General features: G+C 46.9%; 2 protein-coding genes across 3 annotated transcripts in view; both read right to left on the reverse strand.

Moving 5' to 3' along the window:
* The window catches only part of UBN2 (ubinuclein 2), a 588,508-nt gene extending 478,333 nt beyond the window's left edge, over window positions 1-110,175 (reverse strand). Inside the window, exons 1-3 of the mRNA XM_069231231.1 lie at window positions 109,217-110,175; window positions 65,824-65,916; window positions 30,626-30,727 (exon numbers count right to left, since the gene is read on the reverse strand). Of these exons, the coding sequence (XP_069087332.1) occupies window positions 30,626-30,727; window positions 65,824-65,916; window positions 109,217-110,008 (987 nt within the window). The 5' untranslated portion in view covers window positions 110,009-110,175. The remainder of the gene's footprint in view (window positions 1-30,625; window positions 30,728-65,823; window positions 65,917-109,216) is intronic.
* Window positions 110,176-277,361: 167,186 nt separating this feature from the next.
* IFT56 (intraflagellar transport 56) lies at window positions 277,362-951,661 on the reverse strand. Of its 2 annotated transcripts, XM_069231232.1 has the most exons (18): window positions 951,546-951,661; window positions 894,979-895,116; window positions 851,020-851,112; window positions 847,474-847,588; window positions 834,306-834,355; window positions 802,147-802,292; window positions 800,738-800,909; window positions 790,434-790,508; window positions 786,259-786,361; window positions 784,899-784,954; window positions 362,720-362,773; window positions 316,570-316,633; window positions 316,340-316,428; window positions 310,480-310,563; window positions 309,940-310,009; window positions 302,842-302,948; window positions 280,829-280,962; window positions 277,362-278,465 (listed from the first exon to the last, which is right to left on the reverse strand). In XM_069231232.1, the coding sequence occupies exons 1-18, from the start codon at window positions 951,546-951,548 to the stop codon at window positions 278,354-278,356; spliced, it is 1,665 nt and encodes a 554-aa protein (XP_069087333.1). In that variant the 5' UTR covers window positions 951,549-951,661; the 3' UTR covers window positions 277,362-278,353. The 2 variants fall into 2 exon arrangements, with proteins under 2 accessions (XP_069087333.1, XP_069087334.1); XM_069231233.1 differs by lacking the exon at window positions 790,434-790,508 and having other exon boundaries at window positions 278,211-278,465; window positions 951,546-951,656.
* Window positions 951,662-1,075,514: the final 123,853 nt, after the last annotated feature.

The raw sequence follows: 1,075,514 nt of genomic DNA on the forward strand, positions 1-1,075,514 counted from the left end.
TAGAATCCCATGAAAGTTCCATCAGAGCTGGGAGTCAAACTTGCTGACACCCGCTTGGAGGTCGCAAGACCACTTCCGCTGGTTGCTTTTGGACCTGGCCCGAAACACTTTAGATCATCGAGAATAGGGGATATGCATATACCCTCTCCTGAGTTCAGCCCTGGGGGAATGAGTCTGGAGCTGTCGCTAAGGGGCACTGGTCTCCAGATGAATAATCAGGTCAGTTGATGGTTGAGATGGGAGGCAAAGAAATTCGCTGAGAAGGGTCCTTTTTGTGAGCTATTGATGCGAGGATACCCCACCCCTCGTGTCCAGCATCCAGAGGCTTGAATCGTGGGAATGGCGGGAGTGCCAGTCTGCCATCTGCTTCACTTGACCAAGAAGGTATTCGGCAAAGACAGAGATTTGATGGTCCAGGCAATGCTGCCTGAAGTCCTTAGCCAGGTCCAAAAGGGCTATCGACCAAGGTGCTGAAGACAGAACGAAGGGGAGCGTTGTGAACTTGAAAGTTTGGTCTTGCCAAAAGAACGGAGAGGTGGAAAAATTGTGACAGTTAGATAAGTGCCCTTCAGATCAAGATGCACCATCCAGTTGGACGGTTGGAGTACGTCCCAGAGGATATGAATTCCTTTCATCTTCAAATGGTGGTACACCAGCTGTTCTTTAAAACCCCTGAGGTTTATAACTGGTCGTTGACCCCCATCTCACTTGTCGACCAAGAAGAGGTTGGTGATGAATCTGCTGGGGTGAGGATTGGTCAGGCAGACTGACCCTTTATAGAGGAGAACCTCAACCTCCTGGTCTACGTGACCACACTCTGCCAGGGAGAAAGCTAGCGGACTTGGGCATGCCACTTGATGAAGCGACCCATTATATTCTATCTAGAAGCCTCTGACCGCCTGAAGGACCCATGAAATCCTTTGGCAGAGCCACCTGGGGGGGGGGGGGGGGGGGGGGTGGGGGGGGGGATTCACCACCTGGCCCTCTACCTTTAACTGGGAATGAGGGTGAACACCCACCGTTTCTGGCAGCACTGGAGCCCTCACCTCTGGAACTGGCTCTGCCATGGAATACCTGGCCTCTTTTGAGGTAGGAGTTGGTGAAGCAGTGCTGATCTTGATACTACCCAGGCCACGAACCTCGTCCCCATGAAGGGGTTTTGTGAGGAGAAGCGGACAGCTGCAGGGCCTTTTCCACGGACAGCCCCTTGGAAAAACCAGAGGACTGAAAATGCTCGTGATGGAAAATTGGGCCCTGCAATGGATGCAAAAGTAGCCAGAAACTTCCACCGCTCCTTTATGAAAGAGTCACTGAAGAGGCCCACCTGGGCCTTAGTCCCTGCCCAGACGACACCAGAGCACCCAGTTTAGGTTCCACTTGTACGAGCAAGAAGCAACGACGCTCAGTGGACATGCAGTTAGCGTTCACTAAAAATATCATGGCTCTTTGTGCCCAGCTAGAAAGGACGTCCAAAGGCATCAGTGAACCGGAGGCCTTTGCCTCTTCAGGCATGTCAATATTTTGGTGACCAGGCCCACTGCGTCCAGGAGTCTGTCCTGGCACGGGCGCCAAGACCAGCCAATCTCCTTCTTTTGGTCTCCAACTAAGTTAACCAGTGTTGTAGTTTGACTCTTGTTCTAGGCAAGACTGCTGGTTTAAGGATGACAGTACTTATGTTTGTAGGTGATTATGCCTGTCCTACAACAAGTTCCAACTGTCGTCCCAACCTACCCAGCTTACAAGCAGCACCTCACCAAAAACCCAAACAGTAAAAGGTGATTTGTGGCAGCCTTTACACATGGACTCAAGAGAGTGACATCCCAGGGAGTGTTGTGGTTAAACAGGGATTACCCCTTTCTCACATTAACAACATGTCTCAATCAAACACAGGTAAAGAAGAAGATGCAGTAAGGTTTCAATAGGTTTTATTTAACAAAACTGCAATCTTACGATAAGTTGCATGGGCTGCAATGATTAGGATAATGAAGAATGCAAGAAACAGAATAGAGTCATTTATACAAAGACCCCCACCATCTTGCAATAACATGAAATGATCAGCAGTACCATGAAATATAATATATGTCCTAATACCCTAATATGATGTACCTAATCTCTAACCTAAAAGAGAGCTAGGTGTGTTAAACCTAATCTGCCAATGCCATGTCCATGAGAACAGCCCCCGAACCCTTGTTACCTTGGAATGAAGTCCCTAGCTCAGACTTCGTAAAAAAAACACAAAGACTGGGTCAGAGTCAAGGCGACATGCAGCATCGATAGCAGCAATGGCATCTGCTCGGAATCCCTCCGACTATCTGTCGGAGTGTCCATTTATACAGATCTGCTTGGACCCCTGACGAAGGTCTGTTCCCAAACAATAGATAACAAGACATACTTGGGACGGCAATTTATGTAAACAATTCCCTCAAATGTGTGAAGAGGGGAAAGTGCCTACAGTTTGTTTATCTTTGTCAATTGATAGACACCATAGCGCGGTGGCGTTAGGTCAGCCTAACTAGAAATAAGGCAGCCATCTTAAAAAATATAATTAAATAAATGTGCTAAAACAATGCAAGCTAAGTAGGGTAAAAGTCACTAGGTGACGGGTGCACGAGTCTGCAAGCCAAAGGATAAGTTAACTCCTATTTCCCATTAAAGCAAACTAAGATTCACTACACCAGGAAGGTGGCACCCTGGTATCAATCTCTGGGTAAGAGCTACTTTCCCCTCCAAATATGGTCTGGGCATTCAGCTGTAAGGCAGCTGCAGACCTCTTTCTCAAGGGGTTTGGCGCAGGCTACCTGCAACATTATTAGGCCACCTTCTCAGCTAGGGCAAAATCCAGTGAGCGAGCGTGGACACTGTAGGAAGTTGGCTCTGTATGTGCTATTTCAAAGTAAGGAATAGCATGCACAGAGTCCAAGGGTTCCCCTTAGAGGTAAAATAGTGGTAAAAAGAGATAATACTAATGCTCTATTTTGTGGTAGTGTGGTCGAGCAGTAGGCTTATCCAAGGAGTAGTGTTAAGCATTTGTTGTACATACACATAGACAATAAATGAGGTACACACACTCAGAGACAAATCCAGCCAATAGGTTTTGTATAGAAAAATATCTTTTCTTAGTTTATTTTAAGAACCACAGGTTCAAATTTAACATGTAATATCTTGTTTGAAAGGTATTGCAGGTAAGTACATTAGGAACTTTGAATCATTTCAATTGCATGTATACTTTTCAAGTTATTCACAAATAGCTATTTTAAAAGTGGACACAGTGCAATTTTCACAGTTCCTGGGGGAGGTAAGTTTTTGTTAGTTTTACCAGGTAAGTACGACACTTACAGGGTTCAGTTCTTGGTCCAAGGTAGCCCACCGTTGGGGGTTCAGAGCAACCCCAAAGTTACCACACCAGCAGCTCAGGGCCGGTCAGGTGCAGAGTTCAAAGTGGTGCCCAAAACGCATAGGCTTCAATGGAGAGAAGGGGGTGCCCCGGTTCCAGTCTGCCAGCAGGTAAGTACCCGCGTCTTCGGAGGGCAGACCAGGGGGGTTTTGTAGGGCACCGGGGGGGACACAAGCCCACACAGAAATTTCACCCTCAGCAGCGCGGGGGCAGCCGGGTGCAGTGTTAGAACAAGCGTCGGGTTCGCAATGGAAGTCAATGAGAGATCAAGGGATCTCTTCAGCGCTGCAGGCAGGCAAGGGGGGGCTTCCTCGGGGAAACCTCCACTTGGGAGAGGGACTCCTGGGGGTCACTTCTGCAGTGAAAGTCCGGTCCTTCAGGTCCTGGGGGCTGCGGGTGCAGGGTCTTTTCCAGGCGTCGGGACTTAGGTTTCAGAGAGTCGCGGTCAGGGGAAGCCTCGGGATTCCCTCTGCAGGCGGCGCTGTGGGGGCTCAGGGGGGACAGGTTTTGGTACTCACAGTCGTAGAGTAGTCCGGGGGTCCTCCCTGAGGTGTTGGTTCTCCACCAGCCGAGTCGGGGTCGCCGGGTGCAGTGTTGCAAGTCTCACGCTTCTTGCGGGGAGATTGCAGGGTCTTTAAAGCTGCTCCTTTGGATAAAGTTGCAGTCTTTTTGGAGCAGGTCCGCTGTCCTCGGGAGTTTCTTGTCGTCGTCGAAGCAGGGCAGTCCTCAGAGGATTCAGAGGTCGCTGGTCCCTTTGGAAGGCGTCGCTGGAGCAGAGTTCTTTGGAAGGCAGGAGACAGGCCGGTGAGTTTCTGGAGCCAAGGCAGTTGTAGTCTTCTGGTCTTCCTCTGCAGGGGTTTTCAGCTAGGCAGTCCTTCTTCTTGTAGTTGCAGGAATCTAATTTTCTAGGGTTCAGGGTAGCCCTTAAATACTAAATTTAAGGGCGTGTTTAGGTCTGGGGGGTTAGTAGCCAATGGCTACTAGCCCTGAGGGTGGGTACACCCTCTTTGTGCCTCCTCCCAAGGGGAGGGGGTCACAATCCTAACCCTATTGGGGGAATCCTCCATCTGCAAGATGGAGGATTTCTAAAAGTTAGAGTCACCTCAGCTCAGGACACCTTAGGGGCTGTCCTGACTGGCCAGTGACTCCTCCTTGTTGCTTTCTTTGTTCCCTCCAGCCTTGCCGCCAAAAGTGGGGGCCGTGGCCGGAGGGGGCGGGCAACTCCACTAAGCTGGAGTGCCCTGCTGGGCTGTGACAAAGGGGTGAGCCTTTGAGGCTCACCGCCAGGTGTTACAGCTCCTGCCTGGGGGAGGTGTTAGCATCTCCACCCAGTGCAGGCTTTGTTACTGGCCTCAGAGTGACAAAGGCACTCTCCCCATGAGGCCAGCAACATGTCTCTAGTGCGGCAGGCTGCTGGAACTAGTCAGCCTACACAGACAGTCGGTTAAGTTTCAGGGGGCACCTCTAAGGTGCCCTCTGGGGTGTATTTTGCAATAAAATGTACACTGGCATCAGTGTGCATTTATTGTGCTGAGAAGTTTGATACCAAACTTCCCAGTTTTCAGTGTAGCCATTATGGTGCTGTGGAGTTCGTGTTTGACAAACTCCCAGACCATATACTCTTATGGCTACCCTGCACTTACAATGTCTAAGGTTTTGTTTAGACACTGTAGGGGTACCATGCTCATGCACTGGTACCCTCACCTATGGTATAGTGCACCCTGCCTTAGGGCTGTAAGGCCTGCTAGAGGGGTGACTGACTTATACTTGCATAGGTAGTGAGAGGCTGGCATGGCACCCTGAGGGGAGTGCCATGTCGACTTACTCGTTTTGTTCTCACTAGCACACACAAGCTGGCAAGCAGTGTGTCTGTGCTGAGTGAGAGGTCTCCAGGGTGGCATAAGACATGCTGCAGCCCTTAGAGACCTTCCTTGGCATCAGGGCCCTTGGTACTAGAAGTACCAGTTACAAGGGACTTATCTGGATGCCAGGGTCTGCCAATTGTGGATACAAAAGTACAGGTTAGGGAAAGAACACTGGTGCTGGGGCCTGGTTAGCAGGCCTCAGCACACTTTCAATTGTAAACATAGCATCAGCAAAGGCAAAAAGTCAGGGGGCAACCATGCCAAGGAGGCATTTCCTTACAGACACTGTCTGGGTACAGCATGTCAGTCGCTGCATCTGAAGGGGTGGAATCTGAGGTCAGGGCTAGTGGGAGAGTGTCACTGCCAGGAAGGGCCTGCCTCCTCGTATGAGTCCTCTTGGGAATCATCTCCTTCACTGCTATCAGAAGCAGTAGGATGGGGGTTCTACAAGGTATGTGCAGCCCTCAAGGGTCTGGCCAAGGTCGGAGAATCGGCAAGGAAAGCCTGCTTGAGGTGCCCAAAGTTGTCTTGATCCACCTCAGAAGGCTTTTGATGTGTGTGGGGCCTCCAGCTCTGGGGTCACCTGTATGAGAGAGGTTCTCATGTGCGGTTCAGTAAGTTGCCAAAAGAGCTGTTGTTCAAATGGGGGCCATGGCCTCAGACCGCTTTCTGTATAGCGGCATCTACATCCTCATAAAAATCATCATCCTAAGAAAGGAAAGACGGGCCCTTTTTCTCCACGTGTCGAGCTCTCCAACGTCTGCATGGCGCCCAGAGAGATCAAAATTGGTGACAAACAAAGCTGTATATATGGCACTAGGAATCCGATTTCAAGGGGTCAAAACCCTATGCACACCACAACCCAAGTGTTACAACCGGTGAGCCTGGGACAGTACTCCCTGTAAGGCCTGCATGGCCAAAATGCAGCAATTACGGTCCCACAAGGTATGGTAATAGTGGGAAGCACTATGTCCAAGCGTTGAAAATTATGCCAGAACATCCGAAGGTCTCAGTACATACCTCTCTTAAGATTTAACTTTTGTTATTGGAAATACAGATCCGAGCTCAGCATCGGAACAGGACTCTGCTGAATTATATACCCCGCAGGTGTCCAGGTGCGACTCTCCGGGCTAGAAAGGGCTCCAAGGATTTCTAGAAGCGTGCATCTCCTGATCCCAAGGGAAACTGGAAAGGCGCATCCTGGCCCCTCAACAATTCACTGCCACGTAAGAAGCACAGAGCGCTCCCATGGAGATTGCACCACCAAAATATGCAAAATAAAAGGGTTATTCAGAAGAATAATGATCAATTACTTTGGTCAAAAACGCACAAACGACTTACATATGAAACATAAAGGAGCAACACTTCTCTGCGGCTGCTACGCACCTAAGAAATGAGGCAGCATGAACATTGTTGATGGACTATATCAGGACTGCCATGTTATATCTGGTTGTTAATGTTGTGATATCCCAATGGCTTTTGGGAATGTCAGTTTTTTGTAATGAAGCTATACTAAAATGGCTGCAGTATGAATTTATAATGAGCCATGTAAAGATTAGAACACATAATCCTCGCCTTGGGTCCTGACATAAAACAGCCTTTAAAATGTTTCAAAAAATAACATGTATGCATCATCTATCAAAATGGACAAGGTTCATAATTCTTGCATTCAATTCAACATCTTCCACTGACTGAACTACTGGTTGTTATCAGCTGCTGGAGAAAAGCAATTACAGAAAAGCAAATATTTCATATCCAGCACAGAATCATTCGTAGACACACATGCTTTAATTGGGGGGGGGATAAATCAGTAAAAATTAACAACAATGGATGAGGAGAATTAAGCTCACCTAATTTGAAAATTAGGAACTGCACCCACCTGCTCCGCTATAGATTATGTCCTTGCTCTGAAATTCTTAAACCAGTAGCTTGGCAATTTTTTTTTATATATCTATCTGATATAGCTCTTTACATCTGGCCCTGAGAAGCACAACACCAAAAAGTTCTACTGTGGTAGCCATTCCCCACATGGACTGTGAGCTCACCTTTCCGCTGAGTGGACATCCACATTTTTAAAGACAACTAGAAGATACAAGATACCAAATATAGTCGAACATTTTACCAAACTTGAATTTAAACAACTGCTCACTTTTGTGGAAACCTCCCCTCTCCTCCCCCCCTCCCCGAGTTAAATCGTAGCTAATTTAGACGGACTGAAATGCATGTTTTCCTCCTGCACGTTTTCAGATAAATGGCGGAAGGATAATTTATTGACAGGTTAAAAGAGGACTGTACTCTTGAAAAAGACTGGAAAATTGGGTTTCTTAGACTGGCTGGTCCTTATGAAACAATGATACAGTTACTCCACAGAGATGGACTGTGGGTACCTAGAGGCGAACCTTCGGCATTCTGCTTTTGACAGTAGCGAAAAGACTAAGTAAACATTGCAGGAAGCTGGCTCTATATATACAATATCAAAATGGGATATAGTGTGCAGAGTCCAGGGTTCCCCATACACTTAACGGGGGCTAAAGCAGATAATACTAATGCTCTTTTCTGTGGTAGTGTGGTCGAGCAGTTAGGATTATCAGAGGGCAGTGCAAAGCATTTGTTGCACACACACGGACAATAAATGAAACACACACTCAATGATTAACTCCAGGCCAATTCTTTTTATATACCAAAAATATATTTTGTTACTTTATTTCTAAAACCACAAGATTCAAGTTACAGGTAAGTATATTTGCAAGTAAGTATCCAACATATGTATCAATACCACTTTGTTTCAATTTGGCAAGTTAAATGGTTTTCGAATGAATAGCAATAATCAGTTTTAAAAGTTGACAGTGTAACTTTCAGGAACAGTTCTGAGGGGGAGGAAAAGTTAGCACAGTTTCAACTTATGTACAGGACTTACAGTTCCAGTCTCCGGGCGTTAGGATTTCCATGAGTTAGGGTCCAAGTTAACGCCATACACCAGCAACACGGGTCGGCCAGGTGCAGAGATCAAAGTTGAGGTTGATTTAACATGGGCTCCTTTGGAGACTGACACTCAGCATCAAGCCTGCTTGCAGGTAAGGACCCGCGTCTTCAGAGGGCAGACCTGGAGGAGCACAGGGGGGTGGGGTACAGGTCAGCACCAAACACACACCCTCTGTGGCGCAGGGGCGGCCGGGTGCAAACACCACTTTAGGATCCCAATGCTTTCCTATAGGGGGATCCCAATGCTTTCCTGGGGGGTCACAAAGATGCTGCCGGCGAAGTCCAGGGGGTTGGTTCCGGAAAATCGAAGGCTGGACAAGGAGGGCTGCCTGCTGGACGTTGCTGTACCGAAGGTCAGATTCCCCAAGGACAAGGGGCTGCGGTGCAGGGGTACCTTTTGGCGTCCAGAATCTTCCTCCAGTTCTGTTGTGGTCGGGGGGTCACCTGGGTTTAGGCTGCAGGTGTCATTGTGTTGGACAGGAGGGGTCGACACAGGGAGGACACTAAAGACAGAACCGCCTGGGCGGTTGGGCCACCTGGACAAGGGCTGTAGGCATCAGGTGCAGAGTGGGCAGGACTCTCTGATCTGGTGGGGGAGGAGGGGGTTCTGGAGTCCTTTGCTGGTGTTTCTGTCTGGACAGGGCCGCTGTCCAAGGGAGAGCTTGGTCCTCTGGGGTGCAGGCAGTTCTTTTGAGGCTTTTAAGAGGTCGTTGGTCCTGCAGGATGCGTCGCCTTTTTTGTAGCAGGGCTTCAGAAGCTGGAGACGGGCCTTTAGGGCTGTGGCCTAGTCAGTTGGTGCCTTCAACCTTCTATGCTGGGGGTCAGCTTAGCAGTCCTACTTTTTTGTCTTCTTCTTGAGGTTCCCAGGAACCTGACGAGCCAGGTTCAGGGGAGCCCTTAAATCCTGGATTTAGGGGCGTTATAGGGGTCAGAGGGCAGTAGCCAATGGCTACTGTCACGGAGGGGGGGACTACACCCTTCCCGTGTCCACTCACTTTGGAGAGGGGGGACACAGACCTAACCCTATTGGTCCCTGTCCTCCAAACCAAGAAGCAGGATTTTGCAAGGAGGGGGTCAAGTCAGCTCTGGACACCTTAGGGGTGGTCCCAGCTGATGTGGTCACTCAGACTTGTTTACCCTAATTTTCCCACCTGACTTGCCACCGAAAGTGGGGGTTTGTCCAGGGGGCGGCCATCTCCACTAACTGTAGTGCCCTAGGGCACTGTAACAAGAGGCCTGAGTCTTTGAGGCTCACTACCAGGTGTTACGGTTCCTGCAGGGGGAGGTGTGAAGTACCTCCACCCAGTGCAGACTTTGTTTTTGGCCACAAAAAGCATAAAGGCTCTCGCCCCATGTTGTCAGAAACTCGCCTGAAAGTGGCAGGTTGGCACAGTCCAGTCAGTCCTGCATTTAATGTTTGGCTAACATACAGGGGGCATCTCAGATGCCCTATGGGTGCATTTTTGTCAATAAATCCAACACTGGAATCAGTAGGGTTTATTGTGCTGGGAAGTTTGATACCAAACTTCCCAGATTTCAGTGAAGCCATTATGGAGCTGTGGAGTTCATAATGACAAACAAACTCCCATATCATATATTTTATATGCCACACTGCACTTACAATGTCTAAGAATGGACTTTGAGACTGTAGGGGCATGTTGCTCATGCAGCTATGCCCTCACCTCGGATATTGTGTACCCTGTCTTAGGGTTATAAGGCTTGCTAGTGGGTTGACTTACCTATGCCACAGGCAGTGGTTTGTGGGCACGGCACCCTGAGAGGTGTGCCATGTCAGCTTTGCCTTTTTCTCCCCAGCAGCGCACACGCACTGCAAAGGCAGTGTGCATGTGCTTGATGAAGGGTCCCACCCAGGGTGGCATAATACATGCTGCAGCCCTTGGGGACCTTCCCTGGCCACAGGGCTCTTGGTACCATGGGTACCTTTTACAAGGGACTTAACTGTGAGCCAAGGCTGTGCCAATTCTGGGAACAATTGTGCAGTTTGTGGGAAAGAACAATGGTGCTGGGGCCTGGTTAGCAGAATCCCAGCACAACTCAGTCAAGTCAACATCAATATCGGGCAAAAAGTGGGGAGTAACCGTGCCAAAAGAGGCACTTTCCTACAAACATGATTTTTTTTTATTCCAAGTATTATCTCTTAAGTAGATGTGGATTCATCTTCAATTTGTTGACTTGTTGAAATCGTTCTACACCCCTGAAAGATGCTGCACTAGCAACTGAACATGGCTGTAAATGGCCCAATGGTAAACATGTCAGGCCAGCAACTATGCCTGGAACGAATATCTCCCACCTGGTTTCTGAATGCAATACATGACTGTCATGTTGTCTGTTTCTTTAAGGACCATTTCCCCTAGTATAAGGCTGCAATACACTAGAAGTATTTATTGGATTGCTTTTAGCTCAGAGTGTACAGAAAGTAAATTATGCCATGGCAAAAAAATGTCTTTAAACTTCCTTGTTCTTTTTAATTTCCGTTAAGAGTTTACAGAGTGAAAAGTATTTGAAAAATGAAACATGTCATGTGCAGAGATTTAATTTATTGAGCTACATTTACAGTTTTGAGATACAGATTTGCTTTTCCTCCAGTATTTTGAAATTTGTTTTTCTTTTGTTTTTTTCTAAACAAAGCTTTATAATACTAGCATTAGCAAAGCTGTGGCGAAGGACCAGGCCATCACACCTGTGCTGCACAGGGCACCTTAAGCCAAGTTACTGCCCTTTAAGTGTCTACATCCTTTCCGACATATACAAACGGTAATGGATATGATGCAGTGGTTTAAAGGGGGCTGCACCATGGCTGGAGACCTATACCTGAATGGCACTTTTCTCACAATAGTAGAGGCGCAGATTTGTTTTGATTGCAGCTGGGCCAGATTTTTCAATATGGTAACATGTACCGCAACGCTCTTGAGGTCTGGACAGATTTTCCTATGGAGCCAGCAAAATCACAGACACTATGCCTGCTGCTGGATCCTGGCTCCAGTAGAGGCCTGTTATCCCCCATCTATAACGCCTTGCACGGAGACCACAAGACAGATATGACAGTGGTCTGGGACAGGTGAACAGGGGACTTGGCAGAGCCACTTACAGAGGGTCAATGACGCTGCCCTGTGCTCAGATCAGGGACCTGGAAACGTGGGGGATATGATGGAAAATCTGGTGACTATGGAATCACTGGGGGATAATTCTCCAGATTCCACCCCAGATACTGAGGTCTGGGTACATGCTACAGCCTAATTTTTGGGGGCCCGGTTACGGTTAAGCCGTTGTAGAAGCCGGGGGGGTGAGAGAACAGGGGTTGTGGCAGTACATCCACCCTACTCCGGGGAAAAGGGGGCAGGGATGAGGGGGTGGAGGGTCTGAGCCCCAGGATTGCTGTTTGTGGGTAAGCTAGCGAAAGAGCCTACAGTTATGGAAGTGCTGACTGCCCATTGGATGCAACACCTTTAAAATTTTGGCACTGCTGAAAGATGGAACATAGTCTCTTCCTTAAAGGATACTCTTTAGATGAGTGTCTAACATGCTCCCAGGCTGCGGATGGATTGCACTAGAGTTACCGTAGACATGTCCTGATTGACCCTGAAAGTCTATGAAAACACAGGTAGTGTCACGTTGTAGTAATGTGCAGCCAGCATAACGATTCACATCTAAAATGTTTGAGGCGCAGACTTGTTGCTGAACGGCAGGACCTTATACTGGTCATATACATGACTCAGCCGAAACCTAACTCAGCTCAAAAAAAGCTTTCAATCAGTAACTGAAAATATATATCTTTGACAGTTAAAGCACACAAATCACCCCGATTGAGCTGGTGGAGTGCTAACATCTGAAATTTCCTTTAATCTACTTGCTTGTCATCTCTAGGTCTAAAATCAAAGTTTGTTATTTGATGACCTGAACCTAAGAAGATGACCAACCTGCATATTATTTGGCAACCATCTCTCTTTCCTCCACTCTACCAGATGATTGCGGATACTTCTTCAACCAGAGGGGCAAAGGGAAGAGGGGAAATAAAAGTCACTGCTTGGATGGTTTCCCTACAGCAGTTGGTGTTTGTGGACTGCTTTTCATGGTCTTTCAAGGTTGAATAGACTTTTGATGCTGTTGCTGGTGGTAATACTGCTGTCACTTGGGGTTTGAACTCTCTGCTTCTGATAACATTGGTTGTAAAGCTTGTTCAAATGCCTCCTGTAGTTTTTCCACTTTAAGGCCAAAAGCCGTAAGAGTATCCAATTCGGTCTTTATGCACTGCATTTAATCCTCTGCATGAGGTGCTAAGAGTGGATCCAGGAAATGGAAGGTTGAAATTTCTCATGAACAGCTATGAAAGGTCATGCCATGATAGTAGCCACAGGTAGCTAATTCATCAGTGTCAGCAGCAGGACCAATAATTGGATTGGAGCCCATCATCAACTACTGAAGTACCTCTGAGAAGTTGTGCCCATCTTCTTGAGGAAGCTTTTATTGAAAGACTGTCTCTCATAACAACCCATCAGACACCCTCCTCCATAACAAAAAAGAATTTAGTCATCGGCAACCATTATTTTGCTACCCTTTACAGGAGGCATAATAGATGATGGTGTGATGTTGAAGTTTTATGATACTTCTTACTACTGCCTCTGCAAAGACTCTGAAAAAAGGGTTCCTGTTTGGGAGGCTCATACTTCTGAAAACATGCTGTCGCAGACTTTGCGGATGCATGATAGGAATAGGTACATCACAGGTGCTAGAAGACCTGGAACCAGGGGTAGCAAAGGTTGTGCAGAAGATCGGGGAAGCAGGGCTTCATAGATAAACAAAGGCTTTGGCGGGATCACTGGATTTTTAAATCCCCCTCACCAAGACTTAATTGAAGGTGATAATGTAATCTATAAGAGAAACCCTAGCAAGTGAAGCATCTGTTAGTGTCATGAAAGACAGATGACAAAGCGGAAGAATACAAATGGGTGCAATGTGGAGACCTAGAGTGTTTTTTAGATTTAAAATACCACACAGATCTTGAGCAGTGTGTAGGTCTGCCATGGTGCCTGCATGGCCAGCTGTGTAGGAAGATGGCCATGTTCTGGAAAGCTCCCACCAGTTCTGCTCTTCCTGTCAAGCTGAGAGGCCAAAGTTCTGGTTTTGACACCCCCCACTGAATGTGCAGCTCTTACAGTGCCACGGAGATGGGGTGAATGGTGCGACAGTGCAGATAGAAGCCTGTACGTAAGTGGAGCCCCAGTGAGCAAGATAGATGCCCAGTGAGCCTAAGTCGAGATTTGGTGGAGAGTGAACCTGGAGAACAGCGGGAGTGAACTGGGGTAGGGGGGGGGGGGGGGGGGGGGGGGAACGGGGACGGCCTGGTGGCACCTCTGGAAGAGATGGTGTCTGCCCTTGGGCGGAGTTGCCGACAGTGTGGGGGATGCCTTCGCCACTGCGGAGTGCGCTGTATGCTGCCAGAAAAAGTCTGACGGCCTTGGATGTAGACATTTGTGAAAGGAGACCGCACGAGAGAAGACAGGTCTCTGAGACTAGCAGACAGGAGGGGGAGATTCTGCACGGGACATGGCTGTGATGCCGACCTCCATATCTGACTGTCGGCCGAGTTGTGAATTGCTGTCACCCAGTCACTGGAACTTGCAGCAATGCTAATTGCATGTTAAATGGTGCTAGATGTAGCACGCCTTGGGTGTGCCTTGCTCAAAGATATTGGAACTGCACTTAACAATGTCTCACAGATGTAGGATGTGACACAGTGCAACAAGGCAAGAAGGGGGTGCTCTGGGAGAGAGCACAATGAGGACTACCTGAATACTTCTCCTTCCCTGGTCTACCTGGGTAAACAGGCAAGGACGAAAGCCTGGGCTTGTGGAGGATTAGACCTACAGGGTGTCTTTCCTCTTGTTGTGCACGAAGAGAACTTTGTTGTTGGGCTGATAACTGCGGGCCTTGCTGGTGAATTGGGACTGCCAAGCGGACGCATGGTGCATGAAACCCTAACGTGGTGAGAAAACATTCACTGGCTGATGATGCATACTGGTATCAATGCACCAGAGCTACGAATGACCTACTGGGCAAAGGTAGGTCTGGAACAGAACATACACTGCCTTTTGTGGAGCAATCTCCTGAACCACCGGCATCAGGTCCCTTGAGGATCCAAGTTGGGCGCTCTCTCCTCACATTAGGCCAGATCCTCGATTTAGTCAAGCACATGAGGTTCTAGAACAAAACATAGATAAGGTGGCCAAAGGCCTGGGAGTGCTGAGAGGGTTCATGGTCACACACAAAGAATACCAACTTACAAACATCCAGATTAACACTGAATGGCTGGGGTAGGCTGAGTAGGTATTTACAGCCACACATGCTACAAAACTAATTTTCATCTCTACAATTTTGTGGGTGGATTTCGCTGTGAGTAGCAAAGTACTTTCTTTTTCCTCAAGTAAAAGTACTGACCTAAAAAGATTTATTACAGTTCTGATTTTATAACTCAGCACCTTAGTCAGCCTTGGAATTTTCAACCTCGCCAGAGAGAATCAAATGCTAAAGGGGCATACCTGCTGCTCAGTTTTGGGTTCAATAGTAAGGCAAAGTCCATTGACACCAATGGTAAAAGGCATAAACATTAGCAAGCTGAGCCGATTAACTTCCGATAGCCTTGGTACACCTAAAAGTTCACACACAGTGTATTTTTCCAGTACAACTCACAGAAGCAGAGTTCATACCACCGACTGATATTTTAGGATGAACGGCCAGATCGCTTTTCCCTCAAAACTGCACAGTCGTTTTTCCCCAATTGGCAAAACCATTAGAACCCACTCTAAGTCCCTAGTAAATGGTACCCCTGGAACCCAGGGCCTGGGGTACTAAGGAGGATCCCTAAGGGCTGCAGCTCGAATTGTGCCACCTTAAAGGACCTCAAACCAAGCACATGACAGGCTGCCATTGCAGGCTATGTGTCGGTGCAGACAAACGTGAAAACACAAAATGGCACACAGCCTGTGTGCCACATCCCCTAAACACTACATGAAATATATGGAAGTCAGCCCTATAGCAGGCCTTACAGCCCTGAGGCAGGGTGCATTATATTACACATGAGGGCATATCTGCAAAATCAGATATGCCCCTGCTAGGTCTTTGTTGATTCTTAGATATAATAAGTGACCAGGGAAGCCATTTTAAAATGCATGTGCTGAATACTGGTCACAACGAGTTTCTCAGATACATAATGACGTCTCTGAATATAGAGGTGTTTGGTATCAAACATCACAAATTAATAAACCCTAACTGATGCCAGTGATGGATTTCTTAATAACTGCAACCAGAGGGGAACTTAGAGGTGCCCGTGAAAACCTACCAGTTACTGGAGGACTAACTGACTGGACCTGACCAGTTCAGCCACCATAGATGAGTTTCTGCCCCACCCCCCACAAAAACCCCCAGGTGAAAGGCAGGACTCTACAAAGCCAGAGTCAAAAGCTTGTACTTAGCAGGGTGTTATCACCTCACTCATGCTGGATTGTGCAGGCGGGAAGCCAAGCTGTCGCGCAGGTTCTCAGAGTAATGAGGCTATTGGAATGGGCAGTAGGAGCACCTGGATTGCAGGTACTGAGTACAATTAAACACCAGGTGACACCTGTCGGCCTAATCCAGGGTTTCCAGCTAACTAGCAGCGCCCCATCTCTGACCGAGATGATTGTGGCAACCGAGCTCATGGTAAGATCGACTCCCCAGGGAATTGTGGTACATCAAATTGCATCCTGTTCTCTCAGTTAGCAAGATCTCACTCCGGCAAAGACAACAGAGGCAGAATATATTTAAATAAGCATTTATTAAAATATCTGCCTCTTAGATACAAGCATATGCATAACAATAACGAGAATGATGGAAAACAACTGCAGCAGGTATGTGACAGTGTAAAACACAAAACCAGGCCTGCCATGCTGTCTAAACGAGGGAGTGGATCTATAACCCCTCACCTACACCAAGTATGAGCACAGCATACTAAACCTAATCTGCCCTTCACGTTTTCCCCTGGGAGAACATTATCCCTCTTACCTGAAGAAAGGTCCTGAAGTCTAAAAAGACACCATCCCCATCTGGATCAGGGCTCGGTCGTCTAAGCAAGTAGCTGCAGCAAAGCCTGCAGCAATCAGCAAACAGTCGTGGTCATCTGGCTGGAATCTCCCTCTAACATGTCTAGGACTAAGGGGTATTTATATACTAAAACAGCTAACATTATAAGAAATGGTCCCCACATATAAGTGTGTGTTTTTCTGTGAATGCTGGAGACACAGCATACCATGTTTGTCGGCAACCCTATCTAACTGTAGCCTTGAAGAAAGCACAAAGTGAAATAAATGTTCTATTAAGAATGTGTTGCTTTCCTAGGTGAAAGAAAAACAAGATAGAGAAAATAAAACAGCACCACTAAAATAGCTATTGCTAGAAAAATAAAGCAACGCTGAATAAAACATGACTGTATTAAAGTGCATAGCAGCAGGCCTAGTTAACTAAAACAACTTGTTTAAAAGATGGCTAAATTAGCTACACCCCAAAGCCACCTTTGTATTGCTGCTCAGGTCTCACCAGAAGGTGGAGATGACAGACCGCCCCTGTCCTGAGCCCACTTTTGGCAGCAGCACAGGCAGGATAATTAGTCAGATTAGGTGTGCCCACTCCAGGTCACTCAACCCATAAGGCGGACAAGCTGAAGTGGACACTACTTTTTAAATTCCTCCATTTTGATTGGAAGGAATTAAGCCACCAGGGTTAGGGTTATGCCCACTTCCCAACGGAAGTGGTCATAAGAAGGGTGTAGTCACCCTAAAGGTGGTCAGCCCATTGGCTACCATCTGGCACTCCCTGTAAATTAAGTATATAGGTGGCACCCCTGAACCCTAGAACTCCGATCCTGATGACCTAAGAAGCAAAGGACAAAGAAGAGTCGCATCTACAGAAGAGGAAAAGCAGCTAACCTGGTGTCACTCCCACTGGCCTTCCTGCTGACTGCGACGGCCTCTCCCCAAAACTCATCCTGCAGCTGAGCCTCCAATAAACCCAGGACGACTGCCTGACTTCAATCAAGACTCAAGACTCCCGTGAGCAGTGGATCTGCTCTGCAATAAAGGTTCAAGAAAGGACTCTGCAGCCCCCGGAACAGCAAAGACCCAACACCCAAAGTGACTTCTGCACCCGACGTCCACGACCCGAGGTGAACCTAACCACCAGCAAGGTTCTCCAGCTGTCCAGTCAGAGTCCACTCAGGTTCCAACACTCTTGAACTCCCTCAAGTGGCCTGCATCATCTGCACGCAGGGACCCTCTCCCGCAGCATTGTTGTAAGAGAAAAGCAGACACCTTTAGCAACCACTGCACCCGTCACCCCGATCCCATTTGTGGTGGGTCACTGATGCCAACGGCTCCTCTAAGCTCGAGTCCACACTGGATTCCACTTGCTGGACTGCCTGGCAACACCTGCAGCACGAAGGTCCCCCTGGTTACAAGTACTCCCGGGCGAAGAAAACCGATGCCTATGCACACCCCTGTATCTGTCACCCCTGAGACCTGTAGAAAGTGACCAAAGGTGCACCTACGTCCCTGAGCACCCCAAATCTACAACGTACCTGCTTGTTGTCCCAGACTGGCTTCCTAACCAGAGCCTGAAGCTTGTTTGTCCAGAGGTCCAACTCCATTGAAGACCACAGGGCACTCAACACCTCCCTACATCCGGCCGCCTCAGTGCAGTCCGGAGTAACCTGCTGGTGTGGTTTTGATCAGTGCCCAGTATTTACCTTAATTCTCTGAAATTGGCCTCATAAGTCGCTGTTAACCCTGTGTTTGTTTGCTGAACATTGTTTTCCTCCATAGGTTAAAACTGAAGAAATCTGAAGAGTATTTATGCTTGAAAAAATACTTACCTGATTGCGTTCGAAACATATATAAACAAAAGTATTTTTCTAAATTGGTCTTGAATTTATTCTTTGAGTGTGTCTCATTTATTGCCTCTGTAAGTACAAGAAATGCTTAGCACTACCCTCTGTTAAGCCCAACTGCTTGTACACACTACCCCAAAATAGAGCATCAATCCTATCTAGTTTTGCCTCTGCAAACCAATCTGGGATCCACTGGACTATCTGCATGGTGTACTTCGTTATAGTGCACCATATAGAGAGCCAGCTTCCTACACCCATGTTGCTGCTGCACAGATTTTATCAATGGACACATTTCCAAGGAGCGCCAGTGTAGTGCTTTTTTTCCTGGTTGAGTGCGTTTGAATGGTTTCTACAAGCTACAATGCAATTGTTTCCTTGGATACAGGTGATCCTTTGCTCGCCTTGGCAAAAGAAACAAATAGCTGGTTACCCTTACAAACCTACTTTGTTTCTTGTAGGTAATACATTAAAGCCCTTCGCAAATCCAGCGTATGGAGGGCTTTTTCAACTTGTGTCTTTGGTTCTTGGAAGAAAGATGGTAGTTGTTTCTTTGGTTGACATGGAACTGTGTTACTACCTTTGGAAGAAAGTGTGAGTTGGTTCTGAAAACCACATTTTCTTGGTGGATTTGCAAAGACAGCTCTTGAATTGTCAGTGCTTGTAGCTTGCTGACCCTGCATAAAGAAGTGATGGGTTCAAAGGGTTCTGTCATCACCTGTGTTAATACGGTATTCAGGTTCCATAACTGGGTTGGAACAGATCTTGGGAATGCACTCATTTATAGCCTCCTAAGAATCCCTTCACCACTGGGGATGTGAAGACACAGATACTTAATGTAGCTCTAGTGTAGACCACTTGCTGCTAAATGCATCTTTAGTGATGAGTACAAGCCACTGTGTGAGATATATTAGCACTGTCTCTTGTTGTGCCCTTGAGTCCATTCTGTTGCTGTTTGAACACACTAATGGATGCCTCTTTTCCACTTGCCAGTGTTGCTTGTAGCATTTTCATGTGCTTGGTTTTCTAGCTTCCTTCAGGATTTTTGGGGTTGGGAGTTAGATAGTGGGTGGGTCATAGCTGTAGACGTCCAAATTCTAAGCATTCCCGAGCCACACAGCTAGGCTGAGTGAGGTTGGCTCGGGGTGGTACCTCCCTGCAATGTATTGTCAGTAGTTCTTTTACTGGTTTTGTTTTCCACTATCAGACCCTTGGACATTTCCTGTAGATCAGAGTACCAGGTCTGCCTGGCCCATTGCAGGGCAATGAGGATGAGCCTTTTTCTCGAATGTCTAGCCTTCTCCAGTACCCTCAGGATCAGGAGAATTGGAGGAAAACACATGCAAATTTCGCTCACCAACTTATTGACAGGGCATTCCCTTTTGACTGGGGTGAGAAAACATGGAGAAGTGTTGGAATTTTGCATTAGTTGGGGTGACAAACAAGTCTCTGCTTAGGGTGCCCAAGGTGTTGAAGATCCTTTGTAGAGCTTCCTGATTTACCTCACATTCGTGTGAGATGGTTTCTGTCTGCTCAATTTGTCTGCCTCTGTACTGAGCTCCCCAGGGAGGTTTATTGCCTGTAGTGTTTTGTCGTTATATTGCTCATTGCCATACTTCTTGGGCTAGGTTTGACAGGGTGAAGGATTCTGTTGCCCCTTTGTTTAGGTAGAACATGGTGGTTGCGTTGTCTGTTTGGAACAATACAGTTTGACATGTTAAGTATGCCTAGAACACCTTTATGGCTAGATAAACGGTCTTCATCTTCAGGAAATCAATATGCTTTACTCCATCAATGTCACTTCATAACCCTCGTACTTTCAAGGTTCCTGTGTGCACCCCAACCTCAGTGGGATGCATCAATCATTACAGTGTTTTAGAAGTTTGTTTTTCGCATTCCAACGCTATATCTCCTTCTGTACTTTTGCTGTAACAACCACTAGATCCTCCCAGTGGCTTGTGACCATCTGTTGCATATCCATTCCTGGATTGGTGTAGTTTCATGACAGTGCTCACTGTCAGAGACTTACTCTTTTGGTAGAGAAGAGTGTTTTGAGATTGCTTCTCAACTGCGTATACTCTTGCTGTCTGGAAGTTTAAAGTAGCTCCAAGAAACCCTTTCACTTGTTCTGGTGACAACTTCTTGTAGTTTATTGTGAAGCCAAGGTGTTGCAGCGGTCAATGACCCTTTGTATGTCCTTCTGACACTTCTCCATTTATTGTGCTTTCACTAGCCAATCGCCTAGGTACAGGTAGACATGGACTGCCTGTCTTAGGTCCACCACAATTCTGCAAGGCATTTTGTGAAAACTTTTGGTGCACACTTTATGCCCAAGGGTAGCACGCTGAATTGATGTTTTTTCTCTAGGACAAATCTGAGGTATTCTGTTTCCTTTGGTTCATAGGTTTGTGCAGATATGTATCCTTTAGGTCTACTGTGGCCATATAATCCCCTTTTCTCAAGAGTAGTATTACTTCCTGAAGTGTTATCCTGAAATGTGCTCAATATAATTTGTTTATAAACCCGAGGTCCAGAATTAGCCTTAAGGTTAGATCTTGTTCTGGTGAGTAGTTCCCCTTGTTTTACTCATTTTGCCACCTGTTCCATGGCCCTGTTTTGTAAGAGTTCTCTGATCTCTTTTCCGAGCTGCATTATTTCCTCTCCCGGGAAAGCCTTCAGGTTTGGCACTCTTTGTGGCGGGGTGTTTGGTTATATATGAGCAATATTCATGATGGATTATGTTTAAAATCCACTGGTCTGATGTTATTTTCCTACACTCGTGAAAGAATGCTTCTATTGTGCCCCCACCCCCAACTGGTGTGCCATTGGGCGATTTCGTTTTAGGAGTCACTTACTTGAAAGTCCAGCGCCCTTGGGGGCCTGGCCTGTTTCTCTTCCTTTCCTCAAAACGTCTGCCTCGCAGGGTGATACCACTACAGGTATGCTGACTGTTGCGTGGCCTAAAGCAAACTGCATTGTTGTTGTTACTATTGCCCTGCCATGAAAGGTGATCTACCTGTGGGCTTTCTGCCTGGGGTTCTCCTCCTAGAGGTACCCCTGAATTGAAGAGCTCCCACTGCACTTGCTGTTTCATTATCCTTCATTTGTTGAAGGCTGTCTGTCACTGTTTTGCCAAACAGAGCGCCCCCTTGATTATGGAAGCCTGTACGTCCGGCTTGAACCCAAATACCGTAAGTCAGGTATATCTCCTTTGGGTTGCCCCTGTACACAGCTGTCTGCTCGCTGTATCTGCTGTATCCATTGCAGAGCTGAGGCAAGTGCTTACAATGTTCTTTTCCCTCCTGGCTGACTGTCTTGGCCCTTTGTGATATTCCTCGGGTAAATGCTGCAAAAGACTATTTCAACTAACTGTTGGGGCCCATAGTGGTTCATGAGAGCACTGGCGTTTGCTATCCTCCGTTGGTAACCGCTTCCCTCTCCATCTTCCTGCCCACCAAGTCAAGCCTCTTGCTTTCTTATTCATGCGGTGGCCAGTGGATGTGGGGGTGCAATTTCTCTTCCTCGCATTCGCTACAATTATAGAGTCTGCAACATTTCCTTTTATATATTTTGGATCTTGAATGGAGTGCTTGTATTTTTTCTCCACTCTAGATGTAACCACCCTTGTAGCGGCAGATACGCAGAAGGCCTCTTTTCCTTGGTCAAGAATGCTAGGCATCATTGTCAGGTACAAATTCCCTTTCTGGGATGGCATCAAAGACTCAAAGAGGAGGAAGTATGCTACTGCCTTCTCCTCTGGTTGAACCTCATAGGTCTCTGCATTTCTCTTGATGAGGTTGTTGTAGAGATATAGGTCATCTGGAGGGGAGGAGATAGTCTCGAAGGGTAGTTGTCTACTCCTACTTCAGGCAATTCACCATCGAGGTCCGGTCATGTTTCCTCAAAATGACTGGGACTGTTTAAGTCCGTCGCATACTCGACCTCCTCGAGTTCATAGAACTCCTCCTTGTTGTGGGATTCTAGGGTTGCTGTTGCCTCCAGGACCGATCGGTCTTCGGCTTCAGTAGCCGTCAAGGGTTTCAAAGGGATGTGAAATTCTCTCAAGGAGTCGCCAAAGTCCTCCTTTCTCTGGATGAGGGCAGATATTTTGGCCTTGAGCCTCTTCTTCTGGTCGTCAAGTGCCCTTTGTTTGGCTTCAGCTCCCTTTTCAGCATCAGTTCTCCTGTCTCTGACACTTTTGCCTTCTCTCTCCCTACCTCGCATGCAGAGGTTTAAATCAAAGATTTTAACGGTGATTTGGTCCTTTGTTCAGGATCAGTGTGGCTCTCTTGGCTTTAGCTGACCTTCAGCTGACAAATGTTTCAAAGCCAAGGCTGCTTCAGGAGACTTAGTGTCCATGCCTTTTGGTGGTTTTACCTTCAGTCTTTTCTTGTCAGCGCCTTCATCTCTTTTTTTAGCACCTGTGTATTTTCAAGGTCGGTCTAGAAGATCTTGGCATCCAATTTCACTCCTCACCCTGTTTTGGCCTTCTCTGTGTTCCCATCCTCGTCGCTTAAGACGCCGAGTTGTCTGAGCGATTTCTGCTGCTGTGTACTTGCCAAGGTGTAATGCTCCAGCCTCTGTAGACGTCGTACCTAGATTGTTTTTGGTACAAATTCTGCGCAGGGCTCACTGTCTTCGTTCCTGTGGTCCTTCGGCAGGCAAACATTGCAGACTTTGTCAGGGTCCTTCTTGACGAACTTGTGATGGCAATTGGTGCAGAATTTAAAAGGTTTTGTTTCCCCCCCACATGACCCTGGTCTGCCCCTTCTCTTCATTCTCCAGCTGTGATGCTCTTATCGCCGGAGTCCCTGTCAACACAGAGAAGGTTCCCCTTCTCTCTTGTAACTTTACTCACCTTCTTGACTATCTCTTTGATTTTTCTCCAACTTCTTGAACTTTTCTTGAAATTTTTTCCTCTGTCGTGCTTATAAGACCCAATGGCAGAAAAAGAACCTGAAAATGGCAATCATGCACAGGAACTTCTGGGTTGCCGTCTGATGTCATACAGAGGACAGACTTTACCTCTAAATGGTGGCCTACAACACCCACAGAGGAAAAAAAAAAAAAGAAGGAAAAGCGTGTAGGACGTTTCCAGACCCAACCACTAGATGGCGGAATAATGCACAACATAAATCCAGAAAAGGAGTCATGCAGCAAAAAAAAAAGAAAAAAAAAAAAAAAAAAAAGAGTGCTACCAAAGGCAGCCAACATTCGTCTAATGGAGCTAAGCATGTCTCTGGGAAGGATTGCACCTCACTTTTATTCCTCATGCTAGCTTTTAGCTTCTCTCTGAGCAACAATTAGAACTTCCTGTTTGATTTCCTTCTATGTGGGGGGAAGGTGCCTGGTTTCCGTATTCATCAGCTGCTCTCTCTACTGAGTAGTCACTTGTGCACTTTGGCAGTATTTATTTTTAATGTGTTTTTTTTATTTCATATATTTTATTTACCGCTGGGCACCAAGTCAAGGTGGTGGTCGGGATCCAGCCTGCCTCTTTCTTCTGCCTCTCTAATGTTTAGGACGCACATGGAGGTGAGATCTCTAGCTTGTCAACATGATACTTGTACTGCTGAAGAGACCTATCAAAAGGGGCTATCAAACAAGATCAGTGAGCAATTCGATCTATCCAAGCATCATATTATGCTATAAGAACTGAATCAGCAAAAGCCTTCTTGAGGGCTTTTTACCATTGTCAAAATAATCACCCATCAGGATGTCTATAACAACAATCTCCACTTCCAAGATGTTTGTAGTAATCTAGCTTCTTTTTATATGGTAAAGTTAGTCAAATTTAATCACATTCCCCACCAAACTCCACCAGAGAACAATCATATAATCTGACTTTTCTCCAAGGGAAAGTTCTGAAACCAAGCTTATGAGAATGTAATCGAATACCTACTTACGAGATGTAAGGTCTTTTTACATCTATCTCCTTTTGACCTGTGAGTACCTTGTTTCTATAGTTTAAATTTCTGATTTCATCACAGACTTGATCCATCTACATAACCATCGGCTCCGTGCCTTCCTGTTGGAAAAATACCTCCATTACCTCATTGCTAAAAATAAAAAAATAAAAACCCTCAGCAGACCCCGAAATACAGCCTTTTAAAAACCTGTTTCTGCTCTGAACCTCCAGGTTAAACTTAAAGAGAAAACACATTAACCTATTTGGAGGTCAATAACCTGTTAAGACTAATTGGTCCATTGAAGCACAGAGACAATGCTCTTGGCTGTGGGAGCTGAACTGAGACACATCTTAAACAAATGAGGAGCAGCTGCACTGGCCTTCCTAGATCTCTCTGTTCGAAGGTCTCTCACATCACGCTCCCAAGACTTTAGGAGGATTTGGAGCTGAAATGGTCTAAGTCATTTCTTTCACAGAGAACGCAAAGCGCCTCACTAAACCATTCCAGTAACAAAAATTGGCATCCACATACAGTGTACCTCAGGGCTCACCACTTAGCTCAATGCTATTCAACATTTATATTGCTGCATCTTCTGCGCTCTTAAGATCCTCAGGTTTTAACACTGTTTCCTATGCAGATGATACACGCATTGTGGTATAAATCTCAGATACCACTAGCTGAATCCAGGGGTGTTTCTATGCCTGCATGTCAAAAGTGGCTATGTGTCCAAACAATAAAAACTCCTAAGCTCAATTCTAACACAATCTGGCAACACATTTAGTCCAATGGAATTAATATATAGATGTGTGGAGGGGTGGTGGGCAACCAGTATGACATCCACAAAATCTCAGTTGGCTCTGCTCAGTCTCCCATCTACGTAGGTTTAAAGTGTGGAAGTTAGAACGGAAAACAACACCCTGCTTCTGGGACAGACTATCCTCCTGAAGGGCATATGCTGAGGTTCAGCAGTTCAGAGTCCACATCTATCGTAGCCCAGCATTTGCTATTAGAATGAGCTGTGCTTCGTCTTGCTTGACTTTCTTCAATGCTCATGGATCAGGGAACGTGGTGGAGAAGCATATCTTAGGCTAAAGCCCCATGAAGGAAGAACGCATCGCCTACGCACCCAAGAGGGAAACTAAAGCAGGTCAAATTTTGAGCACTGTCCAATTTTGTAAGTTGTGAAAAGACCTACAAAAGGTTTGCCCCTCCAGGTCAGATACCACTAAATATCACTAAGAGGATGCCCTATGAATTAATTTGGTCTGATGTTTAGGGATCCTACCAAATAGTGGACCATTAAAGAAATAACTGCAGTGCCAGGAAGCGTCATATCCTTGTACCGTTTAGACAGAGCATATGATCAGAATCCTGCTGCATCCCATGCAGAGATGCTTGTTTAAGTACCATACGGCTGTCATATTACATATGAATGCCTACATCGAGCTGCCACAGATGTATGTAATGGCACTGCTCAATTTGAGACCAGAGGCTCCTGGTGAAAGTTTATGTTTTTTGGTCCAAACCAGCAAAACCTTGCAAGTGTCAGAATTCTGACCTCTTCTTTCATGAGGAAGGAACTTAACACCCTGACTTTCTTGGGGACCAGGACGTCCCTAGAATTAACAATCCAACCCCTGTTCCACCTATGGCATAATCTTGATCATCCCCCCTCAGTAAGCAAAATGAACACCTCATTGGTGAAGACATGGGTTGATCCTTCAACATCAGTGTAAATGAAGGTGGGGTGGTGGGGAGATGTGCAGAGGGAAGAACATTACCCTTCCAAAAAAGGAAAGGCATTACTAACTTGAGCAATCTAAAATATCCACTGGTATGAAGTGAATGGGTGATAATATGGTAGGCAAAGTTGTATTTAGCCCCTTACTGGACTCATGTCTGCTTCCGGGCAAAGTGATGAGGTTTAAAGGTGCTGCCTATAAAAGAGGAGGAACTAGGCTGTCTTCATCATTTCTCACCACTTCCCTTTCAGGCGCTACACTCTGCTAAATGGAACAGCAGAATGCAAGGCCTCTAGAATAACCTCAGATTCCATGCGATAGTGGTGGAAAGAACGAACCAGGGATAAAAATACTTAGGAGCAAAGCCTCTGTTATGCTATTTTTTTAAATACTTCAGGGCTGCATCACATTTCTTAACAAAAGTCTGGCACTATTAAAAGCCATATTTATTAAAGGTGACCGGCCACATAGGACTGACTTAACAAATGGAGGCCTGCATTATGAGTTTTAATGAATCACCGTGCCGTGTCAGAAACTTAGGTTCTCCTGGTGCTGTTCTATGGCACCTAGCAATATGGCAATTCACTGCTGGAGCAGAAAATGGTTTCGACTAAGCTGCGAGGAAAGGGCCTGCCAGCAGAAGTTCCACTTAAACTCATTGTGGGTTTAGAAGTCACACCAAAAGGAATTAAAATGAATGTGCAAATCTGCAAAATGGCCTGGAGAAATCTGGCGCACATTGGGATCAGATTGGTCATTCCGTGGGAGGATGACTCCATCAATGACATCTGTGAGACTACTCCCTGGAATAGGGAGACATGCAGTCAGTGACCAAATACCATTTGCGACACGGTTTGAAGCAGGTCATCTTCAGAGAAAATAAGTCTGTACACTCCCAAAACAATTTAGAGACACAAAGAGGCTTTGGTAAAAGTAACCGAAATCCTCAGAAGTGAAGCTCCAGATCTGCATTTAAGGGTACGGAAAAGGAGGAACAAAGTCACTGCACAGGGGTGACACTAAATTGTGGCTCAGTGTCATCATGTTCAGAGGCAGGAAACAGTGGTGACAAAGGCTGATTATCACAATTGCAGGTGCTAAAGTACTTCTCCATATGTTTACGGATTGAGTTTGGCGCCTGAGGAGTTTCCAAAGGTGCACTTAAAAGTACCCATCAGAAATGTAGGGAAGCCTTTCTTATTCTTACAGGAGACCTTCCAGCTCTCTAATAACACATCTAGATTTTCCTTCATCCCCCCCTCCCCCCCCCCCCCCCAAACCATCGCCTCCTTCCCCACCCCAAAAAAGTACAGGCTTAGCAATACTCCCTTATCCTGAACCTGTTCCTTACATTTAACATCACTGTTATCCTAACATACCACAACCTTTTCTTTCATTACTCTTCTCCTATTCTCCACTCTGCCAATATTTCTTATTCTAATAAAGATAATATTCTCCCTGCCAATTCTTTATGCATGCTGCAGACGTTTGCACACACAAAAAAAAAAATAAGCAAGCCAAGACAAATGTTTGGCAAACATATGGAGTGACTTCAAATGGTATCCCTACAAATGTCAAGGACAGGCATTTCTAATCGGCATGCTGTAGTCTCCACCCCCTTGGCATGCTGTAGTTTCCACCCCCTTCATGAACTGGGTTCTAGGCTTGCCAGGTACTAACCGGTTTGCTTTTTCTAGACAACCTATAACACAAGCTACATTCCACTTGGCTATAAGCTTGTTAGAAGATACTAGACCTGTTCCAACAGCCGCATAATTCACACAGAATTGCTGGGTCTAACAAATCTCTTTTGTCCTATCCCAAATATAAATGTTATACCCTTTTAACATGGTTGAAATGTAACATCCTCCAAGAAGGGAGGCGACAAATAAGGGGGAAAACAGGAAGGTAGTGAAATAATGTAATTAATGTGAAAATAAGATACCACTTTTGGCTTTAAAGAAGGTCAAGTTCATAATGATACTTTATTACAATGGAAAACGGTGTATGATTCTTCAGGGCACACAGCCTAATCCTCACTCAACCTTCAGCCAGATGTAATAGCCACTAGAAAAATATAATCTTACGAGAAAGAGGACTTAAATCAGCCAGCTGCATAGGTCCAAATGGAGGACTCATTATTACAGAGATAGCTACACTGAATTAATGGTGAAGAAGGATTTCTATCTGGTAGAAACCTCTCAAAATACTCCAGGAAATTCTTAGTCAATGGGGCATTCTAAAAAGGCGTCTGAAAAGGGGACTTAAGGCAAGCAGTGATGACAGTCAAATGCATGCTAATGGAAGAAAACTGTAAAAAAATAAATTGACAGATAAAGATGAGGCACCAGGCATGTTCTTGGTCCCACTAGCATAGGGATACATCACATGCAGAATCTCATCTCTTCCATTTGAAGGCATATGAAGATTGTGTTGAAAGGAATTTTTCCTCTCAAAATGGATGCTATACAATTTTCCACCAACTTCATATGTCCATGAAGGGAGATTTAAGTAAACAAGTAGTCAAATTTGGGAATGTGAGGTGGGCGACTGTCAGTGCCTTGTGGGGCAAGAGGGACCTTCAGAGAAGGCTGCATACCACACCACTGGTGAGTCCAATCCGGCGCAATTACTCATTTTTGTGTTGCGGAGCCTGAACTTAGTAACCACCTAGGACAGAAGAAGTTTCAGACGAAAAGCGTAACGAATCTCTCGAACAAGGCTTCAAAATGAGCCTTCTCCAGAGATTGTGGTTCTGGAGACCAGGAGGTGAAAGCAGGGCATTTTGTGCTTCCTTCTACTGCAAAACGAAATATGTATTTCTAGATGGCCCCAGCAAAAGATGTCTACCATCAGTTTGTCGTTTAGAATGCATTTGTGCTGTTCATGCAAATGAGAATTCAGTGTGTCTTTGTAATCTGTGAAACAGTCAGGCAAAGCCCTTGCCAGCATCCAATGGCAAATAATCTGAGCTTTCAGGGAGGGCATACTTGAATGATTTAGCTTGTCTTGTGAAGAATTTGTTTCATCACAACCAAAGAAATCAAATGAAATCTGAAAAATATTGGTGCAACCAGCCAATAACAGCTTTGTAGAAAGCAAGAGCTATGTCCTGATCTCCACAGAGCAGAAAATGATGGACAGCCTGTCACTCTGTTGGGAATCATAGGGCAGTGCAGCTTCCTAAAGGAGCAAGGGTGTTTCTTCACATAGCCTTTTTTTACTGGGGCGGGGGGGGGGGGGGGGGGGGGGGGGGGGTCATCATTCTTGCTTTTTTCATTAGTTCATTCTTTTTCAGAGTAGTGTTTCAGCTTAATGCGCTATGTGCAGTAAACTAGCTATTTTAACTGATTCAAAACAATACACAACTGTTGCTTTTGTTGGCATGTTTTAGGTTTATTTAGATAATTGGAAAACATTTTTTTTTTTTTTAAAGTATGAAAATTTGTGTTAACATATCCTGCATATACAGGGTGATAATTTACCTTTTATGAATATCAGAGAGAATGCCTTGGTGAAGAATCCTAAGCCTCTTCCTCAACTTTAAGACATTTACAGTTCTTAACAAACATGGAATTTTATTAGGTTTGGAATACTATTTATTCATACTGGATCCATGATTGCTACAGGACCCACATGACTATATAATAAATTTGTCCAAGTTTTTTCTCCCCCTTCCTACAAAAGTTTCCCCAAGTGAACATTCAGCAAAACTGGTTTTCACCCGAAGAGACTTCAAGATGACTTGCTTTAGTAGCATTTCACATCTAAATGAAACTCCCTAGGGACACTTCTGTGGCTAACCATATGCCACCTGAGAAATTGCAACAAATTAATCTAGAATAGTTCCTTAATGTAAACAGTGGCAGTGAGATTTTCCCTGAAAACTCTTATTACGGCAACCATTACATTTTGCTACAGTGGCCACATAAGACAGGTTGAAACTACATGACAGTCATCATTCTTGCTTTTTTCATTAGTTCATTCTTTTTCAGAGTAGTGTTTCAGCTTAATGCGCTATGTGCAGTAAACTAGCTATTTTAACTGATTCAAAACAATACACAACTGTTGCTTTTGTTGGCATGTTTTAGGTTTATTTAGATAATTGGAAAACATTTTTTTTTTTTTTTAAAGTATGAAAATTTGTGTTAACATATCCTGCATATACAGGGTGATAATTTACCTTTTATGAATATCAGAGAGAATGCCTTGGTGAAGAATCCTAAGCCTCTTCCTCAACTTTAAGACATTTACAGTTCTTAACAAACATGGAATTTTATTAGGTTTGGAATACTATTTATTCATACTGGATCCATGATTGCTACAGGACCCACATGACTATATAATAAATTTGTCCAAGTTTTTTCTCCCCCTTCCTACAAAAGTTTCCCCAAGTGAACATTCAGCAAAACTGGTTTTCACCCGAAGAGACTTCAAGATGACTTGCTTTAGTAGCATTTCACATCAAAATGAAACTCCCTAGGGACACTTCTGTGGCTAACCATATGCCACCTGAGAAATTGCAACAAATTAATCTAGAATAGTTCCTTAATGTAAACAGTGGCAGTGAGATTTTCCCTGAAAACTCTTATTACGGCAACCATTACATTTTGCTACAGTGGCCACATAAGACAGGTTGAAACTACATGACAGTGTTGCACATGCTTCTATTATGGACACAGCCTTTACACATAAGGCCTACCACTCTGCCTCATTACGCAGAACAGAGGAGTATCACTCACAACTGAATTCATTCACTCTCACCCCAAGCCACACCTCTAGGCCCCCAAACTTTTACTTACAGCTTCAGAGTTATCAATGAAGGGGTCCGTCTCATCATACCCATATCCAATGTCGATGAGGTCCTGCATACGGTCTTTGCGATGCTTGTGAACCTTCCCACCCTACAAAAAGGATTAGACAGGCATTAAAGAAGAATCTTGAAGCAGAACTATCAGTGAAGGCCCAAGTATACCACTTCTAGAGTGAGTCCACTATCTTTACTGTTCTGATCTCTCCATTACCAGCCTGGGGAATCTTGTTAATGCAATGTTAGACATAATGGCCCAAAAGCACATACATATATGGGCCCAGTGTGAAATTACACCTGCCCAGCCAAATACTCTTCTATGCACTGCAATGGAATCGATAAAGTGTGCTGGTAAGTGCCCAGCGGCACTTAGCAATAAGACTAATGCTGCTTCTTTGCAGTTACAGATTTCCTGGCTTTGTATACTCCTACCAGAAAGACAAGCAAAAGCATGAATAATGGTTTGCCTAATCAGTCCCTCTGCAATATTACTGCAAAAAATAACAACAACAAAAAAAACACACAGACGTGAGGCATCTGGAGTTTGTCTCATGAAACCAATTCAACCTTCAACCTTCAGTAGCCTCCCATATACTTTGGGAGGCTGTAGAAGTCACAAGCAAATGTACAGCAGGCCATTAACCTGTTGGCAGCCAAGGACATAACCGTTACATCCTTGACCTGGCCCAAGGGGGGCAGAAGCCACTGAAAGCCAGCAATTGTGTTTGTGTGTGTTTTTTGTGTGGGTGGGGGGGGGGGCGGCCCCTTGGGCAAGGGTCATCCTCCCCTCTCCTCCCCTCCCCCCCCCCACCCCCAAAAAAAGAGGGCACAGCACTGTAGGCCATTTCTGCATCCCTTGGGGGCACATCGGCCTTTTTTTTTGTTTTAGGCCCATCTGCCCCCAAGGGGGTGCAGAAGCCACTAAGGCACCAGGGGAAGTTTCTAAATGTTTGGTGGCAGGGTGTTTGTCGACTAGCAAAGTACTTGCATTTGCGATTAATATTTTATTTCTCCTTTTTGATCTAGTTCAAAGCTTTGCTTCTGTTCCTGTGACTCCTTGTGGTTTTTGGCAGTGGTTGACCAGCAGTTTGCATAGTTGCATGTTTTAGGTAAGAAAAAACAATTTCCTCCAAATGACTACTGTTGCCATACATGAATGACATTTTGTAAGTGGTGTACTAAATGCAGGATTGTGTGTGAAATTGTCAAATTAGTGCACAATTGTATTTGTGTCTTTTCTTTTTAATGGGATATCAATGGTGATTGCTGTGGCTGTGCAGAGTAGTTGCTGGTGAGTCCAGCTTTTTCAGGCAACTTAGTGGTATAGTTTTTGAGTTTATAAATAAAGTGATAAAGCTACACTTTGTTTATTACTAATCTTACACAGTGCTGGTTGTTGGTGGTGCATTTGTCCAGTTACTTTTGTAGGAAGGATCATAGCTAACAGTAGGATGACCGCTCAGCAGGTGGTTTGTGTGCTTTTTGAGTCGTCTTCTGGCCATGATTAGGAGACTGACTCTGCATCTGAGGCAGGAGGGTGTTCAAGATTCTCAAAGTGAATTTTCTGTCAGAGAGGAATCATCTGATGAAGCCACTCACAGTGCTGATGAAGTGCCTATTTTAGAGGAGGACACTGATGTGTCAATAGTACAGCAGCCAGCAGCTGAAATGCTTCCCATTGGAAGACCTGACCGCTGGGTTGCCCCAAATATGGAGCAGCCAGAGTGGCCTGCCTTTACTGGTCTCCTGGGGTGTACAGTGAAAACGGAAAACTTTTTGACTGTCAATTTCTTTCAGTTGTTTATGGACAAATGTATTTTTGGAAGAGACTAATCTGTATGCAGAGCAGTATTTGAGGGACAACACAGCCAGACTTAGGCCACACTGTAGAGCTAGCCGGTGGATTCCCACAAATCTGGAAGAGTTGAAGAAGTTCTTGGGTTTAACTTTTTTGATGGAGCTGATAAGGAAGCCATCAGTATCTTCATATTAGTCTACTAGTCCCTTGATGGCAACTACTATATTTCCTGCAACCATGAGTCTTAACCGGTATGTGCTTCTTCTTCGGGTGCTGTATTCTGTTTGGAATGCTTTAGCCTGGCCACGAGATCACCCCGATTCTGAACATCTTTTTAAGATTAGACCTGTCCTTGATCATTTTGTAGATCAGTTTACAGAGGTCTATGTTCCAGGCAAAGAAATTAGTGTGGATGAGTCTTTGGTCATGTTCAAGGGTCGTTTTTTTTTTTTTGGCAGTACATTCCTAGCAAGAGGGCATGGTATGGAATTAAATTGTATATGCTGTCTGAAAGTAGTACAGGATATGTTTTATAATTTCCGGGTCCACACTGGTAGGGATTCCAGTATGGACTCCCCTGGTTGTCCGCTCTCTTCTGGAGTTAGCGAGAAAATGGTGTGGGAATTTGGTAGACAACTGTTTAACAAAAGGTCACTATTTGTACGTAGATAACTTCTACACTGGAGTGCAGTTGTTCAAGGAATTGTTCACAGTGGACACGGTTGCTTGTGGCACAATCCGTTCTAACCGGAAAGGGAGCTTGTCTGTAAAAAAAAAAAAAACTTGAGGGGACAGTGCAGTGCCCTGCGGAATGATGAGGTGCTAGCTCTGAAGTTTTCAGATAGGAGGGATGACTACATGCTAACTACCATCCATGATGAAATTACTTCCCCTGTGATTGTTTGGGGTCAGGTTGCCAAAGTGTGCACACCTGTGTGAATTTTGGACTACAATAAGCACATGGGTGGTGGTGATAAAGTAGATCAGAGGTTGGAACCTTACAGTCCTGCTCATAAGGTTTGGTATAAGAAATTAGCGGTTCACCTGTTCCATTTGGCTACTTTTAATGCTTCTGTTGTGTTCAAGAATAGTTCTCCAGAGTCAAGGATAACATTTGCGAAATTTCATGAGCCTCTCAAAGCAAGCCTTGTTGTGCTGGAACAGGTCAGAGTTCATAGAGAAGCAGTGGTGGAGGATGTGACTAGATTGAAAGATCACCACTTTGCTGAGCACATTCCTCCCACGGCCCACAAAAAAAAAAAAACTACCCTGCTAAGAGATGTAGTCTGTACTCGAAGAGGTATCGGGAAGGAGACTCGTATGTACAGCCCAGATTGTCCTTCAAAGCCTGGGCTGCGTGTGGGTGGATGTTTCAGGAGTTACCACACTCCAAAACAAATATTGGGAAATACCATGAGTGCAAACTGCCTGTTTTATATTTTCAAATGTTCCATTTCACAATTGGCATTACTGTCATGTATATAGTTAGAGCTTTTGTGTTTGTAGTTTTGTACTTATTTCTAGTTAGTGGTTTCTTTGTTTAAAAAAAAAAAAAAAAAAAAAAAAAAAAAAAGCGATGTTGGTGTGCGTGGAGTGGCGCTTGGCTGGCGGTATAAATAGTGGCTTGCTGTCAAGCACTGGAACACATTGCTAGCCAAATGCGAGTCCACACACTCCCATCAGCTGGTGTGATTGCTGTGTTAGGCATGTGGGCGTATGAAAGTGAAGGACACTTGAATGGCACTGTCTGTTGAGGAGTACTGTAATGTGCTGGGCCTACGGCTGGCAGCGTGAATCGTATTGAGCATGCATGTCATGTATGATAGGTGTGTGAATGGACTGTAAAGCGGTTGGTGCCTTGTCGCGGCTTTACAGCTCACGAGCTACGAGTCATTGGTTCAGTTTTTGGCCTTTCAGTTATTAACAGTACATTTCATTTTTGTGAAATCTCTTGTTAATAAAGTTTGATCTGCTGAACCATCACTCACCTTCGTGCCAAATCCAACCAGAATGTGTGGTAAAAATTCAATCACCTGCTCCGCTGTAATTAGGCGCCGAAGCACACCCATGACCTGCTAGGTGTCTCGGGTGGGGACCAGATGAAGTATGCCACTGACTTGGTTGGTGGGTGAGGGGTCTTTTTAACATGACCTAAGTGCATTTCTTTTCACAATTTTAGTGTTTAGAACATCAAAGAAGCACATGGACACATCAGAATTATCTATTACAAAACTACCTGTTTTTGCAGACGGAGGGGCACATGTGTTTTTGGTCCTGGGTAAGGCAGTCATCTAGGGAAACCTACCAAACCCAGACATTTTTTTTAAAACTAGACACCTAGTCGAGTCCAGGGAGGTGTGACTTGCGTGTATCCCCAAAATTTCCTTACGCAAACTCCCTGCAAACCTCAAAATTTGATTTAAAAAAAAAAAAAATACATTTTACTTACTTTTCTTTGTAGGGTCACCACGACACAATTTCCTACCACCCAGCGTTTCCCTCAGCCTCCCAAGTAAAATGATACCTCACATGTGTGGGTCCCCAAAGCAGAGTCAGCTTAAATATGTATATAAAAATTTTGCTTATCAACTCGCTGTGCTATCCCCTCAATCTCAACATGTGTTTGGTATTTTCCTGTTGCAGGGACCTGGTCCACCCACATAAGTGAGGTATAATTTTTATTGGCAGACCGAGGGGAACATTGGGTGGTAGGAAATGTTTACCGGCACAGTGATCCTACAAAGAAAAGTGTGCGAAATGTGACTTTTTTTTTTTTTTTAGCTATATTCGAGGTTTGCAGAGGAGTATTGGTAAGAAAATGTTGGGGATCCATGCAAGCCACACCTTCCTGGACTCCTCCGGGTGTCTACTTTAAAAAAAAAAATCCGGATTTGGTAGGTTTCCCTAGATGACCGCCACACGTGGGACCAAAAATGCAGCACCCCACCCACCCTCCCCCCTTTTTTTTGTTGCAAAAAACATGTAGTTTTGTAATAGATCATTTTGACGTGTCCATGTTGTGCTTTGGGGCATTTCCTGTCACAGACACTAGGCCTAGCCACACAAGTCAGGTACCATTTTTTAATCGGGAGACCTGGGGGAACACTGGGTGAAAGGAAATTTGTGGCTCCTATCAGGTTCCAGATCTTTCTTTCACTGAAATGTGAGGAAAAAGTATTTTTGGCCAAATCTTGAGGTTTGCAAAGGATTCTGGGCAACATATGCTGGCGAGAGTCCCACAAGTCACCCCATTTTGAATTCCCCTCGGTATCTAGTTTTCAAAAATATATAGGTTTGCTAGGTTTCCCTAAGCACCGCCTGAGCTAGAGGTCAACATCCACGGAGAGGCACTTTCCAAAAAACACGTTTGTTTTCTTTGGGAAAATGTGATGTGTCCACGTTGTGTTTTGGGACATTTCCTGTTGCGAGCACTAGGCCTACCCACACAAGTAAGGTACCGTTTTTATTGGGAGAATTGGGAAAATGCTGGGTGGAAGGAACTTTGTGGCTCCTCTCACATTCCACACCTTTCTATCACTGAAATGTGAGGAAAAAGTGTTTTTTTCTCCAAATTTTGAGGTTTACAAAGAATTCAGGGTAACAATCTGGCGAGAGCCCCACAAGTCATCCCATCCTAGATTTCCCTAGATGTCTAGTTTTGAAAAATGCACAGGTTTGGTAGGTTTCCCTAGATGCTGGCTGAGCTAGAGGCCAAAATCCACAGCTAGGCACTTCCCAAAAAACATGTCAGATTTCAATGTAAAAATGTGATGCGTCCATGTTGAGTTTCCGGTCACGAATATTAGGCCTACCCACGCAAGTGAGGTACCATTTTTAATCGGGAGACTTGGGGGAACACAGAATAGCAAAACAAGTGTTACTGCCCCTGGTCTTTCTCTACATTTTTTCCTTCCAAATGTAAGACTGTGTGTAAAAAAAGACGCCTATTTGAGAAATGCCCTGTAATTCACATGCTTGTATGGGGACCCGGAATTCAGAGATGTGCAAATAACCACTGCTTCTCAACACTTTATCTTGTTCCCATTTTGGAAATACAAAGGTTTCCTTGATACTTATTTTTCACTCTTTCTATTTTACCAAATGAATTGCTGTATAACCGGTATACAATGAAAACCCATTGCAAGGTGCAGCTCCTTTATTGGCTCTGGGGACCTAGGGTTCTTGATGAACCTACAAGCCCTATATATCCCCGCAACCAGAAGAGTCCAGCAGACGTAATGGTATATTGCTTTTGAAAATCTGACATCGCAGGAAAACGTTAGAGTAAAACATGGAGAGAAATGGCAGTTTTTTCCTCATCAATTTCAATTTTATTTTTATTTTAGCTGTTATTTTCTGTATGAACACCTTGTAGGATCTACACAAATGACCCCTTGCTGAATTCAGAATGTTGTCTACTTGTCAGAAATGTTTAGCTGTCCGGGATCCAGCATTAGTTTCACACTCATTTCTGTCACTAAATGGAAGGCTAAAAGCACAAACAAATAGTAAAAATTGGGTATGTCCCAGTAAAATGCCAAAATTGTGTTGAGAAATGTGGTTTTCTGATTAAAGTCTGCCTGTTCCTGAAAGCTGGGAAGATGGTGATTTTAGCTCCGCAAACCCTTTGTGGTTGATGCCATTTTCAGGGGGAAAATAAACACAATCCTTTTTCCACAGCCCTTCCCCCCCTTTTAAAATAAATAAATAAAAAACACGAAATTTTCACTACATTTAGGCTAATTTCTTGGTCTCTCCAAGGGACCCACAAACTCTGGGTAGCTCTAGAATTCCTAGGATGTTGGGGAAAAAAAAACGCAAATTTGGCGTGGGTGGCTTATGTGGACAAAAAGTTATGAGGGTCTAAGAGCGAACTGCCCCAAATTGCCAAACTAAGGCCTGACACCTGAGGGAGAAAAGGCCTGGCAGTGAAGGGGTTAATCTGCAAAAGTGGGTAAAAGTGGCTTAACTTTGCAAAATAAAACCACCGTCCTAAAGGCTACAATGCCTGTATAACAGATTTAAGTGCAAGAAATCCCGAAAGAGCAACCCTCATGCTGCCCATCAGAACGTTTAATCTGTGGCAGACCAAAGGCATAAGTGTATGAACTGAATGTCATGAGTTATCCACAAATCCCTCCATGGCTGCATTCCATGCAATCTGTCCGAAGACTGGTGGCTGCCATTGTTAACCACCCTGTCCATCTGCCCATAAACTGTTTTAAGATGTAACTTCTGGAGCTAGCATAACTGATGGAGGATGGAAAAAGACTTCCTGAAGTCCAAAGGAGACCTTAAAATGTATGTTTTACATTCTGTATAAAGTCTCATTAATTATGGGACTAACCAGGGTCTACATCTGGTTTCCTGATTACATTGTATGAAATTGTGACATTTGTATGGTGCTTTCCTCCCTTTTGTTGAGCCCAGAAATGCTACCACTGCCTGTGTATGTATATCGTTTAACTTATCTTTTGGCTTTGCCAATGCTTTTATTTATTTTTTCATTTATATTTTCAGGTTTTTTTTTGTTTTAGTTTTAAGTGCCCTAAAGCCCTCCCAACCCGTTTTTGTTTTGAAAAGCAGAAAGAGGAGGAGTGACTAGGGGGCTGAGACCACTACCAGCAAGGCATCTCCAAGCACTAGCACACGAAAACAAAACCTTTAGGCTTTGCCAAAGCTTGTTTGCTTTACCAGTGCTCAGCACCGACCCTCTGGAAGAGCTCTATACAACTCAAGGTGATGCTGAGCATTAATTAGGGAAAGAGTGCTGCAACCCAGACAGAGTGCTGGTAATGGAGTTCTTGAACAGATGGAAGTTGTATCAAGCTTGACTATTGTCCAGGCACTTCCTTCTATGCAATTTTTCCTGCTAGGGCATTTACAGGTATTCTTGTGGCCAATGCTATGCTTCTGATTCACAGTTTCTTCTGTTAGTGGTAACTGTCTGCATTCCTAGAGGCAACTATTCTGTTAATGATCAATAATAAGTAAATGTTACTAAGTGTTTCACACAAAAGGTATGGAAAGGTCACACAATGAAGATAAAAGGTCACTCATGCAGAATAAAAAAAAATATTAACCCTTGTAAAGGCATGTGCACTGTGGCTCACGGCATGGAAGGATGTGGAGAGCCCCAGTTGCAGAAACCACTGGATCATTCACCAGGAAACTGAATTTATCTATATCCTCAATCCCTTCAGTTCTTTTATATTCTGCGAGGCGGCTAGAAGTCTGGTGGACAACAGCAGCACCAGACTAAGTGGAGCAGCTGTGAAGGGTCAGCCGCTCTGCATGGCAAAGCAACAAAGGTTCAAAAGAAGTCAGAGCAGGCAGGAGACTGGCACTAGCCAGCGGGAGGCAACAGAAAGTCCAAACAAGCTTTGTATTACAATTACAATTGTCACCTTGTGCCACGATAGGACCTAGAAGGCAATTTCCCCATCATTCTGCAGTAATACTTACCCAGTTAATCAGAGCTATCATGCATCCCTAGTGTAAGGTGCGGTAGCAAGATGACAAGTGTGGCTTGGCTTCAATGGAACACATGCAACGACCACCATATGTAAGACGCCACGGGTCAATGTGATGTCTTGACTGTGCTTGCACATCATCTGAAAGTCTAGCTAGTGCATGCATGCTTTCATGACCATAATGGAACTCATGAATCTTACACAACAGTAGAGCCCCATTCAATCTGCACTGCTTGTTTAGAGATCAATATCATCCTGAACTAGATTCAGGAAGGTTGCCTGCTTTCCTCAGGTAACATCACTCTGACTGAAGAACGCTTCCCACAAAGCGTAGATGCAGGTTTATAAAACATTTGTAATTCATTGTAAGTATTATGGAAAATCCATCACAGCAGTCACACGTATATTTACTGCAATCCAAGTACATCAAATGGGGTCATAAATCAGCCTAGGTATATCTAGCAAGAAACTTGTTATCTGCATGAGGCTGGACTACTGGTGAAGTGTAATAGAGCAGTATATGTCTCCCAAATTGGAAAGATGCGGTGACAGCTCTAGCCAACGAGAGTGAAAAGCTTGAGGCCTAGTAGCTCCTTAATGCTGAACCTGCTCACAATTTAGAACAGTACCTCGACATAGATCTAGAATACTCAAAATACTGGACATCTAAAGTCGGTTTAACATTCTTCTCAACATAAACTGCCTCAATATCAAGCAGGTGCTGAGGTCACCTCAAGATGCTGGATAGATATTGCTATAATACGTGGGTCACACATATAGATAACTTCTCCTGCAACTCAGTCTTGGAGTTTGCACAGTTTCTTTTAAAAGAAATAAAGCTCACTCCAGCACTATTATTTTTGCTTTGCACTTCACCTACACCTGGTTCCTCTTCCAATTATGATTCAGCTCTAATGCAGTTTCAGCCCTCATGACTTGAAAACCTTTGACTTTATCGTGTGATAAGATTGAATTTTTGAGTGGATACCTCCAATCAACTTGAATCATCCTACTTCCTACAGCCATGCACTACTTTTAACTTCTAGTACAGCCTGTCCTATTGAGCTGGCTGTATTCATGATCAGATTTGCATCCCTGAGCTAGGACCATAAAATACTGATAACCAGCCTGCCCTGACTAACCACTAGTTAATTATTTTTTACCTTCCTATTTAATAACACACTTTCTAATCCTCAACCTCCTTTTTACAAGACGTTGGGTGCAAATTCCTCAGGCTAATTTGGTGTCTCCAGCATTGCTCTCAACTTACCCTTCTCCCAGGCACATTTTACTTTCAGAGTGGGTTTCTTTTACCCTGAAAAAACTGCTTCGAGATCGAAGATTAAGCATTTTAGATCACAGCCCAAAACTTCCTGGTATTTCCACAAATTTACATATCTCAAAATGACAAACAAAAAAAACAGCAATGAAAAAAACTTTAGATCTTTTTATTCTCATTATATCAAGAGCATCTTGCAAAACTATTGCTGATATATCCTCTCATGAATGTAATTGAGCATGGATCCATACCCTTAAAGAACTCTGCACCGATCCATTATAATTCTTGTATTAAAAAAAAAAAGATACTATACTTTTGAGAGTTCTACACTCACCAAAGAGTTCATATCTTCTTTAGATAATTGTCAGTCTCCATCTACTGATTTTGTGCATACCCAACATCCTCGACATCACAAGATCCATACTGAGATGGATCCTGTAATACAGCATAGCTCTGACATAGGCCATCTACAGTCTTGCTTTCAACATCTTCAGTATCTCAATACTGGATAAAGGCAATTTTTTGCCAATAATAAATCAAATGCTAATGAAGCCATTTTCTTTAACTGCAAGCCTGGTTACTTTCTTCCAATTTCTTCCACTCACAGCCAGATCATAAAACAACAGTAAATATTCAGCTCTCTGAAAATCTTCGGAAGCACTCCAAATTACATCCCTGCCAAGACAGTTTTCAAAGGGGGCATGGTACAGACTGTTGTGATGACTGCCTTGGATAATACACATCTTACAATGAATTCAGAAGGATACGCTAAACCTGGTCCTTCAACATCCCTCAGGTCATTCCTTTTGACACTATCTGTAATTCGTACCTCATGGAAAGCTTCCAGGGGCTGGGATGAGGCTTGTGCTCTACAATGGAAAGCATTTTTAAAATTTTACTTTATTTATTTATTTTTACAAAGAACACGTTATAGCGCTATAATCTTTCAGGTGTGATCTCCAACCAGTCTATGGAAGGTTGTTTCAAGGCTCGGCACTTAGTCCTACCTCGTGCAATCTGGAAAAGAACCTTAGTTCAGTTTATTAACCAAGTTATTTACATATAATCCTAGTTCTCCTGCAGCGGAATCGACATCTAAATCATAAACTCTAAATTGTCCTGCCCACGTATAGGATCCTGGACCACTTTAAAAATAGATACATATATGAATACAAAGTTTCCAGAAGAAACGTACCCTTTGAATTATGAACAAACTTCCAGTCAAATAGAAAGCTAAATTAGACAACATTCTTTTATTTTCATTTTTACAAAAGAAGCCACCTATCTATACAGTCACTAATTTAAGACAAGCATTTTGAATGCAACTGGTCTCGCATTTGCTCGAGTTAGAGCTATTAGCTTTGTAAACTCCTAACCAGACTTTTCTTGCAACACAAATAAAAAACAAACGCAGCACGATCGCGCTATGTAAACCTCTGCGCGATCGCGCTGCGTTTATTTTACTTTTCATTTGTGTGGCAAGAAAAGTACAGTTAGGAGTTTACAACACTAATAGGTCTAACTCTAGCAAATGCAAGCCCCGTTGCATTGAAAATGCTTGTTTGTTTTTCCCTCTGTTGTCCTCTTGAAATGTCTGATGTGGAGAGAAATAAGTGGCAGGCCTCAAAAAAAAAAAAAAAAAAAAAGCGCTAGTATTCCCGATCGGCAACCACCCGCTCAAAGTAAGCACAGGAGTTAATGCTGCAAGTAGACTACAGCCACTCAAAATGAGAGCACATTTTCTGCCAGTTCCATCAGCTCTTGCATAAACACATGGATCGTGTTTTACCAATCAGCGCACACATGGGTGAAAACAATAAGCTTTACAGCTCAAGTCACATGAACACATGGGTCGTGTTTTACTGTGACCTTTTAAAAATATGCACGAGAAACTGAATCATGTTTACACAACATAAAAAAACAGTGAGGGGAGAGCAAGCTGGCCCTGGAAAAGCCCCCCCTCTGTTTTTATTATGTTTGCAAAGGGAGCTGGTAGGGAGGAGGGACTGAACAAGCACCCACAGTGTTGAAGTGAAACAGGCAAATGCTAAAAAAAACAAAAAAAGTCCCTTACAGAAGAGATAAGCAGGGCATAGTGTAATTACACAGTACTTAAAAAAGGCACGACAGAGGCAGAACTGACCACTAGCAAGCAAGGATTTTTGAAGGACACTGCAACTAACAAATGAAAACGCTGGAACTCACAGTGTAGCATACTTAAAAGTATACAGCATGCCGAACGCTAACGCTCGACCTAAAAAAAGGGACTTCAACCTTCCATAAATCTTTATTGAAAAGGAAAAGAGAGGAAACAGACCGACTGGAAGAAAGAAAAAAAAGAAGAAAAAAAAACAAAACAAAAAAAAAAACACACACCCCCTTCAAGGAAACGCCTTCTTTTACTGTATCACCATGCCACACAGGTAAAAGGTGGGTAAGTTCATTTCTATGAGAATAAAAAATCCTGAGGAGGGCATAGCTTGAGTATCAAGATGGCGGTCGCACTCTAAAAGTGCCCGGAACCCTCAGTCATCACTCTTCACTGGAGCTGTCCTGGACCAGCGGCTGGGGACCTGCATCAAGAATCACCCTAGTTCGCTGCCGAACAGTGCGATAACCAGGGACGCTGTGGCAATCGAGGCCACCGGCTCAAATAGAATTGTGGGTTCATAACAGGCTTCCTAACCACCACTGCCCTAATCCTGGCACCCTGAAACAGAACACCACCACTAGGTGGAACCTGATAAGAACTGGCCATAGAAAAGAGCTACCAGCTGTGATCCCTGTGAGAGGAGAGGGGCCTTCTGTGGGGGATCTTCACCTGGACCTGCGCACTACACAGGCTCTAAATGAAATGAAGGACTGTGTGCCTTCCCTCCCATTTTGATAGAACTATGCCGTGGAGCGCAGAAGGCCAAGGTATCAATGCCACGGCAAGCCTGTGAGACATTAACATTTACCCTACTGAAACATGATTAACAAGGAGTCTGGCAGGTAAGGGATGCTAACTTGTACCTTCACTCCGATCTTGCGGCATGTGCCGTTGCTATTGACCGGCCAAGATCAAGTGGATGTATGCACCTGGGGTCCAGGTTGGGAGATACCCTTGGTCCTATCTGCCAATCCCTTCTTGCTGCCCCTTATTTTTTATCTGACATTAGGAAGACGCTTACTTTGATGATGATGTACACAAGGGAGACTCCTCGGGCCCAGGAGTAGGTCACCCACCTCACTGGATCCATAGAGACTGACCCAACACGACTCTTAAGACCTGAATCAGCTATCTCTGTAGCTGCACTTAAGGGCAAACAATGAACTCCTGAGATTACCGGGACCGTACATACCATACCTCTGACCATGGGGCAAGATGGGGCTTCCAGATCTTCCTCTGCTCAAAACTGCATGGCTCAATTTACCAATAGCAGTGCCACGGGACACCAAGGAGAGACCAAAGCAAATAAAGTGGTGGCCCTAATGAGTGATCTTGCCACAATTCTTCAATCAATACAAACTTTCCAAGCAGTGGTGGTGAACAAAATCATTGAGGTCCGATTGAATGTGCCACTGCTGCACCAAGACTTCTGCAATGCCACAGCGCAGATATCTGAAGTTGAAACGCAGCTGTCCATGGTGGAAGATGAAATGAAATCACTTAAAACGCAGGTCTCGATTCCTCTCGTGCATACCTCCAAACTGCACCGTTAAGCGGAGAACACTGAAAAACGCTCCTGGTGTAACAATATACGCATAATTAGCATCCCTGAAGCTGAACAACCACAATCGATGGTGGACTTCCTTGAGCAACGGATCAAGACTTGAGTGCCATCCTCCAGCCTTTTGGACTGGTTTGTATTGGAACAAGACCAGGCCCTGACCCCCAACCACCACCAGGCTCCTCTTCGAGGCCAGTAATAGCCCGCTTTCTTAACTTTCGAGACGGAGACGCTGTCCTCCAGGAAGCCTCGACACACCAATCTCTGCTGTGGCAGCATCAAGGTCCTCCTCTTTCTGGATTACACCTGAGAGGTCCAACATCTCCGCCGCCCCTACTCATGAGGTGAAACAAAAACTCAGAGCAGTGGGGGGTAGAATATCATCTCCTGTTCCCAGCTAGGCTTTGTGTAATTTATGGCAACAAATCCCTCTTCTTTGAAACGCTAGGAGTAGAGGGTTGGGTGATTTTAGGGAATGGGTGTTTTAATGTTGACATATGTTTTTGTTCTAACAAACCTTTCATTTTAGGTACTGGTATGGAGTCCCGGCAGGGCCCACATGATAAGCAGAAGCAATTCCAGACTCAATGCCGCTAGCAAGGGTGGAGAGCCTTCTTCGAGATATGGAGGGTCTCCAGTCTGACCTGGTTAAATAGCTTTACTGGCTCTCATGACTACCGATACCAAGATCCTAACCTGGAGTGTTAATCCTGGACATGATAAAGCATACAGCAGTACTAACATTTGCTCAACTACATCAATCTGATGTCCTGTTTCTCCAGGAGACCCACCTCTTGGGCGACAACTGTTCCTTCTTGGCACATAGAGGGTATGCTACCATTTACAGTGTGGGCTTTACCAAAGGCTCCAGAGTGGCAGGCATCCTACTACATCACTCCTATCCTTTGATGGAGGATTGAGTTGTGAAGGACAGAGAATATGTACTTGGTCATCACGGGTACACACGAAGGACGCACTATCAACTTTCTGAGCATCTATGCTCCTCCAGCAACTCTTTGCTCCCACCTGAGTAACCTTTCTAAAGTTCTCCTAGGCCTCCAGCAAGGAACCACACTAATAAGGGGTGACTTTAACGTAGTCCCTAACCCTGACTTAGATACTTTCGGCCCACCACCCACATCTCAAACACCATGGCTCAATGTCTTTCCAATAGGCTCACCTCCCAGGGGCTCTGTGACGTCTGGAGAGTTTGGCACCCAAGGTATCAACCCCTACCCAATAATATGGTCCCAATAACAAGGATGGCCTTTCTTGCCTGGAGAGCGGCCTTAAGACACACACACAAACTGGGCCCACACCTTACACCACTCTGGCGGGCACAGGGTAACATGAACCAGCAAACGTACAGGGATTTGTCAAATGGGATTTACTGGGTAAATCCCACCAAGGGGATTTGTGGAATGGTTCCCATATGCAGTCCTTTCAGAATCTCCGTGCAGACTACCAACTTTCGCACACTCCGTCATGCCCTCCATAAACATCTCACACATGTAGACTCACTGCCGGGATACACCAAACTTCTGCTGGGACCATTGAAGGAGGGTGGAGTATCCCAAATATATCGGTCTTTGGTTATCAACACTTCAGGAGTCCTGACCGTTATTGGGACCAAATGTGAACAGGGGTCTGGTCCAATAGAGGAAGATGATTGGTAGGACGCCCTGATGGCCCTTAGACTAATTACCATGTCTTCTTGCTTGCGACTAATACAAACGTATTATAAAGACTAAACTTACTGAGATCTTAGGTCATGAGGTCCCACTGTCTCCTTTAGGGATCTAGGTGTGCTTGAGGGAGTGGGAAACACCAGAGCTGACCATACCTTCCTGGGTACTGCCCTGGTAATGGCTAAAAGGGACCCTGCAACTAACTGGAATTCTCCTGCGCCCCCTGAGCTCTCAAAATGGCACCAGGGAGTAGACCGGTGTGCGAGGTAAGAACAACCGGTTTACGAAGCCCAGGGGTGCCCCCGTAAACATGAACGAGGTGGGGGAAATAGGTGGGCCAGATTCCTTAAATATTCCTCGCTTGATCTGGGAAGAATGTATAACTTGGTATTGCTTGCTTTTTGTTATTAATGTGTGTACTATACAGGTCTGAGTATTATGTAATAATCACCCTGAGAATGGTCTGTGCCAACAATATTATTCTCAATTAACTAAACAAAAACTTGTTTATAAAAATAAAATGCTGAGGAGGAAAAAAACGCTTTCAGTTCATTATTTCAGAGAGTTTACAGGGATGCTTATGTCTTTGAAAAGGATGTCCCTGGAAGAGAACTGAGATTACAGGTCAGTAACTTTTCCTTCATGTCCAAAGGATCCTCATCAATAGTCCTAAACACAGAATAGAAAAGCAAAAACAGCCCACATAAAAAGCAAAATTAACCTAAAATGTGTCTTTAATGCATGTCTTACTTGGGCATCAGGCCTGGAAAAACAAATCAGGACATAATGCCTGGTAAATGTATGGGCATACTTCCAAATGGAGGCTTTACACATTTCTGAAATAGGGAGGTTTATCTAAAGAGCTTTCTTATTAGCTTTATTCATCGTAGAACAAGATTTAAGCCTGCTAGAAATTGTGTTGTATTCCAACTGATAACATAGCAAGATACAAGACACTATCCACATGTAAACAGATTGTTTAAAACTGATTAAATCTGTTCCAACCGGACCATAATTCACAGAAACTGCTTGTTTTGTCTAATAAATTTAGTTGTGTCCAAACAGAATTCTAACATTCTCTTTACATCTAGAATGTGGAGGGATATCTCTTCTGTAGAGTCTGGCTTCAGAAACAAAGTTGGCAGAGAAATATGATTAACATGGAAATCAGACACCAGTTTGGGTAGGAAACTGTGATGATAACTCAAAGAGCAGAGTTAATAACATTAGGTGCTGAATCTTGCTAACTCTACAACTGGTCATAGCTACTTACTTTTTTTGTAAAGATGCCATATGTAGAGGTTCAAATGAGAAGGCCTTGAGTTTAGATAGGACAATTTTAAATTCTCAAGGTGGAGAAGGCGAACAAATGAAGAAATCCCTTCTATACACCCTCCAAGAGGTCTTTCAGCATTGATATTCTGAAGATGAATGTCTGTAGGCAGTAACGGCTGCAAGGTATACCTTTAATATCAGAAAAATATATAAGAGATCTTGCAGAGTGGAAAGATATGGGCCTACCAGGCTCTTCTTATAAAGTCAATGCAAAACCTCTTCTATTTGAAAGCATTTATGTTCTGGCGGAAGGATTCTTCACTTTGTTCAGTACGCCCATCCATTCTTGTGACAAATATATTGTAAGAGTTCAGGAGCTAGGCTGCAAGGTTAAAAGACAGAAAAGTGGGATGCGGGAACTGTGCTCCAAACTTGTGAAGATGGAAGAAAAGACTTGAGATAGACAGACTGCTCAATACAAATGGAGGAATGTGTTTAGACACCTCTTACACTGACCTGGTTGGTTGAAAATGATCCATCTGAGCACTCTACTTCAGAAGAAAGGCATCTGTAATTATGAGCGCCTTGTAATTTCCCAACGAAAAGAAACACCTTTCAACAGATTCTGTGTTCCACACCACCAGGGTAGTGATTGAATTGCTCACTGGGATAAAGGGAGTCAGTCTTCCCAGCAGCCCAACAGTTCACAGTATTGGCCCCCTCAAGCACTGCTAAAGGGGCTTCATGTGGAGAGTGGCATATGGAACCAGAAAGAGGGCATTCATCCTAGAAAAGAAGATCTCATGAAGCCCCTTCGATAAGGAACACATAGCAGAATGCAGCACTTAAAGATGGATAGGTGACGGTTTCTTATCCAAAGGAACGAGTGCCCCCCAATTGCCCCTAGATGGTTGGCCATTAAGTTCGATTGTCCCCATTTCATTTACTTCCAACCTTTCTGTAAAAAAGGTTTGTGAAACTTTTCTAATCACTAGGTTATTCAAATTAGTGTTTCATTTAGCCAAAAGAGCCTTTAACAGACTATTCTAAAAACAAAAAACAAAAACAAAAAAAATTGTTTTATAGAATAAAAGAGCATGTACACATTTATTTTCATATGCTTTGTAGTGAGTGCGACAGGATCCAGACTGTCTTCAGCACAGTTATGTGCTTCTGCCTAATAACTAAGATTCCCTGGAGGAGAGCTGCAGTTGATTTCTTGAAGTTGGTAGGCACACCCAGGCATCAAACTGACTGGCACCATAATGAGTTAAAAGAAATTGTGACGGAGGCTTTTATCAGCCAATTTTCTAGTTAAGTGTAGTGCCAATTGTCTAGATCAGGGAAGAAGAAAAGGAAAGACAAAATACTTATGTTTCCAAAGATACGCAGCCGAAAATTTGGAAAAGATTGTTGGTGCTGCTTTCAGCCTGAATGGAAGGACTTTCAAGTGGAAATGACACAGTTCCACTTTAGGAACCTCAGGACTTCAGGTGTTTCTTTGCTATTGGGATGTCTAAGTAAGCAACCCGAAGGTCTACGGCATACATGCAGTCCTCCTGGTTTAACAGATGGGAAAATATGAGCAAAGACAGCATCCTCAATTTTTCTTTCTTTAATCATGCACTGTTGTTTATGAGAGAGATAATGGGTTTAACTCCTACTTGGGTCCTGTTTTTCCTACCAAAAAGTAATGGAAATAAATCCCATCCCCTTTTGGTGGTGATCCCCCTCCCCCAACTTTATCTGCTGTTTTTCCAGCTAACTACTTACTTACTTTCAGAGCTGTTGTCAAAGATGCCGAGTGGAATGTAGCCAGGAGACCTGAGCCTCAATAAGGTATCCATTTTGCAGAATATTTTGCACCCATTTGTCTCAAGTTATCTTCTGCTACTCTTTCAGATGGTTTGTGATGCTTCCCCACACCGGAGTGACTAATGGAGAAGAGGAAAGAGTCACTTCCAAAAGGGCAACAGATGGATGGTGGCCACTTCTGCCTTTGGAAGACTATTTCTGACATGCTTTAGGTCCAGATGTTGCTTCAGCCATTAAAGGGTTTGAACCCTCTGGGGGTAAAGGCGTCTGTCAAAGAATTTGTATGGCTTTCTTCTATATTCCTTTTTCTTCAGACTGCCTGCCATGAGTGACCCCATTTGTTAATTCTTTTTTTTAGTTATTTATTTTTATTAATTTTTTATCAAGATCCAACAAAATTAAAAAAAACATTACAATTCCATACTTTATCTTAAACATCCTCCCCAATAATTTCCAATAGGATAACTCCAGACGAATACAATCCGGCGATATAGCAACCCAGATTCATTCTGTAACTAAACCAGAAAATAATTACGCATAATTGTCTTGAAAGAGTTCGCCCCAAACCCAAGAAAACTTTTTACCACCGCCTACTCTCCTGGCATATGTCATTTCCTGATTTCTGACCTGTACCATTTTACTCAGCCATTCTTGAGGGGAGGGAGTTAGATCAGAGCACCAGTTTCATAACAGGAGAGATCTAGCAATCATAGTGGCAATAAAAACTAGTTCTTCCCACCTGGGTGGATGCCCTGCCCTGGGGTCGTAGCCCAAGCCCACCAGCCAGATACTGGGAATTATAGATATCTGAGCAATAGTTGATAATATCTTACATAAATACTCCATCCCAGTATCCCAGTCGACATGTGGCAATCACGTGTATCTAACTAGCCACCCCTGCTGCCTTACAACGAAAACAGAGATCAGGGCAACTGGGCACCATCCGGGATAAGGCTTGCAGGGTGCGATATAACCACCATTTACTAAACAATATAATGCGGTGCCAATTCGCACCTCTGAGTACTTTAAAATTTAAATGACTGTTCTTCTCCCGGCACTTCCTTGACATGTCGAGGCCCTCTTGGCGATCCCATTTTCTTGTCGCCTTTGCCCAGAGATCAGTCTTAGCCCGCTCTAGGAGTAACCTTCTCCATGCACCAGCTCGTCTTACCACAGGAGGGTCTACTAGTTCGGCAACTAATGCCTGTGTATTAATGATGAAAACAATATCCAGGTGCCTCAAACTATGGAGCATAATACTATAGGATCCCACCAAGAAAAAATCATTTTGGACGGCCATCTGAACATTTGACAGGGTCTACCAATTTTACTAAATCCTGCGTAATTCCATCTCCTCGCTATCTTTAAACCGAGTTGAGAACCAGAACGCAGCGTAAACTGTGTGAGAGGAGTAAGAAAGTGCAAATATGGGACTGAATATCTTCTAAAAAAAAAAAAAAAAAAATCGGATTTTCTTCTAAAGAGCCATTTAAGAATCTTGTACCAAACTTTTCTTGGAGATTTCACCAACAGTGCAGGATTCCAAATATCATGCTCCCTGCAGATTAATTCACAAAAATCTTTAGTAAATAGGCAGCCCATAGGTTGGTTAGCTTTGAAATTGGTCAAGTAATGTGCAAAAAAAAATAATAATAATAATCTTTGAAGTTTGGTAGTGCTAAGCCCCCCTTTTCTCTATCAGTATATAATGTACTTAATGCAGCCCGCATCTTCTAATTTTGCCAGATAAATGGGCCAAACATAGACCAATTTCTTAAAAATAGAGATGCTAATACGCAAGGAATAGCCGAGAACAGAAAGTTAAATAATGGTAGTATAGACATTTTAATCAACGCAATTCGGCCAAGTATAGAGGGGGGGGGGGGAGAGAGACCCCCAGCATGCAAGCAGGGCCTGGGCTTTCAGGAGCATAGGAACATAATTGAGATCATACAGATCTCCTATTTCGGATGAATAATTAATCCCAATGTATCTCTTTGGCCTAGTAGACACACAGTGCTTTAATTCGGGGAGCAGTCTAGTAGAAGAAGGTCCACAAAGAATAATATCGGTCTTACTCATGTTAATCTTGTAGCCACCAATTTGCTCAAATTTGGCGAACACCTTAAGAGTCTCCTCCTGGGAAGACCGCTCTTCATCTAAAAACACAATAAGATCATCAGCGTAGAGTGTAATCTTCCCCCTTGACTTCAGCGGGGAATTAATCTGATCATTCTGTCTGATTTTAATCTCTAAGGGTTTAATGAAGAAAGCAAAGAGAATAGGGGGCACCCTTGACGGGTCCTGCGTCGAACTTGACGTTAACTAATACAAGCAGGATTATGATATTGGCTTCGGAGCTTTGATACAGCCTTTGAATTAATGCAGAAACCTGGGAGGGCACCTTGTATCTAGACAACATTTCAAACAGTGTGTGCCATACAACCAGATCAAAATCTTTTTCCGCATCTAATAGAAGAAAGATGGCAGAAATGTTATTAGAAGCAAAATAATCGAGAGGCTCGGCTAAATAGTGAATATTAGTTGCAAGTTGTCGACCGGCAATAAACCCGTTCCGATTGGGGTGCATTAGTTTAGTGACAACCCTGTTGAGCCTATTGGCCAAAGGTTTCGTGATAATTTTATTGGACGTATTTAGCAAAGAAATTGGACGATATGCACTAGGGTCTCACCGGTCCTTATTCTTTTTGGGAAAGCTAACCACATTCCCTGAATACCAAGAATTGGGGATCAGCTCACCTTTGAGCAAGCCATCAATTAAAGACATAAAAAAAGTGACTGTAAATATATTGATACAAATTTTATAAAATTCAGCCATGAAGCCATCTGGTCCGCAAGCCTTCCCCATGGGGAGGTTCTTGACAACCTCAAGGAGTTCTGACTTCGTGAATGGCTGCATTAGAGCATCACTGTATTCTTCCGTAAGAGTAGGAATATCCAATTTCGCCAAGAAATCCCTAATGGTCTTAAGGTCAATATCCTGGGTTTGGCTATGGATTTGTCTATAACATGTTCTAGCATGATTTTATCCACAACTCTGGGGTCAGTATGTCTTACCCCGGAGACAAGGCACCTCAATGCATGCATCATATTGCTAGCAATTTGGTCTCGAGCTTGCCAGGCCAAAAATCTGCCTGTAAAATTACTCTCTTCCTATACCGTGTGTCTGTAAGTCTGATATCCTATGTCAACGTTCTTAAAAAGACTATTGGACAGTGCCCGTTTAGCTAGTTAGAAAGATTTTCTATTGTTTTCGGTAGGGGCATGAAGATAGATAGCTAAACTCCTCCTTTGCACCGCTCTTTCCAGTACCCTAGCTGGTCATCTCTGATAAGATTTATCTGCTGCCCCCTTAGCGATTACCAAGCCCCTAAAAAAGGCCTCAAACACACCCCAAACCATAGCTGGAGTTGAAGACCCCTGATTACATTTGAAGAATTCACTTATTTCGACTCTAGTGGCCTGTACACAACCTGCCTTTTGGAGGAGTTGCTGGTTGAACACCCACCTTCTAGGTTGGGACAGTGTTCTGAAAAAAGGGACACTTCCAGCAACAGAGTGGCATGGTCGGATAAATCAGAAAGCCTCACCGACTGGCTCTTAAAGTGCATTGTTTTGGATATCAGAAAGAAATTGATTCGCGAGGTGCTTTTAAACCGGCTTGAGATGCACGTATACTCTCTCTCATTCGGGGCATTTATTCTCCAAGGATCACAGAGCATCAACACTTTGACATAGTCTTTAAAGATTTTAGCGACTCTAGGTTTGTGTTGTTTTTTACCCTCAACAGTGGTATCCATGAATGGATCCTGAAGAAAGTTAAAATCCCCACCAATAATAATTTTACCTGGAAGTTGCAAAAGGGATTGATACAGTTCCACATAAGAAAACAAGTTACTTACCTGTAACTACAGTTATCCAGTATTGGTATCTTTCATAAATTCACATTCTTGAATCATCCCCGAAGTGGGACATAAAATAGCAATAATTAACAAATAAAAGTTTTTTACCATATGCTATAATGGAAACAGTAAATGCTCATATAGCATTGAGAAAAGGACCCAAAACCTGCCTGCTGACCAATCAGGCACCAGCACCCTCTAGAACACTCTCCAGAGAAGCTCCTTCTCTCAGATTTTCCAGCACGAGAGTGAAAGATTATAACCTGAGAGGAAATGCGAGCATCAAAGGGGAGAAGGGTGGGTCGCATGTGAATTTATGAAAGATGCCAATACTGGATAACTGTAGTTACAGGTAAGTAACTTGTTTTCTTATCCAGTATTGGATCTTTCATTAATTCACATGCTTGAATCTGAATAGTCAGCAGTACTGTAGATAAACATTATACCCACCGTGGATGGAGGGTGCGAGCATGAAAATCCTTTATTTCCAATATAAAATTGTTAACTCATACATTTTGCATCATGAGCTTCAGAGGAATATAGATACTTTTAAGTACATGTACACATATACTGAACATTCGTGTTATAAATGCAGATATATACATACACTTATATAGAAGCATATTAAATTTATATATATATATATATATACATATATATATATATATATATGGAAATCACGGTTATCTGCATATCAAACCATTTCTATATAACTAAGGAAAGGTCTCACCTTAATGAAAGAGATGGCGTAGAACAGCTTGTCCTACTAGAGAGTCTGTTCTCTGTGATGACTCCAAACAATAGTGCTGCGTAAAGGAGTGCGTAGTTTTCCATGTCGCAGCTTGACATATCTTATCAAGGGCAATACCCTGAAACAAAGCAGCCGATGTGGAGACTGTTCTCGTGGAGTGGGCTCTCTGGCGCCTAGTCAGCGGTCTTCCTGCCTTGGTGTGACAGAATTGGATTGTCGAGGAAATCCACTGGGCTATAGTGGCCTTGGTTACTCCTGTTCCCTGTCGTCCAAGAGAATAAGATACCAGGAGTTGATCTGATTTTCTGATTTGTTTGGTACTTTGAAGATGAAATTTGAGGCATCGTTTGATGTCCAAAGAGTGTAGAGTTTTCTCTGCGATCGTAGTGGGATTTGGAAAAAAGGTTCGTAGTATCACGGGCTCATTGAGACGGAATGAAGATGGCACCTTGGGAATGTATTTGGGGTTGGTTCTGAGCATAACGAAGTCCTCAGAAAAAACTAAAAAGGGTTCTTCAGTAGTGAACGCTTGCATATCACAGACTCTCCTGGTAGAAGTGAGAGCGAACAAGGTTGCCACTTTCCACGTGATGTACTTGAGTTCCGCCCTGTGAATGGGCTCGAAAGGAGCTTTCATGAGCTGAGACAACAAGGTGCAACTCTGGCGGAGGTAACCGCACCGGGGGAAAAGTGCGGAAAAGCCCTTTCATAAACTGCTTAATTCTGGATGAGCCGATAGATGGCATCTCAGCCGATCGCCTATATGAGGCTATAGCTGCTAGGTGAATCTTGACTGATGCATGGCTAAGACCAGCCTTGGAGAGAGAGAGCAGCTAAGAGAGAATTTGTTCAGGGTTAATTTGAAACTGGTGAAAGTTGTTCGGAGAGCACAAAACACAAAATCTTTTCCACTTGAGTTTGTACCTCTTATTTGTGCTCTCTGCTCATGCCCTAGATAATATTAGTCTACATTCCTTATCGATGTTCATATCGTGAAAAACTCTGTACTCAGGAGCCAAGCATGCAATTGTAGTGAAGCTGGGTTGGGATGAAGGATGAGACCCCGATTCTTCGTTAGAAGATTGTGGTTGCAAGGAAGGCGGACTGGATTGGCCATGGACCGGAGTAGGAGCTCCGTGTACCAGTACTGTCTGGGCCATCTGGGGGCTATATGAATGATCCTGCAGCATTCGGACTTAATTTTCCTGAGGAGCCTGGGAATCAGAGGGATGGGGGGGAAAAGCGTAGGCAAAGATCCCGGACCATCTCATCAAAAGAGCATTTCCCCACGACCCCGGGAGTGGGTATCGACTGGCGTAGAACTGGCATTTGGCGTTCAGGTTGGTGGCAAACAAGTCTAGGATCATCCGACCCCATCGTTGGAAGATGCCATCGAGTATGTTCTGGTTGAGTTCCCACTCGTGGCAGTTGTCGTCCGTCCTGCTGAGAGAGTCCGCTAGGGCGTTGTTGACCCCAGGCAGGTGCTTCACCCGGAGGCGGACGTTGTTCCTCCCTGCTTGTTGATGTAAAACATACTTGTTGTGTTGTCCGTTCTGACTAACACTGAGGACCCTGCGATGCATGGAAGTAAAGCTTTGAGCGCGAGATGAATCACCTTCAGTTCTAGCAGGTTTATGTGCATTTCTTTCTGGAGATCGGACCATCTGCCCTGAATGCGCATGTCCTGCAAATGGCCTCCCCAGCCTTCCAAGGAGGCGTCTGTGGTGATGACAAAGTCTGTTATTGGTGCTAGAAAAGTAAGACCTTGGGAGAGGTGGTTGGTGTGAGACCACCACTTCAACGCCTGCTGAATTTTTAGTGTGATAGTTATTAAGTCGTCGAAGGACCCTTGCGACTGGGTCCATTGGAGTTGCAGTTCTTCTTGCAGCGGCCTCATTCTGAGTCTTGCTAGTCGTACTAGGACTATGGCCGAGGAAATCATGCCCAGAAGCGACTTGAACAGTCGTACTGAAACAAACTCTTTTGTGGAGATTCTGACAGCCAAGTGGGTTAGCTTCTGCTGCCTTGCTGGAGTGAGATATGCCTTGTTCTGGATAGTGTCTAAATCTGCTCCCAGGAAAACTCTTCTGCATGAGGGAAGTATGACTGACTTCTGTAGATTCACTGTTAGACCCAAACTGTGGAATAATTTTAAGCAGGCGTTTGTCGCTTTGGAAGCTAGTAGCGTTGACAGAGCTTTTATGAGCCAGTCGTCCAGGTATGGAAACACCTGGAAACCCTTGTTTGTTTCGGAGGAAACCTGCGATTGGGGCAAGGCATTTTGTGAAGATTCTTGGAGCTGATCTCAGCCCGAATGGTAGGACTTTGAACTGATAATGGGCACCGGCTACCGTAAAGCGGAGATATTTGCGATGTTTTTGGTGTATTGGTATGTGGAAGTAGGCGTCTTGGAGATCCAGAGTTGTCATAAAATCTCCAAGATTGAGGAGGTGCAGGATATCTGACAGTGTGATCATCCGGAAAGATTGCTTCCGAAGGAACTTGTGGAGTTTCCTGAGATCTAGCATAGGACGCCATTCCCCTGACTTCTTCCTTATGAGGAAGAAACGGGTGTAGAATCCGAGACCACATTGTTGAACTGGGACTGCCTCTATAGCTCCTTTGGCAAGCAGAATGAATACCTCTTGTTGAAGCAGACAAAGATGGAGAGGTCTGCTTGATCTTGGTGGATGATGCGGTGGCTTTTGTATGAATTCCAGGGTATGACCTCGTCACTATATCCAGCACCCATTTGTCATGTTATTTTCTTCCACTCCTGGATGTAGTTGGAAATATTTGCTCCTATTTGCTGATGTTGTGACAATTGGGGAAGCATAGCCGGTGCCTGGAGAAGATCATTGTTTTCTGGGTTGATCTCTAGTTTGTGAACCCTGTCTTCTCTTTCCTCCGTCTGGCGTAGGAAGCCGTAGATGATTGCCTGTACTGTTGGTGGTAGGAAAGCCTATACTGGGATTGCTGGTACTGCCTGTGGAAGGAACCTCGAAATGAGGTGAAACCTCTTCCTCTAGCACCCCGAAAGGGCTGTTTCCGGTACTGCAGGGTACCTAGGGACTTGGCAGTGTCAGTGTCGGTTTTGATGGCTTGTAGCGCGTCATCTACGTGCTTGCCAAAGAGAGATTCTCCATCGTAGGGCATGTCGAGGATAAGGGACTGCACTCCCGGCCTGAAAGATGTGGCTTTGAGCCAACCTTGGCAACGTAAGACAGCGGCACCTGCTAGCTGGCGAAAACCAGTAGAGGCTATATCAAGAGCGCAGTCGATTATTTCTTCCGACGTACGCTCACCCTCTTGGAGGATCTTCTGTGCCTCTGCTTGCTTGCTTTCAGGGATGAGGTCCAAGAAAGGTTGCATGTCCAACCACATTTGAGGGTCATAACGACCCAGGATTGCCAAAGAATTTGCTGCTCTGACAGTGATTGCCGACATAGATGAGAATCTTTTGCCTATATTATCTAATCTCGGTCCTCCTTTGTCAGGAGGAGTAGAGATAGGCGTTGATGGGTTTTTAGAACGCCTTTGAGCAGCTTGTGAAATAACTGAGTCAGGCTTTGGGTGGCCAGTAAGACATGCCGGAGAATCTTGGGTTGCCTTGTATTTCTTGTCCAGTTTTTGCGGGACTGGTGGGACTGTTGCCGGGTTGCGCATAATCTTTGTACCCTCGCTCCATATAAAATCGATAATAGGAATGGACCGTACAGACTTCCTTCACTGCTCCTTAAAATCATGTAGGAAACATTCCGACTGGGAGACAGATGTTGGAAGGTGGAAGCGTACAGCAGCTCTGTCCATAAGATTGTGGAAACCACCTATGTCCTCGGGTTGAGAATCAGAGGGGCGAGGAGGTGGTGGTGAAGGAGTGGAGGCCAAGTAGTCATCCCATTCCTCAGTAGGATGTTGCGGGGTAGAAATTTCTCCTTCCTCTACTTCTTCTTCTCCCCCTGAAGTGGAACCTTCATCTCTAGGGGGTGCAGCTAACACTGAGTGGGGTGTCATTCTTGGAGTAGCTGGAGGAGGAGGAGGGACATTGATTGGTGTAACCGGAGAGACTGGCGGTGGTGGCTGATCTTCTGCTGCCACTGGGAACCTTCTCCTATAATCCTGTAGCATAGACTGTAAATCCTGGATTAATGAGGAAGGCATCTGTATAAAGTCTCTAGGCTGAGGCTCTCTTGGTTGGTAATAGTGTTCCTGATGAGAGTGGTATGGTTGGTACTGGTCATACTCATCATCATCATCTTCTTCTTGATACTTGACGTGGAGCTGTGATGGGCTGTGTGCATCTCCGAATGGACCTTCATCAGATTTCTCCCAGTCAAGAAGATGATTGGGTACTAAAGTTGACACTTTGCTTGGAGACGTGTCTATTGGATAAATGTCTGGTGTGGGCAGAGATGTGATCCTGACCATAGCTCAGAGATCCGGAGACCTGGAAGAGGTAGGAGTTGCCTCTATCTGCCTGACAGGCACCAGTGCAGTCGTCGATGGTGTGAAAGTTGACGATGCCGTGGACAGTACTGATTTTTCCATCGACGATGGTCTCGTCGATGGTGGTGTCGTCGACGACGGCTTCTTTGACGGTGTCCTCGTCGACGGTGAAACAGCCGATGACATTGTCGTCTTTGATATGATAGTCGACGGTATTATAAGCGACAATGTTGTCGTCGTCAATGACGTCAACGACTCACTCCGTTCTGGAGTTCTCGTCGACGGAGGTTTGAGTGAGGGGATCGGAGCCCTTACCATTGATGTCAGAATAGTCGACGCTGACGACGGTCTCGTCGACGATGTAGTGGAGACGGTAGTTGTTAGTACCGTTGTCGTCGTCACAGTCGTCGACGGTGGTGTAGTCGATCTGATTTTAAGAGTCACTTTTCTAGAGGAAGAAGGAGAAAGAAGGTAGGACTCCTTCTTTTGAAGAGGAGAGGAAGGCTCAGAGGAGACTGAAGTCTGTAAGCCCTTCCCATGATGTAATTTCTGCCTCTTTCTAGATTTTTCTGTGTGGCCCAGGTCCTCAGATTTGGACCTTTTGTGTGGCCTCTCTGACCCACTCTCCTCACCTGAGGTACAGGATTTAGCCTGTAACCATGTCAGGAGTCTACCCTCACGGTCCCCGAGGGTTTTTTGTGGAGAAAGTGCGACATATCTTGCAGTCTTTAACCTGATGTTTTGGGTAGAGACAATACAAGCAGTCTTTATGTGGATCAACCACAGAGCCTTTTCTTTCCACAGGTCTTGCAAGGGCGAAAAAGGCCTTTTCTAGAAGAATCCGAAAAATTTTCAATTCTTTTGAGAGAAAAAAGGTTCTGAAGTAGTAGAAAACTGAGCAGAGCTCAGGGAGACTCCCTTCACACGACGTGCGGTAGAAAATCTGAGGGAAGGAGCTTCTCTGGAGAGTGTTCTAGAGGTTGCTGGTGCCTGATTGGTCAGCAGGCAGGTTTGGGTCCTTTTCACAAAAGGACATGGACAGGCTATATGAGCATTTACTGTTTCCATTATAGCCTATGGCAAAAAAACTTGTATTTGTTAATTATTGCTATTTTATGTACCGTGGGACTCCCACTTCGACGACGGGGATGATTGAAGCATGTGAATTTATGAAAGATCCAATACTGGATAAGGAGCCGGATCATCTATCAGAGGTGCATAAAAACTGAAAAAAAATAAACCTTTCTTTGGCGATTAGGCAGAGTACCCAGCACCGTCGCCCCTTCAGGGTCGCTAAGAGAATTGAGTACCTGAGCACCGAGATCCCTAGAACCCCACACCTCTGTGAGCGGCTGGAGCTGCAGCAACCACCTTGAGATCAACGGATCTTTTGAACAGATTGAAGCCCGCTTTTAAAAAAAAAAAAAATTTCGCCGGAATATGAGTTTCTTGTAATAAAATGACAGAGGGGTTTAGAGCATTTACCCTCCCTTCAATTGCAGTCCTTTTCCTCAGATTATTTAGCCCATTGACATTCCAGAAGACTATTCTTAGTGGGGAGTTCAACCTTTCCATTAGATTCTGATAAAAGATTGCCTAAATATTGAGTATTCTGAAACAACCAGAAAGCTTGGACGATGGTGTCATCCGCACTGTAGACTTAGTCATTCTACATTGCACATAGCTACATTTTAGTATGGTAAAGAAGGATCTTGTACCCCTTGCCACCTCCCCAACCCACCCCATAGCCCCACACCCCACCCCTTAGGTGGCCAACACGTTGGGCACTCCAGTCTGGACAATCTGGGACCACCGCTTACCCCTTGACCCCATCCTTCCCTAATCGGGTGCCTTGGCATGGACCCCCCTTAGATACCATAGACTACAAAGGGACTGGAAAGTAAGTGCTAAGATAATGCGTTATGTTACACTCTGCGGAATACACCATTCTCAAACGAATTCACCCCTCTTAGTACATAACATGCCTGATCCTTCCATTCTCTTATTTATATTTTTCACCTCTTTGCACCCCTCTCCACCCCCCACCCGTTTGTACTAATCGATCAGGGTTTGGAATCGAATGCAAGAGAGTCTTAGCAGTATCACCTGTGTGAAATAAATTTGAATGTCCCTGAAAAAAAAAAACTTTTAAGTTGCTGCACAAGTCCGGCTGTAGCTCCGGCTTTTTGGAATGCTTGAATCATCCCCATCAGTTCTCTCCTCCGATGCGCAGCAGCCACCGACAAATCTGAGAAAATTTTAAAGGCGTAATCGCCAGGGATCTGGTTTATTGTATGCTTGATTGCTTGTTCAAGAATGCATTCCCGGACGTGAAAGTCGCCAAAGTTTACAAGAATAGTTTGAGGGTATTTTGCATTGGGTGGCTGTACTGCAGGGACCAGAGGGCCCGCATGATGGCAAGATCTAAAAGTTTATCCGTTGGTTCTGAGAGAACATGATGTAAGATAAGATCGGTGATTAAGTCTGTAACAGTCTGCACATTTTCACGCCCTTCAGGAAATCTTGTAAATCTCAGATTAGAGCTGCGTGAGCCGTTCTCAGCATCATCTAGCCGAATCTGTTAATCTAACAGATCTGCTTGACATTTTGCCACTGATGGCTCCAAAGTAGAGTGTACATCCTCCAGATCGAATACTCGCTACGCTACCTCTTTGATATGTGAGTGGAGTTGCTGTATATTACTGCAAATTAAATTTAATTGCGATTCAGTTTGCTTCTTCTTGTGAGATTTTCAAGGTTTTTAGCTGACTTAAAACCTGAAGGAGCAAATTTTGAGGGGATGCCAATGCTTGCCTCATCTTTAAGCTCCTGAAATGGATACCCAGCTTGTCAGTTCAACTGACCTTGAGCTGGCTCGGGGGGGTCCATTTACAATGGAATTCGGCGGGGCACCATTGGAGTGCAAATCCCGGAAATATGGATTGGCTCGCAAAGTGTATCAAGCAAGGAACTGTCTACCTGGGGAGCAGAGATGGAGCCACTAATCAGCAGAGACGTAACATCTTTTTGGCCCCTCCCCACTCCACCACTAAAGAGGGGATATAGCAGCTTGGATGCAGAGCCCGTATCCTAGGCTTTACTGTAATTAGCCTCAGAGTTAGAGCCCTTTCTCCCCCCCACCACCCCACCCCCCCACCCCGCTGCACAGTTGACTCACTTCAACAGAGGAGTGCTCATCACGTAGCAGATTATACCATATTACACTGGAGGCAGTGAACACTGTATTGCAGGATTAGTATATTTTTAGCAAGTAACTTTAAAGTTCATAGTGTACTGAGCGTAGAGGGCACTTAAAGAAGCTAAAATAATTTTGTATGGACGCAATGAGGGTTTTTAAACCATGCACAAAGCGAAGCTGCCCCCACTGTTTAAGTCTTTAGGTCCCGTAACCCCTGCCTCACCTCCCTTTTTGTGCAGGTCTCCTATCTAGAGGCAGGACAGGGTTGGCTATCTGTAAACTTTTCCACTGCCGAGTCAGATTCCAAGTACGACGAGGCAGCTTTCCAATCCTTTCCAGGATTCGTGGTAGGCAAGGGGGAGCAGGAAACCCCTCGGTGAGTTCGGCGGCTTCACAGCGATCAGAAACACCGCAGTGCAACTATAACGCGTCCGACTCTCAACGTGCGTCCTTCCCTCTACGTCTGTGGCTAGCTGCAGAGCATGACGGGAGCTCCGACGTGACCTCCATTTGTTCATTCATGTGGTGCGTCTCATCAAACACATAAGATAAAAATAGTGTGTTACCAAGGAACGAAAGATTAATGACATGTTTTTGTATTTCAGGTTTTAAGCTAGTCAAGCTTTACTTTAGGGTCAGGTCATGGTAACATACCTAAGCAGCCAAGACAACAACACCATGGACTACCTGGCTCAACACCAGCATGACATTGTTTAAAACTTAATGAAAGCCTTCAGTTTCTAGTTTAGGTAGTTTACCTGGAAATCGCTTTCGTGTCTCAAAGGGCTCTGCTATACCTGCCCACTAACATGGTGGCACTAGAATATATGTAAAATAAAATGACTGGAGCACTGATACAATCAACAGGTTTATTGGAAGATCTGCTCTTAGAAAAGAGGCCTGCATGATCAGATATGGCCAAGGAGGTATGAGAAATAACTAGCACCAGCTCAGGACAACCAGGGACTAATGAAAGCAGTCTAGGAGAAGGGTGGTGGTCTAAGGTCGCAAGTATTAGCCATGTCACTATGTGCAATTATCATATTACTGATAGGACATACAAAGAAGGAGAATGTGAAAGGGAAGGACAGCGGCATCAGACAGCGGAATGAGAAGAAGTCAAAGCAGTTCTTGTGGAACAAGAACAAGAGGTGTTCCTGAGCTTCTCTTGAATTCTGATATCACAAAAACTGAAGGTTAATTGTGGATTGAGACCCTGATCGTTTGCATGGACCCTTGTGACAGGCCCACTGGAACAGATGCAAGACTGAGGATTTGGACTCCCAGACTGAAGAAGAGGGACTCAAAGACTTGGTGCTACTGGTAAAGGTACTAGCACAGTAACCGGAGTAGAAGGAGAAAAACGTGAAGGCATAGGTGCCATTGGAAAAGGAGTGATATAGATGCAGTGAAGAGGGACTTCAGAAAGAAGAGAGAAAATAGTGTTAGCTTTACTAGCTTCCATATGATTCTCAAGAGTTTAAGTGACTTTCCTTCCGCCATAAGGCACCCACCAGCAATAATGATTCAGAATTAGACACAAGAAGAGTTTGCTGAGAGGGTGCTGGTTATAGTTACCTTAGTGAACGAGTTATAGTTACTGGAAAGAACTAATTAAAACTGGTGAATTTCTATGGTTTTGTGCGTGCAAGTTCAGAACCTAACTAGAACGTCCCCCTAACCTCCCCCCGTGAATATCTAAGGTATTTTAAATTTTAATTCCTAACTATAACGTCTCTGTAACCTTTGTTTTTTCCTCTGAATGTCTTTTTTTACCATAATATTTAATTACTTTACGTTAATCCAACTACCGCAGTGCATGGCCTGTGGCCATGCATAGAAGACAGGGCCTGCAGCAAATCCCCCCGGAAGTACAGAACCCACGCCACATACTACCTTCAGCCATGCTCAGCAGGGGTTGGCTGCAGGGCCTGGCCTGCTGCCATGCTTGCAGCTAACCCCTGCACAGATCCAGGCCCGCTCTATGCACGGCCTTCGGCTATGCACAGTGGGAGTGGGCCTTGGCCAAGAGCAAGATCATTTGTACTTTATGAAAGCAGGGCTTCAACAGGTGCACCTGCTTTGTTTATATTTATAAGTTCTTCCCATTGGGATTTAATTTCTGCAAAAGGAGCATGTGTTTCAAATGCATCCTGGGCTGCTTATTTATCTAAGGAGAATCCAGAGATTTGCACAAAATGTCTACCCAACTGGAGCACTTTCAACTGCTTAATTAGTTAAGGGCTACCTCGTTGACTAAATTTATTGTGCATATTCCACAATACAGCTGCGTTGAGGGCCCTGAGGTAATGCTTCCAGTGACATTGTATGTCCATAGTTTTGTCAATGTGATTCTTCCTCAAGCATTTTCATACAGCTAACATAAATACTGGTGTGGTGAAATGACAAGACTACAAAGAGTTGAACCTCCACCAAACAAAGGTACTTCTTAATGAAATGTATTATGTGCTTTTTTGTTTGGTGGAGACAGAATGGAACCACAGGGGGAGCCTGAATTGCTCTGCAGTCCCTGCCTGCAGGATAATGCAGCTTCTTGCGTGCAAAAGCAATCCTCTCGCCTGTTTTCCTGCCTGCTTGACAGCATGCAGGAAAACTGATGAAGTCTGTTTCCAGCGAGTGGGAGCAGTTTTCCTGCTCCCGCCAGCTGGGAGCCCATTTGTGGGGGGTCCGCACGGTCCCCCTCCTTCTTATTTAACGGCCATGCACCAGGGAGGCGGAGGAGGTAGTGGTGGTCGTCCCCAGGGCCAAATATTGCCAGTGCAGCAGGCAATCGGTCCCCCCTCCTTTTTTTGTGTATTATGCCTCAGGGAGGTGGCAGCCCCTGGACAATTAGTAAGTAGGAGGAGGGTTCACACGGGCCCCCTCTTTGTTTTATTGACAACCTATGAGAGGTGGTGGTCCCTGGGGGCTTTAAAGTCCTGAGGAGAGGGGGGCCGCACAAACTGCCTCCCGTTTTTAAAATAAACCCTGGGGAAGTTGTGGTCCCTGTAAAACTCCCCTTTGTGATGGGGGCTGCAAGCGCACCCTCCAATTGGAATTATTAAAAGCATAACCCTGGGACCTGGGCCATCCAGGTGCTTAAAAACACAAGCACGGGAAACTGTGCCCAGTACCTTAAAAAAAAAATATATATATATATATATATATATCTTATATGGATTTCCAGATCCTTTGCGAATGTCAGCAAAGATTTTTCTACTCGAGTGGCAGCTTTCTCAAAGTGAACGGTCACAATCTGCCCCAACCACACAACTTGAGAAATCTCAAAGGGAGGAGTTCTAGCGCCTGAAAGTCACACTAGATAACACAAATTCTTGCTCGCCAACTTAACATTGGTGAGCACTGCGCAAGGGGGGGAAAAAACCCTTACCCACATGGCAGTTGGCAGAGTTTTGCTGGAACTCCGTACTCCAAGCAGAGCGCCGAGTGGGCAAAACTCTGGGTACTCCACAAACAGAGCAGAATTATTCACCCACCCCTAACATATATAGGGCCTCATTCTGACCCTGGCGGTCTATGACCACCACGGTGGAGGCCGGCTGAAGCACCGCCAACAGGCTGGCGGTGCTTCATTTTGTATTCCGACCGCGGCTGTGAAGCCGCGGTCGCCCAGCCGGGTCCGGCGGTTTCCCGACGGATTTCCCCCGGCTGGGGGAATCCTCTGCCATGGGGATTCCGTCCCCCTTCCCGCCAGCCTGTTTCTGGCGGTTTTCACCACCAGAAACAGGATGGCGGGAACAGGTGTCGTGGGGCCCCCTAACAGGGCCCCATAAAGATTTTCAGAAAATCGCGACGGGTGCAACTGCACCCGTCGCACCCCTGCAACTCCGCCGGCTTCATTGTTGCAGGGCCTTTCCCGCTGGGCCGGCGGGCGCTCCTTTGGCGGGCGCCCGCCGGCCCAGCGGGAAAGCTAGAATGGCCTCCGCGGTCTTTTGAACGCGGAGCGGAGAAGTGGCGGTTCCCGCCCGGCGGGCGGCGCCCGCCGAAGTTAGAATGAGGGGCATAGTGTTTAGAGGCTTTACAGCCAATTGTTATTTTTCTCACCAGTGTCTGGAACACTATTAAGAAATTAAACAGAGGCAAATTCAAAACATTTTATGCCATCTACACATCACTATACCTTGTCTGAAAATTAGGTTAGCCAAGTCATGGCCAGAAGGGAACTAGCTAGCTTTTTTGTACTATCAAGGGTACGTTACTCCAAACTGGAAGGGAACACCAGTGATGGAGGTCTCCAGACTCATCCAATATTCCTCTACAACCAGTGCCTCCTACAGAGGAGGTATTCCCACAGCCAGAAACACTTGTAGCACCACCTATCCCAGAGATACCAGTAGCAATCTCATCTCTATGGATACGTGTTAAGCCAGTGAGGATCAAAACAAGGAGGTGCAAGACTTCGATCACATTCCTCGACACAACCAAAATCCCAGGCACTATTGAGGTATCATTTTTGCCATATCAGAACCTCTAGAAGATGCTTTACAACCACAAAATTGCGCACGCACAGAACAGCAACACAATTTTCTCCTCCAGATCAGGAGTGAAACAATACTACCCTGCCACGTGGTAGTTCTTCCATTCATTAATTATCTTTCAAGAGGAAGGTAATTTAAAACTTAATAGTGTCTTGGGACCCTGCAGGTGGGCAGGACTAGTTAGTGCTTTTGACTATCAAGCGATCTCCTGATTAAGAAGCAATTCTATGAACACAATATTGCATGGTTTAATTTCAAAGATGTAGCATTAGTTTACACATAAATGGCCAACGGAGGAAAGCAGACAGAGGGATCAGAGTATCACACTCACATATTTAGCTTCAAACTTCTTGGCCAACATTTCCACCTGCTGCCTCTCTCTCTCCTCCTCATTAAATGGATCATCTGAAGAGGGAGCCTTCTTCTGCAGAAGAAAAAGGATGGACACAAATTCATATGGTCTGAAATGAGATACAATAAACCACACATGTAGACTTATCACACAGTTCAAAGCAGTTATCAGTTGAACTCTGCTGCATAAGATGCTTGGCAAGTTCATGCATGACTAGAAAGAAAAAAGGTAACCATCAAGTAATATAGATCTATGCATCAAGGGAGCTTCATCTTTTTTCACAACATTTTATATCTAATTTGCAACAGAACAGTCAGGTGAATATTGAAATAGAAATATTGATTTAGAGCAACTTACCTCACCCAATTATGTGCACTTGCATTGTAATGACTAATTATGTACCATTCTGGAAGAAGCAGCACAGCAAGTTTTGGGAAAGAGAAATGATACTTTGTAGAGCTAGAGCAACAATTACTCTTGTGGGGGCACAAGCTCTCAGTAAGACAATGTTCTCTTGTAGCTATTTCTATGAAGCAATAATTCACTTGCCCATAGATTGTGTACAGATGATTGAAGATGTACATTCACAGACTCCACTGGTTTAAAAAATATCTGCCTCATAGATTTTCTCCTATTTTTATCCATGGAAAACCTTACGGCTTTCTTGGAATCTTGTGTTCAAATAATGCCCTGCTGGAGGAGACATACTAACAAAATATATATCTCCATCAATATTTATAGTGTGCTACTGGTTTGAAGAAAGAAAAAAAAAAAAAGGGGGGGGGGGGCAAAAACTCCTAAACTGATTATCCCAAGATGCAACTGATTTATTATATTATTATAGAAATTTTGATATGAGTGAATGAGAATACATAACTGGTAACTGTAATATGAGCCTATACAAACCACATGACTGAAGGCAAAGCTTTTTTTAAATGTCACTGTTCACAAGAAAAAGGCAACACAGGACTACATTTAAGCATATTTCTCATTCTATATTACATGATTAATTCAATGGTTTTAAGATTCTTTATAAAGTTTGGGGGTTTGGCATGCTTCACTTTTGTGGGGGGGGAGATAGGGGTTGTAAGCATGGCTCTAAGATTATGCCACAGTGCAGAATGGGTAGAGTATTTTACCAAATTATGGAGGGCTGTCCATAGCGACTGGTAGAGGGCACCTTAGCAGTGGCATGCCTGACAACCTCTCGACTTAAAATTAAAAGTCACGTAAAGTGTTTACAAGGGTGATCATGGTTAGGTAAACAGAGTGACAACTCTTTTTGGAGTGTACTTAAGGTTTAAAAAAAGGGGTCACACCCCACCCCTTTGGTTTAATAAAAAAAAAAAAAGGATTTTGTTTTTCTGGGCATGTGGTGCACCAGTAGGAGCAAGCGCTGCGATTGGGAGATGCAACACGAAGGAAAACTTTTTACCCACCATTGTAGGACTCGGTCCCCTAGTCATGAAAAATTTAAATAACCACCATATAAGCTGCAAGGGTAGGGGTACCCTGTACCTTACTTAGGAGAGTTGTTTCCATGGATACAATAACAGCTACATGCAATCTGTGAGCCAGTGAACCATGTTTGCCAATTTTGCTCCTCTGCTGGCTGCAGGCAGGCACAGGCTCCCAGCCTGCCCTGTGGCCAATCCTGCCACTGCTCAGGGCGATCCCAGGCAGACTTGGAGTCTGTGCAGGCCCCCTCCGGCCTAGCAATACAGTTGCTGGGCGGAAGAGAGAGCACACTGTGCATGCGACTTTAGCGGGTCTGAGACGGCCACCCAAACACACATGCTCTCTGAGGGGGGAGTGCAGAGCACTCCCCTTCACACTCGTCATACCCGTGACCCCACCTCTTTACAAGTAAACAATAATAAACTCTGTTCATTATTGTTTCCTAATAAAGGTTTTGCAGCTGTTTGCTGGGGGGGTTCAACGCTCCTCTGCCCCCATGGAGGAGCCGCCCCTGGACTGAAGTATTAAATGTATGCAATGCATGTATGAATGTTTACCAGTATGGTTGTGCTGCCGTACAGGATACTCAGCCACATCAACTTTCACTGCCATGTTACATGTCCGTGAGAAAGAATGAATCTCACCAAATCATCTAGCTGATGTAATAGATATAAGAGAAGCTACTATCCTGCAACTAATATTTAAATATACTTGAAGATGGGTGAGCTTTCCATTACTGCTGGCATGCATTTACAGAGAAAAACATTTGATTACCAGGGATGTGATGGCCTACAAAAAAGTCTTGAATTAAAAAAAAAAAAAAAAAAAAAAAAAAACACTACTAACTGGAGACAGAGTGGTCCTTTGTGGATGTAGCAGCAAAACATGTAGACCTGTAGCTTTCTAACGTCACTTTTTTCTATCATTATTGTTGTATCGGCAGCGGCAACTAATCAGTTACAAAGACACAAATTGTTCCATTAAATGCCATCTGCACTAAAATACACCAGTAACCTTTCTGTTGTCTATTACCTAACTAAAACATAATTGTTTAAAAAGGCACAAAATAAATAATAAAAAAATATCGGAAATCATTTAATGTAAATACTTGTAAGTGAAACACATTTGAATACATATTAAATATAGAAAAACAAAAAAGTATGATGCGTTGACGTGTATACATTAAATTCTAACACGTTTCACAGCTCCAAAAGCCATGTTATCAAGACAAATAGAAACTATCTGTAATAGGTAAACCAGAAATGTTGATGCAAGTAACAATATCAGGCACATTTCATCCACATTTAAATCCCTCCCATGAGTTTAGTGGGTGAGCATAAAGCAACTGTGCCCAACCAAGCCTCGAAAAATCATGAAAATTTTACTAGACCTGCAGGTCGAGTAGGTTGAATAATCTACTTGACCTAACTAATGTACTTGACAAGGAAATGGGTCTCAAATTGTGTGATCCTAGGCAAATATTGTATTTTACAGTCACCTTTTTCTTCATTCTCAAATGACAGCACCTTCACATAGGGAGTTCAGCATTTCTGCTGTAAAAAAAATCCTCGTTTGATTAAATACACTAAACGTTTGCTCCATGTATAATAAATCTAGCCCACATCTAGGATACACATGATCCATGCATGACTTGCCTCTTAGTTTATTAATAGTTTTGCCATCAGGGTAGGAGTGTTTCTCAGGTTATGGTTCACCACTAAATTTTAATAAATAAATTACTAAAGCATGATGTGGTAGCGCACTGTCATTTACAGACAGTAAATTTCCAAGAAATGTCCAAAAACCTTCCCACTAACTTGCAGCTTTACTGATGAAACTATATAGTGTTTCACAAAACGTTTATCCTTTGCACATCACCAAGTCAGTGTTATGACTTTTTTTTTTTTTTTCATCCTGCTGAATGTTTTTTTTTTTTTTTTTTTTAAATCAAACAGAAGTACAGAAAACGGGGTTTCACAGATACTGAAATGTATTCTGAAATGTTTGTAAAGCTGACTTAGTTATATAAATGTTGTGTGTTATTAAAAACCTGACACCAAGTCTTTCATTCCACTTAGGTCAAACAGTCCATCTTACGAAATCCTGGAACTCTGCAGTCACAAGGAAAAGTATTTGCATTGCAAGAAGGCAAACTGACTTTTGACCTCGGTCTCTGAACACAGAGCAAATATGACAGTAAGATTTAAAGGCATCTTAATTGCTAATTCAGTTTCTGACTGAACAGAACATCTGTTCTTTGTCCACTTCCAAGTAGGATCTAAAAATAGCTTGAACTCATAAAATAAAACTCACCTTAGCCAGTGGTCGAGTAGATTTTTCGAGCCCCGACTGTAGCATGTACTCTCAGAGAATAAGCAGTGTTTTCTCTGGTCAAGTGCACTGTGGTGTGGTAATATGAAACGCAACCTTTACATTATAGTCCTAAAATCTATACATGTGCATCTATTAGTATATTTTTGGAAATAGGGTATTACTTAGCAAATTAATTTTTACTGGTGTGCTATGAATACACTAAAGCTAGACTGGAAATAATACAAAAAATCCCTAAGAACTACTGTACAATTTAAATTTCCTCACACAAAAAATAAATAAATCCATAAACACAACAGGTTTCGTATTGCCCAAACCTTTCCTCAAAGCCTGGGCATTGGAAAATATTTAGCAGTTTTTTTAGCTGGTTTTGAAGACGGTTGGCTAAGCACATACGCTAGTGTGCACATTACATATCTCCTCCTCCAGTGTCTCATTCCTTCCAGTATGAACTTTACATATTCAAACTTACTAAGTTATATGTTGGCACCATCACACTACAGCTGCCCACGCTATGGAAGGAATCTACCACATCAAGCTAGAGACAGCAAGATTTTAGGCCGGGGCGGCGGGGGGGGGATAACCACCATGACATGCATGCTCAAAAAGGACAAAATGTACTTTAATCCTATCAAAGGCATAAGCCTAGCATTGTCCTGCCTGACACACAGGATCATGGAGCACTTTACAGAATATAAAAAAATATATACATATACAAAAACTTTACAATAGAAAAGGGCACTTAAACAAAGGAGAAGACTATTTGAAGCATATAAGCAGGCAAAAAAAAAAAAAAAACAATTGACAAATGTAACATACTTTTAATTTTTTTTAAGAGAGCCAATTGAACCAATAAGTCACTGTCTCAAAGAGTGACTAGAAACATCTTTTACAAACTTTTTTGTTTTTTTTTGTTTAAGAGAGGAAATTAAATGCAACCATCACACAGGCTGCCGTTGACAAAGTAAAAACTGACAACATCGCTAAGTGTTCGCCCCTGCTAAGCATCCTATCATGCTCCACAGGTGGCAGTTGTAATTTAATTTTTAAGGAACCAAGAGGATCCAAGACAGAAAAGGAAAAATGCTGTGTGACCATGTCGGAGGATGCAGGAGGGTTGCTTGTGACTCTGAAGAGGATCCTCTCGGGAGAGCACTAGAATTTGTAATAGTAAAAACAATTCATTGAGTTCCACAGGATCCTCATTAATAAATCATAAGCATGGAATAGAATAAACAGCAAGCACATCCAAGAACACAGATGATCTGATCTTCTTATATGTGCTGCCTTGTGATGCCAGAATTGTAATGCTTCCTTGACATCTAGCATATGAAGAGCTCATTCTGCTGGAGTTGAAGGATTTGGAAAGATGGTGGTAATGAAAATTGTTTCATTAATGTGGAAATCAGCAAAACAAAGAAGAGTTCTCATCACTTCTTTGTTCTTATGCACACAGTGCAATGTTCCTGGTGACAATGTCTGAATCTTGAACGCTAGCAATAACTACCTAAAAGGTACACTTCTAAATTGAAAGCTGCAAGGAGGACCTGTTTATACCTTCAAACGTTGGACCCATTAGCCTTTTAATAACAATGTTTAGATCCGAAAACTGTAATCTAGTTGTAGGTTTAGGTGTCTGTATTTTATGAAATAAGGAGTCAGGAACCCCAAGTTCAATGATGGAATGCTGGAGTGCAGCATTTAGCTCCAAAAACTTATATGCAGAATCTTGTGTAGTTTCTCAGATAGATACAGAAGGACTGTGAGCCACCACTGATGCTTCCATTCCAGGCACCATCTGTATCATTCTGGCTTAGCAATGGTACAGTTTGATCACTGGAGTGGGAAGAAAAGCTTACAGAAAAAGGGCACTAAAAGGGCATTCCCTTTTAACCTTCTTTGGTAGCACCTGGAAAAGTAATAAGGCCATTTTTGTTCATTTGAGAAAGACGCTCTGCACAACGTATTCAGTGAGAACACACTCAATGTGATCTTGGACTGACCAACTGAGTAAGTCTGCTTCTTAATTCTGGATATTGTTATTGTCTCTAGTGAAAATTAGATGGAATGAGTTCCTCCTTGGCAGTTCAGATAGTACATTATTTTTGTGTGGAATTTCTTGAAAGGTGGAGGGAATAACTTCCGAGCCAGATGGACTAGAGCTTGGAGATAATCTACGTAAGCACCCCATCCTTGAAATGAAGCGTCTGTGAGGATTGCTTGTGCTGGGATAGCTTAGTTGAAGGAAACTTCCTTCACCAGATTCTTCGACTGACACCACCTAGGGCATGATGGGAAACAACTGACCGGAATAGCTTAAGCTTGTTTGCCCAGCTGCCTGCAAACTGATCCTCAAGACACTGTTGCTGAGGTCTCATAAGAAGTCTGGCATGAGAAACCAGAAAGAAGACCATCAATTCTAGCAGGGGTGCTGTCAGATGCGCAGTTTGTGAAAAGGCTGCAACATTTCAGATGGACAGATGAAAGTGTTTCCTCTGCAGGGTGCACTTGCGACTTGAGTATCCAAGATCGCACCCACTGGACTGAACTGGCAGTCTACTTTGAGGCTGCCGTGTAGACCTAGTTGGCAAAAGGTGTTTGGTCTTCTGCTGTTGCTGCAGCCTCTATATGTCCAAGAGGTAAACAGATACACTTTCTTCTGAGATGTGCTGCGACAATGACATGCACTTTGATGATGTTTGTGGAGCTGACTTCAGTCTGAATGGGAAGACTGAACTGGAATTGATCACTGCCCATTACAAACCACAGGAATTTCAGATACTTCTGAATTATAAGGATGTGAAGTAGGCATCTTGCTGGTCTCTCACACATCCAGTGCTCCTGATGCACTTGGGGATATATCTGGTGTAATGTGAGCATTCTGAACATCTTTCCTTTTGCGTTTGTTTGAAAGTCTGATGTTGAAAAGGGGTCTGAAGTTTTGTTTTAGATCCTTTCTTCCTCAAAGCAAGGATTAATAGGAATATATCCCTGTTGCTTTTTAATAACAAGGAACTTTGACCAGAAATTTCTTTAGTAAGGTGTTCACTTCTCTATGAAACAGCTTCTTGATGACCGGTCCAGGTCTTCTTTGGTTAAATAAAGTGTGGAGGTGATTTGAATAGTAGAGACTATCTATTCTAAAACAATATTAAATATCTACTTGCCGTTCCTTATTTTCTGCCACTTTAATAGAATTTTCACTACACTCCCATCGTCATAATGAGTGAGTGGGCAAAGGGAGATATCACTGTTAAGGATGAGGCCTACCTGCAGTCACAGATGGTTGCTGGCCTCCTCTTCCCTTTAAGGCCTTATGTGGATGAAAGCATTAACTCTGGTGGTGCAACCATTGAGGGTTTGAACACTGAGGGAAGCTGCACAGCTCATGACATTTTCTATAAATGTTTCTTCGCCAGGCCACTGCTATCAAAGTCTGTATCTTCACCTTCACATAACTCATTTTGCAGCATGAGTGAGCCCTGCATGGGGAATATTCTGAAAACTGAAGATGGAGGATTTTTTGTTGCATCTCAGGGTTCAGCCTAGTTACATTTATTCTGAGCTATATCTAAGAAAGTACCCATGGGTTGCCAAGTCCTAGATGACTGCAGACTGTCCAGATTGGAGGCAAGTATTCTGTTTTTTGTAAAATCTCTTGGAAATCCTGCCCGGGTCTCCTAGGCATTTTATCTGTGAACCTTTGAAGGGAATTCCAAGGTGGTCATTCATACCTCCCAAATAATGCCATGGCACTGGCAACCTTCATCACGGTTTGAGAGGTGGAACACATATACCTTTCAACTGAATGCACCCACTTGCTCTCCTTGTCTGTAGATCTCTGTCCAATGTACGGTGGGAGCTGTGAGGAGCAAGAGGTTAGAGCTAGCAGTCAGAGCCAATGGGCAGCCTTATTTATTGCAGGAGTGCTACCATCCATTGCCTCACAGGGTTTTTTGAACAGCTGAACTTCCCACAGCGCAACAAAGAGCTAAGCGCCAAGAGGCAACGTGTCCCTCGAGACACTTAATATACTACAGTATGGGTACTCGCAAATATTTTCCCTGCGGCCACAAAGTTCGGTCCGTGATGTGACGGAGGGCCGCACTGATGCCAGCAGGTTGTCAGTCAGGTGGGTTGGAGGGGGAATGATGGTAAGATGGGTGTAGGAGAAGAGAAGCAAATACATCTAGTGTCTGAATTGCACAATGTGAAACCAAAATCTTGGGATTAACCTCAGCTTCTTTACTTAACTAAATTGTGTGATCTTGGGCATTGCTTTATTTTACTTTACTTCCTTTTTCATAATCACATTTGAATCTGTTGAAATACATGACTTAAGGATGGTTGCTGTACAAACCCTTCTTCTATGTTTGATTTAATAAACCATAATGTTGTTCATCTATAATAGAAAGCCAGGCTAGCCAAAAAGGGCACATAACAACTGACGTACCTCTTAGTTCAATATTGGCAGGAATTGATGTTGGGGGGGGGGGGGGGGAGTATGGTGTTAAAATTTCTAAATTCATGTTTGAAAACTATCACTTTAAGAAAAGGTTTCTGCATGTTCACTTTTTGAATTTTGAAAAAAAGACGGACATACATCGTTACTTCCTTTCTTTAACTTAAATTAACCTTTAAATAAACGTTTGCCTTTTTACTTAACATAGTTTTTAATGTTCGTGCTGAATGGAGTCCAGTGCTGCCGTTGTGCAGGGGGCCACCTGCAAAGGTTAGGAGGGTCGCATGCAGCCCCCAGCCGTACTTTGAGTATCACTGCATTAGAGGCACCTCCATTAGCAAAAACTGTGACCAAAGCACTGCCTTAGGGGCTGCAGGCCACTTCCTCCACACCCAACTGTGCCAGTTCACTGCTGGTCCTGCTTTGAGGATGCACGCACCCCCCACACAACCTCCTTTCCCTGGAAGGAATGTTTGGCGTCTGAACTGATTTATAATGCCAGACTGCCAGTCCTTTGATAATAAAGAATATGTTGATTATAAAGTGTCCCTTTCGTTTTATCATTTGAATTAGTAAAGACCTTAGACAACTTTGTTCAGGGATCAGTTAAAGACCTGGTAATGGTGTACCAGTATTTCACAAGGCCTGTAAAACATTATGGCCTGCATCAGTACAGTATTGAATACTGAACTACATTTTTATTTACATTAAACTGTGTGAAAAAGGAAGACACTCCAGAACCCAGAAAGGAGACGGCAAGTGCCACACAAAGAGGCCCTGGAAAAAAAATCTACTAGAACATTTTACTAGACCATGTTTATGGAGCACCCGAAATGCTTGATGCCCTCAGATTCTGAGATTGGAATAGGCCTTGCTCGCGATGACTTCTCGCCCAATTCTTCTTGATCCGACTTGTGTCAGGATGATGGCAGAAAGCAAAAAAAATTGTCCACTAAAACAGCAGTGCCCCTGGTTGTAAGGACAATGGAGGATGCAGGACTTTGACTCAAGAAGATTGAACATCTGAGGTCCGCTGACTGGCTTGCCTTGCCCACTGGTGGCAAAATAGGTCTAAGTGTGTCTCCGTAAAAGATCTGAAAAGGAAGTCTGAGTTAGCCTACATGCCAAAAGCCCCATCCCTCTCTTTTAGGTTAAGTGGCAGAGACGCCAGAGATTGACCCATATATGGTGGTATTTATGCATAAACTCTGTAAAGAATTCAAAAAAGTGACCAACCGTACTTGATGCAGATGCCAAGACAAACTCCTTGATTTATCAGGGCCCCTAACAAACGTTTCGAAGAGGGTCTAAGTAGCCAAGATGCTGATGTTCTCATAGGGTGGGCCTAACATGGAGTGTGTCAATTGGCGACAAAAATAAATTGCATTATCTCCTCAGACAGGTGTTGCTCTATCCTGATGCACCCTCGCTCGAAGATCACTGACCTGGCCCCTTCTGGAGTTGGCCCATTGGCTAATGGGCTTATATTTGGGGATACTTTTGTCAAGTACCTGGGAAAGTTTGCTTCAACTTTCTCCGCCATGGACAAGGCCCAGGTATCACTCAAAGTTTCACAGACTGGCCTTATTTTTACAGAGCCAGGTGATTTCTGGGCCGATCGCGAGGTTGCAAATATTCTAAGGCTTCTCAAGAGGTTTTAGCTTTCAGATAATTAGAGAGTGGGAGGACATCACCAGAAGTAAGGCATTATTCCCCTCCCACGCCAGCAAGGAAAGGGGCTGGTATAAGAAAAGCAGCACCTCAGGAAATTCTAGGAGCTCTTACTCAGGTAAACGTTTGTCCTTTAACAGAGGTAGCCCTGAGGACAGAGTACATCAGTTCAAACCCAACTGGCAAAAGATCACACACAATGCACGAGTCATGGAGACCATTCAGGGATACAGGTTAAAAGTTCTATGGCACACCTCAACAACAGTCTAGGCCCAGCCCTCTCCATTTGGACCCCAATAAGAACATCATTGCACAAAAAGATGATCTGCCTCATGCCTGCACACTGAGGGAGTCTTCAGTGCGATTTTCTTAGTGCAAAAGAGAGGAGGAGGTTTTACGTTTGTTCTGAATTTGAAGGATTTCAATTGGCATTTCCATATGGAAAGCATCTATCTTCTGAAGCCTCTCCTTAAGAGAAGGGCTAGTTTGTCCAGCTCAACTTAAAGGATGCTACCTCACCATTTCCTGTTTTTCATCCTCATAGCAAATTTCTTCCATTCGGGCCAAATTGGTACAAGCTTGCAGTCATTCCCTTCCACCTTTTGTCAGCGCTGTTGTGTTTCACCAAACTGATGAAGCCTTTGGTCAGGACTTCCAGGGCAAGAGGCATGCGCCCAATTGTCTACTTGGACTATCTGATTTAATAGCACAGGAACAGGACATAGTAATGCTACATCTGTTTCGGATGATCCAATGCTCCAAGACTTAGGCTTCATAATCAATATAACAAAATCTGTGCTAATCCTGTCACAATGTATAAAGTTTCTGGGATTCAAGCACAACACAAACTGCTAGTGAAGATGATGACTTCAATCAAGAAAGAATTGAGACGACCTCTGCAATTTCAAACGGTATATTTCAGGTCCTTAGCCAGAGATGTGAGCTTGTTTGCTTTGTCTAGCCAGGTGAACTTTCGAGGACCCCTGCAAAGTCTCAAAATCCTAAATCTATGTAAGGGGGTAATCCTACTCTGAACAGATTTCTCTGTGGTAGAAGCCAAGATGAAGATTACATGGTGGTTTGATCATATGGACACCTGGAACAGCAGGGAATGAAAAAAAATGACAGTGGATTGGCACTAGCAGTTTCCACGAGACAACAGCTAGGGATTACATCCTCATATCTTCCAGTTCATCAATTGTGGGGTTGTGTGTAGAAGACATGTTGGCCTCGCATCTGAACACTGATCGTTTTCTTCAGTTGGAGACCAGATCCCTTAGCAGTGAGGTTTAATGCTTTCCTGCAGAATTAGGAGCGGGGGTGGGGGGGATGTATTGTGTGCCTGTCCCACTCTGGTGATGATACAGAAAGTAGTCTCTCAAATGAGACATCAGCTAGTCAAGTTAGTTCTAATGAAGTAGTTATAAAAGACTCCAAGTTGGTACCCAGTGTTACTGGAAATGTCTTTCGACAGTCCAATGACGATTACAACCTTCCAGGACATTCTCATGGACCTTATGGGTCTTCCCCAAATTATTTATTGTGACAGGTCAACTCTCCTTGATTGTATGGAGGGTTTCAGAAGACTGTGGCAAATGCTAGGAATTTTGCAACAATCTTCTTTCTACATCAGACAAACTTGGGCATCAAGTACCCATAAAATGATCTGCTTTAGCTTGGCAAAGATGGGTTTTCTGGTGTCACAAATTGGATGTGTATCTTCTTGCAGCAGAGTTGCACACTACTGTTAACTTTCTATCACAGTTGAAAGAACAGTGTTTTGCTTATAGGCCTGTTAATAATTTCCAGTTAGCAATTTCAGCCGGTCAAAACTCAATTGATGGTAAACCTGTGAGGGAAACAGCCTTTAACCTGTAAACTGTAGCAAGGTATTCAACAGGAAAATCCGCACCTTCCTTACTTCTCTACCCTGTGGGATGTGAACCTAGTTTTACATTTTTTTGCGAAGACGGTCCGCAAATAAAGATTTGTCGGGGAAACAGTCGTCAGACAAATTGCCTGTTCTTTTTGCTTTTTTTCATGTCAAGAGTCTCAGATGTGAGAAATCTTGTTTTAACAGGTGAGTACTCTCACCTTCTGTGGTTACTTTTACAATATATAAACCTACTAAGACAAACTTATTACGTAGGTCTTACTCAGTGTTCCCCGATAATTTCTTTGGGCAGTAAGGTGCTTACAAGGACGTTGAGACCAGTTACATTTGGACAACTGTTGATTGCACTGCATACACTCCTTAATCCAGTAACACTAGCTCTTTGGCTAGACAGGTAAAATGGTTTAGCAGAAGCCGGGTTGGACGTGTCCTTTTTTGAAGCAAATTTGGTCAGGGGCCTTATGATGCCCAAATCATATTCTCTAAGCTCTTGCTGTAAAGAAATTATGGTAGCAGCAGATTGGTTGTCTAAATCTAGTTTAAAAACATTTTATAGACCAACTATGGATGTTGCTAGAAATTTCATGCAGTAAGTAAACTCTATTTGGAATAACATACCCTGCACATGAAGGTTATCCAAATGAGCACCCCATTTAAAGAGAGATGTATCTGTCAAATATTTGTATTAAAATCACTTGATGGAAGTGCACTCCTTTCAGAAGATTCTCAGATCAGAATCATCACAGGAATAATTGAACTACAGTCTAGGACTGTTCATTCTGATTGAAGAAATAATGGCACACCTGTTCTTCTAGGCATTCCTAATAAGGTCTCATGTGAAGGTGTGCGTAAGATCCTAGAAGAACACCCAAAGCCATTGATCCCAGCAATCAAATTTTTTTAGTATGCCGAGAACCTTAAGACAGGCAGATAATGGTCTCTCCTTCAAATGGTACACTTGCGACCAGTGTACCCAGTATCGTGCCCAAGAAGTGAGTGGCGTGAATTGGTGCCAAGATTGACTTGACATGATAGACTCCCAACCCAAGTCAATGAAGCACAGGGAAAGTTCTTCTAGTGGCACAGTACTTTTTTCAGATAAGGGGCAGACTAATATTTACTGCATTCAAAGGAATGCTGCTACCATTGCCATACATATGGGAAAGGTTCTTGCAGTTGATCTAACCCGAACGGAAGGACTTCTTACTGGTAGTTATCACTCCCATTCATTAACCTCAGTAATTTTCACTGTTTAAACCACATTCGGAAAGTGGAAATATGCATCCTGTAGGCCTATGGTTCAAATTAAATCTCCTTGACTGAACTTGGGACAAGAGATATAAAGCAAGTGTCCTGACTTTCTTTATACGTTTGCTTTACTGAGATCCAGAATTGTCCTGAACCCTTATTTAAATCATTTTTTCGAGTGAGAAAATAATAGAACACACCCTACAGTTCAAAGAAAAAAAAAATGTGGTCAAACTATACTATTTGTTTGACCAGGGGGAGCACAAAGGGATTTTCAATCTTTTTTTTTTTTTTTTTTTTGTGCCAGAGGCGTGATGTGGGGGTTGACAGCCAAACTCCCATGAATCTTTACAACAAAGGTTAGACATCTCACTCCAGGAAATCCATTCATTCGCTTCTTTATTGGAATTAGTATGTGCTCCCACCACCTAACGCGTTTCAACCAACAAGGTCATTATTTACTATATAGGTGTGCAACTTAAGTGACATAAATGTACTAAGGTGCATAAATATATTGTTCTAGAACATGAAGAGGTCAGCATCTATAATGTGGTCCTCAGCACTGCTAATATTTCGAGTAACTAAAAATGTGCAAAGTGTGGCACTGCCCGATTCGGTGCAGCAACACCATTAATGCTTCAACATCTTTTGAAGGGTTCTCCCTGAAAAAATGACATTTTCCCCTAGACCAGACGTAAACAAGGGAATGGACCATTACCTATATGGAAACAGACCTCCATCAGACCTTGCACCCTGCGTGATGAATACACACATGATCAGTATAGGGAAAGGTGCGGAAGACATTGTGACGCAAAGGGTTAATTAGCTTGAACAGTGTAGATGAGCGTGATGCCTGCCAAAGCCAGAGCAACATGGAAGAAATTCATGATGTTTGCTTTCAAGCTTGTTTTCTTTTGACATTCCGTAGATAAGCTTATTTGCAGCTGCATGTGTGAGAAACAGGCTATGAAGGAGATTCAGTCTCAACCTTGAGAACAAGACCACAGTAAAAGAAGGAATGAAAACAAGGGCCAGGGAGTGGCAAGGCAGCCAAGAGACATGTACTTATAACATAGCTAGAAAATACTGGAAGGGGGTATAAGCCAAGCTTCAGGTAATTTAACACTGAAAGGTGGGTGAGGGAATTGAAGCTCGCAGATGGAGTTGTGAAACTGTCATCTTCAGACTCAGAGCTGCCTTCCTGTTTTGCTGTTCCAAGACCGTGACGCTCGAGGGGGAGAGAGGTCCAAGCGGGCGGTAGAGGGCTTCCCAGCATTCGTGGACTAAGTTAAGTTACACACAGGGATGAAAGGCCTTTGTTTCTCTGCTCTATTATTATGACTGATTATTTATGCTTGCACTGTGTTTATAACCTGAAGTATTCAGCTCATTTATATTTTGCTTTCTAAACCTCGTAGTATGAACCTGCTGCAGTAACTGAAACATGCATTTTGGTGTGCAGTAAATCAAAGCTTATCTGAAGTATTCAGTTTGTTTATATTTTGCCTCCTAAATATCGTAGTGAGAGCCTGCTGCAGTAACTGAAACATGCATTTTGGTGTGCAGTAAATCCAAGCTTATCTGAAGTATTCAACTCATTTATATTCTGCTTCCTGAATATCGTAGTGTGATGCATTTTGGTATACAGTTAATCAAAACTTATACCTGTCAATGAACTCTTTGCTTACATATATATGCATAGATACTCTTTCTAGTGTACTTATATATAAATAAATGCTTTTCATTGCTATTCTTATTCTATTGTTAATGTGCTAAATGCCTACATTTACCTGCAATTCTAGTAAAGCTAAATTGTATTTATAATTGGCGTGTGGTCCTTCATTGAGCGTCCTTATTGACTTATACCGAACAGGTGTCAATCAGTTACCTGGATAAGACAACACCTGCCAAAGGCTCATGGGCTCCCTCTCATCTTAAGTTAAAAACCTTTTCTTTTGGGTGGGGGTAAGAATGGAATTAACTTTTTCACAGACCAGAGTTGCATTTGCAAGCAGGAAATGATCTGCTAGACTGCCCATTTACTATGTTCAACAGATGTGTGTTGGACTGCATCAATTTCGCCATAATCAGTGAACACAAAACACTGGACCTAATTCAAGTGGTCTCTTGGCTACAAAATCCTTTCTTAGAAACAATTACTCTATGCTTATCTTTGCTATCTTTACACAACCTTTCAGAAGAATGCACATTGTCTCCTTTTCTACAAGGATTGTATTTCTGTGCCTTGTAAGGTAGCCACATGAGCAGTTACCAGCTAGCAATGGAAATTTCCTCTTTTGGTAAAAAATAATTTGCATTTCATTCAAGTTGTCCAGCATGCCCTTTTTAAACCAAGGGTAAAATGCATGTAATTTTAATGTCTCATTCCATGAAGTCAAACACTTAGGCAGATACCTACATGAACACAAAATGAACTTGAGTGGTTGCAATTTGTTGGACGGACCAAAGAAATCTACTACCCTGTGGACTGTTAGCACCCTGTAGGCTGCAGTACACAAGGTTTTCAGGGATGTATGACTCAAAGCAATGATCAATCCTCCATTCCAAACAACATACTTCACTGAACCGAAAGAAATTACTAAACAGTACAAGGTTGTGGTTCTACCACTCCTGATATATATCCACTGAGTCTATTTGGTTCACAGGAAGGGTGTGACAGCTGTCAGACTAACTAAGAGTCTTTGACGTTTTTCCTTCTGTCATTAGCTCCTTTTGTATTAGAACCTTCAGCCTTAGGTTTTCAAACTGTATCCCATCTTGGTGCAGCCCAAAAAATATTTAGTGTTTAGTCTTGTCCTTCCACCTCGTGTGGAACGCAATAATGAAAACGATGCAGTCTGCAAAATTTCCTGGAAGCAAAGGGGAGGGAGCAATAACAAAATTCTATGAAAAAATAGGTCCCACAAAATAATTAATTGGCCTCTCCCCTCCCCCACGGTATATATTTTCAGATACATTTTTGTATATGGAGGTACATTTGTTTGTGCTATTGGCTTTTCCTTTGTTTGTTTGGGAAGTGAAATGCAAGTGCACAGTACAAACGTCAAACCAACTGGCTTTGTCAGTGATTTTTTCCTTTTGCAGTAGACTCCTTATGGGCCCAAGTGTATACACTCATTGTGATTGCAGATCAGAAGCACAAAAACAGCATACAATGGGACATGCACCATTCTACATTTAGGAGCACCAATAGCAGTTATTATTATATTAATCCACTACTAATCCACTTTGGCTTCTAGAATAGCAGGCTTCTCACTGAAAAGCACTTCAAATCCTTGTCTGTGGCAGTAAGCGATATATAAATACAATTACTTCCCCCTAATAACATTTAAATTATAGGGCAGCGACTGTGTCTCTTTTGGCTAACACATGCAGCGAGGTCTCATTGTCAGTCACAGATCAAACTCTGTTTCGTTATATGTGCGTAACAGTTCCTCTAGCGCTAGAAATTAGCTGAAATGTATTCTCCAACCTGGTATGTGGGGTGCACAAAATGTCTCCAGAAGTCAAGGTTGGGATAGAAATGTCCCCCTGTGTACCCTTGTCCTAAAACAGCCTACTGAATGTGAGAGCTGGCAATCTGAGGTTTTGTGGCCCACTCTCAGGTCAAACCATCATGCATGTTAGGGTTTAGGCCTGACTTTTGACCCCAAGTTTCAGAGCCTGGTTTGGAACTTGGATGAACAGGAATGCCCTTCACCTGTGCCTGCTATGGTTGCGTTTAAAAATAACAAGCGTCCGAAATCTCAGGTAAAACCATCGCCTGAACTGAACATTAAATGTGACCTCCACTGGAGATCTTTGTGGGATCCATCGCTCAACAACAATTTCATTTAAAGAGAACTATCTAGTAAAGGCTATATAGACTGACCAGTGTGTTACAGAAACTAGGGAAACAGCTCATGTGCACCCAAAGACTAGCACTTGGTCAGACAATGAACTGTCCATTTGAATTCTGCACAACCAAGTAGTTTCTGTAAAAAAAAAAAAAAAAACAAACACACTTGGAGGCAGCCACCAATTTTTCCAATGGACTACACTTTTGTGGGAGGGGACACAAAATGAAAAATAAGATTTGCTTCAAAGGTACTTTTGAACTAAACTCAACTTCAAATTAAACACACATTTCCCAGAAGGGCTGCGTAAGGACTGGCCGGAGAGGTTGGTATTCATATCAATGTTGTAGAAATTCTTACATTTAGAGAAAAAAAAACTGCATAATTTTTCAAATTGACAGAGTATGAGCTGAGATACAAATTTCATTTGTTATCCTTGGCTTTCAGATTCAATGTTCCCCTGGTGAAGAGTGATACTCGAATGCTTAGGGAATAATCTATGAAGTGATAATGCAACCATTTATTAAAAGAAATATACCAATGGCTAAAGAAGACAACAATGAATAAACTTTTGATTGACTAGATCGTTAAAGACGTTTATCACCTACAAAAAAAACAAAAAAACAAAAAAAAAAAAAAGTTGAGCTGTTCTCGTGCGAGAGCCATGACTATAAAGGAAAGACTCCTTGAACTTGATAATGGCCATGCCAGTGCGCACAACAACTGCAACTTCAAACTGTTGCAAGCCCTGTCCACTTACCTAGTAAATACTAAGGCTGCATGAGAAATAAACAGTTCCTTTATTTTCGATCCATGCTCATGTTTGTAAACAGCTGAAAAAACAGCACAAAGCGTAGGTAGGCTACACTCCTGCATTATAGACTTTACATTTTAGTTCAAATAAAACTAAAGTTAGTTATCATGCGAGTGATTTCTACTGAATTGCATCACATGCTACTGTATGAAATGAAAGATGCTGGTCTGTGCCAAACTCAGTTTTGATGTATACATACCCTGTTGAACTCTAAGTGTTAGTGAGTAACCTCTAGTAAAATGTACAAAAAGCAAACCACCAACAGCTTACACAAACTCCAATGTGGCTCACAATGCATGCACACTCCTACAGAATGATGCAAGCATCATTTACCCAGTTATTTTTATAGAGTGAACCAAGATGACGGATGCCACTTAGATCGGTAATCGTAATATTAATAATAAATTAAGTGTTCAAGAGCATTTCAAGTTGTAGCGCATCCTCTAGCAAATGATTGCAGCTGCAGAGCCCCCCGCCCTGACCACCACCAAAATAGGAGCAAAAATGTTTTTAACATTGTAATGTCCACAAGGATTAGAGAATCAAAAAAGAGGAGCATGTTCAAGAAAGCAATGGGGTGGGTGGGGAAGAAGGGCAAGGCAGCATGATAGAAAGAGCAACAGAGAACGGGAAGAAGGAGAAGCATATCAAAGAGAGCAACTATGAACACACTGGGGCAAGAGGTGTTTTGGGGGGAGGAAGCAACACTTGAGCAAAAGGAGGTGCATTCATGCTCTTTTGGAGAGTTGAAGGAAAAAAGAAAAAAACAGTTCCCTCAATGGGACCTTTGGAAAGAAACATGCTGTGCAATCAAAAGGATGGTAAAGAGGTTATACTTAAGGGTAAGGGACAAAGAGAAGGCCAAGGTAAACAGTTGCATAATTAAAAAACAAAACAAATTAAAGCAACAATAAAAAAGCCAACCAAATGTAACTAATAGGCGGCTTTTAAAACTACAGTTTTTGGCAAGCCTAAAAAGGCTTTTGCATGCAGACAGCTTGCGCTGTCTGCCAGGTCGACCCTAAGAATCCCAAGCTAAGTCCTAAATCATACTGTGCACTGGTGCCGGCAAAGATATGCATCCCTATGATATGGAAATACACTGCAGTGGCAAATCTGAACTAACAAGGTATTAACCTTTGGTAACGATCTTTCTGATGCACACCAATACCAGATTCTCGACCTTTATAATACCCTCAAGCACCAGACTGGATCTGGGAGATTTTTCAGCATAGCTCCTGCAGTGAATCTCTCCCCACCCCCAAAGTGACCACTGCAATCCTTGCTGGCCGAAAGAGAGAATGAACAGTAACACATTCAACAGGTTTGGCTTGTAATGGGTCTGTATTGCGGGTGCTACACCAAGCCACAAATTTGACCAAGTACTCTACATAAATGCATTTCATAAAAGAAATGCCTGGCTGCCAAGATGACATTCACTCATTCAGGAGATAGATCAGTTGCAATCAATGGCTACCACTCAATCTAAATGCATGGTACAGCTGCGATAGAAGGTCCTCCCAAAGTAGCAGCCTCATTAGAGGAATGATGCTCATACCTAGAGGTACCACATTCTCCTGGCTCAATCCAAGGCCACTAGGAAGACTTTGGCAGGGGCATTCCTGATCTTCAGAATTTGGAGCAGGTTAGGTAACCGCAGGATGGTAAACGGGGCTCCGAACTCCACTGTAAACTGAATGCATCAACAAGAGAAAGAAGTCTTGGAAATCCGAAATACGAAAGTGATGACTCGTTTTCTGTGGTAGTGAAGAGATAAAGCTAGGGCTCTCCCCATTACAGGAAGATGTCTAAGCCACCCTCGTTTGTAGTTTTGCAGTAACCATTCGTAGTCCACTAGGCATAGCCGGCAGAGTATTCTGCCCTAGCGTTTACAGACCCCCATGGGTGATGTACGATCAGGTAGGTGCCCTAATGATTCAGCCAAGCTCAGAGGCTCAGGGCCTTGCCCCTTGACCCAGGGTACAGGTTCTCACTCCACCCTGCTTGATGCAATACCACCTCTCAGTGGTGCTATCCGTGAGAAACTCAACTAGATTGCCCTCGAGGTTCAGCAAGAAGGCCTTTAACGCCAAGCAAATGGCCCGCACCTCCAGCAGGTTGGTGTGAAGGTGGGTTTCCAGTGGAAGCTTGAATCTTCTGATCATCTTTCCCAGATGGTCACCCAACCAACAGTGGCATGTCTATTACCAGTCAGCTTTGCATCTGGTAGGTAGAGGGGTCTGCTGCTGGATCAATTGCTATTGAGCAGCCACCACTGCAGATCTTTTACAGTTTCCTCTGAAACCTAGATAGAATCAATAGGTTCCCTTGGAGCAGAGCTCACTGAGATTCGCATCCTATTGAACAGCATGCATGTGCCACCTGATATGATCGACAAGCAGGATGCAGGAGGCCAGTGTTCCCTTAAGACCCAAAGCTATGCTCACTGAAACCCAGAACTCAGGCTGAAACTTCTGGATCATAGTCCAAACGCCCTGGACTTGTTCAGGAGGGAAGGATCGAAAATTAACCATATTCAGAATGGCTTAGATGAAAGGGAGCTTGTCCGAAGTAGTCAGTTTAAGTGTGACTTTTGCACAATGACTGTGAACCCCAAAGATGTAAAGAGGTTTGCCATTGTCAGGAGGTGGTGTACAACTGAAAGGGGCAAGCCTCCCTTCAACATTTGTTGAGGAAGGGGAAAACTAGTACTCTCGACCTCCAAAGATGCACTGGTGAGGCCAAAATAGAACGCAGCAAACTAGAAAAGAAATTAAAAAAAAAAAAAAATGCTAGTGGTCCATCTTAAGCTGCAAATGGCATCTGTGGGCCTGCAGGACGAGAACATAAAAAAAGATATGCAGCAAGTCTAACGTCACCTTCCCGTCTCCTGGAGCTACAGAGAAAGAACCTGGACCAGTGTGAGCATTTTTAATTTGTTCTTCCACAGGAAGAGTAGGGTGGAAGATTCAAAATAGGGCAAAGGTCTCCATCCTTCTTCAGCACTGCTACTGGAGGGGCTGGGATGCTCACAGCAGTTATTGGCCTAGGCACTACAGGGAGTGCAGAATTATTAGGCAAATGAGTATTTTGACCACATCATCCTCTTTATGCATGTTGTCTTACTCCAAGCTGTATAGGCTCGAAAGCCTACTTCCAATTAAGCATATTAGGTGATGTGCATCTCTGTAATGAGAAGGGGTGTGGTCTAATGACATCAACACCCTATATCAGGTGTGCATAATTATTAGGCAACTTCCTTTCCTTTGGCAAAATGGGTCAAAAGAAGGACTTGACAGGCTCAGAAAAGTCAAAAACAGTGAGATATCTTGCAGAGGGATGCAGCACTCTTAAAATTGCAAAGCTTCTGAAGCGTGATCATCGAACAATCAAGCGTTTCATTCAAAATAGTCAACAGGGTCGCAAGAAGCGTGTGGAAAAACCAAGGCGCAAAATAACTGCCCATGAACTGAGAAAAGTCAAGCGTGCAGCTGCCACGATGCCACTTGCCACCAGTTTGCCCATATTTCAGAGCTGCAACATCACTGGAGTGCCCAAAAGCACAAGGTGTGCAATACTCAGAGACATGGCCAAGGTAAGAAAGGCTGAAAGACGACCACCACTGAACAAGACACACAAGCTGAAACGTCAAGACTGGGCCAAGAAATATCTCAAGACTGATTTTTCTAAGGTTTTATGGACTGATGAAATGAGAGTGAGTCTTGATGGGCCAGATGGATGGGCCCGTGGCTGGATTGGTAAAGGGCAGAGAGCTCCAGTCCGACTCAGACGCCAGCAAGGTGGAGGTGGAGTACTGGTTTGGGCTGGTATCATCAAAGATGAGCTTGTGGGGCCTTTTTGGGTTGAGGATGGAGTCAAGCTCAACTCCCAGTCCTACTGCCAGTTCCTGGAAGACACCTTCTTCAAGCAGTGGTACAGGAAGAAGTCTGCATCCTTCAAGAAAAACATGATTTTCATGCAGGGCAATGCTCCATCACACGCGTCCAAGTACTCGGCAGCGTGGCTGGCAAGAAAGGGTATAAAAGAAGGAAATCTAATGACATGGCCTCCTTGTTCACCTGATCTGAACCCCATTGAGAACCTGTGGTCCATCATCAAATGTGAGATTTACAAGGAGGGAAAACAGTACACCTCTCTGAACAGTGTCTGGGAGGCTGTGGTTGCTGCTGCACGCAATGTTGATGGTGAACAGATCAAAACACTGACAGAATCCATGGATGGCAGGCTTTTGAGTGTCCTTGCAAAGAAAGGTGGCTATATTGGTCACTGATTTGTTTTTGTATGTCAGAAATGTATATTTGTGAATGTTGAGAGGTTATATTGGTTTCACTGGTAATAATAAATAATTGAAATGGGTATATATTTTTTTATGTTAAGTTGCCTAATAATTATGCACAGTGATAGTCACCTGCACACACAGATATCCCCCTAACATAGCTAAAACTAAAAACAAACTAAAAACTACTTCCAAAAATATTCAGCTTTGATATTAATGAGTTTTTTGGGTTCATTGAGAACATGGTTGTTGTTCAATAATAAAATTAATCCTCAAAAATACAACTTGCCTAATAATTCTGCACTCCCTGTATGTGCTAGGTTACTTACCGCCACCCAAAAATAATGTGGCATCATCTTTTGGGATGGAGGGGCTTCATACAGCCTGAAAGCAGAGCCATATCGATGATTCAAAAGAGGCACATGCATACTGCCTTGAGAGAGTAAGGCTGAGGAAGCATGCAGCTGCTCTGTCTCTCTACAACACCCAAGGGTGGAGTCCGCTTTCTCGCCAGGTGGGGAGACCCATCGTAAGGCATATCAATGAGTGAAGATTCAACGTCACCCAAATGGCCCATGCCTATCATCCATGCATGGTGCTAGAGCACCACTCTAATACCAACTGCTCTGTCCAGGCAGTCGGCAGTGTCAGGGAGTGATCAGATGACTGGCTTGACCGCATTCTGGCCATCACGAATGGTCTGCTACAAATTAGATCTGATCTCCTCTGGGACAGCTGGTAAAGATCGGTAGGACTTGCTGTTCAGGAAGGAAGGCTTGAAAGTGCACCATATCCAAAATAGCTCAAATGAAAGATACTCTGCAAACGAGTGACTTCGGTATGTCGATTGTGAACCCCATTGATGTGAGAAGGTTTGCCATCATCTGCAGACTGTGGCAAGACGAACTTTAACAACCACTGGTCAAGTGGTGGGGGAATGGAGGGAATTTGTACTCCCAATCTCCTAAAATAAGCTGCAACCACCATGATCGTCAACACCCCAGGGGCACTAGTGAGGTAAAAAGGGAATTGCAAACTGAAAATGGTTTTGCCCTACCTTAACATGCAGGCACCTTAAGTAGGCTTGCAGGACAGACAATGGAAATAGGTTCCCAGTATACCCAACACCAGCATCCAGTCTTCTGGATACATGGCAGAAAGAGAACAGACCAGCACGAGAACTTTGAATCTGTTCGTCTGTAGGATGTTGAAGGATCCAAGATCCAAAATAGAGCCAAGGCTCCGCCCTTCTACAGCACTAGGGACTAGTGTATTTACACACAGTTCTGACATCCAGGATGTTGCAGGACTAGCCCCTAAGAATGTGAACAAGTCTGCGTCTTTGACTGGGCAGGAGTGGACTTTATACGATTTCTTATGGCATACAGCTTCACAGTATCAGATCGCCTTCAGATCCATTAGGGAACAATCCCCGCATGACTTGAGAGTTGTGTCCCGAACCTGTACACCAGAGGCACCCCTCGAAGGGATTCATCACAGACATTTGTTTGAGACAATCCCTACAAGGTTTCAACAGTGTGGCTTCAGGAGCTGACATTTCCCTTGCACAGTGAGAAAAATAAGTGTGTGCGAAGAAGAAGCTGGTCAACTGCCAAGAATAAGTGGGATCTAGCTCTGGAACCATGAAGAAAGTAGCAGACACCAGCATGTGTGGGTGTATCCTATATACAGCACCAGGTACTCCAAGCAACGAGCCAAGCCAACGCGGAGCCACACTGCGCCACGGAGAGGCTAAGCTGAAAAACAACCTTCTGCATCCATTCTGGTACCTGGCGGATATTCTGAAGGTGAGTAAACTGCAGTTAGACCTATTCATCAGACAAATATGTGCTTCAAACATTATGCCAATTTCTACAAGATACTAACAAGATGGTTCTTAAACCCAGTTAGATTACACACTATTTTCAGAGCCCCCGGTCAATGTTGGAAAAGATGTGCAGAGGTGGGTACCTAGTTACACATGTATGGTCCTGCATTCATGTCCAATTGTACTGGGAAAAGGATACTGAAGATCACACAAATGCAGTGTAGAACTGCTGCTTGCCCATATTGTTCTACTGTTAAGAGATTCTGGAGAGGATAACAATAATCCACACAACGCCAAGAGGCCGGTTGCCAACATCTCTTAAAGGCTGCAATAATCTCTGTAACAACTAGCACAGACACACTCGTGCCCTCATCGGAGAGCTCTAGAGGGTTCACAGTAACCTCAAGATAGGAGATGCTGGATGACCAGATGGAGCGGGAATATATAGGTCCGAAATCACTAGGCATCTCTGGTTCACTGTAAAGTACAAAGCTTATGGTTTGTATTTTGCATGGTTTATTTCAACATTTGAAAATAAAATTGTAAAAAAAATCACCATAGCACACTCTTGGAAAGCCCTGCTCTACCACAGCTAGCACTTTGGTAGACAAAGGTATTATATATCACATTTATGCCAGGGAGAGGCTGGCAGCTGATAGAATGTCAAATCTGAAAATGTTTGGCTACCAAACAACATATATCAAGACAACAGAAAAGTGTTAAAGAAAATCGTCCATTCTGACAGAACAATTTAGCCGGCCAGTCACAATAATAGGCTTTTCAGCAAAAAGTGACCCCTGCAGGGCGCTTGAGACCAGGTGCTGCTGCTGTAAAAGAATTTGCCTGGGGCCTGAGATGCAACTGGAGATGGTGAGGTGTGGTGGCGGGGGACTGGGAAAGACTGCCGGGTGAGTTGCAGCCACGAGCAGCACACTATGGAGGTCAGGAATGCTGCCAGAGACTTGGCCCTGAAATTATTGCTGGGCTGGCTGCTTTGAAGTGCGGGCTGGAGAGAAGCGAGCAAGGGACTGCACCGCCACCGTTAGAGTGCGGAGGTGAGTGGCTGTGCGAACTGAAGGAGCTGCCCCGCCACTCAGCACCTACAGCGATAGTTGCTAAGCAGAAGCTGCTGTGAACCACTTTGCGGCCTTGAAGGCACAGCAGTTATCTGTGGGGAGCCCTACTGAAATCCCAGCTCAAGGTGTGGAAACTGCTGCGGCAGAAGTCAATTGGTGCAAGATTAATGTAAAGTACGAGTGTAGAGGCCCTGCACTAGCATTAACTGACCTACTCTCACCACATCTAATACAGGCACCCTGGGGTACACTGGTGGCTGAGGACACTACACACTTGGTCGGACTGCAATTAGCAAGGGGCACTGGACTACCTGGAGGACCGACACCAATGTATCTTACTACACTGGGGGTCCAGCTGAGGACCCGATGAGTATATGGTGGCAGAGGGCGCGTGAGCTCCAGTCATGCTCCGCACCTGTGAGGGCCCTTGAGAGCAGCTTACGGCGGCAGGACGCACTGCTGAAACTCACCTCGCCACCAGCAAAAGATAGCGGCTTAATGGTTCTACAGCCGCCGGACAAGGCATAGCACAGAGCGGCAAGCCTTGCAACGCCGCTCAGAGCACCTACACGACACACGCGGTGCTGAAAGGACAGCTGCCCCCCTCGACTCCTTGATACAGCTACTGGCGGGAGGCTAGGGGAACAGATTATCTCGTGCCTGCAGGCACGCTGGATTTGGAAATGTGCGCCGCTTCCAGAAGAGGTGTGCCTCAGCGGGGCTGGCTACTGGCTCGTGTTCATTCTTCTGTTCTGCATCTGTCTTGGAGGAATGGTGAGAACTCCTTTCCCCCCACGGCCACTGAAGGAGGGAGTGTGCAGCCTCCAGATGCCCATTTAAGTGCCTAAAGGGGGGGGGGGGGTTGGAGTGAAGCCCCTTTTTGATAGGCATGTTGGAAGGGGCTCTTTGATTCATGGCTTGCATTGTTTTAAGACCCCCCCCCCCACAAAAAAGGGAAGAAAAAAAAAAAGAGAAAAAACACTCTAGATAAAACTGCAACAACGCATGAGTTTTCTGTGGGCTTATTAGTCTTCTGGATTGGGTACTAGCCAATCATATCTCTAGCCCACCATTGGGGCACAACAGAAATGGTTCCCACCAAAGTGGATATGGCAGTATTTCCTCCGATACCCACTCGACTCACTCCACCTTTTCATTTTTTTTTTTCCCTCCTCACTACAATGAAACGCATGACACGAGATACAGGGTCTAAATCTCAGACAATGGGCAGATTTCTGAAAGGATCTAAATCGAAGACCCTGACCCCAGCTTCGGGAAGGCTCCGGCAAAGCTCTAGCCAACATGACCTGATAGCCCTCTCAAGGGAATCTCCTCAGACTCAGGATCTTTTGTTATCCATCCCAGGTCCCACTTTCATGTCTGCGCTTAATACCATGGAGCTCGGGGAACGGTCTGCTGAGTGCTCGTTACAATCTATGGAGTCATCTCCTCAACTACACTCTCAATCTTTCTCTACCCCTCCCAGTAGGTGTAGCCATTGAATCCCACTCAGTACCACCCAATTCAGCAACACCAGTCACCCTCCCTCCGGACCATCTTCCAATTCCCTCCCAACCTAAGGCGAATGCGAAACAATCAGCGAAACCTGCATATCCCTTGTTTTCAAGCTCTAATAGCAACCTTAGAGAAGCACCTATATCAAATACGAGTGGGGCAAAGTAGGAGGGATGGAGAGGAGAATTTTCTCAAGCGAAGCAATTATGTCAATCGCTGGTGAATCATTCACCTTGGCTCTAGACTCTGGGACGGAAGGACCATGTGTAGAAGTCCCCGCTTCATCTGGAGTGAATTCTAATACAAATACGTGGTCACCTCCCGGCTCTTCCTCTAACCTCTTGAATTCAGCTTACCTAATAAGCGGGACAAAGGGTTCGTCAGCAGTGGAGGAGTTGATGGGACAGATTCTGGTGGAACTTCGTGCTATAAAACTTTCCCAGGAAGAGGCTCGTAGAGAGACAAAAGACCAGTTTACTCAACTGAACGCTCATTTAACTCTTCTCGAGTCTCACAGGTGGAACAGAGGGTCTCCGACCGAGAGGATACAGAGAATCAAACAGAATCGACAACATCTCGGATTCAATCTGCACTGGAAGACCTTCAGTTGAAACTGGATGAAGTAGAGAACAGCTCCCGGCGTTCCAATCTCAGATGTGTAGGAGTCCCAGAGGGGATCGAAGCAGCCTCATCAGTGGCTAATATTGTCTGGGTACTCATCTATAAAGCTGTCCTCCCGGATAGGGAGAAAAACGGGAGGGGACCTCACTATCATGCAGGCTCATAGGGTACCCTTCACCCACCCCGTCAACTCCAAATATCCACGCACCATTCTGGTCCACTTTGGAGATTTTCGAATTAAGGAGCAAATTCTCTCTCAAGCTAGGAAAGTGAGGGAGTTTAAGGATGATGACCAGTTTACTTTTCGTATTTTTTCCAGACATGTCAGTGGCAGCTGCACATCGGCGCCGTGAATTTGTTGGACTAATAGACTGTTTCAAAAGTCTAGGGGAGCCGACTGGTATTGTGCAACTTACAAAACTTAAAGTTTTACGTGAAGGCCAGGCAAATGTTTTTTGGAATGTCCAAGAAGCAACTAACTTCTTGGAACTCTTAAAAAAGCAAGGAGGGGGTATTAGTTAAGGGGATGGGGACTAGAGAGGGGGGTAAGAGCTATCGCTAGCCACTTGACATTGTACACTATAGGTCTTTCGTGTGAGTGATATTACTATGGACAAAAACTCTGCTGTTCGGGGGGGAATATTAGGCAGTAGAAGTTAATAGGGGATGGCGAGGTGATTGATTACTGTTTGGGGAATTGCTGCCACACTGCTCTTTCAGTACTAGGTCTCTATGAGTGGCATGCCACTGCACCCCATTTGGGATCACGGGTGAGGGTGTAGGGGAGGGGGGGTGTTTCATTTTCCGGTGGGGTCATGACGGGTTGGACCCGCCAAGGGAAGGAGGGGGGGGGGGTCAGGGCAGGGCCACGATGGGGGAGGTTTTGGGGGGGGGGGGTATGGGGCCTGGGGGGGGCAGAGCACAGGGTGGAGCTAGATCAAAACAAAAAAGGAGGTAGAAAAGAAACAGTTATATCCACTTCCCGAGGTCAAGGTCTAGAGGAGTCCGAACAAAAAAATGCAGGTAGCGATCAACCAACTTTACTATTTATTTGAAGAGCAAACACAAGACAAAAGTTTAGTCAAATGAGCAGTACTAGTACAATGGGGCGTGGCAGCAAAGGGCTGGCACATTGAGAAAGGATGGGATCTAAGGTAAGAGTAGCTTCCTGTAATTTTAAATGGGGCGAATAACAATGCGAAATTTCGAGCTGTACTCAACTGGCTGGAACCAGCACAGGCTCAAGTGGTCCTTTTACAGAAAACACATCTTAAGGCAAACGCCAAGCTACCTAGACTCCCGACATGCATTGCTCATTCCTTTTATGCATCAGCAGATGCCGCGGTACGGGGTGTGGCAGTTTTGTTCTCTAGAAAATTTGTAGGGAGAATAACTAGTGTTGTGCGAGACCCTCGAGATGGATAATAGTTACTGCCATATTGGCAGACAAAGAGGTCCACTTTGTAAGCTACTACGGCCCTATAGATTTTTTTTTTTAATCTGTTTATTTGCCAAGGTGCAAAAACTGGTGATGCATTACAATTATTACAGAAAAATATGCAGCATCTTTGCTTGTTTATTTTCACCAAAATGTTTGAGCTCTAATCTGCGTAATCAACATTAACTTTACTACTATGCATCGAAAGGGAAAGCAAAAATAGAGAAAAGAAAAAACTGTGAGATATATAACTATAGTCAATCCGATTGTAGTTTTTATGTATGCGTACGTAGTGCATTATAGGTAATGAGGGTAGCATTAAAGCGCATGGGGGGGGGGGGGGGAGGTGTACATCTGGTGTGGGTCCGAACTTTACCAACAGAAGCAAGGTTTAAGTGGGTCCGGCTTGTTCATGTTAGCTTAGTACAGTGCTCAGTAAGCACATTGAAGGCCATGCTATTTTTTGCTTGGTTTATATGTTAATTAATTGTGAGAGTCTCAACGCTTTTGGCGTAGAAGGGGTAGTGGGTCATGGGGGGAACAAGTTGTCTCTCGTTTCTATTTTTACTATATAGTTGTCCCATATTTCAACTCCCTCCCGTGGCTGGCCCCTTTGTTGTAGTTGTCTTAATGTATATGCTTCTGCTTGTGTGCGACTGTGTAAGTCACTGAGCCAAGCGGAGTAAGGAGGGGTTTGAGGGGCCTTTCAATGTATAGCGATCAAGCGCTTGTATACCACAAATGCTAGATCTATAAATCTGAATAAGTGTTTGTCACCTTACTACGGCCTGATAGATGATGATAAAAAGCCAATGCAGGCACTGTATACGCACCTCTCTCTTCTCCAAGGCTATTTTATAATAGGAGGGGACTTTAATACTATACCAAATATTTTGTGGGACACATCACGGAAGAACAAAGCGCGGAATAAACCGAAAACTTCTCAGTTGCTCGCAAAACTGATGCTTGAACTAGCCTCAGTAGATGTATGGCAAGCTGACCACCTCTATGCTAAAGAATGCACAAGTTATTCCGAAAGGTTCAATACGGCATCAAGAATTGATTATATTCTAGTTTCATTTGCATTAAAATGGCAGCAAACAGGAATACTTGCAAACTCTTTTTTGGATCACTCTGTTCGTTGGGTCGATTTTAATGACTTTAAGGAGCCTGGTAACCAGCAGCATCGCTCGCAATGGTGCCTAGATAGATCTCTTTTGCCAGACGAAGACTGGGTAGCAAACCTTAAAGTATTAGTTACGAAATTTTTAGCGACAAACAAGCCCTTCTTTTTTTTATATCTGGGGGGCTACCAAAGCCTTCATACGGGGGAGGCAATCTCCTTCAAGGCATATCTGGGTAAAATTGCCGGCGAAAGAAGTATTATACTGCAAAATGAGTTAGAACAGGCATTAAAAAGAAATCAATTACTTTCTAGTCCGGAGACAGCACTAAGGCTGGAAAGGGCTCAGGCCAATCCAAGGATTTTTTTCTTTCAAGGGAGATATTAAATAGACATACTAGTTTTCAACGATATGAAGAAAGCGAGCATGCAGGCAGATTCCTTGCCTGGTCAATCAAAAATCGATCCAGTATTAATTTGATAAAAGCTATTTTTGACGAAGAGCAGGGTAGAACGGGCACACACCCCAAAGAGATCGAAAAAGTATTTCTTTCACACTATCACAAATTATATACAGAAAAGACAAGTAAATAACTCGCAAATTACACAATACTTGGATGCAGTAACTTTACCAAGATTAGACGCAGCGGCACAGAATATATTATCATCGACAAATACAATTCAAGAAGTTATTCAAATAATAAGGGGTGCTCCCAATGGTAAAGCTCCAGGTGAAGACCGCCTTCCGGCAGAAATCTATACAGTTCTTGAAGAGCAAATTGCAGAAATATTAGTAGACTTAATCAATGCAATACTAGCAGGAGCGGAAATTCCTTCCGAATTTTCAAGAGCAATAGTGGTTAGCTTTATCACAAAAAAACAACCGGCTGAATATCCCAGCTCATATCGTCCAATTAGCCTGTTAAAACAGGATTATAAATTATGAGGACCAGTGCGGATTCATGCCGGGTAGGTTATTGTCCACTAATACAAATGTTTTGGTACAGGCAATAGATTATTTATCACATAGTTTTGATCCGGCGGCAATTATAATGCTAGACGCAGAAAAGGCATTCGATCTAGTCCAATGGCAAGTGTTATTTTCGGGGCTCGCGAAGTTTGGCTTTCCAGGGAAGTTTATTCAGACACTTTATACATGGGCCCAAGGCAAATTTTCAGTCAATACTCAAATAGCAGGGTCGGTACAAATCTCACGTGGTACGCGACAGGGCTGTCCCCTTTCTCCAGTGTTGTATGCACTCTTTATTGAGCCTCTGGATGCAGCGATTCGACAAGTCTCACATATTCAGGCGCCACTGCCTCTGGCCCCCAAAGTGAAGTTATTTGCCTTTTCAGAGCTAGGGGGGTATAAAATCAACCAATATAAATCAGAGGCCTTATATTATAACGCTGAGACATCGGTCCTGCCAAAAGATATCCGTGCTGTATCTCCATCTTCCCACCCCATTTGATATTTAGGCATTTACGTGTCTGGGAGCTCAGCAGATCTGCTCCATTTGAATCACATGAATGTTCTTAAAAAGATTCAAGGACTATTTCTTAAGTGGCAGGAAACTACTATTACCATTATAGGAAGGACTGGACTGCACTGGTTAAAATGATGATCCTCCCCCTACTACTTTTTGTTTTCTCAAGTGTAATTCTGAGTGTACCTAAAAAGTTTTTTGACAAGAAAGACATATTAATCAGACAATTCATATGGAATCATAAGAAACTCCCGCTGGCTAAGTTAACCTTGGCAGTGGAAGATGGGGGGGGACTAGCTCTTCCCAATATTACAACTTGTTATGAAGCAACTCTGTTGGATTTGGCGTCAAGAGCAGCACAACAACCAAAACGTAATTCTATCTTAATCAGATGCTGGTAGAAACCAATACTCATCTTACACGCTTTCTAAAATTCCCTCGCCTACCAGAAAGGGTTAGAAATAAATTACCAGTTATGATTCAGTTCTCTATATTACAGACACAGGCTAAGTACCAAATTGATACGACATATTTGGCGCTAAGAGTAAGGGACATCTGGATGTTAGGAGTAGAAATAAGTCAAAGTAACCTACAGCAATGGGAAGCGCTGGGCTTTAAGACTTTCGCGGATTTCTACCTAGCGGATCATTTCAAAACTTGGGCGCAGTGTGTAATGAGTGCAAGCGATAGTCCAGAAAAGTTTTAATTTTCATATAGCCAAATGCAGCATGCCTTACACGCAACGAGACAACCACTGAATGGCGCTAACGAAGCCACTGCTCAGGCTTTTTACGACAAGCAGGAGAAATGCACCCAGAGACATCAGGTCTCTGTCCACGCTGCCAAACATACCAGAAGGATTGGGTACATATGTGCTTTTCATGTACATTTCTGGCAAACTACTGGGAGCAGATTTTTCAGAGGTTGAGTACTTTGATAGCCTATGAAATAGCCCCTAGCCCATTGCTGGCAAATCACAAATCTTCCTATTTCACCCAGGCAAATGATATTTGTGGTTATTATAATAGCCTTATTATTTATTCTTCAGGCGTGAAATCACCAATTCCTCCGACATACGCACTATGGGAAGCGAAAATGGAGTCTACTAGGGTCAAAGAAAAGTTGTATGCCCAACGGATAGGAGCAATGCAAAGATAACAAGGGATATGGACAAAAATGAAAAATTTTGCGGTAGATTAGGAGGGGGGGGCTAGCCGAGGGAGTAGTTCTAAGAGTTTATCCACGGACATTGTGTTCTAATAAATATGTCGAGCATCAATTTATAAGGTTCTGATATAAAGTTGGATGAATTTATGCAATACCACATGCTGAATAAATAAAAATGTTTTTTTTAAAAGTAAGGTTTTTTTTTTTTTTTTTTTAAAGAGTGTATTGTGGCTTTCTACGCCGTAATACCCTCTGGACCAGGTGCTTTGCTAGTGGGAGCTCCTGGATAACGCGAGTATTGAGGAGCCACCCTTGATTTTAATACTGCTGCAGTGGCTGGCCACAAAAAGGGGAAAATAAGAGAGAAATCCAGCAGGATGTACCCTTGGATCTCTTAGTCCTGCCTAGATTAATGGCTGGTAACTCGGGAGGTGAGTGCTTGGACTGAGGAGGTACAGGACTTACTGAGAACACTGTTAGATCATGCACCAGTGAAGTTAGCGGTTTCAATACCTACACACAGCCCCACACAATTTACATGGAAATTTCATGCATATGCACTGCTAGACCAGGTTTGCAGGAGGGCCTGCATTCGGCTATTAGTGAAAATTATGAAAAACATGTTGTCTGTAGAGGGTGCAGATACCTTTTGATAGGCGTTTAAAGGCACAGTAAGGGAAGTATGCGCAGGCACTAGTCTTAAAGGACATATGCAAACAGCTGCACAATATTGAGAACACGCTGCAGACCCTGGAGCGTGACTAAGATTATGCCCTGTGCCCAAGTACTCTTGCTGCAATTAGAGACCAAATCATGGATTACAAAGACACAGCAAATACAACGCTGCTCGCACTGCCATGTGTCGGGCGTATGGGGAGGGACGTCGTCCGGGTCGCAAAATGGCCAATATGTTGAAGACAACCTGGGCACATAATCACATTGTCACAATTACAGGTACCGGGGCAGTGGATCACTGGCATGCCGGCAATTTTATCTGCCTTTTCGGATTTTTACAGAAACCTATACGCCACCTGCGGGACTGCTTCTGAGGCAGAGATTGCTAAATATCTAGACGATGTGCCTCTAGCGTGGCTATCCTTGGGACAGCAGGAATACTTGGTGCAACCTATCACAGTGGATATGGGAACAGACAATATCTGCTAGCTCCCCAAGGGGAAGGCATTGGGTCTCACTGGCCTAACACAAGAATGCTATAAGGAATTTGCGGACCTGCTGACACTGCATCTTCCAGCAGTGTAAGAGAAGGGAGGTAGGTGCTAAGCAGCTATTGTCCCCCACCCTTCACAAAGCCTTAATAATTGCATTATTAAAACCTGACCGCATTCGCTGATTACTATTGATGTCAAAATCTTGGCGAAAATATTGGCCTCTAGGCTTCAGCCACTGCTGACAAATTTGGTCCTGCCAGACCAATCTGGTTTTATACCCACCCGCTCCACTGCGACCAACCTGCAAACTGTTTTTGCATTACTGCACCAGCTTGACCCAGACAGAGATGGTGGCAGTTCATTTAGATGCCGCTAAAGCCTTTGACTCCATTGAGTGGACATACATGTTCGCAATCCTGCATCACATGGAGGATGTCCTACATTTTTACGGTGGATACACCAGATATAAACTAACCTGGTAGCCAGGGAGTATATTAATGGTAAGAGGTTCTGCAAATACATAGATGTACTCAACAGGATGCCCACTGCCCCAGATATTATTTGCGCTCACTCTAGAGTCCCTAGTGTGTGCGATTTGCCAACAACAAGCAGCCTACGCATTGAGATTCCAGCTGAGGTTGCTCATTATTTCTCACTATATGGATGACACAGTATATGCCCGCAGCCCCTCAACACATCTGGCACCGGTAATTCAGGAGTATATACGCTTTGTGAGATACTTTGGATTAAGCATTGGTTGGTCGAAGTTGATTATAATCAGTCTGACACCAAATATGCAGCCCCATCCGGTGGAGTTACCCCTGGAATGGAGCACAGAGCATGTTAAATATCTGGGGATATGGATCCACAGAAAACCGGAGCTGAGTGTTTGGGAGAATTATGAGATAGCAGTATTGAAATTGAAAAAACAAATTGCTATGTGGTCCAGACTGCCCTCGTCACTGGCAGAGTAGCTATCACTAAATTTCTTTAACACTTTAATAATGAACCTGTAATTTTGCTGCAACACTTCTTTAAAATGGTTTGAGCGCACATGATAAGACTGGCTTGGGCGGTGAAGCAACCTAGGATTAGATGGAATATGATGACACTTGTGTATGCCCAAGGGGGTTTCAGTGCACCAGATGTACACATTATTTATGTGCCAAAGCGCAGTTTGGGCATTATTGATATCATCCCCACACATACACTCCGCATTTCATGGTAGAGTTAGATGATGCATACCCTCTTCCACTCAATGTTAACTTTCCACACAGACGACCAGACGCCTACATTAACACTATACATTGCAAGACGAGGACTAGGAGGCATGAGCCAACAAAAAACATCTTTATGCCCCCCCATACTTTTGAGAAATGGAATGTTATCCTTGCCATGCCACTGGAACTAGAGGATAGGGGTTCTTGTTGCACAATTAGGCAGGTTTACACCCATTTCTAACCTACGAATCATTTATTTTAAGTACTTACAACAAATCTATTACACTCCTGCTAGGTGGCTCAGATATTGTCTGAGAAGTGACACAACCTGCTTGCATTGTGGCGTCTTGGAGCCGGATTTCAAACATGTAGCTTGGCTGTGCGCTCCCATCAGGCAGTTCCGGTTACAGGTGGGAAAAACCCTGTCGACCATGGCAATGGAGCCACTGCCCTGCACCCCTACTTGGCTTGGTCAAAGATCTACAGAGGGTGCAACGAAGGTTTGTGACAGTGGTGCTACTGTTGGCAAAAAAAGAGAGTGGCCAAGCACTGGGACAAAAGACGTGAACACAAGCTTAAACCGTAGATTACCAATATGATATACTGCGAAGAACAGCTAGAACTTTTTGTTGAGGAACTGTCACTGCATTTGTGCCCAAGGGATATATTGTGGAGCCACTAACGGCTTACTTACTGTCAGCAACAGATGTGGTCCAGTGCGTTGAGTCGCTCAGATGATACCTGCCTAGTGAATGTGGGGCTGGGGAGCGGACACTATCATTATTGTTAATGTACTGAAAATTAGTGTGTCTTTCTGCATGTGGCAATTGATGGTGTTGTGTTCTACTCTGCTTTATATGATAAAAAATAAATAAGGGCTTTGAGCAAGGCTATCCAATAGCCTAAGTCCATCCCAATCACAAGGAAAATCAAAAGCTCATGCTTCTGAACTTTGGTGTGAGACCGGCTAGGGACAGAAACTCCTGCTGATAAAAACAATAAGTAGGACAAGGAAAACAAGGAAGTAAGTCATTCAAACATAAGCTTCACTGCCACTCAATAAGGTTAGTTTAAACACTGTTGCTGTCCTAACCTAGAAAGGGTTTGTTGAAATGAATGTCGGAATCCTGTGCCATTGAATGTAGCCATGCATGACATTGTTTGCATCCCTTTCCAGAAGGGTTTTAATAGCTTGTATTTGGTAGCCCTTTTGGGGGAGAAGCAAGACAATACCATGTGATTGACCCCTGTCAATAATGGTGCTGAGAGAGCGGAGTTTATATAATCTATATTAACATGAAATGTTTATGAACTAATGTGTAATAATGCGGCATAGAAAATGTACTAATGTATTTTGCCATAACATGCGTTTGAAATGCGCCCACGGGGAGTGGCCGCCAATGTATAAAGGGACTAATGAAACTAATAACTGTGAAATGTTTTATTAAAATGTGATGTCGCACTTATATTGAAAGGTTAAATGTTAGACTTCTGCTACTAAATCATTAGGCCTTAGTTAACATGAGTCGAGGCCTAGCTGCCTGACTCTCATATTAAATGTGTTTTTCTAACATGCAGTGTGCTGACTTGCTAAAGGACATGAACTCTTGTTTTTTCTCCAAAAGCTAGAAGCTGAATGTAACTGTAGTAGATTCGTTCTCATGAAATTCGACTTGCATATAGAAACATTTTAGCTGAATGCAACAGTGTAGATCATCCGTAGGTACAAGGTCGCCTAAACCGGTACAGACAATGGAGTCACTGACCCAAGATGCGCTAAGGACCACAATCCTATGAAATCATACCGGACATTCCACCCGCTAAAGACGTCAATCATAAGGACCAATAAAATACGTGAGAAATGTTATGGGGTAACAAATTCGATGAGAAAGTTTGATGTTAATTGGTTAAAGATAGTGGGGTGCAACCCCTTGTCCGACCAGATTTTAGGGGAATGTACACGTAAAGTGGATAAAAACCCTTGACACCAGGAAGTAAATCAGAACTAGGGAGTAGGAGACTAGGAGAGGGGGAGATGCTGATGCGATTTGCTATGACCCAGACACTTTGTCACTCTGCATAAGAGACCTTGCTGTTTGGTTCTTAAACCCATTCTTACCTTGGATTGCCCGTTTACACTTTACCTCCTTATGAGGGAAGTGCCCCTTTTTACCCTTCCTGCCTTGAGCTGAGTTCCTGGCTGATGGTGAATCAACTGATGTCCTGAAGACAAAGACAGAACCTGAGTGCTGACCCCAAATACGGAGGGTAACTATATGACAATGAAATTGTTGATTGTCGGTTTGCTTTTTCTTTCTAGGTACCAACTGCTTCTCTTTTGACAGAGACCATAGCTAGATGTTTTCCAAATTGGTGTTACTAAATTGTTTTGCATGAAGCCCAACATGCCAATGCTAATTCGAGATTAGGTGAGGGGTTCACTAAATTGGCCCAAATAGACAAGCGACTGAATCTATGCTTTGTTGAAAGATGCGCTAATGTTACTCTGCTGGGGATAACCTATGTTTACGCCGTGTTATGTTCTAATATTTGTGATTCTTGCTTTGATTAAATCTTATCAGAGTTATCATATTGTAACTATGCCAATGAGCTTCTTGGTTTTGAGATTAATAAATTTGATAGTAGAATTGTAATCAATAGGGAATAAATATCACAAAATTCATACTATACTGGTGTGGTTATTCATGACTGCAAGGTCATGGTGGTTTCAGAATTTTATTAATGTCTTTGACTAAAGTGAATTGTCTTATTCCGGTGAATATTGATGACGTTATTGACATATTGAATGACATGTTGATTAGCTATCTCGTCCTAAGGTGTCTTCAATCAGGCTCAAAAGATTCACTGGCCTAAAAAGAGTCCCAAAGTGAGTAAAGTAATCATAAAGGGACGCGTTAGCAGTTCTGAGGAGCTAGAGACTTCATAACATAAGCCCAGTAGCACAATTAGCATGGGTTCAAACTGATTCAAGCATTGCCAACACACAATTTCTAGCAGTTTGAAACTTATAAGAGTCTGACTAAGACAAAGTTCCTATACCCAAGCTTTTCCAACAAGTAGCTTGTGAGCTACTGGAAGCTCTCCAGGTCCTAATAAGTAGCTCTCCTGTGTGCAGTCTAGCCAACCAAAGTTTTTGCTTGGCTGAATTAATAGCACATGTGTAGCAAAATTTAAAGCATGCATTCAAGATAAAAATTTGTTCATTTTCTGAACTCAAACTGATGTTTAGAGAAAAATGACTACATTTCCAAAATATATTGAAATAGGATATTTGAATAATAAATCATACAGTATAAGGGAAAATGTATTACTACTATTATTAACTTGATTCCAGGGCATCACTGCTATGGCTTTTATGTATTGCTGACGTTGAGGCGTTCTACATTGACAAAGCTATTATTACATTAGCGCTGGCAACCATGCCTGGAAAACTGAAGTGATCGCTGCTTGTAATCTTGCAGCTGGTGCCCACTAAAAACAATATTTTCTGATGTGGTCAGTATTACAACACTTATAACACTAGTAGCTTGTGGTGATTTTCACTGAGCAGAAATAGCCCTTATTACAGGAAAGTAGCCCTTATTACAGGAAAGGTTGAAAACCAGGCACACCCAGGTAAAAAGTAGGGGGGTGAGTTGGTAGATTTGGGCTAAGCTGCCATCCAAATTCCAAATGAAAAGCAGCAGCCCAGCCACCATCCCCGACTGTGCAGAGCATCCGCAGACTAGGGTGTGAATACCTGGAGTCTAAGAGGACAAATTAACATTGATACATGAAGTGTGAAGCTACAACAGAGGAACTCAATCAAGATAAACAGAACAGCCATTGGGCAGCCTGGACCTTGTAGAGCAGGTGCAGTAGGCATATTTAATGTACCATTTGAAATGATCACCTGCAGCGGCAAGTAACATCTATACAAGTCGCCTTCCGAAAGTGCAACAGCAAAGCATTCCACTCCTAGTCCAAAACAGTGTCATCTAATTCAACACTATGCTTTGTCTACCTTGAACACTAATGCTTCAAAACCAAGTTCCACAGAAAGAGTCTTGTAGTTTATTTCATATCAACTTTTAATGTTATCTGGAACTTCACATATAGGTACCAATGCCCTTGACTCCTGCTGGGAAGGGAATAGGCCCTGCCTAGTGTCTAACTCCAAGTTAAAATGGTAACTGACATTCTGAACCTGGGAATAACTCTACTCTAGTGTGTGCAATAGAGAGAGGCTTAGGCTTTGCCTACACACTTTGCCTACACATTGTGAAGCCCAGGACATGTCCTGTGATTTGGAAGCGTGTACCCTTCACAGTGGGCTACTGTCCATGACCTGGGTGCATCACATTAAAATGTGGTAGCAGCGTTCTGTATATTTGAATGTATGGTGTGAGCAGACCTTTTTCCTGTGGGTAGCAAAAGGAGCATAGTCAGACTCCACTTATGTTAAGTTTTGCTGTGATGTGATGCCCAAAAACTAGTGCAGACATCCTCTGTGCAGGTCAAGTGCCGGTAGAACATGTGCACCACAAGTGTGGTAGGAGGACTCTGTGAAATCTGAATACTGAGGCCTATGGGATCCATTTTAGGTGGCTTTAGCAGGGCACAAAATGGAGGAAGAGGACAGGACTTGCTGTCACAGTGGCAGTGCAATGCCTACATCCCTGCAGAGGGAGACAGACCCTGAAGTCAAGAGGATGGCGATAGGGCTACCTTTAGAAATTCCACAAGTTCGCTGTTAACAAATGGTTGACAGTTTGTCCTTCTTGAGCACAGCCAATCAAGGAGATTGCAAGGGTGAGGGTCCAGAGTACAATAACCCAGGTTCAAGGTGAGAAAATTTCCAGGCAGGGACTGCCATTTTCTCCGACATTCACTGCTGCTTCAGGAAGGCTGATGACAGCCAAATGCAGAGAACTCACACTTCATTGTGCACATGTTTTAAATACTTCTGCTTGGAGCCAGCCCCACAACTCTATGTTGCGATACCCATCACTTTGCATAAAGACTATGCCTGGTGATCAACATGAAGATTAAATTTGAAAGAGATCCAACTCAAAACTGTTCTGAAACCGCAGACAGTGGATCCACATCTCTGATCTAGAAGATGTGCATACAAATACAAACCACTCCACTTTTTTCACAGCACGGGAAAGAAGTGCTCTGTAGAGTACATAAAGGACTGCTGTGCAGCCATAGCTTGTTTTTGCCCAATGAGTAGTATTCCCAGTGGCAACAGGTCACCTGAAGCCTGCACTTTCTTGTGGAGGAGCATGTGGTCTGCCTAGAAGCCTGCCTGTCAGCCTGCTGAGAGACTGGCCCAGCAGCAAGAGAGACACTGTCCAGAAGGAGAAACCTAGCACGGTCCTGGTGTGGAAATAGCCACTGAGTGAAATCGCCAGTGCGCCAAGGCTGAAATACTGTTGTCACCACCATTATCTGAGCCCAAGTGATCCTGTAGCAACAAAGTGTGAACTCTAATGGACCATAAGGAAGCAAATGCAAGGCTATCTATGAAGTCTCAATTGGCCTGGAAGCTGCTCATTACTGCATCCATGTACACCCAGCCCCAAGCCTATAAACGCCACGGTGATTAAAGACAGAAAGCTGGCTGATGAAGCCATTACATCAAGATAAAAGTATTCATGTTACCAGTAGTGTAAAAACCCCAGCAGCTGCAAAGTTGCCACCGCACCAAGACCGCAGTATTGCTTCTTTCCTGCACCCACCAGGACTCCAACAGCAGAAAGCAGATCAATGGTTTGCAAAGCATTTGGGTACGAGAAACTGAGAAGAGTGCTGATGTCTGGTACATAAACTAAGACTTTTCTCATGCTAATTATCGCACTGAAGAAAGAAACAAACAATTGTACACCTGCATAAGCCTCGGCAAAGTGAGTGATTGCCCCAAAGCCTAGCCAGCACTGAGCCATATTATACCTCAAAGATCACAAATCCCTTAAACTCAGCAGGAGCTGGGTACCGTAGTGTTTAACACATAGATATGATTAAAAACTATATTGCATGAATTGTCAAATACTGCTTGCAGGGGGTGCCCTGTCGCTCAGGTTCTTCTCAGTGGCAAAACACCGCTTGCAACAGACACAGAAGAACCACCCCTACAACGAGCCCTGGTTTCCACAAAATAAGATGGAACACTTATCTTAAGCCTGAATCACAAGGCTCATCAGCCTTTGGCCATTGGCAGACCCAGTTCCCTTAGTCTTGTGCATACTGCGGCAAGTACACCATAATCGGGGGGAATTATACATGTTTAACACTGTATACCGGGGGTCTTAACTAGCATGGCCCTGCAAATAGTGCACTATGTTGATAACCTTTAGCAACTGTCTAAATAGAAGTTCAGGAATCACTCAGTGTGTGGTTAGAGACTCAGAACTCAACAATGAACACAATAACCCACCGAATAATTACATCTTCCAGGCAAAACTTGATTGTAATAGGGCAATATCTTATTCTTACAACAACCAAATACCTTGCAGGATCTTGGTGGATTACAAGGTACTACTATATAACTATTATAAAGGACTATACTCTTGAGAACCAGTAGCACATAAACGAGGAATAACAGGATCAGGCTTCACATGAATATGGCAGGTGCTCGGGCTATCTGCCCCGAAGATCGCCGACCACTGGGTCAGTCTATGATACAATCTTCAAAATATTCCGTTGACTACGCTTGCTCAGCTGTGTCCACTGGCAGAGGGCTTAGTCAAAATTGGTTTATTCCTAGTCAATGTCCATTAAACTTAAACAGTACAATAAAACGTCGATTATAAAAAAAGTTTAAAAACATAACACATTTGTAGAAAAAATAATGTCCACCATGTTGCATATAAAAGCACCAAACCACACTATATTTCACATGGAGCGTGTGCTAATAAATTATTCTGTGGACTATATGCTCCCTGAACTTCTGTGCAGCCAGCAAGAAAATAAGTAACATAGATCATCAGTTTAAAATAAATTCAGTTTTACTCCCCGTATACTGTTATTTTTCAGTAATTAATTAGACCCTTTAACCATGTGATTAACATACAACCACAAAGCAGAAAGTATTTCTCATCCCTGGCCTGCCCTATCCAATTGTGACATGATCTTGATTGTTTACAAGCGACAACCCAATTGTTGGTGAATCACTTAAAGGTATAATACCAAACCTCAACATGAGATACAAGACTTAATCCAAAATTGGTTCATTTACGGCTTTGCCTCTGCGGGGCATATCTGCAAAAGTCAATAAATGGAGTGGTCCGGAAGGCGTGCAGTGGAGGCTACAAGTCGGTTTGTGGGGGCATGCTGACGTGGACGGACAGGACTTCCTCGCAGGTTCCAGTCGGAGGTGGTTCTTCTCAGTGCAGGCCCTTAATGTTGGGTCACAGTGAAGGAAGGACCCGCCGCCCCCCCCCACCCCCCTCACCCATTTTACAGGTACCCTCGTGAACTGATCCCACTGAACTGGGTCGGCGGCATGGACAGTCTCGCTGAGAGTTGTCCCATTGCCCCATCTCAAGGTTCTTCCTCGTTATGCTATCACAAGGAGCACAGACTGCCTAACAAAGGGCAGTCAACCACTGCATATCTGCACTCTTCTTGGTAGTGCGCTTTTGCGGTGAGGCCTCTAGTAATCTACAACATAACCTGTAGTGACAACTCTAGTGCCTCTCAGCAATCCACTTTTCTAGGCAAACATTTCAGCAGGATGCGGTCTGGAGTAATAATCCCACCCCCGGGAAACTGGTAGATCATTGATGTCCTCCTACACCATGCTGGGTGCAACCTCCAAAACACTGGCACACAAAGGAGTAGCCATCATCGCACTTGCCAATCGGCTAGCTTTTGTGTGTAGCGCCTTTGGCAGAGCTAATACCACTGCACTTTAAAGACCCCATTGTAGCTTATTCTCCCACACTCAGTGCTTTTATTACTTACCAAAAAGTCAGGTCTGTATCAGAGTTCTGCAATTATCTTAGCTCATCTGGATGGTGACTTCTGCCTCTCGAATTTGAATAGTGTACCTACACAGCCATACTAAAATACATTCTGCAGTACCCATCCGCTTAACATTGCGCACAAACTCCTTGAACACTTTTGACATACAGTGATGGAATGCACACATGCAAACACAGAAAATGAAGGTAAAGTACAGCTGTACTTAAATATTTACAAGGGAAAAGCAAAAAGGGCTTTCGCCTCGGGTATCAGCAGAGGTAGTCCTAGTAGTAATTCAGGCTGCCACCTCTGGCAACACCTTGAGAAAGTCAGTCTCTTTACGCAAATCACATTAATGTGCCCCTCTAGACCACACAGCCACACTCTGAGTGACTTCAGTTTATAGTGCCTAGCTACAGCAGCTCTCAGCAAGCACACATGCACGACTTCCTTCTATACAACAATACAAACAAGCAAAAACGCACATGTTCTCAGTCAGAGCAGATCACGCAAGGGACGTGTCCGTGCGAACAAATCCGCTTCAGCAGCCTCCAGCCCTTGAAGGGAAAGGACTTTTGAGCACCCCCATCCAATCTACAGAGCACCACAACCAGACTCAATAGTGCATTCCTCCGAAACCCGTTGAACCGCCTCAAGTCACTACTCCGGCCAACCTCGCCCCTATCCTAGAGCTGTAACTCATATCTGTGACCTATTAAATGCCTTACCTGTGGTGTGGCCGAGCACCCAAGCCGAGCTGCCCCCAGCAACTCGGGGTAACTGTATTCGGAACAACTCTCCTCCGTGGGGTCCCGAAGGGCGAGTTCCAGCCGCACGGTACGCCGTTTCTTAGATGGGGGCCCAGACTGAGGCTCCGTAGGAGTCACAGGCTGTCGGTGCTGCTCCACTGTACGTGTAATGGATGTCGCTCCTTGCTGCACTTGGACTGGACGTGTTCCTAACTCGTGTTGCTGCGACTTTGCCTGCTCCTTATGACATACCTCCTGTTCACGTACCTGCGCCAAATGTTGCTCATTGTGACGCGTCTCTGACTCGCGCTGTGGCAGTCGCTGGGGATCATTGTGACGTGTCTCAGACTCAGGCTGTGGCTGTCGTTGTTGATCACTGTGACGTGTCTCACACTCGAAGTTGGGCCGTGGTTGATCGCTGTGACGTGATTCTGCCTCCCGCTGAGGGGTTGACGTCACACCGGACTCTAGCTGCACTTGTCCATGACGAGCATCTAGTCCGCACTGCTGTAGGGACGCCTCTTGCGGTGCCTCCTTTGCTGGCGGAGTCGTCAAGCCTAGGTCTAGCTGGCACTGGGGTACCACGAGCTGCTGCAATGGGCCATGACATCTTTCGTCCACCTCGTGCCCCGGCAGGGGCGCGGCAGACGTCACGGTGGGCTCATGCTGCTTTTCAGGCACTTGTCCGGCCTCTCCCTTCAACTCATCATCCACAATTACTACCGGGGCGGAAGGGAGACTGACGAAGGGCACCCGGCGCGGCTCGGCCATCTCCGCCTGAAGCGTCCAGACTGTAAACAGCTAGCAAAGTTAAAGACGAACCCCAGCACCTCTTCTTCAAGTACTGTTCGCCTCTGCAGCCATCTTGGAACCCACATAAATAAAAACTGTGACCTCCCCCATCGACAGATTCCGACGTCTCTTGAAAACGCATGCGCAATGTAGACATTGAAAACGGCTTGCGCCTGCCGCCTCAATCTTTTACTTTTCTCAAATAGTAACCAAAAATAATCCCGTTTCAGCATGGCGGATAAAAGAGCGAGACCGCCACATTGACATTGGATGTTCGTATTAAAAAAAAAGTATCGCCATTATTTAACGGTAATACGGCTCAAGTTAACTATATTGTAAAAAAAAAAAAGTGAACTGGTTTGACCGCGAGACATCAAAACGGGGACAGCATGCCAACTAGTCTTTACGCAGTCACTTTTTGGCGTTCACGGAGTTTTCGTCCTGTTTCGTGGGTTTGCCTACAGATGGCATTTTATTAACACTCGCGACATTTCAGTACCGCAAACTGTGTAACGAACTACGCAATTTCAATTAAGTTGCCATCGTGGGTTTATTTCGAATGATACACCTGAAAGTTCTATTACGAAAGGCAACCTAGTTTATGCTCGGTGTCACTTGGTCCTGTTTTTATTTCTAACTACTGTACGGTAAATAAAAGTAACACAGAAGCACGCCCCAGAAAACCGTCGTATCCAGTGACGTTCTAGATCGGCCGCCTTGTTCTTGAGATAGTGATACTGTGACGAAAGGCGTAGATGTCACTTCACACAGCCATTTAGACATGCGCAAACCACTTTCCGCCAGGCCTGCTGAGCGCCCATGGGAACTACCGCTGTTGCGTAGCCTGTATCACCATAGAGACAGGGAAACGCTGGAGTTCGAATTGAAAAGCAGACCGCGAGATTTACTGACATAACGTGCTAGCAGTGGATACCATGTTGTACGTAGGTCAGTTAAAAAATCCTTAATCCCCGATGATATTCTATTCGTGATATATATTGCGAAATTTCCTAGCTATCGTGAAGGAAAGTTTCAATTTTATTCAGGACATGGAGGCGCGGATTATGCAGTTCTTTCTTCACTTTTTATACAGCAGGTTCGAAGTTCAACAAAAAAAACAACTGAACCACAAGTCCGTTGCCAAAACAACCATGGGCTAGAGAGATTCCATTAACATAACTGTATAAATGTCCACCGACACCTTATTTCCCCCTCAACTTCACTGCGAAGGGCCATCCAATTCCTCAAGTGGCCGCTGCCTCCGTTCCTACAAGAAGCATACAAATGTAAGCCATGGAAAACTTGAAGCACGAAACAGGTGAAATCTGTTAGAATTCTATATCAGGACCGGAGGCGAGGATTATGCAGACCTTTCTTCACTTTATTCACAACAGCAGGTTCAAAGTTCAAACAAGATTGGAACAAAATAAAACTTCAAGCCCCATGGTGCCCAAGTAACAATGACAACCCATAGCCAATCCAATGTCCATAACGAGGAGAATATATATAACTGACGGGCACAGTCCTTCCTCTTTCTTCACTGCTGGACGTCAGTTAAATCTGCGCTCCTTCTCGTGATTTCGGGGGTTCGGGGATTGTCTTGCGTTATTGTACTGTTGCCTTGACATTTCTGTATTGTTCTGGTTTCGCGAGGCACGCTCCTCGCATTCCCAGCATTTTGGTCTTCGCGAGGTAGGCGCTTGCCCGAGCGCGTCGTGCGGTGACGCCCTGTCACCACTAGGGGCGCATGTTCGCGCTATTATGATCGGAAAATTCAGTGCTTAGCGCGCTGCGTTCTCTTTCATCGTTTTGAGCCTGTCAGGACCCCGCCTTCGGGGTTTCCTGATTTCTAACAGCTCCCAACCTTTGGGTGGCGGTAAGAGCAGGTTATCCTGCAAACATTTACATTCCCTTGTGGGAACCTTTTAGGGTTTATATATTTTCTGGCATTCCCAGCATTTGAGCACGGCAAGGGGGCTGCCCAGTTGATTTAGGTTGGGCGTTGCACATTTTGTGCTCTCACCCCTTTCATTGATGCCCCTGTGGCGTATTTTGTCTGGTGTGGCCCTGGGTCCTTTCTCCTGTGGTGCTGGTAGTGTTTTTTGGGGTACGTTGATATATTTCCTTTTGTGTGAGATGTCTTCATCCACCCCTTCCATGGACTCTTTCCTGGATCATGCCTACGCCCCATCTTTGGGGATGGAGGAAGTCTGGCCTCCCCGGCGCCATCTTCCTGAGGGCATGGACAGGTTGGTTTTGCAGGCGGTGGCGAAAGCCCTGGCACCCCTGCAGGATAGAGTGGACATGCTTAGGAACAAAGTGTCAAACTCGTCAGGCGTTTTGGGGGATTTGGACCCTCGGGCTAGTACTTCAAAGACTCCTTCTTCCTCCAGGAAGCGTGACGCGGGGCACCTGGAAGGTTTCGTCCGGTTAAGAGAGCCTTTCTGCAAGAGTGCGCGAACGCTTGATTCTGTACCCTGCCGGGAGGATGTTTTGCCCGAAGAGCATGGCAGCACTGCTGCCCTGGCACTGGATCCCTTCATGGGGTCACCCCATTCGGGGGGGGGGTCACTACGATGACGAGGGCTCATCGGAAGAGGGCCGCATTATGGGTAGACCTTGGCGCCCATCTGCGAACACCTCTAGTGTTGAGGAAGAAGGTTGGGACTCCGATATGTTTGACCCGGAGGACATCTACCATCCTCGGTCCTCCGAGTGGGTCCCCAATCCCAAGGTGGCGGCCTATGTGGCTAAGGCTATCTGCCATCCTCTGGAGCAGGAGGTTCGGGCCCGTTTGCGGGCGGAATGCCCCAGGCCGGCGCTTGGGGACAAGGTGGCAGCTACGCCTTGGTTGGACCCAAAGCTATGTACTTTTTTCTCTAAGTACATGCGTGATCCTAAGAAAGGGATCGATCGTTCTTGGTGGTCTTGTCAAGATAAACTTTTAGATGTTCTGGGTCCCTTGACAAAGATCATCAAATTTCAAATTAGCTGATTCGGCTAAGACCTAGGAGAGCTGTTACAGACAGATTTGGTCGCAGGATGGGCGCAAAAGGCGGTTTGTCTATTGGGCAACGCTAATTGCGCTTTATCTACGGAGAGACGGCGCTCTCTCCTGATCAAGATTGACTCTTAATTGGGGGAACTGGCGACGTCTGGTGCGGTAGCCCAGGGCAATCTCTTTGGCGACCCCTTCGTGAAGGAGCTTGGGAGATTTGTGTCCACATTCTCTGCCTTGGATAAAGCGCAGTCTTCCATGCGCAAAATCTTCCTGGGGAAGGTTTTTGCTGGGGCCGGGCGAGGAAGGGGTCGCTCCTCCGGCTGCTTCCTGCAGTCAGGCCCCTCCAGAGCCCAAGGAAAGCGGAATAACAGTTCGAACGATGGCCGCCAGGGGACCTTCTTTCCCAACAGAGGCTCTGGTCGAGGACGTTCCTCACATTTGCATAGAGGCAACTCCAACTCTCAGGGAGGAAGCACAGGTGAGCACTACCCTTTTTCTCCTCAAGAGCTAGGAGGCAGAATTGCTCTCTTCGCAGAGAATTGGGCGCAACTTACGTTCGACCCTTGGGTTTTGGAGACAGTGTCGGGTTTCCGCATAGAGTTCTATGGGACACCTGTTCAACCGTTTTGACCTCCTCCCATTCGGTTCAGCATTCAGGATTCCCAATTGATAGACGCAGAGGTTCAGCTTCTCCTGGGCAAAGGGGGTGTTGTCCCAGCACCTCTTCATCCAAGGGTGTTCTTGAGCAACATCTTCCTGGTCGAGAAGAAAGTCAAGGGTTTCCGTCCGGTGATAAACCTCAAGGCGTTCAACGAATGGGTGGTTTATCGTCATTTCAAGATGGAGGGAATCCATCTTCTCAGGGATCTTTTGTGTCAAGGGGACTGGATGATCTGTTTGGATCTCAAGGACGCTTACCTTACGGTCCCCATTTACTCTCCTCACCGTTGCTTTCTGCAGTTTCAATGGAGGAGTCAGATCTACGAGTTCAAGTGTCTCCCATTCGGCCTTTCTTCAGCACCTTGGTGCTTCACGAAGTTGCTGAAGCCAGTGGTCGAGTTTCTGAGGACTCAGGGGGTCAGATTATTTACTTGGACGACATCCTTTTGATGGATCAGTCCAGATCACAACTGTTGTGTTACGCGAACATGACTATTGTGCTGTTGTAGGACCTGGGTTTCGTGATCAACACGAAGAAGTCCTCCCTTTGCCCGTCTCAGTCCACAATGTTTTTGGGTTTTGTGGTGGACATGGCGACGCTGAAACTACCGGAGCACGAGGTCTCCAAGATCAAGAAGGATATTTCCAAGGTGCTCTGCAGGGACAGGACCTCCCTCCGGCAGATTGCCAGGACTGTGGGTCTTCTGTCGTCCTCTTTCCAGGCCATCTTTCTGGGTCCCCTGCATTACAGGGCCCTGCAACGTCTGAAAGCCTCTCATCTCCGGAAAGGACATACCTATTCGGCTCTGGTAGAGCTCTCTTCGGAGGCTTCCTCAGAGATGCAATGGTGGTTGAGCCATATGGATGCATGGAATGGGAAGGCCATTTTTGGCTCTCTCCCCGACCTGGTGATAAAGTCGGATGCCAGCAGACTGGGTTGGGGAGCCAGGTGTGGTCAGATCTCCATGGGTGGTCAGTGGACTTCGGAGGAGTTGAACCTTCACATCAATTGTCTAGAGCTTCTTGCGGGCTCGTTTGCAATTCGGTCCCTGACCCGCGACAAGATATCCTGTTGTGTCCTTCTTCAGATTGACAATATCTCCGCTGTCCAGTACATAAACAGACTGGGGGGAACTCGGTCCTGTGTCCTGGTGGACCAGGCAAAGGATTTTTGGCATTACTGCCTCCAGAGACAGATTTCAGTTACAGCGGAATATCTCCTGGGGATTCAGAACCAAGTGGCGGATTGGAATTCCTATTACCTGAGGGATACCAGCCATTGGCGACTGGATCCAGAGATCTTTCGGTCTCTGGTGGATCGTTGGGATCCTTGTTCTGTGGACCTATTTGCCTCTCGTTGGAATGCCCAGTTTCTGACTTACTTCAGCTGGAAGCCCAATCCGGGGGAGAACGCAGTGGATGCGTTCTTGCAGTATTGGTCGAGCGACCAATGTTATGCTTTTCCTCCGTTTCTTCTGACTCCCAGAGTGGTGGCTCAGGTCCGACGTCAGCGGGCGTCACTGATCCTGATATCTCTGATTTGGAAAGCTCAAGCGTGGTTCCCCACTCTTCTGGAGTTGTCATGGATGGCTCCTCTCAGACTACTGTGTGCCTTGGGAGTCCTCCGGGACCCGCTGGGTCGCCCTCATCCTTAGGTGCTTCAAGGACACCTCAGTCTCATGGCTTGGAGGATTTCAGGGGACGTTGGGAAAACGTCTGTCTTTCACAGGACGCTACAGCCCTTATCAGACAGTCATGGGCTCCAGGTACCATCAAGCGATATAGCTTGGCCTGGAACAGATGGGCTCGTTGGTGTCTGGAGAGGGAAGTGGATCTCGTGGGGGCCCCCGTTGAGTTCATAGTCAATTTTTTGGCTGAACTTTTTACCTCAGGTTTGAGTTACTGTACCATTAACTCTTTTCGTTCTGCGATTTCGGCAGGGCATAATACGATCAATGATGTCCTGGTTGGAGAACACCCCTGGGTAAGTAAACTCTTGAAAGGGACTCGTTTATCCCGACCTCCTGAACCCAGGTACTCTGGATTAGGGGATGTTAACAAGGTTCTTAATTTCCTTTCCTCTTAGCCAGAGAATCGTTATCTATCCAGGAAACAGATTTCCGCTAAGTTGGCGATGCTTTTGTGCTTTGTTTCTTCTAAGCGTGTTTCAGACGTGCGTGCTTTGGATGTGTCAGCTCGGGTTTTCACCCCGGAAGGGGTTACTTTAACTATTTCTAGGTGGACCAAAACAGGTACCAGGTTTGTTTCGTATCTCAGTTTTGATTCTCACCCTAATGTATGCGTGGTTAGATGTTTACAGACTTATGAAGCTGTCACAGAGGAGGTTAGACCTCTGGGAGAAAAGCAACTCTTGATTACTATCAAGAAGCTGTTTAAGGCTGTGTCTTCCCCTACCATTGCTAGACTGGTTCGTTGGGTCCCCTCAGAATCTGGGATTGACATTCAGCATTTTGGAGCTCATTCCACTAGAGGTGTGATGGCTTCCAAGGCCATTCTGGTCGGTGGGAGATTGGAGGATATCATGAATTCAGTGGATTTGTCCTCGGAGTCGGTTTTTAAGAAATTCTATTTTAAACCGCTCCATGAAGCTGCATCTTTAGTGGTGAGTAAGCTTTGAACTTGCATAATCCTCGCCTCCGGTCCTGATATAGAATGTAAAATTTCCTAGCTATCGTGAAGGAAACGTTCAATTCTATTAAGGACACGGAGACGAGGATTATCCCTCCCTCATACTATAGCAGTATTACCCACCCGAGTTAAGTTATATACCATTTGTGGGAGACCTTTTTCTTACAGGTCAGTGGTTCTTTTTCTTATCTGTGAAGGTTATTGGTTTTATGCATAATATTGACGTCTCAATTTGGTGATGACCTTGTTCTTTTTTATGCTTCTAATGTTCTTATTCTGTTCATTAACATGTTGGATATTCTAGCAGGTGCATTGCTTTTGACGTATGTCTGTTCCGGTGTCTGATCTTTTCCTTATTTTGTAGGAGGTGATTCCAAAGGAGAATGAAGTTGCGAGTTCCTTAACTTTCTTCAGTGAAGAATAGGAAGGACTGTGCCCGTCAGTTATATATATACTCCTCGTTATGGACATTGGATTGGCGATGGGTTGTCATGGTTACTTGGGCATCATGGGGCTTGAAGTTTTATTTTGTTCCGATCTTGTTTTAACTTTGAACCTGCTGTTGTGAATAAAGTGAAGAAAGGACTGCGTAATCCTCGCCTCTGTGTCCTTAATAGAATTGAAAGTTTCCTTCACGATAGCTAGGAAAATTTACAATCACAGGAGCTAAATTGCAGGTTATAAGAAAAAAACAACAACAGAATAGTGCCAATATTATCAATCACAGTAAAGTGCAAAGTCAATACATATGAGCATGCATGTACAAAATAATATAAGAATACCACCGTCGTACCAAATCCAAGCGATAGCCTCTGGGTGGGTAGTACATGGGGGTAGTACATGGAGTACGTGTAGGGAGGGATAATCCTCGCCTGCGTGTCCTTAATAGAATTGAAACTTTCCTTCACGATAGCTAGGAAATTTTGCATTCTATGGCAGGACCGGAGGCGAGGATTATGCAATTTCAAAGCTTACTCACCACCAGTGAGGCCGCCTCATGAATTGGTTTGAAGTAGAATCTTTTAAAAACCGACTCCGAGGACCAATCGGCCGCATTCATGATGTCCTCCAATCTACCACCCACATGAACCGCCTTGGAGGCCATGACACCTCTTGTCGAATGAGCACCAAAAACTCATATGTCAATACCAGCTTCTGCTAAGATCCATCGGACCCATCGCGCAATGGTAGGGGAAGAAACCGCTTTAAAGGGCTTCGTTAGTGCAATCAACAGCTGACCTTCACCAAAGGACGTAAATCATCAGTCATTTCCACATACGCCTTCAATGAACGTACAACAGGCAGTTTAGGAGCAAAAGGGAACGCCGGGTAAGATACCGACCTGATATTACATTTGGTCCTATGGGCAACTGTAAAGGTTACGCCCTCTGGAGAAAAATCTCTACCTGACACATCCAGGGCCCTGATGTCTGAAACCCTTTTACAAGAGATGAGGCACAGCAACATCGCCAATTTAGCTGACAACTCCTTGGATAGAAGGTGGTTGTCCTGCCACGAGGAAAACAAACATAAAACCAGATTGACATCCCATAACTCCAAAGACCTTGGTTCTGGAGGACGGGAAATCCTGATACATTTGAGAAGTTTATACACCCACAGGTGAGCTCCTACCGGTTGATTATGAAGAAGGGGATGACCTGCCGAAATAGCCGAGCGGAAGGAATTTACTGTACAGTAAGAGAGACCAGCAGCCGCCAATTCCGCCAGGAAATTTATGATATCAGTAATGTGGGACCCCATGGGATCTGTATACCTGTCGATACACCAGTGAGCCCATCGAGACCAAGCAGATCTGTATCGCTTGCCAGTCCCTGGAGCCCAGGCCTGGGCGATGAAACCTTGAGCCTCCTGCGAAAGTCTGCGATCGAACCATTGAGCCCTGAAATCTTCCAGGCCGCCAGATGTAGATGGCCCTGAAGGACCAGAGGATGGAACTGACCCATCGGATCCCGAAGGATCGAAGAAGACACTGGAAGACAGTCGTCAAAGACAGCATCGTCAAAGAGTTCTCCAACCCCAGCGCCAGCGCCAACGCCGTCACGCCCTCACAGGATTTGTGCGAATCCCTCGCCACTTTCTTCCATCGCAAGATCAGCGACCTCCACGACAGCTTCGGACACCAGACCCAACCATACACCACTGAACCCGCTTCCCCGGACACCACCCTCAACAACTGGACCCACATCAACACGGAAGAAACCAAATCCATCATGAACTCTATCCACTCCGGCGCCCCTTCGGACCCCTGCCCGCACTTCATCTTTAACAAAGCCGACGACATCATCGCCCCGCACCTCCAGACCGTCATCAACTCTTCTTTCTCTTCTGCTACCTTCCCCGAATGCTGGAAGCACGCTGAAGTCAACGCCCTACTAAAGAAACCTACGGCTGACCCAAGCGACCTGAAAAACTTCCGCCCCATCTCTCTTCTACCTTTCCCAGCCAAGGTAATAGAAAAGACCGTCAACAAACAGCTGACCACCTTCCTGGAAGACAACAACCTGCTCGACCCTTCACAAACCGGATTCCGAACCAACCACAGCACGGAAACCGCCCTCATCTCAGTCACAGACGACATCAGAACCCTGATGGACAACGGTGAAACAGTCGCCCTCATTCTCCTCGACCTCTCGGCTGCCTTTGACACCGTCTGTCACCGCACCCTAATCACCCGCCTACGCTCCACCGGGATCCAAGGCCAGGCCCTGGACTGGATCGCCTCCTTCCTCGCTAACCGCTCCCAAAGAGTTTACCTCCCTCCGTTTCGCTCAGAACCCACCAAGATCATCTGCGGCGTACCTCAAGGCTCATCGCTCAGCCCGACACTCTTCAATGTCTACATGAGCCCCCTCGCCGACATCGTACGCAAGCACGACATCATCATCACCTCCTACGCCGACGACACCCAACTTGTACTCTCCCTCACCAAGGACCCCGCCAGCGCCAAGACCAACCTACAAGAGGGTATGAAGGACGTCGCAGATTGGATGAGGCTCAGCCGCCTAAAGCTGAACTCTGAAAAAACGGAAGTCCTCATCCTCGGCAACACCCCGTCCGCCTGGGACGACTCCTGGTGGCCCACGGCCCTCGGCACCGCACCGACCCCCGCAGACCACGCCCGCAACCTCGGCTTCATCTTGGACCCTCTTCTCACCATGACCAAGCAAGTCAACGCCGTGTCCTCCGCCTGCTTCCTCACTCTCCGCATGCTCCGCAAGATCTTCCGCTGGCTCCCCGCCGACACCAGAAAAACTGTGACCCACGCCCTTGTCACGAGTCGCCTGGACTACGGCAACACCCTCTACGCCGGGACCACCGCCAAACTCCAAAACCGCCTGCAACGCATCCAAAACGCCTCGGCCCGCCTCATCCTCGACGTACCCCGCAACAGCCACATCTCCGCACACCTGAGACACCTGCATTGGCTCCCAGTCAGCAAAAGGATCACCTTCCGTCTTCTCACCCACGCACACAAAGCCCTCCACAACAAGGGACCGGAATACCTCAACAGACGCCTCAGCTTCTACGTCCCCACCCGCCCCCTCCGCTCCGCTGGCCTCGCACTTGCTGCCGTCCCTCGTACCCGCCGCTCCACGGCGGGTGGGAGATCTTTCTCCTTCCTGGCGGCCAAGACCTGGAACTCCCTCCCCACCAGCCTCAGGACCACCCAGGACCACTCCGCTTTCCGGAGACTCCTAAAGACTTGGCTGTTCGAGCAGCGATAACCCCCCCTTTCCCCCCTAGCGCCTTGAGACCCGCACGGGTGAGTAGCGCGCTTTATAAATGTTAATGATTTGATTTGATTTGATTTGATTAGAGGGAAGTCGCACGAGAGTTCCAGAAGAGTGGGGAATCAAGCTTGGAAGCGCCACAGGGGAGTCACTAGGATGACGGTCGCTCCCTGGCTGACACCCTGGAAATCAGCAGAAAAGGAGGAAAGGCGTATCCCCGTAGCAGGCCCCGGTCCTGCAAGAACGCGTCCACGGCCTCCGCTCCCGGATCTGGACGCCAGCTGAAGTACCTGGGAAGCTGGGTGTTCCATCTGGACGCAAAGAGATCCACCGAGCAGGGACCCCACCGAGCCATAATCACCTGGAAGACCGCTGGATCCAGCTGCCAATCGCTGGAATCCAGAAGGAACCTGGAGTTCCAATCTGCAAGAGCGTTTTGGGAACCCGGCAGATATCTAAATATATAATATCTGCCGTGACTGAGATCTGATGTGCCAGTCAAAAGTGCCAAAAGTCTTTCGCTAGATCCGCTAGGGCCCTCGACCGAGTGTCCCCCAGTCGGTTGATATATTGTACCGCCAACACGTTGTCCATCCGAAAGGAGAACCACACAAGAGACCCGGTCCTGGGTCAAGGATTTGATCGCAAACGAGCCCGCTAACAGCTCTAGACAATTGATATGCATGTCGAGTTCCTGAGGGGTCCAACATCCCCCAAAGGAAACATCCCAGCAGCTAGCTCCCCATCCGTGTAGGCTGCCATCCGACTCTATGACTAGGTCGGGGGAGGAACCAAAGATGGCCTTGCCATTCCTCACCTCCATGTGGTCCAGCCACCATTGCAATTCCGTCCTGGCCTCCAAATTGAGAGAAATCAGCTCCGAATACGCGGGACCGCGTCGAAGGTGATGTGCTTTGAGACGCTGCAAAGCCCTGTGCTGAAGGGGGCCTGGAAAAATGGCCTGGATCGATGAGGAGAGTAACCCCACCACACGGGCTAGCTGTCGAAGCGAGATCCTGTCACGTCTCAAGACTATCCGCAACTCCTTCTTGATCTTGGAAATCTTCTGCAGTGGAAGACTGAGGAATGCGGCCTGGGAGTCTATGAGGAACCCCAGAAAAACCATTGTCTGCGAAGGCAGCAGATCGGATTTCTGTTGGTTGATGACAAACTCCAGGTCCTGCAGAAGAGCAATAGTCATGTTCACGTTGGATATGAGTTGCGGCCTGGATTGATCCATCAGGAGGATATCCTCCAGGTAAATAATGAGGCGGACCCCCCGAGAGCGAAGGAATTCTATCACCGGTTTGAGTAACTTGGTAAAGCACCAAGGGGCTGACAACAGTCCGAACGGGAGAGAGGTGAATTTGAACACTTGACCCCTCCAAAGAAACTGCAGGAATCTGCGATGAGGGGGAAAAATGGGTACCTTAAGATACGCATCCTTGAGGTCCAGCCGGACCATCCAATCTCCCGGCAGGAGGATATCTCGAAGCATGTGTATACTCTCCATTTTGAAGTTCCGGTATACAACCCAATCGTGGAATGAACTAAGGTTGATTACCGGACGGAATCCTTTGTCCTTTTTCTCCACCAGAAACAGGTTGCTGACAAACCCTCTTGGGAGTAGAAAAGAAGTACAAATGGCCCCTTTGTGCAACAGTTCTTAAACCTCTGCGTCTATAAGAGCGGCGTCTGTTGCTGAAAAGAGTAAGGGTCTGGGAAGATCCTGTTGAACCAGAGTTCCCCAAAACTCTATGTGGAAACCCGATACCGTCTGCAGAACCCAAGCATCTGAGGTTATAAGCTCCCAATTCCGTTTGAACAGACGTAACCTCCCCCCAGCTCTTGAGGGGAAGAAGGGGGTAATCCTTACCCGAAGTGCCTCCTGGGGCGTTGGAAGCTCCTCTGGCGATCCTACTCGCTCTGCCTTTCCCTTTTCCCCTGTTGGGGAAGAAGGTTCCTTGGCGATCGTCCGGCCCCTCCAAAAAACCTTGCCGGGAAAAGATCTTTTTAATTGAGGATTGTGCCTTATCTAGGGACGAAAACGTGGCCACGAATTTTCGAGGTCCTTTACGAAAGGGTCTCCAAACAACTGGCCTTGAGCCACCTCCCCCGCTTCCGAGGACAATAAGGGCCAGATGTAAGTAGCCTTTTGCGCCTCACAAACGACGAAAAACGCCGTTTGCGAGGTGCAAAAGGCCTCACGCGATGCAGAAACCCCTTTTTGCGAGGCGGTACCGACTCGCAAAATGTGTTTCAGACTCGCAAATAGGAAGGGGTGTTCTCTTCCTATTTGCGAGTCGCACCGCGATGTAAATTTGATTTGGGACCGCGAAAGCGGTCGCAAATCAACTCGCAATTACCATCCACTTGAAGTGGATGGTAACTCATTCGCAAACGGGAAGGGGTCCCCATGGGACCCCTTCCCCTTTATGAATGCTCACAAAAATATTTTTTCAGAGCAGGCAGTGGTCCTATGGACCACTGCCTACTCTGAAAAAAAAACGAAACAAAAAGGTTTCGGTATTTTTTCTATTTGCAGCTCGTTTTCCTTTAAGGAAAAAGGGGCTGCAAAGAGGAAAAAAAAAACGGCTTTATTGAAAAGCAGTCACAGACATGGTGGTGTGCTGTCTCCAGCAGGCCACCATCCCCGTGTGTGCCTAGACTCGCTATGGGGTCGCAAACTGCGACCCACCTCATAAATATTTATGAGGTGGGTCTTTGCGACCCCATAGCGAGTCGCAGAAGGTGTCTGAGACACCTTTTGTATCGCGAATTGCAAGTTGCACTTTGCGAGTCACTCTGACTCGCAAATTGCAAGTCGCAATTTGGCACATACCTACATCTGGCCCTTAGTCCCCTAGGTTAGGGTCAATCTTAATAAGCACGGAGCGGCGTCTCTCAGCCGAAATGGCACAGTTGGCGTTGCCTAGTAGACAAATAGTTCTCTGGGCCCATCCTGCCACAACCTCAGTTTGAAGTGGTGTACTTGACTGCTTGGCGCGGTCCGCCAACTGAGTAATCTGGGTCAGTGGCCCTATGACGTCCAGGAGCTTGTCCTGGCACGCCCGCCAGGACTGATCTATCCCCTTCTTAGGATCCCTGATGTACTTAGCGAAAAAGGTGCACATCTTGGGATTGATCTCGGGGGTGGCCGCCACCTTGTCAGGCAAGGTAGGGCATGGACACTCGGCCTTCAACCGGGCCCGAACCTCTTTGTCCAAAGGTTGGCGGATCTTGCTCGCCACATAGTCCGGCACCTTGCCATCCGGACGCCATTCCGATGAGCGAAGGTGGTAGGTCCCCTCCGGCTCGAACATGTCAGAATCCGATTCCCCTGGATCCTGCATATCCAGTAGCGAGGCGCCCGGACGCCAGGGATGCCTGTAAAAATATAAAGATGTGTTAGAGCGCGTCTGAAGGCTTAAGGAGTGACCTCCCGCTCTGGGGTCATTAACGGACCACAAACGTGGTGTAAAACCGGGGGTTGGAGGGGTTAGAAAAAAGCCTAGGCTCTTAAAACCCATTGCGCGCTAATTTCGAAGTGCTGAGCGCAAAGTGATTTGTTCGCAACGAAACGCGCCAAAAAACGGAATGCACGCCCTCTAGAGGGCCCGACGCGCCACCGCAATGAAAGCGCTCGAGCTTCAAAAGGAGCCTCCCGCGCTGCGGCAACGCATCCTAGCAACAAGGTTGCTACAACAACAATCCAGTCAGCAATCGCTATCGAATAAACACACCTAAAAGCCAAAGACACACTTCAAACAGAAGATGTTCAGAGGGGCAGAAAGTCACTTATATGTCACTCTGAGCAGTGAAGAAAGAGGGGGAAATGACGTGTCCGTGGACATTTATACCGTTATGTTAAAGGAGTCTCTCTGGCCTACGGTTGTTATGGCAATGGCCTCATGGGACTTGTGGTTCAGTTGTGTTTTTTTGTTGAACTTTGAACCTGCTGTATAACAAAAAGTGAAGAAAGAACTGCATAATCCTCGCCTCCGGTCGTGCCATAGAATTGCTTTGTCCAGGACACACAAGTCAACAGGATTATTTAATAAGCAATCCCAGAGTCATTGGACGATCTTCCAACCACTTAAGAAGTCATTTTAATGTCATCAGACATTCTATGTCAGGACCAGAGGCGAGGATTATGCATATCTTTCTTCACCTTTTATGAAACAGCCAGTTCAAAGTTCAACGGTAAACTTAAAAAACTACAACAACCATGAAACCATAATCTCCATGGTAAATTAGTGTCCAATCTTTTCCCTCGCTGATCGTCCGTATATATGTCCTTCGTCCTTCCTCTTTTTTCACTGCTCGAACGTCAGTTAAGTCTCTTTGCCCTTACTGCCTCTTTGAGCTATTGGATTTCATACAGTAGTTTTGTGCCGGCATGTCGGGTTCCCACCATGCCAGACCCGGAGGAGGGGGATGAGTCCAATTCGGATATGTTTTATCCCGAGGGTATCTACCACCCCAGATCCTCGGAATGGCGACCAGAACAGCGGGTTGTGATTATGTCGCAAGCAAGATACGGCAACCTCTAGAAAAGGAGGTTCGCACTCGGCTGAAAGCCATATGTCCTCGCCCTTCGCTGCTAGGCAGGGTAGCCACAGCTCTGGATTTAGGCCCAAAGATGTTTACCTTCTTTGCGAAGATCACTGAGGACCTCAAAAAGAGCATCAACCGGTCCTGGAGGGCATACCAGGACAAATTATTGGACGTGTTAGGACTCCTGACACAGACTATCCAACTGGCCAAGCATGAAAGGCATACAGACACCCCCCTACCGATGGACATCGTGGCAGGGTAGGCCCAGAGGGTGGTTTGCCTCCTGGGCAACGCCAACTGCGCCATCTCAGTAGAGAGGCGCCATTCTTTATTCATAAAGATGGTTCCCAAACTGGGGGAGCTCTCTAGTTCGGATGCAGGGGAGGTGGTCACCCAGGGCAACCTGTTTGGCGATCCGTTCATTAAGGAGTTGGGCAAGTTTGTGGCCACGTTTTCAGCGCTTGATAAAGCCCGGACCTCTATTATAAGAATTTTCCCTGGGAAGGTTTTTGGTGGTGCCGAAGGAGGCAGGGGTCGCTCCTCCGGCCACCTCTACCAGCAAGGCGCCAGCACCTATGCCAGCAGGAATAATGGATGGTGAGACGGCCGCTAAGGTACCTACTACACTAACTGGGGCAGAGGAGAGGCGCCCGTGGCAGAGCAAACTCCCAAGGAGGCACTAATGGTAAGAATTACCCCTTGTTCCCCTCAAAGTCTTGTGGGCACACATAACCTCAGATGCCTGGGTTTTACAGACAGTGACGGGTTTCCACATAGAGTTCTGGGGAACACCGATTCAAGAATCTCTTCCGAGACCTTTGATTTTTATGGATGCGGATTTGTAGGAGGCTGGCCTGGCTTGTAGTGGGTACCAAGGGGTACTTACACTCTGTACCAGGTCCAGTTATCCCTTATTAGTGTAGAAGAGGTGTTTCTAGCAGCTTAGGCTGATAGAAGGTAGCTATAGCAGAGCAGCTTAGGCTGAACTAGGAGACATGCAAAGCTCCTACTATACCACTGGTGTCATATGCACAATATCATAAGAAAACACAATACACAGATATACTAAAAATAAAGGTACTTTATTTTTATGACAATATGCCAAAAGTATCTCAGTGAGTACCCTCAGTATGAGGATGCCAAATATACACAAGATATATGTACACAATACCAAAAATATGCAGTAATAGCAAAAGGAAGTAATACAAGCAATGTAAAGTTACAGTAGATTGCAATAGGAGCACATAGGTATAGGGGCAACACAAACCTTATACTCCAAAAGTGGAATGCGAACCACGAATGGACCCCAAACCTATGTGAGCTTGTAGAGGGTCGCTGGGACTGTAAGAAAACAGTGAGGGTTAGAAAAATAGCCCACCCCAAGACCCTGAAAAGTAGGTGTAAAGTGCACCTATAACCCCCAGAGAGCACAGAAGTCGTTATAGGGGGTTTCTGCAAGGAAGACCAACACCAGCAAAGCAACAACAGTGGATTTCCGGACCTGAGTACCTGTGGAACAAGGGGACCAAGTCCAAGAGTCACGACAATGGAGTGGGCAGATGCCCAGGAAATGCCAGCTGAGGGTGCAAAGAAGCTGCCACCGGATGGTAGAAGCTGTGGATTCTGCAAGAACGAAGAGGACTAGGAACTCCCCCTTTGGAGGATGGGTTAGGGTTTTTGGATGCTGCTGTGGCCCAGGAGGGACCAGGATGTCGCCACTTGAATGAGGCGACAGAGGGGGCACCCAGCAAGTCAGGGAGCCCTCACAGAAGCAGGCAGCACCCGCAGAAGTACCAGAACAGGCACTTGGAAGAGGAGTGAACCAAAGTCCACCCGAAGACACAAAAGGGAGTCCCACGACGCCGGAGGACAACTCAGAAGGTTGTGCACTGCAGGTTAGAGTGTCGGGACCCAGGCTTGGCTGTGCACGAAGGAAATCCTGGAAGAGTGCACAGGAACCGGAGCAGCTGCAAATCACGCGGTACCCAGCAATGCAGTCTAGCGTGGGGAGGCAAGGACTTACCTCCACCAAACTTGGACTGAAGAGTCACTGGACTGTGGGAGTCACTTGGACAGAGTTGCTGAGTTCCAGGGACCACGCTCGTCGTGCTGAGAGGGGACCCAGAGGACTGGTGATGCAGTCTTTTGTTGCCGGCGGTTGCAGGGGGAAGATTCCGTCGACTCACGGGAGATTTCTTCCGAGCTCCTGGTGCAAGAAGGAGGCAGGCTACCCCCAGAGCATGCACCACCAGGAAACAGGCGAGAAAGCCGGCAGGATGAAGCGATACAAGGTTGCAGTAGTCGTCTTTGCTACTTTGTTGCGGTTTTGCAGGCGTCCTGAGCAGTCAGCGGTCGATCCTTTGGCAGAAGGTGAAGAGAGAGATGGAGAGGAACTCTGGTGAGCTCTTGCATTCGGTATCCGAAGAATTCCCCAAAGCAGAGACCCTAAATAGCCAGGAATGGAGGTTTGGCTACCTAGGAAGGAGGATAGGCTAGTAACACAGGTAAGAGCCTATCAGAAGGAGTCTCTGACGTCACCTGCTGGCCCTGGCCACTCAGAGCAGTCCAGTGTGCCAGCACACCTCTGAATCCAAGATGGCAGAGGTCTGGGGCACGCTGGAGGAGCTCTGGGCACCTCCCCTGGGAGGTGCAGGTCAGGGGAGTGGTCACTCCCCTTTCCTTTGTCCAGTTTCGCGCCAGAGCAGGGCTGGGGGATCCCTGAACCGGTGTAGACTGGCTTATGCAGAGATGGGCACCATCTGTGCCCATCAAAGCATTTCCAGAGGCTGGGAGAGGCTACTCCTCCCCAGCCCTTACACCTTTTTCCAAAGGGAGAGGGTGTAACACCCTCTCTCTGAGGAAGTCCTTTGTTCTGCCTTCCTGGGCCAAGCCTGGCTGGACCCAAGGAGGGCAGAAACCTGTCTGAGGGGTTGGCAGCAGCAGCAGCTGCAGTGAAACCCTGGAAAAGGCAGTTTGGCAGTACCCGGGTCTGTGCTAGAGACTCGGGGGATCATGGAATTGTCTCCCCAATGCCAGAATGGCATTGGTGTGACAATTCCATGATCTTAGACATGTTACATGGCCATGTTCGGAGTTACCATTGTGACGCCATACATAGGTAGTGACCTATGTATAGTGCACGCGTGAAATGGTGTCCCTGAACTCACAAAGTCCGGGGAATTTGCCCTGAACGATGTGGGGGCACCTTGGCTAGTGCCAGGGTGCCCACACACTAAGTAACTTAGCACCCAACCTTCACCAGGTGAAGGTTAGACATATAGGTGACTTATAAGTTACTTAAGTGCAGTGGTAAATGGCTGTGAAATAACGTGGACGTTATTTCACTCAGGCTGCACTGGCAGGCCTGTGTAAGAATTGTCAGAGCTCCCTATGGGTGGCAAAAGAAATGCTGCAGCCCATAGGGATCTCCTGGAACCCCAATACCCTGGGTACCTCAGTACCATATACTAGGGAATTATAAGGGTGTTCCAGTATGCCAATGTGAATTGTTAAAAATGGTCACTAGCCTGTTAGTGACAATTTGTAAAGCAGAGAGAGCATAACCACTGAGGTTCTGGTTAGCAGAGCCTCAGTGAGACAGTTAGGCATCACACAGGGAACACATACATATAGGCCACAAACTTATGAGCACTGGGGTCCTGGCTAGCAGGGTCCCAGTGACACATAACAAACATACTGAAAACATAGGGTTTTCACTATGAGCACTGGGCCCTGGCTAGCAGGATCCCAGTGAGACAGTGAAAATACCCTGACATATACTCACAAACAGGCCAAAAGTGGGGGTAACAAGGCTAGAAAGAGGCTACTTTCTCACAGGATTCAGCAGATAGACTCGAAGGCTCAGGATCTCTTGCGATAGGATGCCATCCGCAGGTCAGTCCTTCATCCCAGGGGTTTCAACAGCAACCTATTCCTGGTGGAGAAGAAGGACAAAGGTTTCCTCCCAGTGATCAACCTCAGGACCTTCAACGAATGGGTAGTGTACAGGCACTTCAAGATGGAGGGCATCCACATGCTCGGGGATCTCCTCTTACAAGGGGATTGGATGATTTGTCTGGACCTCAAGGACGCATACCTGATGGTCCAGATTTTCCCTCCACATAGCAGATTCCTGCAATTTCTATGAAGGGAGCAGGTGTTCGAATTCACGTCCCTTCCATTCGGGCTATCATTGGCACCATGGTGCTTCACAAAACTGCTTAAACCAGTGGTGGAGCATCTCAGGGGATTCGTCTAATCATTTGTCTCAACGAGTCCCATTCACAGCTTCTTTCCAATGCAACCATGACTATTGCGCTCCTCCAGGACATGGCGTTAATAATAAACCAACAGAAATCGGACCTTCTACCCTCGCAATCTATGATCTTTCTGGGGTTCCTCATAGATTCCAACAATGCTTCCCTCAGCCTTCCGATCTCGAAGATGACCAAGATCAGGAAGGAGTTGACGAAGGTCATGAGGCGCAACAGAATTTCCCTCCGACAATTGGCCAGAGTGGTGGGACTTCTATCATCCTCAATTCAAGCCATTTTCCCGGGTCCCCTTCACTACAGGGCTCTTCAACGCCTGAAAGCTCACCACCTCAAATGCAGGGTGACTTACTGCAAATTGATAGCACTCCCCCCCCCCCCCAGGAGGCAAGAACAGAGCTCCAATGGTGGCTGGACCACATGGAGGCTTGGAACGGCAGAGCTATCTTTGGGTCCACGCTGGAAATGATAATAGAGTCAGACACCAGCCAACATGGATGGGGAGCCCAGTGTGGGGACGTCTCTTTGGGTGGACGTTGGACCCCACAGGAACTCAACCTACACATCAACTGTTTGGAGCTCCTGGCGGGATCCTTTGCTATCAGGTCCCTGACACAAGAGAGGATCTCTTGCTGTGTCCTCCTGAGGATGGACAATGTATCTACAATACAATACATAAGCTGCTTAGGGGACACTGGCTCAAGAGCCCTAGCAGGATTGGCGAAGGATTTCTGGCACTTTTGCCTTCAACACCAGATATCTGTGACAGCAGAATACCTCCCGGGCTCCCAGAATGTACTGGCGAACGGGAACTCCAGATTTCTGGAGAATGCCAGCGACTGGCAGCTAGACAAAGGAGTATTTTCGACATTCATGGAGCACTGGGGTCCGTGTTCAGTGGATCTCTTTGCGTCCAGCTTGAACGCCCAACTGCCGAGGTACTTCAGCTGGCACCCAGACCTGGGGGTGGCAGCAGTGGATGCGTTTTTACAAGATTGGGGGCGGGACCAGGGTTATGCTTCCCCCCCTTCCTGTTGATTCCGAGAGTGACAGCTCAACTGCGTCGTCAGAGTGCTACGGTGGTGTTGGTAACCCCACTGTGGAGGTCCCAAGTGTGGTTACCAACCCTACTTGAGCTCTCTTGAGACTGTACGATCCTTCTCCCAAACTTCTCGGGGTTACTGTTGGACCCCACGGGGCAACCTCACCCCCTGGTTCTCCAGGGCCACCTCACTCTGATGGCCTGGAGGATTTCCGAACTCGCTGGGGAAACAGCAGACTTTCAAAGGAAGATGAAAAATTCATCAGACAGGCCTGGGCTCCGGGCACATGCAAGAGATATAGGTCCGCCTGGAACCGCTGGGTGTGTTGGTGTGTGGAAAGGCACATCGATCCTATGGGGGCCCAGGTTACAGATATCATAAATTTCTTAGCGGAACTGGCAGAGGCTGGTTTGTCTTATTGCTCGATTAACTCCTTCAGGTCTGCAATTTCGCAGGACATCCCCCACTGAACCATAACCCCGTGGGGGAACACCCATTGGTGTGCAAATTACTTAAGGGTATTAGGATAATCAAGCCTCCGGAACCCAGGTATTCAGAAATGTGGGACGTCAATGAGGTTCTGCATCTTTTGTCTTCTTGGCAGGACAACCAGTATCTCTCCAGGAGGGAGTTGTCAGCGAAACTAGCCATGTTGTTATGCCTAATGTTGTGCAAAAGGGTTTCGGACATGAGAGCCCTTGACATATTGGCTAGGGTTTTCTCACCCAACGGAGTAACTTTCACTATATACAGAAGGAACAAATGTAATACCAGGTCAGTAACCTATCCAGCTTTTGAACATGCGCCAAAATTGTGTTTTGTCAAATGTCTAATGGCATATGAGGAGATGACAGCCGAATACTGACCCCCAAGAGAGAGACAATTGTTGATTTCAGTAAAGAAACCCTTTATGGCAGTTTCCTCCCCATCGATTGCCAAGTGGGTCAAGTAGGTTATGATGGAGGCAGGCATCAATGTGAAAACATTTGGGGCACACACCACTCGGGGTGCCATGGCTTCCAAGGCTGTCCAGGTAGGTTGGAAGGCGTCATGAATGCCGCTGACTGGTCGTCAGAGTCTACTTTAAAAAAGTTTTACTTTAAACCTTTCCATAAAATGGCCTCTTTGGTGGTAAGTAAGCTTTAAGTATGCATAATCCTCGCTTCCAGTCCCGACATAGAATGAGAAATTTCCTAGCAATAGAGAAGGAAAGTTTCAATTCTATTAAGGACACGGAGGCGAGGATTATCCCTCCAGACACAAGGAATGTGTCTCCCAACTGAAAGGTGATTGGACACCACGTCATTTTGAGGTATTATCTGTGTTTGCACTTTTCAGATGATGAATCCTTGCTTTGTGCTCATGTAATGCTTTATGGTTGGCTTAATGCTTATGTTGGAACTTCTTCCCTAGAACATATAGGGGGTCATTACAACATTGGTGGTAAAAGCCGCTTACCGCCGTGCAGAAGACCGCCAATACACCGCCGCGGCCGCGGAATTCCGCCACAGCTATTACGACCCACATTTCGAAATCCGACAAAATTCAGACACCCACACAAGTCCGCCACACCAAAGGTCAGTGATAAACTGGCGAAAACAAAACCTCCACCGTCACGCCAAAAGAAATACGCCCATGCTATCACGACCCACGAATCCACGCGGCGGTATTCCATTGGCGATACAAAATACACACACATCTCCAAAACACCACCACATTGGACAATTTGAAATACACACACCTGATACACATACACACACCACTCCCACACACCCAATACAATATAAAACACACACCCACATCACCCAAAAACCCCTACGACCACCATTACAGAGAGAAGGCCAGAGAGAGACACCACCATCAACAAATTAGCAGCCACAGGCACTCACCACCATCACCCACACAACTGCCACGCACAAAACACCACACACCACTACATATCACCACAATTATCACCACACACACCACCCCACACATCACCTACACCACCCCATGGCATGGCAAAGACACCCCAGGTTCTCGGAGGAGGAGCTCAGGGTCATGGTGGAGGAAATCGTCCGGGTAGAGCCACAGCTATTTGGAGCACAGGTGCAGCACACCTCCATAGCTAGGAAGATGGAGCTATGGCGAAGAATAGTGGACAGGGTCAACACAGTGGGCCAGCACCCAAGAAATCGGGACAACATCAGGAAGAGGTGGAACGACCTACGGGGGAAGGTGCGTTCCGTGGTCTCAAGACACCACATCGCGGTACAGCGGACTGGCGGCGGACCCCCGCCTCCTCACCCACAACTAACAACATGGGAGGAGCAGGTCTTGGCTATTCTGCATCCTGAGGGCCTCGCAGGAGTCGGTGGAGGAATGGACTCTGGTAAGTCAAATCTTAACTATCATATCCCCCACCCTACCTGCATGCTATCACAGACCCCCACCCTCGCCCCCTCCCCTATCACTCCAACTCCTCACAAATGTACTAATAACACAAACCACCCATCCCCACACCAAGCCCTGCATGACAAAACAAAGCATGGACACCCATCACTAAAGCATGCCCACTGCACATACCCATAATACCCCCCTCAACCATCATCACACAAGGCCCCACACAGGAATGCTAGCACTGGGGTACACGGTCACCCACCCATTGCCCACCATGACACACACAGATGCAATAATCATGCTTTTACACCCCTGCAGGACCACTACCCAACGTCACCAGACAGGAGGGTCCAGACATCTCCACCCCACCCACAGAAGAGGCCCACAGTGATGATAGCAGCTCTGTCCAACTGGATCCAGATGACCAGCCCGGACCATCGTGGGCCTCGGGACAGTCGGTTCCCCTCACACAGGCACAGGCCACCACAGACCTTCCCGCCTCTGGAAACACCAGCACAGCACCCACCCAGCGGGCCCATACCTCCATCCCCAGGACACGTCAATCAGCTGTGTGTCCACCACTACAGGGAACCCAGGATAACCCACCACCCCAACAACAACAGAGACCTGGGGGCAGTGGAACTGGGAGGGCTGCTGTGCGACAGGGGGCGGACAGGCCAAGGGAACCCACTCTCCACGAGGCCCTCTCCTCCATCATGGGCGCATACCACCACTCCCAGGAGACGATGGCAACGGTCCTGGCCAAGTTTCAGGAGACCCAGCGCATGCACGAGGAACAGTATTTGGGGTTCAGGGAGGAACTCAGAACCATCAGCTCCACCCTGGGCACCATCGTAGGGGTGCTGAAGGAAATACTTAACACCAGGAGGGACACTGTGGCACTCCAAGGGGCCTCTGACACTAGCATGGACGATGAACTGCCCACCACCTCCGCCGGCGCTAGTGGCCAGGAGGCACCGCCACAGGACCACCACACCAGCACCCCACCCCCTGCAGACGGAGAACCACCCCGCAAGCGGTCCCTGAGATCCAGCAACAAGACAGAGCACGATGCCAAGACCCCCCCCAAGAAATGAGACCACCCTGATTGTCATCCTACTGTCCCACTTTGTAGCCCTGTCCATATTGGAACTGCCCCAGCTCCACTTCCTATGCCCATTTGGGCAATGCACCTGTGAGACTAATAGACTGGACTCTGCCATGGACATTCTTCCACCATCACCCCTCACCATTTTACAACCCCCCCTCCAATATTTAGCACTTCAATAAACACCCTTGAAGCACAAAACAATCTGAAGTCAGTCTGTGATTTCGAAAATGTGTATTAGCAATGACAGTGACAAAATGCATTTTCAAATGTAATGTCAACATACCTATGTCACACATCTCAAGTCCATGAGGAATCTAAGCACATGACACACGTTGGAAACCACACCTGTGAAACCGTAAGGGAAATGTACAACTCAGTGACCATATACAGGTTGAAATCGACAGACAGGATAGAGGTAGAAGTGTGAAAGTACTTGTAGTAGACAAGAATGTTTTCTCACCTGTGTGTCACTTGAAATATTGCTGGATAACTAAGTCCCTGTTGTCAATGTCTTCTTCCTCTGCTTCCTCCTCATCACTGTGCACAGGCTCCACAGCTGCCACAACACGGTCATCTGGACCATCCTCCTGCAGAAAAGGCACCTGTCGTCACAAAGCCAAGTTGTGAAGCATACAGCAGGCCACGATGATCTGGCACACCTTCTTTGGTGAGTAGAATAGGGAACCACCTGTCATATGGAGGCACCTGAACCTGGCCTTCAGGAGGCCGAAGGTGCATTTGATCACCCTCCTAGTCCGCTCATGGGCCTCATTGTAGCGTTCCTCTGCCCTGGTCCTGGGATTCCTCACTGGGGTCAGTAGCCATGACAGGTTGGGGTAACCAGAGTCCCCTAATAGCCACACACAGTGCATCTGGAGTTGACCCATCACATAAGGGATGCTGCTATTCCGCAGGATGTAGGCGTCATGCACAGAGCCAGGGAACATAGCATTTACCTGGGAGATGTACTGGTCTGCCAAACATACCATCTGTACATTCATGGAATTATAACTCTTCTGGTTCTTGTACACCTGTTCTCTCCTGTGGGGGGGAACAAGAGCTACATGGGTCCCATCAATGGCACGTATGATGTTGGGGATATGTCCAAGGGCATAGAAGAAAATGAGTTACTTACCTGTAACTGTGGTTCTCCAGTATTGGTATCTTTCATAGATTCACATGCTTGAATCATTCCCCGTCGTCGAAGTGGGAGTCCCACGGTAAATAGAAAGCAATAAATAGAGAAAAACTCCTTTTTTTTTTCCTTTTTTTTTTTTCATTGAAGTCAATAGGAAAAAACACATTCAATTGTAGAACCATCAGCCTCTTTATAAAGAGCCCAAAATTCAGCCAATCAGGCGTGACCCCCCTTTTAGAACCCTCAGCACAGAGGCTCAGTCTCTCAGATTTCTCCGCACTAGAGATTATCGGAAAAAAACAAAGAAGGTGAGCCTCTCTGGGGAGGAGGGTGGGTCGCATGTGAATCTATGAAAGATACCAATACTGGAGAACCACAGTTACAGGTAAGTAACTAATTTTCTTCTCCAGTATTGGGGTATCTTTCATAGATTCACATGCTTGAATCAGAATAGCCAGCAGTATGAAAAAATGTTTGAGTTCTGAAACACCAAGAGTATGCCTGTGTATAATGCATGCTATCTGAACTCATATAGGTAATTAACATTTGCAAATCAACCGTTAACCATATTACCTTTATAAAATATATATATATATATACATAAATATATACACACACATAGATATATAAACATAAAATTATCTTTCTAAAAGTGCATAGAGGATGGAGGGTAAGAGGTTATTGGCTCACCTTATGCAAATAAATTACGTAATACTGCGTGTCCTACCGCAGCATCCATTCTGTCCGTAGCTTCCAGGCAGTAGTGCTGGGTAAATGTGTGAGCACGTGTCCATGTTGCCGCCCTGCAGATCTGGCTCAGAGGGACTCCTGCGAATAGAGCTGCCGAAGTGGATACCGCTCTAGTGGAGTGCGCTCTGACACTGGATGATAATGGCTTCCCTGACAACTGGTGGCACAACTGTATGGCAGAAGAGATCCAGCGCGCTATGGTCTGCTTAGTAACAGCTTTACCCTTATTGATCCTTCCATAACTGACAAACAGTTGTTCAGATTTACTGAAGTTGCTTGTCCTTTGTATATAAAATTTTAAACAGCGTTTAATGTCCAGAGAATGTAGTGCTCGCTCCGCTGCAGTCTGTCGATTTGGAAAAAATGTTCTGAGAACCACCGGCTCATTTAGGTGAAAAGACGATGGAACCTTAGGTATAAATTTTGGATTAGTTCTCAAAATGACCACCTCTGGCTTGAATTGGAGTAAAGGTGGAGAAATTGTGAAGGCTTGGATATCGCTAACCCTCTTAGCTGACGTCAAGGCCAGAAGCAGGGCTGTTTTAAAAGAAATGAATTTGAGGTCCACCTTATGAATGGGTTCAAATGGATGTTTCATTAATTGGGAGAGCACAATGTTCAAATGCCACTGCGGTGAAGGACGGTGAATTGGCGGAAACATCCTAAACAAACCCTTGAGAAATTGTTTTATTATTCTGGACGACCATAAAGGTGGTGACTGAGACGTTCGTCGGAAATGAGATATGGCAGCCAGGTGCACTCTAATAGATGAATGTGAAAGGCCGGATTTAGCCAAATGCAATAAATATGGCAGAATCTGTTCAGGAGAAGATCTTAGAGGATGAACGTTGGAAGTTGAACACCATAAGCAAAACCTCTTCCACTTGAACTTATATGTCCGGTTTGTAGACTGAGCCCTGGCACAGGCAAGCACCTCCCTGCACTCTGGAGGGATATCTAGTCCATTGAATTCATAGAATTCAGGAGCCAGGCTGATAAACGAAGAGATGTCGGGTTGGGATGACGAACCTGACCCTGGTTCATTGTTAACAAGTCCGGTATTGTCCTCAGTCGAACGTGAGGCTGTTCCGAAAGTAATAGAAGTTCTGTGAACCAGAACTGGCGTGGCCATCTGGGAGCAATTAATAGAACTCTGCATGGCTCCCTCTTCATCTTTTGCAGAAGTCTCGGGATGAGTGGAAGCGGGGGAAAAGCGTATGCATAAATCCCTGACCATCTGATCAAAAACGCATTCCCCTTTGATCCCTTCTGCGGTCGCCAGCTTGCGAAGTGTTGGCATTTCTTGTTGTCTCTGGTCGCGAATAGATCTAGACTGGGTTTGCCCCAACGACGAAAGAGACGGACGAGAACTGACTGATTGAGTTCCCATTCGTGGCAGCTGGTTCGAGTCCTGCTTAGGGCATCTGCCCAGGTGTTGGTGATCCCCGGGAGATGTTCTGCTCTGATGGAAATTCGATGTTGAATTACCCAATGCCACAGCTTCTGCGTTTCTAGTGATAATGCTCGAGATCTTGTGCCTCCCTGTTTGTTGATGTAATGCATGACCGTGGTATTGTCTGTTCTTATCAAGACTGAAGAATTCTTGATGTTTGTGAGGAAGGATTTGAGTGCCAAGGCAACCGCCCTTAACTCCAATACATTTATGTGAAGAGTCGATTCCTGAGTGGACCATTTCCCTCTCCCTGAAAGATCCTGCAAATGAGCACCCCATCCCTCTAGGGATGCATCTGTTGTTATTATGTGCATCGTCTTGTCCTTCAGAAATGACAGACCTTCTGAGACGAGGGGAGTATCCTTCCACCACTTGAAAGCCTGTCTTGCTGATGGGGTTATTCTGATTAAATCGTCGAAAGAGCCTTCTATTTGTTTCCATTGATTGTCTAACTGCTGTTGAAGTGTCCTCATGTGCAGACGACAGTTTTTTATCAATGGAATGCAAGACGAAAGCATCCCCAGAAAAGACTTGTAAGTCCGCACTGAAGCGGACTTTCTTTTGCTGAGACGTGCTGCTAAGTCTCGAAGTTTCTTTCGCCTCTCCTGTGAAGCAGAGGCTTTGCGTCCTGAAGATCTAACGATGTCATGAAGTCCCCTCGATTGAGTAGGCGCAAGACGTCTTCAAGGGAGATCATGCGAAAAGACTGCTTCTTGAGGTATTTGTTGAGCGAACGAAGATCTAAAATAGGTCTCCAGTCCCCTGTCTTCTTCCGAATAAGGAAAAAGCGGGAGTAAAAACCTACTCCCCTCTGGCTCCTTTGTACGCTCTCTATTGCTCCCTTCTTCATTAAAATAGCAATCTCATCCATAAGCTCGTTGAGATGGGCTGGCGTGGGACCTCTTGGTGGTACATGAGGGTGAGGTTGGTTGAATTCTAGTGTATGCCCTCGGTTGACAATATCCAGTACCCATTTGTCTGAAGTTATCTTGGACCACTGGTGCAGAAATTTGGAAATTCTGCCCCCTATTAGAGTGTTGATATAGGGGCTGGGTGCAGGCATTCGATGAGGGTCAGTGCTTTCTTGTCGTGTCCTTGGCCTTGTAAGCCGACTTTCCTCTCGTTTGCTGCCTGAAATGAGTGGATGACTGTTGTCGAAAGGAATGCGGTTGTTGCTGGCCAAAGGTTGATCGAAATTGTCCTTGGTAAGAGGAGTATTGACGATACTGTTGAGCGCCTCCTCTATACGGAAAGGTTCCTCTCCCTCTCGCTCCCCGAAAGGGCTGTCGTTTGTATTGTAGTGTTGCCAGAGATCTGGCTGTCTCAGTGTCTGCTTTAATGGACTGTAACGCATCATCCACATGCTTGCCAAACAAAAGCTCGCCATCATACGGCATGTCCAGAATCTTTAATTGTACTTCCGGCCTAAAAGAAGTAGCTTTGAGCCACCCCTGGCGCCTGAGTACGGCCGCCCCGGCCAACTGGCGAAAACCTGTAGAGGAGACATCTATGGCACAGTCTATGATTTCAGCCGAAATCTTTTCACCTTCCTGTAGAATCTTGCGTGCTTCTACACTACTATCCTCAGGTAACATGTCTATAAATTGTGACATGTCAGACCACATCTGGCGATCGTATTCCCCAGGATTGCTAGAGAATTTGCTGCTCTAACAGTGGTGGCCGCCATAGTTGAGAACTTTTTCCCTATGGAGTCCAACCGACGTCCTTCTTTGTCTGAGGGGGCAGTCAGAGATGCCGATGGATTCCTGGACCTCCTCTGAGCTGCCTGCGATATGACCGAAGCTGGTTTAGGATGGCTAATCAAACAAGCTGGAGAATTGTCCAGTGCCTTATATTTCTTTTCAAGTCTCGGCAAGACTGCGGGAATGGAGGATGGAGTCTGCATGACCTTTAGGCCTTCCTCCCAAATGAAGTCAACAATGGGTATGGCCCTTACAGACTTCCTAGTATCTTCCTTGAAGTCATAAAGAAAACAGTCTGACTGCTTCGATGTAATTGGCAGCTGGAATCTTTTCGCAGCTCTTTCCATAACACTATGGAAGCCACCAATATCCTGCGGTGGAGAGTCCACTGGTGGTGGTGTAGATGGAGACGGAGTTTGGATTTGATACTCATCCCATTCTGGAATGAGTGAATCCGAGTCCTGAATCTCACCTTCTTCTTGCTCGTCCTCGGATGAAGGTGGAGCAATATCCTGTGCAGATGAAGGTGCTGTGGTAGGATCCGGAAATTCCGTTGGTCTAGCAGGGGTGGACACTGGTGTCTGCGGAGGTTGTACCGGGGTAGAAGAACCAGGTGGAGGAAATCTCGAATAATAATCCTGATTCATCTGTTGAAGGTTGGCTATCAACGAGACAGGCATCTGAACTGTCTGTTCCTGTTGCCCTTGAAGTTGTAAGTGACTTTGATCTTGCTGGTCCGAATAAGGCTGGAGATCTTCCTCTTCATCCTCCTCCTGGCACTTAATGCGTAGTTCAGATGGACTACGTGCCACCGGAAAGAAACCATCATCAGAATAAACATCATCATCTTCGTCAGCAAATAGATGCTGCGGAGGTATTGGTGTGACCTTACTGGGCGATGTATGCGATGGAAGTAATAGAGAAGACTTGCTCTTTATAGGTAGAATTCTCTGCGGCAGGTAAGGAGATGCTCCAAAATGAGGATATTAAGTCGTCGACGGAGCCGCCGTCAACTGAGCACTCGTCGATGGTGTTCTCGTCGACGGTGCTAATGTTAACAAGCTTTCCGTCAACGGCGCTGCCGCCGACGGGGTTGTCGTCAACCGGTGCGTCGTCGGTACTTTCATCGGTGAGATCGACGGAGATTTTCTGAATTTACTCGTCGATGAGTGCGTCGACGGTAAAGATTTTAGCTTCTTGCCCGTCGACGGCCTCTTTGTGATCTTCAGGGTGTGAGCCGACGATGGACCATACTTCAAACTCACCGACGTTATCGTTGTAGATGACAGTGGAGACGAAGTTACGATCATCGGCGTAAACGTGGCCGTCGCTGTAGTCGTCGACGAAGGAAGGCCTGCCGTCGACGAAGCGCTCGTCGACGGTGTCGTCGACGGTGTAGATTTTCTGGACGCCGACGGTGGCAGTGAACTTGAACGCTTTTTGATCTTCCTTGATGAAGAAGCAGGTGTGGATGGCTCTGAGTGAACCTTGCCACACGTTACCTTGGATGTTGAAGGTTGCTCCTCCAGCTTGTCCTTAAATGCATGCAGCTTCTTAGCTGACTTACTGCTCTTGGGGGATAGGCTCTCCACAGACCTCTTCCTTTTCTTTGAGGTCACTGAAGTGTCACTCTCTTCCTCCTCAGAAAGAGCTTCTCTGGCCTTTCTTTTCTGAAGCCAAAGTAGGAGCCTGGTTTCTCTGTCCCTCAGAGTCTTGTTGGGAAAGGTCCTGCAGATCTTACAGTCCTTGACCTTATGCTCTGGATGTAGGCAGTAGATACATTCCTTGTGAGGGTCCTCACAGTGAAGTCTTAATTTTTCACAGGTCCCACAAGGTCTAAATAAACCTTTTCTTACTGTAAACATGATGGAAAAATAATACAGTAAGAGGAAAAGTGAAAATTTTAAAGATTTTCTCTTGAAGAGATAGAAAACTGAGCAGAGCTCAGGGAGACTCCCTTACACACGATGTGCGGTAGAAAATCTGAGAGACTGAGCCTCTGTGCTGAGGGTTCTAAAGGGGTGGTCACGCCTGATTGGCTGAATTTTGGGCTCTTTATAAAGAGGCTGATGGTTCTACAATTGAATGTGTTTTTTCCTATTGACTTCAATGAAAAAAATAAAAAATAAAAGGAGTTTTTCTCTATTTATTGCTTTCTATGTACCGGGGGACTCCCACTTCGACGTCGGGGAATGATTCAAGCATGTGAATCTATGAAAGATACCCCAATACTGGAGAAGTCACCTTTAACTGTAGGCAAATCCTCCACCTGAGGGAAAACGATGTAGCTCAGCATGTGTTTCAGCAGGGCAGACAACACTCTGGACAACACGTTGGAAAACATAGGCTGGGACATCCCTGATGCCATGGCCACTGTTGTTTGAAATGACCCACTTGCAAGGAAATGGAGCACTGATAGCACCTGCACTTGAGGGGGGATTCCTGTGGGATGGCGGATTGCTGACATCAGGTCAGGCTCCAACTGGGCACACAGTTCCTGGATTGTGGCATGGTCAAACCTGTAGGTGATGATCAAACTTCTTTCCTCCATTGTCGACAGGTCCACCAGCGGTCGTTACACCGGAGGATTCCGCCATCTCCTCACATGTCCCAGGGGACGGTGCCTAGGAAGGACAACAGCGACCACAGAGTCAAACAACTCAGAGGTATGTACCCACAGTCTACACAGAACACCATTCATACACAAAATGTGGCCTGTATTTGTGTTGTGAGACAAGGCCTAGGTATGTGGGACGCAGTTGGTAATTAGGCCATGTGGGCCCCTGAAATGGCGGCTGCCTGACCTCTAAAGTGGGACAATGGGATGTGAGTTAACTGCGCTAGCGATGTATACCGTCGAGGTAGGCGGTCGAAGACCGCGGCGCAATGCTGCATTGGTTAACATTAGACCCTATGGGTCCCAGGAGCCAATGACGATGTACGCCGGCGGTGATGGTACGCACCGCTGTGGACGTGACTGCCATTTTCTATCTGTTCAATCACTCAATACCTGATTTTCGACAGGAAAGGACCTACACTGCAAGTGCTGCTGTGACCTCGGTCTGGAAGAGACAATGGCTCGTGCGTCTGGGGAAAGGGCCCCTGCCTTCACTGCTGAGGAGTTGGAGAAGCTCGTGGACGGGGTCCTCCCCCAGTACACGCTACTCTACGGTCCTCTAGACTAACAGGTAAGTACACAGGGAGCACGTTGTATGGGCTATGCCTGTGTGGAGAGGGCTGGTTGTAAGAATGAAGGGGGCACAGTTCTGCGTGCATGAAGGACTGTGAATGCATGTGCTACATGGCAAGGGTAGGGATGTGGGTCACTCACTTAGACGGTGCAGTTGGTAATGACTTCTCTTCTTCCCCTGTACATGTCATGTAGGTCAGCGCCCACCAGAAGAAGGATATTTGGCGTGCCATCGCCAAGGACGTCCGGACCCTGGGGGTCCACCGCAGACGGAGCACCCACTGCCGTAAAAGATGGGAGGACATTCGCCGCTGGAGCAAGAAGACGGCGGAGGTTCAGCTGGGGATGGCCTCCCAACGTGGGAGGGGTGCCCGTCGAACCATGACCCCCGGATGTTCCAGGTCCTGGCGGTGGCCTACCCTGAGTTGGATGGGCGCTTGAGGGCATCACAGCAGACACAAGGGGGTGAGTACAACATCATTCAGCGGACTTTGCGCGCAGTGAAGGTGTCTAGGTGGGGGAGGAGGGCTGTGGGTTTCCCTCGGCCAGGGCGAGTTCCGTAGGCTAGGCCCCTCCGTAATGCAGGCCATGTGGCACCCCACCTCTGTAGAGTGCCAAGTACAGGTATTCATGCCCCTGTGTCATCTATGTGTGCAGATGTCATCCATAGCCATGTAGGCCATATCCCAGGAATTGCGGCCCATATTTATACTTTTTGACGCTAAACTGCGCTAACGCAGTTTAGCGTCAAAAAGTTTTGCGCCGTCTAACGCCATTCTGAAGCGCCATGCGGGCGCCGTATTTATGGAATGGCGTTAGACGGCGCAATCAGACCGGCGCTGCCTGGTTTGCGTGGGAAAAAACCACGTAGACCAGACAGCGCCGGCGTAGGGGGAAAATGGCGCATGGGCGTCTTAAAATGGGGCAAGTCAGGTTACGTCGAAAAAATCGTCTTAACCCGACTTGCGCCATTTTTTAACGACGCCCATCCCCCATCAACATGACTCCTATCATTGTAAAGATAGGAGTCATGCCCCCTTGCCCAATGGCCATGCCCAGGGGACTTCTGTCCCCTGGGCATGGTCATTGGGCATAGTGGCATGTAGGGGGGCACAAATCAGGCCCCCCTATGCCACAAAATATTATTAAAAAAAAAAATAATAAAACTTACCTGAACTTACCTGAATGTCCCTGGGGTGGGTCCCTCCAGCCTTGGGTGTCCTCCTGGGGTGGGCAAGGGTGGCAGGGGGGGTCCCTGGGGGCAGGGGAGGGCACTGTGGGCTCATTTTGAGCCCACTTGTCCCTTAACGCCATGCCTGACCCAGGCGTTAAAAAGCGGCGCAAATGCGCCGTTTTTAGCCACGCCCACTCCCGGGCGTCGCTTTTGCCCGGGAGTATAAATACCACGTAAAGGCCTGGGAGTCATTTTTTAGACGGGAACGCCTCCCTTGCATATCATTAACGCAAGGAAGGGGTTCACGCTACAAAATGACGCACATTCCGGGAACTTTGGCGCTATTCGCCTCTAACGCCATAGTATAAATATGGCGTTAGTTGGCGTTAGTTTTGCGTCGAAATTGCGTCAAAAAAAACGACGCAATTTCGGCGCAAACGGAGTATAAATATGGCCCTGCATCTGTAGAGCCCAACAGCGCGACGTAGTGCAGGGGGCTGCTGTGTCTGTATTGTCCGCCAACGGTAGCGGTAAGCCATGCACTCAACCTGTCTTTCTTCTGTCGTCCCCCCCCCTTTTTGTGGTCTCCCTGTTCTTGTGTGCATCAGCATCATCAGGCGGAGGTACAGTGGCACCAGAGCACGAGGGAGCTGCATCCCACATGGCCATGGAGGCCCACACCACGGACTCAGAATACACCAGTGGGACGGAGAGCGAGGGGAGCACCTCGGCGGTCACTGGATCTGCAACCAGCGACACAGACTCGTCCTCCAATTGGACCTTCTTTGTGGTGGCGGCAAAATCTGTGCCCCCCACTTCTACAGGTACAGCCGCCACCCCCCTACCAGCACCGCCCTCCCAGCAGCCCCTCAGCGTGTGCCCCGTGCCCGCTCACCCAGGAGGGTGCCCTCAGTGAGGAGGCCATTGACCTCCTCAGGTCCCTCACTGTTGGGCAGTCTACCATTTTGAATGCCATCCAGGGTGTAGAAAGGGAATTGCAACACACAAATGCATTCCTGGAGGGCATTCATTCTGGTCAGGCTGCCCTTCATCGAACCCTGCAAACTATGGCCTCATCACTGATGGCAGCCATTGTCGCTGTATCTAGCCTCCCCCCTCCAACTTCCTCCACCCAGACCCAATCCCCTGTACCCCAGCCTATCCCAAGCACACCATCAGACCAGCCTGCACACACCTCACCACACAAGGGAAGCTCAGGCAAACATAAGCACCACACATCCCACAGGCACTCACGCAAGCATCACACACATACAGACACATCAACATCCACTGCCTCCACTGTGTCCCCCTCCTCCTCGTCTCCCTCCTCCCTCCCAGTCTCGTCTACACTCACACCTGCATGCACTACCACTACATCCCGCACCAGCACACCCACCACCACACCCCGCTCATGTGCACTCACCACCCCACTATCATTTACACATCCCCTGTGCCCTCTCCCAGTGTGTCTGTGATGCCCCCTCCGAAGATACACAAACACAGGCACACACCCACCCAACAGCCATCTACCTCACGACAGCCTCCAGCCCATGCACCTGCACCCAAATTGACAAAAGTTACACCTCCTACAACCACCACCTCTTCCTCCACTCCCAAACCCCCTCCATCTATACGTGCCAGTGTCTCCCAAAAACTTTTCCTGTCCCCCCTTAACCTATTTCCCACCACCCCCCCTTCCAACTCATAGGTCCCGTACTAGCACCTCAGCCAAAAAATCTCCGGGACCAGTGGTGCCTGTTGTTACAGGTATGTTGAGTGCACCGGCCACCAGGACAGCCAGTGTGGCACGGAGCCACAGCACAGCCAGTCCCCCCCTGTGAAGCACCAGAAGTTGGACAGTGCCCGGCGGGAGAGAGGGAAGACTCCAGCCAGCAAAGCCGCTCACAAGGGTCCCGGGGGGAGTGTCGACTCAGCTGTGACTCCTCCCAAGGTGGGGAAGGGGCAGAAGAAATCTCCAAAGTCTGGGAGGAGTAGCACGACGGAGAAGACCGCCATCATCCCCGCTGCCCAGGAGGCCACCGCCAGCCCCATCGTCACTGGCCAGGAGGCCACCGCCAGAGTCACTGCCCAGGAGGCCAGCCCCATCGTCACTGGCCAGGAGGCCATCGCCAGAGTCACTGCCCAGGAGGCCAGCCCCATCGTCACTGGCCAGGAGGCCACCGCCAGCCACAGCCCAGCTGGCCAGGAGGGCCCCCAAGCCACAGACCAGCTGACCCATGAAGGACCGCCAGCCACAGCCCTGCTGGGCAATGAAGGACCGCCTTGGCAAGCACCGCTGAACAGGGCAGGGACCGCTGAACAGGGCAAAGACCGCCATGGAATGCACCGCTGAACATGTCTGACACTGGCAACTCAAGCACCGCTGAACAGGCCAGGGACCGCTGAATAGGGCAAAGACCGCCATGGAATGCACCACTGAACAGGTCTGACACTGGCAACTCAAGCACCGCTGAACAGGCCAGGGACCGCTGAACAGGGCAAAGACCGCCATGGAAGGCACCGCTGAGCAGGTCTGACACTGGCAACTCAAGCACCGCTGAAGAGGCCAGGGACCGCTGAACAGGGCAAAGGCCGCCATGGAATGCACCGCTAGCCCATTTGTAGCAGGGGCAGTGACGCAACTGGGACCGTCACAGGTGTGTGCTGCACTCTGGGCACCACTCCCCGTCCAGAACCAGTGGAGACTTGCATCCACTCCGTCTGTCCTGCACAGGATGAAGCACTCTGGGCACAAAGCCCCCACCAGAACTAGTGGAGACTTGCATCCACTTCCTCAGTCCTTGGCAGGATGAAGCACTCTCGGCACAAAGCCCCCTCCAGAACCAGTGGAGACTTGCATCCACTCCGTCTGTCCTTGGCAGGATGAAGTATTCTGGGCACAAAGCCCCCTCCAGAACCAGTGGAGACTTGCATCCACTCCGTCTGTCCTTGGCAGGATGGAGCACTCTGGGCACAAAGCCCCCTCCAGAACCAGTGGAGACTTGCATCCACTCAGTCTGTCCTTGGCAGGATGGAGCACTCTGGGCACAAAGCCCCCTCCAGTACCAGTGGAGACTGTTATCCACTTGAGAGACTGTGGCTCTGCACTCCCCAGGATGGTACAGTGGGCATCCCACCCACTGCAGAGACTTGAGCGACTGTTGCTTTGCACTCCCCAGGATGGTACAGTGGGCAACCCACCCACTGCAGAGACTTGAGAGACTGTGGCTTTGCACTCCCCAGGATGGTACAGTGGGCAACCCACCCACTGCAGAGACTTGAGAGACTGTGGCTTTCAACTCCCCAGGATGGTACAGTGGGCAACCCATCCACTGCAGAGACTTGAGAGACTGTGGCTTTGCACTCCCCAGGATACATCAATGGGCATGGAGCCCCCTCGTGGATCTGGCGTCGTGCACTCATCCGGCTGAGGTGCCCCCCCCCCCTTCCCCCTGAGGTGCCTGTTGTATTTCTATCTGATACCCCTGCAGTGTTCTCTCCGTTTTGATCGGGTATTCATAATAAAGGTACAAATAATTCCTCATCCTGATTCAAACCTTAGAGGGGCCAGAGAGCGAATCTCCATTATATGTCTTGATTCTAGTTGACACCGTTTTTTCCCTCTGTCTCCTCCACATTCGTTTTTAGGCACTTGGGCCCTCATTCTAACCCTGGCGGTGTAACACCGCCAGGGCAGAGGGCAGAGGAAGCACCGCCAACAGGCTGGCGGTGCTTCCTGGGCCATTCTGACCACGGCAGTAACGCCGCGGTCAGAAAAGGGGAACCAGCGGTTTCCCGCCGGTTTCCTCCTGGCCCAGGGAATCCTCCATGGCGGCGCTGCTTGCAGCGCCGCCATGGGGATTCCGACCCCCTTACCGCCAGCCTGTTTCTGGCGGTTTTCACCGCCAGGAATAGGCTGGCGGTAACGGGTGTCGTGGGGCCCCTGGGGGCCCCTGCACTGCCCATGCCACAGGCATGGGCAGTGCAGGGGCCCCCTAACAGGGCCCCACCATGATTTTCACTGTCTGCTGAGCAGACAGTGAAAATCGCGACGGGTGCCACTGCACCCGTCGCACCCCTGTAACTCCGCCGGCTCCATTCGGAGCCGGCATCCTCGTTGCAGGGGCATTTCCGCTGGGCCGGCGGGCGCTCTTTTGGAGAGCGCCCGCCGGCCCAGCGGAAATGTAAGAATGGCCGCCGCGGTCTGGCCGCCCGCCAAAGTCTGAATTAGCCCCTTGATCTATTGCATAATATTTCAATAATTGCAATTGGCTATTGTGCTTGCTACATGTGCCTTGAAGTTGCATAACTTCTGTCCAAATTTGTGGTGGCCCGGATATGTTCTAAAATTTGTTTCTTTGTTTCACATACTGTACTCCCTACATATTTTAAATCACAGGGACATTCAATGATATAGACTGTAAACCGACGTTTACATGTAATATGTTGTCTAATTTGTTTTATATGCCCATTTTCAATAGAATATTATTTTTTATATATGCCAACCTTACAGGCACATTTCCAAAAACCTAATTTCTGTAACCAATTTTTCTTTCCCTAGCTGAAATGACTTCTAGTTAATTTATCCCTTAGATTGGAGGCCCGCATGAATGTTATTTGTGGTTGTTCCTCCATGATGTCTCCAATTACTGAATTAATTTGTAATATGGACCAGTGTTTCTTTAAGATCTTACGAATCCCTGTTGCATCTTTGGAGTACGTGGTAATAAAACGTATCGGATTATCTGAGTTCTTTGCAGATTTTAATTTTATCCTTTTATTATAGATTAATTAAGTTCTTGGCACCTGATTTATCCGTTCCTTCACAATAGCAATGCATTTCTTTCTATATTTTCTGGCCTCAAGTCTCTCTGTGGAGGCTTTGAGATGTTTTTTACATTCGCTAGGTTCTGAACAGATTTTTTTAATTCTAAGTAATTCCCCATAAGGGATGTTCCATTTTGTATTTGGTGGATGGAAACTGTTAGCATGTAATATAGAATTTGTTGCTGTAATTTTCTTATGCAATGTTGTTTGTACTGTGCCCTTTTTTATATAAATTTCTGTATTCAAAAATGTCAACCTGTTGGCAATTATGTCATGTGTAAAGCTCAATTTTGCTTTGTTGTTATTCAATATTTCAAAATATTCCTTGAATTCTAGCTCTGTTCCAGCCCAAATAAGAAATAAGTCATCTATAAATCTGAACCAACTTATTATTTTTTTCAAGTACTTCTCATTTTCTTCAGCCCATGCAATACATTGTTCAAACCATCCCATTGTTAGATTGGCAAAAGTTTGGGAAAAAGAAAATCCCATGGCTGTACCCTTTGTTTGTAAATACAGTTGCTGGTTGAAAAAAAAATTGTTGGTAAGACATAAATTAATCTTTTCTATTAGCATATAATTATGTTGGAAAAATGTAATAGTTTGTTGGCATAAAAAGAATTCACCTGCTTTTATCCCTATATCATGTTCAATATTAGTATATAAAGATACCACATCCATTGTTATCAATTTGTAAGAATTCTGCCCAGGGATGCCTTCCAGGTGTTGCAATAGATCCCCTGTGTCACGTAGTAAGGAGTTTATATTGCAAACTAAAGGTGCCAGATGTTTTGCTTTACTTTTGACTGAGCCAAAATATATAAATATACACACTGAAAGGAGTCGAAAAGATTCTCTGGAATGCACTTCTTAATCTGAAGAAGACATTTATTATAGCTTTTTGCAAGGTTTGTGAAGGAAGGATTGAAGAGTAAAAAGTGTACTTTCAAAATGTGCAACAATAACGCAAGAACATATATAAAGAATCTTCAATATATAAACAGCAAATATATACATGCAAGGATACAAACACTTATATTGATATATAGAAATATATTCATACACAATGCAAAGCAAATAATTAATAAAAATGCATCAGCGTAGGGCCTGTCAGATGCTTCATCTTTCTCATGCCAGCAAGACGATGACCCTGTTCGACTGCAAGAAAGAGATCTCCACCCTCACGGGACAGGTGTCAGGCATTCAACATCTAAATCCTGACTGAGGTCTCGGAATCTACGAGTACGGAGGAGGGCCATATTTTATATCTTAAAGAACCGGAGAAGGGGCTTTCTAGAAAAACCCCTCCCATAAAAAAAGAAATGTTGAAAAATGCTGGCTAGTTTAGGTAAGCTTCTAAAGAAATGCATTGGGACCTGGCCAGAATCCCAATGCACCCCTCCCAAAGTCAAACCGTTCCCTGCTTGCACTATAAACATCAGTCTGATACATTCTTATTGTGCTGACTGCCTAACTCCTCCAATTTATGCACTAGCTCTTAGGTGATAATATGGCCTAGCTCTTCTGTGAGATAGAGAACATGCAGAAATAGAAAACACGTTGCACAACATGTTTGTACGGAAAAGTACTTGCACCTCTAACGTGGCAGTGAGGTTAAGCTGAACACAAAATGGAGTCTAAGCTGAATACAAAATGGAGTCTATAACTAGTGACCACTAAAGTGACAGTGGCCAGCTAAGCCAAGTGCAAAGTGATGCGACACAAAATCAGTGGTCGACACACAAATATCAGTACATTCCACCCTTTGACCAGTGAGTCGTATATCCTGTAGGTTTAAAATCAACTTTTTTCGGTCTGAACATTGCAAGCAAATTAGGAATACATTGTACACAGCAACATAATGATATAGTAAGAACTAATGCTACAAAAAGTCCACCAAAAACTTTGTGTAATTGTCCGAAATCAGGTAACCATTGAAATAACCAGTCCCACCATCCCTGATCTATATCCTGCTTTACCCCTTTCACTAATGTATGTAGGGCCTGAATAGACTAAGGGCCAAATGTAGCAAACAGTTTGCGAGTCGCAAATGGCGAAAATCGCCGTTTGCGAGTCGCAAACCTGAGTTTGCTATGCAGAAATGCATTTTGCGAGTCGGAACCGACTCGCAAAATGCATTTCAGAGTCGCAAATAGGAAGGGGTGTTCCCTTCCTATTTGCGAGTCGCAGTGGTAGTCGCAGTTACCATCCACTTGAAGTGGATGGTAACCCACTCGCAAACGGGAAGGGGTCCCCATGGGACCCCTTCCCCTTTGTGACTGGACCCCAAATTATTTTTTCAGGGCAGGTAGTGGTCCAAGGGACCACTACCTGCCCTGAAAAAATCCGAAACAAAAGGTTTCGGGTTTTTTTCTAGGTGCAGCTCGTTTTCCTTTGAGGAAAACGGGCTACACTTGGAAAAAAAAAACTGCTTTATTTAAAAGCAGTCACGGACATGGAGGTCTGCTGACTACAGCAGGCCTCCATACCCGTGAGTGCCCATAGTCGCTATGGGGCCGCAATTTGCGACCCACCTCATTAATATTAATGAGGTGGGTCTTTGCGACCCCAATTCGCAATTTGCAAAGTACCTACATCTGGCCCTTAGAGTGGTCAGAAAGATTAAAACAACACATGCCTTCAAATTCATTGCAACCATGATTATGTTTTAGCAAAAGATAGTCTATAGCAGCTCTGTTTTATAATGCAGCTTTCCTGGTACCAGACACATCTAGTAAAAATTCAGATAAAGCAATAGAAGTATGGTTAATATTTTTAACTATTGGACAAGCAAGTTAATTATTTACCCTTGTATTGTATACAGTTCAACCAGACACGCCTACAATGGAAAGATTTAAGCTTAGATACTCTGATTGGGATAATAATTGAATATCTGAATCACAATTTTCATCTAGTTGCATAGTGTCTCTAGGATAGCGAGTATGTATAGAGTTAGATGGAAACATCATGAGTCCCAGGCGTGTAAAAGTACACGCCCCACCCATTAGGTTAGTTGGAATGTAAGTAAAGGTCAGGTTTCCACACGAAAACAGCCAGCCAACTGGCAACTTGACATGTTTAATGTGACTGGCAGCAGTCACTAGATGACGACAAACCATATGATTCAACATATTTCTGCAATGTCTGCCCGTTCAGTAAAAGCACAAAACACGGTGTTCCCACGGTAAGCTTTGAGAGGTTGATGTTTTCTTTTCTAAGTGCAATTGAATGCATTTTCCAATGTCATGAGAATTGCAGGACATGTAGTAACACACATCACCGGTAGTAATGTTGTAGGTAATTATCTGAGTGAAATTGTCCCACTTTTCATTGGTTGTTTCCTGACAGTCCCGGCAATACTCATAGTGACTGAGGTGGGTTTCAACATCATGTTCTTGCACATCTTTATCGCGGTTAGTAGCATTGAACATTTCTAATGCTTGTTGGTGTTGGTATGGCGATCAAACATGTTGACAAAACATCCACACTGCTTCGCATGGCGCCCATGTAGAAGTCATGTCTGTTGAGCACGGTTTGCGCCAAATTAATCCAAATATTGTAAATCAGATGCAGTAAAGGTGTTACACGACGTGGTCGATCAATCAAGTTGAGATTGGGGGTGTTACCTCTTTCCCGACCCCACATGCACACGCCCAAAAGGAGATCACACGGAACACTCATGGCAAAAACAAGCTGTAGTATGATCTGTAAAAGAAACAAGTATGATCATTCTCGCAAATAACATTTATCAGCTGAAATATGTTCCCATTTTTCCTTTCCTGGTTTCATAATCAACAGGACATTATTGGGGCCCTTTGCTACAATTTCTGCAGGTTCTGGAGGGCCATTTGGGGATTCAGCCCATACTTTAGCACCAGGGTTTTTATCAGTGAAACCAAAGCCTCCCTCCCCACGTACAGTGAGAAGGGCTGGGCCAGACCCCTTCCTCACCACTCCTCCATACACTGGAATTATGACAAGTTGGGCAAGTCTGTCTCCAATTTGAATGAATAAATCAACTTCTCCACTATTTAACAGAATAACTTTGATTTCTCCTTGATTATATGCATCAATCACTCCCCCTAAAATCTGAATGCCTTTGAGGGCCAACCCAGATCTGGGAGCCATTAATCCAAAATGCTCTGGGGGGATCTGTACTCCAACACCTGTTTCACACAGTGCTATGTCTCAGGGTTTCAGTCTGTAAACTTGTAAAGCATGTAAGTCAAGACCTGCAGACTCAGGTGTGGCTCTGTAAGGAGCTAAGGCTCCAGGTTTTATTTCCCAGTATGTGATGGTATTTGTGGCCACATGTGGTTGTATTTGCAAAGCTGGAGTTAACATACGCATCAACGGTGTTTCAGCATTTGTCAATGGTCTATTGTTCAGAATCTGGAGGGCTTCATTTAAATGCTCTCTCCAGTTTTTCAAAGTTCCATCAGATAATTTTCGCAATTGAGCTTCCAGTAAACCATTCATTCTCTCAATCAGTCCTGAGGCCTGTGGATAGTAAGGAATATGATATAGCCACTCAATATTGTGCTGAGAACAGTAGTCATGCACCAATTTGCCTTTGAAGTGTGACCCACTGTCACTCTGGACCTGGAGTGGTACTCCATAGTATAACATTAACAAGTCCAAAGTTCTGATAGTATTGTGCTGAGTAGCACATTTGCAAAGGACAGCAATCAGGTATCCAGAATAAATGTCCACAACGGTGCAGGCGTATTGACACCCGCGACTAACCATTGGTGGTCCAATGTAATCAATTTGCCATATCTGTCCTGGTAACTTTCCTCTCCCTAATTGACCTTTAACTGTTTGCAAGACAGATCTCTGTTGTGTGTGCTGACAAATAGGACATTGCAAAATTATAGTTTTTATCAAGTCTAGGGGAATGTGCATCCCCCTAATCTCTGCCCACCTGTAAGTGGCTTTTTCTCCCAGGCATCCACATTTTTGGTGCGTCCATTTAGCCATCCCCACCAAGTCAGAATTCGGTATTGGCACTTCTGTCTTTATCATCTGCAAGGGAATGGAGCCATTGTTTTAATGAGTCAATGGGACAATGAGCATCCACGTGATAAACGGTGACTTTACATTGTTCTAACATTTCCCAAACTTCCTGCCACAACTCTTTGCCCCCCACCTCCTTTGACTGGATAAACCAGTTATGTGCATGCCATGTGGGAAGCCAGGTGGCTAACCCATTGGCAGTGGACCAAGAATCAGGGTAAATATGATAAGTCCCAGGTAGCTCTTGCTTTAGAGCCTGATACACAGCGTACAATTGTGCATATTGGCTACTTTTCCCTTCTCCTGTGGTGGTTAGCAACTTTTTGGTAACTGGATTGTATGACACTGCTTCCCAATGTCTTTTGGTACCCACATATTTGGATGAACCATCCGTGAACCATACATGTTTCCTATCTTCAGGGGACAAGGATTCAAATGGTGCACCCCATCTTACTGGTGACTCTTTTACCTGAGGTACCTTCTGCACTCTCTCCTCATCCTGTATAGGGGCTTGTGACACCTGTTCATGCAGGGCTGCAGTGCATGCCGGTCCTACTCGAGCCCTGTCTTGTATGTACCATTTCCAGCGTATGATGCTAGCCTCTTGTGCATGTCCTACACGGTTAGATTTAGGTGAACTCATCACCCACTCCATAATTGGTATTTCAGGTCTGAGAATTACATTATGACCTAGTGTTATTTGCTCAGTATCCACTAGAGCCCAAAAACAGGCCAAAAGCTGTTTTTCAAAAGGAGTATAGCGCTCCTCAGAGTCAGGTGGTTTTCTGGTCAAAAACCCCAAGGACACCCTCGTCCTTCCCTGTTTTTGCCACATACTCCAATTTGCATATTGCCCCATAACAGTTACATGTAACTCAGTGTCTCCCTCCTGCACAGACCACAAGTCTAAAGCCTGTTGAATTGCTTGCTTTGCCAAATCAAAAGCACGCTGCTGCTCTTCACCCCATTCAAACTAATGTTTCTTCCATGTCACTTTGTACAGATGGGCCAAGATCTGATTCAAATGAGGAATGTGCTGTCTCCAAAAACCAAACAATCCAATAAAGTTCTGTGTCTCCTGCTTAGGTGTGGCAAACTCAATAATCTTTTGTTATGCTTGTGGTAACACCTCTCTGTGTCCCTGATTCAACTGAATGCCTAGAAAGTTCACATTTTGGGAAGGTCCTTGTGTCTTATCTGTGTTAGTCATCCACCCCTTTCTCTGCAAGAGTTCCACTACTCTCTTCAACTGAATCTGCACCTGTTCTTCGGTCTCTCCCTGAATCATCACATCATCAATGTAATGGGTCAATTGAACACCTAGAATGACAAATACTTCATCCAGGTGCTCTGCCACCAGCTGGTGACAGATAGAGGGGCTATGGCCCTCATTACAACCCTGGCGGTAAATGTCACCTACCGCCGTGCTGACTGCCGCCAACATACCGTGAGCGCGGCGGTAATCCACCACGGGAAATATGACCCACACATTGAAACCCGCCACTATACAGACACCCACACAATTCCGCCAGACCAAAGGTCAGTGATAAACTGGCGATAGCAAAACCCACACCGTTACGCAAACAGAAATACGCCCACTGTATCACGACCCACGAATCAACGTGGCGGTCTTTCAACTGCGGTAAACCATTGGCAGTACACACCACCGCGCTCAAAATACACACATACTTACAAAACTATACCACATTGGACAATTCAAAATACATACACCTGACACACATACACACACCACACACACACACACCCCAATATAAAACACACACCCACAATACCCACAACCCCTTACAGCGAAAAAAAAGAGACCAAGCACAGAGAGACAAGCAAGGAGCACCCACTCAATCAGAGGCACAGACCACCTTCACCCATACACCATTCACGCACATCACAGCATACACCACAACACATCACCCCACACATCCACACATCCTCACACATATCACTCACACCACATCCATGGCATTCCAAAGACACCCCAGGTTTTCTGAGGAGGAGCTAAGGGTAATGGTGGAGGAAATCATGCGGGTAGAGCCACAGCTATTCTGATCACAGGTGCAGCAGACGTCCATTGCAAGGAAGATGGAGCTATGGCGGAGGATCGTGGACAGGGTCAACGCCGTGAGACAGCACCCAAGAACCAGGGATGACATCAGGAAGAGGCGGAACGACCTACAGGGGAAGGTGCGTTCCGTGGTTGCAAGACACCAGATTGCTGTACAGAGGACTGGCGGTGGACCCCCACCTCTTCCCCCACAACTAACAACATGGGAGGAGCAAGTCTTGGCGATCATGCATCCTGAGGGCCTCGCAGGAGTAGCAGGAGGACTGGACTCTGCTAAGGCAAATCTTTACTATTATATCCCCCCCACCCTACCTGCATGCCATCACAAACTCCTACCCCTACCCTAACCCCCATCACTCCACCAACTCACATATACCCCACTATCACAAACCACCCATCCCAATACCAAGCCCTGCATGCAATACCAATGCATGGACACCCATCACCACAGCATGCCCAGTAGAGAGACACACAGCCCACAAAATCACCACTCACACAAGGGCAAGCCAACAGGAAAATCACAATCAGAGATGGAAACACACCCATTCACAATATGGCCCACGCAGATACATTAACAATGCATTAGCATCCCAACAGGACCCCTACTCAATGTCACCGGAGAGGAGGTGCCAGCTACACCCAGTCCCCCCGAAGAGGCCCACAATGATGACAGCAGCTCTGCACGCCTGGTTCAGGATGACCAACCTGGCCCATCAGGGGCCTCTGGACAGTCGGTTCCCCTGCCACAGTCCCAAACCACCACAGAGCCTCCCCCCTCAGGAAACACCAGCACAGCACCCACCCAGCGGGCCCATGCCACTGTCCCCAGGACACGTCAATCAGCAGTGTGTCCACCACTACAGGGACCCCAGGCAACCCCACAAACACAGTACGATCAGGGACCTGGGGTCAGTGGCAGTGGGCACACGGTTCAGGGGACAGAGGCACAGGACAACAGGGAAGCAGGGAGGACTGCTGTGTGACAGGGGGAGGACAGGCCCAGGGAACCCACTGTCCATGAGGCACTCTCCAACATCCTGGGAGCATACCACCATTCCCAGGAGACCATGGGCCAGATACTGGCCAAGTTGCAGGATACCCAGCGGCTGCAGGAGGGACAGTACCTGGGGAAGAGGGATGACCTAACAAAAATCTACACCATCCTGGTCACCATTGCAGGGGTGCTGGCTGACATGGGTAAGACCATGAGGGAGGTAGTAGCACAACAAAGGGCGCCTGACATGAGCCAAACCGAGGAACAGCCTTCCACCTCCACCGGCGCTAGTAGAAAGGAGGCCCTACCACAGGAACAACAGGCCACCAGCACCCCACCCCCCGCAGACGGAGAACCACCCCGCATACGGTCCCTGCGATCCAGGCAGAAGACAGAGAACATTGCCAAGACCCCTGCCAGGAAATAGGACTCTCCTGATAGTCACCCTTCTGTCCCACTCTGTTACCCTGTCCACCTTGAACTGCCATTGCTCCCCTTCTTATGCCTCCTTGGACAATGCACCTGTGATACCAAGAGACTGGACTCTACCATGGACTTTCCTCCACCATCATCCCAGCCCCTTGCACATACCCCTATACTTATTAGCACCTAAATTAACACCCTTGAAACAAATAACAATCTGGAGTCAGTCTAATGATTCACAAATGTATTAATACAACATTATCAAAGCATTGCAGCGTATATGTACAGTGAAATATACTACAGGATTACCTTTGGTGGGCAGTAGTACATATAGCAGGAGCCAGAATGGGGCACAGTGATCTGAAAATAGAGAATCCAAAGGGAACAGTCAGTGGCCATAGACATAGGGTAAGAGGCTGCCTTGTACAATGTCCAACAGATTACTGAAATGTTAAGTGGAGTTACAGTCTCTTACCTGTGTGTCACTGGAAGTACTGCTGAATTATGTTTGTTCTGTTGTCCACATCTTCTTCCTCTGCCTCCTCTTCGTCACTGTCCACAGGCTCCACCGCTGCCACAAGACCATCTCCAGGCACATCCTCCTGCAGAAAAGGCACCTGGCGTCTCAAGGCCAGGTTGTGCAACATACAGCATGCTGCGATGATCTGGCACACCTTCTTGGGCGAGTAGTACAGGGATCCACCTGTCAGATGTAGGCACCGGAACCTGGCCTTCAGGAGGCCGAAGGCCCTTTCTATAATCCTCCTTGTACGCCCATGTGCCTCATTGTAACGTTCCTCTGCCCTTGTCCTGGGATTCCTCACCAGGGTCAGTGGCCATGACAGGTTGGGGTAACCAGAGTCACCTGTAAATATAGGGTGACCACTGTTAGACACACACTAACCTATAGGGGCAATCCCATACCCAGACATCAACATATACTCGAATGGGGACCTTTGGCTGACCTATTAGCCACACCCGGTGCCTCTGGAGTTGGCCCATCACATATGGGATGCTGCTATTTCTCAATATAAAGGCGTCATGCACAGAGCCAGGATATTTGGCATTCATATGGCAGATGTACTGGTCCACCAAACACACCATCTGCACATTCATCGAGTGATAGCTTTTTCTATTCCTGTAAACCTGTTAATTTCTCCCGAGGGGGGGGACAAATGTTACATGTGTACCATCAATGGCACCAATGATGTTGGGGATATGTCTCAGGGCATAAAAGTCAGCCTTCACTGTGGCCAAATCCTCCACCTGGGGGAACACGATGTAGCTGCGCATGTGTTTCAGCAGGGCAGACAACACTCTGGTAAACACGTTGGAGAACATTGGCTGAGACATCCCTGATGCCATGGCCACTGTTGTTTGGAAGGAACCACTTGCCAGGAAATGGAGCACAGACAGGACCTGCACTAGAGGGGGGATACCTGTGGGCTGGCGGATAGCTGACATCACGTCTGGCTGCAATTGGGCACACAGTTCTTGGATAGTGGCACGATCAAGACTGTATGTGATGATAATGTGTCTGTCCTCCATTGTCGCAAGGTCCACCAGGGGCCTGTACACCAGAGGATGCCGCCATCTCATATGCTGCCTCAGCGGTTGAAGCCTATGGAAGAGAACGGTGAGCAGAGGGTCATATTTCCACATCTATTGCACTAAATTTGATTTTTTTTTACTTTACAGAAGCAGTATGTGAACTCTTGAGTCAGTTGATGTGCCAATGTCTGCTGTGACACATTTAGGTGCCATGCCCTGTGCCCCCCTGAAATGGCGGCTGCCTGACCTGTGAGGAGGGACAGGTGGAAATGAGGTAATTGCGCTGGCATTGTGCGCCGTCGCAGTAGGCGGTCGATGACCGCCGTGCAACTTCACATTGGTTAACATTGGGCCCAATGGGTTTCCGAAGCCAATGGTGATGTACGTCAGCGGTGATGGTACGCACCGCCGTGGACGTCACTGCCATTAACTATCTATTCACTCACTTGCTACCTGACCTTCAACAGGAGAGGACCTACACTGCAAGTGCTGCTGTGACCTGTGTCTGGAAGCGACAATGGCTCATGTGTCTCGGGAAAGGGCCCCTGCCTTCATTGAAGAGGAGTTGGAGAAACTGGTGGAGTACACGTTACTCTACGGTCCTCCAGACTAACAAGTGAGTACACTGTGAGAATGATGCGTGGGCCGTGAAGGTTTGGAGTGCTGTGGATGTAAGCCACATGTTTGGGGGTGCTGAGGCGTCCTGGCCAGAGTACAGCATGTAAGGTGGTCAGTGTATGTGTGTCAAGGCATGGGTTGGAACTGGCGGGCAATGAGTATGACGGTCTGGACGGGTGAGTAATATCCTTTTCTGCTGTCTTTTACCTCCAGGTCAGCGCCCACCAAAAGAAGGGTATTTGGCGTGCCATCGCCAAGGAGGTGCGGACCCTGGGGGTCTTGCACAGGCGGAGCACCCACTGCTGCAAGAGATGGGAGGACCTGCGCCGCTGGTCGAAGAAGACGCCGGAGGCCCAGCTGGGGCTGGCCTCCCAACGTGGAAGGGTTGCCTGTCGCACCATGACCCCCATGATGTTCCGCATCCTGGCAGTGGCCTATCCGGAGTTGGATGGGTGCCTAAGGCATCACAGCAGCCACGGGGGTACAGATTCTGAAAGCTGACTTTGTTCACGTTTGGAGGTAGCTGGGTGGATATGGGCTGTGGGTGCCCCTAGGCCAGGGCGGTCATGGCAGGGTAGGTCCCTTGTTGGACAGGCTCCCAAGCACTCCTACCCCAATGGTGTAAGTGGCCATCTACCACTGGGCAGGGTCCTGTGGGTATCTGGTGTGCAGATGCTGGCGTTAGGCATTGTACCCCATGGGCTGGTGACTGTCTCGGTAAATGATTGGGCATGGCCTAGTACATAGGGCTGATCCCTGTGTGTAGTGTAGGCCAACGGTGGTGTTATTGCTGGCATTGACCATGTTTATCATCTGTCTCTTCCCCTCCCTCTTTGTTTTGTCACCCTGTCTTTGTGTGCATTAGCATCATCTGGCAGAGGAGCAGAGGCACCAGCGACGGAGGGAGCTGCATCCCATATGGGCCTGGAGGCCGATGCTACCGAGGGTGAAGGCACCAGTGGGACGGAGGGCGAGGGGAACACCACGACGGGGATAGGAGGGGAGACCACAGACAGTGACTCCTCCTTCGATGGAAGCTCCCTGGCGGTGGCGGACACCTCTGTGCCGACCCCAACAAGTACAGCCACCATCCCCTCTTCCAGCACTGCCCTCCCAGCAGCCCCTCAGCATGTTTCCCGTGCCCGCTCACCCAGGAGGGTGGGCATTTCCTTCGCCCCAGGCACCTCAGGCCCTGCCCCAGTCAGCCCTGCTGCCCTCAGTGAGGAGGCTATTAACCTCCTGAAATCCCTCACTGTTGGGCAGTCAACCATTCTGAATGTCACCCAGGGTGTTGAGAGGCATTTGCAACAAATAAATGCATAACTAAAGGGCATTCACTCTGGCAGGGTGGCCCAACAGAGAGCATTTCAGGCTCTGGCCTCAGCACTGATGGCAGCTGTTGTCCCTGTGTCCCTGTGCCCTTGTCCCTGAGTCTCCCTCTCTCCAACTTTCTCTACCCAGATCCAATCTTCCCAACCGCAGCCTATCCCAAGCACACCTTCAGACCAGCATTCACCCAAATCAAAACACAAAAGTGGCTCAGGCAAACATAAGCACCACACTTCATCTCACAGGCACTCACGCAAGCACCATACCAGTGCAAACACACCAACATCCACTGCCTCCACTGTGTCCTCCTCATTCACGTCTTCCACCTCACTCCCAGTAGCGTCTCCACTCACACCTCCATCCACTACATCCTCATCCACTACCTCCATCACCAACACGCCCATCACAACACACCCTTCACGAGCAGTCACCATCCCCACAACCATGCACATGCCCCGTGTCCTCTCCCAGTGTGTCTGTGAACCCTCCTCCCAAAGTACACAAATGCAAGCACCCACCCACCCAACAGCCATCCACCTCACAACAGCATCCAGCCCATGCACCTTCACCCAAACTCAGCTGACAGACACCTCCTACAACCACTTCCTCTTCCTCCACTCCCAAACCTTCTCTATCTTCCCGTCCCAGTGTGTCTAAAAACTGTTCCTGGCTAACATTGACCTCTTCCCTCCCCCTCCACCCCCGTCCTTCCCCTCGGGCCAGGGTGTCCAGATCCCAGGCCAGCACCTCAGCCACCAAGTCGGCGGACTCTGTGGTACCTGCAACTCCCAGAAGTTCAAAGGGGGCACCCGTCAGGCCAGCCAGTGTGACAACGACCCCTGCAAAGGACCAACCCATTCTGCCACCTGCCAAGGTGAAGAAGGGGCCAGCATGCAGGAAGACCAAGGAGCACGACCCACCCAGCAAGGCCTCCTCCAAAACTCCAGCTGCCAGTGTCAAGGTCCCAGCAGCATCTGCCAAGGTGAGGAAGGGGCAGAAAAGCCAAGGCAAGGCACTTCAGGCCTCGGAGGCTCCAGGTGAGGGCCTGGTGCCCACCATCATAATCAACAGCCCCGCCACCGGTCAGAAGCAAGCACCGCCTCTAGCACCGCCACCTGCCCCGCCGCTGTCACAACAACTGTCAGCAGCAGCATCCCCAGTGGGCAGCCGTCCGAGGCTGCCGGAGATGGGCTGGTGCCTCCCTCCACCACTACCAGCACCTGCACCACGGCCAGCACCGCCAGTATACCTGCCACAGGCACCGCCGCAAGCACTGCCACCAGCACCGCCACCAACCCCGCTACTGCCACAACAACTGTCAACAGCAGCATCCCCAGTGGGCAGCCGTCCGAGGCTGCAGGAGACAGACTGGAGCCTCACACCACCACTGGAAGCACCCCCACCAGCACAGGCACTACTAGCAATTTGCAGCCTTAGTCGCCGCAGGATGGAGTTTGGCCCTGTCGCCATGGAGTACCATGCAACCTGTTCCCTGAAAATCTCGTGCCTCAGACACCCAGGTGGTGGGATGTGAACTGCCACACCCCAAGTGCTGCATCACTGGGCACAAAGCCCCCTCCAGAACCAGTGGAGATATGCACCCACTCACCCAATCCTTGGCAGGATGAAGCACGCTGGGCACAAAGCCCCCTCCAGAACCAGTGGAGAAAGGCATCCACTCACCCAATCCTTGGCAGGATGAAGCACACTGGGCACAAAGCCTCCTCCACAACCAGTGGAGATATGCACCCACTCACCCAATCCTTGGCAGGAGCCCCATCCAGAACCAGTGGAGAAAGACATCCACTCACCCAATCCTTGGCAGGATAAAGCACACTGGGCACAAAGCCCCTTTCAGAACCAGTGGAGATATGCATCCACTCACCCAATCCTTGGCAGGATGAAGCACACTGGGCACAAAGCCCCCTCCAGAACCAGTGGAGATATGCATCTGCTCACCCAATCCTTGGCAGGATGAAGCATACCGGGCACAAAGCCCCCTCCAGAGCCAGTGGAGATATGCATCCGCCCACCCAATCCTTGGCAGGATGAAGCACACCAGGCACAAAGCCCCCTCCAGAACCAGTTGAGAAAGGCATCCACTCACCCAATCCTTGGCAGGATGAAGCACACCAGACACAAAGCCCCCTCCAGAACCAGTGGAGACATGCACCCACTCACCCAATCCTTGGCAGAATGAAGCACACCGGGCACAAAGCCCCCTCCAGAACCATTGGAGATATTCATCCACTCACCCAATCCTCGGCAGGATGAAGCACACCGGGCACAAAGCCCCCTTCAGAACCAGTGGAGATATGCATCCACTCACCCAATCTTTGGCAGGATGAAGCACACTGGGCACAAAGCCCCCTCCAGAACCAGTGGAAGAAGGCATCCACTAGAGAGACTGTGGTCTTGCACTCCCAAGGACCAAGAAGTGGGCAAACCACCCACTTGAGAGACTGTGGCATTGCTCTCCCTAGGACCAAGCAGTGTTCAAACCACCTACTTGAGAGACTGTGGCCTTGCACTCCCCAGGACCAAGCAGTGGGCAAACCACCCACTTAAGAGACTGTGGGTTTGCACTCCCCAGGACCAAGCAGTGGGCATGGAGCCCCCCCGAGGAGCAGTGGCGTTGTACCATCTTCCGGCTGAGGTGCCCCCCCTTCCCCGTCCCCCTGAGGTGCCTGTGTGTTTACGACCTGATGCCCCTGCAGTGTTCTCTCCGTATTGAGGCAGGAGTCAAGTGTGGGCTTGGCCCATGATTTTTGGCCCAGTGGGCCACGGACATTTGCAAAGGACAGTGTACGGCCTTCTGTACATATTGTGAATATTTGTACATACTGTTTTTCTATATTCGTTTATTATATCTGCATATTTCAAAATATCACTGATTTCAATCAATTCCTTTTGTCCTTGCGTTCTTCCAGGGGGGTAACAGGGTGTAAATGTACTGTTGTTGCATGTGTTTGTGTGTATTGTGTTGTGGGTGAGGGTGGAGGTGAGGGTGTTGCGTGTTGTGTGTGTCACTCTCTTTTTCCTCCCTCCCTCCCCTGATTGCTAGGTGCAGTACTCACCGTGGTCGTCGCCACCGCCTTTGACATTCATCGTGTATGAGGAGGTAGACCAGCATCGTCAGGACCTGCAGCTCGGGCTCCATGGCGTCCTGGTTCTTCGTTGCTTGTCGAAAGGTGAGTGGTTTCCCTTCCAAAGACTGCTTCTGCCGTGCTTTTGATGTCGTTGGTACCGCCCCGGAAAAGCTGGCAGATTGGCGGGTTGTGATAGGGTGGGCGGTACATTGTCTTCCGCCTGTCTGTTGGCGGTGACCACCACAGTGTTTGTTGCTACCGCCGTGGCGGTCAGTGTGTTAAAGTGGCTGTATGTTTTGTCGGTTTCCGCCGTGGTCGTGATCCCATTGTTTTTTTACCGACGGCCTGTTGGCAGTATTACCGCTGCTTTAACACCGACCGCCAGGGTTGTAATGAGGGCCAATGTATGTACCCCATTGGCAAAGATAACATCTTAAATTGCCTGCCACAGTGGGAGAACAAAAATTGCTCTTGGCATTCTGGCGCCAAAGGTATAGAGAAAAACTAGTTGGCTATGTCGCAGTGGCATACCATGTCCCTGTATGTTTCTGTATCTGTTCAATCAAAGTGATGGTGTCTGGGACCGCGGCTGTCAAAGGAGGTGTATGTTTATTCAGCTCGCGGTAATCAATTGTCATTCTGTACTGCCCGTCGGGTTTATGTATGGGCCATAGAGGATTGTTCCTTTCAGTAGCAGTTGGAGCTATTATACCTGCCTCAACCATGTCTTTTATAGTTTCACTTATTTCATCATGCCCTCCAGGAATGGGGTACTGTTTCAAATGAATTACTTTGGTTGCCAAGGGCTCCTTCACTGGGGGAATTTTTAAATGACCCACTTTCATGGCAGCCACTGAAATGTATCTTTTTATTCCAAACTGTAACATCTATCATCCAAATACAAAGTAATTCCTTTCAAAATGTCAATTCCAAGTATGTATTCCAAAAGAGGCACAATCAGCACAGTATATTCTCTTTTTGCTGTTCTCCCTATTTTCATTTGTACTGTGGTTTGTACAGTGGGGGTCTGCCTTCCCGCCAAGCCTGTGATGGTGTAATGCGTTCCGTTAAACTTCTTAGGGTTCTCATAAATCAAAGAGGCCTCCACTCTGGTGTCAATTAAGGCTCAAAATTTTTGCACAATTTTGTGTTTCCAATGTATTTCTAAATCAACATGAGGTCTGTTATCTCGACGAGCCCAACGTTGTACCGGAGCTTGGCCAGTTTCCTAGTCTGATTTAAACCTGTCAACTTTTGCCCAAGTGAGATCTGGATATATGCTTTCATATTTTGGAGCAAGCACGCCCCCGTCCCCATTCTCAAAAGTTAATCAGTCACTGTCCAGGTTTTCCTCAAGCTCTCGTGAGGAAATATTTTTCTCCCTTTGCTTCCCTTGATATCTGTGACTGGCTCTGCGTTTCACGCTTGTTATCCTGCTTGTTTATCTTTTTGCTGCTTTCCTTTTGATCTAAGCCCCTTTTATGGTACATTTCCCACAAGCTTTTGGTGCCTATCCCATCAATCTGTTCTTTTTTTTACACCATCTTTTAGTAGTGCAGTAAACATGTCTTTTCTGGACACTCTGTTGTTATCTGTGCGACCCTCAGACCTTGAAGATCTCTCAAGTTTATCCCAAATTCCTAATTCACCTAACTCTCTGACCTCTTCTAGTACATCTTTCAAAGCTGCTCTGTCTGATTGATTAATAAAGTCACAATTACTTGCTTATAGGCAGGTGGAACAAGGCAAATTATGTTGGGCCTCATTACAACTTTGGAGGACGGTGTTAATCCGTCCCAAATGTGACGGATATACCACCTACCGTATTACGAGTCCATTATATCCTATGGAACTCGTAATACAGTAACACCGTCCTCCAAAGTTGTAATCAGGCCCATAGTTTCTTATTGGCACCGTAAGTTGTCCATCTAACAATTGGTGTGCATTGGCCAAGAAAATGGCAGATTTCATAGCCTCTTTCTTAATTCTTTGCATTGCATCATGTAAAGTATACCAGGGTTTCTCAATGGGAGGCCAATCTGAATCAGTCGGTACTTTAGATTACACCCATCAACAACTAGTTGTAACAAAGTAGTCTGGTGGTCTCCTTGAAAACCCCTGAACTGTTCCTGTATTACTGGATCAGAACTTAGAGTATGGAACTTGCGAGAGTCCCCAACATCTAACATAACACCGGAAGCACCAGTTTCAAACCTCACAACCCAAGCAAGTAGGGACTCCCCTGTTCTCTGTTTAAAACGATCCATAATGTCATTTACTTCTTGCTGAGTGGAATCTTCTAAATCATTTAATGCAACTCCTGCTAGATCTTGTGGTGAGTGCTGCAATTTTCATCTAAAAATTGACTGTGCACGCACAGCATTGTGCTCATGTAGGTCCCCCTTTTCCCCACCTTTTTCACTCTCCTCTTCACTAAGGTTTGACGGCTCACTGACAGTCCAAACACTATCCATTCAAGACGAATCTGGGCACTAATCCAACCCAGCATTAGCAATGACTAAATGAACTTTTTTCTGATTTATTCTTCCTCTACACTTATGATATCTGTTTTGAGCTATTTTGATCGTAGCTCATTCTGCAATGGTTTGATACGTGTCTGCCTTATTTTGCAATAATTTATTTTGGCAAGACAACATAGTAACAACTATTCTTTGAATCCACAAGCTGCTTTTCCGGTTGCTCATTTACCTTTTCTAACTGTTTATATTTGTCACACATTTTTCTGGAGGCAAACAAAAGTATCTAACCCATATGCCAAGAACTGAAAGATCATTCCCTTCAACCGGTACTTTTCTTAAGCAAGACAAAACATCTGCTGGTTCTGCTTCATTCTAACATTCATCCCAGCTTTCTGATAAACCAGCCAAATGTGAAAATTCACTAGCTAACTCATCATAAGGTGCGCTGCACCATCCAGGAATTTGAAAAACACTCTTTTCACACAGGTTTTTAGAAGCAGATGCTTGAGTCTTCCTGCCAAACATATTTTCACTTTTAAATGTACACTTTTGACCTACAAACCCTTCCCTTGCCAACCTAAGCCAAGAGCTTTACTTTTGACTGAGCCAAAATATACACACTGAAAGGAGTCCAAAAGATTCTCTGGAATGCACTTCTTAATCTGAAGAAGACATTTATTATAGCTTTTTGCAAGGTTCATGAAAGAAGGATTAAAGAGTAAAGAGTGTACTTTCAAAATGTGAAACAATAACGCAAGACCATATATAAAGAATCTTCAATGTATAAACAGCAAATATATACATGCAAGGATACAAACACTTGTATTAATATATGGATATATATTCATTCACAATGCAAAGCAAATAATTAATAAAAATGCATCACTGTAGGGCCTGCCAGATGCTTCATCTTTCTCATGCCAGCAAGATGATGACCCTGTTCAACTGCGAGAAAGCGATCTCCAACCTCATGGGACAGGTGTCAGACATTCGACGTCTAAATCCTGACTGGGGTCTTGGAATCTACGACTACCGAGCCCAGCCATCTTTTATATCTTAAAGAACCGGAGAAGGGGCTTTCTAGGAAAAACCCCTCCCATAAAAAAGAAGTATTAAAAAATGCTGGCTAGTTTAGGTAAGCTTTGAAAGAAATGCGTTGGGACCTGGCCAGAATCCCGGCACCCCTCCAAAAGTCAAACCATTCCCTGCTTGCACTATAAACATCAGTCTGGTACATTCTTATTGTGCTGACAGCCTAACTCCTCCATATTATGTACTAGCTCTTAGGTGATAATGGTCCTCATTACAACCCTGGCAGTCGGTGATAAAGTGGCGGTAATACCGCCAACAGGCCGGCGGTAAAGAAAAAGGAATTATGACCACGGCGGAAACTGCCAAGACAGACAGCCACTTTAACACACTGACCGCCAGGGAGGTAGCAACAAGCACCAGGGCGGTAACTGCCAACAGCCAGTCGGAAGACAATGTTCCGTCCACTGTATTAAGACAGGCCTATGTGCCACCTTTTCCGGGGTGGTACCAACGACAACAAAAGCATGGCGCAAGCAGAACACAGAAGGCAAAGGACTCATCTCTGAAGACTCAGGGAACAACCACAACGCCATGGAGCCCGTGTTGCACATCTTCCCCATGCTGCTATACTTCTTCCTGCATTACGAACATCAATGCCGGTGAACAAGACCACGGTGAGTACTGCCGCCTAGCACACAGGGGAGGGGGAAGGAAAAAAAGAGTGACACACTCACGCAACACGCAACACCCCGACCCCCAACACACAACCACATGCATCAACATTACATATCCACCCTGTACCCCTCAGGAATAAAGCAAGGACAAAAGGAATTGATTAAAGTGAGTGTAATAAGATAAAATAGTATAAATACGTGCTTCAAAATCAAAAAAGTATATACATATTTATAAATGGAGGGACACTGTCCAGTCCTCAGTGTCCGTGGGCTACAAGGCCATTACACATAGGCAAGGCCCCACCTTACTCCTGCAACAACAAGGAGTGAAAACTGCAGGTGCATCAGGTCAAAAACAAACAGGCACATCAGGGGGACGGGCAATGGGGGGCACCTCAGCCGGAAGATGGTACAACGTCATTGGTCCTGGAGGGGGCTACATGCCCACTGCTTGGTCCTGGGGAGTGCAAGGCCACAGTCTCTCTAGTGGGTGGCTTGCCCACTGCTTGGTCCTGGGGAGTGCAAGGCCACAGTCTCTCTAGTGGGTAGTTTGCCCACTGCTTGGTCCCAGTGTGCTTCCTCCTAGCAAGGATGGGGTGAGTGGATGGCTTCTTCCACTGGTTCTGTAGGGGGCCTTGTGCCCAGTGTGCTTCATCCTGGCAAGGATGGGGTGAGTGGATGGCTTCTGCCACTGATTCTGGAGGGGGAATTGTGTCCTGTGATGCAGATCTTGTGGAGTGCAAGGTCACAGTCTCTCACCTGGGTGTCACACCTATAGGATTTGCAGGGGCCAGGACGCATTACAGCCCATGGAGGCAGGACTACACACTGCCCGCTGGCGGTGACGGCTGCTCAGTGGTGGCAGTGGTGGGGCTGGTGTCGGGGCTGGCAGTGGTGGGGGGAGGCTCCAGCCCTTCCCCTGCAGCCTCAGACGGATGCCCACTGGGGCTGCTGCTGCTGGCAGTGGTGCTGCTGGCGGTGCATGTGGTGGTGCAGGCAGTGGTGGGGGGGAAGCTCCAGCCCTTCCCCTGCAGCCTCGGACGGCTGCCCACTGGGGCTGCTGCTGCTGGCAGTGGTGCAGGGAGGCTCCAGCCTTCCCCTGCAGCCTCGGACGGCTGCCCACTGAGGCTGCTGCTGCTGGCAGTGGTGCTGGTGTCAGTGATGGTGGCGGTGCAGGCAGTGGTGGGGGGAGGCTCCAGCACTTGCCCTGCAGCCTCGGATGGCTGAACCACCATGGTTGGTGGTGGGGGCTCAGAATCAGTCCCGGCATTAGGCCTCCTGTCCTTCCTGCCTGCTCTTGCAAGCCCCTTGCCCCCTCCCTTTGGCAGCTGGTGGTGCCTCCTTGCCCTTCCCTTTGGCAGCTGGTGGTGCCTCCTTGCCCTTCCCTTTGGCAGCTGGTGGTGCCTCCTTGCTCTTCGCTTTGACAGCTGGTGGTGCCGCCTTGCCCTTCCCTTTGGCAGCTGGTACAGGAACACTTTCAATGCCGATGCCTGGTTCCCTGGAGCCTCTCTCACCTGCAGTAGCTGTCGACACTACTGTGGTTGTGGACTGGGTGGCTGAGGTGCTAGCCTGGGTTCTGACCACCCTGGCCCGACGTAAAGGACAGGGGGAGGGATAGGGAAGAGGTCAGTGGTGGAGAGGAAAACCTTCTTAGGGACATTGTGGCTTTAAGAGGGTGAAGGTTTGGGAGTGGAGGAAGAGGAAGTGGTTGTAGGAGGTGTCTGTTTGGTGTGTTTGGGTGCAGGTGCATGGGCTGGATGCTGTTGGGTGGTGGATGGCTGTTGGGTGTCTGAGTGCTTGCATTTGTGTACTTTGGGAGGAGGGGGCACAGACATAGTGGGACAGGACACAGGGGACGTGTGCATGGATGTGGGGGTGGTGACTGCCAGTGAGAGGTGTGTCCTGATAGGTGTCCTGGTGATGGTGGTAATGGATAAGGATGTAGTGCATGCCGCTGTGAGTGGAGATGCTACTGGGAAGGAGGTGGAGGGCGAGGAGGAGGGGGAGACAGTGGAGGCAGTAGATGTTGGTATGTCTGCATCTGGATTGTGTTTGTGTGAGTGTCTGTGGGATGACGTGTGGTGCTTGTGTTTGCCTGAGCCACTCCTGTGTGTTGTCTTGTGTGCATGCTGGTCTGCCTGTGTGCTTGGGATAGGTTGGGGTTGAGGGGAATGGGACTGGGTAGAGGAAGTTGGAGGGGGAGGCTAGAAACAGGGACATTGGCTGCCATCAGGGAGGAGGCCAGAACCTGGATTGATCTCTATTGGGCCGCCATGCCAGAGTAAATGCTCTCCAGGAATGCATTTGTTTGTTGCAAATAGGCAGGCAGCCCCTGGATGGCATTCACTATGGTTGACTGCCCAACAGAGAGGGATCTCAGGAGGTCAATAGCCTCCTCACTCAGGGCAGCAGGGCTAACTGGGGCAGAGCCTGAGGTGCCTGGGGTGAAGGAGATGCCCACCCTCCTGGGTGAGCGGGCACGGGAAACACACTGAGGGGCTGCTGGGATGGCGGTGCTGGTACGGGGTTGGGGGCTGTACCTGTAGTTGGGGTGGGCTCAGAGGTGTCTGCCACCACCAGGGAGCTTCCATGGGAAGAGGTATCACTGTCAGAACTGTCCCCTCCTGTCTCCGCCCTGGTACTCTCATCGCCCTCCGTCTCACTGGTGCCCTCACCGTCGGTGGATTCGGCCTCCTGGGCCCTGTGGGATGCAGCTCCCTCCGTCGCCAGTGCCTGTGCTCCTCTGCCAGATGATGCTAATGCACATTAGGACAGGGCGATAAAACAAAAAGGGGGAGGAGAGACAAAGGATACACTTGGTCAATGGTGCCAGCAACACCACCATACATGACACACACACACACACAAACATAGGGAACAGCCCTACGCACTAGGCAATGCACAACCAGTAGCAATGCAAGTCACTAGGCCATGGACAGGAATACCTAATGCCAATAGCAGCATACCTGACACCCACAGACCCCTGCCCAGTAGTGGATGCCCACTAGCTTGGTAGGAGGTGGTGTTCATCAGCCCCTGCCCAACATGGGACCTACCCTGCAATGTCTGGCCTGGCTTAGGGGCACCCACAGGCCCACATCACCCACCCGGAGACCACCCCTCCACACGCAAATAGTATAATGGGAAACTGTACTCACCCCTTGTGGTTGCTGTAATGCCCAAAAGTGCCCATCCAGCTCCAGATAGGCCACCGCCAGTATGCGGGCCATCGGGGGTCAGGGTTCGACAGGCACCCCTTCCTCGTTGGGAGGCCATCCCCAGCTGGGCCTCCACCATCTTCCTTGCCCAGCGTCTCAGGCCCTCCCACCGTTTCCAACAGTGGGTGCTCTTCCTGCCGTAGACCCTCAGGGTCCGCACGTCCTTGCCGATGGCACGCCATATACCCTTTTTCTGATGGGCGCTGACCTGCAGAAAAATACATATAGAAAAAGGCATCAGTCAGACCGTCCGGCCTGTTACACTCATGGCCCACCATAGCCCTCCCATCCTCTTGTGCACAGGCATTGCCTACCATACATGCATCATGCTGCCCAGAACCCTTCCACCAACCCCACCCACATGAGGCCCTCACACACAGCACTCGATGACTGTGGCCTTGCTCTCCCTAGGACCAAGCAGTGTGCAAACCACCTACTTGAGAGACTGTGGCCTTGCACTCCCCAGGACCAAGCAGTGGGCAAACCACCCACTTAAGAGACCTTGGGTTTGCACTCCCCAGGACCAAGCAGTGGGCATGGAGCTCCCCCGAGGAGCAGTGGCGTTGTACCATCTTCCGGCTGAGGTGCCCCCCCTTCCCCGTCCCCCTGAGGTGCCTGTGTGTTTACGACCTGATGCCCCTGCAGTGTTCTCTCCGTATTGAGGCAGGAGTCAAGTGTGGGCTTGGCCCATGATTTTTGGCCCAGTGGGCCACGGACATTTGCAAAGGACAGTGTACGGCCTTCTGTACATATTGTGAATATTTGTACATACTGTTTTTCTATATTCGTTTATTATATCTGCATATTTCAAAATATCACTGATTTCAATCAATTCCTTTTGTCCTTGCGTTCTTCCAGGGGGGTAACAGGGTGTAAATGTACTGTTGTTGCATGTGTTTGTGTGTATTGTGTTGTGGGTGAGGGTGGAGGTGAGGGTGTTGCGTGTTGTGTGTGTCACTCTCTTTTTCCTCCCTCCCTCCCCTGAGTGCTAGGTGCAGTACTCACCGTGGTCGTCGCCACCGCCTTTGACATTCATCGTGTATGAGGAGGTAGACCAGCATCGTCAGGACCTGCAGCTCGGGCTCCATGGCGTCCTGGTTCTTCGTTGCTTGTCGAAAGGTGAGTGGTTTCCCTTCCAAAGACTGTTTCTGCCGTGCTTTTGATGTCGTTGGTACCGCCCCGGAAAAGCTGGCAGATTGGCGGGTAGTGATAGGGTGGGCGGTACATTGTCTTCCGCCTGTCTGTTGGCGGTGACCACCACAGTGTTTGTTGCTACCGCCGTGGCGGTCAGTGTGTTAAAGTGGCTGTCTGTTTTGTCGGTTTCCGCCGTGGTCGTGATCCCATTGTTTTTTTTACCGACGGCCTGTTGGCAGTATTACCGCTGCTTTAACACCGACCGCCAGGGTTGTAATGAGGGCCAATGTATGTACCCCATTGGCAAAGATAACATCTTAAATTGCCTGCCACAGTGGGAGAACAAAAATTGCTCTTGGCATTCTGGCGCCAAAGGTATAGAGAAAAACTAGTTGGCTATGTCGCAGTGGCATACCATGTCCCTGTATGTTTCTGTATCTGTTCAATCAAAGTGATGGTGTCTGGGACCGCGGCTGTCAAAGGAGGTGTATGTTTATTCAGCTCGCAATAATCAATTGTCATTCTGTACTGCCCGTCGGGTTTATGCATGGGCCATAGAGGATTGTTCCTTTCAGTAGCAGTTGGAGCTATTATACCTGCCTCAACCATGTCTTTTATAGTTTCACTTATTTCATCATGCCCTCCAGGAATGGGGTACTGTTTCAAATTAATTACTTTGGTTGCCAAGGGCTCCTTCACTGGGGGAATTTTTAAATGACCCACTTTCATGGCAGCCACTGAAATGTATCTTTTTATTCCAAACTGTAACAACTATCATCGAAATACAAAGTAATTCCTTTCAAAATGTCAATTCCAAGTATGTATTCCAAAAGAGGCACAATCAGCACAGTATATTCTCTTTTTGCTGTTCTCCCTATTTTCATTTGTACTGTGGTTTGTACAGTGGGGTCTGCCTTCCCGCCAAGCCTGTGATGGTGTAATGCGTTCCTTATACTTCTTAGGGTTCTCATAAATCAAAGAGGCCTCCGCTCTGGTGTCAATTAAGGCTCGACATTTTTGCACAATTTTGTGTTTCCAATGTATTTCTAAATCAACATGAGGTCTGTTATCTCGACGAGCCCAACGTTGTACCGGAGCTTGGCCAGTTTCCTAGTCTGATTTAAACCTGTCAACTTTTGCCCAAGTGAGATCTGGATATATGCTTTCATATTTTGGAGCAAGCATGCCCCCGTCCCCATTCTCAAAAGTTAATCAGTCACTGTCCAGGTTTTCCTCAAGCTCTCGTGAGGAAATATTTTTCTCCCTTTGCTTCCCTTGATATCTGTGACTGGCTCTGCGTTTCACGCTTGTTATCCTGCTTGTTTATCTTTTTGCTGCTTTCCTTTTGATCTAAGCCCCTTTTATGGTACATTTCCCACAAGCTTTTGGTGCCTATCCCATCAATCTGTTCTTTTTTTTACACCATCTTTTAGTAGTGCAGTAAACATGTCTTTTCTGGACACTCTGTTGTTATCTGTGCGACCCTCAGACCTTGAAGATCTCTCAAGTTTATCCCAAATTCCTAATTCACCTAACTCTCTGACCTCTTCTAGTACATCTTTCAAAGCTGCTCTGTCTGATTGATTAATAAAGTCACAATTACTTGCTTATAGGCAGGTGGAACAAGGCAAATTATGTTGGGCCTCATTATAACTTTGGAGGACGGTGTTAATCCGTCCCAAATGTGACGGATATACCACCTACCGTATTACGAGTCCATTATATCCTATGGAACTCGTAATACGGTAGGTGGTATATCCGTCACATTTGGGACGGATTAACACCGTCCTCCAAAGTTGTAATCAGGCCCATAGTTTCTTATTGGCATAGTAAGTTGTCCAGCTAACAATTGGTGTGCATTGGCCAAGAAAATGGCAAATTTCATAGCCTCTTTCTTAATTCTTTGCATTGCATCATGTAAAGTATACCAGGGTTTCTCAATGGGAGGCCAATCTGAATCAGTCGGTACTTTAGATTACACCCATCAACAACTAGTTGTAACAAAGTAGTCTGGTGGTCTCCTTGAAAACCCCTGAACTGTTCCTGTATTACTGGATCAGAACTTAGAGTATGGAACTTGCGAGAGTCCCCAACATCTAACATAACACCGGAAGCACCAGTTTCAAACCTCACAGCCCAAGCAAGTAGGGACTCCCCTGTTCTCTGTTTAAAACGATCCATAATGTCATTTACTTCTTGCTGAGTGGAATCTTCTAAAGCATTTAATGCAACTCCTGCTAGATCTTGTGGTGAGTGCTGCAATTTTCATCTAAAAATTGACTATGCACGCACCGCATTGTGCTCATGTAGGTCCCCCTTTTCCCCACCTTTTTCACTCTCCTCTTCACTAAGGTTTGACGGCTCACTGACAGTCCAAACGCTATCCATTCAAGACGAATCTGGGCACTAATCCAAACCAGCATTAGCAATGACTAAATGAACTTTTTTCTGATTTATTCTTCCTCTACACTTATGATATCTGTTTTGAGCTATTTTGATCGTAGCTCATTCTACAATGGTTTGATACTTGTCTGCCTTATTTTGCAATAATTTCTTTTGGCAAGACAAGATAGTAACACTATTCTTTGAATCCACAAGCTGCTTTTCCGGTTGCTCATTTACCTTTTCTAACTGTTTATATTTGTCACACATTTTTCTGGAGGCAAACAAAAGTATCTAACCCATATGCCAAGAACTGAAAGATCATTCCCTTCAACCGGTACTTTTCTTAAGCAAGACAAAACATCTGCTGGTTCTGCTTCATTCTAACATTCATCCCAGCTTTCTGATAAACCAGCCAAATGTGAAAATTCACTAGCTAACTCATCATAAGGTGCGCTGCACCATCGAGGAATTTGAAAAACACTCTTTTCACACAGGTTTTTAGAAGCAGATGCTTGAGTCTTCCTGCCAAACATATTTTCACTTTTAAATGTACACTTTTGACCTACAAACCCTTCCCTTGCCAACCTAAGCCAAGAGCTTTACTTTTGACTGAGCCAAAATATACACACTGAAAGGAGTCCAAAAGATTCTCTGGAATGCACTTCTTAATCTGAAGAAGACATTTATTATAGCTTTTTGCAAGGTTCATGAAAGAAGGATTAAAGAGTAAAAAGTGTACTTTCAAAATGTGAAACAATAACGTAAGACCATATATAAAGAATCTTCAATCTATAAACAGCAAATATATACATGCAAGGATACAAACACTTGTATTAATATATGGATATATATTCATTCACAATGCAAAGCAAATAATTAATAAAAATGCATCACCGTAGGGCCTGCCAGATGCTTCATCTTTCTCATGCCAGCAAGATGATGACCCTGTTCAACTGCGAGAAAGCGATCTCCAACCTCATGGGACAGGTGTCAGACATTCGACGTCTAAATCCTGACTGAGGTCTTGGAATCTACGACTACCGAGCCCAGCCATCTTTTATATCTTAAAGAACCGGAGAAGGGGCTTTCTAGGAAAAACCCCTCCCATAAAAAAGAAGTATTAAAAAATGCTGGCTAGTTTAGGTAAGCTTTGAAAGAAATGCGTTGGGACCTGGCCAGAATCCCGGCACCTCTCCAAAAGTTAAACCATTCCCTGCTTGCACTATAAACATCAGTCTGGTACATTCTTATTGTGCTGACAGCCTAACTCCTCCATATTATGTACTAGCTCTTAGGTGATAATGGTCCTCATTACAACCCTGGCAGTCGGTGATAAAGTGGCGGTAATACCGCCAACAGGCCGGCGGTAAAGAAAAAGGAATTATGACCACAGCGGAAACTGCCCAGACAGGCAGCCACTTTAACACACTGACCGCCAGGGAGGTAGCAACAAGCACCACGGCGGTAACTGCCAACAGCCAGTCGGAAGACAATGTTCCGTCCACTGTATTAAGACAGGCCTATGTGGCACCTTTTCCGGGGTGGTACCAATGACAACAAAAGCATGGCGCAAGCAGAACACAGAAGGCAAAGGACTCACCTCTGAAGACTCAGGGAACAACCACAACGCCATGGAGCCCGTGTTGCACATCTTCCCCATGCTGCTATACTTCTTCCTGCATTACGAACATCAATGCCGGTGAACATGACCACGGTGAGTACTGCCGCCTAGCACACAGGGGAGGGGGAAGGAAAAAAAGAGTGACACACTCACGCAACACGCAACACCCCGACCCCCAACACACAACCACATGCATCAACATTACATATCCACCCTGTACCCCTCAGGAATAAAGCAAGGACAAAAGGAATTGATTAAAGTGAGCGTAATAAGATAAAATAGTATAAATACGTGCTTCAAAATCAAAAAAGTATATACATATTTATAAATGGAGGGACACTGTCCAGTCCTCAGTGTCCGTGGGCTACAAGGCCATTACACATAGGCAAGGCCCCACCTTACTCCTGCAACAACAAGGAGTGAAAACTGCAGGTGCATCAGGTCAAAAACAAACAGGCACATCAGGGGGACGGGCAATGGGGGGCACCTCAGCCGGAAGATGGTACAACGTCATTGGTCCTGGAGGGGGCTACATGCCCACTGCTTGGTCCTGGGGAGTGCAAGGCCACAGTCTCTCTAGTGGGTGGCTTGCCCACTGCTTGGTCCTGGGGAGTTCAAGGCCACAGTCTCTCTAGTGGGTAGTTTGCCCACTGCTTGGTCCCAGTGTGCTTCCTCCTAGCAAGGATGGGGTGAGTGGATGGCTTCTTCCACTGGTTCTGTAGGGGGCCTTGTGCCCAGTGTGCTTCATCCTGGCAAGGATGGGGTGAGTGGATGGCTTCTGCCACTGATTCTGGAGGGGGAATTGTGTCCTGTGATGCAGATCTTGTGGAGTGCAAGGTCACAGTCTCTCACCTGGGTGTCACACCTATAGGATTTGCAGGGGCCAGGACGCATTACAGCCCATGGAGGCAGGACTACACACTGCCCGCTGGCGGTGACGGCTGCTCAGTGGTGGCAGTGGTTGGGCTGGTGTCGGGGCTGGCAGTGGTGGGGGGAGGCTCCAGCCCTTCCCCTGCAGCCTCAGACGGATGCCCACTGGGGCTGCTGCTGCTGGCAGTGGTGCTGCTGGCGGTGCATGTGGTGGTGCAGGCAGTGGTGGGGGGGAGGCTCCAGCCCTTCCCCAGCAGCCTCGGACGGCTGCCCACTGGGGCTGCTGCTGCTGGCAGTGGTGCAGGGAGGCTCCAGCCCTTCCCCTGCAGCCTCGGACGGCTGCCCACTGAGGCTGCTGCTGCTGGCAGTGGTGCTGGTGTCAGTGATGGTGTCGGTGCAGGCAGTGGTGGGGGGAGGCTCCAGCACTTGCCCTGCAGCCTCGGATGGCTGAACCACCATGGTTGGTGGTGGGGGCTCAGGATCAGTCCCGGCATCAGGCCTCCTGTCCTTCCTGCCTGCTCTTGCAAGCCCCTTGCCCCCTCCCTTTGGCAACTGGTGGTGCCTCCTTGCCCTTCCCTTTGGCAGCTGGTGGTGCCTCCTTGCCCTTCCCTTTGGCAGCTGGTGGTGCCTCCTTGCTCTTCGCTTTGGCAGCTGGTGGTGCCGCCTTGCCCTTCCCTTTGGCAGCTGGTACAGGAACACTTTCAATGCCGATGCCTGGTTCCCTGGAGCCTCTCTCACCTGCAGTAGCTGTCGACACTACTGTGGCTGTGGACTGGGTGGCTGAGGTGCTCGCCTGGGTTCTGACCACCCTGGCCCGACGTAAAGGACAGGGGGAGGGATAGGGAAGAGGTCAGTGGTGGAGAGGAAAACCTTCTTAGGGACATTGTGGCTTGAAGAGGGTGAAGGTTTGGGAGTGGAGGAAGAGGAAGTGGTTGTAGGAGGTGTCTGTTTGGTGTGTTTGGGTGCAGGTGCATGGGCTGGATGCTGTTGGGTGGTGGATGGCTGTTGGGTGTCTGAGTGCTTGCATTTGTGTACTTTGGGAGGAGGGGGCACAGACATAGTGGGACAGGACACAGGGGACGTGTGCATGGATGTGGGGGTGGTGACTGCCAGTGAGAGGTGTGTCCTGATAGGTGTCCTGGTGATGGTGGTAATGGATAAGGATGTAGTGCATGCCGCTGTGAGTGGAGATGCTACTGGGAGGGAGGCGGAGGGCGAGGAGGAGGGGGAGACAGTGGAGGCAGTAGATGTTGGTATGTCTGCATCTGGATGGTGTTTGTGTGAGTGTCTGTGGGATGACGTGTGGTGCTTGTGTTTGCCTGAGCCACTCCTGTGTGTTGTCTTGTGTGCATGCTGGTCTGCCTGTGTGCTTGGGATAGGTTGGGGTTGAGGGGAATGGGACTGGGTAGAGGAAGTTGGAGAGGGACATTGGCTGCCATCAGGGAGGAGGCCAGAACTTGGATTGATCTCTATTGGGCCGCCATGCCAGAGTAAATGCTCTCCAGGAATGCATTTGTTTGTTGCAAATAGGCAGGCAGCCCCTGGATGGCATTCACTATGGTTGACTGCCCAACAGAGAGGGATCTCAGGAGGTCAATAGCCTCCTCACTCAGGGCAGCAGGGCTAACTGGGGCAGAGCCTGAGGTGCCTGGGGTGAAGGAGATGCCCACCCTCCTGGGTGAGCGGGCACGGGAAACACACTGAGGGGCTGCTGGGATGGCGGTGCTGGTACGGGGTTGGCGGCTGTACCTGTAGTTGGGGTGGGCTCAGAGGTGTCTGCCACCACCAGGGAGCTTCCATGGGAGGAGGTATCACTGTCAGAACTGCCCCCTCCTGTCTCCGCCCTGGTACTCTCATCGCCCTCCGTCTCACTGGTGCCCTCACCGTCGGTGGATTCGGCCTCCTGGACCCTGTGGGATGCAGCTCCCTCCGTCGCCAGTGCCTGTGCTCCTCTGCCAGATGATGCTAATGCACATTAGGACAGGGCGATAAAACAAAAAGGGGGAGGAGAGACAAAGGATACACTTGGTCAATGGTGCCAGCAACACCACCATACATGACACACACACACACAAACATAGGGAACAGCCCTACGCACTAGGCAATGCACAACCAGTAGCAATGCAAGTCACTACTAGGCCATGGACAGGAATACCTAATGCCAATAGCAGCATACCTGACACCCACAGACCCCTGCCCAGTAGTGGATGCCCACTAGCTTGGTAGGAGGTGGTGTTCATCAGCCCCTGCCCAACATGGGACCTACCCTGCAATGTCTGGCCTGGCTTAGGGGCACCCACAGGCCCACATCACCCACCCGGAGACCACCCCACCACGCGCAAGTAGTATAATGGGAAACTGTACTCACCCCCTTGTGGTTGCTGTAATGCCCAAAAGCGCCCATCCAGCTCCAGATAGGCCACCGCCAGTATGCGGGCCATCGGGGGTCAGGGATTGCCTACCATACATGCATCATGCTGCCCAGAACCCTTCCACCAACCCCACCCACATGAGGCCCTCACACACAGCACTCGATGCATTCATGCCCCATGCTTCGTGCTCACAGTGAACTCACCTGTTGGTCTGGAGGCCCATACAGCATTCGGTACCGGGGTAGGACCCTATCCACCAGTCTCTCCAACTCTGCAGCGGTGAAGGCAGGGGCCCTTTCCCCAGAGACACGAGCCATGGTAGGTTCCAGGCACAGGTCACAGCAGCACTTGCAGTGTAGGTCCTCTCCTGTTGAAGGTCAGGTAGCAAGTGAGTGAACAGATAGAAATTGGCGGTGCGTACCGTCACCGCAAGCGTACATCATCATTGGCCACTGTAACCCAGAGGGCCTAATGACAACCAATGAGGAGTTGCACGGTGGTACTCGACCGCCTCCCGCAATGGCGCACAACGTCAGCGGCATTACCTCATTTCCACATGTCCATCCACACAGGACAGGCGGATGCCATTTCGGGGGAGGGGGGAGGGGGCAGGCCATGGCACTTAACTCCGTCACAGTACACATAGGCACCATTTGGGCCTATCCAACAATATACTGTTACTTTCACAGCATGCAATGTAGTGTAGTGTTTGGAAATGTGGAATACTGACCAGGTCCTCCCCATTTTGCCCCCTAGATTACAACCACTGCGGATGAATAGGAGATGGAGACATCCCCTCGTGTACAGACCAGTGGTGGACTTGGCAACAATGGAGGACAGGCACATTATCCTCACCTTTAGACTGGACAGGGCCACAATCACAGAGCTGTGTGCCCCATTGGAGCCTGACCTGATATCTGCTATCCGCCACCCCATTGGGATCCCCCCTCTTGTGCAAGTCCTATCTGTGCTCCATTTCTTGGCAATTGGGTCCTTCCAAGTGACAGTGGGCTTGGCAGCAGGAATGTCACAAGCAATGTTCTCAAGTGCTCACTAGAGTGTTTTCTGCCCTGAATAAACACTTGTGCAGCTACATCATTTTCCCCCAGGTTTGAGGATTTGGCCACAGTGAAAGCTGACTTCTATGCAATGGGACATATCCCCAACATCATTCGGGCAATCGATGGAACACATATTGCATTTCCACCCCCCCCCCTGGAGAAATGAACAGGTGCATAGAAATCGAAAGAGCTTTCACTCAATGAATGTGCAGATGGTGTGCCTGGCAGACCAGTACATCTCCCACGTCAATGCAAAGTATCCTTCGTCTGTGCATGATGCCTTAATCCTGAGGAATTGCAGCATCCCATATGTGATGGCTCAACTCCAGAGGCTTCAAAATGAGGGATAGGGAGATTATTGGTCCAGTGTATGGCCTCCCAGGTATAACTGTTTATAAATGTGAATACACTGTTCCAAGAATAAGAAAAAGAAAAGGACACAGGGCAACCCTTTTGTTAGAAGCAAATGCCCTCACACATCCTGTTGGATGTCATGCTTCATCATTGGACATGCTCCTCGTCAGACCGGCGCTGCAATGTCTGACGGGCACCCTTTTAAGGGGGCTCTTTGCCAGAGATCTTATCTCAATATCTCTGTGCCGTGGTTGAAGATGTAGAGGACAGTGCACACCTACAGGCACTTTAAGGATACGAGAACAAAAAAAGGGATAAAATTAGCTGAAAACCCAAACAGGACACCACAAATTTATTGATCGAGAAAGGGTAATGGCCAAAATAAAAAACAGAGGGGACAGTGAAAATAGAGCTAATGTTCAATCACTCTCACAGTCCAAGTGGAGACAAGGGGTGGGGGACCCCTGTAAACAGGGTCAACATGTTTCATGTCTCAGGGGTCCATGTGGATCCAGCGACACTTCATCAGGACCAAAAATACTCAACACTTCTCCTATTGACTCAATCTATAGACCTTAGTATGTCGTAAACCGTCAATACAGTCATAACTCCGGTCACTTACTAAAATAAACTGCACGTCCGGCTAGTCTACTGCAAGGATCGACCTGTAGGAAAAGAAAAAAATAAGGGACAAACATCTAAAATCAAATGTATGTCATGTCATACTATGCACACACAAAGGACAGGTGGCATACAATGCATAAACAGTGTAGTCATGCACAGTGGTAGTGTGGGGAACAGAAGCATATTAGCTTACCGTCCCAAATTATGGATCTGGCTCCATAGGAGTTCACATGCCAAGGGGAAAGCACAGTCACTATAACAATGTTCAAGTATTATTAAAGGGGTAAATAGATGATAGAACCCACAAAAAGAAATCAATAGTTGAAACAACCTCAGGATGAAACACATTGAGACAGTCCTTAGGGAGTGACAGAAAACTAGAGCAAAGAACAGCAAGATGTAAACCAGTCGAAACGGCACATCACATTGCAATGCACAATTCACGGTTGGATCTACACAGGCATAGCACCGTGCATTACAATGATATTTATTAGAGGCATGGTTGCTAGATATTCCTTGGACCATATGCAGTGAGTCACTAATAAAAAAGCGTAAAAGGTATCTAGCACTAAACAACCCCTATTGGAGCTGCCAACAAAACCCAAAAACAGGGGTTAAAGAAATGACAAAATATTAGTTGTAAAAGCGTAATCACTTACATATATGTTGCTGTATCCACGCACGGGACCTAACGGTGGCCGTGTTCCTGTAAGAATGCAAGGAATGCGATCGGCTTGGAAAATAAAGCCGATGCGACCTGGATGCCAATCAGAAAAGCGAAATTCGATTGGCTGTCTGCAGTCAAAGGGAAATACTGTCAAAACTGACGACGGACTCGGAGGGAACTTCTCTCCTCAAGCTGTCTACCAACATAAACAACTGGCTCCTCAGACAGCCCCGGGACAGAATTGTCGCCGTATTTGCAGTCAGAAATGTAAAAAATAAACACCGAGGCCCTCATTCCAACCCTGGCGGTCTATGACCGCCAGGGTGGAGGGCAACGGAAGCACCGCCAACAGGCTGGCGGTGCTTCCAGGGTTTCCCGCCGGTTTTCACCCTGGCCCAGGGAATCCTAGCGCCGCCATGGGGATTCCGACCCCCTTTCCGCCAGCCTGTTTCTGGCGGTTTACACCGCCAGAACCAGGATGGCAGGAACGAGTGTTGTGGGGCCCCTGCACTGCCCATGCCACTGGCATGGGCAATGCAGGGGCCCCCTAACAGGGCCCCATGAAGATTTTCACTGTCTGCTTTGCAGACAGTGAAAATCGCGACGGGTGCTACTGCACCCGTCGTACCCCTGCAACACCGCCGGCTCCATTCGGAGCCGGCTTCTATGTTGCAGGGGCTTTCCCGCTGGGCCGGCGGGCGGCCCAGCGGGAAAGCCAGAATGGCATCCGCGGTCTCCTGACGCGGAGCGGCCATTTGGTGGTGACCGCATGGCGGGCGGCGACCACCGCCCGCCGCGGTCAGAATGACCGCCCAAATGTTGAACCCCCATAAAATAGCCTTATGCTCATGGTGAATAACAAATTATCACTATTACATCTTTCAAAGTCATCATTCTGTGGGTATTAGATGGTGCGCTCTCAAGAGGAATATACAAGGGGCATAATCCGGGGTCTCTTCATATGGATCACACGCAAGTTAGAATCTATAGATATAGACACTGCTCAAAAAGAATGTATTATTATAGAAATAATTTTTTATTATTACAAGAAAAAATTGGGTCCCCTTGGAGCTATCAAGCACCTCTCAACAAAGGATCAATGTCACAGGACCAGCAGTGTGCTAGTGGGCAAAGTGTAGCCAGGGAATGTCATCATTTTGTCCCTGGATATGTGTCTAAACACCCAGCGTTGCTCAGTCTCAAAAAGAGACCTAGAGTTACTACTTATGTTTTTAGGGGAATCTAAGACTACCCACCACATGTCATCTGAATTATGTTGCAATTCTAGAAAGTGTGTACTTAGTTTAGTGGTGGTGCGGCCACACCTGGTATTACTGCAGTGTTCATTAATCCTTATTTTGACTGGTCTAGTGGTCATGCCAATGTGGCGAAGGTCACAAGGGCAGGTAATCATATAAATACAATTCTGTGTATTACAATTAGTATGTTTTACCAGTCGCCACGTCCCTATTGGTTCCAGGTCAAGGGTATCCAGGCGTCTAGTCAGAGGGCAGACATTGCAATCGCCACATGGAAAATGACCTGAGACGAGGGAAGATTCCACAGTATACTCTGTCTCACGTCTACACGATGTATAGGAGGACGAGTATGTACCACCATGGCCCTCATTACAACTTTGGCGGGCGGCAACTGCCGCCCGCCAAGTTGTAACCACCGCAATGCGGCCGCACTCCTGCGGTGGCTATTTCAACATCCCCGCTTTTCCGCCCGCCGGCCCAGCGGGGATGACGGCCGCAACATGGGAGCCGGCTCCAAATGGAGCTGCCGGGGTAGCGGCGGTGCGACGGGTGCAGTTGCACCCGTCGCGCTTTTCACAGTCTGCTATGCTTCCGCCGCGGTCATGATTCCCAAGATTGCACTGCCAGCCTGTTGGTGGTGCAATTGACAAAACAGCCCTGGCGGTCTTTGACCGCCAGGGTTGTAATGAGGGCCTATATCTTTAATTTTGCTCGTTCTCTTAAAAGCAAACAAGGGTTTGGGAATAGATTGACCTCCGCTCACTAAAATCGACCATCGCTTGTTTATCAATTTCTTTACATTATTTGATAATGGAGTGAATGTGGACACACATGTCAACCGGGTGTCAGGGTCTCTCAAGGTGGTCGTCAACAATGCGTCCCTATTGTTGTTCCTGGCCCTTTTACGGGCTGTGTTCACAACATAACGAGGATAGTGTCTCTCATGTAGTTTGATTTCAAGGTCACTAGCTTGGCTTTCAAACAGTTGAGTGCTGCTGCAATTGCGTCATAGCCATAAGAACTGTCCATAAGGAAGATTATCACGCAGTGCTCTTGGATGATGACTTTCAAAGAGTAGCAAGCTATTGCGATCTGTGGTCTTGTGGAAAGTGCGTGTTTTCAATTTGCCTTTGTCAATGCTGATCATTAAATCCAGGAAGGGGATGTCAGTTAGGGAGACAGTCGGGGTGAACTTCAAAAAGGGGTCAAGACTATTAACCCACTCAGTGAAGGAATCAACATCTGAAATCAAACCCTGCCACACAATCAAGATATCATCGATATAGCGTCGCCAAAGTTTGATGTTAGCACAGAAAGGGTTGTTAGTGGGTAATATGTATCATTTTTCGAAATCATACATGTATAAACAGGCCAGACTAGGAACAAAAGTACTGCCAATCGAAGTCCCCTGTATCTGGTGGAAGAGAAGGTCCTCGAATTGAAAGAAGTTCTCAGTCATTGCCACAGTGGCAAGTTCCATAATAAAGTGAACTGGAGTGGAAGACTCCCATGTCCCCTCTAGAAGAACATTCTCAACTACTTGCAGTGTAGCCTCCTGGGGTATGTTGGTATATATAAGGCCTCCACATCAAGTGTGATGAGTGTCTGTACTTCCACAGTAGGGTTAATAGATTCAATCAGGTTTAAGACATCCTTAGTGTCCTTCAGGTAGGTGGTGGAATCCCTCACCAAAGGTTGTAGGAAGTGATCGCAGAAAGTGGACAAGGGTTCCAAGACAGAGCCAATACCCGGAACTATGGGGCGTACAGGTGGAGGTTATCTTCCCCTTGTGTATCTTAGGGAGGCAATAAAAATACGGAGTTCGCGGATGAGCAGTATATCCAGAAACTCAGCCTCCTTTTGTGAGATCCATAGGTTACTGCGGGCTTCCTTGATCATACTCCGTATCTCAATCTGGAGTCTTTCTGTGGGATCTCTTAGGATGGGGGCATAGTTAGTCGAATCATTAAGGAGGTGCATGCACTCCTGTCTGTAGTCATCTGAATTAATTATGACAATAGCCCCACCCTTATCTGCGGGTTTTATCACGATGGACAGGTGAGCTGCTAAGACTTTCAGGGCATTCCTCTCACTGATAGGGATGTTGATAAAGGAATGTCTCGGTTTTAATCGGTTGAGGTCAGACATTACTGCTTTCTCAAAATCAAAAACTTTGCATGGCAGTGCTAAGGATGGAGGAACAAAGGATGAAGGTTTCTTCAAACCAGAGTCCTCCTTGTGAGAGTCAATCGGTTTATCTTTGAAAAAGAAGTGTAACCGGATTTTTCAGAAAAATGTAGAGAGTTCACAATTAAGTCTAAAAAAATCTTCATTAGGGGTAGGCACGAAACCTAAGCCCCTATTCAGGACCTTGGTTTCATCTGGCGAAAGGGGTCTTGTAGATAAATTGACCACTAGGTTCTCAATGGCTGGTCTTTGCCCTGGCTCCGAGTCACCATCTGCGGTTCCTCTTGGGCCCACCGAACCTGTCTGCCTCGTCCTCTCCTTCTGCCTCTTCCTCTGCCCCGGCTGCGGCCTAAAAAAGGTAGGTAGGGCATCATGGGGCGGGGCTGGAAAAAAGGATATGGCGATTGCCATGCCATTGGTTAATTGACGGTAAACTGTGGGAAATTGAAATACGGTTGAGGCATATTGTCATCAGTGCTCCAACCATCAGATGAGGAACCACTACTGTAATTGCGCAGCTTCTTGTAAGAAGATGTTGACTCATCTGAGGAGCGTGACTGTGTGTCAACTTCAAAGTCATCCTTAATGTATGGATAAAACTTTTCCCTACTAAACTTATTAATGTCTTTCTGCAGCTTAGTGATCTTTTGTTGCATCAAGAATTCTTTTGTTTCATTGAGTTCAGAATTGATCTCTGCTAGGCGACTTTTAAATGCGGTCAACCTAATCATTGTCCTCAATGTGCTTTCTACCATGTTGATTTGAATGGTAATAGATTCCGCTAATCGCTTGGATGTATTAATAATGAGGATTAGCCAGTCCCTCCTACATTTCCAAGCTATTTGTGCCCTATCCTTCCTAAATGCCAAATCTTGTAAGAAAATTCTAGGCATATTGGATACAAGTAAGCCGTTTGGGGCGATGTTAGCTCTAAGGTATTCTGTCATAATGGTTCCATGCATAATGGTTTTAACCAAGTCTCTTTTTAAGGAAGATAGTTTATCCCAATCTTCCTTGAGGCTCCCTCAGGGGCCAGATCCATTGTTACCAAGAATAGACGGAGTCTGTAAAATTGCAGACACCACATCATCATCAAAACTTAAACACTGGAAGTGATCCATCTCAGGGGTAAAAGTCCACAGAAAACTAAACTAAATTCCCACAGCGAATCTGCTGTGCCAAGATATCTTCAAAATGAGGGACAGGGAGATTAATGGTCCAGTGTATGGCCTTCCAGATATAACTGTTTATAAATGTGAATACACTGTTCCAAGAATAAGAAAAAGAAAAGGACTCCAGAGGCACCAGGTGTGGCTAATAGGTGAGCCCTGGTTCCTTCCCAGTGGATGTTGGTGTATGGGTATACTGTTGGCCCTAAGGGTTAGTGTGTGTCTCACAGTTGTCCCTCTATATTTGCCGGTGACTCTGGGTACCCCAACCTCTCATGGTGAGGAATCCCAGGACAAGGGCAGAGGAACATTACAGTGAGGCACATGGGCGAACAAGAAGAATAATAGAAAGGACATTCAGCCTCCTGAAGGCCAGGTTTCGTTGCCTCCATCTAACTGGTGTATCACTGTACTACTCACCCAAGAAGGTCTGCCAGATAGTCGTGGCCTGTTGCATGTTGCAGAACCTTGCCTTTAGACGCCAGGTGCCTTTTCTGTAGGAGGATGAGGCTGGAGATGGGCGTATGGCAGCAGTGGACCCTGTGGACAGTGAAGATGAGGAGGCAGAGGATGAGGATGAGGATGACAGAACAGCAATAATATGACAGTACTTCCAGTGACACACAGGTAAGACACTGTAACTTCCCTTTACATTGACAGTTTTGTGTTTGACATTGTACATGGCAAGCAGATTCTCCCAGTTCTATGGCCACTTACTGTACCCTTTGGCATCTCTATTTTCAGATATCTGTGCCCCACTCTGGCACCTGCTGTGTTGACTGCAGCCTACTACAGGTCATTCCTATGTATTTATTCCTGTACAGTTGTATTGCAGTGTTTCAAGCTTGTTAAACAAATACATAGTTCAATCATTTCACAGACTCCATACTTGTATTATTTTCACTGGTGTTTATTTAAGTGCTAACAAGTAGAGGGGGTAGTGGAATGGGCTGGGTTGATAGTGGAGAAAAGTCCAGGATAGAGTCCAGTCTATTTGAATCACAGGTGCATTGTCCAGAGGGGCATAGGAAGGGGAGCCATGGCAGTTCAAGGTGGACAGGGTGACAGAGTGGGACACAAAGGTTACCTTCAGGAGAATCCTATTCCCTGGCGGGGGTCTTGGCAATGTTCTCTGGCTTTTGCCTGGATCGCAGGGACCGTTTGCGGGGTGGTTCTCCTTCTGCAGGGGTTGGGGTGCTGGTAGCCTGTTGGTCCTGTGGCGGGGCCTCCGGTCCACTAGCTGCAGCGAAGGTGGAGGGCTGTTCATCGGTGTGGCTAGTGTCAGGGGCCCGGTTGTGTGCCACTGCCTCCCTCATGGTGTTGGCCATGTCTGTCAGCACCCCTGCAATGGTGACCAGGGTGGTGTGGATGTCCTTCAGGTCCTTCCTGATCCCCAGGTACTGTCCCTCCTGCAGCTGCTGGGTCTCCTGCAACGTGTCCAGTATTTGTCCCATCGTCTCCTGGGAATGGTGGTATGCTCCCAGGATGTCGGTGAGTGCCTCCTGGAGAGTCGGTTCCCTGAGCCTGTCCTCCCCCTGTCGCACAGCAGTCCTCCCAGCTTCCATGTTGTCCTGTACCTCTGTCCCCTGAACCGTGTGTCCACTGCCACTGACCCCAGGTCCCTGATCGTCGTGTGTTTGTGGGGTGGCCTGGGGTCCCTGTAGTGGTGGAAGCACTGCTGATTGACGTGTCCTGGGGACAGAGGTATGGGCCTGCTGAGTGGGTACTGTGCAGGTGTTTCCTGAGGGGGGAGGCTCTGTGGTGGCCTGGGACTGTGCCTGGGTAACTGACTGTCCCTGATGGGCCAGGTTGGTCGTCCAGATCAAGGCATCCAGAGCTACTGTCATCACTGTGGGCCTCTTCTGGGGGTAGACTGGAAGTTACTGGCACCTCCTGTCCAGTGATGTTGTGTGGGAGACCTTTAGGGATGTAAATGCAGTGTTATTGTTTCTGCGTGTGACATCTTGTGCATGGGTGTGTTGCGCTCTATGGTTGTGATTGCCCTGTCAGCTTTGCCTTGTGTGAGTAGTGATTTTGTGGGTTAGGTGATTCTCCCTAATGTGCATGCTTTAGTGATGTGTGTCCATGCAGGTCTGTGATGGGGGTCAGTGCATTGGTGTTACGTGCAGGGCTTGGCATTGGGATGGGTGGGTTGTGATGGTGGGGTATATGTTAGGTGGTGGAGTGATGGGGTGAGGGTAGGGGTGGGGGTATGTGATAGCTTGCATGTAGGGGGGTGAAAGTCTAAGCTGAATACAAAATGGAGTCTATAACTAGTGACCATTAAAGTGACAGTGGGCAGCTAAGTCAAGTGTAAAGAGGTGTGACACGAAATCAGTGGTCAACACACAAATATCACTACACCAGATAAGTTTGGAGGAAACTCAACCATCAGGCTGTTATTTTTTTTATAAAGATTTTTATTTATTTTGAATAAGAAGAACAAAAACAAAACACAATAAAAACACCATAGAACAGTAATTGCAAATACCGACATCCTGGCACCCTCTTTGGGATATATCGAGTACCACATCCGATTTGTTCGTCCTTTTGGTCGTAGGACCCCCGTGAGTTCCATGAATTCGGGATAAGGATTAGAGTCTGAGTTTGGTCCCACCTCCACAGCACATGTTCTGTAGTTTCCATTATTATAGTGACTGATGGAGTTCAGCATCGTCATCACATTGCATGTTGTGGGTTTGACCCTTCTATCGTTACAAAACAGGGATTGTAGTCAGTTGAGTTACCTCCCTCTCAGTAAAACAATGTCTCCAGGGCATTACTGGAGCATTCTATTATCGTAGGATGGTCAAGTGGCAAGTAAGCTCTCCCACTTCCCCCACACTCTATTGTACTTGTCTGGGCACCCCCTCACCTAGTACACAAGTTTTTCACATCTTGCACACCAGTCCATTCCTCGCCTCCATTTGGCGAGGGTCAGCGCTTTGGCGGCTTTCCACTCTGACATGATGTCTCTCTTTGCAACCATGCAGGCCACTCCCAGGAAGGTTCGGTTCGCTCTACTTAGTCCCATCTCACCCATGGCCCGTAGCAAAAGTGGTATCGGGGATAATTCTATCGCAGTTTGCAGAACCTCGGAGATCTCCCCCAAGATTGATCCCCAATATGACTCTATGATTGGGCAGGCCCAAGTCATGTGGAAGAAGTCGGCTCCTGGATGAGAGCAACGGGGGCACTCGTCTGTGGGGCGGAGATTAGCTTGGTGAAGCCTTTTAGGGGTGAGGTAAGCTGAGTGTAAGTAAAGGGTTTGTAGTAACTGAAATCGTGTAGATATGGCCAGCGTTCGGGGGGCTGTTAGAGCTTCTCTCCAATCTAAGTCTTCTATGGAGCCCACCCATCCCTCCCATTTCTGGCAAAGCTTCTCAAGGGGTGGGGATGTATTTGCCAGGATAGCACAGTAGATCTGGGAGATACCCCCTTTGTTTAGGTGCCCCATCATGACCTTCGCCTCGAGTGGGCTGTGCTCTGGGATGTTGTCCCCTGGCTGTAAGTGTACTAATAAAGCATGTCTGAGTTGCAGGTACTTGTGAAATTGGGTATTATTTAAGGAGTGTGTTTTCTGAAGTTCCTCAAAGGACCGGATTTGTGAATCGCCCCAGACATCACCCAGTGTAGATATCCCTATGGTGTCCCATTTCCGGAACCCCACTAGTGTGAAAACTTCCCTCAGCCATCTCCCCTGCCAAAGAGGAGTCTGCTGAGTTAGCCGAGGCCACCATCCCGTGACCTTCTGTGCCGCTCGCCACCCTGTCAACACCAGCCTAGTAACCTCTGGGATGGTCTGCGAAATCGCGCCCCCGTATAGAGCATCAAAAACTCTGTTGTACCCGATCGCCTGGAGCTCTAGTCTATATCCGGGGTCTGTCCAGCCTCCCAACAGCCAATCGTTAATCACCAGTAGGCGCATGGCCAAGTAATAAAAATAGATATTAGACATTCCCAGTCCCCCTTCATAGATGTCCCTTTGGCATGTAGCAAGGGATAGTTTGGGCCGGGAGCCATACCATAGAAATTGGCGTGCAGTTGTCTCGATTTCCTTGAACCATTTCCGAGGGATTGAGTGTGGGAAGTTTTGCAGCTGGTAGAGGAAGGTGGGGAGTATCATCATCTTGTATAATGCAATTCTACCCAACGTGTTGAGTGGTAAATTCCGCCAGCGTTGAAGATCTTTTTTGGACTTTTTAATGAGTGGCGTGATATTAAGTTCCCATGTTAGTTCCGGGAGCAGAGTTATATGAACCCCTAGATATTTAAAACTGTTGCGGCGGATAGGAATGTTTTCCTGCCAGCTTATGCAATCTCTGGAGGGGTGTAAGGGGATCAGCAGGGATTTACTGGGGTTTAGGGTTAGGCCAGAGGCCTGTGAGAAGAGGTCCAGGAGTTCTAGGACACGTGGGCCACTCGCCGCTGGATTGGAAAGGTAGAGGAGGACGTCATCCGCGTACAGTGCTATCCGGTCTTCCGGGCTCTTGGGCCACGCCCAGCCCGTTACCAGTGGGTCCTCTTTCAACATTGTGGCTAACGGCTCAATCGCGAGGGCGAAAAGCAGTGGTGACAACGGACATCCCTGGCGGGTCCCGTGGCGGTTAGGGAACGGATCGGAAGTCACCCCGTTTACTTGGATACGGGCGGTTGGGTTAGAGTATAGTAGTTTTACAAGGCCTCAAAATTTGGGCCCAAATCCATTCTTTCTCAGGACTTGCTCTAGATATGACCAATCCACCGTGTCGAAGGCCTTTTCGAAGTCTATTAGGAGGAGGGCGAGGGGGGACCCAGTCATAGTGCCGCGCTGAGCTAGTGCGACCTGCAATCTCCTGATGCAGTGTCTGGTGCTGCGGGTGGGCATAAAGCCACACTGATCCTGATATACCAGCGTTGGAGAGCACCGCTTTCAGTCTTGTAGCGAGCAGGGTTGACAGTACCTTAATCTCGGCGTTCAGCAGGGAGATTGGTCTATAGGCTGAGAGGTCGCGCGAAGGGGGTTGGGTTTTTGGGATCACCACTATTGTAGCCTGGTCTATTCCAGTGGGGAAGTGGCCGATCCTCTCTGCTTCATTAAGCATGTTAAGTAGATGAGGACCTAAGATGTCTCCGCATCTATTGTAGAGCTCAGCCGGAAAGCCGTCCGGTCCGGGTGTTTTACCCGTCGCCTGGCCGGCTATGGCCGTCGTGATTTCGGCCAGGGTTATGGCTTCATCCAGGTTCACCCTGGTCGCATGTGGAATACTGGGAAGAGTGATGTCGTCCAGAAGGGGGGACTCCATTTCAGCTAGTGGACGGTGGCGCACCGTGTATAGTTGGGTGTAGTAGGAGGCGAAGCACCCCGCAATTTCACTGGGAGTTCTCACAATCAATCCCGTCTTGTTCGTGATCTCAGGGATAACTCTGTTAACTAGCGGGCACGTGGCCAACCAGTGAAGGAGTTTGCTGTTCTTATCACCCCAGCCATACACACGGGCTGCTGATGCCCTCCAGGCATGCTTTGTGGCCTCAAGCACCAGTTGCTTTATCTCTTCTTTAATCACTGTTAGGCATCTTAGGGCTGAGGCTGATATGGCGGTGGTCATAGACTGCTCCAGTGCCAGGGCTCTGGCCTCAAGGGCTGTCACCTGCTGGTCCCGCGCTCTCTCACGAGTGCGTACTCGGTGTTTAGCGTAGCCTCTAAGTGTGGCTTTACATGCCGCCCAGATCGTGCCCGGGGACTGTACGGACCCCAAGTTGTTGTTAAAATATTGGGTAAGGTGGTCCCTTATTTCAAGGGTATAGTCATTGTTTTGTAGGTACCATGCATTCATGCGCCATGTGGGGTGCTGGTTGGGGGCCACGCTCCCCAGTCGGATCCGTATTGGGGAGTGGTCTGAGACTCCCCGGGGCAGTATCTCAGCACCAGTGACTCTAGAGATATCTAGTGCAGGCATGAACACCAGGTCAATTCTTGCCTGAGAGTGGTGAGCCGCCGATGTGTGTGTGTGTACTGCCGTGCCCTAGGATGCCATGTCCTCCAAACCTCACATAGCCCCAAGTCTGTCGTCCACCTGTTTAAGTTGGTGGCTCTCCCAGCTCGGGCGGAGGAGATGGGCCCGGATACGTCTAGCTTGGGGTCTAAAACAGCGTTAAAATCACCTCCTACAAGTGTGAGTCCCTGTGGGAGGGCAATGAGATTCAGTAAGAAGGTGTCGAAGCCGGCTGGGGGAGCGTATGCACACACGTAGTTAACCGTTAAACCGTGTAATGTACCGGTCACCGTTACGAATCTACCATGTGGGTCCGATATAGTGGAGGTAACCACTATGGGTAGTGAGCGATGGAATAGAATGGCTACCCCCCTAGAGCCTCTTGCAAAGCCTGCGTGAAAGACCTTGTCAAATCCCCCCGCGCTAGAATGGGGCATTTGGTTCCAAGTAGATGGGTCTCCTGTAGGAGGACCACTGAGGGGGAGTATCTGTGCAATGTGTTAAATACTGCGGATCTTTTGATTTTATCTAGGAGGCCATTAACGTTCCATGAAAGAATCTGTGTCAGTGAGGGACTTACTTGTGCCATGTCTGTGTGGTGGGAAATTGGGGCTCGACCTGGGACCCATCGATGGACATGCTGCCTGAGAAGGATCTATACGGTAGGTGTCGGTATTGCTACAATAACTTATCATAATCACTACACTAAGCCCTAACGTGGGCTTTAAATACCCCAACTTCCCCCCACCCCATACTTCTACCCTCGAAGCATCTGTCGCCCCAGAGCCCAACCGGGGCAATACAGCCGTGTAGACTGTCATTAAGTGGAGTGGAGTGGTGGACCCCTCCTGAGTGTCGGATCAATTGCAGTTAGTTAGTAAGAAACCCCCACTCTTAGCAAAGTCACTAGGGTGTACAACAGAATGTCAACATCAGCGTGACCTTGTTTCAGCTGTGCAGGGCGTTACCTGGCACCGCCGGCTGGTCCCAGCGATCCGGAGTCCAGCCTCAGCGGGATCCCCCATCAACCAAGCTCAGGGGATTGGCTCAGACGATCATCTATCTTTATCTCTTCTGTGGTTTGATCCCCCGGGCAATCCGTCGGATCTCCTCCCGATGGAGGGTCTTGTGGAGGGTGGGAGTCCTCCTCCGATCAGGTGTTGGGACTTCTGAGCCTACCACGTCTGGATCTGGTACGCTTCCGGCCCCTCCGCGCGTCCGCTCGTGTGCCTGAACGTGTCCCCCGGGAATCCCCGGGTGGGCCGGTTGGGCCTCTGCGGTTTCCCAGGCCCTCTTCCGTCAGCCAGTCCCACACCTCTTCGGGCGAAGTGTGCCTTGTCGGCCAGGATTACCTTTAGGCGAGCTGGGAAGAGGAGCATATATGAAAGTTGCATCGCTCTCAGCTTCTGTTTCACTTGCTCGTATGATCGGCGTTTGGTTTGGACTTCACGGGTGTAGTCCGGGAAAACCAAGATCTTCTGATTGTCCCAGGGGAGGCTGGGGGAGCGTCTTGACTCCCTGAGGATGGCATCTCGGTCTTTAAAGTTGAAGAAGCGTGCAATCATGGGTCGCCGAGGGCCTCCTGGTGGAGGCCGCGGGGCCAGGGCCCTGTGCCCTCGTTCTATCGCAAACCATGGCGAAAGAGAGTTCTCCGGCATCCAGGATTTAATCCAGTTTTCCAGAAATTCAGTGGCTTTTCCATCCTCAGCTCCTTTCGGTACACCAACGAAGCGCAGGTTGTTGCGCCTGGAGCGGTTTTTAGCATCCTCAGCTCTGCGGTGGAGTTCTCCAGTCCGCGTTTGGAGTTGGGCCACCTTGGATCTTAATTCGGTCAAGTCATCCTCTGCCTGTGAGACATGGGTCTCAACTTCCGCAATTCGGCCCACTGCGTTTCTAAGGTCTTGCCTCACGAGGCCCACCTCTTATCTCACTTCTCCGATTTTGGATTCCACTGCTCGTTGTGAGGTTTGGATTGCAAGTGCGATAGTGTTGACCCCTTCTGCGGCCTGGTCAGTAGGCGGGGCGTCGCCTCCGGTACGGGGGGCCGCCGGTGTGGTAAATTGATCAATTCTCTGTTGGGATGGTTGTGTCTGTTTGGAAGCTCTGTCTTTTCCCATGTTGTTCGAGGAGTAGAGCGGGCATAGTTACGCCCCCGTGAGGATGAGGCCTAGTTGCGTCAAGGGTCTCGTGCCCCTTCTCACCAGGCAGCTCAGAGCCAAGTTGATTGCCTCCGGGGATGGAATTTGGTCCGATAGGGGCCCGGGGGCCGGATATTTCCCACCGGGGGGGACCAGGGCCTCCTACTATTTCATAGGAGAAATAGAGCCAATCGTGTTAGTCCACGGTGGCCCCGGGGTCAATTTGATCGGTGTGGGGGGTCTCCTCCCTCTAGGTTGTAAGCCAAGGGTGGTGGTGGGTTTCTCAGGCGCTGTGGACCTCCTGGGCGCCCCAAATGTTGTCTCTGCGCCCTCGGCGAGTCTCGTGGTGGGCTCAAGGAAGCTGGTGCCTCACCTGGACGCAAGTCACCAGGCGACCCCCTCCAATGCCCGGGCCTCGACCGCCTCAGTCTCTGGGTGGGAGGGCAAGGGGTCTCCTGGTGCTCCCTGGGGCCCTCCAGTAATGTCTCGTGAATCGGGGTTCGCCCCACAGTGGGCCAGGGATTTCTACAGTCGTTGGGTTAAATTACTAGAGCGAGGTCCCTTTTGGAGTCAGTTGTTCCACCCCGTCCCTCGTTGCTTCCTCGTTCACGTGCCTCCCTATCTCCTCGCATCCAGTCGCCACGAGGAGGTGAGTGTGTCCCAGACGTTCTGCCCTTCGGGGGCCGGACCGGTGACACCCCTAGCCAGGGGAGATCTTCATGTGGCCCATGCCCGGCTGGGCCGGCGGCGCCGCATCGCCAGTTTCCTCCGGTATCTCGAGGGCTACGGTCCCAGGGAGGCGGCTCTCTCTGCCTCCTCCCCCCTGGGTGGTGCCTCCGCGGGCAGCGCCCGGTTATCTCCAGCCGGAGGCGCCCGGCCCCCCAGGCGCCAAGAACCCGGCCACCTCCAGAGCGGGTCGGCTGCAGGGCCCCACGGGTCCGGCCCCACTCGCTTTTCACTCGGCCGCGATCGGCTGCGGCTTCTTTTTAGAGGCGCCGGAGGGGGGGGGCACCCCCGCCGCGGTCTCAGCGGCTTCGGCAGACCCTGCCTGATATCGTCCGCTCGGGAGCCCGCGCCCCGGCTCAGAGCGCCAGGCGTCCCTCCTCTGAGGCGTGGTCCGGTCTTCGGGACAGCCTCATTCCAGCTCCTCACAGAAACCTCAGAGCCCCGGACTCGGGTCCACGGGGTCCGGCGGTATTAAGGCAGGCCTCCACTCGTGACTGGGATATAGTAGGATATCATGCAGTGGCAGGTTTCGGGCAGATGACGGAGGGGTCCAGAGCACTCTTAGAGTGCGACCGCCATCTTGACGCCCGTAGCCACGCCTCACCATCAGGCTATTAAATAATGAAACCGGTACTAATACCTGAGAAAGTTTAATAACAATAGTGATCTCCCTAAATTTAGAAAAAGAAAGGGGTACCAATACTCGAAAATTTTAATTCTGTATATAAAATTAAAAACAAATCTCAAATTCTGGTATATTAATAAATCATTGTAAATTTGAGGTTTTAAACAAAGGAAAGAGCCCCTAATAATAAACAGTCATAAACATAAAGACTACATAACCCATAATCCAATTGGAAAGGGTGTGAAAATAAATAACATGAAATGTTATAAAAGTGAAAAATAAGAGCTCTGCCGGAATTTTGTAATGCATACAAGAGATTGCAAAAGTAATATTGTTTTTTCTTCTGTTTATATAATCATGGTATGGGTGTTTAATGGAGCACGTTTAAAAAAAATATTTTTGTATATAAACACCGAAGAGGGGTTAACAGGAAATGCTTGTGAACAAGGTCTGGGTGACCGAAATGCGTTGGGCGTTTTCAAATGTTTGGAATAACGGAGCTCTACAATAAAGCAGGAGAGTGTGCAACAGCTTAGGAGTGTGGTGTATTTCCTGACAAAAAGGGAAACATGGAAATAGCCGTAAACCAGCACCACCTGAAAATACAAGTGCGCCGAAGTATGCCACCAAATGACAACAATAGCAAAAAAAAAAATATATATATATATATATATATATATATATATATATACACACTATCAGCAATAGCCAGTAGGTAGTTATAGCTAGCACAAACTTTTCTCATAGATTAAACCTTTTTTTTTACTAATAACTTTGGCGCCGTTTGATGAATCTTCAAACAAATTTACAAAGCTCATATGCTAAGTCGTTTAACTGCTGTCTGGAAAGTCTTGGGGTGACTTGACAAGCGGGAGCCCAGAAAAAGGCAGGTCCCAAAACACTTTTTCCCCAAGTCATGCCTATGGGAATTTTCCAATTTTTGAACACGACTACAGCCTGAACCGCTGAATGGGTTCACTTAAAATTTGGCAGAAAGACAGATTTTTGTTCAGAAAGATCTGTTATTGTTATTTGGTGTAAATCTGTTCAGTAGTAATGAAAGGAAATAAAATATAGCTGTCTAGGGGTGCGTATTCACTTGAGGGAGATCTGCGGATCCCAGATCAAAAGCAGGGTCCTGATTGGCTGGCCGCAACGTGAAAGAAAAGTTGCAGGCTCCATTTTCTTTCTTGCTTGGCACAGGGGAGGGAAATAAAAAAGGGAAAACATATAAGGGTCAGGATAGAGGTATCCTGACCCTATAAGACACATGGAGGGGTCCCTTAGGGATTCCTCATGTGCAAAAAAATTGCCCTTTTTTTTAGCCTATCCGCACATCCACTGCAGTGCTCACAATGGCCCCCTTTGTAAAATCGCAAAGGATCCACGGATCCAAAGCGAACAAAAAAAACAACAAATACAACCATTCACACACGAAAGTCCCGCCGTGCACAGCCAAGGCAGTGCGCAGTGTGGAGCTAGGTGCATGCAAAGGGGTTGATTGCAGGCCAGGCCCTGTGGCCAACTCCCACCGCGCACAGCCAAAGGCTGTGCATGGCAGTGTTTGTATTAACATACAGTAGTCATATATTACTTTACATAAAAAAAAACATGGAAAATGCACCCAGAAAAACACAGGTTTCAGGGACATTATATGTAGGTTGACGTTTTACTCATACAAAACCATGGAAGTTCAGAACTTATAGTTATACTTAACTGAAGAAACTATAACTCGTGCAGTAAAGTAACTTTGGGCCACAAGTTATAGTTTCATAACATAAATATAACTATAACTGCCGAATTTCTATGGGTTTGTGTGAGTAAAATATGAACCTAACCATAACATCCCTGTAACCTTAGTTTTTTTCCAGTGAATTTCTATGATTTTTGTTTTTTTAACGTAAAGTAATATATAATTCGGTTTGTGCACTGTTGGCACACCCTGACCCCGCTTTACCCAACCCCACCCTGCCTATGAATGGCGGGGTTGACTGTGTGAGTGGGTGTATTTTTTTAAAATTGTGATTTGGATCTGCAAATCCATTGTTAAGTTACACTGGGGACCCCCTCTGAGCTCTGCAGTGGATCCGCGGTTCGGCATAAAAAAAAAAAAGCAAAGAAATTGCACCAATTTCTTGCCCATCAGGGGTCCCGCCACGTACACCACTATGGGGGTCATTATGAACACAGCGGTAAACCCCGCTGTGTTCATGCTGGTGGTCTTATCACAGACCGCCATCCCCCTTGAGACCCTGCCGGGCGAATAATATACATTCTGCTGGACCGGCGGGCAGAAACAGTGTTTACGCCCGCCGGGCCAGTAGAATGCAGGGCTGGGACATTGCCGACTGCTCCCCATGGGGCCGTCTTTAATGCCGCTGTGTGGCACTGTAAATCGGGCAGTGACCTGCGCGACGGCGCACTGCACGGGGGCCCTGGAGCACCCCTTCCACCAGCCTTTCCTTGGTGGGGGAACCCACCAGGGAAAGGCTGGAGGAACAAGGGTTGTTTATCCTGAGGGCAGCGCTGCTTGCGCCACTGCCCTGTCGGATAGAGTCATCCGCCATCATCAGGCTGCCTGCCGGCAGTATCCTGGCGGTGGCAGGGGGCCGCCTGTGGCGGCCCTCCCTTGTTCAGTATATGGCAGTTCAGCCCACCATGCCGGTGGCGGTATTTTCCGCCATCACCTGCATTTCCCGCCACCGCCGGCATGGTGGTCTGAACCGCCATGTTCGTAATGAGGGCCTATGTGTCCTATGGAGTCAGGATACCTGTATCCTGACCCCTTATCTGTTTTACCATTTTATTTTTTCCTCCCCTGGGCCAAGTGAGAAAGAAAATGGCAGCCACAACTTTCCTTTCAGGTTGCGGCCAGTCAATCAGAGCCTTGCTTTTCACTCAGATCCACTGATCCCTTGTGGATGGATCCAGAAAGGATCTGTGTCCCTAGATATCTATATTTTTTCCTTTAATTATTCCGAAACTAATTAACAGATTTACACCAAATTACAAAAGGACTCTTTCTAGACCAAGATCTAGCTTTATGCAGTCAGTTGACAAATCACCCGGAAACTTTCGAGCAAGTAGCTGAACTAACTTGCGTACTAGTTTTTAAAAATTTGTGAAGGTTCATCCAACTGCGCCAAAGTTATTAGCAAAACAAAAAAACACTTTGTCTATGGGAAAAATTGGTCCTAACTATAACTACCTGCTGGCTATCACAAGATAGAGATACATATATATATATGTTTGTACACACACACATGCACATGTGTATATATTTTTATAACTATGTTATTAAGATTCATTTAAATTATTAGAGCCTTAAATTTATTGCTTATCCTAAAAATATGTAACATAAAATAGTAATGAAGTAGCAGAACTTTACAAACGTTTTGTGTTTTTAAAAAAACTAATGTTTTTAGGTACTCTTAAAAAAAAACCTAATATACCCTTCATATTATAGGAATGCACAGTTCCACAATAACTTGCGTGGCAGTTATATTAAAATAATATAATACCAAGTGAAGCATTGGAACATCTTCGTGGTTCCAATCGTAACCTCTACTCCAAATCCTCTGATTGAATCAGTTAACCTCCCTGTTCCTAAAAATTATTTTTTGCAAGGTCTGTGTTGACGGCCTGGATTGGATCCCTTACTGTTAGGTAGGTTTTAAGAAGAAGTTCCACACCAGATACAACTAGAGGCTAACCACTCCTTTATTTATCAGAGTCTTATCAATTACTTTATACTTGTTTTCTCATAATCGATTGGGGCGTTTCCGGTTTTAAAGGTAAATGTCCGCAATTGAACAAATATGCAAGGGCTATGGGAAAGAAAACCATCCTGTAATGGTTTGTAAGGCGCAGGAAGAACTAAGGTGGTCATTCTGAGTTAACTCATCCCACTACCTGACCGTTAGTGCAGTCAGGACACAACCGGCCCTATTCCAAGTTCACCGCAGAGCCGGTTGGTGGAAACAGAGGGGAATCGAGCCAGCGCCAATGTGGTGGTGCAGCTGGTGCAACAGCACCTGTCGCATAGTTCACTGCCCTTAATTTGGCAGTGAAATGCGCAACCGAGCTGTGAACGGGGGCTCCTGCACTGCTCATGGCAAGTGCATGGGCAGTGAAGGGGCACCAAGGGGGGCCCACCACCCCCATTCTGCCAGCTTTTCCAAGGCAGTGTAAACTGCCATGGAACGGCTGGTGGATGGGGACTTGAAATCCAGAGGGCAGCGCTGCCCTGGCGGATTACAGCCACCAGAACTGCCAGGCTGCAGGCTCACTGCAGCCTGGCAGTGTCAGCGGTTGGACCACGGCAGCTCTGCCACAGTCAGAATGGGGCGGATCAGACACTGCTCTGCTGAAATGAGAACTGATGTCAGTGAACTACTACATGAATGCTCATCACAAAATAGTAAGTCAGTTCCCTGCTTTGTTTCATGGATTTGGAAAGCTTAAGACCATGGAAGTGAAACTGCATATCAATGAGGACATTCATACTGTTGATCAAAAACATAGAGAAATTGAATTTCATTTACAAGTAGCTGTTGAAAAAGAGCTTGAGACATTAGTAAAGCATCGAGTGATCTACTGGTATAACTCTGTGGGTTTCTCTCATAGTGGTTTAACCAAAAACAACAGTGAAGGAGCTGTGCACTTCTGTGTTGATATGCATCCAGCTAACAAAGTAAAGTGAAAGACATGAACACACAGTTAAATAGTGGCAAAGTCTTCTTTTGCCGTGATCTGAACAAAGGGTGTCATCAATTGGAACTTGAAGAAAATTGCAGGTACATTACTACCTTTTCTACTCACATTGGTTTATTCAGATATAAAAGCTTAGGTTTAGTGTGTCATGAACTGCAGAACTTTTTCAAGATGTCATTCAACGTATAATACAGCCTGTCACAAATGCTTTCAATGACAGTGATGTCTTGGGGCTACACAAAAGGAAGATAAAACTCTTAGACAAATCTGTTGCCTACTTGCTGATGCAGCAAGGATCTAACTAAGGTACGAGCTTTGTCAGCCACCAACCTCCACAAGATATTACCATGTCACATGACATGGGCAGTTACTATTCTAGATACACACATGACTATGCAACAGTAAGTGCTCCCTTAAGAGGGTTGACAGAAAGAAACGTTCCATTTTACTGGTCACTCGAATGTGAACAAAGTTTTAAGAAATCAAAAATGCAATTGAGGATGCAACTGAAATGGCCTACCTTGATCCAAAGCTACACACAAATGTTGTTGTTAACGGAAGCCCAGTCGGGTTGGGTGAAGTCCTTGCCGAGCATTAGGACACCCAAATCCTCAAAGGCATATTGTGGTATATGCAAGCAGAAGTTTGTCACAAACTGAACAGGCCTATTCACAACTTGAAAATAAAGAAAGTTTAGCAGTAGTATGGGTTGTGAACATTTCTAGGTATTCTTATATGGAAGACCTTTAATTCTAGTAACTGATCATTAAGCATTGCTTACCATCTTTCGCAATCCGAAAGCTAGGATGCCAGCCAGAATTGAATGTTGGGGTTTGCAACTACAGGAATATGACTACACTATCATGCTCTGACCAGGGAAAGATCAACACCCTACTGACTATTCTTCACGACTGCCAGTATAGTGTAATGGTTCCATTTCCAAGGCGACTGAAGCCTACATTAACTTTATCTTAAAGTCAGACACTCCTGCAGCTCTTTCGTTGGAACAAATTATTACTCAACAAGCAAAGACAGTGACATCTTGACACCGAAGGACATTATTGCACATCAGTCCTAGAAACAGCACAGTTGACCTCTCACAGATAACATGGAATATCAGAAGTTCAAGATTGTAAAACTTGAACTGTCCATTACTCAAGAAGGTATTGTCTTATGAGGTTTAAGAATTGTTATACTTGAGAGATTGTGAGATCAAGTAATTGCAGTAGCCCATGAAGGACATCCTGGATTTGTTGCCACTAAATGAGCTCTTTGAGACCAAGTTTGGTTTCCTCATCTTGATGAGAGAATTGAAAAAGAATTGAAGGTCTGTCATTTCTGCAATTGCTTATCTCCCAAAATCACTCACCATACCTTGAACATGTCAGATTTACCAAAACATGTATGGGAAAGAATTGCTGTTGATTTCTTTGGTCCTCTTGACAATGGACATCACCTGATGGTGATTATCGATAAATACTCCTGTATTCCACTAGTAGAAGATCTCTCGTTGATTACTCAAGAAAAAGTAATACAGAGATCAGATGGCTTTTTTGCAATATGGGGTGTTCCTTCAATCCTAAAGTCTGACAATGGTCCGCCTTCCATCAATTGAGAATTCCAAGACATTCTTGCTTATCTCAATGTGAAGCATCAAAAAATCACATCTCTTGGGCCACAAGCAAATGGTGTTGTCGAACACTTTATGAGCATACTCAAAAAGACTGGAGAAGTCTAATCTGAAGCCAGCTCTCCATGCTACCCTTCGAGCTTATCAGTCGACTCCTCATTCAATGACAGGTGAAAGTCCTGTTGCACTGCTTTTTGGGAGAGCCATGATGACCAAGTTACTACACTGGACCAACAGAAGATCTACAACCGGTGGTGAACTTTGTTAAAAAGACTTGTGTCATGAACAAAAGAGAAAAGCATAAGAACATTACTTTTAATGAAGGAGATTGAGTATTAGTGACAGAGAAAACATAAATCTGATGCTCCCTTTGAAGCTGAACCCTTCAAAGTTCTGACTAAAAAAGGACACATGGTAACTGCTCACTATCTTGGAAAGTCCATTATGCAAGATTCTTCACACTTCAGACATCTGCCTCATCAGTCACTAGTTCCTAATGTCAGAGATGAGACTTGTTTGATTGAGCCTGCAGAGCACCCTCAGACTGCATCTCTCCCTACATTACCAGTATCAGTCATGGACACTTCTCTTTTCTCTTCCCCGCGCAAACCACTTTCCACAATGACTGGTGAGCGCTCATGGGAACTACCGCTGTTGCGTAGCCTGTATCACCACAGAGACAGGAAAACGCTGGAGTTCGAATTGAAAACCAGACGGCAAGATTTACTGACATAATGTGCAAGCAGTGGATTCCATGTTGTACGTAGATCACTTAAAAATCCTTAATCTCCGATGATATTCAATTTGCAATATGATTTGCTTAGTCCGAGACACACAGGTGAACAGGATTACTTCAGAAGCAATCCCAGAGTCATTAGACGATCTTCCAACCACTTCAGAAGTCATTTTAATGTCATCAGACATTATCAAGCTCTTGAAGTAATCAGCAAACTGTAGAAACTAGGCTTGATGTTTTCCAAATGACTACCTGATTACTGTAAAAGGTGGGAATGACCCTGGGCATTTGAGGATGATTTCAAAAAGTCTTTCTGATGACTTCACAAAACAAGAATGCTCCTGATGATTTGAGAAAAAGTACATGATTTTTAATGAGTGAAAAAAGGAATATCGGTAGTTATTTCGCAGTACCCTTCATCGGGGGTCATTACATTGAGATAAGTAATTTTAAATCACAGTTTGTTACATTGAGAGTGCTTTTAGTTGACATCTCTAAAGGTGAATGTTTTTTTCAATTGTTTCTATATGTGTAAGTTATTATTTTGCATATATTTCCACCTACTGCCTAGCACCTGTGTGTATGTGTGTGTGTAGATATATATATATATAGATATATAAATAAATATATACATGTACTTATATATATATATGTTACTAGCAATAGCCAGTAGGTAGTTATAGTTAGCACAAACGTTTCTGATAGATGAAACTTTTTTTTTACTGGTAACTTTGGCGCCGTTTGATGAATCTTCAAAAGAATTTGCAAAATGCGTACGCTAATTTGTTTAGCTGCTGTCTGGAAAGTTTTGGGGTGATTTGTCAAGCGGGAGGCCAGAAAAAGGTGGGTCCCAAAACACGTTTTCCCCATGTTATGCCTATGAGAATTTTCCAATTTTTGAACACGAGCACAGCCTGAACCGCTCAATGGGTTCACTTCAAATTTGGCAGAAAGATAGATCTTTGTCCAGAAAGATCCGTTATTGTTTGATGCTATTAATTGTGTTTGACCGATGACTTTGGGGGTCATTCTGACCCTGACGGGCGGCGGAGGCCGCCCGCCAGAGTTCCCCCCTCCGAAATACCGCTCCGCGGTCAAAAGACCGCGGAGGGTATTCTAAGTTTTTCCCTGGGCTGGCGGGCGGTCGCCAAAAGACCGCCCGCCAGCCCAGGGAAAAACTCCCTTCCCACGAGGATGCCGGCTCGTAATCGAGCCGGCGGAGTGGGAAGGTGCGATGGGTGCTGTTGCACCCGTCGCGTATTTCACTGTCTGCCAAGCAGACAGTGAAATACTTGTAGGGGCCCTCTTACGGGGGCCCCTGCAGTGCCCATGCCAGTGGCATGGGCACTGCAGGGGCCCCCAGGGGCCCCGCGACCCCCCCTACCGCCATCCGGTTCCCGGCGGGCGGACCGCCGGGAACTGGATGGCGGTAGGGGGGGTCGGAATCCCCTCGGCGGCGCAGCTAGCTGCGCCGCCTTGGAGGATTCAAAAGGGCGGCGGTACACTGGCGGGAGACCGCCAGTGTTGCTGGTCCGACCGCGGCTTTACCGCCGCGGTCAGAATGCCCTGCGGGGCACCGCCGGCCTGTCGGCGGTGCTCCCGCCGACCCTGGCCCCGGCGGTCTAAGACCGCCGGGGTCAGAATGACCCCCTTTGTGTTTCACCACTGCGCATATTAGTTGCTCAATGTTCACCAGTAGCACATTATGGGGGTCATTACAACCTCGGCGGTCTTTTCACAAGACCGCCGAGGGTCTGCCATGCTGAAGACCGCCAGTGGTGGCGGTTTTCCGCTTGGCGTATTATGACTGTGGCAGCTCTATGTCGTTTTTCCGACGGAGAGCTGCCAACAGCCATAGTGACGGGCGGCGGGGAAGTGGAGGTTGCTCCACCTCCACCGCCACGCCAACAGAACACCGCCCAGCGAATCACGTCCTGTGATTCGCCGCAGCGGTGTTCTGTTGGCGGTGTGGTGTCGGCGGAGCTGCCCCCGTGGCTCCCGTCCCCTCCCGGAGGATCGACGGAACAGGTAAGTCGATCGTCCGTTAGGGGAGGGGTGTTGGGGGGGTGTTGTGTGTTGTGTGTTGTGTGGGTGCATGGGGGTGTGCGTGGGTGTATGTGGAGGGGGTGTGTGAGTGTGTGTATGCTTGCGGGGTGTTGTGTGATTGGGAATGAGTTTGTGTATGTCTGTAGGTATGTCTGTATGGATGTGCGCGTGTATGTTTGTATGTGGGTGTGCATGTCTGACTGTGTGTGTGGATGTTGGCATGTATGTCGGTGTGTGTGTGTGGATGTGTGTTGGTGGTGCCTGCGTGCGTGTGTGTGTGTATGTGTAAGGTAATGTCGGGGGTCAGGGTGGGGATGGGGGTCCTGCCACCTTTGGGGGGTGGTAGGAGTGGTGGGGGTGTAGGGGAGGGAGTCGGGTGGGGGTGGGGGGTGGGGGAGACCCCTATCAGTGCCAAGGAAGGAATTCCCTGGCACTGATAGTGCTTACCGCCATGGATTTCATGGCGGTTCCTACCGCTGGAAATCCACTGCGGTAAGCCGGGTCAAAATACCTGCAGCGGTATTGTCACGGCCGCTGGGCCGGAGACCCAGGTCTCCAGCCCAGCGGTCGTCTCCACCCCGGCGGGCGGAACGGAGAAGCGGCGGATGACCATGCGGTAACCGCCAAGGTCATAATCCTCAAAAAAAGACCGCCAGCCTGTTGGCGGTCTTACCGCCGCTTTAACTACGTCTGCCAGGGTTGTAATGACCTCCTATATGTTTTGTTCAGTTTAGCTGCCTATTGGCTTTAACATGGAGTTAGCCATTATATTCTGTATTCAGCTTTGCCGCCTATTGGCTTTGACATGGAGTTAGCCATTACATTTTGTATTCAGTTCAGCTGCCTATTGGCTTTGACATGATATTAGACATTACATTTGATATTTAGGTTAGCTGCCTATTGGCTTTGACATGACATTAGCAGTTTAGCTGCCTATTGGCTTTGACATGACATTAGACATTACATTCTGTATTTATGTTAGCTGCCTATTGGCTTTAACGTGGAGTTAGACATTGCAGTTGAGACATTACAGATGTCTGTATTCTTCCAAGCTGTGTTTTTCCACAAGATGAACCAAGCTGTTTTCTTCACACCAGACCTTAGCTGATAAGAGCATGTAGATTTTGTGTTTACCTCGTAATCCAGTCTGGGAGCGGAATGGCTCAGAGAACTGGCCATTCTCCAAGGCCGTTCAAATCTCACACTGAGTTTGCTTTTAAGGATGACTCTGGGCTACAGAGAGTTAGATTCGAATCTGCTTGACTTCAGGCTGGAGCTAGACGTCAGTTGCCAGTCTCCCGTGTGGGTAGATAATCTCTTTCTCGCAGTTGACCGGAGTCATCAACTTGCAGACCCCAGAAAGATGAAGCTGAAGATAGGCACTACTTGCTCAAACGGTGATGAATTTTGACTTTTATGCTTTGCAATTCATATATATACTTGCTGTGTACATTGCAACTGAGAAGTACCGTGACATATTTTGCTTTCATTGCTGTGATTACGTGTGCTTGAAATCTACCAATTTCATCTCTCAAGAACTTGTGGGTGGGGAAGAATTAACAACAATAAACGTCTTCTTTGAACTCAGAAGTGCATTCCAGAGAGGTTCTGTAAGCTCCGGTAGGAGATATGTAAGAAAGCAGAACATTATGGCGTAGCCGTCAGTTTTAAAAGTCGGACATTGGAGATTTCTACGTGCACAATTTAAAAGTGTAATTGTTTTTTGTTGTTTAGAGAATTACAGAAGCACGGCAGACCATGTTTGAAAATGCATGTGTAGTTAAACTGCCTGATGGTGCTGTGAGAAACATGTTTTCTTGCTGTGATAAAGCATATTTAGAAAATGTGCCTTTTGAAAGCAGTGATGTTCCTTTTGTTCTTGACAGAAGGGTTTGGATACTTTTATCTGCTTACAGAAAAATGCAGGAGAGATGTAGGCAGTTAGAACATGAAAATAAGAATTTACGTGAGCAAGTTAGCCAGAATACATTAATGCAAGATAATGCTGAAAGCTATAAAACTGCTGTTTTAGAAGAATCTGGCTTTTCTCATTCCAGTAATGAGGGGGTTAAGACAGCTGTGAGCCAGTCTGAGCCTCCGTGTGAGCTGGACTTTTTGGCAGCTGAAGTGCATTCCTTAACTGATAACATGGAGAACAGAGCTCAGAATGTGATTTACGAGGTACTCTCGCAAAATGTGCAGTTACCGGCACAAGTAAAACAAAAGATTTGAGAGTTTCTTACTGTTTGCACTAAGCAAGAGACACCGAGTTTCATTAGTTTGTTTGATTTTTAGAAACAGTATAGCCCTCATCTGAGTGAAATCCTAACACTTTGGTATAAAGTCACTAGGAAAAAATATAAGCAGCTGCGTGCTTGTGATTTGGCAAATGAAATAATGCAGACTTTAGGTTTCTGCGCAGTGCAAGAGGAAAACACTGATTTACATGTAAATCAGGGACAGGGGAAGAAAAGAGTGCCCCTAGCTAGGATCATACACTGGATCTGGTACATGCAAGACAGGGCTAGAGTCACTGCAGCCCTACATGAACAGGTGCCACAAGTCCCTTTTCAGGATGTGGAGAGGGTGCAGGGAGTACCACAGGTAAAAGGATCACCAGTGAAATTGAGTGCACCATTTGAATTTGTGTCCCCTGAGGATAAAAAGCATGTTTGTTTGACTAATGATTCGTTGACTGAAATGCTGTTTTCTAGCACAGGAGAAGGAACAGTGTTGTACAATGTGTGTCAGACTTTAAAGCAAGAGCTGCTTCAGATGTGTCATTTTTACACTGATTCTTGGTTCACTGCCAATGGTTTAGCCGTTTGGTTTTCCACATGGCTTGTACATAACTGGTTCAATTGCCTTGCAGATGTTACAGAGAAAAATTCTGAGTATTAAGTGTCCACCCAGAATTCTGACTTAGTGGGGATGGCTAATTGGGTGCACCAGAAATGTGGACAGCTGGGAGAAAAAGTCACTTACAGGTGGGCAGAGATGAGAGAGATGCACATTCCTCTAGATTTGATAAAAACTGTGCAGCACGCACAAGAGAGATCTTTTCCACAAACAGTCAAAGAGCAGTTGGAGAGAGGAAAGTTACCAGGACAGATATGGCAAATTGATCAGGTTTTAGGGGAAGTGATTGCTGCAGATTACCAAGGAGAAATCAAAATTATGCTGATAACTAGAAAAGAATATGATTCATTCATACAAATTGGAGACAGAATGGCCCAACTTGTCAAAAGTGCAGTGAATGGAGGTTTGGTAAAGAAGGAGTCTGCCCCAGCCCTTCTGACAGTGCACGAAAAGGGAAGCTGTGGTGCAGCAGATAAAAACCTCAGTGCTGAGGTGTGGGTTCAAGCCCCAAGTGACCCTCCAGAACCTGCAGAAATTATAACAAAGGGCTCTAAAAATGTCCTGCTGATTATAAAACAGGGAAAGGAAGAGGAAGGGCACATTTCAGATGCCAAATGTTATTTGCAAGAAAAGTCATACTTTTTTCTTTTGCAGATCCTACCACATTTCGCCACTGTCCCTGAGTGTGCTGTGTGGCCCCCCTTCGGGTGTGTGCGTGTGGGGTCGGGGAAGGGACCGAACCCCCTACCTGAACCTAACTGAGTAAAGTGCAAGCACCATGGATCCACTTTGCGCAACTGGCGCCTTCAGTTCAAGTTCAACTTCTTTGATTACATTCTTCCACTGGAACTAAGCAACCTTAACTGTTAACTGTCTGTGTTTTTTCGTGTGGAACTCTGACTTTCACCTACATTCCTGCAAACCTTTCAGGTGGACCGTGGACCTTTACATGAGTGGAACTCATGCTACATCAAATTGCTATTTTAGAGACACTATAATCTAATTCAGAGTATAAAAGTTTCAGTCTTTTCTGTGTAGATGTATCTGATGTGAAAGGTTATGAGATCAATATGTTAATCCACTTACATTGCTTTACAGTGATTGCTTTGATCATTCAAATCTGATTTGCTTATAATGTTTTTTTTGTTGATATTAGTTGGTTTTTTTTGGTTTGAAATAAGAGGTATGTGAAACAAAAATTCATTGGTCATAGGGTGGAATGTGATGCTATTAATTGTGTTTGACCAATGACTTTGTGTTTCACCACTGCGCATATTAGTTGCTCAATGTTCACCAGTAGCACATTATGGGGGTTATTACAACTTTGGAGGAGGTGTTAATCTGTCCCAAATGTGACGGACATACCACAGCCGTATTACGAGTTCCATAGGATATAATGGACTCGTAATACGGCTGGTGGTATATCCGTCACTTTACGGTCACTTTTGGGACAGTTTAACACCTCCTCCAAAGTTGTAATAACCCCCTATATGTTTTGTTCAGTTTAGCTGCCTATTGGTTTTAACATGGAGTTAGCCATTATATTCTGTATTCAGCTTAGCCGCCTATTGGCTTTGACATGGAGTTAGCCATTACATTTTGTATTCAGTTCAGCTGCCTATTGGCATTGACATGATATTAGACATTACATTTGATATTTAGGTTAGCTGCCTATTGGCTTTGACATGACATTAGCAGTTTAGCTGCCTATTGGCTTTGACATAACATTAGACATTACATTCTGTATTTAGGTTAGCTGCCTATTGGCTTTAACGTGGAGTTAGACATTGCAGTTGAGACATTACAGATGTCTGTATTCTTCCAAGCTGTGTTTTTCCACAAGATGAACCAAGCTGTTTTCTTCACACCAGACCTTAGCTGATAAGAGCACGTAGATTTTGTATTTACCTCGCAATCCAGTCTGAGAGCAGAATGGCTCAGAGAACTGGCCATTCTCCAAGGCCATTCAAATCTCACACTGATTTTGCTTTTAAGGATGACTCTGGGCTACAGTGAGTTAGATTCGAATCTGCTTGACTTCAAGCTGGAGCTAGACGTCAGTTGCCAGTCTCCCGTGTGGGTAGATAATCTCTTTCTCGCAGTTGACCGGAGTCATCAACTTGCAGACCACAGAAAGATGCAGCTGAAGATAGGCCCAACTTGCTCATACGGTAATGAATTTTGACTTTTATGCTTTGCTTTGCAATTCATTTATATATTTGCTGTGTACATTGCAACTGAGAAGTACTGTGATATATTTTGCTTTCATTGCTGCGACTACGTGTGCTTGAAATCTACCAATTTTGTCTCTCAAGAACTTGTGGGTGGGGGAGAATTAACAACAATAAACGTTTCTTTGAACTCAGAAGTGCATTCCAGAGAGGTTCTGTAAGCTCCGATAGGAGATATGTAGGAAAGCAGAACATATTGTTATTTGGTGTAAATCTGTTCAGTAGTTTCAGAGTAACGTAAGGAAATAAAATATCACCATTCACACACTAAAGTACAGCCGTGCACGGTCAAGGCAGTGCGCAGTGTGGGGCTGGGTGCATGCAGAGGGGTTGACTGCAGGCCAGGCCCGGTGGCCAACTCCTGTTACACATAGCCAAAGGCTGTGCATGGCAGTGGCTGTATTAAGATATGGTAGTCATATATTACTTTACGTAAAAAAAAAAAATATAGAAATTCACTAAGAAAACCAAAGGTTTCAGGGACATTATAGTTAGGTTGACATTTTACTCATACAAAACCAAAGACATTCAGAAGTTATAGTTATAATTATAATTATACTTAACTGAAGAAACTATGGCCAGATGTATCATGAAATGGCCTTGCGAATCGCAAATAGCGATTTTTAAGAAATCGCTATTTCCGAGTCGCAATAGGCCATGTATCATAATTGTGAATCGGAATTAGCGATTTCTTGAAATTCGCTATTTGTGGTTTGCGAGGCCCAAATACCGAATCGCAATTTGCGTTCTCGCAATTTGCGATTCGGTAATTGAAAATCGCAAATTGCAAGAACGCACACCTGGAGGAGCCTGATGACATCACAAGCAGGAAGTGAGTCACCCCAGGCAGTTTGCAGGTGCCACACCCAAACTAACACTCAGAGACAGTCAGTCCAGCCACACTGAGCAAGTCTCTGAAGAAGGCAGCACAGCAGAACCAACATGGATATCTCTGCCCAGGGAAAGGAGAAGGGAGAAAGGAAGCGCAAACTGAAGTTTAGTGAGCAAGAGCTGGAGGTGCTCACAGAGGAGGTGGTCAGGACCCATGACTGTTTGTTCGGCAAAAGCTCACTCCAGGTGCCTGAGAGTGAAAAGCGCAGACTCTAGGCAGATATCCAGACCAAAATCTGCGCTGTTGGAGTGGCACAGTGCTCTGTCGAGGAAATAAAGAAGAGGTGGTACGACCTGCGGTCCCGTGCCAAGGAGAGGGTGGCAAGACGACTGCAGGAGGCCAGGAGCACAGGAGGCAGCCCACCCACAGAGACACCCTCCACCCTGATGAAAGACCTAGTGGAGTCCACACTCCTCCCAGAAGCAGTCAGTGGGGTCACTGACGTTGACACATCCGGCACACCAAGTACAAGTAAAGGTAAGTGCAATATTGAAATGTAACCCCATATGTGTATGCACAAAAGCCCCTTAGGAAGCAACAAGTAGTTTAAAACACATCTTAGAAGCAGCACAACATTGTGCCTTATGGGCGTGGTAGTCCACAACCCAGAGCTGAAAGTAGCACATACAATGTAATAGGCAGAGCGACACACAGAACACAACACCCACAACATAGTGACAAGAAGTAACTGTACCTTTATTACCATTGTGTGACCTTTATTGATACATACATAACTGACATGCTGCATATTGTCGTTGCAGGTGGCCCAGGCCCAGCAGCTACAGCATGTGCCATTGCAGGGGAAACAGACACCCATCCTGCTTCAGACTCTAATATCAGTGAGTCACAGAACATCACCCCATCCGACGCAGGCCTAGGGCACTGCCACTACCAGAACTGAGGCAGGACTCTGATGAGCAGCATGAAGACTCACACACACTGTCCCCAAGTGGCAGATGCACTCGGATGCAGGAGCCCCATCCACAGCAGAGCACAGCACCCCGCAGGATGCCTACATATGCAGGCGCACAGGATTTTGAGGCAGGTGAGGGAACATCATTATTTGGTGGCCTGGAATCGGCTATGTTAAAGCAGCAGCGCCTGCAAAACAAACAAATCTGTGTTACAAAGGCAGATGCAGCCACATAATACAAACATGGGGGGGCAGCGTCGCCAGCTGGAGTGTCTCAATGCCAACATCAAACAGCTGCATGAGGGTCAGGTCCAAGCATCGCAGGATACGAGGGAGCTGACTACTGCTGTGAGGGAACTGTGTCAGGAGCTGCGCCACAACAGGGTAAGCCATCGCAGGCAGGAGTGACGCTTCATGGGCATGTTTGGCGGTTTCTGTCGGTCTGTCACTAGGCTGGCAAATTCTACAGCCCTAATATCGCGTTGTTCTGTGGCCGCACAGGTAGAGGCAGTGCACAGCAGCAGGGATGTGGCCCAAGGACTGGTCCAGATCACGAATGTGATAGACAATATTATGGGTAACAGGTCAGCCACACCAAGTGAACCTGGGACTGGGGGACACGGAGGACACATCGAGCCTCAGCAGCTTAGCTGTGCCCACAACGGATGCCAGACGTCGTAGTGCCAGGCACAGCACTGTCACTGAGGCAGAAACTCGAGGTGCCAGTGAGGCAACTGCGCACTCGAGTGGCGTGCGTGGCCGGAGGAACTGAGTGTATTGGCCACAGGGGACTGTATATATTTCTCGCATAAGGACACTATGAAGGAATAGTGATTTTCTGTTAACTGCTTTTGTTTATTGTCACAATTACTTTTGTTGGTACTAGTGGAACTGATATTACCTGACATTAAGGTAATACATTTACTTACTACAGGTACATTTGTCAGTGGATTTGTGTTTTTCATACTTACATCTGAAATGGTTGTGTGTGATGTCAGCACGCCTTTGCCTGCCCTCTGATGCACTGGTCCTGTCTGCTGGCTGTAGGGGTGGTATGGGATCATCATCCTCATCTGATTCAGAATCAGATATTTCCACAGGTATGCCCCTGGTGGTAGCTATATTGTGCAAGATTGCACAAGTAGCCACTATTCTACATGTTGTCTCCGGGCTGTACTGTAGTGCCCCTCCACTTTTGTGGAGGCACCGGAAGCGACTCTTCAGCAGCCCAAAGGTGCGCTCCACCACGGTTGCGGGTCACCCTGTGTGCTGCATTGTATCTCCGTTCAGCAGGTGTAGTAGGATTTAGCTAGGGCGTCATCATGTAGGTGCGCACTGCGTAGGCACTGTCTCCTGGAATGAACAGAGGGTATAATGAGTAACTGAGCCATCTGACGTCACGCTGCCATCAATGCACCAGTGTACAGAGGGACAATACCTAGTAGATATCCTTCATCAAACTCCCCAGCTATCAGTCTTGTGTGAATGCCGCTGTGGCAAAAGATCTATGAATCATGTGTGCTCCCTGGGTACCTGGCCACGAGATCAGTTATGATATAGGAGGCATTGCATATCACCTGTATATTCATGGAATGTTGGTATTTACGGTTGCAGTACACATACTCTGTGGCTGATGGTGGACAGATTGCTACATGTGTCTAGGACATGTAGGAACTGTGCTATCTGGTAGAAATCTATTTTTGTCTGCTGTATTTCCTGTGGGGTGAGGGAATCTGATGTACTGGTGTATGCTGCTCAGCATGGCGTTGATAAATGCATTGAAAAATCTAGAGAGGGTACTCTTTGAGACCCCTCCAGCTGCTGCTATGACCCCTTGATAGCTCCCTGAGGCGAGTAGGTGGAGGGAGCATAATACCTGCACATGGGTGGGGATGCTATGAGTCCTATGTGTTGTGCACTGCAGTATGGGTTGTAGCTCAGCTGTCAGGTCGAGTATCATGGCAGAGCTCAACCTGTACCTCTCAAATATTTCCTCATCTGTCTGGTCAAGAAGTGTAATGCGCACTCTGAAAATGCGCTCCTGTCTCCTTCTCCCTCTCCTCAAACCTGCCAAGATCCTCATCCTCCTCGCCATGACGTAGAGTGCAGCCATTGTGGAAAAGAGTTCGAGGCATTCTGGGCCTCTTTATATAGGTTGCACCTGGTTACCACCTGCTTTCACTTAGTGGTATTTTGCATGTGCAAAATGCCATTCTGCGAAAAATCGCAATTTGCGAATTTTTGATGCATAGAATTGCGACTTGGTTTTGCGAGTTGCATTTTGGGCCTTGCAATTTCCTACTTGGAATACCGTATCGCTAATTGGGATTCGGTATTTCATGTCGCAAATTGCGAAGCGCAAAATGCGACTTGCAAAACCAAGTCGCAACGCAAAAAAATGAAATTTTTGCGATTTCTGTTTTTTTGGTCTGCGAATGCCTTTCATGCATCGCAGACCACGTTTTTGCATTCGCAAACGGCCCAATTTTGCGATTCGCACCGTTTGCAAATGCAAGAACTTTTGATACATCTGGCCCTATATCTCATGCAGTAAAGTAACTTTAGGCCACAAGTTATAGTTTCCTAACATAAATATAACTATAACTGCTACATTTCTATAGGTTTGTGTGAGTAAAACATGAACCTAACTACAACGTCCCTGTAACCTTTGTTTTTTCCAGTGAATTTCTATGATTTTTTTTAACGTTCGTGATATATAATTCTGTTTGTGCACTGGTGGTTAGCCACAGTAATTGGCCTGCAACAAGGCCCTGTGAACAACCCCGCTTCACCCAACCTCACATTGTCTGTGAACAGCGGGGTTGAGTGGCTGAGTCGGTGTATTTTTATAAATTGTGCTTTGGATCTGCAAATCCATTGTGAAGTTACACAGGAGGCCCCTCTGAGCCCTGCAGTGGATCCGCAGTTCGGCAAAAAGAAAGAAAAGAAATAGCCCAATTTCTTGCCCATGAGGGGTCCCTCAGATACACCACTATGGCCCTCATTATGACATTGGCGGTAAATCCAGCTTACCGCCACAGTGACAGCCGCCAACACACGGCTGCGGTGGCGAATATCCGTTCTCCATATTATGACACACCAGTCCGATAGAATACTTCCACATACACAAATCCACGATTCTAAAGGTCCGTGCTAAAGCGGTGGTACCAACACCCATACCGTTATGCCAACAAAACAACACTGTCAGCAACACCGGATCCTCTGGGTTTGCACCTGTTCCCAATATGTCCACCTCTTGGCAGCTCCAAACTCTGCTAGCTATCATAGCACAGAATTAAAGAATGGCCAAGTGGGGGATGGGTTTAGGTTGGGAACAGCGGGAAAGGAGACCTGTGGAAGCAAATGTTAAGAACACAATAGCAAGGTTATTCACATTAATCTTCATGAACTTTGTTTTTAATTCTTTATGCTCTAACAACATGAGAGATCAAGAACTTTTCAATAGCGTGACCTTTTTATATTCATATGCTCTGAACATTGAACTCACTCAAGTTAATCCTTAGCATAGCAATTACATCACAACAAGAATCAATGAGTACTTTTGATCCCAAAGAATTCACTGCTATAGGATTCATGAATAATAATGTAGCAAGAGCAAACTGACTAAACTTGTTCTGTCTAGAAACTTCACACTCTGTTTGTTCTAGATTTCAAGATTCAATTGCCCAGAAGTTATTGCGCACCTTATTGCCAGACTGCGCATCAAGATTCAAATACCTGGAATGATCGCATACTCTGTCGATCTGAACTGCAAAGGTTAATTGCCAAGAATGAATTGCGCACACTGTTGCCGATTCAACCATCAAGATTCAAATGCCTTAAAATGATTGCGCACTCTGCCAATCCGAACTGCAAGGGTTAATTGCCAAGAATGAACCGCGCACACTGTTGCCGATTCAACCATCAAGATTCAAATGCCTTAAAATGATCGCGCACTCTGCCGATCCGAACTGCAAGGGTTCATTGCCAAGAATGAATTGCGCACACTGTTGCCGATTCAACCATCAAGAATCAAATGCCTTAAATGATCGCGCACTCTGCCGATCCGAACTGCAAGGGTTAATTGCCAAGAATGAATCGCGCACACTGTTGCCGATTCAACCATCAAGATTCAAATGCCTTGAAAAGATCGCGCACTCTGTCGATCCGAACTGCAAGGGTTAACCGCACACACTGTAAATCACAAAGCCAAAACTCAAATGTTTCTAGAAAACGGAGTCGAGGAAATTTTCCCGAACTCCGCCTTACCACCCTGCTTGAAGATCAGCAAGATAATGAGGACAGAGCCAGGAAAAGTCCAAGTAGGCCTCCGGAACCAGAGCCCAGGAAAATGCTGCTGCTCTGCACCGGGACCTCTGAATAGTGAGCACGTGGAGCTGGGCTGGGTTCCTTAAATAGACCCAAGCCCCGCCCACATGCCACACCCAGCCAGGTTGCAGGAAAAGCTTGAAAATGAACAAGCTTGAAAATGAACAATACATTACACACAACATTAATGAAAGTTCAAGATAAATACCTGCAATGCAAAACGTTAATATGCAATATCAGCACACAATGCATGAATTATTACATTGCATAAGGTTTGGCATTTTGCATTAAGTTGCCCGTCAAGCGCACATTGTCCTGGTGTTCACAGTACTCCCCCCTCCCGAACTCTAGGGCCTGGTTTGTCTGGGTTTAGGTGGTGAAAACGCTGCACTAGTCGTGGAGCATGAATATCAGATGCTGAGACCCATGAAGCGTTCTCTGGACCGTACCCTTTTCAAGATATTAAGTACCAGAGGGTACAACCTCTAAATTTTCAGTTCTCCTTGTACCAGTACTGGAGTTGGCCGAGAACGAGTTTTCTGGAAAGTTCTTTTCAGGAGAGAAGTATGAAACACTGGATGAATACGTAGTGATTTTGGTAACTGTGGTTTGTAGGATACTGGATTGATCTGTTGAAGAATTGTGTAAGGACCTATATATTTGGGATTAAACATATGTATTTTCTTGAAGTCAATGTGACGTGTGGAAAGCCACACGTTATCTCATGGCTTATATTGTGGTCACTCACAATGTTTTTTGTCATAATGTTTTTTATACTTTTGTTTTGCTTTGTTCAGATGTTGTTGGAATTGTTTCTGGGTTTGATTGAGTTGTCGTATTGTTTCTGACACTGCTGGTGTAAGTGAACTTTCTTGTGGAATTGTGATTGGCAAAGTATCTGGGTGGTAACCAAATAGACCGAAAAAGGGCGTTGCTCCAAAAGAAGTATGATACGAGTTATTGTAGGCCAGTTCGGCTAACCAAAGCATTGATACCCAAGAATGGAGTGCTTTGTCAACGTAAGCACGCAAATATTGTTTCAATGTTTGATTAAGTCTCTCAGTTTGGCCATCTGTTTGAGGATGAGGACTGGTAGATAATGTAGATGTAACTTGTAGCGTTTTGCATCATGTTTTCCAGAAGTTAGAGGCAAATTGTGATCCTCGATCGGAAAGAATTACTTTTGGTAAGCCGTGATAACGGACCACTCGATTTAAAAGTATTGTTGCCAATTCACAGGAGGTAGGCAATTTCCTGAAAGCAATGGAATGTGCATATTTTGTGAGACTAACTACCACCACAAGGATTACTGAGTGATGTTGAACAACTGGCATTCCTGTAATAAAGTCTATTGATATGTGTTCCCAAGGTCGGAGTGGAGTTGGGAGAGGATGTAACAGTCCTTTTGGTTTTGAATGACTTGTCTTGGTATGGGCACAAACTTCACAGTTAGTTACCATTTGCTTAACGCCTTTTGTCAAAGTAGGCCACCAAAAATATTGTTGGATCAGTTCAAGTGTCTTAGGAATACCTGGATGACCTGCTGTAGGTATAACATGCAACCAATGAAACACTAATTTGCGCAACTTGGTAGGAAGAAATAAACATGCATCGTGGAAAGGTTAGGCCTTGTTTCATTGATATTTTGGGGTTTACTTGAGCCCATTTCTGCAATTTTTCGATGGTGAAAGAGTTACAAATATTTTTAAAAAAATCTTCAGTTTTGAGGATACAAGGGATTTTGTCTGGAGCAATGATAGCTCGTGGGGGCTGGACTGTGGGTAATATCGTAAAGTCTTGTCTGGACAAGGCATCTGCTTTGCGATTGTCTTTACCAGGACGAAAGGTTACCACAAAATCAACCTTGGCAAAAAACAGCATCCAACGTAATTGTCGAGGAGTCAAAAGTCTAGCTGCACTCATGAACTGGCGATTACGATGATCTGTGTATACTGTAATAGTGTATCTGGCACCTAGTAAATAGTGTCTCCACTCTTTAAAGGCATCATGTATTGTTAGAAGTTCTTTCTCAGCAATGACATAATTTTGTTCCGCTTCGTTTAGTTTTCGGGACATGTAAGCAACAGGGTGTAGCTGACCGGTATCTTTGTTGCGTTGTGATAACACTGCCCCGATTGCCACATCTGAAGCATCTGCTTCTACTATGAATGGACGTTCAGTATCTGGGTGAGTCAAGACTGGGGCGGTGGAGAAGGTTTCTTTTAAGATTGAAAAAGCCTTGTCAGCTTCTGGAGACCATACAAATGGTTCTTTCTTTCATAATAACTTGGTGATTGGTGCCACTCTCTGCGAGAAGTGGTCTATGAACCTGCGATAGAAATTTGCAAAACCAAGGAAGCACTGAACATCTCAAACAGTTTTTGGGACTGGCCAATCGGATACTGCTTGCACTTTTCTTTCTGCCATGACCATGCCTTGGGGGTAAGAATGACCCCTAAAAATTCAACGTTGGTAACATGAAATTCACATTTGTTGAATTTGCAATATAAATGATTTTTCCGAAGGGCTATGAGAATTGTTTGTACATGTTGTACATGTTCAACTTGGATATCAGAATAGATTAGAATGTCATCAATATAAACTATTGCAAATAGATCTAGATATTCTCTAAGGACATCATTCAGAAAGAATTGGAATGCTGCTGGAGCATAACAAAGTCCAAAGGGCATGACTGTGTATTCAAATAGACCATATCTAGTTTTAAAGGCGGTTTTCCACTCGTCGCCTTCTCTCATCCTGACTAGATGGTAAGCTCCTCTTAAGTCCAACTTGGTGTAAACTGTAGCCTTTTTAACTTGATCCAACTAGACAGGGATCAAAGGTAATGGGTATTTATTCTTTATTGTGATTTTATTTAACCCTCTATAGTCTATACAAGCCCTAAGATCCCCATTAGCCTTGCGAACAAAAAAAAGAGGAGACGCTGCAGGAGACTTGGAAGGGCGGATAAATCCATTAGCTAGAAATTGGTCTAAATAGTTTCTTACATATTGATTTTCGTGTTCAGACAGGACATACACACGACAACTAGGGAGTATGGCACCGGGAGTCAGATCAATTTGACAGTCATAAGGTCTGTGAGGTGGCAAGGTTCCTGCTTCGTTTTCATCAAAAGCATCAAGGAAGGTCGAATATTGCAAAGGCAGCGTTACATCTTTTTCAGCGGCTGTAGCTATGTGGGATTTATGGGAATCTGTGACACTTGATGTTTGGAGACATTTTTCTTTACACCGAAATGAAGAAAACATGATTTTCCTTTCTTGACAGTTTATTAAAGGATTATGGTAACTTAACCACGGCATTCCTAGAATAATTCCATACTGAGGAGCATGGATTAAATGAAAGATTATCTTTTCTACATGTTTGGTGTCTTGATTTCCCCCTTTACAGACTTTCCCCTTGTCTGTGATCTGTAGAGTCACCGGACCTCCAGCTAGGAGTTTTCCATCTACGGCTTGTATTGTTTCTGATGTTTTCTTTTTCTTACATGGTGTAAGGAAATGCCTCCTTGGCATGGTTACCCCCTGACTTTTTGCCTTTGCAGATGCCAAGTTCTGATTTGAAAGTGTGCTGATGCCTGCTAACCAGGCCCCAGCACCAGTGTTCTTTCCCTAACCTGTACCTTTGTCTCCACAATTGGCACACCCTGGCATCCAGGTAAGTCACTTGTAACTGGTACCCCTGGTACCAAGGGCCCTGATGCCAGGGAAGGTCTCTAAGGGCTGCAGCATGTCTTATGCCCCCCTGGGGATCCCTCACTCAGCACAGACACACTGCTTGCCAGCTTGTGTTTGCTGGTGGGGAGAAAATGACTAAGTCGACATGGCACTCCCCTCAGGGTGCCATGCCAACCTCACACTGCCCCTGGCATAGATAAGTCACCCCTCCAGCAGGCCTTACAACCCTAAGGCAGGGTGCACTATACCATGGGTGAGGGCATAAGTGCATGAGCACTATGCCCCTACTGTGTCTAAACAAAACCTTAGACATTGTAAGTGCAGGGTAGCCATAAGAGTATATGGTCTGGGAGTCTGTCATACACGAACTCCACAGCACCATAATGGCTACACTGAAAACTGGGAAGTTTGGTATCAAACTTCTCAGCACAATAAATACACACTGATGCCAGTGTACATTTTATTGTGAAATACACCCCAGAGGCCATCTTAGAGATACCCCCTGAAAACATACCCGACTTCCAGTGTGGGCTGACTAGTTTTGCCAGCCTGCCACACACCAGACATGTTGCTGGCCACATGGGGAGAGTGCCTTTGTCACTCTGTGGCTAGTAACAAAGCCTGTACTGGGTGGAGGTGCTTCTCACCTCCCCCTGCAGGAGCTGTAACACCTGGCGGTGAGCCTCAAAGGCTCACCCCCTTTGTAACAGCGCCACAGGGCATTCCAGCTAGTGGAGATGCCCGCCCCCTCCGGCCACGGCCCCACTTTTGGCGGCAAGGCCAGAGGAGATAATGAGAAAAACAAGGAGGAGTCACTGGCCAGTCAGGACAACCCTAAGGTGTCCTGAGCTGAGGTGACTCTGACTTTTAGAAATCCTCCATCTTGCAGATGGAGGATTCCCCCAATAGGATAAGGGATGTGCCCCCCTCCCCTCAGGGAGGAGGCACAAAGAGGGTGTAGCCACCCTCAGGGCTAGTAGCCATTGGCTACTAACCCCCGACCTAAACACACCCCTAAATTGAGTATTTAGGGGACCCCAGAACCTAGGAAAACAGATTCCTGCAACCTGAAGACGAAGAAGGACTGCTGACCTGAAGCCCTGCAGAGAAGACGGAGACACCAACTGCTTTGGCCCCAGCCCTACCGGCCTGTCTCCCCACTTCAAGAAAAAGTGCAACAGCGACGCGTCCCCCAGGGTCCAGCGACCTCTGAAGCCTCATAGGACTACCCTGCATCTAAAAGGACCAAGAACTCCCGAGGACAGCGGCCCTGTTCCAAAGAAACTGCAACTTTGCAACAAAGAAGCAACTTTTAAAGACCACACGTTTCCCTCCGGAAGCGTGAGACTTTCCAGTCTGCACCCGACGCCCCCGGCTCGACCTGCGGAAAACCAACACTACAGGGAGGACTCCCTGGCGACTGCGAGCCCGTGAGTAGCCAGAGATGACCCCCTTGAGCCCCCACAGCAACGACTGCAGAGGGAATCCAGAGGCTCCCCCTGACCGCGACTGCCTGCTTCAAAGAACCCGATGCCTGGGAAACACACTGCACCCGCAGCCCCCAGGACCTGAAGGATCCGACCTCCAGTGCAGGAGCGACCGCCAGGTGGCCTTCTCCCTAGCCCAGGTGGTGGCTAACCCGAGGAGCCCCCCCTTGCCTGCCTGCATCGCTGAAGAGACCCCTGGGTCTCCCATTGAAACCTACTGCAAACCCGACGCCTGTTTGCACACTGCACCCGGCCGCCCCTGTGCCGCTGAGGGTGTACTTTTTGTGCTGACTTGTGTGTCCCCCGGTGCCCTACAAAACCCCCCTGGTCTGCCCTCCGAAGTCGCGGGTACCTACCTGCTGGCAGACTGGAACCAGGGCACCCCCTTCTCCATTGAAGCCTATGCTTTTTGGGCACCACTTTGACCTTTGCACCTGACCGACCCTGAGCTGCTGGTGTGGTAACTTTGGGGTTGCCTTGAATCCCCAACGGTGGGCTACCTCGGACCCAACTGTGAACCCTGTAGGTGGTTTACTTACCTGCAAAACTAACAAATACTTACCTCCCCCAGGAACTGTTGAAATTTGCATTGTGTCTAGTTTTAAATTAGCTTATTGCCATTTTGCCAAAACTGTACATGCTATTTTGCTGATTCAAAGTTCCTGTGATACCTAAGTGAAGTACCTTTCATTTGAAGTATTGATTGTAAATCTTGAACCTGTGGTTCTTAAAATAAACTAAGAAAATATATTTTTCTATATAAAAACCTATTGGCCTGGAATTGTCTTTGAGTGTGTGTTCCTCATTTATTGCCTGTGTGTGTACAACAAATGCTTAACACTACCCTCTGATAAGCCTACTGCTCAACCACACTACCACAAAATAGAGCATTAGAATTATCTCTTTTTGCCACTATCTTACCTCTAAGGGGAACCCTTGGACTCTGTGCATGCTATTTCTTACTTTGAAATAGTACATACAGAGTCAACTTCCTACACATGGGATCCCCCATGTTTGAATCAATTGTGCATCAATACAATTACCAGTAGCCCTAGAATCTACTAAGGCTTTCTTTAGATAAGTCTTTTGTTTTACCAGTACTTCTAGATCTAATTTTAAATGTCTTGACTTGAGTAAAACCTTTTTATCATCTTGTGAAGGGTCCACGGTTACACCCAAGAGCAACCCTTCCTTACATCTTGGGTGTTCTAGTTTTCCTGATTGATCTGTGCATTTGCTGCAACCTTCTTGGTAGGGGTTTGTTTACTTTTTGGTTTTGCTGGACAGTCTTGAACGAAATGGCCCTTTCGACCACAATACAAACATTGCCTGTTCTTTCTAGGTAGATCTTTCTCTTCTTTCGTTAAGGGCCGCCTGATGGTTCCTATTTCCATTGGTTAATGATTGTGATTCCCCTGAACTTGTGATTGTCTATGTTCATGAACACGCCAGGAATTTTTCTCAGTCTTTTTACGTGTTCCACGTTGTTATCAGATCTTGACAATCCGTGGGTTGAGGATCAATCTGTGCAAGAATGTCTTTTAATTCCTCTTTGAGTCCTTGATAGAACAGGGCTGATCTCTTTTCCTCAGGCCAGGCTGTCTCTGCCACCAGCCAATTAAATTAAGCCAGGTAAGAGACAAGATCTTTATTTCCTTGTTGCAATTGTAACATTTCTCGGTCTGCGGACAGAGTAACTGTTCTTCGATCAAAAACACTTTCAAATTCTCTGACAAAGTCTCTCCAGTTATAGAGCAAAGGATTATCTCGACACACGAGAGGGATTGCCCAGGTGGCCGCGTCTCCAGTCAAATAAGAAATCAAGAAGGCCACCCTGGATTGGGGATCAGGGAAGGTATTTGGTCTACAAGTAAAATGCAATTCTACTTGAGTCAAAAAGGATAGTACTTTCTGAGGGTCACCTGAAAAACTTTCTGGGTGTGGGAACTGTGAGTGATATGTTAGTTGGAGGATTCCCTCCTGAACTTTGAGGAGGAGGATTAAGCCAACCCGCACCCAGAGGACCTTGCCCCTTCTTTCTCACTATGTCTTGTAACTGATCCACCCTTTCTGCTAGATTGGTTGCTATGTTTTTAGATTCGACTACATCCACTTGAAGCTGCATAATTACCTTAAGTAACTCGTCCATTGTGGCCATATTGAAAACCTAGCACAAACCAGGAGGATAAAAACTTTGTGGGCTCACTATTCTGTCAGTGAGACCGGATCCTCAGGGTTTGCGCCTGTTCCCAAATATGTCCACCTCTTGGCAGCTCCAAACATACAGAATTAAAGAATGGCCAAGTGGGGGATGGGTTTTAGGTTGGGAACAGCGGGAAAGGAGACCTGTGGAAGCAAAAGTTAAGAACACAATAGCAAGGTTATTCACATTAATCTTCATGAACTTTGTTTTTAATTCTTTATGCTCTAACAACATAAGAGATCAAGAACTTTTCAATAGCGTGACCTTTTTATATTCATGTGCTCTGAACATTGAACTCACTCAAGTTAATCCTTAGCATAGCAATTACATCACAACAAGAATCAATGAGTACTTTTGTTCCCAAAGAATTAACTGCTATAGGATTCATGAATAATATTGTAGCAAGAGCAAACTGACTAAACTTGTTCTGTCTAGAAACATCACACTCTGTTTGTTCTATATTTCAAGATTCAATTGCCCAGAAGTTATTGCGCACCTTATTGCCAGACTGCGCATCAAGATTCAAATACCTGGAATGATTGCACACTCTGTCGATCTGAACTGCAAAGGTTAATTGCCAAGATAGAATTGCGCACACTGTTGCTGATTCAACCATCAAGATTCAAATGCCTTAAAATGATTGCGCACTCTGCCGATCCGAACTGCAAGGGTTAATTGCCAAGAATGAATCGCGCACACTGTTGCCGATTCAAACATCAAGATTCAAATGCCTTGAAATGATGGCGCACTCTGCCGATCCGAACTGCAAGGGTTAATTGCCAAGAATGAATCGCGCACACTGTTGCCAATTCAACCATCAAGATTCAAAAGCCTTAAAATTATCGCACACTCTGCTGATCCGAACTGCAAGGGTTAATTGCCAAGAATGAACCACGTACACTGTTGCCGATTCAACCATCAAGATTCAAATGCCTTAAAATGATGGTGCACTCTGCCGATCCGAACTGCAAGGGTTAATCGCGCACACTGTAAATCACAAAGCCAAAACTCTAATGTTTCTAGAAAACAGAGTCAAGGAAATTTCCCCGAACTCCGCCTTACCGCCCTGCTTGAAGATCAGCAAGATAATGAGGACAGGGCCAGGAAAAGTCCAAGTAGGCCTTCGGACCCGGAGCCCACGAAAATGCTGCTCCTCTGCACCGGGACATCTGAATAGTGAGTACGTGGAGCTGGGCTGCGTTCCTTAAATAGACCCAAGCCCCGCCCACATGCCACACCCAGCCAGGTTGCAGGAAAAGCTTGAAAATTAACAAGTTAAAAATGAACAATACATCACACACAGCATTAATGAAAGTTCAAGATAAATACCTGCAATGCAAAAAATTGAATATGCAATATCTGCACACAATGCATGAATTATTACATTGCATAAGGTTTTTCATTTTGCATTATGTTGCCCGTAGAGCGCGCACTGTCCTGGTGTTGACAAACACCCACTACATTATGACCCATGAATCACCAAGGCGGACATTCAACGGCGGTAAACCATTGGCAGTACACAACGGAGTGCTTAGAAGGGACACCCAAATACTAAACTGCACAACATTGTCCAATACCAAAAACACACACCACGCCCTCCCACCCACAGCACTATAAAACACCCACCCACATTACCCACAACCCTTTACGAATACAAATCATTGCCACCAGACTGACACCAAGACCACTGCGACAACTAGACACACACATCACATACACCCATACATCCCTCACACACACCACTACGCACACCCAACCACAGTACCCAACACCCACACACTTACACACACCACACAACACCCATGTCCCCACAAAGGCACCCTCGGTTTCACAGATGAGGAGTTGAGGGTCATGGTGGAGGAAATAGTCAGGGTAGAGCCTCAGCTGTTTGGAGCACAGGTATAGAGATATCCATTGCCAGGAAGAGGGAGCTATGGCAGAGAATCGTGGGCAGGATGAGTGCTGTGGGACAGCATCCAAGAACAAGGGACAACATCAGGAAGAGGTGGAAGGACTTACAGGGGAAGGAACGTTCCATAGCAGCAAAGTACCTGCTCCCCATACAGAGGACTAGCTGTGGGCCACCACCTCCTCCCCCATAGCTCACAGAATGGGACGAGCAAATCTTGGCATTACTGCATCCTGAGGGACTCACTGGAGTTGCCGGAGGACTGGACACTGGTGAGTCAACATTTACTACTTATCACCCCCCATACCTGCATGCCAACACGCCCCCTCACCCCCATATCTGCATGCCAACACACACCCTCACCCTCACTTCCATCATTCCACTCCATCCCACACACTGCACCAACCACAATGCCCAGCCCTGCATGCAATACCAGTGCCTGGACATCCCTCCCAGCCCTGCATGGACACCCATCACAAAAGCATGCACAGCATAGGAGAATTAACAATTCCACAATACATCAATATACACAAACCGAGGAGGCAGGGAAACAGCAACGATGGAGGGGAAGCTAGGGATGTACAATATACCACAGGTATGAAGCATAATACATCACTTACATCCCCGCAGGTGCCCCAGTCAATGTCAGCGGAGAGGAGGCGCCACGACAAACCAGTCCCCCAACAGAAGATGCCCCCAGTGATGATAGTAACTCTGGACTTCAGGATCTCGATCAACAGTCTGGCCCATCAGGGACCACTGGACAGTCGGTCACCCCAGCCCACTCACAGTCCACCACAGAGCCTCCCCCATCAGTATCCAACACCACAGCACCCACCCAGTGTACCAACACCTCTGTCCCCAGGGCATGTCAATCAGCAGTGTGCTCACCTGTACAGGGACCCCAGTTCACACCTCACACCAAAGACAATCAGGGACCTTGGGTCAGTGGCTTTGGGCACACCGTTCAGGGGACAGAGGCACAGGGGAACGGGGACACTGGGAGGGCCGCTGTGCGCCAGAGGGAGGACAGGCCCAGGGATCTGACTTTCCAGGAGGCACTCACCAAGAACCTGGGTGCGTACCAACAATCTCAGGACACGATGGGCCAGATCCTTGACAACATGCAGGAGAGCAAGCGGCAGGAGGACGAACACCTTCAGGAAATCACCGAGGATTTGCAGGCTCTCAACACCATCATGATCTCCATAGCAGGGGTACTGGCAGACATAGCCAACATCATGAGGGAATCGACAGCACACCAGCGGGCCCCTATCACTAGCCAGTCTATTGACTAGCCCACCAGGAGGCCCCGCCACAGGACCCTCAGGCCACCCGCACCCCTCCCCCTGCAGAAGGTGAACCACCCCGCAAACGTTCCCCTTGACCCAGACAGAAGCCAGAGGCACTTGCCAAGACCAAGACCACTGCCAGGAAATTAGACTCTTCTGATTGTCCCCCTTGTGTCCCACCCTGTCACCTTGTCCACCTTTAACTGCCTTTGCTCCCCTTCCTATGGCTTCTTGGACAATGGGCCTGTGCTACAAACAAACTGTAACAATACCCTGGACTTTCCTCCATCATCACCCCATTCCATTGCACTTTACCCACAATTTTATATCACCACAATAAACGCCATTGAACACAACTTGACTAATAGTATTTTATGTTTTGAAAATGTGCATTTAGGGGAACAGTCACATCTGGTGCAAATAACATGAACATTGTGATAGCATACAATTAATGACCTGTATCTGTCTGTAGTAATCACATCAGGACACTGTTGTCATATCACCAACATCTGTAAGATGACAAGTCATAGGTGACAGTAAGTTTAGATGCAAAGGAAGCGAATGCCATCATGCCACAGTCACACAGATTAAATCAATATCCAGAGCAATGATCAATTCCAGTGTTTCACCTGTGTGTCATTGGAAGTATTGACGTATAACTGATGTTCTGTTGTCCACATTCTCATCCTCTGCCTCCTCATCCTCACTGTCCTCAGGGTCCACTGCTGCCATAGGGGCATCTCAAGTCTCCTCCTCCTACAGAAAAGGCACATGCTGTCTGAGGGCCAGGTTGTGCAACATGTAGCATGCCACTACTATCTGGCAGACCTTCCCGGGTGAGTAGCACAGGGATCCACCTTTCAGATGGAGGCACCTGAACCTGGCCTTCAGGAGGCCGAAGGTCCTTTCAATTATTCTTCTGGGTCACCCATGTGCCTCATTATAACGGTTCTCAGCCCCTGTCCTAGCATTTCTCACAGGGGTCCGGAGCCACGAAAGGTTTGGGTAGCCAGTCACCTGCAAATATGAGGGACAAACTTTAGCCTTACACAATCCTATGGGGATAACACCTCAAGGCATACACTGACATACAGTGGGGGGGGGCTCTGGCTCACCTATTAGCCACACACTGTGCCTCTTTAGTTGGCCCATCACATTTGGGATGCTTCTATTCCTCAGGACAAAGGCGTCACGCACCGACCCAGAATACTTAGCAGCGACATGAGAGATGTACTGGTCAGCCAGGCACACCATGTGCACATTCAGTGAGTGGAAACTCTTCTGATTCCTAAACACCTGTTCATTCTGGTGGGGGGAGGACTGACGCAATATGTGTACAGTCAATCGCCCCAATAATATTGGGTATATGACCCACGGCATAGAATCCTGCCTTAACAGTGGCCGAATCTTCCATATGGGGGAAAACAATGTAGCTCTACGTGCTTTACCAGGGCAGACAGAACCCTTGCCAGCACGATTGAGAACATTGGCTGTGACATTCCTGCTGCCAAGCCCACTGTCACTTGGAAAGAACCAGTTGCCAGTAAGTGGAGCACTGATAGCACTTGCACACGAGGGGGGATCCCAGTGGGATGACGGATGGCTGATGTCAGGTGTGGGTTCCAATTGGGCACACAGCTCTGTGATTGTGGCCCTGTCCAGTCTATAGTTGAGTATAATGTGCCTGTCCTCCAGCGTAGCCAAGTCCACAAGTGGTCTGTACACGAGGGTATGTCTCCTCCTCCTATTCATCCGCAGCGGTAGGTATCTAAGGGACACAAGAGTGAGTAGGCTGTCACAATTTGAACTATAGAACCACCACCTCAGTGTACATACAGCATCAATGTGATGGAACAGTGGGAATGGCAATGTATGTGCTATGTTAGGCAATGACGCAGTTATGGTTTATCTGATCATTGCCCACCACCATGAAATAGCGACTGCCTGTCCTGTATCTTGGGACAGGTGGAAGTGAGGTAACACTGCTGACATTAGGCGTTGTGGCGGAAGGCGGTCTTCCTCATTGGCTAATATGGGGCTCTATGTTGTACAGTGGCCAATGGGGATCTGCGCCGGTGGTGACAGTATACACTGCCGTGGACATGACCGGCATTTTATATCCAAATCCTCACTTGTTTCATGACTTTCCACACGACAACACCTACACTGCGTGTGCTGCTGTCACCTGTGTCTGGAGCCTACTATGGCATGTGTGATTGGGGAAAGGGCCCCTGCCTTCACTTCAGAGGAGTTGGAGCGACTGGTGGATGGGGTCCTACGTCAGTATGGACTGCTGTATGAGCCTCCTGACCCACAGCTGAGTACACCATGGGCACAATGCATGTGGGAAGGATGCATGGGGATGTGTGTGCAAGCATCGTGTCATCGGGGGGATGTCTGGTGGTAGTGTACATGGTGGGCGCCGGACGATGTGTGTGCCAGTGGTGATAGAAACGGGGTTGGTGGGCCATATGTGTGACAGGCTGGATTGTATGGTTAATGGTGTCCTCCTGTCTATGTTTCCTCTGCAGGTCAGCGCCCATCAGAAGAAGGGATTGTGGTGTGCCGTCGCCAAGGACCCACTGCAGGAAACGGTGGGAGGACCTGAGACGCTGGGCACGGAAGACCATGGAGGCCCAGCTGGGGATGGCCTCCCAATGAGGAAGGGGTGCCCGTCGGAACCTGACCCCCCTGATGCCCCGCATACTGGTGGTGGCCTACCCAGATATGGATGGGCGCTTGAGGGCATCACAGCAGCCACAAGGGGGTTAGTACAGTGGACATTAATGCAATCATTGGCAGGTGGCATGGGATCCAGGTGCTACATGTGCCTTATTGGGTGCCCCTTAATGTCAGGCCAGACATTGCAGCATGATCCAGCTCAAGGGTAAGGGGTGTATGGAAAATGCCGGTAACCTAGCTTGTTTGCATTCCATGTCAGTCAGGGCTTTGTGGGTCCCAGGAGGGGTGCAGTTGGCGGTGTTTGGCACTCATCTTGCTGTGGCATCTACCCAAATCAATGGCAGTGCAATGCATAGTGCTCAATCCTGATCCCTGTGTGTGACAGTGCTGTGTATTCCAACTGTGGTGTTGGTGCTGTAATTGACCCAGTGTTCCCTTTCTCTCTCTCTCCCTTTTTTCTTCTGTCATCCTGTCCATGTGTGCATTGGCATCATCTGGCGGAGGAGCAGGGGCACCAGCGACAGAGGGAGCTGCAACCCACAGGACCCAGGAGGCAGAGTCCACCGATGCCAAGGGAACCGTTGGGACGGAGGGCAAGGGGAGCAACACGGCGGAGACAGGAGCTGACAACACTGACTCAGATACGTCCTCTGATGGAAGCTCCCTGGTGGTGGTGGACACCGCCGTGACCAACCCAGCTGCAGGTACAGGAGCCACCCCCACACCAGCACTATCCTCCCAGTAAGCCTTGTCCCAGTGAGCCCTGCTGCCCTGAGTGAGGAGACTATTGACCTCCTGAGATCCATCTCTGTAGGGCAGTCAACCATTGTGAATGCCATCCAGTGGCTGGCATCCCAGATGCAGCAATGAAATGCATTCCTGGAGGGTATCCACGGTGGATTGGCAACCCAACAGAGATCAATACAGGCTCTGGCCTCCTCTCTGATGGCAGCCATTGCCCCTGTTCCTACCGTCCCCCCTCCAACTACCACTTCCCAGTCCCAGCCTCCTCAACCCCAACCCATTCCATGCACAGATACAGACGAGCATGCACACAAGACATCACACAAGAGTGGCACAGTCAAACACAGGCACCACACTTCAGCCCACAAGCACTCACGCAAACACCAGACAGTTGCACACACAACCACATCCACTGTCTCCACTGTCTCCCCCTCCTCCTCCTCCCTCACAGTCACGTCCACACTCACACCTGCATGCACTGCTTCAACATCCACCACCAGCATCACCACACTAAGCAGCACACACACCTCACTAGCATACACCTTCACAACATCCATCCACACGTCCCGTGTCCTCTCCCACCCTGTCTGTCCCCCCTCCTAAAGGACACAAATGCAGGCACTCAGACACCCAACAGCCATCCACCTTACATCAGCACACTGCCCATGCACCTGCACCCAGGTCCAGCAGATGTACTCCTCCAACAACCACTCCCTCAACCTCCACTCCCAGCCCTCCTCCCTTGTCCCACCCCACCGTCCCTAAGAGGATTTTCCTTGCCCAACTTGACCTCTTCCTTCGCCGTCCCTCTCCCTGCCCTGCCAGTAAGAGCAGGGTCCCAACGACCTAGCCTAGCACCTCAGCCAAACAGTCCACATGAACAGTGGAGGCACCTCCTAGTCGTAGAGGCAAGACAGTGAAGGATCCCACTCCACCAGCCAGGAAGGGTAAGGATCCCACTCCACCAGCCAGAAAAGGGAAGGATCCCACTCCACCAGACAGGAAGGGGAAGAAGCCCTCACCTCCTGCCATGAAAGTGAAGAAGCCCTCACCTCTAGCTGCCACACACCAGCCCTCACCTCCAATGGAGGCTGCCCTGGAGGCACCTTTAACAGCTGAGACACAGCAGCCTTCACCTCCAACGGAGGCTGCCCAGGAGGCACCTTCCACAGCTGAGACACAGCAGCCCTCACCTCCAGCAGAGGCTGCCCAGGAGGCACCTTCCACAGCAGAGACACAACAGCCCTCACCTCCAGCAGAGGCTGGCAGGGTACCACCACCACCAGTGGTCACGGAGCATGGAAATGGGCATGGAGCCCCCTCCAGAACCAGTGGACGAGTTCCCCACCTCAGAGACTGTGACCTTGCACTCCCCAGCAAAGGGAAATGGGTATGGAGCCCCCTCCAGAACCAGTGGGCAAGTTCCCAACTTCTGCTGAGATGCCCTCCACCACCCTTCCCCCTGAGGTTCCTGCCCGCTTCAATAATGATGCCCCTGTACAGTTCTGTGAGTATGTTGTCAGGAAATTAGTTGGGCCTTAGACTGTGCCCTGTGGCCATGTGGGCCCTTAGTACTTTGGACTGGGCATTGGCCCTTTGAGGACAATTGTACATATCTGGCTTTTGCTCTGCTAATACATTTTCAGTACTTCCAAAATCCAGTCCTTGTTTTATTATGGCATGTGTTGTGTGCCATTGGTTTACGTCTGCAGCTAGTGTGTATAATGTGTGTGTGGATGGTGTGTGTTGTGCGTGTGTGTCACTGTCCTCTTCCTCCCTCCCTCCCTCCCTTGTGTGCTAGGCGGCGGTACTCACCGTCGTCGTCGGCATTGGTGTTCCAGGTGGAGCATGGCGTGGAAAAGAATCAGGAAGACTTGCAGGTCCGGTTCCATGGCGGCGTTGTTCTTCTCTGTGTCTCTGATGGTGAGTCTTTGGTCTTCTGTGCAGTGTTTCCGCCAGGCTTTTGATGGCGTTGGTTCCCTCCTGGAAATCGTAGCGGATTGCAAGGTCATGATATGGTGGGCGGTACCTTGTCTTCCGCCTGGCTGTTGTTAGCTACCGCCATGGTGAGTGGTGTTAATGCCCTGGTGGATGGTGTGGTACATTTGCTGTCTATGGGAGTTCTCACCGCCATGGTCATTATTTGGCGGTAATTACCGCCAGCCTGTTGGCAGTATTTCCACCACTTTATCACTCACCGCCAATGTCATAATGACCACCTATGTGTCCTATGGAGTCAGGATGCCTGTATTCTGACCTCTTATCTCTTTTACCATTTTATTTTTTCCTCCCCTGGGTCAAGTGAGGAAGAAAATGGCAGTCACAACTTTCCTTTCAGGTTGTGGTCAGCCAATCAGAGCCTTGCTTTTCGCTCAGATCCGCGGATCCCTTTCGGATTGATCCAGAAAGGATCTGCGTCCCTAGATCTCTATATTTTTTCCTTTAATTCTTCAGAAACTAATGAACAGATTTACACCAAATACAAAAGAGCTCTTTCTAGACCAAGGTCTAGCTTTATGTCAAATTTGGTGTAATTCTGTTCAGCAGTTCAGGCTGTAGCCCTCTCTTAAAATTGTAAAATCCCCATAGACATTGCATGGGGAAAACGTCCGTTTGATAAATCACCTGGAAACTTTCGAAACAGCAGCTGAACTAACTTGCCTACTAGTTTTGAACAATTTGTGGAGATCTATCAAATGGCGCCAAAGTTCTTAGCAAAACAAAAAAACGCTTTGTCTATGGGAAAAATTGGTCCTAACTATAACTAACTGCTGGCTATCACTATATATATATATATATATATATATATATATATACACTGTATATATATATATATATATATATATATATATATATATATATATATATATATATATATATATATATATCTGTACACACACACACATACACGTGTGTATATATTTTAATAGTAACTATGTTATTAGGATTCATTTAAATTATTAGAGCCTTAAATTTATAGCTTATCCTAAAATTATGTAACATCAAAATAGTAATAAAGTAGCAGAACTTTACAAACTTAAACCCTAATATACCTGTCATAGTAAAGGAATACACAATTCCGCAATAACTTGTGTGGCAGTTACATTAAAATAATAAATTCCAAGTGAAGCTTTGGAACATCTTTGTGGCTCCAATCCTAACCTCTACTCCACATCCTCTGATTAAATCAATTCACCTCACTGTTCCTAAACAAAAAAAATTGCAAGGTCTGTGTTGAGAGCCTGGGCCCGATTCCTTACTGTTAGTTAGTGTCACGGTTTACTCATCGCTTACGGTTTTAGCCAACTGGAACTGAAGGATGATCTTGATTTTTGTAGGTCCTGCTCTGGTCAAGGTAAGGGTGGCCCTTTCTGGTAGCCGCAGTGCTGCTGACAATGGTACGTCAAAAGGCAGTCCGTGCCCTCCAGAAGGAGTCCCAGAGGAAAAACCCCACAGGGAAAAAATCTCTATGACTGGAACTCCCTAGAACAGAAGAAAAAACACAAGAAAAAATGTCAGACTTCCAGTCAAGAAAAATAACTGGAAGGAAACTGGAACGAGCAAGGAAAAAAGGCTGGAATCAGAAGAAAAACAACTGGAGAGTGATCACCACCCAAAGGAAGTGTTGCAGCGCAAGGAGAGCAAAAATCCAACTCCTTTAATACCCGTAAATAGGAAGTGACATACAGGAAAACCAAAGACGTCATGTTGGATTGGGAAAAGACTATAGAAGGAAATATATGAGGATGCCATTTTAGAAAGGGAACCTAATGCATATAGGGAAGGAGGTAGAAAGAAAGGCATGCTGGGAGAAAGAAGAATATGGCCCCACTTGGAAAGAAGGTAAGAAGAAAAAAAAAAAGAGGAAAGAAGAGAGAGGAAAAGAAGTCCAAAAAGAAAAGCCAGTCACCAGGTAAGTGAGGGGTGGGGTGCCCACTGCTAAATCTGAGGGCACGCCGCGCCCCGAACTCGCCAAGGCCAATCTAGGGCCTCAGGCGACATTAGGCAGAAAAAAGGAGCTGCGGCGAGTCCTGTGGCCAGGAAAACGAACCGCGGCCCCATCTGTGTCCCGAGCGTCTTTCCTGCCTGCAAGAGTAGCCCCCCCCCGCCGGAGCCCTGGGTTTGTCTGGATAAAGATAGAAAAATCAATGGACTAGAAGAGGAGCGTGAACAGAAGAGGCATCTTCCCAAGAACATTCGCTAAGAGGATAACTCTGCCAATGAATGAGATATTGGAGATGGTTTGGGAATATGCAGGAATCACATATTTCTTGGACCTCATGCTCGGGTACATCTTCCACCAACAGAGGAGGAGGATAGGTGAATTGTCTAAGAAAAGGATCAAGCTTATAGGGCTTCACTTGTGATACATGAAATACAGGATGTATCTTCCAAGTTCGAGGTAAACTAAGACAAAATGATACCAGATAGATTTTTTGAAGAATCAAAAAGGGTCCGTAATAGTGGGGTTTGAACTTGTTTGTGAAAGACGGAGGGGTAAAAATCTGGAAGAAAGTCAGACTTTGTCTTTGACTTGATAAGATGGGGCATCACATCATCTCTTATCAGCCATCCTTTTCATCTGTTGGTTGGTAGATAGAAGATTGGAATGTATAATACGTTTAATTTTAAGTAGCCCCCCAAAAAATGAGGTGATTGCAGGAAGTGTAGAGGATTGTTTTATAACAGCAGGAAAGGACTTGGGATGAAAACCATTTGAGAAGAAAAAAGGAGTGACTTTTGAGGCACTATGTACTGTGTTACTATATGAGAACACAGCAATGGGTAAATACATGGACCAGTTACTCTGAGTAGTATTGCACAAACAGTGTAAATATTGTTCGACTCCTTGGTTCAGGCGTTCCGTTTGCCAGTTTGTCTGTGGATGATAACCAGATGATAAGACTACCTCGATGTGTAGTGTTTCACAATTTTTTTTTTCTAAAAGCGTGAAATGTATTGAGGGCCATGGTCTGAAATAATGACTTAAGGGAGACCATGAAGATGAAAGATCTCCTGTATAAAGATTTGACTTAATGTTTTGGCTGTGGGTAGTTTCTTTAATGCAGTAACATGAGCCATCTTAGTAAATGAATGCATGGTCACCATTATAACTTGATTTCCTGCTGAGGGAGGTAAGGAACACATGAAATCGGTTGATACGGTATGCCAAGGGGCTGGTGGAACAAGTAAAGGATGAAGCACTCCTGCTAGCTTGGTATGGGGTATTTTAGTTTGAGCACAGATGATACAAGACGCCACACAACTCTCTGTATCTGTAGGCCACCAAAAGGAACGAAGGAGTAGCTCCTGTTTGGCTTTGATACCACGATGACCTGCCACAGAGGAGTCATGACACATTTTATAGTGCTTTCATTTGAACTGTCTTAGAAGGAATTTTTATGGTAGTAGTACTGCTTAACCTTGCATAATTTTGGACATAAGTCTTTCATTTCAAGTTCAGAGAGGGTTGAATACTCAGATCGTACTTTATCAAGGAAAGACTGTACTAGTCCAATAATTGTATCTGGTTCAATGAGGTGTTGTGAAGGAGGATTGATACTTTCAGGATAGCGTTGTGACAAGGCGTCTGCCAGAATATTTTGAGAACCCACGATATAGCTTATATAGAAGCCAAATTGACCAAAGAAGAAAGTCCAATGGGCTTGGCGAATGTTCCGACATTGAAAGTTTCGTAGGCACTGTAAATTTTCATGGTCTGTTCTGACTTCAAATGGTTCCCTTGATCCCATAAGGAATTGTTTCCACTCATTACATGCTGTCTGTAGAGCAAGAAGTTCTCGTTCTAAAACTGAGTAATTGCGCTCTGAATCAGATAACACATGAGACAGATAGAAAATCTGATGTTCTAATCCATTGTCGTTTTGTCTTTGTAACAATGCGGCTCCTATAGCTCGTTCTAAAGCATCAGTGATTACTATAAGTTGCTTGATGGTATCAGGATGCCGTAATATAGGAGCTTGAGTGAAAGCAAGTTTTAGGTTTTGAAATGCGATTTCAGCAACTTCTGTCCAGACAAAACGTACCGTAAATTCTCTTTTTTAAGAGTTTGTGTGATTTGGCTGGTTTGTTGAGTGAAATCTGCGATAAATTGGCAATAGAAATTGGCCAGTCCTGAAAAACACTCGGTGGTCATTACAACCCTGGCGGTTGGTGTTAAAGCGGCGGTAAGACCGACAACAGGCCAGCGGCAAAAAAAAGAAATCACGACCGTGGTGGAAACCGCCAACAAAGACAGCCAATTTAACACTCCGACCGCCACGGCCGTACAAACAAACAGCGCGGTGGTCACCTCCAACAGACAGGCGGGAGACAATGTACCGCCCACAGTACCACAACCTACCGATCCGCCACATTTTCCGGGGCGGATTCACTGCAAACAAAAACACGGCGGAAACAGGACTTAGGAGGGAAAACGCTCACCTCTGCACACCCCTCGAGGAACCAGGACGCCATGGAACCAGAGCTTCACATTTTCCCTGCCCTTATCTTCTTGCTCCTCTACCAGGAGCACAAACGCCGGCGGCGAAGCCCACATTGAGTACTGCACCTACGACACAGTGGAGGGGGGAGGGAAAAAACAGGGACACACACACGCAACACCCCCACCCTCTCCCACGACAACACACACACTAATACAGCATGATACATTACAGTTACGCCCCCTAAACCCCCCGTTTGGAGACAATAGGAAATGAGTGTAACCATTGTAATCTATTAAAATCCAGTACGCAAAAAAATATATATACACTATAAACAAATATATATACACCAAGAATAGTAGTACAGGTATTGCTCCATTGAAGTCCGTGGAACACTGGGCCCACACTGCATGGGCGAGGCCCACACTTAATACCCGAACATGACGGAGAGAACACTGCAGGGGCATCAGATAGAAATAAAACAGGCACCTCAGGGGAAGGGATAGGGGGGTACCTCAGCCGGTTGAGTGCATGATGCCAAATCCACGAGGGGGCCCCATGCCCACTGTGCAATCCTGGGGAGTGCAAAGCTACAGTCTCTCAAGTCTCTACAGTGGGTGGTTTGCCCACTGTGCAATCCTGGGGAGTGCAAAGCCACAGTCTCTCAAGTCTCTACAGTGGGTGGTTTGCCCACTGCCATATCCTGGGGAGTGCAAAGCCACAGTCTCTCAAGTCCCTACAGTGGGTGGTTTGCCCACTGTGCAATCCTGGGGAGTGCAAAGCCACAGTCTCTCAAGTCTCTACAGTGGGTGGTTTTCCCACTGCCATATCTTGGGGAGTGCAAAGCCACAGCCTCTCACGTCTCTACAGTGGGTGGTTTGCCCACTGCCATATCCTGGGGAGTGCAAAGCCACAGTCTCTCAAGTCTCTACAGTGGGTGGTTTGCCCACTGCCATATCCTGGAGAGTGCAAAGCCACAGTCTCTCAAGTGGATAACAGTCTCCACTGGTTCTGGAGGGGGCTTTGTGCCCAGAGTGCTTCATCCTGCCATGAGGTAGTGGATGTAAATCTCCACTGGTTCTGGAGGGGGGCTTTGTGTCCAGAGTGCTTCATCCTGCTGGTGGCGGACTCAGTAGCGTCAGGTCCCTTGGCGCTCATGGGCCAGAGTTGTTTGTGACGGCGGTGTCCTGTTCAGCGGTGCTTGTGGAGGCGGGGTCATGTTCAGTGGTGCTTGTGGCAGAGGTGTCATGTTCAGCGGTGCTTGTGGCGGCGGTGTCCTTGGCAGCGGTGCTTGTGGCGGCAGTGTCCTGTTCAGCGGTGCTTGTGGCGGAGGTGTCCTGCTCAGCGGCGCTTGTGGCGGCAGTGTCGTGTTCAGCTGTGCTTGTTGCGGCGGGGTCCTTGGCAGCGACTCAGCTGCTGGCGGTCCTGTCTGGCCCAGCTGGGCTGGTGCTGGTGGTCCTTTCTGGCCCAGCGGGGTTGGTGCTGGCGGTCTTATCTGGCCCAGCGGGCTGGTGCTGGTGGTCCTGTCTGGCCCAGTGGGGCTGATGGTGGTTGCCTCCTGGGCAGCGGGGATGATGGCGGTGGCCTCCTGGGCAGCGGGGCTGATGGCGGTGGCCTCCTGGGCAGCGGGGCTGAGAGCGGTGGCCTCCTGGGCAGCGGGGATGATGGCGGTGGCCTCCTGGGCAGCGGGGCTGATGGCGGTGGCCTCCTGGGCAGCGGGGCTGAGAGCGGTGGCCTCCTGGGCAGCGGGGATGATGGTGGTGGCCTCCTGGGCAGCGGGGATGATGGCGGTGGCCTCCTGGGCAGCGGGGATGATGGCGGTGGCCTCCTGGGCAGCGGGGCTGATGGCGGTGGCCTCCTGGGCAGGGAGGATGATGGCGGTCTTCTCCGCTGTGCTGCTCTTCCCAGACTTGCTGAGTTTTTTGTGTCCCTTCCCCACCTTCGAAGGTGTTGCAGCTGACTCCACACTCCCACCTGTACCCCTGGGAGCGGCTTTGGTGGCTGGAGTCTTCCCCCTCTCCCGCCGGGCACTGGCCAACTTTTGATGCTTGACAGGTGGGGGACTGTCCGTGCTGTGGCTCCTTGCCACACTGGCTGCCCTGCTGCCTGGTGAACTCCAGAATCCGGTGACTACTGGCACCACTGGTCCCGGAGATGTTGTGGCTGAGGTGCTAGGTTGGGACCTGGAGAGTCGGGCCCTAGGAGACTGACGGGGTGGGGGAGGTTAGGGAAAGAGGTCAAGGGTGGACAGGAAAAGTTTATTGGGAACACTGGGACGGGTAGCTGGAGGGGGTTTGGGAGTGGAGGAAGAAGTAGTGGTTGTAGAAGGTGTACGTTTGGTGACTTTGGGTGAAGGTGCATGTGCTGGAGGCTGTCGTGAGGTGGATGGCTGTTGGATGGGGTGTGCCTGCGTTTGTGTACCTTGGGAGGTGGCGTCACAGACACACTGGGAGAGGACACAGGGGATGTGTGAAATGTAGTGGGGGTGGTGACTGCACGTGACCGGGGTGTGGTGGTGGGTGTGCTGGTGATGGAAGTAGTGGCTGTAGATGTAGTGCATGCAGGTGTGAGTGGAGACGACAATGGGAGGGAGGAGGGAGACGAGGAGGAGGGGGACACAGTGGAGGCAGTGGATGTTGGTATGTCTGCATGGGTATGATGCTTGCATGAGTGCCTGTGGGATGTGTGGTGCTTATGTTTGACTGAGCTTCCTTTGTGTGTTGAGGTGTGTGCATGCTGGTCTGATGGTGTGCTTGGGATAGGCAGAGGAACAGGGGATTGAGTCTGGGTGGAGGAACTTGGAGGGGGGAGGCTAGAGACAGGGACAATGGCTGCCATCAGTGCTGAGGCCAGAGTCTGAAATGCTCGCTGAAGGGCTGTCTGACCAGAATGAATGCCCTCCAGGAATGCATTGGTTTGTTATAACTGCCTCTCTACACCCTGGATGGCATTCAAAATGGTTGACTGCCCAACAGTGAGGGTCCTGAGGAGGTCAATGGCCTCCTCACTGAGGGCAGCAGGGGTGACTGGGGCAGGGCCTGAGGTGCCTGGGGCGAAGGTGATGCCCACCCTCCTGGGTGAGCGGGCACAGGGCAAAGGCTGAGGGTCTGCTGGGAGGGCGGTGCTGGTATGGGGGTTGGCGGCTGTACCTGTAGATGCGGGGCACAGATGTGGCCGCCACCACAAGGGAGCTCCCATCAGAGGACGAGTCTGTATCACTGGTGTCAGCTCCTGTCCCCGCCGTGGAGCTCCCCTCGCCCTCCGTCCCACTGGTGAATCGACCTCCAGGGCCATGTGGGATGCAGCTCCCTCCTGCTCCGGTGCCACTGCTCCTCCGCCTGATGATGCTAATGCACACAAGAACAGGGAGACCACAAAAAAGGGGGGGAAGACAGAAGAAAGACATGTTGAGTGCATGCATTACCGCTCCCGTTGGCGGAGACAACAGACACAAGCCCCCTGCACTACGCCGCGCACTTGGGGTCCACTCTTCAGTCCCTGGGACATGGCCTACAAGGCTATGGCCGACATCTGCACACATGGATGTCACCGGAGCCTGACTAGGTGTAGTTGGCACTGTACACAGGTGGGGTGCCACAGGGTCTGCCAGAAGAAGGGGACCTAACTAGCACACTCGCCCTGGCCTAGGGAAACCCACAGCCCACCTCCCCCACCCATACACCTCTACTGCGCGCTGAATCAGCTGAATGAGAGTGTACTCACCCTCTTGTGCCTGCTGTGATGCCTTCAAGCGCCCATCCAACTCCGGGTACGCCACCGCCAGGATCCTGAACATCAGGGGGACATGGTGCGACGGGCACCCCTCCCACATTGGGAGGCCATCCCCAGCTGGGCCTCCGCCGTCTTCTTGCTCCAGCGGCGAATGTCCTCCCATCTCTTACGGCAGTGGGTGCTCCGTCTGTGATAGACCTCCAGGGTCCGGACGTCCTTGGCGATGGCACGCCAGATGTCCTACTTCTGGTGGGCGCTGACCTACATGAATTGTACAGGGGGAAAAAGAGAAGTTATTACAAACTGCACCGTCACAGTCACTGGCCCCCATCCCTACCCTTGCCATGTGGCTCATGCACTCACCATCATTTCATGCACGCCTCATTCTCCCCCCATCTTTCATCCACCCCACTCCACACAGGCATAGCCCATACAGCATGCTCCCAGTGTACCTACCTGTTTGTCTGGAGGACCGCAAAGTAGCGTGTACTGGGGGAGGACCCCATCCACAAGTTTCTCCAACTCCTCCGTGCTGAAGGCAGGGGCCCTTTCCCCAGACGCACCAGCCATTGTCTCTTCCAGACTGAGGTCACAGTAGCACTTGCAGTTTAGGTCCTCTCCTGTCAAAGATCAGGTATTGAGTGATTGAACAGATAGAAAATGGCGGTCACGTCCGCGGCGGTGCGTACCGTCACAGCCGGCGTACATCGTCATTGGACCATATGGGTCCCAGGAGCCAATGTTAACCAATGCTGAATTGCGCCGCAGTCTTTGACCGCCTACCGCAACGGTGTACAACGCCAGGGCAGTTACCTCACATCCCATTGTCCCACTTTACAAGTCAGGCAGCCGCCATTTCAGGAGCCCACATGGCTTCATTTTCAACTGCGTCACACATACCTAGGCCCAGACTTAACACACATACAGGCCACTTTTTCGATTATGAATGGTGTTCTGTGTAAGCTGTATGTACGTACCTCTGAGTTGTTTGACTCTGTGCTCGCTGTTGTCCTTCATAGGCACCGTCCGCTGGGACATGTGAGGAGATGGCGGCATCCTCCGGTGTACGACCGTTGGTGGACTTGTCGACAATGGAGAAAAGACATGTGATAATCACATACAGGCTTGAACGTGCCAGAATCCAGGAACTGTGTATCCAGTTGGAGCCATACCTGATGTCAGCTATCCGCCACCCCACAGGAATCCCCCCTCAAGTGCAGGTGCTGTCAGTGCTCCATTTCCTTGCAAGTGGGTCATTTCAAACAACAGTGGCCATAGCATCAGGGATATCCCAGCCTATGTTTTCCAATGTGTTGTCCAGAGTGTTGTCTGCCCTGCTGAAACACATGTGGAGCTACATCGTTTTCCCTCAGGTGGAGGATTTGCCTACAGTGAAAGGTGACTTCTATGCCCTGGGACATATCCCCAACATCATAGGTGCCATTGATGGGACACATGTGGCTTTGGTTCCCCCCGCAGGAGTGAACAGGTGTACAGAAACCGGAAGAGTTATCATTCGATGAATGTGCAGATGGTGTGTTTGGCAGACCAGTACATCTCCCATGTGAATGCCAAATTCCCTGGCTCAGTGCATGACGCTTACATTCTGCGGAATAGCAGCATCCCTTATGTGATGGGTCAACTCCAGAGGCACCGTGTGTGGCTATTAGGTGAGCACCTGGAAGCAAGTCAGTGGGAATGGTTGTCTGGGTCTGGGGATATCCCTACAGGTTAGTGTGTGTCTAACAGTTGTCCCTCACCATTTGCAGGTGACTCTGGTTACCCCAACCTGTCATGGCTACTGACCCCAGTGAGGAATCCCATGACAAGGGCAGAGGAACGCTACAATGAGGCCCATGGACGAACTAGGCGGATTATAGAGCGGACCTTCAGCCTCCTGAAGGCCATGTTCAGGTGCCTCCATATGACAGGTGGTTTCCTATTCTACTCACCAAAGAAGGTGTGCCAGATCATCGTGGTCTGCTGTATGCTTCACAACTTGGCTTTGCGACGACAGGTGCCTTTTCTGCAGGAGGATTGTCCAGTTGGAGGTGTTGTAGCAGCTGTGGAGCCTGTGGACAGTTAAGACGAGGAAGCAGAAGAAGAGGACATCGACAACAGGAACTCGGTGATCCTACAATACTTCCAGTGAGACACAGGTAAGAATACAAACCTGCCTACTACATGTACTTTAACAGTACAACCTCTCTACTGTCTGTCGTTTTCACCCAGTGTATGGTCACTGAGTTGTCACTTTCCCTTACAATTTCACAGATGTGGGTCCCACTGTGTGACATCTGCTTTGTTTCCTCATGGACTAGAGCTGTGTGACATAGGCATGTTGACATTACAATTGAAAGAGCATTTTGTCACTGTAATTGCTAATACACTATTTCGAATTCACAGACAGACTCCAGATTGTTTTGTGCTTTAAGGGTGTTTATTTAAGTGCTCAATATTGGAGGGTGCTGTAAAATGGTGAGGGGTGGAGGAATGTCCATGGCAGAGTCCAGTCTATTAGTCTCACAGGTGCATTGCCCAAAGGGGCATAGGAAGTGGAGCTGGGGCAGTTTGAGGATGGACAGGGTGACAAAGTGGGACAGAAGGATGACATTCAGGGCGGTCTCATTTCTTGGCAGGGGTCTTGGCATTGTTCTCTGTCTTTGTCCTAGATCTCAGGGACCGTTTGCGGGGTGGTTCTCCCTCTGCAGGGGGTGGGGTGCTAGTGTGGTGGTCCTGTGGCGGTGCCTCCTGTCCACTAGTGCTGGTGGAGGTGGTGGGCAGTTCATCGTCCAGGCTAGTGTCAGGGGCCCCTTGGAGTGCCACAGTGTCCCTCCTGGTGTTGAGGACTTTCTCCAGCACCCCTACAATGGTTCCCTGGGTGGAATTGATGGATCTGAGTTCCTCCCTGAAGCCCAAATACTGTTCCTCCTGCAGCCGCTGGGTCTCCTGAAACTTGGCCAGTACCGTTGCCATTGTCTCCTGGGTATGGTGGTAGGCTCCCATGACGTTGGAGAGGGCCTCGTGGAGAGTGGATTCCCTGGGCCTGTCCTCCCCCTGTTGCACAGCAGCCCTCCCAGTTCCCCTGTGTTCCTGGGCCTCTGTCCCCTGGACCGTATGCCCACTGCCACTGCCCCCAGGTCCCTGTTGTTGTTGGGGTGGTGGGTTAGCCTGGTTCCCTGTAGTGGTGGACACACTGCTGAATGACGTGTCTTGGGGACAGAGGTAAGGACCCGCTGGGTGGGTTCTGTGCTGGTGTTTCCAAGGGGGAAGCTCTGTGCTGGCCTGTGCCAGTGTGAGGGGAACCGACTGTCCCGAGGTCCCAGATGGGCCGGGCTGGTCATCTAGATCCAGTTGGACAGAGCTGCTGTCATCACTGTGGGCCTCTTCTGTTGGTGGTGTGGACATGTGTGGACCCTCCTGTCCGGTGACGTTGGGTAGGGGTCCTGCAGGGGTATAAAAGGATGTTTATTGCATCTGTGTGTGCCATGGTGTGCAATGGGTGGGTGACCGTGTACCCCAGTGCTTGCATTCCTGTGTGGGACCTTGTGTGATGGTGTTTTAGGGAGGTGTATGGGTATGTGCAGTGGCCATGCTTTGGTGATGGGTGTCCATGCTTTTTTGTTGCATGCAGGGCTTGGTGTTGGTATGTGTGGTTTGTGATATTGGGACATTTGTGAGGAGTTGGAGTGATGGGGGTAAGGGTGAGGGTGGGGGTATGTGATGGCATGCAGGTAGGGTGGGGGATGTAATAGTTAAGGTTTGACTTACCAGAGTCCATTCCTCCATCTACTCCTGCGAGGCCCTCAGGATGCAGAATCACCAAGACTTGCTCCTCCCATGTTGTTAGTTGTAGGGGAGGAGTTGGGGGTCCGCCGCCAGTCCGCTGAACCGCAAGGTGGTGTCTTGATACCACGGAACGCACCTTCCCTCGTAGGTCGTTCCAACTCTTCCTGATGTCATCTCTATTTCTGGGGTGCTGTCCCACTGCGTTGACCCTGTCCACTATTCTTCGCCATAGCTCCATCTTCCTAGCTATGGAGGTGTGCTGTACCTGTGATCCGAATAGCTGTGGCTCTACCCGGATGATTTCCTCCACCACGACCGTGAGCTTCTCCTCAGAGAACCAGGGGTGTCTTTGTCGTGCCATGGGGTGGTGTGGGTGATGTGTGGGGTGGTGTGTGTTGTGATGTGTGGGGTGATGTTTAGTGGTGTGCTGTGTGAGGTGCGTGGAAGTTATGTGGGTGATGGTATTGTGTGCCTGTGGATGCTTGGTAGTAGTTTGTAGTGTCTCTCTCTGGCCTTCTTTCGGTATTTTTGTCGTAGGGGTTTGTGGGTGATGTGGGTGTGTGTTTTATATTGTATTGGGTGTGTGGGAGTGGTGTGTGTATGTGTATCATGTGTGTGTATTTGGAATTGTCCAATGTGGCTGTGTTTTGTAAGAGTGTATTTTGTGTGCAGCGGTGTGTACTGCCAATGGAATATCGCGGTTGAAAGACCGCCGCGTGGATTAGTGGGTCGGGATAATGTGGGTGTATTTCTGTTGGCGTGACGGTGGAGGTTTTGTTTTCGCCAGTTTATCACAGACCTTTGGTGTGGCGGACTTGTGTGGGTGTCTCAATTTTGGCGGATTCCGAGCAGTGGGTCATAATGACCTTGGGGGAATTCCGATGCCTCGGCGGTGTGTTGGCGGTCTTCTGCACGGCGGTAAGCGGCTTTTGCCGCCAATGTTGTAATGAGAGCCTTGGTTTCTTTGATAGAAGAGGGGGAGGGCCATTCTAGGATGGCCTGAACCTTCTCTGGGTCCATAGAAATACCGACTTGACTAATATGATACCCTAAATATTTTACCTCAGTTTAGTCAAATTCACATTTTTGGGGTTTACAGAAGAGTTGGTGTTGCCAGGGTCTGTCTAGAACTTGACGTACATTCATGGTGTGATGTTCTGGTTGGCTAGAATATATTAGGATGTCATCTAGGTATATAACTACAGTTTGATTTACAAGGTCGGAAAACACTGAGTCCATGATTCTCTGAAAAACAGAGGGGGCTTTGGTTAAACCAAAGGGCATTACTCGATATTCGTAATGACCAAAGGGTGTGCGAAATGCTGTTTTCCATTCATAACCTTCCTTTATTCTTAAAAGATGGTAGGCTCCCCTGAGATCTATATATGTGCCCCTCTGACTGCTTCCAAACTTTCTTTTAAAATAGGTAGCGGATACCGGTCTTTTATGGTAATCTTATTCAGTCCACGAAAGTCCATACAGGGACGTAGATTCGTCTTTTTAGGCACATTAAAGAGGGGAGCTCCAGCGGGTGAAGAAGAAGGTGCAATCAGATCACTCTGTACACTTTCTTGCAGATATTCTTTGAGTATCTTCTTTTCAGGTTCATTAAGAGAGTACATTCTACCAAAGGGTACAAAGGCACCATGTTCCAAGGGAATGGTACAGTCATATTCTCTATGTGGAGGTAGTACTGGTTTCGTGGGTTTTTGGAACACGTCTGCATAGTCCAGATAATTACTAGATACCCCTAGGATGGAGTTTATGGAACAACCTACATCTTGTGCAGTTGATAACATTTGCTTTGGTGACCAGTATGTCCCTGAGGAATAACAATGGTCTTGACAAAATTGGGAAGAGAGAGAAATAGTTCTGGTTACCCAATTGATATAAGGATTATGCTGTGTAAACAAGGGTATTCCCAGGATGATTGTATGATGAGGTGAGGAGATCAGATCAAAAGAGACATTTTCCTGATGTTTTCCAAAGCGTAGACATGAGGTAGGAGTAGTGTTGATGACAAGACAGGAAGCTAAAAGAGATCCATCAATTGTATGAACTTGCTCTGGAATGTCCTTAGATATTCAAGGAATTTTTTGTTCAATAGCCCATGTCTCATCCAGATATATTCCACTGGCTCCACAGTCTAATAATGCCAATGCCCTTTCTTTCCGACCATCTGGTAACTGCAGTGTAATAGGTAAAAGAAAGAGGGAAGTTGCATCTTCTTTAGAAGAACAAATAGAAGGTATCTCAGAGAATCCCTTCCACTCCCTTCTCACAGAGAACAGGAGTTGGCGTTTCCCATAGACTTCACAGGACGGACTGGGCAGATACAAAGCAAATCACCAGAAGTACCACAATAAAGACACAATCCTTTTCTTCGTCTATTTTCACGCTCACTAGCAGTTAAGGGACCACCAGCTGTGTCTATTTGTACAGGTTCCTCCTCAGCAGCTTCTCTCAATTCAGGTCGAGACTCTTCGGACCGAAGGATGATGGTACGTGGGTTCCCTGAATGAGATGGTCCATGATTCTTTTTCTTCTCCAACTTGCGTTCATGTAGACGATACTCTATGGAGAGTGCTAAGCCATTAAACATTTTAAATCTTCCACTCTAGCTGAATATATGAGTTCGTCCTTTATCTCCTCTCAAAGACCTCTACGAAAGAGGGTTACAAGAGTACGTTCTACCCAAGTAGTTTCTGCTGCCAGTTGTCTCAAACGTGTAATATATTGTAGGACGTCCTGGGTACCCTGCTGAATGTCACATGAGGATTCTTCTGCAGGAGACCCAAGTCCAGGTCATTTAAACATTTGCTTAAAGGCAGCAATAAAAGAAAGCTGAATAGTCAGACAGCATGGAATCATTGGAGGCTATCAAAGGAGTGGCCCAGGCTAAAGAAGGACCAGACAGGGTACTAATTAAGTATCCTACTTTAGTTTTATCTTGTGCAAATTGTGAAGGTCGAAATGCAAAATAGACTGTCAGGGCATCAAGGAATTTACACAGTTTGTTAGGATCCCATGAAAAGCGTGGCGTGGTAGCAGAAACAGTGGGAACATCTCTTGTTCGGGAAACCAAGGCTTGTCGTAAAGCCGCACATTCAGTTCGTAATTGTTGCATTTCTTGGACTTGTTGTTGGATGGTTATGAGTAGCGACTAGTTTGTTTCTGCAGCAGCCGTCGAAGTATTCTCCATAATGCTTGACAAAAACTGGTTCTCTTGGCGCTGCAATCTGTCACGGTTTACTCGTTGCTTACAGTTTTGGCCAACTGGAACTGAAGGATGATCTCGATTCTTGTAGGTCCTGCTCTGGCAAAGGTAAGGGCGGCCCTTTCTTGTAGCCACGGTGCTGCTGACAATGGTACGTCAAAAGTTAGTCTGCGCCCTCCAGAAGGAGTCCCAGAGGAAAAACACCACAGGGAAAAAACCTCCATGACTGTAACTCTTTGCAACAGAAGAAAAAACACAAGAAAAAAATGTCAGACTTCCAATCAAGAAAAATAACTGGAAGGAAACTGGAAAGAGCAAGGATAAAAGGCTGTAATCAGAAGAAAAAGAACCAGAGGGTGATCCCCACCAAAGGAAGTGTTGCAGCGCAAGGAGAGCAAAAATCCAACTCCTTAAATAGCCCTAAACAGGAAGTGACATACAGGAAAAGCAAAGACGTAATGTTGGATTGGGAAAAAGACTATAGAAGGAAATAGATGAGGACACCATTTTAGAAAGGGAAACTAATGCATGCAGGGAAAGAGATAGAAAGAAAGGCATGCTGGAAGAAAGAAGAATAGGGCCCCCACTTGGAAAAAAGGAAAGAAGAATAGAAGAAAGAAAAAAGAAAGAGGAAAGAAGACAGAGGAAAAGAAGTCCAAAAAGAAAAGCCAGTCACCAGGTAAGTGAGGGGCGCCCACTCCTAAACCCGAACTCGCCGAGGCCCAATGCCCAATCTAGGGACTTGGGCGACATTGGGCTGAAAAAAGGGGCCGCGTCAAGCCCCACGGTGGGAAAATGACCCACAGTCCAAACCACGTCCCGAGACAGCTTTCCCGCCCGGGCTGCGGTGGCCCACGGCGCAACAGTTAGATTTTAAGAATAAGCTCCACACCAGTTAGAACTAGAGGCTAATCACTCCTTTTTTTTAGCAGAGTATTATCAATTACTTTATACTTGTATTCTTATGATTGATTGGGGCATTGCTGGTTTTGAAGGTAAATGTGCTGCCATTGAACAAATATGCTAAGGGCTGCGGGAAAGAAAACCATCTCGTAATGGTTTGTAAGGCAAAGGAAGAACTAAGGTGGTAATTTTAAGTTAACTCATCCCGCCACCTGATTGCTAGTGCGGCCAGGTCACCACCGGACCTATTCCGGAGTAGGGCCGGTGGGCGGAAACAGTCTTTCTGCCGGCCGGCCCTGCTGTGAAGAGGGCCTTAACATTGGCGTAGGCTTGGAATCGAGCCTGCGCCAATGTGGCGGTGCAGCGGGTGCAACAGCACCCGTCGTGTATTTCACTACCCTTAATTCGGGCAGTGAAATGCGCGACAGGGCTATGCACAGGGGCTCCTGCACTGCCCATGCCAAGTGCATGGGCAGTACAGGGCCCCGGGGGCCCACGGCAACCCCATTCCACCAGCTTTTTCATGACGGTGTTAAGTGCCATGGAAAGGCTGGTGGATGGGGACTCAAAATCCAGAGGGCAGCACTGCTTGCAGCGCTGACATGGTGGATTAAAACCACCAGAACTGCCAGGCTAAAGGCTGACTGCAGCCTGGCGGTGTCAGCGGTTGGACAACGGCGGCTACGCCACGGTCAGAATGGGGCGGATCAGACCGCCAGTGCTCTGCTGAAATGAGAACTGATATCTGTGAACTACAACATGAATGCTCATCACGAAATAGTAAGTCAGTCCCTTCTTTGTTTCATGGATTTGGAAAGCTTAATACCATGAAAGTTAAACTGTATATCAATGAGGACATTCATACTGTTGATCAAAAATATAAAGAAATTGCATTTCATTTACAAGTAGCTGTTGAAAAAGAGCTAGAGACATTGGTAAAGCATCATATCATTGAGCGATCTACTGGTCCAACTCTGTAGGTTTCTCTATTAGTGGTAGTACCCAAAAAGGACAGTGAAGGAGCTGTGTGCATCTATGTTGATATGCATCAAGCTAACAGAGCAATTGAAGGAGAATGACATCCCGGCCCACATGTTGCAGACATGATTACACAGTTAAATAGTGCCAAAGTCTTCTCTCGCCGTGATCTGAACAAAGGGTGTCATCAATTGGAACTTGGATGACATATTGGAAAAGAACATGATAAAACTCCTAGACAAATCTGTTGACTACTAGCTGATGCAGCAAGGATCCAGCCGAGGTACAAGCTTTGTCAGCCACCAATCCTCCACAAGATGTTACCATGTCACATTTGTTCCTTGGCATGGGCAGTTACTATTCTACATACATAAATGACTTTGCAACAGTAAGTGCTCCCTTGAGAGGCTTAACAAAAAGAAATGATCCATTTTACTGGTCAATCGAATGTGAACAAAGTTTTAAGAAATCAAAAATGCACTTGAGAATGCCACTGAAATAGCTTACTTTGATTAAAAGCTACTCACAAAGATTGTTGTTGATGCAAGCTCAGTCGGTTTGGGTGCAATCCTTGCCTAAATCAAAGGACACCTGTAGAAAGCTGGCTCTGTATATACTATATCAAAATGAGATATAGTGTGCACAGAGTCCAGGGGTTCCCGAAGAGGCCTGACAGAGGCAATAATAGATAATACTAATGCTCTATTGGTGGTAGTGTGGTTGAGCAGTTAGGTTTATCAGAGGATAGTGTTAAGCATTTGTTGTACACACACACAAACAATAAGTGAAAACACACTCAATGACTTGACTCCAGACCAATAGGTTTTTATATAGAAAAATATTATTTTGTTGATTTATTTTTAGAACCACAAGATTCATTTAGCAGGTAAGTACATTAAATGAAAGATACTTTGCATAGTAATAGTTGAGACTTTGAATAGATTCAATATTGTACACAGTTTTCATTAAAATGGCAAAAAGCTATTATAAAAGTGGACACTGCAATTTTCAACAGTTCCTGGGGGAGGTAAGTACAGTATAGTTTCAGAGGTAAGTACCACACTTACGGGTTCAATCTCCTGGGTATAGGTAGTCCACCGTAAGGGGGTTCAAGGCAACCCCAAAGACCCAGCACCAGCAACACAGGGCCGGTCAGGTGCAGAGATCGGGGGTACTCCGGTTCCAGTGTGCTGGCAGGTAAGTACCCACATTCTCGGAGGGCAGACCGGGCGGTGGGGGGGGGGGGTTGGAGGAATACTAGAGGGGCCCCAAGTAGGCACAAAAATCACACCCTTCGGCGGCACGGGGCCGGCCGGGTGCAGTGTGCTAACAGGGCTTTGGGTTCTGAATAGAACTCTATGGAGGGACCCGGGGGTCACTTAGGTGCTGCAGGTAGGGCACACGGGGCCTCTCGGGCAAGCCACCGACTGGGCAAGGGTGAGGGACACCTGCTGGTTGTTGATGCACCGGTGGTCAGTTTCTCACGGGCCTGGGGGCTGCGGGTGCAGTGCTTCTCCCAGGCGTCGGATATCTTTGTCCTGGGCAGTCACGGTGAGGGGGGTCCTTGGGATTCCCTCTGCAGGTGTCGTCATGGGGGTGCAGGTAGTTCAGCCCAGGGTGGACACGTCGTCGGAGTTGCCTGGGGGGTCCTTTCTGGATAGTTGATTTCTCTGGACACAGGCCGGGCGCATCGGGTGGAGAGTGTTGGGGATTCACACTTCTGGAGTGAGGTGGGAGTGCCTTTAAACTTTCTTGGTTGGACAGGTCCACTGTCCATGGGAGTTCTTGATCCTCCTTGGGTCAGTCACACACTAACAGTGGGGTTAACATACAGGGGGCATCTCTAACATGCCCTCTGTGTGTATTTCTCAATAAATCCCACATTGGCATCAGTGTGGGTTTATTGTGCTGAGAGGTTTGATACCAAACTTCCCAGTATTCAGTGTAGCCATTATGGTGCTGTGGAGTTCATAATGACAAACTCCCAGGCCATATACTCAGTATGGCTACCCTGCACTTACAATGTCTAAGAATTGACTCAGACAAGACAATGTAGGGGCATAGTGCTCATGCAACTATGCCTTCACCTGTGGTATAGTGCACTCTGCCTTAGGGTTGTAAGGCCTGCTAGAGGGGTGACTTACCTATACCACAGGCAGTGGGTTGTGGGCTTGGCACTCTGAGGGGAATGCCATGTCGACTTTGTCTTTTCTCCTCACCAGCACACACAAGCTGCAAAGCAATGTGCATGTACTGAGTGAGGGGTCTCTGAGGGTGGCATAATACATCTGCAGCCCTCAGGGACCTTCCCTGGCCACATGGCCCTTGGTACCAGGGGTACCTTTTACAAGTGACTTAACTGTGTGCCAGTGCTGTGCCAAATGTGGAAACAAAAAAACAGTTTTAGGGAAAGAACACTGGTGCTGGGGCCTGCAGGGTCCCAGCACACTTCCAATGAAAGCTGGCATCAACACTAGGCAAAAAGTGGCGGGTGACCCTGCCAGCAGTGGCATTTTAGTACAACACCCAAATGCTCAAAGGCATATTGTGGCATATGCAAGCAGAAGTTTGTCACAAACTGGACATGCCTATTCACATCTTGAAGAAAGAAAGAAAGTTTAGCAGTAGTATGGGCTTGTGGACATTTCTAAGTATTCTTATATTGAAAACCTTTCACTCCTGTAATTGATCATCAAGCATTGCTTACCATCTTTGGCAATCCGAAAGCCAGGATGCCAGCCATAATTGAATGTTGGGGTTTGCGACTACAGGAATATGACTACACTGTTATGTTCTGACCAGGGAAAAATCAAAATCCTGCTGGCTTCTTTTCACGAATGCCAGTACAGTGTCATGGTACCCCTTCCAAACGGACTGAAGCCTACATTAACTTTACCTTAAAGTCAGACACTCCTGCCGCTATTTCTTTGGAACAGATTATTACTCAACAAGCAAAGGCAGTGATATGTTAATACCGAAGGACATTATTGCACATCAGTCCTAGAAACAGCACACTTGACCTCTCACACGTAACATCGAATATCATAAGTTCAAGATTGTAAAACGTGAACTGTCCATTACTCAAGAAGGTATTGTCTTATGACGTTTAAGAATTGTCATACCAGAGAGATTGCGAGAACAAGTAATTCCAGTCGCCGATGAAGAATATCCTGGAATTTTTGCCACTAAATGAGCTGTTCGAGATCGAGTTTGGTTTTGTCATCTTGATGAGAGAATTGAAAAAGAATTGAAGGTCTGTCATTTATGCAATTGCTTATCTCCCAAAATTACTCACCATACCTTGAACATGTCAGATTTACCAGAACATGTATGGGAAATAATTGCTGTTGATTTCTTTGGTCCTCTTGTCAATGGACATCACCTGATGGTGATTGTTAATAAATACTCCTGTATTTCACTAGTAGAAGATCTCTCGTCGATTACTCAAGAAAAAGTAATAGAGAGATCAGATGGCATTTTTGCAAAATGGGGTGTTCTTTCAATCCTAAAGTTGACAATGGTCTGCCTTTCAGCAATTGAGAATTCCAAGACATTCTTGCTTATCTCACTGTGAAGTATCAGAAAATCACACCTCTTGGACCACAAGCAAATAGTGTTTTCAAACACTTTATGAGCATACTCAAAAAGCCTGGAGAAGTCTAATCTGAAGTCAGCTCTCCATGCTCCCCTTCGAGCTTATCGGTCGACTCCTCATTCAACGTCAGGTGAAAGTCCTGTTGCACTGATTTTTGGGAGAGCCATGATGACCAAGTTATCACACTGGACCAACTGAAGATCTACAACAGATGATGAACTTTGTTAAAAAATACTTGTGTCATGAACAAAAGATGAAAGCATAAGAACATTACTCTTAATGAAGGAGATTGAGTATTAGTGACTGAGAAAACATAAATCTGATCCTCCCTTTGAAGCTGAACCCTTCAAAGTTGTGACTAAAAAAGGACATATGGTGACTGCTCACCATCCTAGAAAGTCCATTATGCAAGATTCTTCACACTTCAGACATCTGCCTCATCATTCACCAGTTCTTAATGTCAGAGATGAGAATGGTTTGATTGAGACTGCAGAGCGCCCTCAGACTGCATCTCTCCCTACATTACCAGTATCAGTCATAGACACTTCTCTTTTCTCTTCCCCACCTCAGAGGACACAATCTGGGAGTTTGGTCAGAACTCCAAGATGACCTATCGAGGAACTGTAATATATTTACATGTATATAGATACATTGTATTTTGTAACAAAGGGGGAGATGTAGTGTCTTGTGAGTTTGCGATGATGGGACCCTTTTGGTTCATGATGGACTCCGTATAACTTTGACGTAAGTGTTAGGATATGGTGAATAAATTTAATGTTTAAAATGTTGAGTTTGCACCTGCACACAGCAGAATAAAGATGTGTAAGACGAAGCTCCATGTGTGGCATATTCATTTACGAGTATCCAGGCTCGGGATAACGTTGAATATGCTTGTGCTTTCTGTATTCTTTCAAAAATATATTTAGGGTCAAAGTCAATTTAATTGTTTGCCTCATATCTCTATTTTCGTTACCCCTTCTTTTTTCCATGTTCTCCCCTTACCCCCTATGCTCCACTCACATGGTTGAGCATGGAATGTTGACATTGTTTGATGTAGACATTCAACTGTTGGTGAGAGAATGGTGCTGACCTCTGAGGAATAATTGAAATGCTCTTTATTCCTGCCTTTATGTTGCCTGTTTCCTCTTTTTAACTTCTGTTTTAACAGTTGGCGATGAGGGTGGGATGCTCAGTTCCTCAGAAAGATCTAAAGACCTTAACATCCAGCTGTTAGAGCTGTCACATTTAATGATAATGTGATACACTTCTATGGTTATTTCACCACCACAGTGACATCCAAAGACAGGTTTGGGGGAACAAACATCTATACGTCTAGGAAAGGCATCTGTATTCTAGGATGGAATGACCAAAGGTTACATGCAATCATGTTCAATTCATGTGCCTTGGAACAGCAATGGTAGTTGCGGAAGATAATTTGGATCATAGGATCAAGAATATGTTCCTATAAGTATTTAATGACGGCATTGATAAACTGAAGGGATTCTCCCATCACATAAAATTAAAGAGAAATGCTACTGCAGTGAAACAGAAGTTAAGAAATGTTTCTTTCCGCATCCTTAGAGCACTTCATCAGTTATTGGAAAATCTGGAGAAGGAAGGTATCAATGAAGAAACAAAATCATCTGATAGGATTTCTCCAGTTGTCTTAACAAAGGAAAACAAGGGAGATTTCAGAATGTGTGTTGCTCTCCGTGCAGTGAATACCAATATCACAATACACTATCATCCATTACCCCAAAGTAAATGTCCTCCTCACCATGTTGGATGGTGCCATAGTCTTTTCTACATTAGATCTTCGGAGCGCTTATCAAGTGGATCTTGCTGAGGAGTCTAGACTACTCTCTGCATTTGTTACTGCTTTTGGGGTATTTCAGTACAAGTGGATGCCGTTTGGCTAGCCTCAGCGGCATCCGTTTTTTAGCATGTGATGTAGTGCATCTTAAGGGATATGGCTGCAAACATTTATTGTTTCCAAGATGATGTGTTGGATTTTAGATAGGACATGGAATTCCGCATCTACATTTTGAAAGAAGTTTGCAGAAGACTAAGGGCTTGTGCTAGGCATGGGTAGCGTGGGCAGCTGCACAGGACCTGGGCCCGCTCACAGCAATGGGGCCTCGCACCTGTGCACTACCTTTTGAAAGATTCAAGAGTTACAAGGCCTGGGGCCTTTCAAGTTTATATTTTTTCTTTTTATCAGCTTCCCCTGCTAGCCCCTTTCAATGGGCCTAATCATATCTGCATGATAACAGCGATTAGAGAAGTACTTAACATGCTTCTAGGTGTGAAGTGAGCCCTGCCCCTGCATGAATGAAAAACAGGGTGTAATACAGGACTCATAAAAGAGAATCATTTCACATCACAATGACCACTGCGCTCACCTAGGATGAAGTGAAGGGGGGGGGAAGCAGAGAATGGCAGGGAAAGGTGAATAAAAGGGGAACGACTAATAGAAGAACAGGAGAGAATAGAGCAGATAGGTGAGAGTGCAGCAGTGAGATGTGCTTGCAGAGGAGCAGAATCAGTAGCAAAAAGTATGTTTGCTGCAGGAAAGGGAGGTGGGCAGGAGGAGAGGTGTATATAATGAGCAGAATTAGTGGGATAAGGCTGGTAGAGAAATGAGGTGAAGGGCATCACACGCAAAAGATATATAAGAGTGGCAGAACCAATGCAGAAAGGTAGGAGAATTGGTGAGAGTGGCCGTGTTGAAGGGAAGATGTGGATGTAAATGAGGAGAAAAGGAGAACGTCGTGAAGGTCAGGATGGGCGAGATGGATGTTAGAAGGACAGAACCTGTGAAAAGAAGTTAAAGGCAGGGAAAGGATAGAACACGAAGAGAAGAACATGGAGGAAACAGTTGTATGTAAAGGGTGCAGGACCAGCAAAACAAATTGTGGCTGGTTGGAAAGATAAAAAGTGAATGGTAGTGCATAAATGGTAGAAGTAGCTATAAGAGAGGCAGAAACATCAAGAGAACTTGAGTTGCGGGAAGAGGGAATGGTGAAAGGTGGGTGTAAGAGGGCAAGACCACAGATAGAAGGTAAGAAGCTGTAGGAGAGAGGCAGGGGAGAAGTAGTTGTTGGAGGGGCAGATCCAGTGAGAGAAGATTAGATGCTGCAGAGAGACGAGTGGTGAAGTGTGCAGCAGAGAGGAGAAAGATAGATATTAGAGGAGTAGAATCAGTGAGGAACATGAGAGGCAGGGATAGGAATTACTTGAAATGTAGAGCATGGAAGAGAGAAGTGGATGTAAGAGAAGCAGAAACAATGAGAAGATAGGAGGCTGGGATTGAAAGGGAAGAGGTGGACGTAATGGGGACAGACTGGCAAAAATGTTACAAATAGGAGGGAGAGATGAGAGGTAAAGGGTAGCACAAGGACGAGAGGCAGAAATAGTAGAATAATTTCAATGGTGGGGAGAGAGATGGAATAGTGCGAGGTGTATGTAAAGTGGGCACAGTCAATGAGAACTGTAAGGGTTGGGCAGAGAGATGAAGGGAAGTCGACAGCATGCAGTAGTGAAAAGGATATATAAGGCAACATCAGTAATAGAAGGGATTAAGCTAGAGGTGTGGGAGAGATATTGATGTAAGAGAGGCATAATACACAAGCCAGGGTAAGAGTCCGTGGGAAAAATGAGAAGAAGAGAAGCATGGCGGGGGCTAGATTTAGGAGGGGCAGAATCAACAAGAAAAGATTTTTCAGGAGGATAGAAGGGGAGAGGTGGATGTAAATAGAGTAGAACCAATAAATAAGTTATGAGTCTGGGGGAGAGATGAAAGGTAAAGGGTAGCATATGAATAAGATGTGTGGATATAAGAAACGCAGAACCAGGAAGAGAACATATGCCAAGTGGGGACAGAAGCAATAGTGACATTTATATAGAAGAGGGCAGAAACACCAAAAGATGGTAAAAGGCCCGGGGAGGGGGACAGGAGGGGAGAGGTGGAAGTTAGATGGGCAGAACTAGCAAGAGAAAGTTAAAGGCTTAGTGAGAGGTGAAGAAATCACAGTGCTAGAGGTCAATGTAAGATTAATGGAAGAGTGGAAGAACAAGATAGAGAAGGCAAGAGGCTGCAATTTTAGAAAAAGTCCTGGGGAAATGGTGGAGGTGAGGAAGCCCAAATATCTTGTAAATGTATTTAGAAGGCCTAGTAAGTTGAGGCCAATGCATCTTCCCCATTGTGCTTAGCAGCGCATCGTTGTCACTAATTGTCCAAGACACTAGAATTATACATGCCACACTACTAGTGACACTGTCCAAACCATGCACTATTCTGGAAACTATTAGTGAACATCAAAATAATTAGATCAGTTTTGGAGCGATGCAGTGTAGGAGGCTGGCCTGGTTTGTAGTGGGTACCTAAGGTACTTACACCTTATACCAGGTCTAGTTATCCCTTATTAGTGAAATGTAGGCAGTGTCTAGCAGCTTAGGCTGTCTAGGTGTGGCTGTAGCAGAGCAGCCAAGGCTGAACTGGGAAACATGCAAAACTCTTGCAATACCACTATAGTCACACAGTACTTATACACAATAAAAGACAATACTCAGTGTTACCAAAAAATAAAGGTACTTTATTTTAGTGACACAAGGCCAAAAACATCTAAGAGGCAATACTCCTAACGGTGGTAAGTATTATACACAATATATACACTAGTAACCAAAATCAGGTAAGTAAACAGTCATAGAATAGTGCAAACAGTGAAAAACACAATAGGTTGCAATGGGCCTAGAGGCAACACAAACCATATATTAAACTAGTGGAATGAGAAGGTCAGATTCCCCCCAGGCAAGTGTAGTGTGTAGAGGGGTGCTGGAAGTGTAGGAAAACACCAAAGGTAAGTAAAGTACCCCACCCCTGAGCCCAGGAAAGCAGGAGTAAAGTACAGCAAGTTTCCTCAGAACACACTACAAGTCGTGATGAAGAATTATGCAAGAACCAAGCAAGACTGCAAGCAACCAATGAGGGATTCCTGGACCTGAAGACCAAGAGAGAGGAGATCAAGTCCAGAAGTCGATAAAGAGTCCAGGAAGAACAGGAGCCACCAAATGGCAGAAATGCACCAAAGAAGATAGCTGCGGGTACCTGCTTGGTGCAAGAGATGTCCCGCGTCGAGTTGTTGGATACAGACTGTTTATATCGCTGGATTCCGCCAACAAGCCTTGGTTCACGCAAGTACACATTTTGCATCAAAGACGAGCTGCCCGGACCCAGGAGGGACGGGGTGTCTCAACTCGGAGTGAGGAGACAGAGGGGGCTCTCAGCACTTCAAAGAGCCCTCAGAAGACCAGGCAGCACCCATGGGAGTCCCAGGACATGGGGACAAAGGAGTTGAGAAGGTCTGTTGTAGCAGCACTACACAAGAGGATCCCACACCGTCGGAGAACAACTCAGAGAGCTGTGCGTCGCAGGATGGAGTGCTGGGGTCCTGGGCTATGCTGTGCAAGAAAAACTTTTGGAGGAAGTGCATAGAAGCCCAAGGGGCTGCAGAGGACGAGTTGCACAGGGGTACCTTCTGGCACGGGGAGGCAAGCTCTTACCGCCACCAAATTTGGACAGCTGGACCTTTGGACAGTCAGGGTCACTTCGGTCCACCACCTGTGTTCCAGGGATCATGGTCGTCATTGCAGAGCGGTGCCTGCTGAAGCAGGGAAGTGAATCTGTCACTCCATGGGAGATTCCTCCAGTTCTTCTGGTGCAGGGTGAAGACAGGCAGTCCTCAGAGCGTGGGCAACCTGGAAACTGTTGCAGTTGCTGGCTGGAGGTGAAGATGTAGGTCACAGTACCCTTCCTTGATACTTTGTTGCATTTACAGTGGTTCCTGGAGCAGTCTGCGGTTGATCCGACAGTCAGAAGCTAAAGCAGAGTCCTGGTGGAGTCTTGCAAACCGAATCTGAGGGAACACCCAAAGGAGAGACCCTAAATAGCCCTGAGAGGGGGATTGGCTACCTAACCAGTTATGGACCTATCAGGAGGGGTCTCTGACATCACCTGTTGACTCTGACCACTCGGATGCTCCCAGAAGGTCCCCACACCTTGGAATCTAAGCTGGCTAACACCAGGGACACTCTGGAGGAGCTCTGGGCACCACCCCGGGGGTGGTGATGGACAGCGGAGTGGCCACTCCCCTTTCCTTTGTCCAGTTTCGTGCCAGAGCAGGGACTAGGGGACCCTTAACCGGTGTAGACTGGATTATGCAAGGAGGGCACCATCTGTGCCCTTCAAAGCATTTCCAGAGGCTCTGGGAGGATACCACGCCCATGCCTGTAACACCTATTTTTAATAGGAGAGGGTGTAACACCCCTCTCCTAAAGGAAATGCATTGTTCTGCCTTCCTGGGATTGAGCTGCTCAAGCCTCAGGAGGGCAGAAGCCTGTCTGTGAGGTGGCAACAGCTGGGGCTGCAGTGAAAACTCAGAAGACTGGTATGGCAGTACTGGGGGTCCATGGTGGAGCCCCCAGAGTGCATGGGATTGTGTATCCAATACCGGAATCAGTATTGGGGTTCAATTCCCAGTTGTTAGACACCTCACATGGCCATATTTGGAGTTACCGTTGTGAAGCTACATATATTGACCTATATGTAGTGCACACTTATAATGGCGTCCCCACCCTCACGAAGTCCGGGAAAATGGGCCTGGATGACATGGGGGCACCTCCGTTATTGCAGGGGTGCCCTCAAACACAGGTACTATGCACTGCACCTAGCCTTCAGGGTCTGAAGTTTAGATATATAGGTGACTTATAAGTGACCTGGTGCAGTGCAAATGGCTGTGCTTACACTATTTTACTCAGGCTGCAATGGTAGTCCTGAAGAAAAGTTTCTATGAGCTCCTTATGGGTGGCAAAAGAAATGCTGCAGGCCATAAGGATCTCCCTGAACCCCAATTGTAACAGGAGTTCAGTATGCCAATCTGGAGTGAAATATGTAGTCACTAGACTATAGTGACAAATTTGGAAACAGAGAGAGCATAAGCACTGGAGTTCTGATTAGCAGGACTCCAGTGACACAGTCAAGCATACTGACAAAACAGTAAAACATACTGACATGTAGGCCACAAACCATAAGTACTGGGGTCCTGACTAGCAGGATCCCAGTGACACAGTCAAAACACACTGACAACCAGGCAGAAATTGGGGGTAACATGCCAAGAAAGATGGTACTTTCCTACAGCATTGCACTATTTTAGTATATGGTGTTTGTTCCCCCTAGGCCCATTGCAACCTATTGTGATTTTCACCGTTTGCACTATTTTCTGACTATTACTTACCTGGTTTTGGTTACTAGTGTATATATTGTGTAATTCCCTTACCTCCTAAGGGAGTGTAGTCTCCAAAGTATTTTTGACCTTGTATCACTAAAATAAAGTACCTTTATTTTTGGTAACACTGAGTATTGTCTTTCATATCTGTGAGTAATGTGTAACTACAGTGATATTGTATGTCTCCTAGTTCAGCCTTAGCTGCTCTGCCTACAGCTACCTCTAGACAGCCTGGCTCCTAGACTCTGACTACATTTCACTAATAAGGGATAACTGGACCTGGTGTAAGTACCTTAGGTACCCACTACAAACCAGGCCAGCCTCTCACAGTGGTCTTTTTGGTGCTTGGATGGTCGGTGCCAAATGAGAGCCAGAAGTTATCATTTGCCAAAGATGTAGATGGACGGGTCAGCTCTCAGATGGTCTGTTTAAACATATTTTTTGGAGCTGAGATCAATGGTGGGGTGTCTGAAAGAGTCTTTCATGCTGACCATGGCCCAATGGAAGTGGTGGCCCAGTAGCCTTTGCTTCGGTAATGATTGTTGCATTTCTGGGCTGCACAGGGGAGTCAGCACTTATGGTTGTAGGAAGTTGGTTCTGTATATACTTTACCAAAGTGAGCTATAGTGTGCACAGAGTCTAGGGGTTCCCCAGAGGCTTTACAGACACTAAGGTAGATAATACTATTGCTCTCTTTTGTGGTAGTGTGGTCAAGCAGTTAGGCTTATCAGAGGGTAGTGCTAAGCATTTGTTGTACACACAGAGTCAAGAAATGAGGCACAAACTCAAATGACTAACTCCAGTCCAATGTTTTATGTATCAAAAATATACTTTGTTACTTTACTTCTAGAACCAAAAGGATCTTTGTTGCAGGTAATGAAAATGTCACTTACCCAGTGTACATCTGTTCGTGGCATCAGTCGCTGAGATTCACATGGTATGCATGAGCTCGCCATCTGGTGTTGGGTCGGAGTGTTACAAGTTGTTTTTCTTCGAAGAAGTGTTTTCGAGTCACGGGACCGAGTGACTCCACCTTCTGTGCTCATTGCGCATGGGCGTCGACTCCATCTTCGATTGTTTTCCCCGCAGAGGGTGAGGTAGGAGTTGTACTATAGTAATAGTGCCCGCGCAATGAAAAATGTAAGTATGTACCTATTAAAGGATTAAGTAATATATACAAATGTACAAAATTGAAGGTAACTTCTGAACTTCTACAGGCTTCCGGGGAGGTGGGTGGGTCCATGTGAATCTCAGCGACTGATGCCACGAACAGATGTACACTGGGTAAGTGACATTTTCAGTTCGATGGCATCTGTCGCTGTAGATACACATGGTATGCATAGACTAGTAAGCAGTTAGTTCCCCATAAGCGGTGGTTTAGCCTGTAGGAGTAGAAGTTGTCTGAAATAGAGTTCTTAATACAGCTTGACCTACTGTAGCTTGTTGTGCGGATAGCACATCTATACAGTAGTGTTTGGTGAATGTGTGAGGCGTAGACCAAGTGGCTGCCTTACATATTTCCTGCATTGGGATGTTTCCTAAAAAGGCCATTGAAGCACCTTTTTTCCTTGTTGAATGTGCCCTGGGAGTAATGGGCAGTTGTCTTTTTGCTTTAAGGTAGCAGATTTGGATGCATTTAACTATCCATCTGGCTATACCTTGTTTTGATATTGGGTTACCTGCATGAGGTTTTTGGAATGCAATAAATAGCTGTTTAGTTTTTCTGATGTTCTTTGTTCTGTCAATGTAGTACATTAATGCTCTTTTGACATCTAATGTATGTAGTGCTCTTTCAGCCACAGAATCTGGCTGTGGGAAAAATACTGGTAGTTCTACCGTTTGATTTAGATGGAATGGTGAAATAACTTTTGGTAAAAATTTTGGATTAGGTCGTAGGACGACCTTATTTTTATGTATTTGTATAAAAGGCTCTTGTGTTGTGAACGCTTGAATTTCACTTACTCTTCTTAGAGATGTAATGGCGATGAGAAAGGCAACTTTCCAGGTTAGGAATTGTATTCCGCAAGAGTGCATGGGTTCGAAAGGTGGGCCCATGAGTCTTGTTAGAACCACGTTTAGGTTCCATGAAGGAACAGGTGGTGTTCTTGGTGGTATAATTCTTTTAAGCCCTTCTATAAATGCTTTGATAACTGGTATCCTATACAAGGAAGTTGAATAGGTAGTTTGCAGGTATGCAGATATTGCTGCAAGGTGTATTTTAATAGAAGAGAAGGCTAGCTTTGCTTTTTGTAAATGGAGCAAGTAATTTACTATATGTTTTGGAGTTGCATCTAGCGGTTGTATCTGATTATGATGGCAGTACCAAACAAATCTTTTCCACTTACTTGCGTAGCAGTGTCTAGTGGATGGCCTTCTGGCCTGCTTTATGACTTCCATACACTCTTGGCTAAGTTGTAAGTGTCCGAATTCTAGGATTTCAGGAGCCAGATTGCTAGATTCAGCGATGCTGGGTCCGGGTGTCTGATCTGTTGGTTGTGTTGCGTTAACAGATCTGGTTTGTTGGGCAGTTTGATGTGTGGTACTACAGACAGATCTAGCAGTGTTGTGTACCAGGGTTGTCTTGCCCAAGTTGGTGCTATTAAAATGAGTTTGAGTTTGTTTTGACTCAATTTGTTTACTAGGTAAGGAAGGAGAGGGAGAGGAGGAAAAGCGTAAGCAAATATTCCTGACCAGTTCATCCATAGGGCATTGCCTTGGGATTGCTTGTGTGGGTATCTGGACGCGAAGTTTTGGCATTTTGCGTTCTCTTTTGTTGCAAATAAGTCTATTTGTGGTGTTCCCCAGAGTGTGAAGTAGGTGTACAGAATCTGTGGGTGGATTTCCCATTCGTGGACTTGCTGGTGATCTCGAGAGAGATTGTCTGCCAGCTGATTCTGGATCCCCGGAATAAACTGTGCTATTAGACCAATCTGATGGTGGATTGCCCACTTCCATATTTTTTGAGCTAACAAGCTTAACTGCGTTTTGTTTGATGTATGTTCCATTGTCCTCTTATGTTGTGTTGATTGAGATGTGCTCCCCACCCTGTCATGGAAGCATCTGTTGTTATTACGTACTCTGGCACTGGGTCTTGGAAAGGCCGCCCTATGTTTAAATTTATACTGTTCCACCATAGAAGCGAGAGGTAAGTTTGGCGGTCTAGCAACACCAGATCTAGAAGGTGACCCTGTGCTTGAGACCACTGTGAGGCTAGGCACTGTTGTAAGGGCCTCATGTGCAGTCTTGCGTTTGGGACAATGGCTATGCATGAGGACATCATGCCTAGGAGCTGTAGTATTGTTCTTGCTTGTATTGTTTGGTTTGGAGACATGTGTTGAATGACCCTGTTGAAATTGTGGATCCTTTGTGGAGTTGGCGTTGCTACTCCTTTTGTCGTGTCTATTATGGCTCCTAGATATTGCTGTACTTTGCTTGGCAGAATGTTTGATTTTGCAAAGTTGACGGTGAACCCTAGTTTGTAGAGGGTTTGTATGACTTGATTTGTGTGGTTTGAGCATTGTGTGAGCGAACTGGTTTTGATTAGCCAGTCGTCTAGATACGGGAACACATGTATTTGCTGCCTTCTGATGTGTGCAGCGACTACTGCTAGGCATTTTGTGAATACTCTTGGAGCGGTTGTTAAACCAAAAGGCAATACTTTGAATTGGTAATGTATTCCTTTGAATACAAACCTTAGATATTTCCTGTGTGATTGATGTATTGGTATATGGAAATATGCGTCCTTGAGGTCTAGGGTTGTCATGTAGTCGTGTTTTTTGAGCAATGGTAACACTTCTTGTAGTGTGACCATGTGAAAGTGGTCTGATTTGATGAATGTGTTTACTACTCTGAGGTCTAGAATTGGTCTCAGTGTTTCGTCCTTTTTTGGTATCAAGAAGTACAGTGAATAAACTCCTGTGTTTATTTGTGTGCTTGGTACTAATTCTATTGCATTTTTTTGCAGTAGTGCTTGAACTTCTATCTCTAGAAGCTGTGAATGGTATTTTGTTAAATTTTGGTGGTATGTCTGGAGGGAATTGCAGGAATTCTATGCAATAACCATGCTGGATAATTGCTAGGACCCATGTGTCTGTAGTTATTTTGTCCCATGCTTCGTAATATTGACGTATCCTCCCCCCCACTGGTGTTGTGTGGGAGGGGTGTGTGACATGTGAGTCACTGCTTGTTGGTAGTGGTTTTGGGGCTTTGAAATCTTCCCCTATTCCTAGGGAATTGCCCCCCTCTATACTGGCCCCGAAAACCTCCCCTGTACTGTCCCTGGTAGGTGGGCGGTGCGGACTGTGAGGTGCTAGCTTGTGTGGCCTGACCCCGAAACCCTCCTCTAAAAGGTGTTTTGCGGAAGGTGTTATAAGATCCTCTGCTCTGCGGGGAGTAGAGTGCGCCCATGGCCTTGGCAGTGTCAGTGTCCTTCTTGAGCTTTTCTATAGCTGTGTCGACCTCCGGACCGAACAGAAGTTTCTCGTTTACTGGCATGTTAAGCACTGCCTGTTGAATTTCTGGCTTGAATCCAGACGTTCTGAGCCATGCGTGCCTACGGATGGTAACCGACGTATTAATGGTTCTTGCGGCCGTGTCTGCTGCATCCATGGAGGAGCGTATTTGATTGTTGGAAATGTTTTGACCCTCCTCAACAACCTGTTTTGCTCTTTTTTGCAGATCTTTTGGGAGATGTTCAATGAGATGCTGCATCTCATCCCAGTGGGCTCTGTCGTATCGCGCTAGCAGCGCTTGTGAATTTGCGATGCGCCACTGGTTTGCTGCTTGGACAGCAACCCTCTTCCCGGCTGCATCGAACTTCCTACTTTCTTTATCTGGGGGAGGTGCATCCCCAGAAGTGTGTGAGTTTGCCCGTTTTCTGGCAGCCCCTACCACCACAGAGTCTGGTGGCAGCTGAGAGGTGATGAAGACAGGGTCCGTAGGAGGCGCCTTATACTTTTTGTCCACCCTAGGCGTCACTGCCCTACTTTTAACTGGCTCCTTGAAAATGTCCTTTGCATGGCGTAGCATGCCTGGGAGCATCGGCAGGCTTTGGTAGGAGCTGTGGGTTGAGGAGAGGGTGTTAAATAAAAAATCATCCTCTACTTGTTCCGAGTGTAGTTCCACATTATGGAATAGAGCTGCTCTAGCCACCACTTGCGAGTAGGCTGTGCTGTCTTCCGGTGGTGATGGCCTAGTTGGGTATGTGTCTGGGCTGTTATCAGACACTGGTGCGTCGTACAAGTCCCACGCATCCTGATCTTGGTCGTCGTGGCTCATGGCGGTGTGAGCTGGCGAATGTGACGGGGTGTAAGTTGGCGAAGCCGGAGTTACAGGTGGAGGCGAGGGAGGAGGTGTTACCTTTTGTGTTGTTTGTTGCTGAGGAGTAAACTGAAGCGTTCTCTTTCGTTTGACAGGTGGGAGGGTACTGATCTTCCCAGTCCCCTGCTGAATAAAGATACGCTTTTGCGTGTGATCCACGTCAGTGGATTGCAGTTCTTGTTCAAATCTATGTTTCTTCATTTGAGAAGACATAGAATGCTCTTCGGTATAGGAGCCAGAAACAGGGTCTGATGTCGCTTTTTTCGGCTCCGAAAGCCCTGTCGATTGTTTTTTCGGCTCCGAGGTAACCTTCCTCTTTTTCTGTGCCGAAAATTCTTGGCCTCTATGGTCTTCGGCGCCACTGTCTCGGCGTCGATCGGTGTCGACACCGAACTCTCGGTGTCGATGCTTCTGTTTAGCACTCTCTCGGTCCCGAGGAGGCTGCGTGCCGGTGTCTCGACCGAAGTCGGACGATCTCGACACTGAATGGGCCTTTTTCGGTGCCGATTGTTGGTCACCGAGAATTTGGGTGGAGCCATGGCCGGTTGGCAGTGGCGTCCCCTGGGCCTTCTTTCCTTTTTTAAGGTTTGATCTCGACGTCTTACTCACAGTTCTTGTAGAGTGTAGCTCGTCGGAGTCTGAATCCTGGATGGAAAAGGATTCCTCCTGTTCCTCTTCTGTCTCGAACTGTGGACGCTCTTTTGGCGTGGACGCCATCTGGAGTCTTCTCGCTCGACGGTCGCGCATAGTTTTTCGGGACCGGAACGCCCGACAGGCCTCACAGGATTCTTCGCTGTGCTCGGGTGACAGGCACAGATTACAGACCGAGTGTAGGTCCGTATAAGGATATTTGTTGTGGCATTCGGGGCAGAATCGAAACGGGGTCCGATCCATCGGCGTTGTCCTCCACGCGGTCGGGCCGACTAGGCCCCGACGGGGTGCCGAAATCTACCCCGAAGGGCACCGAGGCGCTTCGATGTTGAACGCGTCGTCGTATGTGTCTATCTCTAACCGGATCGCAACGATACCGTCGAAAATCTTCCGTCTTCAGCTAACTTTCCGTTCCGAAACTCGGAGCGACAGGAACACGTCCGAACCCGATGGCGGAAAGAAAACAATCGAAGATGGAGTCGACGCCCATGCGCAATGAGCACAGAAGGTGGAGTCACTCGGTCCCGTGACTCGAAAACACTTCTTCGAAGAAAAACAACTTGTAACACTCCGACCCAACACCAGATGGCGAGCTCATGCATACCATGTGTATCTACAGCGACAGATGCCATCGAACATACAGTTTCAAGAATGCATCACTTTCAAGTATCAAACGCACTTTGTTTGTAATTCACAGATAAAACAGTTTTCAGATAAGTAATACATTTCAATATCAAAAGTGTACAGTGCGGTTTTCATTAAAAGCAATGCAGTCCCAGAGGGGAGAAAGCACTTACACAGTTTACAGGTAAGTACTAGACTTACGGTCCCAGTCTTCTGGGGATAAGGTGTCCACAGGGAAAAGTTTAGGAAGGCACCAAGAGTGGACCACCAGCAACACAGGGCCGGATGGGTGCAGAGGTCAAAGTTGGTGTCAGGCACCAAGTGGAATCCTATGGAGACTGGGTGTGCTAAAAAGGAAACAGCTTGCAGGTAAGTACCCGCAGTCTCAGGGCACGGGCCCTGTGGGGTTTAGATCAGCACCGGGGGTGAGGGGCACAAGTAAGCACCAAACACACACTCCTCAGTGGCACAGGGGCAGCTGGGTGCAGGGTGCAAACACAGTGTTAGGTGCCTGATGCTTTCCTGTGAGGGAGTCTGGGTTCACAAAGAAAATGCAGGCTGGGTCTGGGGAGTCGGCTGAAGACCAACGGCTGGACAGGTAAGTTGAGGCTCTGAACATCGATGGACCATTGGCTAGATTCCCCAAGGCCAGAGGCCTGTGGGTGCAGTGGTACCTTACGCATCGGGTGTCTTCACCGGATCGGGTCCTCTGGATTTAGGTTGCATGCATCGTCGTGGTGACCAGGAAGGGTCAACGTGGGGTGTACTCGAAGGCTGAATCGCCAGGGGACTCTCTCCGGTCAAGTGGGCCACCTGGACTCGGGCCATGGGTGTTGGGTGCAGAGAGAGCACGGCTCGCAGATCAGGAGGGCTCTGGAGTCCTTGTTGGAGGTTTCATTGTGAACAGGGCCGAAGTCCTCTGGAGATCTGTTTTTTGGGAAGGCAGGCAGTCCTCTGAGGGTTTGTAAAGGTCGCTGGTCCTGCAGGATGTATAGTCTTCTTGTAGCAGGAGTCTTGAAGCTGCAAACAGGCCGGTAGGACTGGGGCCAAGTCAGTTGTTGTCTGGAGTCTCCACTGATGTGCAGCTCTTCAGTCCTTCTTCTTCTTTAGGTCGCCAGGATTTTGAAGAGAATACACCCTTCCTGTGCCCACTTTCTTTGGGGAAGGGGGCACATACCAAACCCTACTGGCTATCTCCCTCCAAAACAAGATGGAGGATTCTGCCAGGACGCGTTCACCTCAGCACTGGGCACCGTAGAAGTGGTCCCAGCTGGGGTGGACCTCCTGGTATTTACTAATTTTCCTGCTGGACCTGCCTCCAAAAGTGGGGCTTGGTCTGGAACGAGGAGGCATCTCCATTAGCTGGAGTGCTCTGAGGCAGCAGAACAAAAGACAGGAGCCTTTGAGGCTCACAGTCAAGTGTCGCTATTCACGCAGGGGGGAGGTGTGAAGCACCTCCACCCAGAGCAGGCTATGTCCCTGACCCCTGAGAGCACAAAGGCCTTTGCCATTTGGGGTCAGAAACATGTCTGGTGGTGGCAGGCTGGCATAGACCAGCCAGCCACACACTAGAGATTTGGGTGAATTTCAGGGGGCACCTCTGAGATGCCCTCCTGTGTGCATTTTACAATAAATCCAACACTGGCATCAGTGTGGGTTTATTGAAATGAGAAGTTTGATATCAAACCCTGCCTTAGGGCTGTATGGCCTGCTAGATGGGTGACTCACCTATGCTACCAGCAGTGGTTTGTGGGCATGGCACTGAGGGAAGGATGCCATGTCGACTTTACCTTTTTCTCCTCACCAACACACACAATCTATAATGGCAGTGTGCTTGTGCTTGGCAAGGTGTCCTTTGGGGTGGCACAATACAAGTTGCAGCCCCTAGGCACCCTTCCTAGCCACAGGGCCCTTGGTAACACTGGTTCCTTTTACAAGGGACTTAGCAGGGTGACAGAGGTGTGCCAATTGTGGAAGAAATGGTACAGTTTAGGGAAAGAACACAGGTGCTGGGGTCTGGTTAGCAGGATCCTAGCACACACTCAGTCAAGTTAGCATCAGATAACAGGCAAAAATTAGGGGTAACCATGCCTAAAGGAGCACTTTCCTACAATGGTTCATTGGGAGGAGGGAGATCTTGCATCTCAAGAACAGTGTCACATCAGAGTTGTCAATTGAAAAGGCCTCTTTCTCGGCTGCCGAGGCATCTTGCATCTATTGCTCTGGCTCCGACTCGACATCCTGTTGTCCGAAGATGTCTGAGGTCTCTTTACTCTCATGTCGCTGCATCTCAAAACAACAGGCCCTTCGATGCCTCAGGGTCTTTTTTTGATCGAAAAGACTTGCAAGCCTTCAAGTCCTCCTCTTTATGGTCTGGGGACAAACAGAGGCTGCAGACATGGTGCTGGTCGGGCTGCAGGAACTTTGTGTTGCACATAGGGCAGAAACGGAAGGGAGTCTGTTCCATTGGAAGTTCATTCTCTTTAAGTTGGGTCCGAAAAAATGGCAGCCCGAATGGCTTTTGTCAGAACACAAAGAATAGAATGTACATTTCAAAAAGACAATACCAACGGTAGGGGAGTTATCCGGAATGGAAGAATCCGAAAAATGCCCACGAACCAGAGCTCAGTGAAAACATGACCAAACCTGATGGCGGAAGTAAACAATCTAACAACAGAGTTGATGCCCATTTGCAATACCAGCAGGAGGAGTCATTACACCTTATGACTCAAAAGACTTTTAGAAGAAAAACAACTTGCAACCTTCAGGATCCAATACTAGATGGCAGACGTATGCTGAGCATGTGTATCTCAGCCAGATATGCCATCAAACATTTGCTTCCTGAACACCTAAATCCTTTTTGGTTCCTGTTTAAAGGAGCAGGGAGAAGAATGAATTAGGATTCACTTTGCTGGTGAAAGCTTAGACCACCAAGTTCTCATAAGTAGGATGCTCTGTTACAAAATTTGGGTCACCAGGGCTCGGTCTGTAGTGCCTTGCCACCTGCCTGTTCACCAGTGGGCAGAAGCAAGAATTATGGCAAGTGTCCATTAGAGTTTCAGTTAGGCCCAGGCCCAGGTTGCAGAACTTCTGTAAGGAAGTTTGGCTTAACTTCAACAGAAGATTGCTGTAGGTCCAGAATCTCAGCAGCATGACTAATTACAACAAGGAAGCATACTTTTCCATTGGTAACCCAATGGGTGAAATCAATCCTGCATGAGGAGAAGTATCAAGCTCAAAGGCCTCCTGTAAATCTATGTATAAACTATCATCATCATAATGTGGGGGTGAATCATTTCCATCATCACCATTGTCTTCTCCAAGTGGTGGTAAACTCTGGTCAAAATCAAAAACAAACACGGCAGAGACTCTGAGGACAGCTCTGCAGTAACAGAAAGTTTATTGTCTGTATCAGCCAGTACCGGAACAGGGTGCAATGGAGTGAAGTCAGAACACAACCTTGGTCAGAGTCGAGACGGATTTGGCTCAGGGTTGAACACTAAGGTTGGCAACAGATTCTCCTCTGGCAACATCAGGACTGTTGTCGATGAAAGAGGGACTGACGCAGGTCTTGGTGCAAGAGTGGAAGTCAGCACCAGAGCTGGTGCAGAAACCGAGATGGGCCCCGGGGGTGGGGGGTTCATATGATGCAGAGAACAAATCCATGGGCAGTAACCCAATTAGAGGCCCTTTAGGATTCTTGGGAACCAAAAGCACGCCATAAGGAGCCAGAGGAGTGCTAAAAGAACGAGTTACTTACCTTCGGTAACGACTTTTCTGGTGGATACATTAGCTACCTGTGGATTCCTCACCTATTGAATACTCCCCTTGCGCTAGCATCCGACGGAAATCTTCTTCCTAGCTTCTGCACGTCGATGAGGACGTCACAATTGCCCACGCGACGCCGTCTGACGTCATACAGGCAATAAGAGGTGCTCGCCGACGTGCCGACATCAGTACCAACATTTTTTACGTGCCTGAGACTAATAGGCCATTGAGACAATCAATCAAATAACAATATTTAATAACATTCAAGATAAAAACATCATTCCAAAAACTCAAGATTTTTTTTTTTTAAATAAATAAATAAATACATAAATAAATATATACAGTAAATGTACAAGCCCTCAAATACCAAGAGGAGCACACCCAAGAATAACTTGGTTAGATCAGACAGGCAACGGGGAGGCGGGTGGGACCATGAGGAATCCACAGGTAGCTAATGTATCCACCAGAAAAGTCATTACCGAAGGTAAGTAACTCGTTCTTCTGATGGATACAACTACCTGTGGATTCCTCACCTATTGAATAGGGTCCCAAAGCAGTACCGCACTCGGTGGAGGGTGCCTGAATGGTCAAACCAAGAAATTCTGCAGCACTGACTGTGCAAAATGGCCATCCCTCCTAACCTCAGAATCCAAGCAATAATGCTTCGCAAAAGTGTGGAGGGACGACCAAGTTGCGGCCTTGCAGATGTCGACCACAGGAACACCCCTAGCCAAGGCTGAAGAGGCCGACTTAGCTCTGGTGCAATGAGCTCTTATTCCATCAGGGGGTTCCTTCTATGCTAGAGAGTAACACAGTTTAATGCAAAGTATGACCCACCTGGAGAGTGTTCTCTTGTGGACTGCCCTTCCTCTCCTCTTTCCCACATACCCGATGAAGAGTTGATCCTCCAACCTGAAATCCTTTGTTCTGTTCACACAGAAGCTCAGCGCTCTCCTCGTGTCTGAGCGGTATAGTCTTTCTTCTTCTTTCGAAGGATGAGGCGGAGGATAAAACGAGGAAAGAGTAATTGTTTAGGCCATATGAAAGGGTGAAACAACCTTCGGTAGGAAAGCAGCCTTGGTCCTCAACACCACCTTATCCCCATAAAAAGATGTGTAAGGGGGTTTAACAGATAGAGCCTGCAGCTCACTCACTCTTCTTGCGGAAGTAAACAGTCTTTAGAACCAATAACCTTAAAGGGCAAGAATGCATGGGCTCAAACGGTGAACCCATAAGGAAAGTCAAGACTAGGTTTAGATCCCACTGAGGCGTAAAGAAAGGAGTGGGAGGAAATTTGTTAATGAGACCTTTTAAAAATCTTAGTACTATAGGGGATTTAAATAGAGAAGGCTGGTCCGGAAGACATAGAAAGGCTGACAGGGCAGATAAATATCCCTTGACTGTAGCCACTGCACAACCCCTCTGTGCCAGGGACAACGCAAAAGACAAGATATCCGATAAGTGGGCACGTAAGGGGTCAGTTTGCTTCTCTCCACACCAATTCACGAATTTAGCCCACCTATTAGCGTAGATAGATTTAGTGGAGTGTCACCTGGCCGATAAAATAACATCCACTACGTCAGGTGGGAGAGAAAAGGAACTCAGGTTGCCCCGTTCAATCTCCAGGCATGAAGGTGCAGGCTCTGGAGGTGGGGGTGTAGAACCTGCCCCTGTGACTGCAAGAGGAGGTCTGCCCCGAGAGGGAGACGGAGCGGGGGGCACAGAGAGAGTTGGTGAAGATCCGAATACCATACCCTCCTTGGCCAATCGGGAGCTATTAAGATGACTTGAGCCCGGTCTTGGCGAATTTTTCTCAAAACTCGAGGAAGTAAAGGTATGGGGGGGGGAAACGCGTAAAGCAACTGGTCGCACCAGGACATCTGAAACGCGTCCCCCAACGCTCCTTGTACCGGATACTGGAGGCTGCAGAATAACGGGCAGTGCGAGTTCTCCCGAGTGGCAAACAGATCTATCCGAGGGATACCCCACATCTGGAAGATTTGACGGACTTGATCCGGATGGAGACGCCACTCGTGATCGGTTGAGAAATGACGACAGACTGTCCGCACGCACGTTCAAGACTCCGGTGAGATGATTTGCTACCAAGCAAATCTGATGGTCCCTTGCCCAGGACCAAAGCCGTAGAGCTTCTCTGCAGAGAAGGTACGACCCTACTCCTCCCTGTTTGTTTATATACCAGATCGCGGTAGTATTGTCCGTCAGGTCCTGAACCGACTGACCGCGAAGGGATGGGAGGAAGGCCTTGAGTGCAAGACGTATAGCCCGCAACTCCAACTGATTTATATGAAACATCTGTTCCACTGGAGACCAAAGACCTTTGATCTCCAGGTCCCCCAGATAAGCTCTCCACCCTAGAGTGGAAGCATCCGTTATTACTGTGGCCACTGGCGGAGTTTGCGAGAACGGCCTTCCTCGGGAAAGACTGCAATCCACCATTTTTAATCCGCAGCAGCATCTCTGGAGATCTTCACCGAACCCTCGAGAGCCCCTTTGTGTTGAGACCACTGCTTCCGGAGGCACCACTAAAGAGCCCTCATGTGCCAGCGAGCGTGAGTGACCAACAGAATGCAAGGAGCGAACAGACCGAGCAGACGCAGGACCTTGAGGACTGGATCGACCACTCCACTTTGAAACATTGGAACCAACGCCTGAATGTCCTGAATCCGCTGAGGCGGAGGAAAGGCGCGATTCAATGTTGTATCCAATACTCCCCCTATGAACAGGAGGCGCTGAGAGGGCTCTAGGTGAGATTTGGGCACATTCACTGAAAAACCCAGGTCGAACAACAACTGGGTTGTCGACTGAAGGTGATGCAACACCAGCTCCGGAGACTTGGCTTTGATCAACCAGTCGTCCAGGTAAGGAAATACTGCTATCCCCTTCCTTCTGAGCTCTGCCGCAACCACCGACATCACCTTTGTGAAGACTCGGGGTGCTGAAGTAAGACCAAACGGAAGGACCGCAAACTGATAGTGCGCGACCCCACCACAAACCGGAGATACTTCCTGTGCGACTTGTGTATTGGGATATGAAAATAAGCATCCTTTAAGTCGACAGACACCATCCAATCTCCATCGTTCAGCGCCAAAAGCACCTGAGCTAGGGTCAGCATCTTGAACTTCTCCTGTTTGAGGAACCAATTCAAGATCCTCAGGTCCAGGATTGGCCTCAACCGACCATCCTTCTTGGGGATCAGGAAGTATCTTGAGTAACAACCCTGACCCCTCTCCTGCTCTGGAACCAACTCCACCGCACCTTTTGAAAGGAGGACTTGAACCTCCTGTTCTAGTAACAGGAGATGCTCTTCTGAACAGTAGGATGGGCGGGGCAGGATGGGGGGAGGAAACTCCCGAAAGGGAAGGGCATAGCCTTTCCCCACAATGCTGGTGACCCAGGAGTCTGATGTTATAACCTCCCACTTGTGGAGAAAGTTCAATAACCTCCCCCCTACAGGAGTGGTGTGAGAAGGAATTGGTGGAAGGCTAAGGCTGCTTCCCATGCTGCACCCCTCCAGAGGAAGAGGAAGAGGCAGAGTGCTGCTGGGCGGCTCCCCTGGTTCGGACCCTACCCCTCCCCCTGTAGGATCTATAGGAGAGAGCAGAGGCGGGTTGTTGCTGAAATCTCCCTCGAAAGGAGGAAGAGGAGGAACCACGACCAAACCCTCTAAACCTCCTAAAAAGTCTGGAGGAAACAGAAGAGGAGGCCTGCAAGCCTAAAGACTTCGCCGTGGCCCTACTCTCCTAAAACCTCTCTAGTGCAGAGTCCGCCTTGGAGCCAAAAAGTTTATCGCCATCGAAGGGAAGGTCCAAGAGGGTTGACTGTACATCGGACGAGAAACCAGAGCTACGAAGCCAGGCTTGCCTCCTTGTAGCAACAGCAGTACTCATAGCCCTGGCTACAGAGTCAGTTGTATCTAGTCCAGATTGAATTACTTGGGTTGCCGCTGCCTGAGCATCAGAAACTAGGCTCATAACCTCTTGGGGCACCTCAGTAAGAGACGACTTTATTTTGTCCATCAGGGAGTAAATGTATCTCCCTAAAATACAGGTAGCATTAGTGGATTTTAAAGCCATGCTACATGACGAAAAAGCCTTTTTTGAAGAAATGTCCATCTTCTTAGAGTCTCTGTCTGAGGGCACAGCTGGAAATGATCCTGGGGCAGACCGGGCTGAACATGAAGCCTGAACCACCAGGCTTTCAGGGGTTGGGTGCCTGGAGAGGAAGCCTGGATCAGCAGGAGCCACTCGATATCTTTGAGCCACCGATCTGTTCACTGCCGAAGATGACACCGGCTTCTTCCAAATTTCCAGGATTGGATCCAACAGAGCCTCATTAAAAGGCAGAAGTGGCTCTGCAGTTGTTGAAGCAGGATGCAACACCTCCGTTAAAATATTAGGCTTAGGCTCAGACACCGGCAAAGGGAGGTCTAAAAAATCAGCTGCTTTCTTGATTACTGAATGAAATGTTGCAGCCTCCTCCGTATACTCTCCAGGTGATGACAAGTCCCATTCTGGAGAGGTGTTCAGACCACTGGCCGTGTCTAAACCATGGAGGTCTCCTTGAGATTCCTCAATCTCTCCTTCCTCTAACGCCTGTCTCTGATATTCTTGCTCCTCAAGGAGGCGAAGAGCAAGCCTCCTCGAGTGTAATCTTTCCTCAATCCTCGGCGTAGACATGGCTTCAGCAGACGTCGGTCGAAGCTTGACGCCGATCCTCGGATCCATCAGACGCCGGATCCATCGGCGTCATGGATTTCTTCTGCGCTGAACAAGGAGAAGGGCGGACAGGAGACTGTTCCGGCGCCGGAGCCACAGGTCTACTCGGCGTCACCGGCTGAGAGGCCGACACCATAGGCGCTGGCGCCGAGCCCACATTTCCCATGGGAAGGAAGGGCATAAAAGGTGCTGTCGTAACGGAGCCGGAGCACCCATATTGAAGGCCAATTGGCCCGCAGGACCAGCCGGTCAACCACCTGGAGCCATCTGCTGAAAAATTGAGAACATCGCATTCAAGAATGCGGAACTGTCGGCTCCAGGGGCCGGAAAAGCCGGGTACTGAGGAGCTGACATCGACGCCGGTCCCGGTGTCTGTGAAGTGGGAGAAAACTCCTGACGCCGAGGAACCTCGAATACCGAAGGAGGATTCACAGGCGACGTCGGTGAAGTCGGGGATGTCGGTGATGCAAACAGCGTCTGCGGCTGGGGAGAGATGGTGGGACTCACTTCCCATGTCTTCCGGCGTCGAGTTGAAGGCGACCTTGAACGCGATCTCTCCCTACTCGACCGGCGCCGAGATTCCCGACGGCACCGGGAGTCACGATGACACCGATGCGACTTCGGAGAAGATGACTTGCGATGATGTCGCTTTTCTTTTTTCTTCGACTTCGCCAAAAAGAGCTTTGCTTCTCGCTCCTTTAAGGCCTTTGGATTCATCCGTTGACAAGAATCACATTTGTCAACGTCGTGGTCGGAGCTAAGACACCACAAACAGTCAGTATGTGGGTCCGTAACCGACATTTTGCCACCGCACTCATTGCAGGGCTTGAATCCAGATTTTCTTTGCGACATTCTATCTTGTCTCAAAGAAGAAAAAGCAAAAATAACTGTGACTACGTCGAGTAGTAAAAGTAGCTCCCTCGAAGAATAACCGTTGTTCCAATGGCACAGAAAAAAGGGAACTGACGTCGGCGAGTACCTCTTATTGCCTGTATTACATCAGACGGCGTCGCGTGGGCAATTGTGACGTCCTCGTCGACGTGCAGAAGCTAGGAAGAAGATTTCCGTCGGATGCTGGCGCAAGGGGAGTATTCAATAGGTGAGGAATCCACCTGCTTATGCGTTGCCAATGGCCCAGGGAACTCTGGGCAATTTGAAATCAACTGCGAGATTGGCTCCTCAATCAAAAAAGGATGGTACCTTGAAGCTCTTGCCACTTCTCTATAGATAGAGAGTGGCGGCATAGGGTTGAGTTCTGCTTTGTCTTCATATGTTTTCTCTTCAATATTGGAAGACAGACTGTGAAGAAGACCTGCCACTGGAAAGGCCTCAAAAGAGGGAACTGGTTTGTCCCTTCAACAGGACTTTTGCATGCTTCATGACTTCTTTCTAAATTCAGTGACAGTTTCCCTTCACTGTCCTGGATTGTTTTCATGTGCATGAGGTCACACACATCAAACGACTTGGAGTCCTGTCCCAAGCCACACCTCATATGTGTCTGTAACCCAGATATATATTTAAACCCTATTGTTTTAGGTGGGGACATTGCTCTCTTGCACATTAGATTTCAATTTTAAAAAGTTGTCAATACTGCTGAAAAAAGGTGAGTAGCGTCAGATCTGCTTTGAAGGCTTGAAAAGAAAGGAACAGACATCATGGCAGTGCTTATATATAGCTTATACATATGGCTTATATGGCTCTGCTCCATCAGCTCAGGTGTGGTAAGGCGAGAATGCAGTGTTGCACGGTGCCTCCTTGCGAGCTCCAGGAGCCCTGTTATGGAAAACATTTAGATCTATTTGGGAGCCTGGGGAACATTCTAGAGGTGAGGAAGCTATTGTTAGGTGCCATTAGAAGGATTTTGTGAGTAGTGCTAGCTGTTTTATGTTGGGGTGCTTAAGAGTGGCTTTTAAAGGCTCTGTGTATAATAACTTTACTCACGGAACTACTCATATCAGTTAAGGAGTCTAGCAAAAGAGATTTTGGGAGGCAAAGAGGATGTCCCAATGTTAAGGTAAAACCTTGAATGTGGCACCTATTGTTTTCTGTCGGCATCCAGACACATACACCAAAATCAGGCTTATCTACTTGTAGTACTGTTCAGTGCCAGCAATTTGGCTATGATGTATCTGAACACTGAACGCAGTTGGAAAGAAGATGCTATATATATTGACACTCCTTTATATCTGCCTTGAGGCCCCAGCATTTCTTTCTCTCCATATGCACTGAGTTCCTTTTTTCATATTCATTTATTCAAGGGAAACTATTTAATGCTACTAAAAAAAATTAGTCAAGCTCTGCTGTTGTCCAACTGACTTCTCATTTTATCTTCTTTAGGGGTGACCGAAGACTCAGTTTGCCACAAAGAGATTCAAACCTGTACCTTAAGTTGCATTACGATCTCTGGCAGTATGCCCGTTGCCAGACTTTGCTCTATTTAAGCATCTTAATAGAGTTTGGACATGGACATGCCTGGGATCCATCAAAGATGGGGTATATGCCTGAAATCTGTTACAGATCAGATAATGAATTATCCTATGTCACGGTCTGATTCCACACAGAAGAATTTGAAGCAATCTGCCTATAAACATAATAGCCTTGGTAGATGCATAAATAATCTTTATTTATGAAAAGGGAAACACATTACCACAACAGGGTTCAACATTTAGGCCACCCAGAGCACAAAGCTTATGTTGCTTGTAACACTGCGAGTAGTCTGATCCTATAAGAGTATATTAATTGAGGAACATATAATGGGCACATTGTGAGTCCAGCCACAGCTAGATGCTTAACCGAGAAGGAGAGGGTACAGCCGAGCTCTGTAAATCATGCAGTACTGCTGCCTCCCATCATGAAGGGGAAAAGTGGCGTGAAGCCTTCTTAAATAGTCATTCTTGGGTACATGCCTTAACATATGCCTTTTCCTGCAATCACAACCCTGCACAAGTCTGTCCTTGCACCGTTCTCTGCACAACGTCTGCCCAAGGCATAAGTATTTCATTTGACTCTTCCCAGCACTGACCTGCTCCCTTGTCACATGTCTTTCCTTGTACTGTAGAGTACTCAGATATCTTCTCACATGCCCTTATACTGTGCCTGCACAGATCCCCCAGTGTGAATGCACTTCTTCATCTTGTTCCTCTCCATGATCAGCGGGAGAATGGAAGAGGGGGCTTGGAAGAGATATAGCGCAATGGAAAGAAACATACATGCAATGGGAGAGACAAGAACATTAAAAAATACAGGGTGGGGTGAGCTAGAGGAAGGGAGGTAGAGCAAGAGTGGAGGGGAGACAAGTTCAAACAGGAGAGCTGTACCTAATGAATTACCACACAGTGCTAATTGTGCAGGTACTCTTGAGCTGTGCTGGATGAGCCTGATGGCCATCACTGGTCAGGATGTCTGAGACTGGATGAGTCCAATGACTAGAAATGTTTCAAAGTAGTAACAGTGCAGCACTGAAAGTCTCGTTAGAAGGCACTTAGGCATGGCTTGATAGAAGAGTCAGGTTCCAGCGCAGGCAACATTTCTGGTTCCCACAGGACATACAGAGCAGCAGTTGGTCATCCCTGCAGAGTCTGGCAATCTTCACCTCAAACAGGAACACGGTTCTCCTTGCCCCACTTCTTCAGAATACGCACAATGTACTCCACTTGGGTGCTGCCTGTGCTTCTGAGAAGATGCAGCACTTCTCGTAAGGTCTCCCTGTCGAGACACAACCAGGGAAATGAATGTCAGTAAACACAATATATGACTTCAGCCATGACATGCTCTTTACAGTGATGGTGCACAGTAAGCAGCTGAGACAATAAACCAGGAAACATGCAGATGAGGAGACACGAGGCAGTATAGAGACAGACATGAAGACAGTAGGACAACAGTGACTGGTAGATATGTCCAAATGATAAGAGACTGCCTCAGAATGGGAGAAAATCTGGATCAAAAAAGGGTACCTCCCTCTAACAGAGAATATCCATCTGGAAAACCAAGGTAACAGGAAGGGAGGGATCCTGCCTGCAGGTTATATCTTGAGTGGAGTTCAAGCAGGACTTTTGTCAAGATATGGAAGAGGCCCTTGGCTAGATTTTTAGGTTCACTTTCTAATCTGAATGACAAAGCCAGACAGTAACCTGTGAAAGACTTTCGTGACCTCTAACCACTTCACACATTTCTACAAAGGAATGTTGCCCAGTGATACTGCAGAGAGGTCTCATCTCTTGCTGAATTAGCTTTTGGAATACCCAGCATTGGAGATTTGTCAGCTGACACCCTAATTTAATGTACAAGGTTATTCGTACTCTGCATTTGCAGATTCATAAGTGTCATAACAAATTGCTTTGTGTTCCTGGACGCATGTAGTACTTGATGGCACGTTTATACAGAATTGCTAGACCTGCAAGGAGTTTGAAGAAAAAAGTAGGCAAAGAATGTATCTTTCAGATATAGATAGCCAATGGTCCATCTCTCCCTTTCTCGAAAATGCCCAGTTTAGCTGTTAGGCAGTGGGTAATCAATAGGGGTATGGACCAGTTTACCCCAAGTCCAAAATGAAAATCCAAGAAATTCGAGAACCCACTTTAAAGATATTGAGGTTATTATAGTGTCTCAGTTCATATTCAAGAAATGATGCATCAGATTCGCAGGTTCAGTTTTGGTGCATTTATTAATTTTGTGCATTGAAGATTTCTTGGGGGATACAAGAAAAGACAGCCGACACGTGTTTCGCCCCCTTGTGGTGGGTTCACCTGGGGCTTTTTCAAGGCTGCAGGTAACGAACAGAAATCAACTTAGGGTAATAATACTATCGAGATTGAGAGATTGAAATGTAAGTGAGAAAGCTAAAAAGGTGCCACCCATTAATACAAAGTGGTGAATCTATGAAAAGAAAAAAGATATTAGATGGTGATCATATCTAAGTGGTAGTCCCGTAGCCTAGCCCAAAGCGGTGAAAAGGATTAGAAATAAATATTCGTGACAGTTGATATCCAAGATTCATGCTCATTGAGGTTGTGGCAGTAGTCAAAATAAAAGGTAAAATTATAATGAGCACTAATAGTAAAGTTGGTGCGCTGGCACTGAAAGATTAAAGTGACTATCACATTGGTGTTTTATGTGATGATGAGGTCTTGAAGCACACCCCCTGTCTGTCAGATAACATATAAAAAGATGAAATGGCCTGTGGGAGGAAGATACTGTGAGGCTTAAGTCACTCCCAATAACATCAATGTCTGATACTATGATAGAATGGAGAATACTCAATTCAGGCTATGGGACTACCACTTGGATAGGATCACCATCTAATATACTTTTTCTTTTGTAGATTCACCACTTTGAATTAATGGGTGGCACCTTTTTAGCTTCCTCACTTACATTTCAATCTATCAATCTCAATAGTATTATTACCCTAAGTTGATTTCTGTTTGTTACCTGCAGCCTTGAAAAAGCCCCAGGTGAACCCACCACAAGGGGGCGAAACACGTGTTGGCTGTCTCTTCTTGTATCCCCCAAGAAATCTTCAATGTATGAAATTAATAAATGCACCAAAACTGAACCTGCAAATCTGATGCATCATTTCTTGAATATGAACTGAGACACTATAATAACCTCGATATCTTTAAAGTGGGTTCTTGATTTTCTTGGATTTTCAAAGAATGTTTCTTTGTTGTAAAATGTAAACAATTTCATCAAAAAGGGGCACATTGATTCAAAAACCCACCTACTATGTAGAAAACATTTACCTTGCTCAAGTCAGCAGAACTTGAATTTCACTAACTTAGCCAGAAAGAGTTTTTGTTATCAATATGAATTACCAGCAGGTTATAAAAAGTACAGGTGCAGCTCTCACACCTTTCAAACAGACAAGCTTGTGGACAAAAACCTTCAGTATGAAAACACAGTGTTGAGTACCTACAAGTGCCCAACTCAAACTCTTGAACCTTTTTTAATTTTTACTTTATTCACATAAATGAGAACCAATTGGCATGAATGTGGAAGGTGACATACCCCAGAAAATGTGATGGCTGTCAACAGGGCTGGAAATTACTATATTGTTTATTCATAGTACTCACTTAGGCTCTCTGCCTGCGAGGATCATTTGGAAGATGCCGACACAGGCACCTCTCTTGCCCTCCCAATATTCAGGGCTGGGGTCCAACCTCTCCAACACGTCAAAAGCTTTGGCTGAGTAATAGAACTGGCCCATCTGCACAAGTAAGAGAGAATATAAAATGCATGCACAGTAAAAGGTAATGAAGCACATTGACTGTCACTGCTTGGAAAAAAAATAGAAATCATCTTACTTTAGTATATGGGCTGCATGGAGATAGCTTGGAATATTGTGCCAAGAAGAAACAAACCGTCAACATAAAAAGTTGCTGATTACAAGTGCCCGTTTTCACATAGAACACCACTATTTGTAATGTCATTCTTGTTCAGAATGACCAGACTTTCAAATGGAGAAGGCAGACACACCAATTCACATGTTTTAGCATTGCCACTCATCTTTCAAATTCCTTCCTTTTCTCGATCCAAACTGAACAAATGTGCCTGAGAGGATTTCAGAAGCTTGACGAGGATTTGAAATGCTGACAGGTGGCTTTTTAACGGTAAGAAATTATGGACCCTAGTTACTAGGATTCCAGAGCTGTAAGAGGTTACTTGACTCCAGCTGTAACAATCAGACTGGATCACAACTGATGCCCTGGGGCCACAGTACTAGTAGACCCAAGTGAAAAAACAAAAAGAAAAACAGTCTAGGTCTTCTTCAAGAAGGTGATGTAGATCAGGTGGATCAGTTCCTTCCTAGCCAGAGGCATCGCCCCAAACACTACTGTAGAGCTAATGAGCGAAGATCTATGATGTTGGAGTCTATGGACAGTGTCATTGAATGAACAGTGTTCATGAACACTAAGCCTCTGGTCTCAGGGCAGTCTGGGTCCTCAGTGAAAGGACTGGGAAAACCAGGAACCCCACAAATTCACAGTCATCAAAAAATATTCTTTAAAGGCATAACTGTCTGTGGTCTCAAGATCCAGACTGAGGTGCTCAGTGATTGAAAAGGGGCAGGAGTGGCTAAATCACTGTCTCGTAAAAATACTCATAGATTGGGTAAAAGTTCACCTTGATATAATTTAAAGTCAAGTGTATATTTCTGTTTTCACAGCAGTGATATTGGTTGCTGGTAAATACATTTTATGAGGTTTCAGTGCATCTGCCACAGACCCTTTCTGGACCCAAATTACTACCTGTGAACCATCTTCAAAAAGTACAATGTGCTCACATCTGTCCTTGGCAAGCACACAGACACTCCTTACGATCGAAGGTACAGAATCTGTTGTTTGAACAGAGTCCACTGGAATTTAGAAACCACTGGTCATTTGTTCAAAGAAAATAGTTCTTTCTGTTGCCCATACACTAGATGTTCTGCACCATGCCACTAAACTGTTGAAAGCCCCATATTTTGAGAAAGGTCAGTCACAGCTGGAATTGTAACAGTGTTAGCAATGCCCACAGGTTTTTGAGGTATGGGCACCGGCCACCGATGTAGCAATGAGGAGACACATACAAAGAATGGGGTCTCAAATGTGAATAGCTTTGAACCCACACAAGCTAGAGACGTGCTATCAATATTTATGGCATTATTCTCCATCTAATTATTTGTCTTCCCAGGCCAGGGATTGAAAATAAGATAGTCTTCAAGGCCAACGTGATAAAACTAGAAGGCACACAAAAGCTTTCCTGTAGTGTGGGCAAGGTTGTGGACAAAGGAAGCTCACTCTCAATAGTAGCACAAGGCAATGGATCTTTCCTTGGGCCCCGACCAATGACGATGATGGTGATTCGATTAAATCGTGCAGCTGTCTCCTGCTTGTTCCTAACAGCCTTCTCCGTGCCACTTGCCACTAGATCTCAAAGGCAGGCAAGAACTTATAAAAGGCGCGGTCCAGTGTCTTCTTCAACAAGCAGCAGTCTTTTGGTCATAGGACGGTAGCAGCTGTGCTTTCTCCAGTCTTGGGTCCAAGCTTACCCACAGCTTGAAAGGAAGATAGTCGATAGTAGACTGCTACCTCTGGAAAAGAGGCCTTCTCTGCTACACTTGCATGCAGTTTTGCTTTGGAAGTTGAGAACATTGTGCAAGACTCTGCTTGTTGAAATGGCTGCCAGTGCTGATGGGTAGAGCTGGACAAACATCAGTGTTTGAATTTTGAGGTACTCTACCAATCACAGGGGCACGGGCACTACATGATCAGCACTTGCAGGGAACACAAGCAAGGAGCCTGTTCTGGGCAAGTTCACTATTGATCATGCTTCTGACACCACCAGTCTCTCGAAGTTAGCTGTGGGGGGCCATGGCCACTCTCTGAATGAGGGGTACACATTGGTGACCCTGACCTAAGAGCACACCTCTCAGGGTTAGATGATTTAACAGGGAGAACCCTCAGTGGCCATACATATTATGTTTCTGCCTACCAGTACATACATTGTACTTTGTAAAATTGATTGTATATGATTACAATCTGTACAAGTACACACACTGGTAAAACCCCAGTACATAAAACAAAATGAACATGTTATCCAAGTTAAAAATTTAAGCTGTACTATATCATTTAATATGTCCTCAGGTGAATTACACACAATGCACTTCAGCCTTTGGATCCACCCACCACCTCCAGAGACCCCATTCCAAATTACTTTCTCGTTCTGTGTAAGGTCCCGCTGGCTTGAGGCTGGATTCATTGTGCACAGTCTAATGCTGGTTTAGGGTGCAGATGTGTACCCCAAGGCTCATCACTCAGCCCGACACTCTTCAATGTCTACATGAGCCCCCTCGCCAACATCGTACGCAAGCACGACATCATCATCACCTCCTACGCCGACGACACCCAACTTATACTCTCCCTCACCAAGGACCCCGCCAGCGCCAAGACCAACCTACAAGAGGGTATGAAGGACGTCGCAGATTGGATGAGGCTCAGCCGCCTAAAGCTGAACTCTGAAAAAACGGAAGTCCTCATCCTCGGCAACACCCCGTCCGCCTGGGACAACTCCTGGTGGCCCACGGCCCTCGGCACCGCACCGACCCCCACAGACCACGCCCGCAACCTCGGCTTCATCTTGGACCCTCTTCTCACCATGCCCAAGCAAGTCAACGCCGTGTCCTCCGCCTGCTTCCTCACCCTCTGCATGCTCCGCAAGATCTTCCGCTGGATCCCTGCCGACACCAGAAAAACCGTGACCCACGCCCTCGTCACGAGCCGCCTGGACTACGGCAACACCCTCTACGCCGGGACCACAGCCAAACTCCAAAATCGCCTGCAACGCATTCAAAACGCCTCGGCCCGCCTCATCTTCGACATACCCCACAGCAGCCACATCTCCGCACACCTGAGACACCTGCATTGGCTCCCTGTCAGCAAAAGGATCACCTTCCGACTTCTCACCCACGCACACAAAGCCCTCTACGACAAGGGACCGGAATACCTCAACAGACGCCTCAGCTTCTACGTCCCCACCCGCCTCCTCCGCTCCTCTGGCCTCGCACTCGCTGCTGTCCCTCGCATCCGCCGCTCCACGGCGGGTGGGAGATCTTTCTCCTTCCTGGCGGCCAAGACCTGGAACTCCCTCCCCACCAGCCTCAGGACCACCCAGGACCACTCCACTTTCCGGAGACTCCTAAAGACCTGGCTGTTCGAACAGCGATAACCCCCCTTTTTCCCCTAGCGCCTTGAGACCCGCACGGGTGAGTAGCGCGCTTTATAAATGTTAATGATTTGATTTGATTTGATTTGATGTGAAGTGGCCTATTATGAAGTTCAAAAGGCAACAAAAAAAAAGAACTAAGCTGTGGATGACACTTATTTTCTCATACATTAAGTCTGTGACCCTTATTTCTGTAAGTGTACTGAAGCAATTTAGCGGTCTCCTGAGTTCTTACAGGGAACAGCCTTAGGTTAAATCGCACTTGGGCTAAAGTGAATTTAAAATTATGTCAAAAAAATGTCCTGTAGCAAACTAGGATTATGATGGCAACGTAGTTAAAACAAGAGGGATAGAGCTTCCTTACAAGTGTGTCATCCATACAATATAACCAGAGGTTTCAAAAGAGTTTGGTGAGCGGTCCCAAATTTTGGGCAGCAGTGAAGTAGATGAGTGAAGGATTCTTTCTTGCTGCTACAAAATCTACACTTTTAAGTGACAATGGATTTGTTCCTCCACTGCGGTTGAAAATCTTTGAGTGGGAGATCCAGAATCTAGCGACGAGAACATTTCTCCTGCATACTCCACCTAATGATTCTTTCAGGTAGTATTGTAAACATGGAGTTGCATAAGAGGAACGGATGAGTTTGAACTATTCCTGTTGCTAAAAGGTTTGATCATCTGCTTCCCATGATTTTGCTATCAACTTTTTATTAATTATTTAAGTGCAGAGGACGGTAGACTGCCAGCTCTTAGTATGTCTAAGTCAAGGGCTGGATCAGAATGCACCTGGTTTAATCATCGGGTAATGTCATGGGCTGATCCATTAAAGAAGACCTGCAGTACTGCCTTTAGTGATTCTGCCTTGGCGTGGACTATCAGATTCAAATTCCAGCTGAATCTGAGCTGGTGGATATAGCGGGGAGGCTAACATATTCTCTTGTAAGAAACTGTAGTTTATCCAACATGCAGTCCACTTTTGACGGAAAGGCTTGCTGACCATACAAAATTGTTGGTATTAATTTGGCCTTGATTACCTTTATAATGGTCTCTGCCGAAGGGCTGTATAATTTTATGTTTAGTTTACATAAAGTGAATATTAAGGTTTGTGCTATTTCCCCATAGATCTTAAATGTGTACAAATGTCACTATTATCAGCTAACCAAGCACCCAGGTAGTTGTATGTTTTCGTATATTCTACTCTTGCTGGGCTCAGTTTCCAAACTTTCTTTGATTTCTCTTTGAGTTTCGCTAAGACCATGACATTGGTTTTACTTGTGTTTGCCACCAACATATTACTGTGATTATAATTGTGCAATTTATCTAGCAGTCACTTTAGGCCAATTGTTGTTTGGTCCAGGATGACTAAGTCGTCTGCGTAATGTAGTATATGAATTTTGTATGAGCCGATCCTTGTGGGAGGGGGAGATTTGGCCTTTGTGATTGCAATCCCTAGGTCGGTGGTATACAGGTTAAATAATAGCAGGGCCAATAAGCAGCCTTGTTTGATGCCCCTGTTTGAGTAACTTCTTTCTGTCCCCTTGGCTGAGTTTGACTCTGGCCCATGTGTCGGAATAAAGTGAAATCATTGGTTTAAGTAGGGGAAGAGGGATGCCCCAACTTGCCAGAATCTTTCCAAAACGCGTGTCGATTCACTTCGTCAAAAGCTTTGTTTTGCAGCATGTGAGGATTGGAGGCCGGGAGTAGCTGTTCGATTTATCGGCAAGATATGAGAATGCAACTACATTGTCTATGGTCGAGGCACTTTGCCTGAACCCTGTGTGATAGTACAGTGTTACATTTACTTTTTCTGCCCAATCTTCAAGTTCTGTTGCCGGAATTCTTGCATAGGCTTTGGCTTTGATGTCCAGTAAAGCTATCAAAAGATAATTGATTGGAACTTTTGAGTCCCCTTTTAGTGTATGGGATGCGATATTGACCAGAGCTATGAGTCGGGACGTTGGCAAACATTTAAGTGGCTTGATACAAAGGAGTTAGGTATTTTGACCAAAAGCCAATATCAAATTTAAACATGAAGCCTACCAGGCCACTTGGGCCTGGAGCCACACTTTCATATATTAACCTAAGAGCTTTTTTGACGGATTTTGTGATAATGTGCTCTGTTTGGATCAGTGTCGCGGTTATCTCAAGGGAAGGCATTATGTCTGCTGAGGTCGTTACTTTTAATTTTTATACATTTCTTAGGTTCTCCACTCGTGTTTCATGTTATATACAGTTACTCATTTTATACACGTTTGCTTGTAGGTTATTAACAAAATGCCAGAACCTTTACTGATTAGCCCTCCCACTAGTGCATACAGGTTTAAACATTGTCCTTCCTACTGTCTTTTTTGGCCTCCCAGAGGCATTTCCTGTATGACCTCCTTCTTTCTTTCTTACATATAATTATGTGGTATAGTGGTATCTAATATTCCCAGCCTGGAATCAACAAATACCCTGCGTAAGGACAACTTGTATAAAAACAATACAAAACAATTCTGTGAGCATGCTTTAAACACAGCAACAAATGTCTGAGAAGTTGGTTTGTTTCGATGTATTTTATTTTTCGTCTGTGTACTTTCTCTAGCAAACATGTTTCAAACAACTTCAGTGCGTGAGGTCAGCTCAACACCTTACATCGAGCCACTTTGTGCACGCATCCAAATAGCGTAACAAGTTATATGAGTCTTGTATAACTTTGCTGAATGCAGTCACAAGTATGATAGACTCTTTTGCTATACAGTGAGCTAGTAAATTTGACCTCAAGCAAGTATCCACGTTTTCACACCAAATGTGGACCTTGTCTCCTCAAGTGATACCATGGAGTACAGTGCACCATACAAATTAGTTGTATGAAACAAAACACAAATTTTGAAGACACAACATAATCTGATCCCTGAAGAAGTCACGGCTAAGAGACCTGACAAAACTTGTTTTGGGTAGAGGAAGTTTCTGGAAGAAATAAAAAAAATCAAAATGAAGAAGCTTCTCAGGCGTGTCTAACTGCTTTTAAAGTGTGCTCACAAGAATTGTTTTGTCTTGATTTGGGATTTTCCTGAGGTTAGGAAGCAGTGGTATGGCTTCTCTTTGATAGTATTGAGGCACCTTGCAAGAAGATAGTGACCAACTCGTAGATACAGTGGGAGCAAGATAGCGCTTTCAAAACTCTGGACACCCAAACAGTTGTCAGTGAAAAAAACACCATTAGCCATCACATTTAGCTCTATGTTTCTAGGACAACTCGTGTCTTTCTTTTCTCCTGCTCCATTCTGAAAATGTATATGTACACATTGCATAATACATATTACCGTTTTCTTTGTACATCTGCAGTCCCCACCTTGCATGTTCCCCTTATGTTGATTCTACAATGTATAAGGAGTGCATCTGAAATTTGTGAATGTCTGGTGATGAATTTCATCACCATTAGGGTCTAGGGTACCATCTACATGTTGCCCCTTATGGACGCTGTCCCCAATCTCCTGTTCCGCCAGATAAGAGCTGAGTAGGCCACAGGTGTCTTTGGGTCCGAAGGTGGGGTGGTGCGGGATCCCATTTGTCTCAATTCTGCCATAACACGTGGCCATGTCTTTTAACCAAAAATCAATTTTGGAGGATGTTCCTCTATACCATGGGTACTCACAAACCTCTCAGGGACCTAAAAGTACGGTCTGTTGTGTGCCTGGCGGCCGCATTGATACTGTGACTTTCCCCAGAAGACAGGGTGGATGGGGGATTACGGGAACGGAAAAGAAAAACACACCTTTTACAAGGATTACCAGAAAATGCTTTCTTTCAAATTCTTGGCATATTTTGCAGCATCTTATCTTATATTGTTGGAATCGATACGTTCTACCGTGTTTTGCAAATTGCTAAACTAAAGACCTGCATTACAGCCACAGGATAGGACCTCAAATCATCATAAATATGCACCACATTTCCCCACTGCACCAACCGGGATTTAACTTACTAGCCCCCATGTTGCACTCAAGGACATCTGATTAGTCTAACTTGCATTTATTTTTTTATTTTAAGTGTTTGCATTACAGAATATATTCAGCTACCTGTAAATTATAAGACCAACAAAATAGTCACAGAATATTTTGTTACATTTTTACTACCTGCCTGACCCCCTTTCCACACTCATTGACCCTGCCCCACTGTACTAACAATTACAGTTCCCACAGTTACTTTTGTAGGCAACTCCAGTCACTGTCCTTTAAAATAAGCTTTAATTTATGAGCAAGGTTGCCTTGCTGAACGTACAAGGTGAACTACTGTCATATCGGCTTGTTCCATGAGCAGGGTAGCCCCGTAGCAATAAATGCCAGAATCCCCGAACGGCGTTGCTTGGCTAGGAGATTTAGCCAAAAACCACAGACCTCGATCAGCTTTCTCTGGTGCAACCAGGGGGCATGGGTTAAGATTTGTAGGCCACACGGAAATGTCTGCAGGGCCGCTAGCTGATCGCAGGCCGTATTTTGAGTACTACTGCTCTATACCAATTAATGGATATTCTACGTTTAGCTAACAGTAAAGCAATCACTGTAAATCTTATAACTGTGTTGGATCTGTTTTATGCTGCAAATCTATTTATTTCGCCAAGGAAACATACACTCACCTCATCAATCGACAGGTGAGGCAAATTCAGCGCGGAGTAGGAAAGGTAAGTGATATTCGTGGGTAAGGAAAACTGGATAGGAGGTGGGGGGGGGGGGGGGGGGGGGGCGGGACATACAATGGACATTAGGATCAATAGGAATCCGCACCACAGGAACAGTAATTAGCCCACCCTCTGAAGGCGGTCTATACAACTGGCCTCAGTATGATAGATCTTGTTGTTCGCCACAGAAAACATAATTTAGAGGTTAGGTTGTGACCGCGCTTGTGGTGAGTCGCAGCACTCACATATAATTAGGGCATATGAATTCTTTGCTAGGAATGTTAAGCTAGGTGCCCACATTTTGTCAAATACTGTGGTTTGTTCTCCAACGCTGCAGCAAGTTTCTCCATCCCTCGAAGGTGCCAGAATATGTGCGACAACTCTAAGGGTTCTGGAGTTGTGTCTGTACCCCACTTGGACGTGAGGACTTGCTAGGCCGCACACAGAGCTAATGCAATTGCTATCTTTCTCTTTATAAGAACGCAAAAGGAAAGTCAGTTTATTCAGGAGCCCTAGTAGAACATAACTCGGGAATCGTGGAATTTCGGTGTCAAAAATGTAATTTATTTCTCTTAACACCAGTGGCGTAAAGAAACTTGAGGGGGTCCTCCTGTAAAGTACCTGGATGGTGCCCCTCCACCTTGGCCCTAGTCAGGGGCCTGCTGCCCGGGCACAGCGTACTGTGCTTAGAGGGCCCCCTGCAGCTCGGGGACCCCTGCACCATAGGGGCCTTTGTTATGCCACTGCTCAACACGTCATCCCAGTAATGTTTGAGTTTGGGATATCGCCAGAGAAGGGGAGTAAAGTGCCTGGGCTCTCACAATTACGCCAACATCCCTCAGAAGATCCGGAGTATCATTTTGATATCTAGAGTGGGAACAGTACCAAAAATGAATTATTGTGAGCATCGCCTATCTTCCTGCTGTGCTGGAGGACTAAGCGCAGGTCCAATCCTTTTGAGTGATGGAATGTTCTAGCTCTGCTTCCCAGGATTTTTGAGCTGGTGAATTGGTGGAGTCAGGAGCCCGGGTCAATAATGTATAGATGCTGGAGTGCATTAGTTTATCATCAGCCTTGGTAATTAATCATTTCTCGAAAGTGGTAAGAGGCCTGCTGGCACGGGTTATACTGTGGGGTGGGGTTACGCAGTGTTTAATATGAATGTATATCCATCTCTTCTATTCAGGAACCCCATAGTTGGATTTAATTTCTTCAAATTGTGGATTCTGTATTACATATTCACAGGGAGCGGTAATGGCTCTGGCTATATCTGACAGGTAATCATGTGACCTATAATCTATATGACCTTGCACCAAAAATCAAATATTGGGGGGTGAGGCGTTTCACAATACCAGTCCATGTTAATAAAACCTACAGGGACTACTTGGCATCTGGGACAAATGTGGGATTAAGAAGTTCCTATTCAGTGTTTTTTTTCCGGGGGGGGGGGGGGGGCGATATGCTTGATGCAGCAAATTAAAATGAAGTCGTTTTTGGCTGAAATGTAGGGAGACTGCCTTTGTTTTCATGCAACGATATTTCCATCTTTCATCATTTAGACCTTCACTGATGTCCATCTCCGAGACCACCCTGCTGCGACTGAGATTACCCTCCCTTTCCCTCAGTGAACATGGTACATAATTTTGGAAACCCATCTCTTAAAAGTCTGCAGCTATGATTAAACGAGGCAGTGGCTTGAAGTCCTCTAGTTCTTCACAGAAGCCCAGGGTCACCTCTGAGATAGTATTTCTCAGTCGGAAACACGTGAATATGCCTATCAAGTTAAGGTCAGACCAAGTCTTATATTGGTCAACTGTGAGGAATTTTCCACAATATAATGATGTCACATTGTTGTCAAATAGGCTTTGCGCACAGATTGCACCACTGTGTGCTCTTTAATGAGTGGGAGGCTAGGATTTTGGTTTGATGGAAATGCTGGTAAACAGAGAAACGTCCAGCTTTATTACAAATGGGTTTGTATACCTAGCATGTGGTAGCCACTGTGATTACTTCCTTTAGTGGTCTCAGCAATCCTCCTGGTAGCAGAGCTTCTAGGGTGGAATTGTTTGTTCTCTTTCTGGTATGAAATAGGGAAGTATGTTATCCTGATGGTACCAGTGTCTAGCAAAGGGACTCTGTACAGCAAGGTAAAATGTTTCTAAACCTAGGACTTCAAATTTGCACCCATGCTAAGGGAACGTCAAGGTTTCCCAATAGATTTGGTGCTGTTTATTGGGTCACACCAACCTAATGAATGATGTGCTGAAGAATTTATTATTCAGAAGAATGGGCACATTTGTAAACAAATCTAAAAAGTTTGGTACTAAAGAACAAGTTACTTACCTTTGATAACGTCTTATCTAGTAGGGACATATTCTAGTTAGAGATTCCTTACCTTTTGAATTTCCCCCCATGCGTCACACTGGATCCAGAGATTCTTCTCGAGCAGTACTCCTGCATACTGTTAGGTGGCATAGATAGGTTCTGCAAATGTCGTCGTCCGTGCCGGATATGACATCATAGGCCCTATTCTGGCACCACCCCGGTGCACTGACATAAATGTCTTTTTACTGCTTCTCATGACAGAAGCGCAGTTCCATAAAAAACAATGACCACTGGTGCGTCAAAACTAGGGTCCTGAAAGGGAGTCCCTGTCCATAGAAATCAGGTCGCAGAGCGGGGAAGGTGGGTGGGTTGGTAAGGAATCTGCCACTGTAATATGTCTCAACCAGATAAGACATTACCGAAGGTAAGTAACTTGTTCTTCTAATAGAGACTTCTAGTTGCATATTCCTTACCTTTTTAATAGATACCCAAGCTATACCATCCCCGAAGATGGGTCTGCGAACCAAGATCAAACTACCAAATCCTGCAGGACCGACCAGGCAAAGTACCCATCCCCATGGACCTGACTGTAAAGGCTGTACTGTTTGATGAATGTGTGCAAGGATGCCCAGGACCCCGCCTGACAGATAACAAGGACTGGATCTCCACATGCTAGCACAGTGGTTGCCACCATTGCTCTAGTAGAATGAGCATGCAAACCTTCATGGGCTTGTTTCCTGGCCAGCGCATAGTCGTTTTTAATTCAGAGTACAACCCATTGAGAGATGGTCTGCTTCTGCACTGCTCGACCTTTTTTTGTACTCACATAGCCAACAAAGAATTGAACATCCACCCGGAACTATTTTGTACGATCAATGTAGAACGCCAATGCTCTTTTTTGGTCCAGGCGGCGGAGTCATTCCTCTTCCTTAGGATGCAGGGGTGCATAAAAACTAGGCAAAGTGATGGATTGGCCTACATGAAACAGCGTGACCACTTTTGGCTAAAAAGAAAGCCCTAGGGAGAAGCACTACTTTGTCAGGATAGATGGAATGGTAAGGCGGCTTAGATGATAATGCCTGCAGCTCACTCACCCTGCGGGCAGATGTAATGGCCACAAGGAAGGTTGTTTTCAATCTGAGAAGCCTGAAAGGACAATTGAGGAAAGGCTCAAAAGGAGCGCACACTAGGAATGTCAGAACCAAATTCAAATCCCATTGGGGCATAATGAATAGGGATGGAGAAAACATGAGTAAGGCCTTTAAGGAAGCTATCCACAATAGGAGACTTAAATAAGGAAAGTTGATCAGGCAACTGCAAAAAAGCAGAAATGGCAGATAGATAACCTTTGAGAGTGCCCGTAGTTGAGCTCTGCTGTGCCAGAGAAAGCATAAACAACAGAACCTCAGAGCGAGGGTCAACAGACTTGTCTGTGCACCATGACGCAAATTTCTTCCCATGACAGGCGTGTACCATTTTGGTGGAGGGACGTCTAGCTGCCAAGATAACATCAAAGACTTCAGGTGGAAGGCCAAAAGCTGTCAACTGTTGCCGCTCAATCTCCACACAAGAAGCCGGAGACTTAACATGTTCGGGTGGAGAACCGTGTGCAGCTGCTGCGAGAGAAGATCCTCCCAAAGAGGCAGTCTGATCAGAGTATCGATGGCTATGCTCAGTAGCTTGGGATACCAGACTCTTCGTGCCCAGTCCGGAGCCACAAGGATTACTTGGTCCTGGTTGTTCTTGATCTTTTTGAGAACCCTGGTCAGAAGTTGTATGGAGGTAAAGCCATCCTGGAGGCCTGAGCTCCACTCAAAACAAAAAGAGTCACTGACCAATTGCCACCTTGGAAACTCCAACGTACAATACTGCTGTATTTGCACGTTCTCTGCAGAGACAAACAAATCTAACCAAGGCTGTCCCCACTGCTGAAAGGGACCTTGTGCCACCTCTGGATGGAGATGCCATTCGTGATTGACTTAGCATTGTCGGCTGAGTTTGTCCGCTCTGGCGTTCAGAGAGTCCACCAGATGTTCAACCACCAGGGATATGCCCTGCTGTTCTAGCCATGTCCAGAGGCACAGAGCCTCCTCACAAAGGGTCAGCAACCCCATCCTACCCTGCTTGTTGCAGTACTACATGGCAGTGGCGTTGTCCTAGAACACCTGCACTACCTTCCCCTTGAGAGAAGGAAGAAATGCTTTCAATGCTAGCCTAATTGCCCGAAGCTCCAACAGGTTTATGTGGAGTCTGGATTCCTCCAGGGACCAGATGCCTCTGATCTCTGCCTCTCCCAGAAGGCCACCCCAGCCCAGGGGTGACACATCTATCACTACTGTCAGCTCTGGTTGGAGAAGGAAGAGGGCTCTCCCTCTGACTCAACTGTGTTTCGGTAACCACCACTGCAGATTTCACGCAGTCCCCTCTGAGATGTGGACTATATAGGAGAGATTCCCCTGATGCTCCACCACATGGAACTTCAGGTCTCACTGCAGCACCTGCATATGCCACCTGACAATATTTACCAACAGGATGCAGGAGGCCATGAGTTCCAGCAGCTTCAGAGTCATTCTCACTGAAATCCAGCATGGAGGCTGAAACATCTGTATCATAGCCTGAATATCCTGGACTCATCACTCTGGAGGATAAACACTAAACTACACTGTGCCCAGAACAGCTCTGATGAAAGGGAGCATCTGAGAGGTAGTCAGGTGTGACTTTGGCATGTTTATAGTGAACCCCAGTGAATGCAGGAGGTCCTCCATAGTCTGGAGATGGGAGACAACAGCCTGGGGAGAGCCTGCCTTCAACAGCCAGTCGTCGAGGCAGGAGAAGACTGAAACTCCTGACCTGCACAGATGAGCTGTGACCACCGCCATCACCTTGGTGAACACCCGAGGGGCACTGGTAAGGTGAAAGGGAAGCACGGTGAACTGAAAGTGCTTGTGGTCTACCTAGAACCACAAGTAACACCTATGGGCAGGCAGGACAAGAACATGGAAATAAGAGTCCGGCAGTCCAACGCTACTATCCAGTTTCATGGGTCCAGAGCAGATAAAACCTGAGTCAGAGTAAGCATTTTGAAATTCTCCCTCCTGACGAACAGATTGAAGGACAGAAGGTCTAGGATAAAGAAGAGGCCTTGTCCTTTTTGTGTACCAGAGCGTAGTGGGCAAGGCAACCACAGCCTATTTCTGGCATGGGACACCTTTCTATGGCTCCCTCGGCTAAGAGTGTCGTAAGTTCCTCCCAAAGAAGTATCTGGTGACCCTCTGTTAATTGATCATGGGATGGTGGCAGGGATGGTGGCATGGATGGAGGGGTAGTATCGAAGGGGAGGGAGTAGTCCCTTCAGACTATCTGCAAAACCCACCTGCCTGACGTAATGGATTTTCAGCGGAGCAGGTGATGGCATATCCTGCCTCCGACTGGTCCCTGGTGGGGATGAGTTAGACTAGGAAGGTTTGGAGTCGGCTGCAGAGGGGAAAGGCAATGAACTGGCCCAGACTGTTGGCTTCCAGATCCATGAGTCTGGTGGATCCCACATCCCCGGCCAGACAGAGGCTGGGCAGCATGTGCAGCACGGTGCCTGGACAGGAATGGACATGGTAGGGTACCCCTTCCATAGCCACAAAAGGGGCAAAAAGAAGACTAAGGGGGACAAGGGGCAGTCACAAAGCCCAAGGACCTGGCTGTAGCAGGAGAATCCTTTAAGCGCTCAAGCGTCAAGTCAGCTTTCTCTCTGAAGAGACGGGTGCCAACAAAGGGCATGCCCATAAGATTGACATCCCCTAAAAAGCCAGACATCCTCAACCGTGGGGCCTAGGAACCACTGTTGATGCAACTGCTCTGCCCAATGAGTCGGTCGTATCCACTTCAAGTTGGATCGTGAACTTTGCTGCATGTTTCCTATCAGCAACTACTTGGGAGAGTACAGCCCGGGCTCCTCCGGGACATCTGGCAGCAGTTGCGGAAATGTATGCCACAGGGTGTGGGAGAAATTGCCCAAAAGACATGCAGTGTCTGCCATGCTGGCAGAAGAAAACATCATCTTCCTAAGTGCGACCAGCCTCTTGGATTCCCTATCCTGGGGTGCAGAAGGTAACAAGCCCTGGGAAGTGGAGGCTTGGATAACCAAGCTCCTAGGGGTGTGGTGTCACATGAGGAAACTCGGGTTGCCGGAGCAGGACGATGGCACAGGCAATTGTCCTGTTCACAGAAGCCCCTGTGCTGGGTTTAGACCAGGTACCCACTAGGACATCTGTAGGACTTCACTGAAGGGGAGTAGGAGTTCAGAGGATGAAGCTCCAGGTTGAAGCACCTATGTCAGGAGGTTAGTCCCGACTGCCACCGAAGGCAGCTAAAGGTCCAGGACCTCAGCTGCTCTTTGCACAGCCATTGAGTATGAAGCACCCTCCTCCGAGATGTGGTAGAAGGGAAAAGCATGCCAGTGTCTGGGAAGGTGTCCAGTCCAACTGTCATCGCCCAAGTCCGCTCGCCAGTCCAAAGGGTCTTTGAGCTGCTATTCTAAAGGGCCCAGTGACCTCTCCCATTCCTCACTGTGCCCTAGCTTATACGTGTGAGAGACTGGCTCCTTGTTGCAGTAACCCCCACTTTCTGCCTGGTTTCTGAATGCAACTTGTACTGGAGTGCACTGGGATCCTGCTAACCAGGTTCCCAGTGCCAGTGTTCCTTTCCAAAAACATGGTAAAAGTAATTGGATACACCTTTAGCTAACACTATAAGTCCCTAGTAAAAGGTACTTAGATACCCAGGGCATGGGGTACTATGGGTAAGCCCATGAGGGCAGCAGCGCTGATTGTGCCACCCTCAAGAGCTATGCATCTAGGTGCACCCAGCACTGCCAAAGCAGGCTAAGAGGGTCATTCTGACCCTGGCGGCTGGTGGCCGCCGACCACCGACCACGGGAGCACCGCCAACAGGCTGGCGGTGCTCCAACGAGCATTCTGACCGTGGCGGTTCAGCCGCGGTCAGAAGCGGAAAGTCAGCGGCCTCCCGCCGACTTTCCGCTGCTCGTGTGAATCCTCCATGGCTGCGGAGCGCGCTCCGCAGCCATGAGGATTCCGACCCCCCCTACCGCCATCCTGTTCATGGCGGGAAAGCCGCCATGAACAGGATGGCGGTAGGGGGGGTCGCGGGGCCCCTGGGGGCCCCTGCCGTGCCCATGCCAATGACATGGGCACGGCAGGGGCCCCGTAAGAGGGCCCCGCAAAGTATTTCAGTGTCTGCCTTGCAGACACTGAAATACGCGACGGGTGCCACTGCACCCGTCGCACCTTCCCACTCCGCCGGCTCGATTACGAGCCGGCATCCTCGTGGGAAGGTCGTTTTCCCCTGGGCTGGCGGGCGGTTTTTCAGCAACCGCCCGCCAGCCCAGGGGAAAACTTGTAATACCCGCTGCGGTCTTTTGACCGCGGCGCGGTATTTCGGAGGGGGGAATTCTGGCGGGCGGCCTCCGCCACCCGCCAACATTGGAATGACCCCCTAAGTGTCCTGGTGCAAACCTAAAATACAAACTCAATATGGCACACTCTATGTGTGCCCTGTCCACCCTACACTGCATATGTAATGAGTAAGTCACCCCTCTAGCAGGCCTTCCAGCCCTAAGGCAGGGCGCACCATACTATATGTGAGGGCATAATTGCATGAGCAATAGGCCCCCACTGTATCCTTGCCAAACCAGGGACATAGTGAGTGAACAGAGCAGACATTTTATTATGTGTGCTGGACACTGGTCAATACGAGTTTCCCAGCTACATAATTGCTACTCTGAACCCTGGGTTATTTGGTATCAAACAACATGATAAATCTAAACTGGTGCTGGAACTGGATTTATTATAAAATGTAGCCAGGGGTCACCTTAGAGGTGCCCCCTGCAAAAACCAACTATCCCTGCACGGTTGCTGACTGGTTCCAGCAATCCTGCCACATCCAGACAGCCAATACACAAACCCTGGGGGAGAGCCCTGTCTCTCTGGTTTGTGAAACAAAGCCCTTCCTGGGTGGAGGAGCTAATTCCCCCACACTCAGGAATGTGCACTGCCCTGGCAGTGAGTTTTTAAAGGGCTACCGCCCTTGAAACTCGATCCCCAGGCCTGCTGCTGGCAGCAGATGACCTGCCCCTTTGCAAACCCCCACTTCTGGAGTGAGCAAAGGTGGGAAACCACACAAAGGGTGGGAGGAGTGGCCTCACTGAGTATGCGCCCCTCCTAGGGGCTTGCAGGCGAAGTGGACACTTCATTTAATTTTTCTCCATCTTAGAATGGAGGAAAATAGCCAATCAGGTTTAGGGAAGTGACCCTTCCCACAGGAAGTGGTCACTGTAGTGGGTATAGCCACCCAAGAGTAAGTGTCCCATTGGACACTACCAGGTTCCCCCTAAAACGCCAACTAAATTCAGTATTTAGTGGGCTCCCCTAGACCCAGAAATTAGATTTGAAAAGGATTTGAAGAAACAAAGAAGACCAGCACCAAAAGAAGACCACAGCAAAAGAACTGAGGACCTGCTGCCCAAGATAAGGCGCTAAACCCTGCCTGCTGCACCCAGGACCCGAAAATCGCTGCTGTGGAGTAGCTGGATGCTGGACTGACCGAGAGAAACCTAGGGGACCTCCAGGCTTCAAGATTCATCCCAGATCTCCCTTCTGAGTGGAGGCACTACTCAAAAACCAAGCAAGAACCAACAAACTGATGAGGGTCACTTCACCAAACGGCCGATAACTCCGTGACCGGAAGTAGCAGCCGGATCCCACAACACATCGGCGACCGCCCAGACGTGACCTACATTTGTGCCGAGTTTGGTGGCACTGTGCCCTCTAGTGGCTGAGTTACGCCAATACCCTGGGTACTGGTCAGCTGACGCCGGACAAGCAGAAAACCATCTCCCCCAGAGCTGAAAAAGGATCAGGAGGAAGCCCCAGTCGAGGGACTTCAGGAACACCCTGGACCTCTGACCAGAGGGGCCCGTTGTCCTGTAAGCAGCCCTCAAAGAGACTCACCTCAAGCTCCAAAGGACTCCATTGCTCCTAGACCTCTAACTCACCCTGCACCTGGCTGCCCTGGGCCTTGCATCACAGGATCTGCTGTGTGACCCGGGGCCCCAACCACTTGCGACCTCGACAGCCTAAGGGGACCCCACGGCACCATCTTTAAACCAGCTCCTTTTCCAAGTGGCCCCTATAGGCTGCCCTGTGCCTGTGCCAGGAACCTCTCCAACGCTGCTCCAGCCCGAACTGGGAACCACCAGAGACTCTCCAGTTGGCACAGTGTGCCCATCAACCACTCCCGCCACCCTGAAACAGAAGAGACTGGTAACTCAACTGTGTGATTTTTAGAGCATTTTTAAAGGTGACTGTGCAATGATTCCAATTGTGCGTAATTACCCAGAGAAAGACAAACTTTGCTAAAACTTCAAAAAGTCATAACTTGAAAAGTACTTAGCGTTTTCTAAAGATCTTGGTCTTAAAATAAAAGTCTGAAGTATTTTTATGAATTCTGGTCTCGAGTTACTCATTGAGTGTGTGTGGTGCATGACTGGATTTGTGAGTACAGCAAATGCTTAGCACATCTCCTGGATAAGCCTAACTGCTCGACCAGCTACCTAAAAAATTGGAGCTTTAAGTGATCTAATTTTTACCTCTGGACACCAACGTGTGGTTGCCTGAACCCTCTGCATAGTGTGCTTGGTTTTGTACACTACAAAGAGGGCCAGCCTCCAACAATAAGAAACAGGCTCATGATCTGACATAGGAGGCACTGCTCTTGCGCTGAAGTCTGCATCGTACAACGCCCATCTGGCTCTGTAGCATAGTTAGTAATGAGGATAAGGAGGGCACCGCCCGGGGGCATGGGCGGTGCCGGGAGCAACTGCATCAGGACCGGCATGGAGCAGGTGAGATGGTATGACTGGCGCTGTTCCAGGTCCAAGCATGGATCCATGGGTGCCCCTAGGAACCTCGGCCAAAGCCGCTAGCACAAATCCTGAAGAAGCCCCTTCTGACTCAGCAGGGCCAGAAAGTGCTCTAGCAGTGTCAGACTGCCCAAAAAATGAGGTGCATGGTCTCATAAAATTCTTTTAGCTGGGTAGGGGTGGCTCTGGCTCCTGGAAACTCGGGGAGGCGCGGAGTCAGCCCAGACACAGGCTTCACAGATGGAGGCCTAGAATAATGGTGCACCTTCGTCGGCTGATGGACAGGGTGAAGTCGGAGAGCATTTTGCTTTCTTCGACTTCTTCTTGTGCCTCGACTGACTTGATTGCCCGAGGACTTGGAGTAGGATGATGACGAAGGGAGACTCTGTGACCATTCCTAGGACCTTCCTCTCAACCGGGACCTCAACTTACGTGGAGTCGAGCCACCATCAGCTTCAAGGACCGCTCCCACAAAAACTTTGGATGAATGGCCCATCAATCGGAGCACAACTTCGGGCCGTGGTCTTGCTCCAAACGCCAAAGGCACCCCAGGTGTGGATCCGTCACCGACATCACCCGATGACAGGATCTGCAAGGCTTGACCTGGTCTTCTTAGATGACATCCTTGATGCACCAGGAGCTGTACACAACTCAAAAACACTTTGACAAAAAGTCAAAAAGAGCAGCCAAAAAATGACTTAGGGGTAGCTCTCTTCAGATCAGTGCTGGCTGGTGTGGAAAGAAAAGAACTGATGTCAGCACGCCAAGATGGCACTTATATAAGACCCGCAATGTCATATCCAGCATGGACGACATTGATGACAGACACGGAGCCGATCGACGCCACCTAATGGCACGCAGGGACACTGCTCGAGAAAAATATCCAGATCCAGTCTGATGCATGGAGGAAATTCAAAAGGCAAGGAATCTGCAACTAGAAGTCGCTATCAGGTATCATTTTTTAAGCACAACACAGCCAACTAAGTTAAGAGGCAGTTTTAATGCGGCATTTATCCCTGTGTTTAGTCTAACTATGTCCTCTTTGTCTCTATTCAGGAGCACTCCAAGGTATTTACCCGAGTTCCCCACCATCTAACGGGAAATTCAAGTTCAGTTTTTGACATTTTGTTTGTGAGAGGAGAATCTCAGATTTACCCCAGTTAATAGATATTTCAGATTATCCGCCAATCTTTATTATTTCTCATACTAAAGGACAGAGGTTTGTGCAAGGCTTTGTGACAAACAACAGAATGTGATCTGGATACACAAACCTCAATAAGCATCCTCAGTGAAAACAGAAGCATATGGCGTTCCAGTAACCAGAAAGTACAAAAAGCATGGGCAACAGCGGGCAGCCATGCCTAGTGCCCCCGGAAACAGATCTGAAGTTAAGTCACTGGTTTGGACTATCAGGCAGGAAATCCACAGGGCTAGCAGGTGTATACATCCCCATCTCAAACCTGAAGAGTGTTGCCATCAAGAAGGTGATCAAAAGCATTTTCCGCATCCAATAGGATCACCGCTGCCTCAAATTATGGGTGCAGTTGGTGTATTACTGCAAATATGGTACATATGTTAACCAAAGTAGCACTCCCAATGTTTCCTCTATTTGTATAATGTTGTTGTGATCAAACAATTCCAAACACTGTCCTCTACTGAGGAAAAACAAGTACCTATATTCTGAACTAGCATGCGGGGAAAGATGGACAGCAGTTTGAGGGGTAGCCTGTCACCAGAGAACCACTTAAGACATTACCTGCAGTAATAATTTTAAATAACCTGTTTTAGAGCCGGAGCATCCAAAATAAGTTGTGAAGGTATGGGTATATGCAATTTTTCAGGTTATCCACATATGTTTAAATGAAATTAATGTAAGTAGACCTTTTGGTTTAAAATCGACAGAGGTTAGCCTTAAATTAATTGCTTCGGCCCTCCTGGACCTACTGTGGATGCTTTTGTGTTAGCAGTTGCAGAAGACTGTAAATCTATCAACTGTTTGCAGTGACCAATGAACATTTAAACTATTAAGCAATTGTCTTAAAAAGACAACCCAGCTCCTTAAACTATGGGGAATAGTCTGTAAGCCACTAGGAGCCCAGGTCACTTGATGAACAAGACAATGCCTGAGTCCCTTTATTTAAAAAAAAAAAAATGGACTCTACAAAGATGCTTCAGAAACCGCTACTGCCATTGAGATGGAAGGAAAAGTAAAACTTTCAATAAATAGCAACTGGTGGGAAATTCAGGATTTAAGAAGATACATGCACTGTGAGAACAGGAATATCCCATTTTCTTCTCTTGAGGCTGTTCCAAGATTAAACAAGTTATTGCTGTGTGTCACTGAAGGGCTATAAGAATCGTGTCTACCACCAAATAAGGGTTTCTTTATCAAATATCGCAGGATAGTTGGGTTAGGAGCACCAATTGTGAAGAACCATGCAATTAGCTGGGTCAAGCCATCTACAGGATTCTGCTACTCAAAAACAGGTGTGAAAATAGGGAATAAAATAAGCCAATTTTACTTTTTACTTATAAGCATTTTGGAGCTACATAAGTAAAGCACTTTCATTTCTCTTAAAATATAGATGGCACTGAAGGACGTGGGCCCTGCATTCTTATGTCCACAGTCAAGAGCAAAAGTTTCAGATAACTGAAGTCCTGGATGCCTACCAAAGTAAGGCTTCAGAGATGCTCCGGAGTTCACCACAGCCATGGACTGTGTGATAATATACGTTTACCAGTGAATGCAGCTACCATATTTATTCATGGATGGATGTTAAGGCAAAATATTTCTTTTAGGAGACATAGATGGAATGGTATATTTACAGATTTATATTGCGGGAACAGGATTAAAACTCTCCAAGGAACTGCTTTACCTGAAGGGTGATTTACTAGACGGGTTCCAGATATATATCTATATATATATATATCAGGATTATTCAGATAGAAGACCTAGTATGGCCCAAAACATTGGAGCATTGGTTTTATGAAATGATGGAATGAATTTGGGCATTTTATTTTATTTAAATACATTTTTGATTTAATGTAGCAAAACATATAACTGAAGTATAGCTGTTTTTAAAATTCAAAACACTGAGTAGACTAATTATTTTAAGACTTCTGGGATCTGTATTTAAGCATTTCTAAGGTAATAGTCATTATTGAGACTCAAGTGGTCAGAGTTGCAGGCAATCACTGCACCCAGCATGTAATACATGATCACACCAAGCAGACCATCACTGGTAAATAGTTAAATAGACAACTTACACTTAACTATCTGAATATTTTTCTGGCAATTAGGAGTATGATAGACATTCAGCTACAATTATTTTAACCCTTCTTTACATTGACAGACTAACCATTCACAGTCATAATGTACCTATATGGCAATTAAAAAAAATATATTTTGAGATGTCTGGCCCCATACAGTGATTAAGCAGTAAGGTTCCATACACATGTTGGGGACTCACCTTGTAGCAGTCATTAGCAATTAGCTGCAGCAAGCTAAAGGACTCGCCAGATGTCTCCATTTTCAGGTAGAGCTCCCAGGCTAGCCGCGGCTTCTTGTTCATGATGTCTGAAGTGAGTGAGGTATGGAGGAAGTAATACACATCAACAGTCAACAGTGTGCCAGTGCATATAGACAACAACTCAATCATGTGGATATTCATTCACAGCAATGCTGCAGATGTTTAGCGGCCTTCCTAGAATTGGTCAGCTGGTAACAATAAGAGCATGAGTCACTGAAAGAGCCGTATTTTGATTTCACTCCCCAGGGCTGTTATTCAGCAGTTAAACTGAACCAACTCACTTAATGCTACTATGGACACATTGTCCAGCCCTGAGCCTTTATATTTTAGCTAAATAAATTTCAATTGTTGCAGTCTTTGCTTGCTTCCATGAACTAATTATATTTAGACTAACAAACCTGATAACAAAGATTTGTAGGTGAAAAGTTCAAGGCAGGAAACCCTGACCATGATAGCAAGAGTGAGGTAGTCACCCTAGTAGGAGCACCCCAACCCTTCCAGCAGGTCTTACTTTGAGAGGAGAATTCAGCTGTTCTTTCTCTGGGAGCAGTTAGTACAGCAGCACCAAGAGCCCGTGTAGCAATCGTCACTGTAAGAACAGGAATTGTGTCTCCTTCCCTTATACCTGTGTTACTTCAGCAGCACTCCCAGCTCCCTCCCACAGATTTCTTGTTTTTGAATCCCATGCATTGGCTTGCATTGCTTCAGCTGCTCTCCCAGTCCCAAACAGCAAGAATCACTTTAAGAGACGTTTATCGAACCCTTCAATGTCTCAGTTACTTGAGCAGCACACTTAAACCTTGCCAGCAAATGCCTCTGTAAAAGCACTACTTGAACCCCGGGTCTGTTATTTCAGCAGTACTCCCACCCCTCGAGGATGTGACAGAGAGAGATTAGTACTTTGCTCTCCCTTCTCGGGGGCTACTTCAACAACATTTCCAGATCATTTCAGCAGGTGTCACCGTGAAAGCAAAATTGGGCTCTCCCTCCCCAGGAAACTCTTACTACAGTTGCACTTCCAGTCATACCCAGCAGGCCTCAGTATAAGAGCACTTCTGAGTCTGCTGTGGCCTACAGCCCCACACAGCACAGTCCATACTTGCATGCTAACAACCCCTTCCATACTAACAATAGCGTGCATGCACCCTCTATACTCACAGCAGCATGCAAGCCCCTCTCTTCGGAGACCTTAACTTTCACCTAGAGGACCACACCCACCGAAACTCTACCGCTCTTCTAGAAAACCTTGGACTCACCCAGAACATTACCAACCTCTCCCCCCAATCCCTCACTCCCAGACACCTATTAGGAATGATATTCTCCTCAATCTGTAACATCACAGTAGACAAGCCAGGAGCTATGATCTAGAAATACCACATCCTCATCAGTTTCAGCATACCCATCCTGCATCATCACAGACCTACCCCAACCACCCAGCCCAGCTGGAAAAGCATGCCAGAAGAGGAGTGGGTCTGCCCTCTCCAAGCACCGGCACAAGCAGACCAGAGACTTATGGAGAGCCATCAAAAACTTCAACAGCTGTATCACCACATGCACCGACACCCTGGCTCCCCTCAAGTGCAACTCAAAGGCAAGAGCTCAGCTACAGGCCAGCTGGTACACAAAGGTACTCAAGCTGACGAAATGCCACTGCAAGCAACTGGATCATAAATGTAGAACAGGTTAAGAAACCACAGATGAAGACATCTTCAAATCAGCCCTAAGATGCTACCACCTACAGATACGGAACACCAAGCACACAGCTCTTGCAGATTGCATTGACACCAGCACTAACAGCAACAAGGAAATCTTCGCCATCATCAAAGACTTCACTATGCCTGTAGCCACTTCCAACTAGATCACAACTCTCACAAGATTTTTGCATCAAGCTCTCGCAATCCTTCTGTAACAAAATCCCCTCCATATAGTACAACTTTGACCATCCGGATCCTGTCATCGTCACAACTCAACTTCCTATCACAGCCAATGACGGAACCCTGACTTCGGGGCCTGCCTCACCATTGTCAAAATCGCTGCTACATGAAGATCATCCACTTTGATGCTTCATCTGACCCTTACACACAAAGCCTTCACCAAGGGGCTCCTGCCAATTATCGAAGCACTAAAACCCATCCACAATGCTTTCATCAACTCAGCCACATTCCCGGACACCTGGAGGCATGCCACTGTCATGCTCCTGCTCAAGAAACTATTCACTGACCCAGCCACACTTTACAACTACAGACCTATCTCCCTCCTACCATAACCATCAAATGTTTTAGAGAAACGAATCAACTGTCTGCTCACCGACCACCTCAGGAACCATCAGCTCTTCAACACCATATAGTCTGGATTCAGGACCAACCACAGTCCTTAAACAGCACTCATCGCCACCAAAGATGATATCCCCATAATCCTTTGCAAAGGAGACACAACAGCTCTTATCCTCCTGGACTTCTTTGCAGCATTTTATCTGGTCTCATACCCCATCTTCATCCAAAAGGCTGCAAGAGATTGGCTGAATCTGTTTCTTCTTAACAGATAAAACACAAGCCGTCAGCCTGGTACTTTGCTCCTCGAAACCCACAAACTCATCTGCGAGGTGCCTCAAGACTCATCGCTCAACCTGACACTTTTCAACCCATACAGAGTCCTGCTGACCAATGTCATCCGTACACACCAACAGCCTCTCCTATGCAGAAGACAAGCAACTCATAGTCTCCCTCTCGGACTGAATACCGCAACACAAGAACCAAGTTCCCCGCCTGTAAGACCAAGTTTGCTAACAGGGTGAAATTCAACTGTCTCACGCTTAACTATACCCGACCACTTACCGTGCACTTATACCCACATGGAGACTGCTTTCAGCAGCCCTAGAAGATGCTCCCTTCAGGGATGCATTAATGAACCGCGTAACAGAATATTTCACCTCAAATCCTGGGACGGTGTTGAGTCGGGACTGGAATGGGAGGCTTTCAAGGTGGTGTTGAGGGGGCACTGCAGTGGTGTTGAGGGGGCACTGCTTGGGGCAGTCGGTGGTTATCCGGCGTGACTTGGAATGAACTGGAGGATGTACTCCATATCTGTGATAACGAATAGGGTGCGAGTCCCAGGGCTCTTGCATGACTGATGGAGACTCGTGAGGCATATAATGTGGCCCTGGAGCGTCTACTATGCCCGACTATAAGAACTATATAAGTCGGGCACATGAGGAGGGAGGGAAGTAGGGGAGACTCTTAGCCTGGTTAGTCTACCCTGGGAACAAGGGGGCCCCTTTGACCCACCAGATGACCACGAGCATAACTGGTCCTTACTCCCCAAAAGACATCAATGGGGCATACTGTTACTATTATGTCTCTCTTTACCACCCGCCAGAGGCAGCTCTCTTGTCAGACTTTGGCTCTACGCTGGGCCGTCTCAATCTTCAGTGCCTTCCAGCTGTGGACCAGGAACCATTGGGCACCCCAGTTATGGAACTGGAGATCAGCAGTGCCATTAAAGCTATGGCGTTGGGTAAGATGCCTGGAGCTGATGCCTTCTTTCAGAGTTTTATGTGACGTTTGCGGCGGAGCTGGCGTTGAGGCTAGCGGTTATGTATGCGAAGCTTACGAAACGGGAACACTCCTGGCTACGACACGGGAGGCTTTCGGGGTCCCTCTGCCTAAATATACATCCCGGGATACAGCAGTCTCTGACTTTAGGCCCCCCTCCATGCTCAATTTTGATTTTAAAATATTCAGTAAGGTGCTGGCCTTTTGGCTATTGCCTCATATGCAGAGCCTGATTCACACCGATCAAAACAGGTTTAGTCCAACTCCCTTAATCTCCGCTGACTCAATTCAATTCTCTATGCCCGGTACCAGCCACCTACGCCTACTGCAGTTATTTTGTTAGTGTATCTTGAGAAGGTCTTTGATACAGTGCGGTGGGACTTCTTGGAGGCTGCCATGTTAAATATGGCCTTGGGCAATCGATGGACGAGATGGGAACGGCTACTTTACACCTGCCCAGTGGCAAGAGTTAAGATGCGACAGGTGATTTCTGAGGCCTATGAAGTCTTTATGGGCACCAGGTAGGGATGTCTCCTCTCTCCCCTATTTTTCGTCATAGCCATTGAACCACTAGCAGAGAGGTTCCGGACAGAGGGCTGGACTCGGGCACCAAAAGGAACGGTACAGTCTCCATCATCCTGCTTTATGCAGATAATCTTGTTCTTTATCTTCGAGATGGCGACAGAGATATACCTCGGGGGCTGCAACTTTTTGATGACTTCAGCCTGTACTCGGGCGTCTGGGTAAACCGTAGTGATATGTGTCTGTTCCCGGTAGTTAGCAGGCTCGACCTGCCCCGCCTCCTGCCCACCAGACATACTCTGGGCTCCATGCACCTTCAATTTACCTGGGTATCCAGATCTTTCATGATTTTATGGACACGCTGGAAGATAATCTGGGGAAGGATCTTAGATCTCTTAAGTCCTGTGGCCCCTTAAGTCACTCACTTAAACTACCAGTTATGCAGCGTATAGCAAAATCCGAAATGATAATGCTCCCACTGCTACTTTATTACTTTGTGAACCGCCCGGTGAAGGTTCCTGTGTCTTGGTTTTGGAAGCTTAATGTACTCTTTTGGGAACTAATATGAGGCGGTGGTGGCCAAAGCATTGCACTATCCACCCTCTGCCGTCCCCTGCTGGAAGGCGGGCTGGGAGTGCCAGACTTTGAGCTATATTTTTAGCAGCTCAACCGCAGTGGATAACTAAGTGGTTGGATGGAATGGGACTGTGAGAGCTTGACCCGATGAGCTCTGAACCAAACCAGGGGCTGTTGCTGGCGAAGCTCTGCAACCTGCCATGTGGACTCTATGTGCCGGTATTCTTTTATTCACAGCCCTGTCCTGCTGGTGGCGCGGACTACGAAACATTCCTGGGACAACCCCCTACTTTTCAGAATTGCTTGTGGTGGAACTGCCCCATGGGGACCCGCTGAACTATTTCAGAGCGGGACAATTGGACTCAATGATGGAGGTGGGGCTGGTGATTCTGGGGGATTGTTTTCAGGCTTGCTTCCTGGTCTCCCTGCCAGGGACTTATTGGAACAAACTGGCTTACTCTTGGGGCAATTTGTCACCTGCAAAGCACTTATTCATGCCCTTTGAGACCTGTGGGGGTCAGCGGACACGGAACCTCCAAATCATGGGGTTCTCCAGCTCCTCCTAATGCTAGGATGTGGCAGCTACCTGGTTACGTGGCTCTATAAAGTGCTGGATAGCCATGCAAGACCTGACTGATGTGGAATGGGGAAAGGTAAGGGCATATCCCTGAACAGTATCCTCACACCCCGTAAGATCAGAGTTATCTAAAGAGGGTGCCTTTGCTGTGTGGCATTACACTCAGACTTTGAACACATGACATAGGGATGTCTCTGGCTATCTAAGATTGGTATAAGGTTATTGCGAGGCTTAATAAGACCCTGAACAGATCACTGCCCAACACTCCTGAAACTTGCCTTTCCTAGAGCAGCCACCAAGAAGGTGAGAAACAGACTTTCCAGGTTTAGCACTAGCACTGGCAAGGTGACATAGTGCAATGGCCTGGAAGCCCACAGGAGGTGCCAGACTGGAAACCTGGGTGAAGGATGTTATACTCTGGGCCCAGGAGAGGGACCTGATGTGAGAGGAGCCATGGGGAATCCATTGTAGGTCCATACAACTCCTGTGGACTGAAGCAGTTGACGGGAGGGAGTCTTCCAAGGCTAGGGACGAGTTTACAGAGGATGGGAGAGAGGGGGCTGGTTGGGGAGATGGGACCCAGCAAAGACCCTGGCAACTGGACTGGTTGGGATGGTGGGAATGGATGGACAGTGACCCCTGGAACATGCTTAATGGCGAGGGGAGATGCAGTGCCACACCTCTGGATTACAGCCCACCCCCACACCTCTGTGGCCATACCCCCATACTTTCCAATGACGATACAGAACAAACACTCCACTGAGATGATGGGGTAGGCATGAACACAGTTATAGCTTGTGTGTTACTTTACATGTTTTTTTGCTTATTCGAATGAGGACCACCTGGCCCTACAATTCTACCCCTGCTCCCTCTGGAAGCCTGTCTAGTAACAATGATGCCACAAGAGTTAGCAGGGAAATAGGAACTCGCATGTATTCTAACAGGAATACTGTTACTGCTGTTAAGTTCATTTTTCACCTGCACTGTAAAAACAAAAACGCCTGTTTAAGAAATCATATACTGATGATCTTAACAAAATGCTAAAAAAACACGTTTTGAAAAAACTGTCTCAAGCTTAACACCAACAAGACAGATTTAGTGATCTTCTGCAAGACATCTCATCATGGGACTCCAACTGGTGGCCAGCTGAACTGGGACTCACCACACTAGGAACCTCAGAAAAATCATCGAAAATAAACTGGGCATGACCACATAAGTCAATGCGGTCACTGCATCCTGCTTCTGAAGATCTTTAAATGGCTCCCAAGCAACACTAGAAAAACTATCACTCATGCCCTAGGCACCATCTAGCTCACTATGGGAATAACCTATATGCCGGAATCACCAAGCAACTCACTAGATGACTTCAAATCATCCAAAATTTTGCAGTCAAATTCATCCTTAACCTCCCACATAGAACGCATATCACACCACACCTCAGGGAACTATGCTCAATTCAAACTCCTCACACATACATTCAGGTTGAACTCAGGCCTCACTTACCTGAACAGTCCCATCTCCTTCCACCAACTACCCAGGCACCTCCGCTCCACAGGACGTCTACTCACACACATCCCAGGATCAGGATGATGGGCATTCTCTCACATTGTTCTTAAAATGAGAAACAACCTCCCACTCCACATCAGCACCACCTCCTCTCCATGAATTTCACAAGAAGCTGAAGACCTGGCTTTTCAATTAAACAATCTACCATATGCAGTGCTAGGCGCACACAAACTGCTGAGGGCCAGGATACTTTTGTGGGTGATAGTGCGCTTTATGAATACACATAACATAATGTAACATACTCACAGCAGCGTGCAAGCCAGCTTAAGTATGTGTAGTCATTCTTGATCTTCTCACTCTGAATTAGGAGAAAAACCTGGAAAGGAGAGGACAGTTTTCAAGATGGTGCCAAGGGAAAGGCTGCTTACCTTTCAATGTAGCAATCAGCTGATATGCCTCAACCTTGCACTAACCCCTGCCATTTCATTACTGAAACTAACACACAGCTCTGCCGTTGCACCACACTCCTTTCTGACCTATAGCTCTGTATGATACTACAATGCTAGCACCAGAAATTGCTCTATCTTAGCTTCCCGCACCACTTGATGTTCCAGCATTAGAAGCCCTCCATAGGCATGAAGGTCACCCACATCTTTAACTGCAGCACCCCACGCATTTGAATTCTACCCTTACCATCTCCGCTGAAGCTCCATTTATAATAGATTAAGGTGCAAGAACAGTGTTTTGTACAAGGTCACACAACAATGAGATAGTTCAAAATGTATTGCTCACCTACAAATGTTGCCTATTCCCCCAATGCATCTTTACAGTACCCAAAAGCAGTACCTCCTCTGCCTCCTTGTAGTTTCCGGACGCCGCCTTCGCCTGGGCATAGTTGAAATTAAATGTGTCCTCATTGTAGAAATAGCTCTGTGTGGAGAAGAGACAATCAAGGTTCTGGACGTCCAAACTATAGTGAACAGAGCAGTCGTAATCAATATTTTAACATCCTTGTGGCAACAACAGGAGCCTCCTGCAGTGGCAGGCTGGTTACATATCACTCTCTTCTACTTCTAGTCACCAGCAAGTTGTCAAGTAGAGCATATTTGAAGCAGATTGTTTGTCAAACAAACAAAAATGGCTGCCAGGATGGTGGCTTCTCCAGCAGTTTGTCTTCCAGCAAATGGACTTTATATTGAGTACTATTCTCTTAGATTTCCAATTCATTTTGACTTATTATGGGAGAACTGGTTAAGAAAGTACCTACTGCATCATCAATTACATAAAAATTCCATCCACTTTATAAATCGCCAGCTTTCACAGTTTCCATTCTGTAGTAGAAACACAAAGGGTAGGAGACTCAGTGGGATGGGTAAGTAACTTTTCTGCCTAGGTTTCTTTACAGAGAAAGATCTTGTTAGAATCCAGATCAAATCAATGATCTAGCACCAGGGCTGCCACTTTCGATGGCTACAAGATGATACAATGAGACCAACAAACACGATGGAGGCATCGCCATCATCTTCAAGGAAACCATCCGGTGTACCATCACCAATGCCCCTTCTGGAACACGTCAACTTTTGCCTACAGACCAACACCAAGAACACAATAAGAGGCACCCTTGCCCACAGACCCCTGGGACCCAGACCAGCTTTCTGCAACACCATCTCCAACCTCATCACCCCTTTAGCTATTGACTCCCATCTCTATGTCCTACTCAGCGATCTCAATTTCCACGTCGATGACCCAAACAACGCCAACTTCATCACCCTCCTGGAGAACCTGAGCAACACTAGACTCACCCAACTGGTCACCAAACCCACGCACAAACCGGGACACACACTCAACTCCATTTTCATCTCCAACGACAGAATTACTTTCACCCACGTCACGGAAGTCACCTGGACTCACCACGCCATTGTTCACTTCTCCATCCCAGATGCCCGCATACCATCACCAAGCACCTTAGCTCCTCTCACCTCAGCTGGGGCAATTTAACGAAGACTCTGTGGACAGCGGCCCTGAGCACCACACAACCCAAAACAGCCGCAGATACGAACCAAGCCATTCAACTGTGTCACCAAATGTGCTGATAAAGTTGTTCCACTGATACCAGCAAAAGCCAACAAAACCGCAAATCAAGCCAGCTGGTACAGCCCAGAGCTCAGAACCACCAAGCACAATTGTTACAGACTCAAGAGTCAATGGGGCATTACCAAGAACCCTCCAACAGAGCCACTCACAAAGCATCCCTCAGCAACTATGACCTGTGCATCAAGGAAGCCAAGAGAGCAGCAATCGCGGCAGCAATCAATATCGAAGCTAGCCACACAAAGGAACTCTTTAAAATAGTCAAGGAATTCTCCAACCAGACAGCCATAGAGAATACCGTCCTCTTCGCCCAAGGACTCTGCAACACTCTGTCTGACTACTTCCACAGCAAGATTGCCGCCATCTACAACAACTTCGACCCCCAACCCACCACGCTCAGCCTCGACAACCTCAACCAACCAGTAAACACCAGCCGAACTATCTCTACCTGGATTCCACTCACCACTCCAACCACCACAGCCATCATGTCATTCATCCACTCTGGGACGCCCACCGACCCCTGCTGCCCCACACCCTAATCTCTTCAATCTCAGAACCAACCCTATCAGCACGGATCTCACCACTATCCTTACACCTCGATCTCCACAGTTACCTTCTCAGACAGATGGAAACACGCAGAGGTCAGACCCCTCCTAAAGTAAACCTGCCAACACCAGCGACCTAACAAAATTACTGCCCAATCTCCCTCCTCCCCTTCACAGCCATGGTACTCGAGAAAGCCATCAACCAACAGCTCACTGAATACCTGTAACTAACCCACCTATTTGATGCCTCACAATCAGGATTTGGTGCCAACCACAGCACTGAGACCACACTGATCGCTGCCACAGACGATATCAGAACTATCCTCGACTGCTCCTATTCTCGACCTCTCCGCTGCATTCAACATCTCCCATCACACCCTCATCAGCAGACTCCACAACATTGGCATACCACATAACACCCTCAAGTGGATCGTCTCTTTCCTTACAGGAGGCACACAGAGCATCCGACTGCCTCCCTTCACCTCCACACCCAAGGACATTGTATGCAGCATACCCCAAGGATCCTCCCTCAGCCCCACCCTGTTCAAAATCTACATGAACCCCCCCCCCCCCCCCCGGCAGACATTGTCGGATCCCACTGACTCAACATAATTTACTATGCAGACGACACTCATCTAATCCTTTCGCTCTCAGAGGACCCCTCCAACATTAATACCAACTTCTGCAATGCCATTACGAATGTAGCCAAATGGATGAGGGACAACTGACAAAACAGAAGTACTGATCTTTGGGAAGAACACCTCTGCATGGCAGCACAGCTGGTGGCCAGCAGAACTTGGACCAACACCCACACAGAAAGACCATGCATGCAACCTTGGCATCATCCTTGACACCCAACTGACCATGAAACTACGTCAACGCAGTTGCCTCTTCCTGCTTCCACACCCTTGACATGCTCTGCAGAATCTTCAGATGGATCCCATTCAACACCAGAAAGACCATCATGCAGGCCTTTGTCACCAGCTACTTCGACTATAGCAATGCTCTCTATGCAGGTATCGCTACCAAGCTCCTCAGAAGACTCCAAACCATACAGAACACTGCAGCCAGACTCATCCTGGACCTCCCAAAATGGACCTACATCACCCCACCTCAGAAACCTCCACTGGCTCCCTATCCAGAAGAGATGCCAGTTCAAAATTCTCATGCACACGTACAAAGTCCTACATGATCAAGGATTCTCCTACATAAACCATCGAATGAAGTTCCAGATGCCCGCAAGACACCTCCACCTCCGAAAAGCACCCTCCCTCGCAGACTTCAGAAACAAACTGAAGACCTGGCTTTTTGACAGAGACATGCCACCCTCAGCGCCTAGATACCCCTAGGGGCGACAGTGCTGCACTATACAAATACTGATTGATTGGGCACAGAACTCTGCATTGGAATCCGAACTAACAGTGTTTACAGAAATATTTACTGACTGCCACATAGCTGCTTTGCTGATTTAACCAAAAGTAAATTCATTTGGTGGGTTACAGATAGGCTTGAAATGAACAACTGGCAGTACAGCAAAACGTTCAGGTGTGGAGGAACACATTTAGACTTAGGTGTTCCATTATCAGTGTGACGCCACATAAGAGATGAATCCTGAAAACTCAGCTATTGAAGCAGATGTTCTTAAAAAACATATATGCAGTCCAAATGTCACATTCCTTGTTCAAAGCTACATTGCATTTCCATGCAAGAACATGCCACACTCTGTTTATCTGTGGAAGCGGGACCATCACTGCAAAAAGATAGAGGTGACAGTTTCGAATGGGTAATTGCAATTCCTATTTGGTAGTCATTACCTAAAGAGTTTTATGCACGGACTTGCAGAAAGCTATCAGGTTGGCAAGAAAGAATGGTAGAAGTTAACAATATATTAAGCAAAACTTTGCAAACAGACTACAGTGCTCACTAAATCACCTTTATTTGCCACACTTAGTATTATACTTCAGGGCTAATGGCCAATTTACATCAGTTAACCCTACCAAGCAGATCCAACTTTCTTCCACATCAGATCATATTTCTCTACCGGTAACTTGTTACATGTTGCTTTTCCTGACTCAGCTCCAGCAGAGACTCATTCAGCTGACCACCCCAACAACTCACTTTTAGTTCCTGAGGGAGCAGTGGAATATCATATTGGAGCCTCACCTGTCTCTCATGCCTCATCAGATTGGTGTGCCAACTGTGCATTAAAATTTGAGGAATTAAACTAATTTTACAAACTGTTATCCCCCCATGTACAATATGAGCAAACTACTGCTAAATTTGCAGAAAAACAAAGTAATGAGAATACACTTTTGATCACCAAAATAATTAAAAACCCACTTAGAGGAAAACAACAGAAATACAGTTTTTAAAAATAATATAAACTGTGCCCCAAGAACATGAGCAAAAACTCACTAAAAAAAAGAAAAATAACTAAAAATGTTTTCAAAAGAAAAAACAATATTTGGACCCCCTAGCAATTCCCTGTTACAGAACATAGGCCCTCATTAGGACCTTGGTGGTAAAAACCACCTACCACCGCCTACAAATCCAGCTGTGGCCATGCCGGCGGTAAGGTGGCACTGCCGCCAGCAGCAGCGCCACGCCAGTAGTATGCCGCCGGCCGTATTATGATAATTAATACGTCCTGGTGGTGTTCTGCTGGCAGACGTTGCTTCTGGCAGCAGCGTCTTGTCCCATCTCCTGCCAGAGGACCCCGTGGACACAGGTAAGTGGGTGCTCTGACAAGGGAGGGGGGGTCGGGGTGTGGTGTGTGTGGGTGTGTGTGGGTGTGTGTGTGTGTGTGTGTGTGTGTGTATATGTCTGTGCATGCGTGTATGCAGGTGTGTGTTGCGTGTTGTATGTGTGTGCATGTTTGGGGGTGTGAGTGCGGGTATGTTGAGTAGTGTGAATGCGTGTATGTATGTAAGTGTGTGCAGGTGTGTGTGTGAATGGATGTATGCATGGGTGGATGAATGTGGGAATGGGTGTGTGTATGCATGTGTGCGTGTGTGAAGGGAGGGGCATGTATGAAGAGGGGTCTGGAGAGGAAGGGGGGTGGGGGAGAACCTGTGGAGGGGGAGTGGGGTGGGGAAGATCCCTATCAGTGACAGGGAAGGGATTCCCTGTCACTGATAGTGCCTACCGCCATGGTTTTCGTGGCGGTAAGGAAGCCACAAAAACCATGGCGGTAGGTGGGGTCATTATCCCGCAGGAAGTCAAGTGACGGCCGCCGGGCTGGAGATTGATGTCTCCAGCCCGGCCGCCGTTACCACCGTGGCGGTCGGTGTGATACATTGCCAAAATATGGAGGAAAGTACCGCCAGCCTGTTGGCAGTACTTTCCTCCATATTACCGCTAACCTCCGGGGCAGTAATGACCCCCATAGTTTTAATAGTAAAGTTATAGTAATAGTAATAGTTATAGTAATAGTTATGAAAGAGGTGAGGAGACGAAGATAGAGGGGGCAGGTTAGGGAGTGGGTCAAGCGGAGGGATGAGGGTAGAAATGCGGGGACTTAAAAAAGGAAAAAGGAGGAGCATGAGGAAGATAAATTAATGTAAAGGATTGGAGTTGGGGCGGGTTTCCACTTCCTAGTAAATATCGAGAAAGGTGGACAAAGGAAGGAAAAAGAAGCATGAGAGTGAAAAAGTACAGTGGAAAGCAGTAAATAAGTTTCAGGGCACAATGCCCTAAGAGAAAAATTCAAAAAAGTGAAATGTCATTCGGTAAGAGGACATGGGAAGGTAAGGGGATCACAGGAAAATGGATGTATGTAAATCTTGCAAAATCCATATAGAGGATGCAAAAATCCATGAATCTGGATATATTAAGGAGTAAATGCCGTTCTCCTTGAAAATATCAATTAAACAGTTTACATTAAGTTGTTTCTCAGATTTAGCATTCCATAAATTTGTTTTTTATGACATCCAATACAACCACTACATTTAGCTTAAATATTCTAAACTCCTAGAAATCTCCTACATGCTGAAAACAAATACCCTGACCCAACATTCTTGATTCTCTGTTCTTCGACTGCAATTTTTTTTAATCTGAGATCAGTACCTCACCTTGACGGAATTGAGGTAAATCAGCACGTCCTCAAACTGTCGGAGCAAGAAAAAGCACGAGGCCATGCACTGCCTACCTGGGATGGTATCTAAGGGAAGGTGGAAAAAGAGACAGAAATTGGACAGTCAGTACCATCAGAGACAGCTGGGGATTTATCAGCCAAAGTATTCAAGCCCAAGTAGTGTTGGATGGAAAACAAAAAGATATTTACCATGACCTGTCAACTTACCACATTCACTTGCAGACCCACCAACAAGCTGAAAGAACTGTTGAGCAATCTTTAGATGGTCCCGCTGCAAGATAAGAAACTATCACGAGTCAATCCAGGTCTTAATTAGCATCCAACTTTTTCAAACTTGTATGAACAACATTACATGGGCACCAAGAAATTCTGTCCTCTCTGAAGTCAAAGCCTCAGATCTGTCACACTAGAATATTTCCACTGCTACAAAACGTCTAACTCGCAATTACAAGCTCACCACCTTTACACAGTATCATCAAACCACGCCAACAAATTTTCCTATACCATAGTTGCTCAATGCATACCTCACCAGCACCAACAACGTGGGGCTATTCCATTTTTACATGTCATCAGATTCACCACTAGACACTCCTTTAGATGCCATCACTGTATTACAAGTGCAAGCGTTTATTTTTGTGCAGTTTTTGTTAGCACTGTGCAAGTATGAGATGAGCTGCTTTGCTCTGGTATTGTGTTTAGTACCAACACTAGCCATACACTGGTGTTAAAACAGAGAATACAAATGAAAATTATGATTTATTAAGTGCAACAGCTAACAGAAAAGGCCACCACAAGACACTTTAACAGGCCATCCATCAGGAAAAACCCAGATTATCTTCAAAGCCTTCCTGAAAATATAAGTACTCTGGACCCATATAAATGAAGTAGAAACACGCTCCACAGTATGGGCCCTAAATACCTGATGGATCTTTCCTCAGTGACATTCCACTCAGGGGGCATGTAATAGTTATATTAAGACTGAGCGAAGGGCCCAACCTTAAAAATGATTTAACACTTCATTTGGCTTGACCGTAGAAGATGTTTTGCATGGGGACGCGATTTTGGAAAAAAACACTTTGTTTCACAGAATACCAGAGGAGACACTTTACTGTATGGGTGAAATGATCACCTTTTCCAATTACTATGGCCTTACTGACAACAACGTTTTGAATTAGTTTTAAACTAGCTTAGGTACTTTCCAGGAAGGCGAGGTAGAGGCTACTGCAGTAGTCAAGTTTCGAAAGCACACATGTGGAGCTGACTGACTTGTTTTTGGAGTAAAGGAAATACTTGTTCCTAGCAGGTACAGGGCATGGAAGCAAAAAAAGGTGATCTGATTTATCTGTGTCTTAACTTAGAGGTCTTAATCAATTTGGGCACCCAAAGAATAATCAATTTGGGCACCCAAAGATCTAAAACTGACTGATAGGGCAGGTGAGAAACCTAGTGATATGGCACAGATGGAATTGTTTTTACTGAGAAGTAGCAGGTCAGTTTCTTCACTGTTGAGTTTCAAGAAGTTGCTGCTCATTCTCTGCTGGATAATGTAGAGACCATCTCAAACATTTGACAAAGAATGTGGTACAGTCTGGTCCAGGTGGTACACCGAGTGTCATCTGACTAGAGAGGGCATCACAGTCAAATGATCTGATTTGCTGCACCAGTGGCTTTATACAAATTGTAAGCAAGACGGGGGATCTTGACCAGCCTAAAGGAACCGGCAGAGAACCATTGAGTGGCAGATGTACTGATTCAGTCAAGACCCTTAAGAATGTTGTGAACCAGTCAGCAGCCACCTCCAATATTTCAACCTCCTTGACTGTATTTTGAGAACACTGTGGTCCACTGTGTTAAAAGCTTTGGGCAGATCCAGCAGGATCAAACTTCACTTATCTAATATGGACCTGTGATCATCAACTGCTACAACCAGAGCGGACTCTGTCTCTCTGCCCAGACAAAAGCATAGTTTCCTGGGGTCCAGAATGTCAGAAGCTTCCAAATAAACTGAGAGTTGCGTAGCCCCATTCTTTCTAGCAGCTCATTGAGAAAAGGGATGAGGTCATGTCAAGGAATTCATTATTAAAAATGGACTAACTACACCCTGAATCCATTAAAAACTGAGTAACACCTGTGGGCATGAAGCAGTTGAACATATCAGTAATGTTAAGGGTCTATCGTTGGGGTCAGCACCAGATAAACATAAACTGATGTAATACTGGGCACAAAACAGGTGCAATTGCTGGCTAAAGTGTAGAACCTGACATAAATGTTGTTTATGACATGGAGTTTTTGTGCATGCTATTGAGAACATTCAATATTGCTTCTTCCTTTGCCACTCCCTTTGTGAACCGTTATTTCTGCATACTCCATGTACTTGTCAATTGACTCATCAAGGCTAATGAGTGCTTGGTGTAACTTGATAACTACCTCTTTAACCTCCATTAATATATGACTGACGGGATGATGGTATTATATGGTATATATATATGGTTACAATTGCGTGCCTCCTTGTTTTCTGTGCAACTGATGGAATTATAATTATATATAGTCAGAGTCCTTTAATGACTGCCTCCTTGTTTATAAGTAACCGGAACTCTGATGGAAATATATTTATACAGTGTCTTGGGGTGCCTCAATTACTGCCTCATTGTTTATTGTGTTACTGAAGCTCTTACGGACTTATAAGATATGTTGGGTCTCGAGTGCCACTATTATTGCTTCCTTATTTGTTGCGTAACTGGAGCTCTGATGTAAATATATTTATACTGGGTAGGGGTGCTTCAATTGTTTGGCAAGGCATAGAGACCAACATTATGCAATACCCCTTTACTGCCACTTCAAACAGGATCAACAATGTAAGAATACAGAACCAATATTTACATCTTAACATTCTGCAGTACTTCTAAAACCACAGAACCCGCATTCATCTGCCTTCTTTTTGTTGCTTCTTACGCATCAGATACGTACTATGCTTGTGGATCTCGAAGTTTTAAAGGATCAATAATGATTAAATGTTTTAATTGTGTGGGAATGTCTTTAAATGATTATTAGATACGCCCCTTTTTTGGGTTTGAGGTGATTATTGGAGCTTTGACATTATAATTTTATTAACTTCGATACACTTCCAGTCCTTTTCGTTTGTTACATTTTGACTGTTTATTGATAGAGAAGTTTTTTTCACACATTTTAGCTGCTTTTGTATGAGTACTGTGCACCTAATTTGACTACCACAGGTGCCTGATTGTTGGTTTAGGAGTGTGACATTTTGATTGGGGAATGTGAGCAGGCTGATCATTTTCGCTGACACAGTTGGCACGTCTCACGCTCGGTTATTCATCTGGTCACGGTACGTGAGTTGGGCACCTCAATTGGCTGCTTAGAAATAGCCTCAGTGCTCGAGTTCAGTGGCCTAATTGAAAATTAGTTTTCTGATCACCTTCAGTATGGTGCCTATTTTGAAAGCTTGGGATGGCCTTTTTGGGTATGCCAATTATTTAGTGAGCCATATTTTGGGATCTTCGCTTCAGAAAGAATAAACAAACAAGTTACTTTATGTAATGCCTTATGTGATAGAGACTATCTAACTGTAGATTCCTTAACTTTGAATATTCCTCAGGCGTCAGAGTGCATCATGACATTTTTGAGAAAGTCAATGGGTTCAGTGTGGCCTCGTTGGCATCGTCTGTGCCAGAGGTGACATGCGTGGTGCCTGTACAGACGCCACCCCAGTGCACTGACCTCAGTCCTTGACTGTTTTTCTACGCCAGAAGTAAGGAGCCAAGCGGAGGAGGAATGTCTGATGTACCAAAGTGAGGTCTTGTAAGACAGTGACCAGAACAGTGTGGATGAGAGGATGTGTAAGGAATCTGCAGCTCAGTAGACTCTCTACAAGCTGAGGTGTGACTTCTAGCCGCAGATTCCTTACCTAAGAATAGATAGCAAAGCAATCTCTCCCTGGAGGTAGATCTGTGGACTATTTTAAACTAAGAAGTCCTGGAGGACCAAACAGGCAAAATGCCCATCTCGCCGGACCTGACTGTTGAGGTAATAGTGTTTGGCAAATGTGTGCAGTGATGCCCACTTAGCAGCCAGACAGATGTCCACGACTGGGACTCCTTTAGCCAACAGTGTCATTATAGCCTTAGCTGTGAAGGAATGAGCTCCTATGTCCTCAGGGTACTGTTTCTTGGCCATTGCATAGCAGATCTTAATGCAGAGGATAATCCGTTGAGAGATGGTCCTCTTCTGGGTTGCCTTCCTTTTCTTTGCCACAGCAGATTCAACAAAGAGTTGCTCATCCACCCGGAATTCTTTGGTATGGCTAATTTAGAACAATAATGCTCTTTTTGGAACCAGGCTGTGGAGTCTCTTCTCTTCTTTAGATGGATAAGAAGGGGGGAACAGGTAGGCAGGGTGATGTTCTGTCTGCTGTGAAAAGGTGTGACCACCTTTGCCAAAAAGTATGCCCCAGTTCCAAGAACCAGCTTGTTTGGGAAGAATGAAGTGTAGGGAGGGTTAACTGAAAGCTCCTGCAATTCGCTAACCGTCCCAGCAGAAATTATTGTCATAAGGAATACAGTTTTAAGTGTTAAGGAGCCGTAGAGGGCAGCTGTGCATCAGCATCAAGGGGGGAACACTTGACGAAGGTGAGAACTAAATTCAAGTCCCATTGGGGTACAATTCAGGGCTTGGGAGGAAAGATGCTGCAAACCTTTAAAGAATTTTGTCACAACAGGTGACTTAAACAAGGAAGGTTGGCCTGGCCACCGTAGAAAGGAAGAAATGGCAGAGAAATATCCTTTAAATCTGCCTAAAGCAAAGCCTGCCTGAGCCAGGGATACAACAAAAAGAATTTCAGATAAAGGTGCAGACAGAGGATCAACCAATTTAAATGTACACCACGCCACAAACTTGTCCCATCAGCAGGTGTAAAGTGTTTTAGTGGTGGTAAGTCTGGCTGCAAGAATTACCTCACACGCTTCAGGAGGGAGAACAAACATCCTCAATCTCCATGCATGAAGGTGTAAAGTGGACAGGTTCAGGTGCAGGACTCTGCCTTGCTGCAGCGACAGAAGATCCTTCCAAAGAAGTAACCTGACTGGAGGACTCATGCTCAGGAGTTCAGGGAACCATACTCTCCATGCCCTGTCTGGAGGCACTAGGATGACTTGGGCTCGTCATTTTTTATCTTTGTGAGAACTCTGGGCAGAAGTGGTATCAGCAGAAAGGGGTATAGGAGTCCGGAGCACCACTTGAGATGGAATGCGTCATCAAGCAAGAGTTGCCTTGGAAAATCCAGCACGGAGAAGTGCAGACATTGCACAGTCTATGCAGGGGCAAATAGATCTAATCAAGGCTCTCTCCAATCTTGAAAGAGACCTTGCACCCCGTCCGGATGGAGATGCCATTTGTGATTTACAAGCATCTGAGTTTGTCTTCTCTGGTGTTCAAAAGCCTGCCAGATGCTGAATGTGAGAGAGTAGCCTCTTTCTAGCCTTGTTACCCCCACTTTTGGCCTGTTTGTGAGTGTATGTCAGGGTGTTTTCACTGTCTCACTGGGATCCTGCTAGCCAGGGCCCGGTGCTCATAGTGAAAACCATATTTTTTCAGTATGTTTATGTGTCACTGGGACCCTGCTAGTCAGGACCCCAGTGCTCATAAGTTTGTGGCCTATATGTATGTGTTCCCTGTGTAGTGCCTAACTGTCTCACCGAGGCTCTGCTAATCAGAACCTCAGTGGTTATGCTCTCTCATTTCTTTCAAATTGTCACTGACAGGCTAGTGACCAATTTTACCAATTTACATTGGCTTACTGGAACACCCTTATAATTCCCTAGTATATGGCACTGAGGTACACAGGGTATTGGGGTTCCAGGAGATCCCTATGGGCTGCAGCATTTCTTTTGCCACCCATAGGGAGCTCTGACAATTCTTACACAGGCCTGCCACTGCAGCCTGAGTGAAATAACGTCCACGTTATTTCACAGCCATTTTACACTGCACTTAAGTAACTTATAAGTCACCTATATGTCTAACCTTTACCTGGTAAAGGTTAGGTGCAAAGTTACTTAGTGTGAGGGCACCCTGGCACTAGCCAAGGTGCCCCCACATTGTTCAGGGCCAATTCCCCGGACTTTGTGAGTGCGGGGACACCATTACACGCGTGCACTACATATAGGTCACTACCTATATGTAGCTTCACAATGGTAACTCCGAATATGGCCATGTAACATGTCTATGATCATGGAATTGCCCCCTCTATGCCATCCTGGCATAGTTGGCACAATCCCATGATCCCAGTGGTCTGTAGCACAGACCCTGGTACTGCCAAACTGCTCTTCCTGGGGTTTCACTGCAGCTGCTGCTGCTGCCAACCCCTCAGACAGGCATCTGCCCTCCTGGGGTCCAGCCAGGCCTGGCCCAGGATGGCAGAACAAAGGACTTCCTCTGAGAGAGGGTGTTACACCCTCTCCCTTTGGAAAATGGTGTGAAGGCAGGGGAGGAGTAGCCTCCCCCAGCCTCTGGAAATGCTTTCTTGGGCACAGATGTGCCCAATTCTGCATAAGCCAGTCTACACCGGTTCAGGGGACCCCTTAGCCCTGCTCTGGCGCGAAACTGGACAAAGGAAAGGGGAGTGACCACTCCCCTGACCTGCACCTCCCCTGGGAGGTGTCCAGAGCTCCTCCAGTGTGCTCCAGACCTCTGCCATCTTGGAAACAGAGGTGCTGCTGGCACACTGGACTGCTCTGAGTGGCCAGTGCCACCAGGTGACGTCAGAGACTCCTTCTGATAGGCTCCTTCAGGTGTTAGTAGCCTATCCTCTCTCCTAAGTAGCCAAACCCTCTTTTCTGGCTATTTAGGGTCTCTGTCTCTGGGGAAACTTTAGATAACGAATGCAAGAGCTCATCCGAGTTCCTCTGCATCTCTCTCTTCACCTTCTGCCAAGGAATCAACTGCTGACCGCGCTGGAAGCCTGCAAACCTGCAACATAGTAGCAAAGACGACTACTGCAACTCTGTAACGCTGATCCTGCCGCCTTCTCGACTGTTTTCCTGGTGGTGCATGCTGTGGGGGTAGTCTGTCTCCTCTCTGCACTAGAAGCTCTGAAGAAATCTCCCGTGGGTCGACGGAATCTTCCCCCTGCAACCGCAGGCACCAAAAAGCTGCATTACCGGTCCCTTGGGTCTCCTCTCAGCATGACGAGCGAGGTCCCTCGAATCCAGCAACTCTGTCCAAGTGACCCCCACAGTCCAGTGACTCTTTAGTCCAAGTTTGGTGGAGGTAAGTCCTTGCCTCACCTCGCTAGACTGCATTGCTGGGAACCGCGACTTTTGCAGCTACTCCGGCCCCTGTGCACTTCCGGCGGAAATCCTTTGTGCACAGCCAAGCCTGGGTCCACGGCACTCTAACCTGCATTGCACGACTTTCTAAGTTGGTCTCCGGCGACGTGGGACTTCTTTGTGCGACTTCGGGTGAGCACCGTTTCACGCATCCTCGTAGTGCCTGTTTCTGGCACTTCCCCGGGTGCTACCTGCTGCTAAGAGGGCTCCTTGTCTTGCTCGACGTCCCCTCTACCTCCTGGTCCAATTTGCGACCTCCTGGTCCCTCCTGGGCCGCAGCAGCATCCAAAAACGCTAACCGCACGATTTGCAGCTAGCAAGGCTTGTTGGCGTTCTTTCGGCGGGAAAACACTTCTGCACGACTCTACAAGGCGAGAGGGATCCGTCCTCCAAAGGGGAAGTCTCTAGCCCTTTGCGTTCCTGCAGAAACCGCAGCTTCCTCTGTCCAGTAGAAGCTTCTTTGCACCCGCAGCTGGCATTTCCTGGGCATCTGCCCATCTCCGACTTGCTTGTGACTTTTGGACTTGGTCCCCTTGTTCCACAGGTACCCCAGATTGGAAATCCAGCGTTGTTGCATTGTTGGTTTGTGTCTTTCCTGCATTATTCCTCTAACACGACTTCTTTGTCCTTAGGGGAACTTTAGTGCACTTTGCACTCACTTTTCAGGGTCTTGGGGAGGGTTATTTTTCTAACTCTCACTATTTTCTAATAATCCCAGTGACCCTCTACAAGGTCACATAGGTTTGGGGTCCATTCGTGGTTCGCATTCCACTTTTGGAGTATATGGTTTGTGTTGCCCCTATCCCTATGTTTCCCCATTGCATCCTATTGTAACTATACATTGTTTGCACTGTTTTCTAAGACTATACTGCATATTTTTGGTATTGTGTACATATATCTTGTGTATAGTTCCTATCCTCTCACTGAGGGTACACTCAAAGATACTTTGGCATATTGTCATAAAAATAAAGTACCTTTATTTTTAGTATAACTGTGTATTGTGTTTTCTTATATTGTGCATATGACACTAGGTGGTACTGTAGTAGCTTCACACGTCTCCTAGTTCAGCCTAAGCTGCTCTGCTAAGCTACCATTATCTATCAGCCTAAGCTGCTAGACACCCTATACACTAATAAGGGATAACTGGGCCTGGTGCAAGGTGCAAGTACCCCTTGGTACTCACTACAAGCCAGTCCAGCCTCCTACACTGAACTACCAGGAATATGTCCTTCAGCCATTTCCACGGACACAGAGCCTTTTGACATAGGGTCCACGACTCCGACCTATTTCTTGCAATAGCAAATGGTAGTGGTGTTGTCCATAAACACATCAACAAGCCTTCCCTTGCTGGAATGAAGAATGGCTTCCAATACCAGTCGGATTGCTCTCAGTTCTAACAGACTGATGTGGCGCTGATCTCCCCCTTTCCCAGGTGGCTGCCCTAAACCAGAAGTGATGCACTGTGAGCACTAAGAGGGGAAGAGAGAGAGAGATCTGCTGTTAACCTTGATGCGGTCCGTGAGCCACCACTGCAGGTCTTTTGCAGTTCTATCCAAGATCTGGACCAGGTTGGAGAGATTTCCCTGATGAGGTGCCCACTGGGTCTTAAAGTCCCGCTGCACAGTCCACATATGCTAAGTGGCATGTTTTACCTATAGAACGCAAGAGACGATAAGATCCATGATATAGGTGGAAACATCAATATCATAGCCTGAATATCCTGGACTCGCAGTTCCGGAGGATAAGCCCAAAACTGCACTGTATCCTAAACAGCTCTGAAGAAATGGAGCATCTGAGAAGGAGTCAGGTATAACTTCGGCACATTGATAGCAAACCCCAGAGAGTGCAGGAGGCCCGCCATAGTCTGGAGGTGGGAAACAATCAACCTTCAACAGCCAATCGTTAAGGTAGATGAAGACTGGAACCCATGATCTGTGCATTTGTGCTGGAACCACCAACATCACCTTGGTGACACTAAGGTGGACTGGTAAGGCCAAAAGGGAGCACTTTGAGCTGATAATGTCCCGGGCCCACTTTGAACCACAGGTAGCATCTGTGGGCAGGCAGGACGGGAACGTGTAAATAGGAGTCCTGCGAGTCACACGCTTCCTTCCAGTCTGTAGGCAGGCAAGACAGGAAGGTGGAAATAAGCATTGTGCAAGTCCAATGCTATCATTCAGTCTACAGCATTCAGAGCAGATAAGACCTGAGCCATTGTAAGCACCTTACATTTTTCCTTTTTCAAGAAGTAATTGCAAAGGCGCAGATCTAAGATAAGACGGAGTCCACCATCCTTCTATGGCACCAGGGAATAGCAACCACGTCCAATTTATGATGCTGGCACCCTCTCGACGACTCCTTTGACCAGTACGTCCTGTCACAAGAGTGCAAGGCAGTGCTCTGTCAGTCGATCTTTGTAAGGAGGGTGTCCCTCAGAACAGTGAACAGGACCCTATTTATTCCCACCTGGTGGAAGTGATGACTCCCACCCTCAGGGATCAACAGCTCAGCCTCTGAGTCTATCTCCTAACTGAGGGAGATCATGGCATGGTCTATAACCTGCTGCCCTGGGGACTACTTGTGCCTAAGGCCATATTGGCTACCCCTGTAGAAGTCCCACCAGTGGGTGGTTTCATTGGACAGAGAGAGTCCGCCCCCTTCTTGTGTCCGAGCTGGGAACAATCAAAGCAGCGGGGTTGGAAATGGGGCACCCGGGGCCACAGCCCACCAGAACCTCCTTCCTCCAGCCCAGAAGGGACATGTTAATCCCTTCCTTCCCCCCTAACCTGACACTTGTCTGGGTCTCCCTTGACCTCCCCCTCAGTCTGCTGGGGAACCTGAACCACTCATTTTGGGGTCACTCTCAATTACCTTTTTGGACACTCTGGTGCTGACCTAGAGGTCTGCCTCCTCAGCAAGCTTCCTGGGGTCAGTCAGCTTGCTGTCATCCAGGTGCTGGTGCAGCTCTGAAAAACAAATATCAAGCATGTGCTCCCTCAGAATTAGGTTGCACAGCCCAGTGAAATCATCTACCTTGCTGCCCCTCGCCCAGCCCTTCAGTGCCATGCTGGAAAAATCTAGGAAGTCCACCCAGGTCTGTGTGGGAAGATTGTGGTGGCTCTGTCCATACCTCTCAGGGGTTAATCTAAACTGATTGGTAAGTATGGCCTTCATGGGGTGTAGTGTGTCTGGTCCTCTACCTTCAGTGTCCGGAGTGTGTCCCTCCCCACTGTGGGCATACACCTCCACAAGCTACTCCCTCAGTTTTCCTCAGGAACCTTGGGCACTCTTAGATCCAACTCCTAGGTTGATAACCACTTATCAATGTCATCCCTCACCACATACCTGGGAACCAAATCTGTTGGGATGCAAACCTTCCCCTCTTCAGTGGACACCGGTGGTACGCTGTCACCATTACTGCTGGACTTCACTTGCATGGCTTTGATGTCCAGCTGTCTGAGGCTCAGCTCATGGGCCAGTTTTCTCTCCTCCCTCCTGTCCTCCAGCTCCTTTGGGGCAGGCTTCTGGGTGACACACTGCTTCATGCCCTATGTGGAATCTCTAATCCTGAAAGGATATTGCTTCCCTCCCCTGTAGGCAGCTGCCCAAGACCCACCTGTGAGTCTTGGTCCAATTACACCTCATTTTCCAGCTCCTCCTCCTCCTCCTCATTGTCTGTGGGGACCTGATGGGGTTCTGCCCATGCCCTTCAAGCTTTTTGGAGCTCTGCTTTCTTGATGTTTCTCTTAAAAGTCTGTCCCTTGTCCTGGAAAAACTCCTTGAGCTGGGCCACTATGTAGCTCTCTAGGTTGGCCAGCTCAAACTTTATTGTTCCAGGTGCAATCATAGATCCAAAAGGCAGGTTGAGGGAGGATACATTTGGAATTTTTTTTTTAAAAAATGCCAATCGGGGAGAATTTACTCAAATTGGTCTTAGGTATGAAACAGTAGTATACACCAAGTTACTGTATGGTGGAGGCTGGCGCAGCCCACATGCTCGGCCGTTAGCATAAGTAATTCACCCTGCCCACCAGGCTTCATCGCAGACCGCGCTTGAGCAACGTCACAACAGGAGGCAACTGCTGAAGTTCCTGTGGCTTGGTGAGAAGGTTTGGGGTTGCATGCTTACTATCAGGAAGACACCCGAGCCCTGCAGTGCATATAACGAGGGCGGAATCAGCTGGAGACGCCAACACTTTTGTTTGCTTCCCTCCATAAACTCTTAGTGTTTGCTTCTATGCCAGCAGCCAGAGGTGAGTGTTGCTAAGCCACAAGGAGTTGGGGCAGAGTAACATATCATCTCTTGTGAGAAGCTGGCCTGGTTTGTAGTGGGTACCAGAGGTACTTACGCCTTAAACCAGGTCCAGTGAACCACCTTAGTGAAATGTCTAGCAGCTTAGGCTGTCTAGAGGTAGCTGGTTGGAAGAAGAAGTCAGAAATGCACCAAAGAAGACAGCTGCGGGTTCCTGCTTGGTGCAAGATGTCCCACATTGAGTCGTTGGATGCAGGCTGGTTTTCATCATTGGATTCCGCCAACAAGCCTTGGCTCAAGCAAATGTCACGGTTGGAGGGAAAAGGCGCTACCTGGACCCAGGAGGAACCTGGTTGTCTCAACTAGGACTGAAGAGACAGAGGGGACTCTCAGTACTTTAGAGAGCCCTCAGAAGACCAGGCAGCACCCACAGGAGTCCCAGAACACGGGGACAAAGGAGTTGCAAAATGCAGTCATCGCAGCACTACACAAAGGGATCCCATGCCGCCGGAGAATAATTCAGGGATCTGAGCATCGTAGGATAGAGTGCTGGGCACCTGGGCTACGCTGTGCACAAAGGATTTCTGGGAGAAGTGCACAGAAGCCCAAGGAGCTGCAGAACATGCTCTGCACAGGGGTTCTATCTGGAACGGGGAAGCAAGCCCTTGCCTCTACCAAATTTGGACAGCTGGACCTTTGGACAGTCAGGGTCACTTCGGTTCACCACCTGTGTTCCAGGGATCACGCTCGTTGACAGGAGAGGAGTGCCAGAGTACCAGTCATCGTCGCAGACAGGTGACTGCTGAAGGAGGGAAGTGACTCCGTCACTCCACTGGAGATTCCTTCGGTTCTTCTGGTGCAGGGTGAAGACAGGCAGTCCCCATAGCGTGCACACCTTGGAAACAGTTGCAATTGCTGCCTGGAGCTGAAGTTGCAGGTCACAGGAGTCTTCCTGGATACTTTGTTGCAGTTACAGCGGTTCCTTGAGCAGTCTGCGGTTGATCCGACTGTCAGAAGTTGAAGCAGAGGATGCAGAGGAGTCCTGGAGGAATCTTGCAAACCGAATCTGAGGAAACACCCAGAGACCCTAAATAGCACTGAGAGGGGAATTGACTACCTAACCAGGTATGCACCTATCAGGAGTGGTCTCTGACGTCACCTGCTGGCACTGGCTACACAGATGCTCCCACAGAGTCCCCACACATTGGAATCCAAGATGGCTAACGCCAAGGACACTCTGGAGGAGCTCTGGGCACCACCCCTGGGGTGGTGATGCATAGGGGAGTGGTCACTCCCCTTTCCTTTGTCCAGTTTTTCACCGGAGCAGGGACTGGGGGTCCCTGAACCAGTGTAGACTGGATTATGCAAGGAGGGCACTGTTTGTGCCCTTCAAAGGATTTCAAGAGGCTCTGGGAGGATACCCCTCCCATGCCTGTAATACTTATTTCAAATGGGAGAGGGTGTAACACACCTCTCTTAAAGGAAATGCATTGTTCTGCCTTCCTGGGATTGGGCTTCTCAATCCCCAGGAGGGCAAAAACCTGTCTGTGAGGTGGCAGCAGCTGAGGCTGCAGTGGAAACCTCAGGGAACTGGTTTGGCAGTACTGGGGGTCCATGGTGGAGCCCGCAGAGTGCATGGAATTTGCCCCCCAATACAAGATTTGAACTGGTGGTTCAATTTCACAATCTTAGACACGTCACATGGCCATATTCGAGTTACCTTTGTGAAGCTACATATATGTATTGACATATATGTAGTGCACGCTTATAACGGCGTCCTCTGCACTCACGAATTCCGGGGCGTTGGCCCTGGACAACGTGGGGGCACCTTTGCTAGTGAAAGGGTGCCCTCACACAGTAACTTTGCTTCTGGCCTTCAGTAAATGAAGGTTAGACATATAGGTGACTTATAAGTTACCTGCTGCAGTGAAAAATGGCTGTGAAATAGTATGTGCACTATTTCACTCAGGCTGCAGTGGCAGTCCTGAAGAAAGGTTTGTATGAGCTCCTTATGGGTGGCAAAAGAAATGCTGCACCCATAAGGATCTCCTTGAACCCCAATGCCCTTGGTACCTAGGTACCATATACTAGGGACTTATAGGGGGGGTCCAGTGTGCCAATCAGAATTGGAATAGGGAGTCACTCATCTATAGTGACAAATTTGGTACACAGAGAGAGCATAAGCACTGGAGTTCTGGTTAGCAGAGCTCCAGTGAGACAGTCAAGCATACTGACAACACACATAGGCCACAGACTATGAGCACTGGGGTCCTGGCTAGCAGGATCCCAGTGAGACAGTAAAAACACACAGACAAACAGGCCAAAAGTGGGGGTAACTATGCTAGAAAGAGGCTACTTTCTCACAGCGATGATTAACACTCAAGCCTGATATGTCTCCAAACTTTGTCATGATGTCCAGCAGCACAGGTATAGAGTGCTCCAGGTCTGTCAGGTATATCAGAGCATTGCCCTCACAGAGGGACGGTTTCTCCCCACTCTGCCATTGCCCTCCACAGTCTCTGCACCAGGGGCTCTATCGTTAGCGCAAAGAGGAGCAGGGACAGCAGGCATCCCTGCTAGGTCCCTCAAGCTATATGTATGTTTTCAGAGATCACCATACCCGTGCACACTCATGCCACTGGGTGGGTGTATAGGAGATGAACCCATGCAATGAAACCAGGTCCCAGGCCCATCTGCACCAGGATAGTCCACATGTACTCCCACTCCACAGTGTCAAACGCTTTTTCAATGTTTAGGATGGCCACAGCCTCCTGCGTTTCTGTACCCGTCGTGGAGTGGAGCACGTGTGATAGTCATCACAGGTTCATGTGGGCCCACCTGACTGACATAAAGCCGCATTGATCCCTGTGAACCAAGTGAGTTTTAGTCCAGTAGCAAGGACCTTGATAAGTATCTTGGTGTCTACACATAACAGAGAGGGGTCTCTATGTACCTCGGTCCTCTGGGTCCCTGTCTGGTTGGGGAGCATGATAATCTGGGCTTCACACATTGACTGAGGCAATGTGCCCAGTCTCTTTGACTCCTGAAGAGTTTTGAGTACTCTGGGTAGAAGGAGGTCCTCACACGCCGGGTAATATCCAACAGGCCAGCAGTCTGGGCCTGAGGCTTTGTGGCATGCCGTGTTCCTGACCGCCTCTTTGAGTTCTTCGAGCTGCAGGTCCTTGTCTAGCCCTTTATTTTGCACCTCCGTGAGGCATGGGAGGTCTAACTCTGTTATAATCTATTATCATCGATACTGGTAGTTTCAGTCCCCTGGTATATACATACGTCAGGTGGTCTCTCAGTAATCTATTTCTACAGTCTTGTGTTGTCACTCTCATTCCATCTGGTCGCTTCAAAGAAGTATAACGGGTGCGGCCTATCTCGTCGTAACAGCCAGGCTAGTAATCTGTGTAGGAGGCTGGCCTGGTTTGTAGTGGGTACCTACACCTTATACCAGGTCCAGTTATCCCTTATTAGTGAAGTAGCAGTGTTCTAGCAGCTTAGGCTGATAGAGGTAGCTATAGCAGAGCAGCTTAGGCTGAACTAGGAAACATGCAAAGCTCATGCACTTATAGTTACACAGTACTTATACACAAGTAAAGACAATACTCAGTGTTAACAAAAATAAAGGTATTTATTTTGGTGACACAGTACCAAAAATATCTTAGAGGCAATACTCCTTCTGGAGGTAAGTATTATACACAATATATACACTAGACACCAAATAAGGTAAGTAATTAGACATAGGATAGTGCAAACAATAGGAAATGCTACAGAATACAACGGGAGAAAATAGGTCTGGGGCAACACAAACCATATACTAAGAAAGTGGAATGCTAATTAAGAATTCCCCCCTAGACAAGTGTAGTGTGTGCAGAATCGCTGGGAGAGTAATAATACAGTAAAGGTAAGTAAATTACCCCATCCCAGAGCCCAGAAAAGCAGGAGTAAAGTACTGCAAGTTTCCTTAGGACACACTAAACCTCGTGATTGGGATATTGCAGTAACCAACCAAGTCTGCAAACAACAACTGTTGGATTCCTGGACCTGAAGACCTGCAAACTAAGGGGACCAAGTCCAGAAGTCGAAAGAAGTTCCAGGAAGAGCAGGAGCTCCTGCCAACCCAGAAGAGGGTGCAAAAGAGGAGTCCCCAGTTGGACGAAGACTGCAGGAATGCACCCTAGGAAGATGCCAGCGGGTTCCTGTGTGATGAAGATGATGTCCCACGACGTGAAGATGGATGCAGGCCTGATTTCTTGTTGGAAGTCGCCAACAAGCCTTGGTTACGACAAAAGTGCGTTTTGCGTTAAAATGGCGCTGGCTGGACCCAAGAGGGACCTGGGGGCCTCAACTCTGTGCGAGGAGAAAGAGGGGGCTCTCAGCACTTTAGATAGCCCTTAGGATACCAGGCAACACCCACGGGAGTCCCAGGACACGGGGACAAAGGAGGTGCAAAACGCAGTTCGTACAGCACAACAAAGGAAGGTCCCATGCCGCCGTAGAACAACTCAGCAAGTTGAGCGTCGCAGGATGGAGTGCTGGGGACCTGGGCCAGGCTGTGCACAAAGGAATTTTGCAAATAGTGCACAGAGGCCTCCGGAGGTGAAGAAGACTCAGTACACAGGGGTACCATCGCTCTCAGGGAAGACAAGATCTTACCTCCTCCAAATTGTGTCAGCAGGACCTTGGGACAGTCTATGTCGATGGGGTCCACCCTCTGTGTCCTTAGGAGCAAGCTTGTCACTGTGAGAGGAGTCTAAGGGTACCAGTCGTCGTTTTGGAAGGTGTCTGCGTGAGCAGAGGAGTGACTCCATCACCCCACAGGAGATTTCTTCAGTCCTTCTGGTGCAGGATGAAGACAGGGAGTCCCCAGAGCGTGCACACTGTGGAAACTGTTGCAGTTCCTGGCTGGAGCTGAAGTTGCAGAGGAAAAGTATCCCTTGTGGCTACTTTGTTGCAGTTACAGTGGTTCGTGGAGCAGGCTGCGGTTGATCCGAGGTCGAGGGATGAAGTAGTAGTTGCAAAGGACTCCTGAAGGAAACTTGCAAGGAGAATCTGAAGAGAACCCACAGGAGAGACCCTAAATAGCCCTGAGAGGGGGATTGGCTACCTTATCAGGTAAGGACCTATCAGGAGGGGTCTCTGACGTCACCTGCTGGCACTGGCCACTCAGAGCCCTCCAGAGTGCCCCCACACCTTGCAAAGCAAGATGGCTGAAGTCTGGGACACACTGGAGGAGCTCTGGGGTGGTGATGGACAGGGGAGTGGTCAGTCCCCTTTCCTTTGTCCAGTTTTACACCAGAGCAGGGGACAAGAGGTCCCTGAACCGGTGTAGACTGGCTTATGCAAGGAGGGCACAATCTGTGCCCTTCAAAGCATTTCCAGGGGCTGGGAGAGGCTACCCCTCCCCAGCCTGTAACACCTATTTCCAAGGGGAGAGGGTGTAACACCCTGCTCTCAGAGGAAATTCTTTGTTCTGCCTTCCTGGGACCGGGCTGCCCAGACCCCAAGACGGCAGAACCCTGCCTGTGAGGTGGCAGCAGCTGTAGCTGTAGTGCAAGCCTCAGAGAGCTGGTTCAGCAGTATTGGGGGTCCACAGTGGAGCCTCCAGGATGCATGGAATTGGCTCCCCAATACCAGATTTGGAATGGGGGGACAATTCCATGATCTTAGACATGTTGCATGCCCATATTCGGAGTTACCATTGTGAAGCTACATAAAGGTATTGACCTATATGTAGTGCACGCATGTAATGGCGTTCCCGCACTCACAAAGTCCTGGGAAATGGCCCTGAACTATGTGGGGGCACATTTGCTAGTGCAAAGGTGCCCTCACACTTAGTAACTTTACACCTAACCTTCAGCAAGTGAAGGTTAGACATATAGGTGACTTATAAGTTACTTAAGTGCAGTGAAAATGGCTCTGAAATAACATGTGCGTTATTTCACGCAGGCTGCAATGGCAGGCCTGTGCAAGAGTTTGTCTGAGCTCCATAAGGGTGGCAAATGAAATGATGCAGCCCATATGGATCGCCTGGAACCCAAATGCCCTGGATCCCTAGGTACCATATACTATGGATTTATAAGTGGGGTCCAGTGTGCCAATTGACAATGGTAAATTAAGTCACTAGCCTACAGTGACAAATTTAAAAGCAGAGAGAGCATAAGCACTGAGGTTCTGATTAGCAGAGCCTTAGTGACACAGTCAAGCACTATACAGATACACACATTAGGCCATAAACTACGAGCACTGGGGTCCTGGCAAAAAAAAAACATACTGACATACAGGCACAAATGGGGGTAAAATGCCAAGGAAGATGGTACTTTCCTACAATCTGCCCGACTTGGCAGCTTCTCTATGTAACAGTTGACAATATTCCCACATCAGTCTCACCACATACGATCCCTCAGTCACAGCTTCGGAAAGTTCTGTTCATGAGGAGGGGGACACGCAGCTCCACCTGTAGAAGTGGAACCCATGTGCTGTCCCCCTCTCTAAGTGGCAACTGAATCTCACTCTGATCTGCCTCTCAGCTTTCACTAATAGTGGTACCAGACAGCTGGTTTATTAACCCTTGTCTCACCTCTGTCCGGCACTACAACCCATACATGCAAATCCGCCATTCACACCAATGTTATCCCATTGCTCGGGAAAATCAGGGATCCGGTCATTAGTGGCCCCGATGGCAGTTCGCACGCACCTTCCGCCCTGTCGGTTCTGGGAATGGGTTGCCTGTTGAACAGGGCCACCCTTTGACTAAGTTAATGAGGGAGAGTAGAATGAAGTTATATATTGATGTGAACCCTGGTCGACTATGCAGTCCACTCATCTGTGCCTGATACAGTCTAAAAAGAGTTTAGGGTGCCTCTGGAATGTCTGGTACATCTGTAGGTATGCTGCTGCCATTTGCCTATCACGTTACCTCTTCTACCAGTGCCCGCCTCCTCTCTCTCCGATCTCAGTTGCTCGGGATCAATACCATGTCTCTTGGACTCTTCCTGCTGAGTACTGGGATCCTCTAGGGCTAGAGTTCCGTCCCATCGAACCACTGCTCTTTGGGGGGGTCGGGCATTCTGTTCCTTTTCTGCTTTTTTGTCTGCAGTCCTCAAGAGGAGCCAGCATCTCTGCCGGTGTAGGCTGTTGAATGTGGCGCAGAAATGGGGCTGCCCCCGAGTACCTCAAACCAATCCCAGGCTGCCCTGGGGTTGTAAATAAAAAACAAACAAAAAATAGGCTCAATATGTATAATCACTTTCAGCTTTGCAGGAAACAGCAGTATGTATCGCAGCCCCATGGCTCTGAGTTTTACTTCACACCCCGAAGGAGGCTCAAAGCTGCTGTACCTGTCTTGTGTAATCTGGAAAAAATCCGGATTATATGTTTTCAAATTTAGAGTCCCCCATCTGTTACCAGTACCACGCGGAGAATTGAGTCTCAGTCTCTACAGTTGAGGACTTTTACAATGAGGGTTTCGGGGCGTGCCTCCCACCGGCGGCCTTGGGGTTGAGTGTTCTGTGTGCTCTCTCCCCCACACAGACAGGGGACAATTCCACATTAGGGCACGCCTCTCTGATCTACTGCTCAAGGAACAGTTCCTGACCCTCAGTATCCTCAGGAAAGCCCTCGAAGCAGAGGTTGCACCTCTTCAGCATCTGTGCTCTAGCTTTTTTGTTTGCGGTCAAGGCTGTGAGTGCTGATTTAAGTGAGGTCACCCCTTCCTGCAGGGAGTTAGCTTGTTGTTCCGTAGCCAGTGACCTCTCCGTGAACATCTGCTCTCAGTAATCCAACATCGAGAGAGACAGCCTCTATTTTTGCCTGGACTTTTGTGCTAGACTTTTCAATTGCAGCCAGTATTTGCTTTCCAGAGGGCTGGCCATTTGTGGGTCCTCCTCCTGCCGATCCCACCCCTCCCAAGTCCCCTGGAACAGATACTGATCTATTTTTTGTTGTTGTGTGGTCCGATGCGCTCTGTCTTTATCTACTGCAGCGGGTGAGGGGGCAGGTCCCCGCTAAAATCCCCTGGGGGCCCCAGGGGGCTCACAAAGGCTGTGGGACCCTGACTGCCAGGCAGGTATGGGCAGGTCCTGCACGCTGCTGCACATCTTCCACTTTCAGGGAGGTTCCACTCAAGCAGCTACAATTTTGACTCTGAGGCAGTACCCCTCCAAATTTCATGGTCCTTGCTTATTTACTGGCCGAGGTCGTATTATGTTCACTGCCCCTGCAGTCTGTGAGACAGCAGCTCCTCAGGGGACACTTTTGGTCACTTTGGTTGGTTGACTGTGAATGTTGGTGTTATTGGCGTTGCTGCACAGCTTCCCACCCTTCACCTTCTGGTCCCCAATCTGTTCCTCTACAGTGTCTCCTCAGTGCAGTCAGCGCCCTTGTCTGGGCCCACAGCGGCACAGGGGGATCTATGGCTGGACAAAGCACACCATCTAGCCCCAATGCATCAATGAGGCCTCACTGCCTGTTTCTTCATGCCTCTCGGATCTTACTGGCAGTCGCCACCGTCAAGCTCAGGGCCCCCATGTGGTCCGAGGCTGACTTCAGGCATCTCACTCCTGCAGTGTTTGTGGGACCGCAGCAGCGCTCAAGGATCAATGTTTCATTCTCCATGTGGCTCGGGGGTCCCCACTGTGTGCCGAATATTTTTCCACTACTCAGTAGCAGGATCTATGCGCACCTCCCTGTTTGCCTCACCTGCAGGCTCAGGGTCGGCGTCGCTCACAGCAGGCCTGCAAGGAGATCCCCTGCTTTGCAGTGAGCCACCGCTCACTTGTGGCGCGGGAGGCCCCCCTGCCCTGCACTGCGTTCAGATTGTCCTCCCTAATAGGGTCATGCGCCAGTACTTCTCAAGCGGCCGCGGTCAGGTGTGGCGCTCTGTACTTCTCCTCGCCGCCAGGGCCGACCAGGCTGGCCCCGTCCACACAGCACGGTCTCCATACTCGGGTCCCCGTGATTTTATTTCAGCATGTTCCACTGGCAATGCGTCGCCGGCGGAGCTTCAATCAGCTTTCCTAGCACTGCAGGGTGTTCAGGATTGGCATTTATTGGGCTGCTAAATCTTGGAATGCAGGATAAGCTTAGTTCAAGCTCTTGAAGAACCTTGGAAAGCAGGATGTAGAAAACAGAGAGCAGTCCTTTCTCTCCCAGGGCAGAAGGCCAGCACAGCAAAGCAATAGGCAGAGTGGCAGTTCCTCCTACAGCATCCAGCTTGTCTCCCTGGCAGAATGCTCCTCCCTTCACTCTAGCCCAGGAAGACCCATAATCATATGCAGGGCACACCCCAGCTCCCTTTCCGTGACTGTCTTGACTGAATTTACAATCAGCCCAATTGTCATCCTGACCCAGACGTGTATCCTACAGCCAGGCAGAGGCACAGAATGGTTAAGAAAGAAAATGCCCACTTTCTAAAAGTGGCATTTTCAAACTTACAATTTAAAAACCAACTTCACCAAAAGATGTCTTTTTAAATTGTGAGTTCAAAGACCCCAAACTCCAGATCTCTATCTGCTCCAAAAGGGAAATTACACTTAAAAGATATTTCAAGGCAATTAACCTATGGGAGGGATAGGCCTTACAATAGTGAAAACAGAATGTAGCAGTATTTTACTATCAGGGCATGTAAAACACACCAGTAGATACCCTCCCTTGTAAATACTCTGCACCCTACCCACCCATGGGGCTGCCTTGGGCCTACCTTAGGGATGACTTACATTTAGTAAAGAGAAGGTTTGAAACTGGCAGTTTCAGACTGCCCACATAGACACTGCAGTGGCAGGTCTGAGAGAAGTTTACAGGCTTACTTATGAGGGTGGTACAATCAGTGCTGCAGACCAACTAGTAGCGTTTGATTTACCAGGGCTGGGCACCTCTAGTGCACTTTACTAGGAACGTACTAGTAAATCATATATGTCAGTCACGGATAAACCAATTACCAATCCAATTTAGACAGAGAGCACTTGCACTTTGCACTGGTCAGCAGTGGTAAATTGGCCAGAGTCCTAAAGCCAGCAAAAACAAATTCAGTACAGAATCAAAACAGGAGGTCAGAAGCCAAAAAGACAGGGGAAACCACAGCAAGAGCTAACAGGTCTAACACAATACTTTAGATTTTTTTTTACTGCATTAATGATAGCTGGCACGCTCATGTGTTATTATTGGCATTTGGTTTATGTACTAATTCATTTAGTTGTGACTTTATACAATTCCTGTATTTTATCACATTTTATGTTTTAATATCTGCAAACTTTGCACAGCATTTTCTGGTGTTTAACTATCTTATTTTTAATGACCACCTGATAATGTAATGGATCTAATATTTTCGCTGATGGAGACCATGGTGATACATGAATATTCAATTATAATTGGGAGTTACAGCATGCCTGCACCTTATCAAATGTATTGGATTTATGTATCTACCTCTCGACTATTCTAATGCGCATTTTGCACAAGTCTGGCGGCACAAGTCTTGAGCACAATCTAACGGCTAACTACCTTCCTTTTGATTGTTACTGACAATGTATTTTATTTGTTACCCTTTGTCGATATAAATCATGTTTTAATCTTACACAAGTCTACTCAATAGAAAAAAAAAAGTTACTGTTTGACACTGCACAAACACAAGTCCTAGTCTCACTGATGATCACCAATTTTAGAAATTGGGTTTCTGGTTGGCAAAGGTATGCACCCTGTCCAAGCAAGAACCACAAACCTAGTTATGGTAAGTCACCAACACACCTTAAATTAACCTGTACTCACCTCCTGGTAGCTTGGCACAGAGCAGTCAGTCTTAACTTAAGAGGAAATGTGTAAAGTATTTGTGCAACACTTCAAACAGCAACACAGTGAAAACACCACAAAAAGACCCCACATCACGTTAGAAAAATAGATTATATTTTTATTAACAAAAAAAAACCAAACAACCAAAATCCAATATGTTGAAGTTAAGGTATGAATTGTTAAAGAATAAACAAATGTAGTGCTTGAAAGCATAAAGCGCCACCCAGAGATGTTTGGTCATGCTAAAAGGGATGGAGCGATGGAGTGCGGGTCAGATACAGTCCCAGACAAGTCCTGCTGAAGTTTTACCTTCTCAAGAATTGAGCCAAGAGTCCCGTTTGTGGGTGAGAAGTTCGCTGGGAGCAAGGAGAGCGTCATTGGCAGTGGTCCCGGGCACAGAGAGTCAGCCAGGCATCTCAGATTGGTGGACTTGAGCCTCGCAACTGAGAACAGCAATGCTTGCTGTGTGAAGAGACAAAGGTGTGGTGGCTCACACTGATTTTGGCAGAGCGGTGCAGTTCCGGAGAGAACCGGTCTGTTCGCTGTCGCAGAGTACAAAAGCTTGATTTCAGGAGCCTAAAATACACTTCCAAGGACCTGTGAGGCACTTTTTGGGAATTAGGAGCATGTTGAAGGCGAGTCCAGTTGCTGTGGGTGATAAGTTGGAAATCTTTTATGTCCCTTGGACTTCAGAAGAACTGGAGGCAAAGTGCTACTTAAGTGGGTGGCACAATCAGTGCTGCAGGCCCACTAGTAGCATTTAATTTACAGACCCTGGGCACACGTAGTGCACTTTACCAGGGACTTGTATGTAAATTAAATATTCCAATTGGGGATATGCCAATCAAACCATGTTTTAGGGAGAGAGCACAAGCACTTTAGCACTGGTAAGTAGTGGTAAAGTCCACAGAGTGCAGAGTCCTAAAGCCAAGAAAAACGAATTCAGCAAAAAGTGGAGGAAAAAAAGCAAAACGTTTGGGAATGACCCTACATAGAGGGACATTTGCAGCAGCAGCATAACTTCATAAGCCAATCTGGAACATCCATTTGTCTGTTGTGATCTCCCACCACTGTGGCAGACAGTGTCAGATTCTGCTGCCAACTGGATGCCTATGTTGGGCTATGGTTGTTCACTTACTGCTTTAATGAAGATACTGTGGGACTATGACAATGGGGATGATTCAAGCATGTGAATCTATGAAAGATCCAATGAGAATATAGACGTGGCTGATAGTCCCTACAGTAGTCACGGAAGGGGCTTAAGGTGGAATGCAGCTGTTGTGAGGTCACAGAGAGCTCCAATGACCTAGAGGTGGCCCTACTGTCCTTCAATCTCTCCAAGGTCAAATCCACCTTGTCTCCAAAGAGAAAAGTCCCGTCAAGGGGCATGTCTATGAGCAAGGCTTGGACATTCCCGAAAATCCAGTATTTCTCAACAAAGCATGACGTTGGAGCGCCACAGAAGAAGCAATAGCTTTTCTGAGTGAGTCGGTCATATCAAACCCACAGCTGTTTGTGAACTGTGCTGCGTCTTGCCCATCTGCATTAGCTTGGGACAGCATGGTCCAGGGATCATCCAGAACCATAGGCAGCACTTGCGTTATTCTTAACATAATTTAAGAATAACAGCCCAATAAGCTTGTGGTGTTCATGGACCTCACTGGCGGAAGTCAAAATCTTCTTACGGAAGGTATCCAGCTTCTTGGATTCCCTATCCGGTGATGTGGTATGGAATGCGCTGGAATAGGTCCAAGAAGTTAAGGTCTGAACCATCAGGTTCTCAGGGGTGGGGTGCTGGAAGAGAAAGGCTGCTCCAACAAGGGAGAGGGTGGCTTCGATCAACAGTGCCATGCACAGGAGTGCCTCTGCATGACTTGGTCATCAGCCATGGACTCTGCTAAGGGGTCAGTGTAGGCATAGGGACCCTCAGATCCCCTCCATTCGTGTTCCTCAGTGGGCCCTTCAGGGAAACAGTGATCGATCTCCAATTCAGTGTGGGCATGGTCTGCGCAAGGCAAGACACTGTGTGATACCAGTCCTCCTTTGTATCGAAGTCTGGAATCACAATAAATTTAGCAACGTCAACACACACTAGAACAGTCCCTGGAGGGGATTGCAAAGTCACAGCCGATGCTGATCTGGATCCACCAATGGATCCTGAGGGGTCAACAGGAGCTGAGGGCCAATCGGCTGATGGAGTCCTAGTCAAAGATCCTTTCAAACCCATGGGACCTGAAAGGACTCCAAAGGGTTTAAGGGAAACATTGAGAGTGAGAGAAATAGCAGCAGGAGAGATAAGGCGATTAAGGGGAAATTACAAAATACGGTGGATAAAGCTTTTGAGAGCTTTGCAGATACTTAGGGAAAAGATTGGAGGATTGTGATGATAAATTAATAACCATCAGTAATTAGCTTAGGAGAGAACTAGGTAGACAAGTTGATGAGCGCTTTTGGACAGTGGGTGAGTCACTTGGGAACAGGGTTGCACTCAAACCAGAAAGGCAGCACATAAAGCATACTGAGGGGAGTTCATCTACAGTTCAAAAAGATGACAAGAAGGCTATAAATGCAACTAAACGAGACTACAATTTAGTGGTGTGTGATGTTACATCCAGCAGTCGTGATGTTGAACTGAGTTGATCCTCGAATATGGATTCAGACTCCAAATGGGAGAATCTTTGAGGTGCAAGTTGGATAAAAGGGCTATGATTGAGGAAGAGAAGAGCTGTAAAGACCTTGTGGCAGATATGTTTGATCCTTCTCTGATTCAGCATCCTTTTTGTCCACAATGAGAGCTAGCATAACATGTGGCTCAATGCATGAAGCATTAGATTAGAAAGGAGATGCCTAAGGAGGTGAGGACACGCATGAGATCTGAGCGTGCAAGACCAAATCTGGCATATAAAGTGGCATACACTCCTGGACTGGTTTTCTTAAACAATTATGGAAGGGACTCTGGGAAAGAGTTGGATAAAGGTTTAAAAAGTTGTAATGATAGGCTTCTGGGTGCTTTTGTCCAACTCATAACCATGTTTGATATGCTTGAGGATGCATATGTGAGAGATTCAACCCTAAACATCAAGGATTTACAGCATTGGACTCAGCATACTGTATGCCTTGTGGCTAACACAAATTTGGTCCTTTCTTTTGAAAAAAGGAAAAGTTTGTTGCCAATGATTGATTAAAAATTAGCAGTGTTGGCAGGGAAAAAGAGTTGAGCTTCCTGTAACGGAATGCCTTTTGGGGAAGATTTTACAAGGGGGATGTCCTATTTTGTGGGATTATTTAACTCAATTAAGAAGGTCCAAAGCAATATTCAGAATGTCTTTGGTGATATGGCTTTAGGCACAACTGGAAGATTGTGTGGTCGATTTCAAGCCGTGGACAAGGTATTACACATGCATCATTTGTACATGGCTACATGCCCCATCATGGACATGAAAATTAGTGGAAATTTTCTCACAAAGGCAAAGAATCAAGCTCTCATTTTGCCTGTGGAGAGAGACGAGGAAATGGAACTGAACTTATGTAGACAAAGGCCTTTCTTCTTCTCGTGTAAAATTGGGCAGCAGACCTGCCAAACATGTAGAAAGATTGAAGGAGATTACTGGAGATTCTTGGGTGCTGGAAACAGTTCAAGATTTCAGGACTGAGTTTGTGTCTCAACCTATACAATATCGGACATATAGGAGTCTGAGGTTCATTACAGAGGAAGAGATTTTGATGGACAGAAATGAGCAACAGAGTTGCTAGAAAACTATGCGTGGAGGGATTGAGAAACATCTTCTTAGTGGAAAAAAGGACAATGGATGAGACCTGTGATAAATATCAGGGACTTAAATGACTGGGTAGTTTACAGACATGTTAAAATGGAAGGGATCCATTTCTCAACAAATGTGTTGTAGAGAATTGATTGGTTAACAAGATTGGATTTGAAGGATGCCAATCTAGCTATATCCATCTGTTTGGAACACACAGACTTCTTAGAACTCAAGGAGCAGGGAAAGACTTGAGCGTTACATGTCTCCCGTTTGGCTTAATGTCAGCTCCTTGGTGCTTCACAAAGGTGATAAGACTAGCTGTAGAATGTGTAGAGGTGTTTGTTTGATTATTTACCTGGGGGACATTGTTATTATGGAAGGTTTGAAAGAACAATCAGAAGAACACACAGATATGGCAGTTCCCATTTTGGAGGATGATGGACTGATTGCGCACAGGAAGATTTTGTGTCTGATTCTGAATCAAGAGTTGGATTTTTTAGGTTTTCAGATACAGGACTTGGATAATGTTTTGAAGGACAAGGTGAAAAAGATATGCAGGGAGGTAAGAGGTCTGAGATCAGTGGGGAGAATGTTGCTGCGCCAGTTAGCAAGACTTCTGGGTTTGTTGTATGCTTCTATTCAGGCCATTCTTCCAGCTCCTCTCCATTACAAGGTGTTGCAAAGATTGAAAGCATCTCATTTAAGAATGGTTTTTAGCTATTCATGGGAGATAGAATTGAATCAGGAAAGTCTGATGAGCTCAACTGATAATTGGAGAATTTGGAAGACTAGAATAGGAGAGCAATATTTGTAGATTTTCCAGTGATAGAGATACAGGTAGAAGCAGATGCCAGGTTGGGGGGCACGATGTTGCCTGTTAACACAAGGAAGAACATAGTCAGAGACACAGAGGAAGGTGCATATAAATTGTTTAGAAACAATGGCAGGTTTGGTCGTGATAAGGAGTGCTGCGAAACATCAGGTGAATTGCTCTATTCTGCAAAAAGTGGACAACGTGTCAGCACTGAGGTGTCTGAACAAGTTGGGGGTGGGGGGTACCATGGTTCAAAGCTCAAGCAAATGTGGCAAGAATGTTTTGGGAGTTTTGCCTGGAGATAAAAATTGTAGTAAAGACTCAAAGTTTTCCATGGATAAAGAATGTAGTGGCAATTTGGAATTTGAGACGTTTGAAAGATTCAAGTGACCGAGTGTTGTGAGGTCCATTAAGCTTAGACTTATTTGCAAATAGATTGAATGGTCAGATTCCATTATTTTCCACCTGTGGTTCAGGCCCAGAGGCAGAAGGCATGGATCCTTCTCTTCAGTCTTGGACAGAATGGGTCAATTTGCATTTCACCTTTTGAAATAATTCTAAAGGTATTGTGCAAAGTGAGAAAAGAGGGTGAATGTAGTATTAGTAGCCCCAGTTTGGCAGACAGGCTTGGTTTCCACATCTGATAACCTTGCAATGCCCGCGCCGCCTCCCCTCTGCTGGTTTGTTCCTTTTGCTTTATTTTCAAGCGTTTAGCCTCCTGGGCTTCGTCCGCTTTTTTTTCCTCTTTCTTTTTCCCAAAACCCTGCCGCTGCGTCCCCGCAGCCACGCCCCCTTCCCCCACCTCTTCTCCTTCGCCTTTTTCTGCCGCCGCTGATCCCTGCCCCCCCCCCCAGACTTCCCATTCGCCCAGCCCTCCCTCCTCCCAACTGCCACTCCCTCCCACCTCCTCTCTTATGGCAGCCGAGGCGCGGTAACAGGAACGACCCTTGACCCTGCTTCCAGCAGGCAGGTCGCTCCTCTCGCCGCCGCCCCGTGCCGCCTCCACCCTGCTGGTTTGTTCCTTTTGCTTTATTTGGGCGCCAAAGGCAAGCCTGTCTGCGCCCATCCGCGCCTGAACCGCGTCCAGCGCCACTATACTGCCAGCGATCTCCACAACCTCAAACCAGGACGCCCCTCCACCTGCTTCCTGTCCTCCCCAAAGAACAGCAAGGGACCTTTCTCCTGTCAAACCTGCCGCTTCACCGGCACCCTAAAGCGCCACAACAGAACTACTGACAACCACCTCAGCTGCATCCTACTCAACACCCGTTTCATCCACAAACACGCAATCGAACTCTGGGACCTACTGACCTCAACCTCACCGGACATCGCCTTCCTAACCGAAACCTAGACACACTTGGCCTCAGAACCCGACACAGCCATAGCCATCCCTGAAGGCTACAAAATCACCAGAAAAGACCGCACCAACAAACCAGGAGGAGGAATCGCCATAGTCCACAAAAGCACCATCAGAGTCTTGACCAGCACCCATGACACCCTCAACCTTGCTGAGCACCTCCACTTCAGAATCCACATCAACGCCAACACCACCCTCAAAGGAACTCTGATCTATAGACCCCCATGTCCCCGCTCTCATTTCTGCAAAGCCATCGCTGACATCGTCAGTACCAACGCTCTCGACTCCACAGAGTACTTCCTCCTCGGCGAGCTGAACTTTCACCTAGAAAACAACAACAACGCCAACACCACCAACCTGCTAGACAACCTGGACAACCTGGGTCTCTGACAACTCGTAAGCTCACCCATCCACTCCGCAGGCCACACACTCGACCCCGTCTTCTCAGCCAACAACCACGTCTATATCAGCCACACCACCGAACTCAGCTGGACAGACCACCGCTGCATCCACTTCTCCTACCAGAAGCCAGTCACCCACCACCACCGCACACAACCCCCCGAGGCAACTGGAGAAAAATATCAACGGATCAACTGATTTCCACACTCGCCCAGGACTCACCCCCCGAGACCACGGACCCCAACACAGCTGCCACCAACCTGAATCGCTGGATAGAGGACTGCGCCAACAACCTCGCACCGCTCCAAAAAAAAAAAAAACACCCTCCACAGAATTAAGGCCAGATGGTTCACCCCAGACCTATAGGAATCCAAACGGCTATGCCGCAGAATGGAAAAAAACTGTCACCGCGAACCTACCAACTCCAACCACATCGCATTCAAGGATGCCATACGCAAACATCACCAACTGATCCGCACCACCAAAAGGACCCACTTCAAAAACCGCATTGACACCAATGCTCACAACAGTAAAGAGCTCTTTGGCATCATCAAAGAGCTCTCCGCTCCCAAGACTTGCTCCAACGAGCCCCCGCCATCACATGAGTTCTGCAACTCACTCGCAACCCACTTCCGTGGGAAATCCACAACAGCTTCAACCCCCATACCCACCAGCTGACTACAAACACCCACAAACCCAATCCCCCAAGCAACACTCACCTCCTCCACACCCGGAACCTCGTCAACAAAGAACACCATGGCATCCATCCACTCCAGATCACCATCGGACCCCTGCCCACACCATATCTTTAATAAAGCAAATATCATCATCGCTCCCCACCTCTGCAACACCATCAACAGCTCCTTCAAGTCAGCCACCTTCCCAGAAAGCTAGAAGCACGTGGAAGTCAACGCCCTGCTGAAAAAACCCAAGGCAGACCCAGACGAACCGAAGAACTACCGACCAATTTCCCTCCTCCTACTCCCAGCCAAAGTAATCGAAAAAATCGTGAACAGCCAACTATCCCGATTCCTGGAAGACAGCAAGGCACTCAACACCTCCCAATCCGGATTCCGCAAACACCACATCACCGAGACCGCACTCATCGCTGCCACAGACGACATCAGGACCATGCTCGACGAAGGAGAAACAGCAGCACTCATCCTCCTGGATCTCTCCGCAGCCTTCGACACGGTATGTCATCACACTCTCCGCACACGCCTCCATAAAGCCGGAATCCGCGATAAAGCACGCAACTGGATCTCATCATTTCTTTCAGGCAGAACCCAGAGAGTCCGCTTCCAACGTTCATATCAGAAGCCTCCAGTATCACCTGTGGCGTCCCCCAAGGCTCATCTCTCAGCCCCACGCTCTTCAACATGTACATGGCACCACTCGCCAACATCGCACGAACACACCACATCAACATAATTTCTTACGCAGACGACACTCAGCTAATCCTCTCCCTCACAAAAGACCCTACAGCTGCAAAAAACAACCTCCACAACGGACTCCAAGCCACCTCCAGCTGGATGGAAGCAAGCTGCCTCAAATTAAACACAGACAAGACAGAGATCCTCATCTTCGGAGCCAACCCCTCAGCATGGAATGACTCCTGGTAGCCCACCTCCCTAGGATCTGCACCACCTCCCACCACCAACGCACGTAACCTGGTATTCATCTTGGATTCCACACTCAGCATGACTCAGCAGGTCAACGCCATCTCCTCTTCTTGCTACAACACCCTCTGCATGCTCCGCAAAATCTTCAAGTGGATTCCCGTCGAAACCAGGAAAACTGTCACCCACGCCCTGGTCAGCAGCCGAATGGACTACGGAAACGCCCTATATCCAGGAACAACAATCAAACTCCAAACAAAGCTGCAAAGAATCCAGAACGCATCCGCCTGACTTATTCTGGACGTCCCATGCCGTTACCACATTACCCCCCACCTCAGAGACTTACACTGGCTACCAATACCAAAGAGGGTCAGCTTCAAACTCCTCATCCACGCACACAAGGCCCTCCACAACAAAGGCCCAACCTACCTCAACGAAAGACTCACCTTCCACACCCCCACCCGCAACTTTCGCTCTGCCAGCCTCGCCCTCGCCTCCGTTCCCTGCATCCGCCACACCACCGCCGGAGGAAGATCCTTCTCCCACCTGGCCGCCAAGACCTGGAACTCCCTACCGCTCCACCTTCGCCAGACCCCGGACCTCTTAACTTTCAGGAAACACCTAAAGACATGGCTTTACGACCAGTAGCTCCCCCCCCCAAGCACCTTGAGACCCTAATGGGTGATTAGTGCTCTTTATAAATCTTATGATTGATTGATTGATTGAAACAATCCAGTGTTGCTGCATTTTATTCCAGATCTTTACTTTTAACAACTATTTAGCATTTTGCCAGTAAAAGACAACATGACACAATTCAGCATCATCATAAATATTGACGGAGACAACAACACAAGAGGACTCAGCCCCCACCACCCCAAAGTTTACATATCTTAGGTATCTAAGTCAAGTCCAACAATGCACCCGGATGCTCAGCTGCCCCTGCCCTGGTCTGAAGGGCGGATAGGTCAGGGCGGGTCGTTCTCTGAGTCTGAGGAGGAGAATACCCATATGTTGGAATCTCTCAGTGTCTTGGACATGGTGAGATGTATTCCCTCTTCTGCTTTGTCGGCGGATGTTAGTGATAAAGGGACACCATACTGCATCACATTTTGCCACTCTGTCCCTAAGAATAGTACTAAGCTTTTCAATTGCGTATAGATTCCTCAGCTTTCCCCACCATAAGTTTAATGTGGGCGCTTGAGGATATTTCCACATTTGCGCTATGCATAATCTTGCATCTAATAGTAGATGGAAACGAAATTGCCCGTGTGGAGTCGATAAGGGAAGAGTTCTCTCTGCACCAGGGTCACCAAGGAGAACCCGTAGTGGATCATGGGGTATTGTGATGTTAGTAATTCTGCGTATTGTAAGGGGGACCTCATCCCAGAATGTTTGCACTCTTTGGCACTTCCACCATGTATGTAGGAACATATCCTATGCCCTGCATCACTTACAGCAAGAATCCGAACTCCCAAACATTTTGTGTAGCTGTATTGGTGTCAAATACCAGCGAGTAAGAAGTCTGTAGGAGTTTTCTTTATAGCGGAGGCAAACTGAGGACGTAAAAGCATTTGCCAAATTGCTAGCCGTGAGTCCTCGGTAATGTCAATACCAGCGGCGGTATTGTGACTGCCGCCGGGCTGGAGAACCAGGTCTCCAGCCCAGCGGGCGGAACGGAGAAGCGACGGATGACCATGGCGGTTACATAATACTAAAAAAAAGACCACCAGCCTGTTGGCGGTCTTACCGCCGCTTTAACACCGTCCGCCAGGGTTGTAATGACCCCCATAATGATTCTCTGAGTGTTTCCTCTCTTTTCATAGCCAGACGAGCAGCGGGTCATACAGCCCAGTGTAAGGCTTGCCAAACCTTTTAGTCAGGGCAAATTTCTCCCTCAAGTTCTCATTAGTTCACAACCCACCATCTTGATAGAAATCCCTCAGTTTGGGGGATCATCCATGATCCCAGCGGGAGGAATCTTAGTGAATCGCTCCCGGCGGGAAATCCCGGTTGGGCGCCAGGGGAGTGAAGGGGAAAGGATAAGATGGAAATTGTTGTCTACCTTGGATCTCACACCAGTGAGATAATAGGGTGGAAGTCAACTGGAGAAGAGGAGTACCTGGGGCACCTTCGATAGAGAAAGCCATGAGAGGCCATCCAAAGGGGGTCGGAAAAAAAGTCCTGTTTGACCTGCACCCATGGTTTATTGTCAGGGTCATGATACCAATCTAACGAGGGCCAAAATTGAGCCACTAGGATATAAGTGGAACCGTTGGGGAACCCTAGGCCTCCCTCAACTGTGGGCCGGTATAGAGTTGCTCTAGCCACTCACGGTGACCTGCCCTCCCCAAACACAACTGAGCATTTTATTTATTTATTTTTTAATATCTTTTTATTAACAGTTTGCATCCTACAGTAAATATGCATTATGAATAGCATTTATTATTTGATGTCAATCCCTTAAGGGGACTTACACAACATATAGGCTATACATATCTATTTACCTTTCAGTGCTTTTACAGCTGCTGAGATTTCCATAGACCCCCATTTCACGTCAAAGTAGTTAAATGACAGCCCTTCATGGATCTTACCCACAGAGTTCCCTTCACCTTCAAAACCCCTTGTAGTCCCTCCATAACGATAATATCTCACCTCCTATGCTCGTTGGCACCAACTGAGGTCTATTCCCAATCCCCTATTCTCGGGGTGGCTGATTTGCCCCATGCTCTCGCTATGTTGCGTTCGGCCACCCCCACTGCCAACATTAGCCAGAGTTTCTGATATTTCTGCTCTACATCATTTCCCGTAATGGCGAGAAGGAGCCATCTTTCCTCTGTGGGAACTGTCTATGAAAGAACTTTAGTAATTAACTCAGTAGTGACTTGTTTCCAGTATTCTAGGGCGTTCCCAGATAATATGGAAGACTGTGCCTTCGTGATTCCATCCCCCTAGACAGAGCGGTGTCATCGCTTTACCCATTTTGTGTAGTGTTGTTCTGGAGTAATAGGATCTATGTAGTTTCCTAAGATGGACTACGCAGAATCTGGTTCTGATTGCTATTACTCTGGGGCTTTGAAGCTTCTGTCCAATCGACATCGTCTACGTCTCCTAAGTCATTAGTCCACGACTCCCTAAGGGATTCCAGGGGATCCAGGATGTTGTTTATTATTTTCTAGAAATCAAAGAAATCTGTTTTTCGAGTAGGGGAACAGTAAGTAGTCTGTCCTCCAGGGAAGACGCCTCTGGGAGTTGTTCTCCTTCAGGAATATGTCCACTTATGGCGTGTTTAAGCTGCAGATATCGATATTGTTCACTGTCTGCCAAGGTATATTGCTGGCGTAGATCTACAAATTTTATGAGTGCACCCCTCTCCACAAGTCCCCTAGATTTTCAGTTCCTATTGGTGCCCATTTCCAGAAACTCTGTAGGGCTCTAACCTCCAGCAGCTGGTCGCTATTCCATAGTGGAGTCATAGTGGTTAATTTGCCCCTCCAACCCAGGTTAGTTGTAGCTTCTCTCCAGGCTCCAACTACCGTCCGCGTGGGGAGTCAGTAGAGTTTTTTCCCTCTAGGTATTGTATAGGATATCTTCATGACCTCCTCTGTCCATTGCCTTTCTGTCCATTCTGTAAGCTGGGTCTGTCTGTTCTGAAAAGACCCAATTATTGATTACTATTAGTTGTGTTTCCCAGTAATATTTACGGGTATCTGGAACTGCTAGCCCTCCTCATATACTCCCCTCTGTAATTTGTGCAACGCTAGCCTTGGAGCATTACCATCCCAAAGGAGAAGTAGGGCTTTTCAGTCTGTTCTTTTGAATATATCAGGTGGTATTGGATATGGAGTGTTCTGCAGGGCGTACAACAGGCGTGGAAGGGCCATCATCTTGTATAGCCACACTCTGCCCATCAGTGATAGAGAAAGTTTGCTCCAGTGGGACACATCCTTACTCAACCTAGTGATTTGGGTACGTATGTTCCTATTAATAAATTTGTGTGAGTCCCGTGTCACATATATGCCCAAGTACTTAAATTGTCGTGCGTCACCGGCGCGGTACAGTCTTCCGGCAGTCTGGAGATTTCACCCAGCAAGGGGTAGATCACGATTTGGACTAATTTATTTGGTAGCCTGAATAGCTGCCAAATGTTTTAAAGACTTAGAGAACTCCATAAATGAATAGTTGTGGTTCTGTAGAATACAGCAGGATACCATCTGCATATAGGGATATGCGCTCCTTCCAACTGTTAAAATTCTGAGTCCCGATATCAAGGGGTCTTGGCGTACCCATGCTACAAGGGGTTCCAACGGCAGTGCAAAGTTCATTGGGAAGAGCTGACATTCCTGGTGTGTCTCCTTATGAAGGGAAAATGTGCAGGACATAGCATCATTGACCCTAACCCTTGCCAGGGGTGCTTGATAGAGGAGACGCACCCAGCTACAGAATTGGGGGCCAAAGCCAAACTTAATCAAGGCAGCAACCACATAGTTCCATTCTATACTATCGAATGCCATTTTGGCATCAAGGGACATTAGTACTGGCTGGCCCTCAGCGGTTTCCCAGGTCTCGTGTAGTACGCCATGCATCCTCCGTAGATTAAGGCGGAGCTCCTATGAGGCATAAAGCCGGACTGGTACAGGCATACCAATGTGGGAATGACCCTGCGTAATCTGGTTGTTAATACCTTAGCAAGAACCTTCGCTTCTATATTGAGCAGGGAGATGGGTCCAGACAAGCTACAGTCTGTTGGGCTTTCCAGTCTTTATGAATCAATGTTATAGTAGATAGATTCTGGTCAAAAGGTAGGCAGCCATCTTCCTGTGTCCTAAGAAGCATGTCCAACTTGGGCTTTGCGATCCCCGAACCCAACATTTTATATAATTCCACAGGTAAGCCGTTGGGCCCCGCCACATTCCCAGACTTTAAACCCTGATATCGCTGGCTAATTCATCTTCTGTGAAAGCAGCGTCTAAGGCCTTTCTGTCTCCCTGAGTCATATTATGAGTCAGTTATGTCTTATAGGAGGTCAGTGCAGTCTTCGTCCGTTTTAAGTTTATTGGAGATGTAAGTCTCTTCTTAGTAGGATGCAAATTCTTCTGCTATGGCTGTGTTGGTCGAGTGCCTCGTACCTCAATCTGTCCTCTATCTCCTGTACCCAGGTCCTATCTCGGTCTCTTTTATCTAACCAGGCTAGCAGCTTCCCGGCTTTATCTCCCACATCATATAAGTGATGTTGTCCTGCCAGCACATATTGCCTAGCCTTTTGTTACACTAGGGCACAGAGTTCCTGCTGTTTAAGTTGTAACTGCTGGGCTAATCTGGCCGTCCCTTCCCTTGCCGCCCATTCCTCCATTTATATCAAGTTTTTCTCAACTGTTTCAATTTCCATTCTGTGTCCCCCCCCCCATTAGCTTGTACCAGGCCTTGTAGCAGCGTTTTAAATGCTTCCCAGACTGCAGGGTGATCCCATTGTGCCCTGATTTTCTTTAAAATAGAGTGCAGCCCCTTTCTTGACCTTGTCTTTCAGATCTTTGTCCCTGTGTCCATCTTGGAGATGGTTGTATAGACTCTAATAGGCCCCTGCAGTCGTACCCCTACCAGGCAATGGTCTGATATTCCTCTAGGGTAATGTTGTGCCCCTTTGAATCGTCCAGCTGTCGAGTGCTGTGTAAATATATGGTCTAAGCGGGAGAAGCTCCTATGTGTGGCTGAATAGTAAGTATATTGCTGTCTACCTGGGTTGTGCTCCCTCTAGAGGTCAGATATCCCCATGGCCGTTGTAAAGGACTGTAAGTGGCTCTATGTCCATTGTTGGGTTGCCGTACTCAATCTATCGGTTCCTGAATCCATCACGTCATTCAGGTCCCCTCACAATATAAGTATCACAGCTGGAAGGGCTAGCAGGAGTTCCCCAACCTCTGAGGGGTTGTGTTGTGAAGTCTTGGGGGGATATAAAAAGAACAGAGGATTAGTACTTGACCCTCCCATAGTCCTGAGATCGCTACACATCTGCCATAAGTATCATGCCAGATATGCTGGATCATAAATGGTACTGTTTTCTTGATTAATATCCCTAACCCTCTAGAGTCAGTGGTATAACTGGCATGTGCCACTAGCTTATACTGAAAACGATCCAAGGCCCTATATTGTATACCCTGTAGATGTGTCTCCTGAATCAGGACCAGGTCCAGGATCTGCCTTTGGGGTGCTAACGTCCTTTTTATATTGCTCACCAGTCCATTAACATTCCATGACCAAATGTGGAAATCCCTTTCCTGTGTATATGTCATTGGGCCAGGGTGTCGACTTAACACAATCAAACCCTTTGATAGTTAAATCTCATTCCTTCCATGGATTGTGAGGCATCCAGTAGTCTAACAGCCACCCGAACCTTTGAGTTTCCCATTTCTCAGTCCCTGTGGTTCTCGGGCTTTTGTCGTGGTGCAATCAGGTTTTGGTTTGGGGGCTCTGAGGGGGACCTTTCTACTGTGGAGGGTGGATTTCCCAGAGCCTGGTCTTTGTGTAAGTGAAGTGAGAGTGATTCTTAGGTTTTGCAGCCTTCCAGTTCCGTGTCCCTTAGTCCTTCGACCAGTCCTAAGCCTCCTCCGTGGCCGTGAAGTGCCAGGTCTTACCCTCTGCGATACGTTTGAGTTTGGCCAAGTACATCATCCTATATTTGAGTTCTTCATCCCGAAGTACTCACTTGACTTATTAAAAAATCCTTCTCTGTCTTTGTAATTGTGGCTTTGTCGAGGTGGAGGTCTCCTTGTGACCAAGCTGCCTGCAGGTTTGCATCTCTATCACAGAAATTAAAAAGCGTAGCTATTATAGTCCGGGGAAGTGGACCTGGCTTTGGTGGAGGGCCCAGTGCCATATGTGCCCTCTCAATCAATAAGAATTTTGATAGTCTCTTGGGATGTAGCGTGTATGTTATTAAGTCCTCCAGAAAGAGTTCCAGACTTAGCCCCTCTGATCCCTCCACCACCCTAATGTTGTTCCTGCAGGATCGGCTTTCTTGATCTTTGATTTTGGCCGCCATAATTGCATTTTGTTTCATCAGCGTATGGACCTGATCTTCTAGTCTCTTGGTGGTGGATTGAAAGACAGTTATGCGAGACTCTCAGTTTTAACTTTGTCTGACATTTTGCGGAAGTCCACTCATAGGAGGTTCACTTCTGTTGTGACTGCATCTAGCTCTGGTTCAACCATGCTACGCATGGCTTGCTATGATGGCACACAATGAGGGTTCATCTGCCGGCTGGTCAGTTCGCCTCTCTAGTGCCTCTGTTGTACCTGGTACTCCTCCACGGGTCGTCATTGTCACTGTATATTTGTCCAGGTTGTTTGTTTGTGACAGTTTAGGGCCTCAATTTATGACCATATCTTAGGCGTGGTAATCCCTGTCTTTATACGTGTTTCGCCTTCCCTCCACGCCTGGGTCTGATCTAGGCGGCAGCCCTGGGATGAACCAGAGACACTGCAGTGAAACACAGTGAGCTTAGGTATACACGTGGTGTCCCTGATTAGAGGATTAACGGTCTATGCTCGAATGGCTCTGCTGACTGGCGGGCCGATAGCATGGAAATATGATGGCGATGGTGCTTTCAGCCCTTATGGTGTCCCTCACGTCACACTTGGGGGAAGAAGACTGTCATAGGCCAACCTTTTGGTCTTGTAGCACCCCCTTAAGCGACCTTCCTCAAGCGGCCTAAATGGTCGGAATGTTGGCGGAGGTAGCATCGCAGCAGCTCTTCCCTTTGATTATGGTCCTAGTATCTCCATTTACTGTAGCCTCAGTCTTTTGCCAGTTCTGTGGGGCCTTGCCACTGTATCATAATTGCATAGGCATTAATATATTATATTTACACCTCATTATGCCCACAGGTCCACCCGCTATCAGCATTAATGAAGGGGGAGGCAGGCAAGGACTAATTATTCTGCCTATCATCTATCAGCCCCCTTCTCCTCTGATGGTTTCCGTGCAGCCAGGCTCCGGTGGGAAGGCGGGGCTTGTCACATCATACCTGATTAAACCTGGCAGGATCGCTTCTGAGCGATCGGGTCCGGTGTCCGGCCTACTGCCAGGTCCACCGCCCCTGTGGCCATCCACGTCACAGAGCATCGCTCTGGACGTGGGCAGCTGCATCACGGCCGCCTCCTCAGTTCGGTCGCAGTTCTCCCGGCCCAGGCAACGCCCTATTGACTCCCGGTGTCAGGAGCTCTCCTCAAGCTGTGGCGCTCAAAGCCACCCTCACTCTTTTTGCCACCAGTCGCCGTTAAAGTCTCTTCCCATTTGTAAGTTTTCCGTACCCATCGACGGTTTGCTCTGCTGCTCTTGTTGGACGTCCGGAGGTGCTCGGCTCCAGCGACCTATCCCGTCCAGCCACACTGCGGCAATAGAATCTCCGCATTAGCAGACTTTTCTAAGTGCGTCTCCTAGCTCTGTAGAGTCTCGGCGGAGTTAAGGTTTGTTGTGGGTTGATTTGTGTGTGATGCGGTCATATCTGGAACAGATGATGAGGGATTTGTGCGGCGGGGGTTACGGAGCTAGATTAGGTTGGTGCCATCTTGGACAGCAGGTACCCCCCCACCAACCGAAATTGAGCATTTTAGTGCATATTTGTGTTTGCATTGTTTTAGGTATAGCTAGGGGGAGGGTCAGAAGGACACAAAACAAGCGAGGCATAAAGTTCAATTTAAGACAGTTAAATTGACCCAGCCATGAAATTTCTAGCTTGCCTCATCGGTAGACGTCCTTGAACAGGGCAGTGAGCAGGGGAGGTATGTTGCTATTGTACATAACCCTAGTATGTGACAGTTGATGTTGCCAATTGGAATCCCGCCCTCTGTATGGGTTCACCGAGGCTTCCCTGTGGATTAGCCACTCCCAAACCCTGGGATTTGGAAAAAATAACTTTAAAACTAGAAGCACGTGGAAACAGTTGTAGTTAATTCATTAAAGCCGGAATAGAAGACTCCGTGTTAGTGATAAAGCATAATATTTCACCCCCAACGACAGCCAGTCTATGCTATCTATCGCCGATGCGCATCCTGTGGATCTCGGGATTACACTGGATTTTTGTTAATAGAGGCTCCATGGATAGAGCGAAAATCAAAGAGGACAGGAGGTACACCTGGCAGGTCCCTCTCGAGAGAGTGATAGTAGGCGACAGAAAAGCGTTAATCTTCATCTTGTCTGCTAGCTTCTTAAATTTGGCTTGTATGTAAATTTTCATATTGGGGCCCATATGTGTTTTAAGTAAAATCCTTGACAGGTATAGCAAATCCACCCTGTAAAACACTTTCTCAGCATCTAGAGAGAGGAGGGCCAAGGGTTAGTGGCTATGTTCACCTGAGTGTTATCGTTAGCCTATCTATTGCGTAAAAAGCCTGATTGCTAAGGTGAGATGACCGTTGGCATTTTATGCGCTACAAGAATGGATGTGAACATTTTAACATCACAATTGATAAACGTGATTAAGCGACACTGTAGGAGGCTGGTCTGGTGTGTACCTATCGTACTTACACCTTATACCAGGTCCAGTTATCTCTTAGTCTAGTGTTGTCAGAGTCTCAAAGCCATGCTTTCTAGAAGTAGCTGTGGATGAGCAGCCAAGGCTTTTCTATGAGACATGCAAAGCTCATGAAATACCACTGTAGTCACACTTAGTACTTACACACATGAAAGAAAACACTCAGTGTTACAAAAATAAAGGTACTTTATTTTGGCGACATAAATATGAAACATACCATAGAGGCTGTACTCCCCTAGGAGGTAAGTAATACACAAATTATATACGATAGCATGTAGAAATAGGCATAAAAACAGTTGAAAAGCTGCATATAGTGAAAATCACAATAGTTAGAAATGGGCCTAGGGGGAGAACAAACCATACACAAAGAAAGAGGAATACAAAAGACGGTCCACCACCTAGGCAAGTGTAGTGTGTAGATGGTAGCTGGGAGTACTAAGATAGCCCAAAGGTAAGTACCACAACCCACCCCAGCAACCAGGAAAACAGGAGTAAATCACAGTAAGTTTCCCAGAGCAAACATAGAGAAGTAAACAAGAATATTACAAAACCCAGAAGAGACTGCAAGACACCAACCGTGGATTCCTGGACAAGAAGACCTGTGTAAAAAGGGGACCAAGTTCAAGAAGCACAGAGGAGTCCAGGAGCGGAAGGGGCCCCTACCAGCCCGGATGAAGGTGCAAAAGGTGAACCACCGGGGAAGAAGAAAAGTCAGCTCTGCACCCAAGAAGACAAAGTCGGGTTCCTGGAGGGTGCAGGTGATGTCCCACGCTGGATGGAGGATTGCAGTCCGGTTTGAGTTGTCGAAGTCTGCCAACAAGCCTTGGCACACGCAAAGCTTGTGGTTAGCGGAAAATGCCACTGCCGGGGACCAGGAAGGACCAAATGGACTCTACCCAGGAGGAGGAGTGAGAGGGGGCCCTCAGCAACACAAACAGCCCACAGAAGACCAGGCAGCGCTCACAGGAGTCCCACAGGACAGGGGACAGGAAAGTCGCAGAAGAGGCCCATGCAGCACTACGAGAAAGGCTCCCACGCCACCACAGAATCACTCAAGGAGCTGTGCATTGCAGGAAGGAGTGCTCGGAGTTGGAGCTTCAAGATTCACGAAGATCTTGGAGGAAGGATGCCAACAAGCCTTGGCAGATGCAAATGACGCGGTGCACTGGGGTTATGGTCCTGCGTGGACAGGCAAGGGCTTACCTTCACCCAAGTCGAACAGTTGGAAGAGAGGAACGTCAGGATCACTTCAGTACACCACCTGTGATGCAGGATCCACACAGCTCAGCAGAAGAGGGGATCCACGCAGCCGGTCGTCGTCGCAGTTGGTGCCTGCAGTAGCATGGGAGTGACTCCTTTACTCCAAGGGAGATTCCTTCTTCCTTCTGATGCAGGCTGAAGACGAGCTGCCCTTAGAAGATGCACGACCAGGGAAATGTTGCAGTTGCTGGAAGGAGCCGGAGATACAATGTTGTAGAAGGTGTCTTGCTTCTTTGTTGCAGCTTGTAGGGTCCTGAAGAGTCCAGATGCAGTTTCTTCAGTCAGAAGTCGAAGTGGAGAGGATTCCTGCTGGAGTCCTGCAATCCGAATCTGAGGAACCACCAAAAGGAGAGATCCTAAATAGCCCTGAAAGGGTGATTGGTCACCTAGCTGGGTGACCAACTATCAGGAGGCGGCTCTGACGTCACCTGCTCACACTGGCCACTCAGATGATCCCAGAGATCCTTGCCAACCTTGAATCCAAGATGGCAAAATCCAGGTTCCCTCTGGAGGAGCTCTGAGCACCACCTCTGGAGTGGTGATGGACAGGGAGTGGTCACTCCCCTTTTCTTTGTCCAGTTTTATGCCAGAGTAGGGACTGGCGGTCTCTGAGCCAGTGTAGACTGGTTTATGCAAGGAGGGCACCAAATGTGCCCTTCAAAGCATTTCCAGTGGCCTGGGGAGGCTACCCCTCCAAAGCCTGTAACACCTATTTCCAAAGGGAGAGGGTGTAACACCCCTCTCCCAAAGAAAATCCTTTATTCTGCCTTCTTGGGCTTGAGCTTCTCAAGCAACAGGAAGGCAGAAACCTGTCTGGGAGGTGGCAGCAGCTTGGGCTGCCTGGAAACCCTCAGAAGGCTGTAATGGTAATACTGGAGGTTCTCTAAGGAGCCCCCAGGGTGCATGGAGTCATACAACCAATGCTTGCAAAAGCCTTGGGGTATGATTCCAACATGTTTGATACCAAACATGCCTATGTTCAGAGTTACCATTATGTAGCTGGGCATAGGTAGTGACCTATGTCCAGGACACGTGTGAAATGGCGTCCCCTCATTCACGAAGTCCAGGAAAATGGGCTTGGAGTTTGTGGGGCACCTCTGCTAGTGCAGGGGTGCCCTCACACACAGGTACTTTGCACCCTGCCCTCTGGGCTAGAAGGCCTACGATAGGGGTGACTTATAAGTGACCTGGTGTAGTGAAAAATGGCAGTGAAAGGGTGCTTGCATCTTTTCACTCAGGCTGCAATGGCAGTCCTGCAGAAGACTTTGCATAGGCTCCCTATGCGTGGCAAAATATATGCTGCAGCCGATAGGGATCCCCTGGAACCCCAAAGCCCTGGGTACCTAGGTACCATATACTAGGGACTTATAAGGGGACACCAGTGTGCCAATTGTCGGTGAAATACAGAGTTTTTGGAGAGAGCAGGATCCCAGTGAACACAGTCAAGCACACTGACATCAGGCAGAAAAAGGAGGTAACCATGCTAAGAAAGAGGGTACTTTCCTATGGATATGAAGAACAACCTGTTCCGGGCTTGTGAGATTTCAGAAGTAACGTAAGATGGGATTCCAACATCTTGTCGGTGACTTACCTGATGCTAGAAAGTAATTAAACACCCAGTAGAAACAGGAAAGCCTCTGGCCTATGGGCCTTACGTTTAGAGGTAGTTTAGAACAGTCTAGTTTCACCAATCCCACATTATCGCACTCATCACCGGCAAAGATTTCTTAAGGATCTCTGGCAAGGAGCCCCCTTGAGGGGCCCGTCAGGCATTGCAATGCCGGCCTGCCAAGGAGCAAAGCCCGATGATGAAGCATGTCACCGAACGGTGAGTGAGGGCTCTTGTTCCCAATTTTGAATACTTGTAGGGACCAACTGAGTCCTCCCCGAAATGCTAGTGAGGAGTCAAACTTACCAGGCAACTGCGCATCCGTCTTTTTTGCTATCTACATGGGAGTATGATGTACAGGACCAATTAAATCTCCCACTTGATTACCCCGCCTGTTTTTTCTTTGTTACTGGAATAGAGGGCCTGAACACGTGCTTCAAGTTCTGACTGTGAGACAGATGCGGCTATACCCCTGATGCAAACGTTGTTTCGCCTTCAGCGATTTTGTAGGTTGTCGAGCTTACCTTGAAGCACTTCATGGCTCCTTTCCAATTTTTCAATGTATGTCTTTCGATCTATGTTTTCCATTGTGTGTTCTGTGGCCATGGGTTCGACTACAGTCAAACAAGAGTCCATTTGGCGCACAGATTCATCCAAGTCAGAGAAGGTTCTGGTGAAATCTTGGCGAAGCGATGCAATGTCCTTGCGGAACCCCACCAGCAGCAGTTGAATATCTTCTTTTGTAGCTGGTGCCCGAGCAGCAGGGTCTTCCCTCACACCCTGGGCTAGTGCCAAGGGATCATCACCCTGTGATGGGGAGGGAGGAGGGCAGGAGCGAATTGGGTTTGTGGAGCATGTCCTTAATGGAGGAGGAGTGCAGGGTCTTGGTTCGGTTCACTGCCATTGAAGATCTGGGAAAACACAACTCCACTGAGGAAACCAAAACTAGCCCTCATCAGGTGGCAGATCGGTACAGCCCGGGATCCCTCAGGATACTATTGTGCTTGCGAACACCACTCCTGTTGCCACTCTAATCCTGCAATATGCGAAGGACTCCCCACAGATGTAGTTCGCCAGTGCAGGACTCTCACTCCACGTGGAAAAAGCATTGGCACAACCCTATCTCACCTGGAGAGACCTCTCTCTACCAAAGTACCAGAGTTATATAGTCATTTGCAGTCTGTGATTCCAAGCACTCTGGTTGTAAATTACCAAGGTGTAGACCGAAAAAAGGGGTCCAGAGAGATTCAACTGATGCCTTAGGGCTCCCTCTGCTTCAAGTCACCATCCCCATCCAGCTTCACGTGAAGAGGGGCCCCCAGCTGTCTATCCTTCAACTGTCTGCCTGTCTTGGTGTCGCTCAGGAGATCAGGCCATTAGTGTAGCAAAGTTCAGGGCCAGAATAGGGGAATGCCCCCCCCCCCCCCACCAGGCACCCCATGGGTAATCAGACCACTAGTGCTGCAAGGTTCAGGGCCAGAGGGGACAAACGCGGCAAAAAGGCAGCATAGTCCCCACTTCCCCCCATCCTCCAACAACCCTCCCGATCTGGCATTGGTAAAAGAGCTCCTCAAGGCTGACTCACAAGCGGACCTCACCTTTCAGGCCGCTCCGGGCCAGGCGTGGCCTTCCTTGCAGCTGCTTCTTTTTGCCCGAGTTCACTTCTCGGAGGGGCTCAGGTGGCCTCCACACCACTGTACTGACTCCCACAACCACCTCACTCTTTATTGTTCTCCGTCAGACAGACCCGGTGACACTCAGCCTCCACGGCCAGGAGGACTCCAATGACGCCTCCATCACCCAGGCACCGCAGGCAAAGACGAATCTCACAACAACGCGGCCGCAAGATGGCCACTGTGATACCGGTCACCACCATGGGGAAACAGTGGCAGTATTAGAGGTCCAGCGGGGCCCCGGGAAGCCCATCCTGGCTGTCCCCTCATCGCTGGCACCCATGGGCGCCCCCCAAATGCATTATGAAGGGGGCTCAACAGGCTTAAGGGGGGAAAATGAGGATCACCATGCGGAGCTCTGGAGAGACACATCATGCTTAGTCTCCTCTCTGGCCATACCCCCTCATATTCCAGATCATTTGAGGAATTTAACATGTCAGTGGCACAAGCTAATGATGAAAGGTTAAATGCAGCTGATAGCCTGGATAATATCAGGAGGTTTGGCAAATGCCAGCCTTATCTACAGAAACTTCAAATCGCAAAGATTTCTGGACCCTACCTACTTTGAAAGTATGTAGGTTGGCTTGGTGAAGATGGGCTTGTTGATGATCTGAAAGGAGTTTGGATCCCACTTCAGCTCCTGTAGTACATAGTATTAATTTTCGAATTGAACGTTTTAAAAGAGGTTTGTCTCATAGCACAGTGAACTTTATAAAGATCAAACATTTTCGCAAGTGATGCCTTCTAGAATGGAGTTCCAGTGAGACAGAATGCCTTTGTTAAGAAACTTATTTAAAGTGTACATTTAGAGAATCCCCTTATGGGGAAATAGTCTTCCTCGAGTGTGTACCTGGAGCTGTGACGAAATTACACTTATACTACATTTGAGGTGCTTCATTTATTGCATCCTTCTGTATCTTGGACTGGAGTTAGTTTCTGATGGATTTTAGTTATCTTGTGTCTGAGGGTGCCTCAATTACTGAGTCAGTGTTTACTGTGTAACTGGAGCTCTGACAGAATAATAGTTATGCTGTCTCTGGTGCACCTCTATTATTGCCTCCGTGTTTATAGCATAACTGAAGCTCTTTTGGGTTTATAGTTATACTGGGTCTGTGGCTGCCTCAATTAATGCATCTCTTTCATTCTTTAACTGAAACTCTGATGGAATTATAGGTATACTGGGTCTCTGGTGCTTCTAATATTGCCTCCTTGTTTATTGTGCAACTGGAGCTCTGATGGAATTATAGTTGCATTGGGTCTGGGTTGCCTCGATTTAACCTTCTTGTGTAACTGGAGCTCAGATGGATTGGATGGAAATGTAGTTTACTGGGTCGGGCTGCATCAATTATTGCATTCTTGTTTACTGTCCAAAAGAAGCACTGATGGAATTATAGTACATCAATACACAGGGTGTCACTATTAATGCCTCCTTGATTATTGTGTAACTGAAGTTCTGATTGAATTATAGTTATGGTGGGTGTGGAGTGTCTGTTATTGCTTCCTTCTTTATTGCGTAACTGGCACTCTGATGGATTTATAGTTATACTCTGTCTGGTCTGACAGTGCCCCTATTATTGCCTCCTTGTAAAATGGAAGTATAGTTAGACTGGGTGTTGTGTTGCCTCCATTGTAGACTCCGTGTTTATTGAGTAACTGAAGCTCTGTTAGAATTGTAGTTATAATGGGTCTGGGGTGCCTCAAATATTCCCTCCCTGCTTATTCTGTGACTGAAACTATCATGTAGTTGTGTATAAACTCTGTCTGTGGTGCTTGGATAAGGACTTCTTTATTCACTGTGTAAATAGTAGAATTAGATGTATATAGGAGCGGGGTGACTATTACCGTTGCCCTCTTTATTTGGAAACTGAATCTTTGATGAGAATATAGTCATACACTGTCTCAGGCTTCTTAATAAATGCTAAATGAGTCAAACTAATTGCATGACCTGTACTCACCGAGCCCATCTCTTGGCCAAGGGCTGCGTTCACCACTCCTTTCAGGATGTACTCCTGCAAGAAAACGAGCAACAATTACCAATCTGTGACCCTTGCATAATGACATTCTCTTCCTGGTTACCTCTGAATAGAGAACGTTTAGGTTGGCAATAAAAAGTGGACTTGGAAGCAACAACTACCTTGAGGTAAGAGCAATAATGAATCATTCTTTAATCAGCTGATCCAGACAGCTTTATGGTTATTATGGAAGCTTTGTAGGGAATATTAATGTCCTAAATGTGTTTGCATTTGGCTAATAGGGAGAAAATCATATTTATGTTAAAACCAAGGGTATAACAAGTTATTCACCTGTAACATTGATATTTTTCACCCAGAGCCTTGTCAGTCCTTTGTACTGGATGTGTCACTGGACAGCACCAGAGCAGATACCGTTGCACTTTAAGAATCAAGGAACCTTTTGGTGGATCATCCTATCTGCAACTTCTTTCCCACCACACATATCTCAGTACAGTCTTGATGCTGCAAAGAGGATGAACCATTTTCAGAGAATTATTTTAAGTATTTTTTATTCTCAGTGACACTAAGTGTCACTTGCAGGGAGCTTCTGAGTGCTGAGCAGTAGAGGATGGGTGCTGGAGGCTGGCCTGGTTTGTAGTGGGAACCACAGATACTTACACCGTATACTAGGTCCAGTTATCCCTTATTAATGAAATGTAGTCAGTGTCTAGAAGCCAGGCTGTCTAGAGGTAGCTGTAGGCAGAGCAGCCAAGGCTGAACTAGGAGACATGCAAAGCTCTTGCAATACCACTGTAGTCACACAGTACTTACACACAAGAAAGACAATACTCAGTGTCACCAAAAATAATGGTACTTTATTTTAGTGACACAAGGTCAAAAATATCTTAGGGCTATACTCCCTTAGAAGGTAAGTATATACATAAAATATACACTAGTAACCAAAATCAGGTAAGTAAAATAGTGCAAATAGTGAAAATCACCATAGGTTACAATGGACCTAGGGGGAACACAAACCATATAATAAAATAGTGGAATGTGAATGTCAGTTTCCTACCTAGGGAAGAGTAGTGTGTAGAGGGGCGCTGGGAGTGTAAGAAAACACCAAAGGTAAGTAAAGTACCCCACCCCAGAGCCCAGGAAAGTAAGAGTAAAGTACTGCAAGTTTCCTCAGGGCACACTACAAGTCGTGATAAGAGTTATTGCAAGAACCAAGCAAGACTGCAAGCAACAAATGCTGGATTCCTGGACCTGAAGACCCACTGCCAACCCAGAAGATGGTGCAAAAGAGGATTCTCCGGTTAGAAGAAGTCTGCAGAAGAGCACCAAAGAAGATGATTGCGGGTTCCTGCATGGTGCAGGAGATGTCGAGAAGTTGGATGCAGGCTGTTTGCGGTGCTGGATTCATCCAACAAGCATTGGTTCAAGCAAGGTCGTGGTTTGTGTCAAAATGGCGCTGCCTGGACCCAGGAGGGACCTGGGGGCCTCAACTCGGACTGAGGAGGCAGATGGGGCTCCCAACACTGGAGAAAGCCCACAGATGACCAAGCAGCACCCACAGGACTCCCAGGACATGGGGACAAAGAAGATGCAAATTGTGGTTGGTGCAGCACAACAAAAGAAGGTTCCACGCCGCCGGAGAACAACTCAGCGGGTTGTGCGTCGCAGGATGGAGTGCTGGGGACCTGGGCTACACTGTGCACGAAGGATTCTTGGAAGAAGTGCGCAGAAGCCGAAGGAGCTAGAGATGACACAGTGCACAGGGGTATTGTCGCAAACCGGGAAGGTAAGCTCTTACCTCCTCCAAATTTGGACAGCTGGACCTTAAGACAGTCTGGGTCGTGTTGGTCCACCATCTGTGTTCCAGGGAGCACGCTCGTCGTCAGGAGAGGAGTCCCAGAGAACCAGTTGTCGTCTTAGAAGGTGGCTGTAGGAGCAGGGAAGTGACTCCATCACTCCACTGGAGATTCCTTCGGTTCTTCTGGTGTAGGGTAAAAGATAGGGAGTCCTCAGAGCATGCACACCTTGAAAACTGTTGCAAATGCTGGCTGGAGCTGAAGCTGCAGGTCATAGGAGTCATCCTGGATACTTTGTTGAAGTTACAGTGGTTCCTGGAGCAGTCTGCGGTTGATTCGACGGTCAGAAGCTGAAGCAGAGGATGCTGAGGATTAAGGAGGAGTCTTGCAAGCTGAATCTGAAGAGGAACCCACAGGAGAGACCCTAAATAGCCCTGAGAGAGGGATTGGCTACCTACCCAGGTATGCACCTATCAGGAGGGGTCTCTGATGTCACCTGCTAATAATGGCCACTCAGAGATCTCCAGAGTGTCCCCACACCTTGGAAAACAAGATGGCTAAAGCCAGGGACACACTGGAGGAGCTCTGGGCACCACCCCTGAGGTGGTGATGACAGAGAAGTGGGCTCTCCCCTTTCATTTGTCCAGTTGCGTGCCAGATCAGGGACTGGGGTCCCTGAACCGGTGCAGACTGGCTTATGCAAGGAGGGCACCATCTGTGCCCTTCAAAGCATTTCCAGAGGCTCTGGGAGGCTACCCCTCCCAAGTCTGTAACACCTGTTTTCAAAGGGAGAGGGTGTAACACCCTCCTCCCAAAGGAAATGCATTGTTCTGCCTTCCTGGGACTGGGCTGCTCAGACACCAGGAGGGAAGAACCCTGTCTTTGAGGTGGTAGCAGCTGTAGCTTCAGTGCAAGCCTCAGAGAGCTGGTTTGGCAATATTGGGGGTCCATGGAGGAGCCACCAGGATGCATGGGATTGCCCCCGCAATACCAGATTTGAAATGGGGGGACAATTCCATGATCTTAGACATCTTACATGGCCATATTCGGAGTTACCATTGTGAAGCTACATATAGGTATTGACCTATATGTAGTGCACGCGTGTAATGGTATCCCCGCACTCACAAAGCCTGGGGAATTGGCCCTGGACAGCGTAGGGGCATCTTTGCTAGTGCAAGGGTGCCTTCACACTTAGGCCCTCATTCTGACCTTGGCGGTCGGCGGAGAGGCGGCGGTCGGACCGCGAACAGACCGGCGGTCCAAAAAATGGCATTCTGACCGCGGCGGTCACCGCCGCGATCGACCGCCACTTTCCCACTCCGACCGCCACGGCGGTCATGACCGACGGGCTGGAGTTTGCGCACTCCGGCCCGGCGGTCGACCCAAGACCGCCAACCGTATCATGACCCTGCTTACCGCCGCGGTTTTTGGCGGTCGGGAACCGCCATGCGAACCATGGCGGTAGGCGCTATCGGGGCCAGGGAATTCCTTCCCTGGCACTGATAGGGGTCTCCCCCACCCCCCACTACCCCCCACGAGTCCTCCCCCCACCCCCTCCACCCCCCCAGAGGTGGTACGAACCCCCTGCCCCCCCCACCCCGACATGCACATACACGCACCCCGACATGCACGCACCCCCAACATGCACATATGCACACCCCCTACACACACACATACACAACGGGGGCACATACCCGCACACATACATGCCAACATGCGCACCCGCCGAACTACACACATTGCCCATAGGCACAGCAGCACCCCCCGCCCGCATGCACGCACTCACACACCCCCTCTACACACCCCCATGCACGCACACATCACACAACACCCACCCCACCCCCTCCCCTCACGGACGATCAACTTACCTTGTGCGTTGGTCCTCCGGGAGGCGACGGGAGCCATAGGGACGTGACCGCCAACAGAAGACCGCCAACAGAAGACCGCCACACAGAAATGTGGGTCGTAATTCTGGGGGCGGTGTTCTGCTGGCGTGGCGGTGGAGGTTGACCAGTCTCCACTTTCCCGCCGACCGCCAGTGTGGCTGCTGGCGGTTTTCTGGCGGAACGCTCCCAGCGGTCGGAATACGCGCAGCGGCATACCGCCGCGGTCGGCCGTCTTTACCACGGCGGTAATTCGGCGGTCTTGCGAAAAGACCGCCAAGGTCAGAATGAGGGCCTTAGTCACTTTGCACCTAGCCTTCAGTAAATGAAGGTTGGACATATAGGTGATTTATAAGTTACTTAAGTGCACTGAAAATGGCTGTGAAGAATAAGTTACTTACCTTCGGTAACGCTTTTTCTGGTGGATACAGTTACTACCTGTGGATTCCTCACCAAAAGAATTCTCCTCTCGCGCCAGCCTCGACGGAAATTTCTTCTAGCTCTGCACGTCGACAATGACGTCACAATCGCCCGACTCCACGCGACGCCACATGACGTCATCCAGGCAATAAGAAGCCCTCGTCGACGTGCAGACGTCAGTTATCACCAATTTTTTACGTGCCATAGAGGCGAACAGGTTAAACCTAAAGAGTACACATTCATCCAGAATAGATGAAAATAAAAACATTTAATATAAAATTCAATAAAAACCACAGTTACGAATGCTCAATCCGAGACAGAAATAAATATATATCTATATGTACAATTCCAGTCCAAAATGTCCTTTTCACTATTTTAACTTGCAAAGGAAAAGTATATACAATGAAAACAACCATAAGCATGTGAAAGCTATATACATATATATATATATATACAAGTCCAAGGATGCACACCCAAAGAGATCTTGGCTTGACCAGTCAGGCAACGGGGAGGTGGGTGGGACCGTGAGGAATCCACAGGTAGTAACTGTATCCACCAGAAAAAGCGTTACCGAAGGTAAGTAACTTATTCTTCTGATGGATACACCTACCTGTGGATTCCTCACCAAAAGAAATGAGTCCCCAAGCAGTATAACCTCCGGTGGTGGGTGCCCGAATGGTCAAACCAAGAAATCTTGCAGCACCGAGCGAGCAAAATGGCCATCCCTCCTGACCTCAGAGTCCAAACAGTAATGCTTGGCAAAAGTATGGAGGGATGCCCAGGTCGCTGCCCTGCAGATGTCAGCCACAGGAACACCTCTAGCCAAAGCTGATGAAGCTGCCTTGGCCCTGCTGGAATGGACACGAAGCCCCACAGGTGGGTCTCTCTTCGCCAAAGAATAACAGATCTTAATACATAGAATGACCCACCTGGATAGCGTTCTCTTGTGGACCGCTCTACCTTTCCTCTTCCCCACGTATCCAACGAAGAGCTGTTCATCCTGTCTGAACTCCTTGGTCCTGGCGACGTAGAAGCTTAGTGCTCTTCGCGGATCCAGCTGATGGAGCCTCTCCTCCTCCTTGGATGGGTGAGGTGGAGGGTAAAAGGAAGAGAGAGTAATTGACTGCCCCAAGTGAAAGGGTGTAACAACCTTCGGTAGGAAAGCCGCCTTGGTCCTCAATACCACTTTGTCCTTGAAGAAGGAAAGGAATGGGGTTTCTACAGTTAGAGCCTGAAGCTCACTAACCCTTCTGGCAGATGTTATTGCCACCAGGAAAACAGTTTTAAATACCAGGAACCGTAAAGAACAAGAGTGCATGGGTTCAAACGGGGCCCCCATAAGAAAAGTTAAAACCAAATTAAGGTCCCACTGAGGCATAACGAATGGCGTGGGCGGATACTTATTAGTAAGTCCCTTTAGAAACTTTAAAACAATTGGTGACTTAAAGAAGGATGGTTGATCAGGAAGGCACAGAAAAGCAGATAGTGCAGACAGATAACCCTTAACAGTGGCAACTGAAAAACCTTTCTGTGCTAAATAGAGTGCAAATGACAAAATGTCAGATAAACCAGCTTTTAAAGGATCTAAACTATTCTCTCCACACCAGCTTGTAAACTTAGCCCAACGTTTCGCATAGATTGACTTGGTGGAGTGTCGCCTGGCTGATAGAATAACTTCCACCACATCTGGATGGAGAGAAAAGGAACTCAGATTGCCCTGTTCAATCTCCAGGCATGAAGATGCAGGCTCTGGAGGTGGGGGTGTAGAATCTGCCCCTGCGACTGAGAGAGGAGGTCCACCCTGCAAGGGAGACGGAGCGGAGGGCACTGAGAGAGTTGGAGTAGATCCGAATACCACACCCTTCTCGGCCAATCCGGAGCTATTAGGATGACTTGGGCTCGGTCTTGGCGGATCTTCCTGAGAACTCGAGGAATCAAGGGTATGGGGGGAAACGCGTAAAGCAACTGACCCTTCCAGGTCATCTGAAACGCATCCCCCAAAGCTCCTTGCACCGGATACTGGAGGCTGCAAAATAGCGGGCACTGCGCATTCTCTTGAGTGGCAAACAGATCTATTTGTGGATATCCCCACATCTGGAAGATATACAGAACCAGATCTGGATGAAGACGCCACTCGTGGTCGACCGAACTGCGTCGACTGAGAATGTCTGCACGCACATTCAGGACTCCGGCCAAATGATGTGCAATTAAGCAGATCTTGTGGTCCTGAAGCCAGGACCAGAGTCGAAGAGCTTCTCTGCAGAGAAGATACGACCCCACGCCTCCCTGCTTGTTTATATACCACATCGCGGTCGTGTTGTCCGTTAGAACCTGGACTGACTGACCGCAAATGGAAGGTAGGAAGGCCTTGAGTGCCAGCCGTACTGCCTGCAATTCTAACAGATTGATGTGTAATTTCTGTTCTACTGGAGACCAAAGGCCTTTGATCTCCAGGTCCCCCAGATGAGCTCCCCACCCTAGAGTGGAAGCATCCGTTACCACTGAGGCCACTGGTGGGGGTAGCGAAAACGGCCTTCCCTGAGACAGGTTGCCGACCGCTGCCCACCATTAAAGATCCACTGCAGTGTCTCTGGAGATCTTTATCGAGTCCTCGAGATCCCCTTTGTGCTGAAACCACTGCCTGCGGACGCACCACTGGACAGCCCTCATGTGCCAGCGTGCATGAGTGACCAACAGTATGCAAGAAGCAAACAGACAGAGCAGATGAAGGACTTTGAGGATTGGAACTACCGCTCCATTTTGAAACATTGGAATCAAAGCCTGTATGTCCTGAACCCGCTGTGGCGGAGGAAAGGCCCGATTCAATGTTGTGTCCAATACTGCCCCTAAGAACAGGAGGCGTTGAGAGGGCTCCAGGTGAGACTTGGGTACATTGACTGAAAACCCCAGGTCGTACAACAATTGAGTCGTCGACTGGAGATGGCACCGCACGAGCTCTGGAGTACTGGCTTTGATCAACCAATCGTCCAGATAGGGAAACACAGCGATCCCCTTTCTTCTGAGCTCTGCCGCTACCACCGCCATCACCTTCGTGAAGACTCGAGGTGCTGAAGTAAGACCAAACGGGAGGACCGCAAACTGATAATGTTGTGATCCCACCACAAAACGGAGATACTTCCTGTGCGATCTGAGGATCGGCATATGAAAATACGCGTCCTGCAAATCGACCGACACCATCCAGTCCCCTTCGCTCAACGCCAAAAGAACCTGTGAGAGGGTCAGCATTTTGAACTTTTCCTGTTTGAGGAACCGATTCAAAATCCTCAAGTCTAAAATCGGTCTTAGCCGACCATCCTTTTTGGGAATCAGAAAGTATCTTGAATAGCACCCCTGACCCCTCTCTTGCTCGGGAACCAACTCTATTGCACCTTTTTGTAATAGGGATAACACCTCCTGCTACAACAGGAGAAGATGATCTTCCGAACAGAAGGATGGGCGGGGAGGGAGGGTGGGAGGAAATTCTCGAAAGGGAAGAGCGTACCCCTTCTTCACAATGTCGATGACCCAGGAGTCTGATGTTATGACCTCCCACATTGGAAGAAAAAGGGAAAGTCTCCCCCCTACTGGAGACGAATGGACAGGGAATGGCGGAGGACTACGGCTGCTTTCCTTGCTGCACCCCTCCCGAGGAAGAGGCAGAGTGCTGCAAGGTGGCTCCTCTCGTACGGACACTGCCCCTGCCCCTGAAAGATCTGTAAGGCAGGGTAGAAGCAGTTTGTTGTGGTCCTTGCAGTCTTCCTCGAAAGGAACCAAGACCAAAACCTTTAAATCTGCGAAAGCCTCTAAAGGTGGATGAGGCCGAAGTCTAGAGTCCCAAGGATCTAGCTGTTGCTCTACTCTCTTTAAAGCGTTCTAAGGCCGAGTCAGCCTTAGAACCGAAGAGCCTTTCCCCATCAAACGGGAGATCAAGGAGCGTAGCCTGCACGTCCGTCGAGAAGCCAGATGATCTGAGCCAAGACTGCCTTCTAGAGACTATGGTCATGCCCATAGCCCTAGCAACCGAGTCCGAAGTGTCCAAACCAGACTGGATGACTTGCGTCGCAGCCGCTTGAGCATCCAAAAAGAGTTGCAGCATCTCCTGTGATACAGTAAGATGGCCCTTTGCCTCTGCCATAAGGGCATGTATGTAACGTCCCAGTATACATGTGGCGTTAGAAGATTTCAGGGCCATACTGCACAATGAAAAAGTCTTTTTAGCAGTATGGTCCATCTTTTTCGACTCTCTATCAGCAGGAACCCCAGGGAACCAGCCAGGAGAGGATCTGGAGGAACATGATGCTTGGACCACAAGGCTCTCCGGAGTTGGTTGCCTGGAGAGAAACACCGGATCCCCAGGTGCCGTCCTGTAACGCCGAGCCACCGCCCTGTTGACTGCAGCGGTGGATACAGGCTTCATCCAAATATCCTTTATAGGGTCCAGCAGAGCCTCATTGAATGGAAGAAGAGGCTCAGCAGAAGTAGATGTTGGATGGAGGACCTCAGTCAACAAATCCCTCTTAACCTCCGCAGTGGGAAGAGTAATATCCAAAAAGTCCGCAGCTTTACGAATGACCTTATGGAACGTAGCTGCCTCCTCTGTGATCTCTCCAGGAGAAGCTAGATCCCACTCCGGGGTAGTGTCCAGGCCGCTAGCTGAGTCTAGACCCTGGAAGTCACTTGAGGGCTCAACAACTTCTCCTTCCTCCAGGTGTTGCCTTGCATACTCTTCTTCTTCCAAGAGACGGAGGGCCAGGCGCCTTGATCTAAGTCTGGACTCCAAGCCTGGAGTCGACAAGGCGTCAGCCGACGCCGAAGACCTCTGTCGGCGCCGAGCCTCGGATCCGTCCGAAGCCGGAGGCTCCGGCTCCACAGCGATCCTAGACGTCGATGGGATCCGAAGCGAATCCACCGGCGCCGTAACAGGTGTAGCCATCCTGGCCGACGTCGTAGGCATCGCGCCGCTTCAGACGCAGTAGACATAAACGGGGTGAATGGCGCCGACTTGAAAGACGCTGGAACACCCAAATCGTAGGCCAAAGGACCAGACGTACCTGCGTGACTTCCACCCGGTGCATGGAAGCAAAGATATTAAACATAGCGTTCAAAAACGCTGCAGGATCCGATCCTGGAGTCGGGAAAGCCGGGTACTGTTGTTGCTGCACCGGCGTCGGCAAAGCTGCGGAAGAGGGTCTGGGTAACTCCTGGCCAGGAGAACCTTCAGGCCTCTGGAGAGGCTCGACCTCAAAGACCGACCCGGGTGACGTCGGGGTCGTCGTCGGAGGAGAGGGGTGACGGTCGGGCTTATCTCCCACGTCGGACGGAGAAGCCGATCTAGACCTGGACCGACCCTTGCTCGATCGGCGCCGAGATCCATGACGGCGCCGAGAGCCACTATGATGGTGGCGAGACCTCGAGGATCTCGACGAAGACTCCCTCCTATGACGCCTCTCTTTCTTCTTCTTGGACCGAGCCAAGAATAACTTCGCCTCTCTTTCTTTAAGTGCCTTAGGGTTCATGCGCTGGCACGAACTGCACGCCTCGACCTCATGATCTGAACTAAGGCACCAGAGGCAGTTATCGTGGGGGTCGGTAACCGACATCCGACCCCCGCATTGGTTACAAGGTTTAAAGCCGGATTTTCTAGGCTGCGACATCGTAACCGTTAGTTGGTAACAGTAGCTCCCTGTGAGCCTCGAAGAAACAACCGTTATTCGGGCACGGAAAAAAGGGAACTGGCGTCTGCACGTCGACGAGGGCTTCTTATTGCCTGGATGACGTCATGTGGCGTCGCGTGGAGTCGGGCGATTGTGACGTCATCGTCGACGTGCAGAGCTAGAAGAAATTTCCGTCGAGGTTGGTGCGAGGGGAGAATTCTTTTGGTGAGGAATCCACAGGTAGGTGTATCCATCAGAAATAGTGTGTGCACTATTTCACGCAGGTTGCAGTGGCAGTCCTGAAGAAGGGTTTGTCTGAGCTCCTTATGGGTGGCAAAAGAAATGTTGCAGCCCATAAGGATCTCCTGGAACCCCAATGTCCTGGGTACCTATGAACCATATATTAGGGACTTATAAGGGGGTCCAGTGTGCCAACTGGAATTGGAATATGAAGTCACTAAACTATAGTGACTAATTTGGAAGCATAGAGAGCATAAGCACTGGAGTTCTGGTTAGCAGAACTTCAGTGACACAGTTAAGCACTACTGACAACACACACATTAGGCCACAAACTATGAGCACTGGGGTCCTGGCTAGCAGGATCCCAGTGAGACAGGCAAAACACACTGACAAATAGGGTTTTAACTATGAGCACTGGGGTCCTGGCTAGCAGGATCCCAGTGAGACAGTAAAAACACACTGATACAAACTCCCAAACAGGCCAAAAGTGGGGGTAACCATGCTAGAAAGAGGCTGCTTTCTCACAGGATGATTATGTACTTGAATGTGTTTTTGCTTGTAATGTGGTTTGTGCTCCTAAAATTATTCTGCACATTTGTGGTTGTTGTATAAAAGGCATGTTTGCACCAGTGGCAATTTTACACCTTAAAGTGCTCCCACACTCCAACTGGTATTGCACCAAGGGTAATTTTAGACCGCAAAATAATTCTGCTCCTAAATTTGATACCACAGGTGGCGCTAGAGAGCTGGACTCGGAATTCCCTGCCTTCAACATGGGAAATCAGGACAACAAGCAACCTAAGCTCTCTTTTAAGTTGCCTCGCTGCACATGCACTGCAGAGTCGGGCCCAGCGGCCCGCGGACAAGATATACAGGTTGACCAACATGAGCAGCAAATGAAACACCTTGAACGCCACACATCTGATGCTGAGGATGCCCAGTCTACAGCTGGCGAAAAGCTACTCCGGATGGAAAAAGAGCTTGAAGTTAAATTGCAAGAATGAGTCACTTGAAGCAGGTTCATGCAGGAACAATTTGCGAATTCTGGGAGTCCCTGAATTACTTGTGATAGATTGCATGGAAACCTACGTAGAAACTATGTTACGGTTTTCTTTGGAGAGGATCTCTCCCCCATGTCCATAGTGGAGAGGGCACACTGGTCCTTTGGCCCGCGTCCACCTCTCAGAGCTCCAGCACGCCAAAGAATTGCTCGTCTTTTGAATTATAGGGACACTCCACTGCACCTCACCAGGGAGCGCCGACCACTTCAGTATCGGGAAAACACAGTCTCCCTCTCCTCAGATTTATGTTTGGCTGTGTAGGCTGCATGTCGTGAATTTATTCCAGTGAAGCGATCGATGCAGAAAGTTGGCGCCAAATACTTCTTGATCTACCTGGCTAAGCTTTGTGTATTACATTGTGGGAGAACATACCTTTTCATGGATCCCAAGACAGTGACCAAGTTTGGACCCCACTACAGCCGGGCCTGCTCCCTAGTCTGAGGGCTCATGTTGTGGTCACCTTAGTGACAGTGATTAAGCACCTGACAAGAGTCATGTATGACTCACCTATTGGAGAACTGGTGGGCTGAACCTGGCTGGACTGCTGGGATGTGACTGTTTGCCTGAAGGATAGTGGGGGCAGCATTCACATTACCCCAGCATTTCACCCTTCCTGGTCAGTCAGACTTTTTCCGGTTGAGGTGTACACTGAGACCTTTTGTCACCCTCTGACAATGTTTCCCTTCACAGGTTGGATGTACGGTTCTAACTTTGTGCGCAGGGGGAGGGATGAAGGCATTTGGCTCGATTGGGGGGCCTAAGTGGGCGTGAGGCTGTTACTGGACATTGTTTACTGTGTTTTATTTTGACACAACTCCCCTCCCCTTGCCACTTGTAGGAAAGTACCATCTTGCCTGGCATGTTACCCCCATTTTTACTGTATGTATGTTTGTTTTTACCTATGTGTCAATGGGATCCTGCTAGTCAGGACCCAGTGCTCATAAAGTATGCCCTGTATGTGTTCCCTGTATCACTGAGGCTCTGCTAACCAGAACCTCAGTGTTTATGCTCTCTCTGCTTTTAAAATTGTCACTGCAGGCTAGTGACTAATTTTACCAATTCTCATTGGCTTACCAATTCTCATTGGCACCCTTATAATTCCCTTGTATATGGTACCTAGGTACCCAGGGTATTGGGGTTCCAGGAGATCCCTATGGGCTGCAGCATTTCTTTTGCCACCCATAGGGAGCTCAGACAATTCTTACACAGGACTGCCACTGCAGCCGAGTGAAATAACACCCACGTTATTGCACAGCCATTTTACACTGCCCTTAAGTAACTTATAAGACACCCATATGTCTAACCCTCACTTGGTGAAGTTTAGGTGCAAAGTTACTTAGTGTGTGGGCACCCTGGCACTAGCCAAGGTGCCCCCACATTGTTCAGGGAAAATTCCCCAGACTTTGTGAGTGTGGGGACACCATTACACGTGTGCACTACATATAGGTCACTACCTATATGTAGCGTCACAATGGTAACTCCGAACATGGGCATGTAACATGTCTAGGATCATGGAATTGTCACCCAGTACCATTCTGGTATTGGGGGGACAATTCCATGCATCCCCGGGTCTCCAGCACAGAGCCCGGGTACTGCCAAACTAACTTTCCGGGGTCTCCACTGCAGCTACTGCTGCTGCCAACCCCTCAGACAGGTTTCTGCCCCCCGGGGCCTGGGCAGCCTGGTCCCAGGAAGGCAGAACAAAGGATTTCCTCTGAGAGAGGGTGTTACACCCTCTCCCTTTTGAAATAGGTGTGAAGGGCCTGGCAGGGGTAGCCTCTCCTGGCCTCTGGAAATGCTTTGAAGGGCACAGATGGTGCCCTCCTTGCATAAGCCAGTCTACACCGGTTCAGGGATCCCCCAAGACTTCTCTGGCGCGAAACTGGACAAAGGAAAGGGGAGTGACCACTCCCCTGACCAGCAAGCAGGGGAGGTGCCCAGAGCTCCTCCAGTGTGTCCCCGACCTCTGCCATCTTGGATGCAGATGTGTGAGGGCACAATGGACAGCTCTGAGTGGCCAGTGCCAGCAGGTGACGTCAGAGACCCCTCGTGATAGGTGCTTACCTTTCTCAGTAGCCAATCCTCCTCTGTGGGCTATTTAGGGTCTCTCCTGTGGGCATCTCACCAGATAACGAATGCAAGAGCTCACCAGAGTTCCTCTGCACTTCCCTCTTCGACTTCTGCCAAGGATCAACCGCTGACTGCTCCAGGACGCCTGCATAACCGCAGCAAAGTAGCAAGAAGACTACCAGCAACATTGTATCAGCTCATCCTGCCGACTTTCTCCACTGTTTCCTGGTGGTGCATGCTCTGAGGGCTGTCTGCCTTCACCCTGCACTGGAAGCCAAGAAGAAATCTCCTGTGGGTCGACGGAATCTTCCCCCTGCTAACGCAGGCACCAAACTTCTGCATCACCAGTCCTCTGGGACCTCTCTCATCTTGACGAGCGTGGTCCCTGGAACACAGGAGCTGGGTCCAAGTGTCTTCGACAGTCCAGTGGCCCTCCTGTCCAAATTTGGTGGAGGTAAGTCCTTGCCTCCCCACGCCAGACAGTAATCCTGTGTACTGCGTGAACTGGAGCTGCTCGGGCTTCTGTGCACTTTTGCAAGACTTCCTTGGTGCACACCCTAGCCAGGTCCCCAGCACTCCGTCCTGCATTGCCCAACTCGCTGAGTTGGACTCCGACGTCGTGGGACCCTCCTTTGTGGCTCTGAGTCGACCACTGTCCTCAGATCTTCTAAGTGCCTGTTCAGGTGCTTCTGCGGGTGCTGCCTCCTCCTCCAAGTGGCGACCTCCTGGTCCTTCCTGAGCCCTAGCAGCACCCAAAATCCTCAACTCTTGCAACTAGCAATGCTTGTTTGCGGTCCTTCTGCATGGAAACAACTCTGCATCCTCCAGCACGCCGTAGGACATCTTCTGACCAAAGGATAAGTTTCTGGCACCTTCCGTTGTTGCAGAATCTCCGGCTTCTTCCACCCGAAGGAAGCCCTTTTGCACCTTCATCTGGGGTTTAGTGGGCTCCTGCCCCCCCTGGACACTTGCGTGACTCTTGGACTTGGTTCCTTTCCTTTACAGGTCCTCAGGTCCAGGAATCCGTCTTCAGTGTTTAGCAGTTGTTGTCCTTGCAGAATCCCCTATCTCGACTTTACTGTCTTTCTGGGGTAGTAGGGTAACTTTACACCTACCTTTCAGGGTCTTGGGGTGGGGTATACTGGACACCCTTAGTGTTTTCTTACACTTGCAGCAACCCTCTACACACTACACTAGGCCTGGGGTCCATTCGTGGTTTGCATTCCACTTTTGGAGTATATGGTTTGTGTTGCCCCTAGGCCTATTTCTCCCTATTGCATTCTATTGTGTTCTACATTGTTTGCACTACTTTTCTAACCGTTACTTACCTGATTTTGGTTTGGGTCTATATATTTTGTGTATATTATTTACCTCCTAAGGGAGTATATCCTCTGAGATACTTTTGGCATATTGTCACTAAAATAAAGTACCTTTATTTTTAGTAACTCTGAGTATTGTGTTTTCGTATGATATAGTGCTATATGATATAAGTGGTATAGTAGGAGCTTTGCATGTCTCCAAGTTCAGCCTAAGCTGCTCTGCTATAGCTACCTCTATCAGCCTAAGCTGCTAGAACACCTCTATTCTACTAATAAGGGATAACTGGACCTGGCACAAGGTGTAAGTACCCACTATAAGCCAGGCCAGCCTCCTACACCACTCATCTGTTACTCCCCACTGATGCAATTGCTATGGGTATGCCAGGTGGCATGCATGACACCCCACCCCCCATGAATACTGACAGCCCCCATTCGATACTTGACTTGGAATGTGCGGGGATTGAATGGTCATCACTAAGAACAGCATATGTTGGCATAGCTGCTGCATCAAAATATTGACATCTGCCTGCTGCAGGAGTTGCACTAAACCAAACTGACTTGGGCTCGCCTGCGGTTCGGCTGGCTTGCTCAATCGCATGTCTCACATTACTCCAACCATGCCAGTGGAGTGGCTATGCTTATCCAACAGGGTCTCCCTTGGTGCACCCACCTTGTGCTGTGTGATGCACAGGGCAGATTTGTCATCCTGTCAGGAACATTGCAGGGACACCCCCTGATACCAATTTCAGTATATGGCCTGAATGTCAATAACCCTGCTTCTTTTGCTGAAGTTTGGGGGATAGCTGCCACCATAGGCCCAGGAGCAGTGCTGTGCGGGGGTACTTTAATGTGGTCCTTGAGGAGCTTGAGGACAGGTCGATGAGTCTTTGTACCCAGATCAGGGAGCCGTGGGTCAACTGTCCGCCATCATTGCGGACAATGATCTTACTTACTAACATTTGGTGCATTTGCCACTCTTCTAGCGCAGGGGTCACATGCATAGGATCACCACAACACCTGGTTCAGAATAGATTATTGGCTAGTCACTAGAGATGTGGTCACCTGGACTACTAATATAACCCACCTTCCAGACGCTGACTGACCATGCCGCTGTCCTGCTCAAGTTTGCCCCCCTGGAGTTTATATTGCGAGCCTTCTCTTGGAGGCTTCCCCCTAACGCACTCAGTGATCAGGTTTTTAAGGCAGAAATTAGGATGGCCATCCTTGAAAATGTTTAGCATTATGCAAAGTCTGCAGAATTTCCATCCACACTCTTGGAGGGGTTTAAGGTGGTGATTAGAGAGGCATACAGGTGGGGGTACTTAACACGCTGCGTAGAGAGCTTGCACGCCTGGAGGAAGACATTAGGGATTTGGAGCTTGAATTTATCACCATCAATAGTGAGACCATTCTTGTGTCCTTCCAAAGTAAGATCTTAGACTACAATGCAGCAGCGCTGCGAGAAACGCACTACCTTGGGAGGGAGACACACTCCTTGTTATAGGGACGGAGATAGGGTGGGAAAGACACTGGCTGGCCTGCTGCACAAAGCTTGGGCAAGCAAGCACATTGTGGAGCTGGTGGACGACCAGCAGATTACACACTTGGGTGTTGCAGCTATACAGCTTACTACGGGCAATTTTTATTCTGCTTTATATACTTCAATTCTGACTCCTACATTGTCTGACCTGACCTCATACCTGGGTTCTGTGCAGCTGCTATGGTTAGACCACAGACACCATCAATATCCAAAAGAACCCTTTACAGCAGGGACTATAATACAAGTCATCAATGTAGGCCTGAAGAAGAATCACCTGTCCTGGATGACCTAAAGGCTGCTTTTTATAAAGAATATGCCCCTCTTCTTGCCAACTACCTCTTGGCCATGTATGAGGATTCCCTTTTGTACGATGTGCTACGGCCCTCTCTTTGAGAGGCTCTTATTGTTACGATCCTAAAACCTGAGAAGACCCCCAAGCGCTGCGACTCCTACTGACCACTTTCCATGATTACCTTAGACAATAAAACACTAGAGAAACACATTGCCTCTTCGCTTCTACCCCTGATGCTGAATATTATTTGCCCAGATCAATTTGGCTTCATCCTCGGCTGTTTAACAGCACACAATACGCAAACCTTGCTTACACACCTACACTCAGTTGATCCCCATCTTGGATGCAGGGCAGTGTTACTAGATCCCATGAAGGTTTTTGTTTCGCTTCAGTGGCACTACCTCTTTCACCTCCCGGCTCACACTGGAATCAGTGACACCTTTCTGTTGTTGATTAAACTACTTTATGCTTAACCTAAAGCCCGCCTGCTTGTCAGTGGCATTTTCACCCCCCCTTTGAGGTCACACATGGCATGCGACAGGGCTGCCCAATGTCACCTATTTGCTTTTGCCATCGTAATGGAGCCCTTATCTGAGTTGCTGCGACAGCATCATTCGCACCGCAGGCTTGCGTTCACTCCGGGAGAATCTTGGCCCCCATGTACGTTGATGACGCCTCCCTGTATGTCTGGGATCCCTACACCAATCTGAACTCTCTTATTCAAGAAAATATGAATTTCTGTGGTTTTGACAGCATCTCTATCAATTGGTCGAAATCCATCATATTCCCACTTACTGAAGCCACATGACTCTTTGAGTCCGCTTTTCCCTTGACGTGGGGGGTAGACTCAGTCACATACCTGGGGTTTGGCTCAGTTGAGATCTACACAAACAATGGCCTGCAAATTATGGTCTGTTGATGGCATGGCTTGAGTGACGCATGGCAGCATGGGTGAGTCCCTTATCGGAAGGATCGCATTGGCCAAATGGCAATACTCCCTAAATTATTTTATCTTATCTACCACTTCCACTCAAGGCTTCTTTCTGCAGGCGCCTCACATCTCACCTCATTACATTGGCGTGGGCAGGTAAACAGCCTCAGATGGCATGGGAGCTACTGACTTTCCCCTTCGAGCAGTGTGGGCTCTGTGCCCTGGATATGGACCTTTATATCTACTGCACCTGGGCACAACTTGGTCACCCCTGGTTATATCCAACTCAGTTCCAATCACACACGGCACCCAGGGATGATGATATAGCCTCCTGCCTGCTATGATATGGTTTGTACCTTACTCCCTGGCGTCCCTATGCCCAGATTGATACAGCAGCTTGCACGGTTTGGGCGTGGGTCAGGCTCCGTCAATGAGCGAGACTAGGAGCCAGATGTATGAAAGCATTTTGCATTTGCAAATGGTGCGAATGCCCGTTTGCGAATGCAAAATGTCATTTCAGAATGTATTAAATACATTCTGAACGCAATTTTAAGGAATCGCTAAAATAGCGATTCCTTAAAATTGCGACCCTAAATTAGAAATCGCAAATAAGGATTCCTTATTTGCGATCTCTTAGCACATGTATGAAGCCATTCGTAAATGCGATTTTGGCATTTAGGAATCGCTAATTACCACCAAGTTGAAATTGGTGGTAACCATGTGCAAAATTAAAAAATGCATTAAAAATGCATTTTTAAATTGTACATGTAAAGCACACATGCCCTTTTGGCATGTGTGCACCTTACATGTTCCCAAAAAAAACTTTTGGGGTGCAGCAGAGGGGGCCTTAGTCCCCCGCACCCTGGGGTTTTGCATTTCCAAAATTGCAATTTCTGGTTCAGAAATCGCAATTTTGGAAATGCAAAAAATTCGCAGGTACGGGCCAACAGGCCCATAGCTGCGAATGGGGCCGGTATCGCAATTTGCGAATCGGTAATAGCATTTGCGATTTTTAAGAAATCGCTATTACCGATTCGCAAATGTGATACATGGCACTTTGCGAGTCGGAAATAGCGATTTCTTAAAAATCGCTATTTCTGAATCGCAAAGGGCCGTGATGATACATCTGGCCCCAGATCATTTGCATGTCCTGGCAGTGCCCATTATGGTTCAATCCCTGTTTCCTGTCACTGAGGACTCTGACACTCATAATCGCATGGGACGGCTGGAGCTCCTGACCTTTGGGAATTTCATTACCCCATAGAGTGTGTAGAGTGCCCCTACCTTCACACCGTTGGATGTGCTTAATAACCATCAGTTGTGGGTGGCCATGCATGCCATGACTTGAATTTTTCCGTGGCGAAAAAAATGTGAAGACACGTTGCATTTGTTCACAGCGTTTTAAACAAATGTATAGCCTTTGCTAGCATACATTTTGGCATGGTTTTTAAATAAAGCAAATATATAGCCTAAGTTTCCCTTTTCTAGTTACTCGATCAAGGTTGACAACAATTCTTGGGGGAGCAGTGCACCTTGACATGTATGAGCACATATCATTGATTAGGAGGGGAGCCTAAGAGGAGAAGACTAATATCCATTTCGCATGGACAAATAGCCACAACACCAGAGCTCAGAGAAAAACAGAATCAACATCTGCCCACTGGATCAATGAGAACAATTATATCACTTATAAAAGACTGACTCACTGAACATCTGAGAGGCTTGATGGATGCAGAGTAGTGCATCCTATTGCATGTGGCCCAGCTGTCAGTTCTGCTGCTGTGTATTGATTTGGACACGAGTCACCAGCATCACTTAACAGGGATGTAAGAAACCTTATCTGGATTATCTGCACTCTAATGCTATTCTTCGAGTTTACATAACCATTACGGAATATCATCTATAAGAGTGTTGTTATTCCATTAATTATTTCTGTTATCACTTAAATTACATTTTAACGGCAAAAAATTATACCACAATGGTTCTTACTTTCCACCAACGGTGATTTTGAAATCCAAATTATTATTTTTTCACCTAAAAAAGAGGTGTCCTCTAATTTTTTTCCATACTTAGCCTGAAGTTGGACAAAGTGATTTGGGGACTCACTGTGCTGTCAATGAAATGTGATGTTATCCTGAAGCACACCTTTTGCACCTAATGTCAGTGATGCTGGACCAATTGTATTGTTGGGGTGATGGTCATCAACATCGCCTCATTAAAGTCATAAAGGTTATGAAAAATCCAACTGCTACTTACTGAGGAACCATAGCAAATATGTTAGGCTGGCCTAGAAAAGTAGTGGTGTCCCATGGTACATTTGGAAGCATATTTTCATAATATATTGCTTAAGCATGGTGTGGTATAGAATGGTGATTTTTAAGAGTACATTCCTCTGTGGAATGGCGTCTTTGTGCAAATGAATCCCCTGAAATAACTGCGCACCACCAACTTAGTTTTGACTGGAAAATCTTAAGAGAGCTCTAAATCATTTTTCATAACCTACAATGGTATGTGTGAACAACAGACCTCAGGAATTGTGGATTCTGAACATGACTTGGCCCTGTGCTGTGAGCCTTCCACCTCCAAGTAAACAGAGATTATTGTGCACTCTACCAATTATTGGCCCATGTAAGTATGCTAAATTAAAATATATGTCAGCCCAACCTCTGATTATTGTTCTTTGATTCTTAGGATTAAAGCTACCCATCGTAAAAACTTCCTCAATAGTTTGGAAAGAAAACAACTTTGATTATGTCTCAGACAGAAAGTTCTCTCAATCTTTCTCTCATGATCTTTCTCTGGCTTTGTGCTATTGCCACTGGGATTGTATAAAGAAATTCATATTTCTGTTGCCAGCAGGGGTGGCTTCTCTGCTAAGCAGGAGGAATGTTGCCCCCTGCTTTCAGCAGAAGGGGAAGGAAAAATAAAATGATAATAACAAAGCGTTATCATAATTTTATTTTTCGGGGAGCCAGGTTAGGGCAGGACTGGAGAGAAGAGTGGTTGGTGCACCATAACTGCACATGTGTGTTTGGCCGGCCCAACATGGCAGGCCAAACAGACATGCGCACTTTGCATTTCTCTTCCCGGCTGCATTGAAGAGCCGGGAGGAGAAAGTGCACAGCATGCCACTCTCTGTCTGAGCGCCGAAGCAGAACGCTCACACCAGTCACAGCACTGCTGTCATGCTGCTGACAGCAGCGTAGTGATTGGAGGGGAGTACCTGTGTGCTTCTGGGAAGAGGATGGAGGAGACAAACCCATATCCATCTGCAGGAAAGAGGTAAGTGTTTTTTTTAATCTTTCTTTCTTTCTCTTTTTTATTTCCCCCTCCTCCCAGCCCCACCACCCCTGTTCAGTGGCAGCTGCCACTGGTCGCCAGTACAGTTCTTTTTATATAAAATCAGGGATCAATCACAATTTTGACTTGATCCATCTGGAACTGAAATGCTCCCTATATTTAGATTCAGATTGGGGACTTTTCCAACAAGTGAATATCTAGCAAGAAGCAGTAGCCACCAAGATGGGAAAGAGAACTGTCACTGCACCCCTGGTGGAAGAGACAGCAATAAGCAAGTTTTGCTACTTTGCACTATGATTCTCAAGGCTGGTAAAAGATGGTTGCTTCCTTTATTCAAGTTATATGATTCTCGGATAGTCTTTCAGGCTATGACTATCTGTCTAAGGACAGATGCGCAAATGAACAAAAACTTTTTTGCTCTAGGTAAGCTAGATAATTAAGAAGCAATAACTGTACCACTATTCTAAACTGCTATTGATTAAGTGGTATGTTCTCGTTTACCTATAGACAACATTTCAGATCCATAAATTGTTGGTTTGGTCTTGATGTAAGAAAAGACACGTATTTTTTTATGTTTTAGTATTAGCACTGATAGCACTGTATAAATTCTTGGGGTCAATTGGAGATTAGGTACATTGTATTATATTTCAGATGAAATTAATACCAGTTAAGTGTACAATGTGTAGGGAAGTTTTTTATGGAATGTTTATACTAGTTATTATTCTATTAATGAAATGTCAAATATGTATTATAATAAAATGTTATACGGTAAAGCAGTTTTGATGATGACAATAAAGTAAACTAACTAGCACATTTCCACTGGTCATGTAATAGTTCTATGTCAGTCTATTCTAGGAAAACTGTAATACTTTTGGCATACCTTTTCAAATCTGTACACAAGAAAAATGTTTAGTGCCTGATTTGTGTAATTTTACAAGTAGGCTAATTCTGAAGCATTGTGCAACAGGAGATGTAATAAACATTCTAAGTATTGCGCAGGGAGAACTAAGGCTATCAAGAACATGTTGTTGTTATAAAATAATAAGTAAAACGTAGACCTGCAGAGCAAGATAACTTTTTCTACCAGAACTATTGTGCGCCCAGGATAAAATCAAAATCAAATCAAATCATTAGCATTTATAAAGCGCGCTACTCACCCGTGCGGGTCTCAAGGCGCTAGGGACAAAGGGGGTGGTTATCGCTGCTCGAACAGCCAGGTCTTTAGGAGTCTCCGGAAAGCGGAGTGGTCCTGGGTGGTCCTGAGGCTGGTGGGGAGGGAGTTCCAGGTCTTGGCCGCCAGGAAGGAGAAAGATCTCCCACCCGCCGTGGAGCGTCGGATGCGAGGGACGGCGGCGAGTGCGAGGCCAGAGGAGCGGAGGGGGCGGGTGGGGACGTAGAAGTTGAGGCGTCTGTTGAGGTATTCCGGTCCCTTGTCGTGGAGGGCTTTGTGTGCGTGGGTGAGAAGTCGGAAGGTGATCCTTTTGCTGACTGGGAGCCAATGCAGGTGTCTCAGGTGTGCGGAGATGTGGCTGTTGCGGGGTACGTCGAGGATGAGGCGGGCTGAGGCGTTTTGAATGCGTTGCAGGCGATTTTGGAGTTTGGCGGTGGTCCCAGCGTAGAGGGTGTTGCCGTAGTTCAGGCGGCTCGTGACGAGGGCGTGGGTCACGGTTTTTCTGGTGTCGGCGGGGATCCAGCGGAAGATCTTGCGGAGCATGCGGAGGGTGAGGAAGCAGGCGGAGGACACGGCGTTGACTTGCTTGGTCATGGTGAGAAGGGGGTCCAAGATGAAGCCGAGGTTGCGGGCGTGGTCTGCGGGGGTCGGTGCGGTGCCGAGGGCCGTGGGCCACCAGGAGTCGTCCCAGGCGGACGGGGTGTTGCCGAGGATGAGGACTTCAGTTTTTTCAGAGTTCAGCTTTAGGCGGCTGAGCCTCATCCAATCTGCGACGTCCTTCAGGATAAACAATATGCCATGGTGGCCTATGCTATGAATATACTGTACCCTTTAACTAGGGTTGCCAGCTTGTTACATGTTAGCATGAAATCATGTTGTCATTATTTTGCTTAAAAAGTCATTTTAAAAGTCATTGGCCAACTTGAAAGCAAATGCAGAATACTACTCAAGGGATGCTTTGATCTGTTAAAAGTAAGCACAGGAATGAAAAAATGGTGTGATGCTTACATAAAGTGATCTGACAATGCTAACTCTAACATTTAAAATACAGGCAAAGTAGTTGCTGAGCAGTTTCCTTCCAGCAAAGAGCACATGCTAAGAAGCATCCTCACCTAAATGCCTTAATGTAGCCTATTTAAGGTTGATACCTGCAAGTCATGGTGAGTGAAAAGACTTATACATTTGGAAGGTAGGCTTAACCTAATCTGCCACTTGCCAAACATCAAGCGACCCCCCTGTCATGTGAGCTGTGTAACTGTGGTTCTCCAGTATTGGTATCTTTCATAGATTCACATGCTTGAATCATCCCCGTAGTCGAGGCAGGAGCCTCATGGTAACCTGAAATACACATAGCAGTACACATTATACACTAGGCCCCAAGGCCCCCCTTAGATTCTTTTATAGTCTATCCATGTCGTTTTGCAAAAAGACCCAAAGTTTAACCTCAGCCAATCGGGCGTCCACACCCAACAGAGGCTCTTTCCCTCAGATTTTCCAGTACAAGTGTGAAGTTAAGAGCTCATGTAGAAGGGGAGCCTCTGAGGGGAGGAGGGCGGGTCGCATGTGAATCTATGAAAGATACCAATACTGGAGAACCACAGTTACAGGTAAGTAACTAATTTTCTTCTCCAGTATTGGATCTTTCATAGATTCACATGCTTGAATTAGAGTAGCGAGCAGTAATATTGATTAAGTAGACATATAGCCGTAGCTTTACAATCCGAACAAACATCAGAATAACAATAGAAATGAGAATAACAGTACCTCCAGCTAGTGTTCAACGGCAACGTAATAATGTTCCTCTGTAAGTAACCATCAGTCATAATAAGCATAGATTTCTGCATTACAACGAATATGTGGCATGCTACGATAATCAGGCTCTAGCATAAGCATAAGAAATAGAACAGATTTAACTTTGATTAGAATAAGAAACCGTTGTTCACGTTACCCTGGTTACGGAGGTGGGATGATCCAAGAGGCTCACCTTAATGAAACGAATGCCTCAAGACTGCTTGACCCACTGCTGTGTCCATGTTATTCGCCTCATCGAGACAGTAGTGTTTCGTGAACGTATGCTGGCTGGACCATGTGGCTGCTCTACAGATCTGCCGTAGGGGTACTCCTGCGAAGAGGGCAGCCGATGCGGCTACCGCCCTTGTTGTGTGGGCTCTTACCCTGCTGTGGAGAGGCTTACCAGCCTGAATATGACAGAATAGGATTGCCAGGCCAATCCACCTAGCCACAGTCTGTTTGGATACTGCAAAGCCCTTCCTTGTGTTTCCAAAGGCCACGAACAACTGGTCTGACTTGCGTATGCTCTGAGTCTTTTGTAGGTAAAACTTTAGACATCTTTTAACGTCCAGGGAATGCAATGCTTTTTCTGCCACTGTCTGCGGATTAGGAAAAAAGGTTTTCAAAACAACCGGTTCATTCAGATGGAAAGTTGAGGGCACTTTCAGAATGTACTTAGGATTCGTTCTCAGAATCACGCTAGTAGTGGTGAACTACTGAAGAAAAGGCTCTTTGATGGTGAATGCCTGTATGTCACTCACTCTCTTAGCGGAGGTAAGAGCCAGCAACAACACCGTTTTCCATGAAATGAACTTTAACTCTGCTCTATGGATGGGCTCAAAAGGAGGTTTCATGAGCTGCCCCAGGACCACGTTTAGGGTGGATCCCTTCAGCTGCGCACTACAGACAAAAACGCTTCCATTTCAACCTGTAGGTTCTATTGGTAGTATCCGCTCTAGCTCTGGCTTGAATCTCCCTACATTCAGAAGAGATGTTTACAGTGGAGTACTCATGGAACTCAGGAGCCAGGCCGATAAGTGGAGAGATGACGGATCCGGATGTCTGACTTGGCCCCGGTGCATCGTTATTAGGGCTGGCTTGTGGTTGTTTAGAGAGGATGAGCCGCTCCGTGAACCACACCTGTCTGGGCCATCTCGGTGCTATTAATAGGAGGCGACAACCCTCCGCCTTCATCTTGTTGATGACTCTCGGTATCAGTGGGATCGTAGGAAAGGCGTAGGCATAAATGCTGGACCATCTCATCGAAAACGCATTCCCCCACGATCCTCTTTGGGGAAGCCAGCTTGCGTAGTAAGGGCATTTCTTGTTCTCGAATGTGGCAAACAGATAGATGTTTGGTTTGCCCCATAACTGGAAGAGTTGGTCCAGAATCTCCTGGTCTAGTTCCCACTTGTGGTAGGGGCTAATTGTCCTGCTCAGGGTGTACACCAGCACGTTGGTGTGTCCTGGGACATGCTCTGCTTTCAGAGAAATGTTGTGCGTTATGGCCCATTTCCAGATGTTTGAAGCCTGTTGCGAGAGCTGTATAGACCTTGTGCCACCCTGTTTGTTTAGGTAAAACATGCTTGTGGTATTGTCCGTCCTGATTAAGACATCTGAACCCTGAAGCCTTGGCAAGAAAGCTTTTAGACCGAAATCTATTGCTTTGAGCTCCAGCTGACTGATGTGGAGCTGTCTGTCCTTTGGAGTCCAAGACCCACTGATTCGAAGATCTTGAAGGTGGGCACCCCAACCTTCGAGGGAAGCATCCATCATCACGATATAGCGAGACACCTGATGAAGAAACGTGAGACCGCTGGACAAATTTGCCGGTGTTGCCCACCAAGCCATGGCTGCTCTCATTTCCGGTGTGATGAGAATTTTGTCCTCGAAAGATCCCTGAACCTGGCGCCATTGCACATCCAATTGCTCTTGCAGGGGCCCCATATACAGTCTGCAGTCTGGAACCAGCAGAATGCATGACAAGATCATTCCCAGCAATGACTTGTAGGTGCGAACTGAAACGCACTTTTTTGCCGAGAGGTTGCGGGCTAACCTGTTGAGCTTTAATTTCCTTTCCTGCAACGGGTACGCTTTGCTTTGGACGGTGTCCAGTACCGCTCCTAAGAAGTTTAATGTCTGCGTGGGGTGAAGATGCGACTTCTGGTAGTTGACGGTAAGTCCCAGATCATCGAACAACTGGAGGCAGAGAGATATGTGACACACCACTTGACGTTTTGAGGGTGCTTTGATGAGCCAGTTGTCGAGATAGGGAAACACCTGCATGCCCGACTGGCGAAGATGAGCCGCTACTGGAGCCAGCATCTTTGAAAAATTCTGGGGGCTGATTTTAAACTGAAAGGTAGGACCCGAAACTGTAGATGCATACCAGCTACCTTGAACCTGAGGAATTTCCGATGGTTGCCGTGTATCGGAACATTAAAATCCGCATCTTGGAGGTCTAGGGATGCCATATGATCTCCGATACTCAGGAGGCACAAGATGTCCTGCAGTGTTACCATCCTGAACGATTGCTTCTTCAGAAACTTGTTTAGCGAGCTTAAGTCCAGAATGGGGCACCAGTCTTCTGAAGGTTTCCTTACCAGAAAGAAGCGTGAATATAACCCCTTGTTCCTGTGAGGAGCAGGGACCAGCTCTATTGCTCCCTTGCGTAGCATCACTTGTACTTCTTTGAGGAGTTGGGCTATTCGTGGAGGTGAAGGGCCCGAAGGAGGGACGTCCGGTGGTTTCTGTATGAACTCCAGAGTATGTCCTCTGGCCACCATGTCCAACACCCACCTGTCTGATGTTATGACTTTCCAACGAAGGAAGTGAGAAGTGATGCGACCCCCGACCTTGGAGCCCCTGGTAGTGTAGGAAGCTGGTATGGCTAGCTGGTCATTTGCTTCTGCTGGTATCTCTTCCCCGTGGCACTGGTCTTCCCTTCGCCGGGTGCTGATATGCTGTGGTAGGTGGTAACTGGTAATGCTGTTGATGTTGGCCGTATTGCTGTCTGGGTCCTGCTGTAGAGGACTGATACTGGGGTCTATGTTGTTGAAAACCCCCACGAAAGGAGTAATTTCCTCTGCCTCTTGCCCCACGAAAGGGCTGCCTGCGGTACTGCAAGGTACCAAGCGATCTCGCAGTGTCAGTATCTGTTTTGATGGACTGCAGCATGTCATCAACATGCTTCCCAAATAGACTTTCCCTATCATACACCATATCTAGAATGCGTCTCTAGACATCTGGGCAGAAAGATGTAGACTTGAGCCATCCCTGTCTATGCAAGACCGCTGCTCCTGCGAGCTGCCGGAATCCTGTTAACGAAATGTTTATCGCGCAGTCAATGATTTCCGCTGCGATTCACTCACCCTCTTGCAGCACTTTCTTTGCTTCCACCTTGACATCCCCAGGTAACAAATCCACGTAAGCTGACATGTCCGCCCACATCTGGCGATCGTACCTCCCTAGTATGGCTAAGGAGTTGGCCGCCTTTACCGTGATCGCCACCGCCAAGGAGAGCTTTTTACCAATGTTATCCAACCTCCTCCCATCCTTGTCTGGAGGCGCTGCGATAGGTGCCGAAGGGTTCTTTGATCAGCGTTGTGCAGCCCGGGATATTACAGAATCCGGCTTTGGTTGCGATATTAAACAGGCTGGTGTTGTCAGGGGCCTTGTATTTCTTTTCCAGCTTTGGCATCCGTGAAGGCACTGTGGCTGGGTTCTTCATTGCCTTCAATCCCTCCTGCCATAGGAAGTCCACTTTTGGGATCGCTCTTACTGATTTCCTTGATGGTTCCTTGAAATCATATAAGAAACAATCTGTTTCCTGGGAAATGATAGGCAAGTCGAATCTCTTGGCCGCCCTTTCCATTAAGTTGCGGCAACCCCCGATGTCCTCAGGAGGTGAATCAACCGGTCCTGCTGGCGGCGGTGACGGCGTGGGAATGAGGTAGTCATCCCACTCATTAGGGGCCACCTCAGAAATCTCTCCTTCTTCCCTCTCTTCATCTGTCGAGATGTGATCATCCTGTGGCGGTGGAACCAATGGGACAGTTCTGTGCGGTGTTCCTGGAAGGCTGGTAAAAGGGGTCTGCATAGGTGTCCGTTGACTGTAAGGTCTAGATGGAGTTACCGGCGTTGACGGTGGGTACCGTCTATAGTAGTCTTTGAGCATACCCTGTAGATTTGTCACCAGAGACATGGACATGGGGAAAGAAGATTCCTGCTCCCCCGTTGGGTATGAAGAGCCCTCCTGATATACAGTTGAGGAATAATAGAGCTGCTGCTGCCCTTCTTACTCCTCATCCAAGTCTTGGCATTTTACATGCAGCTGAGATGGACTACTGGCTGCACCGAACATTCCCTCATCCTGGGAATAATTGTCCTCATCGCCATCCAAGAGATGTTGCGGGGGATATGGAAAGACTTTGCTTTGAGACGTATGTCTTGGAAGGATTGATGATAGTCTTTCTCCTATGGAGATAAAAGAAAGAGGGAGGAATCTTGTGGACTCATGCTGTTCTCCCAATTCTCCAGAGGGGGGCATGATGGTCGACGATTGAGTGGACAAAACTTCCATCCCGGCCGCTGACACTGCATTGTTCGTCGTCGACAGTCCCCTCGTCGACGGTTCTCTCGTTGACGGTGTTGCCGTCGACGGGACTCTCGTCGACAGTTGTGCCGTTGACGGATCTGTCGTCGACGGTGGTGGTGTCATCGACGGGTCTCTCGCCGACAGATCTCTCGATGGTTGTCTCGTCGACGATGCAGGTGTGCTTGTCGATGTCGTTTTCCTCATGCTCGAGGACAGGTGCTTCGTCGACGATAGTGCCGCCGTCGACGGGTGGACCATTTCTGCTTCCGCTATCGACGATGTCTTCGTCGACGATGCCTTTTTGAATATTTTAGCAGTTATGATCGTCGCCGATGAAAGCGGTGATGATGTTATTATCATTGGAGACGCCGCCGTAGTAAACGTCAACGTCATCGTTGTCGCTGTGACTGTCGACGGGGTCGTTGCCGACTAATGTTTTTTGGGGACATCAGAGGAAGGCCTTACCGGATCACTTGTCGGCGACAGTGACAGAGAGGCACTTTTTGTGGGTGCCCTTTTTCCCACAGGCGTGGTAGGCTCTGAACTAACCTTTTTTAGGAGTTTTGCTCCGGTCCTAGCTATCTGAATTTTGCAATGGGATGATGGAAGAAGGAATTCACAAGCACAGAAAGCACAAGAAAAATTACTTTTGTGGCAAAGATTTATTGATGATCAAGTTGTGATCTGTGAAGGAATGAAGGAAGAATTTTTAAGGTACTTTTAAAGCTTAGACAGGAACTAATTCAATATTAGACCAACATTCAAAATGAGTCAAAGGAGTGTATAAGTCCCGGACACCATCAAGTATGCAGAAGATGTTTTCCATGTCAACATGGTAAAACACCAAAACGAAATATCCCTTATGGAGAAATGCTTCGGATAAAAAGAAACTGCTCAACTGAAACTGAATTAAAAAAGCGTACTAAGGCAGCAGCAGGAAGATTTCTGAAAAGAGGACTCCCAGGACAAGCTACAGAGAATGCATTATCTAGACCAAAAAGCAAGAAAAAATGATTTGCTCATCACTAAAAATGGAAGTGAAGAGCCTCAAAAGAATAAGCATAAAATTAGACTGATGACACCATATAATAAAGAGACATCAGCTGTCAGACAGAGCTTTAAAAACACTGGCCAATAATTAAGAACGATCCTGGAATAAGTTAAATAAATGGGAATTAACTGGCAGTATAATTCAAAACGCATTGTCACTGGGAAACAAAATCACAAGTAGCCATTCTTTGTGAAGAAGACAATAACTGGTTACATAGTCAATAAAATTGTTTTTAAAATGTTTGAAATTCAATGCATGCAAGCATGGAAAAGATATAAAATCATATGGTATAAATTACATAACAGAATCATTTATACGAGCATGCTTGCAGGGCATGAGATTGAGTGTCCATATTGCCTTAAATATATGGCAAATATAACTTGACAATTACAAAATGGATCCTAAAACATTTTTGTGCCATCCAAAAATCAAGTTTATAGGTATTTATTAGCACAGCGTTATGAACAGTCTTACCAGAAGACTTTGACAACCTTACAGAACTAAGGAATTGACTTGGTGAAAAAAACATACCAGTGGGGGTGATCAAATTCGAAAAACAAGATAACTTGAATTAAAATATTATATTCGTAAGTAAAAAGCCAAATTCCCAAGGGAGTATAATCAGGTTGAGGAACTTTATGTTTATTGAGAATAAAAGATGTGGGAAGTAACAGTGCACTGAATAAAGAAAGTATCAATCTAATAAAGTTTATGATGAACAATATATTAAGAAGAGGAACTGAAAACATGCGGTCTAAAAGAAGTCCTAATTTTGCACTGATGTTATTGGACAATGGGCTATGAGGTGGAAATCTCCCGCTGGAGGACAGATAATTGCATTGGAAACAATTTTGAAAATGATGAAATAGCAAAGTATACACCACTTGCACCACAGACAATAAACATTGTTAAATCTCTCCCTGGAATGGAACTGGGCATTATATAAATCCTTTTAAACAGAACCTACTGGTCTAAATGCTTGCTATGAAAATCAGATAAGGAACAAAGCTTTATGTAAAGGGTGAAGCAGACAAGCCTGATAACCAACTGAAATGCACTGGTATTATTTATTTCTGTTGCTAGATGAATTGTAGCCAATAAACCTTCAGTGCCTCTTGTGTCCTTTCAGGGTAAAAGAATTGGAGGGAACACAGGTGGGTTCATGTGTAGTTGGCACTGGCAAGAATAGCAGTGTGCTGCAACAAGTGGAACTAGGTTTCTGTTTAGATATAAACAAATAACACAATCATTCTTAAAATGTAATTGAATAACTAGCAGCTGGCATTTAACCATCAGCTGAGGACCAATCAATGGTACAAACTTAATTTCATAGGACACTTTATTTAATAAGTCTGCTGCAAACAATATCACAGACAGGGGGGCGTGGCCAAGGCGTCAAGATGACAGACACACTTTTGTAGTGCTCCAGACCCCACCGTCATCCGCCTTAGATTTCCCCCCAAAATTCGCCTTTATCCAAGGCATCCTCTTGTTTAAAGGGCTTTACCGTTCCCCTCCCAACAGAATAGTAATTTTGACCGGGCTTTTCGTCCGGTTCTGAAGGAGAAGAGGCCCGGACGAGCTGCGCCCAGAAGATCGTCCGGCGAGTGTGGCTGGCGGGCCAAGAAGTGCTAAAGAGCCGGGTTACATGACATCGGCTCCCTGGGGGCAGCTGGCTAGGGGTGGGAGACGGCTGCAGATCTCTCGTCTCCCTCCGGCCCCCCTCCCTGGTGAATAGAAGAATCCGACCGGACAGAAGGGCCGCAGAGGCCCACGTCCAAGATGGCGGCCGGAATGAATGCCCAACGGCGGTGGTCCCGGTGAACTAATCCGGCCCTTGCGGTGGAGACAGAGAGACGGGGACAGGGCAGCAGAGACTGACAAGAAGCAGACTTGGACTGGCCCAGCGTCAGAGGCAGTGGCAGAGGGGAGGTACCCAGGACTGCGGCGCGGGGGGGACACAGGACGGTGCGGGGGGAATCGGGCTGGCGCACGGGGTAACGGACCCCCACCCCCCTCTTGTCGCCTGTTCTGCGCTCTTCCACTGGTTCCCCCCCCGGATCGGGGCATCGGCTGGGAGTGCTGAGAGGCCCAGAGAGCCACACGACGCCGAGAGAGACATGCCATGGGCATCTCCCAAGGCCCAGTAATAATAACTACAGGAGAGGAGAGTCAATTGGGATTGCGACAAGTTGTAGCTGGACATTGACGGGCTTTGCTTCCCCAGAGCCGTGAGCTCAACCCGTGACCCCGCCGGGTTCCTGAAGTGGTCCCCCCCCAGACAGACCTGGACTCAGACATTGCAAATACCCGACGGTGAGATTCCGGTAAACAAAACATGGGCAAAGACAAAACGGTGCGACAATCCACTGCACAAACGCGCATAGAACAATTTACCACAGGCGCGAGCGGACACCATACCTAGGCCCACACCCCGAGCGACAAAGGGGGCCTGCCGACGGTGTCTGGAGACCTGGTGACGATCCTTCAGGCCATTCACGCATCCCAGACCTCAGTAGAGGCCAAAATTGGTGAGGCCAGAGAGGAAGTGACCCTGGTCCGGCAAGATCTCCGAAATGCCACTGCCCGACTCACGGAGGCGGAAGCCAGAATCTCCGCGGTGGAAAATGAAGTAAACACTCTTAAGGCACAGGTGTCTACCTTCACGTCTCGTACATCGGAGCTATACCGGAGAGCTCAGGACGCCGAGAACAGATCTAGACCGAACAACCTCAGAGTGATTGGCCTGCCCGAAGCCACGGCCGCGGCGTCCCTTGCCACATTCCTCGAAGAATGGATCCGCTCCTGGATTCCAGTGGAACGCCTCACCACATGGTTCGCCACTGAACGAGCACACAGAGCTTTACAGATGGAGCCCCCGCCGGGATTCCCGCCTAGACCGGTGATCCTCCGCCTCTTTAACTTCAAGGACAGAGATGTGGTTCTACAAGAAGCTCGCTCCAGAGGAGAGCTTTTCTGTAATGGGGTTAAGGTCCTCCTCTTCCCAGACTACACAAGGGACACACAACAACAGCGACGTTCATTTCTTGAGAGCAATGGACATTCAATACCGTCTGCTGTTTCCCGCAAAACTACGAGTGGTCCATGGAAATAAAACTTACTTTTTTGAACAACCGACTGTGGCATGGACTTGGTTGACTGAGGAGGTGCTGCTTGGATCAGGCGTAGAACGTCTTGGAATGGCACAGTCTGGAAGCCGAGCTAGCACCCATTTGAGAATACCAAATGCCAGGTGACACCGCACACGTTCGAGGAAACGCGGGGAACGTCGTGGCTCCCGCTCGACTTCCCCACTGGTGGCTGCATCTGACAACCCGGAGGCTCAAGAGTCATTAAAGACATTTGGAGACGCTGAGAGAGACCTAAGGCCCAAATGCCCACCACGGGCGGGCTCTGTCTCAAAACACTGACTGACCTCTCCTATCGCCCGGCACTATAACTCGATGAAGAAGGAAATTTCTCCGGAGAGGGGACTAATTGCCATGTTGAAGTACTACTGTTATCAACATCTGTCTATTATAACTTGTTTTTCTTTAAATGATCCGACAGTATGGAGGGGTCCACCACCACCACTGCTCACTCAGTTCTTGTTCTTACCCCGCTGGGTTATGGGATAGGATGATTATGTGTAAGGGCAACAGATGCTTCTGGGGGAGGGGTGGGAGTTGGGGGGATAGGGAGTTCGAGTCCTATATCGGGCTGTTCATTGTTGTATACTGTTGAATTGACATGTTTATTTGCTTTAATTGCTATACCAGACAGAAGTCAGAAAGATTCCAGTAATAGAATAAGGCTCTCATTCAGACACGCAAGAGACAAAACGGGGGGATCCTCAATCCCAGAACAACCATACCCAAAGGGTAGCACTGCAACACTTTCCTACAGATGTCCCAATGAGTCAAATACAGTCTCATGGAATGTTAATGGTCTCCTAGACAAAATCAAACGCACTGCAGTATTCACCTTCATACATAGATATCGACCGAATATGCTCCTCCTACAGGAGACACCTCATGGGAGAACAATGCCCCTTCCTGTTACGGAAGGGCTTTAACAGGGTGTACCATGCAGGGTTTACACGAGGATCGCGTGGTGTGGCGATTCTACGTCACTGCTCCTTTCCTTTGACAGTGATGCATGTTTAGAGGGATAGCCAGGGCTGTTTTGTGGCCATTACTGGAAGGTCAAAGGGGTGACGATTAACGTAGTTAGTGTATACGTTCCTCCAGCGCTAGTGCATGGGGCTATCAAGGAACTAACTCAGTTTCTCTTGGGTCTACCCCGGGACTTACCATTCTGGGGGGAGACTTTAATGCGGTTCTGGACCCTAACATGGATGGGGATGGCCCAATATCGACCCATAGACGCGCTGTGGCAGCGAGTCTCGCGGACTGGTTGGAGGCTGTGGGGCTCTGTGACACGCGGCGGCTGTGGCATCTGAGGAAAAAACAATTGACCCATACCTGGGCGGCCCACGGCTCACAGGCCCGAATTGATCTGTTACTCTTGCCAAGCACTGACTGCAGTGCCCTATCCCACATCGAGATTCTACCACGAGGTTTCTCTGATCACACGCCACTCCGCTTTACAATAGGCCATGCCCGACAGACGAACCACCCTGTGTGGAGGTTAAATGCTTGGTACTTACAGGATGAGATGTTTGTGGGGCGACTGCAGCAGGCACAGACTGAATACTTTACCCTTAATGACGGATCAGTGTCTTCTCCTGGTACCCTGTGGGCCGGAGGTAAGGCTGTGCTGAGGGGTGCGGCCAAGGGCCTCATACGAGAGATAGAGCACTCCAAAATCCAAGATATTGAAACATTGGAAAAACGGGCCACATGTCTCGAATGCACACAGGAGATAGAACCCACTGAGATGACAGCGCAACAGCTTTCCTTAATATACGAGGAAATCAGGGACCTATCTTTAGAATCAGCGAAACCACTGTGGAGAGCGAGCACCGCGAGGATTTATGGTTGGGAGATAAGACTGGGAAATTGCTACACTGGCTGATCTACCATCACAGGGCCTCTGACATTGCTCCCGAAATCTGGGATGGAGAACATGGTAGAGTTGAGGGTCACCAAGAAATAGCAGAGGCTTTTGCCCGCTACTACAAAACACTTTATAAAGCCTCAGAATCGGTGGACCTAGCTCACGCTCGCAGGCTATTAAATGATACTTCCTTGCCGCGATAACCCCCCCAGTCTGAAAGGCAGATATTAGACGAACCTCTTAGTGAGGAGGAGGTAGACAGAGCGATCTCTGAGTTAAAAACAGGGAAAACCCCGGGCCCTGGTGGCTTCCCATCAGAATATTACAAGACGTATAAGAAGGATTTAGTACCTAGTTTGCCAGCGCTCTTTGTGGAGGTGAAACAAAGGGGTTCTTCCCGAAAGGGCTGGACGCCGCCACCATTGTGGTGCTCCCCAAAACTCAGCCCCCATCGCTGTACTGCGCGGACTATAGGCCGATATCCCTGATTAACTGTGAGGTTAAAATTACCGCTAACATTCTAGCGACACGCCTCAAACGGGTCCTGCCGCAGCTGAGCCACCCCGATCAATGAGGATTTATGGCTACTCGGACCACTGGCCAGTGTATATGTCGTCTACACATGGCCCTTGCTGAACGTCACCGGTTGCCCCGAGACATAGCCCTTCTATTCATTGATTTTGAGAAGGCTTTTGACTCAGTGGATTGGGGATTTCTCTTCTTGGTGCTCCAGAGGGCAGGCATTGGACCAAGATTCTGCCGCCTGGTCCGAGCGTTATACGCTGACCCCTCGGCCCGGGTACAGGTTAATGGGACCATTTTCGTCGACCTTTGAAGTCAGACGAGGCACGACACAGGGCTGCCCTCTGTCTCCCCTCCTTTTTACCCTGGTTATTGAACCTCTGGCCCAGATGTTCCGGACCGATCCGGAGTATTATGGATGGAGGTGGGGACATGCCAGAGAGGACAGAATAGCCCTTTATGCGGATGATCTCCCGCTATATATGGGTTCACCGAGTGTTTCAGGCCCGCGCAGCCTTCTTCTTTTAAACAGTTATGCATTGGAATCGGGCTTCAAAATGAACCCTACCAAATCAATGCTAGTTCCCTTAGCGAACACCTTCGATTGGCAAGACACGATACCCCTCCGTAGATTAAGCTTTAAATATCTCGGTGCCTGGGTGACTCTCCTACTGGAGCTGACATGGGCTAAGAACCTAGACTCACTTTTCGCGCGTGTCAAGATGGATTTACAGAGATGGCAGACATTGACACTGAATGTAATAGGCCGTGTTGCCCTGTATAAGATGATGGTTCTGCCTAGACGACTGTATGCTTTCCAGAACTTTCCATTTCCAATACCTCGTTCATGGTTCTGGGTTTCGGAGGCAGCCACCGCACTGTTCCTTTGAAGGGGAGCCAGACACCAAGTGCAGGGCGATATTGCCGGAAAGGAATATATGACGGTGGCCTGGGTGCCTCGGATCCCTACTTATACTATCTGGTGACCCAGCTGCTAGTGATTCAAGACTGGTTTGCTGGAGGCTGGTCAGATTCGGCATACCAGGTGGAATTGGAAACCCTGGGGTTCCCATGCATCCTTGATATGTTATATGGTACACTACTCCCTCAAAACATGGAAGTGATCACTAAGGCGGTCTTTCCTGGCATGGCGAGCGGCGCTGCGACACACCCGCTCAAATCCTGTGGTCACTCTCCAGACTCCGTTGTGGAGAGGGAAGTGGTTGAGCGCTATAGCTGCGCTGGAGGGGTTTGCAGAATGGGACCTATTGGGTATTTCATTAGTGGGGAATGTGTGGAGAGGGGAAACACTAAAGACCTTCCAAGAACTACAGACAGACTTTCAATTATCCCGAACACAGTTCTTCAAATACCTTCAACTTAGACATGCTCTTCGGACACACCTCCCGAGAACAGGTCCACTGCTGGAATTTAGCCCACTTGAAGCTAAGTTACTTACGGGGAGACTGGATGGGAAAGGGGTCTCGTGGATCTATCAGATGTTGATCAACAATACACCAGAGGGCCTGAACTCGACCAGGGCGGACTGGGAGGCATAGGTGGGCACCCTAGATGACACAGAGTGGTCGGAGGCGCTTAGGGCCCCTAGGATCCTGGCCACATCGGCGAGACTCCACGCGGTGCAGTTCTACTATCTATATAGAACATATCTAACACCTGCCAGACTAAGTCGGGCTGGGCTACGACCTAACAATCAATGCCCACGCTGTGCTGGAGAGCCCGTGGATTTCTTCCAAATGGCCTGGCCCTGTACGAATCTGCAAATATACTGGGGAGAGGTACTAACTGAGCTAACTGTGGTACTGGAGATGGAGATACGATTATCTGCCAAATCGGTGTTGTTAGGGGTGATGGAGGACATGGTGAGATCCTGGGAAAACCGCGCTCTTATAGGCACCGCTCTACTACTTGCAAAAAGAGATATTGCCGCGACCTGGAGCTCATCATCTGGTCCGTCCCTGCAAAATTGGAGGAGAGAGGATGCCCCCGAAAGCATGAAAAGATATGGGGTGCCTGGCTGGGGACGCTGTTATGAGATAGAATGGAAAGGGAAGGCCCCTCGTGGTCGGACCTTGCTGGAGTAATACATCTATCCTCCGAAATGTTATATGGTCTAAGGTCAACAATGCATGGAATTGAATTATGTCGTACTGTCTGTACTAACTGTTTGAAACTCTGCCTTTCTAAAAACAATAAAAACTTGTTTATAACTCTGCTGCAAACAATATCACAGACAGAAGGAAGGGTGAATAAATAACCAGGGTGAAAAATAATTTAAGAGAAGGGAGATAAATAGCCAGGATTCTAAACTTGAAAGAAGCATAACGGTACCTTTTTTATACCCTGCACTAATTACAGAGATACAACCCAATGGAGGAAATAAAATAGTCTGCTGGAAATTATCATCTTGTATAAAACTGAGGCATGGAGTGCAGTAACACTGTTATAGAGCATTTATGCACATTTATATCTGTGCATTCAGCCCCAGCACAAACATAAGCATGAGCAAAACCCCAGTTTCAGCAGGTTTTTCTGAATACTTACGCTATATAGGTTTATCAGTAAGCTCACTTTAGTGACACAGTTTTACTGTATTTAGTAAAACTGCAATACAGCAACTAAAATTATGTAATTCCTCCCAGCCAGAAGTGCCCCACGTAAAGCCCTTGGTGAACTATCCTGCACACTTTTTTCTGATTTGTCGTGTCCCCATCTATTCAGCGGCACTACTTACATGTTTTCAGAATGTCGTGGGGGCAGCATGGAATGCAGCAGCCCCCAGAAGTTATTTATCAAAAGTAGCCTTATGTTTCCTCAGGCCTACAGAGCGAGATCCCAGGAAATGTTTGATGTTTTTAAGCTTTCCTGGAGCTGGAGCTTTTGCTGCTCAGCTGAGGATTGCGGGGATTTCTTGTGGTTAAGCTTTATGACTGCATTATGTGACATGAAGAGTGTAAAAGGTAGACTCTGACACAGGTTTAACCCGTTCTGTGCCTTGGACGAGGTGACCTCGTCCAAGGCTACAGTTCCCGTGTGCCTTGGACGAGGTCACCTCATCCAAGGTACGGGAACTTGGGGGAGCGCTGTGCACCCCCTCCCTCCCCCAAGGCGGGGATGGAAGGGGAAGACCTTCCCCTTCCACCCCCGACCGCCCCCCGGCAATCTGATGACGTCAGCGCGCGCACAGCGCGCCGTCATCAAGTGTTGCCGGGACGCGCTGAAAGCCATTTGCTTCCAGCGCGTCGAGGGGAAAGGACCCTCAAAGGGAAGTCCTTTCCTTTTTTGGGGTTTTGGGGGGGAAAACAGACACAGGGGGAAGGGAAAGGGTTTTTCCTTTCCCCCTGTGCCTGTTTTCACTAGATTCCAGCTCCACGATCGCGAGCAGGAATCTCCACTAGCCACCAGGGATTTTTCCAGGTCTGTTTCTTTTGGGGGCGACCCCTTGGGCAAGGGTCGCCCCCCTGGGGGGCATTTTTTTTTAGTATTTCGCCCCCCCCCCCGGGCTCAGATCCGCCGATTTTTCCACTAGACACCAGGGATTTTGTTTTGTCTGTATTTTGGGGGCGACCCCTTGGTCAAGGGTCGCCCCCCCCGGGGTCATTTTTTTGGGGGGTTTCGCCCCCCCACCCCCCTCCCGGGGGCAGATCGCCTTTTTTTCAGCGGCTCTGCCCCCGGGGGGAGGCGAAATCCACTAGACACCAGGGATTTTGTTTTGTCTCTGTATTTTGGGGGCAACCCCTTGGGCAAGGGTCGCTCCCCTGGGGGGCTTTTTTTTTTTCTGTTTCGGCCCCCCCCTGGACGATCTGGCCCCCGGGGGGTGGAAGCACACTAGGCGCCAGGGATTGTGTGGTGTGTGTTTGGGGGTATTTTTGTAGGCCCATCTGCCCCCAAGGAGGGCAGAAACCACCAATACGCCAGGGATTTTTTTTTTTTATTCCCTTTTTTTGGTTTTGTGTTGGGGGTGCCCCCTTTGGGAAGGGTCGCCCCCTAAAGGGGGCACAGAGGTGTTGCCCATTTCTGCCTCCCTTGGGGACAGATTGGCCAATTTTTTTACGCCCATCTGCCCCCGAGGGGGGCAGGATCCATTTAGGTACCAGGGACAACTTCTAAGTTCTTGGTGGTGGGGTGTGTCAACTGGCGAAGTATTTGTATTTGTGATTATAACAATTTATTTCTTCTTTTTCTTCTAGTTAAACGCTTTTGCTTCCTTTGCTGTGGATCCTTGCGGTTTTGGCAATAGTTCTCCTGCGATTTGCATAGTTGCATGTTTTAGGTAAGTGAAAGCAATTTACTCCAAAGGAGTATTGTTGACATGCATGAATGACATGTTTGTAGGTGGTGTACTAAATGCAGTATTGTGTGTTTGACATTGTCCTTAGGTTTGAGCACAATGATATTTGTGTTGTCATATGTCTAATTTGCTTTTTTCTTTTTTCTTTTTAGTGGGATATCATTGGTGATTGCTGTGTCTGTGCAGAGTAGTTGCTTGGTGAGTATCTTTTTCAGGCAAGTGAGTGGTATAGTTTTTTTAGTACATAACTCTTTGTGATAAAGCTACACTTTGTTTATTACTTATTTTAGTGCTAGTTGTTGTTGGCAATCCATTTGTTGTTAGTGAGGATCATGGCTAGCCGCAGAGTGACCGCTCAGTAGGTTATTCGCATGACCTTTGAGTCGTCTTCAGACCATGATTACGACACTGACTCTGCATCTGAGGCAGAGGAGGAAGCAGGAGATTCTGGAAGTGAGTTTTCTGTCCAAGAGTATTCTTCTGATGAGGAAGCTACTCTCAGTGCCAATGAAGGGCCTGTGTTAGAGGAGGACATTGATGTGCCAAGAGTGCAGCAGCCTGGGGCTGAAGGGTTTCCCATTAGAAGACCTGACACCTGGATTGCCCCAAACATGGCAGCCACAGTTACCTGCATTTACTGGTCTCCCAGGGTGTAGAGTTAATACAGAAAACTTTTTGCCTTTCCATTTCTTTCACTTGTTTATGGACAATGTATTTTTGGAAGAGATTGTGGAGCAGACAAATGTGTATGCAGAGCAATATTTGCGGGACAACGCTGCCAGACTTAAGCCTCAGTCTAGAGCTACTCAGTGGGTTCCCACATATCTGGGAGAGATGAAAAAGTTTTTAGGTTTGTCTTTTTTGATGGGGTTGATCAGCAAGCCGTCACTGGCTTCTTATTGGTCTACTAGTCCCTTGATGGCAACGGCTATATTTCCTGCAACTATGACACGTAATCAGTATTTGCTTCTTCTTCGTATGCTGCATTTTGTAGACAATGCTTTAGCCTTGCCACAAGATCACCCTGATTGTGACCGTCTTTTTAAGATTAGGCCTGTCCTTGATCATTTTGTGGATCGGTTTTCAGAGGTCTATGTTCCAGGCAAAGAGATAAGTGTGGACGAGTCTTTGGTCCTTTTTAAGTGGCGTTTAGTTTTTAAGCAGTACATTCCTAGTAAGAGGGCACGGTATGGGATTAAATTGTATCTGCTGTCAGAAAGCAGTACAGGATATGTGTATAATTTCCGGGTCTACACTGGTAGGGATTTCAGTATTGACCCTCCTGGTTGTCCGGCCACTTTTGGAGTTAGCGAAAAAATTGTGTGGGAACTTGCTAGACGGCTGTTTAACAAAGGTCACCATTTGTACGTAGATAATTTCTATACTGGAGTGCAGTTGTTCAAGGAGTTGTTTAGAGTGGACACTGTTGCTTGTGGCACAATCCGTTCTAACCGGAAAGGCTATCCAAGGGAGCTTGTCTGTAAAAAACTTGAGAGGGGACAGTGCAGTGCCTTGCGGAATTATGAGCTGCTAGCTATGAAATTTTCAGACAGGAGGGATGTGTACATGCTATCTACCATCCATGATGAGAGTACTTCCCCTGTGACTGTTTGGGGTCAGGTTGCGGAAGTGCGCAAACCTGCGTGCATTTTGGACTACAATAGGCACATGGGTGGTGTTGATAGAGTAGATCAGAGGTTGGAACCTTACACTGCTCTTCGTAAGTCTCACGTGTGGTATAAAAAGTTGGTCCTACATTTATTTAATTTGGCAACTTTTAATGCCTTTATTGTATACAAGGATTGTTCACCTGAGTCAAGGATGACATTTGTTAAATTTCAGGAGTCGGTGATAGAAAGCCTTATTGTGGTGGAACCGGCAAGAGTTCCTAGAGTAGAAGTGGTGGAGGATGTGACTAGATTGAAAGATCAGCACTTTCCAGATCACATTCCTCCCACTCCCAAAAAAGACTTGCCCAGAAAGAAATGTAGAGTATGTGCCCGGAGATTAATCCGGAGGGAGAGCCGGATGTACTGCCCCGAATGCCCTTCAAAGCATGGGCTGTGTGTGCCCAGCTGTTATAGAAGTTACCACACAAAGAAAAACTTCTGGGAAATACCGTGAGCGTAAGCTGTCTGTTTTATATTTTCATATGTTTCACGGTTGGCATCTCTGTCATGTATTTAGTTAGAGCTTTTGTGTTTGTAGTTTTGTGCTTATTTTATAATTAGTTAGTGGTTTCTTTGTTGTTTATAAACAACAAAAAAAAGTGATGGCGGTGTGCATGGGGTGGCGCTTGGGTGGCGGTGTGCGTGGGGTGGCGCTTGGAAGGCGGTGTGCTTGGGGTGGGGCTTGGCTGGCGTTGTGCGTGGGGTGGCGCTTGTCTGGTGGTGTTCGTGGGGTGGGGCTTGGAAGGCGGTGTGCTTGGGGTGGGGCTTGGCTGGCGGTGTGCGTGGGGTGGGGCTTGGAAGGTGGTGTGCTTGGGGTGGGGCTTGGCTGGCGGTGTGCTTGGGGTGGGGCTTGGCTGGGGGTGTGCTTGGGGTGGCGCTTGGCTGGCGGTGCCAGGCAAACGCCAGTCCACACTCCCATCAGCTGGTGTGATTCTTGTATCAGGCATGTGGGCGTATATAAGTGATGGGCCCTTGAGTGGCGTGGTCTGTCGATGTGAGTGTTGTAATGTGCTGGGCCCGTGGCTGGCGGTGTGAATGGTCTTGTGCGTGTCATGTATGAAAGGTGTGTGAATGGACTGTAAAGCAGTTGGTGCCTTGTCGCGGCTTTACAGCTCACGAGCTGCGAGTCATTGGTTCAGTTTTTTGCCTTTCAGTTATTAACAGTGCATTTCATTTTTGTGAAATCTCTTGTTAATAAAATTTGATCCACTGAACCATCACTTACCCTCGTGCCAAATCCAACCAGTATGTGTGGTAAAAATGACAAAACCTGCTCTGCTGTAATCAGGCATCGCAGCACACCTGTGACACGCTAGGTGCCTCGGGTGGGACCCCGATGATGAAGCATGCCACCAACTTGGTTGGTGGGTGAGGGGTCTTTTTCACATAACCTAAGTGCGTTTCTTTTCACAATTTTAGTGTTTGCCACATCACGGACGTATGTGCACACATCAAAATGATATATTACAAAACTACCTGTGTTTGGGGGGGAGGGGCCACCTATGTTTTTGGACCTGGGTGCTGTCTTCATCTAGGGAAACCTACAAAACCCAGACATTATTTTTAAGACTAGACACCCCAAGGAGTCCAGGGAGGTGTGGCTTGCGTGGCTCCCCCAACATTTTCTTACCCAGACTCCTCTGTAAACCTCAAAATTTGCTTAAAAAAAGCATATTTTCCTGACTTTTCTTAGTAGGATCACCGCTCCAGCACAAAATTCCTACTCCCCAGTTTTCCCCTCAGTCTACCAAGTAAAATGACACCTCACTTATGTGGGTCCCCAAAGCAGAGTCAATCTAAACATGTATAAAAAAATATGTCCTTATAAACTCGCTGTGCTATCCCCTCTATCTCTACAGGTTTTGGGCCTTATTCTGTTGCAGGCACCTGGCCCACCCACACAAGTGAGGTATCATTTTTATCGGGAGACTTGGGGGAACGCTGGGTGGAAGGAAATTTGTGACTCCTCTCAGATTCCAGAACTTTCTGTCACCGAAATGAGAGGAAAAGGTATTTTGTTTAGCCAAATTTAGAGGTTTGCAAAGGAATCTGGGTAACAGAACCTGGTCAGAGCCCCACAAGTCACCCCATCTTGGATTCCCCTAGGTCTCTAGTTTTCAAAAATGCACAGGTTTGGTAGGTTTCCCTAGGTGCCGGCTGAGCTACAGGCCATAATCCACAGGTAGGCACTGTTTTCTATGAAAAAATGTGATGTGTCCACGTTGTGTCTTGGGCCATTTCCTGTTGCGGATGCTAGGCCTACCCACACAAGTGAGGTATCATTTTTATCGGGAGACTTGGGGGAACGCTGGGTGGAAGGATATTTGTGGCTCCTCTCAGATTCCAGAACTTTTTGCCACAGAAATGTGAGGAACATGTGTTTTTTTAGCCAAATTTTGATGTTTGCAAAGGATTCTGGGTAACAGAACCTGGTCAGAGCCCCAGAAGTCACCCCATCTTGGATTCCCCTAGGTTTCTAGTTTTAGAAAATGCACAGATTTGGTAGGTTTCCCTAGGTGCCGGCTGAGCTAGAGGCCAAAATCTACAGGTAGGCACTTTGCAAAAAACTGCTCTGTTTTCTTTCAAAAAATGGGATTTGTCCACGTTGCGCTTTGGGGCATTTCCTGTCGCGGGCGCTAGGCCTACCCACACAAGTGAGGTATCATTTTTATCAGGAGACTTGGGGGAACGCTGGGTGGAAGGAAATTTGTGGCTCCTCTCAGATTCCAGAACTTTCTGTCACCATAATGTGAGGAACATGTGTTTTTTTTAGCTACATTTTGAGGTTTGCAAAGGATTCTGGGTAACAGAACCTGGTCAGAGCCCCACAAGTCACCCCATCTTGGATTCCCCTAGGTCTCTAGTTTTCAAAAATGCACAGGTTTAATAGGTTTCCCTAGGTTCCGGCTGAGCTGGAGACCAAAATCTACAGGTAGGCACCTTGCAAAAAACAGCTCTGTTTTCTTTCAAAAAATGGGATGTGTCCACGTTGCGCTTTGGGGCATTTCCTGTCGTGGGCGCTAGGCCTACCCACACAAGTGAGGTATCATTGTTATCAAGAGACTTGGGGGAACGCTGGGTGGAAGGAAATTTGTGCCTCCTCTCAGATTCCAGAACTTTCTGTCACCATAATGTAAGGAAAATGTGTTTTTTTAGCCACATTGTGAGGTTTGCAAAGGATTCTGGGTAACAGAACCTGGTCAGAGCCCCACAAGTTACCCCATCTTGGATTCCCCTAGGTCTCTAGTTTTCAAAAATGCAGAGGTTTGGTAGGTTTCCCTAGGTGCCGGCTGAGCTAGAGGCCAAAATCTACAGGTAGGCACTTTGCAAAAAACAGCTGTTTTCTTTAAAAAAATGGGATGTGTCCACGTTGTGCTTTGGGGCATTTCCTGTCGCGGGCACTAGGCCTACCCACACAAGTGAGGTATCATTTTTATCGGGAGACTTGGGGGAACGCTGGGTGGAAGGAAATTTGTGGCTCCTCTCAGATTCCAGAACTTTCTGCCACAGAAATGTGAGGAACATGTGTTTTTTTAGCCAAATTTAGAGGTTTGCAAAGGATTCTGGGTAACAGAACCTGGTCAGAGCCCCACAAGTCACCCCATCTTGGATTCCCCTAGGTCTCTAGTTTTCGAAAATGCACAGGTTTGGTAGGTTTCCCTAAGTGTCGGCTGAGCTAGAGGCCAAAATCTACAGGTAGGCACTTTGCAAAAAACAGCTCTGTTTTCTGTCAAAAAATGGGATGTGTCCACGTTGCGCTTTGGGGCATTTCCTGTCGTGGGCGCTAGGCCTACCCACACAAGTGAGGTATCATTTTTATCGGGAGACTTGGGGGAATGCTGGGTGGAAGGAAATTTGTGCCTCCTCTCAGATTCCGTAACTTTCTGCCACAGAAATGTGAGGAAAATGTGCTTATTTAGCCAAATTTTGAGGTTTGCAAAGGATTCTGGGTAACAGAACCTGGTCAGAGCCCCACAAGTTACCCCATCTTGGATTCCCCTAGGTCTCTAGTTTTCAAAAATGCACAGGTTTGGTAGGTTTCCCTAGGTGCCGGCTGAGCTAGAGGCCAAAATCTACAGGTAGGCACTTTGCAAAAAACAGCTCTGTTTTCTTTCAAAAAATGGGATGTGTCCACGTTGCGCTTTGGGGCATTTCCTGTTGCGGGCGCTAGGCCTACCCACACAAGTGAGGTATCATTTTTATCGGGAGACTTGGGGGAACGCTGGGTGGAAGGAAATTTGTGGCGCCTCTCAGATTTCAGAACTTTCTGTCACCATAATGTGAGGAAAATGTGTTTTTTTAGCCAGATTTTGAGGTTTGCAAAGGATTCTGGGTAACAGAACCTAGTCAGAGCCCCAGAAGTCACCCCATCTTGGATTCCCCTAGGTCTCTAGTTTTCAAAAATGCACAGGTTTGATAGGTTTCCCTAGGTTCCGGCTGAGCTGGAGGCCAAAATCTACAGGTAGGCACTTTGCAAAAAACACCTCTGTTTTCGTTCAAAAAATGGGATGTGTCCACGTTGCGCTTTGGGGCATTTCCTGTCGCGGGCGCTAGGCCTACCCACACAAGTGAGGTATCATTTTTATCAGGAGACTTGGGGGAACGCTGGGTGGAAGGAAATTTGTGGCTCCTCTCAGATTCCAGAACTTTCTGTCACCATAATGTGAGGAACATGTGTTTTTTTAGCCAAAGTTTGAGGTTTGCAAAGGATTCTGGGTAACAGAACCTGGTCAGAGCCCCACAAGTCACCCCATCTTGGATTCCCCTAGGTCTCTAGTTTTAAAAAATGCACAGGTTTGATAGGTTTCCCTAGGTTCCGGCTGAGCTAGAGGCCAAAATCTACAGGTAGGCACTTTGCAAAAAACAGCTGTTTTCTTTCAAAAAATGGGATGTGTCCACGTTGTGCTTTGGGGCATTTCCTGTCGCGGGCGCTAGGCCTACCCACACAAGTGAGGTATCATTTTTATCGGGAGACTTGGGGGAACGCTGGGTGGAAGGAAATTTGTGCCTCCTCTCAGATTCCAGAACTTTCTGTCACCATAATGTGAGGAAAATGTGTTTTTTTAGCCAAATTTTGAGGTTTGCAAAGGATTCTGGGTAACAGAACCTGGTCAGAGCCCCACAAGTTACCCCATCTTGGATTCCCTTAGGTCTCTAGTTTTCAAAAATGCAGAGGTTTGGTAGGTTTCCCTAGGTGCCGGCTGAGCTAGAGGACAAAATCTACAGGTAGGCACTTTGCAAAAAACAGCTCTGTTTTCTTTCAAAAAATGGGATGTGTCCACGTTGCGCTTTGGGGCATTTCCTGTTGCGGGCGCTAGGCCTACCCACACAAGTGAGGTATCATTTTTATCGGAAGACTTGGGGGAACGCTGGGTGGAAGAAAATTTGTGGCTCCTCTCAGATTCCAGAACTTTCTGTCACCATAATGTGAGGAACATGTGTTTTTTTTAGCTACATTTTGAGGTTTGCAAAGGATTCTGGGTAACAGAACCTGGTCAGAGCCCCACAAGTCACCCCATCTTGGATTCCCCTAGGTCTCTAGTTTTCAAAAATGCACAGGTTTAATAGGTTTCCCTAGGTTCCGGCTGAGCTGGAGACCAAAATCTACAGGTAGGCACCTTGCAAAAAACAGCTCTGTTTTCTTTCAAAAAATGGGATGTGTCCACGTTGCGCTTTGGGGCATTTCCTGTCGTGGGCGCTAGGCCTACCCACACAAGTGAGGTATCATTGTTATCAAGAGACTTGGGGGAACGCTGGGTGGAAGGAAATTTGTGCCTCCTCTCAGATTCCAGAACTTTCTGTCACCATAATGTAAGGAAAATGTGTTTTTTTAGCCACATTTTGAGGTTTGCAAAGGATTCTGGGTAACAGAACCTGGTCAGAGCCCCACAAGTTACCCCATCTTGGATTCCCCTAGGTCTCTAGTTTTCAAAAATGCAGAGGTTTGGTAGGTTTCCCTAGGTGCCGGCTGAGCTAGAGGCCAAAATCTACAGGTAGGCACTTTGCAAAAAACAGCTGTTTTCTTTAAAAAAATGGGATGTGTCCACGTTGCGGGCACTAGGCCTACCCACACAAGTGAGGTATCATTTTTATCGGGAGACTTGGGGGAACGCTGGGTGGAAGGAAATTTGTGGCTCCTCTCAGATTCCAGAACTTTCTGCCACAGAAATGTGAGGAACATGTGTTTTTTTAGCCAAATTTTGAGGTTTGCAAAGGATTCTGGGTAACAGAACCTGGTCAGAGCCCCACAAGTCACCCCATCTTGGATTCCCCTAGGTCTCTAGTTTTCGAAAATGCACAGGTTTGGTAGGTTTCCCTAAGTGTCGGCTGAGCTAGAGGCCAAAATCTACAGGTAGGCACTTTGCAAAAAACAGCTCTGTTTTCTGTCAAAAAATGGGATGTGTCCACGTTGCGCTTTGGGGCATTTCCTGTCGTGGGCGCTAGGCCTACCCACACAAGTGAGGTATCATTTTTATCGGGAGACTTGGGGGAATGCTGGGTGGAAGGAAATTTGTGCCTCCTCTCAGATTCCGTAACTTTCTGCCACAGAAATGTGAGGAAAATGTGCTTTTTTAGCCAAATTTTGAGGTTTGCAAAGGATTCTGGGTAACAGAACCTGGTCAGAGCCCCACAAGTTACCCCATCTTGGATTCCCCTAGGTCTCTAGTTTTCAAAAATGCACAGGTTTGGTAGGTTTCCCTAGGTGCCGGCTGAGCTAGAGGCCAAAATCTACAGGTAGGCACTTTGCAAAAAACAGCTCTGTTTTCTTTCAAAAAAATGGGATGTGTCCACGTTGCGCTTTGGGGCATTTCCTGTTGCGGGCGCTAGGCCTACCCACACAAGTGAGGTATCATTTTTATCGGGAGACTTGGGGGAACGCTGGGTGGAAGGAAATTTGTGGCGCCTCTCAGATTTCAGAACTTTCTGTCACCATAATGTGAGGAAAATGTGTTTTTTTAGCCAGATTTTGAGGTTTGCAAAGGATTCTGGGTAACAGAACCTAGTCAGAGCCCCAGAAGTCACCCCATCTTGGATTCCCCTAGGTCTCTAGTTTTCAAAAATGCACAGGTTTGATAGGTTTCCCTAGGTTCCGGCTGAGCTGGAGGCCAAAATCTACAGGTAGGCACTTTGCAAAAAACACCTCTGTTTTCGTTCAAAAAATGGGATGTGTCCACGTTGCGCTTTGGGGCATTTCCTGTCGCGGGCGCTAGGCCTACCCACACAAGTGAGGTATCATTTTTATCAGGAGACTTGGGGGAACGCTGGGTGGAAGGAAATTTGTGGCTCCTCTCAGATTCCAGAACTTTCTGTCACCATAATGTGAGGAACATGTGTTTTTTTAGCCAAAGTTTGAGGTTTGCAAAGGATTCTGGGTAACAGAACCTGGTCAGAGCCCCACAAGTCACCCCATCTTGGATTCCCCTAGGTCTCTAGTTTTAAAAAATGCACAGGTTTGATAGGTTTCCCTAGGTTCCGGCTGAGCTAGAGGCCAAAATCTACAGGTAGGCACTTTGCAAAAAACAGCTGTTTTCTTTCAAAAAATGGGATGTGTCCACGTTGTGCTTTGGGGCATTTCCTGTCGCGGGCGCTAGGCCTACCCACACAAGTGAGGTATCATTTTTATCGGGAGACTTGGGGGAACGCTGGGTGGAAGGAAATTTGTGCCTCCTCTCAGATTCCAGAACTTTCTGTCACCATAATGTGAGGAAAATGTGTTTTTTTAGCCAAATTTTGAGGTTTGCAAAGGATTCTGGGTAACAGAACCTGGTCAGAGCCCCACAAGTTACCCCATCTTGGATTCCCTTAGGTCTCTAGTTTTCAAAAATGCAGAGGTTTGGTAGGTTTCCCTAGGTGCCGGCTGAGCTAGAGGACAAAATCTACAGGTAGGCACTTTGCAAAAAACAGCTCTGTTTTCTTTCAAAAAATGGGATGTGTCCACGTTGCGCTTTGGGGCATTTCCTGTTGCGGGCGCTAGGCCTACCCACACAAGTGAGGTATCATTTTTATCGGAAGACTTGGGGGAACGCTGGGTGGAAGAAAATTTGTGGCTCCTCTCAGATTCCAGAACTTTCTGTCACCATAATGTGAGGAAAATGTATTTTTTTAGCCAAATTTTGAGGTTTGCAAAGGATTCTGGGTAACAGAACCTGGTCCGAGCCCCACAAGTCACCCCATCTTGGATTCCCCTAGGTCTCTAGTTTTCAAAAATGCACAGGTTTGGTAGGTTTCCCTAAGTGTCGGCTGAGCTAGAGGCCAAAATCTACAGGTAGGCACTTTGCAAAAAACAGCTCTGTTTTCTGTCAAAAAATGGGATGTGTCCACGTTGCGCTTTGGGGCATCTCCTGTCGCGGGCGCTAGGCCTACCCACACAAGTGAGGTATCATTTTTATCGGGAGACTTGGGGGAATGCTGGGTGGAAGGAAATTTGTGCCTCCTCTCAGATTCCGTAACTTTCTGCCACAGAAATGTGAGGAAAATGTGTTTTTTTAGCCAAATTTTGAGGTTTGCAAAGGATTCTGGGTAACAGAACCTGGTCAGAGCCCCACAAGTTACCCCATCTTGGATTCCCCTAGGTCTCTAGTTTTCAAAAATGCACAGGTTTGGTAGGTTTGCCTAGGTGCCGGCTGAGCTAGAGGCCAAAATCTACAGGTAGGCACTTTGCAAAAAACAGCTCTGTTTTCTTTAAAAAAATGGGATGTGTCCACGTTGCGCTTTGGGGCATTTCCTGTCGCGGGCGCTAGGCCTACCCACACAAGTGAGGTATCATTTTTATCAGGAGACTTGGGGGAACGCTGGGTGGAAGGAAATGTGTGGCTCCTCTCAGATTCCAGAACTTTCTGTCACCATAATGTGAGGAACATGTGTTTTTTAGCCAAATTTTGAGGTTTGCAAAGGATTCTGGGTAACAGAACCTGGTGAGAGCCCCATAGGTCACCCCATCTTGGATTCCCCTAGGTCTCTAGTTTTCAAAAATGCACAGGTTTGATAGGTTTCCCTAGGTTCCGGCTGAGCTGGAGGCCAAAATCTACAGGTAGGCACTTTGCAAAAAACACCTCTGTTTTCGTTCAAAAAATGGGATGTGTCCACGTTGCGCTTTGGGGCATTTCCTGTCGCGGGCGCTAGGCCTACCCACACAAGTGAGGTATAATTTTTATCAGGAGACTTGGGGGAACGCTGGGTGGAAGGAAATTTGTGGCTCCTCTCAGATTGCAGAACTTGCTGTCACCATAATGTGAGGAACATGTGTTTTTTTAGCAAAATTTTGAGGTTTGCAAAGGATTCTGGGTAACAGAACCTGGTCAGAGCCCCACAAGTCACCCCATCTTGGATTCCCCTAGGTCTCTAGTTTTCAAAAATGCACAGGTTTGTTAGGTTTCCCTAGGTCCCGGCTGAGCTAGAGGCCAAAATCTACAGGTAGGCACTTTGCAAAAAACAGCTCTGTTTTCTGTCAAAAAATGGGATGTGTCCACGTTGCGCTTTGGGGCATTTCCTGTCGCGGGCGCTAGGCCTACCCACCCAAGTGAGGTATCATTTTTTTAGGGAGACTTGGGGGAACGCTGGGTGGAAGGAAATTTGTGCCTCCTCTCAGATTCCAGAACTTTCGGTCACCATAATGTGAGGAAAATGTGTTTTTTTAGCCAAATCTTGAGGTTTGCAAAGGATTCTGGGTAACAGAACCTGGTCAGAGCCCCACAAGTCACCCCATCTTGGATTCCCCTAGGTCTCTAGTTTTCAAAAATGCACAGGTTTGGTAGGTTTCCCTAGGTGCCGGCTGAGCTAGAGGTGAAAATCTACAGGTAGGCACTTAGCAAAAAAACACCTGTTTTCTTTCAAAAAATGGGATGTGTCCACGTTGCGCTTTGGGGCATTTCCTGTCGCGGGAGCTAGGCCTACCCACACAAGTGAGGTATCATTTTTATCGGGAGACTTGGGGGAACGCTGGGTGGAAGTAAATTTGTGGCTCCTCACAGATTCCAGAACTTTCTGTCACCATAATGTGAGGAACATGTGTTTTTTTAGCCAAATTTTGAGGTTTGCAAAGGATTCTGGGTAACAGAACCTGGTCAGAGCCCCACAAGTTACCCCATCTTGGATTCCCTTAGGTCTCTAGTTTTAAAAAATGCAGAGGTTTGGTAGGTTTCCCTAGGTGCCGGTTGAGCTAGAGGACAAAATCTACAGGTAGGCACTTTGCAAAAAACAGCTGTTTTCTTTCAAAAAATGGGATGTGTCCACGTTGCGCTTTGGGGCATTTCCTGTCGCGGGCGCTAGGCCTACCCACACAAGTGAGGTATCATTTTTATCGGGAGACTTGGGGGAACGCTGGGTGGAAGGAAATTTGTGCCTCCTCTCAGATTCCAGAACTTTCTGTCACCATAATGTGAGGAAAATGTGTTTTTTTAGCCAAATTTTGAGGTTTGCAAAGGATTCTGGGTAACAGAACCTGGTCAGAGCCCCACAAGTTACCCCATCTTGGATTCCCTTAGGTCTCTAGTTTTCAAAAATGCAGAGGTTTGGTAGGTTTCCCTAGGTGCCGGCTGAGCTAGAGGCCAAAATCTACAGGTAGGCACTTTGCAAAAAACAGCTCTGTTTTCTTTCAAAAAATGGGATGTGTCCACGTTGCGCTTTGGGGCATTTCCTGTCGCGGGCGCTAGGCCTACCCACACAAGTGAGGTATCATTTTTATCAGGAGACTTGGGGGAACTCTGGGTGGAAGGAAATGTGTGGCTCCTCTCAGATTCCAGAACTTTCTGTCACCATAATGTGAGGAACATGTGTTTTTTTAGCCAAATTTTGAGGTTTGCAAAGGATTCTGGGTAACAGAACCTGGTCAGAGCCCCACAGGTCACCCCATCTTGGATTCCCCTAGGTCTCTAGTTTTAAAAAATGCACAAGTTTGATAGGTTTCCCTAGGTTCCGGCTGAGCTGGAGGCCAAAATCTACAGGTAGGCACTTTGCAAAAAACACCTCTGTTTTCGTTCAAAAAATGGGATGTGTCCACGTTGCGCTTTGGGGCATTTCCTGTCGCGGGCGCTAGGCCTACCCACCCAAGTGAGGTATCATTTTTATCGGGAGACTTGGGGGAACGCTGGGTGGAAGGAAATTTGTGCCTCCTCTCAGATTCCAGAACTTTCTGTCACCATAATGTGAGGAAAATGTGTTTTTTTAGCCAAATCTTGAGGTTTGCAAAGGATTCTGGGTAACAGAACCTGGTCAGAGCCCCACAAGTCACCCCATCTTGGATTCCCCTAGGTCTCTAGTTTTCAAAAATGCACAGGTTTGATAGGTTTCCCTAGGTTCCGGCTGAGCTGGAGGCCAAAATCTACAGGTAGGCACTTTGCAAAAAACACCTCTGTTTTCGTTCAAAAAATGGGATGTGTCCACGTTGCGCTTTGGGGCATTTCCTGTCGCGGGCGCTAGGCCTACCCACACAAGTGAGGTATCATTTTTATCAGGAGACTTGGGGGAACGCTGGGTGGAAGGAAATTTGTGGCTCCTCTCAGATTGCAGAACTTGCTGTCACCATAATGTGAGGAACATGTGTTTTTTTAGCAAAATTTTGAGGTTTGCAAAGGATTCTGGGTAACAGAACCTGGTCAGAGCCCCACAAGTCACCCCATCTTGGATTCCCCTAGGTCTCTAGTTTTCAAAAATGCACAGGTTTGTTAGGTTTCCCTAGGTCCCGGCTGAGCTAGAGGCCAAAATCTACAGGTAGGCACTTTGCAAAAAACAGCTCTGTTTTCTGTCAAAAAATGGGATGTGTCCACGTTGCGCTTTGGGGCATTTCCTGTCGCGGGCGCTAGGCCTACCCACCCAAGTGAGGTATCATTTTTTTAGGGAGACTTGGGGGAACGCTGGGTGGAAGGAAATTTGTGCCTCCTCTCAGATTCCAGAACTTTCGGTCACCATAATGTGAGGAAAATGTGTTTTTTTAGCCAAATCTTGAGGTTTGCAAAGGATTCTGGGTAACAGAACCTGGTCAGAGCCCCACAAGTCACCCCATCTTGGATTCCCCTAGGTCTCTAGTTTTCAAAAATGCACAGGTTTGGTAGGTTTCCCTAGGTGCCGGCTGAGCTAGAGGTGAAAATCTACAGGTAGGCACTTAGCAAAAAAACACCTGTTTTCTTTCAAAAAATGGGATGTGTCCACGTTGCGCTTTGGGGCATTTCCTGTCGCGGGAGCTAGGCCTACCCACACAAGTGAGGTATCATTTTTATCGGGAGACTTGGGGGAACGCTGGGTGGAAGTAAATTTGTGGCTCCTCACAGATTCCAGAACTTTCTGTCACCATAATGTGAGGAACATGTGTTTTTTTAGCCAAATTTTGAGGTTTGCAAAGGATTCTGGGTAACAGAACCTGGTCAGAGCCCCACAAGTTACCCCATCTTGGATTCCCTTAGGTCTCTAGTTTTAAAAAATGCAGAGGTTTGGTAGGTTTCCCTAGGTGCCGGTTGAGCTAGAGGACAAAATCTACAGGTAGGCACTTTGCAAAAAACAGCTGTTTTCTTTCAAAAAATGGGATGTGTCCACGTTGCGCTTTGGGGCATTTCCTGTCGCGGGCGCTAGGCCTACCCACACAAGTGAGGTATCATTTTTATCGGGAGACTTGGGGGAACGCTGGGTGGAAGGAAATTTGTGCCTCCTCTCAGATTCCAGAACTTTCTGTCACCATAATGTGAGGAAAATGTGTTTTTTTAGCCAAATTTTGAGGTTTGCAAAGGATTCTGGGTAACAGAACCTGGTCAGAGCCCCACAAGTTACCCCATCTTGGATTCCCTTAGGTCTCTAGTTTTCAAAAATGCAGAGGTTTGGTAGGTTTCCCTAGGTGCCGGCTGAGCTAGAGGCCAAAATCTACAGGTAGGCACTTTGCAAAAAACAGCTCTGTTTTCTTTCAAAAAATGGGATGTGTCCACGTTGCGCTTTGGGGCATTTCCTGTCGCGGGCGCTAGGCCTACCCACACAAGTGAGGTATCATTTTTATCAGGAGACTTGGGGGAACTCTGGGTGGAAGGAAATGTGTGGCTCCTCTCAGATTCCAGAACTTTCTGTCACCATAATGTGAGGAACATGTGTTTTTTTAGCCAAATTTTGAGGTTTGCAAAGGATTCTGGGTAACAGAACCTGGTCAGAGCCCCACAGGTCACCCCATCTTGGATTCCCCTAGGTCTCTAGTTTTAAAAAATGCACAAGTTTGATAGGTTTCCCTAGGTTCCGGCTGAGCTGGAGGCCAAAATCTACAGGTAGGCACTTTGCAAAAAACACCTCTGTTTTCGTTCAAAAAATGGGATGTGTCCACGTTGCGCTTTGGGGCATTTCCTGTCGCGGGCGCTAGGCCTACCCACCCAAGTGAGGTATCATTTTTATCGGGAGACTTGGGGGAACGCTGGGTGGAAGGAAATTTGTGCCTCCTCTCAGATTCCAGAACTTTCTGTCACCATAATGTGAGGAAAATGTGTTTTTTTAGCCAAATCTTGAGGTTTGCAAAGGATTCTGGGTAACAGAACCTGGTCAGAGCCCCACAAGTCACCCCATCTTGGATTCCCCTAGGTCTCTAGTTTTCAAAAATGCACAGGTTTGGTAGGTTTCCCTAGGTGCCGGCTGAGCTAGAGGCCAAAATCTACAGGTAAGCACTTTGCAAAAAAACACCTCTGTTTTCTTTCAAAAAATGGGATTTGTCCACGTTGCACTTTGGGGCATTTCCTGTCGCGGGAGCTAGGCCTACCCACACAAGTGAGGTATCATTTTTATCGGGAGACTTGGGGGAACGCTGGGTGGAAGTAAATTTGTGGCTCCTCACAGATTCCAGAACTTTCTGTCACCATAATGTGAGGAAAATGTGTTTTTTTAGCCAAATTTTGAGGTTTGCAAAGGATTCTGGGTAACAGAACCTGGTCAGAGCCCCACAAGTTACCCCATCTTGGATTCCCCTAGGTCTCTAGTTTTCAAAAATGCACAGGTTTGGTAGGTTTCCCTAGGTGCCGGCTGAGCTAGAGGCCAAAATCTACAGGTAGGCACTTAGCAAAAAAACACCTGTTTTCTTTCAAAAAATGGGATGTGTCCACGTTGCGCTTTGGGGCATTTCCTGTCGCGGGAGCTAGGCCTACCCACACAAGTGAGGTATCATTTTTATCGGGAGACTTGGGGGAACGCTGGGTGGAAGTAAATTTGTGGCTCCTCAAAGATTCCAGAACTTTCTGTCACCATAATGTGAGGAACATGTGTTTTTTTAGCCAAATTTTGAGGTTTGCAAAGGATTCTGGGTAACAGAACCTGGTCAGAGCCCCACAAGTTACCCCATCTTGGATTCCCTTAGGTCTCTAGTTTTAAAAAATGCAGAGGTTTGGTAGGTTTCCCTAGGTGCCGGTTGAGCTAGAGGACAAAATCTACAGGTAGGCACTTTGCAAAAAACAGCTGTTTTCTTTCAAAAAATGGGATGTGTCCACGTTGCGCTTTGGGGCATTTCCTGTCGCGGGCGCTAGGCCTACCCACACAAGTGAGGTATCATTTTTATCGGGAGACTTGGGGGAACGCTGGGTGGAAGGAAATTTGTGCCTCCTCTCAGATTCCAGAACTTTCTGTCACCATAATGTGAGGAAAATGTGTTTTTTTAGCCAAATTTTGAGGTTTGCAAAGGATTCTGGGTAACAGAACCTGATCAGAGCCCCACAAGTTACCCCATCTTGGATTCCCTTAGGTCTCTAGTTTTCAAAAATGCAGAGGTTTGGTAGGTTTCCCTAGGTGCCGGCTGAGCTAGAGGACAAAATCTACAGGTAGGCACTTTGCAAAAAACAGCTCTGTTTTCTTTAAAAAAATGGGATGTGTCCACGTTGCGCTTTGGGGCATTTCCTGTTGCGGGCGCTAGGCCTACCCACACAAGTGAGGTATCATTTTTATCGGAAGACTTGGGGGAACGCTGGGTGGAAGAAAATTTGTGGCTCCTCTCAGATTCCAGAACTTTCTGTCACCATAATGTGAGGAAAATGTATTTTTTTAGCCAGATTTTGAGGTTTGCAAAGGATTCTGGGTAACAGAACCTGGTCAGAGCCCCAGAAGTCACCCCATCTTGGATTCCCCTAGGTCTCTAGTTTTCAAAAATGCACAGATTTGGTAGGTTTCCCTAGGTGCCGGCTGAGCTAGAGGCCAAAATCTACAGGTAGGCACTTTGCAAAAAACAGCTCTGTTTTCTTTCAAAAAATGGGATGTGTCCACGTTGCGCTTTGGGGCATTTCCTGTCGCGGGCGCTAGGCCTACCCACACAAGTGAGGTATCATTTTTATCAGGAGACTTGGGGGAACGCTGGGTGGAAGGAAATGTGTGGCTCCTCTCAGATTCCAGAACTTTCTGTCACCATAATGTGAGGAACGTGTTTTTTTAGCCAAATTTTGAGTTTTGCAAAGGATTCTGGGTAACAGAACCTGGTCAGAGCCCCACAGGTCACCCCATCTTGGATTCCCCTAGGTCTCTAGTTTTCAAAAATGCACAGGTTTGATAGGTTTCCCTAGGTTCCGGCTGAGCTGGAGGCCAAAATCTACAGGTAGGCACTTTGCAAAAAACACCTCTGTTTTCGTTCAAAAAATGGGATGTGTCCACGTTGCGCTTTGGGGCATTTCCTGTCGCGGGCGCTAGGCCTACCCACCCAAGTGAGGTATCATTTTTATCGGGAGACTTGGGGGAACGCTGGGTGGAAGGAAATTTGTGCCTCCTCTCAGATTCCAGAACTTTCTGTCACCATAATGTGAGGAAAATGTGTTTTTTTAGCCAAATCTTGAGGTTTGCAAAGGATTCTGGGTAACAGAACCTGGTCAGAGCCCCACAAGTCACCCCATCTTGGATTCCCCTAGGTCTCTAGTTTTCAAAAATGCACAGGTTTGGTAGGTTTCCCTAGGTGCCGGCTGAGCTAGAGGCCAAAATCTACAGGTAAGCACTTTGCAAAAAAACACCTCTGTTTTCTTTCAAAAAATGGGATGTGTCCACGTTGCACTTTGGGGCATTTCCTGTCGCGGGAGCTAGGCCTACCCACACAAGTGAGGTATCATTTTTATCGGGAGACTTGGGGGAACGGTGGGTGGAAGTAAATTTGTGGCTCCTCACAGATTCAAGAACTTTCTGTCACCATAATGTGAGGAAAATGTGTTTTTTTAGCCAAATTTTGAGGTTTGCAAAGGATTCTGGGTAACAGAACCTGGTCAGAGCCCCACAAGTTACCCCATCTTGGATTCCCCTAGGTCTCTAGTTTTAAAAAATGCACAGGTTTGGTAGGTTTCCCTAGGTGCCGGCTGAGCTAGAGGCCAAAATCTACAGGTAGGCACTTAGCAAAAAAACACCTGTTTTCTTTCCAAAAATGGGATGTGTCCACGTTGCGCTTTGGGGCATTTCCTGTCGCGGGAGCTAGGCCTACCCACACAAGTGAGGTATCATTTTTATCGGGAGACTTGGGGGAACGCTGGGTGGAAGTAAATTTGTGGCTCCTCACAGATTCCAGAACTTTCTGTCACCATAATGTGAGGAACATGTGTTTTTTTAGCCAAATTTTGAGGTTTGCAAAGGATTCTGGGTAACAGAACCTGGTCAGAGCCCCACAAGTTACCCCATCTTGGATTCCCTTAGGTCTCTAGTTTTCAAAAATGCAGAGGTTTGGTAGGTTTCCCTAGGTGCCGGTTGAGCTAGAGGACAAAATCTACAGGTAGGCACTTTGCAAAAAACAGCTGTTTTCTTTCAAAAAATGGGATGTGTCCACGTTGCGCTTTGGGGCATTTCCTGTCGCGGGCGCTAGGCCTACCCACACAAGTGAGGTATCATTTTTATCGGGAGACTTGGGGGAACGCTGGGTGGAAGGAAATTTGTGCCTCCTCTCAGATTCCAGAACTTTCTGTCACCATAATGTGAGGAAAATGTGTTTTTTTAGCCAAATTTTGAGGTTTGCAAAGGATTCTGGGTAACAGAACCTGGTCAGAGCCCCACAAGTTACCCCATCTTGGATTCCCTTAGGTCTCTAGTTTTCAAAAATGCAGAGGTTTGGTAGGTTTCCCTAGGTGCCGGCTGAGCTAGAGGACAAAATCTACAGGTAGGCACTTTGCAAAAAACAGCTCTGTTTTCTTTCAAAAAATGGGATGTGTCCACGTTGCGCTTTGGGGCATTTCCTGTCGCGGGCGCTAGGCCTACCCACACAAGTGAGGTATCATTTTTATCAGGAGACTTGGGGGAACGCTGGGTGGAAGGAAATGTGTGGCTCCTCTCAGATTCCAGAACTTTCTGTCACCATAATGTGAGGAACATGTGTTTTTTTAGCCAAATTTTGAGGTTTGCAAAGGATTCTGGGTAACAGAACCTGGTCAGAGCCCCACAGGTCACCCCATCTTGGATTCCCCTAGGTCTCTAGTTTTCAAAAATGCACAGGTTTGATAGGTTTCCCTAGGTTCCGGCTGAGCTGGAGGCCAAAATCTACAGGTAGGCACTTTGCAAAAAACACCTCTGTTTTCGTTCAAAAAATGGGATGTGTCCACGTTGCGCTTTGGGGCATTTCCTGTCGCGGGCGCTAGGCCTACCCACCCAAGTGAGGTATCATTTTTATCGGGAGACTTGGGGGAACGCTGGGTGGAAGGAAATTTGTGCCTCCTCTCAGATTCCAGAACTTTCTGTCACCATAATGTGAGGAAAATGTGTTTTTTTAGCCAAATCTTGAGGTTTGCAAAGGATTCTGGGTAACAGAACCTGGTCAGAGCCCCACAAGTCACCCCATCTTGGATTCCCCTAGGTCTCTAGTTTTCAAAAATGCACAGGTTTGGTAGGTTTCCCTAGGTGCCGGCTGAGCTAGAGGCCAAAATCTACAGGTAAGCACTTTGCAAAAAAACACCTCTGTTTTCTTTCAAAAAATGGGATGTGTCCACGTTGCACTTTGGGGCATTTCCTGTCGCGGGAGCTAGGCCTACCCACACAAGTGAGGTATCATTTTTATCGGGAGACTTGGGGGAACGCTGGGTGGAAGTAAATTTGTGGCTCCTCACAGATTCAAGAACTTTCTGTCACCATAATGTGAGGAAAATGTGTTTTTTTAGCCAAATTTTGAGGTTTGCAAAGGATTCTGGGTAACAGAACCTGGTCAGAGCCCCACAAGTTACCCCATCTTGGATTCCCCTAGGTCTCTAGTTTTAAAAAATGCACAGGTTTGGTAGGTTTCCCTAGGTGCCGGCTGAGCTAGAGGCCAAAATCTACAGGTAGGCACTTAGCAAAAAAACACCTGTTTTCTTTCCAAAAATGGGATGTGTCCACGTTGCGCTTTGGGGCATTTCCTGTCGCGGGAGCTAGGCCTACCACACAAGTGAGGTATCATTTTTATCGGGAGACTTGGGGGAACGCTGGGTGGAAGTAAATTTGTGGCTCCTCACAGATTCCAGAACTTTCTGTCACCATAATGTGAGGAACATGTGTTTTTTTAGCCAAATTTTGAGGTTTGCAAAGGATTCTGGGTAACAGAACCTGGTCAGAGCCCCACAAGTTACCCCATCTTGGATTCCCTTAGGTCTCTAGTTTTAAAAAATGCAGGGGTTTGGTAGGTTTCCCTAGGTGCCGGTTGAGCTAGAGGACAAAATCTACAGGTAGGCACTTTGCAAAAAACAGCTGTTTTCTTTCAAAAAATGGGATGTGTCCACGTTGCGCTTTGGGGCATTTCCTGTCGCGGGCGCTAGGCCTACCCACACAAGTGAGGTATCATTTTTATCGGGAGACTTGGGGGAACGCTGGGTGGAAGGAAATTTGTGCCTCCTCTCAGATTCCAGAACTTTCTGTCACCATAATGTGAGGAAAATGTGTTTTTTTAGCCAAATTTTGAGGTTTGCAAAGGATTCTGGGTAACAGAACCTGGTCAGAGCCCCACAAGTTACCCCATCTTGGATTCCCTTAGGTCTCTAGTTTTCAAAAATGCAGAGGTTTGGTAGGTTTCCCTAGGTGCCGGCTGAGCTAGAGGACAAAATCTACAGGTAGGCACTTTGCAAAAAACAGCTCTGTTTTCTTTCAAAAAATGGGATGTGTCCACGTTGCGCTTTGGGGCATTTCCTGTCGCGGGCGCTAGGCCTACCCACACAAGTGAGGTATCATTTTTATCAGGAGACTTGGGGGAACGCTGGGTGGAAGGAAATGTGTGGCTCCTCTCAGATTCCAGAACTTTCTGTCACCATAATGTGAGGAACATGTGTTTTTTTAGCCAAATTTTGAGGTTTGCAAAGGATTCTGGGTAACAGAACCTGGTCAGAGCCCCACAGGTCACCCCATCTTGGATTCCCCTAGGTCTCTAGTTTTCAAAAATGCACAGGTTTGATAGGTTTCCCTAGGTTCCGGCTGAGCTGGAGGCCAAAATCTACAGGTAGGCACTTTGCAAAAAACACCTCTGTTTTCGTTCAAAAAATGGGATGTGTCCACGTTGCGCTTTGGGGCATTTCCTGTCGCGGGCGCTAGGCCTACCCACCCAAGTGAGGTATCATTTTTATCGGGAGACTTGGGGGAACGCTGGGTGGAAGGAAATTTGTGCCTCCTCTCAGATTCCAGAACTTTCTGTCACCATAATGTGAGGAAAATGTGTTTTTTTAGCCAAATCTTGAGGTTTGCAAAGGATTCTGGGTAACAGAACCTGGTCAGAGCCCCACAAGTCACCCCATCTTGGATTCCCCTAGGTCTCTAGTTTTCAAAAATGCACAGGTTTGGTAGGTTTCCCTAGGTGCCGGCTGAGCTAGAGGCCAAAATCTACAGGTAAGCACTTTGCAAAAAAACAGCTCTGTTTTCTTTCAAAAAATGGGATGTGTCCACGTTGCGCTTTGGGGCATTTCCTGTCGCGGGAGCTAGGCCTACCCACACAAGTGAGGTATCATTTTTATCGGGAGACTTGGGGGAACGCTGGGTGGAAGTAAATTTGTGGCTCCTCACAGATTCCAGAACTTTCTGTCACCATAATGTGAGGAACATGTGTTTTTTTAGCCAAATTTTGAGGTTTGCAAAGGATTCTGGGTAACAGAACCTGGTCAGAGCCCCACAAGTTACCCCATCTTGGATTCCCTCAGGTCTCTAGTTTTAAAAAATGCAGAGGTTTGGTAGGTTTCCCTAGGTGCCGGTTGAGCTAGAGGACAAAATCTACAGGTAGGCACTTTGCAAAAAACAGCTGTTTTCTTTCAAAAAATGGGATGTGTCCACGTTGCGCTTTGGGGCATTTCCTGTATCGGGCGCTAGGCCTACCCACACAAGTGAGGTATCATTTTTATCGGGAGACTTGGGGGAACGCTGGGTGGAAGGAAATTTGTGCCTCCTCTCAGATTCCAGAACTTTCCGTCACCATAATGTGAGGAAAATGTGTTTTTTTAGCCAAATTTTGAGGTTTGCAAAGGATTCTGGGTAACAGAACCTGGTCAGAGCCCCACAAGTTACCCCATCTTGGATTCCCTTAGGTCTCTAGTTTTCAAAAATGCAGAGGTTTGGTAGGTTTCCCTAGGTGCCGGCTGAGCTAGAGGACAAAATTTACAGGTAGGCACTTTGCAAAAAACAGCTCTGTTTTCTTTCAAAAAATGGGATGTGTCCACGTTGCGCTTTGGGGCATTTCCTGTTGCGGGCGCTAGGCCTACCCACACAAGTGAGGTATCATTTTTATCGGAAGACTTGGGGGAACGCTGGGTGGAAGAAAATTTGTGGCTCCTCACAGATTCCAGAACTTTCTGTCACCATAATGTGAGGAAAATGTGTTTTTTTAGCCAAATTTTGAGGTTTGCAAAGGATTCTGGGTAACAGAACCTTGTCAGAGCCCCACAAGTTACCCCATCTTGGATTCCCCTAGGTCTCTAGTTTTCAGAAATGCACAGGTTTGGTAGGTTTCCCTAGGTGCCGGCTGAGCTAGAGGCCAAAATCTACAGGTAGGCACTTTGCAAAAAACAGCTCTGTTTTCTTTCAAAAAATGGGATGTGTCCACGTTGCACTTTGGGGCATTTCCTGTCGCGGGCGCTAGGCCTACCCACACAAGTGAGGTATCATTTTTATCGGGAGACTTGGGGGAACGCTGGGTGGAAGTAAATTTGTGGCTCCTCACAGATTGCAGAACTTTCTGTCACCATAATGTGAGGAACATGTGTTTTTTTAGCCAAATTTTGAGGTTTGCAAAGGATTCTGGGTAACAGAACCTGGTCAGAGCCCCACAAGTCACCCCATCTTGGATTCCCCTAGGTCTCTTGTTTTAAAAAATGCACAGGTTTGATAGGTTTCCCTAGGTTCCGGCTGAGCTGGAGGCCAAAATCTACAGGTAGGCACTTTGCAAAAAACAGCTGTTTTCTTTCAAAAAATGGGATGTGTCCACGTTGCGCTTTGGGGCATTTCCTGTCGCGGGCGCTAGGCCTACCCACACAAGTGAGGTATCATTTTTATCGGGAGACTTGGGGGAACGCTGGGTGGAAGAAAATTTGTGGCTCCTCACAGATTGCAGAACTTTCTGTCACCATAATGTGAGGAAAATTTATTTTTTTAGCCAGATTTTGAGGTTTGCAAAGGATTCTGGGTAACAGAACCTGGTCAGAGCCCCAGAAGTCACCCCATCTTGGATTCCCCTAGGTCTCTAGTTTTCAAAAATGCACAGATTTGGTAGGTTTCCCTAGGTGCCGGCTGAGCTAGAGGCCAAAATCTATTGGTAGGCACTTTGCAAAAAACAGCTCTGTTTTCTTTCAAAAAATGGGATGTGTCCACGTTGCGCTTTGGGGCATTTCCTGTCGCGGGCGCTAGGCCTACCCACACAAGTGAGGTATCATTTTTATCAGGAGACTTGGGGGAACGCTGGGTGGAAGGAAATGTGTGGCTCCTCTCAGATTCCAGAACTTTCTGTCACCATAATGTGAGGAACGTGTTTTTTTAGCCAAATTTTGAGGTTTGCAAAGGATTCTGGGTAACAGAACCTGGTCAGAGCCCCACAGGTCACCCCATCTTGGATTCCCCTAGGTCTCTAGTTTTCAAAAATGCACAGGTTTGATAGGTTTCCCTAGGTTCCGGCTGAGCTGGAGGCCAAAATCTACAGGTAGGCACTTTGCAAAAAACACCTCTGTTTTCGTTCAAAAAATGGGATGTGTCCACGTTGCGCTTTGGGGCATTTCCTGTTGCGGGCGCTAGGCCTACCCACACAAGTGAGGTATCATTTTTATCAGGAGACTTGGGGGAACGCTGCGTGGAAGGAAATTTGTGGCTCCTCTCAGATTGCAGAACTTGCTGTCACCATAATGTGAGGAACATGTGTTTTTTTAGCAAAATGTTGAGGTTTGCAAAGGATTCTGGGTAACAGAACCTGGTCAGAGCACCACAAGTCACCCCATCTTGGATTCCCCTAGGTCTCTAGTTTTAAAAAATGCACAGGTTTGGTAGGTTTCCCTAGGTCCCGGCTGAGCTAGAGGCCAAAATCTACAGGTAGGCACTTTGCAAAAAACAGCTCTGTTTTCTGTCAAAAAATGGGATGTGTCCACGTTGCGCTATGGGGCATTTCCTGTCGCGGGCGCTAGGCCTACCCACCCAAGTGAGGTATCATTTTTATCGGGAGACTTGGGGGAACGCTGGGTGGAAGGAAATTTGTGCCTCCTCTCAGATTCCAGAACTTTCTGTCACCATAATGTGAGGAAAATGTGTTTTTTTAGCCAAATCTTGAGGTTTGCAAAGGATTCTGGGTAACAGAACCTGGTCAGAGCCCCACAAGTCACCCCATCTTGGATTCCCCTAGGTCTCTAGTTTTCAAAAATGCACAGGTTTGGTAGGTTTCCCTAGGTGCCGGCTGAGCTAGAGGCCAAAATCTACAGGTAGGCACTTTGCAAAAAACAGCTGTTTTCTTTCAAAAAATGGGATGTGTCCACGTTGCGCTTTGGGGCATTTCCTGTCGCGGGCGCTAGGCCTACCCACACAAGTGAGGTATCATTTTTATCGGGAGACTTGGGGGAACGCTGGGTGGAAGTAAATTTGTGGCTCCTCACAGATTCCAGAACTTTCTGTCACCATAATGTGAGGAACATGTGTTTTTTTAGCCAAATTTTGAGGTTTGCAAAGGATTCTGGGTAACAGAACCTGGTCAGAGCCCCACAAGTTACCCCATCTTGGATTCCCCTAGGTCTCTAGTTTTCAAAAATGCACAAGTTTGATAGGTTTCCCTAGGTTCCGGCTGAGCTAGAGGCCAAAATCTACAGGTAGGCACTTTGCAAAAAACAGCTCTGTTTTCTGTCAAAAAATGGGATGTGTCCACGTTGCGCTTTGGGGCATTTCCTGTCGCGGGCCCTAGGCCTACCCACCCAAGTGAGGTATCATTTTTATCGGGAGACTTGGGGGAACGCTGGGTGGAAGGAAATTTGTGCCTCCTCTCAGATTCCAGAACTTTCTGTCACCATAATGTGAGGAAAATGTGTTTTTTTAGCCAAATCTTGAGGTTTGCAAAGGATTCTGGGTAACAGAACCTGGTCAGAGCCCCACAAGTTACCCCATCTTGGATTCCCCTAGGTCTCTAGTTTTCAGAAATGCACAGGTTTGGTAGGTTTCCCTAGGTGCCGGCTGAGCTAGAGGCCAAAATCTATTGGTAGGCACTTTGCAAAAAACAGCTCTGTTTTCTTTCAAAAAATGGGATGTGTCCACGTTGCGCTTTGGGGCATTTCCTGTCGCGGGCGCTAGGCCTACCCACACAAGTGAGGTATCATTTTTATCAGGAGACTTGGGGGAACGCTGGGTGGAAGGAAATGTGTGGCTCCTCTCAGATTCCAGAACTTTCTGTCACCATAATGTGAGGAACGTGTTTTTTTAGCCAAATTTTGAGGTTTGCAAAGGATTCTGGGTAACAGAACCTGGTCAGAGCCCCACAGGTCACCCCATCTTGGATTCCCCTAGGTCTCTAGTTTTCAAAAATGCACAGGTTTGATAGGTTTCCCTAGGTTCCGGCTGAGCTGGAGGCCAAAATCTACAGGTAGGCACTTTGCAAAAAACACCTCTGTTTTCGTTCAAAAAATGGGATGTGTCCACGTTGCGCTTTGGGGCATTTCCTGTCGCGGGCGCTAGGCCTACCCACACAAGTGAGGTATCATTTTTATCGGGAGACTTGGGGGAACGCTGGGTGGAAGGAAATTTGTGCCTCCTCTCAGATTCCAGAACTTTCTGTCACCATAATGTGAGGAAAATGTGTTTTTTTAGCCAAATTTTGAGGTTTGCAAAGGATTCTGGGTAACAGAACCTGGTCAGAGCCCCACAAGTTACCCCATCTTGGATTCCCTTAGGTCTCTAGTTTTCAAAAATGCAGAGGTTTGGTAGGTTTCCCTAGGTGCCGGCTGAGCTAGAGGACAAAATCTACAGGTAGGCACTTTGCAAAAAACAGCTCTGTTTTCTTTCAAAAAATGGGATGTGTCCACGTTGCGCTTTGGGGCATTTCCTGTTGCGGGCGCTAGGCCTACCCACACAAGTGAGGTATCATTTTTATCGGAAGACTTGGGGGAACGCTGGGTGGAAGAAAATTTGTGGCTCCTCTCAGATTCCAGAACTTTCTGTCACCATAATGTGAGGAAAATTTATTTTTTTAGCCAGATTTTGAGGTTTGCAAAGGATTCTGGGTAACAGAACCTGGTCAGAGCCCCAGAAGTCACCCCATCTTGGATTCCCCTAGGTCTCTAGTTTTCATAAATGCACAGATTTGGTAGGTTTCCCTAGGTGCCGGCTGAGCTAGAGGCCAAAATCTACAGGTAGGCACTTTGCAAAAAACAGCTCTGTTTTCTTTCAAAAAATGGGATGTGTCCACGTTGCGCTTTGGGGCATTTCCTGTCACGGGCGCTAGGCCTACCCACACAAGTGAGGTATCATTTTTATCAGGAGACTTGGGGGAACGCTGGGTGGAAGTAAATTTGTGGCTCCTCACAGATTCCAGAACTTTTTGTCACCATAATGTGAGGAACATGTGTTTTTTTAGCCACATTTTGAGGTTTGCAAAGGATTCTGGGTAACAGAACCTGGTCAGAGCCCCACAAGTCACCCCATCTTGGATTCCCCTAGGTCTCTAGTTTTCAAAAATGCACAAGTTTGATAGGTTTCCCTAGGTTCCGGCTGAGCTAGAGGCCAAAATCTACAGGTAGGCACTTTGCAAAAAACAGCTGTTTTCTTTCAAAAAATGGGATGTGTCCACGTTGCGCTTTGGGGCATTTCCTGTCGCGGGCGCTAGGCCTACCCACACAAGTGAGGTATCATTTTTATCGGGAGACTTGGGGGAACGCTGGGTGGAAGGAAATTTGTGCCTCCTCTCAGATTCCAGAACTTTCTGTCACCATAATGTGAGGAAAATGTGTTTTTTTAGCCAAATTTTGAGGTTTGCAAAGGATTCTGGGTAACAGAACCTGGTCAGAGCCCCACAAGTTACCCCATCTTGGATTCCCTTAGGTCTCTAGTTTTCAAAAATGCAGAGGTTTGGTAGGTTTCCCTAGGTGCCGGCTGAGCTAGAGGACAAAATCTACAGGTAGGCACTTTGCAAAAAACAGCTCTGTTTTCTTTCAAAAAATGGGATGTGTCCACGTTGCGCTTTGGGGCATTTCCTGTTGCGGGCGCTAGGCCTACCCACACAAGTGAGGTATCATTTTTATCGGAAGACTTGGGGGAACGCTGGGTGGAAGAAAATTTGTGGCTCCTCTCAGATTCCAGAACTTTCTGTCACCATAATGTGAGGAAAATTTATTTTTTTAGCCAGATTTTGAGGTTTGCAAAGGATTCTGGGTAACAGAACCTGGTCAGAGCCCCAGAAGTCACCCCATCTTGGATTCCCCTAGGTCTCTAGTTTTCATAAATGCACAGATTTGGTAGGTTTCCCTAGGTGCCGGCTGAGCTAGAGGCCAAAATCTACAGGTAGGCACTTTGCAAAAAACAGCTCTGTTTTCTTTCAAAAAATGGGATGTGTCCACGTTGCGCTTTGGGGCATTTCCTGTCACGGGCGCTAGGCCTACCCACACAAGTGAGGTATCATTTTTATCAGGAGACTTGGGGGAACGCTGGGTGGAAGGAAATGTGTGGCTCCTCTCAGATTCCAGAACTTTCTGTCACCATAATGTGAGGAACATGTGTTTTTTTAGCCAAATTTTGAGGTTTGCAAAGGATTCTGGGTAACAGAACCTGGTCAGAGCCCCACAGGTCACCCCATCTTGGATTCCCCTAGGTCTCTAGTTTTCAAAAATGCACAGGTTTGATAGGTTTCCCTAGGTTCCGGCTGAGCTGGAGGCCAAAATCTACAGGTAGGCACTTTGCAAAAAACACCTCTGTTTTCGTTCAAAAAATGGGATGTGTCCACGTTGCGCTTTGGGGCATTTCCTGTCGCGGGCGCTAGGCCTACCCACACAAGTGAGGTATCATTTTTATCGGGAGACTTGGGGGAACGCTGGGTGGAAGGAAATTTGTGCCTCCTCTCAGATTCCAGAACTTTCTGTCACCATAATGTGAGGAAAATGTGTTTTTTTAGCCAAATTTTGAGGTTTGCAAAGGATTCTGGGTAACAGAACCTGGTCAGAGCCCCACAAGTTACCCCATCTTGGATTCCCTTAGGTCTCTAGTTTTCAAAAATGCAGAGGTTTGGTAGGTTTCCCTAGGTGCCGGCTGAGCTAGAGGACAAAATCTACAGGTAGGCACTTTGCAAAAAACAGCTCTGTTTTCTTTCAAAAAATGGGATGTGTCCACGTTGCGCTTTGGGGCATTTCCTGTCACGGGCGCTAGGCCTACCCACACAAGTGAGGTATCATTTTTATCAGGAGACTTGGGGGAACGCTGGGTGGAAGGAAATGTGTGGCTCCTCTCAGATTCCAGAACTTTCTGTCACCATAATGTGAGGAACATGTGTTTTTTTAGCCACATTTTGAGGTTTGCAAAGGATTCTGGGTAACAGAACCTGGTCAGAGCCCCACAGGTCACCCCATCTTGGATTCCCCTAGGTCTCTAGTTTTCAAAAATGCACAGGTTTGATAGGTTTCCCTAGGTTCCGGCTGAGCTGGAGGCCAAAATCTACAGGTAGGCACTTTGCAAAAAACACCTCTGTTTTCGTTCAAAAAATGGGATGTGTCCACGTTGCGCTTTGGGGCATTTCCTGTCGCGGGCGCTAGGCCTACCCACACAAGTGAGGTATCATTTTTATCGGGAGACTTGGGGGAACGCTGGGTGGAAGGAAATTTGTGCCTCCTCTCAGATTCCAGAACTTTCTGTCACCATAATGTGAGGAAAATGTGTTTTTTTAGCCAAATTTTGAGGTTTGCAAAGGATTCTGGGTAACAGAACCTGGTCAGAGCCCCACAAGTTACCCCATCTTGGATTCCCTTAGGTCTCTAGTTTTCAAAAATGCAGAGGTTTGGTAGGTTTCCCTAGGTGCCGGCTGAGCTAGAGGACAAAATCTACAGGTAGGCACTTTGCAAAAAACAGCTCTGTTTTCTTTCAAAAAATGGGATGTGTCCACGTTGCGCTTTGGGGCATTTCCTGTCACGGGCGCTAGGCCTACCCACACAAGTGAGGTATCATTTTTATCAGGAGACTTGGGGGAACGCTGGGTGGAAGGAAATGTGTGGCTCCTCTCAGATTCCAGAACTTTCTGTCACCATAATGTGAGGAACATGTGTTTTTTTAGCCAAATTTTGAGGTTTGCAAAGGATTCTGGGTAACAGAACCTGGTCAGAGCCCCACAGGTCACCCCATCTTGGATTCCCCTAGGTCTCTAGTTTTCAAAAATGCACAGGTTTGATAGGTTTCCCTAGGTTCCGGCTGAGCTGGAGGCCAAAATCTACAGGTAGGCACTTTGCAAAAAACACCTCTGTTTTCGTTCAAAAAATGGGATGTGTCCACGTTGCGCTTTGGGGCATTTCCTGTCGCGGGCGCTAGGCCTACCCACACAAGTGAGGTATCATTTTTATCGGGAGACTTGGGGGAACGCTGGGTGGAAGGAAATTTGTGCCTCCTCTCAGATTCCAGAACTTTCTGTCACCATAATGTGAGGAAAATGTGTTTTTTTAGCCAAATTTTGAGGTTTGCAAAGGATTCTGGGTAACAGAACCTGGTCAGAGCCCCACAAGTTACCCCATCTTGGATTCCCTTAGGTCTCTTTTTTTCAAAAATGCAGAGGTTTGGTAGGTTTCCCTAGGTGCCGGCTGAGCTAGAGGACAAAATCTACAGGTAGGCACTTTGCAAAAAACAGCTCTGTTTTCTTTCAAAAAATGGGATGTGTCCACGTTGCGCTTTGGGGCATTTCCTGTTGCGGGCGCTAGGCCTACCCACACAAGTGAGGTATCATTTTTATCGGAAGACTTGGGGGAACGCTGGGTGGAAGAAAATTTGTGGCTCCTCTCAGATTCCAGAACTTTCTGTCACCATAATGTGAGGAAAATTTATTTTTTTAGCCAGATTTTGAGGTTTGCAAAGGATTCTGGGTAACAGAACCTGGTCAGAGCCCCAGAAGTCACCCCATCTTGGATTCCCCTAGGTCTCTAGTTTTCATAAATGCACAGATTTGGTAGGTTTCCCTAGGTGCCGGCTGAGCTAGAGGCCAAAATCTACAGGTAGGCACTTTGCAAAAAACAGCTCTGTTTTCTTTCAAAAAATGGGATGTGTCCACGTTGCGCTTTGGGGCATTTCCTGTCACGGGCGCTAGGCCTACCCACACAAGTGAGGTATCATTTTTATCAGGAGACTTGGGGGAACGCTGGGTGGAAGTAAATTTGTGGCTCCTCACAGATTCCAGAACTTTTTGTCACCATAATGTGAGGAACATGTGTTTTTTTAGCCACATTTTGAGGTTTGCAAAGGATTCTGGGTAACAGAACCTGGTCAGAGCCCCACAAGTCACCCCATCTTGGATTCCCCTAGGTCTCTAGTTTTCAAAAATGCACAAGTTTGATAGGTTTCCCTAGGTTCCGGCTGAGCTAGAGGCCAAAATCTACAGGTAGGCACTTTGCAAAAAACAGCTGTTTTCTTTCAAAAAATGGGATGTGTCCACGTTGCGCTTTGGGGCATTTCCTGTCGCGGGCGCTAGGCCTACCCACACAAGTGAGGTATCATTTTTATCGGGAGACTTGGGGGAACGCTGGGTGGAAGGAAATTTGTGCCTCCTCTCAGATTCCAGAACTTTCTGTCACCATAATGTGAGGAAAATGTGTTTTTTTAGCCAAATTTTGAGGTTTGCAAAGGATTCTGGGTAACAGAACCTGGTCAGAGCCCCACAAGTTACCCCATCTTGGATTCCCTTAGGTCTCTAGTTTTCAAAAATGCAGAGGTTTGGTAGGTTTCCCTAGGTGCCGGCTGAGCTAGAGGACAAAATCTACAGGTAGGCACTTTGCAAAAAACAGCTCTGTTTTCTTTCAAAAAATGGGATGTGTCCACGTTGCGCTTTGGGGCATTTCCTGTTGCGGGCGCTAGGCCTACCCACACAAGTGAGGTATCATTTTTATCGGAAGACTTGTGGGAACGCTGGGTGGAAGAAAATTTGTGGCTCCTCTCAGATTCCAGAACTTTCTGTCACCATAATGTGAGGAAAATTTATTTTTTTAGCCAGATTTTGAGGTTTGCAAAGGATTCTGGGTAACAGAACCTGGTCAGAGCCCCAGAAGTCACCCCATCTTGGATTCCCCTAGGTCTCTAGTTTTCATAAATGCACAGATTTGGTAGGTTTCCCTAGGTGCCGGCTGAGCTAGAGGCCAAAATCTACAGGTAGGCACTTTGCAAAAAACAGCTCTGTTTTCTTTCAAAAAATGGGATGTGTCCACGTTGCGCTTTGGGGCATTTCCTGTCACGGGCGCTAGGCCTACCCACACAAGTGAGGTATCATTTTTATCAGGAGACTTGGGGGAACGCTGGGTGGAAGGAAATGTGTGGCTCCTCTCAGATTCCAGAACTTTCTGTCACCATAATGTGAGGAACATGTGTTTTTTTAGCCAAATTTTGAGGTTTGCAAAGGATTCTGGGTAACAGAACCTGGTCAGAGCCCCACAGGTCACCCCATCTTGGATTCCCCTAGGTCTCTAGTTTTCAAAAATGCACAGGTTTGATAGGTTTCCCTAGGTTCCGGCTGAGCTGGAGGCCAAAATCTACATGTAGGCACTTTGCAAAAAACACCTCTGTTTTCGTTCAAAAAATGGGATGTGTCCACGTTGCGCTTTGGGGCATTTCCTGTCGCGGGCGCTAGGCCTACCCACACAAGTGAGGTATCATTTTTATCAGGAGACTTGGGGGAACGCTGGGTGGAAGGAAATTTGTGGCTCCTCTCAGATTGCAGAACTTGCTGTCACCATAATGTGAGGAACATGTGTTTTTTTAGCACAATTGTGAGGTTTGCAAAGGATTCTGGGTAACAGAACCTGGTCAGAGCCCCACAAGTCACCCCATCTTGGATTCCCCTAGGTCTCTAGTTTTCAAAAATGCACAGGTTTGGTAGGTTTCCCTAGGTCCCGGCTGAGCTAGAGGCCAAAATCTACAGGTAGGCACTTTGCAAAAAACAGCTCTGTTTTCTGTCAAAAAATGGGATGTGTCCAAGTTGCGCTTTGGGGCATTTCCTGTCGCGGGCGCTAGGCCTACCCACCCAAGTGAGGTATCATTTTTATCGGGAGACTTGGGGGAACGCTGGGTGGAAGGAAATTTGTGCCTCCTCTCAGATTCCAGAACTTTCTGTCACCATAATGTAAGGAAAATGTGTTTTTTTAGCCAAATCTTGAGGTTTGCAAAGGATTCTGGGTAACAGAACCTGGCAAGAGCCCCACAAGTCACCCCATCTTGGATTCCCCTAGGTCTCTAGTTTTCAAAAATGCACAGGTTTGGTAGGTTTCCCTAGGTGCCGGCTGAGCTAGAGGCCAAAATCTACAGGTAGGCACTTTGCAAAAAAACACCTCTGTTTTCTTTCAAAAAATGGGATGTGTCCACGTTGCGCTTTGGGGCATTTCCCGTCGCGGGAGCTAGGCCTACCCACACAAGTGAGGTATCATTTTTATCGGGAGACTTGGGGGAACGCTGGGTGGAAGTAAATATGTGGCTCCTCACAGATTCCAGAACTTTCTGTCACCATAATGTGAGGAAAATGTGTTTTTTTAGCCAAATTTTGAGGTTTGCAAAGGATTCTGGGTAACAGAACCTGGTCAGAGCCCCACAAGTTACCCCATCTTGGATTCCCCTAGGTCTCTAGTTTTCAGAAATGCACAGGTTTGGTAGGTTTCCCTAGGTGCCGGCTGAGCTAGAGGCCAAAATCTACAGGTAGGCACTTTGCAAAAAACAGCTCTGTTTTCTTTCAAAAAATGGGATGTGTCCACGTTGCACTTTGGGGCATTTCCTGTCGCGGGCGCTAGGCCTACCCACACAAGTGAGGTATCATTTTTATCGGGAGACTTGGGGGAACGCTGGGTGGAAGTAAATTTGTGGCTCCTCACAGATTCCAGAACTTTCTGTCACCATAATGTGAGGAACATGTGTTTTTTTAGCCAAATTTTGAGGTTTGCAAAGGATTCTGGGTAACAGAACCTGGTCAGAGCCCCACAAGTCACCCCATCTTGGATTCCCCTAGGTCTCTAGTTTTAAAAAATGCACAGGTTTGATAGGTTTCCCTAGGTTCCGGCTGAGCTAGAGGCCAAAATCTACAGGTAGGCACTTTGCAAAAAACAGCTGTTTTCTTTCAAAAAATGGGATGTGTCCACGTTGCGCTTTGGGGCATTTCCTGTTGCGGGCGCTAGGCCTACCCACACAAGTGAGGTATCATTTTTATCAGGAGACTTGGGGGAACGCTGGGTGGAAGTAAATTTGTGGCTCCTCACAGATTCCAGAACTTTCTGTCACCATAATGTGAGGAACATGTGTTTTTTTAGCCAAATTTTGAGGTTTGCAAAGGATTCTGGGTAACAGAACCTGGTCAGAGCCCCACAAGTTACCCCATCTTGGATTCCCCTAGGTCTCTAGTTTTCAAAAATGCACAAGTTTGATAGGTTTCCCTAGGTTCCGGCTGAGCTAGAGGCCAAAATCTACAGGTAGGCACTTTGCAAAAAACAGCTCTGTTTTCTGTCAAAAAATGGGATGTGTCCATGTTGCGCTTTGGGGCATTTCCTGTCGCGGGCCCTAGGCCTACCCACCCAAGTGAGGTATCATTTTTATCGGGAGACTTGGGGGAACGCTGGGTGGAAGGAAATTTGTGCCTCCTCTCAGATTCCAGAACTTTCTGTCACCATAATGTGAGGAAAATGTGTTTTTTTAGCCAAATCTTGAGGTTTGCAAAGGATTCTGGGTAACAGAACCTAGTCAGAGCCCCACAAGTCACCCCATCTTGGATTCCCCTAGGTCTCTAGTTTTCAAAAATGCACAGGTTTGGTAGGTTTCCCTGGGTGCCGGCTGAGCTAGAGGCCAAAATCTACAGGTAAGCACTTTGCAAAAAAACACCTCTGTTTTCTTTAAAAAAATAGGATGTGTCCACGTTGCGCTTTGGGGCATTTCCTGTCGCGGGAGCTAGGCCTACCCACACAAGTGAGGTATCATTTTTATCGGGAGACTTGGGGGAACGCTGGGTGGAAGTAAATTTGTGGCTCCTCACAGATTCCAGAACTTTCTGTCACCATAATGTGAGGAACATGTGTTTTTTTAGCCAAATTTTGAGGTTTGCAAAGGATTCTGGGTAACAGAACCTGGTCAGAGCCCCACAAGTCACCCCATCTTGGATTCCCCTAGGTCTCTAGTTTTCAAAAATGCACAGGTTTGATAGGTTTCCCTAGGTTCCGGCTGAGCTAGAGGCCAAAATCTACAGGTAGGCACTTTGCAAAAAACAGCTGTTTTCTTTCAAAAAATGGGATGTGTCCACGTTGCGCTTTGGGGCATTTCCTGTCGCGGGCGCTAGGCCTACCCACACAAGTGAGGTATCATTTTTATCGGGAGACTTGGGGGAACGCTGGGTGGAAGGAAATTTGTGCCTCCTCTCAGATTCCAGAACTTTCTGTCACCATAATGTGAGGAAAATGTGTTTTTTTAGCCAAATTTTGAGGTTTGCAAAGGATTCTGGGTAACAGAACCTGGTCAGAGCCCCACAAGTTACCCCATCTTGGATTCCCTTAGGTCTCTAGTTTTCAAAAATGCAGAGGTTTGGTAGGTTTCCCTAGGTGCCGGCTGAGCTAGAGGACAAAATCTACAGGTAGGCACTTTGCAAAAAACAGCTCTGTTTTCTTTCAAAAAATGGGATGTGTCCACGTTGCGCTTTGGGGCATTTCCTGTTGCGGGCGCTAGGCCTACCCACACAAGTGAGGTATCATTTTTATCGGAAGACTTGGGGGAACGCTGGGTGGAAGAAAATTTGTGGCTCCTCTCAGATTCCAGAACTTTCTGTCACCATAATGTGAGGAAAATTTATTTTTTTAGCCAGATTTTGAGGTTTGCAAAGGATTCTGGGTAACAGAACCTGGTCAGAGCCCCAGAAGTCACCCCATCTTGGATTCCCCTAGGTCTCTAGTTTTCATAAATGCACAGATTTGGTAGGTTTCCCTAGGTGCCGGCTGAGCTAGAGGCCAAAATCTACAGGTAGGCACTTTGCAAAAAACAGCTCTGTTTTCTTTCAAAAAATGGGATGTGTCCACGTTGCGCTTTGGGGCATTTCCTGTCACGGGCGCTAGGCCTACCCACACAAGTGAGGTATCATTTTTATCAGGAGACTTGGGGGAACGCTGGGTGGAAGTAAATTTGTGGCTCCTCACAGATTCCAGAACTTTTTGTCACCATAATGTGAGGAACATGTGTTTTTTTAGCCAAATTTTGAGGTTTGCAAAGGATTCTGGGTAACAGAACCTGGTCAGAGCCCCACAAGTCACCCCATCTTGGATTCCCCTAGGTCTCTAGTTTTCAAAAATGCACAGGTTTGATAGGTTTCCCTAGGTTCCGGCTGAGCTAGAGGCCAAAATCTACAGGTAGGCACTTTGCAAAAAACAGCTGTTTTCTTTCAAAAAATGGGATGTGTCCACGTTGCGCTTTGGGGCATTTCCTGTCGCGGGCGCTAGGCCTACCCACACAAGTGAGGTATCATTTTTATCGGGAGACTTGGGGGAACGCTGGGTGTAAGTAAATTTGTGGCTCCTCACAGATTCCAGAACTTTTTGTCACCATAATGTGAGGAACATGTGTTTTTTTAGCCAAATTTTGAGGTTTGCAAAGGATTCTGGGTAACAGAACCTGGTCAGAGCCCCACAAGTCACCCCATCTTGGATTCCCCTAGGTCTCTAGTTTTCAAAAATGCACAAGTTTGATAGGTTTCCCTAGGTTCCGGCTGAGCTAGAGGCCAAAATCTACAGGTAGGCACTTTGCAAAAAACAGCTGTTTTCTTTCAAAAAATGGGATGTGTCCACGTTGCGCTTTGGGGCATTTCCTGTCGCGGGCGCTAGGCCTACCCACACAAGTGAGGTATCATTTTTATCGGGAGACTTGGGGGAACGCTGGGTGGAAGGAAATTTGTGCCTCCTCTCAGATTCCAGAACTTTCTGTCACCATAATGTGAGGAAAATGTGTTTTTTTAGCCAAATTTTGAGGTTTGCAAAGGATTCTGGGTAACAGAACCTGGTCAGAGCCCCACAAGTTACCCCATCTTGGATTCCCTTAGGTCTCTAGTTTTCAAAAATGCAGAGGTTTGGTAGGTTTCCCTAGGTGCCGGCTGAGCTAGAGGACAAAATCTACAGGTAGGCACTTTGCAAAAAACAGCTCTGTTTTCTTTCAAAAAATGGGATGTGTCCACGTTGCGCTTTGGGGCATTTCCTGTTGCGGGCGCTAGGCCTACCCACACAAGTGAGGTATCATTTTTATCGGAAGACTTGGGGGAACGCTGGGTGGAAGAAAATTTGTGGCTCCTCTCAGATTCCAGAACTTTCTGTCACCATAATGTGAGGAAAATTTATTTTTTTAGCCAGATTTTGAGGTTTGCAAAGGATTCTGGGTAACAGAACCTGGTCAGAGCCCCAGAAGTCACCCCATCTTGGATTCCCCTAGGTCTCTAGTTTTCATAAATGCACAGATTTGGTAGGTTTCCCTAGGTGCCGGCTGAGCTAGAGGCCAAAATCTACAGGTAGGCACTTTGCAAAAAACAGCTCTGTTTTCTTTCAAAAAATGGGATGTGTCCACGTTGCGCTTTGGGGCATTTCCTGTCACGGGCGCTAGGCCTACCCACACAAGTGAGGTATCATTTTTATCAGGAGACTTGGGGGAACGCTGGGTGGAAGGAAATGTGTGGCTCCTCTCAGATTCCAGAACTTTCTGTCACCATAATGTGAGGAACATGTGTTTTTTTAGCCAAATTTTGAGGTTTGCAAAGGATTCTGGGTAACAGAACCTGGTCAGAGCCCCACAGGTCACCCCATCTTGGATTCCCCTAGGTCTCTAGTTTTCAAAAATGCACAGGTTTGATAGGTTTCCCTAGGTTCCGGCTGAGCTGGAGGCCAAAATCTACATGTAGGTACTTTGCAAAAAACACCTCTGTTTTCGTTCAAAAAATGGGATGTGTCCACGTTGCGCTTTGGGGCATTTCCTGTCGCGGGCGCTAGGCCTACCCACACAAGTGAGGTATCATTTTTATCGGAAGACTTGGGGGAACGCTGGGTGGAAGAAAATTTGTGGCTCCTCTCAGATTCCAGAACTTTCTGTCACCATAATGTGAGGAAAATTTTTTTTTTTAGCCAGATTTTGAGGTTTGCAAAGGATTCTGGGTAACAGAACCTGGTCAGAGCCCCACAGGTCACCCCATCTTGGATTCCCCTAGGTCTCTAGTTTTCAAAAATGCACAGGTTTGATAGGTTTCCCTAGGTTCCGGCTGAGCTGGAGGCCAAAATCTACATGTAGGCACTTTGCAAAAAACACCTCTGTTTTCGTTCAAAAAATGGGATGTGTCCACGTTGCGCTTTGGGGCATTTCCTGTTGCGGGCGCTAGGCCTACCCACACAAGTGAGGTATCATTTTTATCGGAAGACTTGGGGGAACGCTGGGTGGAAGAAAATTTGTGGCTCCTCTCAGATTCCAGAACTTTCTGTCACCATAATGTGAGGAAAATTTATTTTTTTAGCCAGATTTTGAGGTTTGCAAAGGATTCTGGGTAACAGAACCTGGTCAGAGCCCCAGAAGTCACCCCATCTTGGATTCCCCTAGGTCTCTAGTTTTCATAAATGCACAGATTTGGTAGGTTTCCCTAGGTGCCGGCTGAGCTAGAGGCCAAAATCTACAGGTAGGCACTTTGCAAAAAACAGCTCTGTTTTCTTTCAAAAAATGGGATGTGTCCACGTTGCGCTTTGGGGCATTTCCTGTCACGGGCGCTAGGCCTACCCACACAAGTGAGGTATCATTTTTATCAGGAGACTTGGGGGAACGCTGGGTGGAAGGAAATGTGTGGCTCCTCTCAGATTCCAGAACTTTCTGTCACCATAATGTGAGGAACATGTGTTTTTTTAGCCAAATTTTGAGGTTTGCAAAGGATTCTGGGTAACAGAACCTGGTCAGAGCCCCACAGGTCACCCCATCTTGGATTCCCCTAGGTCTCTAGTTTTCAAAAATGCACAGGTTTGATAGGTTTCCCTAGGTTCCGGCTGAGCTGGAGGCCAAAATCTACATGTAGGCACTTTGCAAAAAACACCTCTGTTTTCGTTCAAAAAATGGGATGTGTCCACGTTGCGCTTTGGGGCATTTCCTGTCGCGGGCGCTAGGCCTACCCACACAAGTGAGGTATCATTTTTATCAGGAGACTTGGGGGAACGCTGGGTGGAAGGAAATTTGTGGCTCCTCTCAGATTGCAGAACTTGCTGTCACCATAATGTGAGGAACATGTGTTTTTTTAGCACAATTGTGAGGTTTGCAAAGGATTCTGGGTAACAGAACCTGGTCAGAGCCCCACAAGTCACCCCATCTTGGATTCCCCTAGGTCTCTAGTTTTCAAAAATGCACAGGTTTGGTAGGTTTCCCTAGGTCCCGGCTGAGCTAGAGGCCAAAATCTACAGGTAGGCACTTTGCAAAAAACAGCTCTGTTTTCTGTCAAAAAATGGGATGTGTCCACGTTGCGCTTTGGGGCATTTCCTGTCGCGGGCGCTAGGCCTACCCACCCAAGTGAGGTATCATTTTTATCGGGAGACTTGGGGGAACGCTGGGTGGAAGGAAATTTGTGCCTCCTCTCAGATTCCAGAACTTTCTGTCACCATAATGTAAGGAAAATGTGTTTTTTTAGCCAAATCTTGAGGTTTGCAAAGGATTCTGGGTAACAGAACCTGGCAAGAGCCCCACAAGTCACCCCATCTTGGATTCCCCTAGGTCTCTAGTTTTCAAAAATGCACAGGTTTGGTAGGTTTCCCTAGGTGCCGGCTGAGCTAGAGGCCAAAATCTACAGGTAGGCACTTTGCAAAAAAACACCTCTGTTTTCTTTCAAAAAATGGGATGTGTCCACGTTGCGCTTTGGGGCATTTCCCGTCGCGGGAGCTAGGCCTACCCACACAAGTGAGGTATCATTTTTATCGGGAGACTTGGGGGAACGCTGGGTGGAAGTAAATATGTGGCTCCTCACAGATTCCAGAACTTTCTGTCACCATAATGTGAGGAAAATGTGTTTTTTTAGCCAAATTTTGAGGTTTGCAAAGGATTCTGGGTAACAGAACCTGGTCAGAGCCCCACAAGTTACCCCATCTTGGATTCCCCTAGGTCTCTAGTTTTCAGAAATGCACAGGTTTGGTATGTTTCCCTAGGTGCCGGCTGAGCTAGAGGCCAAAATCTACAGGTAGGCACTTTGCAAAAAACAGCTCTGTTTTCTTTCAAAAAATGGGATGTGTCCACATTGCACTTTGGGGCATTTCCTGTCGCGGGCGCTAGGCCTACCCACACAAGTGAGGTATCATTTTTATCGGGAGACTTGGGGGAACGCTGGGTGGAAGTAAATTTGTGGCTCCTCACAGATTCCAGAACTTTCTGTCACCATAATGTGAGGAACATGTGTTTTTTTAGCCAAATTTTGAGGTTTGCAAAGGATTCTGGGTAACAGAACCTGGTCAGAGCCCCACAAGTCACCCCATCTTGGATTCCCCTAGGTCTCTAGTTTTAAAAAATGCACAGGTTTGATAGGTTTCCCTAGGTTCCGGCTGAGCTAGAGGCCAAAATCTACAGGTAGGCACTTTGCAAAAAACAGCTGTTTTCTTTCAAAAAATGGGATGTGTCCACGTTGCGCTTTGGGGCATTTCCTGTCGCGGGCGCTAGGCCTACCCACACAAGTGAGGTATCATTTTTATCGGGAGACTTGGGGGAACGCTGGGTGTAAGTAAATTTGTGGCTCCTCACAGATTCCAGAACTTTTTGTCACCATAATGTGAGGAACATGTGTTTTTTTAGCCAAATTTTGAGGTTTGCAAAGGATTCTGGGTAACAGAACCTGGTCAGAGCCCCACAAGTCACCCCATCTTGGATTCCCCTAGGTCTCTAGTTTTCAAAAATGCACAAGTTTGATAGGTTTCCCTAGGTTCCGGCTGAGCTAGAGGCCAAAATCTACAGGTAGGCACTTTGCAAAAAACAGCTGTTTTCTTTCAAAAAATGGGATGTGTCCACGTTGCGCTTTGGGGCATTTCCTGTCGCGGGAGCTAGGCCTACCCACACAAGTGAGGTATCATTTTTATCGGGAGACTTGGGGGAACGCTGGGTGGAAGTAAATTTGTGGCTCCTCACAGATTCCAGAACTTTCTGTCACCATAATGTAAGGAAAATGTGTTTTTTTAGCCAAATCTTGAGGTTTGCAAAGGATTCTGGGTAACAGAACCTGGCAAGAGCCCCACAAGTCACCCCATCTTGGATTCCCCTAGGTCTCTAGTTTTCAAAAATGCACAGGTTTGGTAGGTTTCCCTAGGTGCCGGCTGAGCTAGAGGCCAAAATCTACAGGTAGGCACTTTGCAAAAAAACACCTCTGTTTTCTTTCAAAAAATGGGATGTGTCCACGTTGCGCTTTGGGGCATTTCCCGTCGCGGGAGCTAGGCCTACCCACACAAGTGAGGTATCATTTTTATCGGGAGACTTGGGGGAACGCTGGGTGGAAGTAAATATGTGGCTCCTCACAGATTCCAGAACTTTCTGTCACCATAATGTGAGGAAAATGTGTTTTTTTAGCCAAATTTTGAGGTTTGCAAAGGATTCTGGGTAACAGAACCTGGTCAGAGCCCCACAAGTTACCCCATCTTGGATTCCCCTAGGTCTCTAGTTTTCAGAAATGCACAGGTTTGGTAGGTTTCCCTAGGTGCCGGCTGAGCTAGAGGCCAAAATCTACAGGTAGGCACTTTGCAAAAAACAGCTCTGTTTTCTTTCAAAAAATGGGATGTGTCCACGTTGCACTTTGGGGCATTTCCTGTCGCGGGCGCTAGGCCTACCCACACAAGTGAGGTATCATTTTTATCGGGAGACTTGGGGGAACGCTGGGTGGAAGTAAATTTGTGGCTCCTCACAGATTCCAGAACTTTCTGTCACCATAATGTGAGGAACATGTGTTTTTTTAGCCAAATTTTGAGGTTTGCAAAGGATTCTGGGTAACAGAACCTGGTCAGAGCCCCACAAGTCACCCCATCTTGGATTCCCCTAGGTCTCTAGTTTTAAAAAATGCACAGGTTTGATAGGTTTCCCTAGGTTCCGGCTGAGCTAGAGGCCAAAATCTACAGGTAGGCACTTTGCAAAAAACAGCTGTTTTCTTTCAAAAAATGGGATGTGTCCACGTTGCGCTTTGGGGCATTTCCTGTCGCGGGCGCTAGGCCTACCCACACAAGTGAGGTATCATTTTTATCGGGAGACTTGGGGGAACGCTGGGTGTAAGTAAATTTGTGGCTCCTCACAGATTCCAGAACTTTTTGTCACCATAATATGAGGAACATGTGTTTTTTTAGCCAAATTTTGAGGTTTGCAAAGGATTCTGGGTAACAGAACCTGGTCAGAGCCCCACAAGTCACCCCATCTTGGATTCCCCTAGGTCTCTAGTTTTCAAAAATGCACAAGTTTGATAGGTTTCCCTAGGTTCCGGCTGAGCTAGAGGCCAAAATCTACAGGTAGGCACTTTGCAAAAAACAGCTGTTTTCTTTCAAAAAATGGGATGTGTCCACGTTGCGCTTTGGGGCATTTCCTGTCGCGGGCGCTAGGCCTACCCACACAAGTGAGGTATCATTTTTATCGGGAGACTTGGGGGAACGCTGGGTGGAAGGAAATTTGTGCCTCCTCTCAGATTCCAGAACTTTCTGTCACCATAATGTGAGGAAAATGTGTTTTTTTAGCCAAATTTTGAGGTTTGCAAAGGATTCTGGGTAACAGAACCTGGTCAGAGCCCCACAAGTTACCCCATCTTGGATTCCCTTAGGTCTCTAGTTTTCAAAAATGCAGAGGTTTGGTAGGTTTCCCTAGGTGCCGGCTGAGCTAGAGGACAAAATCTACAGGTAGGCACTTTGCAAAAAACAGCTCTGTTTTCTTTCAAAAAATGGGATGTGTCCATGTTGCGCTTTGGGGCATTTCCTGTTGCGGGCGCTAGGCCTACCCACACAAGTGAGGTATCATTTTTATCGGAAGACTTGGGGGAACGCTGGGTGGAAGAAAATTTGTGGCTCCTCTCAGATTCCAGAACTTTCTGTCACCATAATGTGAGGAAAATTTATTTTTTTAGCCAGATTTTGAGGTTTGCAAAGGATTCTGGGTAACAGAACCTGGTCAGAGCCCCAGAAGTCACCCCATCTTGGATTCCCCTAGGTCTCTAGTTTTCATAAATGCACAGATTTGGTAGGTTTCCCTAGGTGCCGGCTGAGCTAGAGGCCAAAATCTACAGGTAGGCACTTTGCAAAAAACAGCTCTGTTTTCTTTCAAAAAATGGGATGTGTCCACGTTGCGCTTTGGGGCATTTCCTGTCACGGGCGCTAGGCCTACCCACACAAGTGAGGTATCATTTTTATCAGGAGACTTGGGGGAACGCTGGGTGGAAGGAAATGTGTGGCTCCTCTCAGATTCCAGAACTTTCTGTCACCATAATGTGAGGAACATGTGTTTTTTTAGCCAAATTTTGAGGTTTGCAAAGGATTCTGGGTAACAGAACCTGGTCAGAGCCCCACAGGTCACCCCATCTTGGATTCCCCTAGGTCTCTAGTTTTCAAAAATGCACAGGTTTGATAGGTTTCCCTAGGTTCCGGCTGAGCTGGAGGCCAAAATCTACATGTAGGCACTTTGCAAAAAACACCTTTGTTTTCGTTCAAAAAATGGGAAGTGTCCACGTTGCGCTTTGGGGCATTTCCTGTCGCGGGCGCTAGGCCTACCCACACAAGTGAGGTATCATTTTTATCAGGAGACTTGGGGGAACGCTGGGTGGAAGGAAATTTGTGGCTCCTCTCAGATTGCAGAACTTGCTGTCACCATAATGTGAGGAACATGTGTTTTTTTAGCAAAATTGTGAGGTTTGCAAAGGATTCTGGGTAACAGAACCTGGTCAGAGCCCCACAAGTCACCCCATCTTGGATTCCCCTAGGTCTCTAGTTTTCAAAAATGCACAGGTTTGGTAGGTTTCCCTAGGTCCCGGCTGAGCTAGAGGCCAAAATCTACAGGTAGGCACTTTGCAAAAAACAGCTCTGTTTTCTGTCAAAAAATGGGATGTGTCCACGTTGCGCTTTGGGGCATTTCCTGTCGCGGGCGCTAGGCCTACCCACCCAAGTGAGGTATCATTTTTATCGGGAGACTTGGGGGAACGCTGGGTGGAAGGAAATTTGTGCCTCCTCTCAGATTCCAGAACTTTCTGTCACCATAATGTAAGGAAAATGTGTTTTTTTAGCCAAATCTTGAGGTTTGCAAAGGATTCTGGGTAACAGAACCTGGCAAGAGCCCCACAAGTCACCCCATCTTGGATTCCCCTAGGTCTCTAGTTTTCAAAAATGCACAGGTTTGGTAGGTTTCCCTAGGTGCCGGCTGAGCTAGAGGCCAAAATCTACAGGTAGGCACTTTGCAAAAAAACACCTCTGTTTTCTTTCAAAAAATGGGATGTGTCCACGTTGCGCTTTGGGGCATTTCCCGTCGCGGGAGCTAGGCCTACCCACACAAGTGAGGTATCATTTTTATCGGGAGACTTGGGGGAATGCTGGGTGGAAGTAAATTTGTGGCTCCTCACAGATTGCAGAACTTTCTGTCACCATAATGTGAGGAACATGTGTTTTTTTAGCAAAATTTTGAGGTTTGCAAAGGATTCTGGGTAACAGAACCTGGTCAGAGCCCCACAAGTCACCCCATCTTGGATTCCCCTAGGTCTCTAGTTTTCAAAAATGCACAAGTTTGATAGGTTTCCCTAGGTTCCGGCTGAGCTAGAGGCCAAAATCTACAGGTAGGCACTTTGCAAAAAACAGCTGTTTTCTTTCAAAAAATGGGATGTGTCCACGTTGCGCTTTGGGGCATTTCCTGTCGCGGGCGCTAGGCCTACCCACACAAGTGAGGTATCATTTTTATCGGGAGACTTGGGGGAACGCTGGGTGGAAGGAAATTTGTGCCTCCTCTCAGATTCCAGAACTTTCTGTCACCATAATGTGAGGAAAATGTGTTTTTTTAGCCAAATTTTGAGGTTTGCAAAGGATTCTGGGTAACAGAAGCTGGTCAGAGCCCCACAAGTTACCCCATCTTGGATTCCCTTAGGTCTCTAGTTTTCAAAAATGCAGAGGTTTGGTAGGTTTCCCTAGGTGCCGGCTGAGCTAGAGGACAAAATCTACAGGTAGGCACTTTGCAAAAAACAGCTCTGTTTTCTTTCAAAAAATGGGATGTGTCCACGTTGCGCTTTGGGGCATTTCCTGTTGTAGGCGCTAGGCCTACCCACACAAGTGAGGTATCATTTTTATCGGAAGACTTGGGGGAACGCTGGGTGGAAGAAAATTTGTGGCTCCTCTCAGATTCCAGAACTTTCTGTCACCATAATGTGAGGAAAATGTATTTTTTTAGCCAGATTTTGAGGTTTGCAAAGGATTCTGGGTAACAGAACCTGGTCAGAGCCCCAGAAGTCACCCCATCTTGGATTCCCCTAGGTCTCTAGTTTTAAAAAATGCACAGATTTGGTAGGTTTCCCTAGGTGCCGGCTGAGCTAGAGGCCAAAATCTACAGGTAGGCACTTTGCAAAAAACAGCTCTGTTTTCTTTCAAAAAATGGGATGTGTCCACGTTGCGCTTTGGGGCATTTCCTGTCGCGGGCGCTAGGCCTACCCACACAAGTGAGGTATCATTTTTATCAGGAGACTTGGGGGAACGCTGGGTGGAAGGAAATGTGTGGCTCCTCTCAGATTCCAGAACTTTCTGTCACCATAATGTGAGGAACATGTGTTTTTTTAGCCAAATTTTGAGGTTTGCAAAGGATTCTGGGTAACAGAACCTGGTCAGAGCCCCACAGGTCACCCCATCTTGGATTCCCCTAGGTCTCTAGTTTTAAAAAATGCACAGGTTTGATAGGTTTCCCTAGGTTCCGGCTGAGCTGGAGGCCAAAATCTACAGGTAGGCACTTTGCAAAAAACACCTCTGTTTTCGTTCAAAAAATGGGATGTGTCCACGTTGCGCTTTGGGGCATTTCCTGTCGCGGGCGCTAGGCCTACCCACACAAGTGAGGTATCATTTTTATCAGGAGACTTGGGGGAACGCTGGGTGGAAGGAAATTTGTGGCTCCTCTCAGATTGCAGAACTTGCTGTCACCATAATGTGAGGAACATGTGTTTTTTTAGCAAAATTTTGAGGTTTGCAAAGGATTCTGGGTAACAGAACCTGGTCAGAGCCCCACAAGTCACCCCATCTTGGATTCCCCTAGCTCTCTAGTTTTCAAAAATGCACAGGTTTGGTAGGTTTCCCTAGGTCCCGGATGAGCTAGAGGCCAAAATCTACAGGTAGGCACTTTGCAAAAAACACCTCTGTTTTCTTTCAAAAAATGGGATGTGTCCACGTTGCGCTTTGGGGCATTTCCTGTCGCGGGAGCTAGGCCTACCCACACAAGTGAGGTATCATTTTTATCGGGAGACTTAGGGGAACGCTGGGTGGAAGTAAATTTGTGGCTCCTCACAGATTGCAGAACTTTCTGTCACCATAATGTGAGGAACATGTGTTTTTTTAGCCAAATTTTGAGGTTTGCAAAGGATTCTGGGTAACAGAACCTGGTCAGAGCCCCACAAGTTACCCCATCTTGGATTCCCCTAGGTCTCTAGTTTTCAGAAATGCACAGGTTTGGAAGGTTTCCCTAGGTGCCGGCTGAGCTAGAGGCCAAAATCTACAGGTAGGCACTTTGCAAAAAACAGCTCTGTTTTCTTTAAAAAAATGGGATGTGTCCACGTTGCACTTTGGGGCATTTCCTGTCACGGGCGCTAGGCCTACCCACACAAGTGAGGTATCATTTTTATCGGGAGACTTGGGGGAACGCTGGGTGGAAGGAAATTTGTGCCTCCTCTCAGATTGCAGAACTTTCTGTCACCATAATGTGTTTTTTTAGCCAAATTTTGAGGTTTGCAAAGGATTCTGGGTAACAGAACCTGGTCAGAGCCCCACAAGTTACCCCATCTTGGATTCCCCTAGGTCTCTAGTTTTCAAAAATGCAGAGGTTTGGTAGGTTTCCCTAAGTGCCGGCTGAGCTAGAGGACAAAATCTACAGGTAGGCACTTTGCAAAAAACAGCTCTGTTTTCTTTCAAAAAATGGGATGTGTCCACCTTGCGCTTTGGGGCATTTCCTGTTGCGGGCGCTAGGCCTACCCACACAAGTGAGTTATCATTTTTATCGGAAGACTTGGGGGAACGCTGGGTGGAAGAAAATTTGTGGCTCCTCTCAGATTGCAGAACTTTCTGTCACCATAATGTGAGGAAAATGTGTTTTTTTAGCCAGATTTTGAGGTTTGCAAAGGATTCTGGGTAACAGAACCTGGTCAGAGCCCCAGAAGTCACCCCATCTTGGATTCCCCTAGGTCTCTAGTTTTCAAAAATGCACAGATTTGGTAGGTTTCCCTAGGTGCCGGCTGAGCTAGAGGCCAAAATCTACAGGTAGGCACTTTGCAAAAAACAGCTCTGTTTTCTTTCAAAAAATGGGATGTGTCCACGTTGCGCTTTGGGGCATTTCCTGTCGCGGGCGCTAGGCCTACCCACACAAGTGAGGTATCATTTTTATCAGGAGACTTGGGGGAACGCTGGGTGGAAGGAAATGTGTGGCTCCTCTCAGATTCCAGAACTTTCTGTCACCATAATGTGAGGAACATGTGTTTTTTTAGCCAAATTTTGAGGTTTGCAAAGGATTCTGGGTAACAGAACCTGGTCAGAGCCCCACAGGTCACCCCATCTTGGATTCCCCTAGGTCTCTAGTTTTAAAAAATGCACAGGTTTGGTAGGTTTCCCTAGGTGCCGGCTGAGCTAGAGGACAAAATCTACAGGTAGGCACTTTGCAAAAAACAGCTCTGTTTTCTTTCAAAAAATGGGATGTGTCCACGTTGCGCTTTGGGGCATTTCCTGTTGCGGGCGCTAGGCCTACCCACACAAGTGAGGTATCATTTTTATCGGAAGACTTGGGGGAACGCTGGGTGGAAGAAAATTTGTGGCTCCTCTCAGATTTCAGAACTTTCTGTCACCATAATGTGAGGAAAATGTGTTTTTTCAGCCAGATTTTGAGGTTTGCAAAGGATTCTGGGTAACAGAACCTGGTCAGAGCCCCAGAAGTCACCCCATCTTGGATTCCCCTAGGTCTCTAGTTTTCAAAAATGCACAGATTTGGTAGGTTTCCCTAGGTGCCGGCTGAGCTAGAGGCCAAAATCTACAGGTAGGCACTTTGCAAAAAACAGCTCTGTTTTCTTTCAAAAAATGGGATGTGTCCACGTTGCGCTTTGGGGCATTTCCTGTCGCGGGCGCTAGGCCTACCCACACAAGTGAGGTATCATTTTTATCAGGAGACTTGGGGGAACGCTGGGTGGAAGGAAATGTGTGGCTCCTCTCAGATTCCAGAACTTTCTGTCACCATAATGTGAGGAACATGTGTTTTTTTAGCCAAATTTTGAGGTTTGCAAAGGATTCTGGGTAACAGAACCTGGTCAGAGCCCCACAGGTCACCCCATCTTGGATTCCCCTAGGTCTCTAGTTTTAAAAAATGCACAGGTTTGGTAGGTTTCCCTAAGTGCCGGCTGAGCTAGAGGACAAAATCTACAGGTAGGCACTTTGCAAAAAACAGCTCTGTTTTCTTTCAAAAAATGGGATGTGTCCACGTTGCGCTTTGGGGCATTTCCTGTTGCGGGCGCTAGGCCTACCCACACAAGTGAGGTATCATTTTTATCGGAAGACTTGGGGGAACGCTGGGTGGAAGAAAATTTGTGGCTCCTCTCAGATTTCAGAACTTTCTGTCACCATAATGTGAGGAAAATGTGTTTTTTTAGCCAGATTTTGAGGTTTGCAAAGGATTCTGGGTAACAGAACCTGGTCAGAGCCCCAGAAGTCACCCCATCTTGGATTCCCCTAGGTCTCTAGTTTTCAAAAATGCACAGATTTGGTAGGTTTCCCTAGGTGCCGGCTGAGCTAGAGGCCAAAATCTACAGGTAGGCACTTTGCAAAAAACAGCTCTGTTTTCTTTCAAAAAATGGGATGTGTCCACGTTGCGTTTTGGGGCATTTCCTGTCGCAGGCGCTAGGCCTACCCACACAAGTGAGGTATCATTTTTATCAGGAGACTTGGGGGAACGCTGGGTGGAAGGAAATGTGTGGCTCCTCTCAGATTCCAGAACTTTCTGTCACCATAATGTGAGGAACATGTGTTTTTTTAGCCAAATTTTGAGGTTTGCAAAGGATTCTGGGTAACAGAACCTGGTCAGAGCCCCACAGGTCACCCCATCTTGGATTCCCCTAGGTCTCTAGTTTTAAAAAATGCACAGGTTTGGTAGGTTTCCCTAGGTGCCGGCTGAGCTAGAGGCCAAAATCTACAGGTAGGCACTTTGCAAAAAACAGCTGTTTTCTTTCAAAAAATGGGATGTGTCCACGTTGCGCTTTGGGGCATTTCCTGTCGCGGGCGCTAGGCCTACCCACACAAGTGAGGTATCATTTTTATCGGGAGACTTGGGGGAACGCTGGGTGTAAGTAAATTTGTGGCTCCTCACAGATTCCAGAACTTTTTGTCACCATAATGTGAGGAACATGTGTTTTTTTAGCCAAATTTTGAGGTTTGCAAAGGATTCTGGGTAACAGAACCTGGTCAGAGCCCCACAAGTCACCCCATCTTGGATTCCCCTAGGTCTCTAGTTTTCAAAAATGCACAAGTTTGATAGGTTTCCCTAGGTTCCGGCTGAGCTAGAGGCCAAAATCTACAGGTAGGCACTTTGCAAAAAACAGCTGTTTTCTTTCAAAAAATGGGATGTGTCCACGTTGCGCTTTGGGGCATTTCCTGTCGCGGGAGCTAGGCCTACCCACACAAGTGAGGTATCATTTTTATCGGGAGACTTGGGGGAACGCTGGGTGGAAGTAAATTTGTGGCTCCTCACAGATTCCAGAACTTTCTGTCACCATAATGTAAGGAAAATGTGTTTTTTTAGCCAAATCTTGAGGTTTGCAAAGGATTCTGGGTAACAGAACCTGGCAAGAGCCCCACAAGTCACCCCATCTTGGATTCCCCTAGGTCTCTAGTTTTCAAAAATGCACAGGTTTGGTAGGTTTCCCTAGGTGCCGGCTGAGCTAGAGGCCAAAATCTACAGGTAGGCACTTTGCAAAAAAACACCTCTGTTTTCTTTCAAAAAATGGGATGTGTCCACGTTGCGCTTTGGGGCATTTCCCGTCGCGGGAGCTAGGCCTACCCACACAAGTGAGGTATCATTTTTATCGGGAGACTTGGGGGAACGCTGGGTGGAAGTAAATATGTGGCTCCTCACAGATTCCAGAACTTTCTGTCACCATAATGTGAGGAAAATGTGTTTTTTTAGCCAAATTTTGAGGTTTGCAAAGGATTCTGGGTAACAGAACCTGGTCAGAGCCCCACAAGTTACCCCATCTTGGATTCCCCTAGGTCTCTAGTTTTCAGAAATGCACAGGTTTGGTAGGTTTCCCTAGGTGCCGGCTGAGCTAGAGGCCAAAATCTACAGGTAGGCACTTTGCAAAAAACAGCTCTGTTTTCTTTCAAAAAATGGGATGTGTCCACGTTGCACTTTGGGGCATTTCCTGTCGCGGGCGCTAGGCCTACCCACACAAGTGAGGTATCATTTTTATCGGGAGACTTGGGGGAACGCTGGGTGGAAGTAAATTTGTGGCTCCTCACAGATTCCAGAACTTTCTGTCACCATAATGTGAGGAACATGTGTTTTTTTAGCCAAATTTTGAGGTTTGCAAAGGATTCTGGGTAACAGAACCTGGTCAGAGCCCCACAAGTCACCCCATCTTGGATTCCCCTAGGTCTCTAGTTTTAAAAAATGCACAGGTTTGATAGGTTTCCCTAGGTTCCGGCTGAGCTAGAGGCCAAAATCTACAGGTAGGCACTTTGCAAAAAACAGCTGTTTTCTTTCAAAAAATGGGATGTGTCCACGTTGCGCTTTGGGGCATTTCCTGTCGCGGGCGCTAGGCCTACCCACACAAGTGAGGTATCATTTTTATCGGGAGACTTGGGGGAACGCTGGGTGTAAGTAAATTTGTGGCTCCTCACAGATTCCAGAACTTTTTGTCACCATAATATGAGGAACATGTGTTTTTTTAGCCAAATTTTGAGGTTTGCAAAGGATTCTGGGTAACAGAACCTGGTCAGAGCCCCACAAGTCACCCCATCTTGGATTCCCCTAGGTCTCTAGTTTTCAAAAATGCACAAGTTTGATAGGTTTCCCTAGGTTCCGGCTGAGCTAGAGGCCAAAATCTACAGGTAGGCACTTTGCAAAAAACAGCTGTTTTCTTTCAAAAAATGGGATGTGTCCACGTTGCGCTTTGGGGCATTTCCTGTCGCGGGCGCTAGGCCTACCCACACAAGTGAGGTATCATTTTTATCGGGAGACTTGGGGGAACGCTGGGTGGAAGGAAATTTGTGCCTCCTCTCAGATTCCAGAACTTTCTGTCACCATAATGTGAGGAAAATGTGTTTTTTTAGCCAAATTTTGAGGTTTGCAAAGGATTCTGGGTAACAGAACCTGGTCAGAGCCCCACAAGTTACCCCATCTTGGATTCCCTTAGGTCTCTAGTTTTCAAAAATGCAGAGGTTTGGTAGGTTTCCCTAGGTGCCGGCTGAGCTAGAGGACAAAATCTACAGGTAGGCACTTTGCAAAAAACAGCTCTGTTTTCTTTCAAAAAATGGGATGTGTCCATGTTGCGCTTTGGGGCATTTCCTGTTGCGGGCGCTAGGCCTACCCACACAAGTGAGGTATCATTTTTATCGGAAGACTTGGGGGAACGCTGGGTGGAAGAAAATTTGTGGCTCCTCTCAGATTCCAGAACTTTCTGTCACCATAATGTGAGGAAAATTTATTTTTTTAGCCAGATTTTGAGGTTTGCAAAGGATTCTGGGTAACAGAACCTGGTCAGAGCCCCAGAAGTCACCCCATCTTGGATTCCCCTAGGTCTCTAGTTTTCATAAATGCACAGATTTGGTAGGTTTCCCTAGGTGCCGGCTGAGCTAGAGGCCAAAATCTACAGGTAGGCACTTTGCAAAAAACAGCTCTGTTTTCTTTCAAAAAATGGGATGTGTCCACGTTGCGCTTTGGGGCATTTCCTGTCACGGGCGCTAGGCCTACCCACACAAGTGAGGTATCATTTTTATCAGGAGACTTGGGGGAACGCTGGGTGGAAGGAAATGTGTGGCTCCTCTCAGATTCCAGAACTTTCTGTCACCATAATGTGAGGAACATGTGTTTTTTTAGCCAAATTTTGAGGTTTGCAAAGGATTCTGGGTAACAGAACCTGGTCAGAGCCCCACAGGTCACCCCATCTTGGATTCCCCTAGGTCTCTAGTTTTCAAAAATGCACAGGTTTGATAGGTTTCCCTAGGTTCCGGCTGAGCTGGAGGCCAAAATCTACATGTAGGCACTTTGCAAAAAACACCTTTGTTTTCGTTCAAAAAATGGGAAGTGTCCACGTTGCGCTTTGGGGCATTTCCTGTCGCGGGCGCTAGGCCTACCCACACAAGTGAGGTATCATTTTTATCAGGAGACTTGGGGGAACGCTGGGTGGAAGGAAATTTGTGGCTCCTCTCAGATTGCAGAACTTGCTGTCACCATAATGTGAGGAACATGTGTTTTTTTAGCAAAATTGTGAGGTTTGCAAAGGATTCTGGGTAACAGAACCTGGTCAGAGCCCCACAAGTCACCCCATCTTGGATTCCCCTAGGTCTCTAGTTTTCAAAAATGCACAGGTTTGGTAGGTTTCCCTAGGTCCCGGCTGAGCTAGAGGCCAAAATCTACAGGTAGGCACTTTGCAAAAAACAGCTCTGTTTTCTGTCAAAAAATGGGATGTGTCCACGTTGCGCTTTGGGGCATTTCCTGTCGCGGGCGCTAGGCCTACCCACCCAAGTGAGGTATCATTTTTATCGGGAGACTTGGGGGAACGCTGGGTGGAAGGAAATTTGTGCCTCCTCTCAGATTCCAGAACTTTCTGTCACCATAATGTAAGGAAAATGTGTTTTTTTAGCCAAATCTTGAGGTTTGCAAAGGATTCTGGGTAACAGAACCTGGCAAGAGCCCCACAAGTCACCCCATCTTGGATTCCCCTAGGTCTCTAGTTTTCAAAAATGCACAGGTTTGGTAGGTTTCCCTAGGTGCCGGCTGAGCTAGAGGCCAAAATCTACAGGTAGGCACTTTGCAAAAAAACACCTCTGTTTTCTTTCAAAAAATGGGATGTGTCCACGTTGCGCTTTGGGGCATTTCCCGTCGCGGGAGCTAGGCCTACCCACACAAGTGAGGTATCATTTTTATCGGGAGACTTGGGGGAATGCTGGGTGGAAGTAAATTTGTGGCTCCTCACAGATTGCAGAACTTTCTGTCACCATAATGTGAGGAACATGTGTTTTTTTAGCAAAATTTTGAGGTTTGCAAAGGATTCTGGGTAACAGAACCTGGTCAGAGCCCCACAAGTCACCCCATCTTGGATTCCCCTAGGTCTCTAGTTTTCAAAAATGCACAAGTTTGATAGGTTTCCCTAGGTTCCGGCTGAGCTAGAGGCCAAAATCTACAGGTAGGCACTTTGCAAAAAACAGCTGTTTTCTTTCAAAAAATGGGATGTGTCCACGTTGCGCTTTGGGGCATTTCCTGTCGCGGGCGCTAGGCCTACCCACACAAGTGAGGTATCATTTTTATCGGGAGACTTGGGGGAACGCTGGGTGGAAGGAAATTTGTGCCTCCTCTCAGATTCCAGAACTTTCTGTCACCATAATGTGAGGAAAATGTGTTTTTTTAGCCAAATTTTGAGGTTTGCAAAGGATTCTGGGTAACAGAAGCTGGTCAGAGCCCCACAAGTTACCCCATCTTGGATTCCCTTAGGTCTCTAGTTTTCAAAAATGCAGAGGTTTGGTAGGTTTCCCTAGGTGCCGGCTGAGCTAGAGGACAAAATCTACAGGTAGGCACTTTGCAAAAAACAGCTCTGTTTTCTTTCAAAAAATGGGATGTGTCCACGTTGCGCTTTGGGGCATTTCCTGTTGTAGGCGCTAGGCCTACCCACACAAGTGAGGTATCATTTTTATCGGAAGACTTGGGGGAACGCTGGGTGGAAGAAAATTTGTGGCTCCTCTCAGATTCCAGAACTTTCTGTCACCATAATGTGAGGAAAATGTATTTTTTTAGCCAGATTTTGAGGTTTGCAAAGGATTCTGGGTAACAGAACCTGGTCAGAGCCCCAGAAGTCACCCCATCTTGGATTCCCCTAGGTCTCTAGTTTTAAAAAATGCACAGATTTGGTAGGTTTCCCTAGGTGCCGGCTGAGCTAGAGGCCAAAATCTACAGGTAGGCACTTTGCAAAAAACAGCTCTGTTTTCTTTCAAAAAATGGGATGTGTCCACGTTGCGCTTTGGGGCATTTCCTGTCGCGGGCGCTAGGCCTACCCACACAAGTGAGGTATCATTTTTATCAGGAGACTTGGGGGAACGCTGGGTGGAAGGAAATGTGTGGCTCCTCTCAGATTCCAGAACTTTCTGTCACCATAATGTGAGGAACATGTGTTTTTTTAGCCAAATTTTGAGGTTTGCAAAGGATTCTGGGTAACAGAACCTGGTCAGAGCCCCACAGGTCACCCCATCTTGGATTCCCCTAGGTCTCTAGTTTTAAAAAATGCACAGGTTTGATAGGTTTCCCTAGGTTCCGGCTGAGCTGGAGGCCAAAATCTACAGGTAGGCACTTTGCAAAAAACACCTCTGTTTTCGTTCAAAAAATGGGATGTGTCCACGTTGCGCTTTGGGGCATTTCCTGTCGCGGGCGCTAGGCCTACCCACACAAGTGAGGTATCATTTTTATCAGGAGACTTGGGGGAACGCTGGGTGGAAGGAAATTTGTGGCTCCTCTCAGATTGCAGAACTTGCTGTCACCATAATGTGAGGAACATGTGTTTTTTTAGCAAAATTTTGAGGTTTGCAAAGGATTCTGGGTAACAGAACCTGGTCAGAGCCCCACAAGTCACCCCATCTTGGATTCCCCTAGCTCTCTAGTTTTCAAAAATGCACAGGTTTGGTAGGTTTCCCTAGGTCCCGGATGAGCTAGAGGCCAAAATCTACAGGTAGGCACTTTGCAAAAAACACCTCTGTTTTCTTTCAAAAAATGGGATGTGTCCACGTTGCGCTTTGGGGCATTTCCTGTCGCGGGAGCTAGGCCTACCCACACAAGTGAGGTATCATTTTTATCGGGAGACTTAGGGGAACGCTGGGTGGAAGTAAATTTGTGGCTCCTCACAGATTGCAGAACTTTCTGTCACCATAATGTGAGGAACATGTGTTTTTTTAGCCAAATTTTGAGGTTTGCAAAGGATTCTGGGTAACAGAACCTGGTCAGAGCCCCACAAGTTACCCCATCTTGGATTCCCCTAGGTCTCTAGTTTTCAGAAATGCACAGGTTTGGAAGGTTTCCCTAGGTGCCGGCTGAGCTAGAGGCCAAAATCTACAGGTAGGCACTTTGCAAAAAACAGCTCTGTTTTCTTTAAAAAAATGGGATGTGTCCACGTTGCACTTTGGGGCATTTCCTGTCACGGGCGCTAGGCCTACCCACACAAGTGAGGTATCATTTTTATCGGGAGACTTGGGGGAACGCTGGGTGGAAGGAAATTTGTGCCTCCTCTCAGATTGCAGAACTTTCTGTCACCATAATGTGTTTTTTTAGCCAAATTTTGAGGTTTGCAAAGGATTCTGGGTAACAGAACCTGGTCAGAGCCCCACAAGTTACCCCATCTTGGATTCCCCTAGGTCTCTAGTTTTCAAAAATGCAGAGGTTTGGTAGGTTTCCCTAAGTGCCGGCTGAGCTAGAGGACAAAATCTACAGGTAGGCACTTTGCAAAAAACAGCTCTGTTTTCTTTCAAAAAATGGGATGTGTCCACCTTGCGCTTTGGGGCATTTCCTGTTGCGGGCGCTAGGCCTACCCACACAAGTGAGTTATCATTTTTATCGGAAGACTTGGGGGAACGCTGGGTGGAAGAAAATTTGTGGCTCCTCTCAGATTGCAGAACTTTCTGTCACCATAATGTGAGGAAAATGTGTTTTTTTAGCCAGATTTTGAGGTTTGCAAAGGATTCTGGGTAACAGAACCTGGTCAGAGCCCCAGAAGTCACCCCATCTTGGATTCCCCTAGGTCTCTAGTTTTCAAAAATGCACAGATTTGGTAGGTTTCCCTAGGTGCCGGCTGAGCTAGAGGCCAAAATCTACAGGTAGGCACTTTGCAAAAAACAGCTCTGTTTTCTTTCAAAAAATGGGATGTGTCCACGTTGCGCTTTGGGGCATTTCCTGTCGCGGGCGCTAGGCCTACCCACACAAGTGAGGTATCATTTTTATCAGGAGACTTGGGGGAACGCTGGGTGGAAGGAAATGTGTGGCTCCTCTCAGATTCCAGAACTTTCTGTCACCATAATGTGAGGAACATGTGTTTTTTTAGCCAAATTTTGAGGTTTGCAAAGGATTCTGGGTAACAGAACCTGGTCAGAGCCCCACAGGTCACCCCATCTTGGATTCCCCTAGGTCTCTAGTTTTAAAAAATGCACAGGTTTGGTAGGTTTCCCTAGGTGCCGGCTGAGCTAGAGGACAAAATCTACAGGTAGGCACTTTGCAAAAAACAGCTCTGTTTTCTTTCAAAAAATGGGATGTGTCCACGTTGCGCTTTGGGGCATTTCCTGTTGCGGGCGCTAGGCCTACCCACACAAGTGAGGTATCATTTTTATCGGAAGACTTGGGGGAACGCTGGGTGGAAGAAAATTTGTGGCTCCTCTCAGATTTCAGAACTTTCTGTCACCATAATGTGAGGAAAATGTGTTTTTTCAGCCAGATTTTGAGGTTTGCAAAGGATTCTGGGTAACAGAACCTGGTCAGAGCCCCAGAAGTCACCCCATCTTGGATTCCCCTAGGTCTCTAGTTTTCAAAAATGCACAGATTTGGTAGGTTTCCCTAGGTGCCGGCTGAGCTAGAGGCCAAAATCTACAGGTAGGCACTTTGCAAAAAACAGCTCTGTTTTCTTTCAAAAAATGGGATGTGTCCACGTTGCGCTTTGGGGCATTTCCTGTCGCGGGCGCTAGGCCTACCCACACAAGTGAGGTATCATTTTTATCAGGAGACTTGGGGGAACGCTGGGTGGAAGGAAATGTGTGGCTCCTCTCAGATTCCAGAACTTTCTGTCACCATAATGTGAGGAACATGTGTTTTTTTAGCCAAATTTTGAGGTTTGCAAAGGATTCTGGGTAACAGAACCTGGTCAGAGCCCCACAGGTCACCCCATCTTGGATTCCCCTAGGTCTCTAGTTTTAAAAAATGCACAGGTTTGGTAGGTTTCCCTAAGTGCCGGCTGAGCTAGAGGACAAAATCTACAGGTAGGCACTTTGCAAAAAACAGCTCTGTTTTCTTTCAAAAAATGGGATGTGTCCACGTTGCGCTTTGGGGCATTTCCTGTTGCGGGCGCTAGGCCTACCCACACAAGTGAGGTATCATTTTTATCGGAAGACTTGGGGGAACGCTGGGTGGAAGAAAATTTGTGGCTCCTCTCAGATTTCAGAACTTTCTGTCACCATAATGTGAGGAAAATGTGTTTTTTTAGCCAGATTTTGAGGTTTGCAAAGGATTCTGGGTAACAGAACCTGGTCAGAGCCCCAGAAGTCACCCCATCTTGGATTCCCCTAGGTCTCTAGTTTTCAAAAATGCACAGATTTGGTAGGTTTCCCTAGGTGCCGGCTGAGCTAGAGGCCAAAATCTACAGGTAGGCACTTTGCAAAAAACAGCTCTGTTTTCTTTCAAAAAATGGGATGTGTCCACGTTGCGCTTTGGGGCATTTCCTGTCGCAGGCGCTAGGCCTACCCACACAAGTGAGGTATCATTTTTATCAGGAGACTTGGGGGAACGCTGGGTGGAAGGAAATGTGTGGCTCCTCTCAGATTCCAGAACTTTCTGTCACCATAATGTGAGGAACATGTGTTTTTTTAGCCAAATTTTGAGGTTTGCAAAGGATTCTGGGTAACAGAACCTGGTCAGAGCCCCACAGGTCACCCCATCTTGGATTCCCCTAGGTCTCTAGTTTTAAAAAATGCACAGGTTTGGTAGGTTTCCCTAGGTGCCGGCTGAGCTAGAGGACAAAATCTACAGGTAGGCACTTTGCAAAAAACAGCTCTGTTTTCTTTCAAAAAATGGGATGTGTCCACGTTGCGCTTTGGGGCATTTCCTGTTGCGGGCGCTAGGCCTACCCACACAAGTGAGGTATCATTTTTATCGGAAGACTTGGGGGAACGCTGGGTGGAAGAAAATTTGTGGCTCCTCTCAGATTTCAGAACTTTCTGTCACCATAATGTGAGGAAAATGTGTTTTTTCAGCCAGATTTTGAGGTTTGCAAAGGATTCTGGGTAACAGAACCTGGTCAGAGCCCCAGAAGTCACCCCATCTTGGATTCCCCTAGGTCTCTAGTTTTCAAAAATGCACAGATTTGGTAGGTTTCCCTAGGTGCCGGCTGAGCTAGAGGCCAAAATCTACAGGTAGGCACTTTGCAAAAAACAGCTCTGTTTTCTTTCAAAAAATGGGATGTGTCCACGTTGCGCTTTGGGGCATTTCCTGTCGCGGGCGCTAGGCCTACCCACACAAGTGAGGTATCATTTTTATCAGGAGACTTGGGGGAACGCTGGGTGGAAGGAAATGTGTGGCTCCTCTCAGATTCCAGAACTTTCTGTCACCATAATGTGAGGAACATGTGTTTTTTTAGCCAAATTTTGAGGTTTGCAAAGGATTCTGGGTAACAGAACCTGGTCAGAGCCCCACAGGTCACCCCATCTTGGATTCCCCTAGGTCTCTAGTTTTCAAAAATGCACAGGTTTGATAGGTTTCCCTAGGTTCCGGCTGAGCTGGAGGCCAAAATCTACAGGTAGGCACTTTGCAAAAAACACCTCTGTTTTCGTTCAAAAAATGGGATGTGTCCACGTTGCGCTTTGGGGCATTTCCTGTCGCGGGCGCTAGGCCTACCCACACAAGTGAGGTATCATTTTTATCAGGAGACTTGGGGGAACGCTGGGTGGAAGGAAATTTGTGGCTCCTCTCAGATTGCAGAACTTGCTGTCACCATAATGTGAGGAACATGTGTTTTTTTTAGCAAAATTTTGAGGTTTGCAAAGGATTCTGGGTAACAGAACCTGGTCAGAGCCCCACAAGTCACCCCATCTTGGATTCCCCTAGCTCTCTAGTTTTCAAAAATGCACAGGTTTGGTAGGTTTCCCTAGGTCCCGGCTGAGCTAGAGGCCAAAATCTACAGGTAGGCACTTTGCAAAAAACACCTCTGTTTTCTTTCAAAAAATGGGATGTGTCCACGTTGCGCTTTGGGGCATTTCCTGTCGCGGGAGCTAGGCCTACCCACACAAGTGAGGTATCATTTTTATCGGGAGACTTGGGGGAACGCTGGGTGGAAGTAAATTTGTGGCTCCTCACATATTCCAGAACTTTCTGTCACCAAAATGTGAGGAAAATGTGTTTTGTTAGCCAAATTTTGAGGTTTGCAAAGGATTCTGGGTAACAGAACCTGGTCAGAGCCCCACAAGTTACCCCATCTTGGATTCCCCTAGGTCTCTAGTTTTCAGAAATGCACAGGTTTGGTAGGTTTCCCTAGGTGCCGGCTGAGCTAGAGGCCAAAATCTACAGGTAGGCACTTTGCAAAAAACAGCTCTGTTTGCTTTCAAAAAATGGGATGTGTCCACGTTGCACTTTGGGGCATTTCCTGTCACGGGCGCTAGGCCTACCCACACAAGTGAGGTATCATTTTTATCGGGAGACTTGGGGGAACGCTGGGTGGAAGGAAATTTGTGCCTCCTCTCAGATTGCAGAACTTTCTGTCACCATAATGTGTTTTTTTAGCCAAATGTTGAGGTTTGCAAAGGATTCTGGGTAACAGAACCTGGTCAGAGCCCCACAAGTTACCCCATCTTGGATTCCCCTAGGTCTCTAGTTTTAAAAAATGCAGAGGTTTGGTAGGTTTCCCTAGGTGCCGGCTGAGCTAGAGGCCAAAATCTACAGGTAGGCACTTTGCAAAAAACAGCTCTGTTTTCTTTCAAAAAATGGGATGTGTCCACGTTGCGCTTTGGGGCATTTCCTGTTGCGGGCGCTAGGCCTACCCACACAAGTGAGTTATCATTTTTATCGGAAGACTTGGGGGAACGCTGGGTGGAAGAAAATTTGTGGCTCCTCTCAGATTTCAGAACTTTCTGTCACCATAATGTGAGGAAAATGTGTTTTTTTAGCCAGATTTTGAGGTTTGCAAAGGATTCTGGGTAACAGAACCTGGTCAGAGCCCCAGAAGTCACCCCATCTTGGATTCCCCTAGGTCTCTAGTTTTCAAAAATGCACAGATTTGGTAGGTTTCCCTAGGTGCCGGCTGAGCTAGAGGCCAAAATCTACAGGTAGGCACTTTGCAAAAAACACCTCTGTTTTCTTTCAAAAAATGGGATGTGTCCACGTTGCGCTTTGGGGCATTTCCTGTCGCGGGCGCTAGGCCTACCCACACAAGTGAGGTATCATTTTTATCAGGAGACTTGGGGGAACGCTGGGTGGAAGGAAATGTGTGGCTCCTCTCAGATTCCAGAACTTTCTGTCACCATAATGTGAGGAACATGTGTTTTTTTTAGCCAAATTTTGAGGTTTGCAAAGGATTCTGGGTAACAGAACCTGGTCAGAGCCCCACAGGTCACCCCATCTTGGATTCCCCTAGGTCTCTAGTTTTAAAAAATGCACAGGTTTGGTAGGTTTCCCTAGGTGCCGGCTGAGCTAGAGGACAAAATCTACAGGTAGGCACTTTGCAAAAAACAGCTCTGTTTTCTTTCAAAAAATGGGATGTGTCCACGTTGCGCTTTGGGGCATTTCCTGTTGCGGGCGCTAGGCCTACCCACACAAGTGAGGTATCATTTTTATCGGAAGACTTGGGGGAACGCTGGGTGGAAGAAAATTTGTGGCTCCTCTCAGATTTCAGAACTTTCTGTCACCATAATGTGAGGAAAATGTGTTTTTTCAGCCAGATTTTGAGGTTTGCAAAGGATTCTGGGTAACAGAACCTGGTCAGAGCCCCAGAAGTCACCCCATCTTGGATTCCCCTAGGTCTCTAGTTTTCAAAAATGCACAGATTTGGTAGGTTTCCCTAGGTGCCGGCTGAGCTAGAGGCCAAAATCTACAGGTAGGCACTTTGCAAAAAACAGCTCTGTTTTCTTTCAAAAAATGGGATGTGTCCACGTTGCGCTTTGGGGCATTTCCTGTCGCGGGCGCTAGGCCTACCCACACAAGTGAGGTATCATTTTTATCAGGAGACTTGGGGGAACGCTGGGTGGAAGGAAATGTGTGGCTCCTCTCAGATTCCAGAACTTTCTGTCACCATAATGTGAGGAACATGTGTTTTTTTAGCCAAATTTTGAGGTTTGCAAAGGATTCTGGGTAACAGAACCTGGTCAGAGCCCCACAGGTCACCCCATCTTGGATTCCCCTAGGTCTCTAGTTTTAAAAAATGCACAGGTTTGATAGGTTTCCCTAGGTTCCGGCTGAGCTGGAGGCCAAAATCTACAGGTAGGCACTTTGCAAAAAACACCTCTGTTTTCGTTCAAAAAATGGGATGTGTCCACGTTGCGCTTTGGGGCATTTCCTGTCGCGGGCGCTAGGCCTACCCACACAAGTGAGGTATCATTTTTATCAGGAGACTTGGGGGAACGCTGGGTGGAAGGAAATTTGTGGCTCCTCTCAGATTCCAGAACTTTCTGTCACCATAATGTGAGGAACATGTGTTTTTTTAGCCAAATTTTGAGGTTTGCAAAGGATTCTGGGTAACAGAACCTGGTCAGAGCCCCACAAGTCACCCCATCTTGGATTCCCCTAGGTCTCTAGTTTTCAAAATTGCACAGGCTTGGTAGGTTTCCCTAGGTGCCGGCTGAGCTAGAGGCCAAAATCTACAGGTAGGCACTTTGCAAAAAACAGCTCTATTTTCTGTCAAAAAATGGGATGTGTCCACGTTGCGCTTTGGGGCATTTCCTGTCGCGGGCGCTAGGCCTACCCACACAAGTGAGGTATCATTTTTATCGGGAGACTTGGGGGAACGCTGGGTGGAAGGAAATTTGTGGCTCCTCTCAGATTGCAGAACTTGCTGTCACCATAATGTGAGGAACATGTTTTTTTTAGCAAAATTTTGCGGTTTGCAAAGGATTCTGGGTAACAGAACCTGGTCAGAGCCCCACAAGTCACCCCATCTTGGATTCCCCTAGGTCTCTAGTTTTCAAAAATGCACAGGTTTGGTAGGTTTCCCCAGGTGCCGGCTGAGCTAGAGGCCAAAATCTACAGGTAGGCACTTTGCAAAAAACAGCTCTGTTTTCTGTCAAAAAATGGGATGTATCCACGTTGCGCTTTGGGGCATTTCCTGTCGCGGGCGCTAGGCCTACCCACACAAGTGAGGTATCATTTTTATCGGGAGACTTGGGGGAACGCTGGGTGGAAGGAAATTTGTGCCTCCTCTCAGATTGCAGAACTTTCTGTCACCATAATGTGTTTTTTTAGCCAAATTTTGAGGTTTGCAAAGGATTCTGGGTAACAGAACCTGGTCAGAGCCCCACAAGTTACCCCATCTTGGATTCCCCTAGGTCTCTAGTTTTCAAAAATGCAGAGGTTTGGTAGGTTTCCCTAGGTGCCGGCTGAGCTAGAGGACAAAATCTACAGGTAGGCACTTTGCAAAAAACAGCTCTGTTTTCTTTCAAAAAATGGGATGTGTCCACGTTGCGCTTAGGGGCATTTCCTGTTGCGGGCGCTAGGCCTACCCACACAAGTGAGTTATCATTTTTATCGGAAGACTTGGGGGAACGCTGGGTGGAAGAAAATTTGTGGCTCCTCTCAGATTTCAGAACTTTCTGTCACCATAATGTGAGGAAAATGTGTTTTTTTAGCCAGATTTTGAGGTTTGCAAAGGATTCTGGGTAACAGAACCTGGTCAGAGCCCCAGAAGTCACCCCATCTTGGATTCCCCTAGGTCTCTAGTTTTCAAAAATGCACAGATTTGGTAGGTTTCCCTAGGTGCCGGCTGAGCTAGAGGCCAAAATCTACAGGTAGGCACTTTGCAAAAAACAGCTCTGTTTTCTTTCAAAAAATGGGATGTGTCCACGTTGCGCTTTGGGGCATTTCCTGTCGCGGGCGCTAGGCCTACCCACACAAGTGAGGTATTTTTATCAGGAGACTTGGGGGAACGCTGGGTGGAAGGAAATGTGTGGCTCCTCTCAGATTCCAGAACTTTCTGTCACCATAATGTGAGGAACATGTGTTTTTTTAGCCAAATTTTGAGGTTTGCAAAGGATTCTGGGTAACAGAACCTGGTCAGAGCCCCACAGGTCACCCCATCTTGGATTCCCCTAGGTCTCTAGTTTTAAAAAATGCACAGGTTTGGTAGGTTTCCCTAGGTGCCGGCTGAGCTAGAGGACAAAATCTACAGGTAGGCACTTTGCAAAAAACAGCTCTGTTTTCTTTCAAAAAATGGGATGTGTCCACGTTGCGCTTTGGGGCATTTCCTGTTGCGGGCGCTAGGCCTACCCACACAAGTGAGGTATCATTTTTATCGGAAGACTTGGGGGAACGCTGGGTGGAAGAAAATTCGTGGCTCCTCTCAGATTTCAGAACTTTCTGTCACCATAATGTGAGGAAAATGTGTTTTTTCAGCCAGATTTTGAGGTTTGCAAAGGATTCTGGGTAACAGAACCTGGTCAGAGCCCCAGAAGTCACCCCATCTTGGATTCCCCTAGGTCTCTAGTTTTCAAAAATGCACAGATTTGGTAGGTTTCCCTAGGTGCCGGCTGAGCTAGAGGCCAAAATCTACAGGTAGGCACTTTGCAAAAAACAGCTCTGTTTTCTTTCAAAAAATGGGATGTGTCCACGTTGCGCTTTGGGGCATTTCCTGTCGCGGGCGCTAGGCCTACCCACACAAGTGAGGTATCATTTTTATCAGGAGACTTGGGGGAACGCTGGGTGGAAGGAAATGTGTGGCTCCTCTCAGATTCCAGAACTTTCTGTCACCATAATGTGAGGAACATGTGTTTTTTTAGCCAAATTTTGAGGTTTGCAAAGGATTCTGGGTAACAGAACCTGGTCAGAGCCCCACAGGTCACCCCATCTTGGATTCCCCTAGGTCTCTAGTTTTAAAAAATGCACAGGTTTGATAGGTTTCCCTAGGTTCCGGCTGAGCTGGAGGCCAAAATCTACAGGTAGGCACTTTGCAAAAAACACCTCTGTTTTCGTTCAAAAAATGGGATGTGTCCACGTTGCGCTTTGGGGCATTTCCTGTCGCGGGCGCTAGGCCTACCCACACAAGTGAGGTATCATTTTTATCAGGAGACTTGGGGGAACGCTGGGTGGAAGGAAATTTGTGGCTCCTCTCAGATTCCAGAACTTTCTGTCACCATAATGTGAGGAACATGTGTTTTTTTAGCCAAATTTTGAGGTTTGCAAAGGATTCTGGGTAACAGAACCTGGTCAGAGCCCCACAAGTCACCCCATCTTGGATTCCCCTAGGTCTCTAGTTTTCAAAATTGCACAGGCTTGGTAGGTTTCCCTAGGTGCCGGCTGAGCTAGAGGCCAAAATCTACAGGTAGGCACTTTGCAAAAAAGAGCTCTATTTTCTGTCAAAAAATGGGATGTATCCACGTTGCGCTTTGGGGCATTTCCTGTCGCGGGCGCTAGGCCTACCCACACAAGTGAGGTATCATTTTTATCGGGAGACTTGGGGGAACGCTGGGTGGAAGGAAATTTGTGGCTCCTCTCAGATTGCAGAACTTGCTGTCACCATAATGTGAGGAACATGTTTTTTTTAGCAAAATTTTGCGGTTTGCAAAGGATTCTGGGTAACAGAACCTGGTCAGAGCCCCACAAGTCACCCCATCTTGGATTCCCCTAGGTCTCTAGTTTTCAAAAATGCACAGGTTTGGTAGGTTTCCCCAGGTGCCGGCTGAGCTAGAGGCCAAAATCTACAGGTAGGCACTTTGCAAAAAACAGCTCTGTTTTCTGTCAAAAAATGGGATGTATCCACGTTGCGCTTTGGGGCATTTCCTGTCGCGGGCGCTAGGCCTACCCACACAAGTGAGGTATCATTTTTATCGGGAGACTTGGGGGAACGCTGGGTGTAAGTAAATTTGTGGCTCCTCACAGATTCCAGAACTTTTTGTCACCATAATGTGAGGAACATGTGTTTTTTTAGCCAAATTTTGAGGTTTGCAAAGGATTCTGGGTAACAGAACCTGGTCAGAGCCCCACAAGTCACCCCATCTTGGATTCCCCTAGGTCTCTAGTTTTCAAAAATGCACAAGTTTGATAGGTTTCCCTAGGTTCCGGCTGAGCTAGAGGCCAAAATCTACAGGTAGGCACTTTGCAAAAAACAGCTGTTTTCTTTCAAAAAATGGGATGTGTCCACGTTGCGCTTTGGGGCATTTCCTGTCGCGGGCGCTAGGCCTACCCACACAAGTGAGGTATCATTTTTATCGGGAGACTTGGGGGAACGCTGGGTGGAAGGAAATTTGTGCCTCCTCTCAGATTCCAGAACTTTCTGTCACCATAATGTGAGGAAAATGTGTTTTTTTAGCCAAATTTTGAGGTTTGCAAAGGATTCTGGGTAACAGAACCTGGTCAGAGCCCCACAAGTTACCCCATCTTGGATTCCCTTAGGTCTCTAGTTTTCAAAAATGCAGAGGTTTGGTAGGTTTCCCTAGGTGCCGGCTGAGCTAGAGGACAAAATCTACAGGTAGGCACTTTGCAAAAAACAGCTCTGTTTTCTTTCAAAAAATGGGATGTGTCCACGTTGCGCTTTGGGGCATTTCCTGTTGCGGGCGCTAGGCCTACCCACACAAGTGAGGTATCATTTTTATCGGAAGACTTGGGGGAACGCTGGGTGGAAGAAAATTTGTGGCTCCTCTCAGATTCCAGAACTTTCTGTCACCATAATGTGAGGAAAATTTATTTTTTTAGCCAGATTTTGAGGTTTGCAAAGGATTCTGGGTAACAGAACCTGGTCAGAGCCCCAGAAGTCACCCCATCTTGGATTCCCCTAGGTCTCTAGTTTTCATAAATGCACAGATTTGGTAGGTTTCCCTAGGTGCCGGCTGAGCTAGAGGCCAAAATCTACAGGTAGGCACTTTGCAAAAAACAGCTCTGTTTTCTTTCAAAAAATGGGATGTGTCCACGTTGCGCTTTGGGGCATTTCCTGTCACGGGCGCTAGGCCTACCCACACAAGTGAGGTATCATTTTTATCAGGAGACTTGGGGGAACGCTGGGTGGAAGGAAATGTGTGGCTCCTCTCAGATTCCAGAACTTTCTGTCACCATAATGTGAGGAACATGTGTTTTTTTAGCCAAATTTTGAGGTTTGCAAAGGATTCTGGGTAACAGAACCTGGTCAGAGCCCCACAGGTCACCCCATCTTGGATTCCCCTAGGTCTCTAGTTTTCAAAAATGCACAGGTTTGATAGGTTTCCCTAGGTTCCGGCTGAGCTGGAGGCCAAAATCTACATGTAGGTACTTTGCAAAAAACACCTCTGTTTTCGTTCAAAAAATGGGATGTGTCCACGTTGCGCTTTGGGGCATTTCCTGTCGCGGGCGCTAGGCCTACCCACACAAGTGAGGTATCATTTTTATCGGAAGACTTGGGGGAACGCTGGGTGGAAGAAAATTTGTGGCTCCTCTCAGATTCCAGAACTTTCTGTCACCATAATGTGAGGAAAATTTTTTTTTTTAGCCAGATTTTGAGGTTTGCAAAGGATTCTGGGTAACAGAACCTGGTCAGAGCCCCACAGGTCACCCCATCGTGGATTCCCCTAGGTCTCTAGTTTTCAAAAATGCACAGGTTTGATAGGTTTCCCTAGGTTCCGGCTGAGCTGGAGGCCAAAATCTACATGTAGGCACTTTGCAAAAAACACCTCTGTTTTCGTTCAAAAAATGGGATGTGTCCACGTTGCGCTTTGGGGCATTTCCTGTTGCGGGCGCTAGGCCTACCCACACAAGTGAGGTATCATTTTTATCGGAAGACTTGGGGGAACGCTGGGTGGAAGAAAATTTGTGGCTCCTCTCAGATTCCAGAACTTTCTGTCACCATAATGTGAGGAAAATTTATTTTTTTAGCCAGATTTTGAGGTTTGCAAAGGATTCTGGGTAACAGAACCTGGTCAGAGCCCCAGAAGTCACCCCATCTTGGATTCCCCTAGGTCTCTAGTTTTCATAAATGCACAGATTTGGTAGGTTTCCCTAGGTGCCGGCTGAGCTAGAGGCCAAAATCTACAGGTAGGCACTTTGCAAAAAACAGCTCTGTTTTCTTTCAAAAAATGGGATGTGTCCACGTTGCGCTTTGGGGCATTTCCTGTCACGGGCGCTAGGCCTACCCACACAAGTGAGGTATCATTTTTATCAGGAGACTTGGGGGAACGCTGGGTGGAAGGAAATGTGTGGCTCCTCTCAGATTCCAGAACTTTCTGTCACCATAATGTGAGGAACATGTGTTTTTTTAGCCAAATTTTGAGGTTTGCAAAGGATTCTGGGTAACAGAACCTGGTCAGAGCCCCACAGGTCACCCCATCTTGGATTCCCCTAGGTCTCTAGTTTTCAAAAATGCACAGGTTTGATAGGTTTCCCTAGGTTCCGGCTGAGCTGGAGGCCAAAATCTACATGTAGGCACTTTGCAAAAAACACCTCTGTTTTCGTTCAAAAAATGGGATGTGTCCACGTTGCGCTTTGGGGCATTTCCTGTCGCGGGCGCTAGGCCTACCCACACAAGTGAGGTATCATTTTTATCAGGAGACTTGGGGGAACGCTGGGTGGAAGGAAATTTGTGGCTCCTCTCAGATTGCAGAACTTGCTGTCACCATAATGTGAGGAACATGTGTTTTTTTAGCACAATTGTGAGGTTTGCAAAGGATTCTGGGTAACAGAACCTGGTCAGAGCCCCACAAGTCACCCCATCTTGGATTCCCCTAGGTCTCTAGTTTTCAAAAATGCACAGGTTTGGTAGGTTTCCCTAGGTCCCGGCTGAGCTAGAGGCCAAAATCTACAGGTAGGCACTTTGCAAAAAACAGCTCTGTTTTCTGTCAAAAAATGGGATGTGTCCACGTTGCGCTTTGGGGCATTTCCTGTCGCGGGCGCTAGGCCTACCCACCCAAGTGAGGTATCATTTTTATCGGGAGACTTGGGGGAACGCTGGGTGGAAGGAAATTTGTGCCTCCTCTCAGATTCCAGAACTTTCTGTCACCATAATGTAAGGAAAATGTGTTTTTTTAGCCAAATCTTGAGGTTTGCAAAGGATTCTGGGTAACAGAACCTGGCAAGAGCCCCACAAGTCACCCCATCTTGGATTCCCCTAGGTCTCTAGTTTTCAAAAATGCACAGGTTTGGTAGGTTTCCCTAGGTGCCGGCTGAGCTAGAGGCCAAAATCTACAGGTAGGCACTTTGCAAAAAAACACCTCTGTTTTCTTTCAAAAAATGGGATGTGTCCACGTTGCGCTTTGGGGCATTTCCCGTCGCGGGAGCTAGGCCTACCCACACAAGTGAGGTATCATTTTTATCGGGAGACTTGGGGGAACGCTGGGTGGAAGTAAATATGTGGCTCCTCACAGATTCCAGAACTTTCTGTCACCATAATGTGAGGAAAATGTGTTTTTTTAGCCAAATTTTGAGGTTTGCAAAGGATTCTGGGTAACAGAACCTGGTCAGAGCCCCACAAGTTACCCCATCTTGGATTCCCCTAGGTCTCTAGTTTTCAGAAATGCACAGGTTTGGTATGTTTCCCTAGGTGCCGGCTGAGCTAGAGGCCAAAATCTACAGGTAGGCACTTTGCAAAAAACAGCTCTGTTTTCTTTCAAAAAATGGGATGTGTCCACGTTGCACTTTGGGGCATTTCCTGTCGCGGGCGCTAGGCCTACCCACACAAGTGAGGTATCATTTTTATCGGGAGACTTGGGGGAACGCTGGGTGGAAGTAAATTTGTGGCTCCTCACAGATTCCAGAACTTTCTGTCACCATAATGTGAGGAACATGTGTTTTTTTAGCCAAATTTTGAGGTTTGCAAAGGATTCTGGGTAACAGAACCTGGTCAGAGCCCCACAAGTCACCCCATCTTGGATTCCCCTAGGTCTCTAGTTTTAAAAAATGCACAGGTTTGATAGGTTTCCCTAGGTTCCGGCTGAGCTAGAGGCCAAAATCTACAGGTAGGCACTTTGCAAAAAACAGCTGTTTTCTTTCAAAAAATGGGATGTGTCCACGTTGCGCTTTGGGGCATTTCCTGTCGCGGGCGCTAGGCCTACCCACACAAGTGAGGTATCATTTTTATCGGGAGACTTGGGGGAACGCTGGGTGTAAGTAAATTTGTGGCTCCTCACAGATTCCAGAACTTTTTGTCACCATAATGTGAGGAACATGTGTTTTTTTAGCCAAATTTTGAGGTTTGCAAAGGATTCTGGGTAACAGAACCTGGTCAGAGCCCCACAAGTCACCCCATCTTGGATTCCCCTAGGTCTCTAGTTTTCAAAAATGCACAAGTTTGATAGGTTTCCCTAGGTTCCGGCTGAGCTAGAGGCCAAAATCTACAGGTAGGCACTTTGCAAAAAACAGCTGTTTTCTTTCAAAAAATGGGATGTGTCCACGTTGCGCTTTGGGGCATTTCCTGTCGCGGGAGCTAGGCCTACCCACACAAGTGAGGTATCATTTTTATCGGGAGACTTGGGGGAACGCTGGGTGGAAGTAAATTTGTGGCTCCTCACAGATTCCAGAACTTTCTGTCACCATAATGTAAGGAAAATGTGTTTTTTTAGCCAAATCTTGAGGTTTGCAAAGGATTCTGGGTAACAGAACCTGGCAAGAGCCCCACAAGTCACCCCATCTTGGATTCCCCTAGGTCTCTAGTTTTCAAAAATGCACAGGTTTGGTAGGTTTCCCTAGGTGCCGGCTGAGCTAGAGGCCAAAATCTACAGGTAGGCACTTTGCAAAAAAACACCTCTGTTTTCTTTCAAAAAATGGGATGTGTCCACGTTGCGCTTTGGGGCATTTCCCGTCGCGGGAGCTAGGCCTACCCACACAAGTGAGGTATCATTTTTATCGGGAGACTTGGGGGAACGCTGGGTGGAAGTAAATATGTGGCTCCTCACAGATTCCAGAACTTTCTGTCACCATAATGTGAGGAAAATGTGTTTTTTTAGCCAAATTTTGAGGTTTGCAAAGGATTCTGGGTAACAGAACCTGGTCAGAGCCCCACAAGTTACCCCATCTTGGATTCCCCTAGGTCTCTAGTTTTCAGAAATGCACAGGTTTGGTAGGTTTCCCTAGGTGCCGGCTGAGCTAGAGGCCAAAATCTACAGGTAGGCACTTTGCAAAAAACAGCTCTGTTTTCTTTCAAAAAATGGGATGTGTCCACGTTGCACTTTGGGGCATTTCCTGTCGCGGGCGCTAGGCCTACCCACACAAGTGAGGTATCATTTTTATCGGGAGACTTGGGGGAACGCTGGGTGGAAGTAAATTTGTGGCTCCTCACAGATTCCAGAACTTTCTGTCACCATAATGTGAGGAACATGTGTTTTTTTAGCCAAATTTTGAGGTTTGCAAAGGATTCTGGGTAACAGAACCTGGTCAGAGCCCCACAAGTCACCCCATCTTGGATTCCCCTAGGTCTCTAGTTTTAAAAAATGCACAGGTTTGATAGGTTTCCCTAGGTTCCGGCTGAGCTAGAGGCCAAAATCTACAGGTAGGCACTTTGCAAAAAACAGCTGTTTTCTTTCAAAAAATGGGATGTGTCCACGTTGCGCTTTGGGGCATTTCCTGTCGCGGGCGCTAGGCCTACCCACACAAGTGAGGTATCATTTTTATCGGGAGACTTGGGGGAACGCTGGGTGTAAGTAAATTTGTGGCTCCTCACAGATTCCAGAACTTTTTGTCACCATAATATGAGGAACATGTGTTTTTTTAGCCAAATTTTGAGGTTTGCAAAGGATTCTGGGTAACAGAACCTGGTCAGAGCCCCACAAGTCACCCCATCTTGGATTCCCCTAGGTCTCTAGTTTTCAAAAATGCACAAGTTTGATAGGTTTCCCTAGGTTCCGGCTGAGCTAGAGGCCAAAATCTACAGGTAGGCACTTTGCAAAAAACAGCTGTTTTCTTTCAAAAAATGGGATGTGTCCACGTTGCGCTTTGGGGCATTTCCTGTCGCGGGCGCTAGGCCTACCCACACAAGTGAGGTATCATTTTTATCGGGAGACTTGGGGGAACGCTGGGTGGAAGGAAATTTGTGCCTCCTCTCAGATTCCAGAACTTTCTGTCACCATAATGTGAGGAAAATGTGTTTTTTTAGCCAAATTTTGAGGTTTGCAAAGGATTCTGGGTAACAGAACCTGGTCAGAGCCCCACAAGTTACCCCATCTTGGATTCCCTTAGGTCTCTAGTTTTCAAAAATGCAGAGGTTTGGTAGGTTTCCCTAGGTGCCGGCTGAGCTAGAGGACAAAATCTACAGGTAGGCACTTTGCAAAAAACAGCTCTGTTTTCTTTCAAAAAATGGGATGTGTCCATGTTGCGCTTTGGGGCATTTCCTGTTGCGGGCGCTAGGCCTACCCACACAAGTGAGGTATCATTTTTATCGGAAGACTTGGGGGAACGCTGGGTGGAAGAAAATTTGTGGCTCCTCTCAGATTCCAGAACTTTCTGTCACCATAATGTGAGGAAAATTTATTTTTTTAGCCAGATTTTGAGGTTTGCAAAGGATTCTGGGTAACAGAACCTGGTCAGAGCCCCAGAAGTCACCCCATCTTGGATTCCCCTAGGTCTCTAGTTTTCATAAATGCACAGATTTGGTAGGTTTCCCTAGGTGCCGGCTGAGCTAGAGGCCAAAATCTACAGGTAGGCACTTTGCAAAAAACAGCTCTGTTTTCTTTCAAAAAATGGGATGTGTCCACGTTGCGCTTTGGGGCATTTCCTGTCACGGGCGCTAGGCCTACCCACACAAGTGAGGTATCATTTTTATCAGGAGACTTGGGGGAACGCTGGGTGGAAGGAAATGTGTGGCTCCTCTCAGATTCCAGAACTTTCTGTCACCATAATGTGAGGAACATGTGTTTTTTTAGCCAAATTTTGAGGTTTGCAAAGGATTCTGGGTAACAGAACCTGGTCAGAGCCCCACAGGTCACCCCATCTTGGATTCCCCTAGGTCTCTAGTTTTCAAAAATGCACAGGTTTGATAGGTTTCCCTAGGTTCCGGCTGAGCTGGAGGCCAAAATCTACATGTAGGCACTTTGCAAAAAACACCTTTGTTTTCGTTCAAAAAATGGGAAGTGTCCACGTTGCGCTTTGGGGCATTTCCTGTCGCGGGCGCTAGGCCTACCCACACAAGTGAGGTATCATTTTTATCAGGAGACTTGGGGGAACGCTGGGTGGAAGGAAATTTGTGGCTCCTCTCAGATTGCAGAACTTGCTGTCACCATAATGTGAGGAACATGTGTTTTTTTAGCAAAATTGTGAGGTTTGCAAAGGATTCTGGGTAACAGAACCTGGTCAGAGCCCCACAAGTCACCCCATCTTGGATTCCCCTAGGTCTCTAGTTTTCAAAAATGCACAGGTTTGGTAGGTTTCCCTAGGTCCCGGCTGAGCTAGAGGCCAAAATCTACAGGTAGGCACTTTGCAAAAAACAGCTCTGTTTTCTGTCAAAAAATGGGATGTGTCCACGTTGCGCTTTGGGGCATTTCCTGTCGCGGGCGCTAGGCCTACCCACCCAAGTGAGGTATCATTTTTATCGGGAGACTTGGGGGAACGCTGGGTGGAAGGAAATTTGTGCCTCCTCTCAGATTCCAGAACTTTCTGTCACCATAATGTAAGGAAAATGTGTTTTTTTAGCCAAATCTTGAGGTTTGCAAAGGATTCTGGGTAACAGAACCTGGCAAGAGCCCCACAAGTCACCCCATCTTGGATTCCCCTAGGTCTCTAGTTTTCAAAAATGCACAGGTTTGGTAGGTTTCCCTAGGTGCCGGCTGAGCTAGAGGCCAAAATCTACAGGTAGGCACTTTGCAAAAAAACACCTCTGTTTTCTTTCAAAAAATGGGATGTGTCCACGTTGCGCTTTGGGGCATTTCCCGTCGCGGGAGCTAGGCCTACCCACACAAGTGAGGTATCATTTTTATCGGGAGACTTGGGGGAACGCTGGGTGGAAGTAAATTTGTGGCTCCTCACAGATTGCAGAACTTTCTGTCACCATAATGTGAGGAACATGTGTTTTTTTAGCAAAATTTTGAGGTTTGCAAAGGATTCTGGGTAACAGAACCTGGTCAGAGCCCCACAAGTCACCCCATCTTGGATTCCCCTAGGTCTCTAGTTTTCAAAAATGCACAAGTTTGATAGGTTTCCCTAGGTTCCGGCTGAGCTAGAGGCCAAAATCTACAGGTAGGCACTTTGCAAAAAACAGCTGTTTTCTTTCAAAAAATGGGATGTGTCCACGTTGCGCTTTGGGGCATTTCCTGTCGCGGGCGCTAGGCCTACCCACACAAGTGAGGTATCATTTTTATCGGGAGACTTGGGGGAACGCTGGGTGGAAGGAAATTTGTGCCTCCTCTCAGATTCCAGAACTTTCTGTCACCATAATGTGAGGAAAATGTGTTTTTTTAGCCAAATTTTGAGGTTTGCAAAGGATTCTGGGTAACAGAAGCTGGTCAGAGCCCCACAAGTTACCCCATCTTGGATTCCCTTAGGTCTCTAGTTTTCAAAAATGCAGAGGTTTGGTAGGTTTCCCTAGGTGCCGGCTGAGCTAGAGGACAAAATCTACAGGTAGGCACTTTGCAAAAAACAGCTCTGTTTTCTTTCAAAAAATGGGATGTGTCCACGTTGCGCTTTGGGGCATTTCCTGTTGTAGGCGCTAGGCCTACCCACACAAGTGAGGTATCATTTTTATCGGAAGACTTGGGGGAACGCTGGGTGGAAGAAAATTTGTGGCTCCTCTCAGATTCCAGAACTTTCTGTCACCATAATGTGAGGAAAATGTATTTTTTTAGCCAGATTTTGAGGTTTGCAAAGGATTCTGGGTAACAGAACCTGGTCAGAGCCCCAGAAGTCACCCCATCTTGGATTCCCCTAGGTCTCTAGTTTTAAAAAATGCACAGATTTGGTAGGTTTCCCTAGGTGCCGGCTGAGCTAGAGGCCAAAATCTACAGGTAGGCACTTTGCAAAAAACAGCTCTGTTTTCTTTCAAAAAATGGGATGTGTCCACGTTGCGCTTTGGGGCATTTCCTGTCGCGGGCGCTAGGCCTACCCACACAAGTGAGGTATCATTTTTATCAGGAGACTTGGGGGAACGCTGGGTGGAAGGAAATGTGTGGCTCCTCTCAGATTCCAGAACTTTCTGTCACCATAATGTGAGGAACATGTGTTTTTTTAGCCAAATTTTGAGGTTTGCAAAGGATTCTGGGTAACAGAACCTGGTCAGAGCCCCACAGGTCACCCCATCTTGGATTCCCCTAGGTCTCTAGTTTTAAAAAATGCACAGGTTTGATAGGTTTCCCTAGGTTCCGGCTGAGCTGGAGGCCAAAATCTACAGGTAGGCACTTTGCAAAAAACACCTCTGTTTTCGTTCAAAAAATGGGATGTGTCCACGTTGCGCTTTGGGGCATTTCCTGTCGCGGGCGCTAGGCCTACCCACACAAGTGAGGTATCATTTTTATCAGGAGACTTGGGGGAACGCTGGGTGGAAGGAAATTTGTGGCTCCTCTCAGATTGCAGAACTTGCTGTCACCATAATGTGAGGAACATGTGTTTTTTTAGCAAAATTTTGAGGTTTGCAAAGGATTCTGGGTAACAGAACCTGGTCAGAGCCCCACAAGTCACCCCATCTTGGATTCCCCTAGCTCTCTAGTTTTCAAAAATGCACAGGTTTGGTAGGTTTCCCTAGGTCCCGGATGAGCTAGAGGCCAAAATCTACAGGTAGGCACTTTGCAAAAAACACCTCTGTTTTCTTTCAAAAAATGGGATGTGTCCACGTTGCGCTTTGGGGCATTTCCTGTCGCGGGAGCTAGGCCTACCCACACAAGTGAGGTATCATTTTTATCGGGAGACTTAGGGGAACGCTGGGTGGAAGTAAATTTGTGGCTCCTCACAGATTGCAGAACTTTCTGTCACCATAATGTGAGGAACATGTGTTTTTTTAGCCAAATTTTGAGGTTTGCAAAGGATTCTGGGTAACAGAACCTGGTCAGAGCCCCACAAGTTACCCCATCTTGGATTCCCCTAGGTCTCTAGTTTTCAGAAATGCACAGGTTTGGAAGGTTTCCCTAGGTGCCGGCTGAGCTAGAGGCCAAAATCTACAGGTAGGCACTTTGCAAAAAACAGCTCTGTTTTCTTTAAAAAAATGGGATGTGTCCACGTTGCACTTTGGGGCATTTCCTGTCACGGGCGCTAGGCCTACCCACACAAGTGAGGTATCATTTTTATCGGGAGACTTGGGGGAACGCTGGGTGGAAGGAAATTTGTGCCTCCTCTCAGATTGCAGAACTTTCTGTCACCATAATGTGTTTTTTTAGCCAAATTTTGAGGTTTGCAAAGGATTCTGGGTAACAGAACCTGGTCAGAGCCCCACAAGTTACCCCATCTTGGATTCCCCTAGGTCTCTAGTTTTCAAAAATGCAGAGGTTTGGTAGGTTTCCCTAAGTGCCGGCTGAGCTAGAGGACAAAATCTACAGGTAGGCACTTTGCAAAAAACAGCTCTGTTTTCTTTCAAAAAATGGGATGTGTCCACCTTGCGCTTTGGGGCATTTCCTGTTGCGGGCGCTAGGCCTACCCACACAAGTGAGTTATCATTTTTATCGGAAGACTTGGGGGAACGCTGGGTGGAAGAAAATTTGTGGCTCCTCTCAGATTGCAGAACTTTCTGTCACCATAATGTGAGGAAAATGTGTTTTTTTAGCCAGATTTTGAGGTTTGCAAAGGATTCTGGGTAACAGAACCTGGTCAGAGCCCCAGAAGTCACCCCATCTTGGATTCCCCTAGGTCTCTAGTTTTCAAAAATGCACAGATTTGGTAGGTTTCCCTAGGTGCCGGCTGAGCTAGAGGCCAAAATCTACAGGTAGGCACTTTGCAAAAAACAGCTCTGTTTTCTTTCAAAAAATGGGATGTGTCCACGTTGCGCTTTGGGGCATTTCCTGTCGCGGGCGCTAGGCCTACCCACACAAGTGAGGTATCATTTTTATCAGGAGACTTGGGGGAACGCTGGGTGGAAGGAAATGTGTGGCTCCTCTCAGATTCCAGAACTTTCTGTCACCATAATGTGAGGAACATGTGTTTTTTTAGCCAAATTTTGAGGTTTGCAAAGGATTCTGGGTAACAGAACCTGGTCAGAGCCCCACAGGTCACCCCATCTTGGATTCCCCTAGGTCTCTAGTTTTAAAAAATGCACAGGTTTGGTAGGTTTCCCTAAGTGCCGGCTGAGCTAGAGGACAAAATCTACAGGTAGGCACTTTGCAAAAAACAGCTCTGTTTTCTTTCAAAAAATGGGATGTGTCCACGTTGCGCTTTGGGGCATTTCCTGTTGCGGGCGCTAGGCCTACCCACACAAGTGAGGTATCATTTTTATCGGAAGACTTGGGGGAACGCTGGGTGGAAGAAAATTTGTGGCTCCTCTCAGATTTCAGAACTTTCTGTCACCATAATGTGAGGAAAATGTGTTTTTTTAGCCAGATTTTGAGGTTTGCAAAGGATTCTGGGTAACAGAACCTGGTCAGAGCCCCAGAAGTCACCCCATCTTGGATTCCCCTAGGTCTCTAGTTTTCAAAAATGCACAGATTTGGTAGGTTTCCCTAGGTGCCGGCTGAGCTAGAGGCCAAAATCTACAGGTAGGCACTTTGCAAAAAACAGCTCTGTTTTCTTTCAAAAAATGGGATGTGTCCACGTTGCGCTTTGGGGCATTTCCTGTCGCAGGCGCTAGGCCTACCCACACAAGTGAGGTATCATTTTTATCAGGAGACTTGGGGGAACGCTGGGTGGAAGGAAATGTGTGGCTCCTCTCAGATTCCAGAACTTTCTGTCACCATAATGTGAGGAACATGTGTTTTTTTAGCCAAATTTTGAGGTTTGCAAAGGATTCTGGGTAACAGAACCTGGTCAGAGCCCCACAGGTCACCCCATCTTGGATTCCCCTAGGTCTCTAGTTTTAAAAAATGCACAGGTTTGGTAGGTTTCCTAGGTGCCGGCTGAGCTAGAGGACAAAATCTACAGGTAGGCACTTTGCAAAAAACAGCTCTGTTTTCTTTCAAAAAATGGGATGTGTCCACGTTGCGCTTTGGGGCATTTCCTGTTGCGGGCGCTAGGCCTACCCACACAAGTGAGGTATCATTTTTATCGGAAGACTTGGGGGAACGCTGGGTGGAAGAAAATTTGTGGCTCCTCTCAGATTTCAGAACTTTCTGTCACCATAATGTGAGGAAAATGTGTTTTTTCAGCCAGATTTTGAGGTTTGCAAAGGATTCTGGGTAACAGAACCTGGTCAGAGCCCCAGAAGTCACCCCATCTTGGATTCCCCTAGGTCTCTAGTTTTCAAAAATGCACAGATTTGGTAGGTTTCCCTAGGTGCCGGCTGAGCTAGAGGCCAAAATCTACAGGTAGGCACTTTGCAAAAAACAGCTCTGTTTTCTTTCAAAAAATGGGATGTGTCCACGTTGCGCTTTGGGGCATTTCCTGTCGCGGGCGCTAGGCCTACCCACACAAGTGAGGTATCATTTTTATCAGGAGACTTGGGGGAACGCTGGGTGGAAGGAAATGTGTGGCTCCTCTCAGATTCCAGAACTTTCTGTCACCATAATGTGAGGAACATGTGTTTTTTTAGCCAAATTTTGAGGTTTGCAAAGGATTCTGGGTAACAGAACCTGGTCAGAGCCCCACAGGTCACCCCATCTTGGATTCCCCTAGGTCTCTAGTTTTCAAAAATGCACAGGTTTGATAGGTTTCCCTAGGTTCCGGCTGAGCTGGAGGCCAAAATCTACAGGTAGGCACTTTGCAAAAAACACCTCTGTTTTCGTTCAAAAAATGGGATGTGTCCACGTTGCGCTTTGGGGCATTTCCTGTCGCGGGCGCTAGGCCTACCCACACAAGTGAGGTATCATTTTTATCAGGAGACTTGGGGGAACGCTGGGTGGAAGGAAATTTGTGGCTCCTCTCAGATTGCAGAACTTGCTGTCACCATAATGTGAGGAACATGTGTTTTTTTAGCAAAATTTTGAGGTTTGCAAAGGATTCTGGGTAACAGAACCTGGTCAGAGCCCCACAAGTCACCCCATCTTGGATTCCCCTAGCTCTCTAGTTTTCAAAAATGCACAGGTTTGGTAGGTTTCCCTAGGTCCCGGCTGAGCTAGAGGCCAAAATCTACAGGTAGGCACTTTGCAAAAAACACCTCTGTTTTCTTTCAAAAAATGGGATGTGTCCACGTTGCGCTTTGGGGCATTTCCTGTCGCGGGAGCTAGGCCTACCCACACAAGTGAGGTATCATTTTTATCGGGAGACTTGGGGGAACGCTGGGTGGAAGTAAATTTGTGGCTCCTCACATATTCCAGAACTTTCTGTCACCAAAATGTGAGGAAAATGTGTTTTGTTAGCCAAATTTTGAGGTTTGCAAAGGATTCTGGGTAACAGAACCTGGTCAGAGCCCCACAAGTTACCCCATCTTGGATTCCCCTAGGTCTCTAGTTTTCAGAAATGCACAGGTTTGGTAGGTTTCCCTAGGTGCCGGCTGAGCTAGAGGCCAAAATCTACAGGTAGGCACTTTGCAAAAAACAGCTCTGTTTGCTTTCAAAAAATGGGATGTGTCCACGTTGCACTTTGGGGCATTTCCTGTCACGGGCGCTAGGCCTACCCACACAAGTGAGGTATCATTTTTATCGGGAGACTTGGGGGAACGCTGGGTGGAAGGAAATTTGTGCCTCCTCTCAGATTGCAGAACTTTCTGTCACCATAATGTGTTTTTTTAGCCAAATGTTGAGGTTTGCAAAGGATTCTGGGTAACAGAACCTGGTCAGAGCCCCACAAGTTACCCCATCTTGGATTCCCCTAGGTCTCTAGTTTTAAAAAATGCAGAGGTTTGGTAGGTTTCCCTAGGTGCCGGCTGAGCTAGAGGCCAAAATCTACAGGTAGGCACTTTGCAAAAAACAGCTCTGTTTTCTTTCAAAAAATGGGATGTGTCCACGTTGCGCTTTGGGGCATTTCCTGTTGCGGGCGCTAGGCCTACCCACACAAGTGAGTTATCATTTTTATCGGAAGACTTGGGGGAACGCTGGGTGGAAGAAAATTTGTGGCTCCTCTCAGATTTCAGAACTTTCTGTCACCATAATGTGAGGAAAATGTGTTTTTTTAGCCAGATTTTGAGGTTTGCAAAGGATTCTGGGTAACAGAACCTGGTCAGAGCCCCAGAAGTCACCCCATCTTGGATTCCCCTAGGTCTCTAGTTTTCAAAAATGCACAGATTTGGTAGGTTTCCCTAGGTGCCGGCTGAGCTAGAGGCCAAAATCTACAGGTAGGCACTTTGCAAAAAACAGCTCTGTTTTCTTTCAAAAAATGGGATGTGTCCACGTTGCGCTTTGGGGCATTTCCTGTCGCGGGCGCTAGGCCTACCCACACAAGTGAGGTATCATTTTTATCAGGAGACTTGGGGGAACGCTGGGTGGAAGGAAATGTGTGGCTCCTCTCAGATTCCAGAACTTTCTGTCACCATAATGTGAGGAACATGTGTTTTTTTTAGCCAAATTTTGAGGTTTGCAAAGGATTCTGGGTAACAGAACCTGGTCAGAGCCCCACAGGTCACCCCATATTGGATTCCCCTAGGTCTCTAGTTTTAAAAAATGCACAGGTTTGGTAGGTTTCCCTAGGTGCCGGCTGAGCTAGAGGACAAAATCTACAGGTAGGCACTTTGCAAAAAACAGCTCTGTTTTCTTTCAAAAAATGGGATGTGTCCACGTTGCGCTTTGGGGCATTTCCTGTTGCGGGCGCTAGGCCTACCCACACAAGTGAGGTATCATTTTTATCGGAAGACTTGGGGGAACGCTGGGTGGAAGAAAATTTGTGGCTCCTCTCAGATTTCAGAACTTTCTGTCACCATAATGTGAGGAAAATGTGTTTTTTCAGCCAGATTTTGAGGTTTGCAAAGGATTCTGGGTAACAGAACCTGGTCAGAGCCCCAGAAGTCACCCCATCTTGGATTCCCCTAGGTCTCTAGTTTTCAAAAATGCACAGATTTGGTAGGTTTCCCTAGGTGCCGGCTGAGCTAGAGGCCAAAATCTACAGGTAGGCACTTTGCAAAAAACAGCTCTGTTTTCTTTCAAAAAATGGGATGTGTCCACGTTGCGCTTTGGGGCATTTCCTGTCGCGGGCGCTAGGCCTACCCACACAAGTGAGGTATCATTTTTATCAGGAGACTTGGGGGAACGCTGGGTGGAAGGAAATGTGTGGCTCCTCTCAGATTCCAGAACTTTCTGTCACCATAATGTGAGGAACATGTGTTTTTTTAGCCAAATTTTGAGGTTTGCAAAGGATTCTGGGTAACAGAACCTGGTCAGAGCCCCACAGGTCACCCCATCTTGGATTCCCCTAGGTCTCTAGTTTTAAAAAATGCACAGGTTTGATAGGTTTCCCTAGGTTCCGGCTGAGCTGGAGGCCAAAATCTACAGGTAGGCACTTTGCAAAAAACACCTCTGTTTTCGTTCAAAAAATGGGATGTGTCCACGTTGCGCTTTGGGGCATTTCCTGTCGCGGGCGCTAGGCCTACCCACACAAGTGAGGTATCATTTTTATCAGGAGACTTGGGGGAACGCTGGGTGGAAGGAAATTTGTGGCTCCTCTCAGATTCCAGAACTTTCTGTCACCATAATGTGAGGAACATGTGTTTTTTTAGCCAAATTTTGAGGTTTGCAAAGGATTCTGGGTAACAGAACCTGGTCAGAGCCCCACAAGTCACCCCATCTTGGATTCCCCTAGGTCTCTAGTTTTCAAAATTGCACAGGCTTGGTAGGTTTCCCTAGGTGCCGGCTGAGCTAGAGGCCAAAATCTACAGGTAGGCACTTTGCAAAAAACAGCTCTATTTTCTGTCAAAAAATGGGATGTGTCCACGTTGCGCTTTGGGGCATTTCCTGTCGCGGGCGCTAGGCCTACCCACACAAGTGAGGTATCATTTTTATCGGGAGACTTGGGGGAACGCTGGGTGGAAGGAAATTTGTGGCTCCTCTCAGATTGCAGAACTTGCTGTCACCATAATGTGAGGAACATGTTTTTTTTAGCAAAATTTTGCGGTTTGCAAAGGATTCTGGGTAACAGAACCTGGTCAGAGCCCCACAAGTCACCCCATCTTGGATTCCCCTAGGTCTCTAGTTTTCAAAAATGCACAGGTTTGGTAGGTTTCCCCAGGTGCCGGCTGAGCTAGAGGCCAAAATCTACAGGTAGGCACTTTGCAAAAAACAGCTCTGTTTTCTGTCAAAAAATGGGATGTATCCACGTTGCGCTTTGGGGCATTTCCTGTCGCGGGCGCTAGGCCTACCCACACAAGTGAGGTATCATTTTTATCGGGAGACTTGGGGGAACGCTGGGTGGAAGGAAATTTGTGCCTCCTCTCAGATTGCAGAACTTTCTGTCACCATAATGTGTTTTTTTAGCCAAATTTTGAGGTTTGCAAAGGATTCTGGGTAACAGAACCTGGTCAGAGCCCCACAAGTTACCCCATCTTGGATTCCCCTAGGTCTCTAGTTTTCAAAAATGCAGAGGTTTGGTAGGTTTCCCTAGGTGCCGGCTGAGCTAGAGGACAAAATCTACAGGTAGGCACTTTGCAAAAAACAGCTCTGTTTTCTTTCAAAAAATGGGATGTGTCCACGTTGCGCTTAGGGGCATTTCCTGTTGCGGGCGCTAGGCCTACCCACACAAGTGAGTTATCATTTTTATCGGAAGACTTGGGGGAACGCTGGGTGGAAGAAAATTTGTGGCTCCTCTCAGATTTCAGAACTTTCTGTCACCATAATGTGAGGAAAATGTGTTTTTTTAGCCAGATTTTGAGGTTTGCAAAGGATTCTGGGTAACAGAACCTGGTCAGAGCCCCAGAAGTCACCCCATCTTGGATTCCCCTAGGTCTCTAGTTTTCAAAAATGCACAGATTTGGTAGGTTTCCCTAGGTGCCGGCTGAGCTAGAGGCCAAAATCTACAGGTAGGCACTTTGCAAAAAACATCTCTGTTTTCTTTCAAAAAATGGGATGTGTCCACGTTGCGCTTTGGGGCATTTCCTGTCGCGGGCGCTAGGCCTACCCACACAAGTGAGGTATTTTTATCAGGAGACTTGGGGGAACGCTGGGTGGAAGGAAATGTGTGGCTCCTCTCAGATTCCAGAACTTTCTGTCACCATAATGTGAGGAACATGTGTTTTTTTTAGCCAAATTTTGAGGTTTGCAAAGGATTCTGGGTAACAGAACCTGGTCAGAGCCCCACAGGTCACCCCATCTTGGATTCCCCTAGGTCTCTAGTTTTAAAAAATGCACAGGTTTGGTAGGTTTCCCTAGGTGCCGGCTGAGCTAGAGGACAAAATCTACAGGTAGGCACTTTGCAAAAAACAGCTCTGTTTTCTTTCAAAAAATGGGATGTGTCCACGTTGCGCTTTGGGGCATTTCCTGTTGCGGGCGCTAGGCCTACCCACACAAGTGAGGTATCATTTTTATCGGAAGACTTGGGGGAACGCTGGGTGGAAGAAAATTCGTGGCTCCTCTCAGATTTCAGAACTTTCTGTCACCATAATGTGAGGAAAATGTGTTTTTTCAGCCAGATTTTGAGGTTTGCAAAGGATTCTGGGTAACAGAACCTGGTCAGAGCCCCAGAAGTCACCCCATCTTGGATTCCCCTAGGTCTCTAGTTTTCAAAAATGCACAGATTTGGTAGGTTTCCCTAGGTGCCGGCTGAGCTAGAGGCCAAAATCTACAGGTAGGCACTTTGCAAAAAACAGCTCTGTTTTCTTTCAAAAAATGGGATGTGTCCACGTTGCGCTTTGGGGCATTTCCTGTCGCGGGCGCTAGGCCTACCCACACAAGTGAGGTATCATTTTTATCAGGAGACTTGGGGGAACGCTGGGTGGAAGGAAATGTGTGGCTCCTCTCAGATTCCAGAACTTTCTGTCACCATAATGTGAGGAACATGTGTTTTTTTAGCCAAATTTTTAGGTTTGCAAAGGATTCTGGGTAACAGAACCTGGTCAGAGCCCCACAGGTCACCCCATCTTGGATTCCCCTAGGTCTCTAGTTTTAAAAAATGCACAGGTTTGATAGGTTTCCCTAGGTTCCGGCTGAGCTGGAGGCCAAAATCTACAGGTAGGCACTTTGCAAAAAACACCTCTGTTTTCGTTCAAAAAATGGGATGTGTCCACGTTGCGCTTTGGGGCATTTCCTGTCGCGGGCGCTAGGCCTACCCACACAAGTGAGGTATCATTTTTATCAGGAGACTTGGGGGAACGCTGGGTGGAAGGAAATTTGTGGCTCCTCTCAGATTCCAGAACTTTCTGTCACCATAATGTGAGGAACATGTGTTTTTTTAGCCAAATTTTGAGGTTTGCAAAGGATTCTGGGTAACAGAACCTGGTCAGAGCCCCACAAGTCACCCCATCTTGGATTCCCCTAGGTCTCTAGTTTTCAAAATTGCACAGGCTTGGTAGGTTTCCCTAGGTGCCGGCTGAGCTAGAGGCCAAAATCTACAGGTAGGCACTTTGCAAAAAAGAGCTCTATTTTCTGTCAAAAAATGGGATGTATCCACGTTGCGCTTTGGGGCATTTCCTGTCGCGGGCGCTAGGCCTACCCACACAAGTGAGGTATCATTTTTATCGGGAGACTTGGGGGAACGCTGGGTGGAAGGAAATTTGTGGCTCCTCTCAGATTGCAGAACTTGCTGTCACCATAATGTGAGGAACATGTTTTTTTTAGCAAAATTTTGCGGTTTGCAAAGGATTCTGGGTAACAGAACCTGGTCAGAGCCCCACAAGTCACCCCATCTTGGATTCCCCTAGGTCTCTAGTTTTCAAAAATGCACAGGTTTGGTAGGTTTCCCCAGGTGCCGGCTGAGCTAGAGGCCAAAATCTACAGGTAGGCACTTTGCAAAAAACAGCTCTGTTTTCTGTCAAAAAATGGGATGTATCCACGTTGCGCTTTGGGGCATTTCCTGTCGCGGGCGCTAGGCCTACCCACACAAGTGAGGTATCATTTTTATCGGGAGACTTGGGGGAACGCTGGGTGGAAGGAAATTTGTGCCTCCTCTCAGATTGCAGAACTTTCTGTCACCATAATGTGTTTTTTTAGCCAAATTTTGAGGTTTGCAAAGGATTCTGGGTAACAGAACCTGGTCAGAGCCCCACAAGTTACCCCATCTTGGATTCCCCTAGGTCTCTAGTTTTCAAAAATGCAGAGGTTTGGTAGGTTTCCCTAGGTGCCGGCTGAGCTAGAGGACAAAATCTACAGGTAGGCACTTTGCAAAAAACAGCTCTGTTTTCTTTCAAAAAATGGGATGTGTCCACGTTGCGCTTTGGGGCATTCCCTGTTGCGGGCGCTAGGCCTACCCACACAAGTGAGTTATCATTTTTATCGGAAGACTTGGGGGAACGCTGGGTGGAAGAAAATTTGTGGCTCCTCTCAGATTTCAGAACTTTCTGTCACCATAATGTGAGGAAAATGTGTTTTTTTAGCCAGATTTTGAGGTTTGCAAAGGATTCTGGGTAACAGAACCTGGTCAGAGCCCCAGAAGTCACCCCATCTTGGATTCCCCTAGGTCTCTAGTTTTCAAAAATGCACAGATTTGGTAGGTTTCCCTAGGTGCCGGCTGAGCTAGAGGCCAAAATCTACAGGTAGGCACTTTGCAAAAAACAGCTCTGTTTTCTTTCAAAAAATGGGATGTGTCCACGTTGCGCTTTGGGGCATTTCCTGTCGCGGGCGCTAGGCCTACCCACACAAGTGAGGTATTTTTATCAGGAGACTTGGGGGAACGCTGGGTGGAAGGAAATGTGTGGCTCCTCTCAGATTCCAGAACTTTCTGTCACCATAATGTGAGGAACATGTGTTTTTTTAGCCAAATTTTGAGGTTTGCAAAGGATTCTGGGTAACAGAACCTGGTCAGAGCCCCACAGGTCACCCCATCTTGGATTCCCCTAGGTCTCTAGTTTTAAAAAATGTACAGGTTTGGTAGGTTTCCCTAGGTGCCGGCTGAGCTAGAGGACAAAATCTACAGGTAGGCACTTTGCAAAAAACAGCTCTGTTTTCTTTCAAAAAATGGGATGTGTCCACGTTGCGCTTTGGGGCATTTCCTGTTGCGGGCGCTAGGCCTACCCACACAAGTGAGGTATCATTTTTATCGGAAGACTTGGGGGAACGCTGGGTGGAAGAAAATTCGTGGCTCCTCTCAGATTTCAGAACTTTCTGTCACCATAATGTGAGGAAAATGTGTTTTTTCAGCCAGATTTTGAGGTTTGCAAAGGATTCTGGGTAACAGAACCTGGTCAGAGCCCCAGAAGTCACCCCATCTTGGATTCCCCTAGGTCTCTAGTTTTCAAAAATGCACAGATTTGGTAGGTTTCCCTAGGTGCCGGCTGAGCTAGAGGCCAAAATCTACAGGTAGGCACTTTGCAAAAAACAGCTCTGTTTTCTTTCAAAAAATGGGATGTGTCCACGTTGCGCTTTGGGGCATTTCCTGTCGCGGGCGCTAGGCCTACCCACACAAGTGAGGTATCATTTTTATCAGGAGACTTGGGGGAACGCTGGGTGGAAGGAAATGTGTGGCTCCTCTCAGATTCCAGAACTTTCTGTCACCATAATGTGAGGAACATGTGTTTTTTTAGCCAAATTTTGAGGTTTGCAAAGGATTCTGGGTAACAGAACCTGGTCAGAGCCCCACAGGTCACCCCATCTTGGATTCCCCTAGGTCTCTAGTTTTAAAAAATGCACAGGTTTGATAGGTTTCCCTAGGTTCCGGCTGAGCTGGAGGCCAAAATCTACAGGTAGGCACTTTGCAAAAAACACCTCTGTTTTCGTTCAAAAAATGGGATGTGTCCACGTTGCGCTTTGGGGCATTTCCTGTCGCGGGCGCTAGGCCTACCCACACAAGTGAGGTATCATTTTTATCAGGAGACTTGGGGGAACGCTGGGTGGAAGGAAATTTGTGGCTCCTCTCAGATTCCAGAACTTTCTGTCACCATAATGTGAGGAACATGTGTTTTTTTAGCCAAATTTTGAGGTTTGCAAAGGATTCTGGGTAACAGAACCTGGTCAGAGCCCCACAAGTCACCCCATCTTGGATTCCCCTAGGTCTCTAGTTTTCAAAATTGCACAGGCTTGGTAGGTTTCCCTAGGTGCCGGCTGAGCTAGAGGCCAAAATCTACAGGTAGGCACTTTGCAAAAAACAGCTCTATTTTCTGTCAAAAAATGGGATGTGTCCACGTTGCGCTTTGGGGCATTTCCTGTCGCGGGCGCTAGGCCTACCCACACAAGTGAGGTATCATTTTTATCGGGAGACTTGGGGGAACGCTGGGTGGAAGGAAATTTGTGGCTCCTCTCAGATTGCAGAACTTGCTGTCACCATAATGTGAGGAACATGTTTTTTTTAGCAAAATTTTGCGGTTTGCAAAGGATTCTGGGTAACAGAACCTGGTCAGAGCCCCACAAGTCACCCCATCTTGGATTCCCCTAGGTCTCTAGTTTTCAAAAATGCACAGGTTTGGTAGGTTTCCCCAGGTGCCGGCTGAGCTAGAGGCCAAAATCTACAGGTAGGCACTTTGCAAAAAACAGCTCTGTTTTCTGTCAAAAAATGGGATGTATCCACGTTGCGCTTTGGGGCATTTCCTGTCGCGGGCGCTAGGCCTACCCACACAAGTGAGGTATCATTTTTATCGGGAGACTTGGGGGAACGCTGGGTGGAAGGAAATTTGTGGCTCCTCTCAGATTGCAGAACTTTCTGTCACCATAATGTGAGGAAAATGTGTTTTTTTAGCCAGATTTTGAGGTTTGCAAAGGATTCTGGGTAACAGAACCTGGTCAGAGCCCCAGAAGTCACCCCATCTTGGATTCCCCTAGGTCTCTAGTTTTCAAAAATGCACAGATTTGGTAGGTTTCCCTAGGTGCCGGCTGAGCTAGAGGCCAAAATCTACAGGTAGGCACTTTGCAAAAAACAGCTCTGTTTTCTGTCAAAAAATGGGATGTGTCCACGTTGCGCTTTGGGGCATTTCCTGTCGCGGGCACTAGGCCTACCCACACAAGTGAGGTATCATTTTTATCGGGTGACTTGGGGGAACGCTGGGTGGAAGGAAATTTGTGCCTCCTCTCAGATTCCAGAACTTTCTGTCACCATAATGTGAGGAAAATGTGTTTTTTTAGCCAAATTCTGAGGTTTGCAAAGGATTCTGAGTAACAGAACCTGGTCAGAGCCCCACAAGTCACCCATCTTGGATTCCCCTAGGTCTCTAGTTTTCAAAAATGCACAGGTTTGATAGGTTTCCCTAGGTTCCGGCTGAGCTGGAGGCCAAAATCTACAGGTAGGCACTTTGCAAAAAACAGCTCTGTTTTCTGTCAAAAAATGGGATGTATCAACGTTGCGCTCTGGGGCATTTCCTGTCGCGGGCGCTAGGCCTACCCACACAAGTGAGGTATCAATTTTATCGGGAGACTTGGGGGAACGCTGGCTGGAAGGAAATTTGTGGCTCCTCTCAGATTCCAGAACTTTCTGTCACCATAATGTGAGGAACATGTGTTTTTTTAGCCAAATTTTGAGGTTTGCAAAGGATTCTGGGTAACAGAACCTGGTCAGAGCCCCAGAAGTCACCCCATCTTGGATTCCCCTAGGTCTCTAGTTTTCAAAAATGCACAGATTTGGTAGGTTTCCCTAGGTGCCGGCTGAGCTAGAGGCCAAAATCTACAGGTAGGCACTTTGCAAAAAACAGCTCTGTTTTCTTTCAAAAAATGTTGTGCTTTGGGGCATTTCCTGTCGCGGGCGCTAGGCCTACCCACACAAGTGAGGTATCATTTTTATCACGAGACTTGGGGGAACGCTGGGTGGAAGGAAATGTGTGGCTCCTCTCAGATTCCAGAACTTTCTGTCACCATAATGTGAGGAACATGTGTTTTTTTTAGCCAAATTTTGAGATTTGCAAAGGATTCTGGTTAACAGAACCTGGTCAGAGCCCCAGAAGTCACCCCATCTTGGATTCCCCTAGGTCTCTAGTTTTCAAAAATGCACAGATTTGGTAGGTTTCCCTAGGTGCCGGCTGAGCTAGAGGCCAAAATCTACAGGTAGGCACTTTGCAAAAAACAGCTCTGTTTTCTTTCAAAAAATGGGATGTGTCCACGTTGCGCTTTGGGGCATTTCCTGTCGCGGGCGCTGGGCCTACCCACACAAGTGAGGTATCATTTTTATCAGGAGACTTGGGGGAACGCTGGGTGGAAGGAAATGTGTGGCTCCTCTCAGATTCCAGAACTTTCTGTCACCATAATGTGAGGAACATGTGTTTTTTTAGCCAAATTTTGAGGTTTGCAAAGGATTCTGGGTAACAGAACCTGGTCAGAGCCCCACAGGTCACCCCATCTTGGATTCCCCTAGGTCTCTAGTTTCAAAAAATGCACAGGTTTGATAGGTTTCCCTAGGTTCCGGCTGAGCTGGAGGCCAAAATCTACAGGTAGGCACTTTGCAAAAAACACCTCTGTTTTCGTTCAAAAAATGGGATGTGTCCACGTTGCGCTTTGGGGCATTTCCTGTCGCGGGCGCTAGGCCTACCCACACAAGTGAGGTATCATTTTTATCAGGAGACTTGGGGGAACGCTGGGTGGAAGGAAATTTGTGGCTCCTCTCAGATTCCAGAACTTTCTGTCACCATAATGTGAGGAACATGTGTTTTTTTTAGCCAAATTTTGAGGTTTGCAAAGGATTCTGGGTAACAGAACCTGGTCAGAGCCCCACAAGTCACCCCATCTTGGATTCCCCTAGGTCTCTAGTTTTCAAAAATGCACAGGTTTGGTAGGTTTCCCCAGGTGCCGGCTGAGCTAGAGGCCAAAATCTACAGGTAGGCACTTTGCAAAAAACAGCTCTGTTTTCTGTCAAAAAATGGGATGTATCCACGTTGCGCTTTGGGGCATTTCCTGTCGCGGGCGCTAGGCCTACCCACACAAGTGAGGTATCATTTTTATCGGGAGACTTGGGGGAACGCTGGGTGGAAGGAAATTTGTGGCTCCTCTCAGATTGCAGAACTTTCTGTCACCATAATGTGAGGAAAATGTGTTTTTTTAGCCAGATTTTGAGGTTTGCAAAGGATTCTGGGTAACAGAACCTGGTCAGAGCCCCAGAAGTCACCCCATCTTGGATTCCCCTAGGTCTCTAGTTTTCAAAAATGCACAGATTTGGTAGGTTTCCCTAGGTGCCGGCTGAGCTAGAGGCCAAAATCTACAGGTAGGCACTTTGCAAAAAACAGCTCTGTTTTCTGTCAAAAAATGGGATGTGTCCACGTTGCGCTTTGGGGCATTTCCTGTCGCGGGCACTAGGCCTACCCACACAAGTGAGGTATCATTTTTATCGGGTGACTTGGGGGAACGCTGGGTGGAAGGAAATTTGTGCCTCCTCTCAGATTCCAGAACTTTCTGTCACCATAATGTGAGGAAAATGTGTTTTTTTAGCCAAATTCTGAGGTTTGCAAAGGATTCTGGGTAACAGAACCTGGTCAGAGCCCCACAAGTCACCCCATCTTGGATTCCCCTAGGTCTCTAGTTTTCAAAAATGCACAGGTTTGGTAGGTTTCCCCAGGTGCCGGCTGAGCTAGAGGCCAAAATCTACAGGTAGGCACTTTGCAAAAAACAGCTCTGTTTTCTGTCAAAAAATGGGATGTATCCACGTTGCGCTTTGGGGCATTTCCTGTCGCGGGCGCTAGGCCTACCCACACAAGTGAGGTATCATTTTTATCGGGAGACTTGGGGGAACGCTGGGTGGAAGGAAATTTGTGGCTCCTCTCAGATTGCAGAACTTTCTGTCACCATAATGTGAGGAAAATGTGTTTTTTTAGCCAGATTTTGAGGTTTGCAAAGGATTCTGGGTAACAGAACCTGGTCAGAGCCCCAGAAGTCACCCCATCTTGGATTCCCCTAGGTCTCTAGTTTTCAAAAATGCACAGATTTGGTAGGTTTCCCTAGGTGCCGGCTGAGCTAGAGGCCAAAATCTACAGGTAGGCACTTTGCAAAAAACAGCTCTGTTTTCTGTCAAAAAATGGGATGTGTCCACGTTGCGCTTTGGGGCATTTCCTGTCGCGGGCACTAGGCCTACCCACACAAGTGAGGTATCATTTTTATCGGGTGACTTGGGGGAACGCTGGGTGGAAGGAAATTTGTGCCTCCTCTCAGATTCCAGAACTTTCTGTCACCATAATGTGAGGAAAATGTGTTTTTTTAGCCAAATTCTGAGGTTTGCAAAGGATTCTGAGTAACAGAACCTGGTCAGAGCCCCACAAGTCACCCCATCTTGATTCCCCTAGGTCTCTAGTTTTCAAAAATGCACAGGTTTGATAGGTTTCCCTAGGTTCCGGCTGAGCTGGAGGCCAAAATCTACAGGTAGGCACTTTGCAAAAAACAGCTCTGTTTTCTGTCAAAAAATGGGATGTATCAACGTTGCGCTCTGGGGCATTTCCTGTCGCGGGCGCTAGGCCTACGCACACAAGTGAGGTATCAATTTTATCGGGAGACTTGGGGGAACGCTGGCTGGAAGGAAATTTGTGGCTCCTCTCAGATTCCAGAACTTTCTGTCACCATAATGTGAGGAACATGTGTTTTTTTAGCCAAATTTTGAGGTTTGCAAAGGATTCTGGGTAACAGAATCTGGTCAGAGCCCCACAAGTCACCCCATCTTGGATTCCCCTAGGTCTCTAGTTTTCAAAATTCCACAGGCTTGGTAGGTTTCCCTAGGTGCCCGGCTGAGCTAGAGGCCAAAATCTACAGGTAGGCACTTTGCAAAAAAGAGCTCTATTTTCTGTCAAAAAATGGGATGTATCCACGTTGCGCTTTGGGGCATTTCCTGTCGCGGGCGCTAGGCCTACCCACACAAGTGAGGTATCATTTTTATCGGGAGACTTGGGGGAACGCTGGGTGGAGGGAAATTTGTGGCTCCTCTCAGATTCCAGAACTTTCTGTCACCATAATGTGAGGAACATGTGTTTTTTTTTAGCCAATTTTGAGGTTTGCAAAGGATTCTGGGTAACAGAACCTGGTCAGAGCCCCACAAGTCACCCCATCTTGGATTCCCCTAGGTCTCTAGTTTTCAAAATTGCACAGGCTTGGTAGGTTTCCCTAGGTGCCGGCTGAGCTAGAGGCCAAAATCTACAGGTAGGCACTTTGCAAAAAAACAGCTCTATTTTCTGTCAAAAAATGGGATGTGTCCACGTTGCGCTTTGGGGCATTTCCTGTCGCGGGCGCTAGGCCTACCGACACAAGTGAGGTATCATTTTTATCAGGAGACTTGGGGGAACGCTGGGTGGAAGGAAATTTGTGGCTGCTCTCAGATTGCAGAACTTGCTGTCACCATAATGTGAGGAACATGTGTTTTTTTAGCAAAATTTTGAGGTTTGCAAAGGATTCTGGGTAACAGAACCTGGTCAGAGCCCCACAAGTCACCCCATCTTGGATTCCCCTAGGTCTCTAGTTTTCAAAAATGCACAGGTTTGGTAGGTTTCCCTAGGTCCCGGATGAGCTAGAGGCCAAAATCTACAGGTAGGCACTTTGCAAAAAACAGCTTTGTTTTCTGTCAAAAAATGGGATGTGTCCATGTTGCGCTTTGGGGCATTTCCTGTCGCGGGCGCTAGGCCTACCTACCCAAGTGAGGTATCATTTTTATCGGGAGACTTGGGGGAACGCTGGGTGGAAGGAAATTTGTGCCTCCTCTCAGATTCCAGAACTTTCTGTCACCATAATGTGAGGAAAATGTGTTTTTTTTAGCCAAATCTTGAGGTTTGCAGAGGATTCTGGGTAACAGAACCTGGTCAGAGCCCCACAAGTCACCCCATCTTGGATTCCCCTAGGTCTCTAGTTTTCCAAAATGCACAGGTTTGGTAGGTTTCCCTAGGTGCCGGCTGAGCTAGAGGCCAAAATCTACAGGTAGGCACTTTGCAAAAAAACACCTCTGTTTTCTTTAAAAAAATGGGATGTCTCCACGTTGCGCTTTGGGGCATTTCCTGTCGCGGGAGCTAGGCCTACCCACACAAGTGAGGTATCATTTTTATCGGGAGACTTGGGGGAACGCTGGGTGGAAGTAAATTTGTGGCTCCTCACAGATTCCAGAACTTTCTGTCACGATAATATGAGGAAAATGTGTTTTTTTAGCCAGATTTTGAGGTTTGCAAAGGATTCTGGGTAACAGAACCTGGTCAGAGCCCCAGAAGTCACCCCATCTTGGATTCCCCTAGGTCTCTAGTTTTCAAAAATGCACAGATTTGGTAGGTTTCCCTAGGTGCCGGCTGAGCTAGAGGCCAAAATCTACAGGTAGGCACTTTGCAAAAAACAGCTCTGTTTTCTTTCAAAAAATGGGATGTGTCCACGTTGTGCTTTGGGGCATTTCCTGTCGCGGGCGCTAGGCCTACCCACACAAGTGAGGTATCATTTTTATCACGAGACTTGGGGGAACGCTGGGTGGAAGGAAATGTGTGGCTCCTCTCAGATTCCAGAACTTTCTGTCACCATAATGTGAGGAACATGTGTTTTTTTTAGCCAAATTTTGAGATTTGCAAAGGATTCTGGTTAACAGAACCTGGTCAGAGCCCCACAAGTCACCCCATCTTGGATTCCCCTAGGTCTCTAGTTTTAAAAAATGCACAGGTTTGGTAGGTTTCCCTAGATGCCGGCTGAGCTAGAGGCCAAAATCTACAGGTAGGCACTTTGCAAAAAACAACTCTGTTTTCTGTCAAAAAATGGGATGTGTCCACGTTGCGCTTTGGGGCATTTCCTGTCGCGGGCACTAGGCCTACCCACACAAGTGAGGTATCATTTTTATCGGGTGACTTGGGGAACCCTGGTTGGAAGGAAATTTGTGCCTCCTCTCAGATTCCAGAACTTTCTGTCACCATAATGTGAGGAAAATGTGTTTTTTTAGCCAAATTTTGAGGTTTGCAAAGGATTCTGGGTAACAGAATCTGGTCAGAGCCCCACAAGTCACCCCATCTTGGATTCCCCTAGGTCTCTAGTTTTCAAAATTGCACAGGCTTGGTAGGTTTCCCTAGGTGCCGGCTGAGCTAGAGGCCAAAATCTACAGGTAGGCACTTTACAAAAAACAGCTCTATTTTCTGTCAAAAAATGGGATGTGTCCACGTTGCGCTTTGGGGCATTTCCTGTAGCGGGCGCTAGGCCTACCCACACAAGTGAGGTATCATTTTTATCGGGAGACTTGGGGGAACGCTGGGTGGAAGGAAATGTGTGGCTCCTCTCAGATTCCAGAACTTTCTGTCACCATAATGTGAGGAACATGTGTTTTTTTAGCCAAATTTTGAGGTTTGCAAAGGATTCTGGGTAACAGAACCTGGTCAGAGCCCCACAGGTCACCCCATCTTGGATTCCCCTAGGTCTCTAGTTTTCAAAAATGCACAGGTTTGATAGGTTTCCCTAGGTTCCGGCTGAGCTGGAGGCCAAAATCTACAGGTAGGCACTTTCCAAAAAACAGCTCTGTTTTCTTTCAAAAAATGGGATGTGTCCACGTTGCGCTTTGGGGCATTTCCTGTCGCGGGCGCTATGCCTACCCACACAAGTGAGGTATCATTTTTATCAGGAGACTTGGGGGAACGCTGGGTGGAAGGAAATGTGTGGCTCCTCTCAGATTCCAGAACTTTCTGTCACCATAATGTGAGGAACATGTGTTTTTTTAGCCAAATTTTGAGGTTTGCAAAGGATTCTGGGTAACAGAACCTGGTCAGAGCCCCACAGGTCACCCCATCTTGGATTCCCCTAGGTCTCTAGTTTTCAAAAATGCACAGGTTTGATAGGCTTCCCTAGGTTCCGGCTGAGCTGGAGGCCAAAATCTACAGGTGGGCACTTTACAAAAAACAGCTCTATTTTCTGTCAAAAAATGGGATGTGTCCACGTTGCGCTTTGGGGCATTTCCTGTCGCGGGCGCTAGGCCTACCCACACAAGTGAGGTATCATTTTTATCAGGAGACTTGGGGGAACGCTGGGTGGAAGGAAATGTGTGGCTCCTCTCAGATTCCAGAACTTTCTGTCACCATAATGTGAGGAACATGTGTTTTTTTAGCCAAATTTTGAGGTTTGCAAAGGATTCTGGGTAACAGAACCTGGTCAGAGCCCCACAAGTCACCCCATCTTGGATTCCCCTAGGTCTCTAGTTTTCAAAAATGCACAGGTTTGATAGGCTTCCCTAGGTTCCGGCTGAGCTGGAGGCCAAAATCTACAGGTGGGCACTTTACAAAAAACAGCTCTATTTTCTGTCAAAAAATGGGATGTGTCCACGTTGCGCTTTGGGGCATTTCCTGTCGCGGGCGCTATGCCTACCCACACAAGTGAGGTATCATTTTTATCAGGAGACTTGGGGGAACGCTGGGTGGAAGGAAATGTGTGGCTCCTCTCAGATTCCAGAACTTTCTGTCACCATAATGTGAGGAACATGTGTTTTTTTAGCCAAATTTTGAGGTTTGCAAAGGATTCTGGGTAACAGAACCTGGTCAGAGCCCCACAAGTCACCCCATCTTGGATTCCCCTAGGTCTCTAGTTTTCAAAAATGCACAGGTTTGATAGGTTTCCCTAGGTTCCGGCTGAGCTAGAGGCCAAAATCTACAGGTAGGCACTTTGCAAAAAACAGCTGTTTTCTTTAAAAAAATGGGATGTGTCCACGTTGCGCTTTGGGGCATTTCCTGTCGTGGGCGCTAGGCCTACCCACACAAGTGAGGTATCATTTTTATCGGGAGACTTGGGGGAACGCTGGGTGGAAGGAAATTTGTGCCTCCTCTCAGATTCCAGAACTTTCTGTCACCATAATGTGAGGAAAATGTGTTTTTTTAGCCAAATTTTGAGGTTTGCAAAGGATTCTGGGTAACAGAACCTGGTCAGAGCCCCACAAGTTACCCCATCTTGGATTCCCCTAGGTCTCTAGTTTTAAAAAATGCAGAGGTTTGGTAGGTTTCCCTAGGTGCCGGCTGAGCTAGAGGCCAAAATCTACAGGTGGGCACTTTACAAAAAACAGCTCTATTTTCTGTCAAAAAATGGGATGTGTCCACGTTGCGCTTTGGGGCATTTCCTGTCGCGGGCGCTACGCCTACCCACACAAGTGAGGTATCATTTTTATCGGGAGACTTGGGGGAACGCTGGGTGGAAGGAAATGTGTGGCTCCTCTCAGATTCCAGAACTTTCTGTCACCATAATGTGAGGAACATGTGTTTTTTTTAGCCAAATTTTGAGGTTTGCAAAGGATTCTGGGTAACAGAACCTGGTCAGAGCCCCACAGGTCACCCCATCTTGGATTCCCCTAGGTCTCTAGTTTTCAAAAATGCACAGGTTTGATAGGTTTCCCTAGGTTCCGGCTGAGCTGGAGGCCAAAATCTACAGGTAGGCACTTTCCAAAAAACAGCTCTGTTTTCTTTCAAAAAATGGGATGTGTCCACGTTGCGCTTTGGGGCATTTCCTGTCGCGGGCGCTATGCCTACCCACACAAGTGAGGTATCATTTTTATCAGGAGACTTGGGGGAACGCTGGGTGGAAGGAAATGTGTGGCTCCTCTCAGATTCCAGAACTTTCTGTCACCATAATGTGAGGAACATGTGTTTTTTTAGCCAAATTTTGAGGTTTGCAAAGGATTCTGGGTAACAGAACCTGGTCAGAGCCCCACAGGTCACCCCATTTTGGATTCCCCTAGGTCTCTAGTTTTCAAAAATGCACAGGTTTGATAGGTTTCCCTAGGTTCCGGCTGAGCTGGAGGCCAAAATCTACAGGTAGGCACTTTCCAAAAAACAGCTCTGTTTTCTTTCAAAAAATGGGATGTGTCCACGTTGCGCTTTGGGGCATTTCCTGTCGCGGGCGCTAGGCCTACCCACACAAGTGAGGTATCATTTTTATCAGGAGACTTGGGGGAACGCTGGGTGGAAGGAAATGTGTGGCTCCTCTCAGATTCCAGAACTTTCTGTCACCATAATGTGAGGAACATGTGTTTTTTTAGCCAAATTTTGAGGTTTGCAAAGGATTCTGGGTAACAGAACCTGGTCAGAGCCCCACAGGTCACCCCATCTTGGATTCCCCTAGGTCTCTAGTTTTCAAAAATGCACAGGTTTGATAGGTTTCCCTAGGTTCCGGCTGAGCTGGAGGCCAAAATCTACAGGTAGGCACTTTGCAAAAAACACCTCTGTTTTCGTTCAAAAAATGGGATGTGTCCACGTTGCGCTTTGGGGCATTTCCTGTCGCGGGCGCTAGGCCTACCCACACAAGTGAGGTATCATTTTTATCAGGAGACTTGGGGGAACGCTGGGTGGAAGGAAATTTGTGGCTCCTCTCAGATTCCAGAACTTTCTGTCACCATAATGTGAGGAACATGTGTTTTTTTAGCCAAATTTTGAGGTTTGCAAAGGATTCTGGGTAACAGAACCTGGTCAGAGCCCCACAAGTCACCCCATCTTGGATTCCCCTAGGTCTCTAGTTTTCAAAAATGCACAGGTTTGATAGGTTTCCCTAGGTTCCGGCTGAGCTAGAGGCCAAAATCTACAGGTAGGCACTTTGCAAAAAACAGCTGTTTTCTTTAAAAAAATGGGATGTGTCCACGTTGCGCTTTGGGGCATTTCCTGTCGTGGGCGCTAGGCCTACCCACACAAGTGAGGTATCATTTTTATCGGGAGACTTGGGGGAACGCTGGGTGGAAGGAAATTTGTGCCTCCTCTCAGATTCCAGAACTTTCTGTCACCATAATGTGAGGAAAATGTGTTTTTTTAGCCAAATTTTGAGGTTTGCAAAGGATTCTGGGTAACAGAACCTGGTCAGAGCCCCACAAGTTACCCCATCTTGGATTCCCCTAGGTCTCTAGTTTTAAAAAATGCAGAGGTTTGGTAGGTTTCCCTAGGTGCCGGCTGAGCTAGAGGCCAAAATCTACAGGTGGGCACTTTACAAAAAACAGCTCTATTTTCTGTCAAAAAATGGGATGTGTCCACGTTGCGCTTTGGGGCATTTCCTGTCGCGGGCGCTAGGCCTACCCACACAAGTGAGGTATCATTTTTATCGGGAGACTTGGGGGAACGCTGGGTGGAAGGAAATGTGTGGCTCCTCTCAGATTCCAGAACTTTCTGTCACCATAATGTGAGGAACATGTGTTTTTTTAGCCAAATTTTGAGGTTTGCAAAGGATTCTGGGTAACAGAACCTGGTCAGAGCCCCACAGGTCACCCCATCTTGGATTCCCCTAGGTCTCTAGTTTTCAAAAATGCACAGGTTTGATAGGTTTCCCTAGGTTCCGGCTGAGCTGGAGGCCAAAATCTACAGGTAGGCACTTTCCAAAAAACAGCTCTGTTTTCTTTCAAAAAATGGGATGTGTCCACGTTGCGCTTTGGGGCATTTCCTGTCGCGGGCGCTATGCCTACCCACACAAGTGAGGTATCATTTTTATCGGGAGACTTGGGGGAACGCTGGGTGGAAGGAAATGTGTGGCTCCTCTCAGATTCCAGAACTTTCTGTCACCATAATGTGAGGAACATGTGTTTTTTTAGCCAAATTTTGAGGTTTGCAAAGGATTCTGGGTAACAGAACCTGGTCAGAGCCCCACAGGTCACCCCATTTTGGATTCCCCTAGGTCTCTAGTTTTCAAAAATGCACAGGTTTGATAGGTTTCCCTAGGTTCCGGCTGAGCTGGAGGCCAAAATCTACAGGTAGGCACTTTGCAAAAAACACCTCTGTTTTCGTTCAAAAAATGGGATGTGTCCACGTTGCGCTTTGGGGCATTTCTTGTCGCGGGCGCTAGGCCTACCCACACAAGTGAGGTATCATTTTTATCAGGAGACTTGGGGGAACGCTGGGTGGAAGGAAATTTGTGGCTCCTCTCAGATTCCAGAACTTTCTGTCACCATAATGTGAGGAACATGTGTTTTTTTAGCCAAATTTTGAGGTTTGCAAAGGATTCTGGGTAACAGAACCTGGTCAGAGCCCCACAAGTCACCCCATCTTGGATTCCCCTAGGTCTCTAGTTTTCAAAAATGCACAGGTTTGATAGGTTTCCCTAGGTTCCGGCTGAGCTAGAGGCCAAAATCTACAGGTAGGCACTTTGCAAAAAACAGCTGTTTTCTTTAAAAAAATGGGATGTGTCCACGTTGCGCTTTGGGGCATTTCCTGTCGTGGGCGCTACGCCTACCCACACAAGTGAGGTATCATTTTTATCGGGAGACTTGGGGGAACGCTGGGTGGAAGGAAATTTGTGCCTCCTCTCAGATTCCAGAACTTTCTGTCACCATAATGTGAGGAAAATGTGTTTTTTTAGCCAAATTTTGAGGTTTGCAAAGGATTCTGGGTAACAGAACCTGGTCAGAGCCCCACAAGTTACCCCATCTTGGATTCCCCTAGGTCTCTAGTTTAAAAAAATGCAGAGGTTTGGTAGGTTTCCCTAGGTGCCGGCTGAGCTAGAGGCCAAAATCTACAGGTGGGCACTTTACAAAAAACAGCTCTATTTTCTGTCAAAAAATGGGATGTGTCCACGTTGCGCTTTGGGGCATTTCCTGTCGCGGGCGCTACGCCTACCCACACAAGTGAGGTATCATTTTTATCGGGAGACTTGGGGGAACGCTGGGTGGAAGGAAATGTGTGGCTCCTCTCAGATTCCAGAACTTTCTGTCACCATAATGTGAGGAACATGTGTTTTTTTAGCCAAATTTTGAGGTTTGCAAAGGATTCTGGGTAACAGAACCTGGTCAGAGCCCCACAGGTCACCCCATCTTGGATTCCCCTAGGTCTCTAGTTTTCAAAAATGCACAGGTTTGATAGGTTTCCCTAGGTTCCGGCTGAGCTGGAGGCCAAAATCTACAGGTAGGCACTTTCCAAAAAACAGCTCTGTTTTCTTTCAAAAAATGGGATGTGTCCACGTTGCGCTTTGGGGCATTTCCTGTCGCGGGCGCTATGCCTACCCACACAAGTGAGGTATCATTTTTATCAGGAGACTTGGGGGAACGCTGGGTGGAAGGAAATGTGTGGTTCCTCTCAGATTCCAGAACTTTCTGTCACCATAATGTGAGGAACATGTGTTTTTTTAGCCAAATTTTGAGGTTTGCAAAGGATTCTGGGTAACAGAACCTGGTCAGAGCCCCACAGGTCACCCCATTTTGGATTCCCCTAGGTCTCTAGTTTTCAAAAATGCACAGGTTTGATAGGTTTCCCTAGGTTCCGGCTGAGCTGGAGGCCAAAATCTACAGGTAGGCACTTTCCAAAAAACAGCTGTTTTCTTTCAAAAAATGGGATGTGTCCACGTTGCGCTTTGGGGCATTTCCTGTCGCGGGCGCTATGCCTACCCACACAAGTGAGGTATCATTTTTATCAGGAGACTTGGGGGAACGCTGGGTGGAAGGAAATGTGTGGCTCCTCTCAGATTCCAGAACTTTCTGTCACCATAATGTGAGGAACATGTGTTTTTTTAGCCAAATTTTGAGGTTTGCAAAGGATTCTGGGTAACAGAACCTGGTCAGAGCCCCACAGGTCACCCCATCTTGGATTCCCCTAGGTCTCTAGTTTTAAAAAATGCACAGGTTTGGTAGGTTTCCCTAAGTGCCGGCTGAGCTAGAGGACAAAATCTACAGGTAGGCACTTTGCAAAAAACAGCTCTGTTTTCTTTCAAAAAATGGGATGTGTCCACGTTGCGCTTTGGGGCATTTCCTGTCGCGGGAGCTAGGCCTACCCACACAAGTGAGGTATCATTTTTATCGGGAGACTTAGGGGAACGCTGGGTGGAAGTAAATTTGTGGCTCCTCACAGATTGCAGAACTTTCTGTCACCATAATGTGAGGAACATGTGTTTTTTTAGCCAAATTTTGAGGTTTGCAAAGGATTCTGGGTAACAGAACCTGGTCAGAGCCCCACAAGTTACCCCATCTTGGATTCCCCTAGGTCTCTAGTTTTCAGAAATGCACAGGTTTGGAAGGTTTCCCTAGGTGCCGGCTGAGCTAGAGGCCAAAATCTACAGGTAGGCACTTTGCAAAAAACAGCTCTGTTTTCTTTAAAAAAATGGGATGTGTCCACGTTGCACTTTGGGGCATTTCCTGTCACGGGCGCTAGGCCTACCCACACAAGTGAGGTATCATTTTTATCGGGAGACTTGGGGGAACGCTGGGTGGAAGGAAATTTGTGCCTCCTCTCAGATTGCAGAACTTTCTGTCACCATAATGTGTTTTTTTAGCCAAATTTTGAGGTTTGCAAAGGATTCTGGGTAACAGAACCTGGTCAGAGCCCCACAAGTTACCCCATCTTGGATTCCCCTAGGTCTCTAGTTTTCAAAAATGCAGAGGTTTGGTAGGTTTCCCTAAGTGCCGGCTGAGCTAGAGGACAAAATCTACAGGTAGGCACTTTGCAAAAAACAGCTCTGTTTTCTTTCAAAAAATGGGATGTGTCCACCTTGCGCTTTGGGGCATTTCCTGTTGCGGGCGCTAGGCCTACCCACACAAGTGAGTTATCATTTTTATCGGAAGACTTGGGGGAACGCTGGGTGGAAGAAAATTTGTGGCTCCTCTCAGATTGCAGAACTTTCTGTCACCATAATGTGAGGAAAATGTGTTTTTTTAGCCAGATTTTGAGGTTTGCAAAGGATTCTGGGTAACAGAACCTGGTCAGAGCCCCAGAAGTCACCCCATCTTGGATTCCCCTAGGTCTCTAGTTTTCAAAAATGCACAGATTTGGTAGGTTTCCCTAGGTGCCGGCTGAGCTAGAGGCCAAAATCTACAGGTAGGCACTTTGCAAAAAACAGCTCTGTTTTCTTTCAAAAAATGGGATGTGTCCACGTTGCGCTTTGGGGCATTTCCTGTCGCGGGCGCTAGGCCTACCCACACAAGTGAGGTATCATTTTTATCAGGAGACTTGGGGGAACGCTGGGTGGAAGGAAATGTGTGGCTCCTCTCAGATTCCAGAACTTTCTGTCACCATAATGTGAGGAACATGTGTTTTTTTAGCCAAATTTTGAGGTTTGCAAAGGATTCTGGGTAACAGAACCTGGTCAGAGCCCCACAGGTCACCCCATCTTGGATTCCCCTAGGTCTCTAGTTTTAAAAAATGCACAGGTTTGGTAGGTTTCCCTAAGTGCCGGCTGAGCTAGAGGACAAAATCTACAGGTAGGCACTTTGCAAAAAACAGCTCTGTTTTCTTTCAAAAAATGGGATGTGTCCACGTTGCGCTTTGGGGCATTTCCTGTTGCGGGCGCTAGGCCTACCCACACAAGTGAGGTATCATTTTTATCGGAAGACTTGGGGGAACGCTGGGTGGAAGAAAATTTGTGGCTCCTCTCAGATTTCAGAACTTTCTGTCACCATAATGTGAGGAAAATGTGTTTTTTTAGCCAGATTTTGAGGTTTGCAAAGGATTCTGGGTAACAGAACCTGGTCAGAGCCCCAGAAGTCACCCCATCTTGGATTCCCCTAGGTCTCTAGTTTTCAAAAATGCACAGATTTGGTAGGTTTCCCTAGGTGCCGGCTGAGCTAGAGGCCAAAATCTACAGGTAGGCACTTTGCAAAAAACAGCTCTGTTTTCTTTCAAAAAATGGGATGTGTCCACGTTGCGCTTTGGGGCATTTCCTGTCGCAGGCGCTAGGCCTACCCACACAAGTGAGGTATCATTTTTATCAGGAGACTTGGGGGAACGCTGGGTGGAAGGAAATGTGTGGCTCCTCTCAGATTCCAGAACTTTCTGTCACCATAATGTGAGGAACATGTGTTTTTTTAGCCAAATTTTGAGGTTTGCAAAGGATTCTGGGTAACAGAACCTGGTCGGAGCCCCACAGGTCACCCCATCTTGGATTCCCCTAGGTCTCTAGTTTTAAAAAATGCACAGGTTTGGTAGGTTTCCTAGGTGCCGGCTGAGCTAGAGGACAAAATCTACAGGTAGGCACTTTGCAAAAAACAGCTCTGTTTTCTTTCAAAAAATGGGATGTGTCCACGTTGCGCTTTGGGGCATTTCCTGTTGCGGGCGCTAGGCCTACCCACACAAGTGAGGTATCATTTTTATCGGAAGACTTGGGGGAACGCTGGGTGGAAGAAAATTTGTGGCTCCTCTCAGATTTCAGAACTTTCTGTCACCATAATGTGAGGAAAATGTGTTTTTTCAGCCAGATTTTGAGGTTTGCAAAGGATTCTGGGTAACAGAACCTGGTCAGAGCCCCAGAAGTCACCCCATCTTGGATTCCCCTAGGTCTCTAGTTTTCAAAAATGCACAGATTTGGTAGGTTTCCCTAGGTGCCGGCTGAGCTAGAGGCCAAAATCTACAGGTAGGCACTTTGCAAAAAACAGCTCTGTTTTCTTTCAAAAAATGGGATGTGTCCACGTTGCGCTTTGGGGCATTTCCTGTCGCGGGCGCTAGGCCTACCCACACAAGTGAGGTATCATTTTTATCAGGAGACTTGGGGGAACGCTGGGTGGAAGGAAATGTGTGGCTCCTCTCAGATTCCAGAACTTTCTGTCACCATAATGTGAGGAACATGTGTTTTTTTAGCCAAATTTTGAGGTTTGCAAAGGATTCTGGGTAACAGAACCTGGTCAGAGCCCCACAGGTCACCCCATCTTGGATTCCCCTAGGTCTCTAGTTTTCAAAAATGCACAGGTTTGATAGGTTTCCCTAGGTTCCGGCTGAGCTGGAGGCCAAAATCTACAGGTAGGCACTTTGCAAAAAACACCTCTGTTTTCGTTCAAAAAATGGGATGTGTCCACGTTGCGCTTTGGGGCATTTCCTGTCGCGGGCGCTAGGCCTACCCACACAAGTGAGGTATCATTTTTATCAGGAGACTTGGGGGAACGCTGGGTGGAAGGAAATTTGTGGCTCCTCTCAGATTGCAGAACTTGCTGTCACCATAATGTGAGGAACATGTGTTTTTTTAGCAAAATTTTGAGGTTTGCAAAGGATTCTGGGTAACAGAACCTGGTCAGAGCCCCACAAGTCACCCCATCTTGGATTCCCCTAGCTCTCTAGTTTTCAAAAATGCACAGGTTTGGTAGGTTTCCCTAGGTCCCGGCTGAGCTAGAGGCCAAAATCTACAGGTAGGCACTTTGCAAAAAACACCTCTGTTTTCTTTCAAAAAATGGGATGTGTCCACGTTGCGCTTTGGGGCATTTCCTGTCGCGGGAGCTAGGCCTACCCACACAAGTGAGGTATCATTTTTATCGGGAGACTTGGGGGAACGCTGGGTGGAAGTAAATTTGTGGCTCCTCACATATTCCAGAACTTTCTGTCACCAAAATGTGAGGAAAATGTGTTTTGTTAGCCAAATTTTGAGGTTTGCAAAGGATTCTGGGTAACAGAACCTGGTCAGAGCCCCACAAGTTACCCCATCTTGGATTCCCCTAGGTCTCTAGTTTTCAGAAATGCACAGGTTTGGTAGGTTTCCCTAGGTGCCGGCTGAGCTAGAGGCCAAAATCTACAGGTAGGCACTTTGCAAAAAACAGCTCTGTTTGCTTTCAAAAAATGGGATGTGTCCACGTTGCACTTTGGGGCATTTCCTGTCACGGGCGCTAGGCCTACCCACACAAGTGAGGTATCATTTTTATCGGGAGACTTGGGGGAACGCTGGGTGGAAGGAAATTTGTGCCTCCTCTCAGATTGCAGAACTTTCTGTCACCATAATGTGTTTTTTTAGCCAAATGTTGAGGTTTGCAAAGGATTCTGGGTAACAGAACCTGGTCAGAGCCCCACAAGTTACCCCATCTTGGATTCCCCTAGGTCTCTAGTTTTAAAAAATGCAGAGGTTTGGTAGGTTTCCCTAGGTGCCGGCTGAGCTAGAGGCCAAAATCTACAGGTAGGCACTTTGCAAAAAACAGCTCTGTTTTCTTTCAAAAAATGGGATGTGTCCACGTTGCGCTTTGGGGCATTTCCTGTTGCGGGCGCTAGGCCTACCCACACAAGTGAGTTATCATTTTTATCGGAAGACTTGGGGGAACGCTGGGTGGAAGAAAATTTGTGGCTCCTCTCAGATTTCAGAACTTTCTGTCACCATAATGTGAGGAAAATGTGTTTTTTTAGCCAGATTTTGAGGTTTGCAAAGGATTCTGGGTAACAGAACCTGGTCAGAGCCCCAGAAGTCACCCCATCTTGGATTCCCCTAGGTCTCTAGTTTTCAAAAATGCACAGATTTGGTAGGTTTCCCTAGGTGCCGGCTGAGCTAGAGGCCAAAATCTACAGGTAGGCACTTTGCAAAAAACAGCTCTGTTTTCTTTCAAAAAATGGGATGTGTCCACGTTGCGCTTTGGGGCATTTCCTGTCGCGGGCGCTAGGCCTACCCACACAAGTGAGGTATCATTTTTATCAGGAGACTTGGGGGAACGCTGGGTGGAAGGAAATGTGTGGCTCCTCTCAGATTCCAGAACTTTCTGTCACCATAATGTGAGGAACATGTGTTTTTTTTAGCCAAATTTTGAGGTTTGCAAAGGATTCTGGGTAACAGAACCTGGTCAGAGCCCCACAGGTCACCCCATATTGGATTCCCCTAGGTCTCTAGTTTTAAAAAATGCACAGGTTTGGTAGGTTTCCCTAGGTGCCGGCTGAGCTAGAGGACAAAATCTACAGGTAGGCACTTTGCAAAAAACAGCTCTGTTTTCTTTCAAAAAATGGGATGTGTCCACGTTGCGCTTTGGGGCATTTCCTGTTGCGGGCGCTAGGCCTACCCACACAAGTGAGGTATCATTTTTATCGGAAGACTTGGGGGAACGCTGGGTGGAAGAAAATTTGTGGCTCCTCTCAGATTTCAGAACTTTCTGTCACCATAATGTGAGGAAAATGTGTTTTTTCAGCCAGATTTTGAGGTTTGCAAAGGATTCTGGGTAACAGAACCTGGTCAGAGCCCCAGAAGTCACCCCATCTTGGATTCCCCTAGGTCTCTAGTTTTCAAAAATGCACAGATTTGGTAGGTTTCCCTAGGTGCCGGCTGAGCTAGAGGCCAAAATCTACAGGTAGGCACTTTGCAAAAAACAGCTCTGTTTTCTTTCAAAAAATGGGATGTGTCCACGTTGCGCTTTGGGGCATTTCCTGTCGCGGGCGCTAGGCCTACCCACACAAGTGAGGTATCATTTTTATCAGGAGACTTGGGGGAACGCTGGGTGGAAGGAAATGTGTGGCTCCTCTCAGATTCCAGAACTTTCTGTCACCATAATGTGAGGAACATGTGTTTTTTTAGCCAAATTTTGAGGTTTGCAAAGGATTCTGGGTAACAGAACCTGGTCAGAGCCCCACAGGTCACCCCATCTTGGATTCCCCTAGGTCTCTAGTTTTAAAAAATGCACAGGTTTGATAGGTTTCCCTAGGTTCCGGCTGAGCTGGAGGCCAAAATCTACAGGTAGGCACTTTGCAAAAAACACCTCTGTTTTCGTTCAAAAAATGGGATGTGTCCACGTTGCGCTTTGGGGCATTTCCTGTCGCGGGCGCTAGGCCTACCCACACAAGTGAGGTATCATTTTTATCAGGAGACTTGGGGGAACGCTGGGTGGAAGGAAATTTGTGGCTCCTCTCAGATTCCAGAACTTTCTGTCACCATAATGTGAGGAACATGTGTTTTTTTAGCCAAATTTTGAGGTTTGCAAAGGATTCTGGGTAACAGAACCTGGTCAGAGCCCCACAAGTCACCCCATCTTGGATTCCCCTAGGTCTCTAGTTTTCAAAATTGCACAGGCTTGGTAGGTTTCCCTAGGTGCCGGCTGAGCTAGAGGCCAAAATCTACAGGTAGGCACTTTGCAAAAAACAGCTCTATTTTCTGTCAAAAAATGGGATGTGTCCACGTTGCGCTTTGGGGCATTTCCTGTCGCGGGCGCTAGGCCTACCCACACAAGTGAGGTATCATTTTTATCGGGAGACTTGGGGGAACGCTGGGTGGAAGGAAATTTGTGGCTCCTCTCAGATTGCAGAACTTGCTGTCACCATAATGTGAGGAACATGTTTTTTTTAGCAAAATTTTGCGGTTTGCAAAGGATTCTGGGTAACAGAACCTGGTCAGAGCCCCACAAGTCACCCCATCTTGGATTCCCCTAGGTCTCTAGTTTTCAAAAATGCACAGGTTTGGTAGGTTTCCCCAGGTGCCGGCTGAGCTAGAGGCCAAAATCTACAGGTAGGCACTTTGCAAAAAACAGCTCTGTTTTCTGTCAAAAAATGGGATGTATCCACGTTGCGCTTTGGGGCATTTCCTGTCGCGGGCGCTAGGCCTACCCACACAAGTGAGGTATCATTTTTATCGGGAGACTTGGGGGAACGCTGGGTGGAAGGAAATTTGTGCCTCCTCTCAGATTGCAGAACTTTCTGTCACCATAATGTGTTTTTTTAGCCAAATTTTGAGGTTTGCAAAGGATTCTGGGTAACAGAACCTGGTCAGAGCCCCACAAGTTACCCCATCTTGGATTCCCCTAGGTCTCTAGTTTTCAAAAATGCAGAGGTTTGGTAGGTTTCCCTAGGTGCCGGCTGAGCTAGAGGACAAAATCTACAGGTAGGCACTTTGCAAAAAACAGCTCTGTTTTCTTTCAAAAAATGGGATGTGTCCACGTTGCGCTTAGGGGCATTTCCTGTTGCGGGCGCTAGGCCTACCCACACAAGTGAGTTATCATTTTTATCGGAAGACTTGGGGGAACGCTGGGTGGAAGAAAATTTGTGGCTCCTCTCAGATTTCAGAACTTTCTGTCACCATAATGTGAGGAAAATGTGTTTTTTTAGCCAGATTTTGAGGTTTGCAAAGGATTCTGGGTAACAGAACCTGGTCAGAGCCCCAGAAGTCACCCCATCTTGGATTCCCCTAGGTCTCTAGTTTTCAAAAATGCACAGATTTGGTAGGTTTCCCTAGGTGCCGGCTGAGCTAGAGGCCAAAATCTACAGGTAGGCACTTTGCAAAAAACATCTCTGTTTTCTTTCAAAAAATGGGATGTGTCCACGTTGCGCTTTGGGGCATTTCCTGTCGCGGGCGCTAGGCCTACCCACACAAGTGAGGTATTTTTATCAGGAGACTTGGGGGAACGCTGGGTGGAAGGAAATGTGTGGCTCCTCTCAGATTCCAGAACTTTCTGTCACCATAATGTGAGGAACATGTGTTTTTTTAGCCAAATTTTGAGGTTTGCAAAGGATTCTGGGTAACAGAACCTGGTCAGAGCCCCACAGGTCACCCCATCTTGGATTCCCCTAGGTCTCTAGTTTTAAAAAATGCACAGGTTTGGTAGGTTTCCCTAGGTGCCGGCTGAGCTAGAGGACAAAATCTACAGGTAGGCACTTTGCAAAAAACAGCTCTGTTTTCTTTCAAAAAATGGGATGTGTCCACGTTGCGCTTTGGGGCATTTCCTGTTGCGGGCGCTAGGCCTACCCACACAAGTGAGGTATCATTTTTATCGGAAGACTTGGGGGAACGCTGGGTGGAAGAAAATTCGTGGCTCCTCTCAGATTTCAGAACTTTCTGTCACCATAATGTGAGGAAAATGTGTTTTTTCAGCCAGATTTTGAGGTTTGCAAAGGATTCTGGGTAACAGAACCTGGTCAGAGCCCCAGAAGTCACCCCATCTTGGATTCCCCTAGGTCTCTAGTTTTCAAAAATGCACAGATTTGGTAGGTTTCCCTAGGTGCCGGCTGAGCTAGAGGCCAAAATCTACAGGTAGGCACTTTGCAAAAAACAGCTCTGTTTTCTTTCAAAAAATGGGATGTGTCCACGTTGCGCTTTGGGGCATTTCCTGTCGCGGGCGCTAGGCCTACCCACACAAGTGAGGTATCATTTTTATCAGGAGACTTGGGGGAACGCTGGGTGGAAGGAAATGTGTGGCTCCTCTCAGATTCCAGAACTTTCTGTCACCATAATGTGAGGAACATGTGTTTTTTTAGCCAAATTTTTAGGTTTGCAAAGGATTCTGGGTAACAGAACCTGGTCAGAGCCCCACAGGTCACCCCATCTTGGATTCCCCTAGGTCTCTAGTTTTAAAAAATGCACAGGTTTGATAGGTTTCCCTAGGTTCCGGCTGAGCTGGAGGCCAAAATCTACAGGTAGGCACTTTGCAAAAAACACCTCTGTTTTCGTTCAAAAAATGGGATGTGTCCACGTTGCGCTTTGGGGCATTTCCTGTCGCGGGCGCTAGGCCTACCCACACAAGTGAGGTATCATTTTTATCAGGAGACTTGGGGGAACGCTGGGTGGAAGGAAATTTGTGGCTCCTCTCAGATTCCAGAACTTTCTGTCACCATAATGTGAGGAACATGTGTTTTTTTAGCCAAATTTTGAGGTTTGCAAAGGATTCTGGGTAACAGAACCTGGTCAGAGCCCCACAAGTCACCCCATCTTGGATTCCCCTAGGTCTCTAGTTTTCAAAATTGCACAGGCTTGGTAGGTTTCCCTAGGTGCCGGCTGAGCTAGAGGCCAAAATCTACAGGTAGGCACTTTGCAAAAAAGAGCTCTATTTTCTGTCAAAAAATGGGATGTATCCACGTTGCGCTTTGGGGCATTTCCTGTCGCGGGCGCTAGGCCTACCCACACAAGTGAGGTATCATTTTTATCGGGAGACTTGGGGGAACGCTGGGTGGAAGGAAATTTGTGGCTCCTCTCAGATTGCAGAACTTGCTGTCACCATAATGTGAGGAACATGTTTTTTTTAGCAAAATTTTGCGGTTTGCAAAGGATTCTGGGTAACAGAACCTGGTCAGAGCCCCACAAGTCACCCCATCTTGGATTCCCCTAGGTCTCTAGTTTTCAAAAATGCACAGGTTTGGTAGGTTTCCCCAGGTGCCGGCTGAGCTAGAGGCCAAAATCTACAGGTAGGCACTTTGCAAAAAACAGCTCTGTTTTCTGTCAAAAAATGGGATGTATCCACGTTGCGCTTTGGGGCATTTCCTGTCGCGGGCGCTAGGCCTACCCACACAAGTGAGGTATCATTTTTATCGGGAGACTTGGGGGAACGCTGGGTGGAAGGAAATTTGTGCCTCCTCTCAGATTGCAGAACTTTCTGTCACCATAATGTGTTTTTTTAGCCAAATTTTGAGGTTTGCAAAGGATTCTGGGTAACAGAACCTGGTCAGAGCCCCACAAGTTACCCCATCTTGGATTCCCCTAGGTCTCTAGTTTTCAAAAATGCAGAGGTTTGGTAGGTTTCCCTAGGTGCCGGCTGAGCTAGAGGACAAAATCTACAGGTAGGCACTTTGCAAAAAACAGCTCTGTTTTCTTTCAAAAAATGGGATGTGTCCACGTTGCGCTTTGGGGCATTCCCTGTTGCGGGCGCTAGGCCTACCCACACAAGTGAGTTATCATTTTTATCGGAAGACTTGGGGGAACGCTGGGTGGAAGAAAATTTGTGGCTCCTCTCAGATTTCAGAACTTTCTGTCACCATAATGTGAGGAAAATGTGTTTTTTTAGCCAGATTTTGAGGTTTGCAAAGGATTCTGGGTAACAGAACCTGGTCAGAGCCCCAGAAGTCACCCCATCTTGGATTCCCCTAGGTCTCTAGTTTTCAAAAATGCACAGATTTGGTAGGTTTCCCTAGGTGCCGGCTGAGCTAGAGGCCAAAATCTACAGGTAGGCACTTTGCAAAAAACAGCTCTGTTTTCTTTCAAAAAATGGGATGTGTCCACGTTGCGCTTTGGGGCATTTCCTGTCGCGGGCGCTAGGCCTACCCACACAAGTGAGGTATTTTTATCAGGAGACTTGGGGGAACGCTGGGTGGAAGGAAATGTGTGGCTCCTCTCAGATTCCAGAACTTTCTGTCACCATAATGTGAGGAACATGTGTTTTTTTAGCCAAATTTTGAGGTTTGCAAAGGATTCTGGGTAACAGAACCTGGTCAGAGCCCCACAGGTCACCCCATCTTGGATTCCCCTAGGTCTCTAGTTTTAAAAAATGCACAGGTTTGGTAGGTTTCCCTAGGTGCCGGCTGAGCTAGAGGACAAAATCTACAGGTAGGCACTTTGCAAAAAACAGCTCTGTTTTCTTTCAAAAAATGGGATGTGTCCACGTTGCGCTTTGGGGCATTTCCTGTTGCGGGCGCTAGGCCTACCCACACAAGTGAGGTATCATTTTTATCGGAAGACTTGGGGGAACGCTGGGTGGAAGAAAATTCGTGGCTCCTCTCAGATTTCAGAACTTTCTGTCACCATAATGTGAGGAAAATGTGTTTTTTCAGCCAGATTTTGAGGTTTGCAAAGGATTCTGGGTAACAGAACCTGGTCAGAGCCCCAGAAGTCACCCCATCTTGGATTCCCCTAGGTCTCTAGTTTTCAAAAATGCACAGATTTGGTAGGTTTCCCTAGGTGCCGGCTGAGCTAGAGGCCAAAATCTACAGGTAGGCACTTTGCAAAAAACAGCTCTGTTTTCTTTCAAAAAATGGGATGTGTCCACGTTGCGCTTTGGGGCATTTCCTGTCGCGGGCGCTAGGCCTACCCACACAAGTGAGGTATCATTTTTATCAGGAGACTTGGGGGAACGCTGGGTGGAAGGAAATGTGTGGCTCCTCTCAGATTCCAGAACTTTCTGTCACCATAATGTGAGGAACATGTGTTTTTTTAGCCAAATTTTGAGGTTTGCAAAGGATTCTGGGTAACAGAACCTGGTCAGAGCCCCACAGGTCACCCCATCTTGGATTCCCCTAGGTCTCTAGTTTTAAAAAATGCACAGGTTTGATAGGTTTCCCTAGGTTCCGGCTGAGCTGGAGGCCAAAATCTACAGGTAGGCACTTTGCAAAAAACACCTCTGTTTTCGTTCAAAAAATGGGATGTGTCCACGTTGCGCTTTGGGGCATTTCCTGTCGCGGGCGCTAGGCCTACCCACACAAGTGAGGTATCATTTTTATCAGGAGACTTGGGGGAACGCTGGGTGGAAGGAAATTTGTGGCTCCTCTCAGATTCCAGAACTTTCTGTCACCATAATGTGAGGAACATGTGTTTTTTTAGCCAAATTTTGAGGTTTGCAAAGGATTCTGGGTAACAGAACCTGGTCAGAGCCCCACAAGTCACCCCATCTTGGATTCCCCTAGGTCTCTAGTTTTCAAAATTGCACAGGCTTGGTAGGTTTCCCTAGGTGCCGGCTGAGCTAGAGGCCAAAATCTACAGGTAGGCACTTTGCAAAAAACAGCTCTATTTTCTGTCAAAAAATGGGATGTGTCCACGTTGCGCTTTGGGGCATTTCCTGTCGCGGGCGCTAGGCCTACCCACACAAGTGAGGTATCATTTTTATCGGGAGACTTGGGGGAACGCTGGGTGGAAGGAAATTTGTGGCTCCTCTCAGATTGCAGAACTTGCTGTCACCATAATGTGAGGAACATGTTTTTTTTAGCAAAATTTTGCGGTTTGCAAAGGATTCTGGGTAACAGAACCTGGTCAGAGCCCCACAAGTCACCCCATCTTGGATTCCCCTAGGTCTCTAGTTTTCAAAAATGCACAGGTTTGGTAGGTTTCCCCAGGTGCCGGCTGAGCTAGAGGCCAAAATCTACAGGTAGGCACTTTGCAAAAAACAGCTCTGTTTTCTGTCAAAAAATGGGATGTATCCACGTTGCGCTTTGGGGCATTTCCTGTCGCGGGCGCTAGGCCTACCCACACAAGTGAGGTATCATTTTTATCGGGAGACTTGGGGGAACGCTGGGTGGAAGGAAATTTGTGGCTCCTCTCAGATTGCAGAACTTTCTGTCACCATAATGTGAGGAAAATGTGTTTTTTTAGCCAGATTTTGAGGTTTGCAAAGGATTCTGGGTAACAGAACCTGGTCAGAGCCCCAGAAGTCACCCCATCTTGGATTCCCCTAGGTCTCTAGTTTTCAAAAATGCACAGATTTGGTAGGTTTCCCTAGGTGCCGGCTGAGCTAGAGGCCAAAATCTACAGGTAGGCACTTTGCAAAAAACAGCTCTGTTTTCTGTCAAAAAATGGGATGTGTCCACGTTGCGCTTTGGGGCATTTCCTGTCGCGGGCACTAGGCCTACCCACACAAGTGAGGTATCATTTTTATCGGGTGACTTGGGGGAACGCTGGGTGGAAGGAAATTTGTGCCTCCTCTCAGATTCCAGAACTTTCTGTCACCATAATGTGAGGAAAATGTGTTTTTTTAGCCAAATTCTGAGGTTTGCAAAGGATTCTGAGTAACAGAACCTGGTCAGAGCCCCACAAGTCACCCATCTTGGATTCCCCTAGGTCTCTAGTTTTCAAAAATGCACAGGTTTGATAGGTTTCCCTAGGTTCCGGCTGAGCTGGAGGCCAAAATCTACAGGTAGGCACTTTGCAAAAAACAGCTCTGTTTTCTGTCAAAAAATGGGATGTATCAACGTTGCGCTCTGGGGCATTTCCTGTCGCGGGCGCTAGGCCTACCCACACAAGTGAGGTATCAATTTTATCGGGAGACTTGGGGGAACGCTGGCTGGAAGGAAATTTGTGGCTCCTCTCAGATTCCAGAACTTTCTGTCACCATAATGTGAGGAACATGTGTTTTTTTAGCCAAATTTTGAGGTTTGCAAAGGATTCTGGGTAACAGAACCTGGTCAGAGCCCCAGAAGTCACCCCATCTTGGATTCCCCTAGGTCTCTAGTTTTCAAAAATGCACAGATTTGGTAGGTTTCCCTAGGTGCCGGCTGAGCTAGAGGCCAAAATCTACAGGTAGGCACTTTGCAAAAAACAGCTCTGTTTTCTTTCAAAAAATGTTGTGCTTTGGGGCATTTCCTGTCGCGGGCGCTAGGCCTACCCACACAAGTGAGGTATCATTTTTATCACGAGACTTGGGGGAACGCTGGGTGGAAGGAAATGTGTGGCTCCTCTCAGATTCCAGAACTTTCTGTCACCATAATGTGAGGAACATGTGTTTTTTTTAGCCAAATTTTGAGATTTGCAAAGGATTCTGGTTAACAGAACCTGGTCAGAGCCCCAGAAGTCACCCCATCTTGGATTCCCCTAGGTCTCTAGTTTTCAAAAATGCACAGATTTGGTAGGTTTCCCTAGGTGCCGGCTGAGCTAGAGGCCAAAATCTACAGGTAGGCACTTTGCAAAAAACAGCTCTGTTTTCTTTCAAAAAATGGGATGTGTCCACGTTGCGCTTTGGGGCATTTCCTGTCGCGGGCGCTGGGCCTACCCACACAAGTGAGGTATCATTTTTATCAGGAGACTTGGGGGAACGCTGGGTGGAAGGAAATGTGTGGCTCCTCTCAGATTCCAGAACTTTCTGTCACCATAATGTGAGGAACATGTGTTTTTTTAGCCAAATTTTGAGGTTTGCAAAGGATTCTGGGTAACAGAACCTGGTCAGAGCCCCACAGGTCACCCCATCTTGGATTCCCCTAGGTCTCTAGTTTCAAAAAATGCACAGGTTTGATAGGTTTCCCTAGGTTCCGGCTGAGCTGGAGGCCAAAATCTACAGGTAGGCACTTTGCAAAAAACACCTCTGTTTTCGTTCAAAAAATGGGATGTGTCCACGTTGCGCTTTGGGGCATTTCCTGTCGCGGGCGCTAGGCCTACCCACACAAGTGAGGTATCATTTTTATCAGGAGACTTGGGGGAACGCTGGGTGGAAGGAAATTTGTGGCTCCTCTCAGATTCCAGAACTTTCTGTCACCATAATGTGAGGAACATGTGTTTTTTTAGCCAAATTTTGAGGTTTGCAAAGGATTCTGGGTAACAGAACCTGGTCAGAGCCCCACAAGTCACCCCATCTTGGATTCCCCTAGGTCTCTAGTTTTCAAAAATGCACAGGTTTGGTAGGTTTCCCCAGGTGCCGGCTGAGCTAGAGGCCAAAATCTACAGGTAGGCACTTTGCAAAAAACAGCTCTGTTTTCTGTCAAAAAATGGGATGTATCCACGTTGCGCTTTGGGGCATTTCCTGTCGCGGGCGCTAGGCCTACCCACACAAGTGAGGTATCATTTTTATCGGGAGACTTGGGGGAACGCTGGGTGGAAGGAAATTTGTGGCTCCTCTCAGATTGCAGAACTTTCTGTCACCATAATGTGAGGAAAATGTGTTTTTTTAGCCAGATTTTGAGGTTTGCAAAGGATTCTGGGTAACAGAACCTGGTCAGAGCCCCAGAAGTCACCCCATCTTGGATTCCCCTAGGTCTCTAGTTTTCAAAAATGCACAGATTTGGTAGGTTTCCCTAGGTGCCGGCTGAGCTAGAGGCCAAAATCTACAGGTAGGCACTTTGCAAAAAACAGCTCTGTTTTCTGTCAAAAAATGGGATGTGTCCACGTTGCGCTTTGGGGCATTTCCTGTCGCGGGCACTAGGCCTACCCACACAAGTGAGGTATCATTTTTATCGGGTGACTTGGGGGAACGCTGGGTGGAAGGAAATTTGTGCCTCCTCTCAGATTCCAGAACTTTCTGTCACCATAATGTGAGGAAAATGTGTTTTTTTAGCCAAATTCTGAGGTTTGCAAAGGATTCTGGGTAACAGAACCTGGTCAGAGCCCCACAAGTCACCCCATCTTGGATTCCCCTAGGTCTCTAGTTTTCAAAAATGCACAGGTTTGGTAGGTTTCCCCAGGTGCCGGCTGAGCTAGAGGCCAAAATCTACAGGTAGGCACTTTGCAAAAAACAGCTCTGTTTTCTGTCAAAAAATGGGATGTATCCACGTTGCGCTTTGGGGCATTTCCTGTCGCGGGCGCTAGGCCTACCCACACAAGTGAGGTATCATTTTTATCGGGAGACTTGGGGGAACGCTGGGTGGAAGGAAATTTGTGGCTCCTCTCAGATTGCAGAACTTTCTGTCACCATAATGTGAGGAAAATGTGTTTTTTTAGCCAGATTTTGAGGTTTGCAAAGGATTCTGGGTAACAGAACCTGGTCAGAGCCCCAGAAGTCACCCCATCTTGGATTCCCCTAGGTCTCTAGTTTTCAAAAATGCACAGATTTGGTAGGTTTCCCTAGGTGCCGGCTGAGCTAGAGGCCAAAATCTACAGGTAGGCACTTTGCAAAAAACAGCTCTGTTTTCTGTCAAAAAATGGGATGTGTCCACGTTGCGCTTTGGGGCATTTCCTGTCGCGGGCACTAGGCCTACCCACACAAGTGAGGTATCATTTTTATCGGGTGACTTGGGGGAACGCTGGGTGGAAGGAAATTTGTGCCTCCTCTCAGATTCCAGAACTTTCTGTCACCATAATGTGAGGAAAATGTGTTTTTTTAGCCAAATTTTGAGGTTTGCAAAGGATTCTGGGTAACAGAACCTGGTCAGAGCCCCACAAGTCACCCCATCTTGGATTCCCCTAGGTCTCTAGTTTTCAAAAATGCACAGGTTTGATAGGTTTCCCTAGGTTCCGGCTGAGCTGGAGGCCAAAATCTACAGGTAGGCACTTTGCAAAAAACACCTCTGTTTTCTTTCAAAAAATGGGATGTGTCCACGTTGCGCTTTGGGGCATTTCCTGTCGCGGGCTCTAGGCCTACCCACACAAATGAGGTATCATTTTTATCAGGAGACTTGGGGGAACGCTGGGTGGAAGGAAATTTGTGGCTCCTCTCAGATTCCAGAACTTTCTGTCACCATAATGTGAGGAACATGTGTTTTTTTAGCCAAATTTTGAGGTTTGCAAAGGATTCTGGGTAACAGAACCTGGTCAGAGCCCCACAAGTCACCCCATCTTGGATTCCCCTAGGTCTCTAGTTTTCAAAAATGCACAGGTTTGGTAGGTTTCCCCAGGTGCCGGCTGAGCTAGAGGCCAAAATCTACAGGTAGGCACTTTGCAAAAAACAGCTCTGTTTTCTGTCAAAAAATGGGATGTATCCACGTTGCGCTTTGGGGCATTTCCTGTCGCGGGCGCTAGGCCTACCCACACAAGTGAGGTATCATTTTTATCGGGAGACTTGGGGGAACGCTGGGTGGAAGGAAATTTGTGGCTCCTCTCAGATTGCAGAACTTTCTGTCACCATAATGTGAGGAAAATGTGTTTTTTTAGCCAGATTTTGAGGTTTGCAAAGGATTCTGGGTAACAGAACCTGGTCAGAGCCCCAGAAGTCACCCCATCTTGGATTCCCCTAGGTCTCTAGTTTTCAAAAATGCACAGATTTGGTAGGTTTCCCTAGGTGCCGGCTGAGCTAGAGGCCAAAATCTACAGGTAGGCACTTTGCAAAAAACAGCTCTGTTTTCTGTCAAAAAATGGGATGTGTCCACGTTGCGCTTTGGGGCATTTCCTGTCGCGGGCACTAGGCCTACCCACACAAGTGAGGTATCATTTTTATCGGGTGACTTGGGGGAACGCTGGGTGGAAGGAAATTTGTGCCTCCTCTCAGATTCCAGAACTTTCTGTCACCATAATGTGAGGAAAATGTGTTTTTTTAGCCAAATTCTGAGGTTTGCAAAGGATTCTGGGTAACAGAACCTGGTCAGAGCCCCACAAGTCACCCCATCTTGGATTCCCCTAGGTCTCTAGTTTTCAAAAATGCACAGGTTTGGTAGGTTTCCCCAGGTGCCGGCTGAGCTAGAGGCCAAAATCTACAGGTAGGCACTTTGCAAAAAACAGCTCTGTTTTCTGTCAAAAAATGGGATGTATCCACGTTGCGCTTTGGGGCATTTCCTGTCGCGGGCGCTAGGCCTACCCACACAAGTGAGGTATCATTTTTATCGGGAGACTTGGGGGAACGCTGGGTGGAAGGAAATTTGTGGCTCCTCTCAGATTGCAGAACTTTCTGTCACCATAATGTGAGGAAAATGTGTTTTTTTAGCCAGATTTTGAGGTTTGCAAAGGATTCTGGGTAACAGAACCTGGTCAGAGCCCCAGAAGTCACCCCATCTTGGATTCCCCTAGGTCTCTAGTTTTCAAAAATGCACAGATTTGGTAGGTTTCCCTAGGTGCCGGCTGAGCTAGAGGCCAAAATCTACAGGTAGGCACTTTGCAAAAAACAGCTCTGTTTTCTGTCAAAAAATGGGATGTGTCCACGTTGCGCTTTGGGGCATTTCCTGTCGCGGGCACTAGGCCTACCCACACAAGTGAGGTATCATTTTTATCGGGTGACTTGGGGGAACGCTGGGTGGAAGGAAATTTGTGCCTCCTCTCAGATTCCAGAACTTTCTGTCACCATAATGTGAGGAAAATGTGTTTTTTTAGCCAGATTTTGAGGTTTGCAAAGGATTCTGGGTAACAGAACCTGGTCAGAGCCCCACAAGTCACCCCATCTTGGATTCCCCTAGGTCTCTAGTTTTCAAAAATGCACAGGTTTGATAGGTTTCCCTAGGTTCCGGCTGAGCTGGAGGCCAAAATCTACAGGTAGGCACTTTGCAAAAAACAGCTCTGTTTTCTGTCAAAAAATGGGATGTATCAACGTTGCGCTCTGGGGCATTTCCTGTCGCGGGCGCTAGGCCTACGCACACAAGTGAGGTATCAATTTTATCGGGAGACTTGGGGGAACGCTGGCTGGAAGGAAATTTGTGGCTCCTCTCAGATTCCAGAACTTTCTGTCACCATAATGTGAGGAACATGTGTTTTTTTAGCCAAATTTTGAGGTTTGCAAAGGATTCTGGGTAACAGAATCTGGTCAGAGCCCCACAAGTCACCCCATCTTGGATTCCCCTAGGTCTCTAGTTTTCAAAATTCCACAGGCTTGGTAGGTTTCCCTAGGTGCCGGCTGAGCTAGAGGCCAAAATCTACAGGTAGGCACTTTGCAAAAAAGAGCTCTATTTTCTGTCAAAAAATGGGATGTATCCACGTTGCGCTTTGGGGCATTTCCTGTCGCGGGCGCTAGGCCTACCCACACAAGTGAGGTATCATTTTTATCGGGAGACTTGGGGGAACGCTGGGTGGAGGGAAATTTGTGGCTCCTCTCAGATTCCAGAACTTTCTGTCACCATAATGTGAGGAACATGTGTTTTTTTTAGCCAATTTTGAGGTTTGCAAAGGATTCTGGGTAACAGAACCTGGTCAGAGCCCCACAAGTCACCCCATCTTGGATTCCCCTAGGTCTCTAGTTTTCAAAATTGCACAGGCTTGGTAGGTTTCCCTAGGTGCCGGCTGAGCTAGAGGCCAAAATCTACAGGTAGGCACTTTGCAAAAAACAGCTCTATTTTCTGTCAAAAAATGGGATGTGTCCACGTTGCGCTTTGGGGCATTTCCTGTCGCGGGCGCTAGGCCTACCGACACAAGTGAGGTATCATTTTTATCAGGAGACTTGGGGGAACGCTGGGTGGAAGGAAATTTGTGGCTGCTCTCAGATTGCAGAACTTGCTGTCACCATAATGTGAGGAACATGTGTTTTTTTAGCAAAATTTTGAGGTTTGCAAAGGATTCTGGGTAACAGAACCTGGTCAGAGCCCCACAAGTCACCCCATCTTGGATTCCCCTAGGTCTCTAGTTTTCAAAAATGCACAGGTTTGGTAGGTTTCCCTAGGTCCCGGATGAGCTAGAGGCCAAAATCTACAGGTAGGCACTTTGCAAAAAACAGCTTTGTTTTCTGTCAAAAAATGGGATGTGTCCATGTTGCGCTTTGGGGCATTTCCTGTCGCGGGCGCTAGGCCTACCTACCCAAGTGAGGTATCATTTTTATCGGGAGACTTGGGGGAACGCTGGGTGGAAGGAAATTTGTGCCTCCTCTCAGATTCCAGAACTTTCTGTCACCATAATGTGAGGAAAATGTGTTTTTTTAGCCAAATCTTGAGGTTTGCAGAGGATTCTGGGTAACAGAACCTGGTCAGAGCCCCACAAGTCACCCCATCTTGGATTCCCCTAGGTCTCTAGTTTTCCAAAATGCACAGGTTTGGTAGGTTTCCCTAGGTGCCGGCTGAGCTAGAGGCCAAAATCTACAGGTAGGCACTTTGCAAAAAAACACCTCTGTTTTCTTTAAAAAAATGGGATGTCTCCACGTTGCGCTTTGGGGCATTTCCTGTCGCGGGAGCTAGGCCTACCCACACAAGTGAGGTATCATTTTTATCGGGAGACTTGGGGGAACGCTGGGTGGAAGTAAATTTGTGGCTCCTCACAGATTCCAGAACTTTCTGTCACGATAATATGAGGAAAATGTGTTTTTTTAGCCAGATTTTGAGGTTTGCAAAGGATTCTGGGTAACAGAACCTGGTCAGAGCCCCAGAAGTCACCCCATCTTGGATTCCCCTAGGTCTCTAGTTTTCAAAAATGCACAGATTTGGTAGGTTTCCCTAGGTGCCGGCTGAGCTAGAGGCCAAAATCTACAGGTAGGCACTTTGCAAAAAACAGCTCTGTTTTCTTTCAAAAAATGGGATGTGTCCACGTTGTGCTTTGGGGCATTTCCTGTCGCGGGCGCTAGGCCTACCCACACAAGTGAGGTATCATTTTTATCACGAGACTTGGGGGAACGCTGGGTGGAAGGAAATGTGTGGCTCCTCTCAGATTCCAGAACTTTCTGTCACCATAATGTGAGGAACATGTGTTTTTTTTAGCCAAATTTTGAGATTTGCAAAGGATTCTGGTTAACAGAACCTGGTCAGAGCCCCACAAGTCACCCCATCTTGGATTCCCCTAGGTCTCTAGTTTTAAAAAATGCACAGGTTTGGTAGGTTTCCCTAGATGCCGGCTGAGCTAGAGGCCAAAATCTACAGGTAGGCACTTTGCAAAAAACAACTCTGTTTTCTGTCAAAAAATGGGATGTGTCCACGTTGCGCTTTGGGGCATTTCCTGTCGCGGGCACTAGGCCTACCCACACAAGTGAGGTATCATTTTTATCGGGTGACTTGGGGAACCCTGGTTGGAAGGAAATTTGTGCCTCCTCTCAGATTCCAGAACTTTCTGTCACCATAATGTGAGGAAAATGTGTTTTTTTAGCCAAATTTTGAGGTTTGCAAAGGATTCTGGGTAACAGAATCTGGTCAGAGCCCCACAAGTCACCCCATCTTGGATTCCCCTAGGTCTCTAGTTTTCAAAATTGCACAGGCTTGGTAGGTTTCCCTAGGTGCCGGCTGAGCTAGAGGCCAAAATCTACAGGTAGGCACTTTACAAAAAACAGCTCTATTTTCTGTCAAAAAATGGGATGTGTCCACGTTGCGCTTTGGGGCATTTCCTGTAGCGGGCGCTAGGCCTACCCACACAAGTGAGGTATCATTTTTATCGGGAGACTTGGGGGAACGCTGGGTGGAAGGAAATGTGTGGCTCCTCTCAGATTCCAGAACTTTCTGTCACCATAATGTGAGGAACATGTGTTTTTTTAGCCAAATTTTGAGGTTTGCAAAGGATTCTGGGTAACAGAACCTGGTCAGAGCCCCACAGGTCACCCCATCTTGGATTCCCCTAGGTCTCTAGTTTTCAAAAATGCACAGGTTTGATAGGTTTCCCTAGGTTCCGGCTGAGCTGGAGGCCAAAATCTACAGGTAGGCACTTTCCAAAAAACAGCTCTGTTTTCTTTCAAAAAATGGGATGTGTCCACGTTGCGCTTTGGGGCATTTCCTGTCGCGGGCGCTATGCCTACCCACACAAGTGAGGTATCATTTTTATCAGGAGACTTGGGGGAACGCTGGGTGGAAGGAAATGTGTGGCTCCTCTCAGATTCCAGAACTTTCTGTCACCATAATGTGAGGAACATGTGTTTTTTTAGCCAAATTTTGAGGTTTGCAAAGGATTCTGGGTAACAGAACCTGGTCAGAGCCCCACAGGTCACCCCATCTTGGATTCCCCTAGGTCTCTAGTTTTCAAAAATGCACAGGTTTGATAGGCTTCCCTAGGTTCCGGCTGAGCTGGAGGCCAAAATCTACAGGTGGGCACTTTACAAAAAACAGCTCTATTTTCTGTCAAAAAATGGGATGTGTCCACGTTGCGCTTTGGGGCATTTCCTGTCGCGGGCGCTAGGCCTACCCACACAAGTGAGGTATCATTTTTATCAGGAGACTTGGGGGAACGCTGGGTGGAAGGAAATGTGTGGCTCCTCTCAGATTCCAGAACTTTCTGTCACCATAATGTGAGGAACATGTGTTTTTTTAGCCAAATTTTGAGGTTTGCAAAGGATTCTGGGTAACAGAACCTGGTCAGAGCCCCACAAGTCACCCCATCTTGGATTCCCCTAGGTCTCTAGTTTTCAAAAATGCACAGGTTTGATAGGCTTCCCTAGGTTCCGGCTGAGCTGGAGGCCAAAATCTACAGGTGGGCACTTTACAAAAAACAGCTCTATTTTCTGTCAAAAAATGGGATGTGTCCACGTTGCGCTTTGGGGCATTTCCTGTCGCGGGCGCTATGCCTACCCACACAAGTGAGGTATCATTTTTATCAGGAGACTTGGGGGAACGCTGGGTGGAAGGAAATGTGTGGCTCCTCTCAGATTCCAGAACTTTCTGTCACCATAATGTGAGGAACATGTGTTTTTTTAGCCAAATTTTGAGGTTTGCAAAGGATTCTGGGTAACAGAACCTGGTCAGAGCCCCACAAGTCACCCCATCTTGGATTCCCCTAGGTCTCTAGTTTTCAAAAATGCACAGGTTTGATAGGTTTCCCTAGGTTCCGGCTGAGCTAGAGGCCAAAATCTACAGGTAGGCACTTTGCAAAAAACAGCTGTTTTCTTTAAAAAAATGGGATGTGTCCACGTTGCGCTTTGGGGCATTTCCTGTCGTGGGCGCTAGGCCTACCCACACAAGTGAGGTATCATTTTTATCGGGAGACTTGGGGGAACGCTGGGTGGAAGGAAATTTGTGCCTCCTCTCAGATTCCAGAACTTTCTGTCACCATAATGTGAGGAAAATGTGTTTTTTTAGCCAAATTTTGAGGTTTGCAAAGGATTCTGGGTAACAGAACCTGGTCAGAGCCCCACAAGTTACCCCATCTTGGATTCCCCTAGGTCTCTAGTTTTAAAAAATGCAGAGGTTTGGTAGGTTTCCCTAGGTGCCGGCTGAGCTAGAGGCCAAAATCTACAGGTGGGCACTTTACAAAAAACAGCTCTATTTTCTGTCAAAAAATGGGATGTGTCCACGTTGCGCTTTGGGGCATTTCCTGTCGCGGGCGCTACGCCTACCCACACAAGTGAGGTATCATTTTTATCGGGAGACTTGGGGGAACGCTGGGTGGAAGGAAATGTGTGGCTCCTCTCAGATTCCAGAACTTTCTGTCACCATAATGTGAGGAACATGTGTTTTTTTAGCCAAATTTTGAGGTTTGCAAAGGATTCTGGGTAACAGAACCTGGTCAGAGCCCCACAGGTCACCCCATCTTGGATTCCCCTAGGTCTCTAGTTTTCAAAAATGCACAGGTTTGATAGGTTTCCCTAGGTTCCGGCTGAGCTGGAGGCCAAAATCTACAGGTAGGCACTTTCCAAAAAACAGCTCTGTTTTCTTTCAAAAAATGGGATGTGTCCACGTTGCGCTTTGGGGCATTTCCTGTCGCGGGCGCTATGCCTACCCACACAAGTGAGGTATCATTTTTATCAGGAGACTTGGGGGAACGCTGGGTGGAAGGAAATGTGTGGCTCCTCTCAGATTCCAGAACTTTCTGTCACCATAATGTGAGGAACATGTGTTTTTTTAGCCAAATTTTGAGGTTTGCAAAGGATTCTGGGTAACAGAACCTGGTCAGAGCCCCACAGGTCACCCCATTTTGGATTCCCCTAGGTCTCTAGTTTTCAAAAATGCACAGGTTTGATAGGTTTCCCTAGGTTCCGGCTGAGCTGGAGGCCAAAATCTACAGGTAGGCACTTTCCAAAAAACAGCTCTGTTTTCTTTCAAAAAATGGGATGTGTCCACGTTGCGCTTTGGGGCATTTCCTGTCGCGGGCGCTAGGCCTACCCACACAAGTGAGGTATCATTTTTATCAGGAGACTTGGGGGAACGCTGGGTGGAAGGAAATGTGTGGCTCCTCTCAGATTCCAGAACTTTCTGTCACCATAATGTGAGGAACATGTGTTTTTTTAGCCAAATTTTGAGGTTTGCAAAGGATTCTGGGTAACAGAACCTGGTCAGAGCCCCACAGGTCACCCCATCTTGGATTCCCCTAGGTCTCTAGTTTTCAAAAATGCACAGGTTTGATAGGTTTCCCTAGGTTCCGGCTGAGCTGGAGGCCAAAATCTACAGGTAGGCACTTTGCAAAAAACACCTCTGTTTTCGTTCAAAAAATGGGATGTGTCCACGTTGCGCTTTGGGGCATTTCCTGTCGCGGGCGCTAGGCCTACCCACACAAGTGAGGTATCATTTTTATCAGGAGACTTGGGGGAACGCTGGGTGGAAGGAAATTTGTGGCTCCTCTCAGATTCCAGAACTTTCTGTCACCATAATGTGAGGAACATGTGTTTTTTTAGCCAAATTTTGAGGTTTGCAAAGGATTCTGGGTAACAGAACCTGGTCAGAGCCCCACAAGTCACCCCATCTTGGATTCCCCTAGGTCTCTAGTTTTCAAAAATGCACAGGTTTGATAGGTTTCCCTAGGTTCCGGCTGAGCTAGAGGCCAAAATCTACAGGTAGGCACTTTGCAAAAAACAGCTGTTTTCTTTAAAAAAATGGGATGTGTCCACGTTGCGCTTTGGGGCATTTCCTGTCGTGGGCGCTAGGCCTACCCACACAAGTGAGGTATCATTTTTATCGGGAGACTTGGGGGAACGCTGGGTGGAAGGAAATTTGTGCCTCCTCTCAGATTCCAGAACTTTCTGTCACCATAATGTGAGGAAAATGTGTTTTTTTAGCCAAATTTTGAGGTTTGCAAAGGATTCTGGGTAACAGAACCTGGTCAGAGCCCCACAAGTTACCCCATCTTGGATTCCCCTAGGTCTCTAGTTTTAAAAAATGCAGAGGTTTGGTAGGTTTCCCTAGGTGCCGGCTGAGCTAGAGGCCAAAATCTACAGGTGGGCACTTTACAAAAAACAGCTCTATTTTCTGTCAAAAAATGGGATGTGTCCACGTTGCGCTTTGGGGCATTTCCTGTCGCGGGCGCTAGGCCTACCCACACAAGTGAGGTATCATTTTTATCGGGAGACTTGGGGGAACGCTGGGTGGAAGGAAATGTGTGGCTCCTCTCAGATTCCAGAACTTTCTGTCACCATAATGTGAGGAACATGTGTTTTTTTAGCCAAATTTTGAGGTTTGCAAAGGATTCTGGGTAACAGAACCTGGTCAGAGCCCCACAGGTCACCCCATCTTGGATTCCCCTAGGTCTCTAGTTTTCAAAAATGCACAGGTTTGATAGGTTTCCCTAGGTTCCGGCTGAGCTGGAGGCCAAAATCTACAGGTAGGCACTTTCCAAAAAACAGCTCTGTTTTCTTTCAAAAAATGGGATGTGTCCACGTTGCGCTTTGGGGCATTTCCTGTCGCGGGCGCTATGCCTACCCACACAAGTGAGGTATCATTTTTATCGGGAGACTTGGGGGAACGCTGGGTGGAAGGAAATGTGTGGCTCCTCTCAGATTCCAGAACTTTCTGTCACCATAATGTGAGGAACATGTGTTTTTTTAGCCAAATTTTGAGGTTTGCAAAGGATTCTGGGTAACAGAACCTGGTCAGAGCCCCACAGGTCACCCCATTTTGGATTCCCCTAGGTCTCTAGTTTTCAAAAATGCACAGGTTTGATAGGTTTCCCTAGGTTCCGGCTGAGCTGGAGGCCAAAATCTACAGGTAGGCACTTTGCAAAAAACACCTCTGTTTTCGTTCAAAAAATGGGATGTGTCCACGTTGCGCTTTGGGGCATTTCTTGTCGCGGGCGCTAGGCCTACCCACACAAGTGAGGTATCATTTTTATCAGGAGACTTGGGGGAACGCTGGGTGGAAGGAAATTTGTGGCTCCTCTCAGATTCCAGAACTTTCTGTCACCATAATGTGAGGAACATGTGTTTTTTTAGCCAAATTTTGAGGTTTGCAAAGGATTCTGGGTAACAGAACCTGGTCAGAGCCCCACAAGTCACCCCATCTTGGATTCCCCTAGGTCTCTAGTTTTCAAAAATGCACAGGTTTGATAGGTTTCCCTAGGTTCCGGCTGAGCTAGAGGCCAAAATCTACAGGTAGGCACTTTGCAAAAAACAGCTGTTTTCTTTAAAAAAATGGGATGTGTCCACGTTGCGCTTTGGGGCATTTCCTGTCGTGGGCGCTACGCCTACCCACACAAGTGAGGTATCATTTTTATCGGGAGACTTGGGGGAACGCTGGGTGGAAGGAAATTTGTGCCTCCTCTCAGATTCCAGAACTTTCTGTCACCATAATGTGAGGAAAATGTGTTTTTTTAGCCAAATTTTGAGGTTTGCAAAGGATTCTGGGTAACAGAACCTGGTCAGAGCCCCACAAGTTACCCCATCTTGGATTCCCCTAGGTCTCTAGTTTAAAAAAATGCAGAGGTTTGGTAGGTTTCCCTAGGTGCCGGCTGAGCTAGAGGCCAAAATCTACAGGTGGGCACTTTACAAAAAACAGCTCTATTTTCTGTCAAAAAATGGGATGTGTCCACGTTGCGCTTTGGGGCATTTCCTGTCGCGGGCGCTACGCCTACCCACACAAGTGAGGTATCATTTTTATCGGGAGACTTGGGGGAACGCTGGGTGGAAGGAAATGTGTGGCTCCTCTCAGATTCCAGAACTTTCTGTCACCATAATGTGAGGAACATGTGTTTTTTTAGCCAAATTTTGAGGTTTGCAAAGGATTCTGGGTAACAGAACCTGGTCAGAGCCCCACAGGTCACCCCATCTTGGATTCCCCTAGGTCTCTAGTTTTCAAAAATGCACAGGTTTGATAGGTTTCCCTAGGTTCCGGCTGAGCTGGAGGCCAAAATCTACAGGTAGGCACTTTCCAAAAAACAGCTCTGTTTTCTTTCAAAAAATGGGATGTGTCCACGTTGCGCTTTGGGGCATTTCCTGTCGCGGGCGCTATGCCTACCCACACAAGTGAGGTATCATTTTTATCAGGAGACTTGGGGGAACGCTGGGTGGAAGGAAATGTGTGGTTCCTCTCAGATTCCAGAACTTTCTGTCACCATAATGTGAGGAACATGTGTTTTTTTAGCCAAATTTTGAGGTTTGCAAAGGATTCTGGGTAACAGAACCTGGTCAGAGCCCCACAGGTCACCCCATTTTGGATTCCCCTAGGTCTCTAGTTTTCAAAAATGCACAGGTTTGATAGGTTTCCCTAGGTTCCGGCTGAGCTGGAGGCCAAAATCTACAGGTAGGCACTTTCCAAAAAACAGCTGTTTTCTTTCAAAAAATGGGATGTGTCCACGTTGCGCTTTGGGGCATTTCCTGTCGCGGGCGCTATGCCTACCCACACAAGTGAGGTATCATTTTTATCAGGAGACTTGGGGGAACGCTGGGTGGAAGGAAATGTGTGGCTCCTCTCAGATTCCAGAACTTTCTGTCACCATAATGTGAGGAACATGTGTTTTTTTAGCCAAATTTTGAGGTTTGCAAAGGATTCTGGGTAACAGAACCTGGTCAGAGCCCCACAGGTCACCCCATCTTGGATTCCCCTAGGTCTCTAGTTTTCAAAAATGCACAGGTTTGATAGGTTTCCCTAGGTTCCGGCTGAGCTGGAGGCCAAAATCTACAGGTAGGCACTTTGCAAAAAACACCTCTGTTTTCGTTCAAAAAATGGGATGTGTCCACGTTGCGCTTTGGGGCATTTCCTGTCGCGGGCGCTAGGCCTACCCACACAAGTGAGGTATCATTTTTATCAGGAGACTTGGGGGAACGCTGGGTGGAAGGAAATTTGTGGCTCCTCTCAGATTCCAGAACTTTCTGTCACCATAATGTGAGGAACATGTGTTTTTTTAGCCAAATTTTGAGGTTTGCAAAGGATTCTGGGTAACAGAACCTGGTCAGAGCCCCACAAGTCACCCCATCTTGGATTCCCCTAGGTCTCTAGTTTTCAAAAATGCACAGGTTTGATAGGTTTCCCTAGGTTCCGGCTGAGCTAGAGGCCAAAATCTACAGGTAGGCACTTTGCAAAAAACAGCTGTTTTCTTTAAAAAAATGGGATGTGTCCACGTTGCGCTTTGGGGCATTTCCTGTCGTGGGCGCTAGGCCTACCCACACAAGTGAGGTATCATTTTTATCGGGAGACTTGGGGGAACGCTGGGTGGAAGGAAATTTGTGCCTCCTCTCAGATTCCAGAACTTTCTGTCACCATAATGTGAGGAAAATGTGTTTTTTTAGCCAAATTTTGAGGTTTGCAAAGGATTCTGGGTAACAGAACCTGGTCAGAGCCCCACAAGTTACCCCATCTTGGATTCCCCTAGGTCTCTAGTTTTAAAAAATGCAGAGGTTTGGTAGGTTTCCCTAGGTGCCGGCTGAGCTAGAGGCCAAAATCTACAGGTGGGCACTTTACAAAAAACAGCTCTATTTTCTGTCAAAAAATGGGATGTGTCCACGTTGCGCTTTGGGCCATTTCCTGTCGCGGGCGCTAGGCCTACCCACACAAGTGAGGTATCATTTTTATCGGGAGACTTGGGGGAACGCTGGGTGGAAGGAAATGTGTGGCTCCTCTCAGATTCCAGAACTTTCTGTCACCATAATGTGAGGAACATGTGTTTTTTTAGCCAAATTTTGAGGTTTGCAAAGGATTCTGGGTAACAGAACCTGGTCAGAGCCCCACAGGTCACCCCATCTTGGATTCCCCTAGGTCTCTAGTTTTCAAAAATGCACAGGTTTGATAGGTTTCCCTAGGTTCCGGCTGAGCTGGAGGCCAAAATCTACAGGTAGGCACTTTCCAAAAAACAGCTCTGTTTTCTTTCAAAAAATGGGATGTGTCCACGTTGCGCTTTGGGGCATTTCCTGTCGCGGGCGCTATGCCTACCCACACAAGTGAGGTATCATTTTTATCGGGAGACTTGGGGGAACGCTGGGTGGAAGGAAATGTGTGGCTCCTCTCAGATTCCAGAACTTTCTGTCACCATAATGTGAGGAACATGTGTTTTTTTAGCCAAATTTTGAGGTTTGCAAAGGATTCTGGGTAACAGAACCTGGTCAGAGCCCCACAGGTCACCCCATTTTGGATTCCCCTAGGTCTCTAGTTTTCAAAAATGCACAGGTTTGATAGGTTTCCCTAGGTTCCGGCTGAGCTGGAGGCCAAAATCTACAGGTAGGCACTTTGCAAAAAACACCTCTGTTTTCGTTCAAAAAATGGGATGTGTCCACGTTGCGCTTTGGGGCATTTCCTGTCGCGGGCGCTAGGCCTACCCACACAAGTGAGGTATCATTTTTATCAGGAGACTTGGGGGAACGCTGGGTGGAAGGAAATTTGTGGCTCCTCTCAGATTCCAGAACTTTCTGTCACCATAATGTGAGGAACATGTGTTTTTTTAGCCAAATTTTGAGGTTTGCAAAGGATTCTGGGTAACAGAACCTGGTCAGAGCCCCACAAGTCACCCCATCTTGGATTCCCCTAGGTCTCTAGTTTACAAAAATGCACAGGTTTGATAGGTTTCCCTAGGTTCCGGCTGAGCTAGAGGCCAAAATCTACAGGTAGGCACTTTGCAAAAAACAGCTGTTTTCTTTAAAAAAATGGGATGTGTCCACGTTGCGCTTTGGGGCATTTCCTGTCGTGGGCGCTAGGCCTACCCACACAAGTGAGGTATCATTTTTATCGGGAGACTTGGGGGAACGCTGGGTGGAAGGACATTTGTGCCTCCTCTCAGATTCCAGAACTTTCTGTCACCATAATGTGAGGAAAATGTGTTTTTTTAGCCAAATTTTGAGGTTTGCAAAGGATTCTGGGTAACAGAACCTGGTCAGAGCCCCACAAGTTACCCCATCTTGGATTCCCCTAGGTCTCTAGTTTTCAAAAATGCAGAGGTTTGGTAGGTTTCCCTAGGTGCCGGCTGAGCTAGAGGACAAAATCTACAGGTAGGCACTTTGCAAAAAACAGCTCTGTTTTCTTTCAAAAAATGGGATGTGTCCACGTTGCGCTTTGGGGCATTTCCTGTTGCGGGCGCTAGGCCTACCCACACAAGTGAGGTATCATTTTTATCGGAAGACTTGGGGGAACGCTGGGTGGAAGTAAATTTGTGGCTCCTCTCAGATTCCAGAACTTTCTGTCACCATAATGTGAGGAAAATGTGTTTTTTTAGCCAGATTTTGAGGTTTGCAAAGGATTCTGGGTAACAGAACCAGGTCAGAGCCCCAGAAGTCACCCCATCTTGGATTCCCCTAGGTCTCTAGTTTTCAAAAATGCACAGATTTGGCAGGTTTCCCTAGGTGCCGGCTGAGCTAGAGGCCAAAATCTACAGGTAGGCACTTTGCAAAAAACAGCTCTGTTTTCTTTAAAAAAATGGGATGTGTCCACGTTGCGCTTTGGGGCATTTCCTGTCGCGGGCGCTAGGCCTACCCACAGAAGTGAGGTATCATTTTTATCGGGAGACTTGGGGGAACGCTGGGTGGAAGGAAATGTGTGGCTCCTCTCAGATTCCAGAACTTTCTGTCACCATAATGTGAGGAACATGTGTTTTTTTAGCCAAATTTTGAGGTTTGCAAAGGATTCTGGGTAACAGAACCTGGTCAGAGCCCCACAGGTCACCCCATCTTGGATTCCCCTAGGTCTCTAGTTTTAAAAAATGCACAGGTTTGATAGGTTTCCCTAGGTTCCGGCTGAGCTGGAGGCCAAAATCTACAGGTAGGCACTTTCCAAAAAACAGCTCTGTTTTCTTTCAAAAAATGGGATGTGTCCACGTTGCGCTTTGGGGCATTTCCTGTCGCGGGCGCTATGCCTACCCACACAAGTGAGGTATCATTTTTATCAGGAGACTTGGGGGAACGCTGGGTGGAAGGAAATGTGTGGCTCCTCTCAGATTCCAGAACTTTCTGTCACCATAATGTGAGGAACATGTGTTTTTTTAGCCAAATTTTGAGGTTTGCAAAGGATTCTGGGTAACAGAACCTGGTCAGAGCCCCACAGGTCACCCCATTTTGGATTTCCCTAGGTCTCTAGTTTTCAAAAATGCACAGGTTTGATAGGTTTCCCTAGGTTCCGGCTGAGCTGGAGGCCAAAATCTACAGGTAGGCACTTTGCAAAAAACACCTCTGTTTTCTTTAAAAAAATGGGATGTGTCCACGTTGCGCTTTGGGGCATTTCCTGTCGTGGGCGCTAGGCCTACCCACACAAGTGAGGTATCATTTTTATCGGGAGACTTGGGGGAACGCTGGGTGGAAGGAAATTTGTGCCTCCTCTCAGATTCCAGAACTTTCTGTCACCATAATGTGAGGAAAATGTGTTTTTTTAGCCAATTTTTGAGGTTTGCAAAGGATTCTGGGTAACAGAACCTGGTCAGAGCCCCACAAGTTACCCCATCTTGGATTCCCCTAGGTCTCTAGTTTTCAAAAATGCAGAGGTTTGGTAGGTTTCCCTAGGTGCCGGCTGAGCTAGAGGACAAAATCTACAGGTAGGCACTTTGCAAAAAACAGCTCTGTTTTCTTTCAAAAAATGGGATGTGTCCACGTTGCGCTTTGGGGCATTTCCTGTTGCGGGCGCTAGGCCTACCCACACAAGTGAGGTATCATTTTTATCGGAAGACTTGGGGGAACGCTGGGTGGAAGTAAATTTGTGGCTCCTCTCAGATTCCAGAACTTTCTGTCACCATAATGTGAGGAAAATGTGTTTTTTTAGCCAGATTTTGAGGTTTGCAAAGGATTCTGGGTAACAGAACCAGGTCAGAGCCCCAGAAGTCACCCCATCTTGGATTCCCCTAGGTCTCTAGTTTTCAAAAATGCACAGATTTGGCAGGTTTCCCTAGGTGCCGGCTGAGCTAGAGGCCAAAATCTACAGGTAGGCACTTTGCAAAAAACAGCTCTGTTTTCTTTCAAAAAATGGGATGTGTCCACGTTGCGCTTTGGGGCATTTCCTGTCGCGGGCGCTAGGCCTACCCACAGAAGTGAGGTATCATTTTTATCGGGAGACTTGGGGGAACGCCCGGTGGAAGGAAATGTGTGGCTCCTCTCAGATTCCAGAACTTTCTGTCACCATAATGTGAGGAACATGTGTTTTTTTAGCCAAATTTTGAGGTTTGCAAAGGATTCTGGGTAACAGAACCTGGTCAGAGCCCCACAGGTCACCCCATCTTGGATTCCCCTAGGTCTCTAGTTTTCAAAAATGCACAGGTTTGATAGGTTTCCCTAGGTTCCGGCTGAGCTGGAGGCCAAAATCTACAGGTAGGCACTTTCCAAAAAAACAGCTCTGTTTTCTTTCAAAAAATGGGATGTGTCCACGTTGCGCTTTGGGGCATTTCCTGTCGCGGGCGCTGCTATGCCTACCCACACAAGTGAGGTATCATTTTTATCAGGAGACTTGGGGGAACGCTGGGTGGAAGGAAATGTGTGGCTCCTCTCAGATTCCAGAACTTTCTGTCACCATAATGTGAGGAACATGTGTTTTTTTAGCCAAATTTTGAGGTTTGCAAAGGATTCTGGGTAACAGAACCTGGTCAGAGCCCCACAGGTCACCCCATTTTGGATTCCCCTAGGTCTCTAGTTTTCAAAAATGCACAGGTTTGATAGGTTTCCCTAGGTTCCGGCTGAGCTGGAGGCCAAAATCTACAGGTAGGCACTTTGCAAAAAACACCTCTGTTTTCGTTCAAAAAATGGGATGTGTCCACGTTGCGCTTTGGGGCATTTCCTGTCGCGGGCGCTAGGCCTACCCACACAAGTGAGGTATCATTTTTATCAGGAGACTTGGGGGAACGCTGGGTGGAAGGAAATTTGTGGCTCCTCTCAGATTCCAGAACTTTCTGTCACCATAATGTGAGGAACATGTGTTTTTTTAGCCAAATTTTGAGGTTTGCAAAGGATTCTGGGTAACAGAACCTGGTCAGAGCCCCACAAGTCACCCCATCTTGGATTCCCCTAGGTCTCTAGTTTTCAAAAATGCACAGGTTTGATAGGTTTCCCTAGGTTCCGGCTGAGCTAGAGGCCAAAATCTACAGGTAGGCACTTTGCAAAAAACAGCTGTTTTCTTTAAAAAAATGGGATGTGTCCACGTTGCGCTTTGGGGCATTTCCTGTCGTGGGCGCTAGGCCTACCCACACAAGTGAGGTATCATTTTTATCGGGAGACTTGGGGGAACGCTGGGTGGAAGGAAATTTGTGCCTCCTCTCAGATTCCAGAACTTTCTGTCACCATAATGTGAGGAAAATGTGTTTTTATAGCCAAATTTTGAGGTTTGCAAAGGATTCTGGGTAACAGAACCTGGTCAGAGCCCCACAAGTTACCCCATCTTGGATTCCCCTAGGTCTCTAGTTTTAAAAAATGCAGAGGTTTGGTAGGTTTCCCTAGGTGCCGGCTGAGCTAGAGGCCAAAATCTACAGGTAGGCACTTTGCAAAAAACAGCTCTATTTTCTGTCAAAAAATGGGATGTGTCCACGTTGCGCTTTGGGGCATTTCCTGTCGCGGGCGCTAGGCCTACCCACACAAGTGAGGTATCATTTTTATCGGGAGACTTGGGGGAACTCTGGGTGGAAGGAAATTTGTGGCTCCTCTCAGATTGCAGAACTTGCTGTCACCATAAGGTGAGGAACATGTGTTTTTTTAGCCAAATTTTGAGGTTTGCAAAGGATTCTGGGTAACAGAACCTGGTCAGAGCCCCACATGTCACCCCATCTTGGATTCCCCTAGGTCTCTAGTTTTCAAAAATGCACAGGTTTGATAGGTTTCCCTAGGTTCCGGCTGAGCTGGAGGCCAAAATCTACAGGTAGGCACTTTGCAAAAAACACCTCTGTTTTCTTTCAAAAAATGGGATGTGTCCACGTTGCGCTTTGGGGAATTTCCTGTCGCGGGCGCTAGGCCTACCCACACAAGTGAGGTATCATTTTTATCGGGAGACTTGGGGGAACGCTGGTTGGAAGGAAATTTGTGCCCCCTCTCAGATTCCAGAACTTTCTGTCACCATAATGTGAGGAAAATGTGTTTTTTTAGCCATATTTTGAGGTTTGCAAAGGATTCTGGGTAACAGAACCTGGTCAGAGCCCCACAAGTCACCCCATCATGGATTCCCCTAGGTCTCTAGTTTTCATGAATGCACAGGTTTGGTAGGTTTCCCTAGGTGCCGGCTGAGCTAGAGGCCAAAATCTACAGGTAGGCATTTTGCAAAAAACAGCTCTGTTTTCTGTCAAAAAATGGGATGCGTCCACGTTGCGCTTTGGGGCATTTCCTGTCGCGGGAGCAAGGCCTACCCACACAAGTGAGGTATCATTTTTATCGGGAGACTTGGGGGAACGCTGGGTGGAAGTAAATTTGTGGCTCCTCTCAGATTCCAGAACTTTCTGCCACAGAAATGTGAGGAAAATGTGTTTTTTTAGCCAAATTTTGAGGTTTGCAAATGATTCTGGGTAACAGAACCTGGTCAGAGCCCCACAAGTCACCCCATCTTGGATTCCCCTAGGTCTCTAGTTTTCGAAAATGCACAGGTTTGGTAGGTTTCCCTAGGTGTCGGCTGAGCTAGAGGCCAAAATCTACAGGTAGGCACTTTGCAAAAAACAGCTCTGTTTTCTGTCAAAAAATGGGATGTGTCCACGTTGCGCTTTGGGGCATTTCCTGTCGCGGGCACTAGGCCTACCCACACAAGTGAGGTATCATTTTTATCGGGAGACTTGGGGGAACGCTGGGTGGAAGGAAATTTGTGCCTCCTCTCAGATTCCAGAACTTTCTGTCACCATAATGTGAGGAAAATGTGTTTTTTTAGCCAAATTTTGAGGTTTGCAAAGGATTCTGGGTAACAGAACCTGGTCAGAGCCCCACAAGTCACCCCATCTTGGATTCCCCTAGGTCTCTAGTTTTAAAAAATGCACAGGTTTGATAGGTTTCCCTAGGTTCCGGCTGAGCTGGAGGCCAAAATCTACAGGTAGGCACTTTGCAAAAAACACCTCTGTTTTCTTTCAAAAAATGGGATGTGTCCACGTTGCGCTTTGGGGCATTTCCTGTCGCGGGCTCTAGGCCTACCCACACAAGTGAGGTATCATTTTTATCAGGAGACTTGGGGGAACGCTGGGTGGAAGGAAATTTGTGGCTCCTCTCAGATTCCAGAACTTTCTGTGACCATAATGTGAGGACATGTGTTTTTTTAGCTAAATTTTGAGGTTTGCAAAGGATTCTGGGTAACAGAACCTGGTCAGAGCCCCACAAGTCACCCCATCTTGGATTCCCCTAGGTCTCTAGTTTTCAAAAATGCACAGGTTTGGTAGGTTTCCCTAGATGCCGGCTGAGCTAGAGGCCAAAATCTACAGGTAGGCACTTTGCAAAAAACAGCTCTGTTTTCTGTCAAAAAATGGGATGTGTCCACGTTGCGCTTTGGGGCATTTCATGTCGCGGGCACTAGGCCTACCCACACAAGTGAGGTATCATTTTTATCGGGAGACTTGGGGGAACGCTGGGTGGAAGGAAATTTGTGCCTCCTCTCAGATTCCAGAACTTTCTGTCACCATAACGTGAGGAAAATGTGTTTTTTTAGCCAAATTTTGAGGTTTGCAAAGGATTCTGGGTAACAGAACCTGGTCAGAGCCCCACAAGTCACCCCATCTTGGATTCCCCTAGGTCTCTAGTTTTCAAAAATGCACAGGTTTGATAGGTTTCCCTAGGTTCCGGCTGAGCTGGAGGCCAAAATCTACAGGTAGGCACTTTGCAAAAAACACCTCTGTTTTCTTTAAAAAAAAGGGATGTGTCCACGTTGCGCTTTGGGGCATTTCCTGTCGTGGGCGCTAGGCCTACCCACACAAGTGAGGTATCATTTTTATCGGGAGACTTGGGGGAACGCTGGGTGGAAGGAAATTTGTGCCTCCTCTCAGATTCCAGAACTTTCTGTCACCATAATGTGAGGAAAATGTGTTTTTTTAGCCAAATTTTGAGGTTTGCAAAGGATTCTGGGTAACAGAACCTGGTCAGAGCCCCACAAGTTACCCCATCTTGGATTCCCCTAGGTCTCTAGTTTTCAAAAATGCAGAGGTTTGGTAGGTTTCCCTAGGTGCCGGCTGAGCTAGAGGACAAAATCTACAGGTAGGCACTTTGCAAAAAACAGCTCTGTTTTCTTTCAAAAAATGGGATGTGTCCACGTTGCGCTTTGGGGCATTTCCTGTTGCGGGCGCTAGGCCTACCCACACAAGTGAGGTATCATTTTTATCGGAAGACTTGGGGGAACGCTGGGTGGAAGTAAATTTGTGGCTCCTCTCAGATTCCAGAACTTTCTGTCACCATAATGTGAGGAAAATGTGTTTTTTTAGCCAGATTTTGAGGTTTGCAAAGGATTCTGGGTAACAGAACCAGGTCAGAGCCCCAGAAGTCACCCCATCTTGGATTCCCCTAGGTCTCTAGTTTTCAAAAATGCACAGATTTGGCAGGTTTCCCTAGGTGCCGGCTGAGCTAGAGGCCAAAATCTACAGGTAGGCACTTTGCAAAAAACAGCTCTGTTTTCTTTCAAAAAATGGGATGTGTCCACGTTGCGCTTTGGGGCATTTCCTGTCGCGGGCGCTAGGCCTACCCACAGAAGTGAGGTATCATTTTTATCGGGAGACTTGGGGGAACGCCCGGTGGAAGGAAATGTGTGGCTCCTCTCAGATTCCAGAACTTTCTGTCACCATAATGTGAGGAACATGTGTTTTTTTAGCCAAATTTTGAGGTTTGCAAAGGATTCTGGGTAACAGAACCTGGTCAGAGCCCCACAGGTCACCCCATCTTGGATTCCCCTAGGTCTCTAGTTTTCAAAAATGCACAGGTTTGATAGGTTTCCCTAGGTTCCGGCTGAGCTGGAGGCCAAAATCTACAGGTAGGCACTTTCCAAAAAACAGCTCTGTTTTCTTTCAAAAAATGGGATGTGTCCACGTTGCGCTTTGGGGCATTTCCTGTCGCGGGCGCTGCTATGCCTACCCACACAAGTGAGGTATCATTTTTATCAGGAGACTTGGGGGAACGCTGGGTGGAAGGAAATGTGTGGCTCCTCTCAGATTCCAGAACTTTCTGTCACCATAATGTGAGGAACATGTGTTTTTTTAGCCAAATTTTGAGGTTTGCAAAGGATTCTGGGTAACAGAACCTGGTCAGAGCCCCACAGGTCACCCCATTTTGGATTCCCCTAGGTCTCTAGTTTTCAAAAATGCACAGGTTTGATAGGTTTCCCTAGGTTCCGGCTGAGCTGGAGGCCAAAATCTACAGGTAGGCACTTTGCAAAAAACACCTCTGTTTTCGTTCAAAAAATGGGATGTGTCCACGTTGCGCTTTGGGGCATTTCCTGTCGCGGGCGCTAGGCCTACCCACACAAGTGAGGTATCATTTTTATCAGGAGACTTGGGGGAACGCTGGGTGGAAGGAAATTTGTGTCTCCTCTCAGATTCCAGAACTTTCTGTCACCATAATGTGAGGAACATGTGTTTTTTTAGCCAAATTTTGAGGTTTGCAAAGGATTCTGGGTAACAGAACCTGGTCAGAGCCCCACAAGTCACCCCATCTTGGATTCCCCTAGGTCTCTAGTTTTCAAAAATGCACAGGTTTGATAGGTTTCCCTAGGTTCCGGCTGAGCTAGAGGCCAAAATCTATAGGTAGGCACTTTGCAAAAAACAGCTGTTTTCTTTAAAAAAATGGGATGTGTCCACGTTGCGCTTTGGGGCATTTCCTGTCGTGGGCGCTAGGCCTACCCACACAAGTGAGGTATCATTTTTATCGGGAGACTTGGGGGAACGCTGGGTGGAAGGAAATTTGTGCCTCCTCTCAGATTCCAGAACTTTCTGTCACCATAATGTGAGGAAAATGTGTTTTTATAGCCAAATTTTGAGGTTTGCAAAGGATTCTGGGTAACAGAACCTGGTCAGAGCCCCACAAGTTACCCCATCTTGGATTCCCCTAGGTCTCTAGTTTTAAAAAATGCAGAGGTTTGGTAGGTTTCCCTAGGTGCCGGCTGAGCTAGAGGCCAAAATCTACAGGTAGGCACTTTGCAAAAAACAGCTCTATTTTCTGTCAAAAAATGGGATGTGTCCACGTTGCGCTTTGGGGCATTTCCTGTCGCGGGCGCTAGGCCTACCCACACAAGTGAGGTATCATTTTTATCGGGAGACTTGGGGGAACTCTGGGTGGAAGGAAATTTGTGGCTCCTCTCAGATTGCAGAACTTGCTGTCACCATAAGGTGAGGAACATGTGTTTTTTTAGCCAAATTTTGAGGTTTGCAAAGGATTCTGGGTAACAGAACCTGGTCAGAGCCCCACATGTCACCCCATCTTGGATTCCCCTAGGTCTCTAGTTTTCAAAAATGCACAGGTTTGATAGGTTTCCCTAGGTTCCGGCTGAGCTGGAGGCCAAAATCTACAGGTAGGCACTTTGCAAAAAACACCTCTGTTTTCTTTCAAAAAATGGGATGTGTCCACGTTGCGCTTTGGGGAATTTCCTGTCGCGGGCGCTAGGCCTACCCACACAAGTGAGGTATCATTTTTATCGGGAGACTTGGGGGAACGCTGGTTGGAAGGAAATTTGTGCCCCCTCTCAGATTCCAGAACTTTCTGTCACCATAATGTGAGGAAAATGTGTTTTTTTAGCCATATTTTGAGGTTTGCAAAGGATTCTGGGTAACAGAACCTGGTCAGAGCCCCACAAGTCACCCCATCATGGATTCCCCTAGGTCTCTAGTTTTCATGAATGCACAGGTTTGGTAGGTTTCCCTAGGTGCCGGCTGAGCTAGAGGCCAAAATCTACAGGTAGGCATTTTGCAAAAAACAGCTCTGTTTTCTGTCAAAAAATGGGATGCGTCCACGTTGCGCTTTGGGGCATTTCCTGTCGCGGGAGCTAGGCCTACCCACACAAGTGAGGTATCATTTTTATCGGGAGACTTGGGGGAACGCTGGGTGGAAGTAAATTTGTGGCTCCTCTCAGATTCCAGAACTTTCTGCCACAGAAATGTGAGGAAAATGTGTTTTTTTAGCCAAATTTTGAGGTTTGCAAATGATTCTGGGTAACAGAACCTGGTCAGAGCCCCACAAGTCACCCCATCTTGGATTCCCCTAGGTCTCTAGTTTTCGAAAATGCACAGGTTTGGTAGGTTTCCCTAGGTGTCAGCTGAGCTAGAGGCCAAAATCTACAGGTAGGCACTTTGCAAAAAACAGCTCTGTTTTCTGTCAAAAAATGGGATGTGTCCACGTTGCGCTTTGGGACATTTCCTGTCGCGGGCACTAGGCCTACCCACACAAGTGAGGTATCATTTTTATCGGGAGACTTGGGGGAACGCTGGGTGGAAGGAAATTTGTGCCTCCTCTCAGATTCCAGAACTTTCTGTCACCATAATGTGAGGAAAATGTGTTTTTTTAGCCAAATTTTGAGGTTTGCAAAGGATTCTGGGTAACAGAACCTGGTCAGAGCCCCACAAGTCACCCCATCTTGGATTCCCCTAGGTCTCTAGTTTTCAAAAATGCACAGGTTTGATAGGTTTCCCTAGGTTCCGGCTGAGCTGGAGGCCAAAATCTACAGGTAGGCACTTTGCAAAAAACACCTCTGTTTTCTTTCAAAAAATGGGATGTGTCCACGTTGCGCTTTGGGGCATTTCCTGTCGCGGGCTCTAGGCCTACCCACACAAATGAGGTATCATTTTTATCAGGAGACTTGGGGGAACGCTGGGTGGAAGGAAATTTGTGGCTCCTCTCAGATTCCAGAACTTTCTGTCACCATAATGTGAGGACATGTGTTTTGTTAGCTAAATTTTGAGGTTTGCAAAGGATTCTGGGTAACAGAACCTGGTCAGAGCCCCACAAGTCACCCCATCTTGGATTCCCCTAGGTCTCTAGTTTTCAAAAATGCACAGGTTTGGTAGGTTTCCCTAGATGCCGGCTGAGCTAGAGGCCAAAATCTACAGGTAGGCACTTTGCAAAAAACAGCTCTGTTTTCTGTCAAAAAATGGGATGTGTCCACGTTGCGCTTTGGGGCATTTCATGTCGCGGGCACTAGGCCTACCCACACAAGTGAGGTATCATTTTTATCGGGAGACTTGGGGGAACTCTGGGTGGAAGGAAATTTGTGGCTCCTCTCAGATTCCAGAACTTTCTGTCACCATAACGTGAGGAAAATGTGTTTTTTTAGCCAAATTTTGAGGTTTGCAAAGGATTCTGGGTAACAGAACCTGGTCAGAGCCCCACAAGTCACCCCATCTTGGATTCCCCTAGGTCTCTAGTTTTCAAAAATGCACAGGTTTGATAGGTTTCCCTAGGTTCCGGCTGAGCTGGAGGCCAAAATCTACAGGTAGGCACTTTGCAAAAAACACCTCTGTTTTCTGTCAAAAAATGGGATGTGTCCACGTTGCGCTTTGGGGCATTTCCTGTCGCGGGCGCTAGGCCTACCCACACAAGTGAGGTATCATTTTTATCAGGAGACTTGGGGGAACGCTGGGTGGAAGGAAATTTGTGGCTCCTCTCAAATTCCAGAACTTTCGGTCACCATAATGTGAGGAACATGTGTTTTTTTAGCCAAATTTTGAGGTTTGCAAAGGATTCTGGGTAACAGAACCTGGTCAGAGCCCCACAAGTCACAACATCTTCGATTCCCCTAGGTCCCTAGTTTTCAAAAATGCACAGGTTTGGTAGGTTTCCCTAGATGCCGGCTGAGCTAGAGGCCAAAATCTACAGGTAGGCACTTTGCAAAAAACAGCTCTGTTTTCTTTAAAAAAATGGGATGTGTCCACGTTGCGTTTTGGGGCATTTCCTGTCGCGGGCACTAGGCCTACCCACACAAGTGAGGTATCATTTTTATCGGGTGACTTGGGGGAACGCTGGGTGGAAGGAAATTTGTGCCTCCTCTCAGATTCCAGAACTTTCTGTCACCATAATGTGAGGAAAATGTGTTTTTTTAGCCGAATTTTGAGGTTTGCAAAGGATTCTGGGTAACAGAACCTGGTCAGAGCCCCACAAGTCACCTCATCTTGGATTCCCCTAGGTCTCTAGTTTTCAAAAATGCACAGGTTTGATAGGTTTCCCTAGGTTCCGGCTGAGGTGGAGGGCAAAATCTACAGGTAGGCACTTTGCAAAAAACACCTCTGTTTTCTTTCAAAAAATGGGATGTGTCCACGTTGCGCTTTGGGGCATTTCCTGTCGCGGGCGCTAGGCCTACCCACACAAGTGAGGTATCATTTTTATCGGGAGACTTGGGGGAACGCTGGTTGGAAGGAAATTTGTGGCTCCTCTCAGATTCCAGAACTTTCTGCCACAGAAATGTGAGGAAAATTTGTTTTTTTAGCCAAATTTTGAGGTTTGCAAATGATTCTGGGTAACAGAACCTGGTCAGAGCCCCACAAGTCAACCCATCTTGGATTCCCCTAGGTCTCTAGTTTTCGAAAATGCACAGGTTTGGTAGGTTTCCCTAGGTGTCGGCTGAGCTAGGCCAAAATCTACAGGTAGGCACTTTGCAAAAAACAGCTCTGTTTTCTGTCAAAAAATGGGATGTGTCCACGTTGCGCTTTGGGGCATTTCCTGTCGCGGGCACTAGTCCTACCCACACAAGTGAGGTATCATTTTTATCGGGAGACTTGGGGGAACGCTGGGTGGAAGGAAATTTGTGCCTCCTCTCAGATTCCAGAACTTTCTGTCACCATAACGTGAGGAAAATGTGTTTTTTTAGCCAAATTTTGAGGTTTGCAAAGGATTCTGGGTAACAGAACCTGGTCAGAGCCCCACAAGTCACCCCATCTTGGATTCCCCTAGGTCTCTAGTTTTCAAAAATGCACAGGTTTGATAGGTTTCCCTAGGTTCCGGCTGAGCTGGAGGCCAAAATCTACAGGTAGGCACTTTGCAAAAAACACCTCTGTTTTCTGTCAAAAAATGGGATGTGTCCACGTTGCGCTTTGGGGCATTTCCTGTCGCGGGCGCTAGGCCTACCCACACAAGTGAGGTACCATTTTTATCAGGAGACTTGGGGGAACGCTGGGTGGAAGGAAATTTGTGGCTCCTCTCAAATTCCAGAACTTTCGGTCACCATAATGTGAGGAACATGTGTTTTTTTAGCCAAATTTTGAGGTTTGCAAAGGATTCTGGGTAACAGAACCTGGTCAGAGCCCCACAAGTCACAACATCTTCGATTCCCCTAGGTCCCTAGTTTTAAAAAATGCACAGGTTTGGTAGGTTTCCCTAGATGCCGGCTGAGCTAGAGGCCAAAATCTACAGGTAGGCACTTTGCAAAAAACAGCTCTGTTTTCTTTAAAAAAATGGGATGTGTCCACGTTGCGCTTTGGGGCATTTCCTGTCGCGGGCACTAGGCCTACCCACACAAGTGAGGTATCATTTTTATCGGGTGACTTGGGGGAACGCTGGGTGGAAGGAAATTTGTGCCTCCTCTCAGATTCCAGAACTTTCAGTCACCATAATGTGAGGAAAATGTGTTTTTTTAGCCAAATTTTGAGGTTTGCAAAGGATTCTGGGTAACAGAACCTGGTCAGAGCCCCACAAGTCACCTCATCTTGGATTCCCCTAGGTCTCTAGTTTTCAAAAATGCACAGGTTTGATAGGTTTCCCTAGGTTCCGGCTGAGGTGGAGGGCAAAATCTACAGGTAGGCACTTTGCAAAAAACACCTCTGTTTTCTTTCAAAAAATGGGATGTGTCCACGTTGCGCTTTGGGGCATTTCCTGTCGCGGGCGCTAGGCCTACCCACACAAGTGAGGTATCATTTTTATCGGGAGACTTGGGGGAACGCTGGTTGGAAGGAAATTTGTGGCTCCTCTCAGATTCCAGAACTTTCTGTCACCATAATGTGAGGAAAATGTGGTTTTTTAGCCATATTTTGAGGTTTGCAAAGGATTCTGGGTAACAGAACCTGGTCAGAGCCCCACAAGTCACCCCATCTTGGATTCCCCTAGGTCTCTAGTTTTCGAAAATGCACAGGTTTGGTAGGTTTCCCTAGGTGCCGGCTGAGCTAGAGGCCAAAATCTACAGGTAGGCACTTTGCAAAAAACAGCTCTGTTTTCTGTCAAAAAATGGGATGTGTCCACGTTGCGCTTTGGGGCATTTCCTGTCGCGGGCGCTAGGCCTACCCACACAAGTGAGGTATCATTTTTATCGGGAGACTTGGGGGAACGCTGGGTGGAAGGAAATTTGTGCCTCCTCTCAGATTGCAGAACTTGCTGTCACCATAAGGTGAGGAACATGTGTTTTTTTAGCCAAATTTTGAGGTTTGCAAAGGATTCTGGGTAACAGAACCTGGTCAGAGCCCCACAAGTCACCCCATCTTGGATTCCCCTAGGTCTCTAGTTTTCAAAAATGCACAGGTTTGATAGGTTTCCCTAGGTTCCGGCTGAGCTGGAGGCCAAAATCTACAGGTAGGCACTTTGCAAAAAACACCTCTGTTTTCTTTCAAAAAATGGGATGTGTCCACGTTGCGCTTTGGGGAATTTCCTGTCGCGGGCGCTAGGCCTACCCACACAAGTGAGGTATCATTTTTATCGGGAGACTTGGGGGAACGCTGGTTGGAAGGAAATTTGTGCCCCCTCTCAGATTCCAGAACTTTCTGTCACCATAATGTGAGGAAAATGTGGCTTTTTAACCATATTTTGAGGTTTGCAAAGGATTCTGGGTAACAGAACCTGGTCAGAGCCCCACAAGTCACCCCATCATGGATTCCCCTAGGTCTCTAGTTTTCATGAATGCACAGGTTTGGTAGGTTTCCCTAGGTGCCGGCTGAGCTAGAGGCCAAAATCTACAGGTAGGCATTTTGCAAAAAACAGCTCTGTTTTCTGTCAAAAAATGGGATGCGTCCACGTTGCGCTTTGGGGCATTTCCTGTCACGGGAGCTAGGCCTACCCACACAAGTGAGGTACCATTTTTATCGGGAGACTTGGGGGAACGCTGGGTGGAAGTAAATTTGTGGCTCCTCTCAGATTCCAGAACTTTCTGCCACAGAAATGTGAGAAAAATTTGTTTTTTTAGCCAAATTTTGAGGTTTGCAAATGATTCTGGGTAACAGAACCTGGTCAGAGCCCCACAAGTCACCCCATCTTGGATTCCCCTAGGTCTCTAGTTTTCGAAAATGCACAGGTTTGGTAGGTTTCCCTAGGTGTCGGCTGAGCTAGGCCAAAATCTACAGGTAGGCACTTTGCAAAAAACAGCTCTGTTTTCTGTCAAAAAATGGGATGTGTCCACGTTGCGCTTTGGGGCATTTCCTGTCCCGGGCACTAGGCCTACCCACACAAGTGAGGTATCATTTTTATCGGGAGACTTGGGGGAACGCTGGGTGGAAGGAAATTTGTGCCTCCTCTCTGATTCCAGAACTTTCTGTCACCATAATGTGAGGAAAATGTGTTTTTTTTAGCCAAATTTTGAGGTTTGCAAAGGATTCTGGGTAACAGAACCTGGTCAGAGCCCCACAAGTCACCCCATCTTGGATTCCCCTAGGTCTCTAGTTTTCAAAAATGCACAGGTTTGGTAGGTTTCCCTAGGTGCCGGCTGAGGTGGAGGGCAAAATCTACAGGTAGGCACTTTGCAAAAAACACCTCTGTTTTCTTTCAAAAAATGGGATGTGTCCACGTTGCGCTTTGGGGCATTTCCTGTCGCGGGCGCTAGGCCTACCCACACAAGTGAGGTATCATTTTTATTGGGAGACTTGGGGGAACGCTGGTTGGAAGGAAATTTGTGGCTCCTCTCAGATTCCAGAACTTTCTGTCACCATAATGTGAGGAAAATGTGTTTTTTTAGCCACATTTTGCGGTTTGCAAAGGATTCTGGGTAACAGAACCTGATCAGAGCCCCACAAGTCACCCCATCTTGGATTCCCCTAGGTCTCTAGTTTTCGAAAATGCACAGGTTTGGTAGGTTTCCCTAGGTGCCGGCTGAGCTAGAGGCCAAAATCTACAGGTAGGCACTTTGCAAAAAACAGCTCTGTTTTCTGTCAAAAAATGGGATGTGTCCACGTTGCGCTTTGGGGCATTTCCTGTCGCGGGCGCTAGGCCTACCCACACAAGTGAGGTATAATTTTTATCGGGAGACTTGGGGGAACGCTGGTTGGAAGGAAATTTGTGCCCCCTCTCAGATTCCAGAACTTTCTGTCACCATAATGTGAGGAAAATGTGGTTTTTTAGCCATATTTTGAGGTTTGCAAAGGATTCTGGGTAACAGAACCTGGTCAGAGCCCCACAAGTCACCCCATCATGGATTCCCCTAGGTCTCTAGTTTTCATGAATGCACAGGTTTGGTAGGTTTCCCTAGGTGCCGGCTGAGCTAGAGGCCAAAATCTACAGGTAGGCATTTTGCAAAAAACAGCTCTGTTTTCTGTCAAAAAATGGGATGCGTCCACGTTGCGCTTTGGGGCATTTCCTGTCACGGGAGCTAGGCCTACCCACACAAGTGAGGTATCATTTTTAATCGGGAGACTTGGGGGAACGCTGGTTGGAAGGAAATTTGTGCCCCCTCTCAGATTCCAGAACTTTCTGTCACCATAATGTGAGGAAAATGTGTTTTTTTAGCCATATTTTGAGGTTTGCAAAGGATTCTGGGTAACAGAACCTGGTCAGAGCCCCACAAGTCACCCCATCATGGATTCCCCTAGGTCTCTAGTTTTCATGAATGCACAGGTTTGGTAGGTTTCCCTAGGTGCCGGCTGAGCTAGAGGCCAAAATCTACAGGTAGGCATTTTGCAAAAAACAGCTCTGTTTTCTGTCAAAAAATGGGATGCGTCCACGTTGCGCTTTGGGGCATTTCCTGTCACGGGAGCTAGGCCTACCCACACAAGTGAGGTACCATTTTTATCGGGAGACTTGGGGGAACGCTGGGTGGAAGTAAATTTGTGGCTCCTCTCAGATTCCAGAACTTTCTGCCACAGAAATGTGAGGAAAATTTGTTTTTTTAGCCAAATTTTGAGGTTTGCAAATGATTCTGGGTAACAGAACCTGGTCAGAGCCCCACAAGTCACCCCATCTTGGATTCCCCTAGGTCTCTAGTTTTCGAAAATGCACAGGTTTGGTAGGTTTCCCTAGGTGTCGGCTGAGCTAGGCCAAAATCTACAGGTAGGCACTTTGCAAAAAACAGCTCTGTTTTCTGTCAAAAAATGGGATGTGTCCACGTTGCGCTTTGGGGCATTTCCTGTCGCGGGCACTAGGCCTACCCACACAAGTGAGGTATCATTTTTATCGGGAGACTTGGGGGAACGCTGGGTGGAAGGAAATTTGTGCCTCCTCTCTGATTCCAGAACTTTCTGTCACCATAATGTGAGGAAAATGTGTTTTTTTAGCCAAATTTTGAGGTTTGCAAAGGATTCTGGGTAACAGAACCTGGTCAGAGCCCCACAAGTCACCCCATCTTGGATTCCCCTAGGTCTCTAGTTTTCAAAAATGCACAGGTTTGGTAGGTTTCCCTAGGTGCCGGCTGAGGTGGAGGGCAAAATCTACAGGTAGGCACTTTGCAAAAAACACCTCTGTTTTCTTTCAAAAAATGGGATGTGTCCACGTTGCGCTTTGGGGCATTTCCTGTCGCGGGCGCTAGGCCTACCCACACAAGTGAGGTATCATTTTTATTGGGAGACTTGGGGGAACGCTGGTTGGAAGGAAATTTGTGGCTCCTCTCAGATTCCAGAACTTTCTGTCACCATAATGTGAGGAAAATGTGTTTTTTTAGCCAAATTGTGCGGTTTGCAAAGGATTCTGGGTAACAGAACCTGATCAGAGCCCCACAAGTCACCCCATCTTGGATTCCCCTAGGTCTATAGTTTTCGAAAATGCACAGGTTTGGTAGGTTTCCCTAGGTGTCGGCTGAGCTAGAGGCCAAAATCTACAGGTAGGCACTTTGCAAAAAACAGCTCTGTTTTCTGTCAAAAAATGGGATGTGTCCACGTTGCGCTTTGGGGCATTTCCTGTCGCGGGCGCTAGGCCTACCCACACAAGTGAGGTATCATTTTTATCGGGAGACTTGGGGGAATGCTGGGTGGAAGGAACTTTGTGCCGCCTCTCAGATTCCGTAACTTTCTGCCACAGAAATGTGAGGAAAATGTGTTTTTTTAGCCAAATTTTGAGGTTTGCAAAGGATTCTGGGTAACAGAACCTGGTCAGAGCCCCACAAGTCACCCCATCTTGGATTCCCCTAGGTCTCTAGTTTTCAAAAATGCACAGGTTTGATAGGTTTCCCTAGGTGCCGGCTGAGCTAGAGGACAAAATCTACAGGTAGGCACTTTGCAAAAAACAGCTGTTTTCTTTCAAAAAATGGGATGTGTCCACGTTGTGCTTTGGGGCATTTCCTGTCGCGGGCGCTAGGCCTACCCACACAAGTGAGGTATCATTTTTATCGGGAGACTTGGGGGAACGCTGGGTGGAAGGAAATTTGTGCCTCCTCTCAAATTCCAGAACTTTCTGTCACCATAATGTGAGGAAAATGTGTTTTTTTAGCCAAATTTTGAGGTTTGCAAAGGATTCTGGGTAACAGAACCTGGTCAGAGCCCCACAAGTTACCCCATCTTGGATTCCCTTAGGTCTCTAGTTTTCAAAAATGCAGAGGTTTGGTAGGTTTCCCTAGGTGCCGGCTGAGCTAGAGGACAAAATCTACAGGTAGGCACTTTGCAAAAAACAGCTCTGTTTTCTTTCAAAAAATGGGATGTGTCCACGTTGCGCTTTGGGGCATTTCCTGTTGCGGGCGCTAGGCCTACCCACACAAGTGAGGTATCATTTTTATCGGAAGACTTGGGGGAACGCTGGGTGGAAGAAAATTTGTGGCTCCTCTCAGATTCCAGAACTTTCTGTCACCATAATGTGAGGAAAATGTATTTTTTTAGCCAAATTTTGAGGTTTGCAAAGGATTCTGGGTAACAGAACCTGGTCAGAGCCCCACAAGTTACCCCATCTTGGATTCCCCTAGGTCTCTAGTTTTCAAAAATGCAGAGGTTTGGTAGGTTTCCCTAGGTGCCGGCTGAGCTAGAGGCCAAAATCTACAGGTAGGCACTTTGCAAAAAACAGCTCTATTTTCTGTCAAAAAATGGGATGTGTCCACGTTGCGCTTTGGGGCATTTCCTGTCGCGGGCGCTAGGCCTACCCACACAAGTGAGGTATCATTTTTATCGGGAGACTTGGGGGAACTCTGGGTGGAAGGAAATTTGTGGCTCCTCTCAGATTGCAGAACTTGCTGTCACCATAAGGTGAGGAACATGTGTTTTTTTAGCCAAATTTTGAGGTTTGCAAAGGATTCTGGGTAACAGAACCTGGTCAGAGCCCCACATGTCACCCCATCTTGGATTCCCCTAGGTCTCTAGTTTTCAAAAATGCACAGGTTTGATAGGTTTCCCTAGGTTCCGGCTGAGCTGGAGGCCAAAATCTACAGGTAGGCACTTTGCAAAAAAACACCTCTGTTTTCTTTCAAAAAATGGGATGTGTCCACGTTGCGCTTTGGGGAATTTCCTGTCGCGGGCGCTAGGCCTACCCACACAAGTGAGGTATCATTTTTATCGGGAGACTTGGGGGAACGCTGGTTGGAAGGAAATTTGTGCCCCCTCTCAGATTCCAGAACTTTCTGTCACCATAATGTGAGGAAAATGTGTTTTTTTAGCCATATTTTGAGGTTTGCAAAGGATTCTGGGTAACAGAACCTGGTCAGAGCCCCACAAGTCACCCCATCATGGATTCCCCTAGGTCTCTAGTTTTCATGAATGCACAGGTTTGGTAGGTTTCCCTAGGTGCCGGCTGAGCTAGAGGCCAAAATCTACAGGTAGGCATTTTGCAAAAAACAGCTCTGTTTTCTGTCAAAAAATGGGATGCGTCCACGTTGCGCTTTGGGGCATTTCCTGTCGCGGGAGCTAGGCCTACCCACACAAGTGAGGTATCATTTTTATCGGGAGACTTGGGGGAACGCTGGGTGGAAGTAAATTTGTGGCTCCTCTCAGATTCCAGAACTTTCTGCCACAGAAATGTGAGGAAAATGTGTTTTTTTAGCCAAATTTTGAGGTTTGCAAATGATTCTGGGTAACAGAACCTGGTCAGAGCCCCACAAGTCACCCCATCTTGGATTCCCCTAGGTCTCTAGTTTTCGAAAATGCACAGGTTTGGTAGGTTTCCCTAGGTGTCGGCTGAGCTAGAGGCCAAAATCTACAGGTAGGCACTTTGCAAAAAACAGCTCTGTTTTCTGTCAAAAAATGGGATGTGTCCACGTTGCGCTTTGGGGCATTTCCTGTCGCGGGCACTAGGCCTACCCACACAAGTGAGGTATCATTTTTATCGGGAGACTTGGGGGAACGCTGGGTGGAAGGAAATTTGTGCCTCCTCTCTGATTCCAGAACTTTCTGTCACCATAATGTGAGGAAAATGTGTTTTTTTAGCCAAATTTTGAGGTTTGCAAAGGATTCTGGGTAACAGAACCTGGTCAGAGCCCCACAAGTCACCCCATCTTGGATTCCCCTAGGTCTCTAGTTTTCAAAAATGCACAGGTTTGATAGGTTTCCCTAGGTTCCGGCTGAGCTGGAGGCCAAAATCTACAGGTAGGCACTTTGCAAAAAACACCTCTGTTTTCTTTCAAAAAATGGGATGTGTCCACGTTGCGCTTTGGGGCATTTCCTGTCGCGGGCTCTAGGCCTACCCACACAAGTGAGGTATCATTTTTATCAGGAGACTTGGGGGAACGCTGGGTGGAAGGAAATTTGTGGCTCCTCTCAGATTCCAGAACTTTCTGTCACCATAATGTGAGGACATGTGTTTTTTTAGCTAAATTTTGAGGTTTGCAAAGGATTCTGGGTAACAGAACCTGGTCAGAGCCCCACAAGTCACCCCATCTTGGATTCCCCTAGGTCTCTAGTTTTCAAAAATGCACAGGTTTGGTAGGTTTCCCTAGATGCCGGCTGAGCTAGAGGCCAAAATCTACAGGTAGGCACTTTGCAAAAAACAGCTCTGTTTTCTGTCAAAAAATGGGATGTGTCCACGTTGCGCTTTGGGGCATTTCATGTCGCGGGCACTAGGCCTACCCACACAAGTGAGGTATCATTTTTATCGGGAGACTTGGGGGAACGCTGGGTGGAAGGAAATTTGTGCCTCCTCTCAGATTCCAGAACTTTCTGTCACCATAACGTGAGGAAAATGTGTTTTTTTAGCCAAATTTTGAGGTTTGCAAAGGATTCTGGGTAACAGAACCTGGTCAGAGCCCCACAAGTCACCCCATCTTGGATTCCCCTAGGTCTCTAGTTTTCAAAAATGCACAGGTTTGATAGGTTTCCCTAGGTTCCGGCTGAGCTGGAGGCCAAAATCTACAGGTAGGCACTTTGCAAAAAACACCTCTGTTTTCTGTCAAAAAATGGGATGTGTCCACGTTGCGCTTTGGGGCATTTCCTGTCGCGGGCGCTAGGCCTACCCACACAAGTGAGGTATCATTTTTATCAGGAGACTTGGGGGAACGCTGGGTGGAAGGAAATTTGTGGCTCCTCTCAAATTCCAGAACTTTCGGTCACCATAATGTGAGGAACATGTGTTTTTTTAGCCAAATTTTGAGGTTTGCAAAGGATTCTGGGTAACAGAACCTGGTCAGAGCCCCACAAGTCACAACATCTTCGATTCCCCTAGGTCCCTAGTTTTCAAAAATGCACAGGTTTGGTAGGTTTCCCTAGATGCCGGCTGAGCTAGAGGCCAAAATCTACAGGTAGGCACTTTGCAAAAAACAGCTCTGTTTTCTTTAAAAAAATGGGATGTGTCCACGTTGCGCTTTGGGGCATTTCCTGTCGCGGGCACTAGGCCTACCCACACAAGTGAGGTATCATTTTTATCGGGTGACTTGGGGGAACACTGGGTGGAAGGAAATTTGTGCCTCCTCTCAGATTCCAGAACTTTCTGTCACCATAATGTGAGGAAAATGTGTTTTTTTAGCCACATTTTGCGGTTTGCAAAGGATTCTGGGTAACAGAACCTGATCAGAGCCCCACAAGTCACCCCATCTTGGATTCCCCTAGGTCTCTAGTTTTCGAAAATGCACAGGTTTGGTAGGTTTCCCTAGGTGCCGGCTGAGCTACAGGCCAAAATCTACAGGTAGGCACTTTGCAAAAAACAGCTCTGTTTTCTGTCAAAAAATGGGATGTGTCCACGTTGCGCTTTGGGGCATTTCCTGTCGCGGGCGCTAGGCCTACCCACACAAGTGAGGTATCATTTTTATCGGGAGACTTGGGGGAACGCTGGGTGGAAGGAAATTTGTGCCTCCTCTCAGATTCCAGAACTTTCTGTCACCATAAGGTGAGGAACATGTGTTTTTTTAGCCAAATTTTGAGGTTTGCAAAGGATTCTGGGTAACAGAACCTGGTCAGAGCCCCACAAGTCACCCCATCTTGGATTCCCCTAGGTCTCTAGTTTTCAAAAATGCACAGGTTTGATAGGTTTCCCTAGGTTCCGGCTGAGCTGGAGGCCAAAATCTACAGGTAGGCACTTTGCAAAAAACACCTCTGTTTTCTGTCAAAAAATGGGATGTGTCCACGTTGCGCTTTGGGGCATTTCCTGTCGCGGGCGCTAGGCCTACCCACACAAGTGAGGTATCATTTTTATCAGGAGACTTGGGGGATCGTTGGGTGGAAGGAAATGTGTGGCTCCTCTCAGATTCCAGAACTTTCTGTCACCATAAGGTGAGGAACATGTGTTTTTTTAGCCAAATTTTGAGGTTTGCAAAGGATTCTGGGTAACAGAACCTGGTCAGAGCCCCACAAGTCACCCCATCTTGGATTCCCCTAGGTCTCTAGTTTTCAGAAATGCACAGGTTTGGTAGGTTTCCCTAGGTGCCGGCTGAGCTAGAGGCCAAAATCTACAGGTAGGCACTTTGCAAAAAACAGCTCTGTTTTCTTTCAAAAAATGGGATGTGTCCACGTTGCGCTTTGGGGCATTTCCTGTCGCGGGCACTAGGCCTACCCACACAAGTGAGGTATCATTTTTATCGGGTGACTTGGGGGAACGCTGGGTGGAAGGAAATTTGTGGCTCCTCTCAAATTCCAGAACTTTCGGTCACCATAATGTGAGGAACATGTGTTTTTTTAGCCAAATTTTGAGGTTTGCAAAGGATTCTGGGTAACAGAACCTGGTCAGAGCCCCACAAGTCACAACATCTTCGATTCCCCTAGGTCCCTAGTTTTCAAAAATGCACAGGTTTGGTAGGTTTCCCTAGATGCCGGCTGAGCTAGAGGCCAAAATCTACAGGTAGGCACTTTGCAAAAAACAGCTCTGTTTTCTTTAAAAAAATGGGATGTGTCCACGTTGCGCTTTGGGGCATTTCCTGTCGCGGGCACTAGGCCTACCCACACAAGTGAGGTATCATTTTTATCGGGTGACTTGGGGGAACGCTGGGTGGAAGGAAATTTGTGCCTCCTCTCAGATTCCAGAACTTTCTGTCACCATAATGTGAGGAAAATGTGTTTTTTTAGCCAAATTTTGAGGTTTGCAAAGGATTCTGGGTAACAGAACCTGGTCAGAGCCCCACAAGTCACCTCATCTTGGATTCCCCTAGGTCTCTAGTTTTCAAAAATGCACAGGTTTGATAGGTTTCCCTAGGTTCCGGCTGAGGTGGAGGGCAAAATCTACAGGTAGGCACTTTGCAAAAAACACCTCTGTTTTCTTTCAAAAAATGGGATGTGTCCACGTTGCGCTTTGGGGCATTTCCTGTCGGGGGCGCTAGGCCTACCCACACAAGTGAGGTATCATTTTTATCGGGAGACTTGGGGGAACGCTGGTTGGAAGGAAATTTGTGGCTCCTCTCAGATTCCAGAACTTTCTGTCACCATAATGTGAGGAAAATGTGTTTTTTTAGCCACATTTTGCGGTTTGCAAAGGATTCTGGGTAACAGAACCTGATCAGAGCCCCACAAGTCACCCCATCTTGGATTCCCCTAGGTCTCTAGTTTTCGAAAATGCACAGGTTTGGTAGGTTTCCCTAGGTGCCGGCTGAGCTAGAGGCCAAAATCTACAGGTAGACACTTTGCAAAAAACAGCTCTGTTTTCTGTCAAAAAATGGGATGTGTCCACGTTGCGCTTTGGGGCATTTCCTGTCGCGGGCGCTAGGCCTACCCACACAAGTGAGGTATCATTTTTATCGGGAGACTTGGGGGAACGCTGGGTGGAAGGAAATTTGTGCCTCCTCTCAGATTGCAGAACTTGCTGTCACCATAAGGTGAGGAACATGTGTTTTTTTAGCCAAATTTTGAGGTTTGCAAAGGATTCTGGGTAACAGAACCTGGTCAGAGCCCCACAAGTCACCCCATCTTGGATTCCCCTAGGTCTCTAGTTTTCAAAAATGCACAGGTTTGATAGGTTTCCCTAGGTTCCGGCTGAGCTGGAGGCCAAAATCTACAGGTAGGCACTTTGCAAAAAACACCTCTGTTTTCTTTCAAAAAATGGGATGTGTCCACGTTGCGCTTTGGGGAATTTCCTGTCGCGGGCGCTAGGCCTACCCACACAAGTGAGGTATCATTTTTATCGGGAGACTTGGGGGAACGCTGGTTGGAAGGAAATTTGTGCCCCCTCTCAGATTCCAGAACTTTCTGTCACCATAATGTGAGGAAAATGTGGCTTTTTAACCATATTTTGAGGTTTGCAAAGGATTCTGGGTAACAGAACCTGGTCAGAGCCCCACAAGTCACCCCATCATGGATTCCCCTAGGTCTCTAGTTTTCATGAATGCACAGGTTTGGTAGGTTTCCCTAGGTGCCGGCTGAGCTAGAGGCCAAAATCTACAGGTAGGCATTTTGCAAAAAACAGCTCTGTTTTCTGTCAAAAAATGGGATGCGTCCACGTTGCGCTTTGGGGCATTTCCTGTCACGGGAGCTAGGCCTACCCACACAAGTGAGGTACCATTTTTATCGGGAGACTTGGGGGAACGCTGGGTGGAAGTAAATTTGTGGCTCCTCTCAGATTCCAGAACTTTCTGCCACAGAAATGTGAGGAAAATTTGTTTTTTTAGCCAAATTTTGAGGTTTGCAAATGATTCTGGGTAACAGAACCTGGTCAGAGCCCCACAAGTCAACCCATCTTGGATTCCCCTAGGTCTCTAGTTTTCGAAAATGCACAGGTTTGGTAGGTTTCCCTAGGTGTCGGCTGAGCTAGGCCAAAATCTACAGGTAGGCACTTTGCAAAAAACAGCTCTGTTTTCTGTCAAAAAATGGGATGTGTCCACGTTGCGCTTTGGGGCATTTCCTGTCGCGGGCACTAGTCCTACCCACACAAGTGAGGTATCATTTTTATCGGGAGACTTGGGGGAACGCTGGGTGGAAGGAAATTTGTGCCTCCTCTCTGATTCCAGAACTTTCTGTCACCATAATGTGAGGAAAATGTGTTTTTTTAGCCAAATTTTGAGGTTTGCAAAGGATTCTGGGTAACAGAACCTGGTCAGAGCCCCACAAGTCACCCCATCTTGGATTCCCCTAGGTCTCTAGTTTTCAAAAATGCACAGGTTTGATAGGTTTCCCTAGGTTCCGGCTGAGCTGGAGGCCAAAATCTACAGGTAGGCACTTTGCAAAAAACACCTCTGTTTTCTTTCAAAAAATGGGATGTGTCCACGTTGCGCTTTGGGGCATTTCCTGTCGCGGGCTCTAGGCCTACCCACACAAGTGAGGTATCATTTTTATCAGGAGACTTGGGGGAACGCTGGGTGGAAGGAAATTTGTGGCTCCTCTCAGATTCCAGAACTTTCTGTCACCATAATGTGAGGACATGTGTTTTTTTAGCTAAATTTTGAGGTTTGCAAAGGATTCTGGGTAACAGAACCTGGTCAGAGCCCCACAAGTCACCTCATCTTGGATTCCCCTAGGTCTCTAGTTTTCAAAAATGCACAGGTTTGATAGGTTTCCCTAGGTTCCGGCTGAGGTGGAGGGCAAAATCTACAGGTAGGCACTTTGCAAAAAACACCTCTGTTTTCTTTCAAAAAATGGGATGTGTCCACGTTGCGCTTTGGGGCATTTCCTGTCGCGGGCGCTAGGCCTACCCACACAAGTGAGGTATCATTTTTATCGGGAGACTTGGGGGAACGCTGGTTGGAAGGAAATTTGTGGCTCCTCTCAGATTCCAGAACTTTCTGTCACCATAATGTGAGGAAAATGTGTTTTTTTAGCCACATTTTGCGGTTTGCAAAGGATTCTGGGTAACAGAACCTGATCAGAGCCCCACAAGTCACCCCATCTTGGATTCCCCTAGGTCTCCAGTTTTCGAAAATGCACAGGTTTGGTAGGTTTCCCTAGGTGCCGGCTGAGCTAGAGGCCAAAATCTACAGGTAGGCACTTTGCAAAAAACAGCTCTGTTTTCTGTCAAAAAATGGGATGTGTCCACGTTGCGCTTTGGGGCATTTCCTGTCGCGGGCGCTAGGCCTACCCACACAAGTGAGGTATCATTTTTATCGGGAGACTTGGGGGAACGCTGGGTGGAAGGAAATTTGTGCCTCCTCTCAGATTGCAGAACTTGCTGTCACCATAAGGTGAGGAACATGTGTTTTTTTAGCCAAATTTTGAGGTTTGCAAAGGATTCTGGGTAACAGAACCTGGTCAGAGCCCCACAAGTCACCCCATCTTGGATTCCCCTAGGTCTCTAGTTTTCAAAAATGCACAGGTTTGATAGGTTTCCCTAGGTTCCGGCTGAGCTGGAGGCCAAAATCTACAGGTAGGCACTTTGCAAAAAACACCTCTGTTTTCTTTCAAAAAATGGGATGTGTCCACGTTGCGCTTTGGGGAATTTCCTGTCGCGGGCGCTAGGCCTACCCACACAAGTGAGGTATCATTTTTATCGGGAGACTTGGGGGAACGCTGGTTGGAAGGAAATTTGTGCCCCCTCTCAGATTCCAGAACTTTCTGTCACCATAATGTGAGGAAAATGTGGCTTTTTAACCATATTTTGAGGTTTGCAAAGGATTCTGGGTAACAGAACCTGGTCAGAGCCCCACAAGTCACCCCATCATGGATTCCCCTAGGTCTCTAGTTTTCATGAATGCACAGGTTTGGTAGGTTTCCCTAGGTGCCGGCTGAGCTAGAGGCCAAAATCTACAGGTAGGCATTTTGCAAAAAACAGCTCTGTTTTCTGTCAAAAAATGGGATGCGTCCACGTTGCGCTTTGGGGCATTTCCTGTCACGGGAGCTAGGCCTACCCACACAAGTGAGGTACCATTTTTATCGGGAGACTTGGGGGAACGCTGGGTGGAAGTAAATTTGTGGCTCCTCTCAGATTCCAGAACTTTCTGCCACAGAAATGTGAGGAAAATTTGTTTTTTTAGCCAAATTTTGAGGTTTGCAAATGATTCTGGGTAACAGAACCTGGTAAGAGCCCCACAAGTCAACCCATCTTGGATTCCCCTAGGTCTCTAGTTTTCGAAAATGCACAGGTTTGGTAGGTTTCCCTAGGTGTCGGCTGAGCTAGGCCAAAATCTACAGGTAGGCACTTTGCAAAAAACAGCTCTGTTTTCTGTCAAAAAATGGGATGTGTCCACGTTGCGCTTTGGGGCATTTCCTGTCGCGGGCACTAGTCCTACCCACACAAGTGAGGTATCATTTTTATCGGGAGACTTGGGGGAACGCTGGGTGGAAGGAAATTTGTGCCTCCTCTCTGATTCCAGAACTTTCTGTCACCATAATGTGAGGAAAATGTGTTTTTTTAGCCAAATTTTGAGGTTTGCAAAGGATTCTGGGTAACAGAACCTGGTCAGAGCCCCACAAGTCACCCCATCTTGGATTCCCCTAGGTCTCTAGTTTTCAAAAATGCACAGGTTTGATAGGTTTCCCTAGGTTCCGGCTGAGCTGGAGGCCAAAATCTACAGGTAGGCACTTTGCAAAAAACACCTCTGTTTTCTTTCAAAAAATGGGATGTGTCCACGTTGCGCTTTGGGGCATTTCCTGTCGCGGGCTCTAGGCCTACCCACACAAGTGAGGTATCATTTTTATCAGGAGACTTGGGGGAACGCTGGGTGGAAGGAAATTTGTGGCTCCTCTCAGATTCCAGAACTTTCTGTCACCATAATGTGAGGACATGTGTTTTTTTAGCTAAATTTTGAGGTTTGCAAAGGATTCTGGGTAACAGAACCTGGTCAGAGCCCCACAAGTCATCCCATCTTGGATTCCCCTAGGTCTCTAGTTTTCAAAAATGCACAGGTTTGGTAGGTTTCCCTAGATGCCGGCTGAGCTAGAGGCCAAAATCTACAGGTAGGCACTTTGCAAAAAACAGCTCTGTTTTCTGTCAAAAAATGGGATGTGTCCACGTTGCGCTTTGGGGCATTTCATGTCGCGGGCACTAGGCCTACCCACACAAGTGAGGTATCATTTTTATCGGGAGACTTGGGGGAACGCTGGGTGGAAGGAAATTTGTGCCTCCTCTCAGATTCCAGAACTTTCTGTCACCATAACGTGAGGAAAATGTGTTTTTTTAGCCAAATTTTGAGGTTTGCAAAGGATTCTGGGTAACAGAACCTGGTCAGAGCCCCACAAGTCACCCCATCTTGGATTCCCCTAGGTCTCTAGTTTTCAAAAATGCACAGGTTTGATAGGTTTCCCTAGGTTCCGGCTGAGCTGGAGGCCAAAATCTACAGGTAGGCACTTTGCAAAAAACACCTCTGTTTTCTGTCAAAAAATGGGATGTGTCCACGTTGCGCTTTGGGGCATTTCCTGTCGCGGGCGCTAGGCCTACCCACACAAGTGAGGTATCATTTTTATCAGGAGACTTGGGGGAACGCTGGGTGGAAGGAAATTTGTGGCTCCTCTCAAATTCCAGAACTTTCGGTCACCATAATGTGAGGAACATGTGTTTTTTTAGCCAAATTTTGAGGTTTGCAAAGGATTCTGGGTAACAGAACCTGGTCAGAGCCCCACAAGTCACAACATCTTCGATTCCCCTAGGTCCCTAGTTTTCAAAAATGCACAGGTTTGGTAGGTTTCCCTAGATGCCGGCTGAGCTAGAGGCCAAAATCTACAGGTAGGCACTTTGCAAAAAACAGCTCTGTTTTCTTTAAAAAAATGGGATGTGTCCACGTTGCGCTTTGGGGCATTTCCTGTCGCGGGCACTAGGCCTACCCACACAAGTGAGGTATCATTTTTATCGGGTGACTTGGGGGAACGCTGGGTGGAAGGAAATTTGTGCCTCCTCTCAGATTCCAGAACTTTCTGTCACCATAATGTGAGGAAAATGTGTTTTTTTAGCCAAATTTTGAGGTTTGCAAAGGATTCTGGGTAACAGAACCTGGTCAGAGCCCCACAAGTCACCTCATCTTGGATTCCCCTAGGTCTCTAGTTTTCAAAAATGCACAGGTTTGATAGGTTTCCCTAGGTTCCGGCTGAGGTGGAGGGCAAAATCTACAGGTAGGCACTTTGCAAAAAACACCTCTGTTTTCTTTCAAAAAATGGGATGTGTCCACGTTGCGCTTTGGGGCATTTCCTGTCGCGGGCGCTAGGCCTACCCACACAAGTGAGGTATCATTTTTATCGGGAGACTTGGGGGAACGCTGGTTGGAAGGAAATTTGTGGCTCCTCTCAGATTCCAGAACTTTCTGTCACCATAATGTGAGGAAAATGTGTTTTTTTAGCCACATTTTGCGGTTTGCAAAGGATTCTGGGTAACAGAACCTGATCAGAGCCCCACAAGTCACCCCATCTTGGATTCCCCTAGGTCTCTAGTTTTCGAAAATGCACAGGTTTGGTAGGTTTCCCTAGGTGCCGGCTGAGCTACAGGCCAAAATCTACAGGTAGGCACTTTGCAAAAAACAGCTCTGTTTTCTGTCAAAAAATGGGATGTGTCCACGTTGCGCTTTGGGGCATTTCCTGTCGCGGGCGCTAGGCCTACCCACACAAGTGAGGTATCATTTTTATCGGGAGACTTGGGGGAACGCTGGGTGGAAGGAAATTTGTGCCTCCTCTCAGATTGCAGAACTTGCTGTCACCATAAGGTGAGGAACATGTGTTTTTTTAGCCAAATTTTGAGGTTTGCAAAGGATTCTGGGTAACAGAACCTGGTCAGAGCCCCACAAGTCACCCCATCTTGGATTCCCCTAGGTCTCTAGTTTTCAAAAATGCACAGGTTTGGTAGGTTTCCCTAGATGCCGGCTGAGCTAGAGGCCAAAATCTACAGGTAGGCACTTTGCAAAAAACAGCTCTGTTTTCTGTCAAAAAATGGGATGTGTCCACGTTGCGCTTTGGGGCATTTCATGTCGCGGGCACTAGGCCTACCCACACAAGTGAGGTATCATTTTTATCGGGAGACTTGGGGGAACGCTGGGTGGAAGGAAATTTGTGCCTCCTCTCAGATTCCAGAACTTTCTGTCACCATAACGTGAGGAAAATGTGTTTTTTTAGCCAAATTTTGAGGTTTGCAAAGGATTCTGGGTAACAGAACCTGGTCAGAGCCCCACAAGTCACAACATCTTCGATTCCCCTAGGTCCCTAGTTTTCAAAAATGCACAGGTTTGGTAGGTTTCCCTAGATGCCGGCTGAGCTAGAGGCCAAAATCTACAGGTAGGCACTTTGCAAAAAACAGCTCTGTTTTCTTTAAAAAAATGGGATGTGTCCACGTTGCGCTTTGGGGCATTTCCTGTCGCGGGCACTAGGCCTACCCACACAAGTGAGGTATCATTTTTATCGGGTGACTTGGGGGAACGCTGGGTGGAAGGAAATTTGTGCCTCCTCTCAGATTCCAGAACTTTCTGTCACCATAATGTGAGGAAAATGTGTTTTTTTAGCCAAATTTTGAGGTTTGCAAAGGATTCTGGGTAACAGAACCTGGTCAGAGCCCCACAAGTCACCTCATCTTGGATTCCCCTAGGTCTCTAGTTTTCAAAAATGCACAGGTTTGATAGGTTTCCCTAGGTTCCGGCTGAGGTGGAGGGCAAAATCTACAGGTAGGCACTTTGCAAAAAACACCTCTGTTTTCTTTCAAAAAATGGGATGTGTCCACGTTGCGCTTTGGGGCATTTCCTGTCGGGGGCGCTAGGCCTACCCACACAAGTGAGGTATCATTTTTATCGGGAGACTTGGGGGAACGCTGGTTGGAAGGAAATTTGTGGCTCCTCTCAGATTCCAGAACTTTCTGTCACCATAATGTGAGGAAAATGTGTTTTTTTAGCCACATTTTGCGGTTTGCAAAGGATTCTGGGTAACAGAACCTGATCAGAGCCCCACAAGTCACCCCATCTTGGATTCCCCTAGGTCTCTAGTTTTCGAAAATGCACAGGTTTGGTAGGTTTCCCTAGGTGCCGGCTGAGCTAGAGGCCAAAATCTACAGGTAGGCACTTTGCAAAAAACAGCTCTGTTTTCTGTCAAAAAATGGGATGTGTCCACGTTGCGCTTTGGGGCATTTCCTGTCGCGGGCGCTAGGCCTACCCACACAAGTGAGGTATCATTTTTATCGGGAGACTTGGGGGAACGCTGGGTGGAAGGAAATTTGTGCCTCCTCTCAGATTGCAGAACTTGCTGTCACCATAAGGTGAGGAACATGTGTTTTTTTAGCCAAATTTTGAGGTTTGCAAAGGATTCTGGGTAACAGAACCTGGTCAGAGCCCCACAAGTCACCCCATCTTGGATTCCCCTAGGTCTCTAGTTTTCAAAAATGCACAGGTTTGATAGGTTTCCCTAGGTTCCGGCTGAGCTGGAGGCCAAAATCTACAGGTAGGCACTTTGCAAAAAACACCTCTGTTTTCTTTCAAAAAATGGGATGTGTCCACGTTGCGCTTTGGGGAATTTCCTGTCGCGGGCGCTAGGCCTACCCACACAAGTGAGGTATCATTTTTATCGGGAGACTTGGGGGAACGCTGGTTGGAAGGAAATTTGTGCCCCCTCTCAGATTCCAGAACTTTCTGTCACCATAATGTGAGGAAAATGTGGCTTTTTAACCATATTTTGAGGTTTGCAAAGGATTCTGGGTAACAGAACCTGGTCAGAGCCCCACAAGTCACCCCATCATGGATTCCCCTAGGTCTCTAGTTTTCATGAATGCACAGGTTTGGTAGGTTTCCCTAGGTGCCGGCTGAGCTAGAGGCCAAAATCTACAGGTAGGCATTTTGCAAAAAACAGCTCTGTTTTCTGTCAAAAAATGGGATGCGTCCACGTTGCGCTTTGGGGCATTTCCTGTCACGGGAGCTAGGCCTACCCACACAAGTGAGGTACCATTTTTATCGGGAGACTTGGGGGAACGCTGGGTGGAAGTAAATTTGTGGCTCCTCTCAGATTCCAGAACTTTCTGCCACAGAAATGTGAGGAAAATTTGTTTTTTTAGCCAAATTTTGAGGTTTGCAAATGATTCTGGGTAACAGAACCTGGTCAGAGCCCCACAAGTCAACCCATCTTGGATTCCCCTAGGTCTCTAGTTTTCGAAAATGCACAGGTTTGGTAGGTTTCCCTAGGTGTCGGCTGAGCTAGGCCAAAATCTACAGGTAGGCACTTTGCAAAAAACAGCTCTGTTTTCTGTCAAAAAATGGGATGTGTCCACGTTGCGCTTTGGGGCATTTCCTGTCGCGGGCACTAGTCCTACCCACACAAGTGAGGTATCATTTTTATCGGGAGACTTGGGGGAACGCTGGGTGGAAGGAAATTTGTGCCTCCTCTCTGATTCCAGAACTTTCTGTCACCATAATGTGAGGAAAATGTGTTTTTTTAGCCAAATTTTGAGGTTTGCAAAGGATTCTGGGTAACAGAACCTGGTCAGAGCCCCACAAGTCACCCCATCTTGGATTCCCCTAGGTCTCTAGTTTTCAAAAATGCACAGGTTTGATAGGTTTCCCTAGGTTCCGGCTGAGCTGGAGGCCAAAATCTACAGGTAGGCACTTTGCAAAAAACACCTCTGTTTTCTTTCAAAAAATGGGATGTGTCCACGTTGCGCTTTGGGGCATTTCCTGTCGCGGGCTCTAGGCCTACCCACACAAGTGAGGTATCATTTTTATCAGGAGACTTGGGGGAACACTGGGTGGAAGGAAATTTGTGGCTCCTCTCAGATTCCAGAACTTTCTGTCACCATAATGTGAGGACATGTGTTTTTTTAGCTAAATTTTGAGGTTTGCAAAGGATTCTGGGTAACAGAACCTGGTCAGAGCCCCACAAGTCACCCCATCTTGGATTCCCCTAGGTCTCTAGTTTTCAAAAATGCACAGGTTTGGTAGGTTTCCCTAGATGCCGGCTGAGCTAGAGGCCAAAGTCTACAGGTAGGCACTTTGCAAAAAACAGCTCTGTTTTCTGTCAAAAAATGGGATGTGTCCACGTTGCGCTTTGGGGCATTTCATGTCGCGGGCACTAGGCCTACCCACACAAGTGAGGTATCATTTTTATCGGGAGACTTGGGGGAACGCTGGGTGGAAGGAAATTTGTGCCTCCTCTCAGATTCCAGAACTTTCTGTCACCATAACGTGAGGAAAATGTGTTTTTTTAGCCAAATTTTGAGGTTTGCAAAGGATTCTGGGTAACAGAACCTGGTCAGAGCCCCACAAGTCACCCCATCTTGGATTCCCCTAGGTCTCTAGTTTTCAAAAATGCACAGGTTTGATAGGTTTCCCTAGGTTCCGGCTGAGCTGGAGGCCAAAATCTACAGGTAGGCACTTTGCAAAAAACACCTCTGTTTTCTGTCAAAAAATGGGATGTGTCCACGTTGCGCTTTGGGGCATTTCCTGTCGCGGGCGCTAGGCCTACCCACACAAGTGAGGTATCATTTTTATCAGGAGACTTGGGGGAACGCTGGGTGGAAGGAAATTTGTGGCTCCTCTCAAATTCCAGAACTTTCGGTCACCATAATGTGAGGAACATGTGTTTTTTTAGCCAAATTTTGAGGTTTGCAAAGGATTCTGGGTAACAGAACCTGGTCAGAGCCCCACAAGTCACAACATCTTCGATTCCCCTAGGTCCCTAGTTTTCAAAAATGCACAGGTTTGGTAGGTTTCCCTAGATGCCGGCTGAGCTAGAGGCCAAAATCTACAGGTAGGCACTTTGCAAAAAACAGCTCTGTTTTCTTTAAAAAAATGGGATGTGTCCACGTTGCGCTTTGGGGCATTTCCTGTCGCGGGCACTAGGCCTACCCACACAAGTGAGGTATCATTTTTATCGGGTGACTTGGGGGAACGCTGGGTGGAAGGAAATTTGTGCCTCCTCTCAGATTCCAGAACTTTCTGTCACCATAATGTGAGGAAAATGTGTTTTTTTAGCCAAATTTTGAGGTTTGCAAAGGATTCTGGGTAACAGAACCTGGTCAGAGCCCCACAAGTCACCTCATCTTGGATTCCCCTAGGTCTCTAGTTTTCAAAAATGCACAGGTTTGATAGGTTTCCCTAGGTTCCGGCTGAGGTGGAGGGCAAAATCTACAGGTAGGCACTTTGCAAAAAACACCTCTGTTTTCTTTCAAAAAATGGGATGTGTCCACGTTGCGCTTTGGGGCATTTCCTGTCGCGGGCGCTAGGCCTACCCACACAAGTGAGGTATCATTTTTATCGGGAGACTTGGGGGAACGCTGGTTGGAAGGAAATTTGTGGCTCCTCTCAGATTCCAGAACTTTCTGTCACCATAATGTGAGGAAAATGTGTTTTTTTAGCCACATTTTGCGGTTTGCAAAGGATTCTGGGTAACAGAACCTGATCAGAGCCCCACAAGTCACCCCATCTTGGATTCCCCTAGGTCTCTAGTTTTCGAAAATGCACAGGTTTGGTAGGTTTCCCTAGGTGCCGGCTGAGCTAGAGGCCAAAATCTACAGGTAGGCACTTTGCAAAAAACAGCTCTGTTTTCTGTCAAAAAATGGGATGTGTCCACGTTGCGCTTTGGGGCATTTCCTGTCGCGGGCGCTAGGCCTACCCACACAAGTGAGGTATCATTTTTATCGGGAGACTTGGGGGTACGCTGGGTGGAAGGAAATTTGTGCCTCCTCTCAGATTGCAGAACTTGCTGTCACCATAAGGTGAGGAACATGTGTTTTTTTAGCCAAATTTTGAGGTTTGCAAAGGATTCTGGGTAACAGAACCTGGTCAGAGCCCCACAAGTCACCCCATCTTGGATTCCCCTAGGTCTCTAGTTTTCAAAAATGCACAGGTTTGATAGGTTTCCCTAGGTTCCGGCTGAGCTGGAGGCCAAAATCTACAGGTAGGCACTTTGCAAAAAACACCTCTGTTTTCTTTCAAAAAATGGGATGTGTCCACGTTGCGCTTTGGGGAATTTCCTGTCGCGGGCGCTAGGCCTACCCACACAAGTGAGGTATCATTTTTATCGGGAGACTTGGGGGAACGCTGGTTGGAAGGAAATTTGTGCCCCCTCTCAGATTCCAGAACTTTCTGTCACCATAATGTGAGGAAAATGTGGCTTTTTAACCATATTTTGAGGTTTGCAAAGGATTCTGGGTAACAGAACCTGGTCAGAGCCCCACAAGTCACCCCATCATGGATTCCCCTAGGTCTCTAGTTTTCATGAATGCACAGGTTTGGTAGGTTTCCCTAGGTGCCGGCTGAGCTAGAGGCCAAAATCTACAGGTAGGCATTTTGCAAAAAACAGCTCTGTTTTCTGTCAAAAAATGGGATGCGTCCACGTTGCGCTTTGGGGCATTTCCTGTCACGGGAGCTAGGCCTACCCACACAAGTGAGGTACCATTTTTATCGGGAGACTTGGGGGAACGCTGGGTGGAAGTAAATTTGTGGCTCCTCTCAGATTCCAGAACTTTCTGCCACAGAAATGTGAGGAAAATTTGTTTTTTTAGCCAAATTTTGAGGTTTGCAAATGATTCTGGGTAACAGAACCTGGTCAGAGCCCCACAAGTCACCCCATCTTGGATTCCCCTAGGTCTCTAGTTTTCAAAAATGCACAGGTTTGGTAGGTTTCCCTAGGTGCCGGCTGAGGTGGAGGGCAAAATCTACAGGTAGGCACTTTGCAAAAAACACCTCTGTTTTCTTTCAAAAAATGGGATGTGTCCACGTTGCGCTTTGGGGCATTTCCTGTCGCGGGCGCTAGGCCTACCCACACAAGTGAGGTATCATTTTTATTGGGAGACTTGGGGGAACGCTGGTTGGAAGGAAATTTGTGGCTCCTCTCAGATTCCAGAACTTTCTGTCACCATAATGTGAGGAAAATGTGTTTTTTTAGCCACATTTTGCGGTTTGCAAAGGATTCTGGGTAACAGAACCTGATCAGAGCCCCACAAGTCACCCCATCTTGGATTCCCCTAGGTCTCTAGTTTTCGAAAATGCACAGGTTTGGTAGGTTTCCCTAGGTGCCGGCTGAGCTAGAGGCCAAAATCTACAGGTAGGCACTTTGCAAAAAACAGCTCTGTTTTCTGTCAAAAAATGGGATGTGTCCACGTTGCGCTTTGGGGCATTTCCTGTCGCGGGCGCTAGGCCTACCCACACAAGTGAGGTATAATTTTTATCGGGAGACTTGGGGGAACGCTGGTTGGAAGGAAATTTGTGCCCCCTCTCAGATTCCAGAACTTTCTGTCACCATAATGTGAGGAAAATGTGGTTTTTTAGCCATATTTTGAGGTTTGCAAAGGATTCTGGGTAACAGAACCTGGTCAGAGCCCCACAAGTCACCCCATCATGGATTCCCCTAGGTCTCTAGTTTTCATGAATGCACAGGTTTGGTAGGTTTCCCTAGGTGCCGGCTGAGCTAGAGGCCAAAATCTACAGGTAGGCACTTTGCAAAAAACAGCTCTGTTTTCTGTCAAAAAATGGGATGTGTCCACGTTGCGCTTTGGGGCATTTCCTGTTGCGGGCGCTAGGCCTACCCACACAAGTGAGGTATCATTTTTATCGGAAGACTTGGGGGAACGCTGGGTGGAAGAAAATTTGTGGCTCCTCTCAGATTCCAGAACTTTCTGTCACCATAATGTGAGGAAAATTTATTTTTTTAGCCAGATTTTGAGGTTTGCAAAGGATTCTGGGTAACAGAACCTGGTCAGAGCCCCAGAAGTCACCCCATCTTGGATTCCCCTAGGTCTCTAGTTTTCATAAATGCACAGATTTGGTAGGTTTCCCTAGGTGCCGGCTGAGCTAGAGGCCAAAATCTACAGGTAGGCACTTTGCAAAAAACAGCTCTGTTTTCTTTCAAAAAATGGGATGTGTCCACGTTGCGCTTTGGGGCATTTCCTGTCACGGGCGCTAGGCCTACCCACACAAGTGAGGTATCATTTTTATCAGGAGACTTGGGGGAACGCTGGGTGGAAGGAAATGTGTGGCTCCTCTCAGATTCCAGAACTTTCTGTCACCATAATGTGAGGAACATGTGTTTTTTTAGCCAAATTTTGAGGTTTGCAAAGGATTCTGGGTAACAGAACCTGGTCAGAGCCCCACAGGTCACCCCATCTTGGATTCCCCTAGGTCTCTAGTTTTCAAAAATGCACAGGTTTGATAGGTTTCCCTAGGTTCCGGCTGAGCTGGAGGCCAAAATCTACATGTAGGTACTTTGCAAAAAACACCTCTGTTTTCGTTCAAAAAATGGGATGTGTCCACGTTGCGCTTTGGGGCATTTCCTGTCGCGGGCGCTAGGCCTACCCACACAAGTGAGGTATCATTTTTATCGGAAGACTTGGGGGAACGCTGGGTGGAAGAAAATTTGTGGCTCCTCTCAGATTCCAGAACTTTCTGTCACCATAATGTGAGGAATTTTGTTTTTTTTAGCCAGATTTTGAGGTTTGCAAAGGATTCTGGGTAACAGAACCTGGTCAGAGCCCCACAGGTCACCCCATCTTGGATTCCCCTAGGTCTCTAGTTTTCAAAAATGCACAGGTTTGATAGGTTTCCCTAGGTTCCGGCTGAGCTGGAGGCCAAAATCTACATGTAGGCACTTTGCAAAAAACACCTCTGTTTTCGTTCAAAAAATGGGATGTGTCCACGTTGCGCTTTGGGGCATTTCCTGTTGCGGGCGCTAGGCCTACCCACACAAGTGAGGTATCATTTTTATCGGAAGACTTGGGGGAACGCTGGGTGGAAGAAAATTTGTGGCTCCTCTCAGATTCCAGAACTTTCTGTCACCATAATGTGAGGAAAATTTATTTTTTTAGCCAGATTTTGAGGTTTGCAAAGGATTCTGGGTAACAGAACCTGGTCAGAGCCCCAGAAGTCACCCCATCTTGGATTCCCCTAGGTCTCTAGTTTTCATAAATGCACAGATTTGGTAGGTTTCCCTAGGTGCCGGCTGAGCTAGAGGCCAAAATCTACAGGTAGGCACTTTGCAAAAAACAGCTCTGTTTTCTTTCAAAAAATGGGATGTGTCCACGTTGCGCTTTGGGGCATTTCCTGTCACGGGCGCTAGGCCTACCCACACAAGTGAGGTATCATTTTTATCAGGAGACTTGGGGGAACGCTGGGTGGAAGGAAATGTGTGGCTCCTCTCAGATTCCAGAACTTTCTGTCACCATAATGTGAGGAACATGTGTTTTTTTAGCCAAATTTTGAGGTTTGCAAAGGATTCTGGGTAACAGAACCTGGTCAGAGCCCCACAGGTCACCCCATCTTGGATTCCCCTAGGTCTCTAGTTTTCAAAAATGCACAGGTTTGATAGGTTTCCCTAGGTTCCGGCTGAGCTGGAGGCCAAAATCTACATGTAGGCACTTTGCAAAAAACACCTCTGTTTTCGTTCAAAAAATGGGATGTGTCCACGTTGCGCTTTGGGGCATTTCCTGTCGCGGGCGCTAGGCCTACCCACACAAGTGAGGTATCATTTTTATCAGGAGACTTGGGGGAACGCTGGGTGGAAGGAAATTTGTGGCTCCTCTCAGATTGCAGAACTTGCTGTCACCATAATGTGAGGAACATGTGTTTTTTTAGCACAATTGTGAGGTTTGCAAAGGATTCTGGGTAACAGAACCTGGTCAGAGCCCCACAAGTCACCCCATCTTGGATTCCCCTAGGTCTCTAGTTTTCAAAAATGCACAGGTTTGGTAGGTTTCCCTAGGTCCCGGCTGAGCTAGAGGCCAAAATCTACAGGTAGGCACTTTGCAAAAAACAGCTCTGTTTTCTGTCAAAAAATGGGATGTGTCCACGTTGCGCTTTGGGGCATTTCCTGTCGCGGGCGCTAGGCCTACCCACCCAAGTGAGGTATCATTTTTATCGGGAGACTTGGGGGAACGCTGGGTGGAAGGAAATTTGTGCCTCCTCTCAGATTCCAGAACTTTCTGTCACCATAATGTAAGGAAAATGTGTTTTTTTAGCCAAATCTTGAGGTTTGCAAAGGATTCTGGGTAACAGAACCTGGCAAGAGCCCCACAAGTCACCCCATCTTGGATTCCCCTAGGTCTCTAGTTTTCAAAAATGCACAGGTTTGGTAGGTTTCCCTAGGTGCCGGCTGAGCTAGAGGCCAAAATCTACAGGTAGGCACTTTGCAAAAAAACACCTCTGTTTTCTTTCAAAAAATGGGATGTGTCCACGTTGCGCTTTGGGGCATTTCCCGTCGCGGGAGCTAGGCCTACCCACACAAGTGAGGTATCATTTTTATCGGGAGACTTGGGGGAACGCTGGGTGGAAGTAAATATGTGGCTCCTCACAGATTCCAGAACTTTCTGTCACCATAATGTGAGGAAAATGTGTTTTTTTAGCCAAATTTTGAGGTTTGCAAAGGATTCTGGGTAACAGAACCTGGTCAGAGCCCCACAAGTTACCCCATCTTGGATTCCCCTAGGTCTCTAGTTTTCAGAAATGCACAGGTTTGGTAGGTTTCCCTAGGTGCCGGCTGAGCTAGAGGCCAAAATCTACAGGTAGGCACTTTGCAAAAAACAGCTCTGTTTTCTTTCAAAAAATGGGATGTGTCCACGTTGCACTTTGGGGCATTTCCTGTCGCGGGCGCTAGGCCTACCCACACAAGTGAGGTATCATTTTTATCGGGAGACTTGGGGGAACGCTGGGTGGAAGTAAATTTGTGGCTCCTCACAGATTCCAGAACTTTCTGTCACCATAATGTGAGGAACATGTGTTTTTTTAGCCAAATTTTGAGGTTTGCAAAGGATTCTGGGTAACAGAACCTGGTCAGAGCCCCACAAGTCACCCCATCTTGGATTCCCCTAGGTCTCTAGTTTTAAAAAATGCACAGGTTTGATAGGTTTCCCTAGGTTCCGGCTGAGCTAGAGGCCAAAATCTACAGGTAGGCACTTTGCAAAAAACAGCTGTTTTCTTTCAAAAAATGGGATGTGTCCACGTTGCGCTTTGGGGCATTTCCTGTCGCGGGCGCTAGGCCTACCCACACAAGTGAGGTATCATTTTTATCGGGAGACTTGGGGGAACGCTGGGTGTAAGTAAATTTGTGGCTCCTCACAGATTCCAGAACTTTTTGTCACCATAATGTGAGGAACATGTGTTTTTTTAGCCAAATTTTGAGGTTTGCAAAGGATTCTGGGTAACAGAACCTGGTCAGAGCCCCACAAGTCACCCCATCTTGGATTCCCCTAGGTCTCTAGTTTTCAAAAATGCACAAGTTTGATAGGTTTCCCTAGGTTCCGGCTGAGCTAGAGGCCAAAATCTACAGGTAGGCACTTTGCAAAAAACAGCTGTTTTCTTTCAAAAAATGGGATGTGTCCACGTTGCGCTTTGGGGCATTTCCTGTCGCGGGAGCTAGGCCTACCCACACAAGTGAGGTATCATTTTTATCGGGAGACTTGGGGGAACGTTGGGTGGAAGTAAATTTGTGGCTCCTCACAGATTCCAGAACTTTCTGTCACCATAATGTAAGGAAAATGTGTTTTTTTAGCCAAATCTTGAGGTTTGCAAAGGATTCTGGGTAACAGAACCTGGCAAGAGCCCCACAAGTCACCCCATCTTGGATTCCCCTAGGTCTCTAGTTTTCAAAAATGCACAGGTTTGGTAGGTTTCCCTAGGTGCCGGCTGAGCTAGAGGCCAAAATCTACAGGTAGGCACTTTGCAAAAAAACACCTCTGTTTTCTTTCAAAAAATGGGATGTGTCCACGTTGCGCTTTGGGGCATTTCCCGTCGCGGGAGCTAGGCCTACCCACACAAGTGAGGTATCATTTTTATCGGGAGACTTGGGGGAACGCTGGGTGGAAGTAAATATGTGGCTCCTCACAGATTCCAGAACTTTCTGTCACCATAATGTGAGGAAAATGTGTTTTTTTAGCCAAATTTTGAGGTTTGCAAAGGATTCTGGGTAACAGAACCTGGTCAGAGCCCCACAAGTTACCCCATCTTGGATTCCCCTAGGTCTCTAGTTTTCAGAAATGCACAGGTTTGGTAGGTTTCCCTAGGTGCCGGCTGAGCTAGAGGCCAAAATCTACAGGTAGGCACTTTGCAAAAAACAGCTCTGTTTTCTTTCAAAAAATGGGATGTGTCCACGTTGCACTTTGGGGCATTTCCTGTCGCGGGCGCTAGGCCTACCCACACAAGTGAGGTATCATTTTTATCGGGAGACTTGGGGGAACGCTGGGTGGAAGTAAATTTGTGGCTCCTCACAGATTCCAGAACTTTCTGTCACCATAATGTGAGGAACATGTGTTTTTTTAGCCAAATTTTGAGGTTTGCAAAGGATTCTGGGTAACAGAACCTGGTCAGAGCCCCACAAGTCACCCCATCTTGGATTCCCCTAGGTCTCTAGTTTAAAAAAATGCACAGGTTTGATAGGTTTCCCTAGGTTCCGGCTGAGCTAGAGGCCAAAATCTACAGGTAGGCACTTTGCAAAAAACAGCTGTTTTCTTTCAAAAAATGGGATGTGTCCACGTTGCGCTTTGGGGCATTTCCTGTCGCGGGCGCTAGGCCTACCCACACAAGTGAGGTATCATTTTTATCGGGAGACTTGGGGGAACGCTGGGTGTAAGTAAATTTGTGGCTCCTCACAGATTCCAGAACTTTTTGTCACCATAATATGAGGAACATGTGTTTTTTTAGCCAAATTTTGAGGTTTGCAAAGGATTCTGGGTAACAGAACCTGGTCAGAGCCCCACAAGTCACCCCATCTTGGATTCCCCTAGGTCTCTAGTTTTCAAAAATGCACAAGTTTGATAGGTTTCCCTAGGTTCCGGCTGAGCTAGAGGCCAAAATCTACAGGTAGGCACTTTGCAAAAAACAGCTGTTTTCTTTCAAAAAATGGGATGTGTCCACGTTGCGCTTTGGGGCATTTCCTGTCGCGGGCGCTAGGCCTACCCACACAAGTGAGGTATCATTTTTATCGGGAGACTTGGGGGAACGCTGGGTGGAAGGAAATTTGTGCCTCCTCTCAGATTCCAGAACTTTCTGTCACCATAATGTGAGGAAAATGTGTTTTTTTAGCCAAATTTTGAGGTTTGCAAAGGATTCTGGGTAACAGAACCTGGTCAGAGCCCCACAAGTTACCCCATCTTGGATTCCCTTAGGTCTCTAGTTTTCAAAAATGCAGAGGTTTGGTAGGTTTCCCTAGGTGCCGGCTGAGCTAGAGGACAAAATCTACAGGTAGGCACTTTGCAAAAAACAGCTCTGTTTTCTTTCAAAAAATGGGATGTGTCCATGTTGCGCTTTGGGGCATTTCCTGTTGCGGGCGCTAGGCCTACCCACACAAGTGAGGTATCATTTTTATCGGAAGACTTGGGGGAACGCTGGGTGGAAGAAAATTTGTGGCTCCTCTCAGATTCCAGAACTTTCTGTCACCATAATGTGAGGAAAATTTATTTTTTTAGCCAGATTTTGAGGTTTGCAAAGGATTCTGGGTAACAGAACCTGGTCAGAGCCCCAGAAGTCACCCCATCTTGGATTCCCCTAGGTCTCTAGTTTTCATAAATGCACAGATTTGGTAGGTTTCCCTAGGTGCCGGCTGAGCTAGAGGCCAAAATCTACAGGTAGGCACTTTGCAAAAAACAGCTCTGTTTTCTTTCAAAAAATGGGATGTGTCCACGTTGCGCTTTGGGGCATTTCCTGTCACGGGCGCTAGGCCTACCCACACAAGTGAGGTATCATTTTTATCAGGAGACTTGGGGGAACGCTGGGTGGAAGGAAATGTGTGGCTCCTCTCAGATTCCAGAACTTTCTGTCACCATAATGTGAGGAACATGTGTTTTTTTAGCCAAATTTTGAGGTTTGCAAAGGATTCTGGGTAACAGAACCTGGTCAGAGCCCCACAGGTCACCCCATCTTGGATTCCCCTAGGTCTCTAGTTTTCAAAAATGCACAGGTTTGATAGGTTTCCCTAGGTTCCGGCTGAGCTGGAGGCCAAAATCTACATGTAGGCACTTTGCAAAAAACACCTTTGTTTTCGTTCAAAAAATGGGATGTGTCCACGTTGCGCTTTGGGGCATTTCCTGTCGCGGGCGCTAGGCCTACCCACACAAGTGAGGTATCATTTTTATCAGGAGACTTGGGGGAACGCTGGGTGGAAGGAAATTTGTGGCTCCTCTCAGATTGCAGAACTTGCTGTCACCATAATGTGAGGAACATGTGTTTTTTTAGCAAAATTGTGAGGTTTGCAAAGGATTCTGGGTAACAGAACCTGGTCAGAGCCCCACAAGTCACCCCATCTTGGATTCCCCTAGGTCTCTAGTTTTCAAAAATGCACAGGTTTGGTAGGTTTCCCTAGGTCCCGGCTGAGCTAGAGGCCAAAATCTACAGGTAGGCACTTTGCAAAAAACAGCTCTGTTTTCTGTCAAAAAATGGGATGTGTCCACGTTGCGCTTTGGGGCATTTCCTGTCGCGGGCGCTAGGCCTACCCACCCAAGTGAGGTATCATTTTTATCGGGAGACTTGGGGGAACGCTGGGTGGAAGGAAATTTGTGCCTCCTCTCAGATTCCAGAACTTTCTGTCACCATAATGTAAGGAAAATGTGTTTTTTTAGCCAAATCTTGAGGTTTGCAAAGGATTCTGGGTAACAGAACCTGGCAAGAGCCCCACAAGTCACCCCATCTTGGATTCCCCTAGGTCTCTAGTTTTCAAAAATGCACAGGTTTGGTAGGTTTCCCTAGGTGCCGGCTGAGCTAGAGGCCAAAATCTACAGGTAGGCACTTTGCAAAAAAACACCTCTGTTTTCTTTCAAAAAATGGGATGTGTCCACGTTGCGCTTTGGGGCATTTCCCGTCGCGGGAGCTAGGCCTACCCACACAAGTGAGGTATAATTTTTATCGGGAGACTTGGGGGAACGCTGGGTGGAAGTAAATTTGTGGCTCCTCACAGATTGCAGAACTTTCTGTCACCATAATGTGAGGAACATGTGTTTTTTTAGCAAAATTTTGAGGTTTGCAAAGGATTCTGGGTAACAGAACCTGGTCAGAGCCCCACAAGTCACCCCATCTTGGATTCCCCTAGGTCTCTAGTTTTCAAAAATGCACAAGTTTGATAGGTTTCCCTAGGTTCCGGCTGAGCTAGAGGCCAAAATCTACAGGTAGGCACTTTGCAAAAAACAGCTGTTTTCTTTCAAAAAATGGGATGTGTCCACGTTGCGCTTTGGGGCATTTCCTGTCGCGGGCGCTAGGCCTACCCACACAAGTGAGGTATCATTTTTATCGGGAGACTTGGGGGAACGCTGGGTGGAAGGAAATTTGTGCCTCCTCTCAGATTCCAGAACTTTCTGTCACCATAATGTGAGGAAAATGTGTTTTTTTAGCCAAATTTTGAGGTTTGCAAAGGATTCTGGGTAACAGAAGCTGGTCAGAGCCCCACAAGTTACCCCATCTTGGATTCCCTTAGGTCTCTAGTTTTCAAAAATGCAGAGGTTTGGTAGGTTTCCCTAGGTGCCGGCTGAGCTAGAGGACAAAATCTACAGGTAGGCACTTTGCAAAAAACAGCTCTGTTTTCTTTCAAAAAATGGGATGTGTCCACGTTGCGCTTTGGGGCATTTCCTGTTGTAGGCGCTAGGCCTACCCACACAAGTGAGGTATCATTTTTATCGGAAGACTTGGGGGAACGCTGGGTGGAAGAAAATTTGTGGCTCCTCTCAGATTCCAGAACTTTCTGTCACCATAATGTGAGGAAAATGTATTTTTTTAGCCAGATTTTGAGGTTTGCAAAGGATTCTGGGTAACAGAACCTGGTCAGAGCCCCAGAAGTCACCCCATCTTGGATTCCCCTAGGTCTCTAGTTTTAAAAAATGCACAGATTTGGTAGGTTTCCCTAGGTGCCGGCTGAGCTAGAGGCCAAAATCTACAGGTAGGCACTTTGCAAAAAACAGCTCTGTTTTCTTTCAAAAAATGGGATGTGTCCACGTTGCGCTTTGGGGCATTTCCTGTCGCGGGCGCTAGGCCTACCCACACAAGTGAGGTATCATTTTTATCAGGAGACTTGGGGGAACGCTGGGTGGAAGGAAATGTGTGGCTCCTCTCAGATTCCAGAACTTTCTGTCACCATAATGTGAGGAACATGTGTTTTTTTAGCCAAATTTTGAGGTTTGCAAAGGATTCTGGGTAACAGAACCTGGTCAGAGCCCCACAGGTCACCCCATCTTGGATTCCCCTAGGTCTCTAGTTTTAAAAAATGCACAGGTTTGATAGGTTTCCCTAGGTTCCGGCTGAGCTGGAGGCCAAAATCTACAGGTAGGCACTTTGCAAAAAACACCTCTGTTTTCGTTCAAAAAATGGGATGTGTCCACGTTGCGCTTTGGGGCATTTCCTGTCGCGGGCGCTAGGCCTACCCACACAAGTGAGGTATCATTTTTATCAGGAGACTTGGGGGAACGCTGGGTGGAAGGAAATTTGTGGCTCCTCTCAGATTGCAGAACTTGCTGTCACCATAATGTGAGGAACATGTGTTTTTTTAGCAAAATTTTGAGGTTTGCAAAGGATTCTGGGTAACAGAACCTGGTCAGAGCCCCACAAGTCACCCCATCTTGGATTCCCCTAGCTCTCTAGTTTTCAAAAATGCACAGGTTTGGTAGGTTTCCCTAGGTCCCGGATGAGCTAGAGGCCAAAATCTACAGGTAGGCACTTTGCAAAAAACACCTCTGTTTTCTTTCAAAAAATGGGATGTGTCCACGTTGCGCTTTGGGGCATTTCCTGTCGCGGGAGCTAGGCCTACCCACACAAGTGAGGTATCATTTTTATCGGGAGACTTAGGGGAACGCTGGGTGGAAGTAAATTTGTGGCTCCTCACAGATTGCAGAACTTTCTGTCACCATAATGTGAGGAACATGTGTTTTTTTAGCCAAATTTTGAGGTTTGCAAAGGATTCTGGGTAACAGAACCTGGTCAGAGCCCCACAAGTTACCCCATCTTGGATTCCCCTAGGTCTCTAGTTTTCAGAAATGCACAGGTTTGGAAGGTTTCCCTAGGTGCCGGCTGAGCTAGAGGCCAAAATCTACAGGTAGGCACTTTGCAAAAAACAGCTCTGTTTTCTTTAAAAAAATGGGATGTGTCCACGTTGCACTTTGGGGCATTTCCTGTCACGGGCGCTAGGCCTACCCACACAAGTGAGGTATCATTTTTATCGGGAGACTTGGGGGAACGCTGGGTGGAAGGAAATTTGTGCCTCCTCTCAGATTGCAGAACTTTCTGTCACCATAATGTGTTTTTTTAGCCAAATTTTGAGGTTTGCAAAGGATTCTGGGTAACAGAACCTGGTCAGAGCCCCACAAGTTACCCCATCTTGGATTCCCCTAGGTCTCTAGTTTTCAAAAATGCAGAGGTTTGGTAGGTTTCCCTAAGTGCCGGCTGAGCTAGAGGACAAAATCTACAGGTAGGCACTTTGCAAAAAACAGCTCTGTTTTCTTTCAAAAAATGGGATGTGTCCACCTTGCGCTTTGGGGCATTTCCTGTTGCGGGCGCTAGGCCTACCCACACAAGTGAGTTATCATTTTTATCGGAAGACTTGGGGGAACGCTGGGTGGAAGAAAATTTGTGGCTCCTCTCAGATTGCAGAACTTTCTGTCACCATAATGTGAGGAAAATGTGTTTTTTTAGCCAGATTTTGAGGTTTGCAAAGGATTCTGGGTAACAGAACCTGGTCAGAGCCCCAGAAGTCACCCCATCTTGGATTCCCCTAGGTCTCTAGTTTTCAAAAATGCACAGATTTGGTAGGTTTCCCTAGGTGCCGGCTGAGCTAGAGGCCAAAATCTACAGGTAGGCACTTTGCAAAAAACAGCTCTGTTTTCTTTCAAAAAATGGGATGTGTCCACGTTGCGCTTTGGGGCATTTCCTGTCGCGGGCGCTAGGCCTACCCACACAAGTGAGGTATCATTTTTATCAGGAGACTTGGGGGAACGCTGGGTGGAAGGAAATGTGTGGCTCCTCTCAGATTCCAGAACTTTCTGTCACCATAATGTGAGGAACATGTGTTTTTTTAGCCAAATTTTGAGGTTTGCAAAGGATTCTGGGTAACAGAACCTGGTCAGAGCCCCACAGGTCACCCCATCTTGGATTCCCCTAGGTCTCTAGTTTTAAAAAATGCACAGGTTTGGTAGGTTTCCCTAGGTGCCGGCTGAGCTAGAGGACAAAATCTACAGGTAGGCACTTTGCAAAAAACAGCTCTGTTTTCTTTCAAAAAATGGGATGTGTCCACGTTGCGCTTTGGGGCATTTCCTGTTGCGGGCGCTAGGCCTACCCACACAAGTGAGGTATCATTTTTATCGGAAGACTTGGGGGAACGCTGGGTGGAAGAAAATTTGTGGCTCCTCTCAGATTTCAGAACTTTCTGTCACCATAATGTGAGGAAAATGTGTTTTTTCAGCCAGATTTTGAGGTTTGCAAAGGATTCTGGGTAACAGAACCTGGTCAGAGCCCCAGAAGTCACCCCATCTTGGATTCCCCTAGGTCTCTAGTTTTCAAAAATGCATAGATTTGGTAGGTTTCCCTAGGTGCCGGCTGAGCTAGAGGCCAAAATCTACAGGTAGGCACTTTGCAAAAAACAGCTCTGTTTTCTTTCAAAAAATGGGATGTGTCCACGTTGCGCTTTGGGGCATTTCCTGTCGCGGGCGCTAGGCCTACCCACACAAGTGAGGTATCATTTTTATCAGGAGACTTGGGGGAACGCTGGGTGGAAGGAAATGTGTGGCTCCTCTCAGATTCCAGAACTTTCTGTCACCATAATGTGAGGAACATGTGTTTTTTTAGCCAAATTTTGAGGTTTGCAAAGGATTCTGGGTAACAGAACCTGGTCAGAGCCCCACAGGTCACCCCATCTTGGATTCCCCTAGGTCTCTAGTTTTAAAAAATGCACAGGTTTGGTAGGTTTCCCTAAGTGCCGGCTGAGCTAGAGGACAAAATCTACAGGTAGGCACTTTGCAAAAAACAGCTCTGTTTTCTTTCAAAAAATGGGATGTGTCCACGTTGCGCTTTGGGGCATTTCCTGTTGCGGGCGCTAGGCCTACCCACACAAGTGAGGTATCATTTTTATCGGAAGACTTGGGGGAACGCTGGGTGGAAGAAAATTTGTGGCTCCTCTCAGATTTCAGAACTTTCTGTCACCATAATGTGAGGAAAATGTGTTTTTTTAGCCAGATTTTGAGGTTTGCAAAGGATTCTGGGTAACAGAACCTGGTCAGAGCCCCAGAAGTCACCCCATCTTGGATTCCCCTAGGTCTCTAGTTTTCAAAAATGCACAGATTTGGTAGGTTTCCCTAGGTGCCGGCTGAGCTAGAGGCCAAAATCTACAGGTAGGCACTTTGCAAAAAACAGCTCTGTTTTCTTTCAAAAAATGGGATGTGTCCACGTTGCGCTTTGGGGCATTTCCTGTCGCAGGCGCTAGGCCTACCCACACAAGTGAGGTATCATTTTTATCAGGAGACTTGGGGGAACGCTGGGTGGAAGGAAATGTGTGGCTCCTCTCAGATTCCAGAACTTTCTGTCACCATAATGTGAGGAACATGTGTTTTTTTAGCCAAATTTTGAGGTTTGCAAAGGATTCTGGGTAACAGAACCTGGTCAGAGCCCCACAGGTCACCCCATCTTGGATTCCCCTAGGTCTCTAGTTTTAAAAAATGCACAGGTTTGGTAGGTTTCCCTAGGTGCCGGCTGAGCTAGAGGACAAAATCTACAGGTAGGCACTTTGCAAAAAACAGCTCTGTTTTCTTTCAAAAAATGGGATGTGTCCACGTTGCGCTTTGGGGCATTTCCTGTTGCGGGCGCTAGGCCTACCCACACAAGTGAGGTATCATTTTTATCGGAAGACTTGGGGGAACGCTGGGTGGAAGAAAATTTGTGGCTCCTCTCAGATTTCAGAACTTTCTGTCACCATAATGTGAGGAAAATGTGTTTTTTCAGCCAGATTTTGAGGTTTGCAAAGGATTCTGGGTAACAGAACCTGGTCAGAGCCCCAGAAGTCACCCCATCTTGGATTCCCCTAGGTCTCTAGTTTTCAAAAATGCACAGATTTGGTAGGTTTCCCTAGGTGCCGGCTGAGCTAGAGGCCAAAATCTACAGGTAGGCACTTTGCAAAAAACAGCTCTGTTTTCTTTCAAAAAATGGGATGTGTCCACGTTGCGCTTTGGGGCATTTCCTGTCGCGGGCGCTAGGCCTACCCACACAAGTGAGGTATCATTTTTATCAGGAGACTTGGGGGAACGCTGGGTGGAAGGAAATGTGTGGCTCCTCTCAGATTCCAGAACTTTCTGTCACCATAATGTGAGGAACATGTGTTTTTTTAGCCAAATTTTGAGGTTTGCAAAGGATTCTGGGTAACAGAACCTGGTCAGAGCCCCACAGGTCACCCCATCTTGGATTCCCCTAGGTCTCTAGTTTTCAAAAATGCACAGGTTTGATAGGTTTCCCTAGGTTCCGGCTGAGCTGGAGGCCAAAATCTACAGGTAGGCACTTTGCAAAAAACACCTCTGTTTTCGTTCAAAAAATGGGATGTGTCCACGTTGCGCTTTGGGGCATTTCCTGTCGCGGGCGCTAGGCCTACCCACACAAGTGAGGTATCATTTTTATCAGGAGACTTGGGGGAACGCTGGGTGGAAGGAAATTTGTGGCTCCTCTCAGATTGCAGAACTTGCTGTCACCATAATGTGAGGAACATGTGTTTTTTTAGCAAAATTTTGAGGTTTGCAAAGGATTCTGGGTAACAGAACCTGGTCAGAGCCCCACAAGTCACCCCATCTTGGATTCCCCTAGCTCTCTAGTTTTCAAAAATGCACAGGTTTGGTAGGTTTCCCTAGGTCCCGGCTGAGCTAGAGGCCAAAATCTACAGGTAGGCACTTTGCAAAAAACACCTCTGTTTTCTTTCAAAAAATGGGATGTGTCCACGTTGCGCTTTGGGGCATTTCCTGTCGCGGGAGCTAGGCCTACCCACACAAGTGAGGTATCATTTTTATCGGGAGACTTGGGGGAACGCTGGGTGGAAGTAAATTTGTGGCTCCTCACATATTCCAGAACTTTCTGTCACCAAAATGTGAGGAAAATGTGTTTTGTTAGCCAAATTTTGAGGTTTGCAAAGGATTCTGGGTAACAGAACCTGGTCAGAGCCCCACAAGTTACCCCATCTTGGATTCCCCTAGGTCTCTAGTTTTCAGAAATGCACAGGTTTGGTAGGTTTCCCTAGGTGCCGGCTGAGCTAGAGGCCAAAATCTACAGGTAGGCACTTTGCAAAAAACAGCTCTGTTTGCTTTCAAAAAATGGGATGTGTCCACGTTGCACTTTGGGGCATTTCCTGTCACGGGCGCTAGGCCTACCCACACAAGTGAGGTATCATTTTTATCGGGAGACTTGGGGGAACGCTGGGTGGAAGGAAATTTGTGCCTCCTCTCAGATTGCAGAACTTTCTGTCACCATAATGTGTTTTTTTAGCCAAATGTTGAGGTTTGCAAAGGATTCTGGGTAACAGAACCTGGTCAGAGCCCCACAAGTTACCCCATCTTGGATTCCCCTAGGTCTCTAGTTTTAAAAAATGCAGAGGTTTGGTAGGTTTCCCTAGGTGCCGGCTGAGCTAGAGGCCAAAATCTACAGGTAGGCACTTTGCAAAAAACAGCTCTGTTTTCTTTCAAAAAATGGGATGTGTCCACGTTGCGCTTTGGGGCATTTCCTGTTGCGGGCGCTAGGCCTACCCACACAAGTGAGTTATCATTTTTATCGGAAGACTTGGGGGAACGCTGGGTGGAAGAAAATTTGTGGCTCCTCTCAGATTTCAGAACTTTCTGTCACCATAATGTGAGGAAAATGTGTTTTTTTAGCCAGATTTTGAGGTTTGCAAAGGATTCTGGGTAACAGAACCTGGTCAGAGCCCCAGAAGTCACCCCATCTTGGATTCCCCTAGGTCTCTAGTTTTCAAAAATGCACAGATTTGGTAGGTTTCCCTAGGTGCCGGCTGAGCTAGAGGCCAAAATCTACAGGTAGGCACTTTGCAAAAAACAGCTCTGTTTTCTTTCAAAAAATGGGATGTGTCCACGTTGCGCTTTGGGGCATTTCCTGTTGCGGGCGCTAGGCCTACCCACACAAGTGAGGTATCATTTTTATCAGGAGACTTGGGGGAACGCTGGGTGGAAGGAAATGTGTGGCTCCTCTCAGATTCCAGAACTTTCTGTCACCATAATGTGAGGAACATGTGTTTTTTTTAGCCAAATTTTGAGGTTTGCAAAGGATTCTGGGTAACAGAACCTGGTCAGAGCCCCACAGGTCACCCCATCTTGGATTCCCCTAGGTCTCTAGTTTTAAAAAATGCACAGGTTTGGTAGGTTTCCCTAGGTGCCGGCTGAGCTAGAGGACAAAATCTACAGGTAGGCACTTTGCAAAAAACAGCTCTGTTTTCTTTCAAAAAATGGGATGTGTCCACGTTGCGCTTTGGGGCATTTCCTGTTGCGGGCGCTAGGCCTACCCACACAAGTGAGGTATCATTTTTATCGGAAGACTTGGGGGAACGCTGGGTGGAAGAAAATTTGTGGCTCCTCTCAGATTTCAGAACTTTCTGTCACCATAATGTGAGGAAAATGTGTTTTTTCAGCCAGATTTTGAGGTTTGCAAAGGATTCTGGGTAACAGAACCTGGTCAGAGCCCCAGAAGTCACCCCATCTTGGATTCCCCTAGGTCTCTAGTTTTCAAAAATGCACAGATTTGGTAGGTTTCCCTAGGTGCCGGCTGAGCTAGAGGCCAAAATCTACAGGTAGGCACTTTGCAAAAAACAGCTCTGTTTTCTTTCAAAAAATGGGATGTGTCCACGTTGCGCTTTGGGGCATTTCCTGTCGCGGGCGCTAGGCCTACCCACACAAGTGAGGTATCATTTTTATCAGGAGACTTGGGGGAACGCTGGGTGGAAGGAAATGTGTGGCTCCTCTCAGATTCCAGAACTTTCTGTCACCATAATGTGAGGAACATGTGTTTTTTTAGCCAAATTTTGAGGTTTGCAAAGGATTCTGGGTAACAGAACCTGGTCAGAGCCCCACAGGTCACCCCATCTTGGATTCCCCTAGGTCTCTAGTTTTAAAAAATGCACAGGTTTGATAGGTTTCCCTAGGTTCCGGCTGAGCTGGAGGCCAAAATCTACAGGTAGGCACTTTGCAAAAAACACCTCTGTTTTCGTTCAAAAAATGGGATGTGTCCACGTTGCGCTTTGGGGCATTTCCTGTCGCGGGCGCTAGGCCTACCCACACAAGTGAGGTATCATTTTTATCAGGAGACTTGGGGGAACGCTGGGTGGAAGGAAATTTGTGGCTCCTCTCAGATTCCAGAACTTTCTGTCACCATAATGTGAGGAACATGTGTTTTTTTAGCCAAATTTTGAGGTTTGCAAAGGATTCTGGGTAACAGAACCTGGTCAGAGCCCCACAAGTCACCCCATCTTGGATTCCCCTAGGTCTCTAGTTTTCAAAATTGCACAGGCTTGGTAGGTTTCCCTAGGTGCCGGCTGAGCTAGAGGCCAAAATCTACAGGTAGGCACTTTGCAAAAAACAGCTCTATTTTCTGTCAAAAAATGGGATGTGTCCACGTTGCGCTTTGGGGCATTTCCTGTCGCGGGCGCTAGGCCTACCCACACAAGTGAGGTATCATTTTTATCGGGAGACTTGGGGGAACGCTGGGTGGAAGGAAATTTGTGGCTCCTCTCAGATTGCAGAACTTGCTGTCACCATAATGTGAGGAACATGTTTTTTTTAGCAAAATTTTGCGGTTTGCAAAGGATTCTGGGTAACAGAACCTGGTCAGAGCCCCACAAGTCACCCCATCTTGGATTCCCCTAGGTCTCTAGTTTTCAAAAATGCACAGGTTTGGTAGGTTTCCCCAGGTGCCGGCTGAGCTAGAGGCCAAAATCTACAGGTAGGCACTTTGCAAAAAACAGCTCTGTTTTCTGTCAAAAAATGGGATGTATCCACGTTGCGCTTTGGGGCATTTCCTGTCGCGGGCGCTAGGCCTACCCACACAAGTGAGGTATCATTTTTATCGGGAGACTTGGGGGAACGCTGGGTGGAAGGAAATTTGTGCCTCCTCTCAGATTGCAGAACTTTCTGTCACCATAATGTGTTTTTTTAGCCAAATTTTGAGGTTTGCAAAGGATTCTGGGTAACAGAACCTGGTCAGAGCCCCACAAGTTACCCCATCTTGGATTCCCCTAGGTCTCTAGTTTTCAAAAATGCAGAGGTTTGGTAGGTTTCCCTAGGTGCCGGCTGAGCTAGAGGACAAAATCTACAGGTAGGCACTTTGCAAAAAACAGCTCTGTTTTCTTTCAAAAAATGGGATGTGTCCACGTTGCGCTTAGGGGCATTTCCTGTTGCGGGCGCTAGGCCTACCCACACAAGTGAGTTATCATTTTTATCGGAAGACTTGGGGGAACGCTGGGTGGAAGAAAATTTGTGGCTCCTCTCAGATTTCAGAACTTTCTGTCACCATAATGTGAGGAAAATGTGTTTTTTTAGCCAGATTTTGAGGTTTGCAAAGGATTCTGGGTAACAGAACCTGGTCAGAGCCCCAGAAGTCACCCCATCTTGGATTCCCCTAGGTCTCTAGTTTTCAAAAATGCACAGATTTGGTAGGTTTCCCTAGGTGCCGGCTGAGCTAGAGGCCAAAATCTACAGGTAGGCACTTTGCAAAAAACAGCTCTGTTTTCTTTCAAAAAATGGGATGTGTCCACGTTGCGCTTTGGGGCATTTCCTGTCGCGGGCGCTAGGCCTACCCACACAAGTGAGGTATTTTTATCAGGAGACTTGGGGGAACGCTGGGTGGAAGGAAATGTGTGGCTCCTCTCAGATTCCAGAACTTTCTGTCACCATAATGTGAGGAACATGTGTTTTTTTAGCCAAATTTTGAGGTTTGCAAAGGATTCTGGGTAACAGAACCTGGTCAGAGCCCCACAGGTCACCCCATCTTGGATTCCCCTAGGTCTCTAGTTTTAAAAAATGCACAGGTTTGGTAGGTTTCCCTAGGTGCCGGCTGAGCTAGAGGACAAAATCTACAGGTAGGCACTTTGCAAAAAACAGCTCTGTTTTCTTTCAAAAAATGGGATGTGTCCACGTTGCGCTTTGGGGCATTTCCTGTTGCGGGCGCTAGGCCTACCCACACAAGTGAGGTATCATTTTTATCGGAAGACTTGGGGGAACGCTGGGTGGAAGAAAATTCGTGGCTCCTCTCAGATTTCAGAACTTTCTGTCACCATAATGTGAGGAAAATGTGTTTTTTCAGCCAGATTTTGAGGTTTGCAAAGGATTCTGGGTAACAGAACCTGGTCAGAGCCCCAGAAGTCACCCCATCTTGGATTCCCCTAGGTCTCTAGTTTTCAAAAATGCACAGATTTGGTAGGTTTCCCTAGGTGCCGGCTGAGCTAGAGGCCAAAATCTACAGGTAGGCACTTTGCAAAAAACAGCTCTGTTTTCTTTCAAAAAATGGGATGTGTCCACGTTGCGCTTTGGGGCATTTCCTGTCGCGGGCGCTAGGCCTACCCACACAAGTGAGGTATCATTTTTATCAGGAGACTTGGGGGAACGCTGGGTGGAAGGAAATGTGTGGCTCCTCTCAGATTCCAGAACTTTCTGTCACCATAATGTGAGGAACATGTGTTTTTTTAGCCAAATTTTGAGGTTTGCAAAGGATTCTGGGTAACAGAACCTGGTCAGAGCCCCACAGGTCACCCCATCTTGGATTCCCCTAGGTCTCTAGTTTTAAAAAATGCACAGGTTTGATAGGTTTCCCTAGGTTCCGGCTGAGCTGGAGGCCAAAATCTACAGGTAGGCACTTTGCAAAAAACACCTCTGTTTTCGTTCAAAAAATGGGATGTGTCCACGTTGCGCTTTGGGGCATTTCCTGTCGCGGGCGCTAGGCCTACCCACACAAGTGAGGTATCATTTTTATCAGGAGACTTGGGGGAACGCTGGGTGGAAGGAAATTTGTGGCTCCTCTCAGATTCCAGAACTTTCTGTCACCATAATGTGAGGAACATGTGTTTTTTTAGCCAAATTTTGAGGTTTGCAAAGGATTCTGGGTAACAGAACCTGGTCAGAGCCCCACAAGTCACCCCATCTTGGATTCCCCTAGGTCTCTAGTTTTCAAAATTGCACAGGCTTGGTAGGTTTCCCTAGGTGCCGGCTGAGCTAGAGGCCAAAATCTACAGGTAGGCACTTTGCAAAAAAGAGCTCTATTTTCTGTCAAAAAATGGGATGTATCCACGTTGCGCTTTGGGGCATTTCCTGTCGCGGGCGCTAGGCCTACCCACACAAGTGAGGTATCATTTTTATCGGGAGACTTGGGGGAACGCTGGGTGGAAGGAAATTTGTGGCTCCTCTCAGATTGCAGAACTTGCTGTCACCATAATGTGAGGAACATGTTTTTTTTAGCAAAATTTTGCGGTTTGCAAAGGATTCTGGGTAACAGAACCTGGTCAGAGCCCCACAAGTCACCCCATCTTGGATTCCCCTAGGTCTCTAGTTTTCAAAAATGCACAGGTTTGGTAGGTTTCCCCAGGTGCCGGCTGAGCTAGAGGCCAAAATCTACAGGTAGGCACTTTGCAAAAAACAGCTCTGTTTTCTGTCAAAAAATGGGATGTATCCACGTTGCGCTTTGGGGCATTTCCTGTCGCGGGCGCTAGGCCTACCCACACAAGTGAGGTATCATTTTTATCGGGAGACTTGGGGGAACGCTGGGTGGAAGGAAATTTGTGCCTCCTCTCAGATTGCAGAACTTTCTGTCACCATAATGTGTTTTTTTAGCCAAATTTTGAGGTTTGCAAAGGATTCTGGGTAACAGAACCTGGTCAGAGCCCCACAAGTTACCCCATCTTGGATTCCCCTAGGTCTCTAGTTTTCAAAAATGCAGAGGTTTGGTAGGTTTCCCTAGGTGCCGGCTGAGCTAGAGGACAAAATCTACAGGTAGGCACTTTGCAAAAAACAGCTCTGTTTTCTTTCAAAAAATGGGATGTGTCCACGTTGCGCTTTGGGGCATTTCCTGTTGCGGGCGCTAGGCCTACCCACACAAGTGAGTTATCATTTTTATCGGAAGACTTGGGGGAACGCTGGGTGGAAGAAAATTTGTGGCTCCTCTCAGATTTCAGAACTTTCTGTCACCATAATGTGAGGAAAATGTGTTTTTTTAGCCAGATTTTGAGGTTTGCAAAGGATTCTGGGTAACAGAACCTGGTCAGAGCCCCAGAAGTCACCCCATCTTGGATTCCCCTAGGTCTCTAGTTTTCAAAAATGCACAGATTTGGTAGGTTTCCCTAGGTGCCGGCTGAGCTAGAGGCCAAAATCTACAGGTAGGCACTTTGCAAAAAACAGCTCTGTTTTCTTTCAAAAAATGGGATGTGTCCACGTTGCGCTTTGGGGCATTTCCTGTCGCGGGCGCTAGGCCTACCCACACAAGTGAGGTATTTTTATCAGGAGACTTGGGGGAACGCTGGGTGGAAGGAAATGTGTGGCTCCTCTCAGATTCCAGAACTTTCTGTCACCATAATGTGAGGAACATGCGTTTTTTTAGCCAAATTTTGAGGTTTGCAAAGGATTCTGGGTAACAGAACCTGGTCAGAGCCCCACAGGTCACCCCATCTTGGATTCCCCTAGGTCTCTAGTTTTAAAAAATGCACAGGTTTGGTAGGTTTCCCTAGGTGCCGGCTGAGCTAGAGGACAAAATCTACAGGTAGGCACTTTGCAAAAAACAGCTCTGTTTTCTTTCAAAAAATGGGATGTGTCCACGTTGCGCTTTGGGGCATTTCCTGTTGCGGGCGCTAGGCCTACCCACACAAGTGAGGTATCATTTTTATCGGAAGACTTGGGGGAACGCTGGGTGGAAGAAAATTCGTGGCTCCTCTCAGATTTCAGAACTTTCTGTCACCATAATGTGAGGAAAATGTGTTTTTTCAGCCAGATTTTGAGGTTTGCAAAGGATTCTGGGTAACAGAACCTGGTCAGAGCCCCAGAAGTCACCCCATCTTGGATTCCCCTAGGTCTCTAGTTTTCAAAAATGCACAGATTTGGTAGGTTTCCCTAGGTGCCGGCTGAGCTAGAGGCCAAAATCTACAGGTAGGCACTTTGCAAAAAACAGCTCTGTTTTCTTTCAAAAAATGGGATGTGTCCACGTTGCGCTTTGGGGCATTTCCTGTCGCGGGCGCTAGGCCTACCCACACAAGTGAGGTATCATTTTTATCAGGAGACTTGGGGGAACGCTGGGTGGAAGGAAATGTGTGGCTCCTCTCAGATTCCAGAACTTTCTGTCACCATAATGTGAGGAACATGTGTTTTTTTAGCCAAATTTTGAGGTTTGCAAAGGATTCTGGGTAACAGAACCTGGTCAGAGCCCCACAGGTCACCCCATCTTGGATTCCCCTAGGTCTCTAGTTTTAAAAAATGCACAGGTTTGATAGGTTTCCCTAGGTTCCGGCTGAGCTGGAGGCCAAAATCTACAGGTAGGCACTTTGCAAAAAACACCTCTGTTTTCGTTCAAAAAATGGGATGTGTCCACGTTGCGCTTTGGGGCATTTCCTGTCGCGGGCGCTAGGCCTACCCACACAAGTGAGGTATCATTTTTATCAGGAGACTTGGGGGAACGCTGGGTGGAAGGAAATTTGTGGCTCCTCTCAGATTCCAGAACTTTCTGTCACCATAATGTGAGGAACATGTGTTTTTTTAGCCAAATTTTGAGGTTTGCAAAGGATTCTGGGTAACAGAACCTGGTCAGAGCCCCACAAGTCACCCCATCTTGGATTCCCCTAGGTCTCTAGTTTTCAAAATTGCACAGGCTTGGTAGGTTTCCCTAGGTGCCGGCTGAGCTAGAGGCCAAAATCTACAGGTAGGCACTTTGCAAAAAACAGCTCTATTTTCTGTCAAAAAATGGGATGTGTCCACGTTGCGCTTTGGGGCATTTCCTGTCGCGGGCGCTAGGCCTACCCACACAAGTGAGGTATCATTTTTATCGGGAGACTTGGGGGAACGCTGGGTGGAAGGAAATTTGTGGCTCCTCTCAGATTGCAGAACTTGCTGTCACCATAATGTGAGGAACATGTTTTTTTTAGCAAAATTTTGCGGTTTGCAAAGGATTCTGGGTAACAGAACCTGGTCAGAGCCCCACAAGTCACCCCATCTTGGATTCCCCTAGGTCTCTAGTTTTCAAAAATGCACAGGTTTGGTAGGTTTCCCCAGGTGCCGGCTGAGCTAGAGGCCAAAATCTACAGGTAGGCACTTTGCAAAAAACAGCTCTGTTTTCTGTCAAAAAATGGGATGTATCCACGTTGCGCTTTGGGGCATTTCCTGTCGCGGGCGCTAGGCCTACCCACACAAGTGAGGTATCATTTTTATCGGGAGACTTGGGGGAACGCTGGGTGGAAGGAAATTTGTGGCTCCTCTCAGATTGCAGAACTTTCTGTCACCATAATGTGAGGAAAATGTGTTTTTTTAGCCAGATTTTGAGGTTTGCAAAGGATTCTGGGTAACAGAACCTGGTCAGAGCCCCAGAAGTCACCCCATCTTGGATTCCCCTAGGTCTCTAGTTTTCAAAAATGCACAGATTTGGTAGGTTTCCCTAGGTGCCGGCTGAGCTAGAGGCCAAAATCTACAGGTAGGCACTTTGCAAAAAACAGCTCTGTTTTCTGTCAAAAAATGGGATGTGTCCACGTTGCGCTTTGGGGCATTTCCTGTCGCGGGCACTAGGCCTACCCACACAAGTGAGGTATCATTTTTATCGGGTGACTTGGGGGAACGCTGGGTGGAAGGAAATTTGTGCCTCCTCTCAGATTCCAGAACTTTCTGTCACCATAATGTGAGGAAAATGTGTTTTTTTAGCCAAATTCTGAGGTTTGCAAAGGATTCTGAGTAACAGAACCTGGTCAGAGCCCCACAAGTCACCCATCTTGGATTCCCCTAGGTCTCTAGTTTTCAAAAATGCACAGGTTTGATAGGTTTCCCTAGGTTCCGGCTGAGCTGGAGGCCAAAATCTACAGGTAGGCACTTTGCAAAAAACAGCTCTGTTTTCTGTCAAAAAATGGGATGTATCAACGTTGCGCTCTGGGGCATTTCCTGTCGCGGGCGCTAGGCCTACCCACACAAGTGAGGTATCAATTTTATCGGGAGACTTGGGGGAACGCTGGCTGGAAGGAAATTTGTGGCTCCTCTCAGATTCCAGAACTTTCTGTCACCATAATGTGAGGAACATGTGTTTTTTTAGCCAAATTTTGAGGTTTGCAAAGGATTCTGGGTAACAGAATCTGGTCAGAGCCCCACAAGTCACCCCATCTTGGATTCCCCTAGGTCTCTAGTTTTCAAAATTGCACAGGCTTGGTAGGTTTCCCTAGGTGCCGGCTGAGCTAGAGGCCAAAATCTACAGGTAGGCACTTTGCAAAAAAGAGCTCTATTTTCTGTCAAAAAATGGGATGTATCCACGTTGCGCTTTGGGGCATTTCCTGTCGCGGGCGCTAGGCCTACCCACACAAGTGAGGTATCATTTTTATCGGGAGACTTGGGGGAACGCTGGGTGGAGGGAAATTTGTGGCTCCTCTCAGATTCCAGAACTTTCTGTCACCATAATGTGAGGAACATGTGTTTTTTTTAGCCAATTTTGAGGTTTGCAAAGGATTCTGGGTAACAGAACCTGGTCAGAGCCCCACAAGTCACCCCATCTTGGATTCCCCTAGGTCTCTAGTTTTCAAAATTGCACAGGCTTGGTAGGTTTCCCTAGGTGCCGGCTGAGCTAGAGGCCAAAATCTACAGGTAGGCACTTTGCAAAAAACAGCTCTATTTTCTGTCAAAAAATGGGATGTGTCCACGTTGCGCTTTGGGGCATTTCCTGTCGCGGGCGCTAGGCCTACCGACACAAGTGAGGTATCATTTTTATCAGGAGACTTGGGGGAACGCTGGGTGGAAGGAAATTTGTGGCTGCTCTCAGATTGCAGAACTTGCTGTCACCATAATGTGAGGAACATGTGTTTTTTTAGCAAAATTTTGAGGTTTGCAAAGGATTCTGGGTAACAGAACCTGGTCAGAGCCCCACAAGTCACCCCATCTTGGATTCCCCTAGGTCTCTAGTTTTAAAAAATGCACAGGTTTGGTAGGTTTCCCTAGGTCCCGGATGAGCTAGAGGCCAAAATCTACAGGTAGGCACTTTGCAAAAAACAGCTTTGTTTTCTGTCAAAAAATGGGATGTGTCCATGTTGCGCTTTGGGGCATTTCCTGTCGCGGGCGCTAGGCCTACCTACCCAAGTGAGGTATCATTTTTATCGGGAGACTTGGGGGAACGCTGGGTGGAAGGAAATTTGTGCCTCCTCTCAGATTCCAGAACTTTCTGTCACCATAATGTGAGGAAAATGTGTTTTTTTAGCCAAATCTTGAGGTTTGCAGAGGATTCTGGGTAACAGAACCTGGTCAGAGCCCCACAAGTCACCCCATCCTGGATTCCCCTAGGTCTCTAGTTTTCCAAAATGCACAGGTTTGGTAGGTTTCCCTAGGTGCCGGCTGAGCTAGAGGCCAAAATCTACAGGTAGGCACTTTGCAAAAAAACACCTCTGTTTTCTTTCAAAAAATGGGATGTCTCCACGTTGCGCTTTGGGGCATTTCCTGTCGCGGGAGCTAGGCCTACCCACACAAGTGAGGTATCATTTTTATCGGGAGACTTGGGGGAACGCTGGGTGGAAGTAAATTTGTGGCTCCTCACAGATTCCAGAACTTTCTGTCACCATAATATGAGGAAAATGTGTTTTTTTAGCCAGATTTTGAGGTTTGCAAAGGATTCTGGGTAACAGAACCTGGTCAGAGCCCCAGAAGTCACCCCATCTTGGATTCCCCTAGGTCTCTAGTTTTCAAAAATGCACAGATTTGGTAGGTTTCCCTAGGTGCCGGCTGAGCTAGAGGCCAAAATCTACAGGTAGGCACTTTGCAAAAAACAGCTCTGTTTTCTTTCAAAAAATGGGATGTGTCCACGTTGCGCTTTGGGGCATTTCCTGTCGCGGGCACTAGGCCTACCCACACAAGTGAGGTATCATTTTTATCGGGTGACTTGGGGGAACGCTGGGTGGAAGGAAATTTGTGCCTCCTCTCAGATTCCAGAACTTTCTGTCACCATAATGTGAGGAAAATGTGTTTTTTTAGCCAAATTCTGAGGTTTGCAAAGGATTCTGAGTAACAGAACCTGGTCAGAGCCCCACAAGTCACCCATCTTGGATTCCCCTAGGTCTCTAGTTTTCAAAAATGCACAGGTTTGATAGGTTTCCCTAGGTTCCGGCTGAGCTGGAGGCCAAAATCTACAGGTAGGCACTTTGCAAAAAACAGCTCTGTTTTCTGTCAAAAAATGGGATGTATCAACGTTGCGCTCTGGGGCATTTCCTGTCGCGGGCGCTAGGCCTACCCACACAAGTGAGGTATCAATTTTATCGGGAGACTTGGGGGAACGCTGGCTGGAAGGAAATTTGTGGCTCCTCTCAGATTCCAGAACTTTCTGTCACCATAATGTGAGGAACATGTGTTTTTTTAGCCAAATTTTGAGGTTTGCAAAGGATTCTGGGTAACAGAATCTGGTCAGAGCCCCACAAGTCACCCCATCTTGGATTCCCCTAGGTCTCTAGTTTTCAAAATTGCACAGGCTTGGTAGGTTTCCCTAGGTGCCGGCTGAGCTAGAGGCCAAAATCTACAGGTAGGCACTTTGCAAAAAAGAGCTCTATTTTCTGTCAAAAAATGGGATGTATCCACGTTGCGCTTTGGGGCATTTCCTGTCGCGGGCGCTAGGCCTACCCACACAAGTGAGGTATCATTTTTATCGGGAGACTTGGGGGAACGCTGGGTGGAGGGAAATTTGTGGCTCCTCTCAGATTCCAGAACTTTCTGTCACCATAATGTGAGGAACATGTGTTTTTTTTAGCCAATTTTGAGGTTTGCAAAGGATTCTGGGTAACAGAACCTGGTCAGAGCCCCACAAGTCACCCCATCTTGGATTCCCCTAGGTCTCTAGTTTTCAAAATTGCACAGGCTTGGTAGGTTTCCCTAGGTGCCGGCTGAGCTAGAGGCCAAAATCTACAGGTAGGCACTTTGCAAAAAACAGCTCTATTTTCTGTCAAAAAATGGGATGTGTCCACGTTGCGCTTTGGGGCATTTCCTGTCGCGGGCGCTAGGCCTACCCACACAAGTGAGGTATCATTTTTATCGGGAGACTTGGGGGAACGCTGGGTGGAAGGAAATTTGTGGCTCCTCTCAGATTGCAGAACTTGCTGTCACCATAATGTGAGGAACATGTTTTTTTTAGCAAAATTTTGCGGTTTGCAAAGGATTCTGGGTAACAGAACCTGGTCAGAGCCCCACAAGTCACCCCATCTTGGATTCCCCTAGGTCTCTAGTTTTCAAAAATGCACAGGTTTGGTAGGTTTCCCCAGGTGCCGGCTGAGCTAGAGGCCAAAATCTACAGGTAGGCACTTTGCAAAAAACAGCTCTGTTTTCTGTCAAAAAATGGGATGTATCCACGTTGCGCTTTGGGGCATTTCCTGTCGCGGGCGCTAGGCCTACCCACACAAGTGAGGTATCATTTTTATCGGGAGACTTGGGGGAACGCTGGGTGGAAGGAAATTTGTGGCTCCTCTCAGATTGCAGAACTTTCTGTCACCATAATGTGAGGAAAATGTGTTTTTTTAGCCAGATTTTGAGGTTTGCAAAGGATTCTGGGTAACAGAACCTGGTCAGAGCCCCAGAAGTCACCCCATCTTGGATTCCCCTAGGTCTCTAGTTTTCAAAAATGCACAGATTTGGTAGGTTTCCCTAGGTGCCGGCTGAGCTAGAGGCCAAAATCTACAGGTAGGCACTTTGCAAAAAACAGCTCTGTTTTCTGTCAAAAAATGGGATGTGTCCACGTTGCGCTTTGGGGCATTTCCTGTCGCGGGCACTAGGCCTACCCACACAAGTGAGGTATCATTTTTATCGGGTGACTTGGGGGAACGCTGGGTGGAAGGAAATTTGTGCCTCCTCTCAGATTCCAGAACTTTCTGTCACCATAATGTGAGGAAAATGTGTTTTTTTAGCCAAATTCTGAGGTTTGCAAAGGATTCTGAGTAACAGAACCTGGTCAGAGCCCCACAAGTCACCCATCTTGGATTCCCCTAGGTCTCTAGTTTTCAAAAATGCACAGGTTTGATAGGTTTCCCTAGGTTCCGGCTGAGCTGGAGGCCAAAATCTACAGGTAGGCACTTTGCAAAAAACAGCTCTGTTTTCTGTCAAAAAATGGGATGTATCAACGTTGCGCTCTGGGGCATTTCCTGTCGCGGGCGCTAGGCCTACCCACACAAGTGAGGTATCAATTTTATCGGGAGACTTGGGGGAACGCTGGCTGGAAGGAAATTTGTGGCTCCTCTCAGATTCCAGAACTTTCTGTCACCATAATGTGAGGAACATGTGTTTTTTTAGCCAAATTTTGAGGTTTGCAAAGGATTCTGGGTAACAGAATCTGGTCAGAGCCCCACAAGTCACCCCATCTTGGATTCCCCTAGGTCTCTAGTTTTCAAAATTGCACAGGCTTGGTAGGTTTCCCTAGGTGCCGGCTGAGCTAGAGGCCAAAATCTACAGGTAGGCACTTTGCAAAAAAGAGCTCTATTTTCTGTCAAAAAATGGGATGTATCCACGTTGCGCTTTGGGGCATTTCCTGTCGCGGGCGCTAGGCCTACCCACACAAGTGAGGTATCATTTTTATCGGGAGACTTGGGGGAACGCTGGGTGGAGGGAAATTTGTGGCTCCTCTCAGATTCCAGAACTTTCTGTCACCATAATGTGAGGAACATGTGTTTTTTTTAGCCAATTTTGAGGTTTGCAAAGGATTCTGGGTAACAGAACCTGGTCAGAGCCCCACAAGTCACCCCATCTTGGATTCCCCTAGGTCTCTAGTTTTCAAAATTGCACAGGCTTGGTAGGTTTCCCTAGGTGCCGGCTGAGCTAGAGGCCAAAATCTACAGGTAGGCACTTTGCAAAAAACAGCTCTATTTTCTGTCAAAAAATGGGATGTGTCCACGTTGCGCTTTGGGGCATTTCCTGTCGCGGGCGCTAGGCCTACCGACACAAGTGAGGTATCATTTTTATCAGGAGACTTGGGGGAACGCTGGGTGGAAGGAAATTTGTGGCTGCTCTCAGATTGCAGAACTTGCTGTCACCATAATGTGAGGAACATGTGTTTTTTTAGCAAAATTTTGAGGTTTGCAAAGGATTCTGGGTAACAGAACCTGGTCAGAGCCCCACAAGTCACCCCATCTTGGATTCCCCTAGGTCTCTAGTTTTCAAAAATGCACAGGTTTGGTAGGTTTCCCTAGGTCCCGGATGAGCTAGAGGCCAAAATCTACAGGTAGGCACTTTGCAAAAAACAGCTTTGTTTTCTGTCAAAAAATGGGATGTGTCCATGTTGCGCTTTGGGGCATTTCCTGTCGCGGGCGCTAGGCCTACCTACCCAAGTGAGGTATCATTTTTATCGGGAGACTTGGGGGAACGCTGGGTGGAAGGAAATTTGTGCCTCCTCTCAGATTCCAGAACTTTCTGTCACCATAATGTGAGGAAAATGTGTTTTTTTAGCCAAATCTTGAGGTTTGCAGAGGATTCTGGGTAACAGAACCTGGTCAGAGCCCCACAAGTCACCCCATCCTGGATTCCCCTAGGTCTCTAGTTTTCCAAAATGCACAGGTTTGGTAGGTTTCCCTAGGTGCCGGCTGAGCTAGAGGCCAAAATCTACAGGTAGGCACTTTGCAAAAAAACACCTCTGTTTTCTTTCAAAAAATGGGATGTCTCCACGTTGCGCTTTGGGGCATTTCCTGTCGCGGGAGCTAGGCCTACCCACACAAGTGAGGTATCATTTTTATCGGGAGACTTGGGGGAACGCTGGGTGGAAGTAAATTTGTGGCTCCTCACAGATTCCAGAACTTTCTGTCACCATAATATGAGGAAAATGTGTTTTTTTAGCCAGATTTTGAGGTTTGCAAAGGATTCTGGGTAACAGAACCTGGTCAGAGCCCCAGAAGTCACCCCATCTTGGATTCCCCTAGGTCTCTAGTTTTCAAAAATGCACAGATTTGGTAGGTTTCCCTAGGTGCCGGCTGAGCTAGAGGCCAAAATCTACAGGTAGGCACTTTGCAAAAAACAGCTCTGTTTTCTTTCAAAAAATGGGATGTGTCCACGTTGTGCTTTGGGGCATTTCCTGTCGCGGGCGCTAGGCCTACCCACACAAGTGAGGTATCATTTTTATCACGAGACTTGGGGGAACGCTGGGTGGAAGGAAATGTGTGGCTCCTCTCAGATTCCAGAACTTTCTGTCACCATAATGTGAGGAACATGTGTTTTTTTTAGCCAAATTTTGAGATTTGCAAAGGATTCTGGTTAACAGAACCTGGTCAGAGCCCCAGAAGTCACCCCATCTTGGATTCCCCTAGGTCTCTAGTTTTCAAAAATGCACAGATTTGGTAGGTTTCCCTAGGTGCCGGCTGAGCTAGAGGCCAAAATCTACAGGTAGGCACTTTGCAAAAAACAGCTCTGTTTTCTTTCAAAAAATGGGATGTGTCCACGTTGCGCTTTGGGGCATTTCCTGTCGCGGGCGCTGGGCCTACCCACACAAGTGAGGTATCATTTTTATCAGGAGACTTGGGGGAACGCTGGGTGGAAGGAAATGTGTGGCTCCTCTCAGATTCCAGAACTTTCTGTCACCATAATGTGAGGAACATGTGTTTTTTTAGCCAAATTTTGAGGTTTGCAAAGGATTCTGGGTAACAGAACCTGGTCAGAGCCCCACAGGTCACCCCATCTTGGATTCCCCTAGGTCTCTAGTTTCAAAAAATGCACAGGTTTGATAGGTTTCCCTAGGTTCCGGCTGAGCTGGAGGCCAAAATCTACAGGTAGGCACTTTGCAAAAAACACCTCTGTTTTCGCTCAAAAAATGGGATGTGTCCACGTTGCGCTTTGGGGCATTTCCTGTCGCGGGCGCTAGGCCTACCCACACAAGTGAGGTATCATTTTTATCAGGAGACTTGGGGGAACGCTGGGTGGAAGGAAATTTGTGGCTCCTCTCAGATTCCAGAACTTTCTGTCACCATAATGTGAGGAACATGTGTTTTTTTAGCCAAATTTTGAGGTTTGCAAAGGATTCTGGGTAACAGAACCTGGTCAGAGCCCCACAAGTCACCCCATCTTGGATTCCCCTAGGTCTCTAGTTTTCAAAAATGCACAGGTTTGGTAGGTTTCCCCAGGTGCCGGCTGAGCTAGAGGCCAAAATCTACAGGTAGGCACTTTGCAAAAAACAGCTCTGTTTTCTGTCAAAAAATGGGATGTATCCACGTTGCGCTTTGGGGCATTTCCTGTCGCGGGCGCTAGGCCTACCCACACAAGTGAGGTATCATTTTTATCGGGAGACTTGGGGGAACGCTGGGTGGAAGGAAATTTGTGGCTCCTCTCAGATTGCAGAACTTTCTGTCACCATAATGTGAGGAAAATGTGTTTTTTTAGCCAGATTTTGAGGTTTGCAAAGGATTCTGGGTAACAGAACCTGGTCAGAGCCCCAGAAGTCACCCCATCTTGGATTCCCCTAGGTCTCTAGTTTTCAAAAATGCACAGATTTGGTAGGTTTCCCTAGGTGCCGGCTGAGCTAGAGGCCAAAATCTACAGGTAGGCACTTTGCAAAAAACAGCTCTGTTTTCTGTCAAAAAATGGGATGTGTCCACGTTGCGCTTTGGGGCATTTCCTGTCGCGGGCACTAGGCCTACCCACACAAGTGAGGTATCATTTTTATCGGGTGACTTGGGGGAACGCTGGGTGGAAGGAAATTTGTGCCTCCTCTCAGATTCCAGAACTTTCTGTCACCATAATGTGAGGAAAATGTGTTTTTTTAGCCAAATTCTGAGGTTTGCAAAGGATTCTGAGTAACAGAACCTGGTCAGAGCCCCACAAGTCACCCATCTTGGATTCCCCTAGGTCTCTAGTTTTCAAAAATGCACAGGTTTGATAGGTTTCCCTAGGTTCCGGCTGAGCTGGAGGCCAAAATCTACAGGTAGGCACTTTGCAAAAAACAGCTCTGTTTTCTGTCAAAAAATGGGATGTATCAACGTTGCGCTCTGGGGCATTTCCTGTCGCGGGCGCTAGGCCTACCCACACAAGTGAGGTATCAATTTTATCGGGAGACTTGGGGGAACGCTGGCTGGAAGGAAATTTGTGGCTCCTCTCAGATTCCAGAACTTTCTGTCACCATAATGTGAGGAACATGTGTTTTTTTAGCCAAATTTTGAGGTTTGCAAAGGATTCTGGGTAACAGAATCTGGTCAGAGCCCCACAAGTCACCCCATCTTGGATTCCCCTAGGTCTCTAGTTTTCAAAATTGCACAGGCTTGGTAGGTTTCCCTAGGTGCCGGCTGAGCTAGAGGCCAAAATCTACAGGTAGGCACTTTGCAAAAAAGAGCTCTATTTTCTGTCAAAAAATGGGATGTATCCACGTTGCGCTTTGGGGCATTTCCTGTCGCGGGCGCTAGGCCTACCCACACAAGTGAGGTATCATTTTTATCGGGAGACTTGGGGGAACGCTGGGTGGAGGGAAATTTGTGGCTCCTCTCAGATTCCAGAACTTTCTGTCACCATAATGTGAGGAACATGTGTTTTTTTTAGCCAATTTTGAGGTTTGCAAAGGATTCTGGGTAACAGAACCTGGTCAGAGCCCCACAAGTCACCCCATCTTGGATTCCCCTAGGTCTCTAGTTTTCAAAATTGCACAGGCTTGGTAGGTTTCCCTAGGTGCCGGCTGAGCTAGAGGCCAAAATCTACAGGTAGGCACTTTGCAAAAAACAGCTCTATTTTCTGTCAAAAAATGGGATGTGTCCACGTTGCGCTTTGGGGCATTTCCTGTCGCGGGCGCTAGGCCTACCGACACAAGTGAGGTATCATTTTTATCAGGAGACTTGGGGGAACGCTGGGTGGAAGGAAATTTGTGGCTGCTCTCAGATTGCAGAACTTGCTGTCACCATAATGTGAGGAACATGTGTTTTTTTAGCAAAATTTTGAGGTTTGCAAAGGATTCTGGGTAACAGAACCTGGTCAGAGCCCCACAAGTCACCCCATCTTGGATTCCCCTAGGTCTCTAGTTTTCAAAAATGCACAGGTTTGGTAGGTTTCCCTAGGTCCCGGATGAGCTAGAGGCCAAAATCTACAGGTAGGCACTTTGCAAAAAACAGCTTTGTTTTCTGTCAAAAAATGGGATGTGTCCATGTTGCGCTTTGGGGCATTTCCTGTCGCGGGCGCTAGGCCTACCTACCCAAGTGAGGTATCATTTTTATCGGGAGACTTGGGGGAACGCTGGGTGGAAGGAAATTTGTGCCTCCTCTCAGATTCCAGAACTTTCTGTCACCATAATGTGAGGAAAATGTGTTTTTTTAGCCAAATCTTGAGGTTTGCAGAGGATTCTGGGTAACAGAACCTGGTCAGAGCCCCACAAGTCACCCCATCCTGGATTCCCCTAGGTCTCTAGTTTTCCAAAATGCACAGGTTTGGTAGGTTTCCCTAGGTGCCGGCTGAGCTAGAGGCCAAAATCTACAGGTAGGCACTTTGCAAAAAAACACCTCTGTTTTCTTTCAAAAAATGGGATGTCTCCACGTTGCGCTTTGGGGCATTTCCTGTCGCGGGAGCTAGGCCTACCCACACAAGTGAGGTATCATTTTTATCGGGAGACTTGGGGGAACGCTGGGTGGAAGTAAATTTGTGGCTCCTCACAGATTCCAGAACTTTCTGTCACCATAATATGAGGAAAATGTGTTTTTTTAGCCAGATTTTGAGGTTTGCAAAGGATTCTGGGTAACAGAACCTGGTCAGAGCCCCAGAAGTCACCCCATCTTGGATTCCCCTAGGTCTCTAGTTTTCAAAAATGCACAGATTTGGTAGGTTTCCCTAGGTGCCGGCTGAGCTAGAGGCCAAAATCTACAGGTAGGCACTTTGCAAAAAACAGCTCTGTTTTCTTTCAAAAAATGGGATGTGTCCACGTTGTGCTTTGGGGCATTTCCTGTCGCGGGCGCTAGGCCTACCCACACAAGTGAGGTATCATTTTTATCACGAGACTTGGGGGAACGCTGGGTGGAAGGAAATGTGTGGCTCCTCTCAGATTCCAGAACTTTCTGTCACCATAATGTGAGGAACATGTGTTTTTTTTAGCCAAATTTTGAGATTTGCAAAGGATTCTGGTTAACAGAACCTGGTCAGAGCCCCAGAAGTCACCCCATCTTGGATTCCCCTAGGTCTCTAGTTTTCAAAAATGCACAGATTTGGTAGGTTTCCCTAGGTGCCGGCTGAGCTAGAGGCCAAAATCTACAGGTAGGCACTTTGCAAAAAACAGCTCTGTTTTCTTTCAAAAAATGGGATGTGTCCACGTTGCGCTTTGGGGCATTTCCTGTCGCGGGCGCTGGGCCTACCCACACAAGTGAGGTATCATTTTTATCAGGAGACTTGGGGGAACGCTGGGTGGAAGGAAATGTGTGGCTCCTCTCAGATTCCAGAACTTTCTGTCACCATAATGTGAGGAACATGTGTTTTTTTAGCCAAATTTTGAGGTTTGCAAAGGATTCTGGGTAACAGAACCTGGTCAGAGCCCCACAGGTCACCCCATCTTGGATTCCCCTAGGTCTCTAGTTTCAAAAAATGCACAGGTTTGATAGGTTTCCCTAGGTTCCGGCTGAGCTGGAGGCCAAAATCTACAGGTAGGCACTTTGCAAAAAACACCTCTGTTTTCGTTCAAAAAATGGGATGTGTCCACGTTGCGCTTTGGGGCATTTCCTGTCGCGGGCGCTAGGCCTACCCACACAAGTGAGGTATCATTTTTATCAGGAGACTTGGGGGAACGCTGGGTGGAAGGAAATTTGTGGCTCCTCTCAGATTCCAGAACTTTCTGTCACCATAATGTGAGGAACATGTGTTTTTTTAGCCAAATTTTGAGGTTTGCAAAGGATTCTGGGTAACAGAACCTGGTCAGAGCCCCACAAGTCACCCCATCTTGGATTCCCCTAGGTCTCTAGTTTTCAAAAATGCACAGGTTTGGTAGGTTTCCCCAGGTGCCGGCTGAGCTAGAGGCCAAAATCTACAGGTAGGCACTTTGCAAAAAACAGCTCTGTTTTCTGTCAAAAAATGGGATGTATCCACGTTGCGCTTTGGGGCATTTCCTGTCGCGGGCGCTAGGCCTACCCACACAAGTGAGGTATCATTTTTATCGGGAGACTTGGGGGAACGCTGGGTGGAAGGAAATTTGTGGCTCCTCTCAGATTGCAGAACTTTCTGTCACCATAATGTGAGGAAAATGTGTTTTTTTAGCCAGATTTTGAGGTTTGCAAAGGATTCTGGGTAACAGAACCTGGTCAGAGCCCCAGAAGTCACCCCATCTTGGATTCCCCTAGGTCTCTAGTTTTCAAAAATGCACAGATTTGGTAGGTTTCCCTAGGTGCCGGCTGAGCTAGAGGCCAAAATCTACAGGTAGGCACTTTGCAAAAAACAGCTCTGTTTTCTGTCAAAAAATGGGATGTGTCCACGTTGCGCTTTGGGGCATTTCCTGTCGCGGGCACTAGGCCTACCCACACAAGTGAGGTATCATTTTTATCGGGTGACTTGGGGGAACGCTGGGTGGAAGGAAATTTGTGCCTCCTCTCAGATTCCAGAACTTTCTGTCACCATAATGTGAGGAAAATGTGTTTTTTTAGCCAAATTCTGAGGTTTGCAAAGGATTCTGAGTAACAGAACCTGGTCAGAGCCCCACAAGTCACCCCATCTTGGATTCCCCTAGGTCTCTAGTTTTCAAAAATGCACAGGTTTGATAGGTTTCCCTAGGTTCCGGCTGAGCTGGAGGCCAAAATCTACAGGTAGGCACTTTGCAAAAAACAGCTCTGTTTTCTGTCAAAAAATGGGATGTATCAACGTTGCGCTCTGGGGCATTTCCTGTCGCGGGCGCTAGGCCTACCCACACAAGTGAGGTATCAATTTTATCGGGAGACTTGGGGGAACGCTGGCTGGAAGGAAATTTGTGGCTCCTCTCAGATTCCAGAACTTTCTGTCACCATAATGTGAGGAACATGTGTTTTTTTAGCCAAATTTTGAGGTTTGCAAAGGATTCTGGGTAACAGAATCTGGTCAGAGCCCCACAAGTCACCCCATCTTGGATTCCCCTAGGTCTCTAGTTTTCAAAATTCCACAGGCTTGGTAGGTTTCCCTAGGTGCCGGCTGAGCTAGAGGCCAAAATCTACAGGTAGGCACTTTGCAAAAAAGAGCTCTATTTTCTGTCAAAAAATGGGATGTATCCACGTTGCGCTTTGGGGCATTTCCTGTCGCGGGCGCTAGGCCTACCCACACAAGTGAGGTATCATTTTTATCGGGAGACTTGGGGGAACGCTGGGTGGAGGGAAATTTGTGGCTCCTCTCAGATTCCAGAACTTTCTGTCACCATAATGTGAGGAACATGTGTTTTTTTTAGCCAATTTTGAGGTTTGCAAAGGATTCTGGGTAACAGAACCTGGTCAGAGCCCCACAAGTCACCCCATCTTGGATTCCCCTAGGTCTCTAGTTTTCAAAATTGCACAGGCTTGGTAGGTTTCCCTAGGTGCCGGCTGAGCTAGAGGCCAAAATCTACAGGTAGGCACTTTGCAAAAAACAGCTTTGTTTTCTGTCAAAAAATGGGATGTGTCCATGTTGCGCTTTGGGGCATTTCCTGTCGCGGGCGCTAGGCCTACCTACCCAAGTGAGGTATCATTTTTATCGGGAGACTTGGGGGAACGCTGGGTGGAAGGAAATTTGTGCCTCCTCTCAGATTCCAGAACTTTCTGTCACCATAATGTGAGGAAAATGTGTTTTTTTAGCCAAATCTTGAGGTTTGCAGAGGATTCTGGGTAACAGAACCTGGTCAGAGCCCCACAAGTCACCCCATCTTGGATTCCCCTAGGTCTCTAGTTTTCCAAAATGCACAGGTTTGGTAGGTTTCCCTAGGTGCCGGCTGAGCTAGAGGCCAAAATCTACAGGTAGGCACTTTGCAAAAAAACACCTCTGTTTTCTTTAAAAAAATGGGATGTCTCCACGTTGCGCTTTGGGGCATTTCCTGTCGCGGGAGCTAGGCCTACCCACACAAGTGAGGTATCATTTTTATCGGGAGACTTGGGGGAACGCTGGGTGGAAGTAAATTTGTGGCTCCTCGCAGATTCCAGAACTTTCTGTCACCATAATATGAGGAAAATGTGTTTTTTTAGCCAGATTTTGAGGTTTGCAAAGGATTCTGGGTAACAGAACCTGGTCAGAGCCCCAGAAGTCACCCCATCTTGGATTCCCCTAGGTCTCTAGTTTTCAAAAATGCACAGATTTGGTAGGTTTCCCTAGGTGCCGGCTGAGCTAGAGGCCAAAATCTACAGGTAGGCACTTTGCAAAAAACAGCTCTGTTTTCTTTCAAAAAATGGGATGTGTCCACGTTGTGCTTTGGGGCATTTCCTGTCGCGGGCGCTAGGCCTACCCACACAAGTGAGGTATCATTTTTATCACGAGACTTGGGGGAACGCTGGGTGGAAGGAAATGTGTGGCTCCTCTCAGATTCCAGAACTTTCTGTCACCATAATGTGAGGAACATGTGTTTTTTTTAGCCAAATTTTGAGATTTGCAAAGGATTCTGGTTAACAGAACCTGGTCAGAGCCCCACAAGTCACCCCATCTTGGATTCCCCTAGGTCTCTAGTTTTAAAAAATGCACAGGTTTGGTAGGTTTCCCTAGATGCCGGCTGAGCTAGAGGCCAAAATCTACAGGTAGGCACTTTGCAAAAAACAACTCTGTTTTCTGTCAAAAAATGGGATGTGTCCACGTTGCGCTTTGGGGCATTTCCTGTCGCGGGCACTAGGCCTACCCACACAAGTGAGGTATCATTTTTATCGGGTGACTTGGGGAACCCTGGTTGGAAGGAAATTTGTGCCTCCTCTCAGATTCCAGAACTTTCTGTCACCATAATGTGAGGAAAATGTGTTTTTTTAGCCAAATTTTGAGGTTTGCAAAGGATTCTGGGTAACAGAATCTGGTCAGAGCCCCACAAGTCACCCCATCTTGGATTCCCCTAGGTCTCTAGTTTTCAAAATTGCACAGGCTTGGTAGGTTTCCCTAGGTGCCGGCTGAGCTAGAGGCCAAAATCTACAGGTAGGCACTTTACAAAAAACAGCTCTATTTTCTGTCAAAAAATGGGATGTGTCCACGTTGCGCTTTGGGGCATTTCCTGTCGCGGGCGCTAGGCCTACCCACACAAGTGAGGTATCATTTTTATCGGGAGACTTGGGGGAACGCTGGGTGGAAGGAAATGTGTGGCTCCTCTCAGATTCCAGAACTTTCTGTCACCATAATGTGAGGAACATGTGTTTTTTTAGCCAAATTTTGAGGTTTGCAAAGGATTCTGGGTAACAGAACCTGGTCAGAGCCCCACAGGTCACCCCATCTTGGATTCCCCTAGGTCTCTAGTTTTCAAAAATGCACAGGTTTGATAGGTTTCCCTAGGTTCCGGCTGAGCTGGAGGCCAAAATCTACAGGTAGGCACTTTCCAAAAAACAGCTCTGTTTTCTTTCAAAAAATGGGATGTGTCCACGTTGCGCTTTGGGGCATTTCCTGTCGCGGGCGCTATGCCTACCCACACAAGTGAGGTATCATTTTTATCAGGAGACTTGGGGGAACGCTGGGTGGAAGGAAATGTGTGGCTCCTCTCAGATTCCAGAACTTTCTGTCACCATAATGTGAGGAACATGTGTTTTTTTAGCCAAATTTTGAGGTTTGCAAAGGATTCTGGGTAACAGAACCTGGTCAGAGCCCCACAGGTCACCCCATCTTGGATTCCCCTAGGTCTCTAGTTTTCAAAAATGCACAGGTTTGATAGGTTTCCCTAGGTTCCGGCTGAGCTGGAGGCCAAAATCTACAGGTAGGCACTTTGCAAAAAACACCTCTGTTTTCGTTCAAAAAATGGGATGTGTCCACGTTGCGCTTTGGGGCATTTCCTGTCGCGGGCGCTAGGCCTACCCACACAAGTGAGGTATCATTTTTATCAGGAGACTTGGGGGAACGCTGGGTGGAAGGAAATTTGTGGCTCCTCTCAGATTCCAGAACTTTCTGTCACCATAATGTGAGGAACATGTGTTTTTTTAGCCAAATTTTGAGGTTTGCAAAGGATTCTGGGTAACAGAACCTGGTCAGAGCCCCACAAGTCACCCCATCTTGGATTCCCCTAGGTCTCTAGTTTTCAAAAATGCACAGGTTTGATAGGTTTCCCTAGGTTCCGGCTGAGCTAGAGGCCAAAATCTACAGGTAGGCACTTTGCAAAAAACAGCTGTTTTCTTTAAAAAAATGGGATGTGTCCACGTTGCGCTTTGGGGCATTTCCTGTCGTGGGCGCTAGGCCTACCCACACAAGTGAGGTATCATTTTTATCGGGAGACTTGGGGGAACGCTGGGTGGAAGGAAATTTGTGCCTCCTCTCAGATTCCAGAACTTTCTGTCACCATAATGTGAGGAAAATGTGTTTTTTTAGCCAAATTTTGAGGTTTGCAAAGGATTCTGGGTAACAGAACCTGGTCAGAGCCCCACAAGTTACCCCATCTTGGATTCCCCTAGGTCTCTAGTTTTAAAAAATGCAGAGGTTTGGTAGGTTTCCCTAGGTGCCGGCTGAGCTAGAGGCCAAAATCTACAGGTGGGCACTTTACAAAAAACAGCTCTATTTTCTGTCAAAAAATGGGATGTGTCCACGTTGCGCTTTGGGGCATTTCCTGTCGCGGGCGCTAGGCCTACCCACACAAGTGAGGTATCATTTTTATCGGGAGACTTGGGGGAACGCTGGGTGGAAGGAAATGTGTGGCTCCTCTCAGATTCCAGAACTTTCTGTCACCATAATGTGAGGAACATGTGTTTTTTTAGCCAAATTTTGAGGTTTGCAAAGGATTCTGGGTAACAGAACCTGGTCAGAGCCCCACAGGTCACCCCATCTTGGATTCCCCTAGGTCTCTAGTTTTCAAAAATGCACAGGTTTGATAGGTTTCCCTAGGTTCCGGCTGAGCTGGAGGCCAAAATCTACAGGTAGGCACTTTCCAAAAAACAGCTCTGTTTTCTTTCAAAAAATGGGATGTGTCCACGTTGCGCTTTGGGGCATTTCCTGTCGCGGGCGCTATGCCTACCCACACAAGTGAGGTATCATTTTTATCGGGAGACTTGGGGGAACGCTGGGTGGAAGGAAATGTGTGGCTCCTCTCAGATTCCAGAACTTTCTGTCACCATAATGTGAGGAACATGTGTTTTTTTAGCCAAATTTTGAGGTTTGCAAAGGATTCTGGGTAACAGAACCTGGTCAGAGCCCCACAGGTCACCCCATTTTGGATTCCCCTAGGTCTCTAGTTTTCAAAAATGCACAGGTTTGATAGGTTTCCCTAGGTTCCGGCTGAGCTGGAGGCCAAAATCTACAGGTAGGCACTTTGCAAAAAACACCTCTGTTTTCGTTCAAAAAATGGGATGTGTCCACGTTGCGCTTTGGGGCATTTCCTGTCGCGGGCGCTAGGCCTACCCACACAAGTGAGGTATCATTTTTATCAGGAGACTTGGGGGAACGCTGGGTGGAAGGAAATTTGTGGCTCCTCTCAGATTCCAGAACTTTCTGTCACCATAATGTGAGGAACATGTGTTTTTTTAGCCAAATTTTGAGGTTTGCAAAGGATTCTGGGTAACAGAACCTGGTCAGAGCCCCACAAGTCACCCCATCTTGGATTCCCCTAGGTCTCTAGTTTTCAAAAATGCACAGGTTTGATAGGTTTCCCTAGGTTCCGGCTGAGCTAGAGGCCAAAATCTACAGGTAGGCACTTTGCAAAAAACAGCTGTTTTCTTTAAAAAAATGGGATGTGTCCACGTTGCGCTTTGGGGCATTTCCTGTCGTGGGCGCTACGCCTACCCACACAAGTGAGGTATCATTTTTATCGGGAGACTTGGGGGAACGCTGGGTGGAAGGAAATTTGTGCCTCCTCTCAGATTCCAGAACTTTCTGTCACCATAATGTGAGGAAAATGTGTTTTTTTAGCCAAATTTTGAGGTTTGCAAAGGATTCTGGGTAACAGAACCTGGTCAGAGCCCCACAAGTTACCCCATCTTGGATTCCCCTAGGTCTCTAGTTTAAAAAAATGCAGAGGTTTGGTAGGTTTCCCTAGGTGCCGGCTGAGCTAGAGGCCAAAATCTACAGGTGGGCACTTTACAAAAAACAGCTCTATTTTCTGTCAAAAAATGGGATGTGTCCACGTTGCGCTTTGGGGCATTTCCTGTCGCGGGCGCTACGCCTACCCACACAAGTGAGGTATCATTTTTATCGGGAGACTTGGGGGAACGCTGGGTGGAAGGAAATGTGTGGCTCCTCTCAGATTCCAGAACTTTCTGTCACCATAATGTGAGGAACATGTGTTTTTTTAGCCAAATTTTGAGGTTTGCAAAGGATTCTGGGTAACAGAACCTGGTCAGAGCCCCACAGGTCACCCCATCTTGGATTCCCCTAGGTCTCTAGTTTTCAAAAATGCACAGGTTTGATAGGTTTCCCTAGGTTCCGGCTGAGCTGGAGGCCAAAATCTACAGGTAGGCACTTTCCAAAAAACAGCTCTGTTTTCTTTCAAAAAATGGGATGTGTCCACGTTGCGCTTTGGGGCATTTCCTGTCGCGGGCGCTATGCCTACCCACACAAGTGAGGTATCATTTTTATCAGGAGACTTGGGGGAACGCTGGGTGGAAGGAAATGTGTGGCTCCTCTCAGATTCCAGAACTTTCTGTCACCATAATGTGAGGAACATGTGTTTTTTTAGCCAAATTTTGAGGTTTGCAAAGGATTCTGGGTAACAGAACCTGGTCAGAGCCCCACAGGTCACCCCATTTTGGATTCCCCTAGGTCTCTAGTTTTCAAAAATGCACAGGTTTGATAGGTTTCCCTAGGTGCCGGCTGAGCTGGAGGCCAAAATCTACAGGTAGGCACTTTCCAAAAAACAGCTGTTTTCTTTAAAAAAATGGGATGTGTCCACGTTGCGCTTTGGGGCATTTCCTGTCGCGGGCGCTATGCCTACCCACACAAGTGAGGTATCATTTTTATCAGGAGACTTGGGGGAACGCTGGGTGGAAGGAAATGTGTGGCTCCTCTCAGATTCCAGAACTTTCTGTCACCATAATGTGAGGAACATGTGTTTTTTTAGCCAAATTTTGAGGTTTGCAAAGGATTCTGGGTAACAGAACCTGGTCAGAGCCCCACAGGTCACCCCATCTTGGATTCCCCTAGGTCTCTAGTTTTCAAAAATGCACAGGTTTGATAGGTTTCCCTAGGTTCCGGCTGAGCTGGAGGCCAAAATCTACAGGTAGGCACTTTGCAAAAAACACCTCTGTTTTCGTTCAAAAAATGGGATGTGTCCACGTTGCGCTTTGGGGCATTTCCTGTCGCGGGCGCTAGGCCTACCCACACAAGTGAGGTATCATTTTTATCAGGAGACTTGGGGGAACGCTGGGTGGAAGGAAATTTGTGGCTCCTCTCAGATTCCAGAACTTTCTGTCACCATAATGTGAGGAACATGTGTTTTTTTAGCCAAATTTTGAGGTTTGCAAAGGATTCTGGGTAACAGAACCTGGTCAGAGCCCCACAAGTCACCCCATCTTGGATTCCCCTAGGTCTCTAGTTTTCAAAAATGCACAGGTTTGATAGGTTTCCCTAGGTTCCGGCTGAGCTAGAGGCCAAAATCTACAGGTAGGCACTTTGCAAAAAACAGCTGTTTTCTTTAAAAAAATGGGATGTGTCCACGTTGCGCTTTGGGGCATTTCCTGTCGTGGGCGCTAGGCCTACCCACACAAGTGAGGTATCATTTTTATCGGGAGACTTGGGGGAACGCTGGGTGGAAGGAAATTTGTGCCTCCTCTCAGATTCCAGAACTTTCTGTCACCATAATGTGAGGAAAATGTGTTTTTTTAGCCAAATTTTGAGGTTTGCAAAGGATTCTGGGTAACAGAACCTGGTCAGAGCCCCACAAGTTACCCCATCTTGGATTCCCCTAGGTCTCTAGTTTTAAAAAATGCAGAGGTTTGGTAGGTTTCCCTAGGTGTTCGGCTGAGCTAGAGGCCAAAATCTACAGGTGGGCACTTTACAAAAAACAGCTCTATTTTCTGTCAAAAAATGGGATGTGTCCACGTTGCGCTTTGGGCCATTTCCTGTCGCGGGCGCTAGGCCTACCCACACAAGTGAGGTATCATTTTTATCGGGAGACTTGGGGGAACGCTGGGTGGAAGGAAATGTGTGGCTCCTCTCAGATTCCAGAACTTTCTGTCACCATAATGTGAGGAACATGTGTTTTTTTAGCCAAATTTTGAGGTTTGCAAAGGATTCTGGGTAACAGAACCTGGTCAGAGCCCCACAGGTCACCCCATCTTGGATTCCCCTAGGTCTCTAGTTTTCAAAAATGCACAGGTTTGATAGGTTTCCCTAGGTTCCGGCTGAGCTGGAGGCCAAAATCTACAGGTAGGCACTTTCCAAAAAACAGCTCTGTTTTCTTTCAAAAAATGGGATGTGTCCACGTTGCGCTTTGGGGCATTTCCTGTCGCGGGCGCTATGCCTACCCACACAAGTGAGGTATCATTTTTATCGGGAGACTTGGGGGAACGCTGGGTGGAAGGAAATGTGTGGCTCCTCTCAGATTCCAGAACTTTCTGTCACCATAATGTGAGGAACATGTGTTTTTTTAGCCAAATTTTGAGGTTTGCAAAGGATTCTGGGTAACAGAACCTGGTCAGAGCCCCACAGGTCACCCCATTTTGGATTCCCCTAGGTCTCTAGTTTTCAAAAATGCACAGGTTTGATAGGTTTCCCTAGGTTCCGGCTGAGCTGGAGGCCAAAATCTACAGGTAGGCACTTTGCAAAAAACACCTCTGTTTTCGTTCAAAAAATGGGATGTGTCCACGTTGCGCTTTGGGGCATTTCCTGTCGCGGGCGCTAGGCCTACCCACACAAGTGAGGTATCATTTTTATCAGGAGACTTGGGGGAACGCTGGGTGGAAGGAAATTTGGGGCTCCTCTCAGATTCCAGAACTTTCTGTCACCATAATGTGAGGAACATGTGTTTTTTTAGCCAAATTTTGAGGTTTGCAAAGGATTCTGGGTAACAGAACCTGGTCAGAGCCCCACAAGTCACCCCATCTTGGATTCCCCTAGGTCTCTAGTTTTCAAAAATGCACAGGTTTGATAGGTTTCCCTAGGTTCCGGCTGAGCTAGAGGCCAAAATCTACAGGTAGGCACTTTGCAAAAAACAGCTGTTTTCTTTAAAAAAATGGGATGTGTCCACGTTGCGCTTTGGGGCATTTCCTGTCGTGGGCGCTAGGCCTACCCACACAAGTGAGGTATCATTTTTATCGGGAGACTTGGGGGAACGCTGGGTGGAAGGACATTTGTGCCTCCTCTCAGATTCCAGAACTTTCTGTCACCATAATGTGAGGAAAATGTGTTTTTTTAGCCAAATTTTGAGGTTTGCAAAGGATTCTGGGTAACAGAACCTGGTCAGAGCCCCACAAGTTACCCCATCTTGGATTCCCCTAGGTCTCTAGTTTTCAAAAATGCAGAGGTTTGGTAGGTTTCCCTAGGTGCCGGCTGAGCTAGAGGACAAAATCTACAGGTAGGCACTTTGCAAAAAACAGCTCTGTTTTCTTTCAAAAAATGGGATGTGTCCACGTTGCGCTTTGGGGCATTTCCTGTTGCGGGCGCTAGGCCTACCCACACAAGTGAGGTATCATTTTTATCGGAAGACTTGGGGGAACGCTGGGTGGAAGTAAATTTGTGGCTCCTCTCAGATTCCAGAACTTTCTGTCACCATAATGTGAGGAAAATGTGTTTTTTTAGCCAGATTTTGAGGTTTGCAAAGGATTCTGGGTAACAGAACCAGGTCAGAGCCCCAGAAGTCACCCCATCTTGGATTCCCCTAGGTCTCTAGTTTTCAAAAATGCACAGATTTGGCAGGTTTCCCTAGGTGCCGGCTGAGCTAGAGGCCAAAATCTACAGGTAGGCACTTTGCAAAAAACAGCTCTGTTTTCTTTAAAAAAATGGGATGTGTCCACGTTGCGCTTTGGGGCATTTCCTGTCGCGGGCGCTAGGCCTACCCACAGAAGTGAGGTATCATTTTTATCGGGAGACTTGGGGGAACGCTGGGTGGAAGGAAATGTGTGGCTCCTCTCAGATTCCAGAACTTTCTGTCACCATAATGTGAGGAACATGTGTTTTTTTAGCCAAATTTTGAGGTTTGCAAAGGATTCTGGGTAACAGAACCTGGTCAGAGCCCCACAGGTCACCCCATCTTGGATTCCCCTAGGTCTCTAGTTTTCAAAAATGCACAGGTTTGATAGGTTTCCCTAGGTTCCGGCTGAGCTGGAGGCCAAAATCTACAGGTAGGCACTTTCCAAAAAACAGCTCTGTTTTCTTTCAAAAAATGGGATGAGTCCACGTTGCGCTTTGGGGCATTTCCTGTCGCGGGCGCTATGCCTACCCACACAAGTGAGGTATCATTTTTATCAGGAGACTTGGGGGAACGCTGGGTGGAAGGAAATGTGTGGCTCCTCTCAGATTCCAGAACTTTCTGTCACCATAATGTGAGGAACATGTGTTTTTTTAGTCAAATTTTGAGGTTTGCAAAGGATTCTGGGTAACAGAACCTGGTCAGAGCCCCACAGGTCACCCCATTTTGGATTTCCCTAGGTCTCTAGTTTTCAAAAATGCACAGGTTTGATAGGTTTCCCTAGGTTCCGGCTGAGCTGGAGGCCAAAATCTACAGGTAGGCACTTTGCAAAAAACACCTCTGTTTTCTTTAAAAAAATGGGATGTGTCCACGTTGCGCTTTGGGGCATTTCCTGTCGTGGGCGCTAGGCCTACCCACACAAGTGAGGTATCATTTTTATCGGGAGACTTGGGGGAACGCTGGGTGGAAGGAAATTTGTGCCTCCTCTCAGATTCCAGAACTTTCTGTCACCATAATGTGAGGAAAATGTGTTTTTTTAGCCAATTTTTGAGGTTTGCAAAGGATTCTGGGTAACAGAACCTGGTCAGAGCCCCACAAGTTACCCCATCTTGGATTCCCCTAGGTCTCTAGTTTTCAAAAATGCAGAGGTTTGGTAGGTTTCCCTAGGTGCCGGCTGAGCTAGAGGACAAAATCTACAGGTAGGCACTTTGCAAAAAACAGCTCTGTTTTCTTTAAAAAAATGGGATGTGTCCACGTTGCGCTTTGGGGCATTTCCTGTTGCGGGCGCTAGGCCTACCCACACAAGTGAGGTATCATTTTTATCGGAAGACTTGGGGGAACGCTGGGTGGAAGTAAATTTGTGGCTCCTCTCAGATTCCAGAACTTTCTGTCACCATAATGTGAGGAAAATGTGTTTTTTTAGCCAGATTTTGAGGTTTGCAAAGGATTCTGGGTAACAGAACCAGGTCAGAGCCCCAGAAGTCACCCCATCTTGGATTCCCCTAGGTCTCTAGTTTTCAAAAATGCACAGATTTGGCAGGTTTCCCTAGGTGCCGGCTGAGCTAGAGGCCAAAATCTACAGGTAGGCACTTTGCAAAAAACAGCTCTGTTTTCTTTCAAAAAATGGGATGTGTCCACGTTGCGCTTTGGGGCATTTCCTGTCGCGGGCGCTAGGCCTACCCACAGAAGTGAGGTATCATTTTTATCGGGAGACTTGGGGGAACGCCCGGTGGAAGGAAATGTGTGGCTCCTCTCAGATTCCAGAACTTTCTGTCACCATAATGTGAGGAACATGTGTTTTTTTAGCCAAATTTTGAGGTTTGCAAAGGATTCTGGGTAACAGAACCTGGTCAGAGCCCCACAGGTCACCCCATCTTGGATTCCCCTAGGTCTCTAGTTTTCAAAAATGCACAGGTTTGATAGGTTTCCCTAGGTTCCGGCTGAGCTGGAGGCCAAAATCTACAGGTAGGCACTTTCCAAAAAACAGCTCTGTTTTCTTTCAAAAAATGGGATGTGTCCACGTTGCGCTTTGGGGCATTTCCTGTCGCGGGCGCTGCTATGCCTACCCACACAAGTGAGGTATCATTTTTATCAGGAGACTTGGGGGAACGCTGGGTGGAAGGAAATGTGTGGCTCCTCTCAGATTCCAGAACTTTCTGTCACCATAATGTGAGGAACATGTGTTTTTTTAGCCAAATTTTGAGGTTTGCAAAGGATTCTGGGTAACAGAACCTGGTCAGAGCCCCACAGGTCACCCCATTTTGGATTCCCCTAGGTCTCTAGTTTTCAAAAATGCACAGGTTTGATAGGTTTCCCTAGGTTCCGGCTGAGCTGGAGGCCAAAATCTACAGGTAGGCACTTTGCAAAAAACACCTCTGTTTTCGTTCAAAAAATGGGATGTGTCCACGTTGCGCTTTGGGGCATTTCCTGTCGCGGGCGCTAGGCCTACCCACACAAGTGAGGTATCATTTTTATCAGGAGACTTGGGGGAACGCTGGGTGGAAGGAAATTTGTGGCTCCTCTCAGATTCCAGAACTTCCTGTCACCATAATGTGAGGAACATGTGTTTTTTTAGCCAAATTTTGAGGTTTGCAAAGGATTCTGGGTAACAGAACCTGGTCAGAGCCCCACAAGTCACCCCATCTTGGATTCCCCTAGGTCTCTAGTTTTCAAAAATGCACAGGTTTGATAGGTTTCCCTAGGTTCCGGCTGAGCTAGAGGCCAAAATCTACAGGTAGGCACTTTGCAAAAAACAGCTGTTTTCTTTAAAAAAATGGGATGTGTCCACGTTGCGCTTTGGGGCATTTCCTGTCGTGGGCGCTACGCCTACCCACACAAGTGAGGTATCATTTTTATCGGGAGACTTGGGGGAACGCTGGGTGGAAGGAAATTTGTGCCTCCTCTCAGATTCCAGAACTTTCTGTCACCATAATGTGAGGAAAATGTGTTTTTTTAGCCAAATTTTGAGGTTTGCAAAGGATTCTGGGTAACAGAACCTGGTCAGAGCCCCACAAGTTACCCCATCTTGGATTCCCCTAGGTCTCTAGTTTAAAAAAATGCAGAGGTTTGGTAGGTTTCCCTAGGTGCCGGCTGAGCTAGAGGCCAAAATCTACAGGTGGGCACTTTACAAAAAACAGCTCTATTTTCTGTCAAAAAATGGGATGTGTCCACGTTGCGCTTTGGGGCATTTCCTGTCGCGGGCGCTACGCCTACCCACACAAGTGAGGTATCATTTTTATCGGGAGACTTGGGGGAACGCTGGGTGGAAGGAAATGTGTGGCTCCTCTCAGATTCCAGAACTTTCTGTCACCATAATGTGAGGAACATGTGTTTTTTTAGCCAAATTTTGAGGTTTGCAAAGGATTCTGGGTAACAGAACCTGGTCAGAGCCCCACAGGTCACCCCATCTTGGATTCCCCTAGGTCTCTAGTTTTCAAAAATGCACAGGTTTGATAGGTTTCCCTAGGTTCCGGCTGAGCTGGAGGCCAAAATCTACAGGTAGGCACTTTCCAAAAAACAGCTCTGTTTTCTTTCAAAAAATGGGATGTGTCCACGTTGCGCTTTGGGGCATTTCCTGTCGCGGGCGCTATGCCTACCCACACAAGTGAGGTATCATTTTTATCAGGAGACTTGGGGGAACGCTGGGTGGAAGGAAATGTGTGGCTCCTCTCAGATTCCAGAACTTTCTGTCACCATAATGTGAGGAACATGTGTTTTTTTAGCCAAATTTTGAGGTTTGCAAAGGATTCTGGGTAACAGAACCTGGTCAGAGCCCCACAGGTCACCCCATTTTGGATTCCCCTAGGTCTCTAGTTTTCAAAAATGCACAGGTTTGATAGGTTTCCCTAGGTTCCGGCTGAGCTGGAGGCCAAAATCTACAGGTAGGCACTTTCCAAAAAACAGCTGTTTTCTTTCAAAAAATGGGATGTGTCCACGTTGCGCTTTGGGGCATTTCCTGTCGCGGGCGCTATGCCTACCCACACAAGTGAGGTATCATTTTTATCAGGAGACTTGGGGGAACGCTGGGTGGAAGGAAATGTGTGGCTCCTCTCAGATTCCAGAACTTTCTGTCACCATAATGTGAGGAACATGTGTTTTTTTAGCCAAATTTTGAGGTTTGCAAAGGATTCTGGGTAACAGAACCTGGTCAGAGCCCCACAGGTCACCCCATCTTGGATTCCCCTAGGTCTCTAGTTTTCAAAAATGCACAGGTTTGATAGGTTTCCCTAGGTTCCGGCTGAGCTGGAGGCCAAAATCTACAGGTAGGCACTTTGCAAAAAACACCTCTGTTTTCGTTCAAAAAATGGGATGTGTCCACGTTGCGCTTTGGGGCATTTCCTGTCGCGGGCGCTAGGCCTACCCACACAAGTGAGGTATCATTTTTATCAGGAGACTTGGGGGAACGCTGGGTGGAAGGAAATTTGTGGCTCCTCTCAGATTCCAGAACTTTCTGTCACCATAATGTGAGGAACATGTGTTTTTTTAGCCAAATTTTGAGGTTTGCAAAGGATTCTGGGTAACAGAACCTGGTCAGAGCCCCACAAGTCACCCCATCTTGGATTCCCCTAGGTCTCTAGTTTTCAAAAATGCACAGGTTTGATAGGTTTCCCTAGGTTCCGGCTGAGCTAGAGGCCAAAATCTACAGGTAGGCACTTTGCAAAAAACAGCTGTTTTCTTTAAAAAAATGGGATGTGTCCACGTTGCGCTTTGGGGCATTTCCTGTCGTGGGCGCTAGGCCTACCCACACAAGTGAGGTATCATTTTTATCGGGAGACTTGGGGGAACGCTGGGTGGAAGGAAATTTGTGCCTCCTCTCAGATTCCAGAACTTTCTGTCACCATAATGTGAGGAAAATGTGTTTTTTTAGCCAAATTTTGAGGTTTGCAAAGGATTCTGGGTAACAGAACCTGGTCAGAGCCCCACAAGTTACCCCATCTTGGATTCCCCTAGGTCTCTAGTTTTAAAAAATGCAGAGGTTTGGTAGGTTTCCCTAGGTGCCGGCTGAGCTAGAGGCCAAAATCTACAGGTGGGCACTTTACAAAAAACAGCTCTATTTTCTGTCAAAAAATGGGATGTGTCCACGTTGCGCTTTGGGCCATTTCCTGTCGCGGGCGCTAGGCCTACCCACACAAGTGAGGTATCATTTTTATCGGGAGACTTGGGGGAACGCTGGGTGGAAGGAAATGTGTGGCTCCTCTCAGATTCCAGAACTTTCTGTCACCATAATGTGAGGAACATGTGTTTTTTTAGCCAAATTTTGAGGTTTGCAAAGGATTCTGGGTAACAGAACCTGGTCAGAGCCCCACAGGTCACCCCATCTTGGATTCCCCTAGGTCTCTAGTTTTCAAAAATGCACAGGTTTGATAGGTTTCCCTAGGTTCCGGCTGAGCTGGAGGCCAAAATCTACAGGTAGGCACTTTCCAAAAAACAGCTCTGTTTTCTTTCAAAAAATGGGATGTGTCCACGTTGCGCTTTGGGGCATTTCCTGTCGCGGGCGCTATGCCTACCCACACAAGTGAGGTATCATTTTTATCGGGAGACTTGGGGGAACGCTGGGTGGAAGGAAATGTGTGGCTCCTCTCAGATTCCAGAACTTTCTGTCACCATAATGTGAGGAACATGTGTTTTTTTAGCCAAATTTTGAGGTTTGCAAAGGATTCTGGGTAACAGAACCTGGTCAGAGCCCCACAGGTCACCCCATTTTGGATTCCCCTAGGTCTCTAGTTTTCAAAAATGCACAGGTTTGATAGGTTTCCCTAGGTTCCGGCTGAGCTGGAGGCCAAAATCTACAGGTAGGCACTTTGCAAAAAACACCTCTGTTTTCGTTCAAAAAATGGGATGTGTCCACGTTGCGCTTTGGGGCATTTCCTGTCGCGGGCGCTAGGCCTACCCACACAAGTGAGGTATCATTTTTATCAGGAGACTTGGGGGAACGCTGGGTGGAAGGAAATTTGGGGCTCCTCTCAGATTCCAGAACTTTCTGTCACCATAATGTGAGGAACATGTGTTTTTTTAGCCAAATTTTGAGGTTTGCAAAGGATTCTGGGTAACAGAACCTGGTCAGAGCCCCACAAGTCACCCCATCTTGGATTCCCCTAGGTCTCTAGTTTTCAAAAATGCACAGGTTTGATAGGTTTCCCTAGGTTCCGGCTGAGCTAGAGGCCAAAATCTACAGGTAGGCACTTTGCAAAAAACAGCTGTTTTCTTTAAAAAAATGGGATGTGTCCACGTTGCGCTTTGGGGCATTTCCTGTCGTGGGCGCTAGGCCTACCCACACAAGTGAGGTATCATTTTTATCGGGAGACTTGGGGGAACGCTGGGTGGAAGGACATTTGTGCCTCCTCTCAGATTCCAGAACTTTCTGTCACCATAATGTGAGGAAAATGTGTTTTTTTAGCCAAATTTTGAGGTTTGCAAAGGATTCTGGGTAACAGAACCTGGTCAGAGCCCCACAAGTTACCCCATCTTGGATTCCCCTAGGTCTCTAGTTTTCAAAAATGCAGAGGTTTGGTAGGTTTCCCTAGGTGCCGGCTGAGCTAGAGGACAAAATCTACAGGTAGGCACTTTGCAAAAAACAGCTCTGTTTTCTTTCAAAAAATGGGATGTGTCCACGTTGCGCTTTGGGGCATTTCCTGTTGCGGGCGCTAGGCCTACCCACACAAGTGAGGTATCATTTTTATCGGAAGACTTGGGGGAACGCTGGGTGGAAGTAAATTTGTGGCTCCTCTCAGATTCCAGAACTTTCTGTCACCATAATGTGAGGAAAATGTGTTTTTTTAGCCAGATTTTGAGGTTTGCAAAGGATTCTGGGTAACAGAACCAGGTCAGAGCCCCAGAAGTCACCCCATCTTGGATTCCCCTAGGTCTCTAGTTTTCAAAAATGCACAGATTTGGCAGGTTTCCCTAGGTGCCGGCTGAGCTAGAGGCCAAAATCTACAGGTAGGCACTTTGCAAAAAACAGCTCTGTTTTCTTTAAAAAAATGGGATGTGTCCACGTTGCGCTTTGGGGCATTTCCTGTCGCGGGCGCTAGGCCTACCCACAGAAGTGAGGTATCATTTTTATCGGGAGACTTGGGGGAACGCTGGGTGGAAGGAAATGTGTGGCTCCTCTCAGATTCCAGAACTTTCTGTCACCATAATGTGAGGAACATGTGTTTTTTTAGCCAAATTTTGAGGTTTGCAAAGGATTCTGGGTAACAGAACCTGGTCAGAGCCCCACAGGTCACCCCATCTTGGATTCCCCTAGGTCTCTAGTTTTCAAAAATGCACAGGTTTGATAGGTTTCCCTAGGTTCCGGCTGAGCTGGAGGCCAAAATCTACAGGTAGGCACTTTCCAAAAAACAGCTCTGTTTTCTTTCAAAAAATGGGATGAGTCCACGTTGCGCTTTGGGGCATTTCCTGTCGCGGGCGCTATGCCTACCCACACAAGTGAGGTATCATTTTTATCAGGAGACTTGGGGGAACGCTGGGTGGAAGGAAATGTGTGGCTCCTCTCAGATTCCAGAACTTTCTGTCACCATAATGTGAGGAACATGTGTTTTTTTAGTCAAATTTTGAGGTTTGCAAAGGATTCTGGGTAACAGAACCTGGTCAGAGCCCCACAGGTCACCCCATTTTGGATTTCCCTAGGTCTCTAGTTTTCAAAAATGCACAGGTTTGATAGGTTTCCCTAGGTTCCGGCTGAGCTGGAGGCCAAAATCTACAGGTAGGCACTTTGCAAAAAACACCTCTGTTTTCTTTAAAAAAATGGGATGTGTCCACGTTGCGCTTTGGGGCATTTCCTGTCGTGGGCGCTAGGCCTACCCACACAAGTGAGGTATCATTTTTATCGGGAGACTTGGGGGAACGCTGGGTGGAAGGAAATTTGTGCCTCCTCTCAGATTCCAGAACTTTCTGTCACCATAATGTGAGGAAAATGTGTTTTTTTAGCCAATTTTTGAGGTTTGCAAAGGATTCTGGGTAACAGAACCTGGTCAGAGCCCCACAAGTTACCCCATCTTGGATTCCCCTAGGTCTCTAGTTTTCAAAAATGCAGAGGTTTGGTAGGTTTCCCTAGGTGCCGGCTGAGCTAGAGGACAAAATCTACAGGTAGGCACTTTGCAAAAAACAGCTCTGTTTTCTTTCAAAAAATGGGATGTGTCCACGTTGCGCTTTGGGGCATTTCCTGTTGCGGGCGCTAGGCCTACCCACACAAGTGAGGTATCATTTTTATCGGAAGACTTGGGGGAACGCTGGGTGGAAGTAAATTTGTGGCTCCTCTCAGATTCCAGAACTTTCTGTCACCATAATGTGAGGAAAATGTGTTTTTTTAGCCAGATTTTGAGGTTTGCAAAGGATTCTGGGTAACAGAACCAGGTCAGAGCCCCAGAAGTCACCCCATCTTGGATTCCCCTAGGTCTCTAGTTTTCAAAAATGCACAGATTTGGCAGGTTTCCCTAGGTGCCGGCTGAGCTAGAGGCCAAAATCTACAGGTAGGCACTTTGCAAAAAACAGCTCTGTTTTCTTTCAAAAAATGGGATGTGTCCACGTTGCGCTTTGGGGCATTTCCTGTCGCGGGCGCTAGGCCTACCCACAGAAGTGAGGTATCATTTTTATCGGGAGACTTGGGGGAACGCCCGGTGGAAGGAAATGTGTGGCTCCTCTCAGATTCCAGAACTTTCTGTCACCATAATGTGAGGAACATGTGTTTTTTTAGCCAAATTTTGAGGTTTGCAAAGGATTCTGGGTAACAGAACCTGGTCAGAGCCCCACAGGTCACCCCATCTTGGATTCCCCTAGGTCTCTAGTTTTCAAAAATGCACAGGTTTGATAGGTTTCCCTAGGTTCCGGCTGAGCTGGAGGCCAAAATCTACAGGTAGGCACTTTCCAAAAAACAGCTCTGTTTTCTTTCAAAAAATGGGATGTGTCCACGTTGCGCTTTGGGGCATTTCCTGTCGCGGGCGCTGCTATGCCTACCCACACAAGTGAGGTATCATTTTTATCAGGAGACTTGGGGGAACGCTGGGTGGAAGGAAATGTGTGGCTCCTCTCAGATTCCAGAACTTTCTGTCACCATAATGTGAGGAACATGTGTTTTTTTAGCCAAATTTTGAGGTTTGCAAAGGATTCTGGGTAACAGAACCTGGTCAGAGCCCCACAGGTCACCCCATTTTGGATTCCCCTAGGTCTCTAGTTTTCAAAAATGCACAGGTTTGATAGGTTTCCCTAGGTTCCGGCTGAGCTGGAGGCCAAAATCTACAGGTAGGCACTTTGCAAAAAACACCTCTGTTTTCGTTCAAAAAATGGGATGTGTCCACGTTGCGCTTTGGGGCATTTCCTGTCGCGGGCGCTAGGCCTACCCACACAAGTGAGGTATCATTTTTATCAGGAGACTTGGGGGAACGCTGGGTGGAAGGACATTTGTGCCTCCTCTCAGATTCCAGAACTTTCTGTCACCATAATGTGAGGAAAATGTGTTTTTTTAGCCAAATTTTGAGGTTTGCAAAGGATTCTGGGTAACAGAACCTGGTCAGAGCCCCACAAGTTACCCCATCTTGGATTCCCCTAGGTCTCTAGTTTTCAAAAATGCAGAGGTTTGGTAGGTTTCCCTAGGTGCCGGCTGAGCTAGAGGACAAAATCTACAGGTAGGCACTTTGCAAAAAACAGCTCTGTTTTCTTTCAAAAAATGGGATGTGTCCACGTTGCGCTTTGGGGCATTTCCTGTTGCGGGCGCTAGGCCTACCCACACAAGTGAGGTATCATTTTTATCGGAAGACTTGGGGGAACGCTGGGTGGAAGTAAATTTGTGGCTCCTCTCAGATTCCAGAACTTTCTGTCACCATAATGTGAGGAAAATGTGTTTTTTTAGCCAGATTTTGAGGTTTGCAAAGGATTCTGGGTAACAGAACCAGGTCAGAGCCCCAGAAGTCACCCCATCTTGGATTCCCCTAGGTCTCTAGTTTTCAAAAATGCACAGATTTGGCAGGTTTCCCTAGGTGCCGGCTGAGCTAGAGGCCAAAATCTACAGGTAGGCACTTTGCAAAAAACAGCTCTGTTTTCTTTAAAAAAATGGGATGTGTCCACGTTGCGCTTTGGGGCATTTCCTGTCGCGGGCGCTAGGCCTACCCACAGAAGTGAGGTATCATTTTTATCGGGAGACTTGGGGGAACGCTGGGTGGAAGGAAATGTGTGGCTCCTCTCAGATTCCAGAACTTTCTGTCACCATAATGTGAGGAACATGTGTTTTTTTAGCCAAATTTTGAGGTTTGCAAAGGATTCTGGGTAACAGAACCTGGTCAGAGCCCCACAGGTCACCCCATCTTGGATTCCCCTAGGTCTCTAGTTTTCAAAAATGCACAGGTTTGATAGGTTTCCCTAGGTTCCGGCTGAGCTGGAGGCCAAAATCTACAGGTAGGCACTTTCCAAAAAACAGCTCTGTTTTCTTTCAAAAAATGGGATGAGTCCACGTTGCGCTTTGGGGCATTTCCTGTCGCGGGCGCTATGCCTACCCACACAAGTGAGGTATCATTTTTATCAGGAGACTTGGGGGAACGCTGGGTGGAAGGAAATGTGTGGCTCCTCTCAGATTCCAGAACTTTCTGTCACCATAATGTGAGGAACATGTGTTTTTTTAGTCAAATTTTGAGGTTTGCAAAGGATTCTGGGTAACAGAACCTGGTCAGAGCCCCACAGGTCACCCCATTTTGGATTTCCCTAGGTCTCTAGTTTTCAAAAATGCACAGGTTTGATAGGTTTCCCTAGGTTCCGGCTGAGCTGGAGGCCAAAATCTACAGGTAGGCACTTTGCAAAAAACACCTCTGTTTTCTTTAAAAAAATGGGATGTGTCCACGTTGCGCTTTGGGGCATTTCCTGTCGTGGGCGCTAGGCCTACCCACACAAGTGAGGTATCATTTTTATCGGGAGACTTGGGGGAACGCTGGGTGGAAGGAAATTTGTGCCTCCTCTCAGATTCCAGAACTTTCTGTCACCATAATGTGAGGAAAATGTGTTTTTTTAGCCAATTTTTGAGGTTTGCAAAGGATTCTGGGTAACAGAACCTGGTCAGAGCCCCACAAGTTACCCCATCTTGGATTCCCCTAGGTCTCTAGTTTTCAAAAATGCAGAGGTTTGGTAGGTTTCCCTAGGTGCCGGCTGAGCTAGAGGACAAAATCTACAGGTAGGCACTTTGCAAAAAACAGCTCTGTTTTCTTTCAAAAAATGGGATGTGTCCACGTTGCGCTTTGGGGCATTTCCTGTTGCGGGCGCTAGGCCTACCCACACAAGTGAGGTATCATTTTTATCGGAAGACTTGGGGGAACGCTGGGTGGAAGTAAATTTGTGGCTCCTCTCAGATTCCAGAACTTTCTGTCACCATAATGTGAGGAAAATGTGTTTTTTTAGCCAGATTTTGAGGTTTGCAAAGGATTCTGGGTAACAGAACCAGGTCAGAGCCCCAGAAGTCACCCCATCTTGGATTCCCCTAGGTCTCTAGTTTTCAAAAATGCACAGATTTGGCAGGTTTCCCTAGGTGCCGGCTGAGCTAGAGGCCAAAATCTACAGGTAGGCACTTTGCAAAAAACAGCTCTGTTTTCTTTCAAAAAATGGGATGTGTCCACGTTGCGCTTTGGGGCATTTCCTGTCGCGGGCGCTAGGCCTACCCACAGAAGTGAGGTATCATTTTTATCGGGAGACTTGGGGGAACGCCCGGTGGAAGGAAATGTGTGGCTCCTCTCAGATTCCAGAACTTTCTGTCACCATAATGTGAGGAACATGTGTTTTTTTAGCCAAATTTTGAGGTTTGCAAAGGATTCTGGGTAACAGAACCTGGTCAGAGCCCCACAGGTCACCCCATCTTGGATTCCCCTAGGTCTCTAGTTTTCAAAAATGCACAGGTTTGATAGGTTTCCCTAGGTTCCGGCTGAGCTGGAGGCCAAAATCTACAGGTAGGCACTTTCCAAAAAACAGCTCTGTTTTCTTTCAAAAAATGGGATGTGTCCACGTTGCGCTTTGGGGCATTTCCTGTCGCGGGCGCTGCTATGCCTACCCACACAAGTGAGGTATCATTTTTATCAGGAGACTTGGGGGAACGCTGGGTGGAAGGAAATGTGTGGCTCCTCTCAGATTCCAGAACTTTCTGTCACCATAATGTGAGGAACATGTGTTTTTTTAGCCAAATTTTGAGGTTTGCAAAGGATTCTGGGTAACAGAACCTGGTCAGAGCCCCACAGGTCACCCCATTTTGGATTCCCCTAGGTCTCTAGTTTTCAAAAATGCACAGGTTTGATAGGTTTCCCTAGGTTCCGGCTGAGCTGGAGGCCAAAATCTACAGGTAGGCACTTTGCAAAAAACACCTCTGTTTTCGTTCAAAAAATGGGATGTGTCCACGTTGCGCTTTGGGGCATTTCCTGTCGCGGGCGCTAGGCCTACCCACACAAGTGAGGTATCATTTTTATCAGGAGACTTGGGGGAACGCTGGGTGGAAGGAAATTTGTGGCTCCTCTCAGATTCCAGAACTTTCTGTCACCATAATGTGAGGAACATGTGTTTTTTTAGCCAAATTTTGAGGTTTGCAAAGGATTCTGGGTAACAGAACCTGGTCAGAGCCCCACAAGTCACCCCATCTTGGATTCCCCTAGGTCTCTAGTTTTCAAAAATGCACAGGTTTGATAGGTTTCCCTAGGTTCCGGCTGAGCTAGAGGCCAAAATCTACAGGTAGGCACTTTGCAAAAAACAGCTGTTTTCTTTAAAAAAATGGGATGTGTCCACGTTGCGCTTTGGGGCATTTCCTGTCGTGGGCGCTAGGCCTACCCACACAAGTGAGGTATCATTTTTATCGGGAGACTTGGGGGAACGCTGGGTGGAAGGAAATTTGTGCCTCCTCTCAGATTCCAGAACTTTCTGTCACCATAATGTGAGGAAAATGTGTTTTTATAGCCAAATTTTGAGGTTTGCAAAGGATTCTGGGTAACAGAACCTGGTCAGAGCCCCACAAGTCACCCCATCTTGGATTCCCCTAGGTCTCTAGTTTTCAAAAATGCACAGGTTTGATAGGTTTCCCTAGGTTCCGGCTGAGCTGGAGGCCAAAATCTACAGGTAGGCACTTTGCAAAAAACACCTCTGTTTTCTTTCAAAAAATGGGATGTGTCCACGTTGCGCTTTGGGGCATTTCCTGTCGCGGGCTCTAGGCCTACCCACACAAGTGAGGTATCATTTTTATCAGGAGACTTGGGGGAACGCTGGGTGGAAGGAAATTTGTGGCTCCTCTCAGATTCCAGAACTTTCTGTGACCATAATGTGAGGACATGTGTTTTTTTAGCTAAATTTTGAGGTTTGCAAAGGATTCTGGGTAACAGAACCTGGTCAGAGCCCCACAAGTCACCCCATCTTGGATTCCCCTAGGTCTCTAGTTTTCAAAAATGCACAGGTTTGGTAGGTTTCCCTAGATGCCGGCTGAGCTAGAGGCCAAAATCTACAGGTAGGCACTTTGCAAAAAACAGCTCTGTTTTCTGTCAAAAAATGGGATGTGTCCACGTTGCGCTTTGGGGCATTTCATGTCGCGGGCACTAGGCCTACCCACACAAGTGAGGTATCATTTTTATCGGGAGACTTGGGGGAACGCTGGGTGGAAGGAAATTTGTGCCTCCTCTCAGATTCCAGAACTTTCTGTCACCATAACGTGAGGAAAATGTGTTTTTTTAGCCAAATTTTGAGGTTTGCAAAGGATTCTGGGTAACAGAACCTGGTCAGAGCCCCACAAGTCACCCCATCTTGGATTCCCCTAGGTCTCTAGTTTTCAAAAATGCACAGGTTTGATAGGTTTCCCTAGGTTCCGGCTGAGCTGGAGGCCAAAATCTACAGGTAGGCACTTTGCAAAAAACACCTCTGTTTTCTTTAAAAAAATGGGATGTGTCCACGTTGCGCTTTGGGGCATTTCCTGTCGTGGGCGCTAGGCCTACCCACACAAGTGAGGTATCATTTTTATCGGGAGACTTGGGGGAACGCTGGGTGGAAGGAAATTTGTGCCTCCTCTCAGATTCCAGAACTTTCTGTCACCATAATGTGAGGAAAATGTGTTTTTTTAGCCAAATTTTGAGGTTTGCAAAGGATTCTGGGTAACAGAACCTGGTCAGAGCCCCACAAGTTACCCCATCTTGGATTCCCCTAGGTCTCTAGTTTTCAAAAATGCAGAGGTTTGGTAGGTTTCCCTAGGTGCCGGCTGAGCTAGAGGACAAAATCTACAGGTAGGCACTTTGCAAAAAACAGCTCTGTTTTCTTTCAAAAAATGGGATGTGTCCACGTTGCGCTTTGGGGCATTTCCTGTTGCGGGCGCTAGGCCTACCCACACAAGTGAGGTATCATTTTTATCGGAAGACTTGGGGGAACGCTGGGTGGAAGTAAATTTGTGGCTCCTCTCAGATTCCAGAACTTTCTGTCACCATAATGTGAGGAAAATGTGTTTTTTTAGCCAGATTTTGAGGTTTGCAAAGGATTCTGGGTAACAGAACCAGGTCAGAGCCCCAGAAGTCACCCCATCTTGGATTCCCCTAGGTCTCTAGTTTTCAAAAATGCACAGATTTGGCAGGTTTCCCTAGGTGCCGGCTGAGCTAGAGGCCAAAATCTACAGGTAGGCACTTTGCAAAAAACAGCTCTGTTTTCTTTCAAAAAATGGGATGTGTCCACGTTGCGCTTTGGGGCATTTCCTGTCGCGGGCGCTAGGCCTACCCACAGAAGTGAGGTATCATTTTTATCGGGAGACTTGGGGGAACGCCCGGTGGAAGGAAATGTGTGGCTCCTCTCAGATTCCAGAACTTTCTGTCACCATAATGTGAGGAACATGTGTTTTTTTAGCCAAATTTTGAGGTTTGCAAAGGATTCTGGGTAACAGAACCTGGTCAGAGCCCCACAGGTCACCCCATCTTGGATTCCCCTAGGTCTCTAGTTTTCAAAAATGCACAGGTTTGATAGGTTTCCCTAGGTTCCGGCTGAGCTGGAGGCCAAAATCTACAGGTAGGCACTTTCCAAAAAACAGCTCTGTTTTCTTTCAAAAAATGGGATGTGTCCACGTTGCGCTTTGGGGCATTTCCTGTCGCGGGCGCTGCTATGCCTACCCACACAAGTGAGGTATCATTTTTATCAGGAGACTTGGGGGAACGCTGGGTGGAAGGAAATGTGTGGCTCCTCTCAGATTCCAGAACTTTCTGTCACCATAATGTGAGGAACATGTGTTTTTTTAGCCAAATTTTGAGGTTTGCAAAGGATTCTGGGTAACAGAACCTGGTCAGAGCCCCACAGGTCACCCCATTTTGGATTCCCCTAGGTCTCTAGTTTTCAAAAATGCACAGGTTTGATAGGTTTCCCTAGGTTCCGGCTGAGCTGGAGGCCAAAATCTACAGGTATGCACTTTGCAAAAACCACCTCTGTTTTCGTTCAAAAAATGGGATGTGTCCACGTTGCGCTTTGGGGCATTTCCTGTCGCGGGCGCTAGGCCTACCCACACAAGTGAGGTATCATTTTTATCAGGAGACTTGGGGGAACGCTGGGTGGAAGGAAATTTGTGGCTCCTCTCAGATTCCAGAACTTTCTGTCACCATAATGTGAGGAACATGTGTTTTTTTAGCCAAATTTTGAGGTTTGCAAAGGATTCTGGGTAACAGAACCTGGTCAGAGCCCCACAAGTCACCCCATCTTGGATTCCCCTAGGTCTCTAGTTTTCAAAAATGCACAGGTTTGATAGGTTTCCCTAGGTTCCGGCTGAGCTAGAGGCCAAAATCTATAGGTAGGCACTTTGCAAAAAACAGCTGTTTTCTTTAAAAAAATGGGATGTGTCCACGTTGCGCTTTGGGGCATTTCCTGTCGTGGGCGCTAGGCCTACCCACACAAGTGAGGTATCATTTTTATCGGGAGACTTGGGGGAACGCTGGGTGGAAGGAAATTTGTGCCTCCTCTCAGATTCCAGAACTTTCTGTCACCATAATGTGAGGAAAATGTGTTTTTATAGCCAAATTTTGAGGTTTGCAAAGGATTCTGGGTAACAGAACCTGGTCAGAGCCCCACAAGTTACCCCATCTTGGATTCCCCTAGGTCTCTAGTTTTAAAAAATGCAGAGGTTTGGTAGGTTTCCCTAGGTGCCGGCTGAGCTAGAGGCCAAAATCTACAGGTAGGCACTTTGCAAAAAACAGCTCTATTTTCTGTCAAAAAATGGGATGTGTCCACGTTGCGCTTTGGGGCATTTCCTGTCGCGGGCGCTAGGCCTACCCACACAAGTGAGGTATCATTTTTATCGGGAGACTTGGTGGAACTCTGGGTGGAAGGAAATTTGTGGCTCCTCTCAGATTGCAGAACTTGCTGTCACCATAAGGTGAGGAACATGTGTTTTTTTAGCCAAATTTTGAGGTTTGCAAAGGATTCTGGGTAACAGAACCTGGTCAGAGCCCCACATGTCACCCCATCTTGGATTCCCCTAGGTCTCTAGTTTTCAAAAATGCACAGGTTTGATAGGTTTCCCTAGGTTCCGGCTGAGCTGGAGGCCAAAATCTACAGGTAGGCACTTTGCAAAAAACACCTCTGTTTTCTTTCAAAAAATGGGATGTGTCCACGTTGCGCTTTGGGGAATTTCCTGTCGCGGGCGCTAGGCCTACCCACACAAGTGAGGTATCATTTTTATCGGGAGACTTGGGGGAACGCTGGTTGGAAGGAAATTTGTGCCCCCTCTCAGATTCCAGAACTTTCTGTCACCATAATGTGAGGAAAATGTGTTTTTTTAGCCATATTTTGAGGTTTGCAAAGGATTCTGGGTAACAGAACCTGGTCAGAGCCCCACAAGTCACCCCATCATGGATTCCCCTAGGTCTCTAGTTTTCATGAATGCACAGGTTTGGTAGGTTTCCCTAGGTGCCGGCTGAGCTAGAGGCCAAAATCTACAGGTAGGCATTTTGCAAAAAACAGCTCTGTTTTCTGTCAAAAAATGGGATGCGTCCACGTTGCGCTTTGGGGCATTTCCTGTCGCGGGAGCTAGGCCTACCCACACAAGTGAGGTATCATTTTTATCGGGAGACTTGGGGGAACGCTGGGTGGAAGTAAATTTGTGGCTCCTCTCAGATTCCAGAACTTTCTGCCACAGAAATGTGAGGAAAATGTGTTTTTTTAGCCAAATTTTGAGGTTTGCAAATGATTCTGGGTAACAGAACCTGGTCAGAGCCCCACAAGTCACCCCATCTTGGATTCCCCTAGGTCTCTAGTTTTCGAAAATGCACAGGTTTGGTAGGTTTCCCTAGGTGTCAGCTGAGCTAGAGGCCAAAATCTACAGGTAGGCACTTTGCAAAAAACAGCTCTGTTTTCTGTCAAAAAATGGGATGTGTCCACGTTGCGCTTTGGGGCATTTCCTGTCGCGGGCACTAGGCCTACCCACACAAGTGAGGTATCATTTTTATCGGGAGACTTGGGGGAACGCTGGGTGGAAGGAAATTTGTGCCTCCTCTCAGATTCCAGAACTTTCTGTCACCATAATGTGAGGAAAATGTGTTTTTTTAGCCAAATTTTGAGGTTTGCAAAGGATTCTGGGTAACAGAACCTGGTCAGAGCCCCACAAGTCACCCCATCTTGGATTCCCCTAGGTCTCTAGTTTTCAAAAATGCACAGGTTTGATAGGTTTCCCTAGGTTCCGGCTGAGCTGGAGGCCAAAATCTACAGGTAGGCACTTTGCAAAAAACACCTCTGTTTTCTTTCAAAAAATGGGATGTGTCCACGTTGCGCTTTGGGGCATTTCCTGTCGCGGGCTCTAGGCCTACCCACACAAATGAGGTATCATTTTTATCAGGAGACTTGGGGGAACGCTGGGTGGAAGGAAATTTGTGGCTCCTCTCAGATTCCAGAACTTTCTGTCACCATAATGTGAGGACATGTGTTTTGTTAGCTAAATTTTGAGGTTTGCAAAGGATTCTGGGTAACAGAACCTGGTCAGAGCCCCACAAGTCACCCCATCTTGGATTCCCCTAGGTCTCTAGTTTTCAAAAATGCACAGGTTTGGTAGGTTTCCCTAGATGCCGGCTGAGCTAGAGGCCAAAATCTACAGGTAGGCACTTTGCAAAAAACAGCTCTGTTTTCTGTCAAAAAATGGGATGTGTCCACGTTGCGCTTTGGGGCATTTCATGTCGCGGGCACTAGGCCTACCCACACAAGTGAGGTATCATTTTTATCGGGAGACTTGGGGGAACTCTGGGTGGAAGGAAATTTGTGGCTCCTCTCAGATTCCAGAACTTTCTGTCACCATAACGTGAGGAAAATGTGTTTTTTTAGCCAAATTTTGAGGTTTGCAAAGGATTCTGGGTAACAGAACCTGGTCAGAGCCCCACAAGTCACCCCATCTTGGATTCCCCTAGGTCTCTAGTTTTCAAAAATGCACAGGTTTGATAGGTTTCCCTAGGTTCCGGCTGAGCTGGAGGCCAAAATCTACAGGTAGGCACTTTGCAAAAAACACCTCTGTTTTCTGTCAAAAAATGGGATGTGTCCACGTTGCGCTTTGGGGCATTTCCTGTCGCGGGCGCTAGGCCTACCCACACAAGTGAGGTATCATTTTTATCAGGAGACTTGGGGGAACGCTGGGTGGAAGGAAATTTGTGGCTCCTCTCAAATTCCAGAACTTTCGGTCACCATAATGTGAGGAACATGTGTTTTTTTAGCCAAATTTTGAGGTTTGCAAAGGATTCTGGGTAACAGAACCTGGTCAGAGCCCCACAAGTCACAACATCTTCGATTCCCCTAGGTCCCTAGTTTTCAAAAATGCACAGGTTTGGTAGGTTTCCCTAGATGCCGGCTGAGCTAGAGGCCAAAATCTACAGGTAGGCACTTTGCAAAAAACAGCTCTGTTTTCTTTAAAAAAATGGGATGTGTCCACGTTGCGTTTTGGGGCATTTCCTGTCGCGGGCACTAGGCCTACCCACACAAGTGAGGTATCATTTTTATCGGGTGACTTGGGGGAACGCTGGGTGGAAGGAAATTTGTGCCTCCTCTCAGATTCCAGAACTTTCTGTCACCATAATGTGAGGAAAATGTGTTTTTTTAGCCAAATTTTGAGGTTTGCAAAGGATTCTGGGTAACAGAACCTGGTCAGAGCCCCACAAGTCACCTCATCTTGGATTCCCCTAGGTCTCTAGTTTTCAAAAATGCACAGGTTTGATAGGTTTCCCTAGGTTCCGGCTGAGGTGGAGGGCAAAATCTACAGGTAGGCACTTTGCAAAAAACACCTCTGTTTTCTTTCAAAAAATGGGATGTGTCCACGTTGCGCTTTGGGGCATTTCCTGTCGCGGGCGCTAGGCCTACCCACACAAGTGAGGTATCATTTTTATCGGGAGACTTGGGGGAACGCTGTTTGGAAGGAAATTTGTGGCTCCTCTCAGATTCCAGAACTTTCTGCCACAGAAATGTGAGGAAAATTTGTTTTTTTAGCCAAATTTTGAGGTTTGCAAATGATTCTGGGTAACAGAACCTGGTCAGAGCCCCACAAGTCAACCCATCTTGGATTCCCCTAGGTCTCTAGTTTTCGAAAATGCACAGGTTTGGTAGGTTTCCCTAGGTGTCGGCTGAGCTAGGCCAAAATCTACAGGTAGGCACTTTGCAAAAAACAGCTCTGTTTTCTGTCAAAAAATGGGATGTGTCCACGTTGCGCTTTGGGGCATTTCCTGTCGCGGGCACTAGTCCTACCCACACAAGTGAGGTATCATTTTTATCGGGAGACTTGGGGGAACGCTGGGTGGAAGGAAATTTGTGCCTCCTCTCAGATTCCAGAACTTTCTGTCACCATAACGTGAGGAAAATGTGTTTTTTTAGCCAAATTTTGAGGTTTGCAAAGGATTCTGGGTAACAGAACCTGGTCAGAGCCCCACAAGTCACCCCATCTTGGATTCCCCTAGGTCTCTAGTTTTCAAAAATGCACAGGTTTGATAGGTTTCCCTAGGTTCCGGCTGAGCTGGAGGCCAAAATCTACAGGTAGGCACTTTGCAAAAAACACCTCTGTTTTCTGTCAAAAAATGGGATGTGTCCACGTTGCGCTTTGGGGCATTTCCTGTCGCGGGCGCTAGGCCTACCCACACAAGTGAGGTATCATTTTTATCAGGAGACTTGGGGGAACGCTGGGTGGAAGGAAATTTGTGGCTCCTCTCAAATTCCAGAACTTTCGGTCACCATAATGTGAGGAACATGTGTTTTTTTAGCCAAATTTTGAGGTTTGCAAAGGATTCTGGGTAACAGAACCTGGTCAGAGCCCCACAAGTCACAACATCTTCGATTCCCCTAGGTCCCTAGTTTTAAAAAATGCACAGGTTTGGTAGGTTTCCCTAGATGCCGGCTGAGCTAGAGGCCAAAATCTACAGGTAGGCACTTTGCAAAAAACAGCTCTGTTTTCTTTAAAAAAATGGGATGTGTCCACGTTGCGCTTTGGGGCATTTCCTGTCGCGGGCACTAGGCCTACCCACACAAGTGAGGTATCATTTTTATCGGGTGACTTGGGGGAACGCTGGGTGGAAGGAAATTTGTGCCTCCTCTCAGATTCCAGAACTTTCAGTCACCATAATGTGAGGAAAATGTGTTTTTTTAGCCAAATTTTGAGGTTTGCAAAGGATTCTGGGTAACAGAACCTGGTCAGAGCCCCACAAGTCACCTCATCTTGGATTCCCCTAGGTCTCTAGTTTTCAAAAATGCACAGGTTTGATAGGTTTCCCTAGGTTCCGGCTGAGGTGGAGGGCAAAATCTACAGGTAGGCACTTTGCAAAAAACACCTCTGTTTTCTTTCAAAAAATGGGATGTGTCCACGTTGCGCTTTGGGGCATTTCCTGTCGCGGGCGCTAGGCCTACCCACACAAGTGAGGTATCATTTTTATCGGGAGACTTGGGGGAACGCTGGTTGGAAGGAAATTTGTGGCTCCTCTCAGATTCCAGAACTTTCTGTCACCATAATGTGAGGAAAATGTGTTTTTTTAGCCACATTTTGCGGTTTGCAAAGGATTCTGGGTAACAGAACCTGATCAGAGCCCCACAAGTCACCCCATCTTGGATTCCCCTAGGTCTCTAGTTTTCGAAAATGCACAGGTTTGGTAGGTTTCCCTAGGTGCCGGCTGAGCTAGAGGCCAAAATCTACAGGTAGGCACTTTGCAAAAAACAGCTCTGTTTTCTGTCAAAAAATGGGATGTGTCCACGTTGCGCTTTGGGGCATTTCCTGTCGCGGGCGCTAGGCCTACCCACACAAGTGAGGTATCATTTTTATCGGTAGACTTGGGGGAACGCTGGGTGGAAGGAAATTTGTGCCTCCTCTCAGATTGCAGAACTTGCTGTCACCATAAGGTGAGGAACATGTGTTTTTTTAGCCAAATTTTGAGGTTTGCAAAGGATTCTGGGTAACAGAACCTGGTCAGAGCCCCACAAGTCACCCCATCTTGGATTCCCCTAGGTCTCTAGTTTTCAAAAATGCACAGGTTTGATAGGTTTCCCTAGGTTCCGGCTGAGCTGGAGGCCAAAATCTACAGGTAGGCACTTTGCAAAAAACACCTCTGTTTTCTTTCAAAAAATGGGATGTGTCCACGTTGCGCTTTGGGGAATTTCCTGTCGCGGGCGCTAGGCCTACCCACACAAGTGAGGTATCATTTTTATCGGGAGACTTGGGGGAACGCTGGTTGGAAGGAAATTTGTGCCCCCTCTCAGATTCCAGAACTTTCTGTCACCATAATGTGAGGAAAATGTGGCTTTTTAACCATATTTTGAGGTTTGCAAAGGATTCTGGGTAACAGAACCTGGTCAGAGCCCCACAAGTCACCCCATCATGGATTCCCCTAGGTCTCTAGTTTTCATGAATGCACAGGTTTGGTAGGTTTCCCTAGGTGCCGGCTGAGCTAGAGGCCAAAATCTACAGGTAGGCATTTTGCAAAAAACAGCTCTGTTTTCTGTCAAAAAATGGGATGCGTCCACGTTGCGCTTTGGGGCATTTCCTGTCACGGGAGCTAGGCCTACCCACACAAGTGAGGTACCATTTTTATCGGGAGACTTGGGGGAACGCTGGGTGGAAGTAAATTTGTGGCTCCTCTCAGATTCCAGAACTTTCTGCCACAGAAATGTGAGAAAAATTTGTTTTTTTAGCCAAATTTTGAGGTTTGCAAATGATTCTGGGTAACAGAACCTGGTCAGAGCCCCACAAGTCACCCCATCTTGGATTCCCCTAGGTCTCTAGTTTTCGAAAATGCACAGGTTTGGTAGGTTTCCCTAGGTGTCGGCTGAGCTAGGCCAAAATCTACAGGTAGGCACTTTGCAAAAAACAGCTCTGTTTTCTGTCAAAAAATGGGATGTGTCCACGTTGCGCTTTGGGGCATTTCCTGTCCCGGGCACTAGGCCTACCCACACAAGTGAGGTATCATTTTTATCGGGAGACTTGGGGGAACGCTGGGTGGAAGGAAATTTGTGCCTCCTCTCTGATTCCAGAACTTTCTGTCACCATAATGTGAGGAAAATGTGTTTTTTTTAGCCAAATTTTGAGGTTTGCAAAGGATTCTGGGTAACAGAACCTGGTCAGAGCCCCACAAGTCACCCCATCTTGGATTCCCCTAGGTCTCTAGTTTTCAAAAATGCACAGGTTTGGTAGGTTTCCCTAGGTGCCGGCTGAGGTGGAGGGCAAAATCTACAGGTAGGCACTTTGCAAAAAACACCTCTGTTTTCTTTCAAAAAATGGGATGTGTCCACGTTGCGCTTTGGGGCATTTCCTGTCGCGGGCGCTAGGCCTACCCACACAAGTGAGGTATCATTTTTATCGGGAGACTTGGGGGAACGCTGGTTGGAAGGAAATTTGTGGCTCCTCTCAGATTCCAGAACTTTCTGTCACCATAATGTGAGGAAAATGTGTTTTTTTAGCCACATTTTGCGGTTTGCAAAGGATTCTGGGTAACAGAACCTGATCAGAGCCCCACAAGTCACCCCATCTTGGATTCCCCTAGGTCTCTAGTTTTCGAAAATGCACAGGTTTGGTAGGTTTCCCTAGGTGCCGGCTGAGCTAGAGGCCAAAATCTACAGGTAGGCACTTTGCAAAAAACAGCTCTGTTTTCTGTCAAAAAATGGGATGTGTCCACGTTGCGCTTTGGGGCATTTCCTGTCGCGGGCGCTAGGCCTACCCACACAAGTGAGGTATAATTTTTATCGGGAGACTTGGGGGAACGCTGGTTGGAAGGAAATTTGTGCCCCCTCTCAGATTCCAGAACTTTCTGTCACCATAATGTGAGGAAAATGTGGTTTTTTAGCCATATTTTGAGGTTTGCAAAGGATTCTGGGTAACAGAACCTGGTCAGAGCCCCACAAGTCACCCCATCATGGATTCCCCTAGGTCTCTAGTTTTCATGAATGCACAGGTTTGGTAGGTTTCCCTAGGTGCCGGCTGAGCTAGAGGCCAAAATCTACAGGTAGGCATTTTGCAAAAAACAGCTCTGTTTTCTGTCAAAAAATGGGATGCGTCCACGTTGCGCTTTGGGGCATTTCCTGTCACGGGAGCTAGGCCTACCCACACAAGTGAGGTATCATTTTTATCGGGAGACTTGGGGGAACGCTGGTTGGAAGGAAATTTGTGCCCCCTCTCAGATTCCAGAACTTTCTGTCACCATAATGTGAGGAAAATGTGTTTTTTTAGCCATATTTTGAGGTTTGCAAAGGATTCTGGGTAACAGAACCTGGTCAGAGCCCCACAAGTCACCCCATCATGGATTCCCCTAGGTCTCTAGTTTTCATGAATGCACAGGTTTGGTAGGTTTCCCTAGGTGCCGGCTGAGCTAGAGGCCAAAATCTACAGGTAGGCATTTTGCAAAAAACAGCTCTGTTTTCTGTCAAAAAATGGGATGCGTCCACGTTGCGCTTTGGGGCATTTCCTGTCACGGGAGCTAGGCCTACCCACACAAGTGAGGTACCATTTTTATCGGGAGACTTGGGGGAACGCTGGGTGGAAGTAAATTTGTGGCTCCTCTCAGATTCCAGAACTTTCTGCCACAGAAATGTGAGGAAAATTTGTTTTTTTAGCCAAATTTTGAGGTTTGCAAATGATTCTGGGTAACAGAACCTGGTCAGAGCCCCACAAGTCACCCCATCTTGGATTCCCCTAGGTCTCTAGTTTTCGAAAATGCACAGGTTTGGTAGGTTTCCCTAGGTGTCGGCTGAGCTAGGCCAAAATCTACAGGTAGGCACTTTGCAAAAAACAGCTCTGTTTTCTGTCAAAAAATGGGATGTGTCCACGTTGCGCTTTGGGGCATTTCCTGTCGCGGGCACTAGGCCTACCCACACAAGTGAGGTATCATTTTTATCGGGAGACTTGGGGGAACGCTGGGTGGAAGGAAATTTGTGCCTCCTCTCTGATTCCAGAACTTTCTGTCACCATAATGTGAGGAAAATGTGTTTTTTTAGCCAAATTTTGAGGTTTGCAAAGGATTCTGGGTAACAGAACCTGGTCAGAGCCCCACAAGTCACCCCATCTTGGATTCCCCTAGGTCTCTAGTTTTCAAAAATGCACAGGTTTGGTAGGTTTCCCTAGGTGCCGGCTGAGGTGGAGGGCAAAATCTACAGGTAGGCACTTTGCAAAAAACACCTCTGTTTTCTTTCAAAAAATGGGATGTGTCCACGTTGCGCTTTGGGGCATTTCCTGTCGCGGGCGCTAGGCCTACCCACACAAGTGAGGTATCATTTTTATTGGGAGACTTGGGGGAACGCTGGTTGGAAGGAAATTTGTGGCTCCTCTCAGATTCCAGAACTTTCTGTCACCATAATGTGAGGAAAATGTGTTTTTTTAGCCAAATTGTGCGGTTTGCAAAGGATTCTGGGTAACAGAACCTGATCAGAGCCCCACAAGTCACCCCATCTTGGATTCCCCTAGGTCTATAGTTTTCGAAAATGCACAGGTTTGGTAGGTTTCCCTAGGTGTCGGCTGAGCTAGAGGCCAAAATCTACAGGTAGGCACTTTGCAAAAAACAGCTCTGTTTTCTGTCAAAAAATGGGATGTGTCCACGTTGCGCTTTGGGGCATTTCCTGTCGCGGGCGCTAGGCCTACCCACACAAGTGAGGTATCATTTTTATCGGGAGACTTGGGGGAATGCTGGGTGGAAGGAACTTTGTGCCGCCTCTCAGATTCCGTAACTTTCTGCCACAGAAATGTGAGGAAAATGTGTTTTTTTAGCCAAATTTTGAGGTTTGCAAAGGATTCTGGGTAACAGAACCTGGTCAGAGCCCCACAAGTCACCCCATCTTGGATTCCCCTAGGTCTCTAGTTTTCAAAAATGCACAGGTTTGATAGGTTTCCCTAGGTGCCGGCTGAGCTAGAGGACAAAATCTACAGGTAGGCACTTTGCAAAAAACAGCTGTTTTCTTTCAAAAAATGGGATGTGTCCACGTTGTGCTTTGGGGCATTTCCTGTCGCGGGCGCTAGGCCTACCCACACAAGTGAGGTATCATTTTTATCGGGAGACTTGGGGGAACGCTGGGTGGAAGGAAATTTGTGCCTCCTCTCAAATTCCAGAACTTTCTGTCACCATAATGTGAGGAAAATGTGTTTTTTTAGCCAAATTTTGAGGTTTGCAAAGGATTCTGGGTAACAGAACCTGGTCAGAGCCCCACAAGTTACCCCATCTTGGATTCCCTTAGGTCTCTAGTTTTCAAAAATGCAGAGGTTTGGTAGGTTTCCCTAGGTGCCGGCTGAGCTAGAGGACAAAATCTACAGGTAGGCACTTTGCAAAAAACAGCTCTGTTTTCTTTCAAAAAATGGGATGTGTCCACGTTGCGCTTTGGGGCATTTCCTGTTGCGGGCGCTAGGCCTACCCACACAAGTGAGGTATCATTTTTATCGGAAGACTTGGGGGAACGCTGGGTGGAAGAAAATTTGTGGCTCCTCTCAGATTCCAGAACTTTCTGTCACCATAATGTGAGGAAAATGTATTTTTTTAGCCAAATTTTGAGGTTTGCAAAGGATTCTGGGTAACAGAACCTGGTCAGAGCCCCACAAGTTACCCCATCTTGGATTCCCCTAGGTCTCTAGTTTTCAAAAATGCAGAGGTTTGGTAGGTTTCCCTAGGTGCCGGCTGAGCTAGAGGCCAAAATCTACAGGTAGGCACTTTGCAAAAAACAGCTCTATTTTCTGTCAAAAAATGGGATGTGTCCACGTTGCGCTTTGGGGCATTTCCTGTCGCGGGCGCTAGGCCTACCCACACAAGTGAGGTATCATTTTTATCGGGAGACTTGGGGGAACTCTGGGTGGAAGGAAATTTGTGGCTCCTCTCAGATTGCAGAACTTGCTGTCACCATAAGGTGAGGAACATGTGTTTTTTTAGCCAAATTTTGAGGTTTGCAAAGGATTCTGGGTAACAGAACCTGGTCAGAGCCCCACATGTCACCCCATCTTGGATTCCCCTAGGTCTCTAGTTTTCAAAAATGCACAGGTTTGATAGGTTTCCCTAGGTTCCGGCTGAGCTGGAGGCCAAAATCTACAGGTAGGCACTTTGCAAAAAACACCTCTGTTTTCTTTCAAAAAATGGGATGTGTCCACGTTGCGCTTTGGGGAATTTCCTGTCGCGGGCGCTAGGCCTACCCACACAAGTGAGGTATCATTTTTATCGGGAGACTTGGGGGAACGCTGGTTGGAAGGAAATTTGTGCCCCCTCTCAGATTCCAGAACTTTCTGTCACCATAATGTGAGGAAAATGTGTTTTTTTAGCCATATTTTGAGGTTTGCAAAGGATTCTGGGTAACAGAACCTGGTCAGAGCCCCACAAGTCACCCCATCATGGATTCCCCTAGGTCTCTAGTTTTCATGAATGCACAGGTTTGGTAGGTTTCCCTAGGTGCCGGCTGAGCTAGAGGCCAAAATCTACAGGTAGGCATTTTGCAAAAAACAGCTCTGTTTTCTGTCAAAAAATGGGATGCGTCCACGTTGCGCTTTGGGGCATTTCCTGTCGCGGGAGCTAGGCCTACCCACACAAGTGAGGTATCATTTTTATCGGGAGACTTGGGGGAACGCTGGGTGGAAGTAAATTTGTGGCTCCTCTCAGATTCCAGAACTTTCTGCCACAGAAATGTGAGGAAAATGTGTTTTTTTAGCCAAATTTTGAGGTTTGCAAATGATTCTGGGTAACAGAACCTGGTCAGAGCCCCACAAGTCACCCCATCTTGGATTCCCCTAGGTCTCTAGTTTTCGAAAATGCACAGGTTTGGTAGGTTTCCCTAGGTGTCGGCTGAGCTAGAGGCCAAAATCTACAGGTAGGCACTTTGCAAAAAACAGCTCTGTTTTCTGTCAAAAAATGGGATGTGTCCACGTTGCGCTTTGGGGCATTTCCTGTCGCGGGCACTAGGCCTACCCACACAAGTGAGGTATCATTTTTATCGGGAGACTTGGGGGAACGCTGGGTGGAAGGAAATTTGTGCCTCCTCTCTGATTCCAGAACTTTCTGTCACCATAATGTGAGGAAAATGTGTTTTTTTAGCCAAATTTTGAGGTTTGCAAAGGATTCTGGGTAACAGAACCTGGTCAGAGCCCCACAAGTCACCCCATCTTGGATTCCCCTAGGTCTCTAGTTTTAAAAAATGCACAGGTTTGATAGGTTTCCCTAGGTTCCGGCTGAGCTGGAGGCCAAAATCTACAGGTAGGCACTTTGCAAAAAACACCTCTGTTTTCTTTCAAAAAATGGGATGTGTCCACGTTGCGCTTTGGGGCATTTCCTGTCGAGGGCTCTAGGCCTACCCACACAAGTGAGGTATCATTTTTATCAGGAGACTTGGGGGAACGCTGGGTGGAAGGAAATTTGTGGCTCCTCTCAGATTCCAGAACTTTCTGTCACCATAATGTGAGGACATGTGTTTTTTTAGCTAAATTTTGAGGTTTGTAAAGGATTCTGGGTAACAGAACCTGGTCAGAGCCCCACAATTCACCCCATCTTGGATTCCCCTAGGTCTCTAGTTTTCAAAAATGCACAGGTTTGGTAGGTTTCCCTAGATGCCGGCTGAGCTAGAGGCCAAAATCTACAGGTAGGCACTTTGCAAAAAACAGCTCTGTTTTCTGTCAAAAAATGGGATGTGTCCACGTTGCGCTTTGGGGCATTTCATGTCGCGGGCACTAGGCCTACCCACACAAGTGAGGTATCATTTTTATCGGGAGACTTGGGGGAACGCTGGGTGGAAGGAAATTTGTGCCTCCTCTCAGATTCCAGAACTTTCTGTCACCATAACGTGAGGAAAATGTGTTTTTTTAGCCAAATTTTGAGGTTTGCAAAGGATTCTGGGTAACAGAACCTGGTCAGAGCCCCACAAGTCACCCCATCTTGGATTCCCCTAGGTCTCTAGTTTTCAAAAATGCACAGGTTTGATAGGTTTCCCTAGGTTCCGGCTGAGCTGGAGGCCAAAATCTACAGGTAGGCACTTTGCAAAAAACACCTCTGTTTTCTGTCAAAAAATGGGATGTGTCCACGTTGCGCTTTGGGGCATTTCCTGTCGCGGGCGCTAGGCCTACCCACACAAGTGAGGTATCATTTTTATCAGGAGACTTGGGGGAACGCTGGGTGGAAGGAAATTTGTGGCTCCTCTCAAATTCCAGAACTTTCGGTCACCATAATGTGAGGAACATGTGTTTTTTTAGCCAAATTTTGAGGTTTGCAAAGGATTCTGGGTAACAGAACCTGGTCAGAGCCCCACAAGTCACAACATCTTCGATTCCCCTAGGTCCCTAGTTTTCAAAAATGCACAGGTTTGGTAGGTTTCCCTAGATGCCGGCTGAGCTAGAGGCCAAAATCTACAGGTAGGCACTTTGCAAAAAACAGCTCTGTTTTCTTTAAAAAAATGGGATGTGTCCACGTTGCGCTTTGGGGCATTTCCTGTCGCGGGCACTAGGCCTACCCACACAAGTGAGGTATCATTTTTATCGGGTGACTTGGGGGAACGCTGGGTGGAAGGAAATTTGTGCCTCCTCTCAGATTCCAGAACTTTCTGTCACCATAATGTGAGGAAAATGTGTTTTTTTAGCCAAATTTTGAGGTTTGCAAAGGATTCTGGGTAACAGAACCTGGTCAGAGCCCCACAAGTCACCTCATCTTAGATTCCCCTAGGTCTCTAGTTTTCAAAAATGCACAGGTTTGATAGGTTTCCCTAGGTTCCGGCTGAGGTGGAGGGCAAAATCTACAGGTAGGCACTTTGCAAAAAACACCTCTGTTTTCTTTCAAAAAATGGGATGTGTCCACGTTGCGCTTTGGGGCATTTCCTGTCGGGGGCGCTAGGCCTACCCACACAAGTGAGGTATCATTTTTATCGGGAGACTTGGGGGAACGCTGGTTGGAAGGAAATTTGTGGCTCCTCTCAGATTCCAGAACTTTCTGTCACCATAATGTGAGGAAAATGTGTTTTTTTAGCCACATTTTGCGGTTTGCAAAGGATTCTGGGTAACAGAACCTGATCAGAGCCCCACAAGTCACCCCATCTTGGATTCCCCTAGGTCTCTAGTTTTCGAAAATGCACAGGTTTGGTAGGTTTCCCTAGGTGCCGGCTGAGCTAGAGGCCAAAATCTACAGGTAGACACTTTGCAAAAAACAGCTCTGTTTTCTGTCAAAAAATGGGATGTGTCCACGTTGCGCTTTGGGGCATTTCCTGTCGCGGGCGCTAGGCCTACCCACACAAGTGAGGTATCATTTTTATCGGGAGACTTGGGGGAACGCTGGGTGGAAGGAAATTTGTGCCTCCTCTCAGATTGCAGAACTTGCTGTCACCATAAGGTGAGGAACATGTGTTTTTTTAGCCAAATTTTGAGGTTTGCAAAGGATTCTGGGTAACAGAACCTGGTCAGAGCCCCACAAGTCACCCCATCTTGGATTCCCCTAGGTCTCTAGTTTTCAAAAATGCACAGGTTTGATAGGTTTCCCTAGGTTCCGGCTGAGCTGGAGGCCAAAATCTACAGGTAGGCACTTTGCAAAAAACACCTCTGTTTTCTTTCAAAAAATGGGATGTGTCCACGTTGCGCTTTGGGGAATTTCCTGTCGCGGGCGCTAGGCCTACCCACACAAGTGAGGTATCATTTTTATCGGGAGACTTGGGGGAACGCTGGTTGGAAGGAAATTTGTGCCCCCTCTCAGATTCCAGAACTTTCTGTCACCATAATGTGAGGAAAATGTGGCTTTTTAACCATATTTTGAGGTTTGCAAAGGATTCTGGGTAACAGAACCTGGTCAGAGCCCCACAAGTCACCCCATCATGGATTCCCCTAGGTCTCTAGTTTTCATGAATGCACAGGTTTGGTAGGTTTCCCTAGGTGCCGGCTGAGCTAGAGGCCAAAATCTACAGGTAGGCATTTTGCAAAAAACAGCTCTGTTTTCTGTCAAAAAATGGGATGCGTCCACGTTGCGCTTTGGGGCATTTCCTGTCACGGGAGCTAGGCCTACCCACACAAGTGAGGTACCATTTTTATCGGGAGACTTGGGGGAACGCTGGGTGGAAGTAAATTTGTGGCTCCTCTCAGATTCCAGAACTTTCTGCCACAGAAATGTGAGGAAAATTTGTTTTTTTAGCCAAATTTTGAGGTTTGCAAATGATTCTGGGTAACAGAACCTGGTCAGAGCCCCACAAGTCAACCCATCTTGGATTCCCCTAGGTCTCTAGTTTTCGAAAATGCACAGGTTTGGTAGGTTTCCCTAGGTGTCGGCTGAGCTAGGCCAAAATCTACAGGTAGGCACTTTGCAAAAAACAGCTCTGTTTTCTGTCAAAAAATGGGATGTGTCCACGTTGCGCTTTGGGGCATTTCCTGTCGCGGGCACTAGTCCTACCCACACAAGTGAGGTATCATTTTTATCGGGAGACTTGGGGGAACGCTGGGTGGAAGGAAATTTGTGCCTCCTCTCTGATTCCAGAACTTTCTGTCACCATAATGTGAGGAAAATGTGTTTTTTTAGCCAAATTTTGAGGTTTGCAAAGGATTCTGGGTAACAGAACCTGGTCAGAGCCCCACAAGTCACCCCATCTTGGATTCCCCTAGGTCTCTAGTTTTCAAAAATGCACAGGTTTGATAGGTTTCCCTAGGTTCCGGCTGAGCTGGAGGCCAAAATCTACAGGTAGGCACTTTGCAAAAAACACCTCTGTTTTCTTTCAAAAAATGGGATGTGTCCACGTTGCGCTTTGGGGCATTTCCTGTCGCGGGCTCTAGGCCTACCCACACAAGTGAGGTATCATTTTTATCAGGAGACTTGGGGGAACGCTGGGTGGAAGGAAATTTGTGGCTCCTCTCAGATTCCAGAACTTTCTGTCACCATAATGTGAGGACATGTGTTTTTTTAGCTAAATTTTGAGGTTTGCAAAGGATTCTGGGTAACAGAACCTGGTCAGAGCCCCACAAGTCACCTCATCTTGGATTCCCCTAGGTCTCTAGTTTTCAAAAATGCACAGGTTTGATAGGTTTCCCTAGGTTCCGGCTGAGGTGGAGGGCAAAATCTACAGGTAGGCACTTTGCAAAAAACACCTCTGTTTTCTTTCAAAAAATGGGATGTGTCCACGTTGCGCTTTGGGGCATTTCCTGTCGCGGGCGCTAGGCCTACCCACACAAGTGAGGTATCATTTTTATCGGGAGACTTGGGGGAACGCTGGTTGGAAGGAAATTTGTGGCTCCTCTCAGATTCCAGAACTTTCTGTCACCATAATGTGAGGAAAATGTGTTTTTTTAGCCACATTTTGCGGTTTGCAAAGGATTCTGGGTAACAGAACCTGATCAGAGCCCCACAAGTCACCCCATCTTGGATTCCCCTAGGTCTCCAGTTTTCGAAAATGCACAGGTTTGGTAGGTTTCCCTAGGTGCCGGCTGAGCTAGAGGCCAAAATCTACAGGTAGGCACTTTGCAAAAAACAGCTCTGTTTTCTGTCAAAAAATGGGATGTGTCCACGTTGCGCTTTGGGGCATTTCCTGTTGCGGGCGCTAGGCCTACCCACACAAGTGAGGTATCATTTTTATCGGGAGACTTGGGGGAACGCTGGGTGGAAGGAAATTTGTGCCTCCTCTCAGATTGCAGAACTTGCTGTCACCATAAGGTGAGGAACATGTGTTTTTTTAGCCAAATTTTGAGGTTTGCAAAGGATTCTGGGTAACAGAACCTGGTCAGAGCCCCACAAGTCACCCCATCTTGGATTCCCCTAGGTCTCTAGTTTTCAAAAATGCACAGGTTTGATAGGTTTCCCTAGGTTCCGGCTGAGCTGGAGGCCAAAATCTACAGGTAGGCACTTTGCAAAAAACACCTCTGTTTTCTTTCAAAAAATGGGATGTGTCCACGTTGCGCTTTGGGGAATTTCCTGTCGCGGGCGCTAGGCCTACCCACACAAGTGAGGTATCATTTTTATCGGGAGACTTGGGGGAACGCTGGTTGGAAGGAAATTTGTGCCCCCTCTCAGATTCCAGAACTTTCTGTCACCATAATGTGAGGAAAATGTGGCTTTTTAACCATATTTTGAGGTTTGCAAAGGATTCTGGGTAACAGAACCTGGTCAGAGCCCCACAAGTCACCCCATCATGGATTCCCCTAGGTCTCTAGTTTTCATGAATGCACAGGTTTGGTAGGTTTCCCTAGGTGCCGGCTGAGCTAGAGGCCAAAATCTACAGGTAGGCATTTTGCAAAAAACAGCTCTGTTTTCTGTCAAAAAATGGGATGCGTCCACGTTGCGCTTTGGGGCATTTCCTGTCACGGGAGCTAGGCCTACCCACACAAGTGAGGTACCATTTTTATCGGGAGACTTGGGGGAACGCTGGGTGGAAGTAAATTTGTGGCTCCTCTCAGATTCCAGAACTTTCTGCCACAGAAATGTGAGGAAAATTTGTTTTTTTAGCCAAATTTTGAGGTTTGCAAATGATTCTGGGTAACAGAACCTGGTAAGAGCCCCACAAGTCAACCCATCTTGGATTCCCCTAGGTCTCTAGTTTTCGAAAATGCACAGGTTTGGTAGGTTTCCCTAGGTGTCGGCTGAGCTAGGCCAAAATCTACAGGTAGGCACTTTGCAAAAAACAGCTCTGTTTTCTGTCAAAAAATGGGATGTGTCCACGTTGCGCTTTGGGGCATTTCCTGTCGCGGGCACTAGTCCTACCCACACAAGTGAGGTATCATTTTTATCGGGAGACTTGGGGGAACGCTGGGTGGAAGGAAATTTGTGCCTCCTCTCTGATTCCAGAACTTTCTGTCACCATAATGTGAGGAAAATGTGTTTTTTTAGCCAAATTTTGAGGTTTGCAAAGGATTCTGGGTAACAGAACCTGGTCAGAGCCCCACAAGTCACCCCATCTTGGATTCCCCTAGGTCTCTAGTTTTCAAAAATGCACAGGTTTTATAGGTTTCCCTAGGTTCCGGCTGAGCTGGAGGCCAAAATCTACAGGTAGGCACTTTGCAAAAAACACCTCTGTTTTCTTTCAAAAAATGGGATGTGTCCACGTTGCGCTTTGGGGCATTTCCTGTCGCGGGCTCTAGGCCTACCCACACAAGTGAGGTATCATTTTTATCAGGAGACTTGGGGGAACGCTGGGTGGAAGGAAATTTGTGGCTCCTCTCAGATTCCAGAACTTTCTGTCACCATAATGTGAGGACATGTGTTTTTTTAGCTAAATTTTGAGGTTTGCAAAGGATTCTGGGTAACAGAACCTGGTCAGAGCCCCACAAGTCATCCCATCTTGGATTCCCCTAGGTCTCTAGTTTTCAAAAATGCACAGGTTTGGTAGGTTTCCCTAGATGCCGGCTGAGCTAGAGGCCAAAATCTACAGGTAGGCACTTTGCAAAAAACAGCTCTGTTTTCTGTCAAAAAATGGGATGTGTCCACGTTGCGCTTTGGGGCATTTCATGTCGCGGGCACTAGGCCTACCCACACAAGTGAGGTATCATTTTTATCGGGAGACTTGGGGGAACGCTGGGTGGAAGGAAATTTGTGCCTCCTCTCAGATTCCAGAACTTTCTGTCACCATAACGTGAGGAAAATGTGTTTTTTTAGCCAAATTTTGAGGTTTGCAAAGGATTCTGGGTAACAGAACCTGGTCAGAGCCCCACAAGTCACCCCATCTTGGATTCCCCTAGGTCTCTAGTTTTCAAAAATGCACAGGTTTGATAGGTTTCCCTAGGTTCCGGCTGAGCTGGAGGCCAAAATCTACAGGTAGGCACTTTGCAAAAAACACCTCTGTTTTCTGTCAAAAAATGGGATGTGTCCACGTTGCGCTTTGGGGCATTTCCTGTCGCGGGCGCTAGGCCTACCCACACAAGTGAGGTATCATTTTTATCAGGAGACTTGGGGGAACGCTGGGTGGAAGGACATTTGTGGCTCCTCTCAAATTCCAGAACTTTCGGTCACCATAATGTGAGGAACATGTGTTTTTTTAGCCAAATTTTGAGGTTTGCAAAGGATTCTGGGTAACAGAACCTGGTCAGAGCCCCACAAGTCACAACATCTTCGATTCCCCTAGGTCCCTAGTTTTCAAAAATGCACAGGTTTGGTAGGTTTCCCTAGATGCCGGCTGAGCTAGAGGCCAAAATCTACAGGTAGGCACTTTGCAAAAAACAGCTCTGTTTTCTTTAAAAAAATGGGATGTGTCCACGTTGCGCTTTGGGGCATTTCCTGTCGCGGGCACTAGGCCTACCCACACAAGTGAGGTATCATTTTTATCGGGTGACTTGGGGGAACGCTGGGTGGAAGGAAATTTGTGCCTCCTCTCAGATTCCAGAACTTTCTGTCACCATAATGTGAGGAAAATGTGTTTTTTTAGCCAAATTTTGAGGTTTGCAAAGGATTCTGGGTAACAGAACCTGGTCAGAGCCCCACAAGTCACCTCATCTTGGATTCCCCTAGGTCTCTAGTTTTCAAAAATGCACAGGTTTGATAGGTTTCCCTAGGTTCCGGCTGAGGTGGAGGGCAAAATCTACAGGTAGGCACTTTGCAAAAAACACCTCTGTTTTCTTTCAAAAAATGGGATGTGTCCACGTTGCGCTTTGGGGCATTTCCTGTCGCGGGCGCTAGGCCTACCCACACAAGTGAGGTATCATTTTTATCGGGAGACTTGGGGGAACGCTGGTTGGAAGGAAATTTGTGGCTCCTCTCAGATTCCAGAACTTTCTGTCACCATAATGTGAGGAAAATGTGTTTTTTTAGCCACATTTTGCGGTTTGCAAAGGATTCTGGGTAACAGAACCTGATCAGAGCCCCACAAGTCACCCCATCTTGGATTCCCCTAGGTCTCTAGTTTTCGAAAATGCACAGGTTTGGTAGGTTTCCCTAGGTGCCGGCTGAGCTACAGGCCAAAATCTACAGGTAGGCACTTTGCAAAAAACAGCTCTGTTTTCTGTCAAAAAATGGGATGTGTCCACGTTGCGCTTTGGGGCATTTCCTGTCGCGGGCGCTAGGCCTACCCACACAAGTGAGGTATCATTTTTATCGGGAGACTTGGGGGAACGCTGGGTGGAAGGAAATTTGTGCCTCCTCTCAGATTGCAGAACTTGCTGTCACCATAAGGTGAGGAACATGTGTTTTTTTAGCCAAATTTTGAGGTTTGCAAAGGATTCTGGGTAACAGAACCTGGTCAGAGCCCCACAAGTCACCCCATCTTGGATTCCCCTAGGTCTCTAGTTTTCAAAAATGCACAGGTTTGGTAGGTTTCCCTAGATGCCGGCTGAGCTAGAGGCCAAAATCTACAGGTAGGCACTTTGCAAAAAACAGCTCTGTTTTCTGTCAAAAAATGGGATGTGTCCACGTTGCGCTTTGGGGCATTTCATGTCGCGGGCACTAGGCCTACCCACACAAGTGAGGTATCATTTTTATCGGGAGACTTGGGGGAACGCTGGGTGGAAGGAAATTTGTGCCTCCTCTCAGATTCCAGAACTTTCTGTCACCATAACGTGAGGAAAATGTGTTTTTTTAGCCAAATTTTGAGGTTTGCAAAGGATTCTGGGTAACAGAACCTGGTCAGAGCCCCACAAGTCACAACATCTTCGATTCCCCTAGGTCCCTAGTTTTCAAAAATGCACAGGTTTGGTAGGTTTCCCTAGATGCCGGCGGAGCTAGAGGCCAAAATCTACAGGTAGGCACTTTGCAAAAAACAGCTCTGTTTTCTTTAAAAAAATGGGATGTGTCCACGTTGCGCTTTGGGGCATTTCCTGTCGCGGGCACTAGGCCTACCCACACAAGTGAGGTATCATTTTTATCGGGTGACTTGGGGGAACGCTGGGTGGAAGGAAATTTGTGCCTCCTCTCAGATTCCAGAACTTTCTGTCACCATAATGTGAGGAAAATGTGTTTTTTTAGCCAAATTTTGAGGTTTGCAAAGGATTCTGGGTAACAGAACCTGGTCAGAGCCCCACAAGTCACCTCATCTTGGATTCCCCTAGGTCTCTAGTTTTCAAAAATGCACAGGTTTGATAGGTTTCCCTAGGTTCCGGCTGAGGTGGAGGGCAAAATCTACAGGTAGGCACTTTGCAAAAAACACCTCTGTTTTCTTTCAAAAAATGGGATGTGTCCACGTTGCGCTTTGGGGCATTTCCTGTCGGGGGCGCTAGGCCTACCCACACAAGTGAGGTATCATTTTTATCGGGAGACTTGGGGGAACGCTGGTTGGAAGGAAATTTGTGGCTCCTCTCAGATTCCAGAACTTTCTGTCACCATAATGTGAGGAAAATGTGTTTTTTTAGCCACATTTTGCGGTTTGCAAAGGATTCTGGGTAACAGAACCTGATCAGAGCCCCACAAGTCACCCCATCTTGGATTCCCCTAGGTCTCTAGTTTTCGAAAATGCACAGGTTTGGTAGGTTTCCCTAGGTGCCGGCTGAGCTAGAGGCCAAAATCTACAGGTAGGCACTTTGCAAAAAACAGCTCTGTTTTCTGTCAAAAAATGGGATGTGTCCACGTTGCGCTTTGGGGCATTTCCTGTCGCGGGCGCTAGGCCTACCCACACAAGTGAGGTATCATTTTTATCGGGAGACTTGGGGGAACGCTGGGTGGAAGGAAATTTGTGCCTCCTCTCAGATTGCAGAACTTGCTGTCACCATAAGGTGAGGAACATGTGTTTTTTTAGCCAAATTTTGAGGTTTGCAAAGGATTCTGGGTAACAGAACCTGGTCAGAGCCCCACAAGTCACCCCATCTTGGATTCCCCTAGGTCTCTAGTTTTCAAAAATGCACAGGTTTGATAGGTTTCCCTAGGTTCCGGCGGAGCTGGAGGCCAAAATCTACAGGTAGGCACTTTGCAAAAAACACCTCTGTTTTCTTTCAAAAAATGGGATGTGTCCACGTTGCGCTTTGGGGAATTTCCTGTCGCGGGCGCTAGGCCTACCCACACAAGTGAGGTATCATTTTTATCGGGAGACTTGGGGGAACGCTGGTTGGAAGGAAATTTGTGCCCCCTCTCAGATTCCAGAACTTTCTGTCACCATAATGTGAGGAAAATGTGGCTTTTTAACCATATTTTGAGGTTTGCAAAGGATTCTGGGTAACAGAACCTGGTCAGAGCCCCACAAGTCACCCCATCATGGATTCCCCTAGGTCTCTAGTTTTCATGAATGCACAGGTTTGGTAGGTTTCCCTAGGTGCCGGCTGAGCTAGAGGCCAAAATCTACAGGTAGGCATTTTGCAAAAAACAGCTCTGTTTTCTGTCAAAAAATGGGATGCGTCCACGTTGCGCTTTGGGGCATTTCCTGTCACGGGAGCTAGGCCTACCCACACAAGTGAGGTACCATTTTTATCGGGAGACTTGGGGGAACGCTGGGTGGAAGTAAATTTGTGGCTCCTCTCAGATTCCAGAACTTTCTGCCACAGAAATGTGAGGAAAATTTGTTTTTTTAGCCAAATTTTGAGGTTTGCAAATGATTCTGGGTAACAGAACCTGGTCAGAGCCCCACAAGTCAACCCATCTTGGATTCCCCTAGGTCTCTAGTTTTCGAAAATGCACAGGTTTGGTAGGTTTCCCTAGGTGTCGGCTGAGCTAGGCCAAAATCTACAGGTAGGCACTTTGCAAAAAACAGCTCTGTTTTCTGTCAAAAAATGGGATGTGTCCACGTTGCGCTTTGGGGCATTTCCTGTCGCGGGCACTAGTCCTACCCACACAAGTGAGGTATCATTTTTATCGGGAGACTTGGGGGAACGCTGGGTGGAAGGAAATTTGTGCCTCCTCTCTGATTCCAGAACTTTCTGTCACCATAATGTGAGGAAAATGTGTTTTTTTAGCCAAATTTTGAGGTTTGCAAAGGATTCTGGGTAACAGAACCTGGTCAGAGCCCCACAAGTCACCCCATCTTGGATTCCCCTAGGTCTCTAGTTTTCAAAAATGCACAGGTTTGATAGGTTTCCCTAGGTTCCGGCTGAGCTGGAGGCCAAAATCTACAGGTAGGCACTTTGCAAAAAACACCTCTGTTTTCTTTCAAAAAATGGGATGTGTCCACGTTGCGCTTTGGGGCATTTCCTGTCGCGGGCTCTAGGCCTACCCACACAAGTGAGGTATCATTTTTATCAGGAGACTTGGGGGAACGCTGGGTGGAAGGAAATTTGTGGCTCCTCTCAGATTCCAGAACTTTCTGTCACCATAATGTGAGGACATGTGTTTTTTTAGCTAAATTTTGAGGTTTGCAAAGGATTCTGGGTAACAGAACCTGGTCAGAGCCCCACAAGTCACCCCATCTTGGATTCCCCTAGGTCTCTAGTTTTCAAAAATGCACAGGTTTGGTAGGTTTCCCTAGATGCCGGCTGAGCTAGAGGCCAAAGTCTACAGGTAGGCACTTTGCAAAAAACAGCTCTGTTTTCTGTCAAAAAATGGGATGTGTCCACGTTGCGCTTTGGGGCATTTCATGTCGCGGGCACTAGGCCTACCCACACAAGTGAGGTATCATTTTTATCGGGAGACTTGGGGGAACGCTGGGTGGAAGGAAATTTGTGCCTCCTCTCAGATTCCAGAACTTTCTGTCACCATAACGTGAGGAAAATGTGTTTTTTTAGCCAAATTTTGAGGTTTGCAAAGGATTCTGGGTAACAGAACCTGGTCAGAGCCCCACAAGTCACCCCATCTTGGATTCCCCTAGGTCTCTAGTTTTCAAAAATGCACAGGTTTGATAGGTTTCCCTAGGTTCCGGCTGAGCTGGAGGCCAAAATCTACAGGTAGGCACTTTGCAAAAAACACCTCTGTTTTCTGTCAAAAAATGGGATGTGTCCACGTTGCGCTTTGGGGCATTTCCTGTCGCGGGCGCTAGGCCTACCCACACAAGTGAGGTATCATTTTTATCAGGAGACTTGGGGGAACGCTGGGTGGAAGGAAATTTGTGGCTCCTCTCAAATTCCAGAACTTTCGGTCACCATAATGTGAGGAACATGTGTTTTTTTAGCCAAATTTTGAGGTTTGCAAAGGATTCTGGGTAACAGAACCTGGTCAGAGCCCCACAAGTCACAACATCTTCGATTCCCCTAGGTCCCTAGTTTTCAAAAATGCACAGGTTTGGTAGGTTTCCCTAGATGCCGGCTGAGCTAGAGGCCAAAATCTACAGGTAGGCACTTTGCAAAAAACAGCTCTGTTTTCTTTAAAAAAATGGGATGTGTCCACGTTGCGCTTTGGGGCATTTCCTGTCGCGGGCACTAGGCCTACCCACACAAGTGAGGTATCATTTTTATCGGGTGACTTGGGGGAACGCTGGGTGGAAGGAAATTTGTGCCTCCTCTCAGATTCCAGAACTTTCTGTCACCATAATGTGAGGAAAATGTGTTTTTTTAGCCAAATTTTGAGGTTTGCAAAGGATTCTGGGTAACAGAACCTGGTCAGAGCCCCACAAGTCACCTCATCTTGGATTCCCCTAGGTCTCTAGTTTTCAAAAATGCACAGGTTTGATAGGTTTCCCTAGGTTCCGGCTGAGGTGGAGGGCAAAATCTACAGGTAGGCACTTTGCAAAAAACACCTCTGTTTTCTTTCAAAAAATGGGATGTGTCCACGTTGCGCTTTGGGGCATTTCCTGTCGCGGGCGCTAGGCCTACCCACACAAGTGAGGTATCATTTTTATCGGGAGACTTGGGGGAACGCTGGTTGGAAGGAAATTTGTGGCTCCTCTCAGATTCCAGAACTTTCTGTCACCATAATGTGAGGAAAATGTGTTTTTTTAGCCACATTTTGCGGTTTGCAAAGGATTCTGGGTAACAGAACCTGATCAGAGCCCCACAAGTCACCCCATCTTGGATTCCCCTAGGTCTCTAGTTTTCGAAAATGCACAGGTTTGGTAGGTTTCCCTAGGTGCCGGCTGAGCTAGAGGCCAAAATCTACAGGTAGGCACTTTGCAAAAAACAGCTCTGTTTTCTGTCAAAAAATGGGATGTGTCCACGTTGCGCTTTGGGGCATTTCCTGTCGCGGGCGCTAGGCCTACCCACACAAGTGAGGTATCATTTTTATCGGGAGACTTGGGGGAACGCTGGGTGGAAGGAAATTTGTGCCTCCTCTCAGATTGCAGAACTTGCTGTCACCATAAGGTGAGGAACATGTGTTTTTTTAGCCAAATTTTGAGGTTTGCAAAGGATTCTGGGTAACAGAACCTGGTCAGAGCCCCACAAGTCACCCCATCTTGGATTCCCCTAGGTCTCTAGTTTTCAAAAATGCACAGGTTTGATAGGTTTCCCTAGGTTCCGGCTGAGCTGGAGGCCAAAATCTACAGGTAGGCACTTTGCAAAAAACACCTCTGTTTTCTTTCAAAAAATGGGATGTGTCCACGTTGCGCTTTGGGGAATTTCCTGTCGCGGGCGCTAGGCCTACCCACACAAGTGAGGTATCATTTTTATCGGGAGACTTGGGGGAACGCTGGTTGGAAGGAAATTTGTGCCCCCTCTCAGATTCCAGAACTTTCTGTCACCATAATGTGAGGAAAATGTGGCTTTTTAACCATATTTTGAGGTTTGCAAAGGATTCTGGGTAACAGAACCTGGTCAGAGCCCCACAAGTCACCCCATCATGGATTCCCCTAGGTCTCTAGTTTTCATGAATGCACAGGTTTGGTAGGTTTCCCTAGGTGCCGGCTGAGCTAGAGGCCAAAATCTACAGGTAGGCATTTTGCAAAAAACAGCTCTGTTTTCTGTCAAAAAATGGGATGCGTCCACGTTGCGCTTTGGGGCATTTCCTGTCACGGGAGCTAGGCCTACCCACACAAGTGAGGTACCATTTTTATCGGGAGACTTGGGGGAACGCTGGGTGGAAGTAAATTTGTGGCTCCTCTCAGATTCCAGAACTTTCTGCCACAGAAATGTGAGGAAAATTGTTTTTTTAGCCAAATTTTGAGGTTTGCAAATGATTCTGGGTAACAGAACCTGGTCAGAGCCCCACAAGTCACCCCATCTTGGATTCCCCTAGGTCTCTAGTTTTCAAAAATGCACAGGTTTGGTAGGTTTCCCTAGGTGCCGGCTGAGGTGGAGGGCAAAATCTACAGGTAGGCACTTTGCAAAAAACACCTCTGTTTTCTTTCAAAAAATGGGATGTGTCCACGTTGCGCTTTGGGGCATTTCCTGTCGCGGGCGCTAGGCCTACCCACACAAGTGAGGTATCATTTTTATTGGGAGACTTGGGGGAACGCTGGTTGGAAGGAAATTTGTGGCTCCTCTCAGATTCCAGAACTTTCTGTCACCATAATGTGAGGAAAATGTGTTTTTTTAGCCACATTTTGCGGTTTGCAAAGGATTCTGGGTAACAGAACCTGATCAGAGCCCACAAGTCACCCCATCTTGGATTCCCCTAGGTCTCTAGTTTTCGAAAATGCACAGGTTTGGTAGGTTTCCCTAGGTGCCGGCTGAGCTAGAGGCCAAAATCTACAGGTAGGCACTTTGCAAAAAACAGCTCTGTTTTCTGTCAAAAAATGGGATGTGTCCACGTTGCGCTTTGGGGCATTTCCTGTCGCGGGCGCTAGGCCTACCCACACAAGTGAGGTATAATTTTTATCGGGAGACTTGGGGGAACGCTGGTTGGAAGGAAATTTGTGCCCCCTCTCAGATTCCAGAACTTTCTGTCACCATAATGTGAGGAAAATGTGGTTTTTTAGCCATATTTTGAGGTTTGCAAAGGATTCTGGGTAACAGAACCTGGTCAGAGCCCCACAAGTCACCCCATCATGGATTCCCCTAGGTCTCTAGTTTTCATGAATGCACAGGTTTGGTAGGTTTCCCTAGGTGCCGGCTGAGCTAGAGGCCAAAATCTACAGGTAGGCATTTTGCAAAAAACAGCTCTGTTTTCTGTCAAAAAATGGGATGTCCACGTTGCGCTTTGGGGCATTTCCTGTCACGGGAGCTAGGCCTACCCACACAAGTGAGGTATCATTTTTATCAGGAGACTTGGGGGAACGCTGGTTGGAAGGAAATTTGTGCCCCACTCTCAGATTCCAGAACTTTCTGTCACCATAATGTGAGGAAAAATGTGTTTTTTTAGCCATATTTTGAGGTTTGCAAAGGATTCTGGGTAACAGAACCTGGTCAGAGCCCCACAAGTCACCCCATCATGGATTCCCCTAGGTCTCTAGTTTTCATGAATGCACAGGTTTGGTAGGTTTCCCTAGGTGCCGGCTGAGCTAGAGGCCAAAATCTACAGGTAGGCATTTTGCAAAAAACAGCTCTGTTTTCTGTCAAAAAATGGGATGCGTCCACGTTGCGCTTTGGGGCATTTCCTGTCACGGGAGCTAGGCCTACCCACACAAGTGAGGTACCATTTTTATCGGGAGACTTGGGGGAACGCTGGGTGGAAGTAAATTTGTGGCTCCTCTCAGATTCCAGAACTTTCTGCCACAGAAATGTGAGGAAAATTTGTTTTTTTAGCCAAATTTTGAGGTTTGCAAATGATTCTGGGTAACAGAACCTGGTCAGAGCCCCACAAGTCACCCCATCTTGGATTCCCCTAGGTCTCTAGTTTTCGAAAATGCACAGGTTTGGTAGGTTTCCCTAGGTGTCGGCTGAGCTAGGCCAAAATCTACAGGTAGGCACTTTGCAAAAAACAGCTCTGTTTTCTGTCAAAAAATGGGATGTGTCCACGTTGCGCTTTGGGGCATTTCCTGTCGCGGGCACTAGGCCTACCCACACAAGTGAGGTATCATTTTTATCGGGAGACTTGGGGGAACGCTGGGTGGAAGGAAATTTGTGCCTCCTCTCTGATTCCAGAACTTTCTGTCACCATAATGTGAGGAAAATGTGTTTTTTTAGCCAAATTTTGAGGTTTGCAAAGGATTCTGGGTAACAGAACCTGGTCAGAGCCCCACAAGTCACCCCATCTTGGATTCCCCTAGGTCTCTAGTTTTCAAAAATGCACAGGTTTGGTAGGTTTCCCTAGGTGCCGGCTGAGGTGGAGGGCAAAATCTACAGGTAGGCACTTTGCAAAAAACACCTCTGTTTTCTTTCAAAAAATGGGATGTGTCCACGTTGCGCTTTGGGGCATTTCCTGTCGCGGGCGCTAGGCCTACCCACACAAGTGAGGTATCATTTTTATTGGGAGACTTGGGGGAACGCTGGTTGGAAGGAAATTTGTGGCTCCTCTCAGATTCCAGAACTTTCTGTCACCATAATGTGAGGAAAATGTGTTTTTTTAACCAAATTTTGCGGTTTGCAAAGGATTCTGGGTAACAGAACCTGATCAGAGCCCCACAAGTCACCCCATCTTGGATTCCCCTAGGTCTCTAGTTTTCAAAAATGCACAGGTTTGATAGGTTTCCCTAGGTGCCAGCTGAGCTAGAGGACAAAATCTACAGGTAGGCACTTTGCAAAAAACAGCTGTTTTCTTTCAAAAAATGGGATGTGTCCACGTTGTGCTTTGGGGCATTTCCTGTCGCGGGCGCTAGGCCTACCCACACAAGTGAGGTATCATTTTTATCGGGAGACTTGGGGGAACGCTGGGTGGAAGGAAATTTGTGCCTCCTCTCAGATTCCAGAACTTTCGGTCACCATAATGTGAGGAAAATGTGTTTTTTTAGCCAAATTTTGAGGTTTGCAAAGGATTCTGGGTAACAGAACCTGGTCAGAGCCCCACAAGTTACCCCATCTTGGATTCCCTTAGGTCTCTAGTTTTCAAAAATGCAGAGGTTTGGTAGGTTTCCCTAGGTGCCGGCTGAGCTAGAGGACAAAATCTACAGGTAGGCACTTTGCAAAAAACAGCTCTGTTTTCTTTCAAAAAATGGGATGTGTCCACGTTGCGCTTTGGGGCATTTCCTGTTGCGGGCGCTAGGCCTACCCACACAAGTGAGGTATCATTTTTATCGGAAGACTTGGGGGAACGCTGGGTGGAAGAAAATTTGTGGCTCCTCTCAGATTCCAGAACTTTCTGTCACCATAATGTGAGGAAAATGTATTTTTTTAGCCAAATTTTGAGGTTTGCAAAGGATTCTGGGTAACAGAACCTGGTCCGAGCCCCACAAGTCACCCCATCTTGGATTCCCCTAGGTCTCTAGTTTTCAAAAATGCACAGGTTTGGTAGGTTTCCCTAAGTGTCGGCTGAGCTAGAGGCCAAAATCTACAGGTAGGCACTTTGCAAAAAACAGCTCTGTTTTCTGTCAAAAAATGGGATGTGTCCACGTTGCGCTTTGGGGCATTTCCTGTCGCGGGCGCTAGGCCTACCCACACAAGTGAGGTATCATTTTTATCGGGAGACTTGGGGGAATGCTGGATGGAAGGAAATTTGTGCCTCCTCTCAGATTCCGTAACTTTCTGCCACAGAAATGTGAGGAAAATGTGTTTTTTTAGCCAAATTTTGAGGTTTGCAAAGGATTCTGGGTAACAGAACCTGGTCAGAGCCCCACAAGTTACCCCATCTTGGATTCCCCTAGGTCTCTAGTTTTCAAAAATGCACAGGTTTGGTAGGTTTCCCTAGGTGCCGGCTGAGCTAGAGGCCAAAATCTACAGGTAGGCACTTTGCAAAAAACAGCTCTGTTTTCTTTCAAAAAATGGGATGTGTCCACGTTGCGCTTTGGGGCATTTCCTGTCGCGGGCGCTAGGCCTACCCACACAAGTGAGGTATCATTTTTATCAGGAGACTTGGGGGAACGCTGGGTGGAAGGAAATGTGTGGCTCCTCTCAGATTCCGGAACTTTCTGTCACCATAATGTGAGGAACATGTGTTTTTTTAGCCAAATTTTGAGGTTTGCAAAGGATTCTGGGTAACAGAACCTGGTGAGAGCCCCACAGGTCACCCCATCTTGGATTCCCCTAGGTCTCTAGTTTTCAAAAATGCACAGGTTTGATAGGTTTCCCTAGGTTCCGGCTGAGCTGGAGGCCAAAATCTACAGGTAGGCACTTTGCAAAAAACACCTCTGTTTTCGTTCAAAAAATGGGATGTGTCCACGTTGCGCTTTGGGGCATTTCCTGTCGCGGGCGCTAGGCCTACCCACACAAGTGAGGTATAATTTTTATCAGGAGACTTGGGGGAACGCTGGGTGGAAGGAAATTTGTGGCTCCTCTCAAATTCCAGAACTTTCGGTCACCATAATGTGAGGAACATGTGTTTTTTTAGCCAAATTTTGAGATTTGCAAAGGATTCTGGGTAACAGAACCTGGTCAGAGCCCCACAAGTCACAACATCTTCGATTCCCCTAGGTCTCTAGTTTTCAAAAATGCACAGGTTTGGTAGGTTTCCCTAGGTGCCGGCTGAGCTAGAGGCCAAAATCTACAGGTAGGCACTTAGCAAAAAAACACCTGTTTTCTTTCAAAAAATGGGATGTGTCCACGTTGCGCTTTGGGGCATTTCCTGTCGCGGGAGCTAGGCCTACCCACACAAGTGAGGTATCATTTTTATCGGGAGACTTGGGGGAACGCTGGGTGGAAGTAAATTTGTGGCTCCTCACAGATTCCAGAACTTTCTGTCACCATAATGTGAGGAACATGTGTTTTTTTAGCCAAATTTTGAGGTTTGCAAAGGATTCTGGGTAACAGAACCTGGTCAGAGCCCCACAAGTTACCCCATCTTGGATTCCCTTAGGTCTCTAGTTTTAAAAAATGCAGAGGTTTGGTAGGTTTCCCTAGGTGCCGGTTGAGCTAGAGGACAAAATCTACAGGTAGGCACTTTGCAAAAAACAGCTGTTTTCTTTCAAAAAATGGGATGTGTCCACGTTGCGCTTTGGGGCATTTCCTGTCGCGGGCGCTAGGCCTACCCACACAAGTGAGGTATCATTTTTATCGGGAGACTTGGGGGAACGCTGGGTGGAAGGAAATTTGTGCCTCCTCTCAGATTCCAGAACTTTCTGTCACCATAATGTGAGGAAAATGTGTTTTTTTAGCCAAATTTTGAGGTTTGCAAAGGATTCTGGGTAACAGAACCTGGTCAGAGCCCCACAAGTTACCCCATCTTGGATTCCCTTAGGTCTCTAGTTTTCAAAAATGCAGAGGTTTGGTAGGTTTCCCTAGGTGCCGGCTGAGCTAGAGGACAAAATCTACAGGTAGGCACTTTGCAAAAAACAGCTCTGTTTTCTTTCAAAAAATGGGATGTGTCCACGTTGCGCTTTGGGGCATTTCCTGTTGCGGGCGCTAGGCCTACCCACACAAGTGAGGTATCATTTTTATCGGAAGACTTGGGGGAACGCTGGGTGGAAGAAAATTTGTGGCTCCTCTCAGATTCCAGAACTTTCTGTCACCATAATGTGAGGAAAATGTATTTTTTTAGCCAGATTTTGAGGTTTGCAAAGGATTCTGGGTAACAGAACCTGGTCAGAGCCCCAGAAGTCACCCCATCTTGGATTCCCCTAGGTCTCTAGTTTTAAAAAATGCACAGATTTGGTAGGTTTCCCTAGGTGCCGGCTGAGCTAGAGGCCAAAATCTACAGGTAGGCACTTTGCAAAAAACAGCTCTGTTTTCTTTCAAAAAATGGGATGTGTCCACGTTGCGCTTTGGGGCATTTCCTGTCGCGGGCGCTAGGCCTACCCACACAAGTGAGGTATCATTTTTATCAGGAGACTTGGGGGAACTCTGGGTGGAAGGAAATGTGTGGCTCCTCTCAGATTCCAGAACTTTCTGTCACCATAATGTGAGGAACATGTGTTTTTTTAGCCAAATTTTGAGGTTTGCAAAGGATTCTGGGTAACAGAACCTGGTCAGAGCCCCACAGGTCACCCCATCTTGGATTCCCCTAGGTCTCTAGTTTTCAAAAATGCACAGGTTTGATAGGTTTCCCTAGGTTCCGGCTGAGCTGGAGGCCAAAATCTACAGGTAGGCACTTTGCAAAAAACACCTCTGTTTTCGTTCAAAAAATGGGATGTGTCCACGTTGCGCTTTGGGGCATTTCCTGTCGCGGGAGCTAGGCCTACCCACACAAGTGAGGTATCATTTTTATCGGGAGACTTGGGGGAACGCTGGGTGGAAGGAAATGTGTGGCTCCTCTCAGATTCCGGAACTTTCTGTCACCATAATGTGAGGAACATGTGTTTTTTTAGCCAAATTTTGAGGTTTGCAAAGGATTCTGGGTAACAGAACCTGGTCAGAGCCCCACAAGTTACCCCATCTTGGATTCCCTTAGGTCTCTAGTTTTAAAAAATGCACAGGTTTGATAGGTTTCCCTAGGTGCCGGTTGAGCTAGAGGACAAAATCTACAGGTAGGCACTTTGCAAAAAACAGCTGTTTTCTTTCAAAAAATGGGATGTGTCCACGTTGCGCTTTGGGGCATTTCCTGTCGCGGGCGCTAGGCCTACCCACACAAGTGAGGTATCATTTTTATCGGGAGACTTGGGGGAACGCTGGGTGGAAGGAAATTTGTGCCTCCTCTCAGATTCCAGAATTTCTGTCACCATAATGTGAGGAAAATGTGTTTTTTTAGCCAAATTTTGAGGTTTGCAAAGGATTCTGGGTAACAGAACCTGGTCAGAGCCCCACAAGTTACCCCATCTTGGATTCCCTTAGGTCTCTAGTTTTCAAAAATGCAGAGGTTTGGTAGGTTTCCCTAGGTGCCGGCTGAGCTAGAGGACAAAATCTACAGGTAGGCACTTTGCAAAAAACAGCTCTGTTTTCTTTCAAAAAATGGGATGTGTCCACGTTGCGCTTTGGGGCATTTCCTGTTGCGGGCGCTAGGCCTACCCACACAAGTGAGGTATCATTTTTATCGGAAGACTTGGGGGAACGCTGGGTGGAAGAAAATTTGTGGCTCCTCTCAGATTCCAGAACTTTCTGTCACCATAATGTGAGGAAAATGTATTTTTTTAGCCAGATTTTGAGGTTTGCAAAGGATTCTGGGTAACAGAACCTGGTCAGAGCCCCAGAAGTCACCCCATCTTGGATTCCCCTAGGTCTCTAGTTTTCAAAAATGCACAGATTTGGTAGGTTTCCCTAGGTGCCGGCTGAGCTAGAGGCCAAAATCTACAGGTAGGCACTTTGCAAAAAACAGCTCTGTTTTCTTTCAAAAAATGGGATGTGTCCACGTTGCGCTTTGGGGCATTTCCTGTCGCGGGCGCTAGGCCTACCCACACAAGTGAGGTATCATTTTTATCAGGAGACTTGGGGGAACTCTGGGTGGAAGGAAATGTGTGGCTCCTCTCAGATTCCAGAACTTTCTGTCACCATAATGTGAGGAACATGTGTTTTTTTAGCCAAATTTTGAGGTTTGCAAAGGATTCTGGGTAACAGAACCTGGTCAGAGCCCCACAGGTCACCCCATCTTGGATTCCCCTAGGTCTCTAGTTTTCAAAAATGCACAGGTTTGATAGGTTTCCCTAGGTTCCGGCTGAGCTGGAGGCCAAAATCTACAGGTAGGCACTTTGCAAAAAACACCTCTGTTTTCGTTAAAAAAATAGGATGTGTCCACGTTGCGCTTTGGGGCATTTCCTGTCGCGGGCGCTAGGCCTACCCACCCAAGTGAGGTATCATTTTTATCGGGAGACTTGGGGGAACGCTGGGTGGAAGGAAATTTGTGCCTCCTCTCAGATTCCAGAACTTTCTGTCACCATAATGTGAGGAAAATGTGTTTTTTTAGCCAAATCTTGAGGTTTGCAAAGGATTCTGGGTAACAGAACCTGGTCAGAGCCCCACAAGTCACCCCATCTTGGATTCCCCTAGGTCTCTAGTTTTAAAAAATGCACAGGTTTGGTAGGTTTCCCTAGGTGCCGGCTGAGCTAGAGGCCAAAATCTACAGGTAAGCACTTTGCAAAAAAACACCTCTGTTTTCTTTCAAAAAATGGGATGTGTCCACGTTGCACTTTGGGGCATTTCCTGTCGCGGGAGCTAGGCCTACCCACACAAGTGAGGTATCATTTTTATCGGGAGACTTGGGGGAACGCTGGGTGGAAGTAAATGTGTGGCTCCTCACAGATTCCAGAACTTTCTGTCACCATAATGTGAGGAAAATGTGTTTTTTTAGCCAAATTTTGAGGTTTGCAAAGGATTCTGGGTAACAGAACCTGGTCAGAGCCCCACAAGTTACCCCATCTTGGATTCCCCTAGGTCTCTAGTTTTCAAAAATGCACAGGTTTGGAAGGTTTCCCTAGGTGCCGGCTGAGCTAGAGGCCAAAATCTACAGGTAGGCACTTTGCAAAAAACAGCTGTTTTCTTTCCAAAAATGGGATGTGTCCACGTTGCGCTTTGGGGCATTTCCTGTCGCGGGCGCTAGGCCTACCCACACAAGTGAGGTATCATTTTTATCGGGAGACTTGGGGGAACGCTGGGTGGAAGGAAATTTGTGCCGCCTCTCAGATTCCAGAACTTTCTGTCACCATAATGTGAGGAAAATGTGTTTTTTTAGCCAAATTTTGAGGTTTGCAAAGGATTCTGGGTAACAGAACCTGGTCAGAGCCCCACAAGTTACCCCATCTTGGATTCCCTTAGGTCTCTAGTTTTCAAAAATGCAGAGGTTTGGTAGGTTTCCCTAGGTGCCGGCTGAGCTAGAGGACAAAATCTACAGGTAGGCACTTTGCAAAAAACAGCTCTGTTTTCTTTCAAAAAATGGGATGTGTCCACGTTGCGCTTTGGGGCATTTCCTGTTGCGGGCGCTAGGCCTACCCACACAAGTGAGGTATCATTTTTATCGGAAGACTTGGGGGAACGCTGGGTGGAAGAAAATTTGTGGCTCCTCTCAGATTCCAGAACTTTCTGTCACCATAATGTGAGGAAAATGTATTTTTTTAGCCAGATTTTGAGGTTTGCAAAGGATTCTGGGTAACAGAACCTGGTCAGAGCCCCAGAAGTCACCCCATCTTGGATTCCCCTAGGTCTCTAGTTTTCAAAAATGCACAGATTTGGTAGGTTTCCCTAGGTGCCGGCTGAGCTAGAGGCCAAAATCTACAGGTAGGCACTTTGCAAAAAACAGCTCTGTTTTCTTTCAAAAAATGGGATGTGTCCACGTTGCGCTTTGGGGCATTTCCTGTCGCGGGCGCTAGGCCTACCCACACAAGTGAGGTATCATTTTTATCAGGAGACTTGGGGGAACGCTGGGTGGAAGGAAATGTGTGGCTCCTCTCAGATTCCAGAACTTTCTGTCACCATAATGTGAGGAACATGTGTTTTTTTAGCCAAATTTTGAGGTTTGCAAAGGATTCTGGGTAACAGAACCTGGTCAGAGCCCCACAGGTCACCCCATCTTGGATTCCCCTAGGTCTCTAGTTTTCAAAAATGCACAGGTTTGATAGGTTTCCCTAGGTTCCGGCTGAGCTGGAGGCCAAAATCTACAGGTAGGCACTTTGCAAAAAACACCTCTGTTTTCGTTCAAAAAATGGGATGTGTCCACGTTGCGCTTTGGGGCATTTCCTGTCGCGGGCGCTAGGCCTACCCACCCAAGTGAGGTATAATTTTTATCGGGAGACTTGGGGGAACGCTGGGTGGAAGGAAATTTGTGCCTCCTCTCTGATTCCAGAACTTTCTGTCACCATAATGTGAGGAAAATGTGTTTTTTTAGCCAAATTTTGAGGTTTGCAAAGGATTCTGGGTAACAGAACCTGGTCAGAGCCCCACAAGTCACCCCATCTTGGATTCCCCTAGGTCTCTAGTTTTCAAAAATGCACAGGTTTGATAGGTTTCCCTAGGTTCCGGCTGAGCTGGAGGCCAAAATCTACAGGTAGGCACTTTGCAAAAAACACCTCTGTTTTCTTTCAAAAAATGGGATGTGTCCACGTTGCGCTTTGGGGCATTTCCTGTCGCGGGCTCTAGGCCTACCCACACAAGTGAGGTATCATTTTTATCAGGAGACTTGGGGGAACGCTGGGTGGAAGGAAATTTGTGGCTCCTCTCAGATTCCAGAACTTTCTGTCACCATAATGTGAGGACATGTGTTTTTTTAGCTAAATTTTGAGGTTTGCAAAGGATTCTGGGTAACAGAACCTGGTCAGAGCCCCACAAGTCACCTCATCTTGGATTCCCCTAGGTCTCTAGTTTTCAAAAATGCACAGGTTTGATAGGTTTCCCTAGTTTCCGGCTGAGGTGGAGGGCAAAATCTACAGGTAGGCACTTTGCAAAAAACACCTCTGTTTTCTTTCAAAAAATGGGATGTGTCCACGTTGCGCTTTGGGGCATTTCCTGTCGCGGGCGCTAGGCCTACCCACACAAGTGAGGTATCATTTTTATCGGGAGACTTGGGGGAACGCTGGTTGGAAGGAAATTTGTGGCTCCTCTCAGATTCCAGAACTTTCTGTCACCATAATGTGAGGAAAATGTGTTTTTTTAGCCACATTTTGCGGTTTGCAAAGGATTCTGGGTAACAGAACCTGATCAGAGCCCCACAAGTCACCCCATCTTGGATTCCCCTAGGTCTCCAGTTTTCGAAAATGCACAGGTTTGGTAGGTTTCCCTAGGTGCCGGCTGAGCTAGAGGCCAAAATCTACAGGTAGGCACTTTGCAAAAAACAGCTCTGTTTTCTGTCAAAAAATGGGATGTGTCCACGTTGCGCTTTGGGGCATTTCCTGTTGCGGGCGCTAGGCCTACCCACACAAGTGAGGTATCATTTTTATCGGGAGACTTGGGGGAACGCTGGGTGGAAGGAAATTTGTGCCTCCTCTCAGATTGCAGAACTTGCTGTCACCATAAGGTGAGGAACATGTGTTTTTTTAGCCAAATTTTGAGGTTTGCAAAGGATTCTGGGTAACAGAACCTGGTCAGAGCCCCACAAGTCACCCCATCTTGGATTCCCCTAGGTCTCTAGTTTTCAAAAATGCACAGGTTTGATAGGTTTCCCTAGGTTCCGGCTGAGCTGGAGGCCAAAATCTACAGGTAGGCACTTTGCAAAAAACACCTCTGTTTTCTTTCAAAAAATGGGATGTGTCCACGTTGCGCTTTGGGGAATTTCCTGTCGCGGGCGCTAGGCCTACCCACACAAGTGAGGTATCATTTTTATCGGGAGACTTGGGGGAACGCTGGTTGGAAGGAAATTTGTGCCCCCTCTCAGATTCCAGAACTTTCTGTCACCATAATGTGAGGAAAATGTGGCTTTTTAACCATATTTTGAGGTTTGCAAAGGATTCTGGGTAACAGAACCTGGTCAGAGCCCCACAAGTCACCCCATCATGGATTCCCCTAGGTCTCTAGTTTTCATGAATGCACAGGTTTGGTAGGTTTCCCTAGGTGCCGGCTGAGCTAGAGGCCAAAATCTACAGGTAGGCATTTTGCAAAAAACAGCTCTGTTTTCTGTCAAAAAATGGGATGCGTCCACGTTGCGCTTTGGGGCATTTCCTGTCACGGGAGCTAGGCCTACCCACACAAGTGAGGTACCATTTTTATCGGGAGACTTGGGGGAACGCTGGGTGGAAGTAAATTTGTGGCTCCTCTCAGATTCCAGAACTTTCTGCCACAGAAATGTGAGGAAAATTTGTTTTTTTAGCCAAATTTTGAGGTTTGCAAATGATTCTGGGTAACAGAACCTGGTAAGAGCCCCACAAGTCAACCCATCTTGGATTCCCCTAGGTCTCTAGTTTTCGAAAATGCACAGGTTTGGTAGGTTTCCCTAGGTGTCGGCTGAGCTAGGCCAAAATCTACAGGTAGGCACTTTGCAAAAAACAGCTCTGTTTTCTGTCAAAAAATGGGATGTGTCCACGTTGCGCTTTGGGGCATTTCCTGTCGCGGGCACTAGTCCTACCCACACAAGTGAGGTATCATTTTTATCGGGAGACTTGGGGGAACGCTGGGTGGAAGGAAATTTGTGCCTCCTCTCTGATTCCAGAACTTTCTGTCACCATAATGTGAGGAAAATGTGTTTTTTTAGCCAAATTTTGAGGTTTGCAAAGGATTCTGGGTAACAGAACCTGGTCAGAGCCCCACAAGTCACCCCATCTTGGATTCCCCTAGGTCTCTAGTTTTCAAAAATGCACAGGTTTGATAGGTTTCCCTAGGTTCCGGCTGAGCTGGAGGCCAAAATCTACAGGTAGGCACTTTGCAAAAAACACCTCTGTTTTCTTTCAAAAAATGGGATGTGTCCACGTTGCGCTTTGGGGCATTTCCTGTCGCGGGCTCTAGGCCTACCCACACAAGTGAGGTATCATTTTTATCAGGAGACTTGGGGGAACGCTGGGTGGAAGGAAATTTGTGGCTCCTCTCAGATTCCAGAACTTTCTGTCACCATAATGTGAGGACATGTGTTTTTTTAGCTAAATTTTGAGGTTTGCAAAGGATTCTGGGTAACAGAACCTGGTCAGAGCCCCACAAGTCATCCCATCTTGGATTCCCCTAGGTCTCTAGTTTTCAAAAATGCACAGGTTTGGTAGGTTTCCCTAGATGCCGGCTGAGCTAGAGGCCAAAATCTACAGGTAGGCACTTTGCAAAAAACAGCTCTGTTTTCTGTCAAAAAATGGGATGTGTCCACGTTGCGCTTTGGGGCATTTCATGTCGCGGGCACTAGGCCTACCCACACAAGTGAGGTATCATTTTTATCGGGAGACTTGGGGGAACGCTGGGTGGAAGGAAATTTGTGCCTCCTCTCAGATTCCAGAACTTTCTGTCACCATAACGTGAGGAAAATGTGTTTTTTTAGCCAAATTTTGAGGTTTGCAAAGGATTCTGGGTAACAGAACCTGGTCAGAGCCCCACAAGTCACCCCATCTTGGATTCCCCTAGGTCTCTAGTTTTCAAAAATGCACAGGTTTGATAGGTTTCCCTAGGTTCCGGCTGAGCTGGAGGCCAAAATCTACAGGTAGGCACTTTGCAAAAAACACCTCTGTTTTCTGTCAAAAAATGGGATGTGTCCACGTTGCGCTTTGGGGCATTTCCTGTCGCGGGCGCTAGGCCTACCCACACAAGTGAGGTATCATTTTTATCAGGAGACTTGGGGGAACGCTGGGTGGAAGGACATTTGTGGCTCCTCTCAAATTCCAGAACTTTCGGTCACCATAATGTGAGGAACATGTGTTTTTTTAGCCAAATTTTGAGGTTTGCAAAGGATTCTGGGTAACAGAACCTGGTCAGAGCCCCACAAGTCACAACATCTTCGATTCCCCTAGGTCCCTAGTTTTCAAAAATGCACAGGTTTGGTAGGTTTCCCTAGATGCCGGCTGAGCTAGAGGCCAAAATCTACAGGTAGGCACTTTGCAAAAAACAGCTCTGTTTTCTTTAAAAAAATGGGATGTGTCCACGTTGCGCTTTGGGGCATTTCCTGTCGCGGGCACTAGGCCTACCCACACAAGTGAGGTATCATTTTTATCGGGTGACTTGGGGGAACGCTGGGTGGAAGGAAATTTGTGCCTCCTCTCAGATTCCAGAACTTTCTGTCACCATAATGTGAGGAAAATGTGTTTTTTTAGCCAAATTTTGAGGTTTGCAAAGGATTCTGGGTAACAGAACCTGGTCAGAGCCCCACAAGTCACCTCATCTTGGATTCCCCTAGGTCTCTAGTTTTCAAAAATGCACAGGTTTGATAGGTTTCCCTAGGTTCCGGCTGAGGTGGAGGGCAAAATCTACAGGTAGGCACTTTGCAAAAAACACCTCTGTTTTCTTTCAAAAAATGGGATGTGTCCACGTTGCGCTTTGGGGCATTTCCTGTCGCGGGCGCTAGGCCTACCCACACAAGTGAGGTATCATTTTTATCGGGAGACTTGGGGGAACGCTGGTTGGAAGGAAATTTGTGGCTCCTCTCAGATTCCAGAACTTTCTGTCACCATAATGTGAGGAAAATGTGTTTTTTTAGCCACATTTTGCGGTTTGCAAAGGATTCTGGGTAACAGAACCTGATCAGAGCCCCACAAGTCACCCCATCTTGGATTCCCCTAGGTCTCTAGTTTTCGAAAATGCACAGGTTTGGTAGGTTTCCCTAGGTGCCGGCTGAGCTACAGGCCAAAATCTACAGGTAGGCACTTTGCAAAAAACAGCTCTGTTTTCTGTCAAAAAATGGGATGTGTCCACGTTGCGCTTTGGGGCATTTCCTGTCGCGGGCGCTAGGCCTACCCACACAAGTGAGGTATCATTTTTATCGGGAGACTTGGGGGAACGCTGGGTGGAAGGAAATTTGTGCCTCCTCTCAGATTGCAGAACTTGCTGTCACCATAAGGTGAGGAACATGTGTTTTTTTAGCCAAATTTTGAGGTTTGCAAAGGATTCTGGGTAACAGAACCTGGTCAGAGCCCCACAAGTCACCCCATCTTGGATTCCCCTAGGTCTCTAGTTTTCAAAAATGCACAGGTTTGGTAGGTTTCCCTAGATGCCGGCTGAGCTAGAGGCCAAAATCTACAGGTAGGCACTTTGCAAAAAACAGCTCTGTTTTCTGTCAAAAAATGGGATGTGTCCACGTTGCGCTTTGGGGCATTTCATGTCGCGGGCACTAGGCCTACCCACACAAGTGAGGTATCATTTTTATCGGGAGACTTGGGGGAACGCTGGGTGGAAGGAAATTTGTGCCTCCTCTCAGATTCCAGAACTTTCTGTCACCATAACGTGAGGAAAATGTGTTTTTTTAGCCAAATTTTGAGGTTTGCAAAGGATTCTGGGTAACAGAACCTGGTCAGAGCCCCACAAGTCACAACATCTTCGATTCCCCTAGGTCCCTAGTTTTCAAAAATGCACAGGTTTGGTAGGTTTCCCTAGATGCCGGCGGAGCTAGAGGCCAAAATCTACAGGTAGGCACTTTGCAAAAAACAGCTCTGTTTTCTTTAAAAAAATGGGATGTGTCCACGTTGCGCTTTGGGGCATTTCCTGTCGCGGGCACTAGGCCTACCCACACAAGTGAGGTATCATTTTTATCGGGTGACTTGGGGGAACGCTGGGTGGAAGGAAATTTGTGCCTCCTCTCAGATTCCAGAACTTTCTGTCACCATAATGTGAGGAAAATGTGTTTTTTTAGCCAAATTTTGAGGTTTGCAAAGGATTCTGGGTAACAGAACCTGGTCAGAGCCCCACAAGTCACCTCATCTTGGATTCCCCTAGGTCTCTAGTTTTCAAAAATGCACAGGTTTGATAGGTTTCCCTAGGTTCCGGCTGAGGTGGAGGGCAAAATCTACAGGTAGGCACTTTGCAAAAAACACCTCTGTTTTCTTTCAAAAAATGGGATGTGTCCACGTTGCGCTTTGGGGCATTTCCTGTCGGGGGCGCTAGGCCTACCCACACAAGTGAGGTATCATTTTTATCGGGAGACTTGGGGGAACGCTGGTTGGAAGGAAATTTGTGGCTCCTCTCAGATTCCAGAACTTTCTGTCACCATAATGTGAGGAAAATGTGTTTTTTTAGCCACATTTTGCGGTTTGCAAAGGATTCTGGGTAACAGAACCTGATCAGAGCCCCACAAGTCACCCCATCTTGGATTCCCCTAGGTCTCTAGTTTTCGAAAATGCACAGGTTTGGTAGGTTTCCCTAGGTGCCGGCTGAGCTAGAGGCCAAAATCTACAGGTAGGCACTTTGCAAAAAACAGCTCTGTTTTCTGTCAAAAAATGGGATGTGTCCACGTTGCGCTTTGGGGCATTTCCTGTCGCGGGCGCTAGGCCTACCCACACAAGTGAGGTATCATTTTTATCGGGAGACTTGGGGGAACGCTGGGTGGAAGGAAATTTGTGCCTCCTCTCAGATTGCAGAACTTGCTGTCACCATAAGGTGAGGAACATGTGTTTTTTTAGCCAAATTTTGAGGTTTGCAAAGGATTCTGGGTAACAGAACCTGGTCAGAGCCCCACAAGTCACCCCATCTTGGATTCCCCTAGGTCTCTAGTTTTCAAAAATGCACAGGTTTGATAGGTTTCCCTAGGTTCCGGCTGAGCTGGAGGCCAAAATCTACAGGTAGGCACTTTGCAAAAAACACCTCTGTTTTCTTTCAAAAAATGGGATGTGTCCACGTTGCGCTTTGGGGAATTTCCTGTCGCGGGCGCTAGGCCTACCCACACAAGTGAGGTATCATTTTTATCGGGAGACTTGGGGGAACGCTGGTTGGAAGGAAATTTGTGCCCCCTCTCAGATTCCAGAACTTTCTGTCACCATAATGTGAGGAAAATGTGGCTTTTTAACCATATTTTGAGGTTTGCAAAGGATTCTGGGTAACAGAACCTGGTCAGAGCCCCACAAGTCACCCCATCATGGATTCCCCTAGGTCTCTAGTTTTCATGAATGCACAGGTTTGGTAGGTTTCCCTAGGTGCCGGCTGAGCTAGAGGCCAAAATCTACAGGTAGGCATTTTGCAAAAAACAGCTCTGTTTTCTGTCAAAAAATGGGATGCGTCCACGTTGCGCTTTGGGGCATTTCCTGTCACGGGAGCTAGGCCTACCCACACAAGTGAGGTACCATTTTTATCGGGAGACTTGGGGGAACGCTGGGTGGAAGTAAATTTGTGGCTCCTCTCAGATTCCAGAACTTTCTGCCACAGAAATGTGAGGAAAATTTGTTTTTTTAGCCAAATTTTGAGGTTTGCAAATGATTCTGGGTAACAGAACCTGGTCAGAGCCCCACAAGTCAACCCATCTTGGATTCCCCTAGGTCTCTAGTTTTCGAAAATGCACAGGTTTGGTAGGTTTCCCTAGGTGTCGGCTGAGCTAGGCCAAAATCTACAGGTAGGCACTTTGCAAAAAACAGCTCTGTTTTCTGTCAAAAAATGGGATGTGTCCACGTTGCGCTTTGGGGCATTTCCTGTCGCGGGCACTAGTCCTACCCACACAAGTGAGGTATCATTTTTATCGGGAGACTTGGGGGAACGCTGGGTGGAAGGAAATTTGTGCCTCCTCTCTGATTCCAGAACTTTCTGTCACCATAATGTGAGGAAAATGTGTTTTTTTAGCCAAATTTTGAGGTTTGCAAAGGATTCTGGGTAACAGAACCTGGTCAGAGCCCCACAAGTCACCCCATCTTGGATTCCCCTAGGTCTCTAGTTTTCAAAAATGCACAGGTTTGATAGGTTTCCCTAGGTTCCGGCTGAGCTGGAGGCCAAAATCTACAGGTAGGCACTTTGCAAAAAACACCTCTGTTTTCTTTCAAAAAATGGGATGTGTCCACGTTGCGCTTTGGGGCATTTCCTGTCGCGGGCTCTAGGCCTACCCACACAAGTGAGGTATCATTTTTATCAGGAGACTTGGGGGAACGCTGGGTGGAAGGAAATTTGTGGCTCCTCTCAGATTCCAGAACTTTCTGTCACCATAATGTGAGGACATGTGTTTTTTTAGCTAAATTTTGAGGTTTGCAAAGGATTCTGGGTAACAGAACCTGGTCAGAGCCCCACAAGTCACCCCATCTTGGATTCCCCTAGGTCTCTAGTTTTCAAAAATGCACAGGTTTGGTAGGTTTCCCTAGATGCCGGCTGAGCTAGAGGCCAAAGTCTACAGGTAGGCACTTTGCAAAAAACAGCTCTGTTTTCTGTCAAAAAATGGGATGTGTCCACGTTGCGCTTTGGGGCATTTCATGTCGCGGGCACTAGGCCTACCCACACAAGTGAGGTATCATTTTTATCGGGAGACTTGGGGGAACGCTGGGTGGAAGGAAATTTGTGCCTCCTCTCAGATTCCAGAACTTTCTGTCACCATAACGTGAGGAAAATGTGTTTTTTTAGCCAAATTTTGAGGTTTGCAAAGGATTCTGGGTAACAGAACCTGGTCAGAGCCCCACAAGTCACCCCATCTTGGATTCCCCTAGGTCTCTAGTTTTCAAAAATGCACAGGTTTGATAGGTTTCCCTAGGTTCCGGCTGAGCTGGAGGCCAAAATCTACAGGTAGGCACTTTGCAAAAAACACCTCTGTTTTCTGTCAAAAAATGGGATGTGTCCACGTTGCGCTTTGGGGCATTTCCTGTCGCGGGCGCTAGGCCTACCCACACAAGTGAGGTATCATTTTTATCAGGAGACTTGGGGGAACGCTGGGTGGAAGGAAATTTGTGGCTCCTCTCAAATTCCAGAACTTTCGGTCACCATAATGTGAGGAACATGTGTTTTTTTAGCCAAATTTTGAGGTTTGCAAAGGATTCTGGGTAACAGAACCTGGTCAGAGCCCCACAAGTCACAACATCTTCGATTCCCCTAGGTCCCTAGTTTTCAAAAATGCACAGGTTTGGTAGGTTTCCCTAGATGCCGGCTGAGCTAGAGGCCAAAATCTACAGGTAGGCACTTTGCAAAAAACAGCTCTGTTTTCTTTAAAAAAATGGGATGTGTCCACGTTGCGCTTTGGGGCATTTCCTGTCGCGGGCACTAGGCCTACCCACACAAGTGAGGTATCATTTTTATCGGGTGACTTGGGGGAACGCTGGGTGGAAGGAAATTTGTGCCTCCTCTCAGATTCCAGAACTTTCTGTCACCATAATGTGAGGAAAATGTGTTTTTTTAGCCAAATTTTGAGGTTTGCAAAGGATTCTGGGTAACAGAACCTGGTCAGAGCCCCACAAGTCACCTCATCTTGGATTCCCCTAGGTCTCTAGTTTTCAAAAATGCACAGGTTTGATAGGTTTCCCTAGGTTCCGGCTGAGGTGGAGGGCAAAATCTACAGGTAGGCACTTTGCAAAAAACACCTCTGTTTTCTTTCAAAAAATGGGATGTGTCCACGTTGCGCTTTGGGGCATTTCCTGTCGCGGGCGCTAGGCCTACCCACACAAGTGAGGTATCATTTTTATCGGGAGACTTGGGGGAACGCTGGTTGGAAGGAAATTTGTGGCTCCTCTCAGATTCCAGAACTTTCTGTCACCATAATGTGAGGAAAATGTGTTTTTTTAGCCACATTTTGCGGTTTGCAAAGGATTCTGGGTAACAGAACCTGATCAGAGCCCCACAAGTCACCCCATCTTGGATTCCCCTAGGTCTCTAGTTTTCGAAAATGCACAGGTTTGGTAGGTTTCCCTAGGTGCCGGCTGAGCTAGAGGCCAAAATCTACAGGTAGGCACTTTGCAAAAAACAGCTCTGTTTTCTGTCAAAAAATGGGATGTGTCCACGTTGCGCTTTGGGGCATTTCCTGTCGCGGGCGCTAGGCCTACCCACACAAGTGAGGTATCATTTTTATCGGGAGACTTGGGGGAACGCTGGGTGGAAGGAAATTTGTGGCTCCTCTCAGATTGCAGAACTTGCTGTCACCATAAGGTGAGGAACATGTGTTTTTTTAGCCAAATTTTGAGGTTTGCAAAGGATTCTGGGTAACAGAACCTGGTCAGAGCCCCACAAGTCACCCCATCTTGGATTCCCCTAGGTCTCTAGTTTTCAAAAATGCACAGGTTTGATAGGTTTCCCTAGGTTCCGGCTGAGCTGGAGGCCAAAATCTACAGGTAGGCACTTTGCAAAAAACACCTCTGTTTTCTTTCAAAAAATGGGATGTGTCCACGTTGCGCTTTGGGGAATTTCCTGTCGCGGGCGCTAGGCCTACCCACACAAGTGAGGTATCATTTTTATCGGGAGACTTGGGGGAACGCTGGTTGGAAGGAAATTTGTGCCCCCTCTCAGATTCCAGAACTTTCTGTCACCATAATGTGAGGAAAATGTGGCTTTTTAACCATATTTTGAGGTTTGCAAAGGATTCTGGGTAACAGAACCTGGTCAGAGCCCCACAAGTCACCCCATCATGGATTCCCCTAGGTCTCTAGTTTTCATGAATGCACAGGTTTGGTAGGTTTCCCTAGGTGCCGGCTGAGCTAGAGGCCAAAATCTACAGGTAGGCATTTTGCAAAAAACAGCTCTGTTTTCTGTCAAAAAATGGGATGCGTCCACGTTGCGCTTTGGGGCATTTCCTGTCACGGGAGCTAGGCCTACCCACACAAGTGAGGTACCATTTTTATCGGGAGACTTGGGGGAACGCTGGGTGGAAGTAAATTTGTGGCTCCTCTCAGATTCCAGAACTTTCTGCCACAGAAATGTGAGGAAAATTTGTTTTTTTAGCCAAATTTTGAGGTTTGCAAATGATTCTGGGTAACAGAACCTGGTCAGAGCCCCACAAGTCACCCCATCTTGGATTCCCCTAGGTCTCTAGTTTTCAAAAATGCACAGGTTTGGTAGGTTTCCCTAGGTGCCGGCTGAGGTGGAGGGCAAAATCTACAGGTAGGCACTTTGCAAAAAACACCTCTGTTTTCTTTCAAAAAATGGGATGTGTCCACGTTGCGCTTTGGGGCATTTCCTGTCGCGGGCGCTAGGCCTACCCACACAAGTGAGGTATCATTTTTATTGGGAGACTTGGGGGAACGCTGGTTGGAAGGAAATTTGTGGCTCCTCTCAGATTCCAGAACTTTCTGTCACCATAATGTGAGGAAAATGTGTTTTTTTAGCCACATTTTGCGGTTTGCAAAGGATTCTGGGTAACAGAACCTGATCAGAGCCCCACAAGTCACCCCATCTTGGATTCCCCTAGGTCTCTAGTTTTCGAAAATGCACAGGTTTGGTAGGTTTCCCTAGGTGCCGGCTGAGCTAGAGGCCAAAATCTACAGGTAGGCACTTTGCAAAAAACAGCTCTGTTTTCTGTCAAAAAATGGGATGTGTCCACGTTGCGCTTTGGGGCATTTCCTGTCGCGGGCGCTAGGCCTACCCACACAAGTGAGGTATAATTTTTATCGGGAGACTTGGGGGAACGCTGGTTGGAAGGAAATTTGTGCCCCCTCTCAGATTCCAGAACTTTCTGTCACCATAATGTGAGGAAAATGTGGTTTTTTAGCCATATTTTGAGGTTTGCAAAGGATTCTGGGTAACAGAACCTGGTCAGAGCCCCACAAGTCACCCCATCATGGATTCCCCTAGGTCTCTAGTTTTCATGAATGCACAGGTTTGGTAGGTTTCCCTAGGTGCCGGCTGAGCTAGAGGCCAAAATCTACAGGTAGGCATTTTGCAAAAAACAGCTCTGTTTTCTGTCAAAAAATGGGATGCGTCCACGTTGCGCTTTGGGGCATTTCCTGTCACGGGAGCTAGGCCTACCCACACAAGTGAGGTATCATTTTTATCAGGAGACTTGGGGGAACGCTGGTTGGAAGGAAATTTGTGCCCCCTCTCAGATTCCAGAACTTTCTGTCACCATAATGTGAGGAAAATGTGTTTTTTTAGCCATATTTTGAGGTTTGCAAAGGATTCTGGGTAACAGAACCTGGTCAGAGCCCCACAAGTCACCCCATCATGGATTCCCCTAGGTCTCTAGTTTTCATGAATGCACAGGTTTGGTAGGTTTCCCTAGGTGCCGGCTGAGCTAGAGGCCAAAATCTACAGGTAGGCATTTTGCAAAAAACAGCTCTGTTTTCTGTCAAAAAATGGGATGCGTCCACGTTGCGCTTTGGGGCATTTCCTGTCACGGGAGCTAGGCCTACCCACACAAGTGAGGTACCATTTTTATCGGGAGACTTGGGGGAACGCTGGGTGGAAGTAAATTTGTGGCTCCTCTCAGATTCCAGAACTTTCTGCCACAGAAATGTGAGGAAAATTTGTTTTTTTAGCCAAATTTTGAGGTTTGCAAATGATTCTGGGTAACAGAACCTGGTCAGAGCCCCACAAGTCACCCCATCTTGGATTCCCCTAGGTCTCTAGTTTTCGAAAATGCACAGGTTTGGTAGGTTTCCCTAGGTGTCGGCTGAGCTAGGCCAAAATCTACAGGTAGGCACTTTGCAAAAAACAGCTCTGTTTTCTGTCAAAAAATGGGATGTGTCCACGTTGCGCTTTGGGGCATTTCCTGTCGCGGGCACTAGGCCTACCCACACAAGTGAGGTATCATTTTTATCGGGAGACTTGGGGGAACGCTGGGTGGAAGGAAATTTGTGCCTCCTCTCTGATTCCAGAACTTTCTGTCACCATAATGTGAGGAAAATGTGTTTTTTTAGCCAAATTTTGAGGTTTGCAAAGGATTCTGGGTAACAGAACCTGGTCAGAGCCCCACAAGTCACCCCATCTTGGATTCCCCTAGGTCTCTAGTTTTCAAAAATGCACAGGTTTGGTAGGTTTCCCTAGGTGCCGGCTGAGGTGGAGGGCAAAATCTACAGGTAGGCACTTTGCAAAAAACACCTCTGTTTTCTTTCAAAAAATGGGATGTGTCCACGTTGCGCTTTGGGGCATTTCCTGTCGCGGGCGCTAGGCCTACCCACACAAGTGAGGTATCATTTTTATTGGGAGACTTGGGGGAACGCTGGTTGGAAGGAAATTTGTGGCTCCTCTCAGATTCCAGAACTTTCTGTCACCATAATGTGAGGAAAATGTGTTTTTTTAACCAAATTTTGCGGTTTGCAAAGGATTCTGGGTAACAGAACCTGATCAGAGCCCCACAAGTCACCCCATCTTGGATTCCCCTAGGTCTCTAGTTTTCAAAAATGCACAGGTTTGATAGGTTTCCCTAGGTGCCGGCTGAGCTAGAGGACAAAATCTACAGGTAGGCACTTTGCAAAAAACAGCTGTTTTCTTTCAAAAAATGGGATGTGTCCACGTTGTGCTTTGGGGCATTTCCTGTCGCGGGCGCTAGGCCTACCCACACAAGTGAGGTATCATTTTTATCGGGAGACTTGGGGGAACGCTGGGTGGAAGGAAATTTGTGCCTCCTCTCAGATTCCAGAACTTTCGGTCACCATAATGTGAGGAAAATGTGTTTTTTTAGCCAAATTTTGAGGTTTGCAAAGGATTCTGGGTAACAGAACCTGGTCAGAGCCCCACAAGTTACCCCATCTTGGATTCCCTTAGGTCTCTAGTTTTCAAAAATGCAGAGGTTTGGTAGGTTTCCCTAGGTGCCGGCTGAGCTAGAGGACAAAATCTACAGGTAGGCACTTTGCAAAAAACAGCTCTGTTTTCTTTCAAAAAATGGGATGTGTCCACGTTGCGCTTTGGGGCATTTCCTGTTGCGGGCGCTAGGCCTACCCACACAAGTGAGGTATCATTTTTATCGGAAGACTTGGGGGAACGCTGGGTGGAAGAAAATTTGTGGCTCCTCTCAGATTCCAGAACTTTCTGTCACCATAATGTGAGGAAAATGTATTTTTTTAGCCAAATTTTGAGGTTTGCAAAGGATTCTGGGTAACAGAACCTGGTCCGAGCCCCACAAGTCACCCCATCTTGGATTCCCCTAGGTCTCTAGTTTTCAAAAATGCACAGGTTTGGTAGGTTTCCCTAAGTGTCGGCTGAGCTAGAGGCCAAAATCTACAGGTAGGCACTTTGCAAAAAACAGCTCTGTTTTCTGTCAAAAAATGGGATGTGTCCACGTTGCGCTTTGGGGCATTTCCTGTCGCGGGCGCTAGGCCTACCCACACAAGTGAGGTATCATTTTTATCGGGAGACTTGGGGGAATGCTGGATGGAAGGAAATTTGTGCCTCCTCTCAGATTCCGTAACTTTCTGCCACAGAAATGTGAGGAAAATGTGTTTTTTTAGCCAAATTTTGAGGTTTGCAAAGGATTCTGGGTAACAGAACCTGGTCAGAGCCCCACAAGTTACCCCATCTTGGATTCCCCTAGGTCTCTAGTTTTCAAAAATGCACAGGTTTGGTAGGTTTCCCTAGGTGCCGGCTGAGCTAGAGGCCAAAATCTACAGGTAGGCACTTTGCAAAAAACAGCTCTGTTTTCTTTCAAAAAATGGGATGTGTCCACGTTGCGCTTTGGGGCATTTCCTGTCGCGGGCGCTAGGCCTACCCACACAAGTGAGGTATCATTTTTATCAGGAGACTTGGGGGAACGCTGGGTGGAAGGAAATGTGTGGCTCCTCTCAGATTCCGGAACTTTCTGTCACCATAATGTGAGGAACATGTGTTTTTTTAGCCAAATTTTGAGGTTTGCAAAGGATTCTGGGTAACAGAACCTGGTGAGAGCCCCACAGGTCACCCCATCTTGGATTCCCCTAGGTCTCTAGTTTTCAAAAATGCACAGGTTTGATAGGTTTCCCTAGGTTCCGGCTGAGCTGGAGGCCAAAATCTACAGGTAGGCACTTTGCAAAAAACACCTCTGTTTTCGTTCAAAAAATGGGATGTGTCCACGTTGCGCTTTGGGGCATTTCCTGTCGCGGGCGCTAGGCCTACCCACACAAGTGAGGTATAATTTTTATCAGGAGACTTGGGGGAACGCTGGGTGGAAGGAAATTTGTGGCTCCTCTCAAATTCCAGAACTTTCGGTCACCATAATGTGAGGAACATGTGTTTTTTTAGCCAAATTTTGAGATTTGCAAAGGATTCTGGGTAACAGAACCTGGTCAGAGCCCCACAAGTCACAACATCTTCGATTCCCCTAGGTCTCTAGTTTTCAAAAATGCACAGGTTTGGTAGGTTTCCCTAGGTGCCGGCTGAGCTAGAGGCCAAAATCTACAGGTAGGCACTTAGCAAAAAAACACCTGTTTTCTTTCAAAAAATGGGATGTGTCCACGTTGCGCTTTGGGGCATTTCCTGTCGCGGGAGCTAGGCCTACCCACACAAGTGAGGTATCATTTTTATCGGGAGACTTGGGGGAACGCTGGGTGGAAGTAAATTTGTGGCTCCTCACAGATTCCAGAACTTTCTGTCACCATAATGTGAGGAACATGTGTTTTTTTAGCCAAATTTTGAGGTTTGCAAAGGATTCTGGGTAACAGAACCTGGTCAGAGCCCCACAAGTTACCCCATCTTGGATTCCCTTAGGTCTCTAGTTTTAAAAAATGCAGAGGTTTGGTAGGTTTCCCTAGGTGCCGGTTGAGCTAGAGGACAAAATCTACAGGTAGGCACTTTGCAAAAAACAGCTGTTTTCTTTCAAAAAATGGGATGTGTCCACGTTGCGCTTTGGGGCATTTCCTGTCGCGGGCGCTAGGCCTACCCACACAAGTGAGGTATCATTTTTATCGGGAGACTTGGGGGAACGCTGGGTGGAAGGAAATTTGTGCCTCCTCTCAGATTCCAGAACTTTCTGTCACCATAATGTGAGGAAAATGTGTTTTTTTAGCCAAATTTTGAGGTTTGCAAAGGATTCTGGGTAACAGAACCTGGTCAGAGCCCCACAAGTTACCCCATCTTGGATTCCCTTAGGTCTCTAGTTTTCAAAAATGCAGAGGTTTGGTAGGTTTCCCTAGGTGCCGGCTGAGCTAGAGGACAAAATCTACAGGTAGGCACTTTGCAAAAAACAGCTCTGTTTTCTTTCAAAAAATGGGATGTGTCCACGTTGCGCTTTGGGGCATTTCCTGTCGCGGGAGCTAGGCCTACCCACACAAGTGAGGTATCATTTTTATCGGGAGACTTGGGGGAACGCTGGGTGGAAGGAAATGTGTGGCTCCTCTCAGATTCCAGAACTTTCTGTCACCATAATGTGAGGAACATGTGTTTTTTTAGCCAAATTTTGAGGTTTGCAAAGGATTCTGGGTAACAGAACCTGGTCAGAGCCCCAGAAGTCACCCCATCTTGGATTCCCCTAGGTCTCTAGTTTTAAAAAATGCACAGATTTGGTAGGTTTCCCTAGGTGCCGGCTGAGCTAGAGGCCAAAATCTACAGGTAGGCACTTTGCAAAAAACAGCTGTTTTCTTTCAAAAAATGGGATGTGTCCACGTTGCGCTTTGGGGCATTTCCTGTCGCGGGCGCTAGGCCTACCCACACAAGTGAGGTATCATTTTTATCGGGAGACTTGGGGGAACGCTGGGTGGAAGGAAATTTGTGCCTCCTCTCAGATTCCAGAATTTCTGTCACCATAATGTGAGGAAAATGTGTTTTTTTAGCCAAATTTTGAGGTTTGCAAAGGATTCTGGGTAACAGAACCTGGTCAGAGCCCCACAAGTTACCCCATCTTGGATTCCCTTAGGTCTCTAGTTTTCAAAAATGCAGAGGTTTGGTAGGTTTCCCTAGGTGCCGGCTGAGCTAGAGGACAAAATCTACAGGTAGGCACTTTGCAAAAAACAGCTCTGTTTTCTTTCAAAAAATGGGATGTGTCCACGTTGCGCTTTGGGGCATTTCCTGTTGCGGGCGCTAGGCCTACCCACACAAGTGAGGTATCATTTTTATCGGAAGACTTGGGGGAACGCTGGGTGGAAGAAAATTTGTGGCTCCTCTCAGATTCCAGAACTTTCTGTCACCATAATGTGAGGAAAATGTATTTTTTTAGCCAGATTTTGAGGTTTGCAAAGGATTCTGGGTAACAGAACCTGGTCAGAGCCCCAGAAGTCACCCCATCTTGGATTCCCCTAGGTCTCTAGTTTTCAAAAATGCACAGATTTGGTAGGTTTCCCTAGGTGCCGGCTGAGCTAGAGGCCAAAATCTACAGGTAGGCACTTTGCAAAAAACAGCTCTGTTTTCTTTCAAAAAATGGGATGTGTCCACGTTGCGCTTTGGGGCATTTCCTGTCGCGGGCGCTAGGCCTACCCACACAAGTGAGGTATCATTTTTATCAGGAGACTTGGGGGAACGCTGGGTGGAAGGAAATGTGTGGCTCCTCTCAGATTCCAGAACTTTCTGTCACCATAATGTGAGGAACATGTGTTTTTTTAGCCAAATTTTGAGGTTTGCAAAGGATTCTGGGTAACAGAACCTGGTCAGAGCCCCACAGGTCACCCCATCTTGGATTCCCCTAGGTCTCTAGTTTTCAAAAATGCACAGGTTTGATAGGTTTCCCTAGGTTCCGGCTGAGCTGGAGGCCAAAATCTACAGGTAGGCACTTTGCAAAAAACACCTCTGTTTTCGTTCAAAAAATGGGATGTGTCCACGTTGCGCTTTGGGGCATTTCCTGTCGCGGGCGCTAGGCCTACCCACCCAAGTGAGGTATAATTTTTATCGGGAGACTTGGGGGAACGCTGGGTGGAAGGAAATTTGTGCCTCCTCTCAGATTCCAGAACTTTCTGTCACCATAATGTGAGGAAAATGTGTTTTTTTAGCCAAATCTTGAGGTTTGCAAAGGATTCTGGGTAACAGAACCTGGTCAGAGCCCCACAAGTCACCCCATCTTGGATTCCCCTAGGTCTCTAGTTTTCAAAAATGCACAGGTTTGGTAGGTTTCCCTAGGTGCCGGCTGAGCTAGAGGCCAAAATCTACAGGTAGGCACTTTGCAAAAAACAGCTCTGTTTTCTTTCAAAAAATGGGATGTGTCCACGTTGCACTTTGGGGCATTTCCTGTCGCGGGAGCTAGGCCTACCCACACAAGTGAGGTATCATTTTTATCGGGAGACTTGGGGGAACGCTGGGTGGAAGTAAATTTGTGGCTCCTCACAGATTCCAGAACTTTCTGTCACCATAATGTGAGGAAAATGTGTTTTTTTAGCCAAATTTTGAGGTTTGCAAAGGATTCTGGGTAACCGAACCTGGTCAGAGCCCCACAAGTTACCCCATCTTGGATTCCCCTAGGTCTCTAGTTTTCAGAAATGCACAGGTTTGGTAGGTTTCCCTAGGTGCCGGCTGAGCTAGAGGCCAAAATCTACAGGTAGGCACTTTGCAAAAAACAGCTCTGTTTTCTTTCAAAAAATGGGATGTGTCCACGTTGCACTTTGGGGCATTTCCTGTCGCGGGCACTAGGCCTACCCACACAAGTGAGGTATCATTTTTATCGGGAGACTTGGGGGAACGCTGGGTGGTAGTAAATTTGTGGCTCCTCACAGATTCCAGAACTTTCTGTCACCATAATGTGAGGAACATGTGTTTTTTAGCCAAATTTTGAGGTTTGCAAAGGATTCTGGGTAACAGAACCTGGTCAGAGCCCCACAAGTCACCCCATCTTGGATTCCCCTAGGTCTCTAGTTTTCAAAAATGCACAGGTTTGATAGGTTTCCCTAGGTTCCGGCTGAGCTAGAGGCCAAAATCTACAGGTAGGCACTTTGCAAAAAACAGCTGTTTTCTTTCAAAAAATGGGATGTGTCCACGTTGCGCTTTGGGGCATTTCCTGTCGCGGGCGCTAGGCCTACCCACACAAGTGAGGTATCATTTTTATCGGGAGACTTGGGGGAACGCTGGGTGGAAGAAAATTTGTGGCTCCTCACAGATTGCAGAACTTTCTGTCACCATAATGTGAGGAAAATGTATTTTTTTAGCCAGATTTTGAGGTTTGCAAAGGATTCTGGGTAACAGAACCTGGTCAGAGCCCCAGAAGTCACCCCATCTTGGATTCCCCTAGGTCTCTAGTTTTCAAAAATGCACAGATTTGGTAGGTTTCCCTAGGTGCCGGCTGAGCTAGAGGCCAAAATCTACAGGTAGGCACTTTGCAAAAAACAGCTCTGTTTTCTTTCAAAAAATGGGATGTGTCCACGTTGCGCTTTGGGGCATTTCCTGTCGCGGGCGCTAGGCCTACCCACACAAGTGAGGTATCATTTTTATCAGGAGACTTGGGGGAACGCTGGGTGGAAGGAAATGTGTGGCTCCTCTCAGATTCCAGAACTTTCTGTCACCATAATGTGAGGAAAATGTGTTTTTTTAGCCAAATCTTGAGGTTTGCAAAGGATTCTGGGAAACAGAACCTGGTCAGAGCCCCACAAGTCACCCCATCTTGGATTCCCCTAGGTCTCTAGTTTTAAAAAATGCACAGGTTTGGTAGGTTTCCCTAGGTGCCGGCTGAGCTAGAGGCCAAAATCTACAGGTAAGCACTTTGCAAAAAAACACCTCTGTTTTCTTTCAAAAAATGGGATGTGTCCACGTTGCACTTTGGGGCATTTCCTGTCGCGGGAGCTAGGCCTACCCACACAAGTGAGGTATCATTTTTATCGGGAGACTTGGGGGAACGCTGGGTGGAAGTAAATTTGTGGCTCCTCACAGATTCCAGAACTTTCTGTCACCATAATGTGAGGAAAATGTGTTTTTTTAGCCAAATTTTGAGGTTTGCAAAGGATTCTGGGTAACAGAACCTGGTCAGAGCCCCACAAGTTACCCCATCTTGGATTCCCCTAGGTCTCTAGTTTTCAGAAATGCACAGGTTTGGTAGGTTTCCCTAGGTGCCGGCTGAGCTAGAGGCCAAAATCTACAGGTAGGCACTTTGCAAAAAACAGCTCTGTTTTCTTTCAAAAAATGGGATGTGTCCACGTTGCACTTTGGGGCATTTCCTGTCGCGGGAGCTAGGCCTACCCACACAAGTGAGGTATCATTTTTATCGGGAGACTTGGGGGAACGCTGGGTGGAAGTAAATTTGTGGCTCCTCACAGATTCCAGAACTTTCTGTCACCATAATGTGAGGAAAATGTGTTTTTTTAGCCAAATTTTGAGGTTTGCAAAGGATTCTGGGTAACCGAACCTGGTCAGAGCCCCACAAGTTACCCCATCTTGGATTCCCCTAGGTCTCTAGTTTTCAGAAATGCACAGGTTTGGTAGGTTTCCCTAGGTGCCGGCTGAGCTAGAGGCCAAAATCTACAGGTAGGCACTTTGCAAAAAACAGCTCTGTTTTCTTTAAAAAAATGGGATGTGTCCACGTTGCACTTTGGGGCATTTCCTGTCGCGGGCACTAGGCCTACCCACACAAGTGAGGTATCATTTTTATCGGGAGACTTGGGGGAACGCTGGGTGGTAGTAAATTTGTGGCTCCTCACAGATTCCAGAACTTTCTGTCACCATAATGTGAGGAACATGTGTTTTTTTAGCCAAATTTTGAGGTTTGCAAAGGATTCTGGGTAACAGAACCTGGTCAGAGCCCCACAAGTCACCCCATCTTGGATTCCCCTAGGTCTCTAGTTTTCAAAAATGCACAGGTTTGATAGGTTTCCCTAGGTTCCGGCTGAGCTAGAGGCCAAAATCTACAGGTAGGCAGTTTGCAAAAAACAGCTGTTTTCTTTCAAAAAATGGGATGTGTCCACGTTGCGCTTTGGGGCATTTCCTGTCGCGGGCGCTAGGCCTACCCACACAAGTGAGGTATCATTTTTATCAGGAGACTTGGGGGAACTCTGGGTGGAAGGAAATGTGTGGCTCCTCTCAGATTCCAGAACTTTCTGTCACCATAATGTGAGGAACATGTGTTTTTTTAGCCAAATTTTGAGGTTTGCAAAGGATTCTGGGTAACAGAACCTGGTCAGAGCCCCACAAGTCACCCCATCTTGGATTCCCCTAGGTCTCTAGTTTTCAAAAATGCACAAGTTTGATAGGTTTCCCTAGGTGCCGGCTGAGCTAGAGGCCAAAATCTACAGGTAGGCACTTTGCAAAAAACAGCTCTGTTTTCTTTCAAAAAATGGGATGTGTCCACGTTGCGCTTTGGGGCATTTCCTGTCGCGGGCGCTAGGCCTACCCACACAAGTGAGGTATCATTTTTATCGGGAGACTTGGGGGAACGCTGGGTGGAAGAAAATTTGTGGCTCCTCACAGATTGCAGAACTTTCTGTCACCATAATGTGAGGAAAATGTATTTTTTTAGCCAGATTTTGAGGTTTGCAAAGGATTCTGGGTAACAGAACCTGGTCAGAGCCCCAGAAGTCACCCCATCTTGGATTCCCCTAGGTCTCTAGTTTTCAAAAATGCACAGATTTGGTAGGTTTCCCTAGGTGCCGGCTGAGCTAGAGGCCAAAATCTGCAGGTAGGCACTTTGCAAAAAACAGCTCTGTTTTCTTTCAAAAAATGGGATGTGTCCACGTTGCGCTTTGGGGCATTTCCTGTCGCGGGCGCTAGGCCTACCCACACAAGTGAGGTATCATTTTTATCAGGAGACTTGGGGGAACGCTGGGTGGAAGGAAATGTGTGGCTCCTCTCAGATTCCAGAACTTTCTGTCACCATAATGTGAGGAACATGTGTTTTTTTAGCCAAATTTTGAGGTTTGCAAAGGATTCTGGGTAACAGAACCTGGTCAGAGCCCCACAGGTCACCCCATCTTGGATTCCCCTAGGTCTCTAGTTTTCAAAAATGCACAGGTTTGATAGGTTTCCCTAGGTTCCGGCTGAGCTGGAGGCCAAAATCTACAGGTAGGCACTTTGCAAAAAACACCTCTGTTTTCGTTCAAAAAATGGGATGTGTCCACGTTGCGCTTTGGGGCATTTCCTGTCGCGGGCGCTAGGCCTACCCACCCAAGTGAGGTATAATTTTTATCGGGAGACTTGGGGGAACGCTGGGTGGAAGGAAATTTGTGCCTCCTCTCAGATTCCAGAACTTTCTGTCACCATAATGTGAGGAAAATGTGTTTTTTTAGCCAAATCTTGAGGTTTGCAAAGGATTCTGGGTAACAGAACCTGGTCAGAGCCCCACAAGTCACCCCATCTTGGATTCCCCTAGGTCTCTAGTTTTCAAAAATGCACAGGTTTGGTAGGTTTCCCTAGGTGCCGGCTGAGCTAGAGGCCAAAATCTACAGGTAAGCACTTTGCAAAAAAACACCTCTGTTTTCTTTCAAAAAATGGGATGTGTCCACGTTGCACTTTGGGGCATTTCCTGTCGCGGGAGCTAGGCCTACCCACACAAGTGAGGTATCATTTTTATCGGGAGACTTGGGGGAACGCTGGGTGGAAGTAAATTTGTGGCTCCTCACAGATTCCAGAACTTTCTGTCACCATAATGTGAGGAAAATGTGTTTTTTTAGCCAAATTTTGAGGTTTGCAAAGGATTCTGGGTAACAGAACCTGGTCAGAGCCCCACAAGTTACCCCATCTTGGATTCCCCTAGGTCTCTAGTTTTCAGAAATGCACAGGTTTGGTAGGTTTCCCTAGGTGCCGGCTGAGCTAGAGGCCAAAATCTACAGGTAGGCACTTTGCAAAAAACAGCTCTGTTTTCTTTCAAAAAATGGGATGTGTCCACGTTGCACTTTGGGGCATTTCCTGTCGCGGGAGCTAGGCCTACCCACACAAGTGAGGTATCATTTTTATCGGGAGACTTGGGGGAACGCTGGGTGGAAGTAAATTTGTGGCTCCTCACAGATTCCAGAACTTTCTGTCACCATAATGTGAGGAAAATGTGTTTTTTTAGCCAAATTTTTAGGTTTGCAAAGGATTCTGGGTAACCGAACCTGGTCAGAGCCCCACAAGTTACCCCATCTTGGATTCCCCTAGGTCTCTAGTTTTCAGAAATGCACAGGTTTGGTAGGTTTCCCTAGGTGCCGGCTGAGCTAGAGGCCAAAATCTACAGGTAGGCACTTTGCAAAAAACAGCTCTGTTTTCTTTCAAAAAATGGGATGTGTCCACGTTGCACTTTGGGGCATTTCCTGTCGCGGGCACTAGGCCTACCCACACAAGTGAGGTATCATTTTTATCGAGAGACTTGGGGGAACGCTGGGTGGTAGTAAATTTGTGGCTCCTCACAGATTCCAGAACTTTCTGTCACCATAATGTGAGGAACATGTGTTTTTTTAGCCAAATTTTGAGGTTTGCAAAGGATTCTGGGTAACAGAACCTGGTCAGAGCCCCACAAGTCACCCCATCTTGGATTCCCCTAGGTCTCTAGTTTTCAAAAATGCACAGGTTTGATAGGTTTCCCTAGGTTCCGGCTGAGCTAGAGGCCAAAATCTACAGGTAGGCACTTTGCAAAAAACAGCTGTTTTCTTTCAAAAAATGGGATGTGTCCACGTTGCGCTTTGGGGCATTTCCTGTCGCGGGCGCTAGGCCTACCCACACAAGTGAGGTATCATTTTTATCGGGAGACTTGGGGGAACGCTGGGTGGAAGAAAATTTGTGGCTCCTCACAGATTGCAGAACTTTCTGTCACCATAATGTGAGGAAAATGTATTTTTTTAGCCAGATTTTGAGGTTTGCAAAGGATTCTGGGTAACAGAACCTGGTCAGAGCCCCAGAAGTCACCCCATCTTGGATTCCCCTAGGTCTCTAGTTTTCAAAAATGCACAGATTTGGTAGGTTTCCCTAGGTGCCGGCTGAGCTAGAGGCCAAAATCTACAGGTAGGCACTTTGCAAAAAACAGCTCTGTTTTCTTTCAAAAAATGGGATGTGTCCACGTTGCGCTTTGGGGCATTTCCTGTCGCGGGCGCTAGGCCTACCCACACAAGTGAGGTATCATTTTTATCAGGAGACTTGGGGGAACGCTGGGTGGAAGGAAATGTGTGGCTCCTCTCAGATTCCAGAACTTTCTGTCACCATAATGTGAGGAACATGTGTTTTTTTAGCCAAATTTTGAGGTTTGCAAAGGATTCTGGGTAACAGAACCTGGTCAGAGCCCCACAGGTCACCCCATCTTGGATTCCCCTAGGTCTCTAGTTTTCAAAAATGCACAGGTTTGATAGGTTTCCCTAGGTTCCGGCTGAGCTGGAGGCCAAAATCTACAGGTAGGCACTTTGCAAAAAACACCTCTGTTTTCGTTCAAAAAATGGGATGTGTCCACGTTGCGCTTTGGGGCATTTCCTGTCGCGGGCGCTAGGCCTACCCACCCAAGTGAGGTATAATTTTTATCGGGAGACTTGGGGGAACGCTGGGTGGAAGGAAATTTGTGCCTCCTCTCAGATTCCAGAACTTTCTGTCACCATAATGTGAGGAAAATGTGATTTTTTAGCCAAATCTTGAGGTTTGCAAAGGATTCTGGGTAACAGAACCTGGTCAGAGCCCCACAAGTCACCCCATCTTGGATTCCCCTAGGTCTCTAGTTTTCAAAAATGCACAGGTTTGGTAGGTTTCCCTAGGTGCCGGCTGAGCTAGAGGCCAAAATCTACAGGTAAGCACTTTGCAAAAAAACACCTCTGTTTTCTTTCAAAAAATGGGATGTGTCCACGTTGCACTTTGGGGCATTTCCTGTCGCGGGAGCTAGGCCTACCCACACAAGTGAGGTATCATTTTTATCGGGAGACTTGGGGGAACGCTGGGTGGAAGTAAATTTGTGGCTCCTCACAGATTCCAGAACTTTCTGTCACCATAATGTGAGGAAAATGTGTTTGTTTAGCCAAATTTTGAGGTTTGCAAAGGATTCTGGGTAACAGAACCTGGTCAGAGCCCCACAAGTTACCCCATCTTGGATTCCCCTAGGTCTCTAGTTTTCAGAAATGCACAGGTTTGGTAGGTTTCCCTAGGTGCCGGCTGAGCTAGAGGCCAAAATCTACAGGTAGGCACTTTGCAAAAAACAGCTCTGTTTTCTTTCAAAAAATGGGATGTGTCCACGTTGCACTTTGGGGCATTTCCTGTCGCGGGAGCTAGGCCTACCCACACAAGTGAGGTATCATTTTTATCGGGAGACTTGGGGGAACGCTGGGTGGAAGTAAATTTGTGGCTCCTCACAGATTCCAGAACTTTCTGTCACCATAATGTGAGGAAAATGTGTTTTTTTAGCCAAATTTTGAGGTTTGCAAAGGATTCTGGGTAACCGAACCTGGTCAGAGCCCCACAAGTTACCCCATCTTGGATTCCCCTAGGTCTCTAGTTTTCAGAAATGCACAGGTTTGGTAGGTTTCCCTAGGTGCCGGCTGAGCTAGAGGCCAAAATCTACAGGTAGGCACTTTGCAAAAAACAGCTCTGTTTTCTTTAAAAAAATGGGATGTGTCCACGTTGCACTTTGGGGCATTTCCTGTCGCGGGCACTAGGCCTACCCACACAAGTGAGGTATCATTTTTATCGAGAGACTTGGGGGAACGCTGGGTGGTAGTAAATTTGTGGCTCCTCACAGATTCCAGAACTTTCTGTCACCATAATGTGAGGAACATGTGTTTTTTTAGCCAAATTTTGAGGTTTGCAAAGGATTCTGGGTAACAGAACCTGGTCAGAGCCCCACAAGTCACCCCATCTTGGATTCCCCTAGGTCTCTAGTTTTCAAAAATGCACAGGTTTGATAGGTTTCCCTAGGTTCCGGCTGAGCTAGAGGCCAAAATCTACAGGTAGGCACTTTGCAAAAAACAGCTGTTTTCTTTCAAAAAATGGGATGTGTCCACGTTGCGCTTTGGGGCATTTCCTGTCGCGGGCGCTAGGCCTACCCACACAAGTGAGGTATCATTTTTATCGGGAGACTTGGGGGAACGCTGGGTGTAAGTAAATTTGTGGCTCCTCACAGATTCCAGAACTTTCTGTCACCATAATGTGAGGAACATGTGTTTTTTTAGCCAAATTTTGAGGTTTGCAAAGGATTCTGGGTAACAGAACCTGGTCAGAGCCCCACAAGTCACCCCATCTTGGATTCCCCTAGGTCTCTAGTTTTCAAAAATGCACAAGTTTGATAGGTTTCCCTAGGTGCCGGCTGAGCTAGAGGCCAAAATCTACAGGTAGGCACTTTGCAAAAAACAGCTCTGTTTTCTTTCAAAAAATGGGATGTGTCCACGTTGCGCTTTGGGGCATTTCCTGTCGCGGGCGCTAGGCCTACCCACACAAGTGAGGTATCATTTTTATCGGGAGTCTTGGGGGAACGCTGGGTGGAAGAAAATTTGTGGCTCCTCACAGATTGCAGAACTTTCTGTCACCATAATGTGAGGAAAATGTATTTTTTTAGCCAGATTTTGAGGTTTGCAAAGGATTCTGGGTAACAGAACCTGGTCAGAGCCCCAGAAGTCACCCCATCTTGGATTCCCCTAGGTCTCTAGTTTTCAAAAATGCACAGATTTGGTAGGTTTCCCTAGGTGCCGGCTGAGCTAGAGGCCAAAATCTACAGGTAGGCACTTTGCAAAAAACAGCTCTGTTTTCTTTCAAAAAATGGGATGTGTCCACGTTGCGCTTTGGGGCATTTCCTGTCGCGGGCGCTAGGCCTACCCACACAAGTGAGGTATCATTTTTATCAGGAGACTTGGGGGAACGCTGGGTGGAAGGAAATGTGTGGCTCCTCTCAGATTCCAGAACTTTCTGTCACCATAATGTGAGGAACATGTGTTTTTTTAGCCAAATTTTGAGGTTTGCAAAGGATTCTGGGTAACAGAACCTGGTCAGAGCCCCACAGGTCACCCCATCTTGGATTCCCCTAGGTCTCTAGTTTTCAAAAATGCACAGGTTTGATAGGTTTCCCTAGGTTCCGGCTGAGCTGGAGGCCAAAATCTACAGGTAGGCACTTTGCAAAAAACACCTCTGTTTTCGTTCAAAAAATGGGATGTGTCCACGTTGCGCTTTGGGGCATTTCCTGTCGCGGGCGCTAGGCCTACCCACCCAAGTGAGGTATAATTTTTATCGGGAGACTTGGGGGAACGCTGGGTGGAAGGAAATTTGTGCCTCCTCTCAGATTCCAGAACTTTCTGTCACCATAATGTGAGGAAAATGTGTTTTTTTAGCCAAATCTTGAGGTTTGCAAAGGATTCTGGGTAACAGAACCTGGTCAGAGCCCCACAAGTCACCCCATCTTGGATTCCCCTAGGTCTCTAGTTTTCAAAAATGCACAGGTTTGGTAGGTTTCCCTAGGTGCCGGCTGAGCTAGAGGCCAAAATCTACAGGTAAGCACTTTGCAAAAAAACACCTCTGTTTTCTTTCAAAAAATGGGATGTGTCCACGTTGCACTTTGGGGCATTTCCTGTCGCGGGAGCTAGGCCTACCCACACAAGTGAGGTATCATTTTTATCGGGAGACTTGGGGGAACGCTGGGTGGAAGTAAATTTGTGGCTCCTCACAGATTCCAGAACTTTCTGTCACCATAATGTGAGGAAAATGTGTTTTTTTAGCCAAATTTTGAGGTTTGCAAAGGATTCTGGGTAACAGAACCTGGTCAGAGCCCCACAAGTTACCCCATCTTGGATTCCCCTAGGTCTCTAGTTTTCAGAAATGCACAGGTTTGGTAGGTTTCCCTAGGTGCCGGCTGAGCTAGAGGCCAAAATCTAGAGGTAGGCACTTTGCAAAAAACAGCTCTGTTTTCTTTCAAAAAATGGGATGTGTCCACGTTGCACTTTGGGGCATTTCCTGTCGCGGGAGCTAGGCCTACCCACACAAGTGAGGTATCATTTTTATCGGGAGACTTGGGGGAACGCTGGGTGGAAGTAAATTTGTGGCTCCTCACAGATTCCAGAACTTTCTGTCACCATAATGTGAGGAAAATGTGTTTTTTTAGCCAAATTTTGAGGTTTGCAAAGGATTCTGGGTAACCGAACCTGGTCAGAGCCCCACAAGTTACCCCATCTTGGATTCCCCTAGGTCTCTAGTTTTCAGAAATGCACAGGTTTGGTAGGTTTCCCTAGGTGCCGGCTGAGCTAGAGGCCAAAATCTACAGGTAGGCACTTTGCAAAAAACAGCTCTGTTTTCTTTCAAAAAATGGGATGTGTCCACGTTGCACTTTGGGGCATTTCCTGTCGCGGGCACTAGGCCTACCCACACAAGTGAGGTATCATTTTTATCGAGAGACTTGGGGGAACGCTGGGTGGTAGTAAATTTGTGGCTCCTCACAGATTCCAGAACTTTCTGTCACCATAATGTGAGGAACATGTGTTTTTTTAGCCAAATTTTGAGGTTTGCAAAGGATTCTGGGTAACAGAACCTGGTCAGAGCCCCACAAGTCACCCCATCTTGGATTCCCCTAGGTCTCTAGTTTTCAAAAATGCACAGGTTTGATAGGTTTCCCTAGGTTCCGGCTGAGCTAGAGGCCAAAATCTACAGGTAGGCACTTTGCAAAAAACAGCTGTTTTCTTTCAAAAAATGGGATGTGTCCACGTTGCGCTTTGGGGCATTTCCTGTCGCGGGCGCTAGGCCTACCCACACAAGTGAGGTATCATTTTTATCGGGAGACTTGGGGGAACGCTGGGTGTAAGTAAATTTGTGGCTCCTCACAGATTCCAGAACTTTCTGTCACCATAATGTGAGGAACATGTGTTTTTTTAGCCAAATTTTGAGGTTTGCAAAGGATTCTGGGTAACAGAACCTGGTCAGAGCCCCACAAGTCACCCCATCTTGGATTCCCCTAGGTCTCTAGTTTTCAAAAATGCACAAGTTTGATAGGTTTCCCTAGGTGCCGGCTGAGCTAGAGGCCAAAATCTACAGGTAGGCACTTTGCAAAAAACAGCTCTGTTTTCTTTCAAAAAATGGGATGTGTCCACGTTGCGCTTTGGGGCATTTCCTGTCGCGGGCGCTAGGCATACCCACACAAGTGAGGTATCATTTTTATCGGGAGACTTGGGGGAACGCTGGGTGGAAGAAAATTTGTGGCTCCTCACAGATTGCAGAACTTTCTGTCACCATAATGTGAGGAAAATGTATTTTTTTAGCCAGATTTTGAGGTTTGCAAAGGATTCTGGGTAACAGAACCTGGTCAGAGCCCCAGAAGTCACCCCATCTTGGATTCCCCTAGGTCTCTAGTTTTCAAAAATGCACAGATTTGGTAGGTTTCCCTAGGTGCCGGCTGAGCTAGAGGCCAAAATCTACAGGTAGGCACTTTGCAAAAAACAGCTCTGTTTTCTTTCAAAAAATGGGATGTGTCCACGTTGCGCTTTGGGGCATTTCCTGTCGCGGGCGCTAGGCCTACCCACACAAGTGAGGTATCATTTTTATCAGGAGACTTGGGGGAACGCTGGGTGGAAGGAAATGTGTGGCTCCTCTCAGATTCCAGAACTTTCTGTCACCATAATGTGAGGAAAATGTGTTTTTTTAGCCAAATCTTGAGGTTTGCAAAGGATTCTGGGTAACAGAACCTGGTCAGAGCCCCACAAGTCACCCCATCTTGGATTCCCCTAGGTCTCTAGTTTTCAAAAATGCACAGGTTTGGTAGGTTTCCCTAGGTGCCGGCTGAGCTAGAGGCCAAAATCTACAGGTAAGCACTTTGCAAAAAAACACCTCTGTTTTCTTTCAAAAAATGGGATGTGTCCACGTTGCACTTTGGGGCATTTCCTGTCGCGGGAGCTAGGCCTACCCACACAAGTGAGGTATCATTTTTATCGGGAGACTTGGGGGAACGCTGGGTGGAAGTAAATTTGTGGCTCCTCACAGATTCCAGAACTTTCTGTCACCATAATGTGAGGAAAATGTGTTTTTTTAGCCAAATTTTGAGGTTTGCAAAGGATTCTGGGTAACAGAACCTGGTCAGAGCCCCACAAGTTACCCCATCTTGGATTCCCCTAGGTCTCTAGTTTTCAGAAATGCACAGGTTTGGTAGGTTTCCCTAGGTGCCGGCTGAGCTAGAGGCCAAAATCTACAGGTAGGCACTTTGCAAAAAACAGCTCTGTTTTCTTTCAAAAAATGGGATGTGTCCACGTTGCACTTTGGGGCATTTCCTGTCGCGGGAGCTAGGCCTACCCACACAAGTGAGGTATCATTTTTATCGGGAGACTTGGGGGAACGCTGGGTGGAAGTAAATTTGTGGCTCCTCACAGATTCCAGAACTTTCTGTCACCATAATGTGAGGAAAATGTGTTTTTTTAGCCAAATTTTGAGGTTTGCAAAGGATTCTGGGTAACCGAACCTGGTCAGAGCCCCACAAGTTACCCCATCTTGGATTCCCCTAGGTCTCTAGTTTTCAGAAATGCACAGGTTTGGTAGGTTTCCCTAGGTGCCGGCTGAGCTAGAGGCCAAAATCTACAGGTAGGCACTTTGCAAAAAACAGCTCTGTTTTCTTTCAAAAAATGGGATGTGTCCACGTTGCACTTTGGGGCATTTCCTGTCGCGGGCACTAGGCCTACCCACACAAGTGAGGTATCATTTTTATCGGGAGACTTGGGGGAACGCTGGGTGGTAGTAAATTTGTGGCTCCTCACAGATTCCAGAACTTTCTGTCACCATAATGTGAGGAACATGTGTTTTTTTAGCCAAATTTTGAGGTTTGCAAAGGATTCTGGGTAACAGAACCTGGTCAGAGCCCCACAAGTCACCCCATCTTGGATTCCCCTAGGTCTCTAGTTTTCAAAAATGCACAGGTTTGATAGGTTTCCCTAGGTTCCGGCTGAGCTAGAGGCCAAAATCTACAGGTAGGCACTTTGCAAAAAACAGCTGTTTTCTTTCAAAAAATGGGATGTGTCCACGTTGCGCTTTGGGGCATTTCCTGTCGCGGGCGCTAGGCCTACCCACACAAGTGAGGTATCATTTTTATCGGGAGACTTGGGGGAACGCTGGGTGTAAGTAAATTTGTGGCTCCTCACAGATTCCAGAACTTTCTGTCACCATAATGTGAGGAACATGTGTTTTTTTAGCCAAATTTTGAGGTTTGCAAAGGATTCTGGGTAACAGAACCTGGTCAGAGCCCCACAAGTCACCCCATCTTGGATTCCCCTAGGTCTCTAGTTTTCAAAAATGCACAAGTTTGATAGGTTTCCCTAGGTGCCGGCTGAGCTAGAGGCCAAAATCTACAGGTAGGCACTTTGCAAAAAACAGCTCTGTTTTCTTTCAAAAAATGGGATGTGTCCACGTTGCGCTTTGGGGCATTTCCTGTCGCGGGCGCTAGGCCTACCCACACAAGTGAGGTATCATTTTTATCGGGAGACTTGGGGGAACGCTGGGTGGAAGAAAATTTGTGGCTCCTCACAGATTGCAGAACTTTCTGTCACCATAATGTGAGGAAAATGTATTTTTTTAGCCAGATTTTGAGGTTTGCAAAGGATTCTGGGTAACAGAACCTGGTCAGAGCCCCAGAAGTCACCCCATCTTGGATTCCCCTAGGTCTCTAGTTTTCAAAAATGCACAGATTTGGTAGGTTTCCCTAGGTGCCGGCTGAGCTAGAGGCCAAAATCTACAGGTAGGCACTTTGCAAAAAACAGCTCTGTTTTCTTTCAAAAAATGGGATGTGTCCACGTTGCGCTTTGGGGCATTTCCTGTCGCGGGCGCTAGGCCTACCCACACAAGTGAGGTATCATTTTTATCAGGAGACTTGGGGGAACGCTGGGTGGAAGGAAATGTGTGGCTCCTCTCAGATTCCAGAACTTTCTGTCACCATAATGTGAGGAACATGTGTTTTTTTAGCCAAATTTTGAGGTTTGCAAAGGATTCTGGGTAACAGAACCTGGTCAGAGCCCCACAGGTCACCCCATCTTGGATTCACCTAGGTCTCTAGTTTTCAAAAATGCACAGGTTTGATAGGTTTCCCTAGGTTCCGGCTGAGCTGGAGGCCAAAATCTACAGGTAGGCACTTTGCAAAAAACACCTCTGTTTTCGTTCAAAAAATGGGATGTGTCCACGTTGCGCTTTGGGGCATTTCCTGTTGCGGGCGCTAGGCCTACCCACACAAGTGAGGTATCATTTTTATCAGGAGACTTGGGGGAACGCTGGGTGGAAGGAAATTTGTGGCTCCTCTCAGATTGCAGAACTTGCTGTCACCATAATGTGAGGAACATGTGTTTTTTTAGCAAAATGTTGAGGTTTGCAAAGGATTCTGGGTAACAGAACCTGGTCAGAGCCCCACAAGTCACCCCATCTTGGATTCCCCTAGGTCTCTAGTTTTAAAAAATGCACAGGTTTGGTAGGTTTCCCTAGGTCCCGGCTGAGCTAGAGGCCAAAATCTACAGGTAGGCACTTTGCAAAAAACAGCTCTGTTTTCTGTCAAAAAATGGGATGTGTCCACGTTGCGCTTTGGGGCATTTCCTGTCGCGGGCGCTAGGCCTACCCACCCAAGTGAGGTATCATTTTTATCGGGAGACTTGGGGGAACGCTGGGTGGAAGGAAATTTGTGCCTCCTCTCAGATTCCAGAACTTTCTGTCACCATAATGTGAGGAAAATGTGTTTTTTTAGCCAAATTTTGAGGTTTGCAAAGGATTCTGGGTAACCGAACCTGGTCAGAGCCCCACAAGTTACCCCATCTTGGATTCCCCTAGGTCTCTAGTTTTCAGAAATGCACAGGTTTGGTAGGTTTCCCTAGGTGCCGGCTGAGCTAGAGGCCAAAATCTACAGGTAGGCACTTTGCAAAAAACAGCTCTGTTTTCTTTCAAAAAATGGGATGTGTCCACGTTGCACTTTGGGGCATTTCCTGTCGCGGGCACTAGGCCTACCCACACAAGTGAGGTATCATTTTTATCGGGAGACTTGGGGGAACGCTGGGTGGTAGTAAATTTGTGGCTCCTCACAGATTCCAGAACTTTCTGTCACCATAATGTGAGGAACATGTGTTTTTTTAGCCAAATTTTGAGGTTTGCAAAGGATTCTGGGTAACAGAACCTGGTCAGAGCCCCACAAGTCACCCCATCTTGGATTCCCCTAGGTCTCTAGTTTTCAAAAATGCACAGGTTTGATAGGTTTCCCTAGGTTCCGGCTGAGCTAGAGGCCAAAATCTACAGGTAGGCACTTTGCAAAAAACAGCTGTTTTCTTTCAAAAAATGGGATGTGTCCACGTTGCGCTTTGGGGCATTTCCTGTCGCGGGCGCTAGGCCTACCCACACAAGTGAGGTATCATTTTTATCGGGAGACTTGGGGGAACGCTGGGTGTAAGTAAATTTGTGGCTCCTCACAGATTCCAGAACTTTCTGTCACCATAATGTGAGGAACATGTGTTTTTTTAGCCAAATTTTGAGGTTTGCAAAGGATTCTGGGTAACAGAACCTGGTCAGAGCCCCACAAGTCACCCCATCTTGGATTCCCCTAGGTCTCTAGTTTTCAAAAATGCACAAGTTTGATAGGTTTCCCTAGGTGCCGGCTGAGCTAGAGGCCAAAATCTACAGGTAGGCACTTTGCAAAAAACAGCTCTGTTTTCTTTCAAAAAATGGGATGTGTCCACGTTGCGCTTTGGGGCATTTCCTGTCGCGGGCGCTAGGCCTACCCACACAAGTGAGGTATCATTTTTATCGGGAGACTTGGGGGAACGCTGGGTGGAAGAAAATTTGTGGCTCCTCACAGATTGCAGAACTTTCTGTCACCATAATGTGAGGAAAATGTATTTTTTTAGCCAGATTTTGAGGTTTGCAAAGGATTCTGGGTAACAGAACCTGGTCAGAGCCCCAGAAGTCACCCCATCTTGGATTCCCCTAGGTCTCTAGTTTTCAAAAATGCACAGATTTGGTAGGTTTCCCTAGGTGCCGGCTGAGCTAGAGGCCAAAATCTACAGGTAGGCACTTTGCAAAAAACAGCTCTGTTTTCTTTCAAAAAATGGGATGTGTCCACGTTGCGCTTTGGGGCATTTCCTGTCGCGGGCGCTAGGCCTACCCACACAAGTGAGGTATCATTTTTATCAGGAGACTTGGGGGAACGCTGGGTGGAAGGAAATGTGTGGCTCCTCTCAGATTCCAGAACTTTCTGTCACCATAATGTGAGGAACATGTGTTTTTTTAGCCAAATTTTGAGGTTTGCAAAGGATTCTGGGTAACAGAACCTGGTCAGAGCCCCACAGGTCACCCCATCTTGGATTCACCTAGGTCTCTAGTTTTCAAAAATGCACAGGTTTGATAGGTTTCCCTAGGTTCCGGCTGAGCTGGAGGCCAAAATCTACAGGTAGGCACTTTGCAAAAAACACCTCTGTTTTCGTTCAAAAAATGGGATGTGTCCACGTTGCGCTTTGGGGCATTTCCTGTTGCGGGCGCTAGGCCTACCCACACAAGTGAGGTATCATTTTTATCAGGAGACTTGGGGGAACGCTGGGTGGAAGGAAATTTGTGGCTCCTCTCAGATTGCAGAACTTGCTGTCACCATAATGTGAGGAACATGTGTTTTTTTAGCAAAATGTTGAGGTTTGCAAAGGATTCTGGGTAACAGAACCTGGTCAGAGCCCCACAAGTCACCCCATCTTGGATTCCCCTAGGTCTCTAGTTTTAAAAAATGCACAGGTTTGGTAGGTTTCCCTAGGTCCCGGCTGAGCTAGAGGCCAAAATCTACAGGTAGGCACTTTGCAAAAAACAGCTCTGTTTTCTGTCAAAAAATGGGATGTGTCCACGTTGCGCTTTGGGGCATTTCCTGTCGCGGGCGCTAGGCCTACCCACCCAAGTGAGGTATCATTTTTATCGGGAGACTTGGGGGAACGCTGGGTGGAAGGAAATTTGTGCCTCCTCTCAGATTCCAGAACTTTCTGTCACCATAATGTGAGGAAAATGTGTTTTTTTAGCCAAATCTTGAGGTTTGCAAAGGATTCTGGGTAACAGAACCTGGTCAGAGCCCCACAAGTCACCCCATCTTGGATTCCCCTAGGTCTCTAGTTTTCAAAAATGCACAGGTTTGGTAGGTTTCCCTAGGTGCCGGCTGAGCTAGAGGCCAAAATCTACAGGTAAGCACTTTGCAAAAAAACACCTCTGTTTTCTTTCAAAAAATGGGATGTGTCCACGTTGCGCTTTGGGGCATTTCCTGTCGCGGGAGCTAGGCCTACCCACACAAGTGAGGTATCATTTTTATCGGGAGACTTGGGGGAACGCTGGGTGGAAGTAAATTTGTGGCTCCTCACAGATTCCAGAACTTTCTGTCACCATAATGTGAGGAAAATGTGTTTTTTTAGCCAAATTTTGAGGTTTGCAAAGGATTCTGGGTAACAGAACCTGGTCAGAGCCCCACAAGTTACCCCATCTTGGATTCCCCTAGGTCTCTAGTTTTCAGAAATGCACAGGTTTGGTAGGTTTCCCTAGGTGCCGGCTGAGCTAGAGGCCAAAATCTACAGGTAGGCACTTTGCAAAAAACAGCTCTGTTTTCTTTCAAAAAATGGGATGTGTCCACGTTGCACTTTGGGGCATTTCCTGTCGCGGGCGCTAGGCCTACCCACACAAGTGAGGTATCATTTTTATCGGGAGACTTAGGGGAACGCTGGGTGGAAGTAAATTTGTGGCTCCTCACAGATTCCAGAACTTTCTGTCACCATAATGTGAGGAACATGTGTTTTTTTAGCCAAATTTTGAGGTTTGCAAAGGATTCTGGGTAACAGAACCTGGTCAGAGCCCCACAAGTCACCCCATCTTGGATTCCCCTAGGTCTCTAGTTTTCAAAAATGCACAAGTTTGATAGGTTTCCCTAGGTTCCGGCTGAGCTAGAGGCCAAAATCTACAGGTAGGCACTTTGCAAAAAACAGCTGTTTTCTTTCAAAAAATGGGATGTGTCCACGTTGCGCTTTGGGGCATTTCCTGTCGCGGGCGCTAGGCCTACCCACACAAGTGAGGTATCATTTTTATCGGGAGACTTGGGGGAACGCTGGGTGGAAGGAAATTTGTGCCTCCTCTCAGATTCCAGAACTTTCTGTCACCATAATGTGAGAAAAATGTGTTTTTTTAGCCAAATTTTGAGGTTTGCAAAGGATTCTGGGTAACAGAACCTGGTCAGAGCCCCACAAGTTACCCCATCTTGGATTCCCTTAGGTCTCTAGTTTTCAAAAATGCAGAGGTTTGGTGGGTTTCCCTAGGTGCCGGCTGAGCTAGAGGACAAAATCTACAGGTAGGCACTTTGCAAAAAACAGCTCTGTTTTCTTTCAAAAAATGGGATGTGTCCACGTTGCGCTTTGGGGCATTTCCTGTTGCGGGCGCTAGGCCTACCCACACAAGTGAGGTATCATTTTTATCGGAAGACTTGGGGGAACGCTGGGTGGAAGAAAATTTGTGGCTCCTCTCAGATTCCAGAACTTTCTGTCACCATAATGTGAGGAAAATTTATTTTTTTAGCCAGATTTTGAGGTTTGCAAAGGATTCTGGGTAACAGAACCTGGTCAGAGCCCCAGAAGTCACCCCATCTTGGATTCCCCTAGGTCTCTAGTTTTCATAAATGCACAGATTTGGTAGGTTTCCCTAGGTGCCGGCTGAGCTAGAGGCCAAAATCTACAGGTAGGCACTTTGCAAAAAACAGCTCTGTTTTCTTTCAAAAAATGGGATGTGTCCACGTTGCGCTTTGGGGCATTTCCTGTCGCGGGCGCTAGGCCTACCCACACAAGTGAGGTATCATTTTTATCAGGAGACTTGGGGGAACGCTGGGTGGAAGGAAATGTGTGGCTCCTCTCAGATTCCAGAACTTTCTGTCACCATAATGTGAGGAACATGTGTTTTTTTAGCCAGATTTTGAGGTTTGCAAAGGATTCTGGGTAACAGAACCTGGTCAGAGCCCCACAGGTCACCCCATCTTGGATTCCCCTAGGTCTCTAGTTTTCAAAAATGCACAGGTTTGATAGGTTTCCCTAGGTTCCGGCTGAGCTGGAGGCCAAAATCTACATGTAGGCACTTTGCAAAAAACACCTCTGTTTTTGTTCAAAAAATGGGATGTGTCCACGTTGCGCTTTGGGGCATTTCCTGTCGCGGGCGCTAGGCCTACCCACACAAGTGAGGTATCATTTTTATCAGGAGACTTGGGGGAACGCTGGGTGGAAGGAAATCTGTGGCTCCTCTCAGATTGCAGAACTTGCTGTCACCATAATGTGAGGAACATGTGTTTTTTTAGCAAAATTGTGAGGTTTGCAAAGGATTCTGGGTAACAGAACCTGGTCAGAGCCCCACAAGTCACCCCATATTGGATTCCCCTAGGTCTCTAGTTTTCAGAAATGCACAGGTTTGGTAGGTTTCCCTAGGTCCCGGCTGAGCTAGAGGTCAAAATCTACAGGTAGGCACTTTGCAAAAAACAGCTCTGTTTTCTGTCAAAAAATGGGATGTGTCCACGTTGCGCTTTGGGGCATTTCCTGTCGCGGGCGCTAGGCCTACCCACCCAAGTGAGGTATCATTTTTATCGGGAGACTTGGGGGAACGCTGGGTGGAAGGAAATTTGTGCCTCCTCTCAGATTCCAGAACTTTCTGTCACCATAATGTAAGGAAAATGTGTTTTTTTAGCCAAATCTTGAGGTTTGCAAAGGATTCTGGGTAACAGAACCTGGTCAGAGCCCCACAAGTCACCCCATCTTGGATTCCCCTAGGTCTCTAGTTTTCAAAAATGCACAGGTTTGGTAGGTTTCCCTAGGTGCCGGCTGAGCTAGAGGCCAAAATCTACAGGTAGGCACTTTGCAAAAAAACACCTCTGTTTTCTTTCAAAAAATGGGATGTGTCCACGTTGCGCTTTGGGGCATTTCCCGTCGCGGGAGCTAGGCCTACCCACACAAGTGAGGTATCATTTTTATCGGGAGACTTGGGGGAACGCTGGGTGGAAGTAAATTTGTGGCTCCTCACAGATTGCAGAACTTTCTGTCACCATAATGTGAGGAACATGTGTTTTTTTAGCAAAATTTTGAGGTTTGCAAAGGATTCTGGGTAACAGAACCTGGTCAGAGCCCCACAAGTCACCCCATCTTGGATTCCCCTAGGTCTCTAGTTTTCAAAAATGCACAAGTTTGATAGGTTTCCCTAGGTTCCGGCTGAGCTAGAGGCCAAAATCTACAGGTAGGCACTTTGCAAAAAACAGCTGTTTTCTTTAAAAAAATGGGATGTGTCCACGTTGCGCTTTGGGGCATTTCCTGTCGCGGGCGCTAGGCCTACCCACACAAGTGAGGTATCATTTTTATCGGGAGACTTGGGGGAACGCTGGGTGGAAGGAAATTTGTGCCTCCTCTCAGATTCCAGAACTTTCTGTCACCATAATGTGAGGAAAATGTGTTTTTTTAGCCAAATTTTGAGGTTTGCAAAGGATTCTGGGTAACAGAACCTGGTCAGAGCCCCACAAGTTACCCCATCTTGGATTCCCTTAGGTCTCTAGTTTTCAAAAATGCAGAGGTTTGGTAGGTTTCCCTAGGTGCCGGCTGAGCTAGAGGACAAAATCTACAGGTAGGCACTTTGCAAAAAACAGCTCTGTTTTCTTTCAAAAAATGGGATGTGTCCACGTTGCGCTTTGGGGCATTTCCTGTTGCGGGCGCTAGGCCTACCCACACAAGTGAGGTATCATTTTTATCGGAAGACTTGGGGGAACGCTGGGTGGAAGAAAATTTGTGGCTCCTCTCAGATTCCAGAACTTTCTGTCACCATAATGTGAGGAAAATGTATTTTTTTAGCCAGATTTTGAGGTATGCAAAGGATTCTGGGTAACAGAACCTGGTCAGAGCCCCAGAAGTCACCCCATCTTGGATTCCCCTAGGTCTCTAGTTTTCAAAAATGCACAGATTTGGTAGGTTTCCCTAGGTGCCGGCTGAGCTAGAGGCCAAAATCTACAGGTAGGCACTTTGCAAAAAACAGCTCTGTTTTCTTTCAAAAAATGGGATGTGTCCACGTTGCGCTTTGGGGCATTTCCTGTCGCGGGCGCTAGGCCTACCCACACAAGTGAGGTATCATTTTTATCAGGAGACTTGGGGGAACGCTGGGTGGAAGGAAATGTGTGGCTCCTCTCAGATTCCAGAACTTTCTGTCACCATAATGTGAGGAACATGTGTTTTTTTAGCCAAATTTTGAGGTTTGCAAAGGATTCTGGGTAACAGAACCTGGTCAGAGCCCCACAGGTCACCCCATCTTGGATTCCCCTACGTCTCTAGTTTTAAAAAATGCACAGGTTTGATAGGTTTCCCTAGGTTCCGGCTGAGCTGGAGGCCAAAATCTACAGGTAGGCACTTTGCAAAAAACACCTCTGTTTTCGTTCAAAAAATGGGATGTGTCCACGTTGCGCTTTGGGGCATTTCCTGTCGCGGGCGCTAGGCCTACCCACCCAAGTGAGGTATCATTTTTATCGGGAGACTTGGGGGAACGCTGGGTGGAAGGAAATTTGTGCCTCCTCTCAGATTCCAGAACTTTCTGTCACCATAATGTGAGGAATATGTGTTTTTTTAGCCAAATCTTGAGGTTTGCAAAGGATTCTGGGTAACAGAACCTGGTCAGAGCCCCACAAGTCACCCCATCTTGGATTCCCCTAGGTCTCTAGTTTTCAAAAATGCACAGGTTTGGTAGGTTTCCCTAGGTGCCGGCTGAGCTAGAGGCCAAAATCTACAGGTAAGCACTTTGCAAAAAAACACCTCTGTTTTCTTTCAAAAAATGGGATGTGTCCACGTTGCACTTTGGGGCATTTCCTGTCGCGGGAGCTAGGCCTACCCACACAAGTGAGGTATCATTTTTATCGGGAGACTTGGGGGAACGCTGGGTGGAAGTAAATTTGTGGCTCCTCACAGATTCCAGAACTTTCTGTCACCATAATGTGAGGAAAATGTGTTTTTTTAGCCAAATTTTGAGGTTTGCAAAGGATTCTGGGTAACAGAACCTGGTCAGAGCCCCACAAGTTACCCCATCTTGGATTCCCCTAGGTCTCTAGTTTTCAGAAATGCACAGGTTTGGTAGGTTTCCCTAGGTGCCGGCTGAGCTAGAGGCCAAAATCTACAGGTAGGCACTTTGCAAAAAACAGCTCTGTTTTCTTTCAAAAAATGGGATGTGTCCACGTTGCACTTTGGGGCATTTCCTGTCGCGGGAGCTAGGCCTACCCACACAAGTGAGGTATCATTTTTATCGGGAGACTTGGGGGAACGCTGGGTGGAAGTAAATTTGTGGCTCCTCACAGATTCCAGAACTTTCTGTCACCATAATGTGAGGAAAATGTGTTTTTTTAGCCAAATTTTGAGGTTTGCAAAGGATTCTGGGTAACAGAACCTGGTCAGAGCCCCACAAGTTACCCCATCTTGGATTCCCCTAGGTCTCTAGTTTTCAGAAATGCACAGGTTTGGTAGGTTTCCCTAGGTGCCGGCTGAGCTAGAGGCCAAAATCTACAGGTAGGCACTTTGCAAAAAACAGCTCTGTTTTCTTTCAAAAAATGGGATGTGTCCACGTTGCACTTTGGGGCATTTCCTGTCGCGGGCGCTAGGCCTACCCACACAAGTGAGGTATCATTTTTATCGGGAGACTTGGGGGAACGCTGGGTGGAAGTAAATTTGTGGCTCCTCACAGATTCCAGAACTTTCTGTCACCATAATGTGAGGAAAATGTGTTTTTTTAGCCAAATTTTGAGGTTTGCAAAGGATTCTGGGTAACAGAACCTGGTCAGAGCCCCACAAGTTACCCCATCTTGGATTCCCCTAGGTCTCTAGTTTTCAGAAATGCACAGGTTTGGTAGGTTTCCCTAGGTGCCGGCTGAGCTAGAGGCCAAAATCTACAGGTAGGCACTTTGCAAAAAACAGCTCTGTTTTCTTTCAAAAAATGGGATGTGTCCACGTTGCACTTTGGGGCATTTCCTGTCGCGGGCGCTAGGCCTACCCACACAAGTGAGGTATCATTTTTATCGGGAGACTTGGGGGAACGCTGGGTGGTAGTAAATTTGTGGCTCCTCAGAGATTCCAGAACTTTCTGTCACCATAATGTGAGGAACATGTGTTTTTTTAGCCAAATTTTGAGGTTTGCAAAGGATTCTGGGTAACAGAACCTGGTCAGAGCCCCACAAGTCACCCCATCTTGGATTCCCCTAGGTCTCTAGTTTTCAAAAATGCACAGGTTTGATAGGTTTCCCTAGGTTCCGGCTGAGCTAGAGGCCAAAATCTACAGGTAGGCACTTTGCAAAAAACAGCTGTTTTCTTTCAAAAAATGGGATGTGTCCACGTTGCGTTTTGGGGCATTTCCTGTTGCGGGCGCTAGGCCTACCCACACAAGTGAGGTATCATTTTTATCAGGAGACTTGGGGGAACGCTGGGTGGAAGGAAATTTGTGGCTCCTCTCAGATTGCAGAACTTGCTGTCACCATAATGTGAGGAACATGTGTTTTTTTAGCAAAATTTTGAGGTTTGCAAAGGATTCTGGGTAACGGAACCTGGTCAGAGCCCCACAAGTCACCCCATCTTGGATTCCCCTAGCTCTCTAGTTTTCAAAAATGCACAGGTTTGGTAGGTTTCCCTAGGTGCCGGCTGAGCTAGAGGCCAAAATCTACAGGTAGGCACTTTGCAAAAAACAGCTCTGTTTTCTTTCAAAAAATGGGATGTGTCCACGTTGCGCTTTGGGGCATTTCCTGTCGCGGGCGCTAGGCCTACCCACACAAGTGAGGTATCATTTTTATCAGGAGACTTGGGGGAACGCTGGGTGGAAGGAAATGTGTGGCTCCTCTCAGATTCCAGAACTTTCTGTCACCATAATGTGAGGAACATGTGTTTTTTTAGCCAAATTTTGAGGTTTGCAAAGGATTCTGGGTAACAGAACCTGGTCAGAGCCCCACAGGTCACCCCATCTTGGATTCACCTAGGTCTCTAGTTTTCAAAAATGCACAGGTTTGATAGGTTTCCCTAGGTTCCGGCTGAGCTGGAGGCCAAAATCTACAGGTAGGCACTTTGCAAAAAACACCTCTGTTTTCGTTCAAAAAATGGGATGTGTCCACGTTGCGCTTTGGGGCATTTCCTGTTGCGGGCGCTAGGCCTACCCACACAAGTGAGGTATCATTTTTATCAGGAGACTTGGGGGAACGCTGGGTGGAAGGAAATTTGTGGCTCCTCTCAGATTGCAGAACTTGCTGTCACCATAATGTGAGGAACATGTGTTTTTTTAGCAAAATGTTGAGGTTTGCAAAGGATTCTGGGTAACAGAACCTGGTCAGAGCCCCACAAGTCACCCCATCTTGGATTCCCCTAGGTCTCTAGTTTTAAAAAATGCACAGGTTTGGTAGGTTTCCCTAGGTCCCGGCTGAGCTAGAGGCCAAAATCTACAGGTAGGCACTTTGCAAAAAACAGCTCTGTTTTCTGTCAAAAAATGGGATGTGTCCACGTTGCGCTTTGGGGCATTTCCTGTCGCGGGCGCTAGGCCTACCCACCCAAGTGAGGTATCATTTTTATCGGGAGACTTGGGGGAACGCTGGGTGGAAGGAAATTTGTGCCTCCTCTCAGATTCCAGAACTTTCTGTCACCATAATGTGAGGAAAATGTGTTTTTTTAGCCAAATCTTGAGGTTTGCAAAGGATTCTGGGTAACAGAACCTGGTCAGAGCCCCACAAGTCACCCCATCTTGGATTCCCCTAGGTCTCTAGTTTTCAAAAATGCACAGGTTTGGTAGGTTTCCCTAGGTGCCGGCTGAGCTAGAGGCCAAAATCTACAGGTAAGCACTTTGCAAAAAAACACCTCTGTTTTCTTTCAAAAAATGGGATGTGTCCACGTTGCGCTTTGGGGCATTTCCTGTCGCGGGAGCTAGGCCTACCCACACAAGTGAGGTATCATTTTTATCGGGAGACTTGGGGGAACGCTGGGTGGAAGTAAATTTGTGGCTCCTCACAGATTCCAGAACTTTCTGTCACCATAATGTGAGGAAAATGTGTTTTTTTAGCCAAATTTTGAGGTTTGCAAAGGATTCTGGGTAACAGAACCTGGTCAGAGCCCCACAAGTTACCCCATCTTGGATTCCCCTAGGTCTCTAGTTTTCAGAAATGCACAGGTTTGGTAGGTTTCCCTAGGTGCCGGCTGAGCTAGAGGCCAAAATCTACAGGTAGGCACTTTGCAAAAAACAGCTCTGTTTTCTTTCAAAAAATGGGATGTGTCCACGTTGCACTTTGGGGCATTTCCTGTCGCGGGCGCTAGGCCTACCCACACAAGTGAGGTATCATTTTTATCGGGAGACTTAGGGGAACGCTGGGTGGAAGTAAATTTGTGGCTCCTCACAGATTCCAGAACTTTCTGTCACCATAATGTGAGGAACATGTGTTTTTTTAGCCAAATTTTGAGGTTTGCAAAGGATTCTGGGTAACAGAACCTGGTCAGAGCCCCACAAGTCACCCCATCTTGGATTCCCCTAGGTCTCTAGTTTTCAAAAATGCACAAGTTTGATAGGTTTCCCTAGGTTCCGGCTGAGCTAGAGGCCAAAATCTACAGGTAGGCACTTTGCAAAAAACAGCTGTTTTCTTTCAAAAAATGGGATGTGTCCACGTTGCGCTTTGGGGCATTTCCTGTCGCGGGCGCTAGGCCTACCCACACAAGTGAGGTATCATTTTTATCGGGAGACTTGGGGGAACGCTGGGTGGAAGGAAATTTGTGCCTCCTCTCAGATTCCAGAACTTTCTGTCACCATAATGTGAGAAAAATGTGTTTTTTTAGCCAAATTTTGAGGTTTGCAAAGGATTCTGGGTAACAGAACCTGGTCAGAGCCCCACAAGTTACCCCATCTTGGATTCCCTTAGGTCTCTAGTTTTCAAAAATGCAGAGGTTTGGTGGGTTTCCCTAGGTGCCGGCTGAGCTAGAGGACAAAATCTACAGGTAGGCACTTTGCAAAAAACAGCTCTGTTTTCTTTCAAAAAATGGGATGTGTCCACGTTGCGCTTTGGGGCATTTCCTGTTGCGGGCGCTAGGCCTACCCACACAAGTGAGGTATCATTTTTATCGGAAGACTTGGGGGAACGCTGGGTGGAAGAAAATTTGTGGCTCCTCTCAGATTCCAGAACTTTCTGTCACCATAATGTGAGGAAAATTTATTTTTTTAGCCAGATTTTGAGGTTTGCAAAGGATTCTGGGTAACAGAACCTGGTCAGAGCCCCAGAAGTCACCCCATCTTGGATTCCCCTAGGTCTCTAGTTTTCATAAATGCACAGATTTGGTAGGTTTCCCTAGGTGCCGGCTGAGCTAGAGGCCAAAATCTACAGGTAGGCACTTTGCAAAAAACAGCTCTGTTTTCTTTCAAAAAATGGGATGTGTCCACGTTGCGCTTTGGGGCATTTCCTGTCGCGGGCGCTAGGCCTACCCACACAAGTGAGGTATCATTTTTATCAGGAGACTTGGGGGAACGCTGGGTGGAAGGAAATGTGTGGCTCCTCTCAGATTCCAGAACTTTCTGTCACCATAATGTGAGGAACATGTGTTTTTTTAGCCAGATTTTGAGGTTTGCAAAGGATTCTGGGTAACAGAACCTGGTCAGAGCCCCACAGGTCACCCCATCTTGGATTCCCCTAGGTCTCTAGTTTTCAAAAATGCACAGGTTTGATAGGTTTCCCTAGGTTCCGGCTGAGCTGGAGGCCAAAATCTACATGTAGGCACTTTGCAAAAAACACCTCTGTTTTTGTTCAAAAAATGGGATGTGTCCACGTTGCGCTTTGGGGCATTTCCTGTCGCGGGCGCTAGGCCTACCCACACAAGTGAGGTATCATTTTTATCAGGAGACTTGGGGGAACGCTGGGTGGAAGGAAATCTGTGGCTCCTCTCAGATTGCAGAACTTGCTGTCACCATAATGTGAGGAACATGTGTTTTTTTAGCAAAATTGTGAGGTTTGCAAAGGATTCTGGGTAACAGAACCTGGTCAGAGCCCCACAAGTCACCCCATATTGGATTCCCCTAGGTCTCTAGTTTTCAGAAATGCACAGGTTTGGTAGGTTTCCCTAGGTCCCGGCTGAGCTAGAGGCCAAAATCTACAGGTAGGCACTTTGCAAAAAACAGCTCTGTTTTCTGTCAAAAAATGGGATGTGTCCACGTTGCGCTTTGGGGCATTTCCTGTCGCGGGCGCTAGGCCTACCCACCCAAGTGAGGTATCATTTTTATCGGGAGACTTGGGGGAACGCTGGGTGGAAGGAAATTTGTGCCTCCTCTCAGATTCCAGAACTTTCTGTCACCATAATGTAAGGAAAATGTGTTTTTTTAGCCAAATCTTGAGGTTTGCAAAGGATTCTGGGTAACAGAACCTGGTCAGAGCCCCACAAGTCACCCCATCTTGGATTCCCCTAGGTCTCTAGTTTTCAAAAATGCACAGGTTTGGTAGGTTTCCCTAGGTGCCGGCTGAGCTAGAGGCCAAAATCTACAGGTAGGCACTTTGCAAAAAAACACCTCTGTTTTCTTTCAAAAAATGGGATGTGTCCACGTTGCGCTTTGGGGCATTTCCCGTCGCGGGAGCTAGGCCTACCCACACAAGTGAGGTATCATTTTTATCGGGAGACTTGGGGGAACGCTGGGTGGAAGTAAATTTGTGGCTCCTCACAGATTGCAGAACTTTCTGTCACCATAATGTGAGGAACATGTGTTTTTTTAGCAAAATTTTGAGGTTTGCAAAGGATTCTGGGTAACAGAACCTGGTCAGAGCCCCACAAGTCACCCCATCTTGGATTCCCCTAGGTCTCTAGTTTTCAAAAATGCACAAGTTTGATAGGTTTCCCTAGGTTCCGGCTGAGCTAGAGGCCAAAATCTACAGGTAGGCACTTTGCAAAAAACAGCTGTTTTCTTTAAAAAAATGGGATGTGTCCACGTTGCGCTTTGGGGCATTTCCTGTCGCGGGCGCTAGGCCTACCCACACAAGTGAGGTATCATTTTTATCGGGAGACTTGGGGGAACGCTGGGTGGAAGGAAATTTGTGCCTCCTCTCAGATTCCAGAACTTTCTGTCACCATAATGTGAGGAAAATGTGTTTTTTTAGCCAAATTTTGAGGTTTGCAAAGGATTCTGGGTAACAGAACCTGGTCAGAGCCCCACAAGTTACCCCATCTTGGATTCCCTTAGGTCTCTAGTTTTCAAAAATGCAGAGGTTTGGTAGGTTTCCCTAGGTGCCGGCTGAGCTAGAGGACAAAATCTACAGGTAGGCACTTTGCAAAAAACAGCTCTGTTTTCTTTCAAAAAATGGGATGTGTCCACGTTGCGCTTTGGGGCATTTCCTGTTGCGGGCGCTAGGCCTACCCACACAAGTGAGGTATCATTTTTATCGGAAGACTTGGGGGAACGCTGGGTGGAAGAAAATTTGTGGCTCCTCTCAGATTCCAGAACTTTCTGTCACCATAATGTGAGGAAAATGTATTTTTTTAGCCAGATTTTGAGGTATGCAAAGGATTCTGGGTAACAGAACCTGGTCAGAGCCCCAGAAGTCACCCCATCTTGGATTCCCCTAGGTCTCTAGTTTTCAAAAATGCACAGATTTGGTAGGTTTCCCTAGGTGCCGGCTGAGCAAGAGGCCAAAATCTACAGGTAGGCACTTTGCAAAAAACAGCTCTGTTTTCTTTCAAAAAATGGGATGTGTCCACGTTGCGCTTTGGGGCATTTCCTGTCGCGGGCGCTAGGCCTACCCACACAAGTGAGGTATCATTTTTATCAGGAGACTTGGGGGAACGCTGGGTGGAAGGAAATGTGTGGCTCCTCTCAGATTCCAGAACTTTCTGTCACCATAATGTGAGGAACATGTGTTTTTTTAGCCAAATTTTGAGGTTTGCAAAGGATTCTGGGTAACAGAACCTGGTCAGAGCCCCACAGGTCACCCCATCTTGGATTCCCCTACGTCTCTAGTTTTAAAAAATGCACAGGTTTGATAGGTTTCCCTAGGTTCCGGCTGAGCTGGAGGCCAAAATCTACAGGTAGGCACTTTGCAAAAAACACCTCTGTTTTCGTTCAAAAAATGGGATGTGTCCACGTTGCGCTTTGGGGCATTTCCTGTCGCGGGCGCTAGGCCTACCCACCCAAGTGAGGTATCATTTTTATCGGGAGACTTGGGGGAACGCTGGGTGGAAGGAAATTTGTGCCTCCTCTCAGATTCCAGAACTTTCTGTCACCATAATGTGAGGAATATGTGTTTTTTTAGCCAAATCTTGAGGTTTGCAAAGGATTCTGGGTAACAGAACCTGGTCAGAGCCCCACAAGTCACCCCATCTTGGATTCCCCTAGGTCTCTAGTTTTCAAAAATGCACAGGTTTGGTAGGTTTCCCTAGGTGCCGGCTGAGCTAGAGGCCAAAATCTACAGGTAAGCACTTTGCAAAAAAACACCTCTGTTTTCTTTCAAAAAATGGGATGTGTCCACGTTGCACTTTGGGGCATTTCCTGTCGCGGGAGCTAGGCCTACCCACACAAGTGAGGTATCATTTTTATCGGGAGACTTGGGGGAACGCTGGGTGGAAGTAAATTTGTGGCTCCTCACAGATTCCAGAACTTTCTGTCACCATAATGTGAGGAAAATGTGTTTTTTTAGCCAAATTTTGAGGTTTGCAAAGGATTCTGGGTAACAGAACCTGGTCAGAGCCCCACAAGTTACCCCATCTTGGATTCCCCTAGGTCTCTAGTTTTCAGAAATGCACAGGTTTGGTAGGTTTCCCTAGGTGCCGGCTGAGCTAGAGGCCAAAATCTACAGGTAGGCACTTTGCAAAAAACAGCTCTGTTTTCTTTCAAAAAATGGGATGTGTCCACGTTGCACTTTGGGGCATTTCCTGTCGCGGGAGCTAGGCCTACCCACACAAGTGAGGTATCATTTTTATTGGGAGACTTGGGGGAACGCTGGGTGGAAGTAAATTTGTGGCTCCTCACAGATTCCAGAACTTTCTGTCACCATAATGTGAGGAAAATGTGTTTTTTTAGCCAAATTTTGAGGTTTGCAAAGGATTCTGGGTAACAGAACCTGGTCAGAGCCCCACAAGTTACCCCATCTTGGATTCCCCTAGGTCTCTAGTTTTCAGAAATGCACAGGTTTGGTAGGTTTCCCTAGGTGCCGGCTGAGCTAGAGGCCAAAATCTACAGGTAGGCACTTTGCAAAAAACAGCTCTGTTTTCTTTCAAAAAATGGGATGTGTCCACGTTGCACTTTGGGGCATTTCCTGTCGCGGGCGCTAGGCCTACCCACACAAGTGAGGTATCATTTTTATCGGGAGACTTGGGGGAACGCTGGGTGGAAGTAAATTTGTGGCTCCTCACAGATTCCAGAACTTTCTGTCACCATAATGTGAGGAAAATGTGTTTTTTTAGCCAAATTTTGAGGTTTGCAAAGGATTCTGGGTAACAGAACCTGGTCAGAGCCCCACAAGTTACCCCATCTTGGATTCCCCTAGGTCTCTAGTTTTCAGAAATGCACAGGTTTGGTAGGTTTCCCTAGGTGCCGGCTGAGCTAGAGGCCAAAATCTACAGGTAGGCACTTTGCAAAAAACAGCTCTGTTTTCTTTCAAAAAATGGGATGTGTCCACGTTGCACTTTGGGGCATTTCCTGTCGCGGGCGCTAGGCCTACCCACACAAGTGAGGTATCATTTTTATCGGGAGACTTGGGGGAACGCTGGGTGGTAGTAAATTTGTGGCTCCTCACAGATTCCAGAACTTTCTGTCACCATAATGTGAGGAACATGTGTTTTTTTAGCCAAATTTTGAGGTTTGCAAAGGATTCTGGGTAACAGAACCTGGTCAGAGCCCCACAAGTCACCCCATCTTGGATTCCCCTAGGTCTCTAGTTTTCAAAAATGCACAGGTTTGATAGGTTTCCCTAGGTTCCGGCTGAGCTAGAGGCCAAAATCTACAGGTAGGCACTTTGCAAAAAACAGCTGTTTTCTTTCAAAAAATGGGATGTGTCCACGTTGCGTTTTGGGGCATTTCCTGTTGCGGGCGCTAGGCCTACCCACACAAGTGAGGTATCATTTTTATCAGGAGACTTGGGGGAACGCTGGGTGGAAGGAAATTTGTGGCTCCTCTCAGATTGCAGAACTTGCTGTCACCATAATGTGAGGAACATGTGTTTTTTTAGCAAAATTTTGAGGTTTGCAAAGGATTCTGGGTAACGGAACCTGGTCAGAGCCCCACAAGTCACCCCATCTTGGATTCCCCTAGCTCTCTAGTTTTCAAAAATGCACAGGTTTGGTAGGTTTCCCTAGGTCCCGGCTGAGCTAGAGGCAGGCCAAAATCTACAGGTAGGCACTTTGCAAAAAACAGCTGTTTTCTTTCAAAAAATGGGATGTGTCCACGTTGCGTTTTGGGGCATTTCCTGTTGCGGGCGCTAGGCCTACCCACACAAGTGAGGTATCATTTTTATCAGGAGACTTGGGGGAACGCTGGGTGGAAGGAAATTTGTGGCTCCTCTCAGATTGCAGAACTTGCTGTCACCATAATGTGAGGAACATGTGTTTTTCTAGCAAAATTTTGAGGTTTGCAAAGGATTCTGGGTAACGGAACCTGGTCAGAGCCCCACAAGTCACCCCATCTTGGATTCCCCTAGCTCTCTAGTTTTCAAAAATGCACAGGTTTGGTAGGTTTCCCTAGGTCCCGGCTGAGCTAGAGGCAGGCCAAAATCTACAGGTAGGCACTTTGCAAAAAACAGCTCTGTTTTCTGTCAAAAAATGGGATGTGTCCACGTTGCGCTTTGGGGCATTTCCTGTCGCGGGCGCTAGGCCTACCCACCCAAGTGAGGTATCATTTTTATCGGGAGACTTGGGGGAACGCTGGGTGGAAGGAAATTTGTGCCTCCTCTCAGATTCCAGAACTTTCTGTCACCATAATGTAAGGAAAATGTGTTTTTTTAGCCAAATCTTGAGGTTTGCAAAGGATTCTGGGTAACAGAACCTGGTCAGAGCCCCACAAGTCACCCCATCTTGGATTCCCCTAGGTCTCTAGTTTTCAAAAATGCACAGGTTTGGTAGGTTTCCCTAGGTGCCGGCTGAGCTAGAGGCCAAAATCTACAGGTAGGCACTTTGCAAAAAAACACCTCTGTTTTCTTTCAAAAAATGGGATGTGTCCACGTTGCGCTTTGGGGCATTTCCCGTCGCGGGAGCTAGGCCTACCCACACAAGTGAGGTATCATTTTTATCGGGAGACTTGGGGGAACGCTGGGTGGAAGTAAATTTGTGGCTCCTCACAGATTGCAGAACTTTCTGTCACCATAATGTGAGGAACATGTGTTTTTTTAGCAAAATTTTGAGGTTTGCAAAGGATTCTGGGTAACAGAACCTGGTCAGAGCCCCACAAGTCACCCCATCTTGGATTCCCCTAGGTCTCTAGTTTTCAAAAATGCACAAGTTTGATAGGTTTCCCTAGGTTCCGGCTGAGCTAGAGGCCAAAATCTACAGGTAGGCACTTTGCAAAAAACAGCTGTTTTCTTTCAAAAAATGGGATGTGTCCACGTTGCGCTTTGGGGCATTTCCTGTCGCGGGCGCTACGCCTACCCACACAAGTGAGGTATCATTTTTATCGGGAGACTTGGGGGAACGCTGGGTGGAAGGAAATTTGTGCCTCCTCTCAGATTCCAGAACTTTCTGTCACCATAATGTGAGGAAAATGTGTTTTTTTAGCCAAATTTTGAGGTTTGCAAAGGATTCTGGGTAACAGAACCTGGTCAGAGCCCCACAAGTTACCCCATCTTGGATTCCCTTAGGTCTCTAGTTTTCAAAAATGCAGAGGTTTCGTAGGTTTCCCTAGGTGCCGGCTGAGCTAGAGGACAAAATCTACAGGTAGGCACTTTGCAAAAAACAGCTCTGTTTTCTTTCAAAAAATGGGATGTGTCCACGTTGCGCTTTGGGGCATTTCCTGTTGCGGGCGCTAGGCCTACCCACACAAGTGAGGTATCATTTTTATCGGAAGACTTGGGGGAACGCTGGGTGGAAGAAAATTTGTGGCTCCTCTCAGATTCCAGAACTTTCTGTCACCATAATGTGAGGAAAATGTATTTTTTTAGCCAGATTTTGAGGTTTGCAAAGGATTCTGGGTAACAGAACCTGGTCAGAGCCCCAGAAGTCACCCCATCTTGGATTCCCCTAGGTCTCTAGTTTTCAAAAATGCACAGATTTGGTAGGTTTCCCTAGGTGCCGGCTGAGCTAGAGGCCAAAATCTACAGGTAGGCACTTTGCAAAAAACAGCTCTGTTTTCTTTCAAAAAATGGGATGTGTCCACGTTGCGCTTTGGGGCATTTCCTGTCGCGGGCGCTAGGCCTACCCACACAAGTGAGGTATCATTTTTATCAGGAGACTTGGGGGAACGCTGGGTGGAAGGAAATGTGTGGCTCCTCTCAGATTCCAGAACTTTCTGTCACCATAATGTGAGGAACATGTGTTTTTTTAGCCAAATTTTGAGGTTTGCAAAGGATTCTGGGTAACAGAACCTGGTCAGAGCCCCACAGGTCACCCCATCTTGGATTCCCCTACGTCTCTAGTTTTCAAAAATGCACAGGTTTGATAGGTTTCCCTAGGTTCCGGCTGAGCTGGAGGCCAAAATCTACAGGTAGGCACTTTGCAAAAAACACCTCTGTTTTCGTTCAAAAAATGGGATGTGTCCACGTTGCGCTTTGGGGCATTTCCTGTCGCGGGCGCTAGGCCTACCCACCCAAGTGAGGTATCATTTTTATCGGGAGACTTGGGGGAACGCTGGGTGGAAGGAAATTTGTGCCTCCTCTCAGATTCCAGAACTTTCTGTCACCATAATGTGAGGAATATGTGTTTTTTTAGCCAAATCTTGAGGTTTGCAAAGGATTCTGGGTAACAGAACCTGGTCAGAGCCCCACAAGTCACCCCATCTTGGATTCCCCTAGGTCTCTAGTTTTCAAAAATGCACAGGTTTGGTAGGTTTCCCTAGGTGCCGGCTGAGCTAGAGGCCAAAATCTACAGGTAAGCACTTTGCAAAAAAACACCTCTGTTTTCTTTCAAAAAATGGGATGTGTCCACGTTGCACTTTGGGGCATTTCCTGTCACGGGAGCTAGGCCTACCCACACAAGTGAGGTATCATTTTTATCGGGAGACTTGGGGGAACGCTGGGTGGAAGTAAATTTGTGGCTCCTCACAGATTCCAGAACTTTCTGTCACCATAATGTGAGGAAAATGTGTTTTTTTAGCCAAATTTTGAGGTTTGCAAAGGATTCTGGGTAACAGAACCTGGTCAGAGCCCCACAAGTTACCCCATCTTGGATTCCCCTAGGTCTCTAGTTTTCAGAAATGCACAGGTTTGGTAGGTTTCCCTAGGTGCCGGCTGACCTAGAGGCCAAAATCTACAGGTAGGCACTTTGCAAAAAACAGCTCTGTTTTCTTTCAAAAAATGGGATGTGTCCACGTTGCACTTTGGGGCATTTCCTGTCGCGGGAGCTAGGCCTACCCACACAAGTGAGGTATCATTTTTATCGGGAGACTTGGGGGAACGCTGGGTGGAAGTAAATTTGTGGCTCCTCACAGATTCCAGAACTTTCTGTCACCATAATGTGAGGAAAATGTGTTTTTTTAGCCAAATTTTGAGGTTTGCAAAGGATTCTGGGTAACAGAACCTGGTCAGAGCCCCACAAGTTACCCCATCTTGGATTCCCCTAGGTCTCTAGTTTTCAGAAATGCACAGGTTTGGTAGGTTTCCCTAGGTGCCGGCTGAGCTAGAGGCCAAAATCTACAGGTAGGCACTTTGCAAAAAACAGCTCTGTTTTCTTTCAAAAAATGGGATGTGTCCACGTTGCACTTTGGGGCATTTCCTGTCGCGGGCGCTAGGCCTACCCACACAAGTGAGGTATCATTTTTATCGGGAGACTTGGGGGAACGCTGGGTGGTAGTAAATTTGTGGCTCCTCACAGATTCCAGAACTTTCTGTCACCATAATGTGAGGAACATGTGTTTTTTTAGCCAAATTTTGAGGTTTGCAAAGGATTCTGGGTAACAGAACCTGGTCAGAGCCCCACAAGTCACCCCATCTTGGATTCCCCTAGGTCTCTAGTTTTCAAAAATGCACAGGTTTGATAGGTTTCCCTAGGTTCCGGCTGAGCTAGAGGCCAAAATCTACAGGTAGGCACTTTGCAAAAAACAGCTGTTTTCTTTCAAAAAATGGGATGTGTCCACGTTGCGCTTTGGGGCATTTCCTGTCGCGGGCGCTAGGCCTACCCACACAAGTGAGGGATCATTTTTATCAGGAGACTTGGGGGAACGCTGGGTGGAAGGAAATTTGTGGCTCCTCTCAGATTGCAGAACTTGCTGTCACCATAATGTGAGGAACATGTGTTTTGTTAGCAAAATTTTGAGGTTTGCAAAGGATTCTGGGTAACGGAACCTGGTCAGAGCCCCACAAGTCACCCCATCTTGGATTCCCCTAGCTCTCTAGTTTTCAAAAATGCACAGGTTTGGTAGGTTTCCTTAGGTCCCGGCTGAGCTAGAGGCCAAAATCTACAGGTAGGCACTTTGCAAAAAACACCTCTGTTTTCTTTCAAAAAATGGGATGTGTCCACGTTGCGCTTTGGGGCATTTCCTGTTGCGGGAGCTAGGCCTACCCACACAAGTGAGGTATCATTTTTATCGGGAGACTTGGGGGAACGCTGGGTGGAAGTAAATTTGTGGCTCCTCACATATTCCAGAACTTTCTGTCACCATAATGTGAGGAAAATGTGTTTTTTTAGCCAAATTTTGAGGTTTGCAAAGGATTCTGGGTAACAGAACCTGGTCAGAGCCCCACAAGTTACCCCATCTTGGATTCCCCTAGGTCTCTAGTTTTCAGAAATGCACAGGTTTGGTAGGTTTCCCTAGGTGCCGGCTGAGCTAGAGGCCAAAATCTACAGGTAGGCACTTTGCAAAAAACAGCTCTGTTTTCTTTCAAAAAATGGGATGTGTCCACGTTGCACTTTGGGGCATTTCCTGTCACGGGCGCTAGGCCTACCCACACAAGTGAGGTATCATTTTTATCGGGAGACTTGGGGGAACGCTGGGTGGAAGGAAATTTGTGCCTCCTCTCAGATTGCAGAACTTTCTGTCACCATAATGTGTTTTTTTAGCCAAATTTTGAGGTTTGCAAAGGATTCTGGGTAACAGAACCTGGTCAGAGCCCCACAAGTTACCCCATCTTGGATTCCCCTAGGTCTCTAGTTTTCAAAAATGCAGAGGTTTGGTAGGTTTCCCTAGGTGCCGGCTGAGCTAGAGGACAAAATCTACAGGTAGGCACTTTGCAAAAAACAGCTCTGTTTTCTTTAAAAAAATGGGATGTGTCCACGTTGCGCTTTGGGGCATTTCCTGTTGCGGGCGCTAGGCCTACCCACACAAGTGAGTTATCATTTTTATCGGAAGACTTGGGGGAACGCTGGGTGGAAGAAAATTTGTGGCTCCTCTCAGATTTCAGAACTTTCTGTCACCATAATGTGAGGAAAATGTGTTTTTTCAGCCAGATTTTGAGGTTTGCAAAGGATTCTGGGTAACAGAACCTGGTCAGAGCCCCAGAAGTCACCCCATCTTGGATTCCCCTAGGTCTCTAGTTTTCAAAAATGCACAGATTTGGCAGGTTTCCCTAGGTGCCGGCTGAGCTAGAGGCCAAAATCTACAGGTAGGCACTTTGCAAAAAACAGCTCTGTTTTCTTTCAAAAAATGGGATGTGTCCACGTTGCGCTTTGGGGCATTTCCTGTCGCGGGCGCTAGGCCTACCCACACAAGTGAGGTATCATTTTTATCAGGAGACTTGGGGGAACGCTGGGTGGAAGGAAATGTGTGGCTCCTCTCAGATTCCAGAACTTTCTGTCACCATAATGTGAGGAACATGTGTTTTTTTAGCCAAATTTTGAGGTTTGCAAAGGATTCTGGGTAACAGAACCTGGTCAGAGCCCCACAGGTCACCCCATCTTGGATTCCCCTAGGTCTCTAGTTTTCAGAAATGCACAGGTTTGGTAGGTTTCCCTAGGTGCCGGCTGAGCTAGAGGCCAAAATCTACAGGTAGGCACTTTGCAAAAAACAGCTCTGTTTTCTTTCAAAAAATGGGATGTGTCCACGTTGCACTTTGGGGCATTTCCTGTCACGGGCGCTAGGCCTACCCACACAAGTGAGGTATCATTTTTATCGGGAGACTTGGGGGAACGCTGGGTGGAAGGAAATTTGTGCCTCCTCTCAGATTGCAGAACTTTCTGTCACCATAATGTGTTTTTTTAGCCAAATTTTGAGGTTTGCAAAGGATTCTGGGTAACAGAACCTGGTCAGAGCCCCACAAGTTACCCCATCTTGGATTCCCCTAGGTCTCTAGTTTTCAAAAATGCAGAGGTTTGGTAGGTTTCCCTAGGTGCCGGCTGAGCTAGAGGACAAAATCTACAGGTAGGCACTTTGCAAAAAACAGCTCTGTTTTCTTTAAAAAAATGGGATGTGTCCACGTTGCGCTTTGGGGCATTTCCTGTTGCGGGCGCTAGGCCTACCCACACAAGTGAGTTATCATTTTTATCGGAAGACTTGGGGGAACGCTGGGTGGAAGAAAATTTGTGGCTCCTCTCAGATTTCAGAACTTTCTGTCACCATAATGTGAGGAAAATGTGTTTTTTCAGCCAGATTTTGAGGTTTGCAAAGGATTCTGGGTAACAGAACCTGGTCAGAGCCCCAGAAGTCACCCCATCTTGGATTCCCCTAGGTCTCTAGTTTTCAAAAATGCACAGATTTGGCAGGTTTCCCTAGGTGCCGGCTGAGCTAGAGGCCAAAATCTACAGGTAGGCACTTTGCAAAAAACAGCTCTGTTTTCTTTAAAAAAATGGGATGTGTCCACGTTGCGCTTTGGGGCATTTCCTGTCGCGGGCGCTAGGCCTACCCACACAAGTGAGGTATCATTTTTATCAGGAGACTTGGGGGAACGCTGGGTGGAAGGAAATGTGTGGCTCCTCTCAGATTCCAGAACTTTCTGTCACCATAATGTGAGGAACATGTGTTTTTTTAGCCAAATTTTGAGGTTTGCAAAGGATTCTGGGTAACAGAACCTGGTCAGAGCCCCACAGGTCACCCCATCTTGGATTCCCCTAGGTCTCTAGTTTTAAAAAATGCACAGGTTTGGTAGGTTTCCCTAGGTGCCGGCTGAGCTAGAGGACAAAATCTACAGGTAGGCACTTTGCAAAAAACAGCTCTGTTTTCTTTCAAAAAATGGGATGTGTCCACGTTGCGCTTTGGGGCATTTCCTGTTGCGGGCGCTAGGCCTACCCACACAAGTGAGGTATCATTTTTATCGGAAGACTTGGGGGAACGCTGGGTGGAAGAAAATTTGTGGCTCCTCTCAGATTTCAGAACTTTCTGTCACCATAATGTGAGGAAAATGTGTTTTTTTAGCCAGATTTTGAGGTTTGCAAAGGATTCTGGGTAACAGAACCTGGTCAGAGCCCCAGAAGTCACCCCATCTTGGATTCCCCTAGGTCTCTAGTTTTCAAAAATGCACAGATTTGGTAGGTTTCCCTAGGTGCCGGCTGAGCTAGAGGCCAAAATCTACAGGTAGGCACTTTGCAAAAAACAGCTCTGTTTTCTTTCAAAAAATGGGATGTGTCCACGTTGCGCTTTGGGGCATTTCCTGTCGCGGGCGCTAGGCCTACCCACACAAGTGAGGTATCATTTTTATCAGGAGACTTGGGGGAACGCTGGGTGGAAGGAAATGTGTGGCTCCTCTCAGATTCCAGAACTTTCTGTCACCATAATGTGAGGAACATGTGTTTTTTTAGCCAAATTTTGAGGTTTGCAAAGGATTCTGGGTAACAGAACCTGGTCAGAGCCCCACAGGTCACCCCATCTTGGATTCCCCTAGGTCTCTAGTTTTAAAAAATGCACAGGTTTGATAGGTTTCCCTAGGTTCCGGCTGAGCTGGAGGCCAAAATCTACAGGTAGGCACTTTGCAAAAAACACCTCTGTTTTCGTTCAAAAAATGGGATGTGTCCACGTTGCGCTTTGGGGCATTTCCTGTCGCGGGCGCTAGGCCTACCCACACAAGTGAGGTATCATTTTTATCAGGAGACTTGGGGGAACGCTGGGTGGAAGGAAATTTGTGGCTCCTCTCAGATTCCAGAACTTTCTGTCACCATAATGTGAGGAACATGTGTTTTTTTAGCCAAATTTTGAGGTTTGCAAAGGATTCTGGGTAACAGAACCTGGTCAGAGCCCCACAAGTCACCCCATCTTGGATTCCCCTAGGTCTCTAGTTTTCAAAATTGCACAGGCTTGGTAGGTTTCCCTAGGTGCCGGCTGAGCTAGAGGCCAAAATCTACAGGTAGGCACTTTGCAAAAAACAGCTCTATTTTCTGTCAAAAAATGGGATGTGTCCATGTTGCGCTTTGGGGCATTTCCTGTCGCGGGCGCTAGGCCTACCCACACAAGTGAGGTATCATATTTATCGGGAGACTTGGGGGAACGCTGGGTGGAAGGAAATTTGTGGCTCCTCTCAGATTGCAGAACTTGCTGTCACCATAATGTGAGGAACATGTTTTTTTTAGCAAAATTTTGCGGTTTGCAAAGGATTCTGGGTAACAGAACCTGGTCAGAGCCCCACAAGTCACCCCATCTTGGATTCCCCTAGGTCTCTAGTTTTCGAAAATGCACAGGTTTGGTAGGTTTCCCCAGGTGCCGGCTGAGCTAGAGGCCAAAATCTACAGGTAGGCACTTTGCAAAAAACAGCTCTGTTTTCTGTCAAAAAATGGGATGTATCCACGTTGCGCTTTGGGGCATTTCCTGTCGCGGGCGCTAGGCCTACCCACACAAGTGAGGTATCATTTTTATCGGGAGACTTGGGGGAACGCTGGGTGGAAGGAAATTTGTGGCTCCTCTCAGATTGCAGAACTTTCTGTCACCATAATGTGAGGAAAATGTGTTTTTTTAGCCAGATTTTGAGGTTTGCAAAGGATTCTGGGTAACAGAACCTGGTCAGAGCCCCAGAAGTCACCCCATCTTGGATTCCCCTAGGTCTCTAGTTTTCAAAAATGCACAGATTTGGTAGGTTTCCCTAGGTGCCGGCTGAGCTAGAGGCCAAAATCTACAGGTAGGCACTTTGCAAAAAACAGCTCTGTTTTCTTTCAAAAAATGGGATGTGTCCACGTTGCGCTTTGGGGCATTTCCTGTCGCGGGCGCTAGGCCTACCCACACAAGTGAGGTATCATTTTTATCAAGAGACTTGGGGGAACGCTGGGTGGAAGGAAATGTGTGGCTCCTCTCAGATTCCAGAACTTTCTGTCACCATAATGTGAGGAACATGTGTTTTTTTAGCCAAATTTTGAGGTTTGCAAAGGATTCTGGGTAACAGAACCTGGTCAGAGCCCCACAAGTCACCCCATCTTGGATTCCCCTAGGTCTCTAGTTTTAAAAAATGCACAGGTTTGGTAGGTTTCCCTAGATGCCGGCTGAGCTAGAGGCCAAAATCTACAGGTAGGCACTCTGCAAAAAACAGCTCTGTTTTCTGTCAAAAAATGGGATGTGTCCACGTTGCGCTTTGGGGCATTTCCTGTCGCGGGCACTAGGCCTACCCACACAAGTGAGGTATCATTTTTATCGGGTGACTTGGGGGAACGCTGGGTGGAAGGAAATTTGTGCCTCCTCTCAGATTCCAGAACTTTCTGTCACCATAATGTGAGGAAAATGTGTTTTTTTAGCCAAATTCTGAGGTTTGCAAAGGATTCTGGGTAACAGAACCTGGTCAGAGCCCCACAAGTCACCCCATCTTGGATTCCCCTAGGTCTCTAGTTTTCAAAAATGCACAGGTTTGATAGGTTTCCCTAGGTTCCGGCTGAGCTGGAGGCCAAAATCTACAGGTAGGCACTTTGCAAAAAACAGCTCTGTTTTCTGTCAAAAAATGGGATGTGTCCACGTTGCGCTTTGGGGCATTTCCTGTCGCGGGCGCTAGGCCTACCCACACAAGTGAGGTATCATTTTTATCAGGAGACTTGGGGGAACGCTGGGTGGAAGGAAATGTGTGGCTCCTCTCAGATTCCAGAACTTTCTGTCACCATAATGTGAGGAAAATGTGTTTTTTTAGCCAAATTTTGAGGTTTGCAAAGGATTCTGGGTAACAGAACCTGGTCAGAGCCCCACAAGTTACCCCATCTTGGATTCCCCTAGGTCTCTAGTTTTCAGAAATGCACAGGTTTGGTAGGTTTCCCTAGGTGCCGGCTGAGCTAGAGGCCAAAATCTACAGGTAGGCACTTTGCAAAAAACAGCTCTGTTTTCTTTCAAAAAATGGGATGTGTCCACGTTGCACTTTGGGGCATTTCCTGTCGCGGGCGCTAGGCCTACCCACACAAGTGAGGTATCATTTTTATCGGGAGACTTGGGGGAACGCTGGGTGGAAGTAAATTTGTGGCTCCTCACAGATTCCAGAACTTTCTGTCACCATAATGTGAGGAAAATGTGTTTTTTTAGCCAAATTTTGAGGTTTGCAAAGGATTCTGGGTAACAGAACCTGGTCAGAGCCCCACAAGTTACCCCATCTTGGATTCCCCTAGGTCTCTAGTTTTCAGAAATGCACAGGTTTGGTAGGTTTCCCTAGGTGCCGGCTGAGCTAGAGGCCAAAATCTACAGGTAGGCACTTTGCAAAAAACAGCTCTGTTTTCTTTCAAAAAATGGGATGTGTCCACGTTGCACTTTGGGGCATTTCCTGTCGCGGGCGCTAGGCCTACCCACACAAGTGAGGTATCATTTTTATCGGGAGACTTGGGGGAACGCTGGGTGGTAGTAAATTTGTGGCTCCTCACAGATTCCAGAACTTTCTGTCACCATAATGTGAGGAACATGTGTTTTTTTAGCCAAATTTTGAGGTTTGCAAAGGATTCTGGGTAACAGAACCTGGTCAGAGCCCCACAAGTCACCCCATCTTGGATTCCCCTAGGTCTCTAGTTTTCAAAAATGCACAGGTTTGATAGGTTTCCCTAGGTTCCGGCTGAGCTAGAGGCCAAAATCTACAGGTAGGCACTTTGCAAAAAACAGCTGTTTTCTTTCAAAAAATGGGATGTGTCCACGTTGCGTTTTGGGGCATTTCCTGTTGCGGGCGCTAGGCCTACCCACACAAGTGAGGTATCATTTTTATCAGGAGACTTGGGGGAACGCTGGGTGGAAGGAAATTTGTGGCTCCTCTCAGATTGCAGAACTTGCTGTCACCATAATGTGAGGAACATGTGTTTTTTTAGCAAAATTTTGAGGTTTGCAAAGGATTCTGGGTAACGGAACCTGGTCAGAGCCCCACAAGTCACCCCATCTTGGATTCCCCTAGCTCTCTAGTTTTCAAAAATGCACAGGTTTGGTAGGTTTCCCTAGGTCCCGGCTGAGCTAGAGGCAGGCCAAAATCTACAGGTAGGCACTTTGCAAAAAACAGCTGTTTTCTTTCAAAAAATGGGATGTGTCCACGTTGCGTTTTGGGGCATTTCCTGTTGCGGGCGCTAGGCCTACCCACACAAGTGAGGTATCATTTTTATCAGGAGACTTGGGGGAACGCTGGGTGGAAGGAAATTTGTGGCTCCTCTCAGATTGCAGAACTTGCTGTCACCATAATGTGAGGAACATGTGTTTTTCTAGCAAAATTTTGAGGTTTGCAAAGGATTCTGGGTAACGGAACCTGGTCAGAGCCCCACAAGTCACCCCATCTTGGATTCCCCTAGCTCTCTAGTTTTCAAAAATGCACAGGTTTGGTAGGTTTCCCTAGGTCCCGGCTGAGCTAGAGGCAGGCCAAAATCTACAGGTAGGCACTTTGCAAAAAACAGCTCTGTTTTCTGTCAAAAAATGGGATGTGTCCACGTTGCGCTTTGGGGCATTTCCTGTCGCGGGCGCTAGGCCTACCCACCCAAGTGAGGTATCATTTTTATCGGGAGACTTGGGGGAACGCTGGGTGGAAGGAAATTTGTGCCTCCTCTCAGATTCCAGAACTTTCTGTCACCATAATGTAAGGAAAATGTGTTTTTTTAGCCAAATCTTGAGGTTTGCAAAGGATTCTGGGTAACAGAACCTGGTCAGAGCCCCACAAGTCACCCCATCTTGGATTCCCCTAGGTCTCTAGTTTTCAAAAATGCACAGGTTTGGTAGGTTTCCCTAGGTGCCGGCTGAGCTAGAGGCCAAAATCTACAGGTAGGCACTTTGCAAAAAAACACCTCTGTTTTCTTTCAAAAAATGGGATGTGTCCACGTTGCGCTTTGGGGCATTTCCCGTCGCGGGAGCTAGGCCTACCCACACAAGTGAGGTATCATTTTTATCGGGAGACTTGGGGGAACGCTGGGTGGAAGTAAATTTGTGGCTCCTCACAGATTGCAGAACTTTCTGTCACCATAATGTGAGGAACATGTGTTTTTTTAGCAAAATTTTGAGGTTTGCAAAGGATTCTGGGTAACAGAACCTGGTCAGAGCCCCACAAGTCACCCCATCTTGGATTCCCCTAGGTCTCTAGTTTTCAAAAATGCACAAGTTTGATAGGTTTCCCTAGGTTCCGGCTGAGCTAGAGGCCAAAATCTACAGGTAGGCACTTTGCAAAAAACAGCTGTTTTCTTTCAAAAAATGGGATGTGTCCACGTTGCGCTTTGGGGCATTTCCTGTCGCGGGCGCTACGCCTACCCACACAAGTGAGGTATCATTTTTATCGGGAGACTTGGGGGAACGCTGGGTGGAAGGAAATTTGTGCCTCCTCTCAGATTCCAGAACTTTCTGTCACCATAATGTGAGGAAAATGTGTTTTTTTAGCCAAATTTTGAGGTTTGCAAAGGATTCTGGGTAACAGAACCTGGTCAGAGCCCCACAAGTTACCCCATCTTGGATTCCCTTAGGTCTCTAGTTTTCAAAAATGCAGAGGTTTCGTAGGTTTCCCTAGGTGCCGGCTGAGCTAGAGGACAAAATCTACAGGTAGGCACTTTGCAAAAAACAGCTCTGTTTTCTTTCAAAAAATGGGATGTGTCCACGTTGCGCTTTGGGGCATTTCCTGTTGCGGGCGCTAGGCCTACCCACACAAGTGAGGTATCATTTTTATCGGAAGACTTGGGGGAACGCTGGGTGGAAGAAAATTTGTGGCTCCTCTCAGATTCCAGAACTTTCTGTCACCATAATGTGAGGAAAATGTATTTTTTTAGCCAGATTTTGAGGTTTGCAAAGGATTCTGGGTAACAGAACCTGGTCAGAGCCCCAGAAGTCACCCCATCTTGGATTCCCCTAGGTCTCTAGTTTTCAAAAATGCACAGATTTGGTAGGTTTCCCTAGGTGCCGGCTGAGCTAGAGGCCAAAATCTACAGGTAGGCACTTTGCAAAAAACAGCTCTGTTTTCTTTCAAAAAATGGGATGTGTCCACGTTGCGCTTTGGGGCATTTCCTGTCGCGGGCGCTAGGCCTACCCACACAAGTGAGGTATCATTTTTATCAGGAGACTTGGGGGAACGCTGGGTGGAAGGAAATGTGTGGCTCCTCTCAGATTCCAGAACTTTCTGTCACCATAATGTGAGGAACATGTGTTTTTTTAGCCAAATTTTGAGGTTTGCAAAGGATTCTGGGTAACAGAACCTGGTCAGAGCCCCACAGGTCACCCCATCTTGGATTCCCCTACGTCTCTAGTTTTCAAAAATGCACAGGTTTGATAGGTTTCCCTAGGTTCCGGCTGAGCTGGAGGCCAAAATCTACAGGTAGGCACTTTGCAAAAAACACCTCTGTTTTCGTTCAAAAAATGGGATGTGTCCACGTTGCGCTTTGGGGCATTTCCTGTCGCGGGCGCTAGGCCTACCCACCCAAGTGAGGTATCATTTTTATCGGGAGACTTGGGGGAACGCTGGGTGGAAGGAAATTTGTGCCTCCTCTCAGATTCCAGAACTTTCTGTCACCATAATGTGAGGAATATGTGTTTTTTTAGCCAAATCTTGAGGTTTGCAAAGGATTCTGGGTAACAGAACCTGGTCAGAGCCCCACAAGTCACCCCATCTTGGATTCCCCTAGGTCTCTAGTTTTCAAAAATGCACAGGTTTGGTAGGTTTCCCTAGGTGCCGGCTGAGCTAGAGGCCAAAATCTACAGGTAAGCACTTTGCAAAAAAACACCTCTGTTTTCTTTCAAAAAATGGGATGTGTCCACGTTGCACTTTGGGGCATTTCCTGTCACGGGAGCTAGGCCTACCCACACAAGTGAGGTATCATTTTTATCGGGAGACTTGGGGGAACGCTGGGTGGAAGTAAATTTGTGGCTCCTCACAGATTCCAGAACTTTCTGTCACCATAATGTGAGGAAAATGTGTTTTTTTAGCCAAATTTTGAGGTTTGCAAAGGATTCTGGGTAACAGAACCTGGTCAGAGCCCCACAAGTTACCCCATCTTGGATTCCCCTAGGTCTCTAGTTTTCAGAAATGCACAGGTTTGGTAGGTTTCCCTAGGTGCCGGCTGACCTAGAGGCCAAAATCTACAGGTAGGCACTTTGCAAAAAACAGCTCTGTTTTCTTTCAAAAAATGGGATGTGTCCACGTTGCACTTTGGGGCATTTCCTGTCGCGGGAGCTAGGCCTACCCACACAAGTGAGGTATCATTTTTATCGGGAGACTTGGGGGAACGCTGGGTGGAAGTAAATTTGTGGCTCCTCACAGATTCCAGAACTTTCTGTCACCATAATGTGAGGAAAATGTGTTTTTTTAGCCAAATTTTGAGGTTTGCAAAGGATTCTGGGTAACAGAACCTGGTCAGAGCCCCACAAGTTACCCCATCTTGGATTCCCCTAGGTCTCTAGTTTTCAGAAATGCACAGGTTTGGTAGGTTTCCCTAGGTGCCGGCTGAGCTAGAGGCCAAAATCTACAGGTAGGCACTTTGCAAAAAACAGCTCTGTTTTCTTTCAAAAAATGGGATGTGTCCACGTTGCACTTTGGGGCATTTCCTGTCGCGGGCGCTAGGCCTACCCACACAAGTGAGGTATCATTTTTATCGGGAGACTTGGGGGAACGCTGGGTGGTAGTAAATTTGTGGCTCCTCACAGATTCCAGAACTTTCTGTCACCATAATGTGAGGAACATGTGTTTTTTTAGCCAAATTTTGAGGTTTGCAAAGGATTCTGGGTAACAGAACCTGGTCAGAGCCCCACAAGTCACCCCATCTTGGATTCCCCTAGGTCTCTAGTTTTCAAAAATGCACAGGTTTGATAGGTTTCCCTAGGTTCCGGCTGAGCTAGAGGCCAAAATCTACAGGTAGGCACTTTGCAAAAAACAGCTGTTTTCTTTCAAAAAATGGGATGTGTCCACGTTGCGCTTTGGGGCATTTCCTGTCGCGGGCGCTAGGCCTACCCACACAAGTGAGGGATCATTTTTATCAGGAGACTTGGGGGAACGCTGGGTGGAAGGAAATTTGTGGCTCCTCTCAGATTGCAGAACTTGCTGTCACCATAATGTGAGGAACATGTGTTTTGTTAGCAAAATTTTGAGGTTTGCAAAGGATTCTGGGTAACGGAACCTGGTCAGAGCCCCACAAGTCACCCCATCTTGGATTCCCCTAGCTCTCTAGTTTTCAAAAATGCACAGGTTTGGTAGGTTTCCTTAGGTCCCGGCTGAGCTAGAGGCCAAAATCTACAGGTAGGCACTTTGCAAAAAACACCTCTGTTTTCTTTCAAAAAATGGGATGTGTCCACGTTGCGCTTTGGGGCATTTCCTGTTGCGGGAGCTAGGCCTACCCACACAAGTGAGGTATCATTTTTATCGGGAGACTTGGGGGAACGCTGGGTGGAAGTAAATTTGTGGCTCCTCACATATTCCAGAACTTTCTGTCACCATAATGTGAGGAAAATGTGTTTTTTTAGCCAAATTTTGAGGTTTGCAAAGGATTCTGGGTAACAGAACCTGGTCAGAGCCCCACAAGTTACCCCATCTTGGATTCCCCTAGGTCTCTAGTTTTCAGAAATGCACAGGTTTGGTAGGTTTCCCTAGGTGCCGGCTGAGCTAGAGGCCAAAATCTACAGGTAGGCACTTTGCAAAAAACAGCTCTGTTTTCTTTCAAAAAATGGGATGTGTCCACGTTGCACTTTGGGGCATTTCCTGTCACGGGCGCTAGGCCTACCCACACAAGTGAGGTATCATTTTTATCGGGAGACTTGGGGGAACGCTGGGTGGAAGGAAATTTGTGCCTCCTCTCAGATTGCAGAACTTTCTGTCACCATAATGTGTTTTTTTAGCCAAATTTTGAGGTTTGCAAAGGATTCTGGGTAACAGAACCTGGTCAGAGCCCCACAAGTTACCCCATCTTGGATTCCCCTAGGTCTCTAGTTTTCAAAAATGCAGAGGTTTGGTAGGTTTCCCTAGGTGCCGGCTGAGCTAGAGGACAAAATCTACAGGTAGGCACTTTGCAAAAAACAGCTCTGTTTTCTTTAAAAAAATGGGATGTGTCCACGTTGCGCTTTGGGGCATTTCCTGTTGCGGGCGCTAGGCCTACCCACACAAGTGAGTTATCATTTTTATCGGAAGACTTGGGGGAACGCTGGGTGGAAGAAAATTTGTGGCTCCTCTCAGATTTCAGAACTTTCTGTCACCATAATGTGAGGAAAATGTGTTTTTTCAGCCAGATTTTGAGGTTTGCAAAGGATTCTGGGTAACAGAACCTGGTCAGAGCCCCAGAAGTCACCCCATCTTGGATTCCCCTAGGTCTCTAGTTTTCAAAAATGCACAGATTTGGCAGGTTTCCCTAGGTGCCGGCTGAGCTAGAGGCCAAAATCTACAGGTAGGCACTTTGCAAAAAACAGCTCTGTTTTCTTTCAAAAAATGGGATGTGTCCACGTTGCGCTTTGGGGCATTTCCTGTCGCGGGCGCTAGGCCTACCCACACAAGTGAGGTATCATTTTTATCAGGAGACTTGGGGGAACGCTGGGTGGAAGGAAATGTGTGGCTCCTCTCAGATTCCAGAACTTTCTGTCACCATAATGTGAGGAACATGTGTTTTTTTAGCCAAATTTTGAGGTTTGCAAAGGATTCTGGGTAACAGAACCTGGTCAGAGCCCCACAGGTCACCCCATCTTGGATTCCCCTAGGTCTCTAGTTTTCAGAAATGCACAGGTTTGGTAGGTTTCCCTAGGTGCCGGCTGAGCTAGAGGCCAAAATCTACAGGTAGGCACTTTGCAAAAAACAGCTCTGTTTTCTTTCAAAAAATGGGATGTGTCCACGTTGCACTTTGGGGCATTTCCTGTCACGGGCGCTAGGCCTACCCACACAAGTGAGGTATCATTTTTATCGGGAGACTTGGGGGAACGCTGGGTGGAAGGAAATTTGTGCCTCCTCTCAGATTGCAGAACTTTCTGTCACCATAATGTGTTTTTTTAGCCAAATTTTGAGGTTTGCAAAGGATTCTGGGTAACAGAACCTGGTCAGAGCCCCACAAGTTACCCCATCTTGGATTCCCCTAGGTCTCTAGTTTTCAAAAATGCAGAGGTTTGGTAGGTTTCCCTAGGTGCCGGCTGAGCTAGAGGACAAAATCTACAGGTAGGCACTTTGCAAAAAACAGCTCTGTTTTCTTTAAAAAAATGGGATGTGTCCACGTTGCGCTTTGGGGCATTTCCTCTTGCGGGCGCTAGGCCTACCCACACAAGTGAGTTATCATTTTTATCGGAAGACTTGGGGGAACGCTGGGTGGAAGAAAATTTGTGGCTCCTCTCAGATTTCAGAACTTTCTGTCACCATAATGTGAGGAAAATGTGTTTTTTCAGCCAGATTTTGAGGTTTGCAAAGGATTCTGGGTAACAGAACCTGGTCAGAGCCCCAGAAGTCACCCCATCTTGGATTCCCCTAGGTCTCTAGTTTTCAAAAATGCACAGATTTGGCAGGTTTCCCTAGGTGCCGGCTGAGCTAGAGGCCAAAATCTACAGGTAGGCACTTTGCAAAAAACAGCTCTGTTTTCTTTAAAAAAATGGGATGTGTCCACGTTGCGCTTTGGGGCATTTCCTGTCGCGGGCGCTAGGCCTACCCACACAAGTGAGGTATCATTTTTATCAGGAGACTTGGGGGAACGCTGGGTGGAAGGAAATGTGTGGCTCCTCTCAGATTCCAGAACTTTCTGTCACCATAATGTGAGGAAAATGTGTTTTTTCAGCCAGATTTTGAGGTTTGCAAAGGATTCTGGGTAACAGAACCTGGTCAGAGCCCCAGAAGTCACCCCATCTTGGATTCCCCTAGGTCTCTAGTTTTCAAAAATGCACAGATTTGGCAGGTTTCCCTAGGTGCCGGCTGAGCTAGAGGCCAAAATCTACAGGTAGGCACTTTGCAAAAAACAGCTCTGTTTTCTTTAAAAAAATGGGATGTGTCCACGTTGCGCTTTGGGGCATTTCCTGTCGCGGGCGCTAGGCCTACCCACACAAGTGAGGTATCATTTTTATCAGGAGACTTGGGGGAACGCTGGGTGGAAGGAAATGTGTGGCTCCTCTCAGATTCCAGAACTTTCTGTCACCATAATGTGAGGAACATGTGTTTTTTTAGCCAAATTTTGAGGTTTGCAAAGGATTCTGGGTAACAGAACCTGGTCAGAGCCCCACAGGTCACCCCATCTTGGATTCCCCTAGGTCTCTAGTTTTAAAAAATGCACAGGTTTGGTAGGTTTCCCTAGGTGCCGGCTGAGCTAGAGGACAAAATCTACAGGTAGGCACTTTGCAAAAAACAGCTCTGTTTTCTTTCAAAAAATGGGATGTGTCCACGTTGCGCTTTGGGGCATTTCCTGTTGCGGGCGCTAGGCCTACCCACACAAGTGAGGTATCATTTTTATCGGAAGACTTGGGGGAACGCTGGGTGGAAGAAAATTTGTGGCTCCTCTCAGATTTCAGAACTTTCTGTCACCATAATGTGAGGAAAATGTGTTTTTTTAGCCAGATTTTGAGGTTTGCAAAGGATTCTGGGTAACAGAACCTGGTCAGAGCCCCAGAAGTCACCCCATCTTGGATTCCCCTAGGTCTCTAGTTTTCAAAAATGCACAGATTTGGCAGGTTTCCCTAGGTGCCGGCTGAGCTAGAGGCCAAAATCTACAGGTAGGCACTTTGCAAAAAACAGCTCTGTTTTCTTTAAAAAAATGGGATGTGTCCACGTTGCGCTTTGGGGCATTTCCTGTCGCGGGCGCTAGGCCTACCCACACAAGTGAGGTATCATTTTTATCAGGAGACTTGGGGGAACGCTGGGTGGAAGGAAATGTGTGGCTCCTCTCAGATTCCAGAACTTTCTGTCACCATAATGTGAGGAACATGTGTTTTTTTAGCCAAATTTTGAGGTTTGCAAAGGATTCTGGGTAACAGAACCTGGTCAGAGCCCCACAGGTCACCCCATCTTGGATTCCCCTAGGTCTCTAGTTTTAAAAAATGCACAGGTTTGGTAGGTTTCCCTAGGTGCCGGCTGAGCTAGAGGACAAAATCTACAGGTAGGCACTTTGCAAAAAACAGCTCTGTTTTCTTTCAAAAAATGGGATGTGTCCACGTTGCGCTTTGGGGCATTTCCTGTTGCGGGCGCTAGGCCTACCCACACAAGTGAGGTATCATTTTTATCGGAAGACTTGGGGGAACGCTGGGTGGAAGAAAATTTGTGGCTCCTCTCAGATTTCAGAACTTTCTGTCACCATAATGTGAGGAAAATGTGTTTTTTTAGCCAGATTTTGAGGTTTGCAAAGGATTCTGGGTAACAGAACCTGGTCAGAGCCCCAGAAGTCACCCCATCTTGGATTCCCCTAGGTCTCTAGTTTTCAAAAATGCACAGATTTGGTAGGTTTCCCTAGGTGCCGGCTGAGCTAGAGGCCAAAATCTACAGGTAGGCACTTTGCAAAAAACAGCTCTGTTTTCTTTCAAAAAATGGGATGTGTCCACGTTGCGCTTTGGGGCATTTCCTGTCGCGGGCGCTAGGCCTACCCACACAAGTGAGGTATCATTTTTATCAGGAGACTTGGGGGAACGCTGGGTGGAAGGAAATGTGTGGCTCCTCTCAGATTCCAGAACTTTCTGTCACCATAATGTGAGGAACATGTGTTTTTTTAGCCAAATTTTGAGGTTTGCAAAGGATTCTGGGTAACAGAACCTGGTCAGAGCCCCACAGGTCACCCCATCTTGGATTCCCCTAGGTCTCTAGTTTTAAAAAATGCACAGGTTTGATAGGTTTCCCTAGGTTCCGGCTGAGCTGGAGGCCAAAATCTACAGGTAGGCACTTTGCAAAAAACACCTCTGTTTTCGTTCAAAAAATGGGATGTGTCCACGTTGCGCTTTGGGGCATTTCCTGTCGCGGGCGCTAGGCCTACCCACACAAGTGAGGTATCATTTTTATCAGGAGACTTGGGGGAACGCTGGGTGGAAGGAAATTTGTGGCTCCTCTCAGATTCCAGAACTTTCTGTCACCATAATGTGAGGAACATGTGTTTTTTTAGCCAAATTTTGAGGTTTGCAAAGGATTCTGGGTAACAGAACCTGGTCAGAGCCCCACAAGTCACCCCATCTTGGATTCCCCTAGGTCTCTAGTTTTCAAAATTGCACAGGCTTGGTAGGTTTCCCTAGGTGCCGGCTGAGCTAGAGGCCAAAATCTACAGGTAGGCACTTTGCAAAAAACAGCTCTATTTTCTGTCAAAAAATGGGATGTGTCCATGTTGCGCTTTGGGGCATTTCCTGTCGCGGGCGCTAGGCCTACCCACACAAGTGAGGTATCATATTTATCGGGAGACTTGGGGGAACGCTGGGTGGAAGGAAATTTGTGGCTCCTCTCAGATTGCAGAACTTGCTGTCACCATAATGTGAGGAACATGTTTTTTTTAGCAAAATTTTGCGGTTTGCAAAGGATTCTGGGTAACAGAACCTGGTCAGAGCCCCACAAGTCACCCCATCTTGGATTCCCCTAGGTCTCTAGTTTTCGAAAATGCACAGGTTTGGTAGGTTTCCCCAGGTGCCGGCTGAGCTAGAGGCCAAAATCTACAGGTAGGCACTTTGCAAAAAACAGCTCTGTTTTCTGTCAAAAAATGGGATGTATCCACGTTGCGCTTTGGGGCATTTCCTGTCGCGGGCGCTAGGCCTACCCACACAAGTGAGGTATCATTTTTATCGGGAGACTTGGGGGAACGCTGGGTGGAAGGAAATTTGTGGCTCCTCTCAGATTGCAGAACTTTCTGTCACCATAATGTGAGGAAAATGTGTTTTTTTAGCCAGATTTTGAGGTTTGCAAAGGATTCTGGGTAACAGAACCTGGTCAGAGCCCCAGAAGTCACCCCATCTTGGATTCCCCTAGGTCTCTAGTTTTCAAAAATGCACAGATTTGGTAGGTTTCCCTAGGTGCCGGCTGAGCTAGAGGCCAAAATCTACAGGTAGGCACTTTGCAAAAAACAGCTCTGTTTTCTTTCAAAAAATGGGATGTGTCCACGTTGCGCTTTGGGGCATTTCCTGTCGCGGGCGCTAGGCCTACCCACACAAGTGAGGTATCATTTTTATCAAGAGACTTGGGGGAACGCTGGGTGGAAGGAAATGTGTGGCTCCTCTCAGATTCCAGAACTTTCTGTCACCATAATGTGAGGAACATGTGTTTTTTTAGCCAAATTTTGAGGTTTGCAAAGGATTCTGGGTAACAGAACCTGGTCAGAGCCCCACAAGTCACCCCATCTTGGATTCCCCTAGGTCTCTAGTTTTAAAAAATGCACAGGTTTGGTAGGTTTCCCTAGATGCCGGCTGAGCTAGAGGCCAAAATCTACAGGTAGGCACTCTGCAAAAAACAGCTCTGTTTCTGTCAAAAAATGGGATGTGTCCACGTTGCGCTTTGGGGCATTTCCTGTCGCGGGCACTAGGCCTACCCACACAAGTGAGGTATCATTTTTATCGGGTGACTTGGGGGAACGCTGGGTGGAAGGAAATTTGTGCCTCCTCTCAGATTCCAGAACTTTCTGTCACCATAATGTGAGGAAAATGTGTTTTTTTAGCCAAATTCTGAGGTTTGCAAAGGATTCTGGGTAACAGAACCTGGTCAGAGCCCCACAAGTCACCCCATCTTGGATTCCCCTAGGTCTCTAGTTTTCAAAAATGCACAGGTTTGATAGGTTTCCCTAGGTTCCGGCTGAGCTGGAGGCCAAAATCTACAGGTAGGCACTTTGCAAAAAACAGCTCTGTTTTCTGTCAAAAAATGGGATGTATCAACGTTGCGCTCTGGGGCATTTCCTGTCGCGGGCGCTAGGCCTACGCACACAAGTGAGGTATCAATTTTGTCGGGAGACTTGGGGGAACGCTGGCTGGAAGGAAATTTGTGGCTCCTCTCAGATTCCAGAACTTTCTGTCACCATAATGTGAGGAACATGTGTTTTTTTAGCCAAATTTTGAGGTTTGCAAAGGATTCTGGGTAACAGAATCTGGTCAGAGCCCCACAAGTCACCCCATCTTGGATTCCCCTAGGTCTCTAGTTTTCAAAATTGCACAGGCTTGGTAGGTTTCCCTAGGTGCCGGCTGAGCTAGAGGCCAAAATCTACAGGTAGGCACTTTGCAAAAAAGAGCTCTATTTTCTGTCAAAAAATGGGATGTATCCACGTTGCGCTTTGGGGCATTTCCTGTCGCGGGCGCTAGGCCTACCCACACAAGTGAGGTATCATTTTTATCGGGAGACTTGGGGGAACGCTGGGTGGAGGGAAATTTGTGCCTCCTCTCAGATTGCAGAACTTTCTGTCACCATAATGTGTTTTTTTAGCCAAATTTTGAGGTTTGCAAAGGATTCTGGGTAACAGAACCTGGTCAGAGCCCCACAAGTTACCCCATCTTGGATTCCCCTAGGTCTCTAGTTTTCAAAAATGCAGAGGTTTGGTAGGTTTCCCTAGGTGCCGGCTGAGCTAGAGGACAAAATCTACAGGTAGGCACTTTGCAAAAAACAGCTCTGTTTTCTTTCAAAAAATGGGATGTGTCCACGTTGCGCTTTGGGGCATTTCCTGTTGCGGGCGCTAGGCCTACCCACACAAGTGAGGTATCATTTTTATCGGAAGACTTGGGGGAACGCTGGGTGGAAGAAAATTTGTGGCTCCTCTCAGATTTCAGAACTTTCTGTCACCATAATGTGAGGAAAATGTGTTTTTTCAGCCAGATTTTGAGGTTTGCAAAGGATTCTGGGTAACAGAACCTGGTCAGAGCCCCAGAAGTCACCCCATCTTGGATTCCCCTAGGTCTCTAGTTTTCAAAAATGCACAGATTTGGCAGGTTTCCCTAGGTGCCGGCTGAGCTAGAGGCCAAAATCTACAGGTAGGCACTTTGCAAAAAACAGCTCTGTTTTCTTTCAAAAAATGGGATGTGTCCACGTTGCGCTTTGGGGCATTTCCTGTTGCGGGCGCTAGGCCTACCCACACAAGTGAGGTATCATTTTTATCAGGAGACTTGGGGGAACGCTGGGTGGAAGGAAATGTGTGGCTCCTCTCAGATTCCAGAACTTTCTGTCACCATAATGTGAGGAACATGTGTTTTTTTAGCCAAATTTTGAGGTTTGCAAAGGATTCTGGGTAACAGAACCTGGTCAGAGCCCCACAGGTCACCCCATCTTGGATTCCCCTAGGTCTCTAGTTTTAAAAAATGCACAGGTTTGGTAGGTTTCCCTAGGTGCCGGCTGAGCTAGAGGACAAAATCTACAGGTAGGCACTTTGCAAAAAACAGCTCTGTTTTCTTTCAAAAAATGGGATGTGTCCACGTTGCGCTTTGGGGCATTTCCTGTTGCGGGCGCTAGGCCTACCCACACAAGTGAGGTATCATTTTTATCGGAAGACTTGGGGGAACGCTGGGTGGAAGAAAATTTGTGGCTCCTCTCAGATTTCAGAACTTTCTGTCACCATAATGTGAGGAAAATGTGTTTTTTTAGCCAGATTTTGAGGTTTGCAAAGGATTCTGGGTAACAGAACCTGGTCAGAGCCCCAGAAGTCACCCCATCTTGGATTCCCCTAGGTCTCTAGTTTTCAAAAATGCACAGATTTGGTAGGTTTCCCTAGGTGCCGGCTGAGCTAGAGGCCAAAATCTACAGGTAGGCACTTTGCAAAAAACAGCTCTGTTTTCTTTCAAAAAATGGGATGTGCCCACGTTGCGCTTTGGGGCATTTCCTGTCGCGGGCGCTAGGCCTACCCACACAAGTGAGGTATCATTTTTATCAGGAGACTTGGGGGAACGCTGGGTGGAAGGAAATGTGTGGCTCCTCTCAGATTCCAGAACTTTCTGTCACCATAATGTGAGGAACATGTGTTTTTTTAGCCAAATTTTGAGGTTTGCAAAGGATTCTGGGTAACAGAACCTGGTCAGAGCCCCACAGGTCACCCCATCTTGGATTCCCCTAGGTCTCTAGTTTTAAAAAATGCACAGGTTTGATAGGTTTCCCTAGGTTCCGGCTGAGCTGGAGGCCAAAATCTACAGGTAGGCACTTTGCAAAAAACACCTCTGTTTTCGTTCAAAAAATGGGATGTGTCCACGTTGCGCTTTGGGGCATTTCCTGTCGCGGGCGCTAGGCCTACCCACACAAGTGAGGTATCATTTTTATCAGGAGACTTGGGGGAACGCTGGGTGGAAGGAAATTTGTGGCTTCTCTCAGATTGCAGAACTTGCTGTCACCATAATGTGAGGAACATGTGTTTTTTTAGCAAAATGTTGAGGTTTGCAAAGGATTCTGGGTAACAGAACCTGGTCAGAGCCCCACAAGTCACCCCATCTTGGATTCCCCTAGGTCTCTAGTTTTAAAAAATGCACAGGTTTGGTAGGTTTCCCTAGGTCCCGGCTGAGCTAGAGGCCAAAATCTACAGGTAGGCACTTTGCAAAAAACAGCTCTGTTTTCTGTCAAAAAATGGGATGTGTCCACGTTGCGCTTTGGGGCATTTCCTGTCGCGGGCGCTAGGCCTACCCACCCAAGTGAGGTATCATTTTTATCGGGAGACTTGGGGGAACGCTGGGTGGAAGGAAATTTGTGCCTCCTCTCAGATTCCAGAACTTTCTGTCACCATAATGTGAGGAAAATGTGTTTTTTTAGCCAAATTTTGAGGTTTGCAAAGGATTCTGGGTAACCGAACCTGGTCAGAGCCCCACAAGTTACCCCATCTTGGATTCCCCTAGGTCTCTAGTTTTCAGAAATGCACAGGTTTGGTAGGTTTCCCTAGGTGCCGGCTGAGCTAGAGGCCAAAATCTACAGGTAGGCACTTTGCAAAAAACAGCTCTGTTTTCTTTCAAAAAATGGGATGTGTCCACGTTGCACTTTGGGGCATTTCCTGTCGCGGGCACTAGGCCTACCCACACAAGTGAGGTATCATTTTTATCGGGAGACTTGGGGGAACGCTGGGTGGTAGTAAATTTGTGGCTCCTCACAGATTCCAGAACTTTCTGTCACCATAATGTGAGGAACATGTGTTTTTTTAGCCAAATTTTGAGGTTTGCAAAATATTCTGGGTAACAGAACCTGGTCAGAGCCCCACAAGTCACCCCATCTTGGATTCCCCTAGGTCTCTAGTTTTCAAAAATGCACAGGTTTGATAGGTTTCCCTAGGTTCCGGCTGAGCTAGAGGCCAAAATCTACAGGTAGGCACTTTGCAAAAAACAGCTGTTTTCTTTCAAAAAATGGGATGTGTCCACGTTGCGCTTTGGGGCATTTCCTGTCGCGGGCGCTAGGCCTACCCACACAAGTGAGGTATCATTTTTATCGGGAGACTTGGGGGAACGCTGGGTATAAGTAAATTTGTGGCTCCTCACAGATTCCAGAACTTTCTGTCACCATAATGTGAGGAACATGTGTTTTTTTAGCCAAATTTTGAGGTTTGCAAAGGATTCTGGGTAACAGAACCTGGTCAGAGCCCCACAAGTCACCCCATCTTGGATTCCCCTAGGTCTCTAGTTTTCAAAAATGCACAAGTTTGATAGGTTTCCCTAGGTGCCGGCTGAGCTAGAGGCCAAAATCTACAGGTAGGCACTTTGCAAAAAACAGCTCTGTTTTCTTTCAAAAAATGGGATGTGTCCACGTTGCGCTTTGGGGCATTTCCTGTCGCGGGCGCTAGGCCTACCCACACAAGTGAGGTATCATTTTTATCGGGAGACTTGGGGGAACGCTGGGTGGAAGAAAATTTGTGGCTCCTCACAGATTGCAGAACTTTCTGTCACCATAATGTGAGGAAAATGTATTTTTTTAGCCAGATTTTGAGGTTTGCAAAGGATTCTGGGTAACAGAACCTGGTCAGAGCCCCAGAAGTCACCCCATCTTGGATTCCCCTAGGTCTCTAGTTTTCAAAAATGCACAGATTTGGTAGGTTTCCCTAGGTGCCGGCTGAGCTAGAGGCCAAAATCTACAGGTAGGCACTTTGCAAAAAACAGCTCTGTTTTCTTTCAAAAAATGGGATGTGTCCACGTTGCGCTTTGGGGCATTTCCTGTCGCGGGCGCTAGGCCTACCCACACAAGTGAGGTATCATTTTTATCAGGAGACTTGGGGGAACGCTGGGTGGAAGGAAATGTGTGGCTCCTCTCAGATTCCAGAACTTTCTGTCACCATAATGTGAGGAACATGTGTTTTTTTAGCAAAATGTTGAGGTTTGCAAAGGATTCTGGGTAACAGAACCTGGTCAGAGCCCCACAAGTCACCCCATCTTGGATTCCCCTAGGTCTCTAGTTTTAAAAAATGCACAGGTTTGGTAGGTTTCCCTAGGTCCCGGCTGAGCTAGAGGCCAAAATCTACAGGTAGGCACTTTGCAAAAAACAGCTCTGTTTTCTGTCAAAAAATGGGATGTGTCCACGTTGCGCTTTGGGGCATTTCCTGTCGCGGGCGCTAGGCCTACCCACCCAAGTGAGGTATCATTTTTATCGGGAGACTTGGGGGAACGCTGGGTGGAAGGAAATTTGTGCCTCCTCTCAGATTCCAGAACTTTCTGTCACCATAATGTGAGGAAAATGTGTTTTTTTAGCCAAATCTTGAGGTTTGCAAAGGATTCTGGGTAACAGAACCTGGTCAGAGCCCCACAAGTCACCCCATCTTGGATTCCCCTAGGTCTCTAGTTTTCAAAAATGCACAGGTTTGGTAGGTTTCCCTAGGTGCCGGCTGAGCTAGAGGCCAAAATCTACAGGTAAGCACTTTGCAAAAAAACACCTCTGTTTTCTTTCAAAAAATGGGATGTGTCCACGTTGCACTTTGGGGCATTTCCTGTCGCGGGAGCTAGGCCTACCCACACAAGTGAGGTATCATTTTTATCGGGAGACTTGGGGGAACGCTGGGTGGAAGTAAATTTGTGGCTCCTCACAGATTCCAGAACTTTCTGTCACCATAATGTGAGGAAAATGTGTTTTTTTAGCCAAATTTTGAGGTTTGCAAAGGATTCTGGGTAACAGAACCTGGTCAGAGCCCCACAAGTTACCCCATCTTGGATTCCCCTAGGTCTCTAGTTTTCAGAAATGCACAGGTTTGGTAGGTTTCCCTAGGTGCCGGCTGAGCTAGAGGCCAAAATCTACAGGTAGGCATTTTGCAAAAAACAGCTCTGTTTTCTGTCAAAAAATGGGATGTGTCCACGTTGCGCTTTGGGGCATTTCCTGTCGCGGGCACTAGGCCTACCCACACAAGTGAGGTATCTTTTTATCGGGAGACTTGGGGGAACGCTGGGTGGAAGGAAATTTGTGGCTCCTCTCAGATTCCAGAACTTTCTGTCACCATAATGTGAGGACATGTGTTTTTTTAGCTACATTTTGAGGTTTGCAAAGGATTCTGGGTAACAGAACCTGGTCAGAGCCCCACAAGTCACCCCATCTTGGATTCCCCTAGGTCTCTAGTTTTCAAAAATGCACAGGTTTGGTAGGTTTCCCTAGATGCCGGCTGAGCTAGAGGCCAAAATCTACAGGTAGGCACTTTGCAAAAAACAGCTCTGTTTTCTGTCAAAAAATGGGATGTGTCCACGTTGCGCTTTGGGGCATTTCATGTCGCGGGCACTAGGCCTACCCACACAAGTGAGGTATCATTTTTATCGGGAGACTTGGGGGAACGCTGGGTGGAAGGAAATTTGTGCCTCCTCTCAGATTCCAGAACTTTCTGTCACCATAACGTGAGGAAAATGTGTTTTTTTAGCCAAATTTTGAGGTTTGCAAAGGATTCTGGGTAACAGAACCTGGTCAGAGCCCCACAAGTCACCCCATCTTGGATTCCCCTAGGTCTCTAGTTTTCAAAAATGCACAGGTTTGATAGGTTTCCCTAGGTTCCGGCTGAGCTGGAGGCCAAAATCTACAGGTAGGCACTTTGCAAAAAACACCTCTGTTTTCTGTCAAAAAATGGGATGTGTCCACATTGCGCTTTGGGGCATTTCCTGTCGCGGGCGCTAGGCCTACCCACACAAGTGAGGTATCATTTTTATCAGGAGACTTGGGGGAACGCTGGGTGGAAGGAAATTTGTGGGTCCTCTCAAATTCCAGAACTTTCGGTCACCATAATGTGAGGAACATGTGTTTTTTTAGCCAAATTTTGAGGTTTGCAAAGGATTCTGGGTAACAGAACCTGGTCAGAGCCCCACAAGTCACAACATCTTCGATTCCCCTAGGTCTCTAGTTTTCGAAAATGCACAGGTTTGGTAGGTTTCCCTAGGTGCCGGCTGAGCTAGAGGCCAAAATCTACAGGTAGGCACTTTGCAAAAAACAGCTCTGTTTTCTGTCAAAAAATGGGATGTGTCCACGTTGCGCTTTGGGGCATTTCCTGTCGCGGGCGCTAGGCCTACCCACACAAGTGAGGTATCATTTTTATCGGGAGACTTGGGGGAACGCTGGGTGGAAGGAAATTTGTGCCTGCTCTCAGATTGCAGAACTTGCTGTCACCATAAGGTGAGGAACATGTGTTTTTTTAGCCAAATTTTGAGGTTTGCAAAGGATTCTGGGTAACAGAACCTGGTCAGAGCCCCACAAGTCACCCCATCTTGGATTCCCCTAGGTCTCTAGTTTTCAAAAATGCACAGGTTTGATAGGTTTCCCTAGGTTCCGGCTGAGCTGGAGGCCAAAATCTACAGGTAGGCACTTTGCAAAAAACAGCTCTGTTTTCTGTCAAAAAATGGGATGTGTCCACGTTGCGCTTTGGGGCATTTCCTGTCGCGGGCACTAGGCCTACCCACACAAGTGAGGTATCTTTTTATCGGGAGACTTGGGGGAACGCTGGGTGGAAGGAAATTTGTGGCTCCTCTCAGATTCCAGAACTTTCTGTCACCATAATGTGAGGACATGTGTTTTTTTAGCTACATTTTGAGGTTTGCAAAGGATTCTGGGTAACAGAACCTGGTCAGAGCCCCACAAGTCACCCCATCTTGGATTCCCCTAGGTCTCTAGTTTTCAAAAATGCACAGGTTTGGTAGGTTTCCCTAGATGCCGGCTGAGCTAGAGGCCAAAATCTACAGGTAGGCACTTTGCAAAAAACAGCTCTGTTTTCTGTCAAAAAATGGGATGTGTCCACGTTGCGCTTTGGGGCATTTCATGTCGCGGGCACTAGGCCTACCCACACAAGTGAGGTATCATTTTTATCGGGAGACTTGGGGGAACGCTGGGTGGAAGGAAATTTGTGCCTCCTCTCAGATTCCAGAACTTTCTGTCACCATAACGTGAGGAAAATGTGTTTTTTTAGCCAAATTTTGAGGTTTGCAAAGGATTCTGGGTAACAGAACCTGGTCAGAGCCCCACAAGTCACCCCATCTTGGATTCCCCTAGGTCTCTAGTTTTCAAAAATGCACAGGTTTGATAGGTTTCCCTAGGTTCCGGCTGAGCTGGAGGCCAAAATCTACAGGTAGGCACTTTGCAAAAAACACCTCTGTTTTCTGTCAAAAAATGGGATGTGTCCACATTGCGCTTTGGGGCATTTCCTGTCGCGGGCGCTAGGCCTACCCACACAAGTGAGGTATCATTTTTATCAGGAGACTTGGGGGAACGCTGGGTGGAAGGAAATTTGTGGGTCCTCTCAAATTCCAGAACTTTCGGTCACCATAATGTGAGGAACATGTGTTTTTTTAGCCAAATTTTGAGGTTTGCAAAGGATTCTGGGTAACAGAACCTGGTCAGAGCCCCACAAGTCACAACATCTTCGATTCCCCTAGGTCTCTAGTTTTCGAAAATGCACAGGTTTGGTAGGTTTCCCTAGGTGCCGGCTGAGCTAGAGGCCAAAATCTACAGGTAGGCACTTTGCAAAAAACAGCTCTGTTTTCTGTCAAAAAATGGGATGTGTCCACGTTGCGCTTTGGGGCATTTCCTGTCGCGGGCGCTAGGCCTACCCACACAAGTGAGGTATCATTTTTATCGGGAGACTTGGGGGAACGCTGGGTGGAAGGAAATTTGTGCCTGCTCTCAGATTGCAGAACTTGCTGTCACCATAAGGTGAGGAACATGTGTTTTTTTAGCCAAATTTTGAGGTTTGCAAAGGATTCTGGGTAACAGAACCTGGTCAGAGCCCCACAAGTCACCCCATCTTGGATTCCCCTAGGTCTCTAGTTTTAAAAAATGCACAGGTTTGATAGGTTTCCCTAGGTTCCGGCTGAGCTGGAGGCCAAAATCTACAGGTAGGCACTTTGCAAAAAACACCTCTGTTTTCTTTCAAAAAATGGGATGTGTCCACGTTGCGCTTTGGGGACATTCCTGTCGCGGGCGCTAGGCCTACCCACACAAGTGAGGTATCATTTTTATCGGGAGACTTGGGGGAACGCTGGTTGGAAGGAAATTTGTGCCCCCTCTCAGATTCCAGAACTTTCTGTCACCATAATGTGAGGAAAATTTGGTTTTTTAGCCATATTTTGAGGTTTGCAAAGGATTCTGGGTAACAGAACCTGGTCAGAGCCCCACAAGTCACCCCATCATGGATTCCCCTAGGTCTCTAGTTTTCATGAATGCACAGGTTTGGTAGGTTTCCCTAGGTGCCGGCTGAGCTAGAGGCCAAAATCTACAGGTAGGCATTTTGCAAAAAACAGCTCTGTTTTCTGTCAAAAAATGGGATGCGTCCACGTTGCGCTTTGGGGCATTTCCTGTCGCGGGAGCTAGGCCTACCCACACAAGTGAGGTACCATTTTTATCGGGAGACTTGGGGGAACGCTGGGTGGAAGTAAATTTGTGGCTCCTCTCAGATTCCAGAACTTTCTACCACAGAAATGTGAGGAAAATTTGTTTTTTTAGCCAAATTTTGAGGTTTGCAAATGATTCTGGGTAACAGAACCTGGTCAGAGCCCCACAAGTCACCCCATCTTGGATTCCCCTAGGTCTCTAGTTTTCGAAAATGCACAGGTTTGGTAGGTTTCCCTAGGTGTCGGCTGAGCTAGGCCAAAATCTACAGGTAGGCACTTTGCAAAAAACAGCTCTGTTTTCTGTCAAAAAATGGGATGTGTCCACGCTGCGCTTTGGGGCATTTCCTGTCGCGGGCACTAGGCCTACCCACACAAGTGAGGTATCATTTTTATCGGGAGACTTGGGGGAACGCTGGGTGGAAGGAAATTTGTGCCTCCTCTCTGATTCCAGAACTTTCTGTCACCATAATGTGAGGAAAATGTGTTTTTTTAGCCAAATTTTGAGGTTTGCAAAGGATTCTGGGTAACAGAACCTGGTCAGAGCCCCACAAGTCACCCCATCTTGGATTCCCCTAGGTCTCTAGTTTTCAAAAATGCACAGGTTTGATAGGTTTCCCTAGGTTCCGGCTGAGGTGGAGGGCAAAATCTACAGGTAGGCACTTTGCAAAAAACACCTCTGTTTTCTTTCAAAAAATGGGATGTGTCCACGTTGCGCTTTGGGGCATTTCCTGTCGCGGGCGCTAGGCCTACCCACACAAGTGAGGTATCATTTTTATTGGGAGACTTGGGGGAACGCTGGTTGGAAGGAAATTTGTGGCTCCTCTCAGATTCCAGAACTTTCTGTCACCATAATGTGAGGAAAATGTGTTTTTTTAGCCAAATTTTGCGGTTTGCAAAGGATTCTGGGTAACAGAACCTGATCAGAGCCCCACAAGTCACCCCATCTTGGATTCCCCTAGGTCTCTAGTTTTCGAAAATGCACAGGTTTGGTAGGTTTCCCTAGGTGTCGGCTGAGCTAGAGGCCAAAATCTACAGGTAGGCACTTTGCAAAAAACAGCTCTGTTTTCTGTCAAAAAATGGGATGTGTCCACGTTGCGCTTTGGGGCATTTCCTGTCGCGGGCGCTAGGCCTACCCACACAAGTGAGGTATCATTTTTATCGGGAGACTTGGGGGAATGCTGGGTGGAAGGAACTTTGTGCCTCCTCTCAGATTCCGTAACTTTCTGCCACAGAAATGTGAGGAAAATGTGTTTTTTTAGCCAAATTTTGAGGTTTGCAAAGGATTCTGGGTAACAGAACCTGGTCAGAGCCCCACAAGTTACCCCATCTTGGATTTCCCTAGGTCTCTAGTTTTCAAAAATGCACAGGTTTGGTAGGTTTCCCTAGGTGCCGGCTGAGCTAGAGGCCAAAATCTACAAGTAGGCACTTTGCAAAAAACAGCTCTGTTTTCTGTCAAAAAATGGGATGTGTCCACGTTGCGCTTTGGGGCATTTCCTGTTGCTGGCGCTAGGCCTACCCACACAAGTGAGGTATCATTTTTATCGGGAGACTTGGGGGAACGCTGGGTGGAAGGAAATTTGTGGCTCCTCTCAGATTTCAGAACTTTCTGTCACCATAATGTGAGGAAAATGTGTTTTTTTTAGCCAGATTTTGAGGTTTGCAAAGGATTCTGGGTAACAGAACCTGGTCAGAGCCCCAGAAGTCACCCCATCTTGGATTCTCCTAGGTCTCTAGTTTTCAACAATGCACAGATTTGGTAGGTTTCCCGAAGTGCCGGCTGAGCTAGAGGCCAAAATCTACAGGTAGGCACTTTGCAAAAAACAGCTCTGTTTTCTTTCAAAAATTGGGATGTGTCCACGTTGCGCTTTGGGGCATCCCCTGTCGCGGGCGCTAGGCCTACCCACACAAGTGAGGTATCATTTTTATCAGGAGACTTGGGGGAACTCTGGTTGGAAGGAAATTTGTGGCTCCTCTCAGATTCCAGAACTTTCTGTCACCATAATGTGAGGAAAATGTGTTTTTTTAGCCACATTTTGCGGTTTGCAAAGGATTCTGGGTAACAGAACCTGGTCAGAGCCCCACAAGTCACCCCATCTTGGATTCCCCTAGGTCTCTAGTTTTAAAAAATGCACAGGTTTGGTAGGTTTCCCTAGGTGCCGGCTGAGCTAGAGGCCAAAATCTACAGGTAGGCACTTTGCAAAAAACAGCTCTGTTTTCTGTCAAAAAATGGGATGTGTCCACGTTGCGCTTTGGGGCATTTCCTGTCGCGGGCGCTAGGCCTACCCACACAAGTGAGGTATCATTTTTATCAGGAGACTTGGGGGAACGCTGGGTGGAAGGAAATTTGTGGCTCCTCTCAGATTCCAGAACTTGCTGTCACCATAATGTGAGGAACATGTGTTTTTTTAGCGAACTTTTGAGGTTTGCAAAGGATTCTGGGTAACAGAACCTGGTCAGAGCCCCACAAGTCACCCCATCTTGGATTCCCCTAGGTCTCTAGTTTTAAAAAATGCACAGGTTTGATAGGTTTCCCTAGGTTCCGGCTGAGCTGGAGGCCAAAATCTACAGGTAGGCACTTTGCAAAAAACAGCTCTGTTTTCTTTCAAAAAATGGGATGTGTCCACGTTGCGCTTTGGGGCATTTCCTGTCGCGGGCACTAGGCCTACCCACACAAGTGAGGTATCATTTTTATCGGGTGACTTGGGGGAACGATGGGTGGAAGGAAATTTGTGCCTCCTCTCAGATTCCAGAACTTTCTGTCACCATAATGTGAGGAAAATGTGTTTTTTTAGCCAAATTTTGAGGTTTGCAAAGGATTCTGGGTAACAGAACCTGGTCAGAGCCCCACAAGTCACCTCATCTTGGATTCCCCTAGGTCTCTAGTTTTCAAAAATGCACAGGTTTGATAGGTTTCCCTAGGTTCCGGCTGAGGTGGAGGGCAAAATCTACAGGTAGGCACTTTGCAAAAAACACCTCTGTTTTCTTTCAAAAAATGGGATGTGTCCACGTTGCGCTTTGGGGCATTTCCTGTCGCGGGCGCTAGGCCTACCCACACAAGTGAGGTATCATTTTTATCGGGAGACTTGGGGGAACGCTGGTTGGAAGGAAATTTGTGGCTCCTCTCAGATTCCAGAACTTTCTGTCACCATAATGTGAGGAAAATGTGTTTTTTTAGCCAAATTTTGCGGTTTGCAAAGGATTCTGGGTAACAGAACCTGATCAGAGCCCCACAAGTCACCCCATCTTGGATTCCCCTAGGTCTCTAGTTTTCGAAAATGCACAGGTTTGGTAGGTTTCCCTAGGTGCCGGCTGAGCTAGAGGCCAAAATCTACAGGTAGGCACTTTGCAAAAAACAGCTCTGTTTTCTGTCAAAAAATGGGATGTGTCCACGTTGCGCTTTGGGGCATTTCCTGTCGCGGGCGCTAGGCCTACCCACACAAGTGAGGTATCATTTTTATCGGGAGACTTGGGGGAACGCTGGGTGGAAGGAAATTTGTGCCTGCTCTCAGATTGCAGAACTTGCTGTCACCATAAGGTGAGGAACATGTGTTTTTTTAGCCAAATTTTGAGGTTTGCAAAGGATTCTGGGTAACAGAACCTGGTCAGAGCCCCACAAGTCACCCCATCTTGGATTCCCCTAGGTCTCTAGTTTTCAAAAATGCACAGGTTTGATAGGTTTCCCTAGGTTCCGGCTGAGCTGGAGGCCAAAATCTACAGGTAGGCACTTTGCAAAAAACACCTCTGTTTTCTTTCAAAAAATGGGATGTGTCCACGTTGCGCTTTGGGGAATTTCCTGTCGCGGGCGCTAGGCCTACCCACACAAGTGAGGTATCATTTTTATCGGGAGACTTGGGGGAACGCTGGTTGGAAGGAAATTTGTGCCCCCTCTCAGATTCCAGAACTTTCTGTCACCATAATGTGAGGAAAATTTGCTTTTTTAGCCATATTTTGAGGTTTGCAAAGGATTCTGGGTAACAGAACCTGGTCAGAGCCCCACAAGTCACCCCATCATGGATTCCCCTAGGTCTCTAGTTTTCATGAATGCACAGGTTTGGTAGGTTTCCCTAGGTGCCGGCTGAGCTAGAGGCCAAAATCTACAGGTAGGCATTTTGCAAAAAACAGCTCTCTTTTCTGTCAAAAAATGGGATGCGTCCACGTTGCGCTTTGGGGCATTTCCTGTCGCGGGAGCTAGGCCTACCCACACAAGTGAGGTACCATTTTTAACGGGAGACTTGGGGGAACGCTGGGTGGAAGTAAATTTGTGGCTCCTCTCAGATTCCAGAACTTTCTACCACAGAAATGTGAGGAAAATTTGTTTTTTTAGCCAAATGTTGAGGTTTGCAAATGATTCTGGGTAACAGAACCTGGTCAGAGCCCCACAAGTCACCCCATCTTGGATTCCCCTAGGTCTCTAGTTTTCGAAAATGCACAGGTTTGGTAGGTTTCCCTAGATGTCGGCTGAGCTAGGCCAAAATCTACAGGTAGGCACTTTGCAAAAAACAGCTCTGTTTTCTGTCAAAAAATGGGATGTGTCCACGCTGCGCTTTGGGGCATTTCCTGTCGCGGGCACTAGGCCTACCCACACAAGTGAGGTATCATTTTTATCGGGAGACTTGGGGGAACGCTGGGTGGAAGGAAATTTGTGCCTCCTCTCTGATTCCAGAACTTTCTGTCACCATAATGTGAGGAAAATGTGTTTTTTTAGCCAAATTTTGAGGTTTGCAAAGGATTCTGGGTAACAGAACCTGGTCAGAGCCCCACAAGTCACCCCATCTTGGATTCCCCTAGGTCTCTAGTTTTCAAAAATGCACAGGTTTGATAGGTTTCCCTAGGTTCCGGCTGAGGTGGAGGGCAAAATCTACAGGTAGGCACTTTGCAAAAAACACCTCTGTTTTCTTTCAAAAAATGGGATGTGTCCACGTTGCGCTTTGGGGCATTTCCTGTCGCGGGCGCTAGGCCTACCCACACAAGTGAGGTATCATTTTTATTGGGAGACTTGGGGGAACGCTGGTTGGAAGGAAATTTGTGGCTCCTCTCAGATTCCAGAACTTTCTGTCACCATAATGTGAGGAAAATGTGTTTTTTTAGCCAAATTTTGCGGTTTGCAAAGGATTCTGGGTAACAGAACCTGATCAGAGCCCCACAAGTCACCCCATCTTGGATTCCCCTAGGTCTCTAGTTTTCGAAAATGCACAGGTTTGGTAGGTTTCCCTAGGTGTCGGCTGAGCTAGAGGCCAAAATCTACAGGTAGGCACTTTGCAAAAAACAGCTCTGTTTTCTGTCAAAAAATGGGATGTGTCCACGTTGCGCTTTGGGGCATTTCCGGTCGCGGGCGCTAGGCCTACCCACACAAGTGAGGTATCATTTTTATCGGGAGACTTGGGGGAATGCTGGGTGGAAGGAACTTTGTGCCTCCTCTCAGATTCCGTAACTTTCTGCCACAGAAATGTGAGGAAAATGTGTTTTTTTAGCCAAATTTTGAGGTTTGCAAAGGATTCTGGGTAACAGAACCTGGTCAGAGCCCCACAAGTTACCCCATCTTGGATTTCCCTAGGTCTCTAGTTTTCAAAAATGCACAGGTTTGGTAGGTTTCCCTAGGTGCCGGCTGAGCTAGAGGCCAAAATCTACAAGTAGGCACTTTGCAAAAAACAGCTCTGTTTTCTGTCAAAAAATGGGATGTGTCCACGTTGCGCTTTGGGGCATTTCCTGTTGCTGGCGCTAGGCCTACCCACACAAGTGAGGTATCATTTTTATCGGGAGACTTGGGGGAACGCTGGGTGGAAGGAAATTTGTGGCTCCTCTCAGATTTCAGAACTTTCTGTCACCATAATGTGAGGAAAATGTGTTTTTTTTAGCCAGATTTTGAGGTTTGCAAAGGATTCTGGGTAACAGAACCTGGTCAGAGCCCCACAAGTCACCCCATCTTGGATTCTCCTAGGTCTCTAGTTTTCAACAATGCACAGATTTGGTAGGTTTCCCGAAGTGCCGGCTGAGCTAGAGGCCAAAATCTACAGGTAGGCACTTTGCAAAAAACAGCTCTGTTTTCTGTCAAAAAATGGGATGTGTCCACGTTGCGCTTTGGGGCATTTCCTGTCGCGGGCGCTAGGCCTACCCACACAAGTGAGGTATCATTTTTATCAGGAGACTTGGGGGAACGCTGGGTGGAAGGAAATTTGTGGCTCCTCTCAGATTCCAGAACTTGCTGTCACCATAATGTGAGGAACATGTGTTTTTTTAGCGAACTTTTGAGGTTTGCAAAGGATTCTGGGTAACAGAACCTGGTCAGAGCCCCAGAAGTCACCCCATCTTGGATTCCCCTAGGTCTCTAGTTTTAAAAAATGCACAGGTTTGATAGGTTTCCCTAGGTTCCGGCTGAGCTGGAGGCCAAAATCTACAGGTAGGCACTTTGCAAAAAACAGCTCTGTTTTCTTTCAAAAAATGGGATGTGTCCACGTTGCGCTTTGGGGCATTTCCTGTCGCGGGCGCTAGGCCTACCCACACAAGTGAGGTATCATTTTTATCGGGAGACTTGGGGGAACGCTGGGTGGAAGGAAATTTGTGGCTCCTCTCAGATTCCAGAACTGTCTGTCACCATAATGTGAAGAAAATGTGTTTTTTTAGCCAAATTTTGCGGTTTGCAAAGGATTCTGGGTAACAGAACCTGGTCAGAGCCCCACAAGTCACCCCATCTTGGATTCCCCTAGGTCTCTAGTTTTCGAAAATGCACAGGTTTGGTAGGTTTCCCTAGGTGCCGGCTGAGCTAGAGGCCAAAATCTACAGGTAGGCACTTTGCAAAAAACAGCTCTGTTTTCTGTCAAAAAATGGGATGTGTCCACGTTGCGCTTTGGGGCATTTCCTGTCACGGGCGCTAGGCCTACCCACACAAGTGAGGTATCATTTTTATCGGGAGACTTGGGGGAACGCTGGGTGGAAGGAAATTTGTGCCTCCTCTCAGATTCCAGAACTTTCTGTCACCATAATGTGAGGAAAATGTGTTTTTTTAGCCAAATTTTGAGGTTTGCAAAGGATTGTGGGTAACAGAACCTGGTCAGAGCCCCACAAGTCACCCCATCTTGGATTCCCCTAGGTCTCTAGTTTTAAAAAATGCACAGGTTTGATAGGTTTCCCTAGGTTCCGGCTGAGCTGGAGGCCAAAATCTACAGGTAGGCACTTTGCAAAAAACAGCTCTGTTTTCTTTCAAAAAATGGGATGTGTCCACGTTGCGCTTTGGGGCATTTCCTGTCGCGGGCGCTAGGCCTACCCACACAAGTGAGGTATCATTTTTATCGGGAGACTTGGGGGAACGCTGGGTGGAAGGAAATTTGTGGCTCCTCTCAGATTCCAGAACTGTCTGTCACCATAATGTGAAGAAAATGTGTTTTTTTAGCCAAATTTTGCGGTTTGCAAAGGATTCTGGGTAACAGAACCTGGTCAGAGCCCCACAAGTCACCCCATCTTGGATTCCCCTAGGTCTCTAGTTTTCGAAAATGCACAGGTTTGGTAGGTTTCCCTAGGTGCCGGCTGAGCTAGAGGCCAAAATCTACAGGTAGGCACTTTGCAAAAAACAGCTCTGTTTTCTGTCAAAAAATGGGATGTGTCCACGTTGCGCTTTGGGGCATTTCCTGTCGCGGGCGCTAGGCCTACCCACACAAGTGAGGTATCATTTTTATCGGGAGACTTGGGGGAACGCTGGGTGGAAGGAAATTTGTGGCTCCTCTCAGATTCCAGAACTTGCTGTCACCATAATGTGAGGAACATGTGTTTTTTTAGCGAACTTTTGAGGTTTGCAAAGGATTCTGGGTAACAGAACCTGGTCAGAGCCCCACAAGTCACCCCATCTTGGATTCCCCTAGGTCTCTAGTTTTCAGAAATGCACAGGTTTTGTTGGTTTCCCTAGGTGCCGGCTGAGCTAGAGGCCAAAATCTACAGGTAGGCACTTTGCAAAAAACAGCTCTGTTTTCTGTCAAAAAATGGGATGTGTCCACGTTGCGCTTTGGGGCATTTCCTGTCGCGGGCGCTAGGCCTACCCACACAAGTGAGGTATCATTTTTATCGGGAGACTTGGGGGAACGCTGGGTGGAAGGAAATTTGTGCCTCCTCTCAGATTCCAGAACTTTCTGTCACCATAATGTGAGGAAAATGTGTTTTTTTAGCCAAATTTTGAGGTTTGCAAAGGATTGTGGGTAACAGAACCTGGTCAGAGCCCCACAAGTCACCCCATCTTGGATTCCCCTAGGTCTCTAGTTTTCAAAAATGCACAGGTTTGATAGGTTTCCCTAGGTTCCGGCTGAGGTGGAGGGCAAAATCTACAGGTAGGCCCTTTGCAAAAAACACCTCTGTTTTCTTTAAAAAAATGGGATGTGTCCACGTGCGCTTTGGGGCATTTCCTGTCGCGGGCGCTAGGCCTACCCACACAAGTGAGGTATCATTTTTATCGGGAGACTTGGGGGAACGCTGGGTGGAAGGAAATTTGTGGCTCCTCTCAGATTCCAGAACTTGCTGTCACCATAATGTGAGGAACATGTGTTTTTTTAGCGAACTTTTGAGGTTTGCAAAGGATTCTGGGTAACAGAACCTGGTCAGAGCCCCACAAGTCACCCCATCTTGGATTCCCCTAGGTCTCTAGTTTTCAGAAATGCACAGGTTTGGTAGGTTTCCCTAGGTGCCGGCTGAGCTAGAGGCCAAAATCTACAGGTAGGCACTTTGCAAAAAACAGCTGTTTTCTGTCAAAAAATGGGATGTGTCCACGTTGCGCTTTGGGGCATTTCCTGTCGCGGGCGCTAGGCCTACCCACACAAGTGAGGTATCATTTTTATCGGGAGACTTGGGGGAACGCTGGGTGGAAGGAAATTTGTGCCTCCTCTCAGATTCCAGAACTTTCTGTCACCATAATGTGAGGAAAATGTGTTTTTTTAGCCAAATTTTGAGGTTTGCAAAGGATTGTGGGTAACAGAACCTGGTCAGAGCCCCACAAGTCACCCCATCTTGGATTCCCCTAGGTCTCTAGTTTTCAAAAATGCACAGGTTTGATAGGTTTCCCTAGGTTCCGGATGAGCTGGAGGCCAAAATCTACAGGTAGGCACTTTGCAAAAAACAGCTCTGTTTTCTTTCAAAAAATGGGATGTGTCCACGTTGCGCTTTGGGGCATTTCCTGTCGCGGGCGCTAGGCCTACCCACACAAGTGAGGTATCATTTTTATCGGGAGACTTGGGGGAACGCTGGGTGGAAGGAAATTTGTGGCTCCTCTCAGATTCCAGAACTTGCTGTCACCATAATGTGAGGAACATGTGTTTTTTTAGCCAACTTTTGAGGTTTGCAAAGGATTCTGGGTAACAGAACCTGGTCAGAGCCCCACAAGTCACCCCATCTTGGATTCCCCTAGGTCTCTAGTTTTCAGAAATGCACAGGTTTGATTGGTTTCCCTAGGTGCCGGCTGAGCTAGAGGCCAAAATCTACAGGTAGGCACTTTGCAATAAACAGCTCTGTTTTCTGTCAAAAAATGGGATGTGTCCACGTTGCGCTTTGGGGCATTTCCTGTCGCGGGCGCTAGGCCTACCCACACAAGTGAGGTATCATTTTTATCAGGAGACTTGGGGGAACGCTGGGTGGAAGGAAATTTGTGCCTCCTCTCAGATTCCAGAACTTTCTGTCACCATAATGTGAGGAAAATGTGTTTTTTTAGCCACATTTTGAGGTTTGCAAAGGATTGTGGGTAACAGAACCTGGTCAGAGCCCCACAAGTCACCCCATCTTGGATTCCCCTAGGTCTCTAGTTTTCAAAAATGCACAGGTTTGATACGTTTCCCTAGGTTCCGGCTGAGCTGGAGGCCAAAATCTACAGGTAGGCACTTTGCAAAAAACACCTCTGTTTTCTGTCAAAAAATGGGATGTGTCCACGTTGCGCTTTGGGGCATTTCCTGTCGCGGGCACTAGGCCTACCCACAGAAGTGAGGTATCATTTTTATCGGGTGACTTGGGGGAACGATGGGTGGAAGGAAATTTGTGCCTCCTCTCAGATTCCAGAACTTTCTGTCACCCTAATGTGAGGAAAATGTGTTTTTTTAGCCAAATTTTGAGGTTTGCAAAGGATTCTGGGTAACAGAACCTGGTCAGAGCCCCACAAGTGACCCCATCTTGGATTCCCCTAGGTCTCTAGTTTTCAAAAATGCACAGGTTTGATAGGTTTCCCTAGGTTCCGGCTGAGGTGGAGGGCAAAATCTACAGGTAGGCACTTTGCAAAAAACACCTCTGTTTTCTTTAAAAAAATGGGATGTGTCCACGTTGCGCTTTGGGGCATTTCCTGTCGCAGGCGCTAGGCCTACCCACACAAGTGAGGTATCATTTTTATCAGGAGACTTGGGGGAACGCTGGGTGGAAGGAAATTTGTGGCTCCTCTCAGATTCCAGAACTTGCTGTCACCATAATGTGAGGAACATGTGTTTTTTTAGCCAAATTTTGAGGTTTGCAAAGGATTGTGGGTAACAGAACCTGGTCAGAGCCCCACAAGTCACCCCCTCTTGGATTCCCCTAGGTCTCTAGTTTTCAAAAATGCACAGGTTTGATAGGTTTCCCTAGGTTCCGGCTGAGCTGGAGGCCAAAATCTGCAGGTAGGCACTTTGCAAAAAACACCTCTGTTTTCTTTCAAAAAATGGGATGTGTCCACGTTGCGCTTTTGGGCATTTCCTGTCGCGGGCACTAGGCCTACCCACACAAGTGAGGTATCATTTTTATCGGGTGACTTGGGGGAACGATGGGTGGAAGGAAATTTGATCCTCCTCTCAGATTCCAGAACTTTCTGTCACCATAATGTGAGGAAAATGTGTTTTTTTAGCCAAATTTTGAGGTTTGCAAAGGATTCTGGGTAACAGAACCTGGTCAGAGCCCCACAAGTCACCCCATCTTGGATTCCCCTAGGTCTCTAGTTTTCAGAAATGCACAGGTTTGGTAGGTTTCCCTAGGTGCCGGCTGAGCTAGAGGCCAAAATCTACAGGTAGGCACTTTGCAAAAAACAGCTCTGTTTTCTGTCAAAAAATGGGATGTGTCCACGTTGCGCTTTGGGGCATTTCCTGTCGCGGGCGCTAGGCCTACCCACACACGTGAGGTATCATTTTTATCGGGAGACTTGGGGGAACGCTGGGTGGAAGGAAATTTGTGCCTCCTCTCAGATTCCAGAACTTTCTGTCACCATAATGTGAGGAAAATTTGTTTTTTTAGCCAAATTTTGAGGTTTGCAAAGGATTGTGGGTAACAGAACCTGGTCGGAGCCCCACAAGTCATCCCATCTTGGATTCCCCTAGGTCTCTAGTTTTCAAAAATGCACAGGTTTGATAGGTTTCCCTAGGTTCCGGCTGAGCTGGAGGCCAAAATCTGCAGGTAGGCACTTTGCAAAAAACACCTCTGTTTTCTTTCAAAAAATGGGATGTGTCCACGTTGCGCTTTTGGGTATTTCCTGTCGCGGGCACTAGGCCTACCCACACAAGTGAGGTATAATTTTTATCGGGTGACTTGGGGAAACGATGGGTGGAAGGAAATTTGTGCCTCCTCTCAGATTCCAGAACTTTCTGTCACCATAATGTGAGGAAAATGTGTTTTTTTAGCCAAATTTTGAGGTTTGCAAAGGATTCTGGGTAACAGAACCTGGTCAGAGCCCCACAAGTCACCCCATCTTGGATTCCCCTAGGTCTCTAGTTTTCAGAAATGCACAGGTTTGGTAGGTTTCCCTAGGTGCCGGCTGAGCTAGAGGCCAAAATCTACAGGTAGGCACTTTGCAAAAAACAGCTCTGTTTTCTGTCAAAAAATGGGATGTGTCCACGTTGCGCTTTGGGGCATTTCCTGTCGCGGGCGCTAGGCCTACCCACACAAGTGAGGTATCATTTTTATCGGGAGACTTGGGGGAACCCTGGGTGGAAGGAAATTTGTGCCTCCTCTCAGATTCCAGAACTTTCTGTCACCATAATGTGAGGAAAATTTGTTTTTTTAGCCAAATTTTGAGGTTTGCAAAGGATTGTGGGTAACAGAACCTGGTCGGAGCCCCACAAGTCACCCCATCTTGGATTCCCCTAGGTCTCTAGTTTTCAAAAATGCACAGGTTTGATAGGTTTCCCTAGGTTCCGGCTGAGCTGGAGGCCAAAATCTGCAGGTAGGCACTTTGCAAAAAACACCTCTGTTTTCTTTCAAAAAATGGGATGTGTCCACGTTGCGCTTTTGGGCATTTCCTGTCGCGGGCACTAGGCCTACCCACACAAGTGAGGTATCATTTTTATCGGGTGACTTGGGGGAACGATGGGTGGAAGGAAATTTGTGCCTCCTCTCAGATTCCAGAACTTTCTGTCACCATAATGTGAGGAAAATGTGTTTTTTTAGCCAAATTTTGAGGTTTGCAAAGGATTCTGGGTAACAGAACCTGGTCAGAGCCCCACAAGTCACCCCATCTTGGATTCCCCTAGGTCTCTAGTTTTCAAAAATGCACAGGTTTGATAGGTTTCCCTAGGTTCCGGCTGAGGTGGAGGGCAAAATCTACAGGTAGGCACTTTGCAAAAAACACCTCTGTTTTCTTTCAAAAAATGGGATGCGTCCACATTGCGCTTTGGGGCATTTCCTGTCGCGGGCGCTAGGCCTACCCACACAAGTGAGGTATCATTTTTATCGGGAGACTTGGGGGGAACGCTGGTTGGAAGGAAATTTGTGGCTCCTCTCAGATTCCAGAACTTTCTGTCACCATAATGTGAGGAAAATGTGTTTTTTTAGCCAAATTTTGCAGTTTGCAAAGGATTCTGGGTAACAGAACCTGATCAGAGCCCCACAAGTCACCCCATCTTGGATTCCCCTAGGTCTCTAGTTTTCGAAAATGCACAGGTTTGGTAGGTTTCCCTAGGTGTCGGCTGAGCTAGAGGCCAAAATCTACAGGTAGGCACTTTGCAAAAAACAGCTCTGTTTTCTTTCAAAAAATGGGATGTGTCCACGTTGTGCTTTGGGGCATCCCCTGTCGTGGGCGCTAGGCCTACCCACACAAGTGAGGTATCATTTTTATCGGGAGACTTGGGGGAACGCTGGGTGGAAGGAAATTTGTGGCTCCTCTCAGATTTCAGAACTTTCTGTCACCATAATGTGAGGAAAATGTGTTTTTTTAGCCAGATTTTGAGGTTTGCAAAGGATTCTGGGTAACAGAACCTGGTCAGAGCCCCAGAAGTCACCCCATCTTGGATTCCCTAGGTCTCTAGTTTAGAAAAATGCACAGATTTGGTAGGTTTCCCTAGGTGCCGGCTGAGCTAGAGGCCAAAATCTACAGGTAGGCACTTTGCAAAAAACAGCTCTGTTTTCTTTCAAAAAATGGGATGTGTCCACGTTGTGCTTTGGGGCATCCCCTGTCGTGGGCGCTAGGCCTACCCACACAAGTGAGGTATCATTTTTATCGGGAGACTTGGGGGAACGCTGGGTGGAAGGAAATTTGTGGCTCCTCTCAGATTTCAGAACTTTCTGTCACCATAATGTGAGGAAAATGTGTTTTTTTAGCCAGATTTTGAGGTTTGCAAAGGATTCTGGGTAACAGAACCTGGTCAGAGCCCCAGAAGTCACCCCATCTTGGATTCCCTAGGTCTCTAGTTTTGAAAAATGCACAGATTTGGTAGGTTTCCCTAGGTGCCGGCTGAGCTAGAGGCCAAAATCTACAGGTAGGCACTTTGCAAAAAACAGCTCTGTTTTCTTTAAAAAAATGGGATGTGTCCACGTTGTGCTTTGGGGCATCCCCTGTCGCGGGCGCTAGGCCTACCCACACAAGTGAGGTATCATTTTTATCAGGAGACTTGGGGGAACACTGGGTGGAAGGAAAGTTGTGGCTCCTCTCAGATTCCAGAACCTTCTGTCACCATAATGTGAGGAACATGTGTTTTTTTAGCTAAATTTTGAGGTTTGCAAAGGAGTCTGGGTAACAGAACCTGGTCAGAGCCCCACAAGTCACCCCATCTTGGATTCCCCTAGGTCTCTAGTTTTCACAAATGCACAGGTTTGGTAGGTTTCCCTAGATGCCGGCTGAGCTAGAGGCCAAAATCTACAGGTAGGCACTTTGCAAAAAACAGCTCTGTTTTCTGTCAAAAAATGGGATGTGTCCACGTTGCGCTTTGGGGCATTTACTGTCGCGGTCACTAGGCCTACCCACACAAGTGAGGTATCATTTTTATCGGGAGACTTGGGGGAACGCTGGGTGGAAGGAAATTTGTGCCTCCTCTCAGATTCCAGAACTTTCTGTCACCATAATGTGAGGAAAATGTGTTTTTTTAGCCAAATTTTGAGGTTTGCAAAGGATTCTGGGTAACAGAACCTGGTCAGAGCCCCACAAGTCACCCCATCTTGGATTACCCTAGGTCTCTAGTTTTCAGAAATGCACAGGTTTGATAGGTTTCCCTAGGTTCCGGCTGAGCTGGAGGCCAAAATCTACAGGTAGGCACTTTGCAAAAAACACCTCTGTTTTCTTTCAAAAAATGGGATGTGTCCACGTTGCGCTTTGGGGCATTTCCTGTCGCGGGCGCTAGGCCTACCCACACAAGTAAGGTATCATTTTTATCGGGAGACTTGGGGGAACGCTGGTTGGAAGGAAATTTGTGGCTCCTCTCAGATTCCAAAACTTTCTGTCACCATAATGTGAGGAAAATGTGTTTTTTTAGCCATATTTTGAGGTTTGCAAAGGATTCTGGGTAACAGAACCTGGTCAGAGCCCCACAAGTCACCCCATCTTGGATTCCCCTAGGTCTCTAGTTTTCAAAAATGCACAGGTTTGGTAGGTTTCCGTAGGTGCCGGCTGAGCTAGAGGCCAAAATCTACAGGTAGGCACTTTGCAAAAAACAGCTCTGTTTTCTGTCAAAAAATGGGATGTGTCCACGTTGCGCTTTGGGGCATTTCCTGTCGCGGGCGACAGGCCTACCCACACAACTGAGGTATCATTTTTATCGGGAGACTTGGGGGAATGCTGGGTGGAAGGAAATTTGTGCCTCCTCTCAGATTCCGTAACTTTCTGCCACAGAAATGTGAGGAACATGTGTTTTTTTTTGCCAAATTTTTAGGTTTGCAAAGGATTCTGGGTAACAGAACCTGGTCAGAGCCCCACAAGTCACCCCATCTTGGATTCCCCTAGGTCTCTAGTTTTCAAAAAGGCACAGGTTTGATAGGTTTCCCTAGGTTCCGGCTGAGGTGGAGGGCAAAATCTACAGGTAGGCACTTTGCAAAAAACACCTCTGTTTTCTTTCAAAAAATGGGATGTGTCCACATTGCGCTTTGGGGCATTTCCTGTCGCGGGCGCTAGGCCTACCCACACAAGTGAGGTATCATTTTTATCGGGAGACTTGGGGGGAACGCTGGTTGGAAGGAAATTTGTGGCTCCTCTCAGATTCCAGAACTTTCTGTCACCATAATGTGAGGAAAATGTGTTTTTTTAGCCAAATTTTGCAGTTTGCAAAGGATTCTGGGTAACAGAACCTGGTCAGAGCCCCACAAGTCACCCCATCTTGGATTCCCCTAGGTCTCTAGTTTTCGAAAATGCACAGGTTTGGTAGGTTTCCCTAGGTGTCGGCTGAGCTAGAGGCCAAAATCTACAGGTAGGCACTTTGCAAAAAACAGCTCTGTTTTCTTTCAAAAAATGGGATGTGTCCACGTTGTGCTTTGGGGCATCCCCTGTCGTGGGCGCTAGGCCTACCCACACAAGTGAGGTATCATTTTTATCGGGAGACTTGGGGGAACGCTGGGTGGAAGGAAATTTGTGGCTCCTCTCAGATTTCAGAACTTTCTGTCACCATAATGTGAGGAAAATGTGTTTTTTTAGCCAGATTTTGAGGTTTGCAAAGGATTCTGGGTAACAGAACCTGGTCAGAGCCCCAGAAGTCACCCCATCTTGGATTCCCTAGGTCTCTAGTTTAGAAAAATGCACAGATTTGGTAGGTTTCCCTAGGTGCCGGCTGAGCTAGAGGCCAAAATCTACAGGTAGGCACTTTGCAAAAAACAGCTCTGTTTTCTTTAAAAAAATGGGATGTGTCCACGTTGTGCTTTGGGGCATCCCCTGTCGTGGGCGCTAGGCCTACCCACACAAGTGAGGTATCATTTTTATCGGGAGACTTGGGGGAACGCTGGGTGGAAGGAAATTTGTGGCTCCTCTCAGATTTCAGAACTTTCTGTCACCATAATGTGAGGAAAATGTGTTTTTTTAGCCAGATTTTGAGGTTTGCAAAGGATTCTGGGTAACAGAACCTGGTCAGAGCCCCAGAAGTCACCCCATCTTGGATTCCCTAGGTCTCTAGTTTTGAAAAATGCACAGATTTGGTAGGTTTCCCTAGGTGCCGGCTGAGCTAGAGGCCAAAATCTACAGGTAGGCACTTTGCAAAAAACAGCTCTGTTTTCTTTCAAAAAATGGGATGTGTCCACGTTGTGCTTTGGGGCATCCCCTGTCGTGGGCGCTAGGCCTACCCACACAAGTGAGGTATCATTTTTATCAGGAGACTTGGGGGAACGCTGGGTGGAAGGAAATTTGTGGCTCCTCTCAGATTCCAGAACCTTCTGTCACCATAATGTGAGGAACATGTGTTTTTTTAGCTAAATTTTGAGGTTTGCAAAGGAGTCAGGGTAACAGAACCTGGTCAGAGCCCCACAAGTCACCCCATCTTGGATTCCCCTAGGTCTCTAGTTTTCAAAAATGCACAGGTTTGGTAGGTTTCCCTAGATGCCGGCTGAGCTAGAGGCCAAAATCTACAGGTAGGCACTTTGCAAAAAACAGCTCTGTTTTCTGTCAAAAAATGGGATGTGTCCACGTTGCGCTTTGGGGCATTTCCTGTCGCGGTCACTAGGCCTACCCACACAAGTGAGGTATCATTTTTATCGGGAGACTTGGGGGAACGCTGGGTGGAAGGAAATTTGTGCCTCCTCTCAGATTCCAGAACTTTCTGTCACCATAATGTGAGGAAAATGTGTTTTTTTAGCCAAATTTTGAGGTTTGCAAAGGATTCTGGGTAACAGAACCTGGTCAGAGCCCCACAAGTCACCCCATCTTGGATTACCCTAGGTCTCTAGTTTTCAAAAATGCACAGGTTTGATAGGTTTCCCTAGGTTCCGGCTGAGCTGGAGGCCAAAATCTACAGGTAGGCACTTTGCAAAAAACAGCTCTGTTTTCGTTCAAAAAATGGGATGTGTCCACGTTGCGCTTTGGGACATTTCCTGTCGCGGGCGCTAGGCCTACCCACACAAGTAAGGTATCATTTTTATCGGGAGACTTGGGGGAACGCTGGTTGGAAGGAAATTTGTGGCTCCTCTCAGATTCCAGAACTTTCTGTCACCATAATGTGAGGAAAATGTGTTTTTTTAGCCATATTTTGAGGTTTGCAAAGGATTCTGGGTAACAGAACCTGGTCAGAGCCCCACAAGTCACCCCATCTTGGATTCCCCTAGGTCTCTAGTTTTCAAAAATGCACAGGTTTGGTAGGTTTCCGTAGGTGCCGGCTGAGCTAGAGGCCAAAATCTACAGGTAGGCACTTTGCAAAAAACAGCTCTGTTTTCTGTCAAAAAATGGGATGTGTCCACGTTGCGCTTTGGGGCATTTCCTGTCGCGGGCGACAGGCCTACCCACACAACTGAGGTATCATTTTTATCGGGAGACTTGGGGGAATGCTGGGTGGAAGGAAATTTGTGCCTCCTCTCAGATTCCGTAACTTTCTGCCACAGAAATGTGAGGAACATGTGTTTTTTTTGCCAAATTTTTAGGTTTGCAAAGGATTCTGGGTAACAGAACCTGGTCAGAGCCCCACAAGTCACCCCATCTTGGATTCCCCTAGGTCTCTAGTTTTCAAAAATGCACAGGTTTGGTAGGTTTCCCTAGGTGCCGGCTGAGCTAAAGGCCAAAATCTACAGGTAGGCTCTTTGCAAAAAACACCTCTGTTTTCTTTCAAAAAATGGGATGTGTCCACGTTGCGCTTTGGGGCATTTCCTGTCGCGGGCGCTAGGCCTACCCACACAAGTGAGGTATCATTTTTATCAGGAGACTTGCGGGAACGCTGGGTGGAAGGAAATTTGTGCCTCCTCTCAGATTCCAGAACTTTCTGTCACCATAATGTGAGGAAAATGTGTTTTTTTAGCCAAATTTTGAGGTTTGCAAAGGATTGTGGGTAACAGAACCTGGTCAGAGCCCCACAAGTCACCCCATCTTGGATTCCCCTAGGTCTCTAGTTTAAAAAAATGCACAGGTTTGATAGGTTTCCCTAGGTTCCGGCTGAGCGGGAGACTTGGGGGAACATAGATTAGCAAAACACGTGTTATTGCCCCTTGTCTTTCTCTACATTCTTTCCTTCCAAATATAGGAGAGTGTGTAAAAAAGACATCTATTTGAGAAATGCCCTGTAATTCACATGCTAGTATGGTCACCCCGGAATTCAGAGATGTGCAAATAACCACTGCTCCTCAACACCTTATCTTGTGCCCTTTTTGGAAATACAAAGGTTTTCTTGATAGCTATTTTTTACTCCTTATATTTCAGCAAATGAATTGCTGTATAGCCGGTATAGAATGAAAACGCACTGCAGGGTGCAGCTCATTTATTGGCTCTGGGTACCTAGGGTTCTTGATGAACCTACAAGCCCTAAATATCCCGCAACCAGAGGAGTCCAGCAGACATAACGGTATATTGCTTTCGAAAATCTGACATTGCAGGAAAAAGTTACAGAGTAAAATGTAGAGAAAAATTTATGTTTTTTTCACCTCAATTTCAATATGTTTCTTTTTCAGTTGTTATTTTCTGTAGGAAACCCTTGTAGGATCTACACAAATGACCCCTTGCTGAATTCAGAATGTTGTCTACTTTTCAGAAATGTTTAGGTTTCTGGGATCCAGCATTGGTTTCATGCCCATTTCTGTCACTGACTGGAAGGAGGCTGAAAGCACAACAAATTGTAAAAATGGGGTATGTCCCAGTAAAATGCCAAAATTGTGTTGAAAAATTGGGTTTTCTGATTCAAGTCTGCCTGGCCTGAAAGCTGGCAAGCTGGTGAGTTTAGCACCGCAAACCCTTTGTTGATGCCATTTTCAAGGGAAAAACCACAAGCCTTCTTCTGCAGCCACTTTTTCCCATTTCTTTTTAAAAAACGAAATTTTCACTGTATTTTGGCTAATTTCTTGGCCTCCTTCAGGGGAACCCACAAAGTCTGAGTACCTCTAGAATCCCTAGGATGTTGGAAAAAAAGGATGCACATTTGGCTTGGTTAGCTTATGTGGACAAAAAGTTATGAGTGCCTAAGCGCGAACTGCCCCAAATAGGCAAAAAAAGGCCTGGCACAGGAGGGGGAAAAGGCCTGGCAGCGAAGGGGTTAATGATGTGTTGAATACAAATGTTTCATTCAAAGGTCTACTGACCAACATTGCAATACTTGTTACTAATAATAAATGTATTTAAATATGGTTTGGGATTGTATTGCTTCTAATGTGATTACTGTTTTGTTAAGGTAGTTATTTCCTGACACAGCCAACACTGATGTGGTCAGCCCTTGACAAAGACAACATGCTTGCCTTCATATATCGATATGGTGACCCGTTGACAAAGCCAATAGGCTTGTCTTGTATACTGATGTGGTCATGCCTTGACAAAGCCAAAAGGCCTGCATTCTATATATTGATGTGGTAACTCCTTGACAGCAGACCTGCCTTATTTAAAATGACACCACATTATCATGTGATGTTGCATCTAGTATAGGTGAGGGGTTGTTATTATGGCGGGAATCACCCACTGGGGGTCAAATGTGATTTGAGGGTGCCACTACAGGTATTTACACGTACCAGGGTGTACATAATTGTAATCTAATGTGGAGTATTTGGGTGTATGTGGAATAAATATACTTTTCCTTTTTATATGAAAAATCACTGACTAGACAATAACTTATTGAGTGTGTTGCATCGCAGCGAATGGAGATTACTAGGCAACACCAACTCCCCTGTGTAGGCCTTGAACTGCTCTGCTTCGCTATCCTATGATAGTCAAGTGCTACAATGGAGTACTTGGTTCCCAGTAAACAGACAATTATAGACTTATTAATTGTAACAAGATCTTACTTTACGTTAAAAAAAACTAGAAATTCACTGAAATAAAACTATGGCTAATTTGACATTATAGTTAGGTCTGGTAGTAATGTCTTACTTTACGTTTACAAAAAACAAAAACTGTAAAAATTCACTGAAAAAAAACAAAGGTTAAAATGACATTATAGTTAGGTATGGGAACAATATCATACTTTATGTTGCCAAAAAAAAAACACAAAAATGCGCTGAAAAAAAAAACAAAAGTTAAAGTGATGGTATAAAAAAATGTCAGTTAAAAATACCATTTTAATCTAAGCCCACTGAACTTCACTGGATACAGTTTACTGAGCTAACTATAACTTGCACCCCGCCGTGCACTGCTTATGACCGAAACTACGGCATCACTCATGACATGTTTAAAGACATCATTGATGACATCACATACATCTCCAATTACATCACTGATGTAGGAAAGAGCCATGATTTGAGAGAGGTGAAAAAGAGCAGAATTCCACAAACTGTGGGTCACAAATCGATTTTTGGAGGGTGGGGAAAGTATGAGCAATAAATAAAGATGCCTTTAAATTCTGTGTTTATCTCTCATCATTTCAAAGACAGAGGTAAAATGACAGGCTACATGTCTTCTGACAAATTGCTGCATATGGGATTCGTGTTTACTTTTCTTTTTCTGACTGCAAAGTGAGAAGAGTATTTTAAGTGAATTATGTGACAATCTTGCTGGAGTACAGGTTCATATTTTTTTACAGCACACAACAAAATGTAGATACCTGTAATAGGCTGTATTCATTCAGCAGTAAGGGAAAGCTAGAATTAAGCACATTTTTGTAATTGTGAAGTGTGCTGAAAACATATTTTAATAGGTACAAAACAAATCATGACACTTTACTTGGAGATGCACAAATGATAAATATTCACAGAAACCCAAATTCAACATAGCCTCATTCAGTTTTATCAGTAAAACTGAATATCTGTGCAAAGTTAGTGGGCACTTCAATGGGAAATATGCTGTCTGTAACAGTGCGCTACATACGATGCTTTAGTTACATTGAAAAAGAATCCCTCTTCATGTTAATTAAAGTTAGGTGGGCTGCAAACGTTTGTCATTCTAAAAAGTGGGTCTTGGTTCTAAAATGTTTGGGAACCACTGACCTAGAGTCATGCTGCTCCTTCCTTCCCTCAACAATGGTCTATCATATTACACTCTGTGCATCTACATATATGGTTGATAATAAGGTCATTGCATGTTTTCCTGTGTTTTTGCCTCAAATAAAACATTTTTAACCAAAATTAGGATTTATGGGGGTGAGGTAAAATCACATTGAAAAAAACTAGTGACTATTAATGAGGGTTCCGTCTCAGTGCAAAGTAATTGTTTACACACTACTTGAGAAGCAGTAAAAAGTGATATTGTCATTATGTTGATTTAGTTACACTGATAATAAACTCAAATTTAACTTCTGTGTTGCCTCACATTGTCTCATGTTCCAAGAACGCCCTTCCTGATACAGCATCCAAAATTATTTTTGACCCCGCCGATAGATTCTCAGAGAAGCACCACACCACCTACTGAAGCTGCACTGTTATGTAATAAAGTTCAAAGTTCAGTGCACCCAAACAACATCCTTTTCTAGGGAGCAGGAGCAATTAGGAGGATACTTTACATCTACCCCTACCAGAGGTCCAGATCATGCCAAGTAACATAGGATCTAATTATTTGGAAAGCTTTCTGGGCAATTTCACCGGAAGGTTAGCAAAATGGTATAGCAAGAATGGCAGTGTTATCCTGTTAGCCAGAGGTATTCTTCTCATTACTGACAGTGTTCTCCAAAATGCCGAAGAGCTGAGATTAGAGCTTTAACATTCTCCCACTTGTGTCAGTCTCAGAATAGAAAATCAGTTTCCAAATATTTAAATGTTTTGGGTTGCCATTCAATAACCTAAAGAGTAAAGGATATGCTCCTTCTTGTACTCAGGGGCAAAATAGGAAAATGCAGATTATGGCTCAGTTTACACTCAGCCCTCATACCCTACTGAATATTTCCAGTAAATCTACTGTCAGTTGTAGGCCAGTGTTTGCTTCCTTCAGAAATATCAAAATGTCATCATGCAGGGGGATAGATTGTGTCACACATATGTATCTCCCTGCCATGCCCCCATGCCCACATTACTCCAGAAGAGGGTTTCATTGTCAGTGCAAAGATCAGAGGTGATAGTGGACATCTTTGACAAGTCCCCCTTCCTACTTTGCAAGACTGGCAAATTTTCTGGCCTGTAGGGATCCTGGTAGTCAGGCTGCTATATAGTAATGAAATCCATTTTAAGATCCCTGGATCCAGTCCCATTTTCCTTAGTACTGAGGAAACATCACAAGCTCAGCTTGTCAAATGCCTTTGTTGGTATTCCATATCACCACTAGGCAAGACCCTTTTTCAGAAGTGTCCTCCAAGGTTCGAAAGAGCCTTCCAATATACAAAGATGTTTTTCGACCTGGGACGAATCAGTTCTGATTTTTGTAGATCAGGGCAGAAAGGTAATGGGGGAGCTGGAAGCAATCACTTTGCTTAATATTTTGTAATCTAGCTTTAATATAGACAGGGGCAGCACGAGGTCCTATCTCCATCGTCCCATCTTGTTTTGGATAATGACACAATAGGTCTGGAATATCGACACTATCACTGATTTAGAAACCAGGGAAGGATCCTACACAATGCTGGTCGTTTAGCACTATTTCCCTGATAAACTGTGATTATGAAATATTCAACAGTATTCTGGCTAAGAGATTGAGTGGGGTGATGAGGGTGTTGATTCAGGAGGATCAAAAATGCTTTATTTCACGGAAATGAATGCAAGAACTGCTTCACCTATTAATTTGTATGGTAGACATTGCAGACGAATATAAAAAAAAAAACCTTAGCTATTGTTACTTTAGATGAAGAGCCCTGGCTGATGCACTTGTGCCCAGTGAATGGTACAGGTACCTGAGAAGTCTTTGGGCAGCATTTCCAGTATCTCCAAAAGAATGTGTTGCTCTCTACAGAATATAGACAACTATTCTGAAACACGTGTCTTGATATACACAGCACATGCGGCACCAATAAGGGTGAAAAGCTAAAGACTGTCACTGAAGTAAGTGTTATCATGCACTGCATTTAACATGATGCACTAGGGCAAACTGAGTGCTGGGGTGTGAGGCAGTGTGCTCCCACTCTCTTTCTGTTTAAACCTTTCACAACCTCTTAATGTCTTATGAATGCAATGTCCTCTCAGACGTTGTTTCTGAATTGCAAAAATCATTGGTAATGTAATATTTTGCTTCAAATGAAACTTTGTCGGCATTTTTCGAATTAATTTTGGATTGGTTGTCTTTGTTACCTTATTCGTCGGAAAATTCAAATATGGCTAAGTACAACATAAAGCTTGCACCCCACTAACTCCCTTTGCATGATATGATTGTTAGCAAAAAAGCAGTTTTCCACTTTAAATGCTATGATATTGCTTTAAGAATTTGTTCCAAGGGCGCCTTCATCAAAGTGGAGAAGGCAGTATTAAGCTCCAAGACAGTATTTAGCACCCATTCTGGTGCTATTTTTGGAGCTGAAGGAACATTTCTGAACAATCCTTTCAAACATTTTTTTAATCACTCTCTGAGAATAAAATGATACTTGACTTGGTGATCTCAGAAATCTTAATATTACGACTAAGTGTACTTTAACTGACAGAAAAGACAAACCGGGCTCTGCTAGATGTAATAGATAAGGTAAACATTCATGTGGCTCCATATTCATCGGATCAAAATTGCTCCCACATGCCCATATCACAAAAAGTTTCCGTTTCAGATTGTATGCTTGATCGTCGCCGGTGCTCTTGCTTTTCTTAGAACCACTCTACCTTCCTCTGAAATGTTCAAGTGTCCCAAACCCAAGTCCTGATAAGCCATGCTGCTAGGTGAAGAGACCGGGTTGTGGTCAAGTGTTTGTTCCTTGCTCTTTGAAAGTAGATCTACATCGGGTGTGAAATGCACTGGCTTCTCTACACAACTCCCATCGATCTGCATAGCAATGTCAGTGCGCCCACGCTGGTGCTATTAGAATCACCTTGCAAGACTCTCTCCTCATCTTGCATATTACTCTTGCAATCAACGGCATTGTAGGGAATGCATAGACGAACCTCCCCATCCAGTTTATTTTAACTGCATTGCCTTGTGTTCCTGTGCAAAACTATCTGCTTTTCGATTTGAGCTGTGGCTGTTTGCTTCTTTTTTGAGGAGGGGACCAAGAAAGACGCGCTTGACTTTGCCGACTTCTCTCATTGGGCCAACACAGGGCAGGAGCCCTTTAAATTCAGCGTAGTGCTCCGCCACGCGGGACGCGCTTGACTTTGCCGACTTCTCTCATTGGGCCAACACAGGGCAGGAGCCCTTTAAATTCAGTGTAGCGCTCCCGCCACTCGGGACGCGCTTGACTTTGCCGACTTCTCTCATTGGGCCAACACAGGGCAGGAGCCCTTTAAATTCAGCGTAGCGCTCCCGCCACTCGGGACGCGGGCCAAGGGCGGGCCCGTCCTGCGCCCGTCAGCGGCTGGCAGAGGCTGGGCTGGGCCACCCCCCTGACATTTACCATCCAAGTAGGCCTCATTGGACTTAGCCCTACGCGCCATTGCCAATACTGTGCCCCCGTAAGCTGCTTTATTAAATTTGACACTCTGTAGATCAATCTTGCACTAATATCCATTCCATATGGGCAAAAGGAAAGCAATAGAGGCTGGGGCAGGGGTTGTGCTAAAAGCCAAGCGAAAAAGACACAAGCATGCAGCTGGCAACTGCGTTATGGACAGAATCGACTCTCTCCTGGCTGAATGTAATGAAATATTAACTAGCCCCCAGGGAAATAATTCTATTGATACTGGGGGGGGAGCCCTCACCAACCAACAGGAAATGACGGTCCTAAGAAAATCGCTGAGATTTTTGTGAAACGTGGGCAACAAGACACAGCCACAACAGGGCAGGGAGAGAGCAGTAATGTTATCACCCACACCGCTCCATCTCTAGTGGAAGAGCTACCTCTGGGCTCTAACGATTTCATCCAGTGCAGTAACCGCTTTAATCAACACCCCAGAATCACACGATGACATCGACCCAGGCACCCGGGCGGATGGGCCAGCAGCCGCAAACACGCATTGAACTCACATAAACCCACAGCATATTCAATGCATACAAGATCTAAAAAAGGAAGTCATAGAACTCAAGCTTATGGTCAACTCCTTAATTACAATAGTAAAACAGTTAACTCTTGCAAATAACACGGCCACCACGAACCTTACCCAAAACCCAACCCTACCAGGCATCACGACAAATCTGCCCAATCTCTCAGCACCCAGCTGTGTCGGCCTCCTCCCAGTCGGTGATAAGACCAAGAACTTATACCAGACTCCCTCTCTCCATAGTTTAGGCGTAGGAAATTCACTAGACGTGCATCACAAAACCCCCAAACCCATGAGCAATACTGCCTCAAAATACTCTGCACAGCCTGCCACTGATCGGTCCCATACAGGTAATATAGTTCTAATGGTTAACGTTCCCAAGTTAAACACATCGACACATAAGGAAGGGGCAGACTCTATTAAAAACAAGGCAATCCATCGGATTCGCCATGTTAGAGGCTGTCGCTCCATAATACGCGAAGACATAATTAATGTAGTACGATGGCCAGACCCGGGAACACATTTTGACATTTTAAAACTGACACTCAAGGACGGGACCATGGTGAACAATCTGGTGGCCCTAGATGCAAGAACAAGCCCACCAGCATACTCACGCATCCAGTTTAAATACCCTAGGCCACCTACGTACTACGGGGACTGCCCGAGCTACCGCCCAGCAGAAAATGTATCTACCCTTGGCAAAAATGATTGACTTCTAACTCCATCTAAAATCTATGCTGATAAACCATGCAACCATCTAACATCTATCACCCCCAGGTCTGCCTTAAGCCCTACCATTGTCTGTCCATGTATTCTCTCCCCTATCCATGACACTCCCACTAAGACCACTGTCAGTCTACTGTGCAAACACGACAATGATGCATCTTTCATCTTGCGGGCGTATTGTCCACCAAACCAAGAGCTGATGGCTAGGCCTGCAAGCACCTCCCGCACCAGGACCAGGTCAGTTCCAACAGAGGAACATCACCAATCACCTCAGGCCTCATGGGAAAACATTGGTATTGACCCACTTCTTCCCACTCAACCACACCCGCCAAATCAACCTCTGACAGCCAACCATGCAAACACCAGGCATTTAGTAAGGATAGCTCAACCACTCACTGGGGTACGACTTGTCTCATGGAATGTGGCAGGTTTGAAATCTATTCCCCCCCTTCCATCCTTCTCCTCCTTTATTGATGAACATGACATATGTCTTTTCCAAGAGACATGGTCACTCGACCCACTTTTTTTGAACAGGCTACTCAAACTTCCACATCCCTGCTGTGGCCAGTATGAGAGGCAGGCCCTCAGGGGGCCTGATCATCTGGATTAAAACATCACTTAGCTGCCATATATCACAGCTACCCACTGATTCTCCCGACCTGTTAGGCCTTTGTCTATCTTTTGGGCCTGACTCTGTGGTGAACATTTTTAATATCTACACTCGAGGGGTCGGGGGGGTCAAGTCTACAAAACCCTCTGCGCCCTGGCAGCCCTTTTACAAAACTATCCCCGCCATCATAAAACCATTGTGGCAGGGGACTTCAATGTCACATTCGAACCCCTTGACTGGGATGATCTCAGGTCCACAAACGAGGAGGATCGAGCATGGTCTATCCCCACCCTGTCCATCCCACCCATCAAGAGATGGACGCAGGTCGCTGTCTAAGTCAAGTCACTGACCATGGAGTTCGGGTTCAGGGCGTTAAATGGCAGAACCAAATCAGACGCCAAAGGCCGTCACACATTCAACAAAACCAACCACACCAGCAGAATTGACTATTGTCTATTCGACATAAGACTATGGCCTCTAGTCATCGATATGACGATTGTTGAAAGAACTGAAAGTGATCATAACCCTTTCTCTGCTCACACATTAGCTCTAAGTAATCTCCCGCCCACGTTTAACTCCCCAGCAGTAGCACCAGAGGGTATTAGCCCGGTTAACAATAAACAACACTTAAAGTGGGACAAGGTCGCGACTCGGCCCGCACTCATCAACGCAGCTAATAACACCCTAAAATCCACACTAATGGACCTAGAGGCGGGTCCCGCAATCCCCTACCAGGAAAAAAGATTAATCCACACCTCTTGTTTCAGGGATATCGCATCCCTCTTCTCAGTACCCACAGCTCATGACGGCAAACCACCCATAGGTAGGCACCGCTGGTTCAATAAGACGTGTCGGTCCCTAAACAAGCGCTTAATCCAAGCTATTAAATCCAAGGACGCCACCGCCATCCGCGTAGCTAGGAAGTCCTACAAGTCAGCAATACGCAAAGCCAAGCGTGACCAAGATGATAAATGGTGGACAGCACTCAGTGACGCTGTGCGCGAGAGGAACTATAGTCTGTTCTGGTAACTGGCAGCGAGAGGACCAGAAACCAGTGGTTTGGATATCACAACCAATATTGCCCCGAAACACTGGGTAGTTCATTTTAGCAGCCTGTACTCCCCTGACCATGATAGCCCCACTCCTGTTCGCATGGGCCCCCACCTAAACCCCTCATTAGCACCCACCACCGCAGTACCCCAGTTGTTCTCCCAAAGTGACATAACCTATTCCCTAAGCACCTTAAAATGCGGCAGGGCCCCTGGATCGGACTGTGTCCCAGCAGACCTGTTCTCAACCGACTTAGCATCCTGGTCAAGATACCTCACCATTATAGCGAACGCAATAGCATCTGGGGCGCCAATCCCCGAGTCCTGGAAAGCGGCTTTTGTTATTCCAATCTTTAAAAAGGGCGACAAATCACTCCCTTGCAACTATGGACCTATTAGTTTAATTGACTGTGTGTAAAAAGTCTTCTGCCACTGCCTCCTAGGAAAGATCGAAGACTGGATGACTGAACATGATATCCTTAGTCCCCTACAAGCCGGTTTCCGGAAGAAAATATCCACTACTGATCAAGCCCTCAGATTCCTACTATTATACTGGAAAACAGTGTTCATTGGTAAAGGCAGCCTTTATGTAGCTTTTGTGGACCTAAAGTCTGCTTTTGACCTAGTACCTCGCAACAAACTATGGGACACTCTCCCTCGGATGGGAATCCCGGAGCATATCCTAGCCATATTGATACGACTCCACGAGGACAACTACGCACGAGTCAGGTGGGGCAACAAGGGGCAACTAACTGACAGAATCCACGTATCTAGGGGTGTGCGGCAAGGGTGCGTCCTTGCCCGACCCTCTTTTCTCTGTATATCAATGAAATCGTCCCCTCCCTCCTCAGAGTGCAGGCTGACGCACCTTCACTTGGCACACAAAAAATCCCAGTCTTACTCTTTGCTGATGACACTCTTCTGATATCCAAGACCCCTAGCGGTCTAAGGAAACTCCTCACGTGTTTTGAGAAATTCTGCTCAACGCAGGGACTTGAAATCAATGCCTCGAAAACAAAACTAATGACCCTTAATCCCCATAGATCTTTCAGAGGGAAGTTTACTCTAGAGGGCTCCACACTTGAGAAGGTGGGCATTTTCAGCTACCTGGGCATAACATTTACTGACAACATGTCTTGGAAATCACACATAGGAAAACAAGCCTTAAAACTCAAACAAACAACAGGGGTACTATCAAAAAACTTTTACCTCTCACACACAAAACCAACTCGCCCAGCAATACAGATATACGAAGCTCAGGCTGTGACCTCAGCTCTTTACGGGACTGAACTATGGGGTTATGCTAAAATCCAAGACATAACCATCGCTGAAAACAACTTCCTGAGAAACCTTGTGTCCCTTCCACCAAGCACCCCACTGTTCCCCCTTTTTAAGGATTTCGGCATCAAACGCATTGGTCATAAAGCCCGCCTGCGTCCTCTGCTGTACTGCCGACGTCTCTGGACCACCCCAGAGCTCGATACCTTTACTAAAGCTCTGCAGGTCATTTTAAAAGCCGACCATCTTCACAGAATCCCCTGGCTACGATACATCAAGGGGTCACTGTACTCACTCGGGCTCGGTGATCTCTGGAACTCACCAACTAAGTCTGTCTTCCCCTCGAAAAGCGAACTAAAGAAACTATATTGGCAAATGGCAAATCACGAAGATACAAGGGCTGCACTTCACACCACATTATCTTGTGACTTTGCCAACCTAAAAGTGTCATGCAAGTATGAGGCTTTTTGGGACTTAATCACGGCCCCAAGGGAACGGAAACTGTACTTTCAGCTCCGCATTGGAACACTCCCATTAAGATTTTTCACCAGCAGCTGGTCACACAATGAATCAACAGCCTGCCCAGCCTGCAAAGCCCCCGTCGAGAATCTCCCTCACGTCCTTTTTGCCTGCCCCGCGTACACCGCCCCTCGCAGGAAATGGCTGGCCCCCGGCATGCAGACTACTGGGAGTCCGCAGCTCTGAGCTAGCCCTGCGAATCCTCAGATCAGACACTAGGCCAACGCTAGTGATCACCGTCGCCAAATTCCTCGGATCTAGCTGGCTTGTTAGAGGGAAATTCTTATCTGTATAAAGACTCCAACTAAGACTGTCCCATCGTACTGTACGAGTGCATTTTATTCCATTTTATTTTTGTTTTACCCCTTTTATCATTATATTTATTGTTATAATTATCATTTTGTGTATTTATTTGTATTTATTACTGCTTGCGCTTTTATGGCTCCTGTAGCCGCAATAAAGTTCCTTTGAATTGAATTGAATATCTGCTCACAAACATCCTGCGTTTGCAATTTTGATTTGTCGCAAACTTAGCCCAATCTGTTTTTCACCATCTTTGAAATTTCGAGCTCCCTTTCCTGTCATCTATTTCCCAATTATGTGTAACTATATAATGACTGCTCAACTGATCTGCCTCTTCATTGTGCATTCCAAGAATGTGTTTCACCATGAACAAAACGTTGTTGCGGATTGGCCACCTACAAATCTTCTGTGCTTTCTTTGAAAATAGCACTGACCTCGTTCCTCTTTGTTTCTAAATATAGTAGATTGTTACTGCATTGTCCATCTTGATCATAACATGAAAATCCATTCCAACAGGCAGAAAAGCTTTCAGCGCTAGTCTGACTGGTCGCAACTCAAATATGTTTATGTTTAAGTGCTGCTCTTTCTTCTACCACAAACCATTTGCGTGCCTCCTGTGTAGATGTGCTCCTCATCCTACCAGAGAAGCATCTGTATTTCGTAGACTCGAAATTTTTCTGGTTGCGGTAACTGGCTTTTGAAAACATTCTCGTCTTGCACCCACCACTGAAACGCCTTCCTCATGAGTGGTGTTATTTTGACTATATTGTTCCAGCCTCTGCATACCTGTTGCCATTTCTCGCCTAAACTGTTCCTCATCCGAAGCATACAATGAGGTATAACAGAATGCATGAAGATATAGTTCCTATCATTGCTTTGAGCATCCTTTCTGAAACATCCTCTTTCCAACAGAAAAGACACTTCCTTCATTAACGCTTTGCCTATTTCCTGCAACTGAAAGACCGTTCCCTCAATGATACTATCCCCGCATCTAAAAACACAGAATCCCTGCTTGGTTGCAGATTTGATTTTTTCCTGCTGTTAGTTAAACCAAACTTCAAAAGCACTTCCACTGTAAAACTGATCTTACATTGTGACAGCCAAAGAGCGCTTGCCAGTCATCTTGGTACGGATTCGCCTATTTTCCTCCTTATGTACACTGCTATCAGAGACATGCACTCAGTGAAGGCTTGAGGTGTAGATCTTAGCTTGGAAGGTAAGCTTTTGAACTGGTAGGGTTGTCTGGCTACCATAAATCAGACATTTTCTGTGAGCTTAGTGAATCAGGATATGCCTCTTCTAAGTCTATTGAATGACGAAAGTCTCCTATTTTTAAAAATGGTAGAATATGTGCACTGTGTTCATATATAAACTATGATTCTTTATGAATCTGTTCAATTCTCCTAAATCCAATATTGGACGCCACTATCCAGGATTTTTAAATGCAAAAGAAATTTGAGTAGAAGCCCCTGTAATGGTACACTCTTGATAGCTGGTTTTGCCATTAAGTTGCCATTTCTTTCCTGAATTTATTTCCTGAATTCCTGAAAAAGTCAGTTTAATAGCCTATCTATGTCCTTTTTTTAAAAAAGGAATACACTTGAACTATAACCAAGAAGGCAACAGCACCCTCTAGAATACTCTCAAAAGAGGCTAAATCCCTCAGATTTTAAAGCACAAGTGGGAATAAATAACCCTGAGCTTTAAGGGGAGCCTCTCCGGGGAGGAGGTTGGGTCACATGTGAACCAATGAAAGATACAAATACTGGAGAACTGCAGTTATAGGTAAGTAACTTATTTTCTTCTCCAGTATTGGATATTTCATAGATTCACATACCTGAATCACAATAGCAAGCAGTTACTGTATTTGTATATGTTATAGTATTAGTGCAAATGGTGGATGGTGGGTAGAAAATATATACATAACATTCATATGCAATTTAATAATTATATATATATATATATATATATATATATATATATACACACACACACACATACACACACACATAATACATTACAATTTGCATAACTATATAAACAAACACATGGAACCAAAAGAGGCTTCCCTTATTGACATAAGTGGTGTAGGAAGACCTGTTCAACTGCAGCATCACTGCCCTGTGCAGATTCCAGGTAATAATGCTGCATGAATTATATGCACACTTTTCCAAGTCACAGCACGACATATGTTCTCCACAGGTGCTTCCACTAACAAAGTAGGTCAGGTGGAACTGCCCTAGTTGAGTGCACCCTGGTTTTCTCTGTGAGGGGCTTGCTAGTCTTTGAGTGGCAGAACTGGATTGCAGCTGAAATTCATTGAGTGGTGGTTGGCATAATGACTGGAGCACCCTTGATCCTTACGGGTGTGTCCATCTAAGTCCAACAGTTGGTCAGTCCTCATGAGTTGTTTAGTGTGATGTAAGTAGAATTTTAGATATCATTTGATACCTAGTATACAATAGACCTCTCAGCTGCTGATGTTGGATTTGGTAAGAAAGTCCAAAATGTTATAGGATCATGGAGGCAAAATCAGAAGGAACCTTGGGAATACTTCTTTGGATTGGTTCTGAGAAGTACTAAATTGCCTGTGAGGAGCAAAAAGGTACTTAAGAAACTTGAGAAAGCCTGTATCTTCTCTGCCCTTCTGGTCTGAATGAGTGCTAGTAATAAGGTGACCTTTCATGTAAGAAATGTGAGGTGTGCTCTGTGAATGGGTTTGAATAAACTCTTCAAGAGTTGAAATAGAACTATGTTCAGGTGTTAGTCTGCGGAAGGAGCCCTTAGCTGAGGAAAACTGTGAATAATTCTTTTATTAACTGTTTGATGATTCTGGAAGAGCAGAAAGAGAGAAAATGTGATGAGCATCTATATCTTGATATTGCTGTAAGCCGTACCTTAACAGACACATGTTCCAACCGCGACTGAGCTAGCGAGTTCAGATAGGGTAGTTATCTACCAGTTTATGATAGTAGAAGATGTAAGTTTGATTTCTGGTGCCATAGGCATAAATGGTTCCATTATCGTTTACATATCTTTATTGTGGCTTCCGCCTTGGCTTGGACAGAATTCACCTGCAGTCCTTAGGAGTATTGAGATCTTTGAATTAATGGAATTTAGGAGCTGTGCACATAAGAGGAGAGATGTTGGGTTTGGATAAAGAACCTGGCCTTAGTTCATCGTCAAATGTTTACAGGATGTTGGTAGGTGAATGTGGTTGTATTCCAATAGCAGGAGAAGCTCAGTGAACCAATGCTGTATGGACTACCTGGGGCCTATCAGGATGAGACAACATCACTCCACTTTCCTCTTGCTGAGAACTTTTGGTATTAAAGGTATCGGGGAAGAAAGGTAGGCAAAGATCCCGGACCATCAGTCGAAAGGCATTCCCCCACAATCCTGGATGTGGATGCCAACTTGCAAAGAACTGGCATTTGCGGTTTTCATTTGTTGCAAAGAGATCTAGAGCCTTTGCCCCAGAACAAGAAGATCATACTTAGCGCCCACTGTTTCTAGTTCTGCTTAGCATGTCCACTAAGAGATTTCTAGTCCCAGGAACATGTTCAGCCCGAAGAATTACTCTGTATGTTGTTAGCCAGCTCCAGATTTCCTGGTCTGCCATGGACAGCACCAGTTATCTTGTGCCGCTTTGTTTGTTCACGTACTGCATGCTGGTGGTATTGTCCGTGCAAACTAATATCGAAGACTCTGCTATCAATGGCAGGAAAGCTTGGAGATCGAGTAGATGGTTTTGAGCTCCAGGCGATTGATATGTATGATCTTCTGGAGCAGAGATCACTTTCCTTGAATTTGCAGGTTCTGTAGATGACCACCCCAGCTCTCCAGGAAGGTAGCCGTAGTCATTACGTATTTGAGGTAAGAACGTGAAGTCCTCTGACAGGTGGGAGGTCTAGGACCACCATGCTAGAGCTTCCATCATACATGTATGAAATTCACCAGACACTTGAATGATTCTTTTGTTTGAATCTATTGTTTTTGTAGCTGTTGCTGTAAGGCTCTCATTTTCAGGCATGCAAGAGGGATCATATTCATTGCAGAGGACATAATGCCCAAACGCTAATTGAACAGACGCACTGAAATTTCTTTTTAAAAAAATTTTTTAGTTCCAGATCCTAGAACCTTTATTGCTTGTCTTGGAATAGAAAGTCTGTCTTGGACAGTATCTAATGTTGCGGCAAAGGAACAGTATCTTCTTGGATGGAGGAGTTGAGGATCTTTGATAATTCACAAGGAGACCTAACCTGTGAACCAGTTTTAGGCAAGCCTCTGAGGCCATGGATGCTTGAAATGCAGTTGGTGCTTTTGTCAATCAGTTGTTGAAGTAGGGGGAATACCTGATGACCATCCTCCTGAAAAAAGCTGATTTGATACCAAATGGGAGAACTTTGATGCGTGGATGGGAACGCGGAAGTATGAACCCTGTAAAACGTGTTTCTTTCGAAATTGTAATGTGCCAAAAGATCACACGGTGTCAGTCAGCCTTGACTGATTGCAAGGCATCATCGACGTACTTACCAAACAGAGTGTTGGCATGGTAAGGTAAAAATATTAGATACATTTGCACCTGATAGTCTAAATGTTGTGGACTCGAACCTACCTTGGTGCCAAAGGACCACTGACCCAGCCAGTTTTGGGAATCCTATTGAAGCTATATCCATAGCGCAATCTGTGCTGTCTGATTGGGACATTTCACCGCCCCCCTGCAGAATCATTTTTTTTGTCCGTTCTGTCTTCCGGCAGAAATTGTATGTATGTGGCAATGTCTGACCACATCTGGTGGTTATACCTGCCCCCTATTGTCAGTGATTGGCAGCCCACACTTTAGCCCCAGGAATAGTTGAGAACGTTTCCTTGCCGGTTAGGGGGGTTATGAGTGACAGGGTTTGCCATGTTTGTAATTCCTCCTGGACATATCAACAACTGGAATAGGTCTCAGAGCTTTTTTATTTAAAATTATAAAGAAAAACAAACTGATTGCTTGTTTGCTATTGGAACTTGAAAGTGTTTGGCTGCTCATTCCCAAAGGGTATGGAAACCACCAAAAATCATCTGGTGGGGGAATCTATCAGTTGTGGGTGTAACATGCCCTGTACTAGAACTACACAGACCTGACATATGCTTTGAAGTTGGAAGCGGAGTGAAGTGGTGAAATTACTCCACATTTTGCCTCTCCATGTATTGTTTACTGTTGTAGACATGCTCAAATTATTCCCCTTAATTCTTGAAATTAAGTGTTTCTGGATTATGTGTGTTTTGTTCTTGCTGATGATTACGTGCTTTGGTAGTCGTTTGTATTGTCATAGATAATGTCGTCGACAAGGTTGACGTAGACAACTAGGCTGACGTTGACAACGTTTGTCATCAACAAGGCCTTCGTCATAGATGAGGCCTTCGTACAGGATGCAGTCGTAGACAAGGCAGTCGAAGAGGTGGGTATCTTTGACAAGGTTATCAGACTAGGTTACTGTAGACAAGGCTGTCGTCACAGATGAGACTGTTGTAGGTGAGCATCATAGATGAGGCTATTATAGGCAACCGTCGTAGACATCCATCGAAGATGTAGCTGTCGTAGATGGCCACTGTAGATGAGGCTGTTGTAGAAGACCATCATAGAAGACCATCACTGATGAGGCTGGAGTAGATGACCGTCATAGACAAGTCCATTGAAAATGAGGCCGTTGTTCATGACCGTTGTTCATGACCATCGTCGACAAGACCATTGTCGACGACTGTTTTAGATGGCCATCATAGACAGTCATAGATGAGCTGTCCTAGATGACCGCCTGTAGAAGGCTTGGCGGTACAAAACATATAACTCGGAGATGTCTTATGGGAAAAGGGATTTTAAACTTATTTTTATTGATTTGTGTATAGTAGTTCAATTCTTCATATGGGGAAATACTGTCCTTTCTTGAAGTTCTTTGCCCTCGGGTCTTCTTGGATTAATACTTTGTTTTCTGCTTTCTTCTCTAGATGGTGCTGGGATCCTGGTTACAACTCTCTGTCGCTCTCTCGTGGAGGTCCCGGAAAGGCAAGAAGACATGAACAGGACAACTGGTAAGTGAAGGTGTGGGGATTTTCACTCTAGGTTAGTAAAGGGAGGGGGGTGGGTGAAGGAATGGATGTGGAGGTCAGTGTGTTAGGGGATACAGGATTTAGGATTAAATCCTTCTGAGCTGCGATAGTGTGTGACAGGGTGATGGGGTTCACACACAGTGGATTGGTGCTCAACCCAGTCGGTTCCCCTTCTCTGCCCCTTTCCCAGTATCTCTTTTCCTCCCAACCCCTCCCGTGTTATCATAACTTTGGCTATTCTTTAACGTCGATTTTCCCCTCAACAGGGACCGTACCTTGCCAAGCCACGACCCTCCTGGGTCGTGGCGGGGCTTGTTTTCCTCTCTCGGTTTTCTCTCTTCTCTGCTCGCGGGTTCCTCTCTCGGCGGTTTCCTTTCCCGGTTCGCGAGTTCCTCTCCCGGCACGTCCCGTTCCTGGATCGCGGGCTCCTCTCCCGGCGCGTTCCCTTCCTGGGTTGTTGGCTCCTCTCTCGGCGTGTTCCCCTCCTCCTTCCTCCCGAGCTCCCCTTCTCTTGTGTCGTCCGTCTTCTTTTTTCCTGCTCTCCCCAGCCGGAAATCCGGCTCTGTTGATACGGCCGGCCCCCACGCGTCACCATGGAAATGCGTCAAGGGGTCGGACGAGGTGCGGGAAAGACGCCATTCGGACGATGCAGTAGACGAGGGCCCGAGACCCGTCTACACTCCCCATCCCAAGAACGGGACTGGTAGAGGACCGTAGAGTCGGGACAGCGGGAGAGAAAATCAGCAGGGCATTGACGGGCTCCGGCAATGTGTCGGACCTGAAAGGTAAAAGGCTGGAGCTCAAGAAACCAGCGTAACACTCGTGAATTACTGTCCTTATGTGAGGCCAACCACGTCAAAGGGGCATGGTCAGTGTAAAGGACAAAAGGTCTGCAGAGGAGGTAATACTGTAAACACTCAATGGCCCACTCTATGGCTAGGCATTCCTTCTCGATAGTAGGATAATAAACTTCTCTCGGAAGGAGCTTGCGACTAATATATACGATAGGATGGTCATGTCCCATTTCGTCAGACTGAGCTAATACGGACCCAAGACCTACGTTGGAAGCATCCGTGTAGAGGTGGAAGGGTTTTGAAAAATCAGGACATCGTAATATCGATTCTGTCGTGAGGGATTCTTTTAGTAAGTGGAACCCCTGACTCTGAGAGGCTGAAAAAGGGGGAAGCTTGTTGGGATAATGTTTTTTTAGAAGGTCAGTGAGGGGGGCTGCAATGGTGGAATACTGTGGAATAAACCTACGGTAGTAACCTACTAACCCAAAAAAAGAGTGGAGTTCCTTTTTTGTTCGGGGAAGAGGTATCTGTTTAATGGCTTCAACCTTGTCTTTTTGGGGCTGTAAAACCCCCATACCAATAATATATCCAAGATAAGAAATCTGAGTTTGTCCTAGTACACATTTCTTAGGATTGGCCTTAAGGCCAGCCTTCGCTAATGTGGAAAACACTGTTTCTAGGTGATGTAGATGTTCCAACCATGAATTGCTAAAGATGACAATGTCGTCTACGTATGCGGCCGTAAAGGCTTGGAATGGACGTAAGATCTGGTCCATTAAACGCTGAAACGTAGCAGGTGCTCCGTGAAGACCAAAGGGAAGAACAGTGAAATGATATAACCCGGATGAAGTTGAAAAAGATGTCTTCTCTTTGTCTGCCGGGGCCAGTGGGATCTGCCAATAGCCTTTCGTTAGGTCAATGGTAGACATATACCTGGCGTCTCCTATTTTTTCTAGTACGTCATCTACCCGGGGAATAGGATATGTGTCAAATAAAGAAATATCATTTAGTCTCCGGAAATCAATACAAAACCGGATGGTCCCGTCCGGTTTTGGAACCAGAACGACCGGGGAGCAACAAGGACTAGTGGAAGGTTTGATTACTTTCAATGATAACATTTTCGTTATCTCTTCTTCGATAATATGTTTCCTGGCCTCAGGAATCCGATAGGGACGGAGACGTATGGTCCGTCCCTCTGGTGTTCTAATATGGTGTTGAATCAGAGTCGTCCGGCCAGGAATCTCTGATAAAAAAATCGGAGTATTGATGTATCAAAGTAGTCAATTGGGTTTTGTTTTCATTGGAGAAGGTGTCATTGATACAAGGACTTATGGGTAGTTTCAGGTTTGATGTGGGGTATAGGTTAAGACCTAACCCAGAGGTTGGTGTTATGAGACACCCAGTAGCCGGGACGTTAGTATTAGTCTCAGACTGTTTCCATTTTTAAAAAAAGATTAATATGATAAATTTGGGTCCGTTTTGGATGGTCATTGATCTCAATCAGATAGGTGACAGGAGAAACTGCCTTTATTACCCTATAGGGACCTTGCCACTTAGCCAGTAATTTATGTTCAGATGTGGGCCGTAGTATTAGAACTTGGTCATTGGGTTGGAGAACCCGTAGTTTGGTTCCCTGATCGTAATGCTTTTTTTTGTGTGTTTCCTGAGCTTTTTCTAAATGATGTCGTACATCTTCCCAAACTGTTTGTAGTTGTGTTTTTAACTTATGGATGTATTCTAGAATGGGTTTTTCCTCATTATCCTCTTCCTCCCACAATTCTGCCGCCATATCAAGCAGGTTACGAGGTTGTCTACCAAAGACCAGTTCGAATGGGCTATGGCCAGTGGAGGCCTGCTCATGCGTCCTGATAGCATAAAGAACCAGGGGTAATTTCTGGTCCCAGTCTTTTCCAGAGTTGTCTACTATTTTTCTTAGCAGTGTTTTAATGGTACGGTTATATCGTTCCACTAAACCATCTGTTTGTGGATGGTAAACTGCGGTTTTTATCAGAGATATCCCTAGTGTTTTGCATATCTGTTTCATCAGACCTGATACAAAAGGTGTGCCTTGATCAGTAAGGATTTCCTGCGGGAATCCTACTCGAGAAAAGAAAGTTATCATGGCTTGTGCAACTGATTTTGTGGTGGTGCTGGTAAGAGGGATCGCCTCGGGATATCTGGTAGCATAGTCTACGAGGACGAGTATGTACGAATGACCCTCAGATGACGGTAATAGAGGTCCGACTAGATCCGTACCTACTCGTCTAAAAGGAATGTCTATGATGGGTAGAGGTTGCAAAGGGGCTTTCCTCATCGCACCTGCTTCAACTAATTGACATCTGGGACATTGTGTACAATATTTTCGGATATGTGCATATACTCCAGGCCAATAAAATCGTCTCAATAAATATTCTTCGGTTTTCTCTCGGCCACAATGTCCACCGCCCGGTTGGTTATGGGCTAGGAATAGGACTTGAGTCCGGTAGGCCTCTGGTACCACTAACTGTTTCTTTTCCCCGGTTGCCGTCCTTATGACTCTATATAACAGAATATTCTGGACTAAGAAGTAGGGACCTACCTCCCCGGTGGACTCGCTTTTGGCGTTTTTCAAAGCATGTATGAGGGTGGGGTCTTCACGTTGACTTAGTCTAAAAGAGAGTGGGACACTGTTGATACTAGCTATCCTTTTTTCTGGGGTACTTTCCCTCCTGGTTATGGTATACTTTTGCTTTTCTTCCCTTTTTTCCTTCCGAGTTAATTTCTTCCGGTCAGGAGACGCTTCAATGTGACTGCTAACAAATGGGGCCTCCAACCACCAATCAGTAGTGGAGTCGGCTCTTCTTGTTTGTTCTAAGAGATCAATGAATTTGGAATAATCAGTGCCAATAATACAGTCTTCTATTAAGTGATCCATTATGCCTATGGGAAGGAAATCCTGATGTGTTCCCCATTCTATTCTGACCAGTCCTAGAGGATAGTTGGCTCTGTCTCCATGGATGCAGCATATTGTAACCCACTGACTCGGAGTCTGACTAGCGTCTTTTAACACATCTCTCCGTATCACCGACTGGCTGCAACCTGAGTCAATCAAGGCTTCTACCGGGGTTCCATTTATCTTTATGTTTTGTTTGAAGGTGGTACTTCCTTTCCCCACACACAATACCCTACCCCTAGTGACTCCTATTTCCATGGGTTCAACGCGTTCCTGTTTATGTGGACATCCTCTTGCGATATGGCCCCACTCGCCACAACTGAAGCACTGTGGTTGTTGCATGGGGCTATGTTCTCCACTTCGGGAGGGTCCAGGTTCCTCGAGGGGTCGTCGGGGTGCATACTTGAGAGGTCCTAAAGATGGTTTGTTGAGATTCCGGGGAGCTAGGGTCTTAACATCCACAGACCGATGGTAGGCACAGGCCAGGTCGACTGCCAGTTCTGTATCAATTTTAGGGTGTTGACGTATCCAGTTTCAAGTGTGTCCGGGAAGGGAGTCTAAGTATTGTTCCAGGATAATGGCTTTAATGATGTCTTCACTGTCATTCCCTAATGGTCCCACCCACTTCAGACCTAAGTCCTTGACCCGGAAGTAGAAAGTGAAGGGATCTTCATTCTGTCCCCATTTAACTTTCTGGAACTTCATTCGGTAGTATTCGGTGTCATGGCCCACTCTCTCCAGAATACTTTTCTTAATGTCAGTATACAGGGTAGTGCCCCTGGGATTCGCGGCCTGATAGGCAGTTTGGAGGATACCTGTCAAAAGGGGGGCGATATATTGACCCCAGCGGTCTTCCGGCCATTGTGCTGAAGATGCTACCCTTTCAAAGTTCGTAAAGAATGAGTCAGGGTCCTCACCTTCCTGATATTTTTGCAGTACCGAGCTGGGGACGTTCGGGTGTACCTTGTTAGCTGCAATGGTGTCTGTCAGTTTCTGAAGAGCAGTCTCGTGCACCAGCTGGTTGTTCGCCATTATAGTAGCTTGACTTTTCAGAGCTGTTTGGAGGGCTTCCCGATCTTCCGTAGCCTCCCTTTGGTGTGCTTCCCAGACCAACTGCAAGTGGCGTTGGCCCTCGGCCAGTTGTTTTATCATATCCTCCAATGTGGGTTTCTCTCCCATAGTTCCGGATCTTCTGTACCGCCTAGATCAATAAAATCCCACTTCTGACACCACTGTAGAAGGCTTGGCGGTACAAAACAAATAACTTAGAGATGTCTTAGGGGAAAAGGGATTTTAAACTTATTTTTATTGATTTGTGTATAGTAGTTCAATTCTTCATATGGGGAAATACTGTCCTTTCTTGAAGTTCTTTGCCCTCGGGTCTTCTTGGATTAATTCTTTGTTTTCTGCTTTCTTCTCTAGATGGTGCTGGGATCCTGGTTTCAACTCTCTGTCGCTCTCTCGTGAAGGTCCCGGAAAGGCAAGAAGACATGAACAGGACAACTGGTAAGTGAAGTTGTGGGGATTTTCACTCTAGGTTAGTAAAGGGGGGGGTGAAGGAATGGATGTGGAGGTCTGTGTGTTAGGGGATACAGGATTTAGGATTAAATCCTTCTGAGCTGCGATAGAGTGTGACAGGGTGATGGGGTTCACACACAGTGGATTGGTGCTCAACCCAGTCGGTTCCCCTTCTCTGCCCCTTTCCCAGTATCTCTTTTCCTCCCAACCCCTCCCGTGTTATCATAACTTTGGTTATTCTTTAACGTCGATTTTCCCCTCAACAGGGACCGTACCTTGCCAAGCCACGACCCTCCTGGGTCGTGGCGGGACTTGTTTTCCTCTCTCGATTTTCTCTCTTCTCTGCTCGCGGGTTCCTCTCTCGGCGCTTTCCTTTCCCGGTTCGCGAGTTCCTCTCCCGGCACGTCCCCTTCCTGGATCGCGGGCTTGTCTCCAGGCGCATTCCCTTCCTGGGTTGTTGGCTCCTCTCTCGGCGTGTTCCCCTCCTCCTTCCTCCCGAGCTCCCCTTCTCTCGCGTCGTCCGTCTTCTTTTTTCCTGCTCTCCCCAGCCGGAAATCCGACTCTGTTGATACGGCCGGCCCCCACGCGTCACCATGGAAACGCGTCAAGGGGTCGGACGAGGTGCGGGAAAGACGCCATTCGGACGCTGCAGTGGACGAGGGCCCCGAGACCCGTCTACACCGCCATAGAGGAGGCCATTGTGGTCGACCGTCGTAGATGCTGCCATCATAGACGATGCCATCGGTAGATGAGGCCCCTTGTAGATGAGGCCCTTCGTAGATAAAGCCCATCGGAGACGAGGCCATCATATACGAGGCCATCGTAGACGAGCCTGTCATAGGTGAGGCATTAATAGTGTACATGGTTGTGGTCGACGTCGTTTTCATTGTAATTGTTGGTAATGATGATTTTGACTGCGATTTTGCCCTAGATGCCTTATTGTCAGATTATAAGGATCTCCCTGATGTAGTGTCAGGGTTGATGAGGGAATTGAAGGTCTGCCTTGGAGGAAGTTTTTTCCAATTTTGTCAACCTATGAGAAGTGCCCATGAAGACTCATTGTAAGTCTTTTTTATGGCTTTACTGTGCGCCTTCTGGGGAGCCTTGGCGCAACCTCTCCATCTGACCTCTCCTGTGAGGTGAAAGAACCCTCACAGTCCCCATTATAAGTGATAGATTTAAGTTTCAGGAGGCCCAATAATAGCCTTATCTCTCAGAATGTGAGAGTTTTTGAGGAAAAGGTTAGACATATTTTGTAGTCTTTGGCCTGCCACTCTGACATATTAGTGCCAAGGTCAAAGAAATGAAGCATGAAATATAATCTTGGATGATTCAAAAAGTAGTAATAGCTGATGAATCTGAGCAGAGCTCAGGGAGACTCCATTCACATGATGAAGGGGTAGAAAATCTACTCCCTTCACATGATGAAGGGGTAGAAAATCTGAGTGACTTTTAGAGGGTGAGGTCTCCTGGTTGGTTATAGTTCAAGTTTGGTCCCTTTTTTGTTTGTTTTTAAAAGGACACAAATAGGCTATTAAACTGCCTATTTATTGCCATTATAGCCTATGGTAGTGATTTATTTGTCTTTAATAAGGTACAGTGGGGCTCCCACTTTGACGATGGGGAATGATTCAAGCATGTGAATCTATGAAAGATCCAATACTGGAAAGGTTTCTTGTTCTCCATCTTTTACCTTCTCCTTATCTTCTTCTGGGAAGTTTTCTAGGAAAGGTGGCATTTTTTCGCCATAGCTTCCTCTCAAATCTTGATACAATTACTGACTGTTAGCAATGGGGTCTCTAGTTGGCAGAAGTATACACCTTTGTTCAAGTAGGGACCACAATCCTATTCAGGGTAAGTCACACACAATCCAAATTATCCTGTGCCCACCCTCTGGTAGCTTGGCACTGAGCAGTCAGGCGTAACTTAGAAAGCAATGTGTAAAATATATGTGCAATAAATCATGCAATAACACAGTGAGAACACTACAAAAATACACCATACAGGTTTAGAAAAATATAAGATATTTATCAGAGTGAATTAAGGTAAAAACAATCAAGATTTGATAAGTACAAGTTGAAATATCACTTTTGCAATGATAAGAAGAGTCATAAGTCCTTAAAAAGCATAAAATGTCTCTTGTGTGCACCAAGTACCTGGTATGCGTCAAAATTACATGCACGGAGACCGCGGAGGAGGAGATGTTGGGGAAAACGAAAGGTGTGTGTTGGATTTCTGGGCGCACATACGCGATGCGTCGATTCTTTTCCACGCTGCAAGGACTTTGCGTCGAATACCAGCATGCAGGCTTGAATCCTCTTTGCGATGCAGGGTTTTTTGACGTCGAGGGACGATGCGTGGAAATCCTGGGGGTGCAGGACGAAGTCACAGGTGCTGCGTCGATCTGGTGGGCAATGCGTTGGAGTTTCTGTCACATGGAAGGTGCTGCGCTGATTCATCCCGCAGGAAGTTGGGCAGGGTTGTTCCGGCTCAGCGATGCATCGATCCAGTGGGCTGTGTGTTGAAGTTCCGGTCGCAACGCTGGTGCTGCGTCAATCTCCACTCGGGGAGCCGGGCTGCGTCTTTCCCCTTCGGCGATGCAGTGATTCTTTCACCGCAGGGCAGGCTGTGCGTCGATTCTGGCAGACTTTACATCGATTTTCGCCACACAAGGAGTTTCCTTGCGGAGGGGAAGTCTTTTTGGCCCTGAGGCTTCAGGAACAGGAGGCAAGCTCAATCCAAGCCCTTGGAGAGCACTTCTCAGCAGAGCCAGAGGCCAGCAAGGCAGCAGGACAACAGCAAGGCAGCAGTCCTTCACAGCAAAGCAGTCTGGGTGAGTCCTTTGGGCAGCCAGGCAGCTTCTTTTGACAGCTGGCAGGATTTGGTTCAGTTTGTCTGTCCTAGGAAGTGTCTAAGTTGGTAGGGTCAGGGACCCAGTTTATATACCCAAAAGTGCCTTTGAAGTGGAGGAGACTTCGAAGAGTGGTTTTAAAATGCACAAAGTCCCCTTTCAGTACAACCCTGCCTGCCAGGGTCCCAGTAGGAGGTTTGTCAGTCCATTGTGTGAGGGCAGGCTACTGTCCTTTGAAACGTAAGTGTCAGGCCCTCCATCCTTCCAGCCCAGGAAGACGCATTCCGTATGCAGATGTGTGCAGGTGGGATCGAGCATCTTGTGTTTGTGGTTGTCAGGGTGAAATGCACAAGGGAGCTGTCAACCAGCCCAGCCCAGATGTGGATTGGAGACAGGCTGTAAGGCACAGAATGATTTAAGTGCAGAGATATGCTCACTTTCTAAAAGTGCAAAAACAACAGATGGACGGAATGCAGAGCAAATCAAACATTTACCCCCAGTCACAGATCTGGGTTCAATCAATCAGTTTTTTTTGCTTGCCATGCCATTCTAGTTTGGACCCCACCATATGCAAATCAGTCTTGACCCTGTTCCCCATGGGAACAGTCCAGTCTGAACTGCTAGGCTAGGTCCTCCCTGGACCAGAAACAAGCATCCTGGGACCGGTTTCAGGGTATCACCCTTCTTTAGCCAGGCTAGCTTGAATCTGGTGGCATAGCAAGCACAGGACCCTCGTTTGGGCATACCCTTCCCACTTGGGGCAACAAATGCAAAAACTACATGATGGACGGATTACAGAGCAAATTAAACATTCACCCTCAGTCACAGATCTGAGTTGAATCCATCAGTTTTTTTTTGCTTGCCATGCCATTCCAGTTTGGACCCAGCCATATGCAAATCAGTCTTGACCCTTTTCCCCATGGGAACAGTCCAGCCCAAACTGCCAGGCCAGGTCCTCCCTGACTGGAAGCAAGCATCCTAGGACCGGTTTGTGGGTATCACCTTTCATCAACAAAAATTTCTTGATTGAAGAAATGAAGGGACCAAACATATTAAATTGCAAATTGTTCTGAGTGATTGTCCCATTTACAAGTGGCAAGAAAACAAGCAGAATTACTGAACATCTTGCCACCAGAACCACTCAAAACGTTCAGAGCCACCACTTTGTGGCTAATTGTGTCAGATGTCCCTTGTAGAAACAATGACACACTTCAAAAGAAAGTGCAAGGAAAAAGAGGATGTGGCACATGAATCCGTACTGTTCCAGGTGCAATCTGGAACCAGTTTGCACCAGACAGGAGGAACCATGGAGATTCTATTCCCTAAATGTGTACCAGCTGGCAACACTGCCAAATCAACAAAAAACATATGAGAAGTACCTATGTGAGGTATTTCTTTCAGATACTGGACATATTTCAGAATTACTCCACATTAATATAAAGAGGTCACTACCTATATGAAATATTTGTACTGTGCAAAGCTCAAATGCTTCCCAGTACAAGACCCAAGTGGTAAAATGCAAGTACTTCTCATTTGTGATTTGTTTGGCTTGAAAGAAAGAGTCAATCTAGCTTTATCCAGAATTCCTCAGTTCTAGAGGCTATGAATACTGTACTGTCAATGTTGTGATGTTTTACAAAATGCCTGTTCTCTGATCACTCAAAATGCAAGAACTGAAACAATATTTGGCTTCATATTGACAAAGTGATTTGTACAAGAGAATGTGGCTGCTGTGGTTGACTTGAAGAATAAAATAGAGTCTAAAGCCACCTTGGTCTACCAGGTCTACAATGCAATAGGTGGAGATTTGAAACATCTAGAAAGTAGGCTGGGGACACTGAGTGACTTTAGCCCTAGAATATGTTCCAGGTTACACATATGCCACTTGGGAAACAAATAAATGTTTAGGAGCAATTACAGATAATTTTATTTGACAGTGTATGAGATAAAACATTTAACATTGCATAGAACTTGCCCATCAGCAACCACAGCATTTTAAGCATCACTATGGTATTCTGTGTGAATTCTAGACCAATTCTGTAAAGGACCATTTTGAAATGTACTGCTTCATTAATGACCATTGTATTGGCACTAAGTGCCTGTGCGCCCAGTTCAGTGCCTATGAAGCAGAGCCTGTCCTTGAGAATTTCATCTTTCCAACTGATCAAATCTCTGCTTCTTTCAAGAAAACCAGTTGCCTACCTGCGGAGTTGATGGCTCTAGGTCTTTAATTAAGCTGTAAGCTTCCTGCACGTCATCTGAAAGAACAGCAAAAGGGACACTTCAATAGAGGGAAATTGTTTAACAATATTTCTTCAAACAGATGTAAAACACCCGGGTATTCCAACCCCTGGGTTTCCATGGCACTGCTGTTATGGGATTGGACCATGTCCCGTCAGATGTCCAAATGTTTGGTGGCTTTATAGGAGTTGGTATGAAAATAAGCAGATGGCAGCTGACAGGTGGCACAGAGCCAACCTTACCTGACAGAGTGGCTCTGGGTGACTGCTGCTGGGGACAGACTACAAAATCTACCTTATGTAGAAGGGGACGCTTCACCAAGAGGACACAACCACTTTAATCCTTGACATGTAGCTGTATGTATCACAACCCAGAGGCACATGCTGCAGGCAACACACAACATCATCACCTACCAGTGATAACTCCAGCATGCCATAAGCACAATTATTCAGAAAGGGTAGCCATCAACACCCTTGAAATGCAGGAGACCACTAGAGAATCACTAGTCCTGAGAATACAAGGTGCATAAATAGAGAAGAAACAACCACCCACATCCTTCAAAATACAGTAGGCCACGCCATCAATCAGCGGAAACAACTATTTAAAGCCACTGGCATATAAGTTATTTCCTGTTTTACTTCATAAGCAATTTTTTTGGTCATGCGTTTGGCATGCTGCTTCCAATCAATGCATGTTTTCTGAGTTAGTATACACTTGTTAGACGTGCTTCTCTGTAGGTGAAATAGTGGAATTACCTTCATCTGCAGCTCAAAACAACAGAACGTCTGAATGATTTTAAAAAAGGACCTTCCTTTTCTAATTGTATGCAACTGGTTTTGTATGGTGATAGTGTCTGGATACTGTTTTGGTGTTTTATAAATGCCATGCACTTGTGCTTGCCTTTAAATGTACCTAATTCATTGCATGCAATTCTGGTTCAAGAAATGTGAATTACATTCCACTCAAACAACGCAGAAAAAATACTGTTCGGTGAAATCTGTATCCTCGCCCCCTCACAGGGGATCAGACAACATGCTCTGTTAGACGAGCCTCTCCAGCAAGTCCATCACAGGGAGATCAGACAGCATACGCCACTCAAGATTCTAATGTGAAATGTCCTTCCCACTGAAAGTTAATCAGAGATCATATACCGCCTCTTAGGGACTCAAACAACAGACCTCCCTCACAGGGGAAGTAAGACTGATAAGACAACCTAACCCCCTCAGAGACGATCTGCCACCAGGGGCTCAAACAGCATTACCTCCTCACATGGGGATTCTAGGTTCACAGAGGGGAGACGCTGTGAGGAGATATTTCTTACCCTGCCGCAGATAATAGATGACAAGGTTCAGTCTGGCTTCTGGTATCACATCCACCAGGGGTGGCAACACCTGAAGAGCCCCCTCTCCTCCTCGGAAGACCACCTACAGAAGGAAGGCAAGTAAGTCACTTAATGCAGGAGTGGAAACAGGTCAGACTGCACTCCCGAGACCCACACTGAGCACCTGCACTCCCCTAAACTGACAGGGTAGGGTGGTAGTTGTTAACACTGTCAAGTTCAACATCTTTGATTTAGCTGGATTCAAACAACCCTAATATCTGGCACAGATGTGAAACAGCAGCGTATTCAGTGTGATTTTCATTACACAGGCATAGAACTTAATATGGTGTGTACAAGACATGCTCTGGGTATATGTGATTGGCTGGTAGGCCTGGGACACGTGCTGGCTGCGTAGAAAGTCATCTGATTGGCCAGAATGGTCAGGAGTCTGAAAGTGGTTGGAGACCAAAGTGTAAGCTGTAGTTGGCCAGTAAAATGAATGGGTTCATGTAGGTTAGTGCCCAGGGCATGCAGAGCACCCGAGTACACTTTAGCACTACTTCAGTAATAATCCAAATGTTCAAAACTAGGAGGTTAGGTGCTCCAATTTGAAGGTGTTTTGGAGTGGTCTACTGATTCAACTGACTGAAGTAAGATGCAGAGTCAGCACATAGGATAATGGGAGCCTTGTTGCTGAGAAGGTCCCTTTTGTGTGTGTTATTTTCCTAATATGGGGTTCAATGCTAGAACATAGAGGCCACAATGTCTGCCTCAGCTGAGCTGGTGCACTGTTAACTGGTCCAGGCAATGAGGTCCACAAAGAACACATTGAGACAATTGACTGTTTGACTTGAAGCCAGACTGCGTATGATTGCCCTAACAGTGACCGAGGGATAAATACACAGAGGGTTCAACCTTTTGCCTGGCTAGCAATACCTTGCCCTAATAACCTTATGAAGTGTCCCAACACTGCAATACATACTCTACACTCTTGACAAAGACTGATATGGTGGATCCTTGTGTTCCTGCTGTTTTAAAATGAGATGTATACAGTTTCAATACAATCTCTCGACTGCTTCTGCGCTGAGTCATCTGGATGAAATTGGGAGACTCTAAAAGGAAACTATGTTTCAAAATTCATTACAGAGTTTAACACTATGGGGGTCATTACAACCCTGGCGGATGGTGGAGAACCGGCGGTAAGACCGCCAACAGGCTGGCGGTCTTACCTAGGTGAATTATGACCATGGCGGTTACCGCCATGGTCATCCGCCGGTTCTCCGTCCCGCCCGCCAGGGCAGAAACGACCGCCGGGCTGGAGACCTGGGTTTTCAGCCCTGCGGCCGTCAGTATACCGCCGGCGGTATTTGGACCCGGCTTACCACCGTGGATTTCCAGCGGTTTGAACCGCCATGAAATCCATGGCGGTAAGCACTATCAGTGCCAGGGAATTCCTTCCCTGGCACTGATAGGGGTCTCCCCCACCCCCCACCACCATCCCCGACTCCCTCCCCTACACCCCCCACCACCCCTGCCACCCCCAAAGGTGGCAGGGCCCCCCTCCCCACCCCGACCCCCAACATAACATTACTGACACACACCCGACAAGCACGCAGGCACCACCAACACACACACACCCCGACATACATGCCCACAGCCACACACACAGTCAGGCACACACACCCACATTCAAACATACACGCACACATCCATACAGACATACCCACAGACATACACAAACTCATTCCCATACACACAACACCCCCGCAAGCATACACGCACTCACACCCCCCCTACATACACACATGCACACCCTCATGCACGCACACAACACCCCCCCACCCCCCTCTCCTAACGGACGATCGACTTACCTGGTCCGTCGATCCTCCGGGAGGGGACGGGAGACATGGGGCCAGCTCCGCCGACACCGCCACGCCAACAGAACACCGCCACAACGAATCACAGGATGTGATTCGCTGGGCGGTGTTCTGTTGGCGTGGCGGTGAAGGTGGAGCAACCTCCATTTCCCCGCCGCCCGCAAGTATGGCTGTTGGCGGTTCTCCGTTGGAATAACGACAGAGAGCAGCCAACAGTCATAATACGCCGAGCGGCAAACCACCTGCACAGCCCTCGGCGTTCTTGCAAAAAGACCGCCGAGGTCGTAATGACCCCCTATATTAGGTGGCTGTTACCACCGACAAATCTATACAGCAACATATTCATACAATCAGCAGTGTCACATCACAGTTAATCATCTCTAACCGAAACATGCCATTGATCTTGGAGCATTTCTAATTTCAGTTTTGGGGAAAAATCTTCTTAGTAAACAAGGCATTAAAACACTTCTGAGCCAAGTTAATCGATAGGGGAAAAGAGAGAACATTGTATAAAAAGACCAATATTTGAGAAACGCAGTAACACTCCACCTTTTCATACTGTCCACCCACAAAGAACATTCATTTAACATCAGTCAATTAGCAATACCTCTGTCCCAAGCCTAGCCAGTACTACATACTACTAGGAATCAACAGGCACAGAGACGTCTCTCAAGACCCCAGGGCACCAACCCCAGCATCTGCACTTCCAACAATGCTACCGATTCACTACAGTAGGAACAGGATCAATCCATTCAAGCCACACAACTTCTCTGGTATATTCCTCCACTAACTCAGTATATCCCTCCACAGGTTCACCATTGCAGGGTGTTCGGTTTCTCCTTTGATGCTCCAGCTAGCCACAATAACCCATCTAACACAAGTCTCCTGTGCACTCCATGTCCTCCAATTTCACTTGGCATCTCACCCACAACCTAGGCCACCGGTTCTTAACCGCTGGCCAGGTACCCCTGGGGTCTGGAATGCCTACTTAGTGGATCCGCAAATGCTTAAAAAGTAAAATAACGTTAACAGAGTAATACATTGTATATAAGTAAATCACAAAATATAAGACTGAACATTTGAAACACTCAGCAAAGAAAACAGACCTGAAAATTAAGGTGGTAACATATAGAGCAGAACAAGCACATTAAAATGAATACAGTATGGTCGATGGATGGCCTCAATTAAATTTAGAAAAGCTCCAACCCTTGCATTAAAATAAAAAATGGGGTGTTTTATATGTGTTTATAAATTAAATACAATATTTAATAATTGGTGTATTTTTTTATGAATGCTTACATCCGTAATTTTGTGTATTGTTTTGCAATTCAAATTATCAAAACTGCTTCGGGTCGGACCCTAGACTCCAGTAATGACTCAGTAGGGGACTCCGGTTTCCAATATTGATTCAATGGGGTACCCATATTCCAGTGACGATTACGTGGGGGTCAATGAAGCTAAAAGGTTAAACAGCACTGCTGTCGGCTAAGACATTCACGAACTGCCAAGCATGCCAAAGCCAGCTTGCTCCAATAATCTGGAATGCATACACAACTGTTGTGACTACGAGAAGATAAAAGACTGCACACAATTCATCCTAACAAGCAACACCCTTCAAACCAACTGGTCCGAAAATGACGCTCTACTTCTGTTTCATTCAAGGTTCCAGAGCACATAGGAAGCCCTGATATAGGGTAACCGATAAAACAGGGGTTTTCCAAATGCCCAAGGTGACGATATCCATCTTGTCTCCAACCTCTCAAAGAACTGCTTCTGCAGTTTAAGGTATTATTTTAACGTGGCACACTTAACTTTAATTGCATGTACAAACAACAACACAGACTGGTTGGGCAGACTAAACCGTAAAAATAAGGGAGCAGTAGAAACTGTTTCTGTGAACTGCTACCTGCTTCAGGTATGTTCAATGTGCCATATAAAATACAAGGCAATGCAAATGTACAGATATCATTTCAAATCAAGATCTGTTGCTTTGAGGACTAGAACCCAGTTTTAGTTTTCTAGTGACAATATGGACCAGCAGACTCACCCTGCGCTTCAGCACTAAGACCCATAACCATCTTTTGCATACCTTCACTTCATTAATGTCATAGTGAATCATTTACATTCCTTCCATATTAAACATGGATCTATACCACAGTCATCAGTAGCAGAAGAAAATCGCAAAACCCATGTAAGAGACAGGGCACATAGCCCTTGAACTAAGAGACCTAATAAATGGTTCTAGCGATAATGTAATGGCTCATTTGGTGGCAAACAGACTACTTCTTCACAGCTTACCAAGTTGTGTCGGATGAGCTCCTTAGCAAACTCGAAAGAAGACGAGGAGTTGTCCATCAAACTTTTCAGCTCTGCCTAAAAAAAGTTGGGATAAGTGAAAGCAGAGATCTGTATGAGATATGAAAGACTTGCAGAGTTTTCCCACATCAAGTATGGGTGCCTGCTACCTCACACTGCCCAGAAAGGGGATCAAAGTCAAGCAACGTTATTACAGCAATAGGAGATAGCAAAAGTCTTCCAATTTTGTTTCCTTATGCTCTCAAGGTTTTCCTCTGCTAAAACGGTCTTCTGTTTTTATTCGGAAATTGAATTTCTAATGACAATCTGTTTTAGGTATCTCTCGGTAGTCATTTGATTTGGTTCTGACATAAATACTTAGACTTCCAAATATCCTCACTGCAGCACAAGCAGTCATCCTGATCATTACTGAATGTACATCTAATGTCCTCATTGATAGCATGAATAAACCTTTCAGTCAGTATTGGCCACTCCTCAAGCTTCATTACTCCCAAGGAGCTGGATTAACAAAAAAAACAAAGTTACAGGGGAAATTTGAGATTGTTTCAATGCTACAGTCTCTAATGCCATGTGCATTTCCCTAAAACGTGAAAACAATATTTGCTATTTAAATGTCATATTTAACGTGTATGTTTTCCTATAAAGTATGCACAAATAGTGGCAGATGCAGTAAAAATCGAATTCCAATTACAAGTCTTAAGCAAAACTTTTAGCAATCACTTATATTAAGCAAATTCTGTAGAAAGAAAGCTTTGTCTCACACAAGGCTAGGCCTGAAGATGTATCAGTTAAAAAAACCAAGGCTTACAGGTATGTTATACTTAGGTTCTGAATGAGTTATTTCAAACAACTATTACTCGCAGCCTAAGGTAACTATAACTCGCGCCTCTGCGCCATGCACAGCTTTTTATTCATTAATTTGGCTGCTAATGCTTCATGGCGAGAGCGTAAGTTATAGTTACCTTAGGGAGCCAGTTATAGTTATGTGGAATAACTTTAATTACAACTGCTGAATGTTTTTGTTTTTGTACGAGTAAATTTAGAACCTAACTAGAATGTCCCTGTAGCCTTTGTTTTTTTCAGTGAATTTCTATGTTTTTTTTTTAGCTTAAAGTAATTTTAATTACTATACGTTAATCAAACCACCGCCAAGCAGGCCCCTATAACCACCTAACCCCGCATCCCACACAGCGGAGGCCACAGGGCCTGGCCTGCAGCCAATTTCCCAATAACCACCCAACCCCGCACACTGCCTTTGGCCGAGCGCAGCAGGGTTGGCCATAGGGCCTGTCTCTCTGGGTGTAAAAGTAGGTGTGAGAGGGTGTCTCTGGGCGTAAGAGTGGGTGTAAGAGTAATCTGTGAGTGGGTGTGTGAGAGTCTTAGTGGGTCTATGAGTGAGTGTGTGAATGTTTGAGTGGGCCTGTGAGTGGGTGCATGAGTCTCTAAGAGGGTCTGTGAGTGAGTGCATGAGTCTCTGAGGGGGTCTGTGAGTAGGTGCATGAGTGTCTGAGTGGGTCTGTGTGTGGGTGTGTTAGTGTCTCATTGGGTCTGTGAGTGGGTGTGTGTCAATCAATATTTGTAAAGCGCGGCTACTCACCCGTGAGGGTCTCAAGGCACTGGGGGAGGGGACGGGTCTCATCCGAAGAGCCACGTCTTGAGGTTCTTCCTGAAGATGGCGAACCACAGGCTTTGTCTGAGGTGCAAGAGGAGGTTGTTCCAGCTCTTTCCTGCAGAGTAAGTGAAAGATCGTCCTACGGCGGTGGTTTTGCAGATGCGAGGGACAGTGGCCAGGGCCATCTGGGTGGAGCAGAGGGATCTGGCGGGGTGTGGAAGGAGATGCGGTGGTTCAGGGAGGCTGGACCTCCGTTGTGTATGGCCTTGTACGTGTGGGTGAGAAGCTTGAAGGTGATTCGCTTCTCGACCGGTAGCCAGTGGAGGGTCCTCAGGTGTTGGGAGATGTGTTCTCGTGAGGGAAGTCCAGAATGAGTCTGGCGTCGGCGTCCTGGATGAGTTGACGTTTTTGATGTTCCTAGTTGAGGTGCCGGTGTAGAGGGCGTTGTCGTAGTCGAGCTTGCTAGTGACTAAGGCGTGGGTGACTATCCTGTGACAGTCTGCTGGGATCCATCTGAAGATCTTCCGAAGTTTGCGGAGAATGTGCCAGCAGGAGGAGGCAACAGAGTTTACCTGGCGGGTCATGGATAGGGAGGAGTCGAGGATGATTTCTAAGTAGTGGGCGTGCTCAGTGGGTGAAGGGGGGGCGCTGAGGGATGTGGGCCACCAAAGATGATGAGCTCCGTCTTGTTGGAGTTGAGCTCGAGGCAGCTTTCTCTTATCCAGGTGGCGATGGCTTCCATTCCTGAGTGAAAGTTCCTTTTGGCCAGGTCTGGGTCTTCGGTGAGGAAAATGATGAGTTGTGTGTCATTGGCATATGAAATCGTGGCTTCTGACGATGGCAGCAAGAGGGGCCATGTATACGTTGAACAGAGTGGGACTCAGCGAGGATCCTTGGGGGATTCCGCAGTTGACTCCTGTGGTTCTGGGCGTGTAGGTCAGGAGTCTGACCCTATGCACCCTCCCCGAGAGGAAGAGTGAATCCATTCCTGGGCTCTTCCGCGGATTCCTATGTCATGGAGTCTGGTGCACAGAGAGCTGTGGGAGGTCGAGGAGTATAAGTGCTGTGGTGTGGCAGCGGTCTAGGAACAATTGGATGTCGTTGGTGGCTGCCAGGAGTGCTGTCTCCGTGCTGCGACTGCTGCTGAAGCCGCACTGGGAGCTGTCCAGGGAGTTGTTGGTTTCAATGAAATTCCGTAGTTGTGCGTTGATTGCTTTCTCCAGTACTTTGGCGGGGTAGGGTAGCAGCAAGATAGGCCTGAAGTTCTTTAGTTCTCATGGGTCGGCCGAAGGTTTCTTCAGGAGAGGTAGTATTTCGGTGTGGTTCCAGTCCTCGGGGAAGGTGCCCGTACTGATGGAGCAGTTGATTGTGTTATGGAGCTCGGGGCGATGGATGCGCTGGCTCTGATGTATATGTGGTGCGGGCTGGGGTCCGAGGGAGCTCCGGAGTGGGTGCTGTTCATGATGTTGCCTGTTTCCTCTGTGGTGAGCATAGACCAGCCGTGGATGGTCTGGGTGGGTTCTAGGGGGATGGGTCAGTCACAGGTTCTGGTGCCAGCATTTTCCAGGAGGGAGATGTCTTAGATGTCCTAGATCTTGTGGTGGAAAAAGGAGGTGAGTTTGTCACAGAGGTCCTGTGACAGGGGATGCTGGTGGTGTCAGAGGCAGGATCTGTGAACTCATTGATGACTGAGAAGAGTTCCATAGAGCTTTGTGTGGAGGAGTTGATGAGCTCCCGGAGTGCGTCCTTCCTTGTGTTCTTGATTTTTTGTCGGTGGGTGGCGGTTGCGGCTCTGAATGAGGCGAGGGCTTCGCAGGGTTGGCTGTTCCTCCATTTTTTCCCTAAACGTCTAAGGGGACGTATTGATTCTTGGAGTTGAGTGGTGAACCAGCTGGCTTTCTTAGGTACGTGTTTAGCTGATGTAAGCCGGAGAGGGGCTAGAGTGTTGGCGCATTCAGTGAGCCTTGCGTTGAGATTGTGCGCTGCTGTGTTAGTGTCATCAGAGGGGGAGGGTGGGATGAGGTGAGTTGCTCGTTGGTGATTTTGTTCTATTTCCTGTGGGGGGGTCCTGGGGGTGCGGGTGCGGCTGCTGGGTGAGGTGATTGTGAAGTGTATGCAGCAGTGGTCGGTCCAGTCTGGGGTGGGGTTGGTCTTGATAGTGATCCGGTTGCTTGGGGTTAAGATGGGGTCCAGTGTGTGCCCACGATGTGTGTGGGTGTGGAGACCAGCTGTCTCATGCCGATGGTGGCAAAGTTGTCGAGTAGAGCAGTGGTGTTTGGATCGGTGCGGTCCTCGAGGTGGAAATTCAGGTCACCGAGGAGGGGGTAGTCGACTGACGCCAGGACCTGGGGGGAGGCGATGTCTATGACGTCATCTATGAAAGCTGGGCGGGGGCCGGGTGGCCTATACACCAGGGTGCCGCAGATGGAGAAGTTGTGGTTGGAGTAGACCAGGAAGTGAAGGTGTTCCATGGTGGTGCAGTGTTCTTCTTGAACGGCCTTGACACATAGTGAGGACTTGTGTACGATGGTGAGTCTTCCCCCCGGGTGGGAGGGCCGGCCCCCTCCTTAGGATGCTGAAACCGTCGGGAAGGGCGATGCCTGGACCCGAGGTGGGGTTGGTCCAGGTCTCGGTAAGGAAGGCGATGTCCTGTCGGGTGGTGTCGATCAGGTCCCAGAGTTCGGTGGCATGTTTGAGAAGGGAGCGGATGTTCAGGAGCAGGCAGTTGATGGGGTTGTGGAGGTTGTTGGTATCTTTGTGTGCGGAGAGTACCTTCAGTTTGTTGAGGCTGGCGCTGAAGTTGCAGTTCCTGCAGATGAAAGGTCCGTAGGTGTCGTTGGGGGAGATAGTGCAGTAGTTGTTGAGACATCCGGTGTGGAGGCGGAGGAGGGTCTTGGAGTTGTAATGGAGGCAGTCCAGGGGTGGTTTAATGGATATCCACGGTTCCTGGCGCTGGGCACGGACGGGCCAGATGGGCATGCCTTTGGCGCGTTCCCTGCGTGGCCGCGCTGCGGCCACTATTAACAAGGGGAGGGAGTGGGGGTAGCGATCAGCTGGGAGGTGGGATGGCGGGAAAGGTGCTTAGTGGGTGGGGAGGGGGGGCAGAGGGGAGAAAGGAAAAAGAAACAGAGAAAAACAAGGGATGATAGAAAAAATGGCAGAAAACACAAGAGTGAAAGAGCGACAGAGAGAAAGAAAAGAGAAAAGGAAATACTTACTTGTGATGGCCACTAGACCACCAGAGATGAGGCGCAGGGATGAGCCTGCGGGTGGAGGAGGGCCTCTAACTGAGAGTCAGGAGACTCTCAGTTCGTCCCGGCAGAGGCAGCAGCAGCAGCCAGAGGGTCTGGGGAGGGCAGCAGACGGTGACCAGGCGGTCAGTGCAGTTGCCTCTCACAGTGCTGCGGCCGCCATTAAGAAAGGGAGGGAGCAGGGGTGGGGGAGCGGTCAGCTGGGAGGGCAGGAAAGGTGCTTCGCTGGGGGGTCAGACGAAAGAGGGGAGAAAGGAAAAAGAAATAGAGAAAGACAAGGGATGATAGAAAAAGAGGCAGAAAACGAAGAGTGAAAGAGCGAGAGAGAGAAAGAAAAGGAAATACTTACTTGTGATGGCCTCTAGACCATCAAGGATGAGGCGCAGGGATGCCTCTGACTGGGTCTATGTGTGTCTCTGAGTGGGTCCGTGAGTGGGTGCATGAGTCTGAGTGGGTCTGTGAGAGGATGTGTTTGTGTCTAGCTGGGTCTGTGAGTGGGTGTCTGTAAGTGAGTATATGCCAAGGTCTGGAGATAGATAGATAGATAGATAGATAGATAGATAGATAGATAGATAGATAGATAGATAGATAGATAGATAGATCCTATTGGGGGTCAAAAAAGTTGTATTTTCCATATTAATTCCCACAGGATCCCTGAACAAGACTACAGCCCGAACCACTGGATGGAATTACACCAAATTTGGCTGAAAGCTAGCTTTTGGTAAGCAGATTGTGCTTTTGCTTATTTTGAGTAAATCCTTTCGGTAGTTTGAGAAATGTAGGGAAATCCAAATTTTATATCTCTGGCCGTGACGACTTTGCAATTATTTCACAAATATTTAGCGGAAATCCATGAATTTTCACGAATGCTTGTGCAAAAAGAAGCGCTGTAATTGGCTGACCACAACCTGAAAGTTGTGGCTGTCATTTTATTTCACAGGACACGGTCCCCAGTGGTGAAAATCCTAATTGAAAGTGGCATAAAGGGTAAGGGTGAAGGTACCCTGACCCCAGATGTGTGATATAAGTGTATTTTAGGGGCAAGTTATGGGTTTAAAATAATTTTGCTTCATCATGTGCGATATTTGCAAACATTTGCAAATTGCCCTGCTAATTACTCCACATATTATATCATTGATGAAATCTTCTATGCCATCTTTGATACTATCACCTCAACATTTGCAATAAAATTATTGATAAGAAAACTGTGCACGTTATAGTTCCCTTAGGGCGCGAGTTATAGTTAATTGAAAGAACTCTAACTGCTGAATTTCTATGGTTTTGCACGAGTATATTCAGAACCTAACTAAAGTGTCCCTGTAACCGTTGTTTTTTTCAGTGAATATATATATATATATATATATATATATATATATATATTCTGCACATGCATAAAAAAGGCACTATTGTTTTTTATTTCTTATCTCATATGCTGCAAACATGACTTCTATAAGTTTTTATTTTTCTGGCTTTTAAATAGGCAGTTGAAACTCCTGGGGCTCACGCGTACCTGGAATCAGGAACGCTGCTTTTATCTGCAAGGAAGATGACCTTCTGCCCCTTCAAAGCATTCAATGATTTAAACCTTTCCTGTTGCATCTGCCTGGCAAAATGGGACTAATAAAACTCGCCATTTCTGAAGGAAGCAAAGTAGAACTTTTAATCAAACGGTGGGAGAAATGTGCTTGTTATTATAAAATCCTCACTGCAGACGTGCACAAGAGGGCTGGGATCTTTCTTTGATTTTCTAGTACGGGAGCGGGCTGGCTTTGGGAAGGTGTGAAGACAGAAAGGAAAAGGATTTTCAGTACCTCTATAAATTTACTTTTTGGATTTTTGTAGCATACATAAATTTGGACACCTCTGCCTCAAAGAGCTGAGCAGAGGTATCATATTACAGTTAAAGATGAAGAAGCAGGAACTTTAGCTGGAAACGATCAAGGAGATTTGCGAATCACAGTGGACCTCAACATTTAAGAGCTGTTTTAAAACCCTTTCCACCATAGAGCTGACTGGAGCAGAAGATAGAAGAAAGCCCTGCTGGAAAAATGCCGATGTGACGAGTGAAGGGCTGAAGAGAGATTTCTACCACTTGCTTTGAATCCCTGGAACTAGAAAGCTGCTCTAGTTACTGGGGAAGGAAGCTAGTCTATTGATGAACAATAAGACTAAGAAGGCCCAGGCCTATCCAGACTGCCTGGTGTGGCATTTCTTCAAATGCTTATGTGGAAGTGTGGAAGTTTTAAGAAACAGGAAAATGCATCCCTCTGGAACAAAGCCAGCAAAACTACTGGTGACTGGATTTTTGGCCGTGGACCTGCACAAAATGACTGAAAGCCATTTTCCCACTTGAACTCGGTTGTTGTCCAAGGTGCCTGTACCTGAACATTTGGGAACTTTTGGAGTACCAGGCGAAGTAGCCTCAGAACTATAGACTGGTGTTTGAAGAAACAATCTAAAGATCAGGAAATGTGCAGGGTTTTTTAAACAAGAGCATTTGTTGCATGTGAGGAACGCAGTTTTTGGACTCAACATATTTTGTAAAAATAAAAACTTAAAAACGTCCTATGGTAATACCATGGAAGCATAGGTTGGTTTCATTGTCAAAAGCTAAGCTTCTCTCTTAGTGGCTGTTTTTGAAATCACAGCCGGTTTCTTTGTGTGATTCAGTTTTCATTTTGAGAGGCTGCCTTACAAACAAAAACGCCACAATTCATTTTTAATATCCCCTGATCCCAATATCAGATTTGCAACACTGTTGTGCAAATTAATCATTAATTTGTGTTAATTTAACTATGTTTTGGAACATTATCATGTCTATTTCCTAACTTTAATATTGTTCTGGTGTTGCTGTTTACATGGGAGATGTATTTTCTCAGTTGGAAGCCTCAATGTGGTGAACGTGGGTTTCCCAATAAATACAGGTCCTATGAAGGAGCTCAGCCACACCTCACCTCCAGACTATCGAGTTACTCTCCACTTCAATTAGCATTGGGGCTTCCTACAGGGGCATCCAAGTGCTCTAACAGGGGCTACACCATCTCTTTCTGAAAATCCACTTTTTGCACAATGCATGAATTGTAGGAACTGTGGAATGCTGTTGCTCTACCTAAATTATTAAACTTTTGTCTCATTTAAAACCATACCAGACTACACTACGTCTGCTTAGCTCTTAGTTCTGCTAACATAATGTTTTAAGACTGGTTTCCTTTTAGGTTCTAAAATCTATGGGGCAGTGGTTGAAAATTAAAATATTTTACAACCCTTTCATTACAAGGAGAGAACTCTGCCTTTTACTATAAATGGTGTTAAAGACCGTGGGATGGGGTGCATGGAAGATGAAGGGTGGCTAAGGGTTAAAGTCTGAGGGAAAGCTCCTGACCAATTTCATTCACACACAATCTTTCCGAAGCAATGTTACATGCTAACATTGAACTGGCGGTGTGATGTCCAGGTCACATTCTAACTGGCATTTGGTATCTAACAGTTTAATGCCAATGCTCCTGGAGTAATGCCACAGTCTGATATTAGTTTAATCATCTGATGTAACAGACTGATACCAAGGTCCTGCAGATATCACTGGGGACCTGTTGTTAAGTTGCTGTAATGATGTCAAAATGTGACATCAGGTATCCAGAACTTAGTTCCTGAACAACAACCACTTCCTTTCCCAAACAAGATTGAGTAGAGAAGGAGATAGTGGTTAGCGGGGTTTGGAAAGTATTGTGCAGCACTGACAAGCTGTAATCAGCTATAAACAATACAGATCCGGAACAACAAACCATTAATCAGTATAGTGAAAAAAGAGCAAATTAGTACATAAAAGGCCCTACAGGCAAGAAATCTATAAAGTCCCGCCTTTCAAAACTATGTCCTGTCCCTAAATGCCCTTTGTCCTGTCCTTAAATATAGTGTCTCAAAAGCATAAAATAGCTCTGAAATTATTCACCTGTTTTCATTACAGTGTATAACTGGAAGTCACGCGTATATGTGCATGCTTGTGTTTTTTAGGTATTTGTGTGTTTGTGGAGGGGGTGTTGGTGTGTGTTTTCATGTTTCAATTCAGATTTATCAGAACTGCTAATTAAATCCCCTGCAGCAGAGATACATGTGCAACCTACAAAGAGCACCGATCCAGAAATGGGATTAGTTACAAGAGTGTCAAACAATTTAAGTACAAACTTAGGCCTTCAAACTAGTTAGTGGTGCCACATGACTACTTGGGCAATCACTATGGTTTTGCAATGGCTCCTGGTTAAAGCTCAGGGGGCCAAAATACATGATTACTGGCATCTATCTCTAAAGGAAGTAACATCACTACACTGTCTGTGAATCAGCTCTTTAGACAGCACCTTCACTGATTTCACAGCAAAAGCATCATTAAAAGAAGAAACCACAAAAGAGAACGTCATTTGTCAACATCCACCACTACAGAAGTGACATTACTGCATTTCTCAGCATCCAACCCTTCAGAAAAAGACATCTCTGCTTTTCCAACATTCACAAAAAATGAGGTCACTGGTTTTTCACAGAGATCATCTTTAAAACAAAAAACCAGAGACATGGCCTTAAAGACCAGGATGGGCTATTTAGCCAGAACCACTGCTTGAACCACTTCTTCACTGACAGTACAGTGAACACAAACAAGGGAATAACTTATCAAGTGCCTAGCAAGGCATACTGCCCATTCCTGCAATCACACTCAGACCTAGACCACTCACACACCCACACACTATCAAACATACTGGACATCACTGACCTCATCACCTATCATAAGCCTGGAGCACTGTTCATTACAAAAACATGTTTCACACCCACACACACAACATTCTTGATACACGCTGGCTACAGCATCCAGCGTAGAAACCACACACATAAGGAGGGAGGAAGCCTCGCCGTCACCCCTAAGTACTCCTGATCCTGCTCCCCAGGCAAGCAGGCAGCACAACTCCATTAGGATCCTCAAATCCACTTGACACACCTCAGTGCTTCTTTCTCATCTACAGGCCCCCTGGAGCAACAAAGACTTCATTGATAAATTCTCAGATTTCCTCACCACCTCATCCATCTGACACAGCCTGAACACCCTCCTGGATGACTTCAACCTCCCAGACAATACAAGCATGAAAAATAAGACAGGACACCATCAAACTGGAGGTAAAGAATTGTAAAAAAGAAAATATATTGCAACCATCCTTCTCTATTTATGCAACATCCCTGTGTCCATTTAGACTTCCCCAGAGCTGAAGATGCACCTCTTTGAAGACCACTACATACACTGCGGTAACAGTCTGCTTTTGCTCTTACAAATCATCTACCTCGCTAATCATTCATTGACTGCATGTTTGCCATAGAAATGCACAGTGCTTGCTCCGCTGCCTTTTGGCAAAGTTTGCGCTATACAAATTCCTCATATATAATACCTCGGCTGCCTTGCCATTGTAGAGACGGAAATGGTTACAAGCCTTGAGGTTGAGAGCGATGGTGCTGTCAGGCACTTGCTGCAGGTACACAGCCAGGACCTCTTGTGAGACGTCATAGTAATCTAGTTTATAGTAACACAGAGCCACGTACACATTCAGAGCAAGAAACTCCCTGTGAAAGAGAGAGAGGGAGAGAAAATGAGGGATAGAAATGGCTGGTAAAAAGAAAGTTGGGAGGAGACACATCACAAAAAAGAATAGGTATTTATGAACATGGTAGCACAAAAATGACTTGCTCTTTCCAGTCATTACTTTCTGAAATATTCAATGTTTTCTGGCTTTCTTTCAATGACAAAATAAAACCATCAAGGGCAGTCTGCAGGATATTGGCTCAATAAAAGATAGCAATTCTGGAGAAACACCGCTACAGGTAAATATTTCCTCCTTCAGTTTTTTTTTTTTTTTTTAACTTTCATTGAGTTAATAATCCGTGAACAACCCTTTGTTGGTTTCTGAAGCAGAAAAGGAGACATGAAAGCAGGGTTACTTCTAAAGTGAAGGCCACAAAAACAATATTACTGGCAAGTAACCTTTCCTACTCTTGCAAAAGGTCAATCTGCCATTCTAATCTTTCTATTTCCTGCCAACTGCTGGAGGATCTTCAGACAGTAATACAAAAATGTTTCTGTATTTAACCTATTGGTGACTTTATGTGGTAGGGTGGAAAAACATCAGATGATAGCAAGTTGAACCTGTAAAAATCACCTCCATCTTAGGTAGCCTTTTCTAAATCATTTAATCTATACACAGGTATGCATCTCTGTTGCAGCTTTAGAAAGGTTTCTGTCCATGTTTCATTTCTCTCAACCTTTTGAAATATACAAATAAAAGAGTGTCTGTAAAGAATTCCATTCCATGTTCGATTAGTGTTCTATTTTAATCTGGATTTCTGTTGAATGTTGATTTCCTGCATATATGCTACTGGAGAGATTTGACTATATAAACGTACTTTGGGATTAACCTGTTGTGATTCTGATAAGGATCATACACAGTAAAACTCACAAAGCCCTTTGTTTTGGCATCATCTTTAAAATGATGTTTGTGCATATCTAAGGGGCTTCATCTGAAAACAAAGAGATCCTGGAGATCTCGTGATTTCAATGCCAAAACCAACAACTATTGTACTCCCCTAGTGCTAGTTTTTTAAATAACAAGCAGTTTCTTGATGTGATTCTTTTTTCATTTTCAGAGAGTGGCCCTCTTATCTTCAAAGGCGTCCTTGTGCATATCTAGTTAAGTCATGCTGTACTGGGACATCTGGGAGGGAGTTCAATTGAGGCAACCTGGAGCTTAACAGAAAGCATAAGGGAAGGTAACAGCCACAAAGGTTTATACAGTGCAGTACACACCGGTTGTCCAACAGGATGCGCTTGTATATGTCAATGGCCTCTTGGTAGTGAGATCTCATGTAGTGGATTGAAGCCAAGCTCAGTTGGTCCTCAGTGATATCCTGCAAGCTCTGGTGATATGTCATCAACTTCTTCTCATCGTTGAACTGAGGACAAAAAGAGAAAGAGGTTAGTGAATATATTGGGTGGGGCACTGAGTCACCACTAAAGCTAATATGAGGGGAATCTGGAGAGTTCAGAGTACAAGTACACACAAAATGTAGATACCTGCCAAGAGCGCATCTGCAGAGGCCAGAGCACTCTCACCCACCTGTCTGAAGAAAGCTGACCTTTTCAGCCATCACTGCCAATGTAATGCGTTCTGCACTACAAAGCTGACCCCTAAAGCTGAATTATTACCTTTATATTTCAATTTTCTATAAACCCTGCGGAACTGTCATTTTCCAAAAATCGTTGCAAGAATGCACAATTAGTTGAATTTAAGACTGAATTCACTCAGATGATTGGCAGAGGGTTATGTGGCCGTCACCTGTATGGCTGGATGGACTCATGGGAATGACAGCAGGGTAACAAAGGCAGTCAACTTGAGGGCTAGTAGGCTTAGGGGATATGAGGTAAAGAGAAAATCACTGTCCTGGGTCGGATGGGCTCTGCGAACAGATATAGGGATTTGAGCCTCACCCCATCAGACAGGGTTATTGGAAGTATGCAATTCTTCATCCACTGAATTTTCTGCATAATTTGATTTACCACAGTTGCCACATAATCCATCTGCTGTATAATTTGCAGATTGAATATGTTTGTAGCTTAAATGGGAGACTCCTCTGCCTCTGGTCAGCGTCTGTTGCCCTCCCCAGTTCCTCCGGCTGCTGCTGCCTCTGCCCCTCCTCTGGATCGAACTGAGAGCCTGCCTGACTCTCAGTTCGAGGCCCTCCTCCACCTGCAGGCTCCTGCCTGCGCCTCATCCCTGGTGACCTAGTGGCCATCCACAAGAAAGTATCTCCTGTCTCTCTTCTCTCTTTTTACTGCTGGCTTTTACCTCTGCTTTCACTCGTTTTCTAATATTTAATTCTAATCCTTTTTCTATTTTTTTTTTCTAATCTTTTGTTTTCAGTCTTCTCGCCTCTTTCTGCCTCTCCCCTCCCCCCCCCCCCCCGGGCTGCTGCTGCCCTGTGGCCCCACCCGACCCCCACGAAGTGCTTTTCCCGTCCTTCTGTCTCCCAGCTGACCGAACCCCCGCCTCCCTACTGGCCATCGCGAGCAGCGGGCGCACCAAAGGCAAGCCCGTTTGCGCCCACCTCGCCTGGACTCCGCCCAGCGCAAGGAAACCTTAATCTTCGATAAGCCGTTCCCTGGCCACCCTCCATTATGACGCCAAGACCCTCAAACACCTTAACACTGGACGTCTCAGCGTCTGCTGCACTGCATATCCTAAGGACACCCATGGACCTTTTTTCTGCTGGAACTGCAACTGCAACCTCAGCTACAACATACAGCCGGAACACCCCACACCCAGAACCATTGACGCCCACCACAACCTCATCAACTGCCTCCTCCTGAATATAGCTCCCTCCATAAGCCCATCACCAAACTTTGGGACCTGATCGACTCCGCCTGCCCAGACATCGCATTCCTAACCAAGACTTGGACCAACTCTACCTCTGGACCAGAAATCACCATCGCAATCCCGGATGGCTACAACGTACTAAGGAAGGACCGGCCATCATGCACAAGTCCTCACTACGCAGCACGGTCAAGACGGAGGAACACTGCACCACAATGGAACACCTTCACTTCCTGATCCACGCCACTCACAACTCCTACATCCGAAGCACCCTGGTCTACAGACCAACCGGCCCCCACCCAGCCTTCATCGCCCCACTGTAGACAACCTCACCACCCTTGGCCTCAGACAAATGATCACTGCGCACACACACGCTGCAGGAAACACAATAGACCCCATTTTTATCTCGAGCAACCAGATCACCATCAAGAACACCTCCACCGCGGACTGGACAGACCACCACTGCCTACACTTCGCCATCACCACTCCCAACACCCGCCTCCCTACGGCCCCCCAAAGGAAACGGAATCAAATCAACGATGAGCAACTGCAGGAAAATGGCTCCCTGTTGCAGTTACCCCCCACTTTTTGCCTGATATCGCTGACTTGACTGAGAAGTGTGCTGGGACCCTGCTAACCAGGCCCCAGCACCACTGTTCTTTCACTAAAAATGTACCATTGATTCCACAATTGGCACACCCCTAGCACACAGATAAGTCCCTTGTAAAAGGTACCAGTGGTACCTAGGGCCCTGTGACCAGCGAAGGTCCCTAAAGGCTGCAGCATGTGTTGTGACACCATAAGGGACCCCTCACCTCACACATGCACACTACCATTGCAGATTGTGTGTGTTGGTGGGGGGAAAAAGGCAAAGTCGACATGGCATCCCCCTCAGGATGCCATTCACACAAAATACTGCCTGTGGCCTAGGTAAGTCACCCCTCTAGCAGGCCTTATAGCCCCAAGGCAGGGTGCACTATACCACAGGTGAGGGCATAGCTGCATGAGCAATATGCCCCCACAGTGTCTAAGTCAATTCTTAGACATTATAAGTACAGTGTGTCCATACTAAGTATATGGTCTGTGAGTTTGTAAAAACGAACTCCACAGTTCCATAATGGCTACACTGAATTCTGGGATTTTGGTATCAAACTTCTCAGAATAATAAACCCACACTGATGCCAGTGTTGGATTTATTACAAAATGCACACAGAGAGCATCTTAGAAGATGCCCTCCTATATTTTACCCAATCCTTCAGTGCAGGACCGACTGGTCTGTGCCAGCCTGCCACCGACACTGAGACCCCCCCCCTGGGGTGAGAGCCTTTGTGCTCTCTGAGGCCAGAAACAAAGCCTGCACTGGATGGAGGTGCTTAACACCTCCCCCCTGCAGGAACTGTAACACCTAGCAGTGAGCCTTGAAGGCTCAGGCTTCATGTTACAATGCCCCAGGTCACTCCAGCTAGTGGATATGCCCGCCCCCTGGACACAGCCCCCACTTTTGGCATCAAGTCCAGAGGAGATAATGAGAAATACAAGGAGGAGTCATCTACCAGTCAGGACAGCCCCCAAGGTGCCCTGAGCTGAGGTGACCCCTGCCTTTAGAAATCCTCCATCTTGGTTTTGAAGGATTCCCCCAATAGGAAGAGGGATGTGCCCCCACCCCCCCAGGGAGGAGGCACAAAGAGGGTGTAGCCACCCTCCAGGACAGTAGCCATTGGCTACTGCCCCCCCCAGACCTAAACACACCCCTAAATTCAGTATTCAGGGGCGACCCTGAACCCAGGAAATCAGATTCCTGCAACCTACACAAATAAGAAGGACTGCTGACCCGAAAGCCCTGCAGTGACGATGGAGATGACAACTGACTTGGCCCCAGCCCTACCGGCCTGTCTCCAGACTCAAAGAACCTGCACAGCGATGCATCCGAAAGGGACCAGCGACCTCTGAGGACTCAGAGGACTGCCCTGAAACCGAAGGACCAAGAAGCTTCAGAGAACAGCAGCACTGTTCACCAACAGCAACATTTTTGCAACAAAGAAACAACTTTGAAAGAAAGCGTGAGACTTCTCACTCTGCACCCGATGCCCCTGGCTCGAGCTCCAGAGAACTAACACCGCAGAGAGGACTCCTAGGCGACTGTGACTTCGTGAGTAACCTGAGACGACCCCCCTGCACCCACACAAAGACGCCTGCAGAGAGGATCCAGAGGCTCCCCCTGACAGCATCTGCCTGGTGACAAAGAACCTGACGCCTGGACCAAGCATTGCACTTGCAGCCCCCAGGACCGAGAGGAACCAACCTCTGGTGCAGGAGTGACCAGCAGACGGCCCTCTCCCTAGCCCAGTCAGTGGCTGGCCCGAGAAGCCCCCGTGCCCTGCCTGCATTGCCTAAGTGACCCTCGGGTCCCTCCATTGCTTTCAATAGCAAACCTGATGCCAACTTTGCACACTGCACCCGGCCGCCCCTGTGCCTCTGAGGGTGTGTTTTGTGTGCCTGTTTCTGTCCCCCCCAGTGCTCTACAAAACCCCCCTGGTCTGCTCCCCAAGGATGCAGGTACTTACCTGCCAGAAGACCGGAACCAGAGCACTCCTGTTCTCCTTAGGCGCCTATGTGTTTTGGACCCTCCTTAGACCTCTGCACCTAACCTGCCCTGTGTTGCTGCTGCGGTGACTTTGGGGTTTGCTTAAACCCCCAACGGTGGGATGCCTATGCCCAGGAGACTGAACTAGTAAGTGCTTTACTTACCTCAGAAACTTAACCATACTTACCTCCCCAGGAACTGTTGATTTTTGCACTGTCCACTTTTAAAATAGCTTATTGCCGTTTTAACCTATACTGTGGGTACTACTGCTTTAATTCAAAGTTCCTTACTTAACTGTGTGGAGTACCTTGCATTTTATGTATTTACTTCAAATCTTGAATCTTGTGGTTCTAAAATAAATTAAGAAAATATATTTTTCTATATAAAAACTATTGGCCTGGAGTTAAGTCTTTGAGTGTGTGTTCCTCATTTATTACCTGTGTGTGTACAACAAATGCTTAACACTACCCTCTGATAGGCCTACTGCTCGACCACACTACCACAAAATAGAGCATTAGAATTATCTAGTTTTGCCACTATCAACCTCTAAAGGGAACCCTTGGACTCTGTGCACACTATCTCTCACTTTGAGATAGTATATACAGAGCCAACTTCATACAGCAACTCACCACAACCCTTGCCAAATCACCCCCGCCTCCCACTGAAGACCGCAACACCGCAGCACACAACCTCAACTCCTAAATTACCAAATGCGCCTTAACTCCTCTCCGATCAACTTTGGTCAAGCACATCCCAAAGAAAGGCAGCTGGTTCACCGCCGAACTCCAGGAATCCAAGCGCACCTGCAGGCACCTATAGAAGAAATAGAGAAACAGCAAAACCAGCGTAGACCTCGCCTCCTTCAGAGCCGCCACAGCCACCCACCACCGACGCATCAAGAACGCAAAAAAGCAACGCATCAACTCCTCCACGCACAACATGAAAGGACTTGCAGCTGGTTCACCGCCGAACTCCAGGAATCCAAGCGCACCTGCAGGCACCTAGAGAAGAAATAGAGAAACAGCAAAACCAGCGTAGACCTCGCCTCCTTCAGAGCCGCCACAGCCACCCACCACCGACGCATCAAGAACGCAAAAAAGCCACGCATCAACTCCTCCACGCACAACACGAAAGGACTTTTCACGGTAATCAACAAATTCACCAATCCAAATTGGCCAGTTTCTTCCATCGCAAGATTAAGGACATTTATGACACCCATTGTGAAAACCCGCCCAGCATCAGAACCTACGAGTGACCCATCCCCTCAGAACCCACCCGAACCATCCACAGCCGGTCCACTCTCACCAAAGAAGAGACCGAAAGCATCATGAACAGCACTCAATCCGGAGCTCCCACAGACCCCTGTCCCTACTATATCTACAAGAGAGCCAGAGCACCCATCGTCCCCGAACTCTGCAAGATTCTGAACTGCTCAACACAGCCACCTTCCCCAAAGACTGGAAACACGCCGAAGTCTGCCCCCTCCCGAAGAAACACACAGTCGACTCTTCAGAGCCAAAGAATTTTCGGCCCATCTCGCTATTACTCTACCAGGCCAAAGTACTGGAAAAAGCTATTAACTCACAGCTGCGACAATTCATCGAAGACAACCACTCGATGGACACCTCTCAGTCTGGCTTCTGCAGCAACCACAGCACGGAGACAGCTCTTCTTGCAGTCACCAATGACATGCGCACACTCCTCGACCGCGGCCACACCGCAGCACTCATACTCCTCGATCTCTCAGCAGCCTTCGGCATGGTTTCTCACAGCACTTTATGCACCAGATTCCATGACGCAGGAATCCGCGGAAAAACCTTGCAAATGATTCACTCCTTCCGCTCCGGAAGAACACAGAGAGCCAGGCTCCCACCTTTCATATCCAAACCAACAGAAGTCAGCTGGGGAGTCATTCAGGACTCCTTCATGAGCCCAACACTCTTCCGCATCCACAGGGCCCTGCTTGCAGCCATCGTTAGAGGCCACGGAATGAACATCGTGTCATACGCCGATGACACACAACTCATCATATCCCTCACTGAAGACCCGGACAAAGCTAAGAGGAACTTCCACAAAGGAATGGAAGCAGTCGCCACCTGGATGAGAGAGAGCTTCCTCAAGCTCAACTCAGACAAGACCGAACTCGTCATCTTCGGAAACTCCTCTTCAGCCTGGGATGACTCCTGGTGGCCCACAATGCTCAGTGCCCCGACTTCTCCGACTGACCACGCCCACAACCTAGGAATCATCCTCGACTCTTCCCTATCAATGACCCGACTGGTAAACGCAGTCACCTCTTCCTGCTGGGACACCCTCTGCCAACACCGCAAAATCTTCAAATGGATCCCGGTCGACTGCCGCAAGACAGTCACCCAGGCCTTAGTCACAAGCAAGCTCAACTACGGCAACACACTCTACATCGGCACCACAACCAAAAACATCAGGAAACTGCAAACATTCAAAACGCAGCCGCCAATCTCATCCTGAACCTCCCCCACCAGGAACACATCTTCCAACACCAGAGGACCCTCCATTGGCTCCAAGTGGAAAAGCAAATTATCTTCAAACTACTCACCCACACCTACAAGGCAACTCACAACACTGGACAAGCCTACCTGAACCATTGCATCTCCTTCCATAATCCCGCCAGACCCCTCCGCTCAGCTCAGCAGGCACTAGCCACCATCCCACGCGTACAGGAAACCACCACCAGAGGAAGATCTTTCACCTACCTCGCAACTATGAGCTGGAACAATCTGCCCATGCACATCAGACAAGGTCTATCACTCACCATCTTCAGGAAGAACCTCAAGACTTGGTTCTTCAGATGAGGCCTAGAACCTCCTCCAGCACCTTGAGACCCTCACAGGTGAGTAGGTCCGCACTACAAAAACTGATTGATTGAATGATTGAAATGGATCAAAAGTACCTAAAAGAAAAGTGTGCCACACGTAATACTATGCACTGGCAGACTTTTTACAAAGATTCACTGGACACCTTTCAGTTGCTGATTGCCCTGCTCCTCGGGCTAGAGCAACTCTGAGGATTGTCACAAGATTACAAGCCAGTTGCTTTTAGTGTTGGATGGTGTTAGAAATTGGGTCTCGTTGACAGAGGTATGCATACTGTCCAAGTGGAGACCACATTCCTAGTCAGGGTAAGTCAGATACACAACCTAAATTAATCTGTGCTCAACCTCTGGTAGCCTAGCCCAGAGCACTGAGGCCTAATTTAAGAGGCAATGTGTAAAGTATTTGAGCAACACTTAAATTATAATACCACAGTGAAAACACTGCACAAAAGACTCCATGCCAGTTTAGAAAAATAGAGAATATTAATCTGAGTAAAACAAGATCAAAAGAACAAAAATCCAATAAGAAGAATTCGAGATATGATTTTTAAAATAATAAACTGCAATGTAGTGCTTTAAAGTCAACGGTGCTAAAAGGTTACTTGAGGTCGCACTAGGTCGGGGTAAATCCAAAGTTCAGTCCGACTGCGATGCAAGGGAGAATCTATGGGGGTCATTCTGACCCCGGCCGGCGGCGGTAGCCGCCGGCCTGGCTGGGACCGCCAGAAGACCGTCCCGCGGTCAAAAGACCGCGGCGGTCATTCTGGGTTTCCCACTGGGCTGGCGGCCGACCGCCAAAAGGCCGCCCGCCAGCCCAGTGGGAAACACCCTTCCACGAGGAATGGAACCGGCGGAGTGGAAGGTGTGCGACGGGTGCAGTAGCACCCGTCGCGAATTTCAGTGTCTGCTAAGCAGACACTGAAATTCAAAGTGGGGCCCTCTTACGGGGGCCCCTGCAGTGCCCATGCCATTGGCATGGGCACTGCAGGGGCCCCCAGGGACCCCACGACACCCCTCACCGCCATCCTGTTCCTGGCGGTCGAAACCACCAGGAACAGGATGGCAGTGAGGGGGTCGGAATCCCCCATGGCGGCGCAGCAAGCTGCGCCGCCATGGGGGATTCCTGAGGGCAGCGGAAAACCGGCGGGACACCGCCGGTTTTCCGGTTCTGACCGCGGCCATACCGCCGCGGTCAGAATGCCCTCAGGAGCACCGCCAGCCTGTTGGCGGTGCTCCCGCCGACCCCGGGTCGGAATGACCCCCTATGTGTCAGTTCCGATCCACACATTTGGGTAGATGCTTAGTCGTCAAGCCTCGCAGTCAGGTACTGGGTCGGCGTCAAACTCCTTTCAATGCAGGCAATGCATCGTCATAGAGCCGCGCTGCGATGTCCTTGGATTGGAGTTACATCATCGCTGAACCTTCCTGTTGGGTCCTATATCGTCATCGAATTGGCACTACGTCGGTTTCGAGCAGCGCAACAGCCTCCGTGCATCGATTTTTGATAGTTTCAGGATTTTTAAAAAACTGAATGTTAGCACCCTTGAGCATACATAGAAGGTAGAACCAATTCAATGAGGTATTCTCAGTTGCAGCACGTTTAGCCAATCCAGGAAGGCTGCTTGACAATTCTTCCTCATAAGTGGAAGTGCTAAGCCTCTGTCTTCCGTGTTAAGCTGGACTGTAGTAAGTTTGGTATTGGCCTTTCTCCTTCGCCACAAAAAATAGTGCATAATTTGATCAATCGCTGCTGAACGATTGCCGAACTTTGGTCAGGACATTCGAAAAGACAAAGGTAAATACGGGGAGAATCAACATCTTAATAAGCGATACTAGCCCTTTAATGGTTAACAGCAGATTATGCCAGTTAGGTAATGAACATGCCTTGTTGAGCATGGGGATATAGTTTAGTTTAGTTGAAACAAGTCTGAGAGTTCGTGGGAGACAAAGATACTCAGATACCTTATAGGCTGAGTGACCAAAAAGTGCTGCTGCATTTCTATAGGTAGTACTGAAGGTGAGCAATGATATAGAAGAACTTCTAACTTAGTTGGGTTTATCTTATAGCCCCCAATATCTGAAAAAGTTTGTATTTTGTCAAAGGTATGAGCATTGCCGGCTAGATAGAGAACAGCTTTAATTTCAGAGCACCTGGAAGGGGAGGCTGAACCTGGGGATCTTGCCTTAAAGCCTCTGCCAATCGTTCTAAAAACAGGGTGAAATGCACTGGTGACATTGGACAGCCTTCCCTTGTGCCGCTTTTAGGAATAAGACCTATGGCTTGGGCATTGATAGCATATAGATTGTTCAACAGCAAGACTAATTTAGTTGAAAATCCAAAATGGAGTAGAATGGCAAACAGTACTTCCCACTGCAGACGATCGAAGGCCTTCTACGTGTCAAGCATGATTATTACAGCCTCGATCTTATTGCTTCAATAATAGTCGATTGCCTGTACAAGAAAGTTTGCATGTAATGTCATTGATCTACCAAGCAAAAAAAAAATGTTGGTCGCAGTGAACCACTGATAGTGCAACATGAGCTAATATTAGCATCATTATTTTAGCAAACAATTTGTAATCACAATTTAGTACATTAATGAAGCAATACAAACCGGTTGTGGAGGAGGCTTATCTTTTTTAAGGAAACTTACAATGACTGCCTCCATGAACTCTTTGGGTGACTTTGCATCATTCCAGGACTTTGTTAAATAGCACTGCTAAAAGATTAACCAGCTGCACTTTGAACAATTTATAAATTTCGGGCAGTAGGCTGTTGTTGCCGTATGCCTTAGCATTAGGCAAACATTTAATGCCATCTTTAATTTCAGTAATCGTAACGGGGGCCCCAACCTTTTCTTGAAGCTCCCTATTCAATGAGTGTAGCTGCATGGGACGTAAGAAGTCACCAATCGTTCCATGCAAGGGGTTTATAGTAAAGGCAAACAGATCTGCTAAGTGATCTAAAAACATCTAGTCGATCTGATTGGCGTCTGTCACAATGTGATTCTGTTTCTCAAAGACAGATTTAATGGCCCCCTGATTACGTTTCTTTTTGAACAACCAGGCCAAAAAGCACCCTGTCCACTCTCCTCATAAATTTCCTGGAAGCTTGACTTCTGATTATCAATGCTCTGGAAGTAAAAACGTCCTCAAGGGCCTGATTAAGACCTTGGCAGGGGGGATTACTCAGTCACAAACGTGATGGATATCCCGCCCGCCGTATTACAATTCCATTACAGCCTTTGGAACTTGTAATATGGCGGACAAGATATCCGTCATGCTTGTGATGGAGTAATCCCCTCTGCCAAGGTCGTAACCAGGCCCTAAGTCTTTGACCTACGGACACTAAATTAGCTTTGGAATCTAATGTGTGTAAAGTGGAATCCTCCCTATGGGCTTGTTCTAGATCATGTTGCAGACCAGAGATTTCTACTCATCTTGATTTGTTGGAAGCTGTACCGATGTTCCTCTGGAAGAACGCTTCTAACTCAACACACATGGCTGCAACCCAGCTTTCTTGCATTAATAAATAATCTATCTAGTGACCACTGTGGTCGCTCTTTCAGAACGCTGCCCAACTTTAGGTAAAATAAAAAGACTAAGTGGTTAGAGAAAGGGTTCAAGATTATGCCAGATCTGTTTCTTCCCCACTTATACGATGTTAGAAAAAATCAATGCGTGAGGCAGAATTGAAGTGCCTGGAGAAACAGTTATATTCTCGCCCTATGGGATGATCAATGCGCCAAGAGTCAACCAAAGCTAGATCTTGTACTAGTTTGACTAGGAATCGAGCTGTTTTCGGTTTATTCTGATGCTTATGTTGATGGAAGCAATCCCATTTTACATCCTGAATAACACTGAAATCACCTCCAATTAGGACTAATCCTTTAAGGGAGAAGAGATTACTGTAGCTTTCGTCTACAGGGGTCACCTTGTTGTCTATAGGGCCATAAAAACGAATCAGATGAATGGGTTTGATTAAAGACCTGGAGGCTGACTAGTATCCACCTGGCTTTAGGATCCGGTACCACCTGAATCACATTACCAGGAAAGTTGCATGCCAGCAAAATAGCCACCCCCCCAACTATGGACGCATAGAAAGCATGTGAAGTAAATCTAGATGTTGTAAGTTGCTTGGCAGAAGCTTTCAGGTGCGTCTCCTGGAACAAAATGATTTGAGCTCTGACCAACTTCAGCCATGATAGGATGGATCCGAGTTTGGTACGGTTATTAATTCTGCCTGTATTACAGGAAGCGACCCAAATGTACTTCATTCTAGTCAATGGGATGATCTAGATGTAGGTGGTAGTGTACACCAAATTATAGTAAGGTACTACACAAACACAAGTCATATCCTCACCCGTGATCACCAATGTTAGGGACTACAATCCAAGTCAGGGTAAGTCAGATACACAACCTAAATTAACCTGTACTCACCTTCTGGTAGCTTGGCACTGAGCAGTCAGGCCTAAATTAAGATGCACTGTGTAAAGTATTTGTGCAACACTTAAATTACAATAACAAAGTGAAAACACCACAAAAAAGATTCCACATATTTATCTGAGTAAAACAAGACCATAATTACAACAATCTAATAAGTAGAGTTTGAGATATTAATTTTTAAAGAATAAACTGTAATTAAGTGGGTTAATGTCAATAGCGCTAAAAGGTTACTTGGGGCTGCTCTAGATGGGGTAAATCCAAACTTCAGGCTGACCACGATGGAGAGCAGGCTAGCTACAGGACCAATGCACGGCCCGCTGAAAAGTTACCTTGAATGGAGTAAGCATTGGCGTAGAAGTCCCAATGCGTCGGTGTAAGAAAATGCCACTGTTGGCATTGTTACCCCCTCCACTTTATGCCTAGTGTTGATGCCAACTTTGATTGAAAGTGTGCAGGGACCCTGCTAACCAGGCCTCTGCACCACAGTTCTTTCCCTAAAACTGTACCTTTGTTCCCACAATTAGCACAGCACTGGCACACAGTTAAATCCCTTGTAAACCCCTGGTACCAAGGGCTGCAGCATGTATTATGCCACCCTGGGGACCCCTCACTCAGCACATGCACACTACCTTGCAGCTTATGTGTGCTGGTGGGGAGAAAAAGGCTAAATCGACATGGCACTCCTCTCACAGTGCCATGCCCACAAACCACTATCTGTGGCATAGGTAAGTCACCCATCAAACAGGCCTTACAGCCCTAAGCCAGGGTGCACTATAACACAGCTGAGGGCATAGCTGCATGAGCAATATGCCCCTACAGAGTCTAAATCCATTCTTAGACATTATAAGTGCAGTGTAGCCATATTAAGTATATGGTCTGGGAGTTTGTCATTACGAACTCCACAGCAACATAATGGCTTCACTGAATACTGGGAAGTTTGGTATCAAACTTCTCAGCACAATAAACCCACACTGATGCCAGATAATGCACACAGAGGACATCTTAGAGATGCCCACTGTATGTTAGCCCTACTGCTAGTGTAAGACCGACCGGTCTGTGCCAGCCTGCCACATTCAGACGAGTTTCTGACCACATGGGGTGAGTGCCTTTGTGCACTCTGTGGTCAGAAACAAAGCCTGTCCTGGGTGGAGGTGCTTCACACCTCCTCCTGCAGGAACTGTAACACCTGGCGGTGAGCCTCAAAGGCTCAAGCCTCAGATTACAGTGCTCCCACGGCACTCCGGACACAGCCCCACTTTTGACAGCAAGTCCCGCTGTAAAATAGGGAAAACAGGGAGGAGTGACCACCTCAGCCAGGACCACCCCTAAGGTGTCCAGAGCTGAGGTGACCCCTGTAGGAGGCTGGCCTAGCTTTTAGTGGGTACCTGATGGTACTTACACCTTGTGCCAGGTCCAGTTATCGCTTATTAGTAGATTAGTAGTGTTCTAGCAGCTTAGGCTGACAGAGGTAGCTATAGCAGAGCAGCTTAGGCTGAAGTAGGAGACATGCAAAGCTCCTACTATACCACTTATATCATATAGCACTATATCATAGGAATCACAATACTGAGAGTTACTAAAAATAAAGGTACTTTATTTTAGTGACAATGTGCCAAAAATATCTCAGAGGATATACTCCCTTAGGAGGTAAGTAAAATACACCAAATATACACACAAACCAAAATCAGGTAAGTAAACAGTTAGAAAAGTAGTGCAAACTCTGTAGAATACAATAGGATGCAATAGTCCTAGGGGCAACACAAACCATTTACTAAGAAAGTGGAATGCAAATCACTTAGGGACCCCTGGCCTAGTGCAGTGTGTAGAGGGTCATCGGGAGTGTAAGAAAACACTAAGGGTATCCAAGATACCCCACCCCAAGACCCTGAAAAGTAGGAGTAACGTTATACTACTTCCCCAGAAACACACTAAAGTCGTGATAGGAGACTCTGCAAAGACCACAACAGACTGCAAAGCACTGAAGATGGCTTCCTGGACCTGAGGACCTGTAAAGGAAGGGGACCAAGTCCAAGACTCGCGAAAGTGTCCAGGGGGGACAGGAGCCCACTAAACCCCGGATGAAGGGGCAAAATAGCTGCCTCCGGATGGAAGAAGCTGAAGATTCTGCAACAAAGGAAGATGCCAGGAACTTCTCCTTTGCACAGAAGATGTCCCACGGCGTGCTGGAGAATGCAGTTGTTTCTTTGGAGAAAGACCGCAAACAAGCCTTGCTGGCTGCAAAGGTCACAGTTAAAGAAAATGGATACTGCCTGAGCCCAGGAAGGACCAGGAGGTCGTCCCTTGGATGAGGAGACAGAGGGGACCCTCAGCAACACAGAGAGCCCACGCAGAAGAAGGCAGCGCCTGCAGAAGTACTTGAACATGGGTTCAAGAAAACTGAGCACGGCGGTCGTCTCAACACCACAAAGGAGGGTCCCACGAAGCCGATGGTCAACTCAGCGAGTTGAGCAATGCAGGATGGAGTGCTGGGGACCTGGGCTGGGCTGTGCTGTGCACAAAGGATTCCTTGCAAAAGTGCACAGAAGCCCTAGCAGCTGCAGTACACAGGATTACTGTCTGGAGAGGAGGGGCAAGGACTTACCTCCGCCAAATTTGGACAGATGGACCACTGGACTCTCGGGGTCACTTGGATCCACCACCTGTGTTCCAGGGACCACGCTCGTCACGATGAGAGGGGGCCCAGAGGACCGGTGAAGCTGAAGTTTGGTGCCTGCGTTGGCAGGGGGAAGATTCCGTCGACCCACAGGAGATTTCTTCTTGGCTTCCAGTGCAGGGTGAGGGCAGACAACCCCCAGAGCATGCACCACCAGGAAACAGTCGAGAAAGCCATCAGGATTAGGCGCAACAATGTCGCTGGTAGTCTTCTTGCTACTTTGTTGCAGTTTTGCAGGCATCCTGGAGCAGTCAGCGGTCGATCCTTGGAAGAAGTCGAAGAGGAAGATGCAGAGGAACTCTGGTGAGCTCTTGCATTCGTTATCTGATCTGAGGAAAAGCCCACAGAAGAGGGCAGAAGCCTGTCTGCCGGTTGGCAGCAGCGGTAGCTGCAGAGAAAACCCCAGAGCGCTAGTTTGGCAGTACCCGGGGTCCATGCTGGAGCCCGGGGGATGCATGGGATTGGCACCCCAATACTAGATTTGGCATGGGGGACAATTCCATGATTTTAGACATGTTACATGGCCATATTCGGAGTTACCATTGTGAAGCTACATATAGGTATTGACCTATATGTAGTGCATGCGTGTAATGGTGTCCCCACACTCACAAAGTCTGGGGAAATTGCCCTGAACTATGTGGGGACACCTTGGCTAGTGCCAGGGTGCCCTCACACTTAGTAACTTTGCACCTAACCTTCACTAAGTGAGGGTTAGACATGTAGGTCACTTATGAGTTACTTAAGTGCAGTGTAAAATGGCTGTGAAATAATGTGGACGTTATTTCACTCAGGCTGCAGTGGCAGTCCTGTGTAAGAATTGTCTGAGCTCCCTATGGGTGGCAAAATAAATGTTGCCTCCCATAGGGATCTCCTGGAACCCCAATACCCTGGGTACCTAGGTACCATATACTAGGGAATTATAAGGATATTCCAGTGTGTCAATGAAAATTGGTAAAATTAGTCACTAGCTGCAGTGACAATTTTAAAAAGCAGAGAGAGCATAAACACTGAGGTTCTGATTAGCAGAGCCTCAGTGACACAGTTAGTCACTACACAGGGACACACATTCAGGCCACAAACTATGAGCACTGGGGTCCTGGCTAGCAGGATCCCAATGAGACAGGCAAAAACAAACTGACATACATGTAAAAATGGGGGTAACATGTCAGGCAAGATGGTACTTTCCTACACCCCCTTCCTGCAGAATCCTCCATCTTGGTTTGGAGGACAGGGACCAAAATGGGATAGGAATGTGCCCCCTCCCCAAAGAGAGTGTGCACAAGGAGGGTGTAGCCACCCTCAGGGACAGTAGCCATTGGCTATTGCCCCCTGACCCTAACACGCCCCAAAATTTAGAATTTAAGTGCCTCCCTGAACCCAGTTCACCAGATTCCTGAAAGAAGAAAGGCTGCTGAGCTGAAAACCTCGCAGAGAAGAGAAGGAGACAATGACTGACTCGGCCCCAGCCCTACCGGCCGGTCTCCTGCTTCAAAAAGCTGCAAAAGAAGAGCAATGTGTTCTGCAGGTCCAGCGACCCCTGAAAAGCCTCCACTGGACTGCCTGCATCACAGCAGACCAAGAAACTCCCTGGACAGTGGACCTGTACAACAAGAAGGATGAAGAAACTGCTTCTAAAGGACTCCCACCTCACTCCAGAATCGTGAGTCCTAAACCACTCTGCACCCGACGCCCACGGCCAATGTCCAGGTGGGCCAACTAGCCAGAAAGGATCCCCAGGCGATTCCGACCGTGCGTCCACCCTGGGCTGACCTCTCCATCCCTCCATGACGATGCCTGCAGGGGAAATCCAGAGGACCCCCCTGACCAAGACTGCCTAGGACGAAGATATCTGACGCCTGGAGAAGCACTGCACCTGCAGCCCCCAGACTCGAGAGAAATCGACCACCGGTGCAGCTACGACCTGCAGGCGGCCCTCTTCCTTATCCAGTCGGTGGCTTGTCCAAGAAGTCCCCCTGTGCCTTGCCTGAAGCACGTAAGTGACCCCTGGGGTCCCACCATAGGGTTTCATTGGAAACCTGACTCCCTGTTTGCACTCTCCACCCGGCCGCCACTGTGCCGCTGAGGGTGTGGGATTGGTACCTACTTGGGGCCCCTCCTGTGCTCCTCTAAACCCTATGGTCTGCCCTCCGACTACGCGGGTACTTACCTGCAAGTAGCCCGGAACCGGAGTACCCCCTGTCTCCATAGGGGCCCAAGTTATTTGGGCTCCTGTTTGACCTCTGCACCTAACCGGCCCTGTGTTGCTGGTGCTGGATGCTTGGGTGTTAGACTTGGCATCCTTGGCGTGGTCTCCCTAACTTTTTGCCCCTGTTTCCCAGGTTGTTGATGTGTGCTGGACTCTGATTTTGCTGTTTTTGTTACTCTGGGCACTTAACCACTGCTATCCAGTGCTAAAGTGCAAGTTCTCCTATATAAGATGTGTATGTAATTGGATTTCCATGACTTGCATATATGATTTACTGGTAAGTACCTAATACGGTGCACTAGAGGTGCCCAGGGCTTTTAAATCAAATGCTACTATTGGGCCTGCAGCACTGATTGTGCCACCCACATTAGTAGCCCTGTAAACATGGCTCAGACCTGCCCCTGCAGTGTGTGTGCAGTTTTAAACTGCCAATTCGACTTGGCGAGTGTACCCACTTGCCAGGCCTAAACCTTCCCTTTTCTTACATGTAAGACACCCTTGAGGTAGGCCCTAGTTAGCCCCATTGGCAGGGTGCAGTGTATGTTTAAGGTAGGACATATACTAATGTGTTTTATATGTCTTAACAGTGAAATACTGCCAAATTCGGTTTTCAGTGTTGCAAGACCTATCCATCTCATAGGTTAACACAGGGGCTGCCTTCAAATATGATTAAGGCGTAGATTCCCTTTGGGAACGGATAGACATGTGGAGTTTGGGGTCTCTGAGCTCACAATTTAAAAATACATCTTTTAGTAAAGTTGATTTTGAGACTGTGTGTTTGAAAATGCCACTTTTAGAAAGTGAGCATTTTCTTGCTTAAACCATTCTGTGACTGCCTGTTTGTGGATTCTCTATCTGGGTCAGTTTGACAGTTGGGCTGTTTGCACCTCTTTCTAGACAGTGACACAAAGGGAGCTGGGGTGTAGCCTGCATAGCCTGATGAGCCATCTGTGCTAGGAGGGAGGGAAGGAGTGGTCACTCACACCTGAAAGGGCTGTGCCTGCCCTCACACAATGCAGTCTCCAACCTCCTGGTGTGTGTCTGGGGCCTGGCCTGGGCAAGGCAGAATTTCACAAACAAGAGAGACTTTCCTTTGAAGTAAGCCTACTTCGAATGCCAAAATGGGTATAAGAAGAGCACCCAAAACCACAGACTTCAGATCACTTCTGGACATCAAGAGGAACCTCTGCCTGGAGAAGAGCTGAGGAGAAGTGCTGCCCTGCCTGTGACTGTGCTTTGTGGAGCTATCCCGCAGTTGCTGCTTCTGCCTGGTGTAAGGGGACAAAACTTGGACTTTGTTGTGCATTCCTGCTTGTGAAGAAATCTCCAAGGGCTTGTCCTGAGCTTGCCTCCTGTTGTTGAAGTCTCAGGGCCATCAAATACTTCTCCTGGCAGCACCTGGACTCTCTGCTGAGACTCCTGCCCTGCTAAGTGGTGCCCTATCCAGTTCCTGGGGCCTTGACAGGTGAAGCAGGCAGACCAAGATTGAAATTCCACGCACTGACCACCATGCGGGGAAATTTCCGATGCAACCTCCGAGACGTGGCTGAAGAAACAACACGCCACCAGCCTCGCAGCTGAAATTGGCGCTCCGCCTGCAGTGCGGCTGGAAGATCAATGTAGGCGGCTGGAGAAACAACGCGCAACACCGCTAACGGAGGCTGGTAACATTGCAACCCAAACAGCGCGGTTTTGCTGATACCATGCGGCAGGATTTTGAACGCAAACCTTGCTGGGTGCGGAAAAACAACACAATGCCTGCCCCGACCAGTGCGCTTGCCCGGATCGATGCATCGTTCTTGTGCGGAGAAGAAAAACAACATACGCTGAACCAACTGGAGAAGGAGAAATGAATCACGGTCTTGCTTGTGGGTGAGAAATCGACACATCGCTAACGTGTTTTGACGCACACTCACCCATGCGTGTTATTTTGACGCTACCCAGGTACTTTTCAACTCTAACAGTGTTTTTACTGTTTACATAAGGATTTAAGACTCTTTTGCTTTTAAAATTAATAACTTGACTTATGTATGTTGGATTTTGTCATTTTGGTCTTGTTTTGTTTAGATAAGTATTTCCTATTTTTCTAAACCTGTGTTGTGTCATTTTGTAGTGTTTCCACTAAGTTACTGTGTGTTGGTACAAATACTTTACACCTCTACTCTGAAGTTAAGCCTGCCTGCGCGTGCCAAGCTACCAAGGGGGTGAGCGGAGGTTAGCTGAGGGTGAATCTCCTTTACCCTGACTAGAGTGAGTGTCCTTGCTTGGACAGGGGGTAACCTGACTGCCAGCCAAAGACCCCATTTCTAACATTGGGGTTATCTTGAACACTAAACAGTGGGCTACCTATGCCCCGGAGACTAAACCTGTAAGTTTTTTACTTACCTCAGAAACAGTCCTTCTCACTCCCAGTCAAGAGCCAGCAGGTCAACAAAGCAATGAAGATGAGCAGAGTGGCAGTCCCTCCTGACAGCACAGCAGTCCTTCTTCCTGGCAGAATGCCCTCAAATCCAGAAGCATACTGATTTGGTGGGGCTTGGGGTCCAGTATTTATACCCAGTTGACCCTTTGAAGTGGGGGAGACTTCAAAGAGAGGCCTTTGAAGTGCACAAGGTCCGTGCCCTTTCTTCCCTGGCTCCAGACACTCTACAGGGGGTTATGAAGCTCTTTAAGTAAGGACAGGCAAAGCCCTATTGAGGGATATGCTGTCCGCCATATTACAATTCAATTATAGTTTATGGAACTTGTGATACGTTGGACAGGATATCGTCACATTTGTGACAGAGTAACCCCTCTGCCAAAAATTGGCCCTTAAATATAGTTCCAACATAAATTAGATGAAAGACTCCAGGAGTGATTGGAGGCTATTTGTTGTTTGAGCCAGAAGGACTACATCTGCATACAGAAGGAACTGGGCAGGAGCTCATTTGAGATATATCCTTCCCCTGTTTAATTAGATGTTGCTCCAGGCCATGTATATAGAGGAGGAAGAGAATTGGGGCCAGGTTGCAGCCTTGCCGTACCTCTCATTTGGAATTTATTGAAGGTGTACATTCCCATTTTGTCCATACGGACTTTTATTGTAGTGTTTGTATGCATCCTCTTAAGGATAACCACTAATGCCAGTTCCACCCCCATAGAGTGCAGTGTGGCCAATAATTTGGAGTGGCTGACATTGTCAAAAGCACAGTAGAGGTCCATAAAGTTCAAATGTAGAGCATCTTCCCTTGCTTTGATATATTTCCCCACTATAAGTGATAGGTTGAGGCATCGTCCTTAGGCCAGGTCAGATGTTAAATAGAACCAGTGACAAAATGTTGTTAGATTTGGCCAAGGCCTCTAAACGTGAGAGAAAGACTCATCCTCGTACTTTGAAGGTTGAGTCAAACAAGGAGATAGGTCTATAGCAGCTTGGATCAGTCCTATTTCCTTTTTTTAAAAATAGGCACGATACCTCCCTCCTAGAAGAAAGCAGTTATGTAGCCAGTGACAACGACACAAAAGACGTTGGTAAAAGGAGGGGCCCAAAAATCTATGTTTGCTTCAAACAAGTCCATAGGACTCCATAAATGCTTGGGGCTTTACGTGCCAGACTATTTCTAATAGCTAGAATGACCTCCTTTAAGTCAATGGGGGGAGGAGGGAGAGGTGTTAAACCTATAATAGCACTACCTCACTGTTGGAATCCTGGCCCTCTTCTAGGACAGATGCTAGATCATTTGCTTGATCAACGAGTTTTGTATAAATTAGAACCCGGGATTCAGCTGGGACTAGATATTCTATTTTAGGGGATTTTGATTCAGGAAAAAAGGATTGATCATTTACCTTTACTGCTGCTTCTAACTCATCCCAATCTAGTTTTTGAAATTCAATCTTCCTATAGGTAAGGGCTTCCTCCTAAATTTTTCTCACAAGTTTAATCATGCCCTTGTCTCTCAGACGCATCCTTAGTGCATTTTTGAGATTCTGATTGGCAATTGTGCATGTGCTGTTAAACCAGTCACCCGGTTTGGGGGTCATTCTTACTTTTCTTAACAAGCAGGGAATTAGACACCTTCTGACACAGGGAAATAAAACTAATTTATAATCAAGGACAGACCTTTATCAATAGATAAACAAGTAGAAACAGATGCCTCCACACTCAGAAATAGTACCTGTAACAAAAGCTCAGGATTTATCTTTTCCAATTTTAACCTTACACCTGAATTGGCAGAGTAAAGTGATTCCCCAAGCTCCTGGGAATGAGCCTTCATTATATCCAGTTTTAGTGCTAAGGATATTAGACTGTGGTCACTTACACAATTGCAAAAATCACTAGTAACTAGAATGTAGTCAATGGTTCTACAATTACCATTCCCATAGAAGGTCGGAACAGTGGGCTGGTGTTTAAGGAGTCCAATGTAAACAACAGGTGATGTTCGAGAGGAATCCTTTTAAGAATTTGCCCGTTATGGGTATGTCTGAAAAGGGTAATAGGATCATCTTTCATGTTAATTAAACCACACACTGAGGTTTTGGCGAATTCGAAAAGTTTGTTATTAAAATCACTTCCCATAACTTCCCCAAAAAAATCACATTGACCATATACATTTTAAATAACCCTAGCTAAAACTTATATCTAATTCACTACCCACCTCAGTCTGTTTTTGATTGAATATGTTATAACAGTAGTTAATTCGCAACACATTCTTACTCCACACACTGGATAGGAGGACAATTTGAAACCACCTATTGGTGTATAATTGTTCAACCTTCAGGCAGAATAAATTAAGTGATACCAACACCACCAAGCCGTCTGTTGCCCGTCCAGCTGACAAAGGGACGGTAGGGCTACAATAAGTGCGAAAGCCATCCAAACTGAAAGAGGACACCAGCCATGTTTCTTCTAGATAATATTAGGTCATATTTTCCCATTCAGTTCAACCAATCTGCGTTATCAAGCTTGGTGCGCAAACCTGCAATATTCCAGGAAAGGATCACAAGAACACCATCCTTAAGTGAGCTTGTGCTTTGGGGAGGATTTAAATCAACATCTGCGTGCTTAGTAATGCCTCTTGTCTGTCAGGCACATTTAACAGAGCCGCATTGTCTTGTATTTGAGTTCCCCCATTATATTCTCCAGTGTGCCTCCTTTTGAAGTTCAGTCAGTCTAGATCCTCAATGGAGTTTAAGGCCTCAAAACGATTGGGTGTTGTAGTAAATGTTAGGCGTTCATAAACAGACCTGACCCCCTTCCCTCAGGGGCTTAATGGCCATGGCTGCACAAACTCGCCTTTGTAGAAGAATCCCGAGGGTAGGGCCGTAGCACCCTTTACAGTAGCACACATATGTTTTAGGGGATTTAGGAGACATGCCACCAACCTAGGTCTCCTAAAGTTAACCACTATGCAGCGCATCATTTGGTTACACACGAAATGCCACACGTGCTTGATTCTTCTGACTAGAAGGATCTCGTTATGCAAATCATCCCTCCACCCTGAATTTCTCATGAGCCAGTGAACCACTTTAGCTTTCAAATCTGGTACCTCTTTGTGCTTCCCATTGGCCAGAGTCGGTACATTCCTCAAAACCATGACCTAAGGGAAACATTCAGAGGGTAAATGCAAATGGGTATCAGGAGTATGAGAAGATGAACCCTCCATGCACACTGCGTCAGTGCAGCGATTACTTTTAACGTTTAAGGTGGGTTACTGCTGCTTGCCACTCTCCACTAGCAAGTTAGGCCTAGCCTGGGTTTTAATGCTTCGGTTGTATGCTCTGTTGAATGTACCATTTGTTAATGATAATGAGGGACCATTTATCTGGCCCGCCTGCACAGCTACACCTTCGGAGTTAAGTTTAGCTTCGATATTATCCAGGTGACTCTTTATCTCTTCACAGAATTTCTGCAGTCTAATGTCCAAATTATTAAAAAACTTGTGCATACGTTACAAAGTGGGAACAACACAGTAACAGACCCAGGGATACTAATGGTGCTTGTATACTGGCCCCCTCTGTTACGGTCACAGATGAAGCAGATGAAGTCCTCCAGCCATATACTGTAAGAGGAGGCAACCACTGATGTTGAATCTCCCATGCTTTTAGCTGCCTTGGCCTGTGTGTCTTTTCTCTTCATTTTAGAGGGAGGGGGAATATTAGGTAAAGCAAATGATTCAATAGCTTCCATTTGGAGATCAGCACTAACACAGAGATTAAAAGTATCACAAGGATTCTTCGCATCAGCAACAGTGTCTCCATTCCCAAATAAAGAAGTATCCTCCTGTGTTGATTTCTCCCAGCCCTCCGCGCTGAACACAACGATGGTACGCTAGGGACTGCCACTGGACTAGGTCTATGCGTTCCTCTAACAAGTCAATCTCAGTGGTGATTATGCCCATCACAGAGAAGAGATAGTTAGTGATAGATGGGGTTATTTTGGGCACATGGTTGGAGCAGTTTTTCCAGATACAAGCTTTTCTTTTCCCCATTTTGAAACAGCGGAGTGTAATTTACTCACAGAGTCAAGGTAGGGAACCAAGGGTGTGGCCCAGCCTCTTCCTGGCTCTGACAGGCGCAGACGGGCCTGCTCTTGGCCTGGTCTTTGCCCCATGCAGTGGCAGTGCTCCAGTGCTAAAAACAGCAGTGCGGGCAGGGGAGTCCTCTGGCGTCTTAAAAGTGAGCTCTGACCCCAAGGGGAGTTCAGGGACGTAGTCCCAACCCAGCCGCGGTCCAAGAATCAAAAAAACATCAGAGCAGGCAGGAGAGTCCTGCAGCCTTGTGTCCTGCACAGCAGGAGTGCTCTAGCACTTAAGAGCGTGTTCTGGCCCCAAGGGAAGCTGGGGGGCATAGTCCCATCCAAGTCGCAGGCCAAGAATCAATAAAAATAGCAGTGTGAGAAGGAGAGTCCTCCAGCGTCGACTCTTGGGCGAGCTTCCTGAAGCGTGCTGTCTGGTTGCAAAGGGCCATCATGTAGCTGACAACATCCTGGGGGGCTCTCCCTGGAGCTTGCTCCCAACCATCCTTTACCAAGCTGAGAGGCCCTCTCACACGGTGCCCATCCGGAAGTTCAAAGGGGCTGAAGCCAAACCCTTTCTGTGGTACCTCCCTGTAGGCAAACAACAGGCATCGCACAAGGACGACCCACTAAACACCTCATGGGTTCGGGTAGAGCCATAAACATGCCTTTAAGGGTTTGGTTGAATCTCTCAACCAAACCATTGGTTTAGAGGTAGTAAGGAGTGGAGAACTTGTATGTTACCCCACACTCCTTCCAAATGACCTTCATCTAGTTAGACATGAAGGTGGCACCCCTATCATATACTACCTCCTTGGAGAAACCTACACAGGTAAGGATTCCCATCAGTGCCCTGGCCACAGCGAGTGTAGTCACTGTCCTGAGAGGGATAGCATCTGGATACCAGGTTGCATGCTCCACCAAGAATATAACAAATCCGTTGCTCATGGCTGTCTTGGGATCCTGAGGCCACACAATGTCAATGCCAACCCGCTCAAAAGGGACGGTAACGATGGGGAAAGTTTGCAGGAGGGCCTTGCCCTCCCCCCCAACTTGCCACTCATCCAGCAGGTAGACCATGAACTACAGTATGCAGCTGGGGCCTTTCTCATTTGAGGCCAATAAAAGTGGGTGGCAAGCCTGTCAAAGGTCTTGTCTTGCCCCAAATGACCTGCCAGTGGCACATCATGAGCCAGACCCAGTAGGAAGGCCCTGTAGCACTGAGGGACTACTAACATGTGTTGCACCAGGTTCAGGAGCCTTAGGCTCGCTATACAGGAGATCATTCTCGTAGTAAATCAGGTACTTGCCAGAGGCATCACCAGCTGCCTGGGCCTCAGCCTGCTGCCGAAGACCCTCAAGAGTAGGGCACTCCAGCACCCTGCAGAACTCCCCCTCGTAGGACCTCCTTCCTGCTTCCAGCTGGACAGCTCAGACAGGTTCCCCAGTTCAGCTACTTCCTCCCCAGTAGATATCGGGTCCTCTGCCTCAGGTTCAGCCTCCTCACGGACAGTGGGAATCTCAGGAGCAGGTTTCCCGCACCCCTTGCCCTTCCTCTTCTTGGCAGGACCGTACCATTTTTCCAGGCTCCAGATCCTTCTGATTACCATTTCAAGCTGCCATGGACTGTGTGGCCAGGCACACCCACTCAATTTCAAGCTGCCATGGACTTTGTGGCCAGGCACACCCACTCAGGCAACCCCAATATTCCCAAGGGTGACCTGAACTTCACCTCCTTCCAGATGGTATGCTCCAGGTCATTGCCCAGCAGATAATCCACAGGCATGGATGGACTCACAACTACAGGGAGTGCAGAATTATTAGGCAAATGAGTATTTTGACCACATCATCCTCTTTATGCATGTTGTCTTACTCCAAGCTGTATAGGCTCGAAAGCCTACTACCAATTAAGCATATTAGGTGATGTGCATCTCTGTAATGAGAAGGGGTGTGGTCTAATGACATCAACACCCTATATCAGGTGTGCATAATTATTAGGCAACTTCCTTTCCTTTGGCAAAATGGGTCAAAAGAAGGACTTGACAGGCTCAGAAAAGTCAAAAATAGTGAGATATCTTGCAGAGGGATGCAGCACTCTTAAAATTGCAAAGCTTCTGAAGCGTGATCATCGAACAATCAAGCGTTTCATTCAAAATAGTCAACAGGGTCGCAAGAAGCGTGTGGAAAAACCAAGGCGCAAAATAACTGCCCATGAACTGAGAAAAGTCAAGCGTGCAGCTGCCACGATGCCACTTGCCACCAGTTTGGCCATATTTCAGAGCTGCAACATCACTGGAGTGCCCAAAAGCACAAGGTGTGCAATACTCAGAGACATGGCCAAGGTAAGAAAGGCTGAAAGACGACCACCACTGAACAAGACACACAAGCTGAAACGTCAAGACTGGGCCAAGAAATATCTCAAGACTGATTTTTCTAAGGTTTTATGGACTGATGAAATGAGAGTGAGTCTTGATGGGCCAGATGGATGGGCCCGTGGCTGGATTGGTAAAGGGCAGAGAGCTCCAGTCCGACTCAGACACCAGCAAGGTGGAGGTGGAGTACTGGTTTGGGCTGGTATCATCAAAGATGAGCTTGTGGGGCCTTTTCGGGTTGAGGATGGAGTCAAGCTCAACTCCCAGTCCTACTGCCAGTTCCTGGAAGACACCTTCTTCAAGCAGTGGTACAGGAAGAAGTCTGCATCCTTCAAGAAAAACATGATTTTCATGCAGGGCAATGCTCCATCACACGCGTCCAAGTACTCCACAGCGTGGCTGGCAAGAAAGGGTATAAAAGAAGGAAATCTAATGACATGGCCTCCTTGTTCACCTGATCTGAACCCCATTGAGAACCTGTGGTCCATCATCAAATGTGAGATTTACAAGGAGGGAAAACAGTACACCTCTCTGAACAGTGTCTGGGAGGCTGTGGTTGCTGCTGCACGCAATGTTGATGGTGAACAGATCAAAACACTGACAGAATCCATGGATGGCAGGCTTTTGAGTGTCCTTGCAAAGAAAGGTGGCTATATTGGTCACTGATTTGTTTTTGTTTTGTTTTTGAATGTCAGAAATGTATATTTGTGAATGTTGAGATGTTATATTGGTTTCACTGGTAATAATAAATAATTGAAATGGGTATATATTTGTTTTTTGTTAAGTTGCCTAATAATTATGCACAGTAATAGTCACCTGCACACACAGATATCCCCCTAACATAGCTAAAACTAAAAACAAACTAAAAACTACTTCCAAAAATATTCAGCTTTGATATTAATGAGTTTTTTGGGTTCATTGAGAACATGGTTGTTGTTCAATAATAAAATTAATCCTCAAAAATACAACTTGCCTAATAATTCTGCACTCCCTGTATCTTAAGCAGACCTGAGATCCGGCCCACCCCATTCAAAAGGAACCAGAGCAACTGGGTAGTGGCTCTCACGGTTGTCAGCAGCAATAACTTGGTGGAACACATTAGGGACTACCTGCTCTGAAGACAACAGATGACACCTGACAGAGGTCGTGCTGACTCCTGTGTCTCTCAGAGCCTACACCCTCTGGTCACTGATGGTGACCCACTTACTGTACTTCCTACTATGGTCAGATGTGTGGGTTTTCTGCATCATCTCTCTGTCATCCAGGGACACTGGGGTAACCTCTACACTCTCCCCAAAGCTATCTGGGGTAACCTCCTCCCCAAGCGCTACATTAGCCAACCCAAGTGACTGCCCACCAGTGGAGGCTGTGCCTGCTTGGGACACTTGGCATCTCCCTTGTAGTTAATTACAATTGGAAGGGCACCAACAAAATTCATATAGGAAGTAGTCATCCAAGTATGCTGTTCCAACAAAATCTTAATTTTCCTCAATACAACAAAAAACGCATTTCGTTCACCACCTGTGAACTTCCTCAGGGCATTAATATTTTATATTTGCGTAAAAGGTTGAAGTCTCCCAATGTACCGCCTGCACATATCCAACCACCTATAATCGATTGTGCTGTCCATTTAACTGACATATATTAACTCCAATTCAAATAATTTCGACCCATAATAGCCATGATAAGCCACTCTATGGCAATACATCAACTTCCAAACACACAGTGAAACTCCATGATGAATCTCTCTTGTAGTGTCCTTCTTAGTGACACTCCTAGCACTTTACAGGAGCCTCCTCTGCAGACTTACTGTCAGGGAGCCACTTTTCGTTCTTCTTCTCAATAGGTGGAAGGAAACCCTGGGCCACAGAAATAGTTTGGGGCCCTTTAGAAAAAGCCTACTCTTTTTGACCCCCACCTCTTTTTCTGGTGAGGATCCTGTCCACCCTAGTGGTGACAACCCCAACCGCCAGACACCTTCTTGTGGACCCTGGTGCTGACCTTGTGGTCCATCTCCTTAGCAAGCTCTCTGGGGTTAGTGAGCTTACTGTTAACAATATTTAAGCGCATGATGAAAAATGGCCATCTCTGAAGGGTCACCTCAAACTTTTTGCCTTCCTCCTCCTTTTTTTGTTGGCTTTATGACTCTGGGCACTTTACCACTGCTAACCAGTGCTCAAGGGCATGTGCTCTCTCCCTAAAACATGGTAACATTGGCTAATATCTAATTGGCATACTTAATTTACCTACAAGTCCCTAGTAAAGTGCACTATATGTGCCCCGTGCCTGTAAATTAAATGCTACTAGTGGGCCTGCAGCACTGATTGTGCCACCCACATAAGTAGCCCCTTAGCCATGTCTCAGGCCTGCCATTGCAAGCCCTGTGAGTGCAGTTTCACTGCCACTTCGACTTGGCATTTAAAACTACTTGCCAAGCCTTAATCCTCCTTGTTATTACATATAAGTCACTCCTAAGGTGGCCCTAGGTAGCCCATAGGGCAGGGTGCTATGTAAGTAAAAGGCAGGACATGTACTTCTGGTAGTGAAAAACACCCAAAGTCGTTTTTCACTATTGTGAAGCCTGCCCCTCTTATATGTGAGCATTGCAAATTCCCTTATATACTTTTAAGTGGTCATTTCTGATCTGAAAGGAGTGGCATTGTCATGTTTGGTATGATTGGAATGGTAGTGAGAAATCCTGCTTACTGGTGAAGTTGAATTTACCATTGCTATTTTAGAAATGCCACTTTTAGAAAGTAGGCATTTCTCTGCACTTACTGATCTCTGTGCCTTACAACCTGTCTCCAATCTACATCTGGCCTGTTCTGGTTGACAGCTCCCCTTGTGCATTCCACCCACGCAGCTATAATCACAGGACACTCAGCTGCATCTGCATACTGATGGTTCTTCATGGGCAGGAACGGTGGAGGGGCTCTCACTTAACCTCACAGGTTAGTGGCCTGACCTCACACAAAGAACTGATAGCCCCCCATAGATCTCCTGGCAGACATGACTGGGTTGAAAGGGAAACTGGTGTACCTCAAAACCACTCTTGGAAGTCTCCTCTGCTTCAAAGGCACATTTGGGTATATATACTGGGTCTGTGATCCCCTAAAATCAACACTTCTGGACCTACAACTGGACTGCAGCAGAAAGACTGCCATGCTGCCCAAAGGATTAATCTGGACTTCTTTTCTGGAAGGACAGCTCTCCTGCTTGTTGCCCGGCTGCCTGGTGCTCCATGACTCTGCTAGAGGGACACTGCCTTCCCTCACAAGTGATCTCCAAGGGCTTGGACTTGTTAACAAGTCTCAACGTCATCAAAAACTTCACCAGAGAGAGAAAATCCACAGCGTCAGAAAATCTATGCATTGTATGCAAAATTCAACAGTGCCTGTCTTGCGGCTGAAAAACTGCTGCATCACCTACCAGATCGATGCAGCGCCTGTTTCATACACCCTGCACGTTTCTGATTTTCCACGCATTGCCCTTCGGTGTCAAAATGTCTCTGCATCGTAATAAGAAGCCAAGGCTGCCCACCTGAAAATCATCATATCACCTTTCCTGCGGCGAAAGGATCGACGCATCGCCTCTGCCGCGCCGAAAAAAAAAAAGGATGCTTCACTTTACTTTCCAATGCATCACCTCCTCTGCGGCCCCCATTGTTATTTTTGACGCATCCCAGGTACTTTGTGCTAAAAAGATACATCTATTGATTCCTATGGATTAAGCCTTACCTAAACTTCTAAAAAGTGATATCTTGACTTGTGCATATTGAATTCTTGTTATTTTGGTGTTATTTTATTCTGATATATCTATGTTCCTAAACTGGTGTGGAATACGTTTGTGGTGTTTTCACTGTGTTACTGCATGAGTTATTGCACAAATACTTTACACATTGCCTTCTAAGTTAAGCCTGCCTGCTCTGTGCCAAGCTACCAGAGGGCGAGCACAGGATAATTTAGATTGTGTTGTGACTTACCCTGACTAGGATTGTGGTCCCTCCTTGGACAGGGTGAATACTTCTGCCAACTAGCGACCCAATTTCTAACAGCGCAGATCTATAAAACAAAGACTGAGCAGGTGCTCTATTGCAAACAAATTGTAGAGCCTCTGGTAATCTTTTACCTCACTGTGCTTCATCCAACTATCCAGTGCCTTGCAAAAGGACTCCACACAATCCACCCAGGTCTGTTGGGTTAGTTTCTGACTGTTCCTGAACTTTTATCTGTATTTCTCTGGGGTCAGGCCAAACTTCCTGATTACGGCCTTCTTCATAGGGGGATACGTCATTCTGTATCCCACCTCCTACGGCCAATAGTGTGTCCATCCCTCACTTGGAATGTGCCTCCACGGACTAGCTCCCCAATCCTCCTCAGGGACCCTGTGCATCTGTGAAGCAATCTCATAGACCTCAAAACATCTGTCTATGTTGTTTCCCACCACAAAGTCAGACACCAAGCCCTTCGGTATGTGGAGCCTCCTGTCAGAGGGCACAGAAGATTTGTTGCCACCATCTTGGTTGGACCCTGCCCTCCTGGCTCTGATGTTCAGCTCTCTATTTTTTTCTCTTCCGTGGCCAATCTTTTTGCCTCCACCTCTTTCTCCAATTTGAGCTTAGCCAGCTCCAACGTCCATTTCCTCTCCTCCCTCCTGTCCTTCAGCTCCTCTGGGGACAGGCGTTTTGATGAATGCTCCCTGGCCTGGAAGGAATCATTGCTACTTGCAATGTATCATCCTCCTAGTTTCCAGGCAGTCCCAGATTCTCCAATGAATCCTGGTGTAGCTCCTAATCTCCCTCAATTTCCACATCATCCTCTTCACAGGTCTCATATGCTGTATCCCTAGCTTCTATCCAGACCCTCAGCACATTTTGCAGCTCCACCTTCTTGGTGAAGCCTTTGGTAGAAACCCCATAAGCCTTATAAAAATACTCAAGCTGGGTTACTGTATACTTCTCCAGCTTGGCCAACTCAAACTCCAGTTTTGCGGGTGCAGTATTGGGCCCTCCAATCAGAGGCATGATTTATAAAAAAGAAAAATGCTAATCAGGGATAACTGAAAAATTAAAAATGCCGTTGAGATAGAGCAGCAGAATTGCCGATGGTGATCACAAACAATTGGTTCAAATTGATCTAGATGTAGCTGGTAGTTTACACCAAATTACTGTGAAGTACTGCACAAGCACAAGTCCCATCCTCACTGCTGATCACCAATGCTAGAAACTGGGTATCAGTATGCACCCTGTCAAAGTAGGGACCACAATCCCAGACAGGGTCAGTCAGATACACAACCTAAATGAACCTGTGCTCACCTTCTAGTGGCATGGCACAGAGCAGTCAGACCTAACTTAAGAGGCACTGTGCAAAGTATTTGGGCAACACTTAAATTACAGTACCACAGTGAAAACACCTAAAAAAAGACTCCAAGCCAGTTTAGAAAAATAGAGAATATTTATCTGAGTAATACAAGATCAAAAGTCCAATAAGTAGGACTCAAGAGATTAATTTTTAAATAATAAACTGCAATGTAGTGCTTTAAAGTCAATAGCGCTAGAAGGTTAATTGAGGTTGCGGTGGACTGGGTGAAATCTAAAGTTCAGGTTGACCTCGATAGAGGGCAGGCCTACTACAGGACCCACGCAGGGCCCTCTGAAAAGTATCTTGGATGGAGCAAGTGTCAGCATCGAAGTCCTGATGTGCTGGTTCCGATCCATGCAATCAGGTAGATGCGTCCTCGTCACTGAGCTTTGCAGTCAGTTGAGCAAAGCAGTTGAGCAGAGTGGCAGTCCCTACTGGCAGCACAGCAGTCCTTCCTGGTAGAATATCCTCAACTCCATAAGTGTACTGATTTAGTGGGGTTTGGATCCGGTATTTATACCCAGTTGAGCCTTTGAAGTGGGGAAGGCTTCAAAGAGAGGCCTTTGAAGTGCAGAAGTTTCCTGTCTTTCCTTACCTGGCTCCAGAAAATCTACAGGGGCTTATGCAGCTGTTTGTGTGCGAACAGGCATAGCCCTATTCAGGTGTAAGTGTGAGCTCCTCCCTCCCATCTAGCCCAGGGCGGCCCATCAACCTGGTGATGGGCCATCAGGATGCAAATGTCACACCCCAGCTTCCTTCATGTGTGAGTGTCTACAGGGAATGCACAAAGCCCAGCTGTCACCCACCCATAGAAATGTATTCAGAGAAATAAAGGGTCACAGAATGGTTAAAGTAAGAAAATGCCAACTTTCTAAAAGTGGCATTTTCAGACTTGCAATTTAAAATCACATCTTATGGTGAAGCTGGATTTTGAATTGTGAGTCCAGAGACACCAAACTCCAAATTTCTATCTTTTCCCAATTGGAAGTTACACTTAAAGGCTGCTTTAAGGTAGCCCCAATGTTAACCTATGGGAGAGATAGCCCTTGCAGTAGTGAAAAACAAATTTAGTAGTTTTTCACCATCAGGACATGTTACATGTACAACTTTTTAAATACACTGAACACTGCCCATGTGGCTAACCAGGGCCTACCTTAGGGGTGACTTACATGTAATAAAAAGGAAGGTTTATGCTTGGTAAGTGGGGCATTTGCCAGGTCAAAAAGGCAGTTTAAAACTGCACACACAGGCTCTGCAGTGGCGGGCCTGAGGCATGTATAAAAGGAGTACTGCATTAGGTGGCACAATCAGTGCCGGGGGCCCACTAGTAGCATTTAATTTACAGGCACTGGGCATATATAGTGCAGTCACGGGTTAGGAGTTTTAAAGTGCTCAGAATCCTAAAGACACAAAAAATTAAGTCAGAAAACATGAGATCAGGAGGCAAAAAGTCTGGGGAAACCACACCAATGGTGCCAGGTCTAACTGATGGGCTTGTGGATTGAAATGTAAGGAAGATGGCAACTGACATAGATTTTAACAAGGAGAGACAAGTCAACTGAAACCAAAATAAAGGTAGGAGCAGGACTAGTGAACAGAGGTTTGCGTACCTTGTGTGCCAGGTGGAAAAGGAGGCGGTTCTGCAGACGGCTTTTAGGAGCTAGAATAAAAACAAGGGAAGCCATTATTGACTGGCTATGTTGTATACAAGAAAGAGAATAGCATAAAATAAGACATGTGGTTGTACAAAGCAATACTGAAAGGTGCAGGATACAGAACTGAGCATCAAACAGTGAGTTTGACAGGGCTACAAAGCAGAAAAGACACATTCACCGTCAAATACAGCAAAATGGTTGCCTACACTGTCAGATCTTTGGTAATGTGAGATTATTATTAAACATGTAAAGTAGATTGTAGATGTCATCTAGCCACATATTGTTACATTTTTTACCTGGAGCTACAAATGCAGGTAAGATTCATTTTCCTGGGGTCATCAATCATAACTGTTAGCAGAAAAAATGCAACCACGTTATCTGGTTTAGAAAAGAACAAGAAATGATTTTATCAAGAAAAGAAGGACAAGCCTGACAGGAATGAAAAATCCTGCAAGGCTAATTAATATAAAGTCTGTGTTTTGCTAATCCTCCTAATTGAAGGATTGACTATCATAAATACAAACTTGCATAGTATGTACTTAGGACCTCATATAAATTTTGGTAGACAGGTTACTCTGTCACAACGGTGATGGATATCTGGTCTGTAAAAATATAAATCCCACATGAAATAATGGGATTTATATTTTGGTGGACGGGATATCCGTCACTGTTGTGACGGAGTAACCCGTCCGCCGAAATCTAAATCAGGCCCTAAATGTCCGACTGATGCATGTGTTTGCAATGAAGACTTGTTCGCTGAGAACCACATTACGCTACCATGTACGAAGTGGTTTCCAAAGGAGAGGAGAAATTTTGGAAGCCCTTGACAAAGAGTGTTGTGAAGAAAGAGATCCTGGAAGAGTTATTTTGATAAGCATGAATGACAAATACATTAACTCACAAAGAAAACACTGAAGACCACATTTTACATTTTTTTATCTGAAATGGCAGACTGTCAGCATCATGACATTAGAGTGGATCATTTCTTTCTGTATTCATCCTAGATCTGCCTACATGTAGTCTGGAGGAATGTGTGGATCTTCATACAGAATTATTTTGGGTATGAGGCCGTCAAAATCAACATTCAGGATGTGCAATAATATCTTGACATGCAGCCTGCAAAGAAGATCCTTGTTACCCAGCAACCCAAGATTTGTCTTTATACCATCTGTTAAGAAATACAGAACATTCAACTTTTTTTCTCGAAAACGGATGATACTTTGTGAGTTCAGAAATCTCTTCTGCTCTTCCCAGAGCATAATACACAGAGTGCCCATAATGGTGTTTTTTTCCCCGTGACATGTGTTACAGTCATAGACAATCATTACTTCACAACCCAGTATCTCTTGGACTCACTCAGGAGACAACACTACCTTGGTCATCCCTGCTTCCTGATGTAATACATCACTGATGTGTTGTAGAATGAAAGGTATGAAGGCTTTTTAGAGCAAACATGAGTGCTTTAACTTCCATCAATGTATCCCCTGGTATCACAGTTTTCCACATATGGACTCCCCAGCCCTGAAAGAATGTATCAGTGGTGAGAATCGCTTCTGAGTCTTACTTTAAAATATGCATCCCATCCAAGATATGCCACCAGTTCAAGAAGTTCTGGCATCTCTAGATGATTTAGAAATATTCTTCCAAATCCCCCAATTAGAAGGCATACATGCAGAACCCTCATGTTCAGCCCAGCATGGTGGATTAAAGAATTGTTCCCAGCATCGACCACCATGTTCTAATTGCCCAAAAACGATGCATGTAGAAAAAGGGGCTCCCCTTAGGAAAGGGATTTGATCAGTTTCCTGAAAACAAACTCAGGAACAAAATCTCTTTGAAGGTATCAGAGGTGACTTTTCTTAATTCATAGAAAGACCCAGCTGATGTAGTAGGTGTGTGCTAGAGTCTTACATTAAAGTAGATGTGGCTGATGTAATGTATGCTCTTCAAGTGGAATGACTTTACACTGTGTCATGTATATGATTTGTATGACACTGAGAGCCCATGTGTTTATGGCAACTTCCCCCTAAACTAGTAGATCTTGAATATTCTTCTTACCACACAGTACTGAAAAGTAAGACATCTCTAATTGGAGTTTGGGATGCTGAGCTGGAGCTTTCCCTCTCTATGTTTTTCTGAGAAAACTAGGTTGAAGGCGAAGTCTGACAACCTGTGGTACACGTTGGTTCTGGAAAGAAAAATTAGGCTGAAAATCTTCCCCCAAATCAGGAGCCTGGCAAAAGCAGGGCTCCCACAGGATTCAAAACACTCATTATCAAAAGCAAAATGAATGCCAAAGACGAAACATGCATTTAGAACTTGGCTGTGTCCTTGCTAAGCCAACAGATAAGGTCATTGTCAAAGTGCACCAACCTTATTACTAAGAATCCGAAGGGAACAATGCACTTTCAGTCTCTTACCATGTTTCCCAATAACCATATACAATGAGGCTATTTATCTACTTATGTGTTATTTTTTGAAGCGCAAACCTAGCTGGAAATATAGCAGAGTGCTGTACTGGGGTTAAAGGAAATCATACAGCATATGAGGGATGGGTAAGGTAGTGGTGTATTGGATTGTTATTGCATTTTGCTGTAGTATTCTTTTAAGAGGTGTGTCTTCAACTCTTTCATGATTTGGAGCATTGTCGGGGGGGTCTGTATTGATACAGAGATGTTGGTACATATCTTGGGGGCACAGATGGAAAGGGTCTGCTGCCCGTTCTATCTGAGGGCCTGTAGTATAAACAGGAAATGGGGAATGTGAAAAAAGAGAAAACCGAGGCACCGGATACCACCACTCTGACTCATCACTATAATGGGCACTAATAACTGCAGGTCAAAGTGGATCTCTAAATGCATGGGAGATATCTTAGTAATCTGCCAACAAATTCCTGTATCTATATTTAGCAGTGAAAATGACAAACCTTTAAATGTAGGTCTATGAAAACAACTCTTTGTGTTCTCGTATGATGCTTGCTATTTCTGAAACTGAAGCATAACAAGAGATGAGTACATTTACAAACTTTCATCAACACTTCTCTATTATTGGTAAGATAACTACCTCAAACTGCATAACTATGTGCTCTATTGATGACGTTTTACTTTGCCACTGTAAAAGTAATTAACAAATATTAATGTTCTGCGCTTCCTACTGTCAGTAGTTCTTATATCAGTTGCTAAGAACTCTTGTACCCTACCTTACTCATATATACGTATCATATAAAACAATCATCTTGACCTGAGAATGCTTCTTGTTTCTCTACAGGATCAAATCCCGGTTTAAAAGCAACAACTTCTAAAAAAAAATCTGCAGTAATGCTTAACGTCAAATGCCCAAAGGAGTTCACAGTTTGTACCTCAAAACAACTAGATTTTCAGAATATTTCTCTGTATTAACAACTTATCTTCCAATAAACCCTCTACGAAGCAACTGTAGTTTGTCACTATGAAATTCTGCATTCAAGATGGAGGTATTGGCTGCAGGAACACTGAAGCATTATTCCCTAGTGTGGACACCGTGAAACACGGTGGACGTTATACCCAATGATCTAGGATGGGCACCGTCATCTGCAAAGTTCAAGAGTGGGAAATGTAATTTGCCATTAGGACGCTGTCTTTTAGTACGTTATTCACACGTACAAAGACTCGCACTAAGCAGAGCCAAATGTGCAAACCCTCACACTAAGCAGCTCCAACTGTGAAGACTGCCAGCCTTTCTTTCTCTGAAATTAACTTGGAGCAAGATGGTGTGGAGTATTATGCTCCAGTGCAATAAGTGGTAAAGTCATGCCTCCTAACAATGTAATGTCAGATTCCTCCTTAAATCTATTGACTTCGATATTGGGAAAAGTGTGCCTAAGTGTTTCCCGAGAGTGAAAAGTCAGAAACGTCCTTAAGGTAACACCATTCACCATGTCTGTCCAGCCATGTATGATGAAGTCCTATCACTGTGGCTGGAAACAACCTAACCCCCTGTTACCAAGATCAGATATGCCTGTCTCTTATTCTTGGGCAGATGCTGGATTAGGTTCCCAAACTTGCACTTTTGGGACCTGCCATACCACCTTAGGAATGGATCTAAATTGCATATGTACGGATAAATCACTAGTAGAGCAGACTTTCTTGTCTGTGAGATTCATTTTCTTACTATCGTTCTTGAGTGTCCAGTGAGACGAGACAACAATCTGGAAGCATAACACACTCATTTTTTAGCAGTGGATGTTTCTACTGAGTCCACAGTTGGATGGTCCATGAAGAAAAATGCTTATTTAAGAGAATCCTCGTACTTCATCTTTTTTCACTGTTGACAAGATCTTTAGCAGGTCGTGATCATGAACTCTTGAATCACTGCTTCTAGAAATCACAGCAGTAATGGCATTTTACTTCAGGAGCAGAGGTAAGCTCCAGGGTCTCAAACATGGTGGGTGTCTGGACATTATTAGAAGATCTGATATTAAGCATCGTTGTCATTTCCCATGTGATTTCATTAAATGAAATGTAATCAAAAGCCAGGATAGATTGAGCTGTTGTTTAACTAGGGGAAGACAACGAGTCTAACAGAATCATAAGCAGAAGTGTAATCTAGGACCACTGAAAAGTAAACAGCCAGTCCATTTGCTACTTTAGTAGCAAAAGGGAAATGGTAAGAGTGTTGTTTCTTTTCAATACAGGCAAAAATAACAGAGTTATATTGTTTAGAGTCCCAGGCAGATACCTATTGTGTCTGGACCCTCAAATATCAAGGAATTTCATGGGAACTAATGCAGGAGAAGAAATCACTGGTACTTGCCTTCGCCATCAAATGTCTTTTCAAGATAAAATAGTCTCTTAGTGGCAAGTAGTTGTTAGGTGTTAATGGTGCTGTCTACAAGGTTCTTGGTGGTGAAGCTGGTTTGAAAATAAGGTTGCGGCCAAAGGTTGGCCTCCAGCAGCCAACTTAGGTAACCCTTCAACATTATCTGAAGCAGAGGATGTTCTAAGAGAAAGGAGGCTCATTTTCACACAATGAAATCCACATGGTTCAATTAAAATTTTTGAAATTGCCCTTGTGGTCACAGAAAGGCAAAGGGACAATTAGAGTGCACAATGCCTCCCTATTGTTCTACAATAGTTAATAAAATCTTTCGATGGGGGACATTTTAGACAAAAGCATGAGCAAATTAAAATAAAAAATAAAAGCTCAAGACACTGATGAAAAAACAAATAACTAAAAAAAATAAGGTGGAAGGACCTATTTCTCAATGATGCCCTTGCATTAGTGGTTTTTCGTTGACAAAACAAAATATATATATTTTTTGTTTGAAATCTTGTTTCAATAGCTCCACCATAGTTATAGAGGTGACCGTGAGTCCAACGAAAATGCTGTTTTTGTTAATGTTTGACAGTTTGATTATTTTTTACCATCTGCTCAGATTTGATTGTTCATTCCAAATTGGTGAGGTTCGAGAGTTATTAAATACATTAAATATTTTTTGAGTTGTGCATAACAAATCCTTTGTGGTAATTCTTGCTTCCTGCTACGGCAATAAGTAATGGCCATAGTTACTGCTAATTTTGCATGAGGGCAGCGTTTGTGTCAATATGCGGATTGGTGGTCATGTGACTTGGTGTAAATGCTTCAGCTATTTGTCATTAAATAAATGAACTATAATCCAAAATCCACACTTGAAAGGATTAATCTTTTGCATAGCTGTCTCTTGAAGGTTGTGAACCAGTTTACATGATTTGAAGAAGATTTTTTAATCGATTGACTGACAGGACATGCAGTTCACAAACTCACAACGAACCAAACCTTGTCTAATTGGACAATGACATTTTCCTTTCCCTCTGTCATTAATCGGTATGTGACACAGGATAGGTGGTTCAGAAACAAAGTACACCAAAAACTGCAGGAATAAGCTGCTTACGGAACAAGCTCAAATGAGTGGAAAAAGCCCACAAATTCCACAAGAAGGCCATTTGAAAACCAAAGAGGGTTTGTGAACCCTAACAACAGTTTGTAAACATAGGCTAATCACACCTTAGAAAGTTCACAAATTTAAGTCAGTGGTTCGAAATACTGTACATGATCACATACACTTCACAATTTGCGCAAGTCATTTTAGAAATCACCATATTAACAGAGATTTCAATAACTGGTGGTTCATGATAAAGGAATGCTGAATTAGGGATTGGGGGGCCGCACCACAACCCCCAGCATTATCTGTGGCAGGAGGGGCCACCAAAGCCGCATCCACGCCTGGAGGTGCATATATTGACTTTCGTGTTCCCGCTGTGCAGAACGCTGAATTGGAGACCGAGGGGATGCACTACAACCCCCAGCATTATCACCGGCAGGAGGGGGCGCCAATGCTGTGTCCGTGCCTGGAGGCGCATATAGTGACTTTCACATTCCCATTGCACGGGATGCGCCTGGGCGAAGACCGGGCCCACCTTCGCCCGTCATCGCCTGGAGGAGACTGGGCCACCCCTCTTTTATTGACATCATTTTGGATTTTCTGGGGCGAGTGTCCCCTCTTATGCTCCTTAGGTTAATTTTCTACTTGGTTGAGGGCATTATGGGGAAACGTAAACTGCCCTTGCAGGAAAATAGGGAAATTCCCTCCAAGCCCTCTCAAGGATCCACCCTCAACTCTTTTCTGACCCAGGCAATGGGGGTGATAGCCAAGGAAATTGACCTTGCAGAACAGCATCTATCCTAGGATGTTGGAGAAGAAGGCATCAGTCATAGTTTGCCCACATCCACTGGGCAAGATTTGCAGAATATACAGGCTCCAGTGGTTCCTAATGATTCTATTGACTTGGCTATCCCCTTAAGTCTGGCATCTGACTCTATAGAACCTTCCTTAGGGTTCTTAGCCCAGGACCCCCTAAACTGCAGCGATTATGCTCCTGCAACCAAGAGGAAGCACCAACCAAAACACCCTGTGAATCGTGATTACCCGGATAGAACTGTGATCAAAAGGCACTCCCTAGCCACCCAGGAAATGAACTGGCTGGACTGGGACTCTATATTGGTCAAATTTGAAACTGTGGTCGACTGTGTGGCTCCCTTAATAGAGAGACTTCATAGACTGGAATTATCTGTTCTTGCTATGGCTAGCCCTGTAACCAAGGTCAACACCTCCCCCACGTCACTATGACCCAGTTGGCTTAGACAGTTACCACGGCTCCAGTAGGAGTTTCTAATAGTCACCAAACTGAGGCAGCTGGGCCTATTAACCCAATTATAGTCCCAGACATTGCACCCATTGTCCAAGCGGACCAGTTTAACCAAGGGGATGTGGGGGAGGCAGCTCCGAGGGTCAACAATCTACCATGCCTAAACCTGCCACCTGAATGCTGCCCCTATGTTGCGGTTATGAGTGGGATGCCTTGTCTTAGGTCACCTAGGAAGGACTCTATGGCTGACCTTTTAAATAAAGTTTGCCATTGGCAGTGCCAAACGCCAATTTCAACATCAGGGAGTATAGTGATATACTATTTGCAAGGAGAGTGGACTGGATGGGTCCATTTGGAAAGAAGATTGCTGCCGATCGTATAGTGGTCAGCTGCAGATCACCCAGCTTGGCAAGTCAATTAATTTCTATCTCAGGTAAAACCTTTTTGCCTGACACAGCCATCAAAATCTTTGCTCTGGGTTTTTCTCCAGACACCTGCAGCCCCGAAATGCGGCAGGGTTTCCCCCTACTCCTTTGACTGCCTGAGTGCTGCCTCATATTCCTACTAGAAATAGGTTTTCCCCCCTAACTGACCTGGATGGTAATGATTGACTGTCAGGCACCACTATTTTGGGATGTAGTAATAGGGTTCCTATAACTAACGATTCTCCACCCACAGGAACCACTTTTGTAGAGGGTGCGGAAGTAAAGTTCCTTTCATGGAATTGTGCGGGCCTTAGGGATAGGATCTTTGACCCGGAGTGGTTGACATTTACTTCCCAATTTGATGTGATTGTATTACAAGAAACATGGACCCAGGGTTTGCTTACAGTGGAGGGGTTTGTAATCTCCGACAACCCCTCCGTCGGGTATAGAGCATGAGGAGAGTTAGCCATCCTGTTACATATCACAAAACAACCTAGGGTCACTCAGGCCCCCTTTTGCCACATTGGGATCCAGATATTGTGGGTTGTCTTCTCTCAAAGTTTCCATTTCTTTCTAGTGAATTTTTACAAGTTTGTATGTGACTTGGGCTGTCAGATTAAGATCTTTTTTCAAGTATTAACTATCCTGGAGGGTAGGTCTGGCTCAAGCCTGGGTTGTTTTAATGTCTTTTTTGCAGGGGATTATAATGTTAAATTGGGCACTACCTCTACCTTTGTCGATCCTTTTTTAACAGGTGACACTCCTGTGACCATTGAAGGCCCTGATGCCAGAGGAAGGCTGCTGTTCAACATGCTTTGGCAGGCTGGTCTCTACAATTTAATGGAGCTGGTGGAGGATTCCCTTAGCAGCCAGCCCACCTTTGTAGGGTGGGGCTAGGAGACTGTCAGACTATATTCACCTCTAAATCCCTTCGTCAGTTTTTTAACAGGGAGGAGGTATGTTTCTCCGTACAGTGACCACAATGCAATTGAAGTGAGGCTGGCTATACCAACCACTGCTCCCCCATTTGGAACCACCAGTGGGACAGGCTTGTTCCCAAAAGATCAGGGGCGAAGTATTGAATGGCACAAAGTACCGATCCCCAAGCTGCAGGAATCCTTAATAAAGACAAGCCTGACTAGGATTTTAGGCTCTTTGCTATTGTATAAGGCCTCAGCTGAGGCAGTTATGAATGATTTCCAGATTTCAAAGTGCACTATCAGATCTATTATGCTTGAATTGTCTGGGCCTCCTAGAGCCTCTGCAGCTGGCTGGTTTGATAAAAACTATAGATTGGCATGCAAGCAATTACATAGTGCCCTTAGGATAATGCCCAGGGACCAGCAACTTGTTAAGTCAGCCAGGGCTGCTTATAAAGTTGCAGGGAGAAAGAGGAAGTATGCCCTTAAGGAAGAAATGTGGGAGAAGCTACTGAGCACCTGCCAAGTGGGTGATGCAAGGGATTTTTGGAGCACAGTTAACGGCAAGCCTGCCTATCAAGTTTCTCCCAGTGGGATAGGAACTAGTATTCCCGCCATAAGGTGGGTGGCACATTTCAAGAAGGTTTAGTTGCTGGGTGCCGAAGTTTCTACGACTATGGCTCAGACACTGCCACCATTCCCACTCAGCATCAATTTTGGATTAGAGGAGGTTGAGTTGGCAATTATAGGTAGCCCACCCAACAAAGCACCAGGACCTGATGGGGTCCCCATGGTCCTCTGTAAGGGGAATATTCGTTTTTGGGCACCACTATTGACAAATGTTTTGAATGCTGTTCTCAAAACTGAAATTCACAGTTCTTGGAAATCAGCAGTTATCGTCCGGGTTTTTTAAAAGGAATGTAGACAGGAACGAGGATGCTATCGCCTAATCTCTTTACTTGACTCAACTGTCAAGATTGTAGGACGTATTATTGTAAGTCGCACTGAGGATTGGGCTCAAGCCAACAATGCCCTCTGTCCAGCCCAGAACAGGTTTAGAGATGGTAGGGGGACGATGGAGCAATGCCTGAACCTAAACCTGCTGGTGGGCAAATATGTAGTGGCAAAGAAGGGAGCGATTTACCTTGCCTTCATGGCCCTGAGGTGTGCGTTCAACAGGGTAAATTGCTCTAAGCTTTGGAGTATTTTAGAGAGTTTGAGATTTCCACAACCTTTGGTTAATTTTCTTAGAGCCCTACACACAGGGGTTAATGCTTCAGTTAGGTTCGGCTCGGGGGGTGAGTGCTCTGACTCTTACAAGCCTATTAAGAGGCATCAGGCAAGGGTGTGTTTTGACGCCTATACTATTTTTGTTATATATTGATGGGCTGAACCCCTTCCTGGCAACCAATGGTAAAGATACTCAGAGGATAAAATCTTTCCTGGTTCCCCATTATTGTACACCAATGATGCATACATTAAATGGCCTAATGGGCTTGGAGGACCTTTTTGTTCAATTCATGGGGGATTTGGAGCTTGACGTTAACGTTACGAAGACACATTTTATGGTTTGTGGGAGTTGTCCTTTCAAACTAAGACCAATCACGATCAAACGGCAGGCTGTTTAGTAGGGTGGCCTCATTTGCTTACCTGGGGGTTACTTTTGATCAGCAGTGCACATGGACTCCTTGTCTAGCTAACAATGTTCTCTGATTTTACCACTACTCCAGATTTATAAGTTGAAATCTTTGCCAGTTCTCTTATATGGGGCGCCTATCTGGGGATATCGTTATGGTCAGACCATACAACAGGAAGAAAAACAATTCAGTAGAATGCTTTTGGGCCTGGGTCCCTCATGCTCTAGCTTCTTTGTGCATGATGAGATGGATCTTGACTATGCAGAAGAGTAGTGAACACACCACCTTTAATAGAGAGATCATTGAAATTGTCTTAGCTGTGAGCAAGGACATAAAATCCTGTGGTTATATTATATTAAGGGGATTGCTTTCTCGATAGGGTGTCCAGATTTGTTTCATAGCGCACAGCTGGTAACTAAGAGTGAAAGAAAGCTAGTCAAGGAGCATTTTCTCAAGCAGGCCAGAGAATGCAGAGAGAACTTGGCCTGGGGTAACCCATCCTTGAGACGTCTATTGCTCCTGAAAACTACAGCTGGTCCTGAAGCATATCTCTCCTTTGTTAGAAATCCATGGGCGAGATCGCTTATCACCAGATTCAGGCTGGGCATTATTAGGGTGAATCTGCTTCCCCCCAAGGACAAGATGATCCGTCTTCCATTAAACTTTGCCCCTGTGATGGTTGTTACCCCAGACTCTTGAGCATTCCGTCCGTTCTGCAGGGATTATGAACCCCAAGGAGGAGGTTTTTAATGCCAATTCTTAAAGCAAAGGGCTTTTTACAAATCCAACCTGCCTTTCTTTAGCTTGACCTGCTAAGCAATTATACTGTGGCTTTGGCAATTTGTTCTTTTATGAAATGTGCCCTGTTTTGGAACAGAGTGATGAACTATGGTTTTTAGTACATTGATGTGCCACCCCATTTTATTATGTTTAGACATGAAGGGTAACATATTCTTTTCAGCTATTAATTTTAGCAGTTTTTATGATGTAACAGAGTTTATGACATGGCTTTAATTGTATTGAATGTGGTCATGCTTTTATGATTATATTTATAATCAAAATAAAGAAATTCAATTCAGTTCATAAAGGAAACCAGGTTCATGAAGCAAAAGCCTCATTAAAGTGATAGCTATAGGTTGTTGTTTGCAAAATTTACAAAATATATTAACAACACAAATATAATAAAAACACCACTACCATTCACTGAAAAAACTCACGTTAAATGAAGTTATGTTTGAAGAATAAAAACTAAGGATGATTGACATTGACCAATTACAGTTATCGTCGACACTGGAACTATAATGCACCTACTGACAAACTATAATTTAAAGAATGTTTTTGGGGAGTGGGAGGATGGAGCTGGTGAAGGTAACCACAAATGGCCAATGACAGTGGATTATCACTTTTATATCTCGCCCATCTCAATCATTGCAACCCATAACATATGTTTTTTTCACTGATGATTTCTAAAAGTGTTCCAGACTTCACTCAACACTAATGGAATTCCCTGCTGGTTATGACCGATTAGAAAAACTGCTGAACATCTTCTGCAGGAATGAGAGGCCATTTCCTTCTGACTGCTTGTGCACAATGTACAAGGATGTGTAAATAACTCTGAGCATCTGGTAGCCCATAAAAGTCTCAGAAACAGAGTTAGCTGTACTTCCCTTTCTTTCAAGGCTCAAGACTGACTGGATATGCTGGACTCTGTATTAATTAAGAAGGTAGGCCTAGATATAGGCTGCTGCTATAATCCAATCATGCATCAGCAGCTGCATGAAATACATTTTAACTGGCAGAGGACCTCCCACACAATTCAGAGATTTCTCTGAGCTTGGAGGGGGTCTTTTGGTGAAAGTGCTTTCGTCACAACGTCAGGAGTCCTTTTGGCAAAGCTTTGATGATGCTTGTCTGCCATGTCATGGCCCAAACAGGGATTTGTTTCTGAAATACAAAAAGTCAAAGGCACCAATGTGCAGAGACTTTTCTCCCTGAGCATCGGGCTAACTGACCATTTTGCTTGCATGGCTCATCCATGAAAAGCATGGGAGTACCAGGCAAGAAAAATAGCCATTACAAGGCCTTGCATCAGTAACGGTGAACTTTGAGATGATTGACCCAGCAATCCTTTGGTGTGTTGCAGGTTCATAGCTCTCCACAGTAGAGCGAGCTGAGGCACGGCCATCAGAAACCTGCGGATTCCACAAATTCTGAATGAGACAATAGAACCGTGAATGTGGTAAGATACAATTGGTGGTAAGATGGTAAGATACAATTTAAGGCAGGTAAACTCTAATGGCGTAGTTCACAAAAGGCCTCCGCAGTGGTGGTAGAGGTCCCGCAGTCACAGCAGAGGTCCCACGCTAGTGGCAGGACATCCATACAACTGTTTCTCATTGCAGAGGTCCTGCCACAAGTGCGAGACCCCGCTGCGACTGCAGGACCCCAGCGACAACTGCAGGGCCTCCGCTGTGACTGCAAAGACTAAGAAGGAAGGAGAGAAATAGAAAAATACTTCTCATGCTTTATGAATGAAAACAAAAGAGCAGGTGACTATGGTAGCCTGTGATGCTGACAAGATCTGCATCGAAAACAGGAAATGACCTGGTTACCTTACAACATAAGACTTCAAGGTATCCAATGTGAGCCAGTGTCATCTCATCCTCTTGCTGATACCCAGATTAAATTATCTAAGGTGGGTGAGGTACTTGATTGAACTAATCTTGAAACTGAACAGCACTTGGAATTTCCTGGGATAAGTACTGAATGGAAAGGCAAAGGAATGAGTAAGTAAAGAAAGTGGCCAAATGAGACTTATAGAAAAGTATGGAAAATATAAGGAGCCTCAGGCATTCCACAGAGCTGACCTGAAGAATAAGTTCCATCTCAGGGCACACACTTTGCGCCCAGTACTGTTTTCATTCATACAGGAGAGTGTTCTATAACCAGGGCTGCAACTCACACCATGCAACACTCACCTTTCATGGCTGCCTCCTCAGACTCCTTGTACATCCCCAAAAAGAAGTATGTGCAGGCGAGGTTCACCCAGACATCAGGGTTACAGGCCTCTTGCTTACTGACGTTGGTGAACTCCTAAAAGGGAAGAGTAAGTGGCAAAGTAAGGCATACCTCTGTCACGGATGAGAAGCAGAAAAGGGAAAAAGAAGCAGAAAACACAAAGAAAGAGATTAAAAAAAAAAAAGGAAACAGACCAGTGGACCAGTGTTATTTATGGAGCCAGGGTTGTGAGAAGGCTGTTAGACATTGAGTCGCAGGGATGTGCCTTTCACAGTGCTTCCAGGAGTGGACAAGTAAGTGAAGGTCAGAGAGAACAATTTCTGGAGAGATATCGAAGGGTGAAGGGCTATGGTGCTCTAAAAGAGTGAGGAATAGACTCTTGTCAAAAACATGTGATGGAGCAGTGTATCAACGTTCATGCTACATGCTGTGTTCAATTTCATAAAATGGAATATAGTTTAGCCCCAAGGACTGGGAAATGGGCTATCTTCTATTTGTAGACACAAAGGAAAGAAGGGAAAGGGCTTATTTAGAATATGGGTGATGTATGATAACCATCAAAAAGTGGGTGATGTCCTATCTGCCTTATATAGAGTGTATAGAACATCTATGCACTGTAAATACGGCAGGTGGGACATATGATGCTATTTGGTGGTTAATTCGCATCTGCCAAATGCTCAATATGGCCCAGAGTCATGAAATATATTCTGCCATCAACCGGCAGCCACTACAAAGGACCAAGGATTTAAAAAAAAAAACATTTTTATTGGCATTTCACATACAACAGTTATATTATGTACATTGCCTGTGGGTGTTTTGCGGGGATTCTTCCACAAGGCACCCATCAATTATACACTTGCAACTGGTGTTCAACAATTGTGTGCCCAGTAATGAGATAGACCTTAGCTCACTGTTTGATGTTGACTGTGTGCTTTCTTAATCTGCTACTGTGTCATGTGGATACACCAATGTATGTGACTGGGCAGGTAAGTATTGAGTTTACAAATGCATACCCTACGAAATAACATTCCCTCAAACCAGTCTGGAAATAGACCGTACTTTGACTCCGTGATGCTACATTCAACAAAGTGCTGGGGGTAACGGTGAGCAAAATAGGAAATAGGGTCAGGGACCACTGTCCAGATTGCGAGGTTGGCGTGGGGGGGGGGCGAGGGAATTAATGGAGATCTTGCCTACGAGTTTGTGTGGTACAATAAGCTGTTTAAATGCTTGTTGCAGGCATGGTTGTGCTGCACAGAGGTCGTACTGTTATGTATATCTGTTTGGGTTTTTATGTTTTCACTGCAGATTCCCTCTACGGCAGTTTGTCGTCTTTTTTTAAACAGCCGAGAGATTGTGACTGGACATATGTCCCATCCATTAGCACTTAGGAATTTCCGGACCCCTCTATTCTCATCTCAATGCATCGCTGTGCTTCCGCTAGCCAAGGATTTGGGGACAGCATTGTACCACTGTTTCATGAGAGGGCCTAAGCTAGCTTTCCAATGCATGGAAATATCGTTGATGGTCAGAAAATCTCATCTTGGCATTACCTACTTTTGGGCGGAGGCTAGGTCAAAACTACAGGCATCTACAGTCTTTTAATAACTCCTCCCCACTGTGCTCTTAAAGTGACTGCTGATGTATTGTAATTCTATGGTCTGCATGACCGAAATAAAGTAAATATGACTGCTGACAACATGCCAGAACGTTCCACTAATGGGCATTTTCACATCATATGAATGAATCCCGCCTCTCCTGCATGGCATCGGGACAGTTGGATGTCATACCAGGGTTCATTTTGCTGAGCGCTTTCTGAGTCAGAGACCCTGTACTATTCGTTGTATTGGCTATTTTACAGTCCAAAGTTTCCAGATACGTTCCTGGTTGATTTCAAAACATTAGCAAACCTTTTCATTAAGAGGAATGGTACAACGTCAGCTTCCCACTTATCACTTAGCCTGTCCAGGGGTGCCCCTCCCAAGCTCAGTAGGGCCCTATAAATCCAGGCAATTTGTCTTCGGCCACAGCCTATCATGAACAAAGCCTCTACAAATCCAAATGTCTGCTGCTCTTAGTCTGTAATACTGCATACCATGTGCAGACCTGCTGTTATGGCCCTATAATGAAAAAAATAACCTGGAGGGAGTACAGTTGTCTCCATTAAAGAGTCAAACATTACTAAAGCCCAATTTTCAAACAGATACCCCTACCGTATCTAGCCCCACATGCTACCAGGCACTTGGTTCTTTGCTGCTCTGGAACCTTAAATGTGCCAATATTGTATTCGATTGGACTTCAGGGGACATGGGCACCTTGCCCTGGGTCCTTTGTAGTGCTGGGATAGGAATTCTACATATGGCAGGAATGCTGTGACTTGGCAATGGGAAGTAGCAGTCGCAGCATCAGTAATCCTCTGTCTGCCGGCAGCATTTCATAAAGTTATTGTCGATTTCGACCAACATAGCCATTTAGTGATCCCACTGGGTATGAGCTGCCATAGAGTACATCTCAAAGTCTGGGACTCCCATGTCCCTGCAACTAACCTGTCATTTCAGCCTTCCTAGTGCAACGTTGTGTCTCCCTCCATTCTATATTATGTTCACTAAGAGACTGATGTCTTTAAAGATCTATTTGGTAATAACTAGTGGTAGATTGGCAAAATAATACAAGACGCATGGTAGCATCAACATTTTGGTTAGGACTAACCTCTCCACAAATATGAGCGGCAGAGTCTTCCATGAGGCTACTTGTGACCCTAAGGCCATTTAGGGGCTCAAGATTAATGTGGCTGCCAGATCCTAAATGGTCTGTAGTTGTTATACTAGGATTTTACACAGTGTGAAGTGGACTAACTTACAATAAGCCATCTGTGCTAGCCGATACCACTGCTTTATGTCTTCCGGCAAACAAAGAGATGGTAATATGGGCTTATTATGTTGGGCATGAAAAAAGCATGCTAAAGGCACAGCTGTACAGGAAAACTACGAGAAAAGGCAAAAGTGAAAAACAACATGGACCAATGTATGGCATTCTCACCTACAGCCTTCAACTATACACATTAGCAGTATGTCACTCATTCACTTTGCTTAAAAATTATTGTACACATGTTTTATGTCCAGGAGGAGTACAGTAAGAATCAATTCTGGACAGAAAGATGGCAACATTTTGTTTTAATGTAGCAGGTGTAGAAAAAAAGTTTCTAGGTGACAGAATAAATTAGATTACTCATCCGAACAATGTCTCCTGTTTAGAAACACCTTTTTTACCATATTTATTTTAAGTATACTTTCTCAGTGGTATGTCAATTGTTTTTCAAATTATCAAAATGTTTTACCCTAAAGGAATAGAATGTCTGCAAAAAATATGTTTTACTATAAAGAAAATGTTGCGTGAAATGCAGATGTACCAAGGTGTCCTTTCCTAAAACCTGTGGGAAGAAGAGGGGCAGCATGTCCACAACCCTATCCAGAATAATGATTCTCCCTATAAAAACCCTGACTCACCTCAAGTGCTCGCTTGTAGTCTCCCAGATGGAAAGCGCAGTAGCCAATCCACAAATCAGAATCCTCATCCCCTTCTCCCGCTTGGCGCTGAAACTGGAGGACAAGAGAAATTAAAATGTATTAGAGAAAGAGACAGAGAGAGGCAGAAAAAAAGAGAGAGAGAGGAGGAGAGAAAGAGAGCGAGAATGTAAAACAAACATTAAACATATCAAAGGGGATGTGCGACCACAGAGAAAGAAGGAGAAAGAAAAAGAAAAAGAAAAAGAAAGGAGACAGGAGAGAGTGAGAGATATGTGTATTTCAGGGTAGAGCACATAGACTAGTAGCTGAAAGTCAACACCCACACTGCTTTGTCAGTGAAATTAGAGGTGTCAATAATGGGAGAAAAACATTTTCTCACCAGTATTATATCGGGTGATGCTGCCTACAAACTAATGTAAATTTAGCTATTACTGGTGAAAGAAGTGAAAGTTACTCTCCGTATCTCCTTTATGCTTGGCGATTCTGTCCCTTTAGTCCTCCAAATCAGAAGTCTTTACAAGGGACGGTACTGGAGAGTAGATGCCCAAGGAACTGAAGGGCTTAGAACCATTAAGAGTGGAGGCTTAACAGTGACTGCACCTCCTCCCAGGCTTCACACGTACCATCACCCCCACCATCCAGCCAGTCTCTAGCACCTCAAATCTCTCTTCCCCACCTAGAATGACACTATTTTATGGTCTAGATGTAGTTGAGGGAAAGGATTGTTAAATGTGCAGGGAGACTGAGACCCCAAAAAAATCAAACAAGCACCACTTTGCTGAAACTCTATGTGTTGCCATAACATCAACTGGAAATGTCCACATGGGTTCATTTCCACGATTATCCAATACCCAGGTAGTATTCCGAAGTTCTGATCCTCGAATAAAAACATGAGTCATAAACAGGCTTTATTGATAGCAAAGTCTTTAGCAATCTCAATTAGATTACCTCAATGAACCAGAGTAAACCAGGCCTCTCAATCAAATTATACCAGAAAGCAAGTCTAGATTAAAGCTGTCAGGTTTAAAAGCTTGCAGTGGGCATCCTTTATGTCTGAAGATAACCAGGTTGCCATAGTTAAAGGCATGACTGGCTCAAGCATTGATTATTTCAATGCTTCTCTGTTATTAAAAAAAAAAAACATTATAAAGCATCAACGCTGAAACATTCAGCAGGAAAGAACAGCAACCTCTGTCAAAATTGGCTCATGTCACACCAGCTCTACACACAATTCATTTGCTGCCAGTCTGGGTGGGATATGAATTTTATTTATTTAAATATTGTAGGAGCCTGGCCTGGTCTGTAGTGGGTACCATAGGTACTTACACTTATACCAAGTCCAGTTATCCCTTATTAGTGAAATGTAGCCAGTATCTGGAAGCCAGGCAGTCTAGAGGTAGCTGTAGGCAAAGCAGCCAAGGCTGGACTAGGAGACATGCAAAGCTTTTGCAATACCACTGTAGTCACATAGAACTTACACACATGAAAGACAATACTCAGTTTTACAAAAATAAAGGTACTTTATTTTAGTCACACAATGCCAAAAATACTTTAGAGATTATACTCCCTTAGGAGGTAAGTAAATTACACAATATATACACTAGTAACCAAAAACAGGTAAGTAAGTAGTCAGAAAATAGTGCAAACAGTGAAAATCACAATAGGTTGCAATGGGCCTAGGGGCAACAGAAACCATATACTAAAATAGTGGATTGCAAAAGTCAGTTGCAAGTAGGCAGTAGGCAAGTGTAGTGTGCAGAAGGGTGCTGGGAGTGTAAGAAAACACCAAAGGTAAGTAAACTACCCCACCCCAGAGCCCAGGAAAGCAGGAGTAAAACACAGCAAGTTTCCTAAAACACACTAGAAGTCGTGATAGAAGATAATGCAAGAACCAGAAGAGACTGCAAGACACCAACAATGGATTCTTGGACCTGAAGACCTGTGGAAGAAGGGGACCAAGTCCAAGAAGCAATGAAGAGTCCAGGGAGAACAGGAGCCATTGCTAACCCAGATGAAGGTGTAAAAGAAGAACCACCGGTGAGAAGACAAAGTCAGTATTGCGCCAAAGAAGAAAGATCCTGGTTCTTGGTTGGTGCAGATGTCCCACGCCAGATGGATGAATGCAGTCTGATTTGCGTTGCTGGATTCCGCCAACAAGCCTTGGCTCACGCAAAACACACAGCTGGCGGAAAATGGCGCTGCCCGTGACCAGGAGGGACCTGGTGGTCTCTACTCAGGCAGGGGAGACCGAGGGGGCTCACAGTGACTCAGAGAGCCCTCAGAAGACCAGGCAGTGCGCACAGGAGTGCCACAGCATGGGGACAAAGGAGGTGCAAATGGAGGCGCACGCAGCACGGCACAAAGAATTTCCATGCCACCGGAGAACCACTCAGGAAGCTGTGCGTCACAGGATGGAGTGCTGGGGGCCTAAGCTGTGCACAAAGAACTTCTTGGAAGGACGCACACAAGCCTTTGCAACTGCAAGTCACGTGGTGCACGGGCATACTGTCTTTGGACAGCTGGAAATTGGGAATGTTGGGGTCACTTGAGTCCACCACCCGTGTCACTGGATCCCCCTGTCGTATGAAGAGGGGACCCAAGCCACCGGTAGTAGCTGCAGAGAGGTGCCTGCTGAAGCAGGGAAGTGACTCCGTCACTCCACGGGAGATTCCTTTGGTTCATCTGGTGCAGGCGGAAGACGGAGGATGCACGACCTGGAAACTGTTGCAGTTGCTTGCAGGAGTTGAAGATACTATGTTGCAGAAGTCGTCTTAGCTTCTTTGTTGCAGTTTTGTAGAGTTCCTGGAGCAGTCGGCGGTTGATCAGACGGTCAGAAGCTGAAGCAGAGGATGCAGAGGAGTCCTTGAGGAATCTTGCAAACCGAATCCGAGGAAACACCCAGAGGAGAGACCCTAAATAGCCCTGAGAAGGGGATTGGCTACCTACCCAGGTATGCACCTATCAGGAGGGGTCTCTGACGTTACCTGCTGGCACTGGCCACTCAGAGGTCTCCAGAGGGTCCCCACACCATGGAATCCAAGATGGCTAACGCCAGGGACACTCTGGACGAGCTCTGGGCACCACCCTTGGCGTGGTGATGGACAGGGGAGTGGGCACTCCCCTTTCCTTTGTCCAGTTTCGCGCCAGAGCAGGGACTCGGAGTCCCTGAACCGGTGTAGAATGGCTTATGCAAGGAGGGCACCGTTTGTGCCGTTCAAAGCATTTCCAGAGGCTCTGCGAGGATACCCCTCTCATGCCTGTAACACCTATTTCCAATGGGAGAGGGTGTAACACCCTTCTCCTAAAGGAAATGCATTGTTCTGGCTTCCTGGGATTGAGCTGCTCAATCCCCAGGAGGGGAGAAACCTGTCTGTCAGGTGGCAGCAGCTAGGGCTGCAGTGGAAACCTCAGAGAGCTGGTTTGGCAGTACTGGGGGTCCGTGGTGGAGCCCCCAGGGTGCATGGGATTGCTCCCCCCCCCCAATACCAGATTTGGATTGGGAGGTGAGGGGGTCAATTCCATGATCTTAGATACCTCACATGGCCATATTCGGAGTTACCATTGTGAAGCTACATATATGTATTGAGATATATGTAGTGCACGCTTATAATGGTGTCCTCGCACTCACGAAGTCCAGGGAATTGGCCCTGGACAACATAGGGGCATCTTTGTTAGTGCAAGGGTCCCCTCACATATAGTAACTTTGCATCTAGCCTTCAGTAATTGAAGGTTAGACATATAGATGACTTATAAGTTACTTAGTGAAGTGAAAATGACTGTGAAATAGTGTGTGCACTATTTTACTCAGGCTGCAGTGGCAGTCCTGAAGAAAGGGGTGTATGAGTTCCTTATGGGTGGCAAAAGAAATGGTGCAGCCCATAAGGATCTCCTGGAACCCCAATGCCCTGGGTACCCAGGTACCATATACTAGGGACTTATAAGGGGGGTCCAGTGTGCCAATCAGAATTGGAATCTGGAGTCACTAAACTGTAGTGACAAATTTGGTAATTAGAGAGAGCATAAGCACTGGAGATCTGATTAGAAGAACTTCAGTGACACAGTCAAGCATACTGACAACACACATAGGCCAAACTATGAGCACTGGGGTCGTGGCTAGCAGGATCCCAGTGAGAAAGTAAAAACACACTGACACACACTAACAAAAAAGGCCAAAAATGGGGGTAACCATGCTAAAAAGAGGCTACTTTCTCACAAAGGAGCACCGCCCAATCCACTGTGTACCAATCTCAACAGTAGAGGTACCACTGAAAAGGGGAGAGGCTACCCCTTGCCATTGATACCTCTCCCTAGTGAATCCTTGCTTAAGGATCCACCTACTAGACTAACTGTGAGTTTGAAAGGTGGAGTAGCAGCACCACCGACATGGGCAATTACTTGGGTATTTTTTTTTTACCCTCAGCGTGCCTACCGAAAGAAAGAACACTAGACACTAGGGGTTGTATTAGAGAAAGTGCACTTGCTCCAGCTACCCCCACCTCCCACCCCATTGCCGACACCAACTATAAAACGTGAGTGAGCAGCCCCACAAGCATGGGCAAATTGAATGGATATTTTACCCTCAATATGATTTGCAGACAGAAAACGCAGTAAACACCTGGGGTCAGCTTACGGAAAGTGCGCCCAGGTCACCAGGACTTTTCACCTGCTCTAGCTCCACCCCCACCCCAACTCCAACAAGGCCTCCCACCATAGGCACTTGGTATTGTAGAAGAGGTTGCAGCACTTACTAAATTATGGATGACGCCAGCACCCATCTTGCTCTGGAGCGATCACAAGGGGACATTCTCTCATTTGCATGGAGGTTTAGCTCCATGCATATGAGGGAACACTGCTTCTGCACTTGTGCCCAGTTAGAGACCCGGTCGCACAAGCAAAAAAACACAAAACAGTGGGAAGCTGCTGACTGTCTCCACATAGATATAGTGCAGTCAGGGTGGCCCTCAAGACGCCCTTTGGCATCCTTCTCTTCAATGAGACGGTAGTTCATCTCCAGTGAAAGAAGGAGTCATGCTTCCTGACCGCGGCCATGTGTTTCACTCTTGCCCTCTCCTCAGCACTAGAGTCAACTGTCAGAGTCTGGGCGTGTGAAGAGGGCACCATTTGAATTTTCTTATTAGGTGCACTGTCCCCGTCTATGGCAAGTGCACCTAATAAAGGGTGCACAACAGCGCAAACAAGGATAATGGCTCTGATGTGTAAATCAGGACCAGGATTATTATAAAAAATAAAAAATAAAAATGAGTTGGATGCTAGTCCATTCTAGCAGCAGGAAACCCCCTCCCCTTTCCTTCCAAGCCCAAACAGTACTTCTGGACAAATAATGCAGCCATCTCCAAAGAAAACAAGAGAAGAACGAGTTACTTACCTTCGGTAACGACTTTTCTGGTGGATACATTAGCTACCTGTGGATTCCTCACCTCATGAATACTCCCATGGCGCCAGCATTCTACGGAAATCTTCTTACTAGTCTCTGCACGTCGACGAGGACGTCACTGTCTCGCACGCGACGCCGTCTGACGTCATACAGGCAATAAGAGGTCCTCGACGACGTGCGGACGTCAGTACCAATCATTTTTTACGTGCATGAGAACAACCAGGCAATGCAATGAAAGAACAAAGCAACATCCATTATATTGTAAAAATACACCACATTGTATGAATAACTGTAAATCTTTTTATGTACATATATATATATATATATATATAAAACTCTCTCTTTTAAAATATATACACACACCAAGTATATACATAAAGATATATACACATATACCTATATATATATAAATATATTATATATATACATCTATTGCACCCTCAAAGACCAAGAGGAGCACACTCAAGGATTACTTGGCAAGACCATAAAGGCAACGGGGAGGCGGGTGGGACCGTGAGGAATCCACAGGTAGCTAATGTATCCACCAGAAAAGTCGTTACCGAAGGTAAGTAACTCGTTCTTCTGATGGATACAACTACCTGTGGATTCCTCACCTCATGAATAGAGTCCCAAAGCAGTACCACGCCCGGCGGTGGGTGCCTAAATGGTCAAACCAAGAAATCCTGCAGCACTGACCGTGCAAAATGGCCGTCCCTTCTAACCTCAGAATCTAAACAGTAATGTTTTGCAAAAGTGTGAAGGGACGACCAAGTTGCGGCCTTGCAGATGTCGACCACAGGAACACCTCTGGCTAAGGCCGAAGTGGCCGACTTAGCTCTGGTGGAATGAGCTCTAATGCCCTCAGGAGGATCCTTCTTTGCCAAAGAGTAACATATTTTAATGCAAAGAACAACCCACCTGGATAGTGTTCTCTTGTGGACTGCCTTTCCTCTCCTCTTGCCCACGTATCCAATAAACAGCTGATCCTCCAGCCTGAAATCCTTTGTTCTATCGATAAAGAAGCTCAACGCTCTCTTTGGGTCCAGACGGTGCAGTCTTTCTTCCTCTTTGGAAGGATGAGGCGGAGGATAGAACGTGGACAAAGTAATTGCCTGAGCCAAATGGAAGGGTGAAACAACCTTCGGGAGGAAAGCAGCCTTGGTCCTCAACACCACCTTATCCCCATAAAAAGTTGTATAAGGGGGTTTTACTGATAAGGCCTGCAACTCACTCACTCTCCTTGCTGATGTTATAGCTATCAGGAAGACTGTTTTTAATACCAAATACCTCAAGGGGCAAGAATGCATAGGTTCAAAAGGGGACCCCATAAGGAAAGTCAGGACTAAGGACAAATCCCATTGCGGCATAACGAATGGCTTTGGAGGATATTGATTTAGAAGACCTTTCAAGAATCTGATAACAATAGGGGATTTAAATAAAGATGGTTGGTCTGGAAGACATATGAAGGCTGACAAGGCCGATAAATAACCTTTAATGGTAGCCACTGCACAACCTTTCTGCGCCAGAGATAGAGCAAAAGACAAAACGTCCGATAGATGAGCATGTAAAGGATCAATCTGCCTCTCTCCACACCACGCAACAAATTTAGACCACCTATTAGCGTAGATAGATTTAGTGGAGTGTCGCCTGGCCGCTAATATAACATCCACTACCTCAGGCGGGAGAGAGAAGGAACTCAGGTTGCCCCGTTCAATCTCCAGGCATGTAGGTGCAGACTCTGGAGGTTGGGGTGTAGAACCTGCCCCTGCGACTGTGAGAGGAGGTCTGCCCTGAAAGGGAGACGGAGCGGCGGGCACGTTGAGAGTTGGAGAAGGTCGGAGTACCACACCCTCCTTGGCCAATCCGGAGCTATTAAGATTACTAGAGCCCGGTCTTGGCGAATCTTCCTCAATACTCGAGGAATCAAGGGTATGGGAGGAAACGCGTAAAGCAACTGGCCGCACCAGGTCATTTGAAACGCGTCCCCCAACGCTTCCTGCATCGGATACTGAAGGCTGCAGAACAACAGACAATGCGCGTTCTCTCGAGTGGCGAACAGATCTACCCGAGGAAACCCCCACTTCTGGAAGATTAAACGGACTTGATCTGGATGGAGACGCCACTCGTGGTCTGCCGAGAATTGGCGACTGAGACTGTCCGCACGCACGTTCAAGACTCCGGCCAGATGGTTTGCTATCAAGCAAATCCGATGGTCCTTTACCCAGGACCATAGTCGAAGAGCTTCTCTGCAGAGAAGGTACGACCCCACTCCTCCCTGCTTGCTTATGTACCACATCGTGGTAGTATTGTCCGTTAGGACCTGTACCGACTGACCACGAAGGGAAGGGAGGAAGGCCTTGAGAGCCAGACGTACAGCCCGTAACTCTAACAGATTGATGTGAAAAATCTGTTCCTCTGGAGACCAAAGACCTTTGATCTCCAGATCCCCCAGATGAGCTCCCCACCCTAGAGTGGAAGCATCCGTTATGACTGTGGCCACTGGTGGCGACTGCTGGAACGGCTTTCCTTGTGAAAGATTGTTGCTTGCAATCCACCACTTCAAATCCACAGCAGCATCTCTGGAGATCTTGACAGTACCCTCTAGATCCCCTCTGTGTTGAGACCACTGCCTTCGGAGGCACCACTGAAGAGCCCTCATGTGCCAGCGAGCATGCGTGACCAACAGAATGCAGGAGGCAAAAAGACCGAGCAGACGAAGGACCTTGAGGACTGGAACTACCGCTCCATTTCGAAACATTGGAACCAAATCCTGAATATCTTGAATCCGCTGAGGCGGAGGAAAGGCCCGACCCAATGTTGTATCCAGTACTGCCCCTATGAACAGGAGGCGCTGAGAGTGCTCCAGGTGAGATTTGGGCTCGTTCACCGAAAAGCCTAGGTCGAACAACAACTGGGTTGTTGACTGCAGATGACGCAACACAAGCTCCGGGGACTTGGCTTTGATCAACCAATCGTCCAAGTAAGGGAATACTGCTATCCCCTTCCTTCTGAGCTCTGCCGCAACCACCGACATCACCTTCGTGAAGACTCGAGGTGCTGAAGTAAGACCAAACGGAAGGACCGCAAACTGGTAGTGTTGCGATCCCACCACAAACCGGAGATACTTCCTGTGTGACTTGAGTATCGGGATATGAAAGTAAGCATCCTGCAAGTCGACAGACACCATCCAGTCTTCCATGTTCAACGCCAAAAGCACCTGTGCTAGGGTCAGCATCTTGAACTTTTCCTGCTTGAGGAACCAATTTAAGATCCTCAGGTCCAGAATTGGTCTCAAACGACCATCCTTCTTGGGAATCAGGAAATACCTTGAGTAAACTCCTTGACCCCTTACCTGCTCCGGGACCAACTCCACCGCGCCCTTTAAAAGGAGGATTTCTACCTCCTGTTCTAGCAACAGGAGGTGTTCTTGTGAACAATACGAAGGGCGGGGCGGGATGAGGGGCGGAAACTCCCGAAAGGGAAGGGTGTAGCCTTTTCCCACAACACTGAGAACCCAAGTGTCCGATGTAACAGTCTCCCATTTGGTGAGAAAATGCTGTAATCTTCCCCCTACAGGAGAGGAGTGAGTGGGAAATGGTGGAAGCCTAAGGCTGCTTCCCCTGCTGCACCCCGCCAGAGGATGAGGAAGAGGCAGAGTGCTGCTGAGAGGCTCCCCTGGTGCGGACCCTACCCCTCCCCCTAAAAGATCTATAGGGGTGGGAAGAGGCAGGTTGCTGATATCTTCCCCGAAAGGAAGAGGAGGAAGAGCCACGCCCAAATCCACAAAACCTCCTGAAGAATCTGGAAGAGGCCGTGGAAGAAGGAGCTTGGAGTCCCAACGACTTAGCCGTGGCCCTGCTCTCCTTAAAACGTTCCAAGGCCGAATCAGCCTTAGCCCCAAACAGTTTGTCCCCATCAAACGGGAGATCCAACAATGTGGACTGTACATCTGCCGAAAAGCCCGAGTTACGGAGCCAGGCCTGTCTCCTTTCCACCACAGTTGTGCCCATTGCTCTGGCTACCGAGTCGGTGGTATCCAGTCCCGTCTGGATAATTTGGGTCGCAGCAGCCTGGGCATCAGAGACAAGATCCAAAAGACCCTGGGGAAGCTCTGTAAACGAAGAGGAGATGTCATCCATCAGAGCATGAATATACCTCCCCAGGATACAGGTCGCATTAGTGGCCTTTAACGCCAGACTGCAGGACGAAAAAATCTTCTTCGACTGCGCCTCTAGCTTTTTTGAGTCTCTGTCCCCAGGCACCGTCGGGAAAGAACCAGGCGCTGACTTGGACGAACAGGAGGCCTGCACTACCAAGCTCTCCGGCGTAGGGTGCCTAGATAGGAAACCAGGATCAGTTGGAGCCGTCCGATACCTCCTGGCCACGGCTCTGTGAACTGCTGGGGAAGATGCCGGCCTCTTCCACACCTCTAAAACCGGATCCAGCAGAGCGTCATTAAAAGGTAACAGAGGCTCCGCCGCGGCTGAGGCCGGATGCAACACCTCCGTCAAAAGGTTTTGTTTTGCCTCCACCACCGGCAAAGGCAGGTCCAAAAAACTAGCTGCCTTCCGTACCACTGTATGAAAGGAAGCAGCTTCCTCAGTATATTCCCCCGGGGACGAAAGGTCCCACTCAGGGGAAGTGTCCAGCCCACTGGCCGACTCCAGTCCACGCAGCCCATCACCCGAGTCCTCTAGCTCTCCTTCCTCTAGGGCTCGTTGGTACTCCTGCTCTTCTAGTACCCGGAGAGCACGCCTCCTTGAATGCAGTCGTTGCTCAATCCGCGGAGTCGACAATGCCTCCGCCGAAGTCGGAGATCGGCGCCGATCTTCCGAAGCCACCGACGCCGCATCCGGCGCCACGGGTAACTTCGGCGCCGACTGAAGAGCAGCTGAAACAGATGGACCCACCGGAGTCACAGGCCGAAATCTCGACGTCGACGGGATGGAAATCCCTGGGGCCAATCCCTCCGAAGCCACCGGAGCGGCCACCGGCGCCGACACTGGCGCCGAGCCCACGTTCCCAAACGGGAGAAAGGGCATAAAGGGTGCCGGCTGAAGAGGCGCAGGATCACCCAAAGAAAAGGCCAAAGGCCCAGCCGGAGCACCCCCTGGAGCCATCTGTTGGAAGATGGTATACATCGCATTCAAGAATGCGGAACTATCGGCTCCAGGGGTGGGAAAAGCCGGATACTGGGGTGCCTGTCTCGGAGGCGACCCCGACTCCGGCCTCGGCGTCTGCGCCGGAGAAAACACTTGAGGCTCCAATACCTCAATCACCGACGCCTGTCCAGGCGAAGTTGGTGACGCCGGAGAGGGCAACGGCGTCGAAGGATGCGGCGTCACCGTGGGGCTGACCTCCCATGTCTTTCGGCGCCGATCCGGAGACCTGGAACGAGCCTCCCTTGAATGACGCCGAGATTCTCTACGGCGCCGGGAGTCTCGATGACGCCGATGTTTTGGAGAAGACTTCTTGTGATGCTTCTCCTTTGACTTGGCCATAAACAGCTTCGCCTCACGTTCTTTAAGGGCCTTCGGATTCATGTGCTGACATGAATCACAAGTCGAGACGTCGTGGTCGGAGCTCAAACACCAAAGGCAATCGGAATGAGGATCCGTCACTGACATCTTGCCTCCACACTCACGACAAGGCTTAAATCCAGACTTTCTCTGCGACATTATTTCCACAGAGAAAGAGTACGCAGCAAGATATACACTGTAACCGCAAGAGTAACAGTTGCTCCCTCGAAGATAACCGTTTCGAATGCACGGAAAAAAGGGAACTGACGTCCGCACGTCGTCGAGGACCTCTTATTGCCTGTATGACGTCAGACGGCGTCGCGTGCGAGACAGTGACGTCCTCGTCGACGTGCAGAGACTAGTAAGAAGATTTCCGTAGAATGCTGGCGCCATGGGAGTATTCATGAGGTGAGGAATCCACAGGTAGTTGTATCCATCAGAAATGATTTCCATTATAGTGATATACAGTGTTATAAAATGTATTCATTTTTTAAATGTTTCCAAGAAACCTAGTTTAGGAATGAGGTATTTGTACCTCTCTGAATTTTGCAGTACCTATGATGTTAGGTGATTCTGATGGCATTCTACCAAAATGTGTTTTGTGGACACCGACTTAGAATAGGTAGGGGAATAAAAAGAGAAATGCAACATAAAACAGCAAATGCCTTAGTATCCTCCATTCCAATACTTCTCCTGATGAAAAAGGTAGGTGGTCTTATTGGGCAGGCAAGGCCGAAAAACACGGACATGTGAAGTGAGGAAATATTGTCTAAAACAAGCATTTGCAATACAATGGGTCTCGCGTTTCCTCGAGTTAGAGCTATTAGCGTTGTAAATTCCTAAATGGACGTTTCTCGCCACATAAATTTAAAATGAAAAGAAAAACAGTTGACATAAGCAAGTCGATTTAAAGCACCACAGCTGCCGTGAGCATGAGTGCGAAGAAGAGACACAAAAGGAAAAATAAATTTGCTCACAGTCAAACGAATCGGCAAATGTGCAATTATCCATTCAACAGGCTCAATGGCCTAGGCGGTAACAAAACTGCCCTAAGGAAGGACAAACGTAAAGCTTTTATCAATGATAACAAAGGATTTTTGAATGGCAAGCCCATGAAGGGCTGATATTGATGGGTGTGCGGTGGTGTGGTTTAAAGCCCACAGATAGATTACACCAGGCCAGAGCGCTTGCACGCTCGACCTAAAGATTAAACTTTGTGGTGGTGGGTGCCTGCCATGTTTGGGATTGGGTCAATTGACATCCGGGGAAACTAACGAACACCGACAATATTTCAAACTACAGACCAGGGGGAGCCCAATGTGATGGAACTTGGATAAATCACACTTTATGTTACAGAGAATGTTGTGCAAACATTATGAGTAAATATAATGACTTCAGATTTCTGTGAGGGAAAGTTTAGGAAACTGCTGAAGGCTGCAAAAGTCCTACTACCCAACGTTCCCAAAATTCTCCAAATGAAAATGTTATGCAACTTATGGGCCTCCCGCCTGGGATTGGAAAAGCCTCAGATTGCAAGTATGAAAAGGTCGACAAAGGGCCTTTGCAAATGCCCTTGTTTTTCAGACTGCAGTCAGCCGACACCCAGCGACTCTAGCTCACCAACCCCCAGCAATTTTCAGAACTCGAGACACATGGGAGTACTGAAGGACCTGGCTTCCGTGAATCCCACTACTTTATTTATTAACCTGAATTCCCAGCAAATGTCAAAATTTATTGAAAACGCCTCATTTCCTCACTGTGACTGTGCTGTGAGAAAACATTCTTGAATCTTCAGGAGACAGCAAATGCCCCGATAAAAACACTACCCCATTTGTGGAACTTGGTCTATCACCTTGGACAGGAAAGCCTCCAAAATGCAAATAAGGCTCTCGAGGGACCTTTCCGAATGCCATGTCTGTGGAAAAGGATTGGGTAGGTCTTCCCAAGCTTTCTTTCCCAGAGTGACCTGGGTATCCATCAAACTATGCCGAAAGAAAAGCATGTTTCCTCTCAATGGCCATGATAGATGACTGCACAAATTGGACCCACAGTCCTTCAGCACTCCTATGAATCCTGGGCGTTTCTGAAAATAAGAGAATCAGAGGAATGTGTGGATCCCAAAGGTTTTTGTAATAACTCGCCACAAGATGAAGTAGTTGACAAGTTTATTAGACAGACTCTTTGCATAACACCTCCTCTACATCCAGCTTCTATCCTCTCGCTTCTATCCTCTGTCACACTCTCGTCATCAACATTCTAAGGTGCACTCCAGGTCTTACCATCAGCCAACATTCTAAAGGAGAGAATAGGAGTGCACCACCTATCTAGTACAAATAACATATGTACCTAAATGGAAGGAATTAGTCCTGTAAAACTAGAGTTATGTAAATAAGTTAATAGTGCTTATATAATAGGGCAACATACTATGATATTTCAGTTTATAACACCAATATGACAATATTACAACACTTCCCCTTCCCCACAAATACATAAGGGAGAATGGATCACTATATTGTTCATTGCCATTGAACGTAGTCCTCATGCCCTGACAATAGTCTTTATGCCATGACATAGTCCTTCTGCCACGTCGGAGTGGTCTTTATCCTGGGAAAATCAGTCTGGTCTCGCTTGGGAACGGTTTCGCTTCGATCTTCGCTTTTCTCCCGTTCCCTGTCTGATTGGTTGTCTTGGATGGCAGATATACGGTCCATGCTCCATACCCGACCATCCTCCAAAGTTACTACATTTTTATGTACTTTTGTCATTCGCAAAGGTTCTGAGAACTTACTTGATCCCTTCCTAGCTGATTCAGGAAGTTTTATCTTGACCCACTGTCCCACTATCCAAGGTTTACTCCTGGTACCATATTTGTTGTTATACCATTCCTGGTACTTTCTCTGATTTTTACCTACTCTCACCATAACTTCTTCCCGTTGAATAAGAACGGGTTCCCCCCCCTTTAACCAATTGGGGTTCAATTTGGTTCCTGGTTGCCTACCCTTTAGAGACACAAAAGGAGATACTCCTGTTACTAAGTTTGGTGTGGTGTGGTATGACCACAACATACGCTCAATCGCACTTTCTCCTGGCTCTCGAGATATGCTAGCTAACTGCAAACACTCCTTGACCATTCTGTTAACCCTCTCCACCAGACCATTAGCTCTTGGGTTGTACAGTGCTGACCGGAAATGTTGGATCCCACTGTTCCTTAAGAATTCCACCCTGGCTCCTGACGTGAACTGCACCCCAATATCTGTCACATTGGTGCTAGGAACACCTTCTCTGGTAAAGGCTTCTTTCAGAAATGCTATTGCCTCTTGTGTAGTCACACTGTTCACAACTTTTGTCATCACCCAGTGTGTGTGGTAATCGACTAAAACTAAAATGAACCTTGCTCTTGATCCTAAACAGTTAAGAGGTCCTAGGATGTTCAACCCTAGCTTGTCCCAAGGTTTAGTGGGGACCTCAACTGGAGATAAAGGAGACTTGTGCGTAACCTTGGTTTTATCACTCATTGCACAAAGGACACATTCACGCACGGTGCTTTCAACTAGTTTGTCCATGGTGGGAAACCAGTAAGAAGCACAAAGTTTATTTTTGGTTAAGGTCCTTCCTAGGTGTCCCTTGTGTGCTAAAGCTACAAGTTTTTCCCATAACGCCTTGGGGGGAACAATTCGCTCGCCTCTCATAACTAGATCCTTGGCTATATGTAATTTGGAACGCACTTCCCAATACCCCTTGAGTTCATCTTCGCTCGGTTGTCGTCTTTCGGGCCACCCATTCCTTATTTTGTTTTTCAAAGCCTGTATCACCTGGTCCTCAATAGTGGCTGTAACCCATTCTTCTTTAGTGATGCCTGACAATTCCACATGGAGCACAGGTTCAAGGGTCTCATCAATTTCATTTTGTCTCTCTTTCCTGGGTAGTCTGGAAAGACAATCTGCTATTATATTTCTTTTTCCTGGGACATATTGCATGTCAAAATTAAACCCCTCCAGCCCCATGATCCATTTAGCAATACATGGCGTGGCGTGATCTTTACCTTTAATGGTGAACAATGAAATGAGTGGTTTATGGTCCGTTCTAACCAAGAAAGGCAAACCCCACAGATAGAACTTGAAGTGATTGATCGCCCAAAAGCACGCTAAGGCTTCTCTCTCAATTGTGGAATAATTAAGTTCTGCCTCCCTTAACGACTTAGATGTAAAGGCAACGATTCTTTCTTGTCCGTCAACCCACTGAGATAAGGTGGCACCAAGACCTCTCTCACTAGCGTCCGTGGTAAGCCATGTTTTCCTAGTGGGGTAAAAATTTCCTAAAGTGGGACAATGAATTATGGCTTCCTTGACTTGTGTAAATGCGATTTGACATTCATCACTCCACTCAAATGGTACATTCTTTTTTAGTAAAACTCTCAAAGGAGCAGTGACCACCGCAAAGTTGTGAACAAATTTAGACATGAACTCAGCTAAACCTAAGAACGACCTCAATTCCTCTTTATTCGTTGGGGCTGGGGCTTCCTTCACTGCCACAACTAGATCGCATTTGGGTACTACCCCATCTTTATTTATCTTATGCCCTAGGTACTCTACTGATTCAACTCCCAGTATGCACTTTTCCTTCCTAATTGTCATGCCAGCCTCATCCAGGACTTTGAACACCTCTCTTAAGATGGAATTGTGTTCACTCTCCGTACTTCCATACACTAATATGTCATCCTGGAAGCACATAATCTGTTTAATTCCTTGCAATATGTTTTGCATAATTCTTTGGAAAACCGCAGCTGCCGACGCAAGACCGAAAGGCATCCGACGATATCTAAATGCCTCAAAAGGAGTGATAAAGGATGTGAGTGGGCGCGACGATGGGTGTAATTCCACTTGATGGTAAGCGGATGACAGGTTGATTACACTAAAATATTTGGCTGATCCCAACATGCTCATCATCTCATCTATTTTGGGTAAGGGGAACCTGTCCACCCATATGTTGGCATTCAAATCCTTTAAATCAACACATAGGTGAATGCCTCTGCCGTTAGGTTTCCTTGTGACCACTATGGGTGCTAGCCATAATGAACTTTCAATGGGCTCTATAACTCCAGAATTAACTAATTTGTCCAATTCTTCTTTCAGGGGTTCCCTCATCAGGTACGGTAAAGTTCTGACCTTGTGTACGACTTGTGTTGCACCCTCTTTGAGTTTAATTTTGTGTTGGAAATTTTTCAACAACCCCAGTCTGTCTTCAAATAGATTGGGGAAATCCTCACTTATGCTTTCGCTAATTCCTTGTAAGTCTAATAATAATACTTGTTCCTTGCTGTTAGGATCCAGTTTGATACCAAGATCCTTTTGGTGTCTCCATCCTAATAAGTTCGATCCTTTCTCTGTGATGTACACTATTCCCTTGGTGTGCCTATCCTTAAATGTAATGCCTAGTTCTAACATCCCTTTAAGTGGTATAGGATCATTGTTGTAACCTCCAGGTTTTATATTGGCGGAGTTCAATTTGTACCCCTGAGCTTGGAATTTGTCAACGAAGGTTTTATAGTTCATGAAAGTATATGGTGAGCATGAATCAGCATACGCGTTCACACAGATACCATCAAGGCTGATGTCACACGACGGATAATTTGTTACAGGAAGGTTCTATTCCCTGACTTGTCTTGACTTGCAGAATAAACTTAGTTCCTGGGTCAGTGATCTCCTCCACCTTATTACTCTTTTTTTCGTGTTTCTATCATTTCTACATACCCGTGCATAGTGCCCTTTGGCTCCACACTTCCTGCACAAACAGTTGCGTGCGAGGCAGAGGGGACTGTTGGCCAAGTGATTGGGGTTTCCACATCTGAAACACTTCCCTTTTGATATTTCTTCCATTGAATTTTTTTTCATGGTCGTAGCTAACAACAATACTAAATCTTCGACTTTGTTTACCACACCTTCATCTTGTTTAATACCACTTTTGATTTCCCTCACCCCATCTACCTCTGGTGAGTTTTTAATTTCCTTCATACATTCCATTGTATGCTCGATACCCTTAGCTATGTCCACAGCTTCTTTAAGAGAGGGGTTATGTGTGAGGAGTTTCTCCTGTACCCTTGGACTATTTGTATACCTCACCAATTGGTCACGTATCAATGAATCCTCCAGGTCCTCAAAATCACATGTATGGGCTAGCCCCCTCAAAACTGCAATATATGTAGCTACCTTCTCTTCTTTGCCCTGTACTCTGCTGAAAAATCTGTCTTTCCAGGACAATATTGACCATGTGACCAAAATGACCTTCCAACTTGACAAGTGTTTGTTGGAACACATCAACATTTTCTCCACCCTCAATTTCCGCATCAGTCAGGCTCTCGTACACCTTGATTATGTAGTAGTATATGTTGTTTCCTTAATGCTGTGAACTTTTCCCCCCCAATAGCGATTAAATATGATTCAAACAATTTAGACCATTCTTTCCATGGTAGAGCCGGTTCGCCTATTTCATTCAAGAATGGGGGAGGTTGGGACATTCCTGCTGCCGCCATTCTCTATGGATATATATATATGTTTGTTTTTATTTTAATTTTATTTTTTTCTAATAAATTTTTTTGTCGTTAATCTGACCTAAGCGTATACTGTAACCTTAAATGATCAAATCTTAGGTAGGGCTTTACCAATTATGTCGCACTGAATTATCACAAACTTGCCAACAATACATTCATCACATGTTATTGAGAAATATGAAAAACCTACATCACAAATCTAAACTACCTTTTTATACTGTCAAAATACACCATACAACAAGACATTGGAACTCTTAACTCTTATTTTGGAAGAGTTCCAGGTTCCTGCAGATAGGACTTTTATTTTGAACAATGTTCGGTTGGAGAAGACCCAGGGAATCTTTGTTCACGTTATGCCTCGTCGCTGTGATCTTCTGACTACACCGTGACTCCGTTCAAATCAGGAATCTGCCCCAGGTAGGAAGAATTGCCTCCGGATTCCCACGTCCAGTTTATGCTCGTTACGCCAAAAGGTTTCTTCGCTTTTCGATTTACTTCCACAGCGCTCTCAATTATGAAAACGCTCGAGGAGCTCAGGGCGCACGCCGCATTGACTGTGCCTACTCAGCACACACTTCACTGTGTGGAAGGCTCCACCACACACTCGATGCTCCGTAGACGCGCTCGGAGGCTCGCTGAAGGAACTCAGCGCGATCGCCGTGTTGACTGTCCCGACTCGGCACACACTTCACCGTGTGTAAGGCTTCCCCACACACTCGATGCTCCGTATGCGCGCTCGGAGGACTCACGCATTAACACTCGCTGCGCTCTCCCGCATTGATGGGATTGAATAGGTTTATAGCGTCACGGGAATTATTGCTGTTATCAACCAAGAGCACCTTATGTAGGTTTCCCACGACGCTACTTGCCCCTTGCCATAGCAGGTACTAGTTCAATATGATACAGTTCAAGCGCTGCGACAAAACACTTGCCTCCACACCATTCCTGTTATGCCTTCCGCCTCAATGCTCTGGATCTCGTTAAGTAAAAAAATTACTCCCAGTGCGACGTTCCAGTTTCCACAGGTGCGATTGCACACATACCTGGATTCCTCCTGATTACCCTTTTCAGATTATCTTGTGAAGAACAGTCAGAGCAGGCGTAACTTAACTGTACCTTCAGATTATACACGAGCAGGACAATATCTTGCTGAGGTGCTGAACATATCAGGGGCAAAGAGTCTACACCGCCCCTGCGTAGTATCCCATCCTCGTCGCCAAAGTTCTTCTGTAATAACTTGCCACAAGATGAAGTAGTTGACAAGTTTATTAGACAGACTCTTTGCATAACACCTCCTCTACATCCAGCTTCTATCCTCTCGCTTCTATCCTCTGTCACACTCTCTTCATCAACATTCTAAGGTGCACTCCAGGTCGTACCATCAGCCAACATTCTAAAGGAGAGAATAGGAGTGCACCACATATCTAGTACAAATAACATATGTACCTAAATGGAAGGAATTAGTCCTGTAAAACTAGAGTTATGTAAATAAGTTAATAGTGCTTATATAATAGGGCAACATACTATGATATTTCAGTTTACAACACCAATATGACAATATTACAACAGTTTTCTTATCCAGAAGGCCCTGCAGACGTCAAAGGATGGGTGAAAAGGTGTATTACCCTACAGTTATGTGACAGAAAAGCCCAGAACGTCCAGCCAATGGCAAATATTCTACCCCCCAGTGGTCTCAAACTCCCTCTGATAAATGATAAAAATAGTACCACACCTGTGGGAAATATTGGGCATGTAAAGTCAATATTATAGTCTATGTGCATTATTAACAGCATCCACCAGAGGCCACTCTTGCACCAAAAATCAATTATAAGTTTCACAGCAGAGTGGTCTTTCCCTACACAGGTGGGAGGAGCAGGGATACAGTCAGTTACCTTGCCGGGAATATACTAGGATGCTTCAAATCTTCAAGGAGTTGATCTGTGGGGACCCAGGCTACTCTGCTTCCAGCCCTAGTCAGATGTCTGTTCCCTACTTGGTCTCAGCAGTGAATAAGCCTTGGCTGTTAATTACAAGCCTCGACTGGGAAACTCCAGCCACGGATCCAATGGGGAGATAAACGTTTGCCCCAGCGTCTTTAGGATGGCCGAGTCCTCCTTCTCATGGGCCCTTTTCTTTCGTGCCACATTCAAGAGCTCAGTCCTACTAGATTTGTGAGTCTTTTTTCAAAGGTGCCATGTCCCTTCCGTTTTGGCCACGGGACAACAGCAGGTCAGCTGTTCCCACCTTTGAGAAGCTCTTCAGCTGTTGAGTAAAGGAAGAAAGATTGCCAGACCCCAGTCCCTTTCCTCCAGATGTTTCAGTCTGTTGTAAGTTCCAAGAAATAGCAGTACCTCTGCAATGCTCGGTGGTAGGCCCAAAGCCTATCCACATCTATGACCCCTCCCAAAGTATCAGCAGTTCCAACTTTAGGTAAAAACAATCCCAAGAGGCACCATCTGAGGGTTTTTCCAAGATGGCAAAAAGCTACTGTAAGGAAATGCCTCCTTGGCATGGTTACCCCCTGACTTTTTTTTACTTTTCTTGATGCCAGTTATGATTGAAGGTGTGGTGGGACCCTGCTAACCAGACCCCAGCATCAGTCTTCTTTCCCTAAACTGTACCTTTGTTCCCACAATTGGCACAGTCCTGGCACCCAGATAAGTCCTTTGTAAATAGTACCCCTGGTACCAAGGGCCCTGATGCCAGGGAAGGTCTCTAAGGGCTGAAGCATGTCTTATGCCACCCTGAGGACCCCTCACTCAGCACATGCACACTGCCTCACAGCTTGTGTGTGCTGGTGGGGAGAAAATGACTAAGTCGACCTGGCACTCCCCGCAGAGTGCCATGCCCACCTCTCACTTGCTGTGGCAAAGGTAAGTCACCCCTCTAGCAGGCCTTACAGCCCTAAGGCAGGGTGCACTATACCACAGGTTAGGGCATATGTGCATGAGCACTGTGCCCCTACAGTGTCTAAGCAAAACATTAGACATTGTAAGTGCAGGGTAGCCATAAAGAGTATGTGGTCTGGGAGTTTGTCAAACACAAACTCCACAGTTCCATAATGGCTACACTGAAATCTGGGATGTTTGGTATCAAACTTCTCAGCACAATAAATGCACACTGATGCCAGTGTAGGATTTATTGTAAAATGCACCCATCTTAGAGATGCCCCCTGAATACCAATCCGACTCCTAGTGCTAGGCTGACCAGTTTCTGCCAGCCTGCCACAACCAGACGAGTTTCTGGCTGGGGTGAGTGCCTTTGTCACTCTGTGGCCAGGAACAAAGCCTGTACTTGGTGGAGGTGGTTCTCACCTCCCCCTGCAGGAACTGTAACACCTCTCAGTGAGCCTCAAAGGCTCATGCCTTTTGTTACAGCACCCCAGGGCATCCCAGCTAGTGAAGATGCCCGCCCCTCTGGCCACTGCCCCCACTTTTGGCGGCAAGTTCAGGGGAGAAAATGCGAAAAACAAGGAGGAGTCACCCACCAGTCAGGACAGCCCCTAAGGTGTCCCGAGCTGAGGTGAACTCTGCCTTTAGAAATCTTCCATCTTGAGATTGGAGGAATCCCCCAATAGGATTAGAGATGTGCCCCCCTCCCCTCAGGGAGGAGGCACAAAGAGGGTGTTAGCTACCTTCCAGGACAGTAGCCATTGGCTACTGCCCTCCTGACCTAAACACCCCCCTAAATTTAGTATTTAGGGGTGGCCCAGAACCCAGGAAATCAGATTCCTGCAACCTACACAAAGAAGAAGGACTGCTGACCTGAAAGCCCTGTAAAGACGACAGAGACAACAAGTGACTTGGCCCCAGCCCTACCGGCCTGTCTCCAGACTCAAAGAACCTGCACAGCGACGCATCCGACAGGGACCAGCGACCTCTGAGGACACAGTGGACTACTCTGAATGGAAGGTCCAGGAAACTCCAGAGAACAGCAGCATTGTTCACCAATAGCAACATTTTTGCAACAAAGAAACAACTTTTAAAGAACTCACTCTTCCCGCCGGAAGCGTGAGACTTCATACTCTGCACCCGACACCCCCGGCTCGAGCTCCAGAGAGCCAACACTGCAGAGAGGACTCACAGGCGACTGCGACTACATCAGTAACCTGAGACGAACCCCCTGCACTGCCACAGCGACGCCTGCAGAGAGGATCCAGAGGCTCCCCCTGACCACGACTGCCTGGTAACGAAGAACCTGACGCCTGGACCAAGCACTGCACCTGCAGCCTCCAGGACCGAAAGGAACCAACCTCCAGTGCAGAAGTGACCAGCAGGCGGCCCTTTCCCTAGCCCAGTAGGTGGCTGGCCCGAGAAGCCCCCCTGTGTCCTGCCTGCATCGCTAGAGTGACCCTCGGGTCCCTCCAATGCTTTCTATAGCTAACGCCAACTTTGCACACTGCACCCAGCCACCCTTGTGCCGCTGAGGGTGTGTATTGTGTGCCTACTTGTGTCCCCCCACAGTGCTCTACAAAACCCCCCTGGTCTGTCACCCGAGGACACAGGTACTTACCTGCCAGCAGACCGGACCCGGAGCACCCCTGTTCTCCATAGGCACCTATGTGTTTTGGGCCCTCCTTTGACCTCTGCACCTGACCGGCCCTGTGTTGCTGGTGCGGTGACTTTGGGGTTGCCTTGAACCCCCAACGTTGGGCTGCCTATGCCCAGGAGACTGAACTTGTAGGTGCTTTACTTACCTGCAAAAACTAACCAAACTTACCTCCCCAGGAACTTTTGATTTTTGCAGTGTGTCCACTTTTAAAATAGCTTATTGCCATTTTAACCTATACTGTGTGTACTACTGCTTTAATTCAAAGTTCCTTACTCACCTGTGTGGACTACCTTGCATTTTATGTATTTACTTCAAATCTTGAATCTTGTGGTTCTAAAATAAATTAAGAAAATATATTTTTCTATATAAAAACTATTGGCCTGGAGTTGAGTCTGAGTGTGTGTTCCTCATTTATTGCCTGAGCGTGTACAATAAATGCTTAACATTACCCTCTGATAAGCCTACTCCTCGACCACATTACCACAAAATAGGGCATTAGAATTATCTAATGTTGCCACTATCAACCTCCAAGGGGAACCCTTGGAATCTGTGCACACTATCTCTCACTTTGAGATAGTATATACAGAGCCAACTTCCTACAGCTACTTTCAATGTAGGTGCTCTGCCAATCTTCCCACAGAATAGTCCTACCGGATGGGAGGCATGTTTGATGGAGAAGTAAAAATTGCAGGCGTGGGGGTCCGAGTGATTCCCAACAAAGACCTGAGACCAGAGTTAGTAAAAGCAGTGCATGAAGGAGTTGCAGCTGAGCATGCTGGTGTGGCCGCTACAATTTCAATATTACAATCACGCTATTCGTGACCAGGTCTTTACAAAAAGGCCAAGCAGTATGTCCTTTGTTGTGACATATGCCAACAAATAAAGGGCTCCAGTGTTAAGCGCCCACCACAGACACCCCTCTTAATTTCCAACAGACCTTTACAATGTGTGTACTTGGACCATTGCGGTCCCCTGACACAGACAGTGCATATAAATACATGTTCGTTGCTGTAGACTCATGCTCCAGATTTCTATGGGTTTGGCCCCAATGCTCGGCTGATGTTTGAACTGTTATTAAAGATTTGCAAGTCTTTGTCGGTACATATGCTATTGCGGCTTTCCATTCGGACCGGGGCCCTGCTTTTGCCTCAAGGGCCTACAGGGATACCGTGGCTTTGTTAGGGGTCCAACTGCATTACTCGTCTCCATTTCATCCTAAGGGAAATAGTGTAGTGGAGCGATGAAACCGTGATCTATAGCAATCCTTAACCGTAAGAGTATTAAGCACAGGTCGCAGTTGGCTTACACACCTGTATGGAGTTCAGAGAGCACTTAATAATCTGCCTAGAAGGTCCCCAGGAGGGTGTACTTCATACGAGTGCCTGTTTGGAACTCAAATGTATGTTCCAGATCTTGATGGTCCTGGCATTGAGGCGGCCGATACACCTTTTGACATAAGTGAACGTGTCACTGTCTTGCAAGAGTTACAACAAATCCGTGACAACAAAGCATCTGCCAGTGCTGCCTCTTCTGGAATTAGGGATGTACCAGTAACATCTACCTGCTGGATTCCCAAGCTGGGTGTTCTAGTACGTGAAAAGATTGCTGTGAAAAAGGAGTTCGGTCCTTCTTATAGTGCACCAGTCCCAGTCCTGGGAATATACGGTACCAGAACTGTTATTATACCATCATTACCTGGTTCGAATGAGAACCGCTTTGTCTCAACTGACAATGTCAAACTACACCATGAGGCCGATCCTTCACAGCAGACCTATGGGACTCAAGGGTAGTACCCGAATCTCTCCCACTACCAGCGAGGACCTTACCCTACAAGTCATCATCAACAATACTGATACCTCTCGGAGCTTGGGGAGGGTTGAAAATGAGCTTTCATTGGTTTTACTGACTACTACTACTTCATTGATTCCTGCTAATATGGAGCAACCTTCTACAAATTCCACACAAACAGAAGTTGTAATATACTACACACAACAAAGGGAATCTTCAGCAGTTTTTCCTCTTCCAAATACACCTCCAGTATTTGTTTGTACAGATGATGGTTACTTCGTCGATGCCGATGACTTTTCTTCACACCCATCTGCCTCAACTGTGACCGAACTGTCAAGAGGACGTAAGCTAATTCATTGGCTAAAAATGAACTATCTCACTCGTCCATGGAACTATCTATGGTTATCGCTGACTGTGGTTTCTTTCTTCTTTGGATTGGGTTTGTCATTGTTTTCTTTCTTCTTATACATGGTCATTACCTTCCTGAACGCTCTACAGTTGAACTGGTGGATGAAGTCATAAAACCACACTTTTCTTCACATAAAATACACAGAGACTTGTCCCTAGTGAACATTACATCTGTGCCAATTCCTGATGGGATTGTATGGGATAAAGTCTTACTCAGCATATATGGTCCTGCAGAGATCATTAAAATTCCTTATGTGTTCAAACTTTCATTGACTGATGTAATTACACCCGGAGTGATTTCTGATGATTGGGATGTAATAACAGTTGATACTATGATGTCTGATCTACAGTATTATACAGTTTTTGAAAATTATGATGTGTACCAATTTAAAGGAAATTATGGAGATAAGTTCTGTTATAATCATTATGGACATATGGAAGAAGGGGACTAAGTCCAAGAAGCACTGAAGAGTCCAGGGAGAACAGGAGCCCCTGCTAACCTGGATGAAGGTGCAAAAGAAAAACCACCAGTGAAGAACAACAGTCAGTACTGCACCCAAGAAGAAGGATGCGGGTTCCGGTTTGGTGCCGATGATGTCCCACGCTAGATGGATGAATGCAGTCTGGTTTGCGTCACTGGATTCCACCAACAAGCATTGGCACATGCAAAGCTCACGATTAAGGGAAAATGGCGCTGCCCAGGAACAGGAGGGACCTGGTGGACTCTACCCAAGAGGGGGAGACAGAGGAGCCTCTCAGCAACTCAGAGAGCCCTCAGAAGACCAGGCAGCATGCACAGGAGTTCCACAGCATGGGGACAAAGAAGGTGCAAAAGGAGGCCCATGCAGCACTACACAAAGGGATCCCGCGCCGACGGAGAACCACGCAGGAGGCTGTGCGTCGCAGGAAGGAGTGATGGGGGCCGGAGCTGCACGGTGCATAAAGAAGTTTGTGGAAAGATGCCAACAAGCCTTGGTAACTGCAAAACACGAGGTGCGTGGGGGTACTGTCTTGCGTGGGGAGGCAAGCTCTTACCTCCACCAAAGTTGGACAGTTGGACTTCTGGACCATCAGGACCACTTCAGTCTCCCACCTGTGTTGCTGGATCCACGCACTCCATCAGTGGGAGGAACCAAGCCACCAGTCATCGCTGCAGAGGGATGCCTGCTGAAGCAGGGAAGGGGCTCCTTCACTTCAAGGGAGATTCCTTCATTCTTCTGGTGCAGGCTGAAGACTGGCTGTCCTTTGAGGATGCACGACTGGAAAACAGGTTTAGTTGCTGGCAGGAGCTGAAGATACAATGTTGTAGAAGTTGTCTTTGCTTCTTTGTTGCAGTTGTAGAGTTCCTGGAGGGTGTAAATGCGGTTTCTTTGGTAAGAATGTGAAGTAAAGGATGCAGGGGATTCCTGCTGGAGTCTTGCAATCCGAATCTGAAGAAACACCGAAGAGAGAGACCCTAAGTAGCCCTGAAAGGGGGATTTGTCAGCTACACAGGTAAGCACCTATCAGGGGAGGGCTCTGGCATCACCTGCTGGCACAGGCCACTCAGATGCTCCCTGAGTTCCCTGCCACCTTGGAATTCAAGATTGCAAAACCAGGGACCCTCTGGAGGAGCTTCAGCACCACCCCTGGAGTGGTAATGCACAGGGGAGTGGTCACTCCCCTTTCTTTTGTCCAGTTTCGCGCCAGAGCAGGGACTGAGGGTCCCTGAACCGGTGTAGACTGGATTATGCAAGGAGGGCAGCATCTGTCCCCTTCAAAGCATTTCCAGAGGCTCTGGGAGGCTATCCCTCCCATGCCTGTAACACCTATTTCCAAGGGGAGAGGGTGTAACATTCCTCTCCCAAAGGAAATCCTTTGTTCTGCTTTCCTGGGCTTGAGCTGCTCAAGCAACAGGCGGGCAGAAACCTGTCTGTGAGGTGGCAGCAGCTGGGGCTGCCAGGAAAACTTCAGAAGGCTGTAATGGCAGTACTGGGCGTCCTCTAAGGTGCCACCAGAGTGCATGGAATCATACAACCAATGCTTGCAAAAGCCTTGGGGTATGATTCCAACATGTTTGATACCAAACATGGCCATATTTGGAGTTACCTTTGTGAAGCTGGACATAGGTGGTGACTTATGTGCAGTACACGCATAAACTGGTGTCTCCGCACTCACGAAGTCCAGAAAATGGTCCTGGAGGTCATGGGGGGACCTCTGTTAGTACAGGGATGCCCTCACACACAGTTACTCTGCACCCAGCCTTCAGGGTTGGAAGACCTGATATATAGGTGACTTATAAGTGACCTGGTGCAGTGTAAATGGCAGTGAAAGCGTGCATGCACCATTTCACACAGGCTGCAATGGCAGTCCTGTAGAAGCCTTTGCATGCGCTTCCTACGGGTGGTGAAAGAAATGCTGCAGCCCATAGGGATCCCCTGGAACCCAAATGCCCTGGGTACCTAGGTACCATATACTAGGGTGTAGTGAATCCTAGTTTGCTTTAATGGGATAACAGGAGTTAGCTTAGCCTTTGCCTTGCAGACTCGTGCCCCCGTCACCTAGTGACTTTTAACCTACTTAACTTGCTGTGTCTTAGCCTATTTAATGATTTAATTCTTCTAAGATGGCTGCCTTGTTTATAGTTAGGCCACTTGTTATGATTTGCCTTATCAGTGCCAGGCGTCAAGATCAAGTGACAAAGACAAACAAACTGTAGGTGTTCACATTTAGGGACTTTCCCTCTTCATGCTTTCGAGGGAAATGTTTATATTAATTGCCGCCCCAAGCATGCCTGTTATCTATTGTTTGGGATCACACCTACGTCAGGGGTCCAAGTAGATCTGTATAAATACACCACACTTTAGACAGATAATCAGAGGGATTCCGACCAGAGGGCATCGCCACCATCGATGCTGCACTTCGTCTTGACTCTGACCTAGTCTTCGTGTCCCTACAGAGTCTGAGATAGAGACCTCATTCCAAGGTAACATCTGTTTGGGGCTCCTCTCATGGACACGGCATTGGCAGATTAGGTTTAACATACCCAGCTCTCCTTTAGGTAGGAGGTTAGGCCTATCATGATAGGGTATTAGGACGTATTACACACTTTATGCCTTTTCATGTTATTGCAAGATGGTGGGGGTCTTTGTAATAATAACTCGTCTTTACAATTTTGTTCCTTGCACTGTTCATTATCCTAATCATTGCAGCCCATGCAACTTATCGCAGATTGCAGTTGTGTTAAATAAAAACAATTGAAACTTTACTGCATCTTTGTTATTGCCTGTGTTTGGTTAAGACACGATATATCTGTGAGAAAAGGGTAATCTCAGTTTAACCACGACACTCTCTGAGATGTCATACTCTCGAGTTCATGCGTAAAGGCTACCACAAATCACCTTTTACTGTTTGGGTTTTTGGTGAGGTGCTGCTAGTGAGCCGGAAGGGTTGGGACGACAGTTGCGACTTGTTGTAGGATAGGCATAGTCACCTACAAACATAAGCACTGTCATCCTTAAACCAGCAGTCTTGCCTAGAGCAAGAGTACAAACTACGACATGGCGCCACCAACGATGGTGTTTAGGCACTAATTTACGGATACCCTGACTATCACTGTCTCACAGATAACAGGTACTCTAAGGACCATTAAACGGAGACGTCCGTGGTCTTTGGGAAGATCCTCCTCAGCTGAAAAGGTAACACCTGATTAGGCTGTAGGTTGTTCGAGCTCAAACTCATAAAGGGATTATACTCCCCATTTGGTGTTCCGTTTCTCTGACCAATGTTACAAATATGGTTAACGCCATAGAAATTCCTGAGAATGCTAGACAAGCATTAACACAACACCTACTAGCGCATGGCTTTACAGAAGAGGGCGGGGATGTTACTCTCATAATAGAAGCTAATGAAGCATACCAAACAGAAACATTTTACTGTTGGGTCACCCTTCCTGAGGTGAACCAAAGAACACATACATTCCACACATACGAAATTGCAAACGTGCCTCAACGGTACCAGGCATACCAGTATCATGAAATACCACTCACATACCAAGAGCATCAGAACTGGTTTGAAGGTGCTCTACCACATGTACTACAACGAGTGAGACTAGGTCCTTTAAGTAATGATGGACAAACATGGCCTATGTTTGACAAATACTCACCTCACCCACACATACAAATTATGCCAAGAGCAGATCTGCGAAATTTATATGAGTTAGTAACACTTTATAGACAACTTGTCCAGTTTGTAATGCGAACTTTGAACACAACACCAGGGCGTCCAGCTCCACCAGCACCTGGTGGATACCAATTGGCTACTGGGATTAATCCACAAACAGTGCATACTATCATGGGTAAAATACCCACAGACCGAGAGAAATTACTGTTCTGGATAGCCCAGAAAACAAATCAGCTGGAAGCTGTGTTTCCCCATACGGGACCACAGGAAAAACACAGACATCTTACAATGTGCTAGCCCTTCGGGATGGTTCCCTCGGTGGATGACGGCACCACATGGGGTACAGTCTTCGCTGCTATATATACTACTACACATGATACCCCGAAACTTGCCAATTTACCGGAACTGTTAAAACAAATACAGAACAAGCACGGGGCTGCACCAGCCTTAGATTTGGGGATGAAATTAATGCGTAACTTTGACGCAGTTTCTTCAATAATACTCAGTAACATTAAAGGGGAAGCGGTAGCACTGGCTATACGCCAGCGTCTCAGAGAAACTCCACATTTGGAACAGGAGAGAAAGCTACCAAAAATAATTTCCGACACCTACACAAATATAGGGCGGGATAGTTTGGGAGCCAAACCAAAGAAGTTTGAATTACAAAGTACCATCCTTAAGGAAGGTACAAAGCAGGCACAAGAGGGCTCTAAAAAGCGCTGGGAAAAACAAAAAGAATTTATGGATAGACGAAATAAGAGAGCTGATTCTCCACACCCGGAAAACTTCGAAAGGAGATACAATCTCAGAAATAGGGAAAATATAAAAACTCCTGATAGATATACTGATTCATGTCCCTCTCGTTCCTTTCAGGGTGCACCGGATAGACGTAGCGAGAGAGGGGGCTGTCCTGATCGACATCCCGAATACGTAAAACAAAAGAAAGACTTAACACAGTCAAAAAAGAAGAAAAGACTCCTCAGCAGAAGCCACAGTTTAAAAAGAAAAAGGTGGCAGCACTGTCAGTTAAAAATGCCAGTACACTTGAGAACATTGCTGAAGAACAAGATGTGGCGAGTGACACTGTTAGACAGCGCAGCAGAGGTCACGATATGTCGCCAGAATCTGAAAGATCATCTGGATGTGACAGCAACTAGTGATTTTATTGCAGTTGGAACAGCGGTTGGCCGCGTTCTCCCACCCGACAGGGTTTATGATTTAAAAATTCAAACAGAGGGAGACGTAGAGCGCACCATTGGTGTGATATTCTGGGATGAACTTAATAGTGATATCCTGTTGGCCGAAAAAGACTGCCCACCTGAACACGTCCGCAAGCTCCCACATGGGGAAGATGTAATTTTGCCTTCTTTCTCTAATCTTGTTCCAGAAGCAGAAAAACAAGCCTATGCTGTTGAATGGTGTTTAGCTCAATCATGTAGGTTGGGACAAGGAGTCTCCTTGTCACGTTATTCCCGTTAGGTCTACATCCCAACCAAAGCCACAATATCCTGTCAAACATGAAGCAAAATCTCAGGTGAGGGAGATCCTCACTCAGCTCGAGTACCAAGGAGTAATTGAGCCCTGTACTTCTGCAATGAATAACCCGTTATTCCCCATTGTAAAGCCAGACCATTCCTACAGAATAGTCATAGATTACAGACATTTAAATAGTCATACACATATATACAAAACTCACATAGCACAGCACTAATAAACAACATAGTGCGTAAAAAATATAAAACAACGTTAGATATTTCTAATGGGTTTTTCTGCCAGAACTTAGCACATGAAAGTCGGGACCTGAGTGCATTCTCATTTGGCTCACAAAAACACTTTTGCCGTTTAGCCCAAGGCAAAAAGAACAGCCCAGGGCTATTCTCAGCCTCTTTAACATCAATATTACATAATATTGATCCTGAGGCGTTATCCTACGTGGATGACATATCTCGCGGACGACGACCTCAACATTCATCTTGTAAGGGTCGATCGGATCATTTTGGGATTTGCAGACCTCGGCTACAAATTCAACTTTAAGAAAAGTAAGATTGCCTTTCTCAGTGTATTGTTCCTGGGATATGAGCTATTGAATAAGGAGAAGAGCCTGGCCCCACACTTTCTAGAGAAATGTGCACAATTGCACCTTCCTAACACTCTCAAGAAACTACAGTCAATACTAGGTTTCTTCAACTTTGGCAGAACATACATTCCAGACTATGCGCAGCGTATCAAGCCACTTTATGACTTGATACTGCCAAACTTTTCTAGCAGACACTGGACAGTTGAACACACACATATCTTTAGGGAATTGCAACAGGACATGCTAGAAGCTAAACACTTGCGCACACGTGACAATAAAACAAATTTGGTCATCAGAATAACTGCTGGTGCCATTGGATTTATTTATGTCACCTTCAATGAAGGTGACACGGTACCTATAGCATATAAATCACATTTATACTCAAATGCAGAACAACGTTTTGCACCTACAGAAAAGATTCTGACTGCAGTTCAAATGGCTGCCATAAAGGAGAGGCCACTTGCCCAAGGGAAAAGCATTATTGTCGTTACCCCCGGTGCCAGCCTTAGAGGCTGTCACCAACGCAAGCGTTCCCAACGCTAAAACATTACATCCACGTTGGATTCAGTGGGCAACCTCCCTGACCACCACTGATGTTGATTACATCTTTGATCCAAAACTTCAGACACAAGAGTTTCTCCAGTACGAACAGGAGTACCCCGCTCCTCTAAATATCTTGCCACTTGACAGATACCATACTGTCATCTCCACTCATGGTTCAGCACAACCAGCTGTAGGTACCAAACATCAATACTCAGCCGCTTGCGCAGCCGTGAGCGGTGTGATGGAGGATGGAGTCTTCCACCCTCACAACACCTACACACAGACCCTAAGGGACTGCACAGCTCAGTTGGCTGAACTTAAAGCTCTTATATTAGCACTAGAACACACAGAGCCAGGATGCCTGACTTTAATAGTCTGCAAAACCTTACACCAACAGTCTTGCCTAGAGCAAGAGTTCAAACTACGACAAGGGACTTATAAGGGGTGACCAGTATGCCAATTTTGGTTGGAATACTGGGTTACCAATATGCAGTGACAAAATTTAGAAGAGAGCGAGCATAATCACTGGGGTCCTGATTAGAAGGATCCTAGTGAACACAGTCAAGCACACTGGCATCAGCCAGAAAATGGGGGTAATATACCAAAATGATGGTTCTTTCCTCAATGATGCCATACTCTCCCTGCCTTTTCAGTCCACTTGTAAAGTGCCCATAAAAGACATGGGAGCCAACTGGGAAATGTGCAGAGTGGAATTCCCGTGTGTAATCCTAGTCCTAATAAGATGTCCAGCATGCCTACATGCATGTTTATGAGGTGTTTGGAGCAACAAACTCAATTTTACTGACTGGAAAATCCAGCATGTAAAATGAATGTGGGAAATGAGTACAGTTTAGCTTGGACATTTTCCATAACCCCGTCTGAACCTCAGCTCCCCCGGCAGCTAATATTCTACACTCCTACCTTCACCATCCTCAGCCCCTCCCTCTACCCCTGCCCTACAACAGCACATTTTTCACCAGTGTACCTTGTACACTTTGACCATCTGCTCAGAGAGGGTAGTAAGTGTATGTGCTAAACCTCCCGTAAAAGGGAATACCATGCAGAATACCAGCTCGTAAATCTGGGTCCCATTCAATGGGGATTAACCAATTACTTGATGCTGGTGGATATCACTATATGGGACTGGTAATTACTGGTGCGGCGTTTGCACCCAACTAGTACTCACTAGCTCGAGTGGCTACTTAAAGTGGGTGAGGACAGAAAGGCTCAGTTATCAGATCACCACTTTTACTGATACAAAAGAGGGGGCTACTACCTCAGAATGTAATCGAGAGCCAGTGATATTGTGCTGTCATCTGCATAGCTCTTTATTATCTCTTAATGCTTTAAACCCATTTATAACTTCAGGCACTATTCAAACAAACTGAACAATATGACGATATATTCTGTCACCATGTGTGATCAGTGACTAATGTCTTAGCCCTCCAAAGCCAGTCCACGTCCCTGATCCCAGGTAATTATTGCATAAAGTGTATTGTGGGTGCTGTAGTCCATGTTGTACTCAGACGTTCAGTGGATTTTCCTGCAACAGGTCTGGTTTGGGGTTAATTGGATGCACATTCATAACTGCCTGAACCCAAGAGTTTGCACTGCATGGGGGAAGCTCGTTTAATTTCTCTGCACCCCATGAGCCTCCATATTCTCGGTGTTTAAAACTGTATAACTGCAGCCTGCTCCATAGGTATTGGTCAGTGCAGACACACCCATCCTCTTCTTATTACACGCATGAGTAAGTGCAGCTACGTCTTGCTCGTGACAAAGATTCCAATTCAAGTCCTATCTGCAGAGCAGAAACCTTTACACATAGGCCAGAGTGCACTCGCATGTTTCTGGGCTTCAGTTAGAATGAACGCTCATGCAGCCATTTCTCAGTCCCACTGGACCAGAAGTCCGAGTTGTGCACCAATTACCACACTCAGCAGTTTTCTGGTGAAATCTGTCAGCAGAAATGACAGTCTAACAGATATGCTCGGGGTACGCTGAGGTGTAGCTCAGGTGCCCGAAGCCTGAACAAACAAGTGACGTCTTCAAAGTATAGTTTGAAAGCACAGTGCTCGTGGACCTTGTGCTGCTTTGGCAGACCCAGGCTGTTTCACACATGAAGAAGTCTAGTATTGGGCATAAAAGGTGATTAATGCATTGTTTGAAGTATTAGCCCTTACTCCATTGTTGGCCTGTTAGCAGGCTCCCACTCCAAGCTCGGGTCTAGTCACTCCCCGAATCGGACACCAGAAGTCGTTCTAAGGTCAGGAGAAAGGAGACGATCGCCTCGGTCCTCCCACCTGTCAGACCCCATCCAGGTTACAGACCCCTCCCACCAGTCAGACCCCGCCCATCTCTCAGACCCCGCCCACCTATCAGACCCCTCCGTAAAATGATTGGGTTAGCCATAGGAATCTGCTTTTTGCTTTCACTGTTTCTCTCCTTTGCTCTTTTCCTCCCCTCCAAGGCCTCTTTCCATGGCTCTCTTCCGCTCTACCTCGCCGCCTCCTTATGTCCCTCCCTCATTTCTGTCTTTCTCTCTCTTCTTTCTGTACTCAAGCTCCTTGAATTCACTCCTACCTCCTGCTGCCTTCCTTGCCTCGTTACCTCTCCTTCATCTTCTCTAACTCTGTTATATTTCCTCGCTCTCTACTTCACCTATCACTAAACCCACACCCTTCTCTCCTCCTCACCTCCCTTGCTACCCCCCGCCCCAGAGGCTACGTCTCAAAAACCCTTAACCACATTAGTTCTGCCTCAATTATTCGGAGGTGGGGTCCCTCCCCCACACTTTCTCAGCAGCCTTGGACTCTCTGACTCTCCAGGTACTGCCTCCCGTTTCCTGGCTTTTAGTACTCCGAGTTCCCACCCGCCTCTCACAGCCTCACCTCTCAGTAGGCTGTGCCTCCCTCTGCATTCCTATCGCTCTCTCACCTCACTCAAAGTCACCCCACAACAGGGCTTCAATGAGCTGAAATGGAGTCATAGGTTTAAAGCTGCTCTGACCATGGGGTCCTAAAATGTCTCTTGCTGAGGGACCCAAATCCCCTTAAGCTGGCACTGGGGACAGCACCTAACCGCAGGTGCTTGGAGTGACTGGCACGGTGCACTCTGCCAAACACCCTCATACTTACACAGAACTGCAGTGGGTTCGCTCCAGGCCCTAGCACACCATTGGGCCAGAGGACTCCTAGTTAATGAAAATTACAATATCCAACAGTGTATAACTCAAACACACTCCACACACCCCCGCACACCTGTCCAAACCCGTCGGGCTACTTACAGCTCCTGCCAGGAAATCATGGCCAAAGCGATCGAGAAGGTGCTTTTCACCCTGGCCTCGACACCCCAGCAGGGTGATAGAGACAAAGTCCAGGGTCCTGGCATGGAGGGACCTGCCCGTCTCCATGTGAGCGCAAGGGAGATTTTTTCAACATTTAATTTGACGGGACAGCAACAAATGATGGCTTAGAAGGAAGCAACATATATTATGTTGAGAATAGAGAAATTAGAAAAGTTGCCTTTTACTGTGGCTGAGGTATCCTCTGCTGAATGGTTAATACAAGGGGTTATTAATCTGCCTATTTCAACACTTTAATTCACATCCTGTTTGAAACACATTCCTGTAGCCAGATATGAAAGGCTGGGAGACAGTTACATACACGAGGTGTGGGAGCTTCCCTTTTCGTAGAAATGTTTCAGTGGCATGAAAGAGGTTTTTCTTGGCAGCACTGAATGCAAGACTTCTGTGAGCCATTTGATGGTTTGTAAACAGCTGTCCCTGCATGGGGCATGCAATGCCTCTGCGGCGAATTTAGCTTGTTATCTGAAGGGAGTCCCAGTATTCTTGATTAGACCTGCATTCCAGGTGCTCTCCAATGGCAGCTATGTGCTCCTTAACCGTGAGAGCTGTTGTAGAATGCAAGCTCGAATACCTTATGTCGTTTCCGCCTCCAAAATTGTTACATGTTGCAGGAACGTTCTTTTTCCGCTGCACAATTCAAAGGAGTAACAGACATCTGGCCCCAGATTGCTACTTCTGATGTTATTTTTGACAAGTTGAGCAGACTAAAGGCCTTATTGTTCCAAAAACATGTGGAGCTTACATCAGCCCGCGAGACCTATGCGCTTCAAGTTGCAAGGTCATCAGCGGAGATTCAGTCCCTTTTAAATACTAATTTCCTGAGACACTTTGGTGAACTCGTGGGACGAATATTCAATGCTTCCAGTACTAGTGGAACCGCCCACTTTTTTAAGGCTGCTGGTTCTGGTTTCGTTCACACCTTCTCCTCTAAACTTAGTTTAATACCTTCAGCCATACATTCACTTTTTCAAGTGTTTTCGGGGGATTCCCGATCACTTTGGCTATAATTGGTGGCGTTCCGCTGTTGCTATTTTTCTGCACAATGATGCAGTATTTCGGAGCACCTCTCCTGCAACAGTTGGAGTGTGACTGGTCTTTGTCATTCCAACCAGTTTTGGATTGTGTGCATCCTGTGTTTCGATGCCTCTGGTGCCTCTTTGAATGTGCACTGGAAGTCTGTCTTTCTATGCAGCATTTACTTTCATTGGATGCTGATCTGTGGATGTTCTTGATGAGGGCTCATCGTCAGACATGCGCGTTGAGGGTGCGTTTGCTACGGGAAGCCGTTTATGAGTTGCTCTTTGTTGATTCGGTGACTCTGACCTCTACAGTCGGCATGACACGGAATGCTGCTTCCTAAGCTGAAGCTCAGGCTCTGGAACACAAGTGCTCTGTGGTCTTCTTGGACATGACTTGGATATTTTATCACCTGCCGAAGTTGAAGCGCCCCTGGCTTCAATTGCCATAGATATAATTGGCGATGTCCAAATTGACTTTGGGTTGCCAACAAACGTGGCATGCTGTGTCTCCAGCAGTCATAGAAAAAACACACACTCATACGTGGGGACCATTTCTTAGAATGTTAGCTGTTTTATTATAAAATCACCCCTTAGTCCCAGACACTTTAGAGGGAGATTCCAGCCAGATGACCACGACTGTATGCTGATTGCTGCAAGCTTCACTACAGCTACTTGCTTAGACGACCGAGCCCTGATCCAGATGGGGACAGTGTCTTTTTAGACTTCCGGTCCTTTCTTCAGGTATGAGGGATAATGTTCTCCCTGGGGGAAACCCGAAGGGCAGATCAGGCTTAGTATGTTGTGCTCATACTTAGCATAGGTGAGGGGTTATAGATCCACTCCTCCGTTTAGACAGCATGGTAGGACTGTTTTTGTGTTTTACACTTTTAGTCACATTCCTGCTCCTATTGTTCTCTATCATTCTCGTTATTGCTATGCATATGCTTTTATTTAAGATGCATATATTTTAATAAATGCTTATTTAAATATATTCTGCCTCCGTTGCTTTGCCTGAGTGAGATCTTGGTAACTGAGAGAAAGGGACGCGATCTGATGTAATACGATTCCCTAGGGAGTCTATCTTACCATGAGCCCGGTTGCCACAATCATCTCGGTCAGAGATGGGCCACTGCTAGTTAGCTGGAAACCATGGATTAGGCCGACAGGTGTCACCTGGTAAGGAACTGTAATCAGTACCCACAACACGGGCGATCCTCCAGCGCAAATCCAGTAGCCTCATTACCCTGATGAGAACCTACGTGGTTCTAGGTAGTTGTTGTACTCACAGAGGCAATAAATGAGACAAACACTCAAAAAATAAATCAGATACCAAACTAGAAAAATAAAATTGATTTTTTATATGTTTCAAACCCAAGAACTTCATAATCAGACAAGCATTTTTTAAAGCATAAATACTTTTCAGTTTCAAAAGTCAATAATGAGGCCAGAGAACCCAAACCTGGTGCCACTAGGGGAGTGGTAGTGCCTCAGTAGACTGGACAGTTTCTCCTCATTTGGCCCATGATATCGCCCTAGCTGGGCATCTTGGCCAGGCAAAAACATGAAGTAGCTTGGTGAACCACTTCTACTGGCCAGGTATGTCCCAGAAGGTGAAGGAGTTTTGTAACTCCTGTGCCACCTGTGCAGCCAGTGGCAAGACTGGTGGCCACCAAAAAGGCCCACTTAATTCCAGTTCCAGTGGTTGGGGATCCCTTTGAATGGGTAGGGATTGACATTGTTGGTTCCCGTAACCCTCCAGCCTCCAGGTTGTGTCAGTCAGAGGTACAAACTTCTTGTCTGGCTACCTGAAACACAAGTGGGCTGAATGTGGTGGGACCTAAATGTTCACTACTCCATATCACTCCCAAACCAATGGCCTTGTTTAGAGATTCAACAAGACACTGAAAGGTAGGATTGGTGGACTTCCTGATAAACTCAGAAGGAGATAGGGTGTCTTACTTCCATGCCTGCTCGATGCTTACGGGGAAGTGCCACCGAAGTGAGTAGGTTTTTCCCCCTTTGAACTTCTGTTTGGGCATTCTGTAAGGGCACCACTTTGTCTTGTGAAGGAGGGATGGGAGAGACCTCTCAGAGAGCCTAGGCAAGACATTGTGACTATGTGCCTGACCTTCGTTCCAGGTACATGGAAAAAGCTTCCAAAAATCTTGAGGCCAGGCAAAAGCTTCAGAAGTTCTGGTATGGTGGAGTTTCAACCAGGGCAGAAAGTGTGGGTGTTGTATCATATGGCTCCTAGAGCCGTCCAGGACAAGTGGACCCTACCCTATCCTAGAGAGAAAAGGAGAAGTCACCGACCTGGTGGACTTTCGCTCTTGCAGGAACTCCAAAAGGGTTATCCATTTAAACCACCTTAAAACCTATCCCAACAAAGCTGAAATGACCATGCTCATGGTCACTGATGACAGACAGGAAGCTGAGAGTGAACCTTTCCCTGAACTCCTCTCCAGCAATCCAAAAGATAGTTCAGTAGAAGGAGTGGTCTTTTCAGACCACCTCTCTGACCAACAGCAGACTGACTGCAAGCAAGTCTTACATCCATATGCTGAGCTCTTCTCCTTGACCCCTGGTCAGACTACCTGGTTGTGTGCACATGATGTGGACACTGGGGATAGTTTGTGTGTCAAAAACAGAATCTATAGACAGTCCGATCATGTCAAGGAAAGCATCAAAGCTGAGGTCAGCGAGGTGCTAGAATTGGGGGTCATTGAGCACTCTGAGAGTCCCTGGGTCAGCCCAGTTGTATTAGTCCCCAACCTTCATTCCCATGGTGGAAAGAAAGAAATGAGGTTTTGTGTGGACTATAGGGGTCACAATGCTGTGACGAAAACATTTGACCACCTAATTCCTATAGCCGCTGAATTGATTGATGGGTTCAGCCAAATATCTCAGTACTTTTGATCTCACATCAGGGTACTGGTAAACAGGTCTGAACCCTGGAGCAAAAGAGAAGTCAGCATTATCCGCTCCTGATGGGCATTATCAGTTTACTGTTATGCCCTTTGGTTTGAAGAATGCCCCTGCCACCTTCCAACGGTTGCTGAGCAGTTGCTGGATTACAAGACTATAGTACAGCATATCTTGATGATATTGCTGTCTTTAGCTCTATCTAGCAGGATCACCTGATCTACCTTGGAAAGGTCCTTGATGCTCTGCGAAAGGCACAACTCACTATCAAGGATAGTAAGTGCCAGATAGGGCAGGGTAAGGTTCTATACTTGGGCAACCCTCTGTAGGTGGAGGACAAGTCAACCACTACAAGCCAAGATCCAGACAATTCTGGACTGAGTAGCTCCAACAACCCAGACTCAAGTCAGGCCATTCCTTGGCTTGACTAGGTACTACAGGAGGTTTGTGAAAGGATATGGCACCATTGTGGCCCCACTCACACAACTGACTTACAAGAAAATGCCAAAGAAAGTAAACTGGACCTTGGACTGTCAAAAGGCCTTTGACACCCTGAAAGAAGCAATGTGCTCAGCACCCGTTCTTAAAGCTACAGATTACACCAAGCAATTCATAGTGCAGACAGATGACTCTGAACATGGGATAGGATCAGCCCTGCCCCAAATCAATGATGATGGGCATGACCAACCTGTTGCTGTTATTAGCAGGAGGTTACTCTCCAGAGAGCAGCGTTGGACTGCCATTGCGAGGGAAGCCTTTGCTGTGGTTTGGTCCCTGAAGAAGCTGAGACCATACTTGTTTGGTTTTCACTTCCTAGTTCAAACCAACCAAATGCCTCTCAGATGGCTCATGTAAATGAAAGGTGAAAACCTCACACTGTTAAGGTGGTCCATCTCCCTACATGGAATGGGCTTTACAGTGAACACTGACCTGGGACTGACCATGCCAATGTAAATGGCCTTTCCAGATTCTTCCACTTAGAAGATAAAAACTCTCCTGGGAAGGGTTAGTTTCATCCTATTTCGTTTGGGATGGGGTCTGGCACTAGAGTCCTAGTTAAAAGGAACCCGGTGCATTTTCAGTTGAAATTACACAAGAAACCAGGCAAAAAGTGTGAGGTGGTATGAGACCTGACAGCTTTAGGGTAGTCACCCTTAACTTTTTGCCTGCCTCTCTCCACTTTATGGACACTATTTTAGCTGGTTTTAACACTTTACCACTGCTAATCAGTGCTAAAGGTCATATGCTCTCTCCCTTAAAACATGGTGACATTGGATCATACCAAATCGGCTTATTTAATTTACTTATAAGTCCCTAGTAAAGTGCTCTAGATGTGCCCAGGGCCTGTAGATTAAATGCTACTAGTGCGCCTGCAGCACTGAGTGTGCCACCCACTTAAGTAGCCCCTTAACGATATCTCAGGCCTGCCATTGCAAGGCCTGTGTGTGCAGTTTCACTGCCAATTCGATTTGGCATTCAAAAGTGCTTGCCAAACCTAAAACACCCCTTTTTCTACATATAAGTCACCCCTAAGGTAGGCCCTACGTAACCCATAGGCCAGGGTGCTGTGAGACAAAAGGCAGGACATGTACCTGTGTAGTTTACATGTCCTGGTAGTGTAAAACTCCTAAATTCGTTTTGCACTGCTGGGAGGCCTGCTCCTTTCATAGGATAACATTAGAGCTACCCTCATATACTGTTTGAGTGGTAGCTTCTGATCTGAAAGGAGTAACACGGTCATATTTAGTATGGCCAAAATGGTAATACAAAATCCTGCTGACTGGTGAAGTTGGATTTAATATTACTATTTTAGAAATGCTGCTTTTAGAAAGTGAGCATTTCTCTGCACTTAAATACTTCTATGCCTTACGATCCATGTCTGGGTAGGTTTAGTTGACAGCTCCCTTGTGCATTCACTTAGACAAACCCCAAACACAGGATGCTCAGTCACACTTGCATACATCTGCATATTGAATGGGTCTCCCTGGGCTGGGAGGGTGGAGGGCCTGATACTTACATGTCAAAGGACAGTCGCCTGCCCTCATACAAAGGACTGCCACAACCCCTACTGGGACCCTGGCAGACAGGATAGAACTGAAAGGGGCCCTTGTGCACTTCTATGCCACTCTTTGAAGTCTCCCCCAATTCAAAGGCATATTTGGGTATTTAAACAGGGCCCCTGCCCTTACCAACTCAGACACTTCCTGGAGTTGAGAACCTGAACCAGAGCCTGCAACCTGCCAAGAAGAACTGTCTGGCTGCCCAAAAGATTCACCTGACTGCTTTTCCTCAAAGGACTGCTACCCTGCTGTTTCCCTGCTGACTTGCTGCTCTCCAGCTGTGCTGAGAAGTGCTCTCCAAGGGCTTGGATTGAGCTTGCCTCCGGTTCCCTGAAGTCTCAGGACCAAAAAGACTTTGGCGGTGATTCTAACCGCGGCGGGCGGCGGTCGCCGCCCGCCATGCGGTTACCGCCAAATGACCGCACCGCGGTCACAAGACCGCGGCGGCCATTCTGGCTTTCCCGCTGTGCTGGCGGGCGACCGCCAAAAGGCCGCCCGCCAGCACACTGGGAAAGACCCAGCAACGATGAAGCCGGCTCCGAATGGGCAGACACTGAAATTCTTTTTGGGGCCCTCTTATTGGCATGGGCACTGCAGGGGCCCCCAGGGGCCCCGCGGCACCCCCTACCGCCATCCTGTTCCTGGCGGGAAACCCGCCAGGAACAGGATGGCGGTAGGGGGTGTCAGAATCCCCATGGCGGCGGAGCACGCTCCGCCGCCATGGAGGATTCTCAAGGGCAGCGGGAAGTCGGCGGTACACCGCCGACTTTCCGTTTCTGGCCGCGGCTGAACCGCCGCGGTCAGAATGCCCAGCGGTGCACCGCCAGCCTGTTGGCGGTGCTACCGCGGTCATTCGCCCTGGCGGTTTTTACCGCCAGGGTTAGAATGACCACCTTAATTCCTGCAAGAGAACTCCCTGTGCGGCGAATTTGACGCACTGCCTGCAAGAAAAGACGCACAGCCTGCATCACGGTAAGAATATCACCGCACACCGAACGGGAACGACGTAGCCCAAATTCGCAAGGAGAAGATCGACGCAGCGCCAACGTAGCGACCAGAAATTTGACGCACAGGCCACTGGATAGACGCAAAGCCGAGCCGGAACGACGCAGCCCGACATCCTAAGAGGAATCAACGCAGCACCTGCCGTGCAGTAGAAATTTCCACGCAACATCCACCCAATCGACGCAGCCCCTCCGTGACTTCGTCCTGCAAGTGCCGGATTTCAACGCATCGTCCATGGGGCGTCCAAAAACCCCGCAACCCGAAGAAGATCCCAGTCTGCGCATCGGAAATCGATGCAAAGCCTGCCCTGCATGAAAACACAACGACGCATCGTCTGTGTGAGCTGGAAAAATCAGCACACACCTCCCTGTTTTCCACGCATCTCCTCCTCTGCGGTCCCTTGCAGAGAATTTGAACGCAAACCAGGTACTTTGTGCTTGCAAGTGACACTTGTTGCTTTTTAAGAGACTAAAGACACTATATCATTTTTACAGTGATATTTCAACATATACTTATTGCATCTTAATCATTTTGACCTGCGTCTTACCTGATAAATATTATATATTCTTCTAAACACTGTGTTGTGTATTTTTGTGGTGTTCCACTGTGTTATTGCATGATTTATTGCACAAATACTTTACACAATGCCTTCTAAGTTAAGCCTGACTGCTCAGTAACAAGCTACCAGAGGGTGGGCACAGGATCATTTGGATTGTGTGTGACTTACCCTGACTAGAGTGAGGGTCCTTGCTTGGACAGGGGGTAACCTGACTGCCAACCAAAGACCCCATTTCTAACAAGTGGCATGCCAATAGAGGCACTTTCTTACAGTGTCACAGTGAGGAATATAAAAAATGATGTATGGAATGAATGCCTGAACTAATCTCAGCCACTGGTAACTACTAGAGTTGCATCCCAATCTACTGTTTTTTTGCCCACTGTGCCACCTCGGATCAGACCTAGTCATTAGCAAACAAGCAAAACTGTTCTGTGGTTGCCTCAGGTCCCTTCTTGGGGGGGGGGGGGGAATGTCACACTTCCAATTGGGATGGACTGTTCCAATAATGTGCAGGATATGTACTGATTTGTAAGGCAGGCCTTTGTCTACTGTGAATAATTGGCAAAAAACAAGGGAGTGAAATGGAATCCCCAGTGATCACCAGTGGCTGAAATTAATTTAAGCAGCCCCTTCATTACCTTACTATTGATTGTTTGCAGTTTATGGAAGCCCAGAAACCATGTTTTTAACTACACACATGGGGATGGTGAAAAGCCACACTGCAACCCACTTGGGATATCTAACCTTTAGGCTACTGAAGCATTTTCCTGCACCATATTACTGTGGCCTTAATCAATCAGGCATGCTATCAGAATTAACCAGTGTTACAATTTCAATGGGTCAGAGCACATGCACTGTGAGCTGTTCAGCTGTTTCCCAGGTCCACTATGGAAAAATAACAGCAAATCTAGTTAAAGAAAGCAAGGTGACCATGGTAAAAAAACATCTTATTCTTAGAAGCCCCTTGTGTGGATAATTGATATTAGCATGTTGCCAATGTCATCATATAAAGCATCAGAAAGTTTGGGCAAGGAGTGAGAAATTATCAGCTACCTGTGGGGAAAAAAGAAAAAGCAACTTGCTCAACATTTATCAAAAACCATCTGCAGAAGAGACTGGCATCATCCACTCCACAAGGCAGTGAAATGGGAACTAGGGCGGCTAGGCGACTGGGTGACAGAGCCTAGGAGTGGGGAGAGACAGTCATGGTCAGGCTCTACAGCTTTGTTTTCTAGTTAACGTGCTCAGTGCCTGCTCTCCGATTTAAGTCCAAAGAAAATACTTCCTGTTCATTGAACTGAGGGCACTGGGATACCAAGATGCCATCGGCAGCTCCTACTTATTTCTTTTTCTGACTTATATGAACAGATTGCCAGGCGGAGGAGCTGGGAACGCCTGACAGGAGAAGTTGTGTATCAAACTAACAGATTCTGATGGTAGACTGGCAAAATTGTGCATCTGTCTTAAATCAGGTAATCCGAAAAGCACACGCACATATTGTTCTGTGCTATTATATAGTGCTCAGGTGAATTTTACATTGAGTGTCGGTATCTTATACTGCTCCCACATCTGCCCTCTTTAAGACTTCCTGCTTTTGTCCTTGTATCCTTCATGTTGTGAGTGCTGTGTGAAAATCCAAAAACTAAACATGCAGTGAATTGTGACAAACAAAATTACAATTTTACAGCTTCATTCACATTCTGGAGCTCTGCTGAAGAGATGCCTTCGCTTCCAGATGCATTTGAGATTACGCCCTTGCATACAGAAAGGAGTGTGTGCACAGATAGCAGACACACTGCATTATGAGGTTGTGGACCCTGCTTTAGGGATTTTTTATTTTTTTTTAAATCAAAGGAAATGAACATTTCAGAAACGCTGTCCACATACAAACAAAAGTGCTTCTCTTAAACACACTTGACCACCCTATGGAGTCCCCAACCCATATCACCAACCACTAAAGATTAAAAGAGATCACTTGTACCAATCCTCCACTGGCGCTTATTCTCCAGTGCCTCACCTCCAGCAGAGTGATGGCTCCAGTGAAGTCCCGTTGAGCCAGCAGCTCTTCCAACTTGGGAATTTTGCGTCCCTTTTTCTTGCGACGGTCACTCTGTTGCAGGTCAGGACCCACAGCAGGCTTTGCACGTGAGAGCATCTAAGAGAAAAGAAAAAGAAAGGTGAGGTGATGTAGGAGGCTGGCCTGGTTTGTAGTGGGTACCGAAGGTACTTTCACCTTATACCGGGTCCAGTTATCCCTGATTAGTGAAATGTAGTCAGTGTCTAGAAGCCATGCGGTCTACAGGTAGCTGTAGGCAAGGCAGCCAAGGCTGAACTAGGAGACATGCAAAGCTATTGCAATACCATTGTAGTCACAGAGTACTAACACACATGAAAGACAATACCCAGTGTTACAAAAATAAAGGTACTTTATTTTAGTCACACAATGTCAAAAATACTTTGTAGGCTATACTCCCTTAGGAGGTAAGTAAATCACACAATATATACACTAGTAACCAGAAACAGGTACGTACATAGTAGGAAAACAGTGGAAACAGTGAAAATCACAATAGGTTGCAATGGGCCTAGGGGGAACACAAACCATATACTAAAATAGTGGAATGCGAAAGTCGGTTTCCAACACAGGCAAGTGTAGTGTGTACAGGGGCACTGGGAGTTTAAGAAAACACCAAAGGTAAGTAAAATACCCCACCCCAGAGCCCAGGAAGGCAGGAGTAAAACAAAACAAGTTTCCTAAAGCACACTAGAAGTCGTGATAGAAGATAATGCAAGAACCAGAAGAGACTGCAAGACACCAATGATGGATTCCTGGACCTAAAGACCTGTGGAAGAAAGGGTCCAAGTCCAAGAAGCATGAAGAGTCCACGGAGAACAGGAACCCCTGCTAACCCGGATGAAGGTGCAAAAGTGGAACCACCGTTGAGAAAACAAAGTCAGTATTGCACCAAAGAAGACAGAGGCAGGTTCCTGGTTGGTGCAGAAGATGGCCCACGCCGGATGGATGAATGCAGTCTGGTTTGTGTCACTGGATTCCGCCAACAAGCCTTTGTAAACGCAAAGCTCACGGTTAGTGGAAAATGGCGCTGCCTTGGACCAGGAGGGACCTGGTGGCCTCTACCCAGGAGGGGGAGACTGAGGGTGTTCTCAGCAACTCAGAGAGCCCTCAGAAGACCAGGCAGCGCGTACAGGAGTCCCACAGCATGGGGAGAAAGAAGGCACAAATGGAGGCCCACACACCACAACACAAAGGTTTCCCACGCCGCTGGAGAACCACTCAGGAAGCTGTGTGTTGTAGAATGGAGTGCTGGGGGCCTAAGCTGTGTAGTGCTCTAAGAACTTCTGGGAAGGTTGCACACAAGCCTTGGAAACTGCAAGTCACGCGGTGTACGTGTGTACTGTCTTGCATGGGGAGGCAAGCTCTTACCTACACTAAAATTGGACAGCTGGACATTGGGAGTCACTTTAGTCCACCACCCGTGTTGCTAAATCCACGCCTGTCATCTGGAGAGGGGGCCCAAGCCACCGGTCGTCACTGCAGAGAGGTGCCTGCTGAAGCACGGAAGTGACTCGGTCACTCCATGGGAGATTCCTTTGGTTCTTCAGGTGCAGGCTGAAGACAGGCAGTCCTTGGAGGATGCATGACCTGGAAACTGTTGCTGTTGCTGGCAGGAGCTGAAGATACTATGTTGAGAAGTCCTCTTAGCTTCTTTGTTGCAGTTTTGTAGAGTTCTAAGAGCAGTCAGCGGTTGATCCGTCAGTAGAAAATGAAGTAAAGGATGCAGAGGATTCCTGCTGGAGTGTTGCAATCCGAATCTGAAGAAACACCCAGAGGAGAGACCCTAAATAGCCCTGAGAGCTGGATTGGTAAGCACCTATTAGGATGAGTCTCTGACGTCACCTGCTGGTATTGGCCACTCAGATGCTCCCAGAGTTCCCTGACCATCCTGAAAACAAGATAGCAGAACCCAGGGACACTCTGGAGGAGCTCTGGGCACCACCCCTGGGGTGGTGATGGACAGGGGAGTGGTCACTCCCCTTTCCTTTATCCAGTTTCGTGCCAGTGCAGGGACTGGGGGGTACCTGAACTGGTGTAGACTGGATTTTGCAAGGAGGGCACCATCTGTGCCATTCAAAGCATTTTCAGAGGCTCTGGGAGGACACCCCTCCCATGCCTGTAACACCTATTTCCAAAGGCGAGAGGGTGTAATGCCCCTCTCCTAAAGGAAATCTATTGTTCTACCTTCCTGGGATTGAGCTGCTCAAGCCACAGGAGGGCAGAAGCCTGCCTGTGAGATGGCTGCAGCTGGGGCTGCAGTAGAAACCTCAGAAGGCTGGTATGGCAGTACTGGGGGCCATGGTGGAGCCCCCAGAGTGCATGGGATTGTGCAACCAATACTGGAATCAGTATTGGGGGTACAATTCCCAGTTGTTAGACACCTTACTTGGCCATACTCAGAGTTACCATGGTGAAGCTATATATTGGTATTGACCTATATATAGTGCACACTTATAATGGCGTCCCCGCACTCACGAAGTCCGACCTGCATGACGTGGGGGCACCTCTGCTAGTGCAGGGGTGCCTTCACACACAGGTACTATGCACCTAGCCTTCAGAGTATGAAGGTTAGACATATAGGTGACTTAAAAGTGACTTGGTGCAGTGAAAATGGCTGTGAAATAGTGCTTACATTATTTCACTCAGGCTGCAATGGCAGTCCTGAAGAAGTGTTTGTATGAGCTCCTTATAGGTGGCAAAAGAAATGTTGCAGGCCAAAAGGATCTCCTGGAACCCCAATGCCCTGGGTACTTAGGTACCATATATTAGCGACTTATAAGGGGGTCCAGTATACCAATTTGGAGTGGAACACTGGGTTACCAGTATGTAAGTACAAATTTGGAACCAGAGATAGCATAAGCACGGGAGTTCTGATTAGCAGGACTTCAGTGACACAGTCAAAACACACTGACAAACTGGCCAAAAATTGGGGTAATCATGCTAGAAAGAGGCTACTTTCTCACCGGAGAGCAGAGTTTGGACTGTTCAGGTGTTATGCAATACCCACCATGAAAATAACGTGATTTATGGTTTGGGATTATTCTCTCCTGCCTCTCTATTTGAATGGTACTCTCCTTACACTCCATCCTTTGCCTGCCTTAGTGCTGTCGAGTTAATCCTACCCTTTCACGTCTGCCATTTCACGCTCTACTAAACTTCAGTAAACTAACCATACTCCTCCTTATAAAGCATAAAGCTCACTTTTTGGATAACCATTCCTGCTGTAGCAAAGCCTTTCTAACTGACCTACTCACCCTGCTCCCATAAATCACAATTTCAACACTCTGTTGTAACATCATCTTGCTGTCTCACAATATCTAACCTTGTCCACTATTTACTCACCCTTCTTTTTTCCACTTGCATTAACTCACTCTAATAATTACGCCTAACTCTTATTAACTTTCTGCAATTTCCATAGAGCACAAGACAACCCAACAACCAACAATAATTAATAACCAGTGAAGTAACCACAACTTTGTGCTACACAATAAAGCACTTTAATGCTTCATCAGTGGTATTAAGTGCTATATAAATTAAATTATAATGCAATACCATACATCTGCCAGAGAAAGCAAGAAAGGAAAAGGCATAAAAGAGAAAGATTGAAAAAAGAAACATGACACCCTTAGATAAATAGCAGCATGAGGTTGGGGAGGGGCGTGACCTAGTGAACCATGGAATGAGACGTGTTCTGTCTCGGCTCCCGACCCTCGCTGGCCTTCTAACACCATCTACGGCACCGGGGACCTCCCCTCACAAGGTGCAACCATCGACAGTTGCCTAACGTTACCCCCTGTGTCAAAGAGTGGGCTTTGCGGGACCCGGGTGAGTGTTCCTGAAACATCGGCGGCCTGCTCTGACCCAACATCGTGCCCACAACTGACATCAGCAAATCCAGAAGATTGGAGCGTAGTGCAACCTACATGGACCCCAGCATACGCCAAAGCCATGGCGGCCCTGAATAAATCCTGTGACCTTCTCCTGATGCTGAGGGGCCCTCAGCGGAGGGGTATTGCCTGCATGGCGCTCCCTCCTCCCTGTGGGCTGCCATCTTACAATGACCACCCCGAGCAACAGCAATGAACTCCCCTGGGCCGGACAAAGCAACTAAAAGTGAGGCCCTGGACAGCTTGATTGGCTTCCCCAACTGCCCTAAGAGAGATCGCATGCCCATTTTTGCAAGGGTCTGTGTCGGCTATCATACCTCTTGGCAGCACAGCCAGCCTCTGGACTAGGCTGCCTGTGATTGTTCCTGCTGCGCGCCTCTCACCTCCTTGCAGGCAGATCCCAGTTGGAGGCAACGCGCCTCGGCAAAACCTGGCACCTCCCCCATCATGCTGGGCCCTGAGGGAACTGTAAGACGCTTGCCTTCCCACATCAGAGATGCACACTGCAGCCTCTTGCAGCTCTCTCCCCTTGTCCCAATGCTGAGAGAGAACGCGAGGCCCCCCAACCCTGATGAGACTTGCTTTTTCCCCGCTGTTAAGCTTCTTGTTTGGTTTCAGCTCTGGGGTGAGGGCCCACTGCGAGGGTGTGAAGGCCCCTTTGACCCTTTTGTTGAACTCCTGTCTGTTAGCCGTGGCCCCCAGGGCTATAGCAAGACTTTTGCTATCCTGACTTTCGCCACGCTGCTAGCAAGGTAAGCCTCTGTGAGATATCTGGTGGCTGTGAAGCCTTGCACATGCCAGCCCTCCCCACCCCCCCCAGTATCAGGGAGACAAACTTGTGCGTGGACCCAGGCAGCATCCCAGCTGGTTACAGAATCTGAGCAAACCAGCCAAGTGCACCCCAAGAGAAGTACAGCCAGGGACAGCCAGCAAGGCGACGTGACCTGACTGTATATTAGCACACGGTCATAACGGGGGCCAGCCCGTCGGGCGACGCGACCCGTGTGTAGACCAAGGGAGTGCAAAGTCAGCCCAGCGGGGCAGAAAGCAGCCCCGAGCACGGGCCGTGGGGCGAGGCATCATGGAGATCGCAGAGGCCAACGGTGAGCTCGATCTAGAGGAAATCATCAAAGCGGCAAGAGAGGCGGCGACAACGCGCAGCAAAGACTGGATCCTGAAACAAATAAAAGGAGCAGGGTCAAACGAGAAGGAAACGCGAGAGGTGCATGGGGGCAGCAGTACGACCGACACAGCAGGAAGTGACGTAACACCCCCTGAAACAAAGAAGCGACAGAGAAATACAAGCAGAGGAGCGAAAAAAGGGGACAGGAGAGAGGCAGGCGAGCCCACGGAAGCTGCAACCCCGGGGCCAAGCAAGAAAGCAAAGACATCAAACGGTGAGCAAATTAGCATAATTGTGCAGGAATGTCTGAAATCCATGGCACCACTATTGTTTGTAAAACCAGGGGGGGGGAGGGAGGGCAGGAAGAAAAAGTGCCTAGGGACCCAGAAGTAAGGGAAGGCTCATCCCCCAGAAGGTCAAAAGGGAAAAACCCACGGACAGCCAGGGCAGACACAACACCCGAGAGAAGCATATCACCAGACAGTGGGGGGGAGGAGCCGGCCCCCCCCAGGATCCCCAGCCCGGCCTACACAAGCATGGGGCGTAGGGCCAAATAAAACGGCGCGCAGGCGGCGCCACCCAACAACAGACGGGCAGGCTCCTGAGGCTTACAAAAGAGGGACCCTAGGGAGACCCTACATGGTGGCAAGGGCCCCCGGGCTAGCAAGTCTTATCCCTCTAGCAGTAAAGGAGAGGATATGGCGCATAGAATTCATAGATATTTTCACTCTGCTAGAAATTCAGGTAGAAGGTTTAGACTTAACCACGTTAGACAAGAAAGAAGAGGAAAGGAGAGAGCGCAACCGCGTTAGGAAGGAAAGGAATTTTGACAACTGGCTTGACGCCTTTAGGATCATGGCATGTATAATAGTGGAGAAATTTCCACATTGCGCAAAGGACCTGTGGCTCTACGAATCAAAAATCCACGAGGCACAGGGGCAATTCTCCGGGGAAGCCTGGCTAGATTATGACAAAGGCTTCAGGTTAAAAATGCAAGCTCACCCAGACATGGAATGGGACGAGGAAGATGTAGCCGGGTACATGCATAAAATGATGGTAGCAAGCGAACCTAGGAGCTGGGCCCACAAAGGCGAGCAGCCCTTTCGCGGGAGCTTCCAGAAAAGCAGGCATGAAAAGGGTAAGCCCTACCAAAAGAGACAACCATACACACAATGGAAGGGGCCCCAGACAGGGAGGACGGCGGCCACAATTTGCTACAAATTCGAAAAAGACGAGTGTACGTGGGGAGCAGCATGCAAATTCAGACACGTATGCTCGGCATGTGGGGGGGGGGGGGTCACCCAGCTTCGGAATGCAAGCGAGGGGGAGGCGGCAGTCTCAAGCGGGAAAAAGATAAAAAGAAATGAACACACCAACCACATAGGCTGGCTGGGGGAAAGGTAGAATTAGCAGTATCCCCCATTAACACTGTCAGGTTAAGACAGCTTGCCAATGAGTACAATAACCAACAAGACGCAAAATTAATATGTGAAGGGTTTGAGCGAGGCTTTAAGATACCATCCACGCTTGCATCACATAATAGGAAACCAAAGAACCTACGCTAGGCAAGCGAGTACCCAGAAGTTGTAAAAGAAAAAATTAAAAAGGAGATAGAGTTAGGGAGAATAGAGGGCCCGCTTCCCACCCCCATCCCGCGCAAACTGATAATATCCCCCCTAGGAGTGGTTCCCAAAAAAGAGGCAGGCAAATTCAGACTCATTCACCACCTGTCCTACCCAGAAGGCGAGTCAGTGAACGATGGCATAGACCCGGTACACTGCGCGGTAGGATATGCATCATTGGACGATGCAGTGGATTTACTGCGCGCTAAAGGGCGGGCGCGCTAATGGCGAAAGCAGACATCGAAGCAGCCTTTAGGCTACTCCCGGTACACCCCGAGAATTACCACCTGCTAGGGTTCAATTTTGAGGGCAAAACTTACTTTGACAAAGCTCTGCCAATGGGCTGCTCTATATCATGTGCATACTTTGAGAAATTTAGCACCTTCATGGAATGGGCGCTACACAAGCAACACCCAAGGGGCGGCAAACTGCACTACCTAGACGATTTCCTATTCATAGGCCAGCCTAGCGGGTCGGAGTGCCAGGAGCTACTAGATGCATTTCAACCCCTAGCCACCTCACTGGGCGTGCCGCTGGCGGAAGATAAAACCACAAGCCCAACCACACAACTCGTATTCCTGGGAATTGAATTAGACTCAGATGCAGGTACATCCAGCATGCCGCTAGACAAAGTCAAAGACCTGCAAACTAACATCAAGGGGTTGCTGTGGAAGCGGAAGGCCACCCTGGGAGAGCTACAGGAACTTATAGGCAAGCTGAATTTCCCTGCCAGAGTGATCCCCGCAGGCAGAGTATTTTCCAGGTGGCTCTCACAGCTGAAATAACAAGTGATGGACGGAATGCTGAACATTGTCAAACACTCACCCCCAGTCATAGATCTGGGTTTAATCCATCGTTCTTTTGCTCACCATGCCACCCCAGTTTGGACCCAGCCATATGCAAATCAGTCTTGACCCTGTTCCTCATGGGAACAGTCCAGACCGAACTGCCAAGCCAGGTCCTCACTGGACCGGAAACAAGCATCCTGGGACCGGTTTCGGGGTTTCACCCCTCATCAGCCAGGCTAGCTTGAATCCAGTGGCATGGGAAGCACGGGACCCACGTCTGGGCATACCCTTCCCACTGAGGGCGACAAAGCAAAAATAACAAGTGATGGACGGAATGCTGAACATTGTCAAACACTCACCCCCAGTCATAGATCTGGGTTTAATCCATCGTTCTTTTGCTCACCATGCCACCCCAGTTTGGACCCAGCCATATGCAAATCAGTCTTGACCCTGTTCCTCATGGGAACAGTCCAGACCGAACTGCCAAGCCAGGTCCTCACTGGACCGGAAACAAGCATCCTGGGACCGGTTTCGGGGTTTCACCCCTCATCAGCCAGGCTAGCTTGAATCCAGTGGCATGGGAAGCACGGGACCCACGTCTGGGCATACCCTTTCCACTGAGGGCGACAAAGCAAAAATAACAAGTGATGGACGGAATGCTGAACATTGTCAAACACTCACCCCCAGTCATAGATCTGGGTTTAATCCATCGTTCTTTTGCTCACCATGCCACCCCAGTTTGGACCCAGCCATATGCAAATCAGTCTTGACCCTGTTCCTCATGGGAACAGTCCAGACCGAACTGCCAAGCCAGGTCCTCACTGGACCGGAAACAAGCATCCTGGGACCGGTTTCGGGGTTTCACCCCTCATCAGCCAGGCTAGCTTGAATCCAGTGGTATGGGAAGCACGGGACCCACGTCTGGGCATACCCTTCCCACTGAGGGCGACAAAGCAAAAATAACAAGTGATGGACGGAATGCTGAACATTGTCAAACACTCACCCCCAGTCATAGATCTGGGTTTAATCCATCGTTCTTTTGCTCACCATGCCACCCCAGTTTGGACCCAGCCATATGCAAATCAGTCTTGACCCTGTTCCTCATGGGAACAGTCCAGACCGAACTGCCAAGCCAGGTCCTCACTGGACCGGAAACAAGCATCCTGGGACCGGTTTCGGGGTTTCACCCCTCATCAGCCAGGCTAGCTTGAATCCAGTGGCATGGGAAGCACGGGACCCACGTCTGGGCATACCCTTCCCACTGAGGGCGACAAAGCAAAAATAACAAGTGATGGACGGAATGCTGAACATTGTCAAACACTCACCCCCAGTCATAGATCTGGGTTTAATCCATCGTTCTTTTGCTCACCATGCCACCCCAGTTTGGACCCAGCCATATGCAAATCAGTCTTGACCCTGTTCCTCATGGGAACAGTCCAGACCGAACTGCCAAGCCAGGTCCTCACTGGACCGGAAACAAGCATCCTGGGACCGGTTTCGGGGTTTCACCCCTCATCAGCCAGGCTAGCTTGAATCCAGTGGCATGGGAAGCACGGGACCCACGTCTGGGCATACCCTTCCCACTGAGGGCGACAAAGCAAAAATAACAAGTGATGGACGGAATGCTGAACATTGTCAAACACTCACCCCCAGTCATAGATCTGGGTTTAATCCATCGTTCTTTTGCTCACCATGCCACCCCAGTTTGGACCCAGCCATATGCAAATCAGTCTTGACCCTGTTCCTCATGGGAACAGTCCAGACCGAACTGCCAAGCCAGGTCCTCACTGGACCGGAAACAAGCATCCTGGGACCGGTTTCGGGGTTTCACCCCTCATCAGCCAGGCTAGCTTGAATCCAGTGGCATGGGAAGCACGGGACCCACGTCTGGGCATACCCTTCCCACTGAGGGCGACAAAGCAAAAATAACAAGTGATGGACGGAATGCTGAACATTGTCAAACACTCACCCCCAGTCATAGATCTGGGTTTAATCCATCGTTCTTTTGCTCACCATGCCACCCCAGTTTGGACCCAGCCATATGCAAATCAGTCTTGACCCTGTTCCTCATGGGAACAGTCCAGACCGAACTGCCAAGCCAGGTCCTCACTGGACCGGAAACAAGCATCCTGGGACCGGTTTCGGGGTTTCACCCCTCATCAGCCAGGCTAGCTTGAATCCAGTGGCATGGGAAGCACAGGACCCACGTCTGGGCATACCCTTCCCACTGAGGGCGACAAAGCAAAAATAACAAGTGACAGGGGGCTGGAGAAGAAGCACCACCATGTAAGATTGACATCAGGGGCTAAACGGGACCTGCAGACATGGCAGGCATTTTTAGCAGACTTCAATGGGACCCTTATATGGAGAGAAGGCTGGGTGTCCGGCAAGCAAATCGAACTATACACAGATGCGGCAGGCAGCATAGGTTTTGGGGCAATATTGAAAAACAAGTGGTGCACCATGAAATGGCCAGAATCTTGGGCAACACGGGGCCTGAACAGGAACATCACACTACTGGAGCTATTCCCCATTGCGGTGTCCCTAGCAATCTGGCAGGAGCAGCTAAGAAACATGAAGCTCACACTATGGTCAGACAACCAGGCAGTAGTACACGCTATCAACAGAGGGACTTCACAATGCGCAGCAATTTTAAGGCTATTGAGATATATGGTGTTCAGGCAGCTGGAAGGCAATTTAGAATTAAGAACCAGACATGTGCAGGGTACCGCAAACTCTAAAGCAGATGCCCTCTCTCGTTTCCAGATGGGGAAATTCAGGAGCTTGGCCCCGGAAGCAGAGAAGGAGATGACCCCATTTCCACACAGCCTGTGGGGACTGGTAGAGGGGACTTAACAGTTTTAATAGCCCACGGGCTTGGCACCAAAAACAGCCAGGCGCTATGCGGCGTACGCAAACAGAGTGCTAGCAGTGACAGGCCTAAAGTCCTGGCTCTACCACGAAGAATCACAAAAAGCAGTAGAGCGCTTCATACAATGGGCATTTTTACAAAAGAAAACCAAATCATGGGCCCAAGCCCACCTAACAGCGGTAGCACACTTCAGTAAACTGGCAACCGGCAGGGACCCCACAAGCTCCCATTACATAAAAGCAGCTATGAAAGGGTGGCGCAGACTGGAAGGGCCAACGGTAGACAAAAGGCACCCAATAGATTTCAGTACACTGAAGCAGTTGGTGGGAACCCTCGGGCCATATGCCGCAACAAGTTCGAGCATACTCTCTTCAAGACAGCTTTCACACTGGCATTCTTCGGGGCATTCAGGATAAGCGAGCTAGTGGCCCCGGCAAAAACAGGTCACGAGAAACGATGTGCATATAGGCCAAAGACAGATGCTAATCATACTAAGAAAGTCCAAAACAGACCAACTGGGAAAAGGGGCAAAAATAGAGCTGAAATGCATAGACGATTGCGAAGTATGTCCAGTCTGCAACACACAGGAGCTACTACAGCTCACCCCCGAAACGCAAGGAGCACTCCTAACACACGAGAATGGGGAGTGCCTGAGCCTATTCCAATTCAAATCAATACTCAGGAGGGCATTGGCCAGGGTGGGGCTACACGCCAGTAATTTTAGCACCCACTCATTCAGGATAGGGGCAGCCACCACAGCAGCCCGCCACGGCATGTCAGAACCAGGCATCAAGGCAATCGGTAGAGGGCGCTCCAATGCCTACAAAGGATACATTAGGGAGCAACAAGGAGGTAACCGCCCCTAAATACCCTAACAGTCACCCCACAATGTCCCCTTCCACCCACAGGTACACATAGAACGGCATGGGTGGTCGGTCACTCCTTCATTCACAGAACAAAAGCTTGGTGGGAATCTTCGGCCCTCACAAGCGGGCAACGCCCACGGTGGACAAACATAAAATGGTTCGGTTTCCCAGGCATGAGGTGGGAGCACTTCATGGACACAATCAACGAACTCATGGCCTCCCAGCCCCCGCCCCCGACGTCCTGGTAATCCACCTGGGGGGGAACGAACTGGCACAACTGGGGAGGAAAGTCCTGATGGAAACCATGAGGTTAAATCTCACATCAGCGGCCAGACGCATGGGTGGGACCACATTGATCTGGTCGGAAATCATTCCCAGGCAACGATGGAGGGGGGCCATATCAACTGGCGCACTGGACAGATCACGGAAGAAACTAAACGTCGCAGCCAAAAAAGTTTGCATCCAAAACGGCTGGGAGAGTATCAGACATGGGCTAATCAACCTGCAAAGACCGGAATACTTTGCATCAGACGGGGTACACCTATCCAGGCAGGGGACGTAAGTTTTTTGGGACAACCTGTGGGCCGCATTACGGCTCGCCGGTTGCAGCTAACTCAGACAAAGGGGGAGCCGCCCTTGAGCGATAACCCAAAGTGCGGCGTGGCGGAAAGAAAGGATAAAAGAACTACAAAGGCCACACCCAGCGCAGCGGGGTGGCAAGGCTACTTACCTTGGGAAGCCTCACGGCAGGGTAAGGCAGTCAGGAGAGGTACTCGGTAACACGCCACTCGCAGCCCGGGTCCACTGGAGAGCGGGACACAAGGACCAAAACAAGGTAGCGAGCTAAGCCTAAACGAAAATACTAGTACCCTCCTAGCTAAAAAATAACGGACAACGCGGGAGATTGATTGAAAACAAAGAGCAAGCGGCATGTAATAAGATAATTATCTTCTAATGAGAAAGTTGTTAAAGGAAAGCAATTATGACACAAATGTATCATAGGTATAATGATTTTATTGCCCTTAACAACAACACGTATGATTGATTTATGGCCCTCTGTAGGGGTTTGGGGCGAAGGCCCACGACCACCGGGAGCTCAGAATGGCCGGAGCAGAAACCCCACTGCGGCCCTGAGCAAGAAAATCGCGCCAAAATGGGCGCGCAAAACAAAAGGTTTCGGGGGGGCGGAAGGGCCCCCCCCCCAGTGAACAAACACCCCCCCCCTTCCTTTCGACCCCATCATAGGGGCAACGTTGGGCGGAAGCGGAAAGGAGTGGGGCCAACAAGGGAGAAAGCGGCCAATAAGGGGATCGCATCTTTTGAACTCGACTGGGGAGGGGGGGCACCCTGGGGGTAGCACCAAGGACGCTTAAAAGGGGGCTGCCCGGCACCTTGGTCAACACAGGTGACCGGGCAGCCAAGAGGAGGAAGACACCCACCCACCCACACCAACCGAACAACAGGCACCCAGAGCGTCGCAGGCTGGGTTGTCAGACGAAGAACAGCTAATAGGAAGGCGGAAAGAAAGGATAAAAGAACTACAAAGGCCACATCCTGCGCAGCGGGGTGGCAAGGCTACTTACCTTGGGATGCCTCATGGCAGGGTAAGGCAGTCTGGGGAGGTACTCGGTAACACGGCACTCGCAGCCCGGGTCCACTAGAGAGCGGGACACAAGGACCAAAACAAGATAGCGAGCTAAGCCTAAACGAAAATACGAGTACCCTCCTAGCTAAAAAATAACAGACAACGCAGGAGAGTGATTGAAAACAAAGAGCAAGCGGCATGTAATAAGATAATTATCTTCTAATGAGAAAGTTGTTAAAGGAAAGCAATTATGACACAAATGTATCAAAGATATAATGATTTTATTGCCCTTAACAACAACACGTATGATTGATTTATGGCCCTCATAAAAGAAGGGCTGACATGCTGTAAATAATCCCTCAATAAACTGCGGCCAATATGTTTCCAACAAACTACGGACTGTTGTGTATTTTTGCGGTAATGGGCCGTCTGGAGGGGTTTTCACAGGATAACACTTATGCTCCGCACTGCTTTTACTTGTCATTACTGAACCATTTGAGGTGGGTCCGCAATTGTAGCCTATGCCCCGGGAAACTTGTGTTCTGCCGTACTGCTCTCCCAGTCCACCTCTGGGATAGTCATGCAACACTGCTACCCCAGGGTTTTGCTTGCATTTGCTTTGTGACAAGGGACCCCATCCTCTCAATGAAACTTGGAACTGATATCGAACATCGTCTCCTGGGGTACCGCATGCTACCATGCTCTGCCCTCTTGCCATCCTGGAGACAGCCACTGACTGTCAAACTGAACTAGCTATTTTAGCCATGTCCCAGTGACTTTTCAGAAACCTCTCTTGCTACTTGTCATGCCACACAGCGGATCTACAAAGAACTCATCAAGTAGGCCACCTAAGAACAACCTGGTTACCTCGCTGTGACACAAGGCACTCTCAGCAGTCACGGAGTCCTCTGACTCCCCGTCTATTAATGCACCCGGAAGCGAAGCCCCAGTACCCATATCTCAGGTCTATATGGACAACTTCCTGCAGGAACTCAGATCTTTAAATCAGCTCTCTTAAATCAGAATTCAAGCCCTGTATTCAAGATCTAAAGCATGATTTCAATGAACTGGGGAGGGGGGCGAGTGGATGATCTAGAACACACTGCTGACACCCAATCAGAAGACCAAGAAGCACTATGGCGCAAAGTCACAGCATCAGAAAAGCAGCAAATCAAACTGCAGATGAAGCATGAAGATCTAGAAAACAGAAGCCTGAGGAACAATATCCGCAACAGGGGGGGTCCCCAGGGAAGTAGAGGGCAACAACACAATTGCCTTCACCTCCAAGCTCCTACACACGATCCACAGAGATGACGAAATCTCTCCTGCACTGAACAGAGCTCACCGAGTGGCATCTACACCAGGGTGCCCTGACTCAGCCCTGGATATCTTAACTCTGGTTCACTTTTTTACTGAAAAGGAAGCTACCTTAAAGGCGTCACAGAGTAAAGCTGATTTGGTTTTCCGGGCCCACACTGTTCAGCTCTTTCAAAATATCTCCTGCCACTTTGCACCGCTGCAGGGAGTTCAGATCTGTCACCAACAAGCTGCGAGAACTTAACATCGAATATCAGGGGGGCCACCCCTTCGCTATCATCTTCACATGGAAGGGCAGGTGCTGGGTCCCCTGTTCCCTGATGGAGGTCAAACACCTCTTACACTTAACGATGGGCCCAAGGAATGGGAGTCTGACCTCGCCTCGTTCTCTCCCTTGGGAACCATTGCACCCCCTCTTGAACCATTGCATCCCATATAGACCATGGTAAGATCCCAACGCTCTGACAAACATTGCAAAGAATTCACTTCTCATGAAGCCAAGCAGGACATCATCCAACTCCTCCGCAACATAGAAAGGGGCCCCTCTCCAGCTACTTCGGCTACTGGATCCTTATAAGTGAACTCCCTCCTCTTACCTTAGCTTGTATTAAAATAAGGAGCACCTGAGCCATCTGGACATTGTGACTGTGGACACCTGGGGCAGGCGTTGGTCCTGCTGTGTTTGCCATCTTCACAAGGAATGGGTGAGTCCCTGCCTACCGCTCTGAGGTCTTGGCACCTGGTTCACTCCTGTATACTTCTTCACACCTTATCCTCTTAGCTCTCCAACTGGTGGCTCATCTGACACAAGACATCCTGGGCCGCTATTCAGCTTCCTGGTGCCTACAAACCGACCTCCACTTCAGCTCTCGCTGGCCACGTGGGTCTGGGGTGTATGTGGGACTACTATCTAAGCCGAATGTTCGCCCTTGATTAAAACCTTAGGAGAGTGACTCCTCCGGTCAGAGTGGCGCACTGGTGAACTGGTCATCTCAGGACTTGAATAGAGTAGTTAGGCCCTGTTGGCCTTTCATTGTTTATGTTTCTAACCTGACTTTCATTTTCTCGAGGTCAACTGGGAGACCCTTTACCAACCCCCATACCATACGCAACATGTAACTATTCCATCACACTTTGACATTTGTTGCTCTGGCCTACTTCTTTGCCTATTTCTCTTGCCCGGTTCTACTCTGCCTCCATCCTGATCACTGCCCCGCAGCTGGGTTATAGCAACCCCCCTTAACATAGCATACGGGATTTGCCTCCTTGAGTGTCTCCACACGCCTCTCAGGCGGCATACCACTGGCTCCATTCACTCTTTCCCATAATGGCCACTATGCACTGCACCAAATTATTGACCCTCTACGAATGGGGACTGAATGCACCCAATAAACGACGGCAGGCCTGGCACTATTTTCCCCTGCAAGACCCCAATATCATCTTTCTCCAAGAAACTCACATCTTACATAAGGACATCCACTGCATGTCCCATCCAAAATACATAATCTGCCACTGGGTACCAACTAAACCACCCAGAGTTGCCTTCATGTGCAAAGCCAAGGTGCTGAAGTTGGTAAGGGATTTCAATGGCTGTTACTTGAAACTAGCCTCAGGGACCTTTTACGAGACCAGGTGGCAGATGGGGGGGAGGGGATGGTGAGGGGTTGTGGTGGGAGGTGACTTTAATTTGGTTTGGGTCCCCAACCTTGATCATAGTGCTGCCTCCTTTCATGGCACCGAGGCAATGTCCGTCACCCTTAAATGAGAACTGATCTGGGGTTAGCAAATGCATGGCACTAGAGGCACCCTGACACCCAGGGCTACCCATATATCTCTTTCTCACCCACTTGCTACTATAAGATCTAGACACTGCTACCATCTCGGACATATCCATCACAGATCAAGCCCACAAAGAATTAGTGTGGGCCAGGAGTGGAGGCCTGAAATGAGCTCACTCACGATGACACTTCCAACCACATCTGCTTAGAGACCCTGTTGATGTTGTTGAGATCCAGAAAGGGATCACAGATTATTTTGAGCTACTGAGCCAGGAATCTCAGGAAATACACTCTGGGACAACTTCAAAGCCACTATCAGGGGAGTTAAATGGACTGGTTGAGAGGGGCTTAGATGCGGAGATTAAGACTCTGGAGCATCTCGACCAGTCCGCCCCATCCAGACGCAACAAGAGACAACTTGCTCTGCTGCGGGGACAGCTAATGGGTCACCAGACAAATAAGACTGAATGATCGTTACTCCCCCTGAAACAATTGTAGCACGCGGGAGGGGACAAGGTGCGGCCTCACCTTGCCTGCAAGCTCCAACAACATGCGCTTACCCACATATCTAAGATTAGGGCTGGGGATGTGACCTGGGCCACCACAGAGCAGGCGAAACAGCATGCACTCAATAGCTTTTGCCAAGCCCGTTTACAAAGGGGAAGATGCCCCATAAAACTTCATTGACTCCTAACTCAGTGCCTGTGCCTGAGACCCCCTAACCCCCAAACTAACCGAACTCTTGGAAGCCCTAATTACCCTGGGCAAATTACACCGAGCCCTGAGGGAACCACCTACAGGCAAAACACCCAGCCCAGATTGGTTCCCTGTGGCTTTTTACCAAGCATTCTTTCCCTTCCTCCAGGATCACATGTTGACACTTTAATACACTCACAGCAGGCACAGGCCTCACCCCTTCGATGGGAGCGGCAGAGATCATTCTCAATCCTCAGCCCGGTATGGATCCTTTCCTTTGCACCTCTTATCACCCAATTGCCCTCCTAAATACAGATGCCAATAACAATACTAAGATCTTGGCGAATCAGTTAGAGCCATACCTCCCTGGCTTAATCGAGGTGGACCAGGTGGGCTTTATTCGCCATCGACATGGAGTGGACAACATCCTTCAAATCACACACCTGGTTGAGAAATCCCACTGCCACCACATTCCCTCCTGCCTTCTCTCGCTTGACACGGGGAAAGCTTTTGATAGGGTCAGTTGGCCATTCTTGAAGGCGGTCCTTCAGGGGATTGGTTACAGCCCGGGTAAGGTTTCTAAGATTATGGCCTCCTACATCTCTTCCCCAGCTACAATATGGATTATTGGTCAACCCACACAGCCAATCCATCTAACAAGGAGTACTAAGGCAGGGGCAATCAGCACCCACCAGATGAAGGCCATTGCAGGCATGCCCTTCGCCAGACGCTCTCAAAACTTGCAATATTTGTAGAAGACCTCTTACTCACCCTCACCTAACCTGCTACTTCACTTCCTGCTGTTGTGCATGTCCCAACGGCCTTTGAACTGATATTTTCAACATGGCCAAATCTCATGCCCTGAACCTTCCAATCCCTAAGCCGGGTCTCCTGCTTTACGGTCTCTTGCTTCCCTCCAGTGGGCCCCCTGCACCTTTCACAGGGAGAGTGGACTACTTTGCCACAACCTCCTCAAATACTACTTGACAGCCCATCTTTGCTATATCTCGGAATGGGTTGTTCAGGAGAGCGAAAAGCATTGGTTCCACATGGACCGAGCAGTAGCCTGTCAACCCCTTTGGGACCTTGCCTAGTTCCCTAAGCATGCAAGGACATGAAGCGTCTATAAAGCGACCCACCACCAAGATGGTCCTAGAGATTTGGGTCAGGATTGCGCTCAAACAGGGTCTTGCTACCTTTCCCTCCCAAATACTCCACTTGCACGAAACCAAAACTTTGTGCTGGCCCAGCAGGCCCCTTCATTTCCTAGCTGGGGGGAGGGAGACTGTTGTACCCTTGGAGACTTGCTCGAGGTAGCGACCATTAAGAATTTTGCGCAATGAAAAACAGACTTTCACATCCCAGAGTCAGCCAGATTACAATATTACAGTTGAATCATTGGGCGCACCATCTCTCCAGTGTTCAACACAACAATACACCCTCTTTGAGAGTCTAGTTAGAACATTTGAAGGGACAAGAGGGCAGATATTGTGCATGCAGGTACTTCAGTATTCAACACAAGTATGACTACACACATACCAATCAGAATGGCAGGTTGATACCAACAAGGGTGTCTCCCAGAAACAATAGTAACTATTGTGGTGCGATATTCCTACGATTTACAGAAGCATACCCTAACATGAAACAGCATATAAACTGATGACAAGGAGGTCAGGGATCGGAAAATCTACTCAACCACTTGCTATGGCGAGTTTTGTTTTCTCTGTGTTCAGAGACAGAGGTCAAAAGTTAGTTTGTCTTCTTGCATGGCAAATACTTTTCCTTGTGACTGCAGAGTTCCAGGATTTTGTAAGGTGAACTGTCTGACCTATGGGGGGGCGGGGCGGAGCTTGCCCGGCTGCAAGATGGCTGTGCCTTAGCAGAGCTCCGCTGGCCACCTTCTGATCTGTGCTTCAATCCTTTGGTCGTATTGAATTACGACCCCCAATAATCCAAGCTGCCACAAGTTGATATGTCCCGGAACCGGTAATTTCTATCAGCTGGTGCTGTGTGGGTGATCTGGAGATCCGGGTCCTGGTTCGAGTCTGGAGCAGCTTGGTCACCAACGCGGCATGGGAGGCGGCCTGGGATGGTAGTACCCCCGACCGGGGGACCACAGAGAGATCATGGCGAGTGGAGAGGCTTCACCTTAGCTGGTAAGAGTAGAAGGGAGGACGACTGGGTGAAGTCGACCGGAGAGGTCCAGAAGTGAACCGGCCCTGGAGAGAGCTTGACGGAGGCCTGCGCAGCCAGAGGTAGGGCCGCAGCGGGTCGCGAAGTGCACAGTGCCAAGTGAAATCAAAACGGCTGGCAAGAGACGGAGGCTGGGCTTGGAGGCTGGGCTTAGAGGCTTAGTGAAGTGGCTGCGCTGCTGAGAGCCTGGTGCGGCCCGCGCGGCCTGGGGGTGGTGGCGATGCGAGGCAGCCCCTGGCTGCGGGACGGAGGCCCTAGCACATGTGACTCCGCACGCTCCTAGCTAAGGTGAGGCGGGAAGCCCTTATGGTCCAGTGCTGGCTGAGGAGGGGCCAGAGGTGGTGAGAGCGTGGAGTGATTGGCACTGGAACCTGGTCGAGTTGTGGAGCGTCTTGGGGTGTCCCAGCAGGCATCGGTCGGGACAGAAGGAGAACTACAGACAGCTTTAGCAGGACAGTGAGCTGCGCGGAGCGGGGTCTATCCCCGGTAGTGAGTTGCATCGGTGGCGGCTACGAATACGGCTGTCTGGTGCTGGCGGGATCCCTGTTCTACGGTAGTGGTGCAGAGGCCTTGACGTGCAACCCAGTATATATTGGCACGGAGGAGGCATCCTGAAGTGGTGCCTCTTGGGAGAGTTTAACCTGTGCGCCAACTAAGGCTCGAAACATGGGCAAAACAGACAAAAACCAAGCCAAATTACAGTTTGACCACTGTAAATTGCAGACCTCTGCGGGGGACCGCATGGTGGGGGGTGCATCTGGAGGAGCTGAGACAAATATTAGCAGCAAAGCAGCAAAGCAGCAAAGCCTGACCCAGATAGACAGTAAAATAGACTCCCTCTCCTTCAGAATGGACAGAATGATGGAGCGGCTGGATAGGCATGCGGAACGACTAGACCAGTCGGAGAGGGGCATTTCAGAGGTGGAGGATGGCCAGTCAATTAGCCTCCAGACAGGCTAAGAAGGGCAAAGAGCTGGTGGCCCTGCAAGCAAAAGCGGATGACTTGGAGGCCAGATCCCGCAGGAATAACCTACGTATAATGGGTGTAGCTGAATCTACTGTTATAGATAACATGGAGGGTTACATAGAACGTCTGCTCATCCAGCTGCTGGGGCGCGACGCATTTTCCAGTCTGTTTGTGATCGAAAGAGCGCAAGGCTCGTTGGTGGACCGGCCGCCCCGGGTGCCCTGCCGAGCCCCATTATAGCCAGATTACTAAACTGCCCTGCGACAAGCTAGAGAACTCAAAACCCTTCAGCATGAGGGGATGATGATTTCGCTTTACCCAGATTTCACACAACAAGTGCAAGAGGCTAGATGGCAATTTATTGCAGGGAAACGACAGCTGCAGGATCTACGTTTGAAAAACCGCATTTATACCCGGACAGGTTGCGAGTGATGGTGGATGGCAAGCCGCTCCACTTTACAGACCATAAAAACCATGCCCAATTCTTGAAGCGAAGGATGGCTGAGGGGAGAGGACACGAAATGGTGGACACCCTCCCGTGAGATGGCTGTGACTAGAATTTGTGTAACGTCATGTGCCAGTAGGAGAACTGTCCTGTGGACGCTGGACAAGGGTAATACAGGGCTGAAGATAAGGCATCAGAGATGAATACCGGTGGGGAGTGGAATGTTTTTAGTGGGGCACTGGATGCCGGCAGTAGAGCCGCATAGTATGCTACAAAACAGATGACCAGGGTTCTTATGGTGTAAGATTCAAATACTTAGCTAATTGACCATTACAACACAGTAGGTGGCCGGCACAAGAGGGACGATAAGCATGGCTGGGCAACATCCACCAGAGCGTGTTGAACACTTGTTGGCTTAAGAGAGGGTTACTTTGGTCCATGGAAGGGTGGGGGATGGGATGTATATGGAATGTATATCTGCAGACATCCGGATTGGGGCAATGCCTGTTGTGGGTGGGAGGTGGATTCACAGGGAGTTATATGTTCTCATGGTTTCTTTTAGCAAAGCGATTGCAGACTCACATGCTCAGGTTGGCAGATACAGGGTTCTACGCATTTTGTAGCTAATGGCAAATAGCAATAGAGCAGAAACCAATAAGGGTCCGAATACGATATGCATGGTCATGTGGAATGTGTGAGGTTTAAATGCCAGAAAGGTGCGTAAGATAGTGGCCTATTTACAGCGGCACAGAGTGGACCTAGCTCTTTTGCAAGAAACGCACCTGGTTCCGAGTAGCCCGATGCTTACCCCGTTGAGGATGCAGTGGCAAATTTTGGCTGTGGGGTTCACGTCCCATTCTCGTGGGTGATGATTTGGGCATCGAGGACCTCTGGTCTCTGCCTTCAGGAGATTGAAGAGGACCCTAATGGCAGGTATATAGTGGCGCGTTGCAGTAATGGGGCTGTCATGTTTCTCCTGATTGGGATCTATGGGCCTAATTTTGATAACCCCCAATTTTGTTATGACCTGGCAGCCATGGCGGGCACCTGGGGGGGCTCCCGCAGATTTGGGGAGGGGACTTTATTTGCACATTGGACCCTTCACAAGACAGGTCGGGCGCACATAGGAAACCAGCTTTGGAGGCCAGAGAGGTGACCGGGGTGGCGGTGGAGTTGGGGCTGGTCGACATATGGCAATACAGAAACCCTGCTGCGGGGTACATACACTACTCGGCGGCACATGATTTATATACATAAATCGACCTTTGGCTGATCTCTAAAAGTATGGTAGGTAACTTGAAGGTGGAGGCTCCCTGGTCCAGAACATACTGAGATAATTTCCCAGTTCTGTTGGAGATTGCCTTGAGGCCCAGGCCGATTCCCCCATTTACATGGCGATTTTCCCCATACTCGCTGCTCGACACGGCATTTCACAACGAGTTGGCTGATGCCATAAAAGCTTTTTTTCAGATTAATTTTGGCTCTGTAGATAGCATACGCACTGTGTGGGAGACATTTAAAGTGTGCATACGTGGGACAACCATAGCAAAGCACGCTGGGGTTCTGCGATCGATTCGGGGATGTCTGGACTTTTAGGAAAAAGAGCTTGCCCAGTTAGAGCGGGAGCACCTACACACGTCTGACAGTCAGATCTTGGGTTGCATACGCACTAAATTGGTGGAATTTGAGGCCACAGCACTCACTGAGGTACAACATATGGGGAAATACGCAACAGACCCCATCTATGGGGAGGGTGAGAGACCAGGGGTGGTGTTGGTGAACCTGCTGCGTCCAACAGAGAGAAAGACACAATTATGGTGGTGCAGGCCGAGGATGGCAGCAAGATCACAGATCCAGAACACTTAGCAAATAGGTTCTGCAAGTATTATGAGGCACTCTACACCTTCAAGATTGCCCCGAATACAGAGGCACTGCTAGATTACCTGCTACATATAGAATTGCCATGGCTGACAGCAGCAGACAGAAAGTCCCTTATGGTGCCTCTGACCCTAGAAAAGATGAGGAGAGCCCTGGGGGGGGAGGGGTACAGCAGAGTGAAAGGCCCCAGGCCTGATAGGCTGACGATAAGGTTCTACAAGGCTTTTAAGGATATATTGTTCACGCATCTGAGGGCAGTCTACCCAGAGATGGCAGAGGCTGGTGTTATGCCGCCCTTGATGCAAGAGGCGATGTTGATTGTGCTTCTGAAGCCTGGCAAACTTCTGACGCAGTGCTCGTCCTACCGCCCGTTGTCATTAATAAATGTTGACACCAAAATCTATGCTAAGATCCTTGCAGACTGACTGACCATACAGTAGGAAGTTGGCTCTGTATATACTATCTCAAAGTAAGAGATAGTGTGCACAGAGTCCAAGGGTTCCCCTTACAGGTAAGATAGTTGCAAAAATAGATAATTCTAATGCTCTATTTTGTGGTAGTGTGGTCGAGCAGTAGGCTTATCAGAGAGTAGCGTTGAGCATTTGTTGTACATACACAGGCAATAAATGAGGAACACACACTCAAAGACTTAACTCCAGGCCAATAGTTTTTATACAGAAAAATATATTTTCTTAATTTATTTTAAGAACCACAAGATTCAAGATTTGAAGTAAATACATAAAATGCAAGGTACTTCACACATAAGTTAGAAACTTTGAATTAGAGCAGTAACATACACAGTTTTAGTTAAAATGCCAATAACTTATTTTAAAAGTGGACACAGTGCAAAAATCAACAGTTCCTGGGGGAGGTAAGTAAGGTTAAGTTTCACAGGTAAGTAAAGCACTTACAAGTTTAAGTTCCTGGGCATAGGCAGCCCACCGTTGGGGGTTCAAGGCAACCCCTAAGTTACCGCACCAGCAGCACAGGGCCGGTCAGGTGCAGAGGTCAAAGAGGAGCCCAAAACACAAAGGTGCCTATTAAGAACAGGGGTGCTCCAGTTCTAGTCTGCCAGGCGGTAAGTACCCGCGTTCTCGGAGGGCAGACCAGGGAGGTTTTGTAGATCAATGGGGGGGACACAAGTAGGCACACAAAACACACCATCAGCGGCACTGGGGTGGCCGCGTACAGTGTGCAATGCAGGCATCGGGTTGGTAATAGAATTCAATGGAGGGACCAGGGGGTCAGTCTAGCGGTGCAGGCAGGGCACAGGGGGGGCTTCTCGGGCCAGTCACCGACTGGGCTAGGCAGAGAGTCGCCTGAGGGTCACTCCTGCACTGAGGTTCAGTTCCTTCTGGTCCTGGGGGCTGCAGGTGCAGTGCTAGGCCCAAGCGTCGGGTTCCTTGTTACAGGCAGTCACGGTCAGGGGGAGCCTATGGATTCTCTATGCATGCTTCGCTGTGGGGGTCCAGAGGGGTGATCTCGGGTTACTCACAAGGTCACAGTCGTCTGGGAGTCCTCCCTGTGGTGTTTGTTCTCTGGAGCTCGAGCCGAGGGCGTTGGGTGCAGTTTCACGCTTCCGCCGGGAAAAGTAAGGTCCTTAAAAGTTGCAAAGTCGTTGCTGTTGTTGAACAGAGCCGCTGTTCACTGGAGTTTCTTGGTCCTTTGGTTCAGGGCAGTTCTCTAAGGCTTCAGAGGTCACTGGTCACTGTCAGATGTGGCGCTGTTGCACTTTTCTTCGAGTCAGGAGACAGGCCGGTAGGGCTGGGGCCAAAGCAGTTGTTGTCTCAGTCGTCTCTGCATGGCTTTCAGGTCAGCAGTCCTTCTTCTTGGTTCAGGTTGCAGGAATCTGATTTACTGGGTTCTGGGGTGCCCCTAAATACTAAATTTAGGGGTGTGTTTAGGTCAGGAGGGCATTAGCCAATGGCTACTGTCCTGGAGGACGGCTACACCCTCTTTGTGCCTCCTCCCTGAGGGGAGGGGGGTACATCCCTAATCTTATTGGGGGAATCCTCCAATCTCAAGATGGAGAATTTCTAAAGGCAGGGGTCACCTCAGTTCAGGGCACCTTAGGGGCTGTCCTGACTGGTGAGTGACTCCTCCTTGTTTTTCTAATTATCTCCTCCAGCCTTGCCGCCAAAAGTGGGGGCAGTGGCCGAAGGGGCGGGCATCTCCATTAACTGGGATGCCCTGGGGTGCTGTAACAAAAGGCATGAGCCTTTGAGGCTCACCGCCACGTATTACAGTTTCTGCAGGGGGAGGTGAGAAGCACCTCCACCCAGTACAGGCTTTGTTCCTGGCCACAGAGTGACAAAGGCACTCTCCCCATGTGGCCAGAAACTCATCTGGTTGTGGCAGGCTGGCAGAAACTGGTCAGCCTAGCACTAGGAGTTGGACAGTTTATGTTTAATCACTCACTTTTAATACATTTATTACTAAAGCATGATGTGGTGGCACAATGTCATTTACAGGAAGTAAATTTCCAAGAAACGTCCACAATTCTTCTGTGAGAAAGTAGCCTCTTTCTAGCATGGTTACCCCCATTTTTGGCCTGTTTGTGAGTGTTTGTCAGTGGGTTTTGACTGTCTAACTGGGATCCTGCTAGCCAGGTCCTCAGTGCTCATAGTTTGTGGCCTATGTGTGTTGTCAGTATGCTTAACTGTGTCACTGAAGTTCTGCTAACCAGAACTCCAGTGCTTATGCTCTCTCCACTTAACAAATTGGTCACTCCATATTCCAATTCTGATTGGCACACTTGACCCCCCTTATAAGTCCCTAGTGTAGGGTACCTAGGTACCCAGGGAATTGGGGTTCCAGGAGATTCTTATGGGCTGCAGCATTTCTTTTGCCACCCATAAGGAGCTCATACAAACCTTTTATCAGGACTGCCACTGCAGCCTGAGTGAAATAGTGCACACACTATTTCACAGCCATTTTCACTGCACTAAAGCATTTACTGAAGGCTAGGTGCAACGTTACTGTGTGTGAGGGCACCCTTGCACTATCAAAGGTGCCCCCACGTTGATCAGGGCCAATTCCCCAGACTTCGTGAGTGCAGGGATACCATTACACGCGTGCATTACATATATGTCAATACATATAAGTAGCTTCACAATGGTAACTCCGAATATGGCCATGTGAGGTATCTAAAATCATGGAATTGTCCCCTATTCCAAATCTGGTATTGGGGGGGGACAATCCCATGCACTCTGGGGGCTCCACCATGGACCCCCAGTACTGCCAAAACAGCTCTCTGAGGTTTCCACTGCAGCCCCAGCTGCTCCCACCTCAAAGACAGGTTTTTGCCCTCCTGGGGACTGAGCAGCTCAATCCCAGGAAGGCAGAACAATGCATTTTCTTTGGGAGGAGCGTGTTACACCCTCTCCCTTTGGAAATAGGTGTTACCGGCTTGGGAGGGGTAGCCTCCCAGAGCCTCTGGAAATGCTTTTAAGGGCACAGATGGTGCCCTTCTTGCATAAGCCAGTCTACACCGGTTCGGGGACCCCCAGTCCCTGCTCTGGCGTGAAACTGGACAAAGGAAAGGGGAGTGACTACTCCCCTGTCCATCACCACCCCACGAGTGGTGCCCAGAGCTCCTCCAGAGTGACCCATCTTGGATTCCAAGGTGTGGGGACCCTTTGAGTGGCCAGTGCCAGCAGGTGACGTCAGAGACCCCTCCTGATAGGTGCATACCTGGGTATGTAGCCAATCACCCTCTCAGGGCTATTTAGGGTCTCTCCTCTGGGTGTTTCCTCAGATTCAGCTTGCAAGAGTCCTCCAGGAATCCTCTGCATACTCTGCTTCAGCTTCTGACCGTTGGAGCAACCGCAGACTGCTCCAAGAACCGCTGTAACTACAACAAAGTATCCAGGATGACTCCAGTGAACTGCAACTTCAGCTCCAGCCAGCATTTGCAACAGTTTCCAAGCTGTGCACGCTCTGAGGACTGCAGTCTTCACCCTGCACCAGAAGAACTGAAGGCATCTCCCGTGGAGTGTCAGAGTAACTTCCCTGCTTCTGCAGGCACCCTTCTGCGATGACAACCAGTACTCTGGGACTCCTCTCCTGACAATGAGTGTGCTCCCTAGAACACAGGTGGTGGACCGACATGACCCAGACTGTCCTAATGTCCAGCTGTCCAAATTTGGTGGAGGTAAGAGCTTGCCTCCCCGTGCTGCGAAAGCACCCATGTGTACCATGTCTTTTCCACCTCCTTGGGTTTCTGTGCCCTTCTTCCAAGAATACTTCGTGCACAATGTAGCCCATATTCCCAGCACTCGATCTTGTGACGCACAACTTGCTGAGTTGTTCTGATGGCGTGGGACCTTCCTTTGTTGTGCTGCGATGACCACACTTTGCATCTTCTTTGTCCCCGTGTCCTGGGACTCCCGTGAGTGCTGCCTGGTCTATTGAAGGCTCTCAAAAGTGCCGAGAGCCCCTTCTGTCTCCTCAGTCTGAGTTGAGAACCCCAGGTCCCTTCTGGGTCCAGCCAGCTCCTTTTTGATGCAAACCGCATACTTGCTTGAACCAAAGCTTGTTGCGGAATCCAGCAACACAAACAGCCTGCATCCAACAACTCGACGTGGGACATCACCTGCACCAAGCATGAACCCGCAGCCATCTTCTTTGGTGCTCTTCTGTACTTTTCTTCTTACCGGAGAATCCACTTTTGCACCATCTTCTAGGCTAGCAGGGGCTCCTGTCCTTCCTGGACTCTTCTTCGACTTCTGGTCTTGGTCTCCTCTCTCCACAGGTCTTCAGGTCCAGGAATCCATTGATTGTTGCTTGCAGTCTTGCTTGGTTCTTGCAAAATCTCTTATCACGACTTGTAGTGTGTCCAGAGGAAGCTTGCTGTACTTTATTCCTGGGCCCTGGGGTGGGGAACTTTACTTACCTTTGGTGTTTTCCTACACTACCAGCACCCCTCTACACACTACACATGCCTTGGGGGTGAATTCATGATTCACATTCCACTATTTTAGTATATGGTTTGTGTTGTCCCTAGGCCCATTGAACTCTATTGTATTTTCTACTGTTTGCACTATTCTATGACTGTTTACTTAAGTGATTTTGATTACTAGTGTATATATTGTGTATAATACTTACCTCCAGAAGGAGTATTGCCTCTAAGATATTTTTGGCCTTGTGTCACTAAAATAAAGTACCTTTATTTTTGGTAAGACTGAGTGTTGTCTTTTATTGCGTATAAGTACTGTGTAACTATAGTGGTATTGCAGGAGCTTTGCATGTCTCCTAGTTCAGCCTAAGTAGCTCTGTTACAGCTACCTCTAGACGGCCTAGGCTGCTAAAACACTGCCTACATTTCACTAATAAGGGAAAACTGGACCTGGTACAAGGTGTAAGTACCCAAACCAGGCCACCCTCCTGCATTGGTGGTGCAGCAGTGGGCTAAATACCTGCAATTGTTGAGGGTGCATGAGACAAAGCTAAAATGCTCTGAAAAAAATAAAAGGCTAAAATCTAATCAAAAACCAGACTAAAAACACACAAATAGATCAAATGTCGACCATGACAAACACAGCAGGCCAAATGTGAGCCAAATTAATAAGGCAATTTGGTTTTAAACTTTAAATCATTGAATAAGGTCAATGGTCGAATTATTCAACGATAATCGTGGTCTGGAAGAATGTCTCCGAAGTAATCAAATGAGAGTGCGTCCACGAAGGACTCCACCTCGTCAAATGTCAGATCGATCACAGGATTGACAGACGGATCCAGGGAATAGAAGTGCGCAAAAGCTTCAAGCGCAGGATCGCCTGCGAAGGCAGCACCATCCATAGTGCCCGATGTTAATGGAGACAAATAATTAACCAAGGGTGGCTCATAAGGAGTATCGCGAATCAACCTCAATCTCATGGGTCACAACTGTGAACGAACCCTCATCAGGAACGTCAGTAATTCCTTGTCCACAGGAGGCACTGGCTGAACAGCAAGACACACCGAATGTAGACACTCGAAGAGGCACCAGGTGCAATGAAAGATTGGTTGCACGCACCACAGGACTGGTCGGAATGACAATGACCAATCATGCTCCAATTCTTCCAGCAACGGAGCACCAAAGAACTGTACCATGTGATCGCGGCATAGCTGGGCTGGTGGTAGGAGCTCCATCACTCCGCTTAGCTGAGAAGGCACAACCACTGCATATTAAGAATAGCAGTAGCAATATCTCACCAATCAGTGCCAAAGTTGCAGGAAAGCCACCAAACACACTTGAAAAGAGTGAATGGATAGCTGAGGAATGACTCAGAAGACAGTCTGGAAGATGGGTGGGAATCCAGACCCAAAAGCCTTAAAGAAATGTACAATCCCTGCCGTGCTTTAGGCATTGAATTTTCTGAAGAGCAATTTTCCAAAGTGCTAGGAAAAATTGGTATTTAATAGGGATTGTATCTCGACTGAGGAACTCGCTATCTAGAGAGCATCCGTCTCTCTGGCTGATGTAAACGCCACTTGTTTTTGGAAGAGAAGCGCCTTTAGTCTGTTCAGTTTGTCATAATTTACATTAGTATCATCAATGTGAGGCCACATTTCTGCTACTCTTATCTCTTGTGAGTGCGTGGGGGTTGGGGAGGCGATTAAAACATATCCACAACAAGTTATAATTTGAGAGACTGAAATTGCACAGGCAATTCCTAATCTAATTCCGCACCAGATCTGATCGCTTAGGACCACATAACTTCCAATCGAAAGTATATGAAATGATGGACGAATCAAAGGGAGGAAAGTACCTTCAGAAAGCATGCCAAGGATGTGACCCCTGCATTACAGAAACCGTGAAGTGACACCTGTTTGTAGATCATTGAATGACGAACAGTAGTCTCACATTTGCTCCCGCTCAGAGAGACCTCTTTTTTGCCGTTCAGACAGCTGAACTCGAAAGGCAACTCCTACTCTTCTTTTATATAGCTATCTCCTAGCCGCTCACATCGGCCCACAGCAAAATGTTTCAAACATTTTGTGAAACGAAAGGTGGAAATTGGCAGATTTATAACACCATGTACGAGCCATACTGCTGATGGTGTCTCTGCTAAGGTGAAAGGCAGCTTTTCTAACTTTCCTATGTTAAACTTGGTGTGACTTGCTTCCTTTTTAGCCATTATCTGTTGCTCCCTGGACAAATTAAAAGCAGCAAACAAGTCACTACTGTTGATGTATTCCCATAGGACGCTGCCATTTTTCCTAATCTGCAATGTCCAACCCAACTGCATGATGGAACGCAGCTGCCTTTGCCCATGTTGTAAAAGGGACATAGCATTCTGAATGATGTCAATTGTAGAAGACACACTATTTTTAAGTGTTTATATTCTGTTTGACAGAGTATTCATGCCATTATCGTCAACAGCTAAAGCCTTTTCCATATTTTCCATATCTATCTGCCTTAAACATGCAGCTGTTTCCATTTGAGAAAGCTTCCATTTTCGTTGTACATAGCATACAGGAGTCGTTTAGAGCATTGTTTTCTCTGACCTAGCAAGGCATCCTGTAAGTCTATTTCCTAAGAATAGGAGACTAAGATGTTCCTTGACTGCTGATAAGGTCCTGGTGTGTAACCATTGTTGGCACAGTTTACCCACAGTGTATGTGGTAACTATACCCGAGTGCTGACACAAGACATAGCGAGGGTCTGTCTGGCTAATTTTGAAACCCACTGAGGAAATAACAAAACATGCCTGACACCCATTTGTGTCTATTGCCCACAATAACCATCTGCCAGGACTTGAACGTGTGGAATTATAGCTACCATGCTGAACCCAAGCATTCAGTTCTTCCTCAGTGATATTTAGGAATGATTGCCAATTGGTGAATTTAGCTGGTATGGGGATGCTGGGCGCATTCATTTCCTTTATTTTTGCTAACCCTAGGCAGGACATTTGTTGAACTGTGTCACTTAAAAATATCATTTGGACAGTAATAAGAAACAAAGCTTCCTTACCCTGAATTGTCAGTCTTGTGTTCCCCATACATTTTTCACATCAATAGTGCTCTTCCACTATTCATAACCTTCAACAGCAAGTCTGGAAACAAAGTAATCTGAGTAGACTAATTTTGTGTAAATTAACACAATCTTCCTTATTTTGGACGGTGGTAGTTTGAAATAAAAAGACCTTGCATTCGTAGTGTCATGCCCAGAAAAGTATGCAAATTTGTATAGTTGTTTAACTGTCTGTAATCTAAGACTATTCTATATGAATGGTCTGGTTTTGCAACAGGGACTAATGGGTTATTCATTGCAGAGACACAAGGCTCTATTACTCCCTGGTACTTGAGCTGAGTGACAATCTCTCTCAATGGAGTTTTAGCCTTGAGTTTAACAGGATATTGGGGCTGAGGCTGGGGTCTAGACCTAATAGGTATTACATGGTAGGGGCAATCCTTATCCCGCCCTACTTGGTTGAGGTATAGCACGGGTGCCTGGAGAAGTGTGGCTCAATGGTTAGAGCGGCAGACCCTGAAGCAGAGATCTGGCTCAAGACCAGGGTTCAAGTCCCGCTTCGGCAGGTCTTGGGCTCAATTCCCCTTGACCAGATAATTCTCGCCTCGGTGCCTAATCTAATTCATGGGTCCCACTCTGCAACTCTGGGCAATAGCTTGCTTAATCTCCACAATGGCCCCAACAGCGCTTGGATGCCTGGCTTCACCCTGGGGGTGCTCAGGAGTGGGCCCCTCACAGGGAAAAGCCAGGAGGGGTTCCATAGCGGTATGAGTACAGCGCCTTGAGACCCTAACGGGTGAGTAGTGCGCTATACAAGTGCTAATTTACCTTTACCTGCGCCAAATCAGAGTTAACAGCGTAACCTTCTTTTACCGATTCCGGAACAAGATCAGAGAAAGAAGGCAAAATGACACCTTCCCCATGTGGAAGCTTACGGACTTGTTCGGGTGGCCAGTCTCTTTCTAACAATAGGATATCACAATTAAGTTCTTCCCAAAATATTACACTAATGGTGCGTGCTATGTAGCCCTCAATTTGGATATTTAAATCATAAACCCTCTCGGGTGGGAGAACGCGCCCACCCAAAGTCTCACTGCAAGAAAGTCGTTAGTTGCTGTCATCCAGATGATCTTTTAGACTCTGGCGACATAGCATGACTTCTGCTGTGCTGTCCAGCAGGGTTACTGACTACGTCTTGTTCTTCAGCAACGTTCTCAAGTTTGCTGGCATGTTTTATTGAAAGTGCTGCCACCTTTTTCTTATTGAATTGTGGCTACTGTTGTGGGGATTTGTCTTCTGTCTTGTCTAAAGACCACTGCAAGTCTTTTTCTGTTTCGCGTAGCCAGGACGTAGCTCTGACCAGCCCACTCTCTCACTCCGTCTATCCAGTGTATCCTGAAAGGAACAAGAGGGACGTGAATCAATATATTTGTCAAGAACCTTTAATGTTTCTCTATTTCTGAGATTATTTCTCCTTTCGGAGCTCTCCGGAAGCGAAGAGTCTGCTCTCTGACTTTGTCTGCCTTTATTTTGTTTTTGCTTATCCCAGTGTTTTTTAGAACCCTCTTGTGCTTGTTTAGTATCATCCTTAGGGGTGTTACTCTGAATTTCAGGCCTCTTCGGCTTGAATTCCAAACTATCCCGTCCAATAGTAGCATAGGTTTCAGAAATAATTTTCGGCAGTTGACGCTCCTGTTCCAACTGTGGAATCTCTCGGAACCACTGGCGTACAGCCAACACCACCGCTTCCCCGTTAATATTACTGAGTATTATTGAGGAGTCTGTGCCAAAATTATGCTTGAGTTTCATCTCCAAATCCAGGGTTGGAGCAGCCCTGTGCTCATTTTTAATTTGTTTTAACACTTTCTGTAAATTGGCAAGGGTCGGGGTACCATCCGTGGTAGTAAATTACAGCGAAGACTGTACCCCATGTGGTGCAATCATCCACTGAGGGAACAATTCGGAATGGCAAGTACATTGTGAGATTCTATAAGTATCTTGGGCTCCCGTATGGGGAAACACTGCTTCCAGATGGTTTGTTTTTTGTGCTATCCAGGATGGAATCTTCTCATGTTCCGTGGGCACTTTGCCCATTATGGAATGTATTGTTTGTGGATCTGTGTGGGTGCCTGTATGTGTATTGAATGTAAAGATCTGTATAGTTTGCCACATTGCTCTGAGTGTGTGCAACAAGTAGAGAAAGATGTTTCAGAGTTGTGGGATCTAAAAAGGCAGGTAGAGAAAAGTAACAACTTGGTGGCACTGAGGAGAGACAGGTTATGAAAACAGGGTACTCAATGCATGTGGTTGGGGTTAGAACTGGTGAATTAGCAAGGTAGACTTAGGCTTCAGACTGAAGTGTGGTGCATTTCGGTGTTTGGATACATAAAGTATCTCGTGGAGTTCTATGATACATCAAGGTATCGGTGGGTCCATGTGTAGAACTTGTGTGGCTATCTGTTTATTGCGGGCTGTGTATAAGAGATCTGGATGTGTTTGTTCACGAGACCGCTAGAAATGCATGGGTTTGTGCTATACAAATCTGTGGAACATAACGTGTGTGTGAGAAACAAATGGGTTTGTGGCTTGTGGAACATGGTTCTGTGTGGATGGGCATGTGAGCCTTTGAAAGTGGAAGGTAGGTCTGTTGAGTTGAAATTTATGGGTCTGTGTGGGTCGATGTTTGAGAAATATGGGTGTGATTGTGATGTGCATTTGCATTTGTTGACCCTATGTGTGAAACGTGGATCAGTATCTGAAACGTCCTATGTGCGTGAATCATCAGTCCAGTGTGATGTAATCTGTCATTTGGCTTGTATGTATGTGGAAAATACGTGTCTACCTGTTTATGGAACACAGGTTTGTGTATACGAGGCACAAAAACATTTTTGTATGGTATTGCTCACTAGATGTGACATGTGGGTCTCCCAAAACAGAGGAATCCGTATGCACCATATTGATTGGTTTGAAGTTTGACATCTAGCTCTGTGTGTGTATGTGGGTCTGTTCACAATGCATCGTAGTCTGCATGGGACTTGTAACGGCCAACTGGTAACAAGCTGGTAAAGCCAGTGCTGGGGCGGTGTTCAAGGTCAACATAGCTAATTGTACTACTCGTCTGTGAAGTTGTACTAGCTCATTGTAGAGTGCGTATACATCAGCTAATTACAGTGTTTGTAAAGCAAGATGTGGTGTGTATGTGGCAAACATGGGCCATGTTGGTCCGTCATTACTTAAAGGACCTAAACTCACAGGTTGTATTAGATGTGGTAGGGCGCCACTGAATCAGTTTTGGTGTTCTTGATATGAAAGGGGTATCTCTAGATACTGATATACTTGGTACCGCTGCAATACGTTTGCTATTTTGTATATGTGAAATGTACATGTTGTCTTATCTTCCTCAGTAAAGGTGACCCAGGAATAGAATGTTTCTGTTTGGTAAGTTTCATGAGCTTCCACTATAAATGTGACATCCCCACCCTCATCTGTTAAGCCATGGGCTATCAGATGTTGTGTTATAACGTGTATGACATTTTCCGGAATGACCACAGCATTAGCTATGTTGAATACAGATGCAGAGATGGAATATCAAGTGGAGAGAAGTCCTTTTAAGAGCTCAAGCTTGAACACCCTACAGCCTAGTTAGGTACTCCCTATTCAGCTGAGGAGGACTGCCCCCAAGACCAGGGATGTCTGCGTATAATGATACTTAGAATACCTGCTGAGACAGAGATTCTCAGGATATCCGTACATTAGTGCCAAAACACCATCATTGGTAGCGCCATGTCGTGGTTGGTCTCTCGCTCCCAAGCAAGACTGATAGTTTAGGGATGACAGCACTTTTGTTTGTAGGCGACTAAGCCAGTCCTACAAGTCTCAACTGCCATCCCAACCCTCCAGGCACATAAGCAGTACTTCACCAAACACCCAAACAGTAAGCCTAGCAGCCTTTCGCACGGACTCTAGATTGCAACATCTCAGGGGAATCGTGGTGGGATGGAAGTTACCCTTTTCTCATGTTAGTAAAAAGTCTCAGTCACACACAGGCAATGAAGTGGATGCAGGAAAGTTTTCAATAGGTTTATTTGAAAGACTGCAATCTACGGTAACATGTATGAGCTGCAAGGATTAGGATACCGAACAAGAAAAGAAGCATAATTGTGAAGATGTGTGCTGTGAATACAAAACCCCCACCATCTTAAAATAAACACAAGATGTTAAATTTCTAGCAAAGAGAACCTAATCGCTAACCTAATGAGAGCTAGGTATGATAAACCTAATTTGCCAGTACCATGTCCATGAGAAGCACCCCCAACCCTCATTTCCTTGGAATGAGGTCTCTAGGCCAGACTCCGTGGTGACACAAGGCTGAGCACTGCAGCAAGGTTATGTGCAGTATAGATGGCATTTGGAAGGTATCCCTCTAATGCCCTTGTCCGTGGGATATGTATTTATACAGGTTGTTAGAAATGTGGTCTCTAGTTGGCAGAGGTATACACCCTTGTCCAAGTAGGGACCTCAATCCTAGTCAGGGTAAGTCACAACACAATCCAAATTATCCTCTGCCCACCCTTTGGTAGCTTGGTACTGAGTAGTCAGGTTTAACTTAGAAGGCAATGTGTAAAGTATTTGTGCAATAAATCATACATTAACACAGTGGAAAAACACCATAAAAATACACCACTCAGGTTTAGAAAGATGGATAATACTTATCTGAATAAAATACTGTTGATATGATGAAAATCCAATGTACACAAACAAAGTTATGATTTTTTAAAGATTAAATCCAACTAAAGCACGTAGAAAACACAATATTTTCAACTAGGGCTATCAGGGCATTGTTGGCAGAGTCTTTCTCAAAAATCCAACACTACTGGTGTCCGTCACTGAGTCAAACGGACCCCCAGGTACAGCACCTTTTCAAAACAAAGAACAAGAACGTCGCACGGAGTTAGAAAGAGGCGTCGTTAGAGTCGGTGCGGTGTCAGTCTCTTAAAGCGTCCGAGGAGAGAGTCATCAGTTCCACGCTGCGAAGCAGGTGGATGTATGGCGTTGGTCCCATCCGGATGCAGGGGAAATGATGCGGCAGCGTCCGCAATGCATTGATTCCTTGTGACCCGTCGTGGTCGCTGGTTCCGGTCCGTCCGGACGTGATGCCGATTTTGCAAGGTCGCAATGACCTCATGTGACGTCACCGGAGTCATAGCAACATCGGACTTGCGTTGCAGGTCAAGGTAGTTGCATGCAGCTAGGTCCACGGAGCGGGAGCGGGCTGCGCTGTTGCTGAAGTGGTTCCGAAATCGCTAAAGTCGGGGTACTAGCACAAATCTAGCAGTGGAGGTCTTTGTAGTCCCTGAGACCCCAGAACAGGAGGCAAGCTCAATCCAAGCCCTTGGAGAGCACTTCTGGGGGAAGGCAGAGTCCTTCCAGCACAGTCAGAGGCCAGCAGGCAGCAGGGCAACAGTCCTTCTCAGCAAAGCAGTCTACACAGTCCTTTGGGCAGCCACGCAGGTCTTCTGACAGAGTTCAGGTGCAGGTCCAGAAGTGTCTGAGTTGGTGGGTGAAATGCACAAGGGGGCTGTCAATCAGCCCAGCCCAGATGTTGATTAGAGACGGACTGTAAGGCACAGATGTTTTTTAAGTGCAGAGAAATGCTCACTTTCTAAAAGTGGCATTTCTAAAATAGTAATATAAAATCCAACCTCATCAACAAGCGGTATTTTCTATTACCAATATGGCCATACTAAATATGACCTGGTTACCCCTTTCAGATCAGGCCGTCCTAATGCTAGTCTATGAACGGAGCCAGTCTCACAGTAGTGGAAAATTAATTTAGAAGTTTTGCACTACCAGGACTTATAAAACACATATGTACATGTCCTGCTTTTTACCTACATAGGACCTAACTTAGGGGTGACTTATAAGTAGAAGAAGGGGGCTTTAAGGTTTGGCAAGTGCTTTTAAATGCCAAGTCAAAGTGGGAGTGAAACTGCACACCCAGGCCTTGCAAAGTCAGGCCTGAGACATGGTTAATGGGCTACCTCTGTGGGTGGCACAATCAGAGCTGCAGGCTCACTAGTTGCATTTAATTTACAGGTCCTGTGCACCAGTAGTGCAATTTACTAGGGACTTATAAATAAATCAAATATGCCAATTGGAGATGAACCAATCTTACCAAGTTTAAGGGAGAGAGCATATCCACTTTAGCACTGGTTAGCAGTGGTAAAGTGCACAGAGTAATAAAACAAGCAAAAACAGGTTCGGAAAAGTGGAGGGAGGCAGGCAAAAGGTTGGGGGCTGACCACCATAAGGCTGTCAGGTCTAACACAGATCATGTAGGACTCCTGAAGGAGGTATGTTCCCAAACAACTGATACGGAGGCAGACTTGTTGTGGCAATTATATAAACAATCCTCAACAAGTGTATTTTATGTTCCTCTCGCAAGTAAGTGGTAAAGGGACACGATGTTAATACCAACGTACATCACTTGATTATGATGCTGATAGTGACACCTTCATAGAGTGGCACTGATAATGCAAATCAAAACATCTTTATAACTATCAACAAAGGCAGCCATCTTAAAAGATAAAATAAATGGATTAAAACAGAGCAAGCTAAGTAGGTTGAAACTCTCCTGAGTCCCAATAAAACTAAACTGGATTCACCACATAACCACTGAGGACTCCCGAGGATACTGTGGACAAAGTCCCACCCTCGTTATGCTACAGCTGGGAGCTGCAGACAGGATTTCCCCCTACACATGCCGGATAAAGCCAACTTACCACATTTTCACAAGCTGTGAGATGCGTCAACAACTGTAAAGGACTCTGGCAGCGCACCTCAGAAGAGAGGTGCTGCTGTGTGGGCTGCGAGCAGCTCAACTTCTCCGAACCAAGCACGGCTCGTGGGTGATCATACAAATGGCACCCATTGCATTACTGAACTGAACTCTTGTGCTGCAAAAGTGGGTAACATGTGAACTGAGCCAGTTACGCCTGGGGGAATCGCTGCTAATGGTGCTCCAGTACCATAGATATTTTTGACTAAAGGCTGAAGAGTCAAAGGGTAAACTCTTGAGTACAGCCTAATAGTTTGCATTCCCCAGATTCAAAACCAGTGAATGGGGAATAACCCCAAACATGTTACACGAAGGAGGGTACGATGGTGATTTGCCTGACAACTACTAGAGCCCCGACCTCAAGATGGATTGAGTTGTTGCTTCTGAATGTTGCACACCTTTTCACGTATAAGGTTAGAAATAAAGTACTTATTTATTTTTATAAAAGCAACTATTTGACTGAACATTGATTTATTGTTCATGCTGTTGGCACTCTGAGTTATGATTTGTTGTTACCCAGGCTCCACAGAATATCAGGCCTGGGAAATCAGGAGTAAAAGTCCTCAACCACCACAGTTCAGCACAGTAATCCCTGCATGCCCTGTGTCCCTCTGAAAGGGGTTAGAACAGACATGCTTGGCTGTACCATCAAAATGAGTAAGCTCAAGCAATGGACATGTGAAGGACGTTGGCTCTGTATATACTCAAACTGAGAGAGAGTGTGATCAGAGTCCAAGGGTTCCCCTTAGAGGTTGATAGTGGCAAAATTATATAATGCTAATGCTCTATTTTGTGGTAGTGTGGTCGAGCAGTAGGCTTATCAGAGGGTAGTGTTAAGCATTTGTTGTACACACACAGGTAATAAATGAGGAACACACTCAAAGACTTAACTCCAGGCCAATAGTTTTTATACAGAAAAATATATTTTCTTAATTTATTTTAGAACCACAAGATTCAGAATTTAGGTAAGTACATAAATTGGAAGGTACTTGATACAGGTAAGTATGGAACTTTGAACTAAAACAGTATTGCACACAGTTTTGGCAAAAATGGCAAATAGCTATTTTAAAAGTGGACACTGCAAAAATCAACAGTTCTTGGGGGAGGTAAGTATTGGTTAGTTTCTCAGGTAAGTAAAGCACTTACAAGTTCAGTCTCCTGGTCATCGGCAGCCCACCGTTGGGGGTTCAAGTTAACCCCAAACACCCAGCACCAGCAACACAGGGCCGGTCAGGTGCAGAGGTCAAAGTAGGGCCCAATAGCATAGGTGCCTATGGAGAACAGGGGTGCTCCGGTTTCAGTTTGCTGGCAGGTAAGTACCTGCGTCCTCGGGGAGCAGACAAGGGGGTTTTGTACAGCACTGGAGGGGTCCCAAACAGGCACACAAAAAACACCCTCTGCGGCACAGGTGGGGCTGGGTGCAGTGTGCAAAGTAGGTGTTGGGTTGTAGATAGGAATCAATGGGGAGACCCGGTTGTCACTCTGGCGATGCAGGTAGGGCACAGGGGGGCTTCTCGGGCCAGCCACCGACTGGGCTAGGATGAGGGCCGCCTGCTGTTCACTCCTGCACCGGTAGTGGGTTCCTCTCTGCCCTGGGGACTGCGGGTGCAGTGCTTCTTCCAGGTGGCGGGCTCCTTTGTTACCAGGCGGTCGCGGTCAGGGGGAGCCTCTGGATCCTCTCTGCAGGCGTCACTGTGGGGGTGCAGGGAGGTTGTCACAGGGTGTCCAGTCGTGGGAGTCGCCTGGGGGTCCTCTCTGCGGTGTTCGTTCTTCTGGACACGAGGCGGGGGCGTCGGGTGCAGAGTGTGGAGACTCACGCTTCCGGAGTGAGGCTGGAGTCTCTTTAAAGATGGTTTCTTTGTTGCAGTTTTGGACAGAGCCGCTGTCCACGGGAGTTTCTTGGTCCTTCAGGTGCAGGTCAGTCCTCTGAGTCCTCAGAGGTCGCTGGTCCCGCTGGATGCATCTCTGTGCAGGTTCTCTGAGTCTGGAGACAGGCCATTAGGGCTGGGACCAAGTCAGCTGTCGTCTCTGCGGGCTTTCAGTTCAGCAGTTCATCTTCTTGTTTCAGGTTGCAGGAATCTGATTTCCTGGGTTCAGGGTCACCCCTAAACACTCAATTTAGGAGTGTGTTTTAGGTCTGGGGGTCAGTAGCTAATGGCTACTGTCCTTCAGGGTGGCTACAACCTCTTTGTGCCTCCTCCCTGCGGGGAGGGGGTGCACATCCCTAATCCTATTGGTGGGAATCCTCCAAAACAAGATGGAAGATTTCCTAAGGCAGGGATCACCTCAGCTTAGGACACCTTACGGGCTGTCCTGACTGGTGGGTGGCTCCTCCTTGTTTTTCTCATTATCTCCTACGGACTTGCCGCCAAAAGTGGGGGCTGTGTCCGAAGGGGCGGGCATCTCAACTAGCTGGGGTGCCCTGGAATGCTGTATTAAAAGGGGCAGTTCCTGCAGGGGGGAGGTGTGAAGCACCTCCACCCAGAACAGGCTTTGTTCCTGGCCACAGAGTGACAAAGGCACTCTCCCTATGTGGCCAGCAACATGTCTAGTGTGTGGCAGGCTGGCAGAAACTGGTCAGCCTACATTAGAAGTCGGATTGGTATTCAGGGGGCATCTCTAAGATGCCCTCTGGGTGTATGTTACAATAAATTGCACACTGGAATCAGTGTGCATTTATTGTGCTGAGAAGTTTGATACCAAACTTCCCAGTTTTCAGTGTAGCCATTATGGAACTGTGGAGTTCGTGTTTGACAAACTCCCAGACCATATACTCTTATGGCTACCATCAACTTACAATATCTAAGGTTTTGCTTAGACACTGTAGGGGCATAGTGCTCATGCACATATGCCCTCACCTGTGGTATAGTGCACCCTGTCTTAGGGCTGTAAGGCCTGCTAGAGGGGTGACTTACCTATGCCACAGGCAGTGTGAGGTTGGTATGTCACTCTGAGGGGAGTGCCATGTCGACTTAGTCTTTTTCTCCCCACCAGCACACAGAAGCTGTGAGGCAGTGTGCGTGGGCTGAGTGAGGGGTCCCCAGGGTGGCATAAGACATGCTGCAGCCCTTAGAGACCTTCCCTTGCATCAGGGCCCTTGGTACCATGGGTACCAGTTACAAGGGACTTATCTGAGTGCCAGGGCTGTGCCAATTGAGCAAGCAAAGGTACAGTTTAGAGAAAGAACACTAGTGTTGGGGCCTGATTAGCTGGGCCCCAGCGCACTTTCAATCAAAACTTAGCATCAGCAAAGGCAAAAGGTTAAGGGGTAACCATGCCAAGGAAGCATTTCCTTTCACAGGCCACCCTCCCCACCCCCACCACCAAACGAAAGAGGATGAGACTAACCTTTCCCAAGAGAGTGTTCATTTTCTAAGTGGAAGAACCTGGAAAGGCCATCTGCATTGGCATCGGCAGTCCCAGGTAAGTGTTCCACTATAAAGTCCATTCCTTGTAGGGATATGGACCACCTCAGCAGTTTAGGGTTTTCTCCTATCATTTGCATTAGCCATCTGAGAGGTCTGTGGTCAGTTTGAACTATGAATTGAGTACCAAAAAGGTATGGTCTCAACTTCTTCAGGGACCAGAACACAGCAAGGTACTCCCTCTCAATGGAACTTTAACGCTGCTCCCTGGGGAGTAACCTCCTGCTAATAAAAGCAATATGCTGGTCAAGGCCATCATCATTTGTTTGGGACAGGACTGCTCCTATCCCATGTTCAGAGGCATCTGTGTGCACAATGAACTGCTTAGAGTAACCTGGAGCTTTCAAAACTGGTGCTGTACACATTGCTTGCTTCAGGGTGTCAAAGGCCTTTGGACAGTCCAGGGTCCAGTTGACTTTCTTGGGCATTTTCTTGGAGGTAAGTTCTGTGAGGGGTGTCACTATTGATCCATATCCCTTCACAAACCTCCTATAGTACCCAGTCAAGCCAAGGAATGCCCTGACTTGAGTTTGGGTTTTTGGAGCTACCCAGTCCAGAATAGTCTGGATCTTGGGATGAAGTGGCTAAACTTGGCCTCCACCTACAAGGTGTCCCAAGTAAACCACAGTACCCTGCCCTATTTGACATTTAGGTGCCTCAAATGAGAGGCCTGCTGCTTGCAGGGCCTGCAAAACCTTCTTCAGGTGGACCAGGTGACCCTGCCAGCTGGAGCTAAAGACAGCAATATCATCAAGATAAGCTGCACTAAAGGACTCCACGCCAGCATGGACTTGATTCACCAACATTTGGAAGGTGGCAGGGGCATTTTTTAAGCCAAAGGGCATCACAGTAAACTGGTAGTGCCCATCAGGTGTAGAGAATGTTGTTTTTTCTTTTGCTCCTGGTGCCATTTTGATTTGCCAGTACCCTGCTGTCAAGTCAAAGGTACTCAAGTATTTGGCAGCACCCAATGTGTCAATCATCTCATCTGCCCTTGGAATGGGGTGAGCATCTGTCTTGGTGACAGAATTACGCACTCTGTAGTCCACACAGAACCTCATCTCTCTCTTGCCATCTTTTGTGTGAGATTTGGAGACCAAGACCACTGGGCTAGCTCAGGGACTGTCAGAGTGCTCAATCGCTCACAACTCCAGCATCTTGTGGACTTCCACTTTGATGCTTTCCTTAACTTGATCAGACTGTCTGAATATTTTGATTTTGACAGGCATGCTGTCTCCTGTGTCCACATCATGGGTACACAGGTGTGTCTGACCAGGGGTTAGGGAAAAAACCTCAGCAAACTGCTGGAGGACTTGCCTGCAGTCAGCTTGCTGTTGGCCAGAGAGGGAGTCTGAATAGATCACTCCATCTATTGTGCCATCTTTAGGGTCAGTGGAGAGGACATCAGGGAGAGGTTCACTCTCTGCTTCCTGGTCCTCATCTGTAACCATTAACATGTTTTCATCTGCCCTGTCATGGAAGAGTTTTAGGCGGCTAACATGGATCAACCTTTTGGGGGTCCTCTTAGTGCCTAGGTCCACCAGGTAGGTGACATGACTCTTTTTCTCTAGTACTGAGTAAGGACCACTCCATTTGTCCTGAAGTGCCCTGGGAGCCACAGGCTCCAGAACCCAGACTTTCTGCCCTGACTGAAACTCAACCATAGCAGCCTTTTGGTCATACCACATCTTCTGGAGTTGTTAGCTGGCCTCAAGCTTTTTACTTGCCTTTTCCATGTACTCTGCCATACTTGAACGTAGGCCTAGTACACAGTCCACTATATCTTGTTTAGGCTCATGGAGAGGTCTCTCCCAGCCTTCTTTTACACGAGCTAGTGGTCCCCTAACAGGATGGCCAAACAGAAGTTCAAAGGGGAAAACCCTACTCCCTTCTGAGGCACCTCTCTGTAGGCGAAAAGAGGGCATGGCAAGAGGATATCCCATCTCCTTTTGAGTTTTTCAGGGAGCCCCATGATCATGCCCTTCAATGTCTTGTTAAAACTCTCAACAAGACCACTGGTTTGTGGATGATATGGTGTGGTAAATTTGTAAGTCACCCCACATTCATTCCACATGTATTTGAGGTAAGATGACATGAAGTTGGTACCTCTGTCAGAAACCACCTCCTTAGGAAATCCCACTCTGGTAAAAATACCAATGAGTGCTTTGGCTACTGCAGGGGCAGTAGTGAACCTAAGGGGAATTGCCTCAGGGTACCTAGTAGCATAATCCACTTCTACCAGGATATACTGATTCCCTGATGCTGTGGGAGGTTCAAGTGGACCCACTATATCCACTCACACTCTTTCAAAGGGTACCCCCAACACTGGAAGTGGAATGATGGGGGCCTTTGGATGGCCACCTGTCTTACCACTGGCTTGACAGGTGGGGTGGCACAGGAGGCACAAAACTCCTTTACCTTCTGGGACATATTGGGCCAACAGAAATGGTTGACTAACCTCTCCCATGTCTTAGTTTGCCCCAAATGCCCAGCAAGGGGAATGTCATGGGCTAAGGTCAGAATGAACTCCCTAACCTCCTTTGGCCCTACCACTCTCTTAGTGGCACCAGGTTTGGGATCTCTTTCTTCAGTGTAAAGGAGTCCATCTTCCCAATAGACCCTGTGGGTTCCACTGACAATTCCTTTTTCTTGTTCAGCTGCTTGCTTTCTTAGGCCTTGAAGAGAGGGACACGTTTCATGCCCCTTGCACAGCTGTTCCCTTGAGGGTCCCCCTGGGCCCAAGAGCTCAACCTGGTAAGGTTCTAGCTCCATGGACTAAGCTCCCTCAGGGGATAGAACTTCTTCCTAAGAAAAGAGGTTCTGTTTCTTTTTCTGTGCTGAAGCTGGTTCCCCAGTCTTCTTTCCATTTCTCTTAGAAGGTTGGGCCATTATTCCAGACTCCAACACTTCTTTTTCACCCTGAGCTCTGCACTGTGCCCTTGTCTTGACACACACCAGTTCAGGGATACCCAGCATGGCTGCATGGGTTTTGAGTTCGACCTCAGCCCAGGCTGAGGACTCCAAATCATTTCCAAGCAGACATTCTACTGGTATAGCATAAGAGACTACCACCTGTTTAAGACCAGTGACCCCTCCCCATTCTAAAGTTACCATAGCCATGGGATGTACTTTAGTCTGATTGTCAGCATTGGTGACTGGATAAGTTTGTCCAGTCAGGTATGACCAGTTTGTCTGTCACCATAGTGACACTGGCACCTGTATCCCTCAGGGCCTCTACTCTAGTCCCATTAATTAAGAGCTGTTGCCTGTATTTTTGCACGTTAGGCAGCCAGGCAGCTAATGTAGCTAGGTCCAACCCACCCTCTTAGACTAATGTAGCTTCAGTGTGAATCCTGATTTGCTCTGGGATCACTGTTGATCCCACCTGGAGACTGGCTATTCCAGTGCTAACTGGAGTAGCAGTTGAAGTGGAACCTTTCTTGGGACAGGCTTTGTCTCCAGTTTGGTGTCCATGCCCAAGCCTTTTTGGGATCAAAGTGTTTACCCTTGTACCCAAATGAGGATTGTGAAGAGGCTTTGGACCCACCCTCCTGTGCAGGTTTTTGGGGCCCTGTAGAAGACTCTTTACTTTTTCCCTCGGATATCTCAATATTCTTCCCCTGGGAGGCTTTGTGACCCCTTTCTTTTGGTCACCCTCTGTGGAAGTCTTGGTCACCCCTGTCTTGACCCAGTAGTCTGCCTTCTTTCCCAATTCTTGGGGAGAAATTGGACCTAGGTCTACCAGATGCTGATGCAGTTTATCATTGAAATAATTACTTAAAAGGTATTCCTTCATAAACAAGTTATACAGCCCTTCATAATCATTTACACAACTGCCATTAATCCAACCATCTAGTGTTTCGACTGAGAAGTCAACAAAATCAACCGATGTCTGGTTCGAGGATTTTTTAGCCCCCCTGAACCTAATCCTGTACTCCTCAGTTGAGAATCCAAAGCCCTCAATCAGGGTAGCCTTCATGAGATCATAGGATTCTGCATCTTTACCAGAAAGTGTGAGGAGTCTATCCCTACACTTTCCAGTGAACATTTTCCAAAAGAGAACATCCCAGTGAGATCTGTTTACTTTTCTGGTTGTACAAGCCCTCTCAAAAGCTGTGATCTTCATATTTTGTTACAAACCCTTTGGGGGTTTTTAGCATGTCAGTACTTTCTCTGACCCTATTTATGTTGCTGCTCACCGTTGATGGGAGCTAAACCCATCTCTTGTCTTTCCCTCTCTATGGCTAGGAGCTGTCTCTCCAAAGCCAGTCTTTTGGCCATCCTGGCTAACAGGAGGTCATCTTCATTGAGGCTGGCCTCAATGCTTCCTGAGTTATTGGACTCCTCTGTGGAAGAACCAGTATCTCTGACTATAACTTGTGGAGTCAGGGTTTGAGGGACCCTGGCCTCCCTAACTAGGACAGGAAGGAGGGCATTATCCTGCTGGTCACTAGTTTCCCCCTCCGTAGGGTTATCCTCAGAGGGGTGGTCTTTTGCAAACTCTGCGAAAAGCTCCTGGAGCTTAATTTTGGTAGGGTTTGACCCAGTCTTTATTTTTTTTTAGTTTACAGAGAGTCCTTAACTCGGACATCCCTAGATGCAGGTAAGGGGTGAGGTTGAGTTCCACCACCATCTCTTCTGTGCTAGACATTATTTTTCTAATAGTTGGGATACTTTTTAATGATCTAAAACTATTTCTACTCTAAAAGAAATGCTAACAGGGACTTACACAAGGCCCTAGCAGGACGTTTAAAAATGTAGAAAAATAACTCAAATTTCAAAAATCAGTTTGTAATGAATTTTTTTTGAATTTAGGCCCTCATTACAACCCTGGCGGTAAATGCGCTTACCGCCGTGCAGAAGACCGCCAAAATACCGCTGCGCCCGCGGAATTCCGCTACAGCTATTACGACCCACAGCTCGGAATCCGCCATAATACAGACACCCACACAAGTCCACCACACCAAAGGTCAGTGATAAACTGGTGATAACAAAACCTCCACCGTCATGCCAACAGGAATACGCCCACAGTATCACGACCCACGAATCCAAGCGACGGTCTTTCATCTGCGGTATTCCATTGGCGGTACACACCGCCGCGCTCAAAATACACACACATTTACAAAACACAACCACATTGGAAAAATCGAAATACACATACCTGACACACATACACACACCACACCCACACGCCTAATCCAATATAAAACACACACCCACATCACCCACAAACCCTTACTACCAGAATTCTGATACCACGCCAGAGAGAGACACCACCATAAACAACACCAGCATCCACAGACACACAACACCATCACTTACACAACATCCACGCACCGCAAACAACACACAACACATCCCCTCACACATCACAACACACACCACCTCACACATCACCCACACCACATCATGGCACCTCAACGACACCCCAGGTTCTCTGAGGAGGAGCTCAGGGTCATGGTGGAGGAAATCGTCCGGGTAGAGCCACAGCTATTCGGATCACAGGTGCAGCACACCTCCATTGCAAGGAAGATGGAGCTATGGAACAGGATCGTCGACAGGGTCAACGCAGTGGGACAGCAACCCAGAACACGGGATGACATCAGGAAGAGGTGGAACGACCTACGGGGGAAGGTGCGTTCCGTGGTCTCCAGACACCAGATTGCTGTACAGAGGACTGGCGGTGGACACCCACCTCCTCCCCCACAACTAACAACATGGGAGGAGCAGGTCTTGGCAATCCTGCATCCTGAGGGCCTTGCAGTAGTAGCAGGAGGACTGGACTCTGGTAAGTCAAAGCTTTACTATTATATCCCCCACCCTACCTACATGCCATCACATACTCCCACCCTCACCCCCATCACTCCAACACCTCACATATGCCCCACTACCACAACCCATCCCAACACCAAGCCCTGCATGCAACACCAAAGCATGGACACCCATCACCAAATCATGCCCACTACAGATACCCACACAGACCCCAAACCAAATATCACACAAGGACCAGGACAAGAATGCAAGCACTGGAGTACACGGTCACTCACCCATTGCACACGATGGCACACACAGATGCAATAATCATGCCTTTACACCCCTGCAGGACCCCAACCCATCGTCACCGGACAGGAGGTACCAGACATGTGCAGTCCCCCCATAGAAGAGACCCACAGTGATGACAGCAGATGTGCACAACTGGATCAAGATGACCAGCCCGGCCCATCAGGTACCTCGGGACAGTTGGTTCCCCTGACACTGGCACAAGCCACCACAGAGCCTCCCCCTCAGGAAACACCAGCACAGCACCCACCCAGCGGGCAAATCCCTCTGTCCCCAGGACATGTCAATGAGCAGTGTGTCCACCACTACAGGGAACCCAGGCAAACCCACCAACCCAAGAAAATTAGGGACCTGGGGGCAGTGGCAGTGGGCACACGGTTCAGGTGACAGAGGCTCAGGAAAACAAGGAAACCCACTCTCCACGAGGCCCTCTCCAACATCATGGGAGCTAACCATCATTCCCAGGAGACGATGGCAACGGTACTGGTCAAGTTTCAGGAGCCCCAGCGGCTGCAGGAGGAACACTATCTGGGGATCAGGGAGGACCTGAAGTCCATTAACAACACCCTGGTCACCATTGCAGCGGTGCTGCAAGACCTTGTCAACACCAGGAGGGACACTGTGGCACAACAAGGGGCCCCTGACACTAGCCTGGACGATGAACAGCCCTCCGCCGGCGCTAGTGGACAGGAGGCACGCCACAGGAACACGACACCAGCACCACACCCCCTGCAGATGGAGAACCACCAAGCAAACGGTCCCCGAGATCCAGAGAACATTGCCAAGACCCCCGCCAGGAAATGAGACCCCTCTGAATGTCTCACTTTGTCACCCTGTCCATCTTTAAACTGCCATTGCTCCACTTCCTATGCCCCTTTGAACAATGCACCTGTGAAACAAATAGACTGGACTTTGCCATGGACATTCCTCCACCATCACCACTGCCCATTTTATAACCCCCTCCACTTATTTGCACAGAAATAAACACACTTCAATCACAAAACAATCTGGAGTCAGACTGTGCTTTCACAAACGTGTAATTGCAATAACCATGGAATATAGCAATGTCAATTTAATTGTTCACATACCGATGTAACACAGCTGTAGGGCTGGAGGAAATATAGCAGAGGGCAAAAAGTGGGACCCACATCTGTGAAATGGAAAGGCAAAGTGACAAGTTAGGGTCCATACACTGAGCGAAAATGACAGACTTATGCTTGCTCCAACAATAGTATGAGATGTGGGAGGCAGTGACATCTTCTTACCTGTTTCTCACTGGAAGTATTGCATGATTATGTTGTTTCTGTCATTGATATCCTCTTCTTCTGCCTCCTCTTCTTCACTGTCCATAGGCTCCACAGCTGCCACAAGACCACCGGCTGGACCATCCTCCTGCAGAAAAGGCACCTGCCGTTGCAAAGCCAGGTTGTGCAGCATACAGCAGGCCATGATGATCTGGCACACCTTCTTTGGTGAGTAGTAGAGAGAACCACCTGTCATATGGAGGCACCGGAACCTGGCCTTCAGGAGGCCGAAGGTGCATTCAATCACTCCTAGTTCGCCCATGTGCTTCATTGTAGCATTCCTCTGCACTTGTCCTGGGATTTCTCACTGTGGTCAGTAGCCATGACAGGTTGGGGTAACCAGAGTCACCTGCAAATGTCGAGGGACAACTGGTAGACACACACTAACCCGTAGGGACAACCCCATACCCAGACAACTATTCACACTGTATAGGGTCCTTTTCCTCACCTATTAGCCACACACTGTGCCTCTGGAGTTGCCCCATCACAAAAGGGATGCTGCTATTCCTCAGAATGTAAGAGTCATGCACTGAGCCAGGATATTTGGCATTCACATGGGAGATGTACTGGTCGGCCAAACACACAATCTGCACATTCATAGAATGGTAGCTCTTCCGGTTTCTGTACTCCTGCGGGGGGTACCAAGGCCACACATGTCCCATCAATGGCACCTATGATGTTGGGGATATGTACCAGGGCATAGAAGTCACCTTTCACTGTGGGCTAATCCTCCACCTGAGGGAACACAATGTAGCTACACATGTGTTTCAGCAGGGCAGACAACACTCTGGACAACACATTGGAGAACATTGGCTAGGACATCCCTGATGCAATGGCCACTGTTGTTTGAAAGGAACCACTTGCCAGGAAATGGAGTACTAACAGGACCTGCACTAGAGGGGGGATTCCTGTGGGATGGCGGATAGCTGACATCAGGTCTGGCTCCAACTGGGCACACAGTTCATGGATTGTTGCACGATCAAGTCTGTAGGTGACTATTACGTGTCTCTCTTCCATTGTCAACAGGTCCACCAGCGGTCTGTATACCGGAGGATGCCGCCATCTCATCCCTGCCCCAGCAGACGTGCCCTATGGACGAGAACAGCGAGCGTCAGCCAACACTGAGGTATCACAACATGTCATTTGCACACATTTATTAATCCGCTATGTGCCTGTTACTGTGTGTATTCAAGGCCTACATTGGTGTGACGCAGTTGATATTAATGCCATGTGGCCTCCTGAAATGGCGGCTGCCTGGCCTGTAAGGTGGGACAAGAGGATATGAGGTAACTGCCCTGGCGTTGTACACCGTCGCGGTAGGCGGTCGAAGACCGCAGCGCAATCCTGCATTGGTTAACATTGGACCCTATGGTTCCAAGGGGCCAATGACGATGTGCGCCGGCAGTGACGGTACGCACCACCGCGGACGTGACTGCCATTTTCTGTCTGTTCATTCACTTGATACCTGACCTTCAACAGGAGAGGACCTACACTGCAAGTGCTGCTGTGACCTCAGTTTGGAAGCGATGATGGCTCATGTGTCTGGGGAAAGTGCCTCTGCCTTCACTTCGGAGGAGTTGGAGAAACTAGTGGATGGGGTCCTCCCCCAGTACACACAACTGTACGGTCCTCCAGACAAACAGGTGAGTACACTGTGAGCATGTTGCATGGGCAAAGCCTGTCTGGAGTGGTGTGGATGGAAGATACATGGGGGGACTGAGGCCTACATATGCGGACAGTGAGTGTATGTGCGTCAGGGCAAGGTTGGGAACGTGGGCCAATGAGTATCACAGTCCGGACGGGTAAAGATTTTCCTATTCCCCTGTACTATTCCTCTAGGTCAGCACCCACCAGAAGAAGGCTATTTGGCGTGCCATCGCCAAGGACGTCTGGACCCTGGAGGTCCACCACAGACGGTGCACCCACTGCCGGAAAAGATGGGAGGACCTTCGCCGCTGGAGCAAAAAGACGGCAGAGGCTCAGCTGGGGATGGCCTCCCAATGTGGGACCATTACACGCACCATTACACCCCTGATGTCCCGGATCCTGGAGGTGGCGTATCCGGAGTTGGATGGGCGCTTGAGGGCATCACAGCAGCCACAAGGGGTTGAGTACACTCTCATTCAGCTGCCTCTGCACACATTACGAGGTGTCTGGGTGGGGGAGGTGGGCAGTGGGTTCCCCTAGGCCAGGGCGATCTTGGTAGTCAAGGTCCCTTGTGAGGCAGGCTCAGTGGCACCCCAACCCCACTAGTGGTTAGTGCCATCTACAGCTAGTCAGGCTCCTGTGACTTTCATGTGTGCAGCAATCGGGCTTAGGCCTTGTACCCCATGGACATCTGATTAATCTAGGAACTATAAGTGCATGGCGTAGTGCAGAGGGCTGCTGTGTCCGTAGTGTCCGCCAACGGTAGTGGTGTTGCATGCACTTAACATGTCTTTCTTCTTTCTCCCCCCCCCCCCTTTTTTGTGGTCTCCCTATTCTTTTGTGCAATAGCATCATCAGGCAGAGGAGCATTGGCACTGGAGCAGGAGGGAGCTGCATCCCACTTGGCCCTGGAGGGCGAAACAACGGAGTCTGAAGCCACCAGTGGGACGGAGGGCGAGGGGAGCTCCACGGCGGGAACAGGAGCTGACAGCAGTGACAGCGACTCCTCCTCTCATGGGAGCTCCCTTGCCGTGGCAGGATCCTCTGTACCCCCCGCATCAACAGGTACAGCGCCACCCCCCCTACCAACACGCCCTCCCAGCAGCCCCTCAGCATGTGTCCCGTGCCCGCTCACCCAGGAGGGTGGGCATCTCCTTCAACCCAGGCACCTCAGGCCCTGCCCCAGTCAGCCCTGCTGCCCTCAGCGAGGAGGCTATTGACCTCCTGAGATCCCTCATTGTTGGGCAGTCTACCATTCTGAATGCCATCCAGGGTGTTGAGAGGCATTTGCAACAAACAAATGCATACCTGGAGGGCATTAATTTTGGCCAGGCAGCCAAACAGAGAGCATTTCAGGCTCTCGCCTCAGCACTGATGGCAGCCATTGTCCCTGTGTCCAGCCTCCCCCTCCAACTTCCTCCACCCAGACTCAATACCATGTACCTCAGCCTATCCCAAGCACACCATCAGACAAGCATGCACACACCTCAACACACAAGGGTGGCTCAGGCAATCATAAGCACCACACATCCCACAGACACTCACACAAGCATCATACCCATGCACACATACCAACATCCACTGCCTCCAGGGTGTCCCCCTCCTCCACGGCTCCCTCCTCCGTCCCAGTCACATCTCCACTCACACCTGCATACACTACATCCATCACCACACACCGCTCATGTGCACTCACCACCCCTACCATTCACACATCCCCTGTGTCCTCTCCCAGTGTGTCTGTGAGCCCTCCTTCCAAACTACACAAACGCAGGCACACACCCACTCAACAGCCATCCAACTCACAACAGCCTCCAGCCCATGCACCTTCACCCAAATTCAGCAGACGTACACCTCCTACAACCACTACCTCTACCTCCACTCCCAAACCCCCTCCATCTACCCGTCCCAGTGTGTCTAAAAAACTTTTCCTGGCTAATATTGACCTCTTCCCTACACCTCTCCCCCCGTCCTTCCCATAGGGCCAGGCTTTACAGGTCCCAGCCCAGCACCTCAGCTACCACATCCCCAGACACAGTGGTGCCAGCAACTGAGGGGTCATGGAGTGCGCCAACCATCAGGGCTGCCAGTGTGCCACGGAGCGAGGACAAGGCCATTCTGCCACCTGCCACGGTGAAAAAGGTGCCCAGAGAAAACGAAAGGGGATAGTGGCAAGACAGCTGCGGTCAGGGCAGGTCAGGAGAGGGCATGGTGGCACAGACTGAGGGACCAGTTTCACACCTTCTGTCCACGTCGATGCCAAACTGTATGGCGGAGAACACCGCCACCTGCACCGTCACAGACCCCGGCGCCAGCACCGCCGCCACAGACCCCGCCGCCAGTTGGTGTACATATTTGTATATACTGGATTTTGACTTTTGACTAATGGATTTTTATTGATTACAATCATGACAATCATTTCCTTTTGTCCTTACGTTATTCAAGGGGGGTTGGGTGGGGTGTATATGTAATGTTGCAGCATGTATTTGTGTGTATGGAGTTGTGGGTGAGGGTGGGGGTGTTGCGTGTGTGTGTCACTCTCTTTTCCCTCCCCCTCCCCTGTGTTGTAGGTGCAGTACTCACTGTGGTCGTCTCGCCGTCATTGGAGCTCCTGATAGAGGAGCAGGAAGACCACTGCCGGCAGTATCTGCAATTCGGGCTCCATGGCATCCTGGTTCCTCGTGGGGTGTGGAGAGGTGAGTGTTTTCCCTTCTGTGTACTGTTTCTGCCGTGTTTTTATTTGCGTTGGTTCCGCCCCGGAAAAGGTGTTGGATAGCTGTGTTGTGAAAGGGTGGGCGGTACATTGTCTACCGCCTGTCTGTTGGCGGTGTCCGCCACGCTGTTGTTTGTACCACCGTGACAGTCGGAGTGTTAAAGTGGCTGTCTATGTTGGCGGTTTCCGCCACGGTCGTAATCTCATTTTTTTTTTCACCAGCCTGTTGGCGGTATTACCGCTACTTTAACACCAACCGCAAGGGTTGCAATGAGGACCTAAGTCGTCTGATCAGGTATTGGCTGAGTACTCCAGCAAATGCAAAGTCTTAGATCCCACCGCTGATCCACCAATGTAGGAAGCTGGCTCTGTATATACTATTTCAAAGTAAGAGATAGTGTGCAGAGTCCAAGGGTTCCCGTTAGAGGTAAGATAGTGACAAAATTAGATATTTCTAATGCTCTATTTTGTGGTAGTGTGGTTGAGCAGTAGGCTTATCAGAGGGTAGTGTTAAGCATTTGTTCTACACACACAGGCAATAAATGAGGAACACACACTCAAAGACTTACTCCAGGCCCATAGGTTTTTATATAGAAAAATATATTTTCTTAGTTTAAGAACCACAGGTTCAAGTTTTACATTAATCACTTTAAATGCAAGGTACTTCACTTAGATACTTTAGGAACTTTGAATAAAAGCAATATTATATACAATATTTGTAAAAATGGCAATAAGCTATTTTCAAAGTGGACACAGTTCAAAAATCAACAGTTCCTGGGGGAGGTAAGTAAAGGTTAGGAGGTAAGTAAAACACTTACAAGTCTCAGTTCTGGGGCATAGGCAGCCCACCGTTGGGGGTTCAAGGCAACCCCAAAATTACCAACCCAGCAGCTCAGGGCCGGTCAGGTGCAGAGGTCAAAGAGGTGCCCAAAATACATAGGTGCCTATGGAGAACAGGGGTGCTCTGGTTCCAGTCTGCCAGCAGGTAAGCACCCACGTCCACGGGGGGCAGACCAGGGGGATTTTGTAGGGTACTGGGGGGGGACACAAGTAGGCACACAAAACAAACCCTCAGCGGCACAGGGGCGGCCGGGTGCAGTGTGCAAAGCAGGCGTCGAGTTTCAGATAGAAAACAATGTAGGGACCCGGGGGTCACTTTAGCGGTGCAGGCAGGCACGGGGGTAGGGCTTCTCGGGACAGCCACCACCTGGGCTAGGCAGGGGGTCGCCTGGGGTTCACTCCTGCATTGAAGTTCGGTTCCTTCAGATCCTGGGGCTGCGGTGCAGTGTTGGTTCCAGGCATCGGGTCCCTTGTTACAGGCAGTTGCAGTCAGGGGGAGCCTCTGGATTCTCTCTCCAGGCGTCGCTTTGGGGGATCAGGGGGTCGTCTCTGGTTACTCACGGGCTCGCAGTCGCCGGGGAGTCCTCCTGAGGTGTTGGTTCTCTGAATCTCGAGCCGAGGGCATCGGGTGCAGAGTGTGAAGTCTCACGCTTCTGACGGGAAACGTGCAGACTTTGAAAGTTGCATCTTTGTTGCAAACAAGTAGCTGGTTTTGAACAGGGCTGCTGTTCACGGGAGTTTCTTGGTCCTTTAGTCCAGGGCAGTCCTCTGAGGCTTTAGAGGTCGCTGGTCCCTGTCGGATGCGTCGCTGGTGCAGGTTTTCGAAGTTGGAGACAGGCCGGTAGGGCTGGGGCCAAAGCAGTTGTCGTCTTCCTTCTATGCAGGCTTGTAGGTCAGCAGTCCTTCTCTGGCATCAGGGCTCTTGGTACCGGGGTACCAGTTACAAGGGACTTATCTGAGTGCCAGGGCTGTGCCAATTGTGCAAGCAAAGTTACAGTTTAGGGAAAGAACACTGGTGTTGGGGCCTGGTTAGCAGGGTCCCAGCACACTTTCAATCAAAACTTAGCATCAGCAAAGGCAAAAAGTTAGGGAGTAACCATGCCAAGGAGGCATTTCCTTACACTGAGGTAAGGGCAAGCCTCTCGAAGCGCCTGTCAGCGGGTCATAAAGGTGTCCAGAATACCTGCTCACCCAATCCTTTGATTGCACAGAGCAATGGCCATGTGTGCCAATTGTAATTGTCATTTTTTGCGAAAGTGTGTGAAGGAGGTACACAGCTGTCGAAATAATAACATTGCAAATGTAAAACGAAATACAACGCTTAGAGGTGAGTGGGTGCAGGGAATTACGTGCAGGTGCAGGTGAGGAATGAGATGAGATGTGAGATAGGTTGATGTAAGATTTTAGAAATATGCAGGTGGAAGATTTCAGGAAGAAGTGGGGAGAAAAAGGCTTACGTGCTATAGGAAGACTGCAGAGCTTTGGGTGTGAGGTGAAAAACATGAGTGATTTAGGCCCTTCCTAGGGTACTACCCATTCCACAGACCATAGTATTGTTTAATTCCCATCCACATGTTTTTAGAATATGAGACAATTTACATTTTATTTTTTCACATCACATTGTTGTTACACATTTATCTGATACAGGAGACAAGCACTGGTAAAGCCAATAGGTTTGGCTTTATTTTAGGTGTATGTCAGTTATGGATACAATAACAGAAAGCTCGAGTTTTAATCCACACGTTTAATTATACAAGCCACTCCTCTTTGAAAGGATTCCTAAATATGCTTCTTAGGCTTTTTAGAGACACCCCACACACTTTTTTCATTCTACTTAAACCCCTGGCGGTAGTCTGGTTCAATGCCTGATTTTCAGAATTGCTACACAATATCAATTTACAATAGTCAATTGGTTAGCCTGAAAATCTGTCATGGGTCAAGCCCTTCTGGAACTACAATGGGCATTGCCATAGCAAGGTTAGATTGTGTACCTTTATTTAACAACTAATCAGAAGGAACTGCACTCATATTTCACAGGGACCAGAAATAATCGACATTAGTGGTATTCTATGAACAGTGAACTATACCTGGTATCGCCCATTCACCTTCACAAGAGTACAATTACAAGCGCAAACTTTGGGTAGAGTATGCTAAATAAATGCCATGCTGAAGAATACACTATGGTAAGTGTACTTGAGCCTGGGTAGAGAATAGCAGAATATCTGCCCCTTATGCTAGTGGCACTAAAGAAGAAAATATGATTTAAAAGGCAAGCTGAATTTCGTGTTGGGTTGGTGACTGGATCGGAAAGAAGGTGGACTTCAAAATAAATGTGGTATGCTACCCATGTACAGCGGTTTAGATGCAGGTGAACTATTTTGTTGTAAAACACAATGCCATCTATAAAATGTATATGTATTGTAACTAATTATTAGCCGTTACAGTTCAATAATATATTTAACGTTTGTATGTTAGGTGGCCAGATGGAGCTATATCAGGTTCAAGAGTTTAAGTTTCTTTAATGCTGTTTAGGTTACAGCCCATTTCAGCATCATCACATAATAAATAGTTATATAAATACAAATATAAAACAATTTAACTGCACATACTTATTAGCACAACTAAAAAAATAATCTGGATTCATCCAATCATTCAAAGGTTAAAGTTTGAAGACGGGTATTAGAAAAGTCTGAGAGGAAAAAAAGCACACTCTTCAAACTGAACCATACTGGCTTGCAGGGGAGCCCTAGATCCAGAAGCTAGAATTACCAACTAGTTAGTTTCCAACCAGGCTCTGCTTAATATTCCAAATAATACATTTTCGGAAAGGAGCAACTAACAGTGCCATCGACGACTGTATCAGGGAAGTGAGTTTGAGTGGAACGCATAGCCAGGAGTACTGTGTGATGTCATGAAGCTAGAAAGCGCTTAAGGTTCTGATGATGTTGACATTTGGGGCAGAAGAGGCGAACAACGGACAACAGCAAAAGGCTTTGATTGGGTGTGCAATGCTGATTATGCCTGCTTTAAATATTTTCTGGAGATAATGATGCCCCAGAGCCCAAACAGAGCTCTCACTCCTTACCGTCCCGCTCTCTAAAGGCAGGGTTTATAACTAAAAGATCCCAAGATAGTCCTTTATGGATCTCAAATATACATTCCGGAAAAATCAGCACGTAGCATCCTACCCCTTCGATCCCAGGATAAAGGTTCCTAATCATGAGGCCATTAATAGCCCCATTATTCGGACCTCACTCATTGACTCCAATATTTCAGTCTCCCCTCGATGACAGGGTATCGCCCCTCCCCACCGAGGGCCCATGGGTACACCTGTACCAACCCACTCCTGATCTTAGTGTAGCACTTCAAATCTCAGCGCGTAGACCTCGATGGGGAGACCTCGTCTTTGGATGAAAGGCTGAACGCCCCAGTCTGTGCCCTAATAACGGACCCTGAACTCCGCCCTAAAGATGCCAACCCTAGACCGAGCATGCATACGGCCGATACAAATTATGGATTTCAGGATTAACCCACTCCAACCATGGATAAATGCCAGCGAAACCCCTCTACGGATCCCAGCTTGTATAATAACCCTGAACAAGCCCCATCTGGGAGTTTGCTGTAGCCGCCTTGTTTCACCCTAGAATTCTAGTCTTTCATTTAGGGCGCAGGACGCAGTAGTGGCAGTGTGTACTTGGGGCCACAGGCTTACCATCGTGGAGGGCTGTCAATTTCAGAAGGCGGGTGCCCCCTTCTCTCTTCTGTTCCTTGCAACCTCTGGGTAGTGCTCCCGCCGCTGCCAAGCCACTTCGTTACCCTGGCAACCACAGACTGCGCAGTCTCATGCGCATGCGCTGCATGGACGGAAACGATCATGCACTTAATTCAGTGGCGCAAACTCGGTGGCCATCTTTTGATGGAGTGGTGAGTGCGTGCGCGGATTGGGAGTAATATTTAAGTAAATAGAGGTGGACGGGCCCTCAAATTAACATGGAAAGCAGAGGCTAGTTAAGGTACTGGCTCGGATCTTACAGCTTATGCACGAGCCAAGCACTGAAAATATTTGATATGTAGATCATACAACAAACCACGTAAAATATTGGAAAGGTATTTTCAAAATTCAAATAAGTGTATTTCTTCATTATGTGGAACCTTTACCATTAATAGGGCGCATGATAGCACTGCAGTAATATACAGGGAGTGCAGAATTATTAGGCAAGTTGTATTTTTGAGGATTAATTTTATTATTGAACAACAACCATGTTCTCAATGAACCCAAAAAACTCATAAATATCAAAGCTGAATATTTTTGGAAGTAGTTTTTAGTTTGTTTTTAGTTTTAGCTATGTTAGGGGGATATCTGTGTGTGCAGGTGACTATTACTGTGCATAATTATTAGGCAACTTAACAAAAAACAAATATATACCCATTTCAATTATTTATTATTACCAGTGAAACCAATATAACATCTCAACATTCACAAATATACATTTCTGACATTCAAAAACAAAACAAAAACAAATCAGTGACCAATATAGCCACCTTTCTTTGCAAGGACACTCAAAAGCCTGCCATCCATGGATTCTGTCAGTGTTTTGATCTGTTCACCATCAACATTGCGTGCAGCAGCAACCACAGCCTCCCAGACACTGTTCAGAGAGGTGTACTGTTTTCCCTCCTTGTAAATCTCACATTTGATGATGGACCACAGGTTCTCAATGGGGTTCAGATCAGGTGAACAAGGAGGCCATGTCATTAGATTTCCTTCTTTTATACCCTTTCTTGCCAGCCACGCTGTGGAGTACTTGGACGCGTGTGATGGAGCATTGTCCTGCATGAAAATCATGTTTTTCTTGAAGGATGCAGACTTCTTCCTGTACCACTGCTTGAAGAAGGTGTCTTCCAGGAACTGGCAGTAGGACTGGGAGTTGAGCTTGACTCCATCCTCAACCCGAAAAGGCCCCACAAGCTCATCTTTGATGATACCAGCCCAAACCAGTACTCCACCTCCACCTTGCTGGCGTCTGAGTCGGACTGGAGCTCTCTGCCCTTTACCAATCCAGCCACGGGCCCATCCATCTGGCCCATCAAGACTCACTCTCATTTCATCAGTCCATAAAACCTTAGAAAAATCAGTCTTGAGATATTTCTTGGCCCAGTCTTGACGTTTCAGCTTGTGTGTCTTGTTCAGTGGTGGTCGTCTTTCAGCCTTTCTTACCTTGGCCATGTCTCTGAGTATTGCACACCTTGTGCTTTTGGGCACTCCAGTGATGTTGCAGCTCTGAAATATGGCCAAACTGGTGGCAAGTGGCATCGTGGCAGCTGCACGCTTGACTTTTCTCAGTTCATGGGCAGTTATTTTGCGCCTTGGTTTTTCCACACGCTTCTTGCGACCCTGTTGACTATTTTGAATGAAACGCTTGATTGTTCGATGATCACGCTTCAGAAGCTTTGCAATTTTAAGAGTGCTGCATCCCTCTGCAAGATATCTCTCTATTTTTTACTTTTCTGAGCCTGTCAAGTCCTTCTTTTGACCTATTTTGCCAAAGGAAAAGAAGTTGCCTAATAATTATGCACACCTGATATAGGGTGTTGATGTCATTAGACCACACCCCTTCTCATTACAGAGATGCACATCACCTAATATGCTTAATTGGAAGTAGGCTTTCGAGCCTATACAGCTTGGAGTAAGACAACATGCATGAAGAGGATGATGTGGTCAAAATACTCATTTGCCTAATAATTCTGCACTCCCTGTATAGTGATTAAAAGCACGAGTTTTGTACTATTGGAAGTCTAAACTCACATATTTGAAAGTGCTTACAATTGCGATAATTAAAACGTTTTGGTGAAATAAAGAAGCTGCTTAAGATCCCATAATTTAAGCAGGCATGCAGTGATTTATCCAGGTTTTCTGGTTTCACTTTGTACAGATCAGACAGTTTTGCCTTTCCTTACAGTAAGGCTTTGGTTTGTTATTGAAAATATAGAAAGAGAGGGCCCATTTTTGCTAAAGCAAGAGTTGGGAGGAAAACGTGCAGAATCATATATGCTCAGAGAGAAATACAGGCCCCGAGTGCTCATGGCATCCAAGTAAAAGGCCAGTGCAGGAGACAGAGAAGAGAGACAAAGGCATAGTTATCCACAAAGCAGCTACACGTAGAAAGGCCTAGAAGCTTGCAATAATATAGTTACAGGAAAGGCACGCATTTCAAATCCACGTTAATGAGGAAAGGGAGTTTCTGGACAGGAATGTAAAAGCTTTGATGCTAGAAGGTCAGCAGCTGTGTGAGGGAGGCCAGACAGTCGGGGAGGGCTCCAAGCCTGGAGTTAGGAAAGTAGGAGCTACAGACAGCCTTTAGAACGTGAGATAAAAGGTATTGCTGTTTATTAGTAAATGTGCACGTGACAGATATGTAACCTTCGCTTTTCTGCAAATGTGTAATTAGATGCTTTCTCATGAGAAATGCAGCTTCATGCTGACGAAAGCAGTGACACAATGTACCACGTGAGCGCTTAAATCAAAATGCATGACAAGTGATAAAATGCATTCAAGGTAGCAAAAGTATATAAAAAGGGCTGCTTGAGTTGATGATTTTGAGAACGGTTTCAGACTTAGAGCTGTGCTGTCCTCCCGGCCGTTATTCATAAATGCTCATATTACTTGCCAAACTGAATCCTGTCTTTCTTTATCCGGGACCTGCCAACAACATTTGGCGCAGCCGAGCCAGGAGCCCTCCTTCTCTTCTCCGGACGCAGCTGAAGGAAAATCTGTCTGTACTGCTTGAATAGAACACTGCGCGCAACATAAACAGGTGAGATTACACCTGTCTATTCAACCAGGCAGTCGGGGATTCCAGATGTTGCAGTCCTAAAGGGGTAAAGAGAGGTCGGGCTTGTACCTTATTATTTTTAATTGCATGATTCTTTTTGGCAACTATAATATGACAAAATGCATGCATGATTTATGTGGGGTTTAAATGTTTTAATGCAATATTATGCTGTGTGCTAAAAAATAAATTGTGATTTCCCGGTTAGACCGGAAGACTAGCTAGGGTGTTAAAGCAATGTTTTGATGGTATGTTATTACTACACTGTGATTCCCTGGTCAGACCAGAAGACTAGCTGGTTAGAGTATTACCCAGGGGGGTAGCCCCTGGAAGACTTAGAGTATTACCCAGGGGGGTAGGCCCTGGAAGACTTTTAGAGTATTACCCAGGGGGGTAGCCCCTGGAAGACTCTTAGAGTATTTAGAGTATTACCCAGGGGGTAGCCCCTGGAAGACTTTTAGAGTATTACCCAGGGGGGTAGCCCCTGGAAGACTCTTAGAGTATTTAGAGTATTACCCTGGGGGTAGCCCCTGGAAGACTTTTAGAGTATTACCCAGGGGGGTAGCCCCTGGAAGACTTTTAGAGTATTACCCAGGTGGGTAGCCCCTGGAAGACTTTTAGAGTATTTTAGAGTATTACCCAGGGGGGTAGCCCCTGGAAGACTTTTAGAGTATTACCCAGGGGGATAGCCCCTGGAAGACTATTAGAGTATTACCCAGGGGGGTAGCCCCTGGAAGACTATTAGAGTATTACCCAGGGGGGTAGCCCCTGGAAGACTTTAGCGTATTACCCAGGGGGATAGCTCCTGGATGACAACAGTGTATTACCCAGGGGGCAGCCCTGGACGAAAGTAGTGCATTACCTAGGGGACAGCCCCTGGAAGAGACATTCATTTGAGAATGCCTAACAGATATTCCGGTTAGAACAGAGGAGTTAGAGTAGGAAATAGGGAAGTGGACCGAGTAAAAAGTGTGAACATTTTGCTCTGATCACCAGATTCCCAGATTTACTAACCTCTGGAAGGCGTCTTTGAGGGGAAGCGACCAGGGCTGAAATATTAGTGAGAGTCTGAGTACAGTCAGACCCCTGGTTGCAGACCTGCAAGGCGCAATAGGGACTAGTAAATGCGTTTTATGAGTAATGAGTGAAAAAGAGAATAAAAATAATACTGTGTTTTACAATCATAAAGGACAGGTTATAGAGAAGTGGCAGGTGTCCCCTCCAGTTGTCACGCAGTCAGATATAAGTGAAGAGGAGAGGGTGCGAGATCTCTGCCATATTTTTGACATCCCAATAGACACCCTTAAAGAGTTCTGTGAAGGGGCAGTAATTAGTGAAAATAAAAACGCAGGAGGCCCGAATAAATAACACCAAAGCAAGTAAAACTTGATAATAAATCCCTATGAGTGAGGCTAATAATTCTCTGTGGCAAGAAACAGATACACTTGAGCTAAAATAAGTATTTAAGTGGGCTCACGGTCAACCCCCATGCCCATGTAACACCCTGAGGTTTGAAATAATAACTCAATCACCCCTTGTATTAGAGGCTCTTCTTGATGCATTCCTCACAGATATTTGTACCTTCACTACTTTAAATAATGAATGGCTCAACGCACCCCCGAGCACCCCAAATACTCATCTACATACATGACAACGTGATAACACGCATTGCTTCTGCTACTAATCCACTTAGACCACCCATAAATTCACCTACCCCAGACATCACTATAGAAGAAGTGTTACACAGACTAGCGATAAGCATGGCTGATGTCCATAGATACGGTCTTACAACAATATATGTGAAGTCTGGTAATACTGAGTAGGACTGACCTTACACAATACTGTTATAAGTTAGTGGCATAGTTAAAATACTCACAAGATAACAGACAGGGAAAAAAGAGCGATGGATTCAGGAAGTAGGATGTAACTGGGAAAATACGGGAGAAAATGCAATTTTGTTTTATAATGTATTAAAGCGAGGCCTTCCCACTGATATTATGGAGTGGTGGGAATAGAAGCTAAGCCGTGGCCTGAAATACAGGCCCACATAATACATTATTTTAAGCGAAAACAAGAAAAGACAAGGAGAGGACAGAGCAAGCAGAAAGGGCCGCAGCGAAGTTGGTGCAACAGAAGCTTAAGAAACCAAGTACAGAAGGGGCACTCGTGACTGTACCACCAATGTCCGTCACTATGCCAGTACAGGTGCAGACACCAGGGGGATAACCAGTAAGTGACATAAAGAAAGGATAGGGAGGAGGATGACACCAAACAGAGTACAGAGTATTAGGAATATGTCTAAGCCCACAACCACTAAACAGATGCAAAAGTTTTTAGGACCCTGCAATTATGTGAGACAGTGGATATTTGATTATGCCACCCTAATTGCACCACTTCTCACTGCCTTAAAAGAGTCCCCCGCAAACGCAAATAAAGTAGACTGGACCGATGACAGGGAAACAGCCTTCCTGGAGCTAAAAGAAGTAATTACAAATGCTCCAGTGTTAGCCACACCTGATTACAAAAAACCTTTATGGGGCACGATTGCATTTACGCGAATTGCAAGAACAAGCACTACCTCATGAAAGGGAGCTGTGGGAGCAGCGAGGGTGTATACAGTCACCAACAGATTTTATCTATAGGCAAGAAAGTACAGGCAAACCAGTGATGCCTCAAGCCCTGCTGTATATTGCCCTTGAGCAACTACACCTTCCTGCACACGCTGCCAAAGAATACCTCCTTGCCACATTACAGACAGACTGGTTCATTCCGCAGTTATCTGAAATGATTACAATGTACATTGCAGAATGCACGGTATGCCAACAATACAGTCCAAAACCTACATTAAAAGTAATTACATCAACTATACTGAGTCCAACAGGTCCATTTAAAAATTTGCACCTAGATTTTGTTGACATGATTGAAAGATGTAATAACTACAGATACCTTATTGTAGCAGTCTGCCCCTTTTCAAGGTGGATTGAAGCAGGACCATGTGTACATAATGATGCCAAAGCTGCAGCTAATTTTTTGATACGAGAAGTCATACCTAGGTGGGGAATTGCAGAAGCAATACGTTCAGATAACGGCACCCATTTTGTTAATGCCATGTTTCAGCACATCTGCACCTCTTTAGGAATAAAACATAAATTGTCATCTGTTTATCATCCCCAAAGTAATTGTATTGTGGAACGCCTTAACGGCCTGCTGAAGAACAAAATCAGTAAACTGTGTGTCACCATGAACAAGAATTGGCTGTACTGCCTATCACTGGCCTTATATGCCCTTAGAAACCAACCAGGAAGTGACCATCACTTGACCCCTCACCAGATAGTAACAGGACGGCCTATGCCAACTCCCTTAACAATAGCTCGACAGCGAACAGATGCTCAAAAGACAGCTGAAGTCCTAGGACAGGAAATGAGTAGCTATCTATCTCAGTTACTGAAGTCTGTTAAGTTCTTCTCTAAACAGGTGGCACAACAAGAGAAGTGCACCAACGCAGCCCAGCAGACCAGTCCAATATCCGTGGGCCAGCAAGTGTACATCCGCAATTTTGTGCGACGATGGAAAGACAGCAAGTTCGAGGGCCCTTACTTAGTGACCCAGAGCACCCCCACAGCGGTGAAGGTGGAGGGCAGGAAGCCATGGATACACCTATCAGACGTTCGATTGTCCCCGGCTTCATGTCATACATCACCATCTTCACAGGAACATTTACAGCAAGACAAAGACGAAGGACAGCGTTCTTCCTAAAGAGGCCAGCAGAACTTCTACTCAACACTACTAGTGGACAGTTATGTATTTCGATTTTGTTTTTCTGTTCATGCTTTGTTATGTTAGCAATTACCTCTCAATGGTATCTTAGTCCACGCATGGCAATGTGTCAGTATACTAAGCGCTTGCAGAGAGAAGTATATAAATATGAAAATATATCTCACAATATTCATACTAGCTTATTAGACAATGTATGGTATCAGCACATGACAGAGATAGGCACGCAGACTACGAATGAATCATGTTTTGTTTGTTCTTTGATTCCACATGCTAGTGACACAGATAGGCTACATTCATCAAAAGAAGTATTTCCAAATATTACTCGATGTTTATTGCACTTGTACCTTTGTAGGATGAGAGCACGAATGCAGCCCTTACAGATAAGACAGGGAGCATTTCTAGTAAACACCACACAATATGAAGAGGAATTAGCCAATATAACAGATGTCTTGACAGATCGCAAGGAATTAGTGGTGAAATTAGGAAGGATGGCTGAGACGGGAATACTGAAGTATAAAAGTAGGAATTGGAAGAATAAAATAATAGAACAGGGATTCCTGGGAATATCAAGATCTACACTTTTCTGTAAGAATTATTCAGTTTCACCCATGTCCCAAGACTGTCAGGAAAGACCATATTTTCGAGTAAATGGATCAGTGTATGTTCATGGTCAGTGGTACCACGGTGCAACATTTGGATGTAGAGCTCTCTCTCTCTCTGGAAGGGAAATCAGACTGATAATAGCACCCAGAAGAAGTGTCAGGCTATATGGGATGAAAATATATCTAGATTAACTTGGGTGGAAACACCAACAACTCTCCGAGCAGGTAGAACACCAATTGTTTTCTTTTTATGTTTCAGAGGGAATGGAACAGTCCCTGTGGGAAGGAACATCAATTGCATCACCACAGAGTACAATGCTGATATGCAATGGGGCACCTCCAGTCTGATGGACTATTATTGGCAATGCGGAGAATGGCTGTATTTGCGACTTCCTTCCGGATGGAAAGGTCTCTGTTCCTTAGTAACTGTGCACACCCCCTCCCTGGTGATTCCAGGGGAGGACATCTCAAAGTTATATGATCACCCCATGAGCCGTCCAACAAATTTATTGCGTCATCGGAAAAAGAGGTATGCAGAGTATATGGGTACTACAACCTGGGAAGACATTCCACAAGAGCACAGGTTGTTTAATGATGCCCAAATGTTCTTTTGGGAGCATCTTTCCCTTTGTTCAAACAAAGGCCACGGCCCGCTGGCTGCAGATAACACGATGGGAACTGATGAAGACAATCAATGCAACTGAAGATGGATTCAATGCAGTCAAGGAAGAGATGCCGGCTGTGAGAGTGATGCTTATGCAACATAGGTATGTGCTAGACTTGATGACGGCCATGGAGGGTGGGGTCTGTGCCAAGATCGGAACTGCCTGTTTTACATGCCAACGATGCAGACAATGGAACAATCACAGAGACCATGCAGACTCTACATAACTTGTGGAAGAAGATGGCAGACGAGGGGGGTGCCCCCAATGGATGGTTTTCAGGATGGTTTGCATGGATACCATCCTGGTTATCAGGACTGATTAAGGGGTTATTCCCAATACTTGTGGTGATGTTATTGATGTTCTGTACCTTTCAGTTAGTGGTAGGATGCTGCAAGAAGGTTAGCCAGAAGATAGGTGGGATGTTCACTAGTAGGGTAGCCAGGGACGTAAAGGAGGATGAGGATCACGTATATATCCAAATGAATGAATGTAGTAGAGAGGGTGTAATAGTAGTTGAAAGTTCAACTAAAGGGGGGAATGTTATTGAAAATATAGAAAGAGAGGGCCCATTTTTGCTAAAGCAAGAGTTGGGAGGAAAACGTGCAGAATCATATATGCTCAGAGAGAAATACAGGCCCTGAGTGCTCATGGCATCCAAGTAAAAGGCCAGTGCAGGAGACAGAGAAGAGAGACAAAGGCATAGTTATCCACAAAGCAGCTACACGTAGAAAGGCCTAGAAGCTTGCAATAATATAGTTACAGGAAAGGCACGCATTTCAAATCCACGTTAATGAGGAAAGGGAGTTTCTGGACAGGAATGTAAAAGCTTTGATGCTAGAAGGTCAGCAGCTGTGTGAGGGAGGCCAGGCAGTCGGGGAGGGCTCCAAGCCTGGAGTTAGGAAAGTAGGAGCTACAGACAGCCTTTAGAATGTGAGATAAAAGGTATTGCTGTTTATTAGTAAATGTGCACGTGACAGATATGTAACCTTCGCTTTTCTGCAAATGTGTAATTAGATACTTTCTCATGAGAAATGCAGCTTCATGCTGACGTAAGCAGTGACACAATGTACCACGTGAGCGCTTAAATCAAAATGCATGACAAGTGATAAAATGCATTCAAGGTAGCAAAAGTATATAAAAAGGGCTGCTTTAGTTGATGATTTTGAGAACGGTTTCAGACTTAGAGCTGTGCTGTCCTCCCGGCCGTTATTCATAAATGCTCATATTACTTGCCAAACTGAATCCTGTCTTTCTTTATCCGGGACCTGCCAACAACAGGTTTTATCCCTTAGTTCATTTTCTCATACATGCCAATAGACCTAGCCCCGCCAAGTACCACGCATTTGGTGTTAGTGGAACGCATTTCAGTGTTGTGGTCCGCATCACTGAACCAGATTTGCAGTCACACGTTTATAGCTCCTCATTAGCTGTCAAGGGGGAGCGCTCTAGCTCCATTGTGACCGAGCAAGCTAAACTGGCAGCATGCAGGTCTGTCCCCTCTGCTTGTGGCAGGCCCCAGGGGCAGGCTGGCTCTGCTCGCGCTCTGTGGCTACAAAGTAATGTTAACCTTTACCCGTCACCGCAGCATAGATTGCCTGACGTCAAAAGTAAGTCTTGCATAATGGCTACTGCCCAGACAGCCAGACATAGGCACTCGTGTCACACATAGGTGGGCCGCCCACAGAACCGGCGGGCGTAGCACTGTAGACAGTTTAAATTTGGCAGTGACCTATCTGCCGTGCGGCGTTCTATTCAGACCAGCAACTGACCCGGACTGTGGCCGCAGTGGTGGTGCCTGCACTGTACACTGCAGACTCCAGTGCAGAAATGAAAGCAACACACTTTGTGTCGAGCCCTGAACCGGCACGCACACTTCCTTTGCACCCAGGGAGTTGTCAAAGCTGGCCCATGGCGCTCACTAGAAGACACAGAGTAAGTGTCACTGACTGAACCACTGGTATATCTTGATTCATCTACTTCCTAATTTTTAATTTACTTTTGACAACAGCACTGTTGTAACTCTGAGTTAGTTACAAGGTAAGTCACTAAATGAATGCTGCAATGGGGATTTAAATTTGCCAGCTACTTACAGTTCGCTCTGCATGTTCCAGCACCGAGAAAGGTTAATATCCCCGTTGAAAGAACATCACTATACCATTGCATATCCCCTAAACTATATATGACGAGAATAGTTGTGAGTCACTGCTTTTAAATTCTCACAAACCCTGCTTTTGTTTACTTGTGCAACTAAATTCTGTCACAAGGTGGGCACCTGGTTCACACAATTAAAATGTCAAGATAACTCAGTGAATATAAATGTTCCTTGCGTGATCAGTGTTTCGTTTAGAGGCAGTTTTCAGCAACTCATAGGGTTAATATCTCTGCTACAAAAATATGAACCACACATATTAGAAGAATTGTGTATTTTATGAGGATAGCTGTGAGTTGCTGCTTTTCTCACACAGATGAGATCTGTTTTGTTAACTTGTGGAACGTCTGTCGCACACTGCACCTGGTGGCCACCTGAGGGGTGGAGGGTGCTTTGTTTAAATAACAAGGGTTTAAAACCAACTGGCAGTGGGGCCGAATACTTTGTGTGTCCAGGAGTTTTCATGCAACAATAAAAATGTCATGATAACTCTGGTGAATATTGGAGTGCTGGAGCAGGATCAACGTTTTGTCTAGTGACAGTTTTCATAAAAGAACATGAACCATGCATTTTGGCAACATTGCATTTTATGAGGATTAGCTGTGGGTTACTGCATTTTACTAGGTTAGTACACTTCCATTTCTGGTGCTATGCAGTAGTTTTAAGATCTCCTTAGAGTTTCTTGTTGCTCAAATGGGTGTCATTTCTGATATTTATATATTTCCCTCTTCTTCATTGCGTGATTTTGCACATGAGAAAGTGTCACTCATAGGTGCTGAATGTCACTCATGATTACACTGAAATTATGAAAATGTCACACAGAAGCAACATGAAAACCTGCCAGCTATGTAGACCCGATTCAAATTCCTGATTTTTGAAGCCAAATATGGCTTTAGTTTGGATGTCTCCCACTCAAGATTGCCTTTGCTTTAATAAAAGTCAATGGGAGAAATATACTCTCCCGATTAATTTTTTTAAATCTCCCACTTTCCCGTATTAAAATGTTGCCTTGTATGATTTTCTGCAGTTTTTAAATAGAGCGCAAAAGTGACCCGGAGGTATTGGAGTACTTTACATGAGCACATGTTCACATGCATGCTTATAGGCATGGGGAAATTAAGTAATGTGCCCAGAATCACTGGATGTTGAGCCAACACAGAGGCTCAAACCTTGTTCCCCAGTTTCAAAGTTAGCAACTCTGGCAGTAATGCTTCATCCTGGGAAGAGGGAGGAAGGCAGTCAGGCGGAAGCCACATGAAAGCTTGGCTTGTTTTTAGGCTCGAGGTTCCAACAGGACCTCGAGCTGAGCCAGAGCTAGGCTTCAGGATTGAGCCTGGCTCAAGCTTTCATTGGCTCGCCCACCGCTAGGAAAAACAAGACCAACCTGTTAGAAACAGTGGAATTTTCGCAAGCAGTAGGAATAGTGCACAAAATAATTGTATAATTAAATAAACTGCCTTAAAATATGTCTCTCAAAGTAACAATCAGCTCATAAAAAGTAATACTTTTATTCGATAAAGGGAACAATAAATCATTTGTTGACATTTCTTTTCTGTATTATCTCTTCTAAGTATTTCTTGTAAAGCTGGTCATTACATACACAGACATTTCTACCTCTAGGAGTCCCCTTAACTGCTGATGGCAATTCAGAAGATCCATGAACATAGAAGGACTGGCAACAAAATAGGAGACTGCAATCAAATTAAAATGTCCTAGCTTTTCCTGTCTGAGTTTTAATTACACTGGATGTGGACTCAGTGGGGAACTTGGTGAAATGTATGCTGAACCGTCCTTCACTTTGTTTTAACAGTAGCTCAGCCTCAATGTCATAATGTACTAAAAAACTACAATAACCAAAGTAAAAGGCATGGTGTGACCCCCAATAGTTTAACCTCTTGACTGCTAGGGCTTCCTCACCCCATGCTGTCAAGCCTTTTTCTGTATGTAGAGGGTAGCTCAGATTTAAACCTTCATAAGTTTTTTTTTTTCCCACAAAGGCATCAATGTCAAGTTTGTGTCCAACATCATAACGTAGAGTCCACCGGAGGTAACCAAGAAAATTGCCAAAATATAACTAAATGCTGTGCAAGAAAACATATGCTTTTTTGTTCCTAAAAATGTCTTCAGCAAAAGGTTTTATGTGCTAGAATCATCATCTACCTATATTTGCTACCAAGCAGAGTTGTATTGAAAATACATTTTTTTACCACCAGTTTTGTATTTTTCTGAGAGGCACTCAATGTTTCCTAATTTCTGTGGTTTCGGCCTACTTGCAGTTTGTGGTGGAGACAGGTGTTAAAACCATGGCTGATCTCAGAAAGCTACATAATTCAGGAAAAATAGACAACATTCTGAGTTCAGCAAGGGGGCGTTTATCTAGGTACTTTAATGCTCCCCCCCCCTCCACAAAAATAAATGTTTAAAAAAAAAAAATATATATGAAAATGAGTTGGAAAAATAGTCATTTGTGACATTGCCTATAACTTCTTGTGAAGATGGCTGATTTACCAAAGCGATATACTGTTACGTCCAAGAGACCCTTCTAGTTGTGGAGATATATAGTCGGTGATGTTTTGGTTGATAGTTGGTACAGAAAGAAAAATCATTGTCTACCCACTAGAAAGCCATTCTTATGAAAAATTGGTATGAAGGAAACCTATGTATTTTTTAAATAAACACTAGACACTAAGGACCTCATTACAAGGCTGGCGGTCTTAAGACTGCCAGCCTCATGGTGGCGGGCAGGACCACCACATTAAGACCCGGACGGTCAGACCGCCAGGGTTCCGCCGTCTCCGCTGGGATCGGTGAGCCCGACGGGTTGACGGTGGTTGAAGGTCGCAATCCGTCAGGGCAGCGCTGCATGCAACTCTGCCCTGCGGATTATGACACCATCTCATGGCGGTTTTACCGCCATGAAAAGGCTGGTGGAGAACAGGTGCTGGCGGCCCGGGGGAGGGGTGGGGGGGCGGGCTGCACTGCCCATGCACTTGGCATGGGCAGTGCAGGGGTTCCCCTGCCCAGCACCCTCGCAATTTTCAGTGTCTGCTCTGCATACAGTGAACATTGCGAGGGTGCTAGTGCACCCTGCAGGCGTCAGCATTGGCGCCGGCTCGATTTCGAGCTGGAGACAATGCTGCTGTCTGTTTCCTGCTAGGCTTACGGGCGGAAACCTCAGTTTTCATCTATCAGCCTAGCGGGAAATAACTAATAGGGCAGGCGAGGTGGTCTCCACTACGGCGGCAGCCACCCTGTCGGGAGTTTGATGGAAGGGTTATCCCGTCCGTCAAAATCATAATTAGGCCCTAAGGGCCTGATTTAGATTTTGGGGGATGGTCACTCCATCACAATGGAGACGGATAACCTGTCCACTGAAATATAAAGCCCATTGGATATTATGGTATTTATATTTCGGCGGATGGCCTGTCACCGTTGTGACTGAGTAACCATCCACCGAAATCTAAATCAGGCCCTAAGTTTAGGAACATTGGTTATTTGTACTCTACTTAATTTTTGGAAACCCATGTTATCTTGCATTTCAGAGGAAATTTTACAAAATGTCTTAGTTCTTGCATCCTGGCTTACATCTGGAAGCCACAAACGTAGAGAAGTCCAATTGATAATGACAAATATTCCACTATTCTGTTTCCCCCACTACTTGCGTTCAAAATGGTACCCTACTTGTGCTGGCAACTTCACAATTCCCCAGCAAAATCAACACTTTTTTTTTTAACAATTTGGGTAGCTGTGGATCTTGGGTTCTAGCTGAGCTTTGACCCTGATACACCTAACAAATCCAGGCATTTCTGAAAACTAGACACAGAAGAAGTCCAGAGTGGCACCTGGGAGAGTCCAAGGTAACTTGCATGGATCTCATGAGGTTTTTTTTTTTTACTCAGAAGCCCTTGCAAATCTCAACCTTTGGATACAAGCACACATTGACATCACATTTCTGAGAGAGAAAGCTCTGGTATCTGCAGGAATCCACAGATTTCCTACCACCTACTATCCCCACACATTTCCTGACAAAAATGGTACCCCACTTGTGTGGATGGGCCTAGTGTTCCCAAATGAAAACTGCCAAAAACACAGCACAGACACATCACATTTTTCCACTCAAAACCAGCCTTTACTTCCAGTTTGTGTAGCTGTGGATTTTGGGCACTAGCTCAGCTGGCACCCAGGGAAACCAAAAATACCTAGACATTTCTGAAAACTAGACACCAGGCTGAGTCTGATGTGGTGATACTTGTATGAATCTAACAAGGTCTAACAAAAGCCGTTGCAAACCTCAAACATTGGATAAAAGTACACATTTACCTCACATTTCTGAGAAGGAAGGTTCTGGAATCTGCAGGGATCCACATATTTCCTACCATCTACAGTTTGCACATGTCTCTGATAAAAATGGCAACCCTTAATGTATGGGTGGGCTTAGCGCCCGCTAAAGGAAAAAGCCCAAAATGCAAATTGAGACATCAAATTTTTCCACTCAAAAACAACCCTTTTTTGCAATTTGGTTTGCTGTGGAGTTTGAACCGCAACGCAGGGAAGCTTACCAAGATTAGACATTTAAAAAAACTAGGCACTCTGCAAAGTCCTGGGTGTGATAACTTGTGTGTATCTCACAAGGTTTTCTTACTCAGATGCTCCTCCAAACCGCAAACTTTGGCTAAAATTGTACGTTTTCCTCACATTTCTGTGAGGGAAAGTTCTGGAATCTGCAGAGAGACACAAATGCCGTACTACCCGGCATTCCAACATGTCTCCCAATAAAAATGGTACCCCACTTGTGTAGATGAGCCTAGCACGTGTGATAAGAAACGAAACAAAATGCAACACAGTGTAATGCTGTGTGCTCCATCTTGACCACTGACTCAATTTTTGTCCTTAGCTTCAGGTGCCGTCACAGTGGCGGCACATGGTTTTTCCACACCAAGCTTGTTTTCCACACAGAACGTGTTTGTGCTTTTCTCACCAGCAGCGGGTTACACCGTGCTGGAACACAATATGGGGGCTGTGGAAGGTAGACATGATGAGAGAGTCTCAGCCTGGGAATGTTTTCATCAAGGAAAAGTACAGCTCTGTCTTGGGAATGCGCATTGGGGCGGGCCCGTTCCTTTGCATGTTTTCGACACAGACCAAGTACAGCCATCACTGTTGATGTATTGCACATTTTCTGCCTATCATTGTTTAATGATATTTGGCATTGTATTTTGGCATATACACATGTTTCACAGTATTCATGTTGAGTGCTTATGTTCATATTTTCCTGTGCTTTTATTTGATATCTGGGTAGTGCCTTAATAAATTCTTTACTCAGACTAAGAGTGCTGCATTCTTTGGCATCATTTCCACTTAGTTTAAAGTAGAGCAACACAACTTGGCGTCTCTCTGCAGGATTTTCAAAGTAAAAGATCAAAATGTGAACATGTTTGGCAAAAAAAATCAAAGACAGTTTCCAAAGTGTCAAATGACATACCAGGTTGGGAAAAAGCACCTTACAATGCAGTTATGAACGAATGGGCGTGTGGTGCGGGGTTAAGTGAAAATTGGGGCGCACGTCTTATAGATGCTGAACTAACTTAACCCCTTCGCTGCCAGGCCTTTTCCCCCTCCTGTGCCGAGCCTTTTTTTGGCTATTTGGAGCAGTTCGCGCTTAGGCCCTCATAACTTTTTGTTCACATAAGCTACCCACGCCAAATTTGCGTCCTTTTTTTCCAACATCCTAGGGATTCTAGAGGTACCCAGACTTTGTGGGTTCCCCAAAAGGAGGCCAAGAAATTAGCCAAAAAACAGTGAAAATTTTGTTTTTTTCAAACAAATGGGAAAAATGGGCTGCAGAAGAAGGCTTGTGGTTTTTTCCCTGAAAAGGGCATCTACAAAGGGTTTGCGGTGATAAAATCACCAGCTTCCCAGCTTTCAGGAACAGGCAGACTTGAATCAGAAAACCCAATTTTTCAACACAATTTTGGCATTTTACTGGGACATACCCCATTTTTACCATTTTTTGTGCTTTCAGCCTCCTTCCAGTCAGTGACAGAAATGGGCATGAAACCAATGCTGGATCCCAGAAACCGCAACATTTTTGAAAAGTAGACAAAAATCTGAATTCAGCAAGGGGTAATTTGTGTAGATCCTACAAGGGTTTCCTACAGAAAATAACAACTGAAAAAGAAAAATATTGAAATTGAGGTGAAAAAAACATCAATTTTTCTCTACGTTTTACTCTGTAACTTTTTCCAGCAATGTCAGATTTTCAAAAGCAATATACCGTTACGTCTGCTGGACTCTTCTGGTTGCGGGGATATATAGGGCTTATAGGTTCATAAAGAACTATAGGTACCCAGAGCCAATAAATGACCTGCACCCTGCAGTGGGTTTTCAATCTATGCCGGGTATACAGCAATTCATTTGCTGAAATATAAAGAGTAAAAAATAGCTATCAAGAAAACCTTTGTATTTCCAAAATGGGCACAAGATAAGGTGTTGAGAAGCAGTGGTTATTTGCACATCTCTGAATTCCGGGGTGCCCATACTAGTATGTGAATTACAGGGCATTTCTCAAATAGATGTCTTTTTTACACACTGTCTTACATTTGGAAGGAAAAAATGTAGAGAAAGTCAAGGGGCAATAACACCTGTTTTGCTATTCTATGTTCCCCCAAGTCTCCCGATAAAAATGATACCTCACTTGTGTGGGTAGGCCTAGCGCCCGCGACAGGATATGCCCCAAAACACAACGTGGACACATCACAGAAAACAGAGCTGTTTTTAGCAAAGTGCCTACCTGTAGATTTTGGCCTCTAGCTCAGCCGCCACCTAGGGAAACCTACCAAACCTGTGCATTTCTGAAAACTAGAGACCTAGGGGAATCCAAGACGGGGTGACTTGTGTGGCTCGGACCAGGTTCTGTTACCCAGAATCCTTTGCAAACCTCAAAATTTGGCTAAAAAAACACATGTTCCTCATATTTCTGTGGCAGAAAGTTCTGGAATCTGAGAGGAGCCACAAATTTCCTTCCACCCAGCATTCCCCCACGTCTCCCGATAAAAATGATACCTCACTTGTGTGGGTAGGCCTAGCGCCCGCGACAGGAAACGCCCCAAAGCGCAACGTAGACACAGCCAAATTTTTGAAGGAAAACAGAGGTGTTTTTTGCAAAGTGCCTACCTGTAGAGTTTGGCTTGTAGCTCAGCCGCCACCTAGGGAAACCTACCAAACCTGTGCATTTCTGAAAACTAGAGACCTAGAGGAATCCAAGATGGGGTGACTTGTGTGGCTCGGACCAGGTTCTGTTACCCAGAATCCTTTGCAAACCTCAAAATTTGGCTAAAAAAACACATGTTCCTCATATTTCTGTGGCAGAAAGTTCTGGAATCTGAGAGGAGCCACGAATTTCCTTCCACCCAGCGTTCCCCCACGTCTCCCGATAAAAATGATACCTCACTTGTGTGGGTAGACCTAGCGCCCGCGACAGAAAACGCCCCAAAGCGCAATGTGGACACATCCAAATTTGTGAAGGAAAACAGAGGTGTTTTTTGCAAAGTGCCTACCTGTAGATTTTGGCTTGTAGCTCAGCCGCCACCTAGGGAAACCTACCAAACCTGTGCATTTCTGAAAACAAGAGACCTAGGGGAATCCAAGATGGGGTGACTTGTGTGGCTCGGACCAGGTTCTGTTACCGAGAATCCTTTGCAAACCTCAAAATTTGGCTAAAAAAACACATGTTCCTCACATTTCTGTGGCAGAAAGTTCTGGAATCTGAGATGAGCAACGAATTTCCTTCCACCCAGCGTTCCCCCACGTCTCCCGATAAAAATGATACCTCACTTGTGTGGGTAGGCCTAGCGCCCGCGACAGGAAACGCCCCAAAGCGCAACGTGGACACAGCCAAATTTTTGAAGGAAAACAGAGGTGTTTTTTGCAAAGTGCCTACCTGTAGATTTTGGCCTGTAGCTCAGCCGCCACCTAGGGAAACCTACCAAACCTGTGCATTTCTGAAAACTAGAGACCTAGGGGAATCCAAGATGGGGTGACTTGTGTGGCTCGGACCAGGTTCTGTTACCCAGAATCCATTGCAAACCTCAAAATTTGGCTAAAAAAACACATGTTCCTCACATTTCTGTGGCAGAAAGTTCTGGAATCTGAGAGGAGCCACTAATTTCCTCCCACCCAGCGTTCCCCCACGTCTTCCGATAAAAATGATACCTCACTTGTGTGGGTAGGCCTAGCGCCCGCGACAGAAAACGCCCCAAAGCGCAACGTGGACACATCCAAATTTGTGAAGGAAAACAGAGGTGTTTTTTGCAAAGTGCCTACCTGTAGATTTTGGCTTGTAGCTCAGCCGCCACCTAGGGAAACCTACCAAACCTGTGCATTTCTGAAAACTAGAGACCTAGGGGAATCCAAGAGGGGGTGACTTGTGTGGCTCGGACCAGGTTCTGTTACCCAGAATCCTCTGCAAACCTCAAAATTTGGCTAAAAAAACACATGTTCCTCACATTTCTGTGGCAGAAAGTTCTGGAATCTGAGAGGAGCCACGAATTTCCTTCCACCCAGCGTTCCCCCACGTCTCCCGATAAAAATGATACCTCACTTGTGTGGGTAGGCCTAGCGCCCGCCACAGGAAACGCCCCAAAGCGCAACGTGGACACATCCAAATTTGTGAAGGAAAACAGAGGTGTTTTTTGCAAAGTGCCTACCTGTAGATTTTGGCTTGTAGCTCAGCCGCCACCTAGGGAAACCTACCAAACCTGTGCATTTCTGAAAACTAGAGACCTAGGGGAATCCAAGATGGGGTGACTTGTGTGGCTCGGACCAGGTACTGTTACCCAGAATCCTTTGCAAACCTCAAAATTTGGCTAAAAAAACACATGTTCCTAACATTTCTGTGGCAGAAAGTTCTGGAATCTGAGAGGAGCCACAAATTTCCTTCCATCCAGCGTTCCCCCACGTCTCCCGATAAAAATGATACCTCACTTGTGTGGGTAGGCCTAGCGCCCGTGACAGGAAATGCCCCAAAGCGCAACGTGGACACAGCCAAATTTTTGAAGGAAAACAGAGGTGTTTTTTGCAAAGTGCCTACCTGTAGATTTTGGCCTGTAGCTCAGCCGCCACCTAGGGAAACCTACCAAACCTGTGCATTTCTGAAAACTAGAGACCTAGGGGAATCCAAGATGGGGTGACTTGTGTGGCTCGGACCAGGTTCTGTTACCCAGAATCCTTTGCAAACCTCAAAATTTGGCTAAAAAAACACATGTTCCTAACATTTCTGTGGCAGAAAGTTCTGGAATCTGAGAGGAGCCACAAATTTCCTTCCATCCAGCGTTCCCCCACGTCTCCCGATAACAATGATACCTCACTTGTGTGGGTAGGCCTAGCGCCCGCGACAGGAAACGCCCCAAAGCGCAACGTGGACACATCCAAATTTGTGAAGGAAAATAGAGGTGTTTTTTGCAAAGTGCCTACCTGTAGATTTTGGCTTGTAGCTCAGCCGCCACCTAGCGAAACCTACCAAACCTGTGCATTTCTGAAAACTAGAGACCTAGGGGAATCCAAGATGGGGTGACTTGTGTGGCTCGGACCAGGTTCTGTTACCCAGAATCCATTGCAAACCTCAAAATTTGGCTAAAAAAACACATGTTCCTCACATTTCTGTGGCAGAAAGTTCTGGAATCTGAGAGGAGCCACGAATTTCCTTCCACCCAGCGTTCCCCCACGTCTCCCGATAAAAATGATACCTCACTTGTGTGGGTAGGCCTAGCGCCCGTGACAGGAAATGCCCCAAAGCGCAATGTGGACACAGCCAAATTTTTGAAGGAAAACAGAGGTGTTTTTTGCAAAGTGCCTACCTGTAGATTTTGGCCTGTAGCTCAGCCGCCACCTAGGGAAACCTACCAAACCTGTGCATTTCTGAAAACTAGAGACCTAGAGGAATCCAAGATGGGGTGACTTGTGTGGCTCGGACCAGGTTCTGTTACCCAGAATCCATTGCAAACCTCAAATTCTGTCTAAGAAAACGCATTTTCCACACATTTCGGTGACAGAAAGTTCTGGAATCTGAGTGGAGCCACGAATTTCCTTCCACCCAGCGTTCCTCCACGTCTCCCGATAAAAATGATACCTCACTTGTGTGGGTAGGCCTAGCGCCCGCGACAGAAAACGCCCCAAAGCGCAATGTGGACACATCCAAATTTGTGAAGGAAAACAGAGGTGTTTTTTGCAAAGTGCCTACCTGTAGATTTTGGCTTGTAGCTCAGCCGCCACCTAGGGAAACCTACCAAACCTGTGCATTTCTGAAAACTAGAGACCTAGGGGAATCCAAGATGGGGTGACTTGTGTGGCTCGGACCAGGTTCTGTTACCCAGAATCCTTTGCAAACCTCAAAATTTGGCTAAAAAAACACATGTTCCTAACATTTCTGTGGCAGAAAGTTCTGGAATCTGAGAGGAGCCACAAATTTCCTTCCATCCAGCGTTCCCCCACATCTCCCGATAAAAATGATACCTCACTTGTGTGGGTAGGCCTAGCGCCCGTGACAGGAAATGCCCCAAAGCGCAACGTGGACACAGCCAAATTTTTGAAGGAAAACAGAGGTGTTTTTTGCAAAGTGCCTACCTGTAGATTTTGGCCTGTAGCTCAGCCGCCACCTAGGGAAACCTACCAAACCTGTGCATTTCTGAAAACTAGAGACCTAGGGGAATCCAAGATGGGGTGACTTGTGTGGCTCGGACCAGGTTCTGTTACCCAGAATCCTTTGCAAACCTCAAAATTTGGCTAAAAAAACACATGTTCCTAACATTTCTGTGGCAGAAAGTTCTGGAATCTGAGAGGAGCCACCAATTTGCTTCCATCCAGCGTTCCCCCACGTCTCCCGATAACAATGATACCTCACTTGTGTGGGTAGGCCTAGCGCCCGCGACAGGAAACGCCCCAAAGCGCAACGTGGACACATCCAAATTTGTGAAGGAAAATAGAGGTGTTTTTTGCAAAGTGCCTACCTGTAGATTTTGGCTTGTAGCTCAGCCGCCACCTAGCGAAACTACCAAACCTGTGCATTTCTGAAAACTAGAGACCTAGGGGAATCCAAGATGGGGTGACTTGTGTGGCTCGGACCAGGTTCTGTTACCCAGAATCCATTGCAAACCTCAAAATTTGGCTAAAAAAACACATGTTCCTCATATTTCTGTGGCAGAAAGTTCTGGAATCTGAGAGGAGCCACGAATTTCCTTCCACCCAGCGTTCCCCCACGTCTCCCGATAAAAATGATACCTCACTTGTGTGGGTAGGCCTAGCGCCCGTGACAGGAAATGCCCCAAAGCGCAACGTGGACACAGCCAAATTTTTGAAGGAAAACAGAGGTGTTTTTTGCAAAGTGCCTACCTGTAGATTTTGGCCTGTAGCTCAGCCGCCACCTAGGGAAACCTACCAAACCTGTGCATTTCTGAAAACTAGAGACCTAGGGGAATCCAAGATGGGGTGACTTGTGTGGCTCGGACCAGGTTCTGTTACCCAGAATCCATTGCAAACCTCAAATTCTGTCTAAGAAAACGCATTTTCCACACATTTCGGTGACAGAAAGTTCTGGAATCTGAGTGGAGCCACAAATTCCCTTCCACCCAGCGTTCCTCCACGTCTCCCGATAAAAATGATACCTCACTTGTGTGGGTAGGCCTAGCGCCCGCGACAGGAGTCACCCCAAAACGCAACGTGGACACATCACATTTTTTCATTGAAAACAGTGCCTACCTGTAGATTTTGGCCTCTAGCTCAGCCGGCACCTAGGGAAACCTACCAAACCTGTGCATTTTTGAAAACTAGAGACCTAGGGGAATCCAAGATGGGGTGACTTGCGGGGCTCTGACCAGGTTCTTTTACCCAGAATCCTTTGCAAACCTCAAATTCTGTCTAAAAAAATGCATTTTCCACACATTTCGGTGACAGAAAGTTCTGGAATCTGAGTGGAGCCACAAATTTCCTTCCACCCAGCGTTCCTCCACGTCTCCCGATAAAAATGATACCTCACTTGTGTGGGTAGGCCTAGCGCCCGCGACAGGAGTCACCCCAAAACGCAACGTGGACACATAACATTTTTTCATTGAAAACAGTGCCTACTTGTAGATTTTGGCCTGTAGCTCAGCCGCCACCTAGGGAAACCTACCAAACCTGTGCATTTCTGAAAACTAGAGACCTAGGGGAATCCAAGATGGGGTGACTTGTGTGGCTCGGACCAGGTTCTGTTACCCAGAATCCATTGCAAACCTCAAATTCTGTCTAAGAAAACGCATTTTCCACACATTTCGGTGACAGAAAGTTCTGGAATCTGAGTGGAGCCACAAATTTCCTTCCACCCAGCGTTCCTCCACGTCTCCCGATAAAAATGATACCTCACTTGTGTGGGTAGGCCTAGCGCCCGCGACAGGAGTCACCCCAAAACGCAACGTGGACACATCACATTTTTTCATTGAAAACAGTGCCTACCTGTAGATTTTGGCCTCTAGCTCAGCCGGCACCTAGGGAAACCTACCAAACCTGTGCATTTTTGAAAACTAGAGACCTAGGGGAATCCAAGATGGGGTGACTTGCGGGGCTCTGACCAGGTTCTGTTACCCAGAATCCTTTGCAAACCTCAAATTCTGTCTAAAAAAACGCATTTTCCACACATTTCGGTGACAGAAAGTTCTGGAATCTGAGTGGAGCCACAAATTTCCTTCCACCCAGCGTTCCTCCACGTCTCCCGATAAAAATGATACCTCACTTGTGTGGGTAGGCCTAGCGCCCGCGACAGGAGTCACCCCAAAACGCAACGTGGACACATAACATTTTTTCATTGAAAACAGTGCCTACTTGTAGATTTTGGCCTCTAGCTCAGCCGGCACCTAGGGAAACCTACCAAACCTGTGCATTTTTGAAAACTAGAGACCTAGGGGAATCCAAGATGGGGTGACTTGCGGGGCTCTGACCAGGTTCTGTTACCCAGAATCCTTTGCAAACCTAAAATTCTGTCTAAAAAAACACATTTTCCACACATTTCGGTGACAGAAAGTTCTGGAATCTGAGTGGAGCCACAAATTTCCTTCCACCCAGCGTTCCCCCAAGTCTCCCGATAAAAATGATACCTCACTTGTGTGGGTGGGCCAGGTGCCTGCAACAGAATAAGGCCCAAAACTTGTAGAGATAGAGGGGATAGCACAGCAAGTTTATAAGGACATATTCTTTTATACATCTTTAGACTGACTCTGCTTTGGGGACCCACATAAGTGAGGTGTCATTTTACTTGGGAGACTGAGGGGAACACTGGGGAGTAGGAGTTTTGTGCTGGAGTGGTGATCCTACGAAGAAAAGTAAGGAAAATATGCTTTTTTAAGCACATTTTGAGGTTTACAGAGGAGTCTGGGTAAGAAAATGTTGGGGGATCCACGCAAGCCACACCTCCCTGGACTCCTTGGGGTGTCTAGTTTTAAAAAATGTCTGGGTTTGGTAGGTTTCCCTAGATGAAGGCCGCACACAGGACCAAAAACATAGGTGCCCTCTCCCCCCCAAACACAGGTAGTTTTGTAATATATCGTTTTGATGTGCCCACATACGTCCGTGATGTGCCAAACACTAAAATTTAGAAAAGAAACACACTTAGGTTATGTGAAAAAGACCCCTCACCCACCAACCAAGTTGGTGGCATGCTTCATCATCGGGGTCCCACCTGAGGCACCTAGCGTGTCACAGGTGTGCTGCGACGCCTGATTACAGCGGAGCAGGTTTTGTCATTTTTACCACACATACTGGTTGGATTTGGCACGAGGGTGAGTGATGGTTCAGTGGATCAAATTTTACTAACAAGAGCTTTCACAAAAATGAAATGCACTGTTAGTAACTGAAAGGCAAAAAACTGAACCAATGACTCACAGCTCGTGAGCTGTAAAGCCGCGACAAGGCACCAACCGCTTTACAGTCCATTCACACAACTTTCATACATGACACACACAAGGCCATTCACACCGCCAGCCACGGGCCCAGCACATTACAACACTCACATCGACAGACAGCGCCACTCAAGGGCCCATCACTTACATACGCCCACATGCCTGATACAACAATCACACCAGCTGATGGGAGTATGTGGACTGGTGTTTGGCTGGCAGTGTGTTGCAGTAGCCAACAGCAAGTCAATATGTACACTCTCAGCCAAGCCCCACTCCACACAAAATGGCATAATTTTTTTTTTTTTTAACAGAGGAACCCCTAACTAAGTAGAAAGAATTACAAAACTACAAACACAAAAGCTCTAACTAAGAACATGACAGAAATGCTAACCATGAAACTAAACACATGAAAATACAAAACAGACATGAGTTTACACTCATGGTTGTTCCCAGAAATTCTTCTGGGTGTGGTAATTCTTAAAACAAGCTCCGACACACAGCCCAGGCTTTGAAGGACAATCTGGGCAGTACATTCGAGTCTCCCTCCGGATACCTCTTCGAAAACACACTCTACATTTCTTAGCTGGAAAGTCTTTTTTGGATGTGGGAGGAATGTGCTCAGCAAAATGGCGATCTTTCAATCTAGCCACATCCTCCACCACTGCTTCTCTAGGAACTCTGGCCTGTTCCACTACAATAAGGCTCTCTATCACTGACTCCTGAAATTTCACAAATGTCATCTTTGACTCTGGAGACCTATCCCTAAACACAATAAAAGCATTGAAGGTTGCTAAGTGGAAGAGGTGAAGTGCTAACTTCTTATACCAAACGTAAGACTTACGAATAGCAGTATAAGGTTCCAACCTCTGGTCAACTCTATCTACACCTCCCATGTGCTTATTATAATCTAAAATGCACACAGGTTTGCGCACTTCAGCAACCTGGCCCCAAACAGTCACAGGGGAAGTACTCTCATCATGGATGGTACTTAGCATGTAGACATCCCTCTTGTCTGAAAATCTCAAAGCTAGCAGCTCCTCGTTCCGCAAGGCACAGCACTGTCCTCTCTCAAGTTTTTTACAGACAAGCTCCCTTGGATTGCCTTTCCGGTTAGAACGGATTGTGCCACAAGCAACTGTGTCCACTCTAAACAATTCCTTGAACAATTGCACACCAGTGTAGAAGTTATCTACATACAAATGGTGACCTTTATTGAACAGTCACCTACCAAGATCCCACACAATTTTCTCAGTAACTCCAAAAGTGGGAGGACAACCAGGGGGGTCAATATTGGAATCCCTACCAGTGTACACACGGAAACTATACACATATCCTGTACTACTTTCAGACAGCATATACAATTTAATTCCATATCGTGCCCTTTTGCTAGGAATGTACTGCCTAAAAACCAAACGACCCTTGAAGAGGACCAAAGACTCGTCCAAACTTAACTCTTTGCCTGGAACATAGACCTCCGAAAACCGATCTACAAAATGATCAAGGACAGGCCTAATCTTAAAAAGACGGTCAGAATCTGGGTGATCTTGTGGCAAGGCTAATGCATTGTCAACAAAATGCAGCATCCTAAGAAGAAGCAAATACCGATTACGACTCATGGTCGCTGGAAATATAGCTGTTGCCATCAAGGGACTAGTAGACCAATAAGAAGCCAGTGACGGCTTCCTTATCAACCCCATCAAAAAAGTCAAACCCAAAAACTTTTTTAACTCCTCCAAATTTGTGGGAATCCACTGGGCAGCTCTAGAGTGTGGCCTAAGTCTAGCAGCGTTGTCCCTCAAATGCTGCTCCGCATACAAATTAGTCTGCTCAACAATCTCTTCCAAAAACATATCATCCATGAATAACTCAAAGAAATTGATAGGCATAAAGTTCTCTGTATTGGCGTTACACCCCGGGAGACCAGTAAAGGCAGGCAACTCTGGCTGCTCCATGTTTGGGGCAACCCAGACATCAGGTCTTATAACGGGAAACCTTTCGGCCCCAGGTTGCTGCACTATTGGCACATCAATGTCCTCCTCTAAAACAGGCCCTTCATCTGCACTGAGTGTGGCTTCATCATCAGAAGATTCCCCTCCAACAGAAACATCACTGCCAGAATCTCTGACTTCCTCCTCTGCCTCAGATGCAGAGTCCGTCTCATAGTCATGATCAGACTGTGACTCAAAAAGCATACCAACCACCTGCTGAGCGGTCATCCTGCGGCTAGCCATGATCTCTCCTGCTAAAATTAACTGGACAAATTCACCACCAACAACCAGCACTGTGTAAGACAAGTAACAAAGTGTAGCTTTGTTAGTAAGAGTTATAAACTCAAAAACTATACCGCTCACTTGCCTGAAAAAGCTTGATTCACCAGCAACTACACAGCAATCACCAATGATATCCCACTAAAAATAAATAAAGAAAGGCAAATTAGAAATAAGACAAAACAAATATCATTGTGCACAAACCTAAGGACAATTTCACACACAATCCTGCATTTAGTACACCCCCTACAAACATGTCATTCATGCATGGCAACAATACTCCTTTGGAGTAAATTGTTTTTACTTACCTAAAACATGCAACTGTGCAAACTGCAGGTCAACCACCGCCAAAACCGCAAGGAGCCACAGCAAATAAAGCAAAAGCTTTGAACTAGAACAAAAAGGAGGAAAACATTTTTTATCACAAATGCAAAGACTTCTTCAGTTGACAAACACCCCACCATCAAACATTTAGAAATTGGTGCCTAAGTGGATTCTGCCATAGGGGCAGATGGGCCTACTAAAAAAATAGGCCTGTCTGCCCCAAGGAAGCCAGAAAATACCTTTAGTAGTGTGTCCCCATGGAGAGCGACCCTTGCCAAAGGGGACAGCCCTCAAACAAACAAAAAAACACACACAACACTATCCCTTGCCCAAGGCCCCCCCCATCTACTAACACGCACACACACACACACTATCCCTGGTGTCTAAGTGGCTTCTGCCCCCCTTGGGGGCAGGTGGGCCTAACAAAATAGGCCCATCTGCCCCCAGGGGGTGTAGAAATGGCCAACAGGTCAATGCCTCCCTTGGGGGGGCGCCCCGTGACCAAGGGGACGCCCCCCCACAAAAATAAACAAATAAAAAAAAATCCCTGGCGTTCTAGTGGTTTCTGCCCCCCTTGGGGGCAGACCAGCCTAAAAATAATAGGCTGATCTGTCTCCAAGGGGTGCAGAAATGGCCTGGGTACATGTGCCCCCAAAGTGGGGGGCGACCCTTGCCCAAGGCCCCCCCATCCACTAACACACACACACACACACACACACTATCCCTGGTGTCTAAGTGGCTTCTGCCCCTCTTGGGGGCAGGTGGGCCTAAGAAAATAGGCCCATCTGCCCCCAGGGGGTGTAGAAATGGCCAACAGGTCAATGCCCCCCTTGGGGGGGCGCCCCGTGACCAAGGGGACGCCCCCCCACAAAAATAAACAAATAAAAAAAAATCCCTGGCGTTCTAGTGGTTTCTGCCCCCCTTGGGGGCAGACCAGCCTAAAAATAATAGGCTGATCTGTCTCCAAGGGGTGCAGAAATGGCCTGGGTACATGTGCCCCCAAAGTGGGGGGCGACCCTTGCCCAAGGCCCCCCCCCCATCCACTAACACACACACACACAAACTATCCCTGGTGTCTAAGTGGCTTCTGCCCCCCTTGGGGGCAGGTGGGCCTAACAAAATAGGCCCATCTGCCCCCAGGGGGTGTAGAAATGGCCAACAGGTCAATGCCCCCCTTGGGGGGGCACCCCGTGACCAAGGGGACGCCCCCCCACAAAAAAAAATAAATAAATAAATAAAACCCTGGTGTTCTAGTGGTTTCTGCCCACCTTGGGGGCAGACCAGCCAAAAAATAATAGGCTGATCTGTCTCCAAGGGGTGCAGAAATGGCCTGGGTACATATGCCCCCAAAGTGGGGGGCGACCCTTGCCCAAGGCCCCCCCCCACCATCCACTAACACACACACACTATCCCTGGTGTCTAAGTGGCTTCTGCCCCCCTTGGGGGCAGGTGGGCCTAACAAAATAGGCCCATCTGCCCCCAGGGGGTGGAGAAATGGCCAACAGGTCAATGCCCCCCTTGGGGGGGCGCCCCGTGAACAAGGGGACGCCCCCCCACAAAAAAAAAAAAAAAAAAAAAATCCCTGGCGTTCTAGTGGTTTCTGCCCCCCTTGGGGGCAGACCAGCCTAAAAATAATAGGCTGATCTGTCTCCAAGGGGTACAGAAATGGCCTGGGTACATGTGCCCCCAAAGTGGGGGGCGACCCTTGCCCAAGGCCCCCCCCCATCCACTAACACACACACACACACTATCCCTGGTGTCTAAGTGGCTTCTGCCCCCCTTGGGGGCAGGTGGGCCTACAAAAATAGGCCCATCTGCCCCCAGGGGGGGCAGAAATGGCCAACAGGTCAATGCCCCCCTTGGGGGGGGGGCGCCCCATGCCCAAGGGGACGCCCCCCCACAAAAATAAACACATAAAAAAAAATCCCTGGCGTTCTAGTGGTTTCTGCCCCCCTTGGGGCAGATCAGCCTAAAAATAATAGGCTGATCTGCCCTCAAGGGGGGGCAGAAATGGCCCTAAAAGACATGCCCCCCAAAGGGGAGCGACCCTTGCCCAAGGGGACGCCCCCCCATCCACTACACACACAATCCCTGGTGCCTAAGTGGCTTCTGCCCCCCTTGGGGGCAGATGGACCTAAAAAAAATAGGCCGATTTGCCCCCAAGGGGGGCAGAAAAGGCCAACAGTTCTCTGCCCCCTTGGGGGGGGGCGCCCCTTGCCCAAGAGGGCACCCCCCCCACATAAATACACATAAAATAAAAAACCCTGGTGATCTAGTGTTTTCTGCCCTCCTTGGGGGCAGATCTGGCTAAAAAGTAGCCAATCTGCCTTCAAGGGGGGCAGAAATGGCCCTAAAAGACATGCCCCCCAAAGGGGAGCGACCCTTGCCCAAGGGGGCGCCCCCCCATCCACTACACACACAATCCCTGGTGCCTAAGTGGCTTCTGCCCCCCTTGGGGGCAGATGGACCTAAAAAAAATAGGCCGATCTGCCCCCAAGGGGGGCAGAAAAGGCCAACAGTTCTCTGCCCCCTTGGGGGGGGGCGCCCCTTGCCCAAGGGGGCACCCCCCCACACATAAAGGCACATAAAAATATATATCCCTGGTGATCTAGTGTTTTCTGCCCCCCTTGGGGGCAGATCTGGCTAAAAAGTAGCCGATCTGCCCCCAAGGGGGGCAGAAATGGCCGTAACTAATTGCCCCCCAAAGGGGAGCGACCCTTGCCCAAGGGGCCGCTCCCCGCCAACAAGAAACAAGAAAATAAACAAAAAAAAGAAATCCCTGGTGTCTAGTGGGCATTCCTGCTGCCCGATCGCAATGCGATCGGGCAGCAGGAATGCTCAAAGAGACACCGGGGGAAAGGAAAAGCCTTTCCTTTCCCCCGGTGCCTCTTTAGACCAAACCCCCCACCCACCGGGAAGAGGAACTCACCTCTTCACTCCACGCCGCACAGGAAGCAAATGGCTTCCTGTGCGGCGATATCCCCATAATGAAGTCAGCGCGCGATCGCGCGCTGACGTCATTATGGGGGGGTGGGGGGGTCGGGGGTAGAAGGGGAAGGGCTTCCCCTTCCATCCCTGACTTTATAAGCACACAGAGGGAGCGAGAGCGCTCCCTCTGGGCTGTGTGCCGAGGACGTAGTGGTTACGTCCTTGGCACAGCAGCACTGTGCCGCAGGACGTAACCACTACGTCCGCGGCACAGAAGGGGTTAAGTATTAAATTGTTTGCAAAAAGTGCCAATAGATAAGGGGCAGGAATTATCTCTCTTAGGCAGACAGGGCTGGATCCTGTAATCTGCTTATAGAAAAATGCATCAGAAATGTGTTCAGTTAGAGCAAGAAAATCAGCAATTGGAGAGCAGCTAATTGAAGCCAAGAATAACTGCAAGATAAAGGTGATACTTACCAGTCCGTGGCAGAGAAGGCTGCAATGTGCGTTGCTCAGTATAAAAGCAAAAAGTGCAGGGGAAGAGTTAATAAGAAGAAAATTCATTTGGCCATTGCTAAAGCAGGGTTAGACTGGAATCTGGATGCCTTGGATGCAAATATTTGGGATTCCACTGACTTTTCTGATTCTGCCGAATAGCCCTGCCAAAATAGTGGTGGTCAGAGCGAGGCAGATGAACAGAAAATGATTCATGCCCAGCCCATACACAGATGAAAGTTACAGCATGTATCGCAGTACCCTAGAGGGGCAGCCATGGAGAGAGGATTATACACAACAGGAAGTTAATGATATTATAGGCAAATTTTGGCAGCGATCTGGGGAAACATTGCTTACCTGATGGTGCGATTATTTGACACAGGAGCATCTGGAGTGATGTTAGATGTAGGAGACACCCCGAAGTTTTGCATACTTAGCACTGATCTCACAGTACAGGAACAGTTTAGGGGCTATGCGGGTAACCAACAGATCACCCTACTGCAGCTAGCAGTCATGGGGTGTATTCAAAAGTATCCTACAGAGTCAGACTAGTCAAAAAATTATAACCCTGGTATATATTAAGAGATACAATGCTGAGAATTAAGGAAGAGGGAATGAAAACTGCAATTTTCCTGGGTGATGTTCACCATCTGTTGGGCAGACTGCTCCCTGTATCGGTGTGAAACAAAATAATTTGCTTAGCTCCTCCAGCCTACAAACGTGATAATGAACCTATTAATCAATCAGACAGGTAATCCCTTAAAGGATGTGCTGGCGGCAGCTCGTGAGTTAGGAGAGCTTGGAGACTGGATGAAACCTGAGAGAACCTCAAGGTCTGAAGGTCCCACAGATAATAACAGAGTAACTAGGAGAGATATTGTAGTAAAATAGGTGTTTTTGACCACTAACTTTGTGTTCAACCACTTTGCATCTGGATTAGTTGTTCAGTGTTCACCAGTTGTAGATTACATTTTGTATTCAGTTTAGCTGCCTATTGACTTTATCGTAGCTTTAGACATTGCAGATGAGCTGTGTTTTTCCACATGGTAAACTGTGCTTGTTTTTCATATTCTTTCACACCGAACAGTTAGTCAGTCAGCATGATAAGAATGTACATGTTTTTCAGTGTAATGAACGGTTCGGCCTTGGGAGGAGTGCCTTGGGATGTCGGCCAGTTTTCAACGATTTTCTTCCAATTCTGACCTACAGTAGCCGGCATGTTTGAATATTTCTCTTTCATGGGAGGGGTTTTCTCCAGAAAGCCCTTTCGGTTCTTTAAAATATAAAAAGGTGGCCCTGCTCAGTAGCGATGGAATTTCCAAGACCTCGGTCAGGATTAGACGTCGAATGCCTGACACACATTTGTCCCGTGAGGGTGGATATCTCTTTCTCGCAGTTGAACGGGGTCATCTTCTTGCTGGCATGAGAAAGATGAAGAGCTTGGCAGGCCCTACGGTGATGAATTTTTACTTTATTCTTTGCTTTGCAATTATGATATAATATAATCACATATATTTGCTGTGTACATTGCAGTTGAGAATCATTTTGATATATTTTCCTTTCATTGCTATGACTATTTTTAAACATGTGCTTTCGACCTACTAATCTCCTTTTTAGGAACCTCGTGGTGAAATAATAATAAATGTCTTCTTTGGACTGAGAAGTGCATCCCAGAGATTTTTGTCAGCTCGGTCATTAGTGAAAGCAAAACAGATATGTTTATGGAAACACAGAAGGATAGTGTCAACAAAGAACAGATAGATATCAATCTCTTTTGTCTTTCGGTTCTCAGGGTTCCATAATCTGAAGTTGGCAGACAAGTGATGATGTCGGAGTCAAGCCCTATGGTGATGCATTTTTAATTCTTACTATTTTGTTTTGCTGTGTGCATGCATGAATACGTAGTCACTGTGTGTATATATATATATATATATTCATTCTTTGTTGATGTATTGCATATTCTTTGATCACTGTTATTCTACTGCTGTGATTATTTTAAGAGTTGCATTGTGTATTGCTGCAGTCACAGTAAGGGCCTATATTATTATCTACTTGTAACCTGGGAAGTGCCTTCATAAATTCATTACTCAGACTAAGAGTGCTACATTCTTTGCATTCCTTTCACTTCATTCCCTCTCAGTCTGAAGCAGAGCAGAACCAATTGGCATAGTCGGGCAGTAGGAGGGTGGAAGGTATAAGATTTAAAGGTAAAAAATGTTTGGCAAGAAGTCAAAAGCAGCTTCTTAGGTGTCACATGAGATTCCCAGGTGGAATAAAGAGCCTTATGATGTTTTTGCGAACAAACGGGGTAGGGGTGCTGGTTTGTGTGGGTGCTGGGATGGATGTCTTAGCGACGCTGAACCCAATTTTTTTTTATTATGTCTACAGAAAGTACCTTTGGAACAGGGATGTGATTTCTCTATTTTAGGCCGAAGGAACTAGATTCTGTTATATGCTTATAGAAAAATGCATGAAAAATGTAAGCAGCTGGAACAAGACAACCAGCAGCTGGTTGAGATTAAAAATAATAGAAACCATGCTGTCTTGTTAGAATAAGTTATTGCAAGATAAGGCAGATAGGTATCAGTCTGTAGCAGAAAAGACAGCTGTCAAAGTCGCTCAACACATGTATCGGAAACAAAGGGGTAAGATCAATCAAAAGAAAGTTTATTTAGCTATTGCTAAAGCAGGGTTAGGCTGGGACCATGAAAAATTTGATATGAACATTTGGAAGACTACTGATTTTTCAAATCCCAGTGATGAAGAAGTTAAAAAAAGGGGGGGGGGGGGGGCAGTTTGAGCCAGACGAGCCAAAAGTGGTTCGTACACAGCCAATATTTAGATGAAAAATACAGGGCACTTCACAGAACCCGGGAGGAATTGAAATGCACTCCCTAGAAGATCACATCCAGCAAGAAGTCAGTTATATTATAGACAGAATCAAGCAGAAGTCTCGGGAAGCACTGCTTACATGGATGGTAAGGTTATTTGAGACGGGTGCCTCTGGAGTGGAACTAGAGGAGGAAGATTCAAGGAAGTTTTGTACTCTTAGCTCTGACACCCACAATACAAGAACAATGTAGAAGTTATGGGAATCAAGGGGCAACTAATTTGTTGCAATTGACAGTTATGGGATATAGTCGGAAATATTGTACTGAATCAGACTGGCCACCAAATGATAAGCCTTGGTATGCGTTGAGAGATGCTATACAAAGATTTAAAGAAGAAAGTATGAAAACTGCCATTCTCTTGGATGACGCTCACAATTTGTTAGATGCTCCACCGACAATTGTAGTACAAAACAAAATCATTTGCCTTGCTCCTCCAGCCTACAAGCAAGTAATAATGACTCTCCTAATTAATCAGACAGGGCAGGCATTGAAAGACGTGCTGGAGGCAGTTCGCTAGCTAAGAGAGCTTGGAGACTGGACAAAACACGAGACAGCCTCAAGGTCTGAGGGTCGCACAGATAATAACAAAGTATGTAGGAGAGATGATTATGGCATTACTGAAGGATGGTGTCAAGGAGCAGATTGATGGGATAGATACTAAAAGCTTGAGGTATGTGTACCATAAGAAAGGGTTGGACCGAAAGGAAGGTAGCAGGAAGGTTAGCAACCAAGATAATAAGTGTGTGAATCAGGGCCAGCCACAAATGCAGGAGGACGGACAGGAGAGGGAGAAAAATGTTTCTTTACAAGGGAAAGAGAGTGGTTAACTGCTGAGAACATGGAAGAAGAGGAATCTGCTCGCAGATATGAAAACATATATCCGGACCTGACAGGCAAAAGTTGACAGGTTTAAATCAGATTAGGAAACAAGCCAAGCTCCGGTACAGGGATGGGTGCGTAAAGATAACAGACACCATGGTGATTTAGAAACACACTGGAATACAAAAATGTTCTAAGGGTCCGGTCATTAGTCAACACTGGAGCGGAGGCCTCTTTAATTTATGGAGATCCTAAAAAGTTTAACGGTCAGCGCTACACCATCACAGGTTTGGGTGGAAAACAAACCCCTGCCGTGCAGACTACTGTTCAAATGAAAACAGGAAGAACACCAACAAGAGAATATACTGTTTTGATTGTGCCCCTCCTGGAATATATACTGGGAATTGACATTCTAAAGGGGATGACTTTGTACTTGGATGATGATTGTTATCAATTTGGATCAAAGAGATACATTTCAGTGGCAGCCATGAGGGTAGGCCATCTGAAGATGCCCCCCAGCAACCAAGGTAATCCGCTTAAAGCAATACCTCATTCCAGGAGGGCATGAGGAAATAAGCAAAACTATAAAAGAATTGATTGAGGCTGGTGTGATAGCTCCAACCACCACTGAACAGAACAATCCTCTGTGGCCCATTCGTCGACCTGATGGGTGCTATAGAATGACGGTTGATTACTGCGAGCAGAATAAATATACACCCCCTTTGATGGCGGCGGTTCCCAACACCATCACTTTGATTGAAAGAATACAGAAACATAAAGGGACATGGTATGCAACCATTGGTATTACCAATGCTTTCTTTTCTATACCATTGGACCCTGATTGTCAAGAGCAATTTGCTTTCTCACATTGTGGCAGACAGTTTAAGATGTTATCTTTGCCTATGGGGTATATACATAGCCACACCACTGGAAAGAGCATGTAAATGAAGCCCTCCAAATTTTGAATAACAGACCACTGACAAATGTGGAAACTCCTCTGATGAGAATGATAACCCCAGCATTACCGACACAACCCCATGTGGCGACCAAAACCATTGTGTATAAGGAAATAAAACCAGGAGCCTTAGCTCCTTACTGAGCAACACCAGAATCTGCATGTCTAGATCCACATGCCTTAAAGGCTTTCACATTGAAACCAAGAGACATGGCACTCTGTGAAACGGGTGTTGGAATACTGATTTCCCCAGAGCATTTCGGATTGATTGCTCCTAGACCTGGGTTGGCCCTCAAAGGTATTCGGGTCTTGAGGGGATTGACTGATGCACACTACCAAGGAAAAATCAAAAACATTCTCCTGAATAGTGGAGACACTGACTTGATAATTCAATCTGGAGACCGAATTGCTCAGATTGTAATTATCCCAGTGTGAAGGAATAGTGAAAAAAGGCACTGCTCCAGCCCTTCTTCCCGTACGTGGCGAGGGAGGTTTTGGCTTAACTGATAAAAACCCTAGTGCTAAAGTGTGGGTAGAATCCCCAAATCGTCTTCCTGAACCAGCAGAAATCATCGCAAAGTGCAATGGCAACGTCTGGTTAGTCATGAAACCAGGAAAAGAAAAGTGGGAGTATATACCAGCAGATAAATGCTATTTGTGAGAATGATCTTACTTGTCTCTTTTACAGATCAAACTACAAGGTCTCCGTGTGCTAGCTGTGCTACGTGGTCTCCCTTTGGGCGTGGGCGTGTGGGATTGGGGGGACTGAAAGCCCCCAGCTCTGAAATGATTGATTGACCACGCCGATCGACCCCATTACTACACTTGACAGTAAATGTTTGGACACATCTGGCACGAGTCGTACTCACCAGATAACATTTTTTCATGGCCCCCACGCAAAGTTATATTCACCTGTCTGGTTGCCGTTCCTACTCCGGCAAAAGTTTTACTTCACATTTTTAATGTTACTAACAAAGATGGAGACGTTCAAGAAAGTGATGTCTTTTCTCTTTTTAATCCTTGCGAGTACTGTAGATCTTGCCAAGAAGTACTGGATGAAAAGTGTGACAACTTGACTCACCTTACAATGATTACTTACGATATTACCGCCGGTGACATATGCTACCAAATGACCTGTAATTCTCACAAAATCGTAAAAATTGTTCAATTGCGTTTAAAGGCAACAACGAGGTGTCCTCAAGAGATCCAGTGGGAACGGCAAGCTCTATGTTACTACCGAACCAATAAACATTGCAAACGTATGGACAATGACATGTCTTGTCTTCACACGGTGATTGCTACTAGTCACATCAAGCATGTCAAACTACCTGTGGGATGGTTATTCTCTTGTGGAAATATTACCTTTACATACATTCCTGCTAATATAACTGGTGGACTGTGTACCTTTACATGATTAGGACTCATGACGGTTCCATTTCATTCTGTACATAGTCGCTATTGAAAGGAAACAGTCCAATTAAGCGAGGATTGTGATTCTGAAATTCAATTATTATCTAAATCAGAATATATGAGCTTAAGTCTTTCTATTGTAGGAGTTCCAGGATTAGCTGTTTATAATACTTGAGTTATTAACAAGTTAGCATGTTTAATGGTTAAGAAAATCAATCATTCTTCCATTGCTTTAGTTGAGTTATTGCTAGATATACGAGGTAATAGAAAAGCTGCATTGCAGAATAGGGCTGTTATTGATTATTTTCTTTTAAAGCATGATCACATGATCATGGTTGCTCAGAATTTGAAGGCTTATGCTGTTTTAATCCATCAGACCACTCTAAATCCATTCAGTTCCATGTTGACACTTTACATGAGTTGGTGAAAGGAGGTGGGACTGGTTATTTGATTGGTTGCCCAATTCTGGGCAATTACGCAATATTTTAGGTGGGATACGTGCAGTAATTTGTATTATAATAATGCTATGTTGCTGTATACAATGTGTACCAAACCTGCTTACAAGGGTTACTTTTAGACCAGTATGTTATGAGAGTAACTGGGCAAAGGGTGGAGTATAATGATATCTGTATTTAACCACCGGCTCCATTTTGTGCTTAGCCCAGCTTCAAATGCCGTCCCATTGGTGGCGCAGGTATTTTTCTGCACACAGCTTGTTAACCTGTTTTCGCTCTTCTCACAAGGGAAAGGAACAAAACATGGGAGAGAAATGAAGGTACCAGGCTGAGAATATTTATTGTAGAGCAGGGTACAGCTCGGTCCTGGAAAAACACCTCAATATTTAGCCATTCTGATGCGTGTTTTCTCAACACTGACCTGATACGGCCAACACGTGAATTTCACAACTTACTCAAAGGGAGGGGGGTTTCTAGACCCTTCCTTTTAAGTTTGTTTAAAGAATATATGGTTGGGAAGCTTTACAACTAAAACTGAAGGAACTCATCTCCTGGTATGGATGCATTGCCCAGAGAATAATACCATTAGGGTGGTTCTTTTTTGTCTTTCGGTTGTCAGGGTTCCACTACCTGAAGTTGGTCGACAAGGGATGATGATGTCGTAGTCAAGCCCCATGTTGATGCATTTTTAATTCTTACTATTTTGTTTTGCTGTGTGCATGCATGAATACACAGTCACTGCATATGTATAGATATATATTAATTGTTTGTTGATGTATTTCATATTCTTTGATCATTATTATTCTAATGCTGTGTTTATTTTAAGAGTTGCACGTGTAATTCTGCAGTCACAGTAAGTGCTCATGTTATTATCTTCCTGTAACCTGGGAAGTGTCTTAATAAATTGATTACTCAGACTAAGCATGCTGCATTCTTTACATTCCTTTCAATTTGTTCCCTCTCAGCCTGAAGCAGAGCTGAACATTGAGGGGGAGGGAAGAGGGAGATTTGAACACTGACTGGTTGACTGAGAAAAACAGAGAAGGAGAGGAATCTCCTCATAGATAGGAGAACATATATGCAGACTTGACTTGGGCATAAGTCGTCAGGTTTAAATCAGATTAGGAGGTAGGCCAGACTCCGGTAAAGGGATGGGCTCATAAAGATAATAGACCCCATGTTGATTTCGAAATTCACTGGAATAATAAAAATGTTCAAAAAGTTTCGGCTTTAATAGACACCAGAGCGGAGGCCTCTTTAATATATTGAAATCCGAAAAAGTTTACAGGTGAGCGCTACACCATAACAGGGTTGGGTGGAAAGCAAAGCCCCATAGTGCAGACTAATGTTCAAATAAAAATAGAGAGAACGCCAAAAAGAGAATACACTGTTTTGATTTTGCCTCTCCTAGAGTATATACTGGGAATTGACATTTTGAAGGGGTTGACTTTATACTTGGATGGTAGTTGTTATCAATTTGGATCAAAACGATATATTTCAGCGGCAGCAGTGAGGGTGGGTCATCTGAAGATAGCCCCAGTGAAGGCGCCCCAAGCCACCAGGGTGGTTGATTTGAAACAGTACCGACTCCCAGGAGGCCATGAGGAGATAAGTAAGACTGTATAGTATTAGATGGCCCCAGTCACCACTGAGTGGAACAATCTTCTGTGGCAGTGTGAGCGGGAGCTCGTGGATAAAGCAATCTAGACTATGGTAGTCTGGAAAAAGGTATTTTATTGAGGATAGAAGATATAGTAGAAAACAGGTGAGTATTTGGTTTTGGGACTTGAGGGTGGGGATGTTCTTGAGGTTTGGTCTTCACTCTTCGTTTCTGTCTCCCTGGTTCACAGGTCGTTCCCGGGAAGTACATGTGGAGAGAAGAGAAGATAGCAGTAAGTGTACATACCAGCGACCTCTGGTTAGTCTCTGTATTCTTTCCCCCTTCCCTGACTCACTGGTCTTCTTATTATTCAGATTGTTATAGATTAGTAGGTGCTGTATCCCTTCTGTCTCTCAGTGTTTCCACTCCTGTCCTTTTCTCTCTTTCTTTTAGTGCTTAACGGACCCGTGTGGGGGTTTGCTGGTCTCCGTATCGGTGACGATGCTCTATAGTGACTCGTGGTAAGTATTGTATTCGTTCCCCCCCCCTTCTTCTCTTGTACTTGTCTGTTTCCCTGTTCCACCCGCTTCCCTTTTCCCCGTGCTCGTTATGGTTTCTCGGTTTGTCCTTCCCCTCCCGCCTTTCCGTGCTTTCCGACCCCCCCTCTTTCCGCACTCTGTCTCTCACTCGCACTCTCGTTCAGGGACGTAGTCCCACGCACCTGAATGGCCACACTTCTCCTGAAGCGTGGCGGGTTGCAGCCACTCGTCTTCCCGGTTGCCTGGAGCAGGATTTCCTGACGCTCATCTTCCGTCTTCGGCTCCGGTGCTCGGAAGAGACCGCTTTCTCAGACTCTCTGGCAATATCCGGTCCTGGGTTCTCACATTCACTTCTCTGTTGCTAGGTGTTCCTTCCTCCATGAAAGGGTTCACAGCTCCTCTCTGGTCTGTGGGTTTCTCCTCCAAAGCTCTGAACGCCGTACCAGTATGCCGCGGCACTTTTGAACTTCCAGCGCTCCGCCACTGCCGACCCTTCCCCCAATCCCGTGCAGGGAGCCTCAGAGCACCAGGGGCAGAGTCAGCACAAGCAGGAGCGGAGTGCGGGCGAGCAGGTTCCAGCCCGTCACATACACTCCCCCTAGAGAGCAGCCTGTTGAGACGCTCCAAGACCGGATAGCGGGAAAGAAAATCCGCGGTCACCATTTGTTTACCCGGAAGATGCTGTATCCGAAAGGAAAAGGGCTGTAGGGAAAGGAACCAGCGGAGAACACGGGAATTAGTGTCCTTATGATGGGCAAGCCACGTAAGAGGAGCGTGATCAGTAATCAAAGTAAAGGTCCTGCTAGACAGATAATATCCGAGGGATTCAATCGCCCACTTAATCGCCAAACATTCCTTCTCTATAGTTGGATAATGCAATTCCTGCGGTAGAAGCTTTCTGCTGATATATAATATAGGGTGGAGGACATCATCATCCTGTGGTTGGGACAACACTGCTCCTAGACCTACATCAGAGGCATCAGTCAGTAACACAAAGGGTTTACAGAAATCAGGACAGCAAAGTACAGGTTCAGACATGAGGGCCGTTTTCAACTTGTCAAAGCTCTGCAAGGCAGCCACCGAGGGAGGACCAACGATGTTGGGATATGTGTTTTTGAGCATCTCAGTAAGGGGTTCCGCCACCGTAGAGAAATGAGGAATAAAACGTCTATAATACCCAATTAAACCTAAGAATGCTCTGGTATCTTTCTTTCTCTTGGGGAATGTCATTCTGGAGATGGCTTAAATTTTTTCCACTTGGGGTCTAATTTGACCGTTCCCAACAATATACCCCAGGTATTTTATACTAGTCTGTCCAAGTCTACATTTCTCAGGATTAGCAGTTAACTGGGCCTTTCGAAGAGCTTGTAATATAGTATCTAGGTGTGTCAAGTGCTCCTCCTGAGTGTTACTATAAATAACAATGTCATCGAGATAGGCAGCAGCATACTGCTTAAAGGGACGTAAGATTTCATCCATGAGTCTTTGGAAGGTGGCAGGTGCCCCGTGAAGCCCAAAAGGGAGGACAGTAAACTGATATAAGCCAGAGGAGGTGGCGAATGCTGTTTTGTCTTTGTCTTCCCTTTTCAAGGGTATTTGCAAATAACCCTTGGTGAGATCCAGGGTGGAGAGGAATTTGGCCTGGCCTAGCCGCTCAATAAGTTCATCTATCCTAGGCATGGGATATGCATCGAAATACGTTAAATTATTGACTCCCCTATAATCTACACAAAACCGGGTGCTACCATCTGGCTTGGGTACCAACACAACTGGCGAGCACCGTGGGCTGGCGGATGGTTCTATGATACCGGCTGTTAACATGGCTTGGACTTCCTCTTCAATAACTTTTTGTTTAGCTTCAGGAATACGGTAGGGTCGCTGTCGTGAGACAGTGTTCATTTTTAGACGAATGGGATGTTGGACTAGGGTGGTTCTGCCTGGATATTTAGAGAAGACATCTTGATTGTGCTGTACTAGGCAGGTTAGTTGATTGTGATACACTCTTTCAAGAGTGGGATTGATCCATGGTTGTGCCTGGTTAGACAGGTCTCAGGGAGGTAATATGGGATATGGGATGTCCTCAGTAACCTCCAAGTTTATAAAATGAATGGAAGAGCCTCCTGTGGGTTCTAGCCATTTTTTTATGCAGATTAATGTGATATATCTGTTCCCTTCCACTTCCTTGGGGAATGGCCAACTTATATGTGGTGGGATTGATCTGAACTATTACTTCAAACGGCCCTTGCCATTTGGCTAATAATTTATTCTCAGTGCTAGGGAGTAGGACTAGAGCTTTCTCCCCTACTGTTAGGGTGTGCACTGCACTTCGGGTATCATAGATTTGCTTCTGCTTATTCTGAGCTTCCTGTAAAGCAGCATGGGCCTCCTCCCATACTGTATGAAGGTTCTCTCTTAAATCCCTGGTATATGTTAGGAGGTCTTTTACCTCTTCCTCCGTGTCCTCCCACTGTTCGGCTAATATATCTAACAGTGTGCGTGGCTGTCGACTGAATAACATTTCAAAAGGGCTATGGCCTAACGAGGCTTGCACATGGGTACGAATAGCATATAGAACCAGCGGTAGTTTCTTTTCCCAATCCTTACCAGCTTCCGATATACTCTTTCTTAGTAAGGATTTAATGGTTTTGTTGTATCCTTCCACCAGCCCATCTGTCTGGGGATGATACACTGAAGTACGGATTTGTTTAACCCCTAGTAAACGACATACTTCAGCCATTAACCTAGACATAAAAGGAGTCCCTTGGTCCGTCAATATTTCTTTTGGGAAACCCACCCGTGAAAAGAACTCTATCGTTGCCTGGGAGATAGCTTTAGTGTGTATACTGGGAAGGGGTATGGCCTCGGGATATCGTGTGGCATAGTCCACTAGGACTAGAACATATTGTCTACCTCGAGTGGAAGGGGTGAGGGGCCCGATAAGGTCCATTCCCACCCTGGTAAAGGGAATGTCAATAATCGGAAGAGGTTGTAGGGGCACGGGTCTTTGTGGAGAGGGATTATACAACTGGCATTTGGGGGACTCTGAACAATGCTTTCTTATTTCACCATAAACCCCGGGCCAATAAAATCGTCTAAGGATTGCTTCCTCAGTTTTCTCCCTCCCTAAATGCCCTTCCCCGTTATCCCCATGTGCTAATTGTAACACTTGTTGGCGGTGGCTTTTGGGCACTACTAACTGCAGGTCGTTTCCTCTAGTGGGTGTGGGATTTCTGTATAACAGATTATTACGAATCAGGAACCTGGGACCTACCCCTGGTGCTGCCCCAGTCTCAGCCTGCTGCCATGAGTGTTTTATAGTGGGGTCCTCATTCTGATTCCGTCGGAAATCCCCGGTGATTGTGCAAATTTTCCCCCTTGTAATAGGTCTGCCTTGTGATGTACTTTGCTGTATATAAGCCCGTCGTTGTTCTCGTTTTTGTCTCCTGCTGAGGATACTCCATTCCCGTGTGGGTTCTTCTGTTATGACTCCACTAGGTGCCTCCGTCCACCAACCCCTCATAAGGTGCTCTTGCCCGGCTTTTTCCAATAAGGAAGGGAAGTCCTCGTAATCGGTCCTAAGGATTATATCTTCATCGAGGGTGGAGAGTACCCCGACCCGAAGGTTCTCGATTTGTTCTTTCCATTTTAATCTTATAGTGGCAAGGGGATAATACAGTTTATCCCCATGTACACAGGTGATGAGAACCTGGGTCTCGGGTTCTTCCTGCCCTGGCATCACTAAATCTTCCCGGATCACACTCTGGCTACATCCGGAGTCGATTAGGGCCAGTCTTTCTACGTCATTGACAAAGATAGGGAGGGTATATTTTGGTTTCTCTCCTCCAGTCCAGAATACTCTCCCCTTTGTTAGCCCGATCTCCATGGGTTCCTCGGCATCTTTCCTATGTGGGCAATATCTGGCTATATGGCCCCATTCTGAACAATTGTAGCATTGAGGACCAGGACCGGTGTATCCAGAGGGTCCCGGGCCCCCTGGTTGCGTTCATTCCAGCCCGTGGGCTCCGACTGGCCTTGGTTGTTGTGGTCTAGAAATAGCTGGTCGGATCGTAGGAGGAGGAGCCCGGCTAACGGTAGCCCGGAAGTCAGAGCCTCTGTGATAAGCACAGACAAGATCTACGGCCGTTTCATTTGTGAGTCCTGGATGCTGTCGTACCCAGTTCTGAGTGGTAGGGGGTAAAGCATCCAAGTACTGCTCTAACACTATTAGGTCAAACATTTCTTCCCTTGTCTTCTCTGTAGGTTGCAACCACCTCCCGGCTGAATGTTGGACTCTATAATACAATGTACAGGGATTCTCCTGGTGCTGCCATTTCATTTGCCTAAACTTAGTGCGATAGCTCTCACTGTCTAAGCCCACTCTTTCTAAAATAGTTTTCTTTATGTCCTTATATGGTAGGTTCCCACTCGGATTGATAGCTTGGTATGTTGTTTGCAAGTGGCCAGTGAGAAGGGGGGTGATATATTGGCCCCATTTGTCCTCAGGCCAATTAGCAGTACTGGCAACTCTCTCAAAGTTTGTGAAGAAAGAGTCTGGGTCCTCCGATTCCTGGTATCGTTGTAACACACTACTTGGTACCGTGGGGTGTACTTTTGTATGGGCGATGGTGTCGGTCAGTTTACCCAGTGCTGTTCCATGTACCAGTTGGTTATTAGCCATAATCGTCGCCTGGCTTTTGAGCGCTGTTTGCAATGCCTCCCGTTCCTCTTTGGCTTCTTTCATTTGTTGCTCCCATATCAATTGAAGATGTTGTTGCCCCTCAACCAACTGGGCTATGACATCTGCCATAGTTGCCTTCTCCTCCATGGTTGTGGATTCTTTCCTTGTTTTTGAAATCCCACTTCTGACACCACTTGTGAGCGGGAGCTCGTGGATAAAGCAATCTAGACCGTGGTAGTCTGGAAAAAGGTCTTTTATTGAGGATAGAAGATATAGTAGAAAACAGGTGAGTATTTGGTTTTGGGACTTGAGGGTGGGGATGTTCTTGAGGTTTGGTCTTCACTCTTCGTTTCTGTCTCCCTGGTTCACAGGTCGTTCCCGGGAAATACATGTGGAGAGAAGAGAAGATAGCAGTAAGTGTACATGCCAGCGACCTCTGGTTAGTCTCTGTATTCTTTCCCCCTTCCCTGACTCACTGGTCTTCTTATTATTCCGATTGTTATAGATTAGTAGGTGCTGTATCCCTTCTGTCTCTCAGTGTTTCCACTCCTGTTCTTTTCTCTCTTTCTTTTAGTGCTTAACAGACCTGTGTGGGGGTTTGCTGGTCTCCGTATCGGTGACGATGCTCTATAGTGACTCGTGGTAAGTATTGTATTCGTTCACCCCCCCCTTCTTCTCTTGTACTTGTCTGTTTCCCTGTTCCACCCGCTTCCCTTTTCCCCGTGCTCGTTATGGTTTCTCGGTTTGTCCTTCCCCTCCCGCCTTTCCGTGCTTTCCGACCCCCCCTCTTTCCGCACTCTGTCTCTCACTCGCACTCTCGTTCAGGGACGTAGTCCCACGCACCTGAATGGCCACACTTCTCCTGAAGCGTGGCGGGTTGCAGCCACTCGTCTTCCCGGTTGCCTGGAGCAGGATTTCCTGACGCTCGTCTTCCGTCTTCGGCTCCGGTGCTCGGAAGAGACCGCCGTCTCCGACTCTCTGGCGATAACCGGTCCTGGGTTCTCACATTCACTTCTCTGTTGCTAGGTGTTCCTTCCTCCATGAAAGGGTTCACAGCTCCTCTCTGGTCTGCGGGTTTCTCCTCCAAAGCTCTGAACGCCGTACCAGTATGCCGCAGCACTTTTGAACTTCCAGCGCTCCGCCACTGCCGACCCTTCCACCAATCCCGTGCAGGGACCCTCAGAGCACCAGGGGCAGAGTCAGCACAAGCAGGAGTGGAGTGCGGGCGAGCAGGTTCCAGCCCGTCACAGGCCGGTACGCAAATCAGATGGGAGCTATAGAATGTTGATCGATTATAGAGAATTGAACAAATATAAACTCACTTTGACTGCTGCAGTCCCTGACACCATCACTTTGAAAAGATAAAAAAACATAAAGAGACCTGGTATACACCACTAATATTGCTAATGCTTTCTTCCCCATACCATTGGCCCCTTGAGTCAGGAACAATTCAGTTTCTTGTGGTACGGAAAACAATTTAAGATGTTATCTTTGCCTGAGGGGTGTAGGAGGCTGGCCGGGTTGTAGTGGGTACCTAAGGTACTTACATCTTAACCAGGTCCAGTTATCCCTTAATACTGAAATGTAGGTAGTGTCTAGCAACTTAGGCTGTCTAGAGATAGCTGTAGCAGAGCAGCCAAGGCTGAACTCGGAGTCATGCAAAGCTCTTGCAGTACCTCTATAGTCACACAGTACTTATACACAATAAAAGACAATACTCAGTGTTACCAAACTAAAAGTACTTTATTTTGGTGACACAAGGCCAAAAATATCTTAGAGGCAATACTCCTTCTGGAGGTATGTATTATACACAATATATACACTAGTAACCACAACCAGGTAAGTAAACAGTCATAGAATGGTTCAAACAGTAGAAAATACAATAGATTGCAATAGGCCTAGGGGCCACACAAACCATATACTAAAATAGTGAAATGCAAATGTTGATTTCCCCCCTAGGCAAGTGTAGTGTGTAGCGGTGCGCTGGGAGTGTAAGAAAACACCAAAGGTAGGTAAAGTACCCCACCCCAGAGCTCAGGAAAACAGGAGTAAATTACAGCAAGTTTCCTCAGAACACACTAGAAGTCATGAGAGAAGATAATGCAAGAACCAAGCAAGACTGCAAGAAACCAGTGTTGGATTCCTGGACCTGAAGACCTGTGGTGAGAGGAGACCAAGCCCAGAAATCGATGAAGAGTCCACGAAGAACAGGAGCCCCTGCCACCTGGAAGAAGGTGCAAAAGTGGATTCTCAGATTGGAAGAAAAGTAAAGAAATGCACCAAAGAAAATGGCTGCAGGTTCCTGCTTGGTGCAAGAGATGTCCCACGTTGAGTCGTTGGATGCAGGCAGTTTGCGTCACTGGATTATGCAAACAAGCCTTGGTTCAAGCAAGTACGCAGTTTAAGTCAAAGAGGAGCTGCCTGGACCCAGGAGGGACCTGGGGGTCTCATCTCGGACTGAGGAGACAGAGGGGGCTCTCAGCACTTCAGAGAGCCCTCAGAAGACCAGGCAGAGGGTCGCCTGGGGGTCACTCCTGCGCTGAGATTCGGTTCCTTCAGGTCCTGGGGGATGCGGGTGCAGTGTTGGTTCCAGGTGTCGGGTCCCTTGTTACAGGCAGTCAGGGGGAACCTCTGGATTCTCTCTGCAGGCGTCGCTGTGGAGGCTCAGGGGGGTCGTCTCTGGTTACTCAGGGGCTCGCAGTCACCGGGGAGTCCTCCCTGTGGTGTTTGTTCTCAGGATCTCGCGCCGGGGGCGTTGGGTGCAGAGTGTGAAGTCTCACGCTTCCGGCGGGAAACGTGCAGTCTTTGAAAGTTGCCTCTTTGTTGCAAAGAAGTAGCTGTTTTTGAGCAGGGCCGCGTCTCACAGGAGTTTCTTGGTCCTTTAGTCCAGGGCAGTCCTCTGAGGCTTCAGAGGTCGCTGGTCCCTGTCGGACGCGTCGCTGGTTGCAGGTTTTCGAAGTTGGAGACAGGCTGGTAGGGCTGGGGCCAAAGCAGTTGTCGTCTTCCTCCTTCTCTGCAGGCTTGTAGTTCAGCAGTCCTTCTTGTTTCTTCAGGTTGCAGTAATCTAGTTTCCTAGGTTCTGGGGTGCCCCTTAATACTGAATTTAGGGGGGTGTTTAGGTCTGGGAGGACAGTAGCCAATGGCTACTGTCCTTGAGGGTGGCTACACCCTCTTTGTGCCTCCTCCCTGAGGGGAGGGGGACACATCCCTAATCCTATTGGGGGAATCCTCCAAACTCAAGATGGAGGATTTCTAAAGGCAGGGGTCACCTCAGCTCAAGACACCTTAGGGGCTGTCCTGACTGGTGGGTGACTCCTCCTTGTTTTTCTCATTATCTCCCCTGGACTTGCTGCCAAAAGTGGGGGCTGTGTCCAGGGGGCGGGCATCTCCACTAGCTGGAGTGCCCTGGGGCATTGTAACACGAAGCTTGAGACTTTGAGGCTCACTGCTAGGTGCTACACTTCCTGCAGGGGGGAGGTGTTAAGCATCTCCACCCAGTGCAGGCTTTGTTTCTGGCCTCAGAGGGCACAAAGGACCACACCCCAGGGGGTCAGAAACTCGTCTCTCAGCAGCAGGCTGGCACAGACCAGTCAGTCCTGCACTGAAGGATTGGGTAAAATACAGGGGGCATCTCTAAAATGCCCTCTGTGTGCATTTTTTTATAAATCCAATACTGGCATCAGTGTGGGTTTATTATTCTGAGAAGTTTGATACCAAACTTCCCAGTATTCAGTGTAGCCATTATGGAGCTGTGGAGTTTGTTTTGACAAACTTCCAGACCATATACTTAATATGGCCACAACTGTACTTACAATGTCTAAGAATAGACTTAGACACTGTAGGGGCATATTGCTCATGCAGTTATGCCCTCACCTGTGGTATAAAGCACCCTGCCTTAAGGCTGTAAGGCCTGCTAGAGGGGTGACTTACCTATGCCACAGGCAGTATTTTGTGGGCATAGCATCCTAAGGGGGATGCCATGTCGACTTTCCCTTTTTCTCCCCACCAACACACACAATCTACAATGGCAGTGTGCATGTGTTAGATGAGGGGTCTCTTAGGGTGGCACAACATATGCTGCAGCCCTTAGGGACCTTTCCTGGTCACAGGGCCCTTGGCACCACTGGTACCTTTTACAAGGGACTTGTCTGTGTGCCAGGGGTGTGCCAATTGTGGAAACAATGGTGCATTTTAGGTGAAAGAACACTGGTGCTGGGGCCTGGTTAGCAGGGTCCCAGCACACTTCTCAGTCAAGTCAGCATCAGTATCAGGCAAAAAGTGGAGGGTAACTGCAACAGGGAGCCATTTTCCTACAATATTGTTACACACTGTATTGTTTCTTTGCTGACATATTACTCGTTCCCACAGGATCTCTTGAGGAGACTCCGTTTCTTGCTTCAAGGCGCATTTGAGCACATTTTCTGATCTTGCAAGTGTCGCAAGTTAAGTTGTAGCAGACATCACCATTAGTAGTACTGTAAGTAATCACGTGTGTTCGAATATCCCATTTTTCATCTTTTGTCTCTTGGCAAAACTGGCAGTATTAGTAGAGTGTGAAGTGGGTCAACACTCACTTTCTTTCTTGCAGCAAAATGCTGGCAGGAGTTGGTATGGCAAATATGTAGGAGGCTGGCCTGGTTTGTGGTGGGTACCAAAGGTCCAGGTCCAAGTGCAAGTCCAGTTCCAGTTATCCCTTATTAGTGAAATGTAGTCAGGGTCTAGAAGCCAGGCTCTCTAGAGGTAGCTCTGGATGAGCACCCAAGGCTTACTTAGGAGACATGCAAAGCTCATGCAGAACTACTGTAGTCACACAGCACTTACACACATGAAAGAAAACACTCAGTTGTACAAAAATAAAGGTACCTTATTTTTGGTCACAAAATACTAGCAGGGCAACCCTACAATAGGAGGCAAGTAATACACTAAATATATACACTAGTTAACACCAATAGGCATAGAAAAGGTGTGCAACAGTGCAAATACCAATGAGCAATAGTGACTCTAGGGGGAGCCCAAACCATATACTAAAAAAATGGAATGTAAACACAGGACCCCCACATAGGTAAGTGGGGGTCTGGAATCTGGGAATAATAGTAAACCACAGAGGTAAGTAACACAGTACCCCCCAGCGACCAGGAATGCAGGAGTAAATCACCGGAATTTCCCCAAACCACCCAAAAGGAAGAAAAGAAGACACCCAGACAAGACTGTAAGAGACCAGTGGTGGACTCCTGAAGAGGAAGACCTGTGGAGAGAGTGGACCAAGAGTCACATTGGAATCCAGAAGGAGCTATTACCTACCCAGCTGAACTTGCAGGAGTTGGTCGACAGTGATGAAGATCAGGTCAGTCCTGAAGCCCGGGAGCCAGAGAAGAGTTCCTGAAGGATGCAGAAGATGTCCAATGCTGGAGTGAAGATTGCAGGCCGGTGTCAGTGCAGGAATTCTACCAACATGCCTTGGCAAAGGCTAACTTGTGGTTTGTGGAAAAGTGGTGCTGCCGGTGAACAGCAAGGCCCAGGAGGACTCAATCCAGGAGGGGGAGTCAGAGGGTCCCCTCAGCAACACATAGCACACAGGGGCGGAGGCAGCACCCATGGGAGTCCCACAGGACGGGGACACAGAAGTCGCAGAAGAAGCCAACGCAGCACTATAGAAAGGGATCCCATGCCACAGAAGAACCATGCTGAGGGCTGTGCGTCGCAGGAAGTAGTGTTGGAGAGTGGAGCTACACGTCACCTGAAGATCCCTTGGAGGAGATGCAAACAAGCCTTGGCAGCTGCAAGAGACGGGGGTACTGTCCTGCGTGGGAAGGCAAAGGCTTACCTCCACCAAAGTTGGACAGATGGCAGAGAGTGCCAAGAGTACTACTCTGGACCACCACCCATGATTCCGGATCCATGCAGTTTAAAATGACAGGAGATCCACGCAGCTGGTTGTCGTTGCAGCAGGTGCCTGCGGATGCAGGGGAGTGACACCTCGGTGGAAATCTTGTAGTTATTGGCAGGACCCCTGGAATCAATGTTGCAGAATAGTTCTTCTTCTTGGAGGCAGATTGCCGGGTCTTGGAGGGCCCAGTCACAATTCTGGAGGCCAGAAGTCAACATGAAGGTTGCAGAGGAATCCTGCTGGAATCTTGCAAGCCGAATCTGAGAACCCACCCAAGAGAGAGACCCTAAATAGCCCTGAAAGGGGGGTTGGTCACCTAGCCAGGTAAGCACCTATCAGAAGGGGTGTCTGATGTCACCTGCCTGGCCTGGCCACTCAGATGCTCCCAGAGGTCCCTGGCAACCTTGGATTCGAGATGGAAGAACCCAGGGACCCTCTGGAGGAGCTCCGAGTACCACCCTTGGGGTGGTGATGGGCAGGGGAGTGGTCACGTCCAGTTTCACGCCAAAGCAGGGACTGGGGGTCCCTGAACCGGTATGGACTGGTGTATGCACGGATGGCACTAAACGTGCCCTTCCAAGCATACCAGTGGCTTTGGGAGGCTACCCCTCCCAAGCAAGTCACACCTATTTCTAAAGCGAGAGGGTGTTACCTTCCTCTCCCAAAGGAAATCCTTTGTTCTGCCTTCCAGAGCTTGATCAGATCAAGCAGCAGGAGGGCAGAAACCTGTTTGAGGGGTGGAAGCAGCTTGGGCTGCCTGGAAAAGCCTGGAAGACTGGTGGTAGCAATGCTGGGGGTCCTCTAAGGAGCCCCCAGAGTGCATGGAATCATACTTCCAATACTGGCAACAGTATTGTGGTATGATTCTGACATTTTTTATACCAAACATGCCTAGGGTAGGAGTTATAATTATTTAGCTGTACGTAGGTAATGACCCATGTCCAGTACACGCATAAAATTGTGTCCCCTCACTCACGAAGTCCAGGAAAATAGAGCTGGAGTTTGTGGGGGCACCTCTGCTAGTGCAGAGGTGCCCTCACAGACAGGTACTTGCACCTTGCCCTCTGGGCTAGGAGGGCCTGCCATATGGGTGACTTGCAGTGACCTGTAGTAAAAAGGGTGCATGCACCCTTTCACGCAGGTTGCAATGGCAGGACTGCAGAAAGGTTTTATGGGCTCCCTAGGGGTGGCCTAATACATACTCCAGCCCATGGGGATCCCCTGGGACCCTAATGCCCTGGGTACCAAGGGACAATATACTAGGTACTTACATGGGGGCACCAGTGTGCTAAATCTGGGGTGTACAGACCAAGTTAAAAAGGAGAGAGCATAATCACTGGGGTCCTGTTTAGCAGGATCCCAGTGAACACAGTCAAACACACTGACTTTTCTACACTAACTTAGGAAATAAAAAAGAATCATCCAAAAGAAATTACAGTTCCCTGTAGTGAGTCCCACAAACCTGGACACGTCCTAACCCAGAAAAAACTATCAAACCCAGAAACTTCTGAAAATTTGACACCCGTCAAAGTCCAGAGTGGTCTGACTGGTACAGATCTCAAAAGATTTTCTTTCCCAGAGCCCTTGAAAACCTCAAAATTTGACTAAAATACAAATTTTCCAAATATTGTTGAGAGGGAAAGTTCCAAAATTTACGAGGATCCACAAATTTCCTACCATCCGTGTTTCCACATCACTCCTGATAAAAACGGTATCCCACTTGTGTTGGTGGGCCTGGCGCCTGCAATAGGAAAGGGGACAAAAGACAACATGGACAGGATAATTTTCCCTTTGAAAACCAACCGAGTATTCAGCCTTTTTTCCTTTATTTTAGCAACTCAGCAGGCATTTCATTTAAAGAACCATAAAATTTGAAACATTTCTATCCAAAAGACTATAAGTTCGAAGAGTCTTTAAAACATTATCACATAACATCTAGCAACCAATTAGGATGCAGCGTGACACATTAAGGAATTTCCATATAGCCAAGCCCATCAAATTCTTTTCTAGTTACTCAGCAGCCGAGATAAGTGCCTTTCTTGATTTACATTATCACCATTCATTAATATTGATTTTTTGTGATTATTTGGTTGGTAATGTATGCCCCTCGCTTACCATGTTGAACAGCATATTACCCTTTGTATTTCCTTAGGTGCTTGAGAGCCCGATAATTCTGCTGTCTGCTGTGCTCGGCACCACTGTATAGGAGGGAAGTTCCTGCATCGTGCCACTGGGGCTGCTCAGCCCATTCTACTCAGTAGAGGTGTTCATGGGGTGCTGGGAGGATTGAGTTTCTGGGCTGCTCAGAGCATCTGTTTTCCTTGATGCCCGCTACGCTTCTCCCAGGCACCACAAGCGCCATTTACCTTGTGGACATCTCAGTCTGTGGCCTAATAATTCTCCTCGAGTTCCTTTATTGCAACCTCTCCAAGGGATGATTGTCAGTGTAGGTTTTAGTATCATCCAGAGCAGAATAGTGTAGGAAGAGCATAACTATTTAGTTGACAAGCATTTGTATGACGCTATTGATGCCTCTGTACAGGCCTCAGTCCATAAAGCCTTTCTCACCTCTTCAAAGCCAAATGGGGACCACCTTATTGCTATCCAGACGCTCTCCCATTTCCTTGCATTGGAAAAGCAACCAGAATCTATGCCCCCTGATGAATATGGTGCATCCACTGAACCAGAATCTTCCAGACACTTTAAGCCCGTGAAGACATCAGATGACTGTTTGGAAGAAGGTGACATAAACTAACATGATCCGGACTCTTCAGGGTCTAACAATGATGCAGGTACCAATACTGGCAACCTCCTTAGTGTATTGGCAACTCCTGTTCCTTCCAAACCTTCTCACAAGAGACAATGAGACTGGACCCCTTCACCAGGGGCTATGCATGTGCAGTCACGCTTCAGGAAACCCATAGATAGGGCTATTCGAAATAAGCTCCAGGCATATTGCCCCAGACCCTCATTTCAGGGGAAAGTGGCAGCAACCCAGGAGGCAGACCTCAAAATATCTAGATTCATGTGAAAATGTTTTTGCAGGATTGGTGAAGACTGACGATGGATGCCTGGACCTTGCAGACTGTTCTAGGTTTTCATATCGCTCACACAATATCTTGGTAACCAATATAGTTGACAAAAATATTCAAAAATAAAATATAATTTTTACATTATATTCATATTTTTAATATTATAAACAAATTGCTATTCAAATATCTCTCTCTCTCTCTCTCTCTCTCTCTCTCTCTTTTATATATATATATATATATAGGGGTCCCCAACCAATTCTGTTGTAGGGGCTACTTATGTTCAATACAAATCATATTGAGCTACTAAAATGACAACAGTGGCCAATGAAGGCAAGATAACATTAGTCAGCACCCCATGCATGCAGAATTACCAGCAGTAATTACCTTGGTGCATCAATCAAGGTTGCATTAATGTGAAAATGGCTTTATTAATTTGGAATGCATCTAACAAGTTAATACAAGATAGACATACATGCAGTGCCCATAGAACCAAGGTAGAAATTTTAGTACTAAGTCTCCCCAAACCTTAAGATGTATCACTCAAATATCATCTTTAAATAGAGTTTGGAAATCCAGCCATTTGGTTTCAAATACACTCTAAGCTGATGGGTTCTGAAAATACAACATTTGTCTTGAATACACGCTTTTCAATTTTGGGATACATATATTAATTCAACCACAAATGTTGGGGGAAAGGGGGAAAAATCAAAGGCTGCAGAGGGACCACCACCAGGAAGTCATGAAACAGTGGCAGCCACATAATGACCACATGGCTACCAGTGAAGGGGTGCTGAGGGACATAAAAACCACCCTGATTAGTTTCTCCACACAACATTAGGCACCTTCCACTAGCAATGTAACTTCTCCCCTTCAACATTGTGGCTGCTAGTGGAATGGAGGTCCTGCCAGGGGAACCTCATGCCTCAGACACCCCTCCCGCTGTAGCTGAAGAACCCCCCGCAAACATGGACGTCCACCCAGACATCCAGCAGGAACAGATGTTAAGACCAAACTCACTGCCAGGAAGTGAACCTCTCCTGATTAGTCTCCCTTGTGTGCCACAGATACTGTTCTGAAACCTAACTCCATTTTCCCATGCTACAAGGACACTGGACTTGTGTTACGAACTAGTGTAGTAGCTACGCTGATTAAATCATCCACCATGACTTCACCCATCACTCTTATGTACATATATATTGGTAAAATGGTTACAGTTTACCCTATATATGCACAATAAGCCACACTTAAACACAGTGTGATGGGCCGGCACTGCTCGGCCCGTCCGTAAAGGCAACATGTGCTGTTGCTGCTGTCTCTACCCGGGAGCTGAAGGACGGAGCAGCCAATCCCCTTGAACTTCCGGAGTCAAAGGGGCAGCCGGGACTAACTCGCACGCCCGAGAACACAGAAAAGGGAAAGAGGGCGGATGGCGAGAGAGGAGCGGAAGAAGCAGGAGTGTGGAAGAATGAAGAGGGACGGCCGACACGGCTACCGGCAAAGAGCAAGGACACGAGCGGAGGCGGGAACCAGAAGAAGAGTGCCCGGAGGTATCTGCAGCATCGATGGAGGCGCACCGCGAAGCTTCCAGCCACGCTTCGGGAGAAGCGTGGCACACTCAGGTGCGTCCTGAAACTGGCTTAGGAAAACCATGGCGGTTGGGAGGAGGACCCCCACCCTGAAAAACACCTGGCAACAGGCCCTACACCCGGACGGACAATCGGTAGGTCCTACCTTCACAATAGAAAATAACTTGTTGTATAGATGTACCCCCAACACAATAGGAAGAGCGTCTCAACTGGTAGTTCCCCAAACACATAGGCAGCAGGTCCTACACTTAGCACATGGGGATAATGGGGAGGGACATATGGGGAGAGAAAAGACTGAGGCAGCGATATTACGGCGGTTTTATTGGCCGGGGATATAAGGAAACATTGTTCTGAATGTCCAAAGTGTCAACTAATTAATCCATCCCCTCATGGGCCGGCCCCTCTACAACCACTCCCTATTATTGAAACCCCTTTTTCTCGAGTCGGGCTAGACATTGTAGGACCCTTAACCCCGTCAGTGAAAGGACGCCAATACCTCCTAGTCCAGGTCCACTACGCGACCCAGAAGCTACCATTGGTTCTCTATGCCATACGCACACATGTCCAGGCCTCCACAGGATATAGCCCTTTTGAGTTGCTGTTTGGGAGGCAACCCCGTACACTTCTAGAAATGTTGGCAGAACATTGGGAGGAATCAGAGGAAGAGGTCAAAGATATCCTGACATACACCAGAGAGTTGAGGGAAAACCGACATACAGTATGGGAGGAAGCCCACACCACGCTGAGAGGCCCAAAACAAACAGAAAAGATTATATGACTCCAAAAGCTCCTTCCGTAGTCTGAGGGTAGGAGAAAAAGCGTTAGTATTGTTGCCCAGTTGTGAAAAAAAATTACTGGCCCGATGGCAAGGACCCTACGAAGTAATAGAACAAATCAATCCCACCAAGTATAAACTTGCAATACCCCCGGGTACCGGCCTGGAACAAATTTATCATATTAATCTTCTGAAGAAGTGGTGTGAGTCAATGGACGAACACCGGGCTCTATTCATAGCAAAAGAACCTGATGACGACATACCCCTCTGCCCCCTCCCGACTAGTTCACGGATTAATAGTCCTACCCCTCAAGTAAATACTGCCCTCTCTGAATCCAAACTTATCCAGGTTACCGCCCTTGTCAGTAACAATCTAGATGTCAAAAACTCCGGGACGAACATCCTTAGTCCAACACTATATTTGTACCAATAAAAACACTGTATCCCGACAACGTCCATACCGCATACCTTAGGCAAAAAAACAAATCATAGAACAAGACGTAGAAGCTGTGGGCCATATGTACGAAAGCTTTTTCCCGTAGACAAAGAATGGGTAAAATCCTTTCGTACATCTGGCCCTGTGTTAGAATCTGGTATAATAGAGCAATCCACTAGCCCTTGGTGTTCCCTGGAAGTGCTAGTACCAAAACCGGATGGAAGCACCAGATTCTGGGGGTGATTCTGACCGCGGCGGACGGCGGTCGCCGCCCGCCAAGCGGTTCCCGCCGAAAGACCGCTCCGCGGTCAAAAGACCGCGGCGGTCATTCTGGCTTTCCCACTGGGCTGGTGGGCGACCGCCGAAAGTCCGCCCGCCAGCCCAGCGGGAAACACCCTTCCCACGAGGACGCCGGCTCAGAATGGAGCCGGCGGAGTGGGAAGGTGCGACGGGTGCAGTTGCACCCGTCGCGAATTTCAGTGTCTGCAAAGCAGACACTGAAATTCTTCGTGGGGCCCTCTTACGGGGGCCCCTGCAGTGCCCATGCCATTGGCATGGCCACTGCAGGGGCCCACAGGGGCCCCGCGGCACTCCCTACCGCCATCCTGTTCCTGGCGGGAGACCCGCCAGGAACAGGATGGCGGTAGGGGGTGTCAGAATCCCCATGGCGGCGGAGCGCGCTCCGCCGCCATGGAGGATTCTCAAGGGCAGCGGGAAGTCGGCAGTACACCGCCGACTTTCCGTTTCTGGCCGCGGCTGAACCGCCGCGGTCAGAATGCCCAGTGGTGCACCGCCAGCCTGTTGGCGGTGCTACCGCCGACCTCCGCCATGGCGGTAATTACCGCCAGGGTCAGAATGACCCCCTCTGTGTTGATTTCAGACGAGTCAACGCATTATCTCAGTTTGACTCATACCCAAGCCACGCATAGATGAACTCCTAGATCGGTCAGGCCATGCCCGCTATATGTCCACCCTGGACTTAACGAAAGGGTATTGGCAGATTCCGTTACGTCCAGAGGATAAGGAAAAAAATGCATTTGCTACTCCCTCTGGCCTTTATCACTTCACGGTTCTTCCGTTTGGGCTCCGTGGAGCTCCTGCCACCTTTCAAAGACTTATTGATAAGATACTTAGACCATATCACCAGTATGCTGCAGCATATCTGGATGATATAGTGGTCTACAGCACTACTTGGGAGGAACTCTTAGAACACCTAAGACACATATTACAGGCACTAAGGGAAGCCAACCTCACAGCAAATCCGGAGAAATGTAAGTTAGGCCACACAGTAATTAAGTACTTGGGCTATGTATTAGGAGAGGGACACGTCAAACCGCCAATAGAAAAAATTAAAGCGATCACCCAAATACCCCATCCCCATACAAAAAAAGATGTACGGGCCTTTTTGGACCTTGTAGGTTATTATCGTGGGTTCATACCCCAATTTTCCACTATAGCCGGGCCTCTTACGGACATAATTGAAGACCCCCCTCTCTAATGCTGAAGTAAAGAGTTTTGAGACGTTAAAACACTTCTTGATGTCCGGACGAATTCTATGTTGTCCTGACTTCACCAAACCTTTTGTGGTACAGACCAATGCCTCGGATGTGGGACTGGGGGCCGTGCTATCACAAGAAAAAGAGGATGGGGCTTTACATCCCATTGTCTACATTAGTCGTAAGCTCCTTCCTCGGGAACAGCACTACCCCACCTTGGAAAAGGAATGTTTGGCAATCATATGGGCAGTGGAGTCCCTACGGTGTTATTTGGCGGGAAGAACTTTCACACTGTTGACAGACCATGCTCCATTAACCTGGCTTGCCCAACACAAAGACACCAACGCTCAAGTGCTCCGGTGGTTTCCCTCACTCCAGCTTTTTTCCTTCCAAATTCGTCATTCCCCTGGCTCCCTCATGACGAATGCCGATTACCTGTCCTGGTATCTGGATTCAGAGCGCCTCTATCAGCCGCTTGCTAGGGGGAGTGTCTGTGATGTGCCGGTGCTGACCGGGCCATCCGTAAAGGCAACATGTGCTGTTGCTGCCATCTCTACCTCGGAACTAAAGGACTGAGCAGCCCGTCCCCTTGAACTTCTGGAGTCAAAGGGGCAGCGGGTACTACCTCGTGCGCCCGAGAACACAGAAAAGGGAAAGAGGACGGATGGCGAGAGAGGAGCGGAAGAAGCAGGAGTGCGGAAGAACGAAGGTGGACGGCCGACACGGCAACCGGCAAAGAGCAAGGACACGAGTGGAGGCGGGAACCAGAAGAAGAGTCCCCGGAGGTGTCTGCAGCATCGATGGCGGCGCAGGAGGCGGACCGCAAAGCTTCCAGCCACGCTTCAGGAGAAGCGTGGCACATTCAGGTGCGTCCTGAAACTGGCTTAGGAAAACCAGGGTGGTTGGGAGGAGGAACGGGGGGGAAGTAAGGGGTGAGTGGGAAGGAAAGACAGGGGGAGTGGGAACGAAAGACAGGGAGGAGCGGGAAGGAAACAAGGAGGAAACCAAAAGGGGGGGGGAAGGGTAGGAGAGAGCAAATGAAGACAACGAGAAAGAGACAAGAGGTAACAGGAAAGTAGAAAGGAACCCAACAGATGAAGAAATCATAAGAGACAGAAGGGGTCAGAAAGCGAGAGAGAAAGACCCAAGAGGCTAAAGATAGAGAGGAAAGACAACCCAAGAGGGTTAAGATAAAGAATAAAAGAAAACAGTACAACAGGAAGTTGTGCATAGAGGGAAAGACAACACAGAAGCCAGCAACGAACTACAGAGAAGACCCAATTAGATGATAAAGAACAGGAAAAGTACTAGAGAAGAAGGAGAGGAAAACTCTTCAGACCAGAGAGAAGAAAGAGGGAAGAGTAGGAAAACAAAGAACAAGGGGATAAAGGAAAGGAACTTACCGATACTTTATCTTGTTCTTTCCCACATGCGCCTCCTGGGAGCCCTGTAAGAAAGAGAAACAGAAGGAGATGTGAAATCCAGCGGAAGACAGACGAAGAGTGAACAGTACAGCATATATCCCTTATATGTCACGACAGAATTAACAGAATAAATAAAACTCACCTGAACTCATATACCACTACCTTCGTGTTGTCATTGACCTACCCGGTCACACACAAGTACTGTGTATGTGTCCTGTATAATCCATGTACAATAGTAATGCATGCCTATTTTGTTGTGGTAATCCCCCCTCTGTTTCTAACAGGCATTGTAATGGATATCAAAGGGAGGCACCTCCAGCAGGAGTCTCTTTACAACAGAAATGTTACAGGACAGCTGTTAAACAGGTTGAAATCCAGGTCAATACAAATGTATAGTCAATATTGCAATCAGCACATACAGCATGACAGAGAGTACCATTATGATGTATGCAAAGTTATCATAAAATGCATAGACACAGGATACAGAAGTCAGGCCCATGGTAATCCAACTACAAAGCAGGGCCACACTGATAGGTCCTCTGTATCACCTGGTACAGGCTCTTCACATACACATACCATAGTGTATAATTCACATATCCCATGGAACATAGAAAGATCCGAACAGAGGAACCCAGTACTGAAAGCATACACTAACATTGGTCCCATACCTGCAAGTTTGTCACTCACCTATGTCAGTCTACAGTGACATGCACCTTGGACTGCAAAGTTAGAACAAAATGACAACTAGGTACAATGGCGATCACTATTTACTCTACCTATAGTGAAGTGAGAGGCTATAATCTAACCTTAACACATGTGCCAGACACTCCTCCAGACACATAATACACTAGTTAACATCCTCCTCTACCCCACAGGTGAAAGAAGAGGAAAAACCATTTACCACCCAGTTTTATGACGGTTAAACCATTAACCTTACACCCCACTTACACTAAACTTATATCACCAGGTACCTGTCATGTACACCTCTCATGTCTGTCAGCAATTCTCAGCTGCTTCTGACACAGTATTCCCCAAGCCAAAGTTGCAGAGCCAAACAGGATCTAGGCAAATCTGTGAGTGAAAGGTAAAGAGGATAGGACATTGCACATAACATACCTCAGATTTGTGAATTCAGTACCAGAAGTGTAACTTAATATCTGCTACAACAATACATGTGAATGCAGCACAATCTGTCACGTACACAATACAAACTTTCAGTCTGCATTAACAATTTACTCTTAGGCACTGGAGCTAATTACACCCCCACAGAAGAAGTAAGTAAGAAGGTGTGATGCCACAAATCTACATCTGGATGCACACTAACATCTGTACAATAGGTCTTATTCACATACCTATGTGTCAGTTGAAGTACTGATTGATGAGATCGGCCCTAGAGTCACCAGCTTCATCTTCCTCTGGCTCTTCATCACTTGCCATATGAGCATTACCAGCCACAGCTTCAGCTGCCTCCCCCTCATTTTCTATCAATGGTATCTGACGTCTCAGGGCTAGATTGTGGAGCATGCAGCAGGCAACTATTATCTTACATACCTTGTTGGGCGCGAGGAGAGGAGGGCTCCTCCAGATAAGTCCAGGCACCTACATCTTGCCTTCAGAAGCACAAAAGTCCGCTCAACTAAACACCTTGTCCTCCTGTGGGCCACATTGTAGCGGGCTTCCCCTGGCGTGGTTGAGTATCTGGTGTCAACAGCCAAGGACGGTCTGGATAGCCAGAGTCACCTGTGAACACATTGTGAAAACAACACAAACATGTACGTCTGACATGCTATAATGTGATGCAAGGGGACATAAATCATAAAATACACAGTTCGATAGTAACGTGCCAACCAGCTAGGCCCTCTCTGTGTAGAGTTGTCATTAGCAGCGAGACATTGCTGTTTCTCATGATGAAGGAATCATGCACAGATCCAGGATACTTGGCTGTGACCTGTGAGATGTACTGGTCTGCCAAACACGGCACCTGAATGTTGATTGAGAGGTAATTTTTCCTGTTCCTGTACACCTGCTCATTTGCACTGGGAGGGACCAAGGCTACATAGGTGCCATCAATGGCTCCTACCACATGTGGAATGTGTCCCAGCTCATAGAAGTCTGCCTTCACATAAGCCAAATCTTCTCGGTGGGGAAACCTGATGTAGCTGTCCAGGTGTTTCAAAAATGCACACAGTACTTCCTTCAAAACCAGACTGAACATGGGCTGACACATCCCTACTGTAAGAGCCACTGTATTCTGGAAGGACCCTGTGGCCAAGAAGTGTAGCATTGACAAAACTTGAACGATGAGAGGTATGCTACAGTGATTGTGAATGGCAGACATCAGATCTGGCTCCATCTGATCACATAGATCCATGATGGTATGACGATTCAGACAATATGTCTGAATGACATGCCTTTCCTCCATGGTGTGCAGGCCTACCAGTGGATGGTACATTGGTGGTTGTCTTACTCTCCTCATGGCAGGATAACTATGTGAAAAAAGTAAACATAGTATGAGAAATGTAGAATGCACACATCTGTTACAGCTATTTACATTCCTCACATCTAACAGCTGTCGAGGACGGCTACAACATCTAACACATACAGTACCACACATAGCTATGTACCCTATTTAACCCCCCCATTGTTGCACATTGCCAAACATAACAATGGGATATAACTTTTGTAACTGTCAATGTGTTATAGACTTAACACTTATACATATATCTCACATATTGTTGGACTTATTCGTTTTATTCTGACAAATAGTAACCTCTGAGTTGCTATACAGAGCTTTCACCACATGCCCTCACACAACACAGCTTATATTGCACATATGCACAATATGTCACCCAAACATGAGGGCAGTATGTACAGATGTACAGCACAAAAGGGAGTAAAGTATATGACGCAGATTTGGAAACAACACCATACATGAAATGTGCTCGAAATGGCAGGTGCCTGATCTACTGTACTGGTCAGGTGGAAGTGACCTAAGTCCGCAGGTGGAAGCCATTATGGTGGTAGGCGGTCACAACCACGGTGTAACTTGCCATTGGAAGACTTTGCTGCCTTTGGTGGAGTAGAGGCAATGGCGATGTCCTTCAGTGGTGGCGATCATGTACGTGGCAGCCATGACTACCATCTTCTACAGAATTGCTCACTTGACTCCTGCCACTGCCACCAGCAAGACCTCCTTTACCTGAGCTGCTGTGTACTTCCTCTCGAAGCTACCATGCCACACCTGCAAGTGATAGGGCCCCAGCCTTCTTCCCAGAAGAGCTTGAAAAGCTAGTGAAGGACGTCCTACCCCTGTATGGACTGCCATATGGAGCACTAGAGGAGCACGTGAGTCCAATGTCCTAGCAATGCGTGATAGGTGTTGTGTTAGACAGTGTACTGTTGGTGTGAAGTTGCCAAGGTGTTGATGCATGCAGATGGTAGATTGTGGAGGCGTGTGAGCAGAGAGGATGGTTATGTGTGCCAACTTGCTGTGACTGATGTGTACTGTCCATTCCTAATGGTATGGTGCATGTGGACATGACTTTCTCCTTTTGTCTGTGTCATCCATGCAGGAAACTGAAGAAGGGGATTCGGCGTGCCATCGCCAAGCAAGTGTGGACCCTGGGGGTCCACAGCCGGCAGAGCACCCATTGTAGAAAGCAGTGGGAGGGCCTGAGACACTGGGCCAGGAAGACTGCTGAGGCCCAGCTGGAGATGTCCTCCCAACGAGGGAGGGGGGCACGTCGGACACTGACCCCCCTAATGGCCCGCATTTGGCAGTGGCCTACCCTGAGGTGGATGGGTGTTTGAGGGCAGCACAGCAGCCACAAGGGGGTAAGTACTGACTGAATCCATGTACTTTACTCGGATAGTTTAGTGTATGCTGTCTCAGTATTGCAGCAGTGACAATGTAGCAGGTGCTACAGGTATGTTATATATATATATATATATACATATATATCTGTAAGGTGCAGTATCATCCTTCCCATCTAGTGTTTCTAGGTCCAATAATCCTATTATTGTTTCATGTACCTGTAAGATGTTATACCACTCCCATTACAATGGATCTCCTCTATGTGCAACATTGGGCCTGAACTATTAGTTAAAGGACCAAGTTATCCAGTGTCCTGATGCAGTTGTATACTTCATATGAGGCAGGCATCCCATTCAGGCAATTGGTATGGGCAATATAGTACTGTCCATATGTGATTTGAGGAGGTGTCCCCATTGTCAGCTCAACATCATACAGGTGGGGTATGTGAAGTTTGTAACGAATGGACATCTAACAATGGGGAACTTATATTGTGTTTTAGCCCTTTACATTTCTTGACATTACATTGACATGCGGACATATAAATTGTGTCCCAGTTTCTTTATTGTCGATGGGGTAAGTGGCTAGGCAGTTTTACCCTTGGACAATGTGCTTTGTCCATGCTAGATATGCCAATGCCATACCTATAAGAGTGCTACATATGGTATAACCTGCCGACATTATGGGGGTCATTCTGACCCTGGCGGTCTTTGACCGCCAGGGCGGAGGACCGCGGGAGCACCGCCGACAGGCCGGCGGTGCTCCAATGGGGATTCCGACCGCGGCGGTAAAGCCGCGGTCGGACCGGCACCACTGGCGGGCTCCCGCCAGTGTACCGCGGCCCCATTGAATCCTCCGCGGTGGCGCAGCTTGCTGCACCGCCGCGGGGATTCCGACCCCCCCTACCGCCATCCAGATCCCGGCGGTCGGACCGCCGAGATCCGGATGGCGGTAGGGGGGGTCGCGGGGCCCCTGGGGGCCCCTGCAGTGCCCATGCCACTGGCATGGGCATTGCAGGGGCCCCCGTAAGAGGGCCCCTACATGTATTTCACTGTCTGCTGCGCAGACAGTGAAATACGCGACGGGTGCAACTGCACCCGTCGCACAGCTTCCACTCCGCCGGCTCGATTCCGAGCCGGCTTCATCGTGGAAGCCTCTTTCCCGCTGGGCTGGCGGGCGGTCTGAAGGCGACCGCCCGCCAGCCCAGCGGGAAAGTCAGAATTACCGCCGCGGTCTTTCGACCGCGGAACGGTAATCTGACGGCGGGACTTTGGCGGGCGGCCTCTGCCGCCCGCCAAGGTCAGAATGAGGGCCTATGTCTCAAAGGATACTTGGTGGCTGATACTATATAGTGGGTTATTTATTGCTACACTTACCTTAGCTAATGTGTGCTGTTTGGACAGGATTTGGTCTTGGCTCACCTCTATTGAGACACATAAAATAGTTTAGCTGTACTTCCATTTCACAAACACGTTGTTGTTGTGGGATATGTTGTCAGTTACATAGCAGTTGTGTAGGTGCATGTGCCATTCATGTGCACGTAGGTTTTCAGTGAGTTAAGTGTTAGTACTTTTCTCGTGGGTAGCACGTCAGGACAGCTGTAAGTGAAGTATGTGTACATACGTTGTAATGTTGTGGCTCTGATTAAGCATGTCAGGTGAAAATTTATGAGCCCTCATAAACAACTGTGGGATCTCCATGGTTTGTTGTTGTAACTATGCTCTTTGTGATTGTCTGTGGCTGTATCATGGGTGCTAGGTAGCCCACAGTTGCAGTACATGGAGTCATGGTGTATATGGCTATGTCTGTGAATAGTGACTGCAGAAAATCCTGTCAGATTTGGTACATGTATTGACATAGCTGTTCTCCAGACATGGAATATCAAATAGAGATGGACACTGTATGGGACTGCCACATGTTGTGTATTCATCAGTGTATTTTGCCATTGTGTCAGGCAAGTGATGGGAAGGCTAGGTGCTATCTTGTATGTGATGAGAAATTACATTCCTTGCATGGAAAATGCTTTTTGGTGATGGACTAGGCAGGTGTGTAGTCGGAGTAGCCATGATATGGTATCTGTCAACTACATTTCCTTTGACTGATAACTTGAAGGACAGTGATGTGCTGTATGGTGATGAAATATGTGCTTTAGCTAGGCCATGATGAGAATACTGCCTTTGAGTTACAGGTGATTTGATGGGATTGTAAAGTAGTGTTCAAATACTTGGCTTATGATGTCGGTGGACTTTTGACAAATGGGGTAGTTTGAAGTATCATGTTTGGACATGGTGTGGGATCTGAGGGTTTTAAATTGCGACTTTCCTGCCAGGAGATAAATACTTGCAGTTGTGCATGTTGTAATGTGTGTGTGTGTGAAGAATGTGATGACCCTCTCTCTCCCTCCCTCTGTCTCTCTGCATCAGCATCCGTATGCGAAGGAAACAGGACACAGGCGAGTGGGGATGCTGATGGACTTGGGACCCGAAGTGCTGAGACCACCGACAGCGAGGGACCCAGTGGCCCAGAGGGTGAAGGGAGTGGCACAGTGGAGACAGGATCTACATCATCCTCCTCAGAATCCTCCTCCTGTGGCCACTCCCTGGCGGACCCATCTGGGACCACCCCAGCATCATCCTTGTCTGCTACCACCGCCCTCCCTGTAGCTCCCCACCCAGTTGTCCATCACCCGCTCACCCAAGAGGGTGCTGCATGCACCTCTGCCCATGCCCGTCAGCCTTGCTTCCCTCAGTGAGGAGGTTATTAACTTCCTGAGGTCGATCTCTGTGGGTCATTCAACCATTGTGAATGCCATCAAGTGCAACGGAGTAATGCGTTTCTGGAGGGCATTCACGGTGCACTGGCTGGCCTACAGAGATCCTTTCAGGCTCTGGCCAACACACTGATGGCAGTCAGTCACCCTTTGTATTCCGTCCCTACTCAACCTTCCTCTTGCCAATCCAACACCCCTCATCCCGAACCAGCCAAAGCACTCAGACAGACAAGTATGCATCCACCTCAACATCCAAGGGTAGCTCTGACAAACACAAACACCACAGGACACATCACTAACATGCACACAAGCAACAGCCACCTGCAGACACATCACCAGTCACAACCTGCCCTGATACTCCCACCACTCCCATCACCACAGACATGACACCAGACACACCTGCAGACACCACACCAACATTCACAGATACAGCCACTACACCTATCTTACCCACAGACATCACAAGAGCAGACCCTCAGACATCTACCCCAGTCAACACATCTGCAGACACCACAACCACAGACATGCAGCACATCCACCATACCTGCAGTCACCCATCCACCATAGCATCTCCCAGCACCTTCACTCCCCCTCCTTCCAAAACACATGAACACCCACACTCAGCCACCCAACAAACACCCACAAGCATACCTGGCACACATATGCACCCAAGACATCTACAACTACACCTCTTACAACCACTCCCTCTCCCTCCACACTCAAACCCTTCTGCTATGACCGTCCCTGTATGTCAAAGAAAGCTTTCCTCTCAGAGTTTTCCCTACTCCTGTCCCACCCCGTGATACCCCTAAACGTTCTGTGTCCCTTCCCAAGTCTGGCCCTTCCACCTCAAAAACCTCCCCTGCCCCCGCTAGTACCCATGCCCCTCCCCAAGAAGTCAACCCCTCCAAGAGTACCTAAGCCTCCCAAAGCCTCAACCTAAGCCCCCCTCCCAATCCAAAGCCCCAAACTCCCCCTTCCTGCCCCCCAATCCCTGAGGTGCGTGCCTCCTTGATGCCCCTAACTGTGGAGGTTACATGACAGTCAGGAGTCAAGGTGGGGGCACAAACGTGCTTTGTATGCATGTTGCACACATATTTGATGGACTGGCCTCTGGCCTTGGACATGATCTTTCATTTATGCTCATAATATATATTAGGACCAACCTGTTGTTGGTTTCTACATCATATCTTTGTCCTGCATTTCTTTACTTAGGGCAGTTTTGGTCTTGGCTGACATTGCTTGTGTGTGAGCATTTGTTTGTCAGTGGTGGTTATGCTACCTGTTTTGTTTGGGCAGCATGTGTGGTTGTGTTCATTGCATTTGCCTAAGAAAGATGGGTGTGTTGTGTGATGGCCATGTGTATGTTGTGGACATGTTGTAGTGTTGGTATTGTGTGGTGTTTGTGTTGACGTGTGTTTGTGGCAGTGTTGTGTGCCTTTGTGTGCTTGGACTGTGTGCATGAGTGTGTGTGGAGAATGGTATGTCAGATACGTTGTGAATTGTGTTTGGAGGGTATGTCATGTGCTGCGTTTTTTGGATATGTGGTTGTGTGTGTCCCTTCCCTGGTTGTGGTACTGGGGGTTGTATGTATGATTTTGTCAAGGGGTATTGTCTATTGTGTGCCCTTGACAATGCTTGGATGATGTAGCGATTGTGGTGTAGTTGCTGGTGTTGTGTGTTTTTGTGTGTGACTGAGCCGGTGCAGTGTATCTGGGGGTTCATGTGTGTTTTAGACGTGTGTGTGAGATGGCCATAGGGTGTTTACCATGTATGTGTAGTTGTGCGTGAGTGTGCATGTTGGTGTGGGGTTACGTTTGTGTGTCGCCCTCGCCACCTGCTACCGATTTGTATGTTGTGTGTGCATAGGTACTTTGACAATTTACAACAGTGACAAGTAAGTGGGTGTACTCACGGTTGCTGTCGTCGTTGCTGGTTCCACAGTCGTTGGGCGATTGCAGGAGCAGCGGTAGGACTTGTAGTTCTTGTTCCATGCGGCTCCGGACGCATATGGCTTCTTATGTGAGTGTCTCCTTTTATACAGTTCGTTTCCACCTGGGTTTCTGTTGTGGTGTGACCATGGCGGAAACCTGGTTTGGCTGTATTCTGTTGGAAGTACCACCATGGTCATAATTTGGCGGTTTTCTCCACCAGCCTGTGGGTGGTTTGACCGCCGATGTGGCGGTCCTAGAACTGCGAAACTGGTAATGACCCCCTATATGTTTACATGCTTTGCATCTGATATTTAGATATTTACATTCTTGTGACGGGGTCCCAGCGGTGACTCCAGCAAGCTTCATCGGGTCAGCTCACATGGAGATCCCCGATAGGTGCCCCGGGGGAACCCTGATGAGCAGCTCTGACCAAAGGGAGAACTGCATCTGCTGTCGGCCAGAAGAGGAGGTTAACCGGGAATCGGAAGAAGATGCGGGACCCTAGGAAGAAAAGAGAATGCAACGGAAAGAAGATGCAGGACCCAATCAAGAGGAGGGAACGTGATGGAGTGAGACACAGGCCCTGATCAAGAGGAGGGAATGTGACAGAGTGAAGACGCGGGACCCGATCGAGAGGAGGGAACGCAACGGAGTAAAGATGGAGTGAGACACAGGACCCGATCAAGGGGAGGAAATGCAAACGATTGAAGACGCGGGACCCGAGGGAGGCGAGAGAACGTGCGGGACAGAAGGTGCGGGATCCGATCGAGACGAGGAAACACAACAAAAAGAAGACACAGGAACCAAACAAGAGGAAGGGATGCACAGGAAGGAAGACGCGGGACCCCAAACTAAGACTACGGAAGAGTCTGCCCAGGGAGAACCCGAGGACAGAGGAGGATGGCTCTGTGTGGACGCCTGGGGAGCTAACGAAGGAAGAAACCCTGCCAGGAAGCCATGCCACGTTCCTGGAGGAACATGGCTAAACTGGGTACAGTTTGTTTGGTATAGAACCGTATCGCACATTAAAATGGGCGAGGAAGGTGAAAAGCCAATGGGGGAAAACATATCGTATGTGTGACGGCTGAGGTTTACGGTGAAGGGCCCCTCATTAGACACTTTACCGCATGGGGTCACTGCCTGGGTGGAAATAACCAATAGATTAATAAAAAAAAAAAATCCGTCACTCACAAGCATCTCCCCAGTTTTCCACCCCATAATCCCAAAATCTGAAACACCCCTCCAGTTCCTTGTTCCTTTCACTCTTCCTTCAAGGTGATTGGTTGGCACGTCTCGTCACTGCCTGCATCACACGAGAGAGTGAAACCGTAAGTAAGCGCTGCGTTTAAAAAAAAAAAAAAAAAAAACACGGTCACTCTCATCGTGGTAGAGCAGGACAAGAAACGGCAGTGCATCCACCCAAGGAGAAATCACTGCAGAAGGAAAGCACCAAATGAAATCAGGTAGATGTGTTTAGAGGGCCTCGGGGGCAAGGAAGACTCGCCTCTGTAGTGACCGTGTTTTCTGCACTGCTCAATCTTTAAATAAAAACGTGCTGGTGCCCAAAGCCCTCCACTGAAAACATGCAGCTGCTACAATTTTATCTTTTTTTGGCGTGCTGAGCCGATTGATAGAAGCAATCGGTCTTTTGTTCGAAGTGTATTCCCCAGCCCCGCCCTTACAGCTTCACGAAAGTTGAAAGGAAAACTATCGGGAAAAAGACATATGATTCAGACTCTGATTAGGGCCTAGCCCAAGATCACTGTGAATATTATTTTGGTCTTAGTTTATTTTTATAGACCTTTTCAAAACCCTGAATTTAAAGTGAATATAAAAAAGTGACAAATCAATTTTCCTATACAATTTTATAACACTGTGCAACATCAGGTATCTTTATATATTTTTTCCTGTGGAGTGATGCGTGTCTGAACTTAAAGAGAGATCTTGTTCAAATGTGATGAAGATTCCTTTTTTTTTTTTTTTTATTTGGAAAGGAATCATACAACAAATATATTCTTAGATCACTTTACACTGAAAACATGAAATTCTGAACAGAGAGTGGAGAAAAGAAAAACAAACAGGAGAAGAGCATCGCCTAGCTAAATAATGCGAGGCATGACCACCCGACTAATCCAGACGGGAAGGAATAACCAATTAGATTGAAGGAGGATGGTCTAGTTTTAAATTTAAACGCTAATCATTATGGGACAGAATCCAGACCTGAAATGGCCCCCAAATTGCCTTCCCTTTCCTCCTAGCATGTTTCCCCTTGCGTTCATATAATGCCATCTCCAAATGGTATAAAGACAGCAACCTAGCCAACCATTGCTGCCAAGATGGGGGTCGTGCATTCAACCATGCGGATGATATACATATTCGATACACTGCCATAGCCACAAAGATAAATGCTCTATGTGGACCACTCGCTTCTCCAGCAACCCCGAAAACCATGATCTCAGGTGTGAGAACAAAATCATATCCCAAAACCTCCTTCAAAACAGATTGGATACCTTCCCTCGAGGCCTTTAATTCCCCACATGTAGCTATCATGTGTACGATGTCTGTTCCATACAGCCCACATCTTGGACAGTTTGTTCCTGACAAGCACCCCCATTTGGCGAGATGAGCTGGAGTATGATACAGGTCGAACATGGTCTTATAATGTTGCGCTTGCAAGGAAGAGGATAATAGAATGGTACATCCCAGCTCCAGTGACCTCATAAAGTTATCACTCCCATCCACCAGCTTCTTGCTCCACCTCTCCTTATTCTTCTCTAAATCATCAAGCTGATCCGCCAGTAGTAAAGGGTAGACTGACCTGATTGCTATATTGGGTTTAGCCAGGATGTCGTTCAACAATTGATTACTTCTAAATCCCTGCACACCCCCTGTTTTCTTTACTAGAAAATCCTGTATCTGTAAATATTTAAAGAAGTCCCTTCGCTCTAGACCATACTGCTCCTGTAGATCTCCGAACGCCTTAACCCCAAAATTATCAAAAAAATTCCCTAGCCTCACTATGCCTAAAGAGGCCCAATTTGCCATATATTTGTCCTGAAAAATTTCAGGGAGCAATGGATTCTTCTCAATCATGGTATAATGATTATATCTACCAAATCCTTTCTTCTTATACCATAATCGCCAACACTTATAGGCCGCTCCCAGTACCTTATATCGAGTTTTCTTATAATATCCAGGCTCATGATATGTTACCAGACACCCATTGGCTACTGATCCTATCTGCAGGTCGTATATATTGGGGCAATCCACTTTCGCGGTCCCTTCTTTCTTGGGACCCCATAGTGGGCGCATGTACTGAAAAGCTGCTGCCATTTGATATAATTTTATATTCGGTAAAGACCACCCCCCCCTTTCTCGAGGGAGAGACATAAATTTGCTTGCTCTTCTACACTTACCATACGCCCAGATAAATCTCATAATCACTCTATCTATCTCTTTAAATCTAAGGTTAGTAAAGCTCAGCGGTACGGCACGAAACAGATACAGCAGCTTAGGGAGGAGAATCATTTTCACCATATTACACCTCCCCATAATAGTCAGGTGTAGATTATTCCATCTGCACATATCTTTTCTGGCTTTCGCAAGTATAGGATCTAAATTCAAGTTAACAATTTCGCCTACTGTTGGTGTAATATTAATACCTAAATATACTGCGTGGTCCACCCTCTGAGTGTCCTTGGTGTTTGTATATTGATTAGCCAACAACTGCGTTTTAGCTCTGTTTAACAGGTATCCAGAAAACCTTCCAAATTTTGTCGTCACCTCTTTAACCTCTCTCAGTGCAGAATCGGGGGAGGGCGTTAATATGGCTATGTCGTCTGCGTATGCTAAGACTTTTGTATCCCATCCCTGCCTGTGTATCAGTGGAATCTTGCTATTTTCCTCCAACTGTCTAAGCAGAGGGTCTATATATAAAGCAAACAGGAGGGGGGAACATGGGCATCCCTGCCTAGTACCTCTCCTGACCAGGATACTCTCGGATTGTCCTCCCATGAATTGTATTTTCACTGCCGGTAATCTATATAGAGCCCTTACTGCTACAATACATTTCTTCCCTAACCCATAATACTCCATAACATACCACAGATAGTTCCAGTTCACCCGGTCAAACGCCTTCTCTGCATCTAATAATGCGACCGGCATAGGTTCCTCTGCTACTTCCGTAGCATCAAAGAGTGCTAGAACTCTCTGGATATGATTGGTAGTATCCCTTCCTGGGACAAACCCATGCTGCCTAGGGGCGACAAGCTTCCTAATCACCAGAGATAATCGAGCGGCCAATATCTTTGAATATATTTTAACATTGCTGTTTATTAATGTGATCGGGCGGTATGAGGCCAGGTTTGACGGGGGTTTCCCCTTCTTCAAGAACATAACTATATTAGCCAAATCCCATGATGGGGGGGTTTCCCCTCCATTCTGTACCTGAATAAATAGCTCTGCCATTACCGGGAGTAATAATACTTTAAAAGCTTTATAGAATTCTAAGGGGATCGAGTCAGGACCCGTAGCTTTTCCGGTGGGAAGATCACTCATTGCCATGTCGGTTTCCGAAATATCTATCTGCTCTCCCATGCGTAAACTATCACTCTTAGCTAGTTTCTCAACCTTAATGGGGTATAAAAACTCCAGCATTTCTTCCTCCGGATACACAGATGTGTCATTATATAGTTCCGTATAATATCTATGAAACACCTTTCTAATTCCATCCACTTCTGATACTGTCTGTCCTTGCCAGTCTTTAATTTCCCTAATAACCCCGGATGCTGTTTTCTGGCTTGCCCGTATCGCTAGCAAGCGCCCGGTTTTTTCTCCATACTCATACCCTTGTGCACGCTGTGCTAGATATTTCTCCGCTATTCTTTGGGCCATAGCCTCGTTCATTGCTGCTTTTACTATAGCAACTTCCTCCTGAGCCCTCTTTATATCGACTCCAGTTTCTATAGCTATGACCAATTGTCTTTCTGCCACCCTCAGCTTCGTTTGGGATTCTTTTGTTCTACCTTGGGCATCTTTCTGCCTTTTAATACTGAAACTCAATGTTTCACTGCAGATTCCTGCTTTCAAGGTATCCCAAACTATCTCTACTGAGGCTGACCCCTAGTTAAACCCCAAGAATTCAGCTATCCACTTTCTCATATGCTCACAATATTCCGGGTCCTTGAGGAGTCCTCTTTCAAATGTCCATCTACTAACATTTGGTTCTAGCCCATTCAAGTATGACTCAATCCTACCCTGATTTAGAAATACAGGAGAGATTAAAAAATAATCAAGTCGTGCTAGTTTTGCATGAGGGGCCGAATAATAAGTATATCCAGGGTCTGGCTTGCACAGTTTCACCCAAGCGTCCACTAATCCTAATTCTTTCTGAATGGCAACCATTGCCTTATATACCCGAGGTTTACGCCCCTGATACTTCTTAGTTGCGGGTGCTAATAAATCCTGTAGTCCCTCCCAAGATCCATTAAAGTTGAAGTCACCACATAGAATATAGGGAGGGGCCTGTTAGCTCGATGGCAAGGGTATCTAAGACTATTGGGTCGTCCGTGACTACCCCATATAGAGAGCATAGTGTAAAGCTACTATGCCCATAGCTATACTCTACTATTACCCATCTTCCGCCCCTATCCGCCTTCTGCCGAGTAACGTTTAGTTTATTGGTTCGATCTAAATATTGCCACTCCTTTAGTTCTAGCCTCTTGTTCTGACCGAACGATCACTTTCATACCAAGCGAACCAAGGATTTCAGAATTTTTATATTCCACATGTGTCTCTTGTAGGCAAAAAATATCTGCCTTAAAGGTTTTTAATTCTTCAGCCACTCTCCTTCTTTTACGAGGGTCATTTAGTCCACATATATTGATTGAGGCAATTCTAAGTCTAGCCATTTACTATTTTTGTTTCATTTCTTTTCTCTTTCTGCCCCCCCAGGTCTTCATATCTAACTGCACTTTCTCTTGAGTTCTCTTTTCTCCTTGTTCCACTCTTCTTATTTTTCCACTCCATTTCTCTCACTTCCCTTAGTCCTTTCCTTTCCATTTTACTCCCTCGTTTTTCCCCCATCTCTCCCCCCCATCCCTCTCCTCCTCCACATTCCCCTCCCCATCCCCCCTTCCACCTCCCCATCCCCCCTTCCACCTCCCCGGACCAGTCTCCTCCCTCCCCCTCCCCAGATCCTTCCCTCCCTCCCCGGGACTGGCCCCCCATCCTGTTGAGCAATCAGACCACCGATGGCCTGAATATTGGTGTCGTGTATGCCACCAGTCTCCTAAACGCGTTTGCCTTCCCTATATTTCTGCGCTCTATTGCTTGACCCCCATCAGATATTCTTTTGCCTTAATTTCTGAGGTAAATATTTTTACTTTTCCATTCATTACTGTTTTAAGTTTAGCAGGGGCCAACAGATATGCCTCCCCTCCCTTGTCAAAAAATGGCTTAGTGAGCTGTCGAAGCCGCCATCTCCGCTCCACCGTGGCATGACAGAAGTCGGGGCGAGTGAAGAAAGTAACCCCATCCAGAGAGCGTGGGGTATTAGGACGAGCTTTATCAGATATCTCCTGTCGTAGTAAATAGTTCCCAAAATAAACTAAGATCGCTCTTGGGTACTTAGAATCTGCCCGTTGGCCCCCCTCCCGTCGAGTTGTCAGAAATCTATGGACCCGCTGCAGCTCGTTCTCCCAATCCCAATTCCCCAGTTCCGGAAAGGCCCCACGCAAAAGATTGGCCATATACGCCTGTATATTACTTCCTTCTAGCCCTTCTGGTATACCCAGAAATCGAAGATTGTTCCTTCTCTGTCTATTGTCCAAATCTTCCATTTTCCACATTACATCCGTCAATTGTCCATCTCTCGCAGCGCTCTGCTCTTTAAGAGTATCCACATCCTCCTCAACTGCCACTATCCTTTCTTCCATTGAGCATAGCTTAGCTTCGATTTCTGTACATGATTTCGCAACCTTACGGACCGTCCCCTACAGTCTCTTTGTAACAATCCTTGCACGCCGGCTTTCGATCCTAGTCTCTGTTTGCAGCTCTTTAATTGAACTATATATTGACTGCAGGATCCCTGCCTCGGTGCCCGTCGCATACGCATTACCAGCAGGAGCTCCCGTATCTGTTTCCATTTTACCATTAACAGGGCCCTGGTTGCATATGGTAGGAGTATCTGCTAGGCCAATACCAGAATAGTCCCACTTTAAGGTTCTACCACCCATAGATGTCGCGTTTTCGAAACCCTCCTGAGAGCCCGGGCGTATTTTAACAGGTTTCCGTTGTCGGTGCTGCCGCACTGTAAGTTCGTTGCTTGGAGATTTATTGCCAGCCTCGGATGTCTCGCTCTCTTCAGATTCACTAAAGCTGCAATCGACGCTGCTGAGATCGGACTCTTCTGTCAAGGAATAAAATTTATCACTACTGTCTTCGCCCCAATCCATGAGTTGGGGGTCTTTTCCAGTTATTTTATCCCATCTTTTAGGGCTTCCTAGAGGATTATGTAGGTTGTCCTTTTCTACTGTAGGTCCTGACATACTTGCAGTTCCTTCCTTACTTTGACACTCCAGCTGCTCGATTTGATCCAATCGTTGTGTTTGGGGCTGCCTGCTCCCAGGGAGGCCAAGCGCCTTCTTGCTTGTCTCCCTGCTACTATCTTCGATCTCTGACAAGTTCTCTGTATCTTGTGTGGTTTTAATGAAGAGTTCCTTATTTTCAATACATAACTTTTTGTCGCTGGTACTTGGAAGAATAGGTTCTTTCCCTAGCACATTGCTTTCTGAGGAGGGGGTTATAAGTACAGAGAGACTGTCTTGCGCCCCGCCTGCGAGAAAAGTCGTAATAGTAGACTGGCTTTTGCCTTTCGACTTAATTTCCGACGGGGGGGTAGTGCTGTCGCTCATCTTGGCATCTTTCATCAATCCCAGCGTATTCTTCCCAGCTGCTTTACCTGTTATTGACGTCAGGCGTTTATTTACCCCTGCTGTCTCTAATTATCCCTTCCGACACGTGTCATCTTGACTCCCTCACTCTTGTCTCCAAGATTCCGAATAGTTTTGGGTGCCATATTTGTTTTTACTGCATGAGATAACAACCTAATAAGTCTTGTTACTCCCGCCGCTGCCGTTAACACATCCGATATTGTTCATTCGATCACACTCCTCAGAGGCCGTGAGGGAGTAAACAGATGCCAAGATGCGTTGAATTCCACGCCCGACAGCATTAAAGCCCCCTAAGACTTTCAGTTCTTCTTTTATACCCCCCTTATATATTTATATTTTTTAAAGTTTTAGCCCCCCTCCTCTATTCCCCAGCCATGAAAGAGGAGAGCAGTATCAGATGGGAGTATCAGACGCTATTAGCTGTTATCGTTCTCCTGTGGTTAGAATGCTTTGATTGATGGTCAAAAAAAAAAAAAAAAATCAATCCCTCAATGTCTGTATCAATGTTGGAGAGATTTTTAAAACATTCCACAACTATTTGATACGTCTCTTTTTTTTCTTTTTCTTTTTCCTTTTTAGAGTAAGAAGCTAGTTGATTACTGTACACATTGTCGGAGAGCTATCATTTACCCTCCTCCCACTACCTGGTTGCTGCAGCTCCACGAGTAATCAGTTTTGAGAGCCCTCTTCTCTTCTTGGGTGAAGGAAAGGCCAAAATACGCCCCTTTCCATGGATCCCGACACCTCTATCCCAGCCTCCCGGCACAACAACAAAGTCCTGGATCTCCTGGGGCACCAGCGCGCTCACAAGCTCAAGGTATTTCAGTGTACTTCGACAGTTTTCTGCCACGCGGCGTTCGAGGCTTTCGAGGTCCTCGCTCCGAACGCCACCTCTGCAATCATCTCGTCTCTCCCGCTGTAGGTGTCGACGATCGGGCGCCCCCTCGTTCCCTTCCTTGGAAGGTGCGGGGGTAATCCTCGTTGCGGCAGCGGCTGGGTACCTGGTTTTCCTGGCGGGGGCGATCCTCGTTATGATCGCGCAACGACGGAGGCGGTGGCTGTGTGCTTGGTTCCGGTGGGCGGGGCTTACGAGCCTCTCTGCTACGCCGACACCATTTTGCTCCCCCTGTGATGAAGATTCCATGTGCATACATTCTCAATTGTACTCACTTTGCCTGAGTTGTTTTTACCCTTGCCTTCTTATTCTGTCTGTTTTCCAATAAATTAAGTTTGAAAATGGACTAATGGAAATGGGCGTCTCTGCATCGGTGATGCATTATTTGGGTCTGGAGGAATGGAAAAGTTTTTCTAGCAAACGTTACAGGACCCTTTTTTGGGGGTGCCTTCGTAGGGTGCCATATTTTACAGCTATTTGAAGCAAACGTTTTACTTTTAGTACTCAAGCTTCACTTTCTTTTACTTTACATATTGGAAACATAGAAGGTGTACAATGAAGAAATTGGCAATATGGATACTAAATTTTTTACAAATGGTATATTGTCGAGCACTTAATATGTTGCAAAACTTACCATGCAACGTCTTGTTGTGCTCATTTATATCCTTCAGCAAGTTAATCTCGGCATTTTCAGTTCAGACTTGTTTAGCTGGTTGCTTTCCGCCGCCACCCTAATTGTATTCCATCGATGCAAGCAGTTGCAGCAGTGAAAGAATGCCTGTACAGAATGAGATCAATTTGTCACTTACAGCTTTTTTCTCTTTTGTCTGTTTAAAAAAAAAAAGTTATTTATTTCAGATGAGGTCTTATTTTTTGCTTGATAATGGCTGCTGCAATTAAATGTGCGAGCACTGAATAGACTCTTGACAGTCATAAAATGAGGCAAGTCACTGACACCCACTTGACACTTATTTGCATTACAGTCACAAACACCAGACTATATTAAAAACGAAAGCTACTAAACGCAGAGTATGTAGCAGGTTTCCCAAGAGCTCTTAGTGTTTTTAACACTAGCCTTTAATAACTTTTATCTTTCACGCTAATGCAGGCTGAAGTGAGCTGCACAATTTTGCTGCATATGTCTATAAATGCTGGGTTTAATGACTCACAGTTTTTGGGGTGAGTCCACCGTGGGAAGCTAGATAACATTCTATGCTGTGGGTGGAAACAGGGTGTTCAATTATAGCACCAAACTACTAACGCTGAGAATTACAGAATCACCTAAAAAATGATGTTGTTTTAAATAAAGGTTAAAAAAGATGGGCTTTTCATTGCAGTGGTTGCGAAAACGAATGCATTTTGAAGGTTCAAGAACGATATACAGAATAGAATTAAGTGCGGAAATATACTGAAGAGAAATACAATGATAAATCTTCGATGACAAAATAGTGTGATGCTGGGAAAACACGCAACAGCTCTGAAACTGTAAGAATGTAGGTTCATATCTCTGCCTGAGTGTGTCTGGGGTGTCTGCTGTAATGCAAACTCTCTCTTTGAGCCTACCTTCTTTATTGACATCAACCAGAGATGTTCCCAAAAATCATTAGGTCAAATCAAAGACTCAGGGTATTCTCCCCTGTCTCTCCTGTGGAGTGTGACGTGCACACCCCTTCTGGGGCTAACCACTCCTTTGGCTAGTCTGGCCCTGGAATCCACCTTGAGTTCCTCTCACAGTTTGGTCACAGTGCTCATTTCCATGGTCTTGCTGACATGAAAGTTAATTCACCAAAATGTCAGGGGCAGCGAAAGTGACATCACACAGTCACTTTCACTTAAACACACTCTAACTGCAAGCACCCACACAACATGCATTTTAAATGATTTTTTTTACTTACCTCAATAGCCAGGGGGGATCAAATTCCAGTTAATTGTTATCTATTCTTTATCATACTAATAGTAAATAATAAAATATTTCTCACTTTTAGTATAATAAAGAATTGACAGAAAACAAGGAAAGTAGAGCCCCAACCAGTGTCAAGAACGACGAGCTGCACTTGTGTGTCTGACACTGACTTTACCACCTCTGAGGCCAGGGGTCGCAAATGGCCTGCTAGTGATCGCAACGGGCAAGCCAGGGGTCACAGCTGCGACCCTGGGCAACCCCTAAATGACTGGCGACCACTAAGTGATGACTAAGCTTACTGGTTCATCTGTCTTCTGTCTAATTCCACCCTCAGCTTTTCATCTTGGGTTTGCCACAGCCCTCAGTGCACTAGATTTTTTTTTTCAACACTTAGGTCAGGGATGCAAAAGTCTTCTTCATCTCTTTGCTGTGTATGTTTGGCTTTGGAACTTTGGATGGCTACTGTTGGACCTCACATCCTTTGCGTCGTTTTCCTTCAACTTTTTGCCTTCCATCCTCCTGTGTTGGCTAACTTTGTGTTTGCTGACTTTGTTTTTGCTGGCTTTAGGTCTCCGCACACATTACCACTGCTAACTAATGACAATATGTTTGTGCTCTCCTCCGTAAAAATTATAAAATTTGGCTTACACCCAACTGGCACATTTAATGTAACTATAGACCAGAGTAAAGTGGTACTACATGCACCAAGAGCCTGTAAGTTAAATGCTACTAGTGGGCATTCAGCCCTCTTTGTGTCACCTACCTGAGTAGCCTTGAAACATGTCCCACGCCTTCCATTGCAGCCTATGTGTGCAGTTTTAAAACCGCCAGTTTGTCCTAGCAAAATAAACCGTTTGCCAGGCCTAAACCTTCTTTTTCAATGAATATGTCACCCCTAGTGTGGGCCCAATACAGCTCAAAGGTCATGGTGTAGGGTATTTAAAACTTTGGGCAGCACTTTTTTGTTTTAATGGTAAAAGGCAGAACTCTGTTTGTGCCGAATTAGCGTCATTTTATTTTACGCTAATTAGTTGCAAATTTAACTCCATATGTATACTTTGGCGCTAGACCCATCTAGCGCCAAAGTTTTGGAGTTAGCGTAAATCTTTGCTTGCAAAAAACTACCTTGCATCTATAAGATGCAAGGTAGGCATTCCTGGGCAAAAAATCACTTAAAGCCCCTTGCACCATATTTATCCTCCCGTGCAAAAATCACGCACGGGAGGCAGGCGGCCTTAAATAATGACACTAAGTTAAGCACCATTATTTCATGCTTGGGTCAAGGCAGGCGGTAGGGGACCTGTGGGCCTATTACCATGGTCAGAGACCATGGAAAGAGCCCACAGGTGCCCACCCTAAACCCCAGGGACACCCCCAAAATCTGATTTTGTCCATATGTACCTTCTTGTGTACTCTAGGTACTCAATGAATACTAATAATGCTCATGCTTATATACTGCCTTCCCTATTCTTAAATGTATGCCTTGCTAAGAGTGCATTACTTCAACATTTACTGTTACATATTCTGATGCATTGATTTGGCCTGTCAGTAGAATAAACACTGATAGAAGTGTAACCAAATCAATGTAACCTTCTCCTTCAACATAAACTCCCATTGCAAGGGCAAATATTCTAGCATTTGCCCATCCTCACAGCCCCCTTGCCGTTGTGTGTCTTTTCTAAGTTTCTACTGTGTTTTAGATCGAGTTTGTGCTAACATAACCAGAAAATGTACTGTCTTTTATTTAGAAATGCCAACGCACCAGTCACCACACCACTTAACCATCGTTGTTGTTATTGCCTTCGCTCTAACAAAGAATTTTGAGCTTTCTTAGCCATTGGGAATACTTTGTACCCAACTAAGGAAAATATCGCTGCCCCAGACCGCCCTATATACAAAGTTGTTGTTCTTGTCACCATCACGCAGAAGTTTTAAAAAAGCGTGCTTTCAAACCTACTGAAATACATTTCAAAATATTTGCACAGTTCATTTACAAGCTATTTAAATGTTGTGTGTTAGAAAAATATCTGGTATTCGACAGCCTCTCACTTCATTTCACACTCCGTGAACAGCATGATTGCCAAACAGCACACTTTACTAAATCCTCTAACTTTGCAGTCAGAGCAGAAAAGTAACCATTAATCTCCAGGATTGAATAAGCAGCAAATTGTAAGAAGACATAAGCTGGCGTTGGACTTCTGTCTTTGAACCCACAGCAAATGTGACAAGACAAAAAGCAAACAAGATTTAAAGGCACCTTCATTGCTCATTCACTGTCTGAATTAACAGAACACTATTTTTTGTCAACTTGCCAGAACGGGTCAGTAGGCCTAAAAATGGCTCACCCTTATAAAATTTGTTTGGACATAGCGAGTGGGCAAGCAGATAACTTGAGGCCTGTAAAGGCTGCATCAATGAAGGTCCAACACATGATGTTGGTTACTAAACGGATGATAATATGGAACCAGAGTTCGTCTAAGCTCAAAACCCCGGTAGCTAGTCAATTGCTCTGGAACTGTAATGCATAATGTTTTTGTAACTCCTTGTGACCGGGTTTGACCGGAAGAATCACTCAGAACTCGCTTAGTCTATGTACAAGGGTTTTATTAAGTTGGTTGACTGGTAAAGGTACGTGCAGGTAGGTTTTTTCTCTTGCTTTCCATGTATGGTGGGTGGTATGTCTGTATCCTTTCGGGTTCTGGTCTTCTCCCTCTTCTCCTTATTTCACAGGCATCCCCGGGAAGCACATGTGGAGAGAATAAGATACATGAGATAAGTGGTCTGGGTTTCTATGGGTGTAGTTTTCCTATCTCTTTTCTGTCTCTTCTACTTTCTGTTTTCTCGTAGTTCGATATCTGTCCCTCCTCTGTTTTCCTTACGACTAGGTGCAGTCCTCACATACTTCGGTTGCCCATCGGCTATTGCTTCGGCCTTCTCTCTCTTCTTGTACCCTTAGTGCTCATGTGCGTGGTGGCTTTGATGTGACATATGCTCAATATAGTGCTTTCTTGTGCTTAATGGTGGATTCCCCAACCCCCCTTTATTTGTGCCCGTGCTCTTCTCTCATTCCTTCCTTCCCCCCCCACTTTTGTCCACTTTCCTCTCTTCTCTCTCTCTCTCACTCGTAGTTCCCAAGCCCGTTATCCCACGCACCTGGAAATGCCACGCTTCTCCGGAAGCGCGGCGGGTTTACTCGTTCCGTCCTCCCGGTTGCCTGCCTTCGTGGGATGCGCCTGGCGCCTTCAGCAGGCTTCTCACGGGGATGATGGAGGTCGCTATCTCCGTTGCCTTCCTCCTCCTCCTGTGTTCGGTCGTCCCCCTCCTCCGATGTTCGTGCGTCTTTCTTCTCCAGTGTTTGTTCGTCTTCTTCCTTCCTTGGTCGTGTTTCCACCGCTTCCAAACCACCGACACCCGTATGTTCTGACTGTGGCAGTTTTAACCCTCCGGCGGCCCGCCGCCATCGATCGTCCCACCAATCACGGGGCGAGAGTTTGTCAAGGTCGAGGCCATCAGAGGCAGAGTCAGCACAGGACCGGGTCATGTGCGGGCGATCAGGATCCAGCCCGTCACACTCCTATAATATGCTAAATATCTTCTTTCCAATTACAGACGGGCAACATTTGGATTTGAACGAGCAGGCGTGAGTACCAAGGAAGACCAGGTAATTCTGTAGACGTTCCAGGTGGGATTAAGGGTCTCTAGATAAATCATGTTTATGATCCACACCATTGCTTCTATTACAGGTTTGTCAGACTGAGCAAGTTATAGATTTGAATGGACCGACATGCGTAGAAGCATAAGGACCAGGTAATTATTTGGTAGGTCCCCCATCTGGGTCACCTGGCATATTATAATATGACAACATGCTGTAACCAACTGTTGACCAACTTTTCTTTTGTTGGAGGCATCTCAGAAGGTACTGTTCATAGATGAGGACGGGCAAACTGGAGTAGCAGCAGAAAGAGCAGGTTATTTTTTGCTAGTTTTTCCTTATAGTGCATCTGAGACATTGAAACGATCAGGTGCTTTAATCATTTTTTCTTCTTTTACAGGCATCTTAGACCCTGCTACACATAAATTTGAACAGGCACACGTCAGTAGAAGCAAAAATACAAGGTAATAATTGAGCAGATTTTCATTGTGGTGCACCTAGTATAGTGGAATATGACAACCTACTTTAATCACCTTTTCTTCTGTTGTGGCATCTCTGACAGCACTACTCATGGATTATAAAAGGCACATGTGAGTATAAGCAGAGAGACAAGGTTATTATTTGTTAGATTTCACTTGTGATGCACATAGTACATTATAATATAACAACATTCGTCAACCATTTTGTTTGTTCTTTTGCAGGCTTCTTAGACAGTGCTAGTCATAGGTTAGAAAAGGCAGACGTGACTAAAAACAGAAAGACCAGGTAATTATTTAGTAGTTTTTCCTTGTAGTACATCTGAAACATTGGAACATACTCATGTGCTGTAGCCTGTAACCTTTTTCTTCTTCTTTGCAGACATCTTAGACAGTGTTACATCTACAGGCAGGTGTGAGAACAAACAGAAATGCCCAGGTAATTACTTGCTACATTTTCCAAGAGATAGCTCAGACTTGTCCGGTAGATTGCATTCAATAGCATAAGAACCAACTTTAAATAATGTTCCTCTGTATTTGCAGGCTTTGCGGCATAGTAGGCTCAGGCTGACTGCCACCAAAATGTTCAAGCGCAAAGCTGTGACTTCTGCAGAGAGCAGTGCTTCACCACAAAGGAAGAAATGCTGTCTGGTGTTAAAAGAAGATTGGCTGAAAATAATTGTGGAGACTGAAACACAGAAGTCACGGAGCAAGGTTCGCGTACAACTGGGAGAGCTATTTCTATACAATCCAGAAGTAGGCCTGATTTACAAAGTATGTGCAGAAGCAAAGATTGCAGGGGACTTTTCTACTGGGAAGAAATGGAGTGATGGCTGGAAGCTGGACTACTTGAACCGCCATCTATGTAGCAAAGTTCATGACTCTGCTTTGGTGACCCTAAGAAATAAAAGTGCTGCTGCCAGGCTGGGTTTTTGAGTGTGCACAATGCTGACGGAAACCGCCAGTGACAAAGCAAACAGACTAGAAGTGGTTGAACGGCAAAGATCCCTGCCGGAAGAGAAAAAGATTCTCGTCAAAATGAACACTTCAGTGTTATCTGTTCAAGACATCCATGACCATGTTGCATTGTATGTGAAGATACCAAGCAGCTGGAGGAACAAGAACTATGCCTTTGAGTGTTTGGAGGCCATCAACAGCGTGATACGCTCTGACTTCATGGCAGAACTTCACAGTGCTCGGTATCACAGATCGATAATTGATGAGAGCACAGATATTTCAGTTACAAAAATGCTCATCCTCTACTTCAAGTTCCAATCTGTAATATCAACAGAGTACAAAACAGTATTTGGAGGAATTTAAACTCTGAGTACATACAATGCGGAGGCTATCACTATAGCTGTTAAAGACTTTTACACTGCCAATAAACTGTACCTTATGAAAATGGTCATGTTTACATCAGATGGTGCATCAGTGATGCTGGTAAAGAACAATGGTGTTGCTACCCGCCTCAAACAATCCATTCCCGATCTAGTTGCGCAGCACTGTGCTGCACACAGAGAAGATTTGGGAGTTGATGATGACTGGAAAAAAGTGCTGATGATCAGGGACATGGAAACATTACTGAGGACTGTCTACACTATGTTCTCCCGCTCACCTGGAAGGAAGTCCAAGCTGGACGAAACTGCTTTGGTCACTCAATGAAGTGTGGTGACTTTAAAGGCATTTTGCTGTTGGTGCACTCTTGCGTAATTATGAGGCTGCTCTCAAATACTTTGATCATGAAAGAGGTGAGGAGAATGACCCAATTGCTAAATATTGCTACAAAAAACTATCTGACTCAAACTACCATATTTCCTTTGCAGCACTGAATGACATTCTGGGTGAACTTGCATCTTTGTGCAAGTTGTTTCAGAAAAGCTCTTTGACCACTGTTGAAGCTGTACAGTATGCAAAAGCAAAAATTGGCCAATTAAAGGAACAGTACTTGGGCGACACTGTCTTTTGGAGCAACACAGTAAGAGATCTGATGACTTTGTACAGAGAACACCGAGAGTATGATAGTGTGCTGATGTTATCTTTCACTAAACTTCTTTGTGAGCACATGGAAAGAAGGTCCTCAGAAGATGAACTAAAGGAATGGACAAGTTTTGATTTCCATGCAGTAGCAACACAATCACTGTTTGATTTTGGGACTGAGAATGTACAAAGACGTATTGAAAATTACAAGAAGGTCTTGGTCCTGGGTGATTGTGACACACTTGCTGATGTTGTTCAGCAATACAGAGCTTATAAATATGTGGTAGCAGAACATGTAAAAGGTGAATTGTTTAGGACCTTTTAAGGTATGGTGAATTTCACTCTGTGAAATGCTGCATAATATAGTGTTGTGTCTCAGCTTGTTGATGTCTGTGCAACTTTTCAGGCTTCAAGTACAGACTGCGAACGAGGATTCAGCCTCATGAACTCAATCAAGTCTACATTTAGAAACAGACTAGAGGAGAGTCACCTAGATATGCTGATGAGGACAAAGGCCTACCTCTCAAATGGGAAAGTTGACATAGATTGAGTTTACCAGCACTGGAAGAATGGTAAGGACCGGCGAGAGAAGCAAACATGTCACAAATCTAATGTCGGCACCTGACTTGTCTAAACACTATGCGGCTCCTCGTACAATCCATGTGTGGCTTGGTTATGAACATCATGGCATTCATCAATAGTATGTGCATCAAATTTTAAATGTTATGTAATTGTACTACTTCCTCTGTATGATGTACAGGCCCCTCTGCAGCACTCTGAGAGTTTTCAGTAAAGTTTCATAATGGTTCAGCCTCCTGATCTCTTCTTTCTTTAACTGGGGTGCAGGTGTTACTTAACAGGTTATGTCCTTGGGATGCGCCACTAGATCACAAAACTGCTTTAATGCCCTATTACATGGACCAGTGTTTGTAAAGATGTTTCTTTATTGCTTTAATTGTCAAACAAAAGTATGAAGTGGCAAATGCCACTGATCTTGGTAGTTGTGAGCGGCACTTGCGTGAATGGTTAGTTTCTTGGCACATGCACCCTTGGCTGCAGCGCACCAAGACCTTACGCTGCCGCACACAGTGGAAAAAACATAGAGGGAACACTGGCCAGAAAATGTCCCCCAACCTAGGAAAACCAGAAAGGAAAGGACCACCGTAAAAAGACTACCTTAAGGAAGAGAGACAATAAATACTCAGAAGTGAGAACAAGAGAGAAAAGAGAGAACTAAAGAGAACCCACATTCAGAAAAATCACCTGGCGACTCCTTTTTTGTAGAATTAACCCACAACAATTCTCTTGCACTTGTCACTTTATAAGGGAGAGACCAGCAGCAGGGAAATTGTGATAAATCACACTTTGAAAAATTCACCTCCTTTATCATGTTTTGACATCTATCAACTATATGTTTATATTTTTGCATTTGACATTTAATAAAATTAAGGAGCATTAGAAATAATTTCATAATGAATTGATTGGACGTCATGTATATTATGTTGATGAATTTGTCAATATTATACCATAGCATTGATTATTTTACCTGAGTCATTTAAAGCAACATGAATTGATAATTATAGGTTGGTATTTGGGCAAGTGATATTGTATGCAATGGATGATTAAATATTTATCAAGTTTGAGTATAAGTCGTTACATGAATAGAATGATAACCATTAGAATCGTTGCAACCAATTTTTTCATCAGTTGGGTATTATCACACATGAAATGTTTTCATATATATTATTTGACAGAGGTGATTCCCCTTTTTTACCTAATCAATGACAGGGGAATAGAACTTTAAAGTATAAGCACAAGTGTGTGTTTTTTAATTAACTGATTTATTTGAATTGCACCTTAACTGATTTAATTGAATAGGAGATCCTAGGTCTTCATCTTGTTGACATGTTCATAATTGTAAACAAATAGGCATTGTCTTTGATTGTAAATGAAAATGCTTACACAGTACCACATAGGATTTATTTGGGGATATGCTTATGGTACAAAGATCGGTTTCAGATACATGAATGCGTTCCAGAATGGCGCTCATTGTTGGACATTATGTAACGTTTCTCAGTCTAGTGTTTGGCTGGGTATTGAAATGGAAGAAGGACATTATAAAGGAGAATGCTATAAGGCATTTTATTTACATAGGCCCAGTAGAAGGCATTAAGCCGAAACACGTTGGCCTGGATTGTACATATTTTATTGCTTTTTCCCTGCATTATTTTTGCTGTTCTACACACAATAAATAAAAAATAATTTTTGCACGAGAAAATCGGCCATGGGATGTCCTTTGAGAGATCTGTGCCACCGCATCGCAGACCTGTAAATGAAATGCCGCGTGAGACGTGTTCGATGGCATGTGTAGCTGCAGATACACATGCTATGCACAGGTCCTGCCATCTGGTGTTGGGCTCGGAGTGTTACAAGTTGTTTTTCTTCGAAGAAGTCCTTTCGAGTCACGGGATCGAGTGACTCCTCCTTTTCGGCTCCATTGCGTATGGGCATCGACTCCATCTTAGATTGTTTTCTTTCCGCCATCGGGTTCGGACGTGTTCGTCTTCACTCCGTTTGTTCGAGTCGGAAAAATATTACAAACCCTCTACTATTCGTCGGTATTGTTTTCGATTGCGTATCATCCATCATCGACACCTCGGTACCGGCGGATACAGATCTCTACTTGCCCTTTGGGGCACCCGCACCCAACTTGGGCCTGGTCGGCCCGACCAAAAGTATCGTCGAAGCCTCATGGACCGGACCCCGTTTAGATTCTGCCCTCGGTGCCACGCCAAGTATCCCTACACGGATCAACATCTGGTTTATAACCTGTGTTTATCGCCGGATCATCGAGAGGATACCTGCAAAGCGTGTAGATCCTCTTGATGTGTAGAAAAAGACTCTAAGAGACCAAACAGCGTGAAGGTTAGAGATGGCGTCCAGAAGCACTGAACGCCTCGACGCAGAAGAGGAGGAGATGATCCACACCACCGTCTTCGTCCGGGGGTCTGATTCCGAACAAAAGTCTGACATCGACTGACCAATAACAGCGGGCCAGCACGTGAGTACGCTTGCCCTGACCCAATCCAAGCCCAAATACAAGGCTTCGGGGAAGCTACTGCCAGAAGGCCATGGCTCCACCTATAAGAAAGCTACCGGTGACCAAGCAACATTTTCGGCACCGAAAAAGGCCACACCAACAACAAAGCCTTCGAACTCGAGCCCGAGGCACGGGCTCCGAAATTATAAGGCACCGACCCATGAGTTGAAACCCTGAAGGTCACTTTCGGAGATGAGGCCAACAAGTACTCCAGGCCCCTCGGTGCCAAAGAAAACGGCTTCGGAGCCAAAAAAGCATACCTACACAGAGGAGCATGGACTTTCAAAACAATTAAAAGAAAGCCATAGATTTGATGAGGAATTGGCACAAATGGAGGATTTTGATGAAATACAGGCCAGGATACAAATCCACAAAGACACTGGCAAGATAGTCCCAGCAAGTCCTCTGAGAAGAAAGAGGAAACTGGCCTTCCACGGACATTTGGACACTGACCAGCCAATGGCTAAAGTGCCAAAAACAAGAGAAAAATGTCCGCCTCCCCAGTTTGCACCTCAACAGTCTCCTCCTCATTCTCCTCCACTAACTGTCTCCCCGCCTGCTACACCTACTGCACAGTCTCCATCACACACTATGCAGTCACAACATGACACGGATCCATGGGATCTATATGATGACCCAGTCTCAGACAATAGTCCAGAGTGCTATCCATCGAAGCCATCACAACCTGAGGATAGCACCTCATATACACAGGTTCTAGCCAGGGCAGCGGCATTTCACAAAGTTGCCATGCACACCGAACCTCTGGAGGACGACTTCTTATTCAACACATTGTCCTCAACTCACGCCACATACCAAAGTCTACCCATGCTTCCTGGCATGCTAAAACATGTGCAGCAAATCTTCCAGGAGCCAGTTAAGGGGAGGGCTGTAACTCCTAGGGTAGAGAAAAAATATAAGCCACCACCCTCAGACCCCATTTTTATTACACAACAGCTACCCCCAGATTCCGTAGTGGTCAGCGCAGTAAGGAAAAGGGCTAATTCACTGTCCTCTGGAGATGCACCCCTTCCAGATAAAGAAAGCAAGAAATTCGATGCTGCAGGGAAAAGGGTGGCGTCACAGACAGCCAATCAGTGGGGTATAGTCAATTCACAGGCCCTACTAGCCAGGTATGACAGGGCTCACTGGGATGAGATGAAGGACATTATTCAGTATCTCCCCAAGGACCAACAGAAGAGAGCCCAGCAGGTAGTAGAGGAGGGACAATCAGTCACAAATAACCAAATAAGATCAGTGCTAGACTCCGCAGATACAGCCGCAAGAACTCTCAATACGGCTGTCACCATTAGACGACATGCATGGCTTAGGTCATTAGGATTTAAACCTGAAATTCAGCAGGCTGTCCTCAACATGCCTTTTAATCAACAACAATTATTTGGCACACAGGTTGACACAGCCATAGACAAACTGAAAAAAGATGCAGACACTGCCAAAGCTATGGGGGGGCACTTTATTCATCCCATTACAGAGGCTGATTTTGAAAGCCTCAATATAGGGGAGGCTTCAGACCCCAACCATCCGAGCCATCTACCTCACAAGCCAAATCCTCTTACCAGACGCAATACCAGAGAGGGGGGTTTCAGGGATCCTACAGAGGACAATTCCCCAGATCTAGAGTAAAATACCAATCCTCAAAACAACCCACTAATACCAAACAGTGACTTTACCACCACCTTCCCTCACCACACTTCCCCTGTGGGAGGAAGACTGCAAAAGTTTCACACCCACTGGTTACCGATCACAACAGACAATTGGGTACTATCCATTATTCAACATGGTTACTGCATAGAGTTCACACAAGTTCCTCCAGACATTCCCCCAAAAGTGCACAAACTTCCATCTCAACACATTTCAATGTTGCAAACAGAAGTACAGGCACTATTACTCAAACAAGCCATAGAACTTGTACAGCATCATCAAAAAGGAACAGGGGTTTACTCCCTGTACTTCCTCATTCCCAACAAGGACAAAACATTAAGACCAATATTAGATCTCAGGACTCTCAACCTCTACATCCGATCAGAACGCTTTCACATGATAACGCAACAAGATGTAGTCCTACTGGACAACAGGAAGAATTTATGGCAACACTGGATCTAAAAGATGCGTATTTTTACATACCCATCCATCCAGCTCACAGAAAATATCTCAGATTTGTAATACAGGGAAAACATTACCAGTTCAAAGTGTTACCTTTTGGGATAACAACAGCTCCCAGAGTATTTACAAAATGCCTTGCTGTAGTCGCAGCATATATAAGGAGACAACATATACATGTCTTCCCATATCTCGATGATTGGCTAATAAAAGCCAACACTCAAAAACAGTGCCAACATCACACACGTTATGTAATAAACACCCTACACACACTAGGGTTCTCAATAAATTACCAAAAATCACATCTACAACCAGCACAAATTGAGCAGTACTTAGGGGCCACATTAGACACCCAAAAAGCACTTGCAAGCCCAAGTCCACAAAGAGTGCAATCGTTCCGCACCATATTGCCAAAACTCCAGCCAAACCAACAATACATTGTCCGATTTGTCATGAAACTGTTGGGTATGATGGCATCATACATCGCCATTGTCCCAACGCAAGATTACACATGCGGCCCTTACAACAGTGCCTCGCAAAACAATGGTCGCAGGCACATGGTCATCTTCAAGATCTAGTGTTGATAGACCGCCAAACACACATTTTGCTTCAGTGGTGGAATCCCACAAATTTAAACAAAGGGCGGCCATTTCAAGACCCTGTGCCTCACGCCATTCTTACAACAGATGCATCAATGATTGGATGGGGGGCACACCTCAACAATCACAATACTCAGGGACAATGGCACAACAAACAAAAACAATTTCACATAAATCACTTAGAACTGCTAGCAGTGTCCCTAGCACTAGGAGCCTTTCAACCTCCTCTTGCTCACAAACACATTCTTGTCAGAACAGAAAATATGACAACAATGTACTACCTAAACAAACAGGGAGGAACCCACTCATCACAACTTTGCCTTCTAGCACAAAAAATTTGGCATTGGACAATTCACAACAATATACACCTGGTAGCTCAATACATTCCAGGAATTCACAATCAATTAGCAGACAACCTCAGTCGAGATCGCCAACAAACCCACGAGTGGGAAATTCACCTCCAAGTACTTCACAAATACTTTCGGCAGTGGGGGACACCAGACATAAATCTGTTCGCCATCCAACCACAACGCAAAATGCCCAAACTTCGAATCCAGGTACCCACACCCTCAATCCAAGGGCAATGCACTATGGATCAACTGGTCAGGGATATAATTACTTACGCTTTTCACCCTCTCCCGCTCATTCCATTTCTGGTTAACAAACTGCGTCAAAACAAACGCAAACTTATACTTATAGCACCAACGTGGGCATGTCAACCATGGTACACCACATTGCTAGACCTGTCAGGAGTACCATACATCAAACTCCCAAACAGACCGGACCTGTTGACACAAAACAAACAACAGATTAGACACCCCAATCCAGCAATGCGCAATCTGGCTCCTGAAATCTTAGAGTTTGGATATCTACATCTTCCACCAGAATGTATGGAAGTGATTAAACAGGCAAGAAAACCTACCACCAGGCAGTGGTATGCTAACAAATTGAAAAGATTTGTTTTCTACTGTCAAGCAAAACACATAACACCCTTAGACGCAACCATGCAAGACATTGTAGGTTATTTACTCCACCTACAAAAAGCAAATTTAGCTTTTTCATCCATTAAGATACATCTCACAGCAATTTCTGCTTATTTGCAAAATAAACAAACCAAATCTCTATTTAGAGTACCTGTCATCAAAGCTTTCATGGAGGGTCTAAAACGAATCATACCTCCAAGAACGCCGCCAGTACCCTCATGGAATCTTAACATTGTACTCACACGACTCATGGGTCCACCCTTTGAACCCATGCACTCCTGTCAGATTCAATTCCTAACTTGGAAAGTATCATTTCTAGTGGCAATCACTTCATTACGAAGAGTTAGTGAAATACAAGCATTCACTATTGAACAACCCTTTATACAAGTACATAAACATAAGGTTGTACTTCACACAAAACCTACATTTCTATCTAAAGTCATCTCACCGTTTCATTGAAATCAAACAGTGGAACTTCCAGTCTTCTTCCCACAGCCAGACTCAGTGGCAGAAAGAGCACTACATACATTAAATATTAAGAGAGCTTTAATGTATTACATCGACAGAACAAAATCATTTAGGAAAACTAAACAGTTGTTCATTGCATTCCAAAAACCCCATACTGGTAATCCTATATCGAAACAAGGCACAGCCAGATGGATAGCGAAATGTATCCAAACTTGTTACCTAAAGGCTCAAAGACAGCTGTTAATTACGCCAAAAGCACATTCCACTAGAAAAAAAGGAGCAACAATGGCATTTCTAGGAAATATACTAATGACAGAAATCTGTAAAGCAGCCACTTGGTCGACACCTCATACATTTACCAAACATTACTGTGTAGATGTGTTAGCAACACAACAGGCCACAGTAGGACAGGCTGTACTAAGAACACTGTTTCAAACAACTTCAACTCCTACAGGTTGACCACCGCTTAAAGGAGGAGAACTGCATTGTAGTCTATGCATAGCATATGTATCCGCAGCTCACATGCCATTGAACGGAAAATGTCACTTACCCAGTGTATATCTGTTCGTGGCATGTTCCGCTGCAGATTCACATGCGCCCTCCCTCCTCCCCGGGAGCCTGTAGCCGTTTAAGTTAGATTTAAAATTTGTACATATGTATATACATCTCTATTCCATTGCATGGGCATCTCTTTATTTATACTCTATCACTCCTACCTTACCCTCTGCGGGAAAACAATTTAAGATGGAGTCAATGCACATGCGTAATGGAGCCAAAAAGGAGGAGTCACTCGATCCCGTGACTCGAAAAGACTTCTTCGAAGAGAAACAACTTGTAACACTCCGAGCCCAACACTAGATGGCAGGACCTGTGCATAGCATGTGAATCTGCAGCGGAACATGCCACGTGTGAATCTGCAGTGGAACATGCCACGAACAGATGTACACTGGGTAAGTGACATTTTCCATATATATATATATATATATATATATATATAATTCACTTAAAAAATAAAGGTTACAGGGATGTTATAGTTAGGCTCAGATTTCACTAGTAAAAAACATTGAAATTCTGCAGTTATAGTTAGAGTTATTTCAAGTAACTATATCTCATGGCCTACGGTAACTATAACTTGTGTCCCCCCCATGCACAGTTTTGTCTTCTATAATTTGACTTCTAATGTTTCATTGATATTTTTATTGACATTATAAAAGTTATCATGAAATTTGTAATATCTGGGGTAATTAGCAGTGCATGAGGAGGGCGCAAGTAATAGTACTTTCTACTGGTTAGTTGGAAAGTGGTACCTCCTTGGTTAAATATGCATTGTGGAGGAGGGCCCTGCCCAGCCCCCCTCCCCGGCCGATCGCCGTCCTGTAGAACCCATCCCCCGGCCTAAACATTTAATTTTTTTTGATGGGGGGCCATGCGCCGCCCGCCCCCCCAGGGCTGATTTGACCTCGGGGACGCCATCTCCCACGACCAGGCCATCTCTACTGGGTGCCCTACAGGGCACCTAGTGTGAACAGGACTGTGGGGGGAGCCTCAAGGCCCCCTCGTTCCCAGCCAGCTCTCCGCCTCCTGCGGGAGACGGCATTGCTAGCACAAGTAGGGAGCTGCTAAAGATGCAGCTCCCTCTCTGTGAATGCAATTGTTTCCCTGCCTGCATGTCTGTAGGCAGGGAAACAGAGGAAACCTGGCAGGGAAACAGAGGAAACCTCCTCTTGCAGCAGGTGAGAGCTGTTTGACATCTCTCGCTTGCTGGAAGCAGACTTGTGTTTGCTCAGACTTGGCGGGAGCTGTCAAAGCTTCTGCCAAGTCAGAGCAAAGAGCTATGTCCCGGGGGGTGGGCACCCCAGGACATAGCAGGAGCCGGCCCTGGCGGGTGGCGGTCCTATGTGCCCCCCTCTTTTTTAAGAGCCCTTAATGCCCCAGGGACCTGGCCCACATGGGACAAAATAAAAGAAAAGGGCGCGAGACATATATATATATATATTTTAACCTGTAGAGCTATTCAATAACTCCTGGACCTTTAAAGGGAGGAACGCTACGACTGGGATAGCAGCTAGCCCAAAATTTATAAAGTCACAACAAAAGGTTAAAGTGTCACAAAATACCAAGGCCCGGCTGGGCTGAAAGGCGTCTTGTAGTTTGGTGATATAAACAATAAACATGGATTTTTCACCTTCCCCTATGTGAGCTTTTTAACCTTAAATATAAACAATTCAGTTAGAAAAATATAATAATTAATTTAGGCAATAAACAGAATATTGAAATTTTAAAACCCCAAAAAACACATAGACTAAAAATACTATAAACATTAAGATACATTTAAAAATAAAAACAAATAGTGTAAAATAAAAAAAAAACAAATAGTTAATGCTATGCAGTCTAGTTAAACAGTATTATGAAAAGTGTTGGGGTCTAAGAATATTAAATATACTGTTCCCACTGTAGTTTATTTAACAGAAAGTGTTGGACATCAGAGGGGTTATATTTATTTAGATTTACTATTCCTACTCCAGTTAGTGCAACAGTAGGGAAAGCATTGGACCTCGGAGGTATGATATTTACTGTTTTCACTCCAGTTTAAACAACAGTAGGGAAAGTGTTGGACTTCGGAGGGGGTAAGTTTACTATTCCCGCTCCAAACAGAGAGACAGTAACAAAAGTGTTGGACCCCTTCAGAGGGGTAAAATTTACCATTCTCACTCCAGTCTGTGCAATAGCAGGGAAAGCTATGGATTTCTGAGAGGTTAAATCCATTATTTCCTCTCCAAACAGCGCAACAGTAGTGAAAGTGTTCAGCTTCAAAGAGGTTAATTTTCCTACTGCAGTCTAAGCAAGAGTAGGGAAAAACATTACATATATGAGTAACCCGATGAATGTAGAAACAGTTATTAAACTCTTAATATAAAAATGATTAATTAACATGAGAATATGTATGTGTCTGTTAAAAACTAAAAGCAATCAATCAGTTTACATAATTACTATTCAATAAAGCAATTGTCAATTATTAATTAATTGAATTCCCACCCTATACCCCTACAAACCTAGCAGCTTGCTTCTAAAATATAACTACAAAAACTCTAGTTTTTACTTCATGCTTTATTAAATTGATGTAGTATGTTTCTATGGGAATAGCTGAATGAGGGATTTTGCGTGATTGACTGAAGTATTACATAATTTATATATTTAAAATTCAATTAAATAATTAATTTACAAATAATAATTGTTAATTTGTCATTACCTAATTAACTTCCCATACTATACCCCTGCAACTAAGAAATAAGTGAAATAAATCAGCATTCCACAATTTACATACTTAAATATAAAGTAGATTATTAATTGACAATTAGTAATTAATAATTAATTATTACCTAATTACATTCCTGCCCCAGATACCTACACACCCAGCATCCCACTACTAAATATAAGTAAAATAAATCAGTATTCCATATTTCACATAACTAAAAAAGCAATTAATAATAAATGGTTAATTAAATATTACTCCATTAACTTCTGATCCTAGGCCCCTGCAAACCTAGCAGCCCGCAACAAAAATATATGTGAAATAAATAAGTATTCTATAAATGACATGATTAAAAATCAATTAAATATTAATTCATAATACATTGTTAATTATTACTTAATTACCTTTCCACCCTATGCCCCTACAAACTTAACAGCCTGCAAATAACATAAAACACAATTAAATCAGTATTACATAATTTACATAATAATTATCAATCATATAATTAAATAACATTTATTAAATAATTCATAATTAGTATATAATTAACTTCCCACCCCATCCCCCTCAAACCCAACAACTTGCTATGACACTTTAAATTACTACTAATATTTAAATTAAAGATTCTAAATAATTTAAAATGACAAGCTATATTTTAAAAAATGAATTAAATTTACGTGAACAATAGTAACATAACATTAATATATCAACTAAAACACATTCAAATAATTAAAAAACAATATTTTTAACAACTATGGGCCTGATTATGACTTTGGCAGTTCTAGGACCGTCATGGAGGTGGAGTCAGTCACCGTGCAGTAGTGTTGGCGGTCGGACCGCTGTTTTACAATGCATGTGGTTACATAGATAAAAGACTGCCACTGTCCTGCCGACACCACCAGCAAATCTAGACCGCAGTGTTGACGAGATAAGTCAATGCGCCTGACAGAGAGCGGACCTCTAGTGCAACAACCAGTTGTAGGAAAGTATCCTCTTTTTGGCATGTTACCCCCAATTTCTGCCTGATGTCAGTGTGTTTTTGACTGTGTCACTGGGATCCTGCTAGCCAGGACCCCAGTGCTTATGGTTTATGGCCTGCTTGTCAGTGTGTTTCACTGTTGTCTAAATTGTCACTGAAGTCCTGCTGACCAGAACTCCAGTGCTCGTGCTCTCTCTCTTTATAAATTTCTCACTACAGTTTAGTGACTCCATATTTCACTCCAAATTGGCACACTGGACCCCCCTTATAAGTCCCTAGTATATGGTACATAGGTACCCACGGCATTAGGGTTCCAGGGAATCCCTATGGGCTGCAGCATTTCTTTTGCCACCCATAAGGAGACCATACAAAGACTTCTTCAGGGCTGCTATTGCAGCCTGTGTGAAATAGTGCATGCACTATTTCACAGCCATTTTCACTGCACCAGGTCACTTATAAGTCACCTATATGTCTAACCTTCAGACCCTGAAGGCTAGGTGCATAGTACCTGTGTGTGAGGGCACCCCTGCACTAGCAGAGGTGCCCCCACGTCTTCTAGGCCCATTTTCCCAGACTTCGTGAGTGCAGGGATGCCATTATAAGTGTGCACTACATATAGGTCAATACATATATGTAGCTTCACAATGGTAACTCAGAATCTGGTCAAGTAAGGTGTAACAACTGGGAATTGTACCCTAATACTGATTACAGTATTGCTTGCACAACCCCATGCACTCTGGGGGCTTCACCATGGCCCCCAGTACTGCCACACCAGCCTTCTGAGGTTTTCACTGCAGCCCCAGCTGCTGCCACCTCACAGACAGCCTCCTGCCCTCCTGGGGCTTGAGCAGCTCAATCCCAGGAAGGCAGATCAATGCATTTCCTTTAGGAGACAGGTGTTACACCCTCTCCCTTTGGAAATAGGTGTTACAGGCATTGGAGGGGTATCCTCCCGGAGCCTCTGGAAATTCTTTGAAGGGCACAGGTGGTGCCCTCCTTGCATAATCCAGTCTGCACCAGCTCAGGAACCCCTAGTCCCTGCTCTGGTGCGAAACTGGACAAGGGAAAGGGGAGTGACCACTCCCCTGTCCACCACCACCCCAAGGGTGGTTCCCAGAGCTCCTCCAGAGTGTCCCTGGGTTCTGCCATCTGTTTTCAGGATGGTCAGGAAACTCTGGGAGCATCTGAGTGGCCGGTGCCAGTAGGTGACGTCAGAGACCCCTCCTGATAGGTGCTTACCTGGATAGGTGACCAATCCCCCCTCTCAGGGCTATTTAGGGTGTCTCCTCTGGGTGTTTCTTCAGGATCGGATTGCAAGACTCCAGCAGGAATCCTCTGCATTCTTTACTTCATTTTCTACTGACGGATCAACCGCTGACTGCTGTGATATGAAAGATATTTTTGTATGGATGTGTCATGAAACTGAATCCCACCTTCTCTGCTAAACCTCTATTATGGACTTCCACACATCACCCACATTTCATGATAATGCAAGGTTAATGGGATGCCAAATACTCAGGGGATCATTACAAGTCTGGCGGTCTACTGGCCACCAGACTCGCAGTGGCGTTTGGACTGCCACCAATTCGGCAATCCGAGCGCCACATTATGAGCGCATCGGTTAATCTGCCAGCACTGCCAGGATTAGTTGTCACGGCGGTATGGCGGTCCTAATCCGCTAGGGAGTCGCTGCAAGCAGCGCTGCCCTGGGGATTACATCTTCATTCTCTGCCAGCGATTTCATGGCTGTATCACCACCATGAAAAGGCTGGCAGTGAATGGGTGCAGAGGGTATTGGGGGGGGCCCTCCTCTGCCCATGCGTTTGGCATGGGCAGTGCAGGGCCCCCCCCTGGCCAGCCCTGTCACAGGGTTTACTGTCTGCTTTGCAGACAGTGAACTTTGCAAGGGTACTAATGTGCCCTACATCCTACAGCATTGCCGCCGTCTCGATTATGAGCCGGAGACAATCCTGTAGGGTGTTTCCCGCTAGCCCAGCAGGCAGAAATTCAGGTTTCTGCCCTCCGACCGATCAGGAAACTCTTAATGGGCACGGCAGGGAGGTAGCCACTATGTCCGCAACCTCCCTGTCAGACATTCGACAGACGGGTAGAACCGTTCGCAAAACTCATAATCAGGCCCTCAGTGTGAGAATCATTCAAAGGTCACAATGTAAAGAATCCATGCAGAATAGGAATGCCTCTTCCAGGGGGACTCCTGGGAGACTGGTGCCCTGGTCTAACATACCACTATGCACATCCCTCAAAACCACTATCTGCACAGGAACTGTGGCTTGATGTATATCAATTACAACCAATAGTATATCCAAGTGCTATGCATATGTGAGTAATGAGTAAGTGCAAGTCATGGAAGCAAAGACAGCAGTGACAGCAAAGTTCACATGTTAAGTTTAAGTAGGTGTAAGTTACACACATGAAAATGGACACATGTCCATTAAAACATTTGCATAAGTATGACAATTGAACACCCTACATGTGTGGACAAAAAAATCTCTAGCTTGCACACATTAAACAAATGTCCAACCTACATCATGTGAAGAAAGGGAACCCAACTGATGTTGACGTACAAGTTACTTACCTCTGGTAGAGACATATTCTAGTTACAGGTTCCTTACCTTTGAATTTCCCCAGGTGTCAGACTGGATCCAGAGATTTTTCTTTGAGCAGTACCTCTGCGCACCGTCAGGTGGCTTCGGTCGACTCTGCGAGCATTGTGTTTGCCGCGATGACGTCGCGGTTGTATATAGGCGCCACCCCGGTGCGCGGACTTTTTTTTCACGACTTTCTACTGCAGTAGCGTGGAGCCATGAAGAACAATGAGAGTGGTGCGCCAAAACTAGGGCCCTTACAGGGAAGTTCCTGTCCCTAGAAATCAGTTTGCAGTGCAGGGAGGATGGGCGGGTCGGTAAGGAGTCTGCAACTAGAATATGTCTCTACCAGATATATTATTATCGAAGGTAAGTAACTTGTACATCTGATGGAGACTTCTAGTTGCAGATTCCTTACCTTTGAATAGATACTCAAGCAACTGGGCGGCGAACCAAGATCACACCAAGAAGTCCTGCAGGACTGAACGGCCAAGGTAGCCGTCCCTTCGGACCTGATTGTCCAGGCAGTAGTATTTGCTAAAAGTGTGCAGAGATGCCCACGTCGCTGCCTGACAGGTGTCCAGGACTGGAATGCCCAGTGCTAGCGCTGTGGTAACAGCAGTAACTCTGATGGAGCGAGCGCGCAAACCTTCGGGAGGTTGCTTTTTAGCCAGAGTGTAGCACATTTTGATGCATGAGTACCCATCGTTAAATAGTCGTCCTCTGCACCACCTTGCCCTTCTTTGCACCCGCATATCCCACAAAGAGTTGATCGTCCACCCGGAAGTCTATAGTACGATCAAGATAGAACGCCAATGCTCTTTTTGGGTCCAGACGGTGGAGTCTCTCCTCTTCATGAGAGGGATCTGGGGGTGCATAAAAGGTAGGCAAGGTGATGAACTGTCCGACATGGAAGGGTGTCACTACTTTAGGTAGAAAAGAAGCCCTTGTGCGAAGTACCACTTTGTCAGGATGTATGGCCAGGAAAGGTGGCTTAGATGACAGAGCCTGGAGCTCACTTACTCTACGGGCAGAAGTAATGGCAACTGAAAAGACAGTCTTCATAGTTAAGCGCCGTAAGGGGCAGTTGTGAAGCGGCTCAAACGGTGTATACATAATGTATGTCAATACCAGGTTGAGATCCCATTGGGGCATGATGAAAGGAATAGGAGGAAAGAGATGTGTGAGACCTTTAAGAAACCTCCCAACTATAGGAGATTTAAATAAGGAAGGCTGATCTGGTAACCTCAAGAAAGCAGAGATAGCCGAAAGATATCCCTTAAGAGTGCCCAAGGTGGAACCCTGCTGGGCAAGGGGTAGAATAAAGAGAAGGACTTGAGAAAGAGGAGCAGATAGAGGATCAACAGATTTGTCGATGCACCATGCCACAAATTTCTTGAAAAAACGACAGGCATATCCATTTTTGGTTGAGGGACGCCTGGTTGCCAAGATAACGTCACAGACTTCGGGTGGCAGGTCAAAAGACGTTAGCTGTCACCGCTCAATCTCCACGCATGAAGCCGTAGAGTTGAGAGGTTCGGATGGAGGACCCTCCCCTGCTGCTGCAATAGCAGATCATCCCGAAGGGGCGGTCTGATCGGAGGAATTATGGCCATGCTCAACAGCTCGGGATACCAGACTCTTCTTGCCCAGTCCGGAGCCACCAGTATTACTTGGGCCCAGTCTCGTCTGATCTTCTTCAGAACTCTGGGCAGAAGTGGTACGGATGGAAAGGCGTACAGGAGGCCTGAATTCCACGCACGCTGAAAAGCGTCGCTGAGCGAGTGCCGCCTTGGAAACTCCATTGCGCAAAACAGCTGACATTGCGCGTTCTCTATGGAGGCGAACAAGTCTAACCAAGGTTCTCCCCACTGCAGGAAAAGACCTTGCAGCACCTCTGGATGGAGATGCCATTTGTGATCGACCACGCATCCTCAGCTGAGTTCGTCTGCTCGGGCATTCAAGGAACCTGACAGGTGTTGAACCACCAGGGAAATGCCCTGATGTTCCAGCCAAGTCCAGAGGCGAAGAGTCCACAACCCCACTCCGCCTTGTTTGTTGCAATACCACATGACGGTGGTGTTGTCTGTGAACACCTGCACTGCTTTCCCCTTGAGAGAGGGAAGGAATACTTTCAATGCTAGTCGAATCGCTCAGAGCTCCAGATGATTGATATGGAGCCCGGTTTCCGCCGGAGACCAGAGGCCTCTGATCTCTGCCTCTCCCATGTGGCCACCTCATCCCAGGAGTGACGCATCTGTCACAACTGTAAGATCTGGTTGGGGAAAGGAGAGGGATCTGCTCTTGACCCAATCCTGATTCGTAAACCACCACTACAGGTCTCTCGCAGTTCCTTCCGAGATCTGGACCTTGTCAGAGAGATTCCCCAGATGCTGCGCCTACTGGAACTTCAGGTCCCACTGCAGAACCCACATATGCCATCTGGCATTTCAAACCAGCAGGATGCAGGCCATGAGGCCCAGCAGCCTCAGAGTAATTCTCACAGAAATCCAGTACACAGGCCGAATCATCGGTATCATAGCCCTAATATCCTGGATTCGCTTTTCAGGAGGATATGACCGAAACTGCACTGTATTGAGAACAGCTCTGATGAAAGGGAGCATCTGAGAAGGAGTCAGGTGTGACTTCGGCACGGTGATAGTGAACCCCAGCGAATGCAAAAGGTTTGCCATAGTCTGGAGGTGGGAGACTTCGGTCTGGAGCGAGTTTGCCTTCAACAGTCAATCGTCGAGGTAGGGGAAGACTGGGACTCCTAACCTGCGCCGATGAGCTGCCACCACTACCATCACTTTTGTGAACACCCGAGGGGCACTGGTAAGGTCAAAGGTGACCACGGTAAACTGAAAGTGCTTGTGAACTATCACGAATCGTAGGTAACTTTTGTGGGCCGGCAAGATGGGAATGTAGAAGTATGCGTCTTGCAAGTCCAACGCTACCATCCAGTCTCTGGGATCCAGGGCAGATAGGACATGAGCCAATGTCAACATTTTGAACTTCTCCTTCTTGAGGAAGAGGTTGAGGGACCGAAGATCTAATATAGGACGAAGACCTTTGTCCTTTTTTGGCACTATTAAGTAGTGGGAATAGCAACCACGACCTACTTCTGGACCCCTCTCTATAGCTCCTTTGGCCAAAAGGGCTTAGACTTCCTCGCAGAGAAGCACCATATGATCCTCCGATATTCGATTGTATGAACGTGGCATGGCTGGAGGAGATGTCTCGAAGGGGAGGGAGTAGCCCTTTCGGACAATTTGGAGGACCCACCTGTCCGAGGTAATGGACTGCCATTGTGGCAGGTCATGGCGAATCCTGCCGCCAACTGGTTCCTGGTGTACGCCCGGACTAGGAAGGTTTGAAGGCTGAGGAGGGGGTGGGGTGGACTGGGGGACCCGCTTTCTCCCTGATCCCCGGGTGTGTGGGATCCTGCATCCGGGCCGTGCACGGGCTGTACAGCATGCGCGGGTCGATGGCCAGGGGGAAAGGACACGGTTGAGTACCCTTCTGTAGCCATGAAAGGGTCAAAAGGTGGACTGCTGGGGTCTAAAGGCGGGCGCGAGGCCAAGGGACCGGGCCGTGGCTCGGGAATCCTTAGAGCGCTCAAGCGCCGAGTCCGCCTTGCCTCCGAAGAGACGTGTGCCATCAAAGGGCATGTCCATCAAGGATTGCTGGACATCCCCTTAAAAGCCAGAATTTCTCAGCCAGGTGTGGCGACTCAAAGCCACCGTCAATGCAACCGACCTGCCCAGAGAGTCGGTTGTATCCAGTCCACAACGAATCATGAACTTCGCTGCATCCCTCCCATCTGTTACAGCTTGGGAAAGGATAGTCCGGGCCTCCTCCGGAACTCTAGGCAACACTTATGCGACTGTAACCCAGAGAGTATGGGAATAGCGGCCCAAAAGGCATGCAGTATTTACAGTCTGCAGCGCTAGACTGTGGGAAGAAAATAACTTCTTCCCCAAATTATCCAGTCTTTTTGATTCCTTACCCGGGGGTACGGCAGGGACCGGCCAGATGAAGAAGAAGCCTGGATGACAAGGCTCTCAGGCAAGGGGTGTTGGGTGAGGAATTTCAGGTCTGACGGCGCAGGCCAATGGCGGCGGGCAATCGCCCCATTCACAGGAGCCCTTGGGCTGGGTCTGGACCAAGTACTCAAAAGGACGTCTGAGAGTACCTCATTAAAGGGAAGAAGGGGCTTGGAAGAGGAAGACCCCGGCTGAAGCACGTCCGTTAGGATATTCTGCCTAACCACCACAGAAAGTAGCTCGTGGTCCAGGACCTTAGCTGCTCTTCTCACCACCATGGAATAAGAGGCACCCTCCTCCGTAGCCACGGTAGGAGGAGAGAGCATACCACTATCAGGGGAGGTGTCTAGACCACTGTCATCACCCAAATCCTGCACCCAGTACATTTGGGGGCAGGCTGGTATTCTAAAGGGTCCACGCAGAGGTACTGCTCAAAGAAAAATCTCCAGATCCAGTCTGACGCCTGGGGAAATTCAAAGGTAAGGAATCTGCAACTAGAAGTCTCTATCAGATATTAGCCACGCCAAGATGAAATGTATACCATGGGAAATACCACCCAATGCAATGTCAGCCCCCAAAAATTACATCCCACAAATCCATCCATTGTACATTTCACCTTGTTCTGGGTGACTCCAGCCTTGGTTTCAAGGTCATATCATACCAACAACATCAAATGGATCATCAATCAGGGTGAAACAAACACAATTGTAGTCACACATCCCAACGTATCCATGAACATCCAAACAGTAGAAAAGTAATGGCAGGACTAATGTGTAGGAAAACTAGCAACCATTTTTTTTATTATTTACAAATAAACAAATGTATGTAAGGCCAATCGCCCGTCCAACAGCAATTTTGGTTGTCCAGAACACTGCTGTGCCACTTAACTTGCCTTGCAGAACACTTCCATGGGAACCTCACCAGGAGGGGGTAGCTAGTGGTCAGTCCAGGCACCTCAATGATGTCCTTTGAGAGGGGGTGTCTGTTTTGGAATAGGTGGGTTTGGTTTTAGAAGGGGTGGGCCTGGGTTTGGGAGGGGGGTCCTTTTTGTTGGCTTTCGTAGGGGTATCAAAAGCAAAAAGAACAGATGATGGATGGAATGCTGAACAATGTAAACATTCACCCCTAGTCACAAAGATCAGAATTTAATCCATCCTTTTTTTGCCCAAATAGCTTTTCCAGTTTGGGAAGGGTATGTCCAGACCTGAGTCCCATGCTCACAGCGTAATTGGATTCAAGCTAGCCTGGCTGATGACGGGTGAGGCCCCGAAACTGGCCCCATGATGCTTGTTTCTGGTCCTGGGCCACTGGGTCCCTCTGTGTCCGTGGTGTTACGACCGAAGGTACCATGGCCAACTGCTTCCCCACTGATGTCTGCCCAGTCTCCTCCACTTGCTTGGGATGATGCTGAAATGAGAAATACAGATAGGTTTATTGCATGTGCCAGAGCACACTTGACCAACAGTAAGGATCAGAGAACATTACTATAATGTACAATAGACCCCAGCTACAAGGTCTACCAAAGTGGCTTCAACATTTGCAAGGCCACACGCATGCAAGCTACATGAACTGTAAACAGTTGCCCACTGTAAAGTCAGAATCACAGACAACTCCAATTGCATTAGTGAAGTTGTGCAATCACAATACCCATGTATAAAGTAGGATACCTTGTCACCTTAAATGGTTTGGGTTTGTGTAGCATACCTCAGTAACCTGTTGTCATCAAATAGTATGGCAATGCAAAATGTATTCCTACTGATTCCACACAAGGCCCTGCAATCTGCAAACGTTCACATACCCCATACTACATCATGATGAAATTATGGTCAAATAATACATCTATGTTACGGCACGATGTACAGTAGCTGGAACAAGGTGACATGGAAAAAGTTAAATCACACTGTGGAAACGTCCCAATAGTAACTTCCTGATATATGTCCATTGTCAAAATAGTGTCATAAACGAAGTACTAATGTAGCTTTGCAACATAACACATGTTACACTGAAAAATACACTGGAGATAATCTGCTCAAAGTGTCTGGGAGATTTGCCCACAAATATCCACAGCACAATGAATCAGATAGGCCTAGGCAAATCACCAGTTGCTAATGGTACTGATGTTAACTCCATTCTAACATTGTGCGAATGTAAACAAGAATCGTGGTAGTAATGGTAAAATAGATGCACTTCCCATGTGTGTCCAGCAGTAGAATGAAAAATACTTATACATATATTTATGCATATGGTGCTATGTGGTCAATTGTCTTACTAACCCAAGGCAAAAGCCTGTATTCCAAGAATACACGACATACAAAAATCAAAATCAGACCAAAGCACTCTATTATGAGCACAAAGAGTATTGTTATGTGCTCCTAAGTCATAAGAATTTTAAACCAGTCCTTTCTCAAGAAAACACATTCTTTTAAACACATAGCAGTTTATTCACATCAGCAATAGTCTTTATTTATACATCCATTGACAGCCAACACGTATTTCGTCACAATTATGACTTTTTCAAGGCAAAAACATATGATATGATGCACCCATTCATAATGTAGGTCAATCGTATATAAGAAAACTTTGTCCGGTGCTTAATATAGGCTTCTGTTACTTCAAAATAGTCCAAAAACTGTCTCCTCTAGAGTATCACCACGGTGGATAAGTTCCAAAACTTCACAGTTTGAAACAGAAGTGGAAGTTTATGGGACCACGATAAGACCTATGTCTTAAAGATGGGCAGACCCTGAGGATGGTGAGACTCGGCAGAATACTTTTTTAGATGTTGATCTCAAGTATTTTTCGGTATGCTTGCTGCAACATTTAGAGGATTGTAGACAATAGCATACTTCCCATATATCAAAGTGGATTTACCAAGAACCAAGGAAGGTTAACGGACCTTATGGCACTGGGACTGATTATCAACAGAGCAAAAGCAACTGGGACCCCAGATACCTGTGTTTTGTTGATTTTTAAGCTGCTTTGCGTCCCCTGCTGCAAACTGTGAGCACATCTACAGCAATGGGGGATGCCAGCAACCATTTTAAATGCCATTAAATTGATTTATTCTGATGCATGGGTGAAGGCTAAACTTGGGGGAGGCTCATATCGATCTAGGGCAATTAAAACAACAGTTGGATTAAAACAAGGCTGTGTTTTGGCACCAATTCTTTTTAATCTGCATATATAGCAGATCTTTCTACCAAGTTAAATAATCAGTCAGCCCACTACCCCTCTCTTGGTGGTCAACAATTATCCAACATGCTATAAGCAGATGACCTGATATTGCTTAATAATACTAGAATTGGTATGCAAAAACTGCTGAATAACCTAGAAGGATATGCAAGAATAAATGAATTAGAAATATATCAAAGTAAAACTAAAATTATTGCCCTTAACCGCAGACACTCTAGCCAACGCAAGTGCTATCTGACTGGAAAGACCATAGAGGAAGTAACCTCGTACAGATACCTAGGAGTTATGATAGACGCAAGAGGCAATTATGTGTCCCAAAAAGAAGCAATAAAAAACAAGGTACAAGCACTCATTCACGCTTTTGGAACTCTTGCAAATACCATTCGTGGCCACGCTCTGAAACCACTGACAGCTATAATGAGAGCAAAAATACTTCCAACTCTTGCCTATGGGGCTGAAATAATGAGGGGGATGGAGGAAGCTCTCCTGGACAAACTTTTTGTAAAGGCCTATAAGCGTGTCTTCCGGTTACCGGGATATTCTTCCCTGGCCTAGGTCAGACTGGAATTTATGCTAGTCAAGCAGTCACTGGCTCGACCTGTGGCATATATCAAATGTTGCTACAAATTGTGTCATGCCCCAAAATGAACGTTGGCCAACTTAGTGTGGCAGGAAATTAATTTGGAAAGAGGCAATAGTAATTATAAAATGTATCTGGAGGGGCGTGGCTTTGGGCGTCAAGATGGCGGTCGCACTCTGAGAGTGCTCCGGACCCCTCCATCATCCGCCCGAATATGCTGCGATCTGAATGGTTAATGGCATTATCTCGAGTGACCCGGTGGGTTCCCCTCTCCTTGGGGTGCAAACAGAGGTGAAAAATCGAATCAGAACGGCCCCCGTAGTCGCCTTGCATCCCGTCTAAACTAAACAAAATGGCGGCCGGACTCGAGCTGACTCCGCGAGACTGAGACCCGGAGCCCCGAGCGTGACCGCCCGAACCGGGGCGCCGCTGAGGCTGGTGGAGAGAGGAGAATTGAGTCGGTGCTCCTGGGGCGGATGCTGACGGGTGCCTGTAATATCGTCGGCTGGGGCGTGTCGCTGCCGCGCCCCCGCCGAAGAAGAAGAAGCGGTGTGACCGCGGCCGCCAAGCAGTGGAGAAGCAGCGTGCGCGGAGGAGCCCCTTGGAGCCAGGGGAACACGCCCCACTGAACGAGGCCCGCGGCGCGCTGGTCTGGGACATAGCGCTCGAGAGCCCTGAAGGAGTCGGGGGCGTGTGCAGATCCCGAGAGGGCGCCCGGACACGGCAAGACTGCGCTGTGGAACGGGCAGAGGACCTGCAGCGCATGGAAACGGGCCCACTCCTCATATGCGGAATGGAGGTACACCAGCTCCGGTAGGAGGAGGGGAGGGGAGAAGTGAGGAGCCAGACGGCCCAGGTAATTCCCCGAGGCATTGACCCTGTGGGCCATCTCCTCAACTCCCATGAGGATTAAAATCGATCAGAGATCAGGCGAAGAGAGGTGTGACTCCCCGATCCCTCGCACACACACAAGGCTGCAGTGTAAACAGCGAATACTCACCGGCCCCGGGGATAGACACCAGCAACTGCAGAAAGAATAGGCCCTTCGCGGAGACACTGAAGGGTTGGGGTCCCCCCTGGACCCCGGGGGATCGCGACGGTGTGGAAGAGAGGGGCCCTGATTGGATGGCCCTGCGGCGCTTGGGCGTCTGTCGCTGGGGCCCTCCCTCTCTCCTCTTGAGTTGGCCCAGCTGAGGGGGGAGACTGACTCTGGACTGCCAAACCCTATATAAAGAGCAACACCCGCCCGACCCATACCGCACCGGTTGGGGCCCGGCGGGTCCGAGGAGGTGCCCTCTTGGACCCTGGGCACAAGGAGCTTCATGAATGTTTGACATTCGAAAGGGAACTCCGCCTTAGACAAAACATTCTGTTCCCTCCTCGAGTGACAAGATGGGACAAGCCGAACAAACAACCCCCTGCCTCCCAGCAAAAGATTGACCAGTTCACAGCGCCTGCGGGACAGTGGAGAGAGGGAGACACAGCCAGTGAAGGTCCGGCTCCTGACGGAGTGAATGCCATCCTCCAAGCGATTCAAGCATCACAGACCGCCGTGGAGACCAAGATCGGAGAGGTCCGGGAGGACATGGGATTAATTAGACAGGATCTCAGAAATGCAGTGGGCCGTATTACTGAGGTAGAAAATCGAGTTTCTCAAACAGAAGACGAACTATCCGATCTCAGATCCAAAGTGGCCCAACTCCAAACTCGAACTAACGAACTGCACCGCCGTGCAGAAGATGCAGAAAATCGGTCGAGACGCAACAACCTGCGCTTTGTCGGATTCCCAGAGGGCGCGGAGGAGGATAAACCTTCCGACTTCCTGGAGCGATGGATCAAAACCTGGATCCCAGATCAAACCCTCTCATCTTGGTTTGCGATTGAACGTGTTCACAGGGCCCTTGCGCCACGCCCGCCGCCAGGCGGCCCCAGGCGCCCCATGATTGCGCGCCTCCTTAATTTCAAGGACCGAGACAATATCCTTAAGCAAGCCAGGTGTGCCGAGAACCTTCAATGGGAGAACCATAAGATCTTAATATTCCCTGACTACACCCGTGAAGTGCAGAATCACCGCCGTTCCTATGAGCATGTCAAACAAAAACTTAGGGCAATGCAACTCTCTTACATGCTATTATTCCCCGCCAGGCTCAAGGTCATAATGGCCGGAAAGGCCTATTTCTTCGAGTCCCCGGAGGAAGCATGGGACTGGCTGACTGAAGAGGGCACCGGGGCTTGACGGGGCACCCGGGGCCCGCTAGGCGACCCCTCCCATGGGGAGCCCCCTCCGGTGGGAGGGCCCCTGAGAAGCAGACGACGAACTCGATCCAGAAGGGGCAGACGTAAAGACTTGGACGCCACCGCGATCGGTGGGACGCTCTCGGGCTCTGGTGTGCGGGAGGGGGGGGCTGTTGGCAGATCGCCGGGGCCTCAAGACACGGCCCGAGCTGCGGACGACACCGATCTGAGCCAGTCTCCGGTACTTGGCTGAGGCAGGTCGAGCGATCTCTGATGGAACATGAGCATACGGCAGGGACGCCCGCCCTGGACATGCACCCAGGGGAGGTGACACCACAGAGGGTTCTACACCTCCTTAACACACTTCCGTGTGATTCACTTACATGCCGTTAATTGCATTTGATCCGACTAAAGGGAGGGGTCCACCACTCCACTCCAATAGCAGTCTATCTGGCTGCTTGGTTCCAGTTGGGTAATGGGGCGACAGATACTTCCGGGGTGGGAGTATGGGGTGGGGGGTGGTTGGGGGGTAAAGAGTTTGACACGGGTTTAGATAGTAATGTGTTGATAAGTTCACCTTGTTATTTTAATAGTTCAATGTTGCAATTGAAACGGTCATCCCAAGATTCACAGGCAGGCACCCAGCAAAAGATAGCAATCACGCAGCCCACGACTGGCCCTTACTGACTCAGGTCATCTCATGGAACGTAAATGGCCTGTTAGATAAAATCAAGAGATCCGCTGTATTCAGCACCCTCCGCAGATACTCCCCCACTGTGGTCCTATTGCAAGAAACCCACCTCCTAGGAACTAGATGTCCCATGCTTACACGGGGAGGGTACAATAGAGTCTACCATGCAGGCTTCTCCAGACGCTCAAGAGGGGTAGCCATCCTGCTCCACCGCTCACTACCAATGGTAATTACGGCCACGCAATTGGACCCACAGGGCAGATTTGTAGTGGTCACAGGAGTACTCCACGGATCACCACTAAACCTGGTGAGCATATACGCCCCTCCAACAGGGCTTGACGCCTTCTTAACTTCTCTCCGTCAGGTAATTGCTGGGCTCCCTCAAGGATCCACATTAATAGGAGGGGATTTCAACGGCGTTCTCGATCCGAGCCTTGACGTATCAGGCGAGATTACTACTAGTAGATCCAACCGAGCGTCGAGTCTCATGGGCTGGGCCGAAAGTCTGGGTCTTTGCGACATATGGAGAATCCGGCACCCTAGGGAGCACCAATACGCACACACATCGGCCGCCCACCCGACACAATCCAGAATTGACCTTGTATTTATGCCCGCCCTTGACGTCTCCAGCGTCACAGGAGCGGAGATACTACCGCGTGGAGTCTCCGACCACGCTCCAGTGAGGGCTCGACTGGGAGGGGTAGACCCCTCCAGACGACCAGTGTGGCGTCTTAATGCATGGTGCCTGCAAGACAACGACTACACCCTTGAGGTCAGGAACCACCTCACTCTCTACTTTGAAATGAACCTGGGTTCAGTCCGATCACCAGGCACACTATGGGCTGCGTGTAAGGCCACGCTGAGAGGGCACGCTAAACACCTTCTTTGTGTCCGCGAACGCGCCCGAAACTTGCATCTATCTGCTCTAGAGGCAAAGGCCCTAAACCTGGAGCGACAATATGGATACTCTAAATCAACCTCCACTCTGAGGCACCTCACCATGGTGAGAGATGAAATCAAACACTTAGGCGGTCATTCTGACTTTGGCGGGCCGCGGAGGCCGCCCGCCAAAGTCCCGCCGTCAGAATACCGCTGCGCGATCAAAAGACCGCTGCGGTAATTCTGAGTTTCCCGCTGGGCTGGCGAGCGACCGCCAGAAGGCCGCCCGCCAGCCCAGCGGGAAACCCCCTTCCATGAGGATGCCGGCTCCGAATGGAGCGGCGGAGTGGAAGGGGTGCGACGGGTGCAGTTGCACCCGTCGCGATTTTCAGTGTCTGCTTGGCAGACACTGAAAATCTTGGTGGGGCCCTGTTAGGGGACGACACCCGTTACCGCCAGCCAGGTTCTGGCGGTCAAAACCGCCAGAACCAGGCTGGCGGTAAGGGGGTCGGAATCCCACAGCGCCGCCATGGAGGATTCCCTGGGGCAGCGGGAAACCGGCGGGACACCGCCGGTTTCCCGTTTCTGACCGCGGCTGTACCGCCGCGGTCAGAATGCCCATGGATGCACCGCCAGCCTGTTGGCGGTGCATCCGCGGTCCCCGGCCCTGGCGGTAGTCAACCGCCAGGGTCAGAATGACCGCCTTAGTGTTGGAATCAGCAAAACATATGTGGAGGGCCTCATCTGCCCGAGTGTACAGTTGGGGAGACAAGAATGGGAAACTCTTACATTGGCTGGCTACTCGCCCTCTAGCCAATAGAATTATTCCCGAAATCATGGATGACTCTGGCTCCCTTTCCAAGACTCCCACTGAAATCGCACGCAGCTTTGCCTCATACTACGCTCGCCTATATGCAGAACACCCTCGGCCCAATCCTGAGAAAGATTCTCCTCTCCTAAACAAAATAACCCTTCCCAGAGTCTACCCGGAGACAAGGAATAGATTAGATGAAGCCCTCAATCTCCCTGAGATCACTAACGCAATTGCACGCCTGGCATCGGGCAAAACGCCAGGACCGGACGGGTTTCCGGCAGAACTGTATACCAAATGTGGCGACATCCTAAGCCCCCACCTGCTTGAAATGTACACAGAAGCTGAAAAACAAGGTTGCTTCCCTGATGGAATTGACCAGGCCACAATTGTGGTAATCCCTAAAACACAACCACCGTCAAAATACTGCTCGGCTTATCGGCCATTTCTCTCCTGAATATGGAGATCAAAGTACTGTCTTCAATCCTGGCTGCTAGACTAAAAGAAGTCATGCCCTCATTGGTCCACCCTGACCAGTGTGGCTTTATGCCCACCCGTGGCACAAGGCACTGTATTAGACGGCTGCACTTGGCCCTAGCACATCGCGGGACCCTGTCACATAATCCCTTAGCATTACTCCTACTCGACTTTGAGAAAGCCTTTGATACAGTGGACTGGTATTACCTGGACCAGGTTCTGCAAAGAAATGGGCTTGGGACTAAATTCCGTGGACTGGTGAAACTGCTTTACGCCAACCCGACGGCCCGAGTACAAGTGAGCGGAGTGGTTTCTGATCTGTTTCCCATCAGCCGAGGTACCCGACAGGGATGCCCCCTATCCCCTCTGCTCTTTGCCTTAATGATTGAACCATTGGTGATACTGTTACGCGGGGATCCCCTGATTGAGGGTTGGTCCTGGCCCACTTGAACTGAGGATTGAGTGGCACTTTACGCGGACGACGTCTTGCTATACATCTCCAACCCAGCCACTAGTGGCCCCCGCGTGCTATACATACTGAACCTCTTCGCGGAGGCTCCCGGGCTGATCCTAAACCATAGTAAATCCTTGCTGGTTCCTCTCCACCACTCTCGAGACTGTGTGGATTGGCAACATACTATCCCAGTGAAAAGAAATAGCTTTAAATATTTAGGAATATACATCTCGCTACTCCCGGAACTAACCTGGGAACTCAACATTACACCCTCAGTCAGGAGAATTAAGACTGACCTCCAACGTTGGAAAACGCTCCCCCTTAACCTCCTAGGGAAAATAGCGCTATTTAAGATGATGGTCCTTCCCAGACTTCTTTACCTATTACAGAACTTCCCTCACCCCATCCCAAAGAGATGGTTTAGGGCGCTGGACACATTAGCACGCCAGTTCATATGGAATGGTGTGCGTCCACGACTGGCGCTCGTCACATGCCAGAGGGACGTCCAAGATGGGAGACTGGGCATGTCCAACATTTACCAATACCACCTCGCAATGCAACTGCATGTAATTAATGATTGGATGGGGGGCGGATGGTCGGACCCGGCATACCGCCTAGAACTTCACACACTGAGTTACCCACGGATCTTTGATTCCCTATATGGGGGCCCGATCTCACAAGATACCCCAGACATAACCAAGGTGGTCCTATTGGGATGGCGGGCGGCTCAAAGGGTGACGGGATGGTGGGGACGCCTCACCCAACAGACTCCGCTGTGGCACGGGAAACAGCTGGAGGAAGTCGCGGGCCTAGAGGGATTCCAAAGATGGGACAACATTGGCATATCCACACTAGGCGACATTTGGAACGGGACACACATGTGGTCCTTTGAGGAGCTCCAGAATCTATTTTCACTAAACAAGACACAATTCTATAAATATCTCCAACTCCGTCATGCCCTACATTCACACGTACAAGCAGGGACCACAATATCAGAATACAGCCCGATGGAGGCAAAGGCACTAATGGGGAGTCTGGGCAAAGGGGGGGTCTCCCAGATATACCGCGCCCTGGTGTCCAACACAGCGCCCTCTCTGGAAGGGCTCCGCCAGAAATGGGAGGGGTGGGTGGGCCCCATACAGGAGGTAGATTGGGGCGAGGCACTGTTGGCACCCCGTTCCCTTACGATGGCCTCCCGTTTCCGCAAATACAGACATATTACCTTCACGTAGCATACCTAACACCTACTAAACTACATAGAGCGGGCCTCCGAGCTACAGCTGATTGCCCGCGGTGCCTATGCCCCTCTGCCGACTTCTTTCACATGGTTTGGTCATGTCCAGTCATAGCGACCTATTGGAGGGCGGTGTTAAACGATGTCTCTGGGGTCCTGCAAGTAGACATAGGGAAATCACCTCTGTCCGCGCTACTGGGAATCATGGGAGACACGGGGTTGAGAAGACCAGATAGGACCCTCTTGGGGGTGGAATGTCTGGTAGCCAAGAGGGATATAATGGCGAATTGGAAAGCCAAAGGGGCCCCGGCCCTGACTAAGTGGAGGTGTGGAATGGACTGGTGTGCGAGCCGGGAAAAATTGGTATACGAGGCTAGAGGTTGTCCGAATAAATACCACAGAATATGGGGAAGGTGGGAAGCCGCTACGAGTGCCTTCCCTACGTCACCAGGGGCTGCCTTTCCCCAGAGGGTCGAATCAGCTCCCCCTCTTACACTAACCTTATAGATCATCACAAAACTCACTAGGGCCTGTCTAGTGGATATGCGTGCAAGTGTCCTTTTTTTTCTTTGTAAACTGAGAACATGTCTTTGGAACAAGGGATCTGACCTATGTTGTGTGCCCGTTGGCACTATATTTAAATGTCTGTATCATCTTATTTGTTTGAGTTTTGGAAAACAATAAAAATACTTTATCCCAAAAAAAATGTATCTGGAAAAAAGCCTGATACATCTGAATCTAGTTGATGTATGTGATCAGTCGCTCACTAGCCCAGCTTTTAATAAAGCAGTGAACAAATCAAGTAAATTACACAGCTGGCTAGAAGATGGGGAAGAACTGGCTAAAAGGTCTCATGGCTGGTTGGTTCTTAATTCATATAAAGTACTCAAAGAATCACCATTATTGCCTGCCCCCTATTCACTGAAAATTAAACAACGCTTTCTAAAGCTAAGACTGGGTGATATGCCAATGCTAGACCTCATGCCAAAATGGAAGAAGGTGTCGCAAATAGACAACCAGGAATGCCGCCTATGTCATCTGGCGGTATAAATCCTAGTGCACGTGGTCTGTATTTGTCCAGCTTTGGCTATTGAAAGAAGACAAATGCTGAAGAAAGAATTAAATGAATTAGGGTGTAAGACCATGTAGACAAGCTCTAATTGAAGCACTTAACCCAAGTAACTCCATACTGAATATTAGGATCGGCCAATTTCTGGAAATTTTTATTTCCTTTATCACCCGCCACAAAATTAGTGGACAGGAACCACACCAGGGATGCTGAATCATTTTACTGTGAAACATGGAAACTGCCTACTGTGAAAAAACAGGGTGGAAAGAGGCAGGGTGGCTAGTTCATGTCGTCACGTTTTTAACTATCCTTGTAATTAAGTCCTATACTTGTAGTCGGAGCTAGGTGGGGTTAACCTGCCCAATGTATTAATTATGTCTTGTTTTATGGCACTATTAATGTTTTATTGCACTAATGTTTTGCGTAATTGTATGTGGAAGGAATGTTTTATGCTTTTAATTAACTAACAAAATAAATATTCACATTCACTACATGTGGAAATTGCACATGCTGATAAGTACAGGGACATACATACACACTTTTGTAGTCATCTGTTGACTATCCACAATCCTGGTCATGACCTACACTGACTAAGCAAGCCCACTAACATCTTATAGCCCATGGCCAACCAACACGTACCTTGATGTGAGCCACTATGAAACACAACACGCCATTGTGACTTTCTGAAGGGTAAACTACTTGTGCATGACTGTACAGATACCTTTACATCCAGGCATATTGGCCTGTTGCATATGGCCCATACAGGTTACTACCATAGTCAACATTTCACCCTAAAACTTAGGACGCAATGAAAGGGCTGCCATGGGTGTCACTGAGAGTTTTCTCTCTGTGGATGTATGGCCATGTGGACTATATAATGGAATCTAATGCTAAATCTGATTGAATTTGTGTGGTATATGCTGGTATCATTGAAGACACCTTTTACTGTATGTGGCACTCTTACAGAGATGACATTCAGCATTCCAAGGTATGTTTGGTCTGATTGGTTCAATGTAACAAAACTAGTGATTCACAGGTAAAGACCTCCCCAGAACTAAACAACTATCTGCACTGTACATTTGTGACTCGTGCAAGAGGCCAGTACAGTGCAAACATGACTTGGGGAAAAGTGACAACAGACCAGTGGGAGTAAGGGGCCTGTCAGTAGTAAATGTCACACATTGACAATATGGGTCAATGGAAAGATGTAGCAGGTCAGGGGCTTACTTTAGTCACAATTCCAAATGTATTCTATGAAAAAGCATTCAGGCCTACAATTAATTATGAAGACTAATTTTGGGACTATCCAAGGATCTGTAGGTCTATAGAGGGTTAACCCGCTGCATCAGGTGCATTGCCACAGTAAGTATGCCCAAGTCTGGGCTATGGCCCCTAATGGGAAAAGCTTTGATTAGCCTTGCTCTCTGCCGGCAGAGCATACTGAACCAACATGAACATCACATTTCCATTACTTCAATGCATAACAGTACATATTGTGGCCATCCTATATGTGAACTCAAAGTTGTGTGGCACTCAGGGGGTCATAGAGGCTTAGCTGGCTCTCAGACAATAGTTTTCCAAGGCCTGATCTGGGCTTAGTGATATGTGGTACTGTACGCATTGCTAGCATCCTCCTCAACTGCTTCTATCAGCGTACTTACATAGCTTATGCTGTAATGCAAATACATTTTTTTCTTATTTAAAAATCATCTGATCATTATTATATATATTATTGTTACCCTGAGAAGTTTACTTGCATAGAGATGTGAATGCTACAGAATGAGGAGCTAGGGCTTATCACACATCACGCAACACAATGGGCATTTGAAATAGACAATGTACAGGGCTCCATAATCTATGACATGTACATCCTATGTATGTCTCACAAAATGTAACTATAGTCATCCAAAAAAATGTGGGACTCAGAGGCACATTGTAGCCAGTGGGAAAGGAAAGGTTGGTGTTGAACAGAGTCAAATATACTGTATATGTGAGATAGTTACCTGTTCCTCTGGTGAGCCATAGAGCTTACCATGCAGGGGAAGAACCTCATTAACAAGTTTCTCCAGCTCTACAGTAGAGAAGGCAAGGGCCCTTTCATCTGCTCGGTCTGGCATGATTGCTCCCAGAGGCCGCACACAGCAGCTAAAGTGGAGGAGGTGTTGATGGCAGCAGTGTCAGGAGGCAAGTGAGTTATTTTGCAAACCATGGCGTAAATGTACGCCATGTATGCGGTCATCACAGTTGATGAGCACAGCCATTGGTCCACAACTGTCAGCGCCAACAACGTTAGCCTATGGCTGTGACCGAAGAAGATGAAAATGCCCACTGCTCAGTCAACTTCCGCTGGCGACGGAAGCTTCCAAATGTCCAATATACGAGGTCAGACATCCGCCGTTTTATCAGTTGAAACTACAGTATTGCTGACTGGTAAATGTGTCACTACCACTATAAATGTGTCATCCAAGTACACATATGTGATACTCCATTGATGTGTAATTTCTAGTACGCAATCATCAGTGTAGTGCCTTACTGGTCATAAATGTCATATAACCACAGTGCAATTTATACTGATGTTGATGGTATTTTGGGAGGGGAAAATATAATTTTCTTTAACAAGGTGCACATATATAGGTGTATGATATGCACATATATGTTGTAGACACATGTATAGACAACAATGGGAATTATAGCTGGAATTTGGGGAGTGGACAATTGAAATGTGAAATGTGTGTAATGGTTTTTCTGGCAGTGATTTTTTGTCACATCACTTTTATCTTACTCATCATATATGTTGCTCTGGACACTGTGACTTATGCACCTCTTTATTTGATTCCACACATAGGTACTCTGGGAGAGGGAGGCGACAACAACCTTGAGTGTACCATCCATTTCCAATCCTTCAGACCATGTAAGAAAAGGATGTGATAAAACAATTTCAACTGAATAGGTAAACTATACAATATCTATGTTGTCAGTTGGAGTCAGAGCTCATGTCTTAAACACTAATCCAACATGTATACTACCCACTGTGAAAATCATTGCAGTGTTACACTTTCTGGCCACAGGGTCCTTTCAGAATACAGTGGTACAGTGGCACAGTGGCATGTCACAACCTATGTTCAGTGGTGTTATCAGCAATGATGAGACATATTAGCATCTTCATCAGGTTCCCCAGACGTGAGGATTTAGACAATGTGAAGGCTAGCTTTTATGGATTTGGTCACCTCCCACATGTGGTTGATGGCATCCATATAGCATTAATGCCACCAAATGCAAGTGGACACGTCTATCTGAACAAGAAGCACTTCCATTCTATCATCGTGCAAGTTGTCTTCTTGCCAGATCTGTACATTTCAAGCATCTGTGCCCGGTACCTAGGTTCAGCCCATGATTCCTTTGTAATGCAGAACAGCACCATACCCCAGCTGATGCCACAACTGCAATGGGAGAGGGCCTGGCTTGTTGGTAAGAAACAAATGTCCTAATTTTGTGTGTGCAGTGTCAAATGCTATGATCAGGAAGTGTGTGACTCACTGTAGCTTTTATGTCTCATTACAAAACAGGAGACTCAGCATAGCCCAACCGTCCTTGGTTGTTAACACCGCTGAGGAATCCAACTATGCCAGGGGAAGTCCGCTTCAGTAAGGCCCATGGAAGAACACGGCAGCCACTTGAGCAGGCTTTTGGGTTCCTGTAGGCCAGATTTTGTTGTCTGGACAAGACTGGGGCACCCCTCCTCTACTCACCCGAGAAGGTGTGTCAGATCACCGTGGCCTGCTGCATGCCCCATAACATGGCCTGCAAAGGAACATCCCTTACATCGCAGAGGAGGGAGAGCCTGAGGTGCATCCGGTGGAGGATCCTGAAATGCTAAATGATGATGATAGTGGTGAAGAGGAAGGCGCTGCCTTGCAACAAGACCTGATCAACAGCTTTTTCTCATGCGTGTAAGTGTGTCATGAGATGTCCTGAGTTTGACTGTACAATAAACTCTTGTTATGATGATGTGAGGTGTATGTTTTTAGTAAAGTGTTAGGAGTCTTAAGCTCTGTAAAAATCTGGCAAAGGGTGTTTGGTGATTAAGCGTTTGACACATTCACGTTATGTGTGTTCAATCATGTTTGATTTTCTATGTATCTGACATCTTGCAAGCCAATGATTTGAACACTGTAATACAAATCTTCTTAGACAAGGCACTTGTATGTATGTGTTGGTGTGGCATGGTTGTGATCCTAAGCAAAACATTGTGTAAATGCAACATATCCATGCTTACACCAGTAACTTGTTTGGTCATTGTATAGTTCACATGGTCTTACATATCTACATTGCTTAATGTAAATTTACTACAGCAGACAATGGGTTTGTGGCTTGTAAATTTATTAAAGTGTTAAAGGTGAAGACATACTTGGTGCAAAAACAAACATAAATAAAACGTGAAGGAGTCAGTCATGGTGAATAAAATCATAGATGTAGATGTCAAGCCATCTGAATTCCAAAGTCCACATTACTCCTCCCACCAGGAATGCAAAAGTTACCTGAATTAGTCCACAGAGGGAATGTGTGACACACAAAGGAGGACATTAAGGCTGATATTTCTTGCTGGCAGTGGTGGGTGTCTTTCCATCCCCTCCTCCTGGATATTTGCGGGTGGGTTCAGCTGTTGCAGAGGCAGGGGGGTTTGACAGTATTTCTTCCTCTGGCAGGGCCTTCCTTCCTGTGTCTGTTGCAGATGTACATGGCCTTAATGTACTTGCACCACAGAAAGGGGTAGATGGTGGTGGAAAAGCTCTACTCATGTTTGTATGGATGTCGATCAGCACCCTTGTTAGGGTGCCCATGTTGGAATTATGGGCCTCCATCTTTTGGTACATGTCCCTCTGCAGCTGCTTAATTTCCCAGAGTTCGGTTACTACCTGGCCCATCATGCCTTGGAACTACTAATACACTCCCAAGACTTGGCCGATGGTGTCACTGTCATGAGTGGCGCCAGTGGCCTTGCTCTCCTGGCCCACAATATCCCTCCCACGGATCCTACCCCCACAAGCCTGTGCCCATGGTCCAGGGTGCCCTCTCTAACTGGGTCCTGGTCCCTCTGTGTCAGGGGTGGTGATTTGCACTTCAGGATCCAGGACTGGGGAGGGCACACAATTGTACTGACTGCACTAGGTACACAGGTTGGGGGGTATGTTGCTAGCTGAGTTGTAGCGGCTGGGGTGAAAGGAGTTGATGTGGACACAGTGAGACTCACTGTTACCGCCTGACCAGGCTGCCTAGATGTGCCAAGTCCATCATCCACATCCACATCCACATGGCCAGGAGTGTCTTTATCCCTGAGGGCTTCATCCAAGGGTGGGTTGGGAGTCTGTTCAGTGGCCAGTGTCTGCCCCGGTGCAGTGCCAATTCGACCCGTTGAGAAATAGAGTACATTGTTATTGGCTGAAGTGTGGAATCTACATCCAAATGGTTATTCTCACAGTAAGCAGGGACCAAGGAAAATGTTGATATGTAGGATTTCCTATTGTGATATATTTCCATGGTATTGAGGTTGTTGACCAGACATTTGTGAAGGTTGCAAAAACAATAGGATTGAGCAGCTCATTAGATGTGCTGATGCTTGCATTTTGGAATAAGGAATGAAGGTTGACATCTTAAAAACAATTAAGGCAATACAGAGGAGAAGTGTCATGTGTATCTGACCATTCCAATACTTAATTGTATAAGATACAGGTGAACACACAACTTGGTTGTATATGTAGCATTAGACATTGTGTGAGCAGTGCAGTCAATGAGTTACCTGACACTTCCAATTGGCTGAAACAGCTTAATGCCTTACAACTACTTGATGTACAGTTAGTAAAATGGCATTCATGGCATCAAGAGTATAATTTGGGGTCACCAGGACAACATCCTGTTAGGTAGGCATACACTCCTCAGAGTTAAGCTTGATATGTAGATTGCTCAGTTCATGAGTGAACATCAGTTGTGACATGGCTAACAAGTATATTTGGGCAAGTACACAAAGGCCTCTTGTTTTGAGTTACAAAAAGAGGGCCTCATGTCCGTTGTAGTCATTTCACTATCAGACTCCCAACACTAGGAGAACTCCATGATGAGTGAGCATCAGTTGTGATATGGCTAACAGGTGTCTTTGGGCAAGTGCACAAGAGCCACTTGTTTTGAGTTACAGAAAGAGGGCCTCATGGTAGTTATAGCCATATCACTCTCTCTACTTCTGAACACTAGACAAATGGTGAACTCCATGATGAGTGAACATCAGTTGTGACATGGCTAACAGGTGTCTTTGGGTAAGTGCACAAGAACCTCTTGTTTTGAGTTACAGAAAGAGGGTCTCATGGTAGTTATAGTTATGTCACTCTCTCTACTTCACAACACTTGACAAATGTTTAGTCTGAAATACCTGTTGCAACACATCAGTTAGGTTGGATCATAGATTTACATGTTTACACACACCATGGGTCCTAGGATGATATTTGGATATTAAAACACTTGTAGACCCCATTCCAATATATGGCATGTGATGGAGATTGATACATGTGATGTTATGTATGACAATAAAAATTGACAGTCTGATGTCTCTGATATGTTAGGCAGTGCAGGTTATGAAAGTAGATAAACAACACAATGGCAAAAGCTGAGGTATGAGCATTCAGGACTTTGAAGTCTTGTGACAGTTTGTGTTGTGCGACTTCCCAGATTCCCCTCCCCCAGCTATTCCTGTCAAGCACTCAGGATGGCCAAGACCTTCTCCACTCAGGGAAAGAATTGTAATATGGCACTGGGAGAACCACCAACAGTCTTCAGGAACTCCAGGTGTTGCCTGGAGGACAGGGAACGTACCTTATCCCTGAGGTCATTCCGACTCTTCTTAATATCCTCCTTAGAGTGAATGCTGTAGCCACCACTTGCACACAGTCAGCTATCCTTTGCCACATTTCCATTTTCCTACTGAGAGGAGTTGGGCTCCAAACAATTGTGGCTCTACTGTTATGATTTCATCCACCATGACTCTCAACTCATCCTCTGAAAAACGTGGATTTTTGGGGCGTGACATGACTGAAGATAAATTGAATGACAGTGACAAACTAACCAAAACAAGTGATATATGGGACAAAAAATGAAAAAATGGAAGAAGTGTGTGAAAGGTGAAAAATGGGATAAGAAAAGAGGGCTGCCGCATGTGACAAACATGGGAAAGCCTGGTGTGGTCTCTGTCGTGATGTGCTGCAGTGGAGAGGCAAAGGATCATGGTGTGGGATGTGGTGTTTTTTATAGTGTGATTTGCAGTTGTGTCCACTTGGTCAATGGATATCAGATGTGTTTTTTTTTTAATCCATCTAATGGCCACTCTCCTGATGCTTTGCTGTGAGCATACAGTGACGGCTGGCCACCGTCAGGTAACCGCCGCAAACAGGCCACCATATCAACTGTGTTTTTGTAATAGGCTCAGTGGTTGGCTGCGGCAATGATGGCGACAGAGCACCCACCCCACCATTGCAGCCCGCTGCACTGCTGGCGGTCAGCAAAATGTCTACATGGTAGGCAGTTCAACCTGCATATATCGTATACGGCGGGGGGAGACCACTGGTGCAGCGGTCTCCTTGGGGCCTCCACCACAGCAGTCTGACGGTCTGACCACCAAACTCATAATCGGGCCATTAATTACTGAAAACAATATTAGAAACATCAATATTTATTTATTTTACATTACTCACCTCAAACAAATGATATTTTTATTAACAAAATTTGAACATCACAATATTTGTGTCACAATATTTAATTTCCAATATTTATGTATCCTGATTTTTTAAACTCAATATTTTGTCTAAACACCAGGTGTTTAACTGGATTATTTTTTTGGGGTTCTCAAGAGCAGTATTACAAGCCAAGACCAATAAGTCTGCTACTTCCTTGCAGACTTTTATTTCTCATTAGGTCAATCAGGGGGGTATCCAGGAGACATTTGCTGATCCATCCAGCTTCCTGAGCAATTTATTTTCTCCTGGACAAAAAAGCAGGCAGCCATGGAGTGGTCATACCCCTGAAGGATTTTAACTCCTGGATAAGGTACCAGCATTTCATAATGGAGGGGATTCACTTCCCACAGGACATTCTGCGTCAAGATGACAAGATGGTTTCTCTCAACTTAAAAGATGTTTATCTGATCACATCTATCTTCGAGCCCTACTGCAGGTTCTTTCAGGTTCAATGCAGAATCAATCTTACACATTCTTAGCTCTCTCAGTGTCAGCTACCACACTAGCCACGTAGAGAAGATGGCTCATGTCTGAAGCAGGTATTGACAATTTTATTTATGAAGCACACTTTGTTAGTGGTGCCATTGCTTCGAAATCTGTGATTTCTAGTATATGCTACAGAAAATCATGAAATGTGCAGATTGGTCTTATGAGTCTGTGTTCAAGAGTTACTACTTGAAACTAGTGGTTTTTTAAAAGCTTTAACTAGACGTAATCCTTGCCTCCAATTCTAAAATAGAATGCATAATTTCCTAGCTTTTGCGTCTGACACATTTCAATTTTGTTAAGGACACATAGACAAGGATTATCCCTCCCAAGTGACCTTATGCTTGAAGGAACTGAAATTCTGGTATATTGTCTCAGTTCAGGATAGCTACCATTGACCATGAAGAAGAAGAATACACATATGTACATGTCCTTCCTCCAGGAGTGCAGGAAGTCAGGCGGACCTGCTCCGCTGGCAATCTCTCCCTTTAAATGTAATGGGGAGAATAGCCCTATATAAAATGATGATACTTCCAGATTCTTATACGTTTTCCAGAACCTCCAGATTTATCTGCCACACCACTGGTTTCAAGCCCTCAATAGACTTAGCGCTAGATTTCATTGGGGCAAAGTCCTGATGGGTACACTGGGTAATGGAGGCATATTGCAGATTTACCACACTCTCATTAACAATGCACCTACCACTTTAGACCACCTTAGAACACGTTGGGAGAGGTGGTTGGCCCCACTGGAGGAGGATGATTGGCCCAATGCTGTTATAGCCCCGTGGGTAATTTTTTTTTCTTTTTTCAAACATCTGTTTATTAGAATTTTCAATGCATTATATACATTACATCTTACATCTGCAATAGGATAACACATTTGTGTAATTACACGAGACTGTGCATTCAGAATGAAGACCATTATGTGCTAGCCAGCCGATAACCAGCCTTTCAATTAACGCATCCAGCCTTATTATACCCAGTTGTCACATAGCGTAGGATAAGAAACATTGCGATTCAAACAAGAGGATTCATAGCATAGAATTCTAAATCCTGTAGCCACCCTGAGGGAAAGCCAACATCCAGCTGTCTCTTCAAACCACACCAGAGGACCAATGTGCCCATACAATGGTTCACTGGCAGATACATAGCTTCAGCTCCCCACAGACAACAATAAAACAAAACATGAACAAGAACAGTCACTGGAGTGTTACATGCGCAGGCTATAAATTGTAATTAAAGCATGCCACCGAAGGTGCGGGATTCACTGTGTGTTATTCTTTCATACCAGGATAGGACGGAATCGCATGCAGGCCATAACTATTGGCTACCTTGACAGTATTCAGCACTCTGCAATGCACCAAGACCAGCCCAGGCCCTCAAACATTCACCTTCCCTTGCTTCCAATCCCGATCCAGAAGCAGTCGCACATTCGCCTCCGCAGCTAGTCGAGTTCGTCCGCACCCGAGCCCCGACCCCTATCCCGCAGGCAGGAATCTAGTTCCCCCCACCTGACTGATAACAGATACTGGCACAGCCCTAGCGCGTCTTCTCGCCTCAGCGCCACACCCTCCGCCGCTGCCCACACCCCGAAAGATTGTTTCCAGGCTTGCTCAGCAGGCGGGTCAGCTGACTTACATCTGCGGGTTATCATCCGCTTAGCCGTTATCAGGCCTAGATCCAGGAATCGCGCTTCCGCTCTATGCCTCTTACCCCTGGGAAATAGGCCCAGCACACAGACCTTCCAACTGAACAGAACCGGGCACGGCGTGCACTCCGATAAGCAGTCGACCACCGCCTTCCAAAAGCGATGCAGGGACCCACAGGACCATATCATGTGCAGCAAGTCAGCATCTACAGAAGAGCAGCGGGGGCACACCGCATCCTGCCGAGCAAGATACCTGTTCGCCGGAGTAAGATAAGCCCTGTGAATAATATAGAACTGGATCAGGTGAAACCTAGAATTCCGAGGGACCTTAACGTTCCAGAAAGAGCTAACCCCCACTGCGTGTCCGTAACTGAGGCGGAGGCATCCTGGTCCCAGGCTGCACGCAGGGCATCACACTCCAAGGCCGTGTGTATGCGCAATGCGTCGGTGAACCATCTGATCAGGTGTTTCCCCTGCCCCATCACCTGTATGTACTGTACCAGCAAATGCTTTGGAGGGGTGTAGGAAGTTGGCTCTGTATGTACTATTTCAAAGTAAGAAATAGTGTGCACAGAGTCCAAGGGTTCCCTTTAGAGGTAAGATAGTGGCAAAAAGAGATAATTCTAATGCTCTATTTTGTGGTAGTGTGGTCGAGCAGTCGGCTTATCAGAGGGTAGTGTT

This window comes from Pleurodeles waltl, chromosome 4_2, assembly GCF_031143425.1.
Source record: "Pleurodeles waltl isolate 20211129_DDA chromosome 4_2, aPleWal1.hap1.20221129, whole genome shotgun sequence".
In the NCBI taxonomy this organism is placed as follows: Eukaryota; Metazoa; Chordata; class Amphibia; order Caudata; family Salamandridae; genus Pleurodeles; species Pleurodeles waltl.

Bases quoted from the DNA above. Each gene is read 5' to 3' on its own strand.
- IFT56 (XM_069231232.1), bottom strand. The intron at 851,113-894,978 runs GTGAGGCACTGG...CTTGTCCTCCAG, and splicing joins GAGCCATCACTCTGCTGGAG to TTTCAGCGCCAAGCGGGAGA. The intron at 310,564-316,339 runs GTGAGGTACTGA...TTCTCCACACAG, and splicing joins TTTACCTCAATTCCGTCAAG to AGCTATTTCTACAATGAGGA.